Source organism: Schistocerca cancellata, chromosome 4 (assembly GCF_023864275.1).
Source record: "Schistocerca cancellata isolate TAMUIC-IGC-003103 chromosome 4, iqSchCanc2.1, whole genome shotgun sequence".
Classification (NCBI taxonomy): Eukaryota; Metazoa; Arthropoda; class Insecta; order Orthoptera; family Acrididae; genus Schistocerca; species Schistocerca cancellata.
Genome location: NC_064629.1, coordinates 796,589,243 through 797,725,588, shown reverse-complemented (window position 1 = coordinate 797,725,588; position 1,136,346 = coordinate 796,589,243). Strand labels below are relative to the sequence as shown.

At 41.1% G+C, this 1,136,346-nt stretch overlaps 5 protein-coding genes and 1 non-coding gene across 14 annotated transcripts; 2 read left to right on the top strand and 4 right to left on the bottom strand.

Moving 5' to 3' along the window:
- Nucleotides 1–15,356: 15,356 nt before the first annotated feature.
- LOC126184701 (uncharacterized) lies at nt 15,357–63,229 on the bottom strand. Its single transcript, XM_049927213.1, has 4 exons — nt 63,050–63,229; nt 23,799–24,275; nt 23,590–23,682; nt 15,357–18,121 (listed from the first exon to the last, which is right to left on the bottom strand). Exons 1-4 carry the CDS (start codon nt 63,114–63,116, stop codon nt 17,871–17,873), a joined length of 888 nt encoding a protein of 295 aa, XP_049783170.1. The 5' UTR covers nt 63,117–63,229; the 3' UTR covers nt 15,357–17,870.
- A 111-nt stretch (nt 63,230–63,340) lies between these two features.
- LOC126184434 (integral membrane protein GPR155) lies at nt 63,341–235,003 on the top strand. Its single transcript, XM_049926826.1, has 15 exons — nt 63,341–63,648; nt 98,131–98,250; nt 137,611–137,900; nt 143,448–143,737; nt 146,082–146,203; nt 192,714–192,879; nt 192,963–193,118; nt 193,220–193,303; nt 196,031–196,239; nt 204,738–204,877; nt 217,385–217,576; nt 218,002–218,216; nt 230,545–230,705; nt 230,797–230,937; nt 234,799–235,003. Coding segments are annotated over exons 1-15 (2,493 nt in total). The 5' UTR covers nt 63,341–63,646.
- Nucleotides 235,004–456,706: 221,703 nt separating this feature from the next.
- Nucleotides 456,707–708,636, top strand: LOC126184698 (venom acid phosphatase Acph-1-like). Its single transcript, XM_049927211.1, has 7 exons — nt 456,707–456,854; nt 601,316–601,414; nt 639,019–639,258; nt 640,207–640,398; nt 678,091–678,214; nt 699,128–699,345; nt 708,237–708,636. The coding sequence occupies exons 1-7, from the start codon at nt 456,777–456,779 to the stop codon at nt 708,414–708,416; spliced, it is 1,131 nt and encodes a 376-aa protein (XP_049783168.1). The 5' UTR covers nt 456,707–456,776; the 3' UTR covers nt 708,417–708,636.
- On the bottom strand, nt 708,557–851,065 carry LOC126184697 (coiled-coil domain-containing protein 175-like). 2 transcript variants are annotated; one of them, XM_049927210.1, is made up of 8 exons: nt 850,939–851,065; nt 813,824–813,993; nt 779,415–779,577; nt 764,172–764,250; nt 742,491–742,689; nt 722,141–722,357; nt 710,177–710,290; nt 708,557–709,002 (listed from the first exon to the last, which is right to left on the bottom strand). In XM_049927210.1, exons 2-8 carry the CDS (start codon nt 813,991–813,993, stop codon nt 708,688–708,690), a joined length of 1,257 nt encoding a protein of 418 aa, XP_049783167.1. In that variant the 5' UTR covers nt 850,939–851,065; the 3' UTR covers nt 708,557–708,687. The 2 variants fall into 2 exon arrangements, with proteins under 2 accessions (XP_049783167.1, XP_049783166.1); XM_049927209.1 differs by having other exon boundaries at nt 850,904–851,040.
- Nucleotides 717,998–718,072, bottom strand: Trnat-ugu (transfer RNA threonine (anticodon UGU)). The gene has a single exon. It is a non-coding gene; the product is annotated as a tRNA-Thr (tRNA).
- Nucleotides 851,066–881,400: 30,335 nt separating the features above from the next.
- Nucleotides 881,401–1,096,701, bottom strand: LOC126184779 (coiled-coil domain-containing protein 77-like). Of its 8 annotated transcripts, XM_049927340.1 has the most exons (11): nt 1,096,520–1,096,701; nt 1,072,764–1,072,844; nt 1,029,214–1,029,287; nt 999,805–999,950; nt 980,711–980,873; nt 947,780–947,915; nt 928,054–928,297; nt 903,428–903,656; nt 888,396–888,509; nt 884,210–884,361; nt 881,757–881,844 (listed from the first exon to the last, which is right to left on the bottom strand). In XM_049927340.1, exons 2-10 carry the CDS (start codon nt 1,072,789–1,072,791, stop codon nt 884,236–884,238), a joined length of 1,260 nt encoding a protein of 419 aa, XP_049783297.1. In that variant the 5' UTR covers nt 1,072,792–1,072,844; nt 1,096,520–1,096,701; the 3' UTR covers nt 881,757–881,844; nt 884,210–884,235. The 8 variants fall into 8 exon arrangements, with proteins under 8 accessions (XP_049783295.1, XP_049783294.1, XP_049783300.1 ...); XM_049927338.1 differs by lacking the exon at nt 884,210–884,361 and having other exon boundaries at nt 881,401–881,844; nt 1,029,214–1,029,284; nt 1,096,520–1,096,678; XM_049927337.1 differs by lacking the exon at nt 884,210–884,361 and having other exon boundaries at nt 881,401–881,844; nt 1,096,520–1,096,677.
- Nucleotides 1,096,702–1,136,346: the final 39,645 nt, after the last annotated feature.

Here is a 1,136,346-nt window from a genome sequence, read left to right as displayed (position 1 = left end):
AGAAAAGTGTTTAGTATCAAATATATTGGTATATTAATCTGATATATGCACCATAGGGGAGTGCTTAGAGAACAGACAGGAGGAAAATACTATGTGAAAGAAAGAAAATATTATATTGTAGACTACATACTAATGAAAATTAACTGCAGTAGTAATAAAACTAATAATAATTGTCTGCTAAGGATGCTGGAGGCAAAATATATTTTATCACTTGGAAATTAGGTGAAATTGTGTATTCTGCAATGTGCCTAACTGCGGAAGCAGCAGTAAAATTCATAGGAACTAATAAAGGCAAAATTAACACTGTCAGAGGGCATCATACTGAATGACTCAGAGGACACAATAAAAACAGCCTCATTGGAATACTTGATTCATTTTTCAGTTAGAAAAATTTGCGTATGTATGCTGTTTTTATAGCTGCTTTGGAGTTATCCATATGTACTATAATTTGTGCTGTAACAGCATCTGATGAGACTGCTCTCAGAAGTAGCAAAATAGCCTTGGAAGTGGGTCCTTGAAGAGCACAAAATTAAAACTGCCACTGGCATGAGTTAGTGTTATGTCTATTGATGGTCAGTGTTCTCCTCTTTGTCTCTCAGAAGTCTCTTCGTCATACTTACACTTTTGATCCAACTGTGTTTTTATAAGTTGGTGGGGCAGTAGTAGTTGGATTTTTAAACCACAGCTCCAGTCGTCCTGTTTTTAGATTTCTGTATAGGTTCACAGTTTATATTGCTGTATAGGTTCACAATTTTTATTATTTATTTTATTCTTTATTAAAATTTGTTGTAAAACTTGTCAAATTGGTTAGTGTGGACCTATTTGGCATTCAGTCTTTGAAAATGGCGAAGCAAACCGAAGTGTCATTTATTACAGCTGCAGTCCTTAGTCTTCTCTTCCAGTACTTCATGAAAAGGAAACAAAGACAACATGTGCAGTAATTTTGTCAACACATTTATAGCTGAATTGTGAAGTGTTGTACAGTCTTGAATTTAATCTTGGTGTAACACTCAGAAGAGGGTACAATAACAGATACAAAATTCAGAATGGAGGATGAGAGAAGTCAGTTTATCCAATATTTATTTCTGATTGATAGTTAATTATGCAAACCATGGGAACTCCAGGTTGGAACATCAGAAATATAAGGAAAAGATAGATTGCTACTTACCATAAAGATGACGTGTTAAGTTGCAAAAAAAAAAAAAAAACGATATGTACATATTAGCAGTCAGCCAGAGCAATCATCAGAAAAGTAAAGTAAACACACAACATTCATTCACACAAGCATGCACAAGATTTCCATCTCTGGCACCTTGGACGGGAATGCAATACCAAAGGCTTTGGCCAAAAACTAATGTGTAAGTGTCTTTTTCACTATCCCTGTCTGTAAGTTAACATGTCATCATGTCATCTTACTGTAAGTAGCAATCTGTCTTTTCCTTACATTGTTGATAGCTCATTATATATGCACAGCATTCTGTTAAATAAATACACAGCAGCTTCAGTAGAGCTGATATTCAAATAAGTGGTGTGTGTGTGTGGGGGGGGGGGGGTGTATTATTACTATTATTTTGTTATAGTCATTGACTTTTGGAATCTGTGCCCCATACGCACTTAATGCAATGGTGTTGAAATGTTCTGTGTTAGCTATAATCGTAGTCTATTGAGATAAAAGTATCATATAGCAGTATTAATGCTAATGCAAAAGAGTAATAGTTGCTGCAGGGTTTTATTACAAGAGAGATTGTTTTCAGTTCAGTTGTTTTCTACTGTAATGGATGTGGTTTCTAAATTGCAAGTGTTTTGCTGGCATTAGATTTGCAGTATTATGATTTTAGACTTCTGTGTCTGCAGAACTGCCCTCTGTTGATGGAGCCCCTGTATGTGTGGAACTACCATCTGTTACTGATTACAACTCTTCCAATTGAGTATGAGCACATGTTGTCTAACACTAAAAGCTTTACCATTCACCCAAGTGTATTATCCAATAGCACATTGTACTCCATTGGGACATGATCCAGTTTTCGTCTAATGTAATGACAGACAAGCTGTAAAGCCAACAACAACAACAATAATAATAATAATAATAATAATAATAATAGTACTAATAAATAAATAATTTATTATTATTATTATTATTTGGTAAGTGGGATACTTGCTATGTTGTGACAATGAAAAACTGGTAAGATTTGAGTTCCTCTCAATTTTGTTATGGAAAGTACTGTTACTGTTGTGTTGTAATTAACCTCCCACCCCACCTTAAGGGTGTTATGTACTAACAAGATAGGAGTAGCCCAACAACTAAATATTGAATGGCCTAATTATTTCTCTGCTGTTTTTAAAATTCCACTCTTTGCAACTGTGTAGAGTGCCCATTATGCTCAGTGCTATATCCCATATCCTATATTTTACACACAGGAATGTTGTAATATTTAAACATTTTGGGAAGCTTATTGTGTAACCTTTTCCATGGGCACTGTTTCTTTCTGTTGTCAACAAACTGAATAACATTTAACATAAGGTTTGTTTGTGAATAAATTGTCTATTATTGTACCATGTCATCAACAAGACATTAAAATCCAATCTTGCTTCATTTACTGTGCTTTAAGAACAGAACAACAGCAAACATCTCTTTGCACTAGACTGCGTCTGCACCTGTAATTTGTTATTTACATGATTGCTTTTATATTGTTTACTTTTTGTATTGTGAACATGTGCATGTATTTACGTATGTATGTATGTAAGTACATAAATCAGTTATAGACTTCGTAGTTAAATTGACAATGGGAAGTTTTCATCTGACCAGCTTCATACTAGGTACTAGAATACTAAAATGCATTTGTGTTAAATTACTTAATTCATAGGATTTCATTTGAAAGTTATAATTTGAGGACATGTACATATTTAGCAGAGAACCCTATTGTAGAATACACTATAAACTTGTTGTTATGGAGGAGAAACTTGATTTAAGGGCTACAGTTAGATGATGAATGTACTTGTATTTTGCTAAGATGCTGGGTGGCATACTGTGGAGGTAATTACATACTGAACAGCACAGAGTTTGCAGTTGTATATGTATGTTTTGGGCTGTCTAGATATTTTAATGCTCATTTTTCTAAAGAATACTAGTGGGGAACCTTGTTTAAGTTTCCTCCATCAAAGCAATGATAATACATTAAATGTAAATTTACTGTGGGAACAGGATGAATGGAGAAGGTAAAACAGGCATGAACCATGAAATATGAGAAGTGAAATAAAGTTCTGAAGTGCCTCACAAAACAACTAAATATAAAGACAAGGTCATATTGGTAGGTTCTGAGATGAGATATGAGCTCAATATAAGACCCAGTGATGGACTGTATTACAAATAAAATTAAATTCAAATAGTGTCCCCCCCCCCCCCCCCCCATTTACTGGGTAACAGTGAATCTCCAGACTTGTGTTGATGCATTAGAGTTTACCTGTCCAATGAACTTCTATGCATCAAGCAAATTAAATTCATATTTACTGCAGTTTAATAGACTTTTAAAAGTGTTTACATATATTATAAATTGTAAGTGCACATGGGTGACAAAATAATATGAAAAGTGTTAATGTTCTTGTATTTGTTACATACTCTTAAAGATGAGATAAAATACATCAAACTTAAAAGTTTCCTCTACATGTATTAATTCTTAACAATGAAATACAAATTTGAATAAAATCTCACTTTCTACAGTGAAATAAAACATTCAGGTTAGTATACATTTTGATTCAGTTTGGCTTTTTGATATTTACATTGCTGTATCACAGTGATTAATGTAGGTATAACATCGAATGTATAAGAAGCCTCATTGATCAGAAAGAAAATGGGAATTTTTGTCACAATTCATACAGATCTAAAATTTTCTGTAATTGTGATTAATGATTGAGAAAATTGTAACTCAGATATAGATACTCTTAGATGTATTGTACCAGACGTAACAACCAGTCAGTTTAGTCACTTTTTGTACCTAGCACCATTTTTTGTGATTGTCACTTCATTTTAAATTTGTCTATTAATACTTTTGATTTTGTCAATATAATAAAATTTCTTTCTCACTACTGAGCAGGACAAAAGTCCAGTTGTAGTTTGAAACAAATGTGAATCAGGAATACTGTTGTATGAATTACTTGCTAAGTTAATGGTAAGAACGCCACTATGTACTAGTTTCAGGTTTGTCCAACAAAATTGTTTTGTGATAAGTCTACAATGATTGTATTTTATTGTGCTGTAGCAGTTTGAAAAATTAGGAACATTGTTAATCGAAAAGTGTGTGTGTGTGTGTGTGTGTGTGTGTGTGTGTGTGTGAGAGAGAGAGAGAGAGAGAGAGAGAGAGAGAGAGAGAGAGAATTCATTCATTACAGTAATGGAACTGGTGCCTGCTCCTCGCCATGCCACACAAACATTTTGTGAACATACATATGTAAATATATTACATTCCATGAATTGAAATTGTTAATAAAAGAGTAAAATCTGCTCTTTATAAATTGGAGTTCCTTCTTTTGTAGAAAAAGCGAAAACAATAAAGAAATTTGATAAGAGGCAGAAACTACAGTGCAGCACATTGGAAGATACTTATTAAATTATGGACAAAAATCTCTCCTATGTTGTACTGGCTTGGTAGCCTACCAGACTCGTCACTGTACTCTGTGAACCTTATAACAGTACGACATTTTCACTTCACTTGAAATGGAAAATCCTACCCAAAGAAATGAGCCATGAGTTATTGTGAAGGCTTTGTCACACAGTGTATTGTAAGTCTCACTAAGTGATCAAGTTAATTAAAAATTGTTGTGAAAATACATAAGACTGAAATCAAATGCCTGTGTATACACTATGCTTCAATTTTTGTAGGATATTGTCATCATTGCACGATTTTCCACATAAAAAGCTCCAGTGTAATTCTCTTTTGGGCAAAGAATACCTTTTTTTCTTTTTGCGAGGAGGGAGGAAGCTGCTAAGATGTTCGTGGTTTTTAATAACTGTTTTACATAGATAACAGAATTTCTACTTAAGTTAAAGTATTTTAAATTTATGTAGCTAACCATTATGTAAAAAATAATGCACCAGCACTTATAAAAAGTGAAATAAATATACACTGCTAAACATTAAAATTCAACACGAGGAAAAGAGAGCAAATAACAAAATTTAACTCATTATGTGTAAACAGTTTAATAGAAAAAATAGTATGTGATTTTGGTGTATCCATTGTAAGAAATCTACTATAAAGAGCTGCCACTTCTGCCAACAGTAACTATAAACAAAAAGAATAAGAAGCAGTTAAACCAGTAGGGGAAAAAATAAAGAAAAAAAATTAAACAATGAATTCATCTCAAATAAACCATTTCTATGCTGTTTCAACCCTGTCAGAATTCATCAGTCTTAGTGGCCAGCAAGTGGTAGGATGCTAGTCTCGTGGCAACTGATGACCAAATGTTTGCAGTGGATGAGATGTGCCAGCTAGGGCAACAGTCTGAATACTTTCTGTATCGAGGTAGGTTAGAATGGTACAGACAGCATATTATCTTGTTAAGATTTCATGGTGGCCAGAAAGTTAGGGCACAGAAACCAGCCTTAATACATTTGAAATGTTACAACTGCTGTCCAAATTACCAGCTATGCAAACTAGAGGTGACTGTGTTGTTTACCCAATGGCAGCCCATGTCATCACTCTAGGAGTTTGGTCTGTGTGACAATGATGCCTGCAATCGGGAAACGCTCATTTTCGCTGAGCATTCACGGGTGGCTATGTACGTTGTGATACTGTATACAGAACTGAGACTCGTCTAAAAAGGCAATGTGTTGTCGCCCTGTCTGGTGGTGTTATTGGGCACACTGCTCTAGGGACATCTCTGTTGCTGTGTTAGCAATGGTTAGGTGCTGACACTCCATATTGCTTCAGACATCATTACACTGTCCACTGGATACTTGTATTTCTGCAAACAAGCCCATTTCCTGACCTGTGGTATTTGGCACGTCTTTATAATGCTGAGAAAACAGTATTTCAGTTTCTTGGACCTTACTCACGTGGGGCCATTGAGACCCATCAAGTCCACATTCTGCGACAACCGTGAGGTCCTGAACAACACGAGCAGCAATATCCTGGAATTATACTGATGTGCTCATTTGTTTCTTCTTCTTCTTCCACACTACCAACCAACATTCAAATGTAATTTCTGAAAGAGAAACTTGCTGCACTCTCTCTCTCTCTCTCTCTGTATAGAGAATGTTGATGGCATTACATATGTACTTCGTGCGGTTGCACTGTGATGCTAATCATGTGTATATCGAAATGTGTGTTACACATCGTGCCGATCTGATGTATGTTGCATGCTGCTTTCATGGTGCTGCAATTTGTGACCAACTGTATAATTACACCATTCGGTGTCACTTCATAATCGGCTTAACAAGTGTTTCTTAATTTCTGTAAAGGGGGAATGTATTTATTTGTGAAATTCTCCCTTGATTTTACAACATACAAGTTTCAGATACATCTGTTTTGCTCCTTTTGACAAAATTTGAGGTATTGTTACATTAATTTTTTGCACTGTATATTGGCTATAGTGAGAAAAGTTATACTTTGACACCTACGGGTCTTTTGTAGAGTTGAAGTAAATTTTATTTCTGACATGATTTTTCCTTAGGTGTTAAGCTATCTTACAGTTCATTTCCACCATCATCAGTTTCACTCTGTTGTGTAGACATCTCATTTCCCAAATAAATTTTTTTAGTGCCCCATTTTTTACTCCTGTGACTACTTACTGACTTGCCAAATAAAGTTATCACAGGTATGTCAGTATGTCCTATTGAGCTTTATTTTCTCACACTGTGGGTTTTGCATAGATTTCGTTCTTAATTTATTCTCTAATTTTTAACACTAACATGTACCACGTGTTTCTTCCTTTCAACATTTCTCCTTTTGATTCATCTGCGTACCGTGGTGTACTTCAAACATTTAATTTCTTCTTCCTTTGTTTGAGTTCAGGGCTTGGGAATATTTCATTTTATCATCATCTTTATTTTTCACACTAGAGTTAACATTGTTGGATACAATAAAGTCTACTCCAGGTAACTTCGAACTTTCTCAAGAGCAGACCTGGTAAGTTAAGTGATTTTACAATGCTTTGCATAATACATGGGCAGTTACAAACAGTACTGTACCTTGTATTTCACTGTCTACTACATCTTAGGAGTCTACTTTAGGTTATGTGATATTGATCCCAGGGCACCAATGATGGAGACTGAAATTGGTTCTAACATTACACATCAGATCCATATACTTAAAATTTCTTTTGAGCTTGCTTTTCGTTAATGTTCCCGTTACAGAGGACTGAGGTGTTGATCGAAAGGTATGATCGTTTTTTGGGATGATGATCTACAGTATCAGGCTTACTAACTACAACCATTCTGTTGGTATGTATCTCTTGATCGTGTGGGATAGTATGGAGGCCAGCTGTCATGACCACATAGTTGTTTGGTCACACCATTTATTGGATAGTGCTGGTACTTGTAAAGCTCTGCATTCACCAATGGACTTAGTGTACTCATTGCCATTGAAGTATTCATTATTTGCCAAGATAGGAGTGTCTGATATTGTGTAGTCCATAGTTTCAGAATGTAGTCTACAAAGTTGACATGAATCATCGTGAGTTGTTTTACTGTAACTTTTGTTATAGTTCTTCAATTTCAAAGCCTGATCTTGTGCAGCAGCTGTTAGAGATTCTGACTCTGCTCTCATTCTTCCTCTTTTAAGCCACAGATGTGGGTGATCTCTGTCAATATTTCAGTTCTCCGGTAGTTTGTGTACTGATCATGCAGAGTTTTCTATCTCCAGTCTTGCTTTAATGACCTTAGTTGGGGGCAATAATTCTAGTTTCCATTTGCTGTTTCTTTCATGCATTAGTGTATCATTCATGCTCTGAATCACATACCTACCAAATCCAACTATGGCATTATGATATGTTGCCTTTATAGGTCTCGGACTTCGCCTTCCTTCTTGACATGTCGTATATAGTCTGCAGTGTCAGCTGTTGAGTGAACTACATACATTGCAAGCAACTTTTGTGTCTTATGATAAGCAGATGTCTTGTTGGGTCCAGTCTACCAGACCAAAGCTATATTACAGAAACTGCCAGTGACCCTGTAGTCATAAATTTGTTCTTGGAGTTGAGTCCAGTTCTTGTCACCTGTTTTACCCTCCTATAGAATTCTTGAACACTCTTTCACAATTTCTTTTGCAGTTTCATTATTTTCCTATTGACAGAAGTGCCTGTAAGTCTCCCCAGGTTCTAGATATCTAATACTAGTATCTCTATGTAAGGGAATGTGCTCTGCTTTCATAAGGTTCCCTCATAACAGCCCAATATTCCACACATCTGTTAGTTTGAAGTTACATGCAAATATCATCCCCCAAATGTTTTAACAATAGCATTTCATTGAAGATCATGCCATTTCTCACAAATATTTGAAGTCATTCATGTAAAAAATATGACTAATTTCTAGTTATCTTTAAGCATACAGCTGGAAAGTGTGTGCATTTGCTTGTCTAGATAGAGTAATTGGGCAAATGTAAAATAAGAGTGGAGGCAAAGAATCACCCTGAAATTCCTTTTTATCTGTATAATTTGCGACTGCAAACATTGCTGTCCATTATTTCTGTATAGACTGATGTTCCATCATTCTATGCTATATTACATAACTTTAACAATTTTGCATGCACTTGATAGAGTTACACTTCAGTACACAGTCATGTGCTACACTACTTTGTGTAATCCATCCATGCGATGCACAGATTTTGCCCGTGTTGTTTGGCATTCTGTAGTAGGATTGTATTGATTAGTAATATCTCTTTACATCTATATGATTCCTTATTCTGCTGTCATCACTTTTGTGAATTTGGTACATCAAACCATACAACCACAGGGAAACTCCTCTTTCTTGTTCGAAGCGCATGTTACTGCTGCAGTTGTGAATACATAGGGGTCAGGTTGTTAACCCAGAAACCCAGTCAAAGGGCCATTTCTGAGTTTTGGTTATCGTTTAGCCATTAAGCCTCTCTGTTTAAGCTTTTGGAAATCTCACAAATACGTACCAAGAACAATTCCACCTCTCAGCACTAAATAATTGAGCTAACCCTGAATTCTCCTCATTCAAGACAGTAGAATATTTTTTTTTTTTTTTTTTTAATTTGAAAAATGTATTCTAATTACCGAAATTTTGACACTTCTTTTATATTCTAACTCATTGTGATAGGCTATAATTTTTCATTAAGTTGTTAAATGATAGTTTACAATATTAACTTTTCTTCAGTCTCCTGAATTTTTAAATGAATGTTCATCTCTTCTGTGAAGAGGGATAAGCCTTTATGGACAAAGTGATACATAGGTTGATCCTCTTCACCCTAGGTGATTTTCTACCTCTTTTTCTTTGGGGGACTAGTTGGTTCCATTTTCCCCTCTGCTCAGTTAATACAGGTCACACATCATATATTCAATTACTAATCTTAGTAACATTTAATGCATCTAGAGCACAATGCACACTATTATTTGTTTTACCTTTTAATGTTTTATGTGTGTTTTCTTGTCTCTGTCCACTGAGGTCAATCTAACCTTTTCTCTCACTTCTAATAAAGTTGTTCACACCATGTTTTGGTCTCTAGTGTGTTGTCATTTCTTTATCAGCAGAGGGAGATTCCATTGTTAGGGTATTGCTTTGCAAATCCTGATTTTGAACACCCTTACTGTTACAGTTTAATGTGGAAGTCCAGTCCTCATGAGTCACTGACTGAGCATTGAATCCTGGACTTCTGGATTTCAGTGAATCACACCAGATTAAGATTCAAGACTAATATGCTGAATGTGAGGAGGTTTCTGCCCATCATGGTTGTTTTGTGTATTCCCAAAATACTGTCTGGGAAATAGCAGATATGCGACCTGAAGTTCTCTTGGTGTATTTCCAATTTGAACAGTTCTCGGGTATCCGACCGGGTAGCGTCGTTTCTCCACAGTATTTCAGTAGACGTACATGCTGCCATCTTCAGGTGGTTCCAGACGAATGCTGTGCTGTTCCTCTCGGCGCCCTATATTTACTAGCTGTTTCCCCTCCACCGTTCCTCTCCTGGTGTCTTTGGTGCGGCCAGCGTGGTGGCTACTGGAGGTGATGGGGGAAGTGGCGCCTGGGTCTGAACTGGGGTTTGCAGTCTCCCTGCTGCCTCCGTCGGGGGTGGTCCTCGATCTCTGGACCGCATCCTCTACTTTGTCAATCTTCCTACTTCTGGGACTGTGTTACTAAAGAGGCCATCCGACTACAAGGCGATCTAATCCATACAGACAGTGGCCTTCAACTTAGTCAGGCTTGGAACCCTGCACTCAGCCTGGAGAGAAAGATGCGGTCCCAGAGATCGAGGACTGCCCCCGATGGTGGTAGCAGGGAGACTGCAGACCCCAGTACAGACCCAGGCGCTGCTTCCCCACCACCTCCAGTAGCCGCCGCACCGGCCACACCAGTACAGGAATGGTGGAGGGGGTAACAGCTAGTATATATAGGGCGCAGAGAGGAACAGCACACCATTCGTTAGGAACCACCTGAAGATGGCAGCGTGTACGTCTGCCGAAATATTGTGGAGAAATTAGGATGCTACCTGGTCGGATACCCGAGAACTGTGCAAATATCAGATAGTTTGAGTAAGAATACACTGTCCATCCAAAAACTTCCGAGATTGATTTTGTTCATTGCACATAAGCAGTGATAGCACAGTAACAAGATTGGTATTTTGTACTAACAACTGTGAAAAAACTGGTGTGTGTTTGACCAGTCAGTTATGAGCAGGCATTGTTAAGTCTGGACGTGCGACTAGTTTTTTCACAAATTGCAGTGGAGCAACAACGAACTGAACATATCTAAATCACATATTCAAGACATTCAGCAGAGAAAGTGTGTGCAAAGTTTGCCTGCATGCTTTGACTCCCAAAGAAAAACGACAATGCTAGACACACCTAATGCAAATTTATTGAAATGCAAAATGTCTACAATTCTTTTCTGTGCCAAAATCATCACGTGGCAAAAGTTGATTATCAGTATGACCCTAACACACAATGGCAAAGTGCAGAAATTCACATGAAAGGTCAACAATTTGATGACATAACAGACATTCAAACCAATGTGATAAGAGCTGAAAAACATCCCAAAGAACTTCCTGGCAGATTAAAACTGTGTGCCGGACTGAGACTCGATCTAGGGCCCTTTGCCTTTCGCGGGCAGCTCTACCAACTGAGCTACCCAAGCACGACTCATGCCCTGTTATCACAGCTTTACTTCCACCAGTACCTTGCCTCCTACCTTCCAAACTTTACAGAAGCTCTCCTTGCAGATCTAGCACTCCTGAAAGAAAGGAAACTTCCTGACAGTTTCACATGACTCTGAACATTCTGTGCATTGTACTTGTGTAGGTGTGGACTCTTAGAACACAAAAAGCATTAAAGCCACAATCTTAATTTCTTTGTTTTTTTTTTATTAATTCTGTCTGGAAACTGTATGGACTGATGGGGTATGTGCAGTGCTTGCTTTGAATTTACCAAATCTCTTCATTATATCTTCTTTGTTTCCCTTCGTTTATCATCATCTTGCATTCAAAATATTGTACTTATACCTGTTAAACTTAATCGTTCCTGATTCTGGTGTTTTAACTGTTTACTATCATTTAGGCCTCTCTTTACTTTTGTGTTTTTTCCTCTCCATAGACTGGAATCCTCTATTGAGCAGCCAACCCATTCCACTTAAGTTACAATAATCCTATCTCATTCCCAGCCATAAGAGCCACAACCACTGTGAATCAAAATTTTATCAGTTCCTTAATCACATTTCCAATGTAAGTTAAATACCAGGTGAAATCAACTGCAGCCCTGTTAAAAACTTTTCTGATTGTCTGCTGCTTCTTCTTGCCTCTCCACTTGTCTTTTAAAGCTTTTGTGTATTACTTGTACGTGCATCGGTATCTATGTCCCCCTTTGGTTTTCAATTGCATCGTGCTGCTTTTGATTGTCAGATGCTTTCTGTGTGTCTGTAAATGACATGAAATTACTATCACTTTTCTTAATTCTTTTACAAATTAACAAGCATACATCTGAATTACTTCTTGGTTAGCTACATCCATTCTGAAGATGAACTAACCACTATAGGGATATTTGTGTTGTTCTAGATGTTGTATGTCAGACTAATGGTGAAATAAATTTCAAATCTATCTGCTTGTGCATTACTGAGCGCTTGTAAAGGGGAAATACCTTAGCGCAGATTCAGTGGGGTATCTCAATTTACCTAATTCAGAAGTCCTTGTGTAGTTTTAACACCAGTGGTATCTCAGCGAAACCTGGTACCATAATCTCATTAGAACTGCACATCAGATGTGTTGCTTCAGTAACCCTCGTGCTGTTGTATGACACATTTATTGTCATAAATGAACACAAAAGGAAACATTATTTGTGAAGCTGTTATGGTGTCACTATAGTGTAAGTAGGCACTCTGCTGTTGAAATAGCATTTACCTTCTATTGAAACTTTCCACTAACTCATAACATTTTCTCCAGTCTGAGGAGCAGCGATTTAGTTGTTTAGGGACAATCCACACTGGCTTTCAGCTGCCACAGCAACTCCTTGCAGAGCTGTTCAGTTCAATGCATTCACTCTAACATCACCATGCTAATTAGTTATGGCTTTCATTTTATGAAAGAGGGCACTCACATGCCATAAATAGAGTCTCGAAAGTGTAACCATAACGTGCTAGGGAATAGTCCAATATTATGTGATACACTTACATGTTTTCGGTTTGAAGAAGGAAAACTAGTAGACAATGACCAAACTATGAACTATGTAGCTTAGCAAGAAATCCATTTTTGGTGCTGCAGCATGCCAAATGCAGTCCATAATCTCTCAGAGAATGTCATGAATTATGATACAATTTTCCCTACTCACTGAAATTCTGGTGGTGCTTTTGCTGAAAATGAGCACAAAATTGGTGTTTTATAATACAATGGTTTTCCATTTAACCTTTCACGTGTTATCTGAAGCTTGTTTGAAGTCTCATTACTGGGAAGGTCAAATATCTGCTTCTTGTAGTATCCATGCTGGCAGCTGTTGGGAGTACTCAGTTCCATTTGTGAGGTCACTTCTACGCAGTGTGGCTTGACCAGGAGGTAGATGGTTTAAATCCTGAAGGGCAACAGTTTATAGGCACTATGTGGATAGCATGGGAGAGATGATTGAGTAAACTTCCTGACTAGCCCAATTTAAATTTCACATCTCTCTATAGTGCCTTTATGGTTGATAACTTAAGGCACTGCAAATCAACAGATTGTCAGATGGACTTTGTGGTAAGGCAGCTTCCCTGGTGAACCTTTTTGCCAAGCATGTACAATCTTGTCTATTGCATGTGTCCGTAATCATGTACAAGTAATTAAATATTATTGATTAGACAAGTGAGTGTAAAATCTAGTATGTTACAAAAACTTCCCGAATTCCTCTGTTCTGATTAATATTTTCCATTGTTTTATTATATCACTTATGTAAATGCTGTGACATTTCTTGCAACAATGTTACATTTTTCTTTCTTCATTTATTTTAGAACATACCAAATTTCTTTGAGGCTATAGATAAGGTAACCTAAACCAGAAGTTTAGAAAAGAAGTTATCCAATGTGGCTATATCCAGTCTTTGGATCCATATGAGATTAAAGAAATTGCATTTTGCTCAGTGCTAATATATATAAAGAAAGTGTATGCAAAAAGGTCTAGTCCATAACAGGCACTTTGGAATTGGCAGAACATCCAGAAATGGAAGAGTTTGTAGAGACCGTTACTATCACACTATGTAAATACACTGTCCAGTCACATCAATGTGGCTATCTGTCGACAGCCTGATAACCACCTTTTGCAGCATCGGGTGCTGCAGGAAGTGTGTCAGTGAGGCTCTGGAACGTACTGACAGGGATCTGGAGCCATTCTGAATTCAGTGCCATGGCCAACTGTGCTAGATTTCTCAGTTAAGGATCCATGGCATGTACAGCTCGACTGAGATGGTCCCAGAGTCTTGACTGGGTTTAAATGGGGGGAGTTTGGTGGCCACGGGAGTTCGTTTTACTCATCCTGGTGTTCTTCAAACCATGCACATACATACCAACAGCCGATGGAGCATAAAATGTGATTAATCCGAAAAGGCCGCCTGTCTCCACTTGATGGACATACAGTAGTTGTAATTGCATGCAAATTCCTTCCTTTGTTGCCAAAGGATAGCAATCAGCATGGGCGCATGAACCAGGCACCTGCTGTGCAGGCCCATACACAGCAAAGTTTGCCAAACAGTCATTGAGGAGAAACTGTAGCCTCTTGGTTCATCTGGATGGTCAGGTACTCAACACCTGAATATCTATTTGCCCGTACACATTTCTGCATCTGTTGCTCACATCTTTCATCTATGGGCTGTAGTGGTCACAGTTGCCCCTGTGCTACTTTTAGATAATGTTATTTTGCCATGCACGTTATACTTAACCATGGCAGCACATATTGCCCATAAGCCAGTGATCATGCCCTTCTGGATGTCAGATAAATTACTCCGTTTTCACATTGCGAGAACAACTGCACTGGTGATTGGACTGTTTTCCAGAGAGATCAGACATTTTTCATGCTTAATAAGTTTATTTGATTGGCTATTGTAATATAACATTTGAAATCCTCAGAGCTGAAGATGACTACGTAGACAGAAACTGGCTATCCTAATGCTCACTGAGATCAAAGTTTAGGAATGAATGGGAAGTCTTCACATAAGTGGGGAATATTATACACAGGCTAAATCAACTCTTAGAAAATGAACACATTTAGAATTCATAGATCTTACCCAACCTATGGTGCTTTCATTTGCCTCAAGGTGAGACCTTACATCCCTAATTCAATGTGCTGTTTATAAAGTACCAACATTATAGAAACATCATTCATCGACTTTTGTGAAAAAAGGAAAAATAACCACACTCTGGTTTACCAGTTGATAACTAGGAATTCGAGTGGAAAGATTTGGGATCCGGTCACCCTAATGGACGGTCCTAATTCATTCACAACATAAGTAGTTTAAAAACTGGAACAAAATACGGATGCACATTTAGAACAATGGAATAGTTTACACAAGTTTTATGAAAAAATTTACATTAAAAAATGCTTCATGTGAAATATTTTTAGACTGATCCTTATTTTTCAATTAAGTAACATGTGTCTTCCTTGCTACAAATGAATTCTCTACATCTTACCAAAACAGAGAGGTGAAAAATCTCCATACAACAAAGACTATGAAAGGAGTGTCTTTAAGCAAATTTTAATAGACATCATAAATATGGCGCAGCTCGAGACAACTGCACCAAAATTTAAATTGTTCCGATACAGCACACGAATGTAAGGTACATTTTTTAAAGGTGTATTCTTGTGTAGAATAATAGTAAATATAACTTTTCACAGTCTACATAACCATGCATCATAGCAGTTTACAATTCAGTTACATCAATAATGTTCTGTGCAAACATTTCTAAGTAGTATCATACAGCATTATCACAAAAAGAAATCTATCACAGAATGATAATGGCACCATGGAATCAATACATCACCAGCAGAAAGCATAACAATTCTAGTGATACACACAACAGGATTATTTACATAAAATAAATAAACTACAGACTGCATGTGGATGCAGATAAAATGCTTATACAGAATAAAAACATAAGATTCAGTCACTGTGTTATTCCCTGTTAGAGGAGCACATGATGAACAAGGAATGCTATTCAGTGAACATTGAGACTGGATTCACTGGAAACTCCATAGTTTAACTACTAGGTCAGAATGAACAACCTCCTAAAACTATTGTTCACAACCTTTGTTTCTCAAAGACTAAACAACAGTCAATATTATATGGGTGAAAGTGGCTTGAAAGGTGTTTAGTTCTTCAGCAACACAAGCATCACATCACAATACAATCTGTGAGTACATAAAAGAGAGCACAAACAGTTACAGCAAAAATTTCTAAAGATGATGTAATACAGGGTGTTTCAAAACTTGATGGTAAAACTTCAGGAATGGATACCTCATAGCAAGAAGGAAGAAAAATGTCTATTAAGCATCAACTCCAAAATGCATACCTTAAGGCCGATGAGCACTTTTTCCAATTGAAGACAGATGTTTCACAGTACTGAATATAAACAAGTTGGTTGGCTGTTTGGGGAAGGAGACCAGACAGCGTGGTCATCGGTCTCATCGGATTAGGGAACGAAGTCGACCGCGCCCTTTCAGAGGAACCATCCCAGCCTTTGCCTGGAATGATTTAGGGAAATCACGGAAAACCTAAATCAGGATGGCCGGACGCGGGATTGAACCGTCGTCCTCCCGAATGCGAGTCCAGTGTCTAACCACTGCGCCACCTCGCTCGGTTACAAACAAGTGCTCCTATCTCTTAAGGTATGTATTTTAGAGCCCATGTTCACCAGACTTTTTTCTTCTTGTTTTACTGTAGAGTTTTAAAACAACCTGTATCATTAGTGGGAAAGATTCAACTTGGGTAATTACTGAAGCAGATGTACTATTCAGTATGACAAAGTCCTATTAACACTATATAAAATTAAAATAAAAAGTTAAAAACAGCAAATTGTCTGTGAAACTTCTCTACTCCATGACTGACAGTATCTTTTAAGAGTGCCTATATGCACTCTTTTGAAGTCACATTAGCCATGGCTTACAACTGGGGGGGTGGGGGGTGCCAAGCATCAGGGGCCGCTGCATACCTGTCCTTACTTGGCTAGGAATAATGAAAGTTCTCAGTCAATATGTAGGAATTTCGTGAATGAAAACCAGAATACCTTTAATACTGAGAATGAAGTCACCCTTTACAATACTAATATGAAAGTAGACAAACACCCCAACCTATTGATTATTTAAAATATGGAACAATTTCCTCACGTGCTCAACTCTATAACGCAGTTTTGGTACTGGATATGTTCAGAGCAAAAACTTACAGAGATTACCATCTTACATCATCGTATAAAATTTGTGAATTTCGTCATTCTGAAGTTGAATGAGTGTGTAAATAAATCCGATATTGTTATCAAGTATTGACAATTGCAAATATTCTGTACTTCAAGATATAACATTTTAATGTGTAAACCATTAAATTTTTATTTGTAGAGTTCTTGTGTTACACACGTACCTCATTAATTTAATGTATTCTTAATATTGTAAAACTGGGACATTTGTCTTGCCATGGAGAGTAAATGATTAAGGTTTCGTAATAATTAGTCGTAAAACCATCTGAATTTTTGGTGACTTCTGTATTAATTTCTTTCAAAATATGTGAAAACATTAATATCTGTTATTTATTCTCAATGCGTTAAGCAACTGCTGTATCAAACATGAAAAAAAATTTAATTTTCTATGCTACAAATAAACTTTAATATTTCCCTTAAATCATCCCTCCCTCCCTCACTTGCATTTACAGTTCAAGACATAGTAGCAAATACTGGCTCACCTAGTCACGCAATAAAATTATATATTAGTCTCACGAGAAGCAATAATTCATTCTGCTTTGGCTTAATAGAAATTTACTTAAAATGGTAACATCAATAATCAAACATTTCGTAACAAATCATTTAGCACCAACAAAACTAAAGCTCTCATGTGTTAATATAAAATTAACTTCAAAATTTCAAAACAACAGTCACTTAAACATGTAAACATTATCTAAAACTACAATCCTTTGACAATACGAACAAGTCATGATATTTTCAGTAACAAAAATCCACTACATACATCTAAAAGAAAAGTTATTATGCATTAAATCAGAATTACAGATGGGTGGTGGGTGCCTAAGCCATTCTTTTTTTTTGAATCCTCAACAGATGATGATCCAATAGTAAAACATCCAAGATCATAATGTGCAATAATGATAAATTTCATACGAGCTTCTAGACGTGCACAAGCATGAAATGTACGACTCTTTGCGTCTATGTCATACAGCCGTATACATATATCTGCCAATTCCTTCACGTAAGGGAATCCCGCACATACCGGAGGAGGATTTCTTACTAAAACAAATAAAAAAAAATAAGACAAACAAATCATTCAGATTACAAATTTATATAGATTATTACAGTAAATAACACACACACACACACACACACACACACACACACACACACAAACGAGGGCGGAGGGTGAGCGGCGAGGGAGCATGGGGGGGAAGAGGGGAGAGGAAGGGAAGGAGGGACAATTTAATTATGAACCAATTAACAACTGTCAGTGTTTGCTATCTTTATCAACTTTATCTGATCTAAAATTTGTAACAGAAGCACACTTAGATCTTAACATGTTTGCAATGGAAACCTTTGAAAGCGTAGTCAAATGAGTATACGAAGGTTGTAGTTGGGAAAGTGAATGATTGACTTTGGTTTATTGGGAGAGTTTTAAGAAAGTGTGATTCACCCATAAAGGAGACCATGTGTAGGACACTACAGCAAAACACATTCTTGAGAACTGCTTGAGTATTTGGAATCTACACCAGGTTGTGTTAAAGGAAGACATCGAAGAAATTCAGATGTGGCCTGTTGGATTTGTTACTGGCATGTTCAAACAATATGCAAGTATTAAAGAGGTGCTTTGGGAACTCAAATGGGAATCCTGGGAGGGAAGGCGACTTTCTTTTCAAGGAACACTACAGAGAAAATTTAAGAACCAGCATTTGAAGTTGACTGCAGAAGGATTCCACTGTCACCATTGTACATTTTGCGTGCAGACCACAAAAACAGAAATTAGGGCTTATATAGAGGCAGACAAACAGTAATTTTTTTCCATTGATATATCACACAAGGGTCATGAGAATAAGAAGAGATTAGGTTGCATGCAGAGGCAGATGTAACAATGGGACAGCCATCCTGTAAACACATTAAAATCTATGATCTCACATTAGAAAATCTGCTCCACTCTATTCCTAAAACCTCATAAATGGAAAAAAAAAAACACTATGTCAAGAGATGGAGTCACGGACACATCAACAGTAAGAAATACCCGTATACTGCAGCACTTAGTATAGTGATTACGTAGTTTGGTGGTGTAGTCAACACACATAAACAACAGTGTGATGGCCCAAGTCCCAGTTTCAACAGTTATTTTTTGTTTTACTGCTTGGTTTTGTTTAATGAAATTGAGAGAATGATAATTCACAGTTCTTAATGAGAATTCTCCAACCTACAAAAGGGCACAGTATGTGGTTTTCTTACCACTCAATATCCTGTCCAATAGCCTTGCTGACAAAAATTCAGAAGTTTTAGCGTAACAGGTGTTTATCACGAGCAAGAAATTATGTAAGGACACAATAGAGAGCATAACACTATGGCTCAACAAGCTCTTCTGTCAGGTTGTGGCTGTGAGTGCATCAGGAATGCAGAAGCACACCCACAGGCCATAAGAAAGCTAAACACATCTCTTCTTGATGGTCCAAAAGTGCATGAGCCTCACCAATCCCAGATTGAGAAGAATCTATCTACCATAGATGTTATGGAGGCAGGATGCATTGACACAGATCATTGTGATCCCCCGCACGAAAACAGAAGTGATAGCCCCATAGCCAAAGGACAAGTCCGCCAGCAACAGCATCTCCGTCAGCAACAACAATGCCTAGACGCAGATGAAGCCATGAAGTAGTTGTTTCCAGCTGACATGGGATGTTATAAGTGTACATTACACAGGCACTCTTGTGGTAATGGAGGCGAAGCAACAAATTCAATCTTGAGGGTATTTTTGTTCTGTCATTCAAACTACAAAAATGCGTGTTTTTTTCACCAGACACATTTGGCTTTATTGAAGTAAAGCATCATCAGTGGTCTGTAATTAAGTTTGCATTTTGATTTGACTTTAGATTAAAAAACAGTTCATTAAGAATATGTTGATTTGTACTTACAGTGATCTTTACTTGATTTCTTGCTTACATTGGGAAACGCCGTCTGCCATCACATTGTTGTTTTTCTGCATTAGACAGTGATAATTTTGGTCTAATTTTTAGTTGCTCTGCAGCACTACACATTTATTCTGTTTTTCACAACATACATCTGTATTCCACTTGTTTTTGTACTTCTCAGTATGTGTTGTGTTTTGCAGTGTTGCCAACATAATCTTTCCACTACTTTGTTTTTGTCTTTGAACTTCAACTCCCCCCCCCCCCCCTCCTTTATTGTTAGATTACTGAATGCGTGTAATTCTATTTAATTATGTTTTTGTGTATTTATATACTGTGCAAGAGTAGGGATGGTATAGTGATGGGGATGTATGTGGCTCATCATTAGCACCTAAAATGAAGTTACTGACATTCGATCTAGTTGGTACTATATCTCAGCCAACAGATTTTAATGACATGGCAACAGTGCACAGAAACAATACAGAACTGAAGTATCTGCTGCAATGAACAGTGACACTTCACTTGCAGCACACGTCACTGCCAGGTGCTGTTGTAGCTGTGTACAGTGACAAAGCCACAGGATTTACCATATTTTTTTTATTTTATCTATTTGCTGTACAAAAGCAGCATCAATCAATAGGCAGGCCTCAGGACCAGATGAGATACCTGTAAGAATCAACAGACATTTATATAAAAGAACATACTCCCCTTCTAGCAGCAGTTCACTGCAGGCAGCTGGAGCAACGACGGGTACCTAGTGACTGGAAAATAGTGCAGGTCATTCCTGTTTTCAAGAAGGGTCATAGAACGGGTGTATATAATTATAGGCCTATATGGTTGCCCTCAATATGTTGTAAAATTATTGGACATGTTTATCCTAATGTATTATGAAGTTTTCTGGGGAAAAATCTTATTTATAAAAATCAATACGGATTTTGCAAACAGAGATCTTGCAAAACTCAGCTCACTCTGTTCCTCCATGAGATCCACAGCGCTGCAGACATCGGCACTCAGGTTAATGCTGTGTTCCTCATGTTCAGGAAGGCATCTGATACTGTCCACACCCCTGGTTAGTGAAAAAAAATACGAGCTTACTAAGTATCTGACCAGATTTGGAACTGGATTCAAGACATCCTCGCAAAAAGAGCTCCCACATCATTCTTAATAGAACAAACTCAACAGATGTACATGTAATTTCAAGATTACCCCAAAGAAGAGTGATATGATTGGTACGATTTATATTGTCTACACACAGAGATGAGAACGGTCATGGGATAGCAATATACACATATACAGATTGCAGTACTATCATGTACACAAGCTATAAAAGGACATTGTATTGGCAGAGCTGTCATTTAACTCAGGTGGCTCATGTGAAAATGTTTCGAACACCACTACAGCTGCACGATGGAAATTAACAGACTTTGAACACGAAATGGTAGTTGGATTTAGACGCACGAGACATTCCAGTTCAGGAATTGTTAGGCAACTCAATATTTCGTGATCAACAGTGTGCCGAGAATATCAAATTTCAGGCATTACCTCTCACCATGGAGATCACAGTGACCGATGGCCTTCACTTAATGGCCTTGAGAAGTGGAGTTTCCATAGAGTTGTCAGTCCTAATAGACAAGCAACGCTGTGGGAAATTACCACAGAAATCAATGTGGGACATATGATGAACATATCTGTTAGGACAGTGCAGACAAATCAGGTATTAATGGGCTATGGCAGCAGGCAATCAATGCAGATGACTTTGCTAATAGCAGAACATCAACTGCAGGGCCTCTACTGGGCTCATGACCGGAGCTGCTGGACCCCTAAACAACTGGAGGCCTGGTTGGCCAAGTCTCAGTGTCAGTTGGTAAGAGATGATGGTAGGATTTGAGTGTGGCGCAGACCCCACAAGATATTGACCCAAGTTTTCAACAAGGCACTGTGCAAGCTGATGATGGCTCCACAATGGTGTGGTCTTTTTTTACATATAATGTACTGGGTCCTCGGCTATGTTGAGCTACATTGAGACAATTTTCAGCCATTCATTGATGGAGAAATGACAATGGAATTTTTATGGATGAGAATGCACCATATCAAAGTCACAATTGTTTGCAATTGGTTTGAAAATCATTCTGGACAATTAAAGCGAATGATTTTCCCACCCAAATCACCTGACATGATAAAACATTTATGGGACATAATCGAAAGGCTAGTTTGTGCACAAAATCCTGCATTGGCAACACTTTCGCAATTATGGATGGCTATACAGACACCACAGCTTAATATTCTGCAGGGGATTTCTGACAACTTGTTGAGTCCATGACACATTAAGCTCCCACACTACATTGGGCGAAAGGAGATCCGACAATATTAGGAGGTATCACACAACCTTTCTCACTTCAATGTAAATGATGTAGCACAATGAGTTAGAGGCTCTTTACTGTTGTTTGCTTATGATGCAATGACAGAAGACAGTAACTATTTGCAGAAGGACCTACAGAGGATTAATTAGAAGCGCAGGAATAAGCAGCTGACCATGAACATAATAAATAAGTGCAGCATATTACATATACATAGGTAAAGAAATCAACTACTGTACAACTACACTATTTATGACAAATTGCTAGAAACAGCAACTACTGTAAAATATCAAGGAGTATCTATCCAGAGCAATCTTAAATGGAATGGCCACATAAAACACACAGCAAGAACAGCAGCTGCCAGACTGAGATCCATAGGAAAAATCTTAAGGAAATGTAATTCATCCACTAAAGAAATGGCTTAAAAGGCACTTTTTCAACCGATTCTTAAGTACTGTTCCTCAATCTGGGACCTTTACCAGGTGAAACTGATAGAAGAGAGAGAGAAGCCCCAACAAAGAGTGCTGTGTTTTGTCAAGGGATTGTTTAGTCTGCGCAAAAGAGTTACAGTGATACTCAGCACACTCCAGTGACAGGCCCTACAGAAGAGGCATAGTCCATCATGGAGGTGTTTACGGTTGAAATTTCAAGAGAGTACTTTCTGGGAAGAGCTGGCCAATGTATTACTTCCTCTTCATCCATCTTACAAAATGCCCACAAGAATATTCGAGAAAATACAGCTAATACGTAAGCCTACCAACAATCATTCTTCCCACACACCATTTGCAAATGGAAGGGGAATGTTGGGTGGGGGGGGATCAGTTAGTGGTATCAGAAGTACCTTCTGCCACACACCGTCACATGGCTTGTGGAGTATTATTGTAGATGCAGAAACAGGCATTAAAGCCCACTGTTTGAACTCTTTAAGTGTGAGCTGACCAGAGGTGGTTATCGTGTGAACTGACTGACTGTTATACAAGGATCTACAACTTAATGTGAAATACCAACAACAGGGCAACACTTCCTTTACCACAAACACAAAGCATTGCCAGAGCACTGTTTAAATCTAACAAACATTTAAAACAAAGTGAATGGTTCAGTATTCTCTCTCAAAATGAATGTGTGTAATTTTAGAGTAACAGAATGCAAATGGATGTACGCACGTGTTTCCAACAGCAACAAATGACACTACACAAAATTTTTACTTCTACAAATAAAAATTTCTAGATACACAAAAAAGATTTACCTGATACAGTTTCATTGTAAAGTGTGTGGTTGTTTAGTGTAACAGTGAAAGAAATGCCATAATCTTCTGACAGGTACGTCACATTTACACAAACTGAAAAAAAAAAGAAGGTTGTACTTACATGAGTGTTAAATCACAAAAAACTAAATGTCAATAAAAAAGTAAACATGTAAAGTTTCACTTGGAGAGAGCCACAATGGATTATGTACCTGTGCTATTCAAATGTATTTCTGGTTCTTCTGCATGGACACAACATCCACAGGTCTGATGATAACACACACATTTGTCACTACTAAACTTGGGCATTAGAGCTTTCACAACTTCCTGAGTCTCCACTAGTTTACTCTGCGCCCAACCATCAACCTCATTTAATGTTTCTTTTGCCCATTTTTCTCCAATCTCTTTCTCATTCTTTACCCATTTTTCAGCTTCATTGTAGTTTTCTTTGGTCCATTTTTCTACAGTCTTTGCCTCATTCTGTATCCACTCTTCAGCTCCATCCAACTTTTCTTTTGCCCATTTTTCTCCCATTTTTGTCTCATCTTGAACCCATTCTACAGTTTCATTAGAATTTTCTTTTGCCCATTTTTCTATCATATTGTCTTCATTTTGCACCCATTCTTCTGTTTCATGAGCATTTTCTCTTGCCCAATCTTCAATTCTGTTCACTTCATTTTCAAAGTTTCCTAGACAGTTGTGGAAAAGAGAAACATTTAGTGAAGTAAATGCATATAAATAATAATTATTAAGAGCACTTAACACTTAAAAAGACATACAAATTGAATGATAAAGTTAAAAGGAAAATCTGAAAAATAAGAAATAAAATGTCACTCAACTAATACTAAAATGACTTTACTGTTAGTCTTCATACACAGGCAAGTTTACAGCTGTAGTTGGCCTTCTGTATTTTACTGAAATAAGATCAAATTGTTATCATTCAAAAAAGGGAAAAACAACAACAACAATACAGAATGAGTGTATATAAATATAATAACAGATAGTCTCTGATAGAATACAAATAATGGAAGGAGTAAAAGTAACAAATTGCTATGCAGCTGAGGCCTTGCATCAGCAAGGGCAGGGCTTATTAATGTGACATCCATGAGTTTGCTCTGGCACAGCCACAGATGGGTAGATGTACATAGCACACTATAACACACAGTTGACTGGGAAGGGGAAGAGAACACAGGAAGAGGGGGGCTGTGCAGATAAGGGTGCGAGAGCAGAATGAGTGATGTCGGAGTCTTGGGAACAGCGGTGGGGGTACACATGAGACAGGGCCTAGCAGAAATGGTCAGAAGTATCACATGATTGAAGGATGTTTTGTAAGGAGAATTTCCATTTATGTATTTCAGAAAAACTGGTAGTGGGTTGTGGGGGTGGGAAGAATCCAGGTGGCAATGTCATGAATGAGCTTCTTACGTCAAGCTGGCTGTGCTCAGCAGCGCGTCTCATCACTGGCTGGTCAACTCTTTTCTTGGCCACAGTTTGGTGCTTGCCTTTCATTTGAGTGGAGATGGTATGTGACTTGCCTGCTTTCACATGTGTCACTGCCTCTGATATAGTAGGATATATCTGTGATGAGACTCTAGTAGAATATGCTTGGTGTGTGCACTGGACAAGTCTTGCTCCTAGGTCTTCCACCATACAGGTGTTGGGAACAGATGTAGCACAAGGATTGACAAAGACGTTTTGTAGATTGGGTGGTTGGCTGAATATTAGTCTGGGAGGGATGGGAAGGATTTGGGAAGGAGGGGGGGAGGGGTAGGGTGTTCCTCATTTCTGGGCATGACAAGTAGTTGAAGCCCTAGTACAGGATATGGTAAAATTGAGAGCGTCTATACGATGATATGTGATGGTGGGGATGCCCTTTGGCAGCTGGATCACAAGGATGGTTGAAGGTTTAGGGGCATGTGAGGATGTGGTGCAGAAAATCTGTTTCTGTGCAAGGGATTTTTTTCCCCTTTTTTTGGGGTGTGTGTGTGTGTGTGTGTGGGGGGGGGGGGGGGGGGGAGGGGAGATTAGTATTGTCCATGAAGGCCTGCAATATAATGGGCATGGGATTGCTTGTCACAGCAGATGCACCGTCCATGGGTGGCCAGACTGTATGAGAGGGAATTTATAGGGTGGAAGGGGTTGCAGCTATGAAAATGCAGGTACTGTTTATTGTAAGTGGTATAATACCACAGTATGCAGTCCACCTAAAAATGAATTAACGTCTCTAAAAAGTATAATCATGGAAGTTGAACAAATAAATATAAGTATAGGGAAGGTTACTGAAAAACCTAGTTTAAAACATAATTGCAGGTTACTATAATGGGCAAAACAAATAATTACTTTTTCTTTCAGGCAAAATTTTGCTTAGCTTCTATTGCCCACATTCACAAGAGATGTTACATTGTAGAACATATCTTATGTACAAATATTTGCACACACTTGACAAACAGTGTGTTTGCCTTTTACAAATATTACCTTCAGCAGTTCCTTCATTTCATGATTTTTACATACATCAAGGATAGCTATGATACCTCTTAAATCTACTGTGAAAAGTTATTTTCACTGTGTGTCAACATTTGAATGTCTTTGGAAAGACCACTCAATATTATAACCAAGACAAAGGCAGATCGAATAGGGGGCAGTGAAAGTACTTTGCTGCCTAATATTGTATTTGTGAAAGCTGACAATTTTTAAACTGAACGGATTGGTTGGTTTAAAAGGGGAGGGGGGGAACCAAACTGCTAGATCATCGGCCCTTGTTCTGAATAAACCAATGCCACAATGGTGATAAGAAAACAAAATGAAAATTAAAACACAAAACAAAAGAGAAGAAAAACCACAAGAACGATGAAAGGGAAACAAACACTCAAATGGACAAAATGGGACACTAAAACCACAGAGACGGAAGGAGATTAAAACAAGAAAGCATGTTACATGGCTGGCTGACCTTAAGAATAAGAAGAAGTCAACCAGCCACTCTACAACACATTAAAACCTCCACCATGGAAGCTCTAGGGTGGGGGACACAGGGGCATAGGACATGTGCTAAAACTTAGATCAAATGATAAAACCCACCCTCACGAATAAAATGTAAAACCAAACCAGCTGATGAGGCATTGTCACATAAAATTAGCGGCAATGAATCCGGTAACCTAAGATTTTGTCGCAGGGCAGTCAAAGTAGGACAGCGTACCAGAATATGGACCACTATCAACCGGGTGCTGCACCGACACTGAGGTGGGTCCTTACGGCGAAGGAGGCAGCCGCGGGTCACCCAAGTGTGGCCAATGCGGAGCCGGCAGAGAATACACAGAATCCCTGAGAGAGGCCCCAATGGAGGACTTCCGCACATTCGTAGTCCCCCTAACGGCACGCAGTTTGTTGTGCATACCAAGATTATGCCATTCCGTCTCCCAAAGCTGACAAACCTTGCAGCATAATAATGATCGCAGGTCAGTTACGGGGATGCTGATCTCCAGAAGTGGTTTCCATGTACCCTGTTTCGCCCAACCTGTTGGCAAGTTCATTTCCTGGGATTCCGACATGGCCTGGGGTCCACACAAACACCATGGAACAACCGGACCGTTCCAGGGCACACAGGGACTCCTGGATCGTCGCTACCAAAGGATGGCGAGGGTAGCCCTAGTCGATAGCTTGTAGGCTGCTCAAGGAGTCAGTAAACAAGAGAAATGACTTGGCAGGGCATGAGCAGATGTGCTCAAGAGTACGAGATATGGCCACCAGCTCTGCAGTGAAACCACTGCAGCCATCTGGCAAGGAGTGCTGTTCAATATGTCCTCCATGAACATATGCAAAGCCAACATGACCATCAGCCACCGAGCCATCGGTGCAAACCACTTCATGGCCCGGTACATGTCGAGAATTTAGAGAAGTTACAGCGGAGAGCCGCAGGGTTAACGGAGTCCTTAGGGCCATGTGAAAGGTCCAGGCAAAGCTTCGGCCTAGGTTTACACCATGGAGGTGTATGCGAATGGACCTTGAGGAGAGGTGGGAAAGGGAAGGACTCCAGTTCAGAGAGACGGGACTGGAAGCAAACCACAATCACGAGCCCTCACTTGGGCCACCGATGCAGGAGATGAACTGCTGTGGGTGGGAAAAGGAGAGAGTAATTCGGATGTGCATGAGAACTAAGAATGTGTGCAACATAACTGGTGAGCAGTGTGCACGTCGGATCTGCAATGAAAGGGCTCCGGCCTCCACCAGGACACAGGGCACCAGACTCTTTCGAAAAGCTCCCGTCACTAGGCGAACGCCGCAGTGGTGCAATGGGTCGAGTAAATTCAACGATAAGGACACCGCCAAACTGTAAACCAGACTCCCATAGTCAAGGCAGGATTGAACAAGGCCTGTGTAGAGCTGCAGCAGTGTAGAGCAACCTGCACCCCCAGTTGGTGTTGCTCAGGCAGCAGAGGGCATTTAGGTGCCGACAGCACTTCCGATTAAGTTGATGAAGGTGAGGTAACCAAGTCAATCGGGCACCAAAACAAGTCCTAAGAAATGATATGTCTCTACTACAGTGAGTGGACCATCATTAAGCTTGTTCCGGATGAACAGTACAACACCAACAGAAGTGCATAACACACGACTTTGTGGCTGAAAACTGGAAGCCGTGGGCTGTAGCCAATGACTGTGCATTGTGAATGACTCCCTGTAAGCAGTGCTCAGCAACACCAGTATTGGAGGAGCAATACAAAATGGAGAAGTCATCCGCATACAGAGAAGGTGAGACCGACAGCCCTACAGCTGCTGCTAGGCCGTTAATAGCCACTAAAAATAGACACACACTCAATACGGAGCCCTGCGGAACACCTTTCTCCTGAATACGGGGAGAACTATGGTAGGCACCAACTTGGACACAAAGTACAGAGCAATAGGAAGTAGGTACAGAAAGCTGGCTAAAGCCTGAAGTAAGTTCTGCAGAAATTTTTACGAAGTCTCAGACGGTGTTCAGGAAAGATAGATTAGGCAGAATTGGTGGTGGAGTGTTTGTGTCTGTCAGTAGTGGTTTATCTTTTAGTGAAGTCTAAGTAGATACTCCGTGCGAATTGGTATGGGTGGAGGTTATACTTAACAGCCGAACTAAGTTAATAACTGGCTCCTTCTACTGACCCCCAGACTCCGATGATATAGTTGCAGAAGAGTTCAGAGAAAATTTGAGTCTCTTAACAAATAAATGCCTCACTCATACGGTTATAGTTGGTGGGGACTTCAACCTTCCCTCGATATGTTGGCAAAAATACTTGTTCAAAACCCGTGGTAGGCAGAAAACATCTTCCAAGATTGTCCTAAATGCTTTCTCCGAAAATTATTTCGAGCAGTTAGTCCATGAACCCACGTGAATTGTAAATAGGTGCGAAAACACACTTGACCTCTTAGCCACAAACAATCCAGAGCTAATAGAGAGCATCATGACTGATACAGGGATTAGTGATCACAAGGTGGTTGTAGCTAGGCTCAATACAGTTTCTTCCAAATCCACCAGAAACAAACGTAAAATAATTTTATTTAAAAAAGCGGATAAAGTGTCACTAGAAGCCTTCCTAAGAGACAATCTCCATTCCTTCCGAACTGACTATGCAAATGTAGACGAGATGTGGCTCGAATTCAAAGATATAGCAGCAACAGCAATTGAGAGATTCATACCTCATAAATTGGTAAGAGATTGAACTGATCCCCCATGGTACAATAAACAGGTCCGAACGCTGTTGCAGAGGCAACGGAAAAAGCATGCGAAGTTCAGAAGAAAGCGAAATCCTGAAGGTTGGCTAGAATTTACAGACGTGCGAAATTTGGCACGGACTTCAATGCAAGATGCCTTTAATAGGTTCCACAACGAAACATTGTCTCGAAATTTGGTAGAAAATCCGAAGAAATTCTGGTCGTATGTAAAGTACACAAGCGGCAAGACGCAGTCAATACCTTCGCTGTGCAGTGCCGATGGTACTGTTACCGACGACTGTGCCGCTAAAACGGAGTTATTGAACGCCATTTTCCGAAATTCCTTCACCAGGGAAGACGAACGGAATATTCCAGAATTTGAAACACAAACAGCTGCTAGCATGAGCTTCTTAGAAGTAGATACCTTAGGGGTTGTGAAGCAACTCAAATCACTTGATATGGGTCTTCAGGTCCAGATTGTATACCGATTAAGTTCCTTTCAAAATATTCTGATACAATAGCTCCCTACTTAGCTATCATATACAACCGCTCGCTCACCGATAGATCTGTACCTACAGATTAGAAAATTGCGCAGGTCGCACTAGTGTTTAAGAAGGGTAGTAGGAGTAATCCATCGAACTACAGACCTTTATCATCGACGTCGATTTGCCCTAGGGTTTTGGAGCATGTACTGTATTCAAACATTATGAATCACCTCGAAGGGAATGATCTATTGATATGTAATCAGCATGGTTTCAGAAAACATCGTTCTTGTGCAACGTTCTTTATTCGCACGAAGTAATGGCCGCTATCGACGGGGGATCTCAAGTTGATTCCGTATTTCTAGATTTCCAGAAAGCTTTTGACACCGTTCCTCACAAGCGACTTCTAATCAAGCTGCGGGCCTATGGGGTATCGTCTCAGTTGTGTGACTGGATTCGTGATTTCCTGTCAGGAAGGTCGCAGTTCGTAGTAATAGACGGCAAATCATCGAGTAAAACTAAAGCGATATCAGGTGTTCCCCAGGGAAGTGTCCTGCGACCTCTGCTGTTCCTGATATATATAAATGACCTGGGTGACAATCTGAGCAGTTCTCTTAGGTTGTTCGCAGATGATGCTGTAATTTACCGTCTAGTATGGTCATCCGAAGACCAGTATCAGTTGCAAAGAGATTTAGAAAAATTTGCTGTATGGTGTGGCAGGTGGCAGTTGACGCTAAATAACGAAAAGTGTGGGGTGATCCACATGAGTTCCAAAAGAAATCCGTTGGAATTCGATTACTCGATAAATAGTACAATTCTCAAGGCTCTCAATTCAACTAAGTACCTGGGTGCTAAAATTAGGAACAACTTCAGTTGGAAAGACCACATAGATAATATTGTGGGGAAGGCGAGCCAAAGGTTGCATTTCATCGGCAGGACACTTAGAAGATGCAATAAGTCCACTAAAGAGACAGCTTACATTACACTTGTTCGTCCTCTATTAGAATATTGCTGCGCAGTGTGGGATCCTTACCAGGTGGGATTGACGGAGGACATCGAAAGGGTGCAAAAAAGGGCAGCTCGTTTTGTATTATCACATAATAGGGGGGAGAGTGTGGCAGAAATGATACGTGAGTTGGGATGGAAGTCATTAAAGCAAAGACTTTTTTGTCGCGGCGAGATCTATTTATGAAATTTCAGTCACCACCTTTCTCTTCCGAATGCGAAAATATTTTGTTGAGCCCAACCTACATAGGTAGGAATTATCATCAAAATAAAATAAGAGAAATCAGAGCTCGAACAGAAAGGTTTAGGTGTTCGTTTTTCCCACGCGCTGTTCAGGAGTGGAATGGTAGAGAGATAGTATGATTGTGGTTCGACAAACCCTCTGCCAAGCACTTAAATGTGAATTGCAGAGTAATCACATAGATGTAGATCTGGAGTGGGCCCCGGAGATCCCATTCGTACAATGTGCCAAGGATATGATGTCGCCAGGTTGTGTCGTATGCTTTATGTAAGTCAAAAAAGACGGAAACCAGATGTTGGCGCCTGGAAAAGGCTGTTTGGATGGCAGACTCGAGGGACACAAGATTATCCGTGGTAGAGCGACCCTGGCGGAAGCCGCCCTGACATGGAGCCAGTAGGCCATGTGACTCCAGGGCCCAACCCAACTGCTGACACATCTTATGTTCTAGCAGCTTACTAAGAACGTTGGCGAGGGTGATAGGCCAATAGCTATCCACATCAAGCGGGTTCTTACCAGGTTTCAGCACTGGAATGATGGTGCTCTCACACCACTGTGATGGAAAGGTGCCATCGCACCCGATCCGGTTGAAGACGACGAGGAGATGTCGCTTTTAGTCAGATGAAAGATGTTTAATCATCTGACTGTGGATACAATCCAGCCCAGGAGCTGTGTCTGGGCAATGTGCAAGGGTGACGAGGAGCTTCCACTCTGAACGGGACATTATAGGGTTCACTGTGGCGTGTAGTGAACAAGAGGACTTTCCTTTCCATTCACTGTTTGAGGGTGCAGAAAGCTGGGAGATAATTCTCCGACACAGAGGCTTGAGCATAGTGCTCAGCAAAGTGCTCGTCAATCACGTTTGCATTGGTACATAACACTCCATTGATGTTAACGCCAGGGACACCTGTTGGGGTCTGGTTCCCAAAAAGACGTTTGATCTTAATCCAGACTTGGGAAGTTGACGTATGGCACCCAATGGTCGACACGTACCTCTCCCAACACTCCTGTTTCTGCCATTTTATAAGCTGGCGAACGCGAGCGTGGAGCCGCTTAAAGGCTATTAGGTGCTCTAGGGAAGGGTGCTACTTATGTCACTCTAGAGCTCATCGACACTCTTTAATTGCCACAGCGACTTCTGGTGACCACCAAGAACTGTCTTTCACCGTGGGCACCCTAAAGAACGAGGGATCACATTTTCCGCTGCAGAAACAATCGTCGTAGAGACCTGCTCAACCACAACATCAATGTCACATGTGGGGGAGATTCAACGGTGACGACAGAGGTGAAGGCTACCCAGTCTGCCTTGTTTAAAGCCCATCTAGGTAGGCATCTGTGGGCATGGCACTGGGGTAGTGACAGGAAGATGGGGAAATGGTCACTACCACACGTCGTCATGAGCTCTCCAGTGGATAGATGGGAGAAGGAAACTACTGCAGACCAAGATCAATGGTTGAATATGTGCCATATGCCACACTGAAATGCAGAGTGCCCCATTCTGGTCTCTCACAATCTCTAATGAGCTGATATGGAGTGTCTGGCAGTAGGTGGCAGCACAATGCACCTAACATGAAAAATTTATGTTTTTGGGAATGTCCAGATACTTTTGATCACATAGTGTACAGAATGACCTCCTCCTCAATGCCAACCAGCATGATTTTGAAAATATCAATCTTGTGAAACCCTAGTTGCACTTTTCTCACATGTCATGCTGAATGCTTTAGATTAGGGCAATCAGGTATACACTGAATTTCTTGATTTCTGAAAAGCATTTGACCCAGTACCACACTTACGCTTGTTAAAAGTATGATCATATGGGGGTATCAAATGAAATTCGTTACTGGACAGAATTTTCTGGTAGGGAGGACACAACGTGCTATCTTTGATGGAGAGTCATCATTAGATGTCAGAGTAACTTTTGGTGTGCCCCACAAAAGTGTGTTAGGGTCTTTCCTGTTCATTTGTATCTTAATGGCCCTGCACACAATATTAATAGTACTATCAGTCTTTTTGCAGATGATGCAGTTATCTATAATGAAGTACTATCTGAAAGTAGCTGCATAAATATTCAGTCAGATCTTGATAAGGTTTCAAAGTTGTGTAGATATTGGCAACTTGCTTTAAATGTTCAGAAATGTAAAGTTTTGTACTTCACGAAAGGGAAAAAACATAGTATCCTATGACTATAATATCAATTACTCGCTGCTGGAATCTGCCAACTCATACAAATACATAGGTGTAACACTTCGTAGGAATATGAAATGGAATGGTCACACAAGCTCAGTCGTGGGTAAAGCAGGTGGTAGACTTTGGTTTATTGGTAGAACACTGGGGAACTGCAATCAATCTTCAAAGGAGATTGCTTACAAATCACTTGTACAACCAGTTCTAGAATATTGCTTAAGTGTGTGGGACCCATAACAGATAGCCCAAACAGGTGATATTGAATGTATACAGAAAAGGGCAGCACAAATGGTCACAGAGATACTGAAGGAACTGAACTAGGAGATTCTTGAAGATAGATGTAAACTATCATGAGAGTCTATTAAAGTTTCAAGAACCAGCTTTAAATGATTATTTTAGGAATATACTACAACCTCTTACATATTGATCACACAGGGATAGTGAAGATAAGATTAGAATAATTACTGCACACACAGAAGTATTCAAAGCAATCTTGCTTCCCATGCTCCAAACATGAATGGAAGAGGAAGAAACCATAATAAGTGTTACAATTGGAAGTACCCTCTGCCATGCATCTCACAGTGGTTTGCATAGTACAGATGTAGATGTCGAGATGTAGACATATATGAGGAATGGTAGACCTAAGATTGAGCCTTGGGAGCCCCAGATGTGACTTCTCCCATCAGAATAATGTCACTGGACTACATTGGTTGAATTACTTTTATTTTGGTTAGATATGGCATTATCAGTTAGTTGGCTATACCATCAACCCCTTAAAACTTCAATTTATCTGGGAGAATACTATGATTCACATAGTCAAGTGCCTTAAATAGGTCACAGGAAACACTAAATGGTGGTGTATTATTATTTAATGCTTGCAAAATTTGGTGGCCACGAGTTTATTAGTAAGTTCATCAATTTTGCTATCAATTGTAGGATCTCAGATTATTCGCTGCCGTGAGATTTCTGAGAAATTAGCTGATACACCATCATCATAACCTGTGTGTCTACTGTTCCTACAAGTTATGTGACAGGATTTGAGCATTGTGGTCTACAAGGAGCAGATCAAGGAATCTCCTATGGTGAGAGTCCTGGAGCTGAAGCTTAACCTATATCTCTTACTTTGTCAATCTTTTTCACAGTGACTACATCTATAAGACAGTGACTGTGCACCATATGGTGTGTGGGTTATAATGGAAGAATGTTTGGTTGCTGCAACTAAACAGTCTTCTTAGGGTTATTGTGGAGGGAGTGTCTTTCAGCAAGTCTATGTTTACATCTCCCATTATGAGATGCTCATATCATCACTGAACTGAATGTAATTTTGACAAGGCAAGTTAATTGAGCTGATTTTTGGCAGCTTGTGTCTGACGCCAAATGAGCACTTCTGTCTGTACACTCACTTAAGTGAACATAAACTCAGCCAGCAGGATTCTACACATAACATGTTTAAGACTGGGTTTGAGATCAGATTGTATACACACACACACACACACACACACACACACACACACACTCACACTCACTGCTCTGCTCTGCACTGCACTGCTTGGCCTGTGCTCGCTAAGAATACGCTGGGATATGAATAGATAGAGGTGATTTTGGCAACTATTTGGACAGGAGGATTACATGAAAGTTTAGCTTGTGGAAGAAGAGACACGGTTCTTCAAAATGTGTAGATAAACATTGAATGATTGTTACAAATGCATAACTAACGGGTCCAACGCATGCTGAAAGGAGGTTTGCTAGAGTTGGCAGTTCGACAGATTAGCCCCTACCTGTGGCACGGGACAGTGCTAGACATTTCAGGTGACCAAAATTGTGTGCCTGATTGATTCTTACCAATTATCACCAAAATGATTTTCTGAGATGACGAACGTATGGGAGATAGAGGAATATTCATTGTGGGTATAATATGGACAAGATAGTAATGTTTGTGAGACAATTTAACCTTCTCCAAAACGAATTTTCACTCTCAGCAGAGCGTGCACCAATTTGAAACTACTTCCTGGCAGTTTAAAACAGTGTGCTGGACTAGGATTAGAACCTAGGACCTTTGCCATTTGCAGGCAAATGCTTTACTGACTGAACTATCCAAGTTAGTGTTACTTTAAGATCAATAGTTGATATATCCAATATTATCGATAGTAATTTTAAAAGCTATCGATAAATCGATTAAATATCAATTGTTATGAGCATGTATTCCAAGTGAAAAATAACTTTCTAAGAATTTTTGTTGTTTAAAATACAAAAATATAACATATGCAAATTTCTTTTGCAAAAAGTAAGGTATTTAAATTATTCTCATTTCGTCTGTTGCATTTATCATTAATTGTTTCTCATGCCTTGACGAAAATGCTCTCTGCAGGAACTGAAATCACTGGGAAGCACAAACATTTGGTAGCTATTACATGCAACATACTATTAGATTTTGCCCAATATTCTAATACACAAGCATGCTTGTCTATTACAAGTCATTTCAAAATACTGATGTGGGTCAATTATCGAATCACTGACTGGTGTAACCACATCGACGTTACGCTGTTGCTGACTGAGCAGGAAAAGTAGATCATCTGATTTCAAACTGGCAGAAGTATCATCAGACTTATTAGCACTGCTTGTGGATGCTTCTGTTTCGATTATTTTCTTGGTGTTGATGCAATGATAACTGCATACTCTTTCTGAAGTAATTGTGCAGTGTTGTCTGCCTTTTGAAATGTCATGAAACCAAGTTTTTTAAACCTAGGACCTAATAATGTCACAAGCTTATTAACAGTCCACTTGTTAAATGTTATTAGTCTTTCATTGATTTAATAAAGGAATCCAGAACACTGTGTTTCATTACTTATTAAGGTGCTTTCCAAGTCTGACAACTTTACAGAAATAGCCCGTATAATTATTAATAATAATGACTCCCCTGAGATTATTGTTGTTATTACTTCAAAAGGTTCAAGAAGACCTATTACCTCTTGTACAATTTTCTACTGTGTGAAAGGCAGTGCTTTTGAACTTTCATTGACTTCAATCGCATGCTCACTTCGTACTTCTAATATGCTTTTCAGCATCTAGTATTTTTAGCAGTTCCATCGATTCAGCACCTTTTGTATCAGTTTCAGTTTTTTTTTAACATTGCTCAGTTTGGCACTGGCTATTGCACAGTCACGAAAAAAATGTCACAATAGTATTTGTTTGTAAAATTTTGGAAAATATTTCTACTTTGAAACAGCCTTGTACTGTTAAGCTGATGCAGTAGGCAGAACGGGGTGACTGTCGAATCTTTAAGGTTTCGACAGTTTTTTTTCATAACTGCATAACTGCAGCGTTGTCTGTAACCACTACTACTGTCTTTTTACGAATATTGTGTTCCAGTAAGATCTGACTTGTTACCTGAAAAAAATTAATTTCATACATTAAAAAAATCTCATAACGATTGGGCCAATATGCTACTTGTTGATGCTAAGTTGAGCTTCAGCGTCTTAGAAGCACAGGGAAAAGAAGTATAATAGGGATGCAAGAGGGGAAATGTTTAGCAGTCTGCCATGCAATACTGCCATCTCAGGTGTGTGTGCTTGCTGATGAACTGCAGCAGGTATGGTATGAACTACACACGGGAATAACGAGATGTAGTGGAACTGCACTAAAGAGAACAGGGGTGGCTTCGTCGCTCATTATGTTTATACCGAGTTGAGTTGATACTCGATACAAAACAATAGGGCCATCACAGTACTGTATTGCTACAACTGCTGCATCGTTGGCAGTACTTGCGACGTTGAGGTCTGCAGCAGTTGTGATCTTAATGCACTTGACAGAGTGTATAGCTTGTAGTTTTCTAACGAGTTTTGCCTTTTAGCAATGGAAACACACAGAGTAGTATAAAGAGCACAATAGTAATAAAAGGTAAGGAGAGGTGTATGGAAAGACATTAATGCTGGCACCTTCACCCGTCATACCATTGTATTCCCATAATATACCAGACACGTCCGAAGTTTGCACTTGACAGATCCTGATCTAGCATATCGTAAGCTTCACTGTAGTTGCGATACAACAGTTTCCATTACACAATAGCTGCGAGTTTTTCATTACCACTGGGAAGTTCCAATTCGGTTAATACGGCCTGTATTTACAACTTACTACGGTTAGCTTTTTTGCGAAAGATATGCATTAATATTACACCATAGGCACTGAAAGTGTTAATTCTGTTCCCATTCACTAACACAGTGAAGCACTTCTGTATACATCGCACATCAGAACACCTCATTTGTATACTTGGAAGGCAGCATCACAGTAATTGTAGTATCATGGCCAGCTTATTTTGCTATTCTGTACTAATTTTGGTTCAGACAGCACTGGCGTTCATGTTCATTTCTCACTTGTTACTCTGTTATCGAGCACATGCTCAAGTGTAAACTTTGAGTAGTCTACCATAAATGGTGCACGGAGGTAACAATGTTTCAAGAAAGCACGTTATAGAGACATCCATTTTCAAATGTGTTGCTTATTTGTATAATGAATAAGAAAATAAATTAGGCCTTTTGTAACGCAGTGACCATAAACAGAACACAAATGTCACAACAGCTTCAGATTTCTATTGACAAATGGGGCAGGGAGGGGTGAAACAGCCAAGAAAAACTTTACAAGCTATACTGACTTGACTTATACTGGCATGTACCGATAACAAGAACAAACCGTAACACAGCATGGATCAATGCTCATTTGAGTGTAGGTTTCTGAACTGTACACCCTGTTAGGTTTTGTAAATTAATCAGTTATGCATCATGGTCTGACAATCTATTTATCACAGGGAAAGCATGTGTGTGTTTTACATCCTACTGATCACAGATTCTAAGTTATATGTTGTTAATAACACTTCTAGTTCACTTTTCCTATAAGAATTACTTAGAATGTTTACATTGAAATCACCACAGATTAATAACTTCTTTTTGTCTGGCAGACAGCATAACAGGGAGTAAAGTCTTTATGAATAGCTCCTGGTCTCCTAATGGGGACCTGTATACTGTTGCTAATATCAATACTACTTTAGCAAGCTGAAGCTCACATGCACAAACCTCAAAGTGCTGATCAACACAAAATTTGCTTACTTCTACAGTTTTGCATTGATACCCTTGTTTTATGAAAACGGCAACTCCTTTATCCATCCTAGATCTGCAAGTGTAAGATGCTAAATTATACCTGCTTGTACTTACACTATCCATGCCTACAGTTACATGGTGTTCAGACAGACAGAGTATATTAATCACATTCTTATTTTTGAGATCATCTAAACACACTAATAGCTTATCTACTTCATATTTTATTCCCCTGATATTTTGATGAAGTAAGTTGATACTGCCCTTACTTTTACACCTATTTACTGTGCATGAAGTTACTTTTATTCTATTTATCTTGAGTGTCATCTGTCTGGACTTTGGCTTTAGCCTAAAAGACCTGTCTGCCTGGACCCATTAACCACATGGATCACCCCTAGTGTGACTGTGGATCCCCCCCCCCCCCCCCCCACAGTTTTCTGCTAATAGATAAGTAGCTTATCTTTCCCCTTCCTATTTAGGTGCAGGCCATGTGTAGTGTATCCCCACCTACCAATAGCATCAACTGGAACAATACTTATGTGAGATATTGCTAGTGTCTGGAGCATTCTGTTCAGCTCAGTGTTAACATGTCTTACAGCAGTGTTTGCCCAGTGCTGAAAGACCTCCACAAATCCCACATTTGTGTGGCCAGTTTCTGCACTTATTTTGTCCAGGTCACTCTTAATACTATATCTTGGTTTCATAGCCAGGCTATTTCCTGCTCCCCCAACTATAATTACCTTATCTTCCTTCTCAAAGTCCCAGCATAGCTGACCTAAGTTTTCTGTCACCTGGCTAAAGCTGGCACTTGGTTTCACAAAACTTGCAACTTGGTATGATGCACCTAATTTCTTCTGAAGCTGCTACCTACAAGCAGAATTCTTCTTTTCCTACTCTGATTTGAGCCCAACCTGTCTTCTTTCTTTAAGCTAATATTCTGCTCCAGCCTACATTCAACTACATCTGGATGAGGCCCTCACTCCACTACTTCAGATAACAAGCCAATCTGATTTACTAACCTAATTTCTAAAGTTTTTTCAACAATTTCCCTTTTTCACACTTTGCTTGCTACCTTTCCCCAGCACCCCGCCTCTTATTCCTCCTGTGCCCTCCATAGTTCCAAATTCACATTTTCTAATTCAGCCTTAAGGGCACAATTTTTCCTCCTGTTCAGCAATTTTTCTATCCTTTCTACATAAGCTTTCTACATAACCATGGAAGAGCCTCATTATCTATCCCTGTTTCCTTACCGCTACATTCGCCCCAATGAAACCATAACCTACAGTCTTCACAGAACGACGTCCTTTAGATTTCTACAGCAACCAACACATTTGTCACACATGGTTTGATAGAAAAAGTTATTAAAAAATTTACATAAAAGCAGAGAATAACTAGGCACAACAGCACTGAAGTTTCGTAGCTTATAGTAACAATGCTAATGTAAACAAACTTTTAAACTTATTTTTGAAAGTTCTAATTAACTACTGAAACTTCTTATGACAGACACATATTAATTTAACTCTGAACCACTAAGTCTAGTCAAAAAAATAAAGATCTACACCTTCACGAAATTTACACCTAAAATGTAAACAAACCTAATGACTATTGGCCTTTACAAAATACTTTCTTTTCAATCTAAATGCGTTCAAAAAAGCGAAACCCTCAATATATATAGCCTAGTGAATAAGTAAATGCACCAGTCAAATGTAATATTAACTACATTAGCTCTTATTTCAATATTAATCACTTAACTTAGCGAGAGCTTCAGGGGCGTGCGTCTACCAGAGATGTTATTCTGTTTCAGTTTAGTCACATTTGTAACCACCGTTTTTCCAGCTGAGGTTTTGATAATTACTCTGTCATTCTGAGCCCACACATTTTGACGATTGAAATGGGATACTGCTTGCTCCATGTACATACTGAACAGCAAGAGGCACACAGAGCAATCATGTCTCAATTCCTTCTCATTTACTACCTACCTTTCGCATCTTGACTTATGACTGCAGTCTGACCTCGGGACAAGTTGAAGATAGGAAAAAGCTATGTATTTTACTCCTGATAAGTTCCGAATTTCAAAGAGTGTATTGCAATGATCACTGTTACAACTTTTCGTAAATGTACAAATAGTACATTATATGCGAGTTTGAATTTCTTCAACCTACCTTCTGACTTCAAAAGTAGTGTAAGTACAGCCTCCCACGTTCCTATACTTCTTTGGAATACAAAACAATCTTCTCAAAGTCAACTTGTGTTAGTCATTCCATTTTTCTGTTCATAATTCTTATTATTTTGCAACCATGAAGCAATGAACTGTCGGCTCAGTAACACACCTGTCACACATTTTCCTCAAGTCTGAGGGTATTGCAACTCTGTCATTAAGTCCACATACCTGATGGAACAGTTTTGTCATGGATGGTTTTCCCAAGGATGTGAATAATACGATCTATTCCAAGGGCCTTGTTTCAACTTAGGTTTTAGTGTTCTATCAGATTTTTTCCTTAGTACCACATTTCCCAACCCATCTTCATCTTTCTCTCTTTCCATAATACTGTCTTTCAGTTTGTTTCTTTTCTACATATGCATTCAAACTTTCAGGCTCACCTTGTTTGCTTAGTACTGGCTTGCTGTGTGAGCTCTTCACATTCAACTCCTGTTTTCGAAGGTTTCTAATTTTCTTGTATTTAGTATATGTCTTTGCCTGTTCCTATAGTTTAGTATTTTCTCTTGAGGCATTCCTGCTTTGCAATTTCACATTTTCTATCACTCTCATTTATTGATGCATGTGTTCTTTTTGCCAACTTCAGTTGCTGCAGTTCTATATTTTATCCTTTGGTCACTTAAATTTAACATCTCATATATTACTCAAGGACTCCTACTGAGCCTCATATTTCTGCCTGGTTTATCCTTTGTCACCTTCACTACTTCATCTCTCAAAACTACCTAATTATCCTCTGATGTATTTACTTTGCCTATTTCAGTCAGGTGTTGCATAATGCTCTCTTTGTAACTCTTTAAACCACTATTTCAACCTATACAGAATTCGCCTCCTTAATTTCCTACATTTCTGCAGCATTAATCTACATTTCATTTCATAACTAATTATATATGTTCAGAGTCCACATCTGCCACTGAAACAATTGGCAGGTTAAAATCTGGTACAAAAATCTCTGTCTTACCATTATACAATGGATCTGAATGCCTCTGGTGTCTCCAAGTTACAAGGGTAATCCCAAAAGTAGAGTCTCCTATTATTTTTTTTAAGTACATAGACCTGTTTTTTTTCCCCCTCTACAACGGTTTACATCAGTTTACAGCTTGAACATTTAGCTGTTTTTGACATAATCACTATTTCTGTCAATGCATTTTTGTGGACGCTGTGGTAGTTTTTGTATGCCCATGTCATACCAACTGGCTGCCATGCTGTTCAGAAAGTTATGAAACTCTTCTTTCACCTCGTCATCAGAGTTGAATCGCTTTCCAGCCAAATGTTCTTTTAACCTAGGAAACAGGTGATAGTCACTGGGCAAGTCTATACGGTGGCCGGGTAATTATGTTCCACTGAAACTGTTGCAGGAGAGCAATGGTTTGCTGAGAGATGTGTGGGCAAATGTTCTCATGGAGAATCTGTACGACCACGCTCAACATTCCTCTTCTTCGGTTCTGAACTGCCTGTTTGAGTTTTTTCAGAGTCTCACAGTACCTGTCAGCATTAACTGTGGTCCCAGTGGGCATAAAATTGAGCAATAATACCCTTTTCCAATCCCAAAAAACGATTGTCAGGACTTTACCGGCAGACTGTGTGTGTTTGAATTTCCGCGGCTTTGGTGAAGAAGGATGCTGCCACTGGCGTTATTGTTGCTTGGTCTCAGGTGTAAAGTGGTATGCCCAAGTTTTGTCACCCGTGACAACTTAGTCCAGAAAGTTGTCCTGTTTGGCTGTAAAGTGGCGAAGAAATGCGTGGAAAGCATCAGCTTGTTGCTGCATGTGGTCCTCAGTCAGCATGTGTAGCACCCATCTTGCACACACCTTCCAGAAGTTCAATGTTTCCGTTAAAATTCTATGAGCGATGCTTCGGGAAACCTCCGGAACCAATGTGCAAAGATCATCCAGGTTGATCCGCCGATCTTCACACATGCTTTGCTGCTCAACCTTCAACACTGTCTCCTCAGAAATTGACAGTCTCCTGTTCCTTTGTTCGTTGTGAACTTTGGTCCAGCCAGCTGCAAACTCTCTACACCACTTATGAACATTTTTGACATCCTTACACGACTCATCATATACTTCCGTCAATTGGCAATGGATTTCAATTGGCGCAGTGCCCTTTGCATTCAAAAACCGAATAACTGCGGGCAATTCACACTTAGTGGTAACATCCAACGGGAGCTCCATTCTCAACGGCCGCCAAGACAAGACCGAATGCCTCAGCACGGCGGTGCACATGTCTTCATAAACGTGTGACCAACTGCCACACAAACAGAGTTCTGTACTTATATATATAAACAAAGATGATGTGACTTACCAAATGAAAGTGCTGGCAGGTCGACAGACACACAAACGAACACAAACATACACACAAAATTCAAGCTTTCGCAACAAACTGTTGCCTCATCAGGAAAGAGGGAAGGAGAGGGAAAGACGAAAGGATGTGGGTTTTAAGGGAGAGGGTAAGGAGTCATTCCAGTCCCGGGAGCGGAAAGACTTACCTTAGGGGGAAAAAAGGACGGGTACACACTCGCGCGCGCACACACACACACACACACACACACACACACACACACACACACACACACACACATATCCATCCACACATATACAGACACAAGCAGACATATTTAAAGACAAAGAGTTTGGGCAGAGATGTCAGTCGAGGCAGAAGTGCAGAGGCAAAGATGTTGTTGAATGACAGGTGAGGTATGAGTGGCGGCAACTTGAAATTAGCGGAGATTGAGGCCTGGTGGATAACGGGAAGAGAGGATATATTGAAGAGCAAGTTCCCATCTCCGGAGTTCGGATAGGTTGGTGTTAGTAGGAAGTATCCAGATAACCCGGACGGTGTAACACTACGCCAAGATGTGCTGGTCGTGCACCAAGGCATGTTTAGCCACAGGGTGATCCTCATTACCAACAAACACTGTCTGCCTGTGTCCATTCATGCGAATGGACAGTTTGTTGCTGGTCATTCCCACATAGAATGCATCACAGTGTAGGCAGGTCAGTTGGTAGATCACGTGGGTGCTTTCACACGTGATTGTGGGTGGGGCTGGTAATAGTATTGATAGGGTTGGGGAGTATGATATATATATATATATATATATATATATATATATAAAGGAGACCTTACTTTTGGGATTACCCTTATACTTCCACAACCTTCTTCAGTGATTCTTAAGCCAACTGTATGATTAAATTGCGTTCTGTGTAAAATTACACTATGTGGTTCCCCCTCTCATTTATTTCCCCAAGTCTATTTTCTGTTACTATTCTTTCTTCTCTATCTTACCTGCTATCAAATTCCAGATACCCATTACAATTAAATTTTCATCTTCCTTAAGAAACTAATAAATTTCTTTTATATCATATTTTTTCCCAATTACTTCATCTGCAGAACTATTAGGTCTAAACAGTTTTTTACTAGTACAGTGAGTTGTGGGTTGGTGTCTACCTTGGCTATAAATTTACCACCACCACCAACCTTATCCTGATTTTTCCCCTTTATGATTTTACGTTAATAACCTTGTACTCACCTTAATAGAAATCTTGTTTTTCCTGTTCATTAATCCCTCCTACTATATCTAATTTCAACCTATCCATTTCTATTTACAACTTCTCTAACCACTTACCTACTACAATAAAGGATCTAATATTCTATAGTTTGACTCTTAGAATGGCAATTTTTTTATGATGACATCATCTGGGGGACTATTTTACCCCCAGAATATTTAACCCAGCATGATTAAACCAAACAACAAAGCTTTATATCCTCAGAAAATATACCAGCTGTGGTTTCCTCTTGCTTTTAACCATCTGCAATAACAATGTGGTAAAGCAATGTTGTCTAATCTTACAAGGTATGATCAGTCAATCATCCAGACTGTTGCCCCTATAACAACTGGAAATGCTGTTCCCTCTCTTCAGGAACCATAAGCAAAACTAGCTTCTCCACACTAGCAAGCCCACAAAAGTATGAGCGAAAGTTCATTGACTATGTGGCCATTGTGCCAGAGCAAAAAGCCATGTGTCAGTAGACTGTTATCCAGAAATATTACAACAGTGTCGTGTTTGATATGATAGCTTACTGAAACTTCCCAACAGATTAAAGCTGTGTACTGTACCGTGATTCTAAACTGGTACCTTGCCCTCTAACCGAATAAGCCACCCCACTTTACTTCAGCTAGTACCTCTCTTCTACTTTCTGAACATCTTAGAAAGTCACGAGTCATGTCTGGATAGCTCAGCTAGTAAAAGCATGGCACACAAAAGTCAAGGTTCTGTGTTTGAACCCCAGTCAATCACATAGTTTTAATTGGCTACAAGGTTTCAAAAGAGTGCACACTCTGCTGCAGAATAGAAATTTTCTGCATCACCAAAATGTGCCATTCTTTTAACTGCCAAGTTAGATATATCTACTAAGATCGAAAGCACAATTTTTCCAGTTTATGTTCTTATTGATACACATCAACCAGGTACTGGAATGATTCTACCTTGTTTAGTAATAGCCCACTGTATAATGCATTTATTTATATTTTTGTAGTACAATATTGAATACATTTTGTTATAAAATTTCGACGGAAGTCCTTTGGGGAAATCCAGCTGAAGTCAATATTGGTATGTATTTTCTCTTAGTGATGGAAAAGAACATACGTGTGTGTGTCTGTACATCGAGACACTCATGAACTATGACAACATTAGCACAGTGTGCTTGACAGTTTCCAGTTACTTGAAGATACTCAAGTGCCTTGTGCTACACAAGGACTCACCATAATGGATTCACAGAATGATACCAGTTACATATAAGTTCTCATTCATAACTAAGCAGCAGAGGAAGAAGAAGACTAAAAGCAACAGACTTAAGATTGCAATTCTTTTGTCATGGGCTCTTGGTATTTGTGGTAGGACAGCATTTATTATAGGTGGCTACTACTACAGAAGAAATTTTTATTTGCTTCACTTGAGGAGTGATACCTGCTGAAAATGGAGTTCCAGGCAATGTGCAGATAGCATCTGTGATATGTAATGTATACATCACTATACTGGGTTCAGCCTCATGTGACTATTTACAACTCCAAATAGTCTCAGAAGTGGGCTATTTTGGTCAAATAGCAATGGCTTAATGATATTCAAGTGAGCCATGTTTACCTGTTTTTGAAGTGCCATTATCTATGCAGTCATTATGTCTGGCAGGTGTTTTGTTAAGGCACTATAAGAATTGCATCCAAGTGTCTACAAAATTTGTGCCACCAATGATTAATATTCTATTTGTTTAGATTTGAGTAATTTCATTTGGAAATTACTTGTGTTCAAAACCAGAGCTGCTTATACATATTGGAGCAACACTTGACAATTCAGAGGCTTCCTTTGCCAGATTAGCTGGTTGTTTTTCAAGTAGTTCCTTACAGAGTGGAGGAGAGGGCCATGTATGGGGGGGGGGGGGGGAAGTATTCCACTGAACAGATATCTGAATGTTGTGCAGGGGCAATTGAGTTTAGTGAAACTAAACATCTAATTTTTGTTGTTTATAGGTCCCTTAACTCTGACTTCAGAGTATTTCTGCTCAAGCTAGAGAGGGTTCTTGATTCATTTTATGGGTAATTTCATGCAAAATCATCTAGTGGCCATTGCCCTTAAGTCACAGATTTTTCTGGATTGTTTTGACCAAAATTGTAATTAGGAGACAATTTTGAAATGTGGGCCCCTTCTACCACAACTGGTGTTGAGAAACCAAGTGCCTTGTAAGTTTGTAACCACTATAATTTTATTTATGAATCAATTTTATTCAATTTGGTGTCACTGGAAAGTAACAATTTTTATATTATAGCTCTATTCTTTTAAAGTGCTGTGTCTAAACAACAAATGTTTGAAAATTTGTAATTAATGTAAATTTTTTTTTTTTTTGCAAATTTCGAGGTTTTTGCAGAATCTCAAGTTTCACCATCTGAATTTTAGTTTCAAATAATTCCTATTGTCATACTTTTCAACATAAAAAAAAATTAAATCAGAAGGGTGTTTGTCCTCTATTGTTAGATCTTATACTTTTTCAATAATGTTGTAATAATTAATTGTTTCAAATAGCTAATCAACAATACATGAAACAACAATTAAAAATTCAGTCTAGCAGCAACACTCACATGCAACAAAGGCTCTGTGTGTGTGTGTGTGTGTGTGTGTGTGTGTGTGTGTGTGTGTGTGTGTGTGTGTGTGGGGGGGGGGGGGGGGGTGCGGGCACACTTTATATACCCGAAGGACCTTTTTGTCTTTATGTTGTGCTGCTTACATAAGCAGCCATTATGTCTGGTAATTAGAGAACACGAAAAAGTTTCAAACCATCCAATTCTTTTCTGCAATATACACAGTTGATTAAAACTCACAATGGAAAACAAATGGTCTTTAGGTTTTGTGTCAGCAGTTGTGTGTCAGAAGAAAAGTAGAAGCAGTGAAGAGCTTGGTGTGACATAAGCGCGTGACTGCGTGAGAGATCGCTCTGTAAGTTTTCATATATTTTTTAGGTTTCAGATATATATTTTAACAGTTTTTGTGATAATATTTACTATATAAGTGACTGACTAGTGGTTTCTTCATTCACCTCTGCCTTTCTTGTGTTGTGATCTGATATTTGTGAGTGTTTCGTATCGAGCAACTTAACCTCTTACCTGTGTTTACTTCTGCGCTGACCAGTTGCAGCTATAGCGGCGCATCGAAAGCTAAGTACTAATTAATTGTTTGTGTATAGTGGTTTATTTAGGAACTTTAGTAGTCTTCAACCGGTGTTCTTGGTGTTTTCTGATGAAATAATTTCAGAAGAAATTTTTGAGAACTGCTTTCAGTTTCGTTACTGTGTCATTAGACGTTTGATTTTCTTTCTGTGTCAGTCTTTTGTTATATTCTCATTTGCTGTTGATTAATACTATCAATAATAGTAGTTACTTCCCTTGTAGAGCAAGTTTGTGATTATTGTAGTCAGTTTTTTAACATCATCTTATTGTCGTAGCGGAACTTAGATACAGTAGTTTTCTTGTTTCAATAACTGTAAAATTTTACCATGAGTGAGAAGTGTGGGCTTTTCCGTAGGTTCGGGAGTAGTGGATTGCGATGTGAGACTTGTTCGAAGTATTTTCACTGGGGGGGGGGGGGGGGGGGGGGGTGCAGTGGGCATTCTGGCGAGATCCTCTCCTGGAACTGCAAGTTATGTAGCACGAGTAAGTTGATAAGTTGATAGAGGAGCAGGAGAATAAGATTCGTGCCCTTCAGGTGCAGTTGAAAAACGCACATGAGCAGCTAGATAGGATGAGGAGGGAGAAGGGGGTTGGGGAATGGAAGCTGGCTGTTGGCACAAGATCTGCTAGCAGAAGGAGATTTTCAGATAGTTTTACTATTGGTGTTTGCAATAGATATGACCAACTGTCAGAAGTCTAGTGGAGAGGAATCTCTAGTAGCTGTAGATATAGGAAGTATGCAGCAGACCTCAGCAGTTACAATGGCTAGGACAGTTACAAAGTCTAAGAGAAAGAAGAAGGTTCTGCTGTTAGGTAGTTCTCGTGGTGAAGGTGTAGGCCAGCAGTTGCAGGAAATGTTGGGGAGTGAGTACCAGGTCACCAGCATTGTGAAGCCTAATGCAGGATTGGCTCAGGTGACTTAACATAGGGGGGTTATGTAGGGATTTTACTAAAGAGGATCAGGTAGTGATTGTGGGTGGGGCTGGTAATAGTATTGATAGGGTTGGGGAGTATGACATAGATGGTGACCTGGAAAAGATAGCCACTCCGACTGGCAACACGAATGTGCATTTTGTGAAACTGTTTCAACATTACAATCGGCCTCATCTTAATACAGCCGTCAGGTGTAAGAACATGAGACTTTGAGGTCATTCCATATCAAATCACCCAATAAAAAATAAATTTTACACCCACCTCCTTAGATGTTCATGAAATTTGGCTCAAATGGTTCTAATACCATCCTGACAACACCTGCAATTTTTTTTTGCTGTATCTCTTATAGTTTTTTTTAAATAAATTTTTTAAGTTTTTATGTTTAGCGTTTTCCGAACCTTCGGAAATGGTAAATTTAATTTGTATTCAAAACTTTAAAATTGCTTATCTTAAAAACTCTTTTAGATAACATCATGAATTTTTGCAGCCAGTTTATTTATTATACATATTTGAAGATAAAAATGATACTATTAAAATATATTAATATTTTCTATGAAAAAATATATATGTATGTTTTTTTAACGGATGTTTTGTTTTATAAGAATTGCAATATCTAGAGTCTCAGACCTGATAGAATGCTCAAATTTGTTTTATTTTACTCTTAAACATATAGGCTACTTGATAAAACAAAAATAATGATGGCTTTTTAACATGTTTATTAATTATAGTAGATTACATTAGAATTATGTACAAAGATAGTGTACTTACGACACTTATGTATAACCCAACTGATTGCTTGAAACATTGAATTTGAGTAATTTTGTCTTTTTAATAAATATTAATGCTGATTCAAACTGTTTTTCCACTTCATCCAAGAGCTTTCAGTTCTTTTGATACAGTCTTTTTTGAAGAAATACATTCTTCCAGTGCTACTTGATTGAGGTGCGTCTACTACACAGACTATGTTCTCCAAAGGCACTATGCAAGAATCTTCTCTTTCAGGCCAATAAAATGATGCAGCTGGTCCCGAAGGATGTAGAAATAGAATATCTGCATCTTCTTCATCATTGAATATTGTTTTTACCAGTCCAAAATACCAGTTACCATCATAATTTGCAGCCACATAGCTATTTATGGATGGTTCAACACGAACCCAATCAGAAGAAGAATGGAAAGAAAAGACTAAGGAGGGTTTTACAGTATCTGTAGTCCTAATTTCAAGGTTGTTTGTTGGAAGTGGTTTGAAGTTATGAAAACTTCTTGCTCCAGGAATGGTTCGGGTTGCTGAAAAACATTTTTCTAGTTTTAACTGTAGCAAATCAGCTTCTTTTTGTCAATAAAGTGAAAATGAATGTTTTCAATATTTGTTTCACAAAACTTGTACACATCGATTGCGGTCATTATTTGTTCTTCATCTGAAAGCTGTAGACTGGCTTTCCTTAAAATTCTTTTAATAGTTCTTCCTAGGCCCTCACAAATTGACTTCCCATGACTTGTTGCAAAGAAAGAGTGTTGGGCCTTCAAATTAAAGTCTCTCAAGTGTTAGGTCAAATTTTTAAAACTGTTTCTATTTATGTACTGCCCAGCACAACCATCTGTAAAGTAGTGAACTGAGTCAATGTCATTATGATGTAATGACAGCCACTTTGTAATTTCTTTTTGTACAAAGTTAACAAAACCAGTGTCATGTTCTTGGTCATCACTAATAAAACAGTGGTTGGCAACAAAAACATTGTTTTCCTCATTTCTTAGAAAAACTCCAATTGGGTGTAGAGTACAACCCCCTCTATTCCAGAGGTAACTTTGGATCTCATTTTGTATAACAAAGGAATAATTTTCACTGAAATCCATCACAATAATTGCTGTTTTGGGTGGTGGGTCTTCTTTCAATCTTTTAAAGGCTGCTGATTGGGATTTTGCTATAAACAAATGCGCGGTGAGCTTTTTCAATGACCTAACCAATAAAGAAATGTAGTCTTCAACACTGATAGACTGTTTGATCGTTTCTGCCGTCTGTGTTAACCCACTGACTGATTACAATTTCTTCTTCTAAATCATAATCTTCACTTGGTTTTTCAGTTAAGTACTCAGTTAGTGCAGTATTTGCAGGACAGCTGTCACAAAGATGTAGCATGCAGTTTTGGTTTTCAGTGATGCACACAAGCATCTTAATTAGGTCTTTATAAGATTCTTCAATTTTCACAGCATCCAGTAATAGTTTAACATTCTGGTGGATACTGCATACACATACAGTGTGTGTGCCTGCAGCACCAGCAAGGATACACCATTTAGGTCTCAAGAAACAAAATTTTGAAAATCCTACTTCTACCTCGGGATTCTCCATTTGAAAGAATAATAGAGTTTTCTCAAGTTACACAAAATGAGTCTTTTTTGCATGTACACATTTTTTTGAACACTTACTTTGTCTTTTGTTCCAAGTAGCACTCTTGAACTTTCATCCTTTTCATAAAAATCTGTTACTAGTCTTACTGTATTTTCAGAATGAGTTTTACCTTTTTTTGGACCAGGAGTTTCCAAAATACCCTTTTCAGATTTTAGCTTCCTAGCTTGTCGCACCATGTACTCACTTACATTAAATTCTTTCATCACTTTATTTCGACTCCAAGAATCTGGAGCCAAGGTCAGAATCTGGATTTTTCTAGACCTCCCAACAGATGAAATCTTCTCTTTCATAAGAGAAATCATTACATCAAAATACTTTGCTTTCTCAACCCCACTTGTATCTTCTTCATTATCATCAGAACTTGGTGCATCATATTTTAACTCTTTTGAAACTGCCTTTTTTTGCAGTCTTTTCAATAATGCTAACCTTCCTTTTAAAATAAGACCCTTTACTTCTGACAAGCCATGAAGCTTTATCGGTGTTAAACCTAAATTATCAAGAGCAATGTTTGTTTGTACGATGGATTCATTTCTGGATTCCAATGATTCTAATTCAACCATGACTTCATCATCTGTTTCACTTTCATTGACTTCAACTCTTAATTTTTCCTCACAAAAGTTACGGCATGTTGAGCAAAGCTTTTTTCCAGGTTTTATGCTAATATTTTTTGTCGGTAATTGTTTAGAAAGATCCAAGCCTACACTTCTCAACGATTTTTTGATGAGCTTTTTGTGTTTTTTAGTGGGTCTACACATGTTTGATACTTTTCAAAAACATTTAAAAAGTAGTAGCTGAGGTGTGAGCACATATTCTTAAATTCACACAGATTAATTCCAGATCGTAAGTGGATCAAATCTTTTACTTCCTCACTCAATTCAGATACCGGTTGTAACTTTTTTGAAGGTGTGTAGGTTGTTTGGAAACAGTCAGATTTTTTTAAATAACCCTACGCTACAGGTTTAAATATCTGACATACTGATTTCACTTTTGGTCTGATTACTGTTCTGGTTACTTTTATAGGATATTGGAAAAGAATCTCTGTAAACTAAGTAACAGTACTTACTGAAAGTTCGAATAAACTTAATAAAATACTATCCAAGCACTATTTAACACTGTAATAATTTTTTACTTCAAAACACAGGAGTAACAAAACAAAATCCAAGCATACATTGTTACTCCAAGAAGACAAAAACTTATTTTTGGTGTCTAAGTCACTTGGTACTTTTATTTTTAAAATATAATTAATATTATTTTAAAAATTAGATAACTATTAAACAGGTTAAAAAACACACATAATTTTTCTTTTATCTAATAGCCTATACAATTAAGAGTATTTTAAAACAAATTTGAGCTTTCTATCAGGCCCGAGACTCTAGATATTGCAGTTTTTGTAAAACTAAACATCTGTTAGCTTTTTTTCATTTGGAAGATTTTAATATATCTTTACAGTAATTTTTTTAACATTTAGATATAATACACAAACTTATTACAAAATTTCATACTGATATCTTGAGTATTCTTTAATATACAAATTTTTTTAGTTGTGTGGACACATTTAAGTTACGATTTCCGACTGCCGAAACAACGCCAAATCTAAAAACTTTAAAAATTTATATAAAAAACTATAAGAGATAGAGCAAAAATTTTTTACAAGTGCTTTCAGGATGATAAAAGAAGTAATTGTACCAAGTTTCATCAAAATCTGACATGGTTGGTGTCAAGGCCTGGGTGACTTGACATGGAATGACCCTTGGGGGTGGACTGATGACAGAAGGCATGGGTCACATTTCAGTGGTGTCTGAGTCTATCAGCGGGATGGGTTTCACTAGCCATGGTTTGGAAAGGGGAGGTTGGCAATGCTTATAGGTGACAGCATAGGTGGGGGTGGTGGGATCACTCATGGGAAAATTCCTGTAGTAGTGGGTGTTAGAGCTGTGCCGTTTTTAGATTGAAGTCAGCTGATAGGTATTCCTGCTTAAGGGAAGTCTCGCTAACAAAGGAACCACTTTCGACAAAGCTTAGGTATCCGATTAATGAGGGAATTAGTATATTTCATCAAAATATACAAGGTATTAGAGATAAAGTTAGTGAACTGCTTATAGATGTTGACTCTGAAATTATTGGTATATCTGAACACTTATTAAAGAAGAAGATAATTCAGAGGGTTCTTTTACCAGGATACAGGTTGGCTGGCAGCTTTTCTAGGAGCTCTTTGCGGTGTGGGGGAGTAGCCATGTATGTGAAAAACGATATCCCATTTGAGTCAATTGATGTTTCAAAGCACTGCACTGAAAAGGTGTTTGAATGTTGTGCAGGTGTTGTTAAATTTAGTGGAGCTAAACTTCTAACTGTTGTTATTTATACATCCCCGGACTCAGATTTCACAACATTTTTGCTAAAGCTCGAGGAGGTTCTTGGTTCACTTTATAGGAAATACAAAAAGTTAGTTATATGTGGTGACTTCAATATTAATTGTATAAGTGATTGTGCAAGGAAAAGGATGCTGGTAGACCACCTTAATTCATATAATCTTACGCAAACCGTATTCTTTCCAATGAGAGTGCAAGGGTACAGTAGAACAACCATAGACAACATTTTTGTTCATTCCTCATTACTAGAAGGGCATTCTGTTAGCAAAAAGGTGAATGGCCTTTCAGATCATGATGCACAAATTTTAACTCTAAAAGATTTTTGTGCTGTAACACGTGTTAAATATAGTCATCAGCTGTTTAGGAAAGCTGATCCAGTTGCTGTAGAGACCTTCGTAAACCTTATCAAGGAACAAGAGTGGCAAGATGTTTATAGTGCTGATACAGTAGGCAATAAATATAATGCTTTCTTTTCTCGTGCTCTTTGAAAGTTGCTTTCCGTTAGAATGTTCAAAACAGGGTACTAGCACAAACAGGCAGCCTAGGTGGCTGACTAGAGGGATAAGAATATCTTGTAGAACAAAGTGGCAATTATATCAAAACGTTAGAAACAGTCAAAATCTAAATGCAGCAGCCCATTACAAACAGTATTGTAAGGTGCTTAAAAATGTTATTAGGAAGGCAAAAAGAATGTGGTATGCAGATAGAATAGCTAAGCCTCAGGATAAAATTAAAACCATATGGTCAGTCATAAAGAAAGTGGCTGGTCTGCAGAGACAGGTCGAGGATATAGAATTAGTGCGTAGTGGTAATGTTCATGTTACTGGCAAGTCGCATATATGTACAGTATTTAATAATCACTTTCTGAATATAGCAGGTGAACTAAATAGAAACCTAGTCCCAACAGGGAATCATATAGCGCTCGTAGAAAAAAGTGTTCAGAGACTTACCTGAAATGTTCCTCCATGATACTGACAAGAGGGAGATTGAGTTAATAATTAAATCACTAAAGACCAAGAACTCTCATGGATATAATGGGGTATCTAGCAGAATACTGAAGTATTGTTCTATGTATGTTAGCCCAGTACTTAGCCATATCTGTAACTTTTCCTTTAGGAGTGGTCGGTTTCCTGACTGATTAAAGTACTTGGTAGTGAAGCCACTTTATAAAAAGGGAGACAGGAATAATGTTGACAATTATAGACCTATTTCTATGCCATCGGTGTTTGCTTAAGTTATCGAGAGGGTTGTATATGCAAGGTTACTGGAGCATTAAAATTCACAAATTTGCTGTCAAAAGTACAGTTTGGTTTTAGAAATGGTTTAACAACTGAAAATGCTATATTCTCTTTTCTCTGTGATGTTTTGGATGGATTAAATGAAAGGTTGTGAACACTAGTGTTTTCGTTGATGTAACGAAGGCTTATGACTGTGTTGATCACAATATATTACTGCAGAAGTTGGACCATTATGGAGTAAGGGGAGTAGCTTACAATTGGTTCGCCTCTTACTTTAAATACAGAAAGCAGAATGTAATTCTCCGCAATATTGAGAGTGGTAGTGATGTTCAGTCCCAATGGGGCACTGTTAAGTGGGGCATTCCCCAAGGGTCGGTGCTGGGGCCACTGCTGTTTCTTATTTATATAAATGATATGCCTTCTTGTATTACAGGTGATTCAAAAATATTTCTGTTTGCTGATGACACCAGCTTGGTAGTGAAGGATCTTTTGTGTAATATTGAAACAGTATCAAATAATGTAGTTCATGAAATAAGTTCATGACTTGTGGAAAATAATTTGATGCTAAATCACAGTAAGACTCAGTTTTTACAGTTTCTAATTCACAATTCAACAAGAACCAATATTTTGATCAGACAGAATGGGCATATTTATAAGTGAGACAGAACAGTTCAAGTTCCTGGGTGTTCAGATATAGAGTAAGCTGTTGTGGAAAGCCCATGTTCAGGATCTTGTTCAGAAACTAAATGCTGCTTTATTTACCATTAGAACAGTATCTGAAATAAGTGACAGTTCAACACGAAAAGTAGTCTACTTCGCATATTTTCATACGCTTATGTCATATGGTATTATTTTTTGGGGTAATTCTTCCGATTCAAAAAGGGTATTTTTGGCTCAAAAACGGGCTATTTGAGCTATGTGTGGTGTAAGTTCGAGAACCTCTTGTCGACCCCTATTCAATAGTCTGGAAATTCTGACATTGTCCTCACAGTATATATTTTCTTTAATGTCGTTTGTTGTTAGCAATATTAGCTTATTCCCAAGAGTTAGCAGCTTTCACTCAGTTAATACTAGGCAGAAATCCAATCTGGATGTGGAATGCACTTCCTTGACTTGTGCAGAAAGGCAGTGCAGTATTCTGCTGTATCCATTTTCAATAAGCTACCACAAGACCTCAAAAATCTCAGCAGTAGCCCAAACACTTAAGTCTAAACTGAAGAGTTTCCTCATGGCTCACTCCTCCTATTCCATCGAGGAGCTCCTGGAAGAGCTGAAACATTAAGCAAATTCTACATCTACATCCATACTCCGCAAGCCACCTGACGGTGTGTGGCGGAGGGTACCTTCAGTACCTCTATCGGTTCTCCCTTCTATTCCAGTCTCGTATTGTTCGTGGAAAGAAGGATTGTCGGTATGCCTCTGTGTGGGCTCTAATCTCTCTGATTTTATCCTCATGGTCTCTTCGCGAGATATACGTTGGAGGGAGCAATATACTGCTTGACTCTTCGGTGAAGAGTATGTTCTCGAAACTTTGACAAAAGCCCGTACCGAGCTACTGAGCGTCTCTCCTGCAGAGTCTTCCACTGGAGTTTATCTATCATCTCCGTAACGCTTTCGCGATTACTAAATGATCCTGTAACGAAGCGCGCTGCTCTCCGTTGGATCTTCTCTATGTCTTGTATCAACCCTATCTTGTACGGATCCCACACTGCTGAGCAGTATTCAAGCAGTGGGCGAACAAGCGTACTGTAACCTACTTTCTTTGTTTTCGGATTGCATTTCCTTAGGATTCTTCCAACGAATCTCAGTCTGGCATCTGCTTTACCGATGATCAACATTATATGGTCATTCCATTTTAAATCACTCCTAATGCGTACTCCCAGATAATTTATGGTATTAACTGCTTCCAGTTGCTGACCTGCTATTTTGTAGCTAAATGTTACATTGTTGATTTTCTTTATTTAAACTTACGAATTGTCGCCTGAATATGTTTCTTATATTTCATTTTATCTGTTTCTACTATCGTGTTATAATTTCATGTATCGACTCGTTCCATGACCATGGAGACTTCTTAATTTGGTCCCACAGAACAATATATAAATAAATAAATAAATAAATAAATAAAAATAAAATATATCAAGCTTGAATCAAGCTGATATTGAATTATTGAAGCTAAGAAGCACCTGTGAAAATATTGAGAGAGAGTGTTCTCACGAAAGGCTCTATTTGGGAACATTTGAAGACAGACAAATAATTTGTTGTGACCCTTTTAAGAAAGATGATGAAAAGACTGCTAAGAAATCTTTGAAACCTATTTCTTTAACCATGGAAAGGAAATATAAAACCCTTGGACTTATCCCAGGTACCAAGCTGTGCATAACATGCCGTAAGGACATTTTATCTCCTATGGGGGATGACCTTCCAGGGATGGATGAATGTGAAGTCGAAGATCAAGAATATACACCAGATCCATCTACAGCTCTTCAAAAACTTAATGAAAGTTGTGAATTACTTGAAATTTCACCATTTAAGGTTACCAAGAGAGCACCAGACAGGTGTCCAGAATACATTCGATCCAAGTCTCGTCACTTAGCTTTAAAAATCCAGCAAACAGCATCAGAAGTGCTACATGTTGCAGTGAAAAATGTGTCTGAAGAAACGGGCAGTGCTGAATGTACCGAGTAATATTTTAATGCAAAAACTTAAAGAGAAATTCAGCAGAAGTTCTGTTAAAGAAAAACTACAAATACTTACCTTAGCACCAGCTTCATGGAGTACAGAAAAAATCCAAATGTTTTTTAACACTACCGAATACATGGTAAAGAAATCTAGGGTATTGCTAAAAGAAGATGGTATTTTGTCAAAAGGGAGTTATAAAGTGGGAAACAGAATAGGTATGGATGTGAAAAAACGTGTCCAGAATTTTTACTGTGAAGATGATATATGTCACATTTCTGTCCCTTCAGAAAATGGCAAAAGAGTGTATAAGACAAAAAGACTAAGTATGCATAATCTGAAAGATGTATACTTAGCTTTCAGAGAAAAATACCCTGAAGATAAAATTGGCTTTACTAAATTTTGTGAACTTAGGACAAAAGAATGTGTTACTGTAAACAGTTGTGGACTGCATAACTGTATGTGTATGCATGTAACACCAAAATGTAAAACTGTTAATGCAGGCTGCACATTTCAAAGAATCGTACACTGAACTTCTACAGAAACTTGTGTGCAATCTGGGAAATGAGCAGTGCATGCTGCATTGCTGTTCTTGGTGTCCTGACGAATATGAACTGTGGAATGTTTTAATGGAGCTGGAGTCCTTACAAGATTATAAAAATGTTGTATTCAAACAATGGATGCAAACTGATCGACCTACACGAGACATTAATGAAGACAACCAATGAATTTGTTGAGTATCTCATGCAAAAACTTCAAAACTTAACACATCATATGTATCAAAATATCAGAGTCACTACTTCAAATCAAGCAAAGAAACCCTCTCTGATACTACATGCATCATCATAGTGGATTTTGCAGAGAACTATACTTGTTTGCTTCAGGATGCTGCACAAGGATTTTACTGGCAGAACATTCAAGTCACCCTTCATCCTTTTGTGGTGTACTTTAAAAACAGATGATTGCATTAAGTCAATGTAATTGTGTTGTATAAGTGACTGTTTGCAGAATGATACTAACACATTCTATGTATTCCAGAAGACTGCTCTCACTTATGTATTGGAACAATTACCACACACCCAACGTGTTATGTACTTCAGTGATGGCAGTTCTGCACAATATAAAAACTTAAAGAACTGTTCAAATTTGTGCCATCACAAGCAAGATCATGGAGTAACTGCAGAATGGAATTTTTTTTTTTGTAACTACTCATGACAAAGATGGGAGTCACAAAATGAAACGTGTATATTATTATTTATATTCTTTCTCTTTTAAATGATTAAACAGAATAAACGCCCTTCTTATTTTTTTAATGTTGAAATGTATGACAACAGGAATTCTTTGAGACAAAATTTAAAATGGTGAAACTTGTGATTTTAATGAAAAAAATTCATGAAGTTTGTAAAAATTTTTTTTTTTTTTTGAAAAGTGGCTTTAATTACAGATTTGCACATATTTATATGCACAGTTGCAGCATTTTTATAGTTTAGTGATATAGTTGGTCCTTTTATCTTTCTAATGACACCAAATTGAATAAAATCAATTTATAAATAAGGGAGTTATAGTAGTTAAAAACTTTCAACCTACCATTTGTACTGACACGAGATGGAGAAAATGCCAGACACTTCGAAATGGCCCCCCTGACTTAAGCTTTGATCTAAAAAAAATTATTTTATCACTTTCTATTTATATATTTTCTTACATCAAATTTTCACAAATACCTGTGACATGATGACAACGAGATTTCTTTAATTTGGGTGATTTTAAATGAAATGAACCTTTTAGCAAGCACCAGAAATTAGTGATATGTTGTGATTTCAATATTAATTTTGTATATGATTGTGGAAGAAAAAGGATGTTGATAGATCTCCTAAATTCATACGATCTGATGCAGACTATTTTCTCCAACTAAGGTGCAGGGGGATAGTAGCACAGCCATTGACAATATTTTTATTTATTCTTCATTTCTAGATGGGCATTCTGTTAGTAGAAGGGTGAATCAGACCATGATGCACAAATTTTAACACTAAAAGATTTCTGCACTCAAGCAAATGTCACATGTAATCACAAACTATTTCAGAAAGTTAATCCAACAGCAATAGCGAGTTTTTTAAACCTCGTCAAAGAACAAGAGTGGTAGGATGTCTACAGTGCTGATAACTTAGATGATAAACACAATGCTTTCCTTAACATGTTTCTCATGCTCTTTGAGAGTTGCTTTCCATTAGAACATTCATTTTACTAGCAGTAAAAGGCAGCCCGGTATTGACTAGTGGGATAAGGATATCATGTAGAACAAAATGGGAATTACATCACAATGTTAGAAGTAGTCACAATCAAGCTACAGTAGCCCATTACAAATAGTATTGTAAGGTGCTTAGAAATGTTATCAGGAAGGCAAAGAGTATGTGCTATGCAAACAGAATAGATAATTCACAGGGTAAAATTAAAACCATATGGACAGTTGTGAAGGAAGTGTCTGGTCAGCAGCACAAGGTTGACGACAAAGTCAGTTCATAATAAAAATACTTCTGTTACTGATAAATCAGATATATGTACAGTATTTAACAATCATTTTCTGAGCATTGCTAGTGAATTAAATAAAAAAATTAGTTTCTACAGGGAATTGTATAACTCTCATGGATAATGGCTTTCTGGGACCGATGTCTGAAATACTCCTCTGTGATATAGACAATAATTAAATCACTGAAGACTAAGGACTCTTGTGGATATGATGGAGTGCCTAGCAGAATATTAAAGTACTGTGCTGCACATGTTAGCCCTGTGTTTAGCCACATTTGTAATTTTTCCTTTAGGAATGGTCAGTTTCCTGAATGATTAAAGTGCTCAGTAGTAGAGCCACATTATAAAAAGGGAGAAAGGTATAATGTAGACAATTTTAGACCTATTTCTATGCCGTCAGTGTTCGCTAACATAATTGAAAAGGCCGAGTATTAAGGATAACTTTAACATTTTATATCACACGATTTACTATCAAATGTACAGTTCGGCTTTAGAAGTCGTTTAAAAACTGAAAATGCTATATTCTCTTTTCTCTGTGAGGTACTGGATGGATTAAAGAAAAGGTTTTGACACTAGGCATATTTCTTGATTTAACTAAGGTGTTTGATTGTGTTGATCACAAAACATTGTTCCACAAGTTGGACCAGTATGGAATACTGGGAGTAAATCACTGTTGGTTTACCTCATACTTTAACAACAGACAGCAAAAGGTCATTATTCGCAGTGTTGAGAGTGGTGGTGATGTGGGGTCTGAGTGGTGTACAGTGAAATTGAGAGGGGGGGGGGGGGGGGGGGGGGCAGTGATCAGTGTTAAAGACACTCCTGTCCCTTATTTATATAAGTGATGTGCCTTCTAATATTACGGATAACTCTAAAATATTTGTTTGCTGATGACACTAGCTTGGTAGTAAAGGACATTGTGTGCAACACTGGCTCAGATCGGTTTCAAATAGTGCAGTTCATGGCTTGTAGAAAATGAACAAACATTAAATCACAAAAAGACTCAGTTTTTACAATTTCTAACACACAGTTCAACAAAACCCGATCTTTCAATTTCACAGAATTGGCATATAATTAGTGAAACCGAACAGTTGAAATTTCTAGGTGTTCAGATAGATAGTAAACTGTCATGGAAAGCCCATGTCCAGGAGCTTGTTCATAGACTTAAATGCTGCCATTTTTACTATTAGAATACTGTCCAGAGTAAGTGATTGTTTGACATGAAAATTAGTCTACTTTGCTCATTTTCATTCGCTTATGTCATACGGTATTAAATTTTGGGGTAACTCTTCCTATTCTAAAAGGATATTTTTGGCTCAAACGAGCAGTTTGGGTAGTAAGTGGTATAAGGTCGCAAACCTCTTGTCGATCCCTGTTCACTTGTCTGGATATTTTGACACTGGCCTCTCAATATACATATTCTTTACTGTCATTTCTTGTTAACAATATCAGCTTATAACCATGAATAAGCAGCTTTCACTCAGTTAATACTCAACAGAACTCTTGTGCAGAAAGGTGTGCAGTATACTGCTGCATCCATTTTCAATAAGCTGCCACAAGAATTCAAAAATCTTAGCAGTAATCCACACACTTTCAAACCGAAACCGAAGAGTTTCCTCGTGGGTCACTCCTGGCGAGAAGTTCCTTGAAAAATTAAGCTGATTCTTCGTTATATTGGAGATTCTGTTTACTTAAACTTATGGATTGACTTTTTTGGGTTCATAAACATTTGATCTGTTATTACTTTTATGTTGTAATTTCATGTACTGACACATTCCATGACCTTTGAGATTTGCTTCTCAATTAGGTCCTACAGAAATCGACGTGTAAATAAATAAAACAGATCTTCCATGCACTCCATAAAGTCCATTTTGGATGGACAGTTACACAGATATTATAATCACTTGTCTTTACAGGACATCTGTTCTTTAACTAATTACACACCACTCCGTTCATCTTCTGAAACCCGTAGGTACATGAAGACCAGAACTGGTTGTTAATGAATGCTTTTTTGCCAGCAGCTCTTGGCAGCTGAAATGTCACTTATTCAAACACTGGGATACCACTGACACACTTATCCATAACAACCTGACGTAAGAAATTGTCGAATGGTTGCAATAAAGCACAGCAAATATAAGTACTTGGAAGTTGTGTTTACTTTTGGCAGTTTGTTCATGTGATGCAAAAATGTTACCGTTATTAACATTACACGACAATCCCTGGAGAGGGGGGGGGGGGAAAGACATGGACCTCATTTAATGCTTTAACTAAAATCATAAGTTTTAAAAATATTCCACCAACAAATTACGAGTTTTTCAGTAGCTTTATACTGACGCATAGCTTCCTTACAATCACGTTATTACCTGCCACGCTAACCTAGACATCGGGTCACGATACATGTAAGTCTGCCCCATAATCAAGATTTCTGGGATTAAATTCAGTTTTCATTGCATAGACCCAAAAAATGAGAGATTCTCGTTGGTGTGGAACGTATCAAAGTATAATATAAAACATTTGCATATAACACTTGCTACCCTGATCATTTTGTCAGGAGATACTCAAAAACAAGTTAATATAATACAATAAACTGCGACAGCTAATATTACAGAATTAACACACTGTCAGAATGAAACACTTTTATCCACTTTTAATAAATTTATCATATGCGGAATACCTAATCTTGACTGTTGTGACCAAGTGTTGTCAAAACTGAAATCTAACAGATATTTTTACTTAAGCTGATTTAACAGTCTCTTAACATATTCATCTATGGCGTAGAAGGAGTTGCCTGTAAAAAAGTCTTTCAAACTCTGTTTAAACCGTGCTTTATCTGAAACCAAGTTTTTAATGGTTTATTAAAAATGTGTGTTCCAGAATATTGGAGCCCTTTTAGGACCAAGGTAGGCCTATGTGATTTTAGGCCTTTACGTGGATTTTTCTTATACCTATTATTGATACCTAGTGTACTGAGCTATTGGTTGGAAATAGAGATGTATTACTTGCAACAAATTTCATTAAGGAATAAATATACTGAGAAGCAGTGGTTAGAATACAAAGTTCCTTGAACAGCTTTCTACAAGATGTTCTTGAATTTGGGAGGGGCGGTAATTTCACAATACTCTAGCCAAAAACTCTGCAGACATAACATATTATGCATATTACTGATCAAATAAAGACTTCAAGATAATACCAAAGCTGCTTCATTACAAATAACTTATTGCCAAGTGATTAAATATTATATTTTGTTTTATTTTTAAGATTCGTTGGGGTTACGGACTAGCCGTCATTTTACAATGATGACGAGAGAATAATAACCGAGTGATAACAGCAATAGAAAACTATATAATACGAACTAGGGCCACAAGTACTCAACAGTCATAACTGAAGTCATCAAATTTTTACTGATAACTACTGGTCACAATGGAGACAATATCTCTCTGGCTCCCTTCAAAATTATAGTGTGCAACATTGGAAAGCCGCGATGTTTTAATACCACTACTGCAAAGCTGCTTACTTCACTACAAATTACTCTCCAAGTTACCAAATCTGTAATAAGAAATTACTTACAGCTGCGATGGCCAAAGCAATTTCATATTATGAAACAAGTGTAGTCATTCCTAAGGCAATAACGATTACCGTAAAATTAGACATCCCGCCATACAAAAATTCGTTACTTGCTAAACTTTGGCCCTGAAAAACTTCAGTAATAACATACCAAAAAATATAACAGCAGAGTCTGTAGTAGCAAATAACAGAGCTGCGTAAAACACAACCGCAAACATTTTGCTTCCCCTTCTACACTGCTCTTCTGACTCGACGTCTACCAACTACGCACACATACAACATACACCGGTTATCCACCGGCCTATCCTTTGTATCTGTAACTATAAACATCATACATATCCAGTGGCGCCAACATACACGTTTAGATCAAGGTACAGCTCTAGGGTCGTCAAGATAATCTTTGGTTCGAGCTGTCACATGCAAATGTTTTGATTGACGCTGCAGTATTGAGGTATGGGGGGTCGGTGAAGTTATTAAAACTGTCGTGAGGCAAATTGAATTGTTTACTATTAAAATATATATTGGTGAATTTTATTCCTCGTGACACTACAGTTGTTAGTGGTGCATTTAAGATATTTTAATGTCGATCAAGTGTTTTGGGGCACCAACAAAGCGTCAGAGTTCTTGATATCTGCCTCATGTCAGGAAAACATCTATTATTCGGAAGACTAAGTGACTTCGAGGTCTTACTTCTTAAGGAAGGTAGCAGGCTAGGCATAGGTTTTTGAGAAACATCTGGGCAAGTGTCATGTGAGTTGAAACTTCGTTGTTTTTTTTCAATCTTCTATGCAGTGTGGCAATGTGGTGTTAATTGTGATTCTGGTTTAGCATGTATTTCTCTGTAGCCTTTTTAGCCCTCCTACATATAATGCTGTACAGTTGTATATATTGTAACCATGATATCTAGCATTTGTTTGCAACTCTCATAGGTTAGCCATGATCATTATTTACAGTTGTAGTGAAGTGACGCTGACCATGCCATGTACCCCTTCTAACACGAGACAGTGGACTGTGTTGATAAAATACTTTGGACACTGGATATCTTCTTACTGTGTGGCCTACAGTAATTTGGAACATATGGAATTAGATCCAGGACATTTAACTATTTTCCATATCATACAAGCCCTGTGAATCCGCTGATAGTGGTTCTGGGAATTAGCTACACTTTGCTCACAACTAACAGGCTGACTCTTAATTGCAGTGTCCGATTCCACCCATGTGCTTTGACCCATGAAATCATCAGTATGCCGGAAACAGCTACTTCTAGCGTATACAAAATGATGACATTGACATCACTACATAAACATGCCAACAAAGAAGAACACAAATAAAAATGACACAATAATGCCTCACTCCAAAAATAAAATAAAACTAACCGGACAACTATCAAAAATTGGGGTTTAGGGTGTGGACAAGATAAATATACAAGAATAAAAGAACACTGCCCCATCCCAAAACAAATAATATAAAAAAAAATAATTTACAGAATTCTGCTACACCAACAAAACCATAGGAATTGGACACTGTATTTGACCTATATAACTCAACCACAGCTACAGATACCAAAAACCGGCATCTACAACCCCAAAAAGTAGAATCAAAGATTTCCCTTGACCTATATAACTCAACCACAGCTATCGATAACAAAAAACCAACATCTACAACTATGAAAAGTGGAACCAAAACCCCAACTACTCAAAAACCCAAATACCCTATATTCACTACACCAATTAAACCACAACTGACCTACCATAAATATATACAACAACAAAATTTTATAATTACTATAGAATGAAACCAAAACAGAGCGCGTGCGCGCGCGCACACACACACACACACACACACACACACACACACACACACTCATGGACAATGCCACATATATATGTCTCTGGCACAAGCCGCTGCTACTGTCTCGCCAACCTTATGCTGTTGCCACGGACGTGACACCTAACATAATCAGAAATAAGTCCGAACATTTGCAGAAACTGTTTGACAGACATCATATTATCACCCATCTCAGTACATAATGATACACTCATGAACTTTACTGTCATGTACGTACCTAACAAAAAGGCGATTAAAAAAATCAGACTTCTTTCTGCACAAGAAACATCAAACTAATCAGACCTAACAAAAATGCCAAACACATAAAGAAAGAAAAAAAAAACCTTACTAGCTCACTGTTAACACTTCCTCAACCTATGTTACCGTACCAACTACCTAAACTCAAAACCACATTAGCACGATGACAACTAAAACTCATATGAACCCAGTACCGCATGTTAAACTCAGCATGTCCACATCCACCACCAGAGGGCACCGAACAATACAACAACACGACATCTACAAACACAACCAACTCAAAAACTCCATGGTGTAATGTCATCACATGCCACAATACCATTATGTCATGGGTCAAAGCAGTCAGATGGAATCTGATGCTTCCATTGACCCAAAACAGTACCTCATGTTTTTTACACGTGAGTTTGTGCACACAAACACTCAGCTTTCATATAAAGATGCTATGTTTAACTAAGAAGGAGACACCAGATTTATTGGACTGGAGGTAGATTGTAAGTTTTTGTGAAAGTGAATAATCGTAACATCTTGCACAAGCTTATCTTAGCAATTAAAATATTGCTCAAAGGTAGCACCAGTGATAATGGAAACTTATTTCTTTGTCTGCCTTCATTTCATGAACAGAGAAAATTTTAAGGCAAAAAGTGAACCAGCCATGCAATACATGGTACTAATTTATGAAGCTCATGTATGCCTCTATTCACCGAGGAGAATACTGGTACTCTAGCATTGCAATATCTACTTGTGTATGAGACTTGGGGTTGAGAACATGAAGATGTTTAACAGCTGCACCCATTCAGGGAACACAAGGCAATGGAACAATCTGAGTCTTGTGAACCCATCCTTAATTAGGATTATAAAGTTGTCCTGTAATTGACATTATCACTAAGACTTCAACAAAAATTGAGGGTTTAATGGCTAACAACAGTTTTTCAAATTCAAGTAGAAATCGTTTCATTTGTATTGGGAATATATTCACTGTAGGATACCTTAGGTCATTTTAATTGTGTTATGGTGCTGTAATACACTGAAATGGAATACTAAGTAGTGCTGTTTGCACAGAAATTTCTTTTAGCAGCAATTGACTTTTCTTTGAAACAATATCAGATGGTTGTGAAAATGAACAAAAGTTTAATATTTCCTTTTTTAACACTCTGACATTCTATCATAACGTGATTGGTGGCATATATTTTTGTTCGTATCATCATTTGACATTCTACCACAAAAATATAAAATAAATAACAAGAGGAACTAGAATTTTCTACTAGGCCTACTTACTGCTCTCATTCATTGACTCTGCTAGCGTATTTGTAATATACTGCTGTACTACACTGTTTTGAAATCAACAAGTACATACGTAATTCACAAGTCACCATACAGCCCATGGTAGAAGGTGTCTTGTAACACTACTAATCATTCTCTTTCCAGTTCCACTTGCAAACTGAGTGAGGGAAAAGTGCCTGTCTATATACTTTCTTATGAGCCATGATTTCTCTTCCCTTTCAAAACTAATTTACAGACTGTGAATTCCTTGACATCCGCATGAGGTATAACTATACTACCCAACAGTGGTGTATGAAAATCTGTGCCAGACCGGTGGACTACAACAAAAGGATGTAGACAGTGTGACATATAGAAGATTGGGTCACTCTGGGCAGTGTGCACAGATAGTGGAAGTAGTTAAGGCGGCTGCTCACAAAAAATGGAAATGTGGGTTTGAGTCCTGCTCTGACACAAATTTTCATATGTCATTATTGGATAGTATACCTAATACAGCTGATGTAAAGGAATTTACAGTCAGTGAATTAATTCCGAAATATTTCGTACAGCTGTGGATCATCAACAGTGTCTGTTCTTTCAGACATGCACCTAAATTCTATTGTCTTGTCTTCATGTTTCTTATACGAGATGTATGTTAGTGGTAATAGAATTTTATTGTTCTGCAGTTTGTTGCCAATGCCCATTCTCTAAACTTTTTCAGTAGTGTTTCACAAAAAGAACATCATCTTACCTCCAGGCCTATTCATAAATGATAGACAGTTTTCACTCATGAAAATGGTAATATTTTTCAGAAAAATTAATCGGAGCATATTGTGAAGTCATAAAAACTCCATTCCTTCCATTCAGACTGAACTACAGAAATGTGAGAAGACACTAGGACCTCCACAAGATCCAACAAATGCCTCTGTATAACACCTTACCCCTCCTGACACATACTACTCTGACTTTAATCTACTATCTAAATTATGCAAAGGCAACCATCCTATTGTAGCAGATGATAAAGCTATCAAATGCATCTCAGCTATGATAGCTCACTAGCTCCAACATATTATGCATAGCTTTCCAACAAACATAAAAGGATACTATGAAAAACACACACACACACACACACACACACACACATACACATTGGAGTATGTGGTGATTGGGGGGGGGGGGGGTAAGAAGGCATGTGGGGCAGGGAGGTGGAGGGATAGCAGGATGGGGGTAGGGGTAGGTGTAGTGTTGTTTGTGATAGCATGCAGGGACATGGTGGGGGCAGGAAAGGGCTGCGAGGTGGAGTCGGGTATCTAGGGGGGAGGAGGAGAGGAATGGAAAAGGATAGAAGCAGAGAAAGGGGAAAAAGATTGGTGGGTGCGTCAGTGGAACAGAAGGTCGTGTAGTGCTGTAGTCGGAGCAGGAAAGGGGATAGTAGGTGAACAACAGGGACTAGTGGAGGTTGAGGCTGGAGGTTATGGGAATGTATGATATATTGCAGGGAGAGTTCCCACCTGCACAGTTCTAAATTGCTTGTATCTCTCTGCGCCTGCTTCCTGATAGCTTTGGGTCAGTTGACAGAGGTGCTCATTGAAGAAACACTTCCTTCCATGAAGGTTGCTCCAGTACAAAAGTGGGTGTAATTTTCCATTCATATACACTTAAGAGTTTGAGTTATAGGTGGCTACTAAGTGGGGCAGCATCTTGCCCCAGTTATTGAGCTGGCTATACACATAACTTGAATGGAATGTATCAATTCATAATGTATAAATCCTTAGGGGTCTACAAAAGTATTTCAACTCAGACATGAAATTAATGCCCTTTTCCATAATAACGGTATCTGTAGTTGTTTGATGATGATACTGTTGTGTATGGTGAAGTGTTGAAGTTGAGTGACTGTAGGTGGATACAAGATAATTTAGACAAAATTTCTAGTCGGTGTGATGAATGGCAGCTAGCTCTAAATGTAGAAAAATATAAGTTATTGTGGATGAGTAGGAAAAACAAACCCGTAGTGCTCGGATACAGCATTAGTAGTGTCCTAGTTGACACAGGTACGTTGTTTAAATATCTGGGCATTACGTTGCAAAGCTATATGAAGTGGAACGAGTATGTGAGAATTGTGTAGGAAAGGCAAATGGTAGACTTCAGTTTATTGGGAAAATTCTAGGAAAGTGTGGTTCATCTGTAAAAGAAACCACATATAGGACACTAATGGGATCAATTCCTCTGTACTGCTTGAGTGTTTGGGATCCTCACCTGGTCAGATTACAGGAAGACATGAAAACAATTAGGAGGCGAGTTGCTAGATTTGTTACTGATAGATTTGATCAACCTACAAGTATTATGGAGATGCTTTTTGAGGGAAGATGATGATCTTTTTGTGGAACACTATTGAGAAAATATGGAGATTCAGAATGTGGAGTTTACTTCAGAACGATTCTACTGCCTTCAATGTACATTTCGCATTAGGACTACGAAGATAATGGAAATTAGGGCTCATAATGAGGCATATAGGCAGCCGTTTTTCCCGTCACTCTATTTGCAAATGCAAATGGAACAGAAAAGGAATTGATTAGTAGTAGTACAAGGTACCCTCCACCATGCACCATATGGTGGCTTGCAGAGTATGTATGTAGATGTAGATGTTGGTTAGAATGATGTCTTCATGTTTGGAGGAAAGTACCCCTCCCTCCAGTGATTGGTCCTGCAATCTGCTCACACCCTTGCAGCTGTAGAGGTGTAGCACTGTGCCAGGACTATGATGCACCCTCCCCCCCCCCCCCCCCCCCCCCACTTCTCATCCTAGCCGGTGATGTCACCTGGAAGATGGAAGATATAATCATTCCCCCTTCCTCGATCCAAATCTGTTGTCTACAAATGATACCTATAACCATATTCTCCACAAAATAAAAAAAAATAGCTCTACCTGTATCAGCTGACTTCCTTTGTAACATAACAACCTCCAAATTATCATGACACCATAGATACAAATAGAAACATGAACATCTTAATATACTACTGCTTCTTTTGTGATCTTAATGCATATTTAATTGTGTTTGCAGTTTGTGCAAGTGTGCCAGGTTTCCCCCTTTTCTTCTACCTCCCTCCCCACTTTGACAAAGTGCGACCGTTACTGGTGGCAACTAACCTGGTGCAACCCGAAAAGAATGAATACCACCAACATGCATGAGAGTCGTACACATTTGTAACTCCAGTTTGACCTTCACTGGTGAGGTCATCTCAGTAATGGACTTTGGTACCAAGTGACAATTTTTTTTGTTGTACTCTTTGGGGTGTATGGTCCTGATGGTCCTGTCGGAATCACCCACTGCCTGACATGATATTCTGGTAATTTAGCATTGTGTTGTTCCACTCTGTTGTGATCCTAAAGAGTCTTAGTATTAGTTCTTCCCACACTTCTTTCAATGTTCTCTGGAAATTTTGCACTGGTTCATCATTATTCCTAACTTTGACTTGATTACCTCAAGTGGCAAAGTGGCTGTGACCATAAACCAACTTGTATAGCGATATGCCTGTGTGTTTATGGTTTTTGAATTTTGTGTTTGTTTTTTATTTTGCACTTCTAATTCCATAGGACCAAATTGGGGAGCAAATCTCCATGGTCATGGAACATTTCAGTACATTAAATTACAACAGATGAGTAATGATAGATGAAATAAAGTGTTTATGCATCCTAAAAAGATGACAAACTATAAGTTTGTATAACCATGATCAACAATGTAACATAGGAATTAGCTTAATTTTTCTAGGAACTCCCCAACAGAATAGGAGGAAACTTTCTGTTTAGATTTGAAAGCATCAACTTACACCACTTATTGCCCGAACTGCCCATTTCTGAGCCAAAAATACCCTCTGAGAACGGGAAGAGTTACCCCAAAATATAATAGCGTACATCATAAGCGAATGAAAATAAGCAAAGTAGACTACTTTTTATTTCAAACTATCACTTACTTCAGATACTATTCTGATAGTGAAAATGGCATCATTCAGTCTTTGAACAAGATTCTGAACATGGACTTTCCACAACAGTTTACTATCTGTTTGAACATCTAGAAATTTGAGTTGTTCAGTCTCACTAATCTTATGGCCATTCTGTCTAATTAGCATGTCAAGTTTTGTTGAATTGTATATTAGAAACTGCAAAAAACTGAGTCTTACTGTGATTTAGCATTAGTTTATTTTCTATAAGCCATAAACTTATGTCCACTGCACTATTTGAAACAGTGCCAATGTTGCACACAACATCCTTTACTACCAAGCTAGTGTCATCAGCAAACAGAAATATTTGGAATCACCTGTAATACTAGAAGGCATATCATTTATATAAATAAGGAACAGGAGTGGCCTCAGCACTGATCGCTGGGCAAGATCTCCCACCCCCCAACTCCCACCGTGTTTCCAAACAATGATGGAATTTGTATGGATGATGATGCGCCATGCCACCAGGCCACCCCCTGCGGGTCCAGGGGTTAGAATTAGTCCGAGGTATTCCTGCTTGTCGTAAGAGGCAACTAAAAGGAGTCTCACGCTTTTTGGCCCTGTAAGTTCAGGTCCCATTCCATGGTTTGACCTGCCACTTTCAAAATTCCACAGAAGCGCGGTCCACATGGAGAAAGATGCAACTTACGTGGTGCACGAGTTATCCATAGTGCCCTTAGATTCGATCTCCTGGATCTCTTGTCACGGCTTTGCATCTCCACCTGCGATTCAACTATTTGAGTGAGGACACTTTCCAGGGTATGTCATCTTCTTCTGTTGTCTCCTGTCCCTTTTCCCCCATGACAATATTGGATTTCGCTGTGCCCAATATCCAGCACAGTAGCCAGTCCGTTGTGGTGGAGCCATCATGTACCCATTTGGTGGTAGCCCCCTGACAACACATGCCTGAGCTGTAAACTCCCCACGTATGCCAAGGAGTAGATGCCTGTCTTCCTGGGGCATCAAGACTCCCGGCAACTGCCATCATGCCAGTTGGCCTGTGCTGTGGCTGGGTGGCGCCTGTGGGGAGAGCCCCTGATCGGAGTGGGTGGCATCAGGGTGGATGACACACAATGAAGCAGACTAAGTCATCTCTTGCTGGTGACCATATGGCACCAGCAATCTCTAAGAAGGGCAAGATCGAATACAATGCCGCCAGGTATGACCCTAAATTGTTTCCCTCCACCGTTTCACCATGGGAGGAACATAGGGCTACCAAACAGAAAGAGCCATATTCGCCTTGGTTTTTAGTCTATAGAAGAACTGGTGGGGACTCCTTTCTACCTACAAAGCCTCAATTTTTCATTGAACACCTTGAGGATAAGTTTGGAGAAGTGACAGCGCTGTGCAAGATGTGAAATGGCGCAGTTTCGATTCAGACAATGTTCCCAGCCCAATGCCGAGAGTTACTCGCCTGTGACAAGCTGGGTGATATTTCTGTTTCTGTCGCTCCCCATAAAAGCCTCAACATGGTCCAGAGGATTATTTTCCATCGTGACCTCCTCTTGCAGTCTGACAATGAGCTCCTCGCCAATTTAGAATGGCAGGGTGTTCATTTCATCCAGTGCATTTACAGGGGATCCAAAGACAGCAGGGTTGCTACTGGTTCCTTCATCTTTGCCTTTGAGGGTGATTCATTGCCTGAAAAGATCAAGGTGATGTTTTACCACTGTGACGCTAAACCATACGTCCCTCCCCCTATGCGGTGCTTTAAGTGCTGGAAGTTCAGGCACATGTCTTCCTGTGACACTTCCAGTGCCACATGTCGAGACTGTGGATGTCCACTGCACCCAGATACTCCATGTGCGCCACCTCCCACTTGCATCAAGTGTGGAGAACACCACCTCCCCTGCTCACCAGACTGCTCAGTACTCCAAAAGGAGCGGAAAATCATGGAGTACAAGACCCTGGACCGGTTGACTTACACAGAGGCTAAACGTAAATTCGAAAGATTACACCCCATTCGGCTGATGTCAGCATATGCTGGAGCTATGGCACCATTGCTGTCCCAAGTTCCAGTGGTTCCTCACTCTGTGCCATGAACAGTGTGCCCTCCGGGCCACCAGAATACATTTGCCCCTTGGTGGCAGGGGGCAAATATTCCTCCGTTGCTCCCAAACGACCTATTTCGGGAGCAAGGCCCCCCCCCCCCCCCCAAATGCAGGGGACATCGGTCCCCTCCCCCTTGCCAGAGAAGCAACAGCCTCCTCTGTCTCCTCTCGTGTGGAAGAGGTCCCTTGGGGCCCTCTCTTCCAAGGTCTCCACTAATGCCACGGTGGACACTTGCTAGTGGCTCAAGGAGCCAAAAGCTGCTGGACCAAGAGCTTCACGATCTTCCTCTGTGCCTGAAACTGCTTCAGAGAAGTCCTCCCAACAAGCTCCTAAAGAGAAGTGAGAGAGCAAGCAAACTAAGAAGAAGTCTGCTAAGAAACAGTACCCTCTGGTGGCCCCAACACCACCACACTCTACCAATTCCACATCTGAGGATGCGGTGGAGATCTTAGCGTTCCCTACGGACCTGGATCTCACTGATGCCTCATCCACCATATCAAATGGCTACAAATACTGAATCTGTGGCAGTAGGTGACCCTGAGGCATAACCTGCCTCCTTGCATGCTTCATGACTTCCCAGCCTTACGATAATGTTATGCTCCAGTGGAATTGCGGCGTTTTTTTCCACCACCTGTCTGAGCTACAGCAACTCTTAAGTTTTACACCTGCTTTGTGCATTGCCCTCCAGGAAACCTGGTTCCCGGCAATGCGGACCCCTGCCCTCCGCAGCTATTGGGGATATTACAAGAACCGTAGTGACTATAATAGAGTGTCAGGTGGGGTTTGTGTCTATGTCCTGAACTCAGTATGCAGTGACACAGTGCTCCTTCAAACCCCTCTTGAAGCTGTGGCTGTCGGGATAAGGATGTCGCAGAAAATAACTGTCTGCAACATATATCTTCCTACAGATGGTGGAGTACCCCTGAACGCATTGGCTGCACTGATTCATCAACTCTCTAAACCTTTCCTACTTTTGAGAGATTTTAACACTCATAACTCCTTGTGGGGTGGCACCATGCTTACTGGCCAAGGCAGAGATGTCGAAAATTTACTGTCACAACTTGACCTCTGCTTCTTAAATACATGTGTCCCCACACATTTCAGTTTGGCACATAGCACATATTTGGCCGTTGATCTCTCAGTTTGCAGTCCTGGCCTCTATTGGAGAGCACATGACGGCGTGTGCGGTAGTGACCACTTCCCCATCTTCCTGTCACTGCCCCTGTGTCAGGCTCATAGACGCCTGCCCAGATGGGCTTTAAACAAGGCAGACTGGGTAGCCTTCACCTCTGTTGTCCCCGTTGAATCTCCCACACATGGTAACATTGATGTGGTGGCTGAGCAGGTGCCTACAACGATCGTTTCTGTGGCAGAAAATGCGATCCCTTGTTCTTTAGGGTGCCCCCCAGCGAAAGACAGTCCATTGGTGGTCGCCAGTAGTCGCTGAGGCAATTAAGGAGTGTCGGCAGGCTCTACAGGGGCATAAGCGGCACCCTTCCCTGGAGCACCTCATAGCCTTTAAATGGCTCCCTGCTCGTGTTCGCCAGCTTACCAAAAGGCGTAAACAGGAGTGTTGGGAGAGATACATCTCGACCATTGAGTGCCATATGTCACCTTCCCAAGTCTGGGCAAAGATAAAGCTTTCATCCAGTATGGCCTTTGTCAAACACACACACACACACACACACACACACACACACACACACACACACACACTCAAATGCATCCTCACTCCCATGACTGCAGTCTCAGGAAACTGAGCGTTTGTGTGTGTGTGCACTTTTGCTGTTATTTGTATTACAAAAAATTTGAAGTGTTAGCAGATCACACAGCTTTGAAGTGGTTGTTGGTATTGAGGAATTCATTGAGTACACTTACATGGTGGGTGTTAAAATTGAGTAAGTTTGATTTCAAAGTAGTCCAGAAACACTTAGTGTGGGTGGATGTAGAAGAAAGATTGGTGTAGTTCATGTAGTAGGCCATAGCATTGCAGAGTTGCAAAGAGCACAAGCTGCGCACTGTGGAATAACGTAGGAAAGAACATGAGAGGTATTATCGCCTACGCTATCCAGAGAAATCTGCGTTAGCTGAGCATGCGTTAGAAAACGGTCACCACGTAAAATTTGATGATACCTCTGTCGTGGCTCGCACTAACGGCTTCTGGGACAGTTTAATACAGGAAGCTATTAAAATAAAAATTACCACAAACGCCCTGAATAGAGATGGTGGTTTACAGCTCAGCGCTGCGTGGGATCCAGCGATCGCGCAGTTGAAGAGGGCACGTCGAACACCGACTCAAAACATGCCCATATATGGCAATGTCATGGGCACCAGTGACGTCACAGCCGGCAGCTAGCGTATATAAGGGCGCACCAACAGCCCACTGGCAGTCATAACACTTGACAATGGCCAAGGAGTGCTTGGCCGAAAGCTCGTGTAGTTTTAACCAATTGATGCAGTTGGAAACCCGAGAACATTTTATTCAATGTTATCGCCGCGAGACTCTGCATTCATACATTTCACAGATGATGCTGTAGCATACAGAGAAGTTGCACCATTAGAAAATTGCAGCGAAATGCAATGAAGATCTGCAACAGATAGGCACTTGGTGCAAGGAGTGGCAACTGACCCTTAACATAGACAAATGTAATGTATTGTGAATAAATAGAAAGAAGGATCCTTTATTGTATGATTATATGATAGTGGAACAAACACTGGTAACAGTTACTTCTGTAAAATATTTGGGAGTATGCCTACGGAATGATTTGAAGTGGAATGATCATATAAAATTAATTGTTGGTAAGGCGGGTGCCAGGTTGAGATTCATTGGGAGAGTCCTTAGAAAACGTAGTCCATCAACAAAGGAGGTGGCTTACAAACCTATACTTGAGTATTGCTCATTAGTGTGGGATCCGTACAAGCTCGGGTTGACAGAGGAGATAGAGAAGATCCAAAGAAGAGTGGTGCGTTTCGTCACACTGTTATTTGGTAAGCGTTACGGAGATGTTTAGCAAACTCAAGTGGCAGACTCTGTAAGAGAGGCACTCTGCATCACGGTGTAGCTTGCTGTCCAGGTTTCGAGAGGGTAAGTTTTTGGATAAGGTATTGAATATATTGCTTCCCTCTACTTGTACCTCCCGAGGAGATCACGAATGTAAAATTAGAGAGATTCGACGGAGGCTTTCCGGCAGTTGTTTTTCCCGTTAACCATGCACAACTGCAACAGAAAGGGAGGTAATGACAGTGGCACATGAAGTGCCCTCCACCACACACCGTTGGGTGGCTTGCGGAGTATAAATGTAGATGTAGATGTATGTTGGAAACATGCTTATTTTTCTGGAATCACTTTTTTCCCTCCTCAAACCTCTACTCTGTGTAAGTCAGTGACTGTATATCATTATCTCCAACTCCACATAATTTATACCAAGGAGAGTTGAACTGCCTCTTTCACATGAAGCCCAGACTTGCCAAGACACTTGAGCACCTGTGTCTAACAAATCTGTGTTCCTGTCTACTACACCACATGACACCTATGCATACATTTTTGTAGCATTTAATTTCACTAGGTGCACTGCTTGGTGGACTTGGAGCTCCCATTGTTGTTTAACGGTTGGTTATTTACATTCTGTCCTTTCCCATTATGTCCTTTAATTCTGCAATCTCAGTCTCAGTGTCCCACATTCCCACATCTCTTACATTGTGGTTGTCAAAATCTCTTCATACATAACCCAAACTTCCACAATGACAGCCCTTCACGTCAGTAGAAAAGGCACTTCACCTATCAAGGACTCTCGTTATTGTGCTGGAGTTATGCCTATGGCGTCAGCCAAGTCCTTGAAAAATTGGGTGGGCGTCCTCTTAGAAATGTGCTTAACATCCTGTGTTTTGCTTCCTGTATAATGATCCTATTTGTTTCATCACTATCACCCTTGGGGGCTCAGCATTTTTTTGCTGGGTATGGGCGTGATGACCCTAATGTTCCTGAGTTGGGAACTGGTAAGCATCACCAGTCCCTTGTCACCATAAGCTCCAGGCATGCCTTAACTACCACTATGAGGCTTGGGATGGAATGTTATATGTTACAGGGAAAGGGAATCTTTGCTTGACTGCCTGGATCATGAGGTTGGTAAAAGCCTCTATAAAAAAACCTCAATCTCAAGGTGTTCTGTGTGCTGATGAGATACATGGCTGCTATGAAAAAGTCATTAGTGGGCGAGCTGTATGGACCTGCTGCACCTCACTTGTGTAAGGCTTACCTAGGTACGCGGGCTGTGTCTAGATGTACTTTAACTTCCCTTGCTGCTCATGGGACTGAGATAGATTGTTCGTAATTTTTTCCATCTTCTTCCCAGCGGAAAGGATGGGCCACTGGAAGGTACCACCACCCAGTCTAACGAGAAGCCTCATGTAGCCAGTCCTCTTGACTCAGGGCTTCATTCTAAAATTATTGTCTCGAATAACAGAATGCATACTAGTTAACAGAATATGCTTTTAGCAGTGAAAAGAAAAGAGGGTAGCCTCAAGAAGGTTCTGCTCTTCTGTATTCAAAATGGTTTAGAGGGAATCTGTGGCTCTTTAAAACCAGAAAAGTGCATGTGCCATGGGACACTGTTAGTGGAAACTTCAAATTCACACCAAGCGGCTAACCTGCTAAATACCTCAGGGAGTCAGCAATAGAGACTGAACTGCACAACACCTAGAACTACAGTGAAGGTATTGTGACTTACAGGGATGTAGTTGACATTCCCGAGGAGGAATTGCAATGTGAGTGGGTTCCAGAAGGTATAGTTGATGTGCAAAACATCATGAATGGGGTGGATGGGGATTGTCAAATCTCACTCCTTTATTCTGATATTCAGTAGAACAAAACTTCCTGAACACGTTAAGGCAGGTTTCTCTTGTCTAAGCATGTGGCCTTATGTCCCCAACCCAATGTGGTGTTTCAAATGCCAGCACTTTGGGCATACTACTCTCGAGTGCAAGGGAGAAGCCACTTGTGGCAGATGTCGTAAGGCCACACACAAAGAAGTTGCTTGTTCATCTCCTTTGAAGTGTGTGAATTGCTCTGGGGTTCACCTTATCTAGAGTCGGGACTGCAGCATATATCTTGAAGCATAAGAGATACAAGAGTTTAAGACTACGAAGCGATCCCATATGATGAGACCAAAAAAATGCCATGCTGCCCCCAATGTTCACTACATGCTACGCTTCGGTTCTTAAACAGTCAGTGCAGAAAACTGATGCTGCTACACAAATCGAGGTTGCTAGTGTCAACACTAGTACCTGCATTTGTCACTGCACTTGTACTGCTGCAATCATTTCAAAGCCTGTTCCTCCCCCCAGAACTTCAGAAAATGCTGTGGTTGCTGATGTTGTGGAACTCCCTGCCCCTCCAAAGATTCTGTGTGGTCCATAGTCCAGTGATGTCATTACCACTTCTGTGAGGGTCTCTCCAAAGCCAACTCAGACCAAAAAATCAAAATTGAAGGTGAAGAATCACCCGTTGACGGAGATGAGAAGTCCACAGTCTGCCAATATTGATGTGATCCTGTGATGCCTCTCTCAACTCTTCTTTAGAGGTGACGGACCTTGATGTTGGACTGGGGCGCTTATCTTTCCCAAAGACTGAGCCTCTACCCATTGCGGGCTCCCCTTCCCAGCAAAAAGTCAGGATGGAAGTCCTAGCCCTGTGGTAGAAGGCTTCAGTCCTAACGCGGAATGTTAATGGGTTCAGGACACATGTGGAGGAACTGAAACTCCTGTCACAGACATGCACCCTGTGCTTTTGTTTACAAGAAACAAATTTTAAAACCACTAACATCCCTGTACAACAGGGCTATAACCGTCACCGAAAGGATGGCCTGACTGGACACAAATCCAAGTAGGGTTTATTGTGTTTGTCAATAACACGCATCACTCTTCTGCTCTCTCCTTGGTTACTGACTTGCAAGCAGTAGCTATTGCAGTTCATGTGGATCAGAAGCTTACTATCTCGCTCCATAGGATGCAATGGAATCCGAGGCTCTCACAGACCTTGTTGAACAACTCTCCTGCCCATTTCTCCTACTGGGCGATTTCAATGTCCATAATGTACTATGGGACTTGAGCGTACTTGGCCTAGGGCTCAACTCTTAGAGAACCTCGCAATGTCTCAGGAGCTGTGCATCCTCAATACAGGCAGTCCCTTGCCTTAATGAACTGTGCAGGAAGGGCCATGGACTGAATGTTTAACCATCATCTGGTCGGGTTGTTAGATACCAGGAAAGTCCTTAGGTGCTCTCAATGTGGATTGCGGAGATTTCATTCCACTGTCGACTGTCTGACTGTAGTAGAGGTGACTATTCAGTAGGCTTTTCTATGTAAACATCACTGTCTTGGTATATTACGTGATATGACTAAGACATACAACAGATTAGATTAGATAAGATTAGATTTACTTTCATTCCAATTGATCCGTAGTGAGGAGGTCCTCCAGGATGTAGAACATGTCAGAAAAACAACAATATATGACAATTATTTACAACTGAAACAAATAAGCTAATGTACCATTCCGCAGGTCCCAAGTGGAATGATCGTAATTTTTTAATGAACACCATATGAAAGAGTCATTTTACAAATACTAATGCGCTGAATTTAAAATAAAAAAGTTTATTTATTTATTTATAAGGTAATAAACATGTAATACAGTCCTGGAAATGGAAAAAAGAACCCATTGACACCGGTGTGTCAGACCCACCATACTTGCTCCGGACACAGCGAGAGGGCTGTACAAGCAATGATCACACGCACGGCACAGCGGACACACCAGGAACCGCGGTGTTGGCCGTCGAATGGCGCTAGCTGCGCAGCATTTGTGCACCGCCGCCGTCAGTGTCAGCCAGTTTGCCGTGGCATACGGAGCTCCATCGCAGTCTTTAACACTGGTAGCATGCCGCGACAGCGTGGACGTGAACCGTATGTGCAGTTGACGGACTTTGAGCGAGGGCGTATAGTGGGCATGCGGGAGGCCGGGTGGACGTACCGCCGAATTGCTCAACACGTGGGGCGTGAGGTCTCCACAGTACATCGATGTTGTCGCCAGTGGTCGGCGGAAGGTGCACGTGCCCGTCGACCTGGGACCGGACCGCAGCGATGCACGGATGCACGCCAAGACCGTAGGATCCTACGCAGTGCCGTAGGGGACCGCACCGCCACTTCCCAGCAAATTAGGGACACTGTTGCTCCTGGGGTATCGGCGAGGACCATTCGCAACCGTCTCCATGAAGCTGGGCTACGGTCCCGCACACCGTTAGGCCGTCTTCCGCTCACGCCCCAACATCGTGCAGCCCGCCTCCAGTGGTGTCGCGACAGGCGTGAATGGAGGGACGAATGGAGACGTGTCGTCTTCAGCGATGAGAGTCGCTTCTGCTCTTGGTGCCAATGATGGTCGTATGCGTGTTTGGCGCCGTGCAGGTGAGCGCCACAATCAGGACTGCATACGACCGAGGCACACAGGGCCAACACCCGGCATCATGGTGTGGGGAGCGATCTCCTACACTGGCCGTACACCACTGGTGATCGTCGAAGGGACACTGAATAGTGCACGGTACATCCAAACCGTCATCGAACCCATCGTTCTACCATTCCTAGACCGGCAAGGGAACTTGCTGTTCCAACAGGACAATGCACGTCCGCATGTATCCCGTGCCACCCAACGTGCTCTAGAAGGTGTAAGTCAACTACCCTGGCCAGCAAGATTTCCGGATCTGTCCCCCATTGAGCATGTTTGGGACTGGATGAAGCGTCGTCTCACGCGGTCTGCACGTCCAGCACGAACGCTGGTCCAACTGAGGCGCCAGGTGGAAATGGCATGGCAAGCCGTTCCACAGGACTACATCCAGCATCTCTACGATCGTCTCCATGGGAGAATAGCAGCCTGCATTGCTGCGAAAGGTGGATATACACTGTGCTAGTGCCGACATTGTGCGTGCTCTGTTGCCTGTGTCTATGTGCCTGTGGTTCTGTCAGTGTGATCATGTGATGTATCTGACCCCAGGAATGTGTCAATAAAGTTTCCCCTTCCTGGGACAATGAATTCACGGTGTTCTTATTTCAATTTCCAGGAGTGTACAACTACTATAATACTTATTTACAATGAACACATTACTGCACTGAAATTGTGCAGAAGTTATGTTATATAGGGATGCTGTAACTTACCAAACGAAAGCGTTGGTATGTTGATAGAGACAAAACACACACACACACACACACACACACACACACACACACACACACACACACACACACCTCTTTCCTGATGAAACAACTGTGGGTTGCGAAAGCTTGTAATTTGTATGTGTGTTTGTGTGTTTTTTATGTCTCTATCAACATACCAACGCTTTCGTTTGGTAAGTTACAGCATCTTTGTTTTTAGATATATTTTTCCCACGTGGAATTCATCAATGGAGTAGGAGGAGTTGGTCAGCAATAAATCCTTAGGCTTCTCTTAAACTGAATTTCATTGGTTGTTAAGCTTTTTATAGCTGCTGGCAAGTTATTGAAAATGTGTGTTCCTGAATAATGCCCACCTTTTTGTACAAGACTAAGTGACTTTAAATCCTTGTGAAGATTATTCTTATTTCTAGTATTGATTCCATGAATTGAGCTGTTGGTTTGAAAAAGTGATATATTTTTAATGACAAATTTCATTAAGGAATAAATATATTGGGAAGCAGTAATTAGTATCCCTAGTTCCCTAAACAGGCTTCTGCAGGATGTTCTTGAGTTCACACCACATATAACTCTTACTGCACTTTTTTGTGCCCAGAAAACTTTAGCTTGGCTTGATGAATTACCCCAAAAAATAATCCCATATGACATTATGGAATGAAAGTAAGCATAGTATGCCAGATTTTTCATTTTTATATCCCCTATGTCTGACACAATTTGCATTGCAAATAGAGATTTGTTAAGACGCTTCAGCAGTTCTGTGGTGTGCTCCTCCCAGTTGAATTTATTATCAAGCTGTAATCCCAAGAATTTAACACTGTCCACTTCTTCTATCTTCTTGTATGGTATGTTAGACATATACTTGTGGGACACCCCTTACAAGTTCCGCACTGCATGTAGTGTGTTTTTTCAAAGTTTAGTGACAAAGAATTGGCTAAGAACCAGTGATTAATGTCCACAAATATTTTATTAGCTGATCTTTCTAAGACTACACTTGATTTGCTATTTATTGCAATGTTTGTATCATCAGCAAACAAAACGAACTTGGCATCTGGTAATGTTACTTATGAAAGGTCACTGATGTACACAAGAAAAAGTAAGGGACCTCACATCTAATTATTTCCCAGTTGGATGATGTCTGATAGCTTGATACATGTCTCTTTCCTAATAACACCCTTTGTTTCCTGCCAGAGATATAGGATTTGAACCATTTTGCAGCATTTCCTGTTACACTATAATATTCTAATTTACTTAAAATGATATTGTGATTTACACAGTCAAATGCCTTTGACAGATCACAAAATATACCAGTTGCCTGCAATTTTTTGTCTAATGAATTAAGCACATTTTCACTGTAAGTGTAGATAGCCTTCTCAATATCAGAACCCTTTAGAAATCCAAACTGTGACTTTGACAGTATGTTATTTGAGATAAGATGGTTATAAAGCCGACTGTACATTACTTTTTCTAAAACTTTTGAGAATGCTGGCAACAGTGAAACTGGATGGAAATTTGATGCTATTTCTGTATCTTCCTTCTTAAACAGTGGCTTAACTTCAGCGTATTTCAACCATTCAGGAAATATTCCACTAATAAAGACTGGTTGCACAGATAGCTTAATATGTTACTTAGCTCAGAATAACATTCTTTAATTGACTTTGTTGATATTTCATCATACCCACTAGGTGTTTTTGATTTTAAAGATTGTATGATGGACATTATTTCTGTTGGGGTAGTGAGGGTCAAATTCATATTATGGAAGTTACTTGAAATGTCTGGTTTGAGGTATTCCATAGCAGCATCTACCGAACCTGACAATCCCATCTTTTCAATAACAGTTATAAAATGTTTGTTAAAAAGTTCTGCAACACTATACACATCTGTCACCAGTGTATCATTTACTCTTAATGCTATTTGTTCCTCTTTATGTCTGGTTCTACCAGTCTCCTCCTTCACTATATCCCATATTGTCTTTATTTTGTTATCTGATATGACTATCTTTTCCTTGAAATATATTTGCTTTGACATCCGTATTACAGTCTTTAATATTTTGCAGTATTTCTTGTAATGTGCTATAGCATCAACATCGGAACTGTTTCGGATTGACAGATACAGTTTTCTTTTTGTTTTACAAGATACCCCTATTCCTTGAGTAATCCATGGCTTCTTTGTAGACTTTGCTCTAACCTTGGTAACTTTTTGGGGAAAACAGTGTTCGAATAAGGTAAGCACTTTGTGTTATATTTTTCATTCATGTCATGAGCACTGTAAACATCAGTCCAGTGAATGTCTCTGAGGAGTGTCCTAAAATAATCAATTTCTGGCTTATTGATTACCCTCTTGAGCTCAGATTTAACAGATTTTATATCCTGTTCAGTATTAACATTTAACAGAAGAAACTGCATCTCATGGTCTGAGAGGCCATTGACTATTGGTTTTATTATTATTATCGTTAATTCCCCATTAAGGAGAGCGTTAGAACACAATCAATATTCACAATGACAATATGGTACATAAATTGGTACATTTCAAATTCATGGCACTTTTTTCTGTCTCTTTCTTTTCTCTTCCCAAAAACCTTTCATAAAATCACTGTGTTTCTTCTTCCTCTCTTCTGTCCACTTCTTTCCTGGTTTCTTCTCTTTTGGTGTTTCTTCGAATTTCTGTTTGTTGATTTTTTCTCTGTATTTTCCTCTGTTTGATATTTCTTCTGTGGAGATGTTTAGATTTTTGAGGTCTTCCATGGTTTCCTTTACCCAGTTAGTTTTCGTCTTATTCGTCACCACTATGTTAAAAATCTTCTTGGTCAGCCTATTTTCGTTCATCCTATGAATGTGCCCATAGAATTTTGCCCTTCTTTTTCTGATATTATCTGTAATTGTCTCTGCCTGTTTGTACAATTCCTTTGTTGGTCTCTTTATCCAGATCCCCTGTCTCTGAACTGGCCCATAGATCTTTCTCAGAATTTTCCTCTCTTGCTTTTCCATTTCCTTGATTTTAGTTCTTCCTCTGATTACTGTTGTTTCTGAGGCATACAAGGCCTCAGGTAAGACTACTGTTTTGTAATGTCTTAATTTGGCATTGACAGAAATATTTCTTTTATTGTAATGGTTCCATGTAAGTCTGTATGCTTTTTGTAGTTTTGTAACCCTTTCTTCATTGGCTGTTGAATTCAGCCCTGTTTTCTGTATAATCTCTCCAGGTATTTGAAACTTTCTACTTGTGTTATCTTTCTGTACTTTGTTATCAATGGGCTTCTGTCTGTAGATTTTGTGTCCATGTACTGGGTTTTTTCGTATGATATTTGTAGTCCTGTTCTGGCTGTGATTTCATGCAATGTCTCTAGGGCTTCTCTGGCTTCTTTTCTGTCATTTGTAATGATGGCTATATCGTCGGCAAAGGCCAGACATTTTATGTTGACGGTTCTATTTTTCTCTCTCCCCATCTTTACCCCATTGACTCCTTTGTCCCACGTCCTGATTATTTTCTCTAAAACAGCGTTAAATAAAATGGGTGACAGGCCATCTCCCTGTCTCACTCCTGTCTTGATTTCGAAAGATTCTGAGATCTCGCCCATGAACTTCACTTTTGACTTTGTATTTGTTAATGTTTCCTGAATTAGTTTTCTGGTCTTATTGTCTACCTTCATTTCTTCTAGTGTATTAAAAAGTGTTTCTCTATCTATGGAATCGTAAGCCTTCTTGAAATCAACAAATGTTACTGTGGTGTTTCTGGACTTTCTCGTTGTTAATAATGTTCTCAGACACCAGATCTGCTCACTGCATGATCTTCCCTTCCTGAACCCTCCTTGGTATTCTCCGATCTGTGGATCTATCTGAGGTTCTAGGCGATTTAACAGAGCTTTTGATAGAATTTTGTATGCCACCGGCAGTAACGAAATTCCTCTATAGTTATTAGGATCTGTTTTGTCTCCTTTCTTATGGAGGGGGTGTATTAGGGCTGACTTCCATTCTTCTGGTATCTTTTCTGTTTCCCAGATGTTTTTGATTATACTGTGAATTTTGGGTGTAATGTTTTCATGGTCTAATTTCCAGATTTCTGCAATCAGTCCATCTTCTCCTGGTGCTCTATTATTTTTCAAGGATTTTATTATTTTCACGATTTCTTCATATGTTGGGGATTCGGAGTCCCGGTTGGGTTCTGGTTTTGTAAACTGTAATCTCTGTTTTGGTTTATCACAGTTAAGTAACGTGGCAAAGTATCTGGCTAATATTTCACAGTTTTTCTTCGGATTTGTCTCCAGTGTTCCATCTTGTCTTTTGAAGCATAAGCTTGGTGGCTGATATCCTGTCATATTTTCTCGGAATACTCTGTAAAAATTTCGTGTGTTGTTTCTGGCGAAGTCTTCTTCTATCTCCTTCAACCTGCTGTTTTCGTAACCTCTTTTTTCTCTTCGGATTATTTTTGAAGTGTTTTTCTGTATCCTGTTGAAGTCTTCCCATTTTTCTTGTGTTTTATGGCTGTTAAATTTTTTCCAGGCTTGTATTCTGTCTTCTATGCCCCTGTCGCATGTCATGTTCCACCATCGGTGTTTCCTTTTTCTCGGTGGCTGCCCCAATTTTATCAGTTCTTTTATTTTTTCTGACAGTTCTGTCCAGTTGTTGCTGTTGATTTTCATAATTTCTTCTATTATTTCTTTCTTGTTTATTTGTAGGTACTCTGGATCTGTTCTGAAAGATCTGTTGGTTCTCTTGATTTGTCTATTGGGTATAAATTTTACTTTAATTTGGAGAAGGTGATGATCAGATTCGAAAACTCCTTTCCTTGTTCTTACGTTCATTATTTCTCTGGTGTTTTTTGTGGATATTGCTACGTGGTCTATCTGAAATTCTCCTAGAGCATGGTTGGGGGATTTCCAAGTGACAAGTTTTCTGTGTGGTTTCTGGAATTGCGTTGACATGATTTTCAGATCAAAATTTCTGCAGAAGTTTATCAAGTTCTCTCCATTTTTGTTTGTTCTCATGTGGGCCGTGTGTTTCCCTGTCGTGTCTCGGAATTTTCTTTCCTTGCCTAACTGGGCATTGAAGTCTCCTAGTAACACTTTTATGTGATTCTTGGGGATTTTGCTGGTAGTTTCTTCCAGATCTTCCCAGAATTCCTCAATCATCTCTGGGTTCTTCTTGTTATAATTGTTTGTGGGGGCATGTCCATTGATTAATGTATAGGCTTTGTTTCCAGATCTTATCGTGAGTGTCGACATTTTTCCTGATTTTGAGGTGAAATCTATTACGGAGTCCAGTATCGATTTGTGTACTACAAAACCAGTTCCGAAGAGTTTGAGATTTCTTCCTGGGATGGTTATGGCTGGTTTCCCCTTATATATTCTGTAATTTTCAGAATCAAAGTGGTTCTCATCTGCAAATCGTGTTTCCTGTATTGCCATAACTTTGATGTTGTATTTATCCATGGCGTTTGTTAATTGTTTCAGTTTACCTGGCCTCAGTAGTGTGTTGGTGTTGAGTGTCCCCATGTAAAATACTTTCTTCATCTTGAGGGTTTTTGAGAGGCTCCGATTCTTCTCTTCATGACATGCCTGATCCCCTGGAATCCGATGATCAGGTCTATTACCCAGTCTTACTGACTGGGGCCCAGGGTAGTGGATTCTTTCCCATTGTTCTGTCATGATTATTGGTTTGTGTTGAGGTATTGGTGGTGAAATCACGAAGGATCTCACATAATTTCGACTGGAGTTTTGAGTTCCAGAAGATTATCTTACAGCCGAGCTCACAGAGCCAACAGACACTGACCAGAGTACCGGTGGCTGCCACGCAGACGTGTCTGGATTTTGGGGCTTCGCATGTAACCCTATGCAGGGGCCCTCACAGGGTGCTACCATCCGGAGCCAGATGGACCCAGGTTTTTTTTTTTTTTACGAGGTGTTACTCCTCCCCCTCCTCCTTCCTCATCACTTGCGAGATGAGGCCCCGGGCTTGGGACCGGCAGTGGCTTGGTTTTGTAATATAATTTTGTTCATTGGACTTTTCTATAAAGATATTATCAATGGTTGTTTGTGAGCAATTGGCTACTCTAGTGGGGGAACTTTACAGTGGGAATTGAGTTGAATGATAGTGTTACTAAATAAAATAAGTTCTTATTGGGAGAGTCTTTAAGGAAATCTACATTGAAATCACCAGCAACCATTATTTCTTTATTTTTGGTTGTTAAATGGGCCAGTACAGCTTCAAGGTGGTTTACAAACAAATTAAAGTTACCTGCAGGTGCTCGATATACACTTAATAATATGAAGGATTTTTGTGAAATTCTACTTCTGTTGCACATGCTTCCATATGCTGTTCTAGGCAAAATTTATGAATGTCTATGTTCTTAAATTTATGACAGTTCCTGATGAATGTGGCAACTCCTCCTTTCTCCATTTCTGATCTCAAAAGTTCTATACCAGTGGTCACATGATGTTCAGAGAGGCAGATTATGTCAGCTGGGTTTGAAGACTCTAATTCATCTATGCAGATAGTTAATTCATTAATTTTATTTCTCAGTCCTCAAATATTTTGATGCAATAAAGATAGCTGACATTTCACATTGACTGAGTTAAAATTGGGTAGAGTTAAAATATCTGCTGACTGTTGAAAATTCTTAACCAATAGCTGTTTATGCTGATGTAATAAGCTAGAATTATACTACTTGGGGACACAGTAACATTATTTGGAGACACAGTATTCTTGTGCAGATCCACCAACGGGGCTTCTGTGGCCAACTCCCCATCTTCATATGGTCCTTCCTGTCTAAGTGCATTTTTAGTTCCAAGTTGGTGATGTGCAGTCAGATCATTTTGAGCAGGAGAATGCTGTTTCTCAGGTCAATGTTTTAAATGTTACCCTCTTTACCATAGCCATAAACAGTGTCACATCTATGCACTGTGAAACAGTCCTGTGTTACTCTTGGTCACACACAGTGGCCCAACTAAAACTGTCACATCATGCTAACTGCGGCATCACAGAGCTGTTACAAACATACTCACCAACATCCTGTCGAGGTCACACCCATTTCCATCCACTGTCACAGCTGCCAGAGTTAAATTCTAGTTCATTGTTGATATGTCATCATAATAATGATGATGATTTGTTTACATCATCATGTCGCTTTAGCATGGTTCAGAGAAACAAACTATTTTAAAAGAATTCCTCTGAAAATTTGAGAGGTGTGTGTGTCATGAAGTTGATTTAAGAACGATAACAGCAACGCGTTCTCACATATTTGATGTCATAATGTACACGATATGAAACTGAACTGTGGCGACACGCCGGCCGCAGTGGCCGAGCGGTTCTAGGCACTACAGTCAGGAACCGCACGACCGCTACGGTCGCAGGTTCGAATCCTGCCTCAGGCATGGATGTTTGTGATGTCCTTAGGTTAGTTAGGTTTAAGTAGTTCTAAGTTATAGGGGACTGATGACCTGAGAAGTTAAGTCCCATAGTGCTCAGAGCCATTTGTGCAGACACAATTATAGGTATTTCAACAAGCACTAAGGTTGTGAACACAGGTCTCCACATCACGGCTATGCAAGTATTTAAATCCGGGGAATACTGTTTATTTTAGTTGTTCCAATCTACTTTTGTGAAAGGCAGTTTTCGTTATTATTTCTAAGTAGAAAGTCTTTCCTCTTCTGTCTTGGCTTACTTGATTTCCTGTGGTTTATGGCACTACCCATGGACTCATGAAATGTGTCAGATTTGTTGTTGGCACGAAGTATGGTTGGGTTGTGAATGGTTACCTTTGTGTGGCTGGAATGTTTTATGCTGCCAGTCAAGTTGCAAGCCCATTGACGTAGGCAAACCCCCAGACAAGCAACTGAAAAGTATCCTGTGATAAACATAGCTTGTAATTTTCTAGAATTACGTGCCATTTTTGAGATACTTAGGTTTGTGCTATTTTATTGTCTGAAAGTTAGCAAAAAATTTTGAATTCGATGTATTTAAAATATATAATAACTTTAAGTAAAAAGTTATTTAGGAGGTCATAACAACCCCCTACCCCACCCTCCCCCCTTGCGAGGTCCCAGCCTTGCATCCCTAATGTGTTCTTGAGTGACTGGTTTAAAAATATCTGCAACATAATTTAATAAGCCCTAGACAATTATGCAAATGATGTTAAGAAGGAAGTGTATTGTCATGTTATTATTACTTTACTTTTGAACCTTATTAGCTCTAAGAAAACATTTTTCATTTAGTTTGCTTTTTCTTAATCTATGTAATGCTAGGATGGTTAGTTACATGTTGTATACATGATGATTTTGCTAAATGGTGACAAACTGCAGGAAACGATTGTAGAGAAAATAAGGAGCAAAAACAGTTGTAGGGACATAAGGCTGGAAATATATTCCAAGGAAGGTACACCCACTTGAAGGTGGAGATATAAGATGTTGAGCACTGTAGAACATGATCTTAGTGTCAACACCAGGCAGGTTGCCAACTAGCAAGGGATAAGCCAGATGACTGTGTGGAATATTCTCCATAACAACTGCCACTATGCATATCACTTAAAACACAAGCAGGCTTTATTATCTACTGACTTGCCTCCTTGGTGATGGTTTTGTCACTCTTTTGTCATACAGGCCACTGTGCTGCAGGGAGTTCTGTCATCCATCCTATTAATAGATGAGGCTACCTTTTCTAGGGATGGTATTATCAACCTTCACAACACTCACATGTAGGCTTTGCACAATCCCCACAGAATGGTGGCAGCGAACCATCGGCATCGGCTCAGCCTTAATGTGTGGGTGAGGATTATAGTTGACCACCTGTAGAGTGTAGGGCTAAAACACTTGTACAGACAGAACATTCTCACTTATCTGGCATGTTCTCATGTATGCTTTCATTCATTGAAACTTACACTGTCAAAGATCTTCTATGTCTGTAAAAGATCTTTTATATCCACCTTCAAGTGGGCGTGCCCTTCTTGGAATGCCTTTCTGGCCATATGTATATAGGACCTATTTTGCTCCTTATACTCTCAGGGATAATTTCCTGCTGGTTGTCCTCATGTAGCAAAATCACTTTGTGTATGTCATCTATGATAAATCTTAAAATATTAAAATTACAAAGAAACAAAAAGGCTGGCCAGTTCATATTTTTGGAAGGTGAAATTTGTATTTTCAGTAGCAACATTTAAAGTACAAACCAATACTCCAAGCTTCTGGAACTATATGTAAATTTTTCAGGGCAGTATTAGTGATAAATGTTATGATGTGGGTCATATTTTGTGTCTGCAATTACAAATCATGTCCCTATATAAACCCCTTCTGTAGAGGATTTTTAAGCCTTCCTTCTGTTTTTAGTTTCTCCAATTTTATGACTTTCGTTCCCATTGCTGCTGGTTTCCATTTTCGGTTTTTTACTGTTTCTTAAGTCCTGGACCGGGTGCTAATGACCTTAGCAGTTTTGCGCCCAAAAAAAAAAAAAAAGGTCCCTATATAGGATACAAGAAATTGAGTTATTCATTCTGTTCCACACAATGATGGGATAGGGTATTGGGAATATCCATTAATTCAAAACCATATGAAATGTGCAGCCAGCTAGCCACCCCTTTTACAAGTTATCTGGATATGCAAATGCCTGTTAGCACTGTACAACAGAATGTACATTATAAAGGAACGTCCATTCACACAGTACACAGTAACTGTTATCGTTTAACAGAAATCAGCAGCTGAATGGTATAATTGGTGGATTAAATCTTTTTGATCTTAACAACTTTGAGGATTTTATCTGTTAGTTCTGCCATGCAAAGCTAAGAGGTCACATACTGTTCCTCTAAGGGCACAATTTAGTACACAGAATATTGTGGCCTGAGAGACCTTGCACCTGATTACAATAATGGTGACAATAGAAAAAACTTAGAGCACAAGATAAACAAGAATTGGGATAATTTTTGTCTTAAACAGTTTTTACTCATTGCCTTATTTTATGAAAATTAACCATTATGTTGACAATGCCACATGGATTCACATGAACAACTTACATATCACCATAATCTATTGTCAGTTTTTCTGCTAACCATCCATTTTGGTGCAAGAACTGCCCAGTCTGTGCCAGGGAATAAAAGAAACTTGACACCTGTGGTCTTGAAATAATTACTTTACATAGGCAAAAAATCTCAACACTAGATCGCCATCATTTTTTATAACTGAATTCTCTCCTTAAAAATGCACTTTTTCACATAAATAACTGCTTATTCTCACACACTGGATTCCTTTAGTCAACAATGGGTACAATGTGAATGTATGCTTTCCCGGCGTATACAGCTGGCGAAGAGTTCTCGGGCTTCCAGCCCGGTGGCGGTGTCTTCAAACTGCCATGTTTCGACAAGTGACATACTCGTCGTCTTCTCAGAAGGTGACAAATAGCACCAGAGCTATTGTAAATTTGACAGATAAGTTGCTAGATGCAGCCACAACTTCTGTCCTCACGAAAGGGTTGAACTTTGCACCTGTACCAAGGACTGAAACGGGACATCATCAGCAGCGTAGAGGAAGCAATCCGGGGCCTACTGAAGGAGGTAGCTGAGCAGAGTCAAAGGGAGACCTGCAGGATCATCGACATGTCACGACTCCCGAAAGCCAACATTACTGCGCCGTAGCGAGAGGCTATCCGTGCACTGAGGGATGATGCTGACATCGTGGTCCTCCCAGCAGACAAGGGAAATGCGACGGTGCTGATTCGCACAGTCAACTACCGACAGAAAATCTGCTCTCTGCTGCAAGACACAGCCTACAGGAAACTCAACAAGGACCCTACATCGACGATGACCAGGAAAACTGTGGTGCTACTGAAGGACTCAGATCTGGCAGAGGCAGTGCAGAAACAGCTGTATCCCAGAGCGCCAACGACACCGTGCCTGTATGGATTGCCCAAGATTCACAAAGATGGGGTGCCTGTACGGCCGATTCTGGACACTATCAACTCGCACAGTTATGGACTGGCCAAATACCTGGTGACACTATTAAAACCACTGGTGGGTCACTGCAGTCATCACGTGAAAAACTCCGCAGATTTCGTAAGAATACTGAAGGACATCCAAATACAGAGAGATGACCTTCTCGTGAGCTTCGATGTCACCTCCTTGTTCACGAAAGTACCTCTACAAGACGCCTTGGCACTCCTTAATCAGCACTTCGAACCTGAAACAGTGAATCTCTTTGAATATGCACTTATGACCACCTACTTCAAGTGCAATGGAGAGCATTATGAACAAGTGGATGGAGTGGCCATGGGATCTCCCCTTGCTCCAGGGATCGTGAATTTTTATATGGAACACTTTGAGGAGGTGGCACTACAAACTGCTCACCGTAAACCCAGGCACTTCTTCCGCTATGTGGACGACACTTTCGTGATTTGGCAGCATGACAGGCAGACACTGGAGGAGTTTATGGACCACCTAAATGGCATACATGAGAATATCACCTTCACGATGGAAGAAGAAGAGAATGGCTGTATTCCATTCCTGGACATACTGATCAGGAAGAAAGCAGATGGCACGCTGGGCCATTCAGTATATAGAAAGAAGATGCACACAGACCTGTACCTCCGTGCAACCAGCTGCCACCATCTGTCGCAACACCAGTCAGTACTGACCACCTCGGTACATAGGGTGTGCGTCATTTGTGACAAAGAAAGCCTCTCAGACAAATTACACCACCTAAGAGAGGTATTTCGGAAAAACGGGTACAGTGAAACACAGATTGGTAGGGCCTTCAAGAGGAGACAGACTGACAAAATTCAGGAAGAGGAAGAAGAGGAAGAGGAAGTTAACAAGAGACTTGCCTTTCTTCCATATTTGGGGCCCATATCAGCCAAAATCGGGAGGCTACTGAGAAAACCAAACATAAATACCGTCTTCCAACCACCGCCAAAGACGAAAGAGCTGCTGGGCTCAGCTAAAGACCCTCTCAAACTCAACACACCTGGTATATACAGCATTGCCTGCAAATGTGGTGTACAATACATTGGACAAACGCAGCGCTGCATCTCGAAAACACAGAAACACACCAGCCATGTCCGACTTGGACAGATAGAGAAATCTGCTATAGCTGAACATAGCATCAAAGAAAACCACAACTTTGATTTCGAGAACACCAGGGTGCTGTGCCGAGCCGGGAGCTATTGGGACAGCGTCATTAAAGAATCGATAGAAATACGGGTCCACGAGAATCTTGTGAACAGGGACGAAGGTTATCAACTGAGCGCGGCCTGGAATCTAGCATTAGCCGCAATACGCCAGGAGCGCACCAAGAACCGTCCAGCTCACGAGACGCGACCGGAATGCTCTGACGGAGACACGAACGGCGCACCCGCTTCCCCCTCCACCCCGCCCGCCGGCTCCTCTGGATCCAGCCTCCCGTGGCCAGATGGTGGGGGGCACGCCACAGGTATAAAGGGACCGGCATCCGCAAAGTCTGGCACTTCGCCAGAAGATGATGAGTATGTCACTCGTCGAAACGTCGCAGTTTGAAGACAGCACCACCCGGCGGGAAGCCCGAGAACTCTTCACCAATGGGTACAATATTTAACAGCTTCTAGAAATTTAGTTTACAGATTCTACCATTTCACCTTCATTTACATTTTGCATAATATTGTATGTGAATAAAGCAAGCTGTGTTTCACTTGGAGAATTTTTCCCAAACCTGTGCTGATTTTTTGAAAGAACCATCTGTTTACTCAAAGAACTGTATAAGTGGACCTTAAAAGAAGGTGCTCTATGGTCCTCAGTGGTGGATGTCCAAGATGGACTCTGGAGTGGTATGGAGGGCGAAAAATTTTTGCAGTAGTCTAAAACTGTTGTATATTACCACTTAATTAAATTGTTTATGTTGCTTTTTGTTACCAATAACCAGATTTAGGACATTTAGGATTGGTGGAAAAACTGAAAAAGTACATTATTTTTAGGTTGAGTAATAAGGACTTGGGTTTTCTCAGCATTGATCTCTGTACTGCTAGGGGCGGGGGTGGGGGGGGGGGGTGGAAGGAACCAAAGACTCTTTGTCCCACCCGATCTCATCCCACCACCTGGATCTGCCAGTGAGAGGGGGTGGAGGGGGAGGTGGGGGGTAATTTCATGTCAGTTCAGTGCAGAAAAGTAACATTTTCAACCAGACCACCTCAGATTTCTTTCAAGTTTAGTACATTCAATTATCCAGATAAGAAGTTGAAAACTATTAATTTTCGGGGGATGTATGACAATTGTGAAGAGAGTTACAAGTCTGCAAAATGTGGAAATTGTGTTAACTTTATGTGTACCTGTATCAGTATAAATGACTGTAATTCTAGTTCTAATCCAGATGCAGCAATAAAATTTGTATCACGAACATTGATATGCAACATGGTGGGTTTCCTATAAATTTCACATTCAAAGTCAATGACCTTAACCTTCTGCCTTGAATATTTCAAGACACCATGTCTTCAATTTTTATGAAAAAAATATTTTGTTGCTCCAATATGCTACCGTAAACATGGTGAATATTAAGAAATCACTCCAAAGGCATCATGCTCAAAAATTTATTTAATCAGCATCAATACACTACATAAAGCAGAAAGTAACACATAAATACAAAACACAAATCATTAAAAAAATACAGTATATAAGTATTTCCTTATTATTTGCCTTTCCCATAGTAATGTATGCATAATTTTCCCATTTAATATCAAGAAAATTGGCCACCCTCTACTATCACCATATACTTGTCATTTTTCCATGCTTTTGAACTTAATTTATGTTTAAGCAACTATGAGCAGTGGGTCTGAAAGAAACATCCAAATATCACTCCAAATCCACTATCCCAGATACTGTTGTCAATATGTGTTCACAGTTAGATTCATTTTGGACCATGCTCTGGTCCAAATATTTCTAATTTTGCTGTAAACACTCCATCTCATAGGAGTTTGGTCTATCTCTCTGATATACAATCCATGAGTTACTGGAAATTTCCCTACTTGTTGTTTTGAATTTCAACCAACTCTCGGTTCCTAATCTGATATGGGAGTGACTGCTTTCTATGAGATCATCATCATCATCATCATCATCATCCTACGAGAGACATGGAGAAAAGGAAGAAAGACTAAGATTTCATGTACCATCAACTACAAGGTCGTTATAGGTGGAGCACATAGTCAGATTGGGGAAAGATAATGAAGGGGATCAGCTGTGCCCTTTCAGAGGAACCATCGTGGCATTTGCCTTAAATGATTTAGGAAATTAAGGAAAACCTAAATCTAGTTAGCCAGGTACATATTTGAGCCAGAGCTCTTTCAAATAAGAATCTAGTGTCTTATGAGTATTCTACATTCCTGGGTAAGAGATACAGAAGTTTTGGTACTTTAATGCCCACTATCTGTTCTATTTTAACATTCTCACTTTCTCATTTTTATCCAATCAGTTTTGATAATTAGCTTACATGACAGTGGTTTTTTATGTTGGGAAATCAGAGCATTGGTTAAGAATAAACATTTGTTCTCATACTCTGCACCCAAGTGCCCGTTTCTGATGAAAATTTTACACTTGGACTATCTAGGGTAACTTTTTACAAGTCTCCAACTTCTAGCATGGGTTGAGAAATCTACACCCATGCTTGTCAAAGTCTACAGTTAATTGCATTTCAGACTATCAAGTGTTCCAGACTGGTCTCATCCATCTCGTGGACAATTCTTCCCAGGATACAGACTTAATGCACTTTCTTTACGTTCTCCTCCCATGATGCTGTTTCTATAACATGCCTAAAATTTGAGTTACATACAGATAACACCCCCTTCTTTACCCTCTCTAGCTGCCAAACTTTGAAAAAGAAGAGAATGTTGCTGAAGCAGGAGAGATGAGGCCCAGGAGTTCTCTTCTCATTATCAGTGGGCAGCAATGCCTCAAACTTATCCATAAGAAGCCAGTTGTCTCAAGGTTCGCTACAGGCCACATCAAAAGGAGCAGTAATTGACAAGTTCCACTAATAATTTGTTGCGACATGAGCTAGTCGTGCCACTCCACTAGTGGTGCAATTGACAGTGGCTATAGGTGTGTCATTTGACTGCTATCAGCACAGTTTCCAGCTGTTTGTGGATAATAGTGAATTTGTCCATCAAGATACAGTAATGGGCACAATCTTTAGTGGAATCTACTTGTGAAAGTAACATGTGAACCCAGTTTTTAAAAACACCAAAGTAGTAAAGACACTAGAAATGCCAAACACAGTTAAAAAGTAGTTGCTGCCTATTTCCAAACAGAAGTTTGTAAACAAAATTAAACCAAGTGCAGTGCAGAAACTTTGTACTGTTGCTGCCCCAGCAAGGGACACTGCTGCTGCTGCAAAGGATGCTGCTGGTAACTACACCTGACACCTCAGAAACTGGCACTTTTCAATGAGGAGTGGTTACTGATTTAAATTTCAGTGACTAAAATGCAGTGTAACCACTGGAAGATTCACTTGTTTATATTTTAACTTTGCACAGACCACCATTATTTTACAGTTACAAAGGCTTTGTGCAGCAGCTCTTAAATGAGAAATGTGTCACTCATTTCAGATTGAATATTTGTAGAACTGTATGTTCATTTCCCATCACAATTTTTTCATTGTTTAGAGTCTGCTTTAGTGTCAGTAACCATTGTTTTGCTGGAAACCCTGCGTTTCAGTCAGTATTTGAATTTACTTTGCAGTTAATTAAAGTGAGGTGTTATTGCTTTGAAAATTGATGATTTTTCTATATGTATTGCTTAGGCGTGTAGCTGAGAACAATTTGCTTTTAGTGGAACTCTTTTGATATATATGTTACTGAGTTCTTTGCACAGAATTCTCGCACATCCTGGTCTTTCTTTAAAGCACCGGCATCTTATTCCCACTTGACTTCAGTCCTCGTATTGCTGTATTGATTAAATTCCTGAGATGCCTCTTCACATACATCGAATTCCATATAGAGGGCACGGGTAGTAGGAGCGGTAGAGTGCTTGATATTCGAACTGCCATGCTGACTGAATCAAAGACCAGTCTTCATCCAGTTCCAGACATTAGTGAAATGTGTAGGGAGTAAAAGCAACTGGTATGCTCCACATTCTGTGCCACAGAAAAAAATTGTGTTCTAAAGTGCATTTATTCCAAGGGCATTGACTTGTTCATTGTGTGGAGGTTAATTTGTGATGGATGTATTTCAGCTTGGCAGTTGGTGCCTCATGTAAGTGCAAGATAATTAATGCTTCCTCAGAAAAAAATGAAACTGAACCTAAAGAATAATGCACAGATACGTGCCCAGTTATTAAAAATGTATAATGTGAGTGGATATTAGTTTTGTGTTCTGTGTTTACAGATTGCATAGCAATTGTAAGGTGAATGGCATTTTTGGCAACGTATTGTATGTGGAAGTTCTATTGTGGAATGTTTGGAAGTTATAGTATGGTATGGCCATACATGAGGTTCATAAAATAACATGCCAGAGTAATATGGTATTTGTTTTTGGAGTAAAAGTATGGCGTGTGAATGGGCAGATGTCCAAACTAGTGTAGTATCAGTGTGATAGCACTTAATTTTTACCCAGATTCAAATTTGAAATTCCATAGATTGTTACCCATTTGTCTTTAGTCCAAAGAATTTAAAAAGCCACCTTTCCATGATTCAATATTGGTAGTTATTGAGCTGCTGCCTCTTTTTCTTCACCCCTTTTTCCATCTCTCATCGTACTCTCCCCTGCCCTCCCCCCCTTTTCTTCCACCCTGCCTCCCCCCTCATACAGGTACTAATTCAAGAAAATAAATCCCTTGAAAAAGGCAAGGGGCATACTTGTTGTTCAACTCTGCAATGTTTAACTCTCTGTGCTCCCACCAGTTGTGACCACTGCAGCTATGATACCTTCTGATTCGTTGTTATATTGGAGCAATAAATCAAACTTTCATAATTTGCAATGCTTTTAGAGAGAAAAGTGGAGCCATTGCAAGCTGTACCACAAGACTTGAAACAAATTTCCCTTTGTCATAATTTTTAAGAATTAGCCATATATTTAAATAAATCATTACAGTTTCCTGACAAATTCTGTAGCTACTCATGACGACATTTATGTGGTTGTAGGCTGATGGAAAATTTATTTCACAGAGGAGTTTGTTAATGTGTTTCACATTTTGGTATTTTGCTTATACTTGATTGCCCAAAATTTTCAAAATCTTCTACCTACTGTGTGCATGCACTTTACCGTGCAAGGCATTCAGAAACTCTTGTTCAACTGAGAGCTGGTGAAAAGTTCAAATCATTCCACAGCAAATTTTCTATTTATAAGTTCGACCTTAATGCTGTATTTTGTTATCATGCAGCACAGTCACTACAGTACTTATTTCAAAACCTTATGTACTTCTGCAGCATTACCACTTGGCCAAATGCTGCAGCTGACTCCCATCATCTCTACCTTTGTACTTCAGTCCTGATCTAAGAATGTGTCTCATACAAGTAGCACAAAATATTCAGTTTGAATCCACCTCAACACTGAGATGGAGATGTGATATGTGATAGATGCTTCATTATTATTTTGGTTCAGTCAATATTCCAGAGACCTTTTTGTATCTATATTGAAATATTTGTAGTATGTGTTGTGGAGCTAAGCAGCAATGATTTTATGATTCTGTGTGTGCTTACAGGTCCTATATGATGGGATTATCTGAGGAAATGAACAATAATGCAACCACATCAGGGGCTACAATATCAATGGATGATTTATATCCAGCACTTTTTGAGTGTTTTGCAGTTATTTTGTGTGGGTAAGAGTCTTGCATGTATATAAATTGTAACATTATTAATTTCAAAATGTAAATTTACTTATTGATTAAGGTGCAGAATGTGGCAATAATCTATATTATTGTTCCTCTAATATGAAACACCATTTAATGAGAGACTACAGTATTATAGTATTAATACATTTTTTGCATGTATAGTGACAGTTGAAAATTTGTGCCAGATAGAGACTTGATCCTGGATTTCGTGCTTAATCATTATGCTATCTGAGCACTGAATTGTTTCAGCATCTTTCACATAAGATGCAGTTCTTCCAATTTAAATTCTCATTACTATGTATTCCCAAAATTTTGTAACTTTGACCTTAATTGTTTAGTCTTATTCATGGTTTAAATTTATGATTTGTTGACAGTGGCAGCTCGTGAGTGTACATTCTGGGTGTTCACAAATCTTTAGAGTCAAATATTCTTGCGGTGCACCCGCACAGCAACTGGTGCTAACTCTACATTTCCTTGTTAAATGTTCGCTTGTAGACATGCTTAATTGATTTCATCACTCTCTCAATCAAAGCATCTGTTCTCAGAAGCCCTAGTTCCTTTGCAACTAACTTTTCCTAGTAATTTACTTTTCTACATCTACATCTACATCCATACTCCGCAAGCCACCTGACGGTGTGTGGCGGAGGGTACCTTCAGTACCTCTATCGGTTCTCCCTTCTATTCCAGTCTCGTATTGTTCGTGGAAAGAAGGATTGTCGGTATGCCTCTGTGTGGGCTCTAATCTCTCTGATTTTATCCTCATGGTCTCTTCGCGAGATATACGTAGGAGGGAGCAATATACTGCTTGACCCTTCGGTGAAGGTATGTTCTCGAAACTTTGACAAAAGCCCGTACCGAGCTACTGAGCATCTCTCCTGCAGAGTCTTCCACTGGAGTTTATCTATCATCTCCGTAATGCTTTCGCGATTACTAAAAGATCCTGTAACGAAGCGCGCTGCTCTCCGTTGGATCTTCTCTATATCTTCTATCAACCCTATCTGGTACGGATCCCACACTGCTGAGCAGTATTCAAGCAGTGGGCGAACAAGTGTACTGTAACCTACTTCCTTTGTTTTTGGATTGCATTTCCTTAGGATTCTTCCAATGAATCTCAGTCTGGCATCTGCTTTACCGACGATCAACTTTATATGATCGTTCCATTTTAAATCACTCCTAATGCGTACTCCCAGATAATTTATGGTATTAACTGCTTCCAGTTGCTGACCTGCTATTTTGTAGCTAAATGATAAAGGATCTATCTTTCTGTGTATTCGCAGCACATTACACTTGTCTACATTGAGATTCAGTTGCCATTCCCTGCACCATGCCTCAATTCGCTGCAGATCCTCCTGCATTTCAGTACAATTTTCCATTGTTACAACCTCTCGATACACCACAGCATCATCTGCAAAAAGCCTCAGTGAACTTCCGATGTCATCCACCAGGTCATTTATGTATATTGTGAATAGCAACGGTCCTATGACACTCCCCTGCGGCACACCTGAAATTACTCTTACTTCGGAAGACTTCTCTCCATTGAGAATAACATGCTGCGTCCTGTTATCTAGGAACTCCTCAATCCAATCACACAATTGGTCTGATAGTCCATATGCTCTTACTTTGTTCAATAAACGGCTGTGGGGAACTGTATCGAACGCCTTGCGGAAGTCAAGAAACACGGCATCTACCTGTGAACCCGTGTCTATGGCCCTCTGAGTCTCGTGGACGAATAGCGCGAGCTGGGTTTCACATGACCGTCTTTTTCGAAACCCATGCTGATTCCTACAGAGTAGATTTCTAGTCTCCAGAAAAGTCATTATACTCGAACACAATACGTGTTCCAAAATTCTACAACTGATCGACGTTAGAGATATAGGTCTATAGTTCTGTACATCTGTTCGACGTCCCTTCTTGAAAACGGGGATGACCTGTGCCCTTTTCCAATCCTTTGGGACGCTACGCTCTTCTAGAGACCTACGGTACACCGCTGCAAGAAGGGGGGCAAGTTCCTTCGCGTACTCTGTGTAAAATTGAACTGGTATCCCATCAGGTCCAGAGGCCTTTCCTCTTTTGAGCGATTTTAATTGTTTCTCTATCCCTCTGTCGTCTATTTCGATATCTACCATTTTGTCATCTGTGCGACAATCTAGAGAGGGAACTACAGTGCAATCTTCCTCTGTGAAACAACTTTGGAAAAAGACATTTAGTATTTCGGCCTTTAGTCTGTCATCCTCTGTTTCAGTACCATTTTGGTCACAGAGTGTCTGGACATTTTGTTTTGATCCACCTACCGCTTTGACATAAGACCAAAATTTCTTAGGATTTTCTGCCAAGTCAGTACATAGAACTTTACTTTCGAATTCATTGAACGCCTCTCGCATAGCTCTCTTCACACTACATTTCGCTTCGCGTAATTTTTGTTTGTCTGCAAGGCTTTGGCTATGTTTATGTTTGCTGTGAAGTTCCCTTTGCTTCCGCAGCAGTTTTCTAACTCGGTTGTTGAACCACGGTGGCTCTTTTCCATCGTTTACGATCTTGCTTGGCACATACTCATCTAACGCATATTGTACGATGGTTTTGAACTTTGTCCACTGATCCTCAACACTATCAGTACTTGAGACAAAACTTTTGTGTTGAGCCAACAGGTACTCTGAAATCTGCTTTTTGTCACTTTTTCTAAACAGAAAAATCTTCCTACCCTTTATAATATTACTATTTACGGCTGAAATCATCGATGCCGTAACTGCTTTATGATCGCTGATTCCCTGTTCTGCGTTAACTTTTTCAAATAGTTCGGGTCTGTTTGTCACCAGAAGGTCTAATATGTTATCGCCACGAGTCGGTTCTCTGTTTAACTGCTCAAGGTAGTTTTCAGATAAAGCACTTAAAAAAATTTCACTGTATTCTTTGTCCCTGCCACCCGTTATGAACGTCTGAGTCTCCCAGTCTATATCCGGCAAATTAAAATCTCCACCCAGAACTATAACATGGTGGGGAAATCTACTCGAAATATTTTCCAAATTATCCTTCAGGTGCTCAGCCACAACAGCTGCTGAGCCAGGGGGCCTATAGAGACATCCAATTACCGTGTCTGAGCCTGCTTTAACTGCGACCTTCACCCAAATCATTTCACATTTCGGATCTCTGTCAATTTCCTTCGATACTATTGCGCTTCTTACCGCTATAAACACGTCTCCCCCTTCACTGTTCAGCCTGTCTCTGCGGTATACATTCCAATCTGAGTTTAGGATTTCGTTACTGTCCCTAGTACTATATGGGCGTTGTGATCGTTTATTAATGAGAGCAGTTCTGGGACCTTTCTATAGACGCTCCTGCAGTTTACTATTAGCACATTAATATTGTTATTCCCAGTTGCATTTTGCCTACTCCTATCTTGCCGCGTCTCAGGAGGCGTCTTGTCGGGCCTAGGGAGGGGATTCTCTAACCTAAAAAACCCCCATGTGCACTCCACACGTACTCCGCTACCCTTGTAGTGAGATTTTTTACTTTGCAGCGGAGTGTGCGCTGATATGAAACTTCCTGGCAGATTAAAGCTGTGTGCTGGACTGAGAGTTGAACTCACAGCTTTACTTTTCTGTTAGCAGTTAAAACAGATTCAACATAGTTCATGTTTACACTGCACACAAAAGCTGATTCCTGCTCAGTAGCTGGCCGCTGGTGGCCGAGCGGTTCTAGGTGCTTCAGTCTGGAACTACGCGACTGCTACGGTTGCAGGTTCGAATCCTGCCTAGGGCATGGATATGTGTGATGTCCTTAGGTTAGTTAGGTTTAAGTAGCTCTAAGTTCTAGGGGACTGATGACCTCAGATGTTAAATCCCATAGTGCTCAGAGCCATTTGAACCTGCACAGTAAACAATCAACTCCAAACACAAAGTGCCATTTGTGGAAACGATTAAACTCGAGTAGTAATGTCTACCAATATGTCACATGAGTAGAATACAAATGAGGTGCTGAGATCCGTAAGGGCCTATAAAGCATACAGCCATCAATCCCACATTTAAATGAATATCAGCGAAACCAGAGATACAGCTTTTCATGAATTTTCATATATGCAGTGTGGACGTACAGCACAGATAAACCTGACTCACCATAAGGTCAACACGTTTCAGAATCATGAATAAATGCTACAGTCTCACAATTGATGATGATGTGCTTTAGGCTGTTATGATTCTCAGTGCTTCAAATGAATTACTGTATGATAAAATTCATAGCTTAATATATTATAACTCATTCAGAAACCTACAAAATGGGTTTGCTGTCAGTACAGCTTTAATATATACTGATGTCTGATCTAATTTTACTATAGTATATAGTGAGTGAAATAGCATATCTGAGGAGTGTGCTATCATCTGGCAGGATTTATGCCAAGCAAATGGGGATAAAAGTCTGCCACAGTGTGCTACCACTTGGTGGCACTCACGTAAATGTCTAGTTGAGTGACAAGGGCTAGCTGTGCACATTGTGAACCGTGCACATTGTTTATCAAATCCATATGTATTTGGCCCATAAGGCAATTACGTCATGAGAGTTGTGCATGCACAGAACCTGCTTAAAACGTGCGCAACTGCAGGTGTGCTCACAACCCTATGCCAAGTTTCACAGAGTGTAGAGGAGCAATAGCGGGGTAGATTTAAGTGTCATATCTTTCAGATTGCAGTATCTATGTTATGTTTAACAGCATTCAAAGAAAAATAAACCAATAAATCTGCAAGGTGTTGAAAGTTAGGGTGTTCACTTGCTCTTGTGCGTTTACAAGGCAGCTGTCATTGTTTGTTGATATGCATAGTTGAATATGATATATTTTTTAATTAAAGAGTGACCATTTGAAAAAAAGAAGGTCAGTAATTCTTTGAAACACATTATTTACCATTTCTTCTGTTGCTGTATGTCTATTGACACTGATTATAGTACTTGTCATATTAAAAAAATAACTAATTTTTCTTTAGGTGCATTAAATGGTAGGTCATTTATATGTACAAGAAACAGTGTTGGGAGCTAACACAGAAACTCGAGGGAGATTTCCTCAGTTTCCTGTCCATAGTTGTTGAATTGTATAACAAATTTCTGCATTTGTTTTGTGTCATAAACACCCAGTAACTGTGGATCTTTCCTATTGCTTAAGAGTTAGTTTTACTTATTTGTAATGCGATGCATTTATTTATTTACATAAAAGAATATAATGTTGTTAATGCATTGTAAACTGCATCTTATATAGGATGTGGGAAACTTTTATAACAATTCTTCCATAACCTACGTTTAATTTTATTCATATGATTGTGCATTAGGCATTGTTCCAACATCCATGTCTTTCTTGACTTACCTTTACAAATTCTGTCACTTAGTTAAAACTAAATATTATGGCTATTTACTGCCTTGTTAGCTTCACATTTAGCTATCTGTGGATGTCTTCACACTTCACATAGTTTCTAAAGAGACTGGGATGTGGAGCTGTGAAGGGAAATAACTCTGTGTTAGATCATTTGTTTGCAGGAAAAGTTATTACATGAAATTCTGAAAGTTGAACAGTTATGTTGTATTAATTTTATCAGTCTGCCTGGTGTTCATTCACTCAGTATGATATTGTCATGTGTTATTCCTGTAACTAAAGAGGTCTTGTTTTTCCTCACTAGAGCAAGAACTGTCTTTTGTGGTGTTAACGATTTTAACTATTTTGTGACGAGCAGCTGGCTTACAGAAGTTATGTGATGACATGAACAGTACTCCATGATCCCTTCAAACTAGGAAAATCTGCAAGTGAAAAGTTTGTAATGTTACAACAAGTGTACGGCGATGATTGTTTATCGGGAACACAAGTGTTTGAGTGGTTTAAACGATTTAAAGATGGCCGCGAAGACACCAGTGATGACACTCGCACTGGCAGACCATTGTCAGCAAAAATTGATTCAAACATTGAAAAAATCGGTAAACTTGTTCGACAAGATCGCCGTTTAACAATCAGAGCAGTGTCTGAGTTAACAGGAGTTGACAAGGAAAGTGTTAGGCAGATTCTTCATGAAAGTTTCAACATGAACAAAGTGTGTTCAAAAATGGTTCCAAAGTGTCTCACAATTGAACAGAAGGAACGCCGAAGAATGATTTGTTCTGACATCCTGGATAACATTGAAAGTGATCCCACCTTCTTACAAAATGTTATTACTTGCGATGAATCGTGGTTTTTTACTTACGATCCCGAAACTGAATGCCAATCGATGCATTGGAAAACTCCTGGTTCTCCACGACAAAAAAAAAAGCACGAATGTCAAAATCGAAATTCAAGGCAATGATGATTGTTTTTTTTTTGACATCAAAGGGATTGTGCACATTGATTGGGTACCAGAGGGACAAACAGTGAATCAGCATTACTACATTAGTGTCCTGGCTACCCTACGTGAGCGAGTACGGAGAAAACGGAACGATTTGTGGAGAAAAAAGTCATGGATCCTTCACCAAGACAATGCCCCAGTTCACAGTGCGTTGTCAGTGAAGACGTTTTTGGCAAAACACAACATTCCCATCTTAGATCATCCACCCTACTCACCTGATTTGGCCCCCTGTGACTTTTTTCTTTTCTCTAAAGTCAAGTCAGCTTTGAAAGGAACTAGATTTGAGACTGTTGAAGCAGTAAAAGAAAAACCGACGGAAGTAATGTATGGACTTACCGAAAATGATCTGCAGCATTGCTATGAACACTGGAAAATTCGTATGGAGCGGTGTAGAGACCGAGGAGGAGAGTACATTGAAGGAGATAACATGAAATTGTAAATAATTGTAAATAAATGTTTTTTCCAGCATCAGTCCGGTTTTTTTCTAGCCGCACCTTGTATATGTAGAAGGCATAAATGAATTGGACACTCTGTGAGGCAGTGGGTAAATAATCAAATTGTGGTCAATACTTCGTTATGTCATTATGAAAAGACACTTAAATTATGTGACACTACATATCACGGACACCAATGCTGCTGAAATTAGAAGACGACGGTGCATCAACACAGAGCTGTGTGGACCTGCAAGTTACCTGCAAACTACTGCACGCACTCACCGGTGCCTAGACCCCTCTGTTACCCTCTGCGGCACATATGGTTTTAATTTGCCAGGAAACTGAACTAAGTGGTCGGTACAAAACAGAGAACACATGACACACTAGCAGGATATCGAAGTGAAATATCCTGAAACCAGTGCAAGAACAGTGTTAAGATTTGCTCAAAAGTGTGGAAACTAAATTGTGAATGTTAGTCACTGTAAACTTGAATGTGGCTGCCACTGGTTCTGAGGTTAGAAGATGATGGTATACAGGTATCATCATGGAGTTGCATGGACCTGCAATTCTACCTGGAAGCTACTGCATGTATTCACCAGTGCTGGGGCTCGCCCTGGAGCTACTGCAATAGGTGATACCTGCTGCCATCCTCAGCACCATAGCAGCAGCTGCTGCTGCCTGCATTATGTTGCAGCACCTCACATCACGTTTGCTGGTACACAGTTCCAGTATTGCTCATTGAGGTCAAGCAGTTAAGTCAAGAATATTTAAAGTATTTGTTAATTGCTTCTAATAGGCTGTTAAAAATGGAATCTGATTATGAGGATGATGTGAAAATTAAGATGGAACCAGTCTCTGATGATGAACCCTCAGAATTAGAAATTGAAATTAATGAGGATGGTTCCATCAAAGTAATAAACCCAAAATCTGAAGGTGATTTGTCAAAAGTAGAATTGGAAGTCAGAAAATAAAAAGTAGAATTAATAGTTATCAGATAATGAAACAGTTCAATATTTCTGAAATTCAGCCAATGTAAGAAACTCCTTTAAAATCGATTGAAATGCCAAGTGCATGATAGAGGCACCAAATTGGATGCAGTCACTGTTTTCTAAACTTAAATCACATAAGAAAGAACTGAACAATAAGATGGAATCCAATAGTAAACACTTAAGTAAGATTGAATCTTTTAATAAAGAACTAAACGATGAAATGAACTCAAAACTGAATAGCTTAAATTATAAAATTGATTCTAACCACCATGATCTGCAAGTCAAAGGAGGACCACAGATAACTAAATTACATAGTATTTTCAAACCAAAATTGGTGAAGTTCGCAAAGATTTTAAAGATGCAGATGATCTTGTGGAAGGGAGGTTGTCAGAAACAATAGGCAATGAATCCAAACTTTGATCTAATCAGTTCGAGAAAGTAACTAATAAAGTAAATGCTTGTCAGAAACGTATTAAGAAATTGAAATCTGACTCTGTGAAATTATGTGAAGAAATTGATAAAATATTTTCTGGCTGAGTGGAAGCAGTAGAACTAAAAGTATAACTAAATACTAGTATTACTAAACATGGGAAATAGAGTAAGATATGGTAGCTCTTGTAATACTACTGTACAGAATGTTGCTTCAGCTGGTGCTGCTTTCATCAGATATCTTCAATTTTTACATTTGGATCCAGACAAACAAATTCATCCATTAGAGTTCTGGAGTGATTTTGAGGATATTTTAGCAAATGCATGGTCAGAGGGTGAGAAAATTTCTTTAATAAGATGTCATTTGTCAGGAGATGCTTTACGATGGTCATCTGACAAAATGATTAGATGCAAAACTCTTTCCGAGTTTAAAACTGCAGTTCTTAATGAATACTGGTCACACAATGAACATAATGATGTTTTGAAAGAATTTTGGACTGGTAAAAAGTTTACTCCAGGTTGCAGATCAGTGAAAGAGTTTTCTAGAAAGTGGATTTAAGGGCTGTCACATCTGACAGAAAAGATGAAACTGGAAATGATGATCATGGAACTAGAAGGTAAACTGCCTTGGTATTGGCAGAAAAAAATCATTTCTGCACCTAGAGATAATGTGCATAGATTCATTGAGTATTTGGAGCGAGTAGAAAGAGTAGTTGCTGTTGAGGAACAGGCGCAGAATAATACAATCTAATTATTGTGGTCAAGGTGGTAGAGGAAGATGAGGTAGATACCCACCACACTGTCGCGATAATTATTATGACAAAGGCAGGAATATAAATAATATACCATTGACACAAGATGGAGAGCAGAATGCTATCCAGTCTTATTCTGAATTTAATGAACACAGTAGGCCGCGTGTGTGTGAAACTAAGTCCCATATATGAGGAAACTGGCACTCACCAGGTGGAAACAGTAGCACAGCCAGTAACAGAAACACAACCCACAGTCAGTCAGCACATGCAAACCGATAACAGGGATGGAGAAATAGCAGTAGACACTAACAGTAATGTGTTAAACCACTCTCATTATCTAGATGACAGCATTTTGGACACATTAGAAAAATGGGACAAGAAGTAAAAAAGAAAACACTACAGATAGTAGGGAAGAACAAATTAACTGGTTTAAATTGGCTGAGGATGAAGATGAAGCAAAAGCTAACATATTTAACGATAGTAGCAGTCTGAGCATTAAGGTTTCAAGGGAGGAAGTAGAGTCAGTTTTGCAAGGTTTTGAGGAGGAGTTGTTAAATGAAGATGGTAGCAATAATAGTGAGGTCAGGCAACCTGTTAGTTGTGTTGACTTGCCAAAACTGTAAAAGTAGATGACAGCATTAAAATAGCAATGTTGTGTAGGGACGCAGTTGGTCAGAGGTAGAGAATAGTGTAGCTGATGTGCAGCAAATGAAAGCAGAGGACATCATCAAGTGCTTTGATTTAAAATTGGTTGACAGGTTGGAAAAGGCAGTTGGAGATGTAGAGGTTGATGACCCCATGAATCTAAGCATAAATTTACTTGCAACTGAACAAAATTGCTTTATTTGAAGACAGATTGAAAAAGATTTATTAGATGACTTTCATGAGGAACCTGTTCAAACTAGAATAGCTCACCCTATCACAAAAACTTAACATCTCAGGGGTAACAGTGTTTGTCTACTTGATAGTGGCAGTGAAGCAAGTGCTTTGTCCCAAGCATTCTTTGATTCTATTCCTAATAAGAATGAGTTAACTATCATGAAAGTAAGTGGTTTAAGAACAATAAGTGCTACTGGGAAAGTTTCTAGACCAGTATAGCATGAAACTTTGCTACCAGTTGGTATAGGTAACATAGTAATAGATAATCATTGTTTATTCATGTTTGGTTGAATTGTCGAAATTTTGATTGGTACAGATATTTTAACTAAATATCGAGGAAAGATTAACTTTGATCAGGGCTACTTAGTCTTAACTTTACCAGGTTTTTGAGTGATTACAAAGCCTTTCATTGTAAATTATGTTGGCAGTTATAAAGAAACATGGGAACTGCCATTTAGAGTAATAAGGAGTAAGGGATACTTGCAGGAAGACTAAGAAAATTTCAGCAGAAACAAAAAAGTTTATGCATGTTTATCAAGGACCATTCAGGATAATAGGTCAGCCTAATGCAAACACATACAGATTGGAATACCCAAAAAGTAAGAGAGAACTAAGTCTACGAAACATCTGAAGCCTTGCAAAATTGGCAGTAATTATATCCTGTATGGAGTTTGCCACTCTTTGGTGGATACACAGTTTGGCATACTGTGCAGTCCCAGCTGGATGCAACTTTATTTCCCTTTCGAGTTTCATTCTCTTCTTCTGTTCTCTCTGTAGTAAGAAATAGCATATATGCATTCATGTTGTACATATGCTGTTAGTTTGTAAAATGTTCCTAGTAAGTAAGAATGATTCCCAAAAGTGACTATACCCAAATGATGTCTCATAAAGAGTATTTGAGAGGTAATTTGCAATAATAAATTCTAAATGTTAAAATGACAATGGGTAATTTATGAGCATCAGTGATAGAAAAACAATGGCAAAAGTAAACAAATAATAAATAAGAACCACAAAAAGGATTAGTAACAACAAAATACAGATACAAAATTTTTAAGGCTTTCGTGGCCGCTTGTTGACAAACTGCTTATTTGCTTCTGTCTCGAGTTGTTCGGCCGAAATTCGTCTGATGATTTTACTGACATTTCTACCATTTCTAGATGTGCTGGTCACAAGGGACGCCGAAAACCTGGGACATAGCATGTACCGAAAACTGACACACATGGACCGATACCTGCACAAATTATCAAACCACCACCTGAGCCAGAAAAGAGGCATGATTCATATGCTCGTAACGTGAGCAGGGCGAATATGTGAGCCACAGCACCTAAAACGCGAAATGCAATATCTGGAAAGTGTTCTGAGGAGCAGTGAGTACTCCACAAATTATATTAGAAGTGTAACAGAGCCAAACACTCCACGAAGTAATAAATCAGGAAAAGAAATGTCGGGTACAGCCTTTCTGCCATACATTCCCAGAGTAATGGTCAGAATCAACAATATGTTGCACAAACACAGCATAAAGACAATTTTCAAACTGACAAGGAAGATCAGAGAATGTCTTAGATCAGCAAAGGATAAAAGGGACCCACTTGCAATGTTGGGAATATACCGCTTACCATGCACATTTGGAAAAATTTATGTCGGAATGACTGGATGATCAATCAACACCAGGATCAAAGAACATAAGCAACATTGCAGGTTGGGGCAGGTGGAGAAATCGGCTGTGGCAGAGCACGCGCTGAGTGAGACCGACCATGTAGTAAAATTCACCGACACGGAAGTTCTGGCTGTAGAGAAGCACTATCACATCTGCTTGTTTAGAGAAGCTGTAGAAATACACAAACACGGGAACAGCTTCAACAAGAAAGAGGAAAGCCTTAAGGTAAATGGATCCTGGCTTCCCGTACTGCAGCGAACGACCGTCGCAGGTAGCAAGAGGAGAACTGCACCGGAAATGACCTCAGAGAAGCCCTCAGACGTTGGTGCGCTGGGTACATATAGTCTGCGGCCGCGAACTTGGCTCCAGTTCAACACCAGCAATGGAGGGTGAAGCTTTGACAATGCTAGCCACTTGTGCTGGCGAAACGTCAGTAAAATCATCAAATGTTGGCCAAAGAACCTGAGACAGAATCAAATAGGCAGTTTGTCAAAATACAGATACTTTGGATTAAGAGAAGTAATTGAAGCTGAAAATTACTAAAATTTGAAAGAATAAACTCTGCATAAATTAGTAATTTTCATGTTGGATGGTGCCAATAGTGGTAAGGCAAAGCGTTTTGATATTAATGAAAGGAGATGTGTGAAAGTGGTGTGAGGATGACTAAAAAAAGTATAAGTAATGAGGTCAGTAGGCTGATGAGGATAAAAGAAAGATAAAGAGGAGAAAGAAGTGATAAAATATGTAGGAAAGTGAAATATATTTATAAATGAAAATAAGGAGAAACAGGAATAATGAAGTCAGTAGGCTGACATATAATGTAAAATGGTGGAAAATTGGTGTGTAATTCCCTCACGTCTTGCAAAAAGGGTTGAGAAATACGTAATCGTGCTTGAGGCAGTTGGTCAGTTAACAAATAAATATTGACACAATCAGACAACAGTATGGATAAACAAATGTGTTAAGAAATGCAGACTGTAGAGTATTGGTATGTTGTATAAACAACACAAAGTAACTGCTGTTTCACAAATGATTTCTTTAGCACACTAATCCTTACGATAATTGAGACATATGGAGATAGAGATTACAAAGGTTACTTGATTTTCTGTGTAAAGCAAAATCTTAAGTAATGAAGTAAATTTCAGATTAGCCCAAAATGAGAAGGGAACAAGGAGGACACATACCACAGTGACTCCTGCCCCTTCCCTTTTGTAATAGTGTGTCAAGAGGGACATCAACCATAGTGACTTCCCCACTCTCTACCTTAAATGTTTTAGTGTAGGTGGTTTGTAAGGACACACACCACAGTGCCTACAGTTGTGATTAAACGAGTGAGGACAGAAAGGCTCTGTATGAGTGTAATGTTTTTGTGTTTTTTCTCTTTCAAATAAAGACTGAAAATTCTAAATCACAAAATTAATTTTGCAATAATCAAACATTTTATTTCATGTTTCTATGTTATTTTGTGTACCTGATTTGTAAAAATCAACTATATTATGTTTTTCTATTAATTTTATGAGCATAGTATTAAGGAAAATTTAGCTAAAATAAGTTTCATTTTAAAGAGGTCAGTTATAGTAACTTCACTTGTTTGCAATATTTAATGTTTTTCAATTTTTTCACAAAAATAAATTGGGGACTATGAAACGAAACAAGCACTGTGTCATTGTAAGAGGTACAGAGGCAAGCGAGTGTGCTGGGGCTTACCCCAGTTCACTACTATCAGTACCACGCCGTCATAACACGCCTGTGCTTAACATGCAAAAGGATTGCACCATAATCTAAGAGTGAAATTAAAAATTAAAATAACTATGCGAAACTTCGTCAGTGTATGCTTCAGTATATTAATGTTAACATTGTTAAGTCTCAAAGTGATCAAATGAATATTTTATGCAAAATGTATGATCTTAAGAAAAAAAATAAGTGGTGCTAAATACTAAATCTACAAAGCTAAAAAATGGCCAGGATATGGAAATGTATGTCACAATTAAAAATTAAAAGTTTCAACTTGATCAGAGCAATATTTTGGTCCAAATCGACATTTTTACAAAAAATTGAAGGTGCTAAATATTAGCTTCAGAAAGGAGAAAATAGATATGTAACCTCAGTTTTATGCAAAAACGTTAAATAAGCTACCTCTATTAGTTTTCAAGTTATTTACTAAAAACTAAATTTGAAATGAAAATATCCTTGTTCATAGTAGATATCATTTGTATTTGTAATAGGAAGTTCTAATTCCAGCACTCAGTTATAACTTATGCAATAATGCAGCTGTACCAAGTCTCAGGACAAGACTTTATTGTAAATAACTGTGTTTACAAGGACTCTTAAAGAGGCAGTTCAGAGGTCATGTTCTAAAAATTCTAGCCGGCAAAGTTTAAATGCAGTTGAGCTAAAACTTTTCAATAGCTAAAACAAACTTAACTCTATTTATATAAAGATTAAGAAGATTGTAAATTGTTAAACGATAGACATATTAAGTAATATGTGTCCGAGAAAGGAGCCATTTAGTTACCGCTACTTGTGTCTAGGGCAGTTGATAGCAGATGTTGCATGTGGGGTCCTCTGCACTAGTATATAAATATGAACAGAGAACCAATGGAGAGATACGCTCCACACCGAGATATCAATCTGTTCACGTCAGTCAAACGTCTGCATGCATTGGACATCGGCTGATATCACAGCTGGGCAGACGTGACTGTGTTTAACATAAAAGCAGGAAGTTAAATTGTGAGGACTGTACACTGTTGTGAATCAGTTGGATTTCACAGAAGTAACTGTTTGTGTTCAGCAATTAACTTCTGGTGCTTAGAAGTCAATGCGATAGACCATTTCACTTGGAACTTCCCATAGAGGTTGCCTTTGAACTGTTAATAGTACTGTTTCTGATAGTGATATTATTATTGTCATTAGGGATAGTATTATATTTTGTGATTGTGAACTTTTATTGGCTATATCAATCAGTTAAAACTCAAAACTGTTATTTATAGTCCCTGATACCGCTGAGTAAATAGCAAGCAGGAACATTTTCTTTTCAGAGAGCACATAGAGTAATGTGGCTTTCCAGAATTGAAATTATGGGCAGCATGTTCTCCACCGCTTTCTGGCTGACTGCAAAAATAATTTTCAGGCTCTTGTAAATGGCAGAGTTAGATGTAAAGCACTCACAAACAATTTAAATGTCTTTTCATAAGGACATAACAACGCATCAACCATATTTTGACTGTTTACCCATTGCTCCACAGCTCAGAATGGGAGCATCTGCCCAGGCTTCCACAGACACAGGGAGGTTCGTTGCAGGTTATTGCTACACACCATCATTAAGAGTGAAAGGGAACAATGCAGCTACAGTGAAGCATTTGTGACGTTCACCTGCTTTATTTCATCATTGATTGTCCTCTGTGTCGACGTACTGTGTTGTGATACAGGCTGAGAAATGGGGGGTGAAGTTCAACACTGACTACTTTGAATGGTGTAGATGACAGGTGCGCAGTTGCGTTTCACAGTTCACAACCCCCCAATAATACACAGTTATATGGCCAGTGCACTATTGTGTAACATTTGATAAGTCTCATTAATGGTTTGCCGACAAACATCCACATATTGCTAAGATAGTTTACTGTTGAACATCTACAACCAGTAACAACCTAACCACACTGTTCACAGTCTTTCAAATAAGTTTAACAGACACTGACCTATTTTTGTTACATTTATTTCATGGTTAAGTTGATGCATTGTTGTTGTTCTAACCATCACAGGTTTCTTGTCTGAAGCTCGGCCATCAACTGACTGTCTCAGGACCAAAAATCAGGCCCTTATATATTCTCACAATAATAGGCACTGAAGCTATACATTGTTTGATGTTTAATTTACAGAAATTACTATTAAAACTTAACTCATTCAGTTAACTGCATACATCAAAAAATTGCGTCTTTGTAATAGTTTCTTCTACTACAAGGGTTAAGCCATATTATTTGTTTAAATCATGAAATTAACAAATATAGTGATACTTCTGACAAAACTGGAAGAATTTATTAAGGGCTGGCTTTGCTAACATCTTTTTGAATAGAGCCAAATAAACACTTAAACAATACTATTGTTTCATCTCCCAAATTTTTATAATCAGTAAAGAAGTTATATTTGTTTGTGAGTCAACAATAGAATCTAAGTTACAAAACAATTACAGATTTCACCCTATAATGAAAGATACTAACTAGGAATAGACAAAATAAATTAGAAAATCAATTACATACATAAAACTAAGCACAAAATTAGACCTGGTGTTACATTCTTTAAAGCTGATGGCCAACCTTTCTCTTTTATGAAAATGCAGATTATACTCACGTATGTTAATGGTAATTAGTTAAAAGTGAAAAAATGAATTTTATGGAGACAGATGGCAAAACAAGAAGGGAAGTAAAAAAATCCCAGCTTGCTTCACCACAATACCCCCTCATTGAGTTGACCAGATAGATATTGCAAATAGCTAACTGGGCAATTCAGTGGCCACAAGTGACTCCAGACAGTGGGTTAAAAATCTACACAAAAAAAAAGTTACATACGAAATCTTATCAAAAATACAGTACATATGTTTTTTCAAATTTATACTTATGTGAACTGGCCATATGAAAATCTCTATACCAAATATTTACATACAGTGTATTGTACAATGTCACAAAATATCTGCAAGTTATACTTTTAACAAAAATTATGCATCTTCATCATAAGTGATGTCCTTTTTGGGTAAACAAGGATACATTCAAAATTACATATCATTTTATGTAAGTTCTATCTTGCTTAAAAAATAAATCCTCATGGGTTGCAAAAAGTTAAATTACACTGTGCATTGCAGTCCACTTTTTAGACAGAAAATTTCACTTGCTCAATGTTTTGTATTTTTCACAAGCACTTTCACACTTTTAATGAGCATTTAAACATTTTCTCACCAAATTGTCCACACGTTCAACAGGTCCAAGTGGCAGTTAGTAAGGAAATGCACGGCTGTCAGTTCCCTTGGAGGTGGTCCTCCTCTGCCATAGTACATGAAAAAATTAGACAATATACCCTACTTTAGTACACTCTCTTTTACTTCAAACTAAGTATAAAGAAAAAATGACTCACATTAAAAACAATACTTGTTACTTCATATATAGATACATTACTCAGTTCTCATAACATCACAATAACTAGCACTAAGATTGAATATAGTACAAAAGGTGTGGAATAGTAAAAATTTAAAATCAAGTGCACATTACACTACAAAACATTGCTCTAAGTCATAACTGTCTGAAACTGGTTAAACTGGAAAGATTTGGATCTCTTTCCCATTTTCAAAATAACAAAAACTCAAGAAGTGCAGTAGCATAGCTTTACTAACCATTACATTGTGAAAAAAGAAGAGTGTCACCATCACATAATTTACTTTTCAACTCAAAATTAAGGGGACGGAAATTGTACCCAATCCTTGCCCCACTTCTCTACTCAACTCGGAGCACTACTCTCATTCAACCAGAAAATTACATCCTCTCAAAATCACAAAATGTTACCAAATAGTTGACCTGTCAATATATTCACATAAGTCTAGCACCACAGTTATCGGTTAATCAGCAACATTTTTGTTCTTCATCTCAGTATGACCACCTTAAGCTCATAATTCCTTAGAACACAAATAGAAGTTTTCAGATAAACCTATAGATCCGATAAAGCAGCATTATATGACTTGTACCTCACTATAATATTGCTCTTTCTGTTAAACTCTCATTCCCCGCTGCAGTGTCATGAATTGCACAATATACACAGTACCCAATGTTGTCTAGTTCGAAAATAGATTATCAATATATAGTTACACCACATTTGTTTCTATACAGTTCATCTTTTTCATTACTCAACCATGCCTGTCAGCTCCATTATTTTGCTTATCTTTCTTACCTTGTTAGATAGTGGAGTGCATTCTCAAAAAATATCTCTACTACAGAGACAGGCTCCCTAACCATTAAGAACCCAACATCATTCATTATTTTATTATTTCCTTATTGCTTCATTCACTGATAAATAAACACCTGCTCTGCTTGTCCAATGCAAAATTGATTCTACTGAAAAACACTCCGCAGTAATGGATCATTATTCTAAGGCAAACTTAATTCTCACTACTGATCAGACAAAATTATCACTTAGGAAAAACAATTATTTCACTGTATTCCATCAAATTGCTTAAGATTCTAGCCTGAAGGGTGATGTACATACAAATCTTGCTTACTCTTTCCACACACATTACTCCAGGCAACTATGTTTAAAGTTGTAATTCCTTAATGTTAGAAAAGGCTGTAGACAAACTTCTATGGGTAGATATTTATCTCCATATACTGATTGCACTGAACACAAAATCACATGAAAGTAGAAGGTAGAATAATTCTGATTCACTTATAAACTATAGATAGGATAGGAGAAGAGTTTAACTGCCTCAGGAAACATGAAAAATGATGCAGACAGCTGGGTAAGATTATCGCCACATAATGAATCCAACACAGAATGTTGAATCCCCTACTTACTAATTGCACAAGAAATTAGTCCCAAATATTACATCACTGCTGAGATTTTGAATTACCAACAAATTGCACTCCAACAGCTGTCCTGACAATTCCACAGTTAATAGTACCTCTTGTTTGACACTCTTTGATAGCTTACCAGTAGCACCAATAATTTTTATTCCGGAAACATGTATCTTTATTATACCCTCTGTGTTCTTAATAGATTCAAAAAATGCCTGTGAAATACCATTCAGATCACTACCACTGTCCAGTAAACACTTAACATTTATACCTTGTACACTTGCTGTTATTATAGGGTGCCACACTTCCTCTTTACGTACCATGTGATCTTCTTCATACAACAAATCATCATTAATCCTTTCCCTGGAAAAACTATCATCATGCTTAACAAAATGATTATCAGACACTGTCAAATGACTGATACCATGGTTCTCTTCCTCATTATCACTTTCAAACTCTAACTCTTCATTAGTCCTAATATTATCCTCCTTTATCCTTTCTTTGCTTAATACATTACCAACATTATCAATAATAAATTCAAATACCTCATCCCCATCACTACTGGATTCGTCATTGCTATCATCATAACAACTGCTGTCAGAATCAGACCCACTTTCACTTTCTCTGTGCTTTAGATTTTGTACCTTTTCCACCTTTTTCTCCATTTCAGTCAATTTTGAATCTACATTTTCATTCACTTTTACTGGTTTTTCCTCTACCACTACCGCACACTTGGTTTCTACCTCATTTTCTAAATCATTTTTAATCTGATCAATTTGGTTCTCAAGTTTAACCCTAATTTCAGCACACTGTTTCTCGGAAGCCTCCATCCTCCTACTATAGTCATCATAAAGCTTCTTTTTCTCTCGTGCACATTTACTACTCATTAATGTTAATTTCTCATTAATGTTATGTACTACTTTCTTTATCTTTTCGTGACAATCTTTAGCTACTGCTTCAACCTTTTTATTGAATTCTGGAAGATTAGAGCTGACTACCTGAATCTCCTTTTTAATTTCTTTCTTCAGTTCTTCCTTTGAGCTAACAATGCCAGTTCTAATGCTATCAGTTTTCTCCTCCACCCTGTTAATGTCTTCTTTCATACTATTTTCCACCCTACTAATGTCTTTTTTCATATTACTAATGTCTTCTTTCATACTACTTCCCACCCTACTAATGTCTTCTTTCGAACACACACTATTCATTTATTCATAATTTGCCTTGACATCGCTTCCACTTTTCCGTCTACCATAAACTTTTGATCTTGCTACTGGATTCCTCCTCCTTAACCTTAATGACCTCATCCACTTCAGTACTGTTTTTGTCCATTTCGCTATTTACAATTCTTCAAAGTTACATTCATGTCTGATTTATAACTGCTATCATCTACAGAACCAGTCCCCATTAAGTCTTTCTGTTCACTTAAAAAACTAACCTCCACAGCTTCATTATCAATTTTCACATCACTTCCCTGTTGTCCATTCTCCTCCATCTCACTGTCATGTTCATTAAGGCTACTCATTATATATCATTTAATATGAAACAGCTTTTGTCATGAAATTACCTTATTCTTATTCACTCGTCTCTTGCTGCTCTGCTGAGATTTTCATATTGTTTTATCGTCTGCACAGTTGCTGCAAGTTGTAATTCTCTCGGTGAAGCATCTTGTTTACCCCTGTCAGCTGTGTCCACCTGTGTGCTGATTGGCTGCTCTGTTACTCAATGGCTGCTTCCATACAACCCGCTCGCTGATTGGCTGCTGTCCTACTCTGTCCAGGAAACCCAAGCGCTGATTGGCTGTTGCACTCCCTTTGTTTAAAACAATGTAAACCGCTCAAGTTCACTGTCGAAGTTCGCGAGTCATAGTTTATTGTGCCTGCATAACATAGTCTTCACCTGCAAGGGCACCATATGTGAAGCTTGCCTGCTTTATTTAATCGTTGTTCTCTGTGTCGACATACTGCGTTGTGATACTGGCTGAAAAATGGGGGGGGGGAAGTTCAACACTGACTACTTTGAATGATGTAGCTGACAGGTACACTATTGCATTTCACAGTTCTTTACTTACTGTTCATTCCCCCCCCCCCCCCCCCCCCCCTCCCAATAATACACAGTTATATGACCAGTGCTCTATTGTTTAACTTTCAATAAGCATCATTAATAGTTTGCAGGCAAACATGCACATACTGCCAAACATCCACATACTGCTACGATAGTTTACTGTTGAACATCTATGAGCAGTAATAACCTAACCACACAGTTCACAATCTTCCAAATAAATTTAACAGACACTGTCATTGTTTTAACACACATCCTATTTTTGTTACACTTATTTCACGGTTAAGTTGATGCATTGTCGTTATTCTAACAAATACAGGCTTCTTGTCTGAAACTTGGCCATGGACTGACTGTCTCAGGATCAAAAATCAGGCCCTTATACAGGGTGAAGCGAAATTCGTGCACTTGGGCTTCCCAACACAATTCCTCATGTGCCAGCAGTAAAAAAATGTCTGTCACAAAATTTCGTACGGCGGGTACATCTGCCAGAAAAAGGACGTTAAAGAGTGGCAATCTGGCAACTCTGTAACAACATGTGGGGTAACTGCCTCTGTCAGCATGTATTAGTTGTGCTGTACAGTTGATGCAGTGGCTAGAAATTTGGGTTAGCATGTGGGAATTCGAGGGTTCGATCCTGGGTCCAGGCGCATTTTTTTACCAGCTGATTTCATTCAGACATTTCATACTGTAATATACACCATTTCTTGTGTCAAATGTCTCCTAAATTTACAACATTTTTTAACGCTGAACATAACAAATCCGTGGTTAGACAAACAAGAAATAGGCAGTTGAAACAAATGACATGTCATAGGACAGAATGACTACAAAAACAATATCAAGTTCGAGATGCTAAAGATGACAGCACACTACAATAACACAACATCTACTAGTCATTTATACTACATGTATTATGAGCACTCAGATGTCAAACAGTAGCAACCAGTGACACTAATAATGTCCATATTAATGACCACATGACCTTCACAACAGAATACGTTGTCCTCAGAATAACAGATGTTCAAAGTGACCTCCCTGCATGTCCAAACATTGCACAACCTGCCAGATCATACAGCTCAGGACCCTTCACAGCAAAGCTGTGTCCACAGTAACAAGAGCAGCATGAACACGCACTACCAATTCTTCCACATTCATCAGCGGAGTAGAGTACACATGCTCCTTCAATTGTCCCCAAAGGAAGAAATACAGGGGATTTAGGTCAGGTGAACGCAGTGGCCATACAACTGGACCCCCATGTCCAAGTGATTTACCTGGAAACGTTCTGTCCAAATACTGTCACACATTAATTCCAGAGTGTGGAGGTACATGTTGAAACCATATACTCTGCCGAACATGTAGTGGAACATCTTCCAGCGCATCATGGAGATAGTTAGAGAGGATTGCATGATATCTTCGTGCAGTCAGTCAGGCAACATGTAGAGGCCGTAACACCTGTCACCCAATATTCCGGCAGAGATGTTGATGCCAAAGTGAACTTGATATCCATGGTTGCGAATAATGGGTGTGTTAACCTCACACCAATGGTGGGCATTGTGCGTATTGAAGACACCCCATGAGTGAATGCTGCTTCATCTGACCATATTATGGTGTTCACGAAGTCATCATTGCCTTCCTGTTGTTGTTGGAACCATTCACAGAATTGCATAATGACAGGGGTGCAGCCCACCCTTGTGCAGCACATTAACAACCGTGTGTAGCGAGACATGCAGATGCCTTGCTACGCTACGTGTACTTCGCCAAGGTTCTTGGTGTATGACCTCCAGAATAGCTTCCTTAGTAGCTGGAGTGCAGCAAGTCCATGGACGACCTCTGTCACGTGATGGTGGAAGGAGAGAATCTTGACTTCCAAAGGCACAGCTCCAGATGACGAAACACACAGTTTTATCTGGATGGTGTCAAAGAGGATATCTAGCAGCATATTTATGAGTGGCAACACCAGCCCAGTTATCAGATGCACCAAGGACCAAAAGCATATCCACATATTCATCGTTTGTGTATGCCATACGTCTGCCACACTGGTTTAGAGTTTACAATTATAAAATACGATACATGTACGCTTGTAGGTTGGAGTCTGTCATGGACGCATTACTCCTCTCGCAATTAGTCCCTGTCTGGTGGACAGCGCATACAGTATAATCATGCCGCCAGTCCTGAGCACTGTTCCAAACAACTCGCATTACCCCTCTGACAGCTACTGTTCTGCATGATTCATCCTGATACCGGTTATTGTGAAATGTTCGGTTTAGAATTACACTGTTTCCCTAACTGTAATAGATGTGATGTTTTCCACAATCCCATCGATAGAATGACGATGATGATGATGATAATAATAATAATAATAATAATAATAATAATAATAATAATTCATTGAGATATGTACTTAACAGCATGCAGTTACCAGACTCAATGTTGGAAGCATAATTAGTGGGATCATGGTCATAGCACATACAAACAGTAACTGAGTTTGGTCATTATTTGCAAAGCTCATTGCTAGTCCTACTGGTAAAGCAAAGCCCTAACAAAATGTAATGGACCTGAACGAGGCAAGAATAATAGTTGATACTAATCTATGGGACCATTGGAGGAGGGTATAAAGAAAACAGGTTTCGCATGTAGTAGATGAAGTGGCATGAGTAAATTCACATCCACGACATGGAAAGGGCTTCTTTCTGACCGTTCTTCCATTTCTACAATTATTGTATGTAAGTGCAAAAGTTTTCTAGAGGATCCACTGCAATTGCTTTTGACGATTAAGATGCCAGATACCACACTACCTGGACTCCATTTACCAAATAAAAAACATATACCTCAACTCAGGATCAAACCACTGACCCCCTGCATGCTAACCCAAGAATCAGTCCACTGCACCAACTACACAGCGCAGCTTACGTGTGTTGACAGAGGTAGTTACCATGCATGTGGTTACAGTGTTGCCAGATTGAACTTCTTTAACGTTGTTTTTCTGCCGGATGTGCTCGCTGGATGAAATTTTTTGAGAGATTTTTTTTGTTTTTTATCGCTGGTATGTGAGGAATCGCACTGCGAAGCCCGAGTGCACGAATTTCACTTCACCCTGTATATCCTCACAATAACAGGCACTAAAACTATACATTGTTTGATGTTTAATTTACAGAAATTACAATTAAAACCTAACTCATTGAATTAACTACATACATCGAAAAATTGCGTTTTTTAAACAGTTTCTTCTACTTCAAGGGTTAAGCCGTATTATTTGTTTAAATCATGAAATTAACAGATATAGCGATACTGTTGACGAAACTGGAAATTACTTGGGAATTAATTAAGGGCTGGCTTTGCTAACATGTTTTTGAATAGAGTCAAATAAACACTTAAAGAATGCTATTTTTTCGTCTCCCTGATGTTTATAATTAGTTCAGAATTTATGTTTGTTTATAAGTCAACAATAGAATTTAAGTTACGAAACAATTACTGATTTCATGCTATAATGAAAAATACTAACTAGGAATAGTAAAAATAAATTAGAAAATCAATTACATACATAAAACTAAGCCCAAAATTAGACCTGGTGCTATACTCTTTAAAACATCTTTTATGATAATGCAGATTATACTCATGTAGGTTAATGGTAATTAGTTAAAAGTTAAAAAAAAAAAAAGAATGTTAAGGAGGCAATGGCAAAACAAGAGAGGGGGTAAAAAATACCCCAGCTTGCTTCGTCACACATTCCCAGTAAATGTGAACACTGGATACCTGTGTGCTGAATCCGTAGCAGAGTATTGTTTAACTGGCTACATAGGAGGAAGGGTGTGTAAATCTTTACTGGATATGGGCTTGTAGGTACTTGTTGATATGATACATTTCATGTAATGTAAAAAACTTGCCTCATTGTAGACTAAATGGCACAGGTGGAAGTAGTATTCATTTGGTCCGTTTGTCACAGGTGAATTCCTGAGTGAGAGAGAAAGACCTCTGGGCTTGCACGGAAGTACTTTCTTAAGTTGGCAAAAGCTAAGATGTTACACGTGGACTGAATTTTCTGAGTAAACATTGTGCCAAAGTTGATCTGGAATGGCCTTTAGTAGAGCTGGTGGGACGTCATTCTGTTTAGATTTTACTGCCGGAAAAACAGCAATGCTGTAAGGCACACTCCAGATGTCGGGGATGCTATCTGAACTGTGTGCATGGTCCCTTAGACATGCCTTGTGGGATAAAATACCAAAAGATGCAGGGAAAAAGACGAAAAGATGCAGGGAAACTAGTCTGGGGAGATGTAGGAGCAGAATTTCCATTTAATATGTTGTGTATAGTTGAACCCTTGACAGAAAACGAGGAATCAGACAAGGTGTGGTGCTTTATACTGTGCAGTTTGTCATACATCCACGAGGCTGAGAGAAGTTTAGTAGTGCCCTTTAGTGTAGATAATTTTAGGCCAATGGTAATATAGCCATCTGGTGAGGTGCACTGATTGGCACCCTGGAAGTTTTGGAAGAAAAAGAGTTGGATAAAGGTTTCAGCATAGAGTGTTCTACGCCAGGACAGTATGCTGATTTAGCCTCACTGTGGGGAAAAGTGCTACCTTTGCAAGGAAGTGATAGGCAGGTAATGGAAAAGTTGTTAGTGGAATACAAAGGATTATTCAACCCTTCCAGGCTATTGCCAGCTACACCAATAACACAGCATAAGATTCTCACTGGTAACTAATGGCCAGTGTACAGGGAACTGTACTTAGTTCCACTTCACCTCCAATCAGCAATAGAGGAATTTACAAACAAACAACTCCGTGAGGGAATAATTGAAGAGAGTACCAGCCTGTGAGTGGCACTGGTAATTATTGTACCAAAGAAGAACGCATATGGCAGTAGGGCCTATATATTCTGTTGTGACTGTTGGTTTTGAGTCAGTGTACAGTCACAGTTGCATACCCTTTGCAAATGTCACGAAACTTTGGATAACATGTGGCAATTCCATTATTTTATGACCATAGGTTTGTGAAGCAGGTTTCAATCAGTTGGAGGTAGTGCCAGAAAACAAACATGAGACAGCATATACGATTCTAACCAATCATTACCAGTACAGCCAAATACCATTTGGGTTGAAAAATGTACTGGCAACATTTCAACACCTGTTGGACGGGGTATTATGAGATCTCAAACCAGAATAGTGTATGATGTACTTAGACAATAGAATTTGATAAGGACCTCATAGATCACATGGTGCATTTTAGGTGTCTTTAGTTGATTGCAAGTGGCACAAGCAAGCCTTTGGAAAAGTGTCATTGTGTATTGAAGTAAGTTCATTACTTGGGCCCTAATATCAGACAGGATGGTGTATAAACAGGACCCCGTCTTGTACAAGCCATGTGGAAATTCCCTACTCCTTCTACAGAAAAAGTGCTTCAGTCCTTTTCAGGTTTGGCTAACTATATAGAAAGTTGTGCTGAAGTTTGTGGAAAAAGCAAGACCACTTACCCATCTGTTAAAGAAGGGAATAGAGTTTCTATGGCCCCTGAATTGTGAGAAGACTTTGTGCTATTAAAGGACCTAGTAAGTTGTGGTCCTGTCCTCACTTTCCCGTATTATCAAAAACAATGTATACTTTTTTTTTATCCTCGCAACAACACCTAAGGGCCCTTGTCCATGACAAGAATTTTTGTAGGGCAGGCGTTTCTGCCAGCCGGTAAAAAAACTAGTAGCCTTGTCCATGCAAATGGCAGATGCACTGGAAGTACTGTAGTCGAGCTCTGAGCAAGAGAGCAGTAGGATGGACAACACAGATGTTAGCACCCTTGTAGGTGTCCACATACATTCATCCACACTTGCAAAGTTAGTCATCTGTCCTTATATTCTTTGGTTGTTGTATCCCACAGGATTGGTCATTTCTCCACCAACGAAATCAAAACTTCTGAATCAATACTGAATTCAGCACTCGTCATGAAAACCAACAGCTGGCACTGTAACATAACACATATGCTGGAGAAGGCTGTAACATAACACACTTGTTGAAGAAAGCCCAGCCAGCTAAGATCTCAGAATCTTGAGAGCACGAAACTGTTGTTCGGTCATGGTGGCAAGGGTCTGGCCACCAGCTTGAGCAGCTCCAGAGAATTCCTAATCCAGTGGTGTTAGCTAGTTGATACAAAGGACTGGTTTGCACAAGTACAAGGCAGGCAATTTCATGTTCATTAGGGAACACTGGCGGTCAGTATTCTTGACCTGTGCTAAGAACTGAAACTACTTCTACTTTTAAAAGTGAAAGAATATTCAAGTGTTAAAGACTCGAACTAATCTGAGCACGCCAGAATCATCAAGCAGTCATGATGCTTCTATTGAAATACTGATACTGCGATATCTCTAATAACTTTGAAGTTAGATCTTGAATGCAAGCAAATCAGTTGAGAATTATTTGAAGCTTAATAATGAGTAAGCACTGTGCATGATCTCAGCAGACGTATCAGGCTACAGCACCGCACTCTAGCTATTTGTCATGAATGCTTCACAGCCATACTCAATCTAGTATCAAGTTATAACATAGATTTAGTGCGTACCAGGATCAGATCATCATGTCTTCCACATGAAAACAATCATCCATGCATTCTACTTGTTAATTATTTCTTTAATACTGCACTGTGTGGATGTACATTATTAATTACTCATATGAGATTATTGAATGTAATATGCAATCTGTTAAGTAAGAGCATGGTTGGCGTTACACACAGATGGTAAAAGATATTGCATTAGTTCTTTCACAGCCCAATAGAGGGAACCTTTGTCCTTCATGAAGAGTTAGTTTACTTTGAATTCTTGACTGAGATACACAAGAGAGATGAATGTAGCTTATGCATCAAGTTTTGTGGTTGTTTTTCTCTGTAGTCACCACAAAGGTCCTAAAATGAGTCATTCCACGGCATCTAAATATATGGGGAAATCAGAGTCATTTGTACAAAAGTAGGTAACACACTGTAAATTGGTTAAAAATGTAAAGGACTTTGAAGAACATGTGTCAGTTGGTGATGTGACTCCAAAAGTGGAAAAAATAATTATTAACCTTTTTTTTCTTTTTTGGGAAACCCATTCTTAACATTGCGTCAAGCACAAGCAAATTTCAGTTTGAAACATATATCAATGCAAATTCAATGCATTTGGGGGTCTGCTCCATGTGAATACACAGAAAACTTGGTTTTCCAGCATGCCTCGGAAATGACAAGAAATTATTGATACTGCGGATGACTGGATGCATTATTAATTAAAATCATTTTTTTTGTTCATGTATGATGTACGTATATGTTTTAATTTGTTGTCAAATACATTTTTTTACTAGTTAACCTAATCATGATCTTACTTAAGACTGTATGTTGTCTGTTCGAACCAGAAAGAACAGAACTTTTATATAATGTAACTACTCTTGTTGTAATAGTATGAAGCAAAGCATGGTGGTTCATTTTACTAAGCATTCCATTTTAAGAAAGACTGAGTTGGATGGCAGGCAGACTGTAGCCCATTGGATGCAGACCTACATGCCGTTGTGTGTCTTATTGGCACTGACCAGTGCTGGAGGTTTGTCCGAAGGCCAGCTGGTAGCCACCAGATGACGTGAAGAGCTGGTTCATGTTACGCAAGTGAAGGAGCAGTAATGTTCAGGGTGTCATAAGACAAATTTTCAAGCGATGGTCTAACCTGAGTGGCATGCAGTACTTTAAAAATTGTTGGGACTCTGAACATATTCGTGTGATGTGGGACTTAGCCAAAATTCAGCAGTTGAGATGCAATGTTGAGTTTAGCTCTTATGAACAATTAGTCATGGGGCATGTGATACATTTTCACATTAATGTACTATTGCAAGCTTCACTGTGTGATTTATTTTTTGTTAATTGTTTAAATAATTTATGTAGGACCACCACCACTAATTATTTCAGAGAGCTGCTGAATGGATAAACCAATCACTTCAGTTAAAATCTTCTTGGATGACTACAACATTTAAATGTGACATCACCTGATGTGATTTATTTTATTTAAAGCAACCAGTTGCACTTTGTTATTTGATTTAATTAGAATATTAGTGTCACCTGCAAAGAGTACTGTTGTTCCATCATATATTTTATCAGCCAGAGTACAGCAGAAATAGTAGAGGTCCCAGAACCAATCCTTGTGGGATTCCACACTTGATGTTTTTGCTCATTACTGCAACAACTATATTTTTTTGTATTTCACTGTACTTGTGTTTTATTTTTGTAATCTGTTGACAATGGTTGAGATATAACTGGATCCATCTTCCAGACTGGTGTCTAATTCTGTAATTACATAACTTATACAAGAAAATGTCATGATCAGCAACATCAAAGGCTTGACCAAGAGCAAGAAATATATTGCTTATCACCCACTGCTATTAGCATGTCATTTAAAACGGTGAAAATTGCTGACTGGGTTGGCTCTCCAGCTCTGAATCCATAGTACGAGTCCTTTATTTAGGAAGGTTGTTAACCTTAAAAGGAACATTTTTTCATAATTTTGCTGAAGCCTGACAAAACCGAAACTGGCCTATAATTAGCAATTTGAGATTTTGCGCCCTTCTTATTCATAGGTGTTACTTTTGGAATTTTTAGACTATTTGGAAATACAGTACTCTCAGATGATGACTTTGATATCTCTGCTAGTGGTCCCACAATAAATGCTGCATGAGCTGCCATGTCTAGGATGTTGTTAAAGACACACATTAGCCTCTCTTGCAAGTAACACTAGTTGAATATCGATGGATCTGTTGATCAACAGTGTCCACAGTATACTCTGTGATGTTGTGTAAGGTAACAGTTTCTGGTTTCTTCTCTCCTTGTGCACTCAACATTACTTCAGGTAGTGTGCTAAGAGCAATGACATTCTTATTCTTCTTCATATGTGCACTGTCAGGGTGCACTCTGGCTTATCAGATTTTTCTATAACAATGGCAAAACATAAGTCACAATTGTTGCAGTTTGGGATTTCTGGATGAATCTTGTTCATTGTTTCCTTTAATGACTTTATTGTGAAGTTACTTAGCAAAGGGAAAGGATGTGAAGAAGCTGTCTGTTATCATGTTCTCTCCTTGGTTTAGAAATGACTCCATTAGATGGAAAATGACATACTGTCCCAATAGCTGGTTGTCTGGTCAGCCTACTTCCTCACCAATCTGTGAAAAGGCAAAACATGTCACTTCTGCAGGTATTCAGAACATGAGTCCATGTTTGTCAAGCTTGTTTGGCATGAACTAAGTAAACCCACTCCTTTCTTTGCTTGGAAGTAATTGCTCATCAGTTGCAATCTTTTCATCAAGACAGTAGTAGTTTTGCATGAACCTGTTCCCTATTTCAGAAATAAGCATGAACTTGTCAGCAGGAAGCATTGAGCTCTGGATGTCTTCTCATTGAGGCAAAGGAATATAGAAAAAAAGTTCATAGAAAATGGTCTTTCATCATTTTTATCCCTGATAAAATTAGGCCTATAAGAATGTGGACAAATGTCATCCATGAAAACGCCTTAACTATAAAAAGGACCTCTTGGCATTAGTGATACCAATCATTGTCTCCAATTTCTCCAACATTACAGTCCAAATGGTGTTTTTATTTCATTTTGAGCATATGGTTCTGTGTGTTTTTTTAATGATATGCAGCATTGATTCATCAAAAAGAAGTCAGAAGTCAGTGATGATGCGATCATCCACTCAGTGGCAGACAAATGCAGTAGGCCCTCCTCTTTCCTGTAGGACATGCAAAGCAGTCCTTCTTCCAGGTGATGAAATGTTAATGACCACCCTCATTCTGTTCAATCCCTAGCTACCATCTTCTCTGTTATATCAGTTGACTCATGAGACTGTTGTGGAAAGAAATGAAATGGATAGACATTCCTTACGGTAACTCTTTATTAGTCTCTCTCTCTCTCTCTCTCTCTCTCTTTCTCTTTCACTCTTCATTGCAGTTGTCTGTGGTGGGAAATGGATAGACATTCCTTATGGTAACTCTTTATTAGTCTCTCTCTCTCTCTCTCTCTCTCTCTCTCTCTCTCTCTCTCTCTCTCTCTTTCACTCTTCATTGCAGTTGTCTGTGGTGGGAAATCATCATGTGAACCCGATAAGTCAATTTGATTCACTATCTGATTTCTTGAGAATACCAAAAATCTCTTCATTAACAAAACTGCACTGACACAACAAAATTGAAAATACATGTTACAAGGAATAAAAAGGAAAAGGAACAGTAAACAGTAACTGGTGAGCTCAGTAACAACAGCAGCACATGAAATATGATTGAAAAGTTATGTCAAATTGTCCAGTGTGGAAACCCTTGTGACCGTGTATATCATCATTCAAGACAGTGACTGTTAACCAAAGCAATATCAAAAACAAGTGCTTATATAAATATATTATAAAAATGAGTTACATAAGGGATCAATCGACTCCTTTTGCTCTTCTAGATAGACAAAGTCTGTTCAAAATAATTCCGGAACTTTGTTCACAAAATTTTTCTACACTTACCTTTTAGTTACTGTACATGGTCTCCTTCAAAATACTCTCCTCCTCAATTGATAAACTGCTCCCAACACCGTTTCCCCTTCCAGAAGCAGTCTTGGTTCACTTCTTGCTGGATTTCGTGAAGTGCCATTGCGAATCTTCTTTTATCTCTTCTATCATTTCAAATATTTGTCCTTTCAATGGGATTTTCATCTTTGGAAGTAAAAAGAAGTCAGCAGGGGTCAGGCCTGGAGAGTATGGAGGATGAGGCAGGCCAGTGATTTCATTTTTTGTGCAATAGTCACGCGCCAACAGGGATGAATGTGCAGGTGCATTATCATAATGTGAGAACCTGAATTGTCTCGCCACATTTCAGGCCGTTTCCTTCTCACATTTTCTCACAGGTTCACAGCACATCTTGATAATACCATTGATTAACAATTTCTCCCTGTGGCACAAATTCATGATGAACTAATCCTTCAAAGTCAAAGAAACTTATCAGCATGGCTTTGACATTTGATCTGATCTGACTAGCTTTTTTCAGTCTTGGAGAACCTTTCCGACCCATTGTGAAGATTGAACGTTGGTGTCAACATCATGACCATAGACCCACATCTCATCACTAGTTATGATTTTCTTAAAGAACATCTCATTCTCATTTGCATGATCCAAATTCTCTTCACAGATTGCAAAGCGAAGGTCTTTCTGGTCTTCACTGGTGAGCTGTGCAATGAACTTGGTGGCAACACAATGCATTCCAAGATGCTGCATTGTGTATGATCCACCTGAAATGTTTCATTCTTCTGCTATTTCTCTGACAGTCAGTCTTTGATTTGCACGCACAATTTCATTGACATTATTGACAAACATCATCAGCAGATGTCTAAGGGTGTCCTGAATGAGGGTCATCTTTAACTTCTGTCTGACCATTTTTAAACCGTGTGAACCATTTGTAACACTGAGTACAGCTTAAGCAGTCATCACTTTAGGCTTCCTGAATCATTTGGTGTGTCTCTGTGAAGGTTTTCTTGAGTTTCACGCAAAATTCAATGCAGACATGTTACTACTCTAACTCTGCCATTTTGAAATTCGCAGACTGTGAGACACAACATTCTACTCAATACAGCACTGAACAATAACTAACAGACATACAACAGTGAAGCTTCCAGCAGCTGCAAATTAAGCACAGGTGTATGCAGGGATGCCAAATGCATTTCATTCCAACACACCATTGGCACAAAATTACGAATCTTCCAGAATCTTTTGAACAGACCTCGTACTCTATGAAATATTCATGAAATCGTGAAAATTCAGGTTTGGTGGAAAGATGTTAAGAACTGAATTCATTATTTCAGAAATAGTGACTCTTAACTCCTTTTGATGTTCTAGTGTTAAATGTGTAAAACTGATTTTTTATTTATGGAATAAAATATAGCAACTATTCCTTTTTAATAATTATTTTTTTATAACACTATTACCAGTTTTGAAGGCTTATTCCTCTCATCTTCAAATGGTATTAAAAGTATAAAAAGTTGTTTACATATTATAAATATTAGAATCACTTTGGTACTCACCAGTATACACCCAATTTGTTAAGCATCTAAGTGAGAAGAAGTTTATAAAAGTTTGTAAAGTTTGTTGGAAGTTGCTAAGTGCTCTTATTCTCAAATACTGGATGATTAAATTCTGGGCATATCTGTGCCATCATTCATGTTGCCTCAAGACAAACACACAGTTTCTAACTGCAATACTTTTCTTATTGTGTTACATTCTTAACATAAGATTTTACCTCTTAATGAGTAGATTATGACAGGATTCAAATTTTTTAAATTTGGTCAACAAATAAACAAAATATTGAAAATTAAATTTTTGCTTTATAAAAGCAATCTATAACTGATTTCAGGTTAGTCACCTAGTAATATAGGTATTCATATTGTTTTCGTGTACATGTTTCAGCCTTGACGTCTCATTTTGTGATAAAATATTTGAATGAATAAGAATGATATGTCATACTCTGTGCATGATGTTTCCTATATACTACATAGAAGGAAAATTTGGGAAATGGAAATTCTGATCATTAATAATTACTTTGACTCTGCCTTGCATAAGAAGATCACTTTGTTATTGCCAGTTGTTCTGCTGTGCTGAGTTATAGACAAGGAGACTAATGTTCGTGATAGAAACAAATAGTCTCGAATGCTGATACGATCTGATTGTTCGACAAGAATGGGGACTGTTCAGTAAGTAATGCAACACATTTTTTTCTGAAAGCAGGTTGGTTTTATTCAGGATTCCAATACACCATATTATTTCCCACTCTTTTTATCTACAAAACCCTGTTTCTCAACATAATCTCCATTCAATGTGCTGGCATTATGTCACCTTTCTGAGAGGGCCTGTACATGTGCATGGTAACACTCCACTGATCGATGTCAGAGCCAACGTATTACCACATCAGTAACCTGCCTATCACCCATGTACTGCTTTTCCTGGAAGTCATCCTTTATTGGGGCAAACAGATGAAAGTTACAAGGTGTGAGTGTGGATGAAGAAGAACAGTCCACTGAAAATCTGTGAGCTCCTCCCAGGTGCACAGACTTGTCTGAGGCCGTGCATTGTTATGGAGATGGTGTTCATTTGCATTTTTATGGTGCTGATCACTCTGAAGTCATTTCTTCTATTTCCGAAGGGCAGCATAATACTCTTTTGAATTGACTGTCAAACCATGAGGAAGGACATCAAACAGAATAACCTTTTCAGAGTCACAGAAGACTGTCACTGTGACTTTACCAGTTGAGGGTGTGCCTCTTAACTTTTTCTTCAGAGGAGAGGCAGTGTGGTGCCACTCCATGGATTGCAGTTTTGTCTGCTGTCCGAAGTGATGAACCTATGTTTCATTGCCTGTGATAATGTTCAACAAAAAATTGTCATGATCAGCCTCATAACATGCAAGCAATTATGGGCAGATGGTCCTTCGTTGCTCTTTGTGGTTTTCTGTTGAGTGGCAAGGAACCCTGTGGGCACACAACTTTGAGTGCCCCAACTAGTGGACGAGTGTGTCAGAACTACCAACAGAGACATCCAGTTGTACAGTGAGATGTCTGATCGTGATCCATCGATCACCATGAATGAGAGTGTCCACACATTCCAACATTGCAGGAGTCACAAATGTGTGTGGCCAGGCAGCACACGGGTGATAGGACAGGTTTGTGCGACTTTGTTTGGATGATGACAGACGTGTCACCCTGCTTTTGTTCATAGCCAGGTCTCTGTAGGCATACTGCAAGCACCTACGAGTATCGGTGATGCTCTAGGTTTCTGGCAAAAGAAACTCAATGACAGCTGTCTGCTTGGAACACATCTCCATTACAGACTACATTTTGAAGGCTGCGCATAGCACTGCCACATATCAGCACTTCATGAAACTGTAGGGGCTGAAGTGGGAATATTCCATGATGCCCCACAACAAATTCCCCATTCTTTCAACCAAAACTGGGCAAGAAAAAAATGTGTTGCATTGTGTGAATGCTCCTCTTTCAAGTCTGTCAGTCCACTGAATCTGAGGCCAAGCTCTGAGTGTGGCTGCTTAAAAAGTTGCGCTGGGCAGTCAGGGTCATAAGCAGTGAGGTCTGTGAATTCAGCATCATCTGGTAGAGTGCAAGTGTGCCACCCTGTATTGAGGCAGCAAGTGAGGAAAGAGTGAGCTCACCGGCAGCGAACTGGTGGGGGGTTTAAACGTGCTGTCTCTCACATAACTGTGTGTGGCGTGCAGCACACCAGGTGTGGTTGATGAAGACGCCATTGCTAGTACAATTTTATCTTTAAAACATTTCTGGATATGTAAGAATATGTTCCATGATAATTAATCATAGGCACAGGAGTTCATTGGAATAAAAATAATAAATAAAAAGTCACTAATGTAATGTGGTATTATGCACCCTTTCTAAATATAACTCTTTATTGTGTTGTAATTGCTGTTCTGTAGATGTATGTTGCTACTTGTGATGTTTTCAGAAAAAAGTAATTACCATAAAAACAATAATGGATGGTTTATAGTATTCCAGAAAATTTTGCAATATTCATCTTTTTTAAAGTAAAGTATTTTGCAAAAGTCATTTGTTGTCTTATATATGGTAAATGAGGAAATCCCTAGTGGCAATGGCAATGCAGCAAGTAAAGATGTACACAGTTGTGTGTCGTTAACAGTATTATCCAATCCTAAGCACTGTATAGTGATGTGCTCTGTTCCCTGATATTGTAAATATTCTTTTGAACATGAGTTTCCAGATTCCTACACTGATACATAAGTTTTCCAGATAGTCTCTTCACAGGTATCTACAAGCTACTTCACACTTGGTGACTGTAAGTTTGGTTATGCAATGACCTTGTGGGCCCAGTTAAATAGAATAAGATGTCTCTCAAGGGTGGTGTCACCCTAGTATTATTTATCACATAACTAAATTGTGCTTTCATATTACTTGATGGGTGACTGATAAGAAGTGGGTTAGCAATATTACCTCACAAATTTTGAACTGTGCTATTTACTCACAATAATGTACTGTACCGCTCTCTGGACGAAATGTGGAGATGATATGATGTCAATAATCAACCTTGACTGCACAAATCATGGCTGAAGTGGTGTGCCCACATTTTCATTCATGGCTGGAATAATTGATTAACCGTCTCTGATGCAATGGTTGATACTTGGTGCAACACAGTTGCTGCCGCAATGCTTACCATGTACCAATTGCTTGTGCATCTTCAATGAGAATGAGAATGTGTTGCAGTCTTCTACCACAGTAGCATCAAGCTACCACTCTCCAAATTAGCCAAAGTACAGTACCACTACAATAGCATCTGCGTAAGAGCAATGCATTCAACACTGAACAATGCTCTGTTCTTGAAAATAACAAAACCCTCTCTGCATATTTGGTGCTAGTACCAGGCAGATAAATTTATATTGCAGAGTATTCCCCAACAATTCTAAATTAGTGGACCTACAGGACTACAGGAGCTTCTTCAGAAAAATGATCCTTTCTATATTGAAACAAAAAGTATACTGTAGAATAGTAATTGCTGTTTAACATGAATGGTTCCCTACTATGCAGTGCACCTGATGAACTAATGCTTTGAAATTCCTTTTTCTCAGCTACTTCCTTCCTGCAGCAACCATCTGCACCCAAAATGTGAAATATGAAACATTAACAACATAATCATGAGAATTGTGAGGATACTTAGACCAGATGTGGCTAAAACATTCACTGATCGATGAAAATTAAATGATGTACATTATGTTGGAAGCACCTTATATTCTCCTGATCTCCAAGCAGAATCCTCATACTATCTGCCTAGTTTTTGTTGTGGTCTTCTGTCCAGAGACTGGTTTGATGTAGATCTCCATGCTACTCTATCCTGTGCAAGCTGCTTCATCTCTGAGTAACTACTGCAACCTACATCCTTTTGAATCTGTTTAGTGTATTCATGCCTTTCTCTCCCTCTGCGATTTTTACCCTCTGGACTTCCCTACAATACTAAATTGATGATCCCTTGATGCCTCAGAGCGTGTCCTAACAACCGATCCCCTGTTCTAGTCAAGTTGTGCCATAAATTCCTCTTCTCCCATTATTCTATTCAGTACCACCTCATTAGTCACGTGATCTACCCATTTAATCTTCAGCATTCTTCTGTAGCACCACATTTCAAAAGCTTCTATTCTCTTCTTGTCTAAACTATTCATCATCCATGTTTCACTTCCATACATGGCTACACTCCATACAAATACTTTCAGAAAAGACTTCCTGACACTTAAATCTGTACTCAATGTTAACAAATTTCTCTTCTTCAGAAACACTTTCCTTGCCATTGCCAGTCTACATTTTATATTCTCTCTACTTCGTCACCATCATCAGTTATTTTGCTCTCCAAACAGCAAAACTAATCTACTGCTTTAAGTGTCTCATTTTCTAATCTAATTCCCTCAGCATCACCTGATTTAATTTGACTACATTCCATTATCCTCATTTTGCTTTTGTTGAGGTTCATCTTATATTATCCTTTCAAGACACTGTCCATTCTGTTCAACTGCTCTTCCAGGTCCTTTGCTGTCTCTGACAGAATTACAATGTCATTGGCAAACATCAATGTTTTTATTTCTCCATGGATTTTAATTCCTACTCCAAATTTTTCTTCTGAACCATGAACCTTTCGGTTGGTGGGGAGGCTTGCGTACCTTAGCGATACAGATAGCTGTACCATAGGAGCAACCACAACGGAGGGGTATCGATTGAGAGGCCAGACAAATGTGTGGTTCCTGAAGAGGGCAGCAGCCTTTTCAGTAGTTGCAGGGCAACAGTCTGGATGATTGACTGATCTTGCCTTGAAACATTAACCAAAACGGCCTTGCTGTGCTGGTACTCCAAACGGCTGAAAGTAAGGGGAAACTACAGCTGTAATTTTTCCCAAGGGCATGCAGCTTTAGTCTCTGTCTTAGAATATGTCAATGGTTACACTAAAAGCAGTGGCTTTCATTGCAAGTTCTCCAATTTACAGGGCTGCTGGAACTAAATGATATGCTTATCGTATCTGACTCATTAAGTGTGCTATTGACTTTCAGCACTCCAGCAAAAAGGTTAGATGACACTCTTCATTTGATCAACATGATGCAGAAGGCAGTGGACTACAGTGGTATGGAACTTTGGTGAATTTCCTCTGGGTACCAGAACATCAAAGCAGTTAAGAAAATGAGTACATTAATATTGTTGCATGAAAGCCACATGCTTAAGCCCTACTGCAGTTCAACAGATCACATCCCTAAACTTAAGTCAAGGGCATGTGGCATGTGTAGAGAGGAGTGGATGGAAACACTACAGTGTAGTGTGTGCTGGTACTTTAATCAGCAACGAATTTTCTCCAGATCATGTTTTATGGATTGGATATGTTTTAAATTGCACCTAATATCAGTCACAAGAATGTGATGCCTTCATAGGAACTTCCTCAGTCACCTCCATGATGTAGGCATGAGAGATGTCCCAATGAGTTTCTGCGACTCAACATAAGAAGATTATTTAAATCCATTTTCGTATGAAGACATTGCTGTTACCAAGTCACTTTGGGACAGAGAATTGTGTGACCTCCTCCTCCTCCTCCTCCTCCTCCTCGTTTTTTAGTGTCTTATCTGAAAATTACCATAAGCAGTTAGTCAGAGAACTGACTCATGAGGGTATCATCTTAGATCTGCTGGTTACAAACAGGCTCAAACTTTTCAACTCATTTCATGCAGAACAGGGAATCAGTGATCGTAATGCCATTATAGCATCACTGGCTGCATTGTAAATAGAAATTTAAAGATATGTAGGAGGCTCAGTAAGTGTATAACAGATTTCAGGTTACCTGATCAGTAACATCAAACATTTATCTTTTTGTTGGGATAAATGTACAGATATTAAGATTATTGTACAGTATCTCAGACAGGTATGTATTGAGCAAAAATTGTGAGACCTGGGAAAGGCCCACTGTGTTCTGACAGCTTTGTTAAAAAGTTGTTTCAGATGCAATGAGAGCTTCGTTCCAGGTTTGGTCTTGGCTGTACAGAGTGTACATAAAGTATGGGAACACTTTCAATTATTTATTACACTAGAACTAAACATTGTACAGATGTCACACATATAGCATTTTGAAGAGAAACTCTGAAAGTGTTTTTTTTTTTTTTTTTTATAAGCATACGATATGCGAACCCGGCAGACGTCAATACAGTAATCAAATTCTAGCCGTACCCGCCCAACATGGCATCGGCGACTGTGGCAGTCACTTCCCGTATCCTCTCTCAGAGCTCTGTTACATCATGTGGTAGGGGCAGTACATACATGAGATCTTTAACGTGTTCCCACAGAAAAAAGTCACACGGAGTGAGATCCGGTGTTTTTGTCAAACTCCAACACACAGAAAGCTCGCTCCGCACCTGAACTCGGCATGTTTGCGACTACCGCTGACTATTGGAAAATTACCAAACTACACTGTGGTGCTATACATGCAAAAAGACTTTCAGGGTTTCTCTTCAAAATGACATATGTATGATATCTGTACAATTTTTGGTTCTTGTGCAATAAATAATTGAAAGTGTTCCCACACTTTATGTATACCCTGTGTAGCCAAGACCCTGTAAACAAACGAAAACTGAATGAAGCAAAAATTAACATAAGTTGAACTGCGCATGAAGTGTTTAATGAATTCAAAAGTAAAGTTCTATCTATCAAATTCCTGAAAAGTTTTAGTTGTACGTTAAATCAGTAAATGGATTAAAGCCGTATGTCAAGAGTCTCAGTGACCATAGTGGCACCGAAGCACAGGATGACAGAGAAAGACCAAAATACTCAATTCCTATTTATGAAACTGTTACACTGAGAAAGATCATGTTGAAATCCCTTCTTTCAATCATAGTATGACTTTCAGAATGACAGATATTGAAGTAAGTGACCACAGAACAGCAAAACTGGACCACATGGGATACCTATATAGTTCTATGTACAGTATGTGAAAGTACATGATCCTCTTCTATTAGCAATCTACTGTAGGTTGCTTGAGGGACAAAGAGTTCCTAGTGAGTAGAAAAAAGTGCAGCTCCTTCAAGTCTTCAAGAAGAGTCATCAAATCAAAGACAGTTAATCTCCTTATACCAAATGTTTTGCTACCTGTGGATAATTGATTGTTGTATATGTTCCATTGAATGCTTCCTTTGTTTAATTAGTTTGGTCTTGTTCTGTATCTGTTTCATATCTTGTTGTTCCAGGTATATTGCAGGACGGCAGAATTTGCTATCCCAGGCAGAAACTAAAGGGTTGGATGCGTTTGTAAGAGTTTTCTCTTTGCCAGCTCTTATATTTCTGTCTTTAGCAGAGCTTGACCTCCGTACGGTGAACTGGACGTTTTTATTGTCAATACTGGTGGCAAAGAGCATTGTATTTTTATTAGTAGTTATCATCACATTACTTATTAGTCGTCCTGTGAACCCTGCACGGGCAGGGCTCTTCGCCATCTTTTGTACACAGAGTAATGACTTTGCAATTGGCTATCCGATAGGTAAGTTTTATTTTTAGTGAAAGCTAATATTTTAATTATAAATGTAGATTTTTGACTGTTGTTCACTGTATGAATGGTCGGCAACAATGAGTCATGAGGGTGACAATGTGTCATTGAGAGTGTACTACCAGAATTAGGTGATGAGTAGTTTTTGTGAACTTATTGTAAATGTATTTTTGAGGTTCTGAAGAGAGAGATTGTGTGGGAAGAAACCTGACACTTTTAGTGATTCTGATTGTCTCAGTCTGTAATTCAAATTTCGTATGCACGCTTTTCAGCTGTTCTTATCAACTAAATTTCTAAGACCTCATCCTCCAAACCACCCATGTCACTGTCTTCTTCCATATTTTTCTGGGATGTTACATCAGGGGTGGCCAAGATTTTGGAGCACAGGCCAGAGCGCACAGCCATGCTTATCATTTCCCCCCGCTGCCACACCATGCCATCTGAGCATGAGGAGGGGGAAGAGGGGAAAACAGCGAATGTGCCACATTTAAATGGCAGTGCCGTCGCTTTTATATTTCACATTTTTCAACAACATAGATCACAAACAAAACAAGTTTTCAGTATTAATGAATTACTTTTGGCACACTGAAGACATATTATAATTTTTACCTGGTACCAACTATCAGTATACACAAACACAGACAATTTAATAGGGTTTTGCACTCAAGTTGCCACATAATTGTAATTTATTAGCTTCATAACTGAAAAACAGTCTTTCACACAAATATGTTGGTCAAAATATTATAGCACTCTTGCCACCTCATTTTGGAGACTTGGAAAATCTACTTGAGGAAAGCAGTGTAGACGTCCTGGAGAGTTTTAACGTGAAAAGATTTGTCATTGCAACTGAAATTACCTCACAGGTCAGTCAGTTGCATCTGCATGTGCACAGGGTGATTTCACCTGAAATGACAAATGGTCTCGAAAACAGCTCGAAAACAAGTGTAAGACTGACAGTGTCCTCAAAACCTTCATAGAATTGTCCTTTTAAATCTTGCAAGGTCACAGTGAATTTTCAAACCTCACACTTTCTGTAATGCCAGTGAGTTTAGGGAACTGGACTGTATTCTACCATATGACTTTCTTTCTAAATGCGTCCCTATCCAGTCAGGAAGAAGAAAACTTGCAGTGTTTTATTGTGGGCAATATGTGGTCAAGTCTACTTAAAATGCGAAGTCTGCAATCCACTCCCGATATTTTAATTTTTTGTTCCTGCACTCCTTTTTCCTTTATAAATTCAACAATAGTGAGTTTGAAATAAAAAAATCATTACAGGCATACCTGTTGACTTAATAAATGTACTTTGCAGTAATATATGAAGTTTCCATACTCTTCTTTTATTTCTATTGAAAACTGTTGCAACTGATGATGGAATAATGGGTGAAACTTGAGGAATTTTACTATTCATACCACCAATTTCTTCAAATGCTCCATGCCTGCAAATTTTGCACAAAGTACTTCTTGTGGTACAGAACAATGAACCCCATCTGTCGATCATTGTAATTTTGTGCTCTTTCATTGTCATCTAAATGTTTAAATTCTCTCTGCGTGGTACTATAATATCATTTCATAGCAAATAAGCAGTAGCCGTTGCTTACGGTGTTGTTCCAATTCATTTTAAAAGAATATGAGAATAGATCACTAGACTGCCTCTTTTTGTGCAAACAGTCACTAGACCTGTGAATGTCCTTCATACCATGAACAAATAGCAAAAATTAAACAGCACTGCCACCATAGTTCTGCTGAACTAGTAGAGTTGTGCCAACCAAAAAATGCCGCATCGCAATGTTAAATGAAATGTTGTGCTGTTCTGGGTACTTCTGAGAAGGACCAAGCAAACCTGAGTGACAGACTGGGCCTTAGCATGCCTACGGCCTCCACATGCTGCACACATGAAATCTGGCATGCTGTGGTCGGCCCTGTGTTACATTTAGTTTGTGGAGAGTTAAAAGGGAGAACCATTTGAACTTTGGTCTGTTTAATCATTAGGCAGGGATATGAAAACCTCTGTGAGCTGATTGAATATCAGGCATCCAGTGTTTTCAGAGTGTGATATTCATTAGCTGATGAAATAGCTGGAAAGGATTTAACCAAGTTACAAAATATAATAATTTGGTTGATGCTGTATGTTTGGACAGTGTCTGCATTTGCTTGGTGATCCAGTGCAGCAGTAGATCAAGAAAAGAAAAGAGAAGTTCAGTAGCTAGGAGAAATTTCAGGTGGAAATTGAGAAAGGCTTTTGCAGGAATCAGCAACAAGTTTACTAGGCAGTAGAACAACTGAAGTAGAGTTGAGGAGGAGAATACAATGTCATGTAGGTATTTGGATCCGTGCTACTTGGTGAATCCTAATTTAGTGGAAGCTGATGAAATTTCTTTGATGCATGGAGTAATATTGATAGCAACTCTTAACCAGAGAAATTTCAGCTTGTCGAGCCATTGCTCTTGCAAGGGTATTGTGTGAGAAATGGTGTCTTCTAAAACAAGACACAAACCCCTCCAACTTCCGCTGCATATAGCCAGTGAGCCTCATATCTGTATGAAGATTGATATGAAAGTCTATTGGTTTAGTAAAAGTCACACTGTCTACTGATTTATATCTCTATACATGTTGAAGAAGTAGAGATCTTACACAATTCAGAGAATGGGGTCATCTGAGAATAACAAATGAAAATTCTTCCAGAAAAGCATAGTGGCCCTCACAGAATATTATGAACAAGGTAGTGTTGTCATGAATAATTAGCAGCATGTGACTCATTCTATAAAGGTATCAAAGATTTTATAGTTGTACAGGGTGGTAACTGCTCAACTATAGGTTTAGCATCAAGAAAGATTTTTTTGAAGTGTGATTCTCAGTACAAGGAGGATCCTCATGCGTGATTTGGTGCTGAATGATAATCTTCATATCTGACATCTCTCATATTATGTTGAATATGAAATGTATGTATATCATTCTTCATAACTTTATTGAATCAGGATCTCAATTGTAACTATGAAATAGACTTCAAAAATGCTGTGACATTACTCAGAATTATTCATTGGTTTTTTTTGTGAATTTCTTTAGTGTTTCTTGTGAAGGCACATTTTGGGATTATCCCATCATCTCATGACCTAATAAGTAAGCAAAATCTCTTTCTTACATATGGTAGATGTTACGAGTGTCTCTAATGGTAATTACAATAAAACAACAGTCAAGTGTTTCCAGAATGAGATTTTCACTCTGCAGCGGAGTGTGCACTGATATGAAACTTCCTGGCAGATTAAAACTGTGTGCTGGACCGAGTCTCGTACTTGGGACCTTTGCCTTTCGCGGGCAAGTGCTCTACCAACTGAGCTCCCCAAGCACGATTCACGCCCCGCCCTCACAGCTTTACTTCCGCCAGTTCCTCGCGGGCAAGTGCTCTACCGAGTCTCGGTCCGGCACACAGTTTTAATCTGCCAGGAAGTTTCAGTCAAGTGTTTTATTGTAATGACTCTTGTAACATCTACCATATGTAAAAAGAAATTTTGCTTGCTTATCAGGTCATTGGATGATGGAATAATCCCGAAACACGTCATGACAAGAAACGATAAAGAAATTCACAAAAACAGTGAATAATTCTGAGCAACCTTGTAGCATTTCATAATTACTATGATAATAGTTGCATCCCTCTTTCAGAATTTCCAATCCAAATTGGGTCTCATTTGCATTCTTATGTTTCATCAGATACCAGATTCTGCCTGTCACGTTTTGAATGTCTTAATTGTGAACATGTAATTATGGATAAGTTTTCCAAGGACATACTATTTCTAAATCACTAGAAATACATTAATCATTATATTATCACTTTTTCATGATTTTATGCTTTTATGGATGCACCGCACTATTTATAAAAGATTACACATGCCATTTTTATTTATATGTTTCAGTTTGAAAGCTATGATGATAGATTTATTTTTTTGAACAAAAATATGTTAAGAATAGTACTCAGATAAGGGGAATTTTAGTGTGTATTTTAGCTCTATATTTTGCATATCTAATCAATTAAGACTAATGATATAATTTTTTTCGTATTATGTCAGACATAATTACAGAACATATGTTAGCTAATGTAATTATGCACCTAAGTAATGTAATGATTGTCAAATATATACAAGGGTCACTCCAAAAGAAATGCACACTATTTTTGTAAAAATAAAGTTTTCATTCTGCATGTGTGAAAGTTTTACAGTGTGTAGATACATCCTTCCCACTTGTTTTCAAACTTAGTTCAACCTGTTCCTGCGAGTGGTGCCGTCACAGCATGTCTTCAAGATGGCTGGTACACTTGACGTTCGTAAGAAGCAATGTGCTCTCATAGAATTCCTGTGCTGTGAAAACGAGACAGTGGGAAACATCCACAAGAGATTGAAAAACATGTATGGAGATGCTGCTGTCGATCACAGTACAGTTAGTCGGTGGGCAAGCAGGTTACGTGATTGTCCTCGCAGCGGCAGGCCTCATACTGCACACACTACAGACAATGTGCAGAGAATTGACGAATTGGTGACTGCTGACAGACGCATCACAGTGAACGAATTGTCACGCTACGTTGGGATAGGGGAAGGAAGTGTTTGCAGAACACTGAAAGTGTTGGCGTTAAAAAAGGTCTGTGCTAGGTGGGTTCCCAGGATGTTGACAGTGGCTCACAAAGAAACAAGGAAAACGGTATGTAGCGAACATTTGGAACAGTACGAGAATGGTGGGGATGAATTTCTTGGAAGAATTGTGACAGGTGATGAAACATGGCTCCAGCATTTTTCACCAGAGTCGAAGAGGCAACCAATGGAGTGGCATCATGCACATTCACCCAAGAAAAAAAAATTCAAAACCACACCTTCTGCTGGAAAAGTAATGGCTACGGTGTTTTTCGATTCCAAAGGACTCTTGCTTGTGGACATCATGCCAAGTGGAACCACCATAAAGTCTGATGCATATGTGATGACACGAAGAAACTTCAAGCTCGACTGAGTTGTGTTCGACCACATCGGCAAAAACAGGATGTTTTGCTGTTGCATGACAATGCATGGCCACATGTCAGTTAAAAAACCATGGAAGTGATCACAAAACTCGGATGGACAACACTGAAACACCTGCCTTACAGTCCTGACCTGGCTCCATGTGACTATCATCTCTTTGGGAAACTGAAATACTCTATTCGTGAACAAGCTTTGAAGATGGTGACTCCCTTGTGCTCACTGCCAAACAGTGGCTCCAACAGGTTGGTCCAGAATTTTACCGTGCGGGTGTACAGGCGCTGGTTCCAAGTGGCGTAAGGCAGTTGAGAGGGATGGAAATTATGTGGAGAAATGAAAATGTTATTCCTAAGGGATATATCTACACACTGTAAAACTTTCAAACATGTAGAATAAAAGATGGATTTAAAAAAAAAATAGTGTACATTTCTTTTGGAGTGACCCTCGTAAAGGTGATTGTGATACTGTTGTTTGAATAGCCCATTCACCAGTTCAATTTCGTCTTATAAAAGTACATTAGCTGATTTTTAATTTCTAATCTTTTCAGTGGCAGCCCTGTATTCGAATGTACACCCTGAATATGCCAGTTATCTGTATTTGATGGCACCCATATCCTTAGCAATTTTAAATCCTATAGGATTTATCTTAATGGAAATTGGAAGACACAATAGCACAACATCGTCTGAACTATTTCAGCAGCATAGTAAAATATATTTGATTCTGTCTGTTGCAAGGAGCATTATGTGCAACCCCATTGTGTTTATGACCATCTTTGGAATCATTGGCAACTTGATATTTGATCACCATTTGCCATCAATTATATCTGGCTTATTAAAGGTATCAGATACTACATTATTATTAATTGCTGTAATAATTGCATCTTTAATAAAAATTGTGTGTGTGTGTGTGTGTGTGTGTGTGTGTGTGTGTGTGTGTGTGTGTGTGTGTGTGGTGGGAGGAGGAGGGGGGGTTTACATGCTTTTTCTCCCCATCCTCTGTTTTATTTCAAGTTTAGTTCCCATTCTTCAAGCTCTTGATTGCCTTCACTTCATTATCACAAGTGTGATCTCTTGTTAATCCATTGTTGCTTGTGTCCATCCCCCCTCCTCCCAATGCATTTATTCCCTGCTTTGTGTCTGGTTTTCCGTTATCTAGAATTTATTTAAGTTTGTCATGAGATTTGTAATTTCGGCAGTTAGATTCTGTATGAAAATTTTGTGAAACTCTAATGCTTGTTGTTCATGAAATCAGGTGAACATTGAGAAAGACTGTTAAATGTTAACAAGTACAGCAGCATAACAAATAATAAACATTGTAATCTTCCAAAATCATGGAATAATAATTGGTAGCTATGTCAAATTCATTCTTTTACATTCCAACAGTTCATGTGGTATTTTGGACCAGATTGAATTAAAATGTGTGAAAATTTAGCGTGTAGAATCTGTCTTTTTTTCTAGTAGCTTTTGGAATGGCTTAACCACTCAAAATATTAATTAAGGTGGCATTTTCACTTTATCTTTGACATGACCAGTACAACTCAAATACTGTGTTGTATTCATTCTGTAAACAGTCATTCTAAAGTGTGTACTAGTAACTTCTAAAGAAAGAGGTCTGTGATGAAAGCCACAGTTACTATTGTTCTACTGCCTACATAAATTTTTGATCACAAGAGGCAAGGAACACGCTGGCTTTGGAGTCAAGAATATGAATTACTGCTTTGTTGTGGTTTCGAAGAATTTGAGAAAGCTTTAGCTTCAGTTTCAATTAAATCTGCACTAACAGCCCTCCAGGATCAGGATATTTATTCAACTTACGTTAATATACTTCATTTGTGCGGCCATGATAGCACATCCATTAGACTTTATCAGGAGTGTAAGAAATTCGGAATTGGAAGAGGACACAGTCGGGGAGACTTTGTATACCAAAACTAATCTCTGTGGTCCTAGAGGTAGTTTCCTGATCCTTGAAATGGGAGAGTGAAGAAAAATACATGTTAATGGAACGTATCTGAACCACTTTCATTTTAGTGATGACATTGTACTATTTGCCCCAAGTTCGGATAAACTTCAACAATAAATGGAAGGACTTAATGCAGCCAGTTTTAAAGTAAGCCTGATAGTCAACTATAGGAGCATTACAGTAATATAATGTGAACACAATGAAAAGAAAGTTATGCAAGTAAACAATGAAGTCATAGAACCAGTTGACAAATTTCTTTACTTATGGTAATTCGAGATGTGTGGATGGACATCAAAAGAAATGAACAGAAGAATAAAAATGACTTTGTATGCTTTTGGTAAATTATTAGTACTCAAAATGAAGCTTGTGATGTGTCTGAAAAGGAAAGCTGACAATCAGTATGAATTACCGATTTTGAGTTCTGGCAGTGAGATATGGAACTGTAATGTGAAAACAATTCAACAACTGAGAGTTGTGAGAAGTCTAGATATTCATGTAGGGGACAATGGCAGGAGACATTCAAGGACACAAATGTGTCATGTCCCAAATATGTGAGTGGAATTCATAATTATGACTAATTTCAATGAAAAGGGCATGAGTGGGACATACAGTTACGCAAAATGATGGTACATGACTAACAAAGTGCTCTTCTTGATTCCAAGACATAAGAAAATTATACGATGACAGTGTAATAGAAGACAGATGACATTAGAAAAGATTCAGAAGCAACATAGATGGGTATAACTGAAGACCATAATGCCTGGAAACGTCTGGGGAGGCATGTCAAATATGGTTGGTGGTGGTGAAAAGCCTGGGATAAAATATAAGTATGTATGTGTGACTAGATAACTTCTGTAGAATACGCACTGAGCAGCGGAGAGAGATGTGTACACACACACACGCATGTACATACACGTGCATAAATGAAACCCATCCATGCCAGTCAAACTATCAGGCATTTTGCACAAGAAAAGGGTTGAAGGCTAGTAGCCCACATAGGTATTGCTTGTTCACTGAATTACTGGGTAAACGAAATACTTAACTATAAGGCATTAAGTCTCCTGATGAAGTATCAAGTTAGTAGCTACTGCTGTGTACTTTTGGGATCTTCAATGGGAGAAAGCCTGTGACACAAAGTCAGTGTGTTCATATTTTCTAGTTGAAAGCTATAATTTACCTTTTTTGCTATGCTTTCATACTGATTTCTGTTATTGTTTGACAGGTATTGGGTTCTGCATTTACTGCTGTGGCATTGTTTTCACTTGGATTGCGGATGGTTGGAAAAATGCATACTTTAAATGGTTCATCACTTCTTGTGCCTGGAGTTCTTATTGCTGTGAAATTGTAGGTAGCAACTGAGTATGAAATTATTTTTTGAATTTTCATTTCAAGAAAAAAAAAAAGAAAAAAAAACACCTCATTCATTACCATAGTAGTCAGATTATTGCTGTGTAATGTGGTGTATTTTGAAGATTGTAGAAGCTTCAGGTAGGAAGTTCTGAAATGCAAATGTTATTTTTTCATTTTACCATGATCAGTATATTGTGGCCACTATTTGGATATTTATTTAACATATTTTTGAGGTATAGAATAATTACTGTATTCATCCATAGGCTACTTGGATATCTTGGATTGTTGGATATTATTACTCTCTCAGTCTGAACTGCTGGAGATGGCAGTCATGTGTGCGTGAGGTGTGCTTGCTGATTTGAATGAATGTGTGTATGTGATTCCTTTTCTGAAGAAGACTTTGGCTGAAAACTAAATGTGTAACAGTTCTTTCGTTGTGCCTGTCTGCAACTCACTGTGTCATCTTTGTGGCGAGTAACAATCGATCCTTTTCCTCGTGCTGTTGATATTCCGTCCTGAAGTCTCCATTGTTTTATCAGTATATTAAGGTCTTTCTGAGAAAAAGTTTTAGTTTGATACAGCCCTTGTGTAATGCATGAGATGTCTGACATGCCTTTCACAGTAGTTTATAGCGTTTTATCAGTCTGTGAAGTATGTAGTGAATCATTCTATGAGGAGGAGACCTGGTTCATGTGGTCCCACAGCACTACCAGACAGTTAAAGCTGCCAACATCAGTTATTGAAATAAAAGTCTTGTTTTTTTTTGTTTCATAATGCCAGACTTTGTCCAAAAATTACAATTTACTGGATGCAATTTGTGATGTATCTCCTCCATAACTGATAACTCAATAAATAGTTCTGTAATGAAATGCTGATCACACCTTTTGCACCATTTTCATGTTTCTATTTCGCTCAACAGTGCAACCATTATTTGTTAGACTGTATTACCCATTTATAATGGACACACTGTCATAGGTCTCTGTAAGGAAGCATAATGCAGTGCTCTGAATGTGTCCATTTCCTCAGTGAGGGAAGTAAGCTACTGTAGACTAGCCTAACATTATACAGGGGTTCCACTCAAACTTCCTTGATTTCAAGGACCCAGGAGAGAAAAACCACAGTAGATATGACAATAAAAAATGCACCACATTGTAGAGCATCTCAAAGAATTTATATTTCCACATCAGAAGTGCCAAGCAGTAGTGCGGTTTGCAGAAACAAAATCGCCGATTACTGTGCAAAGAAATTATTGTTGTGTGTATGAATGTGATCCACCTGATGTGAAAACAATTAAGGAATGGTATAGGAAGTTCCTGGCAACAGGAAGTGTTCTGAAACATTCTGGTGGTGCATGCTACAGAGTTTTCCAGAGACAGTGGAGGACATCAGACAAACATTTCTCAGAAGCTCACGTAAGTCAATTCGTCAATCATCTAGGCAACTTGATGTATCTTGATCAACATTGCATCTTGTAGTTCACCAGCGCCTTTGTACGTGTGCTTACGAAGTGCAAATTTTGCAACATCTGACACCAAACGACAAACAGCGCTGGCAACAATTTGCTGCGGATATGCTGCAGCATATTGATATGGATGCCAGCTTCCTGGAAAGGTGTTTATTCTCAGATGAGATCAGGAAGGGTTAACAGGCATAATGGTTGGATTTACGGTTCGCAAAATCCGCACCTTGTCATTGAACATGTTTGTGATAGCCTTAAACTAAATATTTGGTGTGGGCTAATGCATGACAGGATTGCTGGACTGTTGTACTTTGTGGAAAAAGCAGTGAATGTTGGAGCAGTTTGTTTACCCTCAGATACAAGTCTTGCAACCCAACATCATTTTTCAACAAGGTGGAGCTCTGCCGCATTGGTCAGTGGCTGTTCACAAATTCCTGGATAGGAAATTACCCAATCGCATGGAGGACCCATTGCCTGGTCACACGTTCACCTAACATTACGCCGCTTGATTTCTTCATGTGGGGATTCATGAAGGAGTGCGTGTATGTGACCAAAGTTGACGATATTCCTACATTGTGACATCAACTCATAATGCGATTGCAACAATGACAGAGGAAATGTTACAACGAACTTTCCAAGAAATTGAATATAGACTCAATATTCTTCATACTACTAATGGTTCACATGTAGAGGTGTATTGATGATAAATAAATAAATTCTTTGAGATGCTCTACAATGTGGTGCCCCTTTTTCATTGTCGTATCTACTCTCTCTCTCTCTCTCTCTCTCTCTCTCTCTCTCTCTCTCTCTCTCTCTCTCTGTGTGTGTGTGTGTGTGTGTGTGTGTGTGTGTGTGTGTGTGTGTGTGTGTGTGTGTGAAATCAGGGAGGTTTGAGTGGGACACGCTGTATACTGTTATTATACAATATAATCTGCTTTACTCTGTTAGTTGTGACATTCCCCCCACCTGTTCTGCTCTTGGTTCAACATGTCTTGAAGTCTCGTTATCTTGAAGTCTTTGAAATAATGTCCTGAAAACTGACTTTAGTGCCAAATGATTCACAACTCACAAAAATTGAAGTTAAGTGGTTCTTTTCTGCTTTATTTGCATTTTGAAGATTTTGATGGCCAGTTCCAGTTGTACAGTACACTTTTTTTGCTTGTAAAGAGAATCACAATTATTCTTTTGTAATCTTGTCTACTATTTAATAATTCCATTTTAATGCAGTAACAAAGTATTCAGTGATAATCATAGTGATAACTTGACGAAGTGGCAATACCACACAACAGACGCAGTGCACACATTATTGTCATGTAGAAAATATCCAGTATGTATGTTTCTGAAACAGTCACATTTAGATATTGCGTGTTTACTACTGCACCTGAGATTTTAAGATACACAGATGTTATATGGTTATTTGATGATCACAGATCTTTACAAGTGAGTAAAACAAAGATGTTAAGTGGGTTAAGTGGTTGCTAATCTCTCACAGATTCTTTAATCAATCTGATATAAAGATGCTGCATGATTGCTTGCCAGTTGCAGACTGGTGATTTTGGGTGGAGTGGGCTATTTAAAGAGTGCCATATAAATTTTTCTTAATCTCAGAAATTACATAACATTTTGAAAACCTTCTTGGTTAGACCTTGCTACTTTGAATGGATTTTATGAAAAATGTTGAAGAGTAATAAATTATAAAAGTATATAGAACCATCTTATGCTTGCATGTTGGGAGTACCCTAATTAGAGTATGACATCCATCTTGAAAATAATTTTACATTATGCTAAATTATCCAAAATCTTAATGGATAGCCTAAGTAATTAGTGATTGGTGTCATCTGATTTGGGGAAAAAAAAATTAGAGCAACAAAAGTGCAGTGTCAAAGTTCAGAATCTAGCAGACATGTAAGCAAAATATGGCATGAAAGATGTAGCTCCTTAGCAACTTAATTGTTAATTATCTTGGAGGTTAATTAGTTCCATGCAAAATAAAATGTGTTACTTTAAAGTTGGAATGGAAATCTTTATAATGGTATATGTCATTTTATCCAAATATGCTTATTAGCTCGCAATTTTTTTCCATTATGTACTGTAGTAAAACTTTCAGTTAGCCATAAATTTTAATTAATTATGTTCCAATGAAAACTATATCTTACTGAAATCAGTAAATCCAAATTAATCATATGAATAGTAAATTTAAATGGAACTGTGCCTAAATAGTAATTTGAAATATTTATGTATTTGTTATATATTTTGTGTGTAACTGTATTAAAGATAAAATGAAAAATCAGGAAAAAATTTGGTTATAAATAGGAGCAGAAGACATGAGAGATGGACAGTTTCCAACGTCCTATGTCTTATTGTCTTGTGTCAGTGACATGCACATGCTGAGAATGTGAGTACGTAATTTCGGGCTGTGAGAGTCTGCACTGATGGTAATCTGACCAAGGTAGTTACCCATTACAGTTTTGCAGGTAAAACTGTATTTCTCTACCTTCCATTGATGATGGGCAGCACAACTTCATCCAGTGTAGAGACGTATGTATTGACCCTCTGTTCAGATCTGTTTGTTGGGAAGTGAGTGAGCCTGCAGAAATCATGAACTATGTACTGTCCATGTGGAAAGAAAAAATATATAAAGTGATATATGAAGGTATTTAGAAGGCTACTGAATATTTCAGTAGACAGTGTGTTTGTAGTTTGTGAAGCCACTGAAAAAGCAAAGGATGATATAGATGTAAGTTTCGGGTACTGACTCTTAACAGAAGTGCTGAAAACACACAGGAACAGTCTAAACCACACTGAAAATTTATTTAAAATGCTCACGTATGTTTTAAACATGGTAGACATCTATTGTTAACAATAACTAAAATTTCATTTATTTTTGACAAATAATTCCTGCACTAGAGAAATTCATGCTGCATCCCTGTATCAGTTTACCACGTAAACTATTACCAGTAGGCTAGGCACAGTGTCAGAAACTACCAACTTGAAAGGTTATTTCATAATCACCTAATGCAATGTATCATCTAGTAGAAGTTACACAACAAAACATGTAACCTTCTGGTAATCAGAGCTTTGTAATAGTGACCACGAAAAGGTGTAGTATTTTGGAAATCTTAAGTCCTTGTCAGGGGGTAGAGAAAAAGACATGTAACATATGAGATGCAATAAATAAGTTTCCAGAATTGTTTCAGAGCAAAGTGTTTAATGCTGTCATGTCAAAGGCTGCGATTGCAGTGGCACCAGCTTTGATGGATTCCAGTGATAACCAAGATCGAGTGAAGATGGCCGAGCATTTCAAATCACTATGCCAGTGCATGTGTGGTCACAATGCAGCCAATCTTATTCTTGAAATGCACAGACTTTGGAAGACAATTGGTGAAATTCAGATCAGTTTGTTTTCTTCAGTAGAATTGGCCAACACTCTCACAAACAAAATATGGACTGTGAGAAACCGGTAAGTTTAGTTAAAGAAAGGAGGAGTTTGTGGACTCCTGAAAATGAAAAATATCATAATCGGGATAGAGCTTGGAATCTATGAATTGATATCACAGATTTATTGGAAATCACAAGTAGCCAAAATCTTTTATCAGAAATTTTAGATGTAACTTACAGCCTCAAAAAGAATAATTTGACATGAGAAAGGTGGTGTATCTTATGCTTAAAGTTACTGTTGTGGATATTTTTGGATTGTAGTAAGTGGGCATTACCTGCCTATGAATAATAATAATAATAATAATAATAATAATAATAAGGCGACGAAAAGAACAAACCACTAATAGGGCTAACCCCCCTTTTAGTGTGATTACTTGGTTCAGGACAGAACTAAAGAAGCCTCGGACAAGTGCCGTCATGGTCGGGGACGACGCTTGAACCCTATGCCCGCCCACAATGGTAACGACACTGCTAGCCAACTGGAAAAGGATTTAAATCCGAATAGAGGTGTTTTGCAGGATATGCTTCCTGCAACCACCCTAGAAGGAAAACAAAGACAGAGGATGAGATGGTCAGATGAAGTTAATCGACACCTCATGTTCTGTTATTACCAAGCAACAAACCTAGGAACCAACACAACTGGATACAGATCACAAGTATACACAACATTTATTACCAGATACCCGGAATTAAAATTTTTAACAGAACAACGACTAGCTGATCAGATCCGTGTAATAATCAAAAATAACAGGATACCCCAGTCAGAATTAGAAAACATCAAACAACAAGTACAACAAATACTGGAACAAAATAATGTGCAATCAGAAGAGGAAGAAAACACAGTAATGGACTCAAACATCCCAGAGCAAACAAACAAAGACCAACACGCATCAATTAAACAATCAGAGGAAAACGAAATCTTAAGACAGCCACCAGAACAAGCACAAATAGAACACGAAGAGAGACACGTGTTAGATATAGAAGAGAAATTTCAGCTGACATATATAGAATACAAAGACACAAATACAGACATTAGACCATTCTTGCATAGACCGCCAAATAACCCACAAGTCGAAACAACAATAAAAACTATCAACACAATCATACACAACAAAATAAATGAAAACACAACTATGGAAGAGTTACAACTACTGGTTTATATAGGAGCACTCACTACACTAAATATACACACTAGGCAGAGATCAGAACAAACCAACACACAGAAGAAACCCACAAAACCAGCATGGCAACACAGGTTACAGATCAGAATAGAAAAACTGAGAAGAGACATCGGACAGTTAACACAATTTATAAGAAATGAAATATCAGACAAAAAACGAAAAAGGTTAGGTAAAATCTCACAACAAGAAGCAATAGAGCAATTAGATGAAAAAAAGCAGAAATTGCAAGCATTGGCCAAACGACTTAGAAGATACAAAAAAAGTGAAAATAGAAGGAAACAAAACCAAACATTCAACACAAACCAAAAGAGATTTTACCAAACAATGGATAACACACACATTAAAATAGACAATCCACCAAACATAACAGACATGGAACACTTCTGGAGCAGCATATGGTCAAACCCGGTACAACATAACAGGCATGCACGGTGGATACAAGCAGAAACAGACACATACAAGATGATACCACAAATGCCTGAAGTGATAATTTTGCAACATGAAGTCACCCGAGCAATTAATTCTACACACAATTGGAAAGCCCCTGGAAATGATAAAATAGCAAATTACTGGCTAAAGAAGTTCACCTCAACACATTCACATCTAACTAAATTATTTAACAGTTACATTGCAGACCCATACACATTCCCTGATACACTTGCACATGGAATAACCTATCTGAAACCTAAAGATCAAGCAGACACAGCAAACCCAGCTAAATATCGCCCCATAACATGCCTACCAACAATATACAAAATATTAACTTCAGTCATCACACAGAAATTAATGACACATACAACACAGAACAAAATTATAAATGAAGAACAAAAAGGCTGCTGCAAAGGAGCACGAGGATGTAAAGAGCAACTGATAATAGATACAGAGGTGACATATCAAGCTAAAACTAAACAAAGGTCCCTACACTACGCATACATTGATTACCAAAAAGCCTTTGATAGTGTACCCCACTCATGGTTACTACAGATTTTGGAAATATACAAAGTAGATTCTAAATTGATACAGTTTCTAAACACAGTAATGAAAAACTGGAAAACCACGCTTAATATCCAAACAAATTCAGATAACATCACATCACAGCCAATACAGATTAAGCGTGGAATATACCAAGGAGACTCATTAAGTCCTTTCTGGTTCTGTCTTGCTCTGAACCCACTATCCAACATACTAAATAATACAAATTATGGATACAATATTACTGGAACATACCCACACAAAATCACACATTTGCTATACATGGATGATCTAAAACTACTGGCAGCAACAAATCAACAACTCAACCAATTACTAAAGATAACAGAAGTATTCAGCAATGATATAAATATGGCTTTTGGAACAGACAAATGTAAGAAAAATAGCATAGTCAAGGGCAAACACACTAAACAAGAAGATTACATATTGGATAACCACAGCGACTGCATAGAAGCGATGGAAAAAACAGATGCCTATAAATACCTAGGATACAGACAAAAAATAGGAATAGGTAATACAAATATTAAAGAAGAACTAAAAGAAAAATATAGACAAAGACTAACAAAAATACTGAAAACAGAATTGACAGCAAGAAACAAGACAAAAGCTATAAATACTTATGCTATACCAGTATTGACCTACTCATTTGGAGTAGTGAAATGGAGTGACACAGACCTAGAAGCACTCAATACACTTACACGATCACAATGCCACAAATATAGAATACATCACATACATTCAGCAACAGAAAGATTCACATTAAGCAGAAAGGAAGGTGGAAGGGGATTTATAGATATAAAAAACCTACATTATGGACAGGTAGACAATTTAAGAAAATTCTTTCTAGAACGAGCAGAAACTAGCAAAATACACAAAGCAATCACTCATATAAATACATCAGCTACACCATTGCAATTTCATAACCACTTCTACAACCCTTTAGATCACATAACATCAACAGATACAAAGAAAGTAAATTGGAAAAAGAAAACACTACATGGCAAGCACCCGTATCATCTAACACAGCCACACATAGATCAAGACGCATCCAACACATGGCTAAGAAAAGGCAATATATACAGTGAGACGGAAGGATTCATGATTGCAATACAGGATCAAACAATAAACACCAGATATTACAGCAAGCATATTATTAAAGATCCCAATACCACAACAGATAAATGCAGACTTTGCAAACAACAAATAGAAACAGTAGATCACATCACAAGCGGATGTACAATACTAGCAAATACAGAATACCCCAGAAGACATGACAATGTAGCAAAAATAATACATCAACAACTTGCCATAAAACATAAACTAATAAAACAACACGTTCCCACATACAAGTACACACCACAAAATGTACTGGAGAATGATGAATACAAATTATACTGGAACAGAACGATTATAACAGATAAAACAACACCACATAACAAACCTGACATCATACTCACCAATAAAAAGAAGAAATTAACACAACTAATTGAAATATCCATACCCAACACAACAAATATACAGAAGAAAACAGGAGAAAAAATTGAAAAATACATCCAACTGGCTGAGGAAGTCAAGGACATGTGGCATCAGGATAAAGTCGACATTATCCCAATTATACTATCAACTACAGGAGTCATACCTCACAATATTCACCAGTACATCAATGCAATACAGCTACAACCAAACATATATATACAACTACAAAAATCTGTAATTATTGATACATGTTCAATTACCCGAAAGTTCCTAAATGCAATATAACATATACCATACAGTTACAAGGAAGTCACGCTTGACCGAGGTCCGCGTCACGTTCCATTTTTAACCAGACTTAAGTCTGAGAAAAAAAAGTCAAAGATAATAATAATAATAAGTGCATACAAGAATGCACCACAAAATGTACTGGAGAATGATGAATACAAATTATACTGGAACAGAAGCATTATAACAGATAAAACAACACCACATAACAAACCTGACATCATACTCACCAATAAAAAGAAGAAATTAACACAACTAATCGAAATATCCATACCCAATACAACAAATATACAGAAGAAAACAGGAGAAAAAATTGAGAAATACATCCAACTGGCTGAGGAAGTCAAGGACATGTGGCATCAGGATAAAGTTGACATTATACCAATTATACTATCAACTACAGGAGTCATACCACACAATATCCACCAGTACATCAACGCAATACAGCTACATCCAAACTTATATATACAACTACAGAAATCCGTAATTATTGATACATGTTCAATCACCCGAAAGTTCCTAAATGCAATATAACATATACCGTACATTTAAAAGGAAGTCACGCTTGATGAAGGTCCGCGTCCATTTTTAACCAGACCTAAGGTCTGAGAAGAATAGAAATAATAATAATAATAATAATAATAATAATAATAATAATAATAATAATAATAACCAGGGCACTTATACAACAGACGCTTACAGACACTACCTCCAAGATTAAGTTCATGGGAGAAATTTCGGAACCCTTCCACATACACACAGGTGTCCGACAAGGAGACGGGCTCTCACCAATCCTGTTCAACATGGTGTTAGACAAAATTATCAAGCAGTGGGAGGAACAAGTTAAAGGAATACAGCTGGGAAGAACACGTGAAACCAAAACAATCATAAAATGTCTGGCATTTGCAGATGATATAGCCATACTCAGCAATAATACACAGGAGGCAAAGGAAGCACTGGAATGCTTGCATGAAATAGCTGCCAAAACAGGTCTGCAGGTATCTTACGAGAAGACACAATATATGGAACGACAGACCAACAATGTACACACCATGCATACTGTATATGGATCCGTAGAAAGAGTCGAAAAATTTAAGTATTTAGGGGAGTACATACAAATGGGAGGATCAAACAAGGCGGCTAACATGGAACGAACGAAGAAACTCCAGAAGGCATACAAACTCACATGGTCACATTATAATAAGAAAAGCATATCGAGGCAGGCCAAACTTAGGCACTACAAAACAGTTGTATTACCAGAAGCATTGTACGCGTCAGAAACAACCACAATTGGAGCATCAGGCATCATAGACACAGAAAAAATAGAACGCAAAATTCTCAGAAAAATATTTGGACCAATTCACAGAGATGGCATATGGATGAAGCGACCTACCAAAGAGCTGTACCAGCACACTGACAGACTAACAGACGCGATCAGAAAACGCAGATTAACTTTCTATGGGCACATACAGAGAATGGACAACAACCGACTTACAAAGAAAATTTTTGATGTAGTAAACAGCTCAAGCAAGAAAACAAATTGGTATCATGAAATAGACGAAGACTTAAGGCAGATAGGGATCAACAGGCAAATGATAGGAGACAGGAAATACTTCAGAAACAAAGTTAGGAGTGCAAAATTTATTGTAAAGGAGAGAAAGAAGACAGGAACATTATGGACAGAGCAAAGGAAACAGGAGCACAGCCAAAGGATGAAGAGATTTTGGGAAGAGAAGAGGAAGAAAGGAAAGAAGTGAAAATTGTGTCATCATGTGATTTTCGAGTTCAAACACTGTCCATAAGGGCAACAATGAAATGAATGAATGAATGAATAATAATAATAATAATAATAATAATAATAATAATAATATTATTATTATTACTACTACTACTACTACTACTACTACTACTACTACTACTACTTACTGGCATTGTTATGTTAGCAGGGTGGTGATTCTGTTATATGAGGTGGTTTGCAAATGTGGAGTTTGTTTTTCCACTTTTCAGTACTTTAGATGTTCAGAGTATCTTGTTCTAAAATTTATGTTTGTCCTTCAAAATTATGCTGAATGACAGTCATTGAAGAGTAATTGACTTAGCGTATGTCTGTCTTGCTGAATTTATTTGAAGTTGTGCAGAGTGTGTGTAATCGTGCTTTTCAGTTGTCCTCGTGAGTCATCTCGAGACTGCATGTATAATAAAACGTTTCTCTTTGTCTCATATGTTCTGGTTATTCCAGTAACTGAGGAAAGAGTGTACAGTACTCATAGCAAATTTCTTTTTAAGGTAGGTGTAGCTCACTCACATGCAGTTGGCATCTTTTTAATGGTGAAAGTCACAATACAACACTCACCTTCAAGCACAATGTCATCGTCATATCCATCCCACCCTAGGAGATTAAAATCTAATCTACTTTATATGTAGAATAGAGTCTAATTTAACCTAACCTAACCTAACCTCCCCTCACCCCTCTCATCTCCTCTCACACCACCTCACCCCTCACCAAAATCTGCCGAAGGAGATCGGATGCATTGTTGGCGGATGTTATCGGGTGACTTATGGTGAGGGCGTCTGATGTCTGTTGTTGGTTCCACTGTAAATGTGGCCTAAAACACATCAAGTCCAAATCAAAAGGCAGCATTATCAATGGAGTCCTGCAATTAGTACAGAAAACATATTGATTACTTACACAAACATACAGTCGGAACAGAATTTACCCGTACACGGAGAGTGGAGCTATTTATACAAACATGAAATATTCTAGATTGCTGTTATTTATACAAACATTGAATATTCCAGAATATAAAAACATAAGATAATTCAAAAGATTGCCAAAAATGATGAATGGTAAGTAACAAATAATTGCTGGTGGTTGGGTTTGAACTTGTAACATGCAGCACATCAGCCAGTGATGCTGATCACTACACCACACTGCATGCACCACAGCTCATAGCAATATACTTATGTGGTTAAATCTATATTTTTTCTAACTACTTCTTTCCTGTATTTGCAGGCTTACTCAAGTGTTCGGATTGTTCAAAACACCACTGAAACCCCTTATCATTAGCTGCTTTCAGCAAACACATCGTGTTCTCCATTCCTCAGAATTTGTAAATTGATGTCCCTTCCATTTCATTTTTTAGCTATACTAATAAATAAAAATTTGGAGGTGTAAAATCAGATGAGCTGAGTGGTAACAAGCCTTGGTGAGAAAATTTTTAGCCAGTAATAACTGCCATTCAAAGTGTTATTCTCATGCAAAATCCAATTGTTTCTTGCTGTTTTTTCTGGCTTTTTTTGTTTCAGGGCATGTTATAGGTGGTAAATGATGTCTATATGAAGTTCGTTACTCATAGCCTAGCCCTCTCCAATGAATTTGTAGTGAATAATACTTTTGTAGTCAGTAAAACTTCCATACCACTTTCCACTTTTTTTGCCCTCACAAAATTTTTGCTTCCCAGAAAATGTTCTTGTCTTCCATTTAACTAACTTATAGATAATGTTTCCAATATTCAGCCAAGTTGTTGACTCCATTTTTGCACACAATATTTCAACATCTGCCTTCACTCTGAGCATGTTGTAAGGAATTTTTGGCATTACGTCCTATTTCCGGTCAAGTTCAAATCCTGGCACCAGTTTTGCTCTTTGATTTGTGTTTGTGTTGTAGTGCATATATCATATTTCTGTGAAACTTGTACTGACTGGTTGTTTTGCAACTGTGACACATGAGATGGTCTCTGAACTACACTCCTGGAAATTGAAATAAGAACACCGTGAATTCATTGTCCCAGGAAGGGGAAACTTTATTGACACATTCCTGGGGTCAGATACATCACATGATCACACTGACAGAACCACAGGCACATAGACACAGGCAACAGAGCATGCACAATGTCGGCACTAGTACAGTGTATATCCACCTTTCGCAGCAATGCAGGCTGCTATTCTCCCATGGAGACGATCGTAGAGATGCTGGATGTAGTCCTGTGGAACGGCTTGCCATGCCATTTCCACCTGGCGCCTCAGTTGGACCAGCGTTCGTGCTGGACGTGCAGACCGCGTGAGACGACGCTTCATCCAGTCCCAAACATGCTCAATGGGGGACAGATCCGGAGATCTTGCTGGCCAGGGTAGTTGACTTACACCTTCTAGAGCACGTTGGGTGGCACGGAATACATGCGGACGTGCATTGTCCTGTTGGAACAGCAAGTTCCCTTGCCGGTCTAGGAATGGTAGAACGATGGGTTCGATGACGGTTTGGATGTACCGTGCACTATTCAGTGTCCCCTCGACGATCACCAGTGGTGTACGGCCAGTGTAGGAGATCGCTCCCCACACCATGATGCCGGGTGTTGGCCCTGTGTGCCTCGGTCGTATGCAGTCCTGATTGTGGCGCTCACCTGCACGGCGCCAAACACGCATACGACCATCATTGGCACCAAGGCAGAAGCGACTCTCATCGCTGAAGACGACACGTCTCCATTCGTCCCTCCATTCACGCCTGTCGCGACACCACTGGAGGCGGGCTGCACGATGTTGGGGCGTGAGCGAAAGACGGCCTAACGGTGTGCGGGACCGTAGCCCAGCTTCATGGAGACGGTTGCGAATGGTCCTCGCCGATACCCCAGGAGCAACAGTGTCCCTAATTTGCTGGGAAGTGGCGGTGCGGTCCCCTACGGCACTGCGTAGGATCCTACGGTCTTGGCGTGCATCCGTGCGTCGCTGCGGTCCGGTCCCAGGTCGACGGGCACGTGCACCTTCCGCCGACCACTGGCGACAACATCGATGTACTGTGGAGACCTCACGCCCCACGTGTTGAGCAATTCGGCGGTACGTCCACCCGGCCTCCCGCATGCCCACTATACGCCCTCGCTCAAAGTCCGTCAACTGCACATACGGTTCACGTCCACGCTGTCGCGGCATGCTACCAGTGTTAAAGACTGCGATGGAGCTCCGTATGCCACGGTAAACTGGCTGACACTGACGGCGGCGGTGCACAAATGCTGCGTAGCTAGCGCCATTCGACGGCCAACACCGCGGTTCCTGGTGTGTCCGCTGTGCCGTGCGTCTGATCATTGCTTGTACAGCCCTCTCGCAGTGTCTGGAGCAAGTATGGTGGGTCTGACACACCGGTGTCAATGTGTTCTTTTTTCCATTTCCAGGAGTGTATTATTAATTATAATTAAATTGAAGCCCCTATCTTGAACAGTGTTTTGACTGACTTTTAATTATATTGATCTAAAACCTTGGTGCCTGCATCACAATATTGGTCTTACCATATCTCATTTCATTATTACATGACAGATAGTGCTTGATCTCCATATGAAGACTACTCAGGAGGATGCCATTATCAGGAAAGACAAAACTAGCATTCTACAAGTCAGAGCATGGAGCTAGCTCCTTTGATTGGGTAGATGAGATAGAGAATTTAAAAAAAGGGTAATAGATAGCAGCTATAGTAGTAGGAACTAGTGAAGTGTGATGGTAGGAAGAACAGGATATCTGGTCAAGTGAGTACAGGCTTGTAAATACAAATGAAATAGGGATAATGCAGGAATTGGTCTAATAATGAATAAGATAATAGGCATGTGGGTAATTTACAATGAACAGCATAGTGAAGGCATTATCATAACCACGGTAGAGACGGAGCCAACACCCATCACAGTAGCGCAAGTCTATATGCCAACTAGCTCCACAGATGATGAAGAGACTGAAAGAATATATGACAAGTTAAAAGAAATTATTTAGATAACAAAAGTAGAAGAAAATTTAATTGCAATGAGGGATTGGAATTTGATAATAGGAGGGAGAGAAGAAAAAAAAAGTAGGAAAAGGAAGAGAACGAATAATAGTAGGAGATTATGGACTGAGGGAATTCAATGAAAGAGGCAGCCCTTGGTACAGTTTTGTGCAGAGCATAATTTAATTGTTGCTAATACTTTTTTTAAGAATCATATAAGAAGAATGTCTATGTGGAAGAGACATATAGAGATACTAAAAACTTAAGATTATTATATAATGACAAGGCAGAGATTTCAAAACCAGATGTTAAACTGTAAGACATATCTGGGGCAGATTTTGACTCTGACCATAATGTATTGGCTATGAACTGCAAGTTAAAACTTACGAAATTGGAAAAAGGTAGGAAACTAAGGGAATATGACCTGGATAGGTTGGAAGAACCAGGAGTTGTTGAGAGTTTCAAAGGGAGCATTAGGTAACAATTGACTGAAATGAGAGTAAGGAAAACAATAGGAAACAAACTATTAGACAGGAGAGATGAAATAATAAAGGCACAAGAGGATCATATAGGGAAAAAAGACAAAGCTTGGTAGAAATCCTGGGATAATACACATAGTACTGAATCAAATAGATGAAAGGAGATAACATAAAAATCCAGTAAGTGAAACAGGCAACTGGGAATACATACATCTAAAAACTGAGATTGACTGGAATTGCAAAATGGCAAAGCAGGAATGGCTGGATGAGAAATGCAAGGATGGAGGAGCATGCATATCTGGGGGAAAGAGAAAAGAGAAGTATCTGTATGTATATCGAGAGGTCAGATGGCAGCTCGTACTGAGCAAAGAAGGGAAGGCTGAAAACTGGAAGGAATAGTTAGGAAAGCTATTAAAAGAAAGAAGCTTGAAGACAATATTACGGGAAGGGGAGAGGAAGTAGATGACGATGAGATGGCAGATACGATATTGCGTGAATAAGTTGATAGAGCACTGAAAGACCTCAGTTGAAACAAGGCCCCTGCAGATGATGACATCCGCTCAGAATAATCGAGATACTGGGGGGAGCCAGTGATGACAGAACTATTCCACCTAGTATGCAAGATATGTCTGGCAGGTGAAGTACCCTAAGACTTCAAGAAGAATGTAATAACTCCAATTCCAAACAAGACAGGTGCAGACAGGTGTGGATATTATCGAGTCATCAGTGTAATAAGTCATGGTTGAAAAATGCTTTCATGAATTATCTGCAAAAGAATGGAAAAACTGGTAGAAGCTGACCTTGGGGAGATTAGCTTGGGTCCAGAGACAATGCAGGAACACGTCGGTCCTTACTAATCCTATATCTTATCTTAGTTAATATCATAAAGAAAGGCAAACTGACATTTATAGCATTTGCAGGTTTAGAGAAGAGTATTGCTCTGATGAAATTACATTTTCCTGTAGACATACTGAGTTTCAGCTTCATCTTTGGGAAGGATAGAAGATGAAGCAATGAATTGAAATTTGTGCCAAGGCTGGGACTTGAACCTGGGTCTGCTTACTAGGCAGATATGCTATCCACTACACCACCCTGGCATTGTGGCAATACTGATGGTATAGGAAGCGGAAAATCAAGAGTGGCTAAGGTGTGAGTTGAAGTTTGTTTTAAGGAGAGCATTGGTCTAGGGTAGTCCTTGCAGCTGTGTCAGCCACAGTACCAGGGTGGTGTATTGGACAGCATATCTGCCTAATAAGCAGGAGATCTGGGTTCAAGTTGCGACCTTAGCGCAAATTTTAATTCATTGCTTCAGCTTCTGTCCTTATCAAAGATAAATTAGAGGAGGGTGTTCGTGTTGTTGATTGGAATACAGTCTTCAAAATTCTTAAGGTATCAGGGGTAAAATACAGCAAGACAAATGTTATCTACAATTTGTACAGAAACATGAATACAGTTATAAGAGCTGAAGGACATGGAAAGGAGGCAGTTATTGAAAAGGGACTGAGACAGGGCTACAGTCTAATCTTGATGTTATTCAGTCTGTAAATTAAACAAGCAGTAAGGAAACCAAGGAGAAATTTTTAGAAAAAATTAAAATACAGGAAGAAGAAATTAAAACTGAGTTTTGTCAGTGCCATTGTAATTCTGTCAGAGATGGCAAAGGACTCGAAAGAGCAGTTGAATGAAATGGATAGTGTCTCGCAAAGAGGTTGTAAGTTGAATATTGACAAAAGTGAAACAAAGGTAATGGAATTATAGTGCCCCCCCCCTCCCCACCCCCGTGCAGGGTGGAGCAGCTGTGAGCTAGGATGGTACGAATGGGTGGTGGAGACAAGATGGGAGCCCAAGAGGCTCCAGTGAAAGGCAATTGCAAATATAACAACTTCTTTTATTGACAGTGCTGGGTCAATGGCTGGCTGGCTGGCTGGCTGCCTGCCTGCCTGCACACTCTGCGGTGCTGACGCAGTACTTCACTTTGTTGGCAGCCTCATTACGTAAGCTGGCCTTGTTGTTTCTGCACCAGTGGTGTGTTCTTGATGGTAGCATATCTGCTACAGCCCCAGACGATGCCCAGGTGCATCACAGCTCTGGATGCCCACTGTGTAGACACACCTGTCTGACGATAGTGGATGATGGATAGTGTGCACAGAGTGTGACCCGCTGCCACCTGGGCAGGAGTCATCTGTGCTACATGAGATGACCTGGGATGGCCAGCTGCACCGTGGCACTAAGACTGCATTCACAGTGGCATCACAGCGGTTGTCAGACACCGTTGCCAGAGGTCACCTGATAACTTCGGTTGACAGCATGGTCATAGTGCATCCGGTCTCCTTCATCAGGTTTGGCAGGGTCAAGGAAGTTAGGTTGGAATCTATTCTATGTATGAAGTAGGTTAGATTTTAACCTCTTAGGGTGGGGTGGATACCATGATGCTTCTGTGCTCAGATATGAGTGCTGCATAGCGGCTATGCTATTAAAGATGTCAAATGCATGTGAATGAGCTTTCCTGGATTGTAAAAAACATGATGAGTAATACACACCTTATCCTCAGTTATCGGAATAACAAGACAAGTTTTACAAATGTATGAGATGACATTCTATTACATGCCTGAGATAATTCATTGTGACTTTGAAAAGCAAGTTATAAACACTCCGTCTTACTGTATTTATTTAAAGTTGTGCAGATGTACATCAATTAACCTTCAATGACTGTCATATAACACATAAGTGAAAGACAAGCATAAAGAGGACCATAAGATGCTCTGAAAACATAAAGCACTTAAAAGTGGAAATACATACCATACGACACATTTGCAAACCATTTCATGTTAACAGAATCACTACCCTACTGGCATAAAATGCCAGTAAGCAATAATAATAATAATAATAATAATAATAGTTTGTAGACACGTAATGACAACCTACCACAAAAAAAGATCCAATACAGTAGCTATAAGCATATAACATATGCCACCTTTCCAGTTGAACAAATTATTTTTTGAGGTTATAATCTATGCTTGAAATGTGCAATAAAGATTTTTAGTTGAGGTTTCGAATAAACCTGAGATTTCAGTCCATAGATTCCGAACTATATCCCGATTATAATATTTTCATCATTAGCATGCACAAACTCACTCTTTCTCACGCTCCATATTTTGTGTGCGAGAACGTCAGTCGATTTGACCAAAGAAAACAAATTGACTTGATTTTCACCGATTGTCATCCGAAATCTGTATGTTTGGGTGATAAGATCGGCTACACTATGACCGCGCATGTAGTGGCTTACTGATTTGAAAAGATCAGCCATCTCCGGTTGATGTCGGTCTTCAGCTGAATCCACCAATATCCAGCCACTGTGACCACAGCCTAAGTACAGAGGGCAAATAGTGCATAGAGATGATGCCCTGCCTTGGCTCCAAACTGATGACTTCTGTTGGCAGGTCTGTGTCGAACCTTTGTCTGGAACAGCCCCGTCATCCTGGTTATAAGAGGAATTCTATTATATCTGCATCTACATATACATCCACTTCTACATAGATACTCTGCGAACCACTGTACTGTGCCTGATGGAGGGTACCCTGTACCATTACTTGTCATTTCTTTTCCTGTTCCACTCACAAATAGAGCAAGGAAAAAATGACTAACTATATGCTTCCATATGAGGCCTAATTTCTCATACCTTATCTTCATGTTCCTTATGCCCAATGTGTGTTGGTGGCAGTAGAATCATTTGGCAGTCACCTTCAGATGCCGATTCTCTAAATTTTCTCAATAGTGTTTCTCGAAAAGAACGTTGCCTTTCCTCCAGGAATTCCATTAAAGTTCCCAAAGCATCTTCATAACACAGCATGTCTACGACCCAGGACAACCAGGAGATCCGGGAAAAACCCAAGATTTTTTTCATCCGGGAGAATATCGGGAAAAAGCCGCAAATTTTTTTGAAATCCAGGAATTTTTCATTGTTTTTGTTCTCAGTTAAATTTTTGTAATTTTGACTGGTAAGTGCTCATACAAGCGTCTGCCAACAGCAAAATGTGCCAAAGGCTTTAGGAAGACTATGCAATGCTTTGTAACAACAAATTGCCTCCGATGAGCATGACGTTACAACTGTTAACATTGGATTTGTTTTAGCAGTTAAGAGTGGGATCACACACATGTGCAGTTGAGTAGTATTTCTTATGCTTCTGGCTACAGAAACATGGCTGTTGACTGTGTAAGCAGTTGCAGCAAAAAAAAAAGGGGGGGGGGCAGCTAGGTGCTACCAGTAAAAATTTTACTGGTGCACACAAGCATGCTAGATTTATGCATGCACAGCAACCCTGGATCTAGGAGTGGGGGGGGATTCATATTCTTGAGGAAATACCTTGTTTCCCAAAGCGCCTAGCACCCAGCGCATGTTGGTCTGTTGATTATTCGTATGACTTTGAAATGTGTCCCTGTTGGTTTTTGAACATTGTTGAACACATTCTAAGTTGATTTCTGAATGCATTATAAGTTGATTTGTGAATGCTTGCGTAGTGTACATCACATCTAGAAATAAACTTTCCTGCAGACAAAAGGGGCTATACAAGCTGAGCAGAGTATAGCCGAACGAAAGAAAACCAACCACTGTCTGATTATGTGGTTGATTGGGTTTGCAAATGATGAGTGTTGTTATGATTAGCAGCGAAATCCATATATTCAGACTACCAGAGTGCGAATAAACGACAAACAGGAATAACAGGTAAGAAAGATTAAGTGTTATCTTCTCGGTTTATCCAAGAAATTGAAATTTTGACAGAAAATTTTTGGCCAGATCGCTATACTAGTAAGGGCCAATTGTACAGTCTCTGGCTAGCAGCCTCTTTAAGGTCTATTCTGGAAGTAGCACGGAAAACGCGTTGTACAAACATGTAACAATGACTAACCAGAGAATAATCATGTGATAACTAAACTGGTGATTCTGGCAGAGTTTGTGAAGTTAACCGGCGAATAAGCTTTGACATTGGCAGGGATAGACACAGAATTAGTGATGACAAGACTGTTTGTTAGACCAAGGAAGGAGAAGAAACGGGAACATCACTTAAATTATGGAAGAATATGACGATTCCAAATTTATATAAAAATTTCACACTACTAATTTTCGATCTCATGCTTGAGAAACTGGAGCGTATGAATGAAGTGTAAAACTATTTCCTAACGTAAATCTTTTTGCTTGTAGTAGGCCTAATAGGCGTTTGATATTGGTACTTTGTGAATTATATTCTGCCGTGTTATAAAAATGACTATTTGTTCCAAAACAGTCTTGTTTATTTGGCGTGTGTTAAAGTTGCTGCAGTATTAGAAAGGCCTATTTTGTTTTATCTAGCAGACAGTGACAAAATACACATAATCAGGTCGAGAAACCACACCAGTCTTTGGTCCTATTTGTATTAAGAGCTTTTTCAGTATTAGAAAGTGACATTTCGATTTTTCATGTAGCAAAATGTTTGGTGAACTTCGATGAGGTAACAGATTCTTTCACAGAAAGAAAAGCATGCCATGTAAAGCTGTAGCAAGATTAGAGAGAAAAAAATTGTAGGAGCTAAGGATTGAAGAAATTTGGACTGCCTTGCTTGTCTCTTGTCTTTACTGGTTTTATGTACCCTATACTTAATTTTATGTCACATAAAGCAGCAAGTTGTTAGCTAATAGGGAATAAAGAGTGAAAATTTTCTGAAGAGTTTTTTGAGAAAATTAGGGGCAGGATGTCAAACAGGCCGACTGGAAGCAAGAGAGGCACTATAAGACGTTTTTAATTTCCACTGTCCTGAATATAGTTTGATAGCATCCATTACAAAATATACACATTTCAATTCCACAGACTGAAATACAGCGATGTGCAGTATAAGAATACTGTGTGAAGAGGTGTGGCACTGCACTTTGGCACACTTAAGATCAAATAACATGTCTTACAATTCCTCGGACACACATGTTTTGTGTATCAGACTCTTCAGAAAGATGTGCGCTACAAAATTAACATATTTTTGAAAATTCGTTTTTTTTTTTTTTTTTTTACGTCCTATCTCAAACGCTCGAGGGACCCCACTATCTACTATTGCCCCAGTTGGAAATATCATAGATACAGGGCTGATGCACAGAGCAGTCTGAGTTATAATAGGGAAGCGGGTAGTCTCCATGTGACCCGTGTTTACATTTAGTGATTTTGCTGTTTCCTCTTTGTCTACTGCACTCACGTCAAATGAAAACAAAATTGATTTCTGTGACGAGGAGCTATCATTTGAATTAAAATACATTCACATAATTACAGAAGGCTAAAATACGTTATTTGTTTCAGATTTTATTTTGTTTCCACCTGTCTAACAGTCAAGTATTAATTGCCATGCAGAACAATGAAGTTATTTTTATCAGTTTGCTCAAGAAATTTTCTTTTATTATATTTTCCGCTGAGGCAGTCAATATATTTGAAACAAAGTGTTTAATTCCACACTGTTGGCTAGTTTCAACTGTAATGGATGCCATCAGTGCATTTCAAGTGTACATTTTCATCTTCTAGCATGTATGGCATTATGCCATAACAAAGAACCAAACATGAGATAACAAAGTACTGGTACTCAAGGAAATTTACATCCAGAAAACCACATTGAAAAGTTTAATATCAGGTCGAGGCCTACTTCACTGGGAATCTGGGAGTCATTTAAAAATCAGCTCGTTGATGATGAGCCATTTAGAAGAATTTAGAGTCCAGAAGATCACACATTTATGTCGTTATTAAAAAATTTACTGGCACATTTGTGTGATATATCTTAAAAAGTAATATGCGCATAAAAGACCAACATTATATGTGAAAGCTTAGCTTCTCTTGCAGCCTATTGATCGTAGAGACCAGTATTATATGTGAAAGCTTTGCTTCCCTTGTTGCAACATTATATATATTAATTTAAACCATTAACTTTTCCTGTTCGTGTGTTTGCACTACTTAACAGGAATGTTGCTATTGGCTGAAATGGTTATAACATCAGAGAGAGGAACTTTTACTTCGAAGTGGAAAACCATTTCACAAGGAGTGCCCCAAGGTTCTGTCTCAGGTCCCATTCTGTTTTTGTTGTACATAAATGATCTGCCACTTAATATTGAGTGTCACTCAGTTTTATTTGCAGATGACACATCTTTAATCTTTGAAAGTACCATTACAGATCAAATTCCACAAACTGTATTAAATACTCTAGAAAACTTAGATACCTGGTTTGATTTAAATGGGTTAAAATTAAACATGGAAAAGATTCAGTTAATGTAATTTAAAACAAAATGAGCAAAATTAAATGATATTCAGGTCAGTCACAGAAACCAGGATTTGCAGGAAGCTAGTTGTGTGAAATTCCTAGGAATGCAACTAGATAAAAATCTATCATGGGGGCCACACATACAGTACCTTCCAAATAAATTAAATAGCCTACCATATGCAATGAAAATATTGTACAATGCTACGAGTATGGACATAAGAAAAGTAGCATATCACAGCTACTTTGAGTCAGTAATAAGGTATGGAAATATATTTTGGGGTACCTCAAACCATATGTGTCGAATACTAAAACTTTAAACCATCGTTAGAAATATGCCCAATGTAGGATGAAGAAAATCATGTCGCCCACTCCTCCACTCCTAAAAAATCTGAGTGTACTAAGGGTTCCCTCAATATACATATATGAGCTGATTATTATTTACACAGTGACCCTGATTTATTTGTAGCAAATCATTTTTAACATGATTACAACACCAGAAATCAAAATAATTTTGTGCTGCCCACCCACCATTTAAAACTTTATGCTCAAACTCCACGTTATATGGGTATGAAAATTTATAACAAAGTGAAAGGAAGAGAATTGCTCAGCATAAATTTAGAAACATTGAAAAAATCCTTATATGAGAAACTAGTGCAGAAATGTTACTATTCAGTAGAGGAATTCATGAATGACAACCTGAAAATTTGAGCAGGAGAGAGCAAGTACTTAGGACTATTAATCTTAAAAGTTGTGTTACTTTTGAAGAAAAATTATTAACTGCTTAATTAAGTAATTATTCAGTACTGTGTATTGTATTACTGTTATTATAAGGAAAATTATAAACCAGTTTTTGCGTTTTGACGAGTCTGCTGTACTTTTAAGTCAATGGCTTGAAATTGTATGTTATGAGACAATAAACTTCTACTTCTACTTCTACTAGTACTACTACTACTACTACTACTACTACTACTACTACACCACATGTCAGAAGCTTTGAATATCTGCTGTCATCGGCTGGCGTGATCACGTGACATGAGCTATGACTGGCTTACAAACACGCATCGTAATCTTGATTTCAGTGCTTCAAAAAGTAACATGCGTTGTTTGGTGGATTCGAATTTATACTTTCGTAATACGAAAATATGCAGTGTACATGTTGCTGCACATCAAACTTCTTTCCAAAAGGTGTTTTTTTTCCCCCTGAGTTTTGTTTTCTAAACCACCAGGAATTTCTGTGCCTGAGTATAAAACCATAACCGTTCAAAGGAGAAAATATACTGTCAGTTAACAGGGAAAAACTATGTTTCCACTCGGGAGAAAGTGTATTTGTAACCAGGAAATCTGGGAGAAATCCAGGATTTTTTTTTCCTTGTCTGCGTATACACCCTGTAACACTTACGTGTTGTTTGAACCTAAGGGTAAGAAATCTGACAACCCGCCTCTGAATTGCTTCAATGTCTTCCTTCAGTCTGACATGGTATGGGTCACTTGAGCAGTACTAAAGAATGGGTCACACCAGTGTCCTATATACAGTCCCTTTTACCGGTGAACCACTCTTTCCCAAAATTCTCCCAATAAACTGAAGTCGACCATTCACCTTCCCTACTACAGTTCTCACATGCTTGTTCCACCTCATTTCACTTTGCACCATTACGCTCAGATATTTAAATGCCTAGACTATGTCATTTTTCCACACTTAGGCGCAGCTGCCATTCATCACACCAACTGTAAATTTTGTCTAACTTGTCTTGTATCTTCCTACAGTCACTCAACTTTGACACCTTACCGAACACCACGGCATCATGAGCAAACAGATGCCGATTGCTGCCCACCCTGTCCTCCAAATTATTCATGTATATAGAGAACAACAGTGGTCGTATCACACTTCCCTGTGACACTCCTGACAATACCATTGTCTCTGACGAACACTCGCCACCAGAACAAGGTACTGGGTTCTATTATTTACGAAATCTTCAAGCCACTCACATATATGTGAACCTATTCCATATGCTCATACCTTCTCTAACAGCTTGCAGTGGGGCACTGTGTTGAAAGCTTTCTGGAAATATAGAAATATGGAATCTGCCTGTTGTCCTTCATCCATAGTTTGTAGTGTATCATGTGAGAAAAGGGCAAGCTGTTTTTACACACGAGCGATGCTTTCTAACATTGTGTTAATTTGTGGACTTAAGCTTCTTGTTTATGCTGTTTGACTTCCCTCGCTGCATATCAACTGGCGAGTGTTCATCAGAGCATCTCAAAGTACTGCTTAACCTAAAAGACACCCATGTGCACTCCACAAGTACTCTGTTACCCGAGCAGATGCTTCCTTCATGTATTGCACCCCTGATGTGTCAAGGGGAGTCCTACATATCCCCACATGATAATGTAAGTCTATGAATCTGCAGCCAAGACAGTCACAGAATCGACAAAGCCGTCGATTGAGACCTTCAACTCTGCTTCAAATCAAAGGACCCTGATCAACTCTGGGAACGATGCTGCAAATTGCGAGCTCTGCTTGTACCCCACACGCGAGGCTAGTATAGTCTTCACCACTTCCACCAGCTGCCTGAAAGAACTGAAGATCATCTCGGAGCCCGTGTGATGGGTGTCATCGGTGCTGACGTGAGTCACAATGTGCAGACGACAGCACCTGTATGTTCGATAGCCGCAGGCAAGCCCTCCTCCACATCTCAGATGAGGCCGCCCAGCATACATACTGAGTGCACAGTGGATTTCTTTACAGCACTGAACATTATCTGTCTTAGGGTCTCCATAATGTGTGTAACATTTGAGCTCCTGATAACTAGTAAACCCGTCCCTCCGTGTGCCTGCGTGGACCCTGTCCGTTCACAGGGCGAATGGGCGAGGCCAGTCTCCACATTGGCCCTACACTTCAAGTGATGTGAATTCATTACCACCCGCCACTCGCCCTGCTGTGAGGGAAGATCCACCACGTCAGGTGCAGTGGGAGGTGCCTCGAAAGCAGAGCCCTTGAGCAAAACAGGTGACACTCGAGATGTCCCGTGTGATGCGCCAGATTCTCCACTACTGTTACACTCCTAGGCAGCAGCCTGAAGATGACTGACCGTAGCCAGAAGCACATTCAGCTGTTCGTGAACTGTGGCCAGCTCCTCCTGCATCCGGACACAGCATCCACACATCTTATGAAGACTAACTGAAGAAGTGAACTATAAAAGCAGACAGTCCTATATATGCAAGTTGCTACCTTCCTAATGTGTCACCAATGGACATTGATGTGTTAATGAGCTACATAGCTGGCTTTTCAGTGAGCAACTATTGCACTACAGACTGAATGAATTTACACTTACAAAAACACGAGATTAAACCTCTTGTCTACTACAAGATTACACTCTTATCTTATGCTCTAGTGATCCATTCTACTGGAAAGTGGACTCTTAGTGGTTTATGCTGATAGTCAGCTCTCTGCCTTGAAAGAGTAAAAGCTGTGCGTAGCAGAGACAGTGTGGCACTTGGTATTACTGCACTCAAAATCACTCTCACGCACTGGTGTCCTCCTCTAGACTGCTCTACATGCTAAATTAACTGTTCGGCTGAAGTGTGCCCTTCCAACATGAAAATGAATCGGTCCAGGGATTGAATTAGGTCAGGTTCTAAAGTTTGATTTAGGAACGTTATATTTGGTGCTAGCAATAATTCCAAGGGTACAGCAGGCCAGTACACTAGTAGTTGTGAGATGTTCAGCTGCCTAATTCCATAATCGTGGCTGGTAGATGGAAGGTTGGCCCTGTTATGTCGGATGTAGTCCCATTGATTAATAACCCACTTCCCTTAAGTTCAATCCATCTGGCGTCCATGAGCGTCCCCTGCTTGTAACAACTTACCACTACGACATGAGAAATGGAGAATCTAATGAAAACCTGCTTGCTGGAAATGTAGTCTGGGTTCCACAATATCCCTCAGACAATCTAGTCTCTTCTATGTATCTAAGAACAGTTGTACTGTGCATGTGCACTGGCTGATCTGTATTACTCTGTTTGGACACTCTGAGACCTTCTCCCTTTGTCAGTGTTGTAACTCCTCCTCTGTCATTTCTGCATGCCTACTACCATTTTCCAAAATTAGTAATACCTTGTGGAGCCTCACCTGCGTGGATTTTCCAAAAACTTCTGACTTCAGTGGGTATGCGTGAATGGTGTAATAATTAAACTTTGCATGTCTTCCTGTTACCAGAAATTGAATTGAAATATGCAAATTGGGTTGGTCAGTTTTCATTTCTACTGATGCTATCCGGTAGTAGAAGGGTACGTCTTGTCTATTGGGTTCCATACTTAGGCTCAACTCAGGTGGTAGGTCACTCAGTGCTTTCTATAACCTCAATTACTATTCAGGCAGCAAAATGCGATACTCCTATGACTCACATTCTTTCCATTCTTGTCCTTGATGTATCACAACACGAGGACAGGGACAAATATCACCCTTCCTCACTCCTCAGAAGACTGTTGCCACTAGCAATCCCATTCACAAACAACAAAAATAACAGGAAAAATCTCTACACTAACATAACTTATTCACTTCAGTCCTATACATACACAAACATATAAACAAAAAAATTCGTGACAAACATCCCTCACCTTCTTGATCTTAAATGCATATGGTACATCATGTACAGGCTCAACCACATCTTCATGTCTCTTCCTCCATATCTTTCTCCTCGCATTTTCCCCGGCATCACTCTTGACACTCCTGGAATCGACTCTGGACACCCCAAAAAGGTTGTAGATGCCCAACATGTACTATTGTTGATCTTGTTGGCAACCAAAGCTTCACATTGAATGGTAGTCTCCACCACCTGATAGGGTCCTTGATACCTTGTGATGAACCTCTTTGTCTTCCCTTTCAGCGTGTATGGACTGGATAACATCACCCGCTGTCCTATTTTATACTGTTTTAAACTTGTATATGTCTCACTAATTCCTCCTGTTAATGTAATGCATTCTTGTTTGCCTTCTGTACTCGTTTCAGTACTTCTCGTATTGTTTTCACAAACTCACACACTGACTCTCCAGCTTTACCTTTCTTTGTCATTATCAAATCAAATAGTGATGGCATTGTCTAACCATACACCACCTCATATGGGGACAACTCTGTATTGCATGTACTTTCGAATTATATGCTGATATGACATACCTTAGATATGTAACCTAATTTACATAATAACTTAACATTTTCCTGATTGTTCTCTGTACTTGTGCCATTCTACCATTGGCCTGTGGATAAAGAGCACTAGTTTCTCAACTTCTTCATATTACATAACCGATGCATCTCCTTCAGTAAGTCTGACATGATATTCGTACTCTGGTCTGTAATTATCATATCTTGTACTCCAAAGTTCACCATCCAGTTGTTAACAATTGCTTGTGTGACTGTCACAGACTGTTCCGACATAACAGCCATCTTTATGTACCAAGAAAAGTGATATATTATTGTTAATATGAATTGGTTTCCTGTTTGTGTATGATTCAGTGATCCTAATACGCCAATCGCAAACATATAAAAAAGATTTTGATGCTTCTGGTAACTTATGCAAAGATACTCAGTCGTGATTCAAGTCATCTTTCTGTGCACACTGCATTAGTTTCCTCGTGTATTGATCCACATTCACTTTCCTTCATCTGCACCATTAACTCTCAACTGCTCTCTAGTTTGTTGCTCTGCACCCTCCATGACTAGATGGCATGTAGTCATGTGAGTCCTTCAAAATCTCACTTTTAAACTTGGCTGGCACCACTACCCATGGCCCTAGCCTTGTTTCCGTGGACAACAGACTGTCACATGTGCTAAACACAAAACTGCAATTGTGTACTGTACTGTTTACAGTCACTGTCAGCACTCTGCACTGCCTGCCACTTCGCAAGATCATGACCCAGAACTTTCAACATTGCAACCTTCCTGCTTAATGTGTCTACATTCCCCTGCTTCTTCCTTGGATTGTGCATTACTTCATAGTTGAATTTGTTAAGTCTCTGGACCCATTTTATCAGGTTGCTTGACAGGTTCTTCAATCCCAATAATCACTTCAAAGCAGTGTGGTCAGCGATTACCTGAAATTTTTCTTGCAAAGATAACCTCTAAAGTACATGACACAATAAATTAGGCTCAATATCTTCTATATCGTTGTCCGACGTATTCGTCTCAATGCGTAGGCTACGGGATGCCCTTCACCGTTAATCTCCTGGCTTAAAACACACCCAAAAGCATGATTAGATGTGTCACACAAAAGGATAAACTACTTCTGAAAGGCTGGAAATACTAGAACCGTGCTGAATGTCAAAATTCTCTTCAATTCTTCAAACACACTGCGACACTCTTCTGTTCATATAAATTCACGTCTTTCCTTAGGAATTGCATGAGTGGTCATACTATGTCAGCAAATCCTTTCACTAATTTCTGTAATGTTTTGGGTTCTTGAAATATTTTGCAGTTCCTTAATTGACTTAGGAACTGGGAACTCTCATACAGCTTGTACTGGGCTCAGGTCTGTTCTTACTCTGTCTTTAATAATTACGTGCCCTAAATACCCTACCTCTTCTAATGCAGTATGCCACTTCTCTGTGCTCCATGTCAGAAGTGCAACCCTCAATCTCTTTAATGCTTCCTGCATGCATTGTCTATGCTGCTCTGTGTATTTTGAGAATAAAATATCACCTAGGTAAACTAGACACTGACAAAGTTTGAAACGTTTCTTGAACTGATGGTGTGCCCATGGTACCAAAAATGTCTTAGTCTAGTATTTTGGGAACAACCTCCAATTGATGGTAACCACTTCTCCGACCCATGGTAAAAAAGTGTCAACATGTTCCCAAGTTATCGGCAGTCTTAGTAAGGATGAGGTATGCATCTGTTACGGTCTTACTATTCAAGTGACGGTAATCACCGCAGAATCTATTGTTGTGGATTGGCAAGACAGCCAACCCACTATAAGGAAGCCGAAAGGCACGCGTTTAAGCTCACGCAGGCTGGCGTGAGGTCTGGAACAGGACAAGGTAATTATAATAGCAAATAACGTACGTAGCTGCTGGAATACTTAACTTTAATCCATAATTGGTGAACATCGCTCTTGACGGTACGTTTTACAGCATCAATAGTAACGGGTAATGGCGCCTTTCTAGGTCGTATCAAATGACGTAGCTGAAGGCTATGCTAACTATCGTCTCGGCAAATGAGAGTGTAATTTGTCAGTGAACCATCGTTAGCAAAGTTGGCTGTACAACTGGGGCGAGTGCTAGGAAGTCTCTCTAGACCTGCTGTGTGGCGGTGCTCGGTCTGCAATCGCTGATAGTGGCGACACGCGGGTCCGACGTATACTAACGGACCGCGGCCGATTTAAAGGCTACCACCTAGCAAGTGTAGTGTCTGGCGGTGACACCACATCTATATTGTCTAGAACTACCTGTAGACTGTTTTTAGTATGACTCTGCTTCCTGCACCCCATGGACCGCTACACTCTTCTTTTATCCCATCCACTAACTGCTGGTTAATAAAATCTTCTATAATTGGCTGCAAATACCTAGGAATGTGATATGCTTTCCATTACAGTGGTGCTTCGTTTCCTATTGGTATTTAGTGTTGAGTCGTGGGCATTGCTGGCAACGGGTGCCATGGAAAAAAATAAATCATCAAATTCAAACAGCAATTCTTCCATCTGCTATCTCTCCACTCCCTTCAGATGCTCCACTTTCCTACATATTGCAGTCTTAATGTCGTCTAGCAGTTGCTTGTTGTCCACATTCCTCATGCACACTCATCCTCATCCGGAATGTCTAAACTCGCTATCAACATCCCCTTCCTTAACTTCAGTTCCTTGGCAGCAAAATTATGTATATTTATGGGAACCACTTTCCTGCCATATCTCACTTGTATGCGTACAACACTTGTCTTAATAAAACAACTTTCAGGCTACAGTAGATCATTATCCTCCAGAGGCTCTGCACTATATAACACACCCACAGTTAGAGCTAGGGCCACATGCACCCAAAGTGTCTTCCCAGTGCCACCTGGCACACAGTCATGCAAATCAAACGTTAATGCAGTTGTATGCACAACTGGTTTGTCCAGTATGTGAGACTCTCGTTGTGACCTTTCTACACTGGCAACAGGTTCCCCTACTTGGAATTTTATTACACCATTTTACAGTAATTTGTCAGAGGTCAATTTTAGCATAATGTTGATACAAAAAGTCTTGCAAGATCATGCCGTAGCCCTCAATTACATGTAGTATTGGCTCTACACACTGCTTAAATCGAACAGCCCTTATACAAAAGTCTATGTTGGCCAACCCCAACAGTCTCACTTCAGTATTCCTGATGCCATGTAACCTATAGCATTGCGGGTTCCATTACCTTCAGTCTACTAAATCTGTACTGGAAATCTATACACATGCCCCTGTGTCTAACAAGAACTTGTACTCCTTAACTCTTACAGCATATATTATTGCACACTCCAGCTCTGCGTACATGTTTGCTGCATCTGATTTGAACAGGAATGCCTTTAGATGGACTCTGAGTTCCCTCTTGCATTTAGCAACTGCTTACCAGCTCCTCATCCAACCTTATGTCCATTACCAAAATTCTGCTGCTGATACCTTCCATTTCCTCTATTTTCTTGTGGCTGGCAACACTTTCTCTGTAAACCTCCCTTCTGTCCACACCTGTACCAATGTTTGCAGAAAATACCCTCGTCTATTTTGTATCCCTGTTGATATGTCAATTTCTTCATATTCTATTGCAAACCGACTAGCAGAAAACAAATCCCTTGGTACATGTGTACGTATCTTTCTTGACATTGCCAACAGCAACCCCCTCAAAAAAACATCGAGCGCCCTCTTCTCATCCTCTTGCAACAAAACTGCATTTGCTGCACATCACTTTGTTCCATCTCGTATGTGTGTTCATTACAAATCCTTACCCTACCTGCAAAATCTTACACAGTTTCCCCATGCCTCCCTGTTCAAAGCTTACAGAATTCTTTAATGCCTCCGTACACCTCATGTACCTTTTTGCTTTTCTCTATAGTCGAAATTTTGCTACCTGCAATAATTGACTATCATGAGCCACCTAGACACTCTACACTGCTTTGTAATATGACTATATTGACAACGTGTATAACAGGTTAGAGGCACTGAATCCATGATGTGGTATGCTCAAATAAGCTACATTTTGTACATCTTACAGGCAGCAAATACTGCTCTCAATAATTATCCTTAAACTCAGTTAAGTCAATTGGCTCCTCCAACGTAAACAAGGTAACCTTCAAATTACGATGACAGTCATGCCTTGATTCCACGTCTGTTACACCCACTAAACATAACCAAATGATTCACGATTGCCACACTGTGTTGACACTGTAGATTGTGGTGCAGATGCCATACTGATTGAAGACAATGCCGCAGATTCTGACACGAAACTATAGTGCCCTCTAGTGCAGGCTGGGGCAGCTGTGAGCCAAGTGGTGCAAGCGAGTGATAGGTTCTTTTACTGACACAACTGTGCTGCTTGATACACCAGGGCAGTGGCCAGCTGCCCGCAGAATTCTGTTGGGTTGACTGCCTGCATGCCACACAATGCCGACGCTGTGCTCCACCGTCCCAGTGGCCTCATTACGTTAGTCAGTCACGTGGCCGCTGCGCCAGCGGTGTGTTCTTGACAGTGTATTGTATTGTATTGTATATTTATTGGTCCTGTGAATCATACACTGCACAGGGGTACATAATGATATAGGACAAGTCAAATAATTTTCAATAAAGTTTAACAGAAAAAACTGTTGTATGGTTTTCAGTATATAGCAATATAACTCTAACATATGGGAATAACATTTCACAAATAAATTTTACACGCACACATTTCATACTTTTGGCCTTGATTATACAGACACACACGTATATGTAATAGACCACATATAATACACAGATAAATCTACATGTTCACATTTCTTATTTTGGCCTTAATTGTATTAACTATTTAAATTTTTCACATATTTACATTGTAGTTAAAAATTCATCAACACTGTAGTAGCAATTCTGTAGCAAGTAGTCACTCACTGCAGTTTTGAATTTATGCATGCCAGTTATTGCCTTAATTTCTTTGGGTATTTTGTTATACAGTTTTTTTTCCTGCTTGCAAGGGTCCTTTTTGTTTTAGTGTTGTATGTGAAAACTGCATATGTAAATCTTGAGTATTCCTTGTGTTGTATGAATAGATATTTTGGTTTTTTGGAGCAATCTTGCTATTTTCATGTATGATTTTCCTTATAAACATTATTGTTTCTAGGATATATAGGCATGGTAATGGAAGAATAGGAAGATTTTTAAATGAGGGTTTGCATGAAGATGGAGGTGCTAAGCCTTCCATGGCTCTTATAATTCTTTTTTGTGCAATAAAACAGCTTTTGCTGGGTGGTGAATTTCCCCAGCAAATTAAACCATATCTTAGTAGTGATTCTGCTTGGGCATAGTACACATTTTTTATGGCTTGCATAGATGTGCATCCAGCAAGAATTTTTATACTATAACAAATTATATTTAATTTACTACATAGGTGTTGTGTGCGTTTCTGCCATCTTAGGTCATCTTGGATCCAAACTCCCAAACATTTGGTGCTATTTACAATTTCAAGTCTTTTGCCTAACAGTTGCAGTTAAAGGCTGTTTATTCTGCACTGTGTGTAGATGCATAGTGTTTGTTTTATGTGTGTTCATTATTAAGTTGTTCATTGCGAACCATTTTGATACATGTGTAGTGCTCTATTTTTATTTCATTTTGGAGCTCTTCTGGGGTCTTTCCTTTGATAAGTATATTTGTATCATCGGCATATTTAATGTACTTATAGTTAGGGCTGGATGGTTCCATCTCATTTACAAACAGCAAGAACAGGATTAGTCCCAGTACGGAACCCTGCGGCACACCGTATTTAACACACTGTTTTTCTGATTGATAGGAAGTTAAATTTTTTCCTTCTTTTTACAAGACTTCAACTATTTGGTGTCTGTTTTGTAGATATGACTTTACCCATTCTTACGCTGGGCCTCTGACACTAACATTTTCTAGCTTTCTAAGCAATAGACCATGGTTAATGATGTCAAATGCTTTTGAAAGATATAGGAATATTGCTGCTATGTGTTCTTTTTTATCTAATGCATTTAAAGCTTCATTTAAGAAATCGATAATAGCTGTCTCAGTGGATTTACATTTTCGGAAACCATGATGTGTAGCTGAGAAAAGTTTATTTTTTTCAATGAAATGGCGTATCTGCAGCAGCTCCCCGGGTGATGCCTGAGTGTGTCATGGCAAGGGATGACTACCACATAGAGACTCCCTTCCAGTGATGGCAGATTATGGCTGGTGTGCACGACATGCTGCATACTGCCCCTTGGACAGGAATCGACCGACCTGCTGGGGATGACCTGGGGTGGGCAGCTGTCCCATGGCACTTAGTGCACAGAGCTGCTGATCTGCTGTGGTCACGTACTGGTGACTTCTATTGGCAGGTCCATGCAACATCCTCATCTGGCACAGCTCCGTCGTCCTGACTGGGGTGCAAGGCTGAGAAGAGTTCTACTACAAAAATTACCAGTACTTAGAATCTGCAGTGGTTCACTTGTTGTGCATACGTGCCACTCGCAGTCATGTATTGTAAAATACTACCACCACTGATAGATTACATTAGATTCAGTTTTTATTCCATAGACCCAAAAAATGAGATGATTCTCATGGATGTGGAATATGTCCACAAAGACAAATTTGTGAATATTGAATATAAATTTAAATGTTAGGAAGTCTTTTCTCAAGGTATTTGTATGGAGCGTACTCTTGTATGAAAGTGAGATGTCGATGATTACGACAAGAATAGAATTAAAGCTTTTGAAATGTGATATTTCAGAAAATTGTTGATATCAGACAGGCTAGACTGATTAACAACTAAGCAGATACTGAACCCAATAGTGGGAAAAAAAAAAAAAAAGAAATTTGTGGCAAAACTGACTAAAAGAAGGGATTGAGTGGTGAGATACATCCTCAGGCATGTACATCTACATCTACATAGATATTCTGCAAGCCACCGTACGATGCATGGTGGAAGGTATCCTGTGCTACTACGAGTCATTTCTTTTCCTGTTCCACTTGCAAACACAGTGAGGGGAAAAACGACTGTCTATACCGTATGCCTCTGCATGAGCTCTAATTTCTCAGCTCTTATCTTTGTGGTCCTTACGTGTGATGTATGTTGGCAGCAGTAGAATCTTTCGACAGTCAGCTTCAAATGCCGGTTCTCTAAATTTTCTCAATAGCATTTCTCGAAAAGAATTTCGCCTTCCCTCCAGGGATTCCTATTTGAGTTCCCGAAACATCTCTGTAACACGTACATGTTGTTCGAAGCTACAGCTAACGAATCTAGCAGCCTGCCTCTGAATTTCTTCAATGTCTTCCTTCAATCCAACCTGGTATGGATCCCAAACACTTGAGTATTACTCAAGAATAGGTCATACCAGCATCCTATATGCGCTCTCCATTACAGGTGAACCACTGAAACTTCCTGGCAGATTAAAACTGTGTGCTGGACCGTGACTCGAATTCTGGACCTTTGCCTTTCGCGGGCAAGTGCTCTACCAGCTGAGCTACCCAAGCACGACTCACGCCCCGTCCTCACAGCTTTACTTCTGCCAGTACCTAGTCTCCTACCTTCCAAACTTTACAGAAGCTCTCCTGTGAACCTTGCAGAACTAGCACTCCTGAAAGAAAGGAGTTTGGAAGGTAGGAGACGAGGTACTGGCAGAAGTAAAGCTGTGAGGACGGGGTGTGACTCGTGCTTCGGTATCTCAGTCGGTAGAGCACTTGCCAGCGAAAGGCAAAGGTCCCGAGTTCGAGTCTCGGTCCGTCACACAGTTTTAATCTGCCAGGAAGTTTCATATCAGCGCACACTCCGCTGTAGAGTGAAAATTTCATTCTAGATGAACCACTCCTTCCTAAAATTCTCTGAATAAACTGAACTCGACCATTCACTTTCCCTACCACAGTTCTCACATGCTCGTTCCATTTCATATCGCTTTGCAACTTTATGCCCAGATATGTAAACAACTTGATTGTGTCCAGCAGGACACTAGTAGTACTATAACGGAACAGTACAGGTTTGTTCTTCCTCTTGTCTGCATTAACTTACAGTTGCCACATTTAGAGCTAGCTACCATTCATCAGACCAACTAGAAATTTTGTCTAAATTGTCTTGTATCTTCCTTCAGTCACTCAACTTTAACATCTTACCGTATACCACAGCATTGTCAGCAATCAATCACAGATTGCTACCCACCCTGCCTGCCAAATCATTTATGTAAATAGAGATTGACAGCAGTCCTATCACACTTCCCTGGAGCACTCATGACAATATCCTTGTCTCTGATGAACATTTGCCATCGAGGACAACATACTGTGTTCTATTACGTAAGAAGTCTACGAGCCATTCACATACCTGTGAACTTAATCCATATGGTTGTACTTTCATTAACAGCCTCCAGTGGGCCGACATGTCAAATGCTTTCCAGATATCTAGAAATATGGAATTCACCTGTTGCCCTTCATCCATAGTTCACAGTATATTATGTGAGTAAAGGGCAAGCTGAGTTTCGCATGAGTGATGCTTTCTAAAACCATGCTGCCATCAAGGAATCATCAAGTAGAAAAAACAGATAAGCAGTTGGCATCACACTTAGACAATGGATGGACATCATGTAGCTCCAATATGATGAATGTAGAGGAAATATGGCCAGAATTTAAACTGATTGTAAATTGTGCCCTGGAGTTGTATGTGCCAATCAGATTAGTGAAGGAAAGGACCCTTTGTGGTTTAATAATCAGATTTGAAAAATGTTAAGGAAACAGAGACTGTAGCATTCTCAGTTCAAAAAAGAATGCACAAATGTTGTCCGGCAAAAGTTAGTAGAAATTAGTGTGTCCAAAAGAAGATCAATGCCCAAAGCATACGTCTACTTCCATTGAGGACTGTCTTTAACCTACTGGAGGCCCTGGGCACTTTCAGATAATGGAGCCCCTATGACCTTGTCAAAGCACTATTTTGTTAGAATAGACTAAGCAAGTAGATAAGCAAGGTTCTAGATATATTTTTACTTCTTTACAGTCACATTAAATGAATAGATTTTTTATTATTATTTATTTTATGGCCTTCATTGTACCACTGTAGTCAAAAATACAAAGTTGTAAACAAGTTGTTACACAGAGATACAATTTGGTTCAACAATAACTTAATATGATATTTAGGTAATATAATTATTAGAGTCTATTCTTATATGAAAGGTGTTTTGCTCTTCTGTCTGCCCAATATTTCTTCATTCTTTCAGAAATTTTCTTTCTTTCTTCATCTGAGACCATTCTTCCTGTACTCCTTTTATTGATTTTCATTTGTAGTCTGGTTTGCGGGTCTTGCAGTATTATGGTTTTCTCTGTCTTGTTTTTTATAGGTCATCTACTGTAATTTGAAGTTCTTTTATATCTTCCTTAATTTCTGTGATCCATTTAATGTCGCTCTTGCTATTCCACAATTTTTGTACTATTTTTTTACTAATTCTGTTTTCTGGAGTTCTCATCAGATGTCCAAAGAATGAGATGCGTTTCTTCCTGATTGTGCTGATGACTGGTTCTATTTTCTTATATACTGTTTCATTTGATGCCATTCTCCAATGTCCATTTATTTTATACTGTTTATTTATACATGTCCTAATTATTCTTCTTTCTATTTTTAGTATTCGGTCAATTTCTGCTGTATTAGTTGTTCTGAAGATAGTTTCAGCTGCATACATTATTTCTGGTTGTGTAACTGTTTGATAGTGTTTTAATTTTGCATCTATAGATAGGCTTTTTTTGTTGTATGTAGTTTTGGTAATGTAATTTGCATAGTTCAGTTTTTTTATTTTATTATGCCATGATGGCTTCTCATTTAGATTGTATGTTATTATTTTGCCTAAATATTTAAATTTATCAACAATTTTGATTTCTGTTCTCCTATTGCAATTTTGTTGGCAAGTGGTGGATCAGTTAGCATAATCTCCGTTTTTTCAAATGATCTTCTAAGGCCTACTTTCTCTGCTATTTCTTGTAGTGATTTCACTTGTTGCCTGGCTTCTTGAATGGTGTTGGCTAGGAGAGCAAGATCATCAGCGAATCCCAAGCAGTTTAAGCTAATATCATCTTTTGCACTTCCAATTCTTATCGTTTTTGGATTGTCCTTGTACCATTCTCTCATTATGTATTCCAGTGCACAGTTGAACAGTAATGGTGATAGGCAGTCACCTTGCCTTAAGCCTGTTTTTATGAGGAATGATTCCGAAATTTCTCCTCTAAACTTCACTTTTGATTTGGTGTTGGTTAGAGTGAGTTGTATTATTTTAATTAGTTTTGTATGGAGTCCTAGATTTCTTTAAATTTTTAATACTGAAGGTCTGTGGAGACAGTCATATGCCTTCGTAAAATCTACAAATGTTATTGCCAGAGGTTTGTTCCATTTCTTGTAGTATGCCATAATCAATTTTAAACTAATTGTCTGCTCTGCACAACTTCTCCATGGTCTGAAACCTCCCTGATATTCCCCTAACTCCTGTTCTAATTGATCTTGGATAGAATTTTGTATGTGCAATCTAGGAAAGAGATTCCTCTGTAGTTGTCTGGGTTGCTCTTATCTCCCTTTTTGTGTAGTGGGTGGATGATAGCTGTGGTCCAATGTTCGGGAAATCGTTCTGTTACCCAAATTTTTGTTAGAGCCATGTGTAAGGAGGTCTTGACTGTGTCACTTGCATATTTCCTCATTTCAACAAAAATCTGATCTTCTCCACATGCCTTATAATTTTTTAGTTCTTTAAGAATTTTTTCTATTTCTTGGAAGGTTGGAGGGTCTAGTTTGTTAGGTTTGGTTTTTATTGGGGTATTTATGTTGATTTGTAAGGGTTCTTTGGGTTCCTCGCAATTCAGAAGTTTGTTAAATGCTTTTGCCATGATTTCTGCATTCATTCTATAAATGAATAGATAATATAATATAATCCACAAAAGTAACTCTTTTTAGCATTCACAGGTTAGTGCTTAAAAATCTATGTTGATTGAAGAGGTACCCTTCTAGATTTGAGATGGGCAAAATCGTTAATCACTTTTCCAAAATCTGTATTTTTGAGCATATCACATTCTATGGACATCAGCAATAAACTGGTTAATCTCTAGTCAAGCATTGTACTTCTTAATTCATTTTTTATTCTTTTCAATTTGGAGAAGGAGTGTTCTGCGCTGCAGTTGGTTACCACCATGCTTAAAAAATTCTCAATGCGATTTCTACGTTTGGAAATGTGTCTTCAGTTTTGTTTTCTTTAAAAAGATGATGTATTTCCAATGTACTATTAGTTCCCCATTTTTACTGTGAACAATTTTCAAGTATTCTGTTAAATGCAGACATTCCGTTTCCAACTATTGCTTGTTAACATCTTCATAATAAATTTCAGATAATTCTTTGCAATTTTGTCTCATCTCTTCGGAATTCAGAGTTTTCAAGCAAAAAAATAAACCAAAACATTGACTAATGTTTTCATATGAACTTGATTGCTGTTTTTGAGTGCTCAGGGTATCAGTTATGGGAAGGAACGTTTATATTGTGAATTCCTCTTTTCCATTCAGATGGACTGCCAGTGCAGAGCCATTTAAAAAACTTTGGCACAAGCTTCTAAATTTTTTTCTTAGACATAGGTCCTTGTAATCAGATTCTGGGTTTCTTTTTTATTTGGCAGATGATTTGAAATCATCAAATTTATCCCTGAGATTAATGATAAAATAATCAAGTGAAGCAAACAAATTAGTTGCAATGTGCAGAGTTATTATTTCTTTCTGAAAATAATTATTTATTTTGTCTATTCTTTCCAATATAGAGCTCAAATTTCCGTTAGTATAATAAATTCTAGCTTTCGCACTTTTCTTGACAGACTATGGGCTTCATCTCTAGTTGCTCTTGCCTGTTCTGTATCTTCTGTGATGAACATCAAAGTTTCTGTAATTTGTTTATGATCTTCATGCAGGGTGCTTACTGCATCATCTGGGGCTGACCATCTGGTTTGTGAAAGACTTGTAACAACTTTTTTTGAACCTAAATCTCCTGTCAATATATTCCATTGATGGGTAGACCTCGACGAAAGTTGTTCACTTTCTGAACAATTTCAAAAAACTCTGTTGCTTCTGATACACATCCAGCAGTTGGACACCTACCAAGTGTAGTGAATGTCCCGCACATGGTACAAAGGTGGCAAATTCACATTTCTCCTTGATTCTTGCTTGTATAGCAGTATACTTCTCTGACATATTTGAAGCATTGTCGTAGCTTTGTCCTCTGCAATATTTTATGGGAACATCATGATTCTCTAAAAAATTCAATGCGGTTTCTGTTAAATACTCAGATTTATGGTCTTTTGTAGGTATGAATTTCAGGTAGCTTTCAACAGGAACACGATCTTTTATGTATCAAATTATAAAAGTTAGCTGGTCAACTAGAGACAGATTGGGTGTACTGTCAATGCTAATGGAAAAAGTTTTTGCTAATTTAACTTCATTTATAATTTTTTTAGGGCCTTTTTTTCCCATTATGTCAATAAACTCATTGCAGATATTTGCTGACAAATTCACTCAATAATTCCACACATCCCAAATAATCTCCATCCTAGGATTTCATTATCACTATGAAATGGAAGCCCTCTCTATGCCAAAAATTATACAACAGCTACAATCCATTTAAGTACATTTCTTCAGTAATCCACTTCTTTTTTATGTTGAGATGATAAGTGTATACGTGTTCTACCAACTGTTTTACTTTGTGCCAGATAAGTCATCATAGATTGCCTATGTGCTGGGCTAGTTTCATGTGTTGAAATTATGTTATTAATGTGCTTCAAATCATTACATCCAGTCGGAGAGCATAGATTTACGCCATAAGGGTAGAATAAACAGCATAAAAAGCAAAATACAGAGTTTTTAGAAGGCGAGTACAACAACCACTTTCTTTCGATGCTGGCATTGTTCATTAATTTGTTAGTAAATAATGATTTGTTGAAATACCTAGTTACTGATTTACTACCATCTTTGTAGGTTCTGGATGCTTCAGAAAAGTCGGAATCTTTATTTTGAAAATATACAGATCCCTTGCGAATCAAAATTTCACAATTTCTTCAGTTGTATCTAGTGAGTATTCTGTGAACTCGCCTGAGAGGTTCCATGTGCTGCAAAGAGGAAGAAGAGAGACCACAATAGATGTCCAGCCCACTGGTAAATGTTGCATCTCAATGTTACCTGAGATTCTCTGCTGACAGGCAGTGTCACAAGGATCATGTCTCAAGAGAATGATTCCACTGCAGTGTCATACAATTTACCCAGTTGCAATTAGGTGCCGTGCGGGAATACCTCTGTTTATGGTGGTGGCTGCCAAGTGGACAGCAAAATCGTGTCCTGAGAACCAGCCTCTGGATGAGTAGTGTGAGCAGGAGATGATTTCTAGCAGAGGGAGAAGCCAAACAACCACCCTCAAATGGTCTCAGAATGGTGTAATTTTGTGGTGTCAGTTGCAATTGTTGATGGAAGTGGAAATATGTGTTGAGGCTGTGCATGCAGAGAAGGCACCTGCTGGTGGCGGAGTTGGTTACAGCAGTGAATGACACCTCAACTCCTATATACATAATGTGACCTTTAAGCTGGTGAATTACTGCCATAGTCCAACTAGGGCAGCACTCATACGATCAGGTCCAGATGGGGATGCCAACAGGATACTGCTGATGATGTATAAAGGCAGCTGGCTCTTCATGCTACTTCTGCTTTGTGGGGCAGTGGGGTTGGGGATGATGTGAGGCTGGTGGCTGTGAATACTCTCAGCGGGATTCCATACATCATAGAAATCATTGTGTAAAGGCCTAAAAATGTGGTTAATCCCATATTTGTGAATTTTTCTCCCATGGCTTAAGGCATCTAAGGTGTGTACCGTCCTCTCTGCCTCTCCATTAGGCTAGATGGAAAGACAAGGGCTTAGATGCTGAATCCCATTTTGAGGGCAGAAATCCTAGAGTAACTTGCATGCAAATTGTGGACCATTACCAGAAACTGTACTGTAATCCTCAGTGACAAAGATCTTTGAGAGCACCCTCAACAGTGGCTTCTGCTGTTGTGGAGTAGAGACATATGATATATGGATAATTAGACAGTGCAACAAGTGTAATAAGCCACATGGAGCAAAGGAAAAGCCCTGCAAAGTCAACGCTGATATACTAACAGTGTTTCATGGACATAGGCCACAGTGAAAATGTTGTGTGTGAGCCAACATGTTTGGGCAAGCAGGCCAATCCCGATGTAGTAGGAGCTGAGATACTATTGAGTAGGATCCCTATCAGTAGCTTCCACAACTTGGGATGCTGTGACAGGAAACATCATAACCACTTGTCAGACATCTGTATCAATGTAGAAACATGCATTGGCTGTCCTATGAAAATTTGGGTTGGGCCTCATGAGTAACTGTGACATTGGGTCTGCATTACTATACTGATGTATCATGCAGTAACAAATCAGCTAATTGTAGGCACTCAAAAGTGACACCCAAGTCTGAAGCCATTTTGTTGTTCTCTCTGAAAGCTTGTGTTTTAGCCAAAGAATAGCTACCAGGGGCTTATGATCCATAATAAGGTGGAACTGGGTGCTACAGAGGTTCCCTGTTAATGCCATTTATATTACGCTACATCCAACAGTATTTGAAACTAAGCAAGATCAATTTTGAGAAATCATTCACCAGCAATTCTGGTTGTGGAATCGGGTAGACAGCTACACAGTATTTTGGATTTTAAGTGTCTGCAAAGTATCAGTTTAGAATTTAGCTTTCAGATTACAACAAATGGTGATGCAAAATCACTCTGTGATATAGATACTAGCACACTTTGTTATACTAACTAGTCTTATTCAGCTTATACATTCAGTTTTGGTGAAATATGAATAACTCAGGATCAAAAAATTGTGACATTGCTCCTTATTTTAAGGTGATGTTGGCCTCGCAATCCACCACTCAGCCCAGGCCAAAACTAAAAATATCAGAACATTCACCATATAATGTCTCCAGTGATGAATAAGGTATTGACATAGAGTTATTACCAGCCCCTTTAATGGAAAACACAGATGCCTCAAGGCTTAAAATATTTGCTGTATCGATAAGTTCGACAACAAGGATTTGTAAAGTGTTTGTGACCGTCTTGTGTGAGTTCTCTAAAATCTTCAGATGGGAATCTGAATGTTCTTGTAGGCAACAGTGTCTCAGTGACTTATGGCTAGTCTAATAATGTATAACTATCATGATTAATTAGGTGACGTGGCTCCTGTATCTGTCTCAAAGCATACACATTGTTTTTACATTACCACATTCATGTGTAGAGGCTGTGACATAAGCTGAGATCCATGTAACTAGCAGAAATGCTATTTACTTCCATATCTTAGGATTTGCTGGACAGGTGAGGTCAGCTGGAGTGTGAAGAAACAAATATCTGCAATATAGCCACTAATATCACACTTGTTGCATACATTACTGATATCAGCAGTGTCTTTGATCATAGAGTCCAGAGCAGTTTTTACATAATGGAAAAAACACTGTGTGTGTCACACTGAAGTGGAAGAAGTGGTTTCACATCTTTAATATGATGTTTTGGTTCAAGCCCTTTTATTTGATGGCAAGGTTATAACCCAAGCTAGGTAGTTTAGCTACACAGAGCAGCAGACTTGACTACTTCAGAAGTGTGTGTGACTGACACTATTTAGTTGAGTGTTGGATTGGCTAGTTTTAATGCTTCTTATGAAACTGGAGTGTGATGAATCAGAATGTCTCTAATAAGAAAATCAGCATATAACTGTCTCTGCTTTTGGTATTGGCATGTGTAAAGGTGCATTTTCTCCTTAATCCATGTACATCAGCTATTCAAGTGACACGCATTTGAGATTGTTTCTTGTGACAGTGATGGAATTTGAAGCCTCTCTGGAACTAAATGACAGTGGAGACTATTACATTCTCCCATTAGTCTTCAAGGGACCGATAGCTGTAGCAGTCTGGTCCCTTCAATTCCACAAACCAACCAACCATTACTCTTCACAAGTGATAGGGTTATGGCATTTACCAGATGTGACATCTTATAGAGGAATTGTAACAGTCCAGATTCTGACACAAAGAAAATATTCATACAGCTGCTCTGGATCAATTAGGTGGAAGGTGGAGACATGCTGTCAGAGCTGCTAAAGTTATACCAGCCAGTCTTCCCAGTCTTGACTGTACTCTTGTAAAAGCAGTGGTGATAACTATGAAACAAACTGTACCGAAAAGTCCAAAGCAAAGATCCAGTGATGCACACAGTGTGTTAAGCATTCAAAGAACAGATTAATCACAAAGCAAGAGTGATGTTTGTAGCCCTTAGTGACCCCTTTTCTTGCATCCAGAGCCAGTGGCATGCCCCTTTGTCAGCTGAAACTAAGCAAGTGATGTGGTGCAGGGCACATGAATTTACAAAGGCTCACTATTACCACCAAACGGTGAGGTAGGCTCCAGACACAGTGTGTTGCCTGGTGTGATATTCTGGTCAGATATCAGAACATGTGTTTGGTATGACATTCAGGATAAGTGAACTTTTATCTTAATATTAATTTGTTGATAAAGAATACTGAATTTATGCCAACAAGGATTATTTCAGCTAAGTGTGCACACAGTATGGGAAAAGTGTAACAAAAAGTTAACAATTCCATGATTTGTGTGTGTGTGTGTGTGTGTGTGTGTGTGTTGGGGGAGGGAGTATTCTTTTCTTGTGAATTATATGTTATAGAGTCCTGACAAATTTTAAAATCTGCACTTGTAGAGGCAGTTAATCTTAGTTCGACATGAATAGTGTATCTGATATGCTTTAATAGTAGCTGCTGCTGAGCAATCAACTGAATATCCATGATAATTATTAACTTTATTCATTGGTGCAAGAAGATGCTGAAAAGTTCTCATCTCAATCAAGTCTATGTACTTGTGGGAAAGTTTCATAAATTTCTAATAAGGTAAAATAAGAAAAAATAGGCTTGTGCAGATGTACACAAATAAACCATCATCTCAGATAATAGAGATTCACAAGAAGTGTAGATGTAGGTGGAGATGAGATGTATGAGCAGCTATTTTCCGGCTGATCACTCTCGAGTGTAACAGGCGGGAAATAATGGTGCTGGCACCTCACACTGTGCAGTTGCCTGTTGTTGTTGATCACTGAAATGTTAGTCTGTTGCTTCCATTATCTCCACACCTGAAAACCCTTTTCCTTCAAATATATGTTGATATTTGGAAAGAGAAAAAAGTATGATAGTACAAAATTTGATGAGTTTTCATGCTTATCTTTTCATTTTCGCTTCTTGAACAGTACTTCATTGGCAATTTTTGTTGATTTGTAGTACTTTCTTCTGGTAACCTGTCAGCTTAAATAAAGAATGTTTTCATTATCCCAAAATATTGTTCATGGGACCTAGCCTGTTGTTTCAGTCTTGATTCTTACATCCTTTGACAGTTCTGTTAATATAACCATGTTTCACCAGTAACAATAGGCATAACTAAATGACCAGTATTTTATGTAATCTTCATCTGCAAAATAAATTGATATGCTTTGCAGCAGCCTTCAGTCAACTTTACACTTACTTTGGCATTTCTTACCAAACATGCATTTTATTCATTCTCATGATATCTACAGTATTTCAGCTATTTCTTCAGCAGAATTTTGCAGGTATTAGTATATAAGTTTGTTGCTGGCATTTATCCCCAGAGCTGAATGTCATGGCAGAACAAAGTTTCACGCCTTCGAAAACCCTTAAATCTCCCACACCGTTGAAATAGCCAGTTAACCCCACCCCCCCTTCCTCCCCGATACTTTAAGGAATCGAACTCTCATGTACGAAAAGTTTCAAATTGTATTATAGTTTGCTGTAAGTTGCTAAATGCTCTCGTGATCAAACAATGGATGAGTGTCATCTGGGTAATTTACGATCTGTTTAAAGAAAAGCTTTTTTGTTTGTTCATGCAAACAATCAGTGGTTTCAGTAGTTGTCATAATTCATGGCCTCAAAAGTGTTGTGCACCTTCATTCCAAAAGTCTCTCTGTACAAAGCTGACACATTAGCTCTTCACAGTGGAATGTAAATGGACCCTTTTAATCTCTGCATTTTATTGTGTCAATGAATTTCATTTCTGGTATTCTTTTTGAATGCTAGGGTGGTGAAGATAATGGACATGGGTTTAAATAGGAGCAGGATTTAAACCCTTGTCTTGATGATTTTGTTTGCTGGTAGCTTTTGTAAATCAGTTCAGGCAGATATCAGAGTGCAGCTTTGTAAAAGAAGGCTGAATCCAATTCTTTTGTACATTATTGTAGAATAATGTGGAATGATGTTGGAAAACAAATTAAAGGAAAAGCACATGCCTGGCAGAGATTCACTGTGATAATCTTAAGATAACGTAATTCATTGACAAAAGAAGTGACTTTCAGAAGACCTGTTTGACCAGTCCTTAAGTGTTACATATCAGTTGGGGAACCTTACCAGGTTGGATTAATAGAAGAGAGAGAGAAGATGCAATGAACAGTACCATGTTTCATCACTGCATCATTTAATTGGCGCAAGAGTGGTATGGAGATGCTCAACAATCTTCAAGGATGGTATTGTGCATCACAGAGAGGTTTATTGTTGAAATTGCTAGTGTGTGCATTCTTGGAAGAGTCACGTAACATATTACTTCCTCCCGCATAATTCAACAGATATAACCTCTGCCACATACCAGGAGTCCTCTCCCTCTCCCTCTCTCCAACCCCTCTCCCTCCCCCCTCCCCCCCACTCTCTTCATGCAGCCCCCTCCTCCTCCTCCTCCTCCTCCTCCTCCTCCTCCTCCTCCTCTTCCACTTCAATGCATAAATCACCTAATTCCTTACATGCGGACAAGTTCAGTCTCTGCCAATTACTGAATGATGGTCTGCTCAAGATACCAGTAAGTACATAATTCTTAAGTTCTGTCAAGGAGAGGTTGAGAACTTTTCAGCACTCTCTCTTACATGCAAAAATTTCCTTGTGATACAACTTTTAATTGTGTCTTTTATCATAGGTTGGTGTTACCCTTAATAACTCGTGAAGTTGTTAGCCTGTTCCATGCTGGTGAAAATTCAACAGACACTTTAGACCTTAGCACGTATGGATTTTTATACGGGACATTCCCATCAGCTCCAGGAGTGTTTGTGTTTGCAACACAGTACTCAGTTGATATTGACTTGGTATGTTGACTAAATTTGCTCCTTCCCTTTATTGCCACAAAGCTTCACATTATGTAAGCTGTAATGTCTTTCTTTTTGTACAGATTGCCAGTTCAATGGTTGCATGTACCTTTGTCTCAGCTCCACTCATGTTTGTGTCAGCAAAAATGATTACTGTTGACAAAATGGCACCTTCAAGTTATCTTCAAGAGCTAGATTCATTTGCATTTGACATAAGTGTAGCTGGAATTGTTGCTTGTGTAAGTATAGTTTAATTCTTGGTGTTTTATGTTTACACTAGTCAAGCTGAAATGTGTTGGTCACCAATGATATATGTAGCAAAACAATTTTCTGTTTACAGGTGTGGTTGCTGGTTATCTATATCTGTAACAAGAAGTACAAGAAAATTCTCCACAGAGTAACATTTTGCTTAATTATTTCACAGGTCAGAATTCTTTTTAATTTTTGTACTTTCCTGTGCTAGTTTATGCATAAAGTAACTTCTGCTGATAAATCCTACCAATACTGCAGTGTAGATGGTGTTTTGGGATGTGCCACATACAGGTTACTGGTTTGGGTAGAAAAATATAACATTTGCATTTATTTTGGGGCTGTGTATGATTAATGAGGAGGCAAGGGAAAGAGTAAAGATGACCTGTTGTCATACAGTTGAGGCATTTGACACACACACACACACACACACACACACACACACACACACACAGTGTGATGGTGCAGCAAAGGGAGGGGTAGGATTGTGGCACCAGCATGTGCTCATAACATGTGACGAAATAAGTAGTGAGTGTGGAACAGAGATTGAAGCCATAGTAATTACAGGATTGAATGTTATGTTCTGGAGACAATGTTTATACAAAGAGTATTAAAAAAAAACAGTGGGAACTACATTTATCTACATTAACATTATCTCCTTCAAAATATTCTCCATTAGATATTATGCATGTATGCCAGCATCTTTTCCAATCCCCAAAACACTTCTGGAACTCTTTCTTTGTGATAGCTTTTAGCTATCATAGAAATTTGTTTTAATCTCATATATGCTTGTGAAACGATGATCCTTTAAGATTTTCTTTGTTTTGGGAACAAAAAAGTAAAATTGGACCATATCTGATGAATAAGGAAGCTGGTGCATCATTACAGTACTGTTTTTCAGCCAAAAATTTACAAACGAGTAACAAAGTAGTAACAGGTGCATTATCAGGGTCTAAAAGCCGTGAATTATTTCACCACAAAGAGAACTATTATTTTTATTTTTCGTTTTTTTTCGTTTTTTTTTTTTTTGTTGCATCACGCAAACAGTGTTGAACTTGTAAGTAGTTCTCTTTGTTGGTTATTTGACTTTGTGGTGAGAGCCTGTGATGCTATTAAAGGTGATGACACAGTGAACATAAACTTCACATTAGACCACACTTGTTGAACTTTCTTGGTGATCCATGGGGACAATTGATCCTTAGTTTTGTTGTCATACCTGCAAATCCATGTTTCATTATCTGTTATGACATGTTTCAGTAGTTCTGCATTGTTGTTGACTTCATCTGCTTGCATCTGTCACTGTTTTTGTATGAAATTCACTAAATTTTACTGTAACACATTTCATGTCCAAAGCATAAAAAACCACCCTTGACATGACACAGTTGATATGCTCACATTGTTACCAATTTCTCTGATTGTGATTCAGCATTAGTTTGTATGCATTGCGTTTACTTTTTCTGTGATTTCATCAGTTGGTGGTAAATCATTGTTTTACTAACAGCAGACTCACCAAAAGCAATACTTAACACTTCTTAAATTTAACTGCACTTAATCTGGTCTTACATTAATACAAATTGTCTGGTCCATTTGTATACAAAATGACTGATCACCAATACTACCAAAACACGCACAATCTTTTTGAAAGTTGACAAAAGACTAAATAGCCAATATGGATATCACCACACAGATAATTTTTAGATACAGTTTACCAACACAAATGTGAAATAATCACATAAATCAGGCTAATGCAACACAAAATTCCCATTACTTTTTGTGCACACTTCATACGCACAGTTGGGTGAAGTTAGTGTTGTGGGACGGGAGAGGAGAGGATCCAGATAGCATAGGTTTGTTAAGTAGCCACTGAAATTGAGCCTGTTGCTTTCAGTGACAAATTCTGCCACTGGATGATGTTCTTGGTCATAGTTTGTTGGTGGCTATTCATTTGAGTGGACAGCTGGCTGGTGACGATGCCAGTACAAAATGTTGTGAAGATGGCACAGAAGAGTTGAGTGTAACATGGTTGCCTTCACAGGTGGCCGACACCTGTGATGGAGCAGGATATGCATGTGGCAGGACTGTGGTGGGTGCACAGAATATGTCTTGCTCCTGGTCTTCTACACCAATACGACCTGTATGACAAGGGAATGGGTATAGGCATGGGATAGGGAAGGACTAAAATACTTTTCAGATATGATGAATAGAGGTGTACTACTTCGGTATAAATGGAACTTCCTTCTTTTTTTGGGGGGGGGGGGGGAGGGAGGGAGGGAGATATTCCTCATTTGAGTGCATGATGAAAGATATTTGAAGCTCTGCTTGAGGGTTTCATTAAATTGTTACAATCTCAGCAAGTGGTATTAGGTAAAAGGCATTCGTCTTTGCAGGTGATAGTGGTAGTGGTTGCAGTTTCAAGGGCATATGTCAGCAGTACATGAGAGGTCTAATTATGGATGAAGACTTAGCAAGACCTTTAAAGACTTGGACAAGAGATTGCTCATCACTGTAAATCCTTTGTGAATGGTTGCTGGCGTGTGAGGGAGAAACTTTCCGATGCTTTCTTTCACCTGCTCTAACATATCAGTGCATTGAGACTGCAGTGTTGGGCCTGTGGCCAAAAATTCCGAATCTTGTTTATGTGCCTGTGTACCACTCGGTGCCTCTAGTATGAGTTAGTGATTATCTTTGCTCTTACAATTGTTAATAATGAGAAATATTTAGCAATATTCACAATCAAATAACCACACATCAAAATGAAAATTCTTGAACTGAACATCTTTTCATATTTGAATGATTCATTATTAATCTGAAGTGCAGCTTAAATGTCAAATGAATTGTAACATATGAAGTTTCATAACATAATTCGTCTTCTTATACAAGTTTAACATGCATCTTTCCACAGCTCATTGCCTGTATTGGTGTTATATTGTGGTCAGTGCTGGATCGCTCCAAAACCTGGGCCTTATACCTTCAGTTTGCATTTTACACAGTCGGTGTATACAGCTCTCGATTGTGGACTGCATTCCTGGCTATCACACTGCTGTTTTTCCAGTGTCGAAGTCTGTGTTTCGCATTGAAATTGCAGCCATATTTTATGCTTACAGGCTGGGGGTAAGTGAGATAATCATTTATATTTTATACTTTTGTTTTGCTAAGGTGGCTGCTAATAATACCAGTGTTTGTACGTTGTGTAGCAGAGACTAATTGTGAGGATTAGTTTAAAATTTTAATTATTACATGAATTTTTTTGTTATCAGGCATGTCTCTGCAGTCCTGGTACACATTTAAGTCCCTGTACTGTAGTACCATAGCACTCCACTAGAGGAGTAAAACAAAATTGTGCAGTCCATTGATAAAGTGGAGAATCAGTTCAGTTTTTGTATTTTAGGGGGACAGCATTGAACCAATCCATGCTGAGTTGAAGGAAGTGTATGGCAACAATGCAGAATTGTATGCCACAGATGCATGTGGTGTGATCACACAAGTCTGAATGACAAAGAACAAAATGGCAGACCATCTCTCTGACAAACTGGGAATCAGAAGATAAATAAAGCCCCTGGTTCTTGGAGACCAGTGTATCAGAATCGTGCCAGTAGAGGAAAGACTGCCCTACACACACACACACACACACTCACACACACTCACACTCACACACACACACACACACACACACACACACACACACACACACACACACGTACGTGCACTATTCAAATGGAGTGTGGAGCTGTAGCCGTATGGAGTGGCAGGATAAAAAGGGGGAATGATGGGTAGGAGAGGGATAGGCAGCAAGGGAATGGGATATGAATGTGGAACTGGCAAGTTTGCCCTGCAACAGGCAAAGGAAAGCTGCATGTGGTGCATAATGCATTGGAGGAGGGGGTGCAAATCTCCTCTTTCTCCTCACTCCCCTCCCTTTCAAATATATTGTGTACCTGTTACTGTGGCTGAGATATGGCTCAACAACTTCATTCCAGAAGTGAAACAACAATCAAAACAGAGTTTAAAGTTGATGGTCATGCACTAAAGCAGGTGAAGGTGATTTTATATTCCAGAAAGGTTGTGACTAGAGACTGGATTATATGCATTTCCATGTTGCGTATGCATTTGCATATTTGGCTCATTTTCACCGGCTATTGCATATTTTAACTAAAAACCAGTGACAATGCATATTTTTGCTCTGTTTACAGTATTTTTAAAATTTAGATGGGCGGTCTCTAGCTCGATTTAGTTTTGATGTCTCACAGATTGACCACGACCTAGAACTGCATACAATCACTAACCCCGAGTGGCCACTGCCTAGTGAAATCATTACACAAGAAGAACAGGAACAGGCAGGCAGAGTCAGTGCTGCTGCACCCACGCCCCCAGTTAACCGCCTCCACTGTCATACCATACCCATCAGCAACAATTAAATTAAACTACACAAGCTTTTAGTCACATGTACATTGTTTCTATTTACTTGTACACAGTTGAATGTGTTTACAATGTGTAGTGTGTAACATGTTATGTGTCATGCTGACAAAAAGGAAACATCATTTCATGGATAGCTGAGCATTCTGGAATATTTAAATATGACAGAATTGTTTTATATTGTCAAGTTTGTGAGAGAAACTTTTTGTGCAAAAAAAACAAAAAATGTCAAATAGACCAGCATGTCAAGACGAGTCTTCATATCGTAGGATTGCAGAAGAAGGGACCACAACAGCAACTTCTGACAACAGCAAGTTGCAGTAGCAGGGATTTGTCCAAAGGTAACCAAAAAAGTTGGTTTAACATGGATCTATGTGAAAAATTCACTGCAAGCAATCTTCCTCTTCACAAACTTACTAACACTTCTCAAAGGCTTCCTGCACAAATATTGCTTAAATCAAAATATATCACATGAATCAACATTGCATAAAAATTACATACCGACAATTTACATAAATTTTCTGGAAGAAATATGCAATGAACTCAAGGACAGCATTACCTGGATTTCAGGTGATGAAATTATAGACATTTGTGGCAGTTACATTGCCAATTTAATTGTTGGTGCTTTAAAAGAAGAGTGTACCTCTTCCTACTTAGCGGCCTGCAAAGAACTTGTAAAAGTAAATGATTCTATAATCGCCAGATTTGTGAATGAGGGTATTAGAAAAATATTTCCAGAATCTTCTCCTAACCACTACTAGAAAGTATTCAGAAAATGATACCAGTGTTCTAAATGTACTGATTTTTTGCATGACTGACGCTGTTCCTTGTAATTGATATACAGCGCTCTTCCCCGTAATTGATACGCACAGGTTAGACTTTGAGATATAATGCATGCGGCAAGTATAATGTTTTTTCATCATTTGATCTTGCATATTTCAACACTTTTGATGCATTTTTTAAGCATTTTAATGCTTATTTGCATGTGTATTTTAAGATTTTTATGATGCATATCATTCGGTCTCTAGTTATGATCATCTGGTATGTGGCTTTACCATGGTCAATTCTTCATGTAAAATGTACCATACCCTCACTTCTGGTATGCCTATGATGTCAACTACTTCACATACTGTTAACTGCAGACCATCTAATGCCATACTGTGCACTTTATTATTGTTTTAATTTGTGTTTGCGGTTTTCTGATATTATTAACATAAATGGTTCCTAAAGCTGTATGGTCCTGTTCAAATTTAGCTACCTACTTCTTAACTGTTGAAAATGTAGCACAAGACTCCTTGTACCTTTTACCAACTTTGAAGGTATTTCCATTGACAATAAACCATTCAAAACACATTTTATGAAGGCGTGGCATTTCTCTGATGCAGAGAATCATGTTGGAACTGCTGCAGTGATATAGGTTATGGTTCCATCGGAGCATGTTTTCTCCACAAGAAGCCTTGATGTCTAGTGCTTTGTAGGTAGACATTGATTTGAAGTAGCTTCTATAGTATTCATATTGTTCTGTGCACTGCGCCATAAAATGTGTCCACATATCCAGCGCTTTGATCCTTTTTTTTCTGAAATTCATGTGGATATGGAGCATATGGTCCATGCCTGGAGATAAATTGGAGTGACTCCTCATGGGAACTACATATTTTATCTTTCTGTGCTTTGTAACAACTGACAAACATATTTGCAATTTAATGTGTCCCATGTGCTGACAGTCAGTAGCAATGCTATGTGTCTGTTCTTCAGAGCCCTTATGCACTACTACTTCTCATTTGTGGAGGTGTGTGGTATATTTATAAGATTGCTAGAAGGAACATTTGTCAGTGTTAAGGGAGGAATGTGAGAATTTAATGTCATTTGATGATGGGGTTACTAGGTATGGAATATGAGCTCAGCTAGGACAGTGATGGAGATGATGAGTGCCCATGTCCTGTTCAAAGGGACCATCCAAGCATTCATCTAAATTTAGGAAAACTGCAGGAAACCTAAATTGGAATGCCTGGAAGAAGATTTAAACCTAGTTTCTCTTGAATGTGAGTGGAATACCCCAACAACTCTGGAAGCTTACTCATTGGTGCTATATTTTCAACTGTTAGTCAATAACGAATTTTCCATTCCATCTGATGTAAAAGCTGTGATGGCATTCCTTGTCTCAGTGTGACCAGACACTGTCTTCAAATGAAACTCTAGCTGTCCATGTTGAACTGTCATTGTTCAACAGCTTTAATGGGATCATATGTTTCATTTTTTAGGCTCATTTTCATCACTGCTTCTAAATGTTCTCTTTATATCAGACACGTGCTAGCATTTAGACTCAATAACTGTTTTGATTACCAAATTACTTAGCCAGACTTTAGGATTCTTCAGCCTAGACAGTTTTTATTTTCAAAAGCATTTGTACTATTTTCTTTCATGACACAATTGTAGCAGCAGAGGCAACGCTTTCTGGCTGAATTGGCACATCTAGAGATGGGTGCTAATAAAAACAGGTATCCACACATCAGATTGAGAGCACTTTGTTAATGATACCTCGTGACCAGTTAATAGATGAAGCACAAGACAGAAATGTGCCTTTCTTCTGTATGTTGAAGATATGTCTTTAAATTAAGCTGAAGATAAAGAAAAAATATAGTTGTGATCCTCTGTCCAGCAATGAAGGCTCCGAGTCGGTCATTGATGATCTGCTTATATATAAGGTTGGCATTTTTACACTATTATGACAATGTGGTATGGCCTACATAACATGTACAATACAGGAGGAATAATGCATTAAACATAAACTGCCTTTTACAACCCAACAAATCTGCTGTGGTTGAAAACAGTGGACATAATTCGACAAAATCTTGGTGTAAATGATATTCCTGTGCAGCTCAGTGCTTAAAGAAATCTGTGGAAATGTGACTGATAAGAAGAAATTCGAATAAGAGACAGTTTAAGTAATTGTGAGGGCAGTTTTCATCTGGGTAAAACCTGTATTTTGTGTAATTTATTCTCAAACAAAACTTCGTATTGTAGCTGCAACACCCCAAACCTGTAGGCTTTAGTGTGTTGCATAACAACTATAGTGTGCATTCCAACATATTTGATAGATAATAGTAATGTAATGATGTCTGCAGAGCCTTGCCATTTGTAGGTATGAAAAATAGTTTTAACTCTGATTCATTCAGAATATGTCTATATCATACTCACCCAGTCAGTGAACAGAGCTGACTACATCTGGCTGGAGTCACAAAAACTTATCAATCAATCAGCAAACAGGAAAAAATTCTAGATACACCATCTTTCAATTTGAAATTAACTGAAAGCTTTTTCTTCAGCAACACTCATTTTTATACAACCTGATTTTGAAACTGAATTAATTTAGGTCTAAAGGTAACAATTTATGTACCTTCTGCCATAACTTTCCATACCATAATTTTGAAATTGTAAGTTGCAAGTTTTAATGCTTCCAGTCATTAGTGTAAGAAAGGAAAGTTTTTACAGTCTATGACGAACATACACCACTGGTACACACAGGCTCTATTCTGAAACATCATTTATTATGTATTCATATATATAACCCCTTTGCACTGTTTATGACATAGTGGATGGAACTGACGCCTTGTTAGCATGTAAGTACACTCCTGGAAATGGAAAAAAGAACACATTGACACCGGTGTGTCAGACCCACCATACTTGCTCCGGACACTGCGAGAGGGCTGTACAAGCAATGATCACACGCACGGCACAGCGGACACACCAGGAACCGCGGTGTTGGCCGTCAAATGGCGCTAGCTGCGCAGCATTTGTGCACCGCCGCCGTCAGTGTCAGCCAGTTTGCCGTGGCATACGGAGCTCCATCGCAGTCTTTAACACTGGTAGCATGCCGCGACAGCGTGGACGTGAACCGTATGTGCAGTTGACGGACTTTGAGCGAGGGCGTATAGTGAGCATGCGGGAGGCCGGGTGGACGTACCGCCGAATTGCTCAAAACGTGGGGCGTGAGGTCTCCACAGTACATCGATGTTGTCGCCAGTGGTCGGCGGAAGGTGCACGTGCCCGTCGACCTGGGACCGGATCGCAGCGACGCACGGATGCACGCCAAGACCGTAGGATCCTACGCAGTGCCGTAGGGGACCGCACCGCCACTTCCCAGCAAATTAGGGACACTGTTGCTCCTGGGGTATCGGCGAGGACCATTTGCAACAGTCTCCATGAAGCTGGGCTACGGTCCCGCACACCGTTAGGCCGTCTTCCGCTCACGCCCCAACATCGTGCAGCCCGCCTCCAGTGGTGTCACGACAGGCGTGAATGGAGGGACGAATGGAGACGTGTCGTCTTCAGCGATGAGAGTCGCTTCTGCCTTGGTGCCAATGATGGTCGTATGCGTGTTTGGCGCCGTGCAGGTGAGCGCCACAATCAGGACTGCATACGACCGAGGCACACAGGGCCAACACCCGGCATCATGGTGTGGGGAGCGATCTCCTACACTGGCCGTACACCACTGGTGATCGTCGAGGGGACACTGAATAGTGCACGGTACATCCAAACCGTCATCGAACCCATCGTTCTACCATTCATAGACCGACAAGGGAACTTGCTGTTCCAACAGGACAATGCACGTCCGCATGTATCCCGTGCCACCAAACGTGCTCTAGAAGGTGTAAGTCAACTACCCTGGCCAGCAAGATCTCCGGATCTGTCCCCCATTGAGCATGTTTGGGACTGGATGAAGCGTCGTCTCACGCGGTCTGCACGTCCAGCACGAACGCTGGTCCCACTGAGGCGCCAGGTGGAAATGGCATGGCAAGCCGTTCCACAGGACTACATCCAGCATCTCTACGATCGTCTCCATGGGAGAATAGCAGCCTGCATTGCTGCGAAAGGTGGATATACACTGTACTAGTGCCGACATTGTGCATGCTCTGTTGCCTGTGTCTATGTGCCTGTGGTTCTGTCAGTGTGATCATGTGATGTATCTGACCCCAGGAATGTGTCAATAAAGTTTCCCCTTCCTGGGACAATGAATTCACGGTGTTCTTATTTCAATTTCCAGGAGTGTATATTTGCGAAGAGAAATTAGTATTATGTGCATAAATAATATTGCATTAATTGGTACAATTACAATATGGATATGTTTAATGATTGAAATAAAATGCAGAACAACACACATTCTGACATTTATATGTTTCTAATGACCTCGTTGTCGACAGGACGTTAAACACTAATTTATATGTTCACACATGTGTACATGCTGCAGTCCATTTATTATAGGTGTATCCTTTTTGTTTGTGCTGTATTGATGGAAAATGCAATTCCTGCATATGAAAAATATCTTTTCCTTGGTAAAACTTCTCAAAAATAAAAAAAAGTTTTAGAATATTAAGATTGTTCATTGTACAATATTAATATTGTTCATTGTCGCAGTCAGAGCTTCACAACTTTTACTCTAATCAGGTTTTTTTGTCATGTCATGACTTATTGTTGCGTACTGTAGTAAGAGGAAATCATGGAGGAATACATATAATAGAAGAAGCAAAAGTAACTACTACTGTGTACACTACTGGACATTAAAACTGCTACACCAAGAAGAAATCCATATGATAAACGGGTATTCATTGGACAAATATATTATACTAGAACTGACATGTGATTACATTTTCAAGCAATTTGGGTGCATAGATCTTGAGAAAGCAGTACCCAGAACAACCACATCTGGCAATAATAATGGCCTTGATATGCCTGGGCATTGAGTCAAAAAGAGCTTGGATAGCGTGTACAGGTACAGCTGCCCATGCAGCTTCAACACGATACCACAGTTCATCAAGAGTAGTGACTGGCGTATTGTGACGAGCCAGTTGCTTGGCCACCATTGACCAGACGTTTTCAATTGGTGAGAGATCTGGAAAATGTGCTGGCCAGGGCAGCAGTCGAACATTTTCTGTATCCAGAAAGGCCCGTACACGACCTGCAACATGCGGTCGTGCATTATCCTGCTGAAATGTAGCGTTTCGCATGATGAAAGGTAGAGCCACGGGTCGTAACACATCTGAAATGTAATGTCCACTGTTCAAAGTGCCGTCAATGCGAACAAGAGGTGACTGAGACGTGTAACCAGTGGCACCCCATACCATCACGCCAGGTGATACGCCTGTATGGCGATGACGAATACACGCTTCCAATGTGCGTTCACCGTGATGTAGCCAAACATGGATGCGACCATCATGATGCTGTAAACAGAACCTGGATTCATCCGAAAAAATGACGTTTTGCCATTCGTGCACCCAGGTTCGTCGTTGAGTACACTATTGCAGGTGCTCCTGCCCGTGATGTAGCGTCAAGGGAAACCGCAGCCATGGCCTCCAAGCTGATAGTCCATGCTGCTGCAAACGTCATTGAGCTGTTCGTGCAGATGGTTGTTGTCTTGCAAACATCCCCATCTGTTGACTCGGATTGAGACGTGGCTGCACGATCCGTTACAGCCATGCGGATAAGATGCCTGTAACCTCGACTGCTAGTGATATGAGGCCATTGGGATCCAGCACGGTGTTCCGTATTACCCTTCTGAACCCACCGATTCCATATTCTGCTAACAGTCACTGGATCTCAACCAACGCGAGCAGCAATGTCGCAATATGATAAACCGCAATCGCGATAGGCTACAGTCTGACCTTTATCAAAGTCGGAAACGTGATGGTACGCATTTCTCCTCCTTACACGAGGCATCACAACAATGTTTCACCAGGAAATGCTGGTCAACTGCTGTTTTTGTATGAGAAATTGGTTGGAAACTTTCCTCATGTGAGCGCGTTGTAGGTGTCGCTACTGGCGCCGACCTTGTGTGAATGCTCTGAAAAGTTAATCATTTGCATATCACAGCATCTTCTTCCTGTCAGTTAAATTTCGCATCTGTAGCACGTTATCTTCTTGGTGTAGCAATTTTAATGGCCAGTAGTGTAGTTGAGAGGTGTTGAGCAACAATCAAGTACATAAAAAAAGAGTGAACTTTTGGCCACTTAACACATCAGCTACATGGTTAGCTTTACTTCTTTGATTCGTTGTTGTTGCTTATAGAAATTCTGATGTTTCTGCTAATTAACATTGAGGTTTTGCCTTTTAGTAATTAGTAGTGTATACTGAAACTTTCTCATTTGTGTAAAGTGAATGTCTGTGACTGGATTTTATAGTTGTATCATTATTTGTTGCAGAATTCCCCTGGTGATTGTAATATTTTTGGTGCTCTTCGTTAAGCAAGAGGACATGTCTGTGGAAAAGTGCAACCCAAACTTTCAGTTTGGAGGGGTACAAGCTATAATAACTGTCATTTTGCTTGTTCTTTGTTTGACAGGTAAGACTTCTTCTTAATAAGTTTATCAGGGATGAATGGGAATCCTGTTTTAGTTTTATAGTAAAGTCAGTGTGGTGCATGGTAAATCTTACTTTTGATGATACAAAGGACAATCACATTACTTAATTCATATTTTAGTGCTGTTTCTCCCATGCACAAGTAAAAGGTGACTTGTATGTGTATAATCTAGACTAATCATATTTTTATTTCGGAGCAAAATTTTTTATTGTGTTTGATGAACTTTGTATTTAGTGGTATGAATTGATACCAGTTACTTTCTGTTACACAGGTTAATAGACTTATTTCAGTTGTTCTAATAAATCGAACTTACACATACTGATTTGATAAATACATAAATGGATGTATAAGCATTGATTTTGTGCTCCAAAAATGATCATATGTGATCATGAAAAATATTCATTAATAGTAAGACAAAATTGGCATGACCGATATAGATCTGAATTTAGCACATTTGTACTCCAGTCCTACTTAAAAACTTGATTGGCCTGTACCGTTAGCAGCTATATGTGATGCTCTGTTGCTCCAAACATCCAAGATAAACTTTTGTTAGAAGAGAGGACAATTCTTTCCCAAATTGATACATAATAATATCTCCCCCCCCCCCCCCCCCCCCCCCATGAACCATGAACCATGAACCATGGACCTTGCCATGGTGGAAAGGCTTGAATGCCTCAACGATACAGGTAACTCTAGGTTCAACCACAATGGAGGGGTATCTGTAGAGAGCCCAGACAAACATGAGGTTCCTCAAGAGGGCAGCAGCCTTTTCAGTAGTTGTAGGGGCATCAGTCTGGATGATAGACTGATCTGACCTTTTAATGTCAACCGACAAGACCTTGCTGTGCTGGTATTTCAGACAGCTGAAAGCAAGAGGAAACTACAGCTGTTATTTTTCCCAAGGCCCTGCAGTTCTACTATATTGTTAAATAATGATGGCATCCACTTGGATAAAATATTACAGAGGTAAAATAATCCAAAATAGTCCTCCATTTGAGTCTCCGGGTGGAGACTACCCAGAAAGATTTCATCATCAGGAAAAACAAAACTGGTAGTCTATGGATTGGAATGTGGAGTGTTAGATCTCTTAATCAGACAGGTAGGTTAGAAAATTTAAAAAGGGAAATAGACAGATTTAAGTTTGATATAGTGGGGGATTAGTGAAGGGATGAGCAGGACTTCTAGTGATGTGAGTGCGGGGCTATAAATGCAAAGTCAAACAGGGGTAATGCAGGAGTAGGTCTGATAATGAACAAGAAAATATGAATGTGAGTAAGCTATTACAAACAGCAAAGTGAATGCATTATTGTACCCAAGATAGACATGAAGACCACACCCACCACAGTAGTACAAGTTTGTATGCCAACTAGCTCCGCAGATGATGAAGAGACTGAAAAAATGTATGATGAGATAAGATAAATCACATAATCAAGGGAAAAGAAAATTTAATTGTGGAGGAGGACTGGAATTTGATAGTAGGAAAAGGAAGTGAAGTAAAAACGTAGTTGAATGTGGACCAGGGGAAAGAAATGACAGAGAAGCTGCCTGGTAGAATTTTGCACAGAGCATAATTCAATCATCACTAACTCTTAGTTTAAAGATCATGAAAGAAGATTGTGTATGTGGAAGAGACCCGGAGACAATGGAAGGATTCAGACCGGTTATATAATGGTAAGACAGAGATTTTGGAGCCAGATTTTAAACTGTAAGATGTTTCCAAGGGCAGATTTGGATTCTGATCACAGTTTATTGGTTATGAATGGTAGATTAAAACTGAAGAAATTGCAAAGAGGTAGGAAGTTAAGGAGAGGGGATGTGGATAGGTTGAAAGACCCAGAGGTTGTTGAGAGTTCCAGAGGGAGCATTAGGACTGAAACAGGAGAAAGGAATACAATAGAAGATGAATGGGTAGCTTTGATAGATGAAATAGTGAAGAAAGCAGAAGATAAAGCTGGGTAAATAGGCAAAGCCTAGTAGAAATCCTTGGATATCACAGAAGATATTGAATTTAATTGAAGAAGAAGAAAATATAAAAATTCAGCGAATGAAGCAGCTGCAAGGGAATACAAATGTCTAAAAAATGAGATTGGCACACAATGCAAAATGGCTAATCAGGAAAGGCTGGATGACAAATGTGAGGATATGGAAGCATATAAAATTACATTTATAGCTTTTGTAGATTAGGAGAAAGCTGTTGACAATGTCTACTGAAATACACTCTGTGAAATTCTAAAGGGAGCATGGGTAGAATACAGGGAGCAAAAGGCTATATACAACGTGTACAGAAACGAGATGGCTATTAGAAGAGTGTATAAGAGTGGAGGGGGCATGAAAAGAAAGCAGTGATTGAAAAAGGAATGAGAAAAGATGAACAAGCAGTAAAGGAAACAAAAGAAAAATTTGGAGAAGGAATTAAAAGTTCAGAGAGAAGAAATAAAAACTTTGAGGTTTGCCAGTGACATTGTAATTCTGTAAGAGAGAGAAAAGGACTTGGAAGAACAGTTGAATGGAGTAGACATCGTCTTCAAAGGAAGATGTAAGATTAACATCAACGAAAGCAAAACAAGGGTAATGGAATGTAGTTTGATTAAATCGGAAGATGCTGAGGCAATTAGATTAGGAAACAAGACACCAATAATAGTAGGTAAGTTTTGCTATTTGGACAGTAAAGTAACTGAAGATGGCAGAAGTAGAGAGGATATAAAATGCAGACTCGCAATCGCAAGAAAAGCATTTCTGAAGAAGAGAAATTTGTTAACATCGAATATACATTTAAGTGTTAGAAAGTGCTTTCTGAAGGATGTGTCCTGAATGTAGCTTGTATGGGAGTGAAATGTGGTGCTACAGAAGAATGCTGAAGATTCAATGGGTACACGAGGTGCTACTCAAAATATTTGAAAAGTTCATTGTAAAAATCAGAAAATTATACTTATGTCGCAATGTCCTCCGTCATCTTGGGCGTGTAGACAACAATTCCAGTGTTGTTCCCATTTTTGGAAACACTGCTGGAAATTTGCAGGTTGAAAGGTATTCAGGACCCATTGCAATTCCACTTGGACGTCTTTAGTCGAATCAAAATGTCACCCTTTCAATGTAATTTTCATCTTTGGGAACAGATAAAAATCACATGGGGCTAGGTCTGGTGAGTATGGATGGTGGGGGGACTGTTGCCATGTGGTTTTTGGCCAACGAGCGAAGTGTGCGCAAGTGCATTGTCATGGTGCACCAACCATTTATTCTTTTCCTGCAACTCTGGCCATTTGCACTGAACATTTTCCCTCATTTACCTTGAAACCTCACAATAAAACTGCCCATTGACAATTTGACCAGATGGAACAAACTCCTTATGCATTATTCCCCAATGTCGAATAAAATGATCAGCATTGACTTTATGTTGCTGTGAACTTGTCGAGCTTTCTTCTGCCTTGGAGAAGGTGGCATTTTCTGTTGTGATTTTAGCTGATTTGTTTCAGGGCCAAAACCGTAGACCCAAGATTCATCACCTGTTATGACTCTGTATAAGAACTGCAGACACTGTCGAACTCTTTGTCGCAGCTCAGTTTATGCCTGAATCGTGAGGTTTCATTGGTTCAAGCTGAGAAAGTGAGGGACGGACTTCGCTGCAATTTGTCTTGTGTTCAGTTCATCAACTAGAATTTGTACCATATGACAGCCCAAGTCTGTTACAAACATAGTGAATTGTCTGCTTTCAATCTTCATGGATCATGTCTAGCACTTTCATGATTACTTCCAGTGTTGTGCTTTTTGATGATCAACCAGGACTTTTGTCATCTTCCGCCATTTCTTGGCCTTCCTTGAAGGGCTTGAACCAATCAAATGTTCAGATTAGATTAGATTTTGATTAGATTTACTTTCATTCCAATTGATCCGTAGTGAGGAGGTCCTCCAGGATGTGGAACATGTCAGAAAAACAACAATACATGACAAATATTTACAACTAAAACAAATAAGCTAATGTACCATTCCACAGGTCCCAAGTGGAATGATCGTCATATTTTAATGAACACTATGAGTCATTTTACAAATACTAATGCACTGAATTTAAAATAAAAAAGTTTTTTATTTATTTATAAGGTAATAAACATGTAATACAACTACTGAAATACTTATTTACAATGAACACATTACTGCACTGAAATGGTGCAGAAGTTAGATTATACTTACACACAACCACACACACACACACAGACACACAAATTTTCAGTGAACACATTACTGCACTGAAATTGTGCAGAAGTTATGTTGTACTTATATACAAATCAGTTGGTTTTACTAAGAAATTCATCAATGGAGTAGAAGGAGTTGGCCACCAATAAATCCTTTAGGCTTCTCTTAAACTGAATTTCATTGGTTGTTAAGCTTTTTATGGCTGCTGGCAAGTTATTGAAAATGTGTGTTCCTGAATAATGCACACCTTTTTGTACAAGACTAAGTGACTTTAAATCCTTGTGAAGATTATTCTTATTTCTAGTATTGATTCCATGAATTGAGCTGTTGGTTTGAAAAAGTGATATATTTTTAATGACAAATTTCATTAAGGAATAAATATATTGGGAAGCTGTAGTTAGTATCCCTAGTTCCCTAAACAGGCTTCTGCAGGATGTTCTTGAGTTCACACCACATATAATTCTTACTGCACGTTTTTGTGCCCGGAAAACTTTAGCTTGGCTTGATGAATTACCCCAAAAAATAATCCCATATGACATTATGGAATGAAAGTAAGCATAGTATGCCAGCTTTTTCATTTTTATATCCCCTATGTCTGACAAAATTCGCATTGCAAACAGAGATTTGTTAAGACGCTTCAGCAGTTCTGTGGTGTGCTCCTCCCAGTTGAATTTATTATCAAGCTGTAATCCCAAGAATTTAACACTGTCCACTTCTTCTATCTTCTTGTCATCATATGTTAGACATATACTCTTGGGACACCCCTTACAAGTTCTGAACTGCATGTAGTGTGTTTTTTCAAAGTTTAGTGACAAAGAATTGGCTAGGAACCAGTGATTAATGTCCACAAATATTTTATTGGCTGATCTTTCTAAGACTACACTTGATTTGCTATTTATTGCAATGTTTGTATCATCGGCAAACAAAACAAACTTGGCATCTGGTAATGTTACTGATGAAAGGTCATTGATATACACAAGGAAAAGTAAGGGCCCTAAAATGGAACCTTGTGGGACCCCACATGTAATTAGCTCCCAGTTGGATGATGCCTGATAGCTTGATACATGTCTCTTTCCTAATAACACCCTTTGTTTCCTGCCAGAGATATAAGATTTGAACCATTTTGCAGCATTTCCTGTTACACTATAATATTCTAGTTTACTTAAAAGGATATTGTGATTTACACAGTCAAATGCCTTTGACAGATCACAAAATATACCAGTTGCCTGCAATTTTTTGTCTAATGAATTAAGTACATTTTCACTGTAAGTGTAGATAGCCTTCTCAATATCAGAACCTTTTAGAAATCCAAACTGTGACTTTGACAGTATGTTATTTGAGATAAGATGGTTATAAAGACGACTGTACATTACTTTTTCAAAAATTTTTGAGAATGCTGGCAACAGTGAAATTGGACGGAAATTTGATGCTATTTCTTTATCTCCCTTCTTAAACAGTGGCTTAACTTCAGCATATTTCAGCCATTCAGGAAATATTCCACTGATAAACGACTGGTTACACAGATAGCTTAATATGTTACTTAGCTCAGAATCACATTCTTTAATTAACTTTGTTGATATTTCATCATACCCACTAGATGTTTTTGATTTTAAAGATTTTATGATGGACATTATTTCTGTTGGGGTAGTGAGGGTCAAATTCATATTATGGAAGTTACTTGAAATGTCTGGTCTAAGGTAATCCATAGCAGCATCTACCGAACCTGACAACCCCTTCTTTTCAGTAACAGTTATAAAATGTTTGTTAAAAAGTTCTGCAACACTATACACATCTGTCACCAATGCATCATTTACTCTTAATGCTATTTGTTCCTCTTCATGTCTGGTTCTACCGGTCTCCTCCTTCACTATATCCCATATTGTCTTTATTTTGTTATCCGATATGACTATCTTTTCCTTGTAATATATTTGCTTTGACATCCGTATTACAGTCTTTAATATTTTGCAGTATTTCTTATAATGTGCTATAGCATCAACATTGGAAATGTTTCGGATTGACAGATACAGTTTTCTTTTGGTTTTACAAGATACCCCTATTCCTCGAGTAATCCATGGCTTCTTTGTAGACTTTGCTCTAACCTTGGTAAGTTTTGGGGGAAAGCAGTGTTCGAATAAGGTAAGCACTTTATTAGCAAAAATGTTATATTTTTCATTCATGCCATGAGCACTGTAAACATCAGTCCAGTGAATGTCTCTGAGGAGTGTCCTAAAATAATCAATTTTTGGCTTACTGATTACCCTTTTGAGCTCAGATTTAACAGATTTTACATCCTGTTCAGTATTAACATTTAACAGAAGGAACTGCATGTCATGGTCTGAGAGGCCATTGACTATTGGTTTTGTAATATAATTTTGTTCATTTGACTTTTCTATAAAGATATTATCAATGGCTGTTTGTGAGCAAGTGGCTATCCTAGTGGGGAACTTTACTGTGGGAATTAAGTTGAATGATAGTGTTACTAACTCAAATAAGTTCTTATTGGGAGAGTCTTTAAGGAAATCTACATTGAAATCACCAGCAACCACTATTTCTTTGTTTTTGGTTGTTAAATGGGCCAGTACAGCTTCAAGGTGGTTTACAAACAGATTAAAGTTACCTGCAGGTGCTCGATATACACTTAATATTATGAAAGATTTTTTGTGAAAATCTAATTCTGTTGCACATGCTTCCATATGCTGTTCTAGGCAAAATTTATGAATGTCTATGTTCTTAAATTTATGACAGTTCCTGATGAATGTGGCAACTCCTCCTTTCTCCATTTCTGATCTACAAAAGTGAGATGCTAACCTAAACCCTGTAACACTTAAAAGTTCTATACCAGTGGTCACATGATGTTCGGAGAGGCAGATTATGTCAGCTGGGTTTGAAGACTCTAATTCATCTATGCAGATAGTTAATTCATTAATTTTATTTCTCAGTCCTCGAATATTTTGATGCAATAAAGATAGCTGACATTTCACATTGACTGAGTTAAAATTGGGTGGAGTTAAAATATCTGCTGACAGTTGAAAATTCTTAACCAATGGCTGTTTATGTTGATGTAATAAGCTGGAATTATGTTTTTTGAATTCTTTCTCAAACTGAAGGTTTGTCTCAGTTCTAACCTCTCTTAAAATTTGTTTTCTTTCTGTCCTTCCTACCCTAAAAAAGGGTCTTTTCTGAATCCTATAACCACTGGTATTTTACCACTTATGATAGTGCCTCCCCCCTTTAACTTTCCTGCTATTTCCCCAGCCAATTTACCCTTCCCCTTCCTGTTGAGGTGAAGGCCATGCCTAGTATAATCCCACCTACTGATAGAATCAACATGAACCACACCAATGTGTGACCCCGCACCCGACATGAGCAGCTGTTCCAGCTCCAAATTAACTCTCTTGACAGAAGAGTTCAAATGAGGTCGGTCATGGCGCCCAAGAACAGATACAAACTCAACACTGGTATGCCTCGATGCTGATGCAATCTTCGCCAGGTCACACTCTATGCTGTACCCAGGATCTCTGTCAATACTGTTACCTGCCCCACCCACTATAACCACGGTGTCTTCCTTAGTGAAATCTTTGCAAAGTGATCCTAAATCCTCTGTCACCTGCTCCAGACCAGCACTAGGTTTAAAAAAATTGGTGACCTGGTATTCTGATCCTAGTTCATCCTGCAAGAGTTGGCCAACACCTCTTCCATGGGAACTACCTAACAACAACACTTTCTTTCTCTTTACTGATTTCCCTACATTCTTACTTTTCAATTTGCTGCTGAAAGTTTGTTGTGCCCTGTCTACACCTGTAACTGCTTGAGGCTCACCAGCTTCTAACTGAAGCAACAGGTCAAATCTATTTTCCACATTCACCATAAAGCTGTCAGACAAAGTTCTAGGCCTGTTCCTCCTGTTGCCTGTTGCCACTTCCCACCTCTCTTTACCCTTCTCCCTCCTTAACCTGTCAAGATCTCCCCTGGCCTTGTCTAACTCAGCCTGAAGGGCAGCAATTTTCCCCTCCTGTTCCAGTATCTTCCTATCTCTACTACAAATCCTACAAAACCACTGATGAGTCTCATTTACTTCCCCTATTCCCACGCCACTACAGTCACCCACATGGAAAAAACTACAGCACCCATCACACCAAAGCCCCGACCTAACTATTCTACGGCAAGTCAAGCACTTTTCACTCATGATAAACGTAATAATTTATTAAGAATAAGTCAGTTAATTTACAGATAAACACGAAAATATGGTTACACAAATTTGGCCTATACGCAACTGTGTGTAAACAAAAACAAAAGTGCAAAGTTTCTGAAACAACAAGTTAAACTTTACGCTACTTTCCGGAAATGCTAGTTAAATAATGAAGAGGTACGCTAAGTTAAATTGCTGGAGAGAGCAAGGAACAACTAAACGAAATTCTATAGATTTGCTGCAGCAGAACGTAAACAGAAAGTACGACTGTACGGTCTTTTCGCTTTTTCTGCTATATTACGTAAAGAAAATTGAAACCTTTAATGGTACACTTAAACGGCACACCAATACACTTATTTACCACGTAATCAGTACTAATCTATATGTTTTATAATCTAAAATAACTTATCTTTACGAGAACACCAACCTCGCGCTAGTCGCCTGGCTGCAGGGCTGCCAGACTGCTTGACTCAGTGCACTCTGACCAAATGCCTCTGTCAGCACGCGGTGGGTTTCGCTTGCAGTTTTCTTCAATTTGAAACTGAATTTGATGCAAATCCACTGCTCCTTCATGTTATCCATTTCACAATTTGCAGAAGCACTGAAACATGTCCTGATGCACACAACAACAACTCACAACTGCATTTGTCAAAGTTGATGCAACTTTGTGCCACAGTAGCTAAGACGTGTACCTCGAGACGTCCACTGGCAGAATACCGTAATGCTGTTGCTTTGATCGGTACAATGAAATTCTTGGATATTTTGTGTAGCACCTCGTACCATGTAACCAGTGAGGAAGTGCTGAGTAGAATTAAGAAGAAAAGAAATTTAAGGCATAACTTGACTAAAAGAAGGGGTTGGTTTATAGGACACAGTCTGAGACACCAAGGGATCACCAGTCTAGTATTGGAGGGAAGTATGGGGAGCAAAACTTGTAGAGGGTGGCCAAGAGATGAATAAGGTAAGCATGTTTAAGAGGAACTATGTTGCAGTACATATGTGCAGATGAAGAGTCCTGCGCAGGATAGAATGGCATGGAGAGCTTCATCAAACCAGTCTTTGTACTGAAGACCACAACAACAACAATAATAATAATAATAATAATAATAATAATAATAATAATAATTTAATATCTGGTCTAGTAGTCTTTTCAAAACTAACTGACTTAAGTTACTTCATGATTCTGTAATTCCTTATTTCTGAACTGTCGTACTTGTGTCCATACAACATATGAAAGCAGGGCTAGTACCACGATCTTCAGGAGACAGTTTTGGATGAGAGATTGTAATATTTTAGCTTTCACTTTTATGTTATTGCATTTCAGTACCAGTATGACTGAGTGTCTGAACAGATGATTGTAATCTGTTGACTGATTTTTATATAGATCCAAAATTGTTTATGGTTTTAAAAATTCTACAGATAACATTTTGCTTTCATATTCATTGAACATTTCTTGCATAGCTTTCTTTACTTTCACTTCAACTATTTTCACTTTATGTTTGTCAATGTGGCTTCATCTTCTTTTTATCTGTGTTGAAGCTTTTGCTGATTTGTGGAAACATCCTAACATTGTCATTGAATTGTTGTTGAACCTCTAAGTTGTGTGCTATATTGATGACATATATTTATCTTGAATGTGTCCTCTAATACTTTTGAGTACGTTCCATAGACTATCCACATTTCCCTCCCTTGAGGTGAAACAAATCGGGATGAAACGACAGCCATTCAGCAATGAGTGCTTGGAAGTTTGTCCAGTAAGAGAACATGTTTGGATGTGCTTAGCAGTGCAGTTTTGTCCAACTTAGCTGCTGCTGTGTTATGCTGTAGTTGCTGTAAATCACTTTACTTGTTGCCATGTGCTAGACCACACTGGAGTCACCACGAACAGGTACACGAACAACAAGCAAGCTGACATTCACATTGCTTATGAGCAGTGGGATGCAGTGCTGCAAGATGATGGCATACAGAACATTCATCAGACAGAAGGCTACCAGCAGCCACTATCTATAGGTTTCGAAAAATGCATGAAACAGGGCTGTATTGTATTCATTTGTTATTACTACTGATTTTGATCATAAACCATCATCTTGGTATTTGTAGCAATGAAATGAAAGAGACCAACTAGAGAAACAACAAAAGACAAAGATTGTCATATAAATAATAAAACATACAGTGATACTTAATGAAAGAATGAACACTACTATTCACATGTCACACAAATTGAGACATGGAAACAAATTCCCTGGAATTTTCAATATAATTGTGCACATCTGACGAAGCGAAAATTCATAAATATAAAGCTGAGGTCCACTCAATGGCAACAGAGAGACTGAATGTATGTAGTCAAAATGTAAGCAACTCAGATGCCAAGATGATCATTTATGACCGAAACCAGTATAATAAATTAAAAAGAGGCAGCTCTGTGTCATGCATTTTCAGAATGTATTACTGCTGTTGATAACTGCTTGAAGAAAATTGTTTTTTTTATTTTTTATTTATTTATTTAAAAACTCCTATAGGGTCGTGGATTATTGCTTGAGTAAAACAGCCATATTTGAACCCAGAAAGACCAATATAGGACGACAAAGCACAGTGAGGATGCCAAAAATTGATGAATAGGTACTCCAACATTTAGGAACAATGCCTTCAATCAGCATCAGAGTGACAGCTAATCAACTCAGTGTCACTTATTGGCTTGTTTGGAATGTTGCAAAGGCAAACAGTTTACATCCTTACCATGTGCAAAAGATTCAAGCTTTGACAGTCAAAGATTATACCTCGGTGTTAAGGCAGCATGAGTGTCCAAATAATGAGAATTTTCCCTACTTCATCCTGTGTACTGTTTAGGCTATTTGTACTAGGGAAGCAGTATTTAATGTCCACAACTCACAAGTGGGTGCATGAAAATCCCCATTACATTCTACAACAAGATCACAAGGAAAGATTTATGGTATATGTCTGGTCAGGAATTGTCAATGACAACTTAATTAGACCTTCCAGTCTACCGCCTCAATTAAATGGACACAGTTGTTTACAGTTTTGAGAAGTGGAATTGATCATACTGTTAGAAGGCATTTGCCTCCACATATGCCAAAACATGTTGTTCCAAGAGGATGGTGCTCTACCGCATCCCACTCTGGGATTCAGTTGATATTTGAATAATGTGTTCAAGTGCAGATGGGTTGAGTGCAGTGGTCCTTGAGACTGGCCTTCTAGATCACCCAGTGTAACACCTTTGGACATCTTTGTGTTGGGTTATGCAAGGCCACATCTACCAGGCACCAACCAACATCCATGGGAAGCTGGCTGCTAGAATGTGTAAGTTCATGACAACTATTTGCAACATGACAGGAGTTATCGAATGGGGTGTGGGAGTCATTTTTCTGATAGTGTCAAATTTGTAGCAGTGTTAGAGGTAGGAGTTTCAAGCATTTATTGTGAGAAATGTGATATGAGAAAGAAAAGAGTATTTAAAATTTAAATTGTTTACTTTTTCACCACTGTCTTAGTTCACACTTACTGATATGCTGTCCTTGTCAAAATAATAATTCATTCATGCTGTTTGCAGATTTCCGAAAATTAAAACATGTGGCCTTTAGACTCTATTATAAATAACATTACACCATATAGTATTACTGTCTTGATGCAATACTCTTTCTACAGAACAGCTTATTATCTGAACAAATTAATTACATTAAGGTGCCTTTTAATGTAGTTGATTTAGTAGTTAAGCTTTACCCAGTAAACATCAAAGAAAATTTGTGTCTATGTAGCTAATGATAGATAAGGATTTACAGTTTGCCTAGCACTGTCTGTTCAGCTGAAGCCATATCTTCATCTAATTTAATTAGTAACCACATTTATAGCATAACAAGTGTTAGCTGGGCCAATTAAATAAATGCACATGCTTCAGGGTGCTTGACACTGATTGGCTGCCATTGTATGAACATGGCTCCACATTGATGCTTTTCTGATCTATAGTTATCCAGAAATTGTTGCCCAATTCAGCCTCCCATATCCTGCTTTGAACTTATTCTCAGAGTGTTTTTCTCCACCGTATGTCTATGAGGGAGTGTGTGTTAGAAACTGTGTAATTATACGTTTGTTTATAGTGACAGTAGGCTGTTTGATCCTGCATCAGAGGTACTGGCGACGCTATGCACGTTACTTGTCCTTGGTCCAAGATATTAATACATCAGAGCCCAGACATTCAGGAAGTATGTCTTGCAGTGTACTCCCAGGAATAAATAATTGTATGAAAGACACAACAGAACCCGAAGGACCATGTAGTAGCAGCCCAAGAGGTAAGTAGTTACAACAAATATCCGGTGTGTTATTCTTTCTGCAAAATTTAGTGATTAAAACTATGAGTTACGAGATAAGGTTCATAGTTACCAAATGCAGAAATTGCATTAACTGGAGCAATGGAAACAATTATTTCAGAGTTAGTTATTGTGCTTAGAAGAAGGTAATTATGTATTTCATTTAAGATGTACTGAGAAAATAAGTGAGATTGAAGATATATGAATATAGCAGTCATCTGCCACATCATGTTTTCATGATGTTTAAGTAATTAGATGTTTTGGAGGAAGTATATGGTGTGATTTTCATGGAGTCTTCCATTACTGTGTGGTAAAACAATTTCATGCCCGCCTGTCACATTTCTAATATTTTCTATTGTTGTATAGAATATATTTTAATAGCCTGTTTCTCTCTCTGGATATCTTAGCCACTACAAGCTCACAGATTATGGACATAGAAAATTTGGATGAGAATGGTGTTCGTACGTGCCCATCACAATTCAGCTGCCCTTCAGACACTCGAGCTCGGTGTCAGCAACGTCTGGAAGATTATTATTTAGAGCAAGATGACATTGAGGATAGCGACTACCAGGTCCTCAGACACGTTGTGCTTATCATTCTGCTTGTCTCCTCGATGTTCACTGTAAGTACTGTATAATGTAATGTGAAAGCAAATTTCACAGTTACTATATAGGGTTTTGCCTTAAACATGTGTTCTGGTATAGTTATCAGCAGCTTAGTGCTACTGAATAATCATACTATATGGAAACTATTATTGTTGCAGATGTTTGTCATTCATATGCAGATAAACTTAGAGGATTGTTGCCTAGGACTTTGATATAGCTAAGAGAATTGGGGGTACTTTTATATTTTAATCTGAAAAATTTCACTGAGAGTTTAAATGATGATATTGCTGAGACTCTGTTTATATGTATCATGTTCCTTCTAGTGCTGATTGCCTTTTCTATTTTTCAGTAGTTTAAGTTTTGATGTGTATTTGTTTAGATTCAGTGAAACTTTGCCCAGATTTTACAGGTTTAATCGCATTGTATTGAGCAAGCAGAACTGTCAATAACATCCCCAGGTACAGGAGTCACTTTACATAAAGTTTCAGTTTGATGACATTAATCATTAATTAATTAAAATCGAGAAGATGGCTGTTAATGAGACTCAGCCATTCCTCTTTTGAACATAGTTACTTCAGCACTAGCAGACTGGTAGTGTGCACACTTGGCCAGTGTCTGGTTTTTAGAAATTGAGCTACTAAAAATGCGAGTGCATGTTGCATCGCTCTCACTTTGTGCCTGCACTTGGAAGAGCTAAAACTCACATTATACATTTCATCATCATCATCAGCAGCAGCAGTAGCAGCAGCAGCAGCAATGATTAAATGAGTTTTGGTTTGTTCCATCTCCATTTGTTTAGTTAACTCTCAACATTGGCATCCATAAAGCAAAGTCAGCACTGCCAGTTCTTAACATATTGCATATACTGCACTCAATATTTATTTGCACAATAAACTCGATACCTGCACATAAAATAAATGTAGTATCATAAACTGGGAAATGAATAAGTTCACCAGGGGTTAAGGCAAGCAAATAATGAGAAGAAAACCTATCGTTGTCCAGGTTTGAGCATAAGCCCAGTGGCAGCAGATACAGGAAAAGCCTGAACAGTAAGCCAAACAGTACAAAGATTTGTATGGTTTGTTATAAAGAGTACACAGAGAGATAACAATGGAACACTAGTGTAGGTGAAGACTGTAGTGGCTGGGCACTGATGACCATGCAGTTGAGCATCCCACAAACCAATAATCATCATCATCATCATCTGTAGTGACTTAACAGCAGGTTGCAGCCGGCCTTTCATCGACTCCAGCGATCGGGTCGTGTTGTTATGTTGCTACAGATTTTATGTTTGATGGTTAGCAGCATCCTTGCTGGAAGTCATAGTAGCTAAACAGACCAATAATGTATTTACCGTACTGACATTTGGCAAAGCTATTAATCTCCCCCCCCCCCCCCCCCTTGAATCAGTCCACAACACCAAAAATGTTACAGCTGTTGCAGGGGAGATGTCTCCTTTGTGATGACGCACTGCTGGTATTGGTATTGCTGTGTGGCGCAGATACAGTGCTGGTAGGAGCTGGTTGACTGTCTTACTGCTTTGAACCATTCTTTGAAGGGGAAAGACAGTGAAGATGCTGTTGGTGCTAGCTGATCTATTTTTATTGGTATGGACTTTGTCTAGGATTTGTTTGAGTAGGAGTTTCAAGCATTTATTGTGAGAAATATGATATGAGAAAGAAAAGAGTATTTAAAATTTAAATTGTTTACTTTTTCACCATTGTCTTAATTCACAATGTACTTGTCACAATAGTAGTTGGATTTCAGGAAGTGCAATTATTATTATTTGTTGTTGTTGTTGTTGGTGGTGGTGGTGGTGGTGGTGGTGGTGGTGGTGGTCCAGTAACTTCTGAACGGCTTCCAGGCTTTTATGTCATGACTGTGTCCTAACACATTTGAAGCTGGAAAAACTGATATTACAAGTCACTCATCATTATTTTTGTAGACAGCACTCAACATTTAATTTCACAATAAACTCAATACTGGTATATGAAATAAATGTGACACATTAAACCAAGAAACAGGTAATTTCATCAGCCATTAAGACAGGCCGGTCATGAGAAGAAAAGCTGTAATAATTCGGGTACAACCATGAGTCAAACAGCAGTGGATACAGTCAAAGTGAGAATAGCAAACCAAACACAGGCAACAAAATCACTTTCTTTGTTATAAAGAGCACATTGAAATTACTGAGGAAAACTGAAATAAATAAACACTGAAGTGGCTTAGGGCAAGCTGTGACTAGCATTTCATCAGCGTCAGTGGCTGACTTATGTAGTAGGTTGTCACAGATCTTAACACAGGCAGCTAGCAGCATTTCCACAGACTTCATAGCAGTTACACAACTCAGTGATGTATTTTCCGTATCAATGTCCAGCAGGACTACTAAAGTGAGGATTGTCTTCTGTCTGCTGTTTCCAGAACACTCTGCTGATTGTGTCACTCAGTGCTTTGTTTATATCATGGTGTACAGCCTTTGTCAAAGATTGTCCTCTTATTCAGCTAATATGCCTAGCCATCTGAAGAGAAAGCCATGCTACCCAGCTTAATGTAATTAATGTTAATCAGTGTAGATAATTCCTTGTACCATTTATAAAAGACCTAGTTCACATAACTGTTAAAAGGAGTGGGTTATAGGAGGGGTAGCTATAAAGCTTTAATTATCACCTCAGAAAATAAAGTTACTTAATTAATTTTTGTTTATTTGTGGGTATGTCTCTGTTGACCTGGTACACACTGAAATCGTAGTGCTGCAGTATCATTGCACACCAATAGAGGAACCAAAACCAAATGGTGCAACCCACACACACTTTATCAGTGGGCTGCACTATTCTGCTTTGGACCATGTGAGGTGGCACAGTGGTTAGCACACTGGACTCACATTTGGGAGGATGATGGTTCAAACCCATGTCCAGCCATCCTGATTTAGGTTTCCCATGATTTGCCTAAATCACTTCAGGCAAACACCAGGATGGTTCCTTTGAAAGAGCATAGGCAATTTCCTTCTCCATCCTTCCCTACTCTGAGCTTGTACTTCCTCTCTAATGACCTCATTGTTGATGGGACTAATCTCCTGCTCCTCCTATTCTGCTTTGATTTCTTTCAAGGCCCAAATCGGAGTAATTAGGTTACCTCCAGATCCCAGTTCATTATATGAAATTTCCAGATTGTCACTGCCATTCTTCCTACTCCATTGAATCAACAGGATATGAATAATGCATGTTAGAAACGTGCACTGGTTCTGAGGAACCACGTGCACAGTGAGCCATTATGGCAGTAGGGAGGGAAGCCCTTTGTTTGCTTGTAGTGAGTACTTCATAGTACATTCTGTGAAAGGTTTCAGGATTAATCAACTGATATACTTACTGAGATCTAAAGGTGTGAATTTTATGTGTGTAATACATTGTGTTGGAAGTAAAACTGACCTGTCAGTTGTGTACTAAACATCAATTTTAATGTGCTATTTAGATTAAATTGCCGTAAATGCTGAAAATACTTTTCAGTTCAGTTTTATTGTGGCCATCCTGTGTGAAAGCAATTTCACATCTGTATTTATCGTGGCAGTTTTGTATACTTCTATGTTTCTATTACTCAATACTTATATGTATTTTGTTAGCCAATGTTTCTTTGATATATCATGGGTGCCATATTTCACAGTTTTTATTGGGGAAAGTTCCATGAAAGGTGGAAAGAAATCATGATATAAGTGAATTAAATGTAGAGTTTGTGTCCTCTACCTAATATACTTCACTCCAGCTAATATTCTACAGCTTCCTTCTAAAGCTGAAAAATTATTAACTTTTTCAAGTTTTCTTAACAAGCTCTTCGTAAGTTGTCTGTTGTGGGTATTGACCATCATGGTCTAAGACCCCATGTAAAACTGAATAACACTAAAATATGTTGGCCTGTGTGCTGACATACAAAAATTTTAACTGTGAAGGTGCTGATATCCCATATAGTGTGAAATGTTTCATTTCTTACCATATCAAAGGATGTTGTCCATTTACCACTCCGAACTGAAAATCTAAAATCTTAACAGTGGTGGTGCATAGGAATATGGAATTATATTGCATTAATTGAAAACACTGACACACTGCATTACTATTTATGGACAATTTATTCCCACAACATGCCAACTGCTTTTCCGCGGTGGTAACACCAGTTCCCGTCAGGTCATCGGTGTTAAGCATTGTTGGGCTTGGCTAGCACTTGGATGGGTCACTGTCTGCGACTTCTGAGTGCAGTTGGCATGCAGGGCTGAAGATGACACAGCAGCCAGTCGGTACTGTTGGGCCTTCAAGGCCTGTTCATATGGTGTTTGTGTGTTTTTATTCCCACAACATATGTAATATGGATGATGACATACATTATTCACAAAGAAAGTCGCAGAATGCACACACAATGATAGCTGTTCACTGCTCAGTTACATACAAGAGCAGTGCTAATGGTTCAGTACTTAATTGCTTATACACCATTGTCTGTACATTAACACAGTCCTTAACTTTTTTGGTATACCTATGTGATACACTTTACAATATTTACTTATGATTTCATGCTTACAATTGACATAGCTCCTGCTCTCATGAATACACTGCCTGAATGCCTCCTCTGCTCTTGATTCCAACTATTCATAGCCTTACCCTTTGGTGACAACTTGTAACTTTGTGATTTTCTATCAGTTACAAGGAAATGATACATTAATTAATAATACAAAAGAGAAAATATTATAAAATTAACCAGACTGATTCTTAGAACTAATTATTTCATGTACCAAATGATTTGTATCCTTCTGTTCTACAGAAACACATGGCACTACCTATTTTGTATTGTATCTTCATGTGCAAGAAAACTTCCCTGGCCTCCCATAAAACCACCATTTAAAACTTGTATATAAAATTTATTTAAAAAATGTTAAAATTTTAAATATTTCCCTTGAAATACAAAATATGGATAATGTGAGAACATCATTGTATTCAGAAAATTTTGGGCTTCAGTATTATCAAAACAGATTTTAGAAACATGCCAGAGTACAAAAATGTATTTCTTGGACAGTTCCATTAAAGGTAATGCAAACACTGGATTTATAAGAGGTATCTCGAAACTGTGCCGCCTCCTCTGCTCTTCTGGGACACCTGTGCTGTACAGAGACCACTGTGATTAAACCACTTAAACAGATGGTTATTTCAGCATGATTTTCAAATTGGATTATTTTATTAATAAGATTCCTTTTGTTTTCATTACTGACAATACCAAAGCAATCATATTTATGCTTACATGGTTCTCTTGTTTAAGGTGATTGCAGTCTTAAATTTGTTGAAGCATCACTAATGCTACCACACTTCCTCCTTTTCTTAGTCAGCTTCTCTGCAGACATACTTTATTTTTCATTATGAATAGATGAGTCGCAATCTTCTCTATTAATATTACTTTGACACAACACAATGCTAGATCAAACTTCCTTTACAAACTCCATAAAACAAACTAAAATGACCAAATTTAATGTGACAGTGACTGTAACGATGATGATAATGTTAGCTGTAACAGACCTACACTGGCCAGGAGCCATTATCTCATACAGTTTTCCCATTACATTCCCTCAGCTTGTCAGGATATTCCCTTTTTTGCATGGACTTGTAAGATTTTTCCCCTGCACACATTTTCAAGATTTTTGAAATCTCTCAACATGTCAGATTGTTGTCCAATTCTGCTTTCCCCCTAGACTCTTCATATATGATTGTGGAAACGCTCTCTTCCCCTCCCCCCCCCCCTCCCTTTATTTTCTCAATATCAACTGACAAAACTGCTAAAGTGTTTTATCCTTTTTGTTTGAGTGTATGCCACCTTTTTTCATATTCAGCTGTTCCACTAGCACCAACTAGCATAGTACCAATGTGAAATACTTGTTGTCAGCAGTAACTTTTTCATTTCCCATTAATTCACTTTTCAGCATTGTTAAGCCAAGACTGATGATGATAGTGTTGTAACCCTATAGTGTGAATGCACGTAATCAAACAGTGCATGATTAAAGTGCCTCCACAGACGGCCTAGTGAGGTCACCTCACAGCATGGACAGGTGGTGCAGCAAGTGGTGTGCTGTGTGCACAACAGCCCAATATAAGCCTGGTATGCCAGGTCCTCGGCCTTACTTCCTGTTTACTTGCTTACTCTATGATCACCTTCGAGACTGTATGCTGATGTGTTCTATAGTTTTAGACTTTGCACTGATCTATACTTCATTTGGTGTTACTGTGAATCTCTTCATGTGGGAGCTAAATAAAACTTGGTTGATGTTACTTATGATATTGTGTCTGTACAGTGTTAACAACAGTTAGTGCAGAGGCTCAACAGTTACTCTTGCTTCTATGCACAGTGTGTCCAGGCCACTTCCAATATTATAACTCAAATTTTTATTCAGGCTGTTGCCTGATCTGCTGGATTCAGATGCCTAGGCCATGGCTTGATATTTTCTGTGGCCTGGCAAAGGATAAAATTTCATAATGCTTGCCACTGTAGCCTCTATCCCACTGTTTCGTGTAGCTTTCGACATACATATTTTCTGTAGTACTTTTATTCATCTGTGAAGCACTTTTACTATGATATTGAGCGTGTCATAGTGTTACAGTTTAAGAACAAAAAATTATGTATACAGGCATTTAGACATGTAGAAGTCAAGTTTGACAAGGCTGGGACGGGTAGTCGGTCATGACCCTATAGTTGGAGCCTGAAGTAATTTAGGGAAATCACAGAAAACCTAAATCGGGATGGATGGATAGTTGAAGATTGGAGCCATCGTCATCCTGAATACATAAGTCAAAATTGCCAAAACAAGTGTTTTTCTAATGTTAAGCCATTTTGGTCTCTTTCTGTGGAACTACAGACAGCTCTCCATGTACCAGTATAAATATATTATACAGAATGTAAGCTTGCACCTGAAGTATACCTATATATATGTGCCTCCTGTGGTACATAGGCATATGCCTTATCAGTATCTAAGAATATGACAGTGACTGGCTTGTTTTTCTCCCAGGGATTTTCAAATTGTATTCTCATAGCAAAAACATTCTTTGGTTGACCTGTTTAATCTAAACCCATGGGATAGAAGTATTTGATTTGCACAAATTTGCCACTCACCTTTCCAAAACAGTGTAACTATGATTCCCACCCTCCTCTTATTTGGTATTACATTATCTTACCAGATCTTATTCATTACCCTGTGTGTCCATTGTTTTCAAGGTCCACCAACAGCTTTAGTCACATCCACACTGAGCTAATTTACTCTAGTAGATATTACTTGGCATTGTTTACTACTGTTTCCATTTCCAACCTGGTTAGATTACTAGTGGTGTTACATCCAGAAATTTGAGGGTCACTGTCCTGTGGATCTTTGCTATCTCTGCCGTTCAACTGTTCGTCAAAGTATGAACCGAATTTCTGTAATACTTTTTTTCATATTTTTTGCAATCTCTCTATATGAAAGTTCTACTGATTTGATGAACCTCCTACAGTTCCTCTTTCTCTGTCTGTAATTTTTTTTTATTTTCTTATTTTTATCTACAGCTGCTCTGTTTGCATTTGTATTTGCATCTGTGACTGTTGTGTGGATCTTTCTATACATTGAAAGCTTTTCTTCTATTTCAACTGATACATAGTTCTTCTTCCACAATTTTGATTTCCAATGGCAGCTTTTACATCTTCATTCAGCCATATTATTTCTTTTCGTTTTCTGATATTATTTTGCCATCCAAATAATATCTCTTGTGTTCCTGTCATGGTCAGTTTTAAAGTATTCCATTCCTCATATGCAGATTTCAGTTTTTCTTTTGTAACAGGATGCAAAACTGATTTCTGAATTATTCTGTCACACCTTTCACAAAATTATCTTCTCTCTTCCCCCACCTTTTCTTTCTGTCTTTCTTCAGAGGCCTTGTCATTGCCATATTTACAATTAACAGTCTATGATTTTTTTCATCTAAATTTTCACTTGGAATTACTTTGGTATTAGTGATGGACCTTCAAACTTCTTTATATGAAAGACTATCAGTTATATTTCTTGGTAACATTACACAAAAATACAATCTTCATGTAATAGCAGGAAGATTAAACTTAAACAAGCATGCTTATTTTAACTTTTTCCTGGCACTGATTCAACCAGATAGCCATTTGGTTAGTTATATGTGCATAGGGAATGTAAGCTACATATCATAGTAATGTGAAGCAAGATAGTGCAAAGGCTATTTGACATAATTTCCTGAGAATACTTTTGATTTTCCAGGTGACACACACAAATGCTTTTTTCATTTTATTTTTATTTATTTTTTTTTTTTTTTTACAGGAACTTCTTAAATGTAATAAAATCATAATGTTCCAGATACCATGAGAGGTCTATTTTTACCACCTATTTCATTCTGAGCAGTACCTAATGACATAGTCTATGTCTACATATATGGTTTGCAAGCCACCATACAGTGCATCGCTGAGGGTATGATCTATCATTACTATTCATTTCCTTTCCTGTTCCACTCGCAGGTAGAGCAAGGGAAATACGACTGTCTATATGCCTCTGTTCGAGCCCTAATTTCTCTTATCTTATCTTTGTAGTCCTTACGCGAAATGTATGTTGGTGGCAGTAGAATCATTCTGCAGTCATCTTCAAATTTTGATTCCATAATTTTTTTCAATAGTATTCCTCAAAAAGCATGTCACCTCCCCTCCAGGGATTCCCATTTGAGTTTCCGAAGCATCTCCACAATACTGGCATGCTGTTTGATACTACCAGTAACAAATATAGCAGCTTGCTTCAGTGTCTTCCTTTAGTTCGACTGCTGTGTATTCCGAACACTTGAGCAGTACTCAAGAAAGGGTCATACTAGTGCCCTGTGTGCAGTCTCTTATACAGATAAACTAAACCACACTTTCCCAAAATACTCCCAGTAAACTGGTGTCTAGCATTCGTCTTTCCTACTACAATCTGTAAATGCTCATTCCATGTAATATCGCTTTGCAATGTAACCCCTAGATATTTAATTGATGTGACTCTGTCAAGCAGCACACTACTAATGTTGTATTAGAACTTAATAGGATTGTTTATCCTATTAAGTTCTAATACAACATTAGTAGTGTGCTGCTTGACAGAGTCACATCTATATATATATGTCCACCAGATTATTTGTGCATACAGAAAATAACAGTGGTCCTATCACACTTCCCTGGGGCACTCCCAATGATACCCTTGTCTCTGATGAACACTCACCATTGAGCATAACTTAATGGGTTCTGTTACTTAAAAAGTCTTCGAGCCACTCACATATCTGGGAACCTATTCTATATGCCCATACCTTGGTTTAAAGTCTGCAGTGGGGTACAGTGTTGAATGCTTTTCAGAAACCTAGGAATATGGAATCTGCTTGACGCCTTTCATCCATAGTTTGCAAGTTTCACAAGTGATGCTTTCTAAAGTCAGGCTTATTCACGGACAGAAGCATTTCCATCTCAAGGAAATTTATTATATTCAAACTGAGAATATGTTCAAGAATTCTGCAGCAGACTGATATTAAGGATATTTGTCTGTAATTTTATGGGTCCGTTCTTCTACCCTTATTATAAATAAAAGGTAATTAAGGGGCCAATACCATAGAGTTCTCTGTAAAATTGAATTAGGATTCCATATGGAACTGGTAACTGATTTGTTTTCAATTCATTCAATTGTTTCTCTATGCCAGGGATGCCTCTTACTATGTCCTCAATAGGGGAGTCTGTGCAATATTGTAATGATGGTATGTTTGTGTGATTTTCCTGTGTGAATGATTTCTGAAATGTTAATTTTAAAACTTAAGCTTTCCTTCTTCTATCTTCTGCTGCCACACCATACTGGTCAACGAGTAATTGGATATAAGCCTTAGACCCATGTATTGATTTTACGTAGGACCAGAATTTTCTTGGGTTTGTGGCTAGATCTTTTGCTAAGGTATGATGGCCGAAGTTATATGGTTCATGCATTGATCTTTTTGCAGACACACAAATCTCTACAAACTATAGTCTGTCATCATGTGTGCATTCTCTTTTGAACCAAAACTGCAACAGCCTTTACTACCTCAGAATTTTCTGAATTTTGTTATCAAACCATGGTGCGTCTTTTCCATCCTTAATACACTTACTCGGCACATACGTCTCCAGAGCACAGATTTACAATCTGTGTGAAGCTTTCGCATAATTCCTCTGTGTCCATGATACTGGAACTAAATGGTGTCAATTTATTTTCTAAGTGGGATGCTAACAACTGCTTTCTAGCAGAAATACTCTCCAAGTCGTCTTGTTTGATTTATTAATTTTAGTAACTGCACTCACTACAATGTCATGTCCACTAATCCCTGTGTCTGTAATGATTTTTTCAACAAGATCAAGCTTTATTGTAGCTAGAAAGTCTAAAATATTTCCATTACGTGTAGGATGTCGAACTAGCTACTCAAGACAGTTTTCAGCAAACATGTTGAAAAGTACGTCACAAGACTGTCTGTCTGTACTCCCTGCAGTGAATCCGTAGATGCCCCAGTCTGTGCTCAATGAGTTAAAGTTACCTCCAACTAACATTGCGTGATCTGGGTCTATGCACAATATTGACTGCAGACTATCTTTGAATAACTCTAAAAACTATCACAGTGGAATCAGGTGGTTCTAGACCTGTTATATGTGACATACTAACTTCACTGTCACACTCAAATTCTATCTCAATAGAGACAATATTTTTGCAACTGCAATGAACACTCCTCCTCCTATGGTGACTAATCTGTCTTTTTGATGTATGGTTTACGAATCACTAAATATCTGAGAGCTTCCTGCTTCAGGATTCGGCCAGCACTGTCTCAAGAATAATTTGAGTGTGAGAAATTCCAATTTAATACTTGTACATGGTAACCCAGTTAATCCTTCAGGCCAAGGTGGCGCAGTGGTTAGCAGACTGAACTTGCATTCGGGAGGACAATGGTTCAACCCAAGTCCGGCCATCCTGATTTAGGTTTTCCGTGATTTCCCTAGATCAGGCAAATGCCGGGATGGTTCCTTCGAAAGGGCATGGCCAACTTCCTTCCCCATCCTTCACTAAACTGATGGGACCAATGACCTCGCTATTTGGTTCCCTCCTCCAACCAACCAACAACCTACCTACCTACCTACCTACCTACCTACCTACCTACAGGCCAGTAATTTCTGTGCTTGCTAGACTACTGATGATAGGTTATGCAGCTGGCTTGCAAAGAACTGCAGCATATTATTTAAGTAGCTCAGCATATTATTTAAATAGCTCTATCACAGAAATCCTCTTTCCAAAATCAATAATTTTTAGTAATTGTAAACAATAGACCTTTATTACATTTAAAACATATTTAACCACTCAAAGTGAACTTTTGGTCTAATACACTTTGAATCAGTCTTTGAAACTGAGTCTGACCCCACACTCTCTTCCCACAAATTCTCAGTAATTCTATTGTTGGCAGCAGTCTGAAATTTACAAGTGCTTTTTTTTTCGTGTGTTCTCACTGGTTTGACAAATAATAAATGCATAGTGTACTGAAATATTTATTATTCGTCTGTAGATTTTCACATATCACTTCACTCTTTTGTTTTCCTTTCCATGTGAAAATGTTTTCGTTCCTGATTTCCTCTGACTTGCTCACTTCCCAACAAAGATCTTCATGGGTTCAACAAATATCCATAGATTTAGCTGCTGACATAGTGTGACTCGTCATTGATGGATCACAGAGAAATGAAGTTTTACCCGAGAGACTGCTGCTAAAAATAACTTGAGGGCTTAAAACAGTCGTATAAGTTGGATTTATGTGTGTGTTGTAAAGTGTTCTTGTTGTTTGTTTGTACCAATATTTTGTTTCATTTTGTGGTTGTTTTGCAAAATGTAGAACAGAGAAAACAGTTTCATACAAATGTGGAAGCAATTTTTTTTATTTATTTTTTTTTTTTTTTATTTTGGGGAAATAGATTGATTCATGAAATTTTGAGAGTTCAACTGTCTGTTATTGACTAGTACATTGCCTCTTTAGCAATATGGAAATGAACATGTGGTCCTCACCTACTTTGAAGAAAGTCAGCAACCTCTGACTATAGCCTTAAAATTTAGTAGACGAATGGAAAATTAAACATCCTCAACAAACAGATGTACTGAAGCAGAATAGCTTGGCATATTGACTCTCAGAGGATGTCCTGTTTAATAAGTTGTGTATAATAATTGCTGTTGATTTATAACATCAGGTAAAAGAGGAAATTATACTTAGAAGTAAATTTTATTGTGATTAATTGTGACTATATATGGAATAATTATGTATATTTATTTTTTAGGGCATTGCTCTTTCAGTGTGGACTTTAATTATGGAGGCTATGTCAGGAATATATGTCGAACTGTCATTTCTTGATGCCAGTCTCAACTTCGGCCAGAGCATATTTGTATTTGCTATTTTTGGTCTCAGTCCTAAGGCAGCGATTTTACCATTCATAAAACTGTAAGTTTTAGACACAAAAAAAGTTTTGTAGTTAGCTGATGTCTTAAAATGATGCCTGAATGTAAAAGCTTAATGAGGAAATTTATTTAAGATGGCGGAGGGTGCGATATGGAACATCTACCTTAAGCTTGCCACAATGGGAAGAACTGAATTTTGAGACACGACATGTGTGTGATCAGTTTGTTATGCATCATTTGGAGAAATGTAGAAGTGATATTTCTGAAGATAGAAGGTGAGTGTAATTGAAATAAAAAGCTGCACTGGGGTGTCAAGAGAAATTTGCTCTATATTACATCACAGTCCATGCAGAAATCAGTTATGTTTATTTTTATATTTTGTTTTTACACATTTGTGTGGTGCATAGAAGGAGTAGAAGAACGTGATTTAATTTTTTTTAAATCCAGTTAATAAATTTGTATTTGCTTCAGTTTTGATTAATGTGATATTATGGATTTGTTACAAAAAGCTTGTGTTAATTAGTTGTGCCTTTTATCACCTTGGTTTGATTTTTCAAATGACAAAGGGGTGCATGTGTCTTGTCATCAGGGATTTTTGAAATAGTACCTTCTGTTAGTTAAAATTTCTGTGTGAAAGCCATTTTACACTAAGGAAAATAAATATAGGCAGCCAATTTGGATAATAAAGTGCAGAATATAAAGCTGGAGAATGTGAAAATTGTATAAAAGCTGCCTGTATGTCCGACATCCATATGTAGCGTCTCAGTAAGGACAATATTTTAGTGTTTTAGGAAATGTTATTGGATTAAAGATTTGAGCTATGACAAAAGGACACACAAATCAGATAAAACTGAAACATCGTAGAATAATGTGAGGACTATAATGCTGTAGCAATAGAAATGTTCAGTCATCAAATCATTAACATGTGAAAATGAAGATGTTTGAGATATTATTACAGATATTTTCAGAATTTTCCATTGACATTTCTCATCCGTTGCAAGTAAATCACAGATAGCCGCATTTTTTCCACTAGACAAACTAGGAGAGTTTTCACAAAAAGGATTAGTAGGGAACAGCAGTAGATAGATCTATTGAAGACAAATATTAAGAAATTTGAAATTGTTACTAAGGTACCAAAGGGTAAGGGCTTGTGTGGTTATTTTAGTGAGTTTGGTTTTTGGGCATTAGGCCATGGTATGAGGCATATATTTCTCTGTCTAACTTTTTGTCATCCAGTGCTGGATACGTCATCAGATGCTATCGGGAAGCAGTACAATCTCAAACCAGCGCAGGAAGCTTTTTTAACTTCTTCAAAAATTGCAACTGCGTCATGAGTTTTTGTAGCCTGTGATGATGCCTCCAGCATTGGAAAACCAAAAGTTAAGCACAAACGTATGCCTTGTACCATGGCCTAATGTCCTTAAAACTAAAATAATCAAAAACGTAAGTGCTGCACATGAAAGCCTACAGTGGGTGGTTATTGTCAGGTAACAGGTAGGTTTGTAAATTTTTGAGAATCCTAAATTAGCAGTGTACATGTGTAACATTTCTTTACATGCAAGTCTTTTAACATATATTTAAATACTTATAGGTGGGGCCTCAGCACAAGAAGGGGACAGCAGATGAAATTTTAAATCTCTATATTGTGGTGTATTGCTAAATAAATCAACAGCACTGTTTAATTGGGGAAAAGTCATGCAGTTGGTTTTGCTCTTACTTACATGGTATGAAGCAGGAAGTTATTACAAACTGTTACATAACAGGAAAGGAACTTAATCTGACATTGGCACTATAACTTAAAGTGTTCACTCAAAGTTCCATATTTACTCACATATATTTTTTATATTCATCTATGACTTAACAATATGTGTAGTATAAAGCTCCAAAGCTTTTTCATTTGCAGATGATAAACTACGACTGTTACAGATTCAACTCACAGACTGAAAAATAAAGCAAACTATGTATTGCAGTACATCACATCTTCTTTCTTTTGTTCTCAGTCCATAGTTTGGTTAGCGACAATTTTTGTTCCTGATTTTTCCCTATCTTCAGAAACTCTCTTTAGTTCAGAGTACATTGTCAATTTCAAATCTTATTTTATCTGCCTGATTTACTGTAGTCTTGGTCTTCCTTGTTCATTCATAGCAGGGATTCTTCCTTTTATTAATTTCACAATGAAGGTGCAATGTTCAGTATAGTTGTCCAATCCATCGGTCGATCTGTTCTGTGATTGTCCTCCTTAACCGTCTTTCGTCTCCTAAGTTGTTTAAGACTTCTTCATTGGTCATTCTCTCTCTTTAGGACTCTTCTCCAACACCAAGCCTCAAAAGCCTGTAATATTTTCCATTCTGGCTACCCTATTGTCAACGTCTCAAAGCTATATAGGGCAAAGCTCGTAACAAAAGTTTTTATGTTTTGTTTCCTGGAGCTGAAATCAATACTTTTGATGTTAGTAGCTTCTCCTCCCCCTCCCCTCCCTCTCCCCTTTCCCCCTCCCCCTTCCCCCTCCCCCCTCCCCCTCCCCCTCCCCCTCTCCCTCCCCCTCCCCCTCTCCCTCCCCCTCTCCCTCTCCCTCTCCCTATCCCTCTACTCAATGGTGTTTGAGTATGCAGGTCTGTATTTAATCTTCTGGCATGATCTACCATCCTCTATTAGTGTACTACCCATGTACTTAAAGCTGGTGAGTTGCTTCAGCATCTCTTTATCCAAAGGTAGATTTACTGTTATTGGAACTTGACTACATACAAGGAATTCAGGTTTCTTCTTATTTATTTTCATATTCTATCTTTCTGAAAATTCCTTGCTCATGCCTTCTGTGGCCTTTTGAGGACTGTTTTCAAATACAGCTAACAGTCCTATATCATCTGCAAATCCAAGCATCCTTATGTTTTCTCCAAGTGTAGTTCTCCTTTCGTAATAAGTATCTTTATATTCATTTATTGTATCTTCTTTGTACATCTTGAAGAGATGACTGCATCCCATCTGGACAGCTTCATTTCTTTTTGCAAATTTTGAATGACCATCTTTTATTTTGACAATTGCTGTCTGATTCCTGTAAAGCTGCATGATTATTTTCGTGTCTTGATGATCCAGCTTTATGAGCATAACATTTTAGGCAGTCTACATTGTCAAAAGACTTTTCTAAAATAATCTAATTAATCTAATTTAAATCAGTACCTTATTTTACAGAAAATAAGCACACTTCATTTACAATAAAACCTAACACATTCAGTACCTTATACACAGTTCTCTTAGGAACTGCATTCTCCTATGTTAGATAGTATGATTGTGTGTGTGCAGATGGGAAGCCCTAGTTGAAAGCAAATATTCATGATGATATGCAGCAGTTAGATGCAGCAACTGTAATGATCAGAACAGTGTCCCTCAACAGCTCCTGTTTTACTTTTGAGTTGTTGTACTTTCCATATTTTCATTTCTTGAAGTTATACATTATAATAGTTTGGGTAACTCATTTGAGGCACAAAATATATTTTTAGTTAAAAAATGAGTTGCGAGGATCGTGTGTTTTTCATTCATAAAACCCCCTACACATCCGTGTTTAATAAGCTGGATATTTTTAGACTAGTATTCCAGTACATCTGCAGTTTTCCATTGAAAATATGCACTTGTTCAAAAGGGACAGCTACAACTATACAGTCGAGTTTTGACAGGGAAACAATGTGTATGGGAGAGCACATATCCTTAACTATTGTCCACAATAGTGTCCAATACTTTGTGTCATACATTCAAACATGGTACTGATGATTGTAGTTCTGCTTTTGGTAGCTGCACTGCAGTTTATCAGCAACTCATTTACTACATATCAGTCTGCAGCTTTGGTTGCTGCAGGAACATATTGTTCACCCAGTGAATATTTGGACTTAATGCAGGGTCCATTCATTGAGATTTGTGTTTTCACAGGTCTTGTAGGTCATTTCAGGTGGATACATGGATTGTCAGAGATGAAGACCATAGTCAACATAGTCTCCATTCCCTGTTTCTTTTTAGTACAATTGTAGTAAGAAGCTAATATCTTGTTGATATATTTCAATTTATTTAATTGTTGTTTTCATTTAGGTTTTAGCATCCTGTAAATTTAATTGCAGAAATTGATATACCTTTACTTTTAATTCTAGATGGCACTTCCGCACATATCGAGAAGTGTTCAAGGGATCTGCACTTGTGACGTGGTTGATAGAAGCTGGCCTGGCACGAGACCGACAGGAAGCTGTGCAGTATGCCACTGATTTATTGCAGGGTAGGGTCATTAGGCATATAAATGACCTTCATCATTTTCATGATCAATCCCTTCTGTATACATTTTGTGTAGCACAACGTTAGATATCTTTCAGTATATTATTTATCCCTCTGACAGATATCTATTTAAGTTGAAACACTCAGTCATCAGAAGAGGATATTGTTGCTATTGTTTGTTATTGTTTTGTTGTTGTTATTGTTTTAACTAGTGTGAGCCAGTTTGTTTTATTTATTTTTGGAGTGCATTTTCTATGACTAAGTTTAGTTGTGACAAGCATAATGATTTATTCACATACAAAGGCCATACCAAAAGTCGTGGTTTAATGGTACCATCTAGAGCTTTTTGCAAAAACAGAATCTAATATACTCTTGCTACAAGAGAAATTGCAGGGAAACTGATAGAGAAAACTAAATATCAACTTTTGCACCAATAATTTTCAGCCAGAGCCTGGTGAAAGATCTATTAGAAAAATCCTATGAAGTTTTAGTCACGTGTAAAGTCAATGAGGGGTCGAAACCTATCATTCAGTCTCTCATGGATTTGTCTGGAGATGAAACTGAAGACAAAAAACTGAAAGCAGAAATATTAAATTCCACATTTAAGTCTTTATTTAGGATACTACAGTAACAATGTCTGTTTGCTGCATAGACTCACAAATGAGAGATATTGATGTTGGCACCCCTATATATGGAAACAATTATAACTACTGAAAACAGACAAGGCACCTGACAGAATACCAGTTTGATTTTGTGTTGAATATGCTGTGGAATTGACTCCTTACATAGTTTGAATTTATGAAGAATCTTGTGCATGACTGGAACAAAGTGCAGGCCACTCTTGTTTTCAAAAATCAAAAAGGGTAAAATATTAGATGCACAGAATTACAGGCCAATATCACAGACATCCATCTTTTGCAGGATCCTAGAGCATATTATAAACTCAAAGATTATGACATTCCCCTAGGCAAATAAGCTTCTGCCAGAGCATCAGCACAGCGTCAGCAGAAGCCACTCATGAAACATAGCTTACCTTAAAAATTTTACTCTGTTCGTGCATGGCAGCTTGCAAGCAATAGATGCTGGTGAGCAGGTACATTGTAGCACATCTTCAGTGAATAATCAAGACACAGTCATACAGAGTATGTCCAAAAATATGTGATTGGCTTGATGTAACTTACATTAATAGAACCCATCACATTATCCCACTATATTATACTGGATGGTTATACAGAAACAAAATTAATGTTGGGTGTGCCCCAAGGGAGTGTGATAGGACTTGTAATGCTCTCAGTAGATTATTCACTGAGGATGCTGTTGTCAGAAGGACATTATTGTTGTGAGATGATCATAAGGAAATGCAGAAAGTCTTGGAAAGATTTCCGTTTGGTGTAATGATTGGCAGCTCTGTTTAAATGTAGATAAATGTAAAATAATATAAAAGAGGAAGAACCCAGTAGTATCCAATTACAGTTAGCAATTAACATCTCGAGCATGTCACAGCATGTAAGTATTTGCAGTTAGCAGTAAGAAGCGATATAAAATGAGATGATCATGTAGAATAAGCATTAGGGAAGGTGAATGGAACACTTACAAGGGAAGGCCATGATGGTAGGATCGCAGACTTACTTCAAACTTTGTACACCTTTAGTAGGCCATTAAAACAACATAATGTGCAAGTAGTAAGATGCACTGCTCTGACCGTTCTGAGAAAATCGTAAGAGAAGTTTTAAGCATATATTATGTAACTGATGCATCTGTGTGAAGGTGCTGGTCATAGAAAGTCATTGTGTTCAAGTGGTTAGCATTCGCGCTTTACAAGAGTGTTGCGGATGAGACAACAGTTCGAATCATCATGATATTCATTATCTGCGGAATTTGAAGAACAGGAAGTTGCATTCATTTTTGTAGCCCAAGTGCAAATTCTGTGGTATTCAATAAAAATTTACACCTACATTAATCATTCTTGTTACATTAGCAACGCCTCTGCTATGCAGGTTAACTGCCAATTGGGGCCTGCCTCTGTTCCTGCAGCTCGGAGCATAAAGGTGCAAAGTAGTTCCGAGTACCTTAGCAGACTGCATAAGACATTTCGCAAATCACAGCAGGCATACATTTTCAGCAAAACTCTATGCATTTCTTTGTTTCCCTGCCAATAGTTGTAAATATGTTTGTTCTAATTTGATTAAAAATAGTAAATAGTCAAATAACATGAAATTCACTAAAACTTAATACAAATACATGTGATTTTTTAATCATATTACCTCTAAAATGTCATGATGTTGTTGTTGTTGTTGTTGTTGTTGTTGTTGTTGTTGTGGTCTTCAGTCCTGCGACTGGTTTGATGCAGCTCTCCATGCTACTCTATCCTGTGCAAGCTTCTTCATCTCCCAGTACTTACTGCAACCTACATCCTTCTGAATCTGCTTAGTGTATTCATCTCTTGGTCTCCCTCTATGATTTTTACCTTCCAGACTGCCCTCCAATGCTAAATTTGTGATCCCCTGATGCCTCAGAACATGTCCTACCAACCGGTCCCTTCTTCTAGTCAAGTTGTGCCACAAACTCCTCTTCTCCCCAGTTCTATTCAATACCTCCTCATGTCATATAAATTACATAATACGACCAGTGATGAGAAAAGTATAGATTAAAAATTATGTTTCAGCAGGAGTAGAACCATCGCCTCACACATGTTTGTCGTACGAAGCTTGAATGCTAACCCCTTGACTATCACGAACTGTAGCCTCTAGCCCCTACGCATAGATATGTATGCCACATAATGGATGGGTAAAACTTCTCTTACGATTTTCTTGGAATTGCTAGAGTAGTGCACCTTATTACTTGCATGTTATGTTGTTTTAATGGGCTACTAAAGGAGTACAAAGTTTGAAGTAAATATAAGATCCCAATGTCGTGGCCTCCCCTTGTTAAATTTTTTGGAAGGGTTCTGAGAAAGTACTGTGCATCTGTAAACTAAATCACGTGCAAGACACTAGTGTGGTCAACTGTGGATTAGTTCTCCAACATGTCGAGCCCTTATCAAATACAGATATATATAACAGATATCAAACAAATTCTGGGATGCACTATGAAGATTGTAACAGGTCAGTATATTTTGTATGAAGGTGTAACAGAGGTGTTTTCAAACTTAAATAAAAATCATTAGGGAATTTCTGACATAATTCTTGCAAAATCATTGTGGGTAATTTAATGAACTGCCATTCAAGGAGCACTGCACAACATTTCTTTTGTCACCATTGCATATCTCATGCAGGAATGATGAGCATAAGATGGTTTGGGTGCACGTGGCGGCATATAGAAAATCATGGACACTCGGTAACTGAATGGAATAGGACCAAACATTAATAATATTGGTGCCAAGTACTACCCATTATGAACTGTACAATGGCTTGCAGAGGATATATGTAGTTATAAATTAACACTCTTTACAAGACAGGAAAAACATCTTGGAATAAAAAGTCATGTTACTAAAAGTACGTACATTTATTGGTCTTTGATACAAATTTGATTCAATTTGATGAACTTAATCTACGGATTTGGGAATTGGAAAATACTTAATGCCTTTCCATTGAAACTGCATAAACTGATAAACCTTAAGTTCCTGTTCCTGTTGAATTTGGAGCTTGGAAAAGTTGAAAAAAGTGGTAATCAGAAGGATACAGGGCAGAGGCAGGGGGATTTTGTATTCAGACATGCAGATTTGTCTATGGTTGACAATAGTGGTACTTGCCAATACCACATTTTATACTAACAAGTAAAACAATGCTTGAGAAATAACAATAAATGACATTCCAACTCTGTGCCCATTTGCTGGACAGCTTTGCAGCATTTGGGATTTAAATGAATAAGCAATTTATCATACAGACAGTGGAAGAAGGCGTTGAGTGGTAGACAGGCACATAAACAAGACTCTTTGCTGAACTTTCAGATAGTATTCTCTCTCTCTCTCTCTCTCTCTCTCTCTCTCTCTCTCTCTCTCTCTCCCTCTCTCTCCCTCTCTCCCCCCTCCCCCCTCCCCCCCTCTCCTCCTCCCCTCCTCCCCTTCTCCCTCCCCTCCCCCTCTCCCTGCCCCTGTGTGAGGGAGGGGGGGGGAGAGAGAGAGAGAGAGAGAGGAGGGAGGGGGGGTGGGGCGCACAGTGAAAGAGGTATCAATATATGAGCATTTCTTATAGTGGCAGACTAATGTTTATGAAGCACCTGCTTTATCGATGAAGAAGTGATTACAGTGAGGGGCACTATTTGGGGGTGGTATCATACAACAGCCTGCTCAAAAAGGCAAATACTTTGTGCTTGTCCCACTGCTTATAAACAATGCATACCACTCTAGATGAAGCCAGCAACAACATCAGTGTAGAGTCCACACAGCTGGAAATGCTTTCTAATGATCTGATGGAATCTATTATTGATTTTCGCAGTGACTGGTTGAAAATGTACCACTGTCAGTGCATTCATGGTACATGCTCCTGTTGTCTTTTCCTGAATCTTAAAGGGCAACCCGATTAATTTTGCTCTTGTGGCCACCACCAGTTGCTTCTGGACAGTTTATGCTACTGAGGTTCACTTCTTAGAAACCCTTGTGCTCACATCACAAACAGTTTACATCTACATGTGCATATTCCCGCAGACTATGATTTTATGCATCTGTTCTTTAGACTTTCTTATATAGAACAGTCACCTGCTATTTGTGCCAGTCACTTTGGACTATTTTATGTAGGTAATTGACAATAAATATGAGTTAAGAAAAGAGGTATTTCTGGAGCAGACTCTCCATAAAGCTTAATTAGAATTCCATCAGAGCCAAGTGCCTTATTTATTTTCAGTTGGCTCAGTTCCTTTCAGCATCAGCGATCCTTACTTCTATCATCTATTTTGAGTGTGTTTGCAGTTGGCAGACAGTTGTACCTTGATACTGTCTTTCACAGATATATGAGAGTGAAGTTTCTTATACAAGGTCTGTCCTAAAAGTTCCCAGAATGATTTAAAAAAATCATTTATTCAGTAATAGTTTACAGTCTTCTCAGAACTTTTCAAAGTATTCTCCCCCTGCTTCAATGCACTGTTGCCAAAGCTTCACCCAGTCATTGAAGGTGCCCTGGAAGTTGTCAACAGGAATCTCCTTCAGTGTGGCCGTCGAAGCTGCTTTCACCTCTTCCAGCATCCCATGTTGAGTTCCTTTTAGGGTTCTTTTGATTCTTGGGAACAAAAAACAGTCTGCTGTTGCCAGATTGGGGCTGTACGGCAGCTGGGGAAGTGTTGCCATACCCACTTTGGCCAGCAACTCAGAGACAGTGAGTGCAGTGTGGCTTGATGCGTTGTCATGGTGCGTGATCCAGTTATCGTGAATTTCTTTTCAGATGCATCGAGCCCTGTTATGCATCCATTTGGGCACTTCACAGTAGAACCCCTTGTTGACTGTTTGTCCTTGTGGCAAGAATTCACTTTGAACCACACCTTTTCTTTCAAAAACCACAATGCGCATTTCCTTGGTTTGTGGTTTGTTCATCCTTTCTTTTTTCAGGCTAGGAGACTCCTTGGTGTGTCACTTGCAGCTCTGATGCTTTGTTTTGGGATCATACTGAAAAATCCTTTTCTTGTCCCCTGTAATTACTCTGTCCAAAAATTCTGGATCCGTTTCGTAGTGCTCGTGCAGTTCCTGGTTGTTCAACAAACGCTGCTTCTTCATCTCACTTGCACCATTTTTCCACAGACTTTCCACATTTGAAGATTCTCAGTTAAAATCACATTTGAAGAGTCTCAGTTAAAATGCAGTGAATGATTGTTTTGGGTATTCCACACTCCTCTGCAGTCATCTGAACACTAAAGCATGGGTCCTTGTCGACAACTTCATGCACTTTTTGCACTGAGTTGTCCGTTTGTGATGTCGATGGGCATCCAGAGCAGTCATTGTCATTGAGGGCCTCTCGACCTTCCTGAAACCTCTTGTGCCACATGAAAGTCTGGCTTTGTTTCATCGCCTGACACCATAGGCTTCCTGAAGCTTTTCAAGCATCTCTGCTGTTTTTCCTCTGTTTCACAAAGAACTTGATTGGAAACATTGCTCCAAAAATTGGTCCACTTTTTGCTCAATGAGGGTGCAGTTGATACCTCTGTGTGGAGCATGACCCTGCCTTATCAACTGCCTGCAGGCAACTGACACTGGTCTCATTTAAAAAAGCTTAGATCCCCCACCAACTTCTCTGTCGAAAGCTCCACCCCATTAGCCAGTGTTACCGACTAGCAGAAATTATTTTGGGAACTTTTGGGACAGGCCCTGTAGATGCACAAGTATCTTGTAACTTTTGTCTGTCCGGCTGTTACATGCTGTGCTGAGCTTGGTCTCTACATCTACCTCTAACACCCTCCTAGAGCTACAGCATTGCAGCTGCACTATTAACTACTATACTGTTCTGAGTCATTTTCTCATGGCGTGTGTTGGCCACCTGGTTTGTGCAGGTGCCACAACCAGGAGTTCAGCACATCACCAACATATCTTCTCAGTCACATACAATTTGGAGAAGAAATATTGATCACAACTGTTGGTATGACTTTTGTTGTGGAACATTAACATAAATGTGTAGTTTCTATAAACATTTACCTGGTAAAACTGGACGTGAAGACTGTGTTTCAAGTTACTGTTTTGTTATTTTATAACTTTGATTAATGTAGTTTATAGCCAGAAGTTGTGAAGATCTTTAGGTTAAGAATTCGACTTTGACATATTCTCTTATTGATAAGGGTTTTGTAGTCTGATACTGTTGAGGAAGTATGTTCCCTGAGACAATATTCACAAACCTCTGATGTCTCTGTATTTGAAATAGTATTGATTGCTAATACTGTGATCTGAAATGTTAATTGGAGATGTTTATGTTTATAAATTATCATTTTAATAGATGTAATAGAAAATGATTTAATGACAATAGTTCTGGTATTGAACTAAGGGCACATGTATTGATGACACAAATAATAATGTTGTGATTGTGTTGATGTTTGCGGAGGTCTGTTTTCAAAACTACTGTTGAAGTATTTTCAGAAATACAAGCATCAGTTTTTGTTCCTTTATACATGAAGATAAATCTTAATTAGATTCTGTGCTAAACTTCAGGCTTTACCATGTGCACTCATTAAAGAAGAAAGGATTGTCATCGAGGTATTCTCATGTGTAAAGAATAGATTAATAATTTGTATAAATGACATACTATTTTAGCAAATCACAGAAACTGGAATCAAAGAATTGTACAAGAGTTCATTGACAAATAGCCCCCACATTTTCAAGCCACGTGGTGTATGTGTGTAAGTGGGTGGAATGTACTGAGCAGACTGCCAAGCATACATAGCATCTTCTCAAAGTTGATGGTAAATAATTTTTGGGAAATTTGTGACCCCTAGAGACTGATGTGAGATCTCTAGTCAGAGTAGCTGTTATTTTGATTTGAAGGCAAGATGATTATCCTGGTGCTAGCATGTAGCAAATTTATGACCCTGCCTGTACTGCTGCGGAATGTTTCCTTTCTCCCAGAATCGCCTCCACACCCATGAAAAGATGCTAAAGGTGGCATTCAATTCCCATCCCACCTCTTGCTGATTATGCTCATCAGGTAAAATGCCAGTGATCTGGCCACGCACAATCTAATATCAATATGGAGCAATGCAGGCACACTGTACAGTCTTGTACCAACATGTCATACATCATACGTGCCACGTGTTTCAGTGTTCTCCTCCAACAGGTTAGTCCTCACAGTGTTGCTATGAGGCTTTTTTTTTTTAATTATAATTTTTAGAAAACCCAAAGATGCCTTAACTTAAGGACATGAGTGTATGCAATGTGACGGTGTAACTGGTAAAGATAAAAGTTGGCATATTATTTAGGGAGACATATGATCTACTCAGAATAATAGTGGTTATTGTTATAAAATTTATTTTTGTCACAAATGATTGTTTTTCATGTTTGATAGGGAATAATGGCAGAATGCAGTATTTTGATGCTATGTGTGATTTACATACATTATTTATTACATCATTCACTCTACCATTGATATACATGGGTACGATTACGTCTGTTGCTTGAAAAATAAGAATACAGATTTGTACTTTTTTTTAGAATAATGTTTTTAAGTTGTCCTTTTCCAAACCTAGTGCCCTATTGATGTCTATGTCATTAGAGATGGAACACTAGTTTGGAGAGGGCAAGAATGAGGGAAGAAGTCACTTGTGACCTTATTAAAGGAGTCATTTTGGCATTCACCTGAGATGACTTAGTGTATCACAAAATCATGTTTTCCTCATTCTTAGAGAGCAAATGCATTCAAGCTGACCATGTAATCTTTTAAAAAAACATACTTGGCTTCACAGTGCAGAAAAACACCAGTTGTAACAGTGGCGTAATCATGTTCGACTTTCAGAACTGTCAGTCACAAAAAATAATTTCAAGGTGCTAGTGCTGCTGCTGCTGCTGCTGCTGCTCTTTTGATCAAGTTCCTGTAGTAGCATCAACAGTCTGAATCTCATTGATTTGAGCTCAAAAGCTGCTGTCGTGTATGTAATTTTATACTCTTTATGTTATAGTGTCAATTTTGTTTTTGTATGATGACACTGAGAGTTATTTGTTCAGCTATTTATACATAAGTGCATAAAAGGGCCTAGAAACCCATACACTGGACTGCTAGTGTGATCTTTCCAATTATATTGAAATAATGAATGGTATTACTATATTGGGGACTGATGACCTCAGATGTTAAGTCCTATAGTGCTTAAAGCCATTTGAACCTTTGTTACTATATTACAGTATTACTGAAGACCTGAATTTTTTAATGCAAAGCCAAATACTTTGTATCTAGTATATAGAATGATCATTGTGCATTAAGGAATTAGTTAAAAGTCGAAGCTTTGTGTACAGATATCCACACAAGTTTGGTGTGGAGGATGCCTCAAGAATGGGGCAGTTCAATTATGAACTGAAACTGTGTGATATGACTGTGATACTTAAATGTGTCCTGTTTCCTCAATGCTTGTTGCTGAATTAATTTTTAGGGTTGCTAAAGCATTGCTGTTGCATGTGTTTGACCAAAGAATTACATATGTTGACTACGGTGTGTGTGTGTGTGTGTGTGTGTGTGTGTGTGTGTGTGTGTGTGGGAGAGAGAGAGAGAGAGAGAGAGAGAGAGAGAGAGAGAGTATAGTGCAATACATGTAACCGATGTGTGTAATATCGAAGATGAAAGACTTCAGTCATTTGAGATTTGATGTAAAATTTTGGAAGAAATGTAATACCATGTGTTTAAATCAGTACACCCCGTAGATTATCATGTTTGAAAAATAATGAAGAATAATATTTTTCATTTTATTTCAAAGAATCTGGATTAGCAGTTTTCAAACTTTAATTATCATTGTTGTATGTCTCAGAAGTTGTTATACAAACTGTATCAAAGGAATTAAAGTTGGAATAAAGTTTCCTTGTGTTAAGTGCAGCATGATTTGAGTTTCATTATGTTAATTATTGAAACTGTTACCTGATGGTTCCTTTCCAAGGAATGATGTGCACTACATAATACATACAGGCAACTAAAGAAGTTTTCATTTTTATTCAGTAACTCGTTTTCATTATGTAGTTATTTATTGACATACATTTCTGAATGAGTGATTCACCGTTGCCAACAAGCCATTTGCAATATGTGGTAAGCAAAATTGTTAAAGAGCTTGATGTATCATATACCTTAGATATTAATATCCTGAAACAAGATAGACACCAGTACCCTTGTTAGACGCATTTTAGGCCCAGGCTAATTTTATACATGGCTGAGTTTAGCAAGCTGTAAACTCTTCTAATATTCCCAGAATGAAATTTTCACTCTGCAGCAGTGTGTGCACTGATATGAAACTTTCCTGACAGTTTAAAACTGTGTGCTGGACCGAGTTCGAGTCTCGGTCCAGCGCACAGTTTTAATCTGCCAGGAAAGTTTCTTCTAATATTGTTAACAAATATTTTACATTAATAATATATGTACACTATTAATTTCAGTGATTGATCTGAGTAAGGACATGAAGGGAGCTTAGTACTTGTCCAGCTTCATACTTTGAGATCCCCCAAATAAGTGAATTCTCAGTGTACTATGCAAAGATTTAGGTTCGTTCAATGTCAGTGGAGAAAATAGATCTGATTGTGTTATGATGTTCCACACCTGATCTGATTTCTTTTTGCATTGCAAACATTAAAGAAAAAGTGCTTTCTAGATAAACCTATGCAGAGAAATCATGACCTACATTGGAATACAGTAATACGGAAATAGCTCAGATAAGAATTTCTACCAGCTGTACTTAAAGAGTTCTGTTCATAGTGCACCAAATTACATACTCTTACCCAATTTTATTATGTGGAGATTTTAATGTGTGTCAGGGCTATGGGTTCAGCCTATGTTTCTCATGGGCACCCATCCACTTGTAATCCTATTGCTGTTCTGAACACTTGTCTAGTCCATTCCCCTGAAAATGCTTTTAAACGATAAGAGGTTAGAGATTTTCATGTAATGTGTATGAAATCAGCATTTGTATATAAGTGAAATAGTTATGAATGACCAACTGTTCCTTTCTGAACTGAATGAACGTACCATCTTTTTACCGTAGGAAGAAACAAATAGTTTCAAAAGCTAGAATTCATTGGAGAAACAAAATTGAGGATAGTAACTCATGTCCATAAATGTTATCTAATGATGCTACAGAACACCAAATTTCCAGGGGAAAATGCCTGTTGATAGTTCACCCCTTCGGCACCAAAAGTGAATAAATATACCTAATAATAATTTCTTCCTAATTTCCTGCTATATTTTGCATCATTAATGTTTCTTTGTAAGGTGCAACAGTAGTCGGACAATATTGCAGTACTCCAGCTGCCCTGATAACACTTCTCCATTTTAGAAATATCCTGGTGGAACCATTCTCCATGTTTGTCACTAACGGCACCAAGGTTATGAACAGCAAAAATGTAGTACATGATAAAATATTCTCATTCTCAGTTGCTGGGCGAATAAAATACAGGCATTTGCGTGTCATTGGCTACACTTCTTTTTCACCCCCCCCCCCCCTCCCCTCTTTAATAAGTAGTTGTTCCCCCCCCACATCCCACCCCCCTGCTCCACACAGCGATTCTTTCCAGACAGTAAGTAATATGTGTACCAACTTTGGTTGAAATCAGTCCAGTGGTTTAGGAGATGCGGAAAAACGTATGTACATACATACATATGTACCATTACACACACACATCAATTTTTATAATATGTGTGTATTACACATAGCAAGCTTGCATTTTAAAGACGGCAAAGTTCATATACGGTGGTTGGAGAATATAATATTAACACGTATGCAATATTCGCTAGAACCTCCTTTGGCATGCAGAATGGTCCACATTGTCCTGCAGATTGATTGATACACATCTTAGACATCTGTAAATGTGATTTTTCTTTATCACTGCTCACAGAAGAACTCTCCCAGTTACTTAAGAGATGGTTGGGACGAGTATTAGGCAAGTTATTACTGTTACACCACACATCTTAATAATTTGTTATTATTTCAAACATCATCATTTTTCATGCCAGAGAAGACATATTGTTTCAACCTCAGGATCATCAAACCAATCTCAGATATTTTCAATCATGTGAGGCAAAATATTGAATCTCCTTTAGGGGGGAAAACTGGAGGCAATAACTGACCCATAGCCCAAACCAGCATCTAAACCTGTCCTGTGTTAGGGAACAGTTGCTGGACAACATTAAATGTTTTCACTGGTTGGTACTCTAAAATTCATGCTTCTAGCACTGCTGAATCATTTTCTTTGTATCCGATGCCTCCTGCAGTTCCTGTCCCACTGTTTTCATTGACATCGTTCTCTAGACACATGTTAAGCCTAGCCCTCACCTTTGTCCACAATCTTTCTTTAACGTCAACCTATATCTATAATTAAATTCATACTTCCTATATTAAAGTCTGTTAGGTTCAATATTATGGCTTATTAACATCTTCATAATGGTAGCAGAAAACTGACAGTTACAGAGAGCCACAGGGCTGTCTGTGCTTAACAAGTAATCAGAAGTTATGCTCCAGAGAAGAGATATTATTCATATCACTTATTACTTTATCCAACCAATATAACTGTGTGTGGAATTTCCAGTTTCCTAGCTGCAGCGATTTTGAGTCTGCGGCAAGAAAATTACGAGATTTGCTTGCGCTCTATGCACATATCTCTAGCCACTTGTGTGACATTTGTTGTGAGAGATTGGAAGGGGAAAGTGTCCTGCTCTTGTCTGCAACATTAGTACAACATCAGAAACAGACTTAAGTTCAGACCTCAAACGCCACTGATTTCTGATCTACTCTTTTGTAACAGGTCGGAGGTTGAGGCGGTATCATTTCTACATCCACATTGAGTGTATGGTACTTCGTTTTTCACACAGTGTGTGACAGATGCAGTGTAGCATTAATTTCTAAGTGCATTCCTTTTGTCTGAACACAATGAATTATATCTTGCGAGAAACTAGCCACTAATTTCATTAATGATTTTTTCTATACGTGCCTATAGCGAGGTCTTTACCGCAGAACATTTATTCAATTGTAAAAGGACACAAAATGGATACTGATGAAGTGGATCACGTTCGGAGGTGTTGGTGGTGGTGGTGGTGGTGGTGGTGGTGGTGGTGGTCACACACTCATGACAATCTGAAGAATAAATTGTGCAGTGCCTGACTTGGTGATTCAGTGATTAAATTCCAAATCTGTCTTGTCACAAAGTATACGAGGTAGGAATTTCGCTCCATTTGATGATGCTTCATAATGCGCAATTGTCACCTCACGAATAAGGTGGGGAGGAGAAGTGAAGATGCTCAACAATAACCAACTGCTGTATAAAACTGGGAGAAGCTGTACCAGAAAATGTATCTCTTAGACCTTTTGTTTCATGACCATACGTACACAGATCCATAATAGTCAGTTTTGAGAGCTCTCTACGCAAGACTGTACAATACCAGTGGAATTATGTAGGGAAAAAAATAAAATTTCATAAATTTGTAGTAAAATTCACTGTATGTATGCACTATACTGTGTACGGACACTTGGTCTTGTGTCATTTTGAGTAGCTGGAGTCACTGCTGTAGACGATGCCTTTGTTCCATCATGATGTTCACACCCTTCAAGCTTGATGCCTGGCAGGATAACTGTCTACTGTGCCAGGCCCAAATCATGCTACAATGGTCTATTCAGGAACGATGCTGATGTCTTGGCTGTTAAATTCACATGATCTGAACCCCTTTGGAATGGTATTGGACGTCGGCTCTGAGCCTGCAATTTATGGCAATTGTGTTAACATACCTCCAAAAACCCACCAAAGACTTGTCTACTCCATGTCACACAGAATTGTCACTGTATTGGGTACAAAAGTTGCAGCTACATGCTATGAAGTAGGTGGTTATAACTTTTTGGTGTATCAGTGTTCAGCAGAATTGATAACCTCGAAGTACGAACTTTGATCTTGACTGCATGTTAATTAGCGTCACCTTCAGATTCCTCAGGAGGCCTATACTGCCTATGATACAAAGTAAGGTTTGATTGTAAGGTGTCATGCAGATTTTGAATGTCATTGCCTCAACAGTTCACACAGATCTCGTTCAAAAGTGTCATAGATTTTGTACCCGCTAAAGTTATGTGCTCCCTGTAAGTGGCCCCATCTCTGTTGTGAGAGTAGTTTAGCCGACCAAGAGAGCCAAGAATCACATTTTCAAAGTAATCCCCTGATATCAAATTTAATCAAATGCCCCATCCTTACACAATAACCCAAAATGGTGGACTGTTGACATCAAGGTCATTATAGACATAATACTAACTCACACAGATGATGGTATAAATCAATAGTGACCTTGTTGAAGGGACCACAGAGGCATTCAGCAGAAATGATTTGAAACTCCTGTGGAAATGTCTAGTGTCTATATGATGCAGCAGTGTGCAGAGACCATGTAGATTGCTCCAGAAATGTCAGAACCATTCCATTGCATTCCTTTATCACAACAGGATGCAGTCCTGTTTTACAATTAGACTATGTTTAAGTGTAAAATTTTGTAGTGATAGGAATAAGTCAAGAAGTATGTGGACTGCAGTGTAAATGTACTACCTTAGCAGGCTATATGCCCAGTGCTGGATGTTTCATATAAGTACCTAGACAGCCTGTCGTCCTATGAGGATGTCTCCGGCATGGCATGCATCCCACCCTGGCACAGCACAGCACAGCACAGCACAGTGAGGTGCGGCGAGGTTGCTTCGAGCCAGCGTCTGTGAGTTGACTGATGATCGTTACGGTGCGGCATGGGGGGCAGCAGGGTCAAATAAAGCTGCTGGTGAATACCTCTTCTATTCCCCCCCCCCCTCCTCCCTCACACTCCTCCAACGCGTGTCTGACAACCATCCAGGCTGCATCAGTGGGCCATTCAGTTTTAAAGTTAGGATGAGTGCTTTGTAGTTTGACGGCCACCACTTTAAACTTGGAATTAAGGGATTTTTAATTTTGCCTGCCTGTCATTCAGGTTAAAGTACACGTGTGATTCCCATATTTTTCACTTTCCCCACCATTTTGACTCCAATCGTGCAGGCTGTGGCTGCAGTGCTGTCATAACAGCATACAAGCTTTGGAAATCAGAACTTCTATACTTGATTCTGCATTAGTTTATCAAATTGGTAGTATGTGTGTGGTGTCTCTATGAATGTATCTGTCACCAGTGCACAGTATTGCGACTCCAGGGTGATTTGGCTCTTAGCGGGGTCTCACGGATGAGCTGGTGGCAGACCTCTTGACTGGTCTGGTGACCAGCAATTTGCGATCACAGCATAGGTAGCTCGCCCTGGGAAGTTAGTAGTTTAAATAAAGTGCAAGTGTTCCTGCTATACAGCATACAGTTTGGACTTTAACTTGGGGGACTAAGTCAGGGCTGTTACCCGATAATGGCAGCAGGCCAGGTGGTGTGGCTGCCGTGCTCCCTGCACGTTACAGAGCAGAGCAGGCGGTGGGGTGGCATGGATGCTCAGGGGTGGTGGCAGGGAGACAGGGAGCCCTTCCCCTTCTTTCACCAGTGTGTGTTTAAATAAAGATGCATCTAAACTTAGGGTTAGGAGAAGCAGTATGCAATGACCTAAAATGGATAGTAACATGTCAAGTAGGTTAGCAGTCAGGCCTGGACCTGCATAAACATCTTTTATCTCTGATGTCACAGAGCCTGTCCCAGTATCTCAAGTGTGGGTTAGAATTCCACCCTGTTATAAATAGCATGACAACTCTGAGCTGGCTTGTGACATCATAGAGCAAGTGCCAGTATTCCAGCTCTGGAGCAGTATACCAGAATTCTACACTGTTGTAAATAGCCTAACAGGTCTCAACTGGATTGTGACACCATAGAGCCTGTCCCAGTATTCCAAGTCAGCCAGCATGAAAATATGACATCTTGCATTTTCTGACAGTTTATGCTTAGGACAACAGCTGTGCTTCCATAGGAAACACACTACAGCAATTGGGCTATTTTTTTACTTCCGTACCAAAATTTTGAATTTCTCACCAAAGTTTGACTCTCCCACCATTTTATACATAGGACAACTGGCCTTTATAAGATGGGGAGGGGGAGCAGAAATCCCATGAGTCATCAATGATGTAATTGATGACACCATATGTGCTGTCATTGGAGACACACTCTGTGCTGGCCAGAGTGTGTGTACTTGATATGTATGTGACTGGACAAATCCACTGTTAATGCGATACAGATGACAGTAGAAGACTCTGCTGCTGCAAGTTCAACTAGCTACTACTGCTGGTACTTTTTAAACTGCAAGTGTATGTGCTCTTATTGTTGACAGTGTCAAAAATAAAACAATTTTATATGATAGATTTATTTACATATATATACACAAACATAATCTAAATTAGAAACACATTGCAAGCTCCCTACAGCTATTATCTCTTTCTTCCATGAGCCGGTCATGCGCATTCAAGGCAACTGATCACCAGGTGCCTATATCTTCTACATATTGCACAAATCGCCTCCAGCATATATTAGTTGCACTCCATGGCATGGTGGCCGATCAGATTCCATTGCATATATCTTATGGCATACAGACAACTATCCACCTCCCTTGTGTTACCTCTAAATTCAGTCTGGACTACTGGAGTCTTTTGTGGCTCTGCCAGCACTGGATGAGGAACATCAGAAATAACAAAACCTAAATATAAACATATTAAATATAATATACAGGGTGAAAAGTATTTAAACCAACAAATTCTGGCAGGGGGGGGGGGGGTTGTAGGGGACATCAAAACAAATATTTTTCCCTAATGTCATTTTTTCCTATGAGGAGTATTTAAACCGGTAGGGGAAGATTTATCTGGTAGCAAATTAATTAAACCAACAAACACTTCTCCATTTTTATGACCAAGGATCGAGTAGGCCATGGTACAGGATCACCTCTACCAATCCACATTTGTGGGAACTGTCGGTCCAGGAATCACCCCACACAAAGACTGAAATGTGCCGGCACCCTGTCATCTTGGAACCACATGCGTTGTCTTGTAGGGAGCGGGACGTCTTACAGCAATTCTGGCAATGCTCTGGCGAGAAAATTGTAATAGTGCCTGCCATTTAATGTCGTAGGGAGCAGATATGGCCCAATTAAACAGTCTCCAATAACACTGAACCACACATTAACAAAGAACATCACTTGATGAGCACTAGTAACTGTGGCATGTGGGCTATCCTCACTCCCAACATGCGAATTGTGCATGTTGAACACTCCATCACACCTGAACGTTGCTTCATCGGTAAACAACACAGATGGTGGAAATGTAGGATGCATTTCACACTGTTCCAGGTACCACTGCAAAAACTATGCTCTGGGTGGATAATCAACTGCTTCCAGGATGTGGACACGCTGTAAGCAAAATGGACGTAACAATTTCTCTCAAAGGACTGTTCTTACACTTATCTGATTCGTCCCCACGTTACGTCCAATTGTACAAGTGCTGATTGAAGGATCCCACTTCACATGCTGCAAGACAGCTTCCTCAAATTGCAGTTTTCTTATCGTGCGATGGTGTCCCTGTCCAGGTAATCTGCTAAATGACCCGGTCTCACGCAGACATTGGTACACAGCAGCAAAGGTCGTATGATGCGGGATACGAAGTTTAGGATATTGTTGTTGATAAACCCACTGTGCAGCTCGTCCGTTGTGGTGCACTACGTAGTACGCACCAACCATATCAGTGTACTCACTCAAGGTGTATCGCTCCATTAGTAAACAGAGACAATGCACTACTACACTGGTGAACAGCAATTGCCTACAACTGAATACGCCCTCTAACAACTGAAGATTGTAATACGGCCTCTAACAACTGAAGAGCGAAATACGGCTTCTACCGGTTAAAATAATCCTCAAAGGAAAAAATGACATTAGGGAAAAATATTTGTTTTGATGTCCCCTACAACTTCCCATAGTTTGTCGGTTTAAATACTTTTCCCCTGTATAGGCCATTCAGAGAATGTTATGATGCTATTAATTTATCACATTATATCATGTTCTTTTTTTAAAATACACTCCTGGAAATGGAAAAAAGAACACATTGACACCGGTGTGTCAGACCCACCATACTTGCTCCGGACACTGCGAGAGTGCTGTACAAGCAATGATCACACGCACGGCACAGCGGACACACCAGGAACCGCGGTGTTGGCCGTCGAATGGCGCTAGCTGCGCAGCATTTGTGCACCGCCGCCGTCAGTGTCAGCCAGTTTGCCGTGGCATACGGAGCTCCATCGCAGTCTTTAACACTGGTAGCATGCCGCGACAGCGTGGACGTGAACCGTATGTGCAGTTGACGGACTTCGAGCGAGAGCATATAGTGGGCATGCGGGAGGCCGGGTGGACGTACCACCGAATTGCTCAACACGTGGGGCGTGAGGTCTCCACAGTACATCGATGTTGTCGCCAGTGGTCGGCGGAAGGTGCACGTGCCCGTCGACCTGGGACCGGACCGCAGCGACGCACGAATGCACGCCAAGACCGTAGGATCCTACGCAGTGCCGTAGGGGACCGCACCGCCACTTCCCAGCAAATTAGGGACACTGTTGCTCCTGGGGTATCGGCGAGGACCATTCGCAACCGTCTCCATGAAGCTGGGCTACGGTCCCGCACACCGTTAGGCCGTCTTCCGCTCACGCCCCAACATCGTGCAGCCCGCCTCCAGTGGTGTCGCGACAGGCGTGAATGGAGGGACGAATGGAGACGTGTCGTCTTCAGCGATGAGAGTCACTTCTGCCTTGGTGCCAATGATGGTCGTATGCGTGTTTGGCGCCGTGCAGGTGAGCGCCACAATCAGGACTGCATACGACCGAGGCACACAGGGCCAACACCCGGCATCATGGTGTGGGGAGCGATCTCCTACACTGGCCGTACACCACTGGTGATCATCGAGGGGACACTGAATAGTGCACGGTACATCCAAACCGTCATCGAACCCATCGTTCTACCATTCCTAGACCGGCAAGGGAACTTGCTGTTCCAACAGGACAATGCACGTCCGCATGTATCCCGTGCCACCCAACGTGCTCTAGAAGGTGTAAGTCAACTACCCTGGCCAGCAAGATCTCCGGATCTGTCCCCCATTGAGCATGTTTGGGACTGGATGAAGCGTCGTCTCACGCGGTCTGCACGTCCAGCACGAACGCTGGTCCAATTGAGGCGCCAGGTGGAAATGGCATGGCAAGCCGTTCCACAGGACTACATCCAGCATCTCTACGATCAACTCCATGGGAGAATAGCAGCCTGCATTGCTGCGAAAGGTGGATATACACTGTACTAGTGCCGACATTGTGCATGCTCTGTTGCCTGTGTCTATGTGCCTGTGGTTCTGTCAGTGTGATCATGTGATGTATCTGACCCCAGGAATGTGTCAATAAAGTTTCCCCTTCCTGGGACAATGAATTCACGGTGTTCTTATTTCAATTTCCAGGAGTGTATGTAAATAATGCAACAAAACAAATAGTTCTCTAACTCTTGTATGGAATCAGTACAATGTTAGCTGCTACCCTTGCACATATTGACTTTGTTAACGACAAACGTTGTTATAACAAAAAAGAATTGACAAATACTTATTGTCAGTCTTCTTCTGTCTGGCTGATCGCTGCTGGTGTTTCATACTGGTCATCTCACTAAAAAATGCAGACAGCAAATGATGGCGATGGCAAAATCGAATTACAAAAATTAAAATTGCTTGAATGGTGGGGGCTGAGCTAGCATGCCATCATCCGAAACATTGGTGTCCCAGAGCCCCACACAGATTGGCTCTCAGCATAATGACATCATATAATGCTACTGGCTTTGTGGAGAGGGAGAAGGAGTGTGAGGGAATTCTGGGAAATGGGATGGGAGATTCCAGGAATGTTGATGTTGATGTCAGCAATTTCCAGGGATCATGAAGCTGACTTAAGCGAATTCCTGGCTATAACACTCACTGCCCTCCTACTTATGTCGTTGCTCAGTGCATTCGAATTTGGGTTGGTGGCGCTCGCAAGGTGTGTGCTGCTGTAACACAGGTAACCAAAGGTTTTGGTGTTTCAAGAGGGTCCATATCGAAGATATATGCTGCATAAAGAGAAACTGGAAAAACATCATCTGCTAAAGTCAAAAGACAGACGAAAGGATGTGTTGAATGATGGTGATGAACAGTCATTGGAGATATCACTGCAGGACTGAGTGTTGCACTCACCAACCCTGGCAGCACCAAAACAACGCAGGTGTAGCTCCATAAGCCGGCCGAAGTGGCCGAGCGGTTCTAGGCGCTTGTCTGGAACCGCGCGATTGCTACGGTCGCAGGTTCGAATCCTGCTTTGGGCATGGATGTGTGTGATGTCCTTAGGTTAGTTAGGTTTAGGTAGTTCTAAGTTCTAGAGGACTGATGACCTCAGATGTTGAGTCCCATAGTGCTCAGAGCCATTTTTTTGTAGCTCCATAAGCAGGGAGCTGCAGGGCGAGCTGGAATTCCGAAACGAGTCATCAGTGATGCAAACCTCCATACCAGGAAAACATGGTGCTGTAGTCACAATACCAGAGCAATGGAACAATGGAAACATATCGTTTGGTCGAATTCGTCTTGCTTCACGCTATTTCCAACTTCTGGCTGAGGTTACATCCCAAGAGTGAAACATGCACAGGGGTTCTATGAAGATTTGGGCAGCGATATCGTGGTATTCATGGTTACTTTGCAAGGCTGCGTTACTGCCAAGGATTTAGTGACCGTTTATGCTGATGACGTCCATCCCATGGTGAATTGTTGGTTATCCAATGGTGATACTGTGTTTCAAGACGACAGGGCTCCTGTTCACACAGCTCACATCGTCCAGGACTGGTTTTGCGAGCTTGAGGACGACTTGTTGAATCTCCCTTGGCCACAACTATCACCAGCTCAGTGCTGGTGCTGCAGCTTTAACCGTAATTCCGCCCAATGGCATCGTGGTTATGTCACACATAAGAAGATCATCATAACTCCTCTTATCCACAATTCACCCCCTTCTTTTGACGCCTCTGTGATAGAAGTCAAAACAGCGATATCCAGCGAAGCAATCGCGCGGTTTTCTTATACGTGACCGAGGAAAACATTTCAGACACCCCATCGCCCTGAATCAACACGAAACGTCCTCAAAAGGTGGCATAAAGGGTGTCAATGTAACTACTCTTCATTTTATTTATTTATATCCCATAAATCCAATACTGTGAAGCATTCGCATGGATGTAGGACGTGTCAGAATTATCACAAATAATACAAAAAAAAAATACATAAAAGTACCTCTTGCAAGAGGATATCCGGCATAAGACAAAATACACATTAATAGGTATAGAAAAAATTACATTAAAAATATGGTAGATATTAATAGCTAAATGAAAGACACAGTAATATTGACAGTGATTGTGAGTATCATAATGCACAATAGCACATCAAATTAGTAAATGAAAAAATCAGCTACAGTTAACTCTACTGAAATATTCTTCTACCGAATAGAAGGAATTATCTAATAAATACTGTTTGAGCTGTTGTTTAAATTTGGGAAGCTCACGGATAAGTAATTTCAGTGATGGTGGGAGAGCATTGAACACCTTGCAGCTCATGTAATGGACTCCTTTTTGTACAATAGTAAGGTTTTTTGATTCATAATGGAGGTCCATCTTCCTCCTGGTATTGTGGGTATGGTATGAATCATTGGTTTTGTACGATTCTCCATTTTTATGAATGAAACATAACAGGGAGTAGATATATTGGCATATAGTTGTCAGTATCCCTAATTTTCTGAAAAGGTTCCTACAAGAATGTTTAGGCTGGACTCCACTCATTATCCTAATAACTCTCTTTTGGGCAATGAATATTTCTTTGGATAGTGGCTGATAACTCTAGAAAACTATGCCATACAGCAATAATGCATGGAAGTAACTAAAATATGCAGTTTTTGTGGTGTCTCGGTCACATACAGTGGAAATAATACGAACAGTGAATGTTGCTGAGCTGAGTTTTTTGTGGAGGTGCAAAATATGTTCAGACCATTTTAGACTATTGTCAATGTGTACACCCAGAAACTTGGTTGACTCAACTTGTAGTAACTCACTACCATTCAATGTAATACTTAATTGATCCTTAACTTTTTTCCTTACTTGGAAATGCACAAACTGGGTCTTATTAACATTTAGTGATAACCCATTATTTACAGACCAATTACATACTTCACTAAAGACAATATTGGCCAATTCCACAAGATTGAGGTTGGGAGCTTTGTTGATGAGGATAGAGGTGTAGCAGGAAAAAGAGTAAAGTGAGTTTTAAAGCTAGTATGCAAGGGAAGGTCATTGATAAAGATGAGGAAGAGAAGGGGGCCATGTACAGAGCCCTGAGGAACACCACAGCCAATAGAGCCCCAGCTAGATGACACAGAGTACCCAATCAGAGTCGTTCAACATGACCTGCTTTCTTCCAGTTGGGTAGGATTTAATCCATGAGCCAACTGAGCCACTTATACCATAATATTCAGCCTTTTCTAAGAGTATTTCATGATTAACACTATCAAAGGCCTTAGAAAGGTCACAGAAGATACCAACAGGAGATAATTTATTATTAAAAGACTCTAATTAGGTCATTGATCCAACACCAATCGCATTCGAAAATGATGGTTCACAGCACGATGAGCAATAGTACACTGACCCCTTTGGTGTGTAGTGCGACCGCAATTTTTTGCTCGGATATACCAGTTGGAACCATTCGGGACAATTCAAAAGCATTCAACGAAACATGATCCGAAGCAGCAACGGGTTTTTATGCTTTTTCAGCCATCCTCTTTTGTGCGTTCTTGTGGCATGATCACAGAGGTTTGCAACACTGAGATGTGCATGAATAAAATGGCAAAGGATCTGTCTAAGAACCTCCAGTTCGCCAATACCCTGGGTGCTACCCTCGCACCTTTGTTGAACATTTTAAAAATGTATCCATCAGAGACTTCGACGCTCATGCAGCTGAGTCGTGCTTTGCGGCTGCTCTAGTGCACGAGGCTATCCCTTCGACACGCTTTAGGTGGCGTTGCCTGCCCACAGGTGCTAGAGCTGCCTTGAGGAACCACCTAGCTGAATGGGTGTCTAAGTCTTTGAAAGGTAAATTTTTAACGAGCTTAACCAAAGTGCGTGGGTGGCACTGAGGCTGTTGCAAAACTGGGGTCTTAGAGGGACACTTTGCCGTTTTATTCACGCAAATTTCAATGTTGCATCTCTGTGATAACGACAAAGGGGAGCGCAAAACCCGAGCGTTGAGAAAGCATGTCACAATTCGGAGCTTCTGATCACGTCAGATTTCATCGAATGCTTTTGAACGGTACCTAGTGGTTCCACCCCGAATACCAGAGAAAAAAATTGCAGCTGCACAACATCCTTTGAGTAGGGTAGAATCGTCCAGGGGTTGTCAGCAGTGTCGAACGTTGTCAAGAATGTCGTACTGTTGCTCATCGCACTGCGAACTGTCATTTTCCATCGGGAAATGTGTGGAAATCAAGCCCAAAGGGAAGGAGTGGTTTCACCTCCTGGTGGCTTTTCTTGTCGATTCGGTGCGGTGGTGGGTCTAAATGTTTTCCTCGGGCACCCATAAGAAAATCACGTGATTTCAGTGCTGGCTGTGGCTGTTTTGACTTCCATCACGGAGGCGTCAAAAGAATATGGGGTGAAATGTGGGCAAGAGGAGGTATGATGACCTTCTAATGTGTGACATATCCATGATGGTGTTGGCCAGAATTATGGTGAATTTTGGTGCCAATGTGACATCATGAACCTACTTTACAGCTCACACAAACTTCTGAGCTGAGGCCATTTCTTCCGCACGTTTCGACACCTTTCTGTTTGAAATGTTGTCCAGCTTAAGAGTGACGTTGCAGGGAGCCACGCTTTTGTACCATTTCAAACTATAACCAGCATCACTTTCCTGCATGCCTCACACCAGAACTAGCATATTCTTGGTGTTTCCTAGCATCAATATCAGTGGTATGGCTGTGCGCTAGAAATACCATTAGCTAGTCAGAGGCGTAGGAATATACACAGAAGCGCCAAAGAAACTGGTACAGGGACGCATTTTCAAATACAGAGATATGTAAACAGGCAGAATATGGCTCTGTGGTCGGCAACGCCTATATAAGATAAAAAGTGCCTGGCGCAGTTGTTAGATCGGTTACTGCTGCTACGAAGGCGGGTTATCAAGATTGAAGTGAGTTCGATCTTTGCGTTATAGTTGGCGCAAGAGCGATGGAACACAGCATCACCAATGTAGCAATGAAGTGGGGATTTTCCCGTACGACCATTTCACGAGTGTACCGTGAATATCAGGAATCCAGTAAAACATCAGATCTCCAACATCGATGCGGCTGAAAAAAGATCCTGCAAGAACAGGACCAACGGCGACTGTAGAGAATCGTTGTACGTGGCAGAAGTACAACCCTTCCGCAAATTGTTGCAGATTTCAATACTGGGCCATCAACAAGTGTCAGCATGAACCATTCAACGAAATATCGTCGATATGTGCTTTCGGAGCCGAAGGCCCAGTCGTGTAAGCTTGGTGACTGCATGAAAGAAAAGATTTATACCTCGCCTGGGCGCGTCAACACCGACCTTGGGCTGTTGATGACCGGAAACGTGTTGCCTGGTCAGATGAGTCTCATTTCAAATTGTATCTAGTGGATGGACATGTACAGGTATGGAGACAATCTCATGAATTCATGGACCCTGCATGTCAGCAGAGGACTGTCTGATCACCTGCATCCATTCATGTCCACTGTGCATTCCGACGGACTTGAGCAATTCCAGCAGGACAATGCGACACCCCACACGTCCAGATTGCTACAGAGTGGCTCCAGGAACACACTTCTGAGTTTAAACACTTCCGCTGGCCACCAAACTCCCTGGACATGAACATTATTGAGCATATCTGGGATGCCTTGCAATGCTGTTGAAAAGAGATCCCCCCCCCCCCCTCGTACTCTTACAGATTTATGAACAGCCCTGCAGGATTCATGGTGTCAGTTCCCTCCAGCAATACTTCAGACATTAGTCGCGTCCATCCCAGGACGTGTGTGGCATTTATGCGTGCTCGCAGAGGCCCTACACAATGTTAGGCAGGTGTACCAGATTCTTTGGCTCTTAAGTGTATATACAGAAAAACCTTGCAAGAAATAGCATCGTTCTCTCTGCATTTCTAACGCTAGAAATACACTGGTGAGCCAAAACGTTATGACCACCTACTTAATAGCTTGTGTGTCTGTCTTTGGGACGAGTCCTCTGACCACCAATTCCAATATGAACAGGAAATGTGACCGTTTAGTTTTCTCAGTTATAAAATGTACAAACGGCACTGTGTCAGAAGGATAATGTACTCTTTTGTGATCATGTAGGCATTGTTTTGTATAGGATTACAGTTGGTTTTATAAGTCCACATCAGTTTTAACCATCATATTTTTTGGTTCTCTTTATCAGATGCCATTTGTGAAGGGCTATATGCCTGAATACCAACCTGGCAAACAAGTATTTTCGAAGCACAGCTCTCATCAAGCTATACTTACATTGTGTGTATTTCATTTCAGTTAATTTAATGGTGTGCTTTTTGTTTAGTGACAACAAGCTTATGATTAACTTAATTGGAGGCTGATTTTCAATTTCATTTGATTGCCACAAGAGTTCAGTAGACTACTCAACATTAATATTATCACTTCCAAACGACAATCTAGTCCAAAACTGAAGGCAGCGTCGTTGGTTGGTTGATTTGAGGATTTCTGTTCTGCTGTTCTCTCTAGCCGCATGCAGAAGTACATGGTGTGGACTGTTAGCCATAGCTTCGGAGGTAGCTAAAAAGCTGACCTCTATGCGAGGATCATGCAATAATGGGACTTTTTCTAGATTGAGAAGACTTATACCTTAGGACAATATCATCAGACAATTTACTACAGTTTACAAATACTACTCTGGCATGCAGACATTCCACTTTCATTGTTAATTTCCTGTTGAGATACCTATCCATCAAATCAGCATGAACAAGAGGTAAGAGTCCCTCAAAACAACACTTTGCATGTGGTTGTCATTAAAACTACCGTTAAGAGAGGAAAGCACCTATTTCGTCTGTTTAAGAACTCAACATTTCGTTCTTAATGAGGCAAAGTAGGTATAAAGGTAATTTCAGGAGTACCCAAAGCGCATGGTATAGAGATGAAACTGTTTACAATAAACTAAATGATTGATTGAATAAGATCAGAACATCCATGATGCTAGTTGCAAACGATGCTGTTGTCTATAAGAAGGTTGCCACACCAGAAGACTGTAGTGAAATGCAGGAAGATCTGAAGAGGACTGAATATTGGTGGACTGGCTATTGACACTGCAGATAAATGTAACACATTGCGTCTAAACGAGTGAAGAAATCCATTAGTGTTCGATTGCGCTATTGATGACAAAACGACACACCAGTGGAAACTGTAACAGCCATCAAATACCTAGGAATAACCGTGCCAAAAGACTTTAGGTGGAATTGCGGCGGGGCGGGGTAGGTCGTCTGTGTTGTTAACGCTATCGTTCAGTCCACCTACCTCGATAGGATTCTTGCCGGTGTCCCTTGACTCTGTGGTAGCAGATACGTGCTAGTCAGTGTAAAGTAGCGTTGATGAAACCACTACCTAATACCTACCACACACAGGCCGCGTAACTCTAGTTGAAAGTCTGTTCCTCAAAGTTCATGATTAAAAAATCGGGCGTTCGGAATCTTCAGTCTACTTGCAGAAAAGCATTTAAAATTAGATTAACTCTGTTTTTTATTTATATTGAAACACATGAAATGGCTATCAAGTCCTTATTTAATATGGTGAAACATTAGTATTGAAAGTTCACTGTCTGTATAACAAATATTCATTAGAAAAGCATCCAGAATTTTAGCAAGTCTGACCCGACTAATTTTCACGTTCTACTGTCACAGACCCACAATTATTCGCGAGTCAAACATTCAGTCGTTTCAGTGGTCTTCTTCGTAAGAAGAGCTCGCCAAAATATTCCGTACAGAGCACGAAACACGCCACGCGGAGTTGTTATTACGACCAGAAAGTTCACACGCTCATATCTCTCGAACTATTTAACTTAGAAACACCAAAATTTCATTAAAATGTTTGTAACTCCAGTCGCTTCAGTCACGATATGTTCGAACTGAAATTAGCTCACTATGTCGTCATCGTATAGAGTATTTTTAAGGAGCGATCTAACATCATGTTATCCGTAGGCCGGCTAGCAAGCGAATCTCTCGAGGTACTCGCCTCTCTGCACACTCCTCCATTCGCGTGGGAACTGCTTAATTTTGATTGGCTGTTGATCTAAACGACCAATCTGAATGTTTCTTCCTGATCATTCTCGCGGCAAATCTTGCCTTATCCAATCACTAATTTGATAGTAATTGTCAGCAAAACTTCAATTTCTGGATTTATGTTTAATCAAAATAAGCAAAGCGCTAAATATTCTTCAAATTAATAAATAAACTTATTCCGCCTCTAACTTCCATTCTGGCTGCTTTTGTACAAATGCATGCTGACACAGACATACATCACCTGAATCGTGGTTGAAACATAACTTTCCCACAGTTAGTTTGTACAAGGTTTTACGAAAATGAAATATTGAATTTTGACATATGTCCCACATACACTCTCTCAATCATTCTCATGCACTCACACAACGAAATACAATCAAATAATAATTATGACCAATTTTTGTATTACGTAATGCAAAGTGACTAAAGTTTTAAAAAGAAAATCCTAATTAATTGATTTTTATGCATTGACAACTTTGTAATGGCTTCAAATGATAATGAAAGTCAATCTGTTATTGTTCCTAACTTGGTTTTAAAAAACAAGCGTAGGTTTTAGGATTTTTAGGTAATTCTCTTTACCTCCGGAACTATAATAAATAAAAATCTGAAGTTTTGACAGCATCATTCCATTAATAACAGAAGGCTGTATACAAAATTTGAACAAAATCGGATAATGACTAATATGGATCATTTAGATTCGTATAGGGTATGAATCTTCGTATCGACTGAATGTTACGCCATGCAGCTCTCACGGCAGGCAGCATCAGCTGTGCTGTGACCAGAGCGGAAAGAAACATAGCCATCCTGCAGCCACCGTACTAGACAGCTGCGTGCCTTACTGCACGAATGTTAGCTCGTAATAACTTGCTGCATTACAGAATGATGACAAAACTAGTAAGAATAACAGATGCCAGGCTGATATTCGCGGGAAGAATTTTAAGGTAATATAATTCATAGAGAGTGCATGTCACAGGTCAATATGATTAAGGTCTCAGAGATAACAAGAGACTAGTACCTTGAAGCACTTTCCTCTGACCACCAATTCCAATATGAACAGGAAATGTGACCGTTTAGTTTTCTCAGTTATAAAATTTACAAACGGCACTGTGTCAGAAGGATAATGTATTCTTTTGTGGTCATGTAGGCATTGTTTTGTATAGGGTTACAGTTGGTTTAATAAGTCCACATCAGTTTTAACCATCATGTTTTTTGGTCCTCTTTATCAGATGCCATTGATGAAGGGCTATATGCCTGAATACCAACCTGGCAAACAAGTATTTTCGAAGCACAGCTCTCATCAAGCTATACTTACATTGTGTGTATTTCATTTCAGTTAATTTAATGGTGTGCTTTTTGTTTAGTGACAACAAGCTTATGATTAACTTAATTGGAGGCTGACTTTCAATTTCATTTGATTGCCACAAGAGTTCAGTAGACTACTCAACACTTCCAAACGACAATCTAGTCCAAAACTGAAGGCAGCGTCGTTGGTTGGTTGATTTGAGGATTTAAGGGACCAGTCTATGAGGTCATCAGTCCCTCCTGACTCGAACAGGCAAGGCAACAAAACTACACACCAAAGAAGAGCCTAGTGCGCAAAATCAAAAGGAAAGAAAATCTCAAGGTCTATCAAAGTTTAACAAAGTCTAGATAAAGGAACAAAGGAGGAGAAAGGAGGGGGGGGGGGGAGAAACGTGGGTGAGGTGGCCCTGAAAGGCAGAAACTGCAATGGGGGACATACCGTCACCACTTACTAGAGGCACCCCACCCAGTAATACATAGTAAAGACTAGTGACATGGACAGGGCAAGAGAAGCGCATAAAAACAGAGTAAGAACACCAGGTCAGACAGAACACACTAGAAAGGAAAGAAAAGCAAAAGAATGGGTAGAATGAAGGCTGGGGCAGACCACCAAGCCCAGATAGCCACTGCCCAGTTGGCGCAGAGGAACCAACAGGGCGTCCTGCCAAGCCCTCAGTGGGCCAACAAGGCTGGGCGACTCCATTAGAGAGAGTGATAAAAACTCCTTTCATGAATAAACTTTAAAACGTGGTAAGCCACTGTGACATCATCTGCTAACTCCATGGGTAGTGAGTCAGGAAGATTAAGAGTCTGCCATAGGGCAGTGAAGATATGACAGTCCAGAAAAATGTGGACCACCATTAAATGGGCACCATAACGACAGCAGAGCAGATCCTCGCAATGGAGGAGATAACTATGTGTCAGCCAAGTTTAGCTGATGTGGAAACAGCAAAGAATGATGGAGTTCTTGCAAGAGGTCCACATAGAGCACCTCCACAAATTTGTGGTCCCCTTTATCAGTGAAGTCACAGTATGCCAACCCATATTCAAAATCCTTAGAACTTGATGGCATAATACTGATTGATGGTCTGTTGCTGGATTACCAATTTGACCAGTCTGTCAGCGAGTTCATTCCCCGGGATCCCAATGTGTGCCAGGGTTCAGACAAAGACCACTGAGGGTCCACATTGTTTGAGACCAAACGAGGGGTCCTAGATACTCAGAACCAAGGGATGGAGAGTGTAACACTGGTCAGGAGCTTGTAAACTACTCAAGGAGTCGCTACACATGAGGAAGGACTAACCTGTGCAGAAACAGATATGCTCAAGAGCACGAGAGATGGCTATCAAGTCCACAGTGAAAACACTGCAGCTATCTAGCAAGGAACAGATTTCATTACATCCCATATGATGTAAGTAAAGCCAGCGTGATCAGCAACCACAGACCCATCAGTTTAGACTACTTCCAAATCAGTAAACTTGCTCAGAATGGAGAGGAATTGGTGGTAGAGGGCCTCAGATAGAGCCGAATCTTTTGGACCTTGTGATAGGTCAAGACAGAGCTGTGAATGTGGGATGCACCATGGAGGTGTACGCGAGTGGACCTGGAGAAGAATTGGTAGAGGGGAATGCTGGAGTTCTGAAAAGGGACCAGAAGTGAATGGCTATCATAACCCCCAGACCTGGGCTGCCATTGCAGGAGACTGATCTCTGAATCTGAAAAGAGGAGACGGTAGTTCATGTGCTCTGTGGAGCAGTGGATGCACAGTGCATTAGCGATCAACTGTGGTTAATGCAGAACACACAATGGTGGGACCCCTCCCTCCACTAGGAGGCTGATAACTGGGCTAGTTGAAAATGTTCTGGTCACCAGCCATACCCCACAATAGTGTATCGGGTCCAGCATCTGTAATGTTGGAGGTGCTGTCAAGCTGTATGCCAGACTCTCATAATCTAGATGGGACTAGTCCAATGTTTCGTAGAGCCATAGCAGAGTAGAGCAGTCTGTGCATCAAAGAGCACTGAAGTGCGACCAATATGTCTGCCTTAGTTGACAAAGAACAGGAAGCCATGTCAACTGGGCATCAAATACCAGTCCCAAAAAATGATGAGTGTCCACTGCGTTGAGGGGTTGGCCATCAAGGAACAGACACACAAGGAATACACTTTACAGTGTTGACACAAATGCATAATGCAGATCTTGGCTGCCAAAAACTGGAAACCATGAGTGAGAGCCCAAGACTGTGCTCTGTGTTTTGCTCCCTGCAGTCTGCATTCAGCAATAACTAACTCCACCCGAACAGGCCATGAAGGTCCAATGCCCATCATGGATGAACAAAAATAAATGCAGAAGTCATCAGCATACAAAGAGGGGGACACTGTAAATCCATAGCCACCACCAGACCATCGATAGCCACTAAAAAGAGAGAGGCCCAAAACAGGACCCTGCAGTACCCCATGTTCCTGCATATGGGACATGCTACAGGAAGCGCGAACCTGTACCTGAAAAGTGCGACATGAGAGAAAGTTCTGGATAAACATCGAGAGTGGGCCATGGAGATCAAACTCACGTAAAGTGGCAAAATGTGTTGGGGCCATGTGGTATCATAAGCTTTATGCAGATCAAAGAAGACTGTGAGTGTACTAAATTATCTGCAGGAGAGGAGCTTTGACGAAAACCCTCGTGGGATGAAGCCAAAAGGTCCCAGAATTCAAGGATCCAATGTAGCCTCTAATTCACCACACGTTCAAGTAACGTGCAGGGGGCATTGATTGAACTGATTGGACGACAGCTGCCCATTTGAAGAGTTGATTTAGCTGATTTCAAAACTGGAATATTGACACTTTCTTGTCAACTGGGAAGGGAATTCCCCCTCACTCCAGAGATTGTTGAAAATGACACGTATTTGACGTTGGCTACCCACTGATAAAGCGCTTGATTGTGAACCTGGTCCAGTATAAGAGCTGTGTTGGTGCAGAGAGCAAGGGCACTGGCGAATTCCAACTCTCTAAATGGGGCATTACAAAGTATATTATTACTGCAGAGTCTAAATGGATCTGAACAGCCACTGCTTCCAGCGCTGTATGGAGAGGAATCCAGGAACTAACAATGGCTGTGCAGACCAACGTACAGACCCCACCAGAGGCTCAGAAAGGACCAACCTGGTTCCAGCAGAAGGTTTGGAAACCACAAAGAGTCTGCAAATGAGTATCCATGAAATGATATTCCTGCAGTGCAACAGAAGCTACAGAGCAGAGTAAAAGAAGAGACTGTAATTCTGAATTCTGGAAGATGATGATAGTAAGCATTACAGTTTCATTGGAAGAGAATAGTACAAGGGCCTGGATGGACTTTGAATGGGCTTGAACTGATCATTGTGCCAAGTCAGTGTTCATCACTGGTAAGTATGGAGTGATGTCCGTGAATGTAAGATTGGATCCTAATTGAGACACCCCCGGGGATATCGAGGGGATCTTGTCCCATAACTTATGCATCTTATTCTTCTCCTTCGGAGGGTGCATGGAGATGTGCTCAGGAAGACAGCAAGCTGCAGCAATATCCAGATCTGAGAGAGAACGAATAGCCTTGAGCCCCATACAGCGTGGGTCCTGTGGCTGATTCGAAGTGACAGGCTCCTTACCCTGGACACGCCAGGGAGGGAGGGGGTGGGGGCTCCTTGAGGGAGCCCCATCCCCAGCGGGTGCCAGAGAAGAGGGTTTCTCCTCTGACTGAGGAGAAGGAGCGGTTTCGTGACGGAGGGAATGGGAACTGCCTGGGAGGAAGAAAGGGAAGTGGGGCAGGACTGAGGTAAAGAGGAAGGAGGAGGAGGAGGAGGCTCAGGAGGAGGAGGAAAGGACACAACAGAAGCGTAGGATGATATTAGACATTCCGGTTGGAGATGGCCAAATTCCTGCCAGTCCTCAGAATAGAACAGATGGTCAAGAGATTTGAATTCCTGAATATTCCTTTCCCTTTTATAGATCAGGCAATCCAGCAAACGAGGAGAGAGTGAGTTCAGGCACTTGGGCGTTACTGGAGACAGTGCATGGAAGATGGGATATAGGGCTTCATGTTGCAGCGGTGAACCATAACCTTGACTCTTCTGGGAAGGTACCCTGTCAAATGCCAGAATGAGAGCGCTGGTGTCAACACGATTGATGAAGACTGCACCATGGCAGATTAGTTCTTAGTTACTCGCCAAATTGAAGGAGGAGATCCCTAGGGAAGATAATACCTTGAGCCATATTTAAGGACTGGTGAGGAGTGATGCTCACCGAGATGTATCCTAAGTGCTCACAAGCACAAAGAGAGGCCAACTGACTGGCAGAAGAAGTTTCAATCAATAGGGAACAAAATCGCATCTTACTGAGTGAGTCTACTGCATCAAACTTAAGTTCTATGTGTTCGACAAGAAATAGCGACTTGATAGCAGCGAAAGTCTCCCTGTCTGTATTGGAATAAATGAAGTAATGGGGAAATGGGTTTCGCCCCAAGCTTGCGAACCTGGCACAGGGAGAGCAGAGGAAGCATGAGTAGTAGCGGGCAGAGGACTGTTCCTTTCTGATGAGATGGCCACAGAAGTGCAGCCAGAAGTTTGGAGCTCAGGACGCTTCATGTGCAGAACGTCTGCACTGGTACCACCCACTCCGACCACAGAAGGGAGCTCTTACCCAAAGGGCTCACATTATGAAAATAATTTATAAAAGGAAGTGACACCCCAGAGAGGACAAGAAAAAGCTGAAAAAAGGGAGAGTCCAAACATTACACAGAAGAGCGAAAGGGAATAGCAGAAATGAGGGAATAGCTGTGTAGTCATGAAGGGAAACGCCAGAGGAGAAGGGGGTCAGGAGGGGTAGGAGCCACGATGGGAAGGAGTGGATATGGAAAAGAAAATGCAGCCTGAAAGAGAAGAAAGGCTGCAATAACTGGAGCCCCTATGTGCGCCACAAACTTAACCCACGAAAGAACTGTGGGCCCCCTGGGAGGCAAGGCAGGATCGTCAATGACGTACAGCACTTACATCTGAAAACACGTTTATTACTGACGCAAAGTGCAGGCAGAACAGAATTGACCTCTTGGAGAGGGCAGCATTTTATACAAACGTAGAATATTCCAGATTTATGGTATTTTAACGAACATTGACTATTCCAGAATATACAGACGTTACAAACATATCTTTCAAGATGCTTCCAGAAAAGATAAATACTAAGTAACAAGTAATTGCTGGTGGTTGGCTTTGAATTGGCACCCCACAGCACGCCAGTCAGCGACACTGGAAGTTGTCACTGAGCTGACTTCAGCACCCTGAAACTAGATCTTGTCAGTGATCGTCTGTATGGCAGTGCTCCTCTTCGCTATGACACGCATCGGAGGTATTCGTTCTGTCAAAGCTTCCCAATCGTCGAGTGAATCTTTAGTTTCCTTGAAGATCCCATTGTCGATCTGCACGTCTAAACTATAGCAAGGTTTCATAGGGAGGGCATGGTCGCCGGCTCTGCACTTTGTCTTGTTGATGAAGGCCCCTAATCATCAACTTCATATGTGACGTCCGCCAGGCAACGAAGGATACGATACAGCCCAAAGTAGCATTTTAGTAACTTTTCTGATAGTTCCACTTTCCGTACAGGCGTAAAAATCCATACAAAGTCTCCTGGACTGTATCCCACTAACCAGTGTTTGGCGTTATAGCGTTTTGGGTTTTCTCTAGGGTGTCCACGGTTCTTATGCGAAACAGCTACCTTGCTTCTTCAGTCCTAATGACGAGTTGTTTCACGTAGACATATCCTGAGTATCGACCAGCTGAAATGTGAACAGTGTCGTTTCGGCCTCGTGACCATGGAGTGAAAAGAATCATGTGAAACATGTAGTGTCTTGCTTCGCTGTGTTATATGCGAATGTCATGACAGGCAGTATTCTATCCCAGTCTCTATGTTAGACATCAGTGTACGTCAAGAACATATTACCCAACGTCTGTGAAAGTGTTCTGTGACGCTACTCGTCGGTGAATGGTAGGCAGTTGTCATCCTGTGGATTAAGTCGCAACGTGAAATTACTTCTAATACAAGTCTCGACTGGAGAACTTTTCCACGATTGGAGAAGATCATATGGAGTGGTCTGTGCTTCAAAGTGATATCTCCTACAACGGAGATTGCAATTTATGGAGCTTCAGCAGTTGGCATGCGATGTCCCACCCAGTTTTATCTCAATGATTGTTTTGCTCCTAAATGTGACCATGAGTGGCGGTTGGATTCGTTCATAAATGTGGGCGGACAATTGCGTGTAGTACAGTATTCAGCATACAACCAATGTTAATCGCTCTACCAAAATCAGAGCAATAATATTGTCACAAGAAAATAACTGTTGCAAAAGGAACCGAATGATTACTGTTGTAAAGTCGATACCATAAAGATGTATGCACAACTACTTGTAACCAACTTTGAGATGACGACATTTAACAGTTTGCTGACTAATGCTGATGGACAACAGACATAAAACTACCTAGCGAAGATTTCAGCACTGACATAGGAACCAACACATGTGATCGATGATAAAATACTTTAATCATGCAAATGTACAATGCAATATTAGTGCAATATAAAAACCTGCTTCGCTACTGTCGTGGTAAATTCTGACTACGCTAGGTGCTCACTGTCACCTCGTTGCCTGCTCTACTTGATCACTCTCTGATGCCTGGCGAACACTAGTGGTAAAGCTACTGGAACGATTTATTTGCGCAGCGTTGAACTATCTGTTGGTATGTAACGATACTTTTATCGTTACGGGCACAGCTTTAGCGACAGCATATCTACATCTACATCAACATTTATACTCCGCAAACCCCCCAACGGTGTGTGGCGGAGGGCACTTTACGTGCCACTGTCATTATCTCCCTTTCCTGTTCCACTCGCGTATGGTTCGCGGGAAGAACGATTGTCGGAAAGCCTCCGAGCGCGCTCAAATCTCTCTAATTTTACATTCGTGATCTCCTCTGGAGGTATAAGTAGGGGGAAGCAATATATTCGATACCTCATCCAGAAATGCACCCTCTCGAAACCTGGCGAGCAAGCTACACCGCGATGCAGAGCGCCTCTCTTGCAGAGTCTGCCACTTGAGTTTGCTAAACATCTCCGTGACACTGTCACGCTTACCAAATAACCCTGTGACGAATCGCGTCGCTCTTCTTTGGATCTTCTCTATCTCCTCTGTCAACCCGATCTGGTACGGATCCCACACTGATGAGCAATACTCAAGTATAGGTCGAACGAGTGTTTTGTAAGCCACCTCCTTTGTTGATGGACTTCATATTCTAAGGACTCTCCCAATGAATCTCAACCTGGCATCCACCTTAGCAACAATTAATTTTATATGATCATTACACTTCAAATCGTTCCGTACGCATACTCCCAGATATTTTACAGAAGTAACTGCTACCAGTGTTTGTTCCGCTATCATATAATCATACAATAAAGGATCCTTCTTTCTATGTATTCGCAAGACATTACATTTGTCTATGTTAAGGGTCAGTTGCCACTCCCTACACCAAGTGTCTATCCGCTGCAGATCTTCCTGCATTTCGTTGCAATTTTCTAATGCTGCAACTTCTCTGTGTACTATAGCATCATCCGTGAAAAGCCGCATGGAACTTCCGACACTATCTACTAGGTCATTTTTATATATTGTGAAAAACAATGGTCTCATAACACTCCCTGTGGCACTCCAGCGGTTACTTTAACGTCTGTAGACGTCTCTCCATTGAGAACAACATGCTGTGTTCTGTTTGCTAAAAACTCTTCAATCCAGCCATACAGCTGGTCTCATATTCCTTAGGCTCTTACTTTGTTTATCAGGCGACAGTGCGGAACTGTATCGAACGCCTTCCGGAAGTCAAGGAAAATGGCATCTACCTGGGAGCCTGTATCTAATATTTTCTGGGTCTCATGAACAGATAAAGCGAGTTGGGTCTCACACGATCGTTGTTTCCGGAATCCATGTTGATTCCTACAGAGTAGATTCTGGGTTTCCAGAAATGACATTATACGCGAGCAAAAAACATGTTCTAAAATTCTACAACAGACAGATGTCAGAGATATAGGCCTATAGTTTTGCGCATCTGCTCGACGACCCTTCTTGAAAACTGGAACTACCTGTGCTCTTTCCCAATCATTTGGAACCTTCCGCTCCTCTAGAGACTAGCGGTACACGGCTGTTAGAAGGGGGGCATGTTCTCTCGCGTACTCTGTGTAGAATCGAATTGGTATCCCGTCAGGTCCAGTGGACTTTCCTCTGTTGAGTGATTTCAGTTGCTGGTGATGTAGTCAGTGCAGACTATTATCCATCAATTCACATTTGTCGACTTTTGGAACGTCTCCAACAAGTTGATTATGTTCTGGCGTAACCACAAGCGACGAAACGAAGACGAAGAACGGAAAACCAGAGAAGGCGGTGAGGAAACGTCAGCCAATAGCCCGCTGACAAGGACCGAGTCGCGCCAGGAGCGCCCCCTGCAAGAAGTGCTAAAAACTCTTCAATCCAGCCACACAGCTGGTCTGATATTCAGTAGGCTCTTACTTTGTTTATCAGCTCCTGCCAGTCTCGGCCGCTCAGATCGGCTCCGTATACAGACCTTAGTCGACAGTTGTCCACAACTGTGTGTTAATCTTACATGGACTTTGTCTATAGCGAAGGTCATTTACTGTTTGCATGTCGCCTCTCGCTAGCGACATTTGCTGTAATTAAAGTTAAGTATTGTCAATTCTGCTTTATGGAAATAAAACTACTAATGTAATTTGTTTGAATTGCTGTATAGCATTCCGAGAATGCAGCATCCTTTAGGCACCCTATAAGCGACGAGTGGGCAAAATCCAACAGATTACAAGTCGGTGGATTGGCACTGCTGCGAATGGGATTGGTACTAGATGCCCCACAGCGGTGCAGCACATGCTTCCGTCGTTGGCATTCCTTACAGTGGCTCGCATGGTGTCTAACAGATCGGTAAAAACCTGGCCAGTGACACATGCGTCTGGTTCTATCTAGAGATTTCACAAACACCATGTGAGATGCTGGAGCATCCCTGAAATACTTCAAGAATCTGGCTGTAGATGAACTGGGATGATGAGCAACAATTTTCACCCCATTGGATCATACACTCATCATCATCATCTTGGACAGTTTCCAGCCACTGGCTGGGTCTGTCGGGAACACAAGCCTCTCCATCGTGTTCTGTCTTTCCACCATTCCCCCTCTTCCACCTTCGTCCAGTTCTCTCCTCTTCTCGTCACACATTCCTTCACTCCCTTCACCCATCTATCTCTTGGTCTTCCTCTGGGCCTCTTCCCCTCCAGTTGCAGATCAAACATCCTCTTTGGAATTCTTCCCTCATCCATTCTCTTCATGTGTCCATACCACTGCAGTCTTGATTTTTCTATCCTGTCCTGTACTGGTTCCTCCTTTAGTCTTTCCCTCACATACACATTTCGCAATCTGTCTTGTCTTGTTACACCCAACCTGCTCCTCTGGAACTTCATTTCGCTAGCCTGTATTCTACTTTTATCGCTTTTGTGCATTACCCATGTCTCACTTCCGTATGCCAATATGGGGACAAAGTAGGTTCGGTATATAATTCCCTTGGATTTCTGTGGCACCTCCTTGATCCAAATAAGCCCCCTAATGCATTTGTAGAACTGCCCTGCTTTTCTGCACCTTTCATTTATTTCCATTGCGTTTCCCCCCTTACTTTCAATCACGCTTCCCAGGTACTTGAAGTTCTCTACCACTTGTAGTTTTTCCCCTCCACAAGTTATATCCACATTTGGCCTATTCGTCTTCCTTGTTGTGACAATTATTTCACTTTTCTTTGCAGAGAAATGCATTCCATATTGTGCTGCCGTTGCCTCCCATGCATCTAACTGCTCTTGCACCTCCTTCTCGCAATTTCCCCATAACATCAGGTCATCGGCAAAAAGCACTGCTTTCATTTTATGATCTCCAATTGCATCTGACACTTGCTGTAGGATTTCATCCATAACAATAATGAACAATAAAGGCGAAAGTGCACTTCCCTGTCGCAGCCCATTTTCCAGCTTGAACCATGCAGTACATTCCCTCCCCACTTTCACACAACTCTCACTTCCCTCATACATTTTTCTGACTTTTCGTGTTATCTCTTCATCTATCCCTTTTGCGTTCAGCACATCCCAGAGCTTGTCCCTACAGATACTGTCATACGCCTTCTCAATATCTAAAAAGGCCATGATTAAGTCCTTCCCGTACTCATAGTGCCTTTCCTGCAGTTGCCTTACCGCAAATATGAGGTCCGTTGTTGATCTTCCCGGTCTGAAACCATACTGCTCCTCTTGCAGTCTACTTTCAATACTGCTTCTTATTCTCTTCTCCAGGATCTTTTCATAGATTTTTCCACAGTGGCATAGCAGGGTGATTCCTCTGTAGTTCTCACATCTCCTTTTATCCCCTTTCTTGAAGATCGGGACTATAATTCCTTTCTTCCAATCCTCAGGAATTCTGTTCTCCTTCCACACCACCCTCAGCACTCTGTATAGCCACTGGGTTCCTACTTCTCCTGCTGCTCGTATCATATCCACTGTTACTTCGTCCCAACCTGGTGCCTTGCCCCCTTTCATCCTCTTTATGGCTTCTTCCACTTCATTCCAAGTTAGATCATCAATTTCCCCACTATTATCATCGTCTGCTACCTTAGGCTCTCCATCGCTGTTAGTTACCCGCTTGGCGGCATTCAACAGATCTTCAAAGTACTCCTTCCAAATCTTTTTGAGCTCATGCATTTCCTCCACAACTCTTCCATTATTATCCATGATCCTCAGGCACTCACTTCTGTCCTTCCTCTTATTTCTTACCATGGTGTAAAGTACTTTTTTGTTCCCTTCACTGTCCTCTTCTAACATTCTTGTCCATTTTTCCATCCACTTCTTCTTCTCCGCCCTTACTATGGTCTGTGCCGCTTTCTTGCTTTCCTTATATTTTACCCTAGCTTCCTTTGTTCGGGTCTGGAACCATTCTCTGAAGGCTTTGTTCTTTCGAAGTACTGCCTCTTTACATATGTTGTTCCACCATGGGGTTTCCTTACTTCTCCTCTTTGTGCTAGTTCTTCCGCACACAATCTCAGCTGCCTCAACTAGGGCCCTCTTAAAATCTCCCCATTCTTCTTCCACTGTTCTCTGATCTTCCTTTGGCAGCTTCTTCCTGATCAGTGTCTGGTACTGGGTCCTCCGTTCATCCTCTTTCAGCATCCATGTCTTCAACCTTTTCTCCTGTATATCTGTTGCCCTCCTATCTTTTTTCTCTCTCAGGGTGGCTACCAACAGCCGATGGTCACTGTCTAAGGCCTCAGATGGAACGACCTTAACATCTGTGAGGCTGCTCATCATCTGCCTATCCACTAGTACATAGTCTACTACTGAAGTTTGGGACCAGTCCCCACTGTACCAAGTTATTTTGTGACTACTTCTCTTCTTGTACCAGGAATTTGCGATCGTCAGCCCATTCCTCTTGCAGAATTCCAGCAACAATTTTCCTTCTCTATTTCGGTTCCCCCAGCCCTCTGGTCCCATTATCTCCTCGAATCCTTTCCTGTCTGTGCCAACATGTGCATTGAGGTCCCCTATTATAATCTGATTACCTCCATTTAGCTGCTTTTGCATGTCATCTTCAAATTCCTCCTTCTCCTTTTTTGTACACCCCACCTGTGGGGCATATGCTTGGATGATTTCAATGCTTTTTCCTTTCACTCGTACTCTGGCTTTTATCATTCGATCATTGATACCTTCCACCTCCTCCTGCAGACCCTCTCTGACCACTATTGCCACTCCATTTCTTCCCCTCTCATTCCCTATCCAGTACAGTTTACATCCTTTACTTAGTGGTTTTTCACCAACTCCTCTCCACCTAGTCTCAGCAAGTCCCAAGATGTCCAATTTCCTCCTTTCCATCATTTCTACAATTTCTTCTAACTTCCCAGTTAGAGTCCTTACGTTTAAGGTGCCCAGTCGTAAACCATCTCGTAATCCTTTTCCATTGCTTGGTCGGTTTCCTTTAAATCCGTTCCTTGATCCGAGGCATGTTCCCTTTTTAAAAGCAGTTGATTTATCCACTACTGGCTTGCTAGGCCTATCGCAGCTTCACCAGAGCCCCGTTAGCCGTCACGTTTCAGGGTTCCCATAGAGCCTTCTTAGCTACCGTAGCGGTCCTGGGGCACACGAAGTCCCCGCTGTACATCGCCCCTATAGGCATTCATCCATATTGGATCATACACTACTGCCCATTAAAATTGCTACACCGAGAAGAAATGCAGATGATAAACGGGTATTCATTGGACAAATATATTATACTAGAACTGACATGTGATTACATTTTCACGCAATTTGGGTGCATAGATCCTGAGAAATCAGTACCCAGAACAACCACCTCTGGCCGTAATAATGGCCTCGATACGCCTGGGCATTGAGTCAAACAGAGCTTGGATGGCGTGTACAGGTACAGTTGCCCATGCAGCTTCAACACGATACCACAGTTCGTCAAGAGTAGTGACTGGCGTATTGTGACGAACCAGTTGCTCGGCCACCATTGACCAGACGTTTTCAATTGGTGAGAGATCTGGAGAATGTGCTGGCCAGGGCAGCAGTCGAACATTTTCTGTATCCAGAAAGGCCCGTACATGACCTGCAACATGCGGTCGTGCATTATCCTGCTGAAATGTAGGGTTTCGCAGGGATCGAATGAAGGGTAGAGCCACGGGTCGTAACAAATCTGAAATGTAACGTCCACTGTCCAAAGTTTCGTCAATGCGAACACAGATGCGACCATCATGATGCTGTAAACGGAACCTGGATTGATCCGAAAAAATGACGTTTTGCCATTCGTGCACCCAGGTTCGTCATTGAGTACACCATCACAGGCGCTCCTGTCTGTGATGCAGCGTCAAGAGTAACCTCAGCCATGGTCTCCGAGCTGATAGTCCATGCTGCTGCAAACGTCGTCGAACTGTTCGTGCAGATGGTTGTTGTCTTGCAAACGCCCCCATCTGTTGACTCAGGGATCGAGACGTGGCTACACGATCCGTTACAGCCATGCGGGTAAGATGCCTATCATCTCGAGTGCTAGTGATACGAGGCCATTGGGATCCAGCACGGCGTTCCGTATTACCCTCCTGAACCCACCGATTCCATATTCTGCTAACAGTCATTGGATGTCGACCAACGTGAGCATCAATGTCGCGATACGATAAACCACAATCGCGATAGGCTACAATCCGACCTTTATCAAAATCGGAAACGTGATGGTACGCACTTCTCCTCCTTACACGAGGCATCACAACAACGTTTCACCAGGGAGCTCCGGTCAACTGCTGTTTGTGTATGAGAAATCGGTTGGAAACTTTCCTCATGTTAACACGTTGTAGGTGTCGCCACCGGCGCCAACCTTGTGTGAATGCTCTGAAAAGCTAATTATTTGCATACCACAACATCTTCTTCCTGTCGGTTAAATTTCGCGTCCGTAGCAGGTCATCTTCGTGGTGTAGCAATTTTAATGCCCAGTAGTGTAGTTCCTCTCACACAATGCTCACTTTATTAAGTGGAATTCGCCTGTGGTTGGTTCGTTTTTCAAGGCTTCTTGTGGGTTTCAGCAGAGCTGGATTTTCCTTCTCTTCACCACCAATGTCATTTAATGCGGTGATGCCTGTGATTTCATCCACGGTGCTGTGTTGCGCCAAAAGATTCCTTGAAAGACATTCGACGTCCTTGTGTTTGAGTCCATATTTGTGTATAACTGCAACGTTGTACTTCTGAAGTCTCAGTGTCCACCTCGCCAGTTAATCTGATGAACCGTGCAGGCTAGACAGCCAGCTTAGAGAATGTAGGTTAGTCACAACGATGAATGGTTTGCCGAATAAATGCGTCTGGAACTTATTGAAGGCCCAAATAATTTTAAGGCACTCCTTGGTTATAAGAATAATGCATCTCGGACTTTGAGAATACTTTGAAAGCATAAAGTAGCACTTTTTCAGCACCTTTCTGAATGTTTTCTAGAGCTGTAGCTGTCCCATAACTGTTAGCGTTGGTGTGAAGTTTTGTTTCGTCATTCTCGTCATACAATTTGAGTACCAGAGAAAAAGCTGGCGCCTCCTTAAGGACAAGGAAAGATCTTTCTTAAACCTTCTTCCAGGAATATTTGGTTTCATCTGACAGTAGTTCTTGCAAGGGGTGTGCATTGGTACAAAAGTCCTTTACGGATCGCCAGTAGTTCGAGCACATTCAGAGAGAAGTTCTTACACCTTCAATGTACCAAGGAGTTGGAAAATCTGTGATTGCTCTTTTTTTCTCTGGTTCGGGATGGACTCCATCACCATTCACTAGCTGCCCCAAGATTTTGTTTTATTTTATTTTTTGTGTGTTAAAGCAGACTGTGATCATTCGTTCGAAAATGGATGGGGCATTATACAGTGCAGATGACAAACTTTCGAACCCACAGAGGCTGTCAGGAATTTTCCTTGCGAGTCTCATCAACCTCTATTTTGCATTATACTGCCTGCATATCCATATTTGAGAGATACTTTTCTTCTTTCAAGCAGTATAGAGTGTCATCAGTGTGCAGCGATGGATAGACATATTTCTTCGTGATTTTGTTCAGTCGTCGGTAGTCGATGCAGACAAACCATGGGCCAGCCTTCTTTTTCTCAAGGACTACAGGAGAGGACCAAGGACTCTCTGAAGGTTCAATGATGTCGTCTTGCAGCGCCTTCTCCACTTCCTCTTGAATTTCCGTCACTCAGCTAGAGACGCTCTGAATGAGCGTTGGCTAGTTGTTGGACGATTCTCAGTATTGCTATGGGGTGCTTGGTCTCTTTTCCCCACTGCAGGTTTGAAACAATCCAAAATCTGAAACAGAATGGCTATCACTCTCCAGCGTCATTCCTAAGTCAAGACAGATCCTATTGGTAGTTCAATACCTAGTTGCTTCCTCGTCTGCATTGTCTGTAGTGGTAATAGAGCTATTCGTCGCTGAGGACATTAATCTGCCCGTACTTGACTGGTTCTGCTGTTCTTACGCACATATCTGCACATACCTTTAGGGATGACTTGTGGCTGCTTGTGGTAATTGGTGATCCAAAGTTCTCCTTGACAAACCAAGATAACCGTACTCATGATTGTCAATGGCATGTAGATTTATTTTTTGAGCCTGAGTAGATTTTTGCAGTTGACAAAAGCTACACAGTTGAATTAAGTATCTGGACTGACGACTGGAACTCGTCTCGTTGATGATGGTAGAATAACAACTTCATTGGAAAACAGTCGGTCAGAAAAATGTTTGTTATGTTTGCTTGTTGGAATGGCTTCATCAGTCTGGAGGTCTGATCTTCCGCCGGCCGCGGTGTTCTAGCGGTTCTAGGGGCTCAGTCCGGAACCGCGCGACTGCTACGGCCGCAGGTTCGAATCCTGCCTCGGGCATGGATGTGTGTGATGTCCTTAGGTTAGTTAGATTTGAGTAGTTCTAAGTTCTAGGGGACTGATGACCACAGATGTTAAGTCCCATAGTGCTCAGAGCCATTTGAACCAAGCCATTTCTGATCTTCCACAATTTATAACTGCTTGTGATGTTTGCAAGAAGTATCATTCGAGAATAAAGTTATGACATTATGTTAAAATGACAACTTCAAATGGCTGTGTTCTCTCAATGATTGTTACTCCTGCAACGCATGTTCCTGTCAGCTCAACATAACTAGGTAAGCAGTGTCGGTTCTGGCACCAAATACATTGTTGCCAGATTTCCTTCCCTCTTCCTCTATCCACGACTTCATCAATGTTGTCATGCATTATTGCCAGATTTCTCCAATAAGCGAACTGCTCTACATATAAAATGGTGGGAAATTCAAAGAGTGGAAAATTTAAAATAGACCAGTTGTGCTAGTGGTTCCTCCACCCACTGCTATGAGATCACTGTGCAAACAGGACTGTTGTCCGAAGTATAAATTGGTGGCAAATTCTAAAATCCACAATGTGGACTCGCATTTGGGAGGACAACAGTTGAAACTCATGTCCAGCCATCCTGATTACAGTCATGGCACTTCTGATACCTGATTTGTTAACTATGTGTTATTGGCTGTTGGGTGATGCAGTTATGTATAGACCAATTGCAGGGAAAGGGCCGTTGTGGAATGCTGTACCGAGATTCTAAACGAATCTGCTCCGTCACATCTGATATACCTCACGACCCTGGCCAGCAAAAGAATTCTGTCATATGTGTGTTGTTGCCCACGTACATTCATCAGGAATGATTCAGAAATTATGTGGAAAAATTTGATATGTATTCCTGACAGTTAACTCACTGCACATCTTCTGAAACTCTTCCGAACGGATGTACTGCAGTACCATCTACCTTCAGTTACAAACCTGTGACACTTGTTGTCCAACTTTGAACTTAGAAATATTGATTGACCAAAATCACAAACAGCACATTTACATCTCAATGCTTCGACTACCCTAAGCAAGACGATGCTACAGATCTATTCTCACAAGGTCATTTTGTAAAGTACGTACCTATGTTCATCTACACTGTCATGACATTAAGCTCAGAGGCTCATAGGTCCACACGACCTCAAACCCCAGAAGACATTATCATAATAGATCTGTTGGAGATGCTGGATGTCCTATGTAAAATGTAAAACACGTATAATGTATGTGGGGAATCACTTAAAATCGTCTGAATGCTAGGTCTCTTTCTGTTTATAGTTGGATGACTGGAGTTTAATGTGCCGCTAAAAATGTGAAATTATCGTATTATTCCAAACTAAAGACATTCACACTGCTTCTGCTAATCTACAAACCTTACAATGCAACTATGTATACGCTGCAAGCCTTTACAACATATTGTGGAACATAACTCATATCACAGCTGGCCATTCCCTTTTCTATTCCATTCGCAAATGGAGCAATGGAAGAATGCTTATGTGCCTTTGTGTATTAGGTATTTTCTGCCAAGTAACTTCAAAGCTACCTAGTGTTGTGGAGCTGCAGGGTTTGTATATTGCCATATGGATTGCTACAGAAAAGCTCAGTTTATGATGGATGTGTCTTTAAAAAACCACTCTTCAATGAAGTTGTCAAGTATGTGTTCCAGACTCCTGGTCGGGGCTCAATGCCTGGTCGGGGCTCAATGCCGTTCCGAGATATCATGATATGAGCTGAATGCGGAATATCATGTGAGATTTATGATCAAATTGAAGAGTTCCTAGTAAACAGGGTGTTGTCCTAAATAGTGAGCACTAAAATCAATGATTTCGGCACTATTTTCACTGTTTTCTATACAAAATTCAGTGTAATCGATACAATATTCGTTGATTTCAGCATAAAATTGGCATGAAAATTCAATGATTTATTGTTTTTATGCACTATAATGTCCTACATTGATAGCAAAGAGAAGTATCACTGCACACCAATCATTTACAATCACAAAAACCTTCCACAAACTGGGTGGCAGAGTGAACGGGATCATGGTGTGGTAGTGGGTCAGCCCTGTACAATGTCATCCAGTGGCAGGACACGGCATGAGCAATGAGCAGATGGCGGCGGCTGTCCGTCTACCTGGACATGTTTATTGTAATTTCATTCCCCTACCCCATGTGGGCAGAGGAGGGCTGGCAGCGGCACAGTCCACCACTCTTCAGCCAATTAGCTTTACAAAGATACAGTAGGCTGATTATATGAAAAGGGGAGATAAAAAGGGGGACATAAAAAAGCACAGGAAATTGAGATGATGGGAGTTAAAATATACACTAAGATGGGGACATGCACCGGGGGACAGTTAAAAAGTTAAAAGAACGCAGCTGGCAATTCAAAGTACACTTAAAAACCACTGGAGGCAAACACAAGTTAAAAGTCAGCCACAGAATAAAAATCACACAGAGCAAGACAGTTAAAAAATACCACTGGAAACGATGGAGCACTCATGAAGAATAAAAAACCACTGGTAGAGAGCTGCTGAGGGACTGGAGGCTGTATAGGAGGTAAAATGAGGGGAGGAAGGTGCAGTGGGGGGGGGGGAAGGATCTGGGGGGTGGGAGTAAGAGGAAAAGAATGGGGTAGGTGGTGCACCAAGAGACAGGAGACAGACAGGGCAGGAGATGAAGAGGGAAGCCAAGGCAGGAGGGAGTGCAGAGACACTGAAGGGGACACAGGAGATGGAGGGGATGTAGGAGGGGAAAGCCGCTCAAGAGAAGGGAGGGGAGGGAGAGGGAGCCCTGAGGAGGAGGCAGGAGGAAGGTAGGGGTTAGGGTTGCTAGGAGGGGTTGACATCAGGGCGATGCTCATCATCTGGGAGGGGTAGGTGCTAGAAGTTGCGTTAGGAAAGGAGGTGGAGGGTGTGGAGACAGGGAGAGGGCGGGGCACAACGGTAAAGGCCCAGCAACAGGCTGGGGGTGGAGAGGAAGAGGGACATCCGGGGTTGGGGGGATCAAGTCAGTGGACAATATACAGGGTGCAGATGTGTTCAAGGAAAAGGAGAGGGTGATGGAAGGGGATGAGGTCATAGAGGATGCGTGTGGTGGATGGAAGGTGGATATGGAAGATGAGGCAAAGTGCATGGTGTTCTAGGATTTGGAGGGCTTTATAGAACCTGGGAGGAGTGGAAATCCAAGTGACACTGGTATAACAAAGGATGGGGCCGATCAAGGATATGCAGGTGTGAAGGATGCTGGAAGGATGCAGTCCCATGTCTGGCCAGATGGGAGTTTCAGGAGGCAGAGTCTGTTGTGGGCTTTGTGTTGGATTGTAAGGAGATGGGGAGTCCAGGTGAGGTGGTGGTCGAGGGTGAGGCCAAGGTATTTGAGGGTAGGAATGAGGTGTATAGGACGGCCATGCTGCCAAGGATGATCGCCTGGGTCTTGGAGGGGTTGATATGAAGGAACCACTGGTTACACCAAGTGGTGAACTGGTCAAGATTGATTTGGTGGGTACATTGGGACCTTTGAAGGTTAGGATAAAGGACTAGGAAGGTGGTGTCATCAGAAAATTGGAGGAGATGAACAGCTAGGGGAGGTTTGGGCATATCAGAGTGCACAGAAGATAGAGGAGAGGGGAAAGGATGGAGCTGTGGAGCACGCCGGCACAGGTATAGAATGTACAGGAGTTGGAATTGTGGATAGTGACATAGGAGGGACGACGGGAGAGGAAGGAAGCAACGAGATGGACGAAATTGAGAGGGAGAGCATAGGTATGGAGTTTGAAGAGGAGTCAGGCGTTCTGGAGGTCAAGGGAAACAAAGATAGCAAAGCGACGGGAGTTAAGTTGGTATGGTTAAGGAACTGGTTGTCAGGTGAGAAGGAAGGCCAGAAGCCACACTGGGTAAGGGGAAGGAGGTGGTGCTGGTTAAGATGGCAGTGAATACGGCGGGAGAAAATGGTCTCGAAGACCTTACTGAACACGGAGGTGAGGCAGAAGGTATGATAGGAAGAGGTATCAGAGGGCGGTTTGTTGGGTTTAGGGAACAGCAGGGAGCCTTCCGCGACACATGTATATACACAGACATACAGAAAACATGGCAAACGCTCTCCAAATGTAGAGCTGACTGGACACAATCGTGTACAGTGCTACACTACACCTCCCAATCAGTCCATTTGGACGAGGTACTGGCAGGTGGACTACATTTACAAGCAATTTTAGAACACAGAACGAGAGGTTATGTCATGATCGCATGGATAGAACTGACATAAAATAGATACAATTGCGAAAAATTATGGGGGGAATAGGTATAAATTGACCAAATATACACTGAAATGCGCAGAACAGTTTGTACATGGGAACAAATAAGTGGCAGCAAGAGTAATCCGAGAAAACGGCGACATCGAAGCGAAGGGAATCAGGGAAGTAGTCAATTTTTTTCCATCAAGGTAGCATTATACTGTATGTCTATTGAGGTATCAGTGATACACAGGAGTTGACTACTGTATTTGACGCTTTTCAGGAAGGCAGAGAACCATCCGCCTCTAAACTTACATGCATCTGCGTTAAAGGATAACAGAGAGTGGACGGGTTGATCGATTGAGATGGACCTGTGACGAGGTACGATTAAATGGTTGACTGATGATGCATTCTAGAGAGGGAGAAGTTGTTGCTGGTCAATTTTTCCACTGTCAGGATGCATCAGTTGCGTGACATAGCCTGCGTTCGACTCGTATACAGCCACATGTTCTGTATATGATTTAAAGCACTTTCTACTTGCAATCGTTAACGGTAAACCTCTCGGTCATCAGAGGACTTTCATCTCATGTGTGTGATCAAACGTGACACACTCCTCTAAACGAACTATGATTTATGCTATGTACTCCATCGCCCTCCAACCCCCCCCCCGCCCCCCCCCCCCCCCCCGCCCGTCGCATCTTGGGTGTAAAATCAGACTTCAGCCTCATAACTAAGTTAGCGATAAGTGCTTGTGAGGCACTGCAATCCCCGTGTATACATTTGCCTGGCAGATGTGCTGTTTACAGAGTTAGTGGCAGAATGACTTTTTTCATGTAATTCTTCAAGAATTACATCAGAAGACTCTAAGGGGAGGAGATGTACCGTAACATCAAGAAGCTGGACAAGCTTCGACAAAGGAAAGGGAGGATGCTGTGTTCTCTCAGTTTCCTGCTGAGATGCCGAGAGAGGGAGGTAGTTCCAGTTTTCGCCAGGATCAAGCATCACGTTAACTCGAGAGCGGCAAACAGGATAAAACACCGAGCTAGTCTCGCTCTGGTTAGAGAGAGAGTGCGCGACCTGCGCCACCGGCTGGATGTTATGTCCAGGGAGTTGCTGTATCTTCACCTAACTATAGCAGCTTCCTTGACCACTCAAGACTGGGACCAGGTTGACGGTGCCTCCTGGTCTCTAGCAGAATGCACCAGCAAGAAGTCAATGGCACGCCAACTAGCCAAGTTTGAGCGCCTCAACAACAAGGCGCAACAGACTGGGGACACACGCACGGTGGTCAATCTAAGTGACAAGCAGCTCGATGAGACCACCTTAAAAGTACTTAGCAAGGGCCTCAATTTCGCAGTGACCCCTAGAAACGTGCCTGTCACAGCCTTCATCAGTGCAGTTGAGCAAGTGGCCAACACGCTACCTTCTAGTGTGGCCGAAGAGATCCGAAGAGAGACCTGCAGGGCGCTCACCAAGACCAAGCCACCCAAATCCAACATTTCAGGTGATGAAAGGGTGGCACTGAGGCGTCTCCGGGAGGATGACAGCATTGTGGTGTTGCCCGCAGACAAGGGGAACTCCACAGTCATCCTAAAGAAAACAGAATATGACAGAAAGGTGCAACAACTTCTGGAGGATCCTGCATACAGGTCAATAGCTAGCGACCCTACAGAGAAAGTGGACAAAAAGACCAGGGCTCTGTTGAAGGAGACGGGCCTGCCTGAACAATTCATCAAGAAGCTGCGTCCCAAAGCGCCAGCACCACCTAGACTTTATGGACTCCCCAAGGTTCATAAGGATGGGGTTCCACTGCGACCTATTGTCAGCAATATTGGCGCAGCAACTTACCCTACTGTGAAATACCTGAAGATGATGTTGACACCACATGTGGGTAAATGTGCACATCACATCCGGAACTCAGAGGATTTCCTGCAACGACTGGGCCAGCAACACATCACAGACACAGACATCATGGTTAGTTTCGATGTGGTGTCTCTCTTCACACGAGTACCACTGAAGGATTCACTTGAGCTTATTGGAGAGAAGTTCGATGGGGCTCTCCTTGATCTATTCAGGCATGTACTCACCTCGACATACTTCCTATATGGGGTCAATTTCATGAACAAACAGAAGGGGTGGCTATGGGCACCCCTCTATCACCAGTGGTGACCAACCTATTTATGGAAAGGTTTGAAGAGGAGGCACTCTCCTCAGCCACATATCAGCCCAAGTGCTTTTTTCGGTATGTGGATGATACCTTTGTCATCTGGCCCCATGGTAGAGAGAAGTTAGATGAGTTCCTGCTACATCTGAACTCTTGCCATCGGAACATTCAGTTCACAATGGAAATGGAGAAGGATGGACTACTTCCATTCTTGGATGTTCTGGTGAAGAGAAAGGCAGATGGCACATTTGGACACAGTGTGTACCGCAAACCTACGCACACTGACTTATACCTACAAGCCAGCAGTTGCCACCATCCGGCACAGAAGAATGGAGTGCTCAAAACACTGGTCCACAGAGCACAAACTCTGTCAGATCCTGATAGTCTGGCCACAGAAATAGAACACTTACAATCAGTGTTCAGCAGGAATGGGTACTCCTCTAGAGATATCCAGAAGGCACTTCAACCTGCTAAGCAAGAAGAAGAACCAGAAGAGGCAAAGAAGATGGCATACCTGCCATATGCATGACCTATCTCTGCCAAGATCAGCAGGATTCTCCAGAAATATGACATCAAGAGCATATTTTGCCCACCCACCAAAATTGGGGCTATGCTGGGGAATGTAAAAGATGACCTGGGGCTACGCAAGCCAGGTATTTACAACATACCATGCCAGTGTGGGATGTCATACATTGGCCAGACCACCAGAACTGTGAACATCAGGTGTAAAGAACACCAGAGACATAACAGACTCAGGCAGGCAACTAAATCAGCCATAGCAGAGCATTGTCTGGAACTTGGTCATTCAATGGCTTACAATGACACCAAGATTGTGTCACAGACCTCAAGATTTTGGCACAGTGTCATTAAAGAAGCCATTGAGATTAAGGTCACAGACAATCTAATCAACCGTGACTCGGGATACCAAATCAGCACTGCCTGGAATCCAGCGCTTGAGCTTGTGAAAACTCAACGCAGGACACTCCGGGGTTCTACAAGAAATAGAAGTGGAGACCGAGAGAACAGCCGTGAGACAAGGTGTCTGACATTGGAGACCAGATCTGACACACCCCAGATCATGAACTCGACTTCAGAAGACGGCCAGGCCGGGCGCGGACGGCGGAGGGAACACCAGCGACCAGAGAGGGACAATGTAGCCGTGTCTGGCGGGCGCGGACCTCAGACGGAACACACGACGCGGCGCGGACCGATTAGGGAGCGCCCAGCACGAAACGGAAGTGGAAATCATAGTAACAGTCAGGAGATAGAGTACCCAACATCTCAGACCAGATCTGACACACCTCAGATGATAACCACATCCGTTGAGGACGGCCAGAAATGGCGCCGACGGCAGTCGGAACATCTGCGATTGGAGGGGTCCATTGAAGCCGAGTCTGGCGGGCGCGGACCACAGATGGAACACTCGACCCGGCGCAGACCGATTAGGGAACGCCCAGCTCCTCCCAGGCATAAATACTGGACCCGATCGACCCAAGGATCAGTCTCAGGTAGCACCTGAAGAAGACAGCGAGGCACGCTGTTGAAATATCGTGCGAGAACGACGCGAACATCCGGCTGGATTCCCGAATATCCAAGATGTCGACTTTTTTCATGTTGGACGCTGCTGCTATGCGTATTCCCTGTTATTAACGATCATTTTACATAGGGATGATGCAGACATAGTATGATTTCTGATCCGTGATCAGATGTGACCATTGGACGCTATACAACTCTGGAAAGCTATATTGCGCTGTATCACACAGGGCCAATATTTTAAGAATGTAGTTATTTCGCTTTACCGTTAGATAACATAGTTCATCATAGAGAAACCGGGAAGAAGGAGGTATGTAATGCGCTAGAAATATATTTCTTACACTGGAATATTAACAGCACTACATTCCATACGACTGATAGGTGGGAAACACATGAGATCTTACATAATAGCCCGTTTTTTTTTTTTTTTTTCTCCATCTGTCTGTAGCTCCATTGGGCATAAAAATCACCCGTTTCTGGTTCTTCTTAACCGTCTGCTATTACATCACAACACTTTCAAAGCTGTTACTATACACCGATAAGGAGTGATAACCTCCTCGACATGGATGCATCTCGAGAAAGCTTGTGCACTTGGATGGGCGAGAACTTGGCAAGCGCCATCCATTCACATGACGTGAAATGTAGTGGTCTACTTCTGGTCGGTTGAAAATTAAATAGGTACTGATGATGCAGCACGGGTTGGTCAATGACAGTGTGAGGGGGGGTCTTTCAGTCTCTAATTTTATCCTAAGACTGCGAATGCTCTGTGACTCCCATCAGCATGGAGATAATTCATAAATTAAGCTCTGTGCTGAAAGTGTTATATATATGTAGAGCGCTGTCTGACATACTATGATGATGTATGTGTTCGAAAATTAGCAATGAATGGACATACTTCTCTGTCATCTATCCACATTCGCAATGATACTCGCAAAGTGGAGAAGGGGTAGTTTAGCTGTGATACTGAAATTGGGACACTTGTTGTCACATCATTGGTCTGTGTTGAAATTGCTGTAAAATTGCTAGAATTGGTCACACAGTCAACTGTAATGTTCATTATTTCACTACATTGGTGGTGTCTTTTCCATCCCATCTGTCCACTGGAGCCGGCCGGTGTGGCCGTGCGGTTCTAGGCGTTTCAGTCTGGAACTGCGTGACCGCTACGGTCGCAGGTTCGAATCCTGCCTCGGGCATGTATGTGTGTGATGTCCTTAGGTTAGTTAGGTTTAAGTAGTTCTAAGTTCTAGGGGACTGATGACCACAGATGTTAAGTCCCATAGTGCTCAGAGCCATTTGAACCATTTTGTCCACTGGCATGTTGTTGGTTACCACGTAATGATTGACTGACAATGCTTGCTTGAGTTGGAGAAGGAGTTTTGTGGAGGGGTGGCACCTTTTGGGGATGGCTAGCACCAAAACACTGATCACATACATGACTGCAATATGAGGAATCAGTCGAAACGGAACGCAGAGCCATCAGCTATTCTGTCACTGTGACAGATGAGTTTAAATGTTTGTAGTTTGGAAACTGTCGCCCACGCCGCAAAAGTCTTCCAATTTCCTTATGTTGTAGCTGACTTTTATTTTAAATTATCCAGTGTGTGTGGTGTGTTATGGCAACAGCAGTAATAACATTATTTACACCGTGCGACGTCTAGAGGTAGCCGAATTGATCTATCTTCCCCCCAAATTCAGTCTTGCCGCCAGGGGGGCGTGGCACTTTCCCGCTATCTTGAATGGCGTCAATCGCGTCATCAGATGACGTCATGGTAGCCATCTTGAATGACGTCAATCGCGTCATCAGCTGACGTCAATCGCGTCACCGTGCGAGGTCTGGTTTTCTGTGAGAGAGCGTGGATCAGAACGTGTTAATGTCAGTTTAGAACCTGACACAGATCTCGCAGTCGTGGCGCAAAAACAAAATGTTTGGTGGTGTACAAAGAGTGTTAGAGGAGAAAAAAAACAATGTTTCAAACAACGACACAGGGTCACAGGGCGCGTCTCTTGCGACTTACAAAAAATGGTGCAAATGGCTCTGAGCGCTATGGGACTTAACATCTGAGGTCATCAGTCCCCTAGAACTTAGAACTACTTAAACCTAACTAACCTAAGGACACCACACACATCCATGCCCGAGGCAGGATTCGAACCGGCGACCGTAGCGGTCGCGCGGTTCCAGACTGAAGCGCCTAGAACCGTTCGGCCACTTCGGCCAGTCTGCGACTTACAGTATAGTCCCGGGGATACGATCATCCTCCTACAGTATAGGTGATGAAACTTTAACCTGGTCTGTGCTGTTGATCAAACCTGTATATTTAATACGATTGTCATATGTGCTTGATGTCTGCATGCATGTGGTATTTGTTTTCGATATATGGGAGGAGGGAGATGCGGTAAAAATCTTATCGACTTCTCTTTCAGATGAAGTTAGTGGAGCTTTTGTAGTTGGTAATTTTTCTCTGTTGGATGGTACAGAATAACGAAGATAGCATGTTGGGAAGATAGATGTAAATGGACGTGTATCTATAGTACTTGTATGTAGTTTGGGAACGCACGACAGTGCAGTAGCTGAAATCGTTGTCCTTTCGCAGTTCCCTTTTCCATCGAATGGTCAAACAACAGTCGTGTCGCAGTAATGCAGCTTAGCCTGTTTCTACATGGGCTGCAGAAGGTGGTGGATATGTTTTCCCCGACTCCTACTCAGTTCCGACTTAAATTGTAACGACCACATGCGTAAAGCTGAAGAAATGGCAGCAGTTGCAAGACGCATGGGGGGGGCTACCTAAAACGAGGTTCGAATTTTATTGTAGCAGATAGGTTTGAGCAAGGTGACTCGTTTCGAGATATGAGAGTTCTAGAAATACGATTCACTAGTGGCTCTAATCAATAAAGGACTTCCCCATAGGATCCTACGCAGGTATGTGCTTGACTGGGAGGACTTGATTCCAAATCCCAGTATACTCCAGCGATCACCGTCTATATTCAGTGTCATGGTATTTGTCAGGGCAAAAAACCACCTCATTCAGAGGTAATGTCGTACCTCGATTTATAAAGCGAGTATAGCTTTTAACATGGATACTTGTATGTACCTGCAGAACCAAGACCGCTTGTGATGGTAATATACACTCCTGGAAATGGAAAAAAGAACACATTGACACCGGTGTGTCAGACCCACCATACTTACTCCGGACACTGCGAGAGGGCTGTTCAAGCAATGGTCACACGCACGGCACAGCGGACACACCAGGAACCGCGGTGTTGGCCGTCGAATGGCGCTAGCTGCGCAGCATTTGTGCACCGCCGCCGTCAGTGTCAGCCAGTTTGCCGTGGCATACGGAGCTCCATAGCAGTCTTTAACACTGGTAGCATGCCGCGACAGCGTGGACGTGAACCGTATGTGCAGTTGACGGACTTTGAGCGAGGGCGTATAGTGGGCATGCGGGAGGCCGGGTGGACGTACCGCCGAATTGCTCAACACGTGGGGCGTGAGGTCTCCACAGTACATCGATGTTGTCGCCAGTGGTCGGCGGAAGGTGCACGTGCCCGTCGACCTGGGACCGGACCGCAGCGACGCACGGATGCACGCCAAGACCGTAGGATCCTACGCAGTGCCGTAGGGGACCGCACCGCCACTTCCCAGCAAATTAGGGACACTGTTGCTCCTGGGGTATCGGCGAGGACCATTCGCAACCGTCTCCATGAAGCTGGGCTACGGTCCCGCACACCGTTAGGCCGTCTTCCGCTCACGCCCCAACATCGTGCAGCCCGCCTCCAGTGGTGTCGCGACAGGCGTGAATGGAGGGACGAATGGAGACGTGTCGTCTTCAGCGATGAGAGTCGCTTCTGCCTTGGTGCCAATGATGGTCGTATGCGTGTTTGGCGCCGTGCACGTGAGCGCCACAATCAGGACTGCATACGACCGAGGCACACAGGGCCAACACCCGGCATCATGGTGTGGGGAGCGATCTCCTACACTGGCCGTACACCACTGGTGATCGTCGAGGGGACACTGAATAGTGCACGGTACATCCAAACCGTCATCGAACCCATCGTTCTACCATTCCTAGACCGCCAAGGGAACTTGCTGTTCCAACAGGACAATGCACGTCCGCATGTATCCCGTGCCACCCAACGTGCTCTAGAAGGTGTAAGTCAACTACCCTGGCCAGCAAGATCTCCGGATCTGTCCCCCATTGAGCATGTTTGGGACTGGATGAAGCGTCGTCTCACGCGGTCTGCACGTCCATCACGAACGCTGGTCCAACTGAGGCGCCAGGTGGAAATGGCATGGCAAGCCGTTCCACAGGACTACATCCAGCATCTCTACGATCGTCTCCATGGGAGAATAGCAGCCTGCATTGCTGCGAAAGGGGGATATACACTGTACTAGTGCCGACATTGTGCATGCTCTATTGCCTGTGTCTATGTGCCTGTGGTTCTGTCAGTGTGATCATGTGATGTATCTGACCCCAGGAATGTGTCAATAAAGTTTCCCCTTCCTGGGACAATGAATTCACGGTGTTCTTATTTCAATTTCCAGGAGTGTACTTGTGTGTTTTTTAACATTTGACAATTTGTAAGAAGATTACGCGTATCTTTCTAAGACACAGTGGTATCACTTGCAAGAAAAACTTATGAGACATGCCCACCAATCGTTGATTTTCAGTCAGTATTATTTCGTATCGTCAGCAATCAGTTATTGACGACATATTATACTTATGGTAGGTTCGCCATTAGAATAAGGTTTATAAAGTATGTGTTTGTGTTCCGACATGTGTAAAGGAGTTGACTACGTCCAGTCATAAGAAAGGTATGGATTTGACGTGGAATACTGTGACAGGAAAGGGAAGAGTATGTCAAGTCATAAGAATGTACAAATATTTCTATTTCTAGAGACACAGCTGGCAGCACAGTGTATTTCCGATACTTCACTCATTGTCGAATGTCATTCAACTGAAACCGCAATCGTAATATTTTAATTGTAAGTATAGCGATGATATATACAAAAAGGCACGGCCAAACTTTCAGGAAACATTCCTCACACACAAATAAAGAAAAGTTGTTATGTGGACATGTGTCCGGAAACGCTTAATTTCCATGTTAGAGCTCATTTTAGTTTCGTCAGCATGTACTGATAAAATTGTAAATTTTCACAATCAACATGTGTGGGCTGACGAGAATCCGCACGCAATTGTGCAATCACGTCATCAGCACAGATTTTCTGTGAACGTTTGGGCAGGCATTGTTGGTGATGTCTTGATTGGGCCCCATGTTCTTCCACCTACGCTCAATGGAGCACGTTATCATGATTTCATACGGGATACTCTACATGTGCTGCTAGAACATGTGCCTTTACAAGTACGACACAACATGTGGTTCATGCACGATGAAGCTCCTGCACATTTCAGTCGAAGTGTTCGTACGCTTCTCAACAACAGAATCGGTGACCGATGGATTGGTACCGGGGGACCAATTCCATGGCCTCCACGCTCTCCTGACCTCAACCCTCTTGACTTTCATTTATGGGGGCATTTGAAAGCTCTTGTCTATGCAACCCCGGTACGGAATGTAGAGACTCTTCGTGCTCGTATTGTGGACGGCTGTGATACAATACGCCATTCTCCAGGGCTGCATCAGCGCATCAGGGATTCCATGCGACGGAGGGTGGATGCATGTATCCTCGCTAACGGAGGACATTTTGAACATTTCCTGTAACAAAGTGTTTGAAGTCACGCTGGTACGTTCTGTTGCTGTGTGTTTCCATTCCATGATTAATGTGATTTGAAGAGAAGTAATAAAATGAGCTCTAACATGGAAATTAAGCCTTTCCGGACATATGTTCACATAACATATTTTCTTTCTTTGTGTGTGAGTAATGTTTCCTGAAAGTTTGGCCGTACCTTTTTGTAACACCCTGTATACACACACACACACACACACACACACACACACACATATATATATATATATATATATATATATATATATATATATATATATGTGTGTGTGTGTGTTCGATTTTGTATGATGATGCTGTCTATGTGTAGCCTGTGGTGGGAATGATTCACGTATTCACGTTTCCCGTCAACGACGGGGACTGTCCGAATGGAGAGGTCTGTTGCAAAGCGTGAATGTAGTTGACGTAACCGTGTAGTCCTCTAGACGACCGAATAGCGAACTGATACTTAGTGTGTGTTGGACAGCTTTCGTGATCAATTGGAAATTTGACAAGATTCAATGTGGACGCGTGTTGCGCTGGGCCATTATTCCCTTATCATGTAAATTGTTCGGTCGACTGCTTCTTCGCATTTGACTTCTTTACTTAGTTGAGAGGAGATCAACTGTGGTGTATGCCTCCAGCATGTGGAAGACACGTTTGCCGGTTCTCTAGATATGAGAAAGACATCATTTGACTTTGTAAATCATAGGGGGGTGATTTGGAATCTGCTAAATCACCGATATCTGTATTCGCGAGTGGAAATGTAGGTTTCAACGTAAATGTCTTCGCAGACGTGACAAGTTTCTCAGTCGAACGTGAAAAAACTATACCGATTTTGCTCATAAAATTAAATCAAACTGAACTTCGTCTATTTTCGTGCAAAGAGGACATTTATTATGGTCGGAAGAGGCGTTGCGGGCCTGCGACAGCGGTGTTTCGTAGACATTAGGGACGGCTGCGTCAGTATACTTGTAGACGAACAGGATGCATTTGGGGGGAAAGCGGGATTTTCGCCTTGGCGCCGCGAGGAATTTCGGCGATGCTATCGGCTGGGGGCCGCACGGGCCGCGAGGTTGTCGGTGTAGTAGTTCCATCTCGTAGTTTGTGATTGTATATGGATGACAACGCAGTCTTTATAGGACGACGATTTCCCCCCAGTATTGTGATACTTTTTTTCCATCAGCTGTGATAGCGTGTATTGGCTTCGGTTAGGGCGATTTTTTTTTAGTAGGCGTGTGTAGTGAACTCTGACGTCAGAAAGGGGTAGATGCTATATGCTTGCAGGTAATACACTTTTTTTAAACTCATCTCTGTTCAACACCAGGATCTAATCAGTTGAACGTTTCTCCCCCTAGCTTGTAGGTGTAGGGTAGAGTTTGAGTGTTTCTGTCGCTGGTTTCGAGTGGAATAATTTTCTTTTTCCCAGCAGGATAAGACTAGTTGTCAGTTTTTGGGGAGTGTTGCCGTTCTTGTGCAGTGCTATGCATATAGTTGAGTAATTAGGGCGGAACGTAGTGATTAATTACGTAATTGGGATAGATATTTGCATACGTTTCGTGTGGTATTGCTTTTTTTTCCCAGCAGGATAACACAAGTTGTATAGTATAGTTAATTTTCGCGAATTTAAGCCATTCTTGTGCAGCGCTATGCATATAGTTGTGAAATTAGGACCGATTTTTCTGATTAATTAAGTAATTAGGATGGATAATTGAGTCAGTTTCCCAAGTAAAATGAATAAAGTACACTAACTTCACCTTCCTCTACCGCATGTGGACAGTTTCCATGTGTTAAAGAGTGGACTTAGGCTTTCCATTCAGTAGAATCAGGGTTCGAATGGCTGAAAATTGCGAGTGTTTGTGGATTGAATTATTTTCGGGAGTTTAAGTGTTGTGAACGTGTTTGAATGCATTATTTCAGTGATCTACGAGTAGTTTTCACGTCTACATGGTGTGTACTGGATTATTTTAGTAATTTACGAGTTGGTTGTGTCTCTGCAAATCACCATAATGCATTATTTAGGAGTAGTTTCCAGATCTGTAAACTGTATATTGTAACTCCAAGCATGTCAGGGTGTGTTTTTTTGCATCAGCGTAGTAAATAAATAAATTAGGTGAAATCTGTGGCCAAATAAATTGTTCAAAAAATAAATAAAGTACACTCCTACCTCTCTCCAACAGCCCAGAACCGGCTGATTCCTTTTTCACACCAATTTTCCCCCCTCCAGACCGCTGGCAGGGTGTTTTGCATCAGCTTAATAAATAAACTGGGTGATATCCGTCCCTCAACGTATGCAGGAAAAGTGGTTGGATGACCTTGAAAATTAGTTGAAACTAGGTATTTGAAATCGTAGCGAATCCCTTTTCTTACCTATATGAACACCGACAGCTCAATAAGCACTAATATCTCAGCCTCTTGTGGTAAAATCGAACTAAGTCGCTTTTACTGTAGGTAGATAATAAATTTAAACAAATTGTATTCGAATTGAATGAGCAGTCTCTAGTGGGGGCAACACAATTTTAACTCCTGTCAGCTGCAAGATTAAGCTCTTAGAGCAAAATTAACGTCCATTTTCCAAGACGATGGCGAACATACTTGATGGTGGTACTGCCTCTAATTGTTTAAATAAAAACTATTGTGTAGAGCTAAATGAGTGCATGTAATACAGCTATTAAAACACGGACCACCTAAATCTCAGCCTCTTGTGGCGGTAACATGACACTAATGCTTTAAGTAGATAATAAATTTTAACAAATTTAATCAAATTTATATAAATTTAAGCAAATTTAAACAAATATATAAAAATTATATTCGAATTGAATGAGCAGCCTCTAGTGGGGACGACACCATACTAACTCACCTCAGCTGCAGGAGTAAGCTCTTAGATCAAAATTCACACCCATTTTCCAAGAGGATGGGGAACACGCTTGATGGCGGTACTCGTTCTAATTGTTTAAATAAAGACTTATGTCCAGTTCCTTGGAAGAGGTGACTTATGTTAGAGGAGGTAGCCCAAGTGCCCTTTCTTTCCCGCCATTTTCTTACATTAGTAGAGGTAGCCCAATTGACCTATCTTCCCGTCAAAATTCAAACTTCCCATCAGTTCCTAGGAAAAGGTGGAAGTTGGGTGACTTAGGTTAGTGGAGGTAGCCCAAGTGCCCTTCCTTTTCCTGCCAAAATTCAAACTTCCAGCCAGTTCCTAAGAAGAAGTGGCGCTCGGGTGACTTGGGTTAGTGGAGGTAACCCAAGTGCCCTTTCTTTCTCGTCATTTTCTAAGGTTAGTGGAGGTAGCCTTCCCTCCAAAAATTCAAACTTCCCGCCATCTTGAATGATGTCACCCGTCATCAGCTGACAACACGTGACGTCACGTATTTGTGTCACGGCCGCCATCTTGGATAACGGCATTTTGGGGTAGAAACCGCCCTTGGGGTGACGCCGCCCTTGTGCCATTTTCGATAACGGTACTTTGGGGTAGAAACCGCCTTGCCCTCCTACTATTGTGATGTTAGAGGACGTGTAGCATCATCACAACAGCATATTCGTGATGGTAGCTGGAACTTCTATCTTCCACTTTTTGTTATACTGTAGAATCAGTAACATGCATCTGTGTGCACTTACATGTCACTGACCGATGGGGATGTAACACGTATCGGCGGCTATCTACCTTGGCTCATTGACAGTGGTGCACATGGGCTTAGTGGTGGTCTCCAAGCTCTCTGGCCCATCACTGGCTTGCAAGTCAGCTCACGGCTGACAGTGAACTTTGCAGCCATGGAGGTTCATGGCATAGAGGGCTTTTCCCTAATGTAACATTAAAGACATAAACATTTCTATTCTTTCCCAGCACAGCACAGCACAAGTGGACAGATCCAAACTTAGACTGACATCAGAGAGGAATTGCTTAAACTTTGGACAGCTGGGTGAGCAACATTTTTAAGCTTAGGAAAAGTTGGCTCTGATTTTGAATTGAATTGATTTAATTTAATTTAATTTCAACTGGTAGAGGGAAAGGGGGTGATCTTGAAAGACAATGCCCTTTGTCCCAGAATTTAATTCAGTTGAATTCAACTGGAATTGAGTTAAACTGAACTGAAAGTAGGTTACTTACTTAGTTAGTTACATGTTCCATAGATCATTTGAACGATTCCTTCCTTGAAATAATATGAAGCGAGTCAGTTTACAGGATGTGTATATGTGATAAGTGAGGTAACATTAATAAACACGTTATTTATTTTAGTACTGCTCATACAACCGTACTTACAAGACTTTCTTTTTCTTCTTGTAGCTACCAGTTTTTAAACAGAAATTCGTCCATGGAGAGAAGCAGTTGTCCAGGAGAAATGATTTTAGGTTAGTTTTAAAATCTGCTTTGCTGTGTGTCAGACATATTATTTAGTGGGCAAATGATCAAAGATACTTGTTGCTGCATATTGAACTCCATTCTGATCCTCTGACAGATAGCACAATGCAGGTCAACAGGCAAGTTCAGACTGTTTACTAACTGTAGGGTCTAAACCTATTTATGTAACCAACAGGCTCAGACTGGCATCCTTTGCTTAGCATACAGTTTTGGACTTTCAAGGGCAACAAACATGTTTGGTCCTCGCTGTGAATGGCAGGCAGGCTTGGACCTGCATGGGGAACCATCTTGGGCCAACACCTTGGATTCTGGTGTCGTAGAGCCTGAGACAGTATCCAAAGATCACCATCTTGGATCGTCCCCTTGAAATTTTGACTTTCACACCAATATGACAATATCCCATCTTGGATTTTAGAATTTCTCGCCAATTTATACTTAAGACAACAGCCTTCCTTCTACAGTGACATCATAGGAATGGGGGAAAATCCTCTAGCACAACTAGGCTATTTTGAATTTCCCACAATTTTTTTTCAAAATTTCCCTCCACTTTTTTAATTTTCCACCATTTCATCTATAAGGTAATTGGCTTATTAGGAGAAATCTGGCAATAATTCTTGACACCATAGAGGGATGGGGAAGCAGAAATCTGGCAACAATGCATTTGGTACCAGAACCTGCAGCCCCTACCTACTGATGTACTTCCCATTTACGACTTTCAGCCAAATCAGTTTCCTATCACAGAGCATATTCTTATTTAGCTGACGATGATAAGCACCTGACATTACAGAAAAGGAAGTCCCTGAGTCAACTTGCACCTGTACGAGATGGCTGTCGATCATGATATTAGTAGGGTTCCTGGAACCTTGGTGACTCTGGTCCATAGAGGATTTGGATCTGTGTCGGTCTCATCTACATAGACAGTCGCCTTGCTTACATTTCCTGAAGTCGGAAGTTACTCGAATGACTGGTACCTCTGTATGACAGCAGGGAATGACTATGGTGTGTTGGGGAGCGACCTCATCAAGGGTACGCCGGTGGGCTTCATCCCTCAGGTCGACTGTAATTGTCTGATGTTGACTGACGTACAAAGAACATGCTGTGATGGTTCACGCCGGGTGGTGCACTAGCCGTCAAAACCTCGCCCTCTTTGTCTGCAGTTCGGTACACTGTTTTTAGGCATCCACAGTGGAACACACTAGCGTGTTCACCTCTGACCTCCAAATGTCTGATTCATCCTTGGGGCATTGTACTTAACAGAGGAGTTGGGTGCAATTGCATTGGTCAGATGCTGGATGGTCAGTTGACGTTGGCGACATAAGTCAGAGTTGGCCATGTCCTTTCTTCATGGTTCGTTCAGCTAGTGGCAGAGATTGGTGCTAAAGACTGACACACCTCTTCTTCAGTATTCTGTATTACCTTCTGAAGTATGAGATCGACATTCATGGCTGCTATCTCTTACTTACTCGGTCTGACAGTTTTAGTTGCCACAAGGTTCTGTCTGTCTTCTCTCACTACCCGGCGTATAAGAGGGGTAGGATCATGTTAGTCTTCCACAATTATCATACAGACCACAAGTGGGAATCTGTCATACTTCTTTTGCCCCATTCTCTTCTGTTGCATTTTTTTCGATGTGGTGGCACCATGTGCTTAGTTCCTCGGTTGTTGTGACGTCCTTTACCAGATCAAGTATGAGATTTTGTCAGCTTCTGTCTTATTTGGGTTCAGAAAGTGACATATGGCCAAAACATCCTGTATACAGTACTGTGCTGTTTCCCTATGACGTTGGGTCCTGTTCTTCAATTGTTCTTCCGATAAACGGCTTGCAACTTATTGTCGCCAGACATTTTCTTCAGTTCAGCCTGGGTATTATACCAGCTATTGAGCTCCTTTCGTTGTTCTCGAATCACTTTTGAGCTATGTCATCCAAGTAAAGGTACACATTTTCCAAACACAATCATGTAATCCCACCCATTGTATTAGGCGATTCTGTCGAATCGTTTGAGCCATTTTGTCACATCCTGACCAGCATCTCCGGAAAACACTGATGGATGCCTTGTGTGCAGATGATTTACTGTTGTTCTGGAATTCATCTATCTCTTGAATATATGTATCTTAGAAACGATCTACTGCTTGTATCCTAGCTCCTGTCTGTGTAGGCGACGGCTTTTACGTTGCCTAATTGGAGCCACAGTGATGTAAATGTTTTGAAGTACTCAGGGTCTCCACCAAACAATGTCATGCCGTAGCCACAATCAAGTCCATATCCGAAATCAGGGTCGTCATTGAAGTTCAACACTTAGAACTGAAATAACGTTTATTGCTGACACCAACGAACAGCCAGAACAGAACTACCTCCTGGATGGAGCATCCTCGTTTTGGCGTCCAAGGCGTCGAATCAACAGGTTGTATGAAGGTCTGGTCTGCTGAACAACTTCTAGGTATGGTCCTTTATTCTCTCAATGAGCAGCTTTTCCTCTGCAGCTCGGTGGAGGTACTTGGATGATAGATTCGTCGAAGGTCGACATTTTGTTGTTTTTGAAGTCTTCCGACGTGATTAGCCGCTACCAAGTCTCAGACCGGACAGGCACAGTCCCATTACCAGTCGAACAAAGCTCCTACAGATTCTCAGCCCGCAGACCACAGGTAAAGTGCCCGATCCGTCACGTCGTGTCACGTCACGGCACCCTTTTTCTGGAGGGAAGTGTTGACGGCTGACGTCATCCTTCCGTTGCTGATCAAGTGACCCACAAACTCATTTCCTCCCGATATACTGCCGTGTGCAGAATTCCATATTTATTTTCGTCGTGGTTTTCGTGGTTGATATCAGTTGTTAGTTCGTCGTTATTTGCTATAAATTGTTTCATTTCGTTATTTCTTTTGCTAAAATTTATAATAAATGACGACAGATTAATTGAGGTAGTGAGACAGCAGTCTGAATTGTACGACATTAGCGTAGTATATTAATTGCTCTCTACTACTTTTATAAAGTGGATTTTTATTGATACTGGTACGATATTTAATATTTTACAATGAAATGGATTGCAACATGGCTGCAACTTGAAGTGAAAAAGTACTGTGGGTGGAATCAGACTGATTAGTTGGCCATCAGTACAAGTAAGGCACTTGAACTACTAAAAGCCAAACACAACATGTAAAGAAAACCTATATATGTTGAAGAGAAAGGCATTGAGGGAGATATGACTAATGCACAAAAATTTACATTGGATTAGCAACTAAAGTTAACCTTAAACCAAATTTTCAGGGGTTGTTATGGCAGTTCGTAACGCTGCTTTCCTTTTAGTAATTCTGGGTGCAGTTCGACGTAACAAATGAAAAAAATTGATGCTTACACTTTCCAAAATATAAAATTCAAATTCCTCTTCCTCAAACTCTTTGTATAACGTGTGAAATTCCCCTTCTGTACCACGTAGTGGCATTTTTTTGACTAATGGACTTTCTTTTTATTGTTTTGCACTTCTGTCTCCCTTCTTTAATATACAAGCTATCCCTGGAAGCTGCAAACCATCCGAGCCCAATAAATGTCATTTTCGTGCAAATGTGGACTCCAGCATCCACATATATAAGACACCGCGTTGTGTTTGTGCACATCGCACGTAAAAACAATTGAAAAGCATCTTGCGAGGATCGCAATTCCCGCGAAAAAAATGGCTCTGCGCACTATGGGACTCAACTTCTGAGGTCATTAGTCCCCTAGAACTTAGAACTAATTAAACCTAACTAGCCTAAGGACATCACACACTTCCACGCCCGAGGCAGGATTCGAACGTGCGACCGTAGCGGTCTTGCGGTTCCAGACTGCAGCGCCTAGAACCGCACGGCCACTTCGGCCGGCTTCCCGCGAAAAGAACAGTTGAGGACAACAATGCGAGTTATGATCACGTGACTTGAATTGACTTGAGTGGCGAGACGTGACGGACAGTGTGAACTGGCTTTAAGGAGGGAATATAGTGCATTCAGGGCTTTGTGAGTTTTACGTCTAGGAGAACTCCTAGATTACGTGGAGTCGTGGTGCCCGATGTCACCCGTTTGAGGTGGACATCTTTTGGTGGTGATGATAGCTTTGCTCTTATTGGCACTGAAACTAGGACACCAGTTGGCTGCCTACTGCTAAACATGGCTGCCTAAACATCGAATATTCCAGAATATACAAACGTTACCGACACAAGATATTTCCAACAACCTCCCACAAATTATAAATGACGAATAGCTACTGTTGGTCAGGTTCGAGCTTCAGTGAACAGTCCTATAAACGCAAGCACGCTTGCCTGTCTCTCTCTCTCTCTCTCTCTCTCTCTGTGTGTGTGTGTGTGTGTGTGTGTGTGTGTGTGCGTGTGTGTGTTTGTGTGTATGTGTGTATGTGTGTGTGCGTGCGCGTTTGTTTTGTTCTCCGTAAGGCCTGTACACCATCATCTCATAATATTTTTATCGCAGAAACTGTAAATTTTTACCACTGGCTCAATGAACTCATGTTTTTATGCAGACTGGATGCCAGTATACATACTGATTTTCTTTCGTACAATCATGCATGTTCGACGTCTCTTACGACATGGAGCTCCATAACGAATCACAGCCTTTATGTACTGGGCAGTACGTTGCAAATTACTGGCGCCGAACTGTCTCGGTCTCCACGACACATTTAGCTCCTTATCAGAACTGAGATAGCTTAAGTAAGTCCCGCTGGCGAAAAACCACCTCGCTCCATCGTTTCTTTCAGTGATGAACGATTGTGTGAAATCATTTCCATTCCATATCAAAATTCGCGGAAAACCATTACATCTTGGCAACAATTTGACGGCTACACTATTGCGGAACGACACGGAAAACATGACGTACACAAACGACTCATAGCGGAAAACATTTAAGTTAACACCCTGTAGAGCACAGGTGCGTCTGGAATTGATCTCAGTTTTCCACTCTGTAATGGAAAAGCCCTGAAGATGAAATGTTATTTGAAATATTGCGTAAAAATTGTCCTGTCGATATTATAGACCTCTGCCAAGAAGACACACAAACATTTCTGCAAACAGAATTTGCTTTGTGAGAGTGCAGAGTTCCACAGCGTTAATATCGAATAAAGCGTTCTTAGGCTTCCAGATGCGTAAGGTGGTCAAAATGCCACGAGCTTTCAACCAAGCACTCCTTGGCCATTGCAATGTGGAATGAACGTCTGGCCTGCTGAACAGCTTCTCAGAATGGCCCTTTATCCTCTCAATGAGCAGCTTTTCCTCTGCAGCTCCGTGCAGGTACCTAGATGGAAAGTCTGTCGGAAAATGATAGATTCGTCAAAGGTCGATATTTTGTTGTTTTTGAAGTCTTTCGGCGTGATTAACCGATGCCAGGCCCCAGACCGAACAGGCGTAGTCCATTATGCCTTGAACATAGCTTCTACAGATTCTCAATCCACAAATAAACTCGAGTTCTCTTTAAGGAGGGAATTTAGTGCATTCACGGTTTGGGACACCTTCTGTCTCATTTCTTCGACGTGCTGTTTCCAAGTGAGTTTTAGATCTAGAAGAATTCCTACATAACGTGGTGTGGTAGTGCGTGATCTCATCCATGAGCAGTGGGCATCTTTTGGCGATGATGATAGCTTTGCTCTTATTGGCATTGAAATTGGTGCGCCAGTTGGCTGCCTATTGCACTAACGTACGGCAGGCATCTTGAAGACATTTGGGATAGTGGCTGGCCATCTAATTCTGGTGACAAATGCAGTGTCATCTGCATAAACGTGCCTGCCAACTCGAGGTGAAGTTGGGAGATCCGCAGTATATACGTTATACAGGACAGGGCCTATTACGATCACCTGGGATATTCCTTCCCTTATTTCTCTTCCCGTAGATAAGTCTTCTCTGATACGCACAGTGAAAGTTCTTCCTTGCAGGTAACTTGATAGCCACTTCACCACAGGTCCAGGCAGATTGAAAGTGTAGAGTTTATATAATAGCTCATATGCCAGATGCTGTCAAATTCTCTGGAAATATCGAGAAGTACTATATTGCAGTGCCCCTTATAGATGGCCGAGGTGGTCTCTTCGACTACTCACTGCAGCTATTTTGGTGTTGAATGCACCCTCTGGAATCCAAACAGTTATCGAGGCAGGATGTCTTCTACTCGGAAATATCGTCCGACTCGTCTTAGGAGAATCCTTTCGAAAACGTTTCTCATTGTCGGGGAAGGCTGATGGACCTCTAGTTTTAGGGATCAGTCCGATTGTTCCCTGATTTTGGCACAAGGCTGACGATGGTGTTTCCAGTACCGAGGAAAAATCTTCTGGCGTAGAATTTTGTTGTAGATCTGCGTGGTATAGTGGTAGGTTTCATGTGAGAGTGCTTTGAGCACTACTGAGTTGATGCGGTCATGGCGTGGTGCTTTTCTGTTAGGCAGATGCTTAATACTGTGCCGTACTTCTTCTGTTGTGATGGCTGCTGTGTCGTCTTCAGGTGGGTCTTCTGCCGCCAGAAAGACGAGAAGCCGTCCCTCCTCCACCTGAATGCGCTGATGATTGGTGTCTTCCTCCATAGGCTGAAAGTTGGTTTGGAATACGTCACCTATTGCATTAGTCTTATTATGAGGTCCATATTTATTTATTTTCGTCTGAACATTACACATTGCTGCTTGAGTAACATGTGCATAACATATAGGCGAACAAGAATTGTGTAAACATGTTGAATATGTATAAAAAGAGAAAAATAAGTTTAAAATGAATACAAATATATCATGAACACTGGTTGCAGTTTTTCAACCAGTAACATACAGACGAACAGGGATTGTACAAACATGGTAAAATATGGATAAAAAGAAAAAAAATTAAATTTAAAGAAGGGGTGCAAATATATCACGCACACAGGTTACGGTGTTTTTATCAATCCAGTGCTGCACGTGCAGCGACCCTTCAAAGTGGATATTTAGGCATTCCAAGGATATGTGGAAGATTGTTTGTTCTCTGGCTTCACACTTTCCACATGAATGATTTTCGGCCATTCCCGATTGGAACAGTGATTTACTGCACGTTCCTTGTCCAGTGCGGATTCTGTTGAGGTTGCACTGTACCCTTCTACTCTGGTCGAAACCGGCGACCTTATCTGTCGGGTCTTTTATGTCCTGTGGCAGGTGTTCTTGGCGTCTTCCTTATCTCCTCAGTGCGATTACTGGACCTGATGAATGCAGGACTTCGGTAATGATTTCCGTGAAATGAGATACTTCCTTGAAATAAGATTCTTGAGGTAAAGAGGATAGGTACGAAACTCTTTGAAATGTTGGCGGCAAGACTCATATGATCACCTGAGAAGATTTTATCATTGTGTGTCGATGTCGACTTTTACCTGGACTTGCACGTCTCGTAAAATCCTCTGAACTAGTCGTCTGTATTCATTCGAGTTACTTTTACTGGTGTTGAGTCGTCTTGCATTCAGAGCAGGTTGCGTACCCAGTGGGTGACGGGTCCTGGAATGTGTTTAACAATGATGTCAGGTGCACCTCTGTCGTATGGGTATATGCAGGCCCGTTAGGTTCAAAATGGTTCAAATGGCTCTGAGCAGCACTATGGGACTTAACTGCTGTGGTCATCAGTCCCCTAGACTTAGAACTACTTAAACCTAACTAACCTAAGGGCATCACACACAGCCGGCCGGGGTGGCCGAGAGGTTCCAGGCGCTACAGTGTGGAACCGCGCGACCGCTACCGTCGCAGATTCGAATCCTGCCTCGGGCATGGTTGTATGTGATGTCCTTAGGTTAGTTAGGTTTAAGTAGTTCTAAGTTCTAGGGGACTGATGACCTCAGAAGTTAAGTCCCATAGTGCTCAGAGCCATTTGAACTATTTTGAACATCACACACATTCATGCCCGAGACAGGATTCGAACCTGCGACCGTAGCGGTCACGCGGTTCCAGATTGTAGCGCCTAGAATCGCTCGGCCACTCCGGCCGGCGGCCCGTCAGGTCCACGCACTAATGCATGTGCTCTTTCAATGGCTCGAAGTAGTATCCGTCCATTTCTGGTGGTCGTTAGAGAATTCCACTGTGGGTTTTTTGCATTCAGGTCACTGACAATGAAGACTTTCAATCGTATATTGTACGCCTTTTTATGAGCGATGTCGGTGGTATTTCTTGCGTTCGCAGTTGGACTGTGGGTGGTGGATTTTTGCCAGTCGTTGGACTGCACGTGGAATTCTTCTTCCCGAGCGCTGGGTGTCCTCTCTGCCGTCTGCTGACATTTTTATGTACAATACATCTTCTATAACTGGCGGGATGTTGACCTCTGCAATGGCAGCAGTTTACTTTTTTAAGTTCTGACACTTCACAGTTCCGACCGTCGTGTTCTCCAGCACATTTGACACATCGCCACGGCATTGTGCAGTGCGTAGCGACATGGTACAGTCCTTGCATCGCAAGTTGGGGTGATCCTCTTCCGGAACATAGTGATTGTACTGAAACTACCAGTACACACAGAGTCTGGTCAGTTCATAGAACTTTCTGTGCTGCTCTGTGTCTGGCAGAATGGCAACGGCTAGCGGAATTCTACTCTGTGTGCCACGCGTCTTCGTTCCGTCTACTACTGTTGCAGCAAATACTAATTCATACAGAGTTACCTTGATGTCGTCGTTTGGCAGTGTTTGCGGAGTGTCCTCGATCATGAGCCTTGATGATTTTAGGCTCGACAGTCGCAAATGTGATAGTAGTACTGACCACTGTATGAAAAGGAAGATGATGTAAGAGTGTGCCTAAAAAGCTAGACCATTTCTAATTCTGCTCATAAAATCCAATGAGCTCTTATATGATGTGTGCAGTGATCCACATGTGGAGCAAGGAGAGTGACCAAGTGCTTCCCAGTTTGTGCACTGGTGAACCATTTTTGGATACGATGAGCCGGAAGGGCATCCCATTCTTGTGGACGTTAGGTAAAACACTAGTTGGCCATGATACCTGAGGGAGAAGCTTCTTGATCATCTGCACTGAACGTGACCAGGGCTGAGCGCAATGGCCAGCGCATATAACACAGTAATGAGAGCACTGTATTTCTTCCTGTTGAAAAGTGAAAAACAGCCATAATTACGGAACAAATGGATTGCAACACGAAGATATGTGAACTACCTGATGGAGACACTTACTGGAAGCTCCCAAGTGACTCAATGTCGAGAATAATAAAAATGACTTCTGAGCTTCTTAAGCGCTCATTGCTGGAAGAAAGTGTGGCCAAGAATCTTTTTTTTTCTGCGGAGCCAGGATTGCATTCACTATGGATCTATCAGCCCCAGACAGATCTGTACCTGTATGCCATGACGTGCCACCACCGGTACAGAGGCATACGGTGCTAAGCCACACTTTTCCATAGGGCGCTCGTCGTCTGTGACAAGGAAACCCTCCCAACCGAACCGCAACACCTGAAGCTACTGTTCCATCAAAATGGGTTCAGTGATGCCCGATGTGCAAGAGCGTTCAAGGAAATATTAGATGTGGCAAAGCAGGGAGCAGAGGGACGAGACAAGAGAGTTTCTTCCCTATGTGGGATCACTATTAGACATCAATACCTTCTTGCGACCACCACCAAACCAGACGCTGATGACCGCGCAGTTGAGCGCCCCAGAAACCAAACATCATCATTTTTTTTATGGGACTTAACATCTATGGTCATCAGTCCCCTAGAACTTAGAACTACTTAAACCTAACTAACCTAAGGACAGCACACAACACCCAGCCATCACGAGGCAGAGAAAATCCCTGACCCCGCCGGGAATCGAACCCGGGCGTGGGAAGCGAGAAAGCTACCGCACGACCACGAGATGCGGGCTCAAACATCATCATCATCATCATCATCATTATCATCACCAAAGACAGAAGATATTCTTGGCTTGAAGCCCTGCAAGCGTTCGGAAGAGTGAATGCATCTGCACAGAAGATATCATTTCGCCGTCAAAGCTCATATAAGTATATATTTATATGTGTGGTGTTTGTTCTTTTGCACATATCCTTGCTGGGGCTCAGCTGAATAGCTGCGAGCAAATGGGCGATAGTGGACGGAGGGCACTAACTACATCTGCAGTGTGCACATGGGAATTTGGCCTGGATGGGATGTATGCTCGGATGGCCAAGGCATTTAAGGCAACTGTTCTAGAGTAGTGGAGAATCCGAGTTTGAGTCCCAGTCTGGCAGATATTTTGACATGTCGCCCTCGCATTTAATGCAATGCCAGGATGCACCTGATATGCGAAAATTTCACTTTCGTTCTATGTATACGGCTACTGAATCATAAAAATTGTGTCTGTTCTTTCGGATCATGTTGGTATACGGCGAGACTGCGACAGCAGCAGAGACATCAAGAACTTGGTCTCTGGCCTAGCTTTCCTGTTGTGGGGCGGCGAGTGAGTTGTAAAAATATATATTGCTGCTGTGTATCTGCTTGCAATACATAATGTTTGAATGTTGAATCAGGCTTTTAGAATGTTGATAATGCTGTCTTTCGCCGTTCTCAACACTGGCTCTCTATTTACTTTTTAGCACCCAGAAAGTGATTTAACAAAACGTGGAGCCTGAAATGAGAGTTCCTAGTGCCCACTTCATCTGAGAATACAATTATAGTTGCAGCTTATAGCTCTGAGGAAGTAGGAGATTGTTCGGGATTTCTAATCAAAAACGAGTTTCCAAAATAGTTGAGTATATTCGGAAATTCACTGATAACAACACAAGTATCCCAACAACCTAACTAACAGAGCAGTTCAGAGTCTAATGCGCTGATGCAACTATGAATGTCTGAATTAAATGTTAAAAGAATGCTCGCCAAAATTTGATGAGAATATTTCATCAAACGCCACGCTAAATAATTGGCAGAATGTCTGTCCCGCGACGACACGTGAAAATACGACAATACGCAAACTGAAGCTAGATAATGCAAATCATCTCAGAATTAATCCTTTACTTGAAATGCTTTCACGGTTCCGCGCATCTCTAGTAACTTAATACGGCACCCGAGGCTGTTTGTAGCAGTGCTTCCGAGCGAAGCGGCTCCCGACACAGCTGACGTGCTATTCAGCGTCTGGAGAGAACTGGGGCCTTCCTTCCTCGCGCAGCGCTCTTATATATATAGCCGCGGTGCGGACGGCTAAGAGAACGCCTGTTCAAATCGGCTCTCCCGACTAGCCGCTGGGCTAGTAACGCACCACTTCAAGTTATATAATAATTTATAGCTTCTTTTGCTGATGGCCGATGAAGCTCTTAATTTAAACGTGCATTCAGCACGCAGGTAAGTATTGATAATAAAATTTTGACGTGGCTAAGTTAACTATTTTGGGCGAGAGAATTAATTAAATTACGCTGCACGCAGCAGATGAGCTCTGAACTGGCCCTTTTGAGATCCGCTATCGCTATAATTTTATAGGTATTCAAAAGAAACTTTTCACATCTTCATAGTCATAGCGGACCTCCAACCTATTTAAATCTAAACATCCTAGCCTTATTTATTAGCCTACTTAATCTATCTTGCTTCCTTCAGTTTTGAGACGAAAACCAGAAAATCATGAATTTCCCCTAAAGTCTTAATCTGTGAAATCCAAAGTACTGTTTTTATTAAATCATTATGAAAGATGAATCTAAATATAAATTTTGAAGTCTCTAGCTCTTTTCTGTTGCGCCAATGATTTTTTCAGAAAAACGTCCAAATTTCAAAAATGGCTGAAGTTATCGAACTGATATTTAACACACATTAATTTAGTATTATTCCTCACATGCTAGAAAAGTTTTAAGTCATTTGCTTGATTTTTAAGGTATTGCGCAACATTTATGACGTCAGAGCTAGTTACAGCAGACTAGCTGGCACACAATGGAAACTGATGTGAATTTATTACAGCGTGAGTAGGCTGCTTCCCTACACTGTGTGTTGCAAAATGTGGGTAGTTGTAACTCCATCTACATTCGGTATACAAGGATACGTAATACATCTGATTGCCAACGGCTTTTCCGCAGTGGTAACACCGGGTACCGTCAGATCACCAGAGTTAAGCGGTGTCGGGCTGGGCTTGCTCTTGGATGCCGAGCGCTGTTGGCAAGTGGGATGCACTCTGCCTTTATGAGGCAAAATGAGGAGCTACTTGATGGAGAAGTAGCGGCTCCGGTCTCGTAAACTGACATACGGCCGGGAGAGTGGTATGCTGACAACATGCCCTCCATATCCGCATCCAGTGACGCCTGTGGTCTGAGGAAGACATGGCGTCCGGTCGTACCCTTGGGCCTTCATGGCCTGTTCGGGTGGAGTTTTAATACATCTGATTTCTCATTCAGACATCTTATTCGAATTATGTTTCCTTATGAGAAGATCGTGATATGCCTTTGTAAGATACACTCCTGGAAATGGAAAAAAGAACACATTGACACCGGTGTGTCAGACCCACCATACTTGCTCCGGACACTGCGAGAGGGCTGTACAAGCAATGATCACACGCACGGCACAGCGGACACACCAGGAACCGCGGTGTTGGCCGTCGAATGGCGCTAGCTGCGCAGCATTTGTGCACCGCCGCCGTCAGTGTCAGCCAGTTTGCCGTGGCATACGGAGCTCCATCACAGTCTTTAACACTGGTAGCATGCCGCGACAGCGTGGACGTGAACCGTATGTGCAGTTGACGGACTTTGAGCGAGGGCGTATAGTGGGCATGCGGGAGGCCGGGTGGACGTACCGCCGAATTGCTCAACACGTGGGGCGTGAGGTCTCCACAGTACATCGATGTTGTCGCCAGTGGTCGGCGGAAGGTGCACGTGCCCGTCGACCTGGGACCGGACCGCAGCGACGCACGGATGCACGCCAAGACCGTAGGATCCTATGCAGTGCTGTAGGGGACCGCACCGCCACTTCCCAGCAAATTAAGGACACTGTTGCTCCAGGGGTATCGGTGAGGACCATTCGCAACCGTCTCCATGAAGCTGGGCTACGGTCCCGCACACCGTTAGGCCGTCTTCCGCTCACGCCCCAACATCGTGCAGCCCGCCTCCAGTGGTGTCGCGACAGGCGTGAATGGAGGGACGAATGGAGACGTGTCGTCTTCATCGATGAGAGTCGCTTCTGCCTTGGTGCCAATGATGGTCGTATGCGTGTTTGGCGCCGTGCAGGTGAGCGCCACAATCAGGACTGCATACGACCGAGGCACACAGGGCCAACACCCGGCATCATGGTGTGGGGAGCGATCTCCTACACTGGCCGTACACCACTGGTGATCGTCGAGGGGACACTGAATAGTGCACGGTACATCCAAACCGTCATCGAACCCATCGTTCTACCATTCCTAGACCGGCAAGGGAACTTGCTGTTCCAACAGGACAATGCACGTCCGCATGTATCCCGTGCCACCCAACGTGCTCTAGAAGGTGTAAGTCAACTACCCTGGCCAGCAAGATCTCCGGATCTGTCCCCCATTGAGCATGTTTGGGACTGGATGAAGCGTCGTCTCACGCGGTCTGCACGTCCAGCACGAACGCTGGTCCAACTGAGGCGCCAGGTGGAAATGGCATGGCAAGCCGTTCCACAGGACTACATCCAGCATCTCTACGATCGTCTCCATGGGAGAATAGCAGCCTGCATTGCTGCGAAAGGTGGATATACACTGTACTAGTGCCGACATTGTGCATGCTCTGTTGCCTGTGTCTATGTGCCTGTGGTTCTGTCAGTGTGATCATGTGATGTATCTGACCCCAGGAATGTGTCAATAAAGTTTCCCCTTCCTGGGACAATGAATTCACGGTGTTCTTATTTCAATTTCCAGGAGTGTACATTGCTCGTTCGGCTGTGCAGGATCTTACACCGACGTCATGCACTTCAAGTCGGGAAATCGACACGTTTCAACAAGACATACCTACACGGACTGTCTGCACGGTGACCATTGTTGCAGCTTCCCTTGCCACAGCGGCAGGGAGAGGCGCCTACGTTGTCTTTACATTCGAGTTCCAGCTCTGCTGAATGCAGCATCACGATGGAAGTTTCCATGTATCATGGCTCCGAACTGAACAAATTTTTCAAGGTTCGTCCTCGTCAAGCCCAGCACATTGCGTGATGATATGGGGTGCCATTGGGTACACAACACGATAAAGTGTGCTTCGCATAGTCGGTAATTTGGACAGAAGCTGTTACATTTTGTGTCGTGTTAAGGACGATCGCGGTGGCCTATCTTTGATGTCTGCTTGATGTTACCTTTCAACAAGATAACGCAAGGCTACACGTTGCCCATGCTCTCCTGACCTACCTCGATACAAAGGGTGTCAGACTGTTGCCCTGCGCAGCTCGTTCTCCAGATCTCCCACCTGATGAAAACGTCTGGTCATGAGATGCTGTGAGAATGGCACCCACCAGTTGCTAGTCGCTACGACTGATGACTCTGGCATCGAGCTGAAGCAGCATGTAATCCGAGCTCATTTGGACTAGATGTTCAGCCCAGTTGTTGCCAGAGGTTGCATCTCTATTTACTAAATTTAGGACCTTCCATATCCCAAAGTTCCCTCATCTATTGTTCCTATCATAATGAATGTTCACAATAAGTAAAATTCAGTTATTTGATATCTACATCAACACACTGTAAGTCATCTTACAGTGTGTGGGGGAGGCTATTTGTGTACCACTGTCAATTCGCCATCTTTCCTCCTCCAGACGCCAATGGTTCGCGTGAAGAACGATTGTTGGTAAACCTTCATGTGATCTTAAATATCTCTAATTTTACTTACACGGTTTTTTGCGAAATATAACATGAGGAAACAATATATTGCTCGACTCTTCTAGGAACATATGCTGTCGGAATTTTAACAGTAAATTACACCGTGATGCAGAACGCTTCTCTTGCAGCATGTGCCACTGGAGCTGACTGAGCTTTTGATCTTACTAAATGAATAGGCCATGAAACGCTCTGCTTTTCTTTGGATCTTCTCTATCCCCTCTATCAACCCTATCTAGCGCAGATCGCAGACTGGCGAGCAGTATTTAAGCGTTAGTCGAAAGAGGGTTTTGTAAGACACCTCCTTTTTAGGTGGACTGCATTTCCTAAGAATCCTTCTAATGAATCTCACTCTGGCATTTGTCTTACCTACAACTAGTTTTATGTGGTCGTTCCACTTTAAACACTCCACATGCATAGGCCTAGTCCTAGACATTTCAAGGACATAACTACAGGGTGTTTGTACACTACTGGCCATTAAAATTGCTACACCAAGAAGATATTCAGATGATAAACGGGTATTCATTGGACAAATATATTCAACTAGAACTGACATGTGATCACATTTTCACGCAATTTGGGTGCATAGATCCTGAGAAATCAGTACCCAGAACAACCACCTCTGCCCGTAATAACGGCCTTGATGTGCCTGGGCATTGAGTCAAACAGAGCTTGGATGGCGTGTACAGGTACAGCTGCCCATGCAGCTTCAACACGATACCGCAGTTCATCAAGAGTAGTGACTGGCGTTTTGTGACGAGGCAGTCGCTCGGCCACCATTGACCAGAAGTTTTCAGTTGGTGAGAGATCTGGAGAATGTGCTGGCCAGGGCAGCAGTCGAACATTTTCTGTATCCAGAAAGGCCCGTACAGGACCTGCAACATGCGGTCGTGCATTATCCTGGTGAAATGTAGGGTTTCGCAGGGATCGAATGAAGGGTACAGCCACGGGTCGTAACACATCTGAAATGTAACGTCCGCTGTTCAACGTGCCGTCAATGCGAACAAGAGGTGACCGAGACGTGTAACCAATGGCACCCCATGCCATCACGCCGAGTGATACGCCGGTATGGCGATGACGAATACACGCTTCCAATGTGCGTTCACCTCGATGTCGCCAAACACGAATGCGACCATCATGATGCTGTAAACAGAACCTGGATTCATCCGAAAAAATGACGTTTTGCCATTCGCGCATCTAGGTTCGTCGTTGAGTACACCATCGCAGGCGTTCCTTTCTGTGATGCAGTGGCAAGGGTAACCGCAGCCATGGTCTCCGAGCTGATAGTCCATGCTGCGAACGTCGTCGAACTGTTCATGCAGATGGTTGCTGTCTTGCAAACGTCCCCATCTGTTGACTCAGGGATCGAGACGTGGCTGCACGATCCGTTACGGTCATGCGGATAAGATGCCTGTTATCTCGACTGCTAGTGATACGAGGCCGTTGGGATCCAGCACTGCGTTCCGTATTACCCTCCTGAACCCACCGATTCCATATTTTGCTAACAGTCGTTGGATCTCGACCAACGCGAGCAGCAATGTCGCGATACGATAAACCGCAATCGCGATAGGCTACAATCCGACCTTTATCAAAGTCGGAAACGTGATGGTACACATTTGTCCTCCTTACAAGAGGCATCACAACAACGTTTCACCAGGCAACGCCGGTCAACTGCTGTTTGTGTATGAGAAATCGATTGGAAACTTTCCTCATGTCAGCATATTGTAGGTGTCGCCACCGCTGCCAACCTTGTGTGAATGCTCTGAAAAGCTAATCATTTGCATATCACAGCATCTTCTTCCTGTCGGTTAAATTTCGCGTCTGTAGCAGGTCATCTTCGTGGTGTAGCAGTTTTAATGGTCAGTAGTGTAAATGAATATCGGGGTTTTAACACTTTATAATATTTATTATATTAAACTTACAGTTTTAAATGATGTGTCAAATGAAAGAGCAACTCAACAGTTTTACCAAGAACCTTATAAATGTTCAATGTGAACACCATTTGTACACGGCACACATCAAGTCTATAACCGAGTTCTTCACAAACGTTGATAAGTGTGTCTTCAGTGATTGTAGCAACAGCTGCTTCACTCCGGTTTCTTAATTCAAGGAGGTCTGCTGGTAGCGGAGGCACATACACACGATCCTTGATGAAGCCCCAAAAGAAAAAATCGCATGGCGTTAGGTCGGGTGAACGTGGAGGCCATGCAAAGCAAGCCCTGTCATTGGGCCCCTTGCGGCCTATCCAGCGCTTGGGTACAGTGAAGTTCAACCAATTGCGGCGGAAACACTGCGCGCTGCGCATGCGCACTGGTACCAAACACAACTGTTTGAGTTGCTCTTTCATTTGACATATTTATAACTGTAAGTTTAATGTAATAAGTATTATAAAGTATGAAAACCCCGATATTCATTTATAAACACCCTGTATTTCCATTGATTGTCCTGGAACCACGTAGTCATACCATAATGGGTCTTTATGCCTGTTTATGTTGAGTGTCAACTGCCAATCCTTGCACCAACGCTAATCCTCTGCTGGTCTTTCTGCATTGCTCTTCAGTTTTCTAGCATTGTGACTTCACTGTATAAAACAGCATCCGTAGAGAGACAGTGCCAGTACGGGCAGGAATTTCGCTGACATCAACATCAGTATTCTCAGAATTGCTGACATCACCATCAGCTCCTTCCCTGTAATTTCAGACGCCAGCATCTGTCTCTCGGGTAATGACATTATTCCCGGAATTCTCTCCCCTTACCCCATATGGGGGAACAGTCCACAGCTCAAAGAGCCCCTAATCCAATGCTGAACCAGGACGCAGAATTGTTTCACTAGGTATAGTAGCAGCCTTCTACATCCAGGTTTTTGGTATGTCAAGCAATCAGGATGAATACAGCATGACAATGAGTGGATACTACTGTAATTGTCGGACATGAATTGTTTATATATACGCACAGGGTGGGGCAGTTAAAACTGTTTTTGGAAGTATCTGGGACACTAGAACCCATATGAAAAGAAATTTGTAATAAACGTTATTCGCCTCGAAAAAGGGACATCCTAAAAAAAGTAAACTCGACTCCGCAGGGGGTGGGAGAAAGATCCACTCTTAAATCTTCGAGAGGAACTCCAATTTTTACTGCGGATTCGGATTCTCTAGGGAAAAATGCATAGCTTCTGTATGGAACAGTTTTATCATTACATGACAGATGGCACTATAAACGACGCAAAACAAAATGGGTTAGCATCTGTTGAAACATTATAGTATCTCAGGAAATTACCCAACAGATTAGGATTCCAGGAGGGTAGAAGGACAGTATTCTTCACATAACACGTTATGGTGTCCACATATGGTGCCGAAGTGTAAAACGGTTAGAATAGGTCATTGGTCTGTTTATCAGTGTAGTAACAACTACATTTAGCGTTGCCCAGGGACAATGACATGAGCGTAGTAGTGTTTTGTTCCCTTTGGGTTGCTTTTTTAATGTGAATCCCCTTGCCTCTCACCATTGGGACGTTCGTTTCAGGTGAGTCCCTTGCCCTTCACCATTGAGGTGCTTGTTTTAGGTGAGACCTTTTGCCTCCCACCATCGAGGTGCTTGTCTTATGTAAGTGCTGTTGCCTCTCACCACCGGGGTTTTTGTTTTAGGCGAATCTCCTTGTCCCTCACCATCGGGCGGCTTGTCTTAGGAGCTTCCCCTTGCCTCTGACAAATCTTCATGTTTTCCTGAAGCAAATGTTCGAAAAGGTGCCCTTTTGCTTCAATACGCATTGTACTCTATTTCTAAAAGACAATCCTACACCAAAGTGTCGCTTCGCTAATGTTTGCACATTCAGTGATAATTCGTTTCTGCATATTTGCCGGGGTTGTTGGTACACCCGTGTACCATTTCTTTTTTAGCGTTTCCCACAGCAAAAAATCGGGAGGCGTCGAATTGGATGAACGCGCAGACCACTCATGAGGACCTTCTCGTCCAACCCATTGACCAGGATAGTGTCGATTCAGAACTTCGCGAGATATCCATGAGTAATGCGGTGGGCAGCTATCGTGTTGAACGCATGTATCCATTCTTGTTTAAAGTGGGACGTCTGCCAGTAGTATAGATAAAAAATTATCTAAAAAGTCGCTATACATTCGACCACTCACATTACTGTCTATGAAGTATGGGCCAATTATCCAGGTATGTTGCATACCGCACCAAACACTGACACTCCAGGGGCGTTTAAGCTCGACATGCCTTAACCAATGGGGATTCTGCACTGCCCAATAATGGTTCAAATGGCTCTGAGCACTATGGGACTTAACATCTATGGTCATCAGTCCCCTAGAACTTAGAACTACTTAAACCTAACTAACCTAAGGACATCACACAACACCCAGTCATCACGAGGCAGAGAAAATCCCTGACCTCGCCGGGAATCGAACCCGGGAACCCGGGCGCGGGAAGCGAGAACGCTACCGCACGACCACGAGCTGCGGACGAGAAGATCAAGCGGCTTTGAAAGTCGCCCCCATGTAGGGCTTGATGCAACAACGGGTGATATGGATGGTATTTGTGTTCATGCGATGTGCGCACACACTTCATCCTGAAGTACCTGCACCCGTGCGATATGCCACGAACTAATGTGAAGATATGCAGCAGTTACAGCTAAAACATCCGCTGTGGTATTTCGTTCGACGCAGGCGTGATCGGATTCTTCGTGTGAGTAAACACTTCCAGCTCCAGTAACCAGTTGGATAACACTGCGAAATGTCGTTAGAGAAGGAATATTCTTCTCAGGGAACAGGTTGGCATGACGTCCTAAGTGCCTGCTTGACGCAAAGTACGACGTAATGATAAGAGGCACATCCAGAAGGTAAGTTCCCAATGTTGTGCTTTAACTTAGACGTATTTAGCCGGGAAAATTGTGTATGCATAACTGGCGTATGATGTGACAACCAAATGCCAGCCTGACAGGTCCCTCCTAGTGCCAGCATCGCGGCAGTGGTCTCTTTAATTCGTTCTCCCGCCGCCTGCGAGCTTCGGCCATTGATAAGGTATCAATACACAAAACATAGATCCCATCGAAATTCATCGTCAGCTCTGTCAGGTCTACGAGCAGAATATCATTAGCAAACAAATGGTGCGTCGCTGATGCAGGCTTTTATCCGAAGGTCGTCACGGTGTCCGTGATGAAGAACGCAGTGGGCGACCGTCCCTCATCAATGAGCACCTGGTTGAGCTGGTGCGGCAGCGCATCCTGGAGAACCGTCACTTCACGAATACGGAGCTCAGCAGCCATTTTCCACAGATATCGCGATCTTTGTTGGATGAAATTGTACTAAGTACCTGCTGTTCAAGCTAGGTGTGTCAGTTGGGTGCCGAAAAACCCGACATCCGAGCACAAAACGTAATGCTTTGGAACAGCACTGACATTTCTGCAGCAGTATCGTGGTGACGGCGACGAGTTCCTCAAGATCTTCACGGGCGACGGGACGTAGATTTCTCACTTGTCCTCGGAAACCGAGCAGCAGTCAATGCATTGGCATTACAGTGGATCGTCAGTCAAGAAGAAATTCAAAGAGTCTCTGTCGGTGCAGAAAGTGATGTGCCCGGTCTTCTGGGGCAGGCGGGGCATTCTGCTCATTGACTTCCTGCCCAGAAGTGAAACAGTGAATGCTGACCGCTACTGTGAAACAATGTGGAAACTACAGCACAAGAGGCGTGGAATACTTACAGCAGGTGTTGTGCTGCTCCATGACAATTCTCGTCCCCATGCGGTTCGGCGCACAGCTGCTGTTTCGCACAAGTTCGCCTGAGAGCTGTTTGATCATCCAGCATACAGTCCTAATCTTGCTCCAGCGATTTTCATATTTTCTTGCGTCTCAAGAAATTCCTGTCCTCCGGCCACCACTTTGACAACGACGAAGAACTGAGGTCGACTGTCATATGCAGGGTCCAGTCACCGGCGGCAGACTTCTGTGACACAGGAATACAAAAGTTGATCCCACGAATGACAAGTATCTTATTTCGTTTGGTGACTATGTCGAAAAGTAGGTCAAACATTGCTATACCTGCTGCCAATAATGTTTTTCATGTAACTATGTGGACTTTAATTTTAAAAAACAGGGAAACTTAATTTCTGGATGAGTCTCATATGTTTCCTTTGTGCAATCGACAACATCGTTGCACACGTTGGAAGACATGTTTGCAGAAAGTGGTTCAAATGGCTCTGAGCACTATGGGACTTAACTTCTGAGGTCATCAGTCCCCTAGAACGTAGAACTACTTAAACGTAACTAACCTAAGGAAATCACAGACATCCATGCCCGAGGCAGGATTCAAACCTGCGACCGTAGAGCGGTTCCAGACTGTAGCGCCTAGAACCGCCGGCCACATGTTTGCAATAAAGTGAAAGGCGACAGCATTGTGCCGCTATTTAATTGTACGTCGTTCGCAGTACGGTCGCAGTCAATCTTGACACAATGGAACTACACTCCTGGAAATAGAAAAATGAACACATTGACACCGGTGTGTCAGACCCACCAACCTTGCTCCGGACACTGCGAGAGGGCTGTACAAGCAATGATCACACGCACGGCACAGCGGACACACCAGGAACCGCGGTGTTGGCCGTCGAATGGCGCTAGCTGCGCAGCATTTGTGCACCGCCGCCGTCAGTGTCAGCCAGTTTGCCGTGCCATACGGAGCTCCATCGCAGTCTTTAACACTGGTAGCATGCCGCGACAGCGTGGACGTGAACCGTATGTGCAGTTGACGGACTTTGAGCGAGGGCGTATAGTGGGCATGCGGGAGGCCGGGTGGACGTACCGCCGAATTGCTCAACACGTGGGGCGTGAGGTCTCCACAGTACATCGATGTTGTCGCCAGTGGTCGGCGGAAGGTGCACGTGCCCGTCGACCTGGGACCGGACCGCAGCGACGCACGGATGCACGCCAAGACCGTAGGATCCTACGCAGTGCCGTAGGGGACCGCACCGCCACTTCCCAGCAAATTAGGGACACTGTTGCTCCTGGGGTATCGGCGAGGACCATTCGCAACCGTCTCCATGAAGCTGGGCTACGGTCCCGCACACCGTTAGGCCGTCTTCCGCTCACGCCCCAACATCGTGCAGCCCGCCTCCAGTGGTGTCGCGACAGGCGTAAATGGAGGGACGAATGGAGACGTGTCGTCTTCAGCGATGAGAGTCGCTTCTGCCTTGGTGCCAATGATGGTCGTATGCGTGTTTGGCGCCGTGCAGGTGAGCGCCACAATCAGGACTGCATACGACCGAGGCACACAGGGCCAACACCCGGCATCATGGTGTGGGGAGCGATCTCCTACACTGGCCGTACACCACTGGTGATCGTCGAGGGGACACTGAATAGTGCACGGTACATCCAAACCGTCATCGAACCCATCGTTCTACCATTCCTAGACCGGCAAGGGAACTTGCTGTTCCAACAGGACAATGCACGTCCGCATGTATCCCGTGCCACCCAACGTGCTCTAGAAGGTGTAAGTCAACTACCCTGGCCAGCAAGATCTCCGGATCTGTCCCCCATTGAGCATGTTTGGGACTGGATGAAGCGTCGTCTCACGCGGTCTGCACGTCCAGCACGAACGCTGGTCCAACTGAGGCGCCAGGTGGAAATGGCATGGCAAGCCGTTCCACAGGACTACATCCAGCATCTCTACGATCGTCTCCATGGGAGAATAGCAGCCTGCATTGCTGCGAAAGGTGGATATACACTGTACTAGTGCCGACATTGTGCATGCTCTGTTGCCTGTGTCTATGTGCCTGTGGTTCTGTCAGTGTGATCATGTGATGTATCTGACCCCAGGAATGTGTCAATAAAGTTTCCCCTTCCTGGGACAATGAATTCACGGTGTTCTTATTTCAATTTCCAGGAGTGTATATATATATATGCAGGGTGGTCCATTGATAGTGACCGGGCCAAATATCTCACAAAATAAGCATCAAACGAAAAAACTACAAAGAACGAAAATCGTTTAGCTTGAAGGGGGAAACCAGATGGCGCTATGATTGGCCCTCTAGATGGCGGTGCCATAGGTCAATCGGATATCAACTACGTTTTTTTTAAAAATAGGAACCCCTATTTTTATTACATATTCGTGTAGTACATAAAGAAATATGAATATTTTAGTTGGACCACTTTTTTCGCTTTGTGATGGATGACGCTGTAATAGGCACAAACGTATAAGTACGTGGTATCACGTAACATTCCGCCAGTGCGGACGGTATTTGCTTCGTGATACATTACCCGTGTTAAAATGGACCGTTTACCAATTGCGGAAAGGTCGATATCGTATTGATGTATGGCTATTGTGATCAAAATGCCCAATGGGCGTGTGCTATGTATGCTGCTCGGTATCCTGGACGACATCATCCAAGCGTCATTCAGCAACAGCGGCCATCCACGATGGCTGTGACAAGTGAAACATCAGCCACCTTGGTGGGTTAATGTATGGTGCGGCATTATGGGAGGAAGGATAATTGGCCCCCATTTTATCGATAGCAATCTAAATGGTGCAATGTATGCTGATTTCTTAGGTAATGTTCTACCGATGTTACTACAAGATCTTTCACTTCATGACAGAATGGCGATGTACTTCCAACATTATGGATATCCGGCACATAGCTCACGTATGGTTGAAGCGGTATTGAATAGCATATTTCATGACAGGTGGATTGGTCGTCGAAGCACCATACCATGGTCCGCACGTTCACCGGATATGATGTCCCTGGATTTCTTTCTATGGGGAAAGTTGAAGGATATTTGCTATCGTGATCCACCAACAATGCGTGACAATATGTGCCAGCCCATTGTCAATGCATGTGCGAACAGTACAGAAGGCGAACTACTCGCTGTTGAGAGGAATGTTATTACACGTATTGCCAAATGCATTGAGGTTGACGGACATCATTTTGAGCATTTGTTGCATTCATGTGGTATTTACAGGTAATCACGCTGTAACAAGAAAATGGCTCTGAGCACTATGGGACTTAAAATCTGTGGTCATCAGTCCCCTAGAACTTAGAACTACTTAAACCTAACTAACCTAAGGACATCACACACATCCATGCCCGAGGCAGGATTCGAACCTGCGACCGTAGTAGTCACGCGGTTCCGGACTGAGCGCCTTAACAACGCTATAACAGAATGCGTTCTCAGAATTGATAAGTTCACAAAGGTACATGTATCACATTGGAACAACTGAAATAAAATGTTCAAACGTACCTACGTTCTGTATTTTAATTTAAAAAACGTTCCTGTTACCAACTGTTTGTCTAAAATTGTGAGCCATATGTTTGTGACTATTACAGCACCATCTATCACAAAGTGAAAAAAATGGTCCAACTAAAACAGTCATATTTCTTTACGTACTACATGAATGTGTAATAAAAATGGGGGCTCCTATTTAAAAAAAAAAACGCAGTTGATATCCGTTTGACCTATGGCAGCGCCATCTAGCGGGCCAACCATAGCGCCATCTGGTTTCCCCCTTCAAGTTAGACAAGTTTCGTTCTTTGTAGTTTTTTCGTTTGACGCTTATTTCGTGAGATATTTGGTCTGGTCACGTTCAATGGACCACCCTGTATATATATGTGGTGTAAATGCGGTGTATACATTGGCACAACACTGGTGTATGCACCACAATACGCCACACACACATACTGCACACACATCGCAAAATATACCACGGTAAGATACTTTTATGTGCATTAAACTGATTGAATTGGAATGCCTTCCACGTTCAAATTATGTCATCCCCTTGTGAAAGGAGATGAAATAGACGAAACTGTAAGTGTGAAAAAGATATAGAATTAGTTGGCATAATTAATGCCTTTTGTGCTGGCAGCAAAGTACTGGAGATTTTCTGTAAGCACTCCATAAATAATGAGGCTATGTAATACATTTATGCTAAATATTCAGGTGCTGTGAATATGTATTTGCAATTGCATATGCTATATGACGTTGGTAGTGACAGCCTGCAGCCACATTCCAATGCGGGCTTCAGCATAGAGTGAAATGCCATTTATCCAATATATGAATCGATGTACACTCCTCATCTCTTCTCTCCACGCTCTGTGCTAATAGTCCTGACTGCTCATGTGCAGTCAGCACAAGCGCTAATGGGCAGCTGTGGGCAGCCAAGGCTGCTTCACTGCACGAAGGTACTAACGTTGTGAAAATGCACGTGCGCGTACTGTAGTGCGATAGGGTTGGCAGTACTGCACTCTCAGTAGTGCGAACGAAGAATGCTGTGGTCTTTTATGAGTCTCCGAAATTATGTATGTGCAGGCCGACTGCTTTCGAGCGACAAAAAATGCTATCATGCGATTGTTCCTTTTTTGCATGAGCTGGACTGTCAGGACGTGTCAAGATATTGAAATATGGAACTGGAAAAGTTACACACATACACACACTGGTGGTATGTGCCCTGGGCTGTTGGTTGATCAACAGCTGTACATCTATTCATCTGCACACCTCTCCACAAACACACACACACACACACACACACACACACACACACTGGTGGTATGTGCCCTGGGCTATCGGTTGCTCAGCAGTTGTACATCTATTCGTCTGTACACCTCTCTGCAGCCGTCGCTCACCCCTGTCATCTATGGCCCATGGAGCAGCAGCTGCCATGGCAACAGTATTAAACAGTGCCATTTCAGCATGCATGGTGTAGTTTAACCACAGCAACACACCCATTATTCTACAGTCACAGGGCTTGATGACATGCATCTGCTAATACTGCTCACAGTTATATACTACAATCATAGTGAGAGAATATAATTTATATTTCAAGATAAGAATCCTTCCTTAAGAAAACTCAACAGCATCGACAGTGGAACTCGCAACGTGAAGCCCTTCGCAAATCTTCCGACACTGCGTATGAATGAAAAGTTTCCAGTAATCAAGGCTAAGAAAATATCTACACCTAATAGGCGGGCAATGTTGGTGGAGCTGGAAGTTGAAAAGTTGTTTCTCCCATCGAGATTTTTATACTTGAGTGCAGAGGACTTACAGTTCCTAGACAGTGGTTATGTGAAAATTTATTTTAGAGGTAAAATGAGTGGAATTGACACAATTGATGTTACAACTGAATTACCATATTTTTGTTTATTTATTTCTCCCAGTTTACTGAGTGTACAACTATATCCCTAGCATGGTAGGTGCTTGAGTCAAATATTGCACTCATCTCCAGGATTCATCGTTCTATTACTCAAAGCAGGCGCACATCTGCTGGTAACACTGTTAGCATTTAACATAACTGATGCTGCATCTACTACTGAAGTGCAAGAGCCCAATTACAAGTATGCCAATAATTTAGTTAGAGAATACATGTACTAATTTTGTATTTAGAGGCAGCTCCCCATCCACTAAGTCTATGTCCTAACTGTTGCATCTAGGAGCACTGGTTAGTGATGAAATATATAATATATTACAGAAGGCATGGGAAAAAAAACAAAAAAAACACTAAACATATTCTACATATAAATTTTAGTTGGAAAAGAACATTACATTTCATTCTTCAACATTAACAACAACAAAGTTCATTTTTTCACTTACTGGCTTCAAGACACAAATTTTAAAATAAAAACACATTGCGTTTCTCTTATTATTTGACAGCAATGTCCATTACACTCATTGATGTCAGTAGTGGGATAAATCTGGAGTCACCCCACCCAACATTGTTGCCAAAATTTATTCAAGATGGCGGCTATAGATGTGGCAATGTTGCACTGACGTCATGGTGGGAAGTTCAGATTCTGGCGGGAAAGAAGTTCAGGTGGGCTACCTCCACTAACCTAACTCCACCTCCTCCCCTCCACCCCTCTCCCCTCCCCTCTCCTCACCTATCTGGAAATTGGTGGGAAAAGGACTCTCTCTGTGCTGGACTGCTGGACAGGATGGATGGATGTCTTTATTTTGTATGTACTGCGGTATATTGCTTGTTTGACCCTTAGACTGCTGGAGGCGCGCCATCTACTTGTCGCGCTGTGGCGCCGCTGCCTGCGACGTAACGCAGCTACCTGTGCGAAGTGCCTGTCCCACGGAGCCGCCGCCGGGACCGGAGCAGCCCGCGCTGCCCAAAACGCCCTGTGCTGAATACTACTGGACTGATCATGTCTCGCGCAGAGTCAGCGTGAATTTTTGGCCACTTTGAGCTGTAATATCTCGGTCAATAGTTTTTGTAAAGAAATTAAATTCGGCCATCTTGTACGACTTTAAGCGTTCTCTTAAGAATAATATTGAAAAGAATGTTACGAGTCATATTGAGACAGAAAATTGTACGTAAAATCGGCCAGAAAAATAGGCGCCTGAAAAAATTTCGAAGTTTGGTTTCTTGCATCTCCTTAACTAATGCTATGACGAACGTGAAACTTGGCATTTAATAACCTTACAACGCAAGGCTCTCAAATATAAAGTGTCATTTGCATGACACTTTCTAGTACTGAATGAATTAAGTGCAAAATGTAAGATTTTGTAAAAACGTCAAAAATGCGGTATTTTCGGTCTGATTTTACTAAAAAACTATGTTCTATAAAACATTCCAAGCTGTATTATTGGAATAAAAGATGGGCGCGAAAATCAGGCCCAAAAACAATGTAAACTTCGGATTCGCATATCTAGTAAAGTGAACGCATGATGTAAATGAAATTTAGAGTGCAATAGATTGATAGCACAAAGATATGGGATAAAAATTTTTATTCCCTTACTATTTTCCAATAATCTACAAATTAGTCTAAACGATGTTGACTTTTATGAAAAGATGAAAGCCATTTTCTGTTAATGCTTCAAAGCCAGTCTCATTCGAACAACCAATTTTAAGCTCCCCCACCCTCCCCAGAACAGTGAGTTTAATTTCCGATATTGGCTAACAACAGAGGCAAAGGGACAAGAAAAATCGCACTGAGAATAGAGTTTAAAGTTTGGCATATAATTTCTGGTTGATCAAGGGCGTCGGAAATCAGTTATGGAAAACAGGTTTTTTACAAGTAGACCGAACGTGATCTATATTTGTACAACTAAGGATAAAAGAATATAACTGTCTATGTTATGTGTTAATAATTTAAATGTATAATACTTAGATTAATATACGGGTTTTGTTACACTGGCGCAATGTACTCGGCGTAATTACATTTGCCACAGTACAGAGATTGTGCCATCTCAATCAAAAAGTCTTTTCATTTGCCAGCAAACTGTTACATATGAAGAACTCAGGCATTTGTTGAATAATTTTACATCTGTTGCATCTATTTCCCATCCTTCTTTGGACCGGCACTGGCGAATTAAAAATAGATTTATATTTTTTTTAGATTTTTTGCCTTTTTTTTTTAGTGATTCATTCAGAAGTGTCAATACATTTTCTCAGATTTAGTTCCCAATGATTAGTAATGCTTCTTTGTATGACAAGTCTCAAAGCAGGGTACAACACACAATGGAACGTTCCAAGTTTTGCATTGGTATTTGGTTTCCTGGCGCACTTTCTGTTCAGTGCAAAACACGGATTTGCGCATTTGCGTACTTTTCTGCGAATGTTAATTCACAACAGCCGGAAAATGTCTCCTTGTAAATCGCAGGAGAGTCTCGTCACCGTGGCGCCTTCCCCTACCAGCTTTTTCCCGTTCTGTGGCATATTTTTCTATAATCTCCCTTAAGAGAGAAAGATGAAAATCTGCGAGTGCCATTATTCGCCCTGTTACCGACCGGTGCAGAGCATGAGCATATAGAATGCACAAATCCAGAATGTGAAAAAAATATTTCTTGTACCATTTCACAGCCATATGCACTGATCCCACTGAGCTCAGTAACAAGTCACAGCGGTCAACTGCACCCATAGATTAGATTAGATTAGATTAGATTAATTATTCATTCCATAGACCCATAAAAGAGGGAATCCTCCTGGGTGTGGAACATGTCAGATAAACACATTACAAAAATGTAATTAGAAAAACTTGAGTTTCATTAATTTTAATGATCCTCAGTCAATAAACAGTAAAATGATGTACATGAATTAAATATTACAGGTTTAATATTTACAGGTTTAATACTTACATCTGCTTTCATTAAATCCATCATTCAGACATTTGCTAGTTTCTTGGCTATTACAACCAAGTATTGTCAAAAATTAAAGTATAATAAATTTTCATTAAATTGGTCTACTGCACTTGTTGAGAAACTCATGGATGGAATAGAAGGAGTTGGCCACCAAAAATTCTTTTAAATTATGTTTAAATTGTGCCTTGTCTGAAACTAAACACTTAATGGTTGGTGGTAACTTATTGAAAATATGCGTTGCTGACTACTGGACTCCTTTCTGGGCAAGAGTAAGTGATTTTAAATCTTTATGTATATTGTTCCTATTCCTAGTATTGATACTCGAATTGTAATCTACAATACATTGCGGTTTCTTTATTTTTCCGCCAGGATTTCTGTAAGTCTTCTCTGTTTCAACGATTTGTGTTGCGTAACTTGGGGTCCACATGCACACCTGTCTCTTATCCACCACTTGATAGCAAAGATCTTGTCAGTGGACTTAAACTCGGTTTCTCCTCGTTTTAATTTTTTCTGTTGTTTTGGCATGTTGCGCCTATTCTCACAAACAGTGACATATGTGGCTGTTCCATGGTTGTAAAACCAGAGGAACAGGTCTGGGTTGGAGTACCAGTTATCGACATATAGAATACGACCCTGTTCCAAATATGGTCCCATAAGAGTTGCACTATGTCGCCACTTTTCCCTAAATTGTGGAACCCAATTTCTCTTGTTGCGCCTGTATATACAATAAAATATACCCTCTCTGACAGTAACACAGTACAAATATCTATGTTCCGAATCTACTTTGCTTGGTTGGAATAAATTGCTTAAAAGATAATCGTCCTTTGGTTAGCAAGAGACTTTCATCTATACAAAGCTTGTGATGTGGACGAAATGAATTACGAAACGTCATACGAACTCTGTCAACAATCGTCCTAATTTTAAATAAACTGCTGCCTGCAGTTCTCGCAGAGTTATCATCGAAGTGTAGCATTCTCAGAAGTAGACAAAAACGGTCTCGGGACATAATTTCCCTGAAAACTGGTGTGTTCAAAACTGTATCTCTGGACCAGTAATTACTTAATTTTAACTTCTTAACTTGTGCCGTTAGGAGGCAAATAGCAACAAAACAATACATCCCTTAATTCCAATGTCTTTCCACTTTGACAGTCGAGAATTCAGAGATTCTGTAGTATTTTCTCTGGTCTAAACATAAGAACGATTTGTTTCGTCTGCAATAAATTGCAACAGTTCTTCAGACATAAATATCACAAAAAATGAAAGAATGCTTGGGTAAGTATCTAGCTGACATTTATATCCTGAACTCGAGTCAGCAAAGTAATGGTTTCCAGTCAGACTTGTCACTTAAGCTCGCTCTTTTGCGAACCATTTCACTGTCAGTTTCTGATTCCTCGGAACTGCTGACTGTAATTCTTGCTCTCCCCTCTGATGTAAAGGGCTGAGGGCTACAGCTTCGAGATTCTGTTGAAGACTCATCACTGCTAGCAACTTCAGATAATTCACACCCACTGTCGCTCCTAATGAGCATATCCAGGATTTCTTTATCTGTGCAACCACGGCGACGTAAAAGTTCTCCCGTAGAAAACAAGAAAACTGACGAAAACACGGGAAGCCAAGTCGAATTCTGCAAAGAGGGACAATAGCAACAAACATATATGCACTCTCGGACTATACAGTCAGACCACTGGACAGCTAATGGAAGAGCAGGGTGGAAAGACAACTCTGTAAGTTTACACGTCTGTTGCGCTTAGGTAGCTGTGTTTAGCGCGCCTAAACTCGTCCCTAGCGGTGAAAAGGCCAATGGCACGGTACACGTCAACACGTCCTTGGCGCTGTAGAGAAAACCGTAGGGCAGCGCTTAAACATGTCAGGCGGGCCAGGGGAACAGCGAGGCACGACGAGTTAACATGTCCCCAGAAGTCAAAGGGTTAAACAATTTGAATTTTCATAGACATTAGCTCCATCCAGTGTGTTCACCTTGAGGGCAAGAGTCCAACTGACCTAGTTCACAACCCCATCACCACAGGACGCTGTTGGCCCTCTCCCTGCCCTCCCGTGACGTAATCCAAGATCGTGGTCCAGAAAAAGGGCGGGAACCAATAGGAACACTGAATCTGGTCACATGGTAGGCTTCAGCCAATAGGATGGTAGTATCTGGTGACATCATCGGAGGAGATATAGGGCGGGCTCTGCAGCTACATGGCCTCAGTCTCACCCAGTCAGCCAGTAGGAGCAGCAGCAGAAAAAGAACCATGAAGCAAAAGCAGCAGGAGTCGAGATCCAGCACAGCCCAGCAGAACAGGAAGAAACGGAAAAGTAAGTATCCTATATCATACAAATCTTTGTCTGTAGTTGGCATTATTATTGGTTGTTTTTGTGTCTTGCTCTGTATGTAACACTTCCTCCTCCTCGTTCAGCAGTAACCTTAGACATGTCGAGGCTTGCAGGGGCAAGCACCAACACGTCTTCTGCATCCAGACCTGCACCAACTTCAGCCGTCATCTTGTTGAGACATGCACTGACCTCTGGACCTGCAGCAGCAGCAACCTCCAGCATGTCCAATCCTTTAGCAACCATGTAGGTTCCTGTGGCATACATTGCCAGCAAGCTGTAGCAGGACAAGAAGCTATTATTGTCTGTCCCACTCATTTGGGTGATGAGGATGCCCCGCCTGTTCCCGAAGTCTCGAATGCTGCTGGTGGTCCTAAGCAACATCAAGATGGTGGTCAGTACTGATGACCAACTTATGATTCCTCCCACCAGGCCATCCCCATGGTAGTGCAGAAGCAGAGCACAGATGCCATGGATAAGAAGGTATCAAGAGTGCCCAAGCGTTTCAGTTCCATGTACAATCTAACTCTTAATAGAATGAAACATGTAAATGGGGGTATAGAAGCGCATCATGACTGAGGCTTGCATGTAAAGATAGAAACTGAAAATGCAGTTTCATTCCCACGTCCCATGGAATCGCTTCTGGCACACCTTTGAATGGCTGCAGGTGACCAACTTGTACAATTGTTGACCTTTTTGGCAATTATAGCTGGTTAAGTGGTCTCAGTCTCTTTCTATGGGCCCTGGTACCATGTTACCCAACTTCTTCGTTTCCCCCTTTGGAGTATATGGCATCGCTAACATCACCCATTTCCCTACTTTGACTTCAGTTACGAAATATGTCGTGCAAAGCCCCCCCCCCCCCCCCTCCAGACATTCACCTTACTGGTGAGACATCTATTATAACTGTGTATAATGGCTCTGCACTATGTATGAATTTAGGTGACAAATGTGTTTATCAATGGTGCGCCCCAGTTACGAAGTTATACGATGTAGATACTGCATTACGCCTTGCAGTTGGAAATACTGAGTTGTTGGTTGTGAAGCATTGAATCTTCATACAATGATGTTGTAAGCTTTCTATGTGAGCGTAGTGTACATATTGATGATTTAGAGTGGTACCTTTGTTTCTGGATGAACACAGAATAAAAAGACAAACAGGTTAAATTTGCGTTTGAAAACCAGAGCATTGTGAGGTACCCGTCCGTTTCAAGGAGATACAAGCCGAATTTATTGCGTATCAAAAAGCTGTATTTGGGAAATATTTTACAGGTGCAATAAAGACAAAGAAAGATCGTGATCATTTTTAAATACTACATCCTAAGTACGGTATTATTATAAGTTACACACACACACACACACACACACACACACACATATATATATATATATATATATATATATATATATATATATATAGGGTGAGTCACCTAACATTACAGCTGGATATATTTCGTAAACCACATCAAATACTGACGAATCGACTCCACAGACCGAACATGAGGAGAGGGGCTACTGTAATTGGTTAACACAAACCATAAAAAAATGCACGGAAGTATGTTTTTAACACAAACCTACGTTTTTTTTAAAAAGAACCCCGTTAGTTTTGTTAGCACATCTGAACATATAAACAAATACGTAATCAGTGACGTTTGTTGCATTGTAAAATGTTAATTACATGCGGAGATATTTAGCCTAAAGTTGACGCTTGAGTACCACTCCTCCGCTGTTCGATCGTGTGTATCGGAGAGCACCAAATTAAGTAGGTATCCAAAGGGAACGGTGATGGTCCTTAGGAACAGAAGAGACTGGAACAGCACATTACGTCCACATGCTAACACCTTTTTATTGGTCTTTTTCACTGACGCACTTGTACACTCTTTGACATAAAACTCGACCGGCGGCCGGCCCCTGCAGAGGCTAAGTCCGCTCCGATCGTGACATGGGACAAATAAACTGGCCAACTCACTAATTCTCTAAATTCGGCAATCTGCACAATCTGGAAACACTGTAGACTGCGGCATTTCCTGGAGGAAGTCTTGTCCAATATAAGAGAAACCATACGCTATTTACGCCCATGGTATAGTGGTACCGTGCGTTGTTTCTGTCTACAATGTCTTTGGATCGAAAGTAGCTGGCACAAAAAAATTTTATAGCCTCTTCCAACTGAATGCTGAAGACATGAATGTAATGCTAATGCAGATTCAATCTATTTCACTTTCTATCACACCGATAACAAACTTTCATCCAGTAACCATTTTGCGGCAGATTTCTTGCATAGTGTCCTCCTCTGGACGTCGCATGTGGCAAAGCTCCGGGATCCATTTGCTGGCTACCGGCAGCGGCCGTGGCGACAGCAGCGGCGCAGCACTCCCCCGTTCTTTATCGAAAGCGCCTGCTACCGCTCATCGCTATTGATAATTTAAAACGCTTTATTATTATTAAATGTTGCTCCATAGAAGATTTCTACGATTTCCATTCACGCTCGAAAGCAACATAGACCGACGCCCTGATTAGTACATGGGTACTGTATTACATTCAAAAATGTTCAGATGTGTGTGAAATCTTGTGGGACTTAGCTGCTAAGGTCATCAGTCCCTAAGCTTACACACTACGTAGTCTGAATTATCGTAAGGTCAAACAAACACACCCATGCCCAAGGGAGGACTCGAACCTCCGCCAGGACCAGCCGCTCAGTCTATGACTGTATTACATTAATCGGCAAGAGCTGCGTATGGTCCGAAATTAATTTAACAGACTTAGACGAAATTAAACCACCTCACTACATTTGATGAATTTATAAATGCTTCATACCTCTTTCTTTTCCTTTCAAAGTCCATTATTTGTGCAACTTTTGGCCAATATTCGGATGTTTTCGTCAAGCCAGAGTGAGCGTCTGTGGTGTAAAGTGTATTACAGTTTTTGTTTCATCCCTTATGGTAAGTCTATGCGACAAACTGTGAATACCTTCCAATGCATGCTCTGTAGCAGTGCAGGAACACTGCACATTTGGAGTTCCATGTATGGATTCAGGAAGTATTTAACGTTGATCGGAAGTGATAGTTAAGGTCGTCAGATTTAAACCAGAAAAAGTTATCGATTTTGAGGTTTCATAGAATGGAAAGGAATTGATAACGCCGGAGTCAGCAAACGTCTACAGTTAAATGTTATTGCAAAATTTAGAAGAGAGAAACTATATTTATCTACATGTTCACTTCATAAACAACCTCCTGACATGTTAGATCTATATGACGAACAAAGCTCAAATTCGAATCGTTGACAGTAGGTTTGAATCTTTTCGGAAACTATTTTACAGTGAAGCACCTTGGCATTTGCAAAACAGACATTCATGATATTAACATAATTTACTAAGTCGAAATTGCAAGAAGATGTATCTGTAAGGCATTCTTCAAATTTAGCAGTTTGCAACTCCATTAGTTAAAATGGAAAATAAAACGTTGTGTTCAGCGGCCTTCACCGAGATTGGAAATGCCATTTCATACAGCACCAGCATCGCAACGCATGACGGAATCGCTGAGCTGACGACACACTGGCGGCAACAGGCGGACTATAATCATTGCGATATTGGATGAGCCTCAAAACGCAGCATTAAACACACAAACAGGTGTTACTTATGTGAAGAATGCCGTTCTTGGAGTCCAGAAATTAAATATACTTTCTAAGGGTCTCATATTACAGTTGATTATATCGTATGAGTCTTCGATGTAAAAACGAATTCCAAGTGAATTTAGCGACGTAATGCCGGGCTACACCCGGAAATAAATGCAGTCTCACAGTGTTGACAAATACTTGCTACGACACTGCCAATTCTCAGCTCTCTTACGAGACAGTTCTTTAGCGAAATGCTTGTCGTGAGTGTCCTATACGGTTCTTCAGAGGGGGAGACGAGCGCGCACGTTTGGTTTTTATGCGGCGTTCTCCCCTGATAGTTTCTGACGTCGCCTTGTGGGCTATGTATTCATTTGAGGCATTCGATTATCATTGATCCAGAATGAATTAAGTTTCAGCTTCCGGCGTTGTAGAAGGCTGTTGACGCCGACATTATATCATTACAACGCAGGGAAAGCAAAACGGATGATTCAGTGTTTCTCATTCAGCATCAAGCATGTGAGATTTTCCGTAACGTTCATAATCATCTCAAAATACAAATGAAGTAAAAATACATCGAAAGCTTATTTTAATTGAATATAATGTAAGATATCAAACACTTTGCACCTCGATGTCGAATGTGTCCACGTGCAATCTCTTGCAGCATACATATAGAATGTCATGATTACCACGAGTCTGAATAAATATCGGTGTGATAGAAAGTGAAATAGATTGAATCTGCATTAGCATTACATTCATGTCTTAAGCATTCAGTTGGAAGAGGCTATAAAATTTTCTTTGTGCCAGCTAGTTTCGATCCACAGAGGTTGTAGACAGAAACAACGCACGGTACCACTATACCACGGGCGTATACAGCGTATAGTTTCTCTTGTATGGGACAAGACTTCCTCCAGGAATAGCCGCAGTCAACATTGTTGCCAGATTGTGCAGATTGCCGAAGTTAGAGAATTAGCGAGTTGGCCAGTTTATTTGTCCCATGTCACGATCGGCGCGGACTTAGCCTCTGCAGCGGCCGGCTGCCGGTCGAGTTTTATGTCAAAGAGTGTACATTACCATGAGGGATGAGGTACACGTACACACGTGGTTTCCGTTTTCAATTACAGAGTGGAATAGAGCGTGTCCCGACATGTCAGGCCAATAGATGTTCAATGTGGTGGCCATCATTTGCTGCACACAATTGCAATCTCTGGCGTAATGAATGTCGTACACGCCGCAGTACGTCTGGTGTAATGTCGCCGCAGGCTGCCACAATACGTTGTTTCATATCCTCTGGGGTTGTAGGCACATCACGGTACGCCCATTCTCCTTTAACGTACCCCACAGAAAGAAGTCCAGAGGTGTAATATCAGGAGAACGGGCTGGCCAATTTATGCGTCCTCCACGTCCTATAAAACGCCTTCGGCTAGTTTCTAATTGATAATATCCACTCTTCAACTCCACTGTCGAGAAGTACTGGTATTGCCGTAGATGATCTATTGTTTCTGTGATGTTCGGAATTGGGTTGGCACCCGCTATAGTCTTACTATTCAAATAGTGGTCACTGCAACAAAAGCGACACTTCTTTGAGCCACTCATAAACTTCTTGAGCAAGATTACAATCCCTCACCCCCAGGGATCACTACTTTCTTCTATTATCCCATCAGCTAATTTCTGATTTATAAATTCCTCCAAACCTGGTTGCAGTGATAGTGGCTTTCTGCACAGTCACTGATACACCTGGGCTTCGTTCCTTGACATAATCTTGTGCTGCGTTACTGGTGCCCATGTGGAAAAAACAAGTCTTGAAATTCCAGTAATAAGCCCCCATCTGCATTCTCTTTGTTCCTTCCAAATGCTTCAATTTTTCATGCAATACAGTCGTAGCAGCATCCTGTGCCCTCTTACAGCATACACCTCCTGTGCAGCAATCTTTCTCATCTCGAATGTCCAATGTGGCCTATAATATTGCTTTCAATAGCTTAATCTCCTCGACCCATAATCATCTACATTGACGGGTCCTACCTTGCCACTACGCCTCTCTTGTATGCATACAATACTACGTTTCGCCAAACAACACACTGTTTCCAACACTTCACTACCTTACAGCAGTTTTGTTATGCATAACACATCAACTGGTAAGTCAGGCTGTCATGCCCTGACCTATGTGGTAGAGGGAAAAAGGGGTTACTGGTCAGTCTGCGCTCCCGAGCGTACCGCAGAAGGCAGAAGGACAATTCACAGTGAAGGCACTTGATTGTTTTCTTCTATCTGAGGCAACACTGGTACAGGCATTTACTAGAAATGCAGGTGATGAGACTCGGTAGGGAACTCGTTGTGGAGACTATTGGACAAACAGGATTCTGAAATAGTTGTTTATTCCAGACAGGACTAACTAATACACTGGAGGCTAGTTCTAGGGTTAGAACAAGCATGGATAACACTGTTACAAGAGAAGCCAGCGCAGAAGTTCTAGGAGTGGATGCTAACTACAGTAGCAAACACTAGCAGCATCTTAACGAAACAACTTAGTTGCAAATCAAAACATACTGAATGTGACACTGTTTACTGAGGCACTCCAAGTGAGAGAGAAGACTTACGCGGAGCTGGACCGAGGTTGGAGTCGACGGACCCGGATTCGGCGCCCAGATCGTCTGACTGAGAACTCTGCCAAAATGCGGAGCCTAGGGGGTTTAAAGAGTCGTGTGGGGGCACTGTTTTTCCCACTTAAAGCCATCCAGCCAATCCCGTAGGTCTCTTGCAGGTGCCTGCCAATCACGGTTTAGTTAGGTTCCCTCTACTGCTCCTAAGGCGGGGATGTTAATGCAGTTTCACTAAGTCCGTATTTGGTATCAACATTGTTCAGCTGAAAGCTAAACGTAACTTCTCTGCCAAATAAGGCTTGCAACCTTATTGTTATGCGCCATTTAGCCCTGCCCCTCGGGCTCCCCGGAATAGGGACTGCTAGGTCAACAGTTTTTGGCGTTTTCGCTCTCTTTCTAACCCTTGTGAACCTACTGACGTTGCTGTTCTCAGGGCTGGTATCAAGCTGGCTTTATACGCTAGTATGTGCCTGTTGGTTACAAAGTTCTTCGGTGGCAACCTACTATAGCGTCTAGACGACATATGAAGTTACATGTTAATTCCTTGAAGAGTAACTAGCGCCCTGGGACCGCGTCTGGGGGCGTCTGCATTATCGCAAGGCTCTCCCCTTGCCGTTTACTTCCTCTATCCTAGATTCGTCTGCCCTCAGCATCGTCTCTGCTTCCGCGCCTTGGAACGCCTGTCCTCCTTTCTCGCTGCTTCAGGATAACACTAGAGTAGCAAGGAGTAATCAATATATTACACCTCCCCTCGTGGGAGAGATTTGTTGACAATCACTTGTCAACAAATTTGTAAACTGGCTTCTGTTGTGCTTAAAACATCTTATCACTAGAAATGTTATTAATTATATTCACCATTTGCTAAACACTTCAGTCTATGAACAGTCCTTTAGTGTCTTGTCACAACATGAAACCCTTTTCACTGTAGACATAGATCATCACCATAAAATGGTTCTCTTTTACGTGAAAACATCGTTGTCACATATTGTTTTACAAAATGTTCACTTTACAAGTACATTACATATACATCCAAAATTTAATATATTTACTTACTTAATTGCTATCCTTGGTTAATTGTTTTTATTTTTTCCATAATTTTTTTTCATCACAGATACACAACAATGCAGAAGTTGTATGTTACATTTAATATAAGCAATATCAAAATAGTATACATGTTTACATTATTCAGTTTATGTAGAGTGACATGAACTACAAAATTGGTTTCTTATGTACTAAGGGGGAGGGGGGGTTTCTTCAGTGTCTTGTTTTATCTTTGATCCCTACGCGGAACTGGCATCGGTAGCGGAATACTTTCTTTATTGCGTGCTGAAGTAGCAGAGTCCTCATTTCGCTTGTCACTACTTCGACCGCTGTTTCGGAGGGGTCGTCTTCTCCGGATGCGTGTCATTTCTGACCCTTCGCACGTATTTACTATTATTGTTTGCACACATATTCGGCCACACCAATCATCTCCAATGCCTTTCCACACGTATTTGAAACAATCTCGGAAACATTTGCAACATCGGTACAAACAACATATAAACAAAATAGTCAGTATTACAACTCGTAGGTAAGACCAGAACAAATAATGATACCAATAGATTTCCGAGAAACTGTGCTGTTCTTGGAATGCTATCTCTTCCTCCATTTCGGCTAATTTATCACCAGCGACCTTGAAGTCGTCTAAATGCTGTACTACATGCTCTAACGGCACGTCTAACTTCAGCTCCAATATGTTTCTTTGTTCTTTGTTAATTATACAACACTCAATCTGCATGTTTAGAGCGGGCACTATGTCCTCACTAGTCACGTTAGTTCTTATGATTTGTTCAGACTGTGTGAACACTTGTGTTCCGTATCCCTTGCACCTGCCATAAAAGGCCAGTTTTCCTGTATCTTTCACAAGTACGTCTGTGGGCTTGTTATCGTTACACAAAACTGTCAACCCTTCCTCTTTCGGGGCAACTGATCCTGATTCAAGGGAATCTATATACTATCATTCAATTTTACAAACTTTTTAATGCAATCTCTAGGAATTTCCCTTATGGGTTGCAACATTCTATCTTCACACATTTCATTATCGTACGTGGACATTAAAACAAACTTTTGTTTACAAATTTTTCGAACACGATCTATTTCCTTACACAATAGTTGTTCGCTACTCAGTAATAGTTGTTCGCTACTCAGTTTGACATAGTGCGGCTTAGCTTCGTCAATTAACAAATAATCTGTCTCGGGCTGTATGTACATGAATACATTCTGATTTACATCAACTTCTGAAGGTAAAGGTAACACTTTGTATAAATTGAACAACTCATTTTCCACTAATGGAACATTTAGTACATAACTTAGTATATTGCCTGACAAGAAAACATCAACATCAATTATGCGTAGCAGCTGGTACCTACTCTGTTCTGTGAACGCAATAGGGAACTTCTTATCTTTAACGACATCCCGAATTAATTGTAAGTACTTAACTATTTGAACTGGATTATTTATATGAGGTTATAGTATTCCTTTTTGTGCGTTTACGATTGCAGCAATTAACAACTCGTATTCCCATTCTAATTCCATAAATATTGGTACCAACTGTATCAGTTGTTCATTAACAGTAGTAAGAACAGCTAAGTGTTATATTTTTTGACCTGTACTATTAGCATATTCATTCATGTATCTATGAAGTTTCTCCATGTTCTTGACAGTAATTTCTTCGTTACGTGCAAGGCTAGATACTGTGTGATTGAAACTTGTCAAAGTGGCTTTGACTACGGTAACTTGCTCTTTTGTCAGCTTAAGCAACTGCCTATGTTCGCTTTCAATTAAATCAATCTTTGATTTGAAAAACGAGGCATCCTGTTCGTCTAAGGTTCCAAACAGAATTTTACTGACTTCTCCCACAAAATTCAAGACACCTCTTTTTCTACGTGTCTCTTGCCTTGTTAATTGCCCAATTAGACCTAGTGTAGTTCGTATCTTTCGGACATGCCATTCTAAAGCCTGTTCCACTGCTATGCCTCCCGATCACCATTTACGAGACTGGTAAATTTCTGTTTACAGTAACTTATAGATAAATATGCAAATCTGTTTCATCAGCTTTAGCTTGGAGTTCTCCTAAATGAATATAATTTTACGATTTTCCACGTCACACTGTAGATCTGTACCTTGCCATTGCTGTCATAATACAAGCCTGGGGACGAAGGAAATTTGTCCACACTAAAATCTTGATAGTGTTCAAGGGCGTACATGGCAGCGATACATCTCACCAGATACAACACTCCCGTCAGTTTCCTCGTCTGTAATTTCAAGAAAATCCGGTTTTAGTAGAATTTCTTTAATCTGTTGGCATGTACTGTTAAAAATTTGTTTCTTCTTAAACGGATAACTACATTCGGTCCTTTTGTCCTTACTACAGTGAAGGGACCACGCCACGGAGTGTCTAGCTTACGACTTCTACCTCTTCTGACACTTTCATCGTACAACAGAACCTGATCACCTGTTTTGAAGTCTTTTGGGTTCTTCGTTCTTTATTATTCCTTATTTTTCTGTTTACACTGTTTGTTACGATCCCTTGTGCACTGGTGCATTTGCCTCATTTTCTGTTTTAATTCAAGAACATAATCATCGTAATTATACATAACACCTGTGGGATCTCTTTGCAGTGTTCCAGGTATGTTGCATTCTCTACCTAAAAACAACAAATGGCGTGTATAATTGGTTGCACTATGAGGTGTGGTATTGAACACGACGACAGCGAAGTGAAGCCAGTCGTCCCAGTCTGTTTGCTGTCTGTTGATATAGTGTCTTAAGAATTCTGTTATGGTGCGGTGCGACCTTCCCAATGCGCCGTTTGACTGCGGATGGTAACAATAAGTTTGTACTCTGTCAATCCTTAACATTTTTCACACTATCTTTAGCGTGTCACTCAAGAAGTTGCTGTCATTATCACTGAGTATTACCGAATGCATTCCAAACTTGAAAATTACTTTTTTCCACGAGGACGCGAACCACAGTGTTTGCGTCCTGTTTTTCTATGGGTTCGGCCACAATGAACTTATTTAGCGCGTCTTGAAATGTCAGAATATACCTGTTGTTTTTCTCGGTTACCGTTAATGGGCTGACAATGTCAATATCACACCGATCAAATATGCCTTGCGGCGTTGGTGTTATAACCAAAGGCATTTTTGTCTTATTCTGTGATATTTTGTTTTTCTGATAACTAGGGCATTTTCTAATATAGTCCTCAATGTCCTTCTTCATACCGGGCCACGTTCGATATTTTCGTTTACGATCGTAGGTTCTCACTATCCCTTGATGACCACCTATGGGTGCATCATGGAATTCTCGCAAAATTTTCGCCTCTTCTGCATCAGTTATTTCCTGCTGTTCGTCTACCTGACCTACCAGTGTTTCCTCACTTTTGTTTATACCTCCCACTGTAATTGGCTCCGCTGGTGCACGGCCTCCTTGTGAGTCCGGGACCTGCTCTGTGGCTGCCTCTTCGGCCGTACCCTGACCGAGGCTACTGTCGCCGTCCGGGTGGTTATCAGACGCCCTGAACTCTCTCACTCTCGAGAGCGCGTCAGCAACCAGATTGTTTTTCCCCTTTTCACAATTTCGTAATCGTATTCTTCTAATTTCAGTCTCATCTTCATTAACCGTGAAGGCGGATCGCTAATATTTCCGATCCATTGTAATGGCTTATGATCGGTACAGATGGTGAACTTGCAACCAAACACATACGGTCTGAAATGTTTGACGGCCCAAACCACGGCCAATAATTCCCGTTCAATTGTACTATAATTTCACTCTGCATTGTTTAGGGTTCTGGATGAAAAGGCCACGGGGAAGTCTTTGCCTATTTCTCCTTGTGATAGAACAGACGCTATCGCAAAATGAATTCGCGTCAGTTTTAATGATAAACTTTTTTGAAAAATCTGGTTACTTCAATATTGGGGAGTTAAGTAGCTTCTCTTTTATCTTTCGGAACGCATTTTCTTGCTCTGCGCCCCTTTCATACTTAACACCCTTTGTAATAATTCATGGAGTGGTTTTGCCACTTAGCTGAAGTAATGCCACTTTGCTGAAATCACCTAAGAAACGCCGATGATACCCTATTAATCCAATAAAAGATTTCAATTGTTTTGTTGTTTGTGGCTGCGGAAACTCCGCCACTGCTTTCAACTTGTTGAGATCCGTTTTTAACCCATCTGCGGTCAAAACATGCCCCAAATATGTGACTTCCTTTCTTTAGGATTCGCATTTATCAACCTGCAACTTCAAATTATGTTGTCTTAGTCTCTCGAAGGCTTCACCCAATCGGGAATTGTGCTCTTCCAGAGATGGACCAAAAACTACTGTGTCATCCAAATAAGTAAACATCTTGTCACCCTGCAACCCAGTTAATACGGCATTCATCAATTTTTGGAAGGTGTAAGGTGCTGAAGGAAGTCCCATGGGCATTCTTTTATACATATAATGAGCATATGGTGTACTAAAAGCTGTAAGTTCTCTATCTTTTTCTTCTAATAACACCTGATAATATCCTTTTGCCAAATCAAGAGGCCGGCCGCGGTGGCCGAGCGGTTCTAGGCGCTACAGTTTGAATCCGCGCGGCCGCTACGGTCGCAGGTTCGAATCCTGCCTTGGGCATGGATGTGTGTTATGTCCTTAGGTTTAAGTAATTCTGAGTTCTAGGGGACTGATGATCTCAGCAGTTAAGCCCCATAGTGCTCAGAGCAATTAGAACCATTTGAACCAAATCAAGAGTTGAAATATATTTCCCTTTGTCTAAGCCATCCAGAATTTCATCAGTTCGTGGAAGTGGGAAGATTGTGTTGACAGTAATGTCATTTAGCTTCCTGAAGCTTCCTGAAGCTTCCTGAAGTCCGCAACTACTCGCCATTTCTTTTTACCTGATGCATCCATCTTTTTTGGAATCATTATTAGAGGAAAGTTGAAAGAACTGGTGGAAGGAACGCTTCTTTCTGAGCTTCAGGGATTCGGTATGGGCGGGAACAAATAATTCGCTCCTGTGCCTCAGGAATCAATTGTATCCCATGTCGAAACGTCTCTGTATATGTCAACTTGTCTCCAGGCAGATGGAAAATGTCATTATACGCAGAACACACCTCTATTATGGACTGTTTTTCTATATCATTAAAATGATCTAGTCGTAAATTCCCCTTCAGTAAACTGATTCTCGACTTTTTCTTGCTCGAGTCTTCTACGTTACGCACGGTCCGCTGCGGACTAGTGCTGAGCTGTGGAATTCCCTCCACTTTAATCCGAGGCACCTCAAGAGAAATCGCCACCTCTCGTGTATTTAACACACTAATTAAACAAGAGCCCTTTCTTATTCTCACCAACGCTTCTGGGAGGTACACTCCTTCTTGCAATTCTTGCTTTTCCACAGTGCCTTCCTCTAGGCTAGTATCTGCAACATCTATCCTCAAAATCCTCTCCTCGTGGGGACCTAACTCTGTTTTTGCCACCTGGCCTGTCCCAGGCTCGGTATCGACTTTTTCTTGTCGGGGACACGTCTGTCTACCGGTATCTCTCTGCAGTTTCATATTCCATCGGTGGCCCCTTAGGCTCCAGCTCTTGGGTACGTGGGCTTGGTGTCTCCACCCCTGTACACAGTTTAACGGATCTGTCCCTAATCCATAATGTTTCTTTTGCGTAGACGATCACTACGCCATACTTGGTAAAGAAGTATCTTCCAATTAAACCAGCATAGGGAATATCCAAGTCGCCTCCCTGCTGACTCATCCGTCAAAGCCGCCGATGTGGCCGAGCGGTTCTAGGCGCTTCAGTCTGGAACCGCGCGACCGCTACGGTCGCAGGTTCGAATCCTGCCTCGGGCATGGATGTGTGTGATGTCCTTAGGTTAGTTAGGTTTAAGTAGTTCTAAGTTCTAGCGGACTGTGTAACGCCGGAAATGCATATCCTCCTATTGCCATCTATTGTACTATAAATTTGTTTTCCTTATTTTTGTTACCTGAATATATGACATTTCTGTGTCTTTATATATTGTAATTGTTTTACTGTTTGTATATATATATATATATATATATATATATATATATATATATATATATTTATGCATTTATGTTTGTTTGTTTTGTGAATGTTATTTGTATTTATACGCTGGGTCTGGCCTAGGGAAAACTATGCTATCGAACGGATACATCGATAGTTCGTGTGAAGAATCAAAATGTGTAGGATCTTTGGTAGTGTTAACTCTGTCGCGTGGAGCGCGGGCAGACAGAGAGTCTGGCTGGAGTAGCGAGTGGAGCAGGTGTGTTGTGTGAAGCTCCCGCGAGTTGCCGCGCTTTCGGGGTTTGGCAGCATGTAATTGCGCTCGACTTGCGATGATAGTTTCTGACATGGTGTCGCGGACGGGAAGCATTATCTGGCGCACATCAAGAGCCCGTTTCGCCTGGTGACCGTGTCGAGAAGGAGGCGCGCCAACATCCAGCTTCTGCAGCAGCGACGGCCGACAATGAGTGACTGTCGCCACCTCCTCGATTGACGGCTTCAAACCTTCAATCAACCAACAAGGAAGACTGGAAGCACGTAAAGTTTTAGAACTGTATGGCAGACCTCAGCTTTTGAAACCTTTAAAATTGTTGCATCACAAAATTACAGCAACTTAGCATGAACCTTTGTTGCTCATTGTCCCAATTGCATTGCCAAGCAGGGTCCCTTCCTTTTCCGAAATGAACCCGAGTGTCGTTGAAATTCAAACGCCAGCATTAAAGTAACATAATTCAATTTCGCTGCTTTAATTTCAAAGTTCAGTTAAAGTATTCATAGCTGGCTGCAATATCTAGATTACACAAGCACAAATTAAGAGTGCGAGTTTTGTTAGCATATTTTAGCTTACCTGTGACTGCAGCTCAGCTTGGTACGTACTAAATTTTACTATTGTTAATTGTTCAGATTCATTTAATTCAAGTTCAAAGTTAAATCTCTTATTTCTAAATTGCGTAGATTCAAGTAGCTTTTGGAATGATTGTTGAGGTAGTCCAAGACTAACCGCATTTTACTGAATTTCGTTGTGCTTCAGAAACAAAGCTCACTATTAATTTCAGTCACTAAATTAACTTTCAGTTTTCCGGTTTTATTAATTCTTTTGCTAAATTAAGTCAGAGTGTAGCGAAATTTATTACTTCTGACAAACTTTCAGTTTTCACACTACACGTGTCAACCTTCAGTTGCCACACTTTTAGTGCTAATTATATGTGTAATAACCTTTCTTTTTCAGTTACTATAGGAATTGTCCTTAGGACTGGCGACCGTAATTTCCTCCAAATCTCAAATATCTAATTAGCGCCAATTAATTGTTAACGTGACGACCGCACATTTACTTTCTTTATTAGCTTTACCCCTTTTTAAAATTAATTTCCACCAGTTTCATTTGCATTTTCCCTTTCATTTAGATGTAACCCTTTCCTCCCTCTTTACCGACAGATTAACTTCGGTGACGATTGCTTTTCCCAAATTTCCATTAGGTACACGCGGTTTAATTTTTCACTGTCATTAAGGTCGATAAGTGAGGGAGAGGTTACAACTGATGACCTCCGATGTTAAGTCTTATAGTGCTCAGAGCCATTTCAACCATTTTCTTCCGTCAAAGCGACCTCGACCGCTTCAGTCAGGGTAATGTTTTCGCCCCTTGCACGCACAATTGCCTGTATAAGCTCATCATAAATCCCCTGAATGAATACTGCTCTGCTTAATTTTCCTACTAACGCCACAGATCCAGCCAATTCTGACGCTGTCATGGCACCGTGTACAGCTTCACGAAATTGATGTTGAAGCGAATCTACTTTACTAGCCCAATCTGCGATTGATAGTCCCTTTGACTGCCCACTCGAAAATATGGAAGAAGCATAAACGTCTAACGTGCGCTTGGATGCGTAATTTTCTAACAAAATGCGTCTTACTTCCGCCCATGTGGAAGATACACTACTGGCCATTAAAATTGCTACACCACAAAGATGACGTGCTACAGACGCGAAATTTAACCGACAGGAAGAAGATGCTGTGATATGCAAATGGTTAGCTTTTCAGAGCATTCACACAAGGTTGGCAGCGGTGGCGACACCTACAACGTGTTGACATGAGGAAAGTTTCCAACCGATTTCTCATACACAAACAGCAGTTGACTGGCGTTCCCTGGTGAAACGTTGTTGTGGTGCCTCGTGTAAGGAGGAGAAATGCGTACCATCACGTTTCCGACTTTGATAAAGAGCGGATTGTAGCCTATCGCAATTGCGGTTTATCGTATCGCGACATTGCTGCTCGCGATGGTCGAGATCCAATGACTGTTAGCAGAATATGGAATCGGTGGGTTCAGGAGGGTAATACCGACAATGTCAATATCACACCGATCAAATATGCCTTGCGGCGTTGGTGTTATAACTAAAGGCATTTTTGTCTTATTGTGTGATATTTTGTTTTTCTGATAACTGGGGCATTTTCTAATGTAGTCCTCAATGTCCTTCTTCACACCGGGCCACGTTCGGTATTTTCGTTTACAATCGTAGGTTCTCACTATCCCTTGATGACCACCTATGGGTGCATCACGGAATTCTAGCAAAATTTTCGCCTCTTCTGCATCAGTTATTTCCTGCTGTTCGTCTACCTGACCTACCGGTGTTTCCTCACTTTTGTTTATACCTCCCGCTGCAATTGGCTCCGCTGGTGCACGGCCTCCTTGTGAGTCCGGGACCTGCTCTGTGGCTGCCTCTTCGGCCGTACCCTGACCGAGGCTACTGTCGCCGTCCGGGTGGTTATCAGACGCCCTGAACTCTCTCACTCTCGAGAGCGCGTCAGCAACCAGATTATTTTTCCCCTTTTCACAATTTCGTAATCGTATTCTTCTAATTTCAGTCTCATCTTCATTAACCGTGAGGGCGGATCGCTAATATTTCCGATCCACTGTAATGGCTTATGATCGGTACAGATGATGAACTTGCAACCAAACACATACGATCTGAAATGTTTGACGGCCCAAACCACGGCCAATAATTCCCGTTCAATTGTACTATAATTTCGCTCTGCATTGTATAGGGTTCTGGATGAAAAGGCCACGGGGAAGTCTTTACCTATTTCTCCTTGTGATAGAACAGACGCTATCGCAAAATGAATTCGCGTCAGTTTTAATGATAAACTTTTTTGAAAAATCTGGGTACTTCAATATTGGGGTGTTAAGTAGCTTCTCTTTTATCATTCGGAATGCATTTTCTTGCTCTGCGCCCCTTTCATGCTTAACACCCTTTTTTAATAATTCATGGAGTGGTTTTGCCACTTTGCTGCAGTAATGCCACTTTGCTGAAATCACCTAAGAAACGCCGATGATACCCTATTAATCCAATAAAAGATCTCAATTCTTTTGTTGTTTGTGGCTGCGGAAACTCCGCCACTGCTTTCAACTTGTTGAGATCCGGTTTTAACCCATCTACGGTCAAAACATGCCCCAAATATGTGACTTCCTTTCTTAAGGATTCGCATTTATCAACCCGCAACTTCAAATTATGTTGTCTTAGTCTCTCGAAGGCTTCACCCAATCGGGAATTGTGCTCTTCCAGAGATGGACCAAAAACTACTATGTCATCCAAATAAGTAAACATCTTGTCACCCTGCAACCCAGATAATACGGCATTCATCAATTTTTGGAAGGTGTAAGGTGCTGAAGGAAGTCCCATGGGCATTCTTTTATACATATAATGAGCATATGGTGTACTAAAAGCTGTAAGTTCTCTATCTTTTTCTTCTAATAACACCTGATAATATCCTTTTGCCAAATCAAGAGGCCGGCCGCGGTGGCCGAGCGGTTCTAGGCGCTACAGTTTGGATCCGCGCGACCGCTACGGTCGCAGGTTCGAATCCTGCCTTAGGCATGGATGTGTGTTATGTCCTTAGGTTTAAGTAGTTCTAAGTTCTAGGGGACTGATGATCTCAGCAGTTAAGTCCCATAGTGCTCAGAGCCATTAGAACCATTTGAACCAAACCAAGAGTTGAAATATATTTCGCTTTGCCTAAGCCATCCAGAATTGCATCAATTCGTGGAAGTGGGAACATTGTGTTGACAGTAATGTCATTTAGCTTCCTGAAGTCCGCAACTACTCGCCATTTCTTTTTACCTGATGCATCCATCTTTTTTGGAATCATTATTAGAGGAAAGTTGAAAGGACTGGTGGAAGGAACGATTATATCGTCCTCTAACATTTTAATTATCTTTTGTTGCAACGCTTCTTTCTGAGCTTCAGGGATTCGGTATGGGCGGGAACAAATAATTCGCTCCTGCGCCTCAGGAATCAATTGTATCCCATGTCGAAACGTCTCTGTATATGTCAACTTGTCTCCAGGCAGATGGAAAATGTCATTATACGCAGAACACACCTCTATTATGGACTGTTTTTCTATATCATTAAAATGATCTAGTCGTAAATTCCCCTTCAGTAAACTGATTCTCGACTTTTTCTTGCTCGAGTTTTCTACGTTACGCACGGTCCGCTGCGGCCTAGTGCTGAACTGTGGAATAGAGTGCTGCAACGCTCCATGTTTGACCGGTCACGGCTCGCCTGTTGACGGGGGCACCGAGCAGCTCGTGTCCGGCCCCACACGACTCGGCTCGGTCACGTACTCGCCCCATGTCTGCGGATAACCGAGCATGACCGGTCACCGCTGACGGCTCACCTCGCCTCGCTCCGGCTCGCTGCTCTGTACTGTACAAATCCAACGCCTCTCTCTCTTTTAATACAAAAGTAACGTTTCCAAGAACGGGTACGTTACACAGCTAAATTCATAGAGCACTTTCTTTTATAATATTTACTTCCGTCTTCCTAACGTCCAGGAATTTTGTTGTAAATAAAACATTGATCACAAGAGACCAATCTGTGTTAATGTAATGAAATATAAGCGTCAAATAGTGCACCTGATTATGCGAATCAGTCCACATATCAACTGTCGCAGCACATGTTTTTTTTAATAACTTCCGCAATAACAGAAGGCATTATACTGTTTCGTATTGCATCAGGTTGTTCTTTGACATATCTGCTTATAGTAGAGGGATGTGACATGGCATCTGCCACGTTAACTTTTCCATAATGCGTACCTAGATGTATTAATTCTTCCCCTAGTTCTCTGAAACCTTCACCGCAAACAGCATTAAAAGGTCTCATATCTTTAGCACACATTGCAACACACTTTGCTGTAATACTATTTTTTATTACTGACGGTATTCCTGAAGGAGCTGTTTCTTTGTGAGGTTTCTTGCAACTGTGTTTCTTTAAAAGAGTGGTTCGCGATTGGAAACACAATAATGTGGAGCAGTTTACGCACGATACGTTCCCAGTAGACGCACTGTTTTCGTCTACAACCACCAAAAATTTGCTCCGTACTTGGCTTTTTAGACCTTCCCGTCTCTTCAACGTGTAAACATTGATTTCAATCTTACGTCTTACTGCACTGGCTTCCTCGCGCAGCATGATTACAGAGAGAGACACACCACAAATGAGAAGCTTGTACTGGCTGCAGTGTCACACGGATAATGACACGTGTAATGTGTTTGAAGTTGCGTGCTACGTATTCGGTCACGGCTTCTATGCTCGGTCACAGGAACTAGTGCGGGCAGCCTATCCAGTAAGGGTGTGCTCGCCCCATCTCGTATTTTGTGCTCGCTTACTCGGTCATGCAGGACTCTACTGTGGTACTCCCTCCACTTTAATCCGAGGCATCTCAAGAGAAATCGCCACCTCTCGTGTATTTAACACACTAATTAAACAAGAGCCCTTTCTTATTCTCACCAACGCTTCTGGGAGGTACACTCCTTCCTGCAATTCTTGCTTTTCCACAGTGCCTTCCTCTAGGCTAGTATCTGCAACATCTATCCTCAAAATCCTCTCCTCGTGAGGACCTAACTCTGTTTTTGCCACCTGGCCTGTCCCAGGCTCGGTAGCGACTTTTTCTTGTCGGCGACACGTCTGTCTACCGGTATCTCTCTGCAGTTTCATATTCCATCGGCGGCCCCTTAAACTCCGGCTCTTGGGTACGTGGGCTTGGTGTCTCCACCCCAGTACGCAGTTTAACGGATCTGCCCCTAATCCATAATGTTTCTTTTGCGTAGACGATCACTACGCCATACTTGGTAAAGAAGTATCTTCCAATTAAACCAGCATAGGGAATATCCATGTCGCCTCCCTGCTGACTCTTCCGTCAAAGCCGCCGATGTGGCCGAGCGGTTCTAGGCGCTTCAGTCTGGAACCGTGCGACCGCTACGGTCGCAGGTTCGAATCCTGCCTCGGGCATGGATGTGTGTGATGTCCTTAGGTTAGTTAGGTTTAAGTAGTTCTAAGTTCTACGGGACTGATGACCTCCGATGTTAAGTCTTATAGTGCTCAGAGCCATTTCAACCATTTTCTTGCGTCAAAGCGACCTCGACCGCTTCAGTCACGGTAATGTTTTCGCCCCTTGCACGCACAATTGCCTGTATAAGCTCATCATAAATCCCCTGAATGAATACTGCTCTGCTTAATTTTCCTACTAACGCCACAGATCCAGCCAATTCTGACGCTGTCATGGCACCGTGTACAGCTTCACGAAATTGATGTTGAAGCGAATCTACTTTACTAGCCCAATCTGCGATTGATAGTCCCTTTGACTGCCTACTCGAAAATATGGAAGAAGCATAAACGTCTCACGTGCGCTTGGATGCGTAATTTTCTAACAAAATGCGTCTTACTTCCGCCCATGTGGAAGATACACTACTGGCCATTAAAATTGCTACACCACAAAGATGACGTGCTACAGACGCGAAATTTAACCGACAGGAAGAAGATGCTGTGATATGCAAATGGTTAGCTTTTCAGAGCATTCACACAAGGTTGGCAGCGGTGGCGACACCTACAACGTGTTGACATGAGGAAAGTTTCCAATCGATTTCTCATACACAAACAGCAGTTGACCGGCGTTCCCTGATGAAACGTTGTTGTGATGCCTCGTGTAAGGAGGAGAAATGCGTACCATCACGTTTCCGACTTTGATAAAGAGCGGATTGTAGCCTATCGCAATTGCGGTTTATCGTATCGCGACATTGCTGCTCGCGTTGATCGAGATCCAATGACTGTTAGCAGAATATGGAATAGGTGGGTTCAGGAGGGTAATACGGGACGCCGTGCTGGATCCCAACGGTATCATAACACTAGCAGTCGAGATGATAGGCATCTTATCCACATGGCTGTAACGGATCGTGCAGCCACGTCTCGATCCCTGAGTCATTATATGGGGACATTCACAAGACAACAACCATCTGCACGAACAGTTCGACGACGTTTGCAGCAGCATGGACGATCAGCTCGATGTCACGGCTGCGGTTACTCTTGACGCTGCATCACAGGCAGGAGCGCGCGCCTTCCATGGTGTACTCAACGACGAACCTGGGTGCACGAATGGCAAAACGTCATTTTTTTGATGAATCCAGGTTCTGTTTACAGCATCGTGATGGTTGCATCCGTGTTTGGCGACATTGCGGTGAACGCACATTGGAAGCGTGTATTCGTCATCGCCATACTGGCGTATTACCCGCCGTGATGGTATGGGGTGCCATTGGTCACACGTCTCGGTCACCTCTTGTTCGCATTGACGGCACTTTGAACAGTGGACGTTACATTTCAGATGTGTTACGACCCGTGGCTCTACCCTTCATTCGATCCGTGCGAAACCCTACATTTCAGTAGGATAATGCACGACTGCATGTTGCAGGTCCTGTACGGGCCTTTCTGGATACAGAAAATGTTCGACTGCTCCCCTGGGCAGCACATTCTGTAGATCTCTCAGCAATTGAAAGCGTCTGGTCAATGGTGGCCGAGCAACTGGCTCGTCACAATACGCCAGTCACTACTCTTGATGAACTGTGGTATCGTGTTGAAGCTGCATGGGCAGCTGTACCTGAGCACGCCATCCAAGCTCTGTTTGACTCAATGCCCAGGCGTATCACGGCCGTTATTTCGGCCAAAGGTGGTCGTTCTGGGTACTGATTCTCAGGATCTATGCACCCAAATTGCGTGAAAATGTAATCACATATCAGTTCTAGTATAATATATTTGTCCAATGAATACCCGTTTATCATCTGCATTTCTTCTTGTTGTAGCAATTTTAATGGCCAGTAGTGTAGTTCGCGTACGAGCAATTTGCTTCGTGCAGGACCCTGGATTCTTGTTTTGACAAATTTTAAAAGGATAGGAGGATCTGCTTCACGTACTAGTTCAAAGGCTATGTCCACATCATTTATAAATTCATTTAATGTCTAGTTAGTGCCATAAATGCCCTGAGGGATCAACCTTAATGCTTCGCGTATTGAAATACTAGCCGTAGCCAGAACGCTCTCAGTATCGGCAGAGTTAAGGGTCGTCATGACTCACTGTGTTTGTGATGCACGTGCTGAGTAGAGGCGAGCTGGCGCTGCGCTGTTCTGGTACGTGCAGATGCGTGCTGACGTGCTGTCCTTGGAGCTGAGTTGCTATCGCCTGTCCGGCGCTGCGCTGTGTCGGGCCGGGCGTGATGTTGCGTAGCCCGCAGCCGCTGAAGCCGCTGCCGCTGCCGCTGCTGGAGACGCCTGCTGCCGCCTGAAGGACGTGTTTCCGCGCTGCCCTGGCTCGGTGTCGTGGGAGCGTTACCCTGGCGGTCCTCCCAGGACCGCGATAAGGACCCGTCTCGTTGGCGCTCCGCCGCCCCCGCGACGTCCGCGGTGTCGGCAGTCGTGAAGACACGCTGCCCTAGCCCCGTCTTCCAGCGTCCGGCTTCGACGTCCGGCCTCTTCTTCTTTCTTCTATATCTACATCTACATCCATACTCCGCAAGCCACCTGACGGTGTGTGGCGGAGGGTACCCTGAGTACCTCTATCGGTTCTCCCTTCTATTTCAGTCTTGTATTGTTCGTGGAAAGAAAGATTGTCGGTATGCTTCTGTGTGGGCTCTAATATCTCTGATTTTATCCTCATGGTCTCTTCGCGAGATATACGTAGGAGGGAGCAATATACTGCTTGACTCCTCGGTGTGGGTATGTTCTCGAAACTTCAACAAAAGCTCGTACCGAGCTACTGAGCGTCTCTCTTGCAGAGTCTTCCACTGGAGTTTATCTATCATCTCCGTAACGCTTTCGCGATTACTAAATGATCCTGTAACGAAGCGCGCTGCTCTCTGTTGGATCCTCTCTATCTCTTCTATCAACCCTATCTGGTACGGATCCCACACTGCTGAGCAGTATTCAAGCCGTGGGCGAACAATCGTACGGTAACCTACATCCTTTGTTTTCGGATTGCACTTCCTTAGGATTCTTCCAATGAATCTCAGTCTGGCATCTGATTTACCGACGATCAACTTTATATGATCATTCCATTTTAAATCACGCCTAATGCGTACTCCCAGATAATTTATGGAATTAACTGCTTCCAGTTGCTGACCTGCTATATTGTAGCTAAATGATAAGGGATCTTTCTTTCTATGTATTCGCCACACATTACACTTGTCTACATTGAGATTCAATTGCCATTCCCTGCACCACGCGTCATTTCGCTGCAGATCCTCCTGCATTTCAGTACAATTTTCCTTTGTTACTACCTCTCGATATACCACAGCATCATCCGCAAAAAGCCTCAGTGAACTTCCGATGTCACCCACAAGTTCATTTATGTATATTGTGAATAGCAACGGTCCTACGACACTCCCCTGCGGCACACCTGAAATCACTCTTACTTCGGAAGACTTCTCTCCATTGAGAATGACATGCTGCGTTCTGTTATCTAGGAACTCTTAAATCCAATCGCACAATTGGTCTGATAGTCCATATGCTCTTACTTTGTTCATTAAACGACTGTGGGGAACTGTATCGAACGCCTTGCGGAAGTCAAGAAACACGGCATCTACCTGGGAACCCGTGTCTATGGCCCTCTGAGTCTCGTGGACGAATAGCATGAGCTGGATTTCACACGATCGTCTATTTCGAAACCCATGCTGATTTCTACAGAGTAGATTTCTAGTCTCCAGAAAAGTCATTATACTCGAACATAATACGTGTTCCAAAATTCAACAACTGATCGACGTTAGAGATATAGGTCTATAGTTCTGCACATCTGTTCGACATCCCTTCTTGAAAACGGGGATGACGTGTGCCCTTTTCCAATCCTTTGGAACGCTACGCTCTTCTGTTCTTCTCGCTCCGTCTGCACTCACTGGACTGCCAATGCTGCGTCTGAGTCTCAAAGCCGTCAGTCCAGTCAAGACCTCGGGATGAGCAGGTACGAAGTGTCAACATATCTCACAAATCAGTTCCACCGAAAACAACCCCACACCTGGCACAAAAATATTGTTCCGATATCATGTCCTGACTTAGGTGGGAGAGGGAAAAAGGGGTTATTGGTCAGTTTGCGCTCACGAGCGGTACAGAGCAGAAGGCAGAAGGACAATTCACAGTGAAGGCATTTGATCGTTTTCTTCTATCTGAGCCAACACTGGTACAGGCATTGACTAGAAATGCAGGTGATGAGACTCGGTAGGGAACTCGTTGTGGAGACTCTTGGACAAACAGGATTCTGAAATAGTTGTTTATTCCAGACAGGACTAACTAATACACTGGAGGCTAGTTCTAGGGTTAGAAAAAGCATGGATAACACTGTTACAACAGAAGCCAGTGCAGAAGTCCCAGGAGTGGATGCTAACTACAGTAGCAAACACTAGCAACATCTTAACGAAACAACTTAGTTGCAAAACAAAACGTACTGAATGTGACACTGTTCACTGAGGCACTCCAAGTGAGAGAGCACGCGGAGCTGGACCGAGGTTGGAGTCGACGGACCCGGATTCGGCGACCAGATCGTCTGACTGAGAACTTTGCCAAAATGCGGAGCCTAGGGGTTTTAAAGAGTCGTGTGGGGGCACTGTTTTTCCCACTTAAAGCCATCCAGCCAATCCCGTAGGTCTCTTGCAGGTGCCTGCCAATCACGGTTTAGTTAGGTTCCCTCTACTGCTCCTAAGGCGGGGATGTTAATGCAGTTTCACTAAGTCCGTATTTGGTATCAACATTGTTCAGCTGAAAGCTAAACGTAACTTCTCTGCCAAATAAGGCTTGCAACCTTATTGTTATGCGCCATTTAGCCCTGCCCTCGGGCTTCCCGGAATAGGGACTGCTAGGTCAACAGTTTTCGGCGTTTTCGCTCTCTTTCTAACCCTTGTGAACCTACTGACGTTGCTGTTCTCAGGGCTGGTATCAAGCTGGCTTTATACGCTAGTATGTGCCTGTTGGTTACAAAGTTCTACGGTGGCAACCTACTACAGCGTCTAGACTACATATGAAGTTACTCTTCCTTGAAGAGTAACTAACGCCCTGGGACTGCTTCTGGGGGCGTCTGCATTTTCGCAAGGCTCTCCCCTTACGGTTTACTTCATATAACAATATCTCTCCTAGTTTCGTCTGCCCTCAGCATCGTCTCTGCTTCCGCGCTTTGGAACGCCTGTCCTCCTTTCTCACTGCTTCAAGATAACACTACAGTAGCAAGGAATAATCAATATGTTACAAGGCTCGACATTCACCCATAACGACTTTCTAGTACCAAACGACACTCAATCATGCGAATCAAGCCTTAATGTCATTACTCACGTTTTAACTGGATTGTCTCATATATTACACTCTCCTTTCAGGAGATCAACATTGAAAACAACTGCTCCTAGACAGAATGACTCCACTCTACATTTCCAATGGTCAGTTACGGCAGGGTATTGATGCAAATTAAGTGTGACATCTTCTATCGAGCAGACGAACCCTCAACCATCTCTAAAAAGATGGACATACAGAGACTTGATGCAAAAAGTTCTACCCTAGGATCATATTGTAGCACTCGCTTACATGAGACACAACTTCCACACATTGCCAAGCTCTGTTCTAACGAACGAAAAATTTATTATTACTGATCCCAGTGGTAGTATATCATTATCTCCTACTCCACACAACTTGTAATTGGATGTGTCTCCTATGTTCTAATTCTCTGGCTCTGGAGGCTACAGACATGTGAGTAGAGGGGAAAGGCGGTTTGTGGCACATTTTGTTAGTGCGGATTGACTACATCAGGGGCAGGTATGCACTCAGGGACAAACCTATTGTTCTTCTTTGATTGACAGTTACTTAACCTATTCTCCTTTGATTGAGAGGTACTTAACCTATTGTTCTGTTAAGTGGTTTTCCATGTCACCCCCATTTCCTTTTGATTGACAGGCACTTATCCAATTGCCCCCCTGCACCCTCCCCCTCCCACAACCCCCACCCCCCTCGCTAATACAGGCACACTTTCAGGTCTGAGTTATTGGAATAGCTCCTTTCACTCTTATCAGTTTGATTCACCACTTAATTAAACTGATCAATTAATTAACCTCTCACCCACTGTTAGCACTCCCCTCTCCTTTACCTCTCTCCCTCCCCCCCCCCCCCCCCCAGAAAATTGTGGTAAGTTCGAATTCAATCAGGACAATGCAACACACCAAGGCTACCTCTACAAACCTAAGAAAATGGCGGGAATGTAGGTCAATTGGGCTACCTGCACTAACCTAACGCCCCCTCCCTCCCCTCCCCCAGAAAATGGCAGGAAGTTCAAATTCCATCAGGACAATGCAGAACACCTCTACTAACCTAAGAAAATGGCAGGAAAATAAGTCACTTGAGCTACCTCCACCGCCACCTCTTCCTAGGGATTGGTGGGAAAAGGACCCAGCCTGCACTGAGTTGCTGGAGGGAGGAAGGAGAGTACTTTATTTATTTCCGAACACTTTATTTAGGGATGGATTTTGATAGATAGTATATTTATTACACACACTCTGACATGCTTGGGTTTACACCACACAGCCTACAGACCTGTAAACTACTCCTAAATTACCGAAATAACCAATGTATAATGCTCTACAGATGCGCTTCCTAGTTGTAAACTGTCAAAATAATGCATTGCACAGTCTACAGACCTGCAAACCACTCGTAAATAATGCAATACATTTATGTCCAGAGAGCCAAACAACTCGTAAATTGTCAAAATAATAATCCATCTAAAAGACTCTGCAAACATGCTTGCTAATTGTCAACTGTCGAAATCATGCACCAGTGTTTATTTAAACAATTTGAGGCACTACTGTTATCCATTGTATTCACCATGAGGTCCAGAGTCCAACTGACCTAGTACACAGTACCACCACCAGAGGGCACTGTCGTCCATTTTGTGACGTAATCCAAGATGGCGATCATGATGTTAGCTGATGACACAAGCACCATTATGCAAGATGGCGGATTTTGGTGGGAAACAGTGTGTTCACCATGAGGTCTGGACCTAGTACACAGTACTGTCACCAGAGGGTGCTGTTATCCATTCTGTGACATAACCCAAGATGACTGCCTTGGAGGGAAATGACTCAGCCTGTTCTGGGCTGCTGGAGAGAGGAAGGAGTGTACTTCATTTATTTTGGAACAATTTATTTAGGGATGGACTTGACATAGTATATTTATCATACTGATGCAAAACACACGCTCTGACATGCTTGGGGTCACGCCACACAGCCCACAGACCTGTAAACTGCTCCTAAATAACCGAAATAATTTCAGTACACAGCACTCAGACATGCAAACTCCTCCTAAATAATGCAGTATACTGATGTACAGACACAAAATCAACTCATAAACTGTCCAAATAACTCATAACACAGCCTACAGACCTGCTCGCAAAATAATGCAACAGACACGCCAACAATATGCACAGCACAGGCACCGCCCGCCACCCCCTGCCCACTGGACCACACAGGAGGCTACCGCACATGCTCCCAGAAGTCGGGATGCATCGGCACCCCCGCAAAGTGACGCATAGATGCCCATTCAGGTCCCTCAAGCATGAGGCAGCGGAATCCCTTTCATACTTGACACCAGGGCAATTGCTCTCGAAATATGTGATCACCTAGGTATCGTTGCTGACGTGACCGGATGGGAGCAAAGACCTATTTTCAGAGCGCAGATGCTCCAAGGATGCACACGCGTCGACACCTCCATGAGCCACCGTCGGACGCAAGCCAGAGTGAGTCATCACTCTCCATGTCAAAGTCACCTATACAGTTAAAGTTCTTTGAGTGTTATACTCACATGACATGTCTATCTAAATAGGCGCCAAGTCATCCTCTGGGCTGTGCACACATGTGTTCACCACTGCTGGTGTGATCCCTCTCTCTATCTGCGGTCCAGCGAAGACCTAATTGCTGAGAGACTCACCCTCGCAGACGCTGCAGAAATCCATTCCAGAATAACACAGGCTGCTTTCTCCCTAGCAATTCTAAAGGGACATGCATGACGTGTGGCTGACACATCGCTGCATGTAGCTAAATACCATCACAAGCGCATCTAGCAACATTCTCAGTGTTATACTGAAGCCACATGGCTATCTAAAATAAGAACCAAGCCGAAATCTTGGAAATTGTATAGTGCCCCAGAAATACTTAAGTGCAGCTTGCATGCACAGAAATTCTTGCCCTAACAGAACCTGTTTACGAAAGTAGTGCAGAATAACGTCGAATGCATCATTCCTCGCGATCCTAGCATGGCACCCCATCTATCACATGTTACCCTTCCTGCTTTCAACGTACGCAAACGTTCTCACTGCTATGTAGAGTCACCTATTTTCCAGCACAAAGGATGTCTTGTGAATGAATTGTGCATTATGATTGGCTCTAATCGAATTTACCCGCCGAATTACTGATGCCGCCGGTTTGTACGCACCGTCCGCCTTTTTTTCTTTCTGCAGATGGGGTTTTCAGCGGCAAAAAAAAACTATTTTACACAAATCACCATATTGCACCAACAATTAAACCTTGCAAAGTGCACCTACATATCGTCAAATATTGAAAAACTCTTACTCAATTACACTGCTCTCCCACTGAGGACAGGAGCTTGAACATTAGAGCTCGAAACCGACCTACAACACAGCAATATATCACCGCATACCGAGTCGATGTAGTAAACATACAACTGGTATCCTGCGCCCTACACAATCAGCCCTTTCACATCATTCATACAAATACCGCGAAGACGGACAGCACTGTATACACTCCTCGCAGCACTAGACATTTCCCTGCGAGGTCAGTTGTCATCCACTCCGACAGGTGACTAGAGCACCCTCAGCAGACTGAAGTCACTCTCACAACTGTTCCACAAATTCAGGCTCGTTCCCCCTTGGCACAAACGTGTTTCTATTTCTGGTCCAAACATGCTTCCTTGCTTGCTTTTCTGCACCCATCTCCAGACTCTGGGATTACAAGAACACATGTATCTTCGCATGGGTTGCCATAATATTATACGATTTTCGCGGTACTTCCTGATATCAAGCACACTGCAGTATCCTACCGATCGCTTGCGCAACATAATCCCGAAGATATAAACTGGAAATTATTTCTCTATAAACCCCAAACTTCAGCGAGGTGGAGTGTGCTCTAGATCACTGATTAATTAGAAATTTATCCTGTCTGCGAAGACTTTTATGTGAAAAAAACTCGGAAAAAATATAGAAAACTGATATTTCCACTCACGAATACCAATGTCGTTTATGTAGCAGATTCCAAATCATCCCTATAATTTGCAAGCTCAGCTGAGGTGTTTCTCATATCTAGAGAAGCAGCAAACGTGTATTCCACATGTTAGATGCACACACCACAATCGATCTTCTCTCAACTAAATAAAGGTGCAAAAGGTGCAGAAGCAGTCAACCAAACAATTTACATGGGGGGGAATAACGGTCCAGCACAAACACACCTCCATATTCAATCTTCTCAAATTTCGACGTGATCACGAAAGCTATCCAACATATACTAAGTATTATTCCGCTATTCGGTCGTCTAGAGGACAACACAGTTAATTCATCTACATTTCTACACTCCAACAGGCCTCTCCATTCGGACAGCTCCTACCATTAATGAGAAACATGAATCATCCCCGCACAGGTTACCGGCACTGCATGACAAGCACGCACAGGTAGAATCATCATCCTAAGAAATCGGTCACATATATATTTTATCTGTGTACTTGCAACTAAATGCTACGTTCGTGGTCTCAGTTGAACGACACTCGACAATGAGCGAAGTATCGGAAATATATCCTGCTGACGCCTCTGGAAACAGAAATATCTCTACATCCCTTATGACTGGACATAGCCATTCTCTTTTGCACATGTCAGAACACAAACAAATACTTTATGAACCTGATGCTCAAGCTATCAAGCACCCCCTACTACTACTAAGTATAATACTCCGCCAATAAATGATTGCAGACGATACAAAACAATACTGAGAGAAAAATCAGAGACGGGTGGACATGTCTCATCAGTTTTTCTTGCCAGTGGTACCACTGTGTCTTAGAAAGTGAGGCGTAATTGTCTTACAAACTACCAGATGTTAAAAAACCCGATCGCAACAACTACTGTATGTTACTGACACAAGCTTTCTTGGTTCTACAGGTGCACACAAGTATCCATTTTAAAAGCTATACTGACTTTATAAATCGCGGTATGGCATTACCTCTGAATGAATAGGTTTTTTCCGGACAAATACTGAGACGGTGATCGTAGGAGTGTATATTATCAGACCAGCAGTCCAGTTACATGGAGCCCATGATGCAACCTCGTCATAAAATAGATGAATTTTGAAAGTGATTCGGCTAAGGAGCGTGGTATGAAACCGCTATTTGCCGCCGCCACTACATATTTCTTTATTATTTGTAACGTATTCTGTGTCGAAAGCATGTCAGAGGTTCTGCGATATATCCTCTGAGTTACAGGCGATTAGTGATTGAGAAGGATCACAAACAGTAGTAGTAGATTGTGTGCTGATTGAGGTCGTAAGAAAATGTACACTAGCTGTTCAGATCTCTAGTGTTACGCTATCTGCTAGAAATGATGTCCATTATTTGGAATCGAGTCTTTCCATTCAACCACATACCAGCGTTGGATCTTATGGAGAAGTCCTCTAATGATTACAGTCACTAGTGACCCCCCTATGAACCATAGACCTTGCCGTTGGTGGGGAGGCTTGCGTGCCTCAGCGATACAGATAGTCGTGCCGTAGGTACAACCACAATGGAGGGGTATCTGTTGAGAGGCCAGACAAACGTGTGGTTCCTGAAGAGGGGCAGCAGCCTTTTCAGTAGTTGCAAGGGCAACAGTCTGGATGATTGACTGATCTGGCCTTGTAACAATAACCAAAACGGCCTTGCTGTGCTGGTACTGCGAACGGCTGAAAGCAAGGGGAAACTACGGCCGTAATTTTTCCCAAGGGCATGCAGCTTTACTGTATGATTAAATGATGATGGCGTCCTCTTGGGTAAAATATTCCGGAGGTAAAATAGTCCCCCATTCGGATCTCCGGGCGGGGACTACTCAAGAGGATGTCGTTATCAGGAGAAAGAAAACTGGCGTTCTACGGATCGGAGCGTGGAATGTCAGATCCCTTAATCGGGCAGGTAGGTTAGAAAATTTAAAAAGGGAAATTGATAGGTTAAAGTTAGATATAGTGGGAATTAGTGAAGTTCGGTGGCAGGAGGAACAAGACTTCTGGTCAGGTGACTACAGGGTTATAAACACAAAGTCAAATAGGGGTAATACAGGAGTAGGTTTCATAATGAATAGGAAAATAGGAATGCGGGTAAGCTACTACAAACAGCATAGTGAACGCATTATTGTGGCCAAGATAGATACGAAGCCCACACCTACTACAGTAGTACAAGTTTATATGCCAACTAGCTCTGCAGATGACGAAGAAATTGAAGAAATGTATGATGAAATAAAAGAAATTATTCAGATAGTGAAGGGAGATGAAAATTTAATAGTCATAGGTGACTGGAATTCGAGTGTAGGAAAAGGGAGAGAAGGAAACGTAGTAGGTGAATATGGATTGGGGCTAAGAAATGAAAGAGGAAGCCGCCTGGTAGAACTTTGCACAGAGCATAACTTAATCATAGCTAACACTTGGTTTAAGAATCATGATAGAAGGTTGTATACATGGAAGAACCCTGGAGATACTAAAAGGTATCAGATAGATTATATAATGGTAAGACAGAGATTTAGGAACCAGGTTTTAAATTGTAAGACATTTCCAGGGGCAGATGTGGACTCTGACCACAATCTATTGGTTATGACCTGTAGATTAAAACTGAAGAAACTGCAAAAAGGTGGGAATTTAAGGAGATGGGACCTGGATAAACTGAAAGAACCAGAGGTTGTACAGAGTTTCAAGGAGAGCATAAGGAAACAATTGACAGGAATGGGGGAAAGAAATACAGTAGAAGAAGAATGGGTAGCTTTGAGGGATGAAGTAGTGAAGGCAGCAGAGGATCAAGTAGGTAAAAAGACGAGGGCTAGTAGAAATCCTTGGGTAACAGAAGAAATATTGAATTTAATTGATGAAAGGAGAAAATATAAAAATGCAGTAAATGAAGCAGGCAAAAAGGAATACAAACGTCTCAAAAATGAGATCGACAGGAAGTGCAAAATGGCTAAGCAGGGATGGCTAGAGGACAAATGTAAGGATGTAGAGGCTTATCTCACTAGGGGTAAGATAGATACTGCCTACAGGAAAATTAAAGAGACATTTGGAGATAAGAGAACCACTTGTATGAATATCAAGAGCTCAGATGCAAACCCAGTTCTAAGCAAAGAAGGGAAAGCAGAAAGGTGGAAGGAGTATATAGAGGGTCTATACAAGGGCGATGTACTTGAGCACAATATTATGGAAATGGAAGAGGATGTAGATGAAGATGAAATGGGAGATACGATACTGCGTGAAGAGTTTGACAGAGCACTGAAAGACCTGAGCCGAAACAAGACCCCGGGAGTAGACAGCATTCCATTGGAACTACTGACGGCCTTGGGAGAGCCAGTCCTGACAAAACTCTACCATCTGGTGAGCAGGATGTATGAAACAGGCGAAATACCCTCAGACTTCAAGAAGAATATAATAATTCCAATCCCAAAGAAAGCAGGTGTTGACAGATGTGAAAATTACCGAACAATCAGTCTAATAAGCCACAGCTGCAAAATACTAACACGTATTCTTTACAGACGAATGAAAAAACTAGTAGAAGCCGACCTCGGGGAAGATCAGTTTTGATTCCGTAGAAATACTGGAACTCGTGAGGCAATACTGACCTTACGACTTATCTTAGAAGAAAGATTAAGGAAAGGCAAACCTACGTTTCTAGCATTTGTAGACTTAGAGAAAGCTTTTGACAATGTTGACTGGAATACTCTCTTTCAAATTCTAAAGGTGGCAGGGGTAAAATACAGGGAGCAAAAGGCTATTTACAATTTGTACAGAAACCAAATGGCAGTTATAAGAATTGAGGGACATGAAAGGGAAGCAGTTGTTGGGAAGGGAGTAAGACAGGGTTGTAGCCTCTCCCCGATGTTATTCAATCTGTATATTGAGCAAGCAAGAAAAATTCGGAGTAGGTATTAAAATCCATGGAGAAGAAATAAAAACTTTGAGATTCGCCGATGACATTGTAATTCTGTCAGAGACAGCAAAGGACTTGGAAGAGCAGTTGAATGGAATGGATAGTGTCTTGAAAGGAGGATATAAGATGAACATCAACAAAAGCAAAACGAGGATAATGGAATGTGGTCGAATTAAGTCGGGTGATGCTGAAGGAATTATATTAGGAAATGAGACACTTAAAGTAGTAAAGGAGTTTTGCTATTTGGGGAGCAAAATAACTGATGATGGTCGAAGTAGAGAGGATATAAAATGTAGACTGGCAATGGCAAGGAAAGCGTTTCTGAAGAAGAAAAATTTGTTAACATCGAGTATAGATTTAAGCGTCAGGAAGTCATTTCTGAAAGTATTTGTATGGAGTGTAGCCATGTATGGAAGTGAAACATGGACGGTAAACAGTTTGGACACGAAGAGAATAGAAACTTTCGAAATGTGGTGCTACAGAAGAATGCTGAAGATTAGATGGGTAGATCACGTAACTAATGAGGAAGTATTGAATAGGATTGGGGAGAGGAGAAGTTTGTGGCACAACTTGACCAGGAGAAGGGACCGGCTGGTAGGACATGGTCTGAGGCATCAAGGGATCACCAATTTAGTGTTGGAGGGCAGCGTGGAGGGTAAAAATCGTAGGGGGAGACCAAGAGATCAATACACTAAGCAGATTCAGAAGGATGTAGGTTGCAATAGGTACTGGGAGATGAAGAAGCTTGAACAGGATAGAGTAGCATGGAGAGCTGCATCAAACCAGTCTCAGGACTGAAGACCACAACAATAACAACAGTGAATCATATTTCTGGCACTCTCATATCTCGAAACGAACCACCTTTCTCGAACGTATCTGCTACAGTAACATTCCAACACAGTTTTAGATAGCCCCTATGCATCTTGCAACTACCCTCGGACTCTGCACAAACGTACCTGCAGCTTTGCGCATGTGATTGTTCCAATGTAAGTCGGAACTGAGTAGAAGTCGGAGAAAGCTATATACCACCTTCTGCAACCCGTGTAGAAACAGGCGAAGCAGAGTTACTGCGACAGAACTGTGTTTTGACGATTCGATGGAAACGAAGCTTGCTCCTGAACCATGAGGTGGTGTAAAAGACAGTGCGGGAACTGGGGGAAGGACGTGGATTTTGCTACCGCATTATGGTGCTTCTCCAAACTACAAGCAGGTGCTACAGATCCACATCCCTCAGGGTCCATTCACGTCAATCGCCCCAACATTCTATCATCGTTGTTCTGTTCGATTCACCAGAGCAAAATTACGAACTTCATCCGATAGAGAAATCGATAAGATTTTTACCTAATCTCTCCCCTCCCATGTATCGAAAACAAATCGTTTGGTTGCCGGCTTCGAGCACATGCGACGATACTATTAAATACACTCCTGGAAATGGAAAAAAGAACACATTGACACCGGTGTGTCAGACCCACCATACTTGCTCCGGACACTGCGAGAGGGCTGTACAAGCAATGATCACACGCACGGCACAGCGGACACACCAGGAACCGCGGTGTTGGCCGTCGAATGGCGCTAGCTGCGCAGCATTTGTGCACCGCCGCCGTCAGTGTCAGCCTGTTTGCCGTGGCATACGGAGCTCCATCGCAGTCTTTAACACTGGTAGCATGCTGCGACAGCGTGGACGTGAACCGTATGTGCAGTTGACGGACTTTGAGCGAGGGCGTATAGTGGGCATGCGGGAGGCCGGGTGGACGTACCGCCGAATTGCTCAACACGTGGGGCGTGAGGTCTCCACAGTACATCGATGTTGTCGCCAGTGGTCGGCGGAAGGTGCACGTGCCCGTCGACCTGGGACCGGACCGCAGCGACGCACGGATGCACGCCAAGACCGTAGGATCCTACGCAGTGCCGCAGGGGACCGCACCGCCACTTCCCAGCAAATTAGGGACACTGTTGCTCCTGGGGTATCGGCGAGGACCATTCGCAACCGTCTCCATGAAGCTGAGCTACGGTCCCGCACACCGTTAGGCCGTCTTCCGCTCACGCCCCAACATCGTGCAGCCCGCCTCCAGTGGTGTCGCGACAGGCGTGAATGGAGGGACGAATGGAGACGTGTCGTCTTCAGCGATGAGAGTCGCTTCTGCCTTGGTGCCAATGATGGTCGTATGCGTGTTTGGTGCCGTGCAGGTGACTGAATATAAATACAGATCATGAAATTATTCAATAAACCTATCAGGAAAGTTTTTCAGTTTAGAACTTTCTAGATGATAACAATTATTTTAAACTATGTAAAACAAAATTTTCTGGTTTTCAGTAGAGAATAATAACTTATGAAATTAATAATTTAAATAATATAGTTAAACCACAAGAATATTTTGATCAAATTAAAGAAAAATTAATCACCAAATTAAATAATATTCTAATGATAAGAAAAGTGATTAAAGTTATATGAAAGTTTGTTACAATTTTATAAAGCAAGATGAAATATAAGAATTTTGTTTTAAAAAAGTATCAAAGTTTTAGTAATAACTGATAGAGAAGACAATTACCAAACCTCAAGGAATCAACTATTAGCGCAAAGGAAAGAAATGCAAAAGAGAAAATCTGGTTGACCTTAATTATTTTTAAATAGTTTGGATGTAAGTGTTAACAGACACAACAATTTCTGGCACTTCTTACATTGGTCTTCCAAAAGAACTTCAAGATAAAAAAGTTGTAATTAATGTTCAAAAATAAAGATGAAAAATGCTTTCTTTATTCAGTAAAATCATATTTATACCTAGCAAATGATCACAAGGAAAGAGTTAGTAAGTATAAAAATACAGGATTTGAAATTTTTGAAATGAGAATATTATATTTCCTGTTCAATGAACCGATAATTGAGAAAATTTGAAAAATCAAATATTTCCATTAACGTTTATGCTCTTTACCATACTAAAATAACAAAGAAAAACATGTTAATATTCTTTTAAATGGAAAATAGAACAATTATCGTTATTTGTGGATAAAAAATTTATCTAGATTGATTACTTCACAAACAACTAAAGACAATGGAAAAATGTATCCATGTGATAGATGTGTAAGATATTTTCATTCACAAGAAAATTAGACAATCATGAAAACGATTATAAAGAAAATAAATAAGTAAGTCTTAATATGCCTCCAGAAGGTCAAAAAATTAAATTTTAAAATATTAATCATTCATTATGAGTACCTTTTAATATTTATGAGAATTTGAATGTATTTTGAAAGATGTTCACACTTCTCAACTATATCGTGAAATAGCTTATATTAATAAACATAAAAACCCTATACTATTTTCATTTAGCTATTATGTAAAATATTCCAACAGTGATTATAAAAAATCTGTAATGTACTGGCAAAAGTACAGCAGTAATATTTGTTGAAATGTTAAAACACGAATCTAGAAAAATTAAAGAAATATATGACAGAAATGTACCAATGATAGTGACTCAAGAAAATAGAATAAATTTTGAAAATCCAACAACTTGTTTTATTTGTGAAGAAGAATTTACTGAAAGAGGAAACACAGTAGAGGTCGTTGTCATTTAACAGGAAAATTTTAAAGAGCTGCACATGTAGATTATAATGTTAACTATAAAAATCCTCGCTTTATTCCAGTTTATATTCATAATTTAACAAATTACGATGTTCATTTGTGTATCAAACAATTTGAATAAATAATCAAAAAATTAACAGCATTCAAATAATGAACAAAAATATGTTTCTTCCAGTAAAAAGCTTGAAAATGGATTAACATTAAAATTTTTGCATATGTTAAAATTTATAGCTTTGTAGGGAAGCAGCCTACTCACGCCATATAAAATTCACATCAGTCTTTCCATTGTGTGCCAGCCTAGTCCGCTGTAATTAGCTCTGACGTCATACATGTTGCGCAATACTTTAAAAATCAAGTATATAAGCTGAAACGTTTCTAGCATGTCAGGAGTAATACTAAATCAATATGTGTTGAATGTCAGTTCAATAACTTTAACCATTTTCGAAATTTGGACGTTTTTCTGTAAAAATTATTGGCGCAACAGAAAAGAGCTAGAAACTAAAAAAATTGTATTTAGATTCCTTTTGCATAATAATTTAGTAGAAACAGTATTCTGGATCTCAAAAATTAAAATTTTAGTTGAAATTCATGATTTTCTGGTTTTTGTCTTAGAAATTAAGGAGGCAAGATAGATTAAGTAGGCGAATAAATATGGCTAGGATGTTTAAATTTAAGTAGAAGGGAGATCCGCTATAATCATAAAGATGTGAGAAGTTTCAATGAATAACTATAAAAGTATAGCGATAGCGTATCTCCAAAGGGCAAGTTCAGAGCTCGTCTACTGCGTATAGTGTAATTAAATTAATTCTCTCGCCCAAAATATTTGACTTAGCCACATCAGACTTTTATTATGATTACTTACCTGTGTGCTGAATGCACATTTAAATTGAGAGCTTCATCGGCCATCAGTAAAGGAAGCGATGATTTATTCAATAACTTAAAGTGGTGCATTACTAGCCCAGTGGCTAGTCGGTAGAGCGGAATTGATCAGGCGTTCCCTTAGCCGTCCACACCGCGGCTTTATATATAAGAACGCTGCGCGAGAGAAGAAGGCCCCAGTTCTCTCCAGACGCTGAATAGCACACCACCTGTGCCAGGAGTCACGTCGCGTCGGTATCATTGCTATAAACAGCTTCGGATGCCGTAATAAGTTACTCGCGATATGCGTAACCATGAAATCATTTTCGAGTGAAGTGTTAATTCTGGGATGACTTTAATGATCTATCTTCAGTTTGTGTATGTCGTATTTTCACATGCCGTCGCGGGACAGACATTCTACCATTATATAGCGTGGCGTTTGATGAACATTATCATCAAATTACGGCGAGCATTCACTTAAACATTTAATTTGAACAGTTATAGTTGTATCAGCGTATTAGACTCTGATCTGCTCTGTTAGTTGGATTGTGTGGATTCTCTTTGGTCTGCGACTTTCAGAATATAGTGAACATTTTTAGAGAATCGTTTTTGATTATGAATCCCATACAATCTCCTAATTCCTCAGCGTTATAAGCTGTAGCTATAAGTGTATTTCTCAGATGAAGTGGGTACTAGGAATTCTAATTACAGGCTTCACGTTTTGCTAATCACTTTCTGGTTGCCAATATTGTAGTTAGAGAGCCAGTGTTGAGAACGGCAAAAGACTGCGTAAATAATAGGAATATTTAACAACAACAATTCCACCCGCCGCCCCACATATGGTTAATCGGCTGGGAAATGTATCTTTTCTACATTATATTCTGCATATATTAACAATTAATTCCACCCGCCGCCCCACATATGTTGCTAATCGGACGGGAAATAACAAAACATTTTATTCACAAATTGAATTCCACCTGCCGACCCACAGCTTCAAGTATTGACAAATTATCTTCTAATCATACAAAAGACCAATTAAAGTAACTTCAAAATATTTCAAATATGAAGAATTAGATTAAATATTTAAAAAAGGAGTTTATCCTTATGAATATATGGATTCTGGAGAAAGATTAAAAGAAAGAAAGATACCTAAAAAAGAATGCTGTAATTCAAGACTTAATAAATCCAATATTTCTGATGAAAATCGAAATCGTGCAAATTTGGTTTTGAAAAATATTCTATATTAAAAATTTAGATCAATGTAGAAGCTTATATTAGAAATATAACATTTCAATATCGACATATAATTCTGAAAATTTTGTAGATAAATGTGATAAACCTTATAAGATTGATCCAGCGTTGGATCTTACTGCTCCAAGATCATCTTGGGATCCAATGTTACAAATGACAAATACTGAATTATATTTAATAGACGTTTCTGACATGATTTTATTTATTGAAAGAGGAATTCGTGGAGGAATTTCTACATTATTGACGGAAATGCCAAATCAGACAACCAATATACGTAATATTTTGAACCAGAAAAACAATCATATTATATTGCACATTTACACACTATAATTTATACAGCTGCACAATTCTCAACTTTTACCATTTAAAAATTTTAAGTGGTTAGATACAGAAAACTGTAAATCTAAAAAAATAATTAGAACAGCAGATAAGAAATATGGATTCTCTTAAAAGTCGATTTAAAATATCCCAAAAATTTCATGCATTACACAAGCATTACACAATTTTAGGTAGCCCCTATGTATCTTGCAACTAAAAGCTATATTGCACTCGTATCACACAGAGCCAATGTCTTAAGGAAGTAGTTTCTTCGTTTTATGGTTCGATAACATAGTTTATCTTCGAGAAACCGGGAAGCATGCGCTTGAAATATATTTCTTACATTGGAATATTAACAGCGCTACATTCCATACGACTGACAGGTCGGAAACGCAAGCGATCTAACATTACAGCCCGTTTTAAGTGCGGAACGTGGAGTGCGTATGTTTATGTTCTCTCTTACCAATACTTTCCAGGTACTGATCCTAAACTCTGGAAAAATACTTTAAAATTGATAGCTTGGTTGGTTTACGTAAAAATGGTTCGAATTCCATCTGTCTGCAGCTCCATCGCGCATAAAAATAATCCGTTTCTTGTTCACCGTCTGCTATTACATCACAACACTTTCAGATCTGTTACTGAACATAGATAAGGAGTGCTAACCTCCTCGACATGGGCGCATCTCGAGAAATCTTGCACACTTGGATGGGTGAGGACTCGGCAAGCTCCATTCATTCACGAGACGTGGGATGTAGCCATCTAATTCTGGTCGATTGAAGATTAAATCAGTAACGGTGCTGCATGGTGGGTTGGTCAATGACAGTGTGAGGGGTGGTCTTTCGGTCTCTAATTTTACCCTACGACTGTGAGAATGCTCTCTGACTCCCATCAGCTTAGAGAGAGATCGTAAATTAAGCACTATGCTCGAAGTGTTAGAAATATGTAGAGCGCTGTCTGATATACTTTGATGATGGATGTGTTTGAGAATTAACAACGCATGGACGTACTGCACAGTCATCAATCCACATTCGCAATGATACTTGCAAAGTGGAAAGTGAGTGGTTTAGCTATGATACTGAAATTGGGAAACATGCTGTCACATCATTGATCAGTGTTGAAATTACTGTACAACTGGTAAAATAGTTCATACAATCAACTGTAATGCTTATTATTTCAGTACATCGAGGGTGTCTTTTCCATCCCATCCGTCCACTGGTACGCTGTTGGTTACCACATAATTATTGACTGACATCGCTTGTTTGAGTTGGAGAAAGAGTTTTGGTGGAGGGGCAACACCTTCTGGGTACGGATAGCACCGAAACAGTGATCGCGTATATGACTGCAATATGAGGAATTAGTCAAAATTGAATGCAGAGCCATCAGCTATTCCGTCACTGTGACAGATGAGTTTAAATGTAGAGGTCGTCAATCACTTTCGGACGGCAGTTTAGAAACTCTCCACAACGCCGCCAAACACTTCCAGTTTCCTTATGTTGTAACTGTCTTTTATTTATGATCATCCAGTGTGTGTGGCGTGTTACGGTAAGTGCAGTAATAACATGATTTACACCGTGCGACGTCTAGTTTTCTGCGAGAGGGGATGGATCAGAACGTGTTAATGTCAGTTTAGAACCTGACAGACACCTCAAAGTCGTGGCATAAAAACAAAATGTATGGCAGTGTACAACGCGTGTTACAGAATTTAAAAAAATGTTTCAAACAACGACACAGGGTCACAGGGAGCGTCTCTTGCGATTTACAGTATAGTCTGTGGGATACAGTCATCCTCCTACAGTATAGGTGATGAAACTTTAAACTGGCCTCTGCAGTGGATCGATACCTACATACACTCCTGGAAATTGAAATAAGAACACCGTGAATTCATTGTCCCAGGAAGGGGAAACTTTATTGACACATTCCTGGGGTCAGATACATCACATGATCACACTGACAGAACCACAGGCACATAGACACAGGCAACAGAGCATGCACAATGTCGGCACTAGTACAGTGTATATCCACCTTTCGCAGCAATGCAGGCTGCTATTCTCCCATGGAGACGATCGTAGAGATGCTGGATGTAGTCCTGTGGAACGGCTTGCCATGCCATTTCCACCTGGCGCCTCAGTTGGACCAGCGTTCGTGCTGGACGTGCAGACCGCGTGAGACGACGCTTCATCCAGTCCCAAACATGCTCAGTGGGGGACAGATCCGGAGATCTTGCTGGCCAGGGTAGTTGACTTACACCTTCTAGAGCACGTTGGGTGGCACGGGATACATGCGGACGTGCATTGTCCTGTTGGAACAGCAAGTTCCCTTGCCGGTCTAGGAATGGTAGAACGATGGGTTCGATGACGGTTTGGATGTACCGTGCACTATTCAGTGTCCCCTCGACGATCACCAGTGGTGTACGGCCAGTGTAGGAGATCGCTCCCCACACCATGATGCCGGGTGTTGGCCCTGTGTGCCTCGGTCGTATGCAGTCTGGATGATTGACTGATCTGGCCTTGTAACACTAACCAAAATGGCCTTGCTGTTGTGGTACTGCGAACGGCTGAAAGCAAGGGGAAACTACAGCCGTAATTGTTCCCGAGGGCATGCAGCTTTACTGTATGGTTAAATGATGATGGCGTCCTCTTGGGTAAAATATTCCGGAGGTAAAATAGTCCCCCATTCGGATCTCCGGGCGCGGACTACTCAATAGGACGTCGTTATCAGGAGAAAGAAAACTGGCATTCTACGGATCAGAGCATGGAATGTCAGATCCCTTAATTGGGCAGGTAGGTTAGAAAATTTAAAAAAGGGAAATGGATAGGTTAAAGTTAGATATAGTGGGAATTACTGAAGTTCGGTGGCAGGAGGAACAAGACTTCTGGTCAGGTGAATACAGGGTTATAAATACAAAATCAAATAGGGGTAATGGAGGAGTAGGTTTAATAATGAATAAAAAATAGGAGTGCGGGTAAGCTACTACAAACAGCATAGCGAACGTATTATAGTGACCAAGATAGACACGAAACCCATGCCCACTACAGTGGCACAAGTTTATATGCCAACTAGCTCTGCAGATGACGAAGAAATTGAAGAAATGTATGATGAGATAAAAGAAATTATTCAGTTAGTGAAGGGAGACGAAAATTTAATAGTCATGGGTGACTGGAATTCGACCATAGGAAAAGGAAGAGAAGGAAACATAGTAGGTGAATATGGATTGGGGCTAAGAAATGAAAGAGGAAGCCGTCTGGTAGAATTTTGCACAGAGCATAACTTAATCATAGCTAACACTTCGTTCAAGAATCATAAAAGAAGGTTGTATGCATGGAGGAATCTTGGAGATACTAAAAGGTATCTGATATATTATATAATGGTAAGACAGAGATTTAGGAACCAGGTTTTAAATTGTGGGACATTTCCAGGGGCAGATGTGGACTCTGACCACAATCTATTGGTTATGAACTGTAGATTAAAACTGAAGAAATTGCAAAAAGGTGGGAATTTAACGAGATGGGACCTGGATAAACTGAAAGAACCAGAGGTTGTACAGAGTTTCAGGGAGAGCATAAGGGAACAATTGACAGGAATGGGGGAAAGAAATACAGCAGAAGAAGAATGGGTAGCTCTGAGGGATGAAGTAGTGAAGGCAGCAGAGGAGCAAGTAGGTAAAAAGACGAGGGCTAGTAGAAATCCTAGGGTAACAGAAGAAATATTGAATTTAATTGATGAAAGGAGAAGATATAAAAATGCAGTAAATGAAGCAGGCAAAAATGAATACAAACGTCTCAAAAATGAGATCGACAGGAAGTGCAAAATGGCTAAGCAGGCATGGCTAGAGGACAAATGTAAGGATGTAGAAGCTTATCTCACTAGGGGTAAGATGGATACAGCCTACAGGAAAATTAAAGAGACCTTTGGAGAAAAGAGAGCCACTTGTATGAATATCAAGAGCTCAGATGGAAACACAGTTCTAAGCAAAGAGGGGAAAGCAGAGAGGTGGAAGGAGTATATAGAGGGTCTATACAAGGGCGATGTACTTGAGGACAATATTATGGAAATGGAAGAGGATGTAGATGAAGATGAAATGGGAGATACGATACTGCGTGAAGAGTTTGACAGAGCACTGAAAGACCTGCGTCGAAACAAGGCCCCGGGAGTAGACAACATTCCATTGGAACTACTGATGGCCTTGGGAGAGCCAGTCCTGACAAAACTCTACCATCTGGTGAGCAAGATGTATGAGACAGGCGAAATACCATCAGACTTCAAGAAGAATATAATAATTCCAATCCCTAAGAAAGCAAGTGTTGACAGATGTGAAAATTACCGAACTATCAGTTTAATAAGTCACAGCTGCAAAATACTAATGCGAATTATTTACAGACGAATGGAATATCTGGTAGAAGCCGACCCCGGGGAAGATCAGTTTGGATTCTGTAGAAATGTTGGAACACGTGAGGCAATACTGACCTTACGACTTATCTTAGAAGAAAGATTAAGGAAAGGCAAACCTACGTTTCTAGCATTTGTAGACTTAGAGAAAGCTTTTGACAATGTTGACTGGAATACTCTCTTTCAAATTCTAAAGGGGGCAGGGGTAAAATACAGGGAGCGAAAGGCTATTTACAATTTGTACAGAAACCAGATGGCAGTTGTAAGACATGAGGGACATAAAAGGGAAGCCGTGGTTGGGAAAGTAGTGAGACAGGGTTGTAGTCTCTCCCCGATGTTATTCAATCTGTATATTGAGCAAGCAGTAAAAGAAACAAAAGAAATATTTGGAGTAGGTATTAAAATCCATGGAGAAGCAATAAAAACTTTGAGGTTCGCCGATGACATTTTAATTCTGTCAGAGACAGCAAAGGACTTGGAAGAGCAGTTGAACGGAATGGACAGTGTCTTGAAAGGAGGATATAAGATGAACATCAACATAAGCAAAACGAGGATAATGGAAAGTAGTTGAATTAAGTCGGGTGATGCTGAGGGAATTAGATTAGGAAATGAGACATTTAAAGTAGTAAAGGAGTTTTTCTATTTGGGGAGCAAAATAACTGATGATGGTCGAAGTAGAGAGGATATAAAATGTAGACTGGCAATGGCAAGAAAAGCGTTTCTGAAGAAGAGAAATTTATTAACATCGAGTATAGATTTAAGTGTCAGGAAGTCGTTTCTGAAAGTATTTGTATGGAGTGTAGCCATGTATGGAAGTGAAACATGGACAATAAATAATTTAGACAAGAAGAGAATAGAAGCTTTCGAAATGTGGTGCTACAGAAGAACGTTGAAGATTAGGTGGGTAGATCACGTGACTAATGAGGAGGTATTGAATAGGATTGGGGAGAAGAGACGTTTGTGGCACAACTTGACTAGAAGAAGGGATCGGTTGGTAGGACATGTTCTGAGGCATCAAGGGATCACAAATTTAGCATTGGAGGGCAGCGTGGAGGGTAAAAATCGTAGAGGGAGACCAAGAGATAAATACACTAAGCAGATTCAGAAGGATGTAGGTTGCAATGGGTACTGGGAGATGAAGGAGCTTGCACAGGATAGATTAGCATGGAGAGCTGCATCAAACCAGTCTCAGGACTGAAGACCACAACAACAACATCTTGGTTCTCTCGTCTTCATTTTTTCATATTAAAATAATCATTAAATTCCAAAAGGTCTCACCTAGTTATATCTCAATTACTTTTTTCCTTTACAATAATTTTCTAAATCAGAATAATGTTATGCACGTTTTTCTTTACAATAATTTTCTAAGTTTCAAAATAGCTCAGCTCTGGAATACATTTTTTTGTTTTAATTTACATAAAAGAATTTAGATTTTTAAAAATGAAAATGTTTGTGTTAGAGACATACCTTTAAGTTTTTTAATGAAAATTTCACTGGTTCGTATGGAGAAACATTTTTTGGGAGAACTTATTTATAATGATAAATGTTTATTAAATATGTGTATTTATGGAATAAATGAAAGTTTTGTAGGTGGGTATAGATAAACACAATGTGGGTGAACTTATTTATAAAGGAATAATTTATCAATTTTTTTATATTTTTAAATAAATGAGAATTTAGTTTGTGAGTTTGGATAAATTTTTTAACTGGGGGATACAGTAAAATTACCATCCCACTTTCAAAACAGGGAATTTTTAAAAATATGTTCTATGGTCAAAAACTCTCATTCATATTCTACTCGCTGTGTTTTGGAACAAATTAGGTAGCGCATGGTGTCAAACATGTACCGATATATGATACTAAATGTTGAACAACTAGCACAGTGCAACACTTAAACAAAATGCACTGATTTACCACAGTACCACAGTAAACAATTAACATTACGTGAAATTTTATTAGATACACCCACATCCAGCGTTTAATAATTTCCTCAATTCAATGCCTGCATTATTAAAGTGCTGCGTCAGTATAAGGCTGCCCTCGCAGACTCGTAAACAGCCACAGAAAAAAATCCACTCAGACACATCGATAAATCTAAACATTAAATAATTTCCCCCATCATAGGATACAAAAGGTAGAGGAAATGTACTTTTAAGTTAAGAAAACGCGAGGAGGAGACCCAAGTATAATCGTTCCAATGCTCACGCACCACTCCGCAGATAACCAGCTTGGCAGCTAGTGCCATCAGAGGCCACCAACCTAGCAACCTACCGTCCCTATTCGTCAGCGTCGGGCCAGGCTTCGACTCCGGGCCACGCCATCTCCGTGCTGCAGGGACGCCGCGATCGGATGCAAAATACAAGACAACGCTGCCTTGCCTCGTACCGCGCCGTAACAGTGCCACTTGCAGTGTTTGTGCCGCCGTCGTCCTGTTGGTGGTCCACAATGTACCACCCGAGTATAAATCACACTCTAAAACAGTCTCCCTACAGTAGGATAAGAGTGGTAGAGTAAATTCACTTTATTTAAAGAAACAAAACAAACTAAAAAATGCAGGTGTAATCCATTTCGTGCAAAGGCACGACCTTCCTAAAAGCCGGCTGGAGATCGACTAATGTCGCCGCTCGTCATACAACAGGCGCCTCCCGCCTACTCTAGCGTCTCTGTGGTGGCAACAGGTGGCAGGATCCGACGGGCAACAAGGTCGACACGTGCCGAGGTCATCACAGACGCCTCTGGGGGCAATTTAAAAAAGGAGAGAAACGCCGCCTCTCCCGCTTCTCTCTCTAGACCGATACGATCACATTAAAATGGCGAGTTCGCCCTCCACTTTCGCCTTTTCTCTCTAGAGCAGTGGTCGTCAAACTGCGGTCCGCGGGCCGCATGCGGCACAAATCAAGTATTTGTGCGGCCCGCCGTTCTCGGCCGCATTTTATAATAATAACACGCATCTAGCAACGAACAGCCGAATCCAGTAACGCCAACTAACGTTATGAGCATCTTAATTACATCGTTTTCCTGCTCATTGCCAAGCAAAAATAGTTACGGACCAGTGTGCGATTTGTGCATTTAGCAGTGGGGGGGGGGGGGGGATGTCTTAGGGGGTTAGTATAATTATATATGTTACTTGCTTGCACCGTGGCGTTACCCATGGTTAAACAGTTATTTATAAATAGATGTTAATGCCGAAACTCACTATTCACTATCAGAAAAGCCATCCCTTGTTATATCTTTAAAAATACATTACAGGTAAAGCTTATTTACAAAATCTTCTACCTACAGTTATACGAGGGGAATTCAAAAAGTAAAGGCACATTTGTGAAAAGCTGTACTTATTCTGATGATAGAAAACTGAAACATGCGTTATTTTTCTACGTAATCTCCCTGGGCTTCAATGCAGTTTTCCCGACGTTTTACGAGTTTTTTTTATTTCGTCAGAAAATACGTTTATCGGTTGCATCTGTAACCAATTTTGCACCACAGAAATGACGTCTTCATCACTTTCAAATCTTCTTCCCTGTAGTGCTTCCGTTAAGGGTCCAAACATGTGAAAATCGCTTGGAGCCAGGTCTGGACTGTATAGTGGATGTTCCAGCACCTCAAATCTCATCTCCTTTATTGCGTCGGCTGTCCGTTTGGCAAAATGTGGGCGAGCGTTATCTTGCTGAAGGATGACACCTCTTCACAGTTTTCCACGACGTTTGGATCTGATTACAGGTTTTAGTTTTGTACGCAACACATCACATCCACCATACAATACAGACCTGGCTCTAAAGCCTCGTTTACGGTGGGGCGACGTCTTGCGACATTGTGGCATGCTACGGAAATGAGGCGTGCGTCGTCTTGTCACTTAGTTCTAAATGTTGTGAAATGCTTAACTTCTGCATAACACGTTTTCAAAATTAATAAGCAAACATATTAATAGTGTTCATAGTAAGACTGTATTAAAAACTTTCAGTGTTCGTCTCCACAAATTTATATTATATGTAAAGTTTTACTCCAGTGCGTGGGAAATAAACATCCCAGGTTGGGATGCATAAACTAAAACCAGAGGAGGGGATGGTCTGATGCAGAGGGGACAATAACATGTTTAGACGTGCTTAATTTTAATTCCTTTTCCTGAATTCTGGCGAGAATTACGTGAAGTTGGCCGCTCACTTCAGAGGCAAACTGGTAAGCAGCGCGGTTACTGCTGGCATAGAGGATGTGAGAGGTTGAATGCTTTACTATCTTCTAGTATCGACAACTCACGAGCGTGTGACCGCCTCGTAGCTGCGCGGTGAGCGCGGCGGAGTGCTACCCAAACGCGCTTGAGTTCGATTCCAGGCCTACTCGGAGATTTTTTCCGCTTGGGGACTGGATATTGTGGTGTTCTCAAGTTCGTATCGTCAGAAATGATATTCCAGTGTTGAGATGGTTTTGTTGGCAGGTCGGAAAAGAAACTGCGGCAAAAGGCCGGTGTTACAATATTATATTTCTTTGACAAAGAAATATGATCGAATATTTGTCAAATTTCTTTGACGTGGCGCTTAAATGTGCATTACGGTGTCATCATATTTTCCATCAAAGTTCAAGAGGGCGGACAACAACAGCTTGTACCACAGTTGCATTGTGTTACATACTTGGGTGAAGCAGTGGGTTTAATGTCGAGATAATAAAAGCACTCAGCACAATTTGTTAAGGGAGCTGCAAGCGGTAAACGTAAAGTCATATATAAATTACTTACGAATGAATGAGACGATATTTCCGATTTGCTCAGTAAAGTGGCTCCTCCAAAGTAGGAAACAGATTAAGCACTTTTTAACTTGTGGCATCCAGAGTTCAAAAATAGACCAAGTAGAATGGAGAGCTAAGAATTTTGTTTTTACTTTAGACTCTTCCTATTCCTCTATTCTGCCTTTCCAGACGCTGAGGTGGATTGCTGTAGCTGCCATTGTGAATCTGAAGTCGTCGGTATCGTTTCCCAGCTGCCCATCAGCACACTATTCATAGCATACATTGAGCCCCTCGTTCAACCCACCCCCTCACCCTAGTCGAAGCAAAGTTATTAAAAAGAGTCGAAGAACACACCAACTAAACTTTGCAGCTATGTTTACAAACACACTATAGACGTCAACTAGCTGTAACGATGCCAATGCTCCAAGCAATTACATTTCACATTGCCATGAACAGAAGACCAACGACTTTTATGTGATCAAATCTACTGTGAGGCCCTAGATTTGATCATATTTCTTTGACGAAAGGCGGGGGTTGACAAAGTTCCCTATTACACTATCAAATATCTGACTTATCAACTTTGACAAATAAACAAAGTAGTGCAATACCCGCCTATGGCATAAATTTGACACGGAAATAACATGGATTCATGAATGCACATTACAGAGAGGTCTTATTCAAGTGCAGTGTATATCTGTCGTATTGAATATGAAATTAATTAAAGTAAGATTGTTGTAACACACCACAGTGAAAAACGACACTCAAAACGGTTAGTAAACATTGGCCATCTTGTCTCATACCGCGTAACGCATTTAACTATAATTGCTGTTACTGTTATTAATCAATTAAACATCGGCTCACACAGACAACGACACATTGTCACACAATTACAACGTCGCAATTTTTGGGTCGCTGAGGTTGGCAGCAATCTGAAACAGAGAACAATCGACACGAAGTGTTCCGAGTGATGTCGACTGTTAACGATCAATAGCGGGAGCCGGCGAATCAATTAATACTAAGTTTGGTACACATAAGGCCAGAGAAGCTGTCCCACAATGACAATATTGGCTCCGAGCAAAGAAGTTTGACAATCATTGCTCTAGAGCCTTGTCATTCGTGCTCTATGAGAAGAACATCAGCGTCAGAGTTAGCCTATTCGAAAATGAGGGCAAATATACAGTACTGATGTTCTACACTGTCGCTGGAAACGTTAACTACCGTAAAATACCTAGGATGAAGCATTAACGAATGTACTTCATTTTTCATGAAATACACTGAAGAGCCAAAGAAACTGGTAAACCTGCCTAATATCGTGAAAGGACCCCCCGAGCACGCAGTAGTCAGCAACACGACGTGGCGTGGACTCGACTAATGTCTGAAGTAGTGTTGGAGGGAATTGACACCATGAATCCTGCCGGACCGTCCATAAATCCGAAGGAGTATGAAGGGGGTGGAGATCTCTTCTTAACAGCACGTTGCAAGGCATCCCAAACATGCTCAATAATGTTCATGTCTGGGGAGTTTGGTAGCCAGCGAAAGTGTTTAAACTCAGAAGAGTGTTCCTGGAGGCACGCTGTAGCAGTTATGGACGTGTAGGGTGTGGCATGATCCTGCTGGAATTGCCATAGTCCGTCGGAATTCAAAATGGACATGAATCTATGCAGGTGATCAGACAGAATGCTTACATACGTGTCACCTGCCAGAGTCATATCTGGACATATTAGTGGTCCCATATCATTTCAATTGCACACACCCCACACCATTACAGAGCCTACACCAGCTTGAGCAGTCCCCTGCTGACGTGCAGGGTCCATGCATGCATGAGGTTCTGGTTCAAAATGGTTCAAATGGTTCTGAGCACTATGGGACTTAACATATGAGGTCATCAGTCCCCTAGAACTTAGAACTACTTAAACCTAACTAACCTAAGGACATCACACACAGCCATGCCTGAGGCAGGATTCGAACCTGCGAACGTAGCGTTCGCGTGGTTCCAGACTGAAGCGCCTAGAACCGCTCGGCCACACCGGCCGGCATGAGGTTCTCTCCATACCCGTACACTTCCACCCAATCGATACAATTTGAAACGGGATTCGTCCCACCAGGCAACGTGTTTCCAGTCATCAACAGTCCAGTGTCGGTGTTGACAGGCCCACGCGAGGGGTAAAGCTTTGTATTGTGCAGTCATCAAGGATACATGAGTGGGCCTTCGGCTCCGAAAGCCCATATCGATGATATTTCGTTGAATTTTTAGGAAGGCTGACGCTTGCTGATGGCCCCTTGAAATCTGCAGCAATTTGCGGATGGAATGCACTTCTGTCACGCTGAACGATTCTCTTCAGTCGTCGTTGGTCCTGTTCTTGCAGGATCCTTTTAAGGCCGCAGCGCTGTCGGAGATTTTATGTTTTACCGTATTCGTGATATTCACGATACACTCATGAAATGGTCGTACGGAAAAATCCCCCCTTCATCGCTATCTCGGAGATCCTCTGTCCCATTGCTCGTGTTCCGACTATAGCATCACGTTCAAACTCACTTAAATCTTGATAACCTGCCTTTGTAGCATCAGTAACCGATCTAACAATTGCGCCAGACACTTGTTGTCTTATATAGGCGTTGCCGACCGCAGTGCCGTATTCTGCCTGTTTACATATCAATGTATTTGAATACGCGTGCCTATACCAGTTTCCTTGGCGCTTCAGTGTAAATGGCTATAAAACAACTGCTTGAGCGATCTTTTTTCTTACGAGTATATTCTTGGCGGTCTGAGATCCTTAACAGGTTGTATTAATAATAGGGCTTTCTCTTTTTTTGTCATAAGATTGCGAGAATATTATGGGACGGTCAACAACGAGGGTAATGATCGACATTGTTCACATGCAAATACGTAAAATTAACGGCAGACGGAGCATAGTTCAACATTAACGCGATAGGACGGCTACATTCGCACAGCGCCCGGTTGCTAGACAGTGTCCTTGACCTGACGTGGGCAATGCGTGACTACTGTAGCCCTGGTGAGTCGGCGGCGGCTTCGGCAGTCCCGATCTATCACAAGGCACTGTGGTTAGGCGAACGCAATTGCGGGTAACTGGGCTGTGGCTATCTGCGACGATCTGAAACTGTGTATCAAGATTTTTACGATGTCTTGGGGTTCCGTTAGTATTATGCTAGCAGAGATTGACGGTGAGCGGCCGTGTAGTCCCGGTGTTGATCGTACAGATTAATGCTTCTAAATGACGAACAGTACCATTGATAAAGGACAACTCTGTCTTACAGAACATTGGATTGGGAATGCCTCCATAAGATGTCCGATTGTTTGCTCTTCGAAAACCATTTGGCAGCAGTAAATGTACTGTTGCTTGCGGAAATCTGAAATACTGTAACACACAGTTTCCGGTTCCTTGGTTGTCTGGATGGGTTTGTTGGTTTATTTTGGCCCTATTATTTGTTTCCGTGGGTGCGAATATGAACGTTATAGGCCTGAAACCCTTTATTCTCGCTACTTCCGTTAGCTCTCTCCTGATGACTGGCCAGAAAGGTTCTATAAAATTCATAAGGGGTATCGCCTACTCCGGAATCTCTGTGTTTTGGCATGAAATTTTTTATTATGTCTTCGGATATTGGTCCTAAAAAAGTAGTAACACTTTTCCTCTGATACAGATACGTACAGCTATTCCGATTATTTTAGTATCAGTAGATGGTTGCAATCGACACAGCCTTTGGAAATGAGTTTCTGTAACCTCCTGGTTAAAAAATTCGCACCTGTCTGCAAACAGGATACCTACATCCACTGAATCGCCAGAGAAACTGTTATAGGCACGTGTATTCAAATACAGAGATATGTAAAGAGGCAGAATACGGTGCTGCGATTGGCAACGACTATGTAAGACGACAAGTGTCTGGCGCAGTTGTTAGATCGGTTACTGCTGCTGCACTAGCAGGTTATCAAGGTTTAGGTGAGTTTCAGCGTGGTGCTATGGTCGGTGCACGAGCGATGGGACATAGGATCTCTGAACTAGGGATGAAGTGGGGATTTTCCCGTACTACCATTTCACGAGTGTACCGTGAATATCAGGAATCTGGTAAAACATCTAATCCTGCAAGAATGGGACCAACGACGTTTGAAGAGAATCGTCCAACGTGACAGAAGTGATACCCTCCTGCAAACTGTTGCAGATTACAAGGCTGGGGCATCAACAAGTGTCAGCGTGCGAACCATTCAACAAAACATAATCGATATAGGCTTTCGGAGCCGAAGGTCCACTCGTGTATCCTTGACGACTGCACGACACTAAGCTTTACGCCTCGCCTGGGCGTGTCAACAGCGACTTTGGATTGTTGATGACTGGAAACATGTTGCCTGGTCGGACGAGTCTCGTTTCAAATTGCATCGAGCGGTTGGACGTGTACGGGTATGGAGACAACCTCATGGATCCATGGACTCTGCATGTCAACAGGGGACTGTTCAAGCTGGTGGTGGCTATGTAATGGTGTGGGACGTGTGCTGTTGGAGGGATATGGGACCCCCGACACGTGTAGATACGAATCTGACAGGTGACACTTATGTAAGCATCCTGTATGATCACCTACATTCATTCATATCCATTGTGCATTCCGACGGACTTGGGATATTCCAGTAGGACCATGCGATACCCCGCACATCCGGAATTGCTGCACAGTGGCTCCAGGAACACTCTTCTGACTTTAAACACTTACGCTGGCCACCAAACTCCCCAAAAATGTACATTATTAAGAATATCTGGAATGCCTTGCAACGTGCTATTCAGAAGAGATCTCCACCCCCTGGTACGTTTGTGGATGTTTGGACATCCCTGCAGGAGACAGGGTTTCAGTTCCCTCCAACACTACTTCAGACGTTAGTCGAGCCCATGCCACGTCGTGTTGCGGCACTTCTGCGTGGTTGCGAGGGCCCTACACGATATTAGGCAGGTGTACCAGTTTCTTTGGCTCTTCAATGCGAAAGTAGATAACGGGTAAGATCAAGCAAGAAATATATGAAAGAAGTTAGAGCTGTAGGAAAGCGAGTGAGAAGAGAAAATCATCACATATAAGAATTCTGGCCACCTACCAGCTGAGAAGTGCAGCATTTTCACACCTTACAAGACCATGACAGATATGTACGCAGAGATACATTGAAGAGCCAAAGAAACTGGTACACCTGCCGGCGCTCGTTACCAGTCGTTGACCAATTGGAAGAGTTTCTTTCTTCAAACGATTGACTGGTGAAACCTGGTGCCCAGAAACTATATAGAAACGGCAAAATGTGGAAAGGAGAAGGACTATCGAATATTACTGCCTTCCAACTCGTCAACTGTGCTGAACTTTTTAATACCACCAATGTGTCCGTGAACGCATTCCTTTATTTTAGTATGTATGTCTCCTGTTTTTATCCTCCGTGTATGTTTTTTTATGCCTTCCTGTTTAATGTATGTTTTTCTATGGCCGAAGAGCGGCATAGACAGGCCGCTGCCGGCCTACCTTTTTTTGTAAAGGTTTGAAAATAACAATAAAGGAAAAAATGCAAGTAGCATAGCAATATGAGCAGAATGCTTATCACCAGCAAATGTTTTGTTGATGACGATTGTCTGTACCTGTAGCAATAACCTTTGGGTAGGTGGAACTGTACCGGTGTGCAACAGCAAATAAACAATTTTCCTAGTATAATCCTCTTATCCAGTCTTAGTTCAATCAGCAGCTTATAACGGATCCTATCCCCATAAGCTGGCTGGCGAAATCGTAAATAGAGTGTAAGAGATTTGCACGTAGTTTACAAATTATCAAAAACAAATACTTGATAAGTATTCCACAGATATTAAGAAAATTCGGTAACGAACCTAAATACTGACTGTCGGTAGGCGTGCATATTAGCTCTAATTTCACAGATCTTACTAGTACGAAACGTACGTGGGAGGAAATAATATTTTGCAGCTGTACATACGCTTATATTTTGGCTATGGTCCGTACTTATGTTGTCGAACGCAGCTAAAATAGCAGCTGAGAAACCATTACTCCATCAGCACTGAAATTATCTGCACTAACGGGAACCACTCTCTCACTGTGCTCATCCTGTACACGTACGACACTTCTATTTATAAAAAAATAGTGTTTTATAGTTGCCCACCAGAGGATCTACTTTATATTGTGAATGGAGCCTTGGTGACTTTGCCTACAGTGTTACTGAATCATCTGTTATGGTGAAAGAATCTTGGATATATACACGGTCCAATCATATTAATGTGACCAGCGCCTATGTCCGACGTCAACGTGCAATAATCACTCACAGACAGCAGATGGCAGCACTAGCAGCGGAGGGTCCGTGAATTTTGTCGGGGGACGCGGAAAACAGTCCAGGTCCGAAAGGGCATGATCATTGGCTTTCGGGACAAGAGTGGAAGCATTTACGAAACGGTCTAGTTTGTAAACTGTTAGCGTACCGCCATGGTTAAAGTGTACTGTGCATGACAAAATGGCCCTATCCAAAAATGGCCTCGAGGCAACGGTGGTGCACCACAGGCCATAGCTGACTGGGGAGAATGATGGCTCTGAAGATATGTATAGGCGAATAGACGTGTAACTGTTGACCCCAGATGAACCACGGGGCTCCCAATAATGACTCCCCAACGACCGTTAAACGAACATTGCTGTGTGTGGGCCTCTGCAGCAGACGCCTGGTTCATGCACCCCTGCTGACTGCTGTTCATCGGCGACGAAGACTGGAATTTGCATGCCACCGCCGCAACTGAATTTCCACTGTATAGCGACAGGTGGCCTTTTCAGATGAATCACGTTTTACGCTCCATCGGCTGATGGCCTTTGAGGTGTGCTGCCCTGCAACAACCGTAGGAAGGGTCCAGAGCGGAAGATGGTGCGTTATGGCCTGAAGAATGATTTCGTGGCGTTCCCTGGGTGATCTCGTCATAATGGAAGGCATGGATCCTCAACCGTCAAACTTATCGCAGCTGGCCCCGGCACTGGAGTCGGCATGGCTTCATATCCCTGGCGGTACCTTCCGTAACGTGACTAACTCTCTTCCTGTACGTCTCGCAGCGGTCTGCGTTGCAAAAGGTGGCTATTCAGGCTTTTAACAGGTGGTCACATTCATGTGACTGGACCGTGGACTTAGGCTACACGCAATACTAAATTTCAGAAAAGGTATTGTGAAGTGCCACGATGTTACACTCATACTCATAAATTAAGAATAATTGCAGAATGTGGTGCCACACAACGTGGCACTACACAAAACTGGCGCTAATAGCATAGGCACATAGGGAACACACACGACACCACTCTGTAACTCCACGGTATTGGTGATAAGTTGTGAAAACCGTCCCAAAACACATGTGCTACAAAACGCCACTGTTTCCTGCGCATGTACCCCGACATCAGTATGGGATAGGATCACCGTGTACACGTACACAACCACACAACAGGTTGGCATACTCTGGATCAGGAGCTCGAGCAGCTGCTGGGGTATAGCCTCCCATTCTTGCACCGGTGCCTGTCAGAGCTCCTGAAGTGTCCTAGGGGTTTGAAGACGTGCAGCGATATGTCGACCGAGAGCATCGCAGACGTGCTCGATGGGGTTTAGGTCTGGAGAACAGGCAGGCCACTCCATTCGCCTGATATCTTCTGTTTCCAAGTACTCCTCCACGAAGGCAGCTCGGTGGGGCCGTGCGTTATCATCCATCGGGAGGACGGTGGGACACACTCCACCCCTGAAAAGGCGAGTAGGGGGACAACCTTCGCGCCAGGCCACGCTACATTGTTGCCAAATTTATTCAAGATGGCGGCGATGACGTCATCAAAGATGGCGGCGTGTAGACTTGGAAACATCGCATGAGGTCATCCAAGATGGCGGATTTTGGCGGGAGAATAGTCTAATTGTGCTATGTCCACTAACCTAACCTCAAGAAAAAATGGCGGGAATTTTGAATTTTGGCGCGAAAATAGTCCAATTGTGTTACGTCCACTAACCTAAGCCTCCAGAAGAAAAAATGGCGGGAAGTTTGAATTCCAACAGGATTATGCATACAAAGACCGTACTTGTCTTTATTATTATTATTGATTATCATTCATTAACATTCATTATCATTCATTATCATTTATTATCATCCATTATCATTTATTAACATTCATTATCATTCATTGTCATTTATTATCATTCATTATCATTCATTATCATTCATTAACATTTATTATCATTCATTATCATTTATTATTATAGGCCTACCTCCACTAGAAAATTGCTCCAAATTCAAATTCCAACACCATATTCTCTCGAAAACTGTACTTCTATGTATTATTATCATTTATTATTTATTCAAGATGTCCGATTTTCTCGGTGAGAAAGCCATTCTCCTTACATCCATAACAAAAATCTATCACAAGTTCAAATCCCCAACACCGTAATTGATCACATGTACAAACTTTCTCCGTCACTTATCTTTTTTTTCACTGGTAGCCTATCATAATCGCGTCAAATAATAAACTGCACTTATAGTAACGTAATTCACGTCCTTTGATTTTGCAGGGGGGAAGGGACTGAAGACTTTATTTCAAGCAGTACGGTCATCACTTGTTCTCCAACACAGTCAGCACACACATCTTTGAAATTGCAGTGCAGTCACCACGACATCCGCACTCCAACTGAATTAGTTCAAATCCTCGCCACCCCCTGGCCAGTGCGTGGAGACACTGCCTACGCCTGTCACGTGAGGCGCGGGGGCGAGCCCAGCGATTAGAGATGGGGGATCCGCTCTTGAACTAATTCATAGAGTTCAATCTTTCAAAGGAGTGAACAATCAGTGATTCAGAAAAAAAGAACGGTAGCTCCAAACGTTTCCCATAGCAGAGAGAGAGAGAGAGAGAGACGGAGCATATCAGCAGCGCCTCTGCTGGTCAGAGCACAGTGCACGCCACACAACACAGCCAGCGCCGGCCTCTGCCCTGCTTCTACCTTGGCTGCCTGCATTGTGCAGTGCCCCATTGGATTTTGTGTTTCACATATGCCGTGCCGTCTCTGTGCGTCGTCTGCCGTGTGCACTGTGCAGTGTCTGGCGCAGCTTAACTTCGCATCGCACTCTGTCGGCGATCGTTTCAGTCGCACGTCCTGCCCTCTGGGCAGTTGATGCGAGCAACAGGACAGAGAGCCACCTAGCGGATAACATAGGAACTACTTGCAAAAACCTGCTCGCAAGGGAACGGACGATTTGTCTCGGAGCGGGTGAGTTCACCGCTCCCCCCCACCCTCGGAACTCGCCCGCTCAACGCTCACCCCACCGTCTCGACTCTAGCCAGAGTGTCGAGCAAAGCGACTCAGGTGTCACTCTGGTCTCTGCGGTCTCAGCTCACGCAGTAATACAGCTCGCGGCTCGACCTGCTCGACTCAGCGCCTCTGCATCGGAGTTCGTCCCCACTGGATATTGTTCTTCGTAGTAATACCGTTATGTATATTACATTATTATGTTATGTATACATCAATTGTTTTTATTTTATTTTTATTTGTTTAAACTGATTAGATTAGGTTCCTGATGACTCCTCTTACTATAGGATTTTTATTATGGACACTCGAATTTACGCTTTAATTACGAGCGAACCTATAAACATATCGCAAAATGTGATACACCAATATTTTCCTTGTTTTATTCTGCGTAAGGCTATATGCAGCACTTTAGTCTTACAGTCAAATTTATATTTTTTTTTCTTATTCTGGTACGGATTTTGCGATTTTAGGCGTCTTCGAAAGGAAACGTTCACTTTAAAAATATATGGCTTGCGATGTATTTGTATGAGTTTAATGAAATTTTAATACATTATAGCCAAATATATTGTTAATGTAAATCTCAAGTTACAACATTTTCCGATCACCCAAAAAACCACGATAGTGCAAAATAAATCAATAATCAAAAACTCTGTCATATCGTGGAAATTTCAATAAACAATACAAAATTCTTACCCATTATCTGTGTTACTTCAAAATAGGATCAAATAAGATCAAAATACAGGTATAGTACTGGAATAAACCAAGTTTAAAGGGCAATGTGTCTTCCATTTATTTTCTATTGTAAATGAGTGGTGAGTCATGAAAAAGAGCTAATTCATTTCAGGGAGTGAACAGTTCTGATCCAATCTCTGAAAAGAACAGTTTTGCCCTTCTCTACCAGCGATCGCTCCCACGTCGTAAACATGTTTTCGCTGGACACGCTGGAACTTGTCGAGTTTGACGTCACAGCGGCCCATTGTCCGCTCACCACGTGCATTCGTCGCCTCCACACATTTCCCGCCAAAATTGTCTGCCACGGAGCTGAATCGCACAACGGTCAGCCGTTTCCCTGCAACAATTTCGGCACCATGTTCAAACCTGTCGATGCCGACCTCACACAGCCATTCGCCATGTGTCCCTGTGCAAGCGAGAACGCAGTGCTACACTTTTGGCAGCAAAGTTTGCTCGACAGTGGAATCCGCCATGACTATACAACAGCACCTTTGGACCGCACTAGAACGCCCGCTAATTGACTCGCTCTGTCGCACACGCGTAATAACTGTACAATTGCTGCGCCGTCGCCCCACTCACGTCACACACCCTCCATACACGTGACGGACATAACCTTCTGTAAATACATGGAAAATGACTCTTTATTTCAGACATTACGGTCATGCAGGTGTGTCTCAACTGACTTCTCCATGCTCACACAGCGAAACTCCAGAGCGCAGCTGACGTACGCGCGGCCGGCTGTGCCCACTCCCTGGCTCGCTGACGTCAAGCACACCCCCACGGCCAGCGCGCCAGGTAGTCGGCGGCGAGCGGCGCATGAGGGTTCCGCCACAAACGGTTGGCCGCGCCCGCGAGCACTTAACGCCGGACACGATGGAACCTGTCGACTGCGTGCCGTGCAAAGGATACGTTTGGCGCCAGAGGTTGACCGACAGTGGAATCCACCATGACCGTATAACAGCGCGTTTGCTCGTCGCAAGAATGCTCGCTAATTCACTCTCACCACCCCAGCTATATTAAATAATTGAATTTATAATTTCATATACGTATGCAAACGTGTTCAACTCCCTAATTTCAACTACTTTTCGAGGACCAGAACACTACCTCCTCTTCCTAGGGACCAGTGCCAAGTTTGAAATCTGCCAGTAAACAAAGCTCATTTGCGCTTCCGCCACCAACCTAAAAAAATTGTTTCAAACTAAGCCACCAGCACTTAACCTCTTCCTACATGTTTCTGGTAAACGGACTCATCCTGCACTAGGTCCATGGACTAAGGAACCAATTTACTTTATTTAGGAATGGAGTTTATATATCACACCGACATGTCCCACATCATACAGACCTGCAAAACACTCCTACATAACTCATTTATAATGTTCTAGACACACGCTTGCTAATTGTAAACAGTTAAAAATAACTCATAGCACAGCCTACAGACATGCGAACAGGTCGTAAATAATGCAAAACATTTACCTCCAAATAGCCAAACAACTGCTAATTTTCGCAAATAATTTCAGTGCATAGGCTGATGGAAGGAAGAACGAGTGTACTTGATTTATTTGCTACATATCTTTTTCAAACTGTTACTTCTGATAGGTTTCGATATGTAAGGCTGACATAAGGCAGTTTCTGAACTCCAGTAGTGCACTACACTTGGCAACACAACCACACCCATCAAGATATTCATTCCATTCGAGACCTGTAACTCCTCTACAGATAAATTTGTCCAGTTATTTGTCTACTCACTCACATTCTGACCAGATTGCCGTTATTGCGCACAAACAGCTCAGACTGCGCTGTGCTGCTCGGGGAAGTAAGGAAGGGCTGCACTCTATTTATTTGGAGCCCTTTTATTTAGTCGTGGAGTATATTTGTCACAAAACACCCGCACTGATCCGACTGTGGTCATCTGACACAGACCACAAACACGTAAACAACTCCTAATTTCACCACACAATAGCAAACAGCTCTTAAATAATGCAGTACACAATATCAGAAGACGAGCTCTGTACTCTTAAACTCTCCAAATAAAGCACCGCACAGTGCACAGACATGCTCGCAAAATAGTGCAACAGACGCGCCCAAACACAACCAGCTGCCAAACCGACCAAAAGTCTCTGCTAGGCCTCCCCCAAACATGACCTCAACACAGTCGCATTCGCACCTATCACCGGAGAAACTGATATCGCCTATGCGCCTTAGGCTAGGCGCAAATTGAGAAGCGTATAGCACGTGTGACGTGACACGACACTACAGCGTGACACGCACGTGCTGCACGGGTCACGCGGGTCCAGCGCATATTGCGAAGCACACCATACCGCACGCGCCGACTTGCGACGCTCTGCGCTCACTGAACCGAAGTGCGCGCAACCTCTTATCTTTCTCAAACGATTTTACAGAAACTATTCTCTGAAAATATATGATTTTTGCCTTACTTGTAGCGTTATATGTCAGCTTCGTGCCCATCACCTCGCTAATGACCATTCTTATTGTGATGTACACATTTTACTAAGACAGTACGCAAAATTCAAAAAGTTTGCAACGAAAATTAGGGGTCGCTATGATTTTGCGTTTGGTGCGTATTACACCATATGTTGCTGCATATGAAATTTAGCTAACATGCTGAATTTTTGTTTAGACTTGGGAGGAGATCTCTATCTGCCTCCGATCTCGAGAAAATGGATCCCATGTAGCGCGCTCACTTCCGATTTCACGCCCGCGAGAATGAAATACTCGCAACATTTCTCGTATCTCCTAAACCGCTCGAGACATCGAAACGAAAGTTTGGCGAATGATAGCACACAATTATTAAATTGCCAATTATTAAACACACGGAACTTTCTTATCTATGACGATCTGTCACTACTTATACTTCTTTTTTTATTTATTTCACTCCAGTGACTGTAATTTTTTAAGAGTTATCGACAGCCAGCGAAACAAGAGCTTCCTAGTATGAAAATAAACATGAAATTTCTTCTTTTATGTTACTGCAAACCGATACTATGAGGTTTTTCGTAAGTTATTGAGCTCTGTAATTGCCAATTACTTGTTTAATGAGGCCCTACGTTTCGGAATTCTGTCTCAATAGCTCCAGTGAGATGAGTTTGGCAAATTACATTGTGACAAAGGAAGTACAATTAAACCAGTCACCAAAAGAAATGTGGCCTTTACTCATAAATGGTGTTGCTTCTTCGATTGAGAAAAGGTTAACAACTCACACAAAAACAGATTGGCAGTTCTGTTGGAATTTTGGTGGAATCCCCGTAACCCATCGTATTTTTAACACTGAGCGACGGGAATGGAAACTTACCAAAGGATTTTATTTCTTCTCTTGATCTGAGCAGTATTAAAATAATGACGAGCGTTCCTTCAGGCGGAATGATAGGCACATGCCAGATACTGTTTACTCACCTAGGGCTTGCCAAACTGACAATGCGTGATCGCGAATAAAATAGTTGTTATTGAGAAAAATAAACAATTGATCTGTCGCACAACACAATGGTCAGTGTATTGTCAGCAGCGAAGGACAATGCGCGCGACAGGAATGCACAAGTTAGCCATGTGTTCCTTGTGAGATGGAGTTCGAAAAACATTGTCATGAAAGTAGATCTGCCTTTGTCAGCAGCACATTTCAACAAATTAAATACATCTAATCATAACACTCTTTTTAGGATATTCCTACTTTCGTAATAATACCGATCACTTTCTTCATTTGTGTAGCCTGTTCTTGTATAATTAGTTTATTAATGCTGATAATGTCCATGCAACAATTGAAATACTTTTTCTCATCACGGCGAACCAATTACAACATTGTTATTTGTGACTGTTTTTCGACTGTTTCTAGCTTGTAGTGGAAATATGTTGTTCACATGCATGTAGTACAGTGTGTCGTATTACATTATTACAAACACTCCTGGAAATGGAAAAAAGAACACATTGACACCGGTGTGTCAGACCCACCATACTTGCTCCGGACACTGCGAGAGGGCTGTACAAGCAATGATCACACGCACGGCACAGCGGACACACCAGGAACCGCGGTGTTGGCCGTCGAATGGCGCTAGCTGCGCAGCATTTGTGCACCGCCGCCGTCAGTGTCAGCCAGTTTGCCGTGGCATACGGAGCTCCATTGCAGTCTTTAACACTGGTAGCATGCCGCGACAGCGTGGACGTGAACCGTATGTGCAGTTGACGGACTTTGAGCGAGGGCGTATAGTGGGCATGCGGGAGGCCGGGTGGACGTACCGCCGAATTGCTCAACACGTGGGGCGTGAGGTCTCCACAGTACATCGATGTTGTCGCCAGTGGTCGGCGGAAGGTGCACGTGCCCGTCGACCTGGGACCGGACCGCAGGGACGCACGGATGCACGCCAAGACCGTAGGATCATACGCAGTGCCGTAGGGAACCGCACCGCCACTTCCCAGCAAATTAGGGACACTGTTGCTCCTGGGGTATCGGCGAGGACCATTCGCAACCGTCTCCATGAAGCTGGGCTACGGTCCCGCACACCGTTAGGCCGTCTTCCGCTCACGCCACGCGACAGGCGTGAATGGAGGGACGAATGGAGACGTGTCGTCTTCAGCGATGAGAGTCGCTTCTGCCTTGGTGCCAATGATGGTCGTATGCGTGTTTGGCGCCGTGCAGGTGAGCGCCACAATCAGGACTGCATACGACCGAGGCACACAGGGCCAACACCCGGCATCATGGTGTGGGGAGCGATCTCCTACACTGGCCGTACACCACTGGTGATCGTCGAGGGGACACTGAATAGTGCACGGTACATCCAAACCGTCATCGAACCCATCGTTCTACCATTCCTAGACCGGCAAGGGAACTTGCTGTTCCAACAGGACAATGCACGTCCGCATGTATCCCGTGCCACCCAACGTGCTCTAGAAGGTGTAAGTCAACTACCCTGGCCAGCAAGATCTCCGGATCTGTCCCCCATTGAGCATGTTTGGGACTGGATGAAGCGTCGTCTCACGCGGTCTGCACGTCCAGCACGAACGCTGTTCCAACTGAGGCGCCAGGTGGAAATGGCTTGGCAAGCCGTTCCACAGGACTACATCCAGCATCTCTACGATCGTCTCCATGGGAGAATAGCAGCCTGCATTGCTGCACTGTACTAGTGCCGACATTGTACATGCTCTGTGTCTATGTGCCTGTGGTTCTGTCAGTGTGATCATGTGATGTGTCTGACCCCAGGAATGTGTCAATAAAGATTCCCCTTCCTGGGACAATGAATTCACGGTGTTCTTATTTCAATTTCCAGGAGTGTAGATATCAGAGTAATCACAGTGAAACTTCTATACTTCAGACTTCTATAATTGACATCGAAATAAGTGTCCAAGGAATAGAAAAGCAACTGGAATCACTCAACAGAGGAAAGTCCACTGGACCTGACGGGATACCAATTCGATTCTACACAGAGTACGCGAAAGAACTTGCCCCCCTTCTAACAGCGGTGTACCGCAAGTCTCTAGAGGAACGGAAGGTTCCAAATGATTGGAAAAGAGCACAGGTAGTCCCAGTCTTCAAGAAGGGTCGTCGAGCAGATGCGCAAAACTATAGACCTATATCTCTGACGTCGATCTGTTGTAGAATTTTAGAACATGTTTTTTGCTCGAGTATCATGTCGTTTTTGGAAACTCAGAATCTACTATGTAGGAATCAACATGGATTCCGGAAACAGCGATCGTGTGAGACCCAAATCGCTTTATTTGTTCATGAGACCCAGAAAATATTAGATACTGGCTCTGAAACGTCCCCTTAGAACAATTATACACGACTGTGCTTAACCTGACACACAATATTATTTAGCGCAACGCAATCTGACTATCAAAGATCCCTGCAAAAGAATGGCCCTGAGTAACATTAAACTATACCTTTCACAAATCACTTACCTCACAAAAATCTCCGTTACTCGAACTACTGCAATACGGCGAGCGCCACTACTGCCAGCTAAATAAAAGATTCAAACTGCTGAAGGCACTAACTACTGATAGGGATAGTTAGCAAAATGAAATATTTTAATAGAGAGCAAACACTGTATTTACCTTAATATCATCAAAAGTCATAATATATGTAATTTCAAAACTCCGCCATCTCTCTCCTCACATCCACCACTGCTGGCGGCTCACCTCTAACTGCGCAACGCTACGCGCTGTTCACATCCAGCTGCCGCTGCCCAACACTACAATGGCAGACAACAATGCAAACTAGCCACAGACTGCACACAGCACAGCCAGTGATTTTCATATAGAGCGCTACGTAACTTTGCCAATAAGAAAACATAAACAGCCTACTTACATAGCCCCCATGCTCCCCACAAAAAATTTTACAAAATATTTTTGGGCAGTGGCCAATAATGATTTGATAAAATTTTTCATAATTACAATAACAAAGATATCAAATGCACACACTTATGAACACAATGTTGGTCAAAAGCTAAAATTTTCTCACAGTCCATAAAGATAGTCCTGATCATTCATCATAATAGTAATTACAGTTTTTTTCACAAAGTCTCATTAGTAAAAGAAATTGCACACAGAAGTAGTGGATTTCCATGCAGTCTTGAAGAAGTAGTGTTGTCCTTCCAACGGAAAGACAGTGCTGACACTTGACATGCTGACAGGTAATGGGCCACAACAGAGGAAACCCACAGCAGAGTCATTCGACGTTTTGAAGAAGATTGGTAGGTAGGTCATCACAGAGTAGACCCACTGTAGTCCTGGTAGAGATTGTAGTATTGGTGGGCCATCAAAGATGCAGACCCACTGTAGTCCTTGTAGAGACGGCCAGCAGCCATCTGTTGCGACTGTGCAGGTGCACAATCACCATCGAAGAGTCTTGCAGAGAAGATAGCAAGTCCATAAACCACCACTTGTGCACTCACAAAGTTTGTGGAATTGTCCTTAGAACGAGCAATGCTGTTATCCAGTCCCTTGCTGAATTATCAACAAACGTGCAAACACTAACAGTCCCTACTTCTCACATATTGTCCATATACTATGACCAACAGAAACGTGTGCAGTGAAATGGAACTTACAAGTTACTTAATTTGATTAACTGGTGTCAATTACAATATTAGAACATGAGAATACAATTACAAAGGTACAAAATACATCATTAAAAACATAACAATACAGATAATATTTGTAGTAATACAGGCTTTACAAAAGAATAGAAATAAACATATACATCAGTGTTACAGGAATTATGACTTACGTACATACATAAAAGATCAGAATAACTTTTGAAACATCAACTTTACCCATGAGCATTAAAACAAAACAGAATACATAATGTCTAAACATCTTTACAAAGAAAATACCATATTATTAATGCAAAGTATATTTGAGGATAACAGTATTCCTCATCATAGTGAATGTAGCTGAGTATTAGAAGAAGAAAAAATTCTCTGCTCATGTCAAAAGTGTCATCTGCCTCAAACGTACTTTAAAATCATGCTCCCTTACCAAATACATCATTCAAAGCTCTCATAGTATCACAATGGTTCCAAAAAATATGAACAGTTCACACAGTACAGACAAAATACAATTTCGTAAGTGTGAAGTTATCCAACGGTGTAATTACGTAAACATGTGTCACTGATGTAGTAAAAAACATGTTTATCTCTCAGTTAAATGATCAGATAACTGTGTAATTTATGTTTTAGAGAAATATGGTACCGATGTGTAAAGTTGTATAAGCAAATACCATATTAGCTAGGGCTCCTTGTGCTTGCCAAACACATGGTACACAAAGTAAGCGTGTACCCCCCTGAGGATTATTGTAATTATACCCTCAGGTGTTACAGATTACAGCAATGGAATGAAATGTATCACGGAAAACTTTCTTTGTAATTCAAAAATCTTTAAAAATAAATGTTTTAAGTACAAAATTAATCACTCAAATACGTGTCCTGTAGCGCTAAATGTGCGTCTTGCTGTAAGATCATCTCTGCGGAAGTGTCGTAGTTATTTTCCTCCAAAAGCTAAGTTCTGCAGAAGACAATGTACTTACCTCATGATAAACAAAAGTGAAATGCTTTGCGTATAGATATCTTAGTTATTACGCTTATTGTTGTGATGAAGAAATTACTGTGCTGTAACGTATTGTTGTGCTATGGAAAAGGCTGTCTCATTGTAGCTATACCACAAAAGTTACTATTAAATATGTTTTACTTTCCAGAAGAATTCAGAAAAACAGTGCAGATATAAAACAGAAACACCGCAAAAGCAATATTGTAAATTGTGGCACACATTAGTAGCGTCGTGATAAAATCGTGTAGCTGTCACACAAACTAACCACTGTGTCATCTGGTATCTCTCAGAGAGTACTTTAATTCAGAATGTATTTTCAAGTAAACCAAAATGTTGCATTAAAATCTCATTAGCAGTACCGGTAAATATTCTAAGTATGTGAGCCTTATAGTCGTTACGTAATCGTGCATCTAACAAGCAAGAATGTACAAACACAATAACACTGTGTCGTCTGTTCGCAATAACAATGCAGTCGTAATTTCTGTTTAAATAAGTTCTCTTGGTTCTTGAGTAGATATTGAACTTGAAAACATTGTTGCATATTAACAGTTTCTCAGTGTGACAAATTGTACAAGGAGCGTGAAGTGAAAATTGCAAAGACTAAGTTAAAAAGCAGATTATGTGTCAATAAATAGTTTTACATGTGAAATGTGGTGTAAACCTTTATTCTTCCTAGTACGCAGAGTTTCAACTTCAACGTAATTATCATGTGGTATACGTCGGATTCTGTAAGGTCCATTGTAAACTAGAAAGAATTTGTGACTCAAGTGTTTCTTTTTATGTGACAATGAATGAGCTTTAATGAGAACTTTCTGATCAATACATAATTTCTTTGCATTTGCTTTACCGTGTAGTTTTCTCCTTTTGTCTGCTGCAGATTTTATATTTTTAAGAGCCAAATCAATAATGTCTTTGTGTCGAAGTTTACGTGTATTCGGGAAAGGTACAAGCTCTCTGATTCTGTTCGGTGGTTCTTCATTCTTCAGTACAAGAGTAGGTGGTAAAGCAGTGGAGTCATGAGGCATTTCATTCAGCACGTTTTGAAATAAGTGTAAATATCTGTCCCAATGCTGATGCTTTCTGTGACAATAAAGTCTGCAAAGCTTATTGATTTCTTTCATAATCCGTTCGGAGGGGTTACAATGTGGTGAATACAATGAAATAAAAACAGGTTTGATTTTATGGTTCCGAAGCATGCGTGACCAAACAGCAGATCTGAATTGCGGTCCGTTATCTGAAATGACTTTACTAACGTGTCCAACTTCAGGTAAGAAATTTTTAACAAAGGCGTTGGATACAAACCGTCCAGTGGCTTTACGTAACGGAGTGAAAGAAACAAATTTTGAAGTAAGTTCAACAGCGACTAGAACGTACGAAAATCCATTCGATGTTCTGACAAGGGGTCCCAAGAGATCAACAGCAGCAAATTCTTTTAATTTAGAAGGAATAATAGGAAACAACGGAGCACGATGTGAGACAGTAGATGGTTTCGCCTTTTGACAAAGTTTACAAATAGACAAGACTCACCTGAAAGATAACTTGGATGAGTCGGAGCATCTGAAAATACCCAAAACGGACAGACTTTCAAAACTCAAGACAGGACAAATAAACTACATTGCGACACACAATATAAATTCCCTCATACAACCAGGCAAACTCAAAATTCTGACAGATGAAATGAATCGCAAGGGGATTCTCATAACCGGACTTCAAGAAATGAGAAATACTGATCAGGAGCCGATAGAATCACAAGGATATAGGATTTATAAGGGAATACCAGGGAAAAGAGTCATGAAACAGTGTCCACAATTTGGAACAGGATTCGTGGTGAGTCTGAAAATAATAGAGTCCATAATAGAATTTAAAGCACAATCTCCCAGGATCTCAACATTAACTCTAAAAGCTGCAAATAAACTGTACATAATAATAAATGCCCATGCCCCGACAAATGATAAAAATAATAAAAAAGAACACAAAGAAGAGGTAGAAAAATTTTGGGAGCTCTTAGATCAAACGACGAATAACATTAATAAAAATCACATCAAAATTTTAATTGGAGACCTCAGTGCCCAGTTAGGAAGGGAAAAGAGATATAGAGACATAATAGGGAAATGGACAGCACAAAGAAGAACAAACAAAAATGGCATAAGACTAGTGGAATTTTGCAGAAACCATGACATGATCTCAAAGTCGACGTATTTTAAGAGAAGACCAAGTAAACTAAAAACTTGGAAACATCCAGACTGGAAAAAAGGAGAATGGCAACTGGACCATGTCTGCATGGACAAGAATTACCACAAGGAAATTTACAATGTGAAAGTACTGAGAGGGACAGATACCGGATCAGATCATTACATGATAAAAATTAAAATTAAATTAACCCCATTAGCAAAGAAAAAATCCCACCAGAAGAAGAAGAGAACCTATGACCCTCATAAACTGATACAAAATGAGGATTATGAAGCACAAACCAGGGATATAAAAATAACAGATGATCTGGAAGAAATAATTCCCAAATTGAAACAAATAGCTGAACAAGTTGCCCCTATAAATCCAAGGAAAAAACACCAGTGGTGGAACGATGAATGTGATGAAGCAGTGTTGGATCGACACCAAGCCTGGTTAAGGCATCAAAATGAAAAAACAGAAAAATCATATTTGGAACTCACAAAACAAAGGAAGACAACACAAAAAATAATAAGGAGAGTTAAACGTCAGTACCAAAAAGATATACTTCTAATGATAGAAACAAATAGTGAAAAAACAAACTCAAGAGACTATTACAAAATATTTGGCAGACAATTACAAAGATATGATCCTCCAACATTAATGTTAAAAGATAAAGATAATAACCTAGCCCATAGCAATAGTAAAAATACAGAAATTCTAGCAGAAACATTTAACAAGTTACTAAATTGTGAAGATCCCCCAGAACTTCTTCAGATAAACACAGAAACCCCAATTAAAACACCAGCAGAAAATATAAGTCCACCTACAATTAATGAGGTCTACAGAGCTTTGAAAGAACTCAAAAACTACAAAGCAAGTGGAGAAGATCAAACGTTTGCTGAACTCTGGAAATATGCAGCAGAACCAGTAAAGATAGCATTACACCAATGCATAGTAAAAATCTGGAATGAAGAGAAATTACCAGAAAATTGGACTACTGCTATAATACATCCATTACATAAGAAAGGAGAAAAATCAAATCCAGACAACTATAGAGGAATTTCCCTTTTGGACTGCACGTATAAGATCATGGCAAGAATACTATACAACCGCTGTAAAGATCAACTAGAACTGGAACTGGGAGAATATCAAGGAGGATTTAGATCCTGGAGAAGCTGCCCAGAACAGATAATCACCTTGAAGTTAGTTATGGATATCTACAAAAGAAGGCAAAAACAACTAGTCATAACCTTTGTAGATTTCAAAAAGGCGTATGATTGCATCCATAGATCTTCAATGATGAAAATATTAAGGAATTTTGGACTTCATCCTAAATTAATAAAAATGATACAGTTAACCTTAACAAACACCAAATCCAAAGTAAAATTTAGAGGAGAAATATCTGAACCATTTACGATTAAAACAGGGTTGAGACAGGGAGATTGTTTATCACCATTGCTATTCAATTGTGCTCTTGAATATGTAATGAGAGAATGGTACAAAGGAAATCTTATGAATATTAAAATTGGAACTAAGAAAGATAAAATAAACCTAAATTGCTTGGGATTTGCTGATGACCTAGCATTACTAGCTAATAATATTCAGGAAGCCACGAAACAAATAACAAGCCTACAAAATATAGCACAAAAATTAGGACTCCAGATATCATTTGAAAAGACTGAAATAATGGTAACGGATCCACTTGTAATAGATCACATCACAGTGAACAATAGGGAAATTAAAATAGTGAAACAATTTAAATACCTGGGTGAAATTATAACACATAAATTGGACGAGAAACCTGCATGGCGAGCAAGAACTAATAAAATGATAAAAGCTCAAAAACTAACATGGTCTACGTACAATAAAAAATGTCTATCAATTAAAACAAAATTAAAACATTACAAGACGGTGGTTCAACCAGAGGTTACATACGGAAGTGAAACTCTTTTTAAAGTCACCCAGAAAAACAGAATTGACAAAATTTTAAAAGTAGAGAGAAGAATTGCTAGAACATGCATAAATAAGAAATATCAAAAAGCTGGGCAATGGCGGATAGTTCCAAATGAAGTGGTATACAGAGAACTGGAGCCCATCACCGATACTATACGAAAGAAAAGGATCCCTTTTTGTGGTCACATTCTGAGGACACCAGAAACCAGATTATCAAGGAAAATTATTGAGAAACTCTGGAATTTGAAACAACAAGGAGGATGGCTTAAGGAAATAAGAGCGGATATGGAAGAACTGGAAATAACTCTGGATGATTTGCAGAACAAAACGCCAAATTTAAAGAAGTTGAGGGACACAGAAATAAGATTTAAACCAAAAATTGACAAACGACATACAATGAAAAGGGTATTTACAGATGAGGAACGACGAAAAGCATCGGAACGAATGAAGAGATACTGGGCCACTCGGAAGGGGAAAATACCAAAGAAGAGGACCAGAAATGATTGACTGAAGTGGTCCAATGAGGCCGTAAAAGCAGAAGAAGAAGAAGAAGAAGACAAGACTCTTCGAATTCGCTTTTCCATATTGTTAAAATAACAAGTCGTTCGAAGAATATGATAACATTTTCGTGGACCAAAATGTGCGTAGCTGAAATGAATGTACCAAATGAGCTTATTAACAAAATCGTCTGGAATGCAAAGTACCCATAGCTTGTCATCAACAGTGCAGCGTTTGAACAGTATGTTGTTTCTAACCAGTTAATAATGCCGAATCTGAGTGTGTGTCTTTTCATGCCATTTACTTTTGATGTCTTTCCAATTCGGATCTTTATCTTGTTCATGAGCAATGTCCTTTAAAGATGTGGTGATGAAGTTTTCAAAGGCGACTTTCTGAATGTAAAGAATACTGAAATTTTTCTCAAGGTTGCCTTCTGTGTTACTTTTCTCAAGCCCAGCCGGTGCGCGTGACAGCGCGTCCGCAACAATGTTGTCCTTGCCGGGAATGTAGACTATTGTGAAGCGGAATTCTTGCAGAAACAATGCCCAACGTTTTAATCTATCATGATTTAATTTTGAAGACATAAGAAATTGTAATGCACGATGATCACTGTATACTTTTACGTGCTTACCAGAAAGAAAGAAACGGAATTTGTTAAATGCCCAAACGATCGCTAACGCTTCTAATTCAGTAACGGAATAATTTTTTTCAGATTTTGTTAGCACTCGGCTAGCAAAAGCAATGGTTTTCTGAACAGTAGTGTCATTTTCTATGGCTTCTTGAAATAAATGGGCACCAAGACCAACTTTGGAAGAATCCGTGCTAAGGCAGAAATCTTGTGACAGATCTGGATGAGCTAGTATTGGCGCGTGAAGTAACGCTTCTTTCAAAGAATTGAATTCCAACTGTGCTTGTTCGTCCCAGTTCCAAATAGTATTTTTTCCAGTGAGAGAACAAAGTTTTGGTGTAACTAGAATTTGCATATTCAGAAAACGACGGTAAAAATTTACGAGACCTAGAAAACTGCGGACTTGTTTTTTTGTGGATGGAACTGGAATGGCTCTGATTGCTTCTAACTTTTCAGGATCCGGCTGAATGCATTCAGAAGAAATGGCGGAGTTTTGAAATTACATATATTATGACTTTTGATGATATTAAGGTAAATACAGTGTTTGTTCTCTATTAAAATCTTTCATTTTGCTAACTATCCCTATCAGTAGTTAGTGCCTTCAGTAGTTTGAATCTTTTATTTAGCTGGCAGTAGTGGCCCTCGCCGTATTGCAGTAGTTCGAGTAACGGAGATTTTTGTGAGGTAAGTGATTTGTGAAAGGTATAGTTTAATGTTACTCAGGGCCATTCTTTTGCAGGGATCTTTGATAGATTGCGTTGCGCTAAATAATATTGTGTGTCAGGTTAAGCACAGTCGTGTATAATTGTTCTAAGGGGACGTTTCATATGTCGACCCTTAGCCTAGGATACCTCACTGGAATCTTCTGATTTTTTCTTGTAGTTTGTGTAATTAGCGTAGATTTTGTTTATTGCTAGCGCGTAATTGTAGAGAGAATCTCCTTTGTAGTTGCAGTCTTTCATTGTTGTACAGTAAAACAGTTGTGGCATGCAGGTAGAATTGCACCAAGTATTTCGCAGCTACGCTTGCAATTAACTAGATATTATTTTCAGTGCTATGTCAATGTGTTCTCCTATTTTTGCTATTCAAATTGTGTTTTTCTGTGTTGTCGTGTGAAATATTGTGACAATAATGGCGTGTGAAAAACGTAACACTCGGCTCCAAAGTAAACTGAGAAATAATAGTGACGACGAGCGTAGCTTATCAGCACCACTGGGTATTGAATTAACAGACATTCGAAGTAGTAATTTGGTAATTGTGCATAGGGAAATGGAGCGGGCGGCAAATAATGGTGTAGACAGTCAAACAGGTAGTGAACAGGGAAGCATTATCGATCGATCGGTCGGCAACAGCTCGCCTCAGGAATCCGAAATGACAGAACACAATATTGCAAATACTGTAGACTTGGGTTTTGGGTCCTCACCGTTTTCTCAAATAAGTCAAGACACATTTTCTGCTTGTCAAAATGTGAATGTTGCTGGTGCAAATGCACTGCCGAAAAGCGTAGAGGAACAGATTCCAGACACTAATGCATTGTTATTACAATTAATGCAACAAATGGGGCAAAATCTTCAAAAGTTAGACACAATGGAACAAAATCTTCAAAAGTTAGACACAATGGAACAAAATCAGAGACAAACACAGCAAAAGCTTCAAAAGTTAGTCACAATGGAACAAAATCTTCAAAAGTTAGACACAATGGAACAAAATCTTCAAAAGTTAGACACCACACTTGAACAAACGCGTGAAGATTTAACCACTGAGTTACATAACATCCAATCGAAATGTCAAAAGGTCTGTAATGACGTAAAAACACAAATTTGTGAGCATTTCCAACCTATTTTTTCGCGTCATGAAAATGCATTACAGAATCACGAAGCAGCCATAAAAGAACTGCAAACTATTGTTCATGAAAATCATGAGACCTTGCAAGCTAAAATTGACTCAGTTGCATCTACCGATTCAGTTACGCAACTTGCAAAAACTCAGGAAAATTTAAAGGACACAGTAGTTACCCTGAAAATTGCTTCAGAAAGACACATGGAGGAAATAAGTACACTATCGGAGAAAGTAGCCGAACTTTCGGATCAGGTCACTAACTTATCTACAAAGGTAGATGATGATCTGAATGACACAAGACCCGTAGCCTTCACTGACACAGAAGAGTATGAACAAATAAGAAAATTCAAACAAAATCAAAATCAAATCAATACGCAACACCAAAGAGAAATCCGGGAAGTACAAGATCAGCTGACACAGGTAATACAAGAATTACGTATTTCAGAGGACACTCGCGCTCCAATACGGGAAGAGGGACATAGAAATACGGAACAGCCACAAAATAATAACACAGGGCATTTCGGAAGTTATGCACCGAATTTTGAGATCGAGCCGCCGACACGACGTAACAATGACCGACATGCTACTCGCCGACACGATGATTTTGACTATAAGCTGTTCATGACTACACGTAAATTCAAAACGTTTAAGAATTCTGCCAACGACATTCATCCACAAGCGTGGCTCCATCAATTGTCTCATTGTTTTCCTCCCAACTGGTCATTGGAGCACAGGTTAGAATTTATGTGTGGCTACTTGGAGAATGAACCAGCTGTAAGAATGCGATCGGTCATTCGCGATTGTCACAGTGAAGGAGAATTTTACCATGCCTTCCTCTCAGCATATTGGTCTCAAGCCACACAAGACCGAGTAAAACATGGCATCATAATGATGAAACATTTCGAACAATCTGAATTTTCCAGTCTTGTGAAATATTTTGAAGACATGTTGCACAAGAATCAGTACCTGTCAAACCCATACAGCCCCTCAGAACTCATCCGCATTTGCTTAATCAAACTGCCTGAACATTTACGACATATTATTTTAGCAGGACGTTGCAAAGACGACATTGAAGCTTTTCAGGGACTCTTACAAGAATTAGAAATTGACACAGACAGTCGCGGGATGCGAAAACGGGAAAACAATCACTACAGGGCACATCCGTCACAATTCCGTGACGACAGAAATAATAACTGGACATGACAAGGCTATTCCCACAACACAAATCGTGACCAAAACAGACATCACCCGTATGACAACCGTTGGCAGAGTAGTAATAATTACAGGGAAAGATCACCTCTCCGCGGTAATGACTATCACAGAGACAGTCAGAGAAACAGACAATATGGGAACCAAAACAATTATTATCAAGGGAGACAGAATAACTTTAGACGCAACGGTCCAGCGCGCAGTTACGACTCAGGGAGAAATTCTCCACCACGTGACCGACAAGAAAGAAACTATGGAATCTACCGACATGACGACAGACGATATGATCGTAACGACAGACCTGAACTGCATCAGAACTGGCGGGATTCTCGTCACGGTGAATTTGTAGAAGTTAGGTCTCCAAATCCCAATAACGACGCGCGCCAACAAAGAGACAATAGGCAATGACTCACACCGCTGGCAGCCACAAGACGTACTTATGAAACTGACGACGCAGCTGCCGTAGCTAGTAATTACGTAAAAATGGAAGACATTAGGGACATCTTACTCCAGGAACACGACGTAAAACATAACAACATTGCATATCCTGTGATTCACATTACTGTAAATGACGTAAAATGTACGGCAGTACTTGACTCTGGCAGTCCCATTTCAGTAATTAGTGAAACAGCTTTTAGCAAATGCAACAAATCGAACGATTGCCCCACACTTCCATTACGTAAGATTAAATTACAAGGTGCAATCTTTGGAAAAAGTGTAGATGTACGCCAACAAACCAATTTAGAATTCCTTTGCCAAAGCCACAGCTTCTCTATGAACTTTCTTATTGTTCCATTATTGTCGACGGAAATTATACTGGGAGTAGACTTTTTGAATGAATACAAAGCAATCTTAAGCTTTCACGATGCTGAAATAAGTTTAGAGAAAGAAGGTAAGTCAATAGCTTTGAAATTTGAAGACTGGCTCTCAAACCATGATGAGGAAATTAATCGGCTTTACGTTCTGTTAGACAACAGTTCGGAATTTTCTACGGAACTAGACACTAACAATCACTCTGCAAGTACTGACAGGGATGATATCGACGGCATATTTGAAATTAATGAGTTAATTCAGAATAAAATTCAAACAATTGAGAATGACACTGATAGGCAGGACCTTTTTGAGATTTTACAAGCACATTCCACAGTTTTTACTCACAAAAGAGGAACAATAAAGGGATTTCAATACCAATTTCGTGTTCGTGAGCATACTAAATTTTGTGTTAGACCATACGTAATTCCAGCACATTATAGGGACCGTGTTAGAACAGAAATACAATCTATGCTTGATGAGGGCATTATTGAGCCTGCAGTAAGCTCATACAACAATCCATTACATGTTGTTGAGAAGAAAAATGGATCGATCAGGCTTGTCTTAGATTCGAGACAAATCAATACTATCATTATTCCTGAAACAGACAGGCCGCAGACGATGGAAGAACTTCTTCAAAATTTTAATGGTGTAAAAGTGTTGTCTTCTATTGATCTCAGATCCATTGATATCAGATCGAACTTCATCCAGAATGTAGAAAATACACAGCTTTCCTTTGCTTCGGCGTTTGTTATCAGTTTCGGAAACTTCCTTTTGGTTTGAACATTTCTTCAGCAGCATTCATTCGGGGGCTAAATTCCATATTACCTGAGTTCTCAAAACGTCACATCACCTTATATGTGGACGATATTCTAATAGCAGAAGCTTCATGTGAACAACATTACCGCATCCTCAACAGTTTGTTACGTATTTTTGCAGAATCTGGAATTACAGTTAACTTGGAAAAGTCTGAATTCGGTAGGTCAAAGGTGAGGTTTTTGGGACATATTATTTCTTCTGAAGGCATTCAGCCGGATCCTGAAAAGTTAGAAGCAATCAGAGCCATTCCAGTTCCATTCACAAAAAAACAAGTCCGCAGTTTTCTAGGTCTCGTAAATTTTTACCGTCGTTTTCTGAATATGCAAATTCTAGTTACACCAAAACTTTGTTCTCTCACTGGAAAAAATACTATTTGGAACTGGGACGAACAAGCACAGTTGGATTTCAGTTCTTTGAAAGAAGCGTTACTTCACGCGCCAATACTAGCTCATCCAGATCTGTCACAAGATTTCTGCCTTAGCACGGATTCTTCCAAAGTTGGTCTTGGTGCCCATTTATTTCAAGAAGCCATAGAAAATGACACTACTGTTCAGAAAACCATTGCTTTTGCTAGCCGAGTGCTAACAAAATCTGAAAAAAATTATTCCGTTACTGAATTAGAAGCGTTAGCGATCGTTTGGGCATTTAACAAATTCCGTTTCTTTCTTTCTGGTAAGCACGTAAAAGTATACAGTGATCATCGTGCATTACAATTTCTTATGTCTCCAAAATTAAATCATGATAGGTTAAAACGTTGGGCATTGTTTCTGCAAGAATTCCGCTTCACAATAGTCTACATTCCCGGCAAGGAGAACATTGTTGTGGACGCGCTGTCACGCGCACCGGCTGGGCTTGAGAAAAGTAACACAGAAGGCAACCTTGAGAAAAATTTCAGTATTCTTTACATTCAGAAAGTCGCCTTTGAAAACTTCATCACCACATCTTTAAAGGACATTGCTCATGAACAAGATAAAGATCCGATTTGGAAAGAAATCAAAAGTAAATGGCATGAAAAGACACACACTCAGATTCGGCATTATTAACTGGTTAGAAACAACATACTGTTCAAACGCTGCACTGTTGATGACAAGCTATGGGTACTTTGCATTCCAGACGATTTTGTTAATAAGCTCATTTGGTACATTCATTTCAGCTACGCACATTTTGGTCCACGAAAATGTTATCATATTCTTCGAACGACTTGTTATTTTAACAATATGGAAAAGCGAATTCGAAGAGTCTTGTCTATTTGTAAACTTTGTCAAAAGGCGAAACCATCTACTATCTCACATCGTGCTCCGTTGTTTCCTATTATTCCTTCTAAATTAAAAGAATTTGCTGCTGTTGATCTCTTGGGACCCCTTGTCAGAACATCGAATGGATTTTCGTACGTTCTAGTCGCTGTTGAACTTACTTCAAAATTTGTTTCTTTCACTCCGTTACGTAAAGCCACTGGACGGTTTGTATCCAACGCCTTTGTTAAAAATTTCTTACCTGAAGTTGGACACGTTAGTAAAGTCATTTCAGATAACGGACCGCAATTCAGATCTGCTGTTTGGTCACGCATGCTTCGGAACCATAAAATCAAACCTGTTTTTATTTCATTGTATTCACCACATTGTAACCCCTCCGAACGGATTATGAAAGAAATCAATAAGCTTTGCAGACTTTATTGCACAGAAAGCATCAGCATTGGGACAGATATTTACACTTATTTCAAAACGTGCTGAATGAAATGCCTCATGACTCCACTGCTTTACCACCTACTCTTGTACTGAAGAATGAAGAACCACCGAACAGAATCAGAGAGCTTGTACCTTTCCCGAATACACGTAAACTTCGACACAAAGACATTATTGATTTGGCTCTTAAAAATATAAAATCTGCAGCAGACAAAAGGAGAAAACTACACGGTAAAGCAAATGCAAAGAAATTATGTATTGATCAGAAAGTTCTCATTAAAGCTCATTCATTGTCACATAAGAAGAAACACTTGAGTCACAAATTCTTTCTAGTTTACAATGGACCTTACAGAATCCGACGTATACCACATGATAATTACGTTGAAGTTGAAACTCTGCGTACTAGGAAGAGTAAAGGTTTACACCACATTTCACATGTAAAACTATTTATTGACACATAATCTGCTTTTTAACTTAGTCTTTGCAATTTTCACTTCACACTCCTTGTACAATTTGTCACACTGAGAAACTGTTAACATGCAACAATGTTTTCAAGTTCAATATCCACTCAAGAACCAAGAGAACGTATTTAAACAGAAATTATGACTGCATTGTTATTGCGAACAGACGACACAGTGTTATTGTGTTTGTACATTCTTGCTTGTTAGTTGCACGATTACGTAACGACTATAAGGCTCACATACTTAGAATATTTACCGGTACTGCTAATGAGATTTTAATGCAACGTTTTGGTTTACTTGAAAATACATTCTGAATTAAAGTACTCTCTGAGAGATACCAGATGACACAGTGGTTAGTTTGTGTGACAGCTACACGATTTTATCACGACGCTACTAATGTGTGCCACAATTTACAATATTGCTTTTGCGGTGTTTCTGTTTTATATCTGCACTGTTTTTCTGAATTCTTCTGGAAAGTAAAACATATTTAATAGTAACTTTTGTGGTATAGCTACAATGAGACAGCCTTTTCCATAGCACAACAATACGTTACAGCACAGTAATTTCTTCATCACAACAATAAGCGTAATAACTAAGATATCTATACGCAAAGCATTTCACTTTTGTTTATCATGAGGTAAGTACATTGTCTTCTGCAGAACTTAGCTTTTGGAGGAAAATAACTACGACACTTCCGCAGAGATGATCTTACAGCAAGACGCACATTTAGCGCTACAGGACACGTATTTGAGTGATTAATTTTGTACTTAAAACATTTATTTTTAAAGATTTTTGAATTACAAAGAAAGTTTTCCGTGATACATTTCATTCCATTGCTGTAATCTGTAACACCTGAGGGTATAATTACAATAATCCTCAGGGGGGTACACGCTTACTTTGTGTACCATGTGTTTGGCAAGCACAAGGAGCCCTAGCTAATATGGTATTTGCTTATACAACTTTACACATCGGTACCATATTTCTCTAAAACATAAATTACACAGTTATCTGATCATTTAACTGAGAGATAAACATGTTTTTTACTACATCAGTGACACATGTTTACGTAATTACACCGTTGGATAACTTCACACTTACGAAATTGTATTTTGTCTGTACTGTGTGAACTGTTCATATTTTTTGGAACCATTGTGATACTATGAGAGCTTTGAATGATGTATTTGGTAAGGGAGCATGATTTTAAAGTACGTTTGAGGCAGATGACACTTTTGACATGAGCAGAGAATTTTTTCTTCTTCTAATACTCAGCTACATTCACTATGATGAGGAATACTGTTATCCTCAAATATACTTTGCATTAATAATATGGTATTTTCTTTGTAAAGATGTTTAGACATTATGTATTCTGTTTTGTTTTAATGCTCATGGGTAAAGTTGATGTTTCAAAAGTTATTCTGATCTTTTATGTATGTACGTAAGTCATAATTCCTGTAACACTGATGTATATGTTTATTTCTATTCTTTTGTAAAGCCTGTATTACTACAAATATTATCTGTATTGTTATGTTTTTAATGATGTATTTTGTACCTTTGTAATTGTATTCTCATGTTCTAATATTGTAATTGACACCAGTTAATCAAATTAAGTAACTTGTAAGTTCCATTTCACTGCACACGTTTCTGTTGGTCATAGTATATGGACAATATGTGAGAAGTAGGGACTGTTAGTGTTTGCACGTTTGTTGATAATTCAGCAAGGGACTGGATAACAGCATTGCTCGTTCTAAGGACAATTCCACAAACTTTGTGAGTGCACAAGTGGTGGTTTATGGACTTGCTATCTTCTCTGCAAGACTCTTCGATGGTGATTGTGCACCTGCACAGTCGCAACAGATGGCTGCTGGCCGTCTCTACAAGGACTACAGTGGGTCTGCATCTTTGATGGCCCACCAATACTACAATCTCTACCAGGACTACAGTGGGTCTACTCTGTGATGACCTACCTACCAATCTTCTTCAAAACGTCGAATGACTCTGCTGTGGGTTTCCTCTGTTGTGGCCCATTACCTGTCAGCATGTCAAGTGTCAGCACTGTCTTTCCGTTGGAAGGACAACACTACTTCTTCAAGACTGCATGGAAATCCACTACTTCTGTGTGCAATTTCTTTTACTAATGAGACTTTGTGAAAAAAAACTGTAATTACTATTATGATGAATGATCAGGACTATCTTTATGGACTGTGAGAAAATTTTAGCTTTTGACCAACATTGTGTTCATAAGTGTGTGCATTTGATATCTTTGTTATTGTAATTATGAAAAATTTTATCAAATCATTATTGGCCACTGCCCAAAAATATTTTGTAAAATTTTTTGTGGGGAGCATGGGGGCTATGTAAGTAGGCTGTTTATGTTTTCTTATTGGCAAAGTTACGTAGCGCTCTATATGAAAATCACTGGCTGTGCTGTGTGCAGTCTGTGGCTAGTTTGCATTGTTGTCTGCCATTGTTGTGTTGGGCAGCGGCAGCTGGATGTGAACAGCGCGTAGCGTTGCGCAGTTAGAGGTGAGCCGCCAGCAGTGGTGGATGTGAGGAGAGAGATGGCGGAGTTTTGAAATTACATATATTATGACTTTTGATGATATTAAGGTAAATACAGTGTTTGCTCTCTATTAAAATATTTCATTTTGCTAACTATCCCTATCAGTAGTTAGTGCCTTCAGCAGTTTGAATCTTTTATTTAGCTGGCAGTAGTGGCGCTCGCCGTATTGCAGTAGTTCGAGTAACGGAGATTTTTGTGAGGTAAGTGATTTGTGAAAGGTATAGTTTAATGTTACTCAGGGCCATTCTTTTGCAGGGATCTTTGATAGTCAGATTGCGTTGCGCTAAATAATATTGTGTGTCAGGTTAAGCACAGTCGTGTATAATTGTTCTAAGGGGACGTTTCAGAGCCAGTATCTAATATTTTCTGGGTCTCATGAACAAATAAAGCGATTTGGGTCTCACACGATCGCTGTTTCCGGAATCCATGTTGATTCCTACATAGTAGATTCTGAGTTTCCAAAAACGACATGATACTCGAGCAAAAAACATGTTCTAAAATTCTACAACAGATCGACGTCAGAGATATAGGTCTATAGTTTTGCGCATCTGCTCGACGACCCTTCTTGAAGACTGGGACTACCTGTGCTCTTTTCCAATCATTTGGAACCTTCCGTTCCTCTAGAGACTTGCGGTACACCGCTGTTAGAAGGGGGGCAAGTTCTTTCGCGTACTCTGTGTAGAATCGAACTGGTATCCCGTCAGGTCCAGTGGACTTTCCTCTGTTGAGTGATTCCAGTTGCTTTTCTATTCCTTGGACACTTATTTCGATGTCAAGTATAGAAGTCTGAAGTATAGAAGTTTCACTGTGATTACTCTGATATCTATGTAATAATGTAATACGACACACTGTACTACATGCATGTGAACAACATATTTCCACTACAAGCTAGAAACAGTCGAAAAGCAGTCACAAATAACAATGTTTTAATTGGTTCGCCGTGATGAGAAAAAGCATTTCAATTGTTGCATGGACATTATCAGCATTAATAAACTAATTATACAAGAACAGGCTACACAAATGAAGAAAGTGATCGGTATTATTACGAAAGTAGGAATATCCTAAAAAGAGTGTTATGATTAGATGTATTTAATTTGTTGAAATGTGCTGCTGACATAGGCAGATCTACTTTCATGACAATGTTTTTCGAACTCCATCTCACAAGGAACACATGGCTAACTTGTGCATTCCTGTCGCGCGCATTGTCCTTCGCTGCTGACAATACACTGACCATTGTGTTGTGCGACAGATCAAATGTTTATTTTTCTCAATAACAACTATTTTATTCGCGATCACGCATTGTCAGTTTGGCAAGCCCTAGGTGAGTAAACAGTATCTGGCATGTGCCTATCATTCCGCCTGAAGGAACGCTCGTCATTATTTTAATACTGCTCAGATCAAGAGAAGAAATAAAATCCTTTGGTAAGTTTCCATTCCCGTCGCTCAGTGTTAAAAATACGATGGGTTACGGGGATTCCACCAAAATTCCAACAGAACTGCCAATCTGTTTTTGTGTGAGTTGTTAACCTTTTCTCAATCGAAGAAGCAACACCATTTATGAGTAAAGGCCACATTTCTTTTGGTGACTGGTTTAATTGTACTTCCTTTGTCACAATGTAATTTGCCAAACTCATATCACTGGAGCTATTGAGACAGAATTCCGAAACGTAGGGCCTCATTAAACAAGTAATTGGCAATTACAGAGCTCAATAACTTACGAAAAACCTCATAGTATCGGTTTGCAGTAACATAAAAGAAGAAATTTCATGTTTATTTTCATACTAGGAAGCTCTTGTTTCGCTGGCTGTCGATAACTCTTAAAAAATTACAGTCACTGGAGTGAAATAAATAAAAAAAGAAGTATAAGTAGTGATAGATCGTCATAGATAAGAAAGTTCCGTGTGTTTAATAATTGGCAATTTAATAATTGTGTGCTATCATTCGCCAAACTTTCGTTTCGATGTCTCGAGCGGTTTAGGAGATACGAGAAATGTTGCGAGTATTTCATTCTCGCGGGCGTGAAATCGGAAGTGAGCGCGCTACATGGGATCCATTTTCTCGAGATCGGAGGCAGATAGAGATCTCCTCCCAAGTCTAAACAAAAATTCAGCATGTTAGCTAAATTTCATATGCAGCAACATATGGTGTAATACGCACCAAACGCAAAATCATAGCGACCCCTAATTTTCGTTGCAAACTTTTTGAATTTTGCGTACTGTCTTAGTAAAATGTGTACATCACAATAAGAATGGTCATTAGCGAGGTGATGGGCACGAAGCTGACATATAACGCTACAAGTAAGGCAAAAATCATATATTTTCAGAGAATAGTTTCTGTAAAATCGTTTGAGAAAGATAAGAGGTTGCGCGCACTTTAGTTCAGTCAGCGCAGAGCGTCGCAAGTCGGCGCGTGCGAAGTATGGTGTGCTTCGCAATATGCGCTGGACCCGCGTGACCCGTGCGGCACGAGCGTGTCACGCTGTAGTGTCGTGTCACGTCACACGTGCTATACGCTTCTCAATTTGCGCCTAGCCTTAAGCCATCGGCACACGGACCGCGCTGTCGAGCGTTAACGTTGAGCGTGCCAAGTTCAACGTGCTGCTGAACGCTCAGGAACGATGCGACTTGTGCATACTGTACGTGGGCCCCAACGTGGTATACGCGATCGCAACGCACTCCAGCGACAGTTGATTGATGTTTCTAGTTCGTAAATCACACTGCTTACTCAACGGGTGCGCGTAATTCCCACGTTAGCTCTATTACAACGCTCATTTCTTCCATCGTCCATGAAAAGGAAAGTACCATGTCCAATCAGTAAGGACACAGGCTTATAAAAGTTCCGTTACAGACAGTGCGTTACAAATTTGGAATACTTCTCCGCATAAGATATACGTTATTTCATGATTCCCACATTTTAGTAAAACCCCAAGGTCAGTCTTACTTGATCACTGTTGCTACCTAGTAGCAGAATCTTTGCAACATGTGAATTACGAAGCGTAAAAGAAGAAGGAGTAAAATATCTTTAAACAAGTAGCGCAAGCTGTCCTTTAGATTAAGCCAATCGAACAGTCACCCCCCAAAAAAAGGAGAACTTGTATTTACATAACATCAAATATTATAGTCTACACATGTATTAAACTAATAATAAAGTATCGGAACCTAATAAAAACGAGAATGTTAAGAAAAAAAAATTCGTTGTGTCAGGACGCGAACCACCGCCCTAACAAAACACCGATGCTCTTCATTACGCTAATCCAACATCTCACATTTTGGCACTAATCATAGTATGTTACAGCATGCTAAACACATTAACCCTAGATTTGTTACTAACTGAAATTTAATTATAACAAATTGTACCAAGAACAATGCGTTTTGGGTGGATCTTCAGTGTGTCGCTGCCTTCAAATAGCCTACTCTCATTATACGCAAGTTACAATAATTCTTTTGCCGCGAATATGATGTTTCTCATTATTTTATTGGAACGAATCACACAGTTAAGAACGGGTTTTGCCGCGATTCTCAATTTGCTGGTACTCGGAACGGCATATATACGTATAGACTTGAAATGAATGCCAATATGGCGCTTCACAACTCTGTACTGAAAAGAGACGGCGTGCTTGTGACGTAGGCGGCGTTGGGCCATCTCATTGGTCAACGCTCAGACGCACGGTCAGAATATGCTCAGACGCACGGTCAGAATATCTGATATGCCAGATATTCCTCTGCGCGTTCGTAAAGACTCCCGAGCGTGCTATTCCATGCTGTGACGTCAGAAACTCGGTACGCTCAACGCTCAACGTTCGGATGCACGGTCCGTGTGCCGACAGCTTTAGATTACGCTCCAAGGCTGGCCGCGCGCGCGTGCGGTCGGCGGGGAAGGGGATTCCAGAGTCTTCAGCCAAGTTCATCTTCCGAGCGCTCGTGACAGCCGACACATGTGAAAGCTGCATTGTTCTTCTCATGTATAGCGCCGGCGTCTCAGGTCTGGACCTGCCTTCACGTCTATTCTTAGAATAGCTCATAGCTCGTTGACACAGTCGATTAACGCGGCTGGGAAAAAATTTACTACTCGCATGCAACCGAGATGGTGAGGGAAAAACCAAATCACTCTGATCTGCGCTGCAGGCGCGTGTAATCATTGAGAACACTATTTATTTTTTTCGAACAGTGTATCTATCACGCTATCACAAAACACAAATTGCAGATGTGCCCTGGACCAATCATAATTTCAGTACACACTATAGCAAACTGCTACTAAATAATACATCACACAGACGTGTAGATACGCTCAGTACTCGTAAACTACCCTAATAACGCATAGCAGAGCCTGCAGATCCGCTCGCAAAATAACTCAGCAGACGTGCGCAGGTACCCCAACATTTCTACGGAATCCAAACTGACCTTCCACGAGGTCGGCTTCTACCAGTTTTTCCATTCGTCTGTAAAGAATTCGTTTTAGTATTTTGCAGCAGTGGCTTATTAAACTGATAGTTCGGTTAGTTTTCATATCTGTCAACATCTGCTTTCTATGGGATTGGAATTATTATATTCTTCTTGAAGTCCGAGGGTATTTCGCCTGTGTCATACATCTTGCTCACCAGATGGTAGAGTTCTGTTAGGGCTGGCTCTCCCAAAGCTATCAGCAGTTCTAATGGAATGTTGTCTACTCCAGGAACCTTGTTTCGACTTAGGTCTTTGAGTGCTCTGTCAAACTCCTCACGCAGTATCATATCTCCCATTTCATCTTCATCTACATCCTCTTCCATATCCATAGTATTTTCCTCAAGTACATCGCCCTTGTATAGACCCCCTATATACTCCATCCACCTTTCTGCTTTCCCTTCTTTGCTTAGGACTGGGTTTCCATCATAGCTCTTGACATTCATACAAGTGGCTCTCTTTTCTCCAAAAGTCTCTTTAATTTTCCTGCAGGCAGTATCTATCTTACCCCTACGCCTCTACATCCTTACATTTGTCCTCTAGCCATCCCTGCTTAGCCATTTTGCACTTCCTGTCGATCTCATTTTTGAGACGTTTGTATTCCTTTTTGTCTGCTTCATTTACTGCATTTTTGTTTTTTCTCCTTTCATCAACAAAATTCACCATCTCTTCTGTTACCCAAGGATTTCTATTAGCCCTCGTCTTTTTACCTACTTGATCCTTTGCTGCATTCACTATTTCATTTCTCAATACTACCCATTGTTCTTCTACTGTATTTCTTTCTTCCACTCTTGTCAATCGTTCCCTAATGCTCTCACTGAAACTCTGTACAACCTCTGGTTCTTTCAGTTTATCCAGGTCCCATCTCCTTAAATGCCCACCTTTTTGCAGTTTCTTTAGTTTTAATCTACAGTTCATAACCAATAGATTGTGGTCAGAGTCCACAACTGCCCCTGGAAATGTCTTACAATTTAAAACCTGGTTTCCAAATCTCTGTCTTACCATTATGTAATCTATCTGAAACCTGTCAGTATCTCCAGGCTTCTTCCATGTAAACAACCTTCCTTTATGATTATTGAACCAAGTGTTAGCTATGATTAAGTTATGCTCTGTGCAAAATTCTACCAGGCGGCTTCCTCTTTCATTTCTTAGTCCCAATCCATATTCACCTACTACGTTTCCTTCTCTTCCTTTTCCCACTACCGAATTCCAGTCACCCATGACTATTAAATTTTCGTCTCCCTTCACTATCTGAATAATTTCTTTTATCTCATCATACATTTCACCAATATCTTCGCCATCTGCGGAGTTATTTGGCATATAAACTTCTACTACTGTAGAAGGCGTGGGTTTCGTGTCTATCTTGGCTACGATAATGCGCTCACTATGCTGTTTGTAGTAGCGTACCCGTGTTCCTATTTTTTATTCATTATTGAACCTACTCCTACATTACCCCTATTTGATTTTGTATTTATAACTCTGTATTCACCTGACCAGAGGTCTTGTTCCTCCTGCCACCGAACTTCACTAATTCCCACTATATCTAACTTTAACCTTTCCATTTCCCTTTTTAAAATTTCTAACCTACCTGCTCGATTAAGGGATCTGACATTCCTCGCTCCGACCCGTAGAACGCCAGTTTTCTTTCTCGTGAAAACAACGTCCTCCTGAGTAGTCCCCGCCCGGAGATCCTAATGGGGGACTATTTTACTTCCGGAATATTTTACCCAAGAGGATGCCATCATCATTTAACCATACGGTAAAGCTGCATGCCCTCGGGAAAAAAAATTACGCCTGTAGTTTCCCCTTACTTTCAGCCGTTCGCAGTACCAGCACAGCAAGGCCGTTTTGTTTAATGTTACAAGGCCAGATCAGTCAATCATCTAGACTGCTGCAAAAAATGGTTCAAATGGCTCTGAGCACTATGGGATTATGGGACTTAACATCTTTGGTCATCAGTCCCCTAGAACTTAGAACTACTTAAACCTAACTAACCTAAGGTCCCCACACACATCCATGCCCGAGGCAGGATTCGAACCTGCGACCGTAGTGGTCACGCGGTTCCAGACTGAAGGGCCTAGAACCGCACGGCCACACCGGCTGGCCAGACTGTTGCCCCTGCAACTGCTGAGAAGGCTGCTGCCCCTCTTCAGGAACCATACGCTCTTCTGGCCTCTCAACAGATACCCCTCCGTTGTGGTTGCACCTACGGTGCGGCTATCTGTATCGCTCAGGCACGCAAGCCACCCTACCAACGGCAAGATCCATGGGTCATGGGATAAAATCTCTAAATTGATTCAGTTAACCTAAGAATTCAATCAGTCAGTCATGACCGCAGATGAAACGAATGTTACCCCCGCCGCCACAGAAGCAAAAGTCAAGAAGACAGAAGCAAGTCCATTGTAAAGGCTATGTAACCCTCAACAGGGAGCGTAAGGCAACCCATGACGCTTTATTCATACCCTATGTCGTACGTTAACTGGTCAGCTAAGTATTCAGTTTGAATCGATTTGAAGTCAATATGTCCTAAGTTCATTGGGGAGAGGGAGAGGGGGAGAGAGAGAGAGAGAGAGAGAGAGAGAGAGAGAGAGAGAGAGAGAGAGAGAGGGGGGGGGGGTTGAGGAAGGGTGGAAGAGAGGGGTATCAACAATCTCCGATGTAAATGACAGAGGGAACGAGATGGACGTATTAAATGGCTCAAATGGCTCTGAGCACTATGGGACTGAACTTCTGAGGTTATCAGTCCCCTAGATCTTAGAACTACTTAAGCCTAACTAATCTAAGGACATCACACACATCTATGCCCGAGGCAGGATTCGAACCTGTGACCGTAGCGGTCGAGAGGTTCCGGACTGAAGCGCCTAGCACCGCTCGGTCAATGGTCGTATTACCAAATAAACCATTTGCTCATATTGTTCTCTCTCTTGCTACAGAATTACCGAGATGATGATTAGGAGAAACCTCTCTGACAGATATCACTCATACTTCAGGGGTATTTAAATTGTTTCAAATTACATACTGAGTAGCTAAAGATCTTACCACAAGTCTGCCTGAACATGTCTAGGAGAGACGCGTTTCAAGCAGTCTGACTTGCCTAACTTTATACAAGAAGCGAAAAACTTTATAAGAAGGGACACCTCAATCAGGATTGGATGATGGATCGAGTTGCAGTGTTTGTCAGTGACTCCTCTCTCTCCTCGTCCGTTATCCAGCCCACTCAGCTGCTAGCAACACTTGTATCGATACGTGCACCACAGTGTGTTGTTGTCTATTTACGTTAGCTAGAGCACAGCGTCTGCGTGGCGGAACCGCTTCGCACGCTTTGCGGAAGCACGGGGCCAGCAGTTTCCACGCTTGAGATCACGCAGCGCGCACTCACCGAGGGGCCGTGCCACGTGGCTAAGGAAGCATAGACTGTACAGTTTCGTCACAACGTAACGACACTAATGGACGTAGCAAGCGTTAGAATGCATTAGAATTTCTTTGTGGATGTTTTCTCTGGAGAAAGAGTATGGTGATATCAGGGTTCTATGAAATATTACCACAGCGAGTGAATATTAATGTATCTAACGAAAATTAAAGAGGTAATCGAATACTGAATGTTACTGAAGGTCACTGATTTAGCCGAGGAACTGTGAACTTGCCCGGATGAATAGCTAATGAAATAATTTGCGCATTCAGTCTGCAGCCAAAATAACAATGACGCTGACACATATTTTGGACAGAACAAATGAAAAACATTTTTGTTGAGGAACGTGACAATAGATTATAACTGTCAACTATGTTTCTAATTACCAAAAAGCTTCAATCAATCTGTTGTAGGCTGGTTCCCGTGTGTAAATCGAGAAGAGACATGTGAACAAATGGCTCTGAGCACTATGGGACTTAAATTCTGAGGTCATCAGTCCCCTAGAACTTAGAACTACTTAAACCTAACTAACCTAAGGACATCACACACATCCATGCCCGAGGCAGGTCGCGCGGTTCCAGACTGTAGCGCCTAGAACCGCTCGGCCACCCCGGCCGGCAGACATGTGAACAAATTGCATACTTCTAGAATATCGTCTCAATTATGCGACTGGATTTGTGATTTCCTGTCAGAGAAGTCACAGTTTGTAGTACCTCATGGAAAGTCAGTGAATAAAACAGAAGTGATTTCTGGCGTTCCCTAAGGTAGTGTGGTATAGGTACTCTGCCGTTCCTTACCCATATAAACGATTTGGGGAACAATATGATCAGCCGCATCAGGTTGTTTGCAGCTGATGCTGGCGTTTATCGTTAAGTAAAGTCATTAGAAGACCAAAACAAATTGCAAAACGATTTAGAAAAGATGTCTGTTTGGTGCGAAGATTGGCAGTTGACCCAAAAAATTTGATATGTGTGAGGTCATCATCATGAGACCTAAAACGAATCCGTTTAACTTCGGTTACGCTATAAGTCAATCAAATCTAAAGGCTGTAAATTCAACTAAATACATAGGAATTATAATTACAAAGAACTTAAATTGGAAAGAACACATACCAAATGTTTTGGCGAAGGTGAACCAACTATTGCGTTTTATTGGCAGAACAGCTACAAGATACAACAGATCTATTAAAGAGACTGCCTACACTACTCTTGTCCGTCCTCTTTTAGAGTACTGCCGAGCGGTGTGAGATCCTTACCAGATAGGATTAACGGAGTACATCGAGGAAGTTCAAAAAAGAGCAGCACATTTTGTGTCATCGAGAAATAGTGGAGAGAGTACCATGATACAGGACTTGGGGAGTACATTACTGAAACAAAGGTGGTTTTCGTTGCGGTAGGATCTTTTCACGAAATTTCAATCACCAACTTTCTAGTCTGGAACCGCGCGACCGCTACGGTCGCAGGTTCGAATCCTGCCTCGGGCATGGATGTGTATGATGTCCTTAGATTAGTTAGGTTTAAGTAGTTCTAAGTTCTAGGGGACTGATGACCTCAGAAGTTAAGTCCCATAGTGCTAAGAGCCATTTGAACGAACCAACTTTCTCCTCCGAATGCGGAAATATTTTTTGACGCCTGACAAAGAAAGATATAGGTGTTCGTTTTTCCAGCGCATTGTTCAGAACTGGAATAACAGGAAACTGTTGTGAAGGTTTTGTTCGCTCAAACATCCTCCAGGCGCTTAAATGGGATTTGCTGGGTATTTGCGTAGGCTTAGACGTAGACGTAGACGATAGGTCGCGTTACAAGACCAAAAAATTGGATGCTCAAGAAGGCTAACCAAATTCTGTACAGCCAACTGATAGTTATACAAACTGGTACAAGCATGGCCAGGATGGTACACAAAGCTTTTATTGGAATGATATCACTTTAGGAAGGAGACTTTTCTGTGGTTAAATAATGTAACTAGTAGATGGACATTGCCAATGTAGCCCCAATTTTGGAGGCAGTCTGCAATTTCCATCTATTACTACTGAACCCCCTTCCTAAACAATGGGGGCCAGTCAATTCAATCTATTAATTAAAATTTTGCCACAATACATCAATAAAATATATCTATTAAAACTATTAATTTTACCTAAATATAAAACAATTAAAAATGCCACACACAGCGAATTTTTTAAACTTTTTGATTTCTAAATTTTTTAATTTAAGTTTACTCATTTTTTATAAAGTAATAAATTTTTTCTTTAGCAATTATAACAGAAAAATCTTATAAATTAGCTCTCTCAGATCTTTAGGAGCGACATCCTAGAGATTCATTTTCCCCTTAATCTAAATAAAAACTTATGTATAAGTAAATCAATACCCTTTCTTGTTGCTGTGAACTCAGGAACTGTGCAGATAAAATATTTACACTCTTTTTTTTAACTGCCTATAGCATTTCTACTACATATTTTTTATTTCATTTACGAGTTATTAGTACAATACACATTTCATGGAAAAGAAATTCAAATCTAGACTGAAGAGCCAACGAAACTGGTACACCTGCCTAATATCTAGTAGAGCCCCTGTGGGCACACAGAAGTACTGCAACATGATATGGCATGGACTCAACTCTTGTCTGAAGTAGTAATGGAGGGAATTGACACCATGAATCCTCCAGGGCTATCCATAAATCCGTAAGAACATGAGGGGTTGGAGATCTCTTCTAAACAGCACATTGCAAGGCATTCCAGATATGTTCAATACTGTTCATGTCTGGGGAGCTTGGTGCCCAGTGGAAGTGTTCCTGCAGCCACTCTGTAGCTGTTCTGGACATGTGGAGTGTCGCATTGTCTTGCTGGAATTGCCCACATTCGTTGGAATGCACAATGGATATTAATGGATGAAGGTGATCAGACAGGATGCTTATGTACATGTCGTCTGTCAGAGTCGTATCTAGACATATCTGGGGTTCCATGTTACTCCAATTACACGTGCCCCACACCATTACAGAACCTCCACCAACTTAATCAGTTGCCTGCTGACATGCAGGGATCATAAATTCATGAAGTTGTCTCTATACCCGAACACATTCATTTGAAACGAGACTCGTCCAATCAGGCAACACGTTTCCAGTCCTCAACAGTACAATCTCAGTGTTGACGTGCCCAGACAAGGCTTAAAGCTTTATGTCAGGCAGTCCTCAAGGGTACATGAGTGGGTCTTTGGCTCAGAAAGCCTATATAGACGGCGTTTCGTTCAATGGTTCGCAAGCTGACTCTTGTTGATGGCTCAGCATTGAAATCTGCAGCAATCTGCGGAAGGTTTCCACTTCTGTCACGCTGAACGATTCTCTTGAGTCATCATTGGTTCCATTCTTGCAGGATCTTTTTCAAGCTGCAGCGATGTCAGAGATTTGATGTTTTACTGGATTCCTGATAGTCATGGCATACTCATGAAATGATCATATGGGAAAATCTTCACTTCTTCGCTATGTCGGAGATGCTGTGTCCCATGGCTTGTGCAACCACTATAATACCACATCCAAACGCACTTTTATATCTCGATAACCTATCATTGTAGCAGCTGTAACCAATCTAACAACTGTGTCAGACACTTGTTGTCTTCTATGGGCGTTGCTGACCACAGTGCCGTATTCTATGTGACTACAAATCTCTGTATTTGAGTATGTATGCCTATACCAGTTGTTTGGCGCTTCAGTGTATAATCAAACAGTATTAGACACACTTTTAAGGAAATTATAAAACAAAACAAAAATTTCTCAACAACAGACTTAGATAATCCTTGGTTTAAGCGAAAGATAATAAGAAAGTATATAATTGAATACACAAATATGAATGAGATGGATCACCCACTTCACAAATACAACTGATAAATAAAGATGATTATTTATTTTTTTAATCAAACAATTTTTTCAATTTAAAGATGTTCATCTTTACAAACCAATATTTTTTGTTTTTCATGCTTAAGAAGTCACATTTAATATATGTATGTTTTCCATTAAAAAACAAATCAGTTATATGTTCTTTGATTGCAATGCTATATTCCCAACCATCATAACCGCCTTCTAAATTCGTTACATCAATAAAATTTCAAAAAACTTATTTACCATAATTTGCAATGTATTACGTGTAAGTGATAAATAAAAGTTTCAAAGATTTATCAAACAATACTTTTGATGCTTCTTTTTAAAATTATCTTATGTGGAAATTTTCTAAGTGTTCCAAAACTTTAAAAAGACCCATTTATAGAGAATTATTTTCTTTTGTATTTAATATAGCCTAGAATATATTTTGTACATTTATTTTAATAGTTTCCTTTAGTTGTTGGATTTTTACAAAAACAAATTAAATCTTTAATTTCTTGACAATTTATACATTTTTTGAATGTACATATTCTTCATCATTTTTTATGTTGCCATCATTATAAATGATAATAATATAATCGAATATTCATAACTCAGAATTCGTTTTAAATGTTCATTTTAAAAATATTTAAAAACATATTGTCAGTGTACACAAAGAATTTGATTTTTGTGATATACACTGTGTGATCAAAAGTATCCAGATATAATCGAAACATATGTTTGTCATAATCGGCGCATTGTGCTGCCACCTACTGCCAGGTGCTCCATATCAGTGACCTCAGTAGTCATTAGACATCGTGAGAGAGCATAATGTGGCGCTCTGCAGAACTCATGGCCTTCGAACGCGGTCAGGTGATCGGCTGTCACTTGTGTCATTTGTCTGCATGCAAGATTTCCACACTTCTAAACATCCCTAGGCCCACTGTTTCCGATGTGATAGTGAAGTGGAAACGTGAAGGGACACGTACAGCCCAACAGCATACAGGCCATCCTTTCTGTTGGCTGAAAGAGACCGCCGACAGTTGAAGTGAGTTGTAATGTGTAATAGGCAGACGTCTATCCAGAACATCACACAGGAATTCCAAACTCCATCGGGATCCACTGCAAGTACTATGACAGTTAGGTGGGAGGTGAGAAAACTTGGAATTCATGGTCGAGCGGCTGCTCAGAAACCACATGTCATGCCGGTAAATGCCAAACGATGCCACAATTGGTGTAAGGAGCATAAACCTTGGGCGATTCAACAGTGGAAAAACGTTGTGTAGTGTGACGAATCATGGTACACAATGTGGCGATATGATGGCAGGGTGTGGGTATGGCGAGTGCCTGGTCAACGTCATCTGCCAGCATGTGTAGTGCCACCAGTAAAATATGGTGGCAGTGGTGTTATGGTGTGGTCATGTTTTTTATGGCATCGGCTTGCACCCCTTGTTGCTTTGCGTGGGACTATCACAGCACAGGCCTACATAGATATTTTAAGCACTTTCTTGCTTCCCGTTGTTGAAGAGCAATTAGAATGGCGATTGCATCTTTAGACTCTGATGGAGCACCTGTACATGATGCACGGCCTGTTGCGGTGTGGTTACAAGACAGTAACATCCCTGTAATGGACTGGCCTGCACAGACTCCTGACCTCAATCCTACAGAGCAGCTTCGGGATGTTTTGGACTGCTGACTTTATGGCAGGTCTTACCAATCAACATTGATAGCTCTCCTCGGTGTTAGCACTCCATGAAGAACGAGCTGCTAATCCCCAAGAAACCTTACAGCATGTGACTGAATGTATGCCTGTGAGAGTGGAAGCTTTCGTCAAGGCTAAGGGTGGGCAAACAATATATTGAAGTGTAGAATTACCAATGGAGGGCGGCACGAACTTGTAAGTTATTTTCTGCCAGATGTCTGGATACTTTTAATCACATGGTGTATATTGTGTATGACATTCATTTAAACAAAGCTTTCACATTGTTCTGCAACCATGATATTTTAAAGTCATTATTGAGTTCCATACAAATTTTTTCACCATATCTTCCACTTAATGTTTTGGAACTAGTAATATTATATTAAAAATTTCATTCTAATTCACTAATTTTCTTAAACAAATCAAAAGTGATAGTACATTTATATAAAAAAATTAATATGTATTACTCCAATCTATGGTCTTCAGTTGATTGTATCAATTTTATCACTTAGTCTTACTGAAAATGTGAATTATGCACTACTGATATTGATTGGATGGTAGAGGTTATTTCCTAAATATTATCAAACACACTTCACAAAATACTGAAAACATTTAATGTTATATCTTTCTTCATATTCTTACCAATAAGAACAATAAAAGCATACTCATAAATTATGAATTTTTAGTTCATTTTCAACTTAAATGTGAATTCTATTATTTGTTTCTCACAAATTTCACTTTCAATGTTAATGAATTGGTATATGTTTGGCGTTAATTCGGTTATTGAAATGTAATCCAATAATGATTTCTCTACTTCTTTTTATAGTATTTACTTATATTGTGTTAGTTATACAAATACTGAATTGTGTTAAACTGCTTTATATTCACACTTCATGATAACATCTTTTACTTCTTTTTCGAAATATTGTTTGGTAACAGTATTGTAACCACTAATCTGATCACCCACTGCTACTAATCTTCTGTTATTAAAAGGTCTTAGAAGGACGAAAGATATTATTTAATTCCATCTCATAATTTTCTATTTAAGTTTTTTCCTAATTCATTTACATCAGGGTTTTATGTATAATTTTTGATTTTAATTCTTAATTAAGTTTTGATTCTAATGATTGAACATTTTCTATTCTTTTAATTAATTTTTGATATTAATTCTGCATATATTATTGTTATTATATTGCGAAAAAATGAATTTATTATTTTTAAAATGTTCTGAAATTTACTTATATGATCATAGTTTGACACTAATGAACATAACTAAATTTTATTCTTTCAACATTATAATATAAATCATTTAATTCTTTTGTCATATTGCCACAAAATGAATCAAAAATAATTTTAATATAATTTGTTTTATAATAACAGATTCACTGAGTACAAACATTATCACAAATATCTAAATTAACAATAGCAGATTGAACGTTTTTTGGTTTCTTACGTAATTCATTAATCATAAAAACGCCCCTACAATGTATAACCTTTATGCTTTTAGCGAGATTTTGCAAATTGAATATTGATAGAGCAATATTACTTTAATTATATTTGAAACATTTTTTACTTCAGTACCACTATTTTACATCGTTAAATGACACATGTTTTGTTCCTCTATTTCTGTATCATATTTTTGTTCAGTAAGAACAGATGGTACAATAGCTGCTGCACCACCAGATAATGAAACATGTACGCCTAATACTGTTACTGAAATTGATAAAAAACCAACTTCTTGTTTTGTTAATACAGAACATGATATTTTTTATCTTGTTAGAAGTTCAATAATTTTCTTCTCAATTGGAATACCTAATCAATAAGCAAATTTTCACCAGTTCCTCTATATTTCTTTGTTTTCTTGAGCATCAACAAAAAATTATCAATACTATTTAATTGTTCATTATATTATTTAATGTTAACAGCTTTAGTTTTAGTTTTACCATTCAGTATGCAAGTATTATAAATTGCAAAAATTTCCATATATATATATATATATATATATATATATATATATATATATATATATATATATATATATATATATATATATATGGTTATTCAAATTTAGAAACATGCATTACTGCTTCTCTTAAACTCTCTGTTTAAAGCTGTAAATTTATTATAAATAGGAGTAAATGAAAGAAAATACAGTTTATAAATTATTGGAGGGCCAAATATTAATTCTGGTTTAAGAGAAGCAGTAATGCATGTTTCTAAATTTGAATAACCATTATATTTTACAAACAGCTATATGAAACTGCATCTGAATTAATTCTAAAGGAACTATTTTCGGTAAAATATTGGCAAAAATTTTTTCTTTTTCTCGAATAGTTTGATTATTAAAACCTAAAAATTTCCAACTATTATCTTTTATATCCATTTATAATTAGCATCTCTTTCAATAATGAATTTATTTAAAATTTTATCTTCTTTAATCTGTGTATTAGGTTCCTTAGTATGAATAAACTTTCCTAAATTTTTTAAATTATTTTGACCAACAAGAATTTTTACTTTTTCTTCATCATAATATAAGCTATTATTTTTTATGTAGTATTTGGAGTTAAAAAAGTTGAATAAAAGTAATTAAAGCAACTTTTCTGTAATTATCTTCTATAGGTAGCCTTAATGTGTTTTTGAGAACTGAAGAATTGAAAGCAGATTAATGTTAATGAAGTAAAAATCCATGCAGTGGACGCCAAGTGAAAAAGCTACTCGTTCTGTTTCTGATCTAGACCGCCATAAAAATGTGAAGGAACTGTTAATCAGAACTCAGGGAGAAGTTGTAGTCTAATTCACAACTGATTTATTAGTCTTAAACATGAGAAGACAACAAAATTGTTAAAGAAACATCATACAAAAGATATTTATTTAACAAAAGCCTTACTAAAATGGGATCTATGGTGGGCAAAGTGATGTACTGGGGATCGACACACGGCACTAACCATAACACTACTTGCTCTGTGTCACTTCATACACATGAATCCAGGTTATGGCATCAAACTATGCCACCATCAAGCATCTATATTTTACCATACAAAAAAAAAAAGGAAAAATGTGGTTCGAAAGAACAGGGTGCTGAGAAATAGGTATTATAGCCCTATGTCACAACAGCGAATACTTTACCATGCTACTGGTCAAGGTGGCACACCATGATGTGTTCAGCAAATGAAGTCATGGACGGCGGCAATCTATTATTAAATGCGCGTTCCCGAAAATGCAAGTGTGCGGTCTCGCGTTCAGTTGGTTCAGAACGCAGGTACTAAGAGCTTCTGAAACCCCAATGGATTCCAGTGTGCAGGTGGACCTGTTTGCTGGTCTGCCAAACTCCGTGCATACTCCGTGCCACAGCTGTGCATGTCAGAATATGTCAAATGTTTAGTTAGACGGCCGACTCAAGACAAATAAGTACATGCACACATCACTCGTTGTGACCGTGATGATATATGCAGTACCTCTGACGGTTCAGAAGGTGACTGACACAGGCTCTAAGTCGCACACTAGCAAAGGAGACAAGTCTCACCATTTAGGTAGAGACCTGCAGTTCTTTACTAGCAAAGTGCCAGTACAAGAGACTTGTACAAGAGAGCTAATCTTCCTTTCTCTGTGTTTCCTCCTCAGCTCGGTTCCATAAGCACATTTCTCTTTTTTGACTCCCCCACTTTCGCACAAGCCAATCACTAGTCGGAGCCTGGCATTCCTAGCTCGAAGTATGGTCTTTGCACTGCAAACCGATTTGACCAATATGAGACTTTAAAGTTAATTGGCAGAAAACGGAAAAAATTCAGCTTCATGGCCTCTTTCCCACACGTTTGGCGTGTCTTTTGCCAACACAATACAGGGTGGAAGCACAGCCCTCCATAAACAGCTGACATGTTCCACATCCTGGAGGACCTCCTCACTACAGATCAATTGGAATGAAAGTAAATCTAATCTAATCTAATCTAATCATGATATCTCTCCTGTTGTGTCCTTTTCAGAGTTTGCAAAGAATGGCCATAAACATGCAAACAGCTTCGTGCATTGTTTCGAAATAGAGTCTGGACGTCTGGGCGCCAGTTTCCTTGTCCCACGGACATTTGCAGAACGTTACGCTGTTGGTGACTTTTCGGCGATAGGCCGTATACCTGGACGTCTGCCCGCTGTCTGGCACCAAGCTAATGTGTTTTGCATAATGCCACTGCTGCACGTGGCCGTCTGGAAATGTCTCCTCACTGTTCTCCAGAAAAAACACGCTTTGTCGCCCACCATTCCCGTGGTTTAACTGCAGTCGTTTAAGTCAACATCCTGTTCCTTTGAACACAGGTAAAACTTACCGTATTTCTTTCCCTAGAGCACGCAAACAAGACCATAAACTTCTGCCCACCGTTTCATCACAGTGTATGATGTCAAATCGCCATAGATCATATTCCCTACACCGAATCAGAAATGAGAGTGCCCTGCAATCTCTCAGAATTATCGCTTAATTGAATTACTTGACTCATTTCTTATAAATAAATTTTACTAGAATAAATAGAATAAGATAGATTAGGATCCAAAAATAATAATATGTGAGGAAAACATTTAAAATAAACATGGTAAGATATTACCTAATTCTATTCAATTTGTAATAATTGGAAGTGTATGGGGAACAAGAATATTTATGGTCGATATTTATGTTTTACCTTCATATTGGTTACACTGGGATAAAAAATAATTTATATATTTATTGTAAAGTTTAGATCACCTAAATTCTCCGAATTTATAAGAAATGCGAAAAAATTTAAAATAAAATTAATGAAAAGTGCTAATTTTATTGCAAATATTAGTGAAATTGTATCACTAGATATGAATGTCAAGATAATTTGGTTGCTATATTTGATGATTTTATTCTTGAAAATCAAGATATATTTAAAGAGGAAGACATAAAGGTATGGATTATTTTTATTTAGCTCAAACATATTCAAAATATCAAGCGGTTGGTAATAAATAATTTAATTTTTTACACATTTTTTGACAAATTGATTCAATTTTAAAACAAATATATCATGAATTTGTTGGTAGCGATTTCAAATTTGATAAATGTCGAGAAATGTGTAGCAAATTGTGGATTGTTGATAAATTTGGATTTATTGCAATAGATATGACAAGAAAAATTAACAAAGTGAATTATATAAATACAATTAAAGGTATCTTAAGAAGATAAAAATGAACATTAAACATAAGTATTAAATGTTAAGATACACATTAAAAGTAAATTATTAATGTTTTTATCATTAATAAATATTTGCCAAATATGATCGTCTATTTTTAAAAAAGCTAAACGAAATAGAAGCATAAAAGCGAATTAGAAGGGGAATTTAAAAATGGAAGAAACAACCTAGAACAGAGTATGAAAAATATAACAATGAGGATCAACCTGCAAGTGATACAGTCGAACATATAAGAAATAAAATTTCATCAGCTATTGAAGAAATGATAGAATTTGAAAAAAAACTGTCCCTTGTCATCATTAACAACAATATTATGTAGAAAAACTTAATGATATACCAACAATCAAGCAATATGATAGAGATTATACTTTATGTGAATCAGAAATAAAAATTTATTGAATACATATGATGAAGTTGTAGGAAAAAAATATGAATGTTAAGAACAGATATCAAACATTAAAAAAAACGAATGTTGGTGAAAGAATGCTAGAACTTATCAATATCAGTGACGACAGAGTTTTTTGCATTACCAGTAAAATTTGATGATGGCAAATTATGAGTTGGTGACAGAACATACAAAGGAACAAATGGATTAATGAATCTATTAAGTAAAATGCAATTACTATAGATGATATGGATGAAAATTTAATGCTGATGATTCATCAAATTATGCAGATATGTTATTCAGGTGCATTATATTCTGATAATATCGAAATACAATAAAATCTAGTAAAGGAAAATAAAAATACGTATTTGATAAAAAAATCACCGATGCTTATTCAATAAAATACCAACAGATTTAAAAATTCAAATCGATATGAAAAAGTGGTGAAGGGCAATTAAAAAATTACACAAAAGTCAACCAAGTTTATTTGGATGTGTGATGTGCATCAATTAATCTATAGATTAGCAGTAAACGATGGAGAAAAATTATCTGGAATAAAATTATTATAATGAAAAAGTTATTGTACCAAAAGTGTTAACAGATAAATTTAGTGACTTTATTATTAATACTCCAAAAGGAACAACTTATTTAATTAGATTTTTGAATAATCTACCTCAAGTTTTTTCGAAATTGGAAAAATATAGGAAAGGAATAGTTAATACTTTGATTAATATATAGCCTTTTAAAATGTATATTAGTGTTTGGAATTATTGTGACCTAGGAGAAAGATTGGCTAGCAGTGATAAAGGAATAAATCCATTCAATGAAGCTCGCAAAAAACATGATCTTGCATATAGAGATAATAAAGATTTAGAAGAAACACATGAAACAGATAAAGAACTTCAGTTAATGGCAAAAAAGAATGTCAGCTGAAGATGCTCCAGCATTAGCAGCAAAATGGTTCCATTGGCTCTGAGCACTATGGGACTTAACATCTGTGGTCATCAGTACCCTAGAACGTAGAACTACTTAAACCTAACTAACCTAAGGACATCACATACATCCATGCCCCAGGCAGGATTGGAACGTGCGACCATAGTGGTCACGCGGTACCGGACTGAAGCGCCTAGAACCACATGGCCACACTGGCCGGCATTAGCAGCAACAGTAGTTAGAGTAATAATGTATGGGAAACGAAAATGAGGAATGGGTCCTGATGATAATGGTTGAGAGTTTTAAATTGTTTAATAAAATGTTTTTATAAAATTTTTAGGAATGTTTGGTATCCATGTAAGAGACCATTTATTCAATCATACTTTGGTGCAGCGGATGCAGTCTAATATGTGCTGTACCATGCAGCCCCAGTTATAGTATTCATGGTTTCCTCCTAGAGGCTGGTACTATTCGTCATCCATCATGCCCTAGTGCCCTCTGGTGCCATAGTAACAGGTAATGTTGTATCCGATTCTCATCTCTTGCTGACTCACCTTGTAGTGGGTATGATGGAGCATTGTACACAACGGTTCTGTATTCAAACCGAGAGCTTGCCAACATGGTGTTTGCTTATAGAAAGGCAAGTGTCAACGGATAGCAGGCAGAAAGCTTGTATCAGATTTGTAGACACTGGAGCAGTGTATTCACTCACTGTTCAGATGCAGCCCGGCCAATGTGAATGCATGAGACAGAACATGGTACAGCACATACATGCATCTATTGAGGCACATGATAACCATTTTCAACACATACTGTAACTTGGTTCATGGTACAGCATATATTAGACTAGTACAGAAACCATTCTTTCTGGACATAAATTCATTACACCTTTTTGTTCGTTATCCTCTCAAAATCATTCCCTCGAGTTTGTACATAGTGAAAAAAATCACCCTATACGAAATTTAAAATTGTTGAAAGTGATGGATCAGGTTACCCTACATATGATGGAAAATGTAATTAAAAATTAATAGATTTTTATATTGCAAAATTATTTGATTTTGTATCTATAAAAAACGAAACAATATTTTATCAAGAATGCAACAATCCTTTTACTTCTTCATCAGTTTTATTAAATTTAACTTAATCCATTTCTAACAACATTTATATTAAAGGACATGTTCTTAATGGTAAAATAAAAAGTAAAGAAAATAAGTACTTTATCCAATAGAAATGTTTGACAGTTTTTTAAGAGAATAAAGAAAGCGATTTAACTGTTATTTTTACTTTAGATTATAGTGCTGGAGATGCTATTATTAGATGGTCTCATAAAAATTATGCCGGAGTTGGAATAAATGATATTTTACCAAATGAATCAAAAACTGTTTTGAAAATATGGAAATTAGAGTACCATTGTGAAATATCACCCCAATTATAAAGTAGATCAAGAAAGATAAAAAAATCCTTAAATCCCACAATATGTTTTTTGGACTACAAACTATAAATATCACCAGATTAAATAATAAAAATAATTTTGAAATAGACATGACAAATCAATAATACTCAGCAGCATTTGATATGCTTCATTTTATTTTGTCTTTTTCAAACAAAAGAAAAAAAATGATCAGTTGGTTGATTTTTCATTATTCGATAACGTTAAATTAGAAAATATTTATCAAAAAATGGAAGAGATAAAATTTTTCCTCAATAAATATGGAATTAGGATATACCAAATAAGTTTTTAGAAGCATATGATTGATTTTGTGGTTTTAAACAAGTAACACAATTAAAAGGAGAAACTGATATAAATCCATATAATTTCATTACAAGTTATCCTGCTTATATTATAAATTTTACTAAAAGGAAATATACTGTAGCAGATAATAAAACAACTATGAAATTATATGGTACTTTCAATGATAAAATTCCTAATGATACTTTAGCATACATAATTTTTATGGAAAAAAGAATTTAACTTATGATATTCAGTGTAGAATACTGACTGTCAATTATTAAGAAATTGTTTTTAATTTTCTAACAATAATAGAGCTATATAAACATCTATATTTTTATTATATTTGGGAAATTACAATAAACAGAAGAGTCTTTGATAAATAATAATTATCACAATAGAGATGTAATAATAAATTATTGTGATTTTTATGCAAATACACAGTTTTTTAGTCATAAAAAGAGAGGATATGACTTTTATTTCTTCCAAAATATTTATAATTTTTTTTCTTTATAAGTAATAATAAATTTCCAATATGAAGATAATATAATTTTACTTTCATAAAATCAATACCATCTTTACATTTTTAATTTGCATATGTTCTCTAATTAAAGATCATTTAAAACACTATTTGCAAATATTACATTTAACTTTTTTCTCCCTTCTTTATTATTCTGTCTTGGTTTATTAAATGTATTTTTGTGAAATTTAAATTCATCCTATACATCAGTCATACTATTTATTTTGATAATTTGTTAAATTTTTAAAATGGAAAACAAGTTTAATGCTGATCTATAACATTTTTTTATAATTTATAGGACATAAGGTTTTCAGATTTTTAAAAATGAAAAAGAATTAAATTAAAAAATTAAAAATTTAAATATATTAAAAAATTTAAAAAATTCATTTTTTTGTGTCATAGATTTTTAATTGTTTTATATTCGATTAAAATTAATAATTGTAATTGATGTATTTCATTGATATAATTTTTATAATTTTAATGAATAAATTGAATTAAATGGCCCTAATTTTTTAGGAATGGTCCCAATTTTATAAGTAGGGTAGGTACTAGTAAACGGATATCACCAACTGGTCCAAGAATTGGGGCAACATTGGCAATTTCCATCTACTGTAACTGTCAAAATTTGCTCATATGCTGACAGATTGCACTTTGAACACGGGATAATCCCAGCACTAGTTTTTCAGATCGCACGGCCTAAAGCTTGAAGTATTTTGTCAAAGAGCAAAATGAAGTCACGTTATGAGTTCTGGAGACATGTTATCCCTTCCACATCATCATCAGAGTATCAGAATATACACGGATGATTTCTAGATGAAGATGAATATTTATTCTTATTATTGTGACACTCTATCTTCTTCCTCCAAATGGTGTAACCCAGCCCATGGGCGAATCCTTTCTCAAAGATATCAGTTTGACTTGTCAAACTCCTATATGCAGTCTGCTTGATGAACTTGTAGAGGGGAAGTGATTAAATTTCATCCTGCAGAGACCTACATTGGTGAGTACCCAAGGTGGGAACTAGGACCAATTCTGCCAGTGGCATTTGCTAAGACAAAGAATGGACATTGTGCCCCTGAGCAACTGTCATATCATTGTCTTAATATTTTGCACTGAAAGGCTTTTGAACTGCTCTTTAACCATGATCTTATCATCTTTGAGTTATGAAAAAAAAAGTTTTTGTTGTCTGAAGTCATTAAAGGCAGAGTATAAACTCATATAGTGTGAGGATGGGGAAGGAAACTGGCTGTTCTTTTCCAGTGGACACATTCTGGCACATTTCTTGAATGTTTTAGGGAAACCACAGAAAACCTAAATCAAGAGAACCGGATGGAGGTTTCAAATCTGCTTCTCTCAAATATCAAATATTGAGTCTAGAAGGTTATTTAGTCACTAATGCATTACTTGGCGAACTGATGATACATGAAAGCCTCACATGCTGGCATAAATAAAGCTATACAAAAAGTGTCTGGTTGCTGTACTTCTTTAACTAATTTAATTCACAGCTACGTGCCTCAACCACTATTAACATAGATAAATGAAAGAGTTATCTTCGAAATAGAAATGCGAGCTAAAGCAATCCAGAGAGAAAACGTCTGCTCTATACTGCTTCTGGTAAATTGTTCGTTTTTATTGTGTTGATAATTATTACTTTATATGTGTCTAATTACAATTGAATAAAACAATTTTTTCTTGCTGTACATAGTTTTCCTTTATTATTTGCAAAAAATCTTCATTGGCCTGGAATATATACATATTTGTGCTTAAACTATTTTGCTTTACATTTTGGGCATATATTGAGGCTATAAACAGTCCTGGCGTTTTCTGCTTATCTATGACGTAGAGATAGTATACATATCTACTTACATATTTGGTGTATGCTGGTCTACATGTGCTCTGTTTCCTTTTCTGCAGCTATTCTTCTTATGCTTTCTGCTATACAAAATTCCGTTTCCACAGCACTAGGAAATTAACATTTGATTACTTGATGTTATGTTTTGGATGATTTTGCCAGCTGTTGAATGTTATTACGAAGTCTTGAATGGGGCTTTGTGGTATCAGTCATCTATTCCTGTGTGTGTGTGTGTGTGTGTGTGTGTGTTTTCCAATATGATTAGGTGATTATGAAAAACTTTTTCTTTTCTTGAAATTTTGTTTCATTATTTTCTCGCTCTGTTTTATGTCTATGTTTCTGTGTGTATTTTTTTACACGGTTGTATGTGTTGTTTTAACATATTTGTGTGTATGAAAGGAATTTTAGTTACTTTTCCATTTCTGTTACCAATGTCACATGGCTGCCTTCAAGGGCTGATAGCAAATTTTTATAGGCTGATGTTCGACGCAGAACATGTTATGGCACACTCTTGAAATTCTGAACAATTGGGAAAAGATACTTTTACTTCTTTCGTGTATCGCTTGCTTCTATTGTCTTGAATAAAATCTTCTCTGTTTGCAAGCCGTGTCATTTCAAATAAGACACTAGAGCTTCCAATGGCTGTCTTCGCCATCATAGTCGGAAGTAAAAACTACTGACTGCCTAGACTGGCACGGTTTTCTAATTATACAGGCATGGTTCCAGCATCTACATTATGTGATCAAAAGTATCTGGACACCTGCCTGAAAATGACTTCGTGGCACCCTCCATCGGTAATGCTGGAATTCAAGATGGTGACGGCCCACCATGTGTCTTAAGTGCATCTGTTGAGTGCAGTTTTAGAGTTGTGTGTGTGTGTGTGTGTGTGTGTGTGTGTGTGTGTGTGTGTATGTGTGTGTGTGTGTTTTGTTGATGACGAGAAAGAAAATGAAGAGGATGGAATCCTTTGTCGGCACACAGACTACAAGGGATCGCCGGCCTTCACTGTATGAGACACTGTGGAGTATCTGCAATTTAATCCAGGGCATTAGCGCAAAATCTGAAGAGCAGGAACTGTACTCCACCATCTCTCTCCCATTGCCGACTATATACTAGTACAGGCACACCGGGCAAAAAATTGTACTCCGAGGAGATATCGCACTAATACTATGTAAAACCACCTCTAGCCTCTGATAACCGCGTAAATACGGCGAAGAAGAGAGTCCGCAAGTTTCTTCAAGTATACCATATCCAGCTGAAGCTACGCGTTGATGATCAGATCCCATTGTGCTACCAAATTGCGAGTATATTGATTGCTACATCTCACCTCCTGTTCCATTTTCCGTGGATTTGAGATCGGTTGATTTAGCGGGCCGTTCGAAGTAGAATCCCAGTTCAGTCATACGAAGAGTACTCTACGGCATTGGCCACTTGCCTAGCTTTTATTTATTGCGAATCTCTCGTCTCGCGCAAAGCCCCAAGCAATTAGATAAAAGCTCAGTTGACTCCTGTGTATAAGAAGGCCAAAAGAAATTACACATCAATATTCGTAACATCGGTTTGCTGTAGAATCCGTGAACATATTTTCAGTTCGTAGATAATAAATCTTCTTGAGACCGACAAGCTTTTACTATGTGATCAAAAGTATCCGGACACCCCCAAAAACATACGTTTTTCATATTAGGTGCATTGTGCTGCCACCTACTGCCAGGTACTCCGTATAGTGACCTCAGTAGTCATTAGACATCGTGAGAGTGCAGTATGAGACGCTCCGCTGAACTCATGGACTTCGAACGTGGTCAGGTGATTGGGTGTCACTTGTGTCATTCGTCTGTGCGCGAGATTTCCACACTCCTAAACATCCCTAGGTCCACTATTTCCGACGCGATAGCGAGGTGGAAACGTGAAGGGACACGTACAGCACAACAGCGTACAGGCCGACCTCGTCAGTTGACTGACAGAGATCTCCGACAGTTGAAGAGGGTCGTTATGTGTAATAGGCAGGCATCTACCCAGACCATCACACAGGAATTCCAACTGTATCAGGATCAACTGCAAGTACTATGACAGTTAGGCGGGAGGTAAGAAAACTTGGAATTCATGGTCGAGCAGCTGCTCATAAGCCACACACCACGCCAGTAAATGCCAAACGTCGCCTCGCTTGGTGTAAGGAGCATAAACAATGGACGATTGAAGAATGTAAAACGTTGTGTGGAGTGACAAATCACGGTACTCAATGTAGCGATCCGATGGCAGGGTGTGAGTATGGCGAATGCCCGGTGAAGGTAATCTACCAGCGTGTGTAGTGGTAACAGTAAAATTCGGAGGCGGTCGTGTTATGGCGTGGTCGTGTTTTTCATGGAGGGGGCTTGCAACCGTGTTGTTTTGCGTGACACTATCACAGCACAGGGCTACATTGATGTTTCAAGCACCTTCTTGCTTCACACCGTTGAACAGCAATTCGGGGATGGCGTTTGCATCTTTCAACACGATGGAACAACTGTTCATGATGCACGGCCTGTGGCGGAGTGGTTACACTACAGTAACAGCCCTGTAATGGACTGGCCTGCACAGAGTCCTGACCTGAATCCTATAGAACACCTTTGGGATGTTTTGGAACACTGACTTCGTGCCAGGCCCCACCGACCGACATCGATACCTGTTCTCAGTGCAGCACTTCGTGAAGAACGGGCTGCCATTCCCCAAGAAACCTTCCTGCACCTGATCGAACGTATGCCTGCGAGAGTGGAAGCTGTCATCAACGCTAAGGGTGGGTCAACACCATACTGAATTCCAGCATTACCGATGGAGAGCGCAGCGAACTCGTAAGTCATTTTCAGCCATGTGACCGTATATTTTTGACCACATAGTGTATGTCCACGAATTAATATGGTCTTGGCGTGGGAGCCTCAACTTGCCCTTTTCTCACATGATATACTTCGAAATATGGATGAAGGGGAATAGACAGATTCCATATTTCTATATTTCCGGGAAGCATTTTACACGGGGCCCCGTGGCAGGTTGTTAACGAAGGTACGAGCATACGGAATAAGTTCACACACATATGAGTGACTCGAAAACCTTTTAAGTAATGGAACCCGTTATATTGTCCACTACGGCAAGTGTTCATTAGAGACAAGAGTGTTGTCAGGAGCGTCCCAGGAAAATGTGATAGGACTGCTGTTGTTCTCCATACAGGGTGGTCCATTGATCGTGACCGGGTCAAATATCTCACGAAATAAGCATCAAACGAAAAAACAACAATGAAGGAAACTCGTCTAGCTTGAAGGGGAAAACCAGATGGCGCTATGGTTGGCCCGCTAGATGGCGCTGCCATAGGTCAAACGGATATCAACTGCGTTTTTTTAAATAGGAACCCCCATTTTTATTACATATTCATGTAGTACGTAAAGAGATATGAATGTTTTAATTGGACCACTTTTTTCGCTTTATGACAGGTGGCGCTGTAATAGTCACAAACATATGGCTCACAATTTTAGACGAACAGTTGGTAACAGGTAGGTTTTTGAAATTAAAATACAGAACGTAGGTACGTTTGAACATTTTATTTCGGTTGTTCCAATGTGGTACATGTACCTTTGTGAACTTATCATTTCTGAGAAGGCATGCTGTTACAGCGTGATTACCTGTAAATACCCCATTAATGCAATAAATGCTCAAAATGATGTCCGTCAACCTCAATGCATTTGGCAATAGGTGTAACGACATTCCTCTCAACAGGGAGTAGTTCGCCTTCCGTAATGTCTGCACATGCATTGACAATGCGCTGACGCATGTTGTCGGGCGTTGTCGGTGGATCACGATAGCAAATATCCTTCAACTTTCCCCACAGAAAGAAATCCGGGGACGTCAGATCCGGTGAACGTGCGAGCCATGGTATGGTGCCTCGACGACCAATCCACCTGTCATGAAATATGCTATTCAATAACGCTTCAACCGCACGCGAGCTTTGTGCCGGACATCCATCATGTTTGAAGTACATTGCCATTCTGTCATGCAGTGAAACATCTTGTAGTAACATAGGTAGAACATTACGTAGGAAATTAGCATACATTGCACCATTTAGATTGCCATCGATAAAACGGGGGCCTATTATCCTTCCTCCCATAATGCCGCACCATACATTAACCCGCCAAGGTCGCTGATGTTTCACTTGTCGCAGCCATCGTGGATTTTCCGTTGCCCAATAGTGCATATTATGCCGGTTTACGTTACCACTATTGGTGAATGACGCTTCGTCGCTAAATAGAACCCGTGCAAAAAATCTGTCATCGTCCCGTAATTTCTCTTGTGCCCAGTGACAGAACTGTACAAGACGTTCAGAGTCGTAGCCATGCAATCCCTGGCGCATAGAAATATGGTACGGGTGCAATCTATGTTGATGTAGCATTCTCAACACCAACGTTTTTGATATTCCCGATTCTCGTGCAATTTATCTGCTGCTACTAATGTGCGGATTTGCCGCGACAGCAGCTAAAACACCTACTTGGGCATCATTATTTGTTGCAGGTTGTGGTTGACGTTTCACATGTGGCTGTACACTTCCTGTTTCCTTAAATAACGTAACTATCCGGCGAACGGTCCGGACACTTGGATGATGTCGTCCAGGATACCAAACAGCATACATAACACACGCCCGTTGGGCATTTTGATCACAATAGCCATACATCAACACGAAATCGACCTTTTCCGCAATTGGTAAACGGTCCATTTTAACACGGGTAATGTATCACGAAGCAAATACCGTCCGCACTGGCGGAATGTTACGTGATACCACGTACTTATACGTTATTGACTATTACAGCGCCATGTATCACAAAGTGAAAAAAGTGGTCCAACTAAAACATTCATATTTCTTTACGTACTACACGAATATGTAATAAAAATGGGGGTTTCTATTTTAAAAAACGCATTTGATATCCGTTTGACCTATGGCAGCACCATCTAGCGGACCAACCATAGCGCCATTTGGTTTCCCCCTTCAAGCTAGACGCGTTTCGTTCTTTGTAGTTTTTTCGTTTGATGCTTATATCGTGAGATATTTGGCCTGGTCACTATCAATGGACCACCCTGTATACATAGACTATCTGATCAAAAGTATCCGGACACCTCAGTGTAATGCAAAATTCATCAGTAGAGGCGAACCGCCAGCATAGAAGGAGACAGGGAGCATTGTGTTGTCAATAGAGATGCGGCAACAACAGAATGGGTCAACCAGGAGAGCTCAGTGACTTCGAACGTGGGCTGGTCGTTGGATGCCGTCTCAGTAACAAATCAGTCAGGGACACGTCAACACTTTTAAAGCTGTTCGAGTCGACTGTTGGTGGTGCAATTGTGAAGTGGAAACGCAAAGGAACAACCATAGGTAAACGAAGTCCAGGCAGACCTCACGTCGAACATTGCGAAAGGGGCTGCACAAAATAGCATGAAATCAGCGGAAGGACTCACTGGAGAGTTCCAAAGAGCTACCAGAAGTCCAGATCGCACGATGACTGTGCGTAGGGAGTTAAAAAGAACGGGGTACAATGTGTAACGCCGGAAATGCATATCCTCCTATTTCCATCTGCTGCACTATAAATTTTTTTCCTTATTTTGTTACCTGAAGGTATGACATTTCTGTGTCTTTATATATTGTAATTGTTTTATTGTTTATATATATATATATATATATATATATATATATATATATTTACGCATTTATTTGGTTTGTTTTGTGAATATTATTTGTATTTATTCGCTGGGTCTGGCCTAGGGAAAACTATGCTATCGAACGAATACATCGATAGGTCGTGTGGAGAACCAAAGTGTTTAGGATCTTTGGGTAGTGTTAACTCTGTCGCGTGGAGCGTGGGCAGAGGGGGAGTCTGGCTGGGGTAGTGCAGTGGAGCAGGTGTATGTTGTGAAGCTCCCGCGAGTTGCCGCGCTTTCGGGGTTTGGCAGCATGTAATTGCGCTCGACTTGCGATGATAGTTTCTGACATGGTGTCGCGGACGGGAAGCATTAGCTGGCGCACATCAAGAGCCCGTTTCGCCTGGTGACCGTGTCGAGAAGAAGGCGCGCCAACATCCAGCTTCTGCAACAGCGACGGCCGACAATGAGTGACTGTCGCCACCTCCTCGATCGACGGCTTCAAACCTTCAATCAACCAACAAGGAAGACTGGAAGCACGTAAAGTTTTAGAACTGTATGGCAGACCTCAGCTTTTCAAACTTTTAAAATTGTTGCATCACAAAATTACAGCAACTTAGCATGAACGTTTGTTGCTCATTGTCCCAATTGCATTACCAAGCAGGGTCCCTTCCTTTTCCGGAGTGAACCCGAGTGTCGTTGAAATTCAAACGCCAGCATCATTCGATTTCACTGCTTTAATTTCAAAGTCCCCCCATGAACCATGGACCTTGCCGTTGGTGGGGAGGCTTGCGTGCCTCAGCGATACAGATGGCCGTACCGTAGGTGCAACCACAACGGAGGGGTATCTGTTGAGAGGCCAGACAAACATGTGGTTCCTGAAGAGGGGCAGCAGCCTTTTCAGTAGTTGCAGGGGCAACAGTCTGGATGATTGACTGATCTGGCCTTGTAACATTAACCAAAACGGCCTTGCTGTGCTGGTACTGCGAACGGCTGAAAGCAAGGGGAAACTACAGCTGTAATTTTTCCCGAGGACATGCAGCTCTACTGTATGATTAAATGATGATGGCGTCCTCTTGGGTAAAATATTCCGGAGGTAAAATAGTCCCCCATTCGGATCTCCGGGCGGGGACTACTCAAGAGGACGTCGTTATCAGGAGAAAGAAAACTGGCGTTCTACGGATCGGAGCGTGGAATGTCAGATCACTTAATCGGGCAGGTAGGTTAGAAAATTTAGAAAGGGAAATGGATAGGTTACAGTTAGATATAGTGGGAATTAGTGAAGTTCGGTGGCAGGAGGAACAAGACTTTTGGTCAGGTGATTACAGGGTTATAAATACAAAATCAAATAGGGGTAATGCAGGAGTAGGTTTAATAATGAATAAAAAAATAGGAGTGCGGGTTAGCTACTACAAACAGCATAGTGAACGCATTATTGTGGCCAAGATAGACACAAAGCCCATGCCTACTACAGTAGTACAAGTTTATATGCCAACTAGCTCTGCAGATGATGAAGAAATAGATGAAATGTATGACGAGATAAAAGAAATTATTCAGGTAGTGAAGGGAGACGAAAATTTAATAGTGATGGGTGACTGGAATTCGTCAGTAGGAAAAGGGAGAGAAGGAAACATAGTAGGTGAATATGGATTGGGGGGAAGGAATGAAAGAGGAAACCGCCTTGTAGAATTTTGCACAGAGCATAACTTAATAATAGCTAACACTTGGTTCAAGAATCATGAAAGGAGGCTGTATACATGGAAGAAGCCTGGAGATACTGACAGGTTTCAGATAGATTATATAATGGTAAGACAGAGATTTAGGAACCAGGTATTAAATTGTAAGACATTTCCTGGGGCAGATGTAGATTCTGACCACAAGCTAATGGTTATGAACTGCAGATTGAAACTGAAGAAACTGCAAAAAGGTGGGAATTTAAGGAGATGGGACCTGGATAAACTGAAAGAACCAGAGGTTGTAGAGAGTTTCAGGGAGAGCATTAGGGAACAATTGACAGGAATGGGGGAAAGAAATACAGTAGAAGAAGAATGGGTAGCTCTGAGGGATGAAGTGGTGAAGGCAGCAGACGATCAAGTAGGTAAAAAGACGCGGGCTAATAGAAATCCTTGGGTAACAGAAGAAATATTGAATTTAATTGATGAAAGGAGAAAATATAAAAATGCAGTAAATGAAGCAGGCAAAAAGGAATACAAACGTCTCAAAAATGAAATAGACAGGAAGTGCAAAATGGCTAAGCAGGGATGGCTAGAGGACAAATGTAAGGATGTAGAGGCTTGTCTCACTAGGGGTAAGATAGATACTGCCTACAGGAAAATTAAAGAGACCTTTGGAGAGAAGAGAACCACTTGTATGAATATCAAGAGCTCAGATGGCAACCCAGTTCTAAGCAAAGAAGGGAAAGCAGAAAGGTGGAAGGAGTATATAGAGGATTTATACAAGGGCGATGTACTTGAGGACAATATTATGGAAATGGAAGAGGATGTAGATGAAAATGAAATGGGAGATATGATTCTGCGTGAAGAGTTTGACAGAGCACTGAAAGACCTGAGTCAAAACAAGGCCCCGGGAGTAGACAACATTCCATCAGAACTACTGATGGCCTCAGGAGAGCCAGTCATGACAAAACTCTACCATCTGGTGAGCACGATGTATGAGACAGGCGAAATACCCTCAGACTTTAAGAAGAATATAATAATTCCAATCCCAAAGAAAGCAGGTGTTGACAGATGTGAAAGTTACCGAACTATCAGTTTAATAAGTCACAGCTGCAAAATACTAACGCGAATTCTTTACAGACGAATGGAAAAACTGGTAGAAGCCGACCTCGGGGAAGATCAGTTTGGATTCCGTAGAAATGTTGGAACACGTGAAGCAATACTGACCTTACGACTTATCTTGGAAGAAAGATTAAGAAAAGGCAAACCTACGTTTCTAGCATTTGTAGACTTAGAGAAAGCTGTTGACAATGTTGACTGGAATACTCTCTTTCAAATTCTGAAGGTGGCTGGGGTAAAATACAGGGAGCGAAAGGCTATTTACAATTTGTACAGAAACCAGATGGCAGTTATAAGAGTCGAGGGGCATGAAAGGGAAGCAGTGGTTGGGAAAGGAGTGAGACAGGGTTGTAGCCTCTCCCCGATGTTATTCAATCTGTATATTGAGCAAGCAGTAAAGGAAACAAAAGAAAAATTCGGAGTAGGTATTAAAATTCATGGAGAAGAAGTAAAAACTTTGAGGTTCGCCGATGACATTGTAATTCTATCAGAGACAGCAAAGGACTTGGAAGAGCAGTTGAACGGAATGGACAGTGTCTTGAAAGGAGGATATAAGATGAACATCAACAAAAGCAAAACGAGGATAATGGAATGTAGTCAAATTAAGTCGGGTGATGCTGAGGGAATTAGATTAGGAAATGAGACACTTAAAGTAGTAAAGGAGTTTTGCTATTTAGGGAGTAAAATAACCGATGATGGTCGAAGTAGAGAGGATATAAAATGTAGACTGGCAATGGCAAGGAAAGCGTTTCTCAAGAAGAGAAATTTGTTAACATCGAATATAGATTTAGGTGTCAGGAAGTCGTTTCTGAAAGTATTTGTATGGAGTGTAGCCATGTATGGAAGTGAGACATGGGCGATAACTAGTTTGGACAAGAAGAGAATAGAAGCTTTCGAAATGTGGTGCTACAGAAGAATGCTGAAGATAAGGTGGGTAGATCACGTGACTAATGAGGAGGCATTGAATAGGATTGGGGAGAAGAGAAGTTTGTGGCACAACTTGACTAGAAGAAGGGATCGGTTGGTAGGACATGTTCTGAGGCATCGAGGGATCACAAATTTAGCATTGGAGGGCAGCGTGGAGGGTAAAAATCGTAGAGGGAGACCAAGAGATCAATACACTAAGCAGATTCAGAAGGATGTAGGTTGCAGTAGGTACTGGGAGATGAAGAAGCTTGCACAGGATAGAGTAGCATGGAGAGCTGCATCAAACCAGTCTCAGGACTGAAGACCACAACAACAACAACAATTTCAAAGTTCAGTTAATGTATTCATAGCTGGCTACAATATTTAGATTACACAAGCACAAATTAAGAGTGCGAGTTTTGTTACCGTATTTTAGCTTACCTGTGACTGCAGCTCAGCTTGGTACGTACTAAATTTTACTATTGTTAATTGTTCAGAATCATTTAATTCAAGTTCAAAGTTAAATCTCTTATTTCTAAATTGCGTAGATTCAAGTAGCTTTTGAAATGATTGTTGAGGTAGTCCACGACCAACCGTATTTTACTGAATTTCGATGTGCTTCAGAAAGAAAGCTCACTATTAACTACAGTCACTAAATTAACTTTCGATTTTCCGGTTTTATTAATTCTTTTGCTAAATTAAGTCAGAGTGTAGCGAAATTTATTACTTCTGACAAACTTTCAGTTTTCACACTACACGTGTCAACCTTCAGTTGCCACGCTTCTAGTGCTAATTATATGTGTAATAACCTTTCTTTTTCAGTTACTATAGTAATTGTCCTTAGGACTGGCGACCGTAATTTTCCCCAAATCTCAAATATCTAATTACCGCTAGTTAATTGTTAAAGTAACGGCCGCACATTTACTTTCTTTATTAACTTTACCCCTTTTCAAAATTAATTTCCACGAATTTCATTAGCATTTCTCCTTTCATTTAGATGTAACCCTTTCCTCCCTCTTTACCGACAAATTAACTTCGGTGACGATTGCTTTTCCCAAATTTCCATTAGGTACACGCGGTTTAATTTTTCACTGTCATTAAGGTCGATAAGTGAGGGGGAGGTTACAAATGGTGGAGCAGTAGTTCCTCATAAGCCACGCATTGCTTTGTACACTGGGTGACTGGAAGCTAGTGATTTGGAGTAATGAATCACGTTATATCCTGTGGCAATCCGATGTGGCAGTTTTGGTTTGGCGACAGCGTAGCGAACGTTACCTGCCCCCACGTGTAATATAAGAGGCGATCAAAAGGTTTCCATTTGAGGACGTTGCTGCATTCGGCCTGAGTGGCCGAGCGGTTCTAGGCGCTACAGTCTGGAACCGAGCGATCGCTACGGTCGCAGGTTCGAATCCTGCCTCGGGCATGGATGAGTGTGATGCCCTTAGGTTAGCTAAGTTTAAGTAGTTCTAAGTTCTAGGGGACTAATGACCTCAGAAGTTAAGTCCCATAGTGCTCAGAGCCATTTTTTGAACGTTGCTGCAGCGCGTATGTAACCCAGCGCGACTCTGATGCGAGTACACAAGCAGCGACATGCAGGCAAGCGTTTAATGTGGCCTTCGAACGGAAACTTTTTGATCGCCCTTATATCAAAAGTGAAGTACAGAGGTTACGGTGTGGGGTTGTGTTTCGTGGTTAGGGTGTGGTCCTCTTATTGCGCTCAAGAAAACGCGAAGTGCGAAAGTATATGAAAGCATTTTATAGCATTGCATAGTGCATACAATAGAGGAACAGTTTGGAAACGATTACTGTTTGTATCAGCGTGATATTGCATCCTCTCATAAAATAATATCTGTGAGGCAATGTTTTATGGTCACTATCATTTCTGAAAGGGACTGTCTGCACTGTATCCCGACCTCAACCCAATGTAAGTGTTTTGGGATGAGGTAGAACGAAGACTTCGCTGCACTCCCCAGCGTCCAACATGACCACCTTCTTCTGTTTCGGCGTTTGAGGAAGACTGGGCTGCCATTCCTCCACAGATATTCAGACACCTTATTGAAAGTGTCACCAGCAGAGTTCAAGCCTTCATAAAGACGAAGGGAGGAAACACCCCATGTTGATAGCAACTAATGGGTGTCCGGATACTTTTGATCAGATACTGTAAATGGCCTGGCGGACGGGATGGTGTGATGTACGGGAAGCTATCGAAGTTACTTGACTGTAAGAGATACAAGATGACTTACACAAAATTTCTACTTGGTGTGGTGAATGGCACCTAGATCTAAATGTAGAAAAATGTATGTTTAGGCTGATGAGTAGGAAAAACAAACCCGTAATGTTCGGTTGCAGCTGTAGTAAGTGTTCTGCTTGACACAATCAAGTCATTTAAATATCTGGACGAACGTTGCAGAGCGATATGAAATGGAACGAGCGTGTGCGGATTGTGGTAGGGAAGGCGACTGGTGGATTTCGGTTTATTGGGGGGATTTGGGGAAGTGTAGTTCATTTGCAAAGGAGACCGCATATAGGACGCTATTCGACCAATTCTTGAGTACTGCTTGAGTCTTTGGGATCCGTGCAAGGTCGGATTAAAGGAAGACAGCGAAGCAAATCAGAGGCGGGCTGCTCGATTTGTTATCAGTAGGTTTTAACAACACGCAAGTGTTACGGAGATGCTTCGGGAACAGAATTGGGAATTCCGGGAGGGAATGTGAATTTCTTTTCGAGGAACACTATTGAGAAATTTTAAAGATTTTGCAATTGAAGCTGACTACAGAACGATTCTATCATCACCAACACATATTTCGCGTAAGGGACACGAAGATAAGATACGAGAATTAGGGCCCATACAGAGGCGTACAGGCAGTCGTGTTTTCCCTCACTCTCTTTGCGAGTGGAACAGGAAAGGAAATGACTACTAATGGTACAGGGTACCTTCCGTCACGCACTGTAGGGTGGCTTGGAGAGAATATATGTAGATGTAAATATAGTACGTCACTTAGAAAACTGAAATAAATATCCTGGTTAATGTGTGGGCCCAAATCATTGTACGAAAAACACCATCAAAAGATCCAGTTTGAATTACACGTTGGTAAAAAGCGTCATTGGGCCGTCATTACACTCGACGCATTCTATGACCACTGTTTTGTTACATGGCGACGAGTGGTACACCATTCCTTGTAGATAACCGAACGATGTGGCTCAGTGGTTACCACACTGGACTCGAACTGGGAGGACGACGGTTCAAATCCCTGTCCGGCCTTCCAAATTTAGGCTTTCCGAAATTTCCCTAAACCACTTAAGGGGGACATACGTGACAGCGACCAAAATTATGAAAATAAAATTTATTGGCTCTTCATTTACTACATGGCATTCAAATTCAATTCCTGAATATTTTGTTCCAATTCCACTCATAAGTACAAAATAATATTTGGAAGAAGCTTGCACGGTGCCATGTCCCTTTCTTGTTCTGTACCTCCTCACATTATTTATTCCTATAGCGTTTTCTTCCAGTTTTATGGAATCACCCTTGCAGGGAAAGCTTGTGTGGTACATCACGGCGGCTGTGGAATAGCATCACTGCCGCAGATTTTGTATTATTTGGTTTGTTGTGTTTGGTTACAAGTGGTTGCAAACGAATAACGTATACGAAAGTTGTATGTAAATCTATTATTACAATCTGCAGCATGCCTCGTTCCAATAAAGTGTAATTACTACACTTTAATTATCTTTGCAGACTACGAACTCTACAGAGGTTAGGATTTGATCCAGGAGCTTGCACACTGCCGGTGTTCAACGAAAACGGTAGCAGGAGAATTGCTGCAGTTGACATTATTGCTACCCAGTTTGAAAATCAGATTAACCACAGAAGAACGATGAAGAGGAGTATCATATGATTTGCACTAGTTCAGCCACAGAAGTTAAGGCCTTTTTCAAACACTGTAAAATCTTTGATTCAAGTTTCCTGTGACTCACATTTTGGAAACTTTATGTACAGTCCCTTCACGAACCTATGATATTAGAGCAATAGTCAATACTATAGTGAAATATTCTGTGGAAGGAATTTTCATTTAAGACAATAGTAAGGCATTTGTGTAAGAGAAAAGCCCTAAATTTTGGTGCGTTTTTTCACAGATAGTTGGGAACCGGTAAAAATCCAGGAAAGGAAGATATCAAAAGTCTGTTCCACAGATGTTTGTAATAATGGTAATTATATTTCTGTACAGAAATGAATTAACTTCGTTCTGGCAGATTTTTCAAAAAGGGAACATCTGTACTCATCTCGCTGAAAAAAATTTCAGTTGTTCATAATTTAAAACGTATAACGTTAATAAACATGCACAACTGAGCGAAATTTAGTTACATTGTCTTGAAAACTATGGACTTAATAAGATTTTTTTTTTTCAAAGTATTCCAATTCCGCATGTGTCCGCCCCTTAAGGCAAATCCCGAGATGGCTCCTTTCAAAAGGGCACTGCCGATTTCCTTTTCCATCCTTTTCGTAACCGAGATTGTGTTCCGTCTCTAATGACCTCGCTGTAGACCGGGCGTTAAACCGTAATCTTCCGTTTACTTCCTTCCTTGTAGAACCGTTGGACAGTCCACATTCATATACCACCATAGCTGCCGACTTCATCCAAGGCGTGGTCAAGGGCACATCGGAACAAGGCATCTCCTTTCTATCATTCTGTCACGTCTCCAGGTCGTCTCAGGTCATTGCGTTGATTCTGCACAACCTACAGGCAGATATACATCCCTTCACTACCATGACTTACGCCAGTGTTGGAGGATTAGTTGACAGCCTAGTACCAATTACATACTATCCACATCGGTCGAGTGTTCTCTTTCAGGGGCACCGTTCCTCCCACTGTGTTCTGGCCATGTCGCGTCGCGCGCTTTCCCACATAATAAACCGTGTGCGAGTTGTGTTCAGTCACCAATGGAGCAGACAGACGAGGATGTTACTTTGGCTCTAGGGACTCATTTAGTTTTGTTGAGGAAAAAACAAGAGCGGGAAAGAAAGAGACATTGTTACTGCGTTCACCCTCCGTTCAGAACTAGAGGAGAAGAAGGAAAATTCAACACGATACTTCACACGCTCGCTGATGACCCTGTGAAATTTGTAAAGTGTATTAGAATGAGTTTTATTAACTTCAAGAATTTATTTCTGTCTCATCTTCCTGAGATCGAAGATACAAGGCTTCTGTATATCTGGCCAGCACGCCTTAATGTTGTAGATCTTGCAGGAGAGGAAGTACTGCGATCCACCGAGGATGGGCCTGTGTCAACATCATCGTCTTCTTCTCCACTTACGTCATCTAGGGAAGACTGAGCGTTGTTCAGTCTCACGTTTTTGAAGAAACGGAATTAGAAACTGTGGTCTCACCGCCAGACACCACACTTGCTAGGTGGTAGCTTTAAATCGGCCGCGGTCCATTAGTACATGTCGGACCCGCGTGTCGCCACTGTCAGTAACTGCAGACCGAGCGCCACCACTCAGCAGGTCTAGAGAGACGTACTAGGACTCGTCCCAAGTTGTACGACGACGTTGCTAGCGACTACACTGGCGAAGCCTTTCTCTCATTTGCCGAGAGACAGTTAGAACAGCCTTCAGCAAAGTCCATGGCTACGACCTAGCAAGGCGCCATTAACCATATCTAGAGAGAGTCTCACTTGTATCATCAAGAATGCTGTATACAAATGATGGATTAAAGTTAAGTATTAAAGAAGCTACGTACTTTTCTTTATAGCATTCATTACGTATCCTGTTTCAGACCTCACGCCAGCCGGCATGTGTAACGCGTGCATTTCGGCTACTTCCGAGTGGCGTGGCTGTCTTGATACGCCACAACAGAAACTGCATTTCATCTTCCGTTCACCATTTCTTTATCTTCTTTGCAGCCTAGCCAGATGTGGCTGCGTCAAGCACGAGCTCGAGTAAAATGCGACCTCAGTGGCGTCCATTTCCTTTTGCATTCATCACCTGCAAGTAAGCAAAATTGTAGCTGAATGTGAAAAGTATTATCACTGTTACCTTTAGCAAGTGCAACAAAAAGTAACACGAACAGGAAAACGAAACCGATACTTACCGGATTTGTCGTAAATCAGATAGGATACGTGCGTTCGAGGGAGATTCGTAGTAATTCGGGTACAGTCGGAAAGAGCCGAACACCGAATGACTGCCAACAGGCGACTTAGGATGCGGTCACAGTGACACCGATATCGGTGGATTCTGCCGACGACCAACATCGTCCAAAGACTGCCGATCTTTCCACATCAGTGCGCAACTACGTGCGCGGTCGCAGTGTAGCCGATCTCATCGCCCGAACGTACAGATTTCGGACGACAGTCGGTGAAATTCAAAACAGTTTGTTTACTATGAGAAACTAATAAGTTTAGTGAAAGGAGTAGTTTGTGGTATCCTGAGGCTAAAAAAATTTCATAAGCTCGGAATATATGTACTGAAATTGCAGGTTTACTGGAAAGCACGAATAGGCAAAATCTTTATCGGGAATTTTTAGGTGCATTTTATAACCTCGAAAAATAAATTGTTCAAGTGACAAGGATGGTGAATCGTATGATTAAAGTTACTGTAGTGGATCTTTTTGGGTTGTGGTAGGCGGACATTAGCTGTCCTCAAATTACTGTTACTGCTTACTGGTGTCTTTATGCCAGTAGGCTGGTTATTATGTTCCATGAATTGGTTTGCAAATGTGATGCACGTATATTTCTCCACTTGACAGTGCTTTAGGTTTCAGAGTATTTTATTCCACACTTCGTGTTTGTCTTTCATACGTTTGCTGAATGACAGCCATTGATGATGATGATGATGATGATGATGATGTTTGGTTTGTGGAGCGCTCAACTGCGCGGTTATCAGCGCCCGTACAAATTCCCAACCTCTGTTCAGTCCAATCTCGCCACTTTCCGGAATGATGATGAAATGATAAGGACAACACAAACGCCCAGTCATCTCGAGCAGGTGAAAATCCCTGATCCCGCAGGGAATCGAACCCGGGACCCCGTGCACAGGAAGCAGACCACGAGCTGCGGACGACAGTCATTGAAGGTTAACCGACATATGTCTGCACAACCTCAAATAAATTCAGCAAAACAGATTTCTGGTGCTCCCCTAGAAGTGTGATTTGAGCTCTATTAAAAACTCCGATACTCAACTGAAGATGCATTTCTGGCTCAAGTAAAACTAGTAGTGACACTTTAATATTTGCCACCCTTCGATTACATCTTGCCAATGATTAGACCTACACCCCTTCTGAAAAATGCAATTGCAAAGTTTTTGTGGGATGTGTTGGATGTTATTTACCATGCCCTAAATACTAATTTATGAGCTAATATTTTAACTCTTGTGCCACAAATACTACGGAATTGTCAGTTTATTCTATATCGAATTTTGGAGCTATGCTCCGTGCAAGTGCCCTAAAAGACACTGTAATATAGTCGATTTTCTTCAACTACACTGAATCTGAAATAATACTGCCTCCAGAAATCTTGTCGCGTCCATTCTCAAATCCATTGCGCAAGTGTTGACAGAGCAGTGAAGCTTCCAGTACTAGAATCTGGTTACCTGAATATACCTCTGACATTATTGCATTAATATACACCATTTTTAGAATAAAGTGATGATGCTGATGATGATGTTTGGTTCTTGGGGCGCTCAACTACGCGGTCATCAGCGGCCGTACGATGTCCCAATTTTTACACAGCCCAATTTTTGTACACAGTCCAGTCCAGCCAGTCACTAATGATGATGATGATGATGATGATGATGATAATAAAATTATGAGGAAAACACAAACACACAGTTACTGGGCAGAGAAAATACCCAACCCGCCCGAGAATCAAACCCGGGACCCCGTGATCCAGAGGCATAAACGCTAGCCACTAGACCACGAGCTGCCGACAGAATGAAGTCACCTGCTGTGAAACCGCAAATATACTTTACATTAATTAAATAATAATTGCTTACTCACACACAAATTTTACCCATTCATCATATAATAGAAACATCTACTTTCACCACGTAAATAAACCATTATGTGCTCATAACCTCATTGGCAAAACCTTTATACACCGAAGTCGCCACTGTGGCATAATAAACCATACTCTGAATATCGTGTTTTGGAGAGATCCTTAGTACGGTGTATCATTGAAACTACATATTTTCGTGATACATGGGTATTTTGTAAAACTCATTTGGTTATTCGTGATTCCAATAACTGAAGGCAGAGTGTACAGTACTCGCAACGTTCTTTTCGAGACAGATATACACTATGTGATCAAAAGTGTCCGGACACCTGACTGAAAATGACTTCGTTCGTGGCGCCGTCAATCGGTAATGCTGGAATTCAATATGGTGTTGGCCCGCCCCAAGCCTTGATGACAGCTTCCACTCTCGCAGGCATACGTTCAATCAGGTGCTGGAAGGTTTCCTGGTGAATGGCAGCCTTTTCTTCACTGAGTGCCACACGCAGGAGAGGTAGTGATGTCGGACGGTGAGACCTGGCATGAAGACGGAGTTCCATAACATCCCAAAGGTGTTCTATAGAATTCACGTCAGTCCATTACAGGGATGTTATTGTCGTGTAAATACTCCGCCACAGGTCGTGCATTATGAACAGGTGCTATATCTTGTAGAAAGATGCAATCGCCATTCCCGAATTGCTCTTCAACAGTGGGAAGCAAGAAGGTGCTTAAAACATCAATGTATGCCTACGCTGTGATAGTGCCACGCAAAACAACAGAGCTGCAAGCCCCCTCCATGAAAAACACGACTACGCCATAACTCCACCGCCTCCGAATTTTACTATTAGCACTACACACGCCGGCAGATGACGTTCACCGGGCATTCGCTATACCCAGACTCTGCCGTCGGATCGCCACATTGTTTACCGTGATTTGTCACTCCACACAACGTTTTTCCACTGTTCAATTGTCCAATGTCTACGCTCCTTACACCAAGCGAGGCGTCGTTTGGCATTTACCGGCGTTATGTGTGGCTTATGAGCAGCTACTCGACAATGAAATCCAAGTTTTCTCACCTCCCGCTCAACTGTCATAGTACTTGCAGTGGATCCTGATGCACTTTGGAATTCCTGTGTGATGATCTGAATAGATGTCTGCCTATTACACATTACGACCCTCTTCAACTGTCGGCGATCTCTGTCAGCAACAGACGAGGTCGGCCTGTAGGCTTTTGTGCTGTACGTGTGCCTTCACGTTTTCACTTCACTACCACATCGGGAACAGTGGACCTAGGGTGTTTAGGAGTGTGGAAATCTCGCGTACAGACGTATGACACAAGTTACACCCTATCACCTGAAGTCTGTGAGTTCCGCAGGGCGCCCCATTCTGCTCTCTCGTGATGTCTAATGACTACTGAGGTCGCTAGCAGTAGGTGGCAGTATAATGCATCTAATATTTAAAAAAACGTGTTTTCGGGGGTGCCTGAATACTTTTGATGACATAGTGTAGCTCATTCGGCATCTCATTAATAGCAAACGCCACATTGCAGCACTCGTCTCCAAGCATACAGTCGTCGTGGTAACCATCCCACCCATGGAGGTTGAAATCTAACCTACTTCATACATAGACTATAATCTAACCAAACATAGCCTGCTCGACCTCGCCAAAAACTCACGAATGAGGCCGGACGCTCCGTGACCAAGCTGTCATCCGATGTTATCGGGCGACCTCTGGCAACGGCGTCTGACGGTCGTTTGCGGTGCCACTGTGAAGGCAGCCTTGATGTATTTTCCACGTGACGTACTATGTTCCCGCTGCGCACCTGTCATCTGTCGTCGAATCGCTCTCCCGACGGATAGCCTACAGAACGGCAGGCGCACGGCATGGACAAAGCACCGACACAACAGGTTATGTGGAAATAAGATACTTGAAGCCTGTTGGTGTTGTTGATGTTCTGGTCTTCAGTCCAGAGACTGGTTTGATGCACCTCTCCTTGCTACCATATCCTGTGCAAGCTTCGTCATTTCCAGGTAACTACTCCACTCTACATGTTTCTGAATATGCTTAGTGTATTCATCTCTTGGTCTCCCTCTACGATTTTTACCCTTATCGCTGCTCTTCAATACTAAATTGGTGATTCCTTCATGTCTCAGAAAATGTCCTACCAACCGATCCCTTCTTCTAAACAAGTTATGCCACAAATTCCTCTTCTCCCCAATTCTATTCAGTACCTCCTCATTAGTTACATGACCTCCCCATCTAATCTTCAACATTCTTCTGTAGCACCACATTTCCAAAGCTTCTATTCTCTTCTTGTCTAAACTGTTTATCCTCCACGTTTCACATCCATACATGGCTACACTCCATACAAATACTTTGAGAAAAGACTTCCTGACACTTAAATCTATACTCGATGTTAACAAATTTCTCTTCTTCAGAAACGCTTTTCTTGCCATTGCCAGTCTACATTTTACATCTTCCCTACTTCGACCATCATGAGTAATTTTGCTCCCCAAATAGCAAAACTCATCTACTACTTTAAGTGTCTCATTTCCTAATCTAATTCCCTCAGCATCTCCTGATTTAGTCAGTCTACATTCCATTGTCCTCGTTTTGCTTTTGGTGATTTTCATCTTATAACCTCCTTTCATGAAACTGTCCATTCCATGCAACTGCTCTTCCAGGTCCTTTGCTGTGTCTGACAGAATCACAATGTCATCGGCAAACCGAAATGGATTTTAATTCCTACTCCAGATTTTTCTTTTGTTTCCTTTACTGCTTGCTCAATGTACAGATCGAATAACATCGGGGATATGCTACAACCCTGTCTCACTCCCTTCCCAATCACTGCTTCCATTTCATGCCCCTCGACTCTTATAACTGCCATCTGGTTTCTCTACAAATTGTAAATAGCCTTTCGCTGCCACCTTAAGAATTTGAAAGAGAGTATTCCAATCGAAATTGTCAGAAGCTTTCTCTAAGTCTACAAATGCTAGAAACGTAGGTTTGCCTTTCCTTGATCTATTTTCTAAGATAAGTCGTAGGGTCAGTATTGTCTCACGTGTTCCAACATTTGTACAGAATCCAAATTGATATTCCCCAAGGTCGGCTTCTACCAGTTTTTCCATTCATCTGTAAAGAATTCGTGTCAGTATTTTGCAGCCGTGACTTATTAAACTGATAGTTCGGTAATTTTCACATCTGTCAACACCTGCTTTCTTTGGGATTGGAATTATTATATTCTTCTTGAAGTCTGAGGGTATTTCGCCTGTCTCATATATCTTGCTCACCAGACGGTAGAGTTTTGTAAGGGCTGGCTCTCCCAAGGCTATCAGGAGTTCTAATGGAATGTTGTCTACTCCCGGGACCTTGTTTCGACTTACATATTTCAGTGCTCTGTCAAATTCTTCACCCAGTTAAGTATCTCCCATTTCATCTTCACCTACGTCCTCTTCCAGTTCCATAATATTGCCCTCATTGTACATCGCCCTTGTATAGACTCTTTATATACTCCTTCCACCTTTCTGCTTTCCCTTCTTTGCTTAGAACTGCTTTTTCATTTGAGCTCTTGATATTCATACAAGTGGTTCTCTTTTCTCTAAAAGTCTCTTTAATTTTCCTGTAGGCAGTATCTATCTTACCCCTACTGATATATGCCTCTACATCCTCACATTTGTCCTCTAGCCATCCCTGCTTAGCCATTTTGCACTTCCTGACTATCTCATTTTTGAGACGTTTGTATTCCTTTTTGCCTGTTTCGTTTTCTGAATTTTTATACTTTCTCCTTTCATCAATTAAATTCAATGTCTCTTCTGTTACCCAAGGATTTCTACTAGACCTCGTCATTTTTCCTACTTGATCCTCCGCTGCCTTCACTATTTCAACTCTCAAGTCTACCCATTCTTCTTCTACTGTATTTCTTTCCCGTGTTCTTGTCAATCGTTCCCTAATGCTGCCTCTGAAACTCTCTACAACCTCTGGTTCTTTCAGTTTATCAAGGCCCCATCTCCTTAAATTCCCACCTTTTTGCAGTTTCTTCAGTTTTAGTATACAGTTCGTAACCAATAGATTGTTGTCATAATCCGCATCTGCCCATGGAAATGTCTTACAATTTAAAACCTGGTTCCTAAATCTCTGTTCAAATGGTTCAGATGGCTCTAAGCACTATGGGACTTAACTTCTGAGGTCCCCTAGACTTAGAACTACTTAAACCTAACTAACCTAAGGGCATCACATACATCCATGCCCGAGGCAGGATTCGAACCTGAGACCGTAGCAGCAGCGCGGTTCCGGACTGAAGAGCCTAGAACCGCTCGGTGACAGCGGCCGGCTAAATCTCTGTCTTACCATTATATAATCTATCTGAAACTTTCCAGTGTCTCCAGGCCTCTTCCACGTATACAACCTTCTTTCACGATTCTTAAATCAAGTGTTAGCTATGATTAAGTTATGATCTGTGCAAAATTCTACCAGGTGGCTTCCTCTTTCATTCCTTACCCCCATTTCGTATTCACCTACCACCGTTCCTTCTCTTCATTTCCCTACAGTCGAATTCCAGTCCTCCATGACTATTAAATTTCCGTCTCCCTTCACTATCTGAATAATTCCTTTTATCTCATCATACATTTCTTCAATCTCTTCGTTGTCTGCGGAACTAGTTGACATTTAAACTTGTACTACCGTGGTAGGCGGGGGCTTCGTGTCTATGTTGGCTACGATAAGGCGTTCGCTATGCTGTTCGTAGTAGCTTATCTGCGTTCCTATTTTTTATTCATTATTTAACCTACTCCTGCATTCTCCTATTTGATTTTGTATTTATAACCTTGCATTCACCTGACCAGAAGTCTTGTTCGACCTGCCACCGAACTTCACTAATTCCCACTATATCTAGCTTTAACCTATCCATTTTCCTTTTTATATTTCCTAACCTGCCTGCCCGATTAAGGGACCTGGCATTCCACGCTCCTATCCGTAGAACGTCAGTTTTCTTTCTCCTGATAACGACGTCCTCCTGAGTAGTCCCCGCCCAGAGATCCGAATGGGGGGCTATTTTACCTCCAGAATATTTTACCCAAGAGGACGCCATCATCATTTAACCATACAGTAAAGCTGGATGCCCTCGAGAAAAAATTACGGCTGTAGTTTCCCCCTTGCTTTCAGCCGTTCGCAGTACCAGCACAGCAAGGCCGTTTTGGTTAATGTTACAAGGCCAGATCAGTCAATCATACAGACTGTTACCCCTGCAACCAATGAAAAGGCTGCTGCCCCTCTTCGGGAACTACACGTTCTTCTGGCCTCTCAACAGATACCCTTCCGTTGTGGTTTAGAGTTGGGGGATCCGCTCCTGAACTGATTCATAGAGTTGAATCTTTCAAAGGAGTGAACAATCAGTGATTCAGAAAAAAAGAACGGTAGCTCCAAACGTTTCCCACAGCAGAGAGAGAGAGCGCCGGCCTCTGCCCTGCTTCTACCTTGGCTGCCTGCATTGTGCAGTGCCCCATCGGATTTTGTGTTTCACATATGCCGTGCCTTCACGGTGCTTCCGCTGCCGCGTGCAGTGTCTGGCGCAGCTTAACTTAGCATCGCACTCCGTCAGCGATCGTTTCAGTTGCACGTCCTGCCCTCTGGGCAGTAGATGCGAGCAACAGGACAGAGAGCCTCCTAGCGGAGAACATAAGAACTACTTGCAACAACCTTCTCGCAAGAGAACGGACGATATGACTCAGAGAGGGAGACTGGTGGCCGTTCACCGCTCCCCCAACCCTCGGAACTCGCCCGCTCAACGCTCATCCCACCGTTCTCGACTCTAGCCAGAGCGTTGAGCAAAGCAACTCAGGTGTCACTCTGGTCTCTGCAGTCTTAGCTCACACAGTAATACAGCTCGCGGCTCGACGTGCTTGACTCAGCGCCTCTGCATCGGAGTTCGTCTCTACTGGATATTGTTCTTCGTAGTAATACTGCTATGCATATTACATTATTATGTTATGTAAACATCATTTGTTTTTATTTTATTTTATTTGTTTAAACTGATCTGATTAGGTTCCTGATGACACCTCTTACTATAGGATTTTTATTATGGACCCTCGAATTTACGTTTTAATTACGAGCGAACCGATAAACGTATTTCAAAATGTGATACACCAATATTTTCCCTGTTTTATTCTGCGTAAGGCTATATGCAGCACTTTAGTCTTACAGTCAAATTTATATATATTTTTTTCTTATTCTGGTACGGATTTTGCGTATTTAGGCGTCTTCGGAAGGAAACGTTCGCTTTAAAAATATATGGCTTGCGATGTATTTGTACGAGGTTAATGAAATTTTAATACATTATAGCCAAATATATTGTTAATGTAAATCTCAAGTTACAACATTTTCCGATCACCCAAAAAACCACGATAGTGCAAAATAAATCAATAATCAAAAACTTTGCCATATTGTGGAAATTTCAATAAACAATGCAAAATTCTTACTCATTATCTGTGTTACAAAATAGGGTCAAATAAGATCAAAATACAGGTATAGTACTGGAATAAACCAAGTTTAAAGGGCAATGTGCCTTCCATTTATTTTCTATTGTGAATGAGTGGTGAGTCATGAAAAAGAGCTAGTTCATTTCAGGGAGTGAACAGTTCTGATCCGATCTCTGAAAAGAACAGTTTTGCCCATCTCTATTGTGGTTGCACCTACAGTACGGCTATCCGCATCGCTGAGGCATGCAAGCAACGACAAGGTCCATGGTTCATGGAGGGGACTTAACGCCTATGCAAAGTGATAGGACGAGCTCAGGCGCGATCCTATCGTTCGTGGCACAGTCGGAGAACAGTCGAAGCACAGTACACTGTGAGGGAACCGGCCTTTACAGGGGTGACTAATATTTTGTCCGTTGAGTATATTTCCTTGCGTGGATTCTATCCTGATACTTCAGAGTCGAGCGCTACCGCAAAGGCGTGCGTTTGCGACCTGGGGTACCGAGTCCGGTCACAGCTGAACACGCGTTAATAGTTACGCGACGTACATCGAGATACCGGCTGCGAACGTTAATTGCGGATTATGCGGCGGCGGCGTCTGTGTTCGCGAGCAGGAAGAAGCAGCGGTGTGCAGGAGTGGGGACTAGGGCAACGTAGCGCTGTTTGCGCGGTTCGGCGCCAGTCGAACACCAGACATGGCAGCGCGCCGACTGCCGCTGCCTCTGCTGCTGCTCGCGGCTTGTGCAACCGCCGAGCTGCGTCTCGTCTCCGTCGTAAGTCCGCGCCTCTGCTGTCACAGCCTAACTCCGACATTCAACTACTAAAAATTAATGGTTCTACAGCTGACAGGGGGACCCTCCATACTGTAAATCACGGATTTTGATGCGCTTCAAATATATTGTAGAGGCATTTACGCTGAGTGCCTGGCTCTCCGGTTTTTTTAGCGACGGGCCTTGGTTTTTGAGAAAATGAATTTTGAAGTTCATTGCGCGATTTGCATATCCGTAACATTGTATATATTTCGAGCAAGTCAGCGTAGCGCAGCGGTAAAGGTTCACGGCTACCGCGCCGGAGGTACTGTGTTCGAATCCTGCTCCCATATGTTTGTTTTATGTATACAAGAACCATCCTGAAAATTTGGTCCTAACGTTCAAAAACTAGTAGACGAATTAACTGGGAAATACTGAAATGTAGTCGTGTCCTGCACGAAATCAGGGAAGTTCACGAAACTGGTGTACGAAGAATTTTTGCGTTCTGTAATTCTTCCGTACGTGGGACAGAAATTTTTTTTGTACATTATCGACTCATGGGGAGGGCAAACCGATTCAACTTATACGATCATCTATTCTATTCACTGATGAAAGCGAGCACTTGCACCCTACAAGTGGTCCCACCAAAGTGCACTCCTTACTGCCAACCCTGCGATGTTTATTTTTACCGACAGGTGAAAATCTTCACGTAAATTATTCAGAATTCTCCCGACTTGGTGAAAGACAATAGAGAGATCGCTTCTAGGGAAGATTCGATAAAATTACATTCGCTAAACATACATCAATCCAGCGCATCTAATTTTAAAGGCACGATTAGATACGCATGGTTCGCATCGAAATTGGCGGATGAAAGAGAAATCTTTTTGAATGCAAAAGAATTGTGTTTCGCGGTATCGCTCATGAAGAAACCGTGCGCCTGCTTTCATAAAATGCGCGCGGTGGTGCGAAACTTTGTGCTTCGGTTGTTTCTATGATAAGTATCACCCACAATATTGTTCTGTCACATCAAGCAATGTGCACGATGAAAAATAAGATTTTGTAATATTGTATGAAAGAAAAAATTAATAACTGAATATATCTTTATAATTTCGCACACTGTACACTGTTTGTTGATATTCTTTGAAATAAAATTGAAAAATTCGATCGATTTTGAAAAAAAAAATAAAACAAAAATACAAGAGCAGGACTCGAACACGGTACCTCCACCGGGGTAGCCGTGAACTTTTAGAGCTGCGCTACGCTGACTTGCTCGGAATATATGTAATGTTACGGGCATTCAAAGCCCGCAATGAGCTTCAAAATTGATTTTCTCAAAAACCAAGGCCCGTCGCTAAAAAAACGAATAGCCGGGTACTCAGCGTAAGTGCCTCCACAACATATTTGACGCGCATCACAATCCGTGATTTACAGTATGGGGGGTCCCCTTGTGAGACTCTTTCCGACCTTTCCCTCGCTGTGCCTGTCTTTTCCGACCTCTTCATCTTCCGTGTTGTCCATTTTGTTCTTAGGCCTCTTTACCGCAGTCGCAGTTACTCAAGGATTATACGTTGTAAACCGTTTTTCGCAGTTATAATAAAAGTCTTATTTAGACCATTAGCGTTTCACTTCATTTGAAAAAAATCATAGGTAGTCACTGTAACAATGTGGTTTTTCTTACAAATCTGTTGGCAAAGATGGTAAACAGTACTCGTGTATTAAATTAAATTTGCATGAAAAACCACATTGTTGCAGTGACCACTGAAGACTTTTTGAAATAAAGCGAAACACATACGGTCTAAATGACTTTCATTACAGTCGTAGAAGACTATACGACGCGTGGTTAAAACGTTACGGGAATTTTACATTTCACGGGATTTATACATCTGAGTCTCAAATTTTTTCTATCTTGTTGGTACATATGTTCCTGGTGTATGTTTGCATTTTAAGCCGTTTTGAATATTTAGTTAATTGTAGACAGTCGAAAAGATTATACGTGTTTCTAGTGATCGGCGAATTTTTATTGTCAAAAAAGATGGCACACAGAATTTGCATTAAAGTTTGTTTGAAAAATAGAATAAAGTGCAGCACCACATTAGAAATACTTACTGTGACTTTCGGCGATTCTACTATGAGTAAGACAAGAGTTTACGAGTGGCATAAACGTTTCAAAGAGGATCGAGAAGACCTTGAAGATGACGATCACCCTGCACCCCCTAGCACATCAATAGCTGACGAGAGTGTGGAAGAAGTAAAGAAAATGGTTCTGGCACCGCGGAATCACCATCAGAATGTTTGCTTATAATGTTGGCATATCCTCTGGCTCATGCAAAGTAATTTTAGCATGTTTTGGGCATGGAACATGTAGCAGCAAAATTTGTTCCGAAATTGTTTAATTTCGACCAAAAACGATGTCGCGTGGACATCGCTCAGGGTCTGCTGAATGAAGTCGACAACGACAGAGAACTTCTGAAGAAGGTTGTAATAGGTGACGAAACATGAGTATCCGTGTATGACGTCGAAACCAAGGCCCAAACGTCCCAATGGAAACTGCCTGAAGAGCCAAGACCGCAAAAAAATTCGACAAGGTCGATCACATGAGAAGGTTCTTCACATGTTTTATCCCATTATAATTGGGTAGTTCATCGTGAGATCTTGTGGTCGTATGGTCAATAAGGAATACTACCTGAAAGTTACGCTCCGTTTACTTGAAGCAATCCGAAGAAAACGACCAGAATTGTGGCAAAACCAATGGTGAAAATTGCATCACCATAATGCCCCCACTCACACCTCAATGCTTGTTCGTGATTTTTTGGCAAAAAAACAAAACCGTTATGTTGCTTTAGCTGGGTATTGCCCCTTGTGACTTCTTTTTATTCCCGAGACTGAAGAGAAACACGGAAGGACTTCGTTTTGCCACCACTGATGAGGTAAAAACAGAATCGCTTAAGTAGCTGAACACCGGAAAGAAAAGTGAGTTCCAGAAGTGCTTCTATAATTGGAAAAAGCGCTGAAACAAGTGTATTATATCTGAGGGGAATTGCTTTGAAGGGCATAAAGTTGACGTTGATGAATAACTAAAGATTCTTTAAGAAAAAATTTCCCTTATTTTTTGATCACATCTCTCATACAGAATGTTCCATGAGGAATCGTCAATATTCGGGGATATGACAAGAGCTATCATTCGAAGCAAAAAAGTCTAGTAAACATGGGCGCTATAAGAGCTATGAGCACTTTTTCATCTTCGCTGCTGTGGAAAAACGAATCTTTCTTTTACTCAACAAGTGCTCGTAGCTGTTAATGTATGCATTTTCGACCCCATGTTTACCAGATTTTTTTTCGGTCCATGCAACCTTCTCCCAGAAAGCAAGGAGTCTGCAGTAGAAGATATTTGTTTCACAGTATCGAAGATGTTCTTCAGGCATGCATTTTAAAGGCCATGGTTACTAGAAATTTCTGCTTCGAGTGAGCGTTCCTGTCATATCTCTGAGCAGCTTGTCCGAAAGAAACATGGGGCCAAACCAGTTGCAGGCGTATTTATGTTAATGAGTAGTCGTAAACCTGATTCTAGCACCAAACATAGCCGTGGGACGTCTTTCGAATATAATGACCAGTTCTGAACTGTAAGGTTTTAAGCACAAATTTTGCTCCACCTTCTAGCGAAAATCTATTTACGAAAATAAGGTGCACAAAAGCTAAGTCAAAATAGTGTGGCTTTGCAACGCCACGTCTGTTTTAACACACTTGTCTTCATATTATTACTAATTTACACACATTTCTATTTCGTTAGAATAAACGTGTAAGAGTCGAAGGATATGAAAGGGAGGCTGTAGTTGAGAATGAAGTGAGACAGAATTGTACCCTACCTCCAACGTTATTTAATCTATGCAGTGAGCTAGTAATAAGGAAAACGAAAGAGAAATTTGGAAAAGAGATCAAAGTTCAGTGAGGAGAAATAAAAACTTTTGGGTTTGCGAATGAAATTGTAATTCTGTCAGAAACGAATGTGCGTCTGAGTTAAGTAACATATTAAGCTATATGTGTAACCAGTCGTTTATCAATGGAATATTTCCTGAATGTTTGAAATATGCTGAAGTTAAGCCACTGTTTAAGAAGGGAGGTAAAGAAATAGCTTCAAATGTCCGTCCAATTTCACTTTTGCCAGCGTTCTCAAAAATTTTAGAAAAAGTAATGTACAATTGGCTTCATAACGATCGTTTCACAAATAACATACTGTCAAAGTCGCAGTTCGGATTTCTAAGGGGTTTTGATATTGAGGAGGCTAGCTACAATTACAGTGAAAATGTACTTAATTCAACAGACAAGAAATTGCAGGCAACTGGTATATTTTGAGATCTGTCAAAGGCATTTGAATGTGTAAAACACAATATCCTTTTAAGTAAATTAAAATATTATGGTGTAACAGGAAATGCTGCAAAATGGTTCAAATCTTATATCTCTGACAGGAAACAAAGGGTGTTATTAGTAAAGAGACATGTATTAAGCTATCAGGCAACATCCAACTGGGAACTGATTACGTGTGGGGTTCCACAAGGTTCCATCTTAGGGTCCTTACTTTTTCTTGTGTATATCAATGACCTTTCATCAGTAACATTACCAGATGCCAAGTTTGTTTTGTTTGCCGATGATACAAACATTTCAATAAATAGCAAATCAAGTATAGTCTTAGAAAGATCGGCTAATAAAATATTTGTGGACATTAACCACTGGTTCCTAGCCAATTCTTTGTCACTAAACATTGAAAAAACACACTACATGCAGTTCAGAACTTGTAAGGGGTGTACCACGACTATATGCCTAACATATGATGACAAGCAGATAGAAGAAGTGGACACTGTTAAATTCTTGGGATTACAGTTTGATAATAAATTCATCTGGGAGGAGCACACCACAAAACTTCTGAAGCGTCGAAACAAATCTCTATTTGCAATGCGAATTATGTCAGACATAGGGATTATAAAAATGAAAAAGCTGGCATACTATGTTTACTTTCACTCCATAATGTGATATGGGATTATTTTTTGGGGTAATTCATCAAGACAAGGGCACAAAAACGAGCAATAAGAGTTATATGTGGTGTGAACTCAAGAACATCCTGCAGAGGCCTGTTTAGGGAACTAGGGATACTAACTACTGATGCCCAATGTATTTATTCCTTAATGTAATTTGTCATTAAAAATACACTCCTGGAAATTGAAATAAGAACACCGTGAATTCTTTGTCCCAGGAAGGGGAAACTTTATTGACACATTCCTGGGGTCAGATACATCACATGATCACACTGACAGAACCACAGGCACATAGACACAGGCAACAGAGCATGCACAATGTCGGCACTAGTACAGTGTATATCCACCTTTCGCAGCAATGCAGGCTGCTATTCTCCCATGGAGACGATCGTAGAGATGCTGGATGTAGTCCTGTGGAACGGCTTGCCATGCCATTTCCACCTGGCGCCTCAGTTGGACCAGCGTTCGTGCTGGACGTGCAGACCGCGTGAGACGACGCTTCATCCAGTCCCAAACATGCTCAATGGGGGACAGATCCGGAGATCTTGCTGGCCAGAGTAGTTGACTTACACCTTCTAGAGCACGTTGGGTGGCACGGGATACATGCGGACGTGCATTGTCCTGTTGGAACAGCAAGTTCCCTTGCCGGTCTAGGAATGGTAGAACGATGGGTTCGATGACGGTTTGGATGTACCGTGCACTATTCAGTGTCCCCTCGACGATCACCAGTGGTGTACGGCCAGTGTAGGAGATCGCTCCCCACACCATGATGCCGGGTGTTGGCCCTGTGTGCCTCGGTCGTATGCAGTCCTGATTGTGGCGCTCACCTGCACGACGCCAAACACGCATACGACCATCATTGGCACCAAGGCAGAAGCGACTCTCATCGCTGAAGACGACACGTCTCCATTTGTCCCTCCATTCACGCCTGTCGCGACAACACTGGAGGCGGGCTGCACGATGTTGGGGCGTGAGCGGAAGACGGCCTAACGGTGTGCGGGACCGTAGCCCAGCTTCATGGAGACGGTTGTGAATGGTCCTCGCCGATACCCCAGGAGCAACAGTGTCCCTAATTTGCTGGGAAGTGGCGGTGCGGTCCCCTACGGCACTGCGTAGGATCCTACGGTCTTGGCGTGCATCCGTGCGTCGCTGCGGTCCGGTCCCAGGTCGACGGGCACGTGCACCTTCCGCCGACCACTGGCGACAACATCGATGTACTGTGGAGACCTCATGCCCCACGTGTTGAGCAATTCGGCGGTACGTCCACCCGGCCTCCCGCATGCCCACTATACGCCCTCGCTCAAAGTCCGTCAACTGCACATACGGTTCACGTCCACGCTGTCGCGGCATGCTACCAGTGTTAAAGACTGCGATGGAGCTCCGTATGCCACGGCAAACTGGCTGACACTGACGGCGGCGGTGCACAAATGCTGTGCAGCTAGCGCCATTCGACGGTCAACACCGCGGTTCCTGGTGTGTCCGCTGTGCCGTGCGTGTGATCATTGCTTGTACAGCCCTCTCGTAGTGTCCGGAGCAAGTATGGTGGGTCTGACACACCGGTGTCAATGTGTTCTTTTTTCCATTTCCAGGAGTGTATATATATATATATATATATATATATATATATATATATATATATATATATATATATGTGTGTGTGTGTGTGTGTGTGTGTGTGTGTTCTTTTTTCCATTTCCAGGAGTATATATATATATATATATATATATATATATATATATATATATATACTCCTGGAAATGGAAAAAAGAACTCATTGACACCGGTGTGTCAGACCCACCATACTTGCTCCGGACAATGCGAGAGGGCTGTACAAGCAATGATCACACGCACGGCACAGCGGACACACCAGGAACCGCGGTGTCGGCCGTCGAATGGCGCTAGCTGCGCAGCATTTGTGCACCGCCGCCGTCAGTGTCAGCCAGTTTGCCGTGGCATACGGAGCTCCATCGCAGTCTTTAACACTGGTAGCATGCCGCGACAGCGTGGACGTGAACCGTATGTGCAGTTGACGGACTTTGAGCGAGAGCGTATAGTGGGCATGCGGGAGGCCGGGTGGACGTACCGCCGAATTGCTCAACACGTGGGGCGTGAGGTCTCCACAGTACATCGATGTTGTCGCCAGTGGTCGGCGGAAGGTGCACGTGCCCGTCGACCTGGGACCGGACCGCAGCGACGCACGGATGCACGCCAAGACCGTAGGATCCTACGCAGAGCCGTAGGGGACCGCACCGCCACTTCCCAGCAAATTAGGGACACTGTTGCTCCTGGGGTATCGGCGAGGACCATTCACAACCGTCTCCATGAAGCTGGGCTACGGTCCCGCACACCGTTAGGCCGTCTTCCGCTCACGCCCCAACATCGTGCAGCCCGCCTCCAGTGGTGTCGCGACAGGCGTGAATGGAGGGACGAATGGAGACGTGTCGTCTTCAGCGATGAGAGTCGCTTCTGCCTTGGTGCCAATGATGGTCGTATGCGTGTTTGGTGCCGTGCAGGTGAGCGCCACAATCAGGACTGCATACGACCGAGGCACACAGGGCCAACACCCGGCATCATGGTGTGGGGAGCGATCTCCTACACTGGCCGTACACCACTGGTGATCGTCGAGGGGACACTGAATAGTGCACGGTACATCCAAACCGTCATCGAACCCATCGTTCTACCATTCCTAGACCGGCAAGGGAACTTGCTGTTCCAACAGGACAATGCACGTCCGCATGTATCCCGTGCCACCCAACGTGCTCTAGAAGGTGTAAGTCAACTACTCTGGCCAGCAAGATCTCCGGATCTGTCCCCCATTGAGCATGTTTGGGACTGGATGAAGCGTCGTCTCACGCGGTCTGCACGTCCAGCACGAACGCTGGTTCAACTGAGGCGCCAGGTGGAAATGGCATGGCAAGCCATTCCACAGGACTACATCCAGCATCTCTACGATCGTCTCCATGGGAGAATAGCAGCCTGCATTGCTGCGAAAGGTGGATATACACTGTACTAGTGCCGACATTGTGCATGCTCTGTTGCCTGTGTCTATGTGCCTGTGGTTCTGTCAGTGTGATCATGTGATGTATCTGACCCCAGGAATGTGTCAATAAAGTTTCCCCTTCCTGGGACAATGAATTCACGGTGTTCTTATTTCAATTTCCAGGAGTATATATATATATATATATATATATATATATATATATATAGTACGACATGACTTCTGCACCATTTCAGTACCGTAATGTGTTCATTGTAAATAAGTATTGTAGTAGTTCTATTACATGTTTATTACCTTGTAAATAAAAAAATACTTTTTTCATTTTAAATTCAGTGCATTAATGCGATATTAGTAAATGAGTGTTGTAAAATGTGCCTTTCATATAGTGTTCATTAAAAAAATGACGATCATACCACTAGTGTCCTGTGGAAGATACACTAGCTTGTTTTATCTGTAAATATTTGCCGTGTATTATTGTTTTTCTGACATGTTCTACATTCTGGAGGACCTCCTCACTACGGATCAATTGGAATGACAGTAAATCTAATCTAATCTAATCAACGGAAGTGAGAGAGAAACTGAACGGAATGGCTTGTGTCTTGAAAAGGGGGTTATAATCCGATCATCAAAAAAGTAAAACAAGGGTAATGGAATGTAGTTGAAGTAAAACAGCCGTAGTTGCTGGAGTTATATTAGGAAAAGTTAAAGTTCTGCGTTTCGGCCCTAAGCGGGCCAATCGAGCCCGACCGATCGCCATATCATCCTTTGCCTATGGTGTCACTGGAATTCGGTATGTGATCAGCACATCGCTCGCCCTATCGTTGTCGGGTTATTAGATTAGGAAGACAGTAAAAGTAGTTAATGAGTTTTGGTATTTGAGCAGAAAATAGCCGAAGTAGAGAGTATACAAAATGCAGACTGGCTATACCAAGGAAAGCATTTCTAAATAAAATAAATGAACATCGAATATACATGTAAGTATTGGGAAGTCTTTTATGAACCTATTTGTTTGGCGTGCAGCCTTGTGCGGAAGTGAAAAGTGAACGATAAGCTTTTGAAATGTGGTGCTGTAGGCAAATGCTGAAGATTAGATGGGTAAATCGCGTAGCTAATCTACGGCTACATCTACACTCCGCAAGCCACGTTATGGTCTTTGGCGGAGGGTACTTTGTGTACCACTGTCGCTTCCCCTTTTTGCTATTCCAGTCGCGTATGGTTAGCGGGAAGAACGATTGTTGATATGCTTCTTTGTGGGCACGAATCTCTCTAATTTTATCTTCACGTTACTTCCGCGAGACATACGTAGGAGGAGGCAATATATTGGCTGACTCTCCTACGAACGTACACTCTCGTAATTTTAACAGTAGACCATAACGTGATTCAAAACGCCTCTCTTGCAATGTCTGTCACTGGGGTTGAATGAACATTTCCGTGACGCTTTGCCGCTTACTAAATCAAAATGAAACGAAACGTGTGTCGGATCGCCTACATCGACCGTCATGACCTGTGGTAAAAGTTACGAAGTGCCCCCCCCCCCCCCACTTGCATATTTCAATAAGGCGCGAACGCTGACCTTACGCTTCGCTACCGATCATTTGTTTACCACTTCCAGATTTTCTGCTTTCACATTCTTTGTCTTCACCAACTCACAAATAAATTGTCACCTTCCAAACTAATCTATACCTCGGGCTGCGCTACAGATCAGTCTGTCACCACGACGACGATTTCAGGGAGGATTCAACGCTTAAACTTCAGCAGTGTCGTATATTTAGTATGAGAGTTTCCAGGTTTCTTGAATAACACGACTGCCGAGAGGCCAAAGAACTACTACATCTACATCTGCATAGGTACTCTGCGGTTTACACTTACGTTTCTGGCAGAGTATTCATCGAACCCCCTTCCTCATCTTGAATAACACGACTGCCGAGAGGCCAAAGAACTACTACATCTACATCTACATAGGTACTCTGCGGTTTACACTTACGTTTCTGGCAGAGTATTCATCGAACCTCTTTCCTCATTATTTTCTCTATCGTTCTACTTTCCAACAGCGCGCGGGGAAAACTAACACTTCTTCTTTCTGTGCAAGATCTGATTTCTCTTATTTATTACAATGATTATTTCTCCCTATAGGTAGGTGTGAACAGAGTATTTTCGCATTCGGAGGAGAACGCTGAAAACAGAAATTCCGTGAAAAGATCTCGCCGCAACGAGAAACGCCTTTGTTTTAATGCATGCCACTGCAACTCGCATATCATATCCGTGGCCCTCTCTCCCCTAGTTTGCAATTATACAAAACGAGCTGCCCTTCTTTGAACGATTCAAATGGCTCTGAACACTATGGGACTCAACATCTTAGGTCATAAGTCCCCTAGAACTTAGAACTACTTAAACCCAACGAACCTAATGACATCACACACACCCATGCCCGAGGCAGGATTCGAACCTGCGACCGTAGCAGTCCCGCGGTTCCGGACTGCAGCGCCAGAACCGCTAGACCACCGCGGCCGGCTTCTTTGAACGTTTTCGATGTCCAGCCTGGTAAGGATTCCACACTGCAGTGTGCCTAGTGTAGACAGTCTCTTTAATAGACCTGTTGCACCTTCTAAGCGTTCTGCCAATACAACGCAGTCTTTGGTTTGCCTTTCCTACAACATTATCTATCTGATAATTCCAATTTAATAGGTAATAGTAATTCGTAGGTATTTAGTTGAACTGACAGCCTTAGATAGCACCATACAGATATCTTGTCCGAATCATTTTGAAATTGGGTTTGATCTTCCGATGGACTTGCTAGACGGGAAATTACATCATTATCTGCAAACAGTCTAAGATGGCTGCTCTGACTGCCTCCTAAATCGTTTATATAGATCAGAAACGACAGAGGACCTATAACACTTCATTGGGGGACGCCAGATAACACTTCGGTTTCACTGGATGACTTTCCATCAATTACTACGAACTGTGAGCTTTCTACAGGAAATCACGAATTCAATCGCACAACTGAGACGAAACTCCGTAGCATGCAACTTGACTATATTGAGGCACTAAATAAAATTGAGGACAAAATAAATTTATGGTACAAATTGACACAAAGAACGGATCGATTGATATGCACATTCTGAGGCATCGCGGATTTAGCGGTATGGTATTGGAGGGAAGACTGGGGGTGGGGAACAAAAATTTTGAAGTAGACCAAGGTATAAGAGGCATTCAAATGAAACCCGGTCACTAGTGTAAAGTAACGGTAACGGTTTTATTAATTCAAAAATGTAGTTATACACACTACACATATTCAAAAATAGTCTCAAAAACTGCCGGCACATTTACCCCATTGCAACACTAGCTGGTCGATTCCATCCTTGAAGAAGCTAATAGGCAGCTGTCGGAACCAGACCTGGACCCAGCCACACACTTCGTCGTCCGCTACGTATCGATGTCCGCGAATAGTTTGTTTTAGAGGTCCAAACACATAAAAGTCACACGGTGAAACGTCGGGAGTGTACGGTGGATATTCCAGCGTTTCCCACCGAAACTGCTGCGTGTCGTCTTTGCCGCATTGGCCGTGTGCGGGAGGGCATTATCAAATGGTTCAAATGGCTCTAAGCACTATGGGACTTAACATTTGAGGTCATCAGTCCCCTAGACTTAGAACTACTTAAACCTAACTAACCTAAGGACATCACACACATCCATGCACGAGGCAGGATTCGAACCTGCGACCGTAGCAGCCGCGTGGTTCCACACTGATGCGCGCGGGAATTATCATGCAGGAGGATAACGCCATTGGATAACATGCCTCGGCATTTTGACTTGATGGCTCGTCTAAGGTTCTGTAAGGTGGCTTGATAACGCTGGCCATCGATGGTGGTTCCCCTTTCCAGGAATTCGACAAGCAGTGGACCTTTGTGGTCAAAAAAGGACATCATGGCCTTACCAGAAGTGGTGTGCACGGAGGAGGAGGAGATAAGTGTTTAACGTCGTCTACAACGAGGTCATTAGAAACGGAGCGCAAGCTCGGATTAGGGATGGGAATCGGCCGTGCCCTTTCGAAGGAACCATCCCGGCATTTGCATGAAGCGATTTAGGGAAATCACGGAAAACTTATATCAGGATGGCCAGACGCAGATTTGAACCGTCGTCCTCCCGAATGCGAGTCCAGTGTGCTAACCATTGCGCTACCTCGCTCGGTGGTGTGCACGGCCTTTGATTTCAATGGAGGTAGTGAAGTCACATGTTTCCACTGCCTGCTCTGACGCTTGCTTTCCGGTTCAAAATGGTGATACCATGTTTTGTCACCTGTGACAATACGCGACAGAAAGCCGTATTCCTCCTCGTGATAACGTTGCAGATGACTCAAAGATAGCGCCATTCGAGTATTTCGCTGTTCGGCGCTCATTTGGTGAGGAACCCAATGCGCACAGATTTTTCGAAAGTTCAAGTGTTGATGCATTACGATGTGGACGGTGTCCACACTAATACCCAGTAGCCAATGGATCTCGTCCACGGTGAATCTGCGGTTGTCCAAGATTTTTGAATGTGTGCATAGTGTACGTGACGTCTCTGCCAGGGAAATCCCCGCCGCATCTAGAAATAAACTTTCTCGCAGACAAAAGGTGACGGGGCTATACGAACTGACGGGAATAAACCCGAACGCGTGAATGCCAATCGATGCTTGTTTATGTGGTTGACTGGGTGTACGAATGATCAGCGTTGTTATAATTATCTGCGAAATCCATAGCTTCAGACTACCAGAATGGAAATAAACGATTAACAGGAATAACATTATAAAGATTATGTATTATCTTCTCGGTGTATCCAAGAAAATGAAATTCTGACAGAAAATGTATGCCAGATCGCTACACTAGTAAGGGCCAGTTGTGCAGTCCGCGGTTAGCAGACGCTAAAGTTGTATTCTCGGAACAGCGCGGAAAACGCGTTGTACGAACACGTAATAACGCTTAACCGGAGAACAAGCGCGGGATAATTAAACCGGTAATTCAGGCATGATTAGTGGAGTTAACTGGAGAATAAGTTTTGACAATGACAGAATAGTTACAGAACTAGTCAGGGAAAGAGTGTTTGTCAAAAATGGTTCAAATGGCTCTAAGCACTATGGGACTTAACATCTGAGGTCACCAGTCCCCTAGGCTTAGACCTACTTAAATCTAACTAACCTAAGGACATCACACACATCCATGCCCGAGCCAGGATTCGAACCTGCGACCTTAGCAGCAACGCGGTTCCAGACAGAAGCGCCTAGAACCGAGTTTTTGTCAGAACGAGGAAGGAGAAGAAACGGAGACATCACACAAATTATATAGAAGAATATGACGAATCCTAATTTATATAAAAATTTCGTACTACTACTTTTCGCTCTCTTGCTTGAGAAATTGGAGCGTACGAATGAAATATGAAACTATTTCCTAACATAAAACTTTTTGATTGTAGTAGGCCTCATAGGCATTTGATATTGGTGCTTCGTGAATTATATCCTGTTGTGTCACAAAAATGACCCCTTGTGACAAAACAATCTCGCTTATTTGGCGTTTTATCTAGCAGACAGTGACAAAATAGACGTAATCAAATTGAGAAACCACACCAGTCTTTGGTGCTATTCGTATTAACAGCTTTCTCAGTATTAGACAACGACATTTTGATTTTTCATGTAGTAAAACGTTTTTACGAACTTTGATGAGGTAATAGATTCTTTTGCAGAAAGGAAAGCACGCCGTGTAAAGCAGTAGCAAGATGAGATAGGAGAAATTGGTTTGAAGAAATGTGTACTGTCTTGCTTGTCTCCTGTTTCACTGGTTTTATGTTTCCTACATTTAATTTTATGTCCCACAAAAGAGAAAGCTGTTAGCTAATAGGCAATAAAGCGTGCAAATTTTCTGAAGTGTTCTTATTCGCCCGGTTACAAATAATCGTAGGATGTCAAGTCTGCCGACAGGGACGGGAGAGGCACCACAGGCCAGTTTACTTTCCACTGTAATGAATATTGGTTTGATGGCTTCCATTAGAAAATATACACGTTTGAATTACAGAGTGAAATACGTTGACGTGCGATAGAAGAATGCTGTGTGAAATAACATGTCTTGCATTTCCTCGAACATATGTTGTATATATCAAACTCCTCAGAAAGATGTGCGCTACAAAATGGACATATTTTTGTAAAATCTATTTTTTTTAATTTTTGACGTTCTATCTCAAACGCTCGAGTATGGGAGGTGCCACTATCAAGTTTTTGCCTCGGTTCGGAAATATCGTAGATTCGGGGCTGACATTATGGCCACCGACCAACTAGTGATATAAACCCGTCCAAGCGATAGCAGCGTCGTCTGGCCAGAAATGACTGCTAGTCAGACATAATCCTGTAGTGAAGTGGAAGTGGATAGTTCCTGTGAATTATTATGGGTGGAGGTTACACTCAACAACCGAGCTAGGTTAATAATTGGCTCCTTTTACCGACCTCCCGACTCAACAGCATTAGTGGCAGAACAACTGAGAGAAAATTTGGAATACATTTCACATAAATTTTCTCAGCATGTTATAGTCTTAGGTGGAGATTTCAATTTACCAGATATAGACTGGGACACTCAGATGTTTAGGACGGGTGGTAGGAACAGAGCATCGAGTGACATTATACTGAGTGCACTATCCGAAAATTACCTCGAGCAATTAAACAGAGAACCGACTCGTGGAGATACCATCTTGGACCTACTGATAACAAACAGACCAGAACTTTTCGACTCTGTATGTGCAGAACAGGGAATCAGTGATCATAAGGCCATTGCAGCATCCCTGAATATGGAAGTTAATAGGAATATAAAAAAAGGGAGGAAGGTTTATCTGTTTAGCAAGAGTAATAGAAGGCAGATTTCAGACTACCTAACAGATCAAAACGAAAATTTCTGTTCCGACACTGACAATGTTGAGTGTTTATGCAAAAAGTTCAGGGCAATCGTAAAATGCGTTTTCGACAGGTACGTGCCGAGTAAAACTGTGAGGGACGGGAAAAACCCACCGTGGTACAACAACAAAGTTAGGAAACTACTGCGAAAGCAAAGAGGGCTTCACTCCAAGTTTAAACGCAGCCAAAACCTCTCAGACGAACAGAAGCTAAACGATGTCAAAGTTGGCGTAAGGAGGGCTATGCGTGAAGCGTTCAGTGAATTCGAAAGTAAGATTCTATGTACCGACTTGACAGAAAATCCTAGGAAGTTCTGGTCTTACGTTAAATCAGTAAGTGGCTCGAAACAGCATATCCAGACACTCCGGGATGATGAAGGCATTGAAACAGAGGATGACACGCGTAAAGCTGAAATACTAAACACCTTTTTCCAAAGCTGTTTCGCAGAGGAAGACCGCACTGCAGTTCCTTCTCTAAATCCTCGCACAACCGAAAAAATGGCTGACATCGAAATAAGTGCCCAAGGAATAGAAAAGCAACTGGAATCACTCAACAGAGGATAGTCCACTGGACCTGAAGGGATACCAATTCGATTCTACACAGAGTACGCGAAAGAACTTGCGCCCCCTTCTAACAGCCGTGTACCACAAGTCTCTAGAGGAACGGAAGGTTCCAAATGATTGGAAAAGAGCACAAGTAGTCCCAGTCTTCAAGAAGGGTCGTCGAGCGGATGCGCAAAGCTATAGACCTATATCTCTGACGTCGATCTGTTGTAGAATTTTAGAACATGTTTTTTGCTCGAGTATCATGTCGTTTTTGGAAACCCAGAATCTACTATGTAGGAATCAACATGGATTCCGGAAACAGCGATCGTGTGAGACCGAACTCGCTTTATTTGTTCATGAGACCCAGAAAATATTAGATACAGGCTCCCAGGTAGATGCTATTTTTCTTGACTTCCGGAAGGCGTTCGATACAGTTCCGCACTGTCGCCTGATAAACAAAGTAAGAGCCTACGGAATATCAGACCAGCTGTGTGGCTGGATTGAAGAGCTTTTAGCAAACAGAACCCAGCATGTTGTTATCAATGGAGAGACGTCTACAGACGTTAAAGTAACCTCTGGCGTGCCACAGGGGACTGTTATGGGACCATTGCTTTTCACAATATATATAAATGACCTAGTAGATAGTGTCGGAAGTTCCATGCGGCTTTTCGCGGATGATGCTGTAGTATACAGAGAAGTTGCAGCATTAGAAAATTGTAGCGAAATGCAGGAAGATCTGCAGCGGATAGGCATTTGGTGCAGGGAGTGGCAACTGACCCTTAACATAGACAACTGTAATGTACTGCGAATACATAGAAAGAAGGATCCTTTATTGTATAATTATATGATAGCGGAACAAACACTGGTAGCAGTTACTTCTGTAAAATATCTGGGAGTATGCGTGCGGAACGATTTGAAGTGGAATGATCATATAAAATTAATTGTTGGTAAGGCGGGTACCAGATTGAGATTCATTGGGAGAGTCCTTAGAAAATGTAGTCCATCAACAAAGGAGGTGGCTTACAAAACACTCGTTCGACCTATACTTGAGTATTGCTCATCAGTGTGGGATCCGTACCAGATCGGGTTGACGGAGGAGATAGAGAAGATCCAAAGAAGAGCGGCGCGTTTTGTCACAGGGTTATTTGGTAACCGTGATAGCGTTACGGAGATGTTTAACAAACTCAAGTGGCAGACTCTGCAAGAGAGGCGCTCTGCATCGCGGTGTAGCTTGCTCGCCAGGTTTCGAGAGGGTGCGTTTCTGGATGAGGTATCGAATATATTGCTTCCCCTACTTATACCTCCCGAGCAGATCACGAATGTAAAATTAGAGAGATTAGAGCGCGCACGGAGGCTTTCAGACAGTCGTTCTTCCCGCGAACCATACGCGACTGGAACAGGAAAGGGAGGTAATGACAGTGGCACGTAAAGTGCCCTCCGCCACACTCCGTTGGGTGGCTTGCGGAGTATAAACGTAGATGTAGATGTAGATACACACGGTGTGTTTAGTATCAGTGAGCGTATTGCCCGAGTGTACATTTGGGAAGTCGCGCGATGTATCTGAGTTTGACCGAGGGCAGTTTTGATGGCCCGGAGGCTCGGCATGAGCATTTTGGAAACTGCACGACTTGTCGGGTGTTCGAGAAATGCTGTGGTTTGTGTGGCGGAACCAAGCTGGAACCACGTCCAGACTCGTGGGGTTGGGCGGCCACCACTCATTACAGGTGACAGACGTCGTAAGCTGGGCGGACTGGTAAACCAGGAACTGTGGAGGAACTAACACCAAAGTATAATACTGAGCAGAGTAAAAGTGTGTCTGAACACACAGTGCACAAAACACTCCTAACGGTGGGCCTCCACAGCCGACGACCCACGCATGTGCCAATGTTGACACCATGACATCGGCAACTACGACAGAAATGGACACGTAACCTCCGGCACTGGACGTTGGCGCAGCGGTAGAGCTTTTCATGGTCTGATGAAGCCCGATACCTTGTTCGTTATGCCGATAGGAGGGCACGATTCCGACATCTTCCAGTGGAACAGCTCATTGCCATCTGTACAGCTGGACGGAGAAAAGCTGGCGGCGGCTCTATTGCCGTCTGGGAAACATTCACGTGGACATCCATGGGTCCAGTGGAGCTCGTGCAAGGCACCATGACGGCCGAGGAGTATCTTATACTGGTTGCATACCACGTACACCCCTACATGACAATCATGTTTCCTAATTGCAGCGGCATTTTTCATCAGGCTAATACGCCATGTCACAAGGCCAGGAGTATGATGGAGTGGTTCGAGGAACACAGTGGCGAGTTCCAATTGATGTGCTAGCCGTCCAACTCGCCAGATCAACTCCCTCCAGTGACCTACCGAGGCCTCATTGCTTCCATGCCACGATGCGTTGCCGCTGTTATCTGAGCAAAAGGTAGACATACCGGCTATTAGGTAGGAGGTCATAATGTTCTGTCTGATCAGTGTAAATGATGCCTATAATTAGAAGGCAGATGCACTCGCAAAAACTGATTAACAAAAAAATGGTTCAAATGGCTCTGAGCACTATGGGACTTAACTTCTGTGGTCATCAGTCCCCTAGAACTTAGAACTACTTAAACCTAACTAACCTAAGGACATCACACACATCCATGCCCGAGGCAGGATTCGAACCTGCGACCGTAGCAGTCGCGCGGTTCCAGACTGAGCGCCTTAACCGCAAGACCACCGCGGCCGGCAACTGATTAACAGATCGCTGGAAGTTCTACATAACTGTCACACATTTGGAAAATACTACCCGTGCTACCGAAAACATTCTTTTCTTGGAATTTCTTACAATAAAAAATATTTGTTCATGTAATAGAAGCCTCTGTCATTTTATTTGTTTCAGACATTGTACAATTCATGGCTACTCATAGGCAAGGTTTGAAGTGTCGTCTGCGCATGAAATTTAACAGCAGTCTGCATTGTAATACACTACTGGCCATTAAAATCGCTACACCCAGAAAAAATGAAGATGATAAACGGGTATTCATTGGACAAATATACTATACTAGAACTGACATGTGATTACATTTTCACGCAATTTGGGTGCACAGATCCTGAGAAATCAGTACCCAGAACAACCACCTCTGGACGTAATAACGGCCTCGACACGCCTGGGCATTGAGTCAAACAGAGCTTGGATGGCGTGTACAGGTACAGCTTCCCATGCAGCTTCAACACCATACCACAGTCCATCAAGAGTAGTGACTGGCGTATTGTGACGAACCAGTTGCTCGGCCACCATTGACCAGACGTTTTCAATTGGTGAGAGATCTGGAGAATGTGCTGGTCAGGGCAGCAGTCGAACATTTTCTGTATCCAGAAAGGCACGTACAGGACCTGCAACATGCGGTCGTGCATTATCCTGCTAAAATGTAGGGTTTCGCAAGGATCGAATGAAGGGTACAGCCACGGGTCGTAACACATCTGAAATGTAACGTCCGCTGTTCAAAGTGCCGTCAATGCGAACGAGAGGTGACCGAGACGTGCAACCAATGGCACCTCGTGCCATCACGCCGGGTGATACGCCAGTATGGCAGTGACGAATATACGCTTCCCATGTGCATTCACAGCGATGCCGCCAAACACGGATGCGATCATTATGATGTTGTAAACAGAACCTGGATTCATTCGAAAAAATGACGTTTTGCAATTCGTGCACCCAGGTTCGTCGTTGAGTACACCATCGAAGGCGCTCCTGTCTGTGATGGAGCGTCAAGGGTAACCGCAGCCATGGTCTGCGAGATGATAGTCCATGCTGCTGCAAACGTCGTCGAACTGTTCGTGCAGATGGTTGCTGTCTTGCAAACGTCCCCATCTGTTGACTCAGGGATCGAGACGTGGCTGCACGATCCGTTACAGCCATGCGGATAAGATGCCTGTGATCTACCAGTGATACGAGGCCGTTGGGATCCAGCACGGCGTTCCGTATTACCCTCACGAACCCACCGATTCTATATTCTGCTAACAGTCATTGGATGTCGACCAACGCGAGCAGCAGTGTCGCGATACGATAAACCGCAATCGCGATAAGCTACAATCCGACCCTTATCAAAGTCGGAAACGTGATGGTACGCATTTCTCCTCCTTACACGAGCCATCACAACAACGTTTCACCAGGCAACGCCGGTCAACTGCTGTTTGTGTATGAGAAATCGGTTGAAAACTTTCCTCACGTCAGCACGTAAGTGTCGCCACCGGCGCCAATCTTGTGTGAATGCTCTGAAATGCTAATCATTTGCACATCACAGCGTCTTCTTCCTGTCGGTTGAATTTCGCATCTGTAGCACGTCATCTTCGTGGTGTAGCAATTTTAATGGCCAGTAGTGTAAATATTTGAAAACTAGAGTCAAAGGAAGAAATATTGGTTTATCGAAGAGAAATGGTTCAGCTAGTTCAAGTCTGTCTTGAATGGTTTTCGCAGTGAATGCAGAACTCACATTCGTTGCCATCGGACTCATTATTAGAAACAAGTTATTATTTCAGATATCTCATTTAGATTTCGTATGGTATCGATAGTTTTCTAAAAGAAACGGCTGAATTATCGGCCGCATTGTATGCATACGTTTATTTGCAAAATAAATTTTCATCTCTGTTTCGTTTTCTGTGCATGCACTTCTATACCGTTTGAACGGTGATGTGAGATATTGGTTGAATCGAGACATCGTTTATTCTGAGGATTTCATGTTGCGTTTTGTAGCTTTTCTCATGCCTGCGAATTTCAGCAACGAACGAGAATTGTGGTTATAAATCTGTCAAGCACATAAGCTTCCCTATCTCCTATGACCCATGCCAACTAACACGGAGTGGATCACCTATTTGGACCGCTTCGAGAACGTTGCTCTGGTTTAACAAAAAGTAATCTAAATCAATTTATTTGGAGAAATGCATGGTACACTCTGCGCTGTCTAAAATATATTTATTCACAATCGGTTTTTGATCATCTTCAAAGAGCTTGAACAAAAATGGAAATAAGCCGATATTAGAGCGTTAAGTATCTTTTTCTGAGGTTTGCAAGTCAGCTATGGCGTATACTTTTCTGGTTAAATAGCGTGTACGAGATGTGTAGTTGTCACAATCGATATTTTTCGTACGTAGATTTAATTTTTCCGAATAATTGTCAGGAAAATGTAATTTGTGTTGATATTCACGGTTTTCACTTTGTTTCCATTCTTGTACCAACACTATGAAGATGATCAATGATCGAAACCGGTTGTGAGTAAATATATTGTAAGCTAGCACAGTGTGTATCACGCAGTTTCGCTAATATATCGATGCTGGTGACAGTCGCCTGAAAATTTTTTAAATCAATTTAAATGTAAATAAAAACGTTCCCTTTAGCAACAAAGAAGTTTCAACTTCCCGCAGTGCTAAATGTAGACTTACGGCGTATCTCTGAAATAATGATAGCTCTCTTTCCTTCTCGCAGAATGCATATACAATATAATTTGTAAGATCAAATATATTGTTCAGTGTGTTTTGATGTTCCTCGTATTTTATTCGCTCTTTTGTTCTTTGTAACTTATGACTGTATTACAGTTGGTATAATAAATAATATAGCTAGGTCAATATTTGCAAATTATTCGTGAAAATTGATCTTTCAGATTGTTCAAAATATGTGAAAAACCCAATGATACAGAAAATACACAACACAGGTAAATTCGTGAAGCACAGTTTTACAGATTTATGACAATTTATTTTATTCGTTATGCAGATGGAATGGTAAGTGGCTTTAATGTTATGATACAATCTGACAGATCGCTGTTCATATGTTTGTACTCGATGGAGGTGGGTTGCTAAGCATTTTTTAAACTATTTTATACATACATCTATTATTTTTTAATCCCAATAAATGTGCAATGAAATTTTTACTTAACTTCAAAATAGTTCAAATGGCTCTGAGCACTATGGGACTTCACATCTGAAGTCATCAGTCCTCTAGAACTTAGAACTACATAAACCTAACTAACCTAAGGACATCACACACATCCATGCCCGAGGCAGGATTTGAACCTGCGACCGTAGCGGTCGTGCGGTTCCAGACTGAAGCGCCTAGAACCGCTCGGCCACTGCGGCTGGCTACTTCGAATAACGATATATGCACATAGGGCTGACAGGAATTTGTCCTGATATTCTCAGTATTCAAATAAATTGTCGAAATGTAATTTTATTTTGCTTTATCCACGCTATAATATTTTTAGCAGTAAGGCTTTATCATTCATTGACCCAGTCCAGCAGTTTCTTAGGTCATGATTCCTCGGCAGTAAATGTTATGCAAGTAGCCTGTCGATAATTACCATGATAATATGCAGCATGGAAAAGTTCCTCGTGCGCAGGAACAGAAGTCATAATACAATTTCACTTAGTATTTGTTTAAAAAAGTGCACTTCTCTGCTTTTAACCTGGACGTGAATTTTGCGCAAAACTGCATAACAACCCTAAAAACTTCCGGAAGCCAGCATTTCTTGTCGAAATTTTCTGCTACTTTGAACAAATGATTTTACTTGGTGTTCAATGAAAAATTAATGACTGTTTGAAGAGTGTACAATGGAAGCAAATTCAGCTCTAGTGTGCCTGTGGCACTACACGTGTATCTAACATTCTGGAACAAACACTGAAAAAAAAAAAAGAGTAGTGCACCCTTACCTAGCGCATAGCCTCTAATATCGATCATTAAGTCACTTGTTCTGAATATTCTTATTTTTAAAACCTTACGGTTTTCAAAGCTCTCCTTCTTATATTCCCTCCCGCAAATTAATACTTCAACTTCTCAGTCTAATATGCAGCTCGAACATAATCTCACGATAATACCAGAGCTTCCAGAGCGACGGATAGTTTTCAAGACGTCACATTTTGCAGACAAGCCTCACGAAATTTGTTGGCCTGAACTTGCGCTGCCACACATTTGTTGCGAAGGAGGCTAAAGCTGTGATCTTAAGAGGATTAAAATACCAATACTTCGCAAAAAAGGCAAAATTGCGAAAATGGAGGATCCGCGATACAAAAGCTAATTTCTATATCGTTTAACTGGCAACGCTACTCACATAATATGACAGGTCAAACTAGTCGAGGTGTAACATTAGCTTCTGGTTGTTACCGGTTAGTAAACAATGTAGAATTTTTTTATCACATATGCTCCATTTGTGAAGTGTCTGCTTTTTATTTTCTGATTTTTGAAGATAGTGGTGATTTTCTCAGAATATAAATATTCGTTAAAATCGGATTTAGCCCCAGAAATGAGTTTAATGGTACTGGTTTCACTTAACTTGTACACTCTCAAATTTAAATGTCATGTTTATTGTATTTGACAGTTTACTATAATCCTTAACATTCTGTGTACATTAACTCCATTTAAAATTTATGGAACTACGGCCATAAACACTATTCACTGATGAACTCTGACAGAGTTTCATCTATACATCAGAAACACAGCTACCGTTTCACTCACCGTCTTTTTAGCTTCGATTCTGTCTGTACTGAGTACTTGGTGGATTGCAGCATAGATCAATATGGCTTTCAAAAATTCTGTACTAACTTGAGTTCAAGCTAGAAAGCTCTCTACAAACAGTTTCTCAGACGTCTTTCTGGTCCGTACGTCTTATACTAAAAAAAAATGCACGGTGGCGATAAGATTTCACCGCTGAAATATTACTGTCGCCGCTCTTTTAAGCCAGCCGATGTGGCCGAGCGGTTCTAGGCGCTTCAGTCTGGAACCGCGCGACCGCTACTGTCGCAGGTTCGAATCCTGCCTCGGGCATGGATGTGTGTGATGTCCTTAGGTTAGTTAGGTTTAAGTAGTTCTAAGTCTAGAGGACTGATGACCTCAGATGTTAAGTCCCATAGTGGTCAGAGCCATTTGAATCTTTTTTTTCCGCTCTTTTAAGCTGTGCCTTCCTTGACCTTCCTTCAGTTATTCGATATTCTGCCCTGACTCAAGCATCGTTTACAGCTGTGATCGGACAGTGAGCAATTCGTTTTGTGTTGCAGGCGCTACTTTTGCACAAATCCTGACTGAGCCTGGAATTTTTCTCCCGTTACGCACACGCAGGCCGAGTGTGTTCTTTCTCCTGGCAGAATGGTGTAATTGTTCTACGTGTTTTCTTTGTTACCTGGCCGGCCGGAGTGGCCGAGCGGTTCTAGGCGCTTCAGTCTGGAACCGCGCGACCGCTACGGTCGCAGGTTCGAATCCTGCCTCGGGCATGGATGTGTGTGATGTCCTTAGGTTAGTTAGGTTTATGTAGTTCTAAGTTCTAGGGGACTGATGACCTCAGCTGTTAAGTCCCATAGTGCTCAGAGCCATTTGAACCATTTTTGTTACCTGATGTGTGCTTGTTGTCCAGCACCATAAGAGGGTAGCGGGCATTGTGTCAACTCTTTCCAGCTCATTTGGTACAGTACCATCAACTATGTAGCGTGGGCTCTTGAGAGGAGGCGTTGTAAGTTCAGTGACAGTCTTACACAAGCGCTCTATCCTGTATTGTAATTTGTTGATTTGACATATACTTCCAGCACAGTATCGCACCCACAATTAACAAACTGTTGTCTTCTAGAAATGATGGTCACCATTCATACAACAGTCAGCCATACGTATACCTATTTATACCGAGTGTCTCTCCTAACAGTCGTCAGGCGCATTTTCTCTGATGTTTCGGCAGATATCTGCAATTTCGTTTTTGCATTGTGTAGATAGAGTCAGCTCAAAAAAACAGTGCTCATCACGTCTTTCATGCGACGTCCAGTAATAACAGTAGGCGTCGCTTTGTTTCCTGTTACAAACAAAATTATGTTTAAATCGGAATTTTACGTGCCCGTACCGCGGATCGCTCCAAAATTCGTATAGTCCGATATTCGTTTTATGGATATGTATTAACAGGGTCAGTAAAACACGAAGTATAAATTGCAATCCAGTAGCGATTCACAAGGAAAACTCATCATCGCACATCGCACCTCATCCCCCCCCCCCTTACCCCCCTCCCACGTCCCACCCCTTCAGATTTAGTGGTAAGATGGCCCAATGAATAGCCCGTCAAAAACTGAACACAGGCCAAGCATGAAAACAGGAAGGACTAACGTGAATGAGCTGTGTTCAGATCTCTTTCGAGTCAATATTTTTTTTTTCACGTCATTATGAACTTTCCGTCCGGTCACTGAAATGTTTTGTTCTCTTTCTATAGTCTTGGCAGTTGTCATACTATACACTGACAGTAGAATATGTCATGTGGTAAGAATACATTACCGTCACAAGAAAACGTGATGAATAGTGACAGCAGGCGAGATACCACATAGACGTCTACCAGAAATGAAAATAACAAATGAACGGCTGTGAACTACGTTACCACAAAGGAATTCAAAAGTCAGAACTTCCAAAACGGAACGCAACTTCGAAAACGTATGTTTTGACAGAGCACAGAGAAACTGTGTGATTGTGAAACTGTTGCGTTCATTTGCTGCAGCTTATGTGACAAACCATTATGTTTTCGTTATTTCTGTGTGAGTGATCACATTCACACGAACTCCTAAACTGGACAAGGAGGCATATCTCATTCACCAGGCGAACAAATTATGTACTTCGGTAAGAGATTCCTATCATATGACACACGTACTGTCACTAACGCCGTGTATGACACACCAGACGTATTTTCCGGCGGAGGATTCGGTTGACTTGTCTTGTCATCAAACATTTGCGGTTCCCTTTCGAAAGCTACTTCCTTTCGGCTGCTAGTACAGTAGTTGTGGTGAATCAACTGCCATTATAATGGCTCTGAGCACTATGCGACTTAACTTCTGAGGTCATCAGTCGCCTAGAACTTAGAACTAATTAAACCTAACTAACCTAAGGACATCACACACATCCATGCCCGAGGCAGGATTCGAACCTGCGACCGTAGCGGTCGCTCGGCTCCAGACTGTAGCGCCTAGAACCGCACGGCCACTCCGGCCGGCAACTGTCATTATATGGCCCTTCCTTAAACCTCGCTGTTGCCAGCGGACGTTAGAACACGACACAGACACAAATTTGAACATAGCAAACAGCGATATAAAAAAAAAGAAAGAAAAATTGCCAGTCGAAGACCGTGACCACGTAAACACGACGCCGTTGCGAGTCTAGGTAGCTCTATATTGCACCTCTTGTCCTTTGACCGTTCACTGTTTCTGTTTTGCTTTTTTTCACAGTTCAGTACACCATCTTTCTGTTTTCATGCTTGATCTGTGTTCAGGTTTTGACGGGCTGTCCACTGAGCCTTCTTATCACTAAATCTGAGAGGGGTGCCCCTAATATGGAAAACGTATGTTTTTGGGGGTGTCCGATACCTTTGATCATATAGTGTACGTAAGCATCCTGTCTGATCACCTGCTTTCATTCATGTCCATTGTGCATTCCGACGGACTTGGGCAATTTCAGCAGGAGAATGCGACACCCCACACGTCCAGAATTGCTACACAGTAGCTCCAGGAACACTCTCCTGAGTTTAAACACTTCCGCTGGCCACCAAACTCCCAGACATTAATATTATTGAGCATATCTGGGATGCCTTGCAACGTGTTGTTCAGAAGAAATCTCCACCCCCTCGTACTCTTACGGATTTATGGACAGCCCTGCAGGATTCACGGTGTCAGTTCCCTCCAGCACTACTTCAGACAGTAGTCGAGTCCATGTCACGTCGTGTTGCGGCACTTCTGTGTGCTCGCGGGGGCCCTACACGATATTAGGCAGGTGTACCAGTTTCTTTGGCTCTTCATTGTAATACATTCAGTGCATCCAGTTATTATATTTTAAACCATTAACTACCATTGGGCCTCAGTAGCCCGTCTGTGATTTTTGTTACCTTCTCTATTAGTAACTGTATATTTCATTTTAAGGAAATTTTAGGATTTTTGCTGACCTATCTTGTTACTCATAGTTGTGGAAAATTATTATAAAAATGCACCTGTGGTTTTACATTGAAGTGCTGGTTCACGTTTCTTTCTGTACGGACCTCGCAAGCCCGTTGAGTTTAGCAGCAATTTCGAAACAACCAGATGTGTGTCTGCGCAGCGTCTGTTACGTCATTTACTATTGTTGACTCGTGTTGTTATTCTTTCAGTATTCAACAGTCCTACATGTGGTAAGCACATGTTTATTTTGGGTTAGTATTTCATGACAGTTGTCTGTTCTATAATAAAAAATGTTACCGAGGAGAAGACTATGAGATGAAATAAGGGTATCGTTGGAGCAGTATTCTGATCCTGAAAACCCACTTAGTAAAGCTGTATTTCCAGTTATGATGATAATGAGGTAGAAGTCGGTGAAAACCCAGAACCACACGAAGATGATGATGATCATAAAGAATCCCTTTACAAAGAAGGAGAAGAACAATGTACTGCAAATTCTGTTGAGTGTGACTTATTGTTTCTCATACTAGAAATGAAAAATTTGCTCCCCTTCGGCTAGAATTTCTGGTAGGTGGCGCAAAAAAGATGTATTGAAAGAAGACCAGGGACCTACAACATTATCGTTTAGGAACCTTGGTAATGAAGTGCATCAGACCTGTATGCTCGGAACATTCCGCTATTGTCTGAGTGTGCACCGTGCACAAATTTGCAATAGGAATCATATTATAAAAACACTTGTTTAGAATGAGAATAAATTACATATCCGTAGAAATCCACCAGTAAAAGTATAAGAATTGTGTTTTTAAAATGTAAACTTTAAATAAATAAAACTATTTTAAAAGTTTTCATGCCACAAAGGCGATCCATGATATAAGTAGTTAAGATTTGTCAATTTATGTCAGTTTAAACAACACGTAACGTTATACAGATTTTCTAGTAAGCAGAGGGTTGAATACACTATAAATGACAACGTGTCTTTGACAGAACATTGAGTGTCTTCAGAGCAGGTGCCCACAGCGGTCTTCATGCATCTCCAAACATTTAGCCAGTCGCTGGGTCACGTTTCTCTTGAACTCGTCGCATCCACTGTTACAAGAGCAGCACGAAAGCGCGCAACCAGTTCTTCCGCATTCCTTATCTGTGGAAAACCGCATGTAATCGCTTCGTTTATCGACGTGGACCGTTGACCTTAAAGCACATCGACCCTCTTACATATGTTTTTGATGGCGCTTTAACATACGGACTTGTGGAGATCCACTCTGAGTTTTTTAAACTGCACTTTAAGGAGCAGCGCATCTCTTGACAAAGTCAACGATGTGAAAATCTCACTTATACACACTTGTTCATAGAACTGCGGGCAGGTGTATGATTAAATGTGTATAAGTGCAATTTATAAAAAATGGTTCAAATGGCTCTGAGCACTATGGGACTTGACTTCTGAGGTCATCAGTCCCCTATAACTTAGAACTACTTAAACCTAACTAACCTAAGGATATCACACACATCCATGCCCGAGGCAGGATTCGAACTTGCGACCGCAGCGATCGCGCGGTTTCAGATGAAGCGCCTAGAACCGCTCGGGCACTCCGGCCGGCTGCAATTTATATCTATGCATTTCAAAATGATGAATGTTGACGACCGTGATATGCACCAATACGCATGGCACGTGATTTTTTGACGAGACAAAGACGATGTATCCACATCAGTTGCTATGGCTGTTCAAAAATTGTTCAAATGGCTCTGAGCACTATGGGACTTAACTACTAAGGTCATCAGTCCCCTAGAACTTAGAACTACTTAAACCTAACTAACCTAAGGACATCATACACATCCAAGCCCGAAGCAGGATTCGAACCTGCGACCGTAACGGTCACGCGGTTCCAAACTGAAGCGCTTAGAACCGCACGGCCACACCGGCCGGCTGCTATGGCTGTCATGTTTCATTGTGTGTGGAGGGCATATAACTGAAGAAATGCGGGAAATGGGCCGGAAAGCGTAGAGGGGTGCAGTGCATGCAAGGCAACAGAGTAAATGTTTAAAGCTAAAACACGTTTTTCAAAGTAAAATAATGATAACGATTGTATTCTCATTTCGGTTATAGTACTAAATAATTGTCCGGGTTTTGTATAAATCCTGCTGTAACTGCTGTTTAACGATTAAGGAGCCTAAAATCAGGAAATTACAATAAATACACGTAGATCTGAAAGAGAACTTGCGAACTAAACCATTCTAACGAAACACTCTCCTCACAGCACTAACTGAGCAGCACTGTATTGAATGAAAATATTTGCCATACATATGTTTGCAGTGTTGTTATTTGGCGTCCATTTTCTACCAGAAGCATGCACTACACTTTTTGTGTTTTTAGTGTGCTAGGAACCACGCCCTGGTGACCGAGTACGCGAATTTTGGGTCTCCTTGTATACTTTGTGCACTCGTTCCGTATGGTTTTGCTTCTCAGAAGCTGCCGCATTTCACTTTCAATTATTTTATGCATTTTGTTCAAGTCACTCCTTTTAAAACCATTCGTTACTGTCTCTTACGCGAGGATCTGCATCTATACGCTGCAGACAACTTGGAATACAATGCAAAGCGTACGTTCCAATGTACCAGTTACACTGAGGTGACAAAAGTCATGGGGGAACCTCCTGATATCATATCGGACCTTCTTTCGCCCGGTGTAGTGCAGCAACTCAACGGTGCATGGACTCGAGTCGTTGGAAATCCCCTGCAGAAAAACTGAGTCACGCTGCCTCTAATCCCGTCCATAATTGCGGAAGTGTTGCCAAGGCAGGATGTTGTGCACGCACTGACCTCTCGATTATACTCCATGAATGTTTGATGGAACTGATGACGGGCGGTCTGCGTGGTCAAATCATTCGCTCGAATTGTCTAGAATGTTCTTCAAACCAATCGCGAACAACTGTGACCCGGTGACATGACATCGTAGTTTGGGAACATGAAGTCCATGGATGGCCGCAAATGGTCTCCAAGTAGCCGATCATAACCATTTACAGTCAATAATCGGTTCAGTTGGACCAGAGGACCCAGTCCATTCAATGTAAACACATCCCACACCATTATGGAGCCACCACCAGCTTGCACGGTACCTTGTTGCAACTTGGGACCATGGCCACACTCGAACACTACCGTCAGGTCTTAACAACTGAAATCGCGACTTATCTGACCAGGTCGCGGTTTTACAGCCGTCTAGGGTCCAACCAATATGGTCACGAGCCCAGGATAGGCACTGCTGACTATGTCATGGTTTTAGCAAAGGCACTGACTTCCGTCGTCTGCTACCATAGCCCATTAACACCAAATTTAGCTGCACTGTCCAAACGGGTACGTTGGTCGTACGTCACACATTGATTTCTGCAATTATTTCACGCATTGATTCTTGTCTGTTAGCACTGATGACAATAAGCAAACGCCGCTGCTCTCGGTCGTTAAGTAAAGGCTGCGGCCACTGCGTTGTACGTAGTGAGAGGCAATGCCTGAAATGTATTCTCGGCACACTCTTGGGACCGATGACCTCGCCATTTGGTCCCCACCCTCAAATCAACCATCTAACGAATCGGCACAGTCTTCACACTGTGGATTTCGGGATATTAACTCCGTAACGATTTCCGAAATAGAACGACACATGCATCTGGTCCCACCTTCCGTTACACGTTCGAAGTCCGTTAATTCCCGTCATGCTGCCATACCACGTCGGAAATCTTTTCACATGAATCATCTGATTACCAATGACAGCTCCGCCAATGCACTGCCCTGTTATACCTTGTATACGCGAAACTACCGTAATCTGTATGTGTGGATGTCGCTATCCCATGACATCTGTCACTTTAGTGTACTAAGGCTTTTTCCCGTTCCATTCAAGCATGGAACGCGGGAAGAATGACCTTTGAAACTCCTCCTTAAGAGGTTTTATTACTTTCTTCTCGTTCTCACAATCGCTACGGGAGTGATACGTATGGGGTTGTAGTATATTCCTAAACAGAGCGAGGTGGCGCAGGAGCTAGCACACTGGACTAACATTCGGGAGGACTATGGTTCAAACCCGCGTCCACCCATCCTGATTTAGATTTTCCGTGATTTCCCGAAATCGCTTCAGATAAATCCCGGGATGGTTCCTTTGAAAGGGCACTGCCGACATCCTTCCCTAATCCGGTAGAACCGATAACCTCATGTTTGGTACCCTCCTCCAAATCAACCAACCTAAATCATAGAGTCATCATTTGAATTCGGTTCATGAATCTTTGCAAGCAGGCTTTCTCGGTATATGTGTAATTAAAACAGTCACCAGTTGCGGAGAGTAGGCCGGCCGCTGTGGCCGAGCGGTTCTAGGATGTCTTTAGGTTAGTTAGGTTTAAGTAGTTCTAAGTCTAGGGGACTGGTGACCTCAGATGTTCAGTCCCATAGTGCTTAGAGCCATTTGAACCATTTTCTTGCGGAAGGTAGTAGTCAAAAGTTCTTGACCTAAGGTTCAAGCTATACAGGGTGCAGAAAAATTGTGTCAAGAAATTTTAACCCAGGATAGCTGATGCCAGTAGGAACCAAAATTACTAATGCTGTGTAGGTCGACAACGCACCGTTTTTAAACTACGGAAACTTGGCGCCACGCGCTCCGATTGGTCGTGGGATTGCCCTGTTGCCGTTCGTCGGTTGACGGGCAGTGCTATGGTTGTCGGTTCACACATACAAACGTCCCTCGCCCCGATCTCTGGCACGCAAAGCATTCCAGAGCATCCAGCAACATGCAATCCCGAGGCCAGTCGAAGCGCGTGGCGCCAAGTTTCTGTAATTTAATGGACATTTGTGGTGAGGTCTTATGGCACCAAACTGCTGAGGTCATCGGTCCCTAAACTTACACACTACTTAATCTAACTTACGCTAAGGACAACACACACACCCATGTCCGAGGGAGGACTCGAACCTCCGACGGGGGGAGCCGCCCTGGCCGTGACAAGACGCCCTAGACCGCGCGGTTACACCGTGCGGCTTCCGTAGTTTAAAAATGGTGCGTTGTCGACCTACACAACATTAGTAATTTTGGTTCCTACAGGCATCAGCTATACAGGACTCAAATTTCGCGACACAATTTTTCTCCACGCTGTATAAATGGGCCTTCTTCAGAAGTCTTATTATGTTTTACATGCTGATCATGATGTGCCGCCAATAAGCCAAGCCAGATGACTGCTTTTACGATTGCCAGTTTTAATTATGACTAAGCCAATTGGCACCACATCTTGATCAACATGTAAAATGCAATAAGACTTTTGAAGAAGGCCCAGAGCTTTTGACTACTACCTTCCGTAACTGGTGGCTATTTTTATTCCCTATATTACAGTTGTACAGTTGCTTCTGCAGCCATGCTTAAGATTCTTTCTCGGGATAGTTTATGTCTATCTTCAAGAGCCTGCCAGTTCTGTATGGCGCACAGTATACTCGCTTATTATATTATTGAAATCATCCGTTTTCTGTAAATTTTGAACATATGTCTTTCATTATTTTTACAGATGATAATGTCATGTTCAACAGTGAAGATGATTTTTGCATGCAGATCGTTGAGTTTGGATGCTAATTTTTGATGTCATGCTTCCTTCCTTTAAAAAGTATGATTGAACCATCGACATATCCTTGAAAATAAGTTATTCTTCCTGTGATGTGCTAATAATTAGTGAAGATTTTTTTCCAGCTCTGCGATAAAAATTTCAGCTAACATCCTGGAAAAACTGTTTCTGATCACTATATCATAGATATGTTTACAAAATTTGTTGCTGAACGTAGATCTAACATTCCATACACTTCTCCAACACTTCATTTTTTTGTTATTTATGAGTTTTTCCTTTATATCATCCAGTGTTTCTTTAATAGGTATATTAGTATTTAGATTTGAAATATCCAATACGCTTAGTTAGCATAAGCTGGAATAATGATGTCTTTTACTTCATTGCCAAATTGAATGCTGATGTTTACTGCGTACGCATTCTGAAACGTGTACTCTTCTTTCAATCTCGTGTATAAAGCTTCGTTCAAGTATGTGTTAGCTTCTTGCACATTACTAAATACCCAGATATTTTGTTATTTTCTGTGCAGCCGTATTTGAGCTCTTGCTATGAATGCCCTAGGATAAGTGTTAATAAATCCATACTTGGCAACAAAGAAAGCAGAGGACTTTGTTGAATATAAAAGGAAAAGAACAACAGCTAAAGGAGAAAGCAGGAAGCGGCACAGATAACACTGGGACCGTTTCATCAACAAATGGAAAGAGACGTAATAAGACCTTCCTTAACATTCGACTCCCTAAGAAATAAATTAAACAGGGAAGTAAGCTGTGACTAAGATATTCAGGTGATAAACAAAGGCACCTGGCTAATATATTTGTAAGAGCAATGGACTCAGAATCAAATCATGGGTCAAGCAGAAGAAGCATACCTAACATTAGATAAAGTCTACTATAAAGAGATAGAACCAATGTTGAAATACTGTAAAGGGAACAGATCCCTTGACAAGGACGGCTTTAGTATGGAACCTTTTAAATTCAGTGACAAGACACTCAAGAAACGGTTGTTGAACTTTATGAATGGAATTTACAAAGGAGAACATCCATCACAGAGATGACAGAGAGCAATTGTCATCTCAGTCCTTAAAAAAATGTGGTCTCAGAGGCTGCAGTAACAACAGGGGAATAAGCCACGGCAGATCATACCCAGATGGCTGTTTCACACTAAAGATGCTGATTTAAAAAAGGGAAGAATTTAATCTTAAATCATATCTGGCATTTATTGCTTTTAAAAAACTTCGGAACATCCTGGCAGAATAAAACATCCCATCACACATCATAAAAACGATCCGTAACATGTGCAGCCAAAATGTGACTGCAGTCAGAAAAGGGTAACAGCTGTCGGAATGGAAAGGCATTGACCAAGGAGTTCGACAAGGATGTTGTCTCTCACTGGTTCTGTTCAAGATACAGATATAGATAAAATCACTAGTGAATGAAGATAAAACCTCATGGCATAACCAAGATAGACAAGCTGACCTACACATACTACTGTTCGCAGATGACCAGGTACTTTTCGCAGAATCCGAGGATGATCTACAGAGATCACCTGCACATAACAGCAAACATGTTCAACACGGAGGTCGCCTTGAATAAAATCAAAGATATGGCCTTTACCATGAAGACCATAAGAGAACCAAAATTTCAGTAGACAACACACTCTTCCTTCAGACCATTTCACACTATACATTAGACTCACACTATACAAACATCATGGTCAAACCTACCCTCTTGTGTGGCAGTAAGGCTTGGACACTCTGTAGAGATGCCAAAAGGAAGCTAATCAGAGCCGATACGCAGTTCATGAACAGAACAGCTGCCTACACACTATGGAACAGGAAAAGATGGGATGACATTAACAATAAGTAAAATAGTCTCAGGTTGCAGTTATGGTGTTACAAGTTTCATTGCATTATCCATTTCAAGAATTCATATATCATCTTCAGATGTAGTTCAGTACAAATCTAACCGACAGTTACATGTTAATTTTCCAAATCACAACAGGTCGTCGACCAAAATACCGGTAACCACACCCTACGTCCGCAACACCATGCAAGCGACACTTCAGCGGTGGGCAAGAGACAACACACAGAGTCTCTTCTTCACCGGTGTAATCTCGCTTGCATAGTGCTGCGGACGTGGGCTGTGGTTACTGGTATCGTGTTGACAACCTGCTGTGATGTGGGAAATTAACACGTAACTATCGATTAGTTGTGTACTAAAATACATCTGGATATGAGACGTGAAGTCTCGAAATCGATAATGCAATAAAACTTGTAACACCATAACTGTAGCCTGAGCCCATTCTATTTATTGTTCATACTATATGTTGCTGCTTTCCCACCATCCTCTGCGATGGGCAGAGAAGATATCGGATGACATCCTTATGGCTCTCAAAGTAAAATACCTTCTCAACAAAGCACAGAACTACTGACGATTTTGGAAGGACCATGTACTATGGATGCAAGCGGGCTGGATCCCCAGAAAAATCCTCAAGTTCCCTCCCAGAGGTAGAAGAGATGTAGGAGGACCAGCCAGAATATGGACTGAGACCGTATCATGCAACTAGGCCTAATACTGGACAGCAGGAAGAAGAAGAAGTAGCTTTCAATAATTCAAGAACAGTCTCAATCGCATTTGTTATTGTTATTATACCGCCAACCGGTTTCAACTCGACGTAGGGGTCATCTTCTAGGCGTTTACACCATTGGTCGTTATGTAGACAGGAGTGACACCACCAGAAGTCGTTATTGATTAATCATACTAATCGCTGCTTCTCTCCACAACCATGTTGTCCAAAAAGTAGCTGCTTTTCCATTGGAGACAAAAAAAATTGTATGCTGCCAAGTTGGTTTTTTAAGTTGATCTGAATTATTTTGACCGTGTCCTTTTTTATCTGTTTTATGTCGTTGTCTGCGAATAATTTCTCAGCTTTCTCTACATATTCTTGTTGAATGATAATTACTAACGTGTTACATTTATCCGATTTAATGACTATGGTGTTTCTGTCTTTCACTTTTGATTTTATTTCATCGATAATGTGCAGCTCGTTTTTGTTCTAAAAGCTGTTGACATTCGTTTTCTGATCCACTCTTTACTTTCGTGGCTGTGATAATTTCTTGGTTTTTATATAGTTTCGTTTGTGCACATGCAGCTTACACATAAAAACTTCCGAAAATTGCAGCCAAGAAAAGACGATACGCTTATTAAAGAGTTTATCACACCTACCCTCATTTGGGAAGAAGAGAAATTTTTGGCAAGAGAAGAAGGGATCGGTTGGTAGGACACACTCTGAGGCATCAAGTGGTCACGAGTTTAGTATTGGAGGAAAGAGAGGAGGGTAAAAACCGTAGAGGGAGACCAAGGGATGAATACACTAAGCAGATTCAGAAGGTTGTAGGTTGCAGTAGTTACTTGGAGATGAAAAGGCTTGCTCAGTATAGAGTAGTATGGAGAGCCGCATAAAACCAATCTTTGGACTGAAGACCACAACAACAATCACCCTCATTTGCCCCTGTGAAATGATTGGTAAGTTTTATTTTTGTTTGTTGTTCACTGTTGGTGGTCAGTAACATGAAGGCCGTGTTCATTTCTCGGCAAGGACTATGCGATAAGCTGCAACTTTTACTTTGCCTAGAACACACAGATTTTTCATAGGAGAACGAGCCTGTGTCTGTTGCCACTTAATGTATGGACATGTCTGAGTTTAGCACTTCTATTCTCCATCTTCTTGTAGGCAATAAAATTTTTCGGCATGGAACGTCCTTTGGCTGCCCGATGTACAGCGTCCCTTAGATTCATCAGTTGCTTTAACTCACTCGTCAACGTTTTCTTTTCAATTTTGGGTTTTGCTGTCAAAACAGAGCTAATAATTTCCGGGTTTACGCCAGAAAAAAATCTACCGTGCAGTACCCCAACAGCGTATTCCAGACTGAAACCGTGGATGACTACAACTGGGTCACACGTTTATCAGTGGACTGTCTTCCGGTGCAGTAACGGGAGCGAGAGCTGTAGAAGTACCTGCCGTGAACAGGGAAACCGGACAAAGCCGGGTTGTCACAGTCGGAAGGTGCTTGCGTGTTCATTGTCATTGACCTTTTCCTGCAGTCACGCAAGTCCGCAATGGTTATGGATTAACTAACAACAGGCGATGATCTTGCATACAGTTGTTACTGACCTCGCTCGAAATGAATGCTAAATGCATCATACGTTATCAACAGAAATGCTTAGAAACCATAGTGTATCTTATATCCTCCATAAATGCACTATTCATTCACATTATGGAAAACACTAATTAGCACCACCTCTCGCTGAGAAAGAATAACATCATATTTTATTGTCATTATCAATCTAATGTTGTTGGTTGTTCTTAACAGGCCGACAACATTCGACATATCTGGACAGTTAATATACTGATTTGGTATGTTATTGGCAAAGGCTATACAGCTTAGATTTTTAAACATTTAAAAACTGCTTAATACAATATTTATCATTTGCCCAGCATAATGAAAAGAAAAATTTAATCTTAGTGATAACTGCGTTTCACTTACAATTTATTAACAATCGTTGAGAGATAATTCGCGATTACCAAACTCGATATCAGCTAAAATACATATTAGCTCTATTTGTGTTACAAAATATTGGATTTGGTTTATATTGCCTCGCAGTCATAAATATGAGGACAGCGGTTTTGTGTAAGGAAAACAAAATACAGCAAGGTTCCAACTATCCTAATGCGGATCATCCGTTCCTAGTTCGACGATTTCAGAAAAGACAAACAGTAAACAGTAAAGTATTGTATTATAATTAAAAAAAAATACATTTAGAATATACATTACTGGCCAATAAAATTGCTACACCACGAAGATGACGTGCTGCAGACGCGAAATTTAACCGACAGGAAGAAGATGCTGTGATATGCAAACGATTAGCTTTTCAGAGCATTCACACAAGGTTGGCGCCAGTGGCGACACCTACGACGTGCTGACATGAGGAAAGTATCCAACCGATTTCTCATACACAAACAGCAGTCAACCGGCGTTGCCTGATGAAACGTTGTTGTGATGCCTCGTGTAAGGAGGAGAAATGCGTACCATCACGTTTCCGACTTTGATAAAGGTCAGATTGTAGCCTATCGCGATTACCGTTTATCGTATCGCGACATTGCTGCTCGCGTTGGTCGACATCCAATGACTGTTAGCAGAATATGGAATCGGTGGGTTCACGAGAGTAATACGGAACGCCGTGCTGGATCCCAACGGCCTCGTATCACTAGCAGTCGAGATGACAGGCATCTTATCCGCATAGCTGTAACGGATCGTGCAGCCACGTCTCGATCCCTGAGTCAACAGATGGGGACTTTTGCAAGATATCAACCATCTGCACGAACAGTTCGACGACGTTTGCAGCAGCATGGACTATCAGCTCGTAGACCATGGCTGCGGTTGCCCTTGACGCTGCATCACAGACAGGAGCGCCTGCGATGTGTACTCAACGACGAACCTGGGTGCACGAATGGCAAAACGTCATTTTTTCGGATGAATCCAGGTTCTGTTTACAGCATCATGATGGTCGCATCCATGTTTGGCGACATCGCGGTGAACGCACGTTGGAAACGTGTATTCGTCATCGCGTATCACCCCCCCCCCCCCCCCCCCGCCCGCCGTGATGGTCTGGGGTGCCAATGGTTACACATCTCGGTCACCTCTTGTTCGCATCGACGGCACTTTTAACAGTGGATGTTACATTTCAGATGTGTTACGACCCATGGCTCTACCCATCATTCGATCTTTGCGAAACCCTACATTTCAGCAGGATAATGCACAACCGCATGTTGCAGGTCCTGTACGGGCTTTTCTGGATACTGAAAATGTTCGACTACTGCCCTGACCAGCACTTTCTCCAGATCTCTCACCAATTGAAAACGTCTGGTCAGTGGTGGCCGAGCAACTGGCTTGTCACAATACGCCAGTCACTACTCTTGATGAACTGTGGCATCGTGTTGAAGCTGCATGGGCAGCTGTACCTGTACACGCCAACCAAGCTCTGTTTGACTCAATGCCCCGGCGTATCAAGGCCGTTATTACGGCCAGAGGTGGTTGTTCTGGGTACTGATTTGTCAGGATCTATGCACCCAAATTGCGTGAAAATGTAACCACATGTCAGTTCTAGTATAATATATTTGTCCAATGAATACCCGTTTATCATCTGCATTTCTTCTTGGTGTAGCAATTTTAATGGCCAGTAGTGTAGCTTCCACCGATCGACTCGCTATCTCCAAATGATGAAATAACAATATGTTAACTCAAATAGCAATGGTGAACTACGAATAAAAAGTGACAATCGATAAATAAACCCATAGGAACCGGAATACAAACGTGCAAGACAAAATCGCTACAAACTTATGTGCTAACCTAATAACATGTTTTGTAAATACAGTACACAGCAGTTTCTAGTCAAGTGGGTATGAGTTTTGGTTTAGCTGTGTTTTTCGTTTATCCAGGTAGTCTCGGTTCGGCATTAAGCTGGGTAATTGGATGCTTTCTGTAGATTGTAGTGAATAACACAAGGCAGACATCTTGTAAACGTCTGCATGTATATTCTTAGCTAATGTGCAGGTGCAGATTGCTCCTGGTCAGGAGAGACAAAAGATGTCCGCATCTTTCGATAGCGTTCAAATAGAAGATTAAATTTTTAATTAAGTATAAGGAGTATATTCATTGTACGGGTTACAGCTGGTCTCGCCCAGGTCGCTTTGCAGCGCTATCATGAGGTGATCACCTTAGAAATGCAGGGTGATTGCATTATGGTGTTACAGACTTCCAGGGATGATGGGAAGGGTTAATATGTCAACACATATAAGGGACCCAGTCTACAAAGTGAAAATAGTTCTTTTACCTCGGACAATGGAGGAGCTCTTCTACTGGAAGCTCTTTGGCTACCATATTTTTGGGTTGGGTTGTGTTGTTTTGGGGAAGAGACGAAACAGCTAGGTCATCGGTGTCATTGGATTAGGGAAGGACGGGGAAGGAAGTCGGCGGCGCCCTTTCAAAGGAACCATCCCGGCATTTGCCTGGAGTGATTTAGGGAAATCACGGAAAACCTAAATCAGGATGGCCGGACGCGGGATTCAACCGTCGTCCTCCAGAATATTTTTGGAGCAGCTCGTATGGACCAAAACAAGAAAAAGTCTGGTAGATATGGGCTCTAAAATGCATAACTAAGAGCTGTGAGCACTCGTTCATCTTCACTTCTGCGGAACACATCCTTTCTACTGAACAAATGTCCACAGCGCATAAGGTGTGCATTTTAGAAACAATATTTACTGCACTTTTTTCCTTGTTTTGATCCACACTACCTACTTGGTTGGTTGTTTGGGGAAGGAGACCATACAGCGTGGTCATCGGTCTCATCGAATTAGGGAAGGATGGGGAAGGAAGTCGGCCGTGCCCTTTCAGAGGAACCATCCCGGCATTTACCTGGAGTGATTTAGGGAAATCACGGAAAACCTAAATCAGGGTGGCCGGACGCGGGATTGAACCGTCGTCCTCCCGAATGCGAGTCCAGTGTCTAACCACTGCGCCACCTCGCTCGGTGGCACACACTACCTACTCCAAAAATATGAAAACCAAAGAGCTTGCAACAGAAGAGGTCCCTTGTCCACTCGATCGTTTCCGGACCAGGGTTACTTCAATTGAAATATGTATTCCATATAGTGCCTCGTTAAAAAGTATTTAATTGTCATGAGTATCAAATGTTATCACAGTCTTCTCCTGCTACAACGAGTATCTGTTTCTGTTGGGTCACTGGCCTCACCACTGTATAGAAACAATGTGTTCACCGAAACTTTCTAGGTCAAGTAGTGGACACTGCAGACTGAAAAAAAAGTCACTTAGCTTATTGCAACTGCGCTATGATGCTCATTTACTGAGGGAATTTAAAAACAGCTGTTATTAACTGTCGAATTTATGAAGTGTGTGGTGAACAGAACACGAGTGGTTTAATAGTACAGAGATGTGTGTGGCAGTTTAGAAGGAAAGAGCATTGTACATGTTTAATATCAGCTGTATTTGCAGCCTATATTCAACACCGCTTCAACTGATTTACGTACGAGACCTAATGGATGCTGCTGTTCGGTGCGAAATACTACCAAATCAGCATAGTCGCGCAGATACTGTACGGCAGTTTTCGCAGCTTCTAAGACGTTGATGATGGTCAAGATTTCCTCCAAGAAAGAACCTGAGATCTATAATACCACCTGCTTTATTTCGGGAAAGCAGGAAAACTAAGTCCCAAACCATGGAGTCCATTTATGACCGTTAACACAGCAAATTAATGCAGTGAAACAACGGTCAATGAACCTGTGTAGATCGAAGACCTTCACTCCTTCGTCTACATCTGCATCACTACTCACTACTCTGCAGATCACAATTAATGGCTTCGTAAAGAGTTCACAGAGCCACTTTCAGACGATTTCTCAACTTTTATCATTCTCGAATAGCACGTGGAAAAAATGAACACATATTTTATTCTGTGGGAGATCTGATTGCCCTTATTTTATTACGATCGTCATTTCTGCCCATGTAGGAGGAGTCAAAAATTAAAAAAAATATATTTTCACATTCGGAAGAGAGGGTTGATGATTGAAATTTTGTGTAAACATTTCGACGCAACGGAAAACGCCATTGTTTTAATGATTGTTACTATAGTTCGCGTACCACATTCGTGACGCTCTCTCCTCTATTCCAGAATAATACAAAACGAGCTGCCCGTCTTTGAACTTTTTCAGTGTCCTCCGTCAATTTTGTCTGGTAAAGATCCCACACCACTCAGCAATACTCTAGCAGAGAATGGACAAGCGTAGCGTAGGTAGTCTCTCAGTAGCCCTGTTACAACTTCTAAGTATTCTGCCAATAAAACGCAGTCTTTGGTTTTCCTTTCCCACAATATTATTTATGTGATCGTTCCAATTTAAGTTTTTCGTAATAGTAGTTCCAACGTATTTAATTGGATTGACAGCCTTTATATTTGTGTGACTTATCGTGTAATGGATTCCTTTTAATAGTCACGTGGACGACCTCACACTTTTCGTTATTTAGGGCCAAATGTTCAAATGTGTGTGAATTCCTAAGGGACCACACTGCTGAGGTCATCGGTCCCTAGACTTACAAACTACTTAAACTAACTTAAACTAACATATGCTAAGCACAATACACACACCCATGCCCGATGGAGGACTCGAACCTCCGGCGGGAAAGGCCACGCAATCCGTGACATGGCGCCTCAAACCGCGCGGCCACTCCGCGCGGCTATTTAGGGTCCCTCCATACGGATATCTTTTGTAATTCATTTTGTGATTGGTTTTCATCTTCTGAGTACTTAACTAGATTGCAAATGACAGCATCATTTACAAACAATCTAAGATGGCTGCTCAGATTGGCTTCTAAATCGTATATAGACACATGTTCAGAAAAAACAGAAAACCTTGAACGACTAGAGACAGTACGTTCATATTCACAGAACAAGTACAGTAGTACGTTCTGCAGAAATGATTAGCATTTCAGTCACCTCGGCACTGCACGCGTCCTGTTGCCTAATGGGCACAAGGTCCGCCATGGGCCATGATAACTTGTCTATCTGTGGTGGCATCGAAGCGTGTAACACGCGAATGGCGTCCCGTAGTATAGCCATCCATGCTGCATTCGCCTGGCTCCAAAGTTCTTCTGTGGTGGTTACTATTGCGTCACAGCACTGCACCCGTCGTTTCACCATATCGTCCACATTTTCGACTGGCGACAAGTCTGGTAATCTTGGCGGGCCACGGCATTAGGCTGGCGTCCAGTGGCACCAAGAAGGCATATGTTAGTGCAGAAAGATATGGTCGTGCATTGTCTTGCTGAAGAATGGCGTCTGGGTTTTAGTGAAGAACGAGGAAGGCTACAAGGCGCAGGATGCCATTCACGTAGGTCACACTCGTCACAGTGCCCTGGACACGGACCAACTGTGATTTGTGATTGTACCCAATAGCACGCCACACCGTAAGGCCTCGAGTTGGCGCTGTATTTCTTGGGCGAATACAATCACTGTGATGCCGCTCACCCTGCCTGCAGCGAACCAAAATGCAGGCATCATTTTCAAACTAACAGAGCCTAGATTCGTCCAAAAACACAATGTGGTGCCATTCCTGTCCACAGTGTCGTCGCTCCATCTAACGTGTTTCTGCCCATTCGTCAAACGTAGACGGAGAACACGACGCGCACGTAAGCAATGACGTAATAAACGGCGACGGACTGTCACCACTGATGGTGTACGATATGTTACACCGTTCCACTGTTCCGTCAGAGCTGAGTAGGACGCAGATCTGTCCCGCAATACCATTCGGATGAGGTGTCGATCTCCTCGGGGGGTGGTCTGGGCGGTGCGACCTGACGCATCTCGTTGTGTTCTACGGCCTTCCGTGAACCGTTCTGCACACACCCCCAGTTGCACTGCCTAATACTTCGTCCCACACGAGCAGTAATTTCCCGGATAGATGCATCACATTCTCTCATGCCAATAATGTGCCCTCTTTCAAATTCACTGATTTGACGGTAGGGTTCGCGCATACGTCTGTGAGGCATGCCGGCACGTCTGCTCAATTCACACAGATCCATTACCTTCGGTTTATAGCGACAACGAAATCCGCAGGCACATTTTACTGGTAGGCGGTATTGTGCCGCGATATCGATGTTGACCTTGAACTCGCGGGCCGACTTGGTTCAAATCCTAATCATTTCTGCAGAACATTCTAATGTAGATGTCTGTGAATATGAATGTCCTACCCATATTCGTTCAAAGCGTTCTGTTCCTTTTTTTCTGGACAAGAGTGTAGATTAGAACCAACCGAGGGCATCTAACACTTACTTCGGGACGCCAGATATCACTTCTGTTTTACTCGATGGTTTCCCGTCAATTCCTACTGTGACCTTTCTGACAGGAAATCACATCACGACTCCAGTCGGAAAATGAGACGATACTCCATGGGCACACAATTTGATTAGAAACCTCTTGTGAGAACCGGTGATATAAGCGTTCTGGAAATCTAGAAATATGAAATCAACTTGAGATCCCATAGCAGTCATTACCTCGTGTGAATAAAGGGTCAGTTGTTTTTCACAAGAACGACATTTTCTCTATCCGTACTGATTTAGTAACTTCTACTGCTGGTTAAACAGGAGACGAGCAGTCATTACATACACTAGAGTCGGCCATTTCTGTCTTCAAATTCGTTCGTAAGCTTGTAGCTGCCGTGTTTCATACTCAGCCTCGAAGTGTAGTGGGGCAGCTAACGGTAACTCGGGCGCAGTGGCAATCGTGAGACACGTTGACACGTATACAAGAGTTAACAGGTGGGAAGTGTTCTATTACTGGGCAAACCGGGAATAAGCCGCGGTTGTTCCAGCTGGGATAATTTCAATCTTCTAGTTGTTTCATATTATTAGGAATTCGCGTCATTTTATGTCAGGCGAACGAGGTCTCCAAGACAATGTTATCGGATTTTCCTGAGGTTTCCCTTGTTTACGCTTGCAACAGTTTGAAGTAAGAGAGCTTAAATTTTATTTGATACCTCCTTTAGTTTCTGAGAAATGATGGGTTGAAATTATAAAACCTGATGTATGTTTCTCACTCGTCGTTAATTTGTCTCAGCTTTACAAAAACTAAAAATCTCTATCACAGACGAAGTTTCAGAAATATCACCACGTGTCACAATTTAAAAAATTAAAACGAAAATAGTTTTTGTGAGAGGAATTAGAAAAAGTGTTCCATAGATTTCACCGAACGGTTTGAATATTTCTTATTTACTGAAGGAACTCTCCACGAAATTTAACTTGGGACTATTATGGGAATAAGAACCATAATATTTTCCATTTTTATTTTATCTTGCCCTCTAGTCTCCAAAATATTTCCCTCGTTATTTTAAAGAGGTAAGAGAAAAAGATAGGAGCTATATTCGACAGAAAAATTTCTTGTTACTGCCATTTTTAATTGTAAATAGTGGCTGAAAGGGATGCTCGTGTTTTTTTGGGTTAGGTTCGGTGACAAAGAGTGATGCTGTAGACACCACACATAGGCAATCTCTGTTGGTTCATCACAGATAGGGGACATCGTCTGGTTAAGTAATTGTAAATGCCAATGAAATTCACCAACAACCATGTAAAGTAAGATGTTATTTTATGTTATTTTGAAGGCTACCAGTTTCAGCATTTCATTATACCATCTTCAAGCTCCATATGCATTTCTCCAAATGAACGATGCCGTGAATTCAACCGTTATGCTAGTGCTTCGTTCGAAGGCTTTCTATCAGGTATATAACATAGGCAGGCTATAACATAGCTCATAGTAATTGTTCAAAGCAAAGACTGCCAATCTCATCACATGTATTGCCATGACGCATGCAGTTCTGCTGTACTCTCGCAAGGATCCAGGGTGACTGCATATGATAAAGAGCGTACACCCCTGACCACCAAACAGACATGCCGGCCGGAGTGGCCGTGCGGTTCTAGGCGCTACAGTCTGGAACCGAGCGACCGCTACGGTCGCAGGTTCGAATCCTGCCTCGGGCATGGATGTGTGTGATGTCCTTAGGTTAGTTAGGTTTAATTAGTTCTAAGTTCTAGGCGACTGATGACCTCAGAAGTTAAGTCGCATAGCGCTCAGAGCCATTTGAACCAAACAGACATACTGTACACAACTCAGCTCATAGCACGTGTGTCACATGACGACCGCATTCATCGCACCGGTGCATTAACCTGGACCACACACTCACACACACAACTATCCCTGGAGTCAGTTGTCCATTGCATCAGACAGCTTGTGATGTGTCCACGATGAGATGTGTTACTGTGTACAGGGTAATAGGTGATAAGAAAATGGTGATTCTGATGTGAGGATTTCCGGAATAACTGTGGTGAACTTGGCCAGATGCGATGATGGCAGGGTTCTAGGAATGATCTTGATAATAAGAAAGTTCTGATGTTGACATCAGCGAAAGTGGTTCGTCGCCCAGTCTTAAGTCTGTCCAGAAACCGCAGTGATCCGCTACTCTCTCCTACTTGTTGATTTATATTTCTTTAGGTACTGTTAGAACTACTGTTTCGAGACCGATTCACAATGCTCAGTACGTAATTATAATGTATCTACAGAGAAAGGTGTCATCAGTGGTATCACAACTTGCTTGTATTTGTTTTACATTTACATTAACATTTTCGTTTCAACGTCAGCTGAAAGTATTAAAACCAGTGGAGACAATAATTACAATGAAATTTTCGCTCTCAAGAAAACCACCAACGATCCGCCATGCCAAACAATTGCCGTCATTCTATTGCTTGACAGAGCCGGTGGACGAAAACCATCACACTGCCGGCCCGAATATCCTGGTGCGCTGTGGCCGTTAGCAGTTCGTAACGAAGGAAGTAAAACAGGATCCCTGTTGTTCGTCCAGTCAGTGAATAAGTGTTGTCACTGTGGGTCCAGCCAGGGTGCCACAGCAGCATCTACCAAACGCCTGTCGACTTCATCTCATGTAATGAACGTCGCTTTAAGTACTAGCTACTGTCATCTAATCCACGGAAATCCATGTGACGTAAGCACCTTTTGCATTCTAATGTATCAGAAATGTCTGAGTAATGTGTTCGAACTGCAGCATAACAATTCCTATTGCTGTCTTAGTTCAGTGAAACTGAGTGAGTATGTGTCACTCATGAAGAGCTTAAACACTGTGGGGAAAAAGAACTGCAATGCAGTTTGTAAACCCGCTTGCGAGGTCCACTTCATGTTGCAGAAAAAAGCACGCTTCACGAAGAGACTTGTTACCACCGGCTGTGATGCTCGTAGAGAACTGTTTTCGTATTACCTTTCGTTTTATATGCGACACGCTAGGTCAGGGGCGTCCTAGATTTCGGCTCGTGGGCCATGCCCTGGCACGAGTGCCATAGCATTCAGCTTCTGTGCACATTTCCACCACCACCACGCCACACTGTCTGAGTGCAAAGAGGAGGGAGAGGGAGAAACTGCGAACGCACCGCATTTAAATGGCAGTGCAGTCGCACTGCTTACGACTTTGTTTTATATTTCAGATTTCTCAACAACATATATCAGAAACAAAACAAAATTTCAGTATTATTTAATTATTTTTTGTGCACTGAAGTCACAATTTTAATCTGGTATTAACTGCCGGCATACGGACAGACGCAGTTTCACAGATTTTCGCACTCAAATGGCCACGAAATCGTGAATTATTTAGTTTTCGTATTCGAAAAACGGTCTTTTGCACAAATATGCCGACGGAAATTTTGCAGCGCTTTTGCAACCTCGCCAGCCGCTGTGGCTGAGCGGTTCTAGGCGCTTTTGTCTGGAACCGCGCGACCGCTACGGTCGCAGGTTCGAATCCTGCCTCGGGCATGGAAGTGTGTGATGTTAAGTAGTTCTAAGTTCTAGGGGACTGATGACCTCAGATGTTAAGTCCCATAGTGCTCAGAACCATTTGAACCATTTTTTTTTTGTTTCTTTTTTTGCAACCTCATCATGGAGACGTGGAAACTCATCCTGTGCAAAGCAATGTACACGTCCTGGACAGCTTTAACGTAAAATGATTTGTCATTAAGACAGCAATTACCTTATAGATCAATCAGTTACATCTCCATGTGCACAGGGGCGCTTTCAACTCAAGCGGTCTCGAAAACAGGTATAAGACTGACCGTGTCCTCAAAACGTTTATGAAACTATCTTTGTAATTCCTCGAGGCCACAATGAATTCTTCAAACCTCGGTTTTCTTTAACAATAGTGCTCTGGGCACTGAACTGTGTTTGTCAAAAATGCTTCTCCTGTATAAGGCGATTTTCTTTTTAAATGCAACCTCATCAGATCATAAATAAATTGTTTCTCACTTTGCAATGTCTTACTGTGGGCAGTGTGCAAGTCATCTTGAAATACGAGTTTTGCGGCCCATTCCGAATTTTCGTTACTGCACTCCTTTTCCGTCATAAATTCAACAATGGCGAGTTTTAAATCGAAAAATCCTTCGACACTTCTCCTTGACTTAACCAACGTACTCTGCAATAATATATAAAGTCTCCAAGCTCTTCGTTCAGTCCCATCGGAAACAGTTGCAACATACAGTGAAATATGAGTGCGACATCAGGAATTTTACTGTTCATACCACCAACATCTTCACGTTCTGTACGCCTGCAAATTACTGATGTACTGAACAATGAATCCCATCTAGATCGTTGTAATTCTTTGTTCTTTCATTGTCAACCAAATCTTTAAATTCTTTCTGCACGGTATTGCAATATCGTTTCCTAGCAAATCTGCAGTACCCACCACCTATGCAACTGCGTAATGTATGTTGAGAATTCTCATCCATCTCTTCCGTCGTTCCCATCTATTTTTAAAGGCTTGTGAAGATAGTTCGATAAACTGCCTCATTTTGTGCAAACATCCACTGGATCTGTGAACGTCCTTCATACAACGAAGAAATAGCTTAGGGTAAACAGCGCTGACGCTACAACCTGCACTAGATACAAATAAGACTGACAGTATGTTGGAGACATTGTGTCTCTTAGCCTGTTCGTTGCCGGCCAGTGTGGCCGTGCGGTTCTAAGCGCTTCAGTTTGGAACCGCGTGACCGCTACGGACGCAGGTTCGAATCCTGCCTCGGGCATGGATGTGTGTGATATCCTTAGGTTAGTTAGGTTTAAGTAGTTCTAAGTTCTAGGGGACTGATGACCTCAGATGTTAAGTCCCATAGTGCTCAGAGCCATTTGAACCATCTTAGCCTGTTCTGGTATATACGAGGCAGTAAAGCTTCGCATTTCAGCATAACGAAAATGCGACGAATCTCACGAAGATCTGTGACTAATTGTGCACAGGCTGCGTACATAGCAACCAAATCTGGAAGTAGAAGACAGGCTTACGCGCCCTCACTCAGCAATACACACTCTGTAGGCTAGATTAGCGACCGAAGGAAGTGTCATTCATTTATGGGAACTTGATTATTGCAGGTATCGATCGGGTTCATTCTGATTATTTTTTCTATTAAACATTCTTACAGAACAGATAAGTATACATCATAGGAATAATTAAGTTCTAGGGCTTCCCCAGGAAGCCTTTCCGGCGGTAGTTTTACAGAACACCTACATACAATTAAAATTATCCATCTTACCATAGAAGTGGCCTTGTGACCAATGCACATTTCGCAAGGCCGCGTCACACGTGCTAGGTTCCAGTGCATGTGGCAACGCGCCCATTATCTCAGCGTGAGAACCGCCGCCAGTTACGTCTCTCCTGGTGACCCTACATATGAATTGCTCATAAAAAGTTTGCGATCTCTCTCAAGACTTTAACAGCATTTCTTTTTCCAGGGAAACTTCTTTCTTAATACTCTCTTGACCACAGAAAATCACCACGTACAACCGCCTCTCTGTTGGAGATAAAAGTACACATTCATTTACAGTGCATTTCCTAGCGGACTCCAATCGTAAACGGGACAATGCGGCGTGTACACACTGTTCAGTCTGTTAACATGTCTGGAGGGATCATTTCAAGCTTAGACAGGGCGTGTATTCGGCAGGAAGGGATGTCAGCACGGGAAGTTTCCCGCCGAATTGGCGTACATCATAGCAACAACATTCGAACATTCAACCCCTATCAATATTCATTGAATTGCTTGTCTTTCCTCCAAGTGTTCCTATACTCGGCATCTAACTTTCCACTAGTTATGCATGCTTCTACAGCTTTGCATTTGTTCTTTAGCCATTTATGCTTAGCTATGTTGCACTTTATGACAAAACCTTGTATTTCTACATATGTGATCCTCTCCTATCCTCCCTATTTCATTTCTCAAAGCTATCCATTCGTCATCTATTGCATACCTTTCTCCTGTTCCAGTCCAATGTTGCCTAATGCTCCCTCTGAAATTGTCAACAACCTCTGATTCCTTCAATGTATCTAGGTCCCATCGCCTTCATTTGCTACCTTTTTGAAATTTCTTAAGTTTTAATCTACAGTCCATATCCAATAAATTATGTTCATAGCCTACATCTGCTCCGTGGTAATGCCCTCCGGTTTAAAATCTGGTTTCAAAACCTATGTCTTACTGTTATGTAATCAATCTCAAACCTTCCAGCGTCTCCAGATCTCTTCCACGTATACAGACTTCTTTCATGATTCTTAAATTAAGTGTTAACGATGATTAGTGTATGCCCTGTACAAAATTCTAGGAAGTGGCTTCCTCTTTCACTCTTTTCCCTCGTCCATGTTCTTTTGCTCATTTTCCGTCTCTTCCTTTTCTTCTACCGATTTCCAGTCACTCATTATAATTAAATTTTTCTCTCTTTTAGCTAACTGAATAGTTTCCTTTATCTCGTCATATATTCTTTCAATTTCTTCATCAGCTGCAGAGCTAGTTCGCATATAAACTTGTACTTCTGTGGTGAATGTTGGCTACGTGTCTATCCTGGCTAAGACAATGCGTTCACTACGCTGTTAATAGTAGCTTATCCACATTCGTATTTCCTTATTCGTTCTTAGGCCTACTCCTGCGGTACCCTTATTTGATTTTGTGTTAATGACCCTGTACTGACCAGACCAAACGTCCTGTTCATTGCCGCGCGGGGTAGCCGCTCGGTCCAGGGCGCCTTGTCAAGGACCGCGCGGCTCCCCTCGTCGGAGGTTCGAGTCCTCCCTCGGGGATGGGTATGTGTGTGTGTGTGTGTGTGTGTGTGTGTGTGTGTGTGTGTGTGTGTGTGTCGTCCTAAGCGTAAGTTAGTTTAAATTGGATTAAGTAGTGCGTAAGCTTAGGGACAGATGACCTGAGGAGATTGACCCCATAAGACCTTACCACCAAAATTTTTTTCCTGTTCTTTCTGCGACAGCATTTCACTAATTCCCACTATATCTACCTTCATCCTGTCCATTTCCCATTGTAAATCCTCTGTCCTATCTACCCGATTAAGGGACCTAATATTTCACGCTCCGACTCACAGAATTCCTCCTGAATTGTTCCATCTCATCTTCACCTACTTCTTCTTCTCATTCTATCCTATTGTCCTCAAGCTTTTTCCGTTTACGTAGATCCTCTATGTATTCCTAGAGATCAAACTGATAGTGTAAGACGGTTGCGTGCTGTCTGGATCGACGCAGTTATTCCAGTTGCCTTAAAAAAGATATTACGTAGTTCAAAAACTGGTTCAAATGGCTCTAAGCACTATGGGACTTAACATCTGACGTCATCAGTCCCCTAGACTTAGAACTACTTAAACCAAACTAACCTAAGGACATCGCACACATCCATACCCGAGGCAGAATTCGAACCTGTGACCGTAGCAGCAGCGCGGTTCCGGACTGAAGCGCTCTAGAACCGCTCGGCCACGGCGGCCGGCTAGTACGTAGTTCTGTTGCATTTTTCTCAGGGTATTTACGAGGTGGTGATGACCGCCTTCAACCACTACGAGGCAGATTTTCAATATTTTGTTTCCCACAAATGTCAAGAGCTCAGATAATAAGCGAAGGTAAGGAATGTGTAGGGTGAGGAAAACTTCGCGCACTAGAACTTCGCAGCACGATTCCTCACATACTAGCAATACAAAAATGTCTGCCACAAAATTTCATCCTGCGCATATTTCCGGCAATAAATGGACGTTAAAGACTGGCAATCTGGCAACAATGTAATCAAATTTGCGTTGCTGCAGTCTGGAACCGTAAGACCGCTACGGTCGCAGGTTCGAATCCTGCCTCGGGCATGGATGTTTGTGATGTCCTTAGGTTAGTTAGGTTTAACTAGTTCTAAGTTCTAGGGGACTAATGACCTCAGCAGTTGAGTCCCATAGTGCTCTGAGCCATTTGCGTTAACTACCTCTGGCAGCAGATAGCAGTAGTGCGGTGCAGTTAGCATGCAAGAGATCGAAAGTTAGACTCTGGGTGGAGGTGTATTCGTTTTTATTTGCCAGTTTCATTCTGCCATATAATACTGTAGCATACACCGTTTTCTAAGCCACACGTATCATTTACCCACTACAGCGTTTTGTGACGATTAACGTGACAAAAACGTGGTTAGACAAGCCATAAATAGTTGAAACAAATGACCTGTCATAGGACAGAACAATTACAAAAACAATATCAGTTTTGAGATGCTAAAGACGATTCCATAGTTAAATAGCTCAACATCCACTAGCCATGTATGCAGTACGTATGCTCAGATGTGACACATTAGCAATCAGCAACAATAATAATATCCATATTAATGACCGCATGACGTTTTCAAAAGAATACTTTGTCCTCAGGGCAGATGCTCAAAGTGATCCCTCTGCATGTCCAAACATCGAGCGACCCGCTGGATCACACAGCTCTGGACTCTTCGCAACATGGCTGCATCCAAAGATGCAAGAGCAGCATGAACACGCTCTATCAGTTCGTCCACATGCGTCGGCGGAGTAGGATACACGTGCTTCTTGAAGTGTCCCCACTGGAAGAAATCCAGGGGATTTAGGACAGGTGAATGCGAAGGCCATACAACTGGACCTCCGCGTCCGAACTATTTTCCTAGAAATGTTCTGTCTAAATACCGTCGCACATTAATTCCAAAGTGAGAAGATGCACCACCGTGCTGGAACCATAACATCCGCCGAACATGAATTGCAACATCTTCCACTGCGTCAGGCAAATACACTCCTGGAAATGGAAAAAAGAACACATTGACACCGGTGTGTCAGACCCACCATACTTGCTCCGGACACTGCGAGAGGGCTGTACAAGCAATGATCACACGCACGGCACAGCGGACACACCAGGAACCGCGGTGTTGGCCGTCGAATGGCGCTAGCTGCGCAGCATTTGTGCACCGCCGCCGTCAGTGTCAGCCAGTTTGCCGTGGCATACGGAGCTCCATCGCAGTCTTTAACACTGGTAGCATGCCGCGACAGCGTGGACGTGAACCGTATGTGCAGTTGACGGACTTTGAGCGAGGGCGTATAGTGGGCATGCGGGAGGCCGGGTGGACGTACCGCCGAATTGCTCAACACGTGGGGCGTGAGGTCTCCACAGTACATCGATGTTGTCGCCAGTGGTCGGCGGAAGGTGCACCTGCCCGTCGACCTGGGACCGGACCGCAGCGACGCACGGATGCACGCCAAGACCGTAGGATCCTACGCAGTGCCGTAGGGGACCGCACCGCCACTTCCCAGCAAATTAGGGACACTGTTGCTCCTGGGGTATCGGCGAGGACCATTCGCAACCGTCTCCATGAAACTGGGCTACGGTCCCGCACACCGTTAGGCCGTCTTCCGCTCACGCCCCAACATCGTGCAGCCCGCCTCCAGTGGTGTCGCGACAGGCGTGAATGGAGGGACGAATGGAGACGTGTCATCTTCAGCGATGAGAGTCGCTTCTGCCTTGGTGCCAATGATGGTCGTATGCGTGTTTGGCGCCGTGCAGGTGAGCGCCACAATCAGGACTGCATACGACCGAGGCACACGGGGCCAACACCCGGCATCATGGTGTGGGGAGCGATCTCCTACACTGGCCGTACACCACTGGTGATCGTCGAGGGGACACTGAATAGTGCACGGTACATCCAAACCGTCATCGAACCCATCGTTCTACCATTCGTAGACCGTCAAGGTAACTTGCTGTTCCAACAGGACAATGCACGTCCGCATGTATCCCGTGCCACCCAACGTGCTCTAGAAGGTGTAAGTCAACTATCCCGGCCAGCAAGATCTCCGGATCTGTCCCCCATTGAGCATGTTTGGGACTGGATGAAGCGTCGTCTCACGCGGTCTGCACGTCCAGCACGAACGCTGGTCCAACTGAGGCGCCAGGAGGAAATGGCATGGCAAGCCGTTCCACAGGACTACATCCAGCATCTCTACGATCGTCTCCATGGGAGAATAGCAGCCTGCATTGCTGCGAAAGGTGGATATACACTGTACTAGTGCCGACATTGTGCATGCTCTGTTGCCTGTGTCTATGTGCCTGTGTTTCTGTCAGTGTGATCATGTGATGTATCTGACCCCAGGAATGTGTCAATAAAGTTTCCCCTTCCTGGGACAATGAATTCACGGTGTTCTTATTTCAATTTCCAGGAGTGTAGTTTGAGAGGAATGCATATTAGCTTCCAGCAGTCAACCGGCCAGGCAACAAGTAGGGACCAAAATTCCTGTCTTCCAATATTCCGGGCCAGACGTTGATCCCAAAGCGAACCTGCTATTCACGGTCGCGAGCGACGGGCGGGTTAACGTTTACACTAATGGTGGGCATTGTGCATCTTGAAGACACCCTCACGAGTGAACTCTGCTTCATCCGATTATATTACAGTGTTTATGAAGTAGTCGTTGGCTTTCTGTTGTTGTTGGAACAATTCACAGAATTCCATCCGCGGAAGACGGTCTGCAGGATTCAGGTGTTGCGCTAAAGAAAATAATAGCGGCGCAGACCATGCGCGTGCAGCACGTCAACGACGTTCGTTGCGAGACACGCAGCAGCCTTGCTACGCTACGTGTGGTTCACTGGGGTTCTTGGTGTATCTCCAGAATAGCTGCCTCAGTAGCTGGAGTGCGGCGAGTCCGATGACGAACTCTGTCACGCGAAGACAAAGCTCCAGGCGACGAAATACATTTTGATCTGGATGACGTCGACCAGGATATCCAGCAGCATATTCACGAGCGCTAACACCAGCCTGATAATCAGATACACCGAGGACCAGAAGCATATCCACATACTCGTCGTTAGTGTATGCCATAGGTTGCCACACTGTTTTAGAACAACACAAGAATAAAATACGATATTTGTACGAATGTGCATGGAGTCTGTCACGGGTGCGTTACTCTGTCAGCATCTAGTCCCTGTCTGGTAAACAGCACGTAGAGTATAAACACGTCATTAGTCACAACGGGCTGTTCCACCTAACGCGTATCACCTCTCTTACAGCTTTTGTTCTGCATGATTCATCCAGACACTGCTAATTATGAAATGTTCGTTTTCGAATTACACTGTTTCCCTAACGGTAATGGATGTGATGTTTCCACATTTCCGTCGATTATAATAATAATGATAATAATAATAAAGCACAGAGATACGTACTAAACAGCATGTGCTTATCAGACTCAAATTTGAAAGGCATAATTAGTGGTTCCCTGGTGATAATACATACAAATGGTAACCAAGTTTGGCAGTTATTTGTAAAGCACGTTGCTAGCTTTACTGGTGACATAAGGCCCTAGCGAATGTAATGGATTTGAACGTGGTACTAATCGATGGGGTCATTTGGGAGGGTATACACAAAACAGGTTTGGAATCTAGTAGATGCACTGGTGCGAAACAATTCGCGTCCGCGACGTGTAACAGTGTTCTTTAAAATCTAACCAATGAAAACGATCATACTTCAATTTCTGTGTTCGCAGTAAGTGCAAATGCCTTTTAGAAGGCCCATTGGAATCGCTGTATGACGATTAAAACGCTAGGTACACTCCCACGCATACTACATTTAACAAATAAACGCAAATATGCCTCGACCCAACATCGAACCCTCGACCTCTTGCATGTTAACCCAAAACGCTATCCACTGCACCCACTGCACAGCACTATTTCTATCTCCTTACGGTGGCTGTTACCGGACATTTGATTATAGCGTAGCTAGATTGCCAATCTTTAACGTCAATTTGCTGCCGAAAATATGAGCAGGACGAAACTTTGTGATATGTATTTTTGTATTGCTAGTATATGAGGAACCGCTCTGTGAAATCAGAGTACACGAATTGTTTTTCATCCTAGATAGAGGGCTTATTTAAGCGGAACGAACTTGAGGACGATATTATACACTCACGGTCAGAAAAAAAAACAGAACATCTTGAACGACTAAAGATAGGACGTTCATATTCACAGGACATGTACATGAGTATGTTCTGCAGAAATGATTAGCATTTCAATCATCTCGGTTCAGCAATTGTCCTGTTACCTAGTAGGCGCAGGGTCTGCCATGGGCCCTGATAATTTGTCCCATACGTGATGGCATTGTCGCGCGAGGTAGCCGTGCGGTCTAAGACGCCTTGTCACGGGTCGCGCGGCTCCCCCCTTCGGAGGTTCGAGGCCTCCCTCGGGCATGGGTGTGTGTGTTGTCCTTAGTTTAAGTTAGATTAAGTAGCGTGTAAGTCTAGGGACCGACGACCTCAGCAGTTTGGTCCCACAGTCCTTACCACAAATTTCCAATTTGATGGTATCGACGGGTATAAGGCGCGAGTTGCGTCCTGTGATGTAGCCATCCATGCTGCATTCACCTCGTTCTTAAGTTCATCTGTGGTGGTTGGCACTGGATCACAGTGCTGCACGCGTCATTTCACCATATCTCACATATTTTCAATTGGCGACAATTTTGGTGATCTGATTGATCAGGGCAGAAGGCTGACATGCTGTGACACCAAGAAGGCACGTGTTCGTGCAGCAACATGTGGTCGTGCGTTGTCTTGCTGAAAAACTGTAGTGTGGAGTGTTGTGGGGGAAGGGTATGGCTACGAGTCGCAGGATGTCATTCATATAGGTCACACTGGCCACAGTATCCTGGACACGCACCAACTGTGATTTGTGGTTGTACCCAATTGCGTCCCACACCATAAGACCTTGAGCTCTCTATATCTTAGCCGGCCGCGGTGGCCATGCGGTTCTAGGCGCTGTAGTCCGGAACCGCGCGACCGCTACGGTCGCAGGTTCGAATCCTGCCTCGGGTATGGATGTGTGTGATGTCCGTAGGTTAGTTAGGTTTAAGTAGTTCTAAGTTCTAGGGGACTGATGACCTCAGATGTTAAGTCCCATACTGCTCAGAGCCATTTGAGCCATTTCTCTGTATCTTGTGCAAACGCAGTCACTGTGATGCTGCTCCCTCTGTCTGTGCCGAACCGAAATGCAGCCATCATTTTCAAACAAATAGAACCTGGCATCATCCGAAAACACTATCTGATGGCATTCCTTTCCCAAGTTACGTCGTTCCATAGACCATTGCCGTCTAGCAGGTTTCTTCACATTAGTCAAAGGTAGACGGAGAAGTGGACGACGCGCGCTTAAACCATGCCGTAATAAGCGGCGACGGAAGGTCGCCCCTGATAGTTTACAATGTTAATTTTAATTTTAAAAACCAACAGCTTCAGTTGCAAAGTTTACCTAGATTTCTCTAGGTTTCTGTCGGGGTAACCCAACCTTCTTCAGAATAAAAGTAACTACCGTTTGTCCATAGTGGACATCATCAAGCTAAAACTACAAATCCATAAATTATCGTCAGACTGAAAAACGTATCTGAAACTGCCTCGGCCCCAGCAGCCACGAGTGCTGTAATGAAACTGACCGTAGCGTCATGAGGCCCGCCTAGGCGGACACAATACCTTGCGCCTGCGCATAAAATGTGTGATGGGTACTTGTTGGGACAAGACGCGAACCTAACACCTGACGTTAAATTTACTAGTGAAGTGAGATAAAAGAAAGGTACAGCTGAGGAAAAGGCGTATATGTTATCCTGTGCACAACGTACTTAGATCGACTGTCTTAACATTTATGAAGTATTCGTTGGCCATGATATGAGGAAGACATCACGTGCTTACAACGTATGGCCTGTCTAGGAAAATTTTGTGCTTAAGCACGTAGTTTGATCACCTAAAAAGAACTTATGAGTGGGAAGGATAACATAAAGCCAACATCGTCATTATTATGCCTAGTTGTAAAAATCTAGTTTTAGCTTGACGATGTCCACTATGGACAAACGGTAGTTACTTTTATTCTGAAGGTTGAGTTATCCCGACTGAAACCTAGGTAAATCTAGGTAAACTTTGCAACTGAGGCTGTTGGTTTTTAAAATTAAAATTAATATTTATACAGTTGCTGACAGGGCCGCGAAATGTTGAAAATATTTAAATTTACGGTGTCCAACACTGTTCCATTGTTTCACCAGAGCCGAGGAGGACGCAGATTTGTCCTGCAATGCCATTCTGATGAGGAGTCGATCTTCTCAGGTGGTGCGAGCTGACCCATCTGTCGTGTTCTACGGCCTTCCGTGAACCATTCTGCACACAGCCGTTGCGCTTCCGAAACACTTCGTCCCACAAAAGTAGCAATTTTGTGGATGGATGCATCGCATTCTCTCACATCAATAATGCGCCCTCTTTCAGACTCACTGATTTGGCGGTATGATTCGCGCATACGTCTGCGAGGTATCCTGCACGTCTGCTCAATTCACACTGATCCATTACGTTCGGTTTTTAGCGCCAACGAGAGCCGCAGACGTATTTTACCGGTAGGTGGTGTTGCGCTGCGATATCGACGTTGACCTCAAATCCGCGGAACGACACGGTTCAAATGCTAATCATTTCTGCAGAACATACTAAAGCACATGTCCTATGAATATGAACGTCCTATCTCTAGTCGTTCAGGGTGTTCTGTCTTTTATGAACATCCGTGTAGAATAAAGAAGTAGGTACTGCGAGAAGAATTTGACAGGACACGAGAAGACGTAAGTGGAAACAAGGCCCGTGGAGTAGACAACATCCTCTCTGAATTATTGAGATCCTTGGGAGAGGCAGCCACGACGTAATTATTTCACCTGGCGTACAAGATATATGTCACAAGCGAAACACTCTCAGATTTCAAAAAGAATGAAATAATTCCGAATCCACTGAAGGCAGGTGCTGACAAGTGTGTGACCTATCAAATCAGGCTGTTGAGCCAAACTATTTTATTATTATCAGCTTAATAAGTCATGGCTGTAAAATATTGACACGAATTATTTACAGGAGAAAACTTGATCCTGGGGAAGATCAGTTTCAGTCCCGGAGAAATGTAGGAACACAGGAAGCATTACTGACCCTATCTTAGCCGGCCGGGGTGGCCCAGCGGTTCTAGGCGCTACAGTCTGGAACCGCGCGACCGCTACGGTCGCAGGTTCGAATCCTGCCTCGGACATGGATGTGTGTGATGTCCTTAGGTTAGTTAGGTTTAAGTAGTTCTAAGTTCTAGGGACTGATGACCTCAGAAGTTAAGTTCCATAGTGCTCAGAGCCATTTGAACCATTTGACCCTATCTTATCTTTGAAAGCAGGTTGAAGAATGACAAACCTACGTTTATAGTATTTGTAGAATTAGAAAAAACTTTTGACAGTGTGAACTGAACTACAGTCTTTGAATTTATGGAGGCAGCAGGAATAAAATATAAGGCCGAAACGTTATTTACAACTTGTACAGAAACCAGACTGCAGCTATGATAGTCGAAGGTCATGAAAGTGAAGCCATAATTGAGAAGGGAGTGGAAGAGGTTTGTAGTCCATCCACGGCGTTATTCAATCTCTAAATTGAGCAGGCTGTGTAGGAAACCAAGAAGAAAATTGTACAGTGAGTTAAAGTTCCGCCAGAAGAAAAAAAATAGTCTCTTGAGAATAGATAATAAGATGAACATGAACAGAAGTAAAACAAGTGTAATGGAATATAGTCGAATTAAATTAGGCGATGATGATGGAATTAGATTAGAATGGGTAACGCAGAAAGGAGTACTGAGTTTTGTAATTTGGCCAGCAAAGTCACGTATGATGGCCGATGTAGGGAAGATTTGAAATGTAGACTGGTAATAGCAAGAAAAGCATTTCTGAAAAAGAGGAATTTGTTAACGTCTAATATCAGTTTGAGTGTTAGGAAGTCTTTTCTGATGATATAGCTGGAGTGTAGCCTTGTACAGAGGTGAAACATGAATGACAAACAGTAAAGAAGATAATAGACAATAAGAAACGTAGTGCTACAGAAGAATGCTGAAAATTAGATGGGTAGATCGAATAAGAAATGAGGAAGCACTGGATCGAACTGAAGAAAAAAAAATTGTGGCACGACTTGACTAAATCAAGGGACAGGTTGATAGGACACAACCTGAGGAATCAAGAAATTGTCAATTTCGTAACGGAAAGAAATGTGGAGGGTTGTGGTTGCACTAGGAGACCAAGGCTTGAATACAGTAAGGAGATCCAAATGAACGTTGGTTGTGGTAGTTACACAGAGATGAAGAGGCTTGCACAGGATAGACTAGCCTCGCGAGCTGCATCGAACCAGTTTTCGGACTGAGGACCGCAACATCAGCAAGAACAACAACAACAGCAACTACTACTACTACTGCTACAGCATGTCAGGTGACACAAAACATTCCGTTTTCACCGATGTACACTTTCGTACAGACAGCCTTTATTTTAGTTGTTGCTTTCTTCTTATTTCAGTTTTTTTGCTTGTTTTTCGGTTCATAAGGGTCACTCTTCCATTCCATGTTCCCTTGAATCTAATCTCACCACGTTTGCAGGTATGTAAGGGATGAACCTTTTTTCGAGCAAGTTGATAGTTGAAATATTCATCAAAAAGCTAGTACAACCATGAATTTTTCAGCTACTTTCAGCTGCTCAGGTGATACTGCAGCAAAATCCATTTCAACTGATCTTGCATTTCCCCTCTAATGATCTCTATGTCGCCGGTGCGTTAAGCTCTACACTTCTATCATTTCTTGTTCTTATACAACTGAAATGTTACATACATAGTTATAATTATCTGCGAGTGCATCCAGCAACAAATCACTTGACAAAGACCGATTCCTGAAACAACCAAACGGAACTGTTTGAATGAACCATATTATTGTATTGTGTCGTATGTTAACCGGGGACCTAGAAACGACGGAGAGGCTCTGTCCCTCCGTAGCCGCAGTGGTCCACAACCCCACGACGACCACCGCAGTCCACTTCACCCCTCCGCCGCCCCACACCGAACCCAGGGTTATTGTGCGGTTCGGCCCCCGGTGGACCCCCCAGGGAACGTCTCACACCAGACGAGTGTAACCCCTATGTTTGCGTGGTAGAGTAATGGTCGTGCTCGCGTACGTGGAGAACTTGTTTGCGCAGCAATCGCCGACATAGTGAACCGAGGCGGAATAAGGGGAACCAGCCCGCATTCGCCGAGGCAGATGGAAAACCGCCTAAAAACCATCCACAGATTGGCCGGTTCACCGGACGTTGACACAAATCCGCCGGGCGGATTCGTGTCGGGGACCAGGCGCTCCTTCCCTCTCGGAAAGGCGGGCTTGAATGACCTAACTTCTTGGGAGGTATGTGAGAAAAATTTTTTCGGAAACATTTGCAGTGAGGCTAATTCATACACATCAATTTATTCGCGACTCTGGGGAATTCTCAGTTACTCTGTAACTTTCTTCTGTACATACACTTTCGGCAGTACAGGCGACGTGTCCACTTCGTGTGTGGAGGATGTTTGGATGAGCGACGCGTGGCCGGCAAGTTTTTGTGGTGCGGCTGGGCCTGGAAAGTCAAACTGGACGCTGGACTGGGCGGCCAGATGGCCGTGGCAGAATTCGGACGACTTGTATCAGCGACTCGGCAACTTAGAAATTCCGAGTGGAATAGAGAGCCGGCCGGGGTGGCCGAGCGGTTCTACGCGCTACAGTCTGGAACCGCGCGACCATTACGGTCGCAGGTTCGAATCCTGCCTCGGGCATGGATGTGTGTGATGTCCTTAGATTAGTTAGGTTTAAGTAGTTCTAAGTTCTAGGGGACTGATGACCTCAGAAGTTAAGCCACGAGTGGACTGCAACTGGGTTAGTAAAGTGGCGAGGCTGCTGAGTGTGTTAAACTGAAGCTCGATGTATTCACTAAAATTTCCAAAAATGCTTACAAACATACTACGTAACATCTAAAGACAACGTCTGATTCGTTATATTGAGACGAGCTCACTAACGAACATGTAACACTAAAAATTCTTTATAAAATCAATAACTAATAGTACAGATACGCAATATATGCATGTGACGCACCGTTTAGTAGCTTATGGTGTCAACTAAGTGATGAACATGCCTACCTAACCCATGTTAATTTAGGCAAGTATTTGAACCATTTCTGAAAAAAAAAAACTATTTGATGCAGGACCTTAATATTTTTACTGTATGTTACATGATACTAACAGAGTCAACTGTAATTAAATCTACTTTATCCATTTTATAGTTTTTAAGAAATACTTTTTTAAATTTATTAACAAAAAATATTAAGTTTTTTTCTGCAGAAAATATTTTTTGTGAACTTCCTAATGGGGGAATATTAATGAATGTAGTACCAGAGGTGGCTTTTTATGTTATGCAGAGTCTCTGAAAATTTCATTCATTTACCTACGATAGTTTCTGATATAATGGGGCATATTTAATGAAAATTTTAGATTGCAGTAAATTGACTTTAAAGAAAAAACTTTTGAAATTTGTTACTTACAGTTAATTAAAACTGTCCTGCTGCATATGGTGGCCATTCTTTGGCCTCTAGCAGGTCTTCCAGCTTCTTTTTCACCTTCCTGGATGTTTGTCTTGCTTTCTTGGCCATATTAGATGCAGGCCTGTCTGCATCAGCCATTCTCATCTTATCGCAATGTTGCAGCCCAGTGATCATATTTTCACCAGGATTAATTCCCAGCTTTTTCAGTGGCCAACACTTTCCAATATTACCACAATTGAATGTAATAACAGCATCATGAACTCCTAGTTTCATTGTATGCATGCCTACAAATACAGTTTTAGGAAGGTGGTTCCAAATTATGCTGTGGAAACGTTCATTTGGGTTCTGTGTCTGCCCATGCAGACATTTCCTTAGAAGGTCAGGATGAGCCAAGTCTCTGAAAATAGGTTCTTCATTGCCTCCAGATTTTCTTTATTTCTCCTAATTGCCTGCCCATAGTATACCTGCAAGTTTTCTATAACAACTACTCGCATCACAATTGAACAAAACTAACCGCGTGTTTGAAAGCGTGTTGTTTACAAACAGCAGAAACAAAAGAATACCGACCATTGCATTCCAAGGATAGCCAATACACTCGGGTGTAAAAAAAAATCCCTAACGTGCAATGTAGCGGATATAAAGATCTAAAATATATGCAGAAAAATGGGTGACAGAAAAGTGGTCGTGGTACATAAACACACTAGTAGGAAAATTCTCTTTAAATGCTCGAAAAAAATTTTTTTCAGCAAAATCCTTTTCAGAGTACTTAAATAAAACCCTAATCTATCGAAATATGATGAAAACGGAAAATCGATTTTTTTTTTCGACCTGAAGCACGGTGTGGTCCCCTTACGAATACATAAATAGTTATACACTGTTTCATAAATAATTTGAAAACGTGTGCCAAAACTATGATTTTTCCACATGCTAACTATTGATTATCTCCAGCATAAGAGTTCCATCCTACTCTCCTATCAGTCCACACACACACACACACACACACACACACACACACACACACACACACACACACACACACACATATATATATATATATATATATAATGGATTTTGGCATAACACCCCTTTTATTTCGTGAACAGTTCGAGATATCGAAACGATATTTTCGGCAAAGTATAGCACGCAAAGGGGCACGTACTTTGGTGTGTGATAAAGAGTTTAGACTCTTGCATCGATCGAGATATTAAAGCAGCTATGATTTTTTTAATATATTGACTTACGTTTTCAATGGAATACGAAAGCGCTTGAAAAGACGAGTACAGTGATATAATGGTTGATAATTTTGAGGCTGAAATTCTTGTCAAAATAATCCTAGAAATATTCTAAAATTGAAAGAAAAGTCGACCGGAATCGGCTGTTGAGTTGTAAACATGCTCATGCTGAGCTACGTCGTTGTATAAAGCCTTTCGACTGTTTACCTGTCTGCACTGCAAAACTAGCGGGCGCAGCATCAACTATCTGCAGGTCATTTCTGCTTCAACATTCTCAGCATTCTGACATGTACACCAATGAGAAGTTAGACATGCTACTTTTATGCGGCGAATGTCAAGGATATGCTGACGATAAGGTACGGCGGTATAGAGATGCCTATCCTGATCGTCGCTATTCGTCGCGCCAGGCAATTGCCCGAATTGTTATTAAATGGAAATACGTAAGATCACTTTCTTAAGAACATTCTACCTTTTCTCCTAGAAGACATACCACTGGATAAGCGTCAGTGGATGTGGTTCGAACAAGACGGCTCACTCTTCCCGTGTTGAAACGCAAATACTGAATGAAAAGTTTCCTGGCCCTTGGATCGGACGGAATGCTTCAGGTCCCCTGATTTGATTCCTCTTGATTTCTTTCCACGGGGAACACTGAAAGATGCAGTCCGTTTTCAAGCCCCATCTACGCCAGACGATATGCGCCTTCGAATCGTCACAGCACGCAACGACATATCATCCAACGTACTTTCATCTCCCTTTGCAGTTGATGGTAAAGAATTTGAGCACATGCTGAAGTAAAGTGTAAAATCTACGTTTCGTTCCAAAAAGTGTTTATTTTGTGAGTGGCATGACCTCAGGCATTCTAAATCAAATGTTTAGTTTATTTAAAGTGTGTTCCGTCTAATTACAATCTGGAGTAGTATCTATAGACACATTTGTCCTAAAACAGGTCTTTTACTTTTAAGAAGCATTCAAGAGCCTCCAGGCAAAGCCACGTCTGGTATTATTATTATTTTTAAATCTAGGGAAGTTAAGAAGCTAGTTTATTTTATTTTTCTTTGAGTAAGGCTGCTAAACGGTATGAAATATCAACGACCGACGTTTCTGTTTCGGCTTTGACAAGTAAGAAGCAAGGGGGGAGGTTTTAAATGCAAAACTGCCTGACGAAACTGTAGTTGTTTCCTCAAAAATCTGGAAACGTACACACATTTGAAACAGTTTTCCTAACCCCATCTGATGCACCAGAAGCTAGTATATGCCGTAGATTCTAATACAAAAACTATAGCTAACCCTGTATCTATGTCGTGTAGGAAATGAGGATGTTTTTTTCTTTTTTTAAGTAGAGAAGGACTGTTTTGCTGCATATAACGATGGAGCCTGGCATGGGAGCTCTACTTCGCGGTGTTTGCACCGCATTAGCCGACTCTGGCCGGTTTGCTTTCCAGTTTTAGTATATTTCTCGAATTCTTTCGCGAAGAGTTTCAGCCTCAAAATTAACAAACAATATACCATAATATTCGTCTTTCCAAGCGCTTTCGGACGCCGTTAAAAAGTATATCATTCCATTTAAAACAATAATACTTGCTTCAATATCTCGATTGCTACAAGAATTAGGCCTCTTCATCACACACCTTAGCGTACTATTATTTGCCGAAAGTCTCATTTTGATATCTGGAACCGTTCACGAAATAAAGGTGGTGTTACGTCGTACGTGACTAGTTCTGTATGTATATACGTATAAAAGATCGTCAAATGGTTCAAATGGCTCTGAGCACTATGGGACTCAACTTCTGAGGTCATCAGTCCCCTAGAACTTAGAACTACTTAAACCTAACTAACCTAAGGACACCACACACATCCATGCCCGAAGCAGGATTTGAACCTGCGACCGTAGCGGTCTCGCGGTTCCAGACTGTAGCGCCTAGAACCGCACGGCCACTCCGGCCGTCCAAAAGATCGTCATTTGACTAATATAGGATTGCAACGCCAAGGTGTAGAAATGGCTGTGTTGACTAGTTTCACTGCATTTTCGTTTGTGAAGTATAAAATTGTATAGAGCAAGTTGTTATTGCTACATATGGAATATAATAATGTGATATTTGTTTGCTAATTAACGAAGAGCATTTGTTGTGTATATTTAAAATGTATATAAGTTAAAATATGCCGAATTTCATGAATGGTGGTCAAGTTGTAAGTTGCTGTATGGAGTAAGGTAGAGCTAAGCTCACCAGAGTTGTAAATAGGGATGCAAGCCAGAGTTGGGTTCTTGGGTTTTTTATCGATGTGAGGTTGAACTGGGAAGGTGTTTGAAAGATACTGTGCGGCCTCAGAGTTCTTTGAGTTATAGTGTGGTAGTTCGGACCAATAAATATTTCGATGTCCACCAGTTCGGGACTAAAAATAATTATGGAACTCTAAGTGCAGGTGAACTTAGTCATAGGGCGGTTCCCAGTGACTAAATAACTCCGACAGCAGTAAAATTTGTTATTGTTTAAAACCTAGTGCACCGATGTCGGAATTTGTGATTATCGCTGTAGTTTTTTTTTCTAATTTTGTTGATCTGCTCAGGCATTCAATCCGCACTTGCTATTGACGGCAAAATGCACTGCTTGCACTACAAATTAATCATTCAGTGATATTTTGGTTCAATTGCGATTATCTGACAGTATATGTGAGGCCACCATTTGGGTTCATACTTGCGTGTAACTATCTGAATAATCATATAGTCATGGATAACCTGCCTGTTGTGGGCCGGCCGCGGTGGTCGTGCGGTTCTAGGCGCTCCAGTCCGGAGCCGCGCTGCTGCTACGGTCGTAGGTTCGAATCCTGCCTCGGGCATGGATGTGTGTGATGTCCTTAGGTTAGTTAGGTTTAATTAGTTCTAAGTTCTAGGGGACTGATGACCACAGCAGTTGAGTCCCATAGTGCTCAGAGCCATTTGAACCATTTTTTTGCCTGTTGTGGCCCAGATTATTGTCCGATGGGATTTTTCATAACGTTTCTCTTTTAATGATCACTTTTCATGTATTTATTTATTTAATTATTTCACTGCATGTCAGTACTAATGAAGGTGTTCATGAACAGTGCTAGTAGCTTCTATAAGGGCTTGTAGCAATAGTGTATGACCGACCCCTGTTAATCAGATGAGCCATATTAAACTCTAAGGACATTTGTTCCCCTTTTGTTTGTTAGGTACCAACGAACTGATGGTGACTGAGGATTAACTTCATATTATTGTTGCCCGAGCCTGAGTGAAACTGCATGCTATCTGATCAAAAGTATCTGGAAACTCCTATGTAATGTGGAACTGACCACTAGATGTCACTAGAGGCGGCCACTATAAAAGGAGGGGAGGGGGGGGGACGGTATTTTACTGTCAGTAGAGAAGCAGTAACAGTAGAATGGGTCAGTCAGAACAGTTCAGTGACTTCGAAGTGGACTAGTCACTGGATGTCACCTGGGTAATAATTCCATCAGCGATACATCAACCCTGCTAAAACTATCCAAGTTAGCTGTTGGCGATGTGACTGCGAAGTGGATACGCAACCACGGCTAAACCAAGACCAAGTAAACCTCATGTTCTAAAGCAGGGCTTCACAGCCCGCATCTCGTGGTCGTGCGGTAGCGTTCTCGCTTCCCACGCCCGGGTTCCCGGGTTCGATTCCCGGCGGGGTCAGGGATTTTCTCTGCCTCGTGATGGCTGGGTGTTGTGTGCTGTCCTTAGGTTAGTTAGGTTTAAGTAGTTCTAAGTTCTAGGGGACTGATGACCAAAGATGTTAAGTCCCATAGTGCTCAGAGCCATTTGAGCCATTTGAGCCAGGGCTTCACAACATACGTGCTCGCGGAGCAAGCTGTGAGCAGCAAGGCGCGAGCACGGAGCAGCGCGAGCACGCTACCCCCACTACCGGACCAGAGCGGAGAGTGGGGACAGTCACGTGAGGCACACAACAGCTGCCGCCAGTCAATGCAAATCCGCGGCCACCTGCAGGGATATCACTCACGAATTATTACTGCGACAAATGAAACAAATAAAGGAGAATGTACACGTGCCACATAATTTTATTAGCTTAGTGTTGTAAGCCTTTACATTCGTATTAATTTGTGAACTGTTATACAATAAAAGGTGTCACTGAAGTGTGGGATTCTCGGTTATTTTGTAATTTTTGCCCTATACAATTGCGTCTATGTTCGGAGTAATGGTTCTTGTGCATTGTAAGTGCAGCGTGCAGTTTAAATTTCGATCAGACAATGCGTTTCTCAGGCACGTCTTGTTACATTTCATTGCAGAGAACAGTTGTTCACCAACATACGTGGAACCGAACTTTGATATTATTGTAGCCGCCAGTTTGTGCAAGCGAGGAAATCTATCCCGAGGGAAGTGTCTGTAGAATTCCAAAATGTTTTTCTTGTTCTGAAAGTTGTCTCTGTATTCTCTGTCACACTGCAGGTCAATAATTTCTAGTTGCAGCTCAGGACGAATCTCTTCAATATTCGCTGAATATGGAGAGGAGAACAGATAAAAATGACTCTCTAGTGCTGTCAGATCTTGAAAACGTTGATCAAATTCTTCCTTAAGGGCAACTAAACTATGTGAATAACGTTCACAGTCTTTGTGAACATCTTGCATGGATGATAATTTAGGAAAATGAGCTAGATTTCCTGTTTCCAGCTGACTCATCCAAAGTGTCAATTTCATTTTAAAAGCTCGTATTCGATCTATGAAATGAGTAATTAGCAGATCTTTGCCTTGTAGTGAAATGTTCAAAGCATTCAGACGGCTAGTTAAGTCTGCTAAGAACGCGAGATCACATTTCCACGAAGGCTCTTTCAATTCAGGAACACACATGTTATTTATTTCCATGAACATATTTATCTCATCTAATAGGCAAAAAAATCGATTTAATAATTCGCCACGACTAAGCCAGCGGACCTCGCTGTAATAAGGCAGGCTACCATACTGGCTTTCTACATCCTCAAGAAAGCTTTTAAATTGCCTGTGTTGTAGCCCATGCTTCCTTATATAATTGGTTGTACGAACAACAACACCGATCACATTTTTTAGAGTGATACTCTTTGCACGTAAGTTTTCCTGGTGGATCACACAGTGAACGCCCCTTATTTCATTCGGCACGGTCAGTTTTTGCATTTTCTCCTTCAACAGCGCAACGAAACTTGATTTTTTCCCTGTCATCGCTGGTGCACCGTCTGTAGACACTGAAACTAAAGAATTCCACGACAATCCTATATTTTCAACACTTTCTTCAACACTACTTAAAATATCACCTCCGATTGTAGTGTTCTTCATGGCTACTACATCGAGGAGCTCCTCCCTCACCTGAAGATCTCAATAATAAATATGGCAAGCTGCGCTGTTCCAGTGATATCAACACTTTCGTCCAGAGCTAGGGAATACGCCATAAAATCTTTACAGATATTTGCAAGCTGGCTCTGGACGTCGTCTGCCATGTCCTGTATGCGACGCATAATGGTCATGTTAGATAATGGCACAATCCGAAACTGTTCAACTTGAGATGGACGCAAATGTTCCGCTGCAACTACCATTCATTCTTTTATTAAATCGCCATCAGTGAAGGGGCGCAGGGATTTTGCCAAAAGCAAAGCAATTTTGTAATTCACTCTGCCTCAGTTGATTTTTCTTCGTCGTCCAGATCTTCTTCGGATAGCTTCCTTTTAAGTTTAATAACTTGCACGATCTGGTCCATCACATTTTCCACTTCCGTAGTCTTCCGCGTGGTACGACATATAATGTCGCTGCAAATTAAATTTCCTAAAAGAATTCAGCGTTTTGTGACATACTAAACATTTTGCAACACCATCTTTTTCTGTAAACAGATACAATTCCTCGCAATGGGGGTTGAACTGCGAAAGCATGGTTGGGGTTACACAACGGCGACTTGACATGATTCTTAACCAGCGAAGCGACTGTTAAAGCTGATCGTAGTACTGTAAACATTACACAGTCGGCGCGAATTCAATAGGCACGCTGCGGCCCTATTCAAACGTGCGCGCGCATTTCCCCTCCCTCCCAAATCTCCGTCCCTACTCAAGCGACCTTGCACCTGCTCGCGAGCACGTGCCTGAGCAGACGCGAGTACTCGCGCTCAAGACCGGCCAGTTGTTAAGCACTCTTCTAAAGAGTAGGCATGGTTGAGTATTTCGGAGGCAGGCTGTAAAAAATTGCACGGAATCACTCGTGAGTTCCAAAGTGCTACCAACACTCCTACTAGCACAATGAGTGTACGTAGGGGGTACAATGGTCGAGCAGCTCCGCATAAGCCACTCATGTCTGTAGTCGATGTTAAGCGACGCTTGAGGTGATGTAAAGAGCGAAACCACAGGACAGTGGATGGCTGAAAACGAGTGATTTTGGAATCACGCCATGCCCGAAGCAATCCAGTGGGAGGATTTGGAGTTGGCGAACGTCTGGAGAACATCAAATCCTCCCACTGGATTGCTTCAGAGCATAGTGTGATTCCAAAATCACTCGTTTTCAGCCATCCACTGTCCTGCCATGATGTGTAGTGCCAACGGTGAAACACGGAGGAAGTGGTGTTCCGGTATGGAGGTATTATAGGGTTTGGTCCTCCCATTGCGCTCCAGAAAACGCTAAATGCAGAAGAACAGAACGTGTACTGTGTACAGCAGAACAACAGTTCGGAAACGATGATTCTTTGTCTCAGCATAAGACTGCACCCTGTCATATAGCAGCATCAGTGAGGCAATGGTTTGTGGGTAATAAAATTTCTGAAGCGGACTGTCCTGTCCAGATTCCCGACCTGAAACCAATGAAACACCTTTTGGATCAGTTAGAACGTCGATTTAGCTCTAGACCAAAGCGTCTTCGGTTTCGGCTCCTGAGGAAGAACGTGCTGCCATTCGCCCATAGACGTGCAGACACCTCACTGACCATGTCACCAGCACAGCTCAAACCGCCACGAGTTCGAAGGGTGGACGCAACCCATATTCAAGACCAGCAATAGGTTTTCTGAATGATACCTATAATCAGATAATGTATCGTAGAACGAGGATAGAACATCTGCCACACAGGAGATGCACAGTGAGTTGAAAAAATGGGAATCATCCTAGTGGTCACTGTGTAAAACTACATAATCGCCGTAATATTTTTAAAAATTAATAACATTCAAACCACTTGTATACACTGGCCCTTGAGCGCGTCATCTCCACAGTAACAGTTTTACACTAGCTGTATTTCATTTTCTGTGGAGCGGTTAATTGCAACTTATTCTCTTGATTTGTAACGGATTTCTGTACAACACTTTACTAGTACCGCCAAACTGGTAGGTGGATACACGTCTAAGTTCATTGTTAGGCTGTGCACATGGAAATTAATACCAAAATGTCACGCACGCGATTGTTGAGTACACGGTAAGTGTAAAGCAGTTGGAGGGGTTACCATAAATTGCGAAGACGTTGCGCCGATACTGGATTACTGCGATTCCATACAAGTGAGATTTGACTGTTTACTAACACTTCTGTGCTTATTCAGAATTACGATACTTGATTCATACCTTTTTGTAGTGTTATCTTTGAACAAAGGACTGTAGATGCAGAAAGGCTTGACCTGAACTAATTAATTATGTTTCAGAGAGAAACTAAATGGTTTTTTCTTGTAAGTCGAAATGGGTGTATTGTGATTTGAAAGAACGAGTTGTTCGCATCCACTTTTTGGAGCGTCCATCGCTCGAATGTTCGACTAAGGAAGCGGAGGTCATTAGGGCCAATAACACTTGCAAATCACGCGTTTCTTTTCTTTCTCGGGCTGCAGTAGCAATATACGAGCATGAAAAATATTGAGAGCAACGGTGTGTGTGAATGAGTGTATGGTTTTGTCGCTCCTTTTCTGTGAATGAAAGGAATGCATATTAAATCGAAGTGTAACAATTTGTGGCACTCTAAGGACTGTTCAAGCAAGTAATACGTGTAATTACGATTGTCCACTAATCTATAAGTTTGGAAAGAATACATGAATCAAAAAGCAATTGCCAAAACATCTCTGCCTATTTGCAAACACAATCATAGTAGTAAGTGACAGTGCTGCAAAAACTGTGCATTTGTTTGTGCACTGGTTACGTGTTTTGGGAAGACAGTAGCATATGGTGCACAGGTTAATGCGATACAGAACTAAAAAAGTGCACCATGAACTACTGACATAAAATGAAATCTGTGACGAGAAAACACATAATTAATATTGTGAGAGGTGACAAAAATCGCGATTTGAAGCAGTGATGCTCACGTAGACATAAATATGCTCTACCCAGAATCGTTTTCGGGGCTTTTTTTATGTTTATATCGTGCGATTTCTATCTTGCCGGTTTATCCTGCTTCCTGTTATTTGTTGCCACAGGCGGTTGCGAATGCGCCGGAATGACGCATCAGTTAACTATCTCATTCTACACGTGGTAGCTAAAAATGATATATGTTTCCGTTAATGAACAAAGTCCGAATGTGGTGTGTATTTACAGCATTTTGATATTAGTGCTACTGCTGTTCTTAAAGAAATCCAACACTTCGTATTCCGAATTGTCGTGTTTCATTTTTTAGCGCATTTTGTGAAAGCAATACTATGCCAGTGCGCTTTATCCGCTGTACGAGGAGTTCAACAATATAGGCAGGATCAGCACCACATAAATAGCATAGTTCGATGTAGTCTGACAACAAGCACGCACAACTTTACACTGCAGACAGCGCGGCCTGAATCGATTTGTGTTACTGGTTAAATACCGAGGGCGATGGTTGTCTGTTACTACTATTGAGTGGTGAGACCACATTTACGGAGAATGGACTCAATAAAACACATAGTAACTATTGGCACTGCAGAAGAACTCGCATGTTGGAGTGGAGGAAAGTATACCAAACCACAATTTATATTCTTCCTTTTCGAAAAATACGAGGGTGGTTTGATTAGCCTGGTAAATTTCTATGAAAGAATGGAACATATTTGTTGCGCCTTCACGGTTGCTAAGCTTGGTAATTCCAATGATCGTATAAAGAATTTCAAGGATGTGCAGCGTACAGTTTATTGTTGACAGCCGTCTTAATTGATAGTGCGTCAACTGTGACTGAACGCAGAGAAAACCGAGTTTCGTGCTGTTATCAAACGTTTTCATTCAAAACTAGGACGGTCGCACGGATCAAACCAGAATCGGTTCACACGGACTCTACACCATAATTGAAGACCATTTACTTTTGGATTAGTGAATTTAAATGGTCGGACAAGTACCGAATACGAAGTGTGCTCTAGGCGTCCAACTGAGGCCACCACAAAGGAAACCATAGTAAATAACACATGATATGGTAATGCAATACCGCCGAATAAAAATTCGTGAGATTTCTGAGACTGTAGCCATCTCAACTGAGCGAATGCATAATCCTGCAAGAAGAATTGATTATGAAGAAGCCGTGTGTGAAGTACGTACCACGATTTCTCAGTCGACCAAACGCGCATCGGGCACAGCATTTCAAAACAGTGTCTAGCGATGTTTAATCGCAACTCGCAAGACCTTTTGCGCCGAATTGTGACTTTTGATGAAACCTGAATCCGTCATTACACACCAGATTCGAAACGGCAGTCAGAACAATGGACAAAGGCTGGCGAAAGTGCGCGGAAGAATGCAAAAACCATTTTGTCATCTGGTAAGGTGACGGCCATTGTTTTCTGGGGTTCCCAAAGAATAATCGTCATAGATTTCTTGGGAAAAGGCAGGACCACAACTGGACCGTATTATGCTTCATTTTTGGATCGTTTGAAAGTAGCGTTGGCTGAAAAGAGACCAAGGTTGGCACGCAAAAAAGTGTTTCTTCGCCACCATAATGCACCATACCACACATTAGCGATACCAGTGGCGAAAGTCCATTAATTGGGCTTTGAATAGGTTCCTCGTCAACCCTACTCACCGCACTTAGCCCCAAGTCACTTCTTTCTGTTCCCTAACTTCTAACTTTGGCTTGCTGGGAAGAAATTTTCATCAAATGAGAAAGTGATAGTTGCAGTCAACAAATATTTTGCCGAATTTGACAGGACCTATATTACCGATGTGATAAAAAAGCTGGGGGATAACTGGACCAAGTGTATATACCTCAAAGGAAACTATGTCGAGAAGTAAGGTGAGTTGTTTACGCAACAAACATTTTTCTCTTGCTTTCTTACTGCGCTTATCAAGCCACCCTCGTATGTTAGTTGACAATAACATAAGAGCCCTTTGTATTCTGGTCGAGTAAAGTAAAAATTTCTAGCTCTTTTAGTGAAAGATTATGCTTCTTAGGTAAAAATTACACTAACTTTTAGGCCAACGCACTTTGTCCAACACTCTTTGCAGAGAGATGATGTAGGTCTCCACAACATTCATCCATAGTTGCGGCAAGCTTTTCATTATGCATAAAAAGTTTTACATCCAGAGTTTTCTTTCTTGTGAATAAGTAAGTCAGACTGAAACATTTATTTCACACGTGCGTCTTATCTTCCGTGACACCGCACGAAATCTCAGGCGCAGCTGCGACCTGAATCCACATACTCTTAAAATCAGTCTAAAGAACGGTCGCCATCCTCGCTTTAACCCGCGAGGTACGGTTAAACCTCTCATTACTCCAACGTGAATAATTAATGCCCTGCAGCGATCCAACTGTCGTCAGAAAGATTCAGAGTGCCGCAGGACTGTAGTATGTACACCGCTAAGAGTTCACACACCGCCTTCAACTTGCTTCTAACCACTCCTACCAGTTAGCTCCACAAAAAAAATACTAGAATACAGTTCAAAGTCAGTAGAGTAAGAGTAACACAAACACTGCACTCCAATTTCTACGGAAACGAATACAATATTAGCTTGAATGCTTTGGCATCAATGATTGGCTTCTCAGCTTTCCGTACTGAAAGGAATACTTCGTTGGTCACCCATTGAGTCCACGACTCCAACAACCAGGAGGGCTATCGATCGACTACTCTGATTTCGCGAGCATGCAAACAGTTCCATAAAATTATTTCACTTTTAGGCCGTCCAGCCAATCATAATCAGAAGCGTAACGTAGGCTTCTTAATTGCCCATTTCCTGCTGCCACTAATAGATCTGAAGATACTGCTTTCTGGCAGGACTTTTAGAAATTTTTCGTCATTCTCGTTGGGAAATATCGGCAGTCATGGGAGACTTACTCTCCCTTAAATCTAGCCTAGCCAGCTCCAACCGCTACCAATTTAGGAGGATTAAGGAAAGACCAGGTCGAACGAAAGACCCCTTCCCCCTGCAGCCGGAAAATTGTGGAGGCGACTAAAATGATATTAATGATATGATAAGCCAAATATGGTGAATACGGTGCGGTAGAAGTTTTAACGATTCCTGCTTCAGATCTCTGCTTTACTATTGCCAAACCACTTTTATGGCCAGTTGCATTTTCCTGGCGGGAGACGATTTACTTCTTTAAAATAGGTTCCTGCTAATTGTTTTTATTATTATTGTATGACTGTACCACTTTTGCATATCAAAGCTTGATATGATTAGCAAACTGCGTGTACTCAGGTCTGAAGATGGTCTTTACTCACGATACGTAGAAAAAATTTTGATCCGTAACTGAATCCGAGAAATCACTGTCATAAAATTTCTGCAAATGAAGTCACTTGATTCTTCTTTGGTCCTGGACTCTCGGCCTCCCCCCATTGCTTTGATTGCTGTTTAGTTTCTGGGGTGGTCGTGGTGAACCCATGTCTCATGAAACTGAAAAAATCGGAGCACAAAACCAGTCAGATTTTGTTTAAACCAGCCCAAGGCTTCTTCTATGGCTCTACAGTTCATTGTGCACCTTCGCCTCTCCAACGATTTCCCGTCAGATTTCCCGATTCGGTGCTAGTGCTTTCAGTTCATGTATGCCATTCTTCGTAGGTCTTCTTTGGCACCATCTGTCCACCTGGTTTTCGGGTAGCTGCGCCCTCTTGCCTTCCAGTTTGTACTCGTATCTTCTTCGACACCATTGCGTCACCCATCAGTGCCACATTCCCGGCACACCTCAATATCGCTAAGTTTACTATTTTTCTGAGTAGGTAGCTCTTTTTGTATGGTATAAAACTCATTGTCATGCTGTCTTCTCCACCTCCCTGCTTCGCAGCAGAGCCTATTATTCTACGGGATACCTTCTCCTCAGAGGTAGCCAGCAAATTGGTATCTTTTACTGTTAGTGGCCAATTTTCCGAGGCATATGTGAGCATTGATCTTAAAAGTGTTTTGTAGAAGATTAGTTTAATGATGAGAGATAAGAACATTGAAGAAAGTGGTTTTGTTAGGAAAAAACAAGCTCTATTGGCTGTCGCTAGCAGTTGTTTCGCACGAGGTATCATTGTTGTAGATCACAGTCGATCCTAGCTACTTAAACTCTTCAATCTTCTCAAATTTATCAATCAGATACAGATACTTCAGAAAGTTTCCCATGCGTGCTCTTGCACGAGCCATATATTTTAGTTTTAGAGTCACTGATTGTCAGTCCCGTGTATGTAACAGCCTCTTCTAATGCAGTAAATGACTCGTCAATTGCCCACCGGTATCTTGCGAATATGCCTGTATCATTGGTGTAGGCTAATATTTGCATCGATTTGTGCATGATCGTCCCCCTGGCAAGCAGGTTAGCGTCTCCTATCACGTTTAAGTGTTACGTAAAAATGACACTTCAGCGCGTCCCCTTGGCTTACTCCATTGTGACTCTACAGTGGCTGCGATAATACTGCTGGAACCTTGACTCTGCTTCTCACATTGCTCACTGTCCTCTTCGCCAGACTTATCAGCTTCTCAGGCATTCTCATTTCCCTCAGGGTAGCATATGCTTCACCCCCATTCACACTATCATATGCAGCCTTATGAACGCATGTGTGCCAATTCCATTTTTATGTGATTTTTGTAAGATTTGTCTCAGAGTGAATATCTGATCTACCGTTGATATTCCAGGGAACAATCACCATTGGCTTGGACCTGATGCTCTCTGGACGATTTGGAGGAGTTAGAAAACACCTCAACCCCAAGTTTAGTCTTGTTATTCCTCAATAATTTGCACATTCCATTTGATCTCCTTTCTTATAGTGTGTGCACATATCTCTTTCTGTTCACTGTTGTGGTGTTTGTCCCTCTTCTCAGATCAACGTCACTATTTTTAAAAGGAGCTGTTCCAATTACTGATCACCCTGTTTCAGTTATTCTACAGGGATTTTGACTGTTCCAGCTGCTTTGTTGTCCTTTAGTCGTTTTGGGGTAGTTCTTACTTCTCCAACTGTTGCAGGGGCCAAATTCTCTTCATTTACATCTTCATCTACATACACACTCCGCTAGCCACCATATGGTGCATGGTGGAGGGTACCTTGTGCTGCTACTGGTCATTCTATTACCTATCCCAGACGCTAACTGAACAAGGGAAAACCGCTGTCTACATGCTTCCGTACGAGCCCTAATGTCACTTATCTTGTCTTCACTGTCCTTAAGCGAAATATACATTCGTGCGACTAGAATCGTTCTGCAGTCAGCCGCAAACAGCGGTTCTCTAAATTTGCTCAATAGTTTTTCGCGAAGAGGACGTCGCCTTCCCTCCAGGGATTCCCATTTGTGTCCTCGCAGCATCTCCGTAATATGTCTGCGTTGATCGAAACTGTCCTTGTTTATCCGTCGGAACTCCTTGGGTGAGCTTTAAATTGTGTAGGTTGTCAAAGTTACTGAGCCATAGTTCCCAGATTCCGTTTTGTTTTCTTATAATGTTGCCAATTACGTTCTTGATAAGGCCCGTGTGTTGGCGAGAAATTCGTTTTGGTATTTTTCCTTCGTCAGCACTCAGAAAATGCGCTATCCATCTTGAATTAAGTTTTCTTGTAATTAATTCTTCGTGCCACCCCATGAACCATGGACCTTGCCGTTGGTGGGGAGGCTTGCGTGCCTCAACGATACAGAGAGCCGTACCGTAGGTGCAACCACAACGGAGGGGTCTCTGCTGAGAGGCCAGACAAACGTGTGGTTCCTGAAGAGGGGCAGCAGCCTTTTCAGTAGTTGCAGGGGAAACAGGCTGGATGATTGACTGATCTGGCCCTGTAACCCTAACCAAAACGGCCTTGCTGTTGTGGTACTGCGAACGGCTGAAAGCAACGAGAAACTACGGGCATAATTTTTCTCGAGGGCATGCAGCTTTACTGTATAGTTAAATGATGATGGCGTCCTCTTGGGTAAAATATTCCGGAGGTAAAATAGTCCCCCATTCGGATTTCCGGGCGGGGACTACTCAAGAAGACGTCGTTATCAGGAGAAAGAAAACTGGCGTTCTACGGATCGGAGCATGGAATGTCAGATCCCTTAATCGGGCAGGTAGGTTAGAAAATTTAAAAAGGGAAGTGGATAGGTTAAAGTTAGATATAGTGGGAATTAGTGAAGTTCGGTGGCAGGAGGAACAAGACTTTTGGTCAGGTGAATACAGGGTTATAAATACAAAATCAAATAGGGGTAATGCAGGAGTAGGTTTAATAATGAATAAAAAACTAGGAGTGCGGGTAAGCTACTACAAACAGCATAGTGAACGCATTATTGTGGCCAAGATAGACACGAAGCCCACGCCTACTACAGTAGTACAAGTTTATATGCCAACTAGCTCTGCAGATGGTGAAGAAATTGATGAAATGTATGGTGAGATAAAAGAAATTATTCAGGTAGTGAAGGGAGACTAAAATTTAATAGTCATGGGTGACTGGAATTCGACAGTAGGAAAAGGAAGAGAAGGAAACGTAGTAGGTGAATATAGATTGGGGCTAAGAAATGAAAGAGGAAGCCGCCTGGTAGAATTTTGCACAGAGCATAACATAATCATAGCTAACACTTGGTTCAATAATCATGAAAGACGGTTGTATACATGGAAGAACCCTGGAGTTACTAGAAGATTTCAGATAGATTATATAATGACAAGACAGAGATTTAGGAACCAGATTTTAAATTTTAGGACACTTCCAGGGACAGATGTGGACTGTGACCGCAATCTATTGGTTATGAACTGTAGATTAAAACTAAAGAAACTGCAAAAAGGTGGGAATTTAAGGAGATAGGACCTGGATAAACTGAAAGAACCAGAGGTTGTACAGGGAGAGCATAAGCGAACAATTGACAGGAATGGGGGAAAGAAATACAGTAGAAGAAGAATGGGTAGCTTTGAGGAATGAAATAGTGAAGACAGCAGAGGATCAAGTAGGTAAAAAGACGAGGGCTTGTAGAAATCCTTGGGTAACAGAAGAGATATTGAATTTAATTGATGAAAGAAGAAAATACAAAAATGCAGTAAGTGAAGCAGGCAAAAAGGAATACAAACATCTCAAAAATGAGATCGACAGGAAGTGCAAAATGGCTAAGCAGGGATGGCTAGAGGACAAATGTAGGGATGTAGAGGATCAGACAGCAGAGGATCAAGTAGGTAAAAAGACGAGGGCTAATAGAAATCCTTGGGTAACAGAAGAGATATTGAATTTAATTGATGAAAGAAGAAAATACAAAAATGCAGTAAGTGAAGCAGGCAAAAAGGAATACAAACATCTCAAAAATGAGATCGACAGGAAGTGCAAAATGGCTAAGCAGGGATGGCTAGAGGACAAATGTAGGGATGTAGAGGCTTATCACACGAGGGGTAAGATAGATACTGCCTACAGGAAAATTAAAGAGACCTTTGGAGAAAAGATAACCACTTGTATGAATATCAAGAGCTCAGATGGAAACCCAGTTCTAAGCAAAGAAGGGAAAGCAGAAAGGTGGAAGGAGTATATAGAGGGTCTATACAGGGGCGATGTTCTTGAGGACACTATTATGGAAATGGAAGAGGAGGTAGATGAAGATGAAATGGGAGATACGATACTGCGTGATGAGTTTGACAGAGCACTGAACGACCTAAGTCGAAACAAGGCCCCGGGAGTAGACAACATTCCATTAGAACTACTGTCAGCCTTGGGAGAGCCAGTCCTGACAAAACTCTACCATCTGGTGAGCAAGATGTATGAGACAGGCGAAATTCCCTCAGACTTCAAGAAGAATATAATAATTCCAATCCCAAAGAAAGCAGGTGTTGACAGATGTGAAAATTACCGAACTATCAGTTTAATAAGTCACATCTGCAAAATACTAACGCGAATTCTTTACAGACGAATGGAAAAACTGGTAGAAGCCGACCTCGGGTAGATCAGTTTGGATTCCGTAGAAATGTTGGAACACGTGAGGCAATACTGACCCTACTACTTATCTTAGAAGAAAGATTAAGGAAAGGTAAACCTACGTTTCTAGCATTTGTAGACTTAGAGAAAGCTTTTGACAATGTTGACTGGAATACTCTCTTTCAAATTCTGAAGGTGGCAGGGGTTAAATACAGGGAGCGGAAGTCTATTTACAATTTGTACAGAAAGCAGATGGCAGTTTTAAGAGTCGAGGGACATAAAAGGGTTGTAGCCTCTCCCCGATGTTATTCAATCTGTATATTGAGCAAGCAGTAAAGGAAACAAAAGAAAAGTTCGGAGTAGGTATTAAAATCCATGGAGAAGAAATAAAAACTTGGAGTTCGCCGATGACATTGTAATTCTGTCAGAGACAGCAAAGGACTTGGAAGAGCAGCTCAACGGAATGGACAGTGTCTTGAAAGGAGGGTATAAGATGAACATCAACATAAGCAAAAAACGAGGATAATGGAATGTAATCGAATTAAGTCGGGTGATGCTGAGGGAATTAGATTAGGAAATGAGACACTTAAAATAGTAAAGGAGTTTTGCTATTTGGGGAGCAAAATAACTGATGATGGACGAAGTAGAGAGGATATAAAATGTAGACTGGCAGTGGCAAGGAAAGCGTTTCTGAAGAAGAGAAATTTGTTAATATCGAGTATTGATTTAAGTGTCAGAAAGTCGTTTCTGAAAGTATTTGTATGGAGTGTAGCCATGTATGGAAGTGAAACATGGACGATAAATAGTTTAGACAAGAAGAGAATAGAAGATTTCGAAATGTGGTGCTACAGAAGAATGCTGAGGATTAGATGGGTAGATCACATAACTAATGAGGAGGTATTGAATAGAATTGGGGAGAAGAGGAGTTTGTGGCACAACTTGACTAGAAGAAGGGATCGGTTGGTAGGACATGTTCTGAGGCATCAAGGGATCACCAATTTAGTACTGGAGGGCAGCATGGAGGGTAAAAATCGTAGAGGGGGACCAAGAGATGAATACACTAAGCAGATTCAGAAGGATGTAGGTTGCAGTAGGTACTGGGAGATGAAGAAGCTTGCACAGAATAGAGTAGCATGGAGAGGTGCATCAAACCAGTCTCATGACTGAAGACAACAACAACAACAACAACAATTCTTCGAGTTTAAATGTGTTGTATTTTTTCTTATGCTATGCCTATGGTGAAACCTAAATGATACACCCTAAATTCCAGATCATCAAGTATCGTATTGTGCACTTTTCCAATATTTCCATCTGTGTTGCGTTTCCGTATACCCATCGCCTGAATTTTTTTCAGACCTGTGGGCGAAAGAATTTGATTGTGTAGACAATAGTATACATTTACCCAATCATTGAGGTACTAGCGGAAAATCTCACCGTGGTTTCTTTTGTACGTATCTGCCAAAAGGAAGCGGAAGTTTATCACTCAGAATCAACGAACAGCAGACAAACTGAGCTGAACTGGTTGCTGTTAGTTGAGGGTGACGCAGGGTTCCGTTCTGGTTCCACTGCTCTTCCTAATTTAAAATCAAGGACCTACCACTAAACGTGACGGATAATTCAAACCTTTTTCTATTCTCAAATGACAAGTGCCGCTGAGAGAGACATGAAAAGTAATGTAAGTGATTTAGCAAACAGAGAGATGAGTAACAATAGTGCGTGGTTTACAGATAAAAAATTGCATCTCAGTTGCAAGAAGACACGGCGCATACAGTTTCTAGCGCATAACATTAGCAAAACCTAGAGTTATTTGGCAGCTGATGATCAAATGGACAGTGAGGCTGAACATTTTATATTCATAGAACTGAAGAGAGACGAAGATCTATCTTGAAAGAATCATCTGCGTGATCTTGTACAGAAACGAAGTGCTGCTATTTTCACTACAAGAATGATCTCCACTGTCATGATCACTGAAATCAAAAAACTTGTTTAGTTTGCTTGACTTAGTTTTATTACTTTTTATAACATCGGATGTTGGGGCAATTCTGTGCATCACAAAGAATATTCTCAGTCCTGAAAAATATGGTCAGAACGATCTGCGGTGGCAGTTCGTGAACTTCGTGAAGGCCGTTGATCGTTCTTCCAGTGTTTCAGGAATTCTAACTGTGCCATCCCCATATCCATAGTCTCTCATGGGGTATAGGATTAAAATGCGCACTCATCCAACAGGAACTGCAGCATTTGCTCAGCGAACATTACGCAGAAAAACAATTTACATTTTAACCACACATCTGTAACAACTGCACAGAAAGTTATGCATGCAATTTTATTTCCACTTGGTTTCCATAAGAACAACGAAATGTTAGTTATTATCAAAAGATTTACAACTGTAAGTTTAGGAGGTCGTTTTAACTCACATTTTATTCCGAATATCAGTTTCTCAGAATATTTTAGTCTCTCAGTGCACTTGTAATGCCGAAAATGCATATCCTCCTATTTCCATCTATTGCACTATAAATTCTTTTCCTTTATTTGTTACCTGAAGATATGACATTTCTGTGTCTTTATATATTGTAATTGTTTTACTATATATATATATATATATATATATATATATATATATATATATGCATTTATGTCGATGTATAATTGGTTTGTTTTGTAAATATTATTTGTATTTTTACGCTGGGTCTTGCATAGGGAAAACTGTGCTATCGAACGATTACATCGGTAGGTTGTGTGAAGAACCAAAGTGTATAGGATCTTTGGTAGTGTTAACTCTGTCGCGTGGAGCGCGGGCAGAGCAGAGGAGTCTGGCTGGTGTAGTGCGGTGGAGCAGGTGTGTTATGTGACGCTCCTACGAGTTGCCGCGCTTTCGGGGTTTGGCAGCATGTAATTGCGCTCGACTTGCTATGATAGTTTCTGACACGGTGTCGCGGATGGGAAACATTAGCAGGCGCACATCAAGAGCCCATTTCGCCTGGTGACAGTGTCGAGAAGAAGGCGCGCCAACATCCAGCTTCTGCAACAGCGACGGCCGACAATGAGTGACTGTCGCCACCTCCTCGACCGACGACTTCAAACCTTCAATCAACCAACAAGGAAGACTGGAGGCACGTAAAGTTTTAGAACTGTATGGCAGACCTCAGCTTTTAAAATTGTTGCATCACAAAATTACAGCAACTTAGCATGAACCTTTGTTGCTCATTGTCCCAATTGCATTACCAAGCAGGGTCCCTTCCTTTTCCGAAATGAACCCGAGTGTCGTTGAAATTCAGACGCCAGCATTAAAGTAATATCATTCCATTTCACTGCTTTAATTTCAAAGTTCAGTTAAGGTATTCATAGCTGACTACAATATTTAGATTACACAAGCACAAATCAAGAGTGCGAGTTTTGTTAGCATATTTTAGCTTACCTGTGACTGCAGCTCAGCTTGGTACGTACTAAATTTTACTATTGTTAATTGTTCAGAATCATTTAACTCAAGTTCAAAGTTAAATTTCTTATTTCTAAATTGCGTAGATTCAAGTAGCTTTTGAAATGATTGTTGAAGTAGCCCAAGAAGAACCGTATTTTACTATTTTTCGATGTGCTTCAGAAACAAAGCTCACTATTAATTTCAGTCACTAAATTAACTTTCAATTTTCCGGTTTTATTAAGTCTTTTGCTAAATTAAGTCAGAGTGTACCGAAATTTATTACTTCTGACAAACTTTCAGTTTTCACACTACACGTGCCAACCTTCAGTTGCCACGCTTCTAGTGCTAATTATATGTGTAATAACCTTTCTTTTTCAGTTACTATAGTAACTGTCCATAGGACTGGCGACCATAATTTTCCCAAAATCTCAAATATCTAATTACCGCTAGTTAATTGTTAACGTAACGACCGCACATTTACTTTCTTTATTAACTTTACCCTCTTTCAAAATTAATTTCCACCAGTTTCATTTGCATTTTTCCTTTCATTTAGATGTAACCCTTAACTCCCTCTTTACAGACAGATAAACTTCGGTGACGATTGCTTTTCCCAAATTTCCACTAGGTACACGCGGTTTAATTTTTCACTCTCATTAAGGTCGATAAGTGAGGGGGAGGTTACACACTGAATCATTTATTTGCGTATACTATCTCAAATCTTGTTTTAGTATAATTTTGACTGGTTTTAAACAGCGTTCTCTACGTGGTATCGTTAGTGACTCGATCCATTACCGACTAGTTTTAGAACAGAAGTTTTCAAGCCAAAGAAGGACAAAAAAAATTCCGTTGGAACAGGTCTCGGAAGACCATAACGGTACCGACCGACCGCCGTGTCATCCTCAGTCTATAGGCGTCCCAAACACGCCCGGGTTCCCGGGTTCGATTCCCGGCGGGGTCAGGGATTTTCTCTGCCTCGTGATGGCTGGGTGTTGTGTGCTGTCCTTAGGTTAGTTAGGTTTAAGTAGTTCTAAGTTCTAGGGGACTTATGACCACAGCAGTTGAGTCCCATAGTGCTCAGAGCCATTTGAACCTATAGGCGTCACTGGATGCGGATTGGAGGGTATGACCTCAGCACACTGTTCTCCCAGCCGTTGCCAGTTTTCGTGACCGGAGCCGCTACTTCTCAATCAAGTAGCTCCTCAATTTGCCTCTCAAGAGCTGAGTGCACCCCTCTTGCCAACAGCGCTCAGAAGACTGGATGGTCATCCTTCTAAGTACTAGCCAAGCACGACAGGGCTTCACTTCGGTGATCTAACGGGAATCGGTGTTACCACTGCGGCAAGGGCGGGGCGCAAACGAAGGACAAGAACTAAATAAATGAGCTATAGCACCTGTTTTTCCTTGTGTGTAGCGATTTGACTTTTTTTGCAATGGGTATTAATCAGGAAAATAAAATACTCGTTCTTTATGTTAAGTAGGCAATTGTTTATTGCATCTCCTTAATCCAAGACTAGACACATTGGTAAGGTACTATTGCTTCCTTATGAGTTGGCCTTCATGGAAAACTGACTCAGATAGTGGGATCTCATCATCATCATCACCATCATCATTTAAGACTGATTATGCCTTTCAGCGTTCAGTCTGGAGCATAGCCCCCCTGATACAGTTCCTCCATGATCCCCTATTCAGTGCTAACATTGGTGCCTCTTCTGAAGTTAAACCTATTACTTCAAAATCATTCTTAACCGAATCCAGGTACCTTCTCCTCGGTCTGCCCCGACTCCTCCTACCCTCTACTGCTGAATCCATGAGTCTCTTGGGTAACCTTGCTTCTCCCATGCATGTAACATGACCCCACCATCTAAGCCTGTTCGCCCTGACTGCTACATCTATAGAGTTCATTCCCAGTTTTTCTTTGATTTCCTCATTGTGGACACCTTCCTGCCATTGTTCCCATCTACTAGTACCTGCAATCATCCTGTTTGTTGTGGTCTTCAGTCCTGAGACTGGTTTGATGCAGCTCTCCATGCTACTCTATCCTGTGCAAGCTTCTTCATCTCCCAGTACCTACTGCAACCTACATCCTTCTGAATCTGCTTAGTGTATTGATCTCTTGGTCTCCCTCTACGATTTTTACCCTCCACGCTGCCCTCCAATGCTAAATTTGTGATCCCTCGATGCCTCAGAACATGTCCTACCAACCGATCCCTTCTTCTAGTCAAGTTGTGCCACAAACTTCTCTTCTCCCCAATCCTATTCAATACTTCCTCATTAGTTACGTGATCTACCCACCTTATCTTCAGCATTCTTCTGTAGCACCACATTTCGAAAGCTTCTATTCTCTTCTTGTCCAAACTAGTTATCGTCCATGTCTCACTTCCATACATGGCTACACTCCATACAAATACTTTCAGAAACGACTTCCTGACACCTAAATCTATATTCGATGTTAACAAATTTCTCTTCTTGAGAAACGCTTTCCTTGCCATTGCCAGTCTACATTTTATATCCTGTCTACTTCGACCATCATCGGTTATTTTACTCCCTAAATAGCAAAACTCCTTTACTACTTTAAGTGTCTCATTTCCTAATCTAATTCCCTCAGCATCACCCGACTTAATTTGACTACATTCCATTATCCTCGTTTTGCTTTTGTTGATGTTCATCTTATATCCTCCTTTCAAGACACTATCCATTCCGTTCAACTGCTCTTCCAAGATCTTTGCTGTCTCTGATAGAATTACAATGTCATCGGCGAACCTCAAAGTTTTTACTTCTTCTCCATGAATTTTAATACCTACTCCGAATTTTTCTTTTGATTCCTTTGCTGCTTGCTCAATATACAGATTGAATAACATCGGGGAGAGGCTACAACCCTGTCTCACTCCTTTCCCAACCACTGCTTCCCTTTCATGCCCCTCGACTCTTATAACTGCCATCTGGTTTCCATACAAATTGTAAACAGCCTTTCGCTCCCTGTATTTTACCCCTGCCACCTTCAGAATTTGAAAGAGAGTATTCCAGTCAACATTGTCAAAAGCTTTCTCTAAGTCTACAAATGCTAGAAACGTAGGTTTGCCTTTTCTTAATCTTTCTTCCAAGATAAGTCGTAAGGTCAGTATCGCCTCCCGTGTTCCAACATTTCTACGGAATCCAAACTGATCTTCCCCGAGGTCGGCTTCTACCAGTTGTTCCATTCGTCTGTAAAGAATTCGCGTTAGTATTTTGCAGCTGTGACTTATTAAACTGATAGTTCGGTAACTTTCACATCTGTCAACACCTGCTTTCTTTGGGATTGGAATTATTATATTCTTCTTAAAGTCTGAGGGTATTTCGCCTGTCTCATACATCGTGCTCACCAGATGGTAGAGTTTTGTCATGACTGGCTCTCCTGAGGCCATCAGTAGTTCTAATGGAATGTTGTCTACTCCCGGGGCCTTGTTTTGACTCAGGTCTTTCATTGCTCTGTCAAACTCTTCACGCAGTATCTTATCTCCCATTTCATCTTCATCTACATCCTCTTCCATTTCCATAATATTGTCCTCAAGTACATCGCCCTTGTATAAACCCTCTATATAATCCTTCCACCTTTCTGCTTTCCCTTCTTTGCTTAGAACTGGGTTGCCATCTGAGCTCTTGATATTCATACAAGTGGTTCTCTTCTCTCCAAAGGTCTCTTTAATTTTCCTGTAGGCAGTATCTATCTTACCCCTAGTGAGACAAGCCTCTACATCCTTACATTTGTCCTCTAGCCATCCCTGCTTAGCCATTTTGCACTTCCTGTCGATTTCATTTTTGAGACGTTTGTATTCCTTTTTGCCTGCTTCATTTACTGCATTTTTATATTTTCTCCTTTCATCAATTAAATTCAATATTTCTTCTGTTACCCAAGGATTTCTATTAGCCCGCGTCTTTTTACCTACTTGATCCTCTGCTGCCTTCACCACTTCATCCCTCAGAGCTACCCATTCTTCTTCTACTGTATTTCTTTCCCCCATTCCTGTCAATTGTTCCCTAATGCTCTCCCTGAAACTCTCTACAACCTCTGGTTCTTTCAGTTTATCCAGGTCCCATCTCCTTAAATTCCCACCTTTTTGCAGTTTCTTCAGTTTCAATCTGCAGTTCATAACCAATAGATTGTGGTCAGAATCTACATCTGCCCCAGGAAATGTCTTACAATTTAAAACCTGGTTCCTAAATCTCTGTCTTACCATTATATAATCTATCTGAAACCTGTCAGTATCTCCAGGTTTCTTCCATGTATACAGCCTCCTTTCATGATTCTTGAACCAAGTGTTAGCTATGATTAAGTTATGCTCTGTGCAAAATTCTACAAGGCGGCTTCCTCTTTCATTCCTTCCCCCCAATCCATATTCACCTACTATGTTTCCTTCTCTCGCTTTTCCTACTGACGAGTTCCAGTCACCCATCACTATTAAATTTTCGTCTCCCTTCACTACCTGAATAATTTCTTTTATCTCGTCATACATTTCATCTATTTCTTCATCATCTGCAGAGCTAGTTGGCATATAAACTTGTACTACTGTAGTAGGCATGGGCTTTGTGTCTATCTTGGCCACAATAATGCGTTCACTATGCTGTTTGTAGTAGCTAACCCGCACTCCTATTTTTTTATTCATTATTAAACCTACTCCTGCATTACCCCTATTTGATTTTGTATTTATAAGCCTGTAATCACCTGACCAAAAGTCTTGTTCCTCCTGCCACCGAACTTCACTAATTCCCACTATATCTAACTTTAACCTATCCATCTCCCTTTTTAAATTTTCTAACCTACCTGCCCGATTAAGTGATCTGACATTCCACGCTCCGATCCGTAGAACGCCAGTTTTCTTTCTCCTGATAACGACGTCCTCTTGAGTAGTCCCCGCCCGGAGATCCGAATGGAGGACTATTTTACCTCCGGAATATTTTACCCAAGAGGACGCCATCATCATTTAATCATACAGTAGAGCTGCATGTCCTCGGGAAAAATTACGGCTGTAGTTTCCCCTTGCTTTCAGCCGTTCGCAGTACCAGCACAGCAAGGCCGTTTTGGTTAATGTTACAAGGCCAGATCAGTCAGTCATCCAGACTGTTGCTCCTGCAACTACTGAAAAGGCTGCTGCCCCTCTTCAGGAACCACATGTTTGTCTGGCCTCTCAACAGATACCCCTCCGTTGCGGTTGCACCTACGGTACGGCCATCTGTATCGCTGAGGCACGCAAGCCTCCCCACCAACGGCAAGGTCCATGGTTCGTGGGGGGGCAATCATCCTAGCTAGCAATCATCTTAGCTACTTTCATATCCGTAACCTCAACCTTGTTGATAATGTAACCTGTATCCACCCAGCTTTCGCTCCCATACAACAAAGTTGGTCGAAAGATTGAACGGTGCACAGATAACTTTGTCTTGGTACTGACTTCCTTCTTGCAGAAGAGAGTAGATCGTAGCTGAGCGCTCACTGCATTAGCTTTGCTACACCTCGCTTCCAGTTCTTTCACTTGTTGCCATCCTGTGAGAATATGCATCCTAAGTACTTGAAACCGTCCACCTTTTCTAACTTTGTTCCTCCTATTTGGCACTCAATCCGTTTATATTTCTTTCCCACTGACATTACTTTCGTTTTGGAGATGCTAATCTTCATACCATAGTCCTTACATTTCTGATCTAGCTCTGAAATATTACTTTGCAAACTTTCAATCGAATCTGCCATCACAACCAAGTCATCCGCATATGCAAGACTGCTTATTTTGTGTTCACATATCTTAATCTCACCCAGCCAGTCTATTGTTTTCAACATATGATCCATAAATAATATGAACAACAGTGGAGACAGGTTGCAGCCTTGTCTTACCCCTGAAACTACTCTGAACCATGAACTCAATTTACCGTCAACTCTAACTGCTGCCTGACTATCCATGTAAAGACCTTTAATTGCTTGCAAAAGTTTGCCTCCTATTCCATAATCTTGTAGAACAGACAATAACTTCCTCCTAGGAACCCGGTCATATGCCTTTTCTAGATCTATAAAGCATAGATACAATTCCCTGTTCCACACTTTCGCGACTGTAATAAAAGTATTATTTACACCGGACGCGTTTGGCTTTATTTTAAAGCACTTCAATCAAGGAAAGGTATGGCACATACACAATGGTACTCATGTTCTCTTTCTTGTTTTTGTTCCACAGTCGCAGTTTTACCAATGGTACTGAAATATATTCCTCTTCTGCAACTGTAATAAGGGGCTTATTTAGACCAGACGCATTTCTCTCTTTTGAAGCATCTTCAGTGGACAGTATTTTGTCTCCTCCATTGCCAAGTCGCCTTTCGTAGTTTTGTTCTGCGGTAACACAATATTCTACGTTTGTGTTGGCAGATCAGTGTTTTAGCAAATAAATGATGTTTGTGTGCGCCACACACAAAAATTATATTTGACATAGCTCAGAGCACTTCACTGATAGACGGTATATTCAAGTCCTAATGTTTTTGTAAGTCCACAGTTTTGTTTAATGTATTTTGTCTACTTCCTTTTGATTGATTGAGGTGCTTTAAAATAAAGCCAAACGTGCTCAGTGTAAATAAAACTTTTGTTACAGTCGCGAAAGACGGAATATTTCTCAATATTACATACGACACCTATGTGGTACTTAAATGAGCTATTGTTATACAGTAAATTTTATATGAAATTTAGGAATCTTGTCCACATTTCATTCTCAACATTGTGGCAACTAAAATCGACCATACGGAAAGTATACTCTATGGACTTTTACCTCTGCAAACTCTTCAAAATTTCGTGCAGTGGTTTACTATATTTAATGCTGCATAATAACTGCGTTGAACATCGAAACAAAATTAAGTCATTTATGGGGGGAAGGTATCAGTCAAGAAGATGTGTAAAAATCTAATTTTTGGGCCAAATAGTTTTTGTGGAATCGATTGATAAGAGTGTCAAAGCAGTCGGAACACGGTGTGTCTGCACAGGCGAGCAGTGCAGTGACAAAATCGCGCACAGCGCGGAATGCAGTGAGCACGTCTTTGTAGCAGCGAAAGGGTTAATGCGGCCGTGGTGGCTTTACTTCATGAACTGCGCGCTCCCCCCTAAACGTAAGCTTGCGAACTATGCTATACTATATGACGCTGCTTCTATTGGCACGTGCGTCGTGTGCAACTGGCAACGCAGCAATCTCCCGCGTCTGGGCGGGCATGCGCGAGCCGCCAAGATAAAAGAATTGAACTATAGTATCGGCCGAAGTAAACAACCACGCAAACTGCTCCTCTGTCTCTGATAACTTAAGCAGACTAGTGTGCCTAAGTGTCACTTCTTGCTGCGAATATTCAACTTGTTCTTCGGCACTTAAACCAATTTTCGTAGTACAGTTTGAAACAATATAACTGGAATATATTTTCTTAATCACCTTAAGTAGAAATCTGAATCAAAATAAGATTTTTTTAGAAAACTTCTCAGTTTTTCGTCCAATACTTATGCATTCTCTCCGTTATGCAGGATGCAAGGTTATGTGTTTGCTGAATTTGTATCCGTTTTGAGCTTGTTATTTACTAAAATTACGCTTTAAAGTAATTTTGTTTTAACTGCGTGGAGAGAAATCGTTGATATTTCACAACTGTCCCCAATGAGATAAATGAGTGCCCTAAATGTATTCCGACGATCGAAAAAAAATGGCTCTGAGCACTATGGGACTTAACATCTGAGGTTATCAGTCCCCCAGAACTTAGAACTACTTCAACGTAACTAACCTAAGGATTCGAACCTGCGACCGTAGCGGTCGCGCGGTTCCAGACTGAAGCGCCTAGAACCGCTCGGCCACACCGGCCGGCTCCGTTGATCGGATCACGCGTGCGCTAGGTAATATTTCGCTGGGTACTGTTCGTAATCAACCAGAATATGCATCGGCCTCCATTGACTATTGCTGAAGACAAATTTGACGGCCCAGTGATAGTACTGCTAACATACTTTCGTCGGCTCAACAGGTGTGAGTATAGACGATAGCAGCAGGCGCAACTACCTGTTCTTGAATGGAATCTTTCCGTCAGTTAGAAATTAAATGATTAAAGGACGTGTTCGGAATCGTTCACATCAGCACGAGTAGGAAAATTATATTTCAGCATAATTGGGCTGTGGCGAAATAAAAGATAGTTCTGGGCACTTAGGAAAGAACAATTAAATCTACATCTACATCTACATGGATACTCTACAAGTCACATTTAAGTGCCTGGCAGAGGGTTCATCGAAACACCTTCGCAATTCTCTATTATCCCAATCTTGTATAGCGCGCGGAAAGAACGAACACCTATATCTTTCCGTACGAGCTCTGATTTCCCTTATTTTATCGTGGTGATGGTTTCTCCCTATGTAGGTCGGTGTCAACAAAATATTTTCGCATTCAGAGGAGAAAGTTGGTGATTGATCGTGTGATTGATTTAGGATCATACGCAAATCTGAGTCCAATGCTCCACTTTGTTCACAGATAATTCCTGAGTTTTTCTTTCTTTTATCAATCAGTTCATCTGTTTCTAAATTTAATAGCTACCATATATACTGACACATCACCATATTCGTTATCTTTAGGATATAAAGGTTAACCTGCATTTTTAAAACACGCCAAAGCGTTGCTATGACAAACAGGTCGATATTACATGTCACGCAGTAGCATTCGGCACGAAATCGCCAATTCGCGAGCTCTAAGCTGTAGAATTAATGTCGTGACTTCGTTAATGAGCTCCGAAATAGGGATTCAAATTTACTACTTGCACTATAAACTATCAGAATATCCACGTGAATTCCATTCGGCATTTGTTCATCGCTCCTTCTGATTAGGTTTTGTCAGATAATGATTTGTTTCACTTCTCGCTAATAATATACACTGAAGCGCCAAAGAAACTGGTGTAGACACGCGTATTCAAATAAAGAGATATCTAAACAGGCAGAATACGGCGCTGCGATCGGCAACGCCTATATAAGACAACAAATGTCTGGCGCAGTTGTTAGATCGGTTACTGCTGCTACAATCGCATGTTATCAACATTCAAATGTGTTTCAACATGGTGTTATAGTTGGCGCACGAGCGATGAGACATAGCATCTCCGAGGTAGCGATGATATGGGGACTTTCCCGTGCGACCATTTCACGAGTGTACCGTGAACATCAGGAATCCGGTAAAACATCAGTTCTCCGACATCGCTGCGGCCGGAAAAAGATACTGCAAGAACGGGACCAATGACAACTGAAGAGAATCGTTCAGCGTGACAAAGTACAACCTTTCCACAAATGGCTGCAGATTTCAATGCTGGGCTATCAACAAGTGTCGGCGTGCGAACCATTCAACGAAACATCATCGATAAGGATTTTCGGAACCGAAGGCCCACTCGTGTACCTTTGATGACTGCACGACACAAAGTTTTACACCTTGCCTGGACCCGTCAACACCGACATTGTACTGTTATGGACCCTGCATGTCAGCAGGGGACTGTTCAAGCAAGTGGAGGCTCTGTAATGGTATGGGCTGTATGCAGATATGTCTAGATTGGACTCTGAAGGCGACACGTATGTAAGCATCCTGTCTGATTACTTGCATCCGTTCATGTCCATTGTGCATTCCGACGATCTCGGGCAATTCCAGCAGGGCAATGCGACACCCCACACCTCCAGAATTGCTGCAGAATGCCTCCAGGAACATTCTTCTGAGTTTAAACACTTCCGCTGGCCACCAAACTCCCCAGCCAACAACATTATTGAGCATATCTGGCATGGTTTGCAACGTGCTGTTCAGAAGAGATCTCCACCCTTTTGTACTGTTGCGGATTTATGTATAGCCCTGCATGGTTCATGGTGTCAATTCCCTCTAGCACTACTTAGACATCAGTCGAGTCCGTGCCGCGTCGTGTTGCGGCACTTCTGCGTGCTCGCGGGGGCTCTACAAGATATTAGGCTGGGGTACCAGTTTCTTTGGCTTTTGAGTGTAGACTCCACAGTCCCAAGGGCACTAGTTATCAGATGGGTCTTGGGTAAAGAAAATCGTTTATTAGAGCAGAGCAGCATTGTAAGAAGACCCTAAAGTAAATTTTTCTTGTATGGCACAAATTCGCAGTCCGAAAGATCTGAACAACATTTCCTTGAGCTTTAATCAGGATTTTAGGCCCTCCTGTCAGTAGATGTTGAGGGCTAGAACGAGCACAGGTAAATATCCTGCGACAGACCACTCTAGGTCTCGGACAATAGCTTGTGGTACATTCAATGTCTGCATGTAACCTGATACCCTGCTCACGGCTGTAGGACACTTGTGTGTGGTACGGTCAAGGTCAGGATGTAACGAGATGCATCGCCCACGCTTCTTGAGCAATTGTGTGACATAAAAATTGGAAGAAAATGAATCACCCACCACTGAGACAGTTCCAAGACAGATAATGATCTAATATTAGGTCACCCTCCCCCTCACCTCTTCTCTGTCTAGGCCAATGGGAAGATTTAAATCAAGTTCCCCCGCCGCCCTCTGTTTTTTTACTATTTCAATTGTGTGAGACCTATCATGTGTACTCTGTGTACCATAGTGAAAGGGTCATCATCAGCAAAGTTATCTTACTTAAAAACAGCGGTAATACTACCATAATTTGTGAGGTAACACAATTTGACGTTACACTGTGTGACTGGGGTGTGTCTGAATTACTATAATTTAATGACATCATGCCAGATTCTGCAAAATGGTAGGAAATATTACCATAATTTATGACTTAAGATATCTGATACTACACTCTGTGACTGGTGTGGGGCTGAATTACTACACTCCTGGAAATTGAAATAAGAACACCGTGAATTCATTGTCCCAGGAAGGGGAAACTTTATTGACACATTCCTGGGGTCAGATACATCACATGATCACACTGACAGAACCACAGGCACATAGACACAGGCAACAGAGCATGCACAATGTCGCCACTAGTACAGTGTATATCCACCTTTCGCAGCAATGCAGGCTGCTATTCTCCCATGGAGACGATCGTAGAGATGCTGGATGTAGTCCTGTGGAACGGCTTGCCATGCCATTTCCACCTGGCGCCTCAGTTGGACCAGCGTTCGTGCTGGACGTGCAGACCGCGTGAGACGACGCTTCATCCAGTCCCAAACATGCTCAATGGGGGACAGATCAGGAGATCTTGCTGGCCAGGGTAGTTGACTTACACCTTCTAGAGCACGTTGGGTGGCACGGGATACATGCGGACGTGCATTGTCCTGTTGGAAAAGCAAGTTCCCTTGCCGGTCTAGGAATGGTAGAACGATGGGTTCGATGACGGTTTCGATGTACCGTGCACTATTCAGTGGCCCCTCGACGATCACCAGTGGTGTACGGCCAGTGTAGGAGATCGCTCCCCACACCATGATGCCGGGTGTTGGCCCTGTGTGCCTCGATCGTATGCAGTCCTGATTGTGGCGCTCACCTGCACGGCGCCAAACACGCATACGACCATCATTGGCACCAAGGCAGAAGCGACTCTCATCGCTGAAGACGACACGTCTCCATTCGTCCCTCCATTCACGGCTGACGCGACACCACTGGAGGCGGGCTGCACGATGTTGGGGCGTCAGCTGAAGACGGCCTAACGGTGTGCGGGACCGTAGCCCAGCTTCATGGAGACGGTTGCGAATGGTCCTCGCCGATACCCCAGGAGCAACAGTGTCCCTAATTTGCTGGGAAGTGGCGGTGCGGTCCCCTACGGCACTGCGTAGGATCCTACGGTCTTGGCGTGCATCCGTGCGTCGCTGCGGTCCGGTCCCAGGTCGACGGGCACGTGCACCTTCCGCCGACCACTGGCGACAACATTGATGTACTGTGGAGACCTCACGCCCCACGTGTTGAGCAATTCGGCGGTACGTCCACCCGGCCTCCCGCATGCCCACTATACGCCCTCGCCCAAAGTCCGTCAACTGCACATACGGTTCACGTCCACGCTGTCGCGGCATGCTACCAGTGTTAAAGACTGCGATGGAGCTCCGTATGCCACGGCAAACTGGCTGACACTGACGGCGGCGGTGCACAAATGCTGCGCAGCTAGCGCCATTCGACGGCCAACACCGCGGTTCCTGGTGTGTCCGCTGTGCCGTGCGTGTGATCATTGCTTGTACAGCCCTCTCGCAGTGTCCGGAGCAAGTATGGTGGGTCTGACACACCGGTGTCAATGTGTTCTTTTTTCCATTTCCAGGAGTGTATAATGTCATGGCATATTCTACATCTTGATCTGCATCTACAATCTACCAAATCTATAGCTGGTAAGTTAACATCACCACCCAAAACCATAATACGACCAGCAAATTCACGCGAAATATTCTCCAAGTCTGCCCTCATGTATTGCGCCACTATTATTGCTGAGGTAGGTGTCTAAAAGGCATCCGAGGGCCACGTTTGATCCATCTTTAATATTTGTCTTTAGTCAGATTATTTCGCATTCAGAATCTTTATTAATCTCACTAGACGATATCGTATTTTTCATGGCTATAAACAAGTTCTCATCATCAGCGTTCACCCTATGTTTGCGATATATATTCCACTCGTAATTTAGACCTTCGTTGCTTTTTACTTCTGATTTTAGCCCGCTTTCTGTCCCTAGTACTATGTGGGCATTGTTACCACTTATACCGAAAAATGGCAGGAAATATTAATATAATTTATGACGTAGATACTTTCACAATACAGTGTCGAACTGGGGCACTGCTGAATTACCGTGAAATAACGACGTCATAACATTTTCTGTAAGCACTCGAAAGCATGACCACCTTCCATTCATACAGTGACGGAAAAAAATCGCAACACCAAAAAAATTAATGTAGAGTGATGAAATTTTGAAATTACATTTGTCTAGGTAACGTATTTGAGTGATTAACATTGCAATATCACAGGTTAAAATAAGCGCCAGATAAGCGATAGCAAATGTGAAATGCTGGTACATTAATAACCGGTGTAGCCACCAGAATGTTGAATACAAGCATGAAAACGTGTAGGCATTGTGTTGTACAGGTGCCGGATGTCAGTTTGTGGAATGTAGTTCTATGCACGTTGAACTTGGTCAATACAGGGACGGTTAATGCCGTTTGTCGATGACGCTGGAGTTGACGTCCGATGGTGTCTCATATGTGCTCGATTGGAGACAGCTCCGGTGATCGACCACGCCAAGGCAACATGTGGACATCCTGTAGAGCATTGGTTTTCAAATTGTGGGCACGCCCCCCACCCCCACCCCCAAGGGAGGCGTGAGGTCGTATAAAATGGGACGCGGCTGGGTCGAGTGGTACCAACGCATTAAGTTATTAAAAAGTAGCTGTTTAACCAAGACAAATGTGTTAGTACGAGGGTCACTCCAAAAGAAATGCACACTATTTTTGTAGAAATCCAGTTTTCATTCTGCATATGTGAAAGTTATACATTGTGTAGATACATTCTTCCCGCTTGTTTTCAAACTTAGTTCAACCCGTTTCCGTGAGTGGCGCCGTCACAGCAGGTCTTCAAGATGGCTGCTACACTTGACGTTCGTCAGAAGCAACGTGCTGTCATAGAATTCCTGTGCTGTGAAAACGAGACAGGGGGAAACATCCACAAGAGGTTGAAAAAGGTGTATGGAGATGCTGCTGTCGATCGCAGTACAGTTAGTCGGTGGGCAAGCAGGTTACGTGATGAAAGCGGGCACGACAATATTGAGGATTGTCCTCGCAGCAGCAGGCCTCGTACTGCACACACTCCAGACAATGTGCAGAGAGTTAACAAATTGGTGACTGCTGATAGACGCATCACAGTGAACGAATTGTCACGCTACGTTGGGATAGGGGAAGGAAGTGTTTGCAGAATACTGAAAGTGTTGGTGTTAAAAAACGTTTGTGCCAGGTGGGTTCCCAGGATATTGACAGTGCCTCACAAAGAAACAAGAAAAACGGTATGCAGCGAACTTTTGGAACAGTACGAGAATGGTGGAGATGAATTTCTTGGAAGAATTGTGACAGGTGATGAAACATGGCTCTATCATTTTTCACCAGAGACAAAGAGGCAATCAATGGAGTGGCATAATGCAAATTCACCCAAGAAAAAAAATTCAAAACCATACCTTCTGCTGGAAAAGTTATGGCTACGGTGTTTTTCAATTTCTAAGGACTCTTGCATGGGACATCATGCCAAGTGGAACCACCATAAATTCTGATGCATATGTGACGACACTGAAGAAACTTCAAGCTCGACTGAGTCATGCGCGACCACATCGGCAAAAGCAGGTTGTTTTGCTGTTGCACGACAATGCACGGCCACATGTCAGTCAAAAAACTATGGAAGCGATCACAAAACTCGGATGGACAACACTGAAACACCTGCCTTACAGTCCTGACCTGGCTCCATGTGAGCTGACCAGCGTGGCCGAGTGGTTCTAGGCGTTACAGTCTGGAACCGTGTGACCGTTACGGTCGCAGGTTCGAATCCTCAGCAGTTAAGTCCCATAGTGCTCAGAGCCATTTGAACCATTTGGCTCCATATGACTATCATCTCTTTGGGAAACTGAAAGACTCTCTTCGTGGAACAAGGTTTGAAGATGATGACTCCCTTGTGCACGCTGCCAAACAGTGGCTCCAAGAGGTTGATCCAGAATTTTACTGTGCGGTGTATAGGCACTGGTTCCAAGATGGCGGTAGGCAGTTGAGAGGGATGGAAATTATGTTAAGAAATGGAAATATTGTTCCTAAAGGATGTATCTACACACTTTAAAACTTTCAAACATGTAGAATAAAAGATGGATTTAAAAAAAATTAGTGTGCATTTCTTTTGGAGTGACCCTCGTACTTAACAATGAACTGTCTACTGGGTACCCAGTATTTTCTGTGTACTCTGAGATTCATTTTAGTCGTAGGTCATCAGCCTGAATGTAAGCGCAGTAACTGGTCGTAGTCAATCCGACCACTGGAAATCATAACGTACGAGTTCAGCAGACGTGCGAAAACTTGGCCGATCGTCGCACGTCGTCCAGATTTGTAACACTTCGTGCCAGCTGTCTTCTGTGTAGTATTTTTCACAGCTTCAACGATATAGTAAGTGGCGCAAGTCGCGGTTTTGTTTCTAAGCAGGATTGGCGTTCGAGTCTTAGTTGGACTGAGTTGTTCAGTCAGTATCGATCAAACAAGCAGTTTAGTTGTGCGTACTTTTGATGTGAAAGTGAAATGTCGGCTTGTAAAGTAATTTTTTTCTTTACTTCGTCATGAGTTTGCCAAAGAAATGCAAATACAGTGATGATTACATTAAATACGGTTTTGTTGCTGTACAAAATAATGGTGTCGACCAGCCACAACGTGTTATTAGTTGTGAAGTATTGAGCAGTGACGCTATGAGACCTTCTCGTCTCGAACGTCATTCGTGGACTAAGAACAGCCCTTTAAAGGGTAAAGCGATGGAGTTTTTCCTGCAAAATGTGTGAGATTGAAACGTGTTAAGTTGGATAGTACTGGATCCACTGCTCAGCCTTCTGAAAAAGAGATCCTAGGTTTCTATGAATTATCGCTACTCATCGCAAAGGCTAAGAAAAGTCATTTAGTCGGAGAAACACTTGTCAAACTCTGTTTGTTGAAAGCAGCTAATATTGTTCTTGAATGAATAATTAAAAAGAAACTTTCACAAATACCATTTGCTGACAACACTGTGAAACGTCGGATTGATGATATGGCCGAAGATATTACAAAAAAAATTCAAATGGTTCAAATGGCTCTGAGCACTATGGGACTTAACTTCTGAGGTCATCAGTCCCCTAGAACTTAGAACTACTTAAAGCTAACTAACCTAAGGACATCACACAGATCCATGCCCGAGGCAGGATTCGAACCTGCGACCGTAGCGGTCGTGCGGTTCCAGACTGTAGCGCCTAGAACCGCTCGGCCACCCAAGCCGGCCAAAGATATTACAAATCAGATAGTGCAGACAGTGAAAGAATCAAAAATTTTCGCAATACAATTAGATGATAGTACGGATGCTGCAAATTGTTGTCGATTGTTAGTTTTCTTTCGATACGTACAATATGAAACAATTAAAAACGAGATGCTATTTTCTACAGAACTAACGACTACTTGAAAAGCAATTCATTTAATGACAGCGATATCTGAATTGTTTTCCAAATATGAATTGTCAAGCCGGCCGTTGTGACCGAGCGGTTCTAGGCGCTTCAGTTCGGAACCGCGCTGCTGCTACGGTCGCAGGTTCGAATCCAGCCTCGGGCATGGATGTGTGTGATGTCCATAGGTTAGTTACGTTTAAGTTGTTCTAAGTCTATGGGACTGATGACCTCAGATGTTAAGCCCATAGTACTTAAAGCCATTTGAACCATTTTTTAGAGCCATGAATTGTCATGGTAAAAGGTGATCGGCGTATGCGTAGACGGCGCCCTGTCACCGACAAGCATTTGCCGCTAAGACACATCCAAACAAACTCAACGATGTCTTAAAATTGTGCGTCATCGTAATGCAGAGAATGTACCAACACGATCAGAACGTGAGGATCCACCAGTATGACCGTACAGAGGAGCATTGACAAGATCCAGATCCAGGGTGCTGTAGTTTCAGCTGTAAATGTCGTACTTCATTGACAACTTGCTGACGGATTTGAACTTAATTGTGGTTTCAATGTGACAGTACACACACCGCTGTAAAAAATTAGTACACCTGGAAACACGACGTAGATTTTGATTCTATGATGGCACATGCCACGTCTGGGATAGTACATGTGCTGATAAGTGTTTCAGTGTCGTCCGCCAACATATAGCATAGTGGCATAGCTACCAAAGCGCCATCTGTGTCTAGTCTTTAGTAGGGAATGCTCATAGCCAGAAGGCTCATTGTGGTGCAAACGTATGAAGCAAGCAGGCAACCATACCATAGAGACGCACTCGTGCTTCCTACAGCCAACCGAGCGAGTCTGAAAGGGATCAAATTGACAGGATAGTCCTTTCAGAGAACTACCACACGAGTTGGATGTGCGGCGTCGCCGGCCGGAGTGGCCGTGCGTTTCTAGGCGCTGCAGTCTGGAACCGAGCGACCGCTACGGCCGCAGGTTCGAATCCTGCCTCGAGCATGGATGTGTGTGATGTCCTTAGGTTAGTTAGGTTTAATTAGTTCTAAGTTCTAGGCGACTGATGACCTCGGAAGTTAAGTCGCATAGTGCTCAGAGCCATTTTTGTGCGGCGTCAGTTGTGTAACGATGCTCGTATCAGTGGTCACGTGAACATTCCCACATCCTTAGAGAAGTTCTGGACGTCTATGCAGCACTGATGCCCGCCTGGATAATCGTATTATAAGGGCAGCAGTGGCAGATCGTACAGCTACCACAGCACAAATAAGAGGGCTTGAGAGCCCAGACGTGTCAACATGAACTGTTGCGAACCATTTATTAGCAGTGGGACTAGGAGCGCGCACACCTCTTGCCTGTCTTCCACTCACGCCACAGCATCGACGTGTATGGCTCGACTGGTGACGTTAGAGGACCAATTGGAAGATGGAATGACGCGCCATGGTCTTCAGCAATGAAAGTAGATCTCATAGGGCTAATTTATTCAAGACACACTGGCCCCGTCCCAGTCCTCATGGTCTGGCGTGTGATAAGCCACAACTGTCGTTGACCTTTGATGTTTCTTGGCCCCATCCCAGTCCTTATGGTCTGGCGTGTGATAAGCTACAACTCTCGTTGACCTTTGATGTTTCTTGGCCCCATCCCAGTCCTTATTGTCTGGCGTGTGATAAGCTACAACTCTCGTTGACCTTTGATATTTCTTGGCCTCGTCCCAGTCCTTATGGTCTGGCGTGTGATAAGCTACAACTCTCGTTGACCTTTGATGTTTCTTGGCCCCATCCCAGTCCTTATTGTCTGGCGTGTGATAAGCTACAACTCTCGTTGACCTTTGATGTTTCTTGACCCCGTCCCAGTCCTTATGGTCTGGCGTGTGATAAACTACAACTCTCGTTGATCTTTGATGTTTCTTGGCCCCGTCCCAGTCCTTATGGTCTGGCGTATGATAAGCTACAACTCTCGTTGACCTTTGGTGTTTCTGGAGAGGACGTTAACCAGTGCTCGGTATGTCCAGAATATTGTTAGGCCTGTTATTTTGCTGTTCCTGCAATAGGAGAAAGATGTGTTGTGCCAACAGAATAATGCTCGCCCACACACTGTCTGTGAAATTCAGTGTGCTCTGCAAGACGTGCAGCAAATTCCCTGCTAGCGTGATCTCTGGAATTTTCTCCAATCGAGCACATGTAGGATATGATGGGTTGAGAAGTGACTCATGCGACTCGTCAGTCAACAACTCTTACAGAACTACGTGAACAGGTCGAATAGGAGTGGCATAATGTATCCCAGGACGGTATTCGCCTTCTGTACAATCGACGGGATGCCACAGTCAGAGTCTGCATTGCCGCTCGTGGAGGCTACACCGCGTACTAACAGGAGTGTTTCGGTATGGGTCGATACGTGGTACCTCAGAACCGCTTGTGCTTTTGATCTATACATGTAATCATGTCATGTACTCTATATGCACTGTTGTAACAATTAATCTTGAGCGAATTGGAAGCCTCTAAAATAATGTACTAATTTTTTCCCAGCAGTGTTTTCATTTCTAAAAGATCAATGCACTGCCTCCAAATGGTTATAGCAACTGTCACTGATGGTAACCAGAGTAACAAAGCACGAATACAGTTCAAAGTTCAATAGAGGAAGAGTGACACAAAAATAGCTTTCAAATTTGAATGGAAACAAATGAATCTTGTTGGCATTAGTTAACATTTGCCAAGTCTGTCAATTTTTGCAACACCATCTCCAGATAGCTAATGGCTCCACGCACTGCTCTGAGGTCTCTCTTGTTACCGAACAATTTCTCGCCTACTAATCTCAAATAATCGCCGAGAGAAAGAGAGAAACGGCAATGGGGAATTCCACGCGCGTGCACACAAACGCACCACTGAATGCTCTGTAGGCTTTCCATACGGGAGAAGTAACTGCACTGATCACGAAGGATGACTAACTGTGGATTTCCGAAATAATAATCACTTTAAAAACAAAGTCCGTCCCGTAGGGCCCACGACTCACTTCCTTAACCACAAAATGGCTGCCGGCCGACTCCGTCAATTTCGTGAGTCTCCAAAACGCACTACAACATTATTTAACCTTTAGGCATTCCACCCAATCAGAATTAGGACCATAATTTAGGCGTTCTCATTGACCAGTTCCTCCTCCTGTTCACAGTACTTCCTTAAGATACTGCTTTCTTTAAAAAAATGGCTCTGAGCACTATGGGACTCAACATCTTAGGTCATAAGTCCCCTAGAACTTAGAACTACTTAAACCTAAATGGCTCTGAGCACTATGGGACTTAACATCTGTGGTCATCAGTCCCCTAGAACTTAGAACTACTTAAACCGAACTAACCTAAGGACATCACACACACCCATGCCCGAGGCAGGATTCGAACCTGCGACCGTAGCAGTCCCGCGGTTCCGGACTGCAGCGCCAGAACCGCTAGACCACCGCGGCCGGCACTGCTTTCTTACAAGATTTTAAGAACTTCTTCTGTAATGGATGTTGGAAGCACTGGCCATCAATAGGAAAGAACTCTCCCAGTAAGTCAGACATGTGCTATCCTGCCGTAACCCATTTAGGAGGCTTAGGGAAAGACCAGCTCATCAGCTCCAGGATGAAGAAAGCCACCTTCCCTCGATAACAGTCAAAGATCGCATGCACGTACAAGAAATGATATGTCACATTATTCTGAGCCTATTCAAACCACTGAAGAATTGTCTGATAGATTCTTTTTGTGTTCTGTTGGAGGAGATGATAGTGCCATTGTATTCGTGGGTTGCTTGCTTTGTTGTTCTTTTTATGGCTGATCAGCTTATAAATTGAGGATTGTTGAATCAACGTCTGTCAGCACTGTAGGAGAGCGGTAGAGACTACTGATTTTAGCTGGAGACCACCGTTGTTCGAACACTCGCAGCTGCATGTGTTATTCAAGACTGTGGTGATATGATTTGCCTTCAAAACTTTTTCTTCTCGCATGTCTTTTTGTCAACAGAAGCGAAGGATGTAGCAAATATGATTGGCTTTAGAATGTGAGAAATTTTCTGGTTACAAAAAACGAAATTCGCTTTATAACCTGTGTCTCTTTTGCCTTTTTTTTTCTTTCAAAGAACAGCTTGGGCTCTTCTGAACAGCAAAAATAGATGGAGACGACATGAACTTCGTGATGAGCAGGTCATGTCTAACGGTCGTAATTACTGAGATTGGGAAGTGAGCGAGTATTCAAAAAATGTGCAAATGTGTGTGAAATCTTATGGGGCTTAACTGCGAAGGTCATCAGTCCCTAAGCTTACAGCCGGCCGCGGTGGTCTCGCGGTTCTAGGCGCTCAGTCCGGAACCGCGCGACTGCTACGGTCGCAGGTTCGAATCCTGCCTCGGGCATGGATGTGTGTGATGTCCTTAGGTTAGTTAGGTTTAAGTAGTTCTAAGTTCTAGAGGTCTGATGACCACAGATGTTAAGTCCCATAGTGCTCAGAGCCATTTGAATCCTAAGCTTACACACTATTTAATCTAAATTATCCTAAGGACAATCACACACACCCATGCTCGAGGGAGAACTCGAACCTCCGCGGGGACTAACCGCACAGTTCATGACTGCAGCGCCTAAGACAGCTCGGCTAATCCCGCGCGGCTGAGCGAGTTTTCTTCTAGAGAATACTGTAGAGTTTGGACTTGTTTGTAGACCTCAGGATCTGTTGTTTACAGAACAGCTAAAGGATGAGGACTGCACGTTCCTGAAATCTGCAACTACTTTCCTGGTGCCTAATAACAGTCTACGCTGTCTGTCCTCAACTGGACGCTTTCGACGTTACCTTGGCTTTGATAATGGTGGCACCTCACCTCGGAAACTAGCTGTGAACCTTCCTAAATTGCCTTTAGCGCCGATTGTGACGTCGATATTGGACGACATCCCTTCTCAAGAATCGGGTGTGAGTACAACTGAACTTCCCGGGTCTAGGTGTCCAATTTGATGTTGGCGCCCTCCCATCTCTGAAACTGGCCATGAGTCTTCGTAAACTCCCTTGTGTTGTGCTCTGGACCTTACTGAATTCTCTTTGAAAGTGGAGGTCGTCTATATAGTGTGGTTCAGAGGGCACTTCCATTTTCATTTGGGTCAGCACCCTCGCTGTAGGCTGCGTTCAAATGCATAGGCAGCTACTGATGACTTATTTAGTGGGTTACTGTTCACTATGGAAAACTTAAGTGATTGCTATCATATCTACTAGAGCACATAAGGCAGTGGTTTCGAATTTTTTCCAGTAGTTAACATGTGCGGCCAAGAGGGTCATTGCTGGATATTTGTGCTTCCGTGGCGTCTCTCGTCTCGGGACTGGGTGATTACCCAAAGCGTTTACCCTTGTTTGCTGATGTAATGAAGTTCCTTCCTCACGTGTGGCTTGACCGCATATTCCAGCAGTAACATATTATGCCTTATGTACGATGGTGGTGTTTACATAGCGCTGAAATTTGGAACAAGGCATGGGTTTAGGACTGTAAGTTCGCACCTTGAGGAGGATGAAACCGGTTGTGAAGTAATCGGGCAAAGTCGAAACGAGAAACGAAAGCAAACGCAGGAGACACAACGACCGTTGTTATTGATGTACATAATACAGCCACAAGTCGCGTATTATTTTATTTGTTGTGACTGGCTGCAATCGTACTAAGCAAGCATCCTCAGATATTCATTGCCGCACTAGTGGCAGCATACCTTTGTGCTGACGACGGTGCCGGGCGCTTTCCTCCTGTGGGTTTATTTTAACACACTGCCAACAGTTTTGTACAAATGCAAAGTCGTATATACAAAGATATCACGATGTAAACAGCTGTAACAATGATTTTAAATTATATTTATACTTTTCACGTAGGTTCAAGCTAAGGAATCGTGAGATATCAACTATAGACAAACTAGAACATAAAATGAACTCAATAGGATTTAGGAAGCATACACTTGGAAGTAGACTTATTATGCTACCACAAATCGAATGCCAAATTTCATGTACAAGTGTTATTATTTCATATAAAACACGAAAGGCCAATGCATATTTGAAGATCTTCGTCATGGCGTGAAACAGAAGGCCTTATTGGAAGAGGCACCTTTAGTTTCACCTGGTTTTGCAGTAAAGGCTTTATTGTTCTTCGAAGCAACTACAGGAAGACAGTAACTGTTTATGTCAGTATTGAAACAAGGGGGGCACCATTCCAAACTACCATTATCCTAGATGGCGGCGATGTCTTCATCCAAGATGGCGGCCGTGACGTCATCCAAGTTGGTCTCGTCCTCCTCCCTAATAGTTGAGGCATGTTAAGCACTTTGGAGGAATCCATGTTGACACGTTTATCTACCCCAGATGACTGATTAGATGCAGCCAACTTGCATCATTTTATACTCTGCAAATCCGAAATGATTGCACTTCCGGTCACGTGATTTCCGGTCATACACTCTGCTTAGATCCTAGCCCAATTGCACTATTTTGTGCGCAAGGTGTTCGTGGGAGGGAAGGCGACTGCCCGCACCTCGAGTACATGGACACATTTCCTATATGCATTGATCCAAGGGCATGTATTTCGGTTTTGGAAAGTTGGTACTCGGATTACCTTGCCAGGTAGTTGAAACTAGGTTGTTGAAACTATAGTAATCCCCTTTTCTTGCCTATATGAATGTGTACCACCAATTCCGGTCAGCTGAGTGGAGAAAAAAAAATTGTCGCCATGTTGGATAACGGTACTCGCGTCATCAGCTGACATCAAGACAGCGTTCTCTGTGTATCAAGTCACATGGTCGAGACACTGGGTGCAGCCATCTTGAATAACTGTACTTGCATCATCAGCTGACGTCAGGAGAGCGCCCTCTGGTGGCACCGATATGAACTAAGCCGGGTGGAGTCCAGACGCAGTGGCGAACACACTTGCTTGAAATTGGTTAAATAATAAAGACAAGTCCGTTTTTCTCGCCATTATCGTACTGGAATTTGAACTTCCCGCCATTTTCTGGAGGGTGGGGGAGGGCGTTAAGTTAGTGGAGGTAGCCCAAGTGTCGTATCTTCCCACCAAAATTAACCATCTTCAATGACGTCACAGTGGCGCTCTCTGGTGGCGACGATATGAACTAAGTCAGTTGGAGTCCAGACCCCATGGGGAACACACATGCTTGAAACCAGTTAAATAATAAAGACAAGTCCATTTCTCCCGCCATTTTTCTAGGTGTGAGGCATTATCATGTTGGAATTCAAATTTCCCGCCATTTTTCTGGGGGAGGGGGGCGTGGTACTTTCCCGCCAAAATTTTAACTTCCCGCCAAAATCTGCCATCTTGGATGACGTCACAGCCGCCATTTTGGATGACGTCATCCCAGCCATCTTCGATAACGGTACTTTGGAATTGTGTCCCCCATGTTCCAATACTTATGTCTTCTTCTTCCGTCTTCAGACAGAAGCAGAAATGTTTATCATTGATGTCTATCCATAGTAATTGGGAAGGAATCGAACTACGGTTGGTATCCATTTGCACCTGCATAGTTATCAATTTCCTGCTCGCCTGAATTTTTCGAAGCCAGGAGGAGTTGCTAATTATTGACTTGTATGGCAGACTAAAAGTCGACAATACTTTGCCCATTCTTCCTCGCCCAGATATACACATCCATAGCTTGAAATCGCTAGGTGGTAGACTGACGTTCATCACAGGGCCAGAAACACTGGCCTCCATCAGCAACTGGTCGATTTGCAAATCAGTCCTGCATGACATGGAGTCTATACAAAAGAGATTCTCATATTTCTTCGTTTATTGCAGCGATTCTCGTATACTTTTCTATATTTGAATATTAGTTTTGCTCTTCCATTTTGAGTTTGGAAAAATGGTTCAAATGGCTCTGAGCACTATGCGACTTAACTTCTTAGGCCATCAGTTGCCTAGAACTTAGAACTAATTAAACCTAACTAACCTAAGGACATCACACATATCCATGCCCGAGCAGGATTAGAACCTGCGACCGCAGCGATCGCTCGGCTCCAGACTGTAGCGCCTAGAACCGCACGGCCACTCCGGCCGGCAGGTAATGGAGCCCCGCATCATAATCAAATATGAGGGCACTTCAGTCTGGAACCGCGCGACCGCTACGGTCGCAGGTTCGAATCCTGCCTCGGGCACGGATGTGTGTGATGTCCTTAGATTAGTTAGGTTTAAGTAGTTCTAAGTTCTAGGGGACTGATGACCTCAGATATTATGTCCCATGGTGCTCAGAGCGATTCTCAAATATGAGTGCCTCTCGAATCGCTATCGCTTCCATAGTGGTGTGTTTAATTTGCAATTTGCTGCCACTAGGGCAATGAATATCGGAGGATGCTCATGTCTGATGAGTGGAACCGGTCAAAATAAAACAAATAATATGTGTTCTGTTCAGTAATTACACTGAAAAATGCTAAACTCCGCAATGGGGCCCAGAGGAACACACGATGGTGACCGGCCGCAATGTCTTCCTCTGCCAGATCGCGTTATTCGGATGCAGTGTACACTGAGGTGACAAAAGTCATGGGAAAGCGATATGCTCATATGCAGATGGCGATAGTAATGCGTATTCAAGGTATGAAAGGGCAGTGCATTGCTGGAACTGTCATTTGTACTAAGGTGATTCATGTGAAAAAGATTCCGACGTGATTATGGCCGCACGACGGGAATTAACAGACTTCGAACGCGGAATGCTAATTACAGCTAGACACATGAGACATTCCATTTTGGAAATCGTTAGGGAATTCAGTACTCTGATATCCACAGTGTCAAGAGTGTGCCGATAATCGCAAATTTCAGGCATTACCTCTCAACACTCCTAACACAGTGGCCGACGCCCTTCACTTAAACGACCGAGAGCAGCGGCGTTTGCTTAGAGTTGTCAGTGCTAACAGACAAGCAGCACTGCGTGAAACAGCCGCGGAGATCAATGTGGGAGGTAAGACGAACGTATCCATTAGCACAGTGCGGCGAAATTTGACGTTAATGGGCTATGGCAGCAGACGACGACGCAAGTGCCATTGCTAACGGCACGACATCGCCTACAGCGCCTCTCCTGGGTCCGCGACCATATCGGTTGAATCCTAGACGACTAGAAAACCGAGCCCCGGTTAGATGAGTCCTGATTTCAGTTGTTAAGAGCTGGTGGTAGGGTTCGAGTGTGGCGCAGACACCGCGAAGTCATGGACCCAAGTTGTCAGCAAGGCTCTGTGCAACCTGATGGTGGCTCCATAATGGTGTGGGCTGTGTTTATGTAGAATGGACTGGGTCCTCTGGTCCAAGTGAACCGATTATTCACTGAAAATGGTTATGATCTGCTACTTGAAGACCATTTGCTGCCATTCATGTACTTCATGTTCCCAAACAACGATGGAATTTTTATGGATGACAATGCGCCACGTGACTGGGCCACAATTAATCACGATTGGTTTCAGAAACATTCCGGACAAGTTGAGTGAATGATTTGGCCAGCCAGATCGCCCAATATGAATCAGATCGAACATTTGTGGGACATAATCGAGAGGTCAGTTAGTGCAGAAAATCCTGCACCAGCAACACTTTCGCAGTTATGGTCGGCTATAGAGGCAGCATGATTCAATTTCTCCAGGGGACCTCCAACGACTTCGTGAGTTCATGCTACGTCGGTTTACTGCACTACACCGGGAAAAAGGAGCTCCGACATCATGTTAGGAGATATCCCATGACTGGTCACTACACTGGAGAAGTGCATGGCATCAGTATACAGCTCTCCTGGCCGCTACTAGATTTCCAGATCTCGGAGCCACTATTACACCAGTCGTTCCTCATTCAGTCCCACAAGGCTGAGTGCACCCCTCTTCTAGTCCTCCCACCAATAAATAGCCCCATCCCGTACTGCAAAGTGAATCAGTAGTCGCTGAGCTTACGGTGGTATACATCTGGCGACGCTGAACAATCCTCAGTTCGTTTACCCAGAGTTCAGCAAAACCCCGATCCATCCACCAAAGACTCAGCTCCTGGGGTACTCAGCATTTAGGCCCATCCAGGTGCCAAGTGTAACAGGCGGAATGTTAGGAATAAGGCTTGCAATAACGGACTGCTATCTCCACCTTTGCTGTTGCATAACGTCCATGGTTGTATACCGTCTCCACGAGTAGTTTTCCGGGTGCATGCACTACGAGATGTACACAAGTCGGTGGTGGTAGCCTTTTGCTATATCGAGAATTCATGTTGGCCTCGCTGTAAACTGTGGCTGTCACAAAAAACTACGGGAAAGCTGTGGACCACGGTACTCGTATTGAACACAACTTGCATCTAGTCGTGGCCGATGCCTTCCAGTCACACATAGCAGTTTCCATTAGGATAACTTTTCATGCCATACAGACAGAATCGTTATGCACTTATTTGAGGAGCATCATAATATATTCCAGTACATGTCCTCAACGACAAGGTATCAACCTTATCGACTACACCTGGGATGTAATCGAACGACAACACAAAACTCGCAAACTATCTTCTCGTAGTCTACAGAAATTGTACGAGGATCACTCCAAAAGAAATACACACTATTTTTTTAATCCATCTTTTATTCTACATGTTTGAAAGTTTTACCCTGTGTAGATACATCCTTTAGGAACAATATTTTCATTTTTCCACATAATTTCCATCCCTCTCAACTACCTTACGCCATCTTGGAACCAGCGCCTGTTTACCCGCACGGTAAAATTCTGGACCAACCTGTTGAAGCCACTGTTTGGCAGCGTGCACAAGGGAGTCATTATCTTCAAACCTTGTTCCACGAAGAGAGTCTTTCAGTTTCCCAAAGAGATGATAGTCACATGGAGCCAGGTCAGGACTGTAAGGCGGGTGTTTCAGTGTTGTCCATCCGAGCTTTGTGATCGCTTCCATGGTTTTTTGACTGACATGTGGCCGTGCATTGTCGTGCAACAGCAAAACATCCTGCTTTTGCCGATGTGGTCGCACATGACTTAGTCAAGCTTGAAGTTTCTTCAGTGTCGTCACATATGCATCAGAATTTATGGTTGTTCCACTTGGCATGATGTCCCATGCAAGAGTCATTTGGAATCGAAAAACACCAAAGGCATAACTTTTCCAGCAGAAGGTGTGGTTTTGAATTTTTTTTTCTTGGGTGAATTTGCATTATGCCACTCCATTGATTGCCTCTTCGTCTCTGGTGAAAAATGATGGAGCCCTTTTTCATCACCTGTCACAATTCTTCCAAGAGATTCATCTCCACCATTCTCGTACTGTTCCAAAAGTTCGCTGCATGCCGTTTTTCTTGTTCCTTTGTGAGTCACTGTCAACATCCTGGGAACCCACCTGGCACAAACCTTTTGTAACGCCAAAACTTTCAGTATTCTGCAAACACTTCCTTCCCCTATCCCAACGTAGCGTGACAATTCGTTCACTGTGATGCGTCTGTCAGCAGACACCAATTCGTTAACTCTGCACATTGTCTGGAGTGTGTGCAGAACTAGGGCCTGCTGCTGCGAGGGCAATCCTCAATATTGCCGTGCCCGCTTTCATCACGTAACCTGCTTGCCCACCGACTAACTGTACTGCGATCGACAGCAGCATCTCCATACACCTTTTTCAACCTCTTGTGCATGTTTCCCATTGTCTCGATTTCACAGCACAGGAATTCTATGACAGCACGTTGCTTCTGACGAACGTCAAGTGTAGCAACCATCTTGAAGACATGCTGTGATGGTGCCACTCACGGGAAAAGGTTGAACTAAGTTTGAAAACAAGCGGGAAGGATGTGTCTACACACTGTAAAACTTTCACACATGCAGAATGAAAACGGTATTTTTACAAAAATAGTGTGCATTTCTTTTGGAGTGAATCTCGTATGAACATCGTTGCTTTCTACCCTGATCCACTTACCAAGGGCTTGAAAGTAGCATCATCTGATGAACTGAAGCTGTTGTATGCGCTAAATGTGTACGCTAATCGCGGTATCTCAACATTGTCACCAGGCTGGAAACCCGAGGGCCTTTCGTTTGTAGTGTACTCCGGGAAAATCTACATTCGCACCTATTCTGGACATTGATATGGTTTAAAACGTTTCTACAACGTCTGTCTCCTGTGGCAAATGGAAATTTGTGTGTAATTTTACACTGTGAAAACACTTCAGAATCACACATACGTCGACAGCACACCATATTTCAGAGCATACTCCAATTAACGTAATCTAATCACCTCAATTCGCCTTTACTGATGGACGCAAATAGCAAACACAGTATGCTATCCTCCCTATTTCTGGACTCGTATTTCGGATTCTTCTATAGAGTACAATTTTTATTGCCAAAAGCAGTACATTGTGTTAAGTTTCTAGAGTACTGAATATGCGAAGTCCATGGGTACCGACTTAACAACACGAAGAATCCGTAAGCAGTATTTTTTATAGACAGATATTAAAGTTACTTTTGAGGGTGTGCTTTCACTTCATTTAGTTGTATGCTGCATCCGTCATAAATTCCGTTGAGAGCGCTACAAAACATCCTTTCAATTACTAAACAGAACCGTATACAGTTGAATAGTCTTCTGTTGTAACAGCTTGTGACTGTCACAAAAAAACCACCCTATATTGAAGATTATCTAGTCTTGTATATAAATCACGATATGTTAAGCAGCCCATCCTCGCTCGTTATGTTCTTACAAAATTAAGAAATTTTTACAAAGATCAGTAAAAAGAACACTAGATCCTTTGGTACCTACGATCATTACAATCCCCCGATATTTACCTTATAAAGGCTATACCAGTAACCTCAGTGGATGACGTATGAAATAAGCTGGCACGATAGCCAGTTGAAAACAGCATATGCAATATCCTCTTTTCTTTTGTTTTTTTCTTTATTTGCATGAGCTTCTCTTGTCGCTAGTCGAATTTGTGACACAACAGCCAGCGAGGTCCTTTTCTCTGAAACTATGTGACTAAACGCCAAAACACCGTTAATACATAATAATCAATGCATGGTTTGGAGGGGCGCCATACATCCGTAGGCGAGATGCTCGTGTGGACTATTCCGCCGTAGCAATTAGTTCGCAAATACATAAGCCACAAATGAGGAGCTTCCTGGTAAATTTCATTATGGAACATAAAATTGGTTTCATCCTAGAAATTAGATTCGTGAAACTTTATCCACATCTGCAGTTAGTTTGTTAAATTGTAACATGGAAGTTGTCCTTGGGAAGAACTCAACAAGTTGTCCGCTGCCTGGGGTCAGTGGAAGTAGCTGGCCTTGGCCTGAACGTTGCGCAACACTGCCAGTACCTTGCGGACTGTCCGTTCCCAAAGGTCACAATCATTTAATCAGTTTTTTTTCCGGTTTGGTTTCACAGTCTATTGAAAATTCGTGAAAGAAGACAGTATTTCCGCGGAGACTCTATATTAATAACAATAATAATAATAATAATACTTATTTGTCCTTTGATCATTTTGTACAGTGACATGGTCAAGTCACTTCTAAACAAGTATAAACCATACACACAGAAAATAACATACTATTTAAACAAATTTTTGTCTTCATTATATACAAAAATAATTAAAAAATTGTTCAAATGGCTCTGAGCACTATGGGACTTAACATCTATGGTCATCAGTCCCCTAGAACTTAGAACTACTTAAACTTAACTAACCTAAGGACATCACTCAACACCCAGTCATCACGAGGCAGAGAAAATCCCTGACCCCGCCGGGAATCGAACCCGGGAACCCGAGCGTGGGAAGCGAGAACGCTACCGCACGACCACGAGCTGCGGATCAAAAATAATATATCTAAAGTTTTAATTGACGTACCTATAATTCTAGAGTTCTCATTCATGATGGCAAACAAGATTTGTTCGTCAGAACTAGTTCAAAAATGCGTGTGAAATCTTATGGGACTTAACTGCTAAGGGCATCAGTCCCTAAGCTTACACACTACTTAACCTACATTATCCAAAGGACAAACACACACACCCATGCCCGAGGGAGGACTCGAACCTCCGCCGGGACCAGCCGCACAGTCCATGACTGCAGCGCCCGAGACCGCTCGGCTAATCCCGCGCGGCTCAGAATCAGTAAACGTACCCGTACAGTCTTCAGTTTTGCACCACTCATGCTTACAAGTTTGCTGATTGTGTGATACAGTGAAATATTAGATGCCCTGGTTGCTGTTTGGCCGTCATATGACATGTGTTCATTGATTGTTCACTTTCAAATGGTTCTAGAGCCGAAACTGACCAACAGTGGTGTCAGTAAACACAAATATTAATAATTATAGCTGTTACAAGTCATATGTTTTTAGGTTAGGTAGTAGCTCCAAGTACGTATGGCAAGAACACGCCATTAATGCTTATTTTCCTCTGGGCAGTAGATCAGGTGTTGAAGTATGGGCACGTGACACAGAACGGTTAGTCTATACGGACAGGCATAGCCCACTTAGTAGTGCAATTACGACCATTCAAAAAACATCAGGTCGTTAGGTCTGTAACGTTTTTGCGAGAAGACTGCGTGACACAGAGAAAAAACAACCAGCACATTGATGTGTGTACATGTTGTGTCACATATAAAAATATCTGCCCTTATACCCATTACATCCGAAAATGTCGTCTCTCAAGAATTCTCACTAAATGTCCAAGGGTTCAACATTTCTTCCTTCATGGGCATCGTATGACAGCACATTAGAATTCGGTACAAATTAACATTCTATCAATACCGCAATAAAAATAATCTTGGAGAGTCTTCCGTGGAACAAAATGTGAATAAAGGTGTTACATTAACGTTTCGTCGATCAACCATCAGAAAATGTCTAGGAAAATCATGTCAAACGTAAATCGCAATGACTGTAAAGAGACTTAAACACTGCTCTTCCCAAATACGAGTCCTTTGCCTTAGCCGCTGTGCCACCTCTTTCTGAAAGAGCAGCAAGTGAAACAGCTAAATCTGGGACCAGTGTAACCACAGACTACAGTGATAGTAATGTTCCCAATAGGTAGATAAACAACTTTGAAAAATACACTCACCATTAAAGAAACAGGCAGGCCGGTTTAAAGCTCAAGCGACACAAGCCCCCGTTTGGGGCACGAAGTTGGAAGGAGCGCCAAGGAGCCAAGCTGTAGGATTTCTATACAGGACTTGTAATAGTCAGTAGCGGCTAAGAGGGACGCCCAATTGCGATATTTGTATACAGTACGCATCACAATTATAGCGAAATTGGAAGTATAAGAGGAAAAAAGGGGGGAGGGAGATGCCAAATGATTAGTTGCTTGTGTGGAAACATGTTCTCGAACCGTCCATGACGAACAGCACTAAGATATCTGCGCGGTGGCAACCATTGTAGCAAAGGGATTACGGTTGACACGTTGCCAGATATGAATATACACAGAGGCATTATTGAAATGACGCGGCGAATAAACGAAAGTCCAGTGGCTAGCATTTGGTACGTCACAAGGTCAACACGTTACAATTTCTGTGTACTATCCAAGGAGACTATTGCAATAAAATGAAATGATAATCACCCCAAATTTTTTGTTTGAGTATCGAGATGTTTCAAAACGCATATTCCTTTTGAAAGTAGTACGCCGTGCATTTCTCTGTGCTGTAAACTCACTTATCCCGCGGTCAAAGGACGACCCAAGGCTTCAGTGGAATCCGAACCACGGTTGAAAATGGATTTTTTTGGTTTACACCAAGCATTACACGAGGTTAATGTGGCATTAAGTGACAGAAAAAATCCTAAGCTCGTCCAAGGATCAAACGTCAAAGCTTTGAATGAATATGTTCCCAGTAAAGACTTCACGTACCTCATCTGACCTCCATTATGACTAATAAAACCTAGTTCTCAAATCTGAGCGTAGTGATACTCTGGTATATCGTAAATTGCGTTCTTCACAATATCCTAGCCAAGGGGATCTGCCGTATCCTCCAAACCAATAATTACTAATTCTCGAGTGCGTGTCTATATTACGAGGGTTTCGATCATAGGACCTTGTGTCGTGTATTGGTTTTATTTTTAGGTGCTACGACCCACCTCCGTAGCTGAGGTCACTAACGCACGCTTGTGTGGTGGTGCTCGACCCGCAGGTAAGCCGGTTTGAATCCTAGTCGTGGGTGAAATTTTCACTACCATTATTTGGCCGTTAATGGTAATCCCTGATCTACCAGACTTCACGCCAATGTCTTGGATTGCATTCCAAACCTCTCCGCAGTGTCTCATGAAGTGAATGTACGTGACAGTGTTGATGGTGATCCGTACTTCGCCCCTTTGATGCTATTCGAGAGAAGCCGGCTACGTGTCGGCACTCACCTGTCACAAGAAATATACATGTGACACAAGGGGCGATTGTGCGCGGCGGAAGAAAACCCTTTCCGACTAGGCGCCAATGCCATACGTCGTTACGTTGCTTCTGTGTTACGATGGAAATGGAATGGGAAAGGTGGAGCCTGTTGCAGGTAAATTCACAAATCGTCCCGAATCGCTCCAACGGTCCGACTCACTTGACGTTTCCATCCTTCGGACGAATTACCATCAATAGCGTCACATACCACGAACACTGCGGGGATTTTTACTGTTTAATGCTTTGTCGTAGTCTAATATTTTAAGAGAAAGCGAAGAATGAGAGGACTGGTGTACAGTCCGCTGGCTAGGAATAAGTCCTCGTCGCGAAGCCAGCCCAATTAGGCGATGAAGTAGTAGTAGCAGTAGTAGTAGTAGTAGTAGGAGTAGTAAGTAGCTGTATTCATCCGTAGATCTCTTTCAACGAGGATATTGGACATATCAAAGTATTTAGAAGTTTATATCAATTTAAAATAAGCTAATTCGCATGCACACACACTTATAAACTTCTAGTTAGAGACTATCATTAGATTTACTCCTGGTATACTATACTTTTTTTACAAATAACTTATTACATAATGTAACGCCACACTGTTCACTCATATCTCACTACCAGTCACTGCACACACTATACACACATTGTTTCATAACACTTCACTCACTACACACACACACACACACACACACACACACACACACACTGGTGATCTCTGGGCCATTTTCTGTACCGCAACTTCCCATTTGCTATCTTGAAAAACTGAGTCAGCATCCCTCTATAATGAGCGAGGTGTTGAGCTCATAAAGAGGAAGAGATATTAGTATTGTGCTATACATAGTTTGGGGGTAAGTTTTTCGAGAAAAGGAAAAAAAGAAGGGAAAAAACATAGTGTGAAGGTGTTATGTGGAATGCTGGATGTTTTATAATCATTATTATTATTCATTTGTATAAATTTTTTTAACCAGACCTCTACTCTGTTTTGTCTAAGTAATCCTTCAATGTATAAAATGTATTGCCTAACAGATACTTTTTAGCTGCCTTTTTAAATAAGTGTATTTTTGCAATTTCTTTAATCTCTTTTTGTACAGTTTTATTCCTTGGTAGAAAACGCTGTTTTGAGTTTTATGTTTATTTTTTCTTGGTAAATGTAAGTGAGTCTAGCTCTTGTTCCATGGTCATGGACAGAGCTGTTTGTGTAGTAATTACCAATGTTATTTTTGATGTGTACAACTGACTGGTAAATGTATTCACACGGAGCAGTTAAAATCCCCAGTGTTTTGAACAGATCTTTATAATGAGCTCGACTACTATTTTTGGTTATTATACTTATGGCTATTTTCTGGAGTTTGAAAATTATGTTCATATTTTGTGCGTTTGTTCCCCAAAAAGAATGCCATAGCTAAGAATTGAGTGTAAATATGAATAATATGTAACTAAAGACACTGCATGTATGTTCAGTGTCACTTTATTGCTTATTGACCAATCGTAAACTTCCTTGAGAGTTTCATTTGCTTTCTCTGCAAGGAGTTCTCTTGTTTTCTCAATGACTAATATTGCTGTCATCAGCGAAGAGAAGTTTTTCACCATGAGTAACACTACTGGGAAAGTCACTGATATATATCAGGAATAGTATTGGTCCTAATATGCTACCTTGTGGAACCCCTATATAAATGTATTTTGGTTTTGATAAGCGTTGTACTAAATGTATTTGATTTACTAAATCTATTTGATGTATATGTTATCTCTACTCTTTGTATCCTATCTGCTAGGTATGATCGAAACCAGCCATTAGTTACCCCTCTTATTCCTAATGCTTCTAATTTATTTAATAGAATCTTGTGGTCGACTGTATCAAACGCCTTAGAAAGATCCAAAAATATGCCTCTGACACACTCATCTTTGTCAAGAGCATCAAGTACAACTTTTGTAAATTCTACTATGGCTGACTCCGTATTTTTGCTATTTCAGAAACCAAACTGTGATTCGCTTAAAAGATTGTATTTATTCAGGTAATTCATTAATCTGTCTTTCATATTTTTTCTATTATTTATGAGAATGGTAACATCAAGGAAATGGGCTGGTAATTTTCTATGTCTTCTGCATTACCTTTCTTAAGCAAAGGTTCAACTCTTGCCTGTTTTAACTGCTCTGGAAATGTCCCTGATGTGAAGGATTCATTTATTATATTTGTTAAGGGGCCTTGTATAATCCCTATGCATTGTTTCAGTACACACATTGGTACTTCTACTAAGCCTACAGACTTTTTATTCCTTAGTTTTTGAACAATCTTATTGACTTCATTCTCTGTCGTTGGAAGTAACATGATTGTACTTAGTGCAACATTAATTACAGGTGTTATATTAGTTTTGGGGAATTTTTGCTGTAACTTCTCTGCAATACCTGAAAAATGCTCGTTTATATAGTTCTCTAAGTGTTGTGGATCATTTATTACTTTATCTCCCTCCCTTAGAAGTATGTTATTCTGTGTTTGTTTACCTCTCCCCGTTTCCTTTTTTATAGCATCCCAGACTGCTTTGCTTTTATTCTCTGCATTTTATATTATTTTGTCATTAAATGACTTTTTTGCAGCAATCTGAACCTTCGTGTAGATCTTTTCGTATCTATGATAGAAATTTAAGAATTTGGATCACTTCGACTCTTTTTCATGTAACTGAGAAATTTAAGTGTTTGGGAGGACTTCTTAATACCTGCTGTTATCCATCTGTTTTTTTCCATACTTTTGGAAATGCCTTTTCAAAGTGCAATTTAAATAATGTGGAGAATTTAGAGAATTTCATATTCACATTGGTTTCCTTATACACTTCGCCGGTCGTTTGGGCGAGCGGTTCTAGGCGCTTCAGTCTGGAACCGCGCAACAGCTGCGGTCGCAGGTTCGAATCCTGCCTCGGGCATGGATGTGTGTGATGTCCTTAGATTAGTTAGGTTTAAGTAGTTCTAAGTTCTAGTGGACTGATGACCTCAGATGTTAAGTGCCATAGTGCTCAGAGCCATTTGAACCATTTGAACCTTATACACTTCATCCCATCTTTGTTTTGCTATTTCTTTTGAAAAATCTTTTGTTTTGATTTCTGATAGATGTCATTTGTAGGCTTGTAGTTTAGGGAATGATTCGATGTCTGATTTTACTGTTGTTATTTGAGGGAGATGGTCTGATAGTTCGAGATCTTTTACAGCTAGATTACATTTTTCCCTGTCAATATTTGTGACCACATGGTTAATTACTGATGCAGTCATTGTAGTAACCCTTGTTGCACTATTGACCAATAAGGACATTCAAAAACTTTGAAGGATATTTATGAGGGTGCTGCTGGATTCATTTATGATACTAGTGTTGATGTTAATGTCCCCACACAGAATTATGTTGACCTATGTACTTGAGACTTTATCTAGAACTTCTGTTAATTTATTCAAAAAAGTGTCCATACTATCACTGGGAGATCTATACACACACAAAATGATTAATTTCTTGGTGATATCAAGCCCTGTTAATTCAATAGCTGATATTTCAATGTGTTTTTCTTTACTTACTGTACTGAGGTCATGTGTTGATTTGAACTGTGTTCCTTTTCTGATATAAATGCATGAGCCTCCATTCCTTGAAGCAGTTCTGCAGTAAGAGTTTGCCCTTTCAAACAATGGTATTATTACATGTCGAAATTCTGTGTCTCTACACCAGTGCTCAGTAACACAAACAACTGTGCAGTTCAAAGATTGGAGCTCAACTTCCAATAGCTGTATTTTATTTTTTATTGATTGCATGTTTTGATGGAGGATTGTTAAGTCTGTGAAATGCCCCATGTTACTCTTTCCAATGGTTTGTTTTTCTTTGTGACATCTGTATGTGTGATATTTGGAGAGTTAAAATCTCTTTTGTGAGTGAGTGTTTTAGTATTTTTTAAACTGTTGGAGATACTCTTTAGGCAGGGGAACCTGTTGTCTGGATTTATCCTAAAAAAGACTTACTTTTCCTACCCATAACAGGTATTTGACCATGTGTGGCCCGAGACCCACCCTCTATGCTTTCATGAATGATTTTGTACTACCAGCAACACAGCCACCAGGGTACATCCGGATCGAGCGTGACGGCGCTGCCACGTGCTACCGGCTGAACGACGGAGATGGAAGTTACGTCATTATATCGTAATAGAGCTTCATACGCTCTCCAACGGCTGAGCTGAAAATGCGGGGGTTGGAACTTTAACAGTGGCAACTATTTATTTACTGCTACTACAAAATAGATACGTGTTTCAAAGTCTTACTGACCTTTAAAGTGGTCACCAGTATTGCATATAACCCGTTGCGAGTTGTGTTGACAGTTCGAGCGGCGCGGTCTATTGCCCGACGAATTTGTAGCAGTTCTGAAGTGAACGCCGTGAAATGTTTCCTTCAGTTTATAAATCGAGTTGAACTTACGAGGGCTTAAGTCAGGGGAGTGCAGTAGGCGATATAGCACTTAGCAGCCCCATCAGTCAAACAAATCAGTAACAGCTTGCACTGCACGTGCTTGAGCATTGTCCTGCAAAATGATGGTCAATTCCTGCAGAAAGTATCATCACTTCTGTCTCTAAGTTGGTCGTAGGTTGTGTTCCAAAAATGAACAGGAAGGAAACACTTCACGGCATTCGCTTCAGAACCGCTACAAATTCGTCGGGCAATAGACAGCGCGACTCGAACTGTCAACGCAGCTGGCGCTGCTAAGAGTACCCTACGTTTTCCACATCGCTGGCAACGGATTATACACAATGTTGGCGACTACTTTGAAGGTCAGTAAAACTTTGAAACACGTATCTGTTTTGTACGAGCTGTAAATACATAGTGGCCACTATTAAAGTTCCAACCCTAGTAATTCCTTTTGCAAAGGCAGCAAAATTGAGCTACACACGCTAATTATTATACAGAATCCAAAGTCAAATTATGTTTACACACTGCAATCGCTATTAACGTAATGCTAACTTGTAGAGGAAATCATGGAATATGGTTATTCGAAGAACATAGCTAATAATTACATGCTCATTTTTGGACTTCATTTTGCCCAGTTTGATATTTAGGTCACTTTCAACATTGCCGCCTAGATTAAATTAAGTAATACACGTTTTTACAGAACCTGTCCCTAGACTCCTCTGAGTGTTACAACTACCGTAAGAAAATAAAAACTTTTGGAAGAAAAGTATTCATTTGACTACACATCCCCTAATATGAAGTCGATAGAACCATGTGTCGCAAGCATATATTCAACAACTGTTACAAGAAATTGGTGAAAGGGTTATTTTTAATATGCCTTACAATATATTTGTGTTGTTTACCGTAGTATACTTTCTTCGGTAGTATATCAAAGTTCAGCTGTGTACTTCGAACTTTTCCTTGGCAACGATACACTTGCATCCCAAAGGAAAGGACGATCTAGAGACAAAGGCACAAGATATCAGGAAACAGTTAAGCTTAATCACAACACACTTGGCGCACAAACAATTTCCAACTTGTTTGACAGCGACATGTGACGATCCCTCTGAGGCTGTTTGTTTTGCTCGCTGGCTAAGTGGTTTAGTGGTAGACTCAAATGGTTTGCGGTTCAATCCTGTGTTGGTCCTAGAATTTTTTCTGTCACTAATAGGTTCTTTCACCTCTGACTGTGACTTGCATGTGTCAAAAAGGCCAATTTGCACTGTGCTTCGCAGTATATGTTAAAGTGTAAGGCCCCCTACAACTGTTTGGGTAAGTCAATTCAAAGGTCGAAGGGAAGTAAGGGCACAAAACCTTCAATAGCACCAATTCTAGTAAACCTAGTAAAACACAGTGAAGTAAAACCAACCTTCGGGCTGAGGACAGATTTCGTTTAGCGGTTCAGAAGATATAATTCATGCGAATCCGACAGTCTGAAAAAGTTATTGGTAGTGGCTGCTGAAAAAGGAAGAAAGGGAGATTAGGGTTTATGTCCGTCGATGACAAGGTAACTAGAGGCGGAGCACAAATTCAGATGTTCCCGTGACTGTACAGCCTACTAGTGTTTCTCCAAATGGATGTGAGACGAGGTTCGTTCGACAAATTAAAACGATATGCGTCCGTGAAGACCATAATTCTGTACCCAATTATAGTTTAAGATCGACGTTGCTGACCCCACGCTAAACGGTTGGGTCTCTCCTTTATCGTGACCGGGACACTCACTGTTGGACGTCTGGCACCTGATCTGAGCTTTCGATACACAGTAGACTTACAACTCGTCAAGAATTTGCAACTACTTGAGGCAGTTGTAATCAATGCAGATAATTGTCTTACAGACATCTATTATGCATCTGTTACACTTGGCCCACCGTTTACTGGCCTCTGACAAACATTTTCTGTCTCGGAACCGTCGCAAATTCTTGAAATACTACAATGCGATTTAAAATGCAGTCTGTGTCGTGCCTGTTTCAAGGTGTCCTCTCTAGATGACACGGTCTAAACGATAGCGTCTTTATTATATCACGTCGTGAACTTTACTAGAAGTCAACATACTATTCACATCTAAGGTGCAAAAAATACTGCGGCGTTACGGATCGAACAAATGGATTTTTATTCTTTTGCAATCAAGAAGCTATTCGACTAGCAAGTATTCTTTCCTCCTATTCTGATAGCACGATTTTGGTTTGAAAGAATAGTGGAGGATCCTGAGGCTAATTTACAGTAATTTTTCACATTTATCTTCCCATATTTCTGTTTTACCAGATTATATCAAACTTTTAGACACTTGCGTAGACTATGTAGATTATCAGTGCTTCCAGAATGAAATTTTCACTCTGCAGAGGAGTGTGCGCTGATACGACTAGGCGAGGGTTCCGAGTTCGGGTCTCGGTCCGGCACACAGTTTTAGTCTGCCAGAGAGTTTCATATCGGTGCACACTCCGATGCAGAGTGAAAATTTCGTTCTGCAGACATCCCGCAGGCTGTGGCTAAGGCATGTCTTCATAATATCCTTTCCCCCAGGAATGCTAGTCCTGCAAGTTTCGCAGGAGAGCTTCTGTAATGTTAGGAAGGCAGGAGACAAGGTACTGGCGCTATGAGGATTAGTTGTGAGTTGTGCTTGGGTAGCTCAGTCGGTATAGCATTTGTACGTGAAAGGCAAAGGTCCCTTGCTCAAGTCCCGGTCCAGACACAGTTTTAGTCTGCCAGGAAGTTTCATTACCACTGTTATTCTCAAGCAGTAATGGACAGTTGCTTTCTGAAAAATTGAAATTAAATAATAAACTCGGCCTCTGTTTTGGAGTTTGGACGGAGTTACTGGCAGGCTGAAGCTTTGAATCGAGTCGTGAGGTGTGTTCGGTAACTCAATTTTTAGAGCGTTGCACACCGTAGCTAACTGCCACGTTCAAGTTCCAGTCCAGCACACATTTTTGAAAGGAGGGAAGTAATGTTGACGGATTCTTCCGCCGCTGCGGGGTAGAGCATTTCATATTTATCAACAAAAAACTGTGAAAATTCTACAGTACGGAAGGATGTGAGTTTGCGGTTTAATATCATGTTGAGGAAAAAGTCTTTAGCGACGGAGCACAAGCTCGAGCATAACAAGGATGGGAAAAGAAATCGACTCTGCCGTTTTCCAAGAACTATCTGGGCATTTGCCTTAAGCGATGTAGGTAAACCATGAAAGACCTCAGTCTGGATCTCCTTACGTGAATCTGAACCACGCTATTCCTGAATGCAAGTCGTCATTAACCAGTGCTCCATCTCGTTCGGTTACCTATACTGTTAATCTGATCAAAAGTTTCATTGCAAGGCAAATATAGCTTCATATTTAAATTTATCGTCTGTATGTAACACGTTATTTGAGAAGAACTTTAATCGGAATGTAATATAATGTAAGGCAGTTCCTAGTGCTTTACGCTGTTTTTGCTTTTAATTCTCGCAATGCTAGGAGGGAGGTGGGGGGGGGGGAGGGTACTTTGTGCCCACCTTTTCAAAATATTGTAATTTAGTCAGGTACTTCATATTCTAAAATTTTGAAGAAAAAAATATTTATTGTTTTTAATGAGATCTTCTACCGGATTCCATAAATTTAAGTCTCAGTAGTAATATGACTTTTTCACATAAATGTCATATTTAGTATTTTCAGATTCACGAGACTACTTACACATGAATATCTCTTTAAAAAGTGCGTTGTGAGTAAAAGTCAACATTTTTATGTTAGTCCTATCTGTGGTAGTACGCGTTACTGAAAGAGCGTTGGAATTTCTAAGAGTATGCTGAAAGATATTTTCAAGTTCTGGACCCTACTTCAACATCAGAACCACTTTTTAAAAAGTCTGTTGTAAGTTAGCAACAATAAACAATTTTTTAAAAAACCGGTAATACAGATTATTGAAAATATTTTGGAATTGCAAGGGTTAATAAACATTTAGGAAAAGCCTTGAGTCTCTTAAATTAATAGTCAATTTCATTATTACCATTGTTAAATCAATCGTATTTCAGCATAACCTGAAGATTACCTCTCGTTATTTTCCTATTCTTACATTAAAAGCAGTACCACATGGCGTATTCACTGTAGTTAATAATATAGCCATCTAAGTGTTCAACCAAGAATGCCCAAGTATACACTAAAACATATCAGCTCTTCAGCACGTCCTTAGTATTCAATATTTAGTATTTACAAAAACTTCAGTAATAATGTAAACGACTCTTATCAGCGAGCATCCAGTGGCTGTGTGGAAGAGTATGTCGTATCCTCAAAAGCACTCACCTCGCTGGAAGAACTGGAGGCTGGAAGGCTTGAAATTTCCATCTTTACTGAACTCATTTTCTAGTTTGCAAATTTATTTTTGTCTTCAATATATGCTAAATTGATAACGTAACATCATACGTTAAATAGGTAAACAGAGTAAAGAGTAGTGTACAATTTTAACGCCAAGTGTGAAACGTAAAGCGCCGAGTGAGGTAGCTCATTGGACTCAATTCGGGAGGTCGACAGTTCAAATCCACGTCGGACCATCCAGATTTAAATTTTCCGTAGTTTCTCAAGCCGCTCCAGACAAATGCCGGGTTGGTTGCTTTGAAAGAGCACTTCCGATTTCCTTCCCCATCCTTGAAACAATCCGACCTTGTACTCCGTCTCTAATGACCTCGAAGTCGACAGGACGTTAAGCCCTGATCTTCGTTTTGTTTACCAATAATTTCTGTTTCTCTAAGATTATATCTAGGTTCTTCACGGTAATATCACAGCAGATGTCCTTGTCGATTGTCATTTGAGGAGCTGAAACTCATTCGAGAGAAACCAAACACGTTGAAGTACATCACAAAGTGTTTACAGTTTTTGACGCTACACCAATGGCCATTAAAATTGCTACACCACGAAGATGACGTGCTACAGACGCGAAATTTAACCGACAGGAAGAAGATGCTGTGATATGCAAATGATTAGCTTTTCAGAGCATTCACACAAGGTTGGCGCCGGTGGCGACACCTACAACGTGCTGACGTGAGGAAAGTTTCCAACCGATTTCTCATACACAAACAGCAGTTGACCAGCGTTGCCTAGTGAAACGTTGTTGTGATGCCTCGTGTACGGAGGAGAAATGCTTACCATCGCGTTTCCGACTTTGATAAAGGTCGGATTGTAGCCTGTCGCGATTGCGGTTTATCGTGTCGCGACATTGCTGCTCGCGTTGGTCGAGATCCAATGACTGTTAGCAGAATATGGAATCGGTGGGTTCAGAAGGGTAATACGGAACGCCGTGCTGGACCCCAACGGCATCGTATCGCTAGCAGTCGAGATGACAGGCATCTTATCCCCATAGCTGTAACGGATCGTGCAGCCACGTCTCGATCCCTGAGTCAACAGATGGGGACGTTTGCAAGACAACAACCATCTGCACCAACAGTTCGACGACGTTTGCAGTAGCATGGACTATCAGCTCGGAGACCATGGCTGCGGTTACCCTTGACGCTGCATCACAGACAGGAGCGCCTGCGATGGTGTACTCAACGACGAACCAGGGTGCACAAATGGCAAAACGTCATCTTTTCGGATGAATCCAGGTTCTGTTTACAGCAGCGTGATGGTCGCATCCGTGTTTGGCGACATCGCGGTGAACGCACGTTGGAAACGTGTATTTGTCATCGCCATACTGGCGTATCACCCGGCGTGATGGTATGGGGTGCCATTGGTTACACGTCTCGGTCACCTCTTGTTCGCATTGACGGCAATTTGAACAGTGGACGTTACATTTCAGGTGTGTTACGACCCGTGGCTCTACCCTTCATTCGATCCCTGCGAAACCCTACATTTCAGCAGGATAATGCACGACCGCATGTTGCAGGTCCTGTACGGGCCTTTCTGGATACAGAAAATGTTCGACTGCTGCCCTGGGCAGCACATTCTCCAGATCTCTCACCAATTGAAAACGTCTGGTCAATGGTGGCCGAGCAACTGGTTCGTCACAATACGCCAGTCACTACTCTTGATGAACTGCGGTATCGTGCTGAAGCTGCGTGGGCAGCTGTACCTGTACACGCCATCCAAGCTCTTTTTGCCTCAATGCCCAGGCGTATCAAGGCCGTTATTACGGCCAGAGGTGGTTGTTCTGGGTACTGATTTCTCAGGATCTATGCACCCGAATTGCATGAAAATGTAATCACATGTCAGTTCTAGTATAATATATTTGTCCAATGAATACCCATTTATCATCTGCGTTTCTTCTTGGTGTAGCAATTTTAATGGCCAGTAGTGTATTATTTGAATATGCAGTATATAGGTATTTCGCATGTTTAACCATTCTGAAACGCAGATTTCGTCTCCCTAAGCTATCCATATATGCCAGAGGCAAAAAACAATGCATTTTTCAAGATTTTGAACATCGCTGCGCCTCAGCAACTGCACATGCAAAAGCTTCAACGGATGACATGTACTAAGCAGAGTCAACGACTCCGACATTGGCTATATATAAAGTGATTCTACGTACAATATCTTCTGAACACACTTTTTTATTTTATTTTTTTTGTTTTAGAAAACAGTGTTGGACGGTGGGTAGTACTGTCAGGTGCGTTTAATATCGACCTTTGCATGTATAAGCCTAATAATTGCAGTTTTCTAATCGCGTGGAAAAAAAATATCGTGATTCAGTGATTTACTACAGGTGAGATTAAGAAAATTGCACACCAGAAAGCTCTAGTCAATTTTATTTTTGAGAACAATAGTAATCAAAACGGCATGTACGAGGAAATTTAGTTTGATTACATATTCTAGATACTGCTTTTTCAAGTACTGTTTTATTTCTCAAGTACAAAATTTACGTATCACGTTCGGTCATAACTATTAAGTAATTTGAACAGCTTGGAAATAAATTGGCAAACATAATGTCCCTTATTTTCATCATGGATGCTGTCTTCACTGACCTAAACTATACACATTGTATTCTGCATACAAGATGATGACGTAATAGGGGAGGAAACGCAGCACATAGGTAATACAATGATGTGCCAAACTTAAGGTCGAAAGTAAACTTCGCGTGACGTGTCACTGCCAAGTTCCGTGAAACTTGGCCGAACCAGTGTAGCGACGGCAATATGCAGACGTGCGGACCACTTTCCATTCCAACTTGCTGCTGTGAGAGTGAGCAGAATGTTATGCTGAGGCTCAGAGCATGACGCGAAGTCGTCTTGGGCAGCTTTCACAAGCACATACCGTGTTCAGGTCTCTACGTTGAACTCGCATTCCCACTTCTATATACACTTTACTGCTTCTATAGTATATAAAAAATTCTTTATTAGAAGCTATCATAACTATAGTCACACCAAATACTTCGAGTGCATTACTTATTGTGTGAGGGGATTTGCAAAATGCTTCTAGGCAATAAAATTTTACCATATTTAGTATCTCTGGTCGCTATGTCAAAGAGATATTGATGTAATGAGCAATAAATATTAGCGTTCTGGTGCAGTGGGTTCCACATTCTGCATAGGAACTCGTTTAGTACGTTTTACAGGTGCAGTGGGAAGAAATCTCGCGGAGCTTAAGTGTCAGTGTAACGCAGAATACTGAAGTTTCCCTTTTTTTTTCGAAATGTTACTTCCACTCTGCTGTGCAGTGACCCGAGTAATGGAAATGCCATGTCCGATTAAAGATGTGTGCCGGACTGACGCTCTGACACAGACTTTTGTCTATAGCGGTCAACGCTCTACAATGCGAGCAACCCAAAAGCGCCTCACGGCCCCTGTCAAAGCTTTTATCTGCCAGTTCCCGCTCCAGCATGTTAATGTACCCATGTACACAATGAGGCGTAAGCCGAAACAATTTCGTAATCAGGGACGACCCTGATATTTTACCTGGGCCTTGTCAGTCCCAGTTGTAAAGTCTGTAATGATCTCGATATCGACAGGACGTTAACCTTTAAGCTTCTTTTATTTATTTTATTCTTTCCTTCTAAACTCCACATAGGCTCTTTGCACACCAGGACAAAAGTGTGTGCGGGGGGGAGGGGGATGACGAGTGTAGCCTAGATTGGTGTTTCCAAGGAAGAAACTTCCACTTTATTGCTAGAAAGTAAGAATCCAATGAAGTTCTTGTACTAGTTTCATAAACACTGATGCCATCTACAGACTTCTCCGTGCATTACAGTATTCAGCTATACGTATAGATGATGCTCCAGCATATCTTCTAAAATCTAATGTCATCCAGTGGCGAATACATATATGGGGCGCTCGGGTCGCCCTCCTCCCCCTCCCCATTGCGGGGCCGCTCGGAATGCCACCCGCGACGCCCTCGCCAGTCAGCCCGCACGCGATTCGTTCGTTTCTTTTGTCAGTCGGCTCGATTGAGTCGAGTTATTGAGTAGTTGTACTTTCCTATGTAGTACGCGCGTCCGCGTCACCGTATTTTATACGTTTCTGTCTGGCACATATATACCTAACGCATACCTACGAAAAAAGTTGCGGCCAGTTTAGTGATCTCGATACGTTATTCTGTCTGGCATTTGTTCTACAAAAGTCGCGAATATTCTACTGTTTTCTTGTACAGAGAACCTTCGATACGTAGCGTTCTAAATACGGACTATTCGCCGAATAGGAAGCTAGTTTACATTCATAAGCATAAATATTAAGACTGAAGAAATAATAAGTAAATAGTGTTAGTTGTAGCAAGCGCAAGTGTGAAGATTAGTCAAGAAGGAGAGTGATGAGTTGATTGTTAAGTATTAGTAATAGCAATTCATAGTAATTTCTCAGTACAAATTTTTACGAGACTTGTAACAATATTTTTACTAAAATCCTATTGACGATGTAATTAAACAATTTGTCAGGAAGAATAGGCGCATTGAATTCATCATTTAAGGAAGAGAACCACCGCTGTTCCTTTTTTATATCATAAGGTGGCATTGTCTTGTATATATGTATAATCAGTTTAAATAAAGCTTTCTTAAGCTTTGCATGTGACTTGATTATTTTTTATTATGGTAAAAGTACCTCAAGATGTCTTTAGCGCCCCCTACTTGAGGTTTTTCTGTATTCGCCTCTGATGTCATCTGCCTACGTTCCATTATGTCCTCTTCTCGTTATTTTCTTATCTCCTGCAGGCCAAGAGAGTACTTCATTTGGTACATTGATTAGGGTTTTAACTAGTCGATACAGCCCATAAGAAAGTGTATCAGAAATGCTCAGAGAACCTGACTGGGAACCCTTGAAAGAAAGGCGACGTTTCCTCAGGAAGCCCTGTTGGCTGCTATTAACGTATACCTCGCATAGGGAGTATCGGAATAAGATAAGAGAGATTGGGTCACAGACAGGGGCATATAGACTGTCATATTACCATCGCTCAATACGCAGATTTTAAAGGGACAGAACATTGCTGACGTGCCTTAGAAGTACCGTTTGCCATACACTTTCAGTTAAATTAAATTCAATTTATTGCCAGGAATTTTAAACCTGTTATTTGGAAACTCTAAACAGGTTCGTACATATTGAGTAATCATGGTGACATACAATGTTTTATTATGTGTATAGCAATACGTAATGTTAACAGCAGCCATTGATAATTATTAATGTAGAAGCAAAACAGAATACTGGAAATAAGAATCAATTAAAAACTAACATAAAAGAAAAGGAATTTATTCCAAATGAATAACAGCCAGCTTATACAAGGGTTGGAACTTTAATAGTGGAAACAGTTGGTGGTATAGCACTTAGCAGCCACATCAGTCAAACAAATCAGTAACAGCTTGCACTGTGCGTGCTTGAGCATTGTCCTGCAAAATGTTTAAAACAATGAGGTCCAGTTCCTGTATTATTCTTATAGTATCTCACCTTATTCGTCAGTTTGCCCACTGCGCCACAGAGAGGATTTTGCATTCGCATCTGGTGCCACACGGAGACACGCTCCTCGTCCATATAGACATACCGCCCTGAAGGTACGACAGGCTGGAATACTGCATGTATATTCCTTTACTTCTACTGTGACAATGTGCTTGTTACATAGCTGCACAGCTTAGTTCCAGTGAATTTCCTACTTGTAATGACAATGCCAGACATAGCCTCCTTGTGTCAGTAACTGTTAATACATCCACAAGAAAATGTGGGAGCTTGTTGTTTCGACAGTCTGGCTCTTGCAAACAGACTATATCAACACTCAGCTCGTCAATTAGTTTTCGTATTTCAGTCATAGCCGGTTTATTTAGCACAGCATTTATCTGTAGTATCTTAACCATTTTATGTGTTCCGAGTGTGAACAAAGCACCTCAGAGAGGGGAAGGCTGAATTAAAGAAAACGTGTCCATATGCTTCTGCAAAATCCACGTAGAAATGCCCAATGTCAAATGGTTCATTTTTTCTCGTGAACGTCTCCCGAAGGAGGTTACATAGCGGTTTATACTTTGTTGGCAGATTATTTACTCTCAAAAGAATCCTGGCTAATGCCCTGGATGTAGGTTACGCAATAGCTGTCCCTTTAGGATGCCAGCTCTGATAATACGTCTAAGAGCAACCTGTAGTGCACTGGGATCTGCCAAGCAACTTAACTGGACATTAGTTTCCGAGATTTTTAGCAGTGCTTTAAATGCTAGAATTTTTTTGTATTTGATAGAAAAACCTGATTTTCGCTGCAATTCATTGTCTTTCAACTCTTAGACTCTTCGGTATTCTCACAGTCACCACACTCCATTTCTTGTGGAAATAGCGGAGGATCTGCAGATAACGCCGAAGCTGCGTGGGTGTCTGCTACTACTGCAGGTGTGGTTTCGATGTCATCACAATCATCACCTTCGTTATCGTACCCTTTGGCAGGAGCTTCATGTAGATATATCTTCAGCTAGGACGGCTGGTAAGTCGGGAAGCCTCCCATTGCAGGCATTGTTGCACCAGGAACCCCCACAGCTTGGGTTGATCCAAGTTTTCCCTACATGATCTCTCTGTGGGGAAGAAAGCCAGATCTAGTAATGCGAGTGAAGTATTGATTTTTTCCCAAGTTTCTCAGCCAAGGTCAGTCCAACAGAGAACCTGACATGACCATGAGCTGCTAACAAAGAGATTGTACCATATACTTATATAAAATTAAATGTTTAAATATTGTTTCGAAAGTGGGTCAGTTTATGTAAGACTGTGGAAAGGTTAAATATTTTGAATTTTTTGTAAAATTCTAAGAGGCACATAATATTAAAGCTAGAAAATTATTCTTTTGGAATTATATGAAATTTATCATAAAAACACGTGGCAGAAGTTTTCAGGAAGCTACGTGTTTCACTTTTTGAATTATTCCATTATTTTCGAAATATTAGAAGCACGTAATATTAAGTTACAGAGTTCCGGTTCTGGAATTGGTTTCAGTTTATCATAAAAACATATGGTAGAAGCTTCCATGAAGATACCTAATCTACTTTTTGAATTATTAACAAAAAACCAAGTTTCTTAACAAATTTTTTTACAACGAGTTAGATTAAGTAACTTTTGTTGTTAAGCTACAAAGCCAATATGACAGTACTATATTTATTATATGTAATAATGAATGTGTACCAAGATTCAAGATAATATTATAAGTTTTGAAAAGTACCGAATTAAAACAGAGAGAGTTCAGAGGCCGCTATCTACAGTTCGTTCCGTTTGGAAAATTCTAGAGTTCAAATTTTAGACTGGCGGGTTAAAGATGTTATAGAACTAAAAGAAAGTGCAGAGATGCTTACAGAAAAATTAGTATTCAACTACCAACGATATAAATAATTTTGTTCCTAACTGGTTCAAATGGCTCTAAGCACTATGGGACTTAACATCTGCGGTCATCAGCCCCCTAGACGTAGAACTGCTTGTACTTAACTAACCTGAGGACATCACACACATCCATGCCCGAGGCAGGATTCGAACCTGCGACCGTAGCAGCAGCGCGGCTCCGGACTGAAGCGCCTAAAGCCGCTCGGCCACAGCGGTCGGCAATAATTTTTTTGTCATAAAGGGTGCTGACTGGGCGCTGTTGCCTGAGCTGGAAGCAGTTTTGGAGCAAGTGCTCCATTCGCCGTCCGAGCATGTACAAATGACGAAAGAGTTAGTCGATCGTTGTCAGTTATAAGGGAATGTGCTAAGCTCTGCTATGGATCTGTTTCGCGTCCGCGTGAGTCTCGCATGGCGTTAATAATGGCTGATATATCGCGTATAACTTGTGAAACTGCGTAAAAGTGAGCTTACTTGGATTATGAATGTATCTGCAGAACCCGTGTTTAGTTTCCGTGTTCCTGTCTGTATGCCGCACGCTTATTGCAAGTGTCCGTAAGTAGTCTCCACTTTTAAGGTGAGCAATTAACTTTCCGTAAATGGAAAGAAAGAATACAAGTCGTCTCTGAACTGTTTCGAGTGCTGAGTACGATAGCAAACACTAATTATTTGAAGAACTGATTTCTTGTGGAACTGAACATTTAGGTGGAGGAGGAAATTATGGTTTAACGTCCCGTCGACAACGAGGTCATTAGAGACGGAGCACAAGCTCGGATTAGGGAAGGATGGTGAAGGAAAGCGACCGTGCCCTTTCGAAGGAACCATCCCGGCACCTGCGGTAAGCGAATTAGGGAAATCACGGAAAACCTAAATCAGAACCGCTGGATGCGGTTTTGAACCGTCGTCCTCTCGAATGCAAGTCCAGTGTGCTAACCACTTCGCTAACCCGCTCGGAGTGAACATTGATCACATAATGTACTATTTTGTTTTTATCGTCGTGTAAGGGCAGTTGTAAACAAAACACCAGAGTCGACACAGTGAAAAGGATTTTGGGGACAGGTTGGAAAAGAGAAAGGACGAACTTGGCGGCGAAGAAAAAATTTGAAACATGGAAGTGAGTTGATGCGAGATTTTGTGAGCGTGACCTGTCCATGTTGCCGCATATAAATCGTCCGCTGGGAGTGTTGTCAGAGATAACGACGCTCAAGAGACACTTACCGGAATTTTTACAACGGGATCTTTTCGACAGCCAGACAAATTCCATTGACGAGTTTTTAGATTTTATTGAGAAACTTGAACAGACGTTTAAATTCAATCAGCTAACAGGAGTACCAGAATGGGCATTATAATAATCACCAAAATAGTTATCACCGTAATAATAATTTTCACAGGGGAAATGGAAACGGGAACTTTCATAACGAAAGTCAAAATTGGGAACGAAGATCTGAAGTGCAGGATCCTAGGTGCAGGATCCTCACGAAATGCAACTCAAAATACGAGGTCGGGAAATTAGAGATAACCACATCTCAGGTCCGAAGATGGCGAAATAAACCGGCGTTGAAAAGGACATGTTATTTTAAAAGTTCTGTCGGTGTCGAAAATTTGGCAAAGAAGCTGCAAATTTCGGAGATTATAATAAGTAAGAATAAAATGGGAAATAATTTTGAGCAGCGCAACCGTAAAGAGGACCCAAGAAAGGTTGTAAAATGTGTAGATAAATTTGTAACGCGTATATGAAGCTGAAAAATTTATTTAGCGAAAGGGAAGTGAATGATGGAATGCATGTTTGTTGAAAGAGTCTGTGGTCAAGGGAGAGGTGGAGTCGGAATGTATGACGAATGCTAATCAGGCACTAGTCAGTAGTAACTATTATAATAATGTAGGTGAAAGTAATGGAGATGATTTTGCATCAGAGAAATTGGGTGAAGCTATCTGTGAAGGGGGCGAAGCAGTAGTCTCGTCAGCTGGAGATGAATTTTGTGGTATTTTGACGGAAGAATGTAAAGGTATTTGTGAAGGTGGCATAGCAGTAGTCTCGTCAGTTGGTGATGAATTTTGTTATGTATCGGCGGAAGTGGGTGATTTATTGTTACAGGGGTGAAAAGGTGATGTTTTAGAGGCCGATGTTGCGAAAGTTGAGGCTACTGATTTAGATATCTCGAATACAGGAGTTCGTACATTTATTTCTGTTGATGGAAGTGAACCAATGGTTCTTGATGAAAGCATGAATTATGAGTAGATGCGAAAGGATGAATATGAAAGTAATTTGTTAGGTGGCATATCAAAATGTAAAGAGTTGGAGAGATCTGAGACGAGAGAAAATGTTGCGGAGACAGAGGTAGTTCCAGATATGGCGGACTTAAAAGGTACTGTGAATTCTGATGTGGTATGATGCAGTAATGGCAATTTGAGTGGTGTATCCGAGGAGGTTGATGACGTTGTTGGTGGTGATTTCTATAATGTATTGATGGATGTAATGGATGTTTTAAGTTACTAATCGTACGAGTTACTGGCGGATGTTAATGGAGTTAACAGTGATAAAGTCTGTAGTGATTCGGTGGAAACAAGTGACGGTTTGTGTACAGGAGACAAAGTTTTAAGTTGTTTGGTTAAGCGCGAGAATGTTGCAGCTGTTGATATGATAAATTAAGAGGAAGGGAAGAGTATATTTTTGAGGCCTACAAGGATGACGAAGTGATGGATTCTGAGGGTGATTTAAAGACTAGAGATGATTCAGAGGGTGATTCTGAGAATATAGAAGTGGATAAGGGGGAAAGTATTTGCTTAGGAGATGACGTTAGTACTGAATGGTATGGCAAGGAAGAAAGGGACTACTCTATAAATGATTGTAAATGGTACAGGAAAATTTTGAAGTCGTTACTATCTGTCTGGTGAGCGCAGGAGAAATATAAACCAGCAAGAGGTCTTGAAGGCAAAGGAAGTGTTTGATGAATTGTTTGATCGTGGTAATGCAATTGAAGGTTTGTCTGATGTTGTAATGTATACAGTACATAAGGAGGAGAGTGGAAGGGATATTGAAAATAAGCTTTTGAGGGCGCAGTGTTTAGAGAAGGAAGAAATATATTAAAAATTGAGGTGGGTAATGAAAAAATAAGTGCACTTTTAGATTCTGGTAGTAATGTATCGGCAGTATGAGAGCAATTTGTAAATACAAACAAGAATGAGAAATTTGTAATTTTTCTGGTCAACAGCGGTAAGATAAAGTCTTGGGCTAAGTAAACCCATTAAACATGAAATGCATTTGCAGTTTAAGTGTAGTGATTACTATTTTAGTATGAGATATATTATAGAGAATGGTTTAGTTAAAGATTCTCTACTGTGTACAAATTACCTGGGTAAATATAAAACTTCTTTGAACTGTGTTCAGAAATAACTTGAATTCGAACTAAAGTGCAATAGAAGGAAAGAAAAACCAAAAATCTGTTAACTGGAGACCAATGACTTGCTCATACAGTAATTACTGAGGGTTGGGACAATTTTAATTCTATGTATGACCAAATAAAAGAAACTACTCAAACAGTTGAAGATATTTCGAACACAGAAAGGGAGGAATTGTGTTGAGTCAATACGATGATATTTTCTTACACACGCATGGTAGGGCGATGGATTTGAGCATTCAATTAAGTTGAGGCCACATGAGCCTATCAGAATAAAACCATATGCGATTACTATCGTTGATCGGGAGGCAGTGCAGGCTATGTTAAAGCAGATTGTAGAATAAATATTGTGGAACAAAGTAGGAGTGATTACTGTAATCTGATTGCAATTGTTAAAAAGAAGGATGACTAAGATAGAATTGTTTTACACACTCGAAAATTGAATAAGCTTATAGTGAGAGAACTAGATCAGCCAGACAACATGGAAGACCTCTTACAGAATTTTCACATTCTAAAACTGATGTCTAGAGTCAATTTGATCTGTGGCTTTTGACAGTTTTCGCTGGCTGAAGGGAGTAGGCAATACTGCTTTCCTATTTATAGGATGAAGTTATCAATTCAGAGTGGTACCATTCAGATTAACAATATCTGTTGTGATTTTCGGGAGAGTGTGCAGTCACCTACTAGGAGATCGATTAATGAGCAAACTTGTTGACGATGTTTTGACTGCCACGGAATCTTGGCACGAACATTGCGTGTTTTTGGGGGAAAGTACTCTTGGTCTGGACCAGAAAACAACTAAAATCATACCGAGGGTTATGCGGTTTTTAATGAAAATTTCTGGGTGATAGGGTGATGAATACTCCAAACCTATAGGAACTATTAAAGAACAACTCGACAAGGATATACAGCGATGTGAGAGGGAGTTCTTAGCCATAAAGAACAAATTGTGCAGTAGTAAAACGTTATAATAACTCTGACATGTCACTGCCGTTCTGTCTAGGTACAGACAGTTTCGACTATGGCATCACATGTGAGGTGTTCCAGGAAAAGTTGGTAGGAGAAGAGATAGAACTCAGAAGTGTAGCTCTTGCGAGCTGTATGTAAAATAAACAAAAGAAGGGCTATAGCATTTCTGATAAAGAATTATTCGCATTTTTGTATGGGTTCAAAAAGTTATGGTTGTGTCTGGAGGATAAGGAGGTAACCGTGCTATCCGATCATAAATCTCTTAGTTTACTGCGGGAAAGTAGGTTGCTAAATGATCGTCTTATGCACTGGGAAATGTTTTTGCAGCAATTGAACTATATCATACGATATATAAAAGGAACTAAAAGTTGCATAGTTGACACACTGTCTTGGCTACCTGTTGGGGAAAGAGGGCAGTAATGAGGAAGAAGTAAATGAAGAGTTCAGACACTTATGCATGGAAAGAGTAGAAGGAGAAAGAGAGATTCATACTGTCTACAAGACCATGCGATAAGCACCAAATGATGATCCCAAAATGAAAAATTTTGGCAGCAACGGTTATGAAAGGACACTCCACTACTATAAAATTCATAAGTGTGTTTTATTTCGTAGGGACGACCAGAAAACAAAGCTATGGAGACTGTGATTTCCAGAAAAGAATGTTGAGTACCTGATAGACTATCTCCATTTAAGTTTGGTGCATTACAGGTCACAAAAAGTGTGTAGAAATCATGGAGGAATATGTGCACATAAACAACCCAGCCGGATGTGTGCGCACTCAGTTGGTCACTTGCGACAAATGTGAGTGGGTGAAACATTGTCCTAACTCGCATCAGAGGAAAATGCAAAATATCATCCCTAGCAAAGTTAGCGAGTTTCTGGCAACAGACTTGTAGATGTGCTTCATAAGGAAAGAAAAATCCATCTTTAAGCTGAATAGTGCATATCACAGTCACAATACTAGAAGGAAACATGATATCCACTATGAACAGCCAAATCTAAGTATGGTGCAGAAAGGAGTCCATTTCAGTGGCTGTAAGATTTTTAATGCCCTCCCTTCAAGAATTTAGTGTTTGGTAGATAATGATCTCTTGTTTAAAAAAAACCTTAAGGCAGTTCCTATTGCAAGGGTCATTTTATACAATAGAAGAGATCCTGAACTACAGTTTTTAACATTTCTTGTATTGTAAATTGCAAATGTATGCCCAAATTTGTATTTGTAATACCGAATATTTTTATTGTAAACATATATTTTGCAATATTTATTTCTCTGTAACACTTAAAATTTTATAATCTTTATCTGTCTCTAAACTGTATTTTTGTAGTGGGACCTAAGTTACTGTTGTTTGTTTTGTAAAAGCTTGTATAATTGACATGTTCCATATCCTGTGATAGTGTCACAATGTGGATCACCGGAACAAGAGATAAATAAATAAAATAAAAAAGACAGTTTTGAGCCACTCCCATCTTGATGTACTTTTAAAGTTAATCAAACTGTATCTGATACGAAAAGCAAATAGCAAAATTCTGATTGCTAAACTCTAAAAGCATTTCTTTACTAAAGTAATACAACTAGAGAGGCTGTTGTCTGACAACAGTAGAAATAAAATGGGGCTGCAAGCACTTGCTCGAGTGGTGCCCCCATTTTATTTCTACAGCCAATGGAAATCCAAATCAGTATCAAGCACACCACTTTTATTTCGCCAAAAATAAAAAATAACTGAATTTCATGAACAAAATCAAATAAAAAATAAATATTTACAATATCACGAAAAACAAGAAAATCAGAACTCATAACAGAATGTGAAAATGATTGTAACTCAGTTATTCATAAATTTATAACTGAGAAAAACCTACAAACGAAAAACAAATTAAATTTTTTGAGATTAAATTTTAAAAATATAAACACGTTTTTCATTTTTGTTCCATTCAATCATTTTTTATAGATAGAGAGTTTAAAAGCCTAAAAATAAAAGAATTAAAACCCAGAACAAAAGAATTAAAAACTAAAGAATATTCGAAACTTAATAAATCTAACATTATTGAAAAAAATGTCAGTTACAATAATAATATTTTGATAATTTTTAATAATCGTCTTATATATGAAAATATATATCAAAATTTAAAATTAAAAAAACTATATGATTCATATCAAACAAATGAAACATAGAATTTCTGTTGTTTATTGTATTAAAGGAATAAACATTTGAAGATGAAGGTGAATGGAGTGTTACTTGCTTTTCCTGAAAATTTTCTAAGAGCATTTAAAGACAAAGTAAACTAGATTTATATTTCACAATGTTCAAACATTATCTGAAAATTTTATTATACAATTTAAAGATATAATAGATAGATCTAACATTTTATTTTATTAATAATATTATTAGAAAATTTTATTAAAGGTATAAAGACAAAGAAAACTGGCTTTGTATTTGGAATTATCATAAATTACCAGAAAATTTTATGAGAGAATTTAAAGATTATGTCGATTGGAGAATTATATATATATATAATCAGGATCACATTTAACAATAGGTACTCTACTTTCAATATTATCAAAACAATTTTTACTTTGTTTGGTGCTTTATATGTGTATTCACATTGTTAACAAGTTTTTAAATTCTTTTGCTAAATAATGTTTGGTAACAGCAGCATAACATTAATTCGATCATTCTATTCAACTAATCTTCTATTTTTAAAAGAATTGTAAGTCCTAGTTTCATGAAAAATTTTACCTAATTCCTTCTCAAATTGTTCAATTAACTTTCTTCTTTTTGAATCCATTGCATTTAAATGTTTTCTAATTTATGTTTGATAATTTTTATTAGTTTTTTATTCTTCTACTAATTCATGGTTGTTAATTTTTGTACTAATTGTTGATTCTATTTCTCATTAATTTGTAAGGATACAACATATTTTTTCTAAATTATATTTGTTAATTTTTGAGTCTACGTTTTATTCTAATTTTTCATACTTTGTTTTTTTTTATCCAAAGGTGTCCATTTACGAAATTTAAAATTGCATTAAACTTAGTGACAGCTAAAGCACTGTTATCACTATGTCTACAATTATCTAATAATAATTGTAACAAAACTAACCAAAATAACCACAAATGAAATCATTATAATATAAATCATTTTTCCCAAATAACTAATTAATTGGTTTAGTATATTTCCACAAAATGAATCAATAACAATTTTCATCTTATTTGATTTGTAATAACAAATACAATAAGTACCACCTTTCTCAGTAATATTTAAATTAACTATACTACATTCAAATTTTTTGGATTTATTACGTAATTCATCAGTCAAAAAACACCTCTATAATGTCTAATTTTTAATTTCTTAGCAAGATTTTCTATATTAAAATTTATTAAGATTTATTATTCCTTTTACTTTTTGAGATTTTTTGTTCATTTTTTAACGCAGCACAAACTGAAGCTATCCTTTTCATTACTAAATTATGTCGTTTTCGTTCTTCAAATTCTTTACTTTTAATTTGTTATTGTTTTTGCTACTGTACTGGCTATTAACTGACAAAGGCTAAATATGGATTTGTAGCCAATAGTGATAGTAAAAATCTACCTTAATATTTTGTTAACCCGGAACCTCTTCTGTTTACAAGATCATCAATAATTTTTTTCCCAATTGGAATACTCAACATTATAAGTAAATATCCACCAATTTTTCTATCTTGTTTTCTCGATTATGTATCAGTTAAAAATTATCAACGCTACATTATTGCACATTATTTAGTTTAATTTTAATTGCTTTAAGTTTTATTTTAACACTAAGCAGCAAATTGTAATCAATTGTAAAATTACTCACTTATTTTGACTAAAATATAAAATTTATATTTAAAAATTTATAATTACAGTAGCAAAAGATATGCAGCTCTTAGAACGTAGCAATGTCAGACTCACCACAGGACACTGTATCTGTCACAGGCAGATACAGACAACTACACATGAAAATGGGAAGGTAGCATTCAAAAATTGCTCTCCGACGAAATATAATTCATGAACAGTCTAACAAAAAACCATTGACTAAAGCATTACAATAAGAAAGAAAATAAAATAGAAACAAAACTGAAAGAAGGCCCAAATTAATGAAAACTCAAAGCAAAATTAAGTTATGCTAATGAGAGTTTTCTGGTAGTTTTCCCCAGTTGTAAGGCAAGTCTTGGCATAAGAAATCCAACAGAAATGGAACAATAACGCACGAGAGAAGAGTTTTAAACAATTCTGGAAAAAAATATTTCACATCCTATGCAACAAATGTTGCTTTTCACCATTCTCAGATTGTCTGAATTTCCTACTTGACCCATTAATCTTGTGATGTACTTATTGATCTACTCAGTTTCAAGCATCTCAGAGTCTCACGTCTTAATGTCCATCAGTAATATATCAGAAAATGATATTATATCACACAGTAGATGAATTTTAAAAGTGTCTCCTCCCACCTTATTCACACTGCAGTAGTAGTAGTAGTAGTTTATTCATCCAGATACAATGTACATTGCATGGATTTTGTCAAAAAATACATAGTATATATATACACACATATAGGGTGAACAATACTATACAAAATACAGATGTGCATAGTAGACAACATAACATCAGACCACATTGAAATAGCATGTACAACTTTGATTATTTACATTGATGTATGAGAAAGACTTTTTACATGGAATACACAGTTGATATTTAGATATAACACATACAATTCTAGCACTTTTGTACATATTATTTATTTAGATCATAGCAACAGTCAGATAAAAATTACTATTGGCACAGAGTACATAAATATAATTGTTTAGTATGAAGCTATTCCAGGTATTCTTTTACACCATAATAGCAGTTGGTCATTAAAAATTTGAATACTGCTTCTTTAAATGAAGACAATTTTTTATTTCTTTTATCTTTACCAGTAGTTTGTTATACAATCTGCTTCCTTGTATGTTTGTTTGTTTCTGCGCCAAAGCCTTGTTAACTCTTTTTATATGAATGTCATTGCACTTTCTTGTGTTGTAAGTATGTAGATCCGAGTCGGATTGGAAATAGTTAATATTTCTTTTTACATTAATTACGCTTTTCTGTGTATAGAGGCATGGTAGGGGTAGAATATTTAGCTGTTTAAATAATTGCTTTGAAGGAGTTAGCCTTGAACTGTTGGTAATTATTCTAACAGCTCGTTTTTGTAGAGTGAAGATGGTTTTGAGATTTTTCTTACTATGACCCCAGAAGGTGAGGCCATAGGTAATAGTAGAATGTATATAAGCAAAGTAAACAGCTCTGCTATATTCCCTACTACATACAAAGCTAATAACACGTAAAGCAAAGCAAGCAGAGCTTAACTTATGCGAGAGATACAGGATATGGGATTTCCAGTCTAAATTTTTGTCTATATGTACACCTAAGAATTTTGTGGTAGCAACTCTCACAATTTCTTTATTTTGTATTCTGAGATCTAGATCAGAGTGTGACTTTGCTTTCCTGTAATGGATATAATTAGTTTTAGAGATATTTATGGTTAATTTGTTCACTTCAAACCAATTTTGCAAATATTCTATAACTCTGATTGCAGATGTTGGCAATACCCAGTTTATGTCAGTTACTACAATGTTTGTGTCATCCGCAAACAGGGTTATATGAGTACCATTTACTGGAATCTTGATATAATTTATGTAAAGAAGAAATAGGAGAGGTCCTAGAACACTCCCCTGCAGTACCCCAATTGGCACAGTCTGAATATCCAATCTGTAAACAATACTTTGGTTTTTACTGTTTGTTGTTGCAATTTCTACTACCTGTTTCCTATTATGGAGATATGACTGAAACCACTTTTTGGCTACTCCTCGTATACCGACATATTCTAATTTGTCTAGCAGGATATCATGTTGGACAGTATCAAATGCCTTTGAGAGGTCCAAATTTATTCCTATTGTACTGTTGTTCTTATCTAGCCCCATTACAATATTTTCAATGAATTGGGTGATGGCTGACTCTGTACTCATTCCTTTGCGAAAGCCATGTTGGTTTCAAAAATGGTTCAAATGGCTCTGAGCACTATGGGACTCAACTGCTGTGGTCATAAGTCCCCTAGAACTTAGAACTACTTAAACCTAACTAACCTAAGGACATCACACACATCCATGCCCGAGGCAGGATTCGAACCTGCGACCGTAGCGGTCGTGCGGTTCCAGACTGTAGCGCCTTTAACCGCTCGGCCATTCCGGCTGGCCCATGTTGGTTTACAGACAATAGATTGAATTTCTCGAGGTAATTTGTAATTCTGTTTTTCATGACTGTCTCTATTACTTTTGAAAATACCGATAATAAAGCTATTGGTCTATAGTTTCCCACTTCATGTATATTTCCCTTTTTATACAATGGTTTTACTTTTGCAATTTTTAATCATTGTGGAAAGACACCTTCTGAAAATGATATGTTTATGATGTGTGAGAGTGGGTCTGATATGACCAGTTCCAGTTCTACAGATCACAGTTTAAACAGATAAAGAGATGTGCATCTCTTCCTTCATCAACATATCCAGAAGAAGACTAATTCAGTCATTAGTCAGAGACACAGTATTGGTTGAACTGCACAGTGGCATAATGTGCAGTGACAGAAATATGGAAGTAAGAATGTCCACAAAATAAACTGCAGTACAATAACCAGGATTAATTAACAGTCAGCAAGATTAATTACATGATTCAATAATTAGTGTTTGTGGAACATTAGCATCTTAATGTTTCATTTTACTACTTAACAAATGATTTTATAATGCCAAGATGTTATAAGATTTCTGACTCTTCACATACTCAGTTGTTACACATATCTGGTAGTACATCTGGGGCTTTCATTTTAACCCACATAGTTACTGCATGTATAAATTCTGGTGACAGACTCCCTTTTACATGGATGTTTCTTGCTCACTTGTCTGACCAAGACTCTTGCATACTGACATATGTAAGTTAAATCATTGCTTGGCAATCACAGACTCTCACTTTAACCGACACAGAGATGTGAGCATCATGCTAGCTGGATGTGGACTGCTGATTTTGGAGGAGGGATGGCTATTTAAAGAGAACAGTCAAATACACTCCTGGAAATTGAAATAAGAACACCGTGAATTCATTGTCCCAGGAAGGGGAAACTTTATTGACACATTCCTGGGGTCAGATACATCACATGTTCACACTGACAGAACCACAGGCACATAGACACAGGCAACAGAGCATGCACAATGTCGGCACTAGTACAGTGTATATCCACCTTTCGCAGCAATGCAGGCTGCTATTCTCCCATGGAGACGATAGTAGAGATGCTGGATGTAGTCCTGTGGAACGGCTTGCCATGCCATTTCCACCTGGCGCCTCAGTTGGACCAGCGTTCGTGCTGGACGTGCAGACCGCGTGAGACGACGCTTCATCCAGTCCCAAACATGCTCAATGGGGGACAGATCCGAAGATCTTGCTGGCCAGGGTAGTTGACTTACACCTTCTAGAGCACGTTGGGTGGCACAGGATACATGCGGACGTGCATTGTCCTGTTGGAACAGCAAGTTCCCTTGCCGGTCTAGGAATGGTAGAACGATGGGTTCGATGACGGTTTGGATGTACCGTGCACTATTCAGTCTCCCCTCGATGATCACCAGTCGTGTACGGCCAGTGTAGGAGATCGCTCCCCACACCATGATGCCGGGTGTTGGCCCTGTGTGCCTCGGTCGTATGCAGTCCTGATTGTGGCGCTCACCTGCACGGCGCCAAACACGCATACGACCATCATTGGCACCAAGGCAGAAGCGACTCTCATCGCTGAAGACGACACATCTCCATTCGTCCCTCCATTCACGCCTGTCGCGACACCACTCGAGGCGGGCTGCACGATGTTGGGGCGTGAGCGGAAGACGGCCTAACGGTGTACGGGACCGTAGCCCAGCTTCATGGAGACGGTTGCGAATGGTCCTCGCCGATACCCCAGGAGCAACAGTGTCCCTAATTTGCTGGGAAGTGGCGGTGCGGTCCCCTACGGCACTGCGTAGGATCCTACGGTCTTGGCGTGCATCCGTGCGTCGCTGCGGTCCGGTCCCATGTCGACGGGCACCTGCACCTTCCGCCGACCACTGGCGACAACATCGATGTACTGTGGAGACCTCACGCCCCACGTGTTGAGCAATTCGGCGGTACGTCCACCCGGCCTCCCGCATGCCCACTATACGCCCTCGCTCAAAGTCCGTCAACTGCACATACGGTTCACGTCCACGCTGTCGCGGCATGCTACCAGTGTTAAAGACTGCGATGGAGCTCCGTATGCCATGGCAAACTGGCTGACACTGACGGCGGCGGTGCACAAATGCTGCGCAGCTAGCGCCATTCGACGGCCAACACCGCGGTTCCTGGTGTGTCCGCTGTGCCGTGCGTGTGATCATTGCTTGTACAGCCCTCTCGCAGTGTCCGGAGCAAGTATGGTGGGTCTGACACACCGGTGTCAATGTGTTCTGTTTTCCATTTCCAGGAGTGTATGATAAAATTTCTGAAACTAAGTGATGTTCTGAAAATCAACCAGGTTAGATTTGGATATTTTGTATCGAATATAAGACTTCATTATTTTCTGATTTATGAAAAATGTTGAAGGTTAGTAAATCACAAAGTGTACAGAACCTTATTATGCTGCTGTTGTCTGAATCCCCTACTTACAAGTATAGCATCCATATTAAAATTAATCTTTTATAATGATAAATTATTCAAATTCTTAATTAGCAAGAGGCAAAGGCTGATCAACAAAAAGTAAAGTTCAGAATGAGACAAAACAGGCATCTGAAATTATGAGTGTCTGAAATGTCAGTTCCATCTATCTCTGAAATTAATTAGTTCCAAGTTTTTAAAAATATAATTCAGGAAAGAGATGAAAGAATGTTTCTGTCTGAATTGTATCAATATTTCCTCTTCTGCCCATTAGCTCAAAATGCTTTCCCCCTTAGAGAACTTCTGTGAAGCCTGGAAGGCAGGAGATCAGTTATTGGCAGAACTAAAGCTGTCATGATGAGTCATGATTCGCACTTGGGTAGCTCAGTCAGTAGAGCACTTGACTGTGACAAGCAAAGCTCCCAAGTTCAAGTCTCAGTCTGTCACACAGTTTTAATCTGTCAGAAGGTTAATATCAGTGCACACTTCGCTGCAGAGTGAAAAATTCATACTGTGTTAATTAATTCACATCTCCAACATATTCACAGTTTGTCAGATTATAATTTGGATAATGTCTGTTGAGCATAGTTTGTAGAGTGCAGTGCTGCACATGGTCAGTTTATATTCAAATTTAAACTAGTGCTTCTCAAAAAACTTTGCTATTTTGAGGATGGTCAATGCTTTCACCATTTTCCAGTGTAATTTTTGAAGAAAGCATTTTGTTATTGTTTTAATGTTCATATTTGTTTCATGTTTCAGGTATTTCGGCATGGTCCACGTACTCCAGGCGATACATATCCAAAGGATCCTTATGTAAACTCTGACTTTGCTCCTGTAGGCTGGGGGCAACTAACTAATGTAAGTCCCCTACAGTATAACAACTTTCATTCACAAATTAAACTAATTGTGACTATTTTTTTTTAGTCCTCTGCATGCATAACTTGTCCTGACACTCAGAGAGCAACTACATGCCAAACAGAAAAGTTTACCATTTTTAGTTATGTACCTAGCACAATAATTAAAGACAGTAGCTGCATTCTTAAGCATAATGTAGCAAAGATCATTTGAGAAAGAGAACTGTTTGCTGGGTCACACTTATCTTTAAAAAATGGCAGGGGAACTGACAGAACAATTGTCATATGTCATTCAGCTATGCTTGTAGCTGAATTATAGAACATATGGGTGAAATATAGTGACCTAACTAAAACAAAATGAGCTTATCTGTGGAAATCAGCATGGATTGTAAAATCATTGCTCATGTGAAACCCAACTTACAATCTTCACACAAGATATCCCAGGCACCAGGGATAGAGGAAACCAGACTGAGTCAAAAAACTTCTGATTTGGAGTCATGCCAGTGCATTCTGAGGAAAATACTTCATAATGTACAGCTAATCAGGTTTGTTATTGCATTGAAAATGTCTTGCAAAGATTGAGATAGAAAATTCTAAGAACTAGTTGTAGATCAGAAACTACATTCCATAGCATATGTAAAGATAACATTAAACTAATAACAGATTATGTGATAGCATTTCAGCAATCATTCTTTTTGTACTCCAACAGGAGTGAAAAAGGAAGAAGATATATGTGCCATGCTGTATTTGTATTCCAACTATGAAGGAGGTAGTATGCACAAAGAAGTTCAGATGTTACAATTATTTTTGTTGGTTTCTTGTCTCTGCCATCACTGATTGGGAACCAACTCATGCAGTTTACTTCAATCATTATCAGTGAATGATGTAGCATCTATGACATATGGTTGATAATGAAAATTAGCCAAAATTTCAGTCCCAAACAAAAGCATTTGTTGAGAGCCATAAGCAGAAATAATCATATTCAAAATTATAAACATTTTAATGCATTGATTTATTTAAGGTGGAGAGGTTAAGGACCACCAGGCTCTCTCTTATATCTAACCAGGCATTAACATATTTAACATTACATGTTATACAACATTTCAAAATTGAATTAGTATAGATAAAAAATGATTTATGTTCTTTCATGGTAAGTACAATAATAAACACAAATTATGAGAAGTTAGGTTCCAATTTTGAGTGCTTGCAGCAATGGGATGAGAGAATGGAGTAGAAGGGGGCAAGAAAGAGGAATGTGATAACACACTTAATGAAATTAAGGGAAAAGAAACTGGCTTGATTCATAGAGAATGAAAAGGAGAAAGAAGCATAACAGGGAGAAGATAGTAGCACTGCTTTCACTATTTGATTGAGGGAAAATTGGTCATATATGTTAATTTTTAGGGAAACATTGTGAGAGTTAAGGAAGGAAGTGCTCCAGATTCTTAAAAGTATCAAGGCAACTGATTGTGTGCAGAGTGGAGGGTAGCTTGATCCAGAGTCAGACAGCAGCAATAGTAAAGGAGTTTGTGAATGTTTTTGTTTTACAAACCAGCACAGCTAAGATACTAGATAAGTGAGACCCTGTGTTTAGATTATGATGACATGACAGGTATTTAAGCTCTTACCACAAGGTACTGAGGTGTTTGTGCACTGAGGAACCGATGAAGTAGACATAACGTATAGTAGTCGCGTAACTTGTCTGACAGCAACCATCCTAACTAGACATATGAAGCACTGAGATGGTCATATATACAAATGATGAAGATGTAATGAACACAAACATTGATGCTTAGCTCCAACCATCTAGTGTTTCCCAGTTTTTGTCTCCAAGTTAACACTGAAGACAGACCATCATTCATCTGGATGATCATGGTACTGATGTATAACATGTGAACAGTGTATTCATTGTATGTTCTCAGAACTATACTGTTTGTAAAAGAAAATATGGAGCATAGTGTAATCAATAATGAAATCCAAAATTATAATACAAGAAAAGGAGAAGATTACCACATAAAATTTACTAATAAAAGAGCAACAGATCATAGTCCATTTTCTGCTGGAAGACATTTTTATAACAGATTGCCAAATAATATAAAATTGTTAAAAGGAAACATAGTCAAGACAAAATTAAAGCAAATGTTCATTGATAAATGTTTGTACTCCATCAAGGATTTTTAACGTTATTGTGTGTAATTTATCTTTACTTCTAAACTCTTTTAATGTTCTTGTGTATGTGAACAGACTATGGTATGTCCACGACTGGTAAGTTATTACGGACAAATAAACCACTTATTTATTTTATTTTATTCCCACAGACAGCAGAGTCCTGTTTGTTTTTCAAGTAGTTCCCAAACTACTTCAGCGCACTATCAAAAACTTTTAACTTTTTCATTTTTCTGAGCAGTATATCAAAGCTGACAACATTAAAACTTTCCTGAAGTCTATAAGGTCAAGAGTTACCTCAATCATGCAGTATTTGAGTTACTGTGTTCACGAAAGCAGGACTGACATTTGTCACATAAACTGAAATTCAATCAGTGTTCAGAAATTTTACCAAGGCTTTGTGTACAGCAGGTAATATGCTGATTGGACAGTAATCACAAGGCGATTGTGGGGTTTGGATCTTAGAAACAGGTTGGGTTATGCTTCTTTCCTGTGCAGTGGAATATGTTCCATTCACAAAAGATGGATTAAATATGTCTGTTCAGACAGGTATTGGAAACATTTGTGACCAAAATTATGCTTGTATCTTCATTGCTTATCACTTACACGGTAAAAGATAACTTCTGTCACACACTGTTGTGACTCAGGGCATAGAGATGTAGAATGAGCACATTAATTATAACACTGGGAAAGTAAGAGATACATCAGACTGTGTATCACCGAGCAAACTCTGAGTAGGTACGACTTGTGTGCGACACAGCTTCAAAGAAACTTGTTAAAGGCACCCTTTAGTACTGTTCATCTACGAGGGATTATTATTATATTTATTGATAAACTGGCTAACGGCCTTCGCAGTGGTAACCTTGGATGGGTGGCTGTCCTGTATGCTGAGTGCTGTTGGCAACTGAGGTGCACTCAGGCCTCGTGAGGCAAACTGAGAAGCTACTTGACTGAGGAGTAGCAGTTCTGGTCATGAAAACTGACTACGGCCAGGAGAGCTGTGTGCTGACCACATGCCTCTCCATATCTGCATCCAGTGATGCTCCTGGGCTGAGAAGATGACACGGTGGCTGGTCAGTACCGTTGGGTCTTCCAAGACCTGTTCAGACATATTTTAGTTTTTGTTGAAAAACTGGAAGTGTTTAAAGAAGATGTTTGCAACACATGATGGGTATCATTTGGCTAGCAATTGAAAGTTACAGAGATGCCTCACAAATTCCACTGTAAGGCACTACAAGAATGTTATTACACACGTGAAGGTTACAGTAAACGTTCATACATCACTGATACAAGATCTCAGCTCAACATATGAAACAAATATGATAGCACCACAGAATAAGAGAACAGCATACAGTAGCAATCTATGGCAATTGTTTCTCCTGCACAGCATATAAAGATAGAAAGACAGAGAGTATACAGGTAGACAAATATCAGTGTTTATGGTATCTTCTGCTTGAGCACCATGTGGTAGCTTGCAGAGTAAAAATGAAAAAAGGGAGTCTTACTAAGTTTCCAGTTCACAGAGCTGTCAATAAAATAATTCCATAAATGTTATTACTAAAAACAGGTATCAGATTCTTGATTAAACAATGTAAGATGTAGCATTTAAGTCTGTGCAAATAAAGTGCAGCATCTAAAACTGTAAAAAAACTGCCAGTAATAAGTTTAAAAAAACAAGCACTAACCTCATGTGCTAACCTAAGTGAACACAAACAAACTGTCCAAGATAACAACAGTGAAATCCATGAAAATTTATGGAAGAAACAGGCCCAAGAGAACAACAAAAGAAGCAGTGTGAATCTGAAACACAAGAAGGGATGGATTCTAGTATACGGAGGCAGTCACAGTAGCAGAATAGCACAAAATGTCGTGAGTATTCAGCATGACTTTACAGCTGTGTGTCACATTTAACCTGGAGCACCTCTTCCTGCTGTGGTGAGGCTGTGTGTGCAAGGTAGTGACTCTTTTTCATCAAATGATTGTCTCATAATCATGGGAGGTACAAATGATGTAGCAAAGAATCAAGCAAATGACACTATCAGATACATGAAAGCGGCACTCACTAAGTTGATTAACACTATAGTAATTATCATTAATTTTCCGCAGAGACATGATCTAATGGAACAATCTATAGTGAACCTGGAAGCACACAAGACAAATGATAGGCTCAAAACAATATGTAATAAATTTCACAGTGTGCCCCTGGTAAATTTCAGAAATCTAGAAAGAGATCTGTACACAACTCACGGTATTCACATGAATGAAAGAGGCAAAAAGATTGTCAGCAAATTAAAAGTGGTGTAAATAAGTGCATTGCCAGGAATGGTGCAACACATCAAATCAGAATCTGCAGGCAAGCCTGGGAAACTTGCAAAGCCTGCTGGACAGTTTGGGAGGCTTAAATCATCCTGTATAGTTCACCAGAATTTCATAAAAACAAGCACAATGATCTGGATATTATTACATGTCTTGATAAACCTGATATTTTAGTTATTACTGAGCATCAGTATACTGAAGACCTAATTAGCATTAGTCGACCACTCTCCATGAAATTTTGTTCTGGTTTTAGTAGGAAAAACAAGAGTGGGGGTAGCGTAGCAAACTTCACTGTTAAAGCAAGTAATTTCAGTGTTGTTGACTAAGTGCATACTGCATAGAAGGAAACACAGAATTTACTGCAATAAATCTAAAATGGGGTAGAGAAAATATAGGAATTATCGGTGTGTATCAGCCACTTGGGGCATGTATCGATACATTTTTCAAAAATCTATCTGACTTGCTGGTATATATAGACAGTACATTTTCTGGGTTAAATGGCCATACAAATACTATAATAAAGGAGATATAAATATAGACTTATTAACCACTTACGCCATCTCCAAAAAGCTACACCTCCTACCCCACTTATCCATGAGCCAAGTAGAGAAATTGGCAACAGCAAAACATAACTGGGTAACATAATAACAAACATGACCCATCTTTCCTACTGTTCATCTGTTCCAAAACTAGCCATCACTAATCACCATGCAGTACAGCTTCAATTGGAGGCAAAAAGAAACTATGCTGATGATGATGTCCCATACTCCTTGATAGAGCATAGGGGATGATGCGGGAGAGCTGCACTGCTGTACTAGACAAGGTTCTAGTGGAGGTAGTTTGCCATTGCCTTCCTCCAACCATAATAGGGATGAATAATGATGATGAAGATGACACAACAACACTCAGTCATCTCGAGGCAGGTGAAAATCTCTGACCCCACCGGGAATCAAACCCGGGACTCCGTGCTCGGGAAGCAAGAACGCTACTGCGAGACCACAAGCTGCGGGCAAAGAAACTATATGTAAGCAAAAGAATTATGTACGAGGGCCATCTTTTTTTTCAACCTCCGATCGCTTAGTGTAGAAGCTACGCAAGCGGCAGAAAGTGGACATGCACTATAGGCTACTGCGCAACTCCATTGACAACCTCAAGGCATCAGTCTGTGTAGCACTACAGCCACGTGAACATGGCTGCCATCATTCTTGCTCCTGCCAAGTGTGAATTACAAAGTGTAATTCAGTTTCTGCAAACAAAAAAAAAAAAAAAACGGGAATAGTGCAGCAGAAATTCATCAGGGAAGGAGCCGAGTGTAAGGTGATAACTTCATGACTGATGGTGTTGTGCATGAATGGTGGTGAAAGTTTAAAGATGGCCAAAATGATGTACATGATGAAGGGGGCCAAGGATGCAAGTCTGTTGTTACAGCTGACCTTGTTGAACGAGTTGACAGAATGGTTAGAGAAAATTGTAGGTTCACCATAACTGATTTGTCTATAGAAATTCTCGAAGTTTCGAGATCTCCCATACACTCTATCATTACTCAACATTTAGGCTACAAAAAACTTTGTGCTAGTTTGGTTCCAGAAATGTTGACAGACGCTCACAAAAGTCACCGAATGGTGCCAGCTTTGAATTTCCTTGACCGTTATCATGATGAAGGAGAGAACTTTTTGAAATAAATTGTTACTGGAGATGAAACATGGATCCAATATGATACACTGGAAACAAAATGACAATCACAACAATGGATGCATCCAAATTCACCAGATAAGCAAAAAAAATTCAAACAAACATTCAACAAAAAGGTTTTGGCTACCGTGTTTTGGAACCAAAAAGGTGTGTTGCTTGCAGAGTTTATGCAGCCTGGAACCACTACCAATGTAGCTGCTCATTGTGAAACTTTACAACATTTGCGGAGAGCCATTCAAAACAAATAAAGAGGAATGCTGACTTGAAGAATTGTGTTGATCCATGACAACGCTCGTCCACACACTGCTGGCACAACCCAATGGTTCCTTGAACAATTTCAATCAGACATTTTCGATCATCTGCCATACAGTCCTGACATGGCACCCAGTGACTTTCACCTTTTTCCTGAACCGAAGACGTAGCTAGGAGGGCAGCACTTTCAAACCAATGAAGGTCTTCATAACGTCAATGCTCATTTGACATCATTGGCAGCAACATTTTCTGAAGAGGGTATTGCGAAGCTTGTCCACAGGTACTATAAATTTCTCAATCTTTTTGGTGATTATGTTGAAAAGTAACCCTAACGATACAAAACTTTTGGTAGTAAAGGAGGTTTGGGGGAGGGGGGGGGGGGGGGGGGGGGGGGGGAACACAGCCCTCATGTAATGATACTTCTGCTACTGTTTTAATGCCACATGCCAGTTGTAGCCACAAAAGTTAAACAAACTAAAAATATAAACAAAAGTATCTGCATAAATAATGATGTCATTGCAGCAAGGGAAGAATTAAAATTATTCCAAGTGCATTGTCAAATAACAGACAAAATATCAAGTTAAGGAAGTCCTTCAAAATTTATCAAGAATACCATGAAGATTTAGTAATACAGACCAGAAGCATCTCTGAAGCAAACAAGCTTCAGGCTGATATGAAACTTCCTGGCAGATTAAAACTGTGTGCCCGACCGAGACTCGAACTCGGGACCATTGCCTTTCACGTGCAAGTGCTCTATCAACTGACCTATCAAAGCATGATTCACGCCTGGTGCTCGCAGCTTTACTTCTGCCAGTATCTTGTCTCCTACCTTCCAAACTTTACAGAAGCTCTCCTGTGAACCTTGCAGAACTAGCACTCCTGCAAGAAAGGATACTGTGAAGACATGGCTTAGCCACAGCCTGGGGGATGTTTCCAGAATGAGATTTTCACTCTGCAGCGGAGTGTGTGCTGATATGAAACTTCCTGGCATATTAAAACTGTGTGCCCGACCGAGACTCGAAAGGCGAAAGGCAAAGGTCCCGAGTTCGAGTCTCGGTTGGGCATACAGTTTTAATCTGCCAGGAAGTTTCACATCAGCGCACACTCCGCTGCAGAGTGTAAATCTCATTCAAGCTTCAGGCTTTCCACACAAGGTTACTACTGGTGTCTGGGGAGTGATAAACTGTTTTAGAACAGGCCGAGACAAATTCTGCATGGACTTTATAATTGGCCACAGTGGGATGGTAGTGAAAGATCTACTTAAAATTGCTAATATATTCAATGAATAATTTTCTTCAGTAGGGGAAGCTATCAATGGCAAACATAATAACCTGCAGTACAATTTTAAAGGCAATCCATCTGAGTATAGCATATATCTATCCCCCACAAACTGCAAATAAATACTGAACAACATTAGCTCTCTAAAACCTTCCAGTTCCACAGGCCATGATGGCTTCAGTATTAATGCAATAAAAGTGTGTAGACAAAATGTCTCTGTACCTTTGTCTGTAGCATTAAATAATGTAATAGAATAAGGCACCATTCCAGGCAGACTAAAAATAGCTCAGGTAACACCAATCTTTAAAAAAAGTGACAAACTCAAGATCCAGAACTACAGACCACTCTCAATACTTCCGGTATTTTCCAAAATAGTTGAAAAAGTCGTATATAACAGAAATATAAACTTTCTCCGGGTGCACAACCTAACGTTTGAAAATCAAAATGGATTCTTAAAATGTAAATCAATTAGCACAGCAGCTGCTCAGTTAATTAAAGAGAGAAGTGTCATCAAAAGCTAGTGAATCACACTATCCTATTAGATAAGCTATGGAACACTGGCATCAGAGACACTGCTCTGACCTAGTAAAATCTTACATGAATAACCAAAAACAGTTTTTACTGCTTATAACTGAAAGTGGTGCTCACAAATCCAGAATCATTACTATAAAATATGGACTGCCTCGTGGCTCAGTATTGGCTTCTCTTCTGTTTTTGATTTATGTAAATGACATAGGATATTGCATTCACAGTTCCAAAATAGTTCTGTATGTGGATGATACATCAATTGTGTGTAAAAAGAAATCATTTAATGAACTAGAGATCTACTGTAATGTGACAAGTGAAATTGTTCACTATTTAAATAAAAGCCACTTAAATGTAAGCAGCAGTAAAACATGTCTCATGGAGTTTAACAATAGTAGTTTTAACGATGACATTAAACTATGCATAGGCAATGAATTAGTAAAAGAAGAGTTTAGTGTAAAATACCTCAGTTTAACAACTCAAAGCAATCTAAATTATTGGGACACACATGTTGACGCTCTAGCAGTTAAGTTTTAGTACTTCCAATTACTATGATTAGTAAGTCCTGAAAAGACACAGATGTCCTAAAGACTGCATACCATGTGCTCTATTTTTCTCTCACCTGAATTACGGAATAGAAATTTGGGGAGCAACAAACACAGCAAATCTAAATATCCTACTTCTACTTCAAAAATCTGTGGAGCAAAACATAAGGAATCATGCTGCAGCTTATTTCCAAAAACTGGTGTGCTAACCATAATGAACAGGTACATTTTAAACAGCTATATTACTTGTTAAAAGACTGCAGCCCAACATTTGTTCTGATTTGCATCAGTACAATACCAGAAATAAAGAAAAATTTTACACCAGCAGCCACACACCAGTACTCTATGAAAAGGGTACACATCATGCAGGTTTAAAGTTAGCCAATGCACTGCCCAGTAAATTTATGACCCTATCCACAATGAAGCTTAAATTTCAACTAAGGATATTCCTTTTACAAAATCCCTTTTACACATTAGAAGAATACCATGCTTACATGCAAAATAAGAAGTGCTTTAAAAATATGTAAATTGTGTTAAGCAGACCATTTTCTTTGAAATTTAATCACATTGTTAATTGATGACATGCTCAGATGGATGTACTATTGTTGTTATAACTTCAAGTTGAACAAATATATTTCAAGGAAGACGCAATACATGAAAGTCACAGATCAAGTAAACAGAGTGAGACGTGTGTACACGGTCAAATCATAACTAAGTCCAAGTCTAGCGGCCGCTGGCTGGCTGGCTGCTTAGGTGGTGCTGCTGCTGCATGGCTGGCAGACAGCGCCGCATGTAGAGGAAGCACGTAACTGCACGGCGGCACTTTGAAATATCGGCGAGTCACAACACTTTTCCCCCCTTTGAATTTTTTGAACAGGTCTTGATGGAGGTGGCCTGTAGATTGCTAACATCCATAGGTGTTGTTTGACTGGCCGTAAAGTCTCGAGGAGGAGGCTTCCCATACAGATGGAAGTGTCCCCAATGATAACGGGTCGAGATGACAGGAGACGTGGGGGTCAAATCTGCTGGGGCCCCGTGCACCAATCTGCCCATTGCGGCAAGTCCGGTTGTTATAACAGGAGACATGGGCGATGTGCCCGCGTCCGTAGGAGAAGGAGGCAAGTAGAGTTGCTCCGACAGATGATGGTCATCTGGTTCCTGCATGGGCACGTCTCCTGGTGGCATCGGTTCTTGTGCTGGCACTGATATGGTGGTGAGAGGACTGCGTTGTGAGTAATGAGAGATTCCAGTATCCCGAGCATCAGGTAGAGCCGAAGGTGGTGTAGCAGCATGCGGAACAGGTGTTGCCGGCACACGAGGCCGAAGCTGGTCCGAATGATGCACTGTAACACCCGTGTCCGTCTGGATTTCATACAGGCGTGGCCCACGGTGTCTTAAGATGTGGCCAGAATTCCATTTTGGCCGCCTGCCATATCCCCGTACCCATACAAGGTCGTCGGCAGTGAACCAGCCAAGCGAAGGCACCCGCAGCCGTGAGCTGGAAGGCCGCAGAAGATGAAGTAGCTTGCGGGGCTGTCAGCCATGTAAGAGCTCAGCTGGGCTCTGGTCGCTCATGGGGGTGAAACGGTAAGAAGCCAGAAATTAGAGAAGTGCATCATCAGCAGCAGAAGAAGTCAGGCCGGCCGGAGTGGCCATGCGGTTCTGGGCACTACAGTCTGGAACCGAGCGACCGCTACGGTCGCAGGTTCGAATCCTGCCTCGGGCATGGATGTCCTTAGGTTAGTTAGGTTTAATTAGTTCTAAGTTCTAGGTGACTGATGACCTCAGAAGTTAGGTCGCATAGTGCTCAGAGCCATTTGAACCATTTGAAGAAGTCAGGAGTTTCCTCATCTGAGCCTCAAATGTGCGGACCAGTTGTTCAGCCTCACCGTTTGACTGTGGATGGAACGGAGGGGCTGCGACATGCATGATGTCGTGATGGGCAAAAAAACCCGCAAAATTGGAAGAGACAAATTGCGGACCATTATCAGTAACAAGAGCAGAGGGAAGGCCTTCCAAAGAGAAAATTAAGGCTAGAGCATTGGTTGTTGCCACAGTGGTAGGCGACGTGCAACAAACAATGAAAGGAAAGTTAGAGTAGGTGTCAATAACGAGAAGCCAATAAGTACTTAAAATAGGTCCCGTGAAGAGAGCATGAATACGCTCCCAGGGTTTCTCAGGCAAAGGCCACGGTGACAAAGATGACTTTGGGGTGGCGGCCTGTGACGCATAAGGGCCACAGGCAGCAACCATGTGTGCGATTTCAGAGTTGATGCCGGGCCAGTACACATGACGGCGCGCCAGAGAGTTTCTGCAAGAGACACCCCAGTGCCCTTGGTGAAGGAGGCACAGACTGAAGCACGCAAAGACACAGGTACCACAACATGTGGCGAAGCATTTTCAGTGGAAAGGAGGATAACACCATCCCTAGCCGTGAGGCAGTAACGCAAAGCGTAGTAGTTCCACAACGGATCAGAAGTCTTAGCAGACGGACGATCTGGCCAACGATTCTGAATACGGCATAAAAGCTGGGAGAGGGTAGGGTCAGAACCCGTAGCAGCCGCCAGCCGGTCCCCAGTGATGGGGAACCCATCCACAACCTGCTGCTCGGCAACATCTAGGTGGAAACACAAAAGTTCGTCACTATTCAATGCCAGATCAGGACCTATGGGAAGGCAAGACAGTGCATCAGCATTTGCATGTTGAGCTGTTGGCCGAAAATGAATCTCATAATTGAAATGAGACAAGTAAAGAGCCCAATGCGGGAGGCGGTGTGCAGCCTTGTCAGGAAGTGACGTTGATGGATGAAACAAGGAAACAAGTGGTTTGTGATCCGTAACAAGATGAAATTTGGATCCACAGAGAAAAACACCAAACTTCTGAAGAGCATAAATAATGGCCAAAGCTTCTTTTTCAATTTAAGAATACTTTTGTTGGGCATCCGTGAGCGTTTTGGAGGCATAAGCAATGGGTTGTTCAGAACCGTTCATGAACATCATGCATGCGGTTGGATTTTCAAACAGATGGCACAAGACCATTTTTTTTTTTTTTTTTTTTTTTTTTTTTTTTTGCATTTGTAACACACGGCCCAACGTTGTGGACAATCTTTTCATGAATGTTTCGTAAAACACCGTGGACATGAAGGAAGTTGCCGTTGGTTTTGCTGCAGTTTCTTAGAGGTTTGTTTACGGTTAGGCCGAGGCTGCGCTTGGGAGTGTACTGCAGCCACGCAGCCACGTCGGCCGGCGGGGACACGCCACACACTTTGTCAACATCACACAAAGGTTGTATTTCCCCGACATTGCCCCATGCCTCTATTTGTGCTCCAGCAGTGCAAGAAATTTCAAAAGACTGAGCGATGGATAGGATTTCATCTAGAGTCGGATTTGCCAACTGAAGGGCACACTGCCTAACTTCTTTGTCGGGCGCCGATCGGATAATAGCATCCCGTACCACGGAATCGGTGTAGGATTCTTTGTGAACTTCAGTAACAAATTGACACTTTCTACTGAGGCCGTGAAGTTCAGCAGCCCAAGTGCGATAGGATTGATTTGGTTGTTTTTGACAATGATAAAAGGCAACACGAGAGGCTACCACATGCGTTTGCTTTTGAAAATAGACAGACAGAAGTGAGCACATTTCAGCAAAGGACAAAGATGCAGGATCTTTCAAAGGAGCCAATTGCAACAACAACCGAAACATTTAAGGTGAAATCCATGAAAGGAACAGAGACTTACATGTTTGTTCATCCGTGACGTGAAATGCCAAGAAGTGCTGTCGAAGAGGTTTTTCGTAATCAGACCAGTCTTCCGCCATCTCATTGTAAGGAGGAAAAGTAGGTAGAGACAATGACAAGAGACGCCCCGCATTTGATGCCGCAATGAAATCACAAATCGCATTTGTGAGAAGCGTTTGCTGTTCTGTGAGACCTTGCAATAGTTGCTCTAAAGTAGCCATGGAAACATGTGGGTCAACGATGGAAAAGAAAAATCCCATCCTCATCACCAATTCTTATAACTTCAAGTTGAACAAATATATTTCAAGGAAGACGCAATACATGACAGTCACAGATCAAGTAAACAGAGTAAGACGTGTGTACACTTTAACGGTCAAATCATAACTGAGTCCAAGTCTAGCGGCTGCTGGCTGGCTGGCTGCTTAGGTGGTGCTGCTGCTGCTGCATGGCTGGCAGACAGCGCTGCATGTAGAGGATGCGCGTAACTGCGCAGCAGCACTTTGAAAGATCAGCGAGTCACAGCAATTGTGCTATGTATCAAGAATTGTAACCTGTTTTTATACATATGCAATGAGTCATTCAATGCTTTTATTTATTATTGTGATTCAAGATAACAAAAACAGAATACTTTCCTTCCTGTCTTTCACTGCAATTGTAATCTATTTCCATATGCATTCTTATTCTTAAGCTTAAAAGGGAAACACAGTATATTGGGACATCTAAATCTCATTAAGCACATGACTTGACTATGGCAACCCACTCATGCCCACTTACCAATGATGATCCTATCCTGCATGTTACAGCTTCTGACTCAAACACCTATATTTATTGAGTGGTAGCAAAAGGGGTTTTATATCATTCTAACAAAGAAACTGTCCCACTGCTTGAGAGAGGCCCAATTTAAATCTAACAATAATAGAGGCCAAGGAAAGTACTATTTCACCTTAATCCACATTAAACACTTCCTGGACAGTTGAGCCATATGAGTGGTAGCATTACCTTGAAACCAAAGTCCACTACTAGGATTGATGACTGCATATTGAATGAACTTGCTTACCAAAGCTGATTACACAAACCTTAACATTTACTCTTCTGTTGATATAATAACAGAACATTGTGAGCATAAAGCACCACTAGAGTGATGAATAACAGAATTCTGGCACGAATGTGTGATCGTGATCAGCCAGCGTGCATGTTGTGATGATGCTCGCCTGCTTTATCTCTTCATTGATTGTCCTCAGTGTCAACAAACTGGCTGAAAAAATAGGGGGTGGAAGTGCAACTACTGTCTACTGTAAATGATGTATCCGACAGAGGCACATTTGCGTTTCTCTGTCTTTTACTTTCACTTTTCACATCCCACCATATACACATTTATATGACCAGTGCACTATTGTTTAATTTTCAATAAGCCTAATTAATAGGTTGCAGGTGAAAATCCTCATACTGCTACAATAGTTTACTGTTGAACATCCACGAGCAGTAAAAAACATAACCACAAAGTTCACAGTTCTTGTAAAATAGAAAGGTACGTATGGAGCAGACACTATCAGTGTTTTAACATACAGCCGATTGGTTGTTGTTGTTGTGGTCTTCAGTCCTGAGACTGGTTTGATGCAGCTCTCCATGCTACTCTATCCTGTGCAAGCTTCTTCATCTCCCAGTACCTAATGCAACCTACATCCTTCTGAATCTGCTTAGTGTATTCATCTCTTGGTCTCCCCCTACGATTTTTACCCTCCACGCTGCCCTCCAATACTAAATTGGTGATCCCTTGATGCCTCAGAACATGTCCTATCAACCGAACCCTTCTTCTGGTCAAGTTGTGCCACAAACTTCTCTTCTCCCCAATCCTATTCAATACTTCCTCATTAGTTATGTGATCTACCCATCTAATCTTCAGCATTCTTCTGTAGCACCACATTTCGAAAGCTTCTATTCTCTTCTTGTACAAACTATTTATTGTCCATGTTTCACTACCATACATGGCTAAACTCCATACAAATACTTTCAGAAACGACTTCCTGACACTTAAATCTACACTCGATGTTAACAAATTTCTCTTATTCAGAAACGCTTTCCTTGCCATTGCCAGTCTACATTTTATATCCTCTCTACTTCAACCATCATCAGTTATTTTGCTCCCCAAATAGCAAAACTCCTTTACTACTTTAAGTGTCTCATTTTCTAATCTAATACCCTCAACATCACCCGACTTAATTCAACTACATTCCATTATCCTCGTTTTGCTTTTGTTGATGTTCATCTTATATCCTCCCTTCAAGACACCATCCATTCCATTCAACTGCTCTTCCAAGTCCTTTGCTGTCTCTGATAGAATTACAATGTCATCAGTGAACCTCAAAGTTTTTATTTCTTCTCCATGGATTTTAATACCTACTCCGAATTTTTCTTTTGTTTCCTTTACTGCTTGCTCAATATACAGATTGAATAAAATTGGGGATAGGCTACAACCCTGTCTCACTCTCATTCCAACCACTGCTTCCCTTTCATGCCCCTCGACTCTTATAACTGCCATCTGGTTTCTGTACAAACTGTAAATAGCATTTCGCTACCTGTATTTTACCCCTGCCACCTTTAGAATTTGAAAGAGAGTATTGCAGTCAACATTGTCAAAAGCTTTCTCTAAGTCTACAAATGCTAAAAATGTAGGTTTGCCTTTCCTTAATCTTTCTTCTAAGATAAGTCATAAGGTCAGTATTGCCTCACGTGTTCCAGTATTTCTGCGGAATCCAAACTGATCTTCCCCGAGGTCGGCTTCTACTAGTTTTTCCATTCGTCTGCAAAGAATTCGTTTTAGTATTTTGCAGCTGTGGCTTATTAAACTGATTGTTCGGTAATTTTCATATCTGTCAACACCTGCTTTCTTTGGGATTGGAATTATTATATTCTTCTTGAAGTCTGAGGGTATTTCGCCTGTTTCATACATCTTGCTCACCAGATGGTAGAGTTTTGTCAGGACTGGCTCTCTCAAGGCCGTCAGTAGTTCCAATGGAATGTTGTCTACTCCGGGGGCCTTGTTTCGACTCAGGTCTTTCAGTGCTCTGTCAAACTCTTCACGCAGTATCGTATCTCCCATTTCATCTTCATCTACATACTCTTCCATTTCCATAATATTGTCCAAGTACATCGCCCTTGTATAGACCCTCTATATACTCCTTCCACCTTTCTGCTTTCCCTTCTTTGCTTAGAACTAGGTTTCCATCTGAGCTCTTGATGTTCATACAAGTGGTTCTCTTATCTCCAAAGGTCTCTTTAATTTTCCTGTAGGCAGTATCTATCTTACCCCTAATGAGATAAGCCTCTACATCCTTACATTTGTCCTCTAGCCATCCCTGCTTAGCCATTTTGCACTTCCTGTCTATCTCATTTTTGAGACGTTTGTATTCCTTTTTGCCTGCTTCATTTACTGCATTTTTATATTTTCTCCTTTCATCAATTAAATTCAATATTTCTTCTGTTACCCAAGGATTTCTACTAGCCCTCGTCTTTTTACCTACTTGATCCTCTGCTGCCTTCACTACTTCATCCCTCAGAGATACCCATTCTTCTTCTACTGTATTTCTTTCCCCCATTCCTGTCTATTGTTCCCTTATGCTCTCCCTGAAACTCTGTACAACCTCTGGTTCTTTCAGTTTATCCAGGTCCCATCTCCTTAAATTCCCACCTTTTTGCAGTTTCTTCAGTTTTAATCTACAGGTCATAACCAATAGATTGTGGTCAGAGTCCACATCTGCCCCTGGAAATGTCTTACAATTTAAAACCTGGTTCCTAAATCTCTGTCTTACCATTATATAATCTAATCTGATACCTTTTAGTATCTCCAGGGTTCTTCCATGTATATAACCTTCTATCATGAATCTTAAACCAAGTGTTAGCTATGATTAAGTTGTGCTCTGTGCAAAATTCTACCAGCCGGCTTCCTCTTTCATTTCTTACCCCCAATCCATATTCACCTACTACGTTTCCTTCCCTCCCTTTTCCTACACTCGAATTCCAGTCACCCATGACTATTAAATTTTCGTCACCCTTCACTATCTGAATAATTTCTTTTATTTCATCATACATTTCTTCATTTTCTTCGTCATCTGCAGAGCTAGTTGGCATATAAACTTGTACTACTGTAGTAGGTGTGGGCTTCATATCTATCTTGGCCACAATAATGCGTTCACTATGCTGTTTGTAGTAGCTTACCCGCATTCCTATTTTCCTATTCATTATTAAACCTACTCCTGCATTACCCCTATTTGACTTTGTGTTTATAACCCTGTAGTCACCAAAAGTCTTGTTCCTCCTGTCACCGAACTTCACTAATTCCCACTATATCTAACTTTAACCTATCCATTTCCCTTTTTAAATTTTCTAACCTACCTGCCCGATTAAGGGATCTGACATTCCACGCTCCGATCCGTAGAGCGCCAGTTTTCTTTCTCCTGATAACGACATCCTCTTGAGTAGTCCCCGCCCGGAGATCCGAATGGGGGACTATTTTACCTCCGGAATATTTTACCCAAGAGGACGCCATCATCATTTAATCATACAGTAAAGCTGCATGCCCTCGGGAAAAATTACGGCTGTAGTTTCCCCTTGGTTTCAGCCGTTCGCAGTACCAGCACAGCAAGGCCGATTTGGTTATTGTTACAAGGCCAGATCAGTCAATCATCCAGACTGTTGCCCTTGCAACTACTGAAAAGGCTGCTGCCCGTCTTCAGGAACCACACGTTTGTCTGGCCTCTCAACAGATACCCCTCCATTGTGGTTGTACCTATGGTACGGCTATCTGTATCGCTGAGGCACGCAAGCCTCCCCACCAACGGCAAGGTCTATGGTTCAAGGGGGGGGGGGGGGGAGCCTATTGGTGTAACACTTATTTCATTGTTAAGTTGATGCATTGTTGTCATTCTAACCAATACAGGTTTCTTGTCTGAAACTCAGCCATGGACTGACTGTCTCGTGACCAAAAATTGGGCCCTTATATATCCTCACTATAATAGGCGTTGAAAATACACATTGTTTAAAGTTTAATTTACAGAAATTACAATTAAAACTTATCTCATTAAACTGAATATATTGAAAAATTTGTTCTTTTTAACAGTTTCTTCTACTACAAGAGTTAAGCTGAATTATTTATTTAAATCATGAAATTAACAAATATAAGTACAGAAACAATACTTTGGACAAAACTGTTAATTACTTTGGAATTAATTAAGGGCTGACTTTGCTAACATGTTTTTGAATGGAGCCAAATAGATCATTTAAGAATATTCTTAGTTGTTCCTCCAAATGTTTATACTTAGTACAGAATTTATGGTTGCTTATACGTCAACAACAGAATTTAAGTTACGAAACAATTACTGATTTCACCCTACAATGAAAGTATTGACTAGTAGTAGTCGAAATAAATTAGAAGATCTGGTGTTATATTCTTTAAAACTGAGGGCCAAGTTTTCTCTTTAATGAAAATGCAGATTATACTCATGTATGTTAATAGTAATTAGTCAAAATGAAAAAAATGCATTTAAGTAGGCAGATGGCAACACAAGAGGGGGAGTAAAAATATCCCAGCTTGCATCTTCACCTTCTTCACAATGTGTTGACAGCCATGCAAGAGGGTGCGTGTGGTGGGACAGATTTAAGGACAGGTAAAGGGATGAGTTCACATTTCTGCACACAGATGGTGGTCACTTTGATACGTGACTGACAAGCTCTCAGGTTTGAGAAATCCTGGTGGAAAGGTGGACAGCAGTGGCTGGGCCATTTCCTGAGGTGGAAAAACAGAGACATTGGAGTTGAAAGTGGAGAGAGTCCAAATGGCAACTCTGTGTGACCATTGCACTGTGCAAAAATACGACTAAAATTACTAAATATTAAACCACTTGAGGTACTGAGGAGCTAGCAGGCTCATTTTGACAAGGAAAATAAGACAACTGTGACAGTAAAGGTACCCATCAATGTCTGAAATTTTTTACAAATTGAATATTTGGAGTACTGCTCTATCTGTAAAAAAATTAGATTTCCCCAACTCATTATGCATTTACAACAAATGAGGTGGCAATGTATAGATATCAATGAGCCCTATCAGCCAGTCACAGTAGACATGTTAAAATAGTACACAGTTTTGTATTAAAGGCTGGAATGTGCCCTCTGCACTCCAAAATATTTTTTTATTTTTATAAACAAAAAAATAATTAAAATCATAAAAGTAATGGCGGTATCCAAGACTAGATGTAAGTAGGGAACATCAGCATGGTGAACTGTATTTATTTGCATTTATTTATTCTATAAAACCTGGGGAAAAATGTGACAGTTGGTACAAAATCATTTTTTATAAATAAGCTATTGTAGGTAGAAAAAAATCAAAGGCATCTATAAAAAACTAAGAACATTTACTTGCTATCTGATGTGTAATACATATATAAAATGTTATAATTATGGTTTTTAGTATTTTAAGGTAATACAAAGTATTTCTTTTGACTCACACCAGTCAAGGTTTTATAAGTGCGGTTGGCATTTTGAAAGAGTCAGTTGTGATTAAGACCTTGGTGAGGCAAGATCTGTGGTGGTTTGATCCACACGGGTGGCACAACAGTCGCATTTTGTGAATTACATAAGACTGCTAAGTTTTTCACTTCAGGCTTGTAAAATTTCCATGGAGAGTCATAAGCGAGAACTTAGAATATTTTTCTACGTGAGTGAACTTTGGAATTTTGTCAACAACTCATGTGAACATAGGCCCCAATTGTACTTGCATTCAGTTTGCAAGTTGGAAATAGAATATTTTTGTGCACAAGTGAACTTAGAATAATTTTCATGTGGGACAGACTCATGTGGACTTTAATTTTTCTATTTTTTTCTACAGTTGCACCCAGCTAGCAAGTTGTAGTTAGTATATTTTTCATGATTAGACAGTGTGGGACTTGTATTTGGAAGTGGTGCTGGTTGAACATTAACATTTCTGGGGAAAGATTTTTGTAGGTTATTGCAATTTGATGATAGGGTCCATTGCACGTAGACCATCAGTAGTACATTGATTTAATTTGTGAATTGTGAACTTTAATTTCATTTGTGGTGTCAAAAAGTAATAAACCAAGTGTTTTGTAAAATTTAAACTACTGTGAGTTGTAACATGATTTTAGATTAGCAATGTCTGTATTTGTTTGGACTACAGTTAAATTAGAGCATTGGGAACATGTGACGTGTGGGTGTTGGCCCCCTCAGATGTAGTGTAGCCAACATATCTAAGCCCAACCACACACTAGGGTGGCCCACTGTTGTGTTTTTTTTTTTAATATTATTCCATGCATTAGCATATGGGGGCTCTGAGCTATGCTGTAAACAGTGGCCATCCAGACTTTATTTGTATAATTTAATTTTATTAATTTTTTGTCCTGAACTGCATCAAAGATCACAGAAGAAAAAAATTTAAAGTAGAATATTGTCACATATTGTTGGTCTCATCCGAGGCCAAGCTGGAAAATACAGTCACAACCTATCCTTCATTCAAGTGCAGTGTAATGGCATTGAAATCCAGTTCACTCTATTCATCTAGAAACTAGTCTTCTGGGGCCAAGGTTGATTCTTGGTTCCTTGACTTCTAGAAGACTTTCAATATAGCTATGTACTGTCACCTAATGAATAAAGTATGACTGTACAGAATGTCAGAAAAGCTTTGTGATTGACGTGAAGAGTTCCTAGCAAATAGAACACTGTATTTCCTTCTTAACAGAGAAAAATTTCCACACATCAAAGCAACTTTGACACTTCCAAGAGAGTGTTACACGACTACTAATGTTCACAATATACAGGGATTCAAAAATAGTGTGAAAAGCTTATCAGGGTGCTGCAGAGTAGGTTTAGCTGAGAAATAACTTTCAGAAAAAAATTCAATATGTTGTGCCTCTTCCAAGATAATTAGCACTGAATTTAACCAATCAGCCCACTGTGCTACTAATTCAAGTGGCCTGCCAGATACAATTAGTATCAGTTGCTCTCATAGCACTGATGACAGTTCACAAGATTGGCCTGCCTTTGGTTCATGTTCAATCCTTACTGCCATCCCTTGTCCAACTTTGTATCGCTCCCTCATTTGGTTTAAGGGAACCTCATGAAGAACTCGTCTGGCGACACAGTCTCTGGCAGCCACTTGAATTTGCATGTGCAATGGCCCAATTGGCTAACTTCAGTGCTAATTAACTCAGAAACAGTGCAATGTATCAATTTTTTTCTTAACCACTATTTCTCAGCATAACCTACCCTGCAACACCCTTACAAGTTTTTCAGGGTGCTTCTGCCCATTCTGTATAGATTATCTGATCAAAAGTATCTGGACATCCCTAAGTAATGTAGAATTGACCACCAGATATCATGCCAGACAGATCTTCTAGTATACAGGGAGGCAGGGAGTATTTGCTGTCAGTAGGGAAGCAGTAACAACAGAATGGGTCAGTCAGGACAGCTCAGTGACTTTGAATGAGGACTGGTCATGGGATGTCACCTGAGTAACAAATCACTCAGGAACATTTTAACTCTTCTAAAGTCAGTGTCGGTGATTTCATTGTGAAATGGAAATGTAAAGGAACAATCACATCCAATCCAAGACCAAACAGAGCTCATGTACTGATGGACAGGGACCACTGGGCATTGCATAGGTGGTTGTCAAAAATTGCATGAAATTCCTGGAAGGAATCACTTGTATAATGACTATGTGTAGGGAGTTACAAAGAATGGGGTACAATGATCAAGCAGCTCCTCATAACATACACATTACTGTCACCAATATTAACATGAGATGTCTCTTGGCTCAAACAGGGATTTGTATTTAAACATTTTTACACAGACCCATCTCACATTTCTAATCACACCTCCAATGACATGTGGCTATGTTTCTCTTGGTTAGTACACAACAGCGCTTGCAGTTTTGGGAAAGGGGGAGGAGGAGGAGGAGGAGGAGGAGGAGGAGGAGGAGAGGGGGGGAGGTTAACATGCCAGTCAATCAGTTACCTCAGCAAGTACCTGATGTGTTAAGTATAAGAGTCCAAGGAATAGAAAAGCAACTGGAATCACTCAACAGAGAAAAGTCCACTGGACCTGACGTGATACCAATTCGATTCTACACAGAGTATGCGAAAGAACTTGCCCCCCTTCTAACAGCCGTGTACCACAAGTCTCTAGAGGAATGGAAGGTTCCAAATGATTATAAAAGAGCACAGGTAGTCCCAGTCTTCAAGAAGGGTCGTCGAGCAGATGCGCTAAACTATAGACCTATATCCCTGACGTCGATCTGTTGTAGAATTTTAGAACATGTTTTTTGCTCAAGTATCATGTCGTTTTTGGAAACCCAGAATCTACTATGTAGGAATCAACATGGATTCCAGAAACAGCAATCGTGTGAGACCCAACTCGCTTTATTTGTTCATGAGACCCAGAAAATATTAGATACAGGCTCCCAGGTAGATGCTATTTTTCTTGACTTCTGGAAGGCGTTCGATACAGTTCCGCACTGTCGCCTGATAAACAAAGTAAGAGCCTACGGAATATCAGACCAGCTGTGTGACTGGATTGAAGAGTTTTTAGCAAACAGAACACAGCATGTTGTTATCAATGGAGAGACGTTTACAGACGTTAAAGTAACCTCTGGCGTGCCACATGGGAGTGTTATGGGACCATTGCTTTTCACAATATATATAAATGACCTAGTAGATAGTGTCGGAAGTTCCATGCGGCTTTTCGCAGATGATGCTGTAGTATACAGAGAAGTTACAGCATTAGAAAATTGTAGCGAAATGCAGGAAGATCTGCAGCGGATAGGCACTTGGTGCAGGGAGTGGCAACTGACCCTTAACATAGACAAATGTAATGTATTGCGAATACATAGAAAGAAGGATCCTTTATTGTATGATTATATGATAGCGAAACAAACACTGGTAGCAGTTACTTCTGTAAAATATCTGGGAGTATGCGTGTGGAACGATTTGAAGTGGAATGATCATATAAAATTAATTGTTGGTAAGGCAGGTACCAGGTTGAGATTCATTGGGAGAGTCCTTAGAAAATGTAGTCCATCAACAAAGGAGGTGGCTTACAAAACACTCGTTCGACCTATACTTGAGTATTGCTCATCAGTGTGGGATCCGTACCAGATCGGGTTGACGGAGGAGATAGAGAAGATCCAAAGAAGAGTGGCGCGTTTCGTCACAGGGTTATTTGGTAACCGTGATAGCGTTACGGAGATGTTTAACAAACTCAAGTGGCAGACTCTGCAAGAGAGGCGCTCTGTATCGTGGTGTAGCTTGCTCGCCAGGTTTCGAGAGGGTGCGTTTCTGGATGAGGTATCGAATATATTGCTTCCCCCTACTTATACCTCCAGAGGAGGTCACGAATGTAAAGTTAGAGAGATTAGAGCGTGCACGGAGGCTTTCAGACAGTTGTTCTTCCCGCGAACCATCCGCGACTGGAACCGGAAAGGGAGGTAATGACAGTGGCACGTAAAGTGCCCTCCGCCACACACTGTTGGGTGGCTTGCGGAGTATAAATGTAGATGTAGATGTAGATGTACATGCGTCAATGTTTTCATATATATACAGCATAAATCCAAGTTAAGAAGGTGTTATCCAATGGGAGAGAGTGTAGGACAAGACGATGACACTTCTGCAACATTTTTTGAGGATCTGATCACTCAGACACATGAATATTCATTTGACTGGTCAACTGAAGTTACATTGGGTAGGACAGTGGATGAAGAAAATGAGTTTATAGATGAGCAATAGTCTTCAAGATTGAAGTGCTAGTGGCAGTGGTGGAAACAGTACTCCTCAAAAGAGAGCCTAACAGTTCTGATGACTATGAATCTTCACCAGAAAAAAAAACCAGTACTGTTAATATTTTAATAAAATTTTCAGCAAAACATCTTGAATGTATTTACCATGATTATCATATGCCTCCACTAAAGTTGCAATCTGCAGTTCATTTCTGAAAGACATCCATCTATAAAAAGCACATTGAACATCAAAGTAATATGTGCTTGCCTGCACGGTTAGTCGTGCGGTCTAACGCACAGCTTTCTGGATTGGGAAGGAGCACCTGGTCCCCGGCAGGAATCCACCCGGCAGACTTGTGTTGAGGTCTGGTGAGCCAGCCAGTCTGTGCATGGTATTTAGGTGGTTTTCCATCTGCCTCAGCGAATCCGGGCTGGTTCCCCTTGTTCCACCTCAGCTACACTATGTCGGTGATTGCTGCGCAAACAAGTTCTCCACACACACGTACACCAACATTACTCTACCACGCAAACATAGGAGTTACACTCATCTGATATGAGATGTTCCCTGGGGTGGTGGGGCAGAGGAGGGGTGAAGTGGACTGCGGTAGTTGTCATGGGATTGTGGACCACTGCGGCTGCGATGGGGACAGAGCCTCTCCATCATTTCTAGGACCCCAGTCAACATACAATACAACACAATATTTGCTTGTGTGGAGAAGATGATGTAATGAACATCTGTTTCACAGAAACAAGGCAATCAAATAACTGGAGATAAAACAATACATTCTATCCCACTTTGATATAGCAAGGAATGAAGGAAAATGTGCCCTTTGGTGGCACCTGAAATTTTGAACAATGCAAAAAGCAAGAGAAATTGGGCACACACAATTTAAATGTTCTGCAGCTTTCATAGGATGTGTCAAGAAAGAATCCAGAATGTGCCAAAGACACATCAGTGCTTTCATGACAGCCATAGATGTAGAGGAATACCAAGATATTCACCAGTCTGGGGCCCATTCTGTAGAAGAAGTAAACCAGAAAACTGCAAGTTTCCAGGTACACCCACACTGAACTTGGAACACTGATCAAAGTGGATTTAATTACAAACTAACTTCTGCTTCAACACTAAACTGGGGAAAAATCAACAGTTGCCTTGGTCCAGTCTGCACACAGTACAAATCATAGTTATACAATACATGGTGAACTTTCAATGATTGGACACCTAACAAAAAAACTGTATATTTTTCTTCAGGAAAAAAAATTACTGGCACAAGAGTTAGAAAGGCTGTGAAAGACAATTTTCCACCAATCATAAACTTGGAGGCCAGCACAAGCGGGAAAATGTCAAGAGACCATTTAAAATCCTTTTTCGTGAATGTTGTTAACAACAATGTTTTAAATAACCAGAATTATTTATGACTTTATGTTTTCTGGATTGCTTTCACAAGGGCATAAAAATTTTAAATGGTTCATTTGTGAGTAAAGACATTGCATGCACACTCATTCTGCCAAAAACAACAAAATATTAGTGTATCAGCCTATACTTCAACATGCCTGGCAAACAGCTGGGTACAATACTCCTGCACATGTTAGTGAATTCGAAATGTGATTCAAGTGGCGATTGATTTTGCAGCTCAAGAATGCGATTCTGAGGATTGTCCAAATATTGCTTTCCCCAAATGTGCCTATTCTACATCTACATCTACATTTATACTCCGCAAGCCACCCAACGGTGTGTGGGAGAGGGCACATTACGTGCCACTGTCATTACCTCCCTTTTCTGTTCCAGTCGCGTATGGTTCGCGGGAAGAATGACTGCCAGAAAGCCTCTCTAATTTTACATTCGTGATCTCCTTGGGAGGTATAAGTAGGGGGAAGCAATATATTCGATACCTCATCCAGAAACGCACCCTCTCGAAACCTGGACAGCAAGCTACACCGCGATGCAGAGCACCTCTCTTGCAGAGTCTGCCACTTGAGTTTGTTAAACATCTCCGTAACGCTATCACGCTTACCAAATAACCCTGTGACAAAATGTGCTGCTCTTCTTTGGATCTTCTCTACCTCCTCTGTCAACCTGACCTGGTACGGATCCCACACTGATGAGCAATACTCAAGTATCGGTCAAACGAGTCTTTTGTAAGCCTCCTCCTTTGTTGATGGACTACATTTTCTAAGGACTCTCCCAATGAATCTCAACCTGGCACTCGCCTTACTAGCAATTAATTTTATATGATCATTCCACTTCAAATCGTTCCACACGCATACTCCCAGATATTTTACAGAAGTAACTGCTACCAGTGTTTGTTCTGCTATCACATAATCATACAATAAAGGATCCTTCTTTCTATGTATTCGCAATACTTACATTTGTCTATGTTAAGGGTCAGTTGCCACTCCCATATTGTTTCATGTGTTTTGTTGAGGAACCTCATGTACATTTTTAAAGTCCGATAGTGGGCAAAATATGAGTAACACAACTGAATGCTTTCACCATCTTAATCACAGTGAGACATAATGCTTCTAAAAAAAACTAGGACACCAAATTCCTGTCCGAGCCAAGAGACTTCCTTTGTATGTGGTGGTGGTGTGGTGTGAAGAGCGATGCCACTGGACAGTGGATGTCTGGAAATGAGTGAACACGAGTGATGAATCACGCTATACCTTCTGGCAATCTGACGTAAGGGTTTGGGTTTGGTAAATGCCAGGAGAACATTATGTGCCGTTGTATGTAATTTCAACAATGAAGTACGGAGGTGGTGGTCTTAAAGTATGTGAGTGTTTTTTGTGGTTAGGGTGTGGTCCCCTTATTGCACTTAAGAAAATACTAAATGTGGAATGATATGAACACATTTTAAAGCTTATGTAGTGTGTACACTAGAGGAACAGTTCAGAGATGATGGTTGATTGTATCAGCATGACAAAGCACCCTGTCATAAAGCAGCATTTGTGAGGCAATGGTTTATGGACAATAACATTCCTGAAATGAATTGCATCCCCAGAGTCCTGATCTGAGCCTAAAGGAACAAGTTTGGGTTGTATTAGAACGCTGACTTCACTCCATACCCCATTGTTCAACATCACTACTTCTCGTTTCCTTCTTTAGGAAGAATGGGCTGCCATTCCTCCATAGATATACAGATACCTCATTGAAAGTGTCTCCAACACAGTTCAAGCCACACAGTTCAAGCCATCAAAAAGGCAAAGGGTGGACTCACTCTATATTTATGTCCACTAATAGGTGTCTAGATACTTTTGGTCATCAGAGGGTGTATAAATTAAATTAAAACTAAACTCTTAATTTCATTTAATCCATCCTTGCTAGGAGAGATGACAGGATGACAGCCAATGTACAAAGTTTGTCCAGAAAGTAATGCACCACATTTTCCCCCTGCCAAAAACAACTCTACAAATGCGAAACATATTATTTGAAGTCTTCCTAGTGAGCGTGCCAAGTTTCCGTTGCTTCCGACAGATATTGTAGCTGGAGGACAGTTTCAAAATAATATCTGTAGGTGATGTACATTACAAGAAATGTGCCATCATTGAATTTCTCACTGCAGAGAAAGAAACTGTGTGGAATATTCACAAACATTTGTGTAAAGTCTATGGAGCAGCTGCTGTTGACAGAAGAACAGTTAGTCACTGGGCATCAGAAGGCAATTTGGTGGAGCTCCACAATTTGCAGTGGTCAAGGAGACCATCCACAGCTGTCACAAGTGACAGCCCTGACCTAGTCCCTTTGGACTTCCACTTGTTTGGGCCATTAAAGGATGCCATTCATGGAAGACATTTTGAGGACAATGAGGAGGTAATTCACACAGTGAAGCACTGGCTCTGCCATCAGGACAAAGATTGATAACGACAGGGCATACATGCCCTTGTTTCATGCAGGATGTAGGCCTTAGAACAAAATGGAGACTACATGAAAAAATAGGGTGTGTAGATAAAACGCCATTGTTTCATGCATGTAATTCTTACTATGTTCAATAAGGAATTGTTGAAGAAAAAAAATGCAGTGCTTTACTTTCTGAGCAACCCTCTTATATATAACCAGCAATAAATAAACCAACAGCCATATTTTCATCTCTGATTTATTCCAGAGATAACTGGTTTCAACATTCCATTATGCCATCATCAGCCCTCAATGGTAACATATAAGCTCAGCCACTATGTTGCCACAGAGGGCCTGATGATGGCATAATGGAATACCAAAACTTGTTGCCTTTGGAATAAAATGCAGACTTAAATACAGCTGTTGGTTTATACACTCCTGGAAATGGAAAAAAGAACACATTGACACCGGTGTGTCAGACCCACCATACTTGCTCCGGACACTGCGAGAGGGCTGTACAAGCAATGATCACACGCACGGCACAGAGGACACACCAGGAACCGCGGTGTTGGCCGTCGAATGGCGCTAGCTGCGCAGCATTTGTGCACCGCCGCCGTCAGTGTCAGCCAGTTTGCCGTGGCATACGGAGCTCCATCGCAGTCTTTACCACTGGTAGCATGCTGCGACAGCGTGGACGTGAACCGTATGTGCAGTTGACGGACTTTGAGCGAGGGCGTATAGTGGGCATGCGGGAGGCCGGGTGGATGTACCGCCGAATTGCTCAACACGTGGGGCGTGAGGTCTCCACAGTACATCGATGTTGTCGCCAGTGGTCGGCGGAAGGTGCACGTGCCCGTCGACCTGGGACCGGACCGCAGTGACGCACGGATGCACGCCAAGACCGTAGGATCCTACGCAGTGCCGTAGGGGACCACACCGCCACTTCCCAGCAAATTAGGGACACTGTTGCTCCTGGGGTATCGGCGAGGACCATTCGCAACCATCTCCATGAAGCTGGGCTACGGTCCCACACACCGTTAGGCCGTCTTCCGCTCATGCCCCAACATCGTGCAGCCCGCCTCCAGTGGTGTCGCGACAGGCGTGAATGGAGGGACAAATGGAGACGTGTCGTCTTCAGCGATGAGAGTCGCTTCTGCCTTGGTGCCAATGATGGTCGTATGCGTGTTTGGCGCCGTGCAGGTGAGCGCCACAATCAGGACTGCATACGACCGAGGCACACAGGGCCAACACCCGGCATCATGGTGTGGGGAGCGATCTCCTACACTGGCCGTACACCACTGGTGATCGTCGAGGGGACACTGAATAGTGCACGGTACATCCAAACCGTCATCGAACCCATTGTTCTACCATTCCTAGACCGGCAAGGGAACTTGCTGTTCCAACAGGACAGTGCACGTCCGCATGTATCCCGTGCCACCCAACGTGCTCTAGAAGGTGTAAGTCAACTACCCTGGCCATCAAGATCTCCGGATCTGTCCCCCATTGAGCATGTTTGGGACTGGATGAAGCATCGTCTCACGCGGTCTGCACGTCCAGCACGAACGCTGGTCCAACTGAGGTGCCAGGTGGAAATGGCATGGCAAGCCGTTCCACAGGACTACATCCAGCATCTCTACGATCGTCTCCATGGGAGAATAGCAGCCTGCATTGCTGCGAAAGGTGGATATACACTGTACTAGTGCCGACATTGTGCATGCTCTGTTGCCTGTGTCTATGTGCCTGTGGTTCTGTCAGTGTGATCATGTGATGTATCTGACCCCAGGAATGTGTCAATAAAGTTTCCCCTTCCTGGGACAATGAATTCACGGTGTTCTTATTTCAATTTCCAGGAGTGTATATTGTTGGTTATAAAACTAAACTCTGTCTTAGGAGCCCTCAGAAGCCCCAAAGGTACCGACCAATCGCTGTGTCACCTTCAGCCAATAGGCCTCACTGGATACAGATATGGAGGGGCATGTGGTCAGCATATACCTCTCCCATCCATTGTAAGTTTTCATGACACGAGTCAATACTTTTCAGTCAAGTAGCTCCTCAATTGGCCTCACAATGGCTGAGTGCACCTCACTTGCCAACAGCACTCGGCAGACATGGACGGTCATCCCTCCAAGTGCTAGACAAACCTGACAGTGTTTAACTTCAGTGATCTGACAGAAACTGGAGTTACCACTGTGGCAAGGTCATTGCCAGTGTATAATTCACCTAGTGGATAATGCTGGAAGCTCAATGAGGCTGTTTGCAGCTTATGCTGCTGTATACATAGAGGTTGGAATTCTAAAAAATTGTAGTGAACTGCAGGAAGAGATGCAGGGGCTTGAAGGTTGTTGCAGGGATTGGCAGTTGATCCTAAACATACACAAATTTAATGTACTGCACATAAATAGGCAGAAATACCCAGTACTGTATGATACATGACTGCTGACCAATCACTGGGAGAAGTCACATCCATTAGATAACTGAAAGTATATGTATGGACTGACTTAACATGCAACTATCACAAAAAATAATCACTACAAAGGCAGATGAAAGACTAAAATTCATTGGAAAAACTCTCAAGAACTGTAGTCCACCCACAAAGGAACTTGAAAATTGCTCATCAGTTTGGGATCTGTACTAGATAGAAATGAATGCAAAAATGGAGAAGACCCAATAAACAGCAGCACATTTCATCACAGGTTTATTTAAAAAGTGCAAAAGTGTCACGGATGTGCTCATTCAACTAAAATGACAGACACTAGAAGAGAGGTGTTGTGGATCACAATGTGGTTTACCATTAAATTCTTTAAGTGTACTTCCCTAGAAGGAGCAATCTAGACATTGCTTCCTCCTACATATATCTCAAGACAAAGATTATGGTGGTAAAATCTGAGAGATATGAGCACACATGGAGGCTTAGCAACAACCACTGTACTTCCTGCACACCATTTGAATCTTTGGTGTGACGTCATAAGCACGTGACTGCGTGTGAGATCGCTCTCTAAGTTTTTATATAATTTTAGGTTTCAGATACATACTTTAATGGTTTTTGTTATAATATTTACTATATAAGTGACTTATTAGTGGTTTCTTCATTCACCTCTGCCTTTCTTGTGTTGTGATCTGATATTTGTGAGTGTTTCGTATCGAGCAACTTAACCTCTTACCTGTGTTTACATTCCGCACTGACCAGTTGCAGCTGCATCGAAAGCTAAGTACTAATTAATTGTTTGTGTATAGTGGTTTATTTAGGAACTTTAGTAGTCTTCAACCAGTGTTCTTGGTGTTTTCTGGTGAAATAATTTCAGAAGAACTTTTTGGGAACTGTTTTCAGTTTTGTTACTGTGTCATTAGATGTTTGATTTTCTTTCTGTGTTAGTCTTTTGTTATATACTCATATGTTGTCGATTAATACTGTTAATAATAGTAGTTACTTCCCTCGTAGAGTAAGTTTGTGATTATTGCAGTCAGTTTTTTAACATCTTCTTATTGCAGTAGCGGAACTTAGATAAAGTAGTTTTCTTGTTTCAATAACTGTAAAATTTTACCAAGAGTGAGAAGTGTGGGCTTTGCCGTAGGTTCATGAGTAGTGGATTGTGGTGTGAGACTTGTTCAAAGTATTTTCACTGGGGGGAACGCAGTGGGGAAGCCAGTGGGCATTCTGGTTACATCCTATCCTGGAACTGCAGGTTATGAAGCAAGAATAAGTTGATAGAGGAGCAGGAGTATAAGATCTGTGCCCTTCAGGTACAGTTGAAAAACGCACAGGAGGAGCTAGATAGGATGAGGAGGGAGAAGGGGGTTGGGGAATGGGAGCTGGCTGTTGGCAAGAGATCTGCCAGGAGAAGGAGATTTTCAGATAGTTTTACTATTGGTGTTTGCAATAGATATGACCGTCAGAGTCATATCTAGTAGCTGTAGATGTAGGAAGTATGCAGCAGACCTCAGCAGTTACAGTAAGTCGAAGAGAAAGAAGAAGGTTCTGCTGTTAGGTAGTTCTCATGCAGAGGTGTAGGCCAGCAGTTGCAGGAAGTGTTGGGGAGTGAGTACCAGGTCACCAGCATTGTGAAGCCTAATGCAGGATTGGCTCAGGTGACTGTTAACATAGGGAAGTTATGTAGGGATTTTACTAAAGAGGATCAGGTAGTGATTGTGGGTGGGGCTGGTAGCAGTATTGATAAGGATGGGGAGTATGACATAGATGGTGACTTGGAAAAGATAGCCACTCAGACTGGAAACATGAATGTGCATTTTGTGGAACTGTTTCAGTGTCACGATTGGCCTCATCTTAATACAGCCATCAGGCATAATAACATGAGACTTGGGGGTGCTCTGATGACAGAAGGCATGGGTCACATTTCAGTATTGTCGGTGGAGTCCATCAGCAGGACGGGTTTCGCTAGACATGGCCTGCACCTCAAAAGGTATGGGAAGGGGAGGTTGGCAATGCTTATAGGTGACAGCATAGGTGGGAGTGGTGGGATCACTCATGGGAAAATTCCTGTAGTAGTGGGTGCGCCTTTTTTAGATTGAAGTCAGCTGATAGGTATTCCTGCTTAAAGGAAATCTCTCTAACAAAGGAACCACTTTTGACAAAGCATAGGTATCCGTGTAATGAGGGAATTAGTATATTTCATCAAAATATACAAGCTATTAGAGATAAAGTTGGAGAACTGCTTATAGATGTTGACTCTGAAATTATTGGTATATCTGAACACTTCTTAAATGAGGAGATAATTCAGAGGCTTCCTTTACGAGGATACAGGTTGGCTGGCAGCTTTTCTAGGCTCTCTTTGCAGTGTGGGGGGTTAGCCATGTACATGAAAAACGGCATCCCATTTGAGTCAATTTGTGTTTCAAAGTACTGCACTGAAAAGGTGTTTAAATGTTGTGCAGGTGTGGTTAAATTTAGTGGAGCTAAACTTCTAACTGTTGTTATTTATAGATCCCCAGACTCCAATTTCACAACATTTTTGCTAAAGCTAGAGGAGGTTCTTGTTTCACTTTATAGGAAATACAAAAAGTTAGTTATATGTGGTGACTTCAATATTAATTGTATAAGTGATTGTGCAAGGAAAAGGATGCTGGTAGACCTCCTTAATTCATATAATCTTATGCAAACCATATTCTTTCCAACGAGAGTGCAAGGGAACAGTAGAACAACCATAGACAACATTTTTGTTCATTCCTCATTACTAGAAGGGCATTCTGTTAGCAAAAAGGTGAATGGCCTTTCAGATCATGATGCACAAATTTTAACTAAAAGATTTTTGTGCTACAACACATGTTAAATACAGTTATCAACTGTTTAGGAAAGCTGATCCAGTTGCTGTAGAGACCTTCGTAAACCTTATCAAGGAACAAGAGTGGCAACATGTTTATAGTGCTGATACAGTAGACAATAAATATAATGCTTTCCTCAAGACTTTTCTCGTGCTCTTTGAAAGTTGCTTTCCATTAGAATGTTCAAAACAGGGTACTAGCACAAACAGGCAGCCTAGGTGGCTGACTAGAGGGATAAGAATATCTTGTAGAACAAAGTGGCAATTATATCAAAACGTTAGAAACAGTCAAAATCTAAATGCAGCAGCCCATTACAAACAGTATTGTAAGGTGTTTAAAAATGTTATTAGGAAGGCAAAAAGTATGTGGTATGCAGATAGAATAGCTAAGCCTCAGGATAAAATTAAAACCATATGGTCAGTCGTAAAGGAAGTGGCTGGTCTGCAGAGACAGGTCGAGGATATAGAATCAGTGCATAGTGGGAATGTCCGTGTTACTGATAAGTCGCATATATGTACAGTATTTAATAATCACTTTCTGAATATAGCAGGTGAACTAAATAGAAACCTAGTCCCAACAGGCAACAGGGAATCATATGGCACTCTTAGAAAAAAGTGTTCCGAGACTGTTACCTGAAATGCTCCTCTATGATACTGACAAGAGGGAGATTGGGTTAATAATTAAATCACTAAAGACCAAGAACTCTCATGGATATAATAGGGTATCTAGCAGTATGTTAGCCCAGTACTTAGCCATATCTGTAACTTTTCCTTTAGGAGTGGTTGGTTTCCTGACCGATTAAAGTACTCGGTAGTGAAGCCACTTTATAAAAAGGGAGACAGTGATAATGTTGACAATTTTAGACCTATTTCTATGCCATCGGTGTTTGCTAAAGTTATTGAGAAGGTTGTATATACAAGCTTACTGGAGCATTTAAATTCACATAATTTGCTGTCAAATGTACAGTTTGGTTTTAGAAATGGTTTAACAACTGAAAATGCTATATTCTCTTTTCTCTGTGAGGTTTTGGACAGATTAAATAAAAGGTTGTGAGCGCTAGGTTTTTTCTTTGATTTAACGAAGGGTTTTGACTGTGTTGACCACAAAATATTACTGCAGAAGTTGGACGATTATGGAGTAAGGGGAGTAGCTTACAATTGGTTCGCATCTTACTTTAAGAACAGAAAGCAGAAGGTAATTCTCCGCAATATTGAGAGTGGTAGTGATGTTCAGTCCCAATGGGGCACTGTAAAGTGGGGCGTTCCCCAAGAGTCGGTGCTGGGGCCACTGCTGTTTTTTATTTATATAAATTATATGCCTTTTAGTATTACAGGTGATTCAAAAATATTTCTGTTTGCTGATGACACCAGCTTGGTAGTGAAGGATCTTGTGTGTAATATTGAAACAGTATCAAATAATGTAGTACGTGAAATAAGTTCATGACTTGTGGAAAATAATTTGATGCTAAATCACAGTAAGACTCAGTTCTTATAGTTTCTAACTCACACATCAATAAGAACCGATATTTTGATCAAACAGAATGGGCATATTATAAGTGAGACAGAACAGTTCAAGTTCCTGGGTGTTCAGATAGAGAGTAAGCTGTTGTGGAAAGCCCATGTTCAGGATCTTGTTCAGAAACTAAATGCTGCTTTATTTACCATTAGAACAGTATCTGAAATAAGTGACAGTTCAACATGAAAAGTAGTCTACTTCACATATTTTCATGTGCTTATGTCGTATGGTATTATTTTTTGGGGTAATTCTTCTGATTCAAAAAGTGTGTTTTGGCTCAAAAATGGGCTGTTCGAGCTACATGTGGTGTAAGTTCGAGAACCTTTTGTCGACCCCTATTCAATAGTCTGGGAATTCTGACATTGCCCTCACAGTATATATTTTTTTTAATGATGTTTGTTGTAAGCAATATTAGCTTATCCCCAAGAGCTAGCAGCTTTCACTCAGTTAATACTAGGCAGAAATCAAATCTGCATATAGAATGCACTTCCTTGACTCTTGTGCAGAAAGGATTGCAGTATTCTGCTGCATCCATTTTCAATAAGCTACCACATGAACTCAAAAATCTTAGCAGTAGCCCAAACCCTTTTAAGTCCAAACTGAAGAGTCTCCTCATGGCTCACTCCTTCTATTGTGTCGAGGAGCTCCTGGAAGAGCTGAAATATTAAGCAAATTCCAGTGTTACATTGTTGATTTTCTTTATTTAAACTTACTACTTGTCGCATAAATATGTTTCTTATATTTCATTTTATCTGTTTCTACTATTGTGTTATAATTTCATGTATTGACTCGTTCCAATACCATGGAGACTTCTCCTTACTTTGGTCCCACAAAACAATAAATAAATAAATAAAATTTGTGACTTGAACAGGAAAGGGGGAAAGAGACAGTGATACACAATGTACCCTCCATCACACCTATGACGTGGTTGCAGAGTATGGATGCAGAAGCAGCAGACCATATTATACATTGCTATTGAGCAGCAGTATTGGTTTGGAGCTTCTTGCAACCAGGTGGTCGCAAGAGATTTGATATAGCAATTATAGTACACTGGTGGAAAACTAATCTCAGCACCATGAAGGAATTGTGTGAAATAAAGAAAATTTGCTAGGCATGTTTCGAAAGATGATGTCTAGTAAAATTTTGCACCTTTTCCATAAGAGTGGCACTAGTAGTGTCACCATGAAGACGCAAATCAGATTTGCTTTAAATAGAAGCTGTACGTGTTGTGAACATTAGTTACCTTTGAGATTGGATGTGGGGAGTTGAGGGCCTGCAACCAACCTGTCTGCTACTAGACACACTGGACCTACACCTGGAGTTATGATCAGGAGGTGTCATTTCATATGACATCAGGAGCCCTCTCATGGTTACCCCACTAACCCTGACTGCAAATCTGTATGTCAGTCTAGCTGATTTGACCTGTTGTGCTGCCATTCATGAAAACATTCTGGGGGTGCGGGGGTGGGGGTGCAACATGATGATAATGCTCGCCCACATACTGCTGTTGTAACCAAAGATGCTCTACAGAGTGTTGACATGTTGCCTTGGCCTGCTTGATCACCAGATCTGTCTCCATTCGAGCATATATGGGACATCATGGGACTACAATGCCAGCATCATCCACAAGCAGCATTAACCTCCCCAATATTGACCAACAAAGTGCAACTGGTACAGAACTCCAGCCCACAAACTGACATCTGTCATCTGTACTACACAATGCATGCATGTTTGCATGCTTGCATTCAACCTTCTGGTAGTTATGACAGTTATTAATGTACCAGAATTTCACATTTGCAATGGCTTAGCTCACGCTTACATTAACCTGTGATTTTGGAATATTAATCACTTAAATATGTTACCTATACAAATGTTTTCCCAAAATTTCATTACTCTACATTAACTATTTTTTGGTGTTGAAATTTTTTTTCCATCAGTGTATAAACCTTTTTTTAATGAATTTTTCACCAAACTACACTGAAGAGCCAAAGAATTGGTACACCTGCATCATATCGTGTAGTGTCCCCACAAGCAATCAGAATTGCCGCAACACAATGTGGCATGGCCTCAACTAATGTCTGAAGTAGTGATGGAGGGAACTGACATCATGAATCCTGCGGGGCTGTCCATAAATCTGTAAGAGTATGAGGGGGTGGAGATGAGGCTGTCTCCATACCCATATATGTCCATCCGCTCAATACAATTTGAAACGAGTCTCGTCTGACCAAGTGACATGTTTCCAGTCATCAACAGTCCAATGTTGGTGTTGATGGGCCCAGGCGAGGCATAAAACTTTGTGTCATGCAGTCATCAAGGGTACATGGTACAAAAGCCCATATCAATGATGTTTCATTGAATAGTTTGCACGCTGAGACTTGTTGATGGCCCAGCATTGAAATCTGCAGCAATTTGTGAATGGATTGCACTTCTGTTATGCTGAATGATTCTCTTCAGTCATCATTGATCCTGTTCTTACAGGATCTTTTTTTGGCCACAGCAATGTCAGAGATTTGACGTTTTACCAGACTCCTAATATTCACGGTACTCTTGTGAGATGGTTGTATGTGAAAATCCCCACTTCATCGTTACCTTGGAAATGCTATGTCCCATTGCTCATATGCTGACCATAACACCATGTTGAAACTCACTTAAATCTTGATAACCTGTAGCAGCAGTAACCAATCTAACAACTGCACCAAACACTTGTCGTTTTATATAGGCATTGCGAACTGCTGCACCGTATTCTGCCTGTTTACATATCTCTGTATTTGAATATGCATGCCTATACCAGTTCCTTTGGCACTTCAGCGTACTTCCTATTAAAGATAAAAATCTTCTTGGATGCCTCGCCATTTCTGTTAGTATGTCTGTTAGGGTAACACAAAAATGGAAGAACTAAAATTTTGGCAGGAACTCTGCATTATCTCATGACACTTGATACCACAGCTCTAGATAGCCCTCATGGGTTTTGAACTGCCCTGGATGGATGATCTAGTTGTGTACTGACAATTTTATATCTCTGAATGTCTGTACTGTCAAAGAATGCAGCAGATCAACACAACACCAAATTTATCATCATGATGTAGATGGCTCTGGATACAACATGCAATACTGCAGTACTAAGAGAAAACAAATGAGAATTTAATTTAGAACACAAACTTCAGAAATGAGGAGTTTCTAAGAAACTGCTCATCCTCAGTCACTAAACCAAAGGAACTGGAGACTTGATACGGCAGTGCATGACCTTCAGAACCTGTGAATGCTGGATGCTGTTGTTGCTGCCATCACAGCGTTTGTACTATTTTTCTCCAATCACTGCCATCTCCATTTTTAAAGAATACTAACTGATAGTTTAAATATGTATATATAGATGGTAAGGTAATATCAATACACTTTCAGCAGCAAAATACATAAATGATTTGTGAGATGCTGTGGCCATTTCTAATGCACTCAGTAACTGATATTATTCTTGATCACTAAATTTATTAATTTTATATGCCTTGTGCATTTTGGCCTTATGCCATTCTCAAAGGCTCTGCATCAGAAATACATGAAAGAGTATTAGTAAAAAAAGCACTGGTACAGTTACATAAAATGTACATCATACATACAATTTCATTACAGACAATATATTGTAATTAAATAATTTTAAAGTGAAATATAACTTTATTCTTAATGTATTCTTTGTTTATAGGCTGGAAAATTATCTCAGTATGAGCAGGGCAAGTGGCTCCGTCAGAGGTATGGTGAATTCCTTGGAAATACTTATTCACCAGAAATACTTGCTGCTCAGAGCACAGATGTTGATAGAACAATAATGTCTGCTCAGCTGGAATTAGCAGGGCTGCTACCTCCAAATGATGAACAGCAATGGAACCCTGAGCTTAACTGGCAGCCAATTCCAGTACGCAGTCAGCCAATTGATCTTGATAATGTGAGTTATATTTATGAAACACATAGAGAGAGTGTGTGTGTGTGTGTGTGTGTGTGTGTGTGTGTGTGTGTGTGTGTGAATGTGAAATGATTGTCATATGCTGAACCTACTTAGCATAACATTCAGCAGCCTTTGTTTCACATTTTCCCTAACCAAAAATCATTTTTGAAGAAAAAACCATTTTAAAAAGTGAAGACACATTTATTGAGAAGAAATATTGAATTTAGTTGTAGCATTACCTTCCCTGTAACTGCCACTGTAATTAACATTGTTTAACTTTTTCTGAAATATTTCACTGTTGTATCATTAATTAGCCTTATTGTTTTCTTTAGATGTTTATGAACTATGCAAACTGGCACACTAAGTATGATTAAGGGTGCAACATAATTTGACAATTCATTACCACACAATAGAGATACATAGTTCAGCCTCTTGTATGAATACAATAACTTATGGTAGTTCACTGGTGTGCAAAACGTAAGGAGAAAACTAGATTATGCATGATGTGTCACTGCCAAGGAACATAGCTCATTGAAACTTGGACTATACCCACATGCTGCAGTACATCTCTCCAATGTGCCCCACATGTGCTCAATGCAGTTTAAGTTGGGGGTATGGTCATGTCAGTCAGTTTTTTTAAATATTCTCTCACTCCAAGAGCTCCTCCATTTGCACTTTTTGATGTAGTCATGCATTGTACCAGTTCATTCTATATATGGTCTGAGGTTCATCAAACTATGTTACTTGGCAGTAACAATTCACATGAAAGTTACTTTCATTCTTCAGTTTTGCACACCAGTATACTATCTTTAGCTTTTAAAAGAGAGAACTGAAGACAGCAAAGGAGTGCCTCAATAATATTCTCTGTCAGATTCCTTCAATTAAAAGTACATTACAATTATCAGAATAACGTTAAGCAGCCTAATATTGTATATTTACTTTCCCTAGCTGTTACTAGTAAGAATCCCATGTCCCAAATATTACCAAGAACTGGAAGCTGTCATGAAGAGTGAAGAGGTCCAAGAAAGACTCTCTGCATTAAATGCACAGGAACTATATGTGAACCTTACTCAGATAACTGGTCTCTGTATACAGAATCCTAATGATGTTCAGTCTATATACAGCACACTAAAAGCAGAGGTAAGTGAAGAAATAATTTTAACATCATTGTCTTAATTATTTTTAAGACTACCTGTTAGTTTCTGTATTAGGTGACAATTCTCAGTGACTGTGATAATGATGATGTTTGAAGTTGTACAGCAACATGTTTTTAGTGCCCACTTGAAAATACTATGAGGCCAGTGTGATCAAAATCAATAAAATAACCCAAAACTGCCCACAAAGTATATGTAGAAATATGTGTCAAATGAGTTGCTTTCCTTAGTTACCATGTTTTATGATAAGTATCTGAATAGCACACTGTTTTCCCTACTATCATATCTCACGAAAGGGGTCCTGGACTACTTTGCGTGTTGGGTCCCAATGGAGCTACCGGTTCATCTCCCCAATGTGTCCCTGTCCTCCAAATAGCACTGCCTAGTATAGGAAGTGTCATGTGTATCAGAAAGGATTAAAGATACAGACACCCAAGGTGACAACTGAAATACTTATGCTGCTACCAAGAAATTGTACAAAGCATTACAACCACTATCTTTTTCCATGTAATCCCACCAGACATATCGATGGATCAACTGACATAATTATGCATACATCCAGCAAGATCCCTATGCATGACATGGAGCTATAAATCCATAGTTTCCAGATCATGAGCATAAACAGCAGTGGCACATTTAAGGACTGCCAAGGATGGGCTCTGGTCACTTGTCTCAGCTCACGGATTTGCACTACATGCTCTCTGGTGGACTTATTGATAATGACTGTGTGATATGTGGCTGTTTTCTGAACATTGATTTGGACTCCAGGCTGTCAACATTTGGCTTGCACAGAGACATGTCTATTTTCTTAAGGTGGTGTGATCCCTGTTTGATCACACGTGCCATTGCAAAAGTACATCATCCTCTAAATTTGCATTTACTGCCAAATAGATGTTAAATAATACCAACAAACTCCAAGTTACTACTATATTCCTACAGACAATTAAAAAAAATCTGAATGTTCTAACCTGTAAAATTACCACTGTCATCAAAGAAGGATAAATGTGTCAATAAAACCTAAAGGATACAGATAAACTGTCCAAAGACATCCAACCTCATTGGAAACTGAGTGAACCATCCAGTCTATTCAGCTCCCTCATCATTGCAATGTCTTCACTTATACATAAAGAGGGAAGAAACAGGTAAACTATATCAACAAATGGCTCCCATACTACAGTGAAAAATCAGTGGGTTCAGAATGCATGTGGAGGAAGTATGACACTTTGTGCAGACAAGACCCTTGTGTCTTTGTCTCCAAAGGACCCATTTCAAGGTCAGTAACATCATCTCATAGTGGAGGGGTTATAGCTTAGACAAAAATTATCATCTTAGTGGAGAGTGGACTAAAAAAGGTGGTGTGGCTACATTCATCAGTGCTAATTTCACCCCTGTAAACACCAACTTGCAAGCAAATGCTACAGAAGTGCATATGTTGTACAAGTGACACCTATGTTCCCCGTGTATGTCCCCTAATGTAGGTTTAAGCCATGAAGCTCTCAATGACTTCATCACACAGCTCCCACATACATTCCTCCTACGTGAGGCCTTCAACGCATGTAACATGCTACTGGACTATACGGCCATTTGCTTTAGGGTTCCAACCTCAGTTTTTCTCAACATAAGGCAGGGCATGAACTTCAGCATTGGAATGGAGCTATTCACTATCACAAAACTCTGGATATCCTTTCCCATCATCACTAACAATGCTCAGTGGTAAATGGTCAACAATTTGCTGTGACCACACTTCCCAACCTGCTTACAGCTGGTAGATCATGTAGTGCCCCAAAGGATGCATCAAAATAATATTCAACAAAGATTAGGGTATACTGTACAGCCAACTAGGTGTACCCAGATGGAAGTGGATCCTGTCATGACTGTGATCCATCAAACTGCAGATTAATCCATTCCAAATTCATCAGGCTATCTACAAAGACAATTTACACCCTATATCAGTAAGGAGAGCTTTCATGCAATCAGGAGTAGACAGGTGGGTCTACTGCAGAGAACTACAAGCCTTTTTATGTAGTGAGGGCATATTGCTGTTGAATTATGATGGAGAGCAAAAAGAGATCATGAGAGATTTTGGCATGTATGAGAGACCACCATGACTAGCTGACAGCTAATGGCATAATGAAAAACCATAAACTCCAACCCACTGAGAGAGAAATAACATGGGCAATGGCAGATATCTCTTCTATGTTTTTTAAATTTCCTCCTCATTTTTTCTCTGTTTAAGAGGTTTTGTAACTACGTGTAAGTTCAGGCAGTCAGTAGCAGTCTAGTTATCCATTTGTTTGTTCTGAAGAGCCAGGGACTGCTCACTTGAACCTAGTTAGTGTCAGTCAGGCTTCAGTTGCCATCTGGTACATGCCTAGAGAGCGTGTTTGTAACTATAAAGTGTTGTCAGGCAGACTGTAGTGGAGTATTCATTTTTTTAGAACAGCCAGCTACACAGCTCATAAGACATCAGCCTCCACTGATGACACATCGAGAGGTTAGCACGTTGCATATCTAGGTTTCTGTCTGTGCTTTTATAGTCAATTCTTAAGTTCGTAATACTGGGATGGGTAGGATGTGTGTACACTTTGTGCAGATGTAGTAGGAGTTGGCAACAGTTCATGAACAGCTAAATCTGGTTTTGGCTATGGTCAGTCATATCCAGGCTGCTGCCTTGGGACATAGTGGTGGCAGAGAATCTGTTGTGTTGCATGAGACATTTCAGGTGTTGCTTGGTTCGCCCATTGGCTCTGCTGTTGAGGCACCTCTCATTGTACCTGATATAGTGGATATGCCCTCACAGGAGGATGATTGGTAGGCGGTAATGCATTTGTGTCACTTGAGGCAGTTGGCCATTGTGGAGGCTGGTCATCTGCCCTCACCCATTCACCTTGTGGGTGGAAAGATGGCTGCTCCTTCAGCAGGGTCCGAGCAAGCACACAGGGGGAGGGGTTATTAGTTATAGGGAGCTCCAGCGTTAGTAGGCACATTGTGGAGTCTCTTGGGGAGATAGTGTTCAGGACTGGAAATAAAGCCAATGTGTACTCAGTATGTCTGTTGGGGGGGAGGGGGGGGGCTGTACTCAGTATGTTTGTTGGGGGACCTCATCTGAGGTTTGGAGGAGATCTTGCCTGAGGCTATCAAGCATGCAGGGTGCAGTCGTCTGCAAGTTGTGGCTCACGTCAGCAACACCTGTTGCTTGGTTTATGAGGCCATCTTCAGTGCATACAGGCAGTTGGTGGAGGTGGTGAAGACTGCTGGCCTCATGCACAGGGTGCAAGCAGAGCTCACAATTTGCAGCATAGTTACCAGAGTTGACTGGTGTCTTTTGGTTTGGAGCCGAGTGGGTCTCAACCAAAGGCTTCATTGACTCTGTGATGGTCTTGGCTGCAGACTTCTGGGTCTGTATTATTGGGTGGGGAATTGTAGGACTCACCTTGCTAGGTCAGGGATGCATTACACTTGTGTAGTGCAAATGGGAGTTTTTTAGGCTAGGCGGTAGGTCTAGGTACTCTGATGAACACTAGCCAGATGACTTGCAGATAGCAAAATCTGACTGTGTTTAGAGTAAAGACACTTCAACTGTCAAAATTTTACCAGTAAACTGTTGAAGTTTTCATAACAAAGTTCCAGAATTTACTGCCCTCCAGGAAAGGTCTCATGCTTCGGGACCAAGAGCTGGCTAGCTGAAACCTGAAGTGGAAAGCTCTGAGTTATTTAGCAATTTATGGAACATATATCGAAAAGGCAGGTTAGACACCATAGGAGGGGATGTGTTTTTGCATTTTGCAAGAATATTGTCTCTATTGAGGTTCAATCTGAGTGTGAAAGTGAAGTTATCTGGTTGCTTATAACAGGTCTTGGTGAAATCAGGTCAATTGTTGGATTTTTTACAGGCCAACCAATTCCAATGTGATGGTATAAGAGTCATTTAAAGAAAGTCTATACTCAGTACCACAGAAATGATCATGCAATATTTGTTGGAGGCAACTTCAGTATACCAAGTATAGACTGGGACATTTATGGATTCCTTGCATGGGGTAAAGACAGACAGTCTAGTTCTAGTTCGACAGCCCACATGCAATGGAAATATTTCAGATCTTGTAACTACAAACAGGTCTGACCTAATCGACAGTGTTAATACAGTGAGAAGGATTAGTGACCCTGATGTCATCATAGCAACTTTGGTCCTAAACTTAATGAATCAGTCAAGAAGGCTAGGAGAGTATTTTTGCAAGGGAGAGCAGATAAACACATCCAACTTACCTAATGAAATGACACCACTTAGTTTCAGATCCAGGACAATGGATATAGAGGAATTATGGAAAAGTTTAAATGGACTGTAAATCATACTCTGGAGAAGTATGTGCCAAATAAGTGGATAAGAATGGAAAAGACCCACCATGGTTTAACAATGAAATTTTAAAAATGCTGAGGAAGCAAGGGCTGTTGCACTCTCAGTTCAAGAGAGAAAGCACAAATGACGACATCCAAAAGTTAACAGAAATTCATGCGTCTGTAAAAAGACTGATGTATAAATCTTACAGCTATCATGATCATACCTTAGCAAAAGATCTTGCTGAGATGATGAGGAAATTGTGGTCCTCTGTAAAATTGCTAAGTGGGTCTACGGCCTCTACTCATTCATTTGTTGACCAGTCTTGTGTGGCAGCAGAAAATAGCACAAGCAAAGCCAAAGTTTTAAATTTCACATTTAAGTAATCATTCATGCAGGAGAATCATACAAACATACCAATCTTTGACCACCACACAGACTCCCATATGGGAAACATAGTAATAAGCATCCCTGGCATAGAGAAACAACTGAAAGAATTGAAAGAAAATAAGTTTCCAGGTCCTGATGGAATCTGAATTCAGCTTTACGAAGAGTACTCTACAGCATTGGTCCCTTCCTTAACTTACATTTATCATGAATCTCTCATGCAGTGCAAAATCATAAGTGACTGGAAAAAAGCATAGGTGACTCCTTTATATAAAAAAGGGTTAAAGAATGGATTTGGGGTCGCTGAGGGATGGAACAGATTTGGGAGTGTGCCTGGGTCGAGGTGGTGGGAAAGGGTGGTGGGGTAGGCAGATCATGATACCTCTTTGAACTATATTAAATGGCTGAAGATAAACTTCAGTATTATGTTACTGTTCATTGAATTCATATTGGTGTGCTCCCACCACTTATAGCATATGAAGAATTGAACCAAACATATACATTTCCAAGATGGTATATCAGCATGCTACACTATGTACCTAAACTGTACACTGTGGTATTACATGAATATTATTAATGACATATTAATGTAGTCTTACTACTGAAGTATATGAAGATCTGAACCAAATAAAATGGGTTCTATACAACATTCTCAAGGTGACATACCTATACATTCCTTTTAAGACAATGAAATATGTTATTGTGAAGTTCAAACACATAGCAACAATCACAGCTAAGCCAATACCAGGCATACCTCATGTAATAACAGTCAGGGGCAGCCAAGCATTGCAGAGGGTTGTTGTAAAAAATCACATAAAATCAGTGGTAGAAATCACTTGAGAGTTCCAAAGAATTATCAGCTGTCCAGTTTGCATAACGACTGTGTGTAGGGAGTAAAAAAGAATGGTGCACAACGGTCAAGCAGCTCTTCCTAAGCCACACATTTCTGTAGTCAGTGCTATGCAACACTTGAGGTGGTGTAAAGAACAATGCCACTGGACAGTGGATGACAGTAAATGAGCATTTTGGAGTAATGAATTGTGCTATATGCTGCGGCATTCCAATTGAAGGGTTTGGGTTTGATGAATGCCTTTAGAATGTTAACTGCCATAGTGTATAGTGCAACAGTGAAGTATGGAGGAGATAGTGTTATGGTATGGGCATGTTTTCCATGGTTAGGGTGTGGTCCCCTCATTGCACTTCATAAAATACTAAATGCAGAAGAGTATGACCATATTTTACAGTATTGTGAGCTGTATACAGTAGTCAGAGATGATAATTGCTTGTATCCATATGAAAATGCACCCTGTAATAAAGCAGCAACTGTGAGGGAATGATCTGTGGACAGTAACATCTCTGAAACTGACTGGCCTGCCTAGAATTCAGACCTGAACCCAACAAAATAGCTTTGGGATGAGTTAGAATTTTGAGTTTGCTGCAGACTTCAGGGCCCAACATAACTACCTTCTCTGGTTCTGATACTTGAAGAAAATGGTCTCCCATTCCTCCAAAGCAATTCACATGCCTCACTGCAAGTGTTTCCAACAGTCAAGCCATCATAAAGGCAAAGGGTGCACACATCCTATATTAACGTCCAGTAAGTCTTGATCAGATAGGGTGTAGGATATTCTGCTGTCATCAGTGTACAACCTGGTTGATTAGATTAGATTAGATGTACTTTTCATTCAAATATATCCACCATGAAGATATCCTCCAGGATGTAGAACATGTTGCAAAACACAAATACACAATCCTCCAGTATGTAGAACATGCTGCAAAACACAAATACGCAATTAATATTTACATATAAAAACAAATATGCAAGTCCCAAGTGAAATGTTCCTTATAGATGTGGAATAAGTAAAAAAATTTCAAAGGCAACAAGTAACTTGTCATAAGAACTGTAATTGCGCAATACACTGAGGTACATATGATAATTCTCAGGCTGTAGTAGCCATGCATCAACAAATAGAAGCATCATTTTACAGTACTTATTTTCAGTGATCACACTACTGCAGTGAATTTGTGCAGAAGTCAAATTGTACTAACACTTGCATTATTTGACATCATTAGTAACATATATGCATCAGTTGGTTCCACTAAGAAATTCATGAATGGAGGAGGAGGTGTTAGGCTCCTCTTAAACTGAACTTTATTAATGGCTAAGCTTTTTATACTTACTGGCAAGTTATTGAAAATCTGTGTTCCTGAAAAATGGCCAGCTTTCTTGACCAGAGTAAGTGGCTGTAACTCTTTGTGAAGATTATTGTTATTTCTAGCACTAATTCCATTATTGTTATTTCTATAACTGATTCCATGAACTAAACTGTTTGAAAAAGAGGTTAGTTTTAATGACAAATTTCATTAAGGAATAAATATATTGGGAAGCTGTAGTTAGCATCCCTAATTCCCTAAACAGGTCTCTGAAGGATGTTCTTGAGTTCACATCACAAATAATTCGTATTACACATTTTTGGACCCAAAAAGCTTTAGCTTGGCCTGACAAGTGACCACCGATTGAAGTAGCATAGGCAAAGTGCCCACAAGTAACAAAACCATTTGGTATCAGTGTCACAAGAGACCTAGTGGCAATTGCTGTGAACCAACTGTTTGTCCTTACTATGAATGAGCGAAACTATTAACTATGATTAATAGGTTACAACATACCACTTCCAACCAAGTAATAGGTTGTAGAAATCTATTACCATAATATTTAATAGATTACAAGTAGGCCATGAAGTATGCTGAAACCAGTGAAATTGTGGGTTTTATGTGATATTGAACCATAATAACACACTTTTAGAATGGAAACAACATTTATTTCATCACTTAATAGAGCGAATACGGAAAGATGGCTGTTAAACATAGTGCTAGAACACAAAGAAAAAACCAAAGAGCATAGTCAAAGAACTGTTGCTTCACATCAGAGACACCACAGCCCCCCCTCCCCCCCCCCCCTGGCAGTGCAGAGCACAGCGGGGTGGAGCTAGCACAAGTGTACAAAATAACAGTCATGCCAATGCAGCGGGCGGAGGCAGCATCTGGTACATGAAGTCTGCAGCTCAGGCGCGTCGTCATTAGGGTCCTGCATGTCAGACAGCTGTGCAGGTGGTGGCGAGACGAAGGGGACCGCGGCAGCAGTGGCAGTGGGTGAGGCATCGGCAGAGGCAGGTCAGCAGGGAACAACGAGAAGTGACTCTGAAAGGGACCACACAGGCCTTAAACGTTGTACCGAAACTGTACTTGGGCAGCCGTTGAGCAGAATCACGACTGTATTGACCCCGTGGCATAATATGCAGTGCAGGCCAGAGTACAGAGGTTGCAGAGCAGCAGGAACAGAGTCATCTCCTAACATTATGAAATCGCATGATTTCAAGTCCTTATTAACAAACACCTGTGGCGTGGTGTGAATGCGAGGTAGAGGCGGGTGAAGAAGGGCCACATGAGCACCCACTCGTTCAATGAGGGCCAGCATGTTGGTAGCATCTATCAGAGAACTGTCCGTGACAAATTTGGCAGGAAAGACGAGCAGTTCACCATACAGGATCTCCGCCAACGAAGCATTGAGGTCCTCCTTGTGCGTGGAGTGGATTCCCAGCAATACCCACAGCAGATCCTCAGACCAAAGCGCACCATAGCACATGAGTGCAGCTTTTAGCATTCTGTGCCATCGCTCCACTAGTCCATTGGCCTGCAGATGATATGCAGTCATGTGAAATTTCACCACCCCGCACAACTCACAAAGGTGAGCGAAAAGTGACAACTTGAAATGGTGGCCCTGCTCGGTGGTAAGTGACAGGGGGCAACCAAATCTAGCCACTCACACCGAAATGAACATGTGAGCAATTGTCTCAACCCATGTCCACCAGGGGTACCGCCTCAACCCAACAGGTTACACAGTTGATCATGGAAAGGTTGTATGTGTATCCCTCAGATGGGGGAAGAGGACCGACCGCATCAATGTGCATGTGGCGCAGGTGGCCCCTGGGGATGTCAAACTGTCCTAAAGGTGGTTGCACATGTCTGCTCACCTTGCTCCATTGACAAGCAACGCACGAGCGGTGATCGCGCTGTACGCCCAGCCAAACGAAATGTTTGGTTATGAGTCATGTCATTGCCCTCATTCTGGGGTGGGCAAGATTATGTAACACATCAAAAATCCCACATCGAAGGGAGGAAGGCACCAAGCGGTGGGACAAACCAATAGAAATGTCACAGATGATAGGAGTTGACAACTTGTGCAGGGCAATAAGTTTGATAACAAGCGAAGATCCATTGTTCGAGAGCAGACATTGCGTGTCTGCATCTTCAGCCTGAAGCCGTGCCAGTTCCTCTAACTTCAATGGTGTGGAGATCATTGAAATGCGGGAAAGATAGTGGGAAACTACGTTTTCTGCACCGCGAATGTAACAAGCATCAGAAGAATGTTGGCAAATAAAGTCCATGTGCCTGAAGTGGCACGGTGGGAGATCTTTCGTCGGGTTGTGGATCGGAGGTTTATGGTCCGAATAGATGGTGAAAGCGTGACCTTCTACGTCGCTCCTGAAATGTTTGACTGCTTCATAAACTGTGAGAAGCTCGTGATCGAAGGCCGACCATTTACACCGACTCCTTGTTAGCTTTTTTGAGAAGAAACGGAGCGGCTGCATTGAGTCTGCAGTGTGCTGTTGGAGGACAGCACGTACTGCAGACTCGCTAGCGTTGGTAGTGATAGAAATCTACACCGCAGGTTGGCTGTGCACGAGAGTGATAGCCTGCGTGATGGTCAATTTCAAATTGTCGAAAACGTCCAGCATGGGCCTAGTCCAGTCGAGTTTACAACTTCCCATTGTATTTTTACTGGTGAGGGTGTCGGTTAGAGCTGACTGGACAGAGGCAGCCCAAAGTATATGTCGCCGATTAAAGTTCACCATCCCTAGGAAATGGCGCAGTTGTGCATAATCCTCGGGCAGAGGCAGAAAGCGATTTGTGAATCAGTAGGGCAGAGGCCGTCAGCCAAGACTGTATGGCCAAGGAAAATAACAAATATGGAACAGAGCTGCGATTTGGCTGTGGAACAGAACTGCGATTTGGCGTGATTTATAACCATGCCACTGGCCACAAGAGCTGCACGAACTGCATCAAGGTGAAATTGGTGTTACTCCGTAGACGAGGAAAAGATAAGTATGTCATCCAATCGGCAAAAGCGAAAGGAAGTCGTAGCAAAATCGAATCAATGAAATGTTGCCACATCTGCACAGCGTTTTTTAAACCATAGGGCATGAAGCAGTATTCGAAAAGGCCAAAAGACGTAATGATTGCCGTTTTCTGAATGTCTGGCGGGTGCACTGGAGTTTGGTGATACACCTTCGAACAGTCCAAGACAGAAAAGAACTTCGAGCCATGGAGTAACTGCGTGAAATCTTCGCATGAGGACCCGGATAGTTGTCAATAATAGTCCTAGCATTAAGGGACCTGTAGTTGCCACACACGCATAGTGAACTGTCTTTCATAGGCACCAGGTGGATAGGAGAGGACCAGTTGCTGTCCGTTCGTCAGAGCACACCCGAAGCCAGTAAATCCTGAAGCAAACAGCTGGTAGTCTATTTTCATGCAGAAGTGACATTAAACTGGTAAGGTGAAAAATGTGTGGGAATATAGAGGAAGGGCACATAGAAGTAACCAACAAGAAAAAGTGAACTCTCTCTTTTGCTCACAGCAATTTCGGAGCGTTAAGACGTCGAGCTTTGTGACGTACGGGAGGGCTGTCCGTGGTGTGGATTTAGTGGCAGGTGCCATTGCTGATTGCCAAGACCCACGAAGGAAGGCATGCATGGTGGGACGAGAGGGGGTGCGGGCACAAATGGCGGTGGCTGACTGACCTTGATGTACCGGGATGGCGTGTACGAAGCATTGGCAGTGGGCGATGGCTGAGCACGTGGCGCAGTCGCCACGGAAACGAGCGATCCTGCGAAGTGGGAACATGAGCGTCCGAGCCAGGCCAGAGTGACATGGGCAGGGCCTAGGCGGCTGACAAGGGCTGTGGGCATGGCGCGATGGCCATGCGATGCGAAGGATACCGTGAAGCGGGGGCAGGAGCATCCTGCAGGACCAACTGCGTCCACACAGAACTGGCAGCAGAAAATGTGCAGCTCGACACAGGAGCGAAGCAGAGCGAAGACACAGTAGGAAAGAGAGGCTCGTAATGGTGTAGAAAGTCCAACCTGATCACAGGTTCGTCCACATCGGAGACGTGGAAAGTCCAAGGAAATGTCGCGCCCAGGGACAGACAAAGTGACATCTTGATGGAGCTGAGGACCGTGATATGAGAGTGATTCGCAGCGATCAGTGTGAGATTAGCAGGAGGAAGCGTGTTGCCCACATGCTTGGCCAAGGTAACGCTGACATCGGCGCTGGTGTCGACGACAAAGCGCGTGCCTGAAGACAAGTCCTTAACGTAGAGGTGTCGCGCTGTTGGTGCAAGCAGTGTGGCATTGGAAGGTAGGCGCCATTGATGATCGAGGTGAATGTGGCACCTAAACATGCCCGCCGAAATCGTTTGGACACGCACAAGGCTCACAGACATTCCGAGCGGCATCCCCATAGGCTGCATGGTACCAGCAAAGCAGGTAAGCTCGGAGGCATGGCGTTGCGTGGCAGGCGGGGGATGCATCTGGCTGCATCATAGCTCGAGAACGCTGAGGCTGTTGCTTGTGTGAGGTTGGCTGCTGTCGGGAGGGCGCAGGTAGTACCTTCTGTAGGCTGCCAGGAGGCAGCTCGTGGCAGGTCGCTGAGCTGCTAAGGTGCATGCGCTGGCCTCTACCGGTGGCGTGTGGAACCAGCAAAGCAGGTGACGAATGATTGCCTAGGCCTGATCGGCCATGCATAGGCAGACCTCGAGAGGGTCGGTTACGTGCAATAGCAGGTGAAGCTGTAGGTCTGACAGAAGTTTAACCATCCACAGAGTCCACAGTGTGGTGTCGGGTAGTGCTTGGTCATCAGTCAATGTACAAAGGCGCTGCCAGAGGTGCGAAGGTGTGCGGTCGTTGAGATGCTTGTCATGGATGATGTGGTGGATGGCCTCAGCCGGAGTTGAAGATAGGTGTTTGATAAGGAAAGTTTTCACGGTCACATACTTGGGTGAAGCGGGCAGCGAGAGTAGCAGGTCACTGATTTGGTCAGGGTGGTCATGGAGGTGGCTCACCAGGCAGACGAAACGTTCGTCGTTGTCCGAGATCCCATGGATATCCAGTAGATGGTCCACCAGGGCGAATCAAGTCTTTGGGTTGTCATTTTGCAATGCAGGCAGCTTAGGAAATCTGCCGGGTAACACATATTGATGTAGCACAGGCAACCAAAGATCCATGTTGGTGGTTGAGGGAGCTCCTGACGCCAGGAGTGCAGTAGCGGTGGACGATGCGTCGCCCGAGGTCTGCATGAGGGGGGCAGCTGCAAGCAGCACACGAAGAGGAGTGGGCCAGCACAATCAATGGTACAATGTGTCCCAACTGCAGGCCTGGAGACAGGTGCGGTGTGGGTGTAAAGGCCGGTGCTGCTGCAACAGTGAGCAGAAGGCAGTCACGGTACAGCCAAGGGGGGGCTGATCCCAAAACCGGCACGGAGGAAACAGCCGGTGTTGCTACGAGAGCAGGCAGAAAGCGATCTTGATGTGATCATGATCATGGAGCAATGGTCGCAGCAACCAATGTGGGTGAGGCGACTGGTGTCGCCGAGTTGGGGTGAGGGGGAGGGAGGGTGGTGGAATGACATCAGGCAAGTAAGAATGTGCGAACCCATGTGTATGAGCATTTGGAGTACAGTTCTTGAACTGCGTCTGCACATCAAACCAATCGGAAGGTGACTGCTTAACCAGAGGATGAAACACAACATCCTTCACATGATTATTGTTCACAATGTCAGTAAGTGGTTTGCACTGTCCAGGCAGCAGGCCTTGCTGCATAGCAGCATTTGATGGTGGCCATGCTGGACCGACAACAGGTAAGTGGCCACTGCCATGGCAGGGGCCAGTTAATTGTTCACTATTAACCAACTGTACATTACGAACACTATTAAAAATGCAAGCACAATTGCTATGGTGTGACGCATTTGCACAAAACGACACTGGTAGATCCATTGCTCTCAAGACAATGTGGGCCGGCACACAAAGTCCCTTACAGGTGAAAATAAGCACAAAATAATTCCCGAATGCACAATATTAAAGTCGGGGTCACCACTGTGGGTTTTACGTGGCGTCTAACCATAATAAGATACTTTTAGGATCACAAACGACATTTATTTTGTCACTTAATAGAGCGAATACAGAAAGGTGGCTGTTGAACCCTAGCACTAGAACACAAAGACAAAAAGACAAAACCAAAGAGCATAGTCAAAGAATGCTTCACATCAGAGATGCCACAAAATAATTCATATTACTGTACCACTGTTTTTCTGTGTGTTTTATAGGATTTTCTTGATCATTTTGAACTCTGATTTACAGGATAGTTATAATTAAACTTTCTCTACTTGAGAGGGGCCCCACAAAACACAAGAAGTTGCAGGATGACGAAGCTTTGTGGAAACATTTGTAAGCATGTACAAGAGATAAATAACAAACAAATTATTGAATGAAAAACATTGCAACATGATAGGATTCAAATCAGGTATCTTTGTGGCTGTGCAGTTTGAAATGATCAGCCAATGATTCAGTTTTTTTCAAATATGTTACTGAGTAACAAAGTGACCTCATGCACAGCGTGAGGTAGAGTTTCACCATGCATCAAAATATCTGAGTCCAAAGCATCTCTCTGCTGCAGAGCATGAATCACATATTAGTGAAGTACATCACAGTAACATGTGCCATTAACATTGCATGTCCTTGGTCCCTGGGGTCACTTTTCCTCAAAGAAAAATAGGCCAATCATGAAGTGTGCCACGAAGCCATACCACACAGTGACACATTCACAATGCATGGGAACTTCATGAACATTTGTTGGCAGTGACAATTCCCAAATCTGACAAACATGAATGTACACTGCCCCAGTGAGTGTAAAGTATGCTTCATCGCTCCACAAAATGTTAAAAAGGCCATATGTCTTCAACTTCAACCCTTGCATGAAATGTATGAGCAAAGTCTAATGTGAAGTTTGTATGGATATCATTTCACAATTGTTCACAGCAGTTTGTGAATGGTCAACCATGGAATGTTTAGCTGTAGTGAGACAGCTTGTGCACTGCTTGAAGATCACTCATTGCATCCAGCATTCTCAGCCATGGAGACAGTAAATTCTTCACCAGTTTATGGTGCAATTGGCCCTCAGTCTCACCCAGGAGAAAACCTAATCATGGTTCCAAACTGTGTAACCACTAAAATTGCCGGATTTGAACCCTCTCATACGGAATTTAACATGTGTTTCTTTCAGTGGTTTATTCATTATTTCTCTTCTACATGTCCTTACAAATGTTTCCAGAAAGTTTCATGTCCTGTGTTCACTCATTTTTCATAGGCGCCATCTCAAGTAGCAAAATCTGAATATAACCAACCTGTACTTAAAATTGTGGATTTAAAAAAATATATTCATGCTTTCTTCAACAAATAATGTTTTCATATTTCACCAAAAAAATGGAAATGAGCGTACAGCATCGTTGGCGGGGAGGTTCCATCCAGGAAGTTCGGCCACCAAGTGCAAGTCTTATTTCATTCGATCAGACTTGCGCACTGGTGACGAGGAAGAAATGATGATGAGGACAACACAAAACTCATTCCATGAGCAGAGAAAAACTTGGCCGGGAATCAAACCCGGGCCCAGTTGCATGGGAGGCGAACACGTTACCACCCAGCTGAGCTGGCAGACATTTCACAAATTAATCTTTTCTACATGTAATATTGAATATAAAAATTACTATATTTCATATTTCTACATTATATAACATTTGCAATATATCTGAGTACATCACTGCTCACCATACAACACAAGTGGAATTGTAAATATGTCATGGCTGCCATGAGAAATGGAGACACTGCTTGCATAATGGAATGACTCAACAGTGCATAGCCTCTGTTAACTGTTCATCTACACATCTACATCTACAAGGTTACACTGCAGTTCACAATTAAGTGCCTGGCAGAGGGTTCATCCAGGCGCTAATGAACTTGGCTGTTTTGCACCCTAAAGCAACCACAAACAGCAACAAAGAGGGTTCACCTAACCACCGTCAAACTATTTCTCTACTGTTCCACTCTTGAACAGTGTGTGGGAAAGATGAATACTTAAATCTTTTAATGTGAGCTCTGATTTCTCTTATATTATTATGATTATTATTTCTCCCTACGTAGGTGGGCACCAATAACATATTTTCACACTCTGAGGAGAAAGTTGCTGATTGAAATTTTGTGAGAAGATCCTCCCACAATGAAAAATGCCTTTGTTTTAAAGACTGTCACCCTAATTTGTGTATCATATTCATGGCACTTTCTGCCCTGTTTTGTGATAATACAAAATGACCTGCCCTTCTTTGGACTTTTTCAATGTCATCCATCAGTCCCACCTGAAGTGTTCTGCCAATAAATTACAGTCTTTGGTTTGCTTTCCTCACAACATTACCTACGTGATCATTCCAATTTAAGTTATTCATAATCATAACCCCTAAGTATTTAGTTGAATTTACAGCCTTTAAATTTGTGTGATTTATCATGTAACCAACATTTAGTGGGGCACTGTCAACCATATGCAGAAAGTTCTGTTCTTGATGTAGTTATTTGCTTAGCTTCAAATAAGGATATCTGCCTTAAGGCAGTCAGGCCCCTCCCTGGCTGAAGTGCTGCAAAATGCATGTGCATCTGATTTATTGCAAGTTGTACAATACATTTTTTTAACAGACTTCACATGTGGCCAAGAGCCACAGTGATACAGCACAGCAGGTTTTCTGTAACAGGCTATGAAGTGGTAACCAAGTTCCATTTAGTGACGGCAGACCTGTGCTAATACCAGCCATCATTTGTGGTGATAAACTTTGTTTACAGCTTGCCTGGGCTCTTTTTCCTTGCATCCCAGACAGGAATGTCCACACTGTGAGGATGAATGTTACAAATGTTTACATGGAGGTCCTGTTGTAGAAGTAAATTGTAGCACGATGGACACCATGCATCAGCCCCAGTCTATTCAAATCGATAATATTTCCGGCACTTATCATGTGCTGGCATTCTGTAAATTTTGTTACACGTTAAAGTGAAAGATATTTCAATGACTTTTTTGTTTGCTAAAAATGTATCAGCTCATTGGTACCATGTTAAGCTACTGATATGGTTTGTACACAATTTGAAACAGCTTTGGGAAGGGCAGTTGGCTTTCAGGCTTTCATTGTTTTAAACTAACAGCAAGTCTGCAATTTTGTAAAGCTTACCCAACTTCAATGGCCATTAAGAACAAGGTTAAGATTTAACCACACAGACTAGAATGACAACAGGGTTTGCCACCATTGACTACAATTAATGGGCAACACCATTAGTGGTGGTTAGGAAGCCTGAAGGCTCTCTTTGGTTCATACTGATTTTTCTCCCTTGCTTCATACAGACAAACATTTTTCTAAACTTTCAGGAGAGAACTCTTTTTATAAAATATATCTTGTGGTGGCATATTTTCAATTGCCTTGAAGTGAAGACTCAAGGAAGAATTTAGTCTTGAACATGCCGTTCACACTATATCAATATAAAGGGTTGCTTTTTGGCATGGCCATTGCCTTTGCCATATTCCAGAGGTCTCTTGAATACACTATTACAGAAATTCAGTATTGTGTATATTATCACATCAGTATTGTGGTCACTGGACATGTGACACAAGATTATCTGCACAGTTTACGTATAGTTTTTGCACCCTTTGCACATAAAGCTTTTGCGTGTAATTTTTCGAAATGAGCCTTCTTTCAACCAGTGGTCACTTATTTACGAAATATTCTCAGTGAAGTGGGCCTTTGGCCTGCCAAAGACTGTGTAGAGGTCATTCAGAGCATGCTTGTGCCTAAATTCATAAAGGAGATTCAAGTGTTTCCAGGAGAAGTGAATTACTGTCTTTGGTTTATCTCCATGTGGCCTCCATAGCCCACTCGCTAAACTGTCTGGTTGAAAACAGGGTCCCCTTTCAGTTGTCAGAAGATTGCCATCTGACTTTTCAGAAGCTAAAATCAGCACTTTCATCATCTTGTCTTATAACTTATCAGCCCCACTGCCCATTCGTTTTGGCAGCAGTTTGTGAGATTTCTCCTGTTTTGGAAATGTACTTTATTTTCTAAATTTTATGTTTACTAAAAGTCAGCAAATAGCAGAAGTTATTCACTGCTTTAAGCAGCCTGCAGGATATGATGGCAGCACATAGGAAGCTCACTCCCATGAAGGTAGTGGTAATGAGTGGACCATGTGACAACATAAGGACTCAAGGCTGTGGAGAGAAGTACCCAAGCCCTAAGAGTTAATCTAGCTTGTAGTCAATATGTAGGGGAACCACAAGTGTTCTGGTGTGAAACTCAGATGTTTCTTTGCTAAATATTGTCATTGAAGTCCACTTTTGACATAGCACATACTAGTTAGAGCCCACAGGTCATCAGGATCTTAAAATCATAATCTTGCTATACCGTAAACCAGTTAATTCAATAGACACATGAGTATTGTTAAGTTACTGAAGATGTACAAAAGGCTACAAAGTTTAACAATGTAAGCAAAAGAGTTTGGCTCCACCCCAATCTCACCAGTCAGTGACAGGATGTATTCCATGCCTGTTCTTATGTGATAGTCGGCTTTACCATGCCAATGCTCTCAAACTTTATTAGCTTTATGAGATTAATCATTTCATACCATTAAAAAGTTACTACATCTACATCTACATACATACTCCGCAGTCCACCATACGGTGCGTGGCGGAGGGTACCTCGTACCACAACTAGCATCTTCTCTCCCTGTTCCACTCTCAAACAGAACGAAGGAAAAATGACTACCTATATGCCTCTGTACGAGCCCTAACCTCTCTTACCTTATCTTTGTGGTCTTTCTGCAAAATGTACTGCAGTCAGCCTCAAATGCTGGTTACCCAATTTTCCTCAGTAGCGATTCACGAAAAGAACGCCTCCTTTCCTCTAGAGGCTCCCACCCGAGTTCCTGAAGCATTTCTGTAACACTCGCGTGATGATGAAACCTAACCAGTAACAAATCTAGCAGCCCACCTCTGAATTGCTTCTATGTCCTCCCTCAATCCGACCTGATAAGGATCCCAAACGCTTGAGCAGTACTCAAGAATAAGTCGTATTAGTGTTTTATAAGCGGTCTCCTTAACAGATGAACCACATCTTCCCAAAATTCCACCAATGAACCAAAGACGACTATCCACCTTCCCCACAACTGCCATTACATGCTTGTCCCACTTCATATCGCTCTGCAATGTTACGCCCAAATATTTAATCAATGTGACTGTGTCAAGCGCTACACTACTAATGGAGTATTCAAACATTACGGGATTCTTTTTCCTATTCATCTGCATTAATTTACATTTATCTATATTTAGAGTTAGCTGCCATTCTTTACACCAATCACAAATCCTATCCAAGTCATCTTGTATCCTCCTACAGTCACTCAACGATGACACCTTCGTGTACACCACAGCATCATCAGCAAACAGCCGCACATTGCTATCCACCCTATCCAAAAGTTCATTTATGTTGATAGAAAACAACAGTGGACCTACCACACTTTCCTGGGGCACTCCAGATGATACCCTCAGCTCCGATGAACACTCACAATCGAGGACAACGTACTGGGTTCTATTACTTAAGAAGTCTTTGAGCCACTCACATATTTGGGAAACAATCCCATATGCTCATAACTTAGTTAGGAGTCTGCAGTGGGGCACCGAGTCAAACGCTTTCCGGAAGTCTAGGACTATGACGTCCGTCTGATACCCTTGATTCATGGTTCGCAAGATATCATGTGAAAAAAGGGCTTATCTGCTCTTTCTAGTAAGAATACTCTCCTAGCCTTCTTGACCGACTTTTTAACTTTCGTAACCATAGTCATAATGACAACATCATGATCACTAATCCCTGTCTCAACACTAACACCATCGATGAGGTCTGGTCTGTTCGTGGCTACCAGATCCAAAATACTTCCATTACGCGTTGGCTGTTGATTTAGCTGCTCAAGACAGTTTTTGGATAATGTGTTCAAAAGTAATTCACATGACGGCTTGTCTGTACCACCTGTAATGAATCCATAGACATCCCAGTCTATACTAGGTAGGTTGAAATCGCCTCCGACTAATATAGCATGATCCGGGTACTTCTGTGATACAGAGTGTAGACTCCCTTTGAATGATTCTAGAACTGTCACGGTGGAACCTGGTGGCTGGTAATAACACCCAACAATTAACTTTATTTCCCCTAGCCCTGTTAAACGTGTCGAGATAACTCCACAATCACACTCTACTTCGATCTCAGTAGACACAATATTTTTGTCAACTGCAATGAAGACACCACCTCCTATGGTGTCTAATCTGTCTTTCCGATATATGTTCCAACCCTCACTAAATATTTCAGAACTTCGTATCTCAGGGTTCAGCCAGGTCTCAGTCCCGAGAATAATTTGTGTGCCACACGCTTCCTGGAGGGCAGTAAATTCAGGAACTTTATTCTGAACACTCTGAAAATTTACTGCTAATATCTTGACAGTTGAAGTGTCTTTACACTGAGCATGTCCTGATTTCCCTGCCTGCACGTCGACTGGTGAGTGTTCATCAGGACACATCACACTACTGCCTAGCCTAAAAAACCCCCACGTGGACGCCACAAGTACTCTGCTACCCGAGTAGCCGCTTCCTTTGTGTAGTGCACCCCTGATCTATCTAGGGGCATCCTACAATTCCCCACCCAATAGCACAAGTCTAGAAATCTGCAGCCAAGACCGTCACAGAGTCGACGAAGCCTCTGGTTGAGACCCTCCAGTCGGCTCCAAACCAAAGGACCCCGATCCACTCTGCGAACGATGCTGCAAATAGAGAGCTCTGCTTGCACCCCGCGTGTGAGGCCAGTGGTCTTCACCATATCTGCCAGCCGCCTGTACGAACTGAGGATCGCCTCAGAACCCAAGCGACAGGCATAATTGGTGCCGACGTGAGCAACTACTTGCAGAAGACTGCACCCCGTACGCTCGATAGCCGCAGGCAAGGCCGCCTCCACATCTTGGATGAGGCCCCCCGGCAGACAAACCGAGTGCACATTGGACTTCTTACCAGCCCTGTACACTATTTTCCTAAGGGGCTCCATCACCTGCCTAATGTTGGAGCTCCCAATAACCAGCAAGCCTTTGCCCTCGTGTGCCTGCTCGGGCCCTGCTGAAGGAGCGGCCACCTGCCCACTGACAAGATGAACGGGCGAGGCCAGACAGCCAGCCTCCACATTGGCCCTCCGCCTCGAGCGACATGAACATGTTGCAGTCCGCCACTCACCCTGAGGTGAGGGCAGCCCCAACGCGCTGGGTACACTAGAAGGTGCCTCGGCAGCGGAGCCAGCGGACGCAGCAAGTGACACCTGGGGTGTCTCAAGCGACGCGCCAGACCCTCCGCCATCGCTGCAGCAGCCTGAAGGCGGCTGACTGTGGCCAACAGCACGCTCAGCTGCTCATGAACCATGGCCAGTTCCTCCTGCGCCCGCACACAGCACACACACACACACACACCCCCTATCCATCCAACTGCTAATATCTGTTTTTGGTGTCTACTAATAAACACACTGTAATGGAATTCTGGGACTTATTTCACGTAATTTAGCTATCCACATGTCCACTTATAATTACAGGTATCCATTGAGATACAAGAACTGTTTTGAGGGACAACATCAATGAGAGATTCACAGAAGATAAGTAGGGGGAAATCCTATGTGCCAATTCATTACGACACTTCTCAAAAGGTTTATGATGATGACAATGGTGATGTTTGGTTTGTGGGGTGCTCAACTGCACGGTCATAGCTCCTGTACGAAGTCCTGCTCCTTACACAGTCCAGTCTAGTCACTTTCATGAATGGTGATGGAATGATGGGGACAACGCAAATACCCAGTCCCCAGGCAGAGAAAAATCCCCAACCCCAACGGGAATCGAACCCGGGACCCTGTGATCCAGAGGCAGCAATGCAAGCCACTAGACCATGAGCTGTGGACCCAAAAGGCTTAGATTAACTAGCACAGTCTCGGGTGGGAATGCATGACTAGTTACACTGCACGTCACCTACACCACTTTCTACAGAATTGCAGCTAAAATGAGAATTTTTTTATCAGTTTAGTACAGTGAGAGGGTTTTTCATATGGAAACCCTATGCTGGGGATAACCTTGCACTGGAAAAAAACTATTTTGTTGAAAAACTTGTGATAAGGGTAGAATGTGCAATTTGAAAGAGAAGCAGAAAGTGATCTATGAATTGAAAACTTGTGGCTTGCAGGCAGAAATGTTGAATTAAAATTGTGCATGTCATAGAGTGCAAAAAGTGTGTTGCAAAATGTAATAAGTTCATGTTGTGGAAACGTTAAATCATGTCCCAGAATTACAAACATTTCATGAATAAAATATAATGAACAATCACCAAGAAGACATAGCAAGTAAGAAGGAAGAAGATAGCAGAAGCAGATGTGATGAGGCCAGGCACATACCTGGAGGAGGCATCATTGCACACAGGGACCGTGCAGGAACCAGTCAAACACTACAGCAGAGATGGGGTGCACTGGAGGTGCACATATGAAGGCCCAAAGTGCACCAGCACAGCGTCAGCACAATCTACAAATAGCTATGTCATCCAGAGAGCAATGAAACTTACTTAAAGTGAGTCAAAATTCACATCAGTTATAAGAAGGATTAAATAATTGTTTTGAAAAATATATGAATAAGGGTATGGTGCTTAAGAGCAGTAGGACAAGTCAAAAAGTTAGAAAGAGTGACTTAGCAGAAAATGCAGAGCAAAACATGGATCAAGAGGTGACAGATTCAGCAGAAGACATTAGTACTAACTTATATCCACTGGAGAAATCTAAGGGAGGTCAGGGATGTAAGATGAATGATTTAACAGTAAATGAGGGGCAGGAAATGGCTCAGCGGGCTGGGAGTGCTGCAGACAATGTAGCTGAGGAAATACTCAGATAGTCATTAGTGAGGATATAACCACAGGAAATGGAACTAATAAATGTAAAAATGCTGACTTTAATGTGCAGGATGTATTAATAACTATGAAAAACAAATCAAAAGAAACTAACAACAAAATGATAGAATGTTCTAGGAAAATTAATAGTAACTGGAAGAATCCATCATTAGGAGTGCCCCAGAGAAGTGTGATAAGACCACTATTATTTTCTATGTACATAAATAATCTGGTGGACAGGGTGGACAGCAACTGGTTGATGTTTGCTGATGATGCTGTAGTGTATGGAAAAGTGTTGAAGCTGAGTGACAGTAGGAGGATACAAGATGACTTAGACAAAATTTGTAGTTGGTGTGATGAATAGCAGCTAGCTCTAAATGTAGCAAAATGTAAGTTAGTGCAGATGAATAGGAAAAACAAATCCGTAATGCTCAGATACAGAATTAGTAGTGTGCTGCTTGCCATACTCATGTCAATTAAATATCTGGGCATAACATTGCAAAGCAATGTGGAATGGAATGAGCATGTAAGGATTGTAGTAGAGAAGGCAAGTGGTCAACTTTGGTTTGTTGGGAGAATTGTGGGAAAGTATAGTTCATTTGGAAAGGAGACTGTAAAGGAGACACTAGTGTGACCTATTATTGAGTACTGCTTGAGCGTTTTGGATCTGCACCAGGTCAGATTACAGGAAGACATTGAAGCACTTCAGAAGCAGGCTGCTCGATTTGTTACTGGTAAGTCCGGCCAACATGCTAGTATTACAGACATGCTTCTGGAACTCAAATGGCAACATTCTTTTTGAGGAACTCTATTGAGAAAATTTAGAGAACTGGCACTTTAAGCTGATTGCAGAACAATTCTACTGCCACCAACAAACATTTCATATAGGGACCAAAAAGGCAAGATTAGAGTTCATATGGAGACATATAGACAGTTCCAGAATGAGATTTTCACTCTGCAGCAGAGTGTGCGCTGATATGAAACTTCCTGGCAGATTAAAACTGTGTGCCCGACCGAGACTCGAACTCGGGACCTTTGCCTTTCGCGGGCAAGTGCTCTACCATCTGAGCTACCAAAGCACGACTCACGCCCGGTACTCACAGCTTTACTTCTGCCAGTACCTCGTCTCCTACCTTCCAAACTTTACAGAAGCTCTCCTGCGAACCTTGCAGAACTAGCACTCCTGAAAGAAAGGATATAGCGGAGACATGGCTTACCCACAGCCTGGGGGATGTTTCCAGAATGAGATTTTCACTCTGCAGCAGAGTGTGCGCTGATATGAAACTTCCTGGCAGATTAAAACTGTGTGCCCGACCGAGACTCTACATCTACATCTACATTCATACTCCGCAAGCCACCTGACGGTGTGTGGCGGAGGGTACCTTCCGTACCTCTATCGGTTCTCCCTTCTATTCCAGTCTCGTATTGTTCGTGGAAAGAAGGATTGTCGGTATGCCTCTGTGTGGGCTCTAATCTCTCTGATTTTATCCTCATGGTCTCTTCGCGAGATATACGTAGGAGGGAGCAATATACTGCTTGACTCTTCAGTGAAGGTATGTTCTCGAAACTTCAATAAAAGCCCGTACCGAGCTACTGAGCGTCTCTCCTGCAGAGTCTTCCACTGGAGTTTATCTATCATCTCCGTAACGCTTTCGCGATTACTAAATGATCCTGTAACGAAGCGCGTTGCTCTCCGTTGGATCTTCTCTATCTCTTCTATCAACCCTATCTGGTACGGATCCCACACTGCTTAGCAATATTCAAGCAGTGGGCGAAGAAGCGTACTGTAACCTACTCCCTTTGTTTTCGGATTGCATTTCCTTAGGATTCTTCCAATGAATCTCAGTCTGGCATCTGCTTTATCGACGATCAACATTATATGATCATTCCATTTTAAATCACTCCTAATGCGTACTCCCAGATAATTTATGGTATTAACTGCTTCCAGTTGCTGACCTGCTATTTTGTAGCTAAATGATAAAGGATCTATCTTTCTGTATATTCGCAGCACATTACACTTGTCTACATTGAGATTCAATTGCCATTCCTTGCACCATGCATCAATTCGCTGCAGATCCTCCTGCATTTCAGTACAATTTTCCATTGTTACAACCTCTCGGTACACCACAGCATCATCTGCAAAAAGCCTCAGTGAACTTCCGATGTCATCCACCAGGTCATTTATGTATATTGTGAATAGCAACGGTCCTATGGCACTCCCCTGCGGCACACCTGAAATCACTCTTACTTCGGAAGACTTCTCTCCATTGAGAATAACATGCTGCGTCCTGTTATCTAGGAACTCCTCAATCCAATCACACAATTGGTCTGATAGTCCATATGCTCTTACTTTGTTCATTAAACGACTGTGGGGAACTGTATCGAACGCCTTGCGGAAGTCAAGAAACACGGCATCTACCTGTGAACCCGTGTCTATGGCCCTCTGAGTCTCGTGGATGAATAGCCCGAGCTGGGTTTCACATGACCGTCTTTTTCAAAACCCATGCTGATTCCTACATAGTAGATTTCTAGTCTCCAGAAAAGTCATTATACTCGAACACAATACGTGTTCCAAAATTCTGCAACTGATCGACGTTAGAGATATAGGTCTATAGTTCTGCACATCTGTTCGACGTCCCTTCTTGAAAACGGGGATGACCTGTGCCCTTTTCCAATCCTTTGGAACGCTACGCTCTTCTAGAGACCTACGGTACACCGCTGCAAGAAGGGGGGCAAGTTCCTTCGCGTACTCTGTGTAAAATTGAACTGGTATCCCATCAGGTCCAGAGGCCTTTCCTCTTTTGAGCGATTTTAATTGTTTCTCTATCCCTCTGTCGTCTATTTCGATATCTACCATTTTGTCATCTGTGCGACAATCTAGAGAAGGAACTACAGTGCAATCTTCCTCTGTGAAACAACTTTGGAAAAAGACATTTAGTATTTCAGCCTTTATTCTGTCATCCTCTGTTTCAGTACCGTTTTGGTCACAGAGTGTCTGGACATTTTGTTTTGATCCACCTACCGCTTTGACATAAGACCAAAATTTCTTAGGATTTTCTGCCAAGTCAGTACATAGAACTTTACTTTCGAACTCGGGACCTTTGCCTTTTGCGGGCAAGTGCTCTACCATCTGAGCTACCGAAGCATGACTCACGCCCGGTACTCACAGCTTTACTTCTGCCAGTACCTCGTCTCCTACCTTCCAAACTTTACAGAAGCTCTCCTGTGAACCTTGCAGAACTAGCACTCCTGAAAAAGGATATAGCGGAGACATGGCTTAGCCACAGCCTAGGGGATGTTTCCAGAATGAGATTTTCACTCTGCAGCGGAGTGTGTGCTGATATGAAACTTCCTGGCAGATTAAAACTGTGTGCCCGACCGAGACTCAAACTCGGGACCTTTGCCTTTTGCGGGCAAATGCTCTACCATCTGAGCTACCGAAGCACGACTCACGCCCGGTACTCACAGCTTTACTTCTGCCAGTACCTCGTCTCCTACCTACCAAACTTTACAGAAGCTATATCCTTTCTTTCAGGAGTGCTAGTTCTGCAAGGTTCGCAGGAGAGCTTCTGTAAAGTTTGGAAGGTAGGAGACGAGGTACTGGCAGAAGTAATGCTGTGAGTACCGGGCGTGAGGAAAAAGACACAGTTGGAAAATGCATGACAGATAGGAACAATGAAGCATAATGGGACCACAGCACTCAGGATATGCAGATTCAATAAACAGGTGAAACATTGTTTCAATGTTTAAACAAATATAATGTCTCAGTGGTGCATGCTATAAAAGAATGACACTCATGTCATAAATGTTTGTTAAAAGTGTTCTGATGGACATCCAGGTGCTGTTATAGAGTAAAAGTAGAATAAATATACTGTGTGTAGTTTAATTGAACATCTGGGCCCATTATGTGTTGTTTATAAAGGCACCTGTCTTTATTAATGTTAATATTTGCAGCTGTTTTCCTCAGTTGCTAATAACATCTTCAGTTACGTTTTATCATAAGAAAATTTCCATCTTTTGCAACTGAAATACTTTTATATTTCCATTTATGTAACACTAAAGTGTTAAAGAATGCAGTTAAGGATTTCTATAGAAAGGTAACCAAGCAGCCAAACAATGTGAGTGAAATGTTTAATTTTCTATGTACAAATTAGTGTATGAAGAGATAGCTCACTAATGAGTACCATCAAAAAACTCTGAAGAGAATATTTCAATTTTATCTTCATTGTCTTTAAAGCTGAATGTAAAGTATGGCATTTTCTATATTACTTTGTAGTCGTTGTTTATCATATTAAAAATGGTAATGGGTGTAGATAGTAGATAGTACAAGAGAATCAAAAATAGAATGAGAATTCATATGGATAATAAGGAACTGAAAATCAGTGTGGTTTATATGAACTTGTAAAATCGGTTTCTTTTTGGTAGATCTCCAATGAGACCATTTAATGAAAAAAAATTGTTTATGGTAGATCATTATGAGATTCTATATCTGTTTTTGACGTCTGGCGAAAGCCTAAGTTTACTGCACAGGAAGAAGTAAGAACCAATTGTAGAGTCTAACCCCCATAAGCCATAATACCATGACTCGTGTCAGTTTCAAAACTGAAATTTTGTTTCAAAAAATATGAATTTTGAAAAGAAAACATCAGAGGGGATATGGGAGGTTCCTCCTGTTTTGGAATGTATTTCATTTTCTAAATTTTATGTTTGCTAGAACTTGGCTTATGACATAAGTAATTCACTGCCTTTAGTAGCACTGCAGAATATGATGGCAGTGAGTAGAAAGCTGGTTTCCAAGGAGGTAGTGGTGATGAGTGGACTATATGGCATGGTAGTGAATCATAGCAGAGGGGAGACGTAGGCAAGCCCTGAGAAATAATCTTGCTTGGCAGTCAATACATTGGGGAACCACAAGTGTTCTGTAGCAAAACTCAGAATTTCCTTTATTAAGTACTAACTATTAAAGTCCACTTAGGACATAGAAAATACTAGGAGGAGCCTAGGGGTCATCAGCACCTTAATATGATAATGTTGCTATACATTAAACCGGTTAATTCAGAAGGTAAATGAATATTGTTAAGTTACTGAAAATGTGTGAAGAGCTACAGAGTTTAATGAGGTAAGCAAGAGATTTTGGCTGCGCCCCAATCTTGCCAGTCAGCGACAGGATTTAGTCGGAGCCTCTTCTTTTGGGATAGTTAGCTTTACCATGCTCAAGCTCTCAAAATGTATTAACGTTTTACAATGACTCATTTCATACCATTAAACTGGTATTGTTTTATAGCATTTGCTAACAAAGATATAATAAAGGTATCCCAGGACTTATTTGAAGTAAATTAGCTATTCATGTGTTCACTTATAATTACAGTTATCCTGATTGTATCTTCTGAAGAATCCAGTGTGCTACAAGAACTGCTTTGAGGGACATCATATACGAGATGTGCATCTTCATATTTTTGTGGCACAAAAATTGTTCCATAAAATTTTGGGTGTGCAGCCACATAAATTCAACTTCTTCTTCTAATATTTCTGCTGTATACCATTCAGCCATCTTCAGTGTGAGCCGAGGTGACTGATGATCCAGAACTTGCTCTGTCCTTTTCAACCCACGGACTGCACCACAATGCATGCAGCTACAGATACACAAGGCGCCACAACATTGATCAGCCACCAATCAATGTCTCTGGCACCTTGTGTATCTGCGGCCATATGCACTGTGGTGCGGTCCGTGGGTTTGGAAGGATGGGACAAGTGCTTGACCGTCAGTCACCTTGGCTCACCTTGGCTAGCACACAACTGGGGAGCTTTTCAAGCATAATTTTGTTTGCTGTTGCTGTTAACAGTATGATGTCTACAGTGTAAATGCTAGTTTGATGCTCTTTATCTGTGAATAATTTTGTAGTTTTAGTTTTTTTTATCTCATCTCACTAATATTAATTGTCATGGCAGTTGCTACAATGAAGCTGAAAGAATGGACAGAAAAAAGTCAGTATGAATGTGAAAGAGTATTGTGTGTGTGTGTGTGTGTGGGGGGGGGGGGGAGGGGGAGGGGGGGGGGGAGTTATTTTATGGGCATGAGTGCCAATGAGCTTACAGAACACACTCAATATCAGAACCCTGTATTGAGGCTAGCAAGCAATCTTTTGCCACTCAGCAGCAATGCCTCATGGGATGACAAGTATGCAGATAATAGTACTGAAATCGACAACCTAGTTGCCTCTCAGTGAATGATGGTAAGGGGGTTAGGGGGCAGATAAAAGAAGTATATTTTTACACTATCACAAGTCGATTTTAGGGAGGAAGTACATTGTCTGGTCATATTAATGTGAGAACCTATTAAAAGCCTGAATAAACACCTTTTGCAGAGTGTACTGCAACGAGATAGGCAGGAAGAAAGTCAGTGAGGATCTGTAAGGTGCTGACAGGAATGTGGAGCTATGCTGACACCAGTGCTGTGGCCAGCTAGGTTTCTTGGTTGCAGATCCATAGTGCAAACAGCCGTATCAAGGTGGTCCCACAGATTCTCGATTGGGTTTTAATCCAAGGGGGTTTGGTGAGCAGGGGAGTACGGTAAACTCATCATGGTGCTCTTTGAGCCACACATGTACACTGCAAGCTGTGTGACACTTTGCAGTGTCCTTCTGGTAGATGCCACTGTGCTGAGAGAAAACAAACTTCAGGTAGTGGTGGACATGGTCCTCAAGGATAGGTGCATACTATTTTGCCCATTGTGCCTTCCAGAATTACTCAGGGTATGCCATGAAAACATTCTCCAGACCATAACACTCCCTTCTCTAGCCTGGATCCTTCTGACAATTGTTGCAGGGTGTTTGCTTTCTGTCCCAATGGACCATAAAAATGTGATTTATCTGGAGAGGCCACCTGCCACCACTCAGTGGATGTCCAGTTACAGTACTGGCGTGCAAATTCCAGACTTCATTGCCAATGTACAGCAGTCAGCATGGGTGCCTGAACCAGGTGCCTGCTGCAGAGGCCCATACACAGCAATGTTCACTGAACAGTCATTGAGGAGACACTGTTGGTAGCATCTTGATTCACCTGGGTGGTCAGTTGCTCAACAGTTGCATGTCTATTCACTCATACACATCTCCACAGCTGTCATTCAGCCCTGTCATCTATTGCTTGTTGTGCACCAGTTATAGTTAGCACCATTTTGCCATGCAAGGTATACTTTAGCCGTGGTAGCACACAACAGTTTAAAAACTTAGACTTTTCAGAAATGCTTCCGATCTTGGTCCAAAAGCCAGTCATCATGCCCTTTTGGATGTCAAATAAATTACTTCATTTTCACATTACAACAATGACTGCACTGTTTTCTGTGTCCCCCCAAACATGCATATAGCCCCCACTGCTAGTGCTGTCATCTGCCATATGTGAGTGGTTATTTCATATTGATGTCAAACATAGATGGTGGCCACATTAATGTGACGTCCACAGCTCGTAGTCTAGTGGTTAGCGCTGCTGCCTCTGGATCACGGGCTCCCAGGTTCGATTTTCAGCCAGGTTGGGGATTTTCTCTGCCTGGGGACTGGGTGTTTGTGTTCTTCTTCTTCTTCTTCTTCTTCTTCTTCTCCTCCTCCTCCTCCTCCTCCTCCTCATCATCATCATCATCATCATCATTCGTGACAGTTGCTAGATTGGATTGAATAAAAATTGGACTGTGTGAAAATTGGGACTTCGTACGGGTGCTGATGACCCCACAGTTGAGTGCCCCACAAACCAAACATCATCATCATCATCATTATCATCACATTAATGTGACTGGAGCATGTAGTATGCACTGTTGTTGATAGGCATATCCTTTGTGTTTCCTTGGTGTGATCAGCATTTCGGTGGATGCTTTATCCATCTAGTACAAGGGTTTCAATAAGTCTAAAATTGCTTGTTGGTAAATAAAGGCAGGTGGAACTTCCCAGAACAAAAAAGTAAATTTCTTTCACATACATCCTGAATCCATACATGTTTCACTGGACTATGAAGACTATTTGCATATTTTTCTTTTGTCTTCCTCTTTTCTTTGAATGGATGAGGGCAGCCTGCGACAGATTGTGGAGTGACAGAAAGGCAAGAAGGCCATCATGCACTGAAGCCCATAAGGCTTCTTCATTTCTATGTACATTACATGATCCAACAGCGACAAGAGGGATAGTGCCAGTTACTTTCTGGTGTGTGGATTTGCAAGGGTAAATTTCTGAGCTTCTGTATGGGTGTCTTAGAAACATTAGGGTTCAACATCCACTTGGTGACAGAAGCACATGACATGACTCTTGGCGGCTGAAAATGGAAAGCCTTGGGTGAGAACCCATGAGTGCACGTTTTGTATGTGACCCTGTAGCTGACCCTCAGCAACAACTATACTAGAGAAGCAATAATAAATGGTTGGTTGTTTGAAGTTTAAGGGACCAAACAGCAAGGTCATCAGTCCCTTGTTTCAAATATGCTCCATTCCGCTAATGGGACATCTCAGTAAAGTCAGAACTATAAAACGGAAAAAGGTAAAAACGGAAAAGGGCAGTCATGTTGTCATTGGTAAAAAACAAAATGAGGGAAGTCAGCAAGAGAACGAACCCAACACTATGCTGAAGCAGCATAGGCAAGACCACCTGTGACGTAAAAGGTACAACTGCTAGAATGTAGAAAGTACGTATGGGAATAGAAAGACTAACCAAGCCTTAAAAAAAAGGGTAAAAACAGAGTAAAAGGGGAAGAAAAGGGGATTTCGGTCAGGGAGGTGAATCGGGAATCTCCGAACACTGCTTACAGTGGGAGACACCCAAACACTCACCGCCCTGCCCCAACACCAGATAGAGATTAAAAACCTTAAAACTGAGAATAAAAACCACTTTCCCGGAGGAAACCAAGAACCAGAGAGACCATCCGGGAATCGGCAACCAACATCAAATGTAAAGTGTGGGGGAGTCTGTACTTAGCACGCAGAGCCAAAAGAAGGGGGCATTCAACCAAAATGTGGGCTACTGACTGCAAGGCTCCACAACCACATAGTGGGGGTGGCTCATCACGCAAAAGAAAACCGTGGGTCAGCCTGGTATGGCCAATGCGGAGACGACACAGTGTGATCGAGTCCTTTCGGGAGAGGCGAAAGGAAGAACGCCACGGGCCTGGTGTCACCTTAATTGCACAAAGTTTATTAGACAGGGGAGTAGCCTCCGAAGAAGTGGCCCATGACTGTGCGAAGTGGGATTTGATGTGAAGCCGTAAATCCGCTGCAGGAGGGGTTACAGAAAACGGGGGGTAAGTAACTGCTCCCCCAGCCAAACGATCAGCGAGCTCATTACCCGAGATACCCACATGGCCAGGGACCCAAAGGAAGTCAATGGAACAAGCAGCACGGTGAATATCAGCAAGATGGTCATGGATCGCAGAGACCAAGGGATGGCGCGAAAAACACCGGTCAATAGCAAGAAGGCCACTCATTGAGTCCCTACATAACAAAACGTGGTTGTGTTGGGACTGTTTAATAAAGGTAAGGGCATCAATTCCGCAGTAAACACCCCACATGTAGGTAGCAGCAGATGACTTTCTGTTCCAACAGAGGACGTGAAGGCATACCCAACATGATCAGCAGATTTAGAGCCATCAGTGTAAAAAGCAATAATAAAACAAAAATCGTCAGCGTATAAGGAGGGCTATACCGAAAACCCCACAGCTGCCTCTAGATTATTGATGGCCACCAGAAAGAGGGGGACACTCAGTACAGAGCCCTGCATGAGCCCGTCCTCTTGGATATTGGGGGTACTGAGTAAAGAACCCACTTGAAACCCAGAACATAGAGTGTGACAGAAAGTTCTTGAAGAAAACTGGGAGTGGACCCTGCAGACCACACTCGTGTAACATAGTAAGGATGTGGGGATACCATGTCATGTCATAAGCCTTCTGTAGGTCAAAAAAGACAGCAATGAGTTCATGGCGATGTGCAAATGCCATCTGGATGGTGGATTAAAAGTGAACCAAATTATCAGCAGAGGAGCAGCCTTTTCAAAAATCACCCTGAGATGCAGTCAAAAGTTCCCAAGAGCCAAGGAGCCAACACAGCCGCTAGCTCACCACGCATTCAACAACTTACAGAGAATGTCAGTAGAGCTGATTGGGTGATAACTGTCCATCTTGAGGGGGCTCTTACCCAGTTTCAGTACCAGAACTATCACACTGTCTCACCATTGAGAAATGAATTCACCTTCATTTCAGATCCAATTGAAGAGGGGGAGGATGTGATGCTGACAGTCCACTGAGAGATGTTTCAGCATTTAGTTGTGGATGAAGTTGCATCCTGGGAGCGTATCAAGGCAATGGGCTAGGGCACTGGAGATTTCCCATTCACTGAATTGAGCATTATATGGCTCCAGGTGGCGAGTAGTAAAAGATAAGCGCATTCACTTCTGTCATTGTTTTATGAAACAAAAGGTGGAGTCATAGTTATCAGATGCAGATACCTGAGCATAATACTCAGAAAAATGCTCAGCAACAGTGTCTGGATCAGTATAAATGGCACCATCTAAGGAAATACTTGGTACACCTGGAGGGGACTGGAAGCTGTAGAGTCATCTGATCTTTGCTCATATCTGTGATGGAGAAGCACATGATCCAGTGGTGGAAACACACCATTCCCAGGATTCTTGCTTTCATCATTTGATGAGATAGTGGACACGGGCACTGATCTGTTTAAAGGCAATGATGTGCTCCAATGAAGGATGCCACTTACGTCATTGGAGAGCCTGCCTATGATCTCTGATGGCCACAGCAATCTCTGGGGTCCACCAGGGTGCCGTCTTCCAATGGGGTGATCCCAAGGAAGAGGGGGTGGCTTGGTTGGCTGCTAAAAGAATGGTTGCCACCATATGCAGAACAGCTGCATCAACACTGGCTTACAGTGGGAAGCTAAGGACAACAGAGGTGAACCCACCCCAGTCAGCATTACACAGAACCCATCTGGACAGGCATCCTGGGGAACAACACTGAAGGAGGGACACGAAGATCAGGAAGTGGTTACTAGCACACAGGTCATCATGGACCCTCCAGTGGACAGATGATAGAAGACCAGGGCTGCAAAATGAGATGTCAATGGCCAAATAAATTGCATGTGGTACATTAAAGTGTATGGGAGCACTAGAGTTCAAGAGGCAAAGATCAAGCTGTGCCAGTAATGTTTCAATGTCTTTACCACAGCCAATGATCACTGTTCCACCCCACTAAGGGTTATGTGCACTGGTCACCCATGAATAGGGAAGGTGAGAAGAGCTGAGAGAGTAATACAGACAGTCCATCCTGCACATGACATCACTTGGAGGAAGATAACTATTACAGAGGATAAAATTCTGATGTCCACATACCCAAACAGCCAGAGCTTCCAATGGTGTATCAAGAGGCACAAGGTCACTGTATATAGAGTCAGCACATATGTACAAACTCCATGCAACACCCTCTCATAGTCAGTACAGTTCTTAAAATAACCTCGGTATCCACAAAGGGCAAGGGTCCGAGTTGCTGGAAACAATGTTTCTTGGATGGTAATACAGAATGCAGAGTATGTGCTTAAAAGCTGCCGTAGCTCAACCAGGTGGTGGAGAAATCTCTTACAATTCCACTGGAGGATACGACTGTCTGATTACTTTGGGGTCGTGAAGCAACCGGAGGGGGAGGGGTGGGGGTGGGGGCAGGTTATGACCCAGAGTCCACTAGTTGAGCCATCAGGGGATCCATTGACATAGGTTTTGTTTTCTGTGGCACATTGCCTCGGGACATCTGGTGCCTCAGGAGCCACCAGGATCTCCACTTGGCACTACACACGCAGAGTCCAGTGGCATGGGTCCCATTGGAGTTTCCTTCAGCTTTGAGGACTTATTTTTGTCCTACTTTTCCTTAGAAGATGAGGATTGAGAAGGTTTTCCTGAATTGGTTTCAGTGACAGATGAAGAATAAATCTGACAGCCAGCAGCCTGTGGTTTCTTCATCCACTGCCTGCGGTCTGGCTGTCGACCAGCAGGAACCGTGGAGGGAAGAGCCCCAAGGGACATCTTCCTTGCTAGAGAAGCTGGAGGAGGATAAGGTGCCTCCGGATGGGGGATGGGGACTGGTGTCCCCTGCACGTGGGGAGCCAATGCACCAGACGTGGGTGTGGTGGATGCACTAGAAGGACCCCCCAACCACCTGGGGAGCAAGTATCAGCAGGTGGCTCTGAGCACCCACTGTAAGAGGTGTAAGAGGCACAACAGAGGAAGGCACCATGACAGAGAAGGCAATTACATTGCAGCTGTAATGTAAGATTGTGTCATTTGTCTGGGATTAAGACATTCATACCTTTTTGTGGCCTCTTGATATGTGAGCTTGTCCAACACCGTATACTGCTCGATTTTCTTCTCATGCTTAAAAAATGAGCAATATGTTGAGCAGGGAGAGTGGAGTTCACCACAGTTGACACAGAGTGCACAAGGAACGTTCATGTGCAGCAGACATTCACAATCCCTGCAGGCAGAGGTAGCAGTGCAACAAAAAGACACATGTTTGAACTTCATACACCTGAATTACCTCATAGGAGGAGGAACATCAGGTTTCACATCACACCGGTAGACCATCACCTTGACCTTCTCAGGCAATGTATCACCATCAAAAGCCAAGAGGAAAGCTCCAGTAGCAACTCTCTTTTTCCATGGTCCCCTATGGACACAATGGATGAGGTGCACACCCCTTCGCTCTAAGGTGGCCCACAGCTCATCATCAGATTGTAGAAGATCAGGGTGAAATATGATGCTCTGGATCATATTGAGACTCTTGTGGGGAATGACAGTCATGTGAATGTCACCCAACTTTTCACAAGACAGCAGCACATGTGACTGGGCAGGAGATGACGTTTTCATGAGGAGGGAACCACCCTTCATCTTAGGGATGGCTATGATTCCCCATATTTGTCTTCAATGTTTTCCACAAGAAAATAAAGACTTTGTGGCCAAAAAGGCGTCCCCATTGGTCCTGATTTGGGGGCAGGGAAAGGGGTGGATTACGCTCCTTGTCGTTTAGTCCTGAGTTGTTCCCATGGAGTGGCAAGGAAAGGGTATGTGTTGGAATCATACTTTCATATTTTGTTGCATCATACAAGACCTTCCTATTTGAAGAGACTGCAGGGGCTGCGTGACCTCCAGTGGGAGAAAGTTTAAGTCGCTTCATGTGCAAACTATCCGCCATAGTGCCACTCACTCTGAATGGGGTCTCCCCATGGGTACCACTCAGCCACAGCAACAGCTACCTGGCCAGTAAACTATTGCTGGGAGTCCCCATGCCCCAGACATGATAGGCACATACTCCATGGCATATATGAGGAGCGTGCGGCACAGGCAGTAACAATGCGATCCGATCCCTGTGTGTCAGGGAGCCAGCATCGTGCAGGAAGTTGATGACCCCCCCCCCCCCCCCCCCCCCACACACACACACACAACGAGATGACTACCGTGTTGGGTTTTGGGTGTACTATGACAACAGGAAGGAAGGGTACTAGGGTGGAATGGCACAGAGGTGGAGCATCTGCCACAGCGGGCAACCTTCCCTGCACAAGACACATTTCTGTGAAATTTGGGAAAGATGGCAGGCCAAACCAATTAATGCGGACTATATAATCATTAGTGGTAGGTGAAGATAACACTGGGAGTGAAACTAGAAATCAAGACCAATATTGTGAACCGAGTCCAAATAGGGTATGCACTAAAAGGACTCTTCGATCAAGAGTCAAAGGAGGTAAGAGATAGTCGAAGTGTAGGTTCGCAGCACAGAAAGATGAAACAGTACTGCAATGGCTGGGGCCCTGTGGTAGCCAAGCATGTACTCTCCAAAAATTGGTGAGCCCTGTGGGGGTAGAGGAAATGGTTGGTGTCTTCAATATAAGACAGGCACGAATTTGGGATTGCAGAGCAGGAGAATTTTATGGCTAGAGAGGAGGTATTGCAAGGAGGTTTGTCCCTGAGTTATAAAATTTTTCAGGACTAGGTTGGTGAGGGCTATGGATTGACAATTTGAACAGATACAGGTCATTATGAAAGGGGGGGGGGTTACAGTTGGAAATAGGTGATTTGATGGTCAGGCCATTTTGAGGGATTCCATGAGCTAGGTGACAACACGGGAACAATATGTGGGATTAGACTCTGGAAGGAACTATCCTGGCATTTGCCTTAAGGGGGTAGTCCTCTTTGAACATAAGAAAAATAGATGAGTTTCGTTTTTTTTTAATATATCTGATAATATAATTTTATTCCTCACACATTTTTGTGTCCACATTGGATGCTCCCTGCAACCAGCTGGAAGGACCCCTTGCAGCTGGAACATTAGTCATCAATGGGAATTCCCAAAGCCCTCCTATTGGACCCGTAACAAAATAATTTTCTAAAAATCATTCTCAATATACTTTCTGTCAGTATAAATAGGATAATTGAAAAATATTAAGTTTGAACAAAATGGTAATGTGTTAAAACAAAAGTCACTTGAAAAATATTAAGTTTTAACAGAATCGTAATTATTGAAACTTTCTTCACTCAGAATATCAAGACAAAAGTTTACATCAAAAACAGACTTTTGAAGATATCACAAAATGGCTAAGCACATTCACAGAAAATTCAACTTAGAATGCCACTGCTGGCATCATATTCTGATCAAAATTGTATGTATCTTTCTGAAGTTATGCCTCCCATTGATTTGTAAGAATCTGTTTTGAGAAAAATATGTTAAAAGTTTTGAGTTATATTTTTTGCAGTTAATTTAAACATTCCCTTAGTCAGTGATCACTGGTCCATACAGTATTCCTTCCAGATACAGAAGGAGATCTTTCTCCATCTTTTTTTTGGCCATGGCGGTGCTGCAGGCCTCTTTGGCAACTTCTGTCATCTGCTGCTCTGTTTTCTCACTTTGCTTTTCGTCCACTTCTGTGCGGAAGATGTATCAGTCTGGTCTGATCTCAAGTTCAAGTATGTTCATAATTTCCATAATGCCTGTTAAGTTGTCCTTATGTCACATGCTGTCACACTGGCCACAATGTCTACAATTTTTTTCACGTATCACCTTCATGAATCTGCATGTAATGGAGTTTCTGTTTCTGGTGAACTTGAGATGAACATTACAATAAAGTAGACACCCCAGAGAACATTTCAAGCAAAAAAAAATTGATTTTTTGAAATTTTTAAAGAGGGCTATCCCTTTAAACTGTTATATGGTGTGTTTTCACAGGTGACTTTGTCTCTAGTGAAATTGAATTTGCCACAGAATGTCCATTCACATTATCTCTATCACACTGAATCTACATCTACATACATACTCCGCAAGCCATTTCATAGTGTGTGGTGGAGGGTACCTTGTACCAATATTAGTCTTTTTCTTTACTGTTTCTCTCACAAACTGAGTGAGGGGAAAAATACTATACATCGGCTGCAGTATAATTATTCAGTAATCCAATGCCAGTTCTCTAAATTTTCTCAATAGTGTTCCATGTAAGAAATATCACCTTCCCTCCTGGGTTTCCTACTTGAGTTCATGAAGTATACGTAATACTCATGTGTTGATCGAATCAGGTAAGCTCTTATAACATGCATTTATTTACACAATGCTAGGATACGTACCCATTGTTTTCACAAACAGTTTTTTTTTTTAATATTGAAAGGTCTACTTTGCATTATTCACTTTAATATCACTGCATTTTTGAAATTTTTACCACATGGGTAACATTGTAAGTTACTCATAATTTTGACAAAGTTTAGCCAATATTTTAATAATATTTCAGTGACTGCTTTATTGTTATTAATTTCAGGAAGAATTTTCATTACAATTACCAGAATGGACAAAAGAATATTATCCTCACAAAATGGCCCCTATAGCAGCATACAGTTTCACCCTCAATGGCTATAACAGAGTTTTACAGAAACTCAGAGGAGGTAAGATTTATTTTTATCTACTTTCACACACACACACACACACACACACACACACACACACACACACACACACACACACAATCACCACAGTCTCTGGCAGCTGGCTTCAGCTGCCAGAGACTGTGGTCATAAGCTTATTCTGTGACAGTCTTTTCGTTGTGCCTGTCTGCAACTCAGCACCTCCGCTATATGGTGAGCAGCAACTATCCTTTTCATAATATTGTTACATTCCATCCTGGATTTTCCATTGTTTGATTTAGTAAATCATGCTTCATATAAATGAAGTCCAATGTCTCCCAAACTTTTGAACATGCTGAATGTCCATTTCACTTTCTGTTAACATGAAACACAACTCTCAGATAAGAAGGTAATGATGGGCCATAAATAGTGCAATCTAATCCAGCAGAGAAAATAAACAGACAGCAAAGAATCACAGCACCTAGGAGGAGGTGTGCAACATAAATGAAAGTTGGTAGGCATGTTTCTATGTCTGAAAAATGATGTCTGTTCAAATTTCGCACCAGTTGCATGTGGTGCCAGTAGTGCAACTGTGAGGATGCAAATCGGGTTTGCTTTCAATACATGCTGTAACTGTTGTGAACATTTGTTACCTTTGAGACTGAGTTTATGTTAGGCAACTTGTGTTTGAAGTGACAAAGACACCGTTATCAACGCCACACTGAGTTTGAATGAGGTCGTGTAATAGGGCTATGACAAGTTGGATGTTCCTTCTGTGATACTGCAAAAAGACTTGGCAAGAATGTAGCCACTGTACAGGACTGCTGGCAGTGGTGGTCATGGTCACAAGAAGACCAGGCTCCACATGGCCACATGGCATTACCAAGAGGGAAGACCACCATGTACAACGTATGGCTCTGCCACATCTTACTGCATCTGCAGCAGTAATTTGAGCAAAATTTGACACCAAAGTGACACAACGAGCTGTTACAAATCAGTTACTTCAAGGACAGCTCCAAGCCAGACACCCTGCAGCATGCATTCCACTGACACCGAACCACCACCATTTTTGACTTCAGTGGTGTCAATTGGGAGCTCATTTGGAAGGCAGAGTGAAGGTCTGTTGTGTTTTCTGATTAAAGCTGGTTCTGCCTCAGTGCCAATGATGGCCATGTTGGTTAAGAGGAGGCCAGTTGAGGACCTGCACCCGTCCTGTCTGCATGCTAGACACTCTAGACATAACCTGGAGTTATGATCTGGGTTGCGATTTTGTATGACAGCAGGAGCACTCTTATGGTTATCCCACACACCCTGACTGCAAAATTGTATGTCAATCTGGTGATTTGACTTCTTGTGCTGCCATTCACAAACAGCATTTCAGGGGGGAGCATTTTCCAGCAGGATAAAGCTTGCAAATATACCGCTGTTGTGACCCAACACGTTCTACAGTGTGTCGACATATTGCCTTGGTCTTGCCCAATCTCCAGATCTGTCTCCAATCAAGAACATATGGGACATCATAAGATGACAACTCCAGTGTCATTCACAAACAGCATCGACCATCCCCCTGTATGAACTGACCAACTGCAGCATGCATGGAACTTCATTCCATAAACTGAAATCCAGCAACGGTACAACACAATGCATGTTTGCATTCAACATTCTGGCTGTTACACCGGTTACTAATGAAGTAGCATTTCACATTTCAATGGCTTATGTGGCACTTAAGTTAACCTGTGATGATCTTGTGATCTCTCTCTCTCTCTCTCTCTCTCTCTCTCTCTCTCTCTCTCTCACACACACACACACACACACACACACACACACACACACACACACACAATAATTTGGAATCAAACCTTCTCTGTCTGACTCATCATTACTTATCTTACACCGCTGGACATATCTGTGATGAATGCAATTCTTAAATACTTATCAGTACTCAAAGATTTGTGTCAAAGAATAATATAAAATTCGTGATGCCATAAAAAACATCAAGACACACACACTATGCAGAAGAAATACAAAATTCTGAGAACAAAGCAAAGGCAATTTGTAACATCTTAGGCAAACTGAAGAAACTGCAAAAAGGTGGGAAGTTAAGATGGGACCTGGATAAACTGACTAAACCAGAGGTTGTACAGAGTTTCAGGGAGAGCATAAGAGAACAATTGACAGGAATGGAGGAAAGAAATACAATAGAAGAAGAATGGGTAGCTTTGAGGGATGAAGTAGTGAAGGCAGCAGAGGATCAAGTAGGTAAAAAGACGAGGGCTAGCAGAAATCCTTGGGTAACAGAAGAAATATTGAATTTAATTGACGAAAGGAGAAAATATAAAAATGCAGTAAATGAAGCAGGCAAAAAGGAATACAAACGTCTCAAAAATGAGATCGACAGGAAGTGCAAAATGTGCTAAGCAGGGATGGCTAGAGGACAAATGTAAGGATGTAGAGGCTTATCTCATTAGGGGTAAGATAGATACAGCCTACAGGAAAATTAAAGAGACCTTTGAAGAAAAGAGAACTTCTTATATGAATATCAAGAGCTCAGAGGAAAACCCAGTTCTAAGCAAAGAAGGGAAAGCAGAGAGGTGGAAGGAGTATATAGAGGGTCTATACAAGGGCGATGTACTGGAGGACAATATTATGGAAATGGAAGAGGATGTAGATGAAGATGAAATGGGAGATATGATACTGCGTGAAGAGTTTGACAGAGCACTGAAAGACCTGAGTTGAAACAAGGCCCCGGGAGTAGACAACATTCCATTACAGCTACTGACAGCCTTGGGAGAGCCAGTCCTGACAAAACTCTACCATCTGGTGAGCAAGATGTATGAGACAGGTGAAATACCCTCAGACTTCAAGAAGAATATAATAATTCCAATCCCAAAGAAAGCAGGTGTTGACAGACGTGAAAATTACTGAACTATCAGTTTAATAAGTCCCGGCTGCAAAATACTAACATTCAATTCTTTACAGATGAGTGGAAAAAACTGGTAGAAGCCAACCTCAGGGAAGATCAGTATGGATTCCATAGAAATATTGGAACACGTGAGGCAATACTGACCCTACGACTTATCTTTGAAGATAGATTAAGGAAAGGCAAACCTACGTTTCTAGCATTTGTGGACTTACAGAAAGCTTTTGACAATGTTGATGGAATGCTCTCTTTCAAATTCTGAAGGTTGTGGGGGTAAAATACAGGGAGCAAAAGGCTATTTACAATTTATACAGAAATCAGATGGCAGTGATAAGAGTCGAAAGACATAAAAGGGAAGCAGTGATTGGGAAGGGAGTGAGACAGGGTTGTAGCCTATCCCCAATTTTATTCAATCTGTATATTGAGCAAGCAGTAAAGGAAACAAAAGAAAAATTTGGAGTAGGAATTAAAACCCATGGAGAAGAAATAAAAACTTTAGGTTCGCCGATGGCATTGTAATTCTGTTAGAGACAGCAAAGGACTTGGAAGAGCAGTTGAACGGAATGGACAGTGTCTTGAAAGGAGGATATAAGATGAACATCAACAAAAGCAAAATGAGGATAACAGAATGTAGTCGAATTAAGTCGGGTGATGCTGAGGGAATTAGATTTGGAAATGAGACACTTAAAGTAGTAAAGGAGTTTTGCTATTTGGGGAACAAAATAACTGATGATGGTCGAAGTAGAGAGGATATAAAATGTAGACTGGCAATGGCAAGGAAAGCGTTTCTGAAGAAGAGAAATTTGTTAACATTGAGTATAGATTTAAGGGTCAGGAAGTCGTTTATGAAAGTATTTGTATGGAGTGTAGCCATGTATGGAAGTGAAACATGGACGATAAATCGTTTGGACAAGAAGTGAATAGAAGATTTCAAAATGTGGTGCTACAGAAGAATGCTGAAGATTAGATGGGTAGATCACATAACTAATGAGGAGGTATTGAATAGACTTGGGGAGAAGAGGAGTTTGTGGCACAACTTGACTAGAAGAAGGGATTGGTTGGTAGGACAAGTTCTAAGGCATCAAGAGATCACCAATTTAGTATTGGAGGGCAGTGTGGAGGGTAAAAATCATAGAGGGAGACCAAGAGATGAATACACTAAGCAGATTCAGAAGGATGTAGGTTGCAGTAGGTACTGGGAGATGAAGAAGCTTGCACAGGATAGAGTAGCATGGAGAGATGCATCAAACCAGTCTCAGGACTGAAGACCACCACAACAACAACAGGCATAAAATTAATGAACTCAGTAATGCAAATAGTATTCAATTAGCTGATAACAGTAGCTGAAAGAAAAATGATGACAGTTTCTGCTACATTCAATTAATTCTTCTTAACAGTAGAGAAAACACGGGGCAAAAATGGATCATCAAAACAGGTGTATTATATTTCCTTAGGCAGGCATTGTATTCTCCATCAGCAGGTTCAAACTGTTAGAAGTCACAAAAATCATTAAGGCACTGAAAGACAGTAACTCCTCTGACTGTGATGATATTTCACACAAAGTACTGAACCTTGTGCTCACTTGACAGTTCTTGTCATGAATTACCTTTGCAATTAGTTAATACATTAAGGTTTATTTCCTGAAAGATGTAAATATGCAGTTAAATGGGAATAACCAGGCTATCTCTAACTGTAGAGCCAAAACTCAACTCGGTGTACTCTCAAAATTTTTATGGAGGTTTTTTAACCTAGAATATTGCATCACTTTTCTGATTAACAACTGTTCAATTCAGCTGCCAGCTGGTAAAACTAAATAAGAAAAAAATACCCTGTTGACATTTTCCATTACCATGACATAACCTTTGATTGTGAAGAGCACAAAATTTTACAACTTGTATGGATGAGCTAATATCTTAAAAATGGAAAACAGAGGGCTACATTTCTAGTAACCCTGCTAAAAATGCAAATGAGAGATATGAATGTACTGACAGACTGTAAGTAATATCACCTACCTCTAGAAAGGGTTCCTGAACTTCAGTAGTGGGCAAATATAAGGCTGCCTGGCAGTGGACTCTCTCAGTTGCTGTTATTTGACTTGGTCTCTACAATTGAACTACCACTGCCGCTGATGTTTTCCTTGCTTCAACTGATGAGCATGTGGGTTCCACCATAGCCCAGTTTAATCAAACTTTGCTTAACACTATACCTATTATACATGTGCATAGTAGAACAGTAGTGCTTGGACTTATATCACTTTCAGTTGGGATATACTGCACATTGATTCCTGTCTAGAACTATAGTTTATATTAATTTCCACCAAGAACTATTATTGTTTGACTTTCTGAACTAACAGACAATTTTAATCTGCTGAAATATTCTTGGCCCTAAAGTGTGGATTACAACAACTTTAATAAATGATATCACAGGAAATGAATTAAATTCAGAGTGAGGTAAACATTAAATATGATGTTCCACATGATTCAGTATGTGGACCACACCACTTCCTTTGATCTACATAAATATATTGACAAAGATACTGGATCACTTTAAAAAAAACTGTAGTATCTGGTGAACATACAAGTTAACTAGTAAAGGACCAAAACACATCCGTTCAGAACACAGTGGAGAGATTAATGGAACAGGCATAAACTGGTTCACAGCAAACAGCTTAATTGTTAATCATACAGAAACTCATAAAATGCAATTACAGCAAATATTTGTTCAAATAACATATGGAAATGCAGCCAGGTGATGTCAACAACTACCAATATTTCAACAGGAGCACATCCTACCATTTTCAAGACAAAACTGCAGAAAGTAAGCACTGTGCAAGGGAATTTAAAACCTCAGTTTTCAGATAACTCGAGAAAGATAACACTGACACATTGTAAACATTAGCGCCATCACAACCAGAGATGACCGCTGTCAGAAATTATTGATAGTGAAATTCGTAATCAATAGGTGAGGTGGCATAAACTCTGTTTTTCTGTTTTTTGACAAGGGAGAGAGCAGAGTTCCATGCAGAATTTAAACAAAAACTACCATCACTATTTATAAGGTTACTTGCTAATTTAATTGCAACATCTTCCTTAATAGCACTACCCCAGTAGCTGGAAGGGCATGCCAGAATCTCAATGTTGTTAGTTGCTTATGCTCAGTACACCAGTCCCCGACAGTCCATATAGTCTGACCAATATATATCATGCCACAACTATAAGGAATACAGTAGACATCCACATTACACAAACCAAGATCATTCTTTACAGAGCCTAAAAGGATTCTGATCTTAGACGGTGGTTGAAAAACACACTTTACATCATATTTCCACAAAGTACAATCAACCCTGTACGAAAAGCTCCCTGTGTAAGGCAAAAAGGCTGTAGACTGTGATGCCAACTCAGTATTTTCATCACTCAGCAGGTGCACAGTTGGTTGATAGTGCAACATATGCCTGATCTTTCACTATAACCATTCTGCATTCTGATGAAAGGTGACTTCGAGATGGACTAACTCAGCTGAAAAACTAACAGGGTTTGAAATGATGAGTTCCCTGTGGACCAAGTAAACAAGCACCCCTTCATGTTGAGTTGGATGGAGACAGCTATCAGCGTGCAAATACAGATCAGTGTGAATAGGCTTCTTATAAATGGCATGTCCCAACATACCATCCCCCTTCCTAATGACAAACACATCAAGAAAGGGAAGACAGCCATCCTTTTGCATCTCCATCATGAAACAAATACAAGTTGTTCAAATTCTCACTGCCAAGTGGTCAAACAATGAGAGTATAATCTACATATCTGAAAGAAAAAACACGCAGGTTTCAAAGCCACCAACTCCAAGGCATGTTCCTTGAAATCTTCCATAAATAAATTGGCAATAATAAGTGACAATGGACTTTCCATCACAACTCCATCTCTCTGCTCATAGTACTGGTCATTGAATAAAAGGTAAATGGAAGTCAACACATGTCAAAGTAGGTTCATTAATTCAGCACCAAACATAATCTTAATTAACTGCAACAAATTAGAGTAAGACAGGTGAAGAGAGAGACCATATCAAAACTTACTAGAATATTGGAATCATTCAAACACATTCCCTCAAACTGACATCAGAAATCTGCCAAGTTCTTCATGTGGTGACCACACCTACCTACTACATGGTTCATCAGAGTAGCAAGCAATATGTCAGAGCACAATGTTACTCACAACTGGACGAAGTGGAACCCCTTCCTTGTGGACCTTAGGGAGGCCATATAACCTAGAGGGAACAGCACAATAAGAATTAAGACACTTAATAGTCTACTGCAATAAGAAATTTTTCTTCAGGAGGCTGTAAGTCTTTCTCTCAACACTTTTTGTGGGGGTGAGCACCGATCCTGCAATATGCTGAATCAGACAGTAAATGCTGCATCTTTTGAACATAATCCTGCTTGCCCAAAACAATGGTATAATTGCCCTTGTCCACAGGTAAAGTAACAATACCCAGATAAACTCTAAGTGAATGAGAAGCAGCCCCCTCAGTTGGTGTGATATCACTTTTGGGTGAAGTGCCCTGATCTACATACGACATACATGCCTCCTAGCCTCCTCTGCAGCACAAGGAGGTAGTTTAAAAACAGCAGACCTAATAAAATCAACCACTGGCAAATGTTTGGGAGTTGGTGCAAAGTTTAAACCTTTCCCTAACATGGATAAAGCCTCATAATCAAAAGCTATATCACACAATGTTGGGATATAGTATTAGACTCCGAGCCACATAAACATCCAAACTTCGCCAAATGTCAGGCAGTTACAGAAAGAAATTCCCAGTCAGACTGTGACCATGAAGCACCATCCAGCCAATCCCAAGAAAAAGCCGAAAGTTTGGAAGCAGTCATTAACTGAAGTTGAAACAATTCCTTGGGAACAAAATACAACTGTCGATGAGTGTAATGGATCCATTCATGAACAAGGGCTAGGCCAGCACGTTGCTTGATGTGCCAATCACCAATGTGCATTAAGAATATTGGGTAAAATTGATAACCAAACATATTGCAGAAGCCTCATTACTTATCTCCAGATTCTTATACGCCAGTGCCAATACATTTGCTTCCTAATGGTGTAATATCACTGAATTTAGAATGAAGTGTGAAAGTCACAACCACAATACTGAAAATGAAAATAATATTCATATAAACTGTGTGTCCATGTGTAGGGTCCAGAATAGTGTTTTATATTCTGGTGCAAAAGTCTATAATTGATTTCCAGCAGCCATCAAATAAGAAACTAGAAATCTGAATAAATAGAGTTACGAAACTGAACAGATTCATCTTGATGGATACAAACTAATGTTATACTATTTTACAACCATTAAGAAGGAAAGGAGAGTGGCTATATATGCAAAAATGGAGTTAAGTCCCAGGCCTTTCAGGTTAACAATTATTGTGCTCAACAGCTTTTTGAATCCTGTTCCATAATAGTGGATTTGGAAACGTATGAGACTGTAGGACTGACAGTTTAAAGGCCATCAGTAATAAATGCCATATACTTCATAAAACAGCTAGAAAGTGTTAATAAGGTTATGCGCACTTAGCTAGAGAATCATTCTTTGTAGTTGAAACAATAGTCAACTATTTATCTGACCATGATGATCAAATATGAAAAATAATCTTTATTGACCAGTCAGACACTTATAGAAGAAAAATAGTGTGCTTTAAGATCATAAACATCGGCTCCATCACAGTGTTCAGATTAATTTATTGATCCATTTTCATCTACAGCTGCACAATGTGCAAGAGATATTTGGATTTTTTTGTTAATATTAACAGTTTTACATATAATATACCTTTGTATACATTAATATATCAATTAATGATGGATACTTAAATAAATGTTGTTACGCTATATTGTTGTTGTTGTTGTTGTGGTCTTCAGTCCTGAGACTGGTTTGATGCAGCTCTCCATGCTACTCTATCCTGTGCAAGCTTCTTCATCTCCCAGTACCTACTGCAACCTACATCTTTCTGAATCTGCGTAGTGTATTCATCTCTTGGTCTCCCCCTACGATTTTTACCCTCCACGCTGCCCTCCAATACTAAATTGGTGATCCCTTGATGCCTCAGAACATGTCCTACCAACCGATCCCTTCTTCTGGTCAAGTTGTGCCACAAACTTCTCTTCTCCCCAATCCTATTCAATACTTCCTCATTAGTTATGTGATCTACCCATCTAATCTTCAGCATTCTTCTGTAGCACCACATTTCAAAAGCTTCTATTCTCTTCTTGTCCAAACTATTTATCGTCCATGTTTCGCTTCCATACATGGCTACACTCCATACAAATACTTTCAGAAATGATTTCCTGACCCTTAAATCTATACTCAATGTTAACAAATTTCTCTTCTTCAGAAACGCTTTCCTTGCCATTGCCAGTCTACATTTTATATCCTCTCTACTTCGACCATCATCAGTGATTTTGCTCCCCAAATAGCAAAACTCCTTTACTACTTCAAGTGTCTCATTTCCTAATCTAATACCCTCAGCATCACCCGACTTAATTCGACTACATTCCATTATCCTCGTTTTGCTTTTGTTGATGTTCATCTTATATCCTCCCTTCAAGACACTATCCATTCCGTTCAACTGCTCTTCCAAGTCCTTTGCTGTCTCTGACAGAATTACAATGTCATCGGCGAACCTCAACGTTTTTATTTCTTCTCCATGGATTTTAATACCTACTCCAAATTTTTCTTTTGTTTCCTTTACTGCTTGCTCAATATACAGATTGAATAGCATCGGGGAGAGGCTACAACCCTGTCTTACTCCCTTCCCAACCACTGCTTCTCTTTCATGCCCCTCGACTCTTATAACTGCCATCTGGTTTCTATACAAATTGTAAATAGCCTTTCGCTCCCTGTATTTTACCCCTGCCACCGCTAGGAACGTAGGTTTGCCTTTCCTTAATCTTTCTTCTAAGATAAGTCGTAAGGTCAGTATCGCCTCACGTGTTCCAGTATTTCTACGGAATCCAAACTGATCTTCCCCGAGGTCGGCTTCTACTAGTTTTTCCATTCGTCTGTAAAGAATTCGTGTTAGTATTTTGCAGCTGTGGCTTATTAAACTGATTGTTCGGTAATTTTCACATCTGTCCACACCTGCTTTCTTTGGGATTGGAATTATTATATTCTTCTTGAAGTCTGAGGGTATTTCGCCTGTTTCATACATGTTACACTATATACAGAGAGATAAAATACAAATGTTCTTCTGAATGAGACTAAATTGGGTAAACACACAAAAATCTAGTTTTGTAGGTATTCATTTACTGTGTATAAGCAGTGATCAACCAAGTAAGACATCAGTTTAGATTTGAAGTGACCAATGTTTTGTATGTGTTTAATGGTATCTGGTAAGGCATTGTATAGTTTGATACTAGGATGGATAAGGCTGTTTTGACATAACTTTGTGTTGGCACTTTGAACATGTACATCCAATTTTAGTCTTGTATCATAGCTGTGTATTGTGTGATTTTGAGTGATGAGTGGTCTTTTTGTATGTAAGTTTTGCTTTAAATACATTATATTTTCAAGTGTGTGTCTATATACAGGGCTATTACAAATGATTGAAGCGATTTCATAAATTCACTGTAGCTCCATTCATTGACATATGGTCACGACACACTACAGATCTGTAGAAAAACTCATAAAGTTTTGTTCGGCTGAAGCCGCACTTCAGGTTTCTGCCGCCAGAGTGCTCGAGAGCGCAGTGAGACCAAATGGCGACAGGAGCCGAGAAAGCGTATGTCGTGCTTGAAATGCACTCACATCAATCAGTGCAACGACACTTCAGGATGAAGTTCAACAAAGATCCGCCAACTGCTAACTCCACTCAGCGATGGTATGCGCAGTTTAAAGCTTCTGGATGCCTCTGTAAGGGGAAATCAACGGGTCGGCCTGCAGTGAGCGAAGAAACGGTTGAACGCTTGCGGGCAAGTTTCACGCGTAGCCCGCGGAAGTCGACGAATAAAGCAAGCAGGGAGCTAAACGTACCACAGTCGACGGTTTGGAAAATCTTACAGAAAAGGCTAAAGCAGAAGCCTTTCCATTTACAATTGCTACAAGCCCTGACACCCGATGACAAAGTCAAACGCTTTGAATTTTCGGCACGGTTGCAACAGCTCATGGAAGAGGATGCGTTCAGTGCGAAACTTGTTTTCAGTGATGAAGCAACATTTTTTCTTAATGGTGAAGTGAACAGACACAATGTGCGAATCTGGGCGGTAGAGAATCCTCACGCATTCGTGCAGCAAATTTGCAATTCACCAAAAGTTAACGTGTTTTGTGCAATCTCACGGTTTAAAGATTACGGCCCCTTTTTCTTCTGCGAAAAAAACGTTACAGGACACATGTATCTGGACATGCTGGAAAATTGGCTCATGCCACAACTGGAGACCGACAGCACCGACTTCATCTTTCAACAGGATGGTGCTCCACCGCACTTCCATCATGATGTTCGGCATTTCTTAAACAGGAGATTGGAAAACCGATGGATCGGTCGTAATGGAGATCATGATCAGCAACTCATGTCATGGCCTCCACGCTCTCCTGACTTAACCCCATGCGATTTTTTTCTGTGGGGTTATGTGAAAGATTCAGTGTTTAAACCTCCTCTACCAAGAAACGTGCCAGAACTGCGAGCTCACATCAACGATGCTTTCGAACTCATTGATGCGGACATGCTGCGCCAAGTGTGGGAGGAACTTGATTATCGGCTTGATGTCTGCCGAATCACTAAAGGGGCACATATCGAACATTTGTGAATGCCTAAAAAAACTTTTTGAGTTTTGTATGTGTGTACAAAGCATTGTGAAAATATCTCAAATAATAAAGTTATTGTAGAGCTGTGAAATCGCTTCAATCATTTGTAATAACCCTGTATGTGTGTCTATATATATATATAATATGGTCTACATGATTTGTGATTATCTACCCCTTCCATTATTCTTATAATTTTTTGAATTTTGAATGTTTTGATGGCATCTCCAGAATTTCACCAGAACATAATCCCATACTGGAGGTGAGAGTGTACAACTGCATAATCTACACACTGAACGATGTTGTAGCTGGTACAATTTTTTAATGTACACAGCACAAAACAAGAAGTACTTAATTTTTTGTTCATTTGCTCAATATGTACTTTCCATTTCAAGTTGTCTTGTAGATGAAGTCCAAGAAATTTGGTACAAGCTGTTTTGGCAATTGTCTGTCCGTTTGTGCTGTGTGTATATCCATAGCTACAGTTTTTTCAGTGTTTATTATTAAGTAATTGTCATCAAAGTAACATGTTAGCCTGTCAGTGGCTTCTTTTATGTTTTTTACAAGAGTTTCTTCTGAGTTTCCTGTAATTAGAACGCTTGTATCATCAGCAAATTGAAATATTTTACTGCTGTCATTGCTTATGTTTAGGTCATTTATATAGAGTAAGAACAGAACAGGACCCATTACTGATCCTTGTGGCACTCCATATTTAACAGTTAGTAGCTTGGAATTATATTTCCTAATGACATTGTCCCTTTCTTGATCTATTTCCACATATTGTTCCCTGTTCTTAAGATAAGAACTGAGCCAGTTGTTAGCTGTTCCCCTAATGCCAAGATTTTCTAGCTTGTGTAGCAATTTGTCATGATTTATGGTGTCAAATTCCTTTGACAAATCTAAAAACATGCCCATGGTAAGTTTTTTGTTGTCTAATGCTATCAGTGCCTCTAATAGAAAGGAGTGAACTGCAGATTCGGTTGAGTGGTTTGCTCTAAATCCACGTTGAGATTCTGACAGAATGCCATTTACCTCTTAAGAAGTCTGTTAGCCTCTTATTGAAAAGCCTTTCTAATATTTTTGAGAAAACAGACAGAAGTGCCAGTGGTCTGTAGTTGGAAATATCATCTTTGTTTCCTTTCTTGTATAATAACTTTACTTTTGCTATTTTCAAAAATGAAGGAAAAGTTCCTGTAGCAAAAGATAGGTTACATAGGTGTGTTAAGGGCTCAGTAATCAAGTCCCCACACTTCTTTATAATGAAATCAGGTATATCATCTACACCTGCAGAGTGTTTCATTTTGAGACTTTTCATTGTAACCTGTACTACTTCTATATTTGTTGGGTACAGAAACATTGATCTACTTGATACTTTTTTCCCTGTTTCTGTATGTTGTTTTCTATTAGAAGTCTGTTGTAGTAGTTTCTCTGTTACATTTATAAAATAGTTATTAAACATATTAGCTACTTCCTGTGGGTTATTAATGTTTTCCAAGCCAGTCTTTAATACTATATTATTAACTCTGCTTTTGTAAGATTTGGTTTCCTTTTTTACAACTTGCCAGATTGCTTTGGTGCTGTTTGAAGCATCTTCTATGTATTTGTCATTGTCTCCTTTCTTTGCCTCCTTTATTATTTTATTTAAGATAGATTTATACTTTTTAAAGTAACTATCAAACTCCTAAGCTGTGTTGTACCTTCTTGCAATATTGTGAAGGTACCGTTTTCTAGCCCAAGATTTCCTTATACCACTAGTCAGAGAGAAATTAAAGGAAGAATGTTGAGGAGAAATTTTTATAACAGAAAAACAGATAGTGTTGACAGAAAATGTAACTCTTTCTTAAACATATTCCTACAGTACTTTGTGTCATTTTCCCCTGAAACAAATCAAAGTCACAACTGAACTGTAGCTAGGATAAGGGGTAGATAATTCCTGGGATTAAAGTATTTTGTAATTCAGAGAAAAAAACAGTAGCCAAGATACTGAATTCCATTATCACAAGTATTGTAAAATCCTCTAATCTGACATTAAAAAAGTGAAACTCATATACTATGCTGAAAAACTAAAACAGGTGAAGAATAAAGCAAAACGATTTGGATCATTATTAAACAAGAAACAGACAAAATAGTGATCCAAATGTAATTATGTGGCCAGAAAATAACTCTGGGAAAAAATGGTAACACTTTCAAGTCATTGGAGACCAAATCCAGTGACAGCTTCTTCACAGAGACAGCAAACATGGCACTTAGTATTAAATAATCAAATACTGATGCATTAGATTTACTTGTGTGGACACTGCATACACCTCCAATAGACATTAGTTTAAAAACTACTACTTCTAAAGAGATTACAGAATTCATCAGGTTACTGAAAACTAGTAATTCTGGTGGCTATAATGGTATTTTGTGCAGAATGAAATCTTGGTGATTTTATAGGATATGAGATTACCCTTAAGCTCTCTTTGTAATCAGTCAATGCCTCATGACATACTTCCTGACAGACTTAAATATGCTGTGCTTACACATATCTACATTTATTTATTTCTCATATGGCATACATCATAGACTCTCTCTCTCAAGAGCCAAAGAAACTGGTACACCTGCCTGATATTGTGAGGGCCTCCGTTAGCATGCAGAAAAGCCGTAACATGACATGGCCTGGAATTGACTAATGGAGGGAATTGACACCATGAATCCTGCAGTCCTGTCCATAAATCCATAAGAGTATGAGGAGATGGAGATCTCTTCTGAACAGCACGTTGCAAGGCATCCGAGATATGCTCAATAATGTTCATGTCCAGGGAGTTTGGTGGCCAGTGGAAGTGTTTAAACTCAGAAGTGTGTCCCTGGAGCCACTCTGTAGCAATTCTGGACATGTGGGGTGTCGCATTGTCCTGCCGGAATTGCCCAAGTCTGTCGGAATGCGCAATGGACATGAATAGATGCTTACATACCTGTCACCTGTCAGAGTCATACCTAGACATATGGGGGTCCCATATCAATCCAACTGCACACACTCCACACCATTACAGAGCCTCCACCAGCTTGAACAGTCCCCTGCTGACATACAGGGTCCATGGATTCATGAGGTTGTCTCTATACCCATACATGTCCATCCGCTCTATACAATTTGAAATGAGACTCGTCTGACCAGGAAACATGTTTCCAGTCATCAACAGTCCAATGTCGGTAAAGTTTTGTGTTGTGCAGTCATCAAGGGCACACAAGTAGGCTCTTTGCTCCGATAGCCCATATCAATTATATTTCGTTGAATGGTTCATACGCTAACACTTGTTGATGGCCCAGCATTGAAATCTACAGCAATTTGTGAAAGGGTTGCACTTCTGTTATGCTGAACAATTTTCTTCAGTTGTCATTGCACCCATTCTTGCAGGATCTTTTTCTGGCTGTAGCAACATTGGAGATTTGATGTTTTACCAGATTCCTGATATTCACGGTACACTCGTGAAATAGTAGTACGGGGAAATCCCCACTTCATAACCACCTCGGAGATAGACATTTTTCATTTGCTTTCCAGCTCCACAGTCACATTTTGGAAATTGTGTTTCTACAATTTATGGGGGGTATCGAACCTTCTGCCATAGCCAGTGTGTATTAGGTTTAATGCTGCCCATACTTTGAGTGATTAGTTCAAACCAGGAGGCTTCTATGTGATTGTGAAACTTCAACATTGTCGTGGGTAGTGGGCAGTGCTCTTTCCAGTGTTGTTCCCAGACATTGTGAATGTTGAAGTTTGAGTGCAGTAGTGGTACTAAGTCAAAGAGGACAGCCATGAAGTACGGGCAATTTTATTGTGCTGCTGATAATCCGCATACTGTCATTTGGTACATCAATCTTGTTCATATGTGAGCTATTAACCCATTCAGGAACACAGAATTCCACCATCCAACAGATAAGACCATCTCTTGATGTATGAAGTGTATTTGCTGTGGAGCCCCCAAGAGCTGCCACACAGTTTATCGATGTTATTCCTTGTCCTCATTTGACCTGTTATCTTTGCCAGATGCCCCTTGTAAGAAAAGTGTCCTATCCACTCCTAGATATTTAGGGTAGTTGTTATGGTTGAGTCACTTCCCTCTGAAGTTGCAATTAAGCTCTCTTCTTGCTGAGCAGTCACAAATGTGGAAGCACGGTACGTCGTTCTTAGCTGGGTTCAGTGCTGTCTTCATTTGTGAAAGTAGTCTCTCAGCATCTGTAAGTCAGAGCTCAAGGTGTCTTCTGCAGCCTCAAATGATTTGTGCTGTGCAGCTATAGCCCGGTCACGTATGTAGTCAAACTCACAATGCTCACCTTCAACCTTCAATGTGCATTAGTGTTGCATATCTCAGCCATTTCAACAATAACTTTAAAAAAATTGTGGTACAAATGGCTGTTGGCCTCTTCCAGGAACAATTTCCAAATCACCAGTTAATTCAAACTTCCGAACCATGTTCTTCAACCCCACTACATGGAAAGAGGACCTCTCTTTATTTCTTTAGTGCGTAGATACTTATGAACAGCAGCAGCACTATTGCTGTTGTTTTGATAACAAAATTTTATGAGTAAAGTCCTGCTCACTTTGTCCAGAGCCATGTTGACTGCCTTCAACTGTAATGCATATTGATGCTTGTGTTTTAACCCCACGTCTCCATACCAGTACCCACCCCAAATGCCAATTCATGACACTAACATTACTAACAATGCAAATCCTGCACCACACAGTCTGAACATCATTCCTATAAAGTTGGGTACCCATAAGGTTAATAGTTTTCCATCTACACTGGTTGAAGTATCGGAAGTTTAAGTATAACCACCCTGTGCTACTTTTAGTGTCTCATTTCCTAATCTAATTGCCGGCCACTGTGGCCAAGCAGTTCCGAATCCTGCCTTGGGCATGGATGTGTGTGATGTCCTTAGATTAGTTATGTTTAAGTAGTTCTAAGTTCTAGGGGACTGATGACCTCAGATGTTAAGTCCCATAGTGCTCAGAGCCATTTGAATCTAATCTAATTGCCTCAGCATTGCCTGATTTAATTCAACTACATTCCATTAGCCTTGTTTTGCTTTCGTTGATGTTAATCTTATATCTTCCTTTCAAGATACTGTTTATTCCATACAACTGCTCTTCCAAGTTCTTTGCTGTCTCTGACAGAATTACAATGCCATTGGCAAACCTCACCGTTTTTATTTCTTCTTCGTGCACTTTAATCCCTTCTTCAAATTTTTCTTTGGTTTCCTTTATCGCTTGACAGTGCTCTGATTGAATAACATCTGGAATAGGTTACACTGTTTCACTATAACTGCCATCTGGTTTCTGCACAAGTGGTTTATAACCTTTTCCTCCCTGTATTTGACCTTGCTACCCTCAGAATTTCAAGAAGATTCCATCATCATTTAACCACACAGCAGATTTGCATCCCCTTGGGAAAAGTAATGGCTGTAGTTTCCACTTGATTTCTGCCATTTGCAGTACCAGCACAGCAAGGTCATGTATGTTCGTGCAGAGACAGCCAAGTTAGGATGGAGGTGGGATGTGGATGCCCGGGTGTGCTAGGAAATTTCTCAAAATGAGAAACGTAACAAGAACTTCAGTGCCACATTTGCTCCAAGCCATATTACATAGAAATAGAGCAAAAGGCATGTGCTGTGGTGTTATGGGGCTGCCGCAGCCATTCTGAGGGTGTGATGTCCTAAAATAGGAGCCAGCATACCATCTAGCTGGAAGGAGAGGTGGTAGGTGAGAACAACTGTGTGTCCTGAATGCCTCTGGCTGGCCTGCTCCAGGTCCCTCACATGACGATTTCCAGCTTTCCTACTGGCTGGCAGTGTAGTGCCTGAAGATGTCCTACTGTCAGCAATGGCTTGAAATAGTGTCCCCTGTCCGCAGTACCCACAGTTGGACCATTACTCACGTAAACCAGCCATGGACCAAGGCACACCAAGTAACATCTGGTACGACACACCCAGGTCCAGCTACTGCCTAGCCATAGAACACAGTACTGAAATCACAAAATATAAGGTGATAAAATTTTGAAAGAAAAATTCCCAAATTCTTGGGTTTTCTTCTCAGTCTGGGTGCTCACCAAGTACAGTTTGATGTTACAAAGCCAGGTCACCCAATCATCAAGACTGATGCTCCTGCAACTTCTAAAAAGGTTGCTGCCCCTCTTCAGCAAGCACACATTTGGTTGGCATATCAACAGATACCCTTCCATTATGGTTGCAAAAACGGTATGGCTATCAGTATTGCTGAGGCATGCAAGCCACCCCACCATGGCAAGGTGTGTGTGTGTGCGGGGTGGGGGGTGGGGGGGGGTGGGGTGGGGGGAGGGAAGTATTTACTTAGATTTTATGTGATGATGACATTGTTATTGTTGCAGTTCCCATCTACCAAGGCAAGGCACAAGCAAACCACTTATAATTACACACCTATACACTCATTCCAATATTTTGAAATGTGTTAGAGAAAGTGGCCTATGACAGAATACTGACTCATTTAACTGAGCAGAGCTTGTTAATGGCCTCTTAGTTTGGGTTTTGCAAGGGATTACCCACAGTGAAAGAGCAACACAATACCTCATAAATGAATTACTAGCAGTGCTGAACAAGAAAATTCTGACTCATTTAACTAAGCAAAACTTGTTAACTGCCTCTTAGTTTGGCTTTTGCTAGGGATTGTCTACTGCGAAAGCCATACGATACCTAGCAGCACTAAACAAGAGCATTTATCCTGTAGGTATATTCTGTAACCTGAAGTATTATGGCATTAATGGCATCCCTCCTGGTCTCATTAACAGATTTTGTTCCCAGCATGAAACGAACACTAGAATGAGGAACACAATAGGAGTGTCACAAGAATTGGTGCTGGGCTAACTCTTGTTTCTGATCTGCGTAAATGATGTTCAGATTACTTCAATGAGATATTTAAAAACTCTAATATTTGCTGATAACACAAGCATATGGATCAATGATATAAACTCAGTCATAGCAGAAATAACTCATATGATAGCAGGACGTGCTTACAAGTGGTTCAGAACTCACAGTCAAGTCTAAATGTCACAAAGGATCATATTATGCCATTTCATACTATCAATAATGACTTGTTAGTACCAGAAGTAGACACTAATGGCCATACACACTGGGTAAAATTCCTTAGGATCCAGCTAGGTAACAAGTTAAAATAGAGTCATCACATAAATAAACTAATCAAGAAACTGAGTTCAGGTTGATGAAGAAGACTTCTTGGGTTATCAACCAAGTCGTTCTCTGGCAATGTTTCGACAAGTTTCCTATTCATCATCTTCATACATTGCCTGAAAGTGACGAGTAGGAAACTTATTGAAATGTTGTCACAGAATGACACCTTGACTCGCCTGATAACCCAAGAAGACTTCATCACTGAAATGCATAGAGAAAGCCTTCATTTCCATGTATCAGTTCATTTTTTATGCCAACAGAAGCATCTCTCACTGTGTTGACACAAAGACAAGTGTGTTGGCTTATATCACATTTTTTAGTCACTGCTGTTTAATGCAATTATCTTCTGGGACAGGCACCTAAAGTAAGTATAGTGTTCATTCAGCAGAAATGAACAATAAGAATGTTGTACAAAGTAAACAACCATACATGTTGCAGAAGCCTTTTTAAGGGTATTGGAACTGAAGGGGTCAGTGGAAGGAAGTGCTGTTTATTAAGGACTAGTCTGATCACATAATCTGTTGTGTTTTCAAGTACACCACAAGCTGGAAGCAAGTAATTCCTTGTGTACCATTAGAAAATATTCTTCACTACATAAATTGCATCATATTATTATATTTATGTGGTCCTCCTTGATTTGATCAAACATATAACATGCAGTAATGCAAAATGTGCTCTGGTGGGATGGCACTTTCATCTGCTGACCCCCCTTCTATTCTTACACTTCTTTCCCAATAATTACAATCTTGCATGGCTTTTGTTGCTAATAATAAAAATTGGTTTTAGGTGAACAGTAATTTACAAAGTCACATAAAAGATATAAAAATAATTTTCATACAGACTTTGCCTCCTTGTCTAGGGCTCACAATGGAGTCATGCATTCCGGTGGAAAGATATTTAAAAACCTCCTATCTAACATAAAGAAAGAAATTGGGAAACCCTACCAATTCAAAAGAAAATTAAAAAATACATCACTGGCCATTCTATCTACAAATTATGTGAATATCTAGATTCAAGGATTGAAACTGTTAGCTATATAGCAAGTAGCAGCGTTTGTTTTAAAGCTGTGCAACAAGTTCCAATGTACCGTAAATAGAACTCAGTATTTACAAATGTAAGAAAATATTTTCTTTGAAAAATACCATTGTAATCAAGCAAATACTAAGCTGATAATAACAGATAAACACCATCTGTATAGTAAAACTGAGGAGGCAGCAGATTCTTTTCAAAAGCAACAGTTTTTTACTAATTTACTCAATTAAATTTACATGACGTAAGCATGAATAACTTGAAGCAGTATAGTGATAGTTTATTGTTAATACAGCATACAGATAAGTTTTCATGATTTCCTTGTCTTTTGTAAATGTATAGATTGACTCATCCTACATCCCTGAGGATGGTTCTTCTTGATGGGATCTACAAAATATGATGAATGAATAAATTCCATATTTCTAGAGGCTCACCTTTATGGTGAAATATACAGAACACAGTGTGTGAATGAATGAATGAATGAATTATACAGTTAATAAAGAGCATCTGTTGCAGTCCAGGTGAAAGTCACTAAAAAAGTGTTCACCATGCTTCAGGAAGAAAGGGAATGAAGAACTCATCCAGCCTTTAACGTATCATAAATTAGTTCAAAATCCTTTCCCAGACATTACATCCTCTAAGCATAGTTTTTACCATTGTAATGAACAGCAATAGGTGCCCAGGATTTTGGGTTCACAGTGTAGGTACACATTATACTAAATTGTTTGCATATAAGTATTCCTTGTAATATTCCATGCATATACTCCTAAGTCATCAGCACAGTCATTTCATGTCATACATAGTTCCTAGCAATTGTACAACTAGAAGTACATGGAAGTAGGTAAATTTTCACAAAATTCTTCCACATAACAATTTTTAAAAATTGAAGGAAGTGAACAAATTCACTGATTTTTATGGGTTCAAAAATGGAATTTTCTTCAGTTGTACATGAATCAGATGCTTTGCAGTGGCTGCATATGTATTCAACCAACAATTTTTCAGAAATTCTTCTTCTTCAGGTCCACTATTAAGAAAAATAGTCAATGACATGAAAGGAAAAGCCAATGGGACTTTAACGCCATCACAAAGAAAATTTTATATGTATGCTGGGCATGACTCAACTATATCAAATTTACTTCTTGCACTGAAAGTATGGGATGAACAAATTCCTGCATATGGTGCACTAATTATGATAGAACTACATCAAGACAAAACGAGTGGAGAGCACAGTGTCCAGGTGAGCACATGTGAAATTTATATTTTCTCACTTTGCCCTCTTATGTGACCTGAAGTGAAGTCTGTAATTTCCTAATTTCATGTTAAAAACACACTGTAGAAAGTTGTCAAACCTGTAGTTACAACACTGAAGATGGCAAAATTTTATAAAAGGGAGCACTGCAAGGGCTGTTTGAGGAGGGCTATACAGAAACAAAAAGAACAGCAAGTAACCACATATACGAAGAACAAATTGGGACTGATGAACTCCTAAATAAAGAGGGGATATGGAGGCAAATGATATAATGCTGGTAAAATGACCAGAATAATTAAAGTAGTAGAGGAAACACTGCAGTACAGCATTGACATGTATAGTGACATAAGCTTATTCTCATCAGAGTAATGTACATAACTGTTACAGGTTGTTGGTAATTATATTTAGTGAGTATTCACTATTGAGTTTGACTGTTTTACAATTTTCATTGAAGTTAGCATACAACTATTGAGCTCAGTTATTTCATAGAAGGTGCAGCTCATAATATTAGCAAAAGTTGAACTCAGTTATTTCATAGAATGTGCAGCTCATAGTAGTAGCAAAAACTCAATACTGTATTCTTTACAAACATTTGTGGTTTCCGAAGATTGAAGGTGCATTTCTCTTATACTCATTTTGACTAATACTGGTAAAAGATAAAGTTTTCTATAGCATCAGGCATCCTTAGTGACAAGCTTCATAATTAGAATGTCGAACTATTTTTTAATCTGTGGCAATATTTTACAGACCTATCCATTTATTAGGGAATTTTCCAGGTTCTCAAATAGGTGCACCAGCAACATTTCGAGTTTTGGCACAGTTACGGTATACCTGATAACTGGCCAGGGCATATGAGTGCCACTTACTGTGTGCAGTGTTCCATTGCTGCTTATGTGCAGAATGTCAGTATTGAGTGGGATGTCCTTACATGGCAAAACAGGATGGACAAGCCCATGTATATTCAATTTAACTGAAGTGCATTAAGTGCGGTAGCTATTCTAAATATGTGATTTTCAAAATGGTACACATGCCAATGCGAGATTATCCACATGTACAGCACCCTCAGAAAAAAAACATGCAGTGGCCTTAGATGCTCATAGCATGATGATGCTCAAGATGAGTACACTAGGATGTTCCACAAAATTGAATTGGCTTGATCGTATAAAATGTTCCAGGGGCTTGCCACATAAACAGATGGTGGGAATCAATCTTTAGTTTAAACTGCAACTGTCCTTGGACAGGACGCTATTTCCCTCTTCATACGCCTACACATGGTGGAAAAGTCAGCAAATTCCCGAGGCACATGCTGTCTTTGTGTGAGGGGCATATATACAGGAAAGCTTCTCAGAACTAATGACAGACAGTCTGATGTGGGAAGTGTGACACATAAGTTTCTGCTACATCTCTAACCAGGGTAATTGCTCTGCTGATTGAAAATCTTGGTGCACTTAAGATAACAAACTTGGTGCTTTGTTTCAGCCCACTGTTGACATTGCCTGTACGGCTATTAAATGTTTATTCACTACTGAAATGCTCTTCATAGCCATAAAGTCATGCAACAGGTTATATTCAGCTTCTGATCCACTATAGCTGGCCTCCAATCCAGCCATTTGTAATGTTATGCACATGTGTATACTGCGCCATTCCACCTCCTGTAACTCTAGATGCCAAATGGACACAAAATATAGTCAGAACCTCTATGCTCATGACCACTGCCTCCACACACTGTTCAGGAACACTGAGCCTAACTGTCCACTGGGCCTATACCTGTCGATCACACTGTCGGCCAAATATGGCCAATCACTGAAGCTTGTATACTACAACCAAATAATGCCCAACACATGGTCATCACCAGGCAACTGAATTACTTCATTAGAATATGGACAGAAAGTTTTACTTTCTAGAAAATGCATACCTCATGGGGGTGAAGAATGCTTCGCAAATACATTTTCCCAAATATGATGTCAAAGTAACAGTAAATGGTTCTTGGAAGAAATAAGACTTATTAAATTGTTTGAGGTGCATAGATAGCATGCACTTGAGGATAAAGAGTCTATGAAATTCAAGTGCCATGTTTAGAAATTATAAATATTCCCAATCCTTCCTCCCACAAATCATCTTACCAGTTGTACCTGGTTTAGATAACAGGTTTCCAACTGTACACATTGGGGCATTTGGAAAAGTGACTGAGGGTTGTGGTTTTTCATGTTCTAGACTTTCTATGAAATTTCAAGAGGGAGTAATGAGAGCAGCAAATCATTAGATGATACCAAGAACAAATAGTATTGTACCTCACATTCTCCTGGGTTATGAAGGCTATCCAATAAAGACTTATTCGATGAGACACTCCCCACTGTCAAAACTTGGTTAAGTTCCAATGACTTAACAAGTATTTTTCTAAGTCTCAATGAGTGGTAGAATTTCCATTTTGAATAGTGGAGATTGTTGCGAAGAAGCAATGAAACTGAAAAACCTATTGATCTTGACGTAATAGTCAAATTTATAGGCCCATTACAAAACATTGTTATTTAGAATGAGAAATATGAAGTGGTTGCATTCACTTGCCAGCTAACACTATCAACAAAAAGATATGCCTCTGACAGCAAAAATTGTAATGTCAGTGCAACATACCCCATTCAAGAGAAATTTATGATGTCCTTTAGCACAAATGAACTGCAGGAATGACAAAATATTTTTGGTTTGAGTACTTTATAGTTTACTAGGTATATAACATGGATGTGCAGTTGACAATGTATTTTTCAACACTGTGTATAACTACAGTTACCACAATTTTTTTTCATTTTTAGATGTACACTTTGTCAGGTTTGCATTACCTTTTTCTTGTGAAACTGTTACATATTCAATACATATAATCACACAGTATTATGTTTTTTACTTATAAATTTCTCAGCATCCAAAGTAGATAATTAGCTATGAAACAATCAGACACAAGCAGCACCAAATGCCTGCTTGAACTAACTATGTCTGACCAATCTCATTTCACTGGAATGCACCCTTCAGTTGGTCATGTGCAGTAAACACTTACCAATGCCTTTACATATCTTGGGATTAATTGGCTGTACTTGGCCATTTTCAGCTGATCAGTTGGTCAGGTAAATATGCTTCCAGTGGACAATCAGCTGAAGAGCTCTTGTATCCAGTGACATTTTTTTAAGTGCTTTATCTGAAAACTACCTTGAGCAGTTAAACAGAGAACCGACTTGTGGTGATAACATATTAGACCTTCTGGAGACAAACAGACCAGAACTACTTGAAACAGTTAACGCAGAACAGGGAATCAGCGATCATAAAGCGGTTACTGCATCAATGATTTCAGTCGTAAATAGAAATATTAAAAAAGGTAGGAAGATTTTTCTGTTTAGCAAAAGTGACCAAAAGCAGATTACAGAGTACCTGATGGCTCAGCATGAAAGTTTTGCCTCAAGTACAGATAGTGTTGAGGATCAGTGGACAAAGTTCAAAACCATCGTACAATATGCGTTAGAAAAGTATGTGCCAAGCAAGATCGTAACAGATGGAAATGAGCCACCGTGGTACAACAACCGAGTTAGGAAACTGCTGCGGAAGCAAAGGGAACTTCACAGCAAACATAAACATAGCCAAAGCCTTGCAGACAAACAAAAATTACGTGAAGCGAAATGTAGTGTGAGGAGAGCTATGCGAGAGGCGTTCAATGAATTCGAAAGTAAAGTTCTACATCCTGACTTGCAGGAAAATCCTAAGAAATTTTGGTCTTGTGTCAAAGCGGTAGGTGGATCAAAACAAAATGTCCAGACACTGTAACCAAAATGGTACTGAAACAGAGGATGACAGACTAAAGGCCGAAATACTAAATGTCTTTTTCCAGAGCTGTTTCACAGAGGAAGACTGCACTGTAGTTCCTTCTCTAGATTGTCGCACAGATGACAAAATGGTAGATATCGAAATAGACAACAGAGGGATAGAGAATCAATTAAAATCGCTCAAAAGAGGAAAGGCCGCTGGACCTGATGGGATACAAGTTCGATTCTACACAGAGTACATGAAGGAACTTGCCCCCTTCTTGAAGCGGTGTACCGTAGGTCTCTAGAAGAGTGTAGCATTCCAAAGGATTGGAAAAGTGCACAGGTCATCCCCGTTTTCAAGAAGGGACGTCGAACAGATGTGCAGAACTATAGACCTATATCCCTAACGTCGATCAGTTTTAGAATTTTGGAACACGTATTATGTTCGAGTATAATAACTTTTCTGGAGACTAGAAATCTACTATGTAGGAATCAGCATGGGTTTCGAAAAAGACTGTCATGTGAAACCCAGCTCGGGCTATTCGTCCACGAGACTCAGAGAGCCATAGGCACGGGTTCCCAGGTAGATGCCGTGTTTCTTGACTTCCGCAAGGCGTTCGATACAGTTCCCCACAGTCGTTTAATGAACAAAGTAAGAGCATATGGTCTATCAGACCAATTGTGTGATTGGATTGAAGAGTTTCTAGATAACAGAATGCAGCATGTCATTCTCAATGGAGAGAAGTCTTCTGAAGTAAGAGTGATTTCAGGCGTCCCGCAGGGGAGTGTTATAGGACCGTTGCTATTCACAATATACATAAATGACCTAGTGGATGACATCGGAAGTTCAATGAGGCTTTTTGCAGATGATGCTGTGGTGTATTGAGAGGTTTTAACAATGGAAAATTGTACTGAAATGCAGGAGGATCTGCAGCGAATTGACGCATGGTGCAGGGAATGGCAATTGAATCTCAATGTAGACAAGTGTAATGTGCTGTGAATACATAGAAAGATACACTCCTGGAAATGGAAAAAAGAACACATTGACACCGGTGTGTCAGACCCACCATACTTGCTCCGGACACTGCGAGAGGGCTGTACAAGCAATGATCACACGCACGGCACAGCGGACACACCAGGAACCGCGGTGTTGGCCGTCGAATGGCGCTAGCTGCGCAGCATTTGTGCACCGCCGCCGTCAGTGTCAGCCAGTTTGCCGTGGCATACGAAGCTCCATCGCAGTCTTTAACACTGGTAGCATGCCGCGACAGCGTGGACGTGAACCGTATGTGCAGTTGACGGACTTTGAGCGAGGGCGTATAGTGGGCATGCGGGAGGCCGGGTGGACGTACCGCCGAATTGCTCAAACGTGGGGCATGAGGTCTCCACAGCACATCGATGTTGTCACCAGTGGTCGGCGGAAGGTGCACGTGCCCGTCGACCTGGGACCGGACCGCAGCGACGCACGGATGCACGCCAAGACCGTAGGATCCTACGCAGTGCCATAGGGGACCGCACCGCCACTTCCCAGCAAATTAGGGACACTGTTGCTCCTGGGGTATCGGCGAGGACCATTCACAACCGTCTCCATGAAGCTGGGCTACGGTCCCGCACACCGTTAGGCCGTCTTCCGCTCACGCCCCAACATCGTGCAGCCTGCCTCCAGTGGTGTTGCGACAGGCGTGAATGGAGGGACGAATGGAGACGTGTCGCCTTCAGCGATGAGAGTCGCCTTGGTGCCAATGATGGTCGTATGCGTGCTTGGCGCCGTGCAGGTGAGCGCCACAATCAGGACTGCATACGACCGAGGCACACAGGGCCAACACCCGGCATCATGGTGTGGGGAGCGATCTCCTACACTGGCCGTACACCACTGGTGATCGTCGAGGGGACACTGAATAGTGTACGGTACATCCAAACCGTCATCGAACCCATCGTTCTACCATTCCTAGACCGGCAAGGGAACTTGCTGTTCCAACAGGACAATGCACGTCCGCATGTATCCCGTGCCACCCAACGTGCTCTAGAAGGTGTAAGTCAACTACCCTGGCCAGCAAGATCTCCGGATCTGTCCCCCATTGAGCATGTTTGGGACTGGATGAAGCGTCGTCTCACGCGGTCTGCACGTCCAGCAAGAACGCTGGTCCAACTGAGGCGCCAGGTGGAAATGGCATGGCAAGCCGTTCTACAGGACTACATCCAGCATCTCTACGATCGTCTCCATGGGAGAATAGCAGCCTGCATTGCTGCGAAAGGTGGATATACACTGTACTAGTGCCGACATTGTGCATGCCCTGTTGCCTGTGTCTATGTGCCTGTGGTTCTGTCAGTGTGATCATGTGATGTATCTGACCCCAGGAATGTGTCAATAAAGTTTCCCCTTCCTGGGACAATGAATTCACGGTGTTCTTATTTCAATTTCCAGGAGTGTAGATCCCTTATCATTTAGCTACAAAATAGCAGATCAGCAACCGGAAGCAGTTAATTCCATAAATTATCTGGGAGTACGCATTAGGAGTGATTTAAAATGCAATGACCATATAAAGTTGATTGTTGGTAAAGCAGATGCCAGACTGAGATTCACTGGAAGAATCCTAAGGAAATGCAATCCGAAAACAAAGGGAGTAGGTTACAGTACGCTTGTTCACCCACTGCTTGAATACTGCTCAACAGTGTGGGATCTGTACCAGATAGGGTTGACAGAAGAGAGAGAGAGGATCCTACGGAGAGCAGCGCGCTTCATTACAGGATCATTTAGTAATCGCGAAAGCGTTACGGAGATGATAGATAAACTCCAGTGGAAGACTCTGCAGGAGAGACGGTCAGTAGCTCGGTACGGGCTTTTGTTAAAGTTTTGAGAACATACCTTCACCGAAGAGTCAAGCAGTATGTTGCTCCCTCCTATGTATATCTCGCGAAGAGACCATGAGGATAAAATCAGAGAGATTAGAGCCCACACAGAAGCATACCGACAATCCTTTTTTCCATGAACAATACGAGACTGGAATAGAAGGGAGAACCGATAGAGGTACTCAGGGTATCCACTGCCACACACCGTCAGGTGGCTTGCGGAATATGGATGTAGATGTAGATGTGTATGTACAGCACATTTTTCTGGTCTGTCACAGCAAAATTTAATCTGCACCTTACTGCTATGATGCAATGATTTTTATGAATCTATAATATTCCGTAACTTATGCCCATGATTGTACATGTTTTACATAGTGTCCTGTTTGTAATCAACAGCAGTTTTATGTATAATGAGTTGTCAAATGAAAACGAGAGAGATGAGAAAAAATGTAAGTAATCAGTTCATTACTTCAAAATTAATCACCATAACTGCTAATACATCTATCACATTGTGAGACAAGATGATCAGTACTTTCACAGAAAAATGTTTGCACTTCCCCATGGAACCATGATTGTACTCAGGCATGCACCTCTTCATCAGAAGCAAACTGACAGCCAAAAGTGTCTTTCTTCGGGGCTCCAAAGATATGGAAATCATAAGGGAAGAGATCAGGACTGAATGCAGGACGTGTAACAGCTTTCCAGCAAAACTTCTGCAATGCAGTAGAAACAACCTTGGCAATGTGTGGGCTGGTGGGTACATGGGTTGCCAAGGTTGTTTCGACAACGCTGCAGAAGTTTTGCTGGAAAGCTTCTACACATGCTCCAAAAAGTACGATCTCTCCTCACACAGTGTCCACATCTTTGGAGCATTGAAGAAAGGCATTTGTGATCATCGATTTGTTTCGGATGAAGAGGTGCACACCAGAGTACAATCATGTCTCCGTAGCCAACTGGAAACATTTTTTTCCATGATGGCACTGACTGTCTAGTATCACAATGGGATAAATGTGTTAACACTTATGGTGATTACTTTTGAAATAGTAAATAGTTTACCTACTTTTTTTCCTATCTGTCTCATTTTCATTTGGCTGCCACCTGTCATCATCATCATCATCATCATCATCATCAACATCATCATCAGTTATCTGCTATATTAGCAGGTCCTTTGCCTCTCCATTTTCTGCGATCCATTGCTTCCTTCTTAAGGCTGCTGTATGTTCTACCGTCCATAATGTCATCCAGCATCTGGAATCTCTTCCTTCCTCGCTTCCTTTTCCCTTCTACATAACCTTCTGAAACTGTTTTTATCAGTCCGTCCTTCTTTTTTAATATATACCCAATCCAATTTCTTTTTCTTCTCTTTATTACATCTAGTAACTGTATTTTATCTCCCACTCTTCTCAGTACCTCTTCATTTTTTACTCTGTCCATCCAACTTATTCTTTCCATCTTCCGCCATGTCCAGATCTCAAAAGCCTCCAGACTTTCTCTGTCTTTTTTCCTCATAGTCCATGTTTCAGCGCCATATAGAAGGACATCCATACAAGATATTTTATGAGTCTCTTTCTGAGTTCTCTGTCCAGTCCGCTGCAGAAATTTCTCCTTTTCTTATAAAACGCCTCTTTTGCCATTGCTATCCTTGTTTTAATTTCTGTGGTGCACTTCCAGTCAGAGTCTATCCTGCTTCCACGATACTTAAAATTTTGCACCTGTTCTAGTATTTCTCCATTCAGCATAATTTTTATTTTCTTATTTCCTCCTAGTGCCAATACTTTTGTTTTATTTGTGTTAATATTCATTCCATATTTTTTTCCGTTAGTTGCAACGGTGTCCACCAAATCCTGTAGTTCTTTTTTCCCTGTGGCTAGAAGGACCATGTCATCAGCAAATATCAAACACCCTATTCTTCTTCCTCCAATTTCTACTCCTTTGTCTGTATGTTTCATAATTCAATATTTTATACAGTTGTATTTGTAATCTTTTATATGGTAAATGTTGGCTACTCTAGTACTTTTTTCCTTTCTATTTCACTTACTGCCATAACAAAAACTGTTGATACCTTTACACCAGTTTTTCTTGGGTCATTCCATATGCCTACATCATAAATAAAATGTAATCCTTCCTCCTCCTCATTTCTCTAGCTTAATATCTGTTTAATTTATTATTTGGATAACAATGTACCATTATGATATATAAATCTCAAAAGGGAAGTAATTGATGTTTCTTTGCATCTTGTTTCAGATACATCTTCGAAATTCAACTAGCCTTGATCCATATGCACTAAAAATTTCAGGATGTGAACTGGATTGTAAGCTAGATACTTTCTTGACACTTGTAGATGATGTGATTCCAAAAAATCTGGAAACTGAGTGTGAAGTTGAAGACCCAAATTATGTACCACCAACTCCAGCACCTCCTTAAATAGTAATACGAGCTGCCAATTAAAGAAAGAGGAGGAGGAGGAGGAGGAGGAGAATGAGGAGGAGGCGAAATGAAGATAAAGTACTACTATATGGCCTTGTGCATCTCTGGTTCTTCAGATATGATCATTTGACAACAACTTTTCAGAAACTTATAAGCAACAACCCAAAAATTATGATGATTAAAATAGTAACAAACATAAAAATGTCAATAAAATTAATACATCTAAAATTGCATTCACATTTCCACCACAGTATTATAAAGTCCCAATTTATATTTTAGCTTTATCAACATTAGATTGCATTCTAAGAACATCTTGAATTAAATCTTCCAGTTCCATTTGTAACAACTGTCCATTCTTCAACATGATCTCAGCTGCTGCTGAAATTTCTTTGTCAAGTAAGTCATGATCTTTGGACCTTTCAGTGAAATTCTTATGTATACTCTGTTCCACCGCTTTCAGGCGTTTATAAAGTGAGTTCATATTATGGTGAAAACGTTTAACTTGCTCCTGTCTTTTTACATCCAGTTCTTTTAGCCGTTTACTAAGTTGTTTTACTACAAATGTTAGTTTCTCTATGTCTTCCTGAAATTAGAATTACAGCAAGTATTAGCAATTTTAATGACTAACAGACTTAAGCTACAGAAAGAAATTCACTGGTAAATTATGCTAAAATACACAAATAATGTTCTTTCATAGACCAATTTCTCAATAATGAAACACATCTTGTTAGCATTTCATTGTTCACACAGAGAGAAATGACCTTATGACTATGAGTTCATTGATTCTCTTCTCAATCAGTGCTGACAATCCCATAACAATTCACATGCCTTTCATTTTACAATGTACTATTAACTCCACTTTAATTAAGAATCTCACATCTTCTGTACTGAAATTTACCTTTTGTTTCTCACCATAAGTGAATATATTACCTCTTTCCATGTTCCAAGCTCTACATAACAAAAAGTTAGATTTATATACATTTTCTTTTTTCACATACTTTTTCCTCTTCAACTAAACTCTCCTAACAACATGAAGAAAAATGTCTAAATCAGACATTCCACTGACAAGTTTACATCATCTAAAGAAATATCTTTTAAGCATATTGGACTTCAGGTCCCTAATTAATCAGCAGAAGCAGGAATGGCCATTTGTATTGTGCGTCCGAAATATGTACACCATGGCTGTGGCATGTGACCTTGTAACAAGACATATATAAGATATATTATTTTTCATATTCATACACCTTCCAATTTTAAGTTTAACAATAGATACTGCCTTTTTGTCTTTTTTTGGAAGATAGGAGTTCTGAAGATGACTGCTTAGCAATCACAACCAGTATACTTTTCCACTGTATTCAGCATTATCAAGACAGTTGTAATAAAATTATCTTTGATCTATGTAACTTCCACAAATAACAATTACTATCAAAAGGTTATATCACCTAGCTTGTTGTTATGGAAAGCTTGTATTTTATCAGTCCTCATGAATGTTTTACTTTCTACTCAGATTAGAGACTGGCTTTATAAACATGACAGAGATCATAATGTGGAAATATGTACATTGTCGTGATGTTTTTGTACCTGATGATGGTCTGAAAGACTAAAATTGGTTGTAAAATAAAATGAATTCAAGTAGCAGCTGTCTGTGTGAAAACACCATGAGTTTCATAACATGCTACCTGCCAAAGATGACACAACTTGAATTACTGTTAAAACCACTCAAACTTCCTGGTATATAAATGGATGAATATATTTACCTGCAGTGTACTCTGCTGTCTATCAGTTTCTCTCCTAGCGGTCTGTGATGTTCTTTCAATTGCTTGGCATTTCTTCTTGTAACTCTCAAGCATTACTTCAAGTTCATTGCAGTACTGGCAGGAACAGAAGTAATAACATGAAATACACTTTTACTCATTACAAATTGCAATATTGCATAAAAAATTATTTATAAAAATGAAATGTGCACTATCTTGTAATTAATGAATATCTCCCATACCTACCCCACACCATGAAACAAAAAAAGACTTTTCACTGAAATCATTTGAGAAAGTTAAGAACTGGAACACAACAGTTTAGGTCATACAGTCTATGGAATTTCAAGCAAATTTCAGGTATCACAGTCACTAGCAAGTTATGGTTTCAAACTTTAGCTAGGGTACAAAAAAGACAGATAAGGTCTGTCTATGCCTTAATATGTGATGAAACCAAACAGGCAAGACTGACATTTTATAAGTAAGGCTGTCTCCAAACTGAAGGGAAGTTTGAACATCAATGTGAGTCACCAGGGTATGGTCCTACAAGAGGAAATATGCTCTTGCTTTTCTCTAATTTGTAAACTAACCTACCTAGCTGGTTATAATGTAGCTTATAGTCTAATGTGGAATTTAAGCCATAGTTACAAAATCCCAGAGGTCTTATGGCAAAATTTAACAGAAGAAGTGTGGCTTTGTTTATCTGCTGTTTGAGTGTCGTTCAATAGTTTGATGAATTAAAACCACATATGTCAAAACTTGTTGTATGATACTGGACTACCGCCTGCTAAACATATTATGAGAACTTAGAACTGTCCCTTTTTATTTTCAGTGAAGGGCAGACCTGTATCATACTACACTGGCTGTACAGCAACTCCACAAAAGAAAATTTCTTACAGATACCCAGTTATTAATAGAAACAAAGTGTACTTCAGTTAGTTACTTTTATGAATAGTTATAATTATGCATATGTGGTACAATCCATAAATGAAGTACATAGAAAACTCACAAACATGAATGACTTCCTCTTAAGAAATAACAAATTTTAAATACTCATGATATTAACACAATTCCAGACATATGTTCATCTTTTTACCGATGTGTGTGTCTCTTTGCTCCTCAGTCAGTTTCAAATATTAACAGTGAAATGATTGCTACTTTTATCACAAACCTGCTCTACAGTCATTTCAAGCATTTTTCTTCATTTATATACGAACTCCAAAAGCCACATTATTGAGTGTGGCAAATCATAAATTGCACACTATTATAATTTTTCCCTGTCCTATTCCATGTACAAATGGTGCACATGTAGAATGACTGTTGATGAACCTCTATATTAGATCAAGTTTATCAGATTTTACCATCACGTTCATTTCATGAAGTACACTAGTGACCAGTGGGATGCATGTTGCTTGAACCTTCCAGGAATGTACATTCCTGGAATTTTAACAACAAGCCTTCCTGTGATGCACAACGCCTTTGCCTCTGTTCTACCATTTACCAGAAAATTCCACATGTAATGTTTGTTTTATAAGTATTCTCTATTAATTCTACCTAATAAGGAGACCAGATTATGAAGCAAGTAATCAAGAATCATTCAAACAAGGATTTTGTAGCCTACTTTTTTGTAGATAATGTATCAGGCTATAATGAACAACGTTTCAAAGCTTTACTCAACAATCAGCATCGTCTCATCACAATACTGCATTTTATCAATATAATGTGCGAGAGCTGAAAGAAGAATGTTGTATGCACCTGTTTCCCAAAATCTCTTAGAGATTTTTGTAGTCCATTTATATACACAGAAACATCTACATCCATACTCCGCAAGCCACCTGACGGTGTGTGGCGGAGGGTACCCTGAGTACCTCTATCGGTTCTCCCTTCTATTCCAGTCTCGTATTGTTCGTGGAAAGGATTGTCGGTACGCTTCTGTGTGGGCTCTAATCTCTCTGATTTTATCCTCATGGTCTCTTCCCGAGATATATGTAGGAGGGAGCAATATACTGCTTGAATCTTCGGTGAAGGTATGTTCTCGAAACTTTAACAAAAGCCCGTACCGAGCTACTGAGCGTCTCTCCTGCAGAGTCTTCCACTGTAGGTTATCTATCATCTCCGTAACACTTCCGCGATTACTAAATGATCCTGTAATGAAGCGCGCTGCTCTCCGTTGGATCTTCTCTCTCTCTTCTATCAACCCTATCTGGTACAGATCCCACACTGCTGAGCAGTATTCAAGCAGTGGGCGAACAAGCGTACTGTAACCTACTTCCTTTGTTTTCGGATTGCATTTCCTTAGGATTCTTCCAATGAATCTCAGTCTGGCATCTGCTTTACCGACGATCAACTTTATATGATCATTCCACTTTAAATCACTCCTAATGCGTACTCCCAGATAATTTATGGAATTAACTGCTTCCAGTTGCTGACCTGCTATTTTGTAGCTAAATGATAAGGGATCTATCTTTCTATGTATTCGCAGCACATTACACTTGTCTACATTGAGATTCAATTGCCATTCCCTGCACCATGCGTCAATTCGCTGCAGATCCTCCTGCATTTCAGTACAATTTTCCATTGTTACAACCTCTCGATACACCACAGCATCATCCGCAAAAAGCCTCAGTGAACTTCCGATGTCATCCACAAGGTCATTTATGTATATTCTGAATAGCAACGGTCCTATGACACTCCCCTGTGGCACACCTGAAATCACTCTTACTTCGGAAGACTTCTCTCCATTGAGAATGACATGCTGCATTCTGTTATCTAGAAACTCTTCAATCCAATCACACAATTGGTCTGATAGACCATATGCTCTTACTTTGTTCATTAAACAACTGTGGGGAACTGTATCGAATGCCTTGTGGAAGTCAAGAAACACGACATCTACCTGTGAACCCGTGTCTATGGCCCTCTGAGTCTCGTGGATGAATAGCCCGAGCTGGGTTTCACATGATCGTCTTTTTCAAAACCCATGCTGATTCCTACATAGTAGATTTCTAGTCTCCAGAAAAGTCATTATACTCGAACATAATACGTGTTCCAAAATCCTACAACTGATAGACGTTAGAGATATAGGTCTATAGTTCTGCACATCTGTTCGACATCCCTTCTTGAAAACGGGGATGACCTGTGCCCTTTTCCAATCCTTTGGAATGCTATGCTCTTCTAGAGACCTACGGTACACCGCTGCAAGAAGGGGGGCAAGTTCCTTCGTGTACTCTGTGTAAAATTGAACTAGGTCTAGTGGCCTTTCCTCTTTTGAGCGATTTTAATTGTTTCTCTATCCCTCTGTCGTCTATTTCGATATCTACCATTTTGTCATCTGTACGACAATCTAGAGAAGGAACTACAGTGCAGTCTTCCTCTGTGAAACAGCTTTGGAAAAACACATTTAGTATTTCGGCCTTTAGTCTGTTATCCTCTGTTTCAGTACCTATCTGGTCACAGAGTGTCTGGACATTTTGTTTTGATCCACCTACCGCTTTCACATAAGACCAAAATTTCTTAGGATTTTCTGCCAAGTCAGTACATAGAACTTTACTTTCGAATTCATTGAACGCCTCTCGCATAGCCCTCCTCAAACTACATTTCGAAAGAAAGAACCCAGAATCAAATTTTGTTAATTGTGATATTTCATTTGTGCCCCATCATAATTTACTTTTACTCCTGTGATACAGTCTGCTAATGATACTTACTTTTTTGTTACCGAGGTAAGACACTAGTCATACAAGTGGGATGGCTGTTAATATTAAAATATATTACTTTACATGTAAAAATTTATCATCTACCCAGAGGAAGACCTTCTCAAGAATGCCAACAAGGTAAGTTTTTGTTTAATTCTGGCATACCTTCTTTTGTCAGATCAACTTTATTCTCAGAAGAAGCTGGTTCCTTAATGACAGTGTCATTACATCAAGAGATATCTTCCACAATGGTTTGGTCAATGTCTTCTTTGTTGGTCTGGAAAATACTGTTCTCATTACAGCACTAATAGGTAACCTTTGGTTGAAATGCTCATCATGGTCTCCCACACAAACAAAGTTTTCCTGAAATAATTTATGGAGTTAAGGAATTCATACCACCAACTTTTCTTACTATCATACAATGGCTTTTTGCCTTTGTTATCTCAAAAGCTGTCAGGTTCCTGGCAGGAGGTCAGCACTTCAACCTTCATGGAACAATATACCATATTTGCATGTAAACATAAAGCAACAACCAAGTGTTTTGTTTCCCACAGAAAGAAATGTTAAGTGCCCATCAACTTAGGGATTTCACCAGCACCTGACAAACTTATACCTGGAACTGCTACAGCAGGAAATTGAAGCGTTAGAGCTAATATTGTTGCCATTAGTATATTGCCTCTGTCTTTTGTATTATCTAGCACAACTGATGGTCCAACAAGATGAAGTAGTTCTTAAAAATCACTCATTGGCATTGGGTAAATCGTTTAAATTCCATACTACAGCATGGTTATAATTAAAGTGCAGCTACCCACAGATGTCCAGTGTGGGCTGTACTTATGGTATAGCAGCAAAACTTGGTAAGTATGCTAATGTGTTAATGCAGTACCGATTTACGCTGGAAAAAAAAAATTAGTTCCAAATTTGGCCAACAGGTGCAAATCTGGCACTGTACAGCATGTTGTTGATGTCTCCGGTGCTCACATTGAACAAGACAGTTAATAATAAAATTAACATTATAACTTTCTCACTTGTTTGATTATTTCTGCTTTCATCCTGTTCTTAGTCCATTACATATGCAAACATTTCAATAAATCTTTCTCACATTCAGAGCACCAGACTTGCACCTGATGGCCAAATTTTGAACTAATTATTTTCCTTGTGTAAATTGGTTTCACATTATCGTATTAGAATATCTACCATATGATAATTACAGCCCACACTGGACCTCTGTGAGTAGCTGCACTTTAATTGTAACCACTAGGTATTTGGCATATCTCTCTCTTCTATCACTCTCACACAAGCATAATTACACAAAAGATATTAATCAACCTAGCACAGAGCTTTGTACTACAAAGTGTACTGAAAAGTAATGCCTCCAAATTTTTTGTTCTGTTCTCAGTATCAGTGGAAATATTAAGTGTCATGCATATTACTTGGTCACCTTTCATGGTTTGCTGACACAGGTTGTAACCCTCTGCCACTAGACAACTCCAAATTGTAGCATGTAACATCACACTGTGTTAAGTAACTGTGACAGTGTGTGATAAACAGTCTGCTGTGATCAAATTTCTAGCCACAGAAAACTTAGTCCACACATGGAGAACCCTCTCCATCATGAAAATGGCAGACCACACACAAGTACTGCAACATCTGCAGCTATCTGACACCTTGGGTTCATCCTCATCAATCATCCTCCAGACAGTCCTGACTTGACCCCATCCAAGTTTAATTTGTTTCCGTAACTTAAACAACACCTTGATAGTGACGAAGCGGTGCAAGTAGAGGTGAGGTCTTGCCTCCATTCTACAGTGATGGTATCAATAAACTTGTCTCTTGTTGGGAGGAATGTGTTCATTGCCAGGGTGGCTATGTTGAGAAATAAATATGCAGACATGAAGAATACAGATATAGCACATTAATAAAGTTTATTGTAGTTAAAAAGCTTTAAGAGTTTTCACATAAAAAATGTGGAGGCATTACATGTATTGAGAAACAGGAATGTATGTACATGCATCCCTCTTCTTGTGTGCTAGACAACTGAAAGTGTACAGCAACTACATGTGCAGGTGTAAAAGTGAAAAGTGTGTGTGTGTGTGTGTGTGTGTGTGTGTGTGTGTGTGTGTGTGTGTGTGAGAGAGAGAGAGAGAGAGAGAGAGAGAGAGAGAGAGAGAGAGGAGTTTGGTGAGAGGCTATTGGTTCTTGAGGGACAGATGGAGGGAGCATATAGTGATCCTATGACACACATCCATTGATACAGCAATTGCTTGTAAATTTGTGGTTAGGGAGGGAACTTAGGAGTGGTACACATCATCTATGAAGTTTTTAGTTCTCTCCCCACTGATGATACTCTTTCTGTGGAGGTTATTACCACATAGCACAGGGGAGTCAAACTCCTTCAAACGTATCTCTTGTAGACACAAAGACAGATATGTACTCTGTATTAATAGTTTTAAATCCTCCATTTGTATCTTGAAACTGTTTATGATCCATTACCATAGGGTGGGAGCCACTTTACTAATAACAGTTTGAATTATTCTCTGTACCCCCTCCTCCCTTATAACCTTTCTGTGGAAATATGGGCATTGTATTAGTCAGAGGGTTGGTAGAGGTCCTTGTTGAATCCCTTGAGCATACTTCAAAGACAATGTCCTCCATTAACTAGTCTTCTTCTGATTCAGTTATGACCAATGATAACTTTGAACATGGTATCTGTGCAGTTTTGCTCAGTGCTCTATCTAAGTGTTTTCCTTTTGGGGGTTATGGTACAAATGTACTTTTAGAGATTTTGTATTTTCCCATATTTATGTTTCCCGAGACAGTGTAGCAATCTAAATCATGTTACGTATGGCTTTTTCTGATGTAGGCTTACTTGTTTCATTATTAAATGATCCAGTTCTGCAGCTGTATTTGCAAGTGCATATTTATGTTTGTCATTGTTTGGAGTTGGTTGCCAAATGACTGTTGTCAATGATTGGTATGCACTGGGTAACTTTTATCTCTTGAATCTTCTTTTGCTCAATAAAGACTGAACACTCTTTGCTCCGAGTGACAGGCTTATCAGAGATGGTACAGAATATGGTGTGTATTGTTGAACCCTCTCTCCCCCAAATAGGTTGAAATGTACAATATGTGGTGGTTTATCCAAACTGCTGGTGTCTAAGACAGTGTATTATATTCAGTACATATGGCTTGACTTTTAGGTAAATAAATCTGACCACTATGTACTCTGTTAACTTTAAGATATTGAATGTGAATATAAAGCCAGTATTTTTTTCCAGCCTGCTATTTAATATTTTTAATTCTGCTGTCATTACCTAATTCCTATCACTTTTCCAGGTATTTGGTATTGAGATGTATCATAACTTGGCATGTGACCGTTACTTTGCTGTTGTTTAATGCAGTACATGAATCAGATATTAAAGTGTACTACTCGTACATTTTCGAATATCAGATCTTAGTTACTTGGTGACTAAAAGCGTGTCACTGTGCATCTTGCTGTTGAGGACAATGTTCCTGATTAGATATTAAAAATTTGCAACAGAATTGATCATGCTCCTTACTGAACTTTGAAATTCACCAATGATTAAAGGTCATATTTTCAGAGAAATTGAAAAAGGCAAACATAAAGTCTCTAAGAAAGGTGCCAAGACTCGCATAAAATATAAGAGACCAATATCTCTGCAGTGTCAGCTCTCAAAAACGAACAAACATAAATGATTTATATCAGATTCTTTAAAAGCATAGAAACAGTGTAATTTAGTTAATAGTTCCATTGTTGCTGGAACACATCACACACTATTTCTTCATAATCTGAAAAATGCTCTCACTTTTATAGCTCACAGTCTATTGCTTTCTAAATTGGAATATAAAGGTATCGGGGTGTTCAGTCATGACCAGGTGAAGTCCTACCAAGAAAATCAAATGCAAATAATATAAACCATTCTGGGGCAAACAAGGTGCAAAATTAAGACCAATCTTAAACCTTTGTTTAAATATATATGACGGTAGTATCTGTTCCCGAAAGAACAGTTATCGTTGATGACCATGCAGCTTTGCTAGAAATGAAATGATAATTAAATGGACACCCTAGCTGCAAGCAGGCATTGATATACTTCATTGGGATCATGTTGAAAATGTGTGCCCCGACCGGGACTCGAACCCGGGATCTCCTGCTTACATAGCAGACGCTCTATCCATCTGAGCCACCGCGGGCACAGAAGATAGAGCGTCTGCAGGGACTTATCCCTTGCACACTCCCCGTGAGATCCACATTCCCAACATGTCCACACCACTACATTCGTAGTGTATCTAATAGATGTTTGCCCATCATACTCATTACTCGTGGCAGATTAATCTACCAAGTCCCGTACGAGTTCGAGCATAGCGTGTGCGTTCGCACAAGAAGGTCAATGGCCGGGAAGCCATATTTTTAACTATATATGACGGTAGTATCTGTTCCCGAAAGAACAGTTACCGTGGATGACCATGCAGCTTTGCTAGAAATGAAATGATAATTAAATGGACACCCTAGTTGCAAGCAGGCGTTGATATACTACATTGGGGACATGCTGAAAATGTGTGCCCCGACCGGGACTCGGACTGTCTGCATTTATCTGTTGTGGTATTGGGGTCTTTAATAATATGCTTGCTGTAATATCTGGTGTTTCTTGTTTGCTCCTGTATTTCAATCATGAATCCTTCCGTCTCACTGTATATATTGCCTTTTCTTAGCCATGTGTTGGATGCATCTTGATTGATGTGTGACTGTGTTAGATGATACTGGTGGCTGTGTTTGATGATACGAGTGCTTGCCATGTAGTGTTTTCTTTTTCCAATTTACTTTCTTCATATCTGTTGATGTTATGTAATCTAAAGGGTTGTAGAAGTGGTTATGAAATTGCAATGGTGTAGCCGATGTATTTATATGAGTGATTGCTTTGTGTATTTTGCTAGTTTCTGCTTGTTCTATAAAGAATTTTCTTAAATTGTCTACCTGTCCATAATGTAGGTTTTTTATGTCGATAAATCCCCTTCCTCCTTCCTTTCTGCTTAATGTGAATCTTTCTGTTGCTGAATGTATGTGATGTATTCTATATTTGTGGCATTGTGATCATGTAAGTGTATTGAGTGCCTCTAGGTCTGTGTTACTCCATTTCACTAATCCAAAAGTAGGTAAATAATGGTATAGCATAAGTATTTATAGCTTTTGTCTTGTTTCTTGCTGTCAATTCTGTTTTCAGTATTTTTGTTAGTCTTTGTCTATAATTTTCTTTTAGCTCTTCTTTAATATTTGTATTGTCTATTCCTATTGTTTGTCTGTATCCTAGATATTTATAGGCATCTGTTTTTTACATCACTTTATGCAGTAGCTGTGGTTATCCAATATGTAATCTTCTTGTTTAGTGTGTTTTCCCTTGACTATGCTATTTTTCTTACATTTGTCTGTTCCAAAAGCCATATTTATATCATTGCTGAATACTTCTGTTATCTTTAGTAATTGGTTGAGTTGTTGATTTGTTGTTGCCAGTAGTTTTAGATCATCCATGTATAGCAAATGTGTGATTTTGTGTTGGTATGTTCCAGTAATATTATATCCATAATTTGTATTATTTAGCGTGTTGGATAGTGGGTTCAGAACAAGGCAGAACCAGAAAGGGCTTAATGAGTCTCCTTGGTATATACCATGCTTAATCTGTATTGGCTGTGATGTGATATTATTTGAATTTGTTTGGATATTAAGTGTGGTTTTCCAATTTTTCATTACTATGTTTAGGAACTGTATCAATTTAGGATCTACTTTGTATATTTCCAATATTTGTAGTAACCATGAGTGGGGTACACTATCAAAAGCTTTTTGGTAATCAATGTATGCATAGTGTAGCGACCTTTGTTTAGTTTTAGCTTGATATGTCACCTCTGCATCTATTATCAGTTGCTCTTTACATCCTCGTGCTCCTTTGCAGCAGCCTTTTTGTTCTTCATTTATAATTTTGTTCTGTGTTGTATGCGTCATTAATTTCTGTGTAATGACTAAAGTTAATATTTTGTATATTGTTGGTAGGCATGTTATGGGGTGATATTTTGCTGTGTTTGCTGTGTCTGCTTGATCTTTAGGTTTCAGATAAGTTATTCCTTGTGTAAGCGTATCAGGGACTGTGTATGGGTCTGCAATGTAACTGTTAAATAATTTAGTTAGATGTGAATGAGTTGAGGTGAACTTCTTTAGCCAGAATTTGCTAGTTTATCTTTTCCAGGGGTTTTCCAATCATGCGTAGAATTAATTGCTCGGGTGACTTCATGTTGCAAAATTATCACTTCAGGCATTTGTGGTATCATCTTGTATGTGTCTGTTTTTGCTTGTATCCACCATGCACGTCTGTTATGTTGTACCGGATTTGACCATATTTTGCTCCAAAAGTGTTCCATGTCTGTTACGTTTGGTGGATTGTCTATTTTAATGTATGGGTTATCTATTGTCTTGTAAAATTGCTTTTGGTTTGTGTTGAATGTTTGGTTTTGTTTCCTTCTATTTTCACTTTTTTTGTATCTTCTAAGTCATTTTGCCAATGTTTGTAATTTCTGCTTCTTTTCATCTAATTGCTCTATTGCTTCTTGCTGTGAGATTTTACCTAATCTTTTTCGTTTTTTGTCTGATATTTCAGTTCTTATAAATTGTGTTAGCTGTCCAATGTCTTTCCTCAGTTTTTCTATTCTGATCTGTAGCCTGTGTTGCCATGCTGGTTTTGTGGGTTTCTTCTGTGTGTTGGTTGGTTCTGATCTCTGCCTAGTGTGTATATTTAGAGTAGTGAGAGCTCCTATATAAACCAGTAGTTGTAACTCTTCCATAGTTGTATTTTCATTTATTTTGTTGTGTATGATTGTGTTGAGAGCTGTTATTGTTGTTTTGGCTTGTGGGTTATTTGGTGGTCTATGCAAGAATGGTCTAATGTCTGTATTTGTGTCTTTGTATTCCATATATGTAAGCTGAAATTTTTCTTCTACATCTAACATGTGTGTCACTTCGTGTTCTATTTGTGCTTGTTCTGGTGGCTGTCTTAAGATTTCGTTTTCCTCTGATTGTTTAATTGAAGCATGTTGTTCTTTGTTTGTTTGCTCTGGGATGTTTGAGTCCATTACTGTATTTTCTTCTTCTTCTGATTGCACATTATTTTGTTCCAGTATTTGTTGTACTTGTTGTTTGATGTTTTCTAATTCTGACTGGGGTATCCTGTTATTTTTGATTATTACATGGATCTGATCAGCTAGTCGTTGGTCTGTTAAAAATTTTAGTTCTGGGTATCTGGTAATAAATGTTGTGTATACTTGTGATCTGTATCCAGTTGTGTTGGTTCCTAAGTTTATTGCTTGGTAATAACAAACATGAAGTGTCGATTAACTTCATCTGAGCATCTCATCCTTTGTCTTTGTTTTCCTTCTAGAGTGGTTGCAGGAAGCATATCCTGCAAAACACCTCTACTTGGATTTAAATCATTTTCCATGTGGCTAGCAGTGTCGTTAACATTGTGGACGGGCATAGGGTTCAAGCGTCGTCCCCGACCATGACAGCGGTTGTCCGAGGCTTCATTAGTTCTGTCCTAAACCAACTAGCCTTTTATGACTGGCAAAACATAAAGGAGGCCTATTCTTTTCACGGGCCTCCACGGGGTTTATTATTATTATTATTATTATTATTATTATATTATATTATTATTATTATTATTATCATTATTATTTCCTTATAGTTTAAAGGGTCTTAGACAATTGTCTTATACATAAATTTCTGTCTAGTGTTTTGTCTAATATTGTAAGAGTTGATATTTTAAGGAGGAAATCATGCCTCAGACCACAGCCTGTGACCCAAAATCCAAGCATCACCAAACAAGTAAACAACAAGCATGTCAAGCATTCATCTCATGATTTTGTAGGCTATGAAGCAGTGCTTCAAATTAGACTAGTTCAATAATGTTTACACTTCCTCATAGACAAGTACCACTGTAAACTCCACTTTTTCAGACTTCTGAATAAATTTCAGAAAATTAAAATCCATTGTAAATAGTTATCTAAAGTTTCCAACACACAATTTAGCAGCAACAGGATGTTACTTGGGGCTGCATTAGTTGTGTATTATCAAAAAACACTTTTCATATTGGTGCACAAATTAAGACACATTTTCTACTGCATAAACTATGATAGGCTGAAGTGGTTTCTGTTAGCAGAAAAAAATGGAAACTGCTAGCAATGCTTTACGTGTTGGTTACACTACGTTTTGATGCTCTGTTACCTTTGCGTTTTGCTCTTGGTCTCTCTGTGAATTCTTGAGCTTTGTGTTCTCTGCTTTTTCAACTGCTTCACTCTGGCTTATTGAATACAGTTTGTTGACTGTTTGAAGTAGACTTTCCTCCTCCTCTAACCAATCCATTTTCTTTGCATACACATTTTTGTAAGTAGACACCAACTGTTGGCTAAGGTTGCAGAATATACTATCAGCTGCACCTACCCTAAAAGGAACGAAAAAAAAATAGTGACATGCCATTTGTGGAAGTACATAATATTATGAAACAACAATTAAATTCCGAAAGAGAATCACGTCATTTTTCCAGCATAATCAGTTGCAGTGTGATCACCATAGTGAGTAATGAAATGATCTGAATAATCTCCTTTTTGGTGCAGTGCTTTGTATTAAGATAAGATTAAATAAATTGTGCTTTGATTATTTCAAAGTGGTATTTTTCTCAGAGTCTAGACTGCTGGTTCCCTAGTTTCTATAATTATTGTGCACAATTTAGTTGGCATTTGTAATGACTGGAAATGTTCCATGATTTCATTGAGAATTGAGAGATTAGTTATCTGGAAGCCTATGAATTCTATTACACAAATACCAAGGATTGGCAATCAACAGTGAACTGGAAGTACAGTAGCAGTATTTTCCTGTAGACAGTCATTGAAGCAGGCAAAGTGACCATCAAAGTGTTTTCTTGTTACCTTCCTCCCTGTTCATATTATATTGGCTATTCATAACCTCATTAGCATCCATAATTTACCCCTGCTGCATCTCTAGTGGCCTGGCAAGCATGCAGCCCACTTAAAACTTTATGGGCTGCTCACAACTCATATGGTATCTTAGTTATATGGTCTTATATTTAAATGCTTACAGGCCTCCCAGTTTCACCATCATTTATGATGCCGCACTCACATTCAAGCTGTGAAGTAATGAGGACCAATACCATTTTCATGCTTGAGAATAGCCATACTCATGCCCTAGTCTGTTTATCTTGATTTAAGGAGGACATTCTGTGACCACTCTTAATCATTTTTGTGCAAGGTCTTGAAAGATACTTTAACAAAACCAGCAGTTACCTAACTGACCTAGTGTACTATCTCTAGCGTTTTTACTTTTGAATAAATACTACAAAATAATTGACTGTGTGAATACCAATACATAACAAGATATATCATGTAACTTTTAACATTGTTAGTAACTGTAAAATTAATTTGTGCTTTTTACAAATTTCTGGCAATGGTACCCTCATTAAAAAAAACAATTGTTCCCTAATTTCACTGCATAATGACATGAGAGAAAAAGTTCATTTTTGAGAATGCACGGTCATAGTAAATACGAGGGCAGTTCAATAAGTAATGCAACACATTTTTTTTCTCGGCCAATTTTGGTTGAAAAAACTGGAAATTTCGTGTGGAATATTTTCAAACATTCCCGCTTCGTCTCGTATAGTTTCATCGACTTCCGACAGGTGGCAGCGCTGTACGGAGCTGTTAAAATGGCGTCTGTAACGGATGTGCGTTGCAAACAACGGGCAGTGATCGAGTTTCTTTTGGCGGAAAACCAGGGCATCTCAGATATTCATAGGCGCTTGCAGAATGTCTACGGTGATCTGGCAGTGGACAAAAGCACGGTGAGTCGTTGGGCAAAGCGTGTGTCATCATCGCCGCAAGGTCAAGCAAGACTGTCTGATCTCCCGCGTGCGGGCCGGCCGTGCACAGCTGTGACTCCTGCAATGGTGGAGCGTGCGAACATACTCGTTCGAGATGATCGACGGATCACCATCAAACAACTCAGTGCTCAACTTGACATCTCTGTTGGTAGTGCTGTCACAATTGTTCACCAGTTGGGATATTCAAAGGTTTGTTTCCGCTGGGTCCCTCGTTGTCTAACCGAACACAATAAAGAGCAAAGGAGAACCATCTGTGAGGAATTGCTTGCTCGTCATGTGGCTGAGGGTGACAATTTCTTGTCAAAGATTGTTACAGGCGATGAAACATGGGTTCATCACTTCGAACCTGAAACAAAACGGCAATCAATGGAGTGGCGCCACACCCACTCCCCTACCAAGAAAAAGTTTAAAGCCATACCCTCAGCCGGTAAAGTCATGGTTACAGTCTTCTGGGACGCTGAAGGGGTTATTCTGTTCGATGTCCTTCCCCATGGTCAAACGATCAACTCTGAAGTGTATTGTGCTACTCTTCAGAAATTGAAGAAACGACTTCAGTTTGTTCGTAGGCACAAAAATCTGAACGAACTTCTCCTTCTTCATGACAACGCAAGACCTCACACAAGTCTTCGCACCTGAGAGGAGCTCACAAAACTTCAGTGGACTGTTCTTCCTCATGCACCCTACAGCCCCGATCTCACACCGTCGGATTTCCATATGTTTGGCCCAATGAAGGACGCAATCCGTGGGAGGCACTACGCGGATGATGAAGAAGTTATTGATGCAGTACGACGTTGGCTCCGACATCGACCAGTGGAATGGTACCGTGCAGGCATAGAGGCCCTCATTTCAAGGTGGCGTAAGGCTGTAGCATTGAATGGAGATTACGTTGAAAAATAGTGTTGTGTAGCTAAAAGATTGGGGAATAACCTGGTGTATTTCAATGCTGAATAAAACAACCCCTGTTTCAGAAAAAAAATGTGTTGCATTACTTATTGAACTGTCCTCGTAAGTATTTGTGATTTACATTTACAGTAAATAACCAACACATCATGTCACATTAGATTTCTCTTTTAAAAAGAGTGTGTATTGTCTGCATTTATCATAAATTAATATTACTGTCAAATTTATTAGTGATCATAATCTCAAAAACATTACAGAGAAACAGTAAATTTTATATCAAGTTTGTCATAAAAGGTTTTGGCTGTTAACTGCTCCAGTTCTAAAAGGCTACTTAAGTAATACATGTAGCACATCATGACCACAAATTGAAAGCAAATCCGTAATATTCTGCAAATGGGTGTGCTGGGAGGGGTACCAAGAGGCATGTAACAGAGATACCAAAGGTACCTCAATTATTACTCTCTCCTGTGGATACTATCTCTTCTGCAGGAAATACAAGATCTATCACTACTTGTCCACTTTACAGTGAATGGCACGTCAATGTTAGGTCTAGAGACCCTGTACAGGGGAGAAAGGGACAAAGGAGAACTCAGGATGTTGCACTCATACCCCTAATTAACAAGTCAGAGGAGCTACCTCCATTGAAACTGAGACTTTCTTCCCCTGTTGGGAAATATTCTGTCTCTCGTGTCAAGGGGAGACAAGCACAAAAGTGAAGAGATCTATTAACTATCAACAGTTCAAATGTGCAGTGAATGTTGATACTTCTTACAGTAATGGCAGCAAGGAACGGGAAGGAGCATCATGTGCACTCATTGTGTATGCCTGAGGGCCTGATCCAACATGAAGAAGAGGCTGTTCCAGCAGCCACTGAGGGAACAGGATGCAACCAACTGCTGACTGTGGTGCATGTGGGACAAACGATGCCTGTCGTTTGGGCTTCAAGTTCATACTTCTATCATTCCAGCATCAGGCAGAGAATGTTGAGAACCCCAGCCTTGCTAGTTATTAATACATTTTTTATTATTTATTACCAATTCTGTATAGTTCACCCGTCATGGCTGGATAGACTGCACCAAACATTACAAGAGTGATACATTAAAATAAAAAAAACATGTAACATTACAAAAACTTTGGGCAGATTAAGTATTTTACTGGATACATAATATTATACCATTCAAAAAAATTACTAGTTTTATTTATACAGATCTGGAATGGAGTAAGGTAAACAGTCGCTTACTTAAATTTTTGTCCTAATTTGCCTTGATGATCCTGAAGATAAATATAAAGTTGTGGAAACAGTAATCCACTGATACTTGTCACTGACATTGTTGTATATGAATGTGTCATAGCATTCACTGACTGCTCAAGTGACTTTTCTCGCTTGAAATGACAAAGTGCAGTTTGCACAAAACCTGATGATTGTCTTTCTACACAACATTTTAGGGGCAAACAAGAAGTTTCATTTTCATGTCAGCTACAAATTTCTCTTTGGTATTACCTATTAATGACATCTCCTCTAGCAAATTCCTTTTCCTATAATTTTCTGAGGCTGTTCCAGATATCTCAGTGACTTGTAGTTAAAGAGTTGCACGATAAAGAACTGCATCCGTATCATTACTTGTTAACTCAACATCAGCGACCAGACGAGTGCATATGACAAGTACAGTTTTGTTCATGGCTTTTGCACCAAGCAGAAGATAACAAACATTTTATAAATAACTTGATATAGACTGATGAATCTAGCTTGACTCGTGAAGGTATTTTCAATCTCCACAGTAGACATTATTGGTTGGAACAGAACCCAGCAAGGCACCCATAACTGTAGCTTTCAGCAAAGCTTTGGCATCATTGGAATCATTGGGGAAGTGCTTTTGGGCCTTTACCTATTGCCAGACAAGTTGAATGCACCCCTGTATCATATGTTTCTTTGCCATACTCGGCGTTCAGGACAGCTATGGTTTTAGCATGGTGGTTCATTGCTACACTTTGAAATGAATGTGAGCAACTATTTAAATGAAGCATTTCCACGGAAATGGATTGGTCATGAAGGTCCAATGTTCTGGCCTCCACATTCTCTGGACCTTAATACAGTAAATTTTTATTTGTAGGGACACTCAAAGAAACAAGTTTACAATACTCCACCCATGAAGTGGAATGATCATATAAAATTAATTGTTGGTAAGGCGGGTACCAAGTTGAGATTCATTGGGAGAGTCCTTAGAAAATGTAGTCCATCAACAAAGGAGGTGGCTTACAAAACACTCGTTTGACCTATACTTGAGCATTGCTCAACAGTGTGGGATCCATACCAGGTTGGGTTGACGGAGGAGATAGAGAAGATCCAAAGAAGTGTTATTTGGTAAGCGTGATAGCGTTATGAAGATGTTTAGCAAACTCAAGTGGCAGACTCTGCAAGAGAGGCGCTCTGCATCGCGGTGTAGCTTGCTGCCCAGGTTTCGAGAGGGTGCGTTTCTGGATGAGGTTCAAATGGCTCTGAGCACTATGCGACTTAACTTCTGAGGTCATCAGTCACCTAGAACTTAGAACTAATTAAACCTACCTAACCTAAGGACTTCACAGACATCCATGCCCGAGGCAGGATTCGAACCTGCGACCGTAGCGGTCGCTCGGCTCCAGACTGTAGCGCCCAGAACCGCACGGCCACTCCGGCCGGCCCTGGATGAGGTATCGAATATATTGCTTCCCCCTACTTATACCTCCTGAGGAGATCACGAATGTAAAATTAGAGAGATTCGAGCGTGCAAGGAGGCTTTCCAGCAGTAGTTCTTCCCGCGAACCATACGCGACTGAAACAGGAAAGGGAGGTAATGACAGTGGCATGTAAAGTGCCCTCCGCCACACACCGTTGGGTGGCTTGCGAAGTATAAATGTAGATGTAGATGTAAATGTAGATGTAGAATATACATGACCCAATAGCTCACATGCATGCAGCTTTGGCAATGGTGGATGCAAGTGTGTCGCGTAGGGTCCAGCATAGGATGATCCAGCAAGTGTCAAAGTGTTTGCAAATGCAAGGTGGTCACCTTCAACATCTTTTCCAAAGTGAACATTCCTCGTATGTGTATGTACCAGTTCTGTGAAGATAAGCTTGTGTGTAGCATAATGCGCAATCTAGTGTAGCCTACCTACTGGATTTTTTGTACCCCACTAGATACAATGTTACTGTATCCACTATTATCTTTTATTGGCTTTATTTGTGTCATAGACAAAACAAAGTGGTCATTTATATCTGTAATAAGTTAATGTTATGTCTCAATTTTTTAATAAAGGTGTTTCACACTAACGCGACTCGAACACTGGTGAGTCTGTGTATCTGTTCCCCATGGCACTGCCTCGTCTCACTGAGCTAATGGGTCAGCTCCAGCACAGCGCATGGTTCATGTTACCTGTTCTTGGCCATGCTGCATGCAGATACAGCATTGCCAAATTCTCATTTTTTAAATCGCATTTCTATTAAGCCTATTGGTGGGACTAGGCTTTGCTAGATGCACTTCTGTCTTGAAATGGGATGAGGAATCGCGTGCCGGCTACCAAGTGCAGCATTTTTCCTTCACCGTGTATTTAGTCCTTAAAATGTGGCTAGCGTGACTCTCTGTTTGCAATGCCTGTAACTGTTATCAATTATGTTTTTTCTTTCTTGCCACATACAATGTTGTTTTTGCACCAGAAGAGCTGCCCCATAGGATATTTCTTTAAGTTAAGTGAGAGTGGGAAAAAGTATAATATGAAGACTGAAGCTCTTCCTTACTGGCTCAGGGTTTTAATTTGTAAAGTAAATTAATCACATGTGATAGTTTAATGCACAATTAGTCTGTTTGTGCATCCCATTTCAGTTGAGAGTCCAGGCGAATTTCTAGTCTCTGACAGATTCACACTCATTTACCTTTTCATCTAGTTTGTGGAGATATAAGTATCTCATTCCAGAATGAAATTTTCAATCTGCAATGGAGTGTGCACTGATATGAAACTTCCTGGCAAATTAAAACTGTGTGCTAAGCTGACACTCGAACTCAGGATCTTTGCCTTTTGCAGGCAAGTGCTCTACCAACTGAGCTACCCAAGCACAAATCAAGAACCATCCTCACAGCTTCAATTCTGCCAGTACCTTGTCTCCTACATTCCAAACTTCACAGAAGCTCTTCTGTGTACCTTGTAGAACTAGCACTTCTGGAAGAAAGGATATTGCAGAGAAATGGCTTAGCCGCTGCCTGGGAGGGTGTTTGAAATTTTCACTCTGCAGAAGAGATTCTGTGAAGTTCAGAAGATAGGGAATGAGGTACTGGCAGAATTGAAGGTGTGAGGATGGGTCATGAGTCATGCTTGGGTAGCTCTGTCAGTAGAGCACTTGCCTGTGAAAGGCAAAGGTCCTGAGTTCAAGTCTCGGTCTGGCATACAGTTTTAATCTGCCAGGAAGTTTCATATAAGCGCACACTCCACCACAGAGTGAAAACGTAGTTCTGGTAACAGCGCCCCAGCCAAAGACTAAACCATGTCTCCGAAATACCCTTTCTTCCAGGAGTGCTGGTTTGGCAGGGTTCACAGAAGAGCTTCTGTGAAGTTTGGAAGGTAGGAGATGAAGTACTGGCAGAATTGAAGCTGTGAGGATGGGTTGTGAGTCGTGCTTGGGTAGTTCAGTCGGTAGAGCACTTGTCCGCAAAAGGCAAAGTTCCTGAGCTCGAGTCCCAGCATGGCACACAGTTTTAATCTGCCAGGAAGTTTCATCTCATTCCTGTTTTGTTTTTATTTAGTATTATTTCATTTTTTCAGTGTTTTCCTTTTTCTTCATCTATATTAGGACTGGTCACTACAAGAGTTGTATCATCGGCATATACCATAGGGCAAAGAACTAGGTAGATCATACATATAAAGAAAAGTAAACAAAATGGCCCAGGACAGAACCTTGTGGCACTCCTGTAGTAACAGGCAGAGCATTTGATCTACAATCATTCAGAGTAATAGCTTGTTTCCTGCCTAAGAGGTATCATTTGATTAATGGTAGTTCATTATCCTTGATTCCCTAATTTTCAGATTTAGATAATAAGACATCATGTGATACAGTGTCAAATTCTTTGCTCAGACCAAGAAAAAACAGTCGTTTTCAAAGAATTACAGAACATTTGTTACCAGAGATTTTACACCTTCAATGGTGGATAGGCCAGCCCTAAAGCCATAAAGTAAAGAAAAGATTAGCTTAGTATACTCAAAGTATCTGCATAAGTGCTCTTTTATGCCGAGTTCTATGGCCTTAGATATTATGGGAATGAGGGATATAGGGCCTGTAACTGTCAGTATTGCTTCTATCTCCCATCTTATAAACTGGATCAACAATTGCGGATTTCAAGACATCAGGGAATTTTCCAGTTTGAAGCTCACAGTTTATAAGGTAAGTCAAAGGAGAAACTATAATATAAATTATATGTTTTAGAATGAAGTTTGAGAAGCCACAGATATCTAACTATGTGAGTTACATAGTTAGATACAGTTCAGTTCAAATTCTGACAACTATCCTAAGTCCGGTCTCTTGAAAAATTGTGTTTTTGGACTTGGGACTTTTCCACAAGTTGTGAAATACTCCTATCAGTCAAATTCCATTAAAAAGCTGAAGAAGGGCCTTATGAAAACAGTGAAACAGTGACAGAAAATAGCCACAAAAGCAGTCGAATTGAAATTGTTAAAAGTGATTTGTGAACAAAAAAAAAACTGATTTTGATTATGAAGCAGGTGTAATAATAAACTCAAAATATGTTGAACCTACAAATAAATATAAGTCGACAACAGTAAAACACAAAAACAAAGCAAGAAACCTTCAAGAAAGTGGTAAACAAAACACTGGAAATGATGCACCAGTGTCGCTGATTAAAATTGCAGTACTTGATTCAGTTATCAAAAAAATGAGCAGTATAGGCGAAATTAAACACAATTAATATTTAGATAAATGTGGAAACAAAAAGTTTCTTATGCTGGAAGCACAAAAAAGTTTTTACTGTACACACATGGCCACAGGCAAAGCCTTTCTGGTCCTCTTCATTATGCTTTAGACAGAGAATATCCTGTATTCACATAAGGTAATCCTGGGACTATATTAAGTGCTGCAATTGAAGAACTAACAACAAAAACAAACAATTTGGGAAAAAAACAATGACATTGTAATCATAGTGTGATGAAACATGCTGGGATATTTTTACTTCCCCTCTTGTTTTGCCGTCTGCCTCCTTAAAATTCATTTTTTCATCCCTGACTAATTACTGTTAACATATGTGAGTATAATATGCATTTCCATAAAAGAGAAAGGTTAGCCCTCAGTCTTAAAGACTACAACACCAGATCTAATTTTGTGCTTAGTTTCATGTATGTAATTGATTTTCTAATTTATTTTGACTATTCCTTGTTAGTATCTTTTGTTATAGGGTGAAATCAGTAATTGTTTCGTAACTTAAATTCTATTGTTGACCTACAAACAAATATAAATCTCGTACTAATTGCAAACATTTGGAAGAAGTAGTACTAGTAATCTTAAAGTATTTATTTGGCTCTATTCGAAAACATGTTAGCAAAGCCAGCCCTTCATTAATTCCAAAGTAATCACCAGTTTTGTCAAAAGTATTGTTTGCATAACTATATATGTTAATTTAATCATTTAAACAAATAATTCAGCCTAACCCTTGCAGTAGAATAAACTGCTAAAAATAACCAACTTTTTTATGTATTCAGTTAATATATTGAGTTACGTTTAAATTGTAATTTCTGTAAATTAAACATCAAACAATGTGTAGTTTCAGTGCCTATTATTGTGATAATATATATATATAAGGGCCTGATTTTTGTCCCAAGACAGTCAGTCCATGGCCTAGTTTCAGATGAGGAACCTGTATTGATTAGAACAGCAACAATGCATCCACTTAATTGTGAAATACGTGTAATAGGCCGTATGCTAAAACGACGACAGTGTCTGTTCGATACATACCATATTATGTAGCAAGAACTGTGGGGTTAGGTTTTTACTGCTTGTAGTTGTTCAACAGTAAACTACTGTAGCAATACGTTGGTGTTTGCTTGCAGCCTATCAATGAGACTTATCAGAAGTTAAACAATAGTGCACAGGCCATGTAACTGTGTGTTATAGGGGGGGGGGGGGTTGTGACCAGTGAAAATAAAAAAAATAAATAACTGTAAAACGGCATATGTGCACCTGTTGGCTACATCATTTAAAGTAGTCAGTGTTGAATTTCCACCCCCCATTTTTCAGCCAGTGCAGTACGTCGACACCAAGGACAATCAACAAGGAAATAAAGCAGGCAATCACCACAATAAGTGTCAGAAATGGCGTTTACAAAAATGAGAGCAAGCCAGCACTCAACAGATCACAGGAAGATGTTACCAAAACTACACAACACAAATAATGCAGGAAAAGTTATACCTCTCAGTCAAACAGGATCATCATGCAGGTAATGTAACATAACCTAAAATCTATGTGTTATTATTTTGCTCCAATAAAACAGAACATTTTAAGTGATAGGCCAACAAATTGATAATTCTGTAATACAGAAGCAATGATGCAGTTATTAGTACAACAATGAAAGTTATATTGCAGTGCAATCTTCCTAGACGATCACACTGTAGCAGATACAAAGAGCACATCATTATTTTCAATCACACACGTATTCTAACAGTGACCTCTTCTAATCTGGTAGAAAGTAAACTTTCTGAAGAATGGTATCTGCTGCCCAGTTATCAAATCCATTGTTTCTGTTCAGATTAAAGCCTCTTAGCACAGGTATTTTCAGGTCTTAAGTATGTCCATTACAAACACAAGAACAATTTTCTCTATGAAAGATGATTCAGTTCCTCACAATTAAATGAATCTGTTCATATTATACTGAATTACTGGGGCCATTTTAGTAGTTATGTTCATTTTTATCCCTACAAGTTGGTGATGATCCCAAGGTAATGATGAGATGATTATGTTGGTTTGTGGGGCAGTCAACATCAAGGTCATCAGTGCCTGTACAAGTTCCCATTCTTTCCAGTTTCAATCTCATCACTTTGTGAATGATGGAATGATGAGGACAACATAAACACCCAGTCTCTGGGAGGAGAAAAACCCTGACTCGGCTGGGAATTGAACCCGGGACCCCGTGATCCAGAGGTATCAATGCTAGCCACTAAACCACAAGCTGCGAACCCCAAGGTAATTGGAGGAGGTTATTAATACCCAACTGTCACTTTGAAGATGCACCAATGAGCCTAAACTTCATAACCATTGCCCACCTGGTAGTGTTGTGGGCATGTGACCTGGTAAGGAAAGTATGTAAGAGCACCAGAGACGAATGAAAAATCATTCTAGCAATTATATGGGCTAGAAATCAAGGAATTCAGTGATATTGGACTTTGACAAAGGCAGATTGTTATGGCCCTGCACTTGCAAACGAGCATCACAGGAATGGTGAAGCTGGTCAGCTGTTCACATGCTAATATCACGAGTTATGGAAAATAGTTGGACACTGACACCATGAGCAGGCAACAAGGTGTTGGGATGCCTGAGCCTCTTCACAGAAAGTGGGGGGGGTCAGAGACTTGCTCACCGTGTGAGGCAGAATAGGTGGTAATCTGTGACAGTTATGACAAAAGAGTACAGTGCTGGTGTAGGCACAAGTGTTCCAGAGCACACCATTCAGTGCACAATGTTGAACATACGGGCTCCCAGCAGATGACCCCTGCAGGTTCCCATGTTGACCCAACCACATCATCAATTATGATTGCAGTGGGAATGGGGTCATTGAGAATGGACCACAGATCAGAGGAATAATGTCATTCATTAGAACCAGGTACATGGTAGTGTCTGAATATGCCACCATCCATGCAAACAGCTGTTCAAAACATGCACTCTACCAGACTGGGATCTACGTGGGCTGTATTAAGCTTGGGGAGTGGGAGGCATTCACCAGGGCTTCTATGGGATCTGTGGTAGTGATCAAATGCATCTTGACAGCTGTGGATCACATGAAAAATACTGCGAACCACCCACATCTTTTCTACTTTATGTCTTCGCCAGAGGTGATGGCATCTCACAGTATTATTATCTTCCCCATTGGTTCGACATCTAACAGTATTACACTGTCTTCCCCAGTGGTATGGCACCTCACAGAACACCTGTCAGAATCATAAGGCCAGAATTAGGTTACAGTGATTTGAGAAGCATGATTGAGAACTCACATTGATGCCTTGGTCACAAAACTCGCCAGCTCTGAACCTGATGGATAACATTTGGGATGTTATTGGGTGCCAGCTCCACATCCACTAACAACTGGCCAGTAATTTACAGGCAATGCATGACCTGTGTGTCGACATCTAGTGCCACATACCTCTGTAAACTTACCGAGGACTTGTCAAATCCATGCCATGCAGAAATGCTGCCATATTGTGTTTCAAATGTGGATGAACATACTAATAAGGTGTCACTGTGTTGATCTGCAGACAGGATTGCTAACATACTTTCACTTGGTTATGATATACAGCATAATCAAGCTAAGTACTGACAAAGTTATTTGTGCAGTGTTATACAGATATTAAATTGAACAGTTTTCAGTGGTGATTCGAGCTGTTTATGGCTAAATAATGATTTATTTAACTTCTGGAAACGTTCGCTCGCTGTGTTCTCTTAGAGTTTCCTGCGCATTGAAGTCGTTTAGTAAATTTTGTGCTTTAGTTTTCAGCTGACATTTCTTATTGTTTCTAGTGAAATATTTCAGTAAAGTTTCATTCAGTGTATTAACTTCATTGCGTGTTCCAAGTGGCCACTTGAATTTTTAGTTTTAGCTAATAATTTTGTGAAGTTTTCTTCGTATTGGTATTAGCTGTGGTGTAGTAGTATTAATACAAGTAGTTGCTCTCTTAGTAGGCAGAGAATTTCCAGACCACTATTGTTAGTTCTATAAATAGTTCTACTGGTGTAACTGAACTTAGGTAACGCAGACATATAGTTTTTTTCAGCAACTGAACAATTTTACCACGAGTAAGAAGTGTGGGCTCTGTCGTAGGTTTGTGAGTAGTGGGTTATGGTGAGGGATTTGTTCAAAGTATTTTCATTAGGGGAAATGCAGTGGGGAAGCCAGTGGGTATTTTAGTGAGATACTCTCCTGGGAATGCAGAATCTGTAGTATAAATAAGTTGATAGAGCAGCAGGAGCTAACATCTGTGCCCTTCAGGTGCAGTTTTAATGCACAAAGAAGGAACTAGATAGGTTGAGGAGGGTGAAGGGTGGTGGGGGATGGGAACTGACAGTTGACAAGAAGGCAGCTAGGAGGAGGAGATATTCAGACAGTTAACTTTGCATATATGCAATAGATTTGACCAACTGTCACAGATGAGTGGAGAGGAGCCTCTTGTAGCTGTAGATGTAGGGAATATGCAGCAGTCCTCAGCAGTTAGGAGGCCTAGGTCAGTTGCAAAGTCTAACAGAAAGAAGAAGGTTCTGCTTCTAGGTAGTTTGCATGGTAGGGGTGTGGGTCAGCAGTTGCAGGAAGTATTGGGGAGTGAGTACCAGGTCACCAGCATTGTAAAGCCTAGTGCAGGGTTGACTCAGGTGACCTACAGCATAGGGGAGTTACATGGGAATTTTACGAGGGAGGATCAGATAGTGATAGTGGGTGGAGCAGGGAATAATCTTGATAAGGACGAGGAATATGATGTAGGTGGTGACCTGGTAAAGATAGCTACTCAAACTGATGGCACAAAACGTGCATTTTGTGCAACTGTTTCAGCGTCGTGATCGGCCTCATATTAATGTGACTGTTAGGCAGATTAACATGGGGCTGGAGAGGGTGCTGATGAAAGAGAGCATGGGGCACATTTCAGTGGTGCCAGTTGGATCTATCAGTAGACTGGGTTTCACTAGGCATGGCCTGCACCTCAATAGGTATGGGAAGGGGAGGCTGGCAAAGCTTATAGGTGACAGTGTAGTGGTTGGTGGTATATGATGGAGCAAGAAAAAGGATGTTGGTAGATCACCTAAATTCATATGATCTGACGCAGACTGTGATTTTCTATCTAGGGTGCAAGGGAACAGTAGCACAGCCATAGACAATATTTTTATTCATTCTTCATTACTAGATGGGCATTCTGTTAGTAAAAGCGTGAATGGCATTCCAGACCATGATGCACAAACTTTAACACTAAAAGGCTTTTGTACTCAAACCAATGTCATATTTAATTACAAACTATGTAGGAAAGTTAATCCAAGAGCAAAAGAGAGTTTTTAAAACGTTGTCAAGGAACAAGAGTGGCAGGATGTTTATAGTGCCGATAACATAGATGATAAATACAATGCTTTCCTTAACACATTGCTCATGCTCTTTGAGAGTTGCTTTCTGTTAGAACATTCTAAACGGGGTACTAACAGTAATAGGCAGCTTGAGTGGCTGACTAGTGGGATAAGGATATCTTGTAGAACAAAGCAGGAATTATATCAAAATGTTAGAAGTAGTCATAATCAAGCTACAGTAGCCCATTACAAACAGTATTGTAAGTTGCTTAAAAAGGCAAAGAGTATGGGGTATGCAAATAGAACAGCTAATTCACAGGTAAAAATTAAAACCACATGGTCAGTTGTGAAAGAAGTGTCTGGTCAACAGCGTAAGTTCGACGATATAAAGTCAGTTCATAGTAAAATATTTCTGTTACTGATAAATCAGATATATGTACAGTATTTAACAATCATGTTCTGAGCTTTGCTGGTGGATTAAATAAAAATTTAGTTTCTACAGGAAATCATATAACATTCATGGCAAATGCCTTTCTGAGATTGATGTCTGAAATACTCCTCTGTGATACAGACAACAGGGAGATTGAGTCAATAATTGAATCACTGCAGACTAAGGACTCTCATGGTTATGATGGAGTGTCTAGCAGAATATTAAAGTGTAGTGGACTGACAAGACAGCCAGTCCACAGTGACGGGTAACCGAAAGGCACGCGTTTACACACGCCGGCTGGCGTTAGGTCTGAAACAGGATACGTAATGAATGCTATAAAGAAAAGTACGTAGCTGCTGGAATACTTAACTTTAATCCATCATTTGTATACAGCATTCTTGATGATACAAGTGATTCTCTAGATATGGTTAATGGCGCCTTGCTAGGTCGTAGCCATGGTCTTAGCTGAAGGCTATTCTAACTATCTCTCGGCAAATGAGAGAAAGGCTTCGTCAGTGTAGTCGCTAGCAAAGTCGTCGTACAACTGGGGCGAGTGCTAGTACGTCTCTCAAGACCTGCCGTGTGGTGGCGCTCGGTCTGCGATCACTGACAGTGGCGACACGCGGGTCCGACATGTACTAATGGACCGCGGCCGATTTAAAGCTACCACCTAGCAAGTGTGGTGTCTGGCGGTGACACCACATAAAGTACTATGCTGCACATGTTAGCCCTGTATTTAGCCATATTTGTAATTTTTCATTTAGGAATGGTCAGTTTCTTGAACGATTAAAGTACTCAGTTAAAGCTGTTTTATAAAAAGGGAGAAAGGGATAATGTAGATAATTTTAGACCTATTTCTATGCCATCAGTGTTTGCAAAAGTTATTGAAAAGGCTGTGTAGGGAGAGATAATTGATCATTTTATGTCAAACGATTTGCTACCAAATGTACAGTTCGGCTTTAGAAGTCTTTTCTCTGTTAGGTACTGGATGGGTTAAACAAAAGGTTTTGAACGCTTGGCAGATTTTTTGATTTAATTACGGCATTTTATTGTGTTGATCACAAAATATTATTCCAGAAGTTGGACCATTTCGGAATACGGGAGTAGCTCACAATTGGTTCATCTCTTACTGTAGCAACAGGCAGCAAAAGGTTGTTATTCACCATGTTGATAACGGCTGTGAATTGGGGTCTGAGTGGGGTACTGTCAAGTGAAGGGTGCCCCAGGGATCAGTGTTGGGGCCACTGCAGTTCCTTATTTATATAAATGATATGCCCTCTAGTATTACGGGTAACTCCGAAATATTTCTGTTTGCTGATGACACTAGCTTGGTAGGAAAGGATGTTGTGTGCAACACTGGCTTGGTTTCAAATAGTATAGTACATGACATAAGTTCATGGCATGTAGAAAATAAACTAATGCTAAATCACAGTAAGACTCAGTTTTTACAGTTTCTCACACACAATCGAACAAAACCTGACGTTTTAATTTCACAGAATGGGCATATGATTAGTGAAAGTGAACAGTTCAAATTACTAGGTGTTCAGATAGATAGTAAGCTGTCATGGAAAGCCCACATTCAGGCTCTTGTTCAAAGACTTAATGCTGCCATTTTTGCTATTCGAATGGTATCAGAAGTGAGCGATCGTTCAACACGAAAATTAGTCTACTTTGCTTATTTTCATTCCCTTATGTTGTATGGTATTATATTTTGGGGTAACTCTTCCCATTCTAAAAGGATATTTTTGGCTCAGAAACGGGCGGTTTGGGCAATAAGTGGTGTAAGTTCACGAACCTCTTGTTGACCCCTGTTCACAAGTCTGGGTATTTTGACATTTGCCTCTCAATATATATATATTCCTTACTGTCATTTCTTGTTAACAATATTAGCTTATTCCCAAGCAGATCAGATGATGGTTAACCATTCGCTCCAGGGTCTTTCCTACACAGCTCATTAAGGTGATACTCCAATAATTACTGGGAAAAGAGTGGTCTTTTCCTGCCATATTAAATTAAAACATTCAAAGAGTATTTCATTTGATACTGCTGGCATGCACTACCGGATTTGGTCGTGATCAGGTGCAGTGTCAAATGTCTCATACAACACCGATTCCAGCTCTCACATGGAGAAAGGGGAGTTGTAAGACTCAGAACTGTTGGATCTGAAGTCCAACTTTCCCCTCTCTATAGTTGCACAGTAGCAACAAAATGCCAGATCCTGGCTTGTATTGACAGTAGTGTTTACAAAATTCTCTGCCAGTGTCTGAGCAATGTCTCTGGGCATTGTCTGGAGACACTCATGTTTCAGCACTGTCATTGGTAAATGACTGTGTTTACCAGAAGTCCTCCAAATGGTTTCCCATACTTTGGTAGAACAAGTGGAATAGTTGATGGAGGGAACAGTTTATGGAGTCCAAGAACTCTTGCCATGACCTTTTCTTACTCTCCTTAATTATGAGTCGAGCCTTGGCTCTCACGACTCGAAAGGCTATGAGGTTGTCTGCTGTTGGGCAGCACTTAAACCAGCGAAGAGTCACCTGTTCCAGATAGCTGAATGGCACTTATTAGCCCACCAAGATGATTGGAAGACTTTGGGATGGATAAGTTATCGGCACAATGGGCCATTCATGTGATGTGGTCCACCCATTCCTGGATGCTGTCATGGTGTTCGAACAATGGCAGCTGTCTGAACAGCATCCAGTTAGCCCTGCTGACCATCCATTTTGGTGGAATATGTTCAAACAATCCTCCATTCAGTAGGTAAATGTGGAGTGGGAAATGGAGACTGGAGTGAATATCATCAATAACTTCCCACTGAACAGTGTGTGAGGGCTGGAAAGCAGGGAGAAAGGCCAATGGCTGAGAATGACCCAGTAGCAAAACAGAAATGAGTGAGAGTACCAGCGTTTAGGATGCACAGCTCTTGAGGTGTCAGGAGGCTCTCCAAAACCCAACCCTATGGGCAAGTAGAGGTCAAGTCCCACAGGATATGATGGGCATTGAAGTCTCCCAGAAGGAGAAATGGTTTGGGGAGTTGTTCTGTAAGATCCATAAGATCTGTGAGAGCCTAAGAGTCTACTGCATCTAGCAAAGGTAAATCCAGTGAGCAAACTTTAATCCTCCGAAGTTCATGAATTTCAACTGCAACTGCTTGCAGGTCAATAGCGAGGGGGAGAGCAGAGAATTGGCGCATGTTACTTATGAACACAGCAAACCCTCCCTTGGCTCCTTCTCCAGTCAGGTCATTCTTGCAATAGAGTGTAGTGCCCCATCAAATGCTTTAAAATGTGTTTCCTGCAAACACATGCACAGGAAGTGTTCCTGTGCTAGAAGCTTCAGTTCCTTGACATGTGTCCTGAACCCATTAACACTCCACTGGATGGTGGGAGCCATCTATCACAGGGGTAGCATTTTCATCCTGACTTTCTGCCAAGGAGCGGAGCCCACAATTGATGGAGGCTCAGTCTTGGACCAAGATGATTGCCCCAGTCCAACATCAAGAGCCATCACCTCTAAAGAAGAATTGAGATAGATATCATTGAGGGTAACGTCGTCATCAGACTGATTACTTTCTGATTGCATCTGTGGTGAATGTTTTGCCATTGATTTTTGTCCCTGAGTAGGCTTTGCAGCTACAACTGCAGCTGTGGTTGCAGCAGCACTGGCCAGCATATCAGGCTGAACCTTTGGAGGGGCACTCCACAATGATGGCATTCATGGCGTTTCCTGGAGTTCTGGGGGGATGGACAGCAGCAGCGCAAGTACACAGACAAATGCAGATATTAGTGCTGACACTAGAAACCTCTTTTCGTGTTGCAGCATCAGCTTTCTGCAGTGGCTGTTTAAGAACCGCAGTGCAGGAGGCAGTGAAAGTTGGGGGCAGCATGGCTCTATACATTTATTTGGCCTCTTTATATGGGATGCAGTTCATAGTCTTAAGCTCTTGTACCTTCCGTTCTTCCAGATACACGCTACAGTCTCAACTCCAGACAGAGTGATCTCCAGAGCAATTCACATACTTCAATGGAGAGGAACAAGGGACACATGTGTCAGCGGCCTTACCCCATTTGCCACAAGTAGCTTCTCCATGAAACCCAAGAGTAGAATGCCCAAAATGCTGACATTTGAAACACCTCATTGGGTTGGGTACATCATGATGTGTGCTTAGATGAAGTAAACCTGCCTTAACATACTCAGGAAGTTTCATGCAATTAAATGTCAAGATAAAGGAGTTTGATTTTATAAGATCCCCATCCACCCACTTCATGACATTTTGAATGCTGAGTATAGCTTAGAGAGCCCACTCATCTTTCAGTTCCTCCTTGGAAATATCCACCAGATCCCTGCATGTCACAACACCTTTGCTGTAATTCAAGGTGGTGTGCAGCTCACTTTTGATGGCATATTCCCCAAAGCAATACACTTTCTGTAGGTTCGTAACTTGTTGGAGTCAGCTGTTTCTACCAAGTGTCCCATTAGGCAATTGCATGATGATGATGATGATGATGATGATGATGTCCCATACTCCGAGGAGCATAGGGGACGATGCGGGAGACCCGCACCGCTGTACTAGGCAAGGTCCTAGTGGAGGTGGTTTGCCATGGCCTTCCTCCGACCGTAATGAGGATGATTGATGATGATGATGATGATATTGATGATGATAAAGACACCCACTCATCTAGAGGCTGGAAAAATCCCTGACCCCGCCAAGAATCGAACCCGGGACCCTGTGTGTGGGAAGCAAGAACGCTACCTCAAGACCATGCAATCACATAACTGATTTTAAACTGCCCGCATTGCCTTATAACCCTTTTTGAATATAGAAAGGCAAAACTTTCTTGAAGCTGCCTTCTTTCCTTTTTACTATTAAAAACACATTCTGACTGCCAGCATGTGTTCTGTTAGTAGACCCAAAACTCTTAGACTTTACTCCTGAGTCAGGACGACTGGCTACACCAGCCCTCATATTTGATTTGGTGTTAATAGTTACCAGTGGCCCACCCTTTTCACTGAGAGGAGGAGGGGCGAAGGCGGAAGGGGGAGGGGGGGAGAGGGTGGGGGAGGAGGAGGAGGAGGAGAAAGAGGAAGAGATAATTTTGAGGGTTCCAGCTTGGTCCCACAAGCTGCTAGGGAAATAAGCCCCACATGCCTAAGTCTAAGTAAGCCTAATACAACTGGGGTGCAGCAGGGTCCCCAGAGGTTGCCCGCTAATGACTGTTCCACCTCAACAACATGCACCTCATCAGTGGACAGCACACTTCAAGATTGAGGGGTTTTTCATAGAGGTTTTTACCATCCTTGCAATCCAGGCAGTTAAGCCAAGAACCCTGTTCCCTGTGACACACAATGTTCCACTACCACACCATACAGTGGTTGCTGAAGCATGCCCAGAACTCATGGTGAAGGGGACTGGTGGTGCTTACTATTCCCCAGCTCAGGAACTCCACGGCCACCAGGCCCACCAAGCCTATACACAGTAAATGAATGCCGAGATCCTGAGGGAGTAGCTACCAGGAAGTTTGCCTTTGATCTTGATGGTGTGAACCTTTGTGGTCACTGTGGGACACCATTTTCCATTCGGTGTACATGGTACAAGTTAACTTTTTGTTTTGAACATTTTTTGAATGTCAATGATGTCCATTTCGTGAAGTGTAATACATATATCCCATAGAAGGTTGATTTCTGCACATCCTGGACAATAATTTTCTGTTGCCCTCATGATGCATATGGCGAGTCATTACCAGCTAACATTTTTCCCGCCACAATTGTTAACACAAAAATTTAAATGAGCTTTACTAAAGACTGAACTTGTGAACTTGCACACAAGGAGTTTCTTGTTAGCGCTTCAGATTTCTACTGATTAACAGGATATTTTTCTACTGAGGTAATAGTCCCATAAGTTTGTATTCTTACTGATGCAGCTGCTATGGTATTTTTTCAATTTAAAACTAGTGACCATTGTTGACAAATGATATAATATTTATTATTGTGCAAAAATTTTCAAAGTATAAATCTAATACCATAAAAGTACATTATTACAAAATAATAGTACTGAGTAATTTTGTACCGAGAAACTTCTGCTGTGAAAAGTTCATACAGTTTTTTTCTTTCTGCTAATATTTCCCTTCTGATTTTGTTCTTCATGTCATGTAACTGGGCAATATGATCTTTATAGTATGCCAACTTGTCCTCATATTCCAGAGGCAGGATTGTGCACATAGCCCCAATTTTGTCTTTCCCTTCCTTGGAACATCCATCAAAATTTCCTGTAACAAAATTTCACTTCTCTGTAATGGTAGACACAAAGGCAGTAATGACCAAACACACAGAGAAATTAAAACTACGTCATAAATTCTCTGAAGCAGGATATACTTTCCCTTGAAAAAAATCAGAAAAATGAGAAAATAGTGTTTGTAAAAGCCATAAAGCACAAACGTGCCGGATTCTTATGCTTTGTTACACACACCAGTTGACTGTCACTACTGGAATCGTGTTTTATGCATATTTATCATTCAATCTGTGTGCACTGTTCACCATTTAGAATTCCCACCATAAAGGTATGTACACACACACACACACACACACACACACACACACACACACACACAGAGAGAGAGAGAGAGAGAGAGAGAGAGAGAGAGAGAGAGGAGGTTGATTACCTTACGGTGACAATTCTAATTGGTGAACAGTGCACACAGATTGAATGATAAATACAATGCATTTATCGAGTTTTATGGCAGTTACTTTCTACTAAGATGCATAAAACACAATTCCAGTAGAGACAAACAACCAGTGGGGGTAACACAAGGCATCAGAATCAGTAGGCCATTACATAAAATACTGTGAGGTCTTAAGAAATAGTACAAAAGATGATCGGAGCACTAGCTTTTTAAATGTGCTCAATGTCTTCACTATACAATGAGTTGTTACCTTTACTCCTTTCATTATATTTATTCTAAGATCAAAACTGCATGGGATGTAATGGAAAAGATGAAAGGGAAGCAACAGAAAGGTTCAGTTATCAAGTCACTGAAATTAAAAAGTAAATATGTTACTGGCAATACTGGCATACGCAAAATTAACCAAAACTTCATGCACAACATCAGTTACATAGATTTCATACAAGGTTTTTAAGCAAATCGAAGGAGGTGAAACTACTACAGAGTAATAGTAAGTACATTGAGGAGATTGGTAGCTCACCGATGTGTCCATTAGTTAGTTCCATGATCCACACATCATATTCACTAGGTACATTATAATATGGAACATGTTTGTTGCACGAAAGATTGCAGAGAAAACTTTTAGGTAGTATCTACAGAATTGTAATTGGATAATTATTCTATTAATGGTAAGGAATGAGTTGGTAAGGAGAAGTAAATTTTATTTAAATTTGAAAAAACTTCCCCTGTCTGTCAGACATTTTATTTAAATGAGTAGATCACCAGTCACTTGTATTCAGTAGACACAAAGTAAGCTCTGGTTACCCAACATAAACTAGAAACAATGGCAAAACTAATTGGAACAGTAAGGTTTCACAGCATTCTACATCTGCATCTACATCCATACTCCGCAAGCCACCTGACGGTGTGTGGCGGAGGGTACCTTGAGTACCTCTATTGGTTCTCCCTTATATTCCAGTCTCGTATTGTTCGTGGAAAGAAAGATTGTCGGTATGCCTCTGTGTGGGCTCTAATCTCTCTGATTTTATACTCATGGTCTCTTCGCAAGATATACGTAGGAGGGAGCAATATACTGCTTGACTCTTCGGTGAAGGTATGTTCTCGAAACTTTGACAAAAGCCCGTACCGAGCTACTGAGCGTCTCTCCTGCAGAGTCTTCCACTGGAGTTTATCTATCATCTCCGTAACGCTTTCACGATTACTAAATGATCCTGTAACGAAGCGTGCTGCTCTCCGTTGGATCTTCTCTATCTCTTCTATCAACCCTATCTGGTACGGATCCCACACTGCTGAGCAGTATTCAAGCAGTGAGTGAACAAGCGTACTGTAACTTACTTCCTTTGTTTTCGGATTGCATTTCCTTAGGATTCTTCCAATGAATCTCAGTCTGGCATCTGCTTTACCGACGATCAACATTATATGATCATTCCATTTTAAATCACTCCTAATGCGTACTCCCAGATAATTTACGGAATTAACTGCTTCCAGTTGCTGACCTGCTATTTTGTAGCTAAATGATAAAGGATCTATCTTTCTGTGTATTCGCAGCACATTACACTTGTCTACATTGAGATTCAATTGCCATTCCCTGCACCATGCGTCAATTCGCTGCAGATCCTCCTGCATTTCAATACAATTTTCCATTGTTACAACCTCTCGATACACCACAGCATCATCTGCAAAAAGCCTCAGTGAACTTCCGATGTCATCCACCAGGTCATTTATGTATATTGTGAATAGCAACGGTCCTATGACACTCCCCTGCGGCACACCTGAAATCACTCTTACTTCGGAAGACTTCTCTGCATTGAGAATGACATGCTGCGTCCTGTTATCTAGGAACTCCTCAATCCAATCACACAATTGGTCTGATAGTCCATATGCTCTTACTTTGTTCATTAAACGACTGTGGGGAACTGTATCGAACACCTTGCGGAAGTCAAGAAACACGGCATCTACCTGTGAACCCGTGTCTATGGCCCTCTGAGTCTCGTGGACGAATAGCGCGAGCTGGGTTTCACATGACCGTCTTTTTCAAAACCCATGCTGATTCCTACAGAGTAGATTTCTAGTCTCCAGAAAAGTCATTATACTCGAACATAATACGTGTTCCAAAATTCTACAACTGATCGACGTTAGAGATATAGGTCTATAGTTCTGCACATCTGTTTGACGTCCCTTCTTGAAAACGGGGATGACCTGTGCCCTTTTCCAATCCTTTGGAACGCTACGCTCTTCTAGAGACCTACGGTACACCGCTGCAAGAAGGGGGGCAAGTTCCTTCGCGTACTCTGTGTAAAATTGAACTGGTATCCCATCAGGTCCAGAGGCCTTTCCTCTTTTGAGCGATTTTAATTGTTTCTCTATCCCTCTGTCGTCTATTTCGATATCTACCATTTTGTCATCTGTGCGACAATCTAGAGAAGGAACTACAGTGCAATCTTCCTCTGTGAAACAACTTTGGAAAAAGATGTTTAGTATTTCGGCCTTTAGTCTGTCATCCTCTGTTTCAGTACCATTTTGGTCACAGAGTGTCTGGACATTTTGTTTTGATCCACCTACCGCTTTGACATAAGACCAAAATTTCTTAGGATTTTCTGCCAAGTCAGTACATAGAACTTTACTTTCGAATTCATTGAACGCCTCTCGCATAGGCCTCCTCACACAACATTTCGCTTCGCGTAATTTTTGTTTGTCTGCAAGGCTTTGGCTATGTTTATGTTTGCTGTGAAGTTCCCTTTGCTTCCGCAGCAGTTTCCTAACTCGGTTGTTGTACCACGGTGGCTCTTTTCCATCTCTTACGATCTTGCTTGGTACATACTCATCTAACGCATTATGTACGACAGTTTTGAACTTTGTTCACTGATCCTCAGCACTATCTGTACTTGAGACAAAACTTTTGTGTTGAGCCAACAGGTACTCTGAAATCTGCTTTTTGTCACTTTTTCTAAACAGAAAAATCTTCCTACCCTTTTTAATATTCCTATTTACAGCTGAAATCATCGATGCCGTAACCGCTTTATGATCGCTGATTCTCTGTTCTGCGTTAACTTTTTCAAATAGTTCGGGTCTGTCACCAGAAGGTCTAATATGTTATCGCCACAAGTCGGTTCTCTGTTTAACTGCTCAAGGTAGTTTTCAGATAAAGCACTTTAAAAAATTTCACTGGATTCTTTGTCCCTGCCACCCGTTATGAACGTTTGAGTGTCCCAGTCTATATCCGGCAAATTAAAATCTCCACCCAGAACTATAACATGGTGGGGAAATCTACTCGAAATATTTTCCAAATTATCCTCCAGGTGCTCAGCCACAACAGCTGCTGAGCCAGGGGGCCTATAGAGACATCCAATTACCATGCCTGAGCCTGCTTTAACCGTGACCTTCACCCAAATCATTTCACATTTCGGATCTCCGTCAATTTCCTTCGATACTATTGCACTTCTTATCGCTATAAACACGCCTCCCCCTTCACTGTCCAGCCTGTCTCTGCGGTATACATTCCAATCTGAGTTTAGGATTTCATTACTGTTTACGTCTGGTTTCAGCCAACTTTCTGTCCCTAGTACTATGTGGGCCTTGTGACCATTTATTAATGAGAGCAGTTCTGGGACCTTTCTGTAGACGCTCCTGCAGTTTACTATTAGCACATTAATATTGTTATTCTCTGTTGCATTTTGCCTACTCCTACCTTGCCGCGTCTCAGGAGGCGTCTTGTCGGGCCTAGGGAGGGGATTCTCTAACCTAAAAAACCCACATGTGCACTCCACACGTACTCCGCTATCCTTGTAGCCGATTCCGGCGTGTAGTGCACGCCTGACCTATTCAGGGGGACCCTACATTTCTCCACCCGATAGCGGAGGTCGAGAAATTTGCACCCCAGATCTCCGCAGAATCGTCTGAGCCTCTGGTTTAAGCCTTCCACTCGGCTCCAAACCAGAGGACCGCGATCGGTTCTGGGAACGATACTACAAATAGTTAGCTCTGATTTCACCCCGTGAGCGAGGCTTTCCGCCTTCTCCAATTCCGCCAACCGCCTGTACGAACTGAGGATGACCTCTGAACCCAGACGGCAGGAGTCATTGGTGCCGACATGAGCTACAATTTGCAGTCGGGTGCACCCAGTGCTCTCTATCGCCGCCGGTAGGGTCTCCTCCACATCTCGGATGAGACCCCCCGGCAAGCAGACACAGTGAACACTGGTCTTCTTCCCCGACCTTCCCACTATTTCCCTAAGGGGCTCCATCACCCACCTAACGTTGGAGCTCCCAATAACTAATAAACCCCTCCCCCCGTGTGCCTGCTCGGACCTTGCTGAAGGAGCAGCCACGTGTCCACTCACAGGCAGAGCGGGCGATGCCACACGGCCAGCCTCCACATTGACCCTCCGCCTCGTGCGCCGCCGAACCCGCCACTCCCCTTGGGGAGAGGGTGGCCCAACTGCGCCCAGTACCCGCGAAGATGTCTCGACAGCAGGGACAGGGGGTGAAGCATGTAACACCTGGGGTGTACCTTGCGACGCACCAGACTCCCCACTGCCGCTACACTCCGAGGCAGCAGCCTGAAGACGGCTGACCGCGGCCATCAACATGCTCAGCTGTTGGCGAACAGTGGCCAGCTCCTCCTGCATCCGTACACAGCAGTCACACATCCTATCCATCCTAAGGAATCAATTTACTGAAGAGAGTTAATCAACCTTTAACTAGACTGCTAATTCACTAAAGGCGGCTGTTTATTCACTAAACTGTGGTTGCTAGCCACTTCTTGTAGAAAACAATGAAAATAGCACTACCTGTCTCTGGGCTGTATTGAAAACAAACACTAGCACTACTGGCACTATGGTTGACTAAAGGGACTCTCTCTGACTGTATTCAAAACAAACACGAAATCTATGGAACACTATTAATAGCACTCGACAATTAAAGCTTCCTAAAAGCAAATACACATGGAAGAAGAAGTGACGAGTAAGAAAAATACAATTAATACTTAAATTAAGGTAGCTCGCTGCACAGCAGATGTGAAGCAGACAGCAGACGGCAGTTACGACAACACTGACTCTACTGGCACTATGGCTGACTAAAGGGACTCTCTCTGACTGTATTCAAAACAAACACGAATTCCTTACATAGATTGAAAAATGTAAAGACATAACATATTTTTTGATTAAATCTGATGATTTTTCTTGACCTTAATAGATCATCAATCAAGCTGGACAAGCAGAGTATAGAAATTAGGCAAAAACTGGAGGCTGAATCTGTGTCAGAGTAGAACAAACAAAGGTGATTGCGGGGAATCATATAAAACTAGAGTAGTAACTGACAAATAGGTATCAGAAAGTTTAAATGAAGTAGAAGGGTATCAAAAAAAGTAATGAGGGAGACTGTTTACAGGAAATAAGTACAATTGTGGCTGTTACAGACTCAAACGTGTAGCCAGAACAAGTGATAGATCACAAGTCAGTTGTTCAAAATTTGGAGCCACAGCCCATACCTGACGTGTGTTCCTGAGAAAAGAACAGTGGATTCTTAGAACCTTCGAGAACTGGTGAATTGATGATGAGGAATTTTTCCCATGTACTACTTGATGATTCATTTCATGTGGAGTTCAAGTCACAAGGTTTTTAACCTAGTCTGAAAAGATTAAGGTATTGATCTCTTACTTTGTATTGACATTTTTCTGTTATAAGGAGGTGGTTTTCTTTTTTTTTTTTCTTCCTTTTTTTAGTGTTTTTCTTCACATGGCGATTGGTGTGAAATGTGGAGAAGATTCTTTCAATATGATCATTAAGTATTGGTAATTGTCAGAATGTCCTTCCTATTTACACTGTCAGAAAGAAAAGTTTGTACACACGGAAAGATGATGTCAAATTTGATCTGATGATGGCATATGTCACCTGAGGGATAATGGTTTCAATGTTGTCTGGTATAAGATAGTGTAGTGGCATAGCAGCCAGAGTGCCATCTGTGTCTACCCTTTAATAGGGATTGCTCACAGCCAGAAGGCTCAGTGTGATGCAAAAGTGTGGAGTAAGCAGGCAACCATGCCACGGAGATGCATTCGTACTTCCAACAACCATCAAAGTGATTTAGAAAGGGGTCAAATTGTGGCCTTCTGAGTAGTGGGCTTTCAGAGAATTGCCACCCAAGTTAGACATGCTGCATCAGTTGTGTGATGATGCTGGTATCAGTAGTCATGTGACTGTTCTCACACCCGTACATGAGGTTCTGGATGTCCACACAGTAGAGATGCCTGCCAGGATCATCATATTGTAAGGGCTGCAATGCCAATCAGTACAGCTACCATAGCACAGATAAGAAGGCTTTTGAGCCCAGACATGTCAATACAAACTGTTGTATACTGGTTGTTACAGTGAGACTACAAGCAAGCACATCTCTAGCCTATCTTCCACTCACACCACACCATCAACGTGCACGGCTAGACTGGTGCCATCAGAGGATCACTCAGACGATGGAATGGTGTGCCTTGTCTTCAGCAATGAAAGCAGATTCTGTCTGCATGCAAGTGATGGTCATTTTCCCATATGATGTAGACCTGGTGAGCACTGTCTCATAGAGTTCATTCATCCAAGACACGCTGGCCACACCAGGCCTTATAGTCTGGGATGCGATAAACTATAAGTCTTGTACACCTTTGATGTTTCTGAGGGTTTCACTAACCAGCACTTGGTACATGCACAATGTTGTTAGACCTGTTCTTGGGCTGTTCTTGCAACAGGAAGATGACGTGTTATTCCAGCAGGAAAATGCCCACCCACAAACTGCCTATGAAGTTCAATGTGCTCTGGAAGACAGCGTAACTTCATTGGCCAGCACGATCCCCAGATTTGTCTCCAACAGTGCAAGTGCTGGATATGAGAGGATGAGAAGCAACTCGCATGACTCATCAACCAACAACTCTTACAGAACTACATGAACAGGTTGAGCAGATGTGGTTTAATGTATCCCAGGACAGTATTCACCATCTGTGTGATTGACTGAGTGCCAGAGTCAGTGCCTGGATTAGCTCCCGTAGAGGCTCCACCACGTACTAATATGGGTATGCAGCATGGGTCGATACCTGGTACCTCAGAACTGCTTGTGCTATTGATCTGTAAATGTAATCATTTCATGTATGTTGCAACAATAAATCTTGAGTTAAGTGGACTCCTGTAAAAGAGTATACCATTCTTTTTTCTTTTTTTGCACTTTCATAATCTATTGACTCAATTTATTAAATTTGACTGACTGGTTTATAGATATATATTATACATGGCATATTGTGGAATTCCTTGTTGAGTGATATGATGCAGTAGTATGATGATGATGATGATGATGATGATATTACTGTGATTCTGATTTGATGATGAATCTGTTGGGATCGGTTGAGTGTCCTGATTTTGATCCTCAATTAGAAAGTGAGTGGGATTATTGAGAATTTCCTTTTAGTAAAGACTCTAAAACTACAGCATGTCATTACCTTTTAGCCAGTCATGAAAAGAGGACATACACAGATGAGCAAAGTCAGAAAAGTACTGAGAATGGTGTTAACCTCAGAAATGCTTCGATTTTTGTATGAGGCTCTCTCTGTAATAATATTTTATTAATTTTCAGGAGCACTGAAGTCATGTTTCCACTGTAAGCTTTATTGCATATGGACAAATGTACTTATACTTTACACGATGTACCCACTGACATAGTCCCATGTTACTGTGACCACTGAGCCACACCATCTTACTGTCACTTGAGTCAGTGGAGGATTTAGTGGAATTTCTCTCTGCAAAAGTTTATGATATAAATATTTTTTTATCATCAATGCTTATTTCAAGAAAGAACATGATATACAGTACAATCATATCCCTGTTGTCCAGAGGACAAGGATTCTTTCTCTATTTTACTTTTGACAATGTTCATTTTAATAATGTAAGATTTGATGCTTAAAATACAATTATAAAATTACATCTCTCTTTTGCAGATGAGAAGGATTCTTTGTATATTATATGTCGCATATTCATTTTTAATTAAATAAGACTTCATAATTTGTGTAATGTAAATATTATTTTAAAAGTAAAATGTTGTATCCATCTGGGTACATAACTAAGGTTAGGTTTCATATAGATTATTTGAATCAGATGATGTATGTTTCTCACATAAAGCTAAATACAATTCAATAGTTTACTAATTACCTTAGTTATTTAATTGTACTGCATGGGTGTCTGGGTCTACCATGCATCAGCCATGATGGTGGCAAAGTGGACAGGTGCTGATCTGCACCACATGTAACTGGTGGAACCCACAACCCACCTTGCCACCATGTCTAGGGGACACCTCAATCAATGGCCACCACTGTGTGGCTTCCCACTGGAGACTGGAAGCACATGTACTCAAAGTATCTCGGTGTACACATTCATTCATAGCCAACACCCATACCATGCTGCTCAAGATAACTACAAACCTGATATACTTTATGTAGTTCATCATAAATCTTTGATTTACTCATTCTGCTTGACAGAACTCATGTACCTTCACTCACGACGCAAGCAACTTCAGAAAATGTGTGTCCATACAGTTCACATGCCCACTTACAGAGGGCACCTGGGTCAGCCCCCTGGTGTCCTCTGCTGACCCACAAAGACATGTATTATTTAAGCGATCACAAATGAGTGCTTGGCCTCTCTGTAACCTGTATTTCTGTCGTACGGTCATTGTGTTCAGGGCTATGCATAACCTTTACTTCATTGTATCTTACGTGTTTCTCTATAAAGCACTATGCTCCATAAATCGTGGTTGTTCTTGTTGCTGCAGCAAATTTGACAAGGAGGATGGGATTACATTTTCTCTGCATGTTAGTGTCAGTGGTAAGTCACACGATGAACATCTCAATGAAAGAAATACTCCAACCTTTCACTGCCCAGCAGCAACCTTTAGGGGAACAACAGCAGGCTCTTGCCACTGCTCTAAATCAAGTGGCATTTGTGTGTTAGTGGCAGGTCACTCTCCCAGAAGTGCAACAGCCGCACTTGCCAGCATACGATGAATTGACTGAAGATTGGAATTCCTACAAGACACGGCTACGCCAATATTTCCGCGTTTTTTTGCGTGGATGATGCAAACCTGTGTAGGGCTTTCTTTCTTTCCTAGCTTTTGGTGTGCATTTATTACTTGTTGTGCCAACTTGCACCTTTGCAAGAAACAGCCAGTTCATCATTTGATGAACATATTACTGTCACACATGTCATTGCAACAAGTGTAGAATTTAGAAATGCCAAAACCAATCTTACAAAGCCTGGGCTGCAGAATTATGAGGGTTGAGCCATCATTGTAAATTTGTCACTAGTACCCATCACATATCATACGCTGATCACACGATACATGATATTACTATTTGTCTCGCCACAGATACAGAAGTCTGCAAAAAAGCACTTCAATGTGAGAATCTGATGTTTATAGATGTGCTCAATATAGCACAGTCCTTTGAAGTGTCAAGGGTTGCAGGCAATCACATATCTGTGTGGGGGGGGATTTCCCCACCATGTTTTAGTTCTGGGTGGAGATTTTAATTTGCCGGATATAGACTGGGAGACTCAGACGTTCATAACGGGTGGCAGGGACAAAGAATCCAGTGAAATTTTTTTAAGTGCTTTATCTGAAAACTACCTTGAGCAGTTAAACAGAGAACCGACTCGTCGCGATAACATATTAGACCTTCTGGTGACAAACAGACCCAAACTATTTGAAAAAGTTAACGCAGAACAGGGAATCAGTGATCATAAAGCGGTTATGGCATCGATGATTTCAGCCCTAAATAGGTATATTAAAAAGGGTAGGAAGATTTTTCTGTTTAGATAAAGTGACAAAAAGCAGATTTCAGAGTACCTGTTGGCTCAACACAAAAGTTTTGTCTCAAGTACTGATAGTGTTGAGGATCAGTGGACAAAGTTCAAAACCATCGTACAATATGCGTTAGATGAGTATGTGCCAAGCAAGATCGTAAGAGATGGAAAAGAGCCACCGTGGTTCAACAACCGAGTTAGAAAACTGCTGCGGAAGCAAAGGGAACTTCACAGCAAACATAAACATAGCCAAAGCCTTGCAGACAAACAAAAATTACGCGAAGCGAAATGTAGTGTGAAGAGAGCTATGCGAGAGGCGTTCAATGAATTCGAAAGTAAAGTTCTATGTACTGACTTGGCAGAAAATCCTAAGAAATTTTGGTCTTATGTCAAAGCGGTAGGTGGATCAAAACAAAATGTCCAGACACTCTGTGACCAAAATGGTACTGAAACAGAGGATGACAGACTAAAGGCCGAAATACTAAATGTCTTTTTCCAAAGTTGTTTCACAGAGGAAGATTGCACTATAGTTCCTTCTCTAGATTGTCGCACAGATGACAAAATGGTAGATATTGAAATAGACGACAGAGGGATAGAGAAACAATTAAAATCGCTCAAAAGAGGAAAGGCCTCTGGACCTGATGGGATACCAGTTCAATTTTACACAGAGTACGCGAAGGAACTTGCCCCCCTTCTTGCAGCGGTGTACCGTAGGTCTCTAGAAGAGCGTAGCGTTCCAAAGAATTGGAAGAGGGCACAGGTCATCCCTGTTTTCAAGAAGGGATGTCGAACAGATGTGCAGAACTATAGACCTATATCTCTAACGTCGATCAGTTGTAGAATTTTGGAACACGTATTGTGTTCGAGTATAATGACTTTTCTGGAGACTAGAAATCTACTCTGTAGGAATCAGCATGGGTTTCGAAAAAGACGGGCATGTGAAACCCAGCTCGCGCTATTCGTCCACGAGACTCAGAGGGCCATAGACACGGGTTCACAGGTAGATGCCGTGTTTCTTGACTTCCGCAAGGCGTTCGATACAGTTCCCCACAGTCGTTTATTGAACAAAGTAAGAGCATATGGACTATCAGACCAATTGTGTGATTGGATTGAGGAGTTCCTAGATAACAGGACACAGCATGTTATTCTCAATGGAGAGAAGTCTTCCGAAGTAAGAGTAATTTCAGGTGTGCCGCAGGGGAGTGTCATAGGACCGTTGCTATTCACAATATACATAAATGACCTGGTGGATGACATCGGAAGTTCACTGAGGCTTTTTGCAGATGATGCTGTGGTGTATCAAGAGGTTGTAACAATGGAAAATTGTACTGAAATGCAGGAGGATCTGCAGCGAATTGACGCATGGTGCAGGGAATGGCAACTGAATCTCAATGTAGACAAGTGTAATGTGCTGCGAATACACAGAAAGATAGATCCTTTATCATTTAGCTACAAAATAGCAGGTCAGCAACTGGAAGCAGTTAATACCATAAATTATCTGGGAGTACGCATTAGGAGTGATTTAAAATGGAATGATCATATAATGTTGATTGTCGGTAAAGCAGATGCCAGACTGAGATTCATTGGAAGAATCCTAAGGAAATGCAATCTGAAAACAAAGGAAGTAGGTTACAGTACGCTTGTTCGCCCACTGCTTGAATACTGCTCAGCAGTGTGGGATCCGTACCAGATAGGGTTGATACAAGACATAGAGAAGATCCAACGGAGAGCAGTGCGCTTCGTTACAGGATCATTTAGTAATCGCGAAAGCGTTACGGAGATGATAGATAAACTCCAGTGGAAGACTCTGCAGGAGAGACGCTCAGTAGCTCGGTACGGGCTTTTGTCAAAGTTTCGAGAACATACCTTCACCGAAGAGTCAAGCAGTATATTGCTCCCTCCTACGTATATCTCGCGAAGAGACCATGAGGATAAAATCAGAGAGATTAGAGCCCACACAGAGGCATACCGACAATCCTTCTTTCCACGAACAATACGAGACTGGAATAGAAGGGAGAACCGATAGAGGTACTGAAGGTACCCTCCGCCACACACCGTCAGGTGGCTTGCGGAGTATGGATGTAGATGTATTCGAAGATGCTCAGTCCACCCTGGTTAGGCATGCTGCAAGTATTCAGGGTGACAGGGATGCCACTGCAGCAGCACAAACTTTGACTCAGCATTGCAAGGGGCAGCATCAGTTACGGCCATAGCAGCAACATTTCAAATGTCTGCTTGTGTCTGTGTATATACGGATGGATATGTGTGTGTGTGTGTGCGCGCGAGTGTATACCTGTCCTTTTTTCCCCCTAAGGTAAGTCTTTCCGCTCGAGAGATTGGAATCACTCCTTACCCTCTCCCTTAAAACTCACATCCTTTCGTCTTTCCCTCTCCTTCCCTCTTTCCTGACGAAGCAACCGTTTGTTGCGAAAGTTTGAATTTTGTGTGTATGTTTGTGTTTGTTTGTGTGTCTATCGACCTGCCAGCGCTTTTGTTTGGTAAGTCTCATCATCTTTGTTTTTAGAAATATTAGTGTACTTAGACTTGGAATTTTATCAGTGATGTTTAAGTACTACATTGTCATTATGAAGTTTACCAGGACTTTTATGCAGGATCTATACTGAAAAATTGCAGTAACTTTGAACCATCTCACTCAAAAAGAGGGTTAATATGAACATTTGGCACTTTCTTGTGGTTTAGGTATTTGACCGACTCCAATCCCTAGAATTGAAGCCCCCCCTCCCATGATTATTTTGAGATATAACATAATATGAGTCCTCCCAAAGTTCCCACTCCCCACAGGGGCAACCCTCCCACTGAATGTGGGCCTGGTGGAAATGGGAACGCTTGTACAGGATGCCTAGCCAGTCTGAGTCATTGGGAGTAATTAATTAATACAGTACTTGATTGAGAACCTAATTTTCTTTTGCATTTGAAGCTGCGACCCACTACCAGCATGGGTTCCTACAGTGCCTAGGTGCCACATAGGACAGTGGCATCAGCATCACACCACCAATTGTGATACTTTGCTGCAAAAACCAGCCTAGCCAATCATATGTGGGAGAAAGGTGGCATGTAATGAATGCTGCCACATTGTGGACCTCTGAGCACAGATTGGTTCTCTCTTTTGATCTGGTCATCTAGCAGAGCAGTTGGCTTTATGCTGTATGTCTCTGACTCTCTTGTGTGATAGACTTCTTACAGAGCAGATGGGTTAGGTCATTTGCTTCTGGTTCTTTTCCTCTTGATCAGCCACCAGCTCATTTAAACATGAATCGCTTCTTCCTATTTCTACACCCACTATGTCTAACCTAGACTGGCGGGTGGACTCGCTATCTGGCCTAGGCAAGCCCCTCTGTAGCTCAAGTAACTAGAGTATATCAGAATATAGTATATTCAACTCTTTTATTTCAAAAAAAAAAAAAAAAAAAAAAAAAAAAAAAAAAAAAAAAAAAAAAAAAACCTATATAATGAACGTCCCACACCCTTCCTCATCCATCCTGACCAGGCTCCACTTCATTCACCGTGCAGCTCTGCCGGAGACAATAGATTCCCACAAAATGCATGCTAACTCCAAAGTGATGAGGAATGGCCATCTAAGAAGTATGTTTCTTGGGTAACAACACAGATTGCAGAACAAGACAAATTTTGTCATTGTTGTTGTTCCAGCAGGTAACAGTAAAATCCACTGCAGTTCCACTGGATCATCACATTGAGGATGTTGCCAGTAGGTATGAAGGGGCCAGGACAGGTCCCACTCCAGGATCATTTATTTATTTATTTCTTACTCCATCAATCCAACTGTCAAACTCGCAAGAATATGGTGTGAGTCAGTATACAATCTATACATAGGTAGTATTAAAGCAGTCAATCATACAAAAGTAATACTCCATGTTTGCATTACACATACAGTGGCGGTCGAAATAATAGAGCCACCTCTATTGACGAGATTAAGAACTAGGATATCTATTAGTTCGCGAAATCGCCACGAGTGCCGTGTTGTCAGTCCCTTGTAGACAACATCAGGGAAGACGTTGCTGCTATCTTTAGTCGTCCGAAAGGAAGCGTTTGAGCTAGACGTGTGACAAGAGGCATAAAGGTAAGAATCTTATGGGTCAAAATAATAGAGCCGCTTTACACATGTGCCTTTAAATTGATTTTTATGCAGTTGTTTTGTATGTAAATTGACGTGTGGTTTTGTTTACATTCGTCTAGATGGGCAGAGCAAAGCATACCAGTGAAGATGAGCGTATAGTAATGTTCCGGATGTTCAAAAGTGGGATGTCCATGAATAAAATAGCCAATGTCTTGCACGTTTCGCGAAAACGAGTCCAGAACGCCATGAGACGGTCAAAACAAACAAAGCCGCAGGTGGAGAACAGGGGGCGACCTCGTGTAACTACTCCTCGCGTAGACAGACTCATCACTAGGGAAGTGAAGAAAGATCCATTTTTGTCAACACCACGACTGAAAGCCATTTTGTTTAGCGACGAACATGATGTTCAACCATCAACCTCAACGATTCAAAGACGACTGAGATCTGCAAAATTGAATGGGCGCATTGCAAGAAAGAAGCCACATGTTTCACAAGCTAATGTTCGGAAAAGGTTAGCCTTTGCCCGGAGAAATGAACAAAAACCTAATACTTGGTGGAGGAACATCCTTTGGTCCGATGAATCCAAGTTTAATAGGTTTGCCTCAGACGGAAAAGTCTATGTGCGCCGCCCACCAAACCAGGAATTTAATCCCAAGTACACTTTAAAAACTGTGAAATACGGTGGCGGAAGTGTTATGGTATGGGGATGTTTTTCGTGGTACGGCATTGGTCCAATACACCGTATCAACGGCATAATGAACGCAGAAATGTACAAAGACATCTTGGCAAATGTGATGCTGCCTTATGCTGAAGAGGAAATGCCGCTGAAATGGAAATTTCAGCACGATAACGATCCAAAGCATACTGCAAGGATCATAAGGCAGTTTGTTCAAGAGCACAATATCGAAGTATTAGAGTGGCCACCTCAGTCCCCTGACGCATCACCCATTGAGATCTTATGGGAGATCTTAGACAAGAGAATTGACCGCTCAAAAGCTACATCTTCAGAAAAACTGTGGGAAGAAATCCAGAGAGCCTGGTATGCGATCAGTAGTGACGAATGCAGGCGTTTAGTAGACTCTATGGGTAAGAGGTGCAGGGCAATCCTCAAAAATAAGGGTTACCCCACGAAGTACTAATGCAGTCCTATGCAAAAAAGACTGTTCCTGTACGTTTCATAAGACTGAGATCAAGTACAATATATTTGTTTCAATTGGCTCTATTTTTTTGACCCTGTGGTCTGGTATTCTTTTGAATATTATTGATTATTACTGATTATTTTGTGTTGTGTTATCGATATAACTGACTATAGTACAATGTGACTCGGTTGTAATGGTTTCCATCATAGTTCAAACATGTCTAGTAATAAATGTGCACTTTATTCCAAACCTTTGCCAGGTGGCTCTATTATTTTGACCGCCACTGTATGTGGTAAGAATGACAGATTACAGCAAACATTAGATAGAGAAAGTGAAAAACAAACACAAAATCAGTAAAAATAACTATGAATATTACATGAGTACATTACCTACATCATTGCTCAAACTTACACTATAGTATATCACACTCAAAATTTCAAGTCCACAGATCTATTAGGATTTTTTCACTTGGGCTAAAAAAAGCTCTTCTAAACTATAAAATTACCTTTCCAGTAGAAATTGCTGTAGATGCTCCCTAAAAGAGGAATGGTTATCAAATTTGCTTTTAATATGTGGAGGGAGAGCATTAAAAAGTTTTGCACCAGAGAACTGCACACCATAGTCAGGTTTTTACAATCATTGTGGAAATTGTGCTTTCTCCTAGTGTCATATCCATTGTATTCACTATTTAATCTATAATAATCAGTATTTTTGCCGATGAAACACACAAGAGAAAATATGTACTGGAAAGTAACAGTAAGAATGTTTAGTTCTTGGAAAAGATTTCTACTACTAAATATAGAGCCTATGCCACTCATTATTCTTCCAACACATTATTGGACCAAGAGTTATAAGGGAATGGAAATATCCATAGTATGCTACTTTCATTATGTCTATATTTCCGCTCATGGAGAGAACGTGTAGGCAAAAAAATCGATGAGCTGAGTCTCTTCCGAAGATTTATTATATGATGAGACCAGTTTACTCTGCACTCAATTAAACACCTGAAAACTTCATTGTTTCAACTCTTTATATTGACTCTGGGCCACACTTCACAGTTAACCCATCCTCTGTTCCAGCTGTTGCAGTGAAATGAATATAGTTAGTCTTATTAAAGTTCAACAAGAGTCCATTGATGCTAAACCATTTTATTAAATCAATAAGAATATTCTTAACAAATCCATGAAGATCTTCAAATGTACAACAATCAGTCATAATGATACTGTCATCTGCAAAAATGGTAAAAAAGCACTGTAGCTCTGTACATTGAGGTACCGTATTTACTCGAATCTAAGTCGCACTCAAATCTAAGCCGCACCTGAAAAATGAGACTCGAAATCAAGGGAAAAAAATGTTCCCAAATCTAAGCCGCACCTGAAATTTGAGACTCGAAATTCAAGGGGAGAGAAAAGTTTTAGGCCGCACCTCCAAATCGAAACAAAGTTGGTCCATTGTAATATGAGACACAATTTAGGTCGAATGAATGACGATACAGCTACAGTAGTTTGGTTCGAGTCGTAGGCTTAGCAGTTGAGCTTTACCAGGTAGCCATTGCTATGCGTCAGGCGCTCCGTCCGTATTTATACGGGTACCCTTCCTTTTTCACGTGCTTCGTCTGGTTTGAATTGATTGCTTATTTTCTTTGATCTGATAAGTGCTGTTCTCTTTGTTTTAGGTGTTTACGTCACTCTAAGCTGAAAATGCATTACTGTACTGTGTCATGCATTGTTTGTCACATTCTGATAATGTGTGTTTACGACCTGTCGCCGCTTGTGGCATGGCTTGCTTTTGTGCACGCTACCGCCGCTTACAATTAAAAAACAAAAGAGAGGAATCGTCTCATTAGCGAAACAGCGAAAATGGCAAGAGACTGTTCTGAAACTGACAAGAAATTGTTGTTGAAAATATTGGCTATGTTTTCAGGATCATGAACTAGATTTCCTTCATGTTGTATTTTGTGTTCTTGAAAAGTTCTTATGGTTTTCCCTGTCTTCCTTCTAACAATGTTCCAAAATTTTGTTATGAGAGTTATCAATTTCTTCCTCATAATACAATGCATTTGATTTTTGTATTATCTTCTTTAGTTTTCTTACATACATTTTATAATGGCCAGTTTTCATCGAGTCCTTAGAATTTCTAACTATACAGTAAAGTTACCTCTTTGTTTTACAGGGTTTGTTCGGTGATGTATCACTATTGTTTCTAATAAACTTTTTTGGGAATAACTCTTCAGAAATGGCTGAGAACTCATTTACAGATATACACAAAACAAAAAATTGCATCAGCCCGGTTCCCAGAACTCCTCGAGACAGACGTTGACTGTGGATATTTTATCACAGACACAGTCACTGAACTCACTCAAAGATGTAAACAACCATTCATGAGCAGCACCTATTAGACAGAGGGGTCCAACAGCCAATCAGTTCCAGTCATTCCACCAGGAAACAGGTACACGGCTCATGTTGTCTGCAGCTGAACCATGCCTCGTCGATCAATACCGCAGTTCGATCACATCTGCATTGTTACTTTGTGCCAGGAAGGGCTCTCAACAAGGGAAGTGTCCAGGTGTCTCAGAGTGAACCAAAGCGATGTTGTTTGGACATGGAGAAGATACAGAGAGACAGAAACTGTTGATGACATGCCTCACTCAGGCCGCCCAAGGGCTACTACTGCAGCGGATGACCACTACCTATGGATTATGGCTTGGAGGAGCCCTGACAGCAATTCCACCATATTGAATAATGCTTTTTGTGTGGCCACAGGTCGTCGTGTTATGACTCAAACTATGCGCAATAGGCTGCATGATAAGCAACTTCACTCCCAACGTTCATGGCGAGGTCCACCTTTGCAACCACGACACCATGCAGCACGGTACAGATGAGCCCAACAACATGCCAAATGGACCGCTCAGGACTGGCATCGCATTCTCTTCACCGATGAGCTTCACATATGCCTTCAACCAGACAATCACTGGAGATGTGTTTGGAGGCAACCCTGTCAGGCTGAACACCTTAGATACACTGTCCAGCGAGCACAGCAAGGTGGAGGTTCCTTGCTGTTTTGGTGTGGCATTATATGGGGCTGATGTATGATGCTGATGGTCATGGAAGATGCTGTAACGGCTGAATGCCAAGCTCCAACCAATAGTGCAACCATATCGGCAGCATATTGGCGAGGCATTCGTCTTCATGGACGACAATTCACTCCCCCATCGTGCACATCTTGTGAATGTCTTCCTTCGGGATAACGACATTGCTAGACTAGAGTTGCCAGCATGTTCTCCAGACAAGAACCCTATTGAACGTGCCTGGGATAGATTGAAAAGGGCTGTTTATGGACGATGTGATCCAACAACCACTCTGAGGGATCTACACTTAAATGTTGTTGAGGAGTGGGACAATTTGGACCAACAGTGCCTTGATGAACTTGTGGATAGTATGCCACGGCGAATACAGGAATGCAGCAAAGCAAGAGGATGTGCTACTGGGAATTAGAGGTACTGGTGCGTACAGCAATCTGGACCACCACCTCTGAAGGTCTCGCTATATGGTGGTACAACATGCAATGTGTGGTGTTCATGAACAATAAAGAGGGCGGAAATTACTTTATTTTGATCTCTATTCCAATTTTCTGTACAGGTTCTGGAACTCTCAGAACTGAGATGATGCAAAAATTTTTTGTGTGTGTATTAAATTTAGCATTACTCTCATCCACCCTATACAATGGGCTCCAGCCCATCTGTTGCAGTTTGTGTTTAAAGACTTCTAGTTCATTGCTAGTCATTGACCTAATAGATTTCCAAGTGGGGATTAATTTTTTGAGGGGTGTACTGTCATGCAGAGTGAGGAGTTGTCCATCATGGTCAAACAGTCCATTCATGACAGGGGTGACAGCAAAGCTATGGTACCAACTTAAATCTACAAATATATTGTCTATCAAAGTCTGACTCTCAGGTGTGATCCTGGCGGGAAAGTCAACTACTGGAATAAGATTATATGAATTCATCAGATGTTGGAGCTCTACTTTGTTGTTGTTTTCAGTTAAAAAGTCTACATTAAAATCAGAAAATAAATCAGATAACAATAATTCTATTTGAACCAAAAAGAGCCTAAAGTTAGTTGCAAATACCCTGTAAAATTTGATTTGCTCTCCTGTTTCACAACTTTTGGGGGTCAAGAATCTTCTGAGGGATTATCCACTGTGGCTGTAGGAATGTAAGAAGAGCAGACAGCCCTGGGACCCACAGCCCATAACCCATTCAGCCACTAGCTAGTGTTGCGACTCTGATCCATAGATTTACAGGGAGAGGGTTCCTGAAAGGGACTGGCTGGATGTGGAATTTGGTTTCTGAAATGGTGCCACAGAAACCATGAGAGAGGAGGGCCTATTGTTCCTATGGTCAGTTTTATTTGTGTGACTCCCAGATGTCCATGTTGAGGAAGTAAATACACCAAGTACTATGGACGACTTGGACACAGTAGTGGTGATGGTCGACATCACTGAGACATCAGATACAATCAGTCATAGTCCTTTCAAGCTTCATAAAACAAAAGGCAATCTGAGACCAGCAGTTCCTGGACTGTGTGTTCTTTGTGTAGGTTATCTCACTTTGGGAATTGTAAAGCGTTGTCGTTCTTGCAGTTGACACAGACAGATGGTAATACACATGTTGAATATCTGTGAAGTCATCAGTCATTGTCTGCACAGATGAAATTGTATGTACATATGGCTGAAGAGCTGGTGTTTAAAACACTGCTTGGAGAGAGGAACAAATCACTTCACATCCCAGTCGTAACACATTATTTTGACCTGACTGAATGTGCTGGTATCCACCTTGTTGTTTGGTGGGCCTTAACATATGAAGTGGATCCCTCGCATTTACAAGTATTCACATAGTTCTTCATCTGTCTGCAGCGTTAAGTCTGGGTAACAAATTAATCCTTGTTCCATTTTGAGGTTCTTATGGGAAGGTATTGTGTAATTTGCTAAAAGACTAGAGTTTGCCAAATACATTTTCAATATTTTCCACAAAGAACATTTACTTAGTAAAGAAGAAGGACCCTCCAGCTGTACAGGTACAACCCAGGAACAACGGATAGTAACTGTCTGCAAGTCATTTGGTTCAGTTTTCCTCCCATTTCATAGCTAGGGAGGGAAAGTTGCTAGGGTAGTAATGATTGTACTAAGCTGCAGACAAGGCCTCAGCCACCAGCTGATAACTTTGGATATTTCATGATGGTAATTATTTGACATAATGTTGCCTAGTCCTGAAGAGGGCTCTCTTCAAGGGCACCACCCAGTCAGAACAAAGTTCACATGGCAAGAGGACCAGTGCCTGGAGTGCCAGCGCCCCCAACCAGACAGGCACATATTTCTCAACACACATAGTGGGTGACAGCAAGGGTACAAACTGTGTGATCTCTGCCTAGTCAGAGGGCTACCACCAAACTGGTCCCAGATGACGTCCACATAGCACAATCTGTAAATAATTTTGAAAATGTGGACGTCACACCTAAATGTTGAGAACAGATCACAAATTAACCAAAATATATGGTGTAAAAGAATGGAACAAAGTGGGAGAAGTCAAAATCAACGTCCCACAAGTGAGTTACATTGTCAGCAGGGAATCTGTCCTAAGGAATAAGTCAGAGAAAAGATGTAGTTGGAGAGTAAAATAGAGCACAGGAAAGAAGTAGTACTGCAGTGGCTAAGGGTATCATGCTTACTACACAAGAACTCACAAAAAAAGTTGTGAACCCCCTGGGTAGAACTCTTGGATGAGGAATCATGAATGCTGCTGTACTATGAGAAGAGCTAGAAGTATGTGACCATTGTGGAAATTTAAAGATTTCAAATTAAATTATGGATTATAAGAAGTACCTTTTTTTACTATTCAATATAAATAAGATTTCCCAACAGCTTTTGTCCAGCTTCACTATTTACAAAGTAATGCTTCAGATATGTCTTAATAATAAAAATTATTAATTTAGAAGAAGTAGTTTAATACCTGTCATCAAGCCATCACTGTGATATGAAAATTTGAAGAAATATGGCTCTTTGTTATCCATTTCAGGTCTCCATTTATGCTAAAAATAAAGAATGAAAATTTAGTAAATGATGCAGCACAGACAATTAACTTTTAAGAGATTCTATAATTTAGTAGAGAATATAGGAGCAAAGAATACAAGTTTCTAAGAACACAACACAAAGTTTATAGATAATTCCTTCCAGGTACTGATTGATTATGAGTGAAGTAGAACAATAACATCACTCAAAATGTTAACCAACAACACAACCCCCTTCATGTACTGATAACACAACTTTAATAAGCATTTCTATTCATCACCTGATTCATAGACAATGATAGCAAAGATGTTGCACATGCTTAAGAAACATTGATGTGGTTGTTGTGTAAGAGCATGGTCATTCTTCCTTGTAGAGTTATTGGATAAGGCAGCCTATCTAATATATTAAAATCAGTCTAGAAAGGTGTTCAAAACTGCACCAAGTCTTAAGATACACATTATTCTTCTCACATCACTAAAAACTTGGGACATGTCTCCAACCAATCAAAATGCAACATTTTTATCAACAAATGAAATACATCCCAATCATCATCATCATCATCACCATCATCATCATCATGATCTTCATGACAGACTGCTCCATTCAAATAAGGCTTCAAGATCATCCCCTCATCTCTTGCATATGCACCCAACATCTCTCTGACTAGTCAGTTTTTACAGCAAAGCCTTCTCTCTCACATCTTTTGTCTTTCATTCATAAGAGGTGCTTGGAACAGTTGCATTTATGTTGTTCTATCTTTTCATTCATATGAAATATCTTTAATTCCTGTCTGGTGTTTTCACTTCTTATTTCATCTCTAAGGATATACTCAGCCATTCTAGGGAATTCATTTCTGCTATTTCAATGGCCATCTTCTCCTCACTCTTCAAAGCCTAATTCTCACAACCATACAACAGCTTAGGGACTGCCATCACTTAATAAAAATTCATTTGTATATCCTTTCTTGTTTTGTCAATAATCATTATGTTTATTGTGCCACGTATCAATTGGAATTTATCTGACCTTTTTCTCAGATCATTTTATTGATCACACAAAATAATGCATTTTAAACAGTTAAAATTTGCTAACCTGCTCTATCATGCTATTGCTAATTACAATCTTTGAGCAAACTACATTTCCCCTTAAATGTCATTACCTTAGAAAGAAATGACCTTTCATAGTGGCTGGAAATAGGTACACAATAGTTGTCTTGTTGAACAAATTTTATTGTCTTATACTTAACAGCCACTGCAGATGTTGAACTGATATCTCAAGAGTGAGGTTACAGTCTGTTAGCAAATAATACGACATGTCACATGGTGTTTCCAATCAACTGTGTTTATCGTTTTAATTTACTTTTAATCTAGTTTGAAGCAACTATGGCTTCATATTCAGGTACTTTGGCACTGTTAGCTATGTGAAATATCATGGCAAGTACATCTTGTTAATATACTCCCCGCATCATCTACAGTGGGACCTACAAAAGTCTAAAGTTCATCTCATTAACTAAGATCTTACACTTACCAAGCAAAGACACATTGGGAGTACATTGACAGGACATACCTTGGGCTGTATATCACACTGATAACAGTGCTAAAGTGCTTGATAATGTAGCCATAGTCACTTCAAAATTGCTCACAACTAAGTTAAAACAATAAACACAGCTGAGCAGAGAAGCAGTAATAGAATAATCTTTGTTCTACATAACAAAGTATTTCACAATTGACATCCCCAGTTTTCAGTGCCTTGGAAGTTACACAATTCAGTTTTTCCAATTCAGGGTGACAAGGGAGGAGGGGGTAAGTGTTTCTTTGCAGCTGTGTCACAAGGTTTGTCCAGAGGATTATGGGCATGTGCAGAAACGGCATGGGAAATCTGTTTACATACTACGAGGTGCATTCAAGTTCTAAGGCCTCCGATTTTTTTTCTAATTAACTACTCACCCGAAATCGATTAAACTGGCGTTACTTCTCGACGTAATCGCCCTGCAGACGTACAAATTTTTCACAACGCTGACGCCATGATTCCATGGCAGCGGCGAAAGCTTCTTTAGGAGTCTGTTTTGACCACTGGAAAATCGCTGAGGCAATAGCAGCACGGCTGGTGAATGTGCGGCCACGGAGAGTGTCTTTCATTGTTGGAAAAAGCCAAAAGTCACTAGGAGCCAGGTCAGGTGAGTAGGGAGCATGAGGAATCACTTCAAAGTTATCATCATGAAGAAACTGTTGCGTAACGTTAGCTCGATGTGCGGGTGCATTGTCTTGGTGAAACAGCACACGCGCAGCCCTTCCCGGACGTTTTTGTTGCAGTGCAGGAAGGAATTTGTTCTTCAAAACATTTTCGTAGGATACACCTGTTACCGTAGTGCCCTTTGGAACGCAATGGGTAAGGATTACGCCCTCGCTGTCCCAGAACATGGACTCCATCATTTTTTCAGCACTGGCGGTTACCCAAAATTTTTTTGGTGGCGGTGAATCTGTGTGCTTCCATTGAGCTGACTGGTGCTTTGTTTCTGGATTGAAAAATGGCATCCACATCTCATCCATTGTCACAACCGACGAAAAGAAAGTCCCATTCATGCTGTCGTTGCATGTCAACATTGCTTGGCAACATGCCACACGGGCAGCCATGTGGTCATCCGTCAGCATTCGTGGCACCCACTTGGATGACACTTTTCGCATTTTCAGGTCGTCATGCAGGATTGTGTGCACAGAACCCATAGAAATGCCAACTCTGGAGGCGATCTGTTCAACAGTCATTTGGCGATCCCCCAAAACAATTCTCTCCACTTTCTCGATCATGTCGTCAGACCGGCTTGTGCGAGCCCGAGGTTGTTTCGGTTTGTTGTCACACAATGTTCTGCCTTCATTAAACTGTCGCACCCACGAACGCACTTTTGACACATCCATAACTCCATCACCACATGTCCCCTTCAACTGTCGATGAATTTCAATTGGTCTCACACCACGCAAATTCAGAAAACGAATGATTGCACGCTGTTCAAGTAAGGAAAACGTCGCCATTTTAAGTATTTAAAACAGTTATCATTCTCGCCGCTGGCGGTAAAATTCCATCTGCCGTACGGTGCTGCCATCTCTGGGATGTATTGACAATGAACGGGGCCTCATTTTAAAACAATGTGCATGTTTCTATCTCTTTCCAGTCCGGAGAAAAAAAATCAGAGGCCTTAGAACTTGAATGCACCTCGTACATTTTGGGGTAATACCTATCTGTGAAGGCCTCAGTAAGACCTTTAGGACACTGGAAAAGGTACTGCTCATCATTGGGCACATGCTGCCCACATGTGGCCAGATTTTGTGTGTAGGAGACATTTTAAAGTGTGGAAAGGATGAAAGCTACCAAAATGGAGGTACTATTTATGGTGAGTGGCTTGATTCACACAGAGGTTTGTATGGAGCCATCGAAGATATAGAAGTCAATGTCTAGGAAGTGGTACACCAAGATTTAATAAAAGGACACAAATTGCAGGAACACAGTTTCAATTAACCAAGGACTTGATACTTACTTCACATTTTGAAACAAGCCTCAAATTGTACTTCAAGTTTGTGGATCTCTGGTAGAATTCCTGATCAATTACGTAAATGTAGCTTAGTGAAAAATACTGTTAAATATGTATTTTAACACATTTTTATTCATTTTATTTAAAAAACTGAACATATATCACCAGAAAGCATGACTTTCTTGTTTACATCATCAGTATTTGTGTTGTTTATGAAACTGACAAGGGAATCAGCACTACTTGTTGATGCATTTGGCACATCCACACACATCAATGACTCCATACTCTCGTAGATGTCTAATTCTGCTCCAAGCAAGAAATTGTTCAATTTTTGTTCTGTCACTGCTCTCTGCATATACAGTAGTTTCCTTAGGATGTATGCCACATACTTGTCATTGGTGCTGCAGTTGTCTGTATCCTTATTTTCCTGCTTCTTCAAAACTTTCATCGGCAATTGGGAAGTGACACTGTAACTGCCTTGCTCACCACTTATCATTTTAATTTTTTCTGTGGAGGAGAGAATGAAGCAGGAGGGCCAGCAACTTCCTCTCCTTCATCACCTCCTTCTACTGTCAAATCTTCCATAACATATAATCAAATTTCTCTCTTTCATATCCGGCAACTGAAAATGACTGGCATGAAACAGCATTGACAGTTCACTTCCCCTATTGTGTGGGAGCAACTGACAGGAAGCATAGAGTCCTGCAGAACTGTGTCATTAGCGGGAGTGAATTTTACAATTACAAATGGTCATTTAACATTGTGCTGCTTGCTACTGTTGACACCTCCTACAACTTTTTGTATGCTGATATCGGCTGCCAAAAAAGAATTTCAAACAGAGGCGTATTCAAGAATATGATCATAAGTATGCTCATTCAAAGGCCACAAAGTGAATGCATACCTAGAGGGACAAACGCCAAAGGCCCTACTATATGTTTTCTTGGCAGATGTATCTTTTCCATTACAGCAAAACATTATGAGGGAAGGCACATTCAAGTTTCAAAAGAAAGAATTTTTAATTACCAACTGTGTACGGCTAGAATGGTTGTAGAGAACACATCAAGTATTGTAGTTCTGGTTTTTCCTGTCTTCCAAAAACACACACACAAGGCACAAACTGTTAGCCTTGCAGCTGTTTGTCTCCACAATTTCTCAAGGTGAAATGCTGAAGCAAGCAACCAAAATACCCCACACGGAAGCTTTGATTAATATGATTTTACAGACAGGTGAGATGATTCCCGGCACATGGAGATGAGCTGACATTGCATTGATTTTTACTGTGCCCCAGAACAAACCACAAAGAGATTCCAACTTGAACAAAAATTCGTGAAGAGTTTGAAAATTATTTTTTAAGCCCACAGGAAACTGCCCCATGGCAAATTAACTATGGTTGAATGTTACTGTACAGTATAAAGATAAGAAGCATAATTTTTGTACCTCTTTGCCTATGGTGTCTTGTTTCTTGTGCCCCATGAACATCAGGTGATTAACTGAACCATGTACATTTGTATATGGTGTTCACAGCACTGATCTTTCTGTTGCTATTCTCTCTCTCTCTCTCTCTCTCTCTCTCTCTCTCTTTCTCTCCCTTTCACTTTGGACATTCCGCATGCACTCCTCTGCATCTGCCTGATACAGTGACACTAACTTCACAGTCTGCTGCCTTGTCCACTTATTTGCAAAACAAGCTCAATAGATGGACACAAAATCACAACAGGAAATATAAACATAAGCTAGTACATGCAATGGTGATATGTAGGGACTGACCAGAAATATTTTTTCCTTTGATATGTACCAACATTGCCATATATATATGTATCTATCTTTTGATGCATGTTTACAACAGGTTGCAAACATCTGCTATCAAATAGTAGCTGCAAACGTTGTTGGAAACATGTTGCAAGCTCAGTGTGGACCCAGCTTAAGGTATAAGATGGTGGATTTGGAGTCAGTAGTATTTTGAAGAAAGTAGTGTTCGGTAGCAGCAAGGTCATGGGCATAGGGGTGGTGGTGTATAAGGAGTTGACATCAACAGCGATGAGAAAGTATCCAAATTAGAATGGTTGAGAGACGGTTAATGAAGCTGTGTTTGTGTCTTTGATATGAGGATTTAGGCTGCAAGCAATGGGTTGGAGATGTTATCAACTAGAGCCAACATTCTCCCCACAGGAGAACATAACCAGTTACAATGGAGAAAAATGCATAAAACATGCACAGGGGCCAAGGAGAAGGGGTTGAGCTGCTGGGATGAGGTGGTAGAGGGTGGAGGGATTCAGTGCTAGATCATGGAATGAGCCGAAGGATTTGAGTAGGAATTGAAGATAATCCTGGACTTCTGGGATAGGATCACTATAGCAGAGCTTGTGGGTGGAAGAGAGATTGTCGGAAGATACTCTGGCAGGTATTCACTGTGGTTTATCACAACAGTGGTGGAGCCTTTGTCTGCAGAGGAGACACATAAATAGAGGTATGTCTTAAGGTTGTGGATGTTTGTTCTTTCTTCTATTGGGAAGTTTTTGTTGCTGGAAGGAACACAGTAAAGGAGGATAATGCCAAGATGAAGATAAGGAATTCCTGGAAGGAAACCAGGGTGTATTTTGGTGTGAGAAGGAGAGGGTCACAGTAGGACAGACATGTGAACTGGAAGATGTGAGGTTAAAGGTCAGATTTTTGTTGACTATGATTGATTTTGTTGGACCAAAACCTACAAAACTCCAAAATCACCCATGTAGCAAAGGGTTGGTAATATATGTGGTGTAAGGATAGACTAGGCTATTTTGTAGATTGGGTAGGTGGTGGGTAACACATTATGAGGGATGAGAAGGATTGTGGATGGAGTATTCCTCATTTGCAGGCATGATGATATGTAATAATGGTCTAACTTACCTCCAACTTGGCCTCATCCTCCTTTCCTCGGTCCTTTCCCTAAAACACCAACCTCTCAGCAGAGGAAAGAACAGCCATTCACAATCTTAAGAAAGGCACCGATTGAATCATTGTCTCTGCAAGGGTTCCACCACTGTTGTAATAAACTGTAGTAATTACCTGCCAACTGTCAGACTCTTTAACCTCCTCCTACTTGCTTCCCAAAACCCATAAACCTAACAATTCTGAATGCCCCATGTAGGTAATTGCTGTGCTCCCATGAAAAGAAACTTGGCTCTTGTTGACCACCACCTTCAACTCAACTCCAGCAGTCTAGCATCCAATATCAAAGATGCAAACCACTTCTTTCACTCTCTCTCAATCACTGCCACATCATAGCCACTTGGATCACTAATAGTGACTTTTGACACCACCTTTGAGACTAAAGTGCAATTATCACATCACTCAAAATGTCAACCAGCAACACAACTCCCTTCTTGTGAACTGGCAACTCAATTTTAATAAGCATTTCCATTAATCACCTAACCCATGGACAAATAATAGCAAAGATTTTGAAAAATCGCCTAACTCATCAACAAATAATAGTAAAGATGCTGCAAATGTTTAAGAAACATTGACATGGTCATTGTTTAAGGGCATCTAAGAACATGGTCATTACTCTTTGTAAAATTATTGCATGGGCCAGCCTATGTAATGCATTAAAATCTCTACTCCAGCAATCTAAGAAGGTGTTCCAAGATCAGACAATATCTTAAGAGACTTATCACACTTCTCTGATCATCATTTACAACTGAGGACATGTCTGTAACTCTTGAAAATTTCTCGGCTATTCAGCTGGGTAGCATCGTCCAAAAGGCACGATATTTCGGCAAGCTGACTTCTTGCCATCTTCAGGCACCTGAAGGTGATGATGGTAATGCTGACAAAAATGTTGCACTTGGATTAGTTACTGACATGTGTGGTCTGAGGTTTTCCTGGCATACAGAAATCTTGAAAATTTCTCAGGTATTTAGCCAGGTAGCGTCGTCCAAAAGGAGCGATATTTCGGCAAGCCTGAAGATGGTAAGAAGTCGGCTTGCCGAAATATCGCTCCTTTTGGACGACGCTACCTGGCTAAATACCTGAGAAATTTTCAAGATTTCTGTATGCCAGGAAAACCTCAGACCACACATGTCAGTAACTAATCCAAGTGCAACATTTTTGTCAGCATTACCATCATCACCTTCATGTTGGACCAGGTAGTCCATTCTGTTCAAGTAGTATTTCAAGGTAATCCTCCCATCTCTTGCTCTCGCACCCAACATCTCTCTGACCAGTCAGTTTGTATGACAAGTACTAAGACACTATTCCAATTCCTCTGCAGTCTCATCACCTTCTCTCCCATCCGTTTCATCTGGTCTCCCTCATTTCAGTGAGTCACTTTGCTGGATATTGGTCTACACCTCTCCAATGGCAGCCTACAAACCTCTGTCCATATAAAGCCCACTAACCATAAACAGTCCCTTTGTTTTGACAGCATTCGTCTCTTTCACACTAAAATGACTCTACTCTACTGTGTGGCCACCCACAACCCTTTGCCCATTACGTTGCAGAGGAATACAGGAAAATTTTAGGCAAAAAGGATGTTTGAAAATTTTTGCAAAAATATAAGCAATACCTACAGATTTTTGTTAATAGCAAGACAATGTTATGATGTTTGGTCATGCAAAGGTGGATGTATGGAGTGTGAATTACAGACAGTCAACACTCCAAGAATCTTCCTCGGCATGACCAAATATTATTTATAAATATTATAAAGCATCTGCATCAAATGTCTAGGGGTGATAGATCACATTATTGGCAACAACTTTTGTTAGAGACGAAATGTTCATTGAGGCTCCCTGGTGATGCAAGGTGTCTTATTATTGGTTATGCCACTGGCAGGTAGCACGGCATATGCACTTTGTGGCATGTAAAAATGCAATGTGTGTCACCTATAATCCAGTCATCTGCTCCATTTGAAGGTGGTAGGTCCAGGAAAATAACAGTTTCTTATTGGCTTCTAAAATATATTTCTCCTCTTACAGACACTCATTCTTAAGGTTTTCTTCTTAAAACACACCATCAATTTACTGGGGTAGGTAGTCTGCCCATGCAGCACACCTGGCTAGAAGACCCTACTAGTTCAGTGAGACCGTCTAGTTCCGAGGCAGGCTGAGTCAATAAAAAGATGCCTAGCATTGCCAGGAAATGTCAGTGAACATTTTGTCTCTAATAGAAGTCATGCATATGTATTGGTGTTAGCAAAAATTTTTAAACATTGGTTGTATTTTCGCTATAATTTTCAAATATCCTTTGCACCCAAAATTTTCCTACATTCATGGTCCTTGTACAACAGGTGCTGGAGAGTGGTCTTTGACTATAAGTTGTCACACAACAAAGAATGAACTGAATAGCAGCTCAAGGTGTTACATAATGTCATCTCTACAACTTATGAATGCTGTGGAACACAATCGATTAAAAATATGTTGCTAGTTTCATCATGAAGGAAGTAATTTTCATGGCCAGTATGTGTTTAGAGTCGTGCACAGTGATGGTTTCAGCCTGCCCAGTCCATGTTTCATAGCCAAGCCGTATGGGCCAGGGGCCAGCCGATCGGGTTGGTAAGCTGAGCTCAGATCGCCAGTCCAGAGCCACCAAGTTTTCATGGCCCAGCAGCCGGCAGCATTCCCAGCCCAGTGGGCTGCGCATTGTGATTACTGATGGTGCAGCCTGTTCATTAATAGCTCTGCTGTGTTATGCTCTTAGGCAACATGCCCACCGACATTGAGTGACAAGCAATGAGACACATGTACCAGTGGGAATAACTGAATGAAAATCAATTCAGTTGATTGTTGGAAAACAATGGACTCATTCGATTGTAGTTTTATGCATAATATGAATTGATCATTTATTCTTTTGACTGAAATCAGTCTGTCAGAGCAACTCAATGAAACCATCAACATAGTCCAGTGTAGTTTTGTAAATTGACAGAATTATTCATTTCTTCTTTTCAAGTGAAACCAGTCTGTAGTTTTTTCTGTCATTCGGAACATGTTTTCATTCTTTCAATTGAAACTGTTTTATTTGACTGAGCATTCATTCTTCCCCGCAAAACTAGTATTTACTACTTTCATTACAGATGTGTACAGATATTCCATAATGATTTTGCGTCTGATTTAATTATCTGATGATGGCAATAAGCTAGAACTGGTAATGAGAGTTCCATAACATATGTGATCAAGTTGGAGAATTATAAATAAACTGCCCACCATGATCACAGACTCGTATACAGACTTCATGTCTTCAGTGGGTACTTTTATAAGTTCAAACTAACAAGTATACAACAAGGATGCATGTACCACTGGAAGGTAGCCCTATCCCCTGTTAGTACGTGAAGACATCTCAGGGGGTATGCCAAAGTTAAGTATAATACATATTCATTTAATTATGTACTAAATAGACAAATTTGTCATTTCATCATTCACAGTTACCTAATATATTACTCTTGATTGACTTGGTCCGGATTCAATTAACATATATATCTCTGGGAGTACAAAATTCCCTTAGGGGTACATGAAGAAAAACAGGAACCTAGCCAAATTTTAGCAACTGTTTGAATTCTGTTTTACTGGAAATTTGTGACAATGTCCATCAGTTAAAAACCATTCAAATCAACTTCTTAAACACTTATTAACCATTTATTTGTGTGTAGAAATTACATTAATGGCTACGTACTGTGAATAATAACCATGCACACAAGCCTGTCCACATGTTCAACCTTTGAAAAGTAACAGATATAGTATTTACCAATGTCCATATTTACTGCCTAGTATATAAATATGGAAATGTGATTCTGCTTTGAACAAACACAAATCCATATTGGTTAACACAAAAAGATTTTTTGGTGAAGTTACATCATCGTCAGTGGGTTCATTTACTTTCTTAGTATTACAAACTGATGGTTGTGCGGCGCTCTGACAGTGCTGCTCATAATTTGCTCCAGTTCATCTTTTTTATATTGCCTTTTCACACCTCTGCAGTTTGTGTAAACTGTGTTTCCTTACACACACTGCGTCACTGTTTATCAGATATTCACATATTTTGAAGCATAGTTGCAGGTTAAACAAGAACAATTTGTGTTTGGTGCAGAGGCTACCACGTTTCCATGAATATAGAGACCACCCTATTGAGAACTCACATCCAAACAGAGACATACAAATGATTCTATCAACTTGAAAAATTAGCTGTGTGGTCTCTTTCTTAAACTGACTGGAGCATTGCCTTGGCAGAAAGTATGCAAGAAGCCACACACCAAAAGGATCTCATATTATATTGGGCTAATCAGTAAAAATATTTGCAGATGTGTTTTATAGAAAACCACATTATGTCTTTCTATATAGTTCTACATTTATTTCTTTTCTACAAATTCATTAAATTGATTTCGTACACCCATCTCCGATATTCTACTTGCAATCCTTCAGCACTCTCCTATCTTGAGAATTCCTGTTGTCTTGTAAATTATAGATTGCAGCAATCAGTCATCCTTTTTAAATTTTATTATGCAGATCTAGATTTCGGCTAGAAGCTATCCATTCTCAATGCTAAGAATACAAGAAGTACAGAGTCAGATTATGTCATAAAAAGTTACAAGTAATGGCTTAACTCATATTGTTTGTATATTACATACCACTATTATTTTTGCTCGAAGCATGTAAGTCCCTGTCCGTCGGGCTTCACCCACAGTTCATTGAATACTACTGTTTGCAAAAAGCAGGCTGTATGGAGAACACATCGTTTGGTTACATGGCGGCCTCTACATGAACTACGTATATAAAATTCAAGGGAAGTAACCCACTTCAAATTTGCATGAGAATTACATAAAATGAAACATAAGTAAAATTATTTACATTGTACACCAGTGAGTGCTACTTTAACCTGTCTCAGGAAACAAAGAGAGGTACAAGACAATGGCTTCCACTGGCTCCAGTTGGTTGGCACTTACTTCATGTGCTCTTCTTTACATTGATGCTAGTCCTTCTGGTTTAGCACTGAGATGTTAGCACACAGTGGAACGGCACATATTTATCTCTGTATCACCTGCAGGTGTCTCAACATTTACATATGTACTCTGGTGTGTAGTGGAGGGTACCCTGTACCACTACTAGTCATTCCCTTTCCTGTTACACTCACAAATAGAGCAAAGGAAAAGTGACTATCAATATGCCTCCATACAAACTCTAGTCCATCTAATCTTATCTTCATGGCCATTATACAAAATGTACATCGGCAGCAGTAGAATAGTCTGCAGCCAGCCTCAAATTCTGGTTCTCTACATTTTCTCAGCAGTCCTTCTCGAAAAGAAAATCACCTTTCCTCTAGTGATGCCCATATGATTTTATGATGCATCTGCATAACACTTGTGTGTTGTTCGAACATATTGGTAACAAATCTAGCAGCCCGCCTCTGAACTGCTTTGATGTCTTGCTTTAATCCGATCTGATGCGGGTCCCAAATCGTAACAGTACCCAACAATGTATCACACTAGTATCCTACATGTGGTCTCCTTTACAGATGAACCACACTTTCCTAAAATTCTTCGAATAAATTGAAGCCGACTATTCACCTTCTTTACTATGGTTCTTACATGCTCATTCAGTTGCAATTGCTTTGCAGCATTGCATATAGATACTTAATTGATGTGACTGCATTGAGCAACATACTACTAATACTGTATTTCAACATTATGAGTTTGTTTTCCCCACTCATCTGTATTACCTTAAATTTTTCTACATTTAGAGCTAGCTGCCATTCATCACACCAACTATAAATTTCATCCAAGTCATCTTGTATCCTCCTACAGTAACTCAATGATGACATGTTCCCATAGCTTGCTGACTGCTATATTAGTTTATTTGTATCATCTTTATTCCAATCTGCCCAATATTCAGTGGAATAACACCTCTCACAGCCATAAAAGGGACTTCACACTTAAATACACTCCTGGAAATGGAAAAAAGAACACATTGACACCGGTGTGTCAGACCCACCATACTTGCTCCGGACACTGCGAGAGGGCTGTACAAGCAATGATCACACGCACGGCACAGCGGACACACCAGGAACCGCGGTGTTGGCCGTCGAATGGCGCTAGCTGCGCAGCATTTGTGCACTGCCGCCGTCAGTGTCAGCCAGTTTGCCGTGGCATACGGAGCTCCATCGCAGTCTTTAACACTGGTAGCATGCCGCGACAGCGTGGACGTGAACCGTATGTGCAGTTGACGGACTTTGAGCTAGGGCGTATAGTGGGCATGCGGGAGGCCGGGTGGACGTACCGCCGAATTGCTCAACACGTGGGGCGTGAGGTCTCCACAGTACATCGATGTTGTCGCCAGTGGTCGGCAGAAGGTGCACGTGCCTGTCGACCTGGGACCGGACCGCAGCAACGCACGGATGCACGCCAAGACCGTAGGATCCTACGCAGTGCCGTAGGGGACCGCACCGCCACTTCCCAGCAAATTAGGGACACTGTTGCTCCTGGGGTATCGGCGAGGACCATTCGCAACCGTCTCCATGAAGCTGGGCTACGGTCCCGCACACCGTTAGGCCGTCTTCCGCTCACGCCCCAATATCGTGCAGCCCGCCTCCAGTGGTGTCGCGACAGGCGTGAATGGAGGGACGAATGGAGACGTGTCATCTTCAGCGATGAGAGTCGCTTCTGCCTTGGTGCCAATGATGGTCGTATGTGTGTTTGGTGCCGTGCAGGTGAGCGCCACAATCAGGACTGCATACGACCAAGGCACACAGGGCCAACACCCGGCATCATGGTGTGGGGAGCGATCTCCTACACTGGCCGTACACCACTGGTGATCGTCGAGGGGACACTGAATAGTGCACGGTACATCCAAACCGTCATCGAACCCATCGTTCTACCATTCCTAGACCGGCAAGGGAACTTGCTGTTCCAACAGGACAATGCACGTCCGCATGTATCCCGTGCCACCCAACGTGCTCTAGAAGGTGTAAGTCAACTACCCTGGCCAGCAAGATCTCCGGATCTGTCCCCCATTGAGCATGTTTGGGACTGGATGAAGCGTCGTCTCACGCGGTCTGCACGTCCAGCACGAACGCTGGTCCAACTGAGGTGCCAGGTGGAAATGGCATGGCAAGCCGTTCCACAGGACTACATCCAGCATCTCTACGATCGTCTCCATGGGAGAATAGCAGCCTGCATTGCTGCGAAAGGTGGATATACACTGTACTAGTGCCGACATTGTGCATGCTCTGTTGCCTGTGTCTATGTGCCTGTGGTTCTGTCAGTGTGATCATGTGATGTATCTGACCCCAGGAATGTGTCAATAAAGTTTCCCCTTCCTGGGACAATGAATTCACGGTGTTCTTATTTCAATTTCCAGGAGTGTATTTCTGGAAGACAGGCGTATGAACACATCCCGAGTGGCTTCACTGTTCACAGACAACTATTAAAAGATTGCTCTGATGGTTGATGAACAATAGAATGGTGTTGGTACACAGGCACCCGGAGTGTAGAGTTCATTTTGTATGTTTGACATAAGACAAAGAGTAGCCACTAGACTATGTGGTGGTAAAACCCAAGAGGGTATTGATGACAGAGCTCTTGATGTATCGGGTGACAGTCATTACCTTACAAGAGTAAAGTGATCAATGGTGTGCTTCCCAATTTTCAGCTGAGTTCCATTCTATGCCTGGTATTTTGATGACTGACCCAGTCATCATATTCATGGGCTGTGAGTTGTGCTATTTTATGCACTCGCTGCCAAGATGCCAGACATGAAATGAAAACAACAAATCAGCTGAACACCTGGAAGTGCACCATTAATCACTCATGTCAAGAAAATCTGAGAGCTCACCAGAAAAAATTAATTTTACACATTATCTAGTGATAATAAGTTTAACACTGTGTCAGTGACAGATACCACACATAGCATTACACAGGGGTCATATGTGGGTGAAAGAAAGCAACAGACATGAAGAGTCATTACTAAGACCAATGACAGAATTTTTGTTAGATGGTAATGAGTGCAGAGCCTGCCAATCTCCATGTGCGCTTGATTATTGATAATCACTGCCTCCCTTTGTAAGCCTATCCTCATATTAATCATAACTCCATTTAATGTAAATAAAATTTCCTGCTTTTGTCTTTCAAAGTGTCTCTCTATTGAACATTAGTAATGGGACATAATATAAGAACATTACAGAAGACAACAGACAGTAGAAATTCAGATGAATAATTTTTATGACTGATTATTATCAGAATAGCTCTTATTGTCTCTTCAGACATTTTTTGCATTCATGGAAGTTTCTGTTAGCACATCTTTTTAGCTGCTATAAGATCTATTACCTTTTTGTTGAGAAATTCTCTTCTTCAACATTGTACACATTACCTGTATACCCTAATGTGAAAATTCTCTCACTTTATTCACTTAAACGTGATTTTACTGGCTCAAATGACATATGCAGAAAACATCAATGTTATCTTCAACCTGTATTTATGTAAATAGGAACTAATTGAGGAAGAAGTCTAATTGCCCTTATTATTCATGGAAAATATTTTTTTTTTTTAAATTAAATATAGTTTCGCCACCATTCCTGACACTTTTCACTTTCCCAACATTTAGCTACAAATATACATGTTACGAAAAAATTTAAATCTGAACCATCACAGCCTTTTATGTATTCATAAAGATATTGGTGAAAGGAAACATTCTACAAAATTCTTACCATCAGTCCTATGTAGTCCCTTAAAAGTGTCTTTGCTTTATGGTCATATTGTGATAATAACATTTTATCCACATGCACAGCTTCTTTTATTTTCTGTATTTCCAAAGACTGATTATTCAGTTCTTGTATTAAGTTTGGATGTTTCTCACACTCTTCCCACCACCTACAAACATAAAAATTTCTTATACTATAACACAGATTTTACAATATTAAAAATCCAAGATTAATTTTTCAATCTGTAGCACAGATCAAGTTCAAGCACTGGTATTGCACGCAGTTTTAATCCAACAGTAAGTTTCAAAATTGAAAATGTAAACTTGTGAAACAATAATTAAATATTTCCTTGTCTCTCAGTTTGCAGCAAAGTGGTGTCAGTGGCAGTCTTAGTGTAGTAGCTTGTTTTCTGTTTTAACGAGTTTGGTAGTGGATATCCTTCTCTATAAAAGACAACAGGACTCCTCTTTATTTACTGTTTTTTACTAATTGTTTTCACTCAAATTGTAGTAGTAGAATGGATAGGGGGTGTGCCTGCTGTGTGCATGTTGCAGAAAGTGCTGGCCACAGTTAACAAAAAGCTGGAGACATTGTTGGCACAGGAAGCTGTCTGCAGGCTGCATCCTCAGGGTAGAGTGGCAGAGGGGAGACTAGCATGTTACAAGAGGTGCCTCAAAGCGTTGTTTGTTTCCCATAGGCTCTGCTGCTGAAGCACCTTCAAGCATACTCAACGTGGGGGAGCCACTCTCATTGTAAGGTGACTGACAGGTTGTATAGTTAATATTTGTTCAGCAATCATGGAATTGTTTCTGTTCAGCAAGTGCAACCAGGATACACTTTCAATAGAAGACAGTAACTTAACGAGTCTTGGGAGAATCCTGAGACTGCAGTGGAATATAACAAATAGTTATGTGGATTTTGTATCTCAGTAAATATGAACAGAAAGCTAGAAGGTTGGAAATAGTGTCTGCTGAGCACATACTCAGCGTACCTAGGGACAAGGAGAGGATTAGCTTGAGCAAGCTACCAGGCTTTGCCGGAATGGCATTTACAGGTGGCTGTAGGTCAGCCATGCTGGACCGCAGACAGATGGACCCTAAATAGCATATATCACTGCATAACAACAGACATAGTACATACTTAAATAACCTGAAATGAGGCCAGGAAGACTAGTATAGTAAATGCAAGAGCACTCACTCAATGAACAGAAGACAATACATCGTATAAAAAATTACCACCTGCAATCATAAACATGTTTACAATCAAACCATTCATTCTGCCACAAATGTTTACACTTACTGAGTGATAAATAACTTTATAATACATAATAAATCACATGTCCAATAATGGCATCACACAGTAGCTGTCACTGTGATACAATGAATATTCCATTGCTGTTAAATATTCTAAAATATTAAGTTTATATACCTAAGGGTGTCAAACCAGACCATTCTCCAAACTTAAACTGATAAAATTGTTACTAGTGAATCAATTTACTAATCAACAATCAGTGCTGATTATCACATACACTGAAGAGCCAAAGAAACTGGTACACCTGCCTAATATCGTGTAGGGCCCCTGCAAGCATGCAAATGTGCTGCAACATGATGCAGCATGGACTCAATTAATATCTGAAGTAGTGCTGGAGGGAATTGACACCATGAATCCTGCCTGGCTGTTCATAAATCTGTGAGAGTATGAGGGGTTGCAGATCTCTTCTGAACAGCACATTGCAAGGCATCCCAGATATGCTCAAGAATGTTCATGTCTGGGGAGTTTGGTGGCCAGCGGAAGTGTTTAAGCTCAGAAGAGTGTTCCTGGAGCCACTCTGTAGCAATTACGGACTTGTAGGGTGTCCCATTGTCCTACTGGAATTGCCCAAGTCCATTGAAATGCACAATGGACAAGACTGGATGCAGGTGATCAGACAGGTAGGTTGGTTGGTTGGTTTAAAAAGGGACCAAACTGCTAGGTCATCGGTCCCTTGTTCCCAGTAGAACAACTACCCAAAGGAAAGAAGAAAACAAAGAAGATGTACAGCACAATAATAGGAGAAAGGAAGAACCAGAAGATTGACAGGAGGACAACCAACACTAAAATGGACAAAGCAGGACAAGAAAATCACAGAGAGATGCAAGAAACAGGGAAAGGACACTAAAAACAAGAAAGCAGATTACCATGGCTGGCTAAGCAAGAGAATAAAAACGGAGAAGCCAGCCACTCTGCAAACATTAAAACCTCCACCCTAAAATCCCTAGGGTCGAGGATACAGAGGGACAAAGGACATGCGCTAAAACTCAGATCAAATGATCAAACCCACCCTCATGAATAAAACGTAAAACTAAAGCTATTATTGAGGCATTGTCACCCAACACTGAAGGTAGGGTGCTGGGAAAGTTAAAGATCCATCGCAGAGCGGCTAAAAGTGGACAGTTCAGCAAGAGGTGGACAACTGTCATTTGCGAGCCAGCAACACTGAGGTGGGTCCTCACAATGGAGGAGGTAACCATGTGTGAGCCATGTATGGCCAAAGCAGAGTCGACGAAAGATAACTGATTGCCTGCGAGAAACCCACAGGGAACACTTCCACACATTCGCAGTCTCCTTAATGATATGCAGTTTGTTGTGCATACTGTTATGCCACTCCGTCTCCCAAAGCCGAAAAACCTTGTGGCGTAAGACAGAACGCACCTCAGTTTCAGAGACGCCCATCTCCAGGAGCGGTTTCTGCATAGCCTGTTTGGACAGTCTGTCAACAAGTTCATTGCCTGGGATACCGACGTGTCCTGGAGACCACACAAACACCACTGAATGACTGGACCTGTCCAAGTCAGAGATGGACTCCTGGATGTTCGCTACCACAGGATGGCGAGGGTAGCACTGCTCAATAGCTTGTAAGCTGCTCAGGGAGTCAGAACAGAGAAGAAACAACTCACCATAACAGGAACAGATGTACTGAAGTACACGAGATATGGTCACAAGCTCTGCAGTGAATACACTGCAGCCAGCGAGCATGGAATGCTGTTCAATATGGCCTCTGTGGATATAGGCAAAGCCAATATTACCATCAACCATCGAGCCATCGGTGTAAACAACACCAGAGCCTGAGAACACGTCGAGAATCGAGAGGAAGTGACAGCAGAGAGCGGTGGGGTTAACGGAGTCCTTAGGACCATGCCAAAGGTCCAACAAAGCTTCAGCTGAGGTGTACACCATGGAGGTGTACGTGAATGGACCTCAAGTAGAGGTGGTAACGGAAAGGACTCCAGTTTGGAGAGAAGGAATCACATGCAAACTGCAATCATGAGCCCTGACCTGGGCCGTCGATGTGGAAGATGAACTGCCGTGGGTGGGAAAACAAGACGGTAATTCAGATTCTAAAAAGAACTATGAATGCATGGTGCAACATAACTGGCGAGCAGTTGTGTATGTCAGATCTGCAATTTTTTTTTTTTTTTGTTTGGGGTTTAAGGGCGCTCAACTACTGAGGTCATTAGCACCCAGTCACAATTGTTAGAGCACATAGAATCTAGTAAAACTCAAGGGGGGCGGGGGGGACACCAGAAGGTTCTTACAAAGAGGCAGATAAAATAAGTGAAAGAGTTAGATGTCTTTGGACAATCCAGTCAAAGTAATGAAACGAAGAACACGAGCAGCTGCTCGAGCGTCATCCGTTAAAATATCCTGTAAAGTAGATGGCAGAGACAGGACAACACGAGATTGACTAAAACGGGGACACGACAATAAAACATGGCACACTGTTAATGCATGACCACAAGGGCACTGCGGGGCTGGGTCACCGGAGAGCAGGTAGCGGTGGCTAAACTGGCAATGCCCAATCCACAACCTGGTCAGAAGGACCTCTTCTCGCCGAGATGGTCGGGAGGAGGTTGTCCAAGCAGTTGGGAACAGTTTTACTGCCCAGAGCTTGTTTCCTTGAAGTGAGGACCAGGTATCCCACCACAAGGACACAAGCCTCTTACAAACAACCCCACTAACGTCAGATGACGGGACACAATGGGAGGCTGGCCGAGGCAGGAGGACTGCAGCCTTGGCTGCAGCATCAGCAGCCTCATTCCCAGGCACTCCTACATGGCCGGGAACCCACAGAAAGCTGACAGGAGAGCCACTCTCAGTGAAAGAATGGAGGGACTGCTGGATCCGTTGCACCAAGGGATGGACCGGATGTGGAGCTCCAAGGCTCTGAAGAGCACTGAGTGAATCACAGCAGAGTATATACGATGCATGGCGGTGGCAGTGGGCATACTGAACGGCCTGATGGAGAGCAAAACGCTCGGCCGTAAAGCTGGAACATTGGTCGAGGAGCCGGTATTTAAAGGTGACGGCCCCGACGACAAAGGCACAGCCGACACCATCGTCAGTTTTGGACCCATCAGTGTAAATAAAGGTGTGACTGGCAAGTCGTGCACGAAGTTCGATGAACCGTGAGCAATACACTGCAGCCGGAGTACCCTCCTTCGGGAGCGAGCTGAGGTCGAGATAAACATCAACCGGAGCCTGGAGCCAAGGTGGTGTCGGGCTCTCACCCTCTCTGAAGGTGGTAGGGAGGGCAAAATCCAATTGTCGAAGCAGGCGACGAAAGCGGACTCCAGGGGGCAGCAGGGCAGACACATACAACCCATACTGACGGTCGAGAGAATCGGCGAAGAAGGACTGATAAGAGGGGTGGTCTGGCATTGACAACAGCCGGCAGGCATACCAACAAAGCAGTACATCGCGCCAGTAGGTCAATGGTAATTCGGCAGCTTCAGCATAAAGACTCTCGACGGGACAAGTGTAGAAAGCTCCGGTCGCAAGACGTAACCCCCTATGGTGGATGCAGTTGTGATGGCGTAAGAGAGATGGCCGAGCAGACGAGTAGATGAGGCTCCCATAATCCAGCTTTGATCGGACTATGGACCAATACAAGAAAAGCAGGACAGTGCGATCCGCTCCCCAAGATGAACCACTAAGAACTCTGAGGACATTAAGGGAACGTGTACAACGAGCAGCCAAATAAGAGATGTGTGGAGACCAACAAAGTTTCCTGTCCAGTGTGAGCCCTAGAAACTTAGTTGTTTCCACGAATGGGAGAACAACGGGACCGAGATGTAAGGATGGCGGAAGGAACGCTTTATATCGCCAAAAGTTGATGCAAACCATCTTCTCTTCAGAGAACCGGAAGCCATTTGCCACACTCCATGAGTATAGGCTGTCTAGACAACACTGAAGGCAGCGCTCCAGGAGGCATGTTCGCTGGGCACTGCAGTAGATCGCGAAGTCATCGACAAAAAGAGAGCCTGAGACATTAGGTGGAATGCAATCCATAATTGGATTGATCGCTATGGCAAAAAGGGCTACGCTCAAGACGGAGCCCTGAGGCACTCCGTTCTCCTGGAGGAAGACGTTGGACAATACGGAACCCACACGTACCCTAAACTTTCGATCTGTTAAAAAGGAATCAACAAAAAGGGGCAGGCAACCGTGTAGACCCTACCTGTGCATAGTGCGGAGGATACCTCCTCTCCAACAGGTATCATAAGCCTTCTCCAAATCGAAGAACACGGCGACCGTTTGGCGCTTTCGCAAAAAGTTGGTCATGATGAATGTCGACAAGGTAACAAGGTGGCCAACAGCGGAGCGGCGGCGACGAAAGCCGCATTGAACATTGGTAAGTAGCCATCGAGATTCAAGAATCCAAACTAACCAAGTGTTAACCATGCGCTCCATCACCTTACAGACACAGCTTGTAAGAGAAATGGGGCGGTAACTAGAAGGAAGGTGTTTATCCTTCCCGGGTTTGGGTATAGGAACAACGACGGCGTCACGCCAATGCATGGGGACTTGACCTTCGGTCCAGACGCGATTGTAGATACGAAGAAGGAAGCTTTTGCCTGCCGGAGAAAGGTGTGCCAGCATCTGAACGTGAATGGCATCTGGCCCCGGAGCAGAGGACCGGGACAGTGCAAGTGCACGTTCGAGTTCCCGCATAGTAAAGAGGGCATTATAATTTTCCAGATTCAGCGAGTGGAAGGAAGGTCACCGAGCCTCTTCTGCCTCTTTCCTGGGAAGGAAGGCGGGGTGGTAATGGGCGGAGCTTGAAACCTCCGCGAAAAAGCGGCCGAAGGCGTTGGAGATATCCACAGGATCAACAAGGACCTCATAACCTGAAGTCAGGCCAGGTTCCGAGGAGTGCGCCTTAATGCCCGACAGCTGGCGCAGGCCACCCCAGACGACAGAAGAGGGAGTAAAACTGTTAAAGGAGCTGGTGAAAGAGGCCCAACAAGCTTTTTTGCTGTCTTTGATGACTCTACAGCATTGCGCTCGGAGTCGTTTGTATCCAATACAATTCGCCAACGTAGGATGGCGGCAAAAGGTGCATAAAGCACGTCGTCGAGCACGGATAGCGTCTCGACAAGCCTCATTCCACCAGGGGACGGAAACGCGACGTGCAGAAGAGGCAGTATGAGGAATGGAACGTTCGGCAGCATTGATGATAACAGCCGTGAGGTATTCGACCTGACTGTCACAACTGAGAAAATCATGGTCCGGAAAGGTCGCCAGGGAGGAGTAAAGTCCCCAGTCAGCTTTCGGTATGTTCCAGTTCGAAGGACGTGGGGATGGGGTGTGGTGCAGGAGATGAACGACACAGGAAAGTGGTCGCTCGAATAGGTGTCAGAAAGGATATACCACTCGAACCGACGGGCAAGAGTGGTAGAACAGATCGAGAGGTCCAAGTGGGAGTAGGTATGAGTATAGTCCGAGAGGAAAGTCGGGGCGCCAGTATTGAGGCAGACAAGATTGAGATGGTTGAAGACATCCGCCAAGAGGGAGCCTCTCTGACAGGATGCAGGAGAGCCCCAAAGGGGATGATGGGCATTGAAGTAGCCAAATAATAAAAACGGCGGAGGAAGCTGAACAATCAGGTGCATCATGTCAGCCCGACTAACTGCGGATGACGATGGAGTGTAGACGGTACAAACAGAAAAAGTAAAGACAGAAAGAGTAATACGGACAGCTATTGCTTGGAGTGGGGTGGTCAATGGGAGGGGATGGTAATAGACATCGTCCCAAACGAGCAACATGACCCCACCATGAGCTGGAATACCGTCCACAGGGGAGAGGTCAGACCGCTCCGAGGTATAGTGGGTAAAAGCAATACGGTCAGTTGGGCGCAACTTGGTTTCCTGGAGACCAAGGACGAGCGGACAGTGCAGGTGGAGGAGCAGTTGTAATTCCTCCCGATTAGATCGAATACCTCTTATGTTCCAATGGAACGAAGCCATCGCTAGTCAGAAAAGAGGGGGAACGAAATGGGTGAAGAGCTGGTCACCTCAACGGCCGCAGAAGGCCAGGTGTCGAGGGAACAACGCTACAACTGGCGGGAGGTGGATCCTGTTCCATCGTGTCGTCGCCAGTGGCGGCCGCTGTCCCGGGTTGTGTAGGAGGGGCAGCATCATTCGCCGACGAGAGGCCACCTGAGCGCCTGGCAGCAGAGCGTCCCGGCGAAACTGAGGACGGCCGGGAGCAGAGACTCACAGATGGAGCGTCAGACGAAACGCGCTGGGGTGGAGAGGGGGATAAAGATTTCTTCTTGGAGGCCTTCTTGGAAGGCCGATGAGGCACGGGGATGGTGAACTTGACCCGAAGAAGGTCCTCACGCGCGGGGTCCGTTTTGGAACGCCGGACCTCGGAAGCCGGGGTCCGGAACGTTTCCCCGATGGACGCCTGAGAAGAGGAGCGCTTCTCAGGTGACGGAGGGGGAGGGGGAGGAGGAGGAAGGGTGGCTCCTGGGGCAGAGGGGGCAGGGGCACGAGGGAAGAGGATTTGGAAGGGAGGGATTTGGGAGGCGGAGGTGTAGACCCCGGATGGGGTGAGGAGGTGGAGGGGGGACAGGATAGGGGTGAGGATACTGTGGAAGGAGTGGACACGACTGAGGCAAACGAAGTTGTCAACGTCACGGGATGGAGGCGGTCATACTTCTTCCTGGCCTCAGAATAAGAGAGACGATCCAAAGTTTTTAATTCTTGAATCTTCTTCTCCTTCTGATACGCGGGGCAGTCTAAAGATCAAGGCGAGTGGATGCCAGGACAATTGACGCACCGAGGTGGTGGGGTGCAGGTATGTTCCTCACGAAGAGGACGTCCGCAATCACCACAAAGGGGCTCAGCCTCACACCGTGACGACATGTGCCCAAAGCGCAAACACTGAAAGCAGCGCATAGGAGGCGGGATGTAAGGTCGCACGTCGCACCGGTAGCACATCACCTTTACCTTCTCTGGGAGAATGTCCCCCTCGAAGGCGAGGATAAAGGCTCCGGTGTCGATGCGACGGTCTTTGGGGCCGCGCTGAACTCGCCGGACGAAATGCATGCCTCGGCGTTCCAGGTTGGCCCTGAGCTCCTCATCAGATTGCAGCAGGAGGTCCCGATGAAAAATAACCCCCTGCGTCCTATTCTGTGCCAGATGCGGGACAATAGACACTGGGATGTCCCCTAGTCGGTCGCACGCTTGGAGCGCCGCCGACTGTGTGGAGGAGGCGGTCTTTATAAGAACGGACCCCGAATGCATTTTACTGAGAGCCTCAACTTCCCCGAAGATGTCCTCGATGTGCTGGACAAAGAACATGGGCTTGGAGGTGGCGAACGTCCCCCCATCGGTCCGAGAACAGACTAAATAGCGGGGGAAGTACTTTGCCCCAAGTCGGCGGGCCTGTCCTTCCTCCCAGGGAGTGTCCAAGGGGGAAAGGGCAGGAGAACCAGAACCAGAGACAGTACCTTTCTTTTTAAAAGACTCGGCTGCAGAGCGACCTGATACATGTTGACATTTCATCTGCGAAATGTACGCCCCGATACCACCCACTCCGACCAGGGGCTCTCCCCACGGGCGCCACCCAGCCTCAGCAAGGGCCACCTGGCAGGATGACCGTTGCCAGGAGTCCCGATGCCCCAAGGAGACGGGCATCTACTTCTTAGCCGACGTGGGGAGGGTGCAGCTCAGGTATCGGCAGTACGATCCCTGTGCTGCCAGGGGGCTACAACCTAGAGGGTACATGACGACCCCACCACAACGGGCTGGCTACCGTGCTGGATTTCGGGTGCCATGGAAAGTCCATCATGATCGTAGGTGCAGATGGGGACGCACTATGGGCGTAACTTGTGCAACCCATCAGGTGTGTAGGCCCAATTTGAGGAATAGTGGGTGTGGTTACAACGCCGTTACAATGCTGAGTGCCAAGGTCTTAGTGCACTGAGGACCAGTGATACACCACGTAAGGCGTCCTTCCCCAAAAGGCTTGTACTTCTGTAGAATTTTGAAAAAAGGGGGTCAAACCCCAAGGGGGACCATCACATGGAAGACCGAAACGGTTGAAACTCCTTTTAGTCGCCTCTTACGACAGGCAGGAATACCTCGGGCCTATTCTTATCCCGGACACGCAGGGGGGGGGATCTGCAATGGAGGGACTCCGACTTCCACCAGGACACTGGTGACTGGACCCATTCTAAATGCTCCCGTCACTAGGCAAATGCCACTGTGGCGCACTGGGTCAAGGAAACGCACCGCTGAAGGCGCTGCTGAACCGTAAACCAGACTCCCACAGTAAAGGTAGAATTGAGCAAGGGCTCTGTAGAGCTGCAGCAGCATGGAGCGATCTCCACCCCAGTTGGTGTTGCTAAGGCAGCGGAGAGCCAGCACTCCTGCTTAAGCTGACGAAGGTGAGGTAACTAAGTCAATTGGGTGTCGAAAACCAGTCCTACGAATCGATAAATCTCCACTACAGTGAGTGAATCATCATTAAGGTAAAGTTCTGGTTCCAGATGAACAATACTACACCAACAGAAATACATATCACACAACTTCGCGGCTGAAAACTAGAAGCCGTGGGCTAGAGCCTGTGACTGCGCCTTGTGAATGGCTCCCTGTAGGCGCTGCTCAGCAACTTTAGTACTGGAGGAGCAATACGAAATGCAGAAGTCGTCCACATACAGAGAAAGGGAGACCGATGGCCCTACAGCTGCTGCTAGGCCATTGATGGCCACAAAAACTAGAGATACACTCAATACAGAACCCTGCGGAATGCCATTCTCCTGAATACAGGGGAACTATGGGAGACACCAACTTAGACATGGAAAGTATGGAGTGACAGGCAGTTTTGGATAAAAATCGGGAGCAGGCCCTGGAGACCCCACTCACACAATGTGGCAAGGATATGATGTTGCCAGGTCGTATGCTTCACATAAGTCAAAAAAGATGGCAACCTGATGTTGGCGTCTGGAAAAGGCTGTTCAGATGGCAGACTCGAGGGACACAAGATTACCAGTGGTAGAGTGACCCTGGTGGAACCCACCCTGACATGGAGCCAGTAGGCCAAGTGACTCCAGGACCCTACCCAACCACTGACACACCATACGTTCCAGCAGCTTACAGAGAATGTTGATGAGGCCGATGACACGATAGCTATCCACATTAAGAGGATTTTTACTGGGTTTTAGTACCGGAATGATGGCGCTCTCCCGCCAGTGTGATGGAAAGATGCCATCGCACAAGATCTGGTTGAAGATCACGAGGAGATATTGTTTGTAGTTAGACGAGAGATGTTTAATCACCTGACTGTAGATCTAATCTGGCCCTGGAGATGTGTCAGGGCAATGTGCAAGGGCACTGAGGAGCTCCCACTCTGTAAATGGGGCGTTATAGGATTCACTGTGGTGTGTAGCGAACGAGAGGGCTTTCCTTTCCATCCGCTGTTTGAGGGTGCAAAAGGTTGGGGGGTAGTTCTCCGACGCAGAGGCTCAAGCATGGTGCTCAGCAAAGTGCTCGGCAATCACATTTGTGTTGGTAGAGAGCAACCATTGAAGTTAACGCCAGAGACACCTGTTGGGGTGTGGTACCCAAAAACACGTCTGATCTTCGTCCAGAATTGGGAAAGTGACATATGGCAACCAATGGTCAACATGTACCTCTCCCAACACTCCTGTTTCTGTCGTTTTATAAGTAGGCAACTGCAGGCACAGAGCTGCTTAAAGGCTGTTAGTTGCTCAAGGGAAGGGTGCCGCTTATGTCACTCTAGAGCTTGCCGACACTCTTTAATTGCTTCAGCAACTTCTGGCGACCACCAAGGTACTGACTTTCGCTGGGGGTACCCTATAGAATCAGGGATCGTGTGTACCACCACAGAAATTATCGTTGTAATGACCTGCTCAGTCACAACATCGATGGCACCATGTGGGGGAGATTAAACGGTGACAGCAGAGGTGAAGGCTACCCAGTCTGTCTTGTTTAAAGCCCATCTGGGTAGGCATACGTGGGCAAAATGCCGGGGGAGTGACAGGAAGATGGGGAAGTGGTCACTACCACAAAGGTCATCATGTGCTCTCCAGTGGATAGATGGGAGGAGTCCTGGGCTGGAAATTGATAAATCAATGGCCGAGTAACTACCATGAGCCACACTGAAATGTGTGGTAGCCCCAGTATTTAAGAGGCAGAGCTCGAGCTGGGACAGTTAATTTTTGAAATCTCTGCCATGGCCAGTAAGCATGGAGCTACCCCACAAGGGGTTATGGGCATTAAAATCTCCCAAAAGTAGGAAAGGTTTAGGGAGATAATCAATCAGTGCGCCCAATACGTTCAAGGGTACCACACCACCTGGAGGGAGGTATACGATGGAGACAGTTATTTCCTGTGTTGTCCGTATCCTGACAGCCAAAGCTTAAAAAGGAGTTTGAAGGGGCACAGGTTCACTACTTACCGAGTTCAGGACATAAACACAAACTCCACTTGACACACTATAATAGTCGCTACAGTTCTTGTAATATCTCCTGTAGCCACGAAGGGCAGGGGTCTGCATTGCCAGGAACCAGTTTTTCTGGAGGGCAATGCAGAAAGCAGGTGTAAAGTTTAACAGTTCCCATAGCTCAGCCAGGTGGTAGGAAAAACCGCCGCAATTCCACTGGAGGATGATGTGATCATGAGAATGGGATGGCATGAAACACTCAATGAGGTAGACTACACCTCAGGGTCACCTGCTGCCACCGACTTATTTCCTGAACAGGCTATATCGATTGTGTCTGAGGGACTGGCGAGATCTAGGTCCTCCGCAGATGCCAGAATCTTCACCTCATCCTCAGACGCAGAGCTTGTAGGCAGCAGTGGTGTGGGTGCCACAGCAATTCCCTTGGTCTTGGGGGTCTTCTTTCTGGATTTCTCTCGCTGATCCTTGGGTTTCTCTGGCTGGGAGAGCTTCACTGATTCAGTTTCCACGACTGAGCATGAGCGTGAAGCCCTACGACCAGCTGCTTTTGGGCACTTCAGCCACTGGCAGGCGTAATCTTTCCCACTAGCAGAAACGTGAGAAGGGAGTGACCCAAAGGACCCCTTCCTAGCAAGAGGAGCCGAAGAAGACTTATGCTTCTCTGGCTGAGATGTGGGGACAGGGCTCCCGAGGTAGGTTGTGTGGGATCAACAGGGAAGGAAGCGCCCCCCACCATCAGGGGGCAGGTGTAGTACTCTGGCTCTGAGAGCTGACTGGAACTCGTGCAACTGATGGGGCGGCAGCATAAGAAGAGGTCATAGCCACAGAATGTAGGCACTCAAATTTCCTCTTGGCCTCAGTGTAGGTCAGGCAGTCCAGGGTCTTTTATTCCATAATTTTCCTTTCTCGCTGTAAAATCCTGCAGTCAGGTGAGCAAGAGGAATGATGCTCTCTGCAGTTGACAGAGCTGGGAGGCGGGGCACATGGAGTATTGGGATGGGATGGATGTCCACAATCTCGACATTTGATGCTGAAAGTACAGCGGGAAGACGTAAGGCAGAACTTTCAGCACTTAAAGCACCACATTGAGGGAGAGATATATGGCCTGACATCAGTGGTAGACCATCACTTTGATCTTCTTGGGTAATGTGTCACTCTTGAAGGCCAAGATGAAGGCACTGGTGGCAACTTGATTATCTCTCGGACCCCGATGGACATGCCGGACGACATTAACTCCTCGCCACTCTAAATTGGAACACAGCTCATCATCAGACATGCTAAAGAAGGTCCCTGTGGAATATAATACCCTGGACCATATTTAAGTTCTTATGAGGCGTGATGGTAATGGAAATATTCCCCAGCTTGTCACAAGTGAGTAAGGCCTGTGACTGTGCAGAGGTAGCCGTTTTTATCAAGATGGACCCTGACCGCATTTGGGACAAGCCCTGCACCTCCCCAAACTTGTTCTTTAAATGCTCTACAAAAATACTGAGGCTTCATCGAGACAAAGGAGTCCCCATCAGTTCTCGTACATATGAGTTACTGAGGTTGACTGCCATCCTTAGCCTGGCATTCCTCCCATGGTGTGGCCCGGGAGGAGAATGATTTAGGATCATACTTCCTTGCATTGTACTGAGACTTGGAATACTTAGAGACTGCTGGTGTTTGATCACCAGCAAGTGATGATGCAGTACAATTCATCGCGCGTCATCTGCCCTGATGCCACCCACTCCGACCAGGGGCCCTCCCCATGGGTGCCACCCAGCCACAGCAAAGGCCACCTGGCAGGATGGCCATTGCCAGGTGTCCCAATGCCCCAGGGTGATGGGCATGCACTCCTTGGAACACGTGGGTAGTTAACGGAGCAGGCATCAGCAGAGCATGGCCCCACCACAATGGAGTGGCTACCACGCTGGATATGAGGTGCAAAGAATTCCATGGTCCTCGTCGGCACAGAAAATGACACTGCATAGTGGGTGGAGGAAAACGCACCCAGGAAGGTGTCCTCACTCAAAAGATCAAGGATGAGCAGGACTGTAATGTCACGATGAGAAAGTGGGCTAAAGATCTCAATGCATGATGGATGTGATGCACCATGTAAGGCGCCCTTCCCTAATTGGCTTACTCGTTGGGTAAATTTTGAAAAATGGAGGTCAAACGATACAGGGGACCATCACATAAAGGCCAAAAGGTGTGAGAATCTTTTTAGTTGCCTCTTATGACAGGCAGGAATACCTTGGGCCTATTCTAACCTCCAGGCCCGCAGTGGTGGGGGAGGGGGGGGATCATACAGGATGCTTGTGTATGTGTCACCTGTCAGAGTCATATCTAGACGTATCAGGCATCCCGTATCGTGCCCCACACCATTACAAAGCCTCCACCAGCTTGAAGAGTCTCCTGCAGACTTGCAGGGTCCATGGATTCATCAGGTTGTTTCCATACCCATACACATCCATCTGCTCTATACAATTTTAAACGTGACTCATCTGACAGGCAACATGTTTCCAGTCATCAACAGTCCAATGTCGGTGCCGACAGGTCCAGGTGAGACACAAAGCTTTGTGTTATGCAGTCATCAAGGGTACATGAGTGGGCCTTCAGCTCCGAAAGCCCATATTGACGACATTTCATTGAATGGTTTATATGCTGACACTTGTCGATGGCCCAGCATTGAAATCTGCAGCAATTTGCAGAAGGGTTGCACTTCCGTCACATTGAACAATTCTCTTCAGTTGTTGCTGGTCCCATTTTTGCAGGATCTTTTTGCGGCCACAGCAATTTTGGAAAATACCCGCTTCATTGGCACCTTGGAGATGCTGTGTCCCATTGCTCATGTGCCAACTGTAACACCACGTCAAACTCACTAAAATCTTGATAACCAGGCTTTGTAGCACCAGTAACCAATCTAACAACAGCGCCAAACACTTGTTGTCTTACATAGGAATGGGCGAGCACAGCGCCGTATTCTGCCTATTTACATATCTCTGTATTTCAATATGCACGCATATACCAGTTTCTTTGGCACTTCAGTGTAAATGATGGTATCCTAGAAGTGCCACAGATATTTATGAGATGTGTAATATGAATTGGGTGTCAGCAGAAATGTCATGATATAACCTCTTGATTAGAATACCTATTGTAGTTGTAGAATCATTAGTGTAGGAACGCTGATGTATTTGCATATACTGTATGTCAAAGTGTGTAACTTGGTGGGGAGCTGCTTGAGCTCTCACTGGCTGGAGTGTTATGACATTGGTGGATGCTGGTGGGGAAGAGGTGCTTTTGGCAGCAGGAGGGACAGAGAAGAAGGAAGAACAGTTCAGGATATTGAGCGAGAAAGAGAGAATCTAGTTATCTAGTTTTCTGCCACAGGACAGTAGCGCATGTGGTGTGATTTTATTCATGATACATACTTCAGATTGTTTATTTGATCTTAGTTATGGGCATCTACGGATGCAAGTGAAGGAACCTATGTACTGAGTACACATCACGGCTTGATCTTTGTATGGACTCCTTCATCTTTCATGTCTCACTATATAATTCAAGGACTGTTGACATATTTCAATAATTTACTTTATTTACTTATAAAATTGCTTATAGGACCACCGTTTGGTAGAAGTGTTGATGCTGTAGTGTACGGGAAAGGGTTATTGTTGAGAGACTGTAGGGGATACAGGATGACTTTAACAGAATTTCTATTCAGTGTGATGAATGGCAGTCTGCCCTAAATGTACGAAAATGTAAACTAATGCATATGAGTAGGAAAAACAATCTGGTTATGTTCAGATATAGTATTAGTGGCATGCTGCTTGATACAGTCATGTCCATTAAATATCTGCTGCAAAGGGACATGAAATAGAACAAGCAAACCAGCTCATTTGTAGGGAAAGTGGATTACAGGGAGTATTCTTGGAATGTGAAGCTCCAATAAAGGAAACCATGTATAGAACACTTGTGGAACCCATTCATGAGTGCTGCTCAAGTGTTTCACATTTTCACAATGTTGGATTAAAATAAGATTACAAAGTGGTCAGAGGCGTGTTGACAGATTTGTTATCAGTATTTTTGTTAAACACATGAGGTTTAAAGAAATGTGAACTCAAATGGGAACCTCTGGAGACAAGACAACATTCCTTTCATGAAACATTATGGAGAAAGTTTAGAGAACCAGCACTTGTGACTGACTCCAGAATGATTCTTCTGCCATTAATGCACATCTCATGTAAGGACTGCAAAGACAAGATAAGACAAATTAGGGCAGCATATAAACAGTTGTTTCTTCCTCACTCAATTTGTGAGTGGAATAGGAAAGGAAGGTGCCCTCCATCATGCATCATATGATGGTTTGCAGGGTGTGTATGTAGAGGTAGATATGAAGAATATTCATTCTATATTATGTTTTTAAGATTAAATTTCCTGTCACCAGTGAAATCATTACAGTAAGTGTGTTCACATTTGTCAACAACAAAATAATTGCTTTGGTCCTTAGCACAAAGTAAACTAAATATAATAAAGAAATGATGAATACCTCAATTTAGGAAGAATACCTTCAGTAATGCTGATCTACAAACACATAACTGTATTGCTATGCTTCATGACTCGTGTAACCATGAGTTTGCATAAGAATATTACAATGAAATACACTGATAAAAAAAGTTATGCATTCAGACAAAATGGTTGGATGGCAATATAACTTCATACATATACACACACCGTTGGCAGGTATGTAAATGATTACAGTTGAAATTCTCTGTGGCCAGTAGACCGATCAACAGAGTGGAGTAGTGTTGTTTATGTTTAGTGTTGTTACTGGACCTAGTAGGGTATATAAGGGGGTGTAAACATTGTCAGATGTTAAATAGTCACTGTGAAAGACATAAAGATGCTGCACACTTATGTCTGACAGCATTATCAGCACCTCACAGAGTCTGAAAAGGGCTTCACTGTGAGTATCCTTTGGCTGGCCTTGTGGAGGAATGGACCAAAGGAGAATTCCACTTAATAAATGGAACACTGTATAATTGGAAATATGATCTAATCAAACGAAAATGGTTGCTTGTCGTACCAGCTCATCTATGGCCAGCTCTCCTGCTGTATTTCTGCAACATGCTATCGTCTGGTCTCCTGGGATTCATAAAGATGCTAGACAGAATCAGAAACAGGTATCAATGACTAGGTCTATACCAGTCCATTACACTCTATCTGAGCCTATGAAAGGAATGCCAGCAAGGGAAGCATGTGTCACAGATACATCTGAGGCACTGATACCAACTATGCCTGCAGCAGCACCATTCCACCAGATCGGAATCAACCTCTTTGACAGGTTCCTGAAGTCAACAAATGGGAATCATTGGATAATAGTATGCACCGATTACCTCACCTGCCAAGCTGCCACCAAAGCCGTGCAGACTGCCGCAGCTATATAAATTACGAGGTTCCTTGTAGAAGACATTGTTTTGAAGCATGGGGCACCTGGTGTGATGACCTCCGATCATGGAAAAGTTTTCCAGTACAGACTAGTATCATGTTGCAGCATCACCCAATGGATGACAAACTGCCTATCACCCCCAGACAGATGACCTCACAGAACACTTTAATAAGACGTTGGCAGATATGCTTTCATTGTATGATGATGTTAAACACAGAAACTGGGATATAAAACTGTTCATTGTGACATATGCACATAACACAGTGAAGCAGGACAGCACAGGCTTCACACTGTTTTTTATGATCCACAGTTGCAAGGCTAAAATGACAATGGATACTTTGTTCCTATTTCAAATGGACAATACTCAGGATTACTTCATGAAACATCTCATCACCAGGACCACAGAAGCAAGACAGCTGCCTCACAAACAGTCCCTGCATGCCCAGGAGAAAGACCAAGAGCACAAGAGCGCTATAACACCAAGCACCACATGTGATGTTCATTTGTTTTATTTCTTCATTGATTGTCCTCGGTGTTGATGTACTGCATTGCTACACTGGCTGAAAAATGGGGTTTTTAATTTCAACACTGAGTAAATAATGTTGCGTTTCACAGCTATTTACTTTCACTGTTCACAGCCCCCTCCCCCCCCCCCCCCCTCCGCCCCTCCCAATAATACACAGTTATATATGGCCAGTGCTCTATTGTTTAACTTCCGATAAGCCTCATTAATAGATTGTAGGTGAACATCCACATACTGCTACAATAGTTTAATGTTGAACATCTATGAGCAGTAAAAGCCTAACCAAACAGTTCACTGTTAATGTAGAATAAAAATGTAAGTGTGGAACAGACACTCTCATTGCTTTAACACACAGCATATTGGTGCAACACTTATTTCACAGCTAAGTGGATGCATTGTTGTTGATCTAACCAATATGGGTTCCTCGTCTAAAACTTTGCCGTGGACTGACTGTCTCGGGACCAAAACTTGAGCTCTTATATATCCTCACAATAATAGGTACAGAAACTACACATTGTTTGATGTTTAATTTACAGAAATTGCAATTAAAACTTAATTCATTCGATTAACTGTATACATCAAAAAATTGATTCTTTGTAACAGTTTCCTCTACTACAAGAGTTAGGTCGAATTATTTGTTTAAATGATGAAATTACTGGATATTGTTAAGCAACAATACTTTTGACAAAACTGTTTATTACTATGGAATTAATTAAGGGCTGGCTTTGCTAGCATGTTTTCAAATAGAGCCAAATAGAATCTTTAAGAATACTGTTGACCATTCCTCCAAATGTTTATAATTAGTACGTAATTTATACTTGTTTATATGTCAGCAATAGAATTTAAGTTATGAAACAATTACAGATTTCACCTTATAATGGAAGATACTAACTAGGAATAGTCAAAATAAATCAGAAAACCAATTACATACATAAAACTAAGCACAAAAGTAGGTCTTGTGTTATATTCTTTGAAACTGAGGGCCAACCTTTCTCTTTTATGAAAATGCAGATTATACTCGCATATGTTAATGGTAATTAGTCAGAAGTGAAAAAATGAATTTAAGGAGGCAGATGGCAAAACAAGAAAGGAAGAAAAAAAATCCCAGCTTGTTTCATCACACACCTAGTGAGACACAGCCTGGTAGACCTGGTACAGATTTTTAAGCTGTGCAAAAAGTGCACCCTTTGATAAGGACACAACTGATTTCCTTCTCCTTCCTTTCTGTAGTATTCCAACCATACTTCAACAGAAATGCGCAAAGTATGAAGCAGGTTACGGCAGAGCCAGCTGCAAGTGAGTACAAATGTTATGCCTTACAAAACAGAACACAGCCATAGCACATTGCAAGGCAAGGCAGCCAGACAAGGTGTGGAAACAGTTAACACAGCAGCACTTAAGCGGAAAAAGGCAGAAGCATTTCCACACCAGCAACCATGGAAGTCTTTAGTATATGTGCCATAAGGCATAGTAAAACTCAAGTAGGCACAGCCTGCGAGCATATAAATACCTAGCCACTGTTATACTGAAATCATCTTGTGTTAGTATCGCAGCACTACCACCATGGGGCCATGAGACTTGGTGCGCTATTTGGAATGCAGTACAGGGTCCGCAGTTCAACCTATTATCTGGAGAGCCTGCTCTGAGACACTAGATGCAGAGCTGCTGCCATGCGAAGAGCCGAGCCCTGGGACATAGCATGCTAGCCACAGCACTTCTACAGTGGGTCACAGTGGCTGCAGTGCTGGAGACGTCAGTTGCGCCTCAACTGCCACTGTCTATCAGTGTAAACTGCCCTGAGACATGAGAATCAGAGCTGCTGCTGTGGGGCTAACTAAGCCCTAGGACATAGAAAACTAGCCACAGTGCTTATACAGTCAGTCAAGGCTGCTGCACTGCTGGAGATGGAAGTTGTGCTTTAGCTGATGCTGTCATAGTTGTTGAGTCCGGAGGACATCACTGACAGAAACAGTGGTGTTGCATCACTGTTCGGCCATGCCGTGCTGTCAGCATTGTGGGACATCATATACATACCGATGGGAAGCAGCTGGATGCCTCAACCACATTGACACTACAAAAGGAATTTGAAAAGCACAAAAGCAGTCTGCTGACTCCTGTCCTCTTTCATTTCCTAATCTGAGCTTGTGCTCTATCTCTCATGAGCTCATTGTCGATAGGACACTGAACTCCAACCACCACCACCACCACCACCACCACCACCACCACCACCACCTCCTCCTCCTCCTCCTCCTCTCTTTCCTTCCTTCCTTCACAGCCAAGAGTAATGGTCCACAGCCTTGATTGAATGCAGGTCCTTACAGGAGTACAGTAGTGCCTGGAACTTGGGCAACGGTCAAAACGGAGAGCTGAAAGCTGATGTAATCTATCAATTTATGCTATTGAGATGGAAATTACAAATTTTTTGATTGGATAACTGATACAAAGATACCATGTGTACTACTAAAATGCAAGTTCAGTTAACGAATCCCAATTAACTTCTTGGTCCTCTTGGAATGAAATATTAAATAGAGCTCTGTACTTTCAATAGAGGGTAATGAGCTCCTATGGTTTCATCATATACAGACTTGTGAGATTTTAACCACACAATCAACCAACTGACACAATAGTAAGTAGGTAGTTGTTAACAATTCATGTAGCTCTTCAGTTGCATGCAAAAATAACGTGCTTTATGACAATAACCTTAATTATGCAATACGAAGTTAGTATGAACACAACAAAAAATTACAAGGCACATGTATTATAAGCATGTTAAGATTCACCATAATTTTCTTTTGCTTATGAAGGAAGCATATGATCCACAGGAGATATCACACAGAAACAGTGACAATGTCCTCACTTCCATTGACAATATCCAATAAGGAAAACCGACTTACGAACTTTTCTGCAGTCACAGTTGTGACTAAAAGACAGCTTATGAGACACATGGTCTAAATTGACTTAATACATTTTGTGCTTCATAAACTGATTTAATGAATGCATTAGCAAGTCCTCAATAGCATTGGGTAGATGCAGCAACATATCATGATATTAAAAAAAATGGAAATTTCAAAAGATACAATAAAAAAAGTTTCAGGGTGGTATTCATTTTAAATTCCAATGGGGCAGTGTATTTGAAATCCAGTCTCACATGGTCGCAGTTCAACAGCAGAGGGATAATGCTCACTGCATCCATCATATTCTCTATAGGCTTTGTGTGTCCCCTGGGTCATTCTAAATGTGTTTCGAGCAAATTCTGACTGCACTGGTGTAGCTGAGCTAGTGCTGTCATGCTATTAGTTTGTGCTATCACGTGGCCTACCAGCCTGGTGGGAACGCACACAATCCTGAGTTTTGCCTCATTACAGTATGCCACCACCCAACAGCATCACCCCATTTGCAGTCCTCACTGGGATGCCAGCAGCCAGTCCTCCCATGTCATGTAGCAGCCAGATGTCAGTTCTGCAGTGCCCACTGTCATCGCTAAAGTCCTTGCTTCAAAGCTGGGGTACCTTCAGTTCATTGCAGTCCACATCACATTGCTGTGCAATCATAGGGAGTGTGGTTTCTCCACTTCACCATGTCTTAATTCATAGCATCCAGTGTAAGTGCCACCATGTAACACTTACAGCTGAGCTGCTGCCGATCTGCTAGTGGAGATCATTGAGAATGTCATGGCCAACAAGAAGAGAACTTTTTTTCCTTTACATGTGATACTGCCTTCCAGAGCTTTTGTTTTGTTTTTTTAATACCTTATTCATTTTTGTAGCAGCAGTGGGGTCAATGTGAAGGTAAAGAAAGTGCATACCATACACTCACAGATGGAGAACTGAGCAGATGTGAGCACTAGTGGTGACACCTGTAAGACCTTGTAGGACCAGATAAATGCACATACCCTCATCCCATTTTTGTCCATCACGCTATTTTCTTCTGACATCTGTCTTCGAACAAGAGAAACTTTCCATCTTTTGAGTGGAAGGTGCCATTTTCCAGTTTCATTAAGGCATGTTGGTTACTGACCAAGGTCACTTCTGTCACACCTAGCACTAATATTCAGTTTTTCCAAAAAACCAATTGGAAAGAGAGAGACCAAAGTTGTATGACAGGGCCACACCGTCCTGAGAAGCCAACCTAGTCAAGAGCTCTCTCTTGGTTTCTTGATCTTGACCAGAATGGTTGCTTTCTGAAAGAATTTTCTCCATCCCCACTTTATGGTGTTGGAATTTGAGGTGTTGGACATGGGGCCATGTACCGCTCTCCAGCTTATTTCTATTAGCTGTCTCCTCCACATGAAATTGACTATGGGTTCAGTTCTTAACTCTGGCTTGTTCTGTTGTTATGATCTTCAATCCAGAGTCTGGTTTGATGCAGCTCTGAATGCTACTCTATCCTGTGCAAGCTTCTTCATCTCCCAGTATCTACGGCAACCTACATCCTTCTGAATCTGCTTAGTGTGTTCATCTCTTGGTCTTTCTCTACGATTTTTACCCTCCGCACTGCCCTCCAATACTAAATTGGTGATCTCTTGATGCCTCAGAATATGTCCAACCAACTGATCCCTTCTTCTAGTCAAGTTGTGCCACAAATTTCTCTTCTCCCCAATTCTATTCAATACCTCTTCATTAGTTATGCGATCTACCCATCTAATCTTCAGCATCCTTCTGTAGCACCACATTTTGTTAGCTTCTGTTCTCTTTTTGTCTAAACTACTTAATGTCCATGTTTCACTTCCATACATGGCTACACTCCATACAAATACTTTCAGAAAAGACTTCTTGACACTTAAATCTATGCTCGATGTCAACAAATTTCTCTCCTTCCAAAACGCTTTCCTTGCCATTGCCAGTCTACATTTTATATCCACTCTACTTTGACCATCATCAGTTATTTTGTTCCTCAATTCTGGCTTAAGAGTCCTTAATTGCTTTCAGCAACTTACATTAGTAAACCAGTGCTCTTTATTAAATTTCTGTTAATTACTTAACCTGAGGTCACTGTCCAATCCTTGCCCACTGCCCATCTGCTTGTTCATCCTTCGAGCACATCTAAATATTTCCCTTCAATGATCAAAACCTTTACACTCAGCTCAGTTGTCTAGAAGTTTGGGAGAAGTTAACTGTTACCAGCTGCAATTATGAACCAGGTCTTCTCAATTACCAACATGTTAGTCCAGCTGCACACAACCATGGACGGAGCATCACAAACCATCCCAGTCAGCTGGCTGCCTGGAATTCAGATACCATCATGCTGAAAATTCTTCTATAAGATGTAGTATATCACACAAGTGAATTCAGATTTTTTTCTACATAGATTTAAAAAAGGTTTAATTAATGATCCAGCAGAAGAGCTATGGCCTTTTTAGTGCCCATGTACCACATCAACTATTTTACTACATGTCATATGTTAATAGAAGCAAGAATGTAAACTGTCGAAGCTGCGTTGGTAAAGTACCGGAACTTCAAGCGCTGATAGAAAGCACCGAAGCTGAAATCGTTATAGGTACAGAAAGCTGGCTGAAGCCAGAGATAAATTCTGCTGAAATTTTTACAAAGGCACAGACGGTGTTTAGAAAGGATAGGTTGCATGCAACCGATGGTGGAGTGTTCGTCGCTGATAGTAGTAGTTTATCCTGTAGTGAAGTAGAAGTGGATAGTTCCTGTGAATTATTATGGGTGGAGGTTACACTCAACAACCGAGCTAGGTTAATAATTGGCTCCTTTTACCGACCGCCCGACTCAGCAGCATTAGTGGCAGAACAACTGAGAGAAAATTTGGAATACATTTCACATAAATTTTCTCAGCATGTTATAGTCTTAGGTGGAGATTTCAATTTACCAGATATAGAATGGGACACTCAGATGTTTAGGACAGGTGGTAGGGACAGAGCATCGAGTGACATTATACTGAGTGCACTATCCGAAAATGACCTCGAGCAATTAAACAGAGAACCGACTCGTGGAGATAACATCTTGGACCTACTGATAACAAACAGACCCGAACTTTTCGACTCTGTATGTGCAGAACAGGGAATCAGTGATCATAAGGCCGTTGCAGCATCCCTGAATATGGAAGTTAATAGGAATATAAAAAAAGGGAGGAAGGTTTATCTGTTTAGCAAGAGTAATAGAAGGCAGATTTCAGACTACCTAACAGATCAAAACGAAAATTTCTGTTCCGACACTGACAATGTTGAGTGTTTCTGGAAAAAGTTCAAGGCAATCGTAAAATGCGTTTTAGACAGGTACATGCTGAGTAAAACTGTGAGGGATGGGAAAAACCCACCGTGGTACAACAACAAAGTTAGGAAACTACTGCGAAAGCAAAGAGAGCTTCACTACAAGTTTAAACGCAGCCAAAACCTCTCAGACAAACAGAAGCTAAACGATGTCAAAGTTAGCGTAAGGAGGGCTATGCGTGAAGCGTTCAGTGAATTCGAAAGTAAAATTCTATGTACCGACTTGACAGAAAATCCTAGGAAGTTCTGGTCTTACGTTAAATCAGTAAGTGGCTCGAAACAGCATATCCAGACACTCCGGGATGATGAAGGCATTGAAACAGAGGATGACACGCGTAAAGCTGAAATACTAAACACTTTTTTCCAAAGCTGTTTTACAGAGGAGGACCGCACTGCAGTTCCTTCTCTAAATCCTCGCACAAACGAAAAAATGGCTGACATCGAAATAAGTGTCCAAGGAATAGAAAAGCAACTGGAATCACTCAACAGAGGAAAGTCCACTGGACCTGACGGGATACCAATTCGATTCTACACAGAGTACGTGAAAGAACTTGCCCCCCTTCTAACAGCCGTGTACCGCAAGTCTCTAGAGGAACGGAAGGTTCCAAATGATTGGAAAAGAGCACAGGTAGTCCCAGTCTTCAAGAAGGGTCGTCGAGCAGATGCGCAAAACTACAGACCTATATCTCTGACGTCGATCTGTTGTAGAATTTTAGAACATGTTTTTTGCTCGAGTATCATGTCGTTTTTGGAAACCCAGAATCTACTATGTAGGAATCAACATGGATTCCGGAAACAGCGATCGTGTGAGACCCAACTCGCTTTATTTGTTCATGAGACCCAGAAAATATTAGATGCAGGCTCCCAGGTAGATGCTATTTTTCTTGACTTCTGGGAGGCATTCGATACAGTTCCACACTGTCGCCTGATAAACAAAATAAGAGCCCACGGAATATCAGACCAGCTGTGTGGCTGGATTGAAGTGTTTTTAGCAAACAGAACACAGCATGTTGTTATAAATGGAGAGACGTCTACAGACGTTAAAGTAACCTCTGGCGTGCCACAGGGGAGTGTTATAGGACCATTGCTTTTCACAATATATATAAATGGCCTAGTAGATAGTGTCGGAAGTTCCATGCGGCTTTTCGCGGATGATGCTGTAGTATACAGAGAAGTTGCAGCATTAGAAAATTGTAGCGAAATGCAGGAAGATCTGCAGCGGATAGGCACTTGGTGCAGGGAGTGGCAACTGACCCTTAACACAGACAAATGTAATGTATTGCGAATACATAGAAAGAAGGATCCTTTATTGGATGATTATATGATAGCGGAACAAACACTGGTAGCAGTTACTTCTGTAAAATATCTGGGAGTATGCGTGCAGAATGATTTGAAGTGGAATGATCATATAAAATTAATTGTTGGTAAGGCGGGTACCAGGTTGAGAAAATGTAGTCCATCAACAAAGGAGGTGGCTTACAAAACACTCGTTCGACCTATACTTGAGTATTGCTCATCAGTGTGGGATCCGTACCAGATCGGGTTGACGGAGGAGATAGAGAAGATCCAAAGAAGAGCGGCGCGTTTCGTCACAGGGTTATTTGGTAACCGTGATAGCGTTACGGAGATGTTTAACAAACTCAAGTGGCAGACTCTGCAAGAGAGGCGCTCTGCATCGCGGTGTAGCTTGCTCGTCAGGTTTCGAGAGGGTGCGTGTCTGGATGAGGTATCGAATATATTGCTTCCCCCTACTTATACCTCCCGAGGAGATCACGAATGTAAATACCGCCGCTCGTGGTCTCGCGGTAGCGTTCTCGCTTCCCGAGCACGGGGTCCCGGGTTCGATTCCCGGCGGGGTCAGGGATTTTCACCTGCCTCGAGATGACTGGGTGTTTGTGTTGTCCTCATCATTTCATCATCATCCAGGAAAGTGGCACAATTGGATTGAGCAAAGATTGGGTAATTGTACAGGCGCTGATAACCACGCTGTTGAGCGCCCCACAAACCAAACATCATCATCACGAATGTAAAATTAGAGAGATTAGAGTGCGCACGGAGGCTTTCAGACAGTCATTCTTCCCGCGAACCATACGCGACTGGAACAAGAAAGGGAGGTAATGACAGTGGCACGTAAAGTGCCCTCCGCCACACACCGTTGGGTGGCTTGCGGAGTATAAATGTAGATGTAGATGTAGATGTAGATGTAGAATGTTTGACACAACTTAAGCCAATGACTACATAGCTTCAGTCACTATTGTTAGTGTAGAAGTGTGCCTCTCCAACCTGTGGCATATAAACTTCTGCCTAGTCACCAAGGGAAAAGTTTATCATCAGTATTATCTTATTCACAGTGCATGTTACTGACAAGTTTTTTTAAAATTATTTTATTACTGAATACACATCATGTAATCTGGTATCCTCACCTGGCGAGTTTGAAAGGCCACCGGAAGGCAGGGACCAACGACAACTGCTAGACTGTGCTTCTATAAGCTGTGGGCACTGCTGCAGCACTGGCTACAGAGACACATGTCTGCCAGTCTGTCAGCTCTCACAGCTGCCCTATAAAGCCAGCAGCATAGCCACTCATTCAGTCAGTTAGTTGTGATTTCACTGTGATATTGTACTGATCTTGCTACAAATTGTTGTACTGAACTTATTGCGCCTTGCTGACTCTATCATTTGTCTTTCTCTCATTGCTATCCACCCGTTTGCTTTCTAGTGACTCACTGTTCTGATGCCCTTGGCCTGTCAGTTTCTCAAGTCATTCCAGAACTTGTCACATAGCATAGTGACTAATTAGAAGTTTTGCAGCATCCATGGGTGAAAAGCAGCAGTTTCAATATCAGTGGCAGCAGTTTCAACATCAGTGGCAGCAGTGCCAACGATTTCAACAGCAACAGCAAGAAATTCAACTTTTGATGAACCAACTGCAGATTCAGGGTTCCCACACCATCCAAGCTGTGGTCACTCCCCATGTGGGGAGCTGTCCACCTGCGTTTCCACCATTTAACAATGCCAAAGAGGTTTGGGACAGGTATTTGTTGTGGCTCAAACAGCACTTTGATGCTTTTCAGGTTTCTGATGATGTTCTCCAACAGTCGCTCTTCATTCCTTAGGCTAACCTGCAGACGTTTTTCTTACTAAAGAAACTGGCTCCACTCTCGAATTTGTCATGATCATGTTCAAGGTGATGTGTTCATTGTCAAATTATTACTCACAATGTCTCCCTGTGATCGCATCATCACTCAAGTCCCATCAATACCACAAGCAACCTGATCAGTCTTACCACTCGTGGGTGAAGGATTTGTAAGGGTTGCTTTGGTGATGTAATTTTACTTCTATGAACGAAACTTGCAATATTTCTTATGCAGAGTCCTTGACCTGCGGCATAGTGGTCCAATTCGCTCACAATCCAGAACTATGCACCACAGCTCTCAAACTAGACAATCCTTGGATGGTATTTTGAAAATTGTGTGCTCTTTAGAGATCACGCAGACAGAAAATGGACACCTCATGACTCAACTGTAAGAGGCAGGGTCCAGCCATCGCCTCAGTGGCATTAAACTTGTACATCTTTTTCTCGGCAGCAGTGCGATTCATTGAATTTGGATGTGTCAGTACCCTCTCAACAACCAGTCGCATACTGACTGCTTCACAGTGCACCCATGTGCTCATTTGTCCAGATCACTGGAAGCCCTGCACCTGTTGTGAGAATGATGGGCATCTCCAATTTGTCTGTTGCAAACTGTCACGACAGTCAGATCCCACTCCCATCATGGATCATGGGATTCTGCATGAACTTAAGGCAGGTATTCCTCAAGGCGATCCTTGTATATCAACCTCATGCTTGCAAACCAGGATGTCCATTTCCAGGTGGGTGCACGAGCTACTGTTTCTTTGATTAAACTCCCAATGCATGCTCATCTGGGTTCCCCTCTCTTAGCCCCACCCTCCCGTAAGATGGTCACACATGGTGAGAGTCTGATTACTCTTGGGGGTCAATCCACAATTTAAACTGCATGTAAAACAGTTGTTGTTGTTGTTGTTGTTGTTGTTGTTGTGGTGGTGGTGGTCTTCAGTCCAGAGACTGGCCTGATGCACCTCTCCATGCTAATCTATCCAGTGCAAGCTTCTTCATCTCCCAGTACCTACTGCAACCTACAGCCTTCTGAATCTGCTTAGTGTATTCATCTTTTGGTCTCCCTCTATGATTTTTTCCCTTCACACTGCTCTCAATACTAAACTGGAGATCCCTTGATGCCTTAGAACATGTCCTACCAACCAAACCTTTCTTCTAGTCCATTTTTGCCACAAACTCCTCTTCTCCCCAATTCTATTCAGTACCTTCTCATTAGTTACGTGATCTACCCATCTAATCTTCAGCATTCTTCTGTAGCACCACATTTTGAAAGCTTCTATTCTCTTCTTATTTAAACTATTTATTGTCCAATGTTTCACTTCCATACATGGCTACACTACATACAAATACTTTCAGAAACGACTTCCCGACACTTAAATCTATACTCAATGTTAACAAATGTCTCTTCTTCAGAAACACTTTCCTTGCCATTGCCAGTCTACATTTTATATCCTCTCTACTTCAACCACCATCAGTTATTTTGCTCCCCAAATAGCAAAACTCATCTACTACTTTAAGTGTCTCATTTCCTAATCTAATTCCTACAGCATCACCCGATTTAATGCAACTACATTCCATTATCCTCGTTTCACTTTTGTTGATGTTCATCTTATATCCTCCTTTCAAGACAGTGTCCATTCCATTCAACTGCTCTTCCAGGTCCTTTGCTGTCTCTGACAGAATTACAGTGTCATCGGCAAACATCAGTGTTTTTATTTCTTCTCCATGGATTTTAATACCTACTCCGAATTTTTCTTTTGTTTCCTTTACTGCTTGCTCAACCCTGTCTCGCTCCCTTCCCAACTCCTGCTTCCCTTTCATGCCCTGGGATTTTATAAATGCCATCTACTTTCTGCACAAATTGTAAATAGCCTGTATTTGACCCCTGCCACCTTCAGAATTTGAAAGAGAGTATTCCAGTCAACATTGTCAAAAGCTTTCCTAAGTCTACAAATGCTAGAAATGTAGGTTTGTCTTTCCTTAATCTATCTTCTAAGATAAATCGTAGGATCAGTATTGCCTCATGTGTTCCAACATTTCTACGAAATCCAAACTGATCTTCCCCAAGGATGGCTTCTATCAGTTTTTCCACTTGTCTGTAAAGAATTCATGTTAGTATTTTGCAGCCATGCCTAATTAAACTGATACTTCGGTAATTTTCACACCTGTGAACACCTGCTTTCTTTGGGATTGGAATTATTATATTTTTCTCGAAATCTGAGTGTATTTCACCTGTCTCATACATCTTGCTCACCAGATGGTAGAGTTTTGTTAGAGCTGGCTTTCCCAAGGCTATCAGTAGTTCTAATGGAATGTTATCTACTCTCAGGACCTTGTTTTGACTTAGGTCTTTCAGTGCTCTGTCAAACTCTTCACGCAGTATCATATCTCCCTTTTCATCTTCATCGACATCCTTTTCCATTTCCATAATATTGTCCTCGAGAACATCACCTTTGTATAGACCTTCTATGTACTCATTCCACCTTTCTGCTTTCCATTCTTTGCTTAGAACTGGGATTCCATCTGAGCTCTTGATATTTATACAAGCGGTTCTCTTTTCTCCCAAGTGATATATGCCTCTACATCCTTACATCTGTCCTCTTGCCATCCCTGCTTATCCATTTTGCACTTCCTGTTGATTTCATTGTCAAGATGTTTGTATTCCTTTTTGCCTGCTCCATTTACTGCATTTTTATATTTTTTTCTTTCATCAATTACATTCAATATTTCTTCTGTTACCCATGGATTTGTACTAGCCTTCGTCTTTTTACCTACTTGATCCTCTGCTGCCTTCACTATTTCATATCTCAAAGTCACCCATTCTTCTTCTACTGTATTTCTGTCTCCTGTTCTTGTCAATCATTCCCTAATGCTCTCCCTGAAACTCTCTACAACCTTTGGTTCTTTCAGTTTATCCAGGTCCCATCTGCTTAAATTCCCACCTTCTTGCAGTTTCTTCAGTTTTAATCTATAGTTCATAACCTACAGATTGTGGTCAGAGTCCACATCTGCCCCTGGAAATGTCTTACAATTTAAAACCTGGTTCCTAAATCTCTGTCTTCCCATTATATAATCTATCTGAAACCTTCCAGTGTCTCCAGGCCTCTTCCATGTATACAACCTTCTTTCATGATTCTTGAACGAACGGTTAACTATGATTAAAGTTATGCTCTGTGCAAAATTCTACCAGGCTGCTTCCTCTTTCATTCCTTACCCCCATTCCATAATCACCTACTACTTTTTCTTCTCTTCCTTTTCCTACTATTGAATTCCAGTCCCCCATGACTATTAAATTTTTGTCTACCTTCACTATCTGAATTATTTCTTTTATCTCATCATACATTTCACCCATCTCTTCCTCATCTGCGGAGCTAGTTGGCATATAAACTTCTGCTACTGTGGTAGACGTAGGCTTTGTGTCTATCTTAGCTACAATAATGCATTCACTCTGCTGTTTGTAGTAGCTTACCTGCAGTCCTATTTTTTTTATTCATTATTAAACCTACTCCTGCATTACCCCTATTTATTTTGTATTTATAGCTCTATATTCACCTGACCAGAAGTCTTGTTCCTCCTGCCACCGAACTTCACTAATTCCCACTATATCTAACTTTAACATATCCATTCCCCTTTTTAAATTTTCTAACCTACCTGCCCAATTAAGGGATCTGACATTCCACACTCCGATACATAGAATGCCAGTTTTGTTTCTCCTGATAATGACGTTTCTCCTGAGTAGTCCCCGCCCGGAGATACAAATGGGGGACTATTTTACCTCTGGAATATTTTACCCAAGAGGACACCATCATCATTTAACCATACAGTAAAGGTGCATGTCCTCAGGAAAAATTATGGTTGCAGTTTTTCCTTGCTTTCAGCCATTTTCAGTGCCAGCACAGCAAGGCATTTTTGTTAATGTTACAAGGCCAGATCAGTCAGTCATCCAAACTGTTGCCCCTGCAACTACTGAAAAGGCTGCTTCCCCTCTTCAGCAACCACATGTTTGTCTGACCTCTCAACACATGTCCCTCCATTGTGGTTGCACCTACAGTATGGCTATCTGTATAAAACAGTTACACGACTAATAACTCTGTGCATTATCAATAGTCACTGGGCTGGCAACATTTTCAGTTTCAATACCTTCTTGCTGTTTGGATCCTCAATCACTGATGAGGTTCAGGTCATCTCACACACAGTTCCCTTCCACGAGCTGAAAGACCTGTGTGCATTATGGTCATCAACAACTCTTTGGCTTATACATATACAAGTTCTTGTCCTTTGAGATCTTTTCAGCTCCAGAAATCTTCCAGAGATACCTGGAGCAGTTAACCGTGTCCATTCCCACTTGTACCAGCTATCTCAATGACATAACTGTCATGGGTGCTACACATCAGGACCACTGCACAACCTTTGCACCCTCTTTACTAGGTTGTGTGATGCAGGTTTCAAATGCTGCTTAGACAAATGGTAGTTTTTGCAGGAGGAGGTGGAATGCCTCGGACACTTGCTCACTAAAGCTGGGGCGGCCGCTGGTGGCTGAGCGGTTCTAGGCGCTTCAGTTTGGAACCGCGCGACCGCTACGGTCGCAGGTTCGAATCCTGCCTCGGGCATGGATGTGTGTGATGTCCTTAGGTTAGTTAGGTTTAAGTAGTTCTAAGTTCTAGGGGACTGATGGCCTGAGATATTAAGTCCCATAGTGCTCAGAACCATTTGAACCATTTGAATTACTAAAGCTGGGATCCAGCACACTGAGTCCAACATTTCTTCTATTGAATCTTTACTCCACACCCAAAACCTACAGAAGCTTCAAGGCCTTTTTGTGTAAGGTGAATTATTATTCTGTGTTCCTTTCACAAGTATCCCAATTTATGCAGCTGCTCAACCAATTGCAGAAGAATGGATTCAGTACAGGTGAATGGCTGCCTGTGAGCATGCTTTCACACAGATGAAGCACACACTGGGCTCAGCGCACTGCCTTACACCCTTTTCTCCATCATGCACAGAGGTTTTTGCCACTGGTGTTTCTCCCATGAGCACTGATGCAGTGCTGGCACATATGAGGAATGAAGGTACTGAACAACCAATTGCCTATGCCTCCCAAGCGCTGACACCTGCTCAAAAGAACTACTCACAGATCAAGGAGGAGACTATGGCGATAATCTTTGCCATTAAGAAAGTGCCATGTTTACGTATTAGGGACCCAGTTTAACCTAATTACTATCACAAACCGCAAGTAGCACTCTTTGACCCACACTCCTGGCTTCCAAAGCAGATGGTATTGGGCACTTTTTCTCAGCTCCGGCCATTATACCATTAAATACAAGCTGACGGCACAACAAACAAATGTGGATGCCCTCTCTCATCTAACCTTAGGACCCAATCCAGCATTAGGCCAACAAAAAATCTGTTTCCACCTCAATGTGGAATGGCAGCACGCTTTGGAGATTTTCCCATTACAGCTACTCTCATCACTACAGACACACACCGTGTTCTGCACTGTGAGCTCCATGGGTAGCTCACATATTTTACAAAGTCCAACGACCACAAACTCTGGGTCTGGGCATGTCTTTCCCACCATTTGCCACTCATCTCCGATGTTCTCCTGCTTGATTCGCAGGCAGATACTCATCATGTTGTCATCTTGTCTACCTCGAGCCCTCAGGTTTTGCAACTACTCCATCATGGGCATTGGGGTATGTAGCAAATGAATGCCCATGCAAGGCAACATGCCCACTAGTCAGGACTAAAAAATGATGTGGAGGCCATGGTGTGCAGTCTGCTCTTCCATGGCCCACCCCAACACCCCTGGAATCACATTGACATGGACTTTTCAGGCCCATTTCTAGGCTCTGTGTGGCTCGTTGTCATAGACACTTATTTTAATTAACCATACATGGCCAGCATGGCAACCACTACCACTAACACCACCCTTAATTCACTCATACAGATGCTAGCCATAGATGGGCTTCTGTGCACCATCATGTGACAATCGACCCCGGTTCACAGCAATGGCTTTTGAACAGTTCTGCACCTCCAATTGCATCAAGAACCTGTTTGCTACATCATTTCACCTGTCCTCCAACAGAAAAGTGAAGCACAGGGTGTGAACATTTAAACAACAAATGTTGACAGTAGTGAGCACTTCCACCTCTACAGCTGCGCTCACATTATATCTGAGCACCTACATGTTATGACCACAGCTCAGCGGAACTTCTCCATGGACAGCAGCTGTTACACTCCCCCATCTCCTGGCCCCAAAGCCAAGGAGCCCCAGACATGGCACACTGGGTGCTGCCTGTCAGGCTTGGAAGTACGGGCCCACTCGATCCTTGTGCTTGCCACTCATGAGCGGCACCTTATAATAGTTGACAGTCCGACAGGTTTGGAGCACTGTCATACAAATCGATTCTGTCCACACCTGCCAGCAGCATTACTGTTGGACCACGAATGCTCATCCATGCCAAACCATCGAATGATGTGCCAGGTTCTTCCTACCAGTCAGTGGGCTTCAGTGTCAGGACTCCTAGTGTGCCAACAGTTTGCCTTCCAAGCACTGTCCTGGCCACATCCAACCCTGTGCAACCATTTCAGGGGAGAGGGATCTGGTATCTCCACCTGCCAAATCTGAGAGTTTGCCAGCAGTTGTGGACATCGATGACAGCTGTTAAACAGTGCTGCTATAATCTGTGGCACTGTTGTTGCCAATGCAGTGCTGGCTATGGAAACATGTCTGTACTGCCGGCCCATCAGCACTTGCAGCTGCCCTACTGCACTATTGTACTGATCTCACTACACACCATCGTTTTGGTTCTGAATTGCTTTCTCTTAGGTTTTTGATCTTGAGTTACTTGCTGGACTTGTTACTCTGCCGCATCATCTTCGTTGTTTGTCTTTCTCTCATTGTTATTCACATGTGTACTTTGTGGAAATTCACTGTTCTGATGCCCTTGGCCTGTTGAGCAGTCTCTGCAGATTCATGAGTCATTCCCGATCATGTCAGATTCTAGTCGCTATGTTAAATGATTTGATAAATTTAGAGGCTGCATACATTTCTCCACTTTTTGTTAAAAAGTGCAAAAGCTTGTTAGTGATTTATTTTAAGCCTCTACAATTTCAATCAACTCTGAAAAACTATCCCCATTTATTATGAACTGGGGGTTAAAATCAAATTTTGAGAACTCCAAAACTTGTAGCATGCAAAATTTACTAAACCAGTCAGAACAACTGAAATAAACTTTATAATATCCTAATACAGTACATATAGTAAATAGTTCAATATAGTAATTAAATAATTGATTAAAGAATATTATGCTAATTAAGCTTATAAATAGAGAATACGCACATTGTTATTTGATCATTCAGATTCTGAAGTGCTGTGATGCACTGTAATCGAAGGTCTCTATACACAACCAAGAGATGTTTATTTTGTTCCGTTTTCTCAGTCCGGTTTTCCATTCCATTAAGTATGAGGGTATCATCTTGTATCCTACTTCCTCGATGGTCAGCATACATCTGCAATGCAATGATACAACAATCGAACAATGACGAAGAACGTTGTGTATTGTTAAGTTAACGCATCACTATGCGTTATGGTGCTCCACACATTACACATCTTTCCACACTCATGTTGCTACCTAAATGCAGCACACAGAAATGTTGTGCAATCACCTCCAATAAAATGAATGATACATAACATCTTAGTCTATCTACACCATAAAAGATGTAAAATACAGAGTTCCAGAAAATTTGATCAAATACGCCAGAATTGGAAATTTTGTAATCTTTTTAAAACTACTCAGTTCAGTAGCATTAGAGGTGAAATTATGCTGTCTGCTATTAATTCAACAAAAAGTTTACCTTAAAAACCAAATTTAGCTACCATTCTAATTTTAGAGATAATTAAAGTTTAACACTTTATCTTGTCCTTTTGGATGAATGTTACTTGTCAAATATTATGAAAACTTAAGATACAGTATCTGTTTTAGGTACATGCTAGGAAAGTGATTTAACTGGTGTGTCGTACTGGAGCAGCTATTTTTAGAGATTTTTCTCAGAGCACGATCGACATAGAAAGATGCATTTTAAAACTAACACAGAGGCGGTTTTGTACCTAGTGTGATACATTCTCACCAGTTTTATGGGGAAGGTGATCAACCATTCAAAAAATTACAACTTATTAGTAGATATTCTGTCATTTATTCATTCAATCATTTCTTCTTAAGAATTACAGCCTATTATTTGGAGAGCTGAAACAGGCTATGGAATCCACATATTTAAATGTAACAAAACTTATATAATAATTATTATTAGTAATTTCCACATTTTAATACCACAAAGAAATATGCTACTAAAAATGAACAAAACAGGAAGGAAAAAAGGAAACTACTTTCTACTATCTTACTATGTCTATGTAATTCATAGAACCTTTCTGCTCATGATTGGTGTCAGAGATGCAAGTTGGCTAGAATAATTGATTAGTCTGTTAAGTTATGGATGAAACAGAGTTGTCATTTAAATTTAAGAACTCAAAAGTTTTCTTGTTCAGCTTGCAGATGCCAGACCATGGCAAACAGCCTCTCATTTCCTGGAGATGGAATGTGCGTTACTTGACAGCCTGCCTCAGCAAATGTTGCAGTAACACAAGAGTCGGAATGATTTCTTTAGCATCCCCATCAGCGGAGAGCATAATGGAGGCAATTGAGCTGGCACAGGTAGAGCACTGGAGTAGTTCATAAACCTGCCACGCAGGGCAGATCCACTGGTGGAATTGTTTACCTGTGAGTGGCAGCACATGGAGCAGGGCAGTGCTCATGCAGAGTTAAATTGCTGCATACCTCGCCTTGCGCTTCGTGCCGAGTGCTGTCATGTGCTTAGTTGTCACTGTACTGTCAGGTAAAGCGTATCGTCGATTCAGTTGATAAGGCTGCCTCGTCATCCAGCAGTGTGGGTTTATACAAAGTTGTCCAAAACTGGAAGGCCTCCACTGAGCCCAAGAAGCTTCCCTTTAATGAGTTCCACTGGTTGCTCTATGCAGTATTTTGCCCGTGAAACACATGTGGTGGCATCAGGGTTGCAGTTTAACCAGTGCCACAAGAACCTTGGACAGTTGTATGTGGCCTGGATCACTGATCTGCAAGGCCTCTCACACAAGAGTTGTTTTGAGTGTCCCAAATGTGCTACAGTCTGTCAGCAAACTTATGAGCATGCTGCATTCCTGGTGGGGGAAGTGGCCTTTCCAGGAAGGACATTGAAACTGCCCTACAGGTACACCTAAAAATCAGTTGCCCCTTATCGTCCTAAACTGTTGTGTAGTGTGTGGTGCTCTACATTGATGCTGTTCGTGCTTGGTCTGGGCAGAAAATTTCGAGGCACATGTTTCTCTTTCAAGCCATCGGCAGCATCTAAATTTTGTTGCCCCCATCACATTCCCTTCACTATGCACAATAAGGTAAAGGCTAAGTTGCAGTCTTGTCAGGATCATGACATCATTTCCCTTATTTTGTCGAGTCAGTGGCCCACCCTTTGCTGGAGATTCAGAAATCTGACAGTCCCATGTGCCTTTGTGGTGATTTTAAACAGACGGTCAACACACAATGTGTCACAGACTGGTATCTAATTCTGCAGTAGGCAGTCTTTTTGATGAAGTATCCGTGGGAGGGAGGAGGGGGGGGGGGCAGTGTACTTCCCAAATTGACATATATGATGCTTACCTGCAGTTGCCATTGGATGCAGTTTCTTGATGCTTACCTGCAGTTGCCATTGGATGCAGTTTCTTGGACTTTCCTGTTCCTTAACACCTCCCTTGGGCTTTATCAATTCAGTTGCTTGCATTTTGGAATCTTGTCACAGCTAGGAATTTACCAAAGATATTTGGAGCAGCTGATTAAAGGCATTCTCTGTTGTATCAATTACCTTGATGGCATCTGGGTCACAGGCACTACTCGAGTGGAACATTTACAAAACCTTTAGTCGGTTTTACAGCACCTCCTGATGAATGCCCCTACAAGTTGGAAAAGTGCAGTTGTTTCTCCCTGAAAGTGCGTTTTTTGGGTCATGTGCTTAGTAAAGATGGTCTTGTCCCCATGGAAGACTACATGAAGGGCACCAACCTCTCAACCGGCATCGCCAGTTTGTCTCACCTGTGGATAGTCAACAAACTTTTCAGTCTATCAGGTATAATTCGTGCTCTGCTCCCTTTCTGGCTTCCTTTACCCCTGGAATACCTTTAATCCTGGCCTCTGACAGTCCCAGTATGAAACTGATGCTGCCCTGTCTCATTGGGACCCAAACAGCACCGAACAGCCCATAACTTACGCATCGAAGACACTTTCCGCTGTGCAATGTTATTATTCACAAGTGGAAAATGAGGTGCTAGCTATTGTTTTCAGGGTCCAAAAGTTTCATGACATTCTGTATAGAGACAAGGTTTCTTCTCATCACCAACTACAAGCTGTTGGTTTCCGTTTTTTGGCCGTCATTCCAGTCTGCTGGATTGGACTGCCCTTTTGTTGCAATGATGAGCCCTCTTTCTCAGCAACTATTGTTATGGCATTTGTTACCACGCCACTGCCTAGCATGCCAATACTGACGTATTATCACAGATATTGGTGGGGCCTGATCCACATTTGCCATTGAATAATGCCTTGCAACAAACCGTATTAGATTTCCTGTTGACAGCACCAGAGGTCGTGACTGCCATGGCTTCTGACCCACTTCTCCAGAAAATCATTTCAGTGACCCTGATGGGTTGGTTGGAATACATCTCTTAAGATGCAGATCCAGCATGATATAAGCTTTTTCCCCACTGCGATCGACTCAACACTGTCCGAGGCGTAGTCACATATACTGTAGAGGAGTAATCTGTTGAGTGACTGTCTCCTGCCATGGTTTCCTCACAGACTCCAGTTGCTGTATCACACTGTAGGCAATTTGTATAGTTGGAGTTGAGCATCTAACTACCACCACGTATTACCCGGATTCTAAGTTGGTGGTGGAGCACTTTGGGCTTACATTCAAGAGCCAAATGAAGAAGTCTGTGTCTGATTCTTTTCACCATAAATGCTATTTTGAGTTCTCTGGCTACATACCGGGCAATGCCCGTCAAAGGATGCAGTCCGGTGAAGCATTTCCATGGGTGCCAGCCATGGAGACCTCCGGGAGTTGTTGCACCCTGTGCCATGTGCCACGAACCACCTTGCCCTCTGCATTTTCCTCCTGGGGCTGCCTTTTGGACCTTGTCCTCCTGCCAGCAGCCAGAGTGGCTGCCAGATATCGTGGTGGGCCACAAATGTTGGCAACGGTCGGTGGTGGATGGCAGTGGGGAACAGATGACCCAACATGCAAATCAGCTGCACCCATATCCTATTGGAATGTCACCACTGCGGCCTTCTGGTCACTAGAAAGGCAGGGTAGATCACATCATCACTCCAGGGGTAGGCTCCCACTTGCAGCAGGATGTCTCACTGTTACCACCTCCTACATGCCCTTTGCCATCCTCCCATCATCTGCACCCTTGGGCCCCAATGAGGCTCGTGCCTCCACCATTGCTTTCGATCCAGCCCCTCTCCCCTTTGTTGATATGGAGATGCCCTCATTCCTACTGCCACTGTTGTACCCACCACTGGCATAGCCTCCTTGTACTTCCACCCTTCCAGTAGAGCCAGCAGCATTGATGTTGCTTCCTTCAGCTGTCCGTCCACTGCCAGGTCCTCCAACGCTTTCTGTGCTGGAGATCATAGCCCAAACCCTACTATTTTCAGCCCTTGATGACCTTTTTGGGGGCCGAGAGGGGGGAGGGGAGGGGGAGGGACATATTTAGCACCCCCGCCAGAGAACTCTAAATAGCTGGCATGGGTAGAGCAGTGGAGTAGTTAGAAAGTCTGCCATGGAGGTCACACACATTGCGTAGTATGGGCAGATCCTCTGACAAAAGTGTTGACTTGCGAGCAGCAGTAAATGGAGCTGCCACTGCTCACGTGGAGTTAAACCACCGTTGACCTTATCTTGTGCTTCGTGCCAAGTGTTGCATGCTTAGTTATCAGCCACCTGTGCCAGTCAAGTACTGAGTATATTGCCATGTGTATATCTATTCCCGTTGTTATGGAGCCAATGTTGGTCTGTGAGGTAACCACATTGCCAGTGTTGAGTAGCGACATTGCAATGTCTTCTGTGGTTACTCAAATTTCTGTGAGGTGCTGTTTTTTCCAAAAGTGTTCATGACACAAGGCTAACTTTTTATTCAACAGACATGATTAAATTTCCCTTAAGTTTCATATATATATATATATATATATATATATATATATATATATATATATATATATATAGTTTAAATTCACTATAGTTTCTGGATCAATTATTAGGATAATTATTTAGTGTGTCCTCCAGATGTGACTGTCCTGTAATCAGCTGAAATAGTTGTTTAAATGAGCTATAAAATATTAGTTTTGTTTCTATCTATGAAACTGCCTGCTATAAGTAATATTTTTCCTGGATACTAAGTAGCACTGTAAAGAGCTTGAAGGTTTGAAGCGAAAACAGTATGAAGTGGGGTCAGAAAAATGGTCTAGGAAACTGCTGGGTTGGTTGGTTGACAAGAGAAGGGGGGGGGATCCTGGTGACCAGTTCTTTTTTTTTTTTGTTATGGTTTTAGGGCGCAAAACTGCTAAGGTCATTAGCGCCCGGTCTGTGACTTAGGAAACAGTAAAAAACCGAAAACGGAAACTAGCAGCAATGGGAACGAAAGTCATAAAATTGGAGAAACTAAAAGCAGAAGGAAGGCTTAAAAATTCACTACAGAAAGGGGTTGGTTGTCCCAAAAAAACTTCAAATGACTGACGTCATTTCACTGGCACGAATGAACTCTAGAACGCGATCGGCCGATCGCGTGTCATCTGCTAAAATTGACGATATATCAGGCGACAACTGTAGATGGGCGCGTAACGGAGTAAAATAGGGGCACTCAATTAAAAGGTGTCTTACCGTCCACAACTGAGAGCAGTGGGGACAGAGTGGGGGAGGATCGCCGCTTAAAAGATGTCTATGGCTAAAAAGACAGTGCCCTATCCGGAGTCTAGTTAAAATTACCTCCTCCCGACGACGCGTTCGGGAGGAAGAGGTCCAAGCACAAGGAAGAGTTTTTACGTCCCGCAATTTATTTTGGGGAAGTGTCGACCAGTGCGCGCGCCATAAATGAACAACACGACGACATAAAACGCTCCGGAGATCAGCGACGGGAATCGATTGAATTGCTGGCCGAAGAAGAGAGACTGCAGCCTTGGCTGCAATATCGGCCGCCTCATTTCCGCAGATACCAACGTGTCCCGGGAGCCAGAGGAACGCCACCGAGACGCCCCCCAGGTGGAGCAAGCGCAGACAGTCCTGAATCCGGTGGACCAGAGGGTGCACAGGGTAAAGAGCTTGGAGACTGAGGAGAGAGCTGAGAGAATCGGAGCAGATAACGTACTGTATCCGCTGATGGCGGCGGATGTAGTGGACAGCCTGGAGAACAGCGTAAAGCTCCGCAGTATAGACCGAACACTGATCGGGAAGCCGAAAGTGATTTGGGGTGTCGCCAACAACATAGGCACTCCCTACACCTAACGATGTTTTCGAGCCATCGGTGTAAATAAATGTGGCTTCCGTCATTTGTGCACATAGAGCAGCAAATGCCCGACGATAAACAAGTGAAGGGGTACCATCCTTGGGAAATCGACAAAGGTCACGGAGCAGGCAGATCTGGGGACGGAGCCAAGGCGGTGCTGTACCCCAAGTTGTCAAGAAGGTTTTAGGAAAGCGGAAGGAAAGAGAATGGAGCAGTTGACGGAAGCGGACTCCCGGTGGTAGTAGGGAGGAGGGGCGGCCTGCATACCCTAAATCAAAGGAGGCGTCAAAAAATATGTCATAGGCTGGATTAGCAGGCATGGAAGACAGATGGCTGGCATAATGGCTCAGAAGGACTGCTCGCCGATTGGACAGCGGAGGTTCAGCAGTCTCAGCATAAAGGCTTTCCACAGGGCTGGTGTAAAAAGCTCCAGACACTAAACGTAATCCACGGTGGTGGATAGAGTCGAGACGCCGAAGAATAGACGGCCGAGCAGAGGAGTAGACTATGCTTCCATAGTCCAATTTCGAGCGCACTAAGGCGCGATAGAGGCGGAGAAGGACCACTCGGTCCGCTCCCCAGGAGGTACCATTCAGGACACGGAGGGTGTTGAGGGATCGCAGACAGCGAGCCGAAAGATACGAAATGTGGGAGGACCAGCATAGTTTTCTGTCAAACATAAGATCCAAGAATTTAGCGACGTCTGAAAACGGAAGGTTGACAGGTCCTAGATGTAAGGAGGGTGGAAGAAACTCCTTACGTCGCCAAAAATTAACACAAAAGGTCTTACTGGGAGAAAAACGGAAGCCGGTTTCGATGCTCCAAGAGTGGAGGCGATCGAGACATCCTTGAAGACATCGTTCAAGAAGGCTGGTCCATTGAGAGCTGTAGTAGATCGCAAAATCGTCCACAAAGAGGGAGCCCAAGACATCAGGAAGGAGACAATCCATAATTGGATTGATGGCAATGGCAAACAGTACAACACTCAGCACGGAGCCCTGGGGTACCCCGTTTTCTTGGGAGAAAGTACGGGAGAGAGTAGTGTTCACCCGCACCCTAAATGTGCGCTCTGCCATAAATTCGCGAAGAAAAAGGGGCAGCCGACCTCGAAAGCCCCAAGAGAACAGTGTGCGGAGGATACCAGTCCTCCAACAGGTATCGTATGCTCTCTCCAGATCAAAAAATATTGCTACCGTTTGGCGTTTCTGGAGAAAATTATTCATGATATAAGTGGAGAGAGCAACTAGATGGTCAACTGCAGAACAATGCTTTCGGAATCCGCATTGGGCAGGTGTAAAAGACTGTGGGATTCCAGCCACCAAGCTAAACGGTAATTCACCATACACTCCAAAACCTTACAGACACTACTCGTGAGAGAAATGGGGCGATAGCTAGAGGGGAGATGTTTTCCTTTCCAGGTTTCGGAACAGGAACGACGACAGCTTCCCGCCATCGTTGGGGAAAAGTACTGTCGGTCCAAATTAGATTATAAAGGCGAAGGAGGTAATGCAGACTATGGGTTGATAAATGCAGCAACATTTGGACGTGGATACCATCCGGTCCTGGGGCGGAGGAGCGAGAAGAAGAGACTGCATGTTGGAGTTCCCGCATGGAGACAACAGTATTATAGCTTTCGCGATTTTGACAGGAGAAAGCTAGAGGTCGCACTTCCGCTGCACGTTTCTTCGGGAGAAACGCTGGCGGGTAATTGGAAGAGCTCGAAATCTCAGCAAAGTGCTGACCCAATGTGTTAGAAATTGCGACAGGGTCCACTAATGTATCATGCGTGACAGTGAGCCCAGAGACCGGGGAGAAACTAGGTGCGCCTGAGAACCGTCGAAGCCGACTCCAAACTTCCGAGGAGGGAGTGAAGGTGTTAAATGAGCTAATAAAGAATTTCCAGCTTGCCTTCTTGCTATCGCGGATGACGCGACGGCATCGCGCACGGAACTGCTTATAGTGGATACAGTTGGCCAAAGTAGGATGGTGACGGAAAATGCGAAGAGCACGTCGCCGCTCACGTATTGCGTCACGGCATGCCTCGTTCCACCAAGGAACTGGGGGGCGCCGGGGCAATTCGGAGGTGCGTGGTATTGAACGTTCCGCAGCTGTAAGAATAACGTCGGTAACGTGTGTGACCTCATCGTCAACGCTGGGAAAGCAACGGTCATCGAATGTCGCTAGAGACGAAAAAAGTGTCCAGTCGGATTGATAAACTTCCAGCGTCTCAGACGCATATATGGCAGTTGAGGCTGCAGTCTAAGGACACATGGAAAGTGGTCACTCGAGTGTGTATCATCAAGGGCGAACCATTCGAAGCGCCGAGCCAGCTGAACAGTACCGACCGCAAGGTCCAAATGAGATAAATGTGTCGTGCAGGCAGACAAAAATGTAGGGACCCCAGTGTTGAGGCAAACTAGATCCGCTTGGTAGAAGACGTCTAGCAATAGTGAGCCACGTGGACAAGGATGTGGAGATCCCCAAAGCGGGTGGTGGGCATTGAAGTCCCCAACCAGCAAATAGGGGGGTGGAAGCTGACCAAGAAGATGAAGGAGATCAGCTCGTGCCATTGGTGTGGACGATGGAATGTATACAGTACAAAGAGAGAACGTGTATCCGGAAAGGGAAAGACAGACGGCGACAGCTTGGAAGGAAGTGTTTAAGGGGATTGGGTGATAATGGAGAGTATCATGGAGAAGAATCATGAGTCCTCCATGGGCTGGAGTGCCTGCAACAGAGGGGAGATCATATCGGACGGACTGAAAATGAGGGAGAACAAAGCGGTCATGGGGACGCAGCTTTGTTTCCTGAAGACAGAAGATGACCGGCGAGTAGGATCGTAAAAGGATTGACAATTCATCCCTATTAGCTCGAATGCCGCGGATATTCCAGTGGATAATGGACATGGGGTGAACAGCTGGTGACCAGTTGGCCAACTTGTTCATTTCCTGAAATCCCAACATGACTGGGGGTCCAAATGAAAACTACTGGTCGCCAGCTTAAAGGAGGTCCAAGACAAGATCCTGGACAGCCATAACGAGTGGCTGAGGAGAGTAGCACTGGTCTATAGACTGAAGGCTGCTACGGGAGTAATTAGAGAGTAGGATACTCTTGCTGGTGCAAGAACGAACATGGCTAAGGGCTAATTTAATGGCCATCAATACAGCAGTGAAGCCACTGCACCCACTTGGCAGAGAGTGGAGTTCTCTACACTGTACATGTGTGTACGCAAAGCCAGTTTGTCCGTTGACTGTTGAGCCATCAGTGAATACCACTTCCAAACCCAGATACTTCTCAAGGACAGCCATGAACAGGCAGTGAAAAATTGTGGGGTCAATGGATGTTTCTAACAAAAGGTGACTTCAAGGCAAATCCAAGGTCAGGGCACAAGCCATGGGGGCAGATGCGATGTCTCCCTGACCAGAGGCGACAGTGAAGGAAGTTGCAGTTCCGAACAGAGGCAGTGGAGGCATGCACCAATTGTAAATCCAGTTTTGGGTTGCTGCTGTGGGAGGTGGCACTCTATTCTTGGGAAAAGGACATAGTAGTTGGGAAGTTCAGGGAAGCTACAAATGGGTATAGCATAATTCAGCAGCTGTTGTTGGCACCTGATAGGTAATTTAGGGACTCTAACCTTGACTAGTATGCAGTTCACAGTGCTAATTCAGAAGGCTCCTGTCAAGTTGAACCCATCAATGATGAATGAGGTTCAGTATCTGCAATGCTGAGGGTGATGCTGAACCATGTGCAAGACTCCCATAATCAAGGCAGGACAGAATCAGAGCTTTGTAGAGCTGCAAAAGGGTAGAGCGATCTGCACCCCAGCTACTGAGGCAGTGAAGTGTATTGAGATGTTGCCAGGACTTTCGCTTAACTTGGTGAAGGTATGGAAGTCAAGTCAGCTGAGAATCAAAAACTAGTCCCAGACAGCTGTGCGTCTCAACTACAAGAAGTAACTGTTCATGTAGGTAAAACTCTGGGTGTAGGTGGGCAGTACAATGGCGACAGAAGTGTTTGACATGAGTCTCAGTGGCTGAAAACCGAAATCCATGGGTGAGAGCCCATGACTGCACCTTTCGTATAACGCCCTATACGTGATGCTCAGCAACAACCATACCAGAGGGGCAATAATAAAAGCAAAACTTGTCAGCATATAAGGAGGGCGATACCAAAGACCCCACAGCTGCCACTAGACCATTGATGGGCACCAGAAAGAAGGGGATGCTCAATATGGAGCCCTGTGGGAACATGTTCTCTTGCATATGAGGGGTACTGAGTGAAGTGCCCACTTCAACCTGCAACATATGGAGACCCCACTCACGTAATACAGTAAGGATGTGGTGATGCCATGCCATGTCATAAGGCTTCTGTAGGTCGAAAAAGACAGCAATGAGGTGCTGACAACATGCAACGGCCATCCAGATAGTGGGCTCCAGGTGAACCAAATTGTCACCAGTGGAATGACCTGAGCGAAAACTGGGATGCAGCCAAAAGATCACGAGACTCAAGGTACCAACACAGCCGTTGGTTAACCATACATTCGTGCAACTTGCAAAGTACATTTGTGAGGCAAATTGGGCGATAGCTGTTTATCTCAAGGGCAAGTTTAACCAGTTTCAGTACTGGGACAAACACACTTTCTCGCCGCTGAGATGGGAACTCATCCTTGCTCCAGACACAGTTGAAACTGGCAAGAATGTAACATAGGCAATCCACTGGTAAGTGTCTGAGTATTTGACTTCAGACGTGGTGTGGCCCTGGAGCTGTGACAGGGCAAAGGCTACGCCACTGAGGAATTCCCAACACTGAATGGAGCATTATAAAGTTCCATGTGATGTGTAGTAAATGATGAAGGAAGTCACTCTACCCACAGTGTGAAAATGCAAAATGCAGGCTGATAATTCTCAGACACAGAGGCTTGAGCATAACGAAAACCAAAATGTTCGGCAACAGCATCTGGATCAGTGTAGACATCACCATTCACAAAGATACTAGGTATACCCACAGGGTACCAGTGCCCAGAGAGTAGTTGAACCTTCACCCAAGCCTGCAAAGGAGGGGCACATGGTCCAACAAGAGCAACATACTGCTCCCAGCAATATTGTTTCTGTCATTTTATGAGGTGGCGGACATATGCACGTTGCAGTTTAAAGGCAAGAGATGCTCCATCAATGGATGTCATTCTCACTTATGGCATTGGGCAGCCCACCTGCAATCTCGAAGGGCCACAGTGATTTCGAGGGTACACTGATTCACTGTCTTTGGGGGCATCGCTGGGGCAGCTGCCAATAGAATGGCTGCATTTTTGCTCTTGATAACTACATAGATACCTCCATCTGGCTGGGTGTGAAGGGTGACAGCAGTGGTGAAGGCATCCCAATCAGCTTTGGAGAGATCCCATCTGGGTGGATGCCCAGGGAGGGTCAAAACAATTTGGAAATCATCACTGTCACAGAAACCTGGGCTGCAAATGGGAACATCAGTGACCAAATAAGACTCATATGCCTCATTGAAGTTTGTAGAAACACCAGTATTCAGGAAACAAAGATCAAGCTCTGCAAGCAAGTTTTTGACAGCTTTACTGCAGTCAGTGATTGTAGTTCCACCCCACAAAGGGTTGCACGCATTGAAGTTACCCAGTATTAGGAAAGGGTGGGGAGAGCTGAGGAAATAGCGCAGACAACGCATTCTGGTACAATTCATGGTCAGGAGGGAGATACACATCACAGATGATAAATTCCCACACAAACAGCCACAGTCTCCAAAGAAATATTGAGTAGCATGTGTTTACTGTAGATAAAGTCCAGAACGTCGTCGTCATTGTCGTTTCTTCTTCTTCTTCCACCTTTGTCCTGCAGTTTGCGCAGGGTCAGCATAGTTACAACTGGATTTGGCAAGGTTAATTTGAAGTGGTGGCCAGATGCCCTTCCTGATGCCACCCCATATCATCATACTGACAGAATCAGTGTACCCCAACTGTCTGCGTCTAGTGTAAATCATGAACTAGTGCGAACGTGTTTCAGTATCTGCGAGTCGTGCAACTGAGGTAGGACGTGGGGACCAGCGTGGTACTCACCTAGTGGGATGTGGAAAACGGCCTAAAAACCACTTCCAGGCTGGCCAGCACACTGGCCCTCGTCATTAATCTGCCAGGCGGATTCGATCCAGGACTGGTGCGCCTACTCAAGTCCAGGAAGCAGTACATTAGCACTCTCGGCTAACCTGGCAGGTTGCTCTTTCAGAGTGAATGTGATTCTTAAAACAGCCATGACAGCTACTGAGGGTAGGGATCTGCATTGTTGGGAAACAAGTTTCCTGGAGGAAGACACAAAAACAGGAGAAGTGCACAAAAGACGTCAGAGCTCAGCCGAGTGGTGGAGAAAATTGCTTCAGTTCTACAGGAAGATCACGCTATCAGTATCCTGTGTGGTCGTGAAGGGACCAAGGAATAAGTCACATCTTACTGCCATCTGCTGCCACTGGTATGAAGACACACCATCAACACACATTTGTTCCAAATAATGGTGTGTGGTGTGGTCCTGGGCCACAGTGGCCACCAGCAACACTGCCTCAGATACAGGAGGGTGGGGACCAGCGTGGTACTCACCTAGTGGGATGTGGAAAACGGCCTAAAAACCACTTCCAGGCTGGCCAGCACACTGGCCCTCGTCATTAATCTGCCAGGCGGATTCGATCCAGGACTGGTGCGCCTACTCAAGTCCAGGAAGCAGTACATTAGCACTCTCGGCTAACCTGGCGGGTTGCTCCTTCAGAGTGAATGTGATTCCCTCAGGATAGTAGGGAGTTGATGCTCCCAAAGAGGGTGTAGAGAAGCAGGAGGAGGAAGACCCCCAACCACCAGAGGAGCGGGAGTACATGAGCGACCCCAAGGGCCAGATGTAGAAGACACAGAGAGGGCAATGGCACAGTCACTAAAGAGAAAGTTGTAGCAGTGACATATGTCATCATCACATGTGTAAGATGAAGCCGATTGTATTTTATTCTTGGCTTCATGGTAAGTGAGGCAGTCAAGGGTCTTGTATTCCTGGATTTTCTTTTCTTATTTGAAAATGGTGCAATGTGGTGAACAGGGGGAATGGTGCTCCCCACAGTTGACACAGATGGGGAGAGGGCGAACAAGGAGCACTTGTGTGCAACTGACGGCCACAATTCCTACAGATGAGCCTGGTGTTGCAATGCGAAGACGTATAGCCAAATTGCATGCATTCATAGCGTAGTGCTGCACAAGAGCAGGAATATAAGGCTTGACACATCACAGTGATACACTGTCATCTTGATCTTCTTTAATGGTCAAGAAAAAGACTCTAGCATCCAGTCTGTTGGATTTTGGCCCTCACTCAACATGACGGACAAAATTCACACCATGTCACTCAAAATTCTCACACTTCCCATCAGTCTGTTAAAGGTGACGTGAGTGGAAAAATGATAACCTGTACCATATTCAGACTTATCAGTAGTTATAGTGACAGGAATATAACTCAGCTTGTCTTCGATGAGCAGCACCCATAACTGAGCGGCGTAGGCCATTTTAAGCTGAAAAGAGCCACTTTTCATTTTTGAAATCGCTGCCACTTCCCCAAACATGCTCTCAAGGTGGTCAACAAAGAACAGTGGCTTTGTAGTCAAAAAGGAATCCCCATCTCTCCTGGAATAAACCAAGTAATGGGGGTGGGGAGGTGGGAGAGGAGTATTTCTCACCTTGTCTCTGAGCCCTATATTCATCTCATGGCATAGCCAGGGAAAGGAACATTTTCCTCCAAGTTGTAACATGTCTTTGTTTCACAAGAGACTGCTGGGGCTGTGCAGCCACCATTGGGAGAAAGTTTAATTTGCTTCATATGCATGTCTTCCACCGTGGTATTACCCACACCAAATGGGGGCTCTCCCCACAGATGCCACTCTGCAACAGTTACTTGGCCAATAAACCATTGTCTGGTATCCCCAACCCCTTCCCATGATGAGTACATACACCTTGGCCTGCATGCAGAGTTTCCAGCTCAGGCACTAATGGGCAGGGGGCAGGGGCCACCACTCTGCAGGTACGTGATGACCCCCGACCTCCCCCCCCCCCTCTCCCCACACAAACAAATTCACATGCACATGCACATGCACACACAGAATGGCTGCCGTGATGAGTTTTGGATGTAGCACAACTGCAAGAAAGAAAGGCACAAAGGTGGAATATACACAGCACCATGAGATCTCTCCTGTACAATCACAAATCTTTAAAATTTAGAAAGGAAGTAGCAACTAAACTGCAAAAAGGGGGCCATATAACTAAATTAAAGTTGCAGAATGCCAGAATGGAAGAAAACTAATGTCGAAAACACAAACCAGATCCAAGCACAATTGTCACCAAGAAGACCATCCAATGGAAAGGCAGAGAGAAATAAAGAATAGTACAAAGGCAGACTTGCAGCACGGAAAGGGAAGTAGCACTCCTAGGATTGGGGTCCCTTAGTGGACAGACAAACTCACAAAAGAAACGTGAGCCCTCTAGGAGTGGGTTGGGTGGTTGGTTGGTTGGTTGGTCAAATTGGAATAAGAGGACCAAACAGTGAGGTCATCAGTCCCAGCGGATTAGGGAAGGAAGTCATCAATGCCCTTTCAAAGGAACCATCCCAACATTTGCCAAAGCAATTTATGGAAATCATGGAAAACCTAAATCAGGATGGCCAGACATGTGTTTGAACTGTTGTCCTCCTGAATGCGAGTCCAGTGTGCTAACAACGGTGCCACATTACTCGGTGGAGTTGGGGTAAAACTCAGTGATGCCACAGAAGCTATTGCTCTCGAATAACACCACCAAGGAGGTCGCTGAGCTTAATGTCCCCATCCAACAGTTGGATCACCATCAACAATGTCACATCCCCTCACTTCATGGACACTGTGGTCAGATTTGAAATATAATCTAGGACTTTGGCACGAAGACTGGTGATAGAGAACTTAATGCCACCATCTCTCTTCCCCTTGGCATCTAAATACTGGCAGTAAAAATTTCACCCACTACAAGGGTACAAACCAGTTCACCTCAGTGTTGAGTGCCACGGCAGAGGCTAGCGACCTCAGCTATGGCGGCAGGTTTGATTAAGATGAAGTTGCAATTTTATTGGGAAGTGTACCATGCTGTGTGGGCAATTTCATTTCAAATCAAACAGTACATGTAAATTCATGATCATGAATTTCTCTGGAAAAAAAACGTACATTAGATCTCTATATCATAGGCCTATGTGTCACGAAATAAAAATTTTCATTTCAGCTTGGCTTTTGTAAATGGTACAATCCTTTGAAAAATGTAAATTTTGGGTATGTGTGTTATGTAAATATTTATTACTTAAAATTTTTAAAAATGGCACTTTTATGAATTGTTTACTCACTAACCCCCATCATAAGACTTATGAAAAGTGTACAATATATTGTTTGTCTAATGTCTTAGTAGTTACTGCTATCAAAGTTGAAAATATTTTTCTGTTTAAAGTGTTAGAAATTTTTCAATATTCTGCATATTTTGCATCATTGAATTTCTAAAATAAAATATGCATGTCGGCAACACTGTTTCCAACTCTCTTCTGTTTATAACAGCTCTCTTCTGTCAATAACGTGAATCATTCTACATTGAGTTTTGTGTCTGGTTTAAACTTCTTGTTAGATATAGTATCATTGAGTAAATACAGTAGTCAGGGGTGTGAGGACTATAAAAAAAAGGACACAAAATGTGGTTTTTAAGAAATGTAAAAAACACTTTCAGAGATATTGCAGAAACATCTTGGTCCTCGAGTAACTGATACCTTCACATCCATTGCGCAGGAACTGCTATACTCGCAAAAACACAGAATTTAGTTACAACTCACCTGGACAATCACCATCACTGAAATGTGAAACTGCAGAAAACCGTGCAGATATCTGTATTCCTGGGTGTGAAGCTGTCGATGAGTTGAATGTTAGCATTTCTGTTGTAGACCCTAACATACCCACCTTAAACGCCCAGACAAGATAAGAAACACAAGAAGAAAACAGTATGTACAAAGAAAAATGGAAGAACTGGAAACAAGTTTTACATAAGAAACATCTTCAAAACTTTGTGAAGTGTGTAATGTAGACGTCCTTGATACAGAACCTGAAGATAGTGTGACATGCGACCCAATGTGATGTGTGGTTTCAAAATCTATACACTGCTATCTTGGTAGCCATCTATACTGACACTGATAAAAGATAGTTACTCCAAGCAGCAGATACAGAAATACATACCCACTTCCTTGTGTTATATAATTTCAAAAGTTCATAAAATAAAGAATGACAAAGGTATTTGGACATGCCCAGATTCCTACTGTGGGTAGCCATTGCAAGATGATATGCTTAATGTTGCTCTGGAATATTACCTAAATGGTGACAAAGATCACAGCATGCAAAGCCCTAATCAGGCTGACGTGATTTCTGTTAGTGAAAATGGCAAAAAAGTTAAAAAGGTAAAAATATATATGATAAGATCAGTAAGATAAGCATATTTCATAATGAAAAAGGAGAAGACAAATTTAAAAATCGGTCTCTAAAATTCTACTCCTTATGACCAAAATAGGTAAAATGCCAGCCAGTGAAGGAAGTATGCACATATATTTACTGCACTAATTTGAAATTTATTTGTTTCCCCATAAGTAGGGTTACAGGGAAGAATGCTTTTGTGTATGTGTCAAGAGCCGCAAGATAAATCTTGTTTGGAGGAGTGTGCGGTGTGTCCTGGTGCTGAAGATTGGTTGGTTGGTTTGGGGTATAAAGAGACCAAACTACAGGGTCATCAGTCCATTTTTCGTGACGCAAGCAAGGTTCAAGAAACAAAAAAAACACCCAACACCACACCTAAAAAGAAAACAAATGGAACAAACAAAAAAAGGGGGAAAACATACACTACAACGAAAAGTAGGATAAAGTATTAAAACCATAGAGCACATGGTCTGGGCTGGCTGATCATAATAATAAAAGAGGATAAGCCAGCCACTCTGCAACACATTAAAATGTCCACCCCAAAAAGACAAGTCAAGATGAACACGTGTAGGGTAAAGACGACCACCAAGACAAACAAATGCAAAGAAAGTGCAACAGAGTTAAAATGGAGGGAGGGTGGTGACCTCAGACAGAAGGCCAAATGCTCACCCTTAGATGGTGTAGTAAAAACCTCCCCCACGAATAAAACGTAAAACTAAATCTACTGTTGAGGCACTGTCACCCAGCACCAAAGGTAGGGTGCTGGGAAGGTTAAAAGTCTGCCACAGAGCGGCTAAAAGTGGGCAGTTCAGCAAGATGTGGACGTCAGTCATATGTGACCCACAGTGACACTGAGGTGGGTCCTCGCAACGGAGGAGGTAGCCACGTGTTAGCCTTGTATGGCCAATGCAGAGCCAGCAGAGAGCCACAGAGTCCCTGCGAGAAGCCTGCATGGAGCTCTTCCACACATTCGTAGTCTCCTTAAAGGCACGCAGTTTGTTGTCCGTACTGAGATTATGACATTCTGTCTCAAAACTGAAAAACCTTGTGGCATAATAATGATCGCAGGTCAGTAACAGGGCTGCTGATCTCCAGAAGTGGTTTCTTTGTAGCCTGTTTGGCTAGCCTGTCAGCAAGTTCACTTCCTGGGATTCCGACATGGCCTGGAATCCACACACAAACACCACAGAATGTCTGGATTACTACAGGGCATAGACGGACTCTTGGATGTTTGCTACCAAAGGATGGCAGGGATAGCATTGGTCGATAGCTTGTAGGCTGCTCAAGGAGTCAGTGCAGAGAAGAAATGACTCACCAGGGCATGAGCAGATGAACTCAAGAGCACAAGAAATGGCCGCCAGCTATGCAGTGAAAACACTGCCGCCATCTGGCAAGGAGTGCTGTTCAGTATGTCCTCCATGAACATCCGCAAAGCCAACGTGACCATCAGCCATCGAGCCGTCAGTGTAAACCACTTCATGGTCCTGGTACATGTCAAGAATCAAATGGAAGTGGCAGCAGAGAGCTGCGGAGTTGTTGTTGTTGTTGTTTTGGGGAAGGAGACCAGACAGCGAGGTCATCGGTCTCATCGGATGAGGGAAGGACGGGGAAGGAAGTCGGCCGTGCCCTTTGAAAGGAACCATCCCGGCATTTGCCTGGAGTGATTTAGGGAAATCACGGAAAACCTAAATCAGGATGGCCGGACGCAGGATTGAACCGTCGTCCTCCCGAATGCGAGTCCAGTGTCTAACCACTGCGCCACCTCGCTCGGTTCAGCTGCGGAGTTAACTGAGTCCTTAGGACCATGTGAAAGGTCCAGGTGAAGCTTCAGCCTAGGTGTACACCATGGAGGTGTATGTGAATGGACATCGAGTATAGGTGGTAAAGGGAAGGACTTCATTTCAGGCAGAAGAGATTGGACACGGACCACAATCTTAAGCCGTGACCTGGGCCTCCGATGCAGGAGATGAACAGCTGTGGATGGGAAAAGGAGACGGTAATATGGACGCTCAGGAGAACTATGAATGTGTGCATTGTAACTGGCGAGCAGTTGTGCATGCCTAACCTTCAATGGAGGGACTCCAGCCTCCACCAGGATGCTGGTCCTGAAAGCTCCTGTTGCCAGTCGAACGCCACAGTGGTGTCACTGGGTCGAGTAAACACAACATTGAGGGCGCCACCAAATCATAAACCAGACTCCCATGATCAAGGTGGGATTGAACAAGAGCTCTGTAGAGCTGCAACAGTGTAGAGTGATCTGCACACCAGTTGGCATTGCCCAGGCAGCAGAGGGCATTGAGGTACTGCCAGCACTTCTGCTTCAGCTGACGAAGATGAGGAAGCCACGTCAATCGGGTGTCGAAAACCAGTCATAAGAATCGAGTGAGTGTATCATCATTAAGGTAAAATTCTGGTTCCGGATGAATGGTACGGCACCAACAGAAGTGCATGACACATGACTTTGCACCTGAAAACTGGAAGCCGTGGGCTACAGCCTGTGACTGCACTTTGTGGATGGCTCCCTGTAGGTGCCGCTCGGCAACACCAGTACTGGAGGAGCAATATGAAATGCAGAAGTCGTCTGCATACATAGAAGGTGAGACCAACGGCCCGACAGCTGCTGCTAGACTGTTAATGGCCACTAAAAATAGAGATACACTCAATACAGAGCCCTGTGGGATCCCATTCTGCTGGATATGGGAAGGGGGGGGGGGGAACTAGGGGAGGCACCAACAGTGACACGGAAAGCATGGAGCAATAAGAAATTTTGGATAAAAATCGGGAGCAGGCCCCGGAGACCCCACTCATATATTGTGGCCAGGATATGATGTTGCCAGGTCGTGTCATAAGATTTTCGTAAACCAAAAAAGATGGCAACCAGGTGTTGGCATCTGGAAAAGGCTATTCGGATGGCAGACTCGAAGGAAACTATATTATCAACAGTAGAGTGACCCTGGCAGAAACCACCATGATGTGGAACCAGTAGGCCACGTGACTCCAATACCCAACCCAACCACCGACTTTCCATACGTTCTAACAGCTTACAAAGAACATTGGTGAGGCTGATGGGCCGATAGCTATCCATGTCAAACGGATTTGAGCATTGGAATGATGATGCTCTCTCGCCATAGCGATGGAAAGACACCATCACACCAAATCTGGTTGAAGATGATGACGAGATGTCACTTGTAGTCAGATGAGAGATATTTGATCATCTGATTGGGGATCCGATCTGGCCCAGGATCTGTCAGGCCAATGTGCAAGGACACTGAGGAGCTCCCACTCTGTAAATGGAGCATTATAGGGTTCACTGTGACATTCAGTGAAAGAGAGGGCTTTCCTTTCCATCTGCCATTTGAGAGTGCGAAATGCTGGGGGATAATTCTCTGACGCGAAGGCTCGAGCACAGTGCTCAGCAAAGTTCTCGGCAATTGCGTTTGTGTCAGCAGATAACACGCCATTGATGTTAATGCTAGTCACACCTGTCAGGGTCTGGTACCCACAAATACGTCTGATCTTTGACCAGACTTGGGAAGGTGATGTATTGTACCCAATGGTCGAGACATACCTCTCCCAACACGCCTGTTTCTGTCTTTTTATAAGCTGGCGAATAGGGACACAGAGCCATTTAAAAGCTATTATGTGTTCTAGGGAAGGGTGCCACTTATGTCACTGTAGAGCTTGCCGACACTCTTTAATAGCGTCAGCTGTTTCCGGGGGCCACCAAGGTACTGACTTTTGCTGAAGACACCCTAAAGACCAAGGGATCGTGTTTTCCGCCACAGAAACAATCGTTCTAGTGACTTGCTCAACTACCATGTGGGGGAGATTCAAAGGTGACAGCACAGGTGAAAGCTTCCCAGTCTGCCTTGTTTAAAGCCCATCTTGGTAGACATCTGTGGGAATGGTGCTGGGGGAGCAACAGGAAGATGGGAAAGTGGTCACTAACACACAAGTCATTGTGGGCTCTCCAGTGGACAGATGGGAGAAGTCCTGAGCTGCAGAGGGATAAATCAATGGCCGAATAAGTGCCATGAGCCACGCTGAAATGTGTGTGGGCCCCAGTATTTAAGAGGCGGAGGTTGAGTTGCGACAGGAAAGTATCGACAACTCTACCTCGGCCAGTAAGCAGTGCCACCCCACAAGGGGTTATGGGCATTAAAATCTCCCAAAAGTAGGAAAGGTTAGGAAATTGATGAATCAGTGCAGCCAATGCATTCAGAGGTACTGCACCATCTGGAGGAAGATATACGTTGCAGACAGTTACTTCGAGACTCATCCTGACAGCCACAGCTTCAAGAGGGTTTTGACGGGGCACAGATGCACTGCATACTGAGTTCAGGACACAGACACAAACTCCACCTGACACTCTATTATAGTCGCTACGATTCTTGTAATATCCCATACAGCCACGAAGGCCAGGGGTCCACATTGCAGGGAACCAGGTTTCCTGTAGGGCAATGTGGAAAGCATGTGTCAAGCTTAACAGTTGCCGTAGCTCAGCCAGGTGGTGGGAAAAAAACAGCCGCAATTCCACTGGAAGATGACATTATCGTAAGCCTGGGAAGGCATGAAGCATGCAAGGAGGCAGGTTACGCCTCAGGGTCACCCTCTGCCACCGATTGAGTATTTGTATCCATTCCCATTGTGGATGAGGCATCAGTGAGATTCAGGTCCTCAGGGGATGCTGAGATCTCCACCTCATCCGCAGGTGCAGAATTGGTAGGGAGTGATGGTGTTGGGGCTACCGGAGTGTTCTTTTTCTTAGCAGACTTCTTTGTTTGCTTGCCCTCTCACTTCTCTTTAGGGGCTTGCTGAGAGGACTTCTCTGATGTAGCTTCGGGTACGGAGGAAGACTGTGAAGCTCTTCGTCCAGCAGCTTTTGGCTCCTTTAGCCACTGACGAGTATCCACTGTGGCAATTGTGGAAACCTTGGGAGAGAGGGTCCCAAGGGAACCCTTCCGCACAAGAGGAGCCAGAGGAGGCTGTTGCTTCTCTGGCTGGGGGGAGGGGACCGATGTCCCCTGCATTTGGGGGGGCTTTGCTCCTGAAGTAGGTACTTTGGGAGCAACGGAAGCAGATTTTCCCTCTACCACCAATGGGGCAGATGTATTCTAGAGGCCTGGAGGGCCCAGTGTTCATGTCACAGAGTATGGTATGACTGGTACTTGTGATGGCGATGGTAATGTAACTGCAGCGTATGTGGACGTCAACCGAACAGGGTGTAATTGTTCACATTTACATTTAGTCTCTTGGTAAGTCAACTGGTCCAGTGTCTTGTACTTGATGATTTTCCACTCCTTTTCGAGTACTGTGCAGTCTGACGAGCAGGGGCAGTGCTGCTCTACGCAGTTGGTACAAGTGGGAGGAGGTGCACATGGAGTACTGGATGCAGTGGACGTCTGCAGTCTCGACATATGGCATTGAAAGTGCAGCGGGAAGACGTGCCCGAATTTCCATCACTTAAAGCACCGCATAGGAGGAGGGCCGTATGGTTTAACGTTACATCGGTAGATCATCACCTTGACCTTTTCAGGCAATTAATCACACTAAAAGCCCAAGATGAAGGCACCGGTAGCAACCCTGTTGTCTTTGGGTCCCCTGTAAACACACTGGATGAAATGAGCACCCCGCCATTCTAGATTGGCGCAGAGCTCATCGTCAGACTGCAAGAGGAGATCACGATGGAAAATAATCCCCTAGACCATGTGGAGGCTTTTATGGGGAGTGACAGAAACAGGAATATCACACAGTCGGTCACAAGCGAGTAACGCCCAGGATTGGGCTGGGGATGTGGTCTGAATCAAGATGCACCGCTTTTCATCTTAGACAGTGCTGTCACTTCCCCAAACTTCTCCTCAAGACGTTATAACAAAAAATTGAGGCTTCATAGCTAGAAAGGAGTCCACATCCATTCTACTACAGACCAAATACCTAGGCGAATATGGCTCTCTTCTTTCTGCAGCCGTACATTCCTCCCATGATGTAGCGAGGGATGGAAACGATTTACGGTCATATCTGTCAGCACTGTACTCGATCTTGCCCTTCTTAGAGACTGCTGGTGCCATACGGTCACCAGCAAGAGATGACTTAGTCCGCTTCATTGCGGGTCATCCACCCTGATGCCACCCACTCTGATCAGGGGCTCTCCCTACAGGTGCCACCCAGCCATAGCAAAGGCCACCTAGCATGATGGCTGTTGCCAGGAGTCCTGATGCCCTTGGCATACATGGGGAGTTTACAGCTCAGGCATCAGCAGTGCGATCCCTGTGTTGTCAGGGGGCTACCACCAAATGGGTACATGACGGCCCCACCACAATGGACTGGCTACCGTGCTGGATATTGGGCGCAGAGAAATGCAATACTGTCATGGGAGCGAAAGAGGACAGGAGACAACGGAAGATGACATACCCCGGAAAGTGTCCTCACCCAAATAGTTGAATTGCAGTTGGAGATGGAAAGCCATGACAATAGGTTCAGGAGATCGAATCTAAGGGCACTATGAATGACTCATGCACCACATAAGGCGTCCTTCCCCATATGGCCCACACTTCTGTATAATTTGGAAAGTGGCAGATCAAACTATAAAATGGGACCTGAACTTATAGGGTCGAAAAGTGAGAGACCCCTTTTAGTTACCTCTTACAACAGGCAGGGACATCTCAAGCCTATTCTAGCCCCCGGACCCACAGGGGGAGGTGCTGAAGAGATGACCACTGAAACATTACACCTTCAGGATAGTGACAATGACATAATGTATGCACTGTGAGAGGGTGAAAAGTCGGTGAAGAAGACTGTGGAGCTAGGGAAGTTTCTTACAGAGGTTATGAATTGAGTCATGAAAGGAGTAGCACATCATATATGCAGAATTCAGAGATAGGCCATAGCAGAAGCAAAATCAGCCACATCCCAGAATATGACATTATTTCTTCATTTCTTCTCTGTTGAGAGCGAGTCTTTTGCTTTGCAGAATGAAATTAGAAGTTACCACTGGCAGCCATCACAGGTGTCAATATTCACCTGTGCTGCGAACTTGCTTGGAACATCACACTGTTTTGATATTGATGATCTCATTCCTAACAGTGTACATGCATGCTATGCTGTCAGTTCCATTACATGATGACATAGCATCTAGAGACTATACATTTCCTAAACATATGTATGTGACTGATGGTGCAGTAGCTCATTTTAAAAACTGCTTTCAGCTTTATGAGTCTGGAAAACACTGTACAGGAATAAAGACAAAATGGATATTTTCAGCAACAGACCATAGAGTATGTGCATCCAATGGGGTAGGAGGTCTCCGTAAACATCTTGCATCAAGAGTTAATCTCCTGAATGAAGTTGTTGATGCTATAAGAGATTGTATTGAATTTGTACAGACCACATCAAAATTACTACAAAACATGAAACTTGCTTCTAAATGAAAGTACATTACAGGAATTCCATTTAAAAAAAGAGAGAGGATTGGTCTGCTATGAAGCCAGTGGCAGGAATTTAGTCAAGTCACTACTGAGTAACATCTTGGAGGGGCACATACATAGCAAGAACAGTTCTCCACGAACTGCAGCCTGTTACTGTCTGTGAAATTTAGAGACCTCAGCATACTTCATAAGACTTTGTTGTGAACAACTTCATCTCTTGTGTGTATGACAATCAGTGGTGGGTGGGACAAATAATTAGTGTCTCCAATAAGCTGCAAGATGTAACCATCTCCTTTATGACACCTCCGGCAAATTCCTTCATATGGTCATCATCAACAGATCAGTACGCAGTTCCCATTTCCAAAGTGCTGCTCTTGTTAGACCATCCTTGTCCATGTGCAAAAAAAAGAGAATTCTTTTGAAAAGTGCAGTGTTGATCATTATAGTGTACGCAATTTCAATTCATGGGATGTAATAAAGAAGTAAAATTGTGACAGAAGACAATAACAGTTTTTGAATAATACCAGAAACAGAAAAATGTATACACAAAGCTGTTTTCTATATCTAATTTTTTTGTAAACCCTCGTCACCAGTTTTGTAAACTGTCATCCCTACTGCTGTGGAGGCTGAGTTGCCACTGTTGTTACGGTAGGCCAAGCTTCTGGATTCGGGAAATGGCTTCTGGTGCAGTACACTGCTAAGACAATTTCTCCCTGCCACTATTACACAGCTATGCCCCAGGGTCAGCCCTGCAAATGTAATTTACAACAGCCATCTGTTCACTTCGAAGAGTCCACTAAATGACATTCCCTGTCTAGGTCAGCCCTGGACAATGATCTATATCCAAGTGGGTGAGAGCCGCTCGTCTATCTTCCAAGCAGGCTTCTGTCCATTGTCATCCAGTCATCGATGGGTTGTACTCAGTCAGTAATTGGCCAAGGCGAAGTCGATACCTTCATCCTCAGCACTGCCTGTGGCGCTGGTGGAACTCACGCAAAAAGCGAGTGTCTATGGCGCTTGCATCTTTGTGCCTGTTGTGCTTTCTCCCTAGCTGTGTCTTGTTCGGACAACACAGCAACCTTTTTTTTTTTTTCCCCCTCTCACTTATAAAGCTGTAAAGTAATTATTTTAACTAGGCTATACCAATTTCACATTACATTTACTCAACATCAGCAATCATTTAAATTTTTAAGTGTCAAGGTTTTTTACCTTGAGAGTAGCTAAGTCTAACATAAAAGTTTCATAAATTTTGCACTGTGAAATACTGTCCATTTTGATTGTGCCGCCCACAAGTACAATGACCAACAAACATACCAGGCAATTTTTAGAATATTCAGATAGGGGTTTTAGAGAAAATAATTTACAAAGAATCAAAAAATTTCAGGTTCTCTCATCTTTATATAGAAATATTTTGATGGATTAAGAATTTCAGGCACTAATGTCATAGCTGATAATTTTATCATTTCCCAAGACAGTTAACATTCTATGACTACTCATATTTTCAAAAGATAATTTTGAATTTTGCTAAAAGTTGCAAGTTTTCATAGCTTATTTTTCCCATCAAAGATGAGAAAAGGCTCAGAAGTGTGCATGTGTTAACCATGTCTAATAGTATTGTGAAAAAGGTTTTTATTAAAAATAATTTCATGCCTGTATCACTTCTTGTTTATTACAGTTTTTTTTATTTTCCATTTGTTAACACATTTAGTGACATTTATAATGTTTAAAAAATCATCAAAAAATTAAAATATTCTAGTTTTTGGGAGCTGTCTTGACATTTCAACATACTTTTATTTAGAAAACTGAAATAATGATGTGACACATTCACTGTTGACCTGTATGCTTTGAGATGAAATTGCCTGTGTGACCTTTCTTGCAAGGGGTGCACTACTGTTCAATTTAGAAGAACAGATGATCAACCTGAATACTGGGAACTATTGACAAACAAGTGGGTTGGACTGGGTTGTTTGGGGGAAGAGACCAAACAGCGAGGTCATCGGTCTCATGGGATTGTAGTATTTATAACAGTAGCATTTCTATAATTTGGTGCAACACTTTAATGAATACATTCCACATTAAAACTGATGCTTTCAATGAACTACATTAGCTTCACTAAGATTACAACCTTACATTTTTGTTTAATGACTAGACGGCTCCAGAAAACATTAGTCATCTATTCTGCATGGTCTCCTTCCACATTTTATGACTTCTGTATCCTACATGGACACACTTTTTTTTCAGAAGTGCAATATATTTACAACTGTAACATTTCTGTCATCGCAGCAGTCAGAACCCCACTGTAGCCTTTCTCACTTGGAAACTTCATATCAAGATATTTGTGGCTCATACCTTCAGTGTCTTTTGAACACAGACATTAACTAATTTATTCAATGAATAATGGTCCCTACTAGACTGTTAAAACTGCTAGAGCAAATGTGTTGAACGTTAAAAACACTGACACACAGAATTAATTACATGTAAACCCACAGCTCATTTCCATTGCTGCCACCTTTCCACAAGACAACTGTAGTTGGTGAGATGTAGTTATGAGTGTGTGATCATTTATTTGCATACTTGAAGAATATCCAGTCTGAATGCAGGCAAATTGCTCTAGGATATTGCTAGGATTTCTAGTGCTTAAAGAAATTTTGTGGTAGCACTGAACTGCACGAGTTTGGTTGTTGGCAGTAATCAAAAAATAGAAAGTACAGGTTTCTTTTTCCATGTTCGAAAACTGAACCTCAGCTGCAGTGAAGGCGAAATGCTACATGACACCATCTAGTAGAAATTATGTTAAACACATCCAGACTTTTTGGTATCATTAAGAATGACTGGGAAGCTTAAGAAATATCATGGACTCCAAATTCCAGTAATTAGTAATTTACATGCAGCAGCACATTATTTGAGTTTCATGCCAAAAAAAGTTGCAGTGTACGTAAAGGCACCCCAAATGGTGGGGCAGAGTAGTAGCAGTTCAGTAAGGTCATTGTTGCTCTATGTCAGCAACACATCAAGGTTGCGCAGGCCAATTATGCCACATCACCTGATTATTTTGAGGCAATGAATACAGTTATGAATACAAAATGATTTGAAATGGCATTTAAGACTGGACTTTAAGCAATAAGCCACCATCCCTTTCTTTATCCAAGATGCACATTTGAGATGTGCTACCTGTAACTGCAACAATATCACAAAAAAATAGCAGCATAGGTGATATACTTGAACCAGACCGAGGGCTGATCAACTTAGATAAATGGAGATTAGAAGCCTTGCCCAGCAAACCAGGTTCCCAATGAAAACATCTGCTTTTTGAGGCCAGCTTGATAACTTCTGGTGTAACACTTTAAGCCAATTAAGAATTTCACTATCCATTCTAGGGGCTTTACTGGGTTATTAGTAAGAACAGTAATGTAATATCTACACATACAGCTGCAATTTTTCAACAGTTTTGGAACAGGGCCTTTTATTGGGAAGTAGTACAAATTCTTCATAAAAGTTTCAGTGTCACTGGAAGTGTCTGATTCTACTCATCTGCTTTGACCAGTGACGTAATGGTGTGGTATGTGATGTCACTACAGTGAGGTGGTTTTGAGTTGCTTGTGTTTGTAGATGTCACGTTGTTGTATTTGACGTTGACCTCTGGTGGTGAATGTTGACGTGCTGAGTTTAACATGTAGTATTTGATTCATTTGAGTCTTGGTTATCACCATGGTAACATGGTTCTGAATCTGGGTAGTCAGTGCGGTAACGTGGGTTGTGGAAGTGTTTGCTTTGTTTTCAGTGGGTTATTTAGGGTGTTTTTCTTTTTTTTTTTTGTTTACATATTTGGCATTTTTTAATGTCTGATTAGTTTCGTGGTTGTTGTATGGAGTGAAATCTAATATGTGTGTGTGTGTGTTTTTTTTTTCCTTTTAGGGATGGATATAGCAGACAAGTTTATGAGCATTTCTTTACGTGCTGCTATGGGTAATGATATGTTGTCCATAATAAAGTTTCTGCAGGTTTTTGGGCTAATAGCTGAATATTTTCGACGTTACGCTTGTGAGCACAACATGAAGTTGACAGAAATTCTGGCATCTTGGACCAAGACTTGTATATGTGGTGTTGTCGGCATAACAATATCTGATGTTTGATAAGGCATGGTACCTGGTTCGAGAAATCTAGGTCGGCCATAAGGGAGGTTGTCTTGCTTATGTACTATTTTTGTTATCGTTGTTGTTGTTGTGGTCTTCAGTCCTGAGACTGGTTTGATGCAGCTCTCCATGCTACTCTATCCTGTGCAAGCTTCATCATCTCCCAGTACCTACTGCAACCTACATCCTTCTGAATCTGCTTAGTGTATTCATCTCTTGGTCTCCCCCTACGATTTTTACCCTCCACGCTGCCCTCCAATACTAAATTGGTGATCCCTTGATGCCTCAGAACATGTCCTACCAACCGATCCCTTCTTCTGGTCAAGTTGTGCCACAAACTTCTCTTCTCCCCAATCCTATTCAATACTTCCTCATTAGTTACGTGATCTACCCATCTAATCTTCAGCATTCTTCTGTAGCACCACATTTCAAAAGCTTCTATTCTCTTCTTGTCCAAACTATTTACCGTCCATGTTTCACTTCCATACATGGCTACACTCCATACAAATACTTTCAGAAATGACTTCCTGACACTTAAATCTATACTCGATGTTAACAAATTTCTCTTCTTCAGAAACGCTTTCCTTGCCATTGCCAGTCTACATTTAATATCCTCTCTACTTCGACCACCATCAGTTATTTTGCTCCCCAAATAGCAAAACTCCTTTACTACTTTAAGTGTCTCATTTTCTAATCTAATTCCCTCAGCATCACGCGACTTAATTCGACTACATTCCATTATCCTCGTTTTGCTTTTGTTGATGTTTTTTGTTATCAGTCCTCTAAATTTTTGTGTGAGACTGTTTTAAAATGGTTTTCTTTTTGTCATGAGGTTTGTTCGGAGCACATGAAGTATAAGGAGAAGTTGGGTGGGTTGGGGATGGTTGCTGAAATTGATGAGACACTGTTTGGTAAGAGGAAGTACGAGAGGAGCAGTTCTCGGGTTGGTTTGTGACTCTGGAGGTCTGTTATTTCAGGGTGGGGGAGGGGGGTATGCTAATTGTGTTTTTAGGGTTTTGCAGGGTCATAGTAAGAGGGAACTAGTGCAGCAGATTGAGGAATATATTGAGGAGGGTAGTACTGTAACGCCATGCATTTTCGTAGTATAGTGGTTTGGGAAAGAAGGATTATGAACACTTTATAGTTAACCATAGCATTCAGTTTAAAGATTATGACACTGGGCCTTGTACTAATATCATAGAGGGGTTTCGTGGGAGGGGTAAGACACTCTCTTCCAACCTGAAATCTCATTTAGATAAGTATCGCTGGTGGAGGAGTGTACCTGAGAATTTTTGAATTTTCGTGTTTTTTGAAGACTGTGGGGAGGTGTGTGTGTGTGTGTGTGTGTGTGTGTGTGTGTGTGTGTGTGTGTGTGTGTGTGTGTTTGTTTTTTTGGAGGGCAAAGGGGTAATTGTTCGTACAGTTAATGAGGTAGTTTATGGGCTGGGCCGGGGACAGGAGTGTGTTTAGAGATTATGTTGGAGAGGACTAGTTTGGTTGCCTCTCCCACATTTTTTGGGGGGGAGGGGGGGGCAAGTGATATAGGGTGGATTGGGGTTGGTTTATGGGTGAGAGGTTGTACATATTTTAGATTTTTCCGGTGTGTGTGTGTCCAACCTAGGTGATACTGTCCGAGGCTTTTGTTGGTTTTATGGTATTTTGATTGTGTTTTAAGTGATCTAGTGAATATGGGGTATTTGGGTTTAGAGTTGGTAGGGTTTTAGTTTCGGTGGTGTTTTGTAAGTTATGTGGGTGTGGTTTTTTTTTTTTTTATGGTTTGCTAGCAGGTGTAGACAGCTGCGTTTGATATGTATAGGTAAAGAGAACAGTCCAATTCCACTGTTGGAAATCATAGGGTGTCGAGAGCTATGCTTGGGCTATGTAGGTACAGGGAAATATTCGATCCACTTTTCGGATTTGTAGGTTGCTTCTCTCTCTCTCTCTCTCTCTCTCTCTCTCAAATTGAGAGCTGCATTTGAGGTATATAGGTCAAGGGAAATGTTCGATTCCACTCGTATGAGTTAGAAGTGTTATATTATTTTGATTAAAGATGGCTTTTTGGTATCGTGGGCTTCATTTTAGGTATATTAGTCAAGTGAAGTGTACGATACCTGTTGGTTTTGTGGCTGGAGCGGTATGTTGTAAGCTGAATTTTTCTTTTTTTTTATATATTATTTATTTTGGGATGGTGCAGTGTTTTGTATTGTTATATATTTAGCTTTTCTCTTCCCTAAACCCCCTATTTCCTGCATTTGTCCCATCAGTTTCATTTTATTTTTGGAGTGAGACATACTTGTGTCATTTTTATTTTTGTTCGCATTTGTTGGCATGTGTATGCAGCCACATAATCGTCACCATTTTGTATGCACTGGAGATTCTGCCAAATTGATGATGTCATGGGTCAAAGCAGACAGGTGAAATCTGACACTTCCATAATGCCAAATTTTACACTATTACAAAAATCTTCAAAGTCTTTTTTTTTTACGTGAAACATTCAGATGATATGCAAATCTGTGTCAATATTGGCTTGTAGCATATATGAAAACAATATAAATTCTCGTTCCCATATGGAGAAGGGGCAGTTGTACACTTTGTAGTCACTGGGGCTGGCGTCCAACCTAACATGACTGCAGTGACAAAGTAAGTTGAAACTCGGGAGGAGTCATGGTCAAATTACTGTCCAACCATCAATAGTCCAGTATTTGTGGTTTCCTTAATTAATGTCAGGGTAATAGTAGAATGGCATTCAGCCACACACTACCACTAACATTGCCACATCCAATAATTAACATGCCCACCCCGTAATGATACAGGATGAAGGCCAGGCCAAAGACATCAGGGGTATATTACGAGAACTTCTCCATAAGGTCAAGGTAAAGCCTTTCCTCTTTGTCCAATCCAAGAACCTCTGCTTGTGCTAATGGCCATGAGAGTATACCATTCACATGTCACACTCTCCTCCTTCCTCTTCTTCTTTTTGTCATCATCATCATCAGAATTTTTGTACCTAAGGTGTTTGACTGTACAAATCACAACAGTATTTTGGAAAACTATAAGTTTATGGCTTCCAAGGTATAATGAGTAAGTATGTGTGTGCATACTGAGCAACACTTTTAACTGGAAACCACACACACAGCATCTCAAACACTTTTGTCCAGTAACATTTGGTATATGTGTAATTGTTTAATTTGGTGATGAAAACATCAGAAAATTATCCTTTGCATATTTCCATTCATTAATACCATATGGAATAATTTTCTGGAGCAATTTCACACAGACACAAAGTATTCATTGCACAGAAACAAATTGTAAAGATAACATCCAGTGTTCATTCTTGAGCTTCATGTAGGAAACTGTTAAAAAAAATCAGGCATGCTAACAAAAGTCTGACAATACCCATTTACCCTCTGATGAAGTTGGTTGTGAAAAATTAGGCACAATTTGAAAATGATAACAGTGTTCATAAATATAATACTAGGTTCAAAAATAGCTTCCACTATACAACTTCTGTTAAAAAAAAAGTACCCAAACTTCCCCCCCCCCCCCCCCCCAAACGCCTGATAGATTTGAGTCTGGGGCACTTTCATGAGCCATCCTTGAACCTTCATGGGCATGCGTGGATTTTTCTCCTCCAGTCCTGTCAGCTGGGTGAGGGAAATAATGGAACGACTGGAGCAGTGCTAGTGCATCAAATTTTGCCAGAAACTGGGTGACAGCCAGGTGGAAACCATTAGGTTCAGACAGCTTTTGGTCAGGATGCTGAAGGCATCACACTGATTTAGGAGGGGTTTATGTCAGCACATCGGTGCAGAGAAAGCTACACCCCGATTTGCCATCGACATGCTGAAATAAATAGATTATTGCCAAAGCGAACACTGTGGTGCTGCTGGACTGTTGTATGACCATGAGAAAAATTGTGGAAGAGGTGGGCATCAGCACTCTTTGGCACATTCCATTGAGACCAAAGATCTGGCCATGAAAAGAGTGTCAGCAAAATTTGTGCCAAAGCTGCTGACAGCAGAGCAAAAGCAACTTCATGTTGAAGTCTCACAGGACACGCTGGACTCCACAAACAGTGGCCCTGACTTAATGAACCTCATAATCACTTATGACGAGTCCTGTGTAACCTGGAAATCCAACCCCAGTCATCACAGTAGAAGCATTCTCCATCACGAACGCCAAAGGCGGCCCGCCAAGTGCTTCCTTTGACTCGAGTATGCACCACAGTGTCAAACAATCACCAAAGAGAACTACAGGGATATCCTCTGTTGTCTACGTGATGCTGTGTGGCACAAGGGATCAGACTTGCAGTCCACAGTAAATTGATGTCTCCATTATGACAACGCTCCAGCTCATTCCTCACACATGATTTAGACTTTTTTTTTGCGATAAACCAGATTTTTGCGCTTCAACAAGTCCCTGGGGACTTCAGCCTGTTCCCCAAACTCAATAGACCATTGAAAGGACATTATGGCAGCAATGACAGCCTAGCTAAACAATAATGGAAGCACTGCTGGAAGAAGTGTGGGGAGTCCCAAGTGAACTACTTTTGGGGTGGGTGGTGTGTCCAATGCTCCAGGTAAACCATGTCTTTTTTCCCCTAGCCAAAGGTCGGATTCTTTTCTAACAGATCCATTACACGACTCAATCTTACTCTTGAACAGAAAGGAACAAAGTATGCAGGCATATTTGACCACTTCCTTTGTGAATTAAAGGTGCTGGCAGATAATGAACATTTTAAAACCAAGGTGAAATAATTTCTAGTTGACAACTCACTCCACTCCACAGATGAATTTCTGTGTAGATAGCATCTATGTGGTTGGGTTATATTTATCAAATATTGCTGTAGACTGAGATTTAAAAGTCCCAGTTCTGTAAGAGCTCATGTTATGTTTTCAGAGAACATTTTTCTTATTTGGGAACCTACTGATACATTACACATGATTGCAACTTGTCGCACGATACGAGAAACAGGCAAAAACATATACAACACTCTCTTGAACAGAACTGAAGGCTCTGGGATAGAAATCTCAGCAACATGTTCAAACAGGCTGCTAGTATGAGCCACAGCATTTTGGAGTTTCAACACAACTGATTGCCACCTGTACAATCTAATTCACAAATGTGAGATTCAGTTCCAGAGTTTCGGTTGTTCTGGAAAATAGGTGTAGTACCAAATGTAATTGTGCAACCTCTGGGAAAATTTGACTCCAGTGCTGAAGATAGTTATTTAACCACTACTCAGCACACAGCTATTGTTTAACATAGCAGGACTCTCAGTAATGTAGTTTTTAGAATACATGTTAATACTACAAAAAAACCATTCACTTCAGCAACAATAACACTGTTGTTATAGAAATAAAGGACTAGATTGGACATTCCATTATCACAAACTTATTGTTCCAGTATTTGGACAAGATAGAAATATACATTTTATGTACATTAAATATAAATGAAAAATAGCTGCATCTGCTGTAGGAAGACCTAACCACATTGTAATAATATATGTCCATGCAAAATTATTGCTTTAGCTTAGCAAAGAAACAGAGGACAAGGGATTAGATATGGAAAGTTTAATACAGGAAATAGAATTAGAATTCATTAACTCTTTTATATTGTTCTAAATTTCGCAATGCAGTTAGCTCATTTTCAAATACGAACATAGACCTAGGTAATCAAATGCACGAAGCAGAATAGTGTAATGCGAAGTGGGAGAAGTCTTACCATAAGAGTTCATTTGTTCTGAGATATAGTTCAAAACGGTCTAGACAAAATATCGACAACAGGAGTACATATTCAATTTAAACAGGGCAAAATGAGATGTTCTCAAGAAAGTGACCAATAGCCAACACAAGATCAATGGAAGTTTGGCATTGAGTCACGAGATGGCACACAAAAATAACAAAACCCAGAATGTGAACAGTGGAACAAAGCTCCTGTAATGGATTTATCTGTCATGACAAAAAAAGAACACACCACGGTGAGGACACAGTACATTTCAGTACAGTTACTTTCAGATGACACAGCAGAAATGAGACAGAATAAAAGAAAAAGCAGAGAGATCCAATACTGATAAAAAAAATAGTCTGTTAAAATACGTGAAAAAATCCATAAATATTAAGAGATTAAGGCATGCCATGTCCAACAAAATCATGTAATGTCTATCTACTTCAAAATGGTATGTCAACCATATGGAAGACAGCAGAGATCACCATGCTAAGGCTCAATAAGTAGCAAAATCATACCATCCAATTTGCCAGTTAAATGTAATGAGTAATAGTTTAAGAAACAATTTGTGTGTGCCTCTCAGAAACGCAAGATTGTTACAGTCAGAAAACAATACCAGTGCACGTTCAGAAAGAGGAAATCAATTAAGGATGCTATAAACTGTACCATTTGCATCATTATTGGAAAATTATGTCAAGATAATTTTGGTATCTGTTCATGAAAGTATTTGATATCCTGCATTGGCCTACAATATTCTCATTACTAATGGACATCACATATCCAATAGTCCTCTATAACTGTGTAAGAGTCAAATTGACGTTCTATGGAAAATAATTTTCTCAAAGATTTAAATAAGTCTTTTTGAAAAGGACGGTAGCTTACTATTTAATCAAATGGTTCAAATGGCTCTGAGCACTATGTGACTTGACTTCTGAGGTCATCACCCCCCCTAGAACTTAGAACTACTGAAACCTAACTAACCTAAGGACATCACACACATCCATGCCTGAGGCACGATTCGAACCTACGACCGTAGCACTCACATGGTTCCAGACTGTAGCGCCTAGAACCACTCGGCCACACCGGCCGGCTACTATTTAATGTTTCAGGAACAACAAGCTAATTAGAAATGGAGCTTAGATCAAAGAAGGGGGTGGAAAGAAATTGGCTGTGTACCATTAAAAGGAAACACTGCCAATAGTGGCATTACACAATATAAAGCAACCACAAAAAATAAATCCGAATGGTCTTCCAGACAAGACTGGGCTTTGATCTATGGTCCTCCAAAATTTGAGTCCAACGTCTTAACCCCTCTCCCACCTTGTCCAGTTCAATCTTTTGGAATACTCTCCTTGTGACAGTTCTGGGAAAGCTAGGAGCATTAAGAAATGCTCAATAGCTGCGTGAGAAAGCTGCTACAAAAGGAAAGAAAGTTTCATCGCAGATTTAAATAAAATCTAAGTGTTGTTTACAGCAAAAAAACTAAAAGATATCAAAACGTGCATAAGGAGAGCACTGCAAGATGGTTTCAATGAATTAAAAAGCAAACTTTTGCAAACTGACCCCACGAAAAAATTGTAAGTAGCTTTGGTTTCACGGAAGGTCGGCAAACTGAGCTATACAGTCACCAATTGCTTATAACAGACCCGAAACGGAGGATGGCAGACTGAAGTGCAAAATACTAAATTCAGTAATCCACAATTGTTTCACGGCAAAACATCCTAAGATAGTTTGTCCTTTCAATAACTGCACAGACACCCAATCTTCAGATACTGAGGTAAGTGATCATGTAACAGAAAATCAACTAAACTTGTTAAACAGAGGAAAAGCATCTCATCCTGATGGTACCTTTACAATTCTGTACTGATTTTGCCAGTGAACTTACATCCCTTCTGGCAGCAGATCGTCCTTGGAGCAACAAAGACTGCAAAACTATTTGAAAATATGGAGGAGAAATTTCATTTTCTGGAAATGCACATAATTATGGGTAGTATGACTATTCCCTCTACCCTTTCAAATCCTGTACTTACATTTATGTACTTGATGAAAACCCCCTTTTTTCCCCACTGGCTCAATGTTGTGAAATTTTTAATATGTTTGAAGGTGGTGTTATTAAATACGGCTTAATAGTGTCTCTGAACAGATTATATTGTATTCTTCAGCACCGAACCTTAGTCAATGACAGGAAAGGTCTTTTCATCTCTAGCAGCTTAAATTTGAAACCTACATTGTACATAAAGATTAGTTTCATCTGAAGCATTACTAGGTACAGATTTTATAGTATGAACTAATTAATTTGTATTTTTAACTGGGCAACTTGCCGCACTTTTGTTTTTATTTCAATAATACGAAATACGATACGATATTGGAAAAAAAAATTGTAGTGACAAGAAATTTGAAAAACGGTGTTGTATGCAGTACAAATCCAAAGATCAAAACCACAAATGAGAATATTTTATGCAAAAAAGGTATGATGAGAGGGACAAACGTTACTGAACGAAATAGAAGCTGGAGATTTGAACAGCTGTTACAAAAGATCGAATCAAAGAATTCTGGCATATATAGTTTGTAAACATTTCGAAAGAATGAGACTACAAGATAACGCAGATAACAAAACACCGGTAACTGTCATTTTTACGACGTTACGCTGCACAGTGCTGTAAGAATTCCACGTAGCACCTGTCACTAACTCAACGTTCACAGCTTCGAGTACACACAATCCAATCAGTCTTATTCGTTGTTACTACTTGGTTAAAACTAGTGAACGCAGCATACTTCACAGCAAGCGCACAAAATTCTTCATAAGAATGACGCACGCACTTAGGGTTCATTCATTATTAGAATTCTCGATCAACATGTTCTACGAACCTCATTCCTTGCTACCTTCATTCACAAAATGACACCAAAACACCGTTAGAGGGACCTTTTATACATATTCTCAGCTTGTTACGTACAAATACTTGAGACACCGGTGCGTTGTATCAGAATCAGTAAAAAGTTAATTACATGTTTTGCACATCTGTTCAAATATTTACCTGCACTACAAATCGCTCAAAAACAGCCAACTTACATTACATATGGGTGTATTCTTTCGGCTAAAAACAACCTGAAATAATTAATATTTCGGTACATATACATAAGAAACAATCAACCAATCTGACAACTGTTCAATTCTTGCCGCTAAAATGTCAAAGCAAACAAGCGAGAAAGAGATACAAGTTCAAAAATTAAAAAAAAGCTCCTAGCAATTTAGTTTTTAATTGTGGTTCTTTGCTCGTTGGGTGGTCCCACAGCCTCCGTGTCACCCTGATTACAAGAGTCTCCCAAATCCGGATTTCGTTAACCGATTTCCAAATACCGCTTCTTGGTGGTCGTGTAAATACTTCAAAATCGATTCTGGATATCCGCCTCTGGTTTCGGTTTTCGAATTCGGCAATCGATTTTCGTTCTTATGTCATGTGTATGCAATCGGTTTTGAAATGTGCACTGGCTGTCAGATTTCGTCTTGTTTTTTAAGAATTTTCGGCTAACAAGGACGGAGTGGCTTTTTGCGCAGTGAAGGATAAGTAAAACTATTAGACAGAAGCGGTTGTGCTGACTGTATCATAAACTTTATCAGCTGTTTTTAAGGCGGCTTATTTAACTGGGCTGTCAAATCCGCTTCAGACATCAAAATGTAAACACGACAGAGGAATACAGTTTCCGAAATTCGGTTTTCGTTGTTCGGAAGATGTGTCGCATGTAAACGGAACTTCCGTCGTCTAGTTTTTTAATAAAATGTATATTGTGTATAATATAATGTATAAATAAGCAAAACATGTTAGGGTTGCCATCTCATATCCCCACACATCTATTTTTAATTAAAATTTGTTTTTTTCGATATTTACTTTTTTGCAGTTTCTTGAACAAAAAAAAAGCCAAATATCAAGAGCATAAGATGTATATAAAACGGCGAAGTAAGGGTGTCTAACTTTTTCCAGGCCATAATGAAAGGCTGTCAGATGCAGACAGGTGAACGTATAGTAGTTAATTACTCTCATCGGGTTTCCTTGTACAATCAGATATATAAAATCTGGATATTTTTATTGTGAACACGATGGTATAGGATTCCTTAGCAAAAGTGAACCCATCGTAGGGTTGTCACAATTTTAAGTTTCAATAGCATTGACGTATATATGCAACAAGCGACAAATGAAAATTTGTACTACGGCCAGGATTTGAACTAGAGTCTCCTGCTCACTAGGCAGATGTACTAACCACTAAGCTTTGCACAACTACGGGGACTACCCTAGCACCCCTCTCTCCTCCATCCAAATTCCCTTTCATGCTTCACCCCACTCGGTATTTCTCCTAAATTTGAACAACATTGCAGAGGTTCTCCAACTATTGGAGTAACACCTCAGCACTGAAGGAACTGGGGAATCGTACCTGAAACCTAGGCATAGGTTCTTTAATCAGACAAAACTATATGGTTCCACAGACCTTTACGAGACTCCAACGTACATGACATAAAACTTTTATCCACTCTGGATTTGGACATTTATGTATGCAGACTGAAGTGATGAATAAAAACTAGAATTGAAACTTCATGATGTGTTTTTTATTAATCCTTATGGCATACCCAGCTGTAAAAGAAAAGCAGTTAAAATGGAGTAACTGAAAATGCAAATACGGAGGATAGGGGAAAGGAGTTTTTGTCAGTACAAGCCATAGGGAGTACCAGTCTGTAAAATAAAAATGGTGGAAAGAGAACAACAATTGACGAAGATGTGGTAAATTAGTAAATTCCTTCAGGGAGAGCTGTATACTCATTCGTGCATCATACGTGTGGCAAGCAAAAGGGCCCCAACCATGTGACATTTACTTCCACACTAACACAATTCTGACGCCACATATTTTCTTAGATTGTCCTTTACCTCTAACTTACACCTCTATGTTTGTACACTTGACTATTTGATTTATGCACTTTGATCTCTGGATACGCACATACTTGATAGAAGATGGCACTTTGATTATATAAATGTACTTCGTTTTTCTGAGCACACATATACTGCTCTTACAATATTTGTGCTAGGAATAATTCTGCCACATCATGATGAGGTGATTTTGCATACACTATATTATTCACATATACACTGAGGGCGGCAGTATCATGTACACAAGGTACAAAAGGTGGAGCTGTCATTTGTGGTGATTCATGTGAAAAAGTTTGACTTAATAATGGTTGTATGATGAGAATCAATAGACATTTAGTGTGGAATGGTAGTTGGAGGGAACATTCCATTTTAGAAATTGTTTGGGAATTCAGTATTCTGCAATCCAGTGTCAGGAGTGTGCTGAAAATACCAAATTTCAGGCACTACTACTCACTGCAGACAACACAGTGGCCAGCAGCCTTCACTTAATGACCAAGAGCAGTGACATTTGCGTAGTCATCAGTGTTGGCAGACAAGCAACACTGCATGAAATAAGTGGAGAAATCAATGTGGGATGTATGTATCCGTTGGAACGGTGTGGCGAAATTTGGCATTAATGCTTATGAGCAGAAGATTTATTTAGTCATGTTGAGCACAATGATACACTGATCATTATAGATACTGTTTATTACACTTCATTATAGTACTCTGATTATGTGGAGAATGAAATGATGCTGTTTTTGTTTATTCAGATCACTACTTCATTCAGCTCTTATACTGTCATGGATGGTGAGAACTAAAAATACTTTACATTTTGTTTTAGAGGTTATCAATTATGGCTTATAGTATTAAAACACAGGAGAGATATTGATAATGAAGTTGTGAATTATTCTGATACAGTTTGAGACAGATACTGTTATGTGGAAGAGAAATTAAAATTTAATCCGACTTCCTAATGGACTACAATAGACCACTGCTCACATTAACATTTGGCCTACTCTAATCGGCATCAGACTACACATTGTTTCACATTTCATTTATTTGGACAATTAGAGTGAAGGAAATGCTTCTGTTTAGCGAGTTGCAATATCTACCTTAAACATAGATGACTCATTGTAGTTATTTTATGTTCATTGCTCATTTACTCATAAGAAAATGGGAGAATGAAGCTGATACAGACACTTTAACACTATTCATATGATTACATATTCTGTACTTACTAGTAACTTCGATGAATTGATACATTTATTACCAGAAGCACGTATATACACATCTGCTTTTATGAACTATGTTATTTATGTATGATATTGGGAAGAAGAGGTATTGATTATGCTGTGGTGATAATTTTTTACATTAGGAGAAGGACACTACCATGATACACAACCAGATGTATAACACAGCTGTACTGACACATACTTTGGTGCAAAGTTGGCCACTCATGTAATTGCACTACTCTGTACTTACCATTGCACTTTGGTGGTGAGGAACACGAGGTAGGAAAAGCAGTCTGTACTATTTCGTTACCTATGCTATTTGAATTGTGTTTTGAGAAATGGAGAGAAGGATAGGCTTACTTTTGGTTTTATACTTTAAGCATTAACTTTTATTGATTATGTAACCACGCAGCAACATTACCAAGATTCAGATGTAGTTCACATCACCACAATGTTACCAAAAGATTTAAATGTAAGAGGTATTAGTTTTGAAATGAATATTTTTGTTGCTTGAAACACGTAGTATGCATCAACACTGCTACGCCAATACACAGGAGCTTTACTTGAGCTAGGTACAAGAGATTTTCTGAATTGAGAATTATTATTTGTATCTGCATTACCACACCTGGTATGAACACTACTGATTTACATTACCTCCTTGTATATAAAATCAGTATTAGATCTTTTTGTGAATATACAAATTGAGAGAACCACTGTTTGTTTCAAGTTTACTTACACATACTGGAATCATTCAAGTTGAAACACACCCTACTTAAGAGTATGATATTTTGATTGGAATGATCTGTCATAGAAAAAAAGAAAACTTATACAGATATGTTCTGTATGGAAAGAAAATATGTATTTTAATGTAAATTATTTAGGTTGGATAAATATCGATTGTTGATTGTATATCCTTTTAACAATGAGAAGAGACTGGTGATTGTTAGCCTGAGATTAGAGTAAACATGGAGAAATAATGTACTGTAAGTTGACTAATTGTACAAGGAGATCTATGGAACTGTCACTGTGTGTTATGTTTGAAGTGACAAATTGAGATGTGACATGTGCTTGCCTACCTCAAAATGGAAGCTAGGAGATATGTTAGCTTTGTCAGTGTTAGAACTTCAAGTTTAACACATATATTTCGGAACGACACAACACATATAAGTCACAGAGTAAGTTGACATTTGTATTCGTTAGCATTCGAACAAGCACTGAGTCCCAGTATAGCAGCCGCTGCTCGGCTGGCCGCTTAGGTGGTGCAGCTGCTGCATGGCTGGCAGACAGACAGCGCCGCATGTGGAGGACGCGCGTAATTGCGCGGCGGCACTTTGAATGATCGGCGAGTCACAACACTTTTACCCCCTTTGAAATTGTTGCACTGGTCTTGATGGAGGTGTTGTTTGACTCGCCGTAAAGTCTCGAGGTGGCGGCTTCCCGTACGGACGGAGGTGTCCCCGATGATAACGGGTCGAGATGACAGGAGACGTAGGGGTCGAATCTGCTGGGGCCCCATGCACCAATCTGCCCATTGTGGCAAGTCCAGTTGATATGACAGGAGACATGGGCGATGTGTCAGCGTCCATTGGAGGAGGAGGCGAGTAGATTTGCTCTGACAGAGGATGGTCCTCCGGTTCCTGCACGGGCACGTCCCCTGGTGGCGTCCGTTCTGGCGCTGGCATCGCGATGACGGTGGGAGGGCTACGTTGTGAATATTGAGAGATGCCAAGATCCCGAGCGTCAGGTAGAGCCACAGGTGGTGTGGCGGCATTCGGAACAGGCGTTGCTGGCACCCGAGGCCGAAGCTGGTCCGAATGACGCACCGCAACACCCGTGTCCGTCTGGATTTCATACAGGCGTCTGCCACGGTGTCTTACGATGCGGCCCAGGCTCCATTTTGGCCACCTACCATATCCCCGTACCCAGACGAGTTCGTCGGCGGTGAACCGGCCAAGTGAAGGCACCCGCGGCCGTGAGGTGGGAGGCCACAGAAGATGAAGGAGCGTGCAGGGCTGTCGGCCATGTAAGAGCTCAGCCGGGCTGTGGTCGCCCATGGGGGTGAAACGGTAAGACGCCAGAAACTGGAGAAGCGCCTCATCAGCAGCAGAAGAAGTCAGAAGTTTCCGCATCTGAGCCTTAAATGTGCGGACCAGTCGTTCAGCCTCACCGTTGGATTGTGGATGGAACGGCGGGGCCGTGACATGCGTAACGCCGTGACGAGCACAAAAATCCGCAAATTCGGAAGAGGCAAATTGCGGACCATTATCAGTAACAAGAGTAGAGGGGAAGACTTCCAAAGAAAAAATGCGGGCGAGAGCACTGGTGGTTGCCGCGGTGGTAGGTGACGTGCAACGTACAATGAAAGGAAAATTAGAGTAGGCGTCAATTACGAGGAGCCAATAAGTACCTAAAAATGGTCCCGCAAAGTCAGCATGAATGTGCTTCCAGGGCTTCTCAGGCGAAGGCCACAGTGACAAAGATGACTTCGGGGCAGCGGCCTGTGATGCACATGGGCCGCAGGCAGCGACCATGTGAGCTATTTCAGAGTCGATGCCAGGCCAGTACACATGACGGCGCGCCAGAGATTTTGTGCGAGACACACCCCAGTGCCCTTGGTGAAGGAGGCGCAAGACCGAAGCACGCAAAGACGCAGGTACCACAACACGCGGCGAAGCATTGTCAGTGGAGAGGAGGATAACACCATCCCTAGCCGTGAGGCGGTAGCGCAAAGTGTAGTAGTTCCGCAACGGATCAGAAGTCTTAGCGGACAGGCGATCTGGCCAACCCTTCTGAATACAGCATAAAACCCGGGAGAGGGTAGGGTCAGAACACGTAGCAGCCGCCAGCCTGTCCCCAGTGATGGGGAACCCATCCACAACCCCCTGCTTGGCAACATTCAGGTGGAAACACAAAAGTTCGTCCCTATCGAATGCCTGATCAGGACCCATGGGAAGGCGAGACAGAGCATCAGCATTTGCGTGTTGAGCCGTTGGCCGGAAATGAATCTCATAATTGAAACGGGACAAGTAAAGAGCCCAACGCTGGAGGCGGTGTGCAGCCTTGTCGGGAAGAGACGTTGATGGATGAAACAAGGAAACAAGTTGTTTGTGATCCGTAACAAGATGAAATTTGGAGCCATAGAGAAAAACACCAAACTTATGAAGAGCATAAATGATGGCCAAAGCTTCTTAATTTGAGAATACTTTTGTTGGGCATCCGTGAGCGTTTTGGAGGCATAAGCATTGGGTTGTTCCGAACCGTCAGAAAAACGGTGCGCAAGGACTGCACCAACACCGTATTGAGAGGCGTCGGTGGCAAGAACAAGATGTTGGCCAGGTCCATAAGTAGCCAGGCACGGGGCCTGTTTCAGCATAGTCTTTAATTTCTGGAAAGCCGCTTCACAGGACGCGGACCAGCGAAAGGGCACGTTTTTATGCAACAGGCGATGCAACGGCTGAGCCACTGAAGCCGCAGACGGTAAAAACTTGTGATAGTATGCTATTTTCCCCAAGAAGGCCTGCAGTTCCTTAACAGATGTAGGGCGAGGAAGGGCATCGATCGCAGCGACAGTTTGTTGAAGCAGACGAATACCATCCCGAGAGAGTTTAAACCCCAAGTACGTGATAGATGCCTGAAAAAATTGTGATTTCCGAAGATTACACTTAAGACCGGCAGTCTGTAAGACATGAAAAAGTGTGCGGAGATTTTGAAGGTGTTCTTCAGTGGTGGAGCCACTGACAACAATGTCGTCCATGTAATTGATACACCCAGGGCAGGGAGCAATAATTGTTCCAAGAATCGCTGAAAGAGCAGGGGCGCTAGCAACCCCGAATGGCAAGCGTTGGTATTGATAGAGGCCGAAAGGCGTGTTAAGGACCAGAAACTGCCGGGAAGCAGCGTCGAGAGGAAGTTGATGATAAGCTTCTGACAGGTCAATTTTAGAAAAATACTGGCCTCCAGCAAGTTTAGTGAACAGTTCTTCAGGACGGGGCATAGGGTAAGTGTCGATGAGGCATTGAGCATTTACAGTGGCTTTGAAATTGCCACAGAGACGAATATCACCATTTGGCTTAGCAACTACAACGACAGGAGAGGACCACTCACTGGAAGTGACAGGAAGCAAGACCCCTGACGCAGTGAGACGATCCAACTCCCGTTTTACCCGATCACGAAGGGCCACAGGAATGGGCCGAGCCCGAAAAAACTTAGGCCGAGCAGTGGGTTTGAGTGTGATATGAGCTTCAAAGTCGTTTGCACAGCCTAACCCAGGAGAAAAAAGGGACGAAAATGTCGTCGACAAGGAATCCAGTTGAGCATAAGGAATAGCGTCAGAGACAATATTGACAGAGTCATCTATGGAGAACCCAAAAACGCGAAAGGCATCGAAACCAAAAAGGTTTTCTGCGTTGCTCTGGTCGACTACAAATATGAAAACAGTGCGAACGACGGATTTGTAAGATACCTCAGCATTAAACTGTCCCAAGAGAGAAATCTTCTGTTTATTGTACGTCCGTAATTGCCTAGTGACAGGGGACAGGAGTGGAGAACCCAACTGAAGATACATCTGAAAATTGATGATAGTGGCAACAGAACCAGTATCCACCTGCATGCGAACATCTCGACCAAGGATTTGGACAGTGAGGAATAACTTCCCTGAAAGGGAAGAAGTGCAATTGACAGACAACACAGAATCAGAATCAGCATCATGTTCATGAACATCATGTATGCGGTCGGATTTACAAATGGAAGACACATAACCTTTCTTTTTGCAATTGTGACACACAGCCCAACGTTGGGGACAATCCTCGCGTGAATGTTTCGTACAACACCGCGGACATGAAGGAAGTTTCCGGGGGTTTTGCTGCAGTTTCTTAGCGGGTTGTTTACGGCTAGGCCGAGGCTGCGCGTGGGAGCCCACTGCGGCCACGTCGGCCGGCGGGGACGCGCAGTACGCGTCGTCAACAGCGCACAGAGGTTGTATTTCTCCGACATCACCCCACGCTTCTATTTGCGCCCCAGCGGCGCGAGAAATTTCAAAAGACTGCGCAATGGAGAGAACCTCATCTAGAGTCGGATTCGCCAACTGAAGGGCACGTTGCCGAACTTCTTTGTCGGGCGCCGACCGGATAATAGCATCCCGTAGCATGGAATCGGCATAGGATTCTTTGTGAACGTCAGTAACAAATTGACACTTTCGACTGAGGCCGTGAAGTTCAGCAGCCCAAGTGCGATAGGATTGATTTGGTTGTTTTTGACAACGATAAATGCAACACGAGAGGCTACCAAATGCGTTTGCTTTTGAAAATAGACAGACAGAAGTGAGCACATTTCAGCGAAGGACGAAGATGCAGGATCCTTCAAAGGAGCCAATTGCGACAACAACCGATACATTTGAGGTGAAATCCAGGAAAGGAACAGAGACTTACATGGTTGTTCGTCCGTGACATGAAATGCCAAGAAGTGCTGTCGAAGACGTTTTTCATAATCAGACCAGTCTTCCGCCGTCTCGTCGTAAGGAGGAAAAGGAGGTATAGCCAACGACGAGAAACGCCCCGCATGTGACGCCGCGACGAAATCGCGAATCGCTGCTGTCAGAAGCGTTTGTTGTTCAAGGAGATTTTGCAAGAGTTGCTCGACAGTAGCCATGGAACCCTGTGAGTCAACGGTGAAAAGGGAAAATCCACTACCTCGTCGCCAATTGTTAGAACTTCAAGTTTAACACATATATTTCGGAACGACACAACAACACATAAGTCACAGAGTAAGTTGACATGTGTATTCGTTAGCATTCGAATAAGCACTGAGTCCCAGCTAGCTGCCGCTGCTCGGCTGGCCGCTTAGGTGGCGCAGCTGCTACATGGCTGGCAGACAGCGCCGCACGTAGACGACGCGCGTAATTGCGCGGCGGCACTTAGAATGATCGGCGAGTCACAACAGTCAGCCTAGTTCCAACACTGCTGAAAAATGAGTTATGTGTGGTACATAAGGAAAAACTGAAAAAAGTTTTGTTCTATACACAGTATTAGTGTTTCACATGACCAAGTGCTACTAGAGAATGCATTGTATTTACTAGATTTATGCACATATGTATGAATGCTGAAGTTGGATGACTGTTTCATGGATTGTCAGAGCAAAACTTTTGTCCGACCTATGGTTATATGATACTTTTGGGGAGGTACTGAAATGTAACAACTGATTTTTCATACGATTTTGAAGCTAATTTGGATTGATGGTTAACTGTTACATTATTAGGTAGGACCCATATAAATAATTTACCCTTTAAGATCTGTAACATAGTTTTCAACAACTTCATATCAAAGTACTCACTAATATGACGTCCATCCATTGGTAGGAACATGTGCTGTCAATTCATTTAATTGCAGTTAAGGCTTTTCGTTTGTGAACAATCGAGTAACAAAAGTTCCAAGGACAATAAATCACTAGTAATTTTTTACCAGAATGTTCAGCACATAACCAGTAAGACTGCTAAATCACAAGTACTTTTGCTTCATCAGCTAAATATTACAGCTTTATGTGTGAGTGAACATTGCTTAAAGGAAAACCAAGCCTGTAATGCTAGAATAACAGGATTTGAAATTGTTAGTAGCTTCTGCACAGAGACTTTTATAGGTGGGGGAACATGCACATACGTTAAGCAAGGGATTTAATGCAAAGACACGCTGAAAAAGTGTTTGAATATTGTGTTTGCAAACTTAAAGAACCCAAAATAATCATTGTGTGCATATACCATTCCTCATAAGGCAACTTTATGGCTTTTCTGGCCAGTGTAGAAAGGCTCACCAGTGAATTTAGGAATTTTAAAGAAAATATTATTGTAGAAAGACTCTCCAGTGAATTTAGGAATTTTAAAGAAAATATTATTGCAGTTGGAGATTTAAATGTAAACTTAAATATAACAATGTATGGAAAGTTCTGGTTGAGAATTATGTATTATTTAGGAATAAAGGAGATGACTGGCCAGAAGGCAGAAGTGCTGCATTGTGGATAGGTACACAAACAAAAGGTACAGAGCTTTGCTAGCTTTCAGAATGAACTTCCTTTTTCAAACTTGTAGGAAAAATACCACACAAACACCCACACACGCACTCACATGACACACCTGTCTCCCTAAATTGTGCTCAGTCAACTGGCAGCTCTTTTCTGGCCCATGTTGAGCGTACTGGGGTAATGTGGAGGTTCAGGGTGGGGTGGGGTGAGGGAGAGTGGGAAGGCAGGGAATGGGTTTTGGGGGAAGTGTCTAGTGGCTGATGGGAGAATGGGGAGCCATCTGTGGGCTAGCTAGAGGGGGCAGGTGGCAGACAGTTGGGCACACAGTTTTACAGACTAGGGCAGGCGATAGTAGCACACAATTAGCTGACACGAAATGGGTGGAGGTACTGGGATGGGGTGGTGTGTGAATCGGGTGGGGGTACTGGGACAGAGGTTGGAAAGGGAGATCTGTTTGTGCCATATCCCCATGCACACCTGATCCTAACATCCATCCCAAGAACCAACCACAAAGAAGCGCCCCCCCCTCCCCCCTTGTCACCCAATACCACATCAGCATGGAACGACTGAACCACATCATTTGTCAGGGCTTTGATTATCTATCATCATGCCCTGAAATGAGGGACATCCTACCCAAGATACTTCCATCCCCCCCCCCTACCCCCACCCCCAAAGTGCCAAAGTGGTGTGGTGTTCCACTGCCCACCCAACCTCCACAACATCCTAGTCCATACCTATCCTGCCCCACCCCCAATCCCCTGTCACAGGGATCCCCCTGCCACAGGGATCATACCCTTGTGGAAGACCCAGATGCAAGACCTGCCCAATCCATCCACCCACCCAGCATCACGTACTTCAGTCCCATCAAAGGCTTATCCTACCCCATCAGAGGCCGGGCCACCTGTGAAAGCGGTCATGTTGTATACCAGTTCTGCTGCAACCACTGGAAACCATTTTACATTAGTATGACAACCAACCAGCTATCAACTAGAATGAATGGCAAAAAACTGTTGCAAAAAACAAGGTGGACCATCCAGTGGCACAAAATGCAGCAGCAGAGCACAACATGCAAGATTTCAATGGCTGCTTCATAACCTGTGCCATCTGGATCCTCCCTATCACCACCAGCTTTTCTGAGCTGGGCAGATGAGAGCTATTCTTATAGCACATCCTTTGCTCCCTGGCCTAAACCTAAGGTCACTCCTGTGCCTCCACCACAGACAGCTCCCCACTCTCCCATGAGCAGCTAGACACATCCCCCCAACCCCCTCCCTGCCTCCCACCTCTCTCCATCCCTCACCCAACCTCACCCTGCAGCCCCCACCTCACCCCAGTAAACTCACCGTGGGCCAGGAAAAAGCTGGCAGTCGACTGAGCACAATGTAGGGAGACAAGCGTGTGCATGTGTGTGTGTGTGTGTGTGTGTGTGTGTGTGTGTGTGTGTGTGTGTCATGTTTTACCCACAAGCTTGAGAAATGAAGTTGATACCAAAAGCTAGCAAAGCTCTGTACCTTTTGTATCTGAACCTATCAATGACACAGTGCTTCTAAACTTTAAAATAACCTGTCAAAACATACGAGGGTCACTCCAAAAGAAATGCACACTATTTTTGTAAAAATACAGTTTTCATTCTGCATGTGCGAAAGTTTTACAGTGTGTAGATACATCCTTCCCGCTTGTTTTCAAACTTAGTTCAACTTTTTCCCGTGAGTGGCGCCGTCACAGCATGTCTTCAAGATGACTGCTACACTTGACGTTCGTCAGAAGCAACGTGCTGTCATAGAATTCCTGTACTGTCAAAATTAGACAGTGGGGAACATCCACAAGAGGTTGAGAAAGGTGTATGGAGATGCTGCTGTCAATCGCAGTACAGTTAGTCAGTGGGCAAGTAGGTTACGTGATGAAAGCGGGCATGGAAATATTGAGGATTGTCCTCACAGTGGCAGGCCTCGTACTGCACACACTCCAGACAATGTGCAGAGAGTTAACAAATTGGTGACTACTGGCAGATGCATCACAGTGAACGAATTGTCACGCTACATTGGGATAGGGGAAGGAAGTGTTTGCAGAATACTGAAAGTGTTGGCACTAAAAAAGGTTTGTGACAGGTGGGTTCCAAGGATGTTGACAGTGGCTCACAAAGAAACAAGAAAAATGGCATGCAGCGAACTTTTGGAACGGTATGAGAATGGTGGAGATGAATTTCTTGGAAGAACTGTGACAGGTGATGAAACATGGCTCCATCATTTTTCACCAGAGACGAAGAGGCAATCAATGGAGTGGCATCATGACAATTCACCCAAGAAGAAAAATTCAAAACCACACATTCTGCTGGAAAAGTTATGCCTACGGTGTTTTTCCATTCCGAAGTACTCTTGCTTGTGGACATCATGCCAGGTGGAACCACCATAAATTCTGGTGCATATGTGACAACACTGAAGAAACTTCAAGCTCGACTAAGTTGTGTTCGACCACATCGGCAAAAGCAGGATGTTTTGCTGTTGCACGACAATGCATGGCCACATGTCAGTCAAAAAACCATAGTAGCGATCACAAAACTCAGATGGACAACACCGAAACACCTGCCTTACAGTCCTGACCTGGCTTCATGTTACTATCATCTCTTTGGGAAACTGAAAGACACTCTTTGTGGAACAAGGTGTGAAGATGATGACTCCCTTGTGCATGCTGCCAAACAGTGGCTCCAACTGGTTGGTCCAGAATTTTACCATGCGGGTATACAGGCGCTGGTTCCAAGATGGCGTAAGGCAGTTGGGAGGGATGGAAATTATGTGGAGAAATGAAAATATTGTTCCTAAAGGCTGTATCTACACACTGTAAAACTTTCAAATATGTAGAGTAAAAGATGGATTTAAAAAAAAAATAGTGTGCATTTCTTTTGAAGTGACCCTCGTATCTAAACTGAATAATTTGTTATAGTCACATAATTTATCACCAACTGTCCATGAATATACTAGACTTGCAAAGACCTCTAAAACTACAATTGATCAAATATTTTTTGACCTGCAAACATTTAATCATAGCATAGAAGTGACTGACACTGGATTCTCAGATCATGGAGCAATGAAATTTAGTGTAAAGAATGTACTCAGCATAAATTCTAGGAAAAGTGCGAAATACTTCTACTGAAGATGTATAAATGAGCACAAAATTAAGTTTTTTAACTGAGATTTGGATAAATATGACAATGCAGATACAAAATTTGAGTCATTTTTAGATTGTTAAAACATAACTACGGAATTGGATTCCCTCTTGAGATAATTAAAGTAAAACCAGAACTAACAGTTGGATAACACAGGGGATATGAAAATCTTATGAGCAACATAGAAAGTTAATTAAATCAGCTAGACAAAATCCAGCTCTGAAACAGTATGTAAACTATTACTGAAAAGCGCACAAGAAAGTCATTACATCAGCGAAAAATATTAAACAATGGTTCATATATCAAAAGAAACAAGGGTAACAAAGAAATGAAATCAGTTTGGAATGTGACAAATACAAAATTTGGGAGAAGCACTGCCAAAAACATCAACATTGTTATTAAAAGCAAGGACAAAAACTATAAATGATCATTTACATATTGCTACTATATTCATTAGTCATTATACAAATATAGTACAAAATCTTATAAAAAAACCAAAGTCATATAAAGGGTAATCATAACATCCTTGTAACTCTCAAACTATGCTTTTGCATCCTGTAACAGTACAAGAGGAGGAGAATGCAATCAGCAAACTGATTCCAGATAAAGTAATTAAACACAGCAAATATATTGTTCCTCTGCTTGTTGATATATGTAATGCTTCTTTTAGCACTGATACTTTCCCTAAAGAACTTAAGCTACCAATAATAAAACCATTATATAAAAACAATTATCCAAATGATGTGAGAAACTACAGACCTTTATCAAAGTTGTCTTGTTTCTCAAAAAATTTCGAAAGAACAACGTATGAAAGACTATCTGTGTTTTTGAACAGAAGTGGAATATTTGCCAATGGTTTTGGAAAAAACGGATCAACTGTACCTGCTATATACATATATAATTTCCTAAAACTTTTCTAAATTTCATTGATCATAATGAAGTAAACTATGGATTGCTTTAAGATTTATCTAAGGCATTTGATGTTATTGTTCATAAAATTTTGCTTGACAAACTATACTGCTATGTAGTCTGTGGCACTGCTCATATGTGGTTTAAATCATACTTATCTGATAGATACCAGAAAGTAGAAATAGTTCATGAAGATAAATCCTAGTTTTCTAGATAGGAGAAAGTTACTCATGGAGTACTCCAAGGATCTCTGTACCGTATGACCAGATGATCTGTAAAATGTATGTTATGAGATTTATACAAATACAATACAATACAATCAATGTTGGGATCATTGTTGTTCTTGATATTCATAAATGACTTACCAAGTTATTTAACACAAGCTGATGCTATAATGTTTGCTGAAGATACTAGGCCTAGTCTCTTTGTTAAAGCTCAGAGTGTGACTAACTTAAAAAACGCAGGAATGCAACTCAAGAAGTAGTTAAATAGTTTAGAGATAACATTCTATTCGTTAAACAGAAGAAAAAAATCAGCTTAAGAAAATGCTTATAAGTGAAATCTTTTGCAGTGTTGATGAGTACATGAATTTCATGAATTTGAGGACACCCATGTAGCCATATGTCACTGGATGCACTTGATATAATGTAAACTTAAAATTTGTTTGGTTTATGTATTTGGCTATCTGTATGATTTGTCTCTGTTTATGTATTTAATTATCTGTATAATTTGTATAGAGACACTATTATTTAAGTTTTTTGTATCAACACATACTCCATCATATATATCATTCAGGGTGTATACATTGACAAGGAAAAAAAATTCCCGGATTTTTCCCGGATTTCCCGGTTAAAAATACACTTTGTCCTGGGTGACAGTATATTTTACCTTATCAATCCTTTAATTTGTTATGGTTTTATACACGGGCATACAATTTCCTGGCACTTTAGAAAACGAAACTCAGGGGAAAATACATGTTTTGGAAAGATCGTTGATGTACGCTGCGTATTTCCTGATTACGGAAACATACATTGGAATTCCACCAAACACCACATGTTACTTTCCGAATAATTGAAATCGAGATTTCGATGCGCTTTTGTAAACCGTTTGTAACTCATGTCACGTGGTATCGCCAGCCGATGACAGCGGATATTCACGTGATGTAGTCAGCAAACAGCAACATTACTGTTAAGTAGCACGAACACACATACAGGGAAAGTTAATAGTTTAAATTAATATACATAGTGTTGCTACAAGAAAAGGAAAGCTTTCACATATAATATTGGTCTGAAGCTGCAAGAGAAGCTAAGCTTTCGCATATACTGTTGATTTTTTTTCGCGCGTGTTACACTTTAAGATATATCACACAAATGTGCCAGTAAAATTTTTAATAATGACGTAAGTGTCTGATCACGGTTCGAAATTCTTCTAAATGGCTCGTCATCAAAGAGTTGATTTTTAAATGAGAGTCAAACGCTCTGTGATTTAATAAATTCATGGTACATTCTTGCACATAGTTCAACTTACGGTAAAAGGTTATTTACTTTGAAAGTGACGCTTTTCAAACCACTATTAGCAATATTTTCCCGCGACCTGTTGGAAATAGGTTCGTTTCAGCAGTTGCCAGAGAGCGCAGATAACAGGCGACACCGCGCTTGGGTAGCTATCATGACGTAGGAAGCCCCTATGTACGTACGTGTAAAACATTGAAAGATCATACATTATGTCATAAAAGAAACAAGACATCAGAGGATACTGCAAGAGCATCGGAATTTCGTGAACCATATTAAAATGTGCACATTTAAAGTGCATACAGGGCACATTCGTATGTCCAGATTCCCAATGAAGTAGACCTCGACCTGACATTAAGCTTTTCAGTGTGGTTTTCGGGATGTAAATTTTCTTGAAGCACCAGTACTGTATCATATCATGTTTGGTTCTTTATTATGGCATAATGCCATACGTGCTAGAAAATGAAAAAGTGCACTTGAAATGCAGCGAACAGTTGAGACTAGCCAGTACTTGTGGAATTAAACATTTCGTTCCAAATACATTGACTGCCTCTGCGGAAAAGGTTAACAAGAGTCAAATTTCTTTAGCAAACAGACAAAAATAACTTCATTGTTCTGCAAGGTGATTAATGCTTGAATGTCAGAAAAGTGGAAATAAAATAAAATCTGAAAGTAATGACATATTTCAGCCTTCCATAATTATGTGAATGTGTTTTAATTTACTTGATAGCTTCCAGACACAGATATCCGTTTTGTTTTCATTTGACGTGGGAGTAAACGAAGGGAAAACAGCAAAATCACAAAATGTAAACATGGGTCACGTGGAGGCTACCCACTATAGATCCATCGGATCTACGACATTTGCGAACCGGGTCGATGCTTAAAAAAAAAAAAATTAAAAAAAAATTAAAAAATCGAATTTTCAAAATATGTTCACCTTGTAGCGCACATCTTTCCGAAAAGTCTGAAACAGAAAACATATGTATTCGAGGAAATTTAAGACATTTTATTTGGTCGTAAGTATGCCAAAGCGCAGTGCCACGCCTATTCATATAGCATTTTTCTAACGCACGTCCAAAGTATATTCAAGAGAGTGGAAATTGAAATGTCCCATGGTGCCACTCCTGCTCCCAGTCGGCCGGTTTGACAGCCTGCCCCTCTTTTTAAAAAATCTCGCAATTAATAGCGGATGGGATTATTTGTAATCTAGAGAACAAGAACTCCTAAGAAAATCTGAACTCTTCACTGCATATTAGTTAATAACTTGCGGTTTTTTGTGACATAAAATTAAATATAGGCTACATAAAACCAATAAAGACAAGAGATAAGCAAGAAATTACGCATTTCTTCAATCCGTGGCTCCTAGCATTTTTTTTTCTCTAATCTTGCTGCAGCTTTACATGGCGTGCTTTCTTTTCTGCGAAAGAATCTATTATGTCATCAAAGTTCGTCTAACATTTTGTTACACGAAAAATCGAAATGTTATCTAATATTGAAAAAGCTGTTAATACAAACAATACCCTAGACTGGTGTGATTTCTCGATCCGATTACGTCTATTTTGTCACTGTCTGCTAGATAAAACAAAATAGGCCTTTCTAATATGGCACCAATTTTGTAACACACCAAATAAACGAGACTGTTTTGGCACAAATGGCCATTTTTATAACACGACAGAATATAATCCAATAAGTACCAATATCAACTGCCTATTAAACCTACTACCAGCAAAAAGCTTCATGTTAGGAAATAATTTCACATTTCATTCATACGCACCAGCTTCTCAAGCATGAGATCGTAAAGTAGTATTACGAAATTTTTATACAAATTTGGAATCGTCTTATTCTTCCATAATTTGTGTGATGTCCCCTTTTCTTCTCCTTCCTCGTTCTAACAAACAATCTTGTCATCATCAATTCTGTAGCTATTCCTGCCACTGTCAAAATTTGTTCGCCGATTAACTTCACCAACCCTGCCAGAATCACAGGTTTAGTTATCTCGCAATTATTTTCCGGTTAGGCGTTATTACGTGTTCGAACAAAACGTTTTCCGCGTTACTTCCAGAATAGAACTGAAGCGGCTGCTAGCCAGGGACTGTACTACCGGTCCTTACTAGTGTAGCGATCCGGCCAAAAATTTTCTGTCAAAATTTCATTTTCTTGGATACACAGAGAAGATAATACGTCATCTTTCTCACCTGTTATTCCTGTCAGTCGTTTATTTCCATTCTGGTAGTCTGAATCTATGGATTTTGCTAGTAATTATAACAATGCTGATCATTCGCAAAGTCAATCAACCACATAATCAGACAGCGATTGTCATTCATCCGTTCGGCTTTACTCCGTCAGCTCGTATAGCCCCGTCCCCTTTTGTCTACGGAAAGTTTTTCTAGAATTCACCTGACAGATATATCACGTACACTATGCATGCATTCAAAGGTCAACTTAAAATTCATTCTGCAATCAACTTAAAAGTGTTTGAACACTTTCAAAAACCAACAGGGAAGCGTTTCAAAATCATATGAATAATCAATAGACAAACGTGCGCTGGATGCTAGGTGCTTTGTGAAACAAGTCTTTTTTTCCCTCAAGAATATGAATTTGGCGCTCCCTTTTCCTGGTAACATCTAGCTGCTTGCTGCGACTGCTTGCACAGTCAACAGCCACATTTCTGTTGCCAGAAGCGGGAGAATCTACTACTCAAACGTGACTCAACTGTGCATGCGCATGAGCCTATGAGTAACTGCTAAAACAAATCGAATGTAAACAGTTGCGACCTCACGCTCATTGGAGCCAACTTGTTATGAAGCACTGCATAGTCTTCCTAAAGCTTTGACACATTTTCAATTGGCCGACGCTTGCAAGAGCACTGTGTGTCGTTGTTGTATATGGCGCATTTCCTTTGCTATTTAAGTTATTTTCGTTTATGTTTTATTGTTTAAATATTATTCTCAGTAGCGGGATACAGTAATATCCTTTGTTAGAGCTTCGGTCCTTACCAGTCAAAACTACAAAAATTTAACTGAAAACTAAAACAATGAAAAGTTCCCGGAATTCTAAAAATATCCCGGGTTTTTCCCGGTTTTCTCCCGGATGAAAAATTTCCCGGGTTTTTCCCGGATCTCCCGGTTGTCCCGGGTCGTATACACCCTGTCATTATATATGACAAAATGGATGATCATAAATATCAAATAGACACCAAATATATGGTAATTATAATGTCTGAACCTGTAACTACTATGTTTATCATACTGTCAGCTTGCTATGCTATTGGCTAACTTATCATCATCTAATTACCTCATCATTATGATAATTAATAAAATGAAACCACATTAATTATGTAAACAAAATGTTTATTTGGTCTTCTGTATTACACAAGGTGAGGCACATAAGATGCAACAATCCTTTTATTTTGTGAACGGCTACACATATCGAAACGCGGTTTCCAGAAAATGTTAAAGCATTGAGAGGCACGTATTTTGTGTTTGGTTAATATTTTTAGCACCGGTATCAACAGAGATATTGAAGCAAGACATTTTTACATGGAACCATATCAGGCTGTGTGCGTGGACAAGGAAAAAAAATTCCCGGAATTTTCCCTCCCGGTTAAAAATACAGGGTTATAACAAATGATTGAAGCGATTTCACAGCTCTACAATAACTTTATTATTTGAGATATTTTCAAAATGCTTTGCACACACATACAAAAACTCAAAAAGTTTTTTTAGGCATTCACAAATGTTCGGTATGTGCCCCTTTAGTGATTCGGCAGACATCAAGCCGATAATCAAGTTCCTCCCACACTCGGCGGAGCATGTCCCCATCAATGAGTTCGAAAGCATCGTTGATGCGAGCTCGCAGTTCTGGCACGTTTCTTGGTAGAGGAGGTTTAAACACCGAATCTTTCACATAACCCCACAGAAAGAAATCGCATGGGGTTAAGTCGGGAGAGCGTGGAGGCCATGACATGAATTGCTGATCATGATCTCCACCACGACCGATCCATCGGTTTTCCAATCTCCTGTTTAAGAAATGCCGAACATCATGATGGAAGTGCGGTGGAGCACCATCCTTTTGAAAGATGAAGTCGGCGCTGTCGGTCTTCAGTTGTGGCATGAGCCAATTTTCCGCGGGCTACGCGTGAAACTTGCCCGCACGCGTTCATCCGTTTCTTCGCTCACTGCAGGCCGACCCGTTGATTTCCCCTTACAGAGGCATCCAGAAGCTTTAAACTGCGCATACCATCGCCGAATGGAGTTAGCAGTTGGTGGATCTTTGTTGAACTTCGTCCTGAAGTGTCGTTGCACTGTTATGACTGACTGATGTGAGTGCATTTCAAGCACGACATACGCTTTCTCGGCTCCTGTCGCCACTTTGTCTCACTGCGCCCTCGAGCGCTCTGACGGCAGAAACCTGAAGTGCGGCTTCAGCCGAACAAAACTTTATGAGTTTTTCTACGTATCTGTAGTGTGTCGTGACCATATGTCAATGAATGGAGCTACAGTGAATTTATGAAATCGCTTCAATCATTTGTAATAGCCCTGTACAATTACTCCCGGGTGAAAATACACTTTTTCCGTGTTAAGTGACAGTATACTTTCCCTCGGAACTGTAAAACTTATCCTTTGAAGGAATATGGTTTTATACAGCAGCGTACAATTTCCCAGCACTTCAGAAAACGAAACTCAGGGGGGAAAAGCACGTTTTTGAAAGATCTTTGATGTGCACCAACATGTACGCTGAACATTTTCGTATTACGAAAGTGTAAACTCGAATTCCACCAACAGGAAACGTTAATTGTTTAAATTTACATAGTATTGTTAGAAGAAAAGCAAAGCTTTCGCATATAATATTTGTCTCGAAGATTAATAAGCTACAAGAGAAGCTAAGCTTTCACATATAATGTTGATCTGTTTAGCGCATGTTACACTTTAAGATACATCACACAAATACGCCAGTAAAATTTTTGATACCGACATAAATCTCTGATGATCTGGGCTCGAAATTCTTCTAAATGGCTCGTCATCGAAGAGTTGATTTTTAAAAGAGAGCAAACGCTCTGTGATTTAAGAAATTCATCGTACACTCTCGCACATAGTTCATCTTGCGCAAAAGGAAATTTACTTTGAAAATAACGCTTTTCGGACAACAATTCGCAATATTTTCCCGAGACCTGCTAGAAATAGATTCATTTCAGCAGTTGCCAGATAATAGGCGTCACCGTGCGTGCGCAGCTACGGTGACGTAGGAAGCCCGCATGTTCGTGCGTGTAAAACATTAAAAGATCTTACATTATCTCATAAAAGAAATACGACATCAGAGGATACTCCAAGAGCTTCGGAATTTCGTGAACCATACTAAAATGCATAGTTCGCCTTGCAGTGCACATTCGTATGTCCACATTCCTAACGACGTAGGCCTCGACCTGATATGAAGCTTTCAATGTGATTTTCGGGACGTAAATTTTCTTGGAGTACCAGTACTGTGTTATCTCATGTTTGGTTCTTTATTAGGGCATAATGGCATACGTGCTAGAAGATGAAAATCTGCACTTGAAACGCAGCGAACAGATGAAATTAGTCAATAGTGTGGAATTAAACACTTCGTTTCAAATAAATTGACTGCCTCAGCAGGAACGCTTAATAAAAGCCAAATTTCTATAGCAAACCGACAAAAATAACTTTATTGTTGTGCAAGGCCATTAATGCTTGACTGTCGGAAAGGTGGAAATAAAATAAAATCTGAAACTAGTAACATATTTTAGCCTTCCGTAAGTATGCGAATGTATTTTAATTCACTTGATAGCTCCCAGCCACAGAAATCCGTCTTAATAATTATAGTACAGCGTTATATCACCAGTTACAGTTACATTCTCAGCAAGTACACCAACTACTTTCATTCATACATGTATTTTTTCATCATTACTAACTTTAAGACAGGAGCGGGTATACAATGTAAAAGGCATATTACTATATACATAACTAGGTCTAGACTGGGACTTAGCATCTATTCCACAATGCCAGGTCTTGTAGGCGATGACATCTCGGTCGGCGAATGATTCGAGTCCAGGTAGAGAGGCATTCTCACATCGGACGATAGCAAGAGTAAACCAAAGTTAGTAATGATGAAAAAAAATACATGTATGGATGAAAGGACTTGGTGTACTTGCCGAGAATCTAACTGTAACAGGTGATGTAACGCTGTACCATAATTATTAATAAAATGTGATCTGTAGCGTCAGCCATTAACCGGGGAGCGTACATCGCGAACCGGGGGCTCAAGGATGCAACAGTTTGAAAAAAAAAAAAAAAAAAAATCGAAAACATAGTGCCGCCACGCCCGGGTTCGATTCCCAGTGGGGTCAGGGATTTTTCTGCCTCGTGATGGCTGGGTGTTGTGTGCTGTCCTTAGGTTAGTTAGGTTTAAGTAGTTCTAAGTTCTAGGGGACTGATGACCATAGATGTTAAGTCCCATAGTGCTCAGAGCCATTTGAACCATTTGAACATAGTGCCGCACTGCCCGCCTAGCGAGTCTGTGACGCAACCCGCCCGACTTGGCTCGGCGCCAGACAACAGTAAACGAAGAGGAAAAACAAAAATCACTAAATGTAAACACGGGTCACGCGGAGAGTAGGCCCCCCACCCCCACCCAACTATAACTCAGACTGCTCTGCGCATCAGAACGTCAAAAATTAAAAGAAAAGACTTTTCAAAAATAAGTTCATTTTGTAGCGCACATCTTTCTGAAGAGTCTGATAGATAAAACATATATATATTCGAGGAAATGTGAGACACGTTATTTGGTCTTAAGTGTGTAGTGCAGTGCCACGCCTCTTCAAACAACATTCTTATACCGCACGTCACTTTATTTCGTTCTGTGGAACTCAAATACGTATATTTCGTAACGGATGCCATCAAACTACTTCAGGACAGTGGAAATTAAAACGTCCTGGAGTGCCTCTCCTGCTCCCAGTAGGCCGGTTTGACGTCTTGCCCTCACTTAAAAAAGGAAAGAAAAAAAGAAAACTCCCAATTAATACTGGATAGGATTATTTGTAACTAGTAGAACTAGAACTCTTCAGAAAATCTGGACTCTTTATTGCCTATTAGCTAATAACTTCCTCTTCTGTGTGATAAAATTAAATATAGGATACCTAAAACCAGTAAAGACAAGAGACAGGCAAGACAGTACACATTTCTTCAATCCTTAGGTCCTAGAGATTTTTCTACGTAATCTAACTACAGCTTTACATGAAGTGCTTTCCTTTCTGCGAAAGAACTATTACCTTATCAAAGTTCGTCAAACGTTTTGCTACATGAAAAATACACTCCTGGAAATTGAAATAAGAACACCGTGAATTCATTGTCTCAGGAAGGGGAAACTTTATTGACACATTCCTGGGGTCAGATACATCACATGATCACACTGACAGAACCACAGGCACATAGACACAGGCAACAGAGCATGCACAATGTCGGCACTAGTACAGTGTATATCCACCTTTCGCAGCAATGCAGGCTGCTATTCTCCCATGGAGACGATCGTAGAGATGCTGGATGTAGTCCTGTGGAACGGCTTGCCATGCCATTTCCACCTGGCGCCTCAGTTGGACCAGCGTTCGTGCTGGACGTGCAGACCGCGTGAGACGACGCTTCATCCAGTCCCAAACATGCTCAATGGGGGACAGATCCGGAGATCTTGCTGGCCAGGATAGTTAACTTACACCTTCTAGAGCACGTTTGGTGGCACGGTATACATGCGGACGTGCATTGTCCTGTTGGAACAGCAAGTTCCCTTGCCGGTCTAGGAATGGTAGAACGATGGGTTCGATGACGGTTTGGATGTACCGTGCACTATTCAGTGTCCCCTCGACGATCACCAGTGGTGTACGGCCAGTGTAGGAGATCGCTCCCCACACCATGATGCCGGGTGTTGGCCCTGTGTGCCTCGGTCGTATGCAGTCCTGATTGTGGCGCTCACCTGCACGGCGCCAAACACGCATACGACCATCATTGGCACCAAGGCAGAAGCGACTCTCATCGCCGAAGACGACACGTCTCCATTCGTCCCTCCATTCACGCCTGTCGAGACACCACTGGAGGCGGGCTGCACGATGTTGGGACGTGAGCGGAAGACGGCCTAACGGTGTGCGGGACCGTAGCCCAGCTTCATGGAGACGGTTGCGAATGGTCCTCGCCGATACCCCAGGAGCAACAGTGTCCCTAATTTGCGGGGGAAGTGGCGGTGCGGTCCCCTACGGCACTGCGTAGGATCCAACGGTCTTGGCGTGCATCCGTGCGTCGCTGCGGTCCGGTCCCAGGTCGACGGGCACGTGCACCTTCCGCCGACCACTGGCGACAACATCGATGTACTGTGGAGACCTCACGCCCCACGTGTTGAGCAATTCGGCGGTACGTCCACCCGGCCTCCCGCATGCCCACTATACGCCCTCGCTCAAAGTCCGTCAACTGCACATACGGTTCATGTCCACGCTGTCGCGGCATGCTACCAGTGTTAAAGACTGCGATGGAGCTCCGTATGCCACGGCAAACTGGCTGACACTGACGGCGGCGGTGCACAAATGCTGCGCAGCTAGCGCCATTCGACGGCCAACACCGCGGTTCCTGGTGTGTCCGCTGTGCCGTGCGTGTGATCATTGCTTGTACAGCCCTCTCGCAGTGTCCGGAGCAAGTATGGTGGGTCTGACACACCGGTGTCAATGTGTTCTTTTTTCCATTTCCAGGAGTGTAGAAAGGTCATTGTCTAATACTGAAAAAGCTGTTAATGCAAATAGTACCCAAGACTGGTGTGGTTTCTTGATCTGGTAACGTCTATTTTGTCACTGTGCTGGATAAAACAAAACAGGCCTTTCTAATATTGCAGTAACTGTAACACACACCAAATAAACGAGACCGTTTTGGCAATGGTTATCATTTTTATAACACAACAGAATATAATTCACGAATTACCTATTTGGCCTACTACAATCAAAAAGCTTTACGTTAGGAAATAGTTTCACATTTCATTTATACGCTCCAGTTTCTCATGCACGAGACCGAAAAGTAGAAGAACGACATTTTGGAATCGTCATAGTCTTCCACAATTCGTGTGATGTCCCAGTTTCTTCTCCTTCCTCGTTCTACCAAACAGTCTTCTCATCATTAATTCTGTAACTATTCCTACCACTGTCAAAACAACATTCTCCGGTTAACTTTACTAACCCTGCCACAGTCACCGGTTTAGTTATCCAGTGATTATTCTCCGGTTAGGTGTTATTACATGTTCGTACAATGCGTTTTCCGCGCTACTCCCAGAATGGAGATAGGCGGCTGCTAGCCGGGGACTAGAACTGGCCCTGTCTAGTGTAGCGAACTGCCCAAAAATTTTCTGTCAAAATTTCACTTTCTTGGATACACCGAGAAGATAATACGTAATCTTTCTTACCTGTTATTCCTGTTAGTCGTTTATCTCCACTCTGGTAATCTGAATCTATGGATTTTGCTAGTAATTTTAACGATGCTGGACATTCGCAAACCGAATCAACCACATCAACAAGCAGAAATTGGCATTCACCGGTTTCGCTTTATTCGCTCAGCTCGTATAGCCCCGTCCCGTTTTGTCTGCAGGAAAGTTTATTTCTAGATGAGACGAGGATTCCCCTCGCAGAGACGTTACGTACACTATGCACGCATTCAAAAATCAACTTATAATTCATTCAGAAATCAACTTAGAATGTGTTCAAAAACCAGCAGGGGAGCGTTTCAAAATCATATGAATAATCGATAGACCGACGTGCGCTGGTTGCTAGGTGCATTGTGAAACAAGGTGTTTTTCCTCACGAATATGAATTTGCCCCCTTCCTCCGAAATTTCCGTCCGGTTCAGATATCCCGGTTTACCGTCACCCCCCCCCCCCCCCCCCCCAATAGATCCGGACCTGCTGCACACGCGTGAGTCAGGCGGCTTGGGCACGCCAATAAAAATTTTCCGGGTACCATGTGGCTGGTTGCTGCTACTGCTACTTACTCAGCCAACGGCCACATTTCTGTAGCCAGAAGAGGGAGAAGGTACTACTCATACACGATTCAACTGTGCGTGTGCATGAGCCCACTCGTAACTGATTAAATGAGTTTAATGTGAACAGTTACGCCGTCACACTCATCGGAGGCAATTTGTTGTTATGAAGCATTGCATAGTCTTCCGAAAGCCTTTAACACATTTTGCTGTTCACAGACGCTTGTACGAGCACTGTGTTATTATATATTTCCTTTGCAACTTAAGTTTTATTTTCGTTTTTTTCTCTCGTTCATGTTTTAATGCTGCAGTATAATTCTGCAGTAGTGGGATACAGTAACATCCTTTGTTACAGTGTCGGTTCTTACCAATCAAAATTACAAAAATTTAACTCAAAACTAAAACAACGGAAAATTCCCGGAATTCTAAAAACTTCCCAGGTTTCTGCCGGTTTTCTCCCGGATGAAAAAATTCCCAGGTTTTTCCCGGATCTCCCGGTTGTCCCGGGTCGTATACACGCTGATATTCTTTTTATAACTGCATCTGATAACTCTTGAGAAGACAATTACAGGTGATATAGTGTTTGTTAAAGTTGACATTGAAACCGGTGATAAAAAAGTTCAAGAAATGTCCTAGAATTTGCCAGTACGGAGGCTGGAATCGGCATTAGCGGTGCAAACATCGCCACCAAGCAGAGCCCTTGTGGTACGCTGTGTCAGAAAGTCAACATATTTGCCTGTTTACTTGTCTGCACTGCAGGTTGCTCATTTCTGCTTAATATTCATTGCATGCAGATGTACACCAATGAGGAGAAGTTGGATATACTACTTTTATATGGTGAATGTAAAAGAAATGCTGTAAAAACATTACAGTGGTATATGGCTATCTATCTGGATTGCTGATGTCCTACACACCAGGTACTTGCATGAATTATTAAGACGCTAGTGGAGGCAGGCTGCTTGAACATCAAAAAGAGGACAAGAAAGAAGACTGCAACTGATGGAGAACATGAAGAAGCTGTTCAGGACATGACACCAATGAATCCACACAGTGGTACACGACATATTGCCCAGGAATGTGAAATCAGCCAGATGAGTGCCATTTGCATCCTGCATTGATGAATTTCCATCTCCATCATCCGTCATTACATCAGGCACTCGCCGACCATAATTTTCATCATCATACAGAATTTTGTTGGTCTGCCCTTCAGCAACTGAGAGATGACCCTACATTTTTCCAGCATGTGCTCTTTACCAACGAAGGAACATTTTCTAATTGCACTAATGTAACTTTGCATAACATGCACTACTGGGCAGCCAGGAATCCACACTAGGTTTGATTGGTGCAACATCAACAGTTGTGGAGCGTAAACCTATGGTGTGGTGTCATAGGAAGTTACGTTGTGGGGCCTTACTTCATCTCAGGCATTCTAAATGGACATTATTAAACATACTTTCAGATGAACATTCTGCCAGTTCTTCTAAAAGAGGTACCACTGGATATATACCTGCACTACTGTCTGCTGTAGTGATCCATCACATTAAATTATACCACTACACTATTATCTTTTTGTAAGTAGTTCTCATACACGAATGCACCTTTACTGCAGCCACCAATGACAATACTCAACAAAGTCCTTGTCCTAGGAGGTACATCATACTGCTTGAGAACCGCTAGTGGTCCCCTTACAGAAATGCTCCTACTGATGGAGTGCTGGGAATTACCATCAACTGTAGGTGCCTATCTGTGGCCACATCTATACCAAGAACACACTGCAGCTACAGTGGAGCATGGTGTTTGTTTCAGCCTGTCTTCCGTGTGCTGAACCATACAGGCCACAGGCTAGCTGCTCTGGACCACCGAGGCTGCTGAGCTGTGTGCAGTCCGTCACACTACAGACAGCAGAACAGTCTGCCAGCCTGCTGGCTCACCACACCACAGTTCTATGTTCTCTGTTTACAGATTCAGCACTCCACCCTCACTGCCTGTGCTTTGGTGCACTCCAAGTCTGTCTGTATCCTACAATTCGTGAGGAGAAAAACTGACTTTAATGTTGTGTACTACTTGATTCCTATTACATGTTAATGGATTATTACATTATGAGTATCAGTGATTCGCAAGAACGTAATACATTTAATTCGACCGACAGATGCACGATTTGTACTATTTGGGAATTAAGAATATATCCATCTATATAAAGATATTCTGTAGCTGTTATTGCTGTTACATGTACCCTTTTGATCATAAAAGAATAACTGTGTAGGTACTGTAAATGGTTGGAAGAAAAATGTGTAAACTGTCAATATAGTGAAGTACACAAGCTCAAGCACTCGTGGAACCTTCCACCCATCTACACCAACATATTTAATTAGAATAATAATATAAGTGGATTGATACAGGAATTTGCTGATAGACACAGAGTGTAAAACAGCAGAAGTGACAGGCTGACTCAGCGAGTAAACTCAAAGCTCAACCTGACAGGCTGGAGAAGTGAAAAGGCTTGACAACCCAGCCGCAATGGGTTGCATAGATGCACAAACTCACAAGTGAGCAGGGCTGGTCCCAGCCCTTTAACCTTGTATCTGTTACTGCATTCCCTGCTCAGGCAACTACAATTGCTTGCACACTTTTTGTAATATCATCATACATCTCTGTTTCTGTACCCTGTTGTGCTCTATACAGGGTGTCACAAAAAGGTACGGCCAAACTTTCAGGAAACATTCATCACACACACAAAGAAAGAAAATATGTTATGTGGACATGTGTCCGGAAACGCTTACTTTCCATGTTAGGGCTCATTTTATTACTTCTCTTCAAATCACTTTAATCACGGAATGGAAACACACAGCAACAGAACGTACCAGCGTGACTTCAAACACTTTGTTACAGGAAATGTTCAAAATGTCCTCCGTTAGCGAGGATACATGCATCCACCCTCTGCCGCATGGAATCCCTGATGCGCTGATGCAGCCCTCGAGAATGGCGTATTGTATCACAGCATTCCACAATACGAGCACGAAGAGCCTCTACATTTGGTACCGGGGTTGTATAGACAAGAGCTTTCAAATGCCCCCATAAATGAAAGTCAAGAGGATTGAGGTCAGGAGCGCGTGGAGGCCATGGAATTGGTCCACCTCTACCAATCCATCGGTCACCGAATCTGTTGTTGTGAAGCATACGAACACTTTGACTGAAATGTGCAGGAGCTCCATTGTGCATGAACCACATGTTGGAAGAATTGCCTCGTCCATTGCAGGTGTCCTCATCGTTCTAGGTCTCCCCCAGTCGCGAGTCATAGGCTGGAATGTTCCGTGCTCCCTAAAACGCCGATCAATTGCTTCGAACGTCTTCCTGTTGGGACACCTTCATTCTGGAAATCTGTCTCGATACAAACGTACCACGCCACGGCTATTGCCCCGTGCTAATCCATACATCAAATGGGCATCTGCCATCTCCGCATTTGTAAACATTGCACTGACTGCAAAACCACGTTTGTGATGAACGCTAACCTGTTGATGCTACATACTGATGTGCTTGATGCTAGTACTGTCTTCCTTCAATTACGCCAACTGGCGGTGAATCCAGGAAGTACAGTACATACTGACGAAACTAAAATGAGCTCTAACATGGAAATTAAGAGTTTCCAGACACATGTCCACATAACATGTTTTCTTTATTTGTGTGTGAGGAATGTTTCCTGAAAGTATGGCTGTACCTTTTTGTAACACCCTGTATACAGTGCTAACAATACAGAAGGCTTACTCCCCTGAGTTGTTGCCTCTGATATGCTCTCAGCATCTTTTGCAATAGACTTGAATGTCACTTGTAATCACCAGCCTTCTGATTCGCAGGTGGATAACATGCTGCTTACTACTGTTCAGCAGCTTCTTTGCACAACGCTGTCTCCTCTATCATCGACAATGGTACACTTCTGTCCTATAATAAATAAATACATAAAAGTGCACTTTATGTGGTTAATTCAGAATTATCATGTCAATACTATCTTTTAATACTTCATTCACCAGACTATCACTGTGATAATTAGCTGGAACAGAACTCCTGAACAAGTGATATATGTGTAGACACCAAAACACACAGCCTCACTGGTGTACCAGTCAATTTTGATGACTATTCTTGTCTATGACTACTAATTTATGCTGAACCTGTTTATGTTTACCAGTTATGGCTTATAGGCTGCTCTATGGATGTTTCTATCAGCGACTGCTGTGCATTTATGCATGTTCACTTTGTGTGTTACTGTTTTTTGTTTCAGGGGTCATTCAATACCCTTTGCTTTACCAAATAAACAACAGAAATGATGATAGAAACTCAACTGATGAGAACACAGCAACCAGTAACAATGGGGATTCCTGTAGCATTAGGTTTGTGAATTTTGAATAACATGAATGATTATTGTGGAATTGTTGCTAAGTGCAAGTTTGACCAGCCAATTGTTGAGCATACTGCTTGGTACAATAGGTAAACATCAACATTGTGAATGAGTGACTTGTCTTGCCTTTTCCCACTGCTCAACACTAGGCTAACTGAACTGTGCACAAGGGAATTGTCCTCATATTTTCATCATTCCCACAGCCCTCTTGGATTCAACCACAGCTAGTTATTATCCTTTGACTGGCAATGCCTACTTCCTACTATCTTTCTTCTTGTCTCCCCCACCCCCTCCTGTAATAGTTTAGTAATCTTCTATCATATAACTCTCTCTTTAATGTTGTTCATTACAGGTGAGAAGTAAATTGTTTTCATTTCAGTAAATGTTGATAGTATCTTATTTCTATTTTTATCTTTACAGAAATTAATGGTGTTTCTGACATAAATTTTACAGAATCATTAGTTTGCATTAAAAGTTAATCTGAACACTTAACTGTATGGCCATTAAATCATATATAAAATTAACAGTTTGAGTGTATGAAACTTAACAACAATAATACAATCAACAAAGATCTGATTGCATGACAGATAAATTATAAAGTAAATCATTTATGACCTTTCTAATCTTTTTAACATTATGCACTGTTCTCTCTGTTGCTTTTGAACCCTCACTTGTAGTTACAAAACAATCTTTACCACACCCTCTAGTAATTTTACGCTCAACATTTTTCAGGTGATTTTGCAATATCTTTATTTCATTTAAAAAGCCCTCAACTTCTAGTTTTTGTCTACGGTCAAGTTCTTTGTAATTCTTCATCTGCATCATAATTTCTGACCCAAGTTTCCCAAGTTTTTTCTGAAAGAAAAAATATTTCAACAATTAGTAAATTTGAACTATGTTATTTTAATAACAGTATAAATAAGAAAATGGGAAGGTATTCATATTTTATCAAAAAATAACTTGTTTCTTTGTCACAAGTAAAAAATACATTGTAAAATATAAAACTTGTTTGTTAACTTTTTGATTATATTTTAAAATTGTAAACTGTATCAGTAAGCTTTTTTAACTTTTCATTAAACATCTACATCTATACTCTGCAAACCACTGTGAGGTGCATGGCAGAGAGTATGTCCTACTGGACGAGTTATTAGGGTTTCTTTCTGTTCCATTCACGTATGGAGCATGGGAAAAATGATTGTCTGAATGCCTCTCTGCATGCAGTAATTATTCTAATCTTATCCTCATGGTCCTTACATGAGTGATACTTAGGGGACTGTAGTATATTCCTAGAATCATTATTTAAAGCCAGGTGTTTAAACTTTGTTAGTAGTCTTTCTCAGGATAGTTTACGTCTATCTTCAAGAGTCTTCCAGTTCAGTTCCTTCAGTAGCACTGTGACCATCCCGCTGCCCTTCTCTATATATATCAAATATCTCCTGTTGGTCCTATTTGGTATGGGTCCTACACAGTTGAGCAATATTCTACAACTGGTCATACGAGTTATTTGTAAACAATCTCCTTTGTAGATTTGTTGCAGTCCCCCAATTCTGCCAATAAACTGAAGTCCACCACTGGCATGACCCACAACTGATCCCATGTGATCATTCCATTTCATATCCCTACAAAGTGTTGCATCCAGGTGTTTGTAAGAGTTAGCTAATTCCAAACAAATTGCAAAATAATTTAGGAAAGATATCTGTTTGCTGTTAAAATTGGCAATTGACCCTAAGGAGTGAGAAGTGTGAGGTTAGCCACATGAGTGGTAAAAGGAATGTGTTAAACTTCAGTTACATAATAAATCAATCAAATCTAAAGTCTGTAATTTTCAAGTAAATACCTAGGCATTACAATTACGAAATATCTAAACTGGAACAAACACATAAAAAATGTTGTGGAGAAGGCAAACCAAAGACTGTGATTTATTGGCAGAGCACTTAGAAGATGCAACAGATCTAATACAGCAATTGCCTACACTACACTTTTCCATCCTCTTTTAGAGTACAGCTGCACGGTGTGGGATCCTTACCAGATATGACTGATGAAAGAAGAGCAGCATGTTTTATACTATCAAGAAATAGTGAAGAGAGTGTCATGGAAATGAGACAGGATTTATGGTGGACATAATTTAAAAAAAGGCATTTCTTGTTGCTGCAGGATCTTCTCATGAAATTTCAATCATCAACTTTCTCCTCTGAATGCAAAAATGTTTTGTTGATGGTAATCTACATAGGGAGAAACAATCATCATAATAAAAATAAGGAAAATCAGAGCTCGCACGGAAAGATATAGGTGTTAATTTTTTCACATGCTGTTTGAAAGTGAAAAAATAGAGAATTATTGTGAAGGTGGTTCGATGAACCCTCTACCAGGCACTTGCGCATGATTTGCTGAGTATCCACGTAGATGTAGAACAGTGACTCACTGATATTGTAGTCAGAGGATACAATTATTTTTTTTGTGTGTGTGAAGTCCAAAATTTTAAATTTCTGAACATTTAAAGCAAGTTACCAATCTTTGCTCTACTTTGAAATTTTATCGAGATCTGACTGAATATTTATGCAGATTTTTCAGATAGTACATTACAGATAACTGCATCAGCTGTAAAAGTCTGAGGTTACTATTAATATACAACATAAACAGCAAGGTTTTCAACACATTCCCTGGCACACACCTGAAGTTATTTCTAAATCTGATGATGACTCTCCATCCAAGATAACATGCTGCATCCTCCCTACCAAAAAGTCCTCAATTGAGTCACAAATTTCACTAATAAAGTTAAATAATTCCTGTACATAACATCTGGATATAGAACTACATCATAATGAAACCTGATGGGCTTTGAATCAGTGTTGTGAACAAGAGATAATGCATATTCTAACTCCCACACAATGAATGAAAAGATGCAAGAGACTTCCATTAAATGTTGAGTCATTCAAAAGAAAGTGCAACCAGCAACACAAAAAGGTGTTGAGCCACAGACACACACAATGAAAAAGAAACTAGAAATTTTCAGTTTTTGGACTACATCCTTCTTCAGAAGCAGAAAAACACACACACACACACACACACACACACACACACACACACACACACACACACACACACACACAAGCACAACTGACACATAATGGCCACTGTTGTCTCCGGGCACTACGGCCCGTCTGCAAATGGGCCATCTAGAAGAATCCTACAGAGCCAGGCAGAATCCCAAACTTCTCACCTGGTTCATATTCACTGATGACTTCTCTATGATTTGGACAGAGTGAGGACACTTGACCCAAATTCCTCCGCAAATTCAACATCATCTTCCCCATTCACTTCACATGGTCTTCTACAGCCCAACAAGCCACCTTCCTTGATGTCAACCTCCACCTATAGGATAGCTACATTAGTGGCCACATCAGTAACGCCATCTTCATTAAACCACCAATAATACCAACACTTTGATAGCTTTTACCCAATTCACACTAAATCGCATCTGTAGTGATGGGCAGTTCTCTCCAAATATGTTAAAGGTCTCACTGAGGCCTTTACAGACCAAAATTACCCGAGGCCTTTACAGACCAAAATACCCTCACAACCTTGTCCAGAAACAGATCTCCCATGCCTTGTCTCCCCACACACCTGCCATTTCCCACATACCCACTGTTTGGCCACAAAGCATGTGTGGTGGTTTGTGTTTAACGTCCCGTCGACAACGAGGTCATTAGAGACGGAGCCCAAGCTCGGGTTAGGGAAGGATTGGGAAGGAAATCGGCCGTGCCCTTTCAAAGGAACGATCCCGGCATTTGCCTGAAACGATTTAGGGAAATCACGGAAAACCTAAATCAGGATGGTTGGAGACGGGATTGAACCGTTGTCCTCCCGAATGGCCACAAAGCAGCACTCCTCTTATGACTCAGTACCACCCAGGACAGAAGTAAGTGAATCACATTCTCTGACACAGTTTTGACTACCTCTCATTGTGCACTGGAATGATAAATATCCTCCCCACTATCCTACCAACCCATCCCATAGTGGTACTCTGCCACTAGCCCCACCTACGCAATATCCTTGCCCATCTCTACTCTACCCCTGCTCCAAGCCCCTTGCCTCATGGCTCACACCCCTACAATACACCTGTGCCATACATCCCCCCACTACCACCTACTCCAGTCCTATCACAGGCATCTCCTAGCCCATCAAAGACAGGGCCACCTACGAAAGCACCCATGTGATGTACAGACTTAGCTGGAATCAATGTGCCACATCCTGCATGTGTATGACTACTAATAAGCTGTCATCTGCACAAATGGTCACTGCCAAACTGTTCTGAGAGACAGCTGGATCACCTAGTTTCTGAATGTGCCACCCAACATGATGTGCTTTACTTTAATGACTGCTTCACAACCTGTACCATTCTTCCCACCAAAACCAGTTTTTGTGAATTGTACAGGTGGAAACTCTCTCTGCAACATATCCTTCCTTCCTGTAGCCCCCTGGCATCTACCTTTGCTAGTCCCTGTCCTCCACCTGCCTTTCTTCTTTCCTACTCTCACTCCAGTAGTAAGGATGCCTTCTATCCCGTCAACACATGTAAACATTCCTTTACCCTTCTCTACTTCTCCTTTCCATATTATTGTTATTCCATCCTGGACTTTCCACTGTTTGACACAAGAACGTGTGTAATATCAAAATGTATGCCACAAAACCCATATTTTCAAATATATATACTGAAAGATTTCATGTGACTCCATACTTTCATTGTACATAACAGATTCCTCTCCCAATATTTCAGTGTCAAATAATTGTTCCCAAAATGTTCTGTATTGCTTTGTTGCTGTTATTTTTAGAGTTCTTGTGCTTCAGTGAATCACTCCATCACTTCTACCCATATGGATTAAGATTAGCCACTATGACCAAATAAAAAGCAAGCATTTTATCTTATGTTACCTTTCCTTAATTACTTTATAGGCATCAATAATAATTTTATCACAATCAGACTACCACTAGCATTCACCTGAGTGATTTGTACACTTTCATTTGAGCAATATATATTACGAATCTCAGTTTCATGACAATATGCAACCCACAGAACATGACAGTGTAAGTGTATATACTGAAATAGTTGTTAAGACATTTAGGAATTCTTTTATTTTTTTTAGTTCAATGTTCAGTTTATGTTTCTGTAGTTAGATATTGCACACGATGCTGCATTTAGTCACCACAGAGAAGTCTGTTCTCATAGACAGTAAGCAGGCAGTTGTAACATTCAATGAACCAATTGAGGGCTGGAAGTGTAGGGGCATCATCTCAAGGAAAGATTGTTTACAGGCAGCAAGAATATTTGACAAGGCTATGTGAGAAAGTATACAAACTGGCCGACAGATTAATGTGTTTGGTAATAATTTATACAAAGAGAATGCAACAAGGGCACATGGGAAAGCCCCTTAATGAATCATCATCCAATTAATAAATTTTGCAAAATGTTCCAGGTTTTAATTAAGAAACATGAAGGAGGCACACACTGGCTGAGGTAATATGATGTCTACTAATAACAATTTCTCAAACTGGCGTCAGTTAGCACCTAGGTCTTAGAGAAACCACATCTTTTGTGTTCATAGCACATATGTCCAGGTACTGACAAATAGCATACTGGTGAAGCTGTATGGTGTTTGTCAAGTTTATATATGATGTCAAACAAGAAGTATGATATGCAAAAAGTTTCTCTTGAAATGTGTAGTAAAGAAATAGGAAAGTATATCAAGAATATTTTGACAGCAGAGCTTGTCACAATAAATGAACTTAAATATACCCTTTAGTTTATTTCTGTGTGAAACTTGCCACAAGCCGCATCCATGTCACACAGCCACTCTCACTGACAAATGAGGTATATGTACAGGGCCATGCTGAAAAGTAAAGCCTCCAAATTTCTTATTCTATTCTCAATATCAGTTGAGGTACAACAAAGCATGCATATTACTCTGTCGACTTTTGTGACTTGCTGACGCAAGTTGCAACACTCTGCCATTAGAGGGCTCTGAACTGATCCTGTAAAATGGCGGTGTGAAACATAACTATGTCAGTGCACGAGAAATAGCGTGCTGTAATTGAGTTTCTAACCATCCACACACGCAGCACCCTCTGCTTCAGTGTGACAATGTCAGATGCACATGAGCACTGTGACATCTTTAACAATCTGATGCCCTAGGTCTGCTGTCACCTATCATCCTCCACACAGTCCTGATCTGGCCCCATTTGATTTTCATCTGTTTCCAAAACTGAAAGAACACCTTTGAGGCCTTAACTTTGATAGTGATGAACCAGTGCACGCAGAGGTGAGGTCTTGATTCTGTCAACACAGTCAAACATTCTGTAATTATGGTATCAACAAGCTGGTCTTTAGCTGGAAGAAATGTGTTTGTCACCAGGGTGACTATGTTGAGAAACAGATATGTAGACATGAAGAATAAAGGTATAGAATGTTAATAATGTTTGTTTTATTTAAAAAGCTTTAAGAGTTTTCACATAAAAATGTTGGCATTACTTTTCAGCACACCCTCATGTTACCCTCTGGAAGAAAATTTTAACAGATAAGTGGCTTGGAAGAGTGCTACACTGTGGCTTAGGACTGATTCCTGGGAATCTTGCATAGAGTTCGATCCTTGGTGTGACTCCCCTGCAATATGAATTCTGCGAGTGACTGGCATGCAACATAAATATGACTCTATAAACTGACAAGACAGAAACTTATCGGAGGCTGTCGAGTGGAGAGAGATGGGTGTTGCAGAAAATCTACAAGCAATTCAGTATATTTCTTCTTTTTAATCTGATTTGTGTTGAAGAATCTTTAGTTTATATTGAAGTTATTGTATAAAAAAGCACATTACAATACTATTATTTCTAGAATATATAACAAATGTCACTGCAGTACTGACAAAGAGATTATCTAACAAAATGTGGGCAGCTGCCTAAAAGCTATATCTAAATTAGCTGACACATTCAAAGGACTGCTAGAGTTCAATTCATTGAGATCAAGGATGTCAAAGATGGAGCTCTAATGTAGTTGGATAAGAACTTTGGGAAAATGGATGGGTAGAGCAGGGGGGGGGGGGGGAGGTGGGGAGCTATAGTCTTTATGAAGAAACGATCACAGCACTCGACTGAAGTAGTTTAAGGAGATTGCAGGAAACATGACCCAAGACGGCTGGATAGGGCTTTGAATACTGCTCCTTTCCAAAATGAGTCCCATACCTTTCATGTTCATTAATCAGTTGAGTAAAACTGTGGAAGGTATATGCTGTGATTAGTTTCCTATTGGAAACTCAAAGGTTAAATCATACAAGCATCCTGTTAACTTCAATGATTTGAAGCTCAAAAATAAAAGCTCATATAGCTGCAAAAAATAATAAGTAATTAATGTTTACCTGTAATAAAATTTGGCGTCTTTCTGCATTGCTTTTACTCCAATCGTTTTCTTCCACTAGAGTTTCATACTTGTCCTTGTAAGCTTTAAGCTTCTTTTCTAGCTCGCTATGCTCCTGTGAAAGGCAAAATAATGGGATTAAAAATATAAATTCTTGAAAGAAGTGAATGTACAGCAGTTTTTGCACTGAGATTCTGCAGGATGCTTTAACAGTTTGGTCCAGTCCCTCTTGTCATCAGGATTCTTCAGTAAGTTAACTAAGATTTGAAACTTCCTGGCAGATTAAAACTGTGTGTCAAATGGAGACTCAAACTCATTACTGTTGCCTTTCCTGGACAAGTGCTTTACCAATTTTGCTACTCAAGCATACCCCACGACCTGTCCTCACAGTTTTACTTCCACCAGTACCTCGTTTCCTACCTTCCAAACTTCATAGAAGTTCTCATGCAAAACTTGGGGGACTAGCACTCCCAGAAGAAAGGATAATGTGGAGACATGGCTCAGACACAGTGTGGGGGATGCATCCAGAGTAAATTTTTATTCTGCAGTCCAGTGTGTACTCATATGAAGTTAAGAAGGTAGGAAGAGATATTGGAAGAAGTAAAGCTGTGAGAACAGGTCATGAATCATGCTGGGTAGCTCAGTTGGTAGAGCATTTGCCCACAAAAGGCAAAGGTCCTGTGTTTGAATCTTGGTCCAGCACATATAACCAGAAGCAGAGGTCCTGTAAAATAATGTTAAACACATGAAACAAAACTGTGTATTTAATTCTGCACTTTCTTTGCAATTTATCATCAAATGCCCACAGTAAAGTCAATTAAAAAGAAATAAACAGTTAACAATAATCACTGGCTTGAGTCACAACTCTTTCCCATCCTTTGCTAAATTTCTTGTTCCTGTCAGAAATTGAAGCCACTTACTATAAAAAACACTATGATAAGCATTTAACCATGTAACCACTACCATGCAAATTTGATGTGGCTTCAATCTGTCATTTGTCCTCCATTGTAGTTTGGCTGGAAAATGCCTAGAAGCAATTCCATCAATTCGGTTAATTCTAGTTGTTTTCTCTCACCCACAGCATAATTACAACCATGATGTCGTCTTTTATTAACAAAAAGCACAAGGAGATTGTAATGCAATTGTTTTGCAAGCAGTCATTTTGAGACAATGCAGTAAATATTACTGTCACCTGCTTTATGTTTTTCAAGAATTATTGCTGTGTCTGATTTTTCCTCAATTCATACTACCAGTGTAGTTAGGAAAAGCCACCTGAGAAAATACTGAATGCCACTGCTGTAAGGAAGAAAATCTCATATGATATCTGTAATGCAGAGGTGATGTATGAGCGTGTCCACACCATTGGTTCGCATTTAACAGTTTTGTGAAACACTACTGACTACAAGATTTCAGAAGCAAAATAAGAAGGGAGGCTGCTAACACCATTCATTAATGTCTGTTGGGCAAAAACAAAATTATCAAATACTAAATGTAAGAAATATATATTAAACTCTGTATAGTCATTGTCATTATGTGAATATGGATACCTGAAATAGCAACCACTGCATTAAGGACTTATGAACAGTTTTGTACAGCAGACATTGTATGAGCTTAAATTGACATACTATGTAACACAATATAAAGTATGTTTATTATAAGAGATGTATGGGGAACAAAAGCATACTATAAGGCTGTGAAAAGAATATCTTTCTTTTCTTCCAACAGGGACTTGTTTTGCTCACACATTAAACCCAATCTTACCTCCTTACTTCCTTTGTTTTATTTGCACAAGTTGGTACTGTAAGGATGGGATGGAATGCAGTCAAGCCACATTTTAGATAAAAGTGTATATAAAAAAAGTAAAGCAGGATTTAGAAACAACCCTGAAAATTAATTGGTGCAGTTCTAAAGAATACCAAGAAACTTAAGACAATAAATTTGATAGAAAATATTAAACATCATCATCACCCATATGAGTTTCATTACAATAAACATGTAAGTAACAAATGCAAAGTAACAAAGAAACTTAAGGCAAAAATATTAAACACACATTATCACCCACATGAATTTCATTACAACGAATATGTACGTAACCACTGATAATCATTTATTTTTGTGTTATGTCTGGCACACTAGAACTAGGAGGAAAGCATATTTTCAGTTTGGTAAGGCTTAGAAATGGTCCCATTTGTGGCAACACGTATCTACAGTCATGTTTCAAAACAATAATTTTGAAGTGGTGTGCATCACAAAGTGAGATATTTGGAACAGATGTCATCTTTACTATCCAATTATAAATTCCAGTGCATGACATTCTCCTGTAAGCACAGATTAGATCTCCACAAATGATGCTCCAACATTTTATTTCATTAACCCCACCTTTCTTTTGGGACTTATCACAAAGAATTAAGTATGGAATTATCCCACTCTGGATATGGATGCATACTGGCCATCTCTGGGTTTTTAACTGACTACTTATTTCTGTTCAGGAATTTCTCTGTTGTACAGAATGAGTTGATAAAAAGAATCTACACTTGAGAACACTTATGTTTCTGTAAGGCACTTTCTTCCTTAAGAAAACTGCTGAAGAATTTTCAGAGTTTTATAGCTGTGTATTTAATCCCTTTCTGTGATGTAATTACATTCACTAAAGGGAAGTGTATATTTTCTTTGACATATTTTATTAATTAGCCAATGGCCTTGCTGCAGTGGTAACACTGATTCCCGTCAGATCACCGAAGTTAAGTGCTGTCGGACTGGGCTAGCACTTGGATGGGTGACCATCCGGTCTGCCGAGTGCTGTTGGCAAGCGGGGTGTACTCAGCCCTTGTGAGGCAAACTGAGGAGCTATTTGATTAAGAAGTAGCGGCTCTGGTCTCTGAAACTGACATACGGCCAGGAGAGCAGTGTACTGACCACATGCCCCTCCATATCCGCATCCAGTGATGCCTATGGGCTAAGGATGAGACGGCAGTCGGTCGGTCCGTTGGGCCTTCATGGCCTCTTCGGGAGGAGTTTAGTTGTTTTTATTTTATTAATTAATCTCTCTCTTACTTTCAAAATGTAACAACATATTTCACCAGTGAATAAATATACTGTGAGGTGGTTGTTAATATTCTGAATTGTTTAAACAGGTGCCAGGAAGATGTACATGCTCAAAAGGAGTAAGGTACAATGCAGTTAGGCACCCAGACATGTATATTCACACCAGTAAAAAGGCGATTCAACATCTACAACTACGTTCATCTACATCTATACTCTGCAGATCACTGTGAAGTACACGGCACAGGGTACATGCCATTGTACCAATTACTGGACTTTCCCCATTCCATTCACACATGAAGCCTGGGAAGACTGATTGATTAAATGTGTTTGTGTGTGCTGTAATTAGTATAATCTTGTCTTCGTAATCCCTATGGGAGCAGGGGAGTTTGTAACATATTCCTAGATTTGTCACTTAAAGTTGGTACCAGAAATTTTCTAAGTAGGGATTCAAAAGATAGTTTGCGCCTATCTCTGCACACCTGCTAGTTCAGTTCTTTCAGTATCTTCCTGATGCCATTCCATGGGCTGAGCAAACCTGTGACCATTCCTGTTGTCCTCCTTTGTATCCATTCAATATCTGCAGTCAGTCCTACTTGGTACAAGTCCCACGCACTTGAGCAATATTCCAAGATGGGTTGCACAAGTGTTTTGTATACAGTCTCCTTTGTAGAATGATTGCACTTCCCTAGTATCCTAACAATGAACTGCAGTGTCCCACCTGTTTTACATACGACTGAGCCTATGTGATAGCTCAATTTAATATCCCTACAAATTGTTACTACCAGGTATCTGTATGAGTTCACCCATTCCAACCATGACCTACTGATATGATAGTCACAGGATACTTTGTTTTTCATTTTGTGAAGTGCACAATTTTACATTTTTGAACGTTTAAAGCAATTTGCCAATCTTCGCACCATCTGAAATCTTGTCAATATCTGCCTGAATATTTGTGCACCTTCGTTCAGGTAATATTACATTGTAGATAACTTAAACTGGAAATAATTAACTTAAACTGGACACAACACAAAGAAAACGTTGTGGGAAGGATGCAGGCTTTCAAATAGAAAAATGAAATGATGTGGTGTTGTGTGGCCCTCAACTATGTACCCTCTGACTCAATGTTGAAATATTAAAAGTTTTGGCTGGTTTTGTTGTCTAGGGGTTGGGATATGTAGTTGTCACATTATAAGCCAAATACTGTTGAATCTACAATATACAATATGAATATACACGTGAATCGAATGGTCGAAGGTTCCTATCACTCGGCAATTGCGAATGTATTGTAGAAATTTATAAATGAAAGACTGCAATTAAATAAAATCTGCAGGTACTATCTTAACGACTTTAAATGATGAGTACGATAGTAGAGGTACTTATAAGAATGCGGTATATTTCTGCAAAACACTTGTTGGTGCCAATGGTCCAGCAATTAAATAAAATATTAGCTGAATAACAGGGAAACATAGATTCCTGCTTCACGTAATTAGTTATGAACAACAACATAGCTCATGAGATATTCACTTCTAAACGCATACTACGTCTTCACTGCAGAAGCTACGGAAATCACACAAGAGCACAAGGTGGCACGCCGAAGTATTTCTTTTTCTCGCAACCGCACGCAAACTGCTCCACTGTCCAAATCTTTCCCCATGACCGTGTGTCCATCACATCCAGCACCTCCCGTATCCTGTGCCGTACTCTCCCGAACTCTTCTCTCACTTCCATCCAGTCTCCCCATTCACGAGCGCTGTCATTGGCTAGAGTGCTCGTGCCATGTCTTCAAGCCAATGCACCCACACAAACATAATGAAACACATTCGAAATATTGGATATACATTTAAATAACTTGAAATTAAATAAATATTCCTACGGCTGGACCATAAACACTCTCTAACACACATTATTAACTACATAAACAAATTAAATAAACATATATCAAAGGAATAGCAAGCAAAAGTAGGCCAGAAGCCTAATGCCTCTGTGCTTTCTAAAACACAGCAAACATTTAACCAATTTCTTCATGAATAGTATATATCGAATATAAACAAAGACATAGACAAACAAATATATTTATAAGCGTGTTTCTACCGTTTTTTCGTGGAACTGTGGAGTACTTATGGCCTCACGCGATCGATAGTAATCGGCCACTTTGACCTCCAATAACTCATATGCTATTCAAGTTACATGCCTATAATTTATACCAATTTAGGTTTACTCTAATAGCTTTCTAAAGACAGGTTTGCTTGACAAAATCGGATGAACCATTTAAGTTTTGGAAATCCGTTTCTGTTTGTTACTTGTATAATTTATTGTCAGATGCTAAACTTTAAACTAATAAAGATATTGTAAATCTGATTACACCATCAGAATAATCAAGCAAATAATGGTAATGTACATTTTTCTTTTTGAGGTATCATGATTCATCTGGCTACTATTAATTTCTATACAAACTGTGAAATGTCTGCCATTAAGGCTTCACAAAGTCCACTATCTTTGGCACACCCGGTATATCTCCTTCATCGACACTGCATCACCATGGAATTCCCAGCCATGCGGCTGATGGACTATGTGGTCCGGCCGTTGTGCGGCTGCCAGTGAGCCGCGGCACACCGAGAGGCTCCAGCGCGGCCACGCCAACTCCGAACTTAGAATATTTCCAGGGTGCCATAACTCGCCTGTTACCTCACGAAGGCAAACCAAAGACTGTGTATTATTGACAAAACACTTAGAAGATGCAACAGATCTACTAAAGAGACTGCCTACACTATGCTTGTCTGTCCTCTTTTGACGTACTGCTGGGTGGTGTGGGATCCTTACCAGACAGGGTTAATGAAATACATCAAGAAAGTTCAAAGAAGGGCAGCATGTATTGTATATCGAGAAATAGGGGAAAGAGTGTCATGGTCATTATACAGGATTTGGGGGGGACATCATTAAAATAACGGCATTTCTCGTTGCAAATCTTTTCACGAAATTTCAATCACCAACTTTCTCCTCCAAACGTGAAAATGCTTTGTTGGCGCCAACCACACAGGGATAAATGATCATCATAATAAACAGTGGCAATTATTGCTCTCATTGAAAGATATAGATGTTACTTTATTTTGTGCACTGTTCGAGAGTGGCATAATTGAGAATTATTGTGAAAGTGGTTTGATGAACCCTCTGCCGGACACTTAAGTGTGATTTGCATAGTATTCATGTAGATGTGCATGAGATACATCATCTGCAAAAAGTCTGAGGATACTATTAGAACTGTCCACAAGGTCATTATGATCCTACATGAATAGTCCGTGGCACACACATGCAATTACTTCTACATCTGTCTATGACTCTCCATCCAGTGTAGCTTTCTGCATCTTCCCTACCAAAAAGTCCTAAATCGAGTCACAAATTTTGCTCGAAACCCCATGTGTCTGTATTTTTGATAACAAGTGTAGATATGGTACTGAGTCAAATACTTTTTGCTGCACCTATCTGCTTGCCTTGATCCGTGGCTTCCAATATTTAATGTGAGAAAAGTGAGAGTTGGGTGTCACATGAGCAATGTTTTCAGAATCCATGCTGGTTGGCACATACAAGGTAATTTTGTCTGACATGCTTCATTATGTTAGGATTCAGAATATGTTCTAAGATTCTACAACAAAAGGATGCCAGTTTGAAATTTGGATGTAATGCAATGGTGAATTGTATTAATGAGTGCGGAGATCTCCTTGTTTTAGGCAAGTAAGTGGGTGCACATTATCCGCCACGAGGCTCCCGTATTCTTTGCCTGTGGTGAACAATGACAAATGTACCAGTGATTGTAATTTGCTTCATAAATATTCTGCAAACAAGGATATCACCACTAGACTGAATTTTTCCATTTGGAAGAAGAATCCATCGCCTCATCCATTCCACTAGCTGCTGATATCAATATACAGTGTGTCCCATTTATCTTAACCACTTGAAATAACTTTTTGTAAAAAAAAAAAGTATCAAGCAAATGTTGTTTAGCTATCAGGGGGACTTTCACCAACAGCCTTTCTTTTAACTTTGTTTGTTATGTAGATATGAACAGCAGTACACCTTATTTAAATAGCACAATATAATTTTTATTCCGTAGTCCACTTCTTCTCCTCAAGAGCTGTTCAAAAACATATCAAATTGTACCATTCATGTAAACATGATATTATAAAAATATAATACAAAATAGACTTTGACTCTCCTGTACTAGGATACATTGCAGATGCCTTGGACAATGTAACTTTCCCACTTGGTGGAGCTGATGATAAACAAACAGAAACGCAAGGAAAATGCACAACAGTGATTCAGTCACCTGCTTCAGTTGAAGGTTTCTGTGAGTACAGAGAACACCAACAGAAGAAGGTAGAAATGCTACTCATCTGTGGAGAATGTAAGTTAGTAGGACTGTAATTACAATAAAGTTTTCTTATTTACAATATGGGTACATACAGTACAGTACTGTAGGACTTTTAAACAATATGGTGTCTATAGTAAAGGCAGTCCTTGATTGAAAACTGCATAATCAGTACTTTTTCTTTTATCATGGTTAAAGGTGACATAATGCTACATGTGAAGAGGAACTCTGCAGAGAGTGGTATCCTGACAAGAACCCACCTTCTTGACAGATGTTTTATCATCTTACGACACTTCAGGAAAAGGGAAGTTACAACTCAAGGCAAAACAAGAACCAAATAATTCTCACAGACAAAGGCACCAAAGTTACCATTCTTGCTTTTGTTGTAATGATCCTAAATGAGCACACTACAGATTGAACAAGGTATTGGCATTCCTAAAATAAGTGTACATTGCATTTTAACATGCCACCCATTTCATCCTTCTCATATACACTTATGCCAAGTACTGCATGGGAATGATTTTTGTCAGTAAGTACAGCAGTTAATCACCACCAGCCGGAACTATTACTCTGACATTCTTTTTATCAATGAATATTTCTTTCTAAAAAAAACCCATGATGGCTTAGACAGGTGAGACATCAGCATTAATGGAGATTTAATGTCTTTTGGGGGATGCTTGGCAGTACAAATACTGCCCCCTATTTCATCAATAGTACCCAAAATGGCAGGGGCATGTGCCAACTTTCTCACATGAATTTTTCATTGCTGTCTGGATGAAGTGCCACAAAACATGTTTATGTGGTACCAACACAGTGGATGTCACAACACACAATGCCTTGGGTGAATGCCATGTTCTGAATCTAAGGTATCCTGCCAGATAGATTATGTTCATAATTTATGGGGAAGACTACTTAATCTATCAATAGCAAAATCTGTAAATATATCAGTATATGTTCCCAGTTTCAATAGCAATAAGTGTGCAAGCACTGGAGCTTCCAATGTAAATGTTGTACCTCCAAACAAATCAGGGAGGTTACTGACAACACAAACAAAGAAATGCACACTTGAAAAGCTAGATAATTAGTCTCCTGAAAATGAGAGAGAGAGATCCTACAACAAATGAATGCAACACTGGTAGTGCAATTCCTCAAAAGAAGGGAATATCTGGAAGATTTAGAACACAGAAACAACCAACTGATAGCTGTATGTCCAGAACAGAGTTACAGTGTCTGAACTTAATAGGGAAAGCTTGTGCGCAGAAAATGAAACTTAAGGAGAAGTGCCAAAAAAGTAACGGCAAGATAGAAAGGCTTATGTTTTTAGGAAATCTGTTTTCAACAACACATAATTAAATTTTTAACTAAGTAAAATCAGATGTTAGACATCGAATTTTTTCACCAACAGTAGATAAATTTTTGTTCTTTAGAAGGAAACAAGCAAAGTAATAAACAGAAGACTTCTGAAAAATAGTTATGTTTTGCCTTGTATCAAGAAAGAGAAATGTATTATCAAGAAACAAGACTGTTTTCCCACCTCAGCCATGAAAAGATGCTGTTCTAGTGTGGCAGCTGATGTTATACTGTTAATAAAAGCCCAGGCATCAGCATTGTCAGAATGTTAATGTGTATGTGTGGTTTCGTTTGATGTAATACACACAGAAGGCACTTTTACATAGAAAGAAGTATAATGATACACTGGGAGCACAGTTTTGTGATATCCTCTTCTCCATATCACTGGTTTAGAACACTGTGGTTGGACTGGAATACTACTGTGTGACGAGTGCAGTGTTCCAACAACAGATCAGTTGTATACGGCATCTCAGCTGAAATTCATATTTAACAGTTTTAATAGTTTGGAGTGTGTTTCAAATGTAAGAAAAATCTGTAGAGTTATCCAAAGCAAATATACTGACTTTTCAATATAAGTTATAAAACTGTATGCCAGAATATAAATTTTAACCTCGATGTGGGTGAAAATGTAAAAGATACTAGCAGCACACAAGTGGAAACCTTGTCAGTGACACTCTTCATCCACTAATATGATCTCAGTCCTTTAAGTAACACTGGGAATCCTTTAAGTGACACTGTAAGTACACTGGTGTGCAAATTTAAGGACAAAAGTAACTTTTGCATGATATGTCACTGTCAAGTAACATAGCTCAATGGAAATTGAGCTGTATATAGGAAGAACTGTCACAGTATAGTAGAGAAAGTAAATGGAAGAAATATATGATGTGAACAGAAATGATACTTTTATTCAAAGACACTAATCACACTGAAGTCATTGCGATTCATGGTGGTCACTTGGACATTACAAAAAGCTGGGTGTAGTTGTTAATAGAGTATGTGAGCACCATAAAGGCTCTGCCACATGCTACCATGCTGGTCACAAGGTTGGTAAGCAGTTCTTGTGGTAAGGCATAACATTATTCCACCAGCGCAGTTGACAACTGCTGGATGGTTATTGGTGCATGTGGATGTGAATGTGCTGCAATACATCTCTCCAAGCATCCCATACATGCTTGATGGGATTTCAGTCAGGGGAATGGGCAGGCCAAACCAAACATCAAATACCTTCTCATACCAAGAGCTCCTCCACTTGTACAGTTCAATGCGGCTGCACATTGCCATCCATAAAAATGAAATCAGGGCAGAATGTTCCCCTGAAAATAACACTGGCAGGTAAGTGTACCATCCCAGTGAATGTACCATGTTCAAAGATATGGAAGACAGTATGCCCATACAATGTTCTGTCTCCCCACACCATAACACCTCAACCACCAAAACCATCATATTCGACAATGCTCCTGGGTGTATCTGCATTTCCACCTCTTGTCACATGAGGGTACATCAAAAATCACTATTCAGACTGAATCTGTTCTCATGCGAGAAAAGCACACGACCCCACTTCTTGTTGGACCAGTGCCTATGCTCGCGGTACTATTGCAAATGGTGCCGCCAATGTGTAGATGTCAACAGAACACAATATACAGGTGATTGATGGAATCCCTCCAAATTATCAGCACTTCAAATGACATACAATGCATTTTTTTTTCATTTATCCATACATTGAAGTTTGGGGAATACTAGTGCAGCAAATGTGTAGTGCCCATTTTTTATCTGAGTCCCTTTACTTTATATACAAAATAAAAGAAATTGTTTTTATTAGCAACACAACTGAAAACTTCCTTCAAACAAATGTCACTTTACCACAAATATTGCAGAATCAGCTGCATTATTTATGCATTTACGAAACATCATTGTCGTCATACATGCCTGTAAATAACAAACTGCCAGGTAGCATTACATCACAATGTAACTCTCACATTAGCATTCAAGAAACATCAAAACATGATCATTTTCTTATTATAGTCCTATGAACCTTAACCCTTATCGAGGCACAACTCTACTGATCATGTGATGAACAAGTAAGTAAGGCATGGACCTGACCACCAGCTGGTACAGTGTAGAACTGTGATACTCTCAGGTAATGCTGCCAGTTGCTTTTATGGGATGACCTGATAGTGAGAAATGCATATTATCACGGTTATGAATGCAGTTCAAAAACTAGTGCTATCATGTAAATTTTTATGTCTGTTTCAACTCCAGCAGCATCAGATTAACGAAGTTAATCTACTTTCATTTTCAGAACATTTTGTATATCAGCATAATCAAAGTGAGGGGAGTATGTCAGAGTATGAATTTAGATCATCAACTGATCTACATGTTTTAACCAGCATTTCATTGTGACATGATCACCATCAACCTCTGTTGGAATGTATTGTGATGGGCAAATGGCAGCAATATCCTGTAGTTGAACAAGCTGTGGAGCATAGTAGCAGTGCCCAGTTACTTGTCCCATTGCCACTGGAAACCTTTTCAAACTAAAGGTAGTGTAAGTTAAAAGTAGTTGGATGCTGGAAATGTAGTTCTCATCACAGGAGTTTGGTAGCATTATTCTACCAAACTCCTGTGATGAGAACTACATTTCCAGCATCCAACTACTTTTAACTTACACTACTTTCTACCTACCTTGTTCCATTATATTCCGAAAATGCTCCCTGTCTCCTTGTAAATAGCAGCCTTACTTTCTTTCTTTCTTTCTTTCTTTTTCCCTTCTTTCATTTATCCTTTGTACAGTATTTTTATTTCTTTTTTCATTTTTAAAATGTTTTTGCGTTCAACCTTCACCATTTCTGTTTCCCCTCCTTTAGTGTGATTGTCACCTTTTTTGATGACTTAGATGGTAAATATCACACAACAAAGACAAAATAATAGAGTTTAATCACTAGCTGATCCCTGAATTCTTTCTGATGTTTACCACAACTTTCATGTAGGAAGTGCTTCAGAAATAAATGAAATGACTAGTTTTACATTAGGTCAGACTCAACATTAAAATTTGTGTGTTCCCTAATTGCCAGGATAAAAAAGTAAACCAGTTATCAACCTGAAAGTTGGTCTGAAAATCACAATGCTTTATAATAGATTGTTTTATTGGAGGTAGTATGACCTTACCTTTGTTCAATCTTCAAACTGACTTTTCCTAACAGTTATAGGGGACCTATTGTTTCAATTGTACTCCAAATCACAGGGCAACTTGGCATGTTTTAGATTAAGAAACAATTTCAGAGGTGAAGAAAGTGATAAGTGACAGATAAAAGTGCTAGGAATGACTATGGATCAAACCATACACCTCTGGATCTTAAGTATGACACTTAACCACTTAACCATTTTTGTCCAGATGAGCAGTTTTTTTTCATCAATAGCTTTTTACTCAGCTTTTCTGTATTCATCCAATCCATGTACTTCACACACAACTTCAATCTCATTGCCTGTATTTGTATTTTCATTTCGCATTTCTTCAGTTCTCTGACAATTTACCATCAGTGGATCTTCTCATCTACCTCCAATACAATGGTTCTCATGTTATGACATTGCTATATCTCAGTTTTACTTATTGCATTGCCCTCTAAATGATACTTTTGGCATAGGCTATTATTTTTTACTTCTACAAACTTTTTTTAAGTAAATTACTGCCTTTATTCACTTCAGCAGACTATTCAAAGTTTAATAATTAACACTCAAAATGGTTATCATTATTAACTGACAGTGGTAACACACATATTTTTACACTCTCTGGTTTGTGTTCTCTGTGGAAGCAAAAACTTAATGCTACACACCAGTAACAGTGGAATTTCTTCTTTGACTGAAATATACTCAAAATGTTTCTCCAATATTGGACTTGGTTCATCATCTGAATTTATGAGGAAATCAGTTTCTATTTCTCATGCTTTCACTTGAATTATAGACTGATTGCAGTCTCTAGGAATTTATTTCTATTCTTCTTTCAACAAATTCTGTGAAACCAAACTAGAATTTTCTCACGTAAACTTATTTATCACTCTTAGCCTCAATCCAGCAATCACTTGGCAGATTGTTCTCTTGCATAACACGGAAGTATCATTGTTGACCCTACAGCATCAGAATGAGCTTCTATTACATATTTTATGCCTGTCTCTTACACTCCACAACATCTTTCTTCTTTTTTTTTTCAAAATAATCATCAACTTTATGCCATATCTTCAATTATTCTTAGTAATCTTCATATTCTTAACCTATTATTCTCACTCTCACATTCACATTCTGCCTATCTTCCTCTCCTATCAACACTTTTTTTTTAAATTAAGTAACTATGCTACACTCTTCTCCTTCTCGTATTCTATCTTCTCTTGATATGAAGTAAACCTTCACCATCACAGTTGCCTAATCAATGGTTTTACTACTTCACTTTCATTCTGCTTTACTACTTCATTTTAATTCTGATTTATCCAGCTACCAATCCCATTCAATCTGGTGTAATCTTCATTACCTGATTACTTGTATATTCTTCCAGCACTGTAATTCCACATGTATTGAATGTCCTGTGTATTCTTTTTAAGAATTTTTTAAACAACATGCCCACTTTGACTGACTGCTGCAGATTTGCTTCTGCTCTTATGAACCAATACTTTCAATCCATCATCCTACATCAAAAGTATTAATTGCTTCCTCCACCGGCTATCCACAGTTGATTCTTTTTCATCACCTAGTGCCATGTTTGTCATTGTTAATGCTACCTCTCTCTAGCCAACATCCCCAATGCCTATGGCCTTACCTGGTTCAGGGCAATCATCCTTATCTACCGTCTCTCACAATCGTAACACCTTCTCTTGCATTTGCTTCAGGTTATCCTCTTCAACTCCGTAATCCATCTTCCTAGATGTTGACATTGAATTCACTGATGGCCCCAAATGAACCTCTGTTCACATTAAACACACAGGTCACTAACAACAGCCTCACTTTGACAGCTGCCATCATTTTCAAACCAACAATTCTACTCATAGTGTGTGGCCACTCGCAGATCTTGCATATGTAGTGAAAAACAGTCTCTACTGAAGTACACAGAAGACCTTGCTGAGATCTTTACAGACCAACAATACTCTCCCCACCTCATCCAGAAACAAATTCACAACTCTCCTGTGCCCTTTCACAACATACATGCAAATACTCTTTATATACCTGCTCACCAGTCATAATGGAACTCCCCATTCATAGTACAATAGCATCAAGCACTGGAACAACTGAATCATTTTTTTTCCACCAGGGCTTCAAGAACCGGTAGCTCTGAAATGAGGAGTATCCTCCTCACTGTCAACCCACTCTGTCCTCCCATCAACCACCTCCACAACTTATGTACTATCCATGTTTGTCTATATGCCACTGGTCTTAGCTCATTGCACAGTAGATCATATTACTATGGAGGTACCAGGTATAAGACTGAACCCATTTGTCCACCCAACATTTCCTACTTCAGTTCTGTTACTGGCATCCTATCCTGTCAGAGTTAAAATCATCAGTAAAAGCAGCCATCTCAGACCCAACCTCACTAAAACTATGGCACAGGATCCTGTGTCAGTGCAAGCACTAACCAATATCAACTTGTATGAGGGGCCAGTGTCAAACACTTCCTAAGATTAACCAAGTCCACTCAAGATCGGAATATGCAACTAACCCTAATATGTATGACTTAATAGTGGTTTCATGTCTTGTGCCATTTTAATCTATCCCATAATGCTAACTTTTCTAAAATATGCAGCTTAGGAATGCTACTTCTAAATGTTCTTTGCCACCTCATCCCTTCTCCTGCTGCAATCTCTACTACTACCTCCCTACACATGACTACTTTCTTCATTCAATCTTGTTCCCCTCCTATACAATTCCAACCTCCATTCCCTGAGTCCACTTCACACTATATTTCTGAGACTCTTGATCATTCATCCTCTCCCAGCTTACTGACCCTTGATCCCATGTATGTGTGTATGGGAGGAGGCAGAGGGGGGAACACACATGCGTGTGCCAGCAAACATGTATACAAATGAATGATTACGATGAGCCTGTAGTATCAGTTTACAAATACAGTTTTAAAACGAAACATGCATGCTTCAGTAAGGCAAATATAGAGTAGCAATAGGTCACATTAAATATAAATTTCTGTTGTATGAGTGTTCTGATAAAAAAAAACTTGTAAATAAGATCAAACCATAAATTGTGATGTGAAAGGAAAATATGTTCTTGTTAGACAGTACCTCAGCTATCTCTTCACTGAGTGTTCTTTGTGTTGAGGATCCCCCTCCATAGATGGTCCATTCCTCTGAAAATGCTTTTCCATTTGTGACATAAGTACACAATTTGTTGACTGAATCAATTAATCTCTCTCTCTCTGTCTGCCAAATTTCTTTGTTGCAATAAAATTCTTCATTCACTTTCTGAAATTCTTTAGTGATACAAAAGATCCGATGTTCAACAGCATGAGCTCTGGAACAACAAAATGTACAAAATTCTTGTATACGAATATTCTTTTTACAAGGACAAGTAAAAAAATCATCCTTACTTTTGTCATTACATTTTATTATGCACACGTTTAGAGAATGTAGGTATGTAATTTTCTACATATGATCTCCTTTGCAATGAGTTTGTTCCAAGGTGCCACAAGCTTGCATACTTCCTCCAGGACAAAAGTTCTTGGTTAATTACAAAATCATTCATGTAAAACCTGCAGCTTGTTGTTGGATGAAAATTGATGACCCCATAAAGCATCTTTCAGAGGTGCAAAGAGATGATCATCAGAAAGAGCAAGATAATTGCTATAGGCAACACCGTGAAGTGCAAATGGAGCAAGGTTACATTTATATGGTGTAGAGATGGGCAATTCACTCCTGAATTGATTCAAAGACTCAGATTGGTGCCTCAAATAGTCTCTCCAGTGACATTAGTGTCCATGTGTATGAATAAATTTGCATATCACAGTAATGTGTGCAGCTTTTCTCAGCCATGAAAAGAATAGAAAATGTACAAAGATCAGGTCTTCAGAACACTGCGTTCATGTAGAAATCATTTTCCCGAATTATACAGAGCGTAAAGGATAATGCTTTGCAATGTACTACAGTGGTTTAAGAATCATGATAGAAGGTTGTATACATGGAAGAGCCCTGGAGATACTAAAAGGTATCAGATAGATTATATAATGGTAAGACAGAGATTTAGGAACCAGGTTTTAAATTGTAAGACATTTCCAGGGGCAGATGTGGACTCTGACCACAATCTATTGGTTATGACCTGTAGATTAAAACTGAAGAAACTGCAAAAAGGTGGGAATTTAAGGAGATGGGACCTGGATAAACTGAAAGAACCAGAGGTTGTACAGAGTTTCAGGAAGAGCATAAGAGAACAATTGACAGGAATGGGGGAAAGAAACACAGTAGAAGAAGAATGGGTAGCTTTGAGGGATGAAGTAGTGAAGGCAGCAGAGGATCAAGTAGGTAAGGGGACGAGGGCTAGTAGAAATCCTTGGGTAACAGAAGAAATATTGAATTTAACTGATGAAAGGAGAAAATATAAAAATGCAGTAAATGAAGCAGGCAAAAAGGAATACAAACGTCTCAAAAATGAGATCGACAGGAAGTGCAAAATGGCTAAGCAGGGATGGCTAGAGGACAAATGTAAGGATGTAGAGGCTTATCTCACTAGGGATAAGATAGATACTGCCTACAGGAAAATTAAAGAGACCTTTGGAGATAAGAGGAACACTTGTATGAACATCAAGAGCTCAGATGGAAACCCAGTTCTAAGCAAAGAAGGGAAAGCAGAAAGGTGGAAGGAGTATATAGAGGGTCTATACAAGGGCGATGTACTTGAGGACAATATTATGGAAATGGAAGACGATGTAGATGAAGATGAAATGGGAGATACGATACTGCGTGAAGAGTTTGACAGAGCACTGAAAGACCTGAGTCGAAACAAGGCCCCCGGAGTAGACAACATTCCATTGGAACTACTGACGGCCTTGGGAGAGCCAGTCCTGACAAAACTCTACCATCTGGTGAGCAAGATGTATGAAACAGGTGAAATACCCTCAGACTTCAAGAAGAATGTAATAATTCCAATTCCAAAGAAAGCAGGTGTTGACAGATGTGAAAATTACCGAACAATCAGTTTAATAAGCCACAGCTGCAAAATACTAACGCGAATTCTTTACAGACAAATGGAAAAACTGGTAGAAGCCGACCTCGGGGAAGATCAGTTTGGATTCCGTAGAAATACTGGAACACGTGAGGCAATACTGACCTTACGACTTATCTTAGAAGAAAGATTAAGGAAAGGCAAACCTACGTTTCTAGCATTTGTAGACTTAGAGAAAGCTTTTGACAATGTTGACTGGAATACTCTCTTTCAAATTCTAAAGGTGTCAGGGGTAAAATACAGGGAGCGAAAGGCTATTTACAATTTGTACAGAAACCAGATGGCAGTTATAAGAGTCGAGGGACATGAAAGGAAAGCAGTGGTTGGGAAGGGAGTAAGACAGGGTTGCAGCCTCTCCCCGAAGTTATTCAGTCTGTATATTGAGCAAGCAGTAAAGGAAACAAAAGAAAAATTCGGAGTAGGTATTAAAATCCATGGAGTAGAAATAAAAACTTTGAGGTTGGCCGATGACATTGTAATTCTGTCAGAGACAGCAAAGGACTTGGAAGAGCAGTTGAACGGAATGGATGGTGTCTTGAAGGGAGGATATAAGATGAACATCAACAAAAGCAAAACGAGGATAATGGAATGTAGTCGAATTAAGTCGGGTGAAATTGAGGGTATTAGATTAGGAAATGAGACACTTAAAGTAGTAAAGGAGTTTTGCTATTTGGGGAGCAAAATAACTGATGATGCTCGAAGTAGAGAGGATATAAAATGTAGACTGGCAATGGCAAGGAAAGCGTTTCTGAAGAAGAGAAATTTGTTAACATCGAGTATAGATTTAAGTGTCAGGAAGTCATTCCTGAAAGTATTTGTATGGAGTGTAGCCATGTATGGAAGTGAAACATGGACGATAAATAGTTTGGACAAGAATAGAATAGAAGCTTTCAAAATGTGGTGCTACAGAAGAATGCTGAAGATTAGATGGGTAGATCACATAACTAATGAGGAAGTATTGAATAGGATTGGGGAGAAGAGAAGTTTGTGGCACAACTTGACCAGAAGAAGGGATCGGTTGGTAGGACATGTTCTGAGGCATCAAGGGATCACCAATTTTGTATTGGAGGGCAGAGTGTAGGGTAAAAATTGTAGAGGGAGACCAAGAGATGAATACACTAAGCAGATTCAGGAGGATGTAGGTTGCAGTAGGTACTGGGAGATGAAGAAGCTTGCACAGGATAGAGTAGCATGGAGAGCTGCATCAAACCAGTCTCGGGACTGAAGACCACAACAACAACAGTGGTCTAGAAGAAGTCAAGACGAACAATTTGATGTAGGACACTTGTAGTATGTATTCAGAAAACTACCTCAAATTGGCCTACAGAAACTACCTAAGTTAAACTACTTGCACATACCTGTAGCATGAGATTTTCAATATCTCATGCTCTCTTTGTGCAAACTATTAGTCCAAGAGAAAAAGATGAATAGGACCTCTTTTTGTAAGAAATTTAATGTCATTTGATTTTGTACTGGGATACGTTATTGATAGAAGCCATGTTTTTTGAGTTATTCAAGAAAAATGTTCAAAGTGTCCTTCAAATGCACCCCCATCCCCAAATTCAGGATTTTTAGTATATTGATCATGGCAATCCCTCCTATCACTCTACAAAAATGTTTGACTACATGAATTATTTCCAATATTCAACCTCGTTTTGTCTTCATTGACTGAGCTATTTCTGCCACCTGCTTAGTGGTGCACTTCCAAATTGTAAAGCTGACATGTGTAAATTTTACCTCACAGTTTTGTGAATTTCAACAACATAAATCAACAATTCAATTATTTTGCTTGTCTGCCCTTCTTACTACAAACCTATTGTGCTTGTAAGGGTTAAGTTTAGATAGAACTGTAAATTTAATTAGTTACTGTATTACATGTACAAAATCCTTTTCTTCTTTTGCTACTGTCATGGGAAAACTTAAATTAATTATCTTAACAAACTAGCTGAATAAGCATATGGCGTAACAGCCAAGTCAATGAAGACGAAGAAAGGTCGAAAATGGGAAATGATTCATGGAGTCCCACATTTGTATAAAGTGGTAGGAGGAAGTGTCACGAACAACATGCCAGAAATCTTGGCTGGTGGGGAATGAGTGTGGGGTGAGGGTGCTTTTTAAGGTCACTTTGTACATTTTTCTTGAATAAGTCAAAAAATGAGATCTCTCTAGCAAAAACTATCTCAGTAAAAAATTAAACTACATTACAATTTCTACAAAAAAAAATCCTATTCATTTTTTTCTCTGGCACTAATAATTTGCCTGAAGAGAGCAAGAGAATGCTGAAAACCTCACATGACACCCATGTGCTCTACCTCAAATAGTTTTTGTAGATTAATTGAAGGTAGTTTTCCAACTCGACAGATCATAGATGTCCTACATCTTGACTTCCTCTACATTGTTGTGGTAAATTGCAAACAGTTATCATTTACATCTTGATTTGAAAAGAAAATCTCAAATTTCAGACACCCAAAAAATGTTTTGAGTGAGTTGTTACTTCTTATCCTTTGATGTAGCATCAGACTTTGAATATGTTCCTGGTGAACATGTGAGTTGCATGAGCAGCAGTCTTCAGTCACCACTCACATGGAGCAGATCACAAAGCAACTCAGGGATTATTCCCCTCCCAAAGGCTCACATGATCACTGTTTTCCATAGCTCACAGCAAAGCAGATCGCAAAGTGCCCACGAGTCATTCTCCTCTCTGCATTCTTGGCTAACTCACTGATTCAGCTTGCAGCTCACTTTCTTGACTCAGCACCTCTTCATCCAAGTTCAGTTCTTCTGGATATTGTTATTTATCATAATAACAGTCTGTATTTGCACACTTACTTTTACATATATGATAGTGAGTGTCTATACTATTTTTTTAGTTTTTATTTATTTAATGAGATAGATTAATGCCTTCTGGACCCCTCTTACATCAAACCAGAGAATTATATGTAATTTCCTAACTTAGTACATCATAGTTACTTTTCTAAACTCATGTTTTTAATATGAGATGTCATCTTCTTCTTCTTTTTCATGTGTTGGGAATTTGCCTGTCAAGCCCTCTTGGTTGAAATTATTGATATTGTCATATTTTCCTTGCTCTTTCTAAAGGTCTTCCGCCCGCTAAGCAACAATTCGTCATTAATTCTGGCATTCTGTTGTCTTCCATTCTTGTGACATAGACCTTTGTTGTTCTTGTATTCCTCAACCTATTTATTTAAGCTTTCACTCCCATCTTTTCTCTGATATCAGTATTCCTCGTCCTATCAGACAGGATGTACCCTTATAGTCTTCTCAGGAATTGCATCTCCACTGCTTGTGTTCCTTGTTCATTTCCTTTTGTTTCAGTCTACAACTCACTCCCAAATGTCATAGTTAAACTTCTACTTCCCTTTCTATGTTATTTCACAATAGGACCACATCAGATAAAAATGCAGATATAGGGACCTGAATTAAAAATGGAAGATGCCTTCCTTTTATTTATTTTTGAAGTGTATGGTGTGTGGTGAGCCATGAAAAAGAGATAGTTCATCCCAGTGAATGAGCAGTTCTGCTCCTGTCTCTGAAGAGAATGGTTTTGCCCATCTCTAGTTTGGTAGGCCTGGACATGCATTAATCATTCAACAGCAGCACTTCCTGTAACAAGAGGCCTTCGTAAGCAAATTGCTAACTTTAACTTCTAGGGCCCTGTAACACACTATTGTGCACTATCAATAGTAGACAACTGCTCTGGGTAATCTTTGAGTACAATGCCTTCTCCATTCTAAAATACAGTTAGTTCCATTTTTCCCGAAGAATATTGTGACTTGAATATTTTATATACCACTGATTATGGGTGTTTCTGCTCCATACTCTGTCATTTGACTTGGAGTTGTGGCGTTAGAACAGTGATTAATTTTCTTCAAAAAGCAGTCAACTTCTCTATTGTAGTGTCCCTGACTAATCTCAACAAGTTCTGTCTTGTGCTACTCCTGTGACACAAATCTTGCCTGACTTCATGGCAGAAACTGAGTGTCTCATGGAAGACAGTATCATAACTAAACTGCAGAGCATATGCAGCCTCATCAATGGGCACTCACTGGTTTGTAATATCATACCATCTATAGTATATGATGAATCTTCTTGTCTGTAATAGTAGTTAATGGTTGACTTGTACCCACTGCTTTTGTCATACTTGTCCCACCAATTTCAAATATCTCTGTCAACTCAAACACAGAATGACAATCTGGCCACAGACAATCTTAACAGCACTTGGTATTTACTATAAGTGTCACAGACATGTTTTATAGTGTCACAGAGTAATAATATTCATGAATTCATGCACTATTTTAATTATGGTTAATTACCTGGAACTTTAGGCTTACAAAGAATGTAATATGTGCAAGATCTGAACTACACACTGATAAAATTCAAAAATGTGAATGAAGCAGATGGATAAGTTATACAGTAAGTTAAACTGATTAAAATTGGAAGAACTGGCATGCCATTAAGTATGTCCAAATGGTGGGAAGAGGAAATAATTTTTTCACATCATGGTTTAACAATAGACACAGTCTTTACACTCACAAAGCAATACAACATTAACCTTGAAAGAGTCACATAAATTTAAAAAAATATATCCAGCAAAAATAGGCAGCAAGAAACCCCTTACACAACAAAATAAGTCAAGCACCGTGTAATCAAAGTGAAGCACTTCGCCCAGTTTTTTGATATGGGGTATATTATTGGCTTTGCTTTTCAAGCAAACAATGAAGTGTTGTTGTTTATTGCATTAGCCTCAATTGCTATTCCCCGTGCAAACTTGGAAATTCTTCACTGAATGTGAGCAAATAATATTTTCCCACTCTTGTAGAACTAATTATTGTACCCTGAATTGTTCCCCTTTCAATCATATGTGTTTGTAGGATCTTCCTGTGATTGTTGTAATCAGATTTCCAGAGTAAACATGCCATTCAGCCCCAAACAAACTCTGAAAGCAGTTGCTTTTGTGAGAAGATGACCACAATACGGATTACACTGCAGAAGTGTTAAGGACTACACCTTTCAAAATTTCTAGAACCATATGAAGGTACAGGGAAACTGGAGGCTTTGCATGGAGACCAGAAACAGGCTGAGAAGAGCAACATCAAAGAGAGATTACCACTTCTTACAACTTCAAGTTCTTCATAACCGTCACACCACCGCTACTGAAGCACGGAATCAACTCCGCCAAGTTCAAGGGGTCAATGTTAGTGAAAGAACTGTTCGAAGAATATTCGAAGAAGCCAATCTTCAGTCCAGATGACCTGCAACAGGTTTGGAACTCACCAGAGAGCATTGCACAGCTCGACTATGTTTCACAAGAGAACATCTTGGCTGGACAGAACAACAATAGGATCAAATGTTCACATATGAGTCATTGGCCTCCAATCACCTGATAGAAGAGAGGGAATCTGGAGAAGCCAGGGGAAAAGTATTCCCCTTGCACATTCTCATCCAGGATGCCTTTTCTGGGTTGTTCTGTGATGGTGTAGGCAGGAATCAATACAGCTGCAAGGATGGATTTGGCCTTCATGGAGCATGGGAGCATTATCTCACATCAGTATGAGGAGGAAATCTTTCTGGAGCATGTTGTGCCTTTTGCTCCATTTATTGGCAATGATTTCACATTAATGCATGACAATGCATGCCCAAATGTTGCGAGAATTGTGTGAGAGTTCTTGGATGAAACAAAGATTATTGCTAACAGCTGGCCTTCTGAAAGCCCTGATTTGAATCCTATAGAGCATGTTTGTAACAGGCTGGGGAGAAGAGGCCCTAGCACTATCTAGCGACCCTACAGGACCTACAGAATGCCCTCCTGGAAGAATGGGATATGATTCATCAACAGGACATTGCCGCATTCATCAGGAGCATGCCTAAAAGGTTGAATGCCATCACTGCAGCAAGAGGTGGCAATACACACTTTTGAAGATACAAACAGAGGTCTGGAGATCATCTCTGAGGTCTGTGAAGTAAAGTGTGAAATGTTAAACAATGGCAACTGCTGGTTGGAATATCAACAATGTATGAAAGGACAGACTGCTACTTATTGTAAAGAAGACATGTCAAATTGCAGACAGGTGCAATTAAAACACACTTACACAAAGCTTTCAGCCAGAGCATTCACCAGTAAAAGAGAGATACACACAATTCACACACACAGCAAGCACACCTCGCGCACACATGATCACCATCTCCAGCATCTCAGTTTGGAATGTAACTAACAGACGGGATGCAAGCAGCAATATGGAGAGGGAGAGGGGGGGGGGGGGGGGGGGGAGGAAGTGGTAATAGTGTACGGGTGGGGAGAGAGACGTACACTGCCTGGTGGAGTGTCAGAGACTACACTGCCAACAAGGCACAGAATCAGGAGGCTGTGGGGCAGGGAGATGGGGAAAAAGAAGCAAAAAAGGAGAGGCACAGGGAAAGATGGGAAGATGCATTGGCAGAAGGCTGCACATAAACAGGGAGGGAGATGGGAATGGGGAGGAGATGATAGGGCAGAGAGGGTGGAAACTGTTTGATGGAGGGTGTGAGTACAGTATGTTACCATAGGTTGAGGCTGGGATAATTACGGGAGCAGACAAGGTGCTATAAGGATAACTTGCATCTGCGCAGTTCAGAAAAGCAGATGGTGGAGGGAAGGATCCACATGGCTTGGATAATGAAGCAGTCATTGAGATCAAGTGTATGTTCAGCTGCATGTTGTACCACAGGGTTGTCTAATTTGCTCTTGACCACAGTTTGGTGGTGGCCATTCATCGTGATGGACAGCTGGCTGGTAGCTGTGCAACAATTGCAGCAGATCTGGTAAATGACATGGCTGGTTTCACAGGTGGCCCAGCCCCTGATGGGGTAGGATAAACCTGACAGGAGTGGAACAGGAAGTGATGGGTGGGTGGATTGGGCAGGTTTTGCACCTGGATCTTCTTCAGGGATATGATCCTTGTGGAAAGGGATTGGGATTGGGCATAACATACGGATGTACAAGGTTGTTGTGGTTAGGTGGGTGACACAACACTACTTTAGGAGGGGTGGGAAGTATCTCTGGTAGGATGTTCGTCATCAGGGCATGATGATAACTAATTTCCAGCCCTGGGGGTCAAAGGGACACTCATTTGTGGCTGGTTCTTGGAGGTGTGAGGATTGGGGGTGTGAGGGAAAATTCCATAGGAGATCTGTTTGCGGACTAGGTCAACGGGTAGTGCCTGTCTGAGAAGGCCTTGGTGAGACCCTCAGCATACTGAGCAAGGGAGTTTTTGTGACTGCAGGTACGCCGCCCCCGGGTGGCCAGGCTGTATGGGAGGGATTTTTTGGTGTGAAAGGGATGACAGCTATCAAAATCCTGGTACTGTTGGTAGTTGATGGGTTTAATGTGGACAGAGGTGTGGATGGAGCCATCAGAGAGGAAGAGGTCAACATCTAGGAAGGTAGCATGCCGATTGAGGAGGACCACGTGAAGTGGATGGGAGAGAAGGTGTTGAGGATGTGAAGGAATGAAGATAGGGTGTCTTGGCCCTCAGTCCAGATCATGAAGATATCATCAATGAATCTGAATCACACTAGGGATTTGGTGTTCTGGGAGGCTAGGAAGGTCGCCTCTAGATGACCCGTAAAATGGTTGGCATAGGAGGGTGCCATGAGGGTGCCCATTACTGTTCCACAGATCTGCTTACATACCTTCCCTTCAAATGAGAAGTAGCTGTGGGTTAGAATAAAGTTAGTAACGTCTATGAAGAATGAGGTAGTGGGTTTAGAGTTTGAAGGACATTGAGAAAGGTAGTGTTCAATAGCAGTAAGACCAGGGGCATGAGGGATGTTGGTGTATAGGGAGGTGGCATCAACAGTGATGAGTAGGGATCCAGGAGGTAATGGGGTGAAGATGGTGGAGAGTCAGCGAAGGAAATGGTTGGTGTCTTTGACCTGGGAGGCTGGATTACAGGCAGTTGGTTGGAGTTGTTGGTCAATGAGGGCCGAAATTCTTTCAGTGGGGGCATAATAACCAGTTGCAATTGGGCATCTAGAATTGCTGGGTTTGTGGATTTTGGGGAGCATTCAGAAGGTGGGTGTGCGAGATGTGATAGGGGTGGGAGGGAAATGGATTCAGGTGAAATTCTCTGGGAAGGGACTAAGGTTTTAAGCCAGAATTGGAGTTTGTGTTGGACTCCTGGGATGGAATTACTCTGGCAGAGTTTATAGGTGGAGAAGTCAGATAACTGGCAGAGGCCTTCTACCAGGTAGTCACTGCAATTCATACCAACAGTGGTGGACCCTTTGTCTGCAGTTAGGATGATTAGGTCAAGATTTGTTTTGAGGTTGTGTATGGCTGGTCTTTCTTCAACTGAAAGATTGATGTTCTGAAGAAGGGACCTGGGGAAGGATGGTGAGGCTAACTTAAGGTAAGGAATTCCTGGAAAGCGACTAGCAGGTGGTTAGGTGGGAGGGGAGGAAGGATCACAGTTGGATGGTGGTGTGAACTGGAGGAGGCAAGGTCAAATGATGGAATTAGGGTGCTTTTGGTTGGAGAGATTGGCTGCAAAGAAGTGCTTCCATTGTAGGAATTGGGAGAAGGAGAGTAGGTCTTTGACAAGTCAAGCATGGTTAAATTTGGGTGTAAGGCTAAATGTGTGAACTTTGGATAGCACTGAATGGATAGCACTGAAACTTCTGGGGAGCTGAGGGTTCTGGTGGGAATGTTAACAACAGTGTTACGGGAATGTTTTGGCACTGGATTTGGTGGAGAGTTAGTAGTGAGTTTTAGGGGATGTGGCAAGTTGAAAAGGTTGGCTAGGCAGGGTTTATCTTCTATGAGGTATGGATGAGTAGTAACACTGTGGGTACAATAGGAGTTCAATAGTGGTGCCCCCAGGTGGCAGAAGAATGTCAGCAGGTTGGATAACTTATGGAGGCAGTGTCTGGAATGCTCCTGCAGGTGCTGGAGAGGGAGGGATTCAGTTTCAGATATGTGAGAGATGCGTGTATGAAGTAGGGATTGCAGAGTAGTAGTATCCTGTGAAGAGAGCAGAGGTGATTCTGGGATGCCTGTGCCATGGAGTAGTGTTTTTGCAGTATCAGGTTTGTGAGGGCCAGGTCCTTGCACAGACCGAAAAGGTGTAGGTCATAGTGAAAGTAGGGGTGGGATCCAGAGAAAGGAATCTTTACAGGTAGGCCATTTGGAGGGATTCCATGGTTTAGGCAGCATTTGAGAAACAGGATGTGGGACGGGGATTCAGCCAGGGAAAGTGATGCTTTTCTGAACTGGTGCAGAAAGATGGAGCAAGGGTCCACTGAGGCAGGAATGGTTTAAAGAAAATGGTAATGATGGATAAATGGGCAAAATATGTGTTGATGTGTAGGAGATGAAAAGGTATTATGGACAGGTTTAAATTAAAACACAGCGGAATTTAATGGTACTGTTGATTCTGAAATTCCACGATGCTGTAGCTACAATTTATGTGATTAACAGCAGAGAATGGTGAAACTATGAACGGTTTTTATATTGGTGAATTGTTGATGGAGGGAAATGAGGTTTTATGTAGTGAGTTGTATGATGTATCAGCGGCTGCTGAAAGTCCTATTTGTAAGGGTGTTTGTAATGACGTAGAAGTAAAAAGTAATGCTTTATTTCATGATAATGATGTTGTAGCTCCTAATGTCAATAATTTTAAGGGAGAATACAGTGAGTTTGATTCTAATATAGAAAGTTATATTTGGACAGAATGGTATCTCAAGGAAAAATGTGATTTTACTGTAACTGATTGGTGATGGTATGGTAGAACTTTACGATTGTTATTGCCTCATTTGTGGACTCTAGAGGAGTTTAAGATAGTGAGAGGTCTAGAAGGGAGAAAAAATGAAAGTGGGGCAAAAGAAGCATTTAATGAATTATTTTGGGACGAGTACAAAATTGACAGGTGGATCAAACAGGATATGTGTACTCTAGAGATGGAAGAAAAGGGGAAACTAGGTTAAGAAATAACTGTATCTGTGTTTCGATTATGAGATTATTTGGAGGGGTAATTTGCAGTGTTTTATTTCAGGATTTATTGTAGCTTGTTTGTCATTTCATTGCATGAGGATTTTTTTGGCACAAGGTCTGTGCAACTATAAAGAGATAGTTTAGACGCACATTTGGATGCGAGGAGGTCAGAGAACTCAAATATTTGGTGAACAGTATTGTTATAACATCAAGTTGAACACATATATTTCAGAGACGACACAATATAGGTAAGTCACAGATCAAGTAGACAAAGTAAGACATGTGTACACGGTAACAGTCAAATCAGCACTGAGTCCAAATCTAGCAGCTGCTGGCTGGCTGTCCGCTTAGGTGGCACGGCTGCTGCAAGGCTGGCAGACAGCGCCGCATGTAGAGGATGTGCATAACTGTGCGGCGGCACTTTGAAAGATCGGCGAGTCACAACACTTTTCCCCCCTTTGAATTTTTGCACTGGTCTTGATGGAGGTGGCCTGTAGATTGCTAACGTCCATAGGTGTTGTTTGACTGGCCGTAAAGTCTCGAGGAGGAGGCTTCCCGTACGGATGGAAGTGTCCCTGATGATAACGGGTCGAGATGACAGGAGACGTAGGAGTCGAATCTGCTGGGGCCCCGTGCACCAATCTGCCCGTTGCGCGCAAGTCCGGTTGTTATAACAGGAGACATGGGCAATGTATCGGCATCTGTAGGAGAAGGAGGCGAGTAGAGTTGCTCCGACAGATGATGGTCATCCGGTTCCTGCATGGGCACATCTCCTGGTGGCGTCCGTTCTTGTGCTGGCACCGAGATAATGGTGAGAGTGCTGCGTTGTGAGTAATGAGAGATGCCAAGATCCTGAGCGTCAGGTAGAGCCAAAGGCGGTGTAGCGGCATCCGGAACAGGTGTTGCAGGCACACGAGGCTGAAGCTGGTCTGAATGACGCACTGCAACACCCGTATCCACCTGGATTTCATACAGGCATTGGCCACGGTGTCGTAAGATGCGGCCAGGACTCCATTTTGGCCGCCTGCCATATCCCCGTACCCATACAAGGTTGTCGGCGGTGAACCAGCCAAGCAAAGGCACCCACGGCCGTGAGGTGGAAGGCCGCAGAAGATGAAGTAGAGTGCGGGGCTGTCGGACATGTAAGAGCTCAGCCGAGCTGTGGTCGGCCATAGGGGTGAAATAGTAAGAAGCCACAAATTGGAGAAATGCATCATCAGCAGCAGAAGAAGTCGGGAGTTTCCTCATCTGAGCCTTAAATGTGCTGACCAGTCGTTCTGCCTCACCGTTTGACTGTGGATGCAACTGAGGGGCTGCAACATGCATGACTCCGTGACGGGCACGAAAATCCGCAAACTCGGAAGAGGCAAATTGTGGACCATTATCATTAACAAGAGTAGAGGGAAGGCCTTCCAAAGAGAAAATGCGAGCTAGAGCATTTGTGGTTGCCGCTGTAGTAGGCGACGTGCAACGGACAATGAAAGGAAAGTTAGAGTAGGTGTCAATTACGAGTAGCCAATAAGTAACTAAAAGAGGTGCCACAAAGTCAGCATGAATACGCTCACAGGGCTTCTCAGGCGAAGGCCACGGTGACGAAGACGAGTTCGGGGCGGCGGCCTGTGACGCACAAGGGCCGCAGGCAGCAACCATGTGTGCAATTTCAGAGTCGACGCTGGGCCAGTACACATGACAGTGCGCAAGAGATTTTGTGCGAGACACACCCCAGTGCCCTTGGTGAAGGAGGCGCAAGATCGAAGCACACAAAGACGCAGGTAACACAACATGTAGCGAAGCATTTTCGGTGGAAAGGAGGATAACACCATCCCTAGCTGTGAGGCAGTAACACAAAGCGTAGTAGTTCCGCAACAGATCAGAAGTCTTAGCGGACGGACGATCTGGCCAACCGTTCTGAATACAGCTTAAAACCCGGGAGCGGGTAGGGTCAGAACCCGAAGCAGCCGCCAGCCGATCCCCAGTGATGGGGAACCCATCCACAACCTGCTGCTCGGCAACATCCAGGTGGAAACACGAAAGTTCGTCCCTATCAAATGCCAGATCAGGACCCATGGGAAGGTGAGACAGTGCATCAGCATTCGTATGTTGAGCTGTCGGCCGGAAATGAATCTCATAATTGAAACGAGACAAGTAAAGAGCCCAACGCTGGAGGCAGTGTGCAGCTTTGTTGGGAAGTGACGTTGATGGATGAAACAAGGAAACAAGTGGTTTGTGGTCCGTAACAAGATGAAATTTGGATCCACAGAGAAAAACACCAAACTTATGAAGAGCATAAATAATGGCCAAGGCTTCTTTTTCAATTTGAGAATATTTTCGTTGGGCATCAGTGAGCGTTTTGGAGGCATATGCAATGGGTTGTTCAGAACCGTCAGGAAAACGGTGCCCAAGGACTGCACCAACACCATATTGAGAGGCGTCCGTGGCAAGAACGAGATGTTGGCCAGTTCGATAAGTAGCCAGGCACGGGGCCTGTTTCAGCATAGTCTTCAATTTCTGGAAAGCCGCATCGCACGACGCGGACCAGTGAAAGGGCACATTTTTATGCAACAGGCATTGCAACGGCTGAGCCACCGAAGCCGCAGATGGTAAAAACCTGTGATAGTATGCTATTTTCCCCAAGAAGGCCTGCAGTTCCTTAACAGATGTAGGGCGAGGGAGAGCATCGATCGCAGCGACAGTTTGCTGAAGTGGACGAATACCATCCTGAGAGAGTTGGAACCCCAAGTACGTGATAGATGCCTGAAAAAATTGTGATTTCTGAAGATTACACTTAAGATCGGCAGTCTGTAAGACATGAAAAAGTGAGCGGAGATTCTGAAGATGTTCTTCAGTGGAGGAGTCAGTGACAACAATGTCGTCCATGTAATTGATACACCCAGGGACAGGGAGCAATAATTGTTCCAAGAATCGCTGAAAGAGAGCAGGGGTGCTGGCAATCCCGAATGGCAATTGTTGGTATTGATAGAGGCCGAAAGGCATGTTAAGGACCAGAAACTGCCGGGAAGCAGAGTCGAGAGGAAGTTGATGATAAGCTTCTGACAGGTCAATTTTAGAAAAATACTGGCCTCCAACAAATTTAGTGAACAATTCTTCAGGTGGGGCCATAGTGTCGATGAGGCATTGAGCATTTACAGTGGCTTTAAAATCGCCACAGAGACAAATATCGCCATTGGGCTAAGCAATGACAATGACAGGAGAGGACCACTCACTGGAAGTGACAGGAAACAAGACCCCTGAAGCAGTGAGACGATCCAGCTCCTGTTTGACCCGATCACGAAGGGCCACAGGAATGGGCCGAGCCCGAAAAAACTTAGGCCGAGCAGTGGGTTTGAGCGTGATATGAGCTTCAAAGTCGTTTGCACGGCCTAACCCAGGAGAAAAAAGGGATGAAAATGTCGTCGACAAGGAGTCCAAGTGAGCATAAGGATGATATTGACGATATTGACAGAGTCATCTATGGAGAACCTAAAAACGCGAAAGGCATCGAAACCAAAAAGATTCTCCGCGTTACTATGGTCGACCACAAATATGGGAACAGTGCGTACGACAGATTTGTAAGATACCTCAGCATCAAATTATCCCAAGAGAGAAATCTTCTGTTTATTGTAAGTCCGTAATTGCCTAGTGACAGGTGACAGGACTGAAGAACCCAACTGAAGATACATCTGAGAATTGATGATAGTGGCAGCAGATAAAGTATCCACCTGCATGCGAACATCTCGACCAAGTATTTAGACAGTGCGGAATAACTTCCATGAAAGGGAAGAGGTACAATTGACAGACAACACAGAATCAGAATCAGCATCATGTTCATGAACATCATGTATGTGGTCGGATTTGCAAACGGCTGACACATGACCCTTCTTTTTGCAGTTGTGACACACGGCCCAACGTTGGGTACAATCCTCCCGTGAAAGTTTCGTAAAACACCGCGGACATGAAGGAAGTTGCCGGGGGTTTTGCTGCAGTTTCTTAGAGGTTTGTTTACGGTTAGGCTGAGGCTGCGCTTGGGAGTGCACTGCGGCCATGTTGGCCGGCGGACACATGCCGCACGCGTCGTTAACAGTGCACAGAGGTTGTATTTCCCCCGACATCACCCCACGCCTCTATTTGCGCTCCAGCGGTGCGAGAAATTTCAAAAGACTGCGCCATGGATAGGACTTCATCTAGAGTCGGATTTGCCAACTGAAGGACACATTGCCGGATAATAGCATCCCGTACCATGGAATCAGCGTAGGATTCTTTATGAACTTCAGTAACAAATTGACACTTTCTACTGAGGCCGTAAAGTTCAGGAGCCCAAGCACGATAGGACTGATTCGGTTCTTTTTGACAATGATAAAAGGCAACACAAGAGGCTACCACATGTGTTTGCTTTTGAAAATAGGCGGACAGAAGTGAGCACATTTCAGCAAAGGACAAAGATGCAGGATCTATCAAAGGAGCCAATTGCGACAACAACCGATACATTTGAGGTGAAATCCGTGAAAGGAACAGAGACTTACATGTTTGTTCGTCCGCGACATGAAATGCCAAGAAGTGCTGTTGAAGATGTTTTCCGTAATCGGACCAGTCTTCCGCCCTCTCGTCGTAAGGAGGTGGAGACAACGACGAGAGACGCCCCGCATTTGATGCCGTGACGAAATCACAAATCACATTCGTGAGAAGCATTTGCTGTTCTATGAGACCTTGCAAAAGTTGCTCTAAAGTAGCCATGGAAACCTGCGGGTCAACGACGAAAAGAAAAAAATCCACTACCTCGCCGCAAATTGTTATAACGTCAAGTTGAACACATATATTTCAAAGACGACACAATACATGTAAGTCACAGAGCAAGTAGACAAAGTAAGACATGTGTACATGGTAACAGTCAAATCAGCACTGAGTCCAAGTCTAGCGGCCGCTGGCTGGCTGGCCACTTAGGTGGCACAGCTGCTGCATGGCTGGCAGACAGTGCCGCATGTAGAGGACGCACGTAACTGTGAGGCGGCACTTTGAAAGATCGGCGAGTCACAACACAGAGAAAGTTAGTTAACTGCTTATAGATGTTGACTGTGAAAACATTGATATATCGGAGCACCACTTTAATAATTTGACAATTCAGAGGCTTCCTTTGCTGGCTGTTTTTCAAGGAGTTCCTTGCAGAGTGAGGGAGTGGCCATGTACCTAAAAAACAATATTCCATTTACTTTTGAATGCATTACGGGAACAGCAGTGATCAATGTCTTATAAATAATTACTATTAAAAACAGTCTTGATCACGATTTATTTAACAAGGTGACCGGTTTCAACCACTACTGTGGTCAGCTTCAGACCTATAAGTTGTATACAAAGCTCTAATTAGAGGGCTACATAGATTAAACAAAGTACATAAAGTATTAAACTATAAAACGTTGAATTACCATTGAGTAGGAACCTCTTTCTGTTGGAGAATCACTACTGGAGAAACCAGTGCACGTCTTACTATATATAATGGAGGCTCCACCCACTTCTGACTGCATGATGTCATTATTAACCAATGAGTTATAAGTCGAATTACAATTTAAAATTTCTTAGTTAAAAGAACATTGTCAAGAATTAGAAATAAATACACTAAACTTAGCTTATTAAACAACTATTGTCAATTAAGAAGCGTTAAAAATATTTAAATATGTAGGCCTTGAGAGGGCAACCCATGTACTGCCAAACCGAAGTACTTTTCCTACATATTTAAATATTTTAAAGCTTCTTAATTGACAATAGCTGTTTAATAAGCTAAGTTTAGTGTGTATTTATTTCTAATTCTTGACAATGTTCTTTTAACTAAGAAATTTTAAATTGTAATTCGACTTATAACTCATTGGTTAATAATGACATCATGCAGTCAGAAGTGGGTGGAGCCTCCATTATATATAGTAAGACATGCACTGGTTTCTCCAGTAGTGAGTCTCCAACAGAAAGAGGTTCCTACTCAATGGTAATTCAATGTTTTATAGTTTAATACTTTATGTATTTTGTTTAATCTATGTAGCCCTCTAATTAGAGCTTTGTATACAACTTATAGGTCTGAAGATGACCACAGTAGTGGTCGAAACCGGTCACCTTGTTAAATAAATCGTGATCAAGACTGTTTTTAATAGTAATTAAATATTCCATTTGACTCCATAGGTGTATCACGATGATGTGCTGAACAGATATTTGAATGTTGTGCAGGGGCAGTTGAATTTAGTGAAACTAAACTTCCAATTGTTGTTAATAGATTCCCTAACTCTGACTTCAGAGCATTTCTGGTCAAGCCAGAGAGTGTTCTTGGTTCACTTTATAGGAGGTACCAGAAATTAGTTATACATTGTGACTTCAATATTAATTTTGTATATGATTGTGCAAGAAAAAGGGTGTTGGTAGATCTCCTAAATTCATTTTAGCTGATGCAGACTGTGCTTTTTCAAAGTAGGGTGCAGAGGAACAGTAGCACAGCCATAGACAATATTTTTACTCATTCTTCATTACTAGATGGGCATTCTGTTAGTAAAAGGGTGACGGCCTCTCAGATTATGATGCACAAATTTTAACACTAAAAGGCTTTTCTACTCAAGCAAATGTCACATATAATTACAAAGTATGTACGAAAGCTAATCCAATGGTAATAGAGAGTTTTTTAAACCTTGTCAAGGAACAAGATTGACAGGATGTTTATAAAGCCTATGACATAGATGGCAAATGTAATGCTTTCCTTAACACATTTCTCATGTTCTCTGAGAGTTGCTTTCCATTAGAATGTTCTAAACAGGGTATTAGCAGTAAAGGGCAGCCTGGGTGGCTGACTAGTGGGATAAGGATGTTATGTAGAGCACAGCGGGAATTATATCAAAATGTTACAAGTAGTTACAATCAGCTACAGTAGCCCATTACAGACAGTACTGTAAGGTGCTAAAAAAGTTATTAGGAAGGCAAAGAGTATGTGGTATGCAAATATAATAGCTAATACACAGGATAAAATTAAAACCATATGGTCAGTTGTGAAGGAAGTGTCTGGTCAGCAGCACAAAGTCGACAATATAAAGTCAGTTTGTAGTAAAAATATTTCTGTTACTGATAAATCAGATATATGTACAGTATTTAACAATCATTTTCTGAGAATTGCTGGCGAATTAAATAAAAATTTAGTTTCTACGGGAAATGTTATAACTCTCTTGGCAAATGCATTTTCCCAGATTGGTGTCTGAAATACTCCACTGTGATACAGACAAGGAAGAGATTGAGTCAATAATTAAATCACTGAAGACTAAAGACTTTCATGGATATGAGGTAGTGCCTAGCAGAATATTAAAGTACTGTGCTGCACATGTTAGCCCTGTAATTAGCCATATTTGTAATTTTTCATTTAGGAATAGTCAGTCTTTTGAATGATTAAAGCACTCAGTAGTAAAGCCTTTATAAAAAGACAGAAATGGATAATGTAGACGATTTTAGACCTATTTCTATGCCATCAGTGTTTGCTAAAGTTATTGAAAAGGCTGTGTATGTAAGGATAATTGATGATTTTATATAACACAATTTGCTATCAAATGTACAGTTTGGCTTTAGAAGTTGTTTAACAACTGAAAATGCTATATTCTCTTTTCTCTGCTACATACTGGATGGGTTAAAGAAAAGGTTTCAAACACTAGGCATATTTTTTTATTTAACTAAGGTGTTTGATTGTGTTGATCACAAAATACAACAAAGCCTGACATTTTAATTTCACAGAATGAGCATATGATTAGTGAAACTGAACAGTTCAGATTTCTAGGTGTTCATATGGATAGTAAACTGTCATAGAAATCCCACGTTCATTCAAAGATATAATGCTGCCATTTCTACTATTCAAACAGTATCTGAAGTAAGTGATCGTTTGACACGAAAATTAGTCTAATTTGCTTATTTTCATTCGGTTATGTCATATGGTATTATATTTTTGGGTAACTCTTCCCATTCTAAAAGGATATTTTTAGATCAGAAATGGGTACTACTGTCATTTCTTGTTAACAATATCAGCTTATTTCCAAGGATAAGCAGCTTTCACTCAGTTAATACCCGGCAGAAATCAAACCTGCATTTGGATCGGTCTTCCGTAACTCTTGTGAAGAAAGGTGTGCAGTATACTGCCGCATCCATTTTCAATAAGCTACCACAATAATTCAAAAATCTTCATGAAACTGAAGAGTTTCCTCATGGGTCAATCCTTCTCTTCTGTCGAGGAGTTCTTTGAAAAATTAAAACGATTCTTATGATGTATTGTTGATTGCTTTTACTTAAACTTGTGGCTTGACTTATTTTGGATTCATAAACATTTTATTTTTATCTGTTATTACTTTTACATTGTAATTTCATGTACTGACGCATTCCATGACCTTGGAGATTTGCTCTTCAATTTGGTCCTATGGAACTTGACATGTAAATAAATAAATAAATAAATGTGTAACGAGAAAGGAAAATGTGGACTGCAGCAGCTTGCAGCTGGGTGTTCAATGAGATAATTTGGCTATAGACATCATCCCTGATCAGCAGCATGACTCCCCTGTGAGATGGAACACCATCCTCGGGGAGAAGATCAAAGCAGACTGGAAGGAAACACAAGACGTCAAAGAGATCACAAGGATGATATTTCATTTCTTGGAAGCAGAAAACAATCAGATGCTGCAATTCCAGAGCAGCCATGATTTCACCTTGTTGGATGTAATGCCACAAATGCTCCATTGGAGAAGAGTCATAATGGGGAATGGGGAGGAGGGAACAAACAAGGCAGTCACCTAGGCAGCTGCCAAGTGCCAGCCTTCGAAGACTCCCTGCTACAGGTTGCAGAGGATCCTGTTCCATGAAATCTACAGAGGTGTCAGCATTCTCCCTAGATCAGCCTGGAGACTCCAGGGTAGAAAAATGCTAGGCAGTGCACCAGTGAAATGGAGGTTGGCCAGATGAGGGTATAACATGGCAGCCTTGTTGAAGGGGATCTCCAACTCAGGGAAGGAGAAGACTGTTTGCCTTTGTTCAATTTCTTAGAGTTTTTATGGTTGGCTGACAAAGCCCCAGACATTTGTTGGCTAAAGAGATGTAAGAATTCATCACGGGAGTGTTCCCTTTGTCCTTTCTGGCCTCCCAGTTGTGTAGCAGGTGATTTCACCACCGCAGAGGGCAAAGATTTCGTGCCTTGATGTGCAGCAATAGGAGAAGGAGATGGGGATGCTACTATGATACAGGGTGATTTCACAACTGCAATACAGAATTGGAGATCACAACTCTGCATGGCCATGTACTGTGTGGAGCAAGGCATAGGCAGAATAGTACTATAAGTGTCAGATGATATAATGCAGGAGTTTCAACTAGGTAACAACTTGCAGACGACAGGGTACGGTACTTTTTCCTTCACTCAGATCTCCTGAACAACCTGCTCATCGAGATACAAAGAATACTCACGAGATAAGGCAGCATGATCACCATTACAAATGATACATTATAGAGACGTAGGTGGGCAATCACTCTCATGAGTATCTCTACCACAAGTAATACAATTGGCCATGTTTTGACAGGACTCGTGAGTGAGGTTATAATGTTGACACTGGCAGCAATGCATCGGGTTTGGAATGTATAGTCGGACCATGATGGCATCATAGCCTGCCTTAATCTTCGATGGAAGCACAACTCGATCAAAGATGAGAAAAAGATAGGGTGTAGGTACCAAGTTTTCATCAACCTTTTTCATTACCCGATAGACCACAGTGACGTCATTATCAGAGAGATAATGTTGGATTTCCCTTTTGGTCAGACCATCAAGTAATTAACAACACACGAAGAATTCAGCATACAATGGGTCTCAACATGAACAGGAGGAGTGAAGCTGGAAGTAGTTGCTGGGCTTGAAAATCACAATTGGTGTTGTAACTGTGACCGGAACAGCTGCAGGGTTGCCGCGAACAACAACACAAACAGGAGAGGACGGACACAAACAACAAAGGACAACCGAGCGAGACCTTATGAACCACAACAAGTAAGAAACAACGGAGTCACAAGAAGACCTCATGAATCAACCACATCCACTCGTACACAGAACAAAGTAACGTAAATACACTGTCTGAGGCGAGATGTCAATAGTCGCAAGCAAAGATCAGACTGACTGGCTGAGCGAGAGGCAGGCGCTTAAACACATGATCGGGGATGCTGCTATTAGCCACTGGGATCACATGTTCCACTGTGGTGCCTTTACATTAAACATGGTCCAGGAGGCATGCGCCATCACACCTTACTGCGCGATGGTGCAGAGACCTCTAGGGGGCTTCGACGTCCATGCCATCTGGCACGGGTTCAAAATCCACAGTGCGCAGTACCAGAATTGGTCTCCAGAAGCAAAGTCCCATTACGTAAGTGAGAGCAGGACTTCACAGGGCCTGTAATTGCATCAACACATTTCTGAATTATAAACAGAATCACTGTAGCAAAAGACTGGCCTTCTCCAATGTGTGACACCATGAAGAACTGAGATGCAGCTGGGAGAATCATTTAATCATTAGTCTCAATCCATTTACGTTTATTAGATAATTGGATCATTGTTAAAAAATAAAATATGTTTGACACTCTCTCTGATGGCACATTCCTTCCGACTGGGACCCCCCTCAGATTGGGGGCTAACCCACCTTAGCTGGTTGTTCACACTTCATGTTACACCTTGAACTCCAGACAGAGGGACCACATGGCAATTGGAAAGATAAAAGCTCAGGCAATCACCCCTCCCTGGCTCCAGTCTGTGCTGGGGGTAAGGGTGAACCCTACCTGTCAACCTGGAAAAGAAAGTATACATTACCCAGTCACCTGTTATGTGTCAAATGCATGAGCTAGCCTTCAGGAGTTCACAGGGAGGAAGAAGAAACAAAGACCTCAACTGCTGAAGCAGAAGAAGGGAAAGAGATGGAGCATGAAGAAAGAAGGAAAAATCAGGCAAAGGACTGTTGCGATGCCAGGCAACCAAAACTTCAGAATGCATTCCCGAAAATACACAAAACATGTCTCCAAAAGGAGAGGAAAAAGAATAGCAGGAAGACAGACATGTAACATGGAAAGGCATGAGGTGCTGTAAAGGCTGGGGCTCCCGAGTACCAAAGAATTTGGTGGTTCATCCTGGGTGGGTAAGACATATGTGCCTGGAAATTTGTGTTGTAATTTCTTAACAATGTTGTTGAAGCAACATTAACAAAGTTTGCTATTTCTTTAGGGTGGGTTATTTGACTATTGCCCCGTAGCCCTTACCAAATGCTTTGTGTTGGGTGTTGCTCGTCATTTTCTTTTCTTATTTTGAAATGAGTGAGAAGACTAATCTTGGTCCACCATGAATTTTGATTATGACCCTCAGAACATCAGAAGGGATTGGCAAATACTGTGACTATGAGACAGTTCTGACAAACTGCCTATTTGCTTCTGTCTTGGGTTCTTCGGCCGACGTTCATGTAATGATTTGACTGACATTTCACCAGCACGAGTGACTGGCATTGTCAAAACTTCACCCTCCATCGCCGGTGGTGAACTGGAGCTGAGCTCACGGCCGCAGACTAAATTTACCTGGCGCGCCAACATCCAAGGGCTTCTCCTTGGTCATTTCAGGTGCAGTTCTCCTCTTGCTACCTGTGACGGTCATTCGCTGCAGTACGGGAAGCCAGGATCCATTTAACTTAAGGCTTTCCTCTTTCTTATTGAAACTGTTCATGTGTTTTTGTATTTCTACAGCTTCTCTGAACAAGCGCATGTGATAGTGGTTCTCTACAGCCAGAACTCCCACATCGGCAAATTTTATTTCGGACGTTGGCGTGCCAGGTACATATAGTCTGCAGCTGCGAGCTTGTCTCCATTTCACCACCATCAATGGAGGCTGAAGCTTTGACAATGCCATCCACTCGTGCTGGTGAAACGTCAGTAAAATCATTACATGAACGTCAGCCGAAGAACCCGAGACAGAAGCCAATAGGCAGTTTGTCAACAAGTGGCCACGAAAGCCTTAATGAGTCAGCTCTGCTTTCACAGGAACACAGAACATGGGCATGAGGGTGAGGCAGGGCTTCTTTCCCCACACCACTGCTCTCCCCTCTGGCAGTCAAAATTCTAATTTTTTGTGCACATGGCAGACTGCTAGTCTGTAGTGCTTACACTCTGCACTACAGTAACCAGAAAACAAAATCTGTCAATGTATTTTCACTGCACTGAAATTCTTCCCCTAACATGCAAATAGAGTTATTTTTGGTTCTACTTCTACACTACGTACTTTGTCCATTCTAATTGTAGCACTGCTATGAATGCCCACAAAGAGCCAAAATTAATATTCTGCTGATGTTGTAACTAACAAATTGGGCAGTATACACAAAAATAATGTCTAGAAACACCTCACGTTGGAGATGCACTGAGTTCACAGGTAGAAAAATGCTGCTGCTTCTCGATAGAAACAATCATTTGCTGAAAATTAAATACAGCCAAAAGAAGAACATAAATATTGAAATTTTTGCAGAAGCAAACAGTCCAATCAAAAAACCTCCCCAGCCACCATCTTTTTTTCCTCCTCCTTTATAAAATAGCCAGTTTCATTTTTATGTGTAATCATTTAAAAAGAACATATTATATCCAAATTTTCCGAAAAATAGATACTGCATTTCCAGGTCTCTACCAACAACATACCATAAAAAAGTGAATTACCGTGCTTCCAATAATGTTTTCAAGTTTTCAATGGTTTTTTGTCGATTTATTTCTTCAATTTCAGCCTCTTCATAGAACTCCATCAAGTTACGTATATAATCTTCATATCGCTTGCATGTTTCTTTGTATAATTCTGTGAGATGTTTCAGACTTTCCTTTGAAACTGTGCTCATGCTTTCTCCTCCTTTGACTGCACATCTTTCTTTTGCATTCATTATTTTTGTAGCTTTCTTTCCTACTTTACCTGCAACAAAAAAGTTATAAAGAAAACAGGAATTAGTAAGTGCAGGTTTGTCAATAAGGCTCACACAGTTAGTTTGGAACTGGGGAATTTAAGAATGTGAATATAACTTTCAAAAGTTATCATGTTTAGACAGTTTCCTTGATATTTTAATAAATGTTTCAGTAATTTTGATGTATATGTCACATTTACAGATATGTTACAGTTCATAATTTGAGCAAATGAATTTTTATACAAATGAAGGATTATCTTTCTTCTACCTTTTATTATAAACATTAGTGTGATGAGGATAGATTTAGTGAGAAGGGTGAGACCATTAGCAACCAGAAGTATAATACTGCAACATGTATCTTTAAATCACCATTCTTTTTCTAACCTAATTTCACATTTAATGTTTGAATTGTAATATAGGATGCAGCACAAACACCATTATTTGGAGGAATACACCCACATTCTAAAGGGGACAGGAGGCAGGTGAGGTGAGGTGAGGAGAGGAGAGGAGGAGAAAAAGAAATATCAAATCAAATAAGAAACATTGACTTTTTATTTGTGTAAAACGTATGAAGTATTTTTCCAGTCAGAATCAGTACTGCAATAAAGTGCTGGCATTTCACTCACAGCCACTTTCTACACAATTCTTGGCAAGTTCCACAAAGTTTCAGCACTGTATCATTCTCGCGCGTGTCACTTACAATGCAGCTCATTAGAGGGCTATCTGTAGAGAAGCCTGATTGAGATATGGCTCCAAAAGAAAGGTAGCAGTCTGGATAATTAACCGATTTGGCCTTGTTATGTTAATTTGTATGGCCTTACTATGTTGGCACTGCAAATGGCTGAAATCAAGGGGAAACATTTATATTTCCAGATATTTCCCGAGGACATGCAGCTCTACTGTATGGTTTGATGATGACGGCATCGAGTACTGGAATTCAATAGTAGAGAAAAGAAGAGAAGGACAAATAGGACTAATACTAGAACATGGACTAGAAGGAACAAAAGTGGAAAGAGATCTGGAGACACGAAAAGGTCTCAGATAGATTATATAAAGGTAAGAATGAGATTTTTAAAAACCAGGTTTTAAATTACAAAACATTTCCTGGGACAGATGTTAACACTAATCACAATTTATTGGTTATGAACTGCACATTAAAGCTGCAGAAATTGCAGAAACACGAATGAAAGGAGATGGAACCTAGATAAGTTCAATGAAACAGAGCTTGTTGATGGTTTCAAAGGGAGCATTAGGCAAGAACTGACTGAATCAGGTGAAAGGAATACAATAAAAGGTTAATAGGTAGCTTCAGTGATGAAATGCTGAAGGCAGTTGAGAATAAATAGGTGAACAGGCAAAGGTCAATTATAAATCCTTGGATAACACACAAGATATTGAATGTAATTAATGAAAGGAGAAAACATAAAAATTCAGAAAATGAAGCTGGCAAAGAAAAAAAAAACATCTAAAAAATAAGATTGAAAGAAAGTGCAAAATATCAAAGCAGGACTGGCTAGAGGAGAAATGCAAAGTTGTAGATGCCAGCTATAGAGAAATTAAAAGAACTTTGGGAAAAAAAGAGGCACCTGTATTAATAGCAAGAGTTCATATAGGAAGTCAGTATCAAGCAAAGAAGGAAAGGAAAAGTAGCAGGAATATATAGGGCTGTACAAAGGAAACAAACTTTAAGACAATGTTAAGGAAAGGGAAGAAACAGTAGATGAAGTTTAGAGGGGAAATATTATAATGCCACAAGAATTTGAAAGTGGGCTGAAACAACTAATTTGAAACAAGGTACCTGGAGCAGATGACATTCCATCATCATTTTTGAGATCCTTGAGAGAGCCAGCCACGAGAAAACCATTCCACCTGGTACACAAGAGATATGAGATGTGCAAAATACCCTCAGACTCCATGACATGTGTTGACAGATGTGGATATTATGGCACCATCAGTTTAATAAGCAATGGTTACCAAATAAAAACATGTATTACTTACAGAAGAGTGGAAAGACGTAGAGCCCAATGTCAGTGAAGATGTTTGGGTTCCAAAGAAAGGCTAACATATGTTTATAGCATTTGTAGATTTACAGAAACCTTTTGACATTGTTGGCTGGACTACACTTTTTGAAAATCTGACAGTAGGGATAAAATACAGGAATAAATGGGTTACCTGAAACTTGTACAGAAATTTGGAAAGGGAATTGAAGTTAAAAAACTTTGATGTTTGCTGATGACCTTTTAATTCTGTCAGAAATGGCAAAGGACATGAAGGATCAGTGGAATAGAATGGAAAGTCTCTTGAAATGTGGTTGCAAAGATGGATAAGAAAAGTAAAACAATGGTAATGTAACATATTGAAACTAAGTCAGGTGATGTCACAGGCGTCAGTGTAAATTGTATGGGATAATAAGGTTTGCACAGGATAGAGTAGCATGGAGAGCTGCATCAAACCAGTCTCAGGACTGAAGACCATAACAACAATAAGGTTTGGAGAGCAAATTGTGATTTAAATGGCTGTGAGCAGCACTAAATGTTTTTTTTAATTAGCTGTTTATTTATTTGCAATTTTGGTGAAGCTATGTTTTGGGTAATAGTGACCAAGCATGAACCACAATCTTTATGGCCTGCAGTTCTCTGAGCATACTCCATTCATTCATTCATTCATTCATTCATCCATTCTCCATAGACAAACACAAGGATTTGTTTTGGATTGTGTACATATTTTACACTTCCTCTCATAACTTTGTGCAAATAATTACAGGCAATAAAGATAAAAAAGTTATATTGCTTGATTACTGGTACATATAAATACTATTTGTATAAATGAAAGTATTGTCCCCCTCTGAAAGGAATTCCTCAATACAGTAAAAACATTTATTGATAAGGAACTCCTTCCAGACCATTTCAAATCACTTTCCACTTGAGCTTCATAAATTTTTGTAAGTTGGTTATAAAATTTGATCCCCATGCAATACGGGCTGTCGTCTGCACTTCCTGTGTTATGTCTTTCCACATTATAATCATAGTCTCTCCAAGTATTGTAAATGTGCACATCTCTATTTAGACTATTATAGTGCTTGTATTTTAAAATTAGTTGAACTTTTTTATAAACATATATTGATGGCAGTGTTAGTTGATTCTTACTTTTGAAAAACCCTTTGCAAGACTCATTGTAACTAAGCTTACAAATGATCTTCACTGCCTTTTTTTTGAAGGATGGATATGCTATTTACATGCTTGGCATCAGCACACTCCCCTACTTCAAGCCCACAAGTGAGGCATGTACACACTAAAACATAGTATATAATGCTCATTCGCTGATATATGGGAACTTGTGGCATTGCCCTCATTGTATAAATTGATTTTCTTAATTTTTGGCATAATAAGTCAATGTGATGCTCCCAGGAGAGAAGACAGTCTAGCATTACACCAAGGAAAGTAGTTTTATCATCCAATTTTATTTTTGTATCATCATCAGACATAACACTCCATTGCGCTCCATCTGGTTTGAGGTGTATTTGAAACTTCATTAGACTTGTTTTACTGATGTTTTAAGATTAAGTGATTGTTTTGAAAGTAATTTTTCAATCCGAGTTAGACACCAGAGCAATGAGCAATTTTGGACCAGATCATTTGCATTGGTTCCCCAGTTAACAACTCCTGCCCACATAGTTAAAAGTACCTTGCTGTTGTGTTCTGTGGGCGTATCATTGATATATAATGTGAATGACAAATGCCCCAGAACTGACCCTTGGGGCAAACCACACTTTGGTATGGCTGGACAGGAGCTGTACCTTAATAATGTTGACCAGTTTGTGTGTGACCTGTGTGACATCTGTCTTGAAGGTGTGACTGTAAAATATTTTTAACTGTTCCGCTGACACGATATGTTTTCAGTTTATCAAGTAGCAGCTTGTGAACTAGTATTGTAGATGCACATGATAGATCTAGGAACAAACATGCCACCCTTTTTTATTCATGTAACTTCATAAATATTGTATTTACTAAATCAATATGGCAGATGTTACTGAGTAGCCTTTCCTAAAACCATCCAGAGTTTCTCGTAATACTGTCTGTGACAAGAAAGTTTTCTAATCTTATTGCAGTAAGCTTTTCTAATACTTTGCTTATGACCAGAATTAAGCTGATAGGTCAACAGTTTTTGATGTAGTAAGTACTACCTTTTTTTGTACAATGGCTTTACTGCTGTATATTTTAATTCAGATGGAAACACTCCTTTATTCAAACTTTCATTGAAGAAGTGAAGAAGAACAGGGATCAGTGAATGTTTGGTTGGTTGGTTTAAAAGGGGGAGGGGAAGCGACCAGACTGCAAGGTCATCAGTCCCGTGCTACCGGTAAAATAATAACACAAAGGAAAGGAGGAAAGAAAGGAGACGTACAGCACAACAACAGGAGAAAGGAAGAACCAGAAGAACGACAGAAGGGCAAACAACACCACCATGGACAAAACAGGAAAAGAACACCACAGAAACAAGAAACAGGTAGATGGGGTAAAAACAAGAGAGCAGATGACCGTGGCTGGCCGCCAATGAGAATAAAAAGGAAAAGCCAGCCACTCTGCGACACATTAAAACATCCGCCCTAAAAGCATTAGAGTGGAGAACACAAAGGGACAAAGAACATGTGCCAAAACTTACATAGAATGATAAAACCCACTGTCACATATAAAACGTAAAACTAAATTAGCAAATGAGGCGTTGTCAGCTAAAATTAATGGCAACGAGTCCGGTAACTGCAGAGTCCGTCACAGGGCAGCCAAAGAAGGGCAGCTCACCAAGATATGAGCCACTGTCAGCCAGACACCGCACCGACACTGAGGTGGGTCATCACGGCGCAGGAGGTAGCCGTGTGTCACCGAAGCGTGGCCAATGCAAAGCCAGCAGAGAACCACAGAGTCCCTGCGAGAGGTCTGCATGGAGGACTGCCACACATTCATAGTCTCCTTAATGGCACGCAGTTTGTTGTGCATACTGAAAATATGGCATTCCATCTCCCAAATCCGAAAAACCTGGCGTAAAAACAAACACAGGTCAGTTATTGGAATGCTGACCTCCATACGCAGTTTCTGTGTAGCCTGGTTGGCCAGCCTGTCAGCAAGTTCATTGCCTGGGATTCCAACGTGTCCTGGGGTCCACACAAACACCAATGCACAACTGGACTGTTCCAGGGCATAGATAGGCTCCAGGATGGTCGCTACCAAAGTATGACAAGGGTAGCACTGGTCGACAGCTTGTAGACTGCTCAAGGAGTCAGAACACAGAAGAAATGACTCCCCAGAGCATGAACGGATGTGCTCAAGAGCACAAGGTATAGCCACCAGCTTGGCAGTAAAAACACTGCAGCAATGGGGCAAAGAATGCTGTTCAATATGTACTCCATAAACATACACGAAGCCGACGTGACCGTCAGCTGTCGAGCCATTGATGTAAACCATTTTGTGGCCTCGGTACATGTCAAGAATCGAGAGGAAGTGACAGCAGAGAGCCGTGGGGTGAACTGAGGCCTTTGGGCCATGTGAAAGGTCCAGGTGAAGCCGAGGCCTAAGTGTGCACCATGGAGGTGTACGCGAATGAACCTCGAGTATAGGTGAAAAGGCAAGGACTCCAGTTCGGATAGAAGGAATCTGACATGCACTGCAATTGTAAGCCCTGACCTGGGCCGCTGATGCAAGAGATGAACTGCTGTGGGTGGGAAAAGGAGACAGTAATTCGGATGTGCAGGAGTGGGACTCCAGCCTCTGCCAGGATGCTGGACACAAGACTCGTCCTAAAAGCTCCCATCGCTAGTCGAATGCCACAGTGGTGCACTGGGTCGAGTAAACTTAACACTGAGGGTGCTGCTGAACCACAAACCAGACTCCCATAGTCAAGGCAGGATTAAACAAGGGCTCTGTAGAGCTGCAGCAGCGTAGAGCAATCTGCACCCCAGTTGGTGTTGCTCAGGCAGCGGAGAGCATTGAGGTACTGCCAGCATTTCCCCTTAAGTTGATGAAGGTGAGGAAGCCAAGTCAATCGGGTGTCGAAAATTAGTCCTAAGAACTGATATGTCTCCACTACAGTGAGTGGATCGTCATTAAGGTAAAGTTCTGGTTCTGGATGAACGGTATGACGCCAGCAAGTGCATGACACACGGCTTTGAGGCCGAAAACTGGAAACCGTGGGCTAGCGCCGATGACTGTGTCTTGTGGATGGCTCCCTGTCAGTGCCGCTCCGCAACACCAATACTGTTGGAGCAGTACGAAATGCAGAAGGCGTCTGCATACAGAGAAGCTGAGACAGACGGCCCTACAGCTGCTGCCACTAAAAATAGAGAGACACTCGATACAGAGCCGTGTGGGACCCCATTCTCCTGGCTATGGGGGGAACTATGGGAGGTACCAACTTGAACACGGAAAGTACAAAGCGATAGGAAATTTTGGATAAAAATTGGAAGTGGGACTTAGAGACACCACTCGTATAATGTGGCGAGGATATGATGTCACCAGGTGGCGTCATACGCTTTTCGTAAAACAAAAGAGACGGCAACCAGGTGTTGGAGTATGGAAAAGGCTGTTCACATGGCAGACTCTAGGGACACAAGATTATCGGTGGTAGAGCGACCCTGTCGGAAGCCGCCCTGACATGGGGCCAGTAGGCCACGTGACTCCAGGACCCAACACAACCGCCAAAACACCATATGTTCCAGCAGCTTACAAAGAACGTTGGTGAGGCTGATGGGCCGATAGCTATCCATCAAAAGCAGGTTCTCACCGGGTTTGAGCACCGGAATGATTGTGCTCTCCCGCCATTGCAATGGAAAGATGTCATAGCAGCAGATCTGCTTGAAGATGATGAGGAGATGTTGCTTGTAGTTAGATGAGAGATGTTTAATCATATGACTGTGGATCCGATCTGGCCCAGGAGCTGTGTCAGGGCAATGTGCAAGGCCACTGAGGAGCTCCCACTCTGTAAATGGGGTGTTATAGGATTCACTGTGGCGTGTAGTGAACGAGTGGATTTTCCCTTCCAGCCGCCGTTTGAGAGTGTGACAGGCAGGGGGTGATTCTCCGATGCAGAGGCTCAAGCATAGTGCTCAGCAAAGTGCACAGCAATTGCATTTGCGTCAGTAGATAACACGCCATTTATGTTAATACCGAGAACACCTGTTGGTATCTGGTACCCGAAAACATGTTTGATCTTTTCCCAGACTTGGGAAGGTGGCATATGACACCCAATGGTCGAGACGTATATCTCCCAACACTCCTGCTTCCGTCGTTTGATAAGATGGTGAATGCGGGCATAGAGCTGTTTAATGGCTATGAGGTGGTCTAGGGAAGGGTGCCATTTATACCACTGTAGAGCTTACTGAAGCTCCTTAATTGCTTCAGCGACTTCCGGCGACCACCAAGGGACTGCCTTTCACCGGGGCACCCTAAATAGTGAGGAATCGTGTTTTCTGCCATAGAAACAATTGTTGTAGTCAACTGCTCAACCATCACATCAAAGTTACCATGTGGGGGACATTCGACAGCAGATGTGAAAGTTTCCCAGTATGCCTTGTTTAAAGCCCATCTGGGCAGGCATCCATGGGCCTGAAGCCAGGGCAGTGACAGGAAGATGCGGAAGTGGTCACTACCATACAGGCCATCATGTGCTCTCTAGTGGACAGACGGGAGAAGTCCTGGGCTGCAGAGGGATAAATCAATGACCGAGTAACTACCATGAGCCACACTGAAATGTGTGGCGGCCCCACTATTTAAGAGGCGGAGGTAAAACTGAGACAGTAAAGTTTTGACATCTCTGCTTCAGCCAGTAAGCATGGTGCTACCCCACAAGTGGTTATGGGCATTAAAATCTCCCAAAAGTAGGAAAGGTTTAGGGAGTTGATCAATCAGTGTAGTTAATACATTCAGGGATACCGCACCATCTGGAGGAAGATATACATCGCAGACAGTTTTTTACTGTGTTGCCCTTATTCAGGTCCTCAGCGGACGCCAGAACCTCTACCTCATCTGCGGACACAGAGCTTGTAGGTAGCGGTGGTGTGGGTACCACCGCAATTCCTTTAGTCTTGGGGACCTTCTTTTTCAATTTCTCTCACTGCTCTTTGGGTTTCCCTGACTGGGAGGACTTCACTGATTCAGTCTATGCGACTGAGGATGAACATGAAGCCCTACAACCAGCTGCTTTTGGGTTCTTCAGCCACTGGCGGGTGTAATCTTTCCCATTAGCAGAAACCTAGAAAGGGAGTGACCCAAAGGACACCTTCGTAGTGAGAGTAGCCGAGGAAGACTTACACTTCTCCGGCTCAAGCGAGGACTGATATCTCTGATGGTTGGGAGGTGTTGCTCCCGAAGTAGGTGGTGTGGGAGCAACAGGAAGGGAAGTGCCCCCCACCATCAAGGGGGCAGGTGTAGTCTTCTGGTTCTGAGAGGCGACGGGAATGTGAGGAACTGATGGGGTGACAACTGTTCTCGTAGCGGCAGTGTAAGATGAGGTCATGGCCACAGGATGTAGGCACTCAAATTTCCTCTTAGCCTCAGTGTAGGTCAGTCGGGCCGGGGTCTTATATTCCATGATTTTCCTCTCTTTCTGTAAAATCCTGCAGTTTGGCAAGCAAGGTGAATCATGTTCTCTGCAGATGACACAGATGGGAGGCAGGGCACATGGAGTATTAGAATGTGATGGACATCCACCATCTCAACATGTGATGCTGGAAGTACAGCGGGAAGACATATGGCCGAACTTCCAGCACTTAAAGCACCGCACTGGGGGAGGGATATATGGCTTGACGTCACAGCGGTAGACCATCGCCTTGACCTTCTCGGGCAATTTGTTACCCTCGAAGGCCAAGATGAAGGCACTGGTGGCAACCTGATTATCCCTTGGACCCTGATGTACACGCAGGATGAAATGAACACTTCGCCACTCTAAACTGGCGCACAGCTTGCCATCAGACTGCAAAAGAAGGTCCTTGTGGAATATAATACCCTGGACCATATTTAAGCTCTTATGGGGCGTGATGGTAACAGAAACATCCCCCAACTTGCCACAAGCGAGTAATGCCCGTGACTGGGCAGAGGATGCTGTTTTTATCAAGACTGACCCAGAGTGCATTTTGAATAAGCCCTCCACTTCCCCAAAGTTGTCCTCCAAATGCTCCACAAAAAACTGAGGCTTCATGGACATGAAAGATTCCCCATCAACTCTCATACATACGAGGTACCGGGGCAAATATGCTTCACTGCCATCCTTATCCGGGCATTCCTCCCATGGTGTGGCCAGGGAGGGGAATGATTTGGGGTCATATTTCTTATCATAGAAGTTGACTTTTCCTGCTTAGAGACTGCTGTTGGCGGTCCACCATCAAGAGATGACGTACTACGCTTCATGGCATGTCATCCGCCCTGATGCCACCCACTCCAACTAGGGTCCCTCCCACAGGTGCCACCCAGTCTCAGCAAGGGCCACCTGGCAGGATGGCCATTGTCGGGAGTCCCGATGCCCCAGGGAGGTGGACATATACTTCATGGCATACATGGGGAGTTAACAGTGCAGGCATCAGCAGAGTGATCCCTGTGTTGTCAGGGGGCTACAACCAACAGGGTACATGGCGGTCCCTGTACAAGGAAGATAATGGGGGGGGGGGGAGGTGGGGGGGGGGGATGTTTGCATTTTTTTGAAGAAACTGGAGGAAATTTCATCCCACCCAGTAGAGGATTTGTTTTGCATTTCATTTACTGTTCTCTCTATTTCATTTGTATCTGTATCACATTGTTTCTGAATGTTTCTCCATCGCAACAACTGCAAATGCAGGTGTTTCTGCCAAAAGTACTTAACGTGGTATGCGTATCTACAGAGGTCTTAAGAGTGGGTAGCTTTTTTGGGTACATTAAATTTATGTGTGTATATGAATGCTGCAGTCATTTATGTAGAATGGAGATCAGCTGGAGGGGGGGGGGGAGGAGGGGGGAGACGATGGTTAATTCAGGCATAATTTCACTTACCAGAACAAGCCTTATAGAACTCAAGTGTGGCCAGTAACCCACCCACTGCCAATTAACAATTGATTTGCCTCAACATTATTCACTGCATTGATGTTGATTCATTCATTCATTCATTGCATTCATGTTGATTAAAACTTAAATTTTTATGACCATGTAATAAAAAACGCACAGAAACTCAATTAAGTCTGTTTTTCTTTTAGAATTATCGCCGACATTTCTACCTCAGAAGGTGCAAGTATAGCACTGTTGAGATTCAAATATTACCACCATGTAATATATGTCACTACGAGGTGCATTCAAGTTCTAAGGACTCCGATTTTTTTCACCGGACTGGAAAGAGATAGAAACATGCGCATTGTTTTAAAATGAGGCCGCGTTCATTGTCAATATGTCCCAGAGATGGCAGCACCGTACGGCAGATGGAATTTTACCGCCAGCGGCGAGAATGAGAACTGTTTTAAATACTTAAAATGGCGACGTTTTCCTTACTTGAACAGCGTGCAATCATCTGTTTTCTGAATTTGCGTGGTGTGAAACCAATTGAAATTCATCGACAGTTGAAGGAGACATGTGGTGATGGAGTTATGGATGTGTCGAAAGTGCGTTCGTGGGTGCAACAGTTTAATGAAGGCAGAACATCATGTGATAACAAACCGAAACAACCTCAGGCTCGCACAAGCCAGTCTGACAACATGATCGAGAAAGTGGAGAGAATTGTTTTGGGGGATCGCCGAATGACTGTTGAACAGATCGCCTCCATTTCTGTGGGTTCTGTGCACACAATCCTGCATGACGACCTGAAAATGCACAAAGTGTCATCCAGGTGGGTGCCATGAATGCTGACGGACGACCACATGGCTGCCCGTGTGGCATGTTGCCAAGCAATGTTGACGCGCAACGACAGCGTGAATGGGACTTTCTTTTCGTCGGTTGTGACAATGGATGAGACGTGGATGCCATTTTTCAATCCAGAAACAAAGCACCAGTCAGCTCAATGGAAGCACACAGATTCACCGCCACCAAAAAAATTTCGGGTAACCGCCAGTGCTGAAAAAATGATGGTGTCCATGTTCTGGGACAGCGAGGGCGTAATCCTTACCCATTGCATTCCAAAGGGCACTACGGTAACAGGTGCATCCTACGAAAATGTTTTGAAGAACAAATTCCTTCCTGCACTGCAACAAAAATGTCCGGGAAGGGCTGCGCGTGTGCTGTTTCACCAAGACAACGCACCTGCACATCGAGCTAACGTTACGCAACAGTTTCTTCGTGATAACAACTCTGAAGTGATTCCTCATGCTCCCTACTCACCTGAACTGGCTCCTAGTGACTTTTGGCTTTTTGCAACAATGAAAGACACTCTCCGTGGCCGCACATTCACCAGCCGTGCTGCTTTTGCCTCAGCGATTTTCCAGTGGTCAAAAGAGACTCCTAAAGAAGCCTTCACCGCTGCCATGGAATCATGGCGTCAGCGTTGTGAAAAATGTGTACGTCTGCAGGTCGATTACGTCGAGAAGTAACGCCAGTTTCATCGATTTCGGGTGAGTAGTTCATTAGAAAAAAAATCGGAGGCCTTAGAACTTGAATGCATCTCGTATATGCATACTTTGTCAAGTCTAATGTTCTTAGTTCTGTGTTATTCTCCACACAGTGAGTTAAAAATAAAGTTGTTCAGTAATTATTTGTTGTACTTGTACTTTCAAACCACATCCCAACAGGTTATGGGCCCAAGTTACATGATCAGCAAGAGTTACACTTTTTGATTAGATGAAAACAAATTCATAAGCTGAAAAGTGCATAAATAAATAAATGTATTAACATGACAAATGTGGCACACATGACTGCTGCATATGGATTTCAACTGGATATGCAGTCATGCGACTTAGAGAATACAAGTCAAGGCATTAGTCATCAAAAACAACATATGGTGACAAATATTTGGAAACACCATTATCTGCACTGACTGGCAAAGGTGAAATGCTCGCTGCTGCAGACTTGATTTTATCCATCAATCACACTGAGCTGAAGCAACCAAGGAATCGCACTACATCACTTCAGGTACAGCTTCAACTAGATGCGATCTGTGCATTCACAACTATGAAAATTTTAGATGTTCTATTGAATCCCATGACAATCCACCAGATGTCAAGACACTGAAAGTAAAAATCTTGGAAGAACACAATGCAAGCATTCAGAAAGGCAGCAAAACTGCAAGTGCTGCGATGTTCATTAAATCAGGTTAATGTTTTGAGGACAAGTCAAAAAGTGCTATGACAGTGACAAATTGGAACAAAATAAAAAAAAAATTTTACTAAAAAAGGGAAAAATCAGTGTACAAATGCACCAAGAAGGGATGCAAAGAAGATGAGTGTTTTTTCAGGAAGAAACTAAGTGTGCAAGCTGTGAACAATGTCAATGAGGCTCACTACTGTTTCTTTATAAATGAGCCTGCTCAGAAGTTTTGCAACACCAAAACTTTTTTGGTGCAATGCACATCACATATGTACACCAATCCAAAAGTGTTCACACATGTGACAGAAATGAAAGAGACTTTAATGCTTACAGGCCGCAGCACTATACAAGTAACAGCTAAAGGTGATGTACACATCGCAACAACATTTTGTGTGTGCCAGAACTCAGAAACAGTCTCATTTCAGGGGGTTAGGTCACGGACAACAATGACACAGTAATATTGGAGAACACTTGCACAGTTATACAAGATACTAACAGTGAAGTCAAAGTGATTGCAAACAGAGTAGCTAACTTGTTTTACTTACAAGAAAATGGTTCAAAGATGTGCATCACTGCTGAGCCGAAAGTTATCAGAGGTAATACACAAATCTGGCATGATCTATTAGGCAACCCGAAGTCACCAGTTGTTCAGTAATTACATGCTGTGCCTGTATTTTCAAACAACATCGCAACACACATAAGACACCTGTAATTCAAGTTCCAGTTTCAAAACAGTGTAGAAAGAGATCCACTGCTCAGAATGCTGTCAAACTTGACCAGCATACTAGTTCCGCAGGGGAAAATGTCCATAAAACAAATACAAACACACACACACACACACACACACACACACACACACACACACTAACAAAAATTTTACCAACAGACCACAATTAAGTATCAGAATATGCTCACCAACAGATGTGCAATACATGGCCGTTCCTCAGTTTGCACCTGAGATGCTCGATGCCCATTATGACTGTCTACATGAATTACAGGAATGTGTGCTGTCTGCTCTTTTGGGTATGTCTGAATGAACAGACACAACAATAAATCTGCAGCTACAGTACATATTATGTAAATTGAAGGTGGAGGGCGAGAGAGGAAAGGGAAGGAAAGGGAAGGGAAGGGAAGGGAAGGGAAGGGAAGGGAAGGGAAGGGAAGGGAAGGGAAGGGAAGGGAAGGGAAGGGAAGGAACTATTGATGTCACCTGCATCAAGACTTTATGCAGAATTGGCAACAACAAGTGAAAATGTGTGCTAGCTTGAGATTTGAGCCCGGTACACCTCTCAGCCAACACATATTTCCACCAATCATCATCTAGCCGCAGTCCCCATCCATGTCCTCCATGCTCCCTATTTTGAGATTCCCGTATGATGTTGAACTTAATTATGCATCTGCACTTAAGGTGGTGGATTCATTGCCCATCGAGGTGAATCAGTTATATAACTGGGTGCCTCGATGGGCAATAAATCCACCACATTCAGTATGGATGTACAATTATGTTCAATCTACTGCAGGAATCTCAAAGTAGCACACATGGAATACATGTATGGGGACTGCGGATAAGTGGTGCTTGGTGATCCTATGAGTCAGTCAAGAGGCGTACTGAGACAATCCACACAGTTGTGATAAACACTGTTCCATATGGCACAGTGGTTAATGCAACTGTCTAGTAGGCAAGAGATTCTCAGTTCAAATCCTGGTCCAGCATGCATTTTCACGAATCACCACTGATTCTGCATGAAGTCCTGATGGAGCTGACATCAAGTTTATTCCCTTTCCTTTCCTTTCCTTTCCTTTCCTTTCCTTTCCTTTCCTTTCCTTTCTTCCCTTCCACCTTCAATTTACATAATATGACTCTTTTACAAGAATGGTGACGGTGCGCCAGTAGCCCTGCAGAAGTTCTGGACACTCAAGGGTATAGAAAAAGGCCGTGGTCTGATGACCGCTAAGGGTTTGGAGAATATGATTTAAAAATTCGAAAAGACCAGTTCTTTTGAAGTGCAATATGGCAGACAGAGGAAAGAAGTTGATCCGACATCTATCAAGAATGTGGACACAGCACTGCAGGAAGGACTGAGTGATGGTGTGCGAACATGCATGCAGTGCACAGGGAGCTGCCTGAACATCGGACATGCATGTGAGCATGGTGCATAAAATCCTACAAAACATCCTGCGTGGCTATCCGTACAAAATCACCTGTGTTCAGGAATTGTTTCCTGCTGACCTGCCAGTAAGACAAAAGTTCACTCTGGAATCTCTTGCTTGTATGAAACTGGACAATGAATGGCCATGGACCATTGTTTGGACAGACAAAGCACATTTCCACCTCCAAGGACATGTCAATCTGCAGGTTTGCGGAATATGGGCAATGGAAACCTGCACGCACATCAACTAGTACCACTTCATTCAGCAAAGGTGACTGGTGTGAGTTGATGGCTTTGTTTATTGCAGGGCCATATATTTTCAAGGAGATATATCCTGTAGGTTTTGTTACCTGTACTGTCACTGGTAAATGCTATGACAGTCTTCCGAGCACCAACATCATTTCAATCCTTCAACAGTGTGGATGTGTGGGTAGGATCATTTTTATGAAAGATGGTGTTCCTTAGTACATTGCACAGCAAGTGAAGTGGCTGCTGCAGAGGTATTTCGGAAATGTTAGAATTATCAGTTGTCATTTTCCTACAGCCTGGCTGTCCACATCACCTGATCTTGTGAGACTGCTGATTGTGGGGTTATCTGAAAGATGTTGTGTTCAGTACTCCAATTATGAATGTAGCTGAATTGAAGGCTTGCAATGCACAACTAATTCTGAACATGATCCACATGTTGTGAAATTTGATATTTCTCGATTTCAACTTGTGGCAGAAAATGGTGTTACGACAATTAGAAACAGATGTCATTTTCCTTTTTATGTGATATTTCGCTCCAGGACTATTAAAAACTGATTTTTTTCACATCCCATGTGGTATGACATTGCTGTGATGGATGGGCTTACCCCACTGACAATACCACAACTGTTAACTGTCATACTTACACAGTCATACACATTGATGAATACAGATGGAGTAATGTTCAACTCACACCTTAGCCATCGTACTGCAATTCATGTCATTTGTAGCTGACCCCATTGATGCTTACGGGGCCATCTAGTGCTAAAATTTTTATTACATTCTTTTTGTTCCATGATGTTTCCCCCTGTGTCAATAACATGCTGTTCAAATTTGATGTCATTCTGAGCAGTGGTTCTCTTTCTACAGCATTTTGAAACCATGACTTTAATTATGGATACCCTGTACTTTGGTCATTTTCAGTCTCTTGCAACATACAGAATAATATTCGGGGGTTACGTCACATGTCATTAAAACAATTTTTTCTATTACAGAAGAAGGCTATCTGAATAACAACATTAGGGTCCACCTCAAAGAGATTCAGACAAATGATGGCTTTCATAGTAAGAATACCCAGAATAGCAAAGCACTCAGTACACAGCAAACAAAAAGAACTAACACATAAAGGCATGTGAGTTACATGTGTGTTAAGCTTTAGAAGATATTGCCAGTTTACATCAGAAAATTGCAAAAGGAATATAAATTTTAAGCAGACTTAAAATAATAATAATAATAATAATAATAATAATAATAATAATATTGCTTGAACAATTCTTTTATTCAGTTGGTGACTACGCTGACCAGTAACATTTTTCTGATAAAGTTTGTATCAAGCCAAAACCGAAAATATTGTCTGTTGCCCATTAACGTTTTCATTATCTACATCTATGTACACACTCCACAGGTTACTGTATGGTGCATGGCAATAGGTGCCTTTAACCACTATTAGTCATTTCCTTTCCTGTCTGATTCGCAAATAAAGCAAGGGGAAAATGACTATCCATATGATCCACACGAGCCCCAATTTATCTTATCTTTGTAGTCCTTATGCAATATGTATGTTGGCAGCAGTAGAATCATTTTGCAGCTAGCTTCACGTGTTGGCTCTCTAAATTTTCTCAACAGCTTTTCACTAAAAGAACATTGTCTTCCCTCCACGAATTCCCATTTGAGTTCACGAAGCATCTCTGTAATGATCACATGTTGATCAAACATACTAGTAACAAATCCAGTGGCTCGCTTCTAATTGCTTCAATAGCTTCCTTTAATCTTATCTGGTGGAGATCCCAAACACTAAAGTAGTACTCAAGAATGTGTCACATTAGTGTTCTATACATGGTCTCCTTTATATATGAGCTACACTTTCCTGAAATCTCCCAATAACCTGAAGTTGACTGTGTCTAGCAGCACACTGTCAATGTTGGATCTGAACATTACAGTAATGTTTTTCCTACTCATCTGCATTAACTTACATTTTTCTACATTTAGAGCAAGCTGCAATTCATCACACAAACTACAAATTTTGTCTATGTCATCTTGTATCCTCCTACATTCACTCGAAAATAACATCTTTCCATACACCACAGTGCCATCAGACAACAGTAGAATTGCTGCTCACCCCAGCCGCCAACTCATTTATGTACTAACCAAACTGGTCAATGAGTGACTGGATAGACCCCTTCGACCCGCTTAACGATTTTATGTACGACTAGAATTTTCTTGGGTTCTCTTGTCAAGGTACGACAGTGAAAGTAGTTGTATGCTTCACCCATTGATCATTTTATACATGCACAAACTTCTAATAACTTTTGCCTGTTGAAATTTACACGACCATTTTTGAACCTTGAGTGAAACAAACTGTTTCCTCAGTATTTTTCATATCTGCTATTCAATGGTGGTGGGTCTTTTTTGTTCTTAATCCACTTACTCCGCACATACTTCTCTAGAGCATGATTTACAATCAGTTTAATCTTTGCCCATAAATCCTCTACACCCATCATATTGGAAATAAATGATGTCCATTCGTTGTCTAAGTGGGACGCTACTAACTGCTTTCTCGATGGATATATTAATTTTAGTAACCATCCATTAACGATTTGAAAAAACAAAAAACTCATTTTAACATTTACAGACTGTGTGTAATTTTTTTAACTGAAGGAAAATAAATATATATTAACATCACACGAGTTTATAATTTATCTTACCTGGTACCTGGTTCATTGTAGGATTCCCATCTCCTTGTAGCAGGCTGTAAAACGTTTTCTCCCAAACATTTAAAACAATCGGTTTATTTCCCGTTCTGTTCTTATCCATTTTCCTTTTTAGTCTCGTTTTCATGTTACTAACTTTCTTTAGCAATTGTTTCCTGTCAATTTTAATGCCGATATTAGTTTCAAATGAATGTATAACATTTAAGATTGCATCTTCTCTCTTTCTTTTTGCTTCTAGAAGTTGTGACTTCTCTGATACTCAGGATGATTTTCTAAAGCCGACTAAAAACAACATCGTACTTTCTGCACATACCCAGCTTTCATCTGAATTGGACGAGGACATCTTCAGTCAATAAGTGACAGTACTCACTGAAAATAAATGAAGCGAAACTCAGTCGCACGGCAAAGGAAACAGCGATGAAGCCCATTCTTGCTCAACAATGGTTCGCTGACAATGCATACCAAGCAGGCGGCTAGGAGCTTTTGCTACTGTGTTAGAAGTAAAAGGTAGAGAGGAAAAGCAAAAGGTCATTCTTACAATCAGAAGCTAAGGCTCCTGCTTTTACCTTTTGCTTCCAAGTGAATGCTCTTACTTCTACCTTTTGCTGCAAGCTTGTGCTCCAGTTTTATTCATATGGCCCAATGTACTCAAATGTAGTCTCACGTGTAAGTAAAAACAATTTACTTAGCACATCACAGTTTGGATTCCAGATGGGTTGCTCAATTCAGAATGCTATTTATACATTTTCTTACCATTATTACAAGCATTAAATGCTAACATATTGCCAGTTGGTACTTTTTGTGGCCTTTCCAAGGTGTTTTATTCTGTAGATCGTGTTACTCTTCTAGAAAAATTCAAATTTTATGTAACTGGTGGCTTTACATACAACTAATCTGAATCATACTTAACAGAATGTAAAAAGTTGTGCTGAATAATACAAACAGTTCTGAAAGGATAGGAAATTTTGAGATGGGGAGAAATTAAGAAGTACCGGTACCACAAGGTTCAATTTTGAGTCCATTCCTGTTCCTTATGTATGTGAGTGACCTTCCACTTAACATTCATCAAGACAACTAGTAATTTTTGCAGAGGATACTATTGTTATAATACATTCCATAAGTGAGAAAGCAATAGAAGAGACTGTTAATAATATTTTTCAAAGAATTACTAAGTGGTTCTCTGAAAATGGACTCTCCCTTAATTTTGAGAAACACACTATATCCAGTATGTACAACAAAGAGTGTCATACCTACCAACAATTGATGTAGTACATGAAAGGAGTCAATAAACAGGGTACAATGCTTTGAATATTTGGGTGTACACACCTTGAACTGGTAGAGGCATATCATTTAGCTGTTCAAACAATTAAGTTCGAGCTACTTTTGCTCTCCATATAGTTACTAGTCTTGGAAACAAACAAAACAACTTCCTGGCATATTTTGCATATTTCCACTCAATAATGATTTATGGAATAATTTTCTGGGGTCAGTCATAACTCGGAAAGAAAGCATTGATTGCACAAAAGAGACCATATATACAATATACAGTATAATATACAATGTTCACCTGCGATAGTCATGTAGGTACCTCTCCAAGGAGGTTGGCACTTTTCTAATACATACATTTGCTAATGAAATTCATCAAGAATATAATCCATCGCAATTTTAGAAGAACAGTGATTTCCAAACCTACAGCTCTAGAAGAAAAAAGTACCTTTATTACTCATTAATTGAAGATGTCAGTGGCTCAGAAAGGATTTCAATATACAGAAAAAAAAATTGATCATTTACTCAATAACATAAAAAACCGGATAGGCAGCAAAGCAAATTTTAAATCTAACCTAAAATAATTTCTCCTAGACAACTCTTTCTATTCCTTGCATGAATTTTCCTTTAAATACTGGTAGCTTGTTTAAAAAAACTAGTCTTTGATTGTAGTAGCACAAGCAGGACTAAAATTACTGTTAACATTAATCACGTACACATATCCTGAAACTGACTTGTTGCACATCATTTAACAAAAAATGTTCAAATGATTTATGGAACATGTAAAAAACTAATGAAGATCTTCAGATAAATAAGAAAAACAAATGAACAGCAGCATAAAATTAGGTATGTAGCTATTAACTAAAAAAAATTACAACCTGGTAATTTTGCTCCATCATGAGGTTTTACTGTTACTGGCATCAACTGGGAAGAGACAAATACTATTTGGTCACTACTAACTGCACCTTCTTCATTAGCAGTTTCATTAAGCTTCTTCGCATATTTTAATTTTTCCTGTAAATCATTGCAAGAAGGCATATTAAAGAACTGATGCAACAAAAAGAGGAAAGTATTTTCATGCATATTTTCTGATTAATTGTTTCTGTTTATTTATTGTTATTTGCCCTAATGAAAGGATGGGCTTCAAAGCCATCTTTCATTTTTATACGAAATAAATAAATTCCTTGTACTTAACAGTCAATGTCTTTACATGAAAGAGTACTATCAGTTTACATAATAATAATAATAACAATTAGTAATAATTAAGCAATGGAAACTCTAGGCTGTAATATCAACAATATTAGGAAAGGATAAACAGCTACACACCATAAAGATGACCCATCGAGCTGCAGACAGGCACAACGAAAAGACTGTTACACATTATAGCTTTCGGCCAAAATCTTCTTCAGCAAAGAAAACACACTCAGTCATTTCGATTGGAGCTGCCAGTAGTGGCAGTTGTGTGCATGAAGTGTGCTTTCTTGTGTGAATGTGTGGGTGTTTTCTTTGCTGAAAAAGACTTTGGTTGAAATCTATAATGTGTAACAGTCTTTTTCATTGTGCCTGTCTGCAACTCAATGGATTATCTTTACGATGAGTAGCAATCTTTCCTTTTCCTAATATTGTTAACAATAACAACTTAATACAAAAACATGAATTATAACAAAAAGGAAAGAAAGAAAGAAAGAAAGACAGAGGAAAGGAAAGAAGGAATCAAAGAGAAAGAGGTAAAATACACCCAAGTGGTAAAAAAGAAAAAAAATATATAAGGCCTAGGAGAGCACAAGTGGCCGACCACCTGCTAATTCATCCTCTTCTCATAAAGAAGAATATGGAATCCACAGAGAGATATGGGACCTGTAGATTGCTCGTCCTGTGATTAATATCACCTTTCAAATACTACATCTTCAAGTAATTATTTAGGTGGCCTCACATGTATTAGTGGATCTGATTTTATTCCTCAAATCAAGGAAAATTCCTTGAGAGTACCAGAGATCAGTCTTGCCCTTACATGTGGTAATAAGACAGGATTACAACATAGTTTTAGAGGTGGAAAATATAAGAATTTGGAAAGCAAATTATGAGATCTTGCTGTTGGTTATGCAGATGGTCTCAACTGTAAGTAAAGACTACCATTAATTTATAACAAGACACAATATGATATGTTTGAAACAGGAAATATGTATTATGGAAAGAGGTAGACTGTTCACTAACTGCATCTTTGCAGCACAGGACTTGGCTTGTGGTATGAAAGAATATAAATTAATTTAAAGTGTAAGGACTGCATAGGATGTGAATGGTTTTTTTTCCCTGGAGGAACACTACATCTGAGAGAATGTACCCATGATTACTGGCGGGGAAAAAATCATTTAATAATGGATCAGCAATCAGGAACATACAGATCTTGCATTGCACCCCTGGCCTCCCAGGTCTCCTGATTTCACAGTATGTGAATATTTTAGTTGAGGGTTTTCTGAAAGTCATCATCCGTGTGTCCTCATTCCAGCAACTCTGGGTGAAATGCAGCAGTACACAGCAAGAACAGTTAATGCAGTAACTCCAGACATGCTCACAAAAGTATGGAACAAGTTTGACTGGCTTCTGGACAGTTTTGTGTGTCGAGTGGAAGACACATTGGACATTTTTGAAAGGTAAATGAAATATTGATGCTAAGTGTAATTGTAAGAAGTACCCCAAATTCATATGTGCATGTGTGTTAAAGATACACCCACATAAGATCATAGATTCTTTTGAATATAAAAACTTGGTATCCCTTGTATAAGCTAAAATTTAACCCAAGCTTCTATCTTTATTCATGTAGAAAATACAGTCCCGTAAAACTGGGTGAATCTTTTGGAAACTTCCTGCAGTCTGTTGACATGCTCTCATTTGTCCACAGAGTTGTCCATCATTCTAGCTTATAAAAATTCACAGATGATGGTTCATTATCTTAATTGCACCCAGTCACTGCACCTGCAGCCACTATTAGTGTTTCATTTCATGCTTAACATGTGCTACTTCTTTTTCTCGTGTCTTTGTCTTGCATTGACACAGGGTCGGCATGGTTAATATATATTTGGCATTGTTAATTTAAGAGGCAGTCACATATCCTTCCTGAAAACTAACTTTTAACACATGTTCACCTGCCAAAAAGGTCCACAAGACCTTACCTTCTCTGACTGTTGAAATGCTGACTACCAAGTCTTCATACCTTTGCTATGCTTGCTTTGGGACTTCAATGTCTATGATCCTTTCCTCCACAAAGTAATCTCATCCACAAACTGTATGGTTGCCACAACATTTAAAGTAAGATTGTCTGTAGATCTCCCTAGTTTGTGGTTAGCTTTGTACAATTTGCTATGATTATCTGGTCTTTACGTATCATCATGCTATGTTCAAACTGCTGGTATCTGAAAAGCCTTAAGAATTTAGTGCACAGACATATATCTTAATGCAGATAACACTGTCTTTACTTTATTACAGAAATAGGGTGTGTTAAAAGTCTACACAAATTGCATGGTCTTCCACAGTTCACTTCAAAACATTTTGCCCATAAGTAGAATTATAGCCCTAATAATCCTAATTTAACTCAGCCATTCCTATACTCATCAGATATTTGTATATAATAATATCTTTCCTATAATTGTGTTGTGCAGCACCGACATGAGTGGATATTCTCTACTTATGCAATATGATGTGATGTGGAGTAGCAGTCTATGGCAAGAGAAAATTTCGCTGACTTCAGGGTTCCTGCCATCTCACACATAATTTTATGAATACAGAAAGGTGATACCATTTACAAGAACCCATATTTTATTTTCACAATTAAAAATACATTTTGGTTATTGGCATGTATACAATTACTATGAACTGGTCTAGTTTTCATTATAAATACCTCAGTGTGTACTGAACTAGCATTTTTGTTATTTTTCTTTTTTTATTTACTTTGATTATGACTACTAATTACCTCAACCAACCAAATCTGATACAAATCTGGTAAAGAGACCATCTCAAATGATGGGCATTATGACTTTCCCCTCAGCATTCATTACATCTTGTTCATCTGGAGACATATTCAACTATAGAAGTAGTAAAGCCACAATCTCACACTTTGTAACACCTTACATTCTTCCAACAAACCCACCAGCAATCACCGAAGGATGTGTAGCGGCTACAGTGACATAAATCTGGTAACACTGAGCAGCCCACTGCTCAAGAACATCAAGAACATTGTATTTAATAAATATGAACCAAGACATCACGTGCAGCTTGAGTTTTTTTATGACTGCAGTGGGCATCACCATCCTGATAGAAATGAGATAATTTCTTATTCACATGAAATACCTTTAGATGATGTTTGGTTTGTGGGGCACTCAACTGCGTAGTTATCAGCACCCATACAAAGTCTCAATCTTTACACAGTCCAATCTCACCACATTAATGAATGATGATGAAATGATAACACAAACGCCCAGTCCCCAGGCAGAGAAAAATCCCCAACCTGGCCGGGAATCGAACTTGGGACCCCGTGATCCAGAAGCAGCAGCGCGAACCAAATACCTTTAGAGAAATTGCAGAAATCAACATTGTTGGACCATGATCTTGACTGTATGTGGTGTTTCATCTCTTACTCCTTCTGTCCCGTAAATAACACAGGACAGACAGTATTCATTGGATGACGTGTCCACACTGCACTATAAAGGAAGCAATGAAAGTGGCACCTAGGAGGAGTAGGTCAGTTCTCCCAGCCCTCATCTTCCACCTGTTCTTAAGTGCTTGTGAGAAACCTTTGGCCTAGTCCACCTTGATCCATGACTAAGCTCACACTGTTACCAGTGCCACTTCTACGAGGTGCATTCAAGTTCTAAGGCCTCCGATTTTTTTTCTAATTAACTACTCACCCGAAATCGATGAAACTGGTGTTACTTCTCGACATAATTGCCCTGCAGACGTACACATTTTTCACAACGCTGATGCCATGATTCCATGGCAGCTGCGAAGGCTTCTTTAGGAGTCTATTTTGACCACTGGAAAATCGCTGAGGCAAAAGCAGCACGGCTGGTGAATGTGCGGCCACGGAGAGTGTCTTTCATTGTTGCAAAAAGCCAAAAGTCACTAGGAGCCAGTTCAGGTGAGTAGGGAGCATGAGGAATCACTTCAAAGTTGTTTTCACGAAGAAACTGTTGCATAATGTTAGCTCGATGTGTGGGTGCGTTGTCTTGGTGAAACAGCACACGCGCAGCCCTTCCCGGACGTTTTTGTTGCAGTGCAGGAAGGAATTTGTTCTTCAAAACATTTTCGTAGGATGCACCTGTTACCGTAGTGCCCTTTGGAATGCAATGGGTGAGGATTACACCCTCGCTGTCCCAGAACATGGACACCATCATTTTTTCAGCACTGGCGGTTACCCGAAATTTTTTTGGTGGCGGTGAATCTGTGTGCTTCCATTGAGCTGACTGGTGCTTTGTTTCTGGATTGAAAAATGGCATCCACGTCTCATCCATTGTCACAACCGACGAAAAGAAAGTCCCATTCATGCTGTCGTTGCGCGTCAACATTGCTTGGCAACATGCCACACGGGCAGCCATGTGGTCGTCTGTCAGCATTCATGGCACCCACCTGGATGACACTTTTTGCATTTTCAGGTCGTCATGCAGGATTGTGTGCACAGAACCCACAGAAATGCCAACTCTGGAAGTGATCTGTTCAACAGTCATTCGGCAATCCCCCTCAACATTTCTCTCCACTTTCTTGATCATGTCGTCAGTCCGGCTTGTGCGAGCCCGAGGTTGTTTCGGTTTGTTGTCACACGATGTTCTGCCTTCATTAAACTGTTGCACCCACGAACGCACTTTCGACACATCCATAACTCCATCACCACATGTCTCCTTCAACTGTCGATGAATTTCAATTGGTTTCACACCACGCAAATTCAGAAAACAGATGATTGCACACTGTTCAAGTAAGGAAAACATCGCCATTTTAAGTATTTAAAACAGTTCTCATTCTCGCCACTGGTGGTAAAATTCCATCTGCCGTACGGTGCTGCCATCTCTGAGATGTATTGACAATGAACGCGGCCTCATTTTAAAACAATGCGCATGTTTATATCTCTTTCCAGTCCGGAGAAAAAAAATCGGAGTCCTTAGAACTTGAATGCACCTCGTACTATAGGTGTTGTTGGGATGGCATCATCAGAAGCAATGACTACCAAACACACACTTATCATTAACAACATTTATGTGGCAATACTGTGCTTCATTCATGCTGCTGCTGCCATGGTTTTGCAACTTTGTAACCCACTATCCAGAATTCACTGCATGGAAATGTATGTTTGAAGACAGGGTAGTGATTTTCATCAGATAATATTGTTATTTTTGTTTGCGAGTTAAGATGACAGAGCAAAACAAAGAGAATCATCATATACAAGGCACACTAATTTCTTCATGACCTATAGACAAAGCCAGGAGAGATGAAATCTTATCAGCACAAGAGACTGCAACAGCAAAGGCATGTGGTGTTTCACACTGAACTGCATGTAGGATATTTGCAGAAACATGGATAATGGAAACCAGTAGTCACGAAATGATGTTTCAATCCCCTTGGGAAGATATTAGTGGAAGAACTCTAACCGATTTGGACAATGTCCAGAAAGATGTTGTTCATCATATAGTACTGAAATTTTATCAGAGTGGCAACTGTAGCAGATGTCTAACACGACAAGACTGCATTTATGGGGTAGGGGAGCGCAACCATTTGAGTGGGCTTCAGGTACAAAAAATGTGACAATGGAAGTTGCATTCTGATGGAGAGATCTTGTATTGCAGGAGATAGGGCTAATTTACTGAGAAAAAAGCACATCAGAAAATGAAAATCACCACCACTCTATCTTGATGAGATCTTACTTAATCAGGATCACACCAGACAGCATGTCTGAAAGTATTCAGAAGGTAATAAGGTTGAAAGTAGCGACTGGCAAAGGAAAGACATTTATTGTCTGTCATGCTGGATATTTAAATATGGCTTAATTAAAAAAAAACTAATATTTACATCCTGCAAATCCAGTGGTTATCGAGAAGAAATGGATAATAATATAATTCAAACACTGTTTTTTATATTTCTTACATGGTTTGGAAGACAGTTGCGTGATGATCATGGATGCTGCCAGTTATCACTAAAAAAGAAAGGAAAAGTACAAAGGAGGATGAAATTTCACAGTGTCTACAAGAGAAAATTATTTCAATTTCAGACTGCTATATGAAAGTGGAGGTCTTGGAGGACATCAGGCACCACATGAACCATTAAAATTAGTTTGTACCTGACAGGTTAAAAGCAGAAATGGGCCACAAGCTTGTGAAACTGCCCCCTTACCACTGCCCCCTTACCACTGCCAGTATAACCTGATAGAAAATATATGGGTCCTAGTGAAATCATAGGTTGCATCCATAAACTGTATATTCAGATGAAAGCTGTGCACAATTTAATTGAGGAAACAAATGATCATGTCTTCATGTAAGACTGAATTAAGTTATTAAGTGTGTACGCCAAGCTGGAAACTGGCTTTCTGAAGGAAGGCATCCATGAAAAGTTCTTCAAAAGCATTGTCATTGCCTCAGATGACCCCTTGAATAGTGGGTCTTCAGAACAGGACACATAAACAATAATAAATTGTATTAAATGTTGTATTTCTTGTTCCTTCCCCTGCCCAAAGCTTTGAACACTACAGGGCTATTACAAATGATTGAAGCGATTTCATAAATTCACTGTAGCTCCATTCATTGACATATGGTCACGACACACTATAGATACGTAGAAAAACTCATAAAGTTTTGTTCGGCTGAAGCCGCACTTCAGGTTTCTGCCGCCAGAGCGCTCGAGAGCGCAGTGAGACAAAATGGTGACAGTAGCCGAGAAAGCGTATGTCGTGCTTGAAATGCACTCACATCAGTCAGTCATAACAGTGCAACGACACTTCAGGACGAAGTTCAACAAAGATCCACCAACTCATAACTCCATTCGGCGATGGTATGCGCAGTTTAAAGCTTCTGGATGCCTCTGTGAGGGGAAATCAACGGGTCGGCCTGCAGTGAGCGAAGAAACGGTTGAACGCGTGCGGGCAAGTTTCACACGGAGCCTGCGGAAAATTGGCTCATGCCACAACTGGAGACCGACAGCGCCGACTTCATCTTTCAACAGGATGGTGCTACACCGCACTTCCATCATGATGTTCGGCATTTCTTAAACAGGAGATTGGAAAACTGATGGATCGGTCATGGTGGAGATCATGATCAGCAATTCATGTCATGGCCTCCACGCTCTCCCGACTTAACCCCATGCGATTTCTTTCTGTGGGGTTATGTGAAAGATTCAGTGTTTAAACCTCCTCTACCAAGAAACGTGCCAGAACTGCGAGCTCGCATCAACGATGCTTTCGAACTCATTGATGGGGACATGCTGCGCCGAGTGTGGGAGGAACTTGATTATCGGCTTGATGTCTGCCGAATCACTAAAGGGGCACATATCGAACATTTGTGAATGCCTAAAAAAACTTTTTGAGTTTTTGTATGTGTGTGCAAAGCATTGTGAAAATATCTCAAATAATAAAGTTATTGTAGAGCTGTGAAATTGCTTCAATCATTTGTAATAACCCTGTATTTCCTCTCTTCACTCACTTTCCTGTTGTCTTCCCTTCCCCCCCCCCCCCCCCCCCCCCATTCACCCAATGAAAAGTTACCAATATGTGGGACCAAAGCTGTTGTGCATTCGCTGCATGTGCTGGCATGTTACTTGAGGAAAACAGAAGACCCCTGCTTTCCACTCTATACCGAGGTTAAAAACTAACACGCAAAGCTAATGAATGCTTAAATGTTCACATAAAATCTGAAATAGCGTTATAATTTCAGAGGTGAGGAGTAATAATGTATTTAACAGCAATAAGTCTACTTGAACACACAAGAATAAGTTAATATGTAGCAACTGCCCTTTCACTAGAGTATTTTCTGAACATTTTTTTGTTAGATGGTTTTACACCCATAATAAATTGTTTAAAATAAGCTGTTGTCTATTGCTGATTGTGAAATCGTTATTGCAATGTGCTGTCTGTTGTATCTGGATACTATATCATTTTTGAGTGAGCACCTTATAATCCATTGTACATAAATGCGCCAGATAGCCTTATCTGATGGCGCAATTTGCCGGGTTTTGCTCGACAGGCACAGACCAATGGCTTCTGACTTGAGGCGACTGAGGTATGAGGCAAGAACATGTGTAAGGGAAGTGTGCAGAAAAGGTGGAAGGCGTGTCTTCTACACTTGCCACCCCAGCCGCCATTTTTGCTGCTGTCTAGTATAGTTATAATATTGGTAAGTTGAAACCATCAGGTCACACATAAAAAGCTAATAACTTATGGTTTTCCACAAGTCAAATAAAAATGAAAAGACTGCTAGAGCATGTCTTCTTAAGACGGCAAACATTCACAGTATGACACTGTATTATATGAACTACACAAACCTGTAACTACGTATATAATCTGGAAATCACTATGAAGTTTGTGATGTAAGTACTTTTGATAGTATTATATAGTGTATTAGCATTTTCCTGGCTAATTTATTGATGGAGTATGGGTACAATGATTGCTTGTACTACAAGGTGTGAGCTGCTGTTAATCTAATTTTATATTTGTGATCTCCAGAGCACTGATACCTAGGGGGTTGAAGAATATACAGTTTTAACACTGAAAAGTGGTACCTGGTACTTTTTAAGCAGATTTCCATAAGCCCAACGTGTTGCACAGATTTAAAAATCCATAATAGGTCATCTGGGTTGTAGCTTACAGCTCAGTGTTTGTTGACACAATGTTCACAGTGCTACTCCTTGGCATTGATGAAGCATATATTTACCAGTTGTCTTGCTTGCTCGGTTCTGCTGGTGAGCTGTTTAATCATCCAGAGCATAGGTGGGTTGAAAGAAAACAAAGTGCCCATTATTGTTTCAGCCAGTTCATCATGGATTGCTGGAACCCTGTAATCTATTGCTTTGGTGCTTTGTATGTAAATGTCATGGCAGGCAGTATCATATGCAAGTCCCTCTCTTCAATTCAAGTCTCTCTCTTCAACTTCAACATACACTGTAAACGTAACAGTCAATATCTCATTAACATGTTCCACGAAGTCATTCATCTGTGAATGATAGGGAATTATCATATTGACAATGCTGCGTTGTGAAATTACTTTTCTAAGATCAGAGGTCATTACATGTGGCACTGCAAGCTTCAAACCGGTCTTCCGGAAGAAACCTGGTGATTTACAGAATCTGGCAGTTGGTACAGCCTTGGTGACAGTAAAGCACCTAAGGTAGTCGGTGCACACTATTATCCATGTATCTCAATTTGCAGATTTGGGAAACCACCTCTAGAGATTAACTCCAATTTGATAAAATGGAACATATGCAAGAGGAACTGGAACCAGGCATCCTGGGAATAGCTGAGAATATGCCTCCATGGTTGGCAATACCTACAGTACTGTAGATAGTGTCTGATGGAGCAGTAGATACCAGGATAATATGGCCTACTTCTAATTCTATTGAAGGTCTTCACAAATCCCAGATGACCTGATGCAGGGGTGTCATGAAAATATCAAAGTATGTCTTGCCATAAATGAGTTGGGATAACAAGCAACCATTTCTCTCCCACTGGGTCATAATCCCATTCATTCAGTATTCCGTCCAGCAATCTACGATGTCCTTTGGCAGCTTCTTCCTTCTCTAAGGTCTCTATGATCTTCCCTTGTTTAGCTGCAATTTTGTTAGAGCGACGATGATGACTGATATCAGCAGCACTGGGTAACAAGAAATGTAGTCAACATCTTCCTTCTTGTAGCCAGTTTTTGTATACTACTGTCACATAATATTGCGAAAGCTTCAGTGGACATCTTGTCAATTTTCCTGATGGTTCCTTCAAGGCTTGTTAGTCAGCATAAGGAATAGTGGTCAGTCACATCAGTGAATTATCTACCCTACAAACAGATTGAACCAAACCAGCAGCACAAACAACTGACTTTTTTAGCTGTAGAGTAATCCCTCTCAACCTTTGAGAGTATTCTGGAGACATAAGCAATAACTCTTTCAGAACCTTCCTGGATTTGCACTAGAACTGCCTCTGTCCCATAATCACTAGCTTCAGTGTGTAGTTCTGTCTCAGTATTCTTGTCAAAAAGTGCCAGGACTGGTTAAGCTGTCAGTGTCAATGTCAGGATACAGAAAGCTGCTGGTTTGTAGATCCTTCTGTTGGGTAGTCAGTAGTGGTAGCATTTTCTTAAAACTTATTTTCATTTATTGCCATAACTGTTTTGATCTGCTACACAGACTGTAGAACTGGCCATACAGTTAACAGATATCATGTTGCAAAGAACATATTGATTCACAGTTCATTTTACAATCTTACAATAAAATGATACAGCTGTTATTTTGTTTGCAGTTTTTTACAAAAACTGAAACTTATACTAAACAACAAGTAGGAAGGTACTAAATTAACAATGGTGATTGATTTTAAAAAGAGAAAACAAAAAAGACAGGAAAGGTAGAAGTACTACGAAGTACTACTGACCTGTCATCAATGCAGCACAAGTACGAGGCCTGTTCAAAAAACTGCGGAACATTTATAATTTCACACCAGTGGTGTGTTGCAGTGAAATGTAGTTGGTATCCCTGCATAAGCCTGTGTTTAAAATTTCCAGGCTATGTTTGTTTAGCGCTTAAGGCATGAACTCTAAACACTTCCACAGTAGCAAGTGAGGAAACACTTCCGTCCTTCCGCTAGAAATTGCAGTGTCTGCTGTTGCTATACCGCACCCAGCTGGATCTTCTTCACAATGCATAACACTCTTGCCTGCCTGTGGCTGGCTCTCTTGCAACTCACTTCTGCACTGGCATACTTTTTGACCGAATATGGTCAATAGACTACTTTACCCCCCTTTTTATCAAGATCTGGTCGCTCAGGTCGACCAAACTAGATTATCCTTTACACTAGAACTCCTGGCGACTAATTCCTTTGGCCCTGTTTCACCTGTTAAGAATTATTCTAACAATTTCTTTCCTTCACCCCATCACTTCATCTTACACATTTCTTCATGGCCCCTTGGCCTGCTCCTTAACTCAACACCATGGAACTTATTTCATTACTAGACTTCTTGCACAGTAAGTTCTGACTCTTTATTCCAAACTTACAAGATAAAATGAATCAATTATCCTTAATACTACCCCCTCTTGCAATCATCTTCCTTTTGCTGTTTTTATGACCCTTGTATCCAATTCACTGGAATGTGAACAATGGCTGGGTCCAAACTTAGTCTTGTGCTTCGTCTTCTACATACCAAAACAAGGACTACACTCAGCAGTGGCTGTGGTGGTCAGTATGGCAATAATTAATGTTGTCTCTTTCCACTACTGATTTTTCCGATATAAATTTACATGTTTTTTCCAGAGAGAGACATCCCTCCAGCTGGTTCAGAAGTGTGTTTATAGACTGCATTAATTTTGGACACAGAGTTTGATTTAAGCTCATTAGATTTGCAGCATGTAGCACTTCTAAGGGGTCCTCTGGCCAATACAAACAGGGTTGCAAAATACTCAGGTGAGTTATCCATGAAATTGTGGAGGGCAGATGGAAAGTAGGCCCCATTATCTCATACACTGTCCCATTTAATAACAAACCACTCCTGTTTAGTTCTTGCCTCTTTGCTGACAAAAGCTTACCCTGCTTGAAATAACTAGCCACTACCACCATCTTGTGTACAACCAATGAGCCTCGACTTGCTGAAAGTACAATTCCGGCTCGATCATTTCCTTATTGCATTCTCTTAGCTCCTTTGGTCCCATCAGCAATTTCACTCTGTAGGAATCCTGCCCCTCTCTTATTACCATATTTGGACAGACTGTGATTTCCCCTCAGTAGCATTTTTCTACTTTTTCTTCCCCCATTTCTACATATCTTCCCATGTATTTTGCAATTAATAATAATCACTGCATTTTTACTCTTACAATTTTCTTTAAGATCCCCCATATAGCAGGATATGCATTAACTATACAGCACTTGTAATATACGTGTCTCCCTGATACTGATATACAAAAGGAAATGTAAACTTTTGCTCCATCAGTTCTCACCAAATTTGCGGCTACCTTGAAATAAAAAGCTAAGTTTTTGTGCTCGGATTCTAAAAACAACCCCAACTTCAGTGGTAGTTCCTTCTGTTCTTTCCTTAGACTCTCTTAAGTGCTGCTCTGGCGACAAAAAGTTTAACCCTAGCTGATCTCTTACAGCCTGCTGCATAGTTTCCTGTAGTTCTATTACTTTCTCTTGTGCTTTCCAAACACTATGGACTGCTGCCATTTTGTCATTACTGCTTCCCTATCAAAGACTTCTACTTCTGTTTGTAGTTCCCCAATATTCTGATTAACTCCAGCTTCTGCATCTCTGGCATACAGCATTACTTCTCCAGTCATTTGTCGTAGTAGTTGTGTGTTATTCAATACGTTCTTCTCTAAGCACGCAATCTGCATAATATGCCAATCACTCATGGCTTTGTTCCCTTTTCCCCACTGCTAAATCTCTCCTATGGTGTTGTTCACCCTTCGAATGTCTTTCTCGTCAGCAGTGGCAAATATTGTTTTCACAAGCTAACCTCCAGCATCAATCCATCTCCTCTTCCTTTGTGTAAGTGGAATAACCCCCAGTACCTGGGTGACCTCATTCCTTAATTTCTTGTATGCTCAATGTACTCTCTCACAATACCTGCCACTTCCCTTGAGTAACCCGTGCCTTTCTGTTCTCTGACAGAATATGTTGAATGCTTCTCCCAATTTTCTCACTTCATTAAGCAAGTCTCATGTGTTAGATACCACCTGTATCACACAGCAATGACTGGTGATCACTATGTATTCCTGCTTGGTGAACAGCACTCCCCCTTCCATGAGCTGGTTCCACAACACTTCCACCCTGATGAAGATCAGTAGTCCAACTATGAATCACATCATCTTGCCTTCTCTGCATCTCACCTACAGGCCGGAATACCTGTTACTTTCTGCCCCCTTCAATTCATTGTTGCTTTGCAGCTGCTTATATTAATTACACTAAATCTATACCAAACCTAAAAAAAAGACTATCTCCTAGGCCTTAATCCACTAAAGTTCCTCATTAACGTTTCATCAACCTCTTGTGTACTTTTCAATACCTTTTTTCTCACTCTTCCTTTCTGTTCCACATCTCCTATCCTTGGAATGACTTCCGGACTTCCTTGAAAAGGTTTCTAACCACCCTAAAAGCACAAATGTCATTTTTATCAGCAACTGAACCTTGAAATTTACTGGTGACATAGTCTCTACCACTTGGTATGGCTCCTGATACTTTGCAAAATACTTCTTTGTCTTTCCCTGTGGTGTATACGAAGTTGATAGCATCACCTACTGACCAACATTATACTTTGGCATTCTTGCCATACAGCACACTGCTTCCTACTGTTTCTCCAGAGCTCATGTATTTGCACTCTGTACCCCATTCCAAACTTCCCTGATCACTCTGATTCCTTAACAGACTCTCCAGGCTTCCCTTTCCTCATTTTCAACATATTGAATGGTGATGGCATTTACGAACATATACTACTTCATACAGTGATAATCCTGTATTCATGGGCTGTTTTGAGTTGCAGGCGGAGACAACTTACTTCAAATAGACATCCCAGTTGTGGTGTGAGTCAACGTACTATCCATCCATCTTCACGATTGTCCTATGCACTCTTTCAGTTCTTCCATTGGCTTGGGGATGGAGAGGACTTGTTCTTAACTTCTTAACATTCAATAACTTACTCAATTCCTTGAATACACCTGACATGAAGTTCATTCCCTGGTCTGTTACTATTGTTTCAGGCACTCCAAAGTTCAGTATCCAATTATTCAGAAGTGCTTGTGCTACTGTTGCTGCCTCCTGGTTCGGCATCATGACCATTTCTATGCATCTTGAAAAATGATATATGATGGTGAGTACATACTTATTCCATGCATGTGTTTTATTGAATAGAGCTAAAACCTCAATCCCCACAAATTTGAATGGTGCTAATGCTTCAGGTAACCTCTGCAGTGATACTTTTGTTCGACACAAATCTGCCCTCTGTGTGCACTGTATGAAATTGTGCACATACTGGTTTACGTCCATCTGCCTATTCCTCCACTAATATCTTTCTGTTACTCTTCTGTTGGTAGATCTGCAACCTCCATGACCTGTTAATATGTAACCATGAGCTTCTTGTAGCACTGTATTCCTTGGCTTTGCTGGTACCAATATCCGTGGTCCCAACTTGGTTTCTCTGCATACAAAACTGTGACTTCTTAAAAATTCTTACATTCATCATCTGCCCTTGGTGCATTTTGCCATTCCTTATGTTCATTATCCCCAATATGTAAACTGCTGCTTTTCTACTTAAGCAGTTTACATTCCTGTGCTTCTTTCCAGGTTTATGCACAGCTTCGAAATCAAATTCACTTAGTCTTACTGCCCATTGCATCAATCTACCAGAAGGATCCTTTAACACCAACAATCGTTTTTGTGCCGCATGGTCTGTTACTACTCTAAAGTTTTTGCAGTACAGATAACATTTAAAATATGTGATTCCATAAATAAGGTTTAACATCTCTTTCTCCATTGTTGAATAATTTCTTTCTGCAGAATTTAGTTGTCTTGATGCTTAAACTAACAGATGTTCTACGCCTTCTACCTCTTGTGACAACACACAGCCATGGTTTGATGCATCACACGATAAAACAAATTCTTTATTAAAATCTGGAAATAACAATATTGGACTCAATGTTAAAGCTTCTTTCAGTCCTCAAAAGCATTCTGGCACTCTTCTGACCACACAAATTTAGTGCCCCTTTTTAACAGTTGTGTCACCTGTCTGTCAATATCCACAAATCCTTTTACGAACTAACGGTAATAGTTCGCGACTCCTAAGAACAATTGCAACTACTTTCCAGATTCTGGTACAGGAAATTCATATACAGCTCTAATTAATCTTGGGTCTGTTTTAATCCCATCTTTACTTATGCTATGACCTAGGTATGCTACCTCTTCCATCACAAAATTACACTTTTCTGTACTTAATTTTAATTTCACTGCTTTTAACCTTAGGAATATTTTCCTTAATTGCTGCATATGCTGTTCCACCATTCCCATAGATGATTATCATCGAGATACACTAAGCACTGCTGTGGTTTTAAAATTCTGTGTACTCCATCAAACAATTTCTGAAATCCAGAACGAGATTTTCACTCTGTAGCAGAGTGTGCACTGATATGAAACTTCCTGGCAGATTAAAACTGTGTGCCCGATCGAGGCAGGAAGATAGGAGATGAGATACTGGCAGAAGTAAAGCTGTGAGGACCGGGCGTGAGTCATGCTTCGGCAGCTCAGATGGTAGAGCACTTGCCTGTCAAAGGCAAAGGCCCGAGTTCAAGTCTTGGTCGGGCACACTGTTTTAATCTGCCAGGAAGTTTCAATTTCTGAAATGCTGCTGGTGCACTTTTTAATCTAAATGGAATTCGACAAAAAATATTTGCATTGCCCTGAATGGTAATGTTTCTGTGACGTTTGATGCTTGCAGAGGGTAGGCGCCCTTTACAGTTTTCGCATTTAGATGCCCGTAATCACAACAAAACCTATATTTATTGTTCCATCCATTGATTTTTTTTTGGCACAATGACTATTCCCCCCCACCCCCCCCCCCCCCCCCCCTTACCCAAATGCACTTCAATGGCATTCGGTGACTGTCTACAGCTGACACGCTTCGTGTCCCATTCTTTTTCCTCCACAATATCCATATTAACAATTAACAACCACTTTGTTAATCCTCTGCCCTCTGTGCTAAAATTATCTATAAAAACATGTATGTCCTTTCCACCCTTTATTTCTTGTATGTGTATGGTACCTCTTTTAGCTAAGCAAACCGCCCGATATAATACTTCATTTCCTTCTCACAGTTCCACCACACACAGAATTCCTACGGGCAAGCTGCAGCAGTACTGACCCAAAGTGATTTCCCAACACCTTTAGGTACACAATCATGTGGATCAAGTTCTAGTGTGATCGTTCACAGTTTAATCAGTTCGTCTTTCAGGACAGACTCCACTCATGACATCACGACACTGGCAATGGCTTAACCTAACTGAAATATTTTTCCAGCAAGTTTCACCCTATGTTGCCAAAGACTGATTTTTGCACAGTGCCGATATAAGAAATCTAATCCTAGAATCATGTCGTAGCCCTCACTCATGTGTGGCACAATCTCTACACATTGTTTAAACTGTATCATATCCTAATGGTGTGACATCTTTATCCCCCACTTCACACAATCTGTACCATGGAGGGTTCCATTGTTTACGTTTCACCAGATAAGTATTGGCGACCAACAAATGTGCCTGTGTCTAATAATATCCTGCACCCCTTTTTTCCCTACTATTCCTCTTATCACACATTCGACCTCTGCATACGATTTTGTAGCATCCAATCTTACTGGGAATAACTGTAGGTATATCTGAGGTTCCACTTGTTGTTTAACACCTTATCCTTCCCTGGTCCCCACTTCTAAACTATTACTTCCTCTTACTTAATCATATCACCCTGAGGCTGGCAGCACTGCCTCCTTACAGGGCCCATTCATCCACACCTGAAGCATTTTATATTAGCTGCAGACACTATCTGTTTACCCTGCAGTCCAGTCAACAAATCGATCTCTTCACACTCTACAGCTAACCGCACTGCTAACCGCAAATCCGTCGGACCCCCTGTCCATCCATATCTTGACATTTCTGCAAGCAACCCTCTTAAAACAGCATTAAACACCCTCTGCTCAGCTTCTTGCAAAATAATTTCACTGACTGCAGTATACTGATACCCAGTTCTAATTCATAGGTACATCCATCAATTTTCCTTATCCTATTCACAAATTGCTCTCTCAGTTATTGCCCCTAATTGTTCCCTATCATGTCTTTGTTTCGTATACCTCTGAATTAACAATTCCTTAAATTCTTCATATGTTATGCATTATCCACTGTTAATTGTGCCACCGTTTCTAACAATATGCATTCTACTTCTGGCTCTGACACATCTCATGTCTTTGGTTGTGTCAAAGCTTTGTCCTCGACAACATTCACTTTGAGAACTAACATTCACAAGACAGGAGAACAAACGTTAATTCTTTCATCTAATCAAGAGGCATCCTGACTCCCGGCATTGCCTAGCCACATGCTCCTAATGATTACAAGTATAACATTTTACTGGAACTGATCCTGTGCATGGTGCTGAGTGGCCCTCAAGGTTATGCTGTGTACATCTAACAGGCACTAACCAATCATGACTTCCATTACCTCTAAAACTAGACAAATCCACCAGTTCTCTACTCACAATAAAATTTACTTTACAAAATGCATGATTGTCAAACCTTTCTTTCATGACCAAAATAAAATCAAATTTTTTGGATTCGCCATACCACAGGCCATAGGTTCAGACATTGATCTAAGAATGCGTTGTAAATGATTTAGCACCAGTGTTAGATGACCCATGGATTGGCACCCATGGAGAGTGAAATGAGATGTCAGGACGACAGTAGATTTGATTTATTAACTTCTTAATTCTGGCCCTTGGCTGTAGTACATCAGGAACAGCTTGGTGAAGGTGTCCAGCTGCATCTCATGTGAAACAATTGACATGTGGCAGTGCTGACAGAGCAAAGAGCAGGGCCAAGTGTGGCATCACTCAAATGCCACTGTCAGTGATGTCTCTGACTGCGATTGTGATGACAACATGGTGGTGCAGCTGACAGTACCACAGATGGGGCTGTGACCTCCCTCCAGCAAGCAGATGGCTTTCTGCTCCAGCAGCAGCTGCTTTCGTAACTCAGGGGAGGCTACCCCATCCCCTGGTCGAGCAGTGGACCCCATACTGCATTTCAGGATGTTGCTCCAAGTATCAAAAGCTCGTGGTGCAGGCTGTGATACTGGGACAAGAATATTTTAATACACAAATGGCTCAGTACTTATAAACTTCAGACTATGTAATTTGGACTTAAGGCACGTACTCTAAACACTTCCATGGTGGCAAGTGAAGAAAGACTTCCATCCTCATGCTAGTGTACTGCAGCACTGGCTGTTGCTATACCATGCCCAGCTGGTTCTGTTTTTCAATGCCTGTCAGCGTGTTTCGCTTTGCAATGCATATCACTCTTGCCTGCCTGTGGCTGGCCCTGTTGCAGCTCACTTCTGCTCTGGCGTAATTCTTGACCGAATATGGTCGATACGCTACAATATGCTTCTTTTAAGAACAGTGCTATGTGATTATCTTTGCTGTGTTAATGTACAGTGTTAAACAAATGTTATATACATATGTTTTGTGTTAATAAGGATGCTTGGAACATAGTTAGTTAGACAGCCTCTTGGACCATTGTGTAAAATTGCAGTGAATTAAAAAGAGAGCCAGAGTGGACCCAGCACTTGCAATGTTTGTTAGGTGGTGTGGCAGATGCCATAGAGAATTTACGAGAGGAATCTGTGGCTCGTACAGTGTTATGTGTTGTTGCATGTCGAGAGACGGCAGAGAAGTACAGCAGAGAGCAGCCTGGCCATTGGGGAGACTTTGGACAGCACCTAAAGGAACCAACAGGAGGAGAATTTAGATGCTGGCTGGATGCCTTCAGTAAGCATGGACATCAGCCTTGTTAGCTGACAACAGCAGGTGCGGACCAGCTATTGGCAGCCCTCTGAGTCATTGCTAAGTAACATCATAGTGATCAGGTGAGGACGGTGTGGAGATCCTTCTTTTTTATGTCCCAGTAGTGCCTTCTTGTGCGTTTATCTGTGTAGTGTGAATACTTCCACATGAGTGTACGATATTATATTTTTTTATTTGTGGTATTTTTTTCTTTGCAGTGAACTTAACTATTTAATTTACATTTTGTTCATGTTAACTTAATTTCAAAAGCTTTTCTATAACATGTGGAATCTGGTAAAATTTTTTGATTTATTGACTTGGTGTCATGCAAAACACCTTTTCTAATTAAATACTTAGCTGATTTGGGCTATTTGGTTAAGTAAATAACAAAATGAGATCTGAAGAATTTTGAGAAAGTCTTCCAGCATGGATTGTAATATTTTGTAAATTTTGAAATGGACTGAAATGAAATAAAATTTAGGTGCTTGGAGCTAGATAATGGTAAGCCACATTAAGTAAATTTTTACAGGAGAGACATTTGAAAGTTCACAAAATTACATAAATCAGGTGATGGACATAAGAGATATGTTTACTATGTTATAGGATACTACATACATTAGGGTCTTCTTCTCATATGTAACAGAACACTTTTAACTACTGCACTTAGTGAAACCCAATATTAAGTACAGGCAATGCATATAATTTTGCACTAGAATACTGCAACAAACACTACTGACATTCTAATTCAAACTACTTTTAGTTTGTTATTATCAATAGGCATTGTTCCATTTAAAAAAGTGTTTGTTTGCACAAAAAATACACTTTCTAAGTATTATTATGATCTGTATGAGCCTCTGACTACCAATTCATTCCGTGAAAACCACTCATCAATATTACTTTCCATTTTGTCAATATTTGTGGTGCAGTTTTAGGTGATTCACCATGTACATAGCAGAAAGTGTAGGAACAAACATTTCAGAAGAAAAATGACACAAGTTTGTTGAAAAAATAAATGTATCACCAACTTCTTGCGAGATTAAGAAAACTACTTATTCCCTCCAAAATGGGAGCTCATGTAGATTTGATGGTATTTCCAATAGAGTACTGAAGATTTGTTCTCACACAATGAGCCCTGTCTTATCTGAAATACATAATGCATCATTAATGCAAGTTATTTTCCATAGACACTGAAATATGCTGCCGTTAAACCCCTCCTTAAGAAAAGTGATAAGAGAGGTGTCAGTAACTTCTGACCTGTTCCACTAATAGCATCATTTTTCAAAATTTTTGAGCTGATGTGTTCTAAAGGGTGCAGCAGAACCGAAAAAGCAGTTTTAAGGAGCAATAAAAAGTAAATCTGGATGTATAGAGAAAAAAATTAATTTATTTTCTAAATTAGTACAATATTACATTCATTTAGTTTTGAAAATAATGTCCTCAAGATGCAGCTGTTAGCATCAATACATTGTTGTAGATGATCCCTGAAGATTTTGAGCAGCTCTTGCATACATATTGCGGGGTATGGCATTCACTTTGTCAATAATCTGCTTCTTTAACTCTGGTAGAGTGTGAGGGTAGCTTTCAAAAACCTTTTCCTTCAGATATCCCCAAAGAAAGTAGTCACAAATCTCTCAAATCTGGTGACCGCGCTGGCCACCCGATATCACCCCTCAAAGAGATGAGGCGTTCTGGAAACATTTCTCTCAAAACATCAAGTGAAATTCGAGCTGTGTGTGCAGTATCTCCATCCTGTTGGAGCCACAAGTTCTCATGTTCTTTAACAATCTCATCCATTCTGGGTTGCAGAAAATTTTGCAACAATGAAACGTAACGTGTGGAATTCACTGTCACGGTCACTCCTTCCTCCTCAAAAAAGTAAGGCCCTAACATGCCAGATTTTGATATGGCACACCACACTGTCACTTTAGGAGAATGTTGCGGTCTTTCATGAATAATTCGGGGGTTTATTTTCAGCCCAGTAGCGAAGTTTTCCTTATTCACACATCAACTAAGATGAAAATGTGCCTTGTCACTAATGAAGAAAGCTGCATTCGGAGGGATCTGAGCAAGCATTTGATCACATAGATTTTGATCGTTGGCGTAGTCTGCTGGGTGTAATTCTTGAGCAATCAATATTTTGAAAGGATGGAACTTCAAATAGCATTGCAGAATCCTTCTCAAACTGCAGTCTAAAATCCCCAATGCAACAGTATGTCATCGAGCAGAACATTGTGGCGATTGTTGAACTGCTGTTCTCACCTGGTGCACATTTTCTGTTATTCTGATGGATCTGCGTCAGCCACGTGTATCTGTTCTTAGTGTGCTACCAATTTCCTCCAACTGCCAAACCCAGGACCGAATTGTGTTTGCATTAGAAACAGCATTGTTGTGTGGAATGTTGAACTGTCACCGACAAGCTCGTTGAGTAATGATCACAGATCTGTTGTTTTCATAATAAGCGTGAACGGCAAAACCATGACGTGCACTGGTCCAGACCATGTTGGCTACTGAAATGGGGTCAACGAGTGAAAAAAGGTAGACCATGTGCAACTGCCTACCCCTACCACAGCCCCAGCAGTAATCGACAGAAACTGCTTAGTAAGTTCTGCCGCACCAAAGTTTCAGTGTCAACATTTGGCTTCATTGATCACAATTCCCATTGCTTTCAGCATAATCTACGGCACTGCCATCAGTTAATTCTGGTTCATTAACCTGCTCTGTGGCGTGGTAGTGAGTCAGGAATAAATAATATCAGTGATGCATGGCAGGTATATAGGGAAGCAGGTTCATGACTTCTGACATTTTTTTATGCTGTATGCAAATAGGTCTATGATATTTTGATGTTAACATCACAATGCAAGGTGTCTGCATTGGATGGCCACACTTAATTTCATGGACATCTCCATGAACAGTGTGCTTCATGACAACTGAATCAGGATCTGGGGCCAAAAATTTGAACACTGTAGCTTCTGAAAAGTTTATAGGATGTCCATCTGTTGCTGTATTTCCTTTTGTTATGTGCTGAGAAGGCACCTTGCTGAACTCTAGGAATCATCTCGTTTCATAAGTGTCAGAGCAAATTTCTTTCCTACTCTGCTTTTATTGACAATATCAACCCACTCAGTGGGTGAGAAAACATGGCTCGTGTGGCGCTTTTGATGCAAAATTTTTATCTGATGGGAGTCATGTGTGACCAGGTATAAAAAATCTGTGATCAATTTCTTTGAATTTGTCACCATGTACTAGTGACAACCACATGCACATAACTGTTCAGTTCTTATTTTATCCGGCACAGTTATCTGAATAGCATATTATTTTGGAGAAATTTAAACATACAGTTACGCATTTCATCACTGCTGTGTTTTGCGACATCCTCAGTCCATATATACATGTGTCTGATGTCTGTTCCATCATCACTGTACATTGATAGTTTTTGCTTGTAAAAAGCTGGACCAGCAGTGAATTTTGGAACAGGGAGGGCTTGCTGCAAGTCAACTGAGATAACCTCAATCAGTCTTGCTGTCTTGCTGTCATAGCTGCCTGCAATGCCTCTGCTTTCCGGTGATGTAGTTCTCTTTTCTTCCGCAAGTCACTGACTTTTTGTTGCTCATTGGGTAGGCTGCCTGATTTAACCTCAGTATCAAGCTTGTCACATACTTTACAAGTGTCAGAAAGTGGCATCTTGAAGCCAATGTTATATTCTGTGCAGAAAATCCACCTGTACTTACCTTCTGTAACAATGGAAATTTTCTTTTTTCTCACAGTAGGGTAGATAATGATCATGGTATAAAGAACTGATTGTCATCTTGCAGCCAAAACAAACCTTTCTGGGATTCTTGTGCCTGTTGTAGTGACTTTGGTAAGTTGGTATGTTTCATATATACTTGTGAACACCTTCTATCACTTCAGGTGGATATTTCTGGTTATTTTTATGGTACCACCTTTGATCTTTCTTTAAAAACTCTTTAATGCTCCCAACTCGCTGTATGACGTTTTCCACTCTTCCTCTTGATTTGTGTAGTCCACGAACAAATAGAAATGCTTTCTTACAGACATTGATGACTTTGCCTTAAATCTTAACACAGTACATAGTAATGATTTTTCAAGAAGACTGCTTCTTTTTCCGTTTTTGGGGGGTACTGAGATACACGAAAAGCTGTAGCTGTTTTGTGCATCAAACTTCCTTAAGTCCCGGAAGCCATGGAATATTGTGGAAGCTGCTGCTCCTACCTTCGTCATGCATTTCCGATGGCAGTCACATGGAGGTCCCATTTCTCTGGCAGCTACTTTTCTTTTGACTGCACCACTCATATACCCTTGACAATTTATGATGTTTACCTCTGTTGATGATGAGATATCACATGTATCTGGGTGATAATCCACATCTGTAACACTGTCAGAGCACGAACATTCAATCTCAAAACAATCTGCTTCCCTTTCGGATCCACAATGCATTTTCTCATCCAAACATGTCACACTGTTTCCCCTGCAAGTCAACATGTTGGCCGTGGCTTACCAAATTAAAGCAAAAAAATGGCATGCTTTCTTGGGGCAATACAAAATAGAGTGAGTGCTGCATCTCCTGGTTTCTTCAAATACTACTCTGCCAGTTGATTATCATCCTCTAGCAGGTATTAAAAACATAAAAATCTCCATTTCACAACTGTATTCTTCAATTTGATCTTGTGGTATGAAAATTCTTGAAAACTGTGTTGCTATGTATTTATCTTTATTGAGTTAACAGGGAATTCCTTTTTAGAAACCCTTTCACGTGGATTTTGAAAACAATTAGACGGAGGGATGTAAGGGTACAGATGTTGTTGTTGTTGTGGTCTTCAGTCCTGAGACTGATTTGATACAGCTCTCCATGCTAACCTATCCTGTGCAAGCTGCTTCATGTCCCAGTACATATTGCACCATACATCCTTCTGAATCTGCTTAGTTTATTCATCTCTTGGTCTCCCTCTACGATTTTTACCCTCCACGCTGCCCTCCAATACTAAATTGGTGATCCCTTGATACCTCAGAACATGTCCTACCAACCGATCCCTTGCTCTAGTCAAGTTGCGCCACAAATTTCTTGTCTCCCCAATTCTATTCAATACCTCCTCATTAGTTATGTGATCTACCCATCTAATCTTCAGCATTCTCCTGTAGCACCACATTTCAAAAGCTTCTATTCTCTTCTTGTCTAAACTATTTATTGTCCACGTTTCACTTCCATACATGGCCACACTCCATACAAATACTTTCAGAAACGACTTCCTGACATTTAAATCTATACTCGATATTAACAAATTTCTCTTCTTCAGAAACGCTTTCCTTGCCATTGCCAGTCTACATGTTATATCCTCTCTACTTCGAGCATCATCAGTTATTTTGCTCCCCAAATAGAAAAACTCCTTTACTACTTTAAGTGTCTCATTTCCTAATCTAATTCCCTCAGCATCACCTGACTTAATTCGACTACATTCGATTATCATTGTTTTGCTTTTGTTGATGTTCATCTCATATCCCCCTTTCAAGAAACTCTCCATTCCGTTCATCTGCTCTTCCAGGTCCTTTGCTGTCTCTGACAGAATTAAAATATCATCCGCGAACCTCAAAGTTTTTATTTCTTCTCCATGGATTTTAATTCCCTCTCCAAATTTTTCTTTTGTTTCCTTCACTGCTTGCTCAATATACGGATTGAATAACATTGGGGAGAGGCTACAACCCTGTCTCACTCCCTTCCCAACCACTGCTTCCCTTTCATGTCCCTCGACTCATAACCGCCATCTGGTTTCTGTACAAATTGTAAATAGCCTTTTTCTCCCTGTATTTTACCCCTGCCACATTCAGAATTTGGAAGACAGTATTCCAGTCAACATTGTCAAAAGCTTTCTCTAAGTCTACAAATGCTAGCAATGTAGGTTTGCCTTTTCTTAATCTAGCTTCTAAGATAAGTCATAGGGTCACGTGTTCCAACATTTCTACAGAATCCAAACTGATCTTCCCAGAGGTCGGCTTCTACCAGTTTTTCCATTCATCTGTAAGGAATTCGTGTTAGTATTTTGCAGCTGTGACTTATTAAACTGATAGTTCGGTAATTTTCACATCTGTCAACAACTACTTTCTTTGGGATTGGAAAGGGTACGGATATCAATCCTATATTTAAAGGATCAAATCTAGCCTTACACTCTTTTGCTACTGCACAGCGGCATCAGTGATGGGGATTCCCCATCGCTCTAGAAGGAAGATATTGGTGCCTAGAGATCTTCTGGTGGAAAGGAGTGCGTCAGTTGAGCCCGAGTATGCGCAGACCCCGAGTTCCCACACTTCTCGTGACTGCACATAAAAGAAGTGAAGAATATCTGTGGAAAATTATACTGACAGCCACCCCAGAGATAAAACGTGAATAGAATGTGTGGCGAAATGAGCGATGTATTGTTTGAGAGATACAGAGGTGAGTGAGTGGGCCGGGACTTACCCCAGTTCACTGCTAGTAGCACCATGTCACCATAACACATCTGTGCATAGCACACACGTAATTCACCATAATTAAGAATGAAGTTTAAAGTTAGAGTTGCTTTTTAAAACTCTGTCAACATATGCTTTAGTAAAATAATGTTTAAACTGTCAAATATCAGATTGATTAGGTCAATATTTTACCTAAATACATCATTTTAAGAAAAAAATAAAAGGCGCTAAACAATAAAGTTAGGAAGCCAGAAGTTGATCGTAATGTGCAGATGTATGCCAAAATTAACTGGTACAAGTCTCAACATGATTAAAGCAATATTTTGGTCAAAATTTGCGTTTTTAAGAAAAACTGAAGGCACTAAATATTAGACTTAGAAATGTGAAAATTTGTATGACACTTCAGTTTAACATTAAAATAATAACTACATGACCCCCATTAAGCTACCTCTAATAATTTTAAAGTAACTTACTGAAAACTAAATTTGGAACAATAACGTCTTTAATTGTAGTAGATTAAGTATCTGTTGTATTAATTCTAGAAAGTTTTGGTTACAGCACATGATGAAACCTATTAAATAATACAGCTATAACAAGTTATAGGACCTTGATGTTAATAACAGCCAATACAAGGTCTCTTAAAGTTGTAGTTCAGAGGCCATGTTCTACTTTCAGTTCTGTTCTAAAAATTCTAGAAGGCAAAGTTTTAATGCAGGCGAGCTAAAAATTTTTCTGTGATTTTAACCAATTTACCTACATGCATGCAAAAATTACAAAGATCCTAAACTGATACTGATTGATATTGTTATCAAATATTGTGTGTCTGAGAAAGTGGCCATTTAGAGACTGCTACCGTGTGCATAAGGCGGATGACAGCAGGTGTCACCTTGGCCGTCCACTGCGCCACATATATAAATACAGCCCTAGAGGCAAGACTAGGCTTCACTTCGCACCCAGCCACCATAAGATCCACGACAGTCAAATGCTGGAGTGCGCACTGCCTCGGATGGCATCAGTGATGGGCTGTTACAAAACGCTTATTTTCAGTAATAATAGAAAGTGAACACGCGAGGACTGTACACCATCCTGGATCACTTAAATTTCACAAAAGTAATTGTTAGTGTGCCGCCAATAATGTTAACAAAACCGCGTGGCAGGTGGTGATAATTATTTTCCACTTCTGTGGCAAGCATTTATTTTGGTTATTATTAGTCTGGGCAAAAGACAATTTAGTAGGAATTTACCATACAGGTCACCTCTAAACTGCTCATAGTGCTGTTAGGGATAGAGAGATTTATTGTCAGTATGAACATAATGAATATTACAATGTTGTGTGAGTGAAACTTTACCAAATATATGTATCAATGAGAACTCAAAATCTTCATGTATAATCATAGTCCTGATCCTGCTGAGCAAATAGAGAATAGAAACTTTTCTTTCAGTGGGCTGGACAAGAATGTGGACTTGCAGACTGGGAACTATGGTCAGTATGTTCTCCATCGCTTTCTGGCTGACCACAGAAATAGTTGCCAGGTTATCGATGGCGAACAATATTTACAACAATTTCTTCCCATGACTAATGGTAATTATTAATATGAGAAGCAACCTCCTGCCACCCCACAAATGCACGAGGAAATTTAGAATGTTGAAGCTCAATATTATATTTCCCATCCGGAGGAGTTGTTATGTAATGGAAGGCATTCATACACACACACACACACCCCTATGACCTATTCCAACACTTCATGGTCCTTGTAATCATTATGTTCATGAAGCGAATTCTGTGGCTTGAGGTTCTGGTAAAACAGTCAATATACCTCTGATTACAAAGTATTACTACTACTACTACATGCATGATGCAGACAATAAATTAGGTTGGCCAACCCTGATGGATGAAAATTGCCATAGTATGTGGCTTTCAATTGGAAAATCCTCCCCAATGGAGAAAGCTTCCCAGCTAGTATTATTGTCAGAGCTTGTGGCAGTGGGTGGATGACAGAGGAACTAGTCCTAGACTGGATTTAAGCAGTGTGGAATAAGTGGCTAGGAGTGCTTCTTCGCTCAAAATCAATGCTTCTGTTGGATAGTTTTCATGGACACATTGGTGATCAAGTCAAACAAAAATTGAAAGAAGGAAACTGTGGTCTATCGATTAATCCTGGCAGCATGAGAAGTGTGTATCAATCATCCATTCAAAGTTAGTGTAAGACAATTCTACAGAAATTACATCATGAAAGAAATAGCTATTTTGACTGTTTGGTGGTCAATATCATACCACAGAATTGTTTAAGCACCTAAACAAATTGCAGTTTGAATTACGTCAGATGTAGGAGATATAAATTCATCAAACCCAGCAAAAGTTTTTAGTGTGCAAAAGTGTGTAATAAGAATCACTTGTGATGTAAATCCAAGAACATCATGTAGAGACCTGTTCAAGGAACTTTGTATTCTAACTACTGCTTCTCAGTATATTTATTCCTTGTATTGTATGTATGTATTGTATGTTAACCGGGGATCTAGAAACAACGGAGAGGCTCTGTCCCCACCGCAGTGGTCCACAACCCCATGACGACTACCGCAGTCCACTTCACCCCTCCACTGCCCCACACCAAGCCCAGGGTTATTGTGCGGTTCGGCCCCCAGGGAACGTCTCACATCAGACGAGTGTAACCCCTATGTTTGCGTGGTAGTGTAATAGTGGTGTACGTGTACTTGGAGAACTTGTTTGCGCAGCAATCGCCAACATAGTGTAACTGAGGCGGAATAAGGGGAACCAGTCCGCATTCGCCGAGGCAGATGGAAAACCACCTAAAAACCATCCACAGACTGGCCGGTTCACCAGACCTTGACACAAATCCACCGGGCAGACCACACAGACAACCGGGCGGGCCATATTTATTCCTTATTGAACTTCGTTGCAAATAATACATTTCTATTTCCAACCAATAGTTCAATGCATAGTGTCAATACTAGAAATAAGAACAATCTACATAAAGACCTAAAATCACTTACCTGGGTCCAAAAGGGGTCCAACATTCAGGAACATACATTATCAATAAATTGCCAGCAACCATGGCATGGTTTAAACAGAGCTTGAAAGACTTTTTGATAAGCAACTCCTTCTACTCTATAGATGAATATCTTAACAGAGACTGTTAGGGCAGCTTAAGCAAACCACATCAGGCTGTGCTAAAACAATGCTACACTATGCATTTGGTAGTCCAAAGTCGATGCAATGAGAAACAAATGTCAATTACAAGAATTACACTCTTTGTTGCACTGTGACCCACCTATGCTCCAACTGTCATCATCCATTTAGCATGGTGGTACAGCAAACACAGTACGGCTCATCATCGAAGAGACTTAGCTGACTGATTTTGCTGATCATATACACATACCCTTAGGAGTGAGTTGCTACTTTTCATGGGATTTATAACCCACAGATCTTTGTCCACTTGCAATAGTTATGATCTTCACTGGTAAAAAGATTTCTTTTGTGAGGCTAAGCACTTTTTCGTTCTCAACTTGAGCTTCACAACTTAACTGAGGGTCTGTTGACTAGAATTATTGACTACAATTTGTCTTGTTGATAATCGACGGATAAGTATGTTTTCAATGGAAGACAATCACCCAGAGGAATCATTATTGCATGAACTTATTGGAATAGCTTCATCCATCTGGAGCTGCAGTCTCCAACAGTCTGACTGGTTATGATGCCTACAAGATGACGCATCCAAAGATACCACTATGGGTGCATTCTGGTAATACTACAAATTTGATTGGATGTGCTCTGTCATTGATAGTTATTCTCAAAACACAGATTTGTGTTGGCTGGCTGTATTCTCCATTTGCAGTCTTTAGCACAATGGCCTCTGAACTTTTAACATAATCTATTTCAGCTGACAATGATATCTGATATCATAGAACATGACATCCTATAATCAACTAGTATCAGGAGAGAGTGATTGTTGATGAAGACATCAGTGCAGTTCTTGGTAACTGTTGTCCATGGGGTATTTTCATCTATAGTTGGCCTATCCTCTTCTTGAATTAATAATGCTATTTTCCATGGACTTTGTTTGATGATCATTGCTGCTACTTTCAGCTACTTGTGTTTGACATTAATATATACCACAGATCCTTGTATCTTTTAACTTCCTATTCGCTGCATTAGCAATGCTTGGTCCTGATGGTCTTCCACAACTGCCACTGGTACAACAATCTGAAGTCTGTTGACTGTCTCTCAGCACAGTCGTCTGGCACCTTGCCGTGATGTGCTAGTACTATTTGTTGAAGTCTCCTGTTGTGGTGGCAATCCTTCAAAAGAAATGCCTGATAGACATTCTCTGCTAAACCTTTCATTAGGTGTATAACTACATCCTCTTCCATTACATACAGGTTCACTGTGTGACACTGCCTGACAATACACTATATGTATAATCATGCCATATCCCAATGACGTTGGGCCCTGTTCTTCAATTTCCCTTTGACTATGAAGATTTTCAACTAGTTGTCACCAAATGTCTTGATTTCAGTCTGAAATTTGTCCCAGTATAAGCTCTTTCTCGTACTCAAACCACTGCTACGCTGCACCATCCAAGCCAAAGTAGAAACCTCTTTAGCCATATAGTCATATCCTAAACCACGTCTCCAAAAAACACCGTTGGTTGCCTGGTGTGCATCTGACATATCAGTGCTTTCAAATCCGATGATTTGTTGACACTTTGGAAAGTAAGGGACTGTACTCTCTGTCTGGTGTTCCTGAGTGAAAACGACTGCTTTTGTGTAGCTTTGTTGCTGCCATGATAATATCAGTGTGCAAAATATTGTCTGTACGTGTCAAACTATGTCATGTATAAACCAGAATGTAGTACCTGTTACAAGAGTAGGGTCATCAATAAGAACTAACACTTCACACTGAAAGCATTTTTATTAAGCGCACATGAAAGTGCAGACAGAACTGAGCTGCCTGCCTCAGCAGTGCGTACTTCTGTTCACATATTGTAATAAATCTCATTCTGTTCACATATTGTAATAAATCTCAAATTTCACAAATAAGTTAGTCCCACAACCTTCCCCATATCACACATGTCAAGTGATATATACTGGTAAGAGGCAGAAATTGAATCAGTGACCCACACATCACCATGTGGAAGTTGTTACTGCTACACCACAAATGATGTACAGGGTGTGGCAATTTCACGGAGAAAGCTGTATGATGAACTTACTACAGTTAGTAAAACACAGGAAGTAACAATTATCTGATTTCTCTTCTTTATATACACAGAATATAAAGAAATCACATAATTGTGATTTCAGTAAAGTTTTAAAGCCCCATATTACTTCCATTTACTATATTTTCTTTTGGGAGAAAAGTACCAAAAACAAGAGAGACAATGACAACTCGTTCCAAGATAAATGAAAGAAAATAAGGACCCAAACAAATGAATATTTTTAGTTTTTACAAAATCAGAAATAAATTAAAATCTTCATAATTAATTTCATCAGTTTTTGCCAATAGAATGTGTTTCAATCATATAAAACCATTGCTGTTTACAAAATACAGGACATAGTTTTGAAGTTCAAGGAAAAGGCTGCAGGATCTGTGAAAGGGAATCTTTTTGGGCCCATTCTGTCATTAATCTATATCTCTGTTATAATTCATTCAATTTTGAGACAAACTTAAAACCCTTTCTCATGAGCAATGCCACATACACTTCTGAAAAACTCATCAAAATATGTACAGTGATTCTCAAATTCAATGACAGTGATTCTCAAGTTTAATGACAAAAAGTCTGAGATACAAGAATTGTTGTTTTGCAACTCATCTCCACACCTCAGTGACAAATCAATCAGCAATTTTTTGATAAGAAAAAGCCTTACTTTTTTTTTGAATAATTGCACCATTTAGCACTGATAATCCCATCAAAATATAGTCCTCCATTTAGTAGAAGATAGTGGACTGATGTAGTATCAACATCAAACTAAACATGTAGATACATAGTAAACACTTCCTATGACGTATATTCTGACGTAGTATCAACGTCAAACTAAACATGTAGGTACATAATAAACACTATGTATTTGCATGTTTAAAAACGGTTCAAATGGCTCTAAGCACTATGGGACTTAACATCTGAGGTCATCAGTCCCCTAGACTTAGAACTACTTAAACCTAAGTAACCTAAGAACATCACACACGTCCATGCCCGAGGCAGGATTCGAACCTGCAGCAGTGTGGTTCCTTCATATTTAGTAAACACTTACTATGTACCTGCATGTTTAGTTTAACACTGATACTACATCAGAATATTTTATGATCTGAAGATGGCAGTAACCAAAATTGGCAATACTGAAGCGTAAAAGTGCATGTGATCAAGATGGACCTGTAAAATAAAGTGCCAAAATATGATCACAGACTCATTTTCAGACTTTATGTCTTCAATTAAAGATAGTGGACATTGATGCATTCACATCTAAAGACATTTCATCTATTTTTGTAACAGATACACAAAGCCTACTTTAAATTCTGTCAATCTTACGATCTTCATTATTATGTTAATGCAATTTACTCTACAGTGGTGTGATTTGAAACAAGGAAATTGTGTGTGTGTGTGTGTGTGTGTGTGTGTGTGTGTGTGTGAGCACATGTGTGTGTGTGGGGGGGGGGGGGGGCACATGCACACTACATCACCCCTGATTAAAATGGTGCCAGTCACCATTGTCATAGATGTCATCGTCATCATCATATAATGTACAATTTACACACATATTATTTACATAACTGATCACATCTGCTGTAGTGTCCAAGAAGTACGAAAGTCCGAGAGGTTTCCAGGGTATGAATTTTGAAGGTACTCTTCAACAATTGCTGACAGTCCATCATGGAAAGCCACAGGTGCACTCCACAGTGGTAATCTGTCCCCATTTGTATAATAAGTCACCACATTTCCCATGATTAGTATGGATCCTGATAAAGTGTACTCCATGTCCTACAGGACAGATCAAGTTCCTTGGTTTGCTGTTAACTTGGAGAAAACTATGAAGCTGTGAAGCAGTGTTGTTATTCCACTCTTCAGTCCAAGCTTCACAGAGATTGAAGCTGTGGTCCACTATGTTCCTAGCTGTTGTGAGTGGCTGATGTCTGGAGTGGTATATGTTGGTTAAGATAGTAGGTATGTCCTCATGAATTGGTAGCAGCTGGTTGTTGCAGATTTTTTATATTCCCTCCTGAGGATAGTCTTTCATATCCAGTTAGGTGGTTGAATGTGATTCAGAACAGGTAACCAGAATACTGGAATGGACAGGTATGCTGTAGAAACGCTAGTATAAACTTTTATGCAAGTATTCCTTGTGGCATAACTGGGCAAGGAGAGTGGGGACTCTTGTTTCCACTCTTCAACTTCTTGACAGACAATATATATTGTGCACAGAATACAAGCTGAGTCTTTCATGACCAATGTTTTCAAATTCCAGGGAGGTAGTCAAAAGAACGAAAGTGTAAAGAAGGCCTTAAAATACTTCATGTACAACCAAAGAAGAGAATTAGATCCTTTCATAATGTAAAACTAAAATCTGAATGATACTGCACAGATATACTTACCACTAAAGCATAATTTTTAGTTATGATTTCGGCAGATTCAGCTCTTACTCTAAGCAGCAAAATATTGGTTGTCCTTTGCAATTCTTTCAGATTAGCTAATTCGTCAGCTTGTGAGTGAAAAAGCTCCTCCAAAACTGAATACTGTTTACAGTCTTCTCGCCATCTGCAAAACTTTCAGCTATCTTACAATAAAAACAATAATCACAAATTTGAAAACAATTGTATTAACAATCGACGGTGTAAACCAAAGTTAGTGGAGTTGACTGTTTAGAAAAAAAGTATGGATAAACCAAAGACAGTGTGAGAATAAGATCCAGGAAATTCAAAAGCTGGACAATAAAAGATACACAGTTTTTCTTTGTTCTTACTTATTGCACAAAACTTATTTTCTATGGTAAGTGTCTTTTCTAATAAAAGAAGAGTCACACATTTATTTTCATAATAAAATATAAGTATTCCTCATTATACAATTTAATGATTTGTAAATGGGGAATATATATATATATATATATATATATATATATATATATATATATATATATATATATATATATATATATATATATATATATATATATATATATATATATAATTTAAGCAGCTGCAAATGATGAATAGAATATGAAATTAATTAATATACTTACTAGATTACTTAAAATACACTGTCATATTTAAGCACATAATATTCTGTGAAAAATGTGTCCAATATCAAACAATGGAAACTCCAGATTTGAATATCAAGGAAATGACAGAATGTTACCTAACATAAAGAAGACACATCAAGTTGCAGACAGCCACAATTAAAAGAGACTTACTTATATATCTTTTGGCCACAGTCTTCATCAGTAAAAGAGACACACACACACCAGTAACACACACAAGCAAGTACACCTCATGCACACACAGCCACCAACTCCAGCATCTTAGGCCGCAGTGCTAGAGCTGGAGATCGTATGTGCGTGAGGTGTGCTTGCTTGTGTATGATGTGTGCCTCTCTTTTACTGATGAATGTTGTGGCCAAAAGCTATACATAAGTGTCTTTTAATTGTGCCTGTCTGCAACCTGACATGTCTTCTTTATGGTAAGTAGTGATCTGTCTTTTCCTACATTATGTCCAATATCAGATATAAACAGCTGGGTATCATGTAGTTCTGATAAATTCATGCAATGGAAAATACATACTTTATCCTGCCACACATGACCACCACTAGAGTGAAAACTGCTACATATTTTATTCATTTCATTTCATTGTAAATGCCGCAGACAAAAATCAGCACCAAATTACCGACAAAGGTCTCAAATTTTATCACTGATGGTCGCTGCATTATTTTGCTAGTGTCTAACCCCTATGAACCACGGATATTGTATGGTGATGTGACTTGCGTGCTTCACCAATACAGATAGCCGTACCATAAGTGGAACCACAATGGAGGGAATATCTGTTGAGTGGCCAGACAAATGTGTGGTTCCTGGGGAGACACAATAGCCTTTTCAGTATTTGCAGGGGCAACAGTTTGGATGACTGGCTGACCTGGATTTGTACAATGAACCAAGATGGCTTTTCTGTGCTGGTCTGTGAAGAGCTGAAAGCAAGGGAAACTACAGCCATTATTTTTCCTAAGGGCATGAAGCTTGGCTGTATGGTTAAATAATGATGGCATCTCCTAGGTGAAACATTCTGGAGATAAAATAGTCCACCATTCAGATCTCCAGGCTGTGAAAACTCAGGGGGATGTCATCATACGGAAAAACAAAACTGGCAATCTATAGGCTGACGTGTGGAACGTTAGATGCCTTAATCATGCAAGTAGGTTAGAAAATTTAAAATCGGAAATGGACAGGTTGAAATTATAGTGGGAATGAATGAAGTTCAGTGGCAGGATGAACAGGACTTCTGTTCATGTGGGTACAGTGTTGTAAATACAAAATGAAACACAGGTAACGCCGGTAACAAACAAGAAGTTAAGAAAGTGGGTAAGCTATTTCAAACAGCTTAGTGAACACACTGTCACAGCCAAGATACATATGAAATCAACATCCATCACAGCAGTACAAGCTTATATGCCAACTAGCTCTGAAGACAAAGAGGCTGAAAGAAAGTATGATGAGATAAGAGAAATTATTCAACGAGGTAAGGGAGAGGAAAATTTAATTGTGATGGGGGAACTGGAATTCAGTAGAAGGAAGAGGAAAATAACAAAAAATAGTAGGTGAATATGGACTGGGGGATAGGAATAAACGAGGATGCTGCCTGGTATAACTTTGCACAGAGCATCATTTAATCACTGCTAATGATTAGTTTAAGAATCATACAATAAGGCTGTATATTTGGAAGAAACATGGAGGCACTGAAAAATTTCAGAACGATTATATGGTAGTAAGACAAGAGAGTTCATAACCAGATTCTAAGCAACACATTTCCAGAGGCAGATGTGGAATCTGACCACAATTTATTGTAGATTGAAACTGAAGAAATTGAAGAAAGGTAGGATATTGAAGTGATGGGACATGATAAGGTTGTTGAGAGTTTCAGACGGAGTGTTAAGCAATAATTAACTGAAACAGGTGAGGGGAACACAATAAAAGACAAAAGGGTACCTTTGACAGATGAAATAGTGAAGGCAGCAGAGGTTCAAATAGGTAAAAAGATAAGGTATAGTGATAATTTTTACTTTATCGACCATCTGACTACAACTGAATGAAACACAACTTTCATGCCAAATGTGTATCACCTTTATTTTCTGCAAGGCATTTAGAAGAAGGGGAACAACACCAAAAATGCAACAGGAGCGTAATATGTAGAAAATCGTCCACGCATCCTGCAACTGAAGATGCTTTGCAGAAAATAAAGGCAAAATGCATATGGCACGAAAATTGTGTTTCATTCAGTTGTAGTCAGATGGTCCATAAAGCAAAAATTATCAGTATACTGTAATATTACACGCAACTGAGGAAGACAGGACTACAATGGTTGAAAAAAGATAAGTCCTTGGATAACACAGGTGATACTGAAGTTAATTGATGAAAGGAAAAAATATAAAACTGCAGCAAATGAAATAGCTGAATGGCAATAAAAATGTCTAAAAAATGAGACTGACAGTAAGTACAAAATGGTTAACCATGAATGGCTAATGGACAAATGTAAGAATATAGAATCATATATAACTAGGGGGAAAATAGATACTGCCTACAGGAGAATTAAAGGGACATTTGGAGGATGGAGAAGCAGCTGTGGGAACATAAATAGCTCAGATAGAAAACCTGTACTAAGCAAAGAAGGGGAAGTTGGAAGTAGGATATAGAGGGACTATACATGGGAAACTAACTTGAGAGCAATAGAACAGAAAGGGAACAGAACATAAATGAAGACAAGATAGAAGATACGATACTACAAGAAAAATGTCCAATGTTAACCTAAGTTGAAAAAGGTCCTCACAGGGTAGACCCCTTTCCCTCAGAACTGCTGATATCCTTGAGCGAGCAACACATAACAAAACTATTCCACCTGGTGTGCAACATGCACAAGACAGGCAAAACACCCTCAGACTTGAAGAAGAATTCCAGTTCTAAAGAAAGTAGGTGGTGACAGATGTAAATATTACTGAACTATCAGTGTAATAAGTCATGGTTGCAAAATACTAACAGGAATTACAGAAGAATGAAAAACTTACAGAAGCTGAGCTCAGGGAAGATCAGTTTGGATTCTGGTGAAATGTCGGAACACAGTAAGTACAAAATGGTTAACCATGAATGGCTAATGGACAAATGTAAGAATATAGAATCATATATAACTAGGGGGAAAATAGATACTGCCTACAGGAAAATTAAAGGGACATTTGGAGGATGGAGAAGCAGCTGTGGGAACATAAATAGCTCAGATAGAAAACCTGTACTAAGCAAAGAAGGGGAAGTTGGAAGTAGGATATAGAGGGACTATACATGGGAAACTAACTTGAGAGCAATAGAACAGAAAGGGAACAGAACATAAATGAAGACAAGATAGAAGATACGATACTACAAGAAAAATGTCCAATGTTAACCTAAGTTGAAAAAGGTCCTCACAGGGTAGACCCCATTCCCTCAGAACTGCTGATATCCTTGAGCGAGCAACACATCACAAAACTATTCCACCTGGTGTGCAACATGCACAAGACAGGCAAAACACCCTCAGACTTGAAGAAGAATTCCAGTTCTAAAGAAAGTAGGAGGTGACAGATGTAAATATTACTGAACTATCAGTGTAATAAGTCATGGTTGCAAAATACTAACAGGAATTACAGAAGAATGAAAAACTTACAGAAGCTGAGCTCAGGGAAGATCAGTTTGGATTCTGGTGAAATGTCGGAACACGCGAGGCAATACTCACCCTGTGACTTATCTTAAGAGAGAGGTTAACAAAAGGCAAACCTATGTTTATAGCTTTTGTTGAGTTGGGGAAAGCTTTTGACAATGTCAACTGAAATACACTCTTTCAAATTCTGAAGATAGCCAGTGTAAAATATAGGGAGCAAAAGATTATATACAACTTGTACACAAACCAGTCGACCATTTTAAGAGTATAAGGGCGTGAAAGGACAGCAATGCTTTGAGAAAGGAATGAGAGAGGGTTACAGCCTATCCCCAATGTTATTCAAACTGAACACTGAGCAAGCAGTTAAGGAAACCAAAGAAAAATTTGGAGAAGGTAATGAGGTTCAGGGAGAAGAAATAAAAACTTTTGATGTCCTACAATGACATATTAATTCTGTAAGAGACAGCAAAAGGCGAGGAAGAGCAGCTGAACAGAATGGACAGTGTCTAGAAAGGAGGGCATAAGATGAACACCAACAACAGCAAAACAAGGATAATGGAATGTAGTTGAATTAAATCAGGTGATGCCAAGAGACTATAAGTAGTAGAGAAGTTTTTCTATTTTGGCAGTGAAATAACTGATGATGCTTGAAGTAAAGAGGATATAAAATATGGACTGGCAATGGCAAGGAAAGCCTTTCTGATGAAGAGAAATTTGTTAACATTGGACATTGATTTTAGTGTTAGGAAATCTTTTCTGAAGGTATTTGTCTGGAGGGCGGCCTTGTATGGAAGTGGCATATGGACAATAAGCAATTCAGTCTTGAAGAGAATAGAAACTTTTGGGTCATTCTACATCAAACTGCCTAATTTCTAAACATTTTCCTCCTCAAAGATCAGGGAATATTTGCATGTCACCAGTGAACATTAGTACAGTTTAATGTTCCATGAAGCAATACTGGCTGAGATATAGTCACTTGTTTGACTGCATACATGACTTTGCACAGAGTGAGTGTGAATTTGAGTTGTTTCATCGCAGGCTATATTTTGTTGAAGGACATGAAATTTGGTCACCTTGTACAACTTTATGTATTCTCATTAAGAAAAATAATGAAAAGAATTTTACAAGCCGTATGTGGCCATAAAAGTATAGGCCAAATCACCTGGTGGGAAGGGGAGGGGGGGCAGATGAAATCGACATCCAAAAAGATTTCAAAGTTTGTTTCTTATATCTCAGGGACTAAAGGTATGATGAACATAAAACTTAGCATATTGTAACCTAACAACGGAAGATTCTCAAATACAAAGTTTCATTTATGTACCACTTTTCAATACTGACTAAATTAAGTGCAAAGTTGAAAATTTTGTCCAATGTAAAAAATGTGGCATTTTCAACTTGATTCTGCAGGAAACTATGTTCTATAAAACTATTTAAACTGGGCTCATCAGAAAGACCAATGGCTTTATCCGTGAACAAAAGTGTATTTGGTTATCCAATGTCAGCTAACAATGCTAGATACTTTGAATCAAACTAATATCTTGTAGAGTGAAGGCATGTTGAACATGAAACTTAATATGCAATAGCTTGGTAGCATAAGGACGTGGAATACAAAATTTCATTCACCTACTCTTTTCCATTAGTCTATAAGTTTTCTGATAAGCTGACAGTTTTTATCAAAAGGCGAAAATGGGGTATATTTGACACTTCATTTACAAATACACTACTGGTCATTAAAATTGCTGCACCAAGAAGAAATGCAGATGATAAACGGGTATTCATTGGACAAATATATTATACTAGAACTGACATGTGATTACATTTTCATGCAATTTGGGTGCATAGATCCTGAGAAACCAGTACCCACAACAAATGATGATGATGATGATGATGTTTGGTTTGTGGGGCGCTCAACTGCGTGGTTATCAGCGCCCGTACAATTTCCCAACCTTTGCTCAGTCCAATTTCGCCACTTTCCTGGATGATGATGAAATGATGAGGACAACACAAACACCCAGTCATCTCGAGGCAGGTGAAAATCCCTGACCCCGCAGGGAATCGAACCCGGGACCCCACAACAAACACCTCTGGAAGTAATAACAGCCTTGATACGCCTGGGCACTGAGTCAAACAGAGCTTGGATGGCGTGTACAGGTACAGCTGCCCATGCAGCTTCAACGCGATACCACAGTTCATCAAGAGTAGTGACTGGCGTATTGTGATGAGCCAGTTGCTCGGCCACCATTGACCAGACGTTTTCAGTTGGTGAGAGATCTGTAGAATGTGCTGGCCAGGGCAGCAGTCGAACATTTTCTGTATCCATAAAGGCCCGTACAGGACCTGCAGCATGCAGTCGTGCATTATCCTGCTGAAATGTAGGGTTTCGCAGGGATCAAATGAAGGGTAGAGCCACGGGTCATAACACATCTGAAAAGAAACTTCCACTGTTCAAAGTGCCGTCAATGCAAACAAGAGGTGACCAAGACGTGTAACCAATGGCACCCCATACCATCCTGCCACATGAAACGCCAGTATGGCGATGACGAATACACGCTTCCAACGTGCGTTCACCACGATGTCACCAAACACGGATGCGACCATCATGATACTGTAAACAGAACCTGGATTCATCTGAAAAAATGACGTTTTGCCATTCGTGCACCTAGGTTCGTCGTTGAGTACACCATCGCAGGCGCTCCTGTCTGTGATGCAGCGTCAAGGGTAACTGCACCCATGGTCTCCGAGCTGATAGTCCATGCTGCTGCAAACATCGTCAAACTGTTCGTGCAGATGGTTGTTGTCTTGGAAACGTCCCCATCTGTTGACTCAAGGATCGAGACGTAGCTGCACGATTCGTTACAGCCATGCGGATAAGATGCCTGTCATCTCGACTGCTAGTGATACGAGGCCATTGGGATCCAGCACGGCGTTCCGTATTACCCCCCTGAACCCACCGATTCCATATTCTGCAAACACTCATTGGATCTCGACCAACGCGAGCAGCAATGTTGCGATAGGATAAACCGCAATCGCGATAAGCTACAATCTGACCTTTATCAGAGTCGGAAACGTGATGGTACGCATTTCTCCTCCTTACACGAGGCATCACAACAATGTTTCACCAGGCAAAGCCGGTCAACTGCTGTTTGTGTATGAGAAATCGGTTGGAAACTTTCCTCATGTCAGCACGTTGTAGGCGTCGCCACTGGCGCCAATCTTGTGTGAATGCTCTGAAAAGCCAATCATTTACATATCACAGCATCTTCTTCCTTTCGGTTAAATTTCGCGTCTGTAGCACGTCATCTTCGTGGTGTAGCAATTTTAATGGCCAGTAGTGTACTATTTTCTATTAAAGCTTCAAAACCACTCTCATTTGAAACAATACGTTTTAAAACCCTAAGAACAGTGGATTTAACACATGGGATAACAATTCTATATAAATTGAAACAAACTAGCAGGAAAAATCGCACAATGAATACAGTTTCAAATTTGGATTTTTATATTTTGTTGATTACAGAAATGATTAACATGAAACTTTGTACAACAATTTAGCAATCTCAGGCTTTCCAATACAAAATATCATTCACATACTGTGTTATATCTCCCACAGGGAGATGCTTGATAAGAAATAATAACACACAGGTAAACATGGACAAGGGTTTATTATGAGCACAGTACAGAGATTTAATAACAAAGGAAAACTCTTCTCAATAAAAACTAATACAACTTCTCAGACACTAACAGGCATACGTCTGGAATACACAGTGAATAAACGTAGTGGAGGTGAAGACTATGCCACTGATAGTCCCTAATGACAGAGGTTGAGCATTCGACGTAGCTGGCTGCAGGTAGATCTCAGGATACTGCTGGAAAGTTATAGTCCAATTGCAATGGCTTCCAACCTGGCTCTGAATGATGGTCTGCTAAGAGTCTGTGCATGAATTGGCCTGGAGCTCTGCTGGAGCGAACCGCCAGCATGTTTGCTTTCGCCACCCTATACAGCCAGGGCGTGGAAGAATTCATGCCGATCCAGTTCCATACAACTGACACGACTAAGAAAATAGGTCTCTCGCATGGAACACATCTGGTGGTGCTTGGCCTACAGTCTGTCGTCCTTGTTCTGATCGAAATGGTCTGTGGAGGCAACACCTTGTACATATGGAAACCCATGATGCATCAGTGTCTGAGGGGTTGCTGATCCCTTTAGGCAAATGGCGGGTGCGTGGCATACTGCAATCCAACTTGATTTTTGTAAAAATTGTAAAAAAAGTTCATATTCAGACTAATTTTAGAAAATCTGTTTTTCATAATTGATTTCAAACTAACCACAGTTGGAAAGAGCATTTTTTCAAGCATACAAAAAGTCACATTCTATTTTGCAATGTGTGCTAACATTACCTGAAAATGATGGATGTATCTGAGGTAATGTACCATGACAAAGGGCTAGATTTCATTAATCTGCTGACTGCACTTTCTTGCATGTATTTTTATATATATATATTGAGAAGTAATACCTTACTGAGTTGAGTTTGTCCATGAACTCTGTTCCTTCAGTATTATCATCTAGCCAACAGTATTGATTTCCACAAAATGAAATGCCGAGAGTGGCTCAAAAATTTCAAAAATTGTAAACTGCAATGTTGAGAATTTAAAATAAAAATAGATATACTTTTTGTGAGACACTCCTACCAAATTGAGAAGTGGAGGTAAGGTACTTAGTAAATGGCTTTGTAAGCAGACAGGTACTGCCACAAGGCTTTGTAACCCAAATTAAGAAACCAAATTAGAGGCTTGGGAACCAGGATGAAGATCCCACCCTTGGCTGGTACTGCACACTATTGAGCATGACCCCTACGGCGATGGAATTGCCGCTTCATGTTCTTGAATTGTTACTGATGATGTCACCATGGACCAATGCAATATAGTGAGATATTACTTGTCAGTTTAAAAATAGGCACAGAAAACAGGTGGTACAATGTAGCCTGTTGCCATGGTAAATTCCCTCAAATTTGTCCTTCACTTTCAGGTATTGTTAGCGCACACTAGAAAATCGAATGTGATTTTATGAATGAAAAAATGCTCTTTCCAACTGTTCTTGGTGTGAAATTAAGTATGGAAGCCATATTTTCCAAAAATAGGAAGAATGAACTATTTTTGCAATTTTCACGAAAATCAAGTTTGGCCTGATTTTGCAGAAATTAAAAAAGTAGTACATGTATGATATTTTATACTGGAAAACCTTATATTGCTAAGTTATCGTGTCCAAAGGGTCATGTTTATCATGCCTTTAATCAACAGGATATAAAAAGCCAAAATTAGAACTGTATTCATAGCACAATTTTCCTTGCTAGTTTGTTTCAATTTATGTAGAATCGTTAGCCCATACTGGAAATTAAATCCACTGTTCTGGGGCAAGCTGGGTGGCTTAAAACACGTTTCGAATGAGACTGGTTTTGAGGCTTTTATAGAAAACTGTTTTTGTAAATGTATACCCCATTTTCAGTTTTTCATAAAAATCATCAGCTTATCGACAAATTTGTAGACTATTGGAAAATAGTACGTGAATTAAATTTTGTATTCCACATCCCTGTGCTATCTAGCTATTGCATATTAAGTACCCTGTTCAGCATGTGTTTACTCTACGAGATATAAGAACCCAAAGTTTATATATTTTTTTCATGCCCCAAGTTTTGAGCTTAACTTTGATTAAAAGTATCTAGCATTGTTGGCCTGAATTGGATAGTCAAATACAATTTTTTCATGGCTGAAACCATAGTCTTTTTGATGTGTTGAGTTTGGAGTGTTACAGTACACTGTACTGGGAAATGATACATAAATGAAACTTTATATTTGAGGACTCTGAGTTGTCAGGTTACTACAAGCCAAGTTTCATGTTCCAACTGCACCAAAAATAAAACAGTAAGCAAAGTTCAAAAGGAGTTGGAGTTGTTATTTAGAGATAAAGGGGCTAGTGCGAAGACCTGATCAAACCAGTCTTCCAATCTTCCAACTGAAGTCCACAGCATCACTAACTACTTTGATACTGGAACAGGTTTTAGAGGCAGCCTTTGCCAAATAGTTTAGGTGTGCAACTTAAAAGTAGATATATATATATATATATATATATATATATATAGTGTGTGTGTGTGTGTGTGTGTGTGTGTGTGTGCAACTTATTCTCTTTGGATTTGTGAAGAGAACACTGGAAATCTTTTTCCTCAGATGGATTTTGTTATAGGCTGTTTCGTCCTGTGTATTCATTTGTATTCAATTATAAATGGAACTAAACATTCCTTGTTATTTATATGCTACTTGTTCCTTTTAATTTTCATAGGTGCATCTTTCTATCTGCTGGTTGATACGTTTTCCTGTGATATTGTATAGTTATGGTATCGTTTGTTCGAATTCATATCTTGTTGTGAATTTAGCTGTAATGTAATTTCTGGTTGTCTCTTATTTGTTTTTACACAACTATCCATAGTCCTGGTGGATAAATTCAATAAAGGTCCTTAGGTACTGCTTGTGCCTCAGGTCAATTTACTCATTTAGTATTTTTCATATGTACTTGTGTGTATGTACATAGATTTCAATCTCTTCCAGAATGTTCGTTAGTGGTCCTTTTTCTGTTAGGTGTAAAATTTGAACAGCTTACTCTACATTATTTACTTTTTTACAGTTTGTTTTTGACAATTTTCTTCATTTGCGCTACATATCTGTTTGTGGGATTTATTTGCATGATGTTATCTGCCTGTAATTCTTTACTTTTTGTATGTTGTTGTTTTGCTTTAATATCTACCTTTTCCACCACATAAATACCAAACAGTACACAGTAGATAATATAGAACAAGCTGTCCAAATTTAACACCTAACAGTTAAGGGACCAATGATCGGTCTGGGAATGATGGAAATCTATGTACAGTACATACACACAGACACCTGGAAAATAATACTAAATTAGAAAATTGATATTAAACACAAGCACCACAGAGAGAAATTTATTTAAATTGTCCACCAGGGCAATGGACAGATGCATAAAAACAAGCAATATGGGAAAACCACAGGTTATATTATTGCGAAATTCACAACAAGTCACAGATTTGGACAAACAATACCATAACCATACAGCATCACTGGAAAACATATCAACAAGCAGATACAAAGATGCATCTATGAAAATTAAAAATAACAAATAGCACATAAATAATGAGAAAGAAATGTTTAATTGCATTTATAATTGAATACAAAGGACTAAAAACAGCCTGTTCTGAAATCCGTGTACGAAAATATATTAGAATGACAGTGTTGTGACAGTGTCACGACATTTAACAGTGCCGCCATGACAGTACGCGCAAACGGCGATAGAGGCGTTCCGCAACTCGGCTGAACGCGGGAGCGCCACCTAGCTACGAACGGCGCCGGCCGCATGTCACGGCAGTCGAATGAGAGATACTGAGTTGTTATCATGTAACCAGCTATTGTTTCTAAGTGAGTGTGTTTGAATATCCATGCAATTATTGGTGATTAAAGGTTATAACAGACAGCATCCATAGATTCCGTATGGACATGCAAAGATCAATACCTATATAACAGCAATGACAAACAATACCTCCTGTGACTGTACAATATCACTGGATTATCTGTCAAACAGGCTGTCATGAAAATACCAATTTACAGTATATAACCAGACAACTAAATAAAGCAGTAACTCAGATAACATGATAACCAACCAATAGTACTCCAAGAACAACAGCAGAACGTAACTAACAAGCAAATAGACAGTGACAGAACCACTGGTATCACATGGACGTCAAAACCATCAGAGGTACATAAAAATGTATAATAATGAAATCCGTTTAATAATTACCTATAAAATTAGAAAAAAATACCAAAATTATGCACCATTTACATATAGATAACCTGATGATGGCAACTCAGTCGAAACAGACCTACAGTAAAATAAAGGCAATCAAACTTAGCAGTGTAGTTTGAATTAAAAATTATAATTATACATCTTTCATTATTTTGTAATTTTCAGTTTCATACCGATTCTCACTTATACTCCAGAGAATATTTTCTATTGTTTATGCAGTATTCCTATTACAGTTATTAGCGAATCAAATCTGGCATTTTTTTGTCACACAAGGTAGTTCAACCGGTGAACGAATACAAGTTTTCACGTAAAAAACCAGGATATAAGCATCATGAAAGGAGCTGTGCATCATTTGTCATGAGAAATTTGCTCATCTATCAAGTATAAGAGAGCAAACTACAGATCTTGTAATAAGACTCTTATGATATAGTCACAATTTTTTTCATGATCCTCTTTCAAAGAAAAATCACATTTACTAAATGGCTATTTCAACACAGAAAAATGCCCTTCAGTTTAAGGAGAGCACATCTTAATTTTTTTTAATATTTGTTGTAGTGGTGTCTGCACTCTTAATCAAACATGGAAGTATCCACCAAGTATTGATAAAACTATACTGACACTGATAATTAGAATAGATTAGTTTTTGACAGAATACATGTAAAATCTTGACAGAATCACGGTTCATTTCATAAACAGTGCTGTAACAACAGTCAGGGCAACATTGTTTAATCGTGTCACTAGCAGCAAAGAAAACCAACAGGATATTTTCTCTGGTAAGACCCACTCCAGCTTAAGACAAGATGATAACTGCATCAAGTTTTACTGCACCCTGGTGGTGATCTGTGAATGTTATATGTCTGAACACCATGTTTTACAGTTTGTGAAGCCATGAAGTGTGGAAGAAAAGAAGATACATAGGTTAGAGTTTAATGTCCTGTTAACATCAAGATCATCAGAAACAGAAATGGAGCACAAGCTAGGACTGGACAAGTACGGCATCGAAAATCAGCCACAACCTTGCGTAAAGATCCATCCCAGTATACACTTCATATGATACAGGGAATCCATGGAAAACCCATACCAGGACAGCTGCCATAAGTGTTGCGATGCTACAAGAAACTCACACTAATTCCCATTACGAGTATGAAATTAGGTGAAGGTTATGTGAAGTATAACATTGTTCCTCAGGCTCTTAGATTAATTCATCACTTTTTACACATATTTGTCATTTGATGAGTTAACTTTTTACCTACTATTAACTAGTAAAACAAAACAAAAAAAAAGAGATGAAAATTTTATGAGCTATTAAATAACTTATTTCTTTTCTTCAAATGTTCTACAGTGATCGCACTAGAGATGACAAAGCAACTCTCTTTTGGCACATTAGGGCAAGGAGATGGCCATGGTCTTGCTGAAGAAACTATTTCGCTATGTACTGAGGGCAACTTAGGAAAATCACAGTAAACTACAAGGCAGCTCCATCTGTTGGCGTATTTCTGTTTCTCCTGCAAATTGTTTCTTTGTTACATGCGTGTATTGTATGGCCAAACAACAAGCATTTTAAACAGCATATCTGGTTTGATGTGTAGGGCCTCGCAAAAAGATGAATGAATCCTGCTGTTGTGTGTTCTGGAAGTATCACTATTTTGAAAGTCTGAATAAAAGCTACTATTTTAACTAGTTCCTTGAGTACACTCTTCAATATATTTCTGAAGTTTGTCATATCATTCTTCCCATGTTCAGCAGTAGTTACACTTACCATATTTTTACACAAAAAGTGTCCCATCTTTATGCACCATGACACCACCACTAAGGATGAATGTGTTGTTAAAATTTGTAATAATGTGGCTTTCTCAGAGGTACGTGCTTAACTTGACTGATTTTAGTTTACCAACAATTCCTTTCTGACCTTTCTGCATGCAGAATAGTGACGTACTCTAGAAACTGCCATCCTCTCTTTTTATTATAAGGAACAATCTGGTAGGCAGTGAATATTCAGACACTATTTATTTTTACATTCGCTATTTATTATCATTATTATCATCATTATTAAAGACCGGATTATATCCATCATAAAAACCAGCAAATATGCATGAAAAATGCTTAAAAATGTGTGAAAAGTGTCAAAATACGCAAGATCAAATAATAAAAAAAACATGGTAGTCACTGCATGGATTATATCTCAAAGGCGAACCTGTGCATATCAATTATGAGGAAGAGCACTGGCCATGCAAAAAATCAGTACATTTAGAATGCTGATATCATTTTCTGAATACTTTCTGGTAGAGATTAGGAAGAGGGCCTTCCTGGGATTATTTTCTAAAAATTTGCAAAATGAGTATTCATACCATGTTTCAAGAATTGTTCCTTCTTTGCTATTGTTGTCGGTAACAATGAGTCGCACTGCAACAATCAATAGGTACAAGACCAACTTCGGGGTATATTGCAATATTGCACACAGAAGGGCACACTCAAAAACTCCGTAAAATATATATATATATATATATATATATACATATATATATATATAAAAAATTACAAGCATGAATTTTTTTGAACAGCATTAACTTTTAATTAATACTATTGGACCAAAGCATCATTTACAATTTATTTTATATTTTCCTACTATTGCAAACATAAATGAGAAAGTACTGTTCCACATGTTCGGTAGTTTGATTGTGTCTTCAATCACTCAAGACATCTTTATAAGCAGAAGAGGACCGTTCTACATTAACTGAGGTAACTGGGCAGTATTTGAATTTGGGTGCTATGTTGGCACTTACTGTTTCTGGTAAAAGTTCACCCATCCCATTAATAAAACTAGCAATTTGGCACAAGGGTTCAAAGCCTGGGTTATTGTTTAAAATTCTTTCGAACTTTTCTTTAAGTTTTCTTGGGAATACCTCCAGCAATGAGGAGGTCACTAGAATAATTTTATTCATTAACTGAATAGATTCATTCAACACCAAATCTTGAGTTTCAAGCTTTTTAATACTTGCAGTTATATGGGAAAAATGAGTGCTAACCACAGCAATGTCTTTTTTAATACGGGAATCATTAAAAGCTTCCTTGCACTAGCAAACTGCCCAAGCCTCTGCACTATCAAAGTCGTTTACTACCCCTCTAATGGCCTCGAAATGTTCATTGTAAAACAACACATCTTTGACCCACGTACCCTAACGAGTTACCACTGGTTCAGGAGGTAAAGACACATTTGGTAGTTTTTCTTTGTAGGTCTTGATTCGAGCAGAAGCACTTAGAAACACTTTCTTTGTGGATGAAATCAGTTTATTTACATTCACAAATGTGGAACGTACTTCTTCAGCAAGGCGATGTACTCCAAAAGCACAGCACGTCACGTGAATCAAATTGGGATAAAACACTTGAAGAGCTTTTCCTGCTTTGATCATATAGGTAGCAGCATCTAAAATAAACACAAACATCTGCAGAAGATTCTGGAGATATTTTTCTAATACGCTCATTCACAAATCTGGCATTCATAGAATGATTTACTTTTTCAAGTTCTTTGCAGGCCACTAAATAGGAAGAAGGCTCTTCTTTTAAAGCACCAAAAATTAAATTTGCAATGTAATGGCCACAAGTGTCTTGCCTGTGGTTGCATCAACTGAAATCCAGACAATGCTGTCCTTGAGTTCATTGTGTATTTCTTCCAGAACATTTACATAAATTGTCGATATGTAATTTTTACGCAAAGTTGATTCATGGTATATTTTTATTTAAGCAATATTTGCGCAGGAAGCCTTTGATGATAGGGTTTGTAAGTTTGTGAAGAGGGAAATAGCGTGCAATGAATGCTTCACATAGATCCATGTTAAACCGATTTTTGGTGACCTTTGGACAAATCCCTGCTACTGCAACTTGCTGTTGTCAGAAGTTGTTGTGGTCCTTTCTTCTGCATTCCTGCTACGAAGACTTGTCTTGACATGATATTTGAAACTTTTTTTGCATAAAACATTTTCCTCACAAATTCAACAATTTAAGACATATGTAAATGTTCCAGGATGGTCAGCTATCCACGAAATAATGTTTCTTTTTTTGGGTGGCATGGCACACAACACATTACACACTGCATATCATAAACACGTTCAACTGTGTACAAGTAAACAGAAAGCTAAACTGAAACAATGAACATGCGACTAAAAGCTTGCGTAGTTTAATTTAATTGTTGCCGACACATACGATATGACAGTGGAGCGGATTAACTGGGGGATGCAGGGGCAGAAGCATTGACTTTGTCTGCCTGTTCCTGTTCCTCTTCTGTAATAATTTCGTTATGCAGTGGCCTCTTGGTTAGCAATAGCACACAGTTCTAGGTCCCGATCAATCTGTAAGACTTCAAAACTACATCAAGCTAGAGAATGCCCGTCAAAATTTTTAAAATATTGTAAATATAGAGTGAAAATATGCATCGTGACTAGTTTTTAGTTAAAATATGCAAAAACTGGTGAAAACGACCCAAATATGTAAATGCATATGCAACATGCAAATGCATTATTATTATTATTATTATTATTACTATTATTATTCTTTCTTTCTTTCTTTTCTCAGACGTTATGTCTGGTCAAAAATGGAAAGTGACGCGGACCTTGATCAAGCGTGACTTCCTTTTAACTGTATGGTATATGTTATATTGCATTTAGGAACTTTCGGGTGACTGAACATGTATCAATAATTACAGATTTCTGTAGTTGTATATATAAGTTTGGATGTAGCTGTATTGCATTGATGAACTGGTGGATATTGTGTGGTATGACTCCTGTAGTTGATAGTATAATTGGTATAATGTCAACTTTATCCTGATGCCACATGTCCTTGACTTCCTCAGCCAGTTGGATGTATTTCTCAATTTTTTCTCCTGTTTTCTTTTGTATATTTGTTGTATTGGGTATGGATATTTCGATTAGTTGTGTTAATTTCTTCTTTTTATTGGTGAGTATGATGTCAGGTTTGTTATGTGGTGTTGTTTTATCTGTTATAATGGTTCTGTTCCAGTATAATTTGTATTCATCATTCTCCAGTACATTTTGTGGTGCATACTTGTATGTGGGAACGTGTTGTTTTATAAGTTTATGTTGTAAGCCAAGCTGTTGATGTATTATTTTTGCTACATTGTCGTGTCTTCTGGGGTATTCTGTATTTGCTAGTACTGTACATCCGCTTGTGATGTGATCTACTGTTTCTATTTGTTGTTTGCAAAGTCTGCATTTATCTGTTGTGGTATTGGGATCTTTAATAATATGCTTGCTGTAATATCTGGTGTTTATTGTTTGATCCTGTATTGCAATCATGAATCCTTCCGTCTCACTGTATATATTGCCTTTTCTTAGCCATGTGTTGGATGCGTCTTGATCGATGTGTGGCTGTGTTAGATGATACGGGTGCTTGCCATGAAGTGTTTTCTTTTTCCTATTTACTTTCTTCGTATCTGTTGATGCTATGTGATCTAGAGGGTTGTAGAAGTGGTTATGAAATTGCAGTGGTGTAGCCGATGTATTTATATGAGTGATTGCTTTGTGTATTTTGCTAGTTTCTGCTCGTTCTAGAAAGAATTTTCTTAAATTGTCTACCTGTCCATAATGTAGGTTTCTTATGTCGATAAATCCCCTTCCTCCTTCCTTTCTGCTTAATGTGAATCTTTCTGTTGCTGAATGTATGTGATGTATTCTATATTTGTGGCATTGTGATCATGTAAGTGTATTGAGTGCTTCTAGGTCTGTGTTACTCCATTTCACTACTCCAAATGAGTAGGTCAATATTGGTATAGCATAAGTATTTATAGCTTTTGTCTTGTTTCTTGCTGTCAATTCTGTTTTCAGTATTTTTGTTAGTCTTTGTCTATATTTTTCTTTTAGTTCTTCTTTAATATTTGTATTATCTATTCCTATTTTTTGTCTGTATCCTAGATATTTATAGGCATCTGTTTTTTCCATCACTTCTATGCAGTCGCTGTGGTTATCCAATTTTATTATTATTATTATTATTATTATTACTATTATTATTGTCAACATGCACAAAAAACAAGATTGAAAACTTATGTTTTTCTGCTAGAGCTTTACATGCCATATTTTTATTATTAGTTCATCTAATTTTTAGTTTCTCTGGACATCCAGCTACCATAAACCTCTTTTTCGTTGCATATTTATATTGCTGGTGCTTCACCCAAGCCACTGGGAGCATTAGATGATTTTTTTTTTAATTCTATAGATTTCTCACATGTAAATATAAGCAAAAATGAAGAAACTTAATGACAGACCCACTTAGCTGGATACACTTATTACAGTTGGGGGCAGCCCACAATGCAAAAGTTGGTTCGGATGTCAAAATACTTTACTAAGCATCATTTTATTGGAGTTGGCATGTCCTGGCTTTCCTTTGAGCTTTGAACTGACTGACCCAACCAGTTATACCTTATAACTGCCATTTTAATGCCAACTCCAAATCACAATACGAACTGGCTTTTTTTCACATTAACCACTCAGCTAACACTGGCTGAGGCCCTAGTGTGTTTGCATTTGGCATAATCAGACATTATATGTAGCTTATTAATCACATATTCCAATAACTTTTAATATTTTCTTGCAAAACATAGCACATTATAGAGTTTTATATTGAAATATTCACTTTCTTCACTCAATGCCAACTATGGCAGTAATAGACATCATATATTTTACTCACTGACACTTTCATGACCAACTGGTTAAAGTCTAAATGAACAATACTACACACAGATCAGACTTATGGTGAAAAAAATTAAAAAGTGAAAGAAGTCTATTATGGTTGCTAATTGTATTTATTCTCATATGTCAGACTGCATATCATTTGCACGAACCAAAACCAAACTGCCGACACTAATTAGTTTATTTTAATTACCAGTTTCACTATAACAGCATATGCATATCATATTATTAAACACACCTCTCTATTTTATTGTGTATCCTTTCAAATTTTTTGATAGACTCACTCATCTTTGTTTTATAATAAGATAAATTTTCTTGTGTGGGACGTAATTCATTGGTAAGATCATCAATCATCCTCTTTCGAATTTCTTCAGCTTCTCTTCCCTATTTGAGAGAATAAACCAACAGCTCTGCAGCAAATTAATCAAAAACTTAATATGTTAAATTTTTTTCTTAGTTTTACTTCCAACCACATGCTTAGTTACTTATAAAATTTAAACTTGATTAGTATCAGTGCTAAAACCTACTTCATTCCATGCATCTTGAGATGTGTGGAATGAAGAAAGGGATGAGGTAGTTTGGGAGTGGAGGGGCATGGTCAAAATGGAAGAAAGTGGGAGAGTTGAGATGGGACAGAACAGAGTAGAAACCTGAAGGAAGAGGAGGAAGGAGCAAGGAGATGATTTACTTTAAGGGGCACTCAATATTAAATGCCCATGAAATAATGATCTGAAAAAATATAGTTGGAACATTAATAAAAGCATTAAATCAACAATCATTCTGGGAAGTTACTTTTCAATATAAAACAAGGGTGAAACTAATCAACTAACTGAACATTTAGTAAGAAATCAATTATTTTGATTAATTACTTTGATTAATTACTTTGACTTGAAAATGGGTTAATTTAATTCAACAACACAAACACTTTATGCAACAAAATAAGTTAATAGATTAGTATAATGGCAGGGACCATAGAAGGTAGCAGTTAGGACACACAAGAGAAACATTTATGCATTTTTATACAGGTGCTAACAGTTTTAGAGGTAACATCCTCAGCTGTTATTGTTTCTCCTTGACAAGCCCAATTCCATAGAAGAATTCCTATGATTATAATGTGTAAAATGTGATGGATAGGACATCCTAATTCATATATAAAATTGTTTGGCATGTTGTCAGATTTACAAATTAATTGCAATGTGAACGTAAAAGACTCATACCACATCATTACGATTTATCGTGTAAACGATCCATGGAATATGAAACTTACTAATAGAATGAAAATATTTACTACATTTTTTAACTGTCACTTCTGTTATGAAACTCGAGTATTTTTCACTATTGTTTATACTCACCTGTAAACAGTCGGTATGTAACCACATATCAAAACAAATTAAATAAAATAGCCTGAAAATAATTTCTTTCCACATAATTATGACACCTTGTGGATGTAGAACCAACTAATATTTTCTAAACTCTTCTAATGGAATGCCTTAAATGTAAACATTCTTTAACTTCAAAAGAGGGAAGTTTTAATTTGTGAGTTAACACTATCTATGTACTCTAATGACTGATCATACTGTTATTGGAAATTACAGTGCTTTTAGTGATTGGCCTACAACCTTTAAGTATAGTTTAGCAGTATATTGCACACAGAACAAAAAGTAGACCTTAAAAACTGTCAAGCAGCATAAGAGTTATTTCAGTGACCAGTCACTGGTTTGACTTTGAAAATCTTTTATTTCACATTACGGTTCTTCAGGTGCTTTGGCATCCACATAAAGAAGGAGCACATTTGCTTCAGAAGCAAAAAATTGAGCAAATGTTGTGTATTGTGATTCTCTATGCTTGTTCATCCTTTCCACTGGCTCCTCTGTATTTTTTGCAAGGTATATTTTAAATACACTTTATATATTTATTACATATGCAAAAGTGAATGGAGCAGTCCACATGTGATAGCCAACTACTATTTAGACTTGTAGATTAGTAACTGGTGTATTATGATTCCTATTTTGTCTGATGGATGAATGGACTGATGGGGTTACAGGGACCGAACTATGAGGTCATCAGACCCTTAATCCTTTGTATGTCCAGCCAGGAATAGCCCCCACAGAGGAAGAACACAAAAGACAATTCCCAATGGACTCCACTGCATCTGAGAATAAAACATCTAAGATATAGAAGCAAGTAGGAGTGAGAGAGGGGTAAAAGGGTGAAAGTGGGAGAGATGGCATGTCAACAAAGCAGCTGTTGTGCACATGTTGTGTGGCAAGGGACACATCCTCTGCATCCTACTGGTGCTTCCACACCCTCCATTATCACAAGAAAACTAGCTACATGGACAAGATAAAATCTCAAGAAAATGAACAATGATGATGAGTCTGTCAACCAACAACAGATGTTAAAGAATAAGAAGAAGTAAAATGTGAGAAGGGCAGGAGCCAGGCCGGACCACTGAGTAAGGGCAGTGATGGGTTCTTCAAATGGGAGCAAGTGACAGGGCACTCCTCCAATCACTCAAGTCGACAATGAAGCTAGTGTGCACTATGTCACAGAGAAGAGTAAAACCCACTTTCATAGGTAAAATGTAAAACTAAATCAGCTGCATCATCTGCTAGCACCAGAGATAGCATGGCAAGTTTAAGATTTCACAGTAAGGTGTCCAAATAAGGGTAGTCCAGTAGTGTGTGGGCCACCAAACTGACATTGGGGAGGATCCTCACATTGGAGGGTGTGGCCATGGGTCAGCCAAGTGTGGCCAATGCGAAGTTAAAAGAGGATAGTAGATTCCCTGTGCTCAGCATGAAGGGAAGACTGCCACACAGTTGTGGTCTGCTTTATGGTTCACAGCTTATTCAGAGCAACCAGGACATACCAATACATATTACAAACCTCCGACAATTGTTGGCGTAGAGTCGACTGAAGATCCGGTTTCAGTAGCCCTCCCTCTCCAAAGCCGGCATCCTGGTAGCCAACCTGTCCACATGTTAATTCCCTGGGATCACAACATGATCAGCGGCCTATACAAAGATGAATGACCATCCAACATGGTGGATGTCATACAGGATATCCTGGATAGACACAACCAGTTGGTGCCAAGGGTAGCACTGGTCGACAGCCTGAAGACTACTCACGGAGTCACTGCAGCTTAAAACCCACTCACTAGTGCAACAACAAAGGTGGCTGAGGACTTGAGCAATGGCCACCAATTCTTCAGTGAATACACTGCATCCATTCAGCAGGGAGCTTTGTTCACTGCATCTTGCTCACGTGTAGGCAAAACTGGTTCATGCATTGACCATATGCCAACAGTGTATACCACCTGGAAATGTGTCAAGGATGTGCAAAAACAGATGGCAAATAACCAGAGGGTCTATTAAGTCCTTTGGTTCAAAGCATGGGTCAAGGCATATCAGAGGACGGGGTACCACCATGGGTGTGCACGCGATTTCTCCCTGACAAGAGGTGACAGTCAAGCAAAGCTGGATTTCAAGGCAGAGACTGTATGCGCACTGCAATAGTGACTGCAGACTTTGGCCTCTGTTGTGGGAGGTAGATTTCTCTACAAGGAAAATGCACTCAGTAGTTCAGATGCTCAGGTGAGCAGCGAATATGTATTCCATTGTTGAGCAGCAGCTGTTAGCATCTGATCTTTAGGAGAGAGACTCTGTGAGTAGGCTGTTCACAGGACTGGTCCAAAAGGCACCAGTCGCAAGTTGGACCTCACAATGGTATATCAGGTCCAGCATCTGCAGTGCTGAAGGCAATACTAAGCCATATGCCAGGCTCCCAAGATTAAGACGTGACAGGATCAGAGCTTTGTAGAGCCACAAGAGTGTCGAGCGATCTGCACCCCAGGTGGTGTTACTGAGGCAAGGAAGAGTATTACACTGTGGCCACCACATTCAGTTAAGTTAGCAAAGATGGGGAAGCCACATCAACCAGGTATCAAAAACCAATACTAAAAAAATGATAAGATTCCACCACACAGAACATTCGCTCATCAAAGTAGAGTTCATGTTGGGGATGAACAGTACATCAGCGAGGAAGTGCATGACGTATGTCTTGGTGGCAGAAAACTGGAAGCCGTGGCTGAGACTGCACCTTTTGTATGGCACTCTGCAGTCGGTGTTCAGCAACACCCACAGTTGAGGAGCAGTAGTAGACACAAAAGATGTCAGCATACAGGGACGGTGAGACTGTAGACCCCAAGCTGCAGTCAGGTCATTGATAGCCACTAGAAAAAGGGGCACGGTCAATACAGAACCCTGTGGGACCCCATTCTCTTCTACATGGGAAGTACTGTGGAAAGCATCCACCTGAACCCAGAGAGTACTGTGAGACAAGAAGTTCCAAACAAAAATCACAAGTTGGCCCTTGAGACTGCTTTCACAAGTTGGCCCTTGAGACTGCTCGTGGAGGGTAACAAGGATACAGTAATGTCATGTGGTGTTGTACGCCCTATGGAAGTCAAAGAAGAGAGCAATAAGATGCTGATGCCAGGAAAAACCTGACTGAATAGCAGACTCTTCTAGGCAGATCAAAATTTCAGTAGTAGAACAGCCTTGGCGTAAACCACCCTGGGACGGAGCCAAAAGGCCCCGAGACTAAAGGCGCCAATACAGCCATTGTCTCTCTACACACAAAAATTAGTGAGGCTAATTGAGTGATTATTGTCCACATTTACATGGGTTGTTCACCCTGTTTCAGTACTGGGACGATCACATTTTCACGCCACTAAGACGATGAACATCATCACTCCAGATACAGTTGAAAATGGCAACAATGTGATGTTGGCAATCTACTAGTGGGTGGATGATCATTTAGCTGTGGATGCGGTTGGGCGCTGAAGCCATATCAGGGCTAAAGGCTATGGCACTGATGAACTCCCACTCACTGGACAGAGGACCTAGTGTTCTAGGTGACGTGTAGTAAATGTTAAAGGAAGCAACTCTACCTGCTATTTGAGGACTCGAAATGCAGGCTGCTAATTCACAGACACAAAGTTTCCAGCATAATTAAAAGCAAAACGTTCAGCAATAGCATCCAGATCAGTGCAAACATCCTTCACACAGATACCAGGTACGCCCACAGGGTACTGGTGTCCATAGAAGCACTGAATCTTCACCCTAACCTGTGAAAGGGGGGTATATGGTCCACTGGTAGCAACATACTGCTCCCAGTATTCTTGTTTCTGTCATTTCATGAGGTGGTGGATATGGGCACAGATCTATTTAAAGGCAAACGTGTTTTCCTTCTGCTTTTTGGTAATCTAACTTATTGTCACTAAAGTAAGTTTGTTTACATACGACTGAGACTAGACCTAATCTTTCGTAAATGTGTTTTCTTGTTTTTCTGTAATTTAATGACTTATTCTCGCTAAAGTAAGATTTTTACCATGAGTGGAAAGTGCCTGACGTGCCGTAGAATTGTTAGCTCCGGGTTTGGTGTGATGGGTACAGCAGTTTTTTTCCATTGGGGTGACTGTAGCGGCCTGGGAAATAGGGAAGTGGATCCGACTCATCAGTGGTTCTGTAGGATATGCTGTAGAGATAGGAAAATAGTGGAATAGGAGGGGAACATTGCTGCCCTTCAGGCACAGTTAGAGCAGGCTAGGGAAGATCTGAACAGGTTAAGGAGGGAGAATGGTAAAGAGAGGTGGGAAGTGGCAACAGGTAACAGGAGTAACAGACCTAGAACTTTGTCAGACAGCTTTGTGGTGAATGTGAAGAATAAGTGTGACCTGTTGCTTCATTTAGAAGATGATGTGCCTCAGAAAGAGGTAGATGTAGAGAGGGCCCAACAAACTTTCAGTAGAAAATTGAATAAGAATGTAGGGAAGTCAGCAAAGAGAAAGAAAGTTTTGTTGTTAGGTAGTTCACATGCCAGAGTAGTAGGCCAACTTTTGCAGGACCAGTTAGGATCAGAATACCAGGACACAATTTTTTTTAAACCAAGTGCTGGTTTGGGTCAGGTGACAGAGGATTTAGGTTCACTCTGTAAAGATTTTACCAAAGAAGACACCGTGGTTATTCTGGGTGGGCCGGGTAGTAGTACTGACAGAGATCCTGGGTACAATATAGAGTGTGACCTGGCAAAGATTGCATCAGCAACGAGACATACGAGTGTTGAGTTTGTGTCTGTTCTGAGACACCATGACCGACCTCATTTAAACTCTTCTGCCGGGAGAGTTAATTTGGAGTTGGAACGGCTGCTTGGGTCGGGTGCGGGGTCACACATTTGTTTGGTTCCTGTTGATTCTCTCAGTAGGTGGGATTATACTAGACATGGCCTACACCTCAACAGGAAACGGAAGGGTAAACTGGCTAGGCTAATAGCAGGAAATGTAAGGAGGGTGGGGGGGCACTGCCATGAGTGGTAATATACCAGTGGTCATAGGTTTTGGAGCAGCACCTTTTTTAGGATAGGTAGGACAGAACAAAGTCAAATTCTGAGAGAAGTAAAGATTGAAACAAACCTTCAGTTTGATAAAGAAATCAAACAGCATAATCCTGGCACATTGGGTCAGCGAACACAGCTGTTGGTTAAAAATTTACAGCAATCACCAGAAATTTTATTTCCACCTGATTTCATCTCGGTAAATGTGAAATGCCAACTATCTTTAGTGCATCAAAATATTCGAGGGCTTAGAAGTAAAATTAATGAACTACTTATGTGCATTGATGAATTAGAGTCATTGAACCCAGTTGATATAATCTGCCTCTCTGAACATCATGTGACTACTGGTATAGATATGTTGAACCTTACAGAATTTAAGTTAGCTTCCTACTCATCATCATAACCATTATCATCATTTAAGACTGATTATGCCTTTCAGCATTCAGTCTGGAGCATGGCCCCCTTATAAAATTCCTCCATGATCCTCTATTCAGTGCTAACATTGGTGCCTCTTCTGATGTTAAACCTGTTGTTGTTGTTGTGGTCCTCAGTCCCGAGACTGGTTTGATGCAGCTCTCCATGCTAATCTATCCTGTGCAAGCTCCTTCATCACCCAGTACCTACTGCAACCTACATCCTTCTGAATCTGCTTAGTGTATTCATCTCTTGGTCTCCCTCTATGATTTTTACCCTCCACACTGCCCTTCAATGCTATATTTGTGATCCCTTGATGCCTCAGGACATGTCCTACCAACCGATCCCTTCTTCTAGTCAAGTTGTGCCACAAACTTCTCTTCTCCCCAATCCTATTCAATACCTCCTCATTAGTTACGTGATCTACCCACCTAATCTTCAACATTCTTCTGTAGCACCACATTTCAAAAGCTTCTATTCTCTTCTTGTCCAAACTATTTATTGTCTGTGTTTCACTTCCATACATGGCTACACTCCATACAAATACTTTCAGAAACGACTTCCTGACACTTAAATCTATACTCGATGTTAACAAATTTCTCTTCTTCAGAAACGCTTTCCTTGCCATTGCCAGTCTTCATTTTATATCCTCTCTACTTCGAGCATCATCAGTTATTTTGCTCCCCAAATAGCAAAACTCCTTTACTACTTTAAGTGTCTCATTTCCTAATCTAATTCCCTCAGCATCACCCGACTTAATTCGACTACATTCCACTATCCTCATTTTGCTTTTGTTTATGTTCATCTTTTATCCTCCTTTCAAGACACTGTCCATTCCATTCAACTGCTCTTCCAAGTCCTTTGCTGTCTCTGACAGAATTACAATGTCATCAGCAAACCTCAAAGTTTTTATATCTTCTCCGTGGATTTTAATACCTACTCCAAATTTTTCTTTTGTTTCCTTCACTGCTTGCTCAATATACAGATTGAATAACATCAGGGAGAGGCTACAACCCTGTCTCACTCCATTCCCAACCACTGCTTCCCTTTCATGCCCCTCGACTCTTATAACTGCCATCTGGTTTCTGTACAAATTGTAAATACTGTTTTGCTCCCTGTATTTTACCCCTGCCACCTTTAGAATTTGAAAGAGAGTATTCCAGTCAACATTGTCAAAAGTTTTCTCTAAGTCTACAAATGGTAGACACGTAGGTTTGCCTTTCCTTAATCTTTCTTCTAAGATAAGTCTTAAGGTCAGTATTGCCTCACGTGTTCCAACATTTCTACGGAATGCAAACTGATCTTCCCCGAGGTTGGCTTCTACCAGTTTTTCCATTCATCTGTAAATAATTTGTGTTAGTATTTTGCAGCTGTGACTTATTAAACTGATAGTTCGGTAATTTTCACATCTGTCAATACCTGCTTTCTTTGGGATTGGAATTATTATATTCTTCTTGAAGTCTGACGGTATTTTGCCTGTCTCATACATCTTGCTCACCAGATGGTAGAGTTTTGTCAGGACTGGCTCTCCCAAGGCCGTCAATAGTTCTAATGGAATGTTGTCTACTCCCGGGGCCTTGTTTCGACTCAGGTCTTTCAGTGCTCTGTCAATCTCTTCATGCGGTATCGTATCTCCAATTTCATCTTCATCTACATCCTCTCCCATTTCCATAGTATTGTCCTCAACTGCATCGCCCTTGTATAGACTCTCTATATGCTCCTTCCACCTTTCTGCTTTCCCCAATTTGCTTAGAACTGGGTTTCCATCTGAGCACTTGATATTCATACAAGTGGCTCTCTTTTCTCCAAAGGTCTCTTTAATTTTCCTGTAGGCTGTATCTATCTTACCCCTAGTGAGATAAGATTCTACATCCTTATATTTGTCCTCTAGCCATGCCTGCTTAGCCATTTTGCACTTCCTGTCGATCTCATTTTTGAGACGTTTGTATTCCTTTTTGCCTGCTTCATTTACTGCATTTTTATATTTTCTCCTTTCATCAATTAAATTCAATATTTCTTCTGTTACCCAAGGATTTCTACTAGCCCTCGTCTTTTTACCTACTTGATCCTCTGCTGTCTTCACTACTTCATCCCTCAGAGCTACCCATTCTTCTTCTACTGTATTTCTTTCCCCTCATTCCTGTCAATTGTTCCCTTATGCTGCCTCTGAAACTCTGTACAACCTCTGGTTTAGTCAGTTTATCCAGGTCCCATCTCCTTAAATTCCCACCTTTTTGCAATTTCTTCAATTTTAATCTACCGTTCATAACCAATAGATTGTGGTCAGAGTCCACATCTGCCCCTGGAAATGTCCTACAATTTAAAACCTGGTTCCTAAATCTCTGTCTTACCATTATATAATCTATCTGATACCTTTTAGCATCTCCAGGATTCTTCCATGTATACAACCTTCTTTTATGATTCTTGAACCAGGTGCTGGCTATGATTAAGTTATGCTCTGTGCAAAATTCTAGCAGACGGCTTCCTCTTTCATTTCTTAGCCCAAATCCATATTCACCTACTATGTGTCCTTCTCTCCCTTTTCCTACTGTCGAATTCCAGTCACCCATGACTATTAAATTTTCGTCTCCCTTCACTATATGAATAATTTCTTTTATCTCATCATACATTTCATCAATTTCTTCATCTGCAGAGCTAGTTGGCATATAAACTTGTACTACTGTAGTAGGCATGGGCTTTGTGTCTATCTTGGCCACTATAATACGTTCACTATGCTGTTTGTAGTAGCTTACCCGCACTCCTATTTTTTTATTCATTATTAAACCTACTCCTGCATTACCCCTATTTGATTTTGTATTTATAACCCTGTATTCACCTGACCAGAAGTCTTGTTCCTCCTGCCACCGAACTTCACTAATTCCCACTATATCTAACTTTAACCTATCCATTTCCCTTTTTAAATTTTCTAACCTACCTTCCCGATTAAGGGATCTGACATTCCACGCTCCGATCAGTTTTCTTTCTCCTGATAATGATGTCCTCTTGAGTAGTCCCCGCCCGGAGATCCGAATGGGGGACTATTTTACCTCCGGAATATTTTACCCAAGAGGACGCCATCATCATTTAACCGTACAGTAAAGCTGCACGCCCTCGGGAAAAATTACGGCTATAATTTCCCCTTGCTTTCAGCCGTTCGCAGTACCACAACAGCAAGGCCGTTTTGGTTAATGTTACAAGGCCAGATCAGTCAATCATCCAGACTGTTGCCCCTGCAACTACTGAAAAGACTGCTGCCCCTCTTCAGGAACCATACATCTGTCTGGCCTCTCAACACATACCCCTCCGTTGTGGTTGCACCTACGGTATGGCTATCTGTATCGCTGAGGCACGCAAGCCTCCCCACCAACGGCAGAGTCCATGGTTCATGTGGGGTGTTAAACCTATTACTTCAAAATCATTCTTGACCAAATCCAGGTACCTTCTCCTTGGTCTGCCCTGACTCCTCCTACCCTCTACTGCTGAACCCATGAGTCTCTTGGGTAACCTTGTTTCTCCCATGCATGTAACATGACCCCACCATCTAAGCCTGTTCGCCCTGACTGCTACATCTATAGAGTTCATTCCCAGTTTCTCTTTGATTTCCTCATTGTGGACACCCTCCTGCCATTTTTCCCATCTACTAGTACCTGCAATCATCCTAGCTACTTTCATATCCGTAAACTCAACCTTGTTGATAAGGTAACCTGAATCCACCCAGCTTTCGCTCCCATACAACAAAGTTGCCCGAAAGATTGAACGGTGCACAGATAACTTAGTCTTGGTACTGACTTCCTTCTTGCAGAAGAGAGTAGATCGTAGCTGAGCGCTCACTGCATTAGCTTTGCTACACCTTGCTTCCAGTTCTTTCACTATGTTGCCATCCTGTGAGAATATGCATCCTAAGTACTTGAAACCGTCCACCTGTTCTAACTTTGTTCCTCCTATTTGGCACTCAATCCGTTTATATTTCTTTCCCACTGACATTACTTTCGTTTTGGAGATGCTAATCTTCATACCATAGTCCTTACATTCCTGATCTAGCTCTGAAATATTACTTTCCAAACTTTCAATCGAATCTGCCATCACAACTAAGTCATCTGCATATGCAAGACTGCTTATTTTGTGTTCACATATCTTGATCTCACCCAGTCAGTCAATTGTTTTCAACATATGATCCATAAATAATATGAACAACAGTGGAGACAGGTTGCAGCCTTGTCTTACCCCTGAAACTACTCTGAACCATGAACTCAATTTACCGTCAACTCTAACTGCTGCCTGACTATCCATGCAAAGACCTTTAATTGCTTGCAAAAGTTTACCTCCTATTCCATAATCTCATAGAACAGACAATAACCTCTTCCTAGGAACCCGGTCATATGCCTTTTCTAGATCTATAAAGCATAGATACAATTCCCTGTTCCACTCGTAACACTTCTCCATTATTCGCCGTAAGCTAAAGATCTGGTCCTGACAACCTCTAAGAGGCCTAAACCCACACTGATTTTCATCCAATTGGTCCTCAACTAATACTCGCACTTTCCTTTCAACAATACCTGAGAAGATTTTACCCACAACGCTGATTAAAGAGATACCTCTGTAGTTGTTGCAATCTTTTCTGTTTCCATGTTTAAAGATTGGTGTAATTACTGCTTTTGTCCAGTCTGATGGAACCTGTCCCGACTCCCACGCCATTTCAATTATCCTGTGTAGCCATTTAAGACTTGACATTCCACTGTATTTGATGAGTTCCGACTTAATTTCATCCACCCCTGCTGCTTTATTGCACTGCAATCTATTGACCATTTTCTCCACTTCCTCAAATGTGATTCTATTTCCATCATCATTCCTATCCCATTCTACCTCGAAATCTGAAACATTGCTGATCGTATTTTCACCTACATTGAGCAACTCTTCAAAATATTCCCTCCATCTTCCCAAGGCATCAACAGGATTCACCAGCAGTTTTCCTGACCTGTCCAAAATACTTGTCATTTCCTTTTTACCTCCCTTTTGAAGACTGCTAATTACACTCCAGAATGGTTTTCCAGCAGCTTGACCCAAAGTCTCCAGCCTGTTTCCAAAGTCTTCCCAAGATTTATTCTTGGATGCTGCAATTATCTGTTTGGCTTTGTTTCTTTCTTCAACATAACTTTCTCTGTCTACCTGAGTTCTAGTATGCAGCCATTTTTGATATGCCTTCTTTTTCCTTTTACAGGCTGCCTTGACTGTGTCATTCCACCAAGCTGTTTGCTTCATCCTACTTTTACACACTACTGTTCCAAGACATTCTTTAGCCACTTCTAGTACTGTGTCCCTGTACCTTGTCCATTCCTTTTCCAATGACTGTAATTGACTACATTCAACTAACTGGTACCTTTCTGAGATCGCTGTTATGTACTTGTGCCTGATTTCCTTATCCTGAAGTTTCTCCACTCTTATCCTCCTACATATGGACCTGACCTCCTGCGCTTTTGGCCTCACAATCCCAATTTCACTGCAGATTAAATAATGATCAGTGTCATCAAAGAATCCCCTGAATACACGTGTGTCCCTCACAGCCTTCCTGAATTCCTGATCTGTTATTATATAGTCAATGACAGATCTGGTTCTCCTGCCTTCCCAAGTATACTGGTGAATGTTCTTATGTTTAAAAAAGGAGTTTGTGATTACTAAGCCCATACTGGCACAGAAATCCAAGAGTTGTTTCCTACTTCTGTAGACAAAAGATGGAGAAAGTAGGAGTTGTCACATTTGTTAAAAACAGTTTTAAATTTAAGAATATTGACATTAATAAATTTCGCTTAGAGCGGCACTTAGGAAGCAAGTGCAACAGAGATAGAATTTCATAATAGGTCCATTATAATGGTACCCATATACAGAGCACCTTCAGGAAATTTCAACCTGTTTATAAATTGTCTTGAAGATTTATTGTCTCATTTAAAATTAAAAAAAACAAAGAACTAGTGGTTGCTGGCGATTTTAATATAGATGTCCTCAAAAACACTGTCAGTGAACAGTTACTGAAGTCGGTTACATTGTCATTCAATTTAATTTCTACTGTAAATTTCCCAACTAGGGTATACAAATGTGTTATAACGTCAAGTTTAACACATATATTTCAGAACGACACAACACATATAAGTCACAGAGTAAGTTGACAAGCAAGACATGTGTACACGTTAGCATTTGAATGAGCACTGAGTCCCAGTCTAGCGGCTGCTGCTCGGCTGGCCGCTTAGGTGGCACAGCTGCTACATGGCTGGCAGACAGCGTCACACGTAGAGGACGTGCGTAATTGCGTGGCGGCGCTTTGAATGATCGGCAAGTCACAACACTTTTCCCCCCTTTGAAATTGTTGCACTGGTCTTGATGGAGGTGTTCTGGAGATGGCTAATGTCTATAGGCGTTGTTTGACTCGCCGTACGGACAGAAGTGTCCCCGATGATAACGGGTCGAGATGACAGGAGACGTAGCGGTCGAATCTTCTGGGGCCCCATGCACCAATCTGCCCATTGCAGCAAGTCCAGTTGATATGACAGGAGACATGGGCGATGTGTCGGCATCAGTTGGAGGAGGAGGCGAGTAGATTTGCTCTGACAGAGGATGGTCATTCGGTTCCTGCATGGGCATGTCTCCTGGTGGCATCCGTTCTTGTGCTGGCATCGCGATGACGGTGAGGAGGCTGCGTTGTGAGTATTGAGAGATGCCAAGATCCCGAGCGTCAGGTAGAGCCAAAGGTGGTGTAGCGGCATTCGGAACAGGCATTGCTGGCACACGAGGCTGAAGCTTATCCGAATGACGCACTGCAACACCCGTGTCCATCTGGAGTTCATACAGGCATCTGCCACGGTGTCTTAAGATGCGGCACGGGCTCCATTTTGGCCGCCTGCCATATCCCCGTACCCAGACAAGGTCGGCGGCGGTGAACCGGCCAAGTGAAGGCACCCGCGGCCGGGAGGTGGAAGGCCGCAGAAGATGAAGTAGCGTACGGGGCTGTCGACCATGTAAGAGCTCAGCTGGGCTGTGGTCGCCCATGGGGATGAAACGGTAAGACGTCAGAAACTGGAGAAGCACATCATCAGCAGCAGAAGAAGTCAGAAGTTTCCACATCTGAGCCTTAAATGTGCGGACCAGTCGTTCAGCCTCCTGTTGGATTGTGGATGGAACAGCAGGGCCGTGACATGCATAACGCCGTGACGAGCACAAAATTCCGCAAATTTGGAAGAGGCAAATTGCGGACCATTATCAGTAACAAGAGTAGAGGGGAGGCCCTCCAAAGAAAAAATGCGGGCGAGAACACTGGTGGTTGCCGCGGTGGTAGGCGACATGCAACGGACAATGAAAGGAAAGTTAGAGTAGGCGTCAATTACGAGGACCCGATAAGTGCCTAAAAAGGGTCCCGCAAAGTCAGCATGAATGGGCTCCCAGAGCTTCTCAGGCGAAGGCCACGGTGACAAAGATGACTTCGGGGCAGCGGCCTGTGACGCACAAGGGCTGCAGGCAGCGACCATGTGTGCTATTTCAGAGTCGATGCCAGGCCAGTACACATGATGGCGCACCAGAGATTTTGTGCGAGACACACCCCAGTGCCCTTGGTGAAGGAGGCGCAAGACCGAAGCACGCAAAGACGCAGGTACCACAACACGCGGCGAAGCCTTGTCAGTGGAGAGGAGGATAACACCATCCCTAGCAGTGAGGCGGTAGCGCAAAGTGTAGTAGTTCCGCAACAGATCAGAAGTCTTAGCGGACGGGCGATCTGGCCAACCCTTCTGAATACAGCGTAAAACCCGGGAGAGGGTAGGGTCAGAACCCGTAGCAGCCGCCAGCCTGTCCCCAGTGATGGGGAACCCGGCCACAACCCGCTGCTCGGCAACATCCAGGTGGAAACACAAAAGTTCATCCCTATCGAATGCCTGATCAGTACCCATAGGAAGGCGAGACAGAGCATCAGCATTTGCATGTTGAGCCGTTGGCCAGAAATGAATCTCATAATTGAAATGAGACAAGTAAAGAGCCCAACACTGGAGGCGGTGTGCAGCCTTGTCGGGAAGTGATGCTGATGGATGAAACAAGGAAACAAGTGGTTTGTGATCCGTAACAAGATGAAATTTTGAGCCATAGAGAAAAACACCAAACTTATGAAGAGCATAAATAATGGCCAAAGCTTCTTTCTCAATTTGAGAATACTTTTGTTGGGCATCCGTGAGCGTTTTGGAGGCATAAGCAATGGGTTGTTCCGAACGATCAGAAAAACGGTGCGCAAGGACTGCACCGACCCCGTATTGAGAGGCATCTGTGGCAAGAACAAGATGTTGGCCAGGTCGATAAGTAGCCAGGCACGGGGCCTGTTTCAGCACAGTCTTCAATTTCTGGAAAGCCGCTTTGCATGACACGGACCAGTGAAAAGGAACGTTTTTATGCATCAGGCGATGCAACGGCTGAGCCACCAAAGCCGCAGACGGTAAAAACTTGTGATAGTATGCTATTTTCCCCAAGAAGGCCTGCAGTTCCTTAACAGATGTAGGGCGAGGAAGGGCAACGATCGCAGTGACAGTTTGTTGAAGCGGACGAATACCATCCCGAGAGAGTTGAAACCCCAAGTACGTGATAGATGCCTGAAAAAATTGTGATTTCTGAAGATTACACTTAAGACCAGCAGTCTGTAAGACATGAAAAAGTGTGCGGAGATTTTGAAGGTGTTCTTCAGTGGTGGAGTCAGTGACAACAATGTCGTCCATGTAATTGATACACCCAGGGACAGGGAGCAATAACTGTTCCAAGAATCACTGAAAGAGAGCAGGGGCGCTGGCAACCCCGAATGGCAAGCGTTGGTATTGATAGAGGCCGAAAGGCGTGTTAAGGACCAGAAACTGCCGGGAAGCAGCATCGAGAGGAAGTTGATGATAAGCTTCTGAAAGGTCAATTTTAGAAAAATACTGGCCTCCAGCAAGTTTAGTGAACAGTTCTTCAGGATGGGGCATAGGGTAAGTGTCGATGAGGCATTGAGCATTTACAGTGGCTTTGAAATCGCCACAGAGACGAATATCACCATTTGGCTTAGCAACTACAACGACAGGAGAGGACCAATCACTGGAAGTGACAGGAAGCAAGACCCCTGAAGTAGTGAGACGATCCAACTCCCGTTTTAACCGATCACAAAGGGCCACAGGAATGGGCCGAGCCCGAAAAAACTTAGGCCGAGCCGTGGGTTTGAGTGTGATATGAGCTTCAAAGTCGTTTGCACGGCCTAACCCAGGAGAAAAAAGGGACGAAAATGTCGTCGACAAAGAATCCAGTTGAGCATAAGGAATAGCATTAGAGACAATATTGACGGAGTCATCTATGGAGAACCCAAAAAGGCGAAAGGCATCGAAACCAAAAAGATTTTCTGCGTTGCTCTGGTCGACCACAAATATGGGAACAGTGCAAACGACGGATTTGTAAGATACCTCAGCATTAAACTGTCCCAAGAGAGTAATCTTCTGCTTATTGTACGTCCGTAATTGCCGAGTGACAGGTGACAGGAGTAGAGAACCCAACTGAAGATATGTCTGAGAATTAATTATAGTGACAGCAGAACCGGTATCCACTTGCATGCGAACATCTCAACCAAGGATTTGGACAGTGAGGAATAACTTCCCTGAAAGGGAAGAAGTGCAATTGACAGACAACACAAAATCAGAATCAGCGTCATGTTCATGAACATCATGTATGCGGTCGGATTTGCAAACGGAAGACACATGACCTTTCTTTTTGCAATTGCGACACACAGCCCAAGGTTGGGGACAATCCTTGCGTGTATGTTTCTTAAAACACCGCGGACATGAAGGAAGTTGACGGGGGTTTTGCTGCAGTTTCTTAGCGGGTTGTTTACGGCTAGGCCGAGGCTGCGCGTGGGAGCACACTGCGGCCATGTCGGCCGGCAGGAACGTGCCGCACGAGTCATCAACAGCGCACAGTGGTTGTATTTCCCCAACATCACCCCACGCCTCTATTTGCGCCCCAGCAGCGAGAGAAATTTCAAAAGACTGCGCAATGGAGATAACTTCATCTAGAGTCGGATTCGCCAACTGAAGGGCACGTTGCCGAACTTCTTTGTTGGGTGCTGACCGGATAATAGCATCCCGTACCATGGAATCGGCATAGGATTCTTTGTGAACGTCAGTGACAAATTGACACTTTCGACTGAGGCCGTGAAGTTCAGCAGCCCAAGCGCGATAGGATTGATGTGGCTGTTTTTGACAACGATAAAAGGCAACACGGGAGACTACCACATGCGTTTGCTTTTGAAAATAGACAGACAGAAGTGAGCACATTTCAGCAAAGGACAAAAACACAGGATCCTTCAAAGGAGCCAATTGCGACAACAACCGATACATTTGAGGTGAAATCCAGGAAAGGAACAGAGACTTACATGGTCGTTCGTCCGTGACATGAAATGCCAAGAAGTGCTGTCGAAGACGTTTTTCATAATCAGACCAGTCTTCCGCCGTCTCGCCGTAAGGAGGAAAAGGAGGTATAGCCAACGACGAGAAACGCCCCGCATTTGACGCCGCGACGAAATCGCGAATTGCCGCTGTTAGAAGTGTTTGCTGTTCAAGGAGATTTTGCAATAGTTCCTCGACAGTAGCCACGGAACCCTGTGGGTCAATGGTGAAAAGGAAAAATCCACTACCTCATCGCCAATTATTATAACGTCAAGTTTAACACATATATTTCAGAACAACACAACACATATAAGTCACAGAGTAAGTTGACAAGCAAGACATGTGTACACGTTAGCATTCGAATGAGCACTGAGTCCCAGTCTAGCGGCCACCGCTCGGCTGGCCGCTTAGGTGGCACAGCTGCTGCATGGCTGGCAGACAGCGCCGCATGTAGAGGACGCGCGTAATTGCTCGGCGGCGCTTTGAATGATCGGCGAATCACAACAAAATGTTCTAAGACTGCCATTGATAACATATTTATAGACAATTCTAGGCAACTAAGCCACATTACAAAACCAGTAGTAAATGGTCTATCTGACCATGACATGCAACACCTAACATTAAATTTTAAAAATTGTCAGGGTAAAACATCTATCAGAACTGAGTACAGAAGACCAATAAAACAGCCAAAAACTGAGAAATTTAGGAGATTGCTCAAAGAAATTAATTGGATGGATGTTTACAGCATCCAAGACACAAATGGAAAATACAAAACATTCATTAATAAAGTTAGCACCTTATTTGAAAATTGTTTTCCCCTGAAGGTAACTCAAATTAAGCAGAAGTCTAATAAGAAACCATGGATCACACAAGGGATAAAGATATTATGTGAGACAAAAAGGAAACTCTATCTGATACATAGGGACACCTCTGATACTAGCATTATAGCTCATTACAAAAATTACTGCAAAATACTGAAGAAGGTTATCCAGAAATCTAAATACCTGCATTATGAGAAGAAGATAAATACATCCAGCAATAAAATAAAAACAATATGGGATATAGTTAAGTCAGAGACAGGTAGGAGCAGAAATGAGGAAGAACAAATAGCTCTAAAAATAAATGAAACCCTGGTAACAAATGCATGTTGTGTTACAAACTATTTAAACAAGTATTTTGTCTCTGTTACTGATAGCATGGGGTTGTCAGGTTCAGTAAATAATGCAATGGAATATCTGAGACCAGTGCACACAAGCAATCTCAGTAAAATGGAATTGACACTTACTTCACCCAAAGAAATAGAATCCATCATAAAGTCTTTGAAATCGAAGCATTCTAGTGTTTATGATAACATATCAACAAAGTTAATAAAAGAGTGTTCATGTGAGCTTAGTCATATCTTAAGTTATTTGTGTAATCAATCACTTGTCACAGGAACATTCCCGGACTGGCTTAAATATGCTCAAGTTATACCTCTCCACAAGAAATGGGATAAAGAAATCCCATCAAATTACCGACCAATCTCACTTTTGCTAGCTTTTTCAAAGATGTTTGAAAACATTATGTTCAAGCGTCTACTTCAACACCTTAGTGAAAATAACATACTGTCAAAGTCACAGTTTGTGTTCCTTAAGGGTTCTGATATTGAGAAAGCTATTTACACTTACAGAAAAAATGTCCTTAACTCATTGGACAACAAATTAGAGGCAACTGGTATATTCTGTGACCTGCCAAAGGCGTTTGACTGTGTGAATCACAGCATTCTTTTAAGTAAATTAAAATATTATGGTGTCACTGGTAGTGCTGCAAAGTGGTTTCAGTCATATATTACTAATAGAAAACAAAGAGTGTCATTACGTAACTCTTCAGCAGCAGGCAATCAGACATCATCCGACTGGGAGGAAATTACATTTGGTGTTCCCAAAGGTCCCATACTAGGTCCACCACTGTTTCTTGTGTATATTAATGACCTGTCATCTGTTACATTACCAGATGCCAAGTTTGTCTTATTTGAAGATGATACAAACATTGCAATAAATAGGAAATCAAATATAAATTTAGAAAGGGCAGCTATTCAAATTTTTACTGACATTAATAAGTGCTTCATAGCCAATTCACTGTCATTAAACTTTGAAAAGACCCACTATATGCAGTTCAGACCTTCCAAGAGATTTCCTTCTGGTTTGTGTATAAAATATGATGACACGGAAAAGGGAGAAGTTGAGAGTGTAAAATTCTTGGGATTACAACTTGATAATAAATTCAGTTGGGTGCAACATACTAACGAACTACTAAAGCACCTAAACAAGTCTGTGTTTGCAATGTGAATGATGTCAGACATAGGAGAAATAAATATAAAAAAACTGGCATATTTGCTTATTTTCACTCCATTATGCCATACGGTATCATATTTTGGGGTAACTCCACAAAAAGAGAAAAAATTTTTAGAGTACAGAAGCATATAATAAGAGTAATGAGTAGTGTAAATCCAAGAATGTCATGTCGAAACCTATTCAAAGAATTGGGCATATTAACTACAGCTTCTCAGTATACTTATTCCTTAATGAAGTTTGTTGTAAATAATACATCTCTTTTTACAACTAACTGCTTAGTACACAGTATCAATACTAGGAATAAGAACAATATACATAAGGATTTAAAATTACTTACTATTGCCCAGAAAGGAGTCCAGTAGTCAGCAACGCATATTTTCAATAAGTTACCAGCAACCATTAAGAGTTTAGTTTCAGACAAGGCACAATTTAAACATAATTTAAAAGAATTTTTGGTGGCCAACTCCTTCTATTCCATCCATGAGTTTCTCAACAAGTGCACTAGACCATTTCAATGAAAATTTATTATACTTTAATTTTTGACAATACTTGGTTGTAACAGCCAAGTAACTACCTACTGTGTGAATGATGATTGTATGGAAAGCAGATGTCAGTCTTCAGTCTGTAAACAGTGGAAGTTTAATTTTAAATCTTGTACATAATCTGACTGTTCTTAACTGAGGATCGCTGAAATAAATAATTTACTTTATTTTTTGACAATACTTGGTTGTAATAGCCAAGAAACTAGCAAATGTCTGAATGATGGATTTAATGAAAGCAGATGTAAGTACTAAACCTGTAAATATTAGAAGTTTTTAATTCATGTACATAATTTTACTGTTTATTGACTGAGGATCACTAAAATTAATGAAACTCAAGTTTTTCTAGTTACATTTTTGTAATTTGTTTATCTTACATGTTCCACACCCAGGAGGATTACCTCTTTTATGGGTCTATGGCATTGCAGAGCCCATCTGCAACATCTAATGTCCACAGTGACATTGGGCATCCACCAAGGTACTGTCTTCCAATGGGGGGATCCCGATGAAGAGGGGAATGCAGAGTCAGCTACTGACAGAATGGCTGCAGTTGTGCTCTGGACAACCACACCAGTCCTTCCATCTGGCAAGGTCCGGAGGGCAATGGAAGTAGTGAATGCATCCTGATCAGTTATGGAAAGAGACCATCCAGGTGGATGCCCAGGTGAGTGATGCTGAGACAGGGTCAAAACAATTGAAAAATGATCACTGTCATGCAGATCATCATGGACAGGTCAAGGGTTGAATGTGACTCATATGTCGCACTGAAGTGTGTGGAAAACCAGTATTCAAGAGACAAAGATCAAGCTCTGCGAGCAAGTTTGTGACAGCTTTATTACAGCCAGTGGCTGTAATTCCATCCCACAAAGGGTTGAAGTTATCCAGTATTTAGAAATGTGGGGGGAGTTAAGGAAATAATGCAGACGTGTTCTGGGACACTTCATGGCCGAGAGGGACATACACATTACAGATGGTAAATTCCAGAGATGTCTTCACATGAATAGCCACAGCCTCCAAAGTCATATGTGGTTGCTGTAGGCAGAGTTCAGAAGATATGTGCAAACACCACATGCATGTTGTCATGTTGTTGTAGTGGCCTTCAGTCCCAAGACTGGTTTGATGCAGCTTTCCATGCTACTATATGAGTGTGCACACCTTTTCAACTCCGAATAACTACTGCATCTTACATCCTACTGAATCTACTTACTGTACTTATCTCTTGGTCTCCTTCAATGATTTTTACCCCCCACATCTCCCTCCAATACTAAATTTGTGGTCACGTGATATCTCAGAATGAGTCCTATCAACCAACTCCTTCTTCTAGTGAGACTGTGCCACAAATTTCTTTTCTCCCGTATTCTATTCAGTACCTCCACATTAGTTACATGATCTATGCACCTAGCCTTTTTCTCTTCTTGTCTGAATTGTTTATCATCCATGTTTTACTTCTGTACATGGCTACACTCCATATAAATACTTTCTGAAAAGACTTCCTAACACTTAAATCTATATTCAGTGTTAAACTTTTTTTTTCGCACTACCACTCTACATTTTATATGCTCTCTACTTTGGGCATTATCAGTTATTTTGCTGCCCAAATAACAAAATTCATCATCTGCTTTTAGTGTTTCATTTCCTAATTAAATTCCCTCAGCATCACCTGATTTAATTTGAATACATTTTATTGTCTTTGTTTTGCTTCTGTTGATATTCAGCTTGCATCCTCCTTTCAAGACACTTTCCCTTCTGTTCACCTGCTTTTTCAAGTCCTTTGCTGTCTTTGACAGAATTAAATCATCATCAAACCTCAAAAATTTTATTTCTCCCCCTGAACTTCATTTCCTACTCCAATTTGTTGTTTTGTTTGCTATATTGCTTGCCCAATGTACAAACTGAATTACATCAACAATAGGCTACAACTCCCTTCTCAACCACTGGTTCCCTTTCATGCCCCTTGACTTACAGCTGCCATCTTGTTTCTGTACAACTTGTACACACCCTTTTACTCCCTATATTTTACCCCTGCTACCTTCAGAATTTCAAAGAGAGTATTCCAGTCAACAATGTCAGAAGCTTTCTCTCTGTCTACAAATGCTATAAATGTAGGTTTTACTTTCCTTAACCTATCTTCTAAGACAAGACATAGGTTCAGTACTGCCTCGCGTGTTCATACATTTCTCTGGAATCCAAACTGATCTTCCCCAAGGTTGGCTCTACCATCTTTTCCATTCTTCTGTAAAAATTTGTGTTAGTATTTTGCAACTTTGACTTATTAAACTTATAGTTTGGTAATATTCACACCTGTCAGCACCTGCTTTCTTTGGAATTCTTCTTGAAGTCTGAGGGTATTTGACTGTCTGATAAATCTTGCACATGATAAGGAATAGTTTTGTCATAGCTGGCTTGTCTACTCTAGGGCCCATGCTTCAGCTTAGATCTTACAGTAAGCTGTCAAATTCTTCACAGAGTATCCTATGTTCCATCTCATCTTCATCTAATACCTCATCCATTTCTATAATATTGCCTGCAAGTTCTTTCCCTCCTGTAGCCCTTTTTATATACGTTACACCTTTCTGCTTCCCTTCTTTGCTTAGTACTGGTATTCCATCAGAGTTCTTGATATTCATATAACTGCCTGCTTTTCTTTTTTCAAATGCCTTTTTAATTTTCCTATAGGTGACATCTATATTTCCCCTAGTTATACATGCTTCTATAGACTTACATTTGACCTCTAGTCATTACTATTTGGCAGTTTTGTACTTCCTGTCAATTTCATTTCTTAGATGTTTGTATTCCCTTCGCCTATTTCATTTGCTACATTTTTATATTTTCTCCTTTCATCAGTTAAATTCAATATCACCCTTGTTATCCAAGGTCTTGTCTTTCTACCTATTTGATCCTCTGCTCCCTTCACTATTTCGTCTGTCAAAGGTACCCATTTGTCTTCTACTGTATTCTGTTGTCCCATTTCAGTCAATTGTTGCCTATGAACCTCTCAACAACCTCTGGTTCTTTCAACCTATACAAGTCCCATCTCCTTAATTTCCTACCCTTTTTCAGTTTTAATCTACAATTCATAACCAATAAATTGTAGCCAGAGTCCATATCTGCCTTGGAAATGTCTACCTGTTTAAAATCTGGTTCCAAAATCTCTGCCTTACCGTTATATAATCAATCTGAAACCTTCTGGTGTCTCTAGGTCTCTTCCATGCATAAAACCTTCTTCCACGATTCTTAAACCAAGTCTTAGCGACAATTAAATTATGGTCAGTGGACAACTCCATCAGGTGGCTTGCTCTTTCATTCCTTCCTCCCAGTCCATGTTCATCTACAATTTTTCCTTCCCTACCTTTTCCTACTATCGAGTTACAGTCCTCATCTCAATAAAATTTTTGTCTCCCTTAACAATATGGATGATTTCTTTTATCTCATCATACATTTCTTCAATCTGTTCATCATCTGCACAGCTGATTGGCTTATAAACTTGTACTACTGTGGTGATTGTTGGCTTTGTGTCTATCTCGGCTATGATAATGTATTCACTATGCTGTTCATAATAGCTTAGGTGCATTTCTATTTTCTTATTCATTATTCATTACCCTTATTTGATTTTGTATTTATAATCCTGTATGCACTTGACCATTAGTCTTGTTCTTCCTACCACTGAACTTCACTAATTCCCACTAAAGCTAACTTCAGCCTGTCTATTTATCTTTATCAATTTTCTAACGTACCTGGGCGATTAAGGACTCCGCACACTCTGACCTGTAGAACACCAGTTTTGTTTCTCCTGATGACAACACTCTCCTGACTAGTCCCCATCTCAAGATCCAAATGGGAGACTGTCTTACCTCCAGAATATTTTACCCAAGAGGACATCGTCATTATTTAACCACACAGTACTGCTGCATGCCCTCGGAAAAAAATAGGGCTGTAGTTTCCACTTGCTTTCAGCCACTCACAGTACCAGCACAGCAAGGCCAGTTTGGTTGACTTTACAAGGTCAGATCAGTCCATCATCCTGCAACTAATAAAAAGGCTGTTGCCCCTCTTCAGGAACCACATGTTTGTCCAGCATCTCAACAGATACCCCTCCATTGTGGTTGCACCGGTGGTACAGCTATCTGTATCACTGAGTAGGGAGCAGCACAAGTTGCAGTCGGAATTGCAACGAAGTTTTGGTTTGCATGTAAGAGTAGTACTTGTAAATATACAAGTATATATAATAATACAAGTTAGGTATGGGAAACTATTGATGTGTGTATGTCTGGTAATAGTGACTCCTAGTGATTCCTAAAAACGCATTGTTACTATATAGGCCCTCTTTTGAATGCACTAGAAAGGAATGGAATTGACAATACAAGTTACACACACATAAATTGCAAGATGACATCATCATTGGAAACTTGCCCTGATATAATGTTTTGTAAGGTAAATATTGGCTTGTCGCTTTCACAGTAGGTATTTGTTCACACCCCATAAAAGTATGGAAGCGCAAATTCTGGTAGCGAATGTTCTCAAAACAACAGAGCCACATGTATAAGGGAAGCAGAGTCGCTGCCAGGTAGTTTGTTTGAAAGCTACAATTGCAGAGATAACTTGTAAGTAATAAAAAGTGAATAACTGTGATTATTGGCTATTACCAAGGACTTCAGTCAATGTTGCGCGTAGTGATATTAGAAATATGTGGAGTGAATTCATCATTTAAGGAAGAGAATCACAAATGTAACTTTTTTATATCATAACATGGCACTGCCTTGTATATACAGGGTGTTTCAAAAATGACCGGTATATTTGAAACGGCAATAAAAACTAAACGAGCAGCGATAGAAATACACCGTTTGTTGCAATATGCTTGGGATAACAGTACATTTTCAGGCAGACAAACTTTCGAAATTACAGTAGTTACAATTTTCAACAACAGATGGCGCTGCGGTCTGGGAAACTCTATAGTACGATATTTTCCACATATCTACCATGCGCAGCAACAATATGGCGTAGTCTCTGAATGAAATTACCCGAAACCTTTGGCAACGTGTCTGGCGGAATGGCTTCACATGCAGATGAGATGTACTGCTTCAGCTGTTCAATTGTTTCTGGATTCTGGCGGTACACCTGGTCTTTCAAGTGTCCCCACAGAAAGAAGTCACAGGGGTTCATGTCTGGCGAATAGGGAGGCCAATCCACGCCGCCTCCTGTATGTTTCGGATAGCCCAAAGCAATCACACGATCATCGAAATATTCATTCAGGAAATTAAAGACGTCGGCCGTGCGATGTGGCCGGGCACCATCTTGCATAAACCACGAGGTGTTCGCAGTGTCGTCTAAGGCAGTTTTTACCGCCACAAATTCATGAAGAATGTCCAGATAGCGTGATGCAGTAATCGTTTCAGATCTGAAAAATGGGCCAATGATTCCTTTGGAAGAAATGGCGGCCCAGACCAGTACTTTTTGAGGATGCAGGGACGATGGGACTGCAACATGGGGCTTTTCGGTTCCCCATATGCGCCAGTTCTGTTTATTGATGAAGCCGTACAGGTAAAAATAAGCTTCGTCAGTAAACCAAATGCTGCCCACATGCATATCGCCATCATCAATCCTGTGCACTATATCGTTAGCGAATGTCTCTCGTGCAGCAATGGTAGCGGCGCTGAGGGGTTGCCGCGTTTGAATTTTGTATGGATAGAGGTGTAAACTCTGGCGCATGAGACGATACGTGGACATTGGCGTCATTTGGACCGCAGCTGCAACATGACGAACGGAAACCCGAGGCCGCTGTTGGATCACCTGCTGCACTAGCTGCGCGTTGCCCTCTGTGGTTACCATACGCGGTCGCCCTACCTTTCCAGCACGTTCATCTGTCACGTTCCCAGTCCGTTGAAATTTTTCAAACAGATCCTTTATTATATCGCTTTTCGGTCCTTTGGTTACATTAAAACTCTGTTGAAAACTTCGTCTTGTTGCATCAACACTGTGTTCTAGGCGGTGGAATTCCAACACCAGAAAAATCCTCTGTTCAAAGGAATAAACCATGTTGTCTACAGCACACTTGCACGTTGTGAACAGCACACGCTTACAGCAGAAAGACGACGTACAGAATGGCGCACCCACAGACTGCGTTGTCTTCTATATCTTTCACATCACTTGCAGCGCCATCTGTTGTTGAAAATTGTAACTACTGTAATTTCGAAAGTTTGTCCGCCTGAAAATGTACTGTTGTCCCAAGCATATTGCAACAAACGGTGTATTTCTATCGCTGCTCGTTTAGTTTTTATTGGCGTTTCAAATATACCGGTCATTTTTGAAACACCCTGTATGTATAATCAGCTAAAATAAAACTTTCTTAAACTTTGCATGTGACTTGATTATTTTTTATTACAGTAAAAGTAAAGGTAGCTCAAGATATCTTTAATGCACTCTCCTTGAGGTTTTTCTGTATCCACCACTGATCCAGCTACAGTCCAGGAGTATTAAACAAAGCCTGCGAAGGTTGGAGAACAGAAATGATTGTGTAGAATACACATCAGCAACAAAAATGAATGCCTCAACGATGGTGTGAACTGGTAGTTGTTAAGGATGCTGGGCTCTTTCATCCACTTCAGCACCTTCTTGAACTGTCAGAAGAATAGCACATCAATTGGTGGAATGTAAGGGATGGTCTTGACTGTACAAACCATGTTTTGAAGTCAGATAGCATAAATATGAGTCCTGTCACGATACATCCCAAGCAAATCAACCAGAGACTCCTTCACTGCATATGGGATGTAGACATCTTGAAAGAATTGCATCAGGATTTGTTTTGTGATCACCTAGACTTCAAGACAACTTGAATCAGATTTTGCAGTTTCAGTATGTGTTTCACTACTTGCACTCCAAAATGACCGCTAGGTTCCTGGTAAATTACCTGCATCTTTGGAAACAAGTATCCACTTGCTGATGTAACGGGTTGGATTGTGTAAGAATATGTTGCTGCATTCTCATTCGGCACTGAACTTTTTACTGACTTCCTTGAAATGCAGAGTTCGTGATGAGTGAAGTTCGTTTCATACACCACCTAGATCAGTATCATAAATCTGTATAGATTCCATTGTGTTCATTAAGGACATTACATCTTTGCAAAACTTGTCACACCTTTCAATCACGTCACCATCTGTATTCCAGACTTTAGCGGTTACACATTTTGCTATCAACCATGAGGTAAGATGATGTCTCCATTCAAACCTTTCAACCCATTCATGGACAGAGCAAGTGAATCAAGTCAGTTCTATTTCTCAGGCCTTTTCCAAACTCCCAAGCATGAATATCTCTACTGTGAACATTAGAGGCTACAACAATTCTTGCAACCTCAATTTTTCAGCTACATAATCGTCAAACACGTGACGTTTTGAGTGTTGGTCTTCCTCCCCTTTCTCTAACACATGATGTAAATATTATAGAAGATGTATGTCTTGCAGCATACAATATTGTTTCTGTACTGTATTCAAGCCTTTTGGTTTTCCCCAGATTCCTGGAACGCAATTGTCTCCTTTCAAGGGTCAAGGGATTTTTTTAAGTGTTTGAAAATGGTGCAGTCTGGTGAAGTGGGGGGATTGTGCTCCCCACAAATGACACAGATGGAGGGAGGGGCACAAGGAGCGTTTGTGTGCAACTGACAATCACAATTCCTGCAGACGGGCTTGGCATTGCAACACTAAGACTTTTGTAAACCCTTGTCACCAGTTTTGTAATGGCCACATCACCACTGCTGTGGAGGCCAAGTTGGTGAGTTCGTGAAATGGCTTCTAGTGCAGTACACTGCTCAGACAACTTCTTCAGTTCATTGTCATCCGGTCATTGGCGGATTGTACTCGGCCAGCAACTGGCCGAAGCGAAGTTGATATCTTCATCCTCAGCATCGCCCGTGGTGCTGGTGGAACTCACACAAGTGGCGAGTCTATGGTACTGGCACCAGCTCACATCTTTGTGCCTGTGGTGCTTTTGCCCTGGCTGTGTCTTGTTCAGATGACACAGCAAAGACATGTCTCCAAATCACATGGATTTGTAGCACCACATGGGGAGGAGGAATATATGGCTTGACATCACAGTAATACACCACACCTTGACCTTCTCAGGCAATGAGCCACCTTCAAAGGCCAAGATGAATGCTCCAGTATCCACTTTGTTGTCTTTCGGTCTCCACTGGACATGATGGACAAAATGCACACTTCGTTGCTCCAAATTAGCATGCAAATCGTCATCAGTCTGTAAATGAAAATCTCTGTGAAAAATTATACCCTGTACCATATTCAGACTTTTAAGTGGGGTTATAGTGACATGAATATCACCCACCTTGTTGCAGGCAAGTAGTGCCAGCGACTGAGCAGGGTAGGCCATTTTAAGCTGAAAAGAGCTGCTTTTCATTTTTTAAACTGCTGCCACTTCCTCAAATTTGTCCTTGAGGTGTTCAACAATGAAAAATGGCTTTGTAGTCAAAAGGGAATCTCCACCTGTCATAGAACAACCCAGTTAATGGAGGGAGTATTTCTCACGTTGTCTCTGTGTCCTATGTTCCTCCCATGTCGTAGCCAGGGAAGGGAACATTATGAGGTCCTGCCTCTCCACGTTGTAATATGTCTTAGCTTCAGGAGAGATTGCTGGAGCCATGCAGCCACCAGCAGAAGAACGTCTGAATTGAAAACATTAAATGAAAACCAAAATTGAAAATTCAAGAGCAACCTAGAGAAATACAGAGAAAGATAAGTGAGTAACAAGCTAAGGGAAGAGCATACTAGTGCCCATCATAATCAGGTGTAAATCTTAAACTAACTTCACCATGTCCTAGAAATTAAAATTTTGTATGTGGACAAAGAAAAAAATGGGAAACATATGTGCAGTTGACTAAGTCTCATAAGGAGTGAGAAAAGTGGTCAAATAACTAATGTAATACTGAATGGACACAGATGAAAGGTCCAGGAATTAGGAATAGAACCAAAGCAGATGACACCTAACACTTCCATATCACTTTCTTTAACAGAAAAGCCCAACCAAGTGAGGGTGTAATGCACCCAGTGCATCTTTGTTCCTCATTCTTTTGCATTATTTCTCTGAAAAACACTGCAACATCTTATTTGCCTTGGTAAATAATTGTTCCATCTATTTCATTGTGAACCACAATACACCAGTGCTGCTCTCATAGTCTGGCACATAATTCTCTAGGCCACAATATATCAGGATTCAATATACAGGCTTGCTACAATGCAGATTAACCACGAGGCAAGGAACTATTCTCTCTCATCTATTCCTTGAACGGAAATCCTTGGCTTGTACAGCTTCACACACCATTTCAATTCCACTTGTTTCTGTCAGGAAGTTATAATTATATCTGTTATATAGTAGACACATTTAAAGAACATATCTATGTCTAATAGCATTGCAGTACGTATCTCTTATTTATTGGACACATTCCCCATATTGAACGTCTGTATTCAGCAGTATGTATTATACAAAAAATCAGAATTTCATTATTTAAATAGCGAGATTATTCCTTAAGTCTTACCTTTTCAGCACAGTGTGACAACATTCTGGGTACCACTGAGTACCCATTACTTTTCACTTTGCTCCCCATTTCTTCTGAAAAAAAAAATTGTATTGAAATACTCAACATATTGCGAACACTGAAGCAAAAAATATGCATTGTAAATGGAAAAACAAAATAATGCCTTACATAACATTTTAAATTATTCTAAGTGTCCAAAGATTTAGCAACAATAAAAAGCAAGCTGTCTTTCTAAGTCCCCTCTCTCAACAAATTAAAGATTTGTCACAAATTGGCCCAGATGGAGTAATTTGAGATTTTGTAGCAGAAAGATGAGATAATTGAGTAGTATTCAAAGAAATGAAAGTGCAAAGAATCTAGGAAGTGAAATTACATCTAGAGGACCATTTCTATTATTACAGAAACAAAAATTGTAAACAATAAAAGTAAACAGAAAATAAACCTTCATGTAATCCTGAATTATATGACCATGAAATGCAAAATAAAATGACTATGTGAAGAGAGTGGAATTGCTGTTATAAAAAATATTAATTATCACACATATCATTAATGGTGGTAGACATATTCCTCATTCATTGTTACAGAAGTTTCATATGTATAGAACACACTAGAAAAAACATGAAAATATGTCTCAGTTACATCATAAAAAATGTTACACATACAGCAAGTTATAACCACAATATTACTGCCAAAAGGTGTTAATAGCTTGCTACTACAGATGTGAAGCCCATACGTAAAATAAAAGAGCAGCCCTAACATTGGTTTTGTCACCATACCGTCATACAATTAGAATATGTTAAGATAACTACATAAGTGGAAACACACATGGCAGGGGCAGCGTCTTTAAATCAAATAGGATGCACATCAACAAAGTTAGTAGCTCAACAGTATTACCAAAGATACAAAAAACTACACAAAAAATTACAGATGTGGTCAAAGACATTAGAAAAACATAGTTAGTTGAGGAAGGGTGAAGCAGAGCTTCTGGTCAGTGACATTATTAGGAGGAAGGATACGCTGGAGTGACATACTTAATGTGAAGCTGTTCATGAAATGTGAATTATACTATTAATCAATAATAGCTCATTTATTTGCAAGATCACTGTCCCATTTATCAGAACAGATGCGCAGAGTAATTTTGAAGGCCAACAAAGAACTTTATACTTTTCATACCAAGATCACCACACATCAACTTAATAGATAATGTGACAGTGGATGTTAATGTTTCATTACCACCTAGAACTACCAATATTGAGAATACTTGGGCAAATCAACAAAATCCACAGAGGAAAAGAAATTATTAGCCTATGTCATTGTGGCATTTAGCATAATCCATTATATTGTCAAGCAACCCTACAAAACATAGGTGGATTGGTTAGCAATGATTAACAAAAGAAGGTGCAGTCCAGTCACAGCATATATAATTTCCTGAAAAAAGCCATGTAGTCTGTCTTCTGAAGTAAAATTGTCCTCAATCTTAAAGTTAGTTTGAACATCACAGAGCCTATCGCGATTGCGGTTTGTCGTATCGCGACATAGCTGCTCGCGTTGGTCGAGATCCAATGACTGTTAGCAGAATATGGAATCAGTGGGCTCAGGAGGGTAATACGGAACGCCGTGCTGGATCCCAACGACCTCGTATCACTAGCAGTCGAGATGACAGGCACCTTATCTGCATGGCTGTAACGGATCGTGCAGCCACATCTCGATTCCTGAGTCAACAGATGGGGACGTTTGTAAGACAACAAACATCTGCACGAACAGTTCGATGACGTTTGCAGTAGCATGGACTATCAGCTCGGAGACCATTGCTGCGGTTACCCTTGATGCTGCATCACAGAGAGGAGCGCCTGGCTTTACATGGTACATTCTGTTAGGGGTGACATGCCATTGCTTTCCTCTGAGTTTTGAACTGACTCACCCATCCACTTATAAGGGGACCTACAGTTTAACGTGGACTCCAGATCATGGTGAAACTTGGTATTTTTCACACTGTCAAATCGTTGCCAGAGTTGAAAGATTCTATTAGTCATATAAAAATCGTACAACCAACTGCGATCGAAACATGGTCCTCTGGATTTGTGGCCTGGTACTTGAATACTGAGACATGCACATTTAAATGTTGCTTTATGGCTGTCCATTGATTATGGAAGCAACATATTACATCTCCTCTGCACTGTTTTCACAATGCCAGAAAATATGGAATCTTCTGTTAATGGATGACAACCTTACTGTCCTGCAACTGACATTCAGAATCAGCAAATACACATTTTTGGCCCAATATATAAATGTCCTCTCATACACCATACCTCTCGATTTCAGAACGGCAATAGCAGCTCTTATTAACAATTGAGGTTTTCTCTTAAAGATGCATGGGCTTTACCTGACATCAGTGCCATAGTTCCTCCACATAAATTGCTAACACACCTTTCATTGGAGTATGGGACAATTTGTTTTTTTGTGTCCATTAGCTTTCCATCCGTATGCAGTGATCAAAGTTTGGAGAGAAGAATTGGTCCAGAGGGCTGGATGTTTCCATCAGGCAAACTTCAATGACCACATTGTCTGTTAACTGATCTTCAGCTGAGACCTCAATTGCGATCATACCTTGCCTGCAGATATGACTTTTACTTGTGGCATTCTTCTGTTCGCAGTTTTCACTGACTGTGTAGGTCGTTGTTGTCATCATAAGGTTGCGGGCATTTGACACTAGGGCTGTCCTTATTAAAATACATATATGTGAATATGATTAGAAAGAATAATAATTTTAAATTACTCCCAAAAATCTGTAAAACAGTCACAGAGACAGAGTCTCTCTCTCTCTCTCTCTCTCTCTCTCTCTCTCTCTCTCTCTCTCTCTCTCTCGACACCTATTAGTGGACGTTAATATGCCGCACGTCCACCCTTTACCTTTATGGCAGCTTGAGCTCTGCTGGGAACACTGTCAATGAGGTGTATGAATATCTGTGGAGGAATGACAGCCCATTCTTGCTCAAGAGTCGAAACAAAAGAAGGTAGTGATGTTGGATGCTGTGGCCTGGAATGAAGTCTTTGTTCTAGCTCATTCCAAAGGTGTTCCGTTAGGTTTAGGTCATGACCCTTGGCAGATAAGTCCATTTCAGGACTGTTATTGTCAACAAACTATTGCCTCACACATGCTGCTTTATGACGAGGTGCATTGTTATGCGGATACATTGCAATCTATCCCTCCCTTTCTTGTTGTTGCTACTGTCCTTGATTGTGAAGTCTTTTCAGAAGATTAGAGAAGAGTAAGATTTACAATAAACTTTTTACTTATCTTTTCTCGCACAGTTGGCTTCAGTTCTTCATGTCAAGCGGTCTGATTCGTCGAGCTGAAATTCTCACATTTTAGGTCGCCATGGTTCAATTGATCTAAATAATTTTGAAGATTGTATTTGCTGAATTTTTGTTTTCATGATAATTTATTGTCTCACATTTTACTATTTATTTATTTATTTATTTATTTATTCATCCGTAGACAACTTGTGCTGTATGGATGTCGTCAACTGTATACATGGAATGAGTATATACATAATAGTACTTCTGGTAGTACATATTTCTATGGTGCAACTTAATCGTTTGTACACAAAACAAATACACACCAATCTTAGTTACAAATAAATATAAATTTACAAATGTATTCTTGCATGGATTACAAAAAAAAAAAAAAACACACGAATCTTAATTACAGATAAATATAAATTTACAAAGGTACTCTTGCATGAATTGAGGTGAGCACATGTCATTTACAGTATTCTTTGACAGTATAGTAACATTTATCTGCTAAATAACTTTTTGCAGCTTTCCTAAAGGCATGTATTCCAGTTTCAGCTTTGATCTCCTCTGGAAGTCTATTATACATTTTTATTCCATTAAATAATAAACTATTTTGTGTTTTTGTTCTGTTTTTTTGTGTGAGATGCAAATGGTGGCAGGATCTAGTCCAGTGTTGGTGTATAGATCTGTTTTGTGTGTACTGGTCAATGTGTTTCTTTATATATATCACAGTCTGAAAGATGTATTCACATGGTACTGTCAAGATTCCCATGGTTTTGAATAAATCAGTACAGTGAGCTCTCTTGCTGCTTTTTGTTATTATTCGTACAGCTCTCTTTTGCAGCTTGAAAATTGCTTGTATGTTCTGCACATTTGTACCCCAGAAGGTTATGCTATATCACATTGTATTTCAATTTTCATGTTAACAAGGCCGAAATTACATAGTTCATCCAAAACACAAAAATATGTCTAATTACATGAAAGGCATGCTTACTAATGCTTCAGTCTGCAGTAATAACAATATTCCAAAGGGCTTACATTTTTTTCTTTACAAATGAATTTCTGTTAGTTTAGATTATTATTTTACAAATGAATCCAGATTCATTTGTAAAATGTACATTTACCTGTATATTCAGAGCTAGTACATGTTGATTGCAACAATGAAAATAAAGTAACGCCTTTTCATATATTTTAGCTTGAAATGCAACATACTGTGTATAAAATTATATGAAACTTTTCAGAAAAGCGGCTATAATATTGATCTTTCCAAAATTCGAAAAAAAATTTCATATAAACTACTACGTCTGCAGCTCGTGGTCTTGAAGTAGCGTTCTCAATTCCCGAGCACGGGGTCCCGAGTTCAATTCCTGGCGGGGTCAGAGATTTTCACCTGCCCAGAGACGACTGGGCGTCGTCGTCGTCGTCGTTGTTGTCGGAGGCGGAAGGCAACGACCAAAAACACCTCCATTAGGACATGGCCTGGTACAGCAGTGCGGGTCTCCTGCATCGTTCCCCTATGCTCTGTCAAGAAGCCTGGGACTTCATTTCCATTTCCATCAACTACTAATGCTGGAGGAGAATGTCCCTTTACAACATGCAATCATTGTCTCTGAACTATTCCTCTACAGTACACAGTACACAGTACACAGTACATAATGCTGTAAAATGTGTTCATATCCTTCCCGCACTTAGTATTTTCTTAAGCACAATACGAGGAATATATTTTAAACTACGTAAAACACACCCATATTGTAACATCACCTCCTCCATACTTCACTGTTTGCACTATACATGATGGAGGGTAATGTTCTCCATGCATTCGTCAAACTCAAATCCTTCCATCACACTCATACAAGATGTAGTGTGATTCATCACTACAAATCAGTCATTTCCAATTATCCACTGTCTAGTGAAGTTGCTCTTCACACCACCACAGGGCTGGTTAAAACTGACTGCATAAATGTGAGGCCTACGAAGAGCTGCGTAGTCATTTTAACCCATCCTTTTTAACTCCGTAAACACATTCATTATGTTATCCAAATGTTAGAAGCATTTTGGAACTCATGAGTTATTCCTTCTGCTCATTTCATGCATTGTTTTTACAGACCACACATTTTTTTAAATTTTTTTAGCATTTCGATTCCCAGTCTTGAAGAGATTGAGCGGACCACTGAGAGACCTGTGTTGGGTCATTGCATACATTTTCTTTTATTTATTTCCTTTATTTGATCAGGTTCTTATTGTATCTTACATCTGGCTTATTTCTAATTATGATTAATTACAATTTATCTGGCCTTTTCTTTTGTTTACAGTTTCTTTTACTTTTGTTAAATACAGCTAATTACGGTTCCTTTTGTTTCTTTATTCTTTTGTTTATAAAATTAAGTTATGTCTAGTCTTACATCTATTTTACATTTCTCTGATTTTTAAATTGTTGTGTTGTTATGTGTATGATATACAATACAGTACATTCTCATGTAGTATGGTGACTTGGCGGAACTTCTTTCCCCCCCTTCTTTTTTCCTCCTTTTGTCTGTTTAGGCTTCATTGTTGATTGTGTTCTTGCCAGGTAGATGGGTTAAGCTGTTTGTCATCAGTATCTAGGGCTTGTAGTTAGTAAGCCCTTCATATTCTGTTGCAGTGTTGTGTCTGATGATTCTTGGGGGTGGGAATTTGAATTTGGGCTTTGCAGTGTATCAGTGTAGTGTTGATAATAGCTGTGTCATGTCATGTCATGTCTGGTTTGTGTGTTAGTATTTGTCTGCCATATTTCACTCTTAGGTTGGCGAGCCTTGTCTGTAGTGATGTTTGATATTACATCGGCTGCTTCATACACTTCATCGTCATGTTTTCTGTCATGTACTTTTAGCATACTTCTGATGAAGTATCATTCAGTTCTGTATAGTCTTTCTAAGCTCGGCTTGTGCATTCCTGTGAGGAGGGCAGAGGCATATTCCATTATTGGACAGATGAATGTTTTATATGTGTGCACTACTGTGTTATTGTTGCATCCATGGAATTTTCCCTGTACTCTTCTGATAAGGTTTTCTCTTTCTTCTTTTTTCTATTGTGTGGGTTACGTGGGAGTTGTAAATTATGTACTTATCAAGATGAATGCCAAGGTATTTAATTTTGTCTGATAGAGTGAGTTGTTTATCCCATAGTGAGAGTTTGTCAGTCGGGTTTTGTTTTTGTTTTTGCATTTTGTGTCTGTATCAGAAGAGGATGACCTGTGTATTGTCAGGGTTTGATTTGATTTTCCACTTCTCCATCCATGTTTGTAGTCATGTCAGGTATTTTTCTCTCTGTCTTGATGTGATAGTAGCGATTGCTCCCAGGCACCAGTAGAAAGTGTCTGCATACAGTTGTACGTTTTCATTATATTTGGTTGTCTTGAGAATGTCTGTGGTGTTTAGTGAATAGAGAAGTGGAGAGATTATTCCTCCATGCACCACACCTACTTAACTGGAAGAGGGAGGTAATGGTGCCCATCAACATGGACTGCACAGTGTGTTGACTAAATGTTTTTTGATTAGTCGAACTGTCTAGGGGGTATTTCTATGTCTATTAATTTGTACATTGCGCCATATTTTGTCAAATGCACAATCAATGTCTAAAAAGACAGCAAGCATGAGTTGTCCTATGCTGATTGCTTTAGTGATATGAGTTGTTCATCATAATTGTGGATCGTTGGTTGAGTGATGTTTCCTAAACCCGAACTGATTGTCTAGTGGTAGATGTCTCTGATTTACGAATTTTGTTTGTCTGCCAGTATCCTTTCAACAGTCTTTCTTGTTATGTCGTCATCTTGGTCAGCGGATGCAGATCATAAATGCTTCTATTTCTTTAAACTGTGGCAGGAGAGATGCTTCCATGGATACAAGTGTTGATTTGGTGTAGACTGATATGCCCCCTTGTCTGTGTCTGTAGTAGGATTAATATTGGTTAATGTTTGTATTGCTGTGGGATTTCATCCAGGTTTCCACAAAGCCTGCTATGTCAACGTCTTATTTGCGTAGTGTGTGGTGTAAGATCGTCTTTTTGTTTTCCACTCCTTGCATGTTTGCTAACATTATTTTGGTAGGGTTTAGCTCTGTACATTCCACCATGTTATTTTCTAGGTTAGAGTTGTTGTATACTGCTCTCATTGTGATAGCTTTATTTGTGGTGCAGTCTTCTTGGGTCAATATGTGGGTTCATGGGCTACATGACCTCAATCATGCACAGTTTGGTCTTCTTCTGTGGGGTGGTCTTCTGGAGTGGGGCCCTAACTGCTCATGTGTAAGATCATCAGTTGTTGACATTTATACCCCTGTCTCCTTTTATATTGGCAGATTCACCTCTCATGATATCTAGTGCTCAGTTCCACCTTATATAGGGGTGTTCTGATACTTTTGATCAGACAGTGCACATGTACACACACTTACACTCACTGTTGCCAGCATTCTCAAAAATTTTCGAAAAAGTAATGTACAGTCGTCTTTATAACCATCTTATCTCAAATAACGTACTGTCAAAGTCACAGTTTGGATTTCTAAAAGGTTCTGATATTGAGAAGGCTATCTACACTTACAGTGAAAATGTACTTAATTCATTAGACAAAAAATTGCAGGCAACTGGTATATTTTGTGATCTGTCAAAGGCATTTGACTGTGTAAATCACAATATCCTTTTAAGTAAACTAGAATATTATAGTGTAACAGGAAATGCTGCAAAATGGTTCAAATCTTATATCTCTGGCAGGAAACAAAGGGTGTTATTAGGAAAGAGACATGTATCAAGCTATCAGGCATCATCCAACTGGGAACTAATTACATGTGGGGTCCCACAAGGTTCCATTTTGGGGCCCTTACTTTTTCTTGTGTATATCAATGACCTTTCATCAGTAACATTACCAGATGCCAAGTTTGTTTTGTTTGCTGATGATACAAACATTGCAATAAATAGCAAATCAAGTGTAGTCTTAGAAAGATCAGCTAATAAAATATTTGTGGACATTAATCACTGGTTCCTAGCCAATTCTTTGTCACTAAACTTTGAAAAAACACACTACATGCAGTTCAGAACTTGTAAGGGGTGTCCCAAGAGTATATGTCTAACATATGATGACAAGAAGATAAAAGAAGTGGACGGTGTTAAATTCTTGGGATTACAGCTTGATAATAAATTCAACTGGGAGGAGCACACCACAGAACTGCTGAAGCGTCTTAACAAATCTCTGTTTGCAATGCGAATTTTGTCAGACATAGGGGATATAAAAATGAAAAAGCTGGCATACTATGCTTACTTTCATTCCATAATGTCATATGGGATTATTTTCTGGGGTAATTCATCAAGCCAAGCTAAAGTTTTCTGGGCACAAAAACGTGCAGTAAGAATTATATGTGGTGTGAACTCAAGAACATCCTGCAGAAGCTTGTTTAGGGAACTAGGGATACTAACTACAGCTTCCCAATATATTTATTCCTTAATGAAATTTGTCATTAAAAATATATCACTTTTTCAAACCAACAGCTCAATTCATGGAATCAATACTAGAAATAAGAATAATCTTCACAAGGATTTAAAGTCACTTAGTCTTGTACAAAAAGGTGTGCATTATTCAGGAACACACATTTTCAATAACTTACCAGCAGCCATAAAAAGCTTAACAACCAATGAAATTCAGTTTAAGAGAAGCCTAAAGGATTTATTGGTGGCCAACTCCTTCTATTCCATTGATGAATTTCTTAATAAAACCAACTGATTTGAATATAAGTACAACATAACTTCTGCACAATTTCAGTGCAGTAATGTGTTCACTGAAAATGTGTGTGTGTGTGTGTGTGTGTGTGTGTGTGTGTGTGTGTGTGTGTGTGTGTGTGTGTGTGTGTGCGCGCGCTTGTGTGTGTGTGTAAGTGTGCAAGTATAATCTAACTTCTGCACCATTTAAGTGCAGTAATGTGTTCATTGTAAATAAGTATTACAGTAGTTGTATTACATGTTTCTTACCTTATAAATAAATAAAAAAACTTTTTTATTTTAAATTCAGTGCAATAGTATTTGTAAAATGACTCTTAGTGTTCATTAAAAAATGACGATCATTCCACTTGGGACCTGTGGAATGGTACATTAGCTTATTTGTTTTAGTTGTAAACATTTGTCATGTATTGTTGTTTTTCTGACATGTTCCACATCCTGGAGGACCTCCTCACTACGGATCAATTGGAATGAAAGTAAATCTAATCTAATCTAATCTAATCTTATACTGATAACAGGACACTTTTCACATCATGTTAAAGATTATAATAAATAACAGCATTTGCCAACAGAGAAAAAGGATACAAAACCACAACACAAACATGGCTGGCAGATCACACCTGAAATATTACATTGGCGTCAAGACAATGCATAGAACTTTATTGTTGTTGTTGTTGTTGTTGTTGTTGATTTCAGTCCAAAGACTGGTCTGATGCAGCTCTCCATGCTACTCTATCCTGTGTAAGCCTCTTCACCTCTGAGTAACTACTGCAACCTACATCCTTCTGAATCTGATTAGTATATTCATCTCTTTGTCTCCCACTATGATTTTTACCCTCGACACTTCCCTCCAGCGCTAAACTGGTGATCCCTCGGTGCCTCAGAATGTGTCCTATCAACCGACCCCTTCTTCTAGTCAAGCTGTCCTATAAAATCCTCTTCTCCCCAATTCTATTCAGTACCTCCTCATTAGTTACATGATCTACCCGTCTAATCACTAGCATTCTTAGTAGCACATCATTTCAAAAGCTTCTATTCTTTTCTTGTCTAAACTGTTTATCATCCATATTTCACTTCCACTCATGTCTACACTTGAGGGGTGGTGCCTTATATTGCTCCTGTCTAGAGCCTGTGTATTGGGAGAATGACTCATGCGTGCGTAGTCACAGATGGTCTGAAGCAGGTCCAGTCAAGTACGTAATTCTAATTTTCATCCACCACAGTACAGTAGTGCACTGAGAAATTCAAGAAACAGGTCAAGAGAATGTTTTCTGTATATTTCTTGAAGGCTTTTTTTTTCTATTTATGTTTGTCCAGTTTTGTACATACTTTTAGTATTGTGAATGTGGTGTAAGTAAATATGTAGATCATTGTTCTACTGATGAACGTTGCACGATGGGAAATTTTGTATCATAATATGTTAAGTAAGTTTATGATAAAAGGGAAACTAATTTGAGTGCAAATGAAAATAGTTAATAATGTAAAGTATAAACAAGATATCAAAATGCTAAATATTTATTTCGGGAAAAAGTCAGTTCAAAAGTGAGTTATTTGTTGATTGGTTCGTCATGAAAAGCGCGGACTAATGCGGGAGAATAATGTTTTTCTATTGGCCTTAAAGAAAACTGACCAATCAGAACAGAGTATTCTTCCCATGTCTTTTCTCTTGGAGACAGAGAATGCTTACAGCAGCCTAAGGAGTCAGAGCCCAGCCTTTCAATGGTACGGTCATGTGTAGTATGAGCTCTGAAGGAAATTATAAGTTGCTGGCTTTAGTTGTGCTTCATGCCTCAAAAGTGCTTTAAAGTGAAGGCATATTTATTCCACTGAGTTTTTTTAGAAACTAGAGATTTTCTTAAGTAATTTTGTGTATGAGAAAAAGACAGTAATTTTGCTTGGCATATTGAGCAGATCGGTGACTAAAAACTTGAGTGCAATAGACACTGATAAACTTAATAATATGGCGAGCATTATCATCTAAGAACAATCCAGGCTTGGTAGGTGTTCAGACTTCGGAAAATACGTTACCATAAACTTGCTAACATGAATGAAAGTGTTTGTGCATGGCTGTGTGACGATTAGCATGGGCTGGGCAGTGAATGTGTAATTCTCGATTTCAGAATATACTTAAGTTTTGCCAGTATTTTCACCTTTCATTCAAAATTCAGACCTTTTCCCGATTCTTAGAATAGTTACATTGTATGCAGCCTGGTGCAAGTTGCAGTACAGTAGGTTTCTGCTTGCCTGTCCTACTGGCAAACTGCTGCAACCAGTTCACAGGTAGGTGCTGGTAAAAAACGACGAAAGGAACCATGCCACTACACACTCCATACAAAAACTTTCAGGAAAGACTTCTTGACATTTAAATTTATACTCAATGTTAACAAATTTCCCTTCTTCTCAAACTCTTTCCTTGCCATCGCTAGTCTACATTTTATATCATCTCTACTTCGACTGTCCTCAGTTATTTTGCTACCCAAATAGCAAAACTCATCTATTACTTTGTGTGTCTCATTTTCTAATCCAATTTCCACAGCAGCACCTGATTTAATTCAACTACATTTCATTATCTTTATTTTGCTTATGTTGATGTTCACCTTATATCCTCCTTTCAAGATGCTACCCATTCTGTTCAACAGCTCTTCCAAGTCCTTTGCTGTCTCTGACAGAATTACAATATCATCGTAGAAACCTTAAGGTTTTTGTATATACTCCCTGAATTTTAATTCCTACTCCTAATTTCTCCTTGGTTTCCTTTACTGCTTGTTCAATGTATACACTGAATAACATCGGGGATAGGCTGCAACCCTGTCTCACTCCCTTCCCAATCATTGCTTCCCTTTCGTGCCCCTCGACTCTTATAACTGTCTCGTGGTTTCTGTGCAAACCACTCCCTGCATTTTACCCCTGCCACCTTCAGAATTTGAAAGAAAATATTCCAATCAACACTGTCAAAAGCTTTCTCTAAGTCTACACATGCTAGAAACATAGGTTTGCCTTTCCTTAACCTAGCTTCTCAGATAAGTCGTAAAGTCAGTACTGCATCGCGTGTTCCAAAGTTTCTACAGAATCCAAACTGATCTTTCCTGAGGTCAGTTTCTAGCAGTTTTTCCATTTGTTTGTAAAGAATTCATGTTAGTATTTTGCAACCATGACTGATTAAACTGGTATTTCAGTAATTTTCACACCTGTCAGCACCTGCTTTCTTTTGAATTGGAATTACTATATTCTTCTTGAAGTCTGAGGGAATTTCAACTGTCTCATACATCTTGCCCACCAGATGGAAGAGACTGGTCATGGCTGGCTCTCCCAAGACTATCAGTAGTTCTAATGGTATGTTGTCTACTCCCGGGGCCTTGTTTCTACTTAGGTCTTTCAGTGCTCTGTCAAATTCTTCACGCAATATCATATCTCCCATATCATCTTTATCTATGTCCTCTCCCATTTCCATAATATTGCCCTCAAGTACATCGTCCCTGTATAGATCCTCTATATACTCCTTCCACCTTTCTCTTCTTTGCTTAGGACTGGTTTACCATCTGAGCTCTTGATATTCATACAGGTAGTTCTCTTTTCTCCAAAGGTGTCTTTAATTTTTCTGTATAAGGCATCTATCTTACCTCTATTGATATATGGTTCTTGCTTCTACATCTTTACTTTTGTTCTCTTGCCATTCCTGTTTAGCCATTTTGCACTTCCTGTCGATTTCATTTTTGAGACGTTTCTATTCCTTTTAGCCCGCTTCATTTACTGCACTTTTATATTTTCTCCTTTCATCAATTAAATTCACTATCTCTTGTGTTACCCAAGGATTTCTACTAGCCCTCATCTTTTCACTTACTTGATTCTCTGCTGCCTTCACTATTTCATCTCTCAGGGCGACACATTCTTCTTCTACTGTATTCCTTTCCCCTGCTCTTGTCAGTCATTCCCTAATGCTCCCTCTGAAACACTCTACAACCTCTGGTACCATCTCCTCAAATTCCTAATTTTCTGTAGTTTCTTCAGTTTTAATCTACAGTTCATAACCAATGAGAGTCCACATTTGCCCCTGGAAATGTCTTACAATTTAAAAGCTGGTTCCTAAATCTCTGTCATACCATTATACGAGGGTGAGTCAAATGAAAACCTTAAATTTGTAATAACAAATCGAAATTTCGCGCCGTTATCCTGAAAGTTGGTAATCGTGCTACAAACAGCTTGCAGAATGGCCTGTAGGTGGCAGCATAGTGCAGATGCACACATACCATTTCAATATCATTATAAAGATGGCCGCCCCACTTGCGACTTGCACCAGGGAAGAACAGCGTTCTGTTATTCGGTTTTTGCGTAGTGAGGGTGTGAAACCTATTGAAATTCATCGATGAATGAAGGTTCGGTATGGTGATGCATGTTTGTCACAGCAGCAAGTCTACGAATGTAGTAGGAAGTTTGCAAATGGTGTGACTTCAGTGGAAGATGCTCCTCATCCAGGTCAGGCACAACGAGTTGTGACTCCACAGAACATTGCAGCAGTTGAAGCCATAGTGAAGGAAAAGCACCGAGTGACACTGAATGACATTGGAGCATGTTTACAGATTAGTCATGGGTCAGCACACCACATTGTGCATGATGTGCTGCAGTTTCACAAAGTGTCTGCAAGATGGGTGCCACGGCTGCTGGCACCTGAAATGGGAGAACGACGTTTTGATGCTTGTAAAGAACTTCTTTGGCACTTTGAACGAGAAGGTGATGGCTTCCCTGCAAGAATCATTACTGGGGAGTAAACCTGGGTTCACTTCCACCAACCAGAAACGAAGAGAGCAAGCAAGGAATGGCGCCATTCCTCATCACCAAAACCAAAGAAGTTTCGAACAGAACCATCAGCAGGGAAGTTTATGCTGACTCTCTTTTGGGATGAAAAAGGCATCATTTTGGAGCATTACATGCCTAGAGGGACCACTGTCACCAGTGCATCACACACAGATCTCCTAAAAAATCATCTGTGGCCAGCAATCAAATCAAAGCGACATGGATTGCTGTCAGCAGGTGTCCTTTTGCAACATGACAATGCAAGGTCGCACACTGCCCGTACAACAGTTGCAACAATCAGACCTGCATTTTGAGTGTCTTCCTCATCTACCGTACTCACCAGACCTTGGCCCAAGTGATTTCCATATGTTTGGACCACTCAAAGACGCAATGGGAGGAAAGAAGTTCCATTCTGATGAAGAGGCACGCCACGCGGTGCATGAGTGGTTGCACGGACTACCAAAAGAATTTTTTTCTAAAGGAATTTATGCACTTTGTAAGTGCTGGAGGACTTGCATTGAGCGTGGGGGAGATTATGTTGAAAAGTGATACACCTTTGTACCACTTCTGCACAATAAATAATAGTTAAAAAGATATTTAAGGTTTTCATTTGACTCACCCTCACATAATCAATCTGAAATCTTCCGGTGTGTCCAGGTCTCTTGCGTGTATACAGCCTTCATTCGTGATCCTTAAACCAAGTATTAGCTATGATTAAGTTATGCTCTGTGCAAAATTCTACCAATCGGATTCTTCTTTCATTCCTCACCCACAGTCAATATTCACCTACTACTTTTCCTTCTCTTCCTTTTCCTACAATTGAATTCCAATCCCCCATGACTAATAAATTTTCATCTGCCTTAACTATTTCTCTTGATCATCTGTAGAGCTAGTTGGCATATAAACTTGTACAACTGTGGCAGGCATAAGCTTTGTGTCTATCTTGGATACAATAATTGATTCACTATGCTGTTCATAGTAGCTTATCTGAATTCCTACTTTTTTTATTCATTATTAAATGCATTAACCCTACTTAATTTTGTATTTATCACCCTGTATTCATTTGACCAGAAGTCCTGTTCCTCCTGCCACCGAACTTCAGTAATTTCCACTATACTTAACTTTAACCTATCTTTTTCCCTTTTTAAATTTTCTAACCTACCTACCTGATTAAGGGATCTGACATTCCATGCTCCGATCTGTATAACACCAGTATTGTTTCTCCTGATAACGACGTCCTCCTGAGTAGTCCCTGCCCAGAGACCCGAATAGGGGATGACTATTTTACCTCCAGAATGTTTTACCCAGGAGAATGCAATCATCATTTAGCTGTACAGTAAAGCTGCATGCCCTAGGGAAAAATTACGGCTGTAGCTTCTCGTAGCTTTCAGCCATTCTCAGTACCAGCATACCAAGCCTGTTTTGGTTGATGTCCCTGCCCCTGCCCCTGCAACTACTGAAAAGGTTGCTGTCCTTCTTCAGGAACCACACATTTGTATGGCCTCTCAACAGATGCCCATCTGTTGTGGTTGCACCTATGGTACGGCTATCTGCATCGCTGTGGCACGCAAGCCTCCCCACCCACAGCAAGGCCCATGGTTCATAGGGGATGCACAGAATTTTATATATACATAACTTTTGCATTGACATCAGCTAAAGTAGAGTGCAGATCCCAATGTAAATTTACTGTTGTTCTGGGTAAAATATTTTCAGTATTCTTATTGTGTCAAATTAGATAATTTGAATTTGATGGAAAAAGAATATTTTATACAAGGATATCACCATGAGAAACTTCATTCCCATATTACTGCTGCCCTATTGTTACAATATTAAATGAATTCCATTAAAGTGTGATGTAACTTAAGTTTGCACACCACCATCACTATAAAAGGTAGATCCTCTTGCCAGAGTAAAGTGCTACACATGAGGGGCATGCGAGTACAACTTCATGCTGTCTCTTTGACCAGAATGTAGAACTTTGGCTCACTGTTTGTAGCGTGTCTTCTTTTATCGTTAGTTACTTTTCCTCTGACTGGTGCATGGCCATGTGGCTCCACATCAAGATGAGTCTATAGGGAATGGCAAATTATTTAACTCTGCCACCACCACAGGACTATTTGGCTGATATAATAGATTGTTCCATTCACCTTATGCCCATGTACCCTGACCCCCATCAAGAATGCAAACTCCTTAGTTCACAGTTGTAGCATGGGAATGGAGTCCTGGATGTTCTGGACCATTTTTTTTTTCTACCGAGTACATTTTCTGAAGGGCCTGAAGACCACTAGTGGAACTAGATCAGATGAGAAAATATTCTCTTGGTGATGGCTCAATTGTCCAGCACTTCCTAGAGTGCATACAACTCAGTGCAGTATACTGTGAAATATCCAGTACATTAATCCTAAAGACATGATTGGAGCACAGAGCAGCCAAAGAAGTCCTCATGTTTTGACCCCATTTGTATATAATATATTACAATTGTGATGTTCGTCTAAACTATTATGAAACATTATTTTAAAATTACAGGAAAGTGCTACAGACCAGTACTTGTGTTCAGGAGAAATGTCAGTATTGCCAACAGAAACATGTAAATCCACATATACTACACTAGTTTTCAGAACTAATAATTCCATCGTGAGAAGGAGAGAGGAAAATTCTGGAAGATTAAAAAGGGAGGACAGGTCACTGTGACACAAAGAGGAGAAGGACCTACCTGTTACTCTCTCATTCTGGGGTCACAGTAACCTACCTTCCCAATTAAGCCTTCCCCGAGGGAGCAATTACAGTATCAAAAGCTAGGATAGTGTATGAGTATCTACTTTTCTATTTGTGTGGGTTGTACTGACATTTCTCATGAAGATAAGCAAGTACCAGTCAACATATCTGTCTTATGACAGACACTTCTCCAGAGCATTTTCCTTTTGATACAACTAAAACAATATTTTCTGTTTCTGGATATTTGTCACATTTACAACAATTATTTACAACAATTCTGGGCATAATAAGAAGCCATACTGCTGATTCACTTCAAGCCTGGAGCAATATTCACCATATGTACTTCTAAAAGAAACACCTTTGCAAGAAACACAAAAACACTCTGTTCATGGATGATTTATTATTCTTCTCTTTTCTCAGACGTTATGTCTGGTCAAATATGGAAAGTGACACGGACCTTGATCAAGTGAGACTTCCTTTTAACTGTGCGGTACATGTTACGTTGCATTTAGGAACTTTCGCGTAATTGAACATGTATCAATAATTACAGATTTCTGTAGTTGTATGTATACGTTTGGATGTAGCTGTATTGCGTTGATGTACTGCTGGATATTGTGTGGTATGACTCCTGTAGTTGATAGTATAATTGGTATGATGTCAACTTTATCCTGATGCCACATGTCTTTGACTTCCTCAGCCAGTTGGGTGTATTTTTCAATTTTTTCTCCTGTTTTCTTCTGTATATTTGTTGTATTGGGTATGGATATTTCGATTAGTTGTATTAATTTCTTCTTTTATTGGTGAGTATGATGTCAGGTTTGTTATGTGGTGTTGTTTTATCTGTTATAATGGTTCTGTTCCAGTATAATTTGTATTCATCATTCTCCAGTACATTTTGTGGTACATACTTGTATTTGGGAACGTGTTGTTTTATACGTTTATATCGCAAGGCAAGCTGTTGATGTATTTTTTTGCTACATTGTCATGTCTTCTGGGGTATTCTGTATTTGCTAGTATTGTACATCCGCTTGTGATGTGATCTACTGTTTCTATTTGTTGTTTGCAAAGTCTGCATTTATCTGTTGTGGTATTGGGATCTTTAATAATATGCTTGCTGTAATATCTGGTGTTTATTGTTTGATCCTGCATTGCAATCATGAATCCTTCCGTCTCACTGTATATATTGCCTTTTCTTAGCCATGTGTTGGATGCGTCTTGATCGATGTGTGGCTGTGTTAGATGATACGGGTGCTTGCCATGTAGTGTTTTCTTTTTCCAATTTACTTTCTTCGTATCTGTTGATGTTATGTGATCTAGAGGGTTGTAGAAGTGGTTATGAAATTGCAGTGGTGTAGCCGATGTATTTATATGAGCGATTGCTTTGTGTATTTTGCTAGTTTCTGCTCGTTCTAGAAAGAATTTTCTTAAATTGTCTACCTGTCTATAATGTAGGTTTTTTATGTCGATAAATCCCCTTCCTCCTTCCTTTCTGCTTAATGTGAATCTTTCTGTTGCTGAATGTATGTGATGTATTCTATATTTGTGGCATTGTGATCGTGTAAGTGTATTGAGTGCTTCTAGGTCTGTGTTACTCCATTTCACTACTCCAAATGAGTAGGTCAATATTGGTATAGCATAAGTATTTATAGCTTTTGTCATGTTTCTTGCTGTCAATTCTGTTTTCAGTATTTTTGTTAGTCTTTGTCTATATTTTTCTTTTAGTTCTTCTTTAATATTTGTATTATCTATTCCTATTTTTTGTCTGTATCCTAGATATTTATAGGCATCTATTTTTTCCATCGCTTCTATGCAGTCGCTGTGGTTATCCAATATGTAATCTTCTTGTTTAGTGTGTTTTCCCTTGACTATGCTATTTTTCTTACATTTTTCTGTTCCAAAAGCCATATTTATGTCATTGCTGAATACTTCTGTTATCTTTAGTAATTGGTTGAGTTGTTGATTTGTTGCTGCCAGTAGTTTTAAATCACCCATGTATAGCAAATGTGTGATTTTGTGTTGGTATGTTCCAGTAATATTATATCCATAATTTGTATTATTTAGCATGTTGGATAGTGGGTTCAGAACAAGGCAGAACCAGAAAGGACTTAATGACTCTCCTTGGTATATACCATGCTTAATCTGTATTGGCTGTGATGTGATATTATTTGAATTTGTTTGGATATTAAGTGTGGTTTTCCAATTTTTCATTACTATGTTTAGGAACTGTATCAATTTAGGATCTACTTTGTATATTTCCAATATTTGTAGTAACCATGAGTGGGGTACACTATCAAAAGCTTTTTGGTAATCAATGTATGCGTAGTGTAGCGACCTTTGTTTAGTTTTAGCTTGATATGTCACCTCTGCATCTATTGTCAGTTGCTCTTTACATCCTCGTGCTCCTTTGCAACAGCCTTTTTGTTCTTCATTTATAATTTTGTTCTGTGTTGTATGCGTCATTAATTTCTGTGTAATGACTGAAGTTAATATTTTGTATATTGTTGGTAGGCATGTTATGGGGCGATATTTAGCTGGGTTTGCTGTGTCTGCTTGATCTTTAGGTTTCAGATAAGTTATTCCATGTGTAAGTGTATCAGGGAATGTGTATGGGTCTGCAATGTAATTGTTAAATAATTTAGTTAGATGTGAATGTGTTGAGGTGAATTTCTTTAGCCAGAAATTTGCTATTTTATCTTTTCCAGGGGCTTTCCAATTGTGAGTAGAATTAATTGCTTGGGTGACTTCATGTTGCAAAATTATCACTTCAGGCATTTGTGGTATCATCTTGTATGTGTCTGTTTCTGCTTGTATCCACCGTGCATGCCTGTTATGTTGTACCGGGTTTGACCATATGTTGCTCCAGAAGTGTTCCATGTCTGTTATGCTTGGTGGATTGTCTACTTTAATGTGTGTGTTACCTATTGTTTGGTAAAATTTCTTTTGGTTTGTGTTGAATGTTTGGTTTCGTTTCCTTCTATTTTCACTTTTTTTGTATCTTCTAAGTCGTTTGGCCAATGCTTGTAATTTCTGCTTCTTTTCATCTAATTGCTCTATCGCTTCTTGTTGTGAGATTTTACCTAACCTTTTTCGTTTTTTTTCTGACATTTCATTTCTTATAAATTGTGTTAGCTGTCCGATGTCTTTTCTCAGTTTTTCTATTCTGATCTGTAGCCTGTGTTGCCATGCTGGTTTTGTGGGTTTCTTCTGTGTGTGGTTGGTTCTGATCTCTGCCTAGTGTGTATATTTAGTGTAGTGAGAGCTCCTATATAAACCAGTAGTTGTAACTCTTCCATAGTTGTGTTTTCATTTATTTTGTTGTGTATGATTGTGTTGATAGTTTTTATTGTTGTTTCGACTTGTGGGTTATTTGGCTGTCCATGGAAGAATGGTGTAATGTCTGTATTTGTGTCTTTGTATTCTATATATGTCAGCTGAAATTTTTCTTCTATATCTAACATGTTGTCACTTCGTGTTCTATTTGTGCTTGTTCTGGTGGCTGTCTTACGATTTCGTTTTCCTCTGATTGTTTAATTGATGCGTGTTGGTCTTTGCTTGTTTGATCTGGGGTGTTTGAGTCCATTACTGTATTTTCTTCTTCTTCTTCTTCTTCTTCTTCTGATTGCACATTATTTTGTTCCAGTATTTGTTGCACTTGTTGTTTGATGTTTTCTAATTCTGACTGGGGTATCCTGTTATTTTTGATTATTACACGGATCTGATCAGCTAGTCGTTGTTCTATTAAAAATTTTAATTCTGGGTATCTGGTAATAAATGTTGTGTATACTTGTGATCTGTATCCAGTTGTGTTGGTTCCTAGGTTTGTTGCTTGGTAATAACAGAACATGAGGTGTCGATTAAGTTCATCTGACCATCTCATCCTCTGTCTATGTTCCCCTTCTAGGGTGGTTGCAGGAAGCATATCCTGCAAAACACCTCTATTTGGATTTAAATCATTTTCCAGTTGGCTAGCAGTGTCGTTACCATTGTGGGCGGGCATAGGGTTCAAGCGTCGTCCCCGACCATTTTGGCACTTGTCCGAGGCTTCTTTAGTTCTGTCCTGAACCAAGTAATCACACTAAAAGGGGGGTTAGCCCTATTAGTGGTTTGTACTTTTCGTCGCCTTTTATGACTGGCAGAACATACCGGTTCTTCTTCTTCTTCTTCTTCTTCTTCTTCTTCTTCTTCTTATTATTATTATTATTATTATTATTATTATTATTATTATTATTATTATCATCATCATCATCCTATACCTTCAGATATAATAGTCTCCCAGATCCAGATATGATACAACCATAATCAGTGCAGAAACACACAAAAGCTCCAGAAAACTGGAGCAAACAGGCTCTATCTACTCGCCAGATCATATGTGCAACACATATTTAAGTATGAAGTGTTTTGAGGCACTAAGAACTCAAGTATGGCAACATAAGCATTTGATCAAAAATGTAGCCTGGAAACATAACTAATCTTTTAAAATTTAAAATACACTACTGGCCATTAAAATTGCTACACCAAGAAGAAATGCAGATGATAAACGGGTATTCATTGGACAAATATATTATACTAGAACTGACATGTGATTACATTTTCACGCAGTTTGGGTTAATAGATCCTGAGAAATCAGTACCCAGAACAACCACCTCTGGAAGTAATAACGGTCTTGATACGCCTGGGCATTGAGTCAAACAGAGCTTGGATGGCGTGTACAGGTACAGCTGCCCATGCAGCTTCAACACGATACCACAGTTCACCAAGAGTAGTGACTAGCGTATTGTGACGAGCCAGTTGCTCAGCCACCATTGACTAGACATTTTCAATTGGTGAGAGATCTGGAGAATGTGCTGGCCAGGGCAGCAGTCGAACATTTTCTGTATCCAGAAAGGCCCGTACAGGACCTGCAGCATGCAGCCATACATTATCCTGCTGAAATGTAGGGTTTTGCAGGGATCGAATGAAGGGTAGAGCCATGGGTCGCAACACATCTGAAATGTAACGTCCACTGTTCAAAGTGCCGTCAATGCGAACAAGAGGTGACCGAGACGTGTAACCAATGGCACCCTGTACCATCACGCCAGGTGATATGTCAGTATGGCAATGACGAATACATGCTACCAATGTTCGTTCACCACGATGTCGCTGAACACGGATGCAACCATCATGATGCTGTAAACAGAACCTGGATTCATCCGAAAAAATGACGTTTTGCCATTCGTGCACCCAGGTTCATCGTTGAGTACACCATCGCAGGCGCTCCTGTCTGTGATGCAGTGTCAAGGGTAACTGCACCCATGGTCTCCGAGCTGATAGTCCATGCTGCTGCAAACGTCATCAAACTGTTCGTGCTGTTTGTCATCTTGCAAACGTCCCCATCTGTTGACTCAAGGATCGAGACGTGGCTGCACGATCCATTACAGCCATACGGGTAAGATGCCTGCCATCTCGACTGCTAGTGATACGAGGCCGTTGGGATCCAGCACGGCGTTCAGTATTACCCTCCTGAACCCACCGATTCCATATTCTGCTAACAGTCATTGGATCTTGACCAACACAAGCAGCAATGTCGTGATATGATAAACTGCAATCACGATAGGCTACAATCCAACCTTTATCAAAGTCAGAAATGTGATGGTACGCATTTCTCCTCCTTATACAAGGCATCACAACAATGTTTCACCAAGCAACGCTGGTCAACTGCTGTTTGTGTATGAGAAATCGGTTGGAAACTTTCCTCATGTCAGCATGTTGTAGGTGTCGCCACCAGCGCCAACCTTGTGTCAATGCTCTGAAAAGCTAATCATTTGCACATCACAGCATCTTCTTCCTGTCGGTTAAATTTCGCATCTGTAGCACGTCATTGTTGTGGTGCAGCAATTTTAATGGCCAGTAGTGTAGTATCTCTCATTCAAAGTTCATAAAAAAAAAGCACTCCATCTTCAGGCCATGAGTGGCCTACCAGGACCCTCCGACCCCCGTGTCATCCTCAGTGGAGGATGCGGATAGGAGGCGCATAGGGTCAGCACACCGCTCTCCCGGTCGTTATGATGGTATTCTTGACCGAAGCCGCTACTATTCGGTCAAGTAGCTCCTCAATTGGCATCATGAGCCTGAGTGCTCCCCGAAAAATCCAACCACACCCGACAGTGATCTCACGGGAACCGGTGTAACCACTGCATCAAGGCTGTTGCCTCATTCAAAGTTCATACAATTAAAAAATACATGGTCCAGTCACACTAAAGTGATCACCACCTAGGTTCAATGTCAATGTGCAATGACCACTCACAGACAGGTGGCAGCACTAACAGTGGGAAGTATATAAAGCATATCGAGGAATGCAGAAAACAGTGCAGTCATTGTCATTACGTAGAAATAGTGTGTTTTATCTGACTTACAATGGGGCATGATCATTGGCTTTCAGCCCAAAGGTGGAAGCATTCTGAAGCAGCTAAGTCTGTAAACCGTTCATGGCCACAGTGGGTAAATAACACCATGAAAGGCAAAATGACACTATCCAAAACTGGCCCTGAGCAATTGTGGTGTACCACAGACCATAAATGGCAGGTGAACGACAGCTGCAGAGATGTGTATGTGCAAACACATGCAACTGTCGAGCACCTGACCACCAAGATGAGCCAAGGGGATACCAACAGTATCTCCTCGAAAACCATTCAGTGAATGTTGCAGTGTATGGACCTCCACAGCAGCAGCCTGTTTGATGCACCCAATGACTTAAGGCTAGAATTTCCACACCAATACCTCAATCGGACATCCACTGAGTGGCAACAGATGGCCTTTTCACATGAATCACATTTTATGCTTCATTGGATAGGTGGCTATTGGCATAAATAGCCTTGCAACAATCTTAAGGGTCCAGGCTGGAGGAGGGAGCATTATGGCTGGGGAATGTTTTGTGGCATTCCCTGTGCAATCTCGTCATTCTTCAAGACACAATGGATCAACACAAGAATGCATCTATCCTTGGGGGCCATTTCCACCTACATATGCAGTCTGTTGTTCCTTGTCATGATGGAATCTACCAGCAGGACTATGCAACATGTCACACTGCTTGCACTGAACATTTGTGTTTGAAGAGCACTGGGACAAGTTTACAGTACTCCCATAGTCACCAAACTCTTTGGATTTAAAACCAATCGAGAATCTGTGGGACCACCTCGAGCAGGCTGTTTGTGCCATGGATCCTCAACTGAAAACCTAGGGCAACTGGTTATGGCAATGGAGTTGGTCTGGCTCCAGGATACCTTCCAGAACTTCATTGACACTCTTTCTGCACATCTCGCAGCAGCCCACACTGCAAAAAGTGGTTATTCAAACTTTTGAAAAGTAATCAATGTGACAGGACATTGTATGATGATAATGGTTAAAAAATAGAAACAGATTTAAATCGCTGAAAAATTAAAACCAATTTTTAGTGCCAATTCCACCAGACTCCCAAGTGTCATCCACAGCTGTGTGCTTGCTACAAGGTTCTCTAAAAACTGAAAAAGATACATGAATAAAGAGCACAGAATGGGGCTATTTACTGATGATGCAATACTGCCCTTAGCTATTGTGAACAGGATAACAAAACACTACAACGAAGGACACATTTCTCATCTCTGAAAATATAGGACAGGATGTCACAGACTAGGTACCTAAAATTACGTGTTGAGAGGAATGATTTTAAAAGAACAGGGAAACATTTCTTGGAGCTTGTCTGTGGAGCTGACTAAGAATATTGTCTCCCCCCAATCAGTATCACAGCCTTCCTTAGGGGGAGGGAAAGGGGTGGTATCGGAAGGGAAAAGTGTAAGAAAAGTGAAGCTTATAACTACGCACAAAAGTGGTGTATAACTGCCTCCAGCAAGGTCCAGTTATCACCAATGGAATATCATTTCCTGAGCTTTCACTGAAAGCAACTACAGTGCTGTCTGGGTAGGAGAACAGACAATCTGGGAGTTCACTATAGGCACTAGACTTTTGTCTATACAGAAAGTGAGTGTAACACTATAATAGCTACTTGGACACGCACAGGACTTCCCAGGTCTAAGGAGAAGCTCCTGGAAGAGCTAAAAAATTAAGCAAATTCCAGTGTTACATTGTTGATTGTCTTCATTTAAACTTACGACTTGTCACCTGAATATGTTTTTTTTTTTTATATATATATTTCATTTTATCTGTTTCTAATATCGTGTTATAATTTCATGTATTGACTCGTTCCATGACCATGGAGACTTCTTAATTTGGTCCCACGGAACAATAAATAAATAAATAAATAAAATAAAAATAAAAAACCATGCACGAGCAGTGCCTGTTAGATGGAGGGGATCTGACAGCCGATCTGGTCCAGTCATTCCACCAGGAAGAAGGTACACGGCTCGTGTTGTCTGTAGTTCAACTATGCCTAGACAGTCAATACCGTGGTTTGATCACATCCACATTGTTACTTTGTGCCAGGAAGTGCTCTCAACAAGGGAAGTGTCCAGGCATCTCTGAGTAAACCAAAGCAATGTTGGAGGAGATACAGACAGACAGGAGTTGTTGATGACCTGCCTCGCTCAGGCCGCCCAAGGGCTACTACTGCAGTGGATGACCGCTACCTGTCCCTACAGTGATTCCCACTGGAGTCCCTAAGCACCTTCAGAATACTTGCATGTAGTTCAAACCTATCAATAACAAATCTAGTAGCCCACCTCTGAACTGCTCCATTGTCTTCCTTTAATCTGACCAAACTCTCAAGCAGTTAGTCAAGAATTGGTCACACTAGTGTCCTGTATGCAGTGTCCTTTACTGATGAACTACATTATTCTACAATTCTCCAAATAAACTGAAGTCGGCCATTTGCCTTCCCTACTTCAATCCTTACATGCTCATTCCATTTCATATTGCTTTAAATGTTATGCCTATGTATGTAATCACTGTGACAGTGTCAAGCAGCACAAAATTAATGCTGTACTTGATCATTGTGGGTTTGATTTTCCTACTAATCTGCACTAACTTACATACTTATACATTTAGAGCTAGCTGCCATTCACCACTTGAATAGAAATTTTGTCTAAGTCATCTTGTATCCTTGTACAGTCATTCATCAATGACATCTTCCCATGCACCACAGCATCAGCAGTGAACAGCCACATACTGTTACATGTGTATATGAAATAACAGTGGTCCTATCACACTTCCCTGAGGCACTCCTGATGATATGCTTTTTCTCTGATGAGCACTTGTCATCATGGACAACGTACTGGATTATGTTACTTAAGAAGTCTTTGAGCAACTCACATACCTGGGTACCTTATCCATATGCTTATACCTTTGTTAACAACAGAGTGACTCCATGTCAAATGCTTTACAGAAATGTAGGAATATATTAACCCATGACTAGCAGGATCTCCTGAGAAAAGGGCATGCTGAGTTCCATAAGAATGATGCTTTCTACAACTGTGTTGATTTGTGGATAGAAGCTTTTCCCTCTCAGGGAAGTATGTTATATTTGAACTGAGAATATGTTCAAAGATTCTGCAGCAAACCAATGTTAAAGATATTGGACTTTAATTTTGTGAGTCCATTCTATTCCCCTTCCTACATACAGGAGTCACCTGCACTATTTTCCAGTCACACCTGGGACTTTGCGCTGGACAAGAGATTCACGATAAATGCAAGCTGAGTAAGGGGCCAAAGCTGTGGAGTACTCTTTGTAAAACTGAAATGGGATTCCATAAGGATCTGATGAGTTATTTGTTTTCAATTCTTTCAGTTGTTTCTCTACACCAGCAATGCTTATTATTATGTCTTCAATATGGGAGTCTGTGCAATGATCAAACAATGTTACGTTTGTACATCTACAGCTACATCTATACTCCGCGAGCCACCTTACGGTGTGTGGCGGAGGGTACTTATTGTACCACTATCTGATCCCCCCTTCCCTGTTCCATTCACGAATTGTGCGTGGGAAGAACGACTGCTTGTAAGTCTCCATATTTGCTCTAATTTCTCGGATCTTTTCGTTGTGATCATTACGCGAGATATATGTGGGCGGTAGTAATATGTTGCCCATCTCTTCCCGGAATGTGCTCTCTCGTAATTTCGATAATAAACCTCTCCGTATTGCGTAACGCCTTTCTTGAAGTGTCCGCCACTGGAGCTTGTTCAGCATCTCCGTAACGCTCTCGCGCTGACTAAATGTCCCCATGACGAATCGCGCTGCTTTTCGCTGGATCATGTCTATCTCTTCTATTAATCCAACCTGGTAAGGGTCCCATACTGATGAGCAATACTCAAGAATCGGACGAACAAGCGTTTTGTAAGCTACTTCTTTCGTCGATGAGTCACATTTTCTTAGAATTCTTCCTATGAATCTCAACCTGGCGCCTGCTTTTCCCACTATTTGTTTTATGTGATCATTCCACTTCAGATCGCTCCGGATAGTAACTCCTAAGTATTTTACGGTCGTTACCGCTTCCAATGATTTACCACCTATGGCATAATCGTACTGGAATGGATTTCTGCCCCTATGTATGCGCATTATATTACATTTATCTACGTTTAGGGAAAGCTGCCAGCTGTCGCACCATGCATTAATCCTCTGCAGGTCTTCCTGGAGTACGTACGAGTCTTCTGATGTTGCTACTTTCTTGTAGACAACCGTGTCATCTGCAAATAGCCTCACGGAGCTACCGATGTTGTCAACTAAGTCATTTATGTATATTGTAAACAATAAAGGTCCTATCACGCTTCCTTGCGGTACTCCCGAAATTACCTCTACATCTGCAGATTTTGAACCGTTAAGAATGACATGTTGTGTTCTTTCTTCTAGGAAATCCTGAATCCAATCACAAACCTGGTCCGATATTCCGTAAGCTCGTATTTTTTTCACTAAACGTAAGTGCGGAACCGTATCAAATGCCTTCCTGAAGTCCAGGAATACGGCATCAATCTGCTCGCCAGTGTCTACGGCACTGTGAATTTCTTGGGCAAATAGGGCGAGCTGAGCTACAATTCTCTTGCATGAAAAATTTCTCTAATGCAAGATTTAAAACTTAACTTTTACTTTTGGTGTCTTCTACTACAACACCAGAGTGGTAAACAAGTAACTGTATAGAAGCCTTTGACCCAATTAGCGATTTTATGTAGGACCAGAATTTTTTTGGAGTCTCAGCAAGATCTTTTACTAAAGTATCATGGTGGTAGTTGTAAGCTTTGCTCATTGATCTTTTTTAATTAACTTTTACCTGTTGTCATTTGTGCCTTCTCTTTTGAACCGAGAGTGCAACAGCCTTTGCTTGCCCAGCATTTTTCAAATTTCATTGTTAAACCATGGTGGGTCTTTTCTGTCCTTAATCCACTTACTCGGCACACATTTCTCCAGTGTATGATTTACAGTCCATTTAAACTTTGCCCATAATTCTATGTTGGAGCTGGGTTTGGGATTGTCTTAAACATGTGTCATGCCACCAGGCCATGACCAAAATTCATTGCAACATATTGTGGCACCTGAGATGCTCAGGGAAGCCTCCTTGAACATTTTTACTTAATATGGAGGGAGACGACAGTTTCTGTCGAGGAGCTCCTGGAAGAGCTAAAAAATTAAGCAAATTCCAGTGTTATATTATTGATTGTCTTCATTTAAACTTACGACTTGTCACCTGAATATGTTTTTTTTATATTTCATTTTATCTGTTTCTAATATCCTCGACAGAATAGAAGGAGTGAGCCATGAGGAAACTCTTCAGTTTAGACTTAAAAGAGTTTGGGCTACTGCTAAGATTTTTGAGTTCTTGTGGTAGCTTATTGAAAATGGATGCAGCAGAATACTGCACTCCTTTCTGCACAAGAGTCAAGGAAGTGCATTCTACATGCAGATTTGATTTCTGCCTAGTATTAACTGAGTGAAAGCTGCTAACTCTGGGGGACAGGCTAATATTCTAACAACAAACGACATTAAGGAAAATATATACTGTGAGGGCAATGTCAGAATTCCCAGATTTTTTAATAGGGGTCGACAAGAGGTTCTCGAACTTACACCACATATAGCTCGAACAGCCCGTTTTTGAGCCAAAAATACCCTTTTTGAATCAGAAGAATTACCCCAAAAAATAACACCATACGACATAAGCGTATGAAAATATGCGAAGTAGACTACTTTTCGTGTTGAAGTGTCACTTATTTCAGATACTGTTCTAATGGTAAATAAAGCAGCATTTAGCTTCTGAACAAGATCCTGGACATGGGCTTTCCACAACAGCTTACTATCTATCCGAATGCCTAGGAATTTGAACTGTTCCGTCTCGCTTATAATATGCCCATTCTGTCTGATCAAAATATCAGTTCTTGTTGAATTGTGAGTTAGAAACTGAAAAAACTGAGTCTTACTGCGATTTAGCATCAAATTATTTTCCACAAGCCACAAACTTATTTCATGAACTACATTATTTGTTACTGTTTCAATATTACACACAAGATCCTTCACTATTAAGCTGGTGCCATCAGCAAACAGAAATATTTTTGAATCACCTGTAATACTAGAAGGCATATCATTTATATAAATAAGAAACAGCAGTGGCCCCAGCACCGACCCTTGGGGAACGCCCCACTTAACAGTGCCCCATTGGGACTGAACATCACTACCACTCTCAATATTGCGGAGAATTACCCTCTGCTTTCTGTTCTTAAAGTAAGAGGCGAACCAATTGTAAGCTAGTCCCCTTACTCCATAATGGTCCAACTTCTGCAGTAATATTTTGTGGTCAACACAGTCAAAAGCCTTCGTTAAATCAAAGAAAACACCTAGCGTTCGCAACCTTTTATTTAATCTGTCCAAAACCTCACAGAGAAAAGAGAATATAGCATTTTCAGTTGTTAAACCATTTCTAAAACCAAACTGAACATTTGACAGCAAATTATGTGAATTTAAATGCTCCAGTAACCTTGTATATACAACCTTCTTGATAACTTTAGCAAACACCGATGGCATAGAAATAGGTCTAAAATTGTCAACATTATCAATGTCTCCCTTTTTATAAAGTGGCTTCACTACCGAGTACTTTAATCGGTCAGGAAACCAACCACTCCTAAAGGAAAAGTTACAGATATGGCTGAGAACTGAGCTAACATACATAGAACAATACTTCAGTATTCTGCTAGATACCCCGTCATATCTATGAGAGTTCTTGGTCTTTAGTGATTTAATTATTAACTCAATCTCCCTCTTGTCAGTATCATGGAGGAGCATTTCAGGTAACAGTCTCGGAACACTTTTTTCTAAGAGCGCTATATGATTCCCTGTTGGGACTAGGTTTCTATTTAGTTCACCTGCTATATTCAGAAAGTGATTATTAAATACTGTGCATATATGCGACTTATTGGTAACACGGACATTCCCACTACGCACTGATTCTATATCCTCGACCTGTCTCTGCAGACCAGCAACTTCCTTTACGAATGACCATATGGTTTTAATTTTATCCTGAGACTTAGCTATTCTATCTGCATACCACATACTTTTTGCCTTCCTAATAACATTTTTAAGCACCTTACAATACTGTTTGTAATGGGCTGCTGCATTTAGATTTTGACTGTTTCTAACGTTTTGATATAATTGCCACTTTGTTCTACAAGATATTCTTACCCCTTTAGTCAACCACCCAGGCTGCCTGTTTGTGCTAGTACCCTGTTTTAAACGTTCTAACAGAAAGCAACTTTCAAAGAGCATGAGAAAAGTCTTGAGAAAAGCATTATATTTATCGTCTACTGTATCAGCGCTATAAACATCTTGCCACTCTTGTTCCTTTATAAGGTTTACAAAGGTCTCTACAGCAACTGGATCAGCTTTCCTGAACAGCTGATGACTATATTTAACACGTGTTGCAGCATAAAAATCTTTTAAAGTTAAAATTCGCGCATCATGATCTGAAAGGCCATTCACCTTTTTGCTAACAGAATGCCCTTCTAGTAATGAGGAATGAACAAAAATGTTGTCTATGGTTGTTCTACTGTTCCCTTGCACTCTCGTTGGAAAGAATACGGTTTGCATAAGATTATATGAATTAAAGAGGTCTACCAGCATCCTCTTCCTTGCACAATCACTTATACAATTAATATTAAAGTCACCACATATAACTAACTTTTTGTATTTCCTATAAAGTGAACCAAGAACCTCCTCTAGCTTTAGAAAACATGTTGTGAAATCGGAGTCTGGGGATCTATAAATAACAATAGTTACAAGTTTAGCTCCGTTAAATTTAACCACACCTGCACAACATTCAAACACCTTTTCAGTGCAGTACTTTGAAACACCAATTGACTCAAATGTGATGCCATTTTTCACATACATGTGGTTGTTTACACATTTGGGTGAGTTTAGTGACATCTCTGAACAGGAAAAGGGACTGTGTCTGTGATACAATATCCAAAGTGAACGTCTACCCTCAGGAGTTCTGGGAACTGGGGCGATGCAAAACTTTTTTTGGTGTGCATATTTAAATAAAGTTATTGGGAAAAATAATAAGATATTCCTTAAATAGTGAAAAGTATGATTAGATATGAGGTAGTCACACTGCATCAGCTACTGTGTTATTGTGGAGGATATGTTGTCCTGACAAGCATTTGCAAAAAGAAAAAGATGTCACTGACATGCAATGAATTGTGAATTGCAGAGCTCTCATGTAGAAATGTTTAAGTTAAATGAGTCCAAGCACTAATTAGCCAATAAGCATGTTTCATCGTGAAAGTTCTATACAGACTAGCAGTGGTGGAAACCACAAGTTTATAATTTGTAGCAGTATATACTTAGTCAACAGTCGTGGCATTCAGAGTCCACAGGTGGAGGTGAGTCATAACATCAGCTAGGAAGAGACCGATGCAGGACAGCTTTATACTTGCCCACTGCAGGAGCTCGTGACCGGTATGCGATACTGACTGTTCCTACTGTAGGTGCCCTCACCAGATGTATGCAACATTTCATGTCAGTATATTTGCATCATCTGTTTGCATGTCTGATGGGGTTACTTAACATTTCACTTTAAATCACTCTGTATACACACTACCCAATGTTTAATGGATGTAACTACTTCCAGTGACTGTTCAACAATTATGTAATATGACAGTAACAAATCTTTCCACCTTTTTATGTGCAACATGTTACATTTCACTATGATGAGGATCAACTGCCTATTTATGCACCAAGTGCCAATCATTTCTAAGTCTTTCAGTATTTCACTACAGTTTTCTATCACAGCGAGTTCTCTGCATACAACAGCACGCAGGCATGCATGCATGCATGCAGACATACATGCGTGCGTGCACACGCACGCAAGCACGCACACGCGCACGCTCACGCGCACCCGCACACACACACATATTTTTCTCTGAAGATTTCTCTCCGTTACGAATGACAAGCTATTTTCTATTTGTTATGAATACTTGAATCCAATCACAAAGCTGGTGTTATTTTACATATACTGATTTCTTTTTTATTGAGAGACAATGTGGAACTCTATCAAACACCTTCCAGAAGTCACAGAAGATGGCTTCAACCTAGCCACCAGTATCTACTTCCTTCTGGGTTTCATGAACAAGCAGAGTGAGTTGGATTTCAATTGATGGTTATTAGCAGAATCAATGTTTCTGCTTACAGCAGAGATTTTTTTGTCTCCACTGGTCAGGATATGCAAGCATAAAACATGTTCCATAATTTTACAATAGGATGATGACAGCAACATAAACCCATGATGATGAGTATCTTATCTAAAGGTATTTTTTGAAAATAGGAATGATCTGCACATTTCTCCTATTACCTATAACCTTTGTTAATGTTTCTGAAGAGATGAAGCTTTCAACAACTTCATCCTGGAGACAAGTGGTATGTGATTGTGGTAAATTTCTATAAGCATCTTCTGTTATCAGAACCGCGTACATGAAGTAGAGATGACAATGTTGGATGAGGGGCGCTCAACAATATGGTCATCAACATCCATGTTAAGCATCAACATGCCATTCACTTGAATGAGTGGGGGGAGGGGTGGTGGGAACAAAGGCTGTTCCCACAAGCCAAGTTGCTTATAATACTCTTAACCTCAACCTATCAATTATAAAAAAACCGCCATTATGATACATTAATTAAATTACGACACTGAAAATCTATAAACAAAAATGGTAAACTGCCTGTGCTAGCTATCTATTCAGAGCATGCTGACTTCCCTTCCCAAGCACTTTAGGGTTACGGCATTACAGTTCACAAAATCTCGAAATCTACAGTACACTGGTGTCAGTGATAGTAGGTATAGTGGGCATATCCCCAGCCAAACTAAGCATTGACCTTACATCAGTATATGTGTCAGTAGGGTTGGAGGGGTGAAGGTAGGGTAGGAGGGGATAGGTGAGTAGGAGAGCAAGAGAAGAGCAAAAGAGGAGGGGAGGATAGTAGTGGGAAGGATAAGATGTGAGGGGATGAGGGGAGATGTGGAGTGGGAGGGAGAGAGGTGAGGTCAGGTGGGAGGGTCATGGTGGAGTGGTAGTTGACAATGGCGGAGTGGTAGACAGGAAGGGGGAGGGGGGACAGGAGGGGGGAAAGGGAGATGGGAGGGGTGAGGGTTCGCAGGGAGAGACTGGAGCAGAAGATGAGGAAGAGGGCGAGGGGGGATGAGGAGGGGTAAGGGATAAGAGGGAGAGACTGGAGAGGGGGAGGGGGGCGAGAGAGGGGGAAGGGGGAGGGGGAGAGGGGGAAGGGGGAGGGGGAGAGAGGGATGGAGGGGGAAGGGGGAGGGGGAGAGGGGGAAGGGGGAGGGGGAGAGAGGGATGGAGGGGGAAGGGGGCGAGAGAGGGGGAGGAGGGGGAGAGGAGGGGCGAGAGAGGGGGAGGAGGGGGGCGAGAGAGGGGGAGGAGGGGGGCGAGAGAGGGGGAGGAGGGGGCGAGAGAGGGGGAGGAGGGGGGGCGAGAGAGGGGGAGGAGGGGGGGGCGAGAGAGGGGGAGGAGGGGGGCGAGAGAGGGGGAGGAGGGGGGCGAGAGAGGGGGAGGAGGGGGGCGAGAGAGGGGGAGGAGGGGGGCGAGAGAAGGGGGAGGAGGGGCGAGAGAGGGTGGAGGAGGGGGCGAGAGAGGGTGGAGGAGGGGGCGAGAGAGGGTGGAGGAGGGGGCGAGAGAGGGGGGAGGAGGGGCGAGAGGGGGGAGGAGGGGCGAGAGGGGGAGGAGGGGCGAGAGAGGGGGGAGGAAGGGCGAGAGGGGGGAGGAGGGGCGAGAGGGGGGAGGAAGGGCGAGAGGGGGGAGGAGGGGCGAGAGGGGGGAGGAGGGGCGAGAGAGGGGGGAGGAGGGGCGAGAGAGGGGGGAGGAGGGGGGAGGAGGGGCGAGAGAGGGGGGAGGAGGGGCGAGAGAGGGGGGAGGAGGGGCGAGAGAGGGGGGAGGAGGGGCGAGAGGGGATTGATTAGATTAGTGGTGTTTAACATCCCGTCGACAACGAGGTCATTAGAGACGGAGCGCAAGCTCGGGTTAGGGAAGGATGGGGAAGGAAATCGGCCGTGCCCTTTCAAAGGAACCATCCCGGCATTTGCCTGAAACGATTTAGGGAAATCACGGAAAACCTAAATCAGGATGGCCGGAGACGGGATTGAACCGTCGTCCTCCCGAATGCGAGTCCAGTGTGCTAACCACTGCGCCACCTCGCTCGGTTGGCGAGAGGGGAGGAGGCTGTTGCTAATCGTCTAGACTACCTAAATCTTCCTATAGACACTCCCGGTTTGGTGGGAAATAGGTGTTGGGAATAGTTACAACAGTGGGTATTGGTATACATACTGAAGGAAAAAATGCATAATACTATGCGGGTAACCACACTGAAGTAGGAAACAAAGGTATCAAAAACATTAACTGAAAGCAAAAAAAGCACTAGGTGGCTGATCGTAAGAATAAAAAGGGTCGAGCCAGTCACTCTGCAGCACACTAAAATCTCCAGCCTAAAAACACAAGGCAAGAGAAACACAGACGGTGAAAAGACGAACACCGAGTCAAACAGACATCACCAGAAGGAATGAGGAAGAGCAAAATGCAGGTAATGTGAGGGCTTGAAAAATGAGGCTAAGGCGTCCAACCTTACATAGAATGATGAAAGCCCCATTCACAGAGAAAACTTAAAACTAGATCAGTCACTGAGGCACTGTCACCTAACACCAAAGTGATAGTCTGCCTCAGGGCTGCTAGATTAGGACAGTCCAACAAGATGTGGACTACTGTCAATTGAGAACCGCAGCAAAACTGGGGTGTGTCCTTGTGACAGAGGAGATGACCATGAGTCAACCAAGTAAGGCCAATGCAGAATCGGCAAAGGACAATGGAGTCCGTGCGACTGGCTTGCACGGATGACCACACATTTTTTGTCTCCCATATAGCACGTAATTTATTGGGTGTAGTTAGGTTGTGCCATTCGGTATGCCAAATCCCAAAAATTTTACAGCGTAATACCGATCGAAGATCAGATTCTGGTATGCCTATCTCCAGACTTGGTTTGTGAGTTCCTCTTTGGATAGCCTGTTGACAAGTTCATTTCCTGGGATTCTGACATTTCCCAGTGTCCTTAAGAACACCACTGACTTCCACACAGTTCAAAGATATAAACGAACTCTTCGATGGCCATTACCAAAGGATGATGGGGGTAGCACTGGTCGAGAGCTTGTAAGGTGCTCAAGGGGTCGCTACAAATGAGGAAGGACTTCCTGATGCAAGGCAGTATGTCTTGCATGAGCATACGTGAACCCAATGTGACCAACTATCAAGCCATAGATAAGGTAGCAGAGGGCCACAAGATGAACTGAGTCTTTTGGGACTTGTGACAGGTCCAAATGAAGCTGTGGTCAAGGTATACACCATGGAAGTGTACATGAGTGGTCCCGGAGGAGAGGTGGTAGTGGGAAAGACAACATGGGTTGCAATTGGAATCTCCGATCTGAAACGACGTTGTGGGGATTGCCTTGTTAGGGAAAAGGAGACGGTGATTCAGACGTCTAGGCAAGCTACGAATGTGTGCGGTATAATTGGCAAGCAGCTGTGTCACCTGAACTGCAATGGAGGAACCCTGACTTCAACAAGCAGGCTGTCCACAGGGCTCATTCGGAAAACTTACGTCACAAGTTAAGGTCCACAGTGGTGTATAGTGTCCAGCCTCTGCTATGCTGAGGATGATACTGAAGCATACACCAGGCTCTCGTAGTCAAGACAGGAGTGTACAAGGGCTGTGTACAGCTGCAACAGTGTAGGCGATCTGCACCCCAGTTTGTGTGACTAACGCAATGAAGAACATCAAGGTGTTGCCAACACTTTTGCTTAAGTTGACGAAGATAGGGAAGCCAAGTTATGTGGGTGTCAAAGATGAGTCCTAAGAAGTGATAAGAGTCTACTACATCAAGGAGATGGTCAGGAAGACAAAGCTGTGGGTGTAAGTGAACAGCACAATGGTGACAGAAGTGCAAGACCCAAGTCTCGGCAGCTGAAAATGAAAGCCGTGGGTGAGGGCCCACAACTGCACCTTTTGTATGGCTGCCTGCAGTCGATGTTTAGCCACTCCAATAGTAGATGAGCATATGGCAGTGCAAGTCATCAGCATATAAGAAGGGTGACAGTAAAGACCTCATAGCTGTTGAGAGACCCCTAATGGCCACTAAAAAGAGAGAGGGATGCTCAGTACAGAGCCCTGTGGGACCCGAATTTCTTGGATATGGGGAGAACTGTTAGAAGCAGCAATTCTAACTCTGAAAGTGCAGAGCGACAAAAAGTTATATATAGTAACCGGGAGTGGGCCCCAGAGACCCCACTCGTGTAATGTAGCGAGGATGGGATGCAAGATGTATCATATACTAAGTTGACAAGAATAGATTCTGTAGACTTGAGGTAATACTTAGAAGTGGGTAGGAAAATATGATGGGTTACATTTTCAGGCATAGACCATGCCGGAACACAAGCTTGGTGGCCAGGATTGTCCGGGAGCCATAGATGCAGCACCGGATCAACCAGAGGCAGCCGTAGTCCACCAACTTGCATCGGGCTAATGCTAGTGCCAGTGTAAGAATTGTTTCGGCAAGAAAATGGGACATCTTGGTTCGATCCAAAGTGTGGTGGCACAGTCTGACGAAGGTATAAGAGGTGTACTGCTTATGTTAAACCTGGTGGAGATCCAGCACAAGGGATGTCCAGGGAGAGGAATGAGTGTGTCCATCATGGCAGGGGCACGCACTGTTACAGGGGCCAGCTTCTCATTATGACAGGCGACACCGGCATCATGAGTAGCAGTTTGCTTACTGGACAGCTTGGCTAAGAGGAGAGTGGAGTTGGGCACGTGCGACTTTCTTGCTAGCCAGTCCGGGTGCCACGCAAAGCCAAAAGGTTTATGCAGAGGCGACGGGCTCGCAATGAACTGGTTTCACGTAGGCCGGGCTACTGCAGCCATCACCCTCTGAGAAAAGATGGGTCTAAAACTCCTACATCACATTTAATGTTGGACAGCACTGTATCGTATGAGCAATTAAGACGATAAGAACAGAATTTTTTTCCAGAGATAATTCTTAGTTACAGTTATAAATAATATAATTTTAAACTGAAAAAAGTCCAAGTTATACAAAGCAAACTTTACAATTTTAAGTATACCTTATCTAATTTTACATCATTGGGACTACCCATTTCTTAAATAATCCAATGTGTTATTGCAAGCAATGGGTGAAGGCCACCACTTAAGTATTTCATGTGTATACTATTTTAGTAATCTGACTTTCGCATTGGGTGCGAAACTTAAGTATTTCAGATAACTTATTATTAATATTCGCATTAGGTGCGGAACACTTAAATACACTCCTGGAAATTGAAATAAGAACACCGTGAATTCATTGTCCCAGGAAGGGGAAACTTTATTGACACATTCCTGGGGTCAGATACATCACATGATCACACTGACAGAACCACAGGCACATAGACACAGGCAACAGAGCATGCACAATGTCGGCACTAGTACAGTGTATATCCACCTTTCGCAGCAATGCAGGCTGCTATTCTCCCATGGAGACGATCGTAGAGATGCTGGATGTAGTCCTGTGGAACGGCTTGCCATGCCATTTCCACCTGGCGCCTCAGTTGGACCAGCGTTCGTGCTGGACGTGCAGACCGCGTGAAACGACGCTTCATCCAGTCCCAAACATGCTCAATGGGGGACAGATCCGGAGATCTTGCTGGCCAGGGTAGTTGACTTACACCTTCTAGAGCACGTTGGGTGGCACGGGATACATGCGGACGTGCATCGTCCTGTTGGAACAGCAAGTTCCCTTGCAGGTCTAGGAATGGTAGAATGATGGGTTCGATGACGGTTTGGATGTACCGTGCACTATTCAGTGTCCCCTCGACGATCACCAGTGGTGTACGGCCAGTGTAGGAGATCGCTCCGCACACCATGATGCCGGGTGTTGGCCCTGCGTGCCTCGGTCGTATGCAGTCCTGATTGTGGCGCTCACCTGCACGGCGCCAAACACGCATACGACCATCATTGGCACCAAGGCAGAAGCGACTCTCATCGCTGAAGACGACACGTCTCCATTCGTCCCTCCATTCACGCCTGTCGGGACACCACTGGAGGCGGGCTGTACGATGTTGGGGCGTGAGCGGAAGACGGCCTAACGGTGTGCGGGACCGTAGCCCAGCTTCATGGAGACGGTTGCGAATGGTCCTCGCCGATACCCCAGGAGCAACAGTGTCCCTAATTTGCTGGGAAGTGGCGGTGCGGTCCCCTACAGCACTGCGCAGGATCCTACGGTCTTGGCGTGCATCCGTGCGTCGCTGCGGTCCGGTCCCAGGTCGACGGGCACTTGCACATTCCGCCGACCACTGGCGACAACATCGATGTACTGTGGAGACCTCACGCCCCACGTGTTGAGCAATTCGGCGGTACGTCCACCCGGCCTCCCGCATGCCCACTATACGCCCTCGCTCAAAGTCCGTCAACTGCACATACGGTTCACGTCCACGCTGTCGCGGCATGCTACCAGTGTTAAAGACTGCGATGGAGCTCCGTATGCCACGGCAAACTGGCTGACACTGACGGCGGCGGTGCACAAATGCTGCGCAGCTAGCGCCATTCGACGGCCAACACCGCGGTTCCTGGTGTGTCCGCTGTGCCGTGCGTGTGATCATTGCTTGTACAGCCCACTCGCAGTGTCCGGAGCAAGTATGGTGGGTCTGACACACCGGTGTCAATGTGTTCTTTCTTCATTTCCAGGAGTGTATTTCAAGCTTAACCGCGTTAGGCATGTGTGTCTTAATTATTTCATTTCACAGGGCTCTTTAGGCTTTTTTTTCCTTCCACATCGTCCTGACCAACATTGTGCACAAGGCAGTATGGTAGCCAGTGACTGGCGGACTCTGCACACAGGCAGGCTGCACAATCAGGCTCAGCTCCTCGAGCTGCCGTGCAGCAGCTGTCAATGGGGTGTCATGGCTAGTGGAGTGTGGTTTCCCAGGCGGCTGGAGGTAGAGTCCGCAGTCGAAGTAGCCAGGTGGTAGACACACTTTTCATGCCACCCTGCACTGCGCCGTCCAAGGTGGGGGCCATAACCGGCAGACACCAAGGGTGGACGGGCACAGGGCAGTGCAGTACACACTGTACCAAATGGCGCCATTTTGGTGCATCACAGAGATGTTCAGGAGTTCAATGCCGATGACTGCAGTCTCGGCGCTCGCAGCCCAATGCCAGAACATGCCACAGCCTAGGGAAGCATATACTGGCGTTGGCCAGTGATGTGTTTAATGTCTATACACGAGACCACTTAATGGTGTTGGATACGATAAGCTGCGCCATTAGTTGGCATTAGCGGCTAGCGATGCCCAGGTGCTGATGCACTGTGTCGTTCTGGCGGTCCCATGTCCCCACACTGCCAACAACCAGGGCATCAATAGTGATCGCATAGCCGTGAGCGGCCAGCCCATGGGCAATGTTGGCATATTTAATTTGTCTGAGTTGCCGAGCATTGTCTAGCGCAATCTGCCTATTCTTGAAGGGGATTTCCATGTTCACAATGGTCACAGTCAATGCTACGCAAAGCCATACAGGTTTATGGAGAGGCAGCGGGCTCGCAATGAACTGGTTTCATGTATGCTGGGCTACTGCAGCTATCACCCTCTGGAAAGAGATGGTTCTAAGAATCCTATATTGCATTTAATGTATCTTACAAGCGATTAAGGTGATAAGAACAGATTTTATTTCCATAAATAATTCTTAGTTACATATTTACGTAGTATAAATTTTAATAGAAATATTTTCCAAGTTATACAAACCAAACTTTACACATTTTAATTGAAGCTTATCTCTATATACAAATTCAGGTCTACCCAAAACTTAAGTACTTCACTGTATTATTACTAAAGTGGGTTAACCCCACTCCTTAATTATTCCAAGAGTAACTTAGTTAGCTCACTCATATTCGTGTTAGGCATGAAGCTTATGCAATTCACAACTTATTGCTAGTGTCCGCGTTAAGTGCGGGAACCTAAGTATTTCAAGCTATGTTACGGTTCCGCGTTAGGCGCGGTCGTTTTAAGTAACTCAGGTGGGACGCATTAAGTGCGTTGCCGTAAGTATTTCAGTTACAGGGCCTCGGGTTCTAGTTTCTGTTTTGTCTCCCATGTCGCCCTGACCGCCATTATGCGCAAGGCACCATGGTGGCCAGTGACCCGTGGACACCGCACACAAGCAGGCCGCAGAGCCAGGCTCTGCCCCTCAGGCCGCCATGCGGCAGCTGTCAGCAGGGCGTCACAGCTGATGGGGCGTCACTTCCCATTGTCTGGAGGCGGAGTCTGCAGTCAATGTGGTCGGATGGTAGACACGCAGTTTGCACCGCCCCGCGCCGTCCGAGGTGGGTCCATAACCGGCGGACACCAAGGGCGGAGGGGCGCAGAGCATCACAGCACGCACTGTATCGACTCGGCACCGTCGTCGTATTTCCCTCAGGTGGTCTGGAGTTCAATGCCACTGACTGCAGTCTCGACGTTCTCGCAGACCGACGCCAGAACATGCCACAGCCCAGGAGAGCACATACTGGCAATGGCCAGTGATGTGCTCAACGTAGATGTCGCGGGACCATTTGATCGTGTCAGACACCATCAGTCACCGCATTAGCTGGCAGTAGTGGCTGGCGATGCCTAAGTGCCGAAGCACTGCATTGTTTCGGTGGTCCCATACCCCTAAGCTGCCAACAACCAGGGCGTCGACTGCGACAGCATAGCCGAAAGACCGGGAAGCGATTTTTGTGTTATTATTGTACTATGTATTGTAGTTTCTGATAGGTCATATTATCTACCATTTTTCCTGCACCGCCTGATTTGGATGTGCATTGTGAACACTCATTTTCTTGTACTTTCAGGTACTGGTTCGGTTAATTTTAGTTCCCATTTGTACGCCAACATTAATCTGTTTGTTTGCTATTGCCATAAGTAATTTTATGTACATTGGAGACAATGCCTCACAAATCTTGCGATTCTCAACATATGATATACACTGAGTAACTTCTTCTCCTGGAGTTGTTCTGTTCAGAAGAAACTGGACACACAATGGCCTGCCAAGGTTTATCTTATGGACAGTTGGAATACAGCTTTTAGGCAGTGCAGGTGGTGTTTGGTATAAGTGCAGTTGACTCCCATGTTCGCTGGCCCTTGCAGAACTTAGTATCATGCCTGAACTGTTGGCCTTTAATGTAGCATAATGTGTTCCAGATATGAGGTCAGGTATTGAAGCTACTAGCTTGGACTGATTTAAATTAAATACAAATGTGGTGATCTCAAGCTTAGCATTTACACTTTCCACCATATTCAGTACTGCAGTCAGTCCATAAGCTTCCCATTCCTGAAGTTGTTCATTGGTATATACAAGGGTTGCCCAGAAAGTAGTGCACCACAATTTTTTTCTCACCTGAAAACAGTACTACGAATGTGAAATGTTACATATGTATTATTTGAAGTCTCCTGAGTGAGCATGCCAAGTTTCTGTCACTTTCAACAGATAGCGTACCTTCAGGACAGTTACAGTTAGGTGAAGTAAGTTACAAGAAATGTACTGTCATTGAATTTCTCACTGCATAGAAAGAAACTGTGGGGAATATTCACAAACACTTGTGTGAAGTCTATGGAGCATCTGCTGTCGACAGAAGTACAGTTAGTCACGGCACAGATGGTGAGGTCATCAGAAGGCAGTTCGGTGGAGCTCCATGATCTGCAGCAGTCAGGGAGACCATCCACAGCTACCACACCAGACATGTTACAACAAGCTGATGTCATTTGCAAGGACAGAAGCATTATAATTCAGCAGTTGGTGCTGCATCTGTCAATCAACAAAGGAAATGTGGATGCAATTATCGACACTCTTAGATATTCAAAAGTGTGTGCAAGATGGGTCCGGTGGTGTCAAACGGTGGATCACAAATTGCACAGAAAAAACATTTGTCTTTATTTGCTGCAACATTTTGAAGCTGAGGGGGAGGCCTTCTTGTCCTGGATTGTGACAGGTTACGAAACCTGTGTTCACCATTTTGAGCCCAAACAAAACGCCAGTTGATGGAATGGCACCATTCCCACTCCCCACAAAAGAAAAAATTATGTGGTTCTCACTGATGTGATGCCAAGAGACGGTACCATTAATTCAGAAGCATATGTAAACACATTAACAAAACTCAAGACCTGATTCTGGTTTCTTTGGAGTCACAGCAACCCAGGAGCTGTTTTGCTGCAACACGATAATGCTCGGTCGCACACAACTCTGAGGACTGCTGAACACATTGCAAAACAGGGTTGGACAGTGTTACCCCCTAAACCCTACAGCCCTGACCCAGCCCCCTCGGACTTCCACAAGTTTGGGCCATTAAAGGATGCCATTCATGGAAAACATTCTGAGGACGATGAGGAGGTGATTCATTCAGTGAAGCATTGGCTTCACCATGAGGACAAGGATTGGTACCAACAGGGCATACACGTCCTTGTTTCGGACTGGAGGAAGGCCATAGAATGGGATGGAGATCACGTAGAAAAATAGTGTGTGAGGATAAAACACCATTCTTTTGTTTGTGTAATTCTCATTACATAAATAAAGAATTGTTGAAGAAAAAAATGGGGTGCATTACTTTCTGGGCAACCCTCCTATGTCTATGTTGTGTCTGCAACTTATCATTCCTTTATTGTATATGAGTGAAGTGTGTAATTCTGTGTTTATAGCTTACTCCACAAGCTGCTTTGACTCTACGAGCTTTGCTGCTTGGTCAGCTCCATCTTAACTTACAAGGGGAGATCACGATGTTAGGATCACGTATTTACTTCAAACTTCGTATACTTTTGGTAGGCCATTGAAACAGCATAGTGTGCAAGTAGTAAGGTGCACTACTCTGGCAATTCTGAGAAAGTCGCAAGAGAAGTTTTATGCATCTATTATGTGGCTTATGTATCTGTGCATAGGGGGTAGATCAGGGCCGGCCAAACGCTGCACAGTGTGCAGACGTGCGGAAGTGCTGTGGAAGTGCGCACACGAGCGACAGCGATGTCTGTTATTAGACATGTGTCCTAAATGAACAGCGACGGCTCCACTTCCCTGTTTATGTGGTACAAGCAAGAGCGCAACATACCCAGTCTCGTTTACCCCTGGTAACTGTAACCTTAACAGAGAAGTACTGAGAAATGGCAGGTGCTGTGAAAAAGAAAAGGACAGGAGCTCTATGTTCTCAGTCCTTTAAAAATGACTGGGAATTGCAATTCTTTTTTGTAGCTGTTGGTGACAACTCACAGTGTTTGCTGTGCCGCCGAATAATAGGCGGCCAGCGTAAGTTTTCAATTGACAGACACTACAATACATATCACAAAGACGAGTGTAGTGTACTCAACAGTGAAGAACGGAAAGCAAAATTAAATGTCCTTAAGAAAATGGATGAGACACATCAACAAGATTATCATTTCTCATGAGCAGTGATAAACGTGTTTGGATTTATTCCTTTCATAATTAAAAATTATTGTTTACTAACCGTGCATTATTGCCTCATTCTGCTCCATGTTACATTATTACCAGGAAAGTTGGTCATTCAACCGATTCTTCCAAAGGATACCTACAACTAAGTTTTTTTTTTTTTTTTTTTTAATGTGTGAAGGGCTACGCTGAGCTGAAGTTGATAAAACATAACATTCATCTAATTGTCGGTTATTATGCAGATTTCAGACGGAACTGATGAAAGATATAGCAATAATGGTATTGAAATAACAGGAGATCATCGAGAAGTCTGCGGTTATCATTCTGTTCAGAGGTCAGTGAGACAGAAATTATGTGGGTGTAACTGAGGGCACCGAGAATTAGTTATAGGAAACCTTGCATTAGTTTAATGTTATTTGAAATCATGAATAAGGTTCGTTGGAAGTCACTATTTTTTTCCTTTATTGTTATTTTCAACACCTTGTACAAAGGTGGGCTGTCAGCAGCATAATACGCTGCTCTTCAGCCGAGAGTGATACAATATAAAACATAATGGAGGTACAGATGATACAAGACAAATGGCGGGTAAAAAACTGTAGACACTGAAAAACAATATACACGAAGCCATTTACGCTGCACAAGAAAAAAAAAACACTAAAACTTGTGGACACGGCGCACAAAACACAGACGACTGCGACGGCACAGGTGCACAGTGGTGGCGTGACGGCGAAAGAACACTAAACACAAAACGAAGGCACACACACTAGACACTGATGGCGATGATCTCCGGTGCACTTGGAAGTCACTAAGTGCTCTCTTTCTTAAATACTAGATCAAAAACATTACGCGTATTTACGTGCCATCAGTCAAGCTGCCTTAATAAAAACCCACGATTGTTAACTGCATTACTTGTCTTACTGGGTTAAACTGTTAACATAAAAGTAGACGTCTCAATGAGTAGACTGTGGCAGTATTTTAAAATTTTAATATGCGAAATACCTTCCCATGGTTCGCTTGCAAGCTGTGGAAAGAGCACTAGAATGCGCCGGTACAGAGTATCCCAGCAAGTGGCTAAAGCGACACCTGTGCGTAGAAACATGCACTACATGAATGCTGACAGCTGCGGCGTGCACACTGTGACCCGGAAGTTGCACATGTGCAGGAGTACCGCACGCATGCAGAATTTCTGGCCGGCCCTGGGGTAGATGATAGAGATCATGGTACGTAGGTGGTTAGTGTTCGAGCTTTGCAAGATGAACATGTATTAGACAACGGTTTGACTTCTGCTCAAACTTAATTATTAATCAATTTTTTTTCATCACTCATCATATTTAATTTATATGACATTTGAGAGGTAATATAATAATAAAAAAAAGCACATGTATTTGCATGAAGTTTCAATTTATGTTTTGCATGTCTGCAGGACAAATACCATCCTGCAACATGTGCTGTCGAGAGCACATCCGATGGATAATTGTACATTACTCTTGTGGTCTGGCACATTATGACTTACTGTATTACTGATTGTGAATAATACCATTTGCATCATTATTTACCAAGATTTGACTTGGGCTTTCCAAGCCCATCCTTGAAAATTTAATTACCAATAGCAAAGAGGCAAATAACATGAAATCCACTAGAACTTAGTCAAAATGCTTGTTTTTTTTTTCCTTCATTATATTACCTCTCAAATGCCTTATAAATTACATAACGTGGTGAGTGATGAGAAAAATATAGATAAAAAAGTGTTTATGGGATTCAAACCATAGCCTTGTTCACTACCCTCTTGCAAGGCATCAACACTATTCGCTTCACCACAATGACATCTTTCTGCCAGCACCAATGCATATGTACATCAGTTATATAATAGACCTGTAATACTTCTCTTGCAATTTTCTCGAAATTGCCAGAGTAGTGCACCTTACTACTTGCACATTATGTTGTTTTAACTCAAGGTTTACGAAGTTTGAAGTAAATCCATAATCCCAATGTTGTGGTCTCCCTTTGTCAGTGTGCCGTTTCTCATTTTTAGATTTTCAGAAAGATTTTGGCACCATTCCTGACAAGTGACTTCTAATCAAGTTGTATGCTTACAGAGTACAATCTCAGTTGTGCAACTGTATTCATGATTTCCTGCCAGAAAGGTCACAGTTAGTAGTAACTGATAGAAAATCATCAAGTGAAACAGAAGTGATATCTGGCAGTATCCAAGTAGGTTTTATAGGCCCTCTGCTGTTCCTAATTTATATAAATGATTTAGGAGACAATCTGAGCAGCCCTCTTAGATTTCTTGCAGATGATGCTGACATTTACTGTCTCATAAAATCATAAGATGATCAAAACCAATTGCAAAATTATTTAGACAAGATACCTGTATGGTGAGAAAAGTGGCAATTGATTAAATAATGAAAACTGGTGTAACAGACACGAATACTAAAACGAATCCGTAAAATTTCAGTTACACAATAAATCACAAAACTCTAAAGGCTGTGAATGCAACTAAATACTTAAGGATTACAATCATGAATAACTTAAATTGGAATGATGACAATAACAACATTGTGGGGATAGCTAACCAAAGATTGTGGTTTATTGGCAGAACAATGCAACAGGTTAACTACAGAGGCTGCCTACACTGTGCTCTTCTGGACTACTGCTGCATGGCGTGGGATTTGCATCAGATAAAACTGATGAAGGGCTAGTTGGTTGCTTTAATGATTAAAGGGTCTACTGCATGAAACCCAAGGAAAGAAAACCTCAAGGTCTACCAAAGGTCAACAAAGCCTAGAGAAAGGAAAAAGGAAGACGAAAAGGGGAGAAAGAAAGAAAGGCAGGTGAGGTTCCCTGCACAGGGAGCAGCCAGAGGCCCCCAAAGGCAGAAAGTGCAATGGGGGATATTACACCCCCCCCCCCCCCCCCCCACCACCACCACCACCACCACCACCACCACCACCACCACCACTTACCAGAGGCACCCCACCCATAAAACACTAGTGACAAGGACAGGGTGAGAGAAGTAGAGGAAAACAGAGGAAGAACACCAAACAAAATTGAACACGCAGGAAGGAGAAAAAGAGCAAAAGAGCAGGTAGAGTGAGGGCTGTGGCAGACTACTGAGATCAGACAGCTGCTGGCTGTTTGGGTCCAAGGAGGCAAAAGGGTGTCCCGCCAACCCCTCAATGGGCCAACAAGACTGAGGCACCCTCAATTACAGAGTGTGGTAAAAACCCCTTTCATGGATAAACCATAAAACCAAGTCAGCTACGGATGCATCGTTTGCTAACACCAGGTGTAGCGAGTCTGAAAGATAAAGAGTCCACCGCAGGGTAGCTAGGTAAGTACCATCCAGCAAAATGTGGATCATCATCAAATGGGCACCACAATAACAGAGAGGTAGATCCTTACAACGGAGGAGATGACCATGAGTCAGCCAAGTATGGCCAGTGGGGAGCTGGCGAAGGATGAATGAGTCTTTGTTAGAGGCCCGGATGGAGGACCACCTCAAATACGTTGTCTCCTCCTTCACCCACAGTTTGTTCGGCAAAGTCAGAATATGCCATTCTGTATTCGATATCCTTAGAACTTGACGGCATAATGCTGATCAAAGGTTCGATTCCGGAATACTGATCTCCAGAGGCAGCTTGCCGGTAGCTAATTTGGCCAGCCTGTCAGCAAGTTCATTTCTCAGGATCCCAATGCAACCTTGAGTCCAGACAAAGACCACCGAGTGTCTACATTGGTCAAGAGCAAAAGGGAATCATCGATAGTCAGGACAAAGGGATGGCAAGGGTGGAAGGTCTCAAAAGTGCAGAAAGGATGTGCTCAAGAGCATGAGAGATGGCTACCAACTCTGCCATGGAAACACCACAGCCGTCCAGCAAGGAGCCACACGAACATAAGCAAAGTGAGCATGACTGGCAACCACAGAGCCACCAAAGTAGAATACTTCTGACCCTTAAAATTCATCGAGTGTGGAGAAGAATCGGCAGTGGAGGGCCTCAGGATTAGCCAAGTCTTTCAGACATTGTGATAGGTCAATAAAGGGCCTTGGACGAGGGATGCACCATGAAGATGTACTTGAGCAGGCTTGGAGAAGAGGCAGTAGAGGGGGAAGATGGAGTTCTGAGAAAAGGAACCAGATGTGTGTCGTGATTGTAACCCCAGACTTGGGCCGGGCCATTGTTGTGGGAGATGGATCTCTGTGTCTGGAAAGAGGAGACGGTAGTTTGGACACTCCCGAGAGCAACAGATACATAATGCATAAGCAATCAATTATTGTTGATGCAGAATCCACAATGGTGGAACCCCTGTCTCTGTTAGGAGGCTGATCACAGGGCTAGTCTGAAAGGCACCAACTGCCACTCATACCTCACAATGGTGTATCATGTTCAGCATTCATAATGTCGAAGTGATGCTGACCCATATGCGAGACTCCTATAATCTATGCAGGACTGGACGAATGCTGTGTAGAGCCATATCAGAGTAGAGCAGACTGCGCTCCAGCTGGTGTTGCTGAGGCATCAAACAGCATTGAGGTGCCATCAACATGTCCGCATTAGTTGATGAAGATGTGGAAGTCATATCAACTGGGCATCAAACATCAGTCCCAAAAAAATGATGAGAGTCAACTGCATTTAGGGACTGACCATCAAGATGGAGATGCAGATGGGAATGGATTGTACAGCGATGACAGAAATGCATAATGCAGGTCTTGGCAGCCAAAGAATGGAAGCCATGAGAGAGAGCCCAAGATTGTGCTCTGTGTATTGCTCCCTGCAGTCTGCATTCAGCAATGCCCATCATGAACAAAAAATTAATAAATGTAGAAATTATTAGCATACAAAGAGGGGGACAACACAGGCCATGCCACCAGACCATTGGTAGCCACTGTAAAATTAGAGGCACTCTAAGCAGAAACCTGTGGAACCCCAGTATCCTGCAGGTGGGAGGTGCTATGGGAGGCACCAACCTGTACCTGAAAAGTGCAACAGGAAAGAAATTTCCAGATAAACATTGGGAGTTGGCCACAGAGGGCCCACTTATGTAAGGTGGCATGGATGTGTGGCACCATAAGGTTAAAATGGACAAGCATATGACGTTGGCTAGCTGCAAATAATGGTTGAAGCATTTGGGTGTGCATCCAGTCCAGTGCAAGAGCTGTGTCAGGGCAGAAAGTAAGGGTGCTGGGGAACTTCCACTCGCTAAATGGGGTGTTATAAGGCTCCTGGCAGTGGGGAATGAAAGACAAAAGGAATTGATCTACATGGTGCTTGAGAAGATGGAACACAGGCAGTCAATGTATCGACACAGAGGCCTTTGCGAAATTTCGAGCAAAATGCTCAGCGACGAAGTCCAGGCTGGTGAGGATAACATCAGTCAAGGAAATTCCTGGGACACATGTAGCAGGATTGCAGCCAAAAATGCTCCAGATCTTTGCCCATACCTGCTAAGAGCTGCAGCAATTTCAAGGGTAGAAGAAGTAATCACTGGAGCAGCTGCCAAAAGAATGGCATCGGTCAAACTCCGTACAGACTTATCAATGCCTTCGCAACGGGGCGGTTGGAATGGCAGCCGAGGAAAAGGCATACCAATCCACATTAGTAAAGACCCACCTGGGGTCCTATTCTGTATTGTTCATACTGATCGGTGCGGTATGTTAGCCTCAGTAGTGATATCATTTTCAGTTTGTTAGCCAAAGTTGCTATTCTGTAAGCTTCTGAGACTTATTGATCGGTCTGCCTGCCGATTTTCCGACAACTGTACCAAGAGGTGGTTAGGTTTTGATGTGGCCACCTATTCGATTTGGTGTGATGTGTTTACAGCTATAATTTGTTATTTTAGAAACATTGAGTGGTTTTAATTTCAGATTTAGTGATTACTTTCTACTGAAGAGCCACCAGGACGCATCTTAGTTGAAACTGAGTTCATAATAGACTGTTTTCCTTTGTCAGAAATATGATTTGTATTGTTGTTACTATGAATGATTAAAACATAAAAAACAGCATTTTCAGTCAATATTCTCACATAATGCCTGTTATTTTTATGTAATTAAGAGTTTAAAAATCTTTAAATTTTTAGATGTCAATTCTGCTTACATATATGGCGTGAGTGTTAGCTGAAATTACTAGTGATTTTGTGTACTTTTTCCTGCAAATGGTTTAGTTATTAACTATCAAAATGCGTTTACAACTTTTAAGTACCAATGGAAAGGAATTTTGTGAAGCATGATAGTGCAAACCTGCCAAAATTTCATGCATTTAAAGCTTACGCACACACTGTTTGGCAACAAAGTCAACCTGCGTCCCTTTTAATTAGAATTACCTGAAATAAAGTGCTTGCTGCATGCAACTTGTCATGAACAAGTGGTTAAGACAAGAAATTGTACTGCTAAATGTCGTAGGTTAGCGTCCTGCTGGGTACAATTTTTTTTTCCCCCCTGTTCATGTTTGTAACACATTCTGACACTTTGTTATTAGTGAAATCCAAGTATTTTCTACCATATTTGTTACTATTTACACATAAGAACACGCTTTCTCAGTAATGGGTATCTTCGATTTCATGGCTTCCGTATGTTTAAAAAATGAATGATGAAATTGCTACAGATGACATTGCTGCGTGTGAAACAATTGACAGAGAGATTTCTATTTTTTTCTTATCACAAATAATTCACCATTTTTTCCCAAATACGTAGCCATTTCAGAGTATGTGCTTAGACAGGAATCTAAGAACCCAACCTAAATTACTGCAAATGAAACTAGCAGCATTTGCCTTTATACTCTTGCTTGTCACAAAGTATTTATCTGCGATCGATCCTTAACCGTTGACAGAGATAAAAGATCTCCGTCATAATATTTTTAGACTATACCACCATATATGAAACATTTTGATTCGTCAAATACGTGCTATAAACTAAGATGAACTTCATTAGCTGCACTCACTGCACGCTCTCAAAAAGCAATTTTTTTAAATTTTGTTTTTAAGACCCATATCATCGATATATCATATAGGGAAGTAGGCTGTGCCATCATTTAGATCTCTAGGAGCGAGTTGCAAACACATTCTATGCATCTTTCTATTCTTTGAGACTTCCTTAAACAATTTCTTGGGTGTTTTTATAGATGTATTTCTACAATGGGGCAATACGCCATTCCTAACCCACATTCTGAAATATAAAATTCAAAACAAGATGTCAATGTGAATGAGAATAGATATGGCATTTATGACAATTTCCAGGACACAGTCAAATACCCCATAGTTATTATGCATGCATGGAAACACATGGTCAGTGAAATTTGAGCAGTACTATATACTCTTAAACACATTTTTCAGCACTGTGAAGAATAGCATGCCTGTATTGGCTGCTAGCCGCTTCAGGTTCATGGGCCTGTGGGTGCTGCAGTATGCCTGCACGGATCTATGGCCACTTGCTTTTGACTGGTTGGCACTTTCTGAACTAACAACAGCATCTCGGTTCACTAGAACCATGAGGCATCACCTTTGAAATGCTTACAGAATAATGTGGGGACTCTTCTTCGAAAACAAGGCCACTTGGTGTGCTCTCCTACTGATCCGATCAGCAGAGCGGCCAAAAGATACAGAACAGGGCCCCTGGGAGGGTGACCAGGTACGTGATGCTGGAGAAAAGATAAGACAATCAGAAAATTATCACTGTCACACAAATCATCATCAACATCCCATTGGAGGGGAGCAATCCAGGGCTACAGATGGAAAGCTCAATGGCCAACAAAGCACTGTGTGCCACATTAAAGTGTATGGGGCTCCAACATTGGTAGGCAGAGAGCTAGCCCTGCCAGCAGATCTTCAACAATCCTGACCCAGTCAGTGGTCACAGAACCACGCTACAGAGGGTTATGGGTATTAAAATCCCCTAGGAGAAGGAAGAGGGGAGGGAGCTGTCGAAGAAGGGCAAGATGAGCAAGGAGCTTAGGAAGCAGGTCTGGAGGCAGATGAAGATTGCATATTGTTACCACGGAATCTAAACGCATCTCAATGGCCACCGCTTCCACTGCAGTATGAAGAGGAAACCACAAACTAACAATGCACTTGCAGGTAAATGTATGAACACCATCAGAGGCCCACAAAGGGCCAACCCAGTCCTGGTAGAGCGTGGGAAACCAGGAAGAGTCAGCGAATGAGTATCCTCAAAATGAGATCCCTGCAATACAACACAAGCTACAGAGTAGAGAGAAAGAACAGACTGAAATTCTGGAGTGCGATGATACTAACCATTATAGTTCCATTGGAGAAGAATAGTACAAGAGGCTGGATGGACATCAAATGGGGGAGAATCGATCATTGTACCAAGTTAGTATCCATCACCAGTAAGGTTGGAGAGACATCCATGAATGTAAGATCGGACCCTGATTGAGAGACAGGGGGTGAAAACCCCTGGGATGTTGGGAGGGGGGCACGGAAGGGGGAGAATTGTCTCAAGATTTACACATCATCTACTTCTTCCCCTATGGGGGATGAGAGGAGGTGTGATCACGAAGAGAGCAAATCGCAGCAATATCAGGGTCCGAAGGAGAATGAGTGGCCTTGAGGCTACAGAGTGTGGGTCCCACATTTGAATTCAAGTAACAGGCTTCTTGTCCTGGAGACATCAGGGAGGGGACTAGTAGAGTGTGCTGCATCTCTGGTGAGTGCTAGAGAAGAGGGTTCCTTCTCCGGCCGAGTAGGAGTGGGTCCATAAATGGAGGGAATGGGAATTGCCAGGGAAGAGGAAAGGGAAGGGAGACATGATGGAGGGGTTGGGGTTGATTTGGGGGAGGAGACCAAACTAATAGGTCATCAGTCTCATCAGATTAGGGAAGCAAGTTGACCGTGCCCTATTAAAGGAACCATCCTGGCATTTGCCTGAAGCGATTGAACCGCCGTCCTCCCGAACGCGAGTCCAGTGTGCTAATCACTGTGCCACCTCGCTCAGTGGGACAGGATGGAGGTAAGGAGAAAGGAGGAGGGGGGTGTGGGTGGGGGGTAAGTATGCAAAAGAAGCAAAAGTAATCATTAAAGTCACCGGGTGGAGCATGTCAAATTTCTGTCGGGCCTCAGAGTACGACAGACGGTCAAGACTTTTTAATTCCTGAATATTCTTTTCCTTTATATACATTGGGCAATCCAGTGAGTTTGTTTGTTTTGTTTTAGAGCGCAAAAAACAACTGAGGTCATACGCGCCCAAGTCAAAACTATAGAACGCAAACACAGAGACAAAGGAAATGACTATATGTCAGTCCCATTGGAAAGAATAGGAGACATCTAAACAAGGCACATGAAAAACAGACTAAAAAGAAACACCATAGAAAAATGGAAATCCAAAACACAAAATTAAATGGCCTTTACCATATTGCTTCGGCGGATAAAAAGTAAAATGCTGGTGACAGCCCGTGCTTCATTTGCTAAAACAGCTGATAAATCTGATGGCAAACCCAAGATGAAACGTAAATTAGTAAAAAAAGGGCACTCCAGCGGGTAGTGGCGGACAGTTGAAATTTGGGCGCAATGCGTACAAAGTGGTAGGGCAGCGGCACTGAGCAAATGACGATGGCTAAAGAGGCAATGCCCAATATGCAGCTGAGTTAAAACAATCTCCTCTCGGTGGGAGGGCTGAGAGGAGGCTGTCCAAGGCACCGGGAGAGGCTTAGGATGACGAAGCTTATTCCCGTGAAGGGAAGACCATTGGCGATGCCGAAGGGACACCACCTCCTGACAGATGGCAATGCAGAGATAATCGAAGGGAAGAGAGGTACTCGCGGGCTGAGGTAAACGGACTGCAGCCTTGGCCACAGCGTCAGCAGCTTTGTTTCCTGGCAGACCTACATGACCAGGGACCCACAGAAACATGACATTGGCTCCACCAAGAGTGAGCATGTGACAGTTTTCCTGTACGCACTGCACTAAGGGATGAGAAGTGTACAGTGCACAGAGACTGTGGAGGCCACCGAGTGAGTCTGAGCAGAGGACACAATTGGGAAGGTTGTGTCACCGGATGTACTCCACGGCCTGAAACAAGGTGAAAAGCTCGGCTGTAAATACTGAGGAGTGGGCCGGAAGCCGATATCGAAAGACACGGGTGCCAATGACGCATGCACACCCAACCCCACGGTCAGTCCAAGAGCCATCAGTGTATAAAAAGGTACTATCGTTAAATTCCATGCGAAGGTCGTGAAATTGAAGGCAATAGACTAAGGCTGGAGTAGTGTCCTTAGGAAGCGAATGAAGGCCAATGTTAACATGGGCCACTTCATGAAGCCAAGGTGGTGAAGTGTTCACACCCACGGGGAAAGTTGCAGGCAGCGTGAAGTTAAGCTGCCATAGAAAGTGACGAAAGCAGACTCCAGGAGGTAACAGGGAAGAGGGACGAGCCCCATACTGACGATCGAAGGAATCAGCAAAGGAGGCAGCATAGGAACGGTGGTCACGCATGGCAGACAAACAGCATGCATACCTGCTGAGGAGAAAGTCATGGCAGTAGTACAGTGGTAGATCTGCAGCGTCAGCATACAGACTCTCAACTGGGCTGGTGTAAAAGGTGCCCATCACCAAACGGATGCCACGATGATTGATAGTGTTGAGACGTCGTAAAACGGATGGGCGTGCAGATGCATAAACAAAGCACCCGTGGTCGATTTTCGAACGGACAAGGGACCTGTACAAATGGAGGGGGGGTTTCGATCAGCACTCCAAGAAGTACCATTGAAGACACTTAGGACATTGAGGGACTGTGTACAGCAGGCTACCAGGTAAGAGACATGGGAGGACCAACAGAGTTTCCTATCCAGCATGAGCCCCAGGAATTTCGTAGTGGCAATGAACGGAAGGGCAACAGGCCCAAGATGTAGAGATGGTGGGAGAAACCATCTGCGCTGCCAGAAATTCATACAGACGGTTTTGTCAGTTGAAAAGCAAAAGCCATTGGCGATGCTCCAGGAGTGAAGATGATCAAGACAGCGCTGAAGACACTGCTCAGTGAGACAGGTCCATGGAGAACTGCAATAGATGGCAAAATCATAGATGAAAAGGGAGCCGGAGACACCCGGCAGGAGAGAGGCCATGATAGGGTTAATGGCGATAGCAAAGAGGATGACGCTCAGAACAGAACCCTGAGGCACACCATTTTCCTGAATAAAGGTGTCTGACAAAGCAGAACCCACACACACGTTGAAAATTCAGTCTTGTAAAAACGCCCGAAGAAAACAGGGCAGGCCCCCACGGAAGCCCCATGTGTAAAGAGTACGGAGGATACCAGTTCTCCAGCAGGTGTCTTAGGCCTCCTCCAAATCGAAAAACATGACCACAGTCTGGGATTGCCGCAGAAAACCATTTGTCACATGGGTGGAAAAAGCAATGAGATGGTCAAGTGCAGAACGCTGCACTCGAAATCCACGCTGTGCATTTATGAGTAAATGGTGAGATTCGAGCCACCACACCAGTCAGGAATGAATAATATGTTCCATCACCTAGCAAACACAGCTGGTAAGTGAGATGGGGTGGTAGCTAGAAGGAAAGTTTTTGTCCTTATCGGGCTTAGGTATGGGTATGACTGTGGCTTCACGCCAGCATCCAGGAAATGTGCCCTCAGCCCAGATGCGGTTGTACGTGTTAAGCAGAAAGTGCTTGCCCGCAAGAGAGGTGCTGCAACATCTGAATATGGATAGCGCCTGGCCCTGGGGCAGAGGACCAGGATGAACTGAGATCATGATCTAGCTCCCTCATAGTGAAGGCAGCATTGTAGCATTCACGATTCAGAGAAGAGAAGGGTATCACCCGAGCCTCCTCCACTCGTTTCCTAAGGATAAGGGCAGGGTGATAGTGGGAAGCGCTCGAAACTGCTGCAAAATGGCAGCTCAAGGGGTTGGAGATAGTACCTACTGTCAGTCCGAAAATGGGGTTATGGATCTTGGTTCCAGACAGCTGTCGGAGATTGGCCCACACAACAGAGGAAGGTGTGGAACTGTTAAAAGAACTAGAGAACGAAACCCAACTAGCTCTTTTGCTATCCCGAAGAACTTGACGACACTTTGCACGCATCTGTTTATAATGAATGCAGTTTTCCAGTGTAGGGTGGTGGTTAAAAACGCGGAGAGCACGTCTCCATGCACGAATTGCGTTGCGGCACGTATCAGTCCACCAGGGGACTGGTAAACGATGTGGTAAAGAGGAAGAGAGAGGAATGGATCGTTCTGTAACAGTAAAGATAACATTTGTGAGATAGTCCACCTGGTCATCAAAACTGAGGAAATCTTGTTCTCGAAGGTCGCCAGGGAGCAGTAAAGCTGCCAGTCAGCCTGAGTAAGCTGTCAATTGAGCATGCATGTGGATGGGGTAGGGGTCAGCAGACGGAGAGCACACGGGAAATGGTCGCTCGAGTAGGCGTCAGAAAGAACACACCACACAAGACGATGGGCAAGCTGGGCAGTGCAAAAGGATAAGTCCAAATGGGATTAGGTGTGTGAGGAGTCAGAAAGGATAGTAGGTGCACCAGTGTTAAGGCAGAAGAGGTGGAGTTGGTTAAGAATGTCAGCAAAGAGGGCACCTCTTGACAGGTCCTGGGAGAACGCCAAAAGGAATGGTGCACATTAAAGTCACCGAGTAGCAAAAACGGTGGAGGTAGCTGGCCAATAAGCTGAAGGAAGTCGGTCCTGGTGACATCGAAGGACGGAGGTACATAAATAGTACAGAGGGAGGAAGTCAGGTGGGGAAGGAAAAGGTGAATGGCAATAGCTTGAAGACGAGTAGTCAGGGAGTTGGGTTGACTATGAAGGTCATCCCGTATAAGCAGCATGACAACCCCATGAGATGGGATACCAACCTCAGATGGAAGGTCAAACCCAATTGGTAAGCAATGTGGAAGCTCAAAGTGGTCTTGAGAGTGCAATTTTGTTTCCTGAAGGCAAAGTATATGGGGATGCTGTGATGCGAGAAGCACCCACAAATCCTCTTTGTGGGACCAAAGACTGCAAATGTTCCATTAGAGGACACTCATGAGGAGGAAGATACGTAGGGGTGTCAACTCAGTGTCCACTGAGGGACAGCCAGTGGAGAGTCGCTACTACAGGGCACAGAAGCAGGAGGATCCTGCTGCATAGGGTCCACACAAGCATAGGTGTGCTTGTGCAGGCAGTCTGTGGAGTTCAACGCCAAAAAACAGTTGGTGGGGCGCACCGGCGAGGCAGAGGCTGGCTGGGCTAAGCGATCACGTGGCGACACCGTCGAGCAGGATCTTCGAGTTGGTGAGGGGGAAGACCGTTTTGTCTTTAGTGGACCTCTTTGAGCCCTTCCAGGTAGAGGAAGACTTGGGTGGGGTTTGGCTGGAGGGACGGAGGAAGTCTTCTCGGGAGTACTCCTTCTGGCCTTTCCAGCCTGCCGGTTGTGTAGTGGGTAGCTTCGCCCCTGTAGGTGAGAGTTTGACAGTTTGTTGCACAGCGGGATGGGGAGATGGCGATGCTACCTTGACTCTGGGTCACTTCACAACCACAGAGCCAAATCTGAGGTCTCGTGTCTGTGTAGCCATATCCTTCATGGAGCAAGGGGTAACAATAACTGGACTTTAAGTGGCACACGGGAGAACACAGGGTTTGTGACTAGCCAGTAACTTGCGAGCTACTGGGTAAGGCACTTTTTCCTTTACTCAAATCTCTTGAACAGCCCGCTCATCTAGATACACAGAACAATCCTGAGAGGAGGCAGGGTGGCCACCATTGCAGTTGATACAACGGGGAGGAGGAGGTGGACATTCGCCCTCGTGTGCATCCCTGCCACAGATTAAGCATTTGGCTGCGTGTCGACAAGACATTCTAGTGTGATTAAACAGATGACGCTGGTAAAAGGGGGATCAGATTCGGAATGTATGGCTGGACTGTGATGATTTCGTAGCCTGCTTTAATCTTGGATGACAGCACCACCCTATCAAAGGTGAGGGAAAGAGTGCGAGTGGGCAACTATATTTTTCATTACATGATGAAGGCTATGACACCCTAATCAGAGAGGTAAGACTATATTTCAGCCTCGGTTAGATCGTCAAGCAGCCTGGTGTAAATTACACCACGGGAATAATTCAAAGTTCCATGTGCCTCGACACGAACAGGGTAGGCGTGGAGAAGCAGGGCAGCAAGTAGTTGTTGAGCTTGAGCATCAGAATCCATCTCCAAAAGCAAGGTGCCATTCCATAAACGAGAGCAGGATTTCACAGGGTCAGCAACTGCATCAACACCTTTCTGAATAATAAACAGATTGACCGTGGCAAAGGACTGACTGACTGCAGTACGTGATACCACAAGGAACCGCGGTGAAGTGGGAAGAGTCTTCGAATCAGTAGTCGCATTACGTTTAAGTCAACATTGATGGAGAGGATGAGTGACTCATTGCAAGGAAATCCCCCATGATTACCAGCATCTCTGATGGTGCGCTCCTTCCAACTGGGGACCCCTACACAAGGGGGTGCACCCGCCTTACGTGATTGTTCACACCTCAGGTCACACCTCCCGAACACCTGACGGAGGGACCAATGGGCAATCTGGGAAGGTTACAGCTCAGGCAATCACCCCTCCCTCGGTCTGGCCTGTACCAGGGGGTATGTACGAACCCTACCTGTCGACCCGGGGCTGGGAATTACGCGTTAACCAGTTACCTTTTATGCGTCAAACGCATGGGCCGGCCTTCAGGAGCGCACAGGGAGGAAGAAGAAGAAGAAAAAAAAAAGAGGATCCTCAAATGCCGAAGAGGAGGAAAGAGGAGAATGGAAACAAAGAAAGGAAAAAGGAGGCAAAAAGAAAGTTGAGGCTCTTCACAGGTCAGCAACAGAATGCAGAACATTCCCAATAATGCCCTAGACATGTTCCCCAAGGGAGGGGAAAAGGAATAGCAAGAGGATAGACATGCAGCATGGAAGAGAAACAGTGCTGCAAAGGCTGGGGCCCCAAGGTAGCCAAGCACGAACTGCTGAAGAGTGATGGGCCCCCTGGGGGGAATCCAGCAAGTGAGCAGAATGTTGGCTGGAACAGTTCACGCACATGGGTGGTGGGGTGCAAGGACTCTCCACATGGAGAGGGTGATCGTAGTCACTGCAGATAGGTTGACTGATTGATTGAGGGGATTTATGGGACTAAACAGCGAGGTCATCAATCTCGTGATTCAAAAATTACATGCGTAACCTAGAGGTGTCTGCTAAAAATGGGTGGATCCAGTGAGAGGGGTCAAACTATAAAGTGAGGAAGATAAAAACACGCAGTAGAAGGCATAAATGGGTAGGCCAAATCTACAAGCTGGAAAAACAGAGGGATAAAAGAACAGTCTTTGCAGGGGAGTTGCTCATGCTTCCAAGCCCCAGAAAACACGAAGAGAGGCCCCAACCATAACCACCCTGCCCCTGTTCCAGGAGTAAAGCAAAACCATATATCTGAAAATAAAAACCAATTTCACGAAGGAAACTGAGGACCATTTCAACTACCTGTGAATCATCTGTTAATATTAAACTTAAGGAATCTGGAAGGCTATACTTAGTACAAAAGGCCAAAAAAGAAGGGACATTCCCCCAATACATGGGATACCATCAGCCTGGCTCCTCAACCACATTATGGTGGGGGAGGGGGGGCCACTAGTTATGCAAAAGAAAATGATTGGTGAGCTCAGTAGGATGAATGCATAGACAGCAGGCTCCTTCAGAGAGGAGTGGACAGAAGAGTGCCAAACTGCAGTAGTCTCCTTGATTGTGTGGAGTTTACTACTGATACCAGTAGCAGCACACCAGATGTCATTCCACTTTTGAGCAAAAATGAGATCCGATATGTATCCGCATATCTGCACCTGTAATCATGAAAGGGAATGGGGGTAAATATCTGCCTCTCTAGCCAAGCAGTTAGCCAGTTCATTCCCTAAGATACCCACATGATTTGGGACCCAGAGAAAGACAACTACGCAGGTGGCACAGCCAAGGGCAGAGAGGAGGTTATGGATAGCAGACCAGAGGGTGGCATCAGTCTATAGCCTGAAGGCTGCTCATTGAGTCACTACATATTAAAACACTGTGGCGTGAGGCCTGAGTAACAAAATGGAGGGTCCTGTTAATGGTTAGCAGCTCTACTGTGAACATTATCCCCACAGTAAATGGTGTACCATGCCAGTAGGTGACATAAAAATCCATCCAGCCTTCTATCATTTTAGAACCATGAGTGTAGAAGAAGGTAGCACCATGGAACTCTTCACAGATGGAAGGTACAAGACACTGGAATACCAGAGACTGTAGGACCCTGGAATAGGTCAGTCCTAATCCACGGTCATCAAGGTACTAAGCAAAGGTGGGTGGAGGGGGGGGGAAGGAGGGAGGGGGGGGGGAATGGTGCAGGAGGAAATACATGAGGCACTTTCCAGTGAGATTCTAATATAGGAAAGTGAGAGGCATTCCAACCGGCAATTCCAACCAAGGGCGGGTATCAGGAGGAAGACATCTCTCGTCTGCAAAGAGGACAGAATACATGGGATGGTACGGGAATTGTTGAATGGCAATTGCCTAAGAAACCAGGAGTTGTCTCCATCATATTTGTAGGAGACAGTCGACAGGACCACTGTGAAAGGCACCGATAGCCAGACGCAGGGTCGAGTAGTTCCAGACTGGAAGGAGCCACTGAGCCATAATCCTTACAACCATAATTTAGTCTAGACAAAACCAAAGTGGGGTACATATGGAGAAGAGTAGTACAGTCTGTATCCCAAGATGTGTGGGCCAGGAGGCTGACAGCATTAAGCTTCTGCATGCAGATAGTCTTCAGGTGGTGAATATGGAGCAGCCGTATCAGTTTTTATCAAAAAGCAGGCCCAAGAAATGGGACTGTGCTACAATACCTAGGTGCTGGTTACATAAATAAAGTTCTGGATCAGGGTGTACTATGAGCTGACAGGAAAAATGCATAACCCACATTTTGGAGGGAGAAAACTGGAAGCCATGGGAAAGGGCCCATGCAGAGGCCTGTCAGGCGGTGCCTTGGAGCTGGCATTCCATAGATGCTTCTGAGATGGGCTGCATCAGATGCAAAAATTGTTGACATACAACTCTGGGGTAACCAGAGGTGCAACAGAGTTTACAAGTCCATTGATGGCAGGAGGAAGCATGTGACACTTAACAGAGAACCCTGTGGGATACTGTTCTCCTGGATCTGAGGGGCACTGAGTAACGTGCCCACTCCAACCCGGAAGAGCCACTGGCATAAAAACCGGAAGGGGGCCACAAAAGCCCGTCATGGAGGGTAACTAAGATGTAATGATGCCAAGCCATGTTGTAAGCCTTAGGTAGGTCAAACAAGACTGCAACAAGGTGTTGGCAGTTAGTAAAAACCTGTCGGATTGCTGTTTCCAAACTGATTAAATGATCAACTGTAGCTCGTCCTTCCCGGAAACTACACTGATATGGGGACAAAAGGCCTCGAGATTTGAGTAGCCAACATTATCAGAAGTGAACCATCCTCTTGAGCAATTTACAAAGTACGCTGGTCAGGTTAATCGGGCGGGAGCTGTAGAGAGGTGTTGTGTTCTTCCCGGGCTTAAGGATGGTGCTATCTCACCATTGTGAGGAGAAGTCATCCATGAGCCAAATACTGTTGAAGACCCCGAGTAGATGTTGGCCCTGGATAACTTCCAAGTGTTGGATGATCTGGTTGTGGATGGAATCTGGTCCTGGGTCTGTGTCATGTGAAGAGTTAAGAGCCTGCAAGAATTCCCATAGAGTGAAGAGTTCACTATAGGCTTCAGCTTGTTGGGGATTGAAACAGAGATGAATTTATTCAACTCACTGTTTCTGCCAGTGTAAGGCAGCAGGATAGCATGATGATGCTGATGATGTCACAAAGTGTGTCACAAGATATTCTGCAAGGGCCAATGGATCAGTACACAGAGCACCCTATAGGACAGTTGATTTTTGCTGGCGGCCCAGATGGCTATGGAACTTGGATCAAACATGCAATGAAGATGCATACGTCCCCAGGGAGGAAACACAATGCTCTCAGCATTCCTTTTTACTCTACTTAATAAGGTAGTGAGCTTTAGCACGGAGGCACAGAAAAGTGATAAGGCTGGTCTGTGAAGGGCGTCATTTAAATCGCTGCAGCACCTGTCGGTGGTCGTGGATAGAGAGTGCTAAGTCCTTCACCAACCACATCACCAGTCGACAAGGGCAACCAGGGGATAGCCAGCGGCATAAAGAATAGTGTCAGAGATGTCTTGCACGACTGCAGCAATGCAACCTGAGAGAGACGTGTTGAAGTGCACAGCAGATATACAGGGTGTAGACAAAGTCTGGGAACACTTTCAATTATTTATTGCACAAGAACTACACATTTTACAGATGTTATACATATTGCATTTTGAAGAGAAACTCTGAAAGTTTTTTTTTTACAAACATTCAATATGCGAACCATGAGTGACCAGGCAGACGTCAATACAGTAATCGAATTCTTGCCATACCCGTCCAACATGGCATCGTTGACTGTGGCAGTCGCTTCCTATATTATCTCCTGGAGCTCTGCTACATCATGTGGTAGAGGCGGTACATACACCAGACCTTTAATATGTCCCTACAGAAAAAAGTCACACAGTGTGAGATCGGGTGATGCGGGAGGCCATTTCATGAAACAGCTGTCCCCTTCTGTAGCACGGCTGATCCATCGATGCAGCAGCTCCGTGTTCAGGTACCCACGAACTACACGATGAAAATGGGGTGGAGCCCCATCCTGCTGAAAGATGAACTGAGAGTCCGATTGCATTTGAGGCATCAGGCATTGCTGCAACATGTCCAAGTAGGAATATACAATGACAGTGCTCTAGGCGAAGAAGAATGGCCCATACAGTTTTCAACATGGCAAGGCACAAAAAACATTTACCTTAGGGGACTCATGCTCAAATTCAATGCATTACTGTGGACTCAACAATTATGCCTGTTCACTTTCCTATTAGTGTGAAAAGTAGTTTCATCACTAAAAATTAAGTGATCAACAATGCCATCCCCATTCTCATTCATTTGTTGCAACTGTGAACAAAACTCAAAACGCTTGTCTATGTCGTCGTCATTGAGCTTCTGCACTAGCTCCAATTTGAATGGTTTCATAGACAGCTTCTGCCACAGGACTTTGCACACTGTCATTGGAGCCATTTCGAGTTCACAGGATGCACGGTGCACAGTTTTCTTTGGACTCCTTATGAATGTCTCTTGTAAGCACTCCACATTAACTTCACTCACACTGGGATGTCTCCTCCTCTTTGCCGGGCACAAGCGACCCATCATTCAAATGGCTCTGAGCACTATGGGACTTAACACCTGAGGTCATCAGTCCCCTAGACCTTAGAACTACTTAAACCTAACTAACCTAAGGACACCAAACACATCCATGCCCGAGGCAGGATTCGAACCTATGACCATAGCAACCCGTCGTAACAGATTTGTTGTGCCAGTTGTAAATGGCCTTCCTTGTTGGTGGCTTCTTACTGTACTTGGTTCTAAACATTCATTGAACAGCTGTAGCATACTTGTGTTTGTTGAACTCCAACACACAGACAGTTTGCTCTGCACCTGAACTCGTCATGTTTGCTAGCAGTGCTGACTATAGACAAATTATGAAACTAAGCTGTGGCGGTATACATGAAAAAAAAAAAAAGACAACTTTCAGGATTTCTCTCCAAAATGACATATGTATGATATCTGTACAATGTTTGGTTCTTGTGCAATAAATAATTGAAAGTGTTCCCAGAATTTATGTACACCCTTTACATAATGGCCAACTGGCTCTGCGGAATGCCCAGTGTGTGGGTCTGGCTGCCTGGCGGCAGCAGGGGAACAACAGAATCACCAGAAAGTGATCACTGTCACAAAGATCATCACGGGGTGAGCAATGTAGTGAAGCCATGAGAGCATGGGACAAGACCGATAGCAGAAAAGGTGCCATGTGTAACACTGAAGTGGGTAGGGGAACCATCATTGAGGAGACACAAATCAAAGGCTGTAATAAGTTGGTCAATTAGAAAACCCCTACCCATCAACGTGGCACTCACCCACAGGGGGTTGTTTGCATTAAAGTCCCCAAGGAGGAAATATGGGGGCAGGAGTTTCTGTATTAAGGTAGGTCATTCAACATAAGGAAGTGGCCTACCTGGAGGATGGCAGACACTGCAAATAGTGATTGCTGGGGTCGTTCGCACTCGTACCGCTACTGCTTCCAGGTTGGTACGAAGGGGGATCCAATGACTAATGACGTTGGTGCGAACCAAATTGCAGATCCCTCCGGATGCTACCTCAGGGCCGGCAAAGTTCTGGCAATGTCCAATAACCATGAAACATTTGAGAGTAGTCACCACATATCTGTGTTTCTTAAAGAACAAGACAGAATGCAGAATAAGAGGAATTAAGTTGTGTTTCCGGGAGGTGATAGTAATATCCATTGCAATTCAGGTAGACATAAAGAAACCAAAGGGATGTCATGTCACCAGGTCAGTGGTCTCACCCACGAGGACCGGGTGACATCCATAATAACTGGGGCTGATTTGGAGTGAGAAGGAGGGGCGAAGTGCTCCGGGATTCCATGGAAGTCCTGTCCTGGGACTTGTGGTGGTGCTTCTTTTTCTTCTTCTTCTTCTTCTTCTTCTTCTTCTCCCTCAGAGGGAGTGGGGAGGTTTTATCAGTAAGGGGATAGGTGGCAGTGATGTTTGGATTGGACAGAGAGCGAGTGACTTTGGGGGCCTTGGAGCATGGCTCCCTAGTCCAACCCAAGGTAGCAGGCTTCCTATCTTGGGAACTCCGGGGGGAGATGTATTCTGAGAGGGAGCCCTGTCCTTATCAGGAACCAGAGAAGAGGATTTCTTCTCTGGCTGAGGAGGTGGAGCTGTTCCTCGAGGGGAAGGGACTTCTGTTGAGAATTTATTACATGACGGACTGCATTTTGACAGTCTTTTGACTCTGAAACAATGGGATGAGGTGGAAGGATTTCCTAGGCTTGTAGAGCTTGATGGCTGTTTATTAGATACCATAAACGAAACAGACAGTAACCTTGCTTATATGAAAATCCACTGTTATGTTAAAAGTGACCAATCTGAATATTTTGAGAATTAAAAAATGTGTCTGAGGAAAATGAATGTGTGCTGCAAATTGACTTCGTTGAGAACTAAGAAGCTCTTTATGAGAACCAGATATCTAGCGCACATTGGAGTCATTTACAATCAACAGTCCTCACTAGCTATGGTTGGCTTAAAGTACAAAGTGGCCAATTTTAGTTATAAGTGAGAAATTCTCCCAGGATGAGGCGGATTTTTGGGTTTTTCTGAAAGCTGTTCTTTCTAAACTGAAAACAGTTTCCTCAATTGGAAAAAGTACTTGTTTTTTCTTATGGACGACCTGCGCAGTTCAAAAACAGATATACACTACTGAATCTGCGTTTCACGGGTGCGGCGGATCTTGGTGTGGCAGGAGAGTGGAATTTTTCTGCCACATCCCAACACAAAGGGACAGTGGATAGTATAGGTGGCACTATAAAAGTGTAAGGCATTTTTCCAAGTAGATGCAAGGAAATCCATAATCAATTCTTTACTTGACTTCCACAATTGTTTCATAATGTGAATCTGAGATTCAATTACTGTATGTCCCAATAGAGAAAACAGCTATACACATATCAGTGTTGGAAGACAGGTGGGAGGACAGTTGACCAAAACCCACTGTACAGTAAAAGTATCATTTTGAAGTGCAGGATGGAAATCACCTTTTCGTGGGAAGAATGGTAAAGTCTGCATTGGAATCTATTAGAGTGCTTGATAAATCTGTACCTCAAACTCAAGATATGTTACTAACATATCCTAAGGGAAATATCTCCATCCAGAACATTACGCTGCATGATTTCATACAAGTCGCTCTGGAAATGGAAAACCCAAAATGCAGCGAAGTTCAAACAAACAGGAAAATTCTCTATTATGCCAAGATAACTGGTATTATTGCAATGCAGAAAGATGTAAAGTACAACTGAATTACATTCATTGCAGTGGTAGTTTCTGGATTTGGCCAGAGAAAGAAAAAACAGACATTTCAACAGAAAATATCTCTGTTGTTATCCATACATAAGTTTCTCCTCCAGTTCTAGTGAACAACAAGGGCCAGACTCAATTCAAACAGTTATTCCAAAACAATGGTATAAAACAATGTATTATCACTTCCATAAGCAATAAACATAATGCCTGATGTACACCATTTTTGATGACATGTTTCTGATGGAAGAACTAAGGTAGTATCAGTTACAAGCCTCATTATTAAAAGCTTGTTTCTCAACAATAAGTTCACATAGTTGGATGGAGTCACATCCATCACAGTTAAAAGTCATACCTGTCACAGCAATACAATATGTTTCATAAATTAAAAATATCTACATTTTTAAAAACTTTGTGTATTTTCTGTTGTACTGATTTCTTATCCAACTTCAAAAAATATAAATTCCTGCAGTTTGGTTAATAGTTTCACAATTTTCTGAAAAAACAGGAACAAGGTCATACCCATCACAAAAATTAACTCTTTTTTTGTCTTTATTTGTAAATTCTAAAGAGAAAATAACTGACTAAATGAAGAGTGTAAGCATTATCAGGTAATAGGTAATACATTAACAAAACTTTAAAAAATTACTAGAGGAAAATATACAAGTCATTAAAATCTTCCAAATGTCACACCCATCACTATGGAATAAATGATTAGTAACATTTTTTAGGCTATCAGATCAATTATACAGTTCCATCAATCTGTAATTGATAGAACAAACTACCACCTTAAGTAGCGAGCTATCTGGAACTGAGCTTGACCCAGAGGATGATGATGATGATAATTTCAATACACCATCTGATGACAGTCGTCATATTGTGACATTTGATTTCAATTACAATTCATAATTCTTGGGCCACTGTAATTCAACACCCGATAGAAGAATTCACAGGTTTCTGAAAACTGAAAAGTGTCTACAAAGATCCTGAGGTACCATCATTGACAATACTTCGAAAATCCTGATTTGGAGCCATAGCTGTATGTGTGACTTTATCAGAGTCATTCACACAGCAGACACAAGCTCAGTTTTTCTTCTAATGTGAAAGACTGGTACAGCGCCAAATCAAAACTTTTTAAAACGTTCTGTTTGTCAGAACGTCCAAGATGGGGTTGGGGGCGGTGCACGATCATACTATACTGAAATTCTGATAGTTTGTGTGGGGAAATAAATCATCTGGCACATAACACAAATACGGTTCTACTATACATTTCTGTATAACACTGGATTCGCGGCCAGAATATGGTGAAAATCAGCTGCAAGCGTCCACGTACAAAATTTAATCTGTAATTCCGTTGAAATTTAAACAAAGACATAACAACAGTTATTTGAATTTAATTTTTATTGATTGCGGGTTTCCGAGTAAGAGAAGGCACAATTGCAGAGCATACAGTTATTTCAACATAATTTTTGTTTTACTGCAACAGATCTGAAGTATTTTCATTTCACACCGTATTTTCGCATTTATACTGCTCCAAATTCCTGAAAAGGCCAAGATTGATTAAGTCCATGATTACAATGGGGTCACAGTCTGTTTAAACGAATCAGATGTGCATAATTAGTGAGGGAGAAAAATAGATTTCAAAACACCGCATTTGTAGAACAGCTGTCATTATTTGCATAAATACTATGACTTGACCAAAAAAAAAAATAGAAACTACAAACCATCATTAGCAAACCAAGGTAACATACGGTAACAGGGACTCTAGATCAAAAATGAACTTTACTGCGTGTCATACAATCTTACCATTCAAATTGTAATCCAGAGAGGTAAAATGTATTAAAACAATTTTCAAAAGTTCCGCACATATTCAAACACACACGTGAAAAAGCTGTTACCAAAGATTCTACAACAGACAAACCAAAATTGTTATGTTTAGTTCTCAATGCGATAGTGTCTGCAGTTGTGATGAATTTTTTGAATGATTTCGTGATGTCTTCAGCTGCCATTCTCTTGATTTCATATACGATTGTACAGTTTTGGCGTGACTGCATGTAATGGTCATAAAATAAATTAGAAAGTTTTTTTTGCTATTTTAGGAGCACGTGACTTTCGAAATACTCTAAAGTAACGTGCTCCTAAAATAGCACTTATAGGAGCAAGGACGTACATGGCATAATATAGTACAAAATAATCATCCACAAAACAATTGAAAATGGCCTAAGACCGAAACTGTGCATTCGTACATGAAATAAAGAGAATGGCAACTGAAAGCATGACGAAGCCATTCAAAAAATTGTTAACATCTGGCAAAAAGCGTTACACATCGATCGCACAACCATTTAAGTCGTGCTTTCACAGGATACGATATTCCCCCCTCCAGTACACCTCTTGCAATATGATGATGACACCACATTCCTCGCCCTCGCTCCTACCCTCCAACGGTCCCAATGCCTTCTCCAGGATCACCTTGACCTTTTTGCCGCATGGTGTAACCAGTGGCTCCTGAAATTCAATCTTTCCAAGACCCATGCAATCATCGTAGGTCGTATCACTCGCTCCTTCCGGCTCCTGGCTTTCTCCCTTACCATCTGCGCCCGTCCTGTCCGCCTCATCCCCACCCTCACCTACCTTGGCCTCACCATTGACCGTCACCTCACCTGGATCCCTCATCTCCGCTCTATCCAATCCAAAGCCCACAACCGCCTCCGACTCCTCAAAATCCTCTCTGGCCGGACATCGGGGTTGCACCCCTCTACCATCGTCCACACCTACAAATCCTTAATCCGTCCCATCCTCTGGTATGCCAGTCCCGCCTGGATATCGCCCCCCCCCCCCCCAAATACTATAAGTCCCTGCAGATCCTTGAGCGTCATGCACTCCGCCTCGCCTTCCGTATACGCCTCCCGTCCCCCATGCGGATCCTCTATGACCTCATTCCTTTCCCCCATCTGCTCCTATTCCTCGAACATATGCGCATACTCTACACCTCCCGCCGCCTTGATCCCCCTGGTTGCTCCTCTCCTCTCGCATCCCCGCCCCCTGCCACGTCTTCACTGTTGTGTCCCCCTAGCCTCCATCTCTACACCCTTCATCTCCTTTCCCAAGGTGGCTTCCATCTATCTCCCTCCCGGATGATGCCCTCTCCCCCTCCATTTATCCCTCCTATCAACTCTGGCCCTCGCCCCCCTCCTTTCCTCCATCCTTTACTTGGGCTTCCTCTCCCCCCCTTCCATCCTATTTTTCCCCATCTACCCTCTCTCTGCCCCCTTCTCTCCCCTGAGTCCTTTTGCATTTCCCTCCTCTGCCTTTTCCCATTGCCTCTCGCATCTGCCCTGCCCCTCCCTCCCTTATGAGTCCTCTCCCTCCTTTGGTCCCCCCTTTAGTTTTTCGTCTCCTCCCTCTGATTAATAAGGTAGAGGAGCTTCTTGTCTGTTCAGAGAATTTAGCGAGCTCTGAAAAGATGGACATACTTTGCCTCTCAGAGCACCACAGGGTTAGATAAGATATAAATAAAAGATTAAACTATAGCAGCGTACTCATGCAGAATTAATATGGGAAAATAGGAGTTATTACATATATTAAGACAGGACACAAGTTAAGAAATAACGAGACAAGTATTTTTTGTATTGATCAGCACATAGAAGTGACTACTTCCGAATTAATATTGAAAAATAGTTCTTTTTAAATGATAACTGTATCTAGATCCCAACGGGGAATATTTTGAACCATTTGAATCTGGATTCTTTATTGTACTGTGAGATAGCAGCAAGCAGTTAATTGTATGTGGTGACTTCAATGTCGATTTTCTGAAGGATTCAGGTAGGAAAGGCGATCTGGAAACCTTATTTGGTTGCCGCACGGGGTAGCCTCAAGATCTCACACGTCTTCCCACAGTTTGCACGGCTTCTCCCCATCGGAGGTTTGCGTCATCCCTCGGGCATGGGTGTGTGTGTTGTCCTTAGCATAGGTTAATTTAAGATAGATTAAGTAGTGTGTAAGCCTAGCGACCGATGACCTCAGCTGTTTGGTCCCATAGGGACTTCCCACAAATTTCCTTATTTGGTTCCTACAATTCGATCTCAGTTATTAACTTTTCAACGTGGGTGGATGAAGACACTACACCCTAATTCATAGTGCTATCATTGGTGTAGCTCAAAGTAAGAAAATAGCTTTTTACCAAATAACAAATACTCTCTCTGATCATGATAAATAGCTAGTAGGAGAAATAACATAGTGCATCAGTAAAAATCAGTTATAATAATTATTGATTCCAGGACAAATGCGTGTAAGAATAGTTTACAGGAAATGACCTGGAATGATATTTATAATGAATCAAATGGCAAAGTAAAATTTAATCTATTCCATGATAAATTCATATCATTATTTGAAAATAGCTTTCCACTTAAGCTCATCAGAAAGAACACTAAACAGTCATGTAAAAAATTATTGATCACTAGGGGGATTAAAGTACCTAGTGATAGGAAAAGGGAAATGTAACTTTTGCAAGAACAATTGGGGATCATGTAGAAGGTGCACACTACCAAAAACTGGACAAAATTACTAAGAACGATTATTTTTAAAAAATCAAGGAACATGCACATAATATCAGAAATCAGTAATTCTGATAACAGACTTAAGACTATCTGGAACATAGTGAAACAAGAGACAGGACAATCAGACATGGAAAAGGCTAACTTCATTATTGAACTGAATGAAAGGGTTATAAATGATGACTCATGGGTAGCAAATATATTTCATAATCATCTCATGAATAATGTCACGTAGAAGAAGGTATAATTAGATGAATGACCATCACTAACTTCACTTAAGGAAGGTTTTTCAGCACTTACACATATAAGAGCACGCAGCAAACTGACTCCGGCCAGAACACAGCTACAGAACATTCCAGTACAATGATTCTTGACATTTGTGGATACTTCTAGGATGCACTCAAAGACGAATATAGAAATTAAAATTGTACAGTCCTGATGAGTTTTGAACTCACAACCCTCCATGCAACTGTTTAATATCAAAACAGTACACCAGAGTGCTACTCAGCTTCTTCTCCGACAATATGGCAGAAAGCACAGAGGCAAATAGTTCAAGAGAAAAATCACAGCAGCATGTCGAAAATGTAACTCTCATAAAATTCAATTATATAAGTGTATCATCTATTTCTCCTTCTGAAACTAAGAAAAATTATACATTCTCTCAAAAAGAAAAGCTCATCTGATTTTGATGGTGTTTCCAATAGAATGCTAAACGTTTGTTTCCATGTAATAACACCAGTCTTATCTGAAATATATAATATATCACTAACTTAAGACATTTTTCCAGAGAAACTGAAATATAGTGTTGTTAAACACTTAAGGGTAGGTGATAAGACAGATGTCAATAACTACTGACCTGTTTCACTACTGACATTATTTTCCAAAATTTTTGAGGAGATGATTTATTCTAGAATAGTATCTCACCTAAGCAACAATAATATCCTCAGGAAATCACAATTCAGCTTTCAGAAGGGTTGCTCTACTGAGAATGCGATTTATATGTTCACTCACCAGATTTTGCAAGTATTAAAAATTTAAATAGCGACAATTGGTATTTTCTGAGAGCTATTTAATACATTTAAGTGTGTAAATAATAATATTCTCCAAGATAAATTGATGACATAGTCAACCAGTAGATAATTTCATACCTAACCAAGAGAATGCAGAAAACTCTACTTAGTAATTCTACTAATAATTGTTGGTTTGGGCGAGGAGACCAAACACATTAGAGAAGGATGGGGAAGGAAATTGGTCTTGTCCTTTCAAAGGAACCATCCTTGCATCTGCATGAAGTGATTTAGGGAAATCATGTAAAACCTAAATCAGGATGTCCAGACATGGGATTGGACTGCCATCCCTTTAAATGTGAGTCCAGTGCACCACCTCACTCGGAATATTGAGGGGCATAATTCTGACTGGTGAGGAATCGCATATGGGATTTTGCAAGGCTCAATATCAGGTTCACTATTGCTTCTCTTATATGTAAACGATCTTCTGTCTAATTTATAACAAGCAAAGTTAGTCCTTTTTACAGATTGTAATCAATTCAAGCATAAATATAGTAGCAGAATAAATGTTAAAAATAGTTTTTAAAGTCTCAATGACTGGTTTTCTGCGAATGATTTCACCCTCAATTTTAAAAAGACATAGCATACCTAGTTCTGCACATCTAGGGTACTACAACAGTGAGAAGTGTAACACATGGCGAGGAAATAATAAATAGGATGGACACTTCAAAGTTCTTAGGTGTCCGTATTGATGAGAATCAAAATTGCAAAAAGTACATTTTTGAAGCTCCTAAAGCAACTTAGTTCAGCCACACCCCCCCCCCCCCACAAAAATTAAAAATATTAAGTGTCATGTAATATTTTGTGTAATGTAATATCTTGTATAGACACCTTTTATTAACCTGTCACGTTCCAAATCATTACGAAGTGTTGTATTAATGATCTATGGAATAAGTACTAATCTAATCTAATCTTAGAATTATTTGCAAACCTTGGGGAGACGCAAATCAGTAAGCTGACATATTTTCCATATTTTCTTTCAGTGATTTCATATACAATAATGTTTTGGGAAAGAAAATCTCATCCAGATTTTCTAAAGTTTTTGAAAAACGAATGTACAAAAAATTATGGACTTCATTGAAAAAAAAAAAGATTTACTAAGTTTAGCTCAACATGGGTTCAGAAGCAACAAATCTACTCAAACTGCAGTATATGATTGCATAAATACGCTATTAGAACTGTTAGACACAATACAACCCATAACAGGCATATTTCTGGATCTGTCAAAGGGTTTTGACACTGTTGACCACAAAATATTACTGGAAAAATTAGAACACTATGGTATCAGAGGAATTGCAAACAACTAGATTGCTACATTCCTAACCAATCGGATGCAGAGAGTCAGCATAAAACATACTAATAGACAAAGCAACTCAATAACTAAAATACTATCAAGTAATAAAACTGTAAAGCAAGGTGTTCCACAGGGCTCAGTATTGGAACCCCTACTTTTCCTCCTGTATATTAATGACTTGAGCCTGAATGTTGATGCACACAAAACAATAATATTTGCTGATGACACAACTGTACTCCTCAAAGGGGAGAATACAAAGGCTGTGCAAAAAGCTGTGAACTTGGCCACTGAACAAGTCAGCAACTGGGCTAAAATCTACAGATTAACTATCAACACCAAAAAGACAGCTTCCATGAACTTTCACACAACACAAAATACAAATTCCTCTCAGCCATCTCCTGGGTCTGTGAGTTCAAGATAACCTGAAATGGAATACACATACAGGAAAGGCAAATGCCAGGATTTGTACTGGCTGTTATGCATTGAGTGTACTGAAAACATGTGCTAGCCTGAAAACATTAACCAGTGTGTACTACACTTACATACAAGCCCACCTAAAATATGGTGTACTATTCTGGGGAAATTCTCCAACTGCTCTGAGCACATTCAGAATCCAGAAGAGAGCAATGAGGATTATTACAGGGAGCAAACCCAGAGACTCCTGCAAACCCATCTTCAGAAAGTTGGAAATCCTTACACTGCCTTGCCTCTACATTCTTGAGACTCTAAAATTTTTCAGAAACCACATTGTGCCAACTGACCCCAGAGTCGTAAAAAATAATAAAATACATGAACACAACACCAGGAAAAACGCAAACCTGCATGTTATACGTACAAACACTCAACTGTGTAAAAAGGGAGCTTTCCACATGGGCCTCCAACTGTTCAACAATCTTCCCACTAGTATTGAGTCCATCTAAGACAACATAACATTTAGCAAATCCATGAAGTCATATTTGTTGTGTCACTCTTTTTACCCTGTAAATGAATCCTTAGCACAGTAATCTTGCTGTTAGTGTTAAATTGAAAACATTGAGCAATATAATACATTAGGATACTATAGGCCTATGTTAATATATGTTAACAATGTTAAATGATATTTTCCGACATCTGCAACAGACTGTGTACCATCAGATCACATGGAATAAATAAATATATAAATAGATGAATTGCCCAAAAACATGCTGTAAGAATAATATGTGATGCTCACCACAATCATCTTGTACACATCTGTTAAATGAGCCGGGCAATCTGACTACCGTTTCACAGTATATTTACTCCCTCATGAAGGTTGTTGTAATAATCAACTAAAGCTCAACAATGATGTACACAATTACAATACCAGAAGGAAAAGTGCCATTCATTACTCTACATTAAGGTTCTCTCTAGCACAAAAGGGGTGCACAATACTGCAACAAAAATTTTTTATCTCTTACCCATTGATATAGAATGTCTGGCAGACAGCAAAGTAAGATTGGAAAACAAACTGAGAAAATTTCTCCTTGACAACTCCTTCCATTCTGTAGAAGAATTTCTATTACTCCAATGTGTAAAAGATGGTCGGTAGGACTTACTAACTCACAACATCTGTATATCTTTTTCCTGTTAGGAAGAAAAGTTAGAAATGTTTAGAATGTAACCATATGTACAAATTAATTTGCGTGTGAATGTAAAATGACTCATTCCACATCAATAGCATCTATCATGCAAAATGACCGATGGAACACGAAACTAACACATTTTCAGTCTACTGGTGGCCACCATTTGACTGTCTACAAACAAGTTTCAGCAGTAGGGGACTACGGTCTCTCATAGTTTTTCACTTCAGGTACTCGCATTGGAGAAAATACTGTTACGTCTGTGTTCAAACTTGTGTTGCAGAAAAGAAAATGTAAACAAAGAATACTAAATATGAAGAATGATATAAATAGTCAAGACAGTGGTTCATTAAATGAACATAGTCTTCAATAGTTCCAGGGTGAACAGACTACTGGCGAAATAGTTCAAGGATGGACATGGAGACATAAATATCTATTGCCTATAGTAACTCCTTATATAATATGGTAAAAATATTTGAATTAGACGAGCAATTTCAACTCATGAGCGGCTAACAATGATTGCTCACAAAAGGAAGAAGTTCTAAGGATTTAGAATTTTCGACTTCAAAGTTCAAACAAGCATTGAGTGAAATAACACATGGTGTTTAAAAATGTCATATTTGTAGACGAAATATTGATTAAAACTAGAAAAAGACCCGATAATTACATGTCCAGAAACCAATACCTGTTGTGATATGGACCATTTTATGTGTGATGAGTAATGTGTAGTACTTGCAGATAAGTCAGGATTCATAAGAGATGGCATAGTAAATTACTACAACATGTATGTGTGGGCAGATACAAATCCTGGAGTAATCATGAAGGTGAGGCATCAGGATTGCTTTATTATTAGTGTATGGACAGGAATTATCGCTGCCAGACTTAGTGGGACATATACTTGACCAAACGAATTTACACGTGCTGTGTATCACATATTTCTGTGTAATGAATTACCAGTGCTATTGGAGAACGTCACTATGGTAAGAAGACACTGACTGTGGTATATGCACGATGGGGAACCACACCATTTGCTATGAATCATATGACAACATCTCACCGTAATGTTTCATGGGTGACAGATTGGTCGAAGTGGTCCAGTAGCATGGGCTCCCCATCCACCAGACCTAAGTCAATTGGATTTCTGACTATAGCGACACTTACAGGTATTAGTTATGCACAACCCATGAACAATGTGCAGACATTACTGGTGTATGTGAACAATGCATGTGATGCAATTTGAATGGATCCAGATATATCTGAAAAAGTGTGTGATTCACTGTGAAGAAGGGCTAAATGACGTGTCAAATGGGTGGTAAAGACTTTATGCCTATACTTTATGTCACAGACAGGTAAGAATGGGAGGACAACAGATTGTGCAATAATGTAATATTGATTTCTGGAGATATCGTTATAGGATCTTTTCTTCTAGTTTTACCACTAGTACCTCTCATAGAAATATGTGACACTTTTTTAAATGCCCTGTATATGCTGCTATGAAGAAAGATTTTGTATCAAGATGGTTCAAATGGCTCTGAGCACTATGGGACTTAACATCTAAGGTCACCAGTCCCCAAGAACTTAGAACTACTTAATCCTAACCAACCTAAGGACATCACACAAGATAAATATTAGATACTAGTCATTAGCTTTGACCAGTGACATAATGTTAATAGCTGCTGTTACATCACCTTTTGGTGCATATTGTCACACTTTGGTTGATAGTCGAAGTAACCAACAAATGTGAAATCGAAAAACCTGTCTGTGATGACAGACAAATATCTAACTTAGCCCACTTGACAAAAATCATCGCTGATGTCACATTATAGTTCATATGTTTCCGACATTTGTCACATGTTTCCTACATCACTGGTCAAAGCTGAAAACTAGTATCAAAGATTCCTCTTAACCAGGATTTCATAAAGGCAAGTAATGTAACTCGATTATATAACATACCAGTTGTGGGAAGTTATAGAAAATATCTGGACATTCTTTAGATGCATTTGGAACTCAGTATATTCTAATAAATTGTAGGAGTTATGTTTTACTTTGTTTCTGAATGTCTGTAGATTCTGAGTCACATGTCAGGTTTCTACCAGTAACCTATTGTGGATTTTTCTACCAGAACAATAAACCCCATTCTGAACTCTTAGATTGGGATTCACAGTCTTTATGGAAAGTTTTACTTCTAGTATTGCGGTAGTGAATTCTACAGTTTACCCTTGGTTCACTCTTGTAATGAACTGCATATGTCACTAGGAAGTGAGTGTACTGACAAAGAGTTGTAAGATTCTTTATGTCCCTGAAGGCATTGCTGCAAGATATTCCGTTATCAACTCAGCACAATATTCTGACTGCAATATTCCGTAGAATACATACTTTATTTTTATTTTTACTACACTGCCACATGGCTTAAAACACTGTTTAGTGAAAATATATAGAAATTCCTTACGCATTTCAACATAATGAGAGATTTTTAAGTGCAAAGTAATCAGATCTGAGAATTTTTGTTAACATATTGATATGCTGGTGCCATGTCCGTTTGATGAAATTGCTTCTAGCAGTAGCTTCTAAGTGAGGAACTGGGTAAACGTGTATTAATATCTGAAGTCCTGTCCCATAGTTGCTACATCTACTGTATTTATCTCACAGGTAAATAAGTAACAATATTTTTATGTACAAGATAAACATTAAACATTTTTTTACATTAGGTATCTTCATGGGTACCACTATATTGGGAACAATAGTGATACTACAAATAAGATACACAAAATGAATTAGTGGTAATGCAGTGTCTATCATGAATAAAGTATCTGTTTTAATTGATTCAACTATGGGCATTGGTGAAACATTGTGTACTGTATTAACTAAATAAACCACAAATTTAGCCTTGTTTCACAAACTTTATTATTACTGTATGACATGGGTTTGCGATTATAAGCTCATTTTCTAATATATGGGTGGTTATAACTAAAGTACAGTTACTCACAGAGTTCCAGTGTTGGCCGTAATTACTATACGGCAGCAAAATTTGGTAAATATTCTAAAGCATTAATGTGGAACCAATTTACACTGGAAAAGAAATTAGTAGTAGTAGTAGCTTTATTCATCCATAGATCTCTTTTTACAAGGATATAGGACATGTCAAAGTATTTACAAGTTAAGACCAATTTAAAATAAATATATGCACATACATTTACAGACTTCTAGTTAGGGACAATCATTAGATTTACTCCTGGTAGCCAATACTTTTTTTAGAAAACCTTATTAAATAATGTAATGCCTCACTGTTCACTCATATCTTACTATCAGTCACTGCACACACTATACACACATTGTTACATAACACTTCACTCACTACACACACAAACTCACACACACTGGTGATTTCTGGGCCATTTTCTGTAGTGCAGCTTCCTATTTGCTATTCTGAAAAACTGAGTCAGCATCCCTCTATAATTAGTGAAATGTTGAGCTCAGAAAGAGGAAGCAGTGTTACTACGGTGCTATTCATAGCTTCGGGGTAAGTATTTCTAGAAAAGGGGAAAAAATGAAAAAAAACATAGTGTGAAGGAGTTATGTGGAATGTTGGACATTTTATAATCATTATTGTTATTTATTTGTATAACTTTTTTTACCAAACCTCTTCTCTGTTTTATCTAAGTAATCCTTCAATGTATAAAATGTATTAACAAGAGGTACTTTTCTGCTGCCTTTTTAAATCAGTGTATTTTTCCATTTCTTTAATCTCTTTTGGTAATTTGTTGTACAGTTTTATTCCTTGGTAGAAAATGCTGTTTTGAGTTTTATGTTTATTTTATCTTGGTAAATGTAACTTGAGTTTATCTCTTGTTCCATGGTCAGTCCCCAGCAGGTGCAAGTCTGGTGCTGTGAATACAAGAAAGAGGCTTAGAAATGTTTCCATATGTAACAGATTAGGAGCGAGATGTGGGCAGAAAAGGTCAAAAAGGTTATGAAAGCCTAATGTTTATTTTATTATTGACTGTTATGGCTTGTTACCATGTAAATCGATTTCGCATTAATGCATTAGCATGTCTACCAAGTTTCACTATCATGCAATGATTACAGCCCACACTGGACCTCTGTGAGTAGCGGCCCTTTAATTATAACCACTCAGTACAACTAATCCGTAAGTTGACAACCAAGTGAAGATAGGAAGCTTCTATGTTCAGTGAAGTCCGTGTTCCATGATTGACAGAGAGATATGACGTCATGCTCATTGTGTGTACGTCACATCACTTGAAATTGCAGGTCTTACAAGGGCCAGCAGCTGTCTCCGGTCGGGAGCGAGTAACTATTTCAGAGGATTTTAATAATTCTTGACTGTATGTTTAAATGCATGCAAGTTTTCTATAGCACACAACAAAATTAAGACCTTTGTTGACTACTTTCTCAATCAAATATTGATTTCCCGCGGGCCCTGCACGGAGCTGAGTGTTCGCAAAATATGTCAGACAAGGCTTCTAGTGTGACGTCCATAGATCGTTGCATGGTCCGTAAATCTCGTTGGCCCCATGGCTGATCAATACGACATCATCGTTTGGTTGAAGTTGTCACGTCTTTCCTTCGTTGACTCATTTAATAATGGCATTCGTGTACACAAAAGAATTTATAGTATCGTATTATATGCAATCCAACGAGAGGAAGCATAAAAAATGGGAACAGTGATACAAGGAAGTGTGAAATTATTTTAGGTTTTTCTGTCGCACACATAGCTTCTGAGGAAGTCAGCGGTAATGAGTAACAAGCTTAATTTTTGGGAAAAAGAAGTACAACAACATTTCACGATGTTCTTTACAGCTAGTGACACACGACGCCCTTCTTATTATACACTTGGTTGCAGGATACTACCAGTCCGCTTCGATCTGTGACGTTGTTGCACTGTGCCTCGATGTGTTGTGTGACGTCATCGAGCCGTGGAGTCTTTATTTTGGAGTGAAAGTGAAATAAATGTTGTTGTAGAGGGCGTGGAGTATGAAGAGGTGGCGTGATCCAGTGGATTAATTATGTGGTGGTTATGTGTTTGGAAGGTATGTCATTGCGTTATTAAGTATGCTACAGTCGTCATGATGTGGAGTGTACGAACTTAAGTGGCGGCACAATGAAATATATGGTGCAGAATTTTGTCACATAAAACAGAATATGAAGTATAGTTTAAACTGTACTCATAGGTGATTGCGTAACCAGCGTAAGTGGATCAGTGTTCTTAATTAAATCATGGGAGAAGTTAGACGGATCAATTTTTATTAATATATCAAATGAGCGACTGTATTATTAACGAACATTGATCCACCTACCACCTCCTGTGTTTAATTAATAAACAATGATTGATCTACCTTCTCCTACGATTTCATTAAAAACATTGATACACTTGAGAAGCTTTCTATTTTCTTGTGGATTCCACTGTCTTGTCCTATCTGACTCATCATTCATCATGTTCACTTCCCATGATTCGCCACGAATACAGTAACCAACTGCAACTTGTGATGGAGAAGCCACTGATATCGTAAGAGTACTTTTACTCTAGGGTTGAGGTATATAGGTGAACTGAAGATTGGGATACTGGCTTGTGTAGTTGTGGCGAGGGTTTATTGGTATCCTGGCCTATAGTTGAGCTATACATGTGAACTGGAGATTGCGATACCGGCTTTTGTAGTTGTGGGGGTGGGGGAGTTATTGGCATCATGGCCTAGGGTTGAGTTATACATTCTGAAGTGCCAAAGAGACTGGTATAGGCATTCATATTCAAATACAGAGATAGTATGTAAACAGGCAGTATACAGCACTGCAGTCGGCAACGTCTATATAAGACAACAAGTGTCTGTCGCAGTTGTTAGACCAGTTACTGTTTATACAATCGCAGGTTATCAAGATTTAAGTGAGTTCGAATCTGGTGTTATAGTCGGCACACGAGCGATGGGACACAGCATATCCGATGTAGCGATGAAGTGGGGATTTTCCCATATGATCATTTCACAAGTGTACTGTGAATATCAGGAATGTGGTAAAACTTCAAATCTCCAACAGCGCTGTGGCCGTGAAAGTATCCTGCAAGAACGGGACAAACGACAACTGAAGAGACTTGTTCAGCATGACAGAAGTGCTACCCTTCTGCAAATTCCTGCAGATTTCAATGCTGGGCCATCAACAAGTGTCAGTGTGTGAACCATTCAATGAAACATCATCGATATGGTCTTCCGGAGCTGAAGGCCCACTCGTGTACTCTTGATGACTCCACGACACAAAACTTTACACATCGCCAAGGCCTTTCAACTCTGATATTGGACTGTTGATGAATGGAAACATGTTGCCTAGTTGGACGAATCTCGTTTCAAATTGTATCGAGTGGATGGGCGTGTACAGGTATGGAGACAACCTCATGAATCCATGGACCTTGCATGTCAGCAGGGGACTGTTCAAGCTGGTGGAGGCACTGTAATTGCGAGGGGTGCATGCAATTGACGTAATTTGGGTCCCTTGATATGTCTAGATACGACTCTGACAGGTGATACATCCTGTCTGATCACTTGCATTCTTTTATGTCCATTGTACATTCCGATGGGACTTACGCAATTTCAGCAGGACAAAGCAACACCCCACACATCCAGAATTGCTACAGAGTGGCTCCAGGATAACTCTTCTTTCCGCTGGGCACCAAACCACCCAGACATGAACATTATTGAGCGTATCTGAAATGTGCTGTTCAGCAGAGGTCTGCACCCCCTCATACTCTTACGGATTTATGGACAGCCCTGCAGGATTCATGGTGTCAGTTCCCTCCAGTACTACTTTGGACATTGGTCGAATCCATGCCACGTCGTGTTACGGCGCTTCTGTGTGCTCATGGGTGGCCTACACGATATTAGGCAGGTGTACCAGTGTAGTGCATGGAGATTGGGATGGTGCGTTTTGTATGGTTCTGTAGAGTTTAATTTTTGACAGTTTCGAGTGTTTTGAACGTTGTTGTTGTTCTTATTATTTAATTTTTTTGACTGTCCCCGTCTTTTTTGCCCGCGGTTGCCCCGTAAATTTATTTGGGTTTAGTCAATGTATTGGTTCACGTGGTAGTTGTATATTTGAGGCTGTTATGATTGAGGGTCGAGTAAGTTTCACGCTACTTTTAGCAGGAACTGACGCAATCGTGACGTAGTGGAGCTGTGATGGTGAACAGAAATGAGGCTATCGATGTGTAGATCGCTAAATCGCTGAACTGGTGTTTATAGATGTGTTCCTGACAGGAGAATCTGGCAGTTGTAGTGAGAACTCCTTACAGGAATGTGTTTGTGGTTGTACAAAGTGTGAAATATTTGTGACAAAGAAGAAAATGAATATTATTGCTCATCGTTACACTCGCAGTGGAAATCACTACATATTCGGAAATAAACACCCAAATATTTATTTTATTCTGCGTTGTTTAATCAGATTTAAATGTTATATCAAAATATTCTTGTATTACATTCATAAAAAAATCAAAATAGCAAGTCATGGGATACAAACCTACATCCTTCCACTCCGTAAACCTCAGAAATATCCATTATGATAAAGCTTAATCTTACGATTTTTGTCTTAAGTCTTGGTTATCATAATATTTCTTCGAGCCTGTTGCCGTGTTATTAACTGGCATTTCAGACTCTAATGGTCGTGTGGGATCTCTCAGATACAGAGCTATGTATTCTTTATTCCTTTGCATAGTTGTGGGAGTAGTGCCAGTCATGCTGTGATTTTGCCCGCTTCAGGTTGATCAATGTGAGGCAGTTTTGTATCTCAGAGATACCACACGACCATATTATCATGTAGGTCTAATGTGTCAGCTTTGCGACTTTGATGCTTGATGTAGCTCATTTATACAGTGATGTTTTTCACTTGTTATTTACTCGCTGATAAAATACCATTGGCAAATACGTATGCGTATCCAACAGATAGAACGCGACTGCATATGTCACACCTGATATGTCTACTGTGTGTTTGGCTATCTATGAATGTTTTGGATAATAACTTACTATCATCATCTTGTTACACTACAGAGAAATATAATTTTAATAAGCCTGCCAACAGTGAAAAAAATACATGAACTCCTATTTGATGGATGTGACATGAGACCTCATGACATTACTAGTCTGTCAGGATTCACAGGTCCTTCAGGCCTGGTGACAATCCTACCGCATACAGTTTACACTGCACCAGAAGAAGACTGTGACATGCATATGGAGAAAATAATCTAAGAAAGTCTGTATTGTTCAGAGACAGAGAAAAGCAGCACAGGTGTCTCATTTCATGGCGAAGAGGACGATGAATCCTATGTTTGCCATAAAAAGAATGGTAAAAAGTGATCGATTCTGTTTCCAGGAAAAAAACTATTTATCATACGTCGAAAAGGGGAAACATAACCTAGTTAGGAAAATAAATTCAATTCAATTTATTATCATCCATTTTATAATATGCATGATATAGGAATTGTCATATAGAATGAGAGAGGATGAGAGAGAGAGAGAGAGAGAGAGAGAGAGAGAGAGAGAGAGAGAGAGAGAGAGAGAGAGAGAGAGAGGAGAGAGAGAATGATTTATATTTTTAAAAATTAAGGGAAATAACATTTTCTTAATTACAAATTACACATTACACATTTTGTCTTCTTTTTACACCCAAGATGAAAAAAATTACAAGGTTTATACAAAAAAATTCATTAAGGGAAATAACATTTATTTAGTTACACTTTAATATTTTCTTAATTACACATTACATATTTTGTCATCTTTTTATATGCAAGTTGGAAAAAACAAAGGTTTATGCAGAAAACTCAAAAGATGAGTACTATCTGTTTAGATTGCAAAGAAATTCATCAACATTATAGAAACTTTGACCTAATAGTATCCTCTTTAATTCTTTTTGAAATATAAGTAAGTTTTGTAATAGTTGCCTCTTTAATTCTTTTCTAAATATAGGTAAGTCTTGTAAGCTTTTTATTTCTTTTGGTAAGGCATTGAACATTATTTTGGGTACATATATCACACTATTATGGTACAGGGATTTTGAATGTATGTTTCTATGGAAATTGTGCCTGTTTCTGGTTTGACAGTCGTGTACTTCACTGTTTAAAGAAGAGAATTCTTGATTTGACTTCAGGAAACATATTGATTCATAGATGAATAAGCTAGGGGGGATCAAAATTTTCAAGTCCTTAAAGAGTCCTCTACATGGATCTCTGTAGGAAACGCCCTTCAGAATACGGATAGCTCTCTTTTGGAGCTTAAAACAACTTTTTGTGAAACCTGTATTCCCCAAAATATAATACCATATCTTAGATTACTATGTATGTAACAGTAGCAGGCACATAGTACTGTTTCAAAATTGCAGTTTTCTTTTAGGTTTTCTTAATATATAACAGTATTTACTAAGTTTTTTATTTAATAGTTAAACATGTTTTTCCCATCTCAAGTTATAGTCCAGCCATACACCTAAAAATTTTGTAAAAGAAGTTTGTTCTGTCAGACATTTCCCAATCTCTACTCTTATGTTATTTTTTACTTTGCTCCTTATGTGCCTAAAATTCATCCAAGTGGTTTTTTGTCATTTATAATTAAGTAATTGTCCTCGAACCATTCAGCTGCCTCATTCATTGTTGAAGCTATTTTTTCTTGTAGGTCAGCTTTTCTAACTCCCTTGATAAAAAGGCTCATATCATCTGCAAAAAGTACTGATTCTGGTCTTGTAAGATGGTTAGGAAAATCATTAAAGAAATTAAGAAGAGCAGAGGACCTAGAACAGAACCCTGGGGTACACCACAGTTGACTTTCAGATATGGTGTGTAATATTTTGTGCCATTTTGTATTACTCCAAAACTTTGATATCTGTTGTGCAGATATGATTGAAATCAGCTAATCAGCTGTATGCTTTCCCACGTACTCCATAGCAATACAGTTTCTCTAGCAAAAGGTCATGGTTCATGAGTTCAAATGCCTTGGATAGATCTAAAAATATTCCACAGTTTAAGTCCTCATTATCCATTGCAGTTAAAAATTGGCCTTGAGCATCATGAGACTTATCTTCTGAGGTCATCAGTCCCCTAGAACTTACAACTACTTAAACCTAACTAACCTAACGACATCACACACATCCATGCCCGAGGCAGGATGCGAACCTGCGACCGTAGCGGTCGCGCTGTTCCATAGCGCCTGGAACCGCTCGGCCACCACAGCCAGCTGCAGTTAAAACCTGTTCCAAAAAGTGATATACAGCTGTTTCTGTAGACCTATTTTTCTTTAACCCAGTCTGTGCATTCATTAGAGTTTTGCATTTGTTTAGGAAACTCAGTCTCTCATACATAATCGTCTCAATTACTTTAGCGAAAGCTGAGTTGTGACAATGGTCTATAATTTTGTACGGCATATGGACAGTCTTTTTTATAAAATAGCTTTACTATTGATTTTTTTAAGTGCAGAAGGGAGGGAGTTCACCAGTTTTAAATGACATATTAATAATATCAACTAGCCCAGTTATTATTTTGTTCGCACTATGATTTAATACCTTATCAGGATTACCATCACATCCACAGGACATTTTATTTTTCAGCTTATTAACTATATTTCTTACTTCTGAATGCGTAACTGGGCACAGAAACATTGTCTTTTCATTTGCTGGAACTTTTGACTTACTACCTTTTGAGTTTCCCAGGTTCTTGATAAGATTTTGAGCACTGTTAATGTAGTAGTCTTTGAGCATATTGGCAACACATCGAGGGTCTTCAACTACTTTTCCTCCCTTCTTTATGATAAGATTATTGTTTGTCACTTTGGATTTACCAGTGTTATGGTTTATGACCTTCCAAACTGATTTGGTTTTATTGCTGCCTTTTCTGATAATTAAATGATTTTCAGTTTTTTGCTGCATGAATAACTTTTCTGTAGACTTTTACTGCTGCATTACACTTTGAATGCCAACCCAGATTTCTAAGAGTACCTGCATATTTCTTAATTTCCGCAGTTAACCATGAATTATATTTGAGAGAGATTTTTACTTTTTTATGGGGGAAGCGACATCAAAGTAGTATTAATAATCAGAGAAAAATGACTCATATTTAGAGTCTACAGTCTTGTTTGGGTCTCAGTCCCATTCAACACTATGTAACATGCTATGAAAATTCCAAAGGCTACTTTCATTAACGTATCTTGTTTCTGTATAGTTTCCACTGCCATGTTTTTCCCTAACTATGTTTTTTTAGTAAGAACTTGATTGCCATGTGGTCAGAGAAATCAGCATCTGTTACTTGGACCTCATCACTACAGTTCTCTTTGTTAATAAACACCTGATCAATTGTAGTCTCACACCCACCTCCATACCAGGTGATATCAGTTACTGCAACTTCTAAATTATATGAGGTGAAGAGATTTAGCAATTGATCCTTGTGTGCATTATTATTACCTCTAAAATTGACGTTGAAATCGCCCAGTACAACTGTTGATTATCACCTAAGTCTCAATATATTCATTCGATCTTCAATATTTTTTTAAAAATAAATGAATATTCCCAGAAGGTGACTTATATATACAGACAACCACCAAACCACAGTCAGTCATTTCACAGACACAGTATTCAAATTCTTCTTCTAGACACTTTACATTGCTTAACTTTACTTCTATAGAATTAAGATTGTCTCTAACATAAATACAAACACCTCCACATCTGTACTTTTCTCTGCAAAAACTGCTTATGATCTTATATTTGGGAAGGGCTGCTATACATATTTGAGAGTTTTGTAACCAGTGTTCACTGACACATACAACAGATACTTGGTTAAAACTGTCACTTAACAAAACTTCAAGTACACCCATTTATTACATAAACCTTGTACATTCTGATACAGGACTGAAAACTGATTATGAGATGCAAAGTTAAATAAATTATTTATTATCTTAACGCTGCTTTCCTGAGGCTCTTTGACACTAAAAAATACTTGAGGTGATTTGGCTGCCTCACACTTCTAATTGGTACCCCACAAATTACTGCTGCTGCTGCTCTTGGTTCCGAAAAAGTGGTTACTGATGCTGATTGTGGTGTTGGTTGGGTTTCTGGTGTTGTTGCTAAGACTGTAGTAGCAGTTCCTGGAGTACTCATTCCTGTTACTGTTGGTGTTGCTGCAGATGAAGCTGATTGTGACATTTGTTAGGCTTCTGCTGTTACTGGACTAACTGGTAATGCAGAAATTATTACTGCTGCTGTTGTCGTTTCCGATGAAGTGGTTACTGAAGCTGGTTGCGGTGTTGGTTGGGCTTCTGCTGTTGTTGCTAAGACTGTTGTGGTGGTTCCTGGATTACACATTGCTGACACTGTTGGTGGTACTGTCGATGAAGATGCTTGTAGTGTTGGTTGGGCTTCTGCTGTTTGTGGACTGGGTACTACTGCTGACGTTGGATTACCCACTATGGCAATGGCCTCTTTATTCTTTTTTTGTCTAGCAGTTGTACAGTTTTATGTCCAAGGAGTGACTTTCCACTTGCATGCAAATGCAAACCATGTTTAGTAAAGAAATCAACAGATACGAAATGTGTGTTGATGAATGCTTTACATATTTTTTTGAACTGTCTGTTTGCCTTAGCAATTTCTACATTCACACCAGAACTTTCTCTCAAGTCATGTCTGTGTGGAATTCCAATGACAACTACTGACACATTCTCAGGGTTTCTTTAAGCTTATTTGTGGCTTTCATTAATTCATTTTTATATATGTCATTGGCACCCCCAATCATTACAGCACATCTATTAGAATTAGATGCTTTTGCATCCTGCTTTGTTTCTTGTTACCTCAGCCATTGGTGCACCTGGCTTTACAGAAGACGTAGCATTTATTCCATGTTCGGTACGTAAAATTTCCGCTAGGCCACGTCCATGATTGTCTGAATGTATATTCACTTTATGTTTGGTACTTTGCGCTTTTAGGCTTGTAGTTTAGTCTGTCTGCACATGTTTGTTTATATTGTTTACACTTATTTTTGTATGTATTTCGCCGTCAAGAACACTGAATCGATTATGTGTCTCTGTAGGCACTAATGTTTATTCACATTGTTTATGATGCACAACCTTCTTTGGCTTCTCAAACTCAAGACTGATTTCGTCAATAAACGTGTTTGAAATACCTGTGGAACCTTTCATGGCTTTTTTAAGTACATGTAAATACTGCTCACATGTCTCCATATCACGTCGATGAGACGTCAACACCCTTTCATTCATTTCAGCGGCGTACATTTCTACTGCAGACTGACGGCCGTTACACGTACGTACTCCACATTCACAAAACGAGTTACGAAAATATGAAACACGTAAACACTCTGTGTGATACCGGTTTTGAAAAGTGGAACACATCCTTATTCCATTTTCAACTATTTCGCTACATAATACACACTTTACCGACGCTACAAAACTAATTTTCACAGAGCTATTCATCAACATGTCTATACTCGACGCCATCAGCGCGATCAGTAGAGTTCGTAGTATGCACAAAATTTTAGACACGTGAGCCTGTTTACTTGATGGAAGTGTGTTTGACATCATTGCACATTTCACAAATCAATATATTGATTCCGTAAAAGTTTATTATTCATGGGAAAGAGCCGTCAAACCCACTGATCAAACAGCATTGAAAACATTTATCGGGCTTCTATATGTTAGTGGAGTTCTACGAAGCTGGAAACGAAAGCCCGTTTTACACAGGACGTGCGACACGAACAAAAAAAGTCGCCGTCTATCGAAGTGCTCCACGCGACAGACGGTTCAACTACAAAATAGCGTTTACAAGGTACATGCCTGTCTAGTCGTCTGCCCAACGTGTGTACTGTTTTTGGTGTCAACTGCCAGCAAGTGAATCGATGGCTTAAATTTACTTTCCGTGACTATCAAGTATTCTGTGTCCTTTGTTAGTGATTATTATATTTAACTGTATTTCAGACGGACACTGTGACGCTGTAATCAGCTATTTTCGTGCAGTTTATGTAAAAGTAAGTCACTTACATGTGTAAACGACCTCACTATAGAAGATGGAAATCATGGATAAACCAATAGAAATGTTGCTTTTCTGTTGCCAGTATTAATTTACTAGATAAACTCACGTTTTTCCTTTCATGAAAAGATACTTTATGGCTTATGTGCGAGTGCATATGCGAGTGAACAAGAACATATTTCTTAAGAGCAATTCCAGATAGATCCGGATCACTGGTTTACATTCACTTCTTCATAAAAGCGTCTTATCGTTTAAATTCCACTGAATGCTTATAGCCGAAGTTCGACCTATTACGATGAACGAACTACAACGTTTCGTTGAACAGGAGAGACAATTCACAAAGGACTTCGCGCGGTTTGTCAGTTGCGCTCACCACTTGGACGTTTGAGCATGCGCGAAGCACCTACATACGCATGAGAATAGGATCAATCTTATTCCGCCTTCTAACGATCGTACGCCCGAATCTCGTGCAAGTAGTCTCCTTCTACACGGTAGGCGACGGCGGAAATGGTGCATCATGGGTAATCTTGCAAGTCCCGTGCAGCAAGGGCGTAAAGCTCTACGATTTATGGGCTAACGCGGATTCGAGATTGAAATTTTGTGACTCATCATGACTCTGGTGCGGTTCCGTTTCCTACTACGGGTTCTGACGTTTGCCAACAGAGAAAGAAGGCAAGAGCGGAAAGCTCTAGATCGTCTTGCCACTATTCGGAGAATTTTTCAGGAGTTGGCACTGAATCACCAACAGTGTTCTTGTCTAGGAGACGAAAACTTAAGACGCCTTCAGAGGGAGGTGTAATTTCATCCAGTATATACCGTCCAAGCCCGCAAGATACGGGATAAAGATACTAGCTGCAGTAGACTCAGGTGTATACTAAACAATGAAAACGGAAATTTACACAGGAAGGCAAATCGACTGTCCTTTCCAGGTCAGTAACAAACCCATAGACGTGATTGAACGTCTGGTTACTATTCTACGTAACTCCGGCCGAAATATCACCGCTGACACCTGGTTGAGACACACCAGTCTCCTTCACGACTTGGCCACGGAATACAGATTGTGTCCTGTGTGGGGACACTCAGAAAGAACAAATGGCAAATCCCCAATGAATTGCAAGAGATAAAAAGAAGGGAACCGTTCTCTAGTATGTTTGCATTCGATTAAGTGACTGACAATAAGTTTGCACTCTCTTTGTGTTTATTTTTTTAAATAATGTGCATCTACATACTCAGCATATCCACCGTACGGTGTGTGGCGGAGGGTACCCTGTACCACAACTAGTCGTTTCCTTTGCTGTTCCGCTCGCAAACAGAGTGAGGGGAAAACGACTATCTATATGCCTCCGTATGAACCCTAATTTCTTGTATCTTATCTTCGTGGTCCCTACGCGAAATGTTATGTTGGCGGCAGTAGAATCGTTGTGCAGTCAGCTTCAAAGCCCGCTTCTCTACACTTTCTCAGTAGTGTTCTTAAAAATGAATGTCTTCTTCCCTCCAGAGATTCACACTTGAGCTTCCGAGGCTTACCCGTAACACTAGCATGCTGATCGAACCTACCGGTAACAATGTTTCTCTACTGAGCCAGTGAACGTTGTGAACTGGGGTTTCTTCTTTAAGGTTATTAGTGCTCAAACAACAATGCCTATGGGAAAAAAATTGCTTTAGGAGTGTGCTTTAATTTGCTAACTATAATTAGAAAGGATCATTTTTCGAAATTTCCACAGATTGAAAAGTTAACATAACCAATCGCGGATTTTTTCTTTATGGAAGTTATTTTGTGCTGGTGCCCTTGTGAGATTTTCTTACCCTTATTTCAAGTGTTCTGGCCATGGTGATAGATTGCTTGGCAAGGAAACTACTGCTAAGAATAATTTATGTGAATGAAATATGATATTCATAGTTACGCAATCTGCAGTAGAGGGAGTTTCTAAGATTTTGTCAATTTACAGACAAAAATACAAAAGAATATTTTTTGCTCTATCAGTATTTTCCATAAATCGTCCTCATCAATGTATGGAATGGAGTTGTTTTATACAATAACCACATATAGTGGTTCATGGTACCTGGATTCGGTTAAGAATGATTTTGAAGTAATAGGTTTAACATCAGAAGAGGCACCAATGTTAGCACTGAATAGGGGATCATGGAGAAACTGTATAAAGGGGGCTATGCTCCAGACTGAACGCTGAAAGGCATAATCAGTCTTAAATGATGATGATGATGATGACCACATATATTTGCAACAATCACATTAACTCCTTTTCGATTATTATGAAGTAGCTTTTGCATTTATCACACATCCCAAACATTTGTTAATATTATTGGTTTCAAAAAGTTCTTGATTTGGTTAGAATTTCTAGTTCTTTTCTATATTTATTTAATGACACTGAACAAGCAGGGTGTGGCAACATGTTCAAAAATTATATGCCCAGATAATTTTACTTGCAGCTCTTATAGTGCAGGGATAGTCTTGATGAAGGTAAATCCAGTGAGCAGCTGTTTCTAGCACAGTGTGTGCACACATCACATCTCATGTTAAATATCTACGTATGTCCTCTAGCATGCATTAAACAATTATATTTCCAAACTAGGTGCTGTCATTATACTACGTGAGCAGAGTTGTTTCTACAATAACCACATTGTCAATTGGAGGTTAAACACTAATCTCCATCTCCTCCTCCTCCATCTCATTTCTACAAGACAACAGGACTGTTAACCAATGACGAGTGTGTTTCACTTTTTCCTGTTGTTTTCTGTGACGGTCAGGTGGAATGTTCCATATGAGTCACAGCCTTTTATTACCATAGCTATGTTTGCTGGTCAGGGGTGGATACAGGGCGTCATTGTTACAAGGTAAAGATTACACCATCATCATCATCATCATCATCATTTAAGACTGATTATGCCTTTCAGCGTTCAGTCTGGAGCATAGTTCCCCTTATAAAATTGCTCCATGATCCCCTATTCAGTGCTAACATTGGTGCCTCTTCTAATGTCAAGCCTATTGCTTCAAAATCATTCTTAACCGAATCCAGGTACCTTCTCCTTGGTCTACCCTGATTCCTCCTACCCTCTATTGCTGAACCCATGAGTCTCTTGGGTAATCTTGCTTCTCCCATGCATGTAACATGACCCCACCTCTAAGCGTGTTTGCCCTGACTGCTACATCTATAGAGTTAATTCGCAGTTTTTCTTTGATTTCCTCATTGTGGACACCCTCCTGTCATTGTTCCCATCAACTAGTACCTGCAATCATCCTAGCTACTTTCATATCCGTAACCTCAACCTTATTGATAAGGTAACCTGAATCCACCCAGCTTTCACTCCCATACAACAAAGCTGGTCGAAAGATTGAACGGTGCACAGATAACTTGGTCTTGGTACTGACTTCCTTCTTGCAGAAGAGAGTAGATCGTAGCTGAGCGCTCACTGCATTAGCTTTGCTACACCTCGCTTCCAGTTCTTTCACTATGTTGCCATCCTGTGAGAATATGCATCCTAAGTACTTGAAACATTCCACCTGTTCTAACCTCGATCCTCCTATTTGGCACTCAGTCCGTTTATATCTCCTTCCCACTGACATTACTTTCGTTTTGGAGGTGCTAATCTTCATAGCCCGCATCTCGTGGTCGTGCGGTAGCGTTCTCGCTCCCCACGCCCGGGTTCGATTCCCAGCGGGGTCAGGGATTTTCTCTGCCTCGTGATGGCTGGGTGTTGTGTGCTGTACTTAGGTTAGTTAGGTTTAAGTAGTTCTAAGTTCTAGGGGACTGATGACCATCGCTGTTAAGTCCCATAGTGCTCAGAGCCATTTGAACCATTTAATCTTCATACCATAGTCCTTACATTTCTGATCTAGCTCTGAAATATTACTTTGCAAACTTTCAATCGAATCTGCCATCACAACTAAGTCCTCTGCATATGCAAGACTGCTTATTTTGTGTTCATATATCTTAATCTCACCCAGCCAGTCTATTGTTTTCAACATATGATCCATAAATAATATGAACAACAGTGGAGACAGGTTGCAGCCTTGTCTTACCCCTGAAACTACTCTGACCATGAACTCAATTTACTATCAACTCTAACCACTGCCTGACTATCCATGTAAAGACCTTTAATTGCTAGCAAAAGTTTGCCTACTATTCCATAATCTCGTAGAACAGACAATAACTTCCTCCTAGGAAGTTATTGTCTGTTGAGACAATGGTCAGATGGTCAGATGAAGTTAATCGACACCTCATGTTCTGTTATTACCAAGCAACAAACCTAGGAACCAACACAACTGGATACAACATTTATTACCAGATACCCGGAATTATATAGGAGCACTCACTACACTAAATATGCAAAGGAGCACGAGGATGTAAAGAGCAACTGATAATAGATACAGAGGTGACATATCAAGCTAAAACTAAACAAAGGTCCCTACACTACGCATACATTGATTACCAAAATGCCTTTGATAGTGTACCCCACTCATGGTTACTACAGATATTGGAAATATACAAAGTAGATCCTAAATTGGTACAGTTTCTAAACATAGTAATGAAAAGTTGGAAAACCACACTTAATATCCAAACAAATTCAGATAACATCACATCACAGCCAATACAGATTAAGCGTGGAATATACCAAGGAGACTCATTAAGTCCTTTCTGGTTCTGTCTTGCTCTGAACCCACTATCCAATATACAATCTATAAAGCATAGATACAATTCCCTGTTCCACTCGTAACACTTCTCCATTGTTTGGCGTAAGCTAAAGATGTGGTCCTGACAACCTCTAAGAGGCCTAAACCCACACTGATTTTCATCCAATTTGTCTTCAACTAATACTCGCACTTTCCTTTCAACAATACCTGAGAAGATAATAATAATAATAATAATAATAATAATAATAATTATGTATGTTCTGCCAGTCGTAAAAGGCGACGAAAAGAACAAACCCCTAATAGGGCTAACCCCCCGTTTAGTGTGATTACTTGGTTCAGGACAGAACTAAAGAAGCCTCGGACAAGCGCCGTCATGGTCGGGGACGACGCTTGAACCCTATGCCTGCCCACAATGGTAACAACACTGCTAGCCAACTGGAAAATGATTTAAATCCAAATAGAGGTGTTTTGCAGGATATGCTTCCTGCAACCACCCTAGAAGGAAAACAAAGACAGAGGATGAGATGGTCAGATGAAGTTAATCGACACCTCATGTTCTGTTATTACCAAGCAACAAACCTAGGAACCAACACAACTGGATACAGATCACAAGTATACACAACATTTATTACCAGATACCCGGAATTAAAATTTTTAACAGAACAACGACTAGCTGATCAGATCCGTGTAATAATAAAAAATAACAGGATACCCCAGTCAGAATTAGAAAACATCAAACAACAAATACAACAAATACTGGAACAAAATAATGTGCAATCAGAAGAAGAAGAAGAAGAAGAAAATACAGTAATGGACTCAAACATCCCAGATCAAACAAACAAAGACCAACACGCATCAATTAAACAATCAGAGGAAAACGAAATCTTAAGACAGCCACCAGAACAAGCACAAATAGAACACGAAGAGACACACGTGTTAGATATAGAAGAGAAATTTCAGCTGACCTATATAGAATACAAAGACACAAATACAGACATTAGACCATTCTTGCATAGACCACCAAATAACCCACAAGTCGAAACAACAATAAAAACTATCAATACAATCATACACAACAAAATAAATGAAAACACAACTATGGAAGAGTTACAACTACTGGTTTATGTAGGAGCACTCACTACACTAAATATACACACTAGGCAGAGATCAGAACAAACCAACACACAGAAGAAACCCACAAAACCACCATGGCAACACAGGCTACAGATCAGAATAGAAAAACTGAGAAAAGACATCGGACAGCTAACACAATTTATAAGAAATGAAATATCAGACAAAAAACGTAAAAGGTTAGGTAAAATCTCACAACAAGAAGCAATAGAGCAATTAGATGAAAAAAAGCAGAAATTACAAGCATTGGCCAAACGACTTAGAAGATACAAACAAAGTGAAAATAGAAGGAAACAAAACCAAACATTCAACACAAACCAAAAGAAATTTTACCAGCCAATAGATAACTCACACATTAAAATAGACAATCCACCAAACATAACAGACATGGAACACTTCTGGAGCAACATATGGTCAAACCCGGTACAATATAACAGACACGCACGGTGGATACAAGCAGAAACAGACACATACAAGATGATACCACAAATGCCTGAAGTGATAATTTTGCAACATGAAGTCACCCAAGCAATTAATTCTACACACAATTGGAAAGCCCCTGGAAATGATAAAACAGCAAATTACTGGCTAAAGAAGTTCACCTCAACACATTCACATCTAACTAAATTATTTAACAGTTACATTGCAGACCCATACACATTCCCTGATACACTTGCACATGGAATAACCTATCTGAAACCTAAAGATCAAGCAGACACAGCAAACCCAGCTAAATATAGCCCCATAACATGCCTTCCAACAATATACAAAATATTAACTTCAGTCATTACACAGAAATTAATGACACATACAACACAGAACAAAATTATAAATGAAGAACAAAAAGGCTGCTGCAAAGGAGCACGAGGATGTAAAGAGCAACTGATAATAGATACAGAGGTGACATATCAAGCTAAAACTAAACAAAGGTCCCTACACTACGCATACATTGATTACCAAAATGCCTTTGATAGTGTACCCCACTCATGGTTACTACAGATATTGGAAATATACAAAGTAGATCCTAAATTGATACAGTTTCTAAACATAGTAATGAAAAACTGGAAAACCACACTTAATATCCAAACAAATTCAGATAACATCACATCACAGCCAATACAGATTAAGCGTGGAATATACCAAGGAGACTCATTAAGTCCTTTCTGGTTCTGTCTTGCTCTGAACCCACTATCCAACATGCTAAATAATACAAATTATGGATACAATATTACTGGAACATACCCACACAAAATCACACATTTGCTATACATGGATGATCTAAAGCTACTGGCAGCAACAAATCAACAACTCAACCAATTACTAAAGATAACAGTAGTATTCAGCAATGATATAAATATGGCTTTTGGAACAGACAAATGTAAGAAAAATAGCATAGTCAAGGGAAAACACACTAAACAAGAAGATTACATATTGGATAACCACAGCGACTGCATAGAAGCGATGGAAAAAACAGATGCCTATAAATATCTAGGATACAGACAAAAAATAGGAATAGATAATACAAATATTAAAGAAGAACTAAAAGAAAAATATAGACAAAGACTAACAAAAATACTGAAAACAGAATTGAGAGCAAGAAACAAGACAAAAGCTATAAATACTTATGCTATACCAGTATTGACCTACTCATTTGGAGTAGTGAAATGGAGTGACACAGACCTAGAAGCACTCAATACACTTACACGATCACAATGCCACAAATATAGAATACATCACATACTTTCAGCAACAGAAAGATTCACATTAAGCAGAAAGAAAGGTGGAAGGGTATTTATAGATATAAAAAACCTACATTATGGACAGGTAGACAATTTAAGAAAATTCTTTCTAGAACGAGCAGAAACTAGCAAAATACACAAAGCAATCACTCATATAAATACATCAGCTACACCATTGCAATTTCATAACCACTTCTACAACCCTTTAGATCACATAACATCAACAGATACAAAGAAAGTAAATTGGAAAAAGAAAACACTACATGGCAAGCACCCGTATCATCTAACACAGCCACACATAGATCAAGACGCATCCAACACATGGCTAAGAAAAGACAATATATACAGTGAGACGGAAGGATTCATGATTGCAATACAGGATCAAACAATAAACACCAGATATTACAGCAAGTATATTATTAAAGATCCCAATACCACAACAGATAAATGCAGACTTTGCAAACAACAAATAGAAACAGTAGATCACATCACAAGCGGATGTACAATACTAGCAAATACAGAATACCCCAGAAGACATGACAATGTAGCAAAAATAATACATCAACAACTTGCCATAAAACATAAACTAATAAAACAACACGTTCCCACATACAAGTACACACCACAAAATGTACTGGAGAATGATGAATACAAATTATACTGGAACATAACTATTATAACAGATAAAACAACACCACATAACAAACCTGACATCATACTCACCAATAAAAAGAAGAAATTAACACAACTAATTGAAATATCCATACCCAACACAACACATATACAGAAGAAAACAGGAGAAAAAATTGAAAAATACATCCAACTGGCTGAGGAAGTCAAGGACATGTGGCATCAGGATAAAGTCGACATTATACCAATTATACTATCAACTACAGGAGTCATACCTCACAATATCCACCAGTTCATCAATGCAATACAGCTACATCCAAACATATATATACAACTACAAAAATCTGTAATTATTGATACATGTTCAATTACCCGAAAGTTCCTAAATGCAATATAACATATACCGTACAGTTAAAACGAAGTCACGCTTGATCAAGGTCCGCGTCACTGTCCATTTTTGACCAGACATAACGTCTGAGAATAGAAAGAAATAATAATAATAATAACAATATTTATTCAACATCGGATAATCAAATACAATCCCTAGAAATAATACAGTTTCAGGACATCATACAGATTATTCTACTGAATACGTCAGTTTATAAATTACAGACTAAAGATTTGTTTGCATTAATAAATTTTACATTTTGATGGATTTTACATTTGGTAGTATACAATCACAATATTACAAATATTGTTTTTATCAACTTTATATTAGTTGTAGGTTACTTAAAACTATGAGCTTGACATATTTATGAAGCACTTTTCATACAGATATAGTACTCGTCTGGGGAATAAAAAGGGTTTTCAATTAGAATTCTTTTTAGCTGATCTTTTAATTTGTTAGTAGGAAGGGTTGTGAGACTTTTTGGTAGGGCATTGGCTAGCTTCAGCCCAGCATGAAGTGCATTTTTTTCATATAAAGCTGCTCTGTGGCTATTTACATGGTATCTGAACTTTTGCCTTGTATCGTACTGGTACAGGTCACAGTTGAAATTTGGATTTATTGTTTTCACAAGCAATATAACTTTCAATATGTATACACCTATAATGGTAAGCACACCTAATTTTGGGAACAGATTCCGACATGATTCTCGAGGTTTGGCACCACAAATAATTCGGATAACTTTTTTCTGTAGTACTAATAATGTACTTAGGTTGGCTTGAGTTGTTGCACCCCATATTTCTACAGCAGTTTGATGAGAATGGGGCATGATAAGCAGTTTTTAGTACACACATGTCCTTACAATATTTGATAATCATATTTATAGTAACCACATTCTTTGACAGCTTACATGCTAAGGAATCAATATGCATGTCCCATTTGAGGCTGTCCTGGATTGTATTTCCCAAGAATTTTGTCCATTTTTCCTTTTTTACAATGTCATTTCCTATGGATAATTTCATGTCAAATTCTATTTGTTTCCTTGTGTTAAATTCCATCATTGCAGTCTTTGACGCACTTACATTTAGATGGCTTTAATTAAAATACTTGACTGTTTCATTAGTTACACTGTTGCACAGTACCTCCAGACTCTCATACTCTTTGAGTTTACATACTATTGATGTGTCATCTGCATACAAAATTTTTGTACAGTTAGGAGAACAATACTGTATATCATTAACATAAATCAAGAAAAGAAGAGGTCCCAAGACAGAACCTTGAGGCACTCCATATTTGATATCAGTAATTTTAGATTTGTAAGACCCACTGTTTGTTTTAAGCAAGGCAAATTGCTTCCTATTGCTCATATACGATTTTATTAGCTCATAGCCAGTTCCTCTGATACCCAGGTTCCACAGCTTGTCAAGTAATATGGTGATGTTGACACAATAAAAAGCTTTTTCTAGATCAAGGAGCACTCCAGTTACATACTCCTTGTTCTCTATGGCCGTTATTATTTTGTCTATTAATTGTGCTGCTGTTACTGATGTTGACTTGTTTTTCATAAAGCCATTCTGATTTTCAAATATTGAATTGTGTTGACTCAGGAATGTCATTAGTCTAGTATAAATAACTTTCTCAACTACCTTAGAAAATGCAGGTAAGATTGAGATGGGGCAGTAGTTTTCAATTTTAGATTTATCACCTTTCTTGTAAATCGGGGTTACCTGTGCTATCTTTAGACTATCTGGGAAACAACCTGATGCAATTACATCATTTACTGCTGTCGCCATGGCATCAGATATGTTGTCTATACATCTTTTCAGTGTACAGATAGACAATCCATCATAGCCTGCTGATTTTGTATTTTTTTAATGACATTACTATGTTTTTGACTTCCTTGTTATTGGTTGGGTCCAAGTATATGCTTTGTTTGATTGGAATGCCCCTATATCTATGCTGAAGATTCTTAAAATGGTCATTGACAGATTTTCCAACAGAAGAAAAGTACTCATTAAAAACATTTGCAATCTGACATTGACATTTCATGATATGACCTTTATGGTTTATAGTAAAATCACTTGTTGATCTGTCCTTACAATCCCTAAAGCTATTTATTACTTTCCAAACAGCTAAACCCGTGTTAGTAGAGTTTCTTAACATTGTGGCTACATATTTACTTTTAGTTTCTAGCAGAAGATCTTTATAGTAATACTGATAGTTCTTAAATTCTACCTTTAGTCTATTATTATTGTTATTATTTGCCACTGCATATTGGAAAAGTCTAAGTGCGTCTCTTGCTGTTTTTACTTCATGATTTATCCAGTTATTTTTTTGTATCTATTTGCAGTCATTTACTGTAAAGGTCATTTCTGGACATGAGATATTGAAGCAATAATAAAAATCTGATGAAAAATCACTGAAAGTAATGCTGTTTTTTTCACCCCATTGTAAGCTTTCCAGCAAACTGTTGAAATCTTTAACATTGTAGTCATTGGTGAGTCTTTTTGTCACATATTATTTCTCTTTTCTATTGACATGAAGATTTTCAGCTTCTATCAATACCTGTATGCGTGGTGGTCGGAAATGGCAAGCTTCAAAACTGATGCACTGCATGTAAAGTGGGACATGTTAGTTATAATGTTGTCAATGCATGATTTTACACTATTGGCCTCTCTAGTGGGCTCGTTTATCAGAAATGTTAAGTTAAATTGAGCTAGTATTAGCATTAGTTTTTTAGATACAGAGTCATTGGACAGCAAGTCAATGTTTATATCTCCAGTTAGTATTATGTTAACCCAGCCATTTTTATTGCAGTGTTTACCGTCAATGTCAACAAGCAGGTCATTAAGAACATCCAAGAAACTATCTAGGCTACCAGATGGAGGTCTGTATAGGCCTATAATAATTAAGTTCACTTTCCCCCACTTGCTGCTAGTTCTGTTACACCCCCAATGCTGAAAGCACTTCCATCTATTACACTATAATTACTACCACTGGCTGCAAAGATAGCTACCCCACCACCACGTTTCTCTTTTCTACTGAAGGCAGAGCAAAAGATCATGGAAAGTGGCTTACATACACTAATTAGCTCATCTGTCTACCAGTGTTCACTTATAACTAAAACATCAGGATAATCAATTGCTGCAATGGTATCCAACTCGTTGTGCTTATTGCCAAGACTTTGAAAGTTCTGCTGAATTAATTTGAAAGTGAGTTTGGATTGTTGAACGCTTGATGGACGTGTCACCCTACTAGAACCACTTATACACTTATCCCTAAAAAAGAAATATCAGTTGACAGAGTGGGTTTGGTATTTTTCACTATCCATTTATTGAAGTTGGTCTGTTTCCATGTACTGGGAGCCTGGGAAGAATCAGCTTTACCTGGTGTTTTCAGCAGCCATTTGTCCAATGTCGTCTGTCTATACCCATTCTTGCAGTCTTCTTGTGTTGTGGAGCACTCATTCTTCGAATGTGTGTGTTTTGAGTATACGTTGTTCCTAGCATTTACGACGATTTCACAAATAATGGACGCTAAGTGACTTTTTCCGCGGCGATTGAGGTGAAGGCAGTGAGTGGTGTAAAGATCTCTACTAAAATGTTGCACATTAACCATTTGTACATTTGTGTAACGGTTGCAAATTTTTGCATATTGACTATTTGTATATGCTACTGCCCTGTTAACACACGAGAATTGAGGCAAGTCATACCTGTGTGGAATATCGAGAACAATGACGTTTGAGTCATTTAGATGGTTTAGACCAGATTTTAGGGCATCACCAGCATGCAAACCATCGTTGTGTGCGACGTCATTTGCACCACCACATATTACAATGAAGTCTTCCTTCGTTGTCTTTAGAGATATATTGTTTACAGTTGAAAGCACTTGGTCAAGACGAGCGCCAGCATTTACTTCACTGCTTACGCTTTTTATTTCGTGTGCAAGGCCTCTAAGATAACTATCACCCATTAAACAAACATTTATTCTTCTTGCTGCATTTGGGGTGTTTGATAAATTAACTGTCGTCTTGAATGTTGAATTTACCTTGCTTCTGTTTACGAGTGATGGTTTTGGCTGGCGAGGTTCCACATTTTGCTTAATAACAGGCTTTTCTTTCAGATGGTGCAGGATTTGATCTTTTGTAGATAGGCCTACCGTTTTTTGGAGCACGGCAGGAGAATTTATTACTAAAGACGACGAAATGATTGCGCTATGGTTAGCGTTACCGGTACACCCAGAATGTGTTGGAAAACTTGAAATGGCGACGGAATCATCGGTCACTGTGTACTTTATTTCTGTCGAATTCACTTACGCCCTGCTCGGCGGTTTTTAGTTTTCTATGATCATTTTCAAGACATTTGAGTCTATCAGCTAACACTTTGTTTTCTGCCAAGGATCTGCGCACAATTTGTTGCAACGAATTAATAGTTTCAACTAGTTTTGCTTTGTCAGGATGGACTTCACATGTTACACACTTACATTTTGATCTCGATGATTTTTCACTACGTGTTTTTTGCGTGGCACCAGACTAGAAACTTTGCGAAGCACTTTTGTTGATCCTCATCTTGCTATTGATGCCGGATAAAATTGAAAATTCGAAATAACTGGAGGCACAAATTCACTAAACTTCTCAATCGCCGCCATCTTGACCTGAACCACAACGCTGATGAAAGAGATACCTCTGTAGTTGTTACATAAATGACAGCTATATCTTTTCCAAGTATTAAGCTAATACTTCTCTCTGTCTATTTTAATGCACAATCTGATATTACTATTTCTTCTGAACACGTTGAGAATCTCATTAATTATCTGTAGATTAAATATGAAAACTTTAGGCTACTACAGCACTCAGTCACAGTTCTACTTGAGAGCAGGTACATATCAGTGAATCTGTATACAATCAAGAGTGTTAAGTGCAGTACAAGTTGATATGTTCCATTTACATGGTTCTGCACAGTTCCATGATATATGTAACACAGTTAACAGACCAAAATTATGCAACATCCTATCCACTGGATAGACAGAATACAGGTTGTGTAGTTAAAACTCCCATAAACAATTGTGCAACTATCATAGTACTCAAAATTTTGCTTCTGTCATCAACTGAAACAAACATCTGGAAAAACCAGAGTAGAACTAAATATTACAGCTGTGAAAACTTATTTCAATACATTACACACAAGGCTGCCAACTGTACATTGTCAGAGCAAAGAACTTACTGTTAATTTTGGTGTTGGTTTAAAATGGATATATTAATGTATCCATCAAGTGAAAAGATCACCAAGAATGGTTGTAGACAGCAGTTCAAGGAGTGATCAACTGCTATGTACTCGTGTCACTAAAATGATTGAAGGTACAGTATTTTGTCATGAAGTGTGGACTTGGAGGAGTACAAGGGCAAAGTAGTGCCCTACAAATACCAAAAATGTGCGAAATTTATAGGTTCACTACTTTCATAAAATATTCTTCACGTGTGTTGGCTTCACTTCAATCCATAACAAGGTAACCTCGTTAAGAAAAGGATTGCTTGAGTATTAATATGCTGTATTTATAGTAACAAAAACCATTTACTAGGCAACAGGTTGATGTTCTCTGATGAACACTCACCAGACAACTTGCAGATAGCAAAATCAGACTGCATTCAGAGTAAAGACACTTTGACCGTCAAAATTTATCAGTAAATTGTCGAAGTATTGACAGCAAAGTTCCCAAATTTGCTGCCCTTCAAGAAACTTCTCACGTTCAAATTATTCTTGGGACTGACAGCTGGCTAAAACCCAAAGTAGAAAGTTTCAAAATATTTAGCAATTCACAGAACGTATATCAAAAAGACAGCCAGGGCACCATAGGAGGGTGTGTGTTTATTGCAGTTGACAAAAATATTGCCTCTACTGAGGTCAAATTGGAGTGTGACAGCCAAGTTAGTGGTTGGATGTTTTTACCAGCCACCTGATTCTACTGTGACAGTTTTAGAATCACTGACAGGAAGTCTACAGACAGCAGTGTAGAAATACCCAGATCATGTAATATTATTAGTTAAAAATTCTGGGCTGAGGGGCCATGGTTGATCTGCAAAAGTACTACTTCCTGACATTTAATTGCCGACTGCAGGCAACATCTTCCAAAGTGAGTCAACAACTGGTTGCCATGCCGCAGAGGTCTCGTTTATATAGAGCGCATAAAAGGCACCACTATACCTCACATGGGGCCAACTGTAAGTCTATTTCTGACTAACGTGATTTCCTCTCAGAGAGGTCATAGTTCATAGTGATAGATGGTAAATCATCGAGTAGAACAGAAGTGATATCTGGCGTTCCGTAAGATAGTGTCATAGGTCCTCTGCTGTTTCTGATTTACATAAATGATCTAGGTGATAATCTGAGCAGCCCCCTTCGATTGTTTGCAGATGACACTGTAATTTACTGTCTAGTAAAATCATCAGACAATCAATTCCAATTACAAAATGATCTAGAGATAATTTCTGTATGATGCAAAAAGTGGCAATTGGCACTAAACAAAGAAAAATGTGAGGTCATCCACATTGGTACTAAAAGAAATCCAATGAATTTTGGGTATATGATAAATCAAACAAATCTAAGGGCTGTCAATTCAACTAAATACCTAGGAATAACAATTATGAGCAACTTAAACTGGAAAGACCACATAGACAATATTGTGGGGGAGGCGAAACAAAGACTGCACTTTGTTGGCAGAACACTTAGAAGATGCGACAAACCCACTAAAGAGACAGCCTACATTACACTTGTCCATCCTCTGCTGGAATATTGCTGCGCAGTACGGGATCCTTACCAGGTAGGATTGACGGAGGACATCGAAAAAGAGCAAACAAGGGCAGCTCATTTCATGTTATCACACAATAGGGGTGAGAGTGTCACTGATACGATACGCCAGTTGGGGTGGCAGTCTGAAACAAAGGCGGTTTTCTTTGTGGTGAGATCTATTTACAAAATTTCAATCACCAACTTTCTCTTCCAAATGTGAAAATATTTTGCTGACATCCACCTACATAAGGAGAAATGATCATCATAATAAAATAAGAGAAATCAGAGCTCAAACGGAAAGATTTAGGTGTTCCTTTTTCCCACGCACCATTCGAGGGTGGAATGGTAGAAAAGTAATATGAAAATGGTTCGATGAACCCTCTGCCAGGTACTTAAGTGTGAATTGCAGAGTAACCATGTAGACGTAGATGTAGAACGTCATTGTTCTCGATTGAAGGTAATCAATTGTCACATTGTTAGTGCAAAGTTGAGTACCATATCTTGTCTAACTTTAAGCCTTCCTCTTTTCTATTAAAATTATTGTGGTGTTTCTGAATCTCTATAGCTTTCCTATACATACGTGCATAATAATGTGATGTCCTGGCAAGCACACTCGTCTCACTAAATTTTATTTCACGATCACAGTCTTTAAAAACATGTACCACTACAGCTGATTTGTCGGTATGTCCTAGTCGACAGTTCCTTTTGTGTTCGGTTAAGCGGGTACTGACACTTCTTGTCGTCGTTCCAATATAAAATTTCCTACAGCTACACAGAATTTTATACACCACAGGAGTTGATAAGGGGTGTTGTGCATCTTTCACCAACTGTAAACATTCACTAACCTTCTTGGTGGGTCTAAAGATTGTTTCAACTTGAAACTTGGCCAGAACTTTTTCAATACGGTCCGTAATATTGCGAATAAATGGAAGAAAAACTCTTCCAGCAGACAGTTGCTGCTGCTGAATGTTGTCAGACATTTTTCTTCTGGGATTAAGTGCTCAATCTATCTCATTGTCAGTGTAACCATTTTTCTTAAAAGCTGTTCACAAATGATTTAGTTCATCTTGCAAATAAACTGGCTCACAGACCTTGTTAGCTCTGTCCCCCAATGTTCTGCCTGGGACGATGGTTTGAATCCTTATGGAGGTAACTGTCTGTGTGTGTATCTTTTCTATACATTTTATGCCCTAGGCTCCCATTTGCCCTTTTAATTGCTGATACATTCAAAAAATTTACACTGCCGTTTGTGAAAAGTGCAACATCGAGAAGGAATTACCTGAATAGCGCCACACTTGGTGGAAGTGGCTATAGGTATCCAAGCAATAGGTGATACGTTTTGCTGCGAGATGGGGTACACGTAGGCTGAGCAGAGCCCTCTGTGTCGGTCCGACAGGGTCGGTGTTGCGCCTAGTGTAGTCGGTACAGAACTGTCACACAAGGTGGAAACAATACAGTGAGTGCCAGTATGCCTCATTGACATCACAGGAAGCTATATCAGCATGTGAGGGAGTTCGAATGGGGCAGAATGCTTCGTCTCCAGGAAACGGGGTGGTCAGACTGTGACATTTCGGCTCACACAGGGCATGCTGCTACGACAGTGATGCGTGTGTGGAAGCAGTGGATACAGGAAGGTCATACGCACTGACGAGCACGGAACATGACCACAGCATGGGATGACCATCATCTGGTCTGCATGGCCATTACAAATCGTACTACATCATGTACAGTGTTGGCTCGTCGCTGGAGCACTGCAATAGGTGCGAACTTGTCTGCATCAACAGTTTGTCACCGTCCGCTGCAGGTTGGACTGTTTGCACACATGCCATTATGTTGGCTTCCATTGTCCAGAAACCACAAGCTCCTCCAACTGCAATGGGCATATGAACACTGTCACTGAGGTACTGAGTGGCAACACACAATCTTTTCGGATGGTCCCACTTCAACATGTCCTACAGTGATGGCCTCATACGTGTCCAGCGGTACCGTGGTGAGCGCAACCTGGAGGGCTGCATTGTGGAGTGGCATAGCACACAAACACCAGGTGTGATGGTTTGGGGCGCCATTGGTTACAACATCCGATCTTGCCTCGTACATACTTTGAACAGCAACCGGCACCTAACGGAGGTTGCGGAGCCTGAGGTACTCCCCTGCTTCAGGCATCTCCACAGGCCACATTTCAACAGGACACTACCCGGCCACATATTGCACGGAATGTACAGATCTTCTTCGAAGAGTGACAGGTACCATTGCTTCCCTGGCCTGCACGTTCGCCAGACATGTCGCCAATCGAACATGTCTGGGATACGGTTGGTCGGCTCCTGATGCATCACAGTGCTCCAGCAACTGGTGTCACAGATTTGTGGGTTCGGATACAAACTGCATGGAGGGAAATCCCTCAGGAACGTATTCAGAATCTTACTGATTCAATGCCATGGCGTATAGCAGCTCTAATTGCAGTGCATGGTGGCCACATGACATACTGAATAGTAGAGCTCAAAGGACATGTACAGATTTGAAAAGGTAATCATAACAGGGATACCACATCAAAACTAACAAGGATATCACCTGAGCTGACAATAATCTCCTTCAATTTTTCAATACAGTGCACAGAATTTTTAATGTGATAATCTGTTTTACCAATATACGGTTGTAGCAAGGAGGTGAGATGTCTAGCCAACTCTCGAGTAGGCGATCCAATAGCACTCACTCTTGGTCTCAATGGGACATTAGGCTTATGTATCTTCGGTAGCCCATGTAATCTAGGAGGGTAAGCTTCCGTTTTACATAGATATTTTTTATCCTCTGTAGGAATTGAAGACTTTTTTATTAATCGATTGGTAGCTCCTAACACTTACATTGTAGGATCCTTTTGAAGCTTTTTATAAGTGTTAGAATCCAAAAGGTCATTGACCTTTCTATGGTAGTCCTCACTCTTAATCACAATGGTAGTATTACCCTTACCAGCAGTAAGTACAATAATATTCCTGTCCTCATTACTCTCCCGTAACACCTTCCTTTCTTCTTGAGACAAATTACTGCTAGGTGGCTTAGCTTTATGTGGTATCCTGGCTGTTTCCATCCTGATTTCTTCAGCAGAATGTGGTGATAACTGCCGAATCCCCAGCTCTATATTAGCTATAATATCCTCCGTAGGAACCTTTGATGGAGTAATTGCAAAATTTTCTCATTTTGAGGGGACAGAAATTTTTTCCTTAGGTAATTCCCTTCCCGACAGATTAATAACCACACGGGAATCACCTGTAACTGGCGTTTCCTGACTGCTCTTCTGTAAATTCTTGAACTACTTCTTCTGCCTATTAGAAGATACTTCTGCACTTAGTTCCATAGATTTAAATGTTAGCCTGTCCACCTTATTCCAATCACAAAACTGCATTGCATTACTAATAAATAAATGGAGATTTAACAGTTGACTGCTAGTTACTGCCAGTCCTTGAACTGTTTGAGGACTCCACTGTTGTAGCATCACCACTTCCACGCGTGTGTAGTTGACTCACCTCGGAAGATGTTGCCCGCAGTTGGTATAGAACGTCAGGAAGAACAAGTTTTATAGATCGACCACGGCCCCTCAGCCCGGAAGTTTTAATCAAGGAAGATGCTGACCGTGAAAGCCTACATGTTATGACATGTAATATTAGTTGGAGGTGACCTTAACCTACTGAGTACAGATTGGGATATCTATGGATTCATTGCTGGGAGTTACAGACAGACAGTCTTGCAAAGTTCTTTGGCAAATGTTTTCTGAAAACTGTCTTGAGCATCTATTTCAATATCC

Coding starts and splice junctions, on each gene's coding strand:
- LOC126184701 (XM_049927213.1), bottom strand. CDS start 63,116: ATGTTTGCGGTTGTGTTTTACGCAGCTCTGTTATTTGCTACTACAGAC. Junction 24,276..63,049: donor CTCTGCTGTTATATTTTTTG/GTATGTTATTAC, acceptor ACAACTGTCTAG/GAAACTTTGAAAATGAAGTG. Junction 18,122..23,589: donor TTACAATGAAACTGTATCAG/GTAAATCTTTTT, acceptor TATTTGTTTTAG/TAAGAAATCCTCCTCCGGTA.
- LOC126184434 (XM_049926826.1), top strand. Junction 192,880..192,962: donor ACTCAGTTGATATTGACTTG/GTATGTTGACTA, acceptor CTTTTTGTACAG/ATTGCCAGTTCAATGGTTGC. Junction 193,304..196,030: donor TTTGCTTAATTATTTCACAG/GTCAGAATTCTT, acceptor ATCTTTCCACAG/CTCATTGCCTGTATTGGTGT.
- LOC126184698 (XM_049927211.1), top strand. CDS start 456,777: ATGGCAGCGCGCCGACTGCCGCTGCCTCTGCTGCTGCTCGCGGCTTGT. Junction 456,855..601,315: donor AGCTGCGTCTCGTCTCCGTC/GTAAGTCCGCGC, acceptor TTCATGTTTCAG/GTATTTCGGCATGGTCCACG. Junction 678,215..699,127: donor TTTACAGAAACTCAGAGGAG/GTAAGATTTATT, acceptor CTTCTTCTTCAG/GTCCACTATTAAGAAAAATA.
- LOC126184697 (XM_049927210.1), bottom strand. CDS start 813,993: ATGTATGCTGACCATCGAGGAAGTAGGATACAAGATGATACCCTCATA. Junction 779,578..813,823: donor CTGAATGATCAAATAACAAT/GTGCGTATTCTC, acceptor TTATGTTTGTAG/GTGGTGGGAAGAGTGTGAGA. Junction 764,251..779,414: donor GGGACTACATAGGACTGATG/GTAAGAATTTTG, acceptor CTTTATTTTTAG/CATAAATGGAGACCTGAAAT.
- LOC126184779 (XM_049927337.1), bottom strand. CDS start 1,072,791: ATGGAGCAGAATGAGGCAATAATGCACG. Junction 947,916..980,710: donor CTAAAAATTATGCTTTAGTG/GTAAGTATATCT, acceptor AATGATTTACAG/GAAAAATTAAAATATGCGAA. Junction 928,298..947,779: donor TGATGGAGCAAAATTACCAG/GTTGTAATTTTT, acceptor TTTTTGTTGCAG/GTAAAGTAGGAAAGAAAGCT.